This window comes from Callospermophilus lateralis, chromosome 3, assembly GCF_048772815.1.
Source record: "Callospermophilus lateralis isolate mCalLat2 chromosome 3, mCalLat2.hap1, whole genome shotgun sequence".
Lineage (NCBI taxonomy): Eukaryota > Metazoa > Chordata > Mammalia > Rodentia > Sciuridae > Callospermophilus > Callospermophilus lateralis.
In genome coordinates, this window is record NC_135307.1 from 63085220 (window position 1) to 64108885 (window position 1023666).

At 39.4% G+C, this 1023666-nt stretch overlaps 9 protein-coding genes, 2 non-coding genes and 3 pseudogenes across 18 annotated transcripts; 7 read left to right on the forward strand and 7 right to left on the reverse strand.

The window, feature by feature from the left end:
• Positions 1-27742: 27742 nt before the first annotated feature.
• Rad51b (RAD51 paralog B) lies at positions 27743-602299 on the reverse strand. Its single transcript, XM_076848311.1, has 11 exons — positions 602131-602299; positions 599120-599233; positions 597526-597639; positions 589402-589518; positions 570299-570435; positions 557230-557349; positions 555741-555924; positions 183879-183975; positions 73146-73249; positions 37829-37907; positions 27743-28211 (listed from the first exon to the last, which is right to left on the reverse strand). The coding sequence occupies exons 2-11, from the start codon at positions 599201-599203 to the stop codon at positions 28207-28209; spliced, it is 1041 nt and encodes a 346-aa protein (XP_076704426.1). The 5' UTR covers positions 599204-599233; positions 602131-602299; the 3' UTR covers positions 27743-28206.
• Trnav-cac (transfer RNA valine (anticodon CAC)) lies at positions 471282-471352 on the forward strand. Its single transcript has one exon. It is a non-coding gene; the product is annotated as a tRNA-Val (tRNA).
• Positions 554668-554740, reverse strand: Trnav-cac (transfer RNA valine (anticodon CAC)). The gene has a single exon. It is a non-coding gene; the product is annotated as a tRNA-Val (tRNA).
• Positions 590949-591586, reverse strand: LOC143393467 (rRNA-processing protein FCF1 homolog pseudogene; annotated as a pseudogene).
• Positions 602300-603627: 1328 nt separating the features above from the next.
• On the forward strand, positions 603628-663246 carry Zfyve26 (zinc finger FYVE-type containing 26). 2 transcript variants are annotated; one of them, XM_076850328.2, is made up of 42 exons: positions 603628-603687; positions 604159-604435; positions 606230-606308; positions 610939-611028; positions 612600-613122; positions 613545-613675; positions 614249-614413; positions 614556-614644; positions 615505-615668; positions 617114-617317; positions 617845-618456; positions 618696-618782; positions 621967-622035; positions 622450-622601; positions 624780-624981; positions 626321-626584; positions 628035-628154; positions 628259-628423; positions 629116-629334; positions 630219-630321; positions 631210-631955; positions 633339-633535; positions 634334-634438; positions 636169-636291; positions 636685-636861; positions 638190-638436; positions 639182-639280; positions 641435-641598; positions 642249-642385; positions 643461-643492; positions 644149-644285; positions 645241-645461; positions 648820-648967; positions 649223-649432; positions 650542-650760; positions 653690-653887; positions 654547-654746; positions 655690-655831; positions 656598-656657; positions 657815-657997; positions 658593-658637; positions 660930-663246. In XM_076850328.2, the coding sequence occupies exons 2-42, from the start codon at positions 604242-604244 to the stop codon at positions 661131-661133; spliced, it is 7626 nt and encodes a 2541-aa protein (XP_076706443.2). In that variant the 5' UTR covers positions 603628-603687; positions 604159-604241; the 3' UTR covers positions 661134-663246. The 2 variants fall into 2 exon arrangements, with proteins under 2 accessions (XP_076706443.2, XP_076706442.2); XM_076850327.2 differs by lacking the exons at positions 648820-648967; positions 650542-650760; positions 653690-653887; ... (4 more) ...; positions 658593-658637; positions 660930-663246 and having other exon boundaries at positions 649223-649426.
• Positions 663247-674913: 11667 nt separating this feature from the next.
• Positions 674914-684703, reverse strand: Rdh12 (retinol dehydrogenase 12). 2 transcript variants are annotated; one of them, XM_076848313.2, is made up of 7 exons: positions 684633-684703; positions 682926-683044; positions 682288-682443; positions 680714-680818; positions 679469-679678; positions 677499-677688; positions 674914-675016 (listed from the first exon to the last, which is right to left on the reverse strand). In XM_076848313.2, exons 1-7 carry the CDS (start codon positions 684698-684700, stop codon positions 674914-674916), a joined length of 951 nt encoding a protein of 316 aa, XP_076704428.1. In that variant the 5' UTR covers positions 684701-684703. The 2 variants fall into 2 exon arrangements, with proteins under 2 accessions (XP_076704428.1, XP_076704427.1); XM_076848312.2 differs by having other exon boundaries at positions 680714-680782; positions 684633-684700.
• A 46783-nt stretch (positions 684704-731486) lies between these two features.
• Positions 731487-746340, forward strand: Rdh11 (retinol dehydrogenase 11). The gene is made up of 7 exons (XM_076848314.2): positions 731487-731592; positions 733886-734004; positions 734352-734507; positions 735883-735987; positions 736537-736746; positions 739734-739923; positions 746149-746340. Exons 1-7 carry the CDS (start codon positions 731525-731527, stop codon positions 746249-746251), a joined length of 951 nt encoding a protein of 316 aa, XP_076704429.1. The 5' UTR covers positions 731487-731524; the 3' UTR covers positions 746252-746340.
• A 2510-nt stretch (positions 746341-748850) lies between these two features.
• Vti1b (vesicle transport through interaction with t-SNAREs 1B) lies at positions 748851-791432 on the forward strand. 4 transcript variants are annotated; one of them, XR_013090753.2, is made up of 7 exons: positions 748851-749359; positions 756453-756511; positions 759000-759191; positions 763333-763506; positions 765484-765545; positions 767263-767557; positions 784300-791432. XR_013090753.2 is itself a non-coding variant. In XM_076850330.2 (6 exons), exons 1-6 carry the CDS (start codon positions 749245-749247, stop codon positions 767357-767359), a joined length of 699 nt encoding a protein of 232 aa, XP_076706445.1. In that variant the 5' UTR covers positions 748851-749244; the 3' UTR covers positions 767360-770537. The 4 variants fall into 4 exon arrangements, 1 of the variants encoding a protein (XP_076706445.1); XR_013090752.1 differs by lacking the exon at positions 784300-791432 and adding an exon at positions 783399-783419; XR_013090754.2 differs by lacking the exon at positions 784300-791432 and adding an exon at positions 770544-771992.
• Positions 767792-807860, reverse strand: Arg2 (arginase 2). Its single transcript, XM_077109144.1, has 8 exons — positions 807750-807860; positions 806817-806889; positions 776727-776904; positions 773130-773289; positions 772171-772265; positions 771736-771840; positions 770500-770636; positions 767792-768023 (listed from the first exon to the last, which is right to left on the reverse strand). Exons 1-8 carry the CDS (start codon positions 807858-807860, stop codon positions 767818-767820), a joined length of 1065 nt encoding a protein of 354 aa, XP_076965259.1. The 3' UTR covers positions 767792-767817.
• On the forward strand, positions 799277-801534 carry LOC143393825 (protein N-terminal glutamine amidohydrolase pseudogene; annotated as a pseudogene).
• Positions 807861-832796: 24936 nt separating the features above from the next.
• Pigh (phosphatidylinositol glycan anchor biosynthesis class H) lies at positions 832797-840712 on the forward strand. 3 transcript variants are annotated; one of them, XM_076850332.1, is made up of 4 exons: positions 832797-833042; positions 836453-836662; positions 838201-838284; positions 840219-840712. In XM_076850332.1, exons 1-4 carry the CDS (start codon positions 832863-832865, stop codon positions 840309-840311), a joined length of 567 nt encoding a protein of 188 aa, XP_076706447.1. In that variant the 5' UTR covers positions 832797-832862; the 3' UTR covers positions 840312-840712. The 3 variants fall into 3 exon arrangements, with proteins under 3 accessions (XP_076706447.1, XP_076706448.1, XP_076706449.1); XM_076850333.1 differs by having other exon boundaries at positions 838204-838284; XM_076850334.1 differs by having other exon boundaries at positions 836458-836662.
• LOC143393468 (ATP synthase F(0) complex subunit g, mitochondrial pseudogene) lies at positions 833142-835662 on the reverse strand (annotated as a pseudogene).
• On the reverse strand, positions 837380-891340 carry Plekhh1 (pleckstrin homology, MyTH4 and FERM domain containing H1). The gene is made up of 29 exons (XM_076850331.2): positions 891106-891340; positions 882594-882768; positions 872760-872822; positions 871824-871973; positions 868216-868299; positions 865772-865853; positions 864932-865686; positions 861408-861486; positions 860866-860957; positions 859268-859418; positions 858913-859055; positions 857458-857568; positions 856299-856385; positions 855824-855985; positions 854649-854729; positions 854110-854292; positions 853480-853588; positions 852574-852686; positions 851417-851593; positions 850979-851076; positions 850324-850501; positions 849670-849825; positions 848503-848603; positions 847850-847991; positions 846592-846734; positions 846363-846492; positions 844485-844571; positions 844069-844215; positions 837380-842966 (listed from the first exon to the last, which is right to left on the reverse strand). The coding sequence occupies exons 2-29, from the start codon at positions 882717-882719 to the stop codon at positions 842805-842807; spliced, it is 4092 nt and encodes a 1363-aa protein (XP_076706446.1). The 5' UTR covers positions 882720-882768; positions 891106-891340; the 3' UTR covers positions 837380-842804.
• A 48791-nt stretch (positions 891341-940131) lies between these two features.
• Positions 940132-954151, forward strand: Tmem229b (transmembrane protein 229B). Its single transcript, XM_076848316.2, has 2 exons — positions 940132-940217; positions 950671-954151. The coding sequence occupies exon 2, from the start codon at positions 950689-950691 to the stop codon at positions 951190-951192; it is 504 nt and encodes a 167-aa protein (XP_076704431.2). The 5' UTR covers positions 940132-940217; positions 950671-950688; the 3' UTR covers positions 951193-954151.
• The last annotated feature ends 69515 nt before the right edge of the window (positions 954152-1023666 follow it).

Sequence of the window (1023666 nt, forward strand, 5' to 3'; positions counted from 1 at the left end):
TCAGGAACCTGGGTGGGTGTGCAGACACCTGCCCTAACAAGGTCCTGAGCTACAATGAGGAGTGATGCTGGCACTGTGTGCCTCTGGTAATGGCTTCGTGGCCCTTGGATGGAATGCAGTATGTCATGGTTAATTAGTGGTCACTAGCTGGGTACCACATGGATGAACATACTGGCAAGGCAGACTCTGAGAAGGTCACATGCCAAGGAGTTTGTTTGTAGTGTGCAGATCTCCCCATATTGAGATGGTCAGACATGCTGCTCACATCTACACATCAGTGAGGTTTGGCCAAATTCCCCAACTTGTTGTAGGACACCAGTCTGAGGACTCACCAATCCGGAGCTCTTGTAAAAGAACAGGGCATTTAAGTCAAGGTCTACTCTTCTGTGCTACCAAATAAAGCCAAGCCAGAAGAAAGCAGAGTGAAGAAGCTCATAAACACTTCCTGGGGCTGGGCTGACAAACTGAAGCTCAAAGCAGAGCAAGCCAGACGAGTTGAAAACCACATAAACACGCAAGGATGCAGAAGCTGCCACAGGCCATGCAGACTGGGCCCTAAAATGGCTCCAGAACCATGGAGGGGGACATGATTTAAAGATCAGAGCTCCACCTTCTTTCTCGTCTAAGCACACCCAGGAGGAAACTGTGGGTTAATATTGTAAAGGGATTTCATTTGTCCTTAAAACAAGCAGGGCAGGGACCTCCATCCAATTTCTTTCCCTACTCGCTCTCCTTCAGCTCACCCCGAGACCTGGAGCTTTTACTACCAGTCACTTTTTGTGTCCTGTGTAAACAAGGTCAGCTAACTAGCACAGGACATGCATTTCACAAGCAGTGAATGTGGACCAACCTGTGGGACAGGGAGACTGCCAGACTTTTTTCTACCTGAGAGTTTTCATAGACTCTCAAACTTTCTTTCAGCTTCCTTCCTCCACATGTGAACGTGGGCACCTGCCACATGCACACCCCCTCAAACAACGTCTCCCCAGGTCCCCACATCCTTGTAGAGATCTGCCCCTCCAAGACATACGTAGGCTCCCAGAACGTCCCTCTGTCAGTACCCACACATAAACTTGAGTGTGGAGGAGGGTGGGGACTGCCCTCCCCGTCTCAGACACTTGGAACATTTTGCCCCCTCAGCATGCCCCAGCACACAGGAACTGGGGAGCCGAGGATGTTTATATTCCCGGGTGTGGACACGCACATACGCACGCACACACACAGCCATGCTCCAGCTGGCGGCAGCACGCCCGGACAGGCCTGGGTCTGTTTGCCATTGTTTTTCACTCGCCTTTACCAGGCTTTCATGTAACAGAGGGGAGGTCACCAGAGGTTTGTCATTTCATTTTGTAGCACTTCCTCTGGGCCTGAGCATTGGGAATGGTGGCTTTTTAAAATTGTGTGTGGGCGGCAGGGTGAACCATGGGGGCAAAGACATCCTTCTGATCTCCCACCCAAGTTTCACTCACTAACGAGCACCATCCTGGGCTTTTTGCAGGACTTTGTTATGTGTGGCTCTGTCTGAAACTGGGCTGGGAGTTCAGGCTCAGCTAAAGAATTTCTGGAAGTCCAATGTTGGGGACTGTCACTCCTTGCTGCTGCAATTATTCTAGGCCCAGCTGCCTGAGGCAGACTGGAGAGCCTGGAGGGAGGTACCCAACAAGCAAGGGCAGACTGGGGCAGAAACTGAAGGAGACAAAAATGGGCTCCAAGTGGCCACTACCACCCCAGGAACATGGACCCACCAGGAAAATGGGTGCACAGAGGATTCCCTACTCCTCCCCCAACAGCAGCAAATGTTGATGATTCTCTCAGTAGAGCACATACAAAGTGAACACTGTCTTTGCATAGACAATAAGACTGGCCAATGGACAAATGCATTTTTTTTTTTAATTTCCCAAAACCAGATGGACTTGATGTTACTGCGTAGATCTGGACAAGAGGTAATGTCTTGTATTACATCCTTCACACAGTGTAGCTTATGCATCCTGTGTTCTGGGGCTACTGACAGATTCCTCCCTGTGCCTCCCTGTGGCAAGGGGCTGGCTGGAAGTGCACGCACTCTGTTCACACTCTTTGCTGGTAAATTTCACCAAACTGTCCTCCCCACCAGAGTTCTTTTTTTCAAATAAAATCTTGTAAGAAATTGCAGTGCACACTACTAATAAAAGCCAAGTTTCTTGGTCAGGGGATGAGTTATTTTTTTGTGTGTGTGTGTCGGGGGGGAGGGTGTCCCCATCTGTTCCTGCTTCCATCCTGATCCTTTCCCTGTCTATACTCAGGGGATTTTTAAAGGGGATTCCTTGGATGCCAGTTTGAAAACCACTCTGACAATTCAGGCCTTTTCTCATAATATTTGTTGAATGTTGGTACCCAAGAAAACACACAATGACAAAGAACTGTTTGAAATTTGGCAGCTCTTTCAAATTAGCCTAAATATGGTTTATTTTGGGTAGGTGAGGTATAGGTATGGACCCCTTGCTGAAACCCCCAGGTCCATAGCTCACAAATGGGGAGTAAGTGAACCGAAATCAAGAGAGAGCAAGAAATAGGACCAGGTGCGGTGGAACACGCACTATAATTCCAGTGGCTTGGGAGGCAGGAGGATCATAAGTTCAAGGATAGCCTCAGCAACTTAGCAAGGCCCTAAGCAAGTTAGTGAGACCCTGCCTCAAGATAAAATATGAAAAGTGGACTAGGGATATGGCTCAGTGTTTAAGTGCCTCTGGGTTCAATCCCTGGTACAATAAAGAAATAAAGAAAGAAATGTGATTGGGGTCCCCAAAGGAGCCAAGGCACCAATAGGCTCTAGCTCCCACTGAAGGAATCTGTGTCTGATGCTGTTTGGCATGGAGAGCCACTAAAAAGCTATATGTTTTTGTCTATTCAGCTATTTATGTATTCATTTATTTTGTATTGGGGATTGAACCCAGGGAGGTAACCATTAAACCACATCCCCAGTCTAAGTTGCTTAGGACCTTGCTAAATTGATGAGACTGGTCTTGAAGTTGTGATCCTCCTGCCTCAGCCTCCCTAGTCACTGGGATTACAGGTGTGGGCCACTACTTCTGGTTCTACCTACTTATTTTAAAGTCAGGAAATGATATGATTGGAACTGAACTAGCCAAAAAAGAACGATTACTTTGCAGTTTCGGCTGTTCTCTCATCTCTAGGAGTCTCAGCCTCCACATGACAGTGCCATAGTCCAACAGGAGCAGCTCCCCTGCAGACCTTCATGGACAGACACTGACATAGAGGCACTTAGTGTCTAGGGTGGCATTACCTAAAACGAGTGGCCCAGCCTGGGCCTCGGCAACCATGTGATGGTGAGCAAACCCACTGAAGAACACATGCCCAAAGTCAAGAATGTTCATGTGGTTGAACAAAAGGGGCATTTATATTGTGTGGAGGCCTAATTCCTCAGTTCTACCCACCTTCTTTCAGGCCTTCTGGTCCCCTCTGCCCTCCCAAACTTCTCATGGAAGACCTTGGTTTCCTCTGCGGAGTCAGTAACGTGGCTGGAGGTAGCATCCAAAGCCCATTTTGGGGAATGAAATCGTGCTTCCAGGTCCAACTCTGTACTGTACTGAACTTGGGGAGAATTGCTAAAGACTTTGGTACCGGATTATGTTCATGCCTAAAACAAGGGGTACTGTGAAAGTGCATCTACTGAACTCAGAAGGGGCCGTGGGAATGAAGATATAGTTAAAGCAGTGGATGCTTAGTGCTCCCTGGATAAAGGACAACACTGTGAAGTTTTATTATCTACCTACTCTGTTTTTGTTTTATTTTGTTCCATTCTCGTCTGTCTTTCCTTCTGGGGGTCTGCATAAACTTTATTAGGTATTCATTTCCAAAAAAAAAAAGTCCTTGCACTTTGGAGCAAGATTTTATTTGGTGCCTCAGAGAATTCCTTTCCATAACCAGGACCCTCAAAAGATTCCTCTTGGTCAGGGTGGAAGAGGCCTGCGTGTGTTCGGTTGCTCCGTTCAGTTCCATTTAATAAATATTTATGGAACATCTACTAACATCTCTGTAGCCCCGAGAGGCAAGGCTGGACTGGAGTGAGTAGGAAAGGTTATGAACTTTGAAGCCAGTCTGTCAACTCAACAGTCCTGTATATATCCAGAGAGCCTTGATCGTCTCTCTGAATCTGTTTTGTCACCTGTAAAGTGGAGATAATCCTGTCTGTCTCAGAGTCATCAAGTAACACAAAGATCTAAATCTGGTGGGTGGTGGATGCCAGCTCAGTCTCCCTAGTTCTTCAGAATCTGGCCTCTGGGGAGGGAGTAAGGAGATGCCTCTTCCTCCCTTCCATTGCTCCTCCCTGAGGTCCTCTGTCTAGGCTTGGACCCATTTAGGAAAGAATGTCAGTCGGTTAAACCAGCAATTCTGCAACTTTCTCATCTCAGTTTCCCCAAGCACTCCTGGGCAACTCATTTCCTCTCTGTACTCCTCCTTCCTCCACCCAAACCTTCCAAGGCCTCCACATTATTATCCCCCTCCACCCTCCCACCAACCCTATTCCCAAGAAGGAGAAGAAAAGAGCTTTTCCATTCTTTTGAGAAGGAAACAGTGCAGTGCAAGTGGCTTTGCTTTGTTGTACCCACTTCAGAAAAGATCAAACTGCGACTCCACCAAGTATCAGTGCTCCAAGGGGGGCTTCAGGCAGGAGCAGGAGGGGCCGGGTCAGGCCCGGTGGGTTGAGGCTATCACAGAGCGGCTGGTGAGGAGGACAGGGAGTACCTACAGGGTGGAGTCTGCTCACAGGTGCCCCCATCTCCCAGGACCAGAACGGTGTGCCTAGAATGTTCCCTGGCAGAAGTACCATCTGGTCTGAGAGAACCGGGCTAAAGGCATCCACAGAGGACTCCGTCCCCCCCTAAATGGGGATTCTTGTCTCTCAGGTTCCCAGGGCGGAAAGCGGATGCAAGGAAGCCCTTGAAAAGGCACCACTTTAAATTAAGCTTCCGATGCTTAGAAGGGGCCTCAGCTTCCCACAAATCCCCTGGTGCACGGAGCTTTGAGGCCCAGTGTTCAGTCCGTTTGTTCTTTCAGAGGCGTGCCTTGGAAGCCAGGAGTTATTTGTTTCCGAAAGGTAGGCGCACATCAGGTGGGTGGTCTTTGCATTTTTTGTGTGCTTTGATTCCCTCCCTTTCTTTTCAGGACCACTGAGGGGTTTACTTTCTCTCCCTCCCAGCAGTGCTGGGGGTTTGGCTGCTCAGTGCATCTGTGTTGGGTTTTCCCACAGGCCCCTGCAAAGGCCGCCCCTTGCCTTCAGAAGACCCTGGGCGGCCCCGTGGGGGGAGCTGAGCTGCAGCTGTGTGCCCCCTCCCTTCTGCATCAGGCTTTGATCAGTTTTTGTGGGGGCTGAGTACAGCCTGACCTCCCATTTCCAGCGTCTCTCAGGTGGAAAGTTCTGTTCAGCCTGTCTGTGGCTTCAAAGGCTCTGCCTCCTTCTGGTTGGGACGAGTCTGATAATGGTTCCCGTTTTGTTGTTGTGTGATCTCCCAGCAGCCCCATCTTTCAATTGACAGGCTTTTGCTTGTTTGGTTGGGTTTCTCTGGCCAAACTGAAACCACCTTTCTGGTTGAGAAAGCACATTGACGTCCTCTCCCATTGAGTCGCCTTTGATGGTTCATATGTGGCCTTCCAGCCAGACAAAGGTGACTGGCTGTAACGGCCAGGCACCTGGCAAATCAGAGTCTGGGCGTTGGGCATGGCTGATACCCCAAGAGGCGAAGGACTGGCTGAGCCTGGAGTTTGTCAAGAGGAACACTCAGTTCCACCCTTCCTACCCCTCAAGTATGCAACCTAAGGAGAGCCACGCTTTCTGCTCTGGTTCCTTGCAGGAATCCAGCCGTGGTGGCAGATGTGGCAGTCCATCCATCTCATGCTCTTGCTTGAACCTGGGTTGAGTGTAGGAAAGATCAGAAGTTTTGAAGTTGACTACATTTCCCAAGAACTTGAACTGTTCACTATTTTGAAAAGTAGGCACTAGGCCAGCCAAACTTGGGAGGTTTCTTTTCTAGCCTATTATTTCCAACAGTGGTGGCCTTATGGCCTCAGTTCTCAGCCCTCGGGATAAACAACAGCTAACTTGGCCACTCCAGGGCCCTACTTCGGCTCCTGCCCTAAACTGCCATTGACCCTGTGTTCTGGCCTGCCAGCCCCCACGGCCTAGATAAAAAGACAAGCACTGGACCACCAAGGTGCTGTCATCCATTCAGATAGAGGTGGCTGCCTCACCAGACAGTCCAGTGTGGCCTCAGCTGTGGCTGACTGTTCCTCATGATGAGGACAAGGTTAGGCTGCACAGTGCCCTTTGGTTTCCTCACATTTAAAATGAGGGTGGCCAAGGGCAACAGGAGCGGTCAGGAGAGCATCCTTCTTCCTCAGCCTGATAGCACAGTGCTCTTCCTTCCTTTTGATCATACTCAAAACAACTGCAATAGAACAATAAGCCCAGGAGGAGCCAGAGGGGGATTTATTATGCTGTTGTCCTGTGGCAGAGCCTTGCCTGACTTTATCTTGCACAGAGGTCTGCATGGGAGGAAATCTGGCAGGCCTGTGGGTTGTCTCCCCAAAACCATACTCACTCCAACACAGAACACTGAGAGAACAGGGAGAAGCTGCCATATTGGCCACACCCCAGCCTCGGCCCCAGCAAGAAGGAGATCAGCCTGGATCTCCCCAAATTCTGAACACAGGGCTCTCTGAGAGGGACAGGGACTGCTGATAGTTAGGGCCCTCAGGAGTCCAGCCAAACAGTGTCAGTTTGCCCAGGACAGGACCTGAGAACTTTTTCACCAACCAGTATCCTCCCTTCTCATCTGGCTGGGAAAGTGAGGTATATCAGGGTATGTCTTTTGTTTTTGGAAAAGCAGGAGACAGACACAGCAGTGGGAGTTTCAGATTCTCACACCAGAGGAACCACTGGTTAAGGGTTTCATCTCTTCCCAGTTACTGAGAGAGGAGAAATGACCTCAGAGTCTTGGGGCAAAGGGGAATTTGACTGGTCCTAGTTCTGTGTTCTTCCTGAATTCAGATGTTTTGCCTCCATCTGCTATTAGCCTACCTAGCTCACCTAGGTCACCTCAGCATGCTTTTTTTTTTTTGGTACCAGGGACTGAACTCAAGGACGCTTAACCACTAAGCCATATCTCTAGCCCTTTTTTGGATTTTAGAGACAGGGTTTTGTTGATTGCTGGGACTCACTTTGAACTTGTGATCCTCCTGCCTCAGCCTCCCAAGCCGCTGGGATTGCAGGCATGCGCCACCATGCCTGGCTACCTCAGCATTCTTAATCTCCATCAATCCATCCCTCTGAACCCTCACTGCCAAAGAAAGTCTCCTATGTCAGTGCTGCTAAGTGTTCAGAAAATAAATGCTTTCCCATCAGTTTGGGATGGGTGGATGGGCGGATGGACCAGCTGACCTTGAGCCTTTTGTAGTGCTTGAGGCTTGAGCACAGGCAGACTGGGTGCAAGGGCTGGCTCCATCAGCATTTACCAAGTGACGCTGAACAGGCTGCAGAACTCTCGTAGCCACAGTTTCCTCATCCATAAGATGGGGATGAGAATACCAACCTCAGGGGATTGTTTTGAGGATTAAAAGAGATGGTGTCTGTGACATACATGGTGTATGTAAACATTCTCCAGAGCATCTCCACGCGTTCAAGTAGCTGCAAGGGCCTGACCAACCTCCTGTCCTGAGCGGTGTCCTCAGGGAAATCATGAGCCCTGCTCTCTGCCCCGAGGAGCAAATGCCCAGGAACACAAGAGGAAAACGATGCGACAGCACAAAGGTCAGGCAAGTCCCCCTCAGACACCAGCAGCCAGCCTAGGAAGGAACTCCATTTTCTAGACTGGATGCGCTGTCCCTCGAGTCACATCATCTCCCAGCACAATCCCACGGGATTTGTCTCCTAGGGCCGCAGTGACAAATTGCCACACACTGGATGGTTTAGAACAATGGGAATTTATTCTTTCACAATTCTGGAGGCCAGAAGTCCAACATCAAGGCGTCTGCAGGACCTCCTCCCTCTGAGGCTCTGGGGAGAAGCCTTCCCATCTCTTCCAGCTTTGGGCTGCATTACTCCCATGTCTCCTCCGTGGACACATTGCCGCCTCCTCTGTGTGTCTCCTATGAGGACATTTATTCTTAGAAGAGACAAGTGGGCCCTATCTAGAACGATATCACCTCAAGATTCTAAAAAGACCCTCATACAAATAGGGTCACATATACAAATTCCAGGGGCTGGGATGTGGACATATCTTTTAGGAGGCCACTATTCAACCTATTCATCACTAACCCTCACCTGCAGCTGGTGAGGAGGGTCACTCCTCTCCGTGACATCACTGGTTCTCCACTTGACCCCAAGAAGGGGCCTCGCTTCCCAGCCTTCAGGGGAGACTCTGGCTTGTCATTCCTTATTTATTGGCAGGAAGCGAGGACAGGTCCTTCCCAGGCTGTGAAGAGCAGCATGCTGCTATCTAATGGTGGGCTTCAAATCCTTGCAGACCCGGGTCTCCTGTTCTTAGCCAGATACACTGAGATTTCCAGCCCTGCTTTGCCCTTGGGCTGGGAGTGACCATGAAGACTCGCAGTTGGCGAGGCTCCTTCTTGCCAAGCCCCACAGGAAGCTCAGATTCTCCCAGTGCCACCTTCTCTATCCTTGCCATCCTCCCAAGGTCTCCCCCAACTCCTGACCCTTCAGCTACCAGACGGTGAGGGAGGGGAGATGGTAATAGACAGCACTCCCATTCTTCCATTCAAATAATATCTATGTATAAATTTAACAAGGATCTCAGCTCCTTCCAGCTGGGTTCAAGAAAGAAGCCGGCTCTCTGCCCTTCCCCCCTGATGAGGCTCATTCAGTGGGCTCCAGCGGTGGTCTTGCTTTGCTCCTCAATAGCTCCTGTTAATAACTTTGTGCCTGTGCTCTTTTTAAAGGTGTTTCTCCTATTTCTGGCTCACAGATGTTGACAAGTCACATGTGTAGTGTGCCGTCCTCACACATTTGGCAGCTCTGGACACTGGGCTGTATGAGAACACAGTGCCCCAGGTTCACTGGAACCTGGCTAAGGGTGGGAAGTCCTGTGACCCTGCAGTCCTGAGAATGGGGTAGTAGAAGGGACTAATTAGAAAAAAGTGAAATTAAGACACAATAAGACTTCTCAACCTGGTGAAGCCCATTACTTCTCTGAATCATCCCTCAACTTGAGGAAGACTCTCCTTTCTCTCCTTTCTCTGTGCAGGTATTGGAATGAAATTTATATCTTCACATGTAGACAGTGGGTTCTGTGTGTGTGGAGACCAGCCCTTTAGAAGGGTCTTGTGCCACTTTAGAAAGTGACTCCTGTGCTCAGACTTTGCTGGTGGGAATATAAAATGGCTGGAACATAGTCTGATGGCTCCTCAGAAAGTGAAAAATAATGTAGAAGCACCACATGATTTAGCAGATCCACTTCTAGCTATAAACTCAAAAGAAATGAAACCAGGTACTCAAATACACAAACACACATGTTCAGGAGCATTGTTCACAATGGCCAAAGGTAAACACAGTTGCCAAATGTCCATTGATGGATGGATGGATAAACAAATACAGCACAGTTTACCCTTACAATGGAATATTACTCAGTCATAAAAAGGAATGAAATCCTGATTCAATGAGGATGAAACTTGTTAGTGATAGAAGCCATACAAAATGTCACATAGCTTATGGTTCCACTTAGATTAAGTATCCAAAATAGGTAATCTATAGTGACAAAGAAGACTGGTGGCTTTAAGGAGCTGAGAGGAGGAAAAATGGGAGCAAAAACCTGATGGTTATGGGGTTTTCTTTTGGGGTGATAGAAAACACTTTGGATAAAAGAGGTGGCTGTACACTATTGTGAATGTTCTAATCGCCAGTGAATTGTTCACTATTAAAGGTTAAGTCATGGGCTGGGGCTGTAGTTCAGTGGCAGAGCACTTGCCTAGCATGTGTGAGGCCTGGGTTCAATTCTTAGCACCACATAAAAATAAACAAATAAAACAAAGGCACTCTGTCCATCTACAACTACAAAAAAAATTTTAAAAAGGTTAATTCATACCATGTGAATTTCAGATTAACAAAAATTAAAAATGTTTAAAATATATATAGAGAGAAAATAAAATAAAATAGAGAGAGAATAATAATAATTTAAAAATTGGCCCTGTGTTCCAGGTACACACCCAGCTCCTGCTCTTGTTCCCAGCTCACATTTCCTTCCTGGACAGACCTGTGAGCCCATTTTCAGTGCCATGTAACAAATCAGCTTATGGTGCAGATCACTGTCCTGCTTTTTCTTGATCCCTTTCTGAGACACGTCCCCTGAAATCCCATGACTAAAGCTGAGTCTACACAATAGCTAGTAACCGTCTTCCACGAGAACAATGGGTGTGGGTAAGAACACCTGAAGAGCCAGACTTTTGTTTCCCAATATTTTGTTTTTGCAGCAGTAAAGCGGATTTTCTCAGCAAGAGGAACAGGTTTGCACATTTCTTGTCTTTAAGAATTCCTATGGGCCTCAAGAAGTAAAAACACAATGGCAAGATACCTAGAAAAAGGTGTTCCAGGCCCGCATACGAGCCTCCCAAGTCCTCTTGGAAACTGTAGTGTAAGGAAATATGGGGGGAGGAAAGTCCCTGCTACCATGCAATTTGCTCCTACCTCACTTGAGAAGTGGAGAGGCCTTTGAGTTTGCGCTTCCGGAGCCGAGATTTAGGATTTCAAAGAGAAAATACCTAGAAGGAGAAAGGAGGACCCGGAGATGCCCCATGTTACCCGGGGATGAATGTGGTAGCCTGCCTGCCGGCTAAACTGTCCTGCTTTCACTGGATGTGGCTGACAGGTGCCTGCAGGCAGCAGGCAGTGGCTCAGCCACTGGCTAGAGAAGACCCAGTCCCTGCCCTTGCTCTCTAGGAGGCTCAGGAGAGCTGAGTCTGCACAGCAGAAGAATCCTGGCCATAATGTAATGCCTGGGGCTCTGGGAAAGGGCTAGAGTTGGAGCCATTTGAACCCAGGGTTGAAGGGAGATGGATGCAGGGAATGAGCAAGGCAGGGGGTAAGGCCAGCAACCCCATGGCCCAGAGGCACAGAAATAGTGCTGCCCAGAGGAGAACAGGCTTGTCCCTGAAAGTCAGGGCCATGATGGGAAGGGTCTCACATTTGACTCAATTCTTTCTGCTGTCTTTTTCCTCTTCATAAGAATGACAGTCAAATATTGACCATAAATCATTTCCCTTAATCCTTTTGATAGCCCATATATATAAATGTGTTCGTGTGTGTGTGTGTGTGTGTGTGTGTGTGTGTGTATCTCGAGTTGTATATACACATAATGCCTTTATTTATTTTTATGTGGTTCTGAGGATTGATCCTAGTGCCTCATACATGCTGGGCAAGCACTTTACCACTGAGCTACACCCCAGCCCATTGATAGCCCCTTTTATATAGATGAAGACAGTGAGGTTCAAAAAGGTTAACAGCTATCATAAAGGGGCACATCACTGGAACATGTATATCAGGACAAGCCTGGGAGCAACAAGCCTGGGGGAAGCTTGGATGGAAGGGTGGGGTGGCAGGTAGACACAGGAAACTTTAACTGCAGGGAGAATATTTCATTTCTCAAGCCAGGATGGGTACAGGGCTGCTCTTCATGCCTCTCTGTGGAAATGTTCCTGGTGACCCTAAGCCGTTGCACTAGAGCACAGGGTGGCCTCTCTGTTGGATGGGAGGCAGTGAGTTGAGCCCTTTAACGCTCAAGAACTGCTGAGTTTACCATTGTGGTGGAACTAGGTTGCTATTCACTCCACTTCACAAGGCCTAAGAGGCAACTTCTGCTGCAAAAGCAGGACTAACAGGTTTGTCCTCCTGGTCCCCTGGAGAGAAGGTTGCTGGAACTGACTGTTTCCCATCTTGGGATGTGCCAGGAGAGAGCAGAGAGTCTACGCCCCACTTGGGTCGGCAGGGATGGCCTATGTGCCCTTTGAGGGACGGTGCTTTTTCAAGTGAACTTCCCTTCAAGTTCCACTGTTTGCTTTTCTGCCACAGCATCCTGTCCCCTCCAGCGCAGCCTGGAGGAGGAGACCCAGCCCCCTGCCTTCCTGGCATGCAGACCTTAAAACAAGAGCCCTCTGCCATCGGACATCCTTACCATTTCCAGCTATTGAGTATAATCAGGTGGGCCAGGATCTGATTTCAAAGCCAAAAGCAGAGGGACTCAGAGGAATCCTCTCTCCCCATTGCTCCAGTGGAAGACAAAGGGGTCTGAACAAACAGGATGCACTGAGAACTGCAGCGAGCACTCCCAGCCAGAGGGGCAGGCAGGATGCAGGCCTGGAATAGAGGGCCTGAGAGCCCGGCAAACCAGCATGTGTGGCAATGATACCCACAGAAACAAGCAGGGCAAGAAGAGAGGCTCAGTGATTATTTCAGCTGACCCTTGGGTGGGTCATGATAGTCATGCTTTTCCAGGGTCTGAGGAGTTACATAATCTTTTTATTTCCCTCTGGTAATTAGCTTCACTTTTTAAATTTTATTTATTTATTTTTTCGTGTCTTCATACATGTACTTTAGATAATAATGATCATCATATTCCACCATCATTAATTACCCCATGCCCCCTCCCTTCCCTCCAACTCCTCTGCCCTATACAGAGTTCATCTATTCCTCCCATGCTCCCTCTTCCTTCCCACTATGAATCAGCCTCCTTATATCAAAGAAAACATTCGGCATTTGGTTTTTTGGGATTGGCTAACTTCATTTAGCATTATCTTCTCTATCTCTATCCATTTACCTGCAAATGCCATGATTTCACTCAGCAATAAAAGAGAATAAAAATCATAGAGTTACATAATCTTAACTTAAAAAAGAGTTAATCATTCTAGAGAATAGGACCCTTCTCAGGAGAATATAGGCCCAGGGAAAACTTCAAAATTCCTTCCTCTCTTTTACTGACCCCATTTTCTGTGGGAGATATTGGAGATGGAAAATAAATATTCCTTAAGAAAGGTCATTGAAGGCAACAAAGTTAGGAAGCAGCTCACACTGGAAGGAGATGCCTCTGGGGGTCCCTTGCTGATGGTGGAACTGAGTGACACCTACCTCCAGTTCACAATCCTTTTCCTTAGTATTGACCAGGGGTACTGGAATACTGCATACAGGCACTTCTGGCTATTACAGCGATCGGGACGCACCAGGCGTTTTCTGGATGAGTCTATAAGGATGAATGTCCTCCAGTGCACAGGCCAGTTCTGTCCGATCAAAGGACCACCCCAGCCTTTTGCTAATAGAGAAATACTGATGGGATTGGCTGTTTCTGGTATTCAACGGAACCCCAAGCTTCTTCAACCTGGAATCTTTGGACATGAAACCCCCGAAAGGAATCTCTGAGATGGAGAATCTGATTGAAAAGGTAACTGTTAGTTTTAGATGAACAAAAAGCACCTAGAAAGGCCAGACAGCTCCAGTCCAACATTGTCTCTAAAGGCAACCCTGAGACAAGCACCAAAGTACCCAAGAGACCACCAAATCTGACATAAAGCATCAGGAGACATATAAGGATGCTTTGGCCCAGGCCTGGAGTTCTGGGAACAAGAGCTGCACAGACTGCCTCTCAGTTTCCATGAATCGGTCTGGGGCCTGAACTGAGTTCTTTTGTCTCCATAGAGATATATTGCTGGCCTGTTACACTTCAGCAATAACTAGAAAATAAAATCCCAGCTAACAGTGGGTATACGGAAAGCACAGTGAACATGATTGTTATAAACTATTTCAGTCTATGTAGTATGGAAACCGGATTCGGACTTTTCCTTAGAATGGCCAGAGTACAACCTAAATGTGAGGTCCTTGGAGGGAATTCTAGCAATGTTAAATGGACTTGTGAGGACTGTGCTTTTTGGAGTGGGGACGCCAAAGCCAGCAAATACCATCCAGATTTTTCTTAAAGGGAGGGACTTGATGAACTCATCGTTATATGTATAAACAAATGACCTTCACAAAGAATTTGAATTCTAGGGAGATTTTGAGCACAAAGCTGCAATGTCTTTTAGCACTTGATTTATGATTCAAGATGAACTGCTGCTAACACCAGGGTTATTCAACAGGGTGGGGGTAGGAAAGGAAGATCCATTCATCAAAAGGTGTCCAGAGAACCCTCCAGGTGAGCCAACTGCACAAAGGGAGGAAGTGAGCCCAGGTGGAGGAAAACTACTCCTCCCCTCATGTCCTGGTGTGGCCAGGAGACAGGTTTGCTTGAGGGAAGCTCCAAGGATGGTCTAACCTATATTCTCACTCAGAACCACAGTGACTGGACTTGTCTGATTACTTAAATCCTTATTCTGCCATCCCAGAGTTGTATGAGATCAAGCAAGCTACCTAACCCTGAACCTTGGGTCTTCTAACATCAGAATAATAGTAGCTGCCTTAGAGAGTTGTTGATGAAATATGTGAATGTTGATTAAGCGTCTAATATGTGCCTGGCTTCATTGTCTAATCCCTGTCACATCAGACAATGACAGTTTCGTGAGATCACTCATGTAGTATACTGGAAACACACACTACCTAGCATATATATAGTAGTTGTTCAACAATATTAGTTTCCTTCCTCTTATTATCTGTGCCAACTGGGCACTTGCTGTGTGCAACCCACTGTGCCAGACCCTTGGACCTGACATATACAGCACTTTAGAGCTTCAAAGCTGACTTTGCACATGAGAACAAATGTCAGCAGTTTTCACACTTGCCCAATGAAACCACTTCTTCCAGAATCAGCCTGCAGGGATGGTGGGAGAGATTTTGAGTTCATATCTTTCTTCAATGGAATAGTCCTTCTTCTGTCAATTTTATATCCTAAACCTCTAAGACAGATCCAAATTATTTATTAAGCATGGTTAATGTGCCTAGAAGAATCAGCAAACAAATCAAAGATGCCCATTCTCCAGAACTCTCATGATAGCAGAGAAGACACATGTGACTGGTAAACAGTGTCCTTTATTACACTGTATGGTGATAGGTGCTTCAGGAACATCAATGTAGAGCAGGATGGGGTAGGGAAGTGGACTGCAATTTTAAAGATGGTAGGTCTCATGGAGAAGGTGACACTTTAGCAGACACTTAGAGGTGAGAGAGTCATGCCAATATCTGGGGAAAGGAGTTGGCAATGAGACTCTAGGCTTAGGGAAGCCTGAGGTGAGCCTGGTGGTAAAGGAAGAGCAAAGACATGGCGAGGTTGCAGAAGGTGAGCAGGGGGTACAAAGTTGGGGAATCAGGGACACTAGAACCCTGGGGATGTGTAGACTTTGCTTTCAGTCTGAGTGAAAAGGCTGTCACTTCAGAGTTTGATGCAGAGGAATGGCAGGATCTGATTAATGTCTTAAAACTGAAGCATGGGTCACTGCTGGATCCAGGCTCAGACCTTTGGGGAAGGTTGGGAAACCACCGATTCCTCTACACTGGCATCCTCAGGGGTCTTGTGCATGAAGAGCAGGAGGATGATTTCTGTTCTCATTTTACATATTGGCAAATTGTTACCCAGAGAGGCTACAAGTACACTTTGACGGCTCAAGCCTGGAAAGTGCTGGGTTGGGAATTGAAGACTTGAAGCCCTTGGACTTAATCTTGGATGAGTTGCTGGACAATAGGACTGTGAGCTAAGCAGTATCCACGTGAGTTTCTTGTGTCCTTGAGGATTATTTGGTGCAGAGAAAAGACCATCTGGGAATACTCTGGTTTTTGAAAATTGTATTTCATTTATTAAAGGTACACGTTGAGAAAATCCAGTTTTCCCTTAGGCTTTAAAGATCACCTTGTATTATATTCCAGTTATAAATCATGGATGTCAGTGGAAGTTCGTGGAGATGTCTTCACATTTCAAAAGATCCTTCCTTGCCTTAAGCCTCAACAATGAACCAAATATATCTCACCTAGTATATTCCACATCATGTACTCCACAGAGAGTCACCCCAGAAAGGAAGACAGAGCACCTTGTGGGGGCCTTGGTGGAGGCACACCTTGGCCAGACACCAACTGGTAACCAGGGCTGGGGATCTGGGCTAACGGGTCTGTGGGATGGGCTTCCCAGCTGGCACTAGGCAGGGTGACATGGATCAAGAAGTTCATGGGGCACCTGAAGGAAGAAAGAAATGTGGCCTCTCCCAATTCCACAGCTCATTAGTTATACTCATTCTGGGGGAAACACAGAGTCCGGTTCTGCCTTCACCATGTTGATGCAGTTTTACAGCATTAGGCCCCTCTGAGCCCTCCACGCAGCTCACCTCTGCCCCTTCCTTACTCCTCCCCACTCCCAGTTACCTTTCCATGCCACACTCTCCCTAGGCCTGCTCCTGCTGTCCTCCCCACCCCCTGCCTTATTTGGGCCTTGGGAGCTTGGCCCCCCACTCCACCCTTTTCCCTCCATATCCCCCACTCTTTATTGCTGAATTCAATGTTCTCAATACAATACAGCTTTGATGATTTGCTCCAATTGAGAGGGAATGTCAGTTTAAATTAATGAGGAGTTCTAAATAATAGAATTTTAGAGCCAAGTTGAGTTGCTTTCACCCCTGTAAGACATCCTTTCCAGACAGAAGTGTTAGCATTTAAATCTAGTAATAGTTGATAATGAAAAATGAGGAAATAGATTTAGAGAATCTTTTTAAAAAAGTTTACAAGAAGGGAACCCTTTGGAATCAGCATACGCTTTCTTTGAATCAGACATTTTTTGCTCCTGAAACTTCATTTTCCTGTCTTTTTAATCACTGTGATTTCACCAGGCTTGTCACAGGTCCAGTACAGTTTCAAGTAGAGTTCTTCATAACAGACATTTCCACATCCAAAGTCTCTCTGGCAATTTTCATCACATGAGCAATACATGAATACATTCTTTTTTAGAAAAATTAAAACCTTAAAATAGCACTAAATTAAAAATTTAAAATAATAAAATAATTTATGCCATTTTCTTTAAGGTGGTAACAATGTATTATCTATAACAAACTCCTGCAATAAAACCTTTCTCCTCAGGGCTATCCCACAAACTAAAACAAAATAACCCATCCACACCTGACTGGCTATCTCCTCTAAAAAATAAGCAGTATTTAAAGCTGAGATATTTAAAGCTCCCAGGTTTCCCTTCGACATCATTATGGCCCACTCACCCCACTTCCTTACCACATCTCTGCCACTTGCCACCCCACATATCGGCCAGAAAAATTCACCAGATGAAGCATATATAGCAAATATGTAATTATTAAATCCAGATAAGGGTATTTTAATGTTTATTATAGTATTTTTCTCTACTTTTCTGAATGTTTAAATTTTTCATTAAAAAACAAAAGCTGAGAGTGGTGGCGCATGCCTATGATCCCAGCGACTCAGGAGGCTGAGACAGGAAGATTGCAAGTTCAAAGCCACCTCAGCAACTCATTGAGGCCCTAGCAACTCAGCAAGACCCTGTGTCTAAATAAAATACAAAAAGGGCTGAGGATGTGGCTCAGTGGTTAAGCGCCCCTGGCTTCAATCCCTGGTACCAAACCAAACCAACCAAACAAAAATAAACAAAAAAATTCTCCCCAAATTCTAAGAATAACAAATTTTGCACATGACCCTAGGAAGAAAAAAGGACCAATCCTACTCCCTACTGTCTTCCTCTTCCCAGGGATGATATTCATTCATTCATTCTCTCTTTCTCTCTCTTTCCCTCCCTCCTTAGTCATTATTTATTTTTATTTGTTCTTTTGAGATATACATGACAGCAGAGTATGTTTAGACATACTATATATACATGGAGCATAACTTATTCTAATTAGGGATTCTCATTCCTGCATTGGAGAAGGCTATTCCTCACTTATAGGAAGAGAAACCAAATTAATGACTGTATATTTCTTAGCAATGTGCACACTTTTTCCAAGCTCATTCACATATATTCTTCTTTTGCTTTTCCAACAATTCCTTGGGGGACAGGAAAGGTAAGCACTGACCCCATGTTACAGATGAGGAAGCCTAGAGGTTAGTGATACTAGCTAAAACCTCTAGTTCACAGTTATTGCTTTCTCACCAGGCAGCAGGCATTGTTCTGTGCACCGACATGTGTTAACTAATTTCATTCTTAACTCTGAGTTACATGCCCATAGTTACAACATATTCAGTGCTGGACTGGAATATGAACCAGGCAGCCTACTCATGAGCCTGAACTCAAATACCTACATCCTCATGTGATGACATGACACGTTTTGCTAGTATCCCCCAAAAGGAAACAGAGAAGCCTCCAGGGTGCATTCAGACTATAAGTGTGATTTTTGGCTGGCATGTTATTTTATAACTTTTGAATTTTAAGATTTATTTAAAGAAAGATTTCATCTAAAAATCCAGATTTCTGGCTTCCCTTGAAAATTCAGAAATTCTGAAAACTTTGGACCAGCATTCACTCAACTGGTGGGGAGCTGAGTGCTGTTAAAGAAATATTTTTCATGACACCTATTAAGATGTGAAGTAAGACTTTATTTAGGAAGGGATACTGTGATGGGGTTTTGCAATATAGAAGAGAGACTGGGCTCAACTCTGAATACAAAAGGAAGAGTAGGAATTTATAACCAAGGAGCGGGTGGGGGTTAGTAGATGAAAAATTACTGAGAGGAAAAATCCAGGCTAGGAGGAGATCTTGCCTCCATGGGCTTGAAAGGATTCTTACTGAAGGCAGGTGAGTGTGGTAAGAGGTTGAGGGTGGGTTATGAGGAATTTGACCAGACACTGAGGGTAATCAAATACCAAGGATGAGGAATTTCAATAAATGGATTCAGCAAGATTCTTGCTAAAACTGGATTAAGTTGGCCAAGGACAGAGCCCAAGGTTGAGACCTAGTTGGAAAAAGACTCAGAGGAGCCTGACTCAGGTTTGGTCAAACAGGGAGTCTTTATCAGTAACTGCTTCCTATTTATAGGACATGTTTTCTCCAATGTGTCAGTCTACACTACTCCTTATTACCATACCTTGCCTAGGAGGGCTAAACCTAACAGGACTGGTTATCTTTATCAGGAGAGGCAGAGACACCAGGATTTCATGCATAGAGGAAAAGCCAGGTGAAGACATGGAGAGGAGGCATCTATCTGAGGAAAGGGTCCGTTAACACTAAACGTGCTGGCACCTGGATCTTGGACTTCCAGTTGCCTAGGCTATGAGAAAATAAATTTCTGTTGCTTAAGACACACAGTCTGTGGTATTCTGTTATGGCATCTCAAGGAGACTATATAGTAAGAAAGTGACTTTCATATGACCTCTGTCCACCTATTTTACCTCTCTCAACAGCCCTTCACCCCACACTTTACCCTGCACAGGCAACCACATATAACACCAAATGCCATTTGGTTTAGCTACCAAGGAAAGTTTTCAGTAACATCAGTTAAAAAGGTCTATGATTTCTCCAGCAGCGTGTATACCACCATCAGAATGGGCTGTGAAGGTGGGGGAAGAGCTAAGAAGATGCCACTAAAGAATTCCACCAGCGGGCTGGGGATGTGGCTCAAGCGGTAGCGCGCTTGCCTGGCATGCGTGCGGCCTGGGTTCGATCCTCAGCACCACATACAAACAAAGATGTTGTGTCCGCCGAGAACTAAAAAAATAAATATTAAAAAATTCTCTCTCTCTCTCTCTCTCTCCCCCACACTCTCTTGGAAAAAAAAAAAAAAAAAGAATTCTACCAGCAAGATTGACTCAGACCATTTTGCTCAACAGGGTGAGGAGATGCTGCTTACATTCACAGCATAAGGAGATTTTGGAGCTGAGATGTGGGCATGGAAAATATTAGCATAATAGGTCTATCTGGCTAGTCAGTTGGGTTTAGCAAGCTGTTTTTATCGGGAGAGTCTGAGTTCAGTTTAACAGAGTGATGGTCAAAGTAACTGTTGCAAAATTTGCTTCATCTTAAGCCTTACTGTGGATCTCCACCAGGTGCTCTAGTTTAGAGAAGCTTATGCTATTGACACAAAGATAGGTGGTTGCTGATTAACCCCAGAGGGGCTTAGAGAACTGGGAGAAAGCCAAACTGGCTTCTGCTTCATCTCTGCATCAACTTCCAAGCTGTTAGATTGGAAATGACTGTGGAGTTTGGAAGATGGTGTTGGCATGAGAGGCTAGACAAACCCCAGATGGGTTCTTGGGTCCCAGAGGACAGCCAATGGCAATAGACATCAACCTCAGACTCTAAATAGAATGAGCAGGGATCTGGAAGTGATCCAGAAGAGCTGGCTCTAGAATCCCACAGCAGCAGGTTTAGAAACACCGCCCAACTTACCTTCTCTGCCATCACAGTCTCCAAAGGGAATACTGCAATTTTAGTCAGTAGATAAAAGTGTCAGTCACAGAAGAAGTTTGACCAGTGATTTAATCAACACTGACATACTCAGAACTCAGGAAAGGGCAGGGGAACAGACTTGTTTAGATTTGTCTGTATTTCACTCAGAGCCTCATGACCACTAAATGAAATATGAAAATACTGAAACTTGAAAGCAGGTGGTTTGGGTTGGGTTTTTACCTATCTGGTGAGGTACAAAGGTAATGGTATTTACTGAGTAAAGCTTGGTATCACAGTTCAGTTTTTCCCAAGGCTTCTGATTGAAGTCTGGATTCACGTGGGGCATAATTTCTCTAACTCAGTTGGAATAGGGCAACATCACATGTGATTGGTCTTCCAAAAATATGAAGATCTGAGAAAAACTTCAAATGAAGAGCTTTGGACATGTTGGGAGAGCACAGTGTGCAAAACTTTATCCAAACTTACTCCTTCTCTTGTGTTCTGAACCTTAATTTGAAAGTAAATTGTTTAGGACTCGTTAAGAATCTAGGGCAAGAGGAGGTTGGAAGATGAGTGAAGACAGAACATCTTCTGTAGTGCTCAGTCAGGGTTCTTCAATGGAAGTTTGTCTTCTGCTGATGTATAGTTTCAGGGAAAACAAAATTGTTCCAAGGATCAGGAGGAGGAGGAGAAGGAGGAAGAAAAGTCCAGGGTCTCCTGGTGGGAACTGGATTTTCCTTAGCTGAAAGGGGTTTGTTTCCATTTCTCCTTCCATTCAATACCTTCCCCAACTTTCCTCATATGCCTAAATAGATCTCAGGAATTCTTCCTGCCCATTCAGCAGTCCTATACTTGTGAGACTGGGCATTTCCACAGGGAAGGAGTAGAATACTGGCATCAGGGCTTGGGGGAGGGAGAAGTGATGGGAGATGCCCAGGCTGTGACAGGATGTGGGAAGGCCAGGTCTACAATGATAGATGGGATGGGGAGGAGGAAGCAGGCAAGAGAATAAGGATCCTTGCAGCAATCTGGTCAGAGGACACAGAGTGCATTTGGACCCATCATCATCCTGCCTTCTCCTAGCCCCTCCATGGAAGCAGCCTTCCCTACACACGCTGCTTAGCTATGTTTTCAATGATGTCCCTAGTCAACTGAATGACTGAACAACTGAACGACTGGCTAGTGACCAATGATGCTGTGTGCGTCAAAACAATAGGACAAACCTGAACCAATCAGGTCTCTCTTAGAAATTTTAACCAAGATAAAAAGACAATGGAGGCTGAGCTAAAAGGTTGAGGTGCAGTCTAAGGAGCTAGGGACACCAGTATAAGCCATATATTACTTTTTTTTCCCCATACATGACATTTTTCAGTAACCAGAACTACACTATGCAGGACAAGTTTGCCGGAAGGGAAGGTGGCCTCAGGTAGACATGCAGAGAAAAGCAGAAAAACCAGGATAATAAATCCCCTAGGGCTGGCTCCCCATTTATATCCTTAAAAACACATGTCCCCTTTTACCTGAGGTAATTGAGACTCTTTTTTTCCTAATGAAAAGGAAACATCGTACAAGCTTCATGTAAGCAGGTTGCTTTGGAGAGAATGCGTAGGCTCTCTTGGCAAACATGGCAGACCACCAAAGCTAACCTGGAAACTGCGTGTGTACTTAAGATTAGAGTTTAGGCAGGAAATGGTGTGACCTAATTTCTCTCTTTGTTCTTAGGATGTCATAGTAGGCCAAGACTATGCTTAGGTCCTGAAGAAAGGTCCTTGGCATTTACAAAAAAATGGGTTTGATCTTAGAAAGTCCCATTCAGGTTACTAAAATTTAGATTCACAAATCTCTTTAAAACAATTTTTTTTTTTTTTAACTAAAGGGAGAAAAGAGGTATGAGAGGCACACTGATTGACCAATATGACCTCATGAATCATTTCTCATCTCTGATTTCAGGGCTCAGGAGGGCTAAACTGGAAGGAAAACCAAGAGCAGTTCTTGTCAATACAAGACCTCATCTATTAAGTCCACAACCTCTTGGAAATGTCCCCCAGCAAAACTGCCATCAGCACTTGACTGAAAACACATGGAGGCAGTGTACTCGGAGCAGGAATTCATTATTGGAAGAATAATAAGAGAAAGTTTTTACTTTTTTCCCTCTCTTTTTCTCTCTGCTGTAGGGAGAACTGCTTTCTGGAAAAGTCACAAAGCTTAGAGGGAATTTGAATCATGTTTGGTAAGAGGAGGAGGAATGGGAGTGGAAGCCAGAGGCCTTTCACACAAAGCATGCTGGTCCTGGGCAACTCAAAACGAGTCATTTCATCTTAAGTATATTACTGAAACCAGGCCATGGCTCCCTTTAACACACTATCTTTTCCCAGAGCTATTAGTGCCTAATATAGTATTAAGGAAAAAGAACACAGAGTTAACTGGTTCTTTTTGGATACCCCTCATTTTCAAAAAGGTCCTGTAAACAAAAATGGACTGTAGAATATGTAATCTTCCTTCCTTAACATTACCCTTTAGATCTTTGATATATGCCAGGTAATTCAAAGGAAAAGTACATAGAAGGAGTGAGCTGGGAAGAAGGAAACAATTGCCAGCAGGCTGGGAATAGCAGCATGTGGCAGACATTACAGGCATTTGCTAGTATCCAGTTCTTCTCTTTTGAATACAGGGCAAGTCTTACCTTCACATCTCCTTCAAGTTAGGCAGGGCTGCATGACTGCAGAGAGTAGAAGTGATGTGTGTCATTTCTTAATTGCTAGTACTCCATCTGGTTCTTTCTAATCTCTCTCCGGCTCCTCTCCCCCACCCCTCTCTTTCTCTAAAGTGGCAACTGTGGAAGTGCATTTGACATTGAAGTGCAACTCATGAGTCCCCACATGGAGAAGAAGCACCTGGAATCTCTGACTTGCACAGATTTTAAGTCACTGAGATTTGGGGCAGGGTAGGGGAGCAGCGGGTGGTTGTTAGGCAGAAAAATCAAATGTCTCTTGATTTATACCCAATGATTTTTTTTTCTCTCCTCCCAGACCTATTAGAGTTCTAGAAAATTTGTGCATTACCCAAGCCCTATTCTCACCAAAATTCAAAGAAGTGGGTAATTAATTTTTTCTCACATTTAGGATATTCAGCTGAGAAGTATGATGGAGTCCTTTCTTCCATCTGAGCAAAGGAGGGCTCTGTATTCTGTAGTGGAATAAAATATCCTTCCACAGCATAGGATGAAAGCATGGTAATATTGAAACGAAAGCTCAGAAAAAAATGACACTTCAAAATAGTTCTAAGATGGGTTTTTAAGCCAGAATAGAATATTTTGTATCAAATCTGCAACTTCCCTTTTGTTTTTTGGCAACTCTGATTTTGTTGGACAAGCTTTTAAAATCCTGTCTCTGAGCAGAAACTTTGCTTTATTCATAACACATGACATAGACAGTATGCAAAAAGCTTGGCATCTCTAGGTAAATCCAGAAATATTTCTGAATCTTTCTAGCACTGCAATACCTCAAGCACTGCAATAGCTCTGGTTAGGAGCCCAGTGCAATCAGAGTGACAGAGTTGCACTTTCATACACACTACACACACACACACACACACACACACACACACACACGCACGTATCTATGGAGAAAAAGATCTCAAAAAACTTCTGAATTACATCATTAACTTCTTTCAATATAAATAAATATTTGATGATACAAGATGCCTCACTAATAAGTCCTGGGTGGTACTAGCCTGGCAAGTTTTCAGCTCCTGGGGAAGACGACCACTTGAGTCTTTTTTCCTGTGCACCCTCCCTGGGGAAATCTTCCTGCTAGTGTTTCCTACTTTAACAATGGTGAAAAGTGAAGATGGCTGTGGTGAGCTTCTGCTGTCTTCTCAGCTCCAGTGTCGGGGCAGGTGCTTCTCAAAGCGGATAATCCAAACAATAGCATTGCTCTTTATTTGAAAAATATTCACTGAGTTACTGAGGAATTGTATATATGGCATTGTGCTGAGAACTTTGGTGAATTGAACATGAATAAGACAGTTTGCAAAGCTGTGAGCAGAAATACTACACGGGCGAGGGGTGGGAAGGAGGAAAGACAGCCTGGGTCCAAACTCCCATTCCATCCTTCCCAGCAGGAGACCAAACCATCCTGTCTTGGTTCCTTACTAGGAAAGAAGGGATACAATGAGGATGCTTCACAAGACTGCTAGAAGGATCAGGTGGGAGTGTCTATATGTAGCAGCTCAGCCTCAGGAGAGTTTGGTGTGCAGAAGCCATGTTTAGGCCTGTCCTGCACTGTCTTACAAGTTTCTTGGAGTCAAAACAAAACAAAACAAAACAAAAGTCTCAAGGAAGAAATCACTAAATCTTTGACATTTAGGATGCAGCTAATTCTTCCTCTTACCTTGTCCAATACTTTTGAATAACCCATTTTAGTGCATAATGGTAGTTTTTCTTTCTTGGTGGACAATAAAATGGGAGAGAGATCACATGAACAGTTATAGAGAATAAATGGTAGCTTTCCCAAAGTAGGTGGGACAAAGTAATATTTTCCTCATTGATGGCAAGGTTCATGCTTAATGTCTATAAAGGTTTAGATATGAGGTGTTCCCCAAAAGTCCATGTATGAGAATATTCAGAGGTGAAATGATTAGATTATGAGAGCTTTAACCTAAACAGAATATTAAATCCACTGATATGGGTTAACTGGGCTAACTGTAGGCAGGTAGAGTGTAGCTTAGAGGAAGTCAATCTCTGGGGTATGTCTCTGAGGCTTATATTTTGTCCCTGGTGAGCAAAGCTCTCTTTCTCTGCTCCCTCGTTGCCATGTCCTCTTGCTGCTTTGCTCCTCTACACCATTCTGCTATGATGCTCACCTCAAGGCCTTACCTCAAGGCCCAGAGCTACAGAGACGGCTGACCAGGGACTCAACCTCTGAAGCTGTGAGCCAAAGTAAACTTTTCTTCTTAAGTTGTTCTTGTCAAGTCTTTTGGTCACAGTGACAAAAAGCTAACACGGTGCCCCTATAACAAGACACAGGCTTACAAGAGAAAAGCATGTAAATTTATTAACCTTTTTCTTCTTTTGAACTAAAGGTATCTATTCTGTGACTCAGAACTCAAGGCAGTAAGTTGTTTATAACTTAAACAACTTGGATGAAACAGATGTCCTCAAAAGAAAGACAAAAAGATGCAGTCCTTCCAAGATCCAGATCCACTCCCAAGGATGGCCACAAGACAGACACATATGCCCCTCGAGAACTGACAGCACCAAGCACATTAACCACAAAAGGGGTATAATCTAATTTCTCTCTGGTCATATTCTTGGGACCCTCCCAGCCTCAAGTTGTCTGCCTGGACATGCAAGACTGATAAACTGTATGCCCTGATTGGTAGAAGGTTAAGGCAAGTTCTCAGCACACAAAACAAGACTAGGAAAAAGATGGCTGTTCACAGAGGGAAAAAAAAAATCAATAATGAATAGGTACCCTAAAACCAAATTCAGCCAGAGTCCCAGTCCAAGAAGTACTTTTCTCTGCTAATCTGAACTTGGAAAGGAGCAGACAAGAAGAACTTTTTACCTTCTTCTCTCTACCTAGAACTACAGAGATCTTAGAGAGCCCTTCTTAGTGAGAATTCTTATTTCACCAACTTTTTGTCATTTGTCCCAGGATCTCATCTGTAGGTTGCAGAGCAAGAGGGGTGGCTCAGCCACCCACATTGGACACCAAGAAATATAGGGAAGAAAAAGTGTTATTTTGTCTTGGTCCTTTGCAAGGATCATGGCTGAGGTCCCTACAACAAGAGATCAAAGAGAAAAGCTGACAAACTTATTTACTGTACATTTTTAATGACATGGGACCCTTCAGAAATGAAAACCTCAAGAAATAGGGAAGCCTGTGCATTTTTATGCTTTGATGAAGAGTGAACAGGCCTGCATAAGTATAACTAGAGGGGAAAGGTATATGATTTAATGGTAATAAACAGGGGGGCAGGGGGTAGTACTTAGTGAGGCCCATTTGTTCATATTCTTCTCTGCCTCCCTATGTCTTCAGAGATAAGGACATTCCTTTCCTCAGGGTATAGGGAGGGCACATCTGGAAATAAGGTTTTATGACCTGCTTCTGGGGAAAGACAGCTAGGTTTTATGACCTGCTTCAGGGGAGTGAGGAGAAGGGAGGGGGAAGGAGACAGTCACAGTCCTGTTCTGCTGTTTTCTCATGTTTTAGGGATAGCGTGCCCTGAACCCTACCACCAACTTCTCAAATACTTCTTTATATTTGAAATTGGCCAGGTCAGCTTATAAGAATTCATGGAAAATGTGCATTTAATCAGTTGGAAAACTCAACTTGGTTTTCACAAACATTCTACGGAAGATCACAAGTTCTCCAAATGTACTTTGCACAGAGGGAGATGCATGGCTTGGCCTGGAACATTTCCTTTCTCATTTCTTGCCAGTTTACCCAAATCTCCTTCTGATGCCCAGCACACCTGCTTGTTGCCCAGGAATACCTTCCCTGGTTCACTACAGGGAGGTGAGATGCTCCTTTTTTGGCCCTTGCAATGGAGCTTGGACGTGCATCTATCATATCACTTTATTTTATTCTGCTTTATGTTATAGTTATTGTTTTGGGGTCTTTTTGTAATACAGTTCTTGAGGACAAGGCATATATCCTATTGCTTTCAAGCTTTGCCTGAGCACTTGGTCTGTGTTTAACAAATATGAAGTTGTTACGAGACTTGGTCTTTGATCCATTCTTCATCACTCACTGCTGACTTGGTACACAGCACTCTGTTGGGTGTTGACAGGAGACAGGAAATAGGGTATGACTTGATTTTAGCCCCTAAGGCACTTAAATTTCCCAAGGGGAGCAGGTAAAAATGATTGTACAGAGGACAGGTTGGGTCACTAACGTCTTAGGTAAGAGCTTGCCAAAGGCTGGGAGTACTTAATGCCTGACTTTGAAGGGGCTGAAGCTCCCAGACCTTTACACTGATCCCAGCCTGATGTTTTGGTCAGAAGCCTGAGGGCAATAGGAATGGGTAGGCCCAAGTTAGTCTCCTGGAAATGCCTAAATTATCCCATGGGTCACCAACTTATTTATTTGCTAATTGAGTGGCCCAGCTTTGGGCTTTAAATCTAAAGAAATCATTTCATCCTTTATTAAATACTGCATGAATCTCACTCTTTGTTCTGCAAGGCTATACACAATATACCAGTGAAACTTGAATTTACACTACAATAGTCATGCCACTAATGACCTTCCAAATGCCACTAATACCACACATGTTCTGCTTCTCGGTTGGATCTGAACCTGTCAATGAATTCTGAGGCCATTGACCTCCCTCTAACATAAGAACAGACCCCCATGCCCATGCCCACCCCCAGCCTCCCCCATCATTCCATGATTTCATTTCTGAATCAGTTACTCTTTGGAGACCTCGATTCCTTTACACCTACTCTTTTTATTTGGTGGACAATACTTTATTCGGAAATGTTCCCTCCTGTAATTACAAATCTTGTTAGTCATCCTCCTTCTCTCCCCAGGGGGATTGTGGGCTTTAATTAATTAATGTGGTTAAACCGCTTTGAGGTGCCTGGTTGAAAGGTGCTATATAAGTGCAAATTATTATTATTATGTCTGTTGACATCCCATGGTGGCAAAGCCCTCAGCCCTACACATCTAGAGACCTGAACAAAGGCTTCTTCATCTTCACCTTCCCTGCTAGGTCTGAAATCGCTGGTTCAATGGTCTAGGAGCAAATCTGTTACCATCTCAACAGCAATCAACTAATTAATCCCCATTATGTTGGCTTCCGTTTCCTTCTTCCAAGCAGCATGGTCCTGTTTCATTTCACAAATCACACCCCCATCAGCTCTAGACAAAGGTCACAGTATCCCTATGGCCTGTTAGCCTGAAAGAAAAAAGAAAGAGAGCGAGCTTGAAAAAAAAGAATGTTGTCATGAAATGCACTAACTTCCCACCCTTCATGGAAATAAAACCTTCCTTATAGCAGCCGTCCCCTTTCCCTTCCCCACGGAACCACACCTGGCACACCAGATACCCTGAAACACAGTACCGGTGGGATTAAGGTCCGGTGGCTCTAGCTTGACCTACAAAGGGGAACTCTATTTGCACTGGGTGGGAAAAGGTCATCCAAAGATGTCGGGGCCCCTCTTCAGCTTTCTCTACTACCCCCAAGTTTCCCCTGAGAAAGCCAGCTGCCATCTGTAGCCAGGAAGCCCTCACAAAGGCTGGGGACCATGATTTAGATGTTTTGTGCTACACCTAGCACACCACAGCCCTTAACAAATGCCTAGTGCTTCCACTATGATAGTAGCCATTGAAAACAGCCCTGTGGGGGAGACTTGGCCTCTTATAGGGACCAAAACACTCCTTACAAGGTCGTGCCTCAGACCCTTTGTTAGAGTGGATGTGGGCAAGCCTCAGGGGGTCATGTCTTCATCTGCCTTCATTTATCCTCCCTATTGAAGGGCTCCTTCAGGACATCGGTCAGTCTCTGTGGGAAATGATTTGGAGAGCAACAAAAGAACTTGGGCCCTTTGGGGGGCCTTCAGAATTCAGTAAACATCTGGACGGGGAAGGCCAGATTCTCAAGCAGTCTAGCTGGGGAGATGTCAAAAGAGAAAGAGCTGTGTGTGCAACGTAAGCTCTTAGTTCTGTGGCGACATTTGTTGTCCAGAAAGACACAGACACCCCAGTAGGTAGAAAGGAAGATTTTTCAAAAGCTTCTCTATTTGACGGTTTTTGTGACTGTGGCTCCTGTTTGTCAGTTCTCATGGCCTGTGTGAGGAAATGGAAGTTTCGCATGGTTAGCAAGCTGCATGTGATGTCTGTTCTGATTCTGTATGTGTATGAATAACCTAAGGTTGCATAAGCCTGTCCTGCTAGTTGTTGTTAAACATTTCTGTTATCTTTGAGGTTTTTAAAGTCAAGGTGACTTACTAGATTCTCAGGATGAGCACATTTTAATTGACCAAAAAAAAAAAAAGCACTAAGAAGCTAAGTGATTTATATTTCACACAGTGAGATGTAGGACCTGAACTCTTGACTCTTAATGTTCCCTTTATTGTTGAGTCAATCCATTTAGAACACATTAGTCAGCATGATTCAACATTTGTCACTAATCAGCACTAGTGATGGAACTAATCAGCATTCCCCAGTGTCCCCAAAGCTATCCTCAAATAGCAAAAGAAATTGGCCTCTGTCAAGAGACAATGGAATGTGGTTTTTGTTGGTATTCAGAAGCCGAAGTCCGGTTCAAGCCTCACATACTCTTAGGAGCTTTCCTCAGCCATCCTAGTTGGGACAACCCTATTTCCTTCCATCCTTCCATATCCTTGAAACTTGAAATAGCTGTCACAGTTTGCTGATGATTAGATCTACATAATTACATCTTCCAGAACTAGACTGTGAGCTACATAAGGGAAGGGAACTTTTTTTTCCCTCTCTCAATCTTGTATCCCCTAAGTCCTGAGCAGCATGTTCTGCAAACAATAGATGCTCAACAAATACTTGCTGAACTGAATGAAGCTTAAATGATATTTCATAAAGAATACAAGTCCTTTTGGAAGAGATTTTCAGAGAAAATAAAAAATCTGAATTGATTTAACATCTTTTGGTATTATTACCTGGGCATTTGCACAAATGCAAATTGTTAGTTCTGCCTATGGCTTCTAGGTTCTAAAAGTGGAATGTGGACCCAGGGTAAACTATGGTCCAAGTCTTGGAATGAAATTTTTCTCTATAACCTTATTTCAACTGCATTTTGTTTCATGTTAAAAAAAAAAAGTAGAGGCAGAAAAAACATTTTGGAAAAAAAAAAGTTTATAACTTTGGATCTCCTACCCTATTCTGTGCTATAAGCACTAGTAGCTCCCATTCAAGTTTCTTTCTCAAATGCTGCATAACAGCAAACACATACTAAAATTACTGCCTGAGGGAGATTCTGTTTAGGTAGGGTAGGTGGGTTGCCAAGATTTTGGGGCACTGGTCCTTGGTAGAAGAACAGAATGATAATGCTACTCCTCTTTTTTTCTAGGCTTAGGAAACAAACAGGGCCCCAACAGCATTTTTAACACATACTATATATTTTTAAAAATGTTTTTAGTTTTTGATGGATCTTTATTATTATTTATTTATTTATATGTGGTGCTAACAATTAAACTCAGTACCTACAAAGGAAACTACCAATTATAATACCAACACATGCTAGGCAAGCGTTCTACCACTGAGCTACAATCCCAGCCCCTACGCACACTATTTATGTGGCATTTCAAGAGTATTACTCTATTATGCAGCAAGCCTGGCCAAGGATCTGCACTATTGCAACGTGGGAATTAATCTCTGAAAGGTTTGTGTCACTAAATATTCATCTTCCTCTTTCTCTTGTGCTAACAGAGCTCCCACAATTCACAATTTTTGTGGGTACATGGCCACTCAGATTAATAACTACATTTTCATCATTTCTTGCCATATACCCACAGATGGCCAATATGATATAAGTAGAAATAAAGTGTGTAACATCCTCAAAGAAAGGGGGATGCTTTCTCTCCCACCACCATCTCTGTCCTACACAAATCCTGCTACCTGAATGGAGCAATGATGCTGAGTCATATTGGGTCATGACAACAACAGTAATATCCTAGGTGTGATGGAGCTACAAGCCAACAGATTGTGTCCCTGGACGAACCTGGGGAGCCAAGCTGCCACACCAGCTCAGAACCACATTCCTCTGCGGTGCTCTATGAGAAGGGAGTAAGCCTCTCTTTTAGACTACTGTTAGTTTAGGTAGTGGCTATGCCCAGCCAAATTTATAACCCAACTGCCCTCAGGGAATTTCTTGGAGGATCATTATATCAGTGTGACTGATACATTTTAGCTTAGATTTTCAAGATTCAACATTTAAGATGGGGCTAAACTACGTCAAAAGAGGCCTATGAGGCCCGAGAGATAAGCTGCCATGATGGAAGAGGAACGACCCAAAATCTTTTTGATTTTCTAAAATCTTAGGCCCAGGCTGAATACTTGAAAAGGAGTAAAAAACCCAACTTTGAGGCAGTGGACTTAGCTTTACCTTCTTGAAACTGTTTCCTCAAGAAAATCAAGATGATGGGTGAACTAAAAGCCCTTGTTTAAGGAAGGGTATATACAGTTAGCTTTTGGAGAATGAGTAAATTTTTATCAGTGATCATCTAAGTACAGGTATAAAGCACACACACACACTGTGCACAAAATCTCTCTGGAGCATATGGCAAGCTTACATTCCTAAGGCAAGAGATAAAAGGGGCATCCATAAAGAACATAAGAAGATCAGCCATGGAAATATGACAACACATCAATAATTATACATGGCTGCACAGAGATTGGTCCACTACCTCCACAGAAAGTCTAAATTGGTTAACTAATTTTGAGAAAAATTTGGGAATATATATAAAAGATGCCTGATCTATACCTAGAGAAACCCTCAAACCATGTTATAAATAATCAAAATATCTATAAATAAGGGAGTAGATAATGGTGTATTCATACAATGGATGTGGATACCTGAAACAAATCAAAGAAATCTATGTGCATGAATGTGGACATACATAAAAACATTATGTTAAATGACAAGACAAAGTTATAAAGTAATGTGTATGATAAATCATTTATAGAAATTTTAAAATGCATTAAAAAACAAATCATTATATTATACATAGATTCACAGGTAGGTAGAAAAGTTTTAAGAATGAAAGAGAAGGAAATATGCCAAATGGTGGAGAACTTTTCTTCTGTGGAGGAGAGTCAGGTGGGGAGGGCCTGGAGTAGGGATAGGTACAAAGGAGTTTTGAATTCTGTCAAATTTTTGTCCTAGAATTGAAAAAAAAAAAATCTGAAACTACTAGGATAAAAATTTTAACAGTTGTTAATTCTGGGTGTTATATTCATATAAAATTCATGTTTTTTGATTTCCTGTACTATTCTGTATTAAAAATATTTTTCAGGCTGGGGTGTAGTTCAGTGGTAGAGGGCTTACATAGAATGAGCTAGGCCCTGAGTTTGAACCCCAGCACCTACTCACCCCAAAATCTACATTGATAACAGTCTCTCTGAGGCTGACAGCCAGAAGAAAAGATGTGAATAAGGCAGAAGGCCAGTGTGGGAGGTCCTGGAAGAAGGAGATGTGAAATAAATGCAGAGAGGAGAAGACCCTGGGTAGATGGTGGTCCTTCCTCTTTCCCCTAGGAAGTCCCACAACCAAGAGGCCTGAATAAACTTTCTGAGGCTGCAGTGGCACCTGTCAGGACAAGGACAATGTGACAGGCTGGCTCTGCCTTCCTCTTCATGACTTCCAGGAGGAGTTTGAGCTCTCTGAGCCACTGAATCTCAGGGCTCTCTGCCCAAGCTCCAGGCTGTGCCAGGTGTGTGAGTGGTACTAGCCAGACTAAGAATCTTCTGGGTCATTTTGAGTCTACCAGGCAGACAATATTTAGATGAGCTACTGATTCAAATTGAAGTCTGATAAGCTCAAGTGGTAGTATTTGAGGGAAAAGAATTTTTCAATAAATCATCCAGTTGGCTCGGTAACTATGAAAAAGGAGTGGAAGAATTTAACCCAACTTTGTGACAAGGGAACAAATAGAGGAGATTAATGACTTTCCTGATATGCTTCAAAAGGTGATCAAACAAACCATTCTTGATTGTAAAAGCAGAAAGATGAAGCACTTAGCTTTCCATAAAAAAGACCATTGTTTCTTTCTTTTTTCTTTCTTTCTTGGTTTCTTCTGAAAAAGTGACTAAGTGACTGAAGCTAGCTTGGTGTCCAGTACCTTCTCTGGACTTGTGTCAGGGTGCCCTGGTCTCCTCTGAAGTTCTCCAGCTATCCTAAAATTTATTCTATTCATTCAAACCCAAACTAGTATAGGACAGTGTCGGAATCCAAATTCAACCAGTTGTATCTGATCCTGATTTTGTAAAAACTGTTTAAAAACATGTTTCTATCTCACTGAGAAATAGTTGCTACCTTCAGTCCTGCTCAAAACAACTTTGGCTTTCTGTATTTCCAACCACTCCCTAAATTCCCAAGGAAGAGAGAATAGGTAAAGGAGTGAACAATATACCCTGCCAGTCCAGCCTCTCCGTTCTTAGGGCCAGCCCTGCTTGAGAAGCTGCTTCACCTCATCCATGGGCCTCCCAAAACTGGGGGATGGTTCCAGAAGGATCTGACCCTGGCTTCTTATATGCGCCCTGCAGCATCAGCAACATAGCCTGGCTGCTTTCAATTAGAGTCTCTGCTGTGCTCTGGGTGGTACATTTGGTGCTTACTAAAGAAACAAAGGATATCACCAGAGCTGATGTGGGTAGTGGTGGAGTTCACTGAGAATTCTTCTTCCCTTCTGAACCCAAGTGCTTTGAGGCCCACCCCATTAAAACTGGTGCCCAAAGTCAACCTCTGCTTTTCTCTTGCCACCAGATCCCAGCATCCTGCAGTCTCATTCCAGCCTAGGCCAGCTCCTCTAAACTTTTCCACTTGCTGGGCACTGGACCTTCCATAGGGGACAAAAGGAAAACTGGATTCAGGGCTCCTCCTCCACCCCCACCTTTCCCACTCCAGTTGCACAAAGGGCTGAACTCTTCCTTTGCCCCAACCTGGCCTCTCTCAGAGCTGAACCATCAAGAAGCTGCTGGCTGCAGTCAGCTCCCTCTCCTTTGGGGCCCAAATATTTCCAGGGTCCAGGGCCAGGCCAGGAGAGGCCAGGATACCAGAAGAACGTGGGCAGACAAAGAAGATGCAAACGGGATAGTATTACCATGTTAATGGCCTGAGTCTGAGGCCTCCTGAAGATGCAGGGAGGGTGGGTTTTCTTTCTCTTACTTTTTCTTTTTTTTTTTGCCAAAGGAGAATAGTTCCGCTTTCTATTTTACTTCAACAATAGCACAGACCGGCTCCTTCAAGTGTTTCAAAAAGCGCCTGAGAAATCTCTAACCAGCCCCTGGGTCTCTCTGGCCTGCCGCTTCATTGTCCCTCCCACCCCAGTGAACAAAGGGGTGGGAAGGGTGTCAGGCCCCCAGTTGCTGCCTGTTCTCACATCCTAATCCTTGGGAACGGGAGGGGAATGGCCTGCAGAGTTGCTCGATCCTATTCTGCTCTCACTTTTTACTCCCTTCCACTGCTTGTGCAGAGCTTCAGGTATTAGCAAACCTCCTGAGCAGGGGCTGGAAGGAATCTTGGCCTTGCCAAGAGATAAAAGGCACTGAGGGACCATTCCCAAGTTCACTAGCAGCATGGATTTTTCTTCTCACTGCTCCTGCTCACTCTATTAGGGAGCCTGGTGTCAAGGCACAGACCTGTCTCACCCTCCCAGCCCTTCCCATCTGTCTCTGTGCCCCTCTGAAATGGACTGCAGACCCCACTCAGAGCTCCAGGTGCTACCACGCCAGAGCAACCTTGCACACCAGGAAAGCTTTCAGCCTTGACTTGTGGGTACCTTTCCAAGTTTACCACCCAGGGAGAAAAGGGTTTCTTTGCTTTAAGCCTGGGGAATTGTGCAGGTGTCTTTTTTAGCTCAGTCATCTGGTAAGAAAGGGAAAAATAAGCCTTTATGTTCCAGTGTATGAAGATCTCAAGAGAACAACTAAAAGTATCAGGCTAAATGAATGATAAGTATATCACCCCCCAGGAGGATCAGATAAAGCTGAAGTGAAAAGTGAAAAGAAAGCAAGGAACTAGGAGACAGGAGAGTGAGAAATGAAAGACGGAGACCAGGCAAAGATACACATGAGAATTTTACTTGTCAGAGCTGACAAATAAAGGCACATCTCTCCATTGATGGAGAGAGGCAAAACAGGCTTGGGGTTTGGGACTTTTATGGGGCAGGCTCAGAGATTAGAGCCCCATGGGTCCTAATGGGGGCGGTTAAGGGTGGGGTTGGTAGGAGGGAGTGGTGAGCCTTTCTCAGAAATGCCTTTGGGCGGAAATTGAAATTTTTCTTAAAATGGCTGTCCCTTAAGATGGCCATTCAGATGCTAAGCAAGGACCTTACAAGAAGGCCTTTAGAGATTACCAGGGCTGGTTACAGCATTCAAAGCTTAAAAAAAAAAAAAAGAAAAGAAAAAGAAAAAAAAAAGTGTCACCCTGAAATTCCTACATATGAATTCATGACATGCACAAGTGGACACACAAGCACACACGTAATAGATATTTCATTAAACAATACAATATATGTGATATAATCTGATATTTTCTATTCTCCCTTCTTTTTTCCTAAATGCTGATCTTGATTCATCAATTTCATATCATGACCCATTAATTGGTTACAGTAAAGTTTGCAAAGCCTTGAATCAACATTTTCATTTTCAAGAGGACAAAATTAGGGCTCAGAGATTTTCTCAAGATCATATCAGAGCTGAAATGAACCCCAAGAGTTCTTTACAATCAAAGAGGGACCCTCATTTTTCTGAGAGCACCCTTTTCCCCCTTAAAGTCTTTGGAGCACAGAGCCAAGAGGGCAGGGAGTGCAGGAAGTGTATTCAGTGGTACTGCCAACAGAAGCAGAAGGGCTCTACCGCCTCCAAGATCTCTGGGAGGGAAGCACAGCTGAGTGTTGGGCTGGAGAAAACCCTTAGCAAGCAGCCAGGTGAAGTTCTGAGGCCGCCCAGGCATTTTATATATTGGTTGGGGATCTTACATTATAAGCCATTTCTCTGAATTTCTTCTTTCCTGGACACACTGCTCTAGGTCCGTTTCCTTTAGTAATCCATTTTCTCCCATTTTCCAGTCTTTTCTAACAGTCATTCCTTGTGGTTCTTTGACCTTTACCAGTTCATTACATCTCTAGTTTCTCTTTTCTCTAACCAGTTTTCTTTTCCCTGTCAAAATCACAGTCTTAACAATGAGTATCAGGGAAGCAATCCAGTAGATCTTAGTTCCACAAATGTTCCTGATGTTATCCACATTAGACCACGCTTAGGAATGTCATTTATCAAGGTATAAACACCACAGCAAGATTTTACTACAAGTCCTTAGGGCAGAACTGATTCTTTTCATCCTGGATTTGTCTTATAATCTTCCATAGGATTTCTTGAAATGTCCCTCTATATTTGCTATTTACTAGACTCCTTATCTTTTAAAACAGCCTCTAAAAATGAAGAGCTCAAAGCCACACTGTGCACTGGGTAAATAAAAACCGAGCTTTCTGATTGCTTATTAGTTATACACCCTTAGAGAGTATGTAACAAAGGGGCCTGCTGTTTGCTTTGCTTAATCTGGTCTTAAAATCTCTGCTTCTTTGTCAGAAAACAATATTTGCAATTGTAAAAAAAAATATTTACCAAGGAACTTGGATAGCATAAGTCAAAGGCTAAGAGCTAAAGGTCAGTAGTTCTTATCCCAAATTTTTGTGAACCTGAGGGTCCCTGCTGTGAAGCTCAATTGCATCAAACAAACATTCAGCTTTTGAGTCCATTAAGAAGCAGACATTTTAAAAGGGGAAGGAAAGGGAGGGCTGCAGTCTGTTCCTCAGTCAGAAGGGCGAACTCCCCAGCCTGCCCCACAGAATTCCTGCTACATATTTGTAAAGCAGTGTGTCTCCATGGGAATATTACTGGGACTATCCTCTTTCCAAAATTGTGGAAAAACCTCAACTTACAAAATCTTACCTGGCAGACATTCCTTCCATGAATGGCCTTGGCAATAAGCTTCTCAGGCCTGAGGTTCACCTATGTATCTCTGTGGGTGGACCTGCTGCTTAATAGTGGGGGACAGAGGAATATTGTGGGCATTTCTTTATCCACAAAGGAGTTTTAGACATCTGACCCTTCTAAGAGACTGATTCTTCTAAGTTTAATGTTTGAATTTATGCCTTTATGTTAATTATTCTCTGGAAAGATTTGCCATTGGGTGCCTTTCCTAACCTCCAGAGTATCTAGCATCTGCAGAACAGTTCTGGCATCTGAATTACAGCTTGTGGCCTGGGAGTGTTCCACTTTGAGCAAGAATTTGAGTCCTTCCAAGTCCCAAGCCTATGTTACAAGGTGCAGGTAGGCAAGGCCTGGTCTCTAGCAGAAGGGCTTGCTGGGACTCAAACACCAGAAAGGGAAACATAGTAACCATAAGGAGGCAGGAAATGGAGCTCATGGGAGTCGGGACACAGTGCCCCACAGGCTGCCAATCCAGATGCTGCCACAGCCTGTGAAATGAGAGGGCTCCTCCACACCATCCAGTTCACACCATAGGATCTCTGTAGAAGACTGATGGTGGCAATTCCTAGATTTCTTGCTTTCACTTTTTGGTTCTCCCAATCTGTTATTAACAATATAGTCCTCCCTCATCCACACCTCAACCTTTTGTCAAATTCTTGCCACAACTGCCAATCTGTTGATCTTGTCAGGGAAATATCACTGGCCAATTCACGTTGGCCTTTGAGTCTGTCCTAAAATAGATTCTTTTGGACCACAGCAATATTGCCTCTAGTGGTGAGCAGCATTGAACAGTCAGCTTGAAGAAATGGCTTAACCTAAGGATCTTACCTTGAAGAACCAGGCCTTCCTCCTTGATGGTGTAAATAAATGAGGTGAAGGGAGCCAGAGGGGATTTGGCAATGAGAATCTGCAAATAAATCACATTTTTCCAGAGTCAGACAAAGAATCAAGTGTGAGTCTCTATTTACTACTCGTCTAACTTTGACATAGAGTGGTATCATATGACTTTAAGTCATAAGGTTTATTATTTTCAAAAAATCTTTTAGAACCAAATGTTCAAATGAATGATATCCTTTCAAAATGATCACTTTAGAAGGATATGGCGTTTATCCAAATATTCTGCCACCAAGTACCATATTCTTGAACCAATTCTTCCAGAAATAAGACACATTATTTTTTTATGTCACAGCTACTTTTCTGCTCAAAGATAAACCTAGCTCCATTCTTTAATTTTATGAATAAACAGTTAGTTAAAAAAAATTCAAAGTGATCCTTAAAATATCTACCATTACTGCAACTATTCAAATTAACTTGCCAAAGACAAAGCAATGGTAAATTGCTTTCTTGGACCCAATCCCTCACCTTGTCTGTATTTACACCCTTTATCTTGTGACTATATTTTCTCTTCAGGTGTAGCGCATTTTCCATGCCCTTGACTGTGGGGTTGTCCACATGACTTGTTTTGGCTAGTTGTTTTGTGCCAGTTCCCAGATTATGCCTCAAGAAGTCTCAAGTATTTCCATTTGTTCTCTTATGCTTCTGCCAATGCCAGAAAAGAAAATAAATGTCCAAGCTAGGCTGCTATTTCAGAAGGGTAACAGACACCTGAAAAGAGCTGGCCAGCCAGGACCATCTAAACAGCTGAACTGGTATATTGCTATATACCTCTCAACTTCTGGTGATGGTGTCATGAAGCATTATTGTAGCAAGAGGTGACTGATAACACCAGCCAGAACAAAATACCAAAAGCACTTTAGGCAATGGCATTCTTCTACAACAAATACCTATTTAAAAGGAGATGATCATTCGGTTATTTAAAAAATCAGTATCTTTGTTGAACATGGTGGCACACGACTGTAATCCCAGTGGCTCGAGAGGCTGAGACAGGGAGGATCACGAATTCAAAGCCAGCCTCAGCAATTTAGTGAACCCCTAAGCAACTCAGTGTGACCCTGTCTCTAAATAAAATACAAATAGGGCTGAGGATGTGGCTCAGTGTTTGAAAGCCCCTGAGTTCAAACCCTGGTACTCCCCCTCCAAAAAAAAAATCAGTATCATTAACTCATTGTCACACTTCATGAAGCTCTACAGAAACTCTAAGGATTGGTAGATTTTTATGATATTTTATTGAAGAAATATGAATATCAGTTTCCTGTTTTTCAAATCAAAATAATATCATAAAAAATAGTGACAAGGGACTGGGGCTATAGCTCAGTGCTTGCCTAGCATAGTTGAGGCACTGGGTTTGATCTCAGAACCACACAAAAAATAAATAAAATAAATAAAATAGTTATAAAAAATATATGTTAAAAAATAGTGATAAGCCAGGTGCAATGTTGCATGTCTCAAAATGTGCATAGGCCCTTGGTCAATGCCTAGTGCTTAGGAAAAAAAAAAAGTGACATTGGGTCATGGAACCACTTAGGTAATCAGGAAAGCAAGGAAGAAGGAAGAAATAATTGCAAACAACCAAAAGGCTTACACATATTTCAATTCAATAAACATTTATTGTCTGTCAATTATGAGAAGAGGTAGAATAACGGGGTAAGGAGATCACAGGTTTTAGTCATGGGGTTTGAATCTAGCTCTTCTACCAGTTGGCTAATCCTCAGCAGAGCCTGCACATATTCCCTACTAGCCACTCCCCTTCTTCCTTTTAGTAAATAACTGCCCAAGTTCCCACATTTCTCTGCCTCTTTTGCAACAAGGTGTGTGGCCATGTGATTAACAGACTATGAGTACAAATGCCAGGTTGAACTTCCAGATTCTGTTTTCATAAGAAAATTGCATGCCCTTCATTTTCTCTTTTCCCCTTCCCAAGGGCAGGAACCAGTTCCAACCACATAGACAGGACAACTCCCTGGTCATTATGAAGCAACATGGGAGGAGAAAGCTTGGTGACTTCAGATAGCATCAATACCTTCTAGCTGGGTCACTTGTCCCCTCAGGACAGAGCTACTTGTTTCAATCACTGTATTTCAGCTGTCTTTGTGATATAGTATAGACTGAACTCTAACCAATATTGTGATGCTAGACAACTTAAACTTTTTGAATCTCAGTTTCCACATTTGTCAAATGGGGATAAAAGCATTAAATGAGATTATCATGAAGATTAAATTAAGTATATAAAATACTTGTCAAACACTAGTAAATGCATAATAAATAACAGGAACATTTCCAAGCTCACCAAAACCCCAAATACTTTGCTTTTCAATAAGGAAGTCTCTAGTTGAATCTCAATAAGTTTTAGTAGCTGCTCTAAAATTATTCACAAACTTGCAAACCATTTTCATAACCAATGAGTACAGGTGGGCAATTACACTTTCATGTTAAAAACATGACATCTAAAAATTAAGATGGATAATTTTCTGACAGAGGTTGGGGTTCACATGAAGTGAACAGGGGAACGGCATGGCAGAAGAAAGGATAGTGCTTTTCAAACTTCAATATGGGTGTGAATCACCAGCAGGTCCTGCTGACCTGCAGATTCTGATTCAGTAGATTTTGAACAGGACCTGAGAGTCTGCACTTCCAACAAGATCCCAAGAGATGCTGATGCTGTGGTCCCAAGATCACATTATAAGTAGCCTGATTGAAGAATCTAAGAAAAACAAGAGATGGGAGGTATAGAGCCAATTAGAAAGATACTACAGTAATTCAGTGATGAGAAAAAATTATGAGACGTGGCCTAAACCACAATTGTGTCAGAAAGAATGGGGAAAAGGAACAAGATCAAATAGGAATGAAAGAAACTAAATATACCCCAAATCTCAGATTGCTATTGTCTAAATGTAGCAACCAAACATGAAACCAAAAGGGTATAAATAAATAGCAATCAATAATGTGACATTCTAATGCTTGAAGAAATAATAGCCCCTGCACCTAAGCCTTCCAACTCTGTGGTGCCACCTCTGTAGTCTAATGCCCATACTAAGAACAAGTCCTAAGTCCCAGCCAAGGGAATCTCACACCTGTGAGGACCCTTCTGCAGGCAATCAAAGGGTTTGAACAGGTCACTGATTAATGCTCCATTTTGGGGGGGAGCAGTATTTAAAATGAGTCATCAAAAGGATGATTTATGTGCAGTCAGAAAGAGGAAGTGATAAATAATGTCAGATGAATCCCACTTCCTTTTTTTGGGGACAGAACTTCTAGATCAGAGGGCTGTCATCAACATAAAATATCTGATTTTGGAAAAAAAAAGTGACAAACTCTTTTGACAGCCTGGTAGATAAAGTAAAGACAAGTTGCAATGAATACTAAGACCATTAGAGTGAATTTGTAAGTGGCCCAAAGCTCAGTAGCAACCTGTGAGGGGATCAACCTTTGATGTGATGCATTGGTTTGTAGCCTTGGTCCTGTTCCATTCAACATTTTTAACTGACCTGAATGAGGATGCTGACATATTCAACTACATCCATACAACAAATGTGGAATCCAGCAGGGACTAGAACTGACAAAAAATGTTGCACTAATAGAGCTTACAAGCTAAAGGAGGAAAAAGGCAATAAAGTAAATATGGTATCTTAAGGTGATTATATGTGCTATGGGGAACAAGGGCAGTAAAAGAGTATAGTAAAGAGTATATGTAGTACATCAGACGAGGGTGTCATTTTTAAATAGAGTAGTTTGAAAAGACTTCTTTGACTTTTGGATCATGTAACTAACCTTATTGATGGGATGTTTTAATAATAGGAAGGTAATAGAAGACAAGAAAGTCAGAGGAGGAATTCATATATTAGATCATATAATCATGATATCCTAATGAATCTCAATTTGGTAAAAATGTTAGGACAAATCCTACATGTGTTTTAGAATGCTGAAATCCTTGAGAACAGAGCACAAACTTTGGCTATAGAATGGAGGAGATAAAATAAAGCATTCAGAAAATGGCTTAGAAATGTTGGTTAATAATAATTCAACATGAATCAGGAGTAAGATGTGATTCTCAAAGATATAGTGTGGTCTCGGGTTATTGTAATTGGAAGTATAGTGTCTGGAACAAGGGCTGTGATAGTTCTGCTGTCCTCTTGACTCAGCAAACCACACATTACACAGTGTCTATAGATTGGGGCCCAGAGTTCAAAAGCGAAGCTGAAAAATGGGAGAGCCAACAAGGTGAAGATGGGGCTGGAGTTGTAGCTCAGTGGTATAGCATTTGCCTCGCAAGTGAGAGGCACTGGGTTCGATCCTAGCACCACATAAAAACAAATAAAGGCATTGACTCCATATACAACCAAAAAAAAAAAATTATAAAACAAAAAACAAAAAACCAGGTGAAGATGCCAAAGCAATCCATAATTAACACACTGCAATGTAAACATGATTGTCAGAGCACTGGGTGAAGGTGTTTAATATGAGTTTTCTGATCTAGAGTTTGATAGTGTTACCTACTTGAGAGGAGATGGATCAATAAGCTTTCAGTTCAGTTGGTTTTGGAGGGGAAATGTAAGTTAGCTTTTAGCTTAGTAGATTTCAGGGTCGGGGAGGGAGTGATGCTTGCCATGTATCTTTGTGAATACACACAGATTCTTTTTTTTAAAGATCTGAATCAATGTCCAGTGCCCATGTGCTTTTCTGTCATTCAAACTATAAACTATCTTCTCTAAAGTAAACAACTACCCCAGCAGAAAATTTAGGCTATTCTGTTTCATGTGTTCAGCCATTCCATAAATTTGGGTTGTTCTAATATCTGACCTGGGCTGCTATCATGTGTCAATCTATCTTCTTCAATATATAATGTCCTGCAGGGAGGCCTAGAGGCCTAAAAAAACCCTCCAAGTCCCTAGTAAAAATTCTGATCCCATTCAATCCTGTGTGCATTGTGTGGAGCTGACTCTGGAATTCTCTAAGTGTTCAAAGAAATATGTACTTGAATAAGTATAGACATATGTGGTTCAGAAAGCCTGGAGCTCCACATGATAGATATTTGGTATGGTGAGCTATTAATTCTACTCCCACAGATAGGTTATTTTTTTCTTGACTATTTCCTTCATATAAGGCCAGTTCTCTTTTCTACCGCCTATTCTTTCAAGGAAAGTGGTCACCAATATTTTTAAATTATTTTGAGAAATATTTAAGATATGCCTAAATCCCAACTCATGGGATAAATAATTTCCATTATTTATATCATCCACTCATCTATACACTTGTGCAATCCACACATATTTATGGTGTATTTTTCCCTTTTGCTGGAAAAATACAAGATAGAGAGATTCTTGCTTTCATGAAATCGACATTCAATGGCAGAAAACAGCACAGGAAAACTTGAGACTGTTGGTCTTTTCCAACTTTGACATTGTACTATGTGTCCTTTGATCTTGAGCATTCAATCCGTCCATCAACTAACACTGTACTCTGGGCCAGGCATACTCAAATTACCCTGTGTGAATTTGAACTTATTAAAAGACTATCATCTGCTTCTACCTCGGCTTCTGCCTCTGTTTATTTATCAGATGCATATTCTGAACCCTTAGAGGGATAGAGTTTGGAGGCATTTGCTTTGACCTTACCTCTTTCACCTCCATAGGGTCCAGTCAATGTGTTGCAGCTCTGAACACCTAAAATGACGCATGGACGTTTTTCTTACTTTATGCGTGGAGGTTTCTCCCATCTTACAATTGAGAATACAGAGGCCTAAGTACTTTAATTAAAGGGTGGAAGTAGCAGTTTGCCTTTGGGGCTCTTGGGCCTCTCCCTGCACATCCTCTCCTCTTTCTTTTATGTTCCTCTCCTAGGGTATCTATTTCACTCTCAGCAAACAAGTTCTTAGTTAATTCTCTCTAGCCCTAAAGTGACAGCTGGTTGAAACCTTCCAATATTCCCTTTCACAGGTGTGTTTGCACTTTAATATAAGGCTCTCAAAGGAGAGGAATGTATCTACAATGGCAGAAAGTACAATAGGATTGGGGTAGGTGGGGAGCCTTCCAGGGTTCTACAGTAATAACAATGACAAGAACAACCATAGCCAACCAACATTAATCTTCGCAACAATGCTTTGAGGCAGGTAGCTTATGACTGATAAAGCTGGATTCCAACTCAGGCTACTGTGATGGTAGCCCCCAATCTGCCACATATAGATTACTCTCCTTCTGTGGAGAAAAACATCAAATAAGGCCAAATACACAGCAACAAAGAAGGATGTTTTTCTCCCCCTTGCAGCACGGATATTGCATGCTTCAAGACAAAGAAGTAATTAGGTGCTGTAGCTGCTCATGAATTCCATACTGGCAGTTTTCCTTCCACCTTTCATCTCTTAATGTCCACATCCTACCTATTCTTCATACTCCTGTAAATGTCACCTCTTCCAGAAGCTTATATTGGTTTCTCCAGCCTAGGGTGATCTCTCTTTAATCCCATTATGCTTTATCTGTACCTCTAATAATAACACTGCTTTCATCACTATTTTACAGTTAATGTTACCTGGATTCCTCATCATCTATTTGAAGACATGACCACATCATTGCTGCTGCTTCTTATAGCAACCTCCAGAATGGTGCTATTTATAGAATGGAAGGTTATCTTTGAAATGCAAGAATGAATGCTTATGCACAAATTGGTAACTCACAGCAGCTCTACTGAGTCATACCCACTCTCAGGACTTATCTGGCATCCCCTTCCCAAAGTTAGGGGACTTAGAAGATGCCATAGAAAATAGCAGGTTGCCCAGTCAATCCCTGCCCAGATTCTCAGCTTGGGCAGGGCCCAAAGTCAAGTCTTTGGTTCCAGCTTGCTATAGCATCACATGTTTTTCCTGGCTTGATCCCACTTCCAAAAGACTCAGAAAGTGGAAAAGGAGCCACGGAATAGAAAGTGCTGGGCACAGGCACTCCAGGTCTTCTCCAGGACAGTGATACCTTCTAGGGATAGTGCCTATGTCCTCCTTTTAAAGTATAGGTATGCCCTCATCTGAGGCAACCCAGCCCAGTCCTTCTCTATGGGTGGCTAGAAAGGCTAGTGCAGAGTGGGTGGCCAGAGAGGCCAGTGTGGAGCAGGCAGCACCGATGTCAGAAACTTTGGGTTCAGGCTACCCAGGAGGCTGCTTTTGTGGAGCTCTGGTCCTGGCTGATTCTCTGAGAGTTCCTGCAGTGGAGCCCCACCTTAGGAAACAGTGAGTGTTGCCTTTGTGACCAGGAAAGCAGACATAAAGAGACAGCCATGCACTGAAGGCAAGTTGGCATCAGTTCTTCCACTTTCTCTTCCTTAATTCCTATGCCAGGAAAGCTCCCTTTAACACTGGTGATGAATCCTTCCTCTCTCCTATTTCCTTCCCCTTTTTGCCCACTACCCCAAAGCCCAGATTGGTTGGGGGTGAAGGGCAGAGGGAAATGAGCTGGCAGAGAATTTCTTCCTGTAGGGGCAGGTGGTGTGACTGGTTTTCTTTCTGTTCTGCTCTCTGCTGTAATGTGACGACAAAATACGTTCTGTCCAGAAAACGGGGTAAGAAGCAACTGAGTGAGATGGCTCAGAAATATGACTTTGTACACATCCACATCCACAACTTCCTGTCCTGTTAGTTTTTTCAATCCTGTCTCAGTCTTCCCCATGTTCAGCAAGATTATATGTTTTGTTTTGTTTGTAGTAGAGGCCCAGCTCCCAACCCAGAGGTACTCTACCACTGAGCTACATCCCCAACCCTTTTTATTTTCAGACAGGGTCTTGCTAAATTGCCCAAAGTTGGACTTGAAATTGTGATCTCCCTTCTTCAGGCTCCTGTATACCTGGGATTACAGGTGTGTGCTACTGCACTTGGCTTATCTGGTTGTTGATGAACATAGAGGTGATGTCCTTGTTGAATAAGTTTGGTACTTTTATCTGCAAGCAAGGGTACTGTTGAGAAGCAAGGGAGAAACCCACTGGCTCTGAAATGTCCTTTGACAGGGATGCTACTATCTCTCCTCAAGTGGAGTCCTAGGGTAATAAAACCCATTGCTAAATTAAACAAACCTTTCCTCTAGCTATGCCAAGTGTCTGCGACAAAAATCCTTCATGCCAGGGTTTTTCCTCCTTGTCTAAGACTTAGAAAAAAGTTGTTTTCTCAGCTGCTTAGAAGCCCAGGAAGAGAGCCAGGGAGGAAAACAAACCAGTTAGTCTTGCATCAGATAATTCCACAGTTTGTGATAACCTCAGTCTTCTGTCCCTTCCCCAGGTTGCTCTGAACTCTCCATGCCAAGGGGCAGAGGGCCGGAAATGCTCCAGACAGGAAGATCTGCAACTGGAAGGAGGCTCTAAGAGCAGGGGGCTTGAAGTGCACTCAGTGATCCTCATAGGAACTCCCTCATCATCATGTGCAGAGAGCTGGAGAGAAAGGTGGCAGAGGTCCAGCTCCCAACCCATATCTGGATCTTATACTGATTAGAATCTGCATCATCACTTGGAAAATCACTCTCCACAGAACTCTGAAGCCTCAACACTAACAGCTTCACAGGCTTGAGGGGAAAGCAGGGAATGAGATCAGTGGCATCTAAGCTGCCTTCTCAAAATAGGGGAGTAAAATCTGTAGAAGTTATATAGGGCTGGCAAATGTGGAAAATGAAACGTATTTGAGCCAGCAGGAATTTATTAATTTATTTTTATATGGCCAACTTTTTTTCCTATAGCACTTAAGGGGACAGACAGTAAGCTGGTCTGAATCCCTAATGAAATATAATTCTAGACCCTGGGTAGAATCTCCTAGAAAGTGTGTGCCTGAGGCTACAAGTTCAGGGTTTTTCATAGAATATCATTATTCTCTTTTGTGTGTGTGTGTGTGCCTGGTGCTGAGGATTGAATCCAAGGCTTTGTACATGCTAGACAAGTGCTCTACTCCTGAGTTATGTCCCTAGCCCCATTACGGCACTGGGGATTAAACCAGGGTGCTCTACCACTGAGCGACATCCCCAGTCCTTTTTATTTTGAGAAAAGATCTCACTAAGTTGCTTAGAGCCTTGCTAAATTGCTGTGGCTGGCTTTGAACTTGAGCGCCTCCTGCCTCAGCCTCCCAAGATGCTAGAATTAGAGGCGTGCCCCCTGCAAACAGCTGTTTTGTTTTTTTTTTTTTAAACAAAAGCTAATATAAGTATTGACAATTTCAACTTAACTAGTAAGTGTGAACTGGTTTCACTGTCATCTGAATTTGGAAACTTTAGCTCCAATTAAAGCAACCAAATACTGTTACAGACTTTTTCAAGTGACAGAGACCCATTCCCTTTTTTTGCTCTTTCTTTCTCTACCTTTTAATTGACCATAAAAACAAAATGCATAGGAGCTCTGGCCAGCTGTAAATGCTAAGCTCTTTGGACATCCAGTTAAGCATGCCCAACTTCCCAGCACCATCCATAACCCACAGGAAGCAGTGCTGGATCTTTTTGTCCAGGCTTGCTAGAAAACACAGCCAAGGCAACACAGCTCTGGCCTTCAAGGGTCATAGAAGGAAGGCTGTGGATGTGTGATTATTATGGTAAAAGAGATGCCAGGAACTCAGAGGGTGTGTCTTGAATTCTGAGACACACATCCCTATTACATCATGTTTGGGTCACAAGGGATTTTCTTTAGTCTCACAGGAACTGATTTAAGGAAGGCAACATGTTTCTATGTAAAGAGGATGAAATCTGGGCTTGACACATCCTCAAAAACAGCTGGTCAAGTGGGACTGGTTTGTGTAATGCACCACATCCCTGGCTCTGCTGTGAAGGGTGGAGGAACCAATGTGAGAAATCAACATGCTCTTTCTTCAGAGGATGGTCAAATTAGTTTACCCTGTTACCACAGCATTCTTCTTATTTCCCCAAAGTCCTCTTTCAGTGAAGAAACAGACAAAGGACAAGACAGAAACACCAGACAGGATTTCAGTTGAAAGTGTTAGAGATAGTAGAGTACCCTCCCATCTCTTCCTTTAGTGCTGAAACTCAATCTAGTTTAAATTAGTTTTTGTAACCAGCTCAATAAGATGGAGGAGGGCTGGAGCTTCATAAAGCAACTCCAGTGTTGTCAGGTCACAATCAGGAACCTGTCAGCTTAGTCTTTTGTATTTTTAATATTTTTAATGTGACTATGTCCAAATCTTATACTCTATATAAACATCTTGTGAGTCATTTATGAAATATTATTGGGAGACCAAGGTATCTTTATCCCACAGAAATAGGCTCATAGGCTGAAATAATTCAAGAAATGGGGAGCTGCCTGGAAAGGACTTTAGAGAGAACTTGGTTAGAAGAGTTTGACAGCAACCAGACTGGATATACAAGGAGTTTTAAAACTACACAGTCTCTTTGGGAGCCCACCAGATTTGGGGGCCTACTTCAAACTTTACAACTCTTGACAGACTTTGGATAATAATAATCCCATTGACTTGTCAGGCTCTGAAATCCTCACTAGAATCATGTTTGGACTAAATTTGTGTCTTCAGGCAGTCTACTTGGTTAATATATGCATGTACCACCAGGCAGAGCACATTGTCTAGAAATGAGTCAGGAGGCTATCTCACCTAGAACACAGGGCCTTGAAGCTAAAAATTCAACGGATGTGACCATCAGAGACTGTCATAAACTGTCCAATATAGGATGGCTTCTGGGCTGGGAAGGGTCCTCTAGGGGGTCCAGCACAGCCTGGTACTCAGCTCCTAAAGAAATGGTGGGAGGTGGGAAAGTCTTCCTATTTTGTCATCATGCTAGGAACAGTCCTACTCAAATTTACAGCATCCTTTTACATTATCCTAATCCCACAAGTCTTTTTATTGTTGACTTGACTATACTATGGAACTATGTGTCGGTTCCACCAAGCAACACTTTTTCTCTTCCTTCTGTATACTATGAATGTGGCTTTATGCTTTTCTGCTTATGTAAATAACACATGTTCACTATAGACAAGTAATACAGAAAGTTATGAGAAAAAAGCAAACCAGTCCCTTCTCAGTGATTCTAAGTGAGGAAAACTTTTTATGTCAGAAACTATAGAACAGAATATGAGCACAGGCTCTCTCCCGCGGCCTTCAGAGGTGGGATGGGAGGCAAGTACAGAAGATCTGGTCATAGAAAGGTCTAAATTCTTTGCAACCCTTTTTGATGTCCCCTTTATTCTGTCACCCCTCTGCTCCTATCTTCCTCCCAGACAGGCAACTACCTTCTGGAATGGCACACAGCAACCGTGGCCATGGCCTAATTAGGAGACGCAACAATGGGGAAAACCTCCCCTTTGTTCTGATAGGGCACTCATCTTAAATACAACTCTCAACTTACACTCCTTCCCAAGGAGTTAATCATGGTTTAGGAATAAACTAGAGCTCTGCCTCATGACTATGGGACAAGAGCTTTCATCTACCAGATAAGAGCCCACCTGAGTTTTCTTCAAAGCTTAGAGATAACTACCCTAGTGACACTGGGGATTCCTACAGGCAGGCAGATAGAGTCAACCCCAGGGGAGACATTCAGGACTCTTGGAGGAACAGGACACCAATGAGGAAAAAAGGTAAGAGAAAAAAGAATGAAAAGAAAAACCAAACACTAAAACCAGGTTCAGCAAAGCAACATCTTGGAATGCTTAGCTCTCCTCGGCACCCTGCAGAATCACAGACTCTCACAGGTCACATGGTAAAGGATGTGAGTTTGGGCACTGCTGAAGGGATGGGACTTAAGGTATTTCATTTTTCTGAGCTTGGATTCATTTGGTGACTTGGAGCAGTTTTCTGAGCCATTTCCTCTTTTATTTAAATTTTATTATTATTTTTTTGTAGTGCTGGGGATGGAACCCAGGGCCTTGTGCATGCTAGGCAAGTGCTTTTCCACTGAGCTATATCCCCAAGCCACATTAAAATCTAATCATAAGAAAGAAGCCCAACTAAGATAGTTCCAATTAAAATACATTTTAAAAATAATAATTATAGGGCTGGGGGTTGTAGCTCAGTGGTAGAGCGCTTGCCTTGCACATGTGAGGCATGGAGTTTGATCCTCAGCACCACATAAAAATAAGTAAATAAAATAAATATTGTGTCCATGTATAACTAAAATTTTTTTAAAAATAACTATATTTAAAAACCCATTCAGTTCAGATCAATTCAGAACACCTTTTATGGAGTCTTTGTAAAATCTGTACTATGCTCTTTGGAGTCCCAAGTAGCAGGGTTAGACCAGGTTAATGGTGAAGCAAAGCATGGCTATAATATTCATGAACTGAGTTAGCTATTTCTTAAGTGAGGTTGTATTGTGACTTGTCTTGTTTGGATCAAAAATATTTTTTTGTTGTTGTTTTACTTTTATTAGCAGGGGTTATTTTGATATCTGTTATTTTAATAATTAAAAATAAAATATTTTAAATTTTCCTGATATGAGTTTAATGAAGGCAAAATGTCATTTATTTTAATGTTACCATCCTCTTGACTACATTTCTGTAAATCCACACCATGGAATACTATGCTGTTGTGAAAAAGGGATTAGTCAATCTATGTATAGGAATAGATGATCTGCAATGATAGGTTATTTTTAAAGCAGACAATAAAACACATGTGGTGAGTGTGTATATATATTTATACATGCAGAGAAAATACGTAGATGTTTATATACCTCTACAGGATATTATTTCCTACTCTGTGCTATTCTATATTGCTTAATCACCCCCAACCAAACTAGCATGCATTACTTTTTTCCCTCCATTTCAGAATACATAAACAAAAATCTGACTTATACAGGTAGGAAAAGTCAAGTTAAAGGGAGAGTGAGCGCTCTGCCATATTTGGTCAGAAGTCAAGACCGGATATGCAATTTGTTCTTGCCAGGGATTTTCTGCTGAACAGACAGAGCCTCTAGCTGAGCATCACTGAAACCTCTCCTGCCAGAATAAAAATACAAGACCTAAAAAGGACAGATACACTTTGCAATTATATAAAACTATATTTACAGTAAGTATAAGCAATGATTACTTAGAACTGAATGACTTATTTTATGTTATATTCATTCAACAAATATTTACGGAGTACCTCCTATGTCCCAGGTACTGAGCTAGACATTAAGGAAAACAAAGATGAATACAATGAGGTCTCTGCCCATAAGAAGCTGAAAGAGCCAGCTTTGAGGTAACCCAGAAGGCTTTGGGAATCCAGAAGATGACAAATGCCTTAAAAAAAAATGCTTGCTTCCCAGCTCCTTGCTTAGGGTGAGCAGCAAGCCAGGACTTTAGTGGTTTAAATGTCTGTCTAGTTTTCTCAGATTAATCTGATAAATTTATAACAGAGATGTCCTAGTAGAGTACATGGATCATATGTCTAAATAATCTTAAAGTGAGTTTTCTCTCTTTGCCAGACAAACAAGACCCTGCATATAAGCCCAATGTCGTCACTAGTAGATTGCCAGAGTTCTAATTTCTTGAAAGCCACTGTTGGCTCCCTCATACCTACTTTTCACATCTTTCATCAGGTCCTTCTCCATATGGATAAACTTGCTGCTCTAATCTCACCTCTAGCCTCTTTTCCAGATAACTTCCAATCTGACCCTGCTGGGGAAACGTCTCAGGGAAGCCTTTATTTGAATTGTTCTCTCTACCCTGGATGAATTCCATTAGACCCCCGTTCAAAACTCACCCTGTCTGAAGCTACGCTTCACCTCCAGCAGGACCAGCTGTTCCCATGTACACTTTACAGAGATCTCAAGTACAGAGCAATTTCCAGGCTGTTAGCCTGACTGCACCGGTAAGTCATTCCAGTTTTTCAAATACTGAATTATTTCCATGTTTGCATTGGGCAAACAGTTACTGCCCTTAAGCCCTCCAAATGCCCATGGTTGCACCAGTCCCAGGTCTGTCCAACAGGCTCCACCAACTAAGGGCTATATTGTCTGTCATAGTATATGTGGGATGATACCAGAAGCAACATCCCCTTCCCCCAAGGTCTGGCATCTGTTCTGTCTGGTCCCTTTTTATGTGGTCAGTAAATGCTTTTTAATTAATTTCCTCCTGAGCATCACACTGCATTATGGTCAGTGGTTCTGAGATTTACTCATCTGGGCAGATTTTGAAAATTATTCATTTTTGCTTTTTCCAGAATCTAGTCCAGTACATGGTAGATGTTTAATTAAGAATCAGCTTGCAATATAACCACATTTCTAAAATGATTGCTTAATTTCATTTTAGTACTAATGATGCTACTTTTGAACTAGAAAGAATATTTTATAGCCCTCATTAATGACTGAGACTAACCCAGAAAATGTGCATTTTAATAGTGGAAGCAATGACATCAAGGACTTTCATCAGGTTTAATATGTTGCAAAGAAACCATGGTCAGAAAGGCTATCTAAAACCCCCAAATGGTTTTTAATTGCTTTTAAGTCAATATTTTTACTCTTTATCTGAACCTTTTCAAAGAGCCCTAAAAGGCAGTGAAGCTTTTTAATGCAAATTTCATGCTTTTTCCTCACCACACTGGTGGAAGTGATCAAGAAAAAGACCAAAAGGAAATCTGGAAGAGGAAGACCAAAGGAATGGAATAACTGGACAAAGGTCAATCCAGATAATCAGAACTTGTCTCTACTTAATGAGAAGATATGGTTATCAATTTAATGATAAAGATTCTCATTATTAGAACTTTCTGGCCTCACATTTATATGTCACTGTGAGCATCTAATGTGTGTATTATTGTTTGTTTGTTTGTTTGTTTTTCCTGTTTGAAATAACAGATATATAATTGAGACTAAACAGAATAGGGAATCTATTTGTTCACATAACTGGAATGTTTATAAGTGACTGACCTCAGGCTCACTTGGATCCAGAACCCTATATTATGACCTTAGAACCTCCTCTCCTCCCCCCAGAACATTATATCTCTTTGTTTTATATTGGGTTGACTTCATTGTCAACCTCAAGTGGGTTCCCTCTGTATGGTGGCAAAATGGCCACTAGGAGCTCCATGCTTACATTCGATTTAGTGATTTAGTGATCCCGATTGCTCAGTCTTGGGTTTACTTTAATCAGCTTAGCTTGGGTCAACCAATTACTGCAAAACAATCTCTGCAGAAAGGAAATATGATCCTTCCTTTGGTCAGGCATGGAGCCAGTAGGTAAAGTCAGCCCTACCTAGACAACACGGGCTAAACATTGAAGAAAGGTGTTTTCTTACAGAAAGATCATAATGCAGGTACTAAAAGAAAGGGTAGGAGATCAAGGCAAAGCAAAAATACCAGAGGAATACCACACTGTTTATTATGTTATGAGCAACCTAATGGCTAAAAGTCACTTTGGAGTTGTGATTTGACTCCCTTTCCTACCATTTACTAATTGTTTTAGTTTTAGGACATGTCTTAATCTGTCTGAACCTATTTCTCCTATCAGTAAACTCAGGGTAATAACAGTCACTTCATAATGTTATTGTAAAAACCCATCTCATAGCATAACATAAATATGATGTTTGGGGTTGGGGATGTAGCTCAATGGAACAGTGTTTGCTGAGCCTGCCCCTGGCTATGGGTTCAGTTTCCATTACCACTAAACAAACAAATAAACAAATAAATAAATAAGCAAGCAGCTCATACAGTTTTTCTTATGCTTGGCACAAAAATGGCAGCTGTTAATGTTGTTATTGGCATTCCTTGGGGACAGCTATGGAAAGCACAAGGGTTATAGTAGAAACGAGTCAGAAAGAAGTTGCATTGCCCCTACTTAGATAGCAAATTATGGTGTACAGTCTCACTCTTCAGCCCCTCTGGAGTCTATTGGCTTGATCTTGACTTTAATTCCACAAACCTTCTCAGTCCAACGTCACATTTGTTTCCACTCTACTGTGTAAGTTTGGTAGGATGGACAATCTCACTTGTTCATCAAGTCAATCAATCATTTTCTTTTTTTTTTAAAATTTATTCTTTTTAGACATACATGATAGTAGAGTGTATTTTGACATATTATACATACTTGGAGTATAACTTCCCATTCTTGTTGTTGTATATGATATGGAGTTACACTGGTCATGCATATGAACATAGGAAAGTTATGTCCAATTCACTTTCTATACACCTATTCATGATTTTGGACAGGTTCTAATTTGAGGTTTCCCAAAATAAGAAGATACAACTTGAAAACATCCAGACCCAGTTATAATTTAAGGTGGGCTAGTAATTAAGAATGCTAATTTTAATTGTTTAATTACCTGTGGCCTAATGTTGTAGACTGAAAGAGGGAAGGATTCAGGAAAGTCAGACAATTTAAATATATATTTGCAGAATTGAACTTAAAGTTGGAGAATAATAAGAACAATAACAACTAACAACTCTTTTTGACTCCATGTATAAAATGGGAATAACAGTACTTACCTTTACAAAGATGTGATGGTTAAATGAGTTTATTTGCATTTATATCACTAATATGATGGCTAATTACCTATTGTTGTTAAAAAATACTGCATCAGAAACCAGTAACTTAGTAATATATAGATACTTTCCAAGTAAAGGTCTTTCCTTCTGAAGGAAGGGAAATTAAAAGGATCTGGTCAATCTTACAGATTTAGAGCCATGTGGAGGCGGGGAAAAGAATTCAGCATTCTCTTCCACTCACTCACATCTTTGTTGTAAGCCTCATGGGCCAGCTCTTAAGGCTATAAGCAAAGCAGAATGTGGTAAGACATCCTGTAGTTCTAGTTACTTTTGGCTTTGGATTCCATAATGAGGGTCTCTGTCTACCTCTGAACTTCATAAACATAGCCATAAGAGGAAAAATTAGCCAAAGTTCAATTATGTATCAAAGAAAGCCACAGAGTCAGAGAGCTCCCTGAGGACCCACACAGCCACTTTGCTTACTGCCAAGCTATGGTCCTAATGCATGGATATGTCTGTTAGCCAAGAGCCAAAGCCACAAAGCCCAATGAATTCATTTAGCTTTGGCATTTCAATGTACTAAGGAGTCTGTTATTTGGGTTGTTGTCTCATTGTTAAGGGTAAAAACAGAAATACCCTTCACCCCTGTCATCAGAAAAATGGTTTACTAAAATAACCACCACTCCTTCCACCCTACCCCAGCCCTACTATGAGAACAATCCTATTGCCTTGTGTGACAAAGTAGAACAAATGCCAGTTTTCCCCACTGGTGATTCCTGATTTCTTTGTGGTCATTCTTTCCCATGAGGCTGACTTGGATGGGCCAGTTTTTCCACATCCCAGGGTAGGAGCAGCCTTCTGACCATATCACCAATCTAAATCTATCTCAACCTGTCTCCCTAGAATGAAACATTCTTCATGGTTCAATTTCTATTCCAATAGCTTGTCAAATATGCCCTAATACCATTTGTCTCAAAATCAAACAAAAATGTTTACAATTCTTTCCACCTTTGGAATTTGGTTGTTTCTTTAAATGGTGCCCTCCAAATCCAGTGAATGCAACTTTCCTCCCTGGAAGTCATGATACTCTGAGATCTAAAAAAGTTTATCCAATTGAAAAGCTAGGTACAGAACTTCCCATTAGAGAATCCTGAAGTTACAAATAGCTTGTCATCTTTGGAGAACTTTATTTCACTTAAGTCAACAAATGCATGTTAGGTATCTGCTCTGTGCCAGGCACTGTGGGGGACTTTTAGCCAAGCAGCTAGTGTGACAGGAAAGCAGGCTACAGGTAACTGCACTTAAAACCATATGCAATGGAAGCCCAGAGATCCACATTTTCATGGTAGTTGACAAGAATGTAGGGGATATGGATATATCCCAGGCCATGGGGAATAAGGCTGCAAAGCTCTAGGCCTACCACATACTGCGAAGTCTTACTAGAAACATAAATTATGACTAAAAACCAAATTTTGAGCAAAGAAATGGTATCTAGCTCTAGTAATATTTCTTATCTGTGAATTCTGTTTGAAAATTCAAAAATTTATCTTTCACTACAAGAGCTTTTCTTCTTGGAAGCACAAAGCTTTTAAAAAACTGTTTAACTTTTGTTTCAAATAAATTTATGTTTTTTGTTTTTCTGATGTTAAGAAGTGAGTTATCCAAGGCTGAGCAAAGGTCAGTGTATTGAACTATGAAAGTGGCCAACCTGGAGGCAGAACCAGAATTCCCATCTTGTGTGTGTCCACCAGACAACCCTGCCATCTTATATAACCAACATCATGTCTTAGTTTTGAGCATTTGAAAATGGAAAGAAATGTGACAGGTTAGAATCTCAGATTCCCTGGCTTTCTGATTAGTTGCAAATCCACATAAGGCTCACATATCACTCTCTTCCATTCTGTCAGTATCTGACTTTGGTTGGTTGCTGTGTGAGTGATGAAAACTTAAAAAGCTATGTTCATGTGTCTAGCATGTGGGAAATCACTCCCAGGTTTGCTCTGCCCCGAAAGGGCCTGAGGGTTATGTACACAGTCTATACCTAAATAGACCTATTTGTCCACTCGTGTACACATTCAACATTACTGGACACTCATTTAAAAAACAGTGTGTTGTGTGCTGTCTTGATGGGAAGCCACAGGCTAAGCTCTCAGACACTGGCCAAGAAGACATGGAATCCAACCCATCCCTAGACCACAGGAAAAATACTTTCAACCACAGAGTTGGCTGCAAAATATTCTTTCTGAGGGAAACAAAATGTTTCCAGCCCTGGGATTTTTTTTTTTTTTTTGGGGGGGGGGTCCTTTCACTGTTATTGAATAGGAAAGGCAAATGCTTAAGCAAGAGGCCAAGTAAACATCTAAGGAAACCAAAACCAGTTTCCTTTGCTGGAGAGTGGAACACAGGGTAAATAAGTGGCACACTGGATGAGCCCCAGGCCTTCAGAGGCTTTGAGGGAGCAGTAACCCTGGCAATTTTTTATGTGTTTATAGCCTCAGTTAAGTCCTACTTCACTGCAGCTCCACTTAATGACTACGTAAACTTGGACAGGTCACCCTACTTTTCTGAGCCTCAGTTCTGTAACAAATGGGAATAATAGTGATCTCATAAGTTAGAAAAGTTCTAGAGGGATGAAAGGGTCTGACCAAACCATCCAGGTAGCAGTAGGCCAGGACTATGCAGACTGGCCTCAAAAAGTAGAGAGACTCAAAGACATCCCCCTCATAGAATATTACATGTACTATCAGGTGGCAGTAGATCTCAGACTTTGTGTCTCCCTAAGAATGGCCCAGAAATGTAGAAATGCAGACTTATTGACCCGCCCCAAGAGCTGCTGATTCAGTCTAGGAAGGGCTCAGAATCTGAATTTTTAATAAGCCATGCAGGTAGATTTCAAAAGGTATTCCTAAGACCATCTGTCAAGAAATAACATAAGAGAAGTCTGCAGCCAAACAAATAAGCAGAGTGCAAGGACTGCATTCTGCAGGTTAGCACAACAAATAATATGGCAAGCTCCCAAAGACAATGAAAGATATTCCTGTTATATAAGATAGTAGAGGAGGTGGAGCATGATGACATGGCTTCTTTTTCATAGAACCAGAAAATACAATCATCTTCCAGTTCATTTCTCTCTCTTACAGAAAAACCCATGACTCAGAATCATTTATCCAAGATTATATAACTCATTAGATACAGAGCTGGAAATTTATTATAAAATATTCTTATCTTTTTTGCAATGGAAAATATTTTTCTTGGTATCTAGAGATGAAGATGGTGGCTATATGTGTATACTACATTCTAGAGTCCATGAATTCATCTTAATCTCTCAAAGAATTTAAAAAGAATCTTAGATTTCTGATACATTCAAATGTAAAAGTCCTTCCATGGTAATTCTGGAACTGTGATTTATCTCAGAGACTCCTTTGCAGGCTAATAAAAGAAAATTGGTCAGAAGAAAGAACTATCAAGAGAATAGTGTGGACATTTCAGAGATACCAGAAATTGTAGTTAAATGTGTGTACAGCACCCACTTCTATCTGCTTCCTTAAATTCTACTCAATCTTGCTTCATTAAAATCATTCTCCTTTAATATAAAATATATACCTGACCTTAAGGTCTAGAAAGTTCCATGTGTCATCAAATAACCATAAAATATCCTAAAATCACATATTAGTGATTACTATGTTAAAAAATTTGTGAGCCTCCTACACAATACCCAAATAAATCAATATGGCATTGGATTCAAGTCATTTTCAAAAGGATGGAATTTCGGATTTTCTCTGTAATGACGGAACATGTAAAAAACTTTAACATTTCTGGGGCTTTGTCTCCATGGACTAGAAATCATGATCACTTTCTTCCTCTTGGTCCAACATTGAAGGATATGAGCAGGCATATGAGTATGGATCCTCTGTTTCTACTTTACTTTGATGAATATTTTAAGGGAGCAATAATCATCCCCCAACAGAATCCCTTTTGGACTTTATTTATTTATTTATTTATGTGGCAATGGGTGGGGGTGCGGTACCCAGGATTGAACTCAGGGACACTCAATCACTGAGCCACATCCCTAGCCCTATTTTGTATTTTATTTAAAGACAGGGTCTCACTGAGTTGCTTAGTGCCTCGCTGTTGCTGAGGCTGGCTTTGAACTTGCAATCCTCCTGCATCAGCCTCCTGAGGCACTGGGATTACAGGCATGCACCACTGCACCCTGCCCAGAATCCCTTCTGAAAGTGAGCTTTGAAGTGAGAGACATGGCAGTGAAAGCCATGACCTGCTTGAAGAAAACCAATAATGTATTCTGCAGCGGATGTTGTCTGTCCTCATAACAATCTCAGAAAACTACAATTCATTAAGTCAGTAACAGTGGCCCTACAAGATTAAAGTTTAATCTTGCAACCATTATTATTAGCCAAATGGGGCCCAAAGAAGGGAGTTTATAGAAGTCTCCTTATAGAAACTGAGATGGCATCTAAATTAGAATCCAACTGCATCACTAATTACTTAACAATCCTTTCCTTCCTGGAGAGAATTCTTTAGAGCTGTTTTTCTGTGCTATGTCATCACGCCTCTACTATGACACGAACTCATTAAAGGATGGGAGCCTGCTATTCTTTCCACAAGGGAAGAGCAGTTTGGATATGTACACACAGATCCTGGAACTTTTCAATGCACCTCTTTTAGAGGAGGTCCTTTTGGTCTCAACTCCCAGTCCCCACGAGACATTATTTCCAGCCATTAAAATGCTTCCTGAGCTTAGATACATCTGGAAAGTTTTGGAAAATCCTACAGGAAGGAGACTGAGCCAAAAGAGCTCCTTTTCTCATGCCATGCAGGAAGCACTGTGCAAAATGTTTGCCCTCCAAGATAGCCCAGCCCAGAATCCCAACTCACAGGGCTGGAGAACTATGGTACATAGATGAGTCTTCTGGGGAACAGGGCTAAGGAAGAACAGATTTGGGTTCCTATATTAGCCACGTGCCAGAGAGCTTATGTAAGACCCATACTTGTCAAGGTCTATTAGAAAAAACAGGATTCATCCCAGGCAGTTCAAGAGAGAATTTAATTTGGGGAACTAGTCACAAATATGTTGGAAGAGCTGAAAGGAAAATAGAAGACAGCAAGACAACCCAGAGTTCAGCAACAAGAAGCTATTATCATCCACAATCAAGAAAGACGTGCTACTGCTGGAGCTCAGAGGCTGATGCTGCCCAGCTAGACCTGGGACAACCAAGGGATCATGGAGGAGGAAGTAGAATCACTGCCTAAGACACCACTGAAAGGCAGGCATGGAGAAGGGACAGAAATACATGGCTTCTCTCATATTTCTTCCCTTCATCCTTCCCCCAGGGATCAAAATGAACCAGAATCAATGGAAAGGTAGCTTGGGAAATATAGGGGTCAGTTCCCTGTGGTACCAAGCAGACCAGGAAAGGACAGGGGCGTGGATCTAAGAACAAATAAGCCATTGATTTGGCATGACCCACAAAGCAGGAATTACTGATTGATTCTCAATTTGCAGATGGGTATCTTTCAGAAAATATTTAAGTCTAAACTATTGGTTCTCCAAATTAGCTACTGATGCCACAGCCTTGGATTTTAAATTTGCCAAAATTCAGTGGGAGGGAGACATGGCTATCAATAGGGCCTTCTCCTCCCTGAGTTAAAGGGTTTTACCACAAATAGTTTGTACTCTTCCCTTTCCATAGCAGGCATCTCCAAACTTCTCATTTTTCACATGTTCTGATAACACTGTCTCTGTACAGAAACCAGGGTTCTGAAAGAAAGAAACGGCATTGAGAGTGAAAAAGGAAGAAAGGAAAAATGGGCTGGAAGCAGTGGTAGAGTCAGGGGGAAGACAATTTTCACTCATGATTCTGTGTAAATTATGAGAAATCATTTTGGATCTCCAAACTAATTCCTGATGGCAGTCATTTAATTCCGAGTGGAAGAATGAAAGTAACCATACTATGCTATATAATCAGGGAAACACGTGTGTCAAGCAGAGTCAGCTGCTGCCTCCCGTCCTGGGTCTGCTCTTTCTTTTGTACCAGTCCATTTCAGTGGGCAATGACCTCATCTACTCACCTACTGCATCAGAACCATCCCCTCCCTTCTTCTCTCTCTTAAGGGATATTAATCCTGCTTCCTTGCCATCTCATATCTCTTCCTTCCTCTCTACCTCCATGGCCACTGTCTCCTTAGGCCCTCATTCCCATGGATCCTATTTCTAATCCCTCTAAATCCAGATGGCAAACTTGTACAGGAGAGCCTTGAAAGTGTAAATCTGATGTTATTGCCATGACTGGGGCTTCTGAGAACCTCTGCAATCAAATCTGGTATACCCTTCCTTTCCTTGCTTAAATGACAGGCCCCACTCTCTCCCCAACCAGATGTTGCATAGACACAACCTTCTATGTAGCTACCCTTGGCAGTTCCCATCTCAGGGCCTCTACTCATGGTTTCCCCAGGCCCAATCTACCTGGCAATACCAAATTGCCTTTTAAGTTTCGTCTAGCTCTCACCCCTTCCTCTGAATCCTTCTCTAACTATCCCTTCACTACTAGGAATTTAACCAGCCCAATGTTGATGCCCACACTGTATTCTCTACAGTTCCCTCAATACTTTCTTGTATTTATTTATATGTCTGCTTCTGTCTCCTAGGTATTCTCCTGTAATAGTATGGTAATTTAGGAAAGGAAGTTGGGCTTCATTTGACTTCATATTTCCCAATATTTAACACATATTATCTACCTGAAAAAGATTTAAAAGGTGGGTGGGGGGAAGAAAGGAGGGATGGGAGAAGAGTGGTGTCCAACACAAAGAACACTTAATGGTTTTGTCTGAATGAAGACCAAAGAATTAGAAGAGGACTCGTATCTTGGTTTCAGCACAAAGGCACTATTATAATTACCATTTGTACAAGACTTGCTCTTAAAGATTTCAAGTTGTAATGTGTACTGCCTTAGTCTGTTTTGTGCTTCTGTAACAGAGTGCCACACACTGGGTAATTTATAATGAATATAAGTTTATTTCTCATAGCTCTGCAGGCTGGCAAGGTCAAGGTTGAGGGGCCTCCATTTGGCAAAGGCCTTCCTCACGTCATCATGTGGTGGAAGGACAAAGAGAGGGAGGGAGAGAAACTCATCTTTACAAGGAACCCACTCCCACCCTAACAGCACTAATTCATTTATGAGGGCAGAGCCCTCAACTCTAACTACCTCCTAAAGGTCCCATCTGTTAACCCTGTCACAATGGCCACTAAGTTTTGAACACATGCTTTGGGGGGACACATTCAAACGATAACATAAACTTTTTCTTAACTGAGGGAAAATATTAGACTTTTAGGAGATGAAAAAGTGACCAAGGCTTCAAAGATGCCATGGCAGTCCCTCATTCAACTTATCTCTCTGAGTTTTCTTGGAAAATAATTGCCTTTGAACCATCACAACATGTAGAAAGATCCCTTAAGCAGTGGGGTCATAGAGACTGCATTTTAATTCAAACTAATATTACAGGCAGCTCCTGAGAAGGACTGACCTTCTCAAATCAGTGGGATCAAATGCTGACAGATCCTTAGCAGAGCCAGTCACTGGGGGTGGGGTATGGGGTGCAGGGATGGGGGGGTGGTATAAAAAGGCCAGACCAGTGCCAGAATGGGGCCACAAGTAGAAAACAGAGATCAAAGGAAGAACCTAACATTCCAACGCAGGTCAATATAGGACAGTATGTCTGGAAAAAACACTGTATAAATAGCTACAAATATGAGAGAACAGTTTGGAATAAGCACAGCTGTTGAAGGGTTAGGGGCCATGTTGACCCTGATAAACCTTTCTGTTTTAAGGAAGAACCAATAAAAGAACATGGAACTATCAGAAGTTTTCCCATTTCACTAGACATTGACTAAGTCTTCACTAGGGCACTGGAGTAATACTTTCAGAGAACAGAGAATTCAGAAAAGATTTAGAGGAAAACTCCAATATTTGTTGCTATGTGGGAAAGTGAATTTGCAAGGAAAAAGTAAAGGCATAGATATTATTAATATGTCATTCTCTATCATTCACAAAGGAAAGGATATATCTCTGAGGTACACCATGACACTTCCTAGGCCCTGGTGCTTTTCACTGGAGGAAACCTGGACAGACAAGCACAGGTCTGCCACACTGTGGGCAAGACTCCATAGAGATTCTCTCTTCTTTGACAGTAAATGGGAGAACACTGAAACCAAACCCATTACATGAAAAGACATTGACTAGAAAGGCCAGAGCTTGGAAGCTGAGGGAGGAAAGGCCAGGATGTCTAGCTGAATGGCAAGAGTCGGGGGACCAAGTTCTGTGGAGCCCATTCTTTCTTGAGAGGGTTCTGTTGCCATACAGAGCTACACAGTTATAGTATAACTAATGATTATTTAGCAGAGATTGAAACAGTTCTCAGGACAACAGGGCATTCCACTCATTGAAGGAAGAAGCATTCTTCCTAATATTAGGAGCCTACCATCCCATAGTTTAAAAGAAGAAATTATCTCCAAGTCACATGCATAAATAACCTTATATTAAGATGGGATTCTTGTCAGATAAAAGTTAAGAACCCAGGGATGTTGAATAGGGAGTGTATGTATGTGACTGGGGTGGGGATGGGGGCAAAGGTGAAGGAAATTCTGCCTCTGCTACCTTAAAAGTCATGTGATTTAGAGCAAAAATTTAAAGCTCTATAAACTTCAATGTAGTCATCTATAAAGCATACCTATTAATACCTACCTCATAGAGTTGTTGTGAGGCTTGAACAAGAAAGTGCCCATAAAGTACTTGGCAGAGTAATTGGCACAAAGGAAACTCTCAATAAATGCTTGGTAGACAAAGAAAAGCAACCAGAGGGCCAGGGCTTTGGGGGCTTTGGGTGGATTGTTCCCAATTCTCAGATACACCAGGCGCCTTGATTATAAGTTTCTAGTTTGTAAAGATGTGTTTCTTCCTGGAAGTTTGATACTCTGAGAAGAATTTGGTGAGTGTGTGTGGATCATAATCCCAGCTCAATCTCTCATTGCCAACTTTGAAAGGAGGGTTGAGAAAATAAGCAGTGGGGTACAACCACTGCAGCTTGGCTCTCCAAAGGTGTTCTCAAAATCATAGTCCCTTAGGTAACAATAAAACAGGAGTCCAAGACTCAAAAGCACACATGGTCTTTGTCCAAGATGCCAGAACTCTAACATTCTGCCAAGCCAAGAAGGGAAACTTCTAGAAAAAGACCCTAAGTGGAAAAACCTCTGTTTCAAGCATTTTAACTTGAAGGCAGTTGCCAGGAACCACTGGGGACAGGGAGCTAGGCAAAAGGGTAGGAGGAAGGTTAATGGGGAGAAGGAGTAAGTCAACTCTATGGGACGTGAAAACTTCAGATTATTTAGACCAGGAGAAATCAGGAAAGCCCAATGACTTCTATTGCATTTGACAATCAATCATGCATTGGACAATATAAAACATATCATAAAATGTCATGGTACATAATAGATCTTACACAAATTCAAATTGAATGCTTTTATTTGATTCATTTTCTTTCACACTTCCATTCTTTGTCTGCATCCCCATCCCCTGTCCCTAACTTCATAAGCTATTAAGATGCTAGAAGGGCCTGAAGCCCCACAACTCTACCCATTGCCCATCAGTGACCTTGAGAAAGGACTAGAAATGCAAACCAGTATTGTACTATGCTGTGCACCCCTCAGCCATAGCACCCTCAGGAGAGAAGCAGAGACCACAGTCCTAGGCTGTGCACTGCCTTACCATCAGGATTCTTTCCCAGGAACAATAGCCAGAACATAGTGCTCTAAGCCAGACCTACCTTGGCCCCATGTGTGACAAGCTGTGCTTTTCAAATCACATACACAGACAGAGCAAAGAGCATTTCTGGATCACAGTCACATGACAGGAGTATTTCCAAGTCAAAAAAAAAAGTCAAGAACCAAAGAAAAAACAAGAAGCAGCTCATTGTCTCCTTCCTTTCATGTCCCTGCCCTGCAGTAGGGGATGCCATTTTCATATGTAATTTAGTAAGCTTTGCAGGTAAGCTAAATGACATTCTAGATCTAGTCATCTTTGGGGAGAAGGCAGAGAGAAAGATAGGACCATCCATCAAGCCAAAAGAATCGTTAAGACTTCATTTTCTAGCACCTCATTTTATATTTAAAAAGATCAAAAGAACAACAACAAAATCCCATTACATCTTAGAGAACATGGTATATGGCAAAAAGAACTTGGGCTCTGAAGCTATACTAACTTAGATGCAAACCTTGATACTACTATTGACAACAAGGTTTTTTTTTTTTTCTTTCTTTCTTTTCTTTTTCTTTTTTTTTTTTTTTTTTAAATCTTTCAGCCCAGTTTCTCTATCTGTAAAAATAAAGATAAGGTGTCTGGGAAGGGTGTTGTAGGGATTAACGGAAACAATACCTGTGAAAGTCTCACCTGCCACCCTGTAAGCACTCAATAAAGGCCAATTCCATTCCATCCCCAGAAAATAAAGAGGGCTCTAAATTTGTACTGCCTGGAGTACTGATATCAGGAAATATTCTTCACTACTAACCAATGGACACTGAGATAGTAGGAAATGGGTCACACACAAGTGGCCTCCTGCCTCCTTTCCTCTGTCTTGCTCTGCCTTTTCAAATAAAGATGCAGAGACTCAAAAATATGATTACCACAAAGTTTCTCCAAAAGGCCAGAAAACTCTGGTTCTCCTGAATCATGGCATATCTTGAGCCTATTAAAATGGGCAATTGGAATCTCAGGGTTTAAGGGTGCTACTCCATGAACTCAAATGACATTTGTAGGAGACCGGCAGCCATGTTGTCTCTAAGAAAAGTCACTTGATTGGGAAGTTTATGCTCATTGTGAATTCAACCTGGAAAAAGTCACTTAGTCACATGAATGGACTCAAGAATTTTAAGTTGACTTTTTTCTTGAAATACATAGCAATTGGGGTGAGATAGGACTTTTTTTAAAAAAAAATTTTTCTGCAGAATCTTTTTTATGAGCTACTGAAAGTCTTAGGGGATTTAAAAATCACATCACCTGCAAACCCAGTAATTTGGTTGGGTTTGGGGACTTTTTTTGCCCAGAGTCTTCCTACTATTGCTCCTACTATCATCAAATAAAGTGAAAATAGCAACAGGTTAGGAACTGGGAGAACTGAATTCCAATTCCATTTTTTCTACTTACTGTCTGATCCTAAGTAAATCATTTAACCCCAACTGTTTACCCCCATCTGTAAAATGAAGGGGTTAGAATAGATTATAGGACTAAGGACCAACCATCCACATGAGAATCACCCTAAATGCTAAAAACTGCAGATTCTGGGCTTGGCCCCACTCTTATTGAATTCATCATTGGAGGCAGGACCGGGGATTTCTTTAGATAAGAGTCCCTAGGTTAGGAGATCACTAGGAGGTATCTCAAATGGGATACTGTTATTCTAAATGTTCTTATTGTAGTGAAAGTGCTGATTTGTTTGAAAGTCGGTTCATAGTTTATGCAGTTATTGAACCCTTCTTCACTTTTTACTTTCCCAATCAACAACTTGCCCCATTTCTTTCCACTAATAGCTAAAGAATCAAGGCTAAAATACAGCATCCTGTCCAACTGTCATTCCCAAATGAGCCAAATTTTATTGTCCTTGACTCTCAGGTCACTGCCTTGTTCAAGAGATCTTGTAGCTATTTCCCACTGCAAACATTTTTATTTCTTAGGGTCCTCCATTTTGTTCCAAAGCCCTGTGTCTCTTCTACTTCTTTCAACAGCTCAGATTTCTCTAAAAAATCTCTCATGCAGGTATTTGGCCTGGTTTACTTAGCAAGTTAGAGCTGGGAGGATCATAGCATAAGGAGATTTGGAACCAACAGTATGTAAAAATAAAATTAATCAGAGCTGGAAGAGAATAACTAAGATGGTGAAATGAGTGGCTCATTTCAGGGGAAATCACTTTTCAAACACTTGTGAGTAGACCTGTCATTTGATCCCTGATGGTCAGAGATCATGATCCTTAAGGACAGAAATAAGGACATGTAATTAGTCTGCCATAAAAATAAACATATTCACTTTAAATACATTAATCCATATGTTCTTTATTCACAGATCCATCTGTCCTGCTTTTTGATGTTAAAGTGTCTATTTTTTTTCCCCTTTTTGAAATGGAGGCAACCCTTTTTTTTTTTTTTTTTTTTGTGGTGCTGGGGATTAAACCCAGGGCCTTGTGCATGCAAGGCAAGCACTCTACCAACTGCACTATATCCCCAGCCTGGTAACCTTTAATTTTATAACCCTTCAATAAAAATGTTTTGCTTTTATTTTTATTTAAACTTTTCTTGGTCCCCAAGGGATCAAACTCTCCTAATAAAGACTGACTCCTCTCTGGTGAAGGAACATATTCTATCACAGTTGAAGCATCAGAAGAGAGACCCCCAGCTGAGGCAAGGGAGCACTTGTACCTATGTATTTTCAAATACACCTTTCTTAAGAAATAGCTCTCTTGGGCTAGGGATATAGCTCGGTGGTAGGGCATTTGCCTTGTTTTCACGAGGCCTTGAGTTCAATTCCCAGTACTGCAAAAAAGTTTTTTAAAAAATGATCTGTTTGTTTACTGAATTTTACTGAAGCCCATTCAGAGATGATGATTTCATGGGCACATGGACTTTTTTTAAAAGGGAGCCCCATTGAATTCATTTGTAGGTGGTAGGAAAGATATAGATATTCTTGTCTCAAATGTAGAGATAGAAACAGAAGTGTTGTCCCTTCTCTGATGCAGCCCATCTTATGCTCTGCTGAGTTACGAACTCACTGCATTCATTTGTGGTTGCTACATGCTTGTCTGGTGGGATTTCCTCAGATTTCAATACATTTGCCTGGTGACCTGAGAAAAGAATCCTTTCAAAGTCACCTTTTTCCCAATCTGTTCAACACCTGTTAGAACACTTCTGATGGAAGAGAGTGGCAGAGGCTTTGATTCTGCACTTAAGCAGATCTGGAAAAAGAAGAAATATTTAGACCCAAGGCAATTTACTTGGCTGGGATTCTATCCCTTTGCTATTTCTGCAGATATTTCTTCTTAAAAAGGATTTTCTTCTATCTCTGCAACACAGCCAAACTCACCTTTGGCTGAATCCAGGTGTGCGCTCCCTCTCTCTTTCTCTCTCTCTCTCTCTCTCTCTCACACACACACACACACACGCACGCACACACACACGCACACACACACGAGCGTGCACATACGCCCACACAGAAGTCTCCCTGACTGAAAACAGCAGATGATCTGGAGGAGAAAACAAGAGCACATGTTAATTTGGAATCATTCTGCTCAGGGAAAAGGATTCATATCTGAGTTAGGGCAACTAAGCCTGATCCCTCTTTAGAGAAACCTGGGAGTAAGGAGACATACAGGGTGGCTTATATCAGGTAAAACATCATCTGTGGTGTCTCTCTTTGGGTGAACACGGGTATAAGCCTGGTATTCCGCTCCAAATCTACGTTTCAGCTTACCTGGGAGAAAATTTTAATCATTTTTTCTTTGATTATTCTGTCATTCATTAAGCCTTCCCAACCACAGAAAGGGGAAGTTAAGACTTCTAGAAGATGGCAACAAAGATTTCTGCCCTGTCTGCCAAAGTCCACATGCCATCTATTTTTGAAAGTGGCTGCAAAATCCTCCCTCCTGGCTTCAGTCTATGTTTAGGACTCTGGCTCATTTACACAAAGGAATTCCTGTGAAAAGGATTCTTGTGAAAAAACCTGGTTCCCATTCACTCATAGCCCCCAGCAGACTGGTTCTGCATAAACGTATTCTTATATTCAGTATTCTTATGCTATTTCTATACAGATATCTGCTTGTAATTGTCAATATTTTATGCTAAACTCTTTTACTGACAATTACTAATGCATTAGAGGGACGATTAGACTGTAAAACTCAATTCCTATGGGTAAGAGTGATTCTAAATCAGCAATGTGTCCTTCCTCAAGGGTGGGTTAACAGTCAGGCGTGTAAAAGACTACACACCTGTAATCCTAGTAACTCTGGAAGCTGAAGGATCACAAATTTAAGACCAGCCTGAGCAAGTTAGCAAGCCCCTATCTCAAAATAAAAAAAATAAAAGAGAGGCTGGGGCTGTAGCCCCGTGGCAGAGTGCTTGGCTAGCATGTGTGAGGCACTGGGTTCAATCCTTAGCACTGCATAAAGAACTAAACAAATAAAGGTATGCTGTCCATCTACAACTATAAAATAAAAACCATAAGAGGAGATGGGAATATAGCTCAGTGGTAGAGTGCCCCAGAGTTCAATCCTCAATACCACCCCTCCAACATATAAAGAAAGAAAAGTAGACTGGGTTTACATATAGATACAAGGAATTTCTTTCTTTTTCTCTGTCAAATAAGCATATCAAATATATAAGTGTTAAACATTATCCTTACTTCTGAGGGTACCTGAATAAAAATTCAGTCATAGACTTGAAGGGGCTCATAATTCAGGGTTTAAATGTTTAAGAATAAAGACAAGTACCAGGTGCAACTTGAGGAAGAGGGGCTGATTAACACTGGGTGTCAGGAAAGTATCCATAGTGATGGTGTTTGAGTCTTTGAAAATACCAAATGGACACCAAGAGGATCAAAGCACCAGAAAATAAAAACTGAATATTTCCAAGATGCAAAACAACCTGAGAGTTTAACAAAAGCCCATGGATACAAGTAAGGATCAGGAGATGGAGGAAGAATGTTGGTCCTATCAGTAATTTACTGGTGTATCTACTTCTTTCAACAGCTCAGATTTCCCCCAAGCGTTCTTTAGCTTCAGGGTGCCTTCTAAATAGAAGATGAAAATATTATTATAAAACCCACTTAAATAAACCTCCTATATGAAAAAGTCAACTCTTTCCAATTCGTTGAAATAGGAGAGTTATAATATTTATTTCATCAAGAGGGTGTGAGGCTTAGTCAGGATTAATTTATTTCATTATTCCTTCTAGGGTACTTCAAAATTTATATAATCCCTTATGTGGTTTGTAGGAACAGACTTCATGAGATTTTGATGAGAAATATTATGAATATTTCATCAGGGTTTTACATCATTCTTTCAAGTATAAGCTTTTCCCAGTCCCTCCCTCATCACAAGGTACCTAGCTCAATGAGAGCTTCCCAAATGCAAGCCTTGGCCAATCAAAGTATGTACTTTTTTTAACCATTCATTAGATAAAAAATAAAATGCTGCCTTGTGACTGTATTTCAGTATTCCTTAAGTTCTTTAACTCCTGTATTTGGTTGTTCAGGAGTCTGTATATATGTATCATCTTCGTCCCTACGCTGGAAGCAACTTGAGGGCCAGAACTGTGTCTTCTCCTTCCTGGCATCCCCATGCCATGCACATCATGGATCTAGATATATTTTTGATGATTTAAAACAATTGCAACAACAACAACAAAACTAGTAGAGGCCACTTTAATGCTACTCTAAGGTCATGTCTTTGATAAGAATAAAAATGTTGCAAAAAGGGTGAGGCAGGATTGAAGCAGAGTAGGAAAATGGTAAATGAAAGTCCAATGGGAAAAAAGGCTAAATTAATCCAAAAGAAAATACTTCCCAGTTTCTCAAGAGGGTTTTCCCAAATACTGAATCAGATAAACAAGAGAATTAACTTGGCTTGTGACCTGATAAGGAGACTTCTTTTTTAGTTATATAATTTTACACAGTTTCCAGGGTGTAAAGAAAAAAATCAGCCAGGGAGGACTCCTTCCCTTGGACTATTCAATTCAGCTCTTGGGTTAATCAGATTGAAGATTGTTCAGCTTGACCTGACCTCCTTCCAGGCCCTGTGATCCCAGATTAAGCCTCACATTGAAGAGCCCTGGTGTAGAGCTCAATGTCATAGAAACGGGATGAAACATAATCCTTATTCCATAACCTTGATCCCTTGGTGTAGCAACTTCTGCTTGTGGACTAAAAGAACTCCAGCAAACAGAAAATTATACTTGATATCTTCTCCAAGTTGCTGGTGTCCCACAGGTATGACTGTCCTATAATGACCAGGCACACTTTCCAAGTAAGTAGAATCATAAGAAAATATTATTTGGTGTTATTACCTGAAAGCCTGGCTTTAAAGTATTATTTGTGCACATATCACTGAAAAGGCTTATCTTCACATGGCTTCAGTACTTGGTCATGAAGTAAGACCACAGGAAGGCCTCACGGAATCACTAAGCCTGCCCTCTGCTGAAGCAAGATAAGGTCATCAGATAGAGACATGTTTTTTTTTTTTTTTTTTTTTTTTTGAGTTGATGTCTTTTTAATGGCTATATTTTGGTGAAATACCACTGAAGCAAGTAAGTTGATGGGATTTGAGAAGAAAAGAAAAGATGGAGAAGAGTCAATAAGGGGGAAACCAATACAGAAGACTAGCAGGGCCCAGTTGCTCTATCTTCATTTTAGATTTGATAGATCCCAGTTCTGAGTGTTTTACCCACCCCTCCCTTTGCCTTCCTGTAGAAGTTTTCCAGAGCACTTCCAAGGTGTTTTAAATCCTATATGATATAGTCACTAAAACATGTAATCCCAGTCACACATACCTACTTGTACAATGCTATGAAATTTGTCTTAAAATTTTTTTTTTCAATTTTGTCATTTGTCAAAATTATCAGTTGTTTTTATTATCCTCCTTCCACTTGTACCCCAAACACTTCATCTCCCACTTGAATCAAAAAAAAAAAAAAAAGAAAGAAAGAAAATAGCACACTACAATGGTTCAATTTCCTAATGTTTTAGAAAATAGAGACATGTTTTTTACATCAAATTTTATTCTAGTTATTGGGTCACAGATTGAACAACTCATTCCCCAAAGCATGCTTATTTCTATGGTCATTTTTATACTGGTGATATTTAACATTAATTGTTAATTATTGTTTGAAAATATGATTCAAAGGCATTTAAGTCTGCCTCTGATTGATTAGTAATGATAGTACAAGTTGTCCTTCATAGATTAAGATAACATCACTGACCTGTCTAATAGGATATGAGTTGATAGACTGTCACTGATCCAGCCACACTTTGCCCCTAGTTCTTCTTGTGACCAGTGGCCTGCATTTGACCTTATCAACCAAGAGCAAAGAGTCACCAAAATCCTCCCATTACCAAAGAAATGCAAAATAATAGCATTTGTCCTCCCAGCCACTTCCTGTTGACACTGACAAAATGTAAAGGACTGGATTTTTTAGTTATTACAAGGAAACGACAAATGTGGCTCTAACTTCTTTATCTACTTGAAAATTCTAACTGGAATTAGTAAAACTAGGATCTAGGAGCCTCGAATTCATGATACTGTATATAAGAGACCAAATCACAAATTCAGGGTGTATTACAGAAAGAATGCCAAATAAAATCTAAAACAGGTTTGGAGGAAAAAATAAACAAACAAACCCACAGGCATAAACTATAGGCTTTTAAGAAGTGGGTAAGATTCATGAAAATGAATGAATCAACACTGATTCACAAGGAATTTTGCTTCCTCTAATGCAATTTAGATAGAAATACTTGACAGTCCTTAGTGATATTTCTGATAGCTGCAAACAAAGTTTATTTATCATGATTTACTACCTGGGGTACAAACCAAAGGTCATTAGGTTCTCCAGGAATATTTTTGGGTATGTTCCACCAGGAAGAGAAGTGATGGAGCCCAGTATACCAGAATCACTGGGGGAAAGGTATCATTGAGGTAATGAGCATGCCAGGGCCTGAGAACATAAGAATGCTTCCTGAACAGAAATAAGTCCATCTATCTTCTCAGAACAGGGCTGACCTAGTCACTAAGCTGGAATGTTATTTACACAATCCCAAGAAGACCTAGAATCCTCTGTTCTGTAACCAGGGCATTCATAAAGTTATGTCTGGAACAGGCAAAGACTCATGTCTGTTTTTCATAATTCCTGTCTCCTTGAAAAAGAGCCAATTTACCTAATGCAGGTAAAGGCAACAACACCCTACCTCCCATGTCCAGAAAGGACCACCAGTGCGATAGTTCATACTCTTTAATTAATAACCTGAATTTGCCATATACTTAGCAAGTTGGGCAAATCTGGCTTCTGAATTCTGCCCTATTCAAAACAACCTTTTTCTTTCTGCATACAGAAGAGATTGTGATTAAATCTGGTGACACAGCAGGATAAAGTCAAGGTAAAACATTAGAAAAAGAATTTTCTGATTATGAAAAACATCAGGCTATGGTATTCCTTTCTCTAGAGTACAAGAGAAGATGGAAAAAGGGATAAACAGTATTGCTTTCTGGATGGAAGTGGGGGATTCTCACTTGGGGCCAGGATAGAAACTGTAAATAGGGAGCTCTGAGGAAGTCATTATCCTTTCCAAGGTCTCTCTGGCACCATTCAGTACTTTACACTACAGGCTTATATAGTAATGTAAAAGTACCAGGATCTGGGGAAAAGTTCATTCACTTAGCAGGATCTGTTTGGGCTAAAGTTCTCTCTCTCTCTCTCTCTCTCTCTCTCTCTCCACACACACATACACATACACACATCTCACATATATGATAATCTCACTAAAAGCACAGTCAATATTTAATTTACAGACAAATTATCTAGAGGTGTGGTTCTTGGTTATTGCAAATATCAGGGGACATGCTAACTTCCTGTGATTTATTCTTACATTGTTTTCCAGTATGTGACTACTGCCTTCACTTCACTATAACTACCAATGAGTAAGCAAGGTTTCTCAATGCACTCTTGCCAGTGTTGGCCCAGGAAGGACAAAGAAGCCATCACTTTCAGAAGATGCTCTGATTTCTCAGTACATCTTGTTTTCTAACCTTGACAATGAAGAGAACACTGACAAAGAACTCACCTGTCTTTTCTCTGAATCAAGGGACCGGAGAATCAGCCTGGTGTTTACACTGTGACTCCAAGTGTTTCCTAGGGCGGCAATTACACAGCTGGATTCAGAAAGGCCTGAAATGAGATGGCAAAACCATGCTTCTAAATGCCCTTTCTTCAAATAGTATTTTACATAAAAAATGTCCAATTAGTACTTGTTGCTTAGACAGTACTCAGAGGCTTGGTTCATAAATTAGAACAGGAGGACAGGGTTAAGAAGCTTGAGACTGAAAATAAAAACCAGCATGTGTTTCCTTCAGCCTCTGTGAAAGTGACCACCACTGGGCCAAACAATAGCAGTTATATGCCAATGAGGTTGCATTGCAAAGCAGCTTGGAACCATTGCCAATAATCAATCAAGCTCCCCAACATTCATGTCAGAAAAGCATTAAGAGCCAGTATGAAATAGTTTAATTTAATAGAGTTAGAGTTTTTTTTAGCTTGATAAAAATCTTAATTTTTCTTATCAAATAGAAAAAAAAATGGCAGCATATACACATAGAATTCCTTTGCCCTCCTACCCACTGTACACATATACACACCCAGAAGGGGAATCTGGAAGATCTTGACATTTCACTTCTAGTCTATTTTAGACAGCCCTATTCCAAGAGAAACATGCTTTTAACTTCTAAGACTTTCCTTTTAGGGAGAGGATCTGAAGTAAACTTCTTCTGAGTTCCACATCTACTCCAACTTGCACTAAATGACTCTCTTCCATCTCTAGTTTCACTGATTACTCTTGACATGACAAGAAGAAAACCATTTCCACTCCTTTCCCATCTTCTTCTTCCACAGGGGAAATTCTCCAAGTCCCACCACGAGAAGCCAACCTTCACTATCATGTCTGGTGCATCCTGAGGTCTCCTCTGAACTATCTTGCCCTCTTTGGCCCTTGGGCCATGGCAGGAATCCTGGCCTGGGGCCATGGATGTTGCACATTTCTCCTGCCTCATATCTCCCAGACAGCATTTCTTTTCAGCAAGGAGACTAAGGCAGAGGACTGAAGTCCACTGAAATATCTAAAACAAAATTAGGCCTTAGTGTCTCATTTTTATCCCCTGCTTGCATCATCTGATACGTAACCTCAGTATGGAATAGGAATTGGTCCTTTTTCCAAGCCAGATATCCTTCAGGGTAGTCTGTCAATTGCACATGGCCTTAATTGTCTGGGTCCAAATGCTACAGTGGATAAATGCCGTTCAGTGGCTATTAGCTGGAGGCAACTTTGTTGGAAATGTCTAATTGAGAGTGCTACGGGCATCTAGAAAGTAGAGATTGTTGAAGCCATTAAACATCCTGGGCAGTCCCATGATAAAGAATTATCCAGCCCCAAATAGAACAATACTAGGTTGAGGACCCCTGGGTTAGATAATACCAGTCACATATATCTTTCCTAGTTCAAGCAGGTCCAGGTATAATTAAGATGGAAATCAATAACATTTCTCAACAAATGGAGATTTTACCTTGAAGGAGAATTTACTATAGGACAGAATAAGGGGTAGCCTTGGATCATCATGGACACTATTCAAAATATACACAAATTAATGTGAACACAAATAACGTTCACATTTGATCTGCCCCACTCCCCTATTTAAAATCCTCAATAATGCTCTATGCCTGAGGATAAAATGTCTACTCCTGAACAATGCATTCTGGGCACTTCATCATTTGCCTCCCTCTCTAAGGTCTATCACTGAATGGTTCACTGTTACCTCCTGACTTCTTTGTCCCATCCTCCTTGACCTCTTGTCAGCAGATGATAGAGCATCCACTCTACCACCCTTCTCTGCTTCTCCTTTTACATGTTGATTACTTCTTTTCCTGCCCTGTCTTTTTCTCTCTCTCTTCTTAGCTGTGGTGGACCTCAGGAAGCTCGGGAGACCAGATTTTTTCCCCTAATACCAAATGCCTTCAGTGGCTAAGAAGGTAAAGGTAATATATGTACATTAGTAAAGAGCCCAGGTATTGATCAATTAATATGTAAAGATCTGTATTACCATGAAGAGAGGTACTCCCTTCTATTCTTTTTGAAATATACAGTCTACCTTTCATTTTCTGTTGAGAGCCACAGCCGAAGGGGCCCCAGCAAACTTTCAGACTGCCAGCTGATGATTGGCTCACAGCGGTCCCAGCAACATCTAGTTGATTGGCTCTTCTGCGGTGATGCTCATTGGAGATGCTCATTGAGCTGTTTCCCTGCCCTTTCAGACTACCAGCTGATGATTGGCTCACAGTGGCCCCAGCAACATCTAGCTGATTGGCTCCTCTGTGGTGATGCTCATTGGACTGTTTCCCTGCCCTTTCAGGCCACGGAGCTGCTCATTGGGGGACTTTTTTGGCTCTGCCCACATGATCCAGGCAATTGGCCTCAAGAGCAGGAGGATTGTGGGAGGTGGAGAGGCTGGGGGTTGGGAGAGTGGCTTGTGGGAAGCCGGTGGTGGCAGTTGGGCTCTGAGGGTTTTTCCTGAGGAGCTGTTTTGTTTGGCGTGTGTGGTTCTAAAAATAAAGTTAGTTTCTTTTGACAAGTGGCTCCTGAATTGTGCCCAGCCAGACTGCGGCATTTGGTGGCCCGTGCGGGGAATGAACCCGCGACCTTGGCGTTATCAGCACCAACAATTCGCTTGGTCATAAGCCAGTTGTTTTATTAATGGCATTGCTTGTTCTGTATTCCCAAAAACTCTGGTAGCTGTTTGAATAAGCCTATCTACAAATTCAGCATAAGATTCATTAGTTCCTTGTATTATCTTAGATAATTGACCTTGTAAACCTCCATGTCCTTGTAAAGTCTTCCATGCCTTAACTGCATCTACAGCAATTTGTAAATATACCCCAGGATCATATGCAATTTGTTGCTGCTGATCCTCATAAGGTCCCTTTCCTAACAACATATCTAGATTTCTCTGAGGATAACCAGCTGCTGCATTTCGCCTAGCCGTCTCCTTGCAAAATTCCTCATTGGCAACCTTCCATAACAGGTATTGTCCTCCATTTAACATAGCTTACACATATGAGCCCAATCTGCTGGCGTCATGTTCAAGTTGGTAATGGATTTGACCAAGTTTACAGTGAAGGGTGCTTGAGGACCATAGGTTGTTACACGCTTCTTTTAGCTGCTTCACTGTTTTGAAATTTAAAGCATGGTAAATTCGCTGCCCTCCTACCTCAAATACAGGGCATGTTAATACTTGAGATCCTGTCTCAGGATCCCAACTATCAACTGCAGGGGTTGGGAGCCTCCCAGCATATGGAGGTGGCCTTGTTAGTTGGACATTTACATCCTCTGGTGATAGAAAGGTGTTAGTAGCAGTCTCCTGTAGAGGTGGCACTGTTGGTTGGACCCTTACACCCTCTGGTGATAGAAAAGTGTTAGTAGCAGTCTCCTGTTGTAACTTTTCCCCTGATGACTTTTTCTGCTCTAAACTTCCTTCCTCTGTCTGACTAGCTCGAAAGACCTTCTCTTTTACTTGAATCTTTATGTCTTCTCCTTCCTCTACCTTTGTCTGAATTGAAGGTTTTGGACTAAGCAAACCAGATACGAATGTCCACAATGGCAATGTGCCAACTGGCAGAGTTCCTGGGCTGTTCTTTTCTATTCTTTTTAAATCTTCACCATGATGGTTCCATTGTGATATACTTAACAACTCCTCCTTAAAAAGCCATGGGCTACATTTTTGTATTGTATCAACGTATGCTCTGACTGTTCTTGATTTTACTGAGATGCCTCCTTCCTCTAACAATTTACTTAACACTCTTTTGGTTTGTTTTTTACTAATTTCTGATCCCGTATTTCTACTATAATACAACTTAACAAGATGACGCCAAACAAAACCGAGACAGAATGAAATAAAAATGGAACCACACAAAATCATTATAGCCTTTCTATCCTCCTGACATGTGCATCCGTCCTTTCTCCCTATCTGTTCCTCAGACGTAAATAGTTTTTCCTCAGATGTGAGCGGTTTTTCTTCCGTCTCACTCATCTCCAGGGACAGGCAACTTAAAACAAAAATGAAGCAAAACAAAAGAGGAATCTTAAAATGGCTACCCATCCTCTCACCCTGCCCTCAGGGGCGAGCAGTTTACTTACCCTCAGTCACTCCCTGTGCGAGCCACCAAATGCCGCAGTCTGGCTGGGCACAATTCAGGAGCCACTTGTCAAAAGAAACTAACTTTATTTTTAGAACCACACACAGCCAAACAAAACAGCTCCTCAGGAAAAACCCTCAGAGCCCAACTGCCACCACCGGCTTCCCACAAGCCACTCTCCCAACCCCCAGCCTCTCCACCTCCCACAATCCTCCTGCTCTTGAGGCCAATTGGCTGGGTCATGTGGGCGGAGCCAAAAAAGTCCCCCAATGAGCAGCTCCGTGGCCTGAAAGGGCAGGGAAACAGTCCAATGAGCATCACCGCAGAGGAGCTAGTCAGCTAGATGTTGCTGGGGCCGCTGTGAGCCAATCATCAGCTGGCAGTCTGAAAGTTTGCTGGGGCCCCTTCGGCTGTGGCTCTCAACATCTCCCCCTCTCTGTTTAAAGGTAATATATGTACATTAAAGGTAATATATGTACATTAGTAAAGAGCCCAGGTGTTGATCAATTAATATGTAAAGATCTGTATTACCATGAAGAGAGGTACTCCCTTCTATTCTTTTTGAAATATACAGTCTACCTTTCATTTTCCACTTCTTGATAAAGACAATTTTTTTTTTTCTGCTATAGGAAAATCAACACTTCAGGGGCAATAGCAACTCTATTTGCATTTTAAAAAGTAGCTTTATATGTGTGAGATAATTCACACATCATAAAATTCACCCATGTGAAATGTTCAGTTCATTGGCTTTTACTGTACTCAAAGTATCATTCGACAATCACCACAATCAACTTCAGAACATTTCATCAGCTCCAAAAGAAATCCCACATCCTTTAACTACTGTCCTGGGCACTCCATCCTTTGCCCCCAGCTCCAGGCAACCATTAATCTACTTTTTATCTCTATAGACATCAAGGGACTTTTTTTTTTTTTTTTTTTTTTTTTTTTTTTTAAAGAGAGAGTGAGAGAGGGAGAGAGAGAGAGAGAGAAAGAGAGAATTTTAATATTTTATTTTTTAGTTTTCGGTGAACACAACATCTTTGTTTGTATGTGGTGCTGAGGATCGAACCCAGGCCGCACGCATGCCAGGCGAGCGCACTACTGCTTGAGCCACATCCCCAGCCCTCAAGGGACTTTTAATCTTGGAATATCAGGAAGGTAAATGGGAATGGGGACTGTGGTGAGAATGCATCCAGGATCTCCAGGGGCAGCCTCTGTTGTCATGTAGCAATGCAGTTCATAATTAACCACACCTTTTGATGTTTTTAAAAGAGAAGCCAGAAAACAATATTTTATGTAAAATTTCCTGATTTTTAAAATGTTAGCTTAATCTTAAAATTTTTGAGTTTTTAAGAACACACAAACATACTTGTGAGCCAGATAGTCTTATTCTCATCAAGCTAGCAATGTCTGCTCCATACAGCATAATCTCACTATTGACAAGCCCTGTGCAGGTGATTTCTAAGAATCTGTTTCAACCTCTGACTTGTCCCAGCACCTGTTCTCCATTTTCAACCACAAGAACTGCAAGTTGGAAATATGAATTTTAGACTATCTTTTCAATATCTTCAAAGCAAGCTCATAACTTCCAATATAAATGTACTCTTCCTTTTCTGTTCTTTTCTTCAGTCTTCCAATTACCTGTTTGAAACTTCAGTTTAAGTTTTATGTTTCTTTTTCTCCTATGCTTTTTACTTCAATAATACTCACATTTGATCTGTCCCATTTCCCTATTTTAAAATCCTCAGTAATGCTCTATGCCTGAGGATAAAATGTCTACTCCTGTACAATGTATTCTGGGCACTTCATCATTTGCCTCCCTCTCTCTGGCCTCATCTCTCTAAGGTCTATCACTGAATGGTTCACTGTGACCTCCTGTGAAGTCCTATTGATTTATCTAATTTATTTCACTTACATCCACCTCCTACCTTCCATCCCTCCTACTCCAATCTTGGACCCACATTAGTTTCTACCTAAGAATGACCAGGTTAGATTTCTACCTGGTGTTCTTGCTGCTGTCAGCTTCTCATACTGAAAACCATCCTCTATTTTCCTCCCTGATGACCATGGATAATTCCCCCAATTGAAGATGTTTTCAAGCATGCATAAGCACACTACTGTGCCACTTAAAACCAATATGCTCAAAAACTTTCAATGGCTCCCAAATGACTTCAAAGAATTTTAAGTTCCTAAGATGGATATTCAAGGGCCTTCACCCTGTGCTCAACCTGCCTTTTGTGCTTCTTTTCACTCCACTTCACATAGCCTTTGCTCCAATTTAATCACCCCAATTCCCCTCTTTGTCTGGAATGCTCCTACATCCACATGTCCAAGACCTACCCTGCCTGCAATGCCACAGTCCACGTGCTGACTTCTCTTATTGTTAGAGAAATAATGTCTTCCTCCTCTAAACTTCCATAATACTTTACTTCACTCTTTGAATTGGGCACATTCTATCATGATATAATATTTGTGTGCTTTTCTTATCACCCTTAGTATATATTTTAAAAGGGTTAGATGTATTTCTAATTTATACCAGCATGCCTGACTGAATGCAAAACGTGAGACCCAGAGGATGCTTAAAGAGTGATTAAATCACTAATAGGTTATTTCACTAAACTTTGAGCCATCTTATATACTTGTTATAGCAGTGCATTAAATTATTAATCCTATCTTGCTTAAATTAAGATTATCAGATTTACCTTTTACAAGCAAATTCGAGAAGCAAGTTGCTTACAATGTCTGCTAAGGGATAGGATAATGAGAGGCTAAGCTTTAAAGTTTGCCAAGAAAAAGCTACATGTGAATAATTAGGAGTTGCTAATTGGTTAGGCACTCTTTTTTTGGATAAACTGGAGGAGATTCCAGGGTCTAAAGGAAGACACAGGATGTTTACAGTGGTCAGAGCTGCATTTGGGCGAGTAGCAAGTATTTAAAGAACTCCATGACACTAAACCAATTAAAGCAGCATAAAAAGTACAATATACTTGCCTCCTCAACAGATTAACTCAGGTCCCAACTACGGGCCATGAGTGCAAATGACCACAGAAGCATTTCCAATGAAAACTGAGTAAGATTGAGATGTATCTCCAGGAGTCCTTACAAATATCATGCCACTGTAAGAGTAATAGCAGCAAGGCCTTGAAAGTTAATGATGCTAAAGACAATATTTTTAAAAGTACTATCCACTGGACACTGTGAAAGCCTTTTTATCAGGGGCTTACATACTGTTTGAGTTTCATATCTTACATCTTTTTTAATCTTCATAGCAACCCTGTGAGATAGATAATGTTATTCCTATTGACAGGCTGAGGCTTTAAGAGTTAAGTCACTCCTTCAAGGTCACATGGCTGGTTAAATCTTAACCACTACTCCTAATTGCCTTATCCAGGCTCATTATGTCTCTTAAGTCAAATATCCTGTTATTGTGCTAAGTCAATGGGGGCCTTAGGGAGGGCATGGAGAGAGCTCAAAGGCCCATCTCTTTGGATGACACTGGCAGAGGTATGTTGTGAGCATCTTATCACTCATCTGAACTCTGAATGTCACTAGGGCTTCACACTCAGCTTCCTCTGTTCTGATGTACTTTGATAACCTAGGGCAAGAGGTTTCCAGAAAGACAGCACATGTCCTAGCTCTGCAAATTATTTAACCTTGCTCAATTGGCCCTGTGGCTGGATTCACGCAAATCAGGTGGCCTGGAACTGACCCTCCCTCGTCAGAGGCTTAAAATCTGATTAGGACTGGGAAGATACTTCACTTACAAGGGCCTTTAATGTAGGAAAACAATTGGAAGTGATTATGGAGGTGGGTCACTTGAGATAGGGAGATGGAGAAGCTGTCAGTTATTATAAATGTATACCCTTATTTTCAACCAGAAAACTTAGTAGACTCTTATGTCTGTTGACTTTCTAGCATTCCTATGAAAAGGCTGGTATAAATGTCTGTTAATGTTATTTATGAGAAATTTAAGATAGGAGGAATCTGCTTACTGGCTTTTCAGAAAAGGTGATTTCCTGCCAAGTTGACCTAATTGGTCAGGAAACAGATAAGTGAATCTTCTCTATGCTCATCTTAAGAGGAAATTCTAAAAACTGGGGTATTTTCTCTCTCTTTTTTGATGATTGTGATATTTAGACCTACCAAGGCAGTATGACTTAATTGTCTGGAATTTGGTTGATTTTAATACAAATTTTTAAAAAATAAAGTAAATGAACTAGGCATTGAAAACATCTTATTGGGGGAATTATCCATGGTCACAGAATTGAACCTGCAGAAGCATTTGGGTAAGCTGCATAGAGCAAACCTAATTTATTTACTCTAAAGTCAAGGCTGTCTAAAAAAGACTGTGAGAACATTCATCCCCACTCTCTCAGAGACTCCTTTAGGTAAGTCAAAGAAAGCATGTTCTCTTTCTATGATGCTTATCCATCTGTAAAATGTGAATAATAATTGTTGCCTCCAGGCAACCAAAGGTTCTTGGTGACCCTGAGATGGAGATACTTGATATGGTTAAATGACAGGAGCAATGATGACCAAACATGGAAGATGAAAGTCAAGAAGAAAAGAAGTTTAATCACCCTATTCTCTATTTTTTATCCTGCTGATCATTAGGAAAGATAGTAAAGCTTAGTAGTGAAGCAGTTAAAACATGGATTCACTTTCTAGAATCTTTCATGACTACTATCTTTTGGATTCTATTTCCTACTCTTTTGGAGTAGGAGTTTGTTATGAAGACAAATTTCTCACAAGGCAAGGAGCTGTCTCTTTGCTCTCTACATACAGAGTATAGCCCTGGTGCAATGAGACTGGAGGAGGATAATTAGGTTGTTATGTAGCTTTAACTTTCATAAAGGGAATGGGCCTCTGGTACCAACTCGTGTCAGTATTCAGAAGGGGCCTGTTGGAGAGCCTGTAATGAGAAAACTCCTTTTCTGAAAACATTTCAATTTATGACTCCTCTCCTAAGCATTTCTGGGAGGTCAGACTGAATCTCTAGTGCATAACAGAAAAGTGTTTGCCCTGTAGCAGAAGGGTCAACTTTAAAAGGATAGACTTTTCCAAGTTAAAAAAAAAAAAAAAAAAAAAAACAGTGAAGAAAAACAAAGTAGTGACTCCCAGAATAGGAACAGAGGGGAAGGAAAAGTTCACGGCCTTAGAGGAATGAATATTCTGGATATTTGGTCCCTCCTTTCCCTTTAGATGAAAGGCAAATTATTGAAACTAGAAGAGAAATTTTTTTAAAAAGGGGGGTAGGGGGTGATCACACTTAAAAATGTTTTCAGGACTAAATAAATCCAGGGAAGGGGTGGTATGTTACCACTGGAACTGACATTCTCTTTCTTATCTCTGTCCTCACATTCTGAAGCATGTTCTATGTAATGCATGAGAGCTGCTGGCTAGCAGGCAGGGCCCTGAAGTTCTATTTTTGACTCAGCTGTGGACTTTTAATGAGGCCAGGTGGGAGAAGGAGAGTGGGATATGAAGAACATCAGAGTAGGCCTCAGTAATGACCAGTTATGTTACCTCTCTCAGCCTCAGTTTCCTCATCCATGACAAGAAAGAGTTGTTCAAAATTACCTCAAAAGTTCCTGCCTGAATTACAAATTTTGTCTATGGTACTCTAATGACAAAAAATTAGTTCCTCATTCAGAACCTCCCTTTCCCCGGGAAGTCTGAGAATGCAGTACTCCACATGTTGTCTTTGAATTGCTATGCTCTACCCAGCCAGTACCCATTTATGGATATATACGGTGCCCCTTTTTCTGACAGCAGATTTCTCTCCAGACTAGGGATTTTCTTTGTCTATTCTACCTACTAAAACCTTATGAAGGATAAATATGAACTGGCTAGTGGCCAAGTCCCACCGATACAACTTCACAATAACGAAGCTTAAGGATGGGAGTCTGAGTGCTAGAGTACGCATCAGGAGGGGATTATCATCCATTAAATTCAGTTTCTCCTGTTTAAAACCTGGCCCGGGGCAGTTGCTGAGCTTCAGCCTCAGTTTTTCATTGGGGCATCCATTTGAACTGGGGAAGTGACAAAGAATCTTGGTTACTCCTAATAGAAAGATGACCTAGGGGAAACATTTAGATCTGTTTTTCCCAAAATTTCCAAGTAGTCTAAGCTACCCCTGTGGGTCTTGTTCTATTCATGTAAAAAGACAAAATTTCAGCAACTACAATGGAAGAGGACAAATGGATTATAAAAGAAGGAAGGAGACTGCCTAGGTTAGGCTATTTCTAGAATAAGAATTCAAGTGACCTACAAGCTCAGTGAGGCCACAGGGCAAAGGTATCAAATAAAAGAGATTGGGATAGGCTCAGACATATATTCTCCAGCAAAATTAATTTCCTTGGGGGTTTGTAGTTCACTAACTGAACCTGTGAACCAGCTGTACTTAGTGTGCACTCTACTTCCTTGGGTCTCTAAAACTGACAATGGTCTGTAGGTCAAGTTCCAACGGAAGTGATATTTTTGACCTAGCTCTATAAATAGAGCACTGGAAAAAACCCATCAGCTGCAATGGCCCAGGGACCACACGCTATCTATCAAATAAGTAACCACAGTATCTGTGCTACCATTTTAGTTGAGAAAGAAATATCTTTTGTTATTTATAATCCTTTGAGCTTTGAGATTCTCAAAATACTTTAAAGCTATTAGTCTTCTTTCAGATTTACAAATAAGGGATCTGAGGCATAAAACCAAGTAAAAACTGCCTCATCAAAAACCATATGCCCATGAGGGAGGCATTTAGCTGGCTAATAAAGAAGGTTGCTTCACTTTGGTAAAGCAAAAAAATTCATTTCCAATGTCTTGGCTGGAGGTGAAAGGGACAAATGCAGTTCAGCTTTTCCCTGCACTACACACTGAGGCTGACTGAAGTCTCGATAAAACTCATTGCTAGGGAAAGAAAGAAAGTGAAACAAAAACAGAAAGGCAGGGCAGTCAGCACCTCTGGAATGTAAGACTTAGGTATGGATTAATCCTCTTCGGCAGAAGGTACAGCAGGGGCAGGGGTAAACTAATCTCAAGGATAAAGGCTGGTACATGCCAGCACAAGTTACTCAAATGATGACACTGGCTTTTGCGTGGGGAGAAAGTATTTTGTTTCCATAGTCTCGAGTGTCATCTAATTAGGACACTTTTGAAAATGAAATGGAGACATTTTAATGATTATATTGGGATAGCAGATAAATTGTGACTGTTCTGGGCAAACCAAGATATATGGTAACATTCCAGGGACACCATGTCCAAAACAGCCCAGAATCTGGGTGAGGATGTTCACTCTATTAGAAAAAGCTCAGTGTGGAAACCATCCCATATGCCAACCAAACAGTTCTGAAGGGGATATTACATAGGGCTGCTCTGTTGTGCTTGTAGTGACAATCATCAAGGTCTTCAAAGATAGCTGGGGAACACTAGCAAACTAGAGAAGAACAGAACTAGTGTCCAAATAGAAAGACACCATCTCCTCTCACCTGTTCAGCTCCCGATATCCTCCAGGAGATCATGTCCCTGAACCTCTTCTCTAATAGTTCAATTATCCACTTGCTATCATCTATTTAAGGGGGGAAATCCTGAATGATAATCTGGACCCTAGGCTCCCAACCCTTTGAAACAAAATTTTTAATTAAAAGTGAAAAAATTCCTTATTCAGGGCTGGGGATGTGGCTCATACGGTAGCGCGCTCGCCTGGCATGCGTGCGGCCGGGGTTCGAGCCTCAGCACCACATACAAACAAAGATGTTGTGTCCGCCGAAAACTAAAAAATAATTAATAAAATTCTCTCTCTCTCTCTCTCTCTCTTTAAAAAAAAAAATTCCTTATTCAAGAAAACACATGCCATCCTTAAGTAAATACTAGCAAAATAATGCAAAGAAAACAGAAACTGAACAATTTTTTAAAATATGAGGAATTTTCTTTTTGAATTCTTGTTTCATTGAAGATAAAGTCACAGCCAAATATGGGGCTCATGCCTGTAGACACAGCTACTTGGGAGGCTTAGGCAAAAGGATTACAAGTTCGAGGCTAGCAACATCAACTAAGTGAGACCCTATCTTCAAATAAAACAAAATAAAAAGGGCTGGGGATGTAGCTCACTAATAGAGTGCCTGTCTGGTATTATGTAAGGCCCTGGGTTTGATCCCCATCACTGGGGGTGGGGTGTGTGGTGGGGGGAGGCTGTGTGGGATAAGACAGAAGGATGAGAAAGATGCTACTTGAAAAAAATTTTTTTCCACAGTGTGTTCTATCTGCTGGCTCTGAATTCTTCAAATTGCACATATCAGCTGTCTTGGTATGATCTTGGCTTTTCTGCTCCCATAGTGGAATCTCAGGCAGCAGGAGGACACCAGAGCTGAATTCTAATAAGTCTTGAGTATTATACATGGTTCTCGTCTCATTTTTGACCATCTGATATTTATTTCAGGTGACATTGTCTGACACAGAAGGAACACAGATGTTTGTTCTCATCTTATATTGGTTATAGCTCTAATGGCTGGTGGCTGGGGGCTGGGGGAATCACACCCAGATGTGTGCCTTTAGTCAGCTACCTTTGGAGAGAGAGGGGAAGGGTTAAAAAAAAAATGGCATATCCTTTATCAGTTACTCTTCTCGATAACTATATCACTTAACTGAAATGATATCACATAACTGACTTAAAACTATAATGAAGTAATATTTGAAAGCTTTATATATCCAAGGACCTGGATTAGACAATGAGAAAGTCAGGTGACAATGCACTTGACTGAAAAGCCAGAGGGCACATGTGATTTGCCTTTGGGATTTCAGTTCAGAAGGAAAATTCAGGACTGAGAGCTGGTTCTTTGCTGGTGCCTTAGCTGATATGACTTGGTCCTGGATGAAGACTGCTCTGCTTCAGGCCCACACTAGATCACTGGCTCTATGTAAGCAGTAAGGACACAAGAGAATATTGTTATTTATCAGGACATATATTTTAAAAAAGAAAAATGTTTTCATGAATATTTCCATGAAAACATCCGTTGTCACAAGCCATCCATGGGATGTGTGTGGACTATTGTGCGCAGTAGCCTCGTGAGGGGATAAGTCTGGCACTGGTAACTTATCTGGGGCACTCCCCACAGGGATTGACCACCTGATACAGGTGAACTTCCCCCTCAAGCTGTGCTAAAGATCCCACACAGCACCTGAGATGGGTGACCTGCCAAGATGTCAGTCAACCTGCTGACTGCAGGACATCAAGAATTAAGACTTTGCCCTTGAAACCTTATCCCTGCCTTTGATGTACCCCCTTAAGTAAACCACCAGAGCCATCTTTTCTTTGTCTAGTTCCAGACAAACCAGATAGATCTAGTTCCATGTAGACTAGATCTATAGGGGCTTCGCCTATTGTAAATATATTTCTGAGTATTTGTGTTTTGTTATTTACTAATTATTTGAGATTTTAAGTTTTAGGGTGGCTTAGATTCCCCTGGGCAGGAAGAAGAACCCCCAAATGAGATGTTGGCTGTCGATCCCTGATAATCAGTGGCTTAAAAAAAATTAATGCAAAACAACATTTCAACTTAATGCAATGTCTAATCTTAGACACACACAAAAAAATGTCATAAGAGGGGTGAAGTGGCGACCTGGAAGGCTAAAGTAGGAGGATTACAAGTTCAAGGGTAGCTGCCTTTAGTAACTTAGTGAGACAATGTCTCAAAATTAAAAAATAAAAAGGGCTAGGAGTGTAGCACAGTGGTAAAGTGCCCCTGGGTTGGGTCTCCCATACAAAACAAAAACAAAAACAAAAAAACACCCAAAGAAAGAAACAAACAAAAGCCATAAGGACATTATTGGGACACTTGGCAAAGTTTGAACAATGCTGGTACATTAGATAATAGTAGTGTATCAATGCTAATTTCCCTGGTGAGGTAATTATATTGTGGTTATGTAAAATAAATTGTTTTTCCTGGGAGATAAATGCTGAAATATTTGGAGATGAAGGATCATGATATCTATAGCATTCTCAAAATGGGCATGCAATATTATAAAAATAAATTGATAACAAAATGCAAGAGAGATAAAACAAATATGACAAAGTATTAACAACCTAGGTAAAGGGTATATGGGGAGTTCACTGTACTTTTCTTTGAACTTTTCTGTAGGTTTGAACTCTTTTCTCTGGATCTTACCCCTCAAAAATTATTGTGAAAATATAGATTAGCTTACCCTAAGAGATGATCACTGATATAAAATCAGTTCATTGGATTGGATTTCTGGAGAAATTATTAGAGCATTGTTTCAGATGTGTATTCTGTGCATCAGAATCACCTTGTTCACTTTAAAACAATGCTGAATTCTGGGCCCCAGCTCAAACTTAATGAATCAGCATCTCCCAAGGTGCTGCTCAGGAGTCTGCATTTTTGAAAAGCTCTCGGAGATGATGTTCATCTTGTCTGAGGCATATGCTGTTTCGCTTGCAATTGTAGCCTCCTGGGTCCCCATGGAGAGTGCACATACCCTTGAGGATACATTTGCGTTAGAAATCCGCCACCTTGTATCTTGTGAAATGGCTCTATCCTTTTTATTTTGAAGGCATCATTCTGGAGAATGTCCTTTGGCCCAGTTTTTAAGACTCCTGTTTGCTGATACAAAGGGGAGAGGTAAATGTTTTTTAGAGTGGCCATAATTAATCTGACTGGAGCTATTGTCAGAGATGTCACCCAAAACATTAATTCAGAAAGTCTTGGTAAGGAGGGGTAACTGACAGCCTATGGCTTAAAACAGGCCAGGGCTGGTGCCTGGTCACTCAGAGACCCTCATTAAAGTCCCTTCTCCGTCATGCTCCCTGACCTGCAGTTCTTCAAGACATCATCTTTCAGAGTTCCAGCTCCTCTGTCTCCTCTGTGAGACAGGAACAGAGTGCCTCTCAGGGAGTCAGGAGAACCAAGGGGACAGGAGACAGCCGCCCTGAGGTGCTTTGAAAACTCAGAGGACATTAGTGCAGCTGATGAAGTCAACTAAAGTGTTTTTTTTCCTTTGATCTCAACATGTGGGCACAATCATTACCTCCACTTCATACAGAAGTGACTTGATCACGGAAACCTACTTCACTGAAGGCAGAGCTGGGGCCTGAGCCCAGGCCTTCCAGGACTTTCCATGGTCCCTGTGCTTCCTTTCTGACATAAGAGAGCACATCTTTGTGGAGAATGCTTTTAATTATCACCTTGCCCAGAGCGTGATGATTTATTGTTATGCTTTTCTCCCACCCGCTCCACTGCCCCTTGCCCCTTGGGGAAGCAGAGGATCCTGATAGGAATCAGGACACGTTCATGAGCAGGAGGGAATGGAATGCTGGCATCACACTTGCTTACTGACCCCGAAGGCTCTCAGAAGTGGGTGAGGGAAAGAAGTTTGGTGCAGGGGATCCCAGTTTCTCAAACTCCTGAGTTTTAGATGAGAACCCAAAGGAATTTCATTTTCCCACATTGGTGAATTCGCCTTGTCTGCTTGAATTCCCTCAGTGCTGCTTGTGTTTCCTCTACATCTGAACTGGGCCTCCTGAGTCAAGGCTAGGAGAAGCTGGGACACTTCTCCTTTTGGGAGGTATGTGCCCCCACATGTATGCATAATGTGAGAGGCAGGGATGTCCCTATGTCCACCCAGCAACACAAGGCTCACAACAAATGGGGGTCATTGGAGGGGGAAAAATTCCATTTTTGATAGACAATCACACTGGCCTCTAGAACAGAAGTTGCAAGATTCCAGCAACATGCAGACTGTTAGTGTGTGTGTTGTGGTGGGTGGAGGGGGTCTTGGGCAACAGAGATGACCATCCTCTAAATTCCTAAATTGGGTGCCCCAATCCTCAGGGGCCCAGTCAAGTGTTTTCAAGCTGCCTCATAGAGGGAAAGGAAAACAATGAGAAATATGCTGATACCAGTGGGATTATTTTAATTGGGGGAACTGGTTTTAGTGAGCAGCGGGCAGTCAGGACACATCTGCAAAATATGAATTCTTAAGCAAAGCAATTTCCTTCTTCCTTGACAGCTACTATTTATCCAGAAACAGGAAAGAAATATCCAGAAATGGGTTTGCTGAAAATGGCCAGTATCAGCAGAGTAATCAAGACCTCCGATCTCGTGTTATGAATCCCACACCTCAGATGTCAGTTGATGTAACAAGTAATGGTCAAGACTTATGCAGTAACACTTTGGGATAATTAGTGTGTTTCAGGTGCTAGGCTAAATGGCTCACTTACATTATCTCTATGAGGAAGGTACCATTATCAGACCAATTTTGCTTGGGAAATGGCAGAACCAGGATTAGAACACCACAGTCTGGTTCATTATTTCTCCTTTCAATGATTCTTTCAGTCATTTAGAAAGTATTACAAGAGTGATCATCTGTCATCCCCTGTGGGAGGCAACCTCAACTCATCATTTCTTAGACACTCCACTTGTATTCTTTTCCTTATTAAATTTTAGTATGCAATTTATTTTTCAGAGTCATCTGTGCCATTCTAGAAAAGCATATTTTAATAATGTTCTCTTCCTAATGTTAGGAAACTCTTAGTCATATGATAGGCTTCTAGCAATTGATACAGAAGAAAAATAAATCTCCAGGTTTTCTCCAACTGAAAATATGTAAAATAACCCCAGTTGCCAAAGCCATGACTGGCTTTCTTTCTGTGATTTTAATTTACACATCTGTCTCACCTTTTGCCAGAAATGTATGATTATATATCTTTATATCTTAGGACATGTCTATATTTTATGACATTTTTATTTTTATTTTTATCACCACAATTCTGATATTTATATGATTTCTTTTATAAGTGTTAACTCTACAGTGAAAAAAATAAAATAGAGGAAGTTAAACATAAGAGAGTTAAGAAGAGCCCTAACAAAAGCCAGTTAGCCCATGTTTTCATGTTCTGTGCTTCTGGGGTGGGAAGAAGGACAAATCATAGCTACTATCTATGAACACCTATTGTGTGTCAGAAACTGTTCTAAGTACTTAATGTAATGATAAACTCTTAATCATCACAATAACAAAACAAAGAAGATACTATTATTGCCCTCATTTTATAGATGACAAAACTTTACCTCCATTGTACAACTAGCAAGTGGAAGAGCCAGGATTCAAAACCTTGCAGTCCAGGACCCATAAGCCAGCCTTACCCAGGATTCTGACAAGCAGCAGTGGCTGGTATCCTTGCTCTGGACACTTCCCATGCCAGCAACTGAGTTAGACTACTAACCAAGGATTCTTTAAAAATCCTTAAACCAAGAAGGCCCATAAAGTTTTTATGACATTATCATAAGCCCACATGTTTATGAAACAAAGTAATGGTACAAACAGAAGAATCATGTGTTTATTATTTTTTGAAATGAAAGATTCTATCATTGGTTCTTAGAAAAGTGGTGTGCCCACAGCCATGCACTTAAGCCACTAGTCAGTACTAGGATAAACACTCCATTCACATCTACCCCTTGAGTCTGTATTACTGGTTCACTTGGAGGGTCCCATGAACTCTCTTGCCTGGATCCGGGTACCTCTGCAGTTGTCTATGGCTGTGTTTAAGATGAAAGGCTCCGTAACAGCCCAAGTTCTAAATTAAAAACAGCACAACAATGATGATGTAGCAGCAACAATAAAATAATAATAAAGTAGGTGGTGGAAGTAACTCAAGGGTGTAAAACTTTCCTTAAACTGATCATCAAGAGAAGGGAGGTTCCCTATTTAAACAGGCAAGTGCCTAACAGCAGGAACCTAAACTCATTATTATTCTGTATTTTCTTTTTTCATGAGTGGAAAATTTTTCTATTCTTCCCCCTTCTATCCCTCTCAAAAGAATCACAAACTTTAAAAGTAGCAAGCCCCTACTTTAAAAAATTTTCTAAATAAAAACTCATAAAACCATAGTGATTGCAAAACTGTTTTGTGTGGGGGAAGGGCAGGTTTTTTTTTTTTTTTTTTTTTCTTAGAAGAGCTAATTTCATAGGATTGGAAAAGGAGAGAGATGAGAGGAGAAAGGGTGGGAGCACAGAAGAAGAGAGGCGGGAGAGGAGGGGATAAAGAGGAAGAATCGCTGGCTTCAAAAAGCAACATTGTCCAGAGAGGTGAAAGGGAACAGATGGCCGTGGAGAATGTGGCCCTCAAAGCCCTGAAGAAAAGGGCGATGCTGACAGATCTTGCTGTTTCCCATTGACGCTTGGGTGTTCTGGGGTGGGGAGCCGAGGCCAGCGCAGGGGACAGACCTCTGTTCCCAGCGGCTCACTGGGACACTGGTACTGAGGCTCACTGAGAAGAAAGAGCAGGCCTGGGGGTGTGGGGGCAGCAGCTGTGGCCACAGAGGGAAACCACAACAGTGGGCAGCAGCAGGGACAGCCTTCTCCTTCTCCTCTGGCTTGACCCAGGAAGGTTAGCCCAGTGCTGGACTTTGTCCTGGCAGAGGTGAAGGAAAGGACAGGAGCTGGAGAACCCACTGGGGGAGGCTGTCTGGGGTAAACAGATACCCGGGGAGAGGGAAATGAAGAGAGGATTCCAAGTGCCTTTAGAAGATTGAAGACATTCAAACTACAATAAACAAGAAATCTGGGTCTTTGAAAAAGGTCAGAGAATCCTGCCAAGTTAATCTGATATTATTTCACAGCATCTCAGGGCACAGAAGCAATTTGCTGAGGAAAACTCAAACATGAGTTGGTGGCAGACTCAGGAAGGGACCCAGGAGTTGGTCTCAGGGGTTTGTCAGCCTCTAAAGAGGTGCAGGCTTCAACAGGGGTTGCCTGACACAGCAGGACCAAGGAGCAGAGGTGGGTTTGTGTGTGCATACATACGCCTTAGGCACAGGAATGGGATGCTCGTGGGCTCCTTGCATATAACTACACCACACTGGAGGATTGTCACTGGAGACTCACAGGTCATTTCAGAGCAGAAAGAGTACTTGAACCCCTGGCCTGGCTGGTGAACTTGTCCTTCAGCCTCTGCAGATGGAGGCCTGGAGAACGGGTGAAGAGGGGAACTGGTTTGCGGAAGCAGTTATTACAAAGAGGCTCATCAACTTCAGGGACAAAGATGTAATCAGTACAATTTCCTTAATATAACTTTGATCAGGAAAATTATCATTTCAAATGACGTCTTGACCTCTCTCTATACCCTGAGGAGGCTCCTGCCTCTTAAGAGGGAACCACATTGTTCCTGTCTCATGGTCCAGTCATCCCAGAGAGTTATAGCAGCTCAAAACATTTCTCTAGTTCTGATTTTCCACTCCTCCTGCTTGGCCCTGAAAAGGACAGCAACCTGTACTGAGGGCTAAGGGTCTGGAGACAGTGGAGTATGGGTTTGGGGAAACAGATCCCTCATCTGATCATTTGGAAATATCCCTATACGTCAGGCCCCATGAACATCTCTCATCTAACCTTCTGTGGGAGGAAGGGGATTTAAAAGAAAGCTCTAAATATACTGAGTGACCTGCAAGTTCACTTTTACCTGGGGCTAGGCCTCCCTTTTCACCTGAATAAGGGTGTCACATGGCCATCAAGTCCCACATTTTGCACTGTACATACATCTGAGTTACTGAGAAAATTCCCATGGAGCGGCATAATAAAAAAGATCAACCATGATAAAGACCTTGGCTTTTATTTCCCTGCTTCATCCAAATTGCTCCCCAGGCGCTTTAGACTTAGAAACTCCACTAATCAACCTTATAAACAGCAGCCCAGTCTCTGCATAGAAATTACTTTGTATAGCTCCTAAGTGAAATGCCCGGGGGGATAGAAGATGCCCAAGGCTTTAACAATCACAACATAACACAGCCTCAGTATGAGAATAGAAGACAAGCACACTTTGACATCCCAATTGAAACTCCAGACTGAATCCGACATAGAAGAATGTAATTACCTTTCCTAGTTTGATGGTACACTAAAGAAATTGGAGAAGTGGAATACCTATTAGGTCCCCACTAATCCTCCTCCTACATTCAAAGCAGGGCTAGTTCCTGGAATTCATTTCTGAGTATTCTTACTCCCCACTATTGTTAAACAGCTCAATTGATAAGTGCTTCCAGCTAATAATGCGTTCTGCTGAGCTAACCCCCTCCTCTTTCCCAGCAGCTCAAAGCACTTTACAAATATCACCTCATTATTCTTTATGGCACTCAAGTGAGCCTGATAGGTGGAAAGGTTCATTATCTTCTCCTTGCCAATGGGGAAATAGACAAAGGGAAGAGAAGTGACTCGCTGAAGCCAACAAAGCAGAGGCAGAACTGGAACTAAAACTCAGCCATTCTCCTGACTCCAAATGTGCACATGTCCTATGTCAGCTTGTAAAGCAGATCTGCTGACAGGGCAGGATTTCCTTGCTGTGGGCTGTGTTGTAATCAACAGGTCCACAGCATCAGGACAGTGGGCTAGAGGGGAAAGGGCATGAGTAGAGATGGAGAGGCCCCATGAAAATGGCCTTAACTAGTTCAGACAAATTTCTTCATCTCTGAGTTTCACTTCCCTCCTCAGAGAAGGAGGTATTTAGGTTAGAGGATCCTTTAGCTCTGAGACAAGGGGTGAAGTGAGAGTTTGAAAAAAAAGGTTTTATTTTTCACCAGCCCCTTGTGATCATCCCTTTTGTAAGCTTGAAATAGCAACCCCGTCTTTTGATAGAGTGCTTCATGTCATCCACTGTCCACCCAAATAATAGTGGGGATCAAATCAGTCAGTTTGATATGGAAAATGGGAGAGGTGGTGCTGGGGTACCAAGGCCAAGTACTAAAGAGAGACAATACAGGCAGAGAGCAGGAAGATAGAAGATTTCAAGGGCCATAAAGGGAAACATTGGCAAGCAATACCTTGAGCCATGCCTCAGCCCCAACCAGGGGCACTCCCTACATTCCATGGAGCCCAGGACAAGTTCTCCAAAGTATAAGAAGGTCCCAGTGACACAGGGTTTGCTTTTGTTTTTCTAGAGGATTCATTTGCTAACCCCCTAACTCATGTGAACAATGTCCTGATGTACCATGCAGTGGTGGTTTTCCATTTAAACAGAATTTCATTTTAATAAAACATTAATATGCCTTCTTCAAGTTAATTAAAACTGGATTACACAGCAGATTTTGTAGGTTTTAATTTGTGTGGTTTGAGTTCCATAGGCCAGAGCTTTTAAAAAAACAAAAACAAAAACAAAAAACTGCAATATCTTATCACTCTGATATTCTACACTTTCTTTTCCTAAATGATGCTTTGGTACTCTTCTTGTGCCACAAAGAGAGTTAGAGAGTAGAGACATTTAGTAAAATCAATATTTGTTTGGAGAAGCAGCCCCCACAACCAGCATAATAACCTTGGAATGAGTTTTGTGTGATGGGCCGATTACAGAGACTGGATATAAAAGACTGACTGTGCAGCCGCCAGAAGAAACACATTTTTGTAATAATTGAGTTGTTTCTATTGGCCCAGCCTTCTTTGCATTCACCATGGGAACTAAGTCAAGTTTGTTTGCTTTTCTTTCAGAGATTACAGAGCATTCTTATTCCTTCTACATACAGAGTAAAATGAAAATAATAGATATCTCCTGAAAGTTTTTTTTTTTTTTTAAAGATAAAATTTTAGTCATCTTCAAGTACAGCTGTAAAGGCAACTGGTTGCAAACTCTATTCCATCTGCTCTCTCTGAGGGCCTCAGCTTGACCTTGTGGAACCTTCTTTCTGGGAAGTTAAAGAATTTCCAGGATTAGCTCAAGTCTGAGGCTGCCAACTGTGACAATCTACAAAGCTCTCTTAGGTAATGATTCAGACCCCATTTCTGCTCAAGGCCAAGACGGTCCCCAGTGAGTTAAAGATATTCTCATTTCCTGGACCTAGACTATAATGTGAGTTGACCCCGGAAGAATTTTGGAAGGCAAGCCTCAGCATCTTTGCATACTAAAGATTCAACAACTGATATATCTATGACAACTGAAATGTAATTAAACTTGGAAAGTAAGGGTGAAGAGATCATCAGAAACAAGTTTCAGAAAGAACACCACAAGAACAGAGAGAGAGAGCATGCAAGAGAAAAAAAAACTCACGAATTTAATAACGATCGATCTTCACTATCTAATTGTGAGGGAAGTGTCTTGTGAAAATCTCCTGGACTGAATATTTTAATTTTCCAAAAGTATGCCAAGTTTCCAATGCTGATTAGATAAAATGCCAAATTCCTCTCACCATCCCAACCCTAAGTTGGGTAAGAATGAGTCAAGGGGCTGGAGATGTGGCTCAAGCGGTAGCGCGCTCGACTGGCATGCGTGCGGCCCAGGTTCGATCCTCAGCACCACATACAGACAAAGATGTTGTGTCCGCCAAATACTAAAAATTAAATATTAAAATTCTCTCTCCCTCTCTCTCCTTTCTCTCACTCTTTCTTTAAAAAAAAAAAAAAAAAAAAAGAATGAGTCAATACTCTTACTGACATCAGCTGGCCCACAGAAAGAGAAGGCTGCAAATCCTACCAGAGACAGCCCAAGTGTAACAGGGTCGGATATTGCCCTGATCACTCCTCAGACACTGTCTTTCCTTGAATCTTCCAAATAGGTGGCTGATGAAACAGCAAAGGAGTTTCTAACTTCTCTATAACTAACTCATTCTGTGACTTCCATAGACCTCCCTTTCTCCATTTAAACAACAATAAAAAAAGTAGGATTGGAGGGATTCTAATGTTCCTTTGACCTCCGAGATGCCCTATGACTACTGTATCTCTGCACAGACTGGCATTTTTCCCAGATAGGGTATATTCTCTACTTTTTAAGTTTCAGCCAATGCGGGCCTCCAAGAGTGCCTGACAGTCAGTGTCTGAGGAGTCTCAGGTCATGTATTCAAGTTTTACTTGCTAACAGGAGCATTTACTTCTTCCACTCCTGTAGGATGGGAGTTACCTCAGAATTATAGTGTTCCAGGTGACATTAATCAGGGAAAACCACTAGTATATGCCAATAGATAAAATCCAAAATGAGTAAAGATGAAGATCTCAAATGTGAAGATTTAACAAGTCCAAACTATAACAGGTTAAGCTCATAGTGTGAACACTTAGTCAGTAAAGAGTAGCTTTTTAAATAAATGACTAGAATTTCAAAACAGATTTTTCCATTATCCAAGATTTGCAATCTAGTTAATAACCCAGCTCAGCAACTATATCCATAACAATGTATTTCCACAATGTTGGTTGAGGAAATTTTAAGAATAGTCAGCAACTCCAAGAAACTTTTCATTCAAGGACTCCAAAATGTTATGTAAGTATTATTTCTTATGATCCCAAACAGATGTGGCGATGAGGCTCTTCATCTGAGAAATAAGGAACATTTTACAGGGTTGTCTTAGGGTAGAAAGTAAGCCAGGACTTGACAGAGATTCCAACAAGCCACTCTCAGAATTATCTGGCTTCTAATCTGTTACACATTAACAGAAGAAGCAACGGCTCAATTTGGTCTTCAGTATCAGATTTCCCTAGCAACTCAATGGTCCATTTGCTTATTACCTTTATTTGGAAATCTGGAAGTCTGACCAGGATGAACCAAATATAGAACTGCCAGAATGATTAATACATAAAAACTCGTGTGTATTCTTAATTTTTTTTAAAAAATGAATTTTCACTCTTCTACATTACTTTTCAATTCAGTTTAGAGTGCAGCTTCCTTAAGATAGACTGACATTTAGAACACATTGATAAATCTGGATAAAATAAGTACAAAAGCTAATTGCAAAGAAGTTGTTAAGCATTATGTTCTAATTTTAAAAACTCACATAAGTTTTATACATAGAAAAGTGGCTAGAATTATAAATACTTATATTTTTCATCATCTTACTGTAATGGGTTATAATCTTTATTTTCTTTTTTTGGCTACCCATATTTTCTATTGAAAAGAACATAGATAAACTTCATAACATAATATTGAACAGAAGAACTAATACCAATGAGGTTCAGAACCTACTGTTTGACTCCATTTATATAAACAGGCAAACTAATCTATGGTTGTAGAAGTCCAAAGAGTGGTTTAGGTACTACTAGGAAGAGCGGGGAGGGGTGGGACAAGGGGAATGAAAGGAAGGGGGAATTTGTGGGTCAGGTATTAAATGTTCTGCTTCTTAATCTGGATATTGGTTATACATGTGTGTCCACTGAGAAAATTTGTGGAGCTGTACACTTATGATTCATACACTTTTTTATTTGAAGAATATACTTGATTTTAAAAGTTACTTAAAAAAAAATACTAAATGCTTCTTCACACATACTTCCAGGAAATCTAGAGGAAAGGCTCTTTGTGAGGAGGTAGAGAGAGAGATTTCAAACTGCACTTTCAACTGTACAGTGGTCTTCTTTGGGTGATGACAATGACAAGGAAGAGAAAGTATAATTCCACAGAGAGGGGCCCTGGCAAAAAAACCCCACAGATGTATGTCACTGAAGGGTCCCAATTTGTGAAGATCAGTATCCTTGCATATCCCTTGACAATACAAGATTAATGGTAACTCAAAATCTGAGCAAAAAATTTTCACTTAACTCAAGCTCACTAGAGGCCTTGCATGAACCAGATGTAGCTACCTTGGGAGGTGCAGTTCCTGTACAGGGCCAACATTTGTGAAAACAAGTAGCTGATTCAGTTACAAGGGAAACTCTGTGAAGGCAGAAACTTTGTATTTCCAATGCTTAGGGCAAGATCTTCATAGGATAGGGACTTGATAAACATTTTTGAGGTAAGTGAATATAGAAAGCTACTTTCAAAAAGAAGAAACTATTTCAACTCAAGTAGCAGTACCATGAATGGTAAAGGGGAAGGAAAAGGATGGACTTAGGATGATACATATTGGATTGGTGATATAAGTCTCTGTCCCCTCCAGTGTTCCTTCATTAAGCTAAGATGGGATAAGGCATGGGGAGATTTGTGTTGCTGTACACGTCTGGTAAAGCAATCCAGAAGAAGAGCACTGTCCAAGAGAAATATAATGCAAGCCACAAATATAATTTAAAATTTTCTAGTAGCCAGATGAAAAGATGAAATAGACGTCAACAATACATTTTAGTTAGCACAATATGTCCAAAACATTATCACCACAACATGTACTCAATATAAAAAATTAAGATATTTTACATTATTTTTTCCCACTTTACATCTTTGAAATCCAGTGTGTATTACACTTATAACACATTTCAAGTGCTCAATGACCACATGTGATTACTGCTATTGTATAGACAACGCAGATCTAGGAGGATGTCCATTTGGTGGTGTTAGTAATATGTGTGTGTGAGAGAGATGGTATGAGAGATAGAGAAGATTTTGATAGTATTTAATCCTGGCCCTAGGTGCTCTTGAGGTAAGCTGTGTCCCAGTCCTTTGTTTCTATAGATATGCCAGTATCCTTGTGATAATTTTACTTTCTGTCACATGCAATAAAAAGAGACAGATATAGAGAAAACACATCCACAGGTATGCTTTTCAGGCACATTGCCTATCAAACCATAGATACTAAATCAGCATAGTTTAATTTATAAATTAAAAAATAAAGGCATTAACAAAAATGAGCCACCATTTACTCTAAAGGTTTTTATGCCACTTGCTATAGGTTACACAATCAATTTGTCTATCCTTTTTGTGAACAAATGAACCAAAGTCTAGTTCCAACTTGAAGAATTCCAGGTGCAATTTAGCTGTAAATTCTGAATCAAACAGGAGTTTAATAAGGTACAGGCACTACAAGTTACCTGGATACTATCCATCTGAGACTGCTTCAATGTAAAAGAAATTAAAATAACAGCCTTTCTATCAGCCAACACACCTCCTGCTTCATCTCAGGACTTGTCTTCCTGCCAACATGCATTTATTTCTGTGTGTCTTCAGTTAAACATGGAACTGGAGTTTGAGGAGAATGAGTCAGTGGTTTGGGTCTGCTAAGGGGAAAACAGCAGCCATCTCTGATACCAAAACCCAAATCATTTGGTATCATAAGTTTGGCATTTCAGTATTGTTGTTCATTTCCTCCAAATAGGTCCAGACACACAGGCAGAGGTAGTATCCATGAACTTACCGTTTTCTCTGGATTATAATTTTTCTGTGTCATGAACCAGTCTTTGGGCCTTCAAAACTGTAAATGCTACCCTAGTTTTGGGGATATCTTTGCAGGTGGCATAGTGTAAGTAAGTTGGAAAGTCAGGATGAAATGAGAGGCAGAAAGAATCACCTTCCCACTGGCTGGCAGGAAAACCCCCCTGGGACCAGGAAAAGGGAAACACTGAATGACATTAAGAGGACTTCTTTTTTGGGGATTGGCTTACTTCGCTTAGCATGATATTCTCCAACTCCATCCATTTACCTGCAAATGTCATGATTTTATTCTCTTTTAATGCTGAGTTACCATTGTGTTTATATATAACAAAGTTTCTTTATCCATTCATCTATTGAAGGGCATCCAGGTTGGTTCCACAGTTTAGCTATTGTGAATTGTGCTACTATAAACATATATGTGGCTGCATTACTATAGTCTGCTGATTTTAAGTCCTTTGGGTAGAGACCTAGGAGTGGGATAGCTTGCTTAAATGGTGGTTCCATTCCAAGTTTTCCAAGGAATCTCCATACTGCTTTCCAGATTGATTGCACCAATTTGTAGTCCCACCAGCAATGTATGAGTGTGCCTTTCCCCATATCCTCGCCAACATTTATTGTTGTCTGTATTCTTGAATATTCTCTCTGGTAAGTGGCTGCTGATCCATAATGGGAGATGGGGCATGGAAAAAATGGAGGAACTTTGATTGGGCAAAGGGGAGGGAGCAGTGGAAAAGGGTTATGGGGGCAGGAAAGATGGTGGAATGAGATGGACATCATTACTCTAGGTACATGTACGAATGCACATATGGTACGATGCTACATCATGTACAACCAGAGAAATGAAATTGTGTACAATGAATCAAAATGCATTCTGCTCTCATATATACCTAATTAAAATAAATTAATTAATTTAAAAAAATTTTAAAAAGCTTTGGAAAAGTTAAAAAAAAATTTAAAAAAAGAGTTCTTGTTTGGCTTGGAAAACTTCTGATGCTAAAAGGAATGTGCAATCCAGTGTTCTGGAGGAGATTGGAAGGGCCACTGGGGTCCCAGGTAGTGTCATGGCAGACACAGAAAGGACTAGGCAAAAGCAAGCTCTCCATTATCTCCTACTGCTAAGATTCCTGAATGAGTCCTGTTTGTGCTGAATGTGGGAGGAATTTGCTGTGATTCCTGCCATCCAGATGGTGTAAGATAGTCAGTGGGTGCCTTACAACAAAGAGTGGAGAGGAATGGTATGTGGTTGCTGCTTCTGTATGAGTCATAGGCTTGTAAATGCCTTTATATCTTGCACAGATCATTCAACATTTAATTGTAGAACTTAACTCTCTATGAAGTTAGACCATAGACAGTTCCTGATTTGCCCCAGTTAACAGGGTTAAGCAGGTCAAAGAATATCTAATATTTAAATTTTCTGCACATCCTAATTGTTTGGGAGAGATACTTAGCAGATGGATACCCCAGCAGAAAAGGACTCCTGAGTTCTTCCAATAGCTTCTGTGTATTAAGTCCCTACTTTTATCTCAAAGTGCCACTTATTAAAAGGAGGCAAAAATAACCTCCAAAGAATACTGCCCTAACTGTGGATGAGATCATTCCTGAGAACCCACAAACTTTGGGAGGGACCCTGGGGAAACAGCAATGAAGTGATTAAGGGACCACCTTAGGTGACCACAATAACAGGCTAAGGCTATAGATTCTGGAGCTAACCTCTCTGAGTTTTATTAATTAATTAATTTTTGGTACCAGGGATTGAACCCAGGGGTGCTTAACCACTGTGCAACACTCCCATCCTTTTTTTTTTTTTAATTAAATTTTATTTTGAGACAGTATCCGTCTAAATTGCATAGGACCTTGCTAAGTTTCTGAGGCTAGCCTCAAACTTGCAACCTTCTTGCCTCAGTCTCTCAAGTTTCTGGGATTACAGATGTCTGCCATGACACATGACCTGATTTTGAATTCTGGCTCTGCCACTTATCAGCTATTTGTCTTTAAACTAATGGCTCAACCTTTCTGCAGATCACTTTTTTAATCTATAAATCCAAGATAGAATGGTATCTAGGTACCATTAGATGGAATCATGAATGTCAAATGCCTAGTACAGTACCTGGAACACATATAAATATTAGCAAATTCCATTATCAATAAGTACAGTATACTTGTACTTTTAAAGTTGGAAGAGTCTTCAAAAAATATTTAGTCCTTCTCACTAAACACCCTTTTACAGATGAGAAAAGTGAGGGCCAGAGGGGTCAAAATAGGCCAATGGAAATGATACACATATTCCAGGAAGGTCATCAGAAGAGACAATGACATATCTAACCAATTATTCACAGAATAACTGGAAGCTCTTAATGCTAGCTAGGACCAGAAGTAATACTGCCCTTTTGAGTATAGTTCTGAGGAACAAATTAGGATTCATTTGTTGGTTCTTAGCTGTGTGATGGGCTCTTCTGAGAGAGAGATTCAGAAAGCATGTGAGAGCATTTGCCTAGTGTTATCAAACTTTGAAATTGGTCACCATGAAATTGCCAGTTGCCTGGAGGGGGGCTGGGGAGGAAGATAGTGCTAAGAGGTGAAAAGACAGAAAAGAAAAAAACAATTACATTGTCTTTGGAAGAATGAACTAAGTTGTTCAGAGGTTTCCATGTCTGTTGTAGGGGAGGCGAAGGAGGCTTCACCTCAATGTGATGCAGCAGTGAAGGGTGTCAGGCCTGGCATGCTGCCCGATGCAGAGAAGCTGTGGCCCAGCTGACGGGAGAGTCAGGCTGAGCAGTCCCACTGTTCCCTGGAGACTTGGATCAAGCTCATAGCCAGGGGAAGTGGGGATTAACACAATGTGGTGTCCGAGCTAATGAGTTAGCAAAACAGAGACAGATGGCAATTGAGTAACTTAACTCACCCATCTCTGTTTGCAATGTACTCCCACAGCTTCTCCTCTGTCCTCCTGCTATCTAACTCTGCTCAGCCTTTTCCCCAAAGGTCATGGCCACAAAGTAATCATCCTACATGAAAAGTAGCTACAACCCCACTTTCTAAACACAAATGTCACCCACAATTGGGGGGTAGTGGTGGGGAGGATGTCTTTCAGATGGCTTTGGAGAGATACTGACTTCTTTTTTAAAAAATCACTTTCCTTTCCCTCTTTTTATAGAGGGAAAGGAAAGTGATTTTTACTGAATTATTATTTTATATTAAAGATATAATTCCTTGAAAAAAATATGTAAAAGATAATGTACACAAGACTGCTAAAAATGTACATAACTTGCAACTTGGGGTTGAAAACAAGAAAAGGAGCTTTTATTTTGATCTATATTCAGATTTGTAGACCATGCAAGTTTCCTTCACAGGCCTAGGCAGAGGTGCAATGGCCAAGAATGTGATCAAACATGTCAATCCTGACACTTCGTGACGAAAATGACTGTTTTACAAGTTGCCTACCACTCTGTGCCTCTTTTAAGGTGTTTTTAGGGGAGAGGCCCCGAAATAACCAATTTTTCTAGTGGTCATTGTTACCCAGTCAGCAGCCAACAATGAAACTCATCAGGCTCTGAAGTCAGCCAGGACATAGCCATTTTGGAAAATCCTATCTTGTACCTTTGGGTATTTGTTCATTTTTATAATAACCTCTTTAATAATAAAATTCCAACTATATAAACAAAAGGAAAAAAATGAGGTTTTTACAAATCCTTGATTTATGAATTATGATAAAAGGTTTAATTTTACCCCTTGTTCTACCCAGTTATTTCATTCAATGAAGTAATAAGAAACTTTAAAAATTTAAGTCAATAAACTCCATTGATAAAAATGGATTTTGCTTTTGCAAAGTGATAACTGACTCATGACAAAAAACTTACATGATCACTGAATTATTCAGTAGAATTTGTACCTAAATAGGGACATTGACAAGGAAGTTTAAGCAGAAAATGTATTCCCTACTCCATCCACACCCCCAAACTTTCCTGCCCAGGAACCCTCTCAGAAGCTACCTGCTTATTTTTGTCTTTTTAGAGTGGGCCTTAGGATTGATATAGGGTAAAAAGCAAACAGCTCAAAGAATCTACTGCTTACTACCTGGCAGAGTCAACTTTAAACCAAATGATATCTGGGGAAATATTTATATTCTACCCAGATCCTCTGTCTGATAATAAGGGACAGTAAAATATGCTGGTGAAGACCTTGAGTACTGGATATCACCAGACTCTTGAGAAAATAAAGTAAAATATAACAGACTTATAAGTAGGACTTCATTATGAATTTTGTTACTTGTTGCTGATGGAATGGAGTGAATTAAGAATTATTTGAGATTATGTTGAGATTTCTTATCTGGAAAAAAGAATCAGAATAAACTAAAGCAATACAATAAATATAAGGTCATGTGGTATCAAGAAGTACAGTGGGGGAATCTGCAGGCTGGTCCCAGTCAGGTCAGAAAAAGCCAAGTGATATGTTCTAGTGATTTAAGAAGAGCTTTTACTTATTTATTTATTTTTTCCACTCATCCCTAAGAGTCCTTTCAGCTTTAACCATGCCCAGGAAGCTATCAACATATCACCAGTAGGCTGTGTCTTTAAAGTGTTTTTTAGAGTAGTTTAGGATACATTTGTGCTCATCCAGTTGTGAAATGGCTGGTCCAAGTTAAAGTCAGACAGGGAATATATAACTTCAAAATCTTAACATCATTAGTCTTGGTGAGTAAGTCATGTACACTGAGTAGAATTTAAAGAGTATGAAGTTCAAAGTTCTTATAGGGAGGGTCTTTTCATCTGGATTTATCAGAGTACCTGACATAATATCATCTGCAACATTTGTTCTTTGAATGAAGAATAAACATACAAATTATTAATATTTGCATCAGATAAAGAATGTTTAGGGATGGGCCTGGTGGCACACGCCTATAATCCCAGTGGCTCAGGAGGCTGAGGCAGAAGAATTGTGAGTTCAAAGCCAGCCTCAGTAAAAGTGAGGCACTAAGCAACTCAGTGAGACCCTGTCTCTAAATAAAATACAAAATAGGGCTGGGGATGTGGCTCAGGGGCTGAGGGCCCCCTGAGTTCAATCCCTGGTACCCACCCAGCACCCAGAAAAAAAAAAGGAAGAAATAATGTTTAGAGTTAGTTTGTAACTATAGAGATTAAAATTAGTAAAACTAATCTATCCTCTCAAAATATCTGGTGTTGGTGAGATTATTGATTCTCAATCTGGGACAATTCTCCTCCTACCCCCACTCATGGTATTTGATAATGTCCGGAGACATTTTTGTTTGTCACAAGTTAAGGAATACTACTGGCATCTACAAGAGGGAGGGGTGCTTCTAAATGTACTACAATGCATATGGTAGCCACCCACAATCAAGAATTATCTAGCCCAAAATGTCAATGATGTTCTGGTTGAGAAATTTTAGTCTAGACCAAGCACCAGGTAGAGCTAAATAAATGCATCTGACCTCCAAATGTGTTTTCTACCAGTCTCTGTTCTTGTTCTTCCTAGATGTTTTCTATGTTCATTCCCCTTGAGCCTCCTAATCCCAAATCTTATATGTATTTTGCATTCATTGGCCATTACATCCAATAGTTTCAAAGATAATCTGAGAATATGCATAGAATGGAGTGACAGAAACAATGGTCAGAGTCCCATAAAGGAGAGATTTTAAGTGGACAGAAATGGAACAGAAGTTATTTCCTCCTGAAAAAGAGCAACTGGAAAGGGTTCCAGATAGAGACTCAATTGGTGGTTTCCATTCTAATCCAGTCTTCTTACTACTATGGGGAAAAAGCAGTGTTAGAACCGAATTATAGACAAACTCTATAGTTTTAGAGCAGAAATTCACCATGACCAATTTGGGGAAATTAGAAAATAAATCAGTATTGCTTTAAGTGGGGCTTACATTAGACAATTCATCTAAGAGGGAAGTAAAAATACATTTTCCAGAGAAGAGTATCTGGTCAACTGAAATGACTGGAATTCCAGCAAGCCAGTGTCTAACTAGCTAATAGTGGTGTGGCTCCAAAAAATCACTCACTGTCATTGGGACTTGATATCCTCATCCAAAATAAATGATAACTGCCATCAGCTCAATTTAATGATTGACAGGACAAAGAAAACAGAACATACAGAGAAATGGAAAGAATGAAAAATTTGAAATAAACAAGAAAACTCTCTCTTGGCTTAAACTGATGGCTCCATATCCTTCTCATTTAATTTAGGCTTATCAATAGATACCAATAAACCAGTCACCCTATTGATCAGATCTCACATAAAATGACTGACATGCACACCTCTCATTTTTTTTTTTTAACAGGACTGGGATCATCACTCTTTCAAACTGAAGGGTGCCTTATGTAGATGCATACAAATCACAGCTTTGATAAACGTGGATTTAGAATACAGTTTTCTTTCTGCCATCCAAATGTTTGACCCTCATGCTAAATAGTGAGGGGCTGGGGGTAGCTCAAGGGTAAAGAGCTTCCCTGGCATGCATGAGACCCTGGGCTTGATATCCAGCACTGTAAAAAATAAATAATAAAATAAAATGGTTCTAATTCTGATATTTCAACAAAAACCTTGGGTTTGTATTTTCATTGAAATGACACTGGGGTGGTAGTGCCAGACAGACTTCTGAGTGAGTTACGGCACAGATGCAACCCAGAGACTTGGCTTTTTGTCTGTATGTTTTTTGTTTTTTTTTTCCCCAAGTGATGGCTCTCACTAAGACTGTAAAAGCCTGTGATCCCTGCTTGATGCCCCCCTTCCACTCCATCTCTCTGTGGGAATCATAATATGATTAAATGCTCCTAATTATACAGACACACTGACATCCTGAGGAAAATGATGAGAACTACCTGGCAGAAAACATAGGTGTATATTAACTCCAACCATCTGGGGCCTGCTGGGGGACTAACCACAACCTTGGCTTTTACTTCCCAAGCGCGGTATCATTCTGAGCCCATGTGTGTGGTCAGTTAATAATGTGTGTTTTAGTTTGGCTGGGTACATATGCTCTGCAGTTTCACTTTGGCCCCTTTTAAACATTCTTAGTTTTTTAAGATGACCAACAACCCTGTCAGAGAGGAATAATTGGGAGAGAAAGTTGCCTCTCCATTGCCCAAGCAAAGCCAGACCATCTTACATAGTTCCCAGAAGCTACTTAGAGGCACACTTGCAGCACAGGAACATCTCCGGAACCCAGAGGCTTTCACAAAGGCAACTTAAGAGAATGACAACAAAATAAAAGCCTGGAACTTCGGGAAGTGGTTCCAGGAACAATGAGTATATAAAAATGAAGTGGAATTACTTTTTCCAAGCAATCCACTTCCATAGACAATGCAATCATATGACAATAACCAGTATTTATGAGTATGTGAGTATACACTCTATGTTTATAGATACCACAGCAGCTGCCAACAGCGGAAGAGGATGAGTGGATCCCTCTGTGACCAGCAACCTCCCTCTTCACCCTGCTATAACTTCACTACACCCATGGGAGCCTAGTTTCCCAGCCCTGCAAAAACTGCCTTGATTAAAATGTGATGTCCTTGGTCACTAACAGTTCTCTTGGGAAGTTGAGGGAAAAGAGCCAAACCGCACTATGGGAGGAGCAGAGAAAACATCTCTCTCCTTTCCATGCAGGCATATCCTGACCACAGAAATCATCTTCCCACAGCTTCTCTACTCTCCATCCCGACTTTCCATCTTGTTATATTATCTTTCCATTTCTTCACACACCTCTGTCATTCCTCTCTTCTCCCTATGGTGGGAGTGAATATTTTGTTCAACTCCAGGCAGACAAAGAGATACCATTTCCTGTGTCCACTCAGAGGCCTAAGAAATCAGTCCTAGACAGGTGGGTAGATAAAGCCAGAAAGGGGATTTCCTCTGCTGGTCTACCAGTGCACCTCTCTCTCTCAGCAGTTCCCTTTTCTTTTGTCCTTAAAGCACTTGGAAGTCTCTAAGCAAATCCTACTGACTCAGTACCTGAAAAAATGTTGGCAAAAAAATCTGTACAGCAAAAGTTGATTTTCAAGGTAAAAATTTAATCAGAGGTGTTTTTAAGAGTCTTTCATTCCTTCCTTCATTCATTCATTCATCACCAATAAATATTTATCAAGTACCTTTATGTACTAGGAACTGGACTGGGTGAGACCGGATAGGTCTTTTAGTAAATGATAGCATGTGACATGTCAGGCTGAGTAAGGCCTAGCAATGTCAGTCTATCTTTGAATAAGAAGTTCCACTTAGGATTTCCTGGAACAAGTAACAAGGGAATAGCACAATATGCTACACAACAGGTATCCAATCTATTTTATTGCTGTTATTAGTGGAAGAAACATTGTTGGAAGAACAAGTCTAATGAGTCAGAAGATTTATAAGGTACTCTTTCTAGGCCTGAGCATCCTCATTTGTAAAATGGGGATCATACTACCAGCTTCACATATTTGAAGAGATTACAGTGAAAATCAAAAGAGATACTGTACATGGAATACACTTTGTCAACTATATAAGTTGAAAATGTACATAAACCACTATTGCGATGCTCCATCTCAGGTTGACTGATGTGAGGAGTGCATTCTTCACTTCAACCAATACAAAAACCTTTTATAGAGGAAGGTAGTCTCAATTAACCAGGTTAGTCACCAAGAAATTAAATGATCCGAATCTTAAAGGGAAAAAAAGGAGCTATTGAGCGAAACATGCTCTTTATAATTTAATATATAGTGATTGCAATCAGAAAATATTTCAGTTATAAAAAGAAAAGAAGCCCATATGCTAAAAGACTTAAACATTATTGGGGTGGTCCAAAATAAGAAAGTTAAAACTAATATTTTGTCCTACTTCTATATATCCAGTTTATGAGTAAACGGAATCAACGCAGCGTTCCTCAAACTGGACTGATTTTTTTTTTTGAAAGGAAAAAATTATTTGAGACCTCTAAAACACATTTAAAATCCTTTAGGAGATGTCAGAGGAGGTTTTACAAATATTAAGATATTTAAGACTTATTTTTTGAAAATAACTTTCAATTGCAAAGTATCATTTTTATAATAATAAAGACATTTATAACAAATTTGTGATAAAAATATAACAAATTTAAAATCTCACAGAACTTGCAGGCCTCAATTTGAGAAATACTGATTTTGTCTTGCCTTTGCTATTTATGAATGAACTTGGTCCTGTGAAGACTAAGTGACTCCTCTAAGCCACACAGATGGTTATTAGCAATAATGAACCATAAACCCAGGTTGCCTGATTTCTAGAACAGAGCTTTTTCCTTCCTTACACAAGGCCTCCTCTGTTTGTGGCAGAGCTCACTATCTGCTCCAGACAGATACCAGCATTGTGTTAGTGCAGAGCCAGGGAAGCAGATGGAGGCGAGAAGGTTTGAGGGGAAGTGAAGTGGGTGTGGCTGATGCAGAACATCACTACAGCTGGGTCACAATTTGAAAGGAAGGTATTCCAAGGCTTCATTCTTTTGCTCATCATTGAAACAAAGAAACCCTGGATGGAAAACTCCAGTAGTTTTAATAATGGGAGCTTTTCTGCTTAACAAGTCTAGGCAGAAAAGTAGGAAGAACATAGTCCTGAGCTAAAAACCGGAGAGGAACTACAGAAGGTATGAGGTTATAATTCAGGGTGGCCAATTTAATCAGCTCATATTCATTAAACACCCACATACACATGGTGCTTTACAACAAACCCCTTCCCTTACTCTGAAGCATCCACAGGCCTGTTTTAAACAGGCCACCCTGTACATGTTGGGAATCTGGCCAGGGTGTTAAGGCAACTGCTTCCCTTCCTAAGAAAAATAGGGTAGATTTTTAGACAACCACAAGTAAAGGTTAAAACTTCTAGTTTTACATCTCATCTGAAAGCTGGGAAAGATTTAGGGAATCTGTTTTCCAAGATTTGTTTGCAAAACTCAGTAATATATTAAATCCTTCCATTTCAGAGGAGTAACATCCTATACCATCTAAATTCCCAGACTTTAACCCTGCAATTTCCTTGGGTGAATTTCTCTTCATTACTAGAGCTGAATTCAAGTACTTTATGAATATTCCCACATAATGACTGAAGCACTATGACCCCTGAGTTACATGTAATTAGCCAATCAATGATTTCGGTCACTTCCGGCCCTTGGATAATGAACTCATTGTAACTAGAGAAAGCATGTTCTTACCACTGCCTGTTTAAACTGCCAAGAATATTTTCAGCCTGACTGATTTATCAAGCAACTTTTGATTGCAATCTGATGAGAGGGTTGACGAGGCCTGTTCCCTTGAAAAGGAAGGGGTTGGGTCTAGCAAACTTCTGGTATTAGGTGGTCTTTAAATACCAGGGAGTAATGTAGCAAAGCCACCCAATTTGGGTCCCTGAAAAATGTTTGGCAAGTGCTATGATTTCTCTTAAAAAAAATCTCTGGTAGTTTTAAAAACTCACACAGTGGGCATCTGATCATGAGGAAAGACTGAAAAGCTGTTCTGATTTCAGACCCTTCTCAGATAACTTTCTCATTTTTACATTATAATATCAGCCAGAAGACCCTATGAAACTCAGGAAAGGACTCCAGTCATTCTAATTGCAGCTTATGATCCAAAGCACACAGTAGGTACTCAACCTACCACTGATGGGTGGTGGGTTGTTGTTTTGTTTTTTACTTGGGTTACTTTCAATGTGTGGTTTAGGGAAGTGAGAAGGATTCAAAAGGTGGTGGATACAAAAGGAGAGATGGGAGGGGTTGCTTCTGCCTCAGTCTTCCTCCCTGGTGCTCTTAGGGACATGTCTCCAAAGATGTGAGAAGGAAAAAAAAAAAAAAAAACAACCCAAACAGGTATTTTTCAAGCCAGTAAAGGTGAACAATCTTAAGAGATATAAAGTCTATAAAGTAATAAGGTTACTTTAAAAACACCTTCACATTTTTATAAAATCCTGCTGTTGGGTGTACATGAAGTAAATAGCAGGTGACCCCCTAATTTGGAAGTAAATCTGGAATGCCTGGGTCCCCAGGAGTCCTACAGATTAGGAAATAGAATATTATCAATGTTCTGGAAGCCTCTTGTGTAATCCCACCCCAACAGCATCTTCTCTTCTATGCGAAGGGAACCTTCATTTTAAAGTTGGTGATTTTTATTTCAGCTATTGTCAACATTTCAAAAATTATTCATAATTTATACAGAATAAGGCTCTCCAAGCCAATATAAGGAAGAGCTTTCTTTTATTTTTTATTGGAATTAAATCAGCTAATTCCTTAATCCATTTAACAAATATTTATCAAGTGCCAACTATGTATCAAGCAAAGACTTAGGCACTGGAGAAACAGCCATGAACAAGACAGACCTGTCCTTACAAGCAAACAATTACACAAGTAATGCTAGTTGTAACTGTGAAAAGAGCTGTGTAGGCTGGTGTCCCTAAGAGAGCACCACGGAGGAAGACTACAGCAGAAGGTACAGCACAATGACTCTAGACGTCACTAAGAAAGAAAATCATTATTTCCTAGATCCAAAGGTTCAAAATATTGGGGTCTACAAAGAGAAATATAATACACAGTGAAAAGTTGGGAAAGCTCTGCTCCAGAGCGGCCCCTCCCCCACTGAAGTCAGGAAGAGGGTGAAGAGGGCTGTAAGAAAATTCAACTTTACCATCACACATACAGAGATTAAAGATTCTTGCACTCTGGCTCTTGAAGTGCTATTTCCCAAGACCAAGCAGCAGACCCATCCCAAGTTTAAACAGGGTAGAGCTATGTCTCGGTTGCTGAAGCAGTTCCATCTCCACTAGCCTTTATAAACCATGACCATGTCAGTTTTTCCAAGCAGGAGAAGTGGATGGAAAGCCAGGCCACGTCTTAATAAGGCCCTGGTGAGCTAATGGGTGTGATTATTTCATTGTCTCGGATTCATGCCAGCCCAAGCTCATCAGATACAGCACAATCCAGGAGAAACATGACCTCACTTTCAACATGGGACTGCGTGTGCAGATGCCAGTAGGAATTTAGCGATCCCTCAGCGCAGGTAAAACTGAACTCTTTACGGTTCCAGCTAATGAGAAGCATACCAAAGTTACCTAAAACAGTAAAGCTAATATTGACATTAACATACTAGATACTGTTAGGGGAAAGGAAGCCAGGAAAAACTTCTGAGACCATCTGTGCTAAGTGTGTCACATCCATAATGAGGCGTGTATTTAAGATAAATTGCCATCTCTTTAAATGATTAAGTACCAGATTTATGGAAAGCTATAACCCCACCAGGACCACAGGGTTGTTAAGTGGTTAAGGCTATAAAGGTGAGAATCTCAAGATTTCAAAGTGTTTGCCAAGGTAACTTCTGTGCCTCAGTTTTCCCAACATTAGAAAAGCACTTCCATTACATAGACTGCATAGCTGTGAGAAGAGCAAAGGTTTTGCAATCAGAAACATGCATGCTCTTACTGATTAATTCTCAGAACCTTCTCATTGCATCATGTTGGCATCCACTGGAGGACCAGAAAGCACAGAAAAAGGCTTGATGTGTCCTAATTGCATCTCAAATCATGTTCATTCATTATTCATTCAATATTTTTTTTCCTGAGCATCTACTATGTGCCAGAACAGACTATGTTCTAGGCACTAGAAATGTGATAGTGTTAAAAACTGACTCACTCCCTGCTCCAATGGAGCTTAGAGTTTACTGAGGGATAGCAACAGCCTTGACTTTTAACTTCTCTGTGAGCCATGTGACATTGGGCAACTTATTTTCTCTTTTATGTTTCACTTCCTCATGTGTAAAGTAAGGATGATAAATATAAACTATCTGATATGTGAAGGTGGCTAAAATTATATCCGACACATATCCAATAAATATTGGATCTTTGTTTGTTCTCTCCAAATCATGAAAGAAGACAATACTTACAGACCTTAGCTTTTCAAATGGAAGATTCTTCACACATGCAAATGATCAAGACATTATTATCATTGACTGTGTAATAGGTAGTATGGTACAGTGGAAAGCTTTGAAAACACAGACCAAAGTTAGAATCTTTTTTTAAAAAAATATTTATTAGTTGTGGTTGGACACAATACATTTATTTTATTTATTTATTTTTATGTGGTAGACACAATACCTTTATTGTGTGGACACAATACCTTTATTCATTTATTTTTATGTGATGCTGAGGATTGAACCCAGTGCCTCACTCATGGTAGGCAAGTGCTCTACCACTAATCCACAAACCCACCTCCTCATTTTCTTCTTAATCACCCACACCCCAATGTTTTAACTTTCTAGTTTCAGAACACCAGGCAAGGACCTTAGACTGTCAGGATTCTAATTAACCCCAGCAAACTGACAACATTTTGAATAGAATCCAAATATATGCCAGGGAACACAGTGTGCTGTAGTCAACATTCTTCTTCACTAGCACTCACTGTTGGGTCTGTAGTACGTGCAGATGTGAGAGTCAAGAGCTCTTTCAGAAACATGAAAGAGGCATAGTGTGGATCAGGATGATGATTTAGTTGGAGAAGTGCCTCTAAGCAACACAGTAGGGAGGAGGATGAGTTGGTTCAGTTTTACCCCAAGAAATGTGGCAGACATGCCCCAGGCTCCATCATATTAACCAAGTGGGCATCTTGGAAGAAGAGGCTCTGTCTCCTTACTCGACACACCCTACGGGGGATAGACAGGGGATCAGGGAAGTCCTCAAAGGAGGTTCATTTGACACAGCCACCAACATTGCATCCTTCCTTTATATACCCCCACTTAGTCCAGCATTCAGAGCTGGGAGCCAAGGAAGGAACTCTATTTGTTTTTTTGGGGGTTCTCTATATGTTGAATAAATTACCAAGTCTAGACCTAGATCTGTTTTCTCATGAAGTCATTAAGGACTTAAAGTCAGTGGTGGTATAATATAAAGATTATCTAGCCATTTCATATATTTTCCAATCTGAAAATTTGACCCTTCCAATCTGACCCTTCTTTGCTTTCTGCTGACTATCTCATGTCTTATTTCACCGAGAAAAGAGAAACCATAAGAAAACTACTTCCATCTCACACCACCAAATCTACTAACCTGCTGGCATTTATGTTAATGGAGTATCCTTCTGTTCTGGTCCAGTGAGTCCTTCTTCAGCCTAAGGCTACCCTGCACACTTGAACCTGCACACCAATCCTTTCCTGTATCCTCCAGGTCTTTCATCAGTGATTACTCTTTTTTTCTCCAGCATTGTCACATTTTCTCTCTCTACTGAATCATGTATATTAACATAAAAAAAACTTAAAAAATAAAACCTTTTGAGGTAGAGAGGGAAGATGGGAGGGGAGGGGAGTGGGGGATAGTAGGGGATAGGAGAGGTAGCAGAATACAACAGTCACTAATATGGCATTATGTAAAAATGTGAATGTGTAACCGATGTGATTCTGCAATTTGTATTTGGGGTAAAAAAGGGAGTTCATAACCCACTTGAATCAAATGTATGAAAGATGATATGTCATGAGCTTTGTAATGTTTTGAACAACCAATAAAAAAAATTAACAATAAATAAATAAATAAATAAAACCTTTGACTTCTCCAGCTACCACTTCAAATCTGTTTCTGTTCATAGCAAAACATCTTAAATGATGGACCCATGCTCTGTTTCTCTCTTTAACCTACTCCAATAGGGCTTATGTCTCCAACTACTCTTTTTTTAAAATTGATTTTTAAAAAAATAAATGACAGTGGAATGCATTACAATTCTTATTACACTTACACAGCACAATTTTTCATCTCTCTGGTTGTATATAAAGTATGTTGACACCAATTCTTGTCTTCATACATGTACTTTGGATAATGATGTCCTGAAACCACTCTTGTTAAGGCCTCCATTGACTGTATCCTGCCAAATCCAAGGGTCAATTCTCAGTCTACGTCTTATTTGTCCTCTTAGCAACACTGGGTTTAGCTCCTTCCTTCTTGAAATATTGCTTCATCTGGCTTACAGAAAACCACACTCTCATGGATTTCTTCCCACTTTATAGCAGGTTTCTCCCCTCTTTTTCACTTCTAAACGTTGGTGTACCCCCAGGAATCTTAGTTCTTAGTTGTCTTCCCATCTCAGTTCAACCTGTCCCCTGAGTTCCAGACTCACATTCAGCTGCTTTGACTTTCTCTCTACTTACATGACACCTCAGACTCAACTTTTCTACTCTGCTACTGCCCCCCCACCCATTTACTCTTTTCCTTAACATTCATGGATTTTTTTGACCTAAAATTAGAAAAATAACACCATTTCCAGAGTTATCCAGACTCCCAATTCTAGGGATAAGTCTTGTTTTTTTTTATATACTCATATTTCATATCCAACCTATGAGTAGGTCTTATAAACAATTTCTTCAAAGTTTATCCTGAATCCAACTGCTTCTCACCTGTTCCACCACTATTCCCAAGTCCCAGCCACCATAATCTCTTTCCTGGCTTAGTGTTATGTTTCCTGACTAGGTTCGCAGCTTCCATCTAGCCCCATTATAGTCTGTGCTCCACACAGCAGGCTGGAGAAACTTTTCTAAACATGTAAATTAAGTCATGTACATCCCTAATTTAAAATTTTGCATCATGATGAGAATAAAATAGAAACTCTTCACCTGGCTTTATGTACCCTAGGGCCAGACTATATGTGCCCAAGATCATATGTGCCCTAGCTGTCTCCAAGCAACTCACCAGTCTTACTGTGTTGTTGTGAATATAAAACTAGACATACAAAGGGACTTTAAGTTTATTAGGTGCCATAAGTAGATGCTATTGTGGTTGCTCTCATTGGATCAGTTGCCCTTTCATAAAGAGTTTTAAACATGTCTTCTAAACATAAACTGTAATTCCTGCCAGTAGTTACATGTCATTACAGACAGATTGCATAACAGGCAAATCTTTTTATTTTTGTTAATAGGTTCAGGCATTATTTCCCTGCTATATATTTAACTTTGTCTTTTTCTCTTCTGGATATGGGATGTCCCTTGCAGGAAACAGCAGCTGTGTCACTAACCCTGGACATGGTCCAAGGCCATTTCCATATCCTGTGAGAGAATCATTCTTATGAAGTTTGTTTTTGCAGTACAAAATAGAATAAAGATCATTTTTTAAAAATATACGTTGTATATAGCATTTTTTGTCCAGAAACAACTTCTATGTGACCAAAGAGAAAACCAGGTCTTGATCTCCAATTCTGCAACTTGAACTAGGGTAGTCATTAAGAAGATTCCATCCATCACTTAAATGTAAGAGGCACTGCATAGAACTTAGTTGTCATAAATAATGTATAATGTCTAAGGAGGGGAAATGAAAGATGTGGCACCCATTTTAAAGAACAGGAGGAGTTTATGAAAGAGGAATTTCATTGACTGAGTTGCACCAAAATTGCAAAGATAAGCAGCTAATATTAGTTTCACATTTTACTCAAGCAAAAAAAAAAAAAAAAGATATGACCAAGAGAGAACATTAGATGACACAGAAATGCCTCGTGGATCATAAACAATATTTACTGAGTGCCCTATTTTCTTAGGAAGGATTTCTATAACTCAACTCAGTGGGCCCAATCTGTGCGAGAGCTAGAGTGCTTAACCACAACATGCCCAAGCTTATGCAACGCCAAGAACATTCTGATGGTGGTTTCCTAAATAGCTTTCCAAATTTTACAAATAGCCAAACCCATTGGCACTAGGCTATTTGAATTAAGTGACTTTTATTTTTAGATGAAAAGTCAACAAACATATGAACAATCTGAGGATTCAAGCAATGAGCCCGATGGGTGATATCAACATGGAACCATGTCTCATCTCCCAAGAGGGATGAGTCATCCAGCCTCTTCAGGACAAGCAAGTACTAGCAGCAGGGAGGAGAGCTGGGTACTGGCTAAACTCTCCAGCCAAGCCTGTTGCCTTTTTTCTTTCTTTCTTTTTTTTTTTTTTTTTTTTTTTTTTTTTTGTGGTCGCCATGGTTGCCATCTCATTACACATAAAGGAGGGAAAAAAAAATACAATGGCCTTTAAAAAAACAAAACAAACAAACAAAAAAAGCAACATCAACAAGTCAATTTTAACAGCTTCCCTGAAAATGAGCCACAAAATCCAAACTCGAGTTTATATCCAAATTTCAGATGTTTGTAGTCTACTTCACTTAGCCTTTTCTACTTTCCTTATTCTTCCCTTTCAAGTCTTAGCAAATCTCTTTTATAAATTCTCTGGTCTCTTTCATTTTTGTAGGAGCACAATATTTCCTACTTTGGGCGGTAGGCATGGCTTTCCTTTATAAGAACTTTAAATTATTTCTCTCATTCACCCCTTTCAGGATTAAGTAAAGATGTTAAAGCAACCTCCCTGATGAAAGATACATAGCATGCCTACCACCACTACCCCACCATACAACCCACAGGAGCAGCTACTCAACAATACCAATACAGTAGTCTAAGCAACCACCATCAAGCATCTGGAGTTGAATGAAAGATCTATTTGCTATTTCTCACTAAAAGCACCTAGGTATTACAGGTGTGGGGGAGAATAAAACACATCAATTTTGAACATGGTGCACACCTGTAATCCCAGCAGCTTGGGAGGCTGAGATAGGAAGATTGAAAGTTCAAAGCCAACCTCAGCAAAGGCAAGATGCTAAGCAACTCAGTGAGGCCCTGTCTCTAAATGAAATACAAAATAGGGTTGGGGATGTGGCTCAGTGGCCGAGTGCCCCTGAGTTCAATCCCTGGTGCAAAACAACAACAACAGAAACAAAACAACAACAACAAACACATCAATTTTATAAGAAAAGAAACCATGGTCAATGGCAAAATCAAAACAAATATAAGAGAATTCAAATATTCTACCTTTACCTGAAGATTTATGCTCTGATACCGGGAGAATAGATAATGGAAAAGACATGGGCTTTACCATGTACTGGTTGTTAGGTTCTGATGAATTTATCTACCTTTTCTGAGGCTGTTTGCTTGTTTTTGAAAATGTGGCAAAAAATTTGCTTCACAGAGTTTCCATAAAAGTTACAGGAGAAAAATGAAAATATATAGTTCACCTCATGATTAAAGTTAGATCTTTTCCTGACTAGCTTTCTAGAATTCTAGTTCTTAGAAACAACTCTACCCAGCTTTAGTAATATTTCCTCAGTAGTAAAATACCTCCTCTAAAGTGAACAAGCAATAAAGAAACAGAAGGATTCTGCTAATTCTTTGGCTTCCAGACAGATCTATATCCATTAAGATAAGCATTGATTCCAGAATGTTCCCTAAGAGTTCTTTTCTACATAGTTGCCACAGGTCTCAGAATGTCCATACCCATAAAGATACATTTCAAAATAATATATTTTAAATAAATTTTATCTTGTATCCCCTTTGCTACCCAACTGTGACACTGGAAGTTTACCTCTATTACTAATAATCCCATTTCCTCAAGACCCAATGACGGCCTTTTGATCCTTCCCTTCTGTGAGAAGAATGGTGATTTTAGCCTGCTTGTCTTCTCTGGTCAGCTTATCTACCAATTCTGCCTTAAGGCCCCCTTCTCATGAGTTCCTTCAATTTTTATGAACCTGTGTTTCCAAGTATCTAGTAATGAGTCTTGCTCTACTTTATACATTTTTTGGTATTCTTAAGACTGATATATAATAGCATTCAATAAATACTGACTGAGCAAATTAAGGAATTAATGAAAAGTTCCCTACTTTTCAGATGGACCCTTACAACTCACACATAAACATGTGGGTTTGTGTAAGTCTTGGGGGTCCTCAAGCTCAACTGTGAGAAACAGGAAAATGGCCAACTTTCCATTTTACAGGCACATCTAATTTAGTCTAGATCATAAAGTCATAACTAGGGAAGTAATTATCAAGTACAATTTGAAAAAAAATTATTGTCATCATCTTTCAATCCCAATAACACATTTCATGAGCAGTTTTAGGGGCCATTTTGCAGAGGCTTTCAGGTTGCCCGCCCTTCAGACTGGACCTACGCAATTACAAGAATTCCACAGTAGTCTGTAGACCCTTCCTGAGTTTTATAAAGAGCACTTCAAAATGCTCTAAAATGTCCTAAATGCTCTGTTATGTCCGAAAGCTCCTGAGAGTGAAATGTTACAGTGGGAAGCTGCCTGAAGCTCATTTATACACTGAAGTTATTAATCTCCTTCTTATATGTTTGATATAAGCCCTAGGGCACTTGGGAGGGTGATCCAATTACCCAATTCAGAGAATTGCCCTTTTCTTTCAATCAAGTTCAGAGCTCTGAATTTTTGTTCCACCAATGACTTTTTGTTTCAGTCAAACAAGGTCATGGAAGAGGCCAATATCTGCCAAGGCCAACAGGGGTTTCATTTACATGCCCACTAATGTGAGCAACATAAGAACCTCTTGAGAGCATTAAACTAGGGTGTGGGACAACAAGCCTGTTATTTATTTACCAGCTCCCAAAGCCACCACCACCAGTTTCTTGCCACTCAACATTTTTGGTTACCATTTTGGATTTAATGAAACTCTTTTCAATGCATCTGGAAGATGTGTTGGGATATATTAGTAGGAAAGAAACTCTAAGAGAATTTTCCAATGGGCCCCAGAGGAAAGGGCTTGAGCCTGGGTCATGAGGCAGATTACACAAAGCCTGTACTTCCTTAAAGTCAAACATTTCCAAAGTTAGGTTATTAATGATTGTAGATCAGGAGTTTTCTTTTACCATCTAGCTTCTGTCACAGATCTTAATTATATTGATGATTTTATTTATCATTTATTTTTGTTGCTATTTCCTTTACAATGAATATTAAACATAAGTCAGTCTAGCTTTAGCTAAGACTGGAACACTTCCACCCTGGCCAGAGAGGATGGTCTGGCCAGTGTCCTATCACTGTCAGAGAGACACAGGCTATCTGTTTGAATTGACTATGGGGTGTTTGTTACTTGAAGCTGATGAACGGTACTTCAGTTGAAGTTGAGAATAAACATTTAACAGATGGTCCAGAGAAATAAAGCAATATGTCAATCCATTTATCAAAAGTTCCAGGACGGCCACTTTAGAATTTGTGAACAATTAAAATGACACTGAAGTTGTTAAGAGAAGAATTGATCTTAGGAATGTTTGTTAAATTCAATGATAATGTTAAAGGAAAAAAAAAATTGGGGGGTAGGAGGGGGTTTCTTTAATTACCAAAATGTGATACCAGCTTGCAGTTGATCTGTGTTTGTAATAAAATAATCAATAGAAGCATCTGGAAAACCCTTCTTCCTGCTAATTTCACAAACATGTTCAAATTGTCTGTGAAAAAAAAAAAAAAAGTCAGAAAATGAAGAGATGAAGAAGTAAGTGAAGAAATACTATATTCTTCTAGTGGCCCAATCAGAAATCCAAAAGCATTGAATCTCCTAGGTCAAAGAGGTGACAAAATTTTGTGAACAGCTGGAGATATGATTTATAAAAAGCTAAAGAAGAAAAAAACAGTTTAAAAATATAATTTAAATAGCCATACAGCTTATACAGATGAGTGTTTTTGATATGTTCTGTTCAGATGGCTCGGATGAGGAAATGTCTTGATTTTTTTTGTTGTTTTTTGTTTTTTTCTCTTTGGAACAAAGAGAAAGAATTCATAGATCTTGCTGATTAGTTAATGATCTGGAAACTAAAAGACCTGAGTTTTAATCTCAAATCTTAAAATTAATTCACCATGTGGTTTGGGAAAGGCTTTAATCTGTCTAACCTCAGTTTCTCCAGGTAATATATCTAGATTATATGATTCATCATGATTCACCAAATTAAAAGCATTTACATATAATAATGGTTGCTCACTCAAGCTCTAAGGTTAAACTATGTTCCACAGTCTGAAGATTCAAAACACTTGCCAAAGAGTCATAAGAAAAATAGGACAGTTGTTTCCTAGTGGCTCAGTGAGGGTATGAGAAGAAGTATGCTTACATCTTTCTCATTACACAGGTAAATCAGGCACAGGACCTGACTGCTTTTAATTCCACATGCATGTCTTCTTCCAGCTTATTTCCTGAACCTCTGCTGTTAAAGCTGATGGTCTGTCCTGAGGTGACCCATGAAGTCCTTCTTCCTCACATCTAGGTCTCCACCTTCCCTTTGCTTTGAATCCTAGCCCTATATGCCCTATTTCAAGCACTTTCTCCAGACTCAGAATGAAAGAGAAATGTGTAGGAGCATATTTCTAAATTCCTGCCGAGCTCCCTCCCCAAAGTAGAGGGCAATCAGAGGCCAGCACAGAGACATGGGCATCACTCTGCCCCAACACCTGCCAATTCCTGCCTAAAACTATCCAAAGAATGCTGGGGTCCAGGGAGCATGAGCGGGAAAAGGGTAACTGCTAGAAGGAAAAACACAATCCTGGTCTCAAAGCAGCAATAAAAATAAAATTAAACCCTCACACACACACACATAAGATTCTTTATGTCCTCAATTGAAGTTGCCTGAGTACTTCACACTGGAGCTATGGGCAAGAGGATTTTCTGAAAAAACAAACCACACACACAACAGACCTTACTGCTCCCTTGAAGGGGCTTATTTAAGGCAAAACAAGGCCTCCCATCATTCCTGTGAGAGATCATTGTCCCCCTTGTTGCCACAGCGCCCTGTGAGGCTGTGGGAAACAAATGACCTCAGAGGCACTGCAGTGTGTGTCACTGCAAAAGAAAAGAGAATGGAAGGGGCTGGGGGGGGGAGGGGGAGGCTGCTGGCGAGCAGAATCCTCCACAGCCCGACAGTCCTCCAATGATATCCCTCCAGGCACAGCAGGAAAGAGGCTTGTAGGCCCCAGGAGTCTCCAGCCCGCCTGTAACGGGATTAGGCTCCCATTCCCCAGAAGCAAATCTTTCTGGACGTCCCGCTGCTCATTCTGGTCAATCTGGCCTCTAATTGGCTCTCCCAACAAAGTACCCATGATTTCAACCGTCTTACTCTGTTTCATGGGTGTCTTGAGTCAAGAGAAGGCTCTTGTGAGACTAGGAAGAGTGGGAGCAGAGGAGGAGGATGGCTGGGCTGGGGTGGTGGTGGTGGAGGGAGGAAGAGCAAGGCTGAGCATGATGGGAGGGGAGATGATGAAGCAAACCAAGGTAAATAAACACTCAGTACCGGAGAAGGCAGACCACTATGGCCTAGGTCTTGCTCAGGGCATGCACTGGGAAAGCAAGCATGCAGTCCAGCCACAAGTACCTTCCCACGCACAACCATCTCTTGTGAATCTCAGTGAAGTAGAGCAGTGGATGTGACACAGAGACACAATAGTTGACAGTAGGCTGAATCTCACAAGTTGGCATCTCTCTCTTCCTCTCTCTGTGTTAGGTTAGTTTCTTGTTCTCCCAGTTAGGAACGTTAAAAGTTAAATTTAAATGTTAGAGAGTCACATTTTACTTGTGGAGTTGACACCAGCCCCTGGCCCTGCTGCTTGAACCACAGAGCTATATTCACTACAGAATGACAAACAAAAATGGGGAAAGAAGACCTGGTGTGTGCAGGTGAGGAGAACTTGGCACCCTGGAGTGAAATGGCTGGCCTCATCTAGAGTCTGCTCACTTGAGGATGCTCCTGTGTTTGTACTAGGGAAAATTTAAAACAAACAAAAAATGAAAATAAAATATGTAATACAAGATGTAGTTTATGTGTAAAATTCCTTTTATATATGCATGTATTTTCTACAGAAATATGTGCTGTGTAGATATATAAATTTTTAACCAATTGTGAATCATCTGTTAATTTGCCATTTACTCTTTGTATAGTACTAATTTCTAAAAATAATAGACTTACAAGAATTCTGTATGTACATAGAATTTGTTTTGGCCTCTACAAAATATTCTGCCAAGTTTCAAGAGTAACAAAAATTGTAAGTTTGTTGACCATAAAAAAAACTATTTTGTACTAAAATCTTTGCTCGCAGAACAGCCATAATATGGTAATACAGATTTTCTCACCAAGTTGGCAACTTAGAAATTCTGCTTTGAGAGAAGCTGAGTTTGATGCAAAAAGGTTCTGCCCATTTTGAGTTGTTTACCAGGAACATAAATGTCTCTGGACTGCCCTCTTTTCTCCAGGTGCTGCCTGGGACTCTGCAAAACCACCAAAGGCCTTTGCCTTTCACAGATACACTCATTTCCCTGAAAACATAAATCAGAGATAAGGATAAGGGAACTAATATACCATCTTTCTGCTATGCTTTTTACAGAGTAGCATGATTAGGAAATAGCATAGACTCTGGAACCAGAGACTTGGACTCAATCTCCATAACGTAACCTCTTTGTGTGTCAACTTCCTTAAGCTGTAAAATGAGGCCAATAATATTTACATCATCAGTTGCTACAAAAATTAATTAATATAAATGAGTTAACATATGAAAAATCCTTAAAATAGTGCTTGGCATATAATACTAGATGTTAGTTTCTGCAATACTTATTAATATTAATTAATATACTGCTCTTGGCTCATTCCCATTTAGGAATTTCAGCACTATACTCAAAGATTAAAAAAAAAAATCACAAGAACCATCATTTACATTTTTTCAGTGCTCACTATGTGCCAGGCACTAGAGGTTCTTTATATGTATTCCACAAGAGAAGTCTGTAGGCATCTTCTTATGGGCTCTGACAGAGGCGATGTATCAGTTTGAACAATATGATGTGGCTGGTATTCATTCATTTTAGATTTCTAAAAGCAGTCACTTCATTTGGTTTAGCCTAATTTCTTTGGGGTGTCTAAAAAGACTTCAGAGAATAAGGAACAGGTCAAGAAAAGATGACATGCAAGAAAAGAACCAAGACAAGGCAAGGGAAGCTACCCTTCTTCTCCACTCCATCTCCCACCATGAGGAGAGAATGTAACTGGCGTGGAGGGGGTCAGGGGTGGAGCAGCAGGATGGAATGATACAGGTAGCTGAAGAAGGGGGACTGAAGCTCTAGGGAACACAGCCAATGGGCCAAGTGTAAAGCTGTAGATCTTGAGATTCCTGGCAAGGTTTCCCCAGGCTCAGAAAATGATTTCAGGGCAGTTCGTTCACTGAGCAGGTCTTTATTATGCAGCTGATAAGAGGCTCTGAAATAGTGAAAATGAATAAGATCTGAATTCTAACTTTGGTTTAGCCATCGGTAGCTATGTGACCTGAATTTTTAACTTCTAAACCTCATTTTCATCTATTAAATGGAGAAAATACTCCTATGATATTGGGTTGTTGGGAGGAGTGGAAACAGTGCATATGAAAAATGCCAAGTGCAATGTTTAGTATGTGGCACACACTTAATAAAGTGTCATTACTACTGTTATTGCAGCTGCTAATCCTGATAGTACTGCGGTCACTACTCCCACAGGCATTACACTGAACACTAAGATTGGGTCCTGCTTTTAAGGATAACAGTCAGTGAATGGGAGAAACATAGAAATGCAATGAAAAGGTGTGCCCTGAGGAAGCTCAGTGCAGTTATGGCAGTCTTATATGATGGCAAGAAGATTCCCCCCAGTGAAGGGCACAGGAGGAGAAGCCAGTAAGGTGAGGTGGGCACTGAGCCTGAAGGCTCTGCAGTCTAGGAGTGTATGTGTGTGGAGGGTGGCGTCTAGCAGTATGGGGAGGATGGAGTCTAGGAGTAGGGGGCATATGAAGTCTAGGAGTGCGTGGAGGGCAGATGGAAACCAGGAGCATTGGGGGTGGGGAGATGGAGCACAGGAGTGAGTGCTTGGGCGGGGGGGGGGGGGGCGGGGAGAAGATGGAGTCTTTGTGTGGAGGATGGAGTCTTGGAGTTTGAGGGGAAGATGGAGTCTAGGAGTGGAGAGTGGGCATATGGAGCCTATGGGGGCGGGGCTGATGGAGTTTGGAGTGTTGCAGGAAAGCCATCTAGGAGCGCATGGGGATGCTGGACTCTAGGAGTAAAGGTAGAGCCACAGGAGGGAGGAGAACAAGTAAGCGCATGTTCTCTGCTACACCAGGAGTTCAAATCCAAGTAAGACTAGATACATATTTAGGAGACTCTTCTTTTTACTGCCAAATAAATTGTTTTGATTTTTTAAGTTTGTTGTCCAAGATCCAGGAGTCCTTTCCAGGCCGACTAGGCCGGTTTCCCTGCAAATACCGTGAAATGTCAAAAGCCGACAAGAAAAAGCACCCAGACTGAAGATAAACTGCAGGAATTTTTTTCCTTTCTCCCTTTTTCATTACCTATCACTCTGAAGACTGTATTTCAAACAAAAAGAAACGACAGTTCCAGCTCCTAAAAACTGGCAGACAAGAATGACTACCCTTTTTTGAGAGAGAAAACGTATCACCCACTACAGACAACTCTCAGGAACATTTTTGACAGGAGCATTCAAAATGATTCCTTTGAGTTAGCCAAGAGGAGCCTGAAGAGGTGAAAATCTCACAGCTACACATGCTTCTAAGAAAGGCAGTTGCCCTTGGAGCTATTGGGCCTGGTGGAGGTGGTTGACTGGCCTGGCTGTCCGGCCACCCCGCCTCCCCGTGTTTTCAGGCAGCAGCTGTAAGTATTTACAGCTTACTACCTTGAAGCAGGGAGAGGAGACTTCATTTTCTTTTTTCCCATCCCCTTGACTGCCATTCTCCTTCTCCCTAGCTCCCTGGAGCCCTCTCCTAAAACAGCAAAATGTCCTGCTTGCCCCTGAGTGAAAGGAGTCCAATCACCCAGCAAGGGAGACTTTATGAGCTTTCTGGGGGCTCTGGGCGGATGGAAGGGATTAAAGTGAGGTGTGCTTTATGTCTTTTGTACTTTACTCTCCTGCTGCCTTATGGAGTAGCCAATTCCCCACCTAGGACAGGTTTGCTTGTTCTTCTGGGTGGGTTCTGTTTTTCTTTCCTCCCCTGTGGTTTTTCGTGAGGTGGAGGGAGGATGCAATAAAACCTCATTTCAGATGCATCATAAAACTCAAAGAGGCTGGCCTGTGGCAGCTTCAAGCAGGTGGGGTGTGCTCCACTGTGTCTGCAACTCCTCTTCGAGAGGTGTGAAATCAGAGAAGTTTCTAGAAATTTTGTTACTACTTCCTGGGACTGCAGCAGAGGGGTACAGCCCAGTCCCACCTTGTCTAGTAGCTCCTAGCATTAGTTGGTCTCCAATTAGCATCATGAATTCCTTCTTCGAATTCCATGGCATAATCATAAAACAGGATATTCTTAAAATAGCTTTCTAAAATTTTCTTTACCAAAGGCTTTCATATCAGATGATCTAACTGAAGGATAACTTATAGCCGGGATCCTGCATTCCACAGACAAAGCAGACCATAACCTTCCCAGAATTTTCTGACAGGACTAAACAAGCAAGTCATAATAGGAGAATTATAAGTGGGCAATAAACACACAAAAAGATGCACATTCTCTTCAGCAATTAAAGTAAAGCAAACATGAACAACAATAAGATATTATCATCACTTAAAAGATTTGTAAAGAATAAACAAAACAGGAAAACCCTACCAGTTAGGTAATAGTGGGGGTGACCAAGAATTCACAACTACTACTAATTGCCATGAAAATGGATACATTCCTGACAGGTGGTTTGGCAATACATATAAAAACTGAAATATGCACAGGATCCATCAAAAGCAAATCAAAAATATATCCAAAGGAGGTGATTAGAAAAATTTGGAAATCTGAATGTAAAAATTTTTTAATAATAGTAAAAAATTTTTAATGATAGTAAAAAATACAAAAAAACCCCAATTGGATCAACAATTGGAAATGCACAAATGGTTATGGAGCAGCTATTTAAATGAATATTATATATCTAGACACCATAATGAACAGTGTTATTTTTATTATAATTATTAGTGTATATCAATGTACAAAATAATAGGATTCTTTTATTATAACCACCCTACTTTTCCCCCCAGTGTCATTCTTTATCTATGGACATAGAGTTGTCCACAATAGCTTAGTGAATCACAGTTAAAAAAAAAATAACAACCAATAGGACAGTATGAACTTGTTTTCTAAAAAATGACATACGTGAGTATAATAGGACACTCTACTAGATACCTGGAGAGATGCTCATCATAATATTATTTCTGTTAGTAGTATAACTTTAATTGACTTTTCCCTTTAAACTTTCAGCATTTTTTTTAAATTAGAAGACAATAATAACAATATGTGTATTTTCATTGGGGTAAAAAATTTCAAACAATTGGACTAATTGCAAATTATGACCAGCAAGTCCCATGAATTTTATTCAGTCTAATTCTAAGGATAAATAGAAAGACAACTATAGCCCAGTTAATATTAGAAAGAGTGTTAATATTGGGTATAGGGGATGGTGGATTAAAACTGGATAATCTAGTAGACCCACAAGCCCAAGTTTTACTTTACTTTCTCTTGTTTACAGAATCACAATGAAGCTTATAACAAAATGAGGAGCTCAACATTTTAGGCAAATTATTTCAGTTCTAAATAACATTAAGATAAATTTTTAAATGCTCAACTTACTTTGAGCTAACTATCCACTCAATATAATTTGTAATCATGTTTTCTTTATGCAACACAAAGGGTTAAAAGTTGCGTCTTCAAAATTGGCAATATAAGAAATGTGATGTAATGGGATGTAGAAAAACACATTTGCACTAGTTCCACTAAAGCCAGAGTGCTCTCTCTACCATTCCTGAGCAGGGTACATTGAGCAGCTGCTCACATAATTCCAACAAGATAAAATCCCCTTAACTGTGCATATTATGGCTCCTCCACAGTGAGAGAGTTTGCTTCATCAAAAGACTCGCTAAATGCCCAAAGATACTAAGATATCAATCATCAGTCAACATTGTATTGTTTTGACCAAAATACCTGACATGAACAACTTAGAGAAGGAAAAGTTAATTTTGGGCTTATGATTTAGAGGTTTAATCCACAGATGGCCAACCCCATTGCTCTGGGCCTGAGGTGAGGCAGAATATCATGGCAGAAAGGTGTTGTAGAGGAAAGCTGCTCACTTCACGGAAGCTTGGAGAGAGAGAGAGAAAGAGAGAGAGAGAGAGAGAGACAGACAGACAGACAGACAGACAGAGACACACACGCCAGGGACAAGATATAATCCCCAAGGACATACCCTCAGTGAGCTACTTCCTCCTACCATGCCCTATCCTCCTAAAATTACCACCCAGTAGTCCATTTAAATTATTAATCCATCAAAAGAATGAATCCACTAGTGAGGTTATACCTTTCATTGTTTAATCATTTTGCCTCTGAACATTCCTGCACTGGAGATAATGTTTCAAAATGAAGATTTTGGGGGGGGACACTTCATATCCAGACTATAGCACTATTCTAATATTGAAAATTTTTTCTCCAATGGAAAAGGAAACTGAATCACACTGCAGCATAGGCATTTCAGACCTCAGAGCCTGAAATAGGGCTCTCAATTAAAAATTCATTTCCAAGTCCATTCTTTACCTTTTCTTATTTGAAAAATAAGTGAAGCTAGAGGCTAGCACATAGCTTCCCAAGGGCCAACTAATTCATCTTCCCTACCTAATGGCAAAAGATCTTTGGATTTTTAAGCTTATGAGTACCCAAGGGGAAAAAAACTTTATTTTCTAGTTTAAAACATTATTGGAAGAAGCAAAATTCTTAGAATAGGCACATTTCCTATATGGTACCACAAATAGTGATCATGGCTCCTTTTTCTAATGTTCTTTATTACTTTACAAGTAATCTTTTTGTCATAAAAATATTACCACTATAGTCAACACTTCTAAACATTTTTTTTTAATTTCATGGAAGGGGTGATGAGAGAGGACCACATATTTGTTTGCTTAACATCACAGGCATTTCTTATAGTGTATATATATAAGCTCATCCCTTAGAGACCCATGGGCTTGAGAGTACCACACGTGGTTACATCAGTGGGTGGCCTGAGCTTCTCAGAAATCTTGAATAGAAGCATAACTATGTGGATGCTGGGAAGGTTCCTGAGCCATTCTCCCAAAGTGGCAACTGTTCAGACAGTATTTAAGTGAAACATTGATACTTCATGGCTTTCTTTCCTCTGCTGCAACAACCAGGCAATGATGGCCTGGACTCCCTTCCATATCCACTCTCTGTGTTCTTATAGCCTGGTTCCACCTCTGCTTCCAAACCCTGCTGCCTAGAAACCCACCTTCCTCAACCCTGGTCCTTTATCTCATCTTTCCCAGTGCCAGTATGAATCTTCAGTGGCAGATCTGGTTATAGAGACAAGAAGGGACAGGAGAAAACAGAGGTATACCAGCTGTGGCAACATCCTAGCCCAAATTCCAGCTCTTCACAAGAGTCCTCTCTGCTACCTAACCCCTACACCTACATACAGCTTAGATTCTGGGACAAATACCATGGAAGCAACTGCACTGGGTCATATCCTCTCTCTTGAAGGAAGATGAAAATTATCAGTCCTTTGTGAACTGATTAGTACCAATGCATCACTTAATTTTCCTTTATGGGGTTAAGTAAGGTGACCACAATTCAGCTTCTAAACTTTTTTTTAAAGGGAAAAGGGGTCCTGGCATCCCAAGGGCCTATTAAACACAATGCTTCACAGAAAGGCCTTCAGTCAGGTAGGGTACAGGGTCGCATCAGCCTAGGAACCCAGGAATTTCTTTGGCATAACTGGTTTACAATTCAGTCAACTACTTCTACATGAACTCACCTCACCCATCAGTAAAGTAGGAGGTTAGGAGAGGTGACCTGCTCACTTCCCAGGTTTTCATTAACTTTCAGAGTATCTGTAGGAAGCATGAGATTGAGCTACAGGGAAAACCACTCATGGCTCAATTTTTACCTATTAGCAGAAGACTCTTATGGAAGAGGGTCCAGGCCATCATTGCCTGGTTGTTGCAGCAGAGGAAAGAAAGCCACGAAGTATCAATGTTTCACTTAAATACTGTCTGAAAAGTTGCCACTTTGGGAGAATGGCTTGCCACAATACAATTTTCAAATGAAATTTCTAAATGTTTATTGCCAACCTAGACTTCTTCACTGAGTTCCAGAATCCTGTACCTTCTGGGATATCTTCTCAGTGTTACAAAGGTACCTCAGAGAAATTGTGCTCCTTCCTGTCTGTGCCTCCCCCCACCCCCTTCTGCCTCTCCCCCATAATCTCTCTTTTTTCTTGGTGGTGCTGGGGATCAAACCCAGGACCTTGCGCATCTCAGGCAAGCACTCTACCACAGGGCTCCTCCCGGGTCCATTATTCCTTCTCTTCATCCTCACCACCATTATAACCAGCACAAAAACCCGGCACATCTCACCAGGACAATTGCATTTGCCTCCCGGCAAGACTCCCTCACTACACTTTTTTTAAAAAAATATTTATTTTTTTTAGTTGTAGTTGGACACAATACCTTTATTCCATTCATTTATTTTTATTTGGTGCTGAGGATCGAATCCAGGGCCCCGCGCATGCTAGGCGAGGGCTCTACCACTGAGCCACAATCCCAGCCCCTACACTTTTAATTCATTCTACACCACACCCAGAGTCATCTTTCCAATGAGTAAATTTTATCACCGTTTACCCCACTCCTTGCTTGAAGCTGGCCAGTGACTTTCCTTTGCTCTTAAATAAAGACAAAACTTCAGTGTTGGCTTTTCTCTGACTCTGCAGTAAGCCCTGTCTGTACCACACATACCTTCGCTCTCTTGGGGTCTCTTGCAATATGCTGTGTACACATTGACTCCTTTCCGTGAAATGTTCCCAAACTGATACCTATTCTTCCTTCAAGTGGCTGGACATCTCTTCAGCAAAGACCTATAAAGTATGTCTGCTTCTCCTGTAATGTTTTATCTTAGTTCCTTGATGAATCCATCTCCTTTGAGGCAGGATCAGGGCTATAATTTGCTATTTACTCTTTCTTTGATTCATGGTTGTTTCTCCTTTAGACTATAAGTTGTATGTGGGCAAAGGTCATGTTTGTTTGGTTTACCACAGGTATTAGTTAAGTAATTATTAAATAAAGGAAGAGCAAAGGAAGGAGAGAGGGAGACTTATTCTCATACTCCCTTTTTATTCTCATACTCCCTCAACTTTTCTGTTTTGGGGAACTTTTGATCATTGTTTTTCCTTTCATATAGCATATTATTATACCTCTTGCCAGTTAAAAACCTGTTTCTCACCCAAAATGCCACTCTCCAACAGATGTTAGACATTGTCTCATGCCCTTCATTTCTGACATTCTTCGAGTCTGGTTTGGATTGGGGTGATCTATGTACACAATCATTTTAGGGGGCAGGATCCAATGTCTTATTTGTCCTATATCCTACCACCACCTCTGTCACAGCCTCAGAGTTTATTGAGCAGAATTAAATTCAGTGGAGTCTCTGATATTAAGGCTGCAGCTGTGATAACTTTTCTAGAGTTAGGGGATGCCATGTTGTAGAGTCACACTACTATCTGGCATCACCCTGTTTAGGACTTTACTGAAGCTCTACTGGCAATTCTACTAGACTCTTTCATGAAAAAAGTCAAACAGATGCAATTCCTACCTTCTAATATCCCTATCTAAAAAATGAGAGCAATAATAAACCAAACACATAAATTAAGCCTAACAGTAAGAGTGTTCAGTGGGTTTGATGAATGAAGGTGTAGGGAGTTAGATACATAGGGGCAACCATCACCTCCCCTTCACTAAATCAGGGAAACTGTCTATCTTCACTTAGTTCTGTTTACTTAATACTAACCTAAAGAAACTTGTTTTAGTTTATCCATCTGTCTCATGGTTGCCACAATATAATTTTCAAATGAAATTTCTAAATGCAGACCACACACAATATTTTAGTGGACCTAACACTGATTTATGCTAAGACTGGGGGAAGGGAGATGCTCTGAAGAAAGATGCTTTGCCAGCAATTTTCTGCTGCCAGCCTTTGCTTGTTCTGCTATAGAAGCATGCAGCTGTAGTTTTGTGTCTCAATTACTGCTGGATTTGGCCCATTCAAGAGTTATATCATCTCTGCAATACCAAATAGCGTGAAAGTCAAAACCGGGATTCCTAAGACAACCATGGTGATAAAATATAAATTAAAAGGCTCTAGCTTGCTTAGCGATTATTCTGAAAACATCAGAATGCAATTTGTTGGGCAGATTCTATAATCTGCAGATGAAGGCAGTTATAGGGCTCAAGTTTATCCAGCGTTAACAAGCCCTAATAGTCTAGTTCAGTTCAGACATAACAAACGGAAATGGCTTTAAATTATCCTTCCCTAGAGACATGATTTCATAAGAGAACAAACTCTATATGCGCACAGAGAGATTTCCAATGTAAACATGTGGTGGAAGCTAAAAGCTGCAGCCGGGTTTCAAGGCTGGATATGCCAATGGCAGAGTATTTGATTTCAAAGACGCTGATTTCCTCCCAGTGCAATAGCATGTATGCTTTTTATGCTGACTATACTTTGAACTGCAGAATATACACAAGCTTGCATATATGTGTAATTTTATAGTTTTCTTTCTAGCTGGGATATTAATAGATTTTACTTAGCTATTCCATGCAAAAGTATGACTGGGCTACAGATGCTTAAGGGATAGGGTTCCTCATGGAAAACACAAGGCTCACTCATCACCTGGCTGCATGAAATGTAGTCTTTAAAGCTTTGAAAAACACAAGGTGAGCAATTTGGCTCTTCCATGTTCAACAGGATATAAACCTAACTCCCTCTGAATATGAAAAAGTAAGAAAAGGAGAATTCTTTTATCCTCTGCAGAGGACAGAACACCCTCATTTGTTCCTTTGGGCTGATCAGCTCTAAAAAGCCTAAGACCAAGATTTTGCAATGATGATCAGCCAATATCCATTTGGCCTATGTGCCCCTTGTTCTGTTTTTTAAAATTTCACATTTTAAAAATCAATTAAAATAAGGCAAAGGAAAAAGAATATTTTGTGACATGTGAAAATTATATGGAATTCAAATTTAATTGCTCATAAATGAAGTTTTATTGGAACACAGCTATCCTCATTTATTTGTGTACTGTCTATGACTGCTTTCATACCATGATGGCAGAGTCAGCAGCTCTAACTAAGACCATATGACTTGCAAAACCTAAAATATTTGTTATTTGGTCCTTTTACAGAAAAGGTTTACTGATTTGAGATCTAAATTATGAGACAGAAGCAATGATGACCTTCAGTTGCCACTTTTGTTTTTCAACAAACCTATGCATTCTGCACAGGAATTCACAAATGAGTGACTCCTTGCAGCCAGTATGATAGTACACCTCTATAGTCTCAGGAACTCAGGAGGCTGAGGCAGGAGGATTAGAAGTGGGTACAGCCAATATGGAAAGCAGTAAAGAGATTTCTTAGAAAATTGGGAATGGAACCATCATTTGACCCAGCAATCCCTCTCCTTGGTCTATACCCAAAGGACTTAAAAACAGCATACTACAGGGACACAGCCACATCAATGTTTATAGCAGCACAATTCACAATAGCTAAACTGTGGAACCAATCTATTGATGCCCTTCAATAGATGAATGTATATAAAAAAATGTGGCCTATATACACAATGGAATATTACTCAGCAATAAAATCATGGCATTTGCAGGTAAATGGATGGAGTTGGAGAAGATAATGCTAAGTAAAGTTAGCCAATCCCAAAAAACCAAATGCCGAATGTTTTCTTTGATATAAGGAAGCTGATTCATAGTGGAACAGGGAGGGGGAGCATGGGAGGAATAGATGAACACTAGTTAGGGCAGAGGGATTGGAGGGGGAGGGAGGGGGCATGGGGTAATTAATAATGGTGGAAAGTGATGATCATTATTATCCAAAGTACACGTATGAGGACACGAATTGGTGTGAGTATACCATGTATACAACCAAAGATATGAAAAATTGAGCTCTATATATGTAATAAGAGTTGTAATGCATTCTGCTGTTGATATATAAATAATTTTTAAAAAGAAGTAAAATAGCTTAGTGAGAACCTTGGCAACTTAGCGAGATTCCATCTCAAAATAAAAAATTAAAAGGACTGGGGATGTGGCTCAGTGGTAAAGTGTTCCTGGATTCAATGCCCATTACAAAAAAAAAAAAAAAATCCCTTACATTTATATCAGAATTCACTTATCAAGAGCCAAATGCCTGTCTTTCTATGTTTTTTTCCCTCAAACCATCAAGTCATGCATGAACTACTTAGACCTGAGATCATGAAGAAACTACAAATAAGGAAGAAATCTTTATTTTTATTAAAAATTTCCCAAATTTGGAAATACATTCTACTGTCATGTATTACTAAAAAAACAAATAAAAATAAAAACTCATGCTAGTAAAGAAAAAAGTTTAAAAATTAAAAATAAAGATAAAATATAAATAAATAATATAGAGAATGATAATATATTTAATTTATAATCTATTCTCTGCACATATACAAAGACAAAGGGGGGATCTTTTTGAAAATCTTTTGTGGAGTTTGAGGGATCATTAAATTCTACACCTTTTCAACAATCACATTCTGAGCTTGTCAAAAGAGACAGGGATAAATATACAATGTTGGTCTGGGCAATGATTTTTTAGATTTGACCCTAAATGTGAAGGCAATAGAAACAAAAATAGATGAATGGAATTACAGTAAAATATAAAGCTTTTATACAACCAAGGTAACAAGAGAGTGAAGAAATATCTATGAACTGAGGGGAAATATTTGCAAACCATATATCTGATACGAGATTAATATCCAAAATACATAAAGAATCCAAACACTGTACAGAAAGGCAATAAATAATCCAATTAAAAATGAAAAGGGGACCTGAACAGACATTTTCCCAAAGAAGACATACAAATGGCAACAGATACATGAAAAGTCCTCAACATCACTAACCAATAGGGAAATGCAAATTAAAACTACAATGAGATAACACTCACACTTGTTAGCATGGCTATTACCAAAACAAACAAATATAAAAGAAAGATAACAAGTGTTGTGAGGATGTAGAGAAAGGTGAATCCTGTGTACTATGGATAAGAATGTAAATTAGTTCAGCAATTATCAAAACAGTATAAAATTTTCTCAAAAAAATAAAAAAATTAACCTAGAAATCTCATTTTCAAATTCCAAAAGATTTTAAATCAGTATGTGAAAGAGATGTCTGTATTCCCACATCATTGCATCACTATTCACAATAGCCAAATTATGAAATCAACGTAAGTGTTCATCAGATGAATGGATAATGTACTACATGTCACTCACATACACACACACACACACACACACATACCCTTTAAAAAAGAAAAAAAAAATGTCTCTGCAACAAATGAATGAAATTGGAGAACATTATGCTAAGTAAGCCAGGTATACAAAGAAAAATACTTCATATTCTCATTAATATGTGGAATATAAAACAATTGAACTTGAAAAAAAAAAAAGTAGAATGGTGGTTACCAGAAGTTGGGGCAAGGAGAAGGAAAGAAATAGGAAGATGATTGCCAAAAGCTATGGAGTCTTGGGCTGGGGATGTGGCTCAAGTGGTAGGGCGCTCACCTGGCATGTGTGAGGCACTGGATTCAATCCTCAGCACCACATAAAAATAAAAATAAAGATATTGTGTCCACCTTTAAAAAAACTAAAAATATATATATATTTTTAAAAAAGCTATGGGGTCTAAGACAGAATAAATAACTTTTTTTTTTAAACTCTGAGTTATATTTGCACAGCAGTCAATCTAATAAATAACAATGTATTGTATATACCAAAATTGCTAAGAATAAATTTCAAATGTTTTCACCACAAAAAAAAAATAGGTATATGAGGTGATGTATATCTTAACTAGCTTGATTTAATTATTTTGCATTTGTATTCTTAGGTAATAACACTTAGTATCTCATAAATATATACAACTATAATTTGTCATTTTGTAATTTAAAATATTAAATCAATAAAATGGCAGCAGAAATGGGAGCAAGGGCTAGACATATTTTAAAGATAAGAAGCAGGGAAAATCTCTAGGATTTTTGCCAGATGGATTTGGAATAAGCATCTCAAAGACAACAAAGACAGGAAACCCCGAATACCTGCTCACATTCACCTAAAACTGAACATTTAAAAATATTCTACAAACATCATTAGACCAAACACAGACATGCATGAGTTTACTAGATTTAGACAGTGCTGACCATTATTGCTAAACCTTCTGATCTCTCAAATGTTCTTCTATATAGTGACAAGCAAAACATTCTGTGTGTTTCCACTTTTCAATCCCTTTTGATGGATTGTATTTTATGGTAAAGGTTTATTTTGCTCATTAAATCCAAGGCACTCTTTATTTCAGAGACAGAGAGAGAGAGAAAGACAGAAAGACAGAGATAGAGACAGGGAAGAAATGTGGGAGGTAAGGCATGGGTACATGGCAATAGTGGGCCTCCCCCAAACTGGATTAGGCAGTGGCCCTCATGCCTCTGGCTGATGGAGGATAGCAGCTGGATATGAGAAATTCTTCCTTATCCTAGACTCACCAGTTAGACAAGCTATTCCATTTATTTGCTCTAAGGAGTAATGGTAAAGAAGCAGAGAAAAGCTAAGAGTGGCTTACGGAAACCCTTTCTTATAGAGAATAAATGCTTTCCCTTATTGCTCATTTATCTAAAAATAAAATTAAAATTAAAAAAAAAATATATATATATATAAAAATACCTTCAGCCATAGATTTGATAGAATTCAATTTCACTCAGTAAGTATCAAGTGGATTTTGTGTTCCGGGCACTGGACAAGTAATCATAAATAAATAAAAGACAAAGTTCTATTTTCAAATATTCACACTTAATTTCAGAAAACATGATCCTATAGAAGGAAGACAATCATGTGTTATAGTAGAGGGGTAAGCAAAACATTTGAGGAGCAAAGAACAAGTAATAATTAGTTGCAACCTGGGCGATTGGAAAGAATATAAGAAGGCACCTTGAAAATTTTTTTTTCTACTACCTACAGTATTTCAAGTCATCATTTCTTTTTCATTAGTAAAGCTTTTTATTTTATTTTTTTATTGGTTGTTCAAAACATTACAAAGCTCTTGACATATCATATTTCATACATTAGATTCAAGTGGGTTATGAACTCCCATTTTTACCCCAAATACAGATTGCAGAATCACATCGGTTACACATCCACATTTTTACATAATGCCATATTAGTAACTGTTGTATTCTGCTACCTTTCCTATCCTCTACTCCTGAACAGACACTTCTCAGAGGAGGACATACAATCAATCAACAAGTACATGAAAAAATGCTCACCATCTCTAGCAGTCAGAGAAATGCAAATCAAAACCACCCTAAGATATCATCTCACTCCAGTAAGATTGGCAGCCATTCTGAAGTCAAACAACAACAATGCTGGCGAGGATGTGGGGAAAAGGTACTCTTGTACATTGCTGGTGGGACTGCAAATTGGTGCGGCCAATTTGGAAAGCAGTATGGAGATTCCTGGGAAAGCTGCGAAATGGAACCACCATTTGACCCAGCTATTGCCCTTCTCGGACTATTCCCTGAAGACCTTAAAAGAGCGTACTACAGGGATACTGCCACATCGATGTTCATAGCAGCACAATTCACTATAGCTAGACTGTGGAACCAACCCAGATGCCCTTCAATAGATGAATGGATAAAAAAAAAAAAATGTGGCATTTATACACAATGGAGTATTACACAGCACTAAAAAATTACAAAATCATGGAATTTGCAGGGAAATGGATGGCATTAGAGCAGATTATGCTAAGTGAAGCTAACCAATCCCTAAAAAACAAATGCCAAATGTCTTCTTTGATATAATGAGAGCAACTAAGAACAGAGCAGGAAGGAAGAGCAGGAGGAAAAGATTAACATTTAACAGAGACATGAGGTGGGAGGGAAAGGGAGAGAAAAGGGAAATTGCATGGAAATGGAAGGAGACCCTCATTGTTATACAAAATTACATATAAGAGGCTGTGAGGGAAATGGGAAAAAAAACAAGGAGAGAAATTAATTATAGCTTTTTTTTTTTAACCACAGGATGTGAAAGTGCACCATGTACCACTATGTTCAACATTGGTGGACATGTATTCTTTCTGCCTAACATCCCCTCCACCTTTCCCCTTTTCTCTTTTTCTTTTTTCTTTTCTTTCTTAAATTTATTTTGTGGTACCAGGGATTGAACCCAGGGGTGCTCCACAACTGAGTTAGAGTCCAAGGCCTTTTAAATTTTTTATTTTGATATAGGTCCTTAACAAGTTGTCCAGGCTGGACTTGTTGCAATCCTCCTGCCTCAGACACCTGAATAGCTGGGACTACAGGTGTGAAACTGCATAGGCTTCGTCCCCTTTTTCTGATATCAGAAGTCTTCTTTCCTTTGAAGAACTGCACCAGCCCCACCTTTGGGGCCTTGTCTTTTTTGCCACAGGAGTAGATAAGTGATCCAAAGGCCAACAGAGGACTCCCGTGGTAATGATTATATTAAAATCGGAAAGAAAAAGGACCTCATATCTTCTGATATTCTAAGCGATAAAGATTGAAGAAACTGGTTTGCTACCATGTGGCAAAAATTACAAAGAATAAATCAACAGGAGGAAAGCAGAGAGATGGAAAAAGCAAAAAACAATGATGATATTGTTAGAAACCCAGTTAGATCTATGCTTGAGACTCTCCCAAGTATATTGGGCAATAAATTCCACTGGATCTGTCTCTTGTGTTTATCATAATCTTCTTACTTTAAAACATTATTTATAGATTGCTTCCACTGTACTTTTCACTTTGGTTAGTAAGGCTCAGACTCCCACAAAACTTTATGCAGACCTTTACCACTTTAATCCTTTAAGATATGTTCTAGAAATTGCCAGTTACTCCATGAATGACACAATGTCATTTAATGATAGAGCTACTTTTTCTCTTATTTTAATTTATTCTTTTTAGATATACATGACAGTAGAATGTATTTTGACATATTATATGTACATGGAGTATAACTTCTCATTATTGTGGTTGTACATGATGTGGTATTACTTATATTCTCCCTATCCCCTTTATTGTGTTAGCATCCTCATATCAGAGAGAACATTAGGCCTTTGGTTTTTGGGATTGGCTTGTTCCACACCATGATAGTCTCCAGTTCCATCTATTTACCAGTAAATGCCATAATTTCATTTTCTTTATGGCTGAGTAATATTCCATTGTATATGTATACCACATTTTCTTTAGCCATTCATCTATTGAAGGGCACTTAGGTTGGTTCCATAACTTAGCTATTGTAAATTGAGCTGCTGTAAACATTGATGTGGTCACATTACTGTTGTCTGCTGATTTTAAGTCCTTTGGGTATATGCCAAGGAATGGGATAACTGGGTCAAATGGTGGTTCCATTCCAAGTTTTCTGATAAATCTTCATTCTGCTTTCTAGGGTGGTTACACCAATTTGCAGTTCCACTAGCAATGTATGCATGTACCTTCTTCCCCACATCCTTGCCAGCATTTATTGTTACTTGTATTCTTGATAATTGCCATTCTGACTGGAGTGAGATGAAATCTCAGTATAGTTTTAATCTGCATTTCTCTAATTGCTAGATATTGAACACTTTTTCATGTATTTGTTGACTGATCATATTTTTTCTTCTATGAATTGTCTGTTCAATTCCTTAGCCCATTTATTGATTGGGTTATTTGTCTTTTTGGTACTAAGTTTTTTGAATTCTTCACATATCCTGGAAATTAATGTTCTATCTGAGGTCAGGTGGCAAAGATCTTCTCCCATTCTGTAGATTCTCCATTCGTGTTCTTGATTGTTTCCTTTGCTATGAAGAAGCTTTTTAGTTTGATTCCATCCCATTTATTGACTCTTGATTTTACCTATGCTTTAGGAGTCTTGTTGAGGAATTCAGTTCCTAAGCTGACATGATGGAGATGGGCCTATATTTTCTTCTAGTAGGCGCAGGGTTTATGGTCTAACGCCTAGGTTCTTGATCCACTTTGAGTTGAGTTTTAGAGCAAGGTGAGAGATAGGGGTTTAATTTCATTTTGCTACATATGTACTTCCAGTTTTCCCAGCACCATTTGTTGAAGAGGCTATCTTTTCTCCAATGTATGTTTATGGGACCTTTGTCTAGTATGAGATAACTGTATTTATGTAGATTTGTGACAGAGCTACTTTGATACAATGTCATTTATCAACTCTCATTCTTACCTTTACTTTTCCTATTATATCATACCTATTTATAGCTCAAGGTTCCCTATGTTTCTATGTTTTATTTTATCCATCATGCATTTTTTTGTATTACAATTTACTGAAATGCAATTACTTTGGTTGCTGCTGTGCTTTAAAGAGATCAAATTTATATTTAATTTTAATTTAGACATTAACATTTTGCTTTACTTTAGTATTCTCTCTGTGCAGCACATCTTAGTGGCATCTGCAAAGTTAAATCACCTTTGACATAGAAATTCTTGCTTTTTACTTTCTTTGAAGGTAAAATTGTCATCAAAATCAGAATTTTAAGTTGTAGTATTTTTCCCTCCTTAATCTACAGTGATAAAATGGGACCAATGAACACATGTGGAGATTTCTGAGCATTGAAGACAGAGCACTGCCTAGGGCTTTTGTATTTTATTTCTCCTACCAGATTTGATCTCATAGGGAGCCAAGTATCCTGGATGCTTTGGCTATCCACATGAGCACAATGGTAAAAAGAGAAAACAGGAAAAGTTTTTCTCTTTCCTTGATAACTCTTCCATTGGTCTAAAACCAAATGGGAGTTAATTTTGATAAACATTATTAGTGAAATAGTATTGAATACTATCCACATGCCAGGCTCTATTTTATATTCCTCCTGAGAGCATTTGCTCTTCTTTTAACCCTTGTATAAACAAAGAAAAAGCAGCAGCCTTCTCTGAAAAGACTATTATAAGGTCACATCTCAGCATTGTCTGTGATAAACTACCTCAACTCCCTTAAACATTTGTTATTGTGGTGATTAAAGGTGTATACATTGGAGACAATGGTTGTGCCATTAGATTTACTACTTATAGAAGCAGATTTCCCAAGGCTCTGGCTTTCTCAACATTTTATCTGATTCGTTTTTATAAGAGGGAGAAGTAGACATGGAAAGAGAAAGATATTTCCAACACTCATCTTGGTGACATCTGCAAGGAAATCACCTCTAATATGTGAAAACTGTTGCTTTTCATCTATCTTAAAGGTGAAAATATCATCAATAAAACTGAAATCAGAAACAGAGTTATTTGGTATAGCTATTAGATAAAACAGAAACATGTAAAGTATAAAGACATACTTTGAGACATCTAAATAGCCCCCAATCTGAATCCACATATGGGTGGGACCTTGGCAGCCATGTTTAAACTGTGATTTGATTGAATTAAAGGCAGACTCATTATCTGTGCCAAGCCAATCAGATGCTCTCTCAGGAATTTAGATTGATTGATACTAGTCTGCCTGGGTGGCAAGCTGAAATCAAGAACACATAAACTTAAGTCCTGAGGATGCACCACATTTGGTCCTATGCTCACCAAGCAATGAAAATGGATAGCTGAAAGAGAGAGAGAGTGAAAAATGCTGAGAAAGGGAGGTCTGAGTCCATAAGTCTCTGAGGGGAGATAGGCAGACAGGCAGATTCACTAGGAGAGCAGGCATTAGCAGCTTTCATTCCAGGCTCTGGTCACTTATGAAACCAAGGAGGAGTTTCTATCTGTGGGTTCTGGGAGAGTCTCCTGGTTCCCTATGGTAAATTAATCTTTTTTGCTAAGATAGCTTGAATAGGTTTCAATTATTTACAAACAAATGATTTCTAACCCAGGCAATAAGAGAGTAGTTTTTGATTTGGGTTGAAAATCAGAATACCCTTATAGATTTTTAAAAACATCTGCCCTGCCCCAGGGGATTCTGACTCAGAGGATCTGGGGTAGAGCCCAGATAAAATGAAATTTTAGAAATTTCAGCCTTAGAACTATGGTACATGGAATGGCAACTAGTAGATAACCGAAAGCTAGGCATCAAAGGAAAAAGAACATTCTTATTAAACTACTAACAGCAAATGGAATAGAAGGAAACATAGGATTCAAGATGTGTGCCATTTTTACAAAGCTGTACATTATGATGACTAATCTTGCCGAATAAATTGTGATCCACTTCAATTATCTGTCTTAAAAAGAATTTTGAGGATCCAGGGAATTGAAATATTCACATATCAATGAACTACCCCCTGCACCTTTAAATCATCTTGGTATGTGGAAGCCTAAAGTCTTAAAAAACATTATTTAGTTGAACAATTACAGGTTGTGATGGGTTAGGATAGGCACGAATGAAACTAATAGATATGTGCAAAAGAGGCCATTATGTAAGAATTTGGTATAGAAATTCTCCCCTGTACTGGAAGAAATTGAGTCCAATAGTGGATTGCAATAATCTGACAGCAAGTTTAACACCCAGATTATGGAATAAGTTATAAGTGAACTACAAATGAAATCACCCTCATTAGTTTGACCAAGGAATTTATTTATTTATTTAAAATACTTTTTAGTTGTAGATGGACACAATACTTTTATTTTATTTATTATTTATGTAGTGGCAGGGATCAAACCCAGTGCCTCATGCATGCTAGGCAAGCACTCTACCACTGAGCCACAACCCCAGCCCTATGATCAAGGAATTTATCTCAGGTCTAAAGCATGGATCTTTTTGAGGTAGATGAGAAAAATTACTACAATATTTGTTAAAACAAAAACTTTAAAACAAAAAATTTGTTAGAACAAAAATTTCATCATGAGAATGAAATGTATAGTATTCTATAAATTTTTTAAGGACTACATGTTATGTTTTAGAAGCAGTGGGAACAAGTGAAAATATGGTTAGATCTCTTTTAAACCCTGGAATGAATTCTCCACCAGTGAATGGGTTAGGGTCTGAAAGGCACATCAGGATTAATATAAAATAGCATTAGTATCAAGGAATTGATACAGAGAAAAAGAATCTGACTTGAAACTTAGAAATTTCCTCCATATAACAGATGTAAATTTGTCCATGAGCAGAAATTTGTCATGATTTTATATTAAGGTCCAAGAACTTTCTGTCAAAATGACTACAGGAATCAGTGTGGGGAAGGTATTTCCTTTCTTAGAAAACTCAAGAACTTTCTGGAAACAGTGCCTTATGACAGCAATCTGGGTGGTGTATAGTCAGACCCCCTAGGAATAAGTCCTCTATTTCTGAGGTCAACTTAATTGCTTCAGATCAACTGCCTGTAGCCAGCCCTACATGTTCCAAAAAAGGATGAATAAGTGTTGAATGAAATATAATGAAAGGGCAGTATAATCATTACCGCACATTTATGACATTGTTCTGGACAAATAAATGATCTTACCTTTTTGAAATCTGCTTCTTAACTAAATCTGAGACTCATCCAAGTCAAATATGAAGGAAGATACTAATGACAGTTTTGAGATATAAGTATGTGGTTTATGGCAATAGATGGCAGAACCACAATACTCTGTTTCTTCATTGTTCTACGAATGATGTAATAAGTTAACATTTCTTAAACACTTTATATATCAGACACAATTCTTACATATTACATTATTAATTCTTTTTGTAAGAGAGAGAGAGAGAGAGAGAAATGTCTCTTCTTTTTTGTAGATAGACACAACACAATGCCTTTATTTTTATGTGGTGCTGAGAATTGAACCCGGGTCCGGCCGTGCTAGGCGAGGGCTCTACCACTGAGCCACAATTCCAGCCCCCATTATTAATTCTTTTAAACCTCAGAATAATCTCTGAAATAGGTACTATTATTCGTCTCATTTAGACAGTTAAAAGAAACAGTGGCACAGAAAGATTAAGCAATTTATGCAAGGTAAAGCAACCAGAAGTGGCAGAGCCAGGATACATACCCATGCAATTCTGGCTTCTGATAAACCTTTTAACCTCTATCTATATTGCTTCTTGAACGTAATGCCCACATATTTTACGTCTCTCCTGTGAGTCTCTTTGAGTATTGCTGGACTAAAGGCCATTTTCATAATGGGATAAATGCATAATGGGTGCTTGCTCATCCCCAGGGAAGCTCTGAGGATCTTTCCTTAATTCACATATATTAAAGCTGCTTGTTACTGAAAAATCCAAAGTTATATATTCTGGTCCCTTCTACCTTTAGTCAGCCAGATACCCCTGAAAATGTCTGTTAAGGCCTCAGTTTCCTTATTTTGTCAAAGGAAATTATATTTGATGACCTCTCAGACCATTTTCCAAATCTATGAAAAACTTTAAGAAAAGAAAGATCCCAGACTTGTTCTATAATTCCCCGCTTTGTCAGACCTCATCAGCACCTCCTTCACGGAGCTTATAATCGGCTTCAGACAGGTGAATTAGTCCTGGTGAAACTGTTAGCATCATAAAGGAAAGCCCACTGTTTCCTTCAGGGCTGGAAAGATGCAAATCAGAAAATTACCCAAGGCCTAAAGTATGCAGGAAACTTTTTTAGTTTAGAAAGAAACTGAAGTGCAGGAAAGTACAGACACTGTTACTATGTTTTCTTCTTTCTTTTGTATATATAAAAATATACAGCCAATTGACAGGCATGGTGTGTTGCTGGGGATTGAACTTAGGGCCCTTATACATTCACAGCAATCACTCTACCAACTGAGCTACATCTCCAGCCCTGGTGAGTTCCTTTAATACCAACTACTTGGGAGGCTGAGGTGGGAGAATTGTGAGTTTGAGGCCAGCACTTAGCAAGACTCCATCTTAAAAAAAAAAAAAAAAAAAAAAGTTGAATAACCCAATTGCAATTCTTTCTCCAGTGACAACTACTATCAAGAAACAGACATCCATTCTTCTAGCCTTTTTTTTAAAAAAAATGAATATAGTTTTGTTGCACATAAACTTAAACATGAAGCATAGCCTCTCAAGCATACACCTAGAATTGCAGTTATTGGGCTGCAGTCTTGTGCCTTTTCATATCTAACTAGTTGCTGTCAGATTGTTCTTCAAAACGACTGTACCAATCTACTCTCCCATTAGCAGTGAGTTCCTACTTCTTCACATGTTCACAACTTTTCTTTTGTTTTGCCAAAGTGATAGGTAAGAGTGGCATCACATTTCTTTATAAAATTTTATTTCCTTGATCATTAATAAAATTGAACACTCAGGTCTCTACCTCTAAAAATTACCAGTTTATATCCTTTGTCCATTTTTTCTATTATTTTCTTCTTATTGATTTGTGGGACTTCTTTACTTATTATGATATAAATATGCCTAACTTCTTAAGGTTAGAAGTTATAGGTCATAACAGTCCATAGTTGGCCAGGCCAGTGCCAAGGGGACACCCAATCTGCTGGCTGGTTTCATGGCAGAGTCTACTTTGCAGCCACAGAAAGAGTGAAGGTAACCATTCTATGCAGGGAACAGCTAACTGGTTACTCATCTGGGTGGGGAGATTGTGGACAGAATCCTCAGGTTTTCTATCATTTGCCTAGCCACTGTCACTGGGCTATAAACCAGCCATTTTTTTTTTTATTACACTAATAGAGTCAGAGAGTGAAGAAAAAGAAGTCTAGATGCTCCTGAGCTTTCAAAGAAAGGTCTAGACAAAGATGAAATGATTTAAAAATATTTCTTCTCAGCTTACAAAATGTTAAAGGAAAGAATATAAAACTAAGATGAACTGGAATAAGAAGAAGATATTCAGCTTTAGTTCTCTGAACCTCCATTTTTTTCTTGAGAACAAAGGGGAAATATCTTTGCTGTCTTTGACATAGGGCTAACTAGAGATAACCTAGAATTAAAGGCACAACAGATACAAAATCTTGTCTTCTGTACAGCAAGTGAATCCAAGGCTCCTTCCCCAAGAGAACTTGAATCTTTTAATATGTAGACCATGAGGCTGCTCCATGGTGCAAAAATTTCTCAGTGGAGAAGAGCCATGCACTCTACAGAGGTTTAGAAAGAAAACAATACTATGAAAGGCAGCTTAGTCTCCTTGGATTTTCTTGAAATAATGATCTCATGCCAAGTCTCAACCCTTAAAGTGAATTGTATTTTGATTAATGACTTTATTCTGTTAAAAAAATAAATGACTAAAGTGTGTGTTTATATATGCAGAGATGTACATTACACACATGCATGTGTGTGTGTGTGTGTCATCTGTGTATGTGTGTATATATCAAGAGTAGAGGAGCCAGCTGGTTTAGCCATTTATATTTGGAGGATGAGCCCATGTAATACAGTAAATTCTGCTGAAAGGAAATTATGGGAAAGAATTTGATATCCTGGATTTTTGAACACAACAAGATTCAGAGTGCAAGTATGGAAATAAATTTAGAAAACAAGTTTCTTGCTTCTAGATCAGTTTTAAAAAGTAAATATATAACGGGCACTATTTAGGTCAGGCCACTGTTATTCACCATCTTCAGCAAACTTTCCCCCAATACTTTCAACAAGAACAGTTTAGAAAACTGACATTCTTTTCTCTTCCCAGTTATTCCCTGTAAATTGAAAACTACAAACCTAGAAATTATCACTCGAATCTATTCAAAATTACTGATTGTAAAGTTAGCCAACCTCTGTTATTAGTAGATTCATTTTAACGTTGGGAAGCCTCCTGGAAAAACTACTGTTAAATGCCCATGTGGGTTCCATAAGGGGAAATGACTGCTAGTGCTGAACACACGGAAACTGTCTAAGTGATGTGGCCCAGGAAATTGCAGAACCCAATTGTGGAGCTAATTAGTAGATATGTGGATGCATGAACACTATAGTCAGGAGAGCTTATACTTACACAAAGCATTCTGAGTCACCACATAGAACTTAATGAAATAGTCCAACTGCTATAGAAAAATGTAGAGCAACATATAACCTTTAATTTTTTTAATTTGACTTTTAAATAAATCTAGATCCATCTAAGCAGTAACATTGCCAAAATTGTTGTTCTTTAGAAGAACTTTTCCATATATACAATTAGAATTATTTCTCTAAATAAAATCTATTTTTCTGAGTCTTGATTTGAATCTTTGGATTCCAAATTAGACTCGCCAAATTACAGTAGGAGAAAGTACCTACTAGTGCTGGCATTAAGTGCTCCTAACTCAATATGGAACCCATACACCTAATTCTATCCCTTCAAAAACACTGCCACCAGGCTAAGCGACCCCATGGTTTGCCCCATTTGTAGAGTTAATAAAGAAACTAATCGTGAATGAATTTTTGCCTCACAGCTGAACGGAAAGAGCAGAAAATAGCAACCCTAGATTTCATCGCGCCTTTACCACTAGTGTTTTTTGGTTTTGTTTTGAGTTTATGAATTGTGATGTTTGTTCACATACAATACTTGCCTCTTCCCAGGCATGTTATGAGTGTGGGAAGTGACTCCTGGGCAGAAACTACATCTAAACCAAATCAGTCAGTGTTTCTCCATCTTCCCTTTTAAGATGTACAGCAAGGAGTTTCACAACAGTTTTGAAAAGGAAATCTACGAGCTGGTGATCACAGAAACTTAGGTAAGAAGAATCATAAAAGTCATCTCCTCCAACCTCTTACCTAGTACAAGGATACTATCTGCTTAGGGGTTAAAAAAATAAACTTCTTTTGTATACATGAGATGTCTTAGGTAATTTTCTCTTAACATACTCAGTGGAGGAGGAAAACATCTGGCCATCCTTTTCCTTATAAGAATTCTTTCTATACTTAAATACCATTTATTTTCTCCCTTCAATCTTCTTTTCTTTCAGTTAAATAGCCTACTTTCATCATTCTTCAGAGATCTGATTTTCCATGCTTTTAATCATTTCAATTGCCTTCCACATCCTCTGAAAAAGCAGAAGTCCAAGCTGGGCATGGTAGCTGAATGAAATCTTTGCTACTATGTGTCTTATTAATGAAAATATAAAGATTCAGTTTTTAACACCAGCATTCTGTTAATGTAGCCTAACATAATATTAAGTGTATTTTAAAATAAATTAATTCTTTGCTTGGAATTTTTATGTTATACATTTTCAATATTAACTTGTTCAAAGTGAATAATCTTAAAATCATTTAGAGTGCTCTAAGGTAAAAACTAGATCCTTCTCCCCAGGGTTTTAATATACTGTATCTACTGGTTCTATATCCACAGCTTCAAATAACCATACAGTGAAAATATTTAGGGAAAATTGCCTCGGTACTGAACACATACAGACTTTTCTTCTTGTCATTGTTCCCTTAAAAAAAAATGCAGTATAAGGACTGAGATTGTGGCTCAGCAGTACAGTGCTTACCTAGCATGTGTGAGGTGCTGGGTTCGATCCTCAGCACCACATAAAAATAAAAATAAATAAAAATAAAGGTGGTGTGTCCAACTACATCTAAAAAAAACTTTAAAAATACATTAATAACAACTATTTATAGAGCACTTATTTTGCATTAGAAATGATTTAAAGTATATGGGAGATGTACCTAGGTTACATGCAAATACTATATACCATTTTATATGAAGGACTTAAGCATCCATGGGTTTTGGACCTGACCCCCCTTGGATACCAAGGAATGACTATATTTAATTGCAGATGCCACTATATTTAATTACAGCTGGTAATGCACTTGTTACCAGTCCCAAGTTTTCTTCTATAATACCTGAATTCCACATGTGTGTTTGTGTTTTCTGGAGCCCAGCGAAAGGGAAAATACTCAGTAGGTCTCTGCAATTCTCAAGTTGACCTTAGTATTTTTTTCCACTTATTTATTTATTTAGTAGTAGTTTGTGGCCTCTATGGGATTGTAGGTCCCAGAGAATGTTGACTTCTCAGATGGATACATATTTCACTCACAGATCTGGGTTATTAGTGGCAGAGTGCACAGTCCAATTAGCATAATAGGCAAAGCAATAGGTACGGCTGAAGTGGTAGACTGAATGGGTCATTTTACCAGGGGGCTAAACCTGACTGCCTATGATGATGTGAATCTTTCTCCATCTTTCAGTGTGCTGGCATTCTTAGGCAGGCTCCTCCAAAGCATGGTTTACAGGTTTATTTTCTACCAGGATAGTGACCCTGGCAGACAGAGGTCCCTCTTTTCCAGTAGTTCTGGCCAAACTCTTGTGCTGGCATCTTACAAGATCAGCTTGGGTCACATGTCCTAAACCAACCCCACAATTCTGCTTGGTCTGATCTAGTTGATCAGGTACTAATTCCAAAAGATGGGAAGTTGAACGGGAGAAAACATGAAAAGAAAGGGTGACAAGTTGTAGGGACAGGCTAGGACTGTTTACAGTCCTCAGGAGTGTCTTCATGGTTTTCAAGGAGCCCACACATGGCACAGTCTCTGATATACTGTATGAAATCAGTAAAGGCTTGAAGGATGGATCCAATGGCTAGCTTTGTGACCACTGACTCATTGCCAGTAAAAGATCTCAAACACTTAAGGATAACAGTAGCATTGCCTAGCAAGGCACAGGATAAAATGTTTATTGGGTCAGGCTGCGGGGAAGGAACAGAGGGGAAAGGGTTGAGGAGATATAGTCCTTTCTATGTAATTTCAGGGAGAGAAACCTAAGAATTAGAGAAATTGCTCCCACAGATCTAAGTAGAAGCATATACTTAAAGCCTATAATGAGCATTTCTTTGTTCCCTGGTTCTGAAAAGTTCTGATCAAAATTTTGCAGTGACTATAAGGGCAGCTTGGTAAAATAGGCAGGGTGGCCACATAACAGACTGGATAAAGGTGTATGAAGCATATGGGAAGACAGATGGAGGGCTCCACAGAGAAGTGGGTGCCTAGGGTCTCCAGGCAGAGGTAGGATAGCTGTCTAGAAGTTGCCTACATTTTGAAAGTGATTTAAAGGGTTTCTTACTGAATCTGATATTAAAATAAATACATTCAAGTGAATAATTAGAAGACAAATCCTATTCTAGAACTTACAAATACTGTGCTGCAATGTGGTCTAATCATGTTTACTAAGGCACAGTGATAAACTTTTAAATTCTATTTCACTTTGCCTTTTACACTCATAGATATTCCTTTGCAATTATAAGTTATATTTAATTTATGACTACTGTATCCTGTGTTTTAATAATAACTTCTTAAAGATTAATATCCACTCATAGTGGTTAGAACTTGAAATAATTACACTATGTTTACCTTTGGTTCCTTGCTGAATCTTAAGTTAATTGTAAAAATATTTGTAAGTAATAAAAATAACCTCATTGGGCAATATGGGCATTGGTTTTAAAAGCAATAGAGAACCAGGAAATTTAGTTGGATTCCCAAAGGAGTCTTTGGCTGAGAAAGGTTTGGGAAGAAGCATGCTAGATGTCTCCAAAGGTAATACATTCTTGGCCTAGGCACAGAAAAAGAAAGCAGTGGAGAGAAACAGAGAGGGGGAGATCAAACAACTCACTTTGTACAGAATAAAGTCTCTGAGAATAATATTTTTATTTTCTGTGTGCTCTGGAGGAAAGCAGACTAATTTATACACAACTTTTCAACTTTCCCTTAAAGGTCTTGCTGGCGGGGAGGACAAACTAATAAGACAGTGAGGAAAATAACTGAGATCATCAAATTGATTATGTAATAACTATGGCAGAAGTATTTTATAACCTTTTAAAATTTTAGCTTTCCCAAACTGATAAAATTGAAACACACAAGCTTACCTGTACAATTGAGAGTAAAACAAGTTTGTAGGACATCTGCTAGTATGTCCATCCAGACCTACTCTCATCCTTCTCCACCATGCCTCTACCTTGGAATCTGGTCTGTGTGGATCATCACAGAACTTTCCTGGACTAGGCCACTGGGGAGCACCAGCAGAGGACCGGAAAGAGGAGAGTGGCTCCCATGGGCTGTAGCACCTCTGGATGGAAGGTCTCAGATCCTGCTGGGCTATCCTTCCTACACAGTCAGTCCTTTCTGTCTTATCTGTCTCCTCACCCTAAGTCTTGGGGTACTGATAGAACCTCACTGTAATTGGCCCCACAGCACTGCACAGCTTTTGAGAATTGCTTGTACCCTGTCCATTCCTGATGATCCAGTCTCCTGAATTATCAAAACTAAAGTATGCCATCTCATTCCTAATAGGATCCTGGCTGATAGAACACACAATGTATTAGGCTGAATAAAAAGAGGTTAGGTTATAGAAAACATTCTGAAGGCAACCAATGCCTCATTTTACATCTAGTCCTAACAATTATTGAGATTAGAGTTGAAGGCAGGCCAAGCCCAGGGATAAGGAGATCTACAACCAAAGGTGTCTTCAGTTCTCTCCTCACAACCTGGCCATGGATGCAGAGTGGGCTGGAACAAGAGCTGCTTGGCTTTCATCACACTGGCACAGGTCAGCGGCTTCCTCTCCTTTTTCCTCCAGTCCTAGCCTGTCCTTACAACTTGTCACCCTTTCTTTTCATTGGGTAGGGATGGGGCAAATAGTAGTGGGGCTAAAAGTGTCCAGGCAGCACTAAACACACTGCTAGTTCAGTTGGGGAAACTAGTTTTGCTTATTAAGGAATAATAAAATTATTCAATTAGGATTTTTAAAAAATGTTATAGCTCAATGAGCACCAAAAATGTCAAGAATCGTGTCCTATCTACTCACTCTTCCAGTCCCCAGACCCAGCCTAGTGCCTGGCACTTAGTAGGGCCCCATTAAAACACTTCTGACATGAATTATGGAGCAAAATTCTAAGGTCCAGTAGGACAGTCAATGCTAAGGGGAGCCCCAGTTGTGTACCTGAGGGTGCACTTCTACCATGTGAGTGGGCTCTCTTATTCTTCCAAATAGATCGTCATCAATGTCTCTCTCAGTGGTTTTTGACTGATTTAGGGTCATGGACTTCCCCTTTGAAAATATGATAAAAACAATGTATCTACTCCACACCGAAAGATAAATATAGGTCAGGGACTAAAGGCAAAAAACCAAACTTTTAATCAAGATGTTTTGTATCACAGTGGAGCAGATATAATCCCTATGTAGAAAAGCACAGTGCATAAGAGATTCATTCCAGTTCAGAATATAACCTAGAGAAATGTACTTTCTTTACCTAAACTCCCAACATCTGATAAGGAATACCTACAGTTGTTGATGAAGATGAAGATGGTTCTTACCCTGGGTCAGATGCTGTGTTAAGTGTTTCATATAGTCTAACTCATCAAACCCTCACAATATCCCTATTAGGTAGAATACTACAGGGTGAGTAGTAAAAATGCTTGGGATCAGATGTGTTTTAGATTTAAGAACTTTTTGGGTTTCAGACTATATACATATACATAATGAGATATCTTGGGAGAAAACTGGACCCAAGATAAACATGAGATTCCTTTGTTACATATATACCTTATATACATTGCCTGAAGATAATTTTTTTTTTGTACTAGGACTCAAACCCAGGACCTCAAACATACTAGGCAAGCAATGAGTTACATTCCCAGCCCTTTTGATTTTATTTTGACACAAGGTCTTGCTAGGTTGCCTAGGCTGGCCTCAAACTTGTGATCCTCCTGCCTCAGCCACCTGAGTAGCTGGGGTTACAGATGTGTACCACTGTGCCTATCTCTGAAGATATTTTTATATAATACTTTAAGTGTGACTACATTTTTATTTTGATCTGTCACAGGAGTGTAGAATTTTACACTTGAAGCATCATATCAGCACTCAAAAAGCTGTGTTTTTGTTTATTTGTTTGTTTTTATTTTTAATTTTGGAGCATTTCAGATTTTTTATTATCTTCATCTTAAAGATGAAAAAGTTGAGGCACTGGGAGGCTTAGCAGATTGCTCAAGGTCACAAAGAGTGAATGAGCCAAGTTAACAAACCAGGTACTCCCACCCAAATGCTTTAGCTCTTAAATTGGTCAGCTATTATTCCTAACTGTTCAATTCTCTAAGGAACCTTTAGTAAAAACATACTTGATGAGCATTTACTGGCATGTAAGGCATTGTGCTACTTGCTCTGGGAGACCCACAGACAATAGAACAGTCTTCCCTGGAGAAGGCATCAACTCCAGGGGAGGGAATAGAGAGGTAAGGCCTTTTATGTACTAATAGTAATGTTGGAGGAGCGACAACCGGGGCAAAGCATAAGCACTGTTGAAGTCACGCATGAGTGGACAGGACAAAGCCAGCCTGAGAAGACATGTAAACTTCAAAGGAAAGGGAAATTACAAGAGCAGGGCGCATATCTGTAATCCCAGCAGCTCTGGAGACTGGGGCAGGAGGATCACAAGTTCAAAGCCAGCTTCAGCAATTCAGTGAGACCCTGTCTCTAAGTGTGTGTGTGTGTGTGTGTGTGTGTGTGTATAATTTGCTGTGGATGTGGTAAAGTGGATAAGCACCCCTGGGTTCAATCCCCAGTACCAATAAATAAATAAATAAATAAATAATTATAAAGAAAAAGAAATAAATAATTCAAAAAAATCCATAATGGGTAGGAATGAAAATGTGAAGCAAGTACTAACAAAGTCATGGTCTTAAAGGGAAAAAATATGTTCAATGTTAATCTACAAAATGAAACAAAAGTTTATGTCTTCAATATTTAATTACATGATATAAAAGGGAAAAAGTTATAAATATATCTTTTACACCATTAGAAGATGCCACTTGTAAGCCAGAGCATTTGCAAACTGAGCCCAATGTCAGCTTAGGGTTGTATGAGGCCAGCACATCCAAATTGGGAAAGTCCCTGTTCTGAATCTGACTGTGTCTTGGGCTCTATTCCAAAGAAGAGAAGATGCATTTATTGGAAAAGACAAACTACTAGCAATCTATTATAAAACTTTGTGGTGCCCATGATAATAGGGAATGAACAAAGAGTCTGTGAGATGGGCCTAGAAGGCTCAAGTATCATCCTGGAGACATAGAGATTGAGAGCAGATAGTCTGTTAAATCTACTTAGCGTGGGCAGTCCATTCTAACAATACCTGAGTGGTCTTTAGAACAGAAAGCCAGAGATTATTTGAGAATGATCAAAATAGCACTGTCAGGGCTGGGGTTGTAGCTCAGTGGTAGAGTGCTTATCAAGCATGTGTGAGGCACTGGGTTTATTCCCCAGCACCACATAAACTAAATAAATAAACACACAAAATAAAGGTATTATGCCCATATACAACTAAAAATATTTTTGAAAAAAGAGCACTGCCAACAAACTATGTGTAATTTACTGATATGTTGAACACTTATAAAATTATAACATGTACCACTGTAGATGTGGTTTTACAGTCCTCTAGGAGGTTAGTGAACTCTTTTAGCCACTGGTGACTGGAGGTACCTGTCCTAGCTCTTTCTTTCTTTTTTTTTTTTTTTTTAAAGCTTTTTCCTGCTCTTCCTAGCTGTAGCTTTTCAGAGTCTAGAATGGCCTGCCCCAGTGAACAGGGTCTCTGAACTCTTTCCAAATATTCTCTTAGCATCTAAATATCACTGCTGAACATCAAGCTTGAACTCATCTCTGTTCCTGTTTTCACTGTCTGGGTGTTGTGCATCTGTGCATCATTTTTCCTGATACAGGGCTAGGTTTCCCTAGTGCTTTCTTGTTTGTACCATGCCTCCTGTCTGGCAGGTCTTCCAGTTCTCTAAGGACACCACTTTTAGCTGCCAATGTCTCAGACTCAATTCCCACTGAGATCAAAGACAGGGCTCAGTCCAGCATCTGGTACATAACAAGCACTCAATAAAGGTTTGCTGAATGATGAAGGAACATATGCTCATATCTTCAGGTCTGCACAGGGCCCTGCCCTCCGTTGCACTGGCAATGCCCAGCTACACTGAATGACTGACTCTCCAGCCTATAGCCAGTATCAGTTTCACCCTGCATCCTTCCAATCTGTTGCTCCTCCCAGATCCCATGGTCTCTTTGGGAGTCCTTGTCTTTGAGTCACCAAGGTTTATTTATCTTGTCTCTCTGCGTTTTGTGGAGGAAAACAGTGTCTATGTTGAGTGCTGCTGAGATGGCTGCCCCCTAGAAACAAGATGTGTTTTCTTCTCATAGTTCTAGAATCTCCTTCTGAAGTCAGAAGTGTAGGCTTTGCCTCTCAATAAAAGCTTATAACTTAGAAGAGGAGAAAGTCTTTGTACTTATACAGATACCCAATAACATAGGGCCACAAATACAGCCAGTATGAGGTAAAGGCAAGAGCCATTAACCCAGGTGGAGAAGATGGGGAAGAAAATTTGAATAGGGAGTTGGAATAAGAAACAGTCAATCAATGTGGCCAAAATACAAGTGAGAAATAACCCAAGGCTAGATTGACTGTAAAAATCTCTGAATGAAATGACAGAATGCGTTATCTTATAGACCTTGCAAATTGCCACTTGATTTATTATGGACCTTCAAGATATTATGCAGAAGTTGGATGTAGTTCTTTAAGCATGAATTAAAAAGAGAACATTATTATAATTTCTTGCTTTATTTTATGTGTTTATTTAATGTAGTACTTACTATGTGCTAAACACTGTTCTAAGTGTTTAAATATGTGTATGAATATTAACTCACTGAATCTTCACAGTGACACTAAGTCAGAATGATCATTTTGCTCTTTTTACTGATAAGGAACATAAAGTACACAGGTTAAATAATTTTTCAAGATCTATACCTGTTCTGCCTTTTCTGCTACCAAGAAAGAGCAGATTACAGATCAAATACTGCTACTTGCTGAGATTGTTATAGACAACAAAATACCAAGGGCAAAGACTAATTGATGATGTCTTCCCAGAGATTCTTTTGAAATCGTCTAAGTCCATCACTTAACTAAATTGTTCCTGAAAGACCCTGCAGCACCAGCATCCCAGCATCCAAAAGGAGGAAAACAAATGTCTGCAAGTATACTAAGTAAGTAAAAGCCTACACTTCTGACCTTATATACCATTCTCTGTGCTTTGCACAAAAGTGATACTGTATCTCTGTGTTTTGAATAATTGATCATAAATGTGCTCTGTGAAAGGTCAGCCTTCCTGCTTCGTCTGGGACAATTCAGAATCTCCAGCGTAGGTCTGAGTAGAGAGAGTCACCTTGAAGTTAGGGGTGTGTGTGGAAGTGTATGAGGTGAGGCAAGAGCAATTAACCGAATGTGGGGTGAGAGGAGGGTTGCCTTCAAACAGGGAGACAGAGGGATGTGGGGATGGTGACAGAGGGAGAGGAAGCCAGTAGGGCTGCCTCAGTCTTGGAGAATAGAATGAGATTACTTTTTTCAATAATCAATCTCTCTCCTTCCTTCCTCCCTCCCTCCCTCCCTCTCAGGGGCACTCTACCAGTAAGCTACATCCCCAGCCTTTTTAATTTTGTACTTTGAGAAAGGGTCTCACTAAGTTGCTTAGGGCCCCACTAAATTGCTGAGGCTGACCTTGAACCTGTCTCAGCCTCTGAGGTGCTGGGATTAAGGCGTGCAGCACTAAGCCTCATTTAGTAATCAGTTTTCTGAGAAGACTATAACATTATGCCTCTCACCACTGCTTCCTTTCCCCCTAGTTTCTCTCTTTCTTTTAATTCATTTTAGAATTGGATGACCTTGATTATAAACTGTGAGGACTCTTGGTTAAAGGAAACAGGAAGTAGGAGAAAGGTAGCACAATGGGAAGCAGGAGACAAATGAAGAGAGCACAGAGAAAAAGGAAGAGAGGATTCACTGCACTACCACAGGGGGCCAGGCAGATGAGAGAGGTGCTGAGTGACACAAGGAGGCTGGGGAGGCTTTCACCCAGAAAGAGGCCCTGTTATTCTGAGACCCTGTAAAAGAAATTCTTCCAGACCTTGGGTCCATGATCCAGAGTTTAAGAAATGCGGTTGGGGGCTGGGGTTGTGACTCAGTGGTAGAGCGCTTGCCTAGCACACGTGAGGCCCTGGTTTTGATCCCCAGCACCACATAAAAATAAATAAATAAATAAACGAACAAACAAAATAAAGGTATTGTGTCCATCTTCAACAAAAAATATTAAAAAAAGAAAAAGAAAAAAGAAATGCTGTTGGGATACTTGGTAGAACCACACCCATAGAGATATTTAACAGTGACAACTGTAGCCACAGCAGACGATAGGATGAAATGGCTAACTTCATGAATGTTCCCAGCTGCAGTAAGCAAACCTTTTTATATAATGAGATCAAAATGCTGACAAATCATTTTATATAGGGAGTGAACCAGGAGGAGGATGTGTGTGTTCAAAATGAAAATGGTATTGGGCAGTATATTCTGCTACTTCTAAACAGGAGGAGAGTTGAGAGGAGGGAGTGGGTGGGAAGGAGGGGCAAGCCCTTTCTGTTGGCAGGACAGCTGGCTGAATTCTGCAGCAGCCTGACAGTTTAGACCAACAGCCATTTTGGAACAATCACGTGGTTCCTATGTAAGCTTATCTTGGAGCTGTTAGCCCATTTATAGTTTAATGCTTGCAAGTGTCTTCAGGCTCTTTAAGGATACTAAAATGACAATACATTTTAAAATGTTGTAATAATGTTCCTAGGCTTTTTGTTTCTCATGGTTAAATCATTTTCATAAAACAGGAGGCATCTGAAGTTAACATCTTCTAGTGCAAAGATTTCTTTATTGTGTTGCTGTGACACATGTGAACAAAGATTGTTTAGGGACAAGTTTAGACAGAAAGTTCTCTGTCAGTTGCGTCCAGTGGTTAGGTGCAAGGGTTTTGGAGTCAGAATGATGTAAATGCTTATCCCAGCTCTGCCTTTCAATGGCTCTGTAACCTGTACCAAGTTACTTTACTTCTCTAAGACTTCCTCATTTGAAAAAAAAAGGGGGAAATAACAATATCTGTCTGTCTCCTAGAATTATTAGAAGGCAGTATGAATTCAAGAAGGTAGATGCAGGTAATGAAGGTAACACACCGGCACACAGTAGGTACTCAGTAAATGACACCTGTTCTTGTTCTCAGAAACATATCTAGTGAGACTTCACTTTAGGAATTTCATAGAAGCACAAATTCAAGCAGTCCAAAACTATCCTAAGGAGATGAAATACTCTGGGTTCAGGCTGTTGCGGCTCAGGGGTAGAGCACTTGCCTAGCATGTGTGGGGCACAGGGTTTGATCTTCAACACCACATATAAATAAATAAAAATAAAGGTATTGTGTCCATCTACAACCAAAAAAAAAATTTAAAAATTTTAAAAATTTAAAAAATAAAATGGAGAAAATATTGCATTGCATATACATATATATCACAGTTTATGTATCCATTCATCTATTGAAGGGTATTGAGGTTGCTTCCACAGTTTAGCTATTGTGAATTGAGCTGCTATAAATATTGATGTGACTGAGTCACTATAGTATGCTGATTTTTAAGTCCTTTGGGTACAGACCGAAGAGTGGGATAACTGGGTTAAATGGTAGTTCCATCCCAAGTTTTCTAAGAAATCACCATACTGCTTTTTCCAGAGTGGTTGTACCAATGTAAAGTCCCACCAGCAATATAAGTGTGCCTTTTCTCCCACATTTTTACCAACACTTAATTGTTTGTATTCTTGATAACTGCCATTCTAACTGGCATGAGATGAATCTTAGAGTAATTTTGATTTGCATTTCACTAATCACTAGAGATGTTGAACATTTTTTCATATATTTGTTGATTGATTGTATATCTTCTTCTGAGAAGTGTCTGTTCAGCTCCTTATTAATCAATTTATTGATTGGGTTATTTGTTTTTATGGTGTTAATTTTTTTGAGTTCTTTATCTATCCTGGAGATTAGTACTCTATCTGATGTGCACGTGGCAAAAATTTGCTCCCAAAATGTAGGCTCTCTCTTTACCTCACTGACTGTTACTTTTGCTGAGAAGAAGCTTTTAAGTTTGAATCCATCCCATTTATTAATTCTTCATTTTATTTCTTGCACTTTAGGAGTCTTGTTAAGGAAATTGCGGCCTAATCTGATGTGATGAAGATGTGGGCCTACTTTTTCCTCTATTAGGCACAGGGTCTCTGGTCTAATTCCTAGGTCCTTGATCCACTTTGAGTTGAGTTTTGTGCATGGTGAGAGCTAGGGGTTTAGTTTCATTTAGTGCATATGGATTTCCAGTTTTCCTAGCACCATTTGTTGAAGAGGCTATCTTTTCTCCAATGTATGTTTTTGGCTTCTTTGTCTAGCATGAGATAACTGTATTTATGTGGGTTTGTCTCTGTATATTCTATTCCGTACCATTGGTCTACATGTCTACTTTGGAGCCAATACCATGCCACTCTTGTTATTATAGCTTTGTAGAATAGCTTAAGGTCTGGTATCATGATGCCTCCTATTTCACTCTTCTTGCTAAGGATTGCTTCAGTTATTCTGGATCTCTTTTTTTCCAAATAAATTTCATGATTGCTTTTTCTATTTCTATAAGGAATGACATTGGGATTTTAACTGATGGAATATTACTCAGCATTAAAATAAAATTATGGCATTTTTCAGGTAAATATATGGAGTTGGAGAATATCATGCTAAGTGAAGTACGCCAATCTCAAAAAACCAAAGGCCAAATGTTCTCTCTGATAAGTGGATGCTGATCCATAATGGGGGGGGGGCATGGGAAAAATAGAGAAAATCTGATTGAGTAGAGGGGAGGGAGTGGAAGGGAGGTGGTATGGGGACAGGAAAGATGGTTAATGAGATGGACATCATTTCCTAGGTACATGTATGACTTCATATATGGTACGATGCTACATCATATACAGAGAAATGAAAAGTTGTGCTGTAATTCTGTACAATGAATCAAAATGCATTCTGCTATCATATATACCTAATTAAAATAAATAAATAAATTAATAATACTCTGGATTCCAAAGAGATCCCTTTGGAATCTGATCAAAGTCTGATTTGATCATCTGAGACACAGGGCCATCCAGATCATCCACAAAGTTTGATTACAGGTGGAGTAAACCTAGGTGGGTACTGCAATGGAAATGGAGCCTCAGAACTAGAAGATAAAGGAATGAGAAAAGACTCACTTCAATGTGGTATTACTGAACTGATTCTGTTTTCAAAGTTTTATCGAATATATTGTTTTGTTTTAATTTAAAATTGATCAAGACTTTCAGTAAACATAAAAGCTCCTGGGCTCTTTGGATGGCCCTTTTATTATAACATAGAGTGGTTATATTTAGCAAAACTAAATATGGGAGGTTCAGTTAAATTTAAATTTAAATTTCAGATGACAAATATTTCAGTATAATTACATCCCAATACAATATTTGGGTTGTATTTACACTAAAGAATTATGTCTTGTTTATTCAAAATTCTAATATCACTGAGCATCCTAGATTTTATTTGTCCAACTTAAACAGTGGCCTAAAACTTGCCCTTTTTAACATGCAGAGTGGCAAAACAAAGTCACCCCCTGTCTACAATTAGTACTGCACTGGAAAATAAAGTACAAAAAAAACCCCAAAACAACCCCACAGTTTCTAGGGCTGTTACTTCTCAGTACATACAATTCTAATTCACAGACTTGGTTTCATAAAAATTACCTCCCCACACAGGATTTTTAAAAAGCATCTCAGTCTAGAGCAAAAATAACAATGGGAGGGGACTTCCCCTATGATGGCATCTAAATAATTATCAGTGGGTTGAGGTTTCAGATATAACACTTTTTAGCATTTTGACCCCTTACTTTTTTAGCTTGTCTAGCAAGGCCAATAGGCTAAGCTATGTTCTTTCAAAAATCTGTCTTTATTCTTTGTGAAAAAAATAAACATACAGAAATTATATTCCTCTAAATGAAGCAGCATTTCCTTTGGCAGGTTCAATGCCACTGAAAACTATGAAATTAACCTTCAGTGCTTAAGGACAATGCCCGACAGTGCTAGCCATTGTCTCCAGCTCCAGCTGCAGCCTGGTTATTCACACTGACCTCAGAGAGAGAGGCTGGCCATGTCGTGAACAAGGCCACACAGTAGGTGGACCATCCATGCAAACAAACAAATGCAAAACTCCCTCTTCCTTGGTAACATCAAAACCAACTGAGATTTTTCCTTCCTGATTGAAAGTTAACAATATTCTCTGCTTTCCAAAATATCTCCAAATACCCCCAAGTTCGAGATCTCTAATAACTTAAAATTGGAAATAGGTTTACTCTGTAGGGCACTGGAAATTTAAGCAAATGGCACTATTATCCTTTAATTTTTTTTTCCTTCTCAGACCTTCTGTCTACTTTCTAAGACTACTCAGGTACAGTGATTCTCCTCCCAAAGATTAGCATTGTTATTGTTATTAATCTTCTTTAAAGGACTGCATTAAACTTTTGGGCCAGGGCACAATAAGTCTATGGCCAAGTTGAACCAAACAGAAAAATGGAACTGGTTCCTGCTTACCAAAATGACATGGATTATGTACAGGTCAGATAAATGATTTTTAAATCATGGAAGTCACTAGTAAAAATTCACTGGTGCTCTGATGGCAGCACAAAGGCTGCTGACCACATGAAGAAAACTTAGAGAACAAACTGAGGAAGAAAATTCATTGTCATATCATCATGACACAAAACATACGTGAAGGACAGAGTGAAAGGAACTGCTTTTCTAGGACACATTCCTTGATCCTGGCAAGGGAAGGCAGAGCTTGCCGTCCCACTGACTTCCTTGTATAGAAACAGCTTACATCATGTGATGTGTATCAGTCCACCTGGACCACTCACTAGGACCACTCACTACTGGCTTATCCCAAGCTCTCCTGCCCTGAGTCTTTGTTCATACCTTTCCTCTGGACTGCTTCCCATCTCACACCAAAATTCTGCTCAACTACTTCTTCTAGGAAGGCTTCTCTGAAATGGTCGTTTTTCTCTTCCAACTCCCAACATGCTTTGCTTTTTCCATTTTATGAAATTACTTCATCTATTTGGAAGTAGACTTTCTCTTATTGATCACAGACCCCCTGAAGGCAGGGACCAGACCTCACAGAGCCTCCTCCAGATGGAGCACAGAGCAAGTGTTCAGTGGCAGTAGGACTGATGTAATTATTTGCCATGTCTCTGGTTTCTTTGTAACATCTCCCCTAGGAATTCTTTACTGAAGACCTTTCTGATTCCACACAGTATTATGTCCACAACAGAGTTCGTGACATCATATTGAAATTATCATATAAGCCACCAGACTGCTAGTTTTTGAAGGTAGAAACCTCAATTCACTAAGTGTCTGCAGCACCTAAAATAGTGCCTGACAATGTGGACCTGTTTGACAATGAGATAGCACATAAATAGATATTGATTAGATGTTCTAAGTGGACTGTAGGCTCTTGAGGGGAGCTTATAGTCTCATATTCTGAACCCTTGCTTTATAATCAAGAAACATTAATTGATGTGGACATGTAAGGCAAGCTCAACAGCAGTTTCTCAGTTCTTTCAAATAGGTCATATTATTTGGTGAGCAAAAATATGGAAAAATCTTCCTAAATATAAATGCTAATCTCAAGGCTCCATGTACTAGATGTCTCAAGTGACTTCTGGGTGGCCCATTTTTTCCTAGCTAAAAACAACCTCAAAAATTTATTTTATACTTTAACATAAGCTGCATTCCAATTTTGATCATTATTGGTACTTTAAAAATAAGTCCAACTAAAGTTCTAAAACTGAATTGTGGTGATGGTGACATAGCTCTGTAAATTTACTAAAATTCATTGAATTGTATACTGACAATGGGTGAATTTTATGGTATGTGAATTATACCATGATGAAGCTGTAAAAAAATTAACTTAGATTGCTCAACAACAGGGCATCCAAACACTTGTTTTTCATTTTGACCTCCAAGGTCCACCACAGTAACAGCATGGCTGTTCCTCGTTAGCCAGGAGGTGTGTCCATTTTGGCAGGAGTGCTCAGGCAGGTCACCAAAAGTAAACAGGTCTGTAAAGGTCATCACAAAGGCGCTGTTGTTCTGTCTCATAGCCAAGGAGCAAAGGAGAGTTGCCACAGAATATCTACTCTTTTTTTGCATCCCTAATTAGAAACATGTGGAAAAAAAGCCCACCCACAGGTCAAATCAGCCAGAAAGGCCCTGTTTCTTCTGCCTAATGTTGCATGTTGGCTAAAGAAAGATCTCTCCCTGGGCCTTCCCTGGGAATGGTTTCAAGTTATAAAAGTATCTCCAAAGGCCACTTGCAAAGCACCAGTGGATTTTCACTAGTGGCTCCCCATAATTCGACCAGCACATAATTTATGCCAGCTTGGTAAACTGGAACCTGTTCTATTTGTTTGTCCAATTCAACCTCACTGTGGACCTGTTTGTACCCTGGAGCAAATTACATACTGCTCAGATTCCCTTGGGTAGGTGAAATGCACAACTTAGAAAATTCAAAAGCTCTGGGCACCACCTTGGCAACACAGATCATGCAAATGTCTGCATTCTTTCTTGTAATCCATCTAAGGTGAACTTGATACTTTGGCTATTTCCATTTTACAATAGAAAATATAGCTGTCTCAATGAGACATCAAGTAAATGAACGTTAGATTATATAAATTCTATTTGTTATTCCCCAAAGAAAATACAGGTTAAGATATAAGATCCAAAGAGTATTACTGCTGTTCACATTCATTAAAACTGTCGTTAATATTCACCTTTCTTTAAATTCTGAGAAACGGTGACTCTTTTTATTAGTATAAAATTGATAATAAAGTCAGTGCAAGTAGAACTAAGGTTTTACTTTTGTTCTAAAGAGCTGCAAATGCTGGGAGACCTAATTATTCACACAAACAAAAATAGTCTCTTTTATTAACATAGGGAGCAATACATGCAAAGTCTGCTGTGCTGGCCCAACATGGGGCCTTTTGCAAAGATCAGATAGTTCAAGAGACCTGCTTTGATCTGACCAAAGGCAGGCATTTAATCTCCTATGTGGAAGAAAACTATAGTTCTTAGATTAATTACCCGGCCACAGATCTGCTGCCAAGCTGCTCCAAGTCTCTCTTCCTAATGGGAAATAAATATCTATTTACTTCAAACCATGTGGTAGAGTCAGCTTGTGCCAGAGATAGCATTCCTTCTTTTACTCACAGATAAATAAAGAATCAGTGCATCATTCAGTGCTTCAGGAGCAATAATCCTATACTCTGAACTCCACTGTTTCTTACAGGTTTGCCAGACAGAGTATCAGGGACTGACAATGTCTGATTTTTGGAAAAAAATGGTGCCAGCTAGAAGGGGTAAATTTTATGTGGAGAGTTGATCTTCTTGGGTCAGATAGGGAACTAAAATGAGATAAAGACTGAACTCACCAAGTATCATTAGCTACCTTTCTACAGAAAATTGACTGGGTTCTGGCAACTGAAAGGTGGTGGTAATGGGTGGAGAAAGGAAGTCATAATTTAGAACTCATGGTTCCAGTTAAATTGGTCACATACTTATAGGAAATGGCCACTCAACTTATAGGAAAGTGGCCATCACTGACTGTCACAAGGACCAGAGGATCAAAACTTGGACTCAATGGATGATCCTGAGTGAATATTTGACCTTCCCTGTGCTACCTCATTAGTAGTAAAAATAAAAAAAAGACCTTCCACTTTGGTGTGAAATTAGATGGCATCACCTTTTGGCTCTATAACCAAGATATGTCTTGTTAATAATATACTGCTCTGAAGAACTGAGTGGGTGGAAGCTCTGGACTTCCACTACAGGAATGAATGCCAGGGACCAAGTGATCAACATCCAAATGTGAAATCAGAGTCTCTAAAAAAGAGGCAAGCATTTTAAATCTGCCTTTCAAGAAGCTGCAGCCCCCACCTGACTGCTGAGGATTATGTGAAAATGGTTCAACATTGGCAGTTTTTCTTTGGCTAGAAGACGCCTTGTTGACCACCTCTGAGGGAGGTCTGGTCTGAGTGAAGGATCAGAATGGGTGCACAAGGGTCAGAGGGCTGGTGGTGAGGACAGCAGAGGACTCCGTGGAGTGGAAGTAAATTGTCCTTGGATCAAATGCCTGTTTTTCTCTAGGCAAGACTATTAGAGTGAACTTGCTGTCAACACTCTTTCCAGATGCTTCTTTGAAGAGTGAGTGACTCTGATCAAACCCTATACAAATTGGTAGTTGATGAAGTAGAAAGGGATATGTAAAAAAATGTGATGTACATAGAATTCTTTTCTTTTTTTTTTTCCCCTCAATAGGAAGTTAGATTCACTTCTCTGTCATACAGAGTTGGTAGTCCCTAAGCTTAAGCTTTCAGACCTCTAGAATCAATCAGAGGTCACAGGGGTCTTTATTCTCCTACCTCCTTGATTTCAAAACAGCCAAAAAAAAAAAAAAGAGGAAGCTAGGCACTAAGAATCCTGGTACTGAACAATCTAAGCTATTGTCACCGCATTTGTATGCCTTCTATCAGCAAAACCATTTATATCTCTCCAGACCTATGCACAGCCCCCACAGTCTTTCTGTCACTCAACTTATGATCGTTCCAGGGGAACTGCAAGCCAGAGGTGAAGGATTCCTTTGTTTCCATCTCTATAGTAGGATGACATGCGGTCCTGAGTGCCAAGGTACTAAGATAAGAAGGGTGCTCAAAATGCCCAGATGGCTAGAGAATGAAAACCCGGAGAACAGAGCCAAGTTTGCACAGCAGACAAGGGCCACTGTGGCCAGGCTGGAAGTAGAGTCCTTGTAGTCCACAGGCAGCGGAACTAAAGGGAAGACATCCCCCAACTCAGCTGGTGGGAGCTGGGCAGCTTCCCAGCTGGAAGGGGCTCTCAAACACATCCCTGTAAGCTACCCATGAAAGACAGAGATGCCGTTAAAAACAACAAACAAAAGGAGCCGCTAATCAAGAGGAACTTTAGACTTAAGAATGGGGTTCAGTCATCGTTCCAGAAAGATGCATGCCTGGGCCAAGGCCCAAGAGAATGGCATTCAGCTGCTGTACCCCTTTTTGGGGCCCAAGTTTGGAGGCACTGAAAGGACAAGAGATTCACAAAGGAGGCAGATGGACATGTAGTGCGGTTCCCATACAGAATATTAGAATTAACCTGGTAGAAGCAATCACAACTGTGATCAACTGCTTGGAACTGAAATAATGTTTTAAATAAGAAATCAGCAAAGACATCAAAACTCACATCATACCCTTTCCTTGTAAACCTTGAAAGTTATAATTATTTGATGGTTGATGTACAGTTTTGGAAATTAGCAACCACTGGTCTTGGCCACCACAGGTTCTGACTCTCAAGACACTCCAATCTAGAACTGTGTGTGTGTGTGTGTTTAATAAAACAAAGGTATTTTGCATAGAAAGCCCAATGGTCTTAATTCTCCCTCCAAGTTTAATACTTATTTTTTAAAATAATGGTTGTTCCATTCCTTTCTTATACTTTTGGTACTATCCAAATTGCTTTTAACAACATTTTATCTTCCACTAATTTTTGTTGTTGTTGTTCAGGGGTGTTTAACCACAAGTAATATCCCAGCTTTTTTTTTAATTTATTTTTAAATTTTTTTAAAAAAAATTTGAGACAGGGTCTCACTTAGTTGCTTAATGCCTCCTTAAGTTGCTGGCTTTAAACTTGAAATCCTCCTGCCTCAGCATCCTGAGTTGCTGAGATTATAGGCACGCACCACTATATCCATCTACCTTCTACTAATTCTTCAAGCAGAAAGGTTATGACATTACCAGGTGAATCAGACAACAAGAGGTAGAAAAGATAAATGTTAAAAGGTTAATAATTATGCTGGAAAAATCCATAACTACAGTAAGGAACTACTGATGAGATTTTTTTTTTTTTTTTTGAGAAATGTCTGAGCAATTACCACACACACCCCTTGAAAGCCCAGCTAGCTTGTTTCATTGCAAATAAGGAATATATTTGACCCTGCCACCCTCAGACAATAACAGGTTTAAGACTGGGGAGATCTGCATGGTCCATGAAGACTGATCCTTCCTACTAACCTTGTCTTGATGGCTGGTTGAAACAAAGGTAAAGCCAGAGTCTTCTCTCTCTGGACTTTAGTTTGCAACATATTTGCAACTGGAACAGGCGGGAAACAGAAATCAGTTCTATATTTTGTCTTCTACTCCCAGGCGCCTCATGCATGGTAGGCAAATGCTCTACCACTTAGCTACACCCCCAGACCTTTTAAAAATGTTTAAATTTTGATAAAGGGTCTTGCTAAGTTACTGAGACTGACCTTGAACTTGTGATCCTCCTACCTAGCCTCTTGAGTAGCTGAGCAGCCGCTGTATCTGTCCTGTATATTCTGCTTTGAACATTCAGGGATACAAAGCAACTGAGAGGCTCCAGGAAACCACATTTTGCTTTTCCCACTTATTTAGGTATTGCCTAAATAAGGCAATTAGGCTTCATAATCAGTGTTTAATTTATAACTTACTCTTAAGCACAACACCTTTCACCAGCACTTTAAAGTACAAAACTACATTTATCCTCCATTGTGCTGCTCTTCCCATATGAACTTGGGCCTTTGTGGCCCACTTATCTTCTAAATGAACAAAATAATATTTATTTGATTTGTACAACACGAAATAGCAGTGCTGAGTTTCATGGGTCCATTTACTGAATTATTGAATATTTGGAGACGAATTCAGTTTTCTTTTCTTTAAATCCTGCCTTCCATCTAATAACAACATCTATGGAGAAAGTCTTCTGAATAACATTGGTGCTATTTTAGGTATGAGGACAGAGGGAAAAACCATGATCTTGAGGTGAGATAGCATAAGAATTGCAATAGGAACAGGATACCCTTTGAAAACACAATTTAAGTTCATCACGCGAGCGAGAATTTAGGATGGCCTAGGTCACTACTGGTGGCATTGGTCATTTATCACTGCACAGCAGCCAGATTTCCTGGGGAAAAAAAAAGGTGTTTTTTTTCCTGAATGTTCCCCTGACATAAGCCATTATCTATTTGCCAAAGATGAGGGCAAAAAGGCATGCACACAGGTTAAAACACCAAGCCTTTAAAATAGCCACTGTCAGCTTCCCAAATGGCCTCCTTATTAAGTCTCATTTTCTTACAATGATTTCCTCTTCAGACAAAGGTGTCTAGGGGTGGTCTATTAAAGTGATTTTATTTCTTTTCTTTTTAAACTATATTACATGTTGGGTTGTCATTAGTAAAGCTGACATGGCACCAGTAGTCTGTTCTTTAGCCCCACACTCGAAAAGACTTTTTTGGACAGATCAAGTTTTGTTCATGTAAAAGATGAGGTATACATAGTCAGAAAGACAGGAGATGAGGAAGTAAGGGGCAGTGGATGGAAGGCCACTATCTAAACAGGTTCATTTCCAATAAGCTGTCTGAAAACTGACAGGAGCTCTGGGCTGGAACATCACTCAAACTTTCTGTACAAGGGAGACTGCACCTCACTGCAATGTCTTCAGAAGGTCTGTGAGAGGAAGTACAATGGTGGGCAAGGAGGCTAGAAGAGCAAAAGAAAAGTCTAGAAGTGGTTCACATAAGTAAGGCTGTTTACCACCCTGTGGAGTTTCATTTCTTTTTGGACATACCAGCTTTCCTTAAAGAAAGAGGTAATTGACTTTTTTTAAAGACTGCCTGTTCCCCTCATATCCGCTCGAGCACTCACACCTATCACAGTGGTCCTGATAACAGTGTACAGTGCTCCCCTAAGACTATCGGGATCATATCTGTCATGCAGTTCATAGGCTTCGTGGCTTTCTGAAAAACTAAAGCACAGAGGATGAAAATGTAGAACAGTTGAAAATACACCAGGTGATAAGAAGAAATTGGGTTTGAATGCCTGAGGGGACAAAGTTTTGATGTTATCCCATCTGTCCTAGAATGTACAGGATCTCTGATCTTACTTTTCCCCTACATGACCTGAGACTGAAGATGCCAGAGAAAGAGGAATTTTACACGAGAGAGATGTGGGCACCTTCACAAGGCTTTACAAATCTCCCCAGGAGCCGTGTCTCAGGCAACTGGCTGATGGCCGATTAAGAACTAATTTATTTCTAAGGTCTTGAATTATAGAAAACAGGAATATACATGAATGAATTTCCTTTCCTGAAGATGGCTCCAAACCAACATAAAATAGCAGAATCAAAAATAACACCTTAAAAACAGTCATATATTCATCAAGTTTTGTTTCACCATAAGAGCCTAGCAGGTGAATTTACATATGATATCCTATATATCTAAGAATCTTCCTTATATGATGTCATCATATTTCTCTGAAATTTTCTAAGCATCACAGCTAGAAGAATGAATTCCCCATAATTGTTCATTTCTTTTGGTTAGAGGAACTAACTCTGTCAATGACCAATACCAGCAACTCTATGTCAGTTCACTCCCATATCTTTGGCAGATGTTCCAACTTCACCATTAGCTGAAATGTTTTATATCAAACAGCACTGCATTTAATGATGCTTCTTTAGGGAGACTTAATAAAAGTGGTGTCTATTGTTAAAATATCATAGAAGGTTTTAAGTGTAGACTGAGAACCCTATCCCCCTGGCCTTTTCCCTTCGTCCACCCTCTGATTTTCATCTCCCCAAATAATTAAAAGCTAAATCTGTTTGGCTTCATGGTCTTGAAAGAAGCAGTGTTGCTTGATCATCATTTGGATTTTGGCCTATAACCTTTGTCTTTGTCTACATCTCTGTGATTGTCCTTTCTTCCTTAACTTGACAATAAATATTCTTTTTCTGATCCAGTACCCTGAATCATAAATGTGATGAGTAATGATCTCTCTGTGACTCATTTTATTGCCAATTCCAGTGCCATCTAATTGGCTTTTACTTTAATAATTGGAAAGTGGGCAGAAGATTCCCACACTTGACGAGCTACTTTGTATCAAATGCTTCCATCAGACTCATGGAAACAGAGCCACTTTTCTTGGTGGAGAACATGAGCTACTATTATGCCTCCTTAGTTGAGGAGATCTTCTGTAAGAATAGCTTTCCCCTTTATAGCAAGATAACTCATGGAAGGATCTATTAACATTTCTAAGAACTAAATATGAAATGCCCATCTTCAAGCAACACAGGAATATCATAAATGAGAGGAGTGTTGCATCAATGATGCATTCATAGGTTGAGTAGTGAAATAAGTGCTATTATGATATTACAGCCAGGATTTCCCTGTTTTAAAAGAGCCTTCCCTCTCAGGATGGTCTATGAGCTGACATAAATGGCAGCTTTTCCAACAGAAAGTGCATTTGGTTTCAATTCACTTTTATAACAACAGAGACTAACCCTTAGCAAGATGGGGAACATTAAGCTCCATTGTTCAGGCTGAGGATGACTGATTTGGGTGGCAGGAAGTTGAACAGTCTCTTCTCTGGAGAAGAAATGCCTGTGGGTAGCAAGCCTCATTCCCAAAGGGCCCCCTTCCCTTCCCCCCAGATAAAATGTCAGCAAAAGAAAACCAAAGAATCATCTCATAGAACTGGGAAGAGACCTCAAGAAATCATCAGTTGATTCAATACTGGCTAGAAGCTTTTGTTTCTTAAATAATTACAGGAACTCTGAAGCATTGTTATTTAATAAGGTCTAAGGGCACAGCAAAGTATTTTTATAAAGCTTCTTGTATTATCTTAAATAATGAGAAAATGAATGAGATTATTTGAGATTTGGCAGCTTAAAGATATGAGAGGTTGTTAAGTGGAAAAGGTAGGAAAAAAAAACCCAAGTTGTACCCAGGCCACTGGTTCATGTCTCAAACAACCAGAAACTCATTCTCCATCACTGTAATTTTTCAAAAAATACCATGCCAGTTACATTTCCTTTTCTCTCACTGATAGAAAGGAAGGCATATTGGATAAGCTAATACAATGAAAGAATTCTGACGCACAAAATGTCCTAACAAAGTGTCCTTCAGGGGAGAAAAAAAAAAAACCAAAAAACAAACAAACCCAAGTTGGGAATTATGTAATTCTATCTTTGATATTATTTAGAAAACAACAGGGGGAAAATACCATCCACCCTATGTTCCTCGAGAACCTCCAATCAAGAGTTTGGGCATGTTTCCTGGCTTCAGGCTGGCTATAAATAAATTTAATAAGGATGAAAAAAATCACTGCATCATTTACAGTTCACTCTTGAATCCAGCTGACAAAAATCCAGTCCAGATGTTTGTTTTGCAAGACCAATAGTAAGAGAGTAAACCTCTATCCTAAGAATACTCTAGAAGAGTGGGATGAACTTGAAGAGAAAAGGAGAGAAGCCTGGCAAGGAGGATGTGAACAAACCTGGTTTGCTATCAATTTAACAGAGACATGGTAATTAATTTATTTTGTGCATAAGAAATCCAGTTTATTAGCCTTTCCTCCACCTCATCCCCCCTTCAAAGCCACAGGCGCTTGGCTGGTGAAGCCTGAAATGGTTGTTCCATAACCTTTGCTTTTAAATTAAACAAATGACCTCAGATTTTGGAGCGGTTATTGACTCAGGGGAAAGTATGCCATTAAAAGTGTGCCAGAAACAGATTTAATTGGTACAAGTTCCAAAATGTGCTCAAAAGAGCGCAGGCTTCCCGCATATAGATTTCAGGGAAATTACTCAAAGGCCGCACAGCTTTGTCAGAATTTGAGATGTGAAACAAGGCAGCTGAAAGACTCCGTATCAAAAGGGTAAATTCAATTCAGGAGATATTAATCTGATTACCTAAGTAAGGCCGTGAATCGGATATGCTCCATTGTGTGCTCTCGTTCAACCTGGACAGCTGGAGGAGCCAATGGCTTCCTATTCCTTGACATATAATTAAGTTTTAAGAGCCGATCAAGTTACGGATACAAAGTTTTAAGAAATATTTCATTCAGGAGTGGCATTTACAGTGCTTGCCTGTTGCAAGAGTCATTGTTCACTTTATTTCCTTGAGCCATGCTAGAGAGTGTGTGGATCAGGCCTAAGGGCCTGGTGTTTGTGTTTCAGGCTACAATAAACGCCCTCTGTGCACCTGCCTAGAGGAAAAACCAGTCCAGCCGCCTCCTAAGACAAAGGGCCCTGTATTAAATGCTGAAAACCCAGACATGAACTGACCCTGTCAAATTCCAGCTAGGAAAAAAATAATTAGTATTTTCATCCAATCCAAGAGAAGCTGTCACGTAGATTTCTGAGTTTCTTTTCTCATCTGCACTGAATCTGAACAAGGGTGACTGGTCAACAGAAATCACCTCCTTTCTCATGAGTCTCCTTACCTTTCTAGAATTCTTTCCTAATGGCACAATCCATTGCTTGGCACACCATAATCTGTCCTCCGAGGATCAATATGTACCTTCCCAACCTTTCTCCACAAGGTCCCTTCCATTGCAGTTTTACTTGGGTCATGCAAATGCATCTCCCCAACTATGTGTTTTCAAAGATATCTCCAAAATGCACTTGTCACAAATTCCAGGTACACTTAGGATCACAAGAATGTTTATCAGTAGGCCAAAGGATCAAGATTATATTTCTTCCTTGTCCATTGTAATTCCCAAAGCCAGTTGGTGAAAGGCCAGACTGGATCACACAGACAGATTTTAGATTACTTTCCCTGGGAGAACTGTTCAGCTTGGGCTCATTCTAATTTGTATCTAGAATAAATCATGCTAGCCTCAGCTGATCTGAACACTGTCATGAAGAAAAAATGATTTTTCAAAAAATTTCAAGTCCAACAAGATGAGGTTTCATTTGTGAATCTCACTAGAGGCATGGGTAACTTTGGCCTTGGTATTAGATGAATGAACTGAGAAGGGCAACTTGACTGCACTGACTTCAGAATGAGTTGGTTTACAACACCGGAAAGGCCCTGTGAATTGTCATCTCCTACTTCTTTAAGGAGTGGGATAAATTAATTAAATTATGATTTTGAAATTTATTTTATATTGCCATTGATAGTAAGGCTTTGGCTGCAAATAATTTTTTAATATATTTGGTGATGAATAGCTAAATTTTTGAGGATTAACTGCTTTCTCAAGGTTGCTTCAGTAGCTCCTCCAAACTCTAGTCCCAAGGGACAGAAATCCTAAATGATGTGCTTAATTGTGTCTGGAAAGAGCCTAGGAACCAAGCAGCATTTTATCTGATTTGGTGCTCATTAAATGGCCAAGAAAAACAGTCACCCACCACAGGTGCTAAGCTATGCTGAACTACGTTGGTTAGAATAATAAAGTTTTCAAAGAAATATGGTGCTGATTCATAGCCTGCCACTTGATGAGTGGCTCTAACTCAGCGATGGAAATTGTCTATCAGCTGCTACCCAGAGCATCGTATATGCTCCTCAAGAAAGACCAATTAGGGAGTCCATTTTAGTTCTGTCCTGACATCCTAAGATGGTCAAAAAGCCACCATAACAAAGATCACAATGCCCTCTTCTTTCTGTGATTGCCTTTAACATAAAAAATCTGTCTCCCCCATCCTGGCAATTCACTAGGTGCTCTGCCACAGTGTGACTTTAAGTGTTGCATGTGTGTGAGGCTCCTTTTCTGGACCTTCCTTATTTTCTTATCTTTTCCTATCTTATCCACTGTGGCACAACACAGAGCCAATTTAGATGTAAGGTTTAACTTCATTACAGTATGCAGAAATTCTAGGCTTCCAACAAAACAAAGCTGACAAAAAGAATTAGCCTTTATGTTCTAGAAAACCAGGGACCAAGTCTAACTCTGATCCTGTTGCTCCTGAACACCCCACAAGCATTTCACAGTAAGTGCTCCATTTTGTATGAATAAGTGAGTGTGTGTGAAGGAGTGAACAACTGATGTACCAAAATGCTCACAGAAGAGTTGGTCAAGCCTGGGGTTTGCTCTGTTAATCTTTGAACAGAGAGGACTGACTAAGGCTCTAAAGAAAATATATAAATTTTCTCTGTGAAGACAGAATGCAACAGAAGAAGCAAACTGAAAAGGCCCGCAGACGTCACATAATACAATCCCATGTTATGGCTGAGGGAACTGAAGTCCGGAGAAATTAAGAGTAACATTGCTCAAAACATTGTTCAAAATAGCACAGATGGTTTGTGGCAGAAATAGTCCTTGAATGTAAGTCTCCTCATTTGAAATGCAATGCTTTATCTACACTGTTTCTCTAATGGCTCTCTATAAAGATATTTCAGGGTACAGGCAATAAAACAGCAACAATTATATGGAAGCATGGAATTCAACTCTAGCTACAACAGAAATACATGGCCATAAGTTTTAAGGTAGTGGCATTACCCCCCTGAAGACCTGAGTATATATGCTGGTCAAAAACAGACTCTGGAGGCAGACCCTCCAGGTTTGAATCCCTACCAATTACTAATGATATCAAATTAGGTAAACACTCTGTGCTTCCATTTCTTTGCTTCTAAAATGAGGGTAATAATTGAACCCCATAAGCAAGCACAGGGCTCTAGGTTCCAACCCCAGCAAGCGCCACACAAAAAGAAATTGAACCCTACAAACTTGCTGAGCTTTTCTGTACTTAGTACAGTGCCTTGACACATTGTAGGCACTCAATATTATTATTGTAATTGTTAGCAAAAGGAACATAAAACATATTTATTTCAACTCATTTGCTATTTTTCTCTCACCTCCTAACAAAGAATTACAAATAGTCTGATGTTGCTTTTAACTATAAGGCACTTTGATAACTGAAGGGCTCACCTAATGCTATTAGAAACCTAGTCTCTCCCAAGTTGATGAGGTGGGGAATTAAAACTATACAGGATCTCAGAAATGATGAAACTTACTATAAAGTTCTCATTGCTTTAAGAAATTTAGGACTAACCCTACCCCAAAGGGATTCCTCTCTAAGAGATCAAAATCAGAGTTCTCTAGATTCATTCCCATCCCTTCTAAACTGTAAATTGTTGCCCAAGAAATCTCTTTGAGGGCTGGGGATGTGGCTCAAACGGTAGTGCGCTCGCCTGGCATGCGTGCGGCCCGGGTTCAATCCTCAGCACCACATACAAAACAAAGATGTTGTGTCCGCCGAGAACTAAAAAAATAAATATTGAAATTCTCTCTCTCTCTCTCTCTCTCAAAAAAAAAAAAAAATCTCTTTGAACTACAAAATGATCTTGCCACCTTCCAGTTTCAATGGCTCCCATCACCCTCAGTAAAAAATTCCAACCAATTAGCATGATGGATAAGACCTTTCACAATCTGGCTTCTATCTATGTCTGCATCAGCAAGGTTTTTCTCTCTGCCAGATACACCTTCCCACTCTTTTTTCCCTCTTAGGAACTGCTATTGATCCTTGGAGGTCTGGCCAAAGCGACTTCTTGCTGCAAAGTCTTCTTAGAGAGTTCCATCCCTAAACCAGAGATTCTGTGTGCTTGACTTGCAATCTACCTGACCTGTGCCATCATGGTGCCAAGTGCAATTTATGTGTTCATTAATTATTCCCCTCACCACAGGGCTCTGAACTTCTCAAAAAGCAGCACTGCTAGTTTTGCCTCTGTGTCCCTGGCACCTGGCACAGGAAATAGTAGACAGTAGGTGCATGATAGATGTCCTCATTTTGTATCAGACTAAACTACTTCAGTCACCTCCCTTGTGCAAATATAAGATTCCTCCTTGAAAAGCTGAGTTACTAGGCTTCTGTTCTTTCATTGCTAATACTTTCCCCACACTGCCTATTGTCACTCATCATATGGATAGATAGTTAAAAAAACTGCCCACATTTTGAAGGAATTTTGGAGCATAGGGATGTATGGGTGACAAAAACTATGGTGGTGATTTCATGGCCTTTAGGTGAATACAGTTCTAAAGCTTAGATAATCCTCTCATAGCTACTGGTGCCTCATTCATGCATTATGAATTTATTGAGTAATTATTATTGCCAGGTACAATTCTAGGCTCTGGAGAGCCAACAGTGAACAAAAAACAAAAGTCCTACCCTCAAGGAACCAACATTACAATGACTCTGAGACCAGATTTTCTTGCTGGTTTGCCCTAATTTAGTATCATCCAGTCACACAGCAAGCCACTTTCCTCAGGTCCAGTTTGATCCCTGAAGGGGCCAGGCATTTCCTCCCGGCTGATGGACCTAGTCCCTGGACTCCGGCAGTCGCTTGTTCACTGACACTGTTTCTTGGGCTCCAACTTTGAAGGTTCTGATGGCTTCTTCTCTTTCTGGTCTAGAGCTCTCTTGGGGACAAGATTTCCTTAATTTGTTTTGATACTTTTCCTTCCTCATTTATCTATATATCATATTTTAAAACAAAACAGTTTTTGTCATCTAATCCCCTGCCCACTTGGGTAGCCTCTATTGTCTGTAGCTGGAGGCGACACAGCCAAGATACATAGATTCTCTTAGCTGCTCTTCTGGGCCTATTATATGGCGGAGAAATGGTTAAAAAATCAACAGCATGACCTAAAAAGACTTATTGTCTTCTATTAAACAGGAACTGCCCCAATGCACACAACCACTGTGCATTGCTAACACATGTGCATACACATATACTCAGACCCTCAGCTGAAGGAACAGAGTAATTTTGCTCCAGCTTATTGTAAATTCAGAAAGGATGTAACTTATAGGTGTGGAGTTCTCTGCTGCAGGAATTTCAGTTGTTCAAATGCCACCCTGGCTTTTCTGGCTTACCTGTCTTAAGTAGTTTATAGATAATGGCTGACTATGGGATGTAGTTTGTGCTAAAGTACCCTGTCATAGTTCCTGAATATAAGGTAATTTATACATAGTTAAGCTTAACTAGGCCTCCTGTCTCATCAGATAATAATAGTTGAGTGTAGACAGTAGATTCTGGATAAACGTAAGAACATCTTTCCTCATGTAGACAAACTCTGTGGCTATAATGGAAATGAGAATAAAGAGGAGCCAGGTGATTATTTGGGATCAGAAAGAAAATGTTTTTGATTTTTTTCCCCACAGTAAATCGGGTTGAAGGCATGGACCAATGATACGTAACTAATACCAAAAATTTGATCTCAAAAACCAAGAGGATACTGAGAATAGACATCATGGACGAGATTAACTGAGACACAAAGTCTCATTTAGTAAATTTATACTAATGTCTGCTTGGTTGGAGAAAGCCATTCTATTAGATGTTATGTTGGGGTGCTTACCTCATGGGTTCTCTATTCTAAAGGAATCTGTTCTTCATACAGAAGCTCTTATAAAGGGGAAATGCTTCTGTTTATGGGCCATGCTAAAAGAAGAGGGTATTCTGGCCACTTTCTTAGTTATGGCTGATTAGACAAAAGGATGAACCAACAGACAGAATAACCAGATAAACGGGGCCAATCAGATCATAAGGCCAAGTGTCAAGGTATATAGAGAGAGGAAGAGAGAGGGAGAGGGAGATGGAGGGGGTGGAGAGAGAGAGAGAATGTGTATGTAAATATATGCACACACACACTTATATGAACACAGAACAGAATGACCAAGATTTCAATCTTTCCAATTCCCATTTTATCTGGCTGTACAAATAGCTAAAAGAATCCTAGTTGTATCCTTAGAGAAGAGCCTAGTGACTAAATGTGTAAGTTCTGGAGCCACTCTCCATAGGTTGGAATCCTGGCTCTGCTACTATGGTATCTTCTAACCTCAAGGTCCTTCATATATTAAATGGCATGATGAATACAGCCCTCAGAGGGTTGTTGTGATAATGTATAATGCCAGGCACACAATACATGGTCCATAAATGTTCGCTACTCTTATTAGGTCTACCTTTTTTTTTTATAAGGCCAATTATTTTTAGAAAATATATTTTTAGTTGTTGATGGACTTTTTCCCTATTTATTTATATGCAATGTTAAGAATTGAACCCAGTGCCTCACACATGCTAGGCAAGCACTCTACCACTGAGCTACAACCTCAGCCCCCCATAGGTCTAACTTTTAAAAAGTAATCTTGAGAGAATTTCTATTTCTTGCCACCAGAAGAGACCTATATCCTTCTAGTAACTCCTATAATTCAGACCTGAGATAAAGCCCATAGAAAAGACTACTGGTGACCCAACGAGGCATATGACTGTGGTGAGTCTAAAGGAACTCTATACATCTACTCCCTTTTTAGAATGCCATCTCCTTGAGATTACAGGTAGAGACACATTTGTCTTGGTATCTGTGATGCCTAACATAGATAGGGATTCAATGAATAAAGCAGAGTTTCAAAGTGTGGTCCCTAGACCAACAGTATCATCAACCCCTGAGAGTTTGTTAGAAATATAAATTCTCTGGCTTTTACCCAGATAAACTAAAAATCTGGGAGTAGGAGTCCAGAAATGTGTATATTAATAAGACCTATGGTGATTCTGATGCATGCTAAAGTTTGAGAACAACTAGAATAATGATTCTGGTGGAAAAACACAAACACTCCATATCTTCGACCGAGGAACAGCCCTACTTTATCTGGGAAAGTCAGCTTTGGAAGGGATAGATATTAGAACCAAGGTCACAGCTCAGCTGGACCACCCTTGGGCCAGACTACCTGGCCAGATCTTGTTATGATCATCCGGCAAATCCTAATAAACATCACATATGATCATGCCAATTCTTGGCATCCCATTCTTTGGGCTTTAGCCCTATCACTTCTGTAGCTGAGGCAACTGGCAAAGCTGACTTTGGCATTCTGGTTCCTTTGGTCTTCTTCTGAGACCCTAACAAGAACATGTATAGACCTGGGAAATTAGTAAATCCTAGATGGTAAAGAGGCTTGAGTCTAAGGGGGATATATTTCCAAAACATGTGCTCAGCCCTCACATGAACCACTTCAAAGACTGCTCCCCAGAGAAGACTGTCTGGCTCTCATCTAACTTGATTGTCGTGTATCTTGTTCTTCAAATGTGTCTTCCTTCAGCAAACTAGCACCAGTAAAACAGAGCTCATGACCAAGAAGTGCTTCCTGGTGGTTGACTTTAATGTTCTCTTTCTCCTTTTGATCCCTCAGTCATGGTTATATTACCCCCTGGCCTCCCTGCTGCAAATCCTCAAGAAGTTTCACTCTTGAGATTTATAGCTTTTCAGATATTTGTAGACTGTGCCCATCTCCTCTCAACTCTAGCCTCTCCTACCCTACATAATATTTAGACTTTCTTTAGCCAAACACCACACATCTTTTGGTGCCTTTAATCTTTTTCTATAAATTAGATTTTTCACGGCATCTGATCAGTTGTTGGAAGTAATATAAGGCTAGTCAAGTGTTGTGGATTCCCTGGAATGCCAGGAAGAGTGGAGCATGGATAAACATGTGTGCCCTTGTGAATAGAAGCATGTGAAGCCTTATATGCTGACATATGTCTGTGGCTTTGGAATCAAAAACTGAAAGAACAACAGGACACTTAAATACTTTTATCCAAAACTTGCTCCTAAGAGGCAACACTGTTCAAATCCAAGATTTCAAGGGAAGCACTTTGACTTCTGTTCCTGCCATGGCCACCTTGCACTGCAATTGAGCAATTCTCTTCTCTCCTTCATGCTTCATTTGCTTGAGGTGGATTAAGAAATTCATCATTTTAAAACATTTTAAAGTACTAAGGAAATGCTAATGCTAATAATATTGATTGCAGTCACACTGTGACACCTTATAATTTCAAAGCACTAATATAGCCAACCTGCACTATACTCCTGGGGGGTGGCTACTGAAAGCTGCTCCACCCATATCTATTTATGCATGGTCTACACAAACCAATAAACATTCAATGTGAGATTGGGCCATGATGGGCCTTGGAGCTAACTGTGGAGTTCATCTAACTTGACCAACCCACCCTTAGTTTGTGGTTAATGGATTACAAATTTGGGTAATGCAGAACAATAAATCACAACTAAAATAATAAAGCTGAAAGCACACACAATTTAAGCAGAAACACCAGTGTTTTTTATCGGAAATGAAAGAAACCATTGATCATAGCAACTGTCTGAGATTAGCAGGGAGCCACATTTTCAAACATCCTGCAGTAAATCCAGAGCAGATCCAGCTGGAAAGCAAGAGTGGAAATAAAACTTGGAAATTCATACCATGCTTTGAAGTCTGCTTCTTTCACAACCATAGGTCCCCCATTCACCCAACCATTCTGAGCTGTTTTTGCTTGCTGAATTTATTTTAAAAGAGACACAAGCCACACACTTGCATATAATCTTTCAAATGGACTCCAGCTTTTTGCAGGGATGGTTTGTTAGGGAATTTGAATCCCAAAATACTTTCTCTTGCACATGAAATCAGTCCATCAACTCCTGACTCCAACCAGAATAGAAAGGCTCCCAGCACTAAAACTAGGAACCACTTTTGGTTCTAGTAAGCACTGCTTTTTTCTTGTGTTCTTTCCCTGACCCTTCCATGTACTTTTAGTTTTCATGTACTATAATCTGTCAAAAGCTATTATTGCAGATAGGAAGATACCAACATGCCAGGTGCTGGGAATGCCAGGATGGCAGCCTAATAACATCTCCCTTCCTATGAAGCCACATGTCACCACACTGAAGTAACTGCTACTCTGCTAAAGCATCAAAAGAAAATTAAATGTCTAGATTGAGTAGAGCTACAATCTGTGCAAGATTGTAACTTGCTACAGTCTTACTAACTGTGCCTGGTAGATGGAGACTCAGCCAGTTCTCAAATCCCAGGCAACTTCAGAATAGGATATGCCCTCTTAGGCCAGCTCGACTTTTAGATCTTTTCTTTAATGACCACTATAGGGAACAGAGAGAGATTTCTTATGACTGAGATTTGACTGTCCTTAGTATTTTCTATGATCACAAGAAAGAGCTGGCAAGGGCTAAAAAACAAAACTGTTATAGTCACTGAGCTCCATGATAACCCAATAACTCCATGATAACCATAATAACTCCATGCTGGAGTTTCTGCCAACAAAACAAAAACTGAAGAAGAAAATAATTTGAATAACAGTGTCTGGTCTAGAACAATATAAAATATGAAACCCCAAATCCTTATTTTGGCCCCATCTCTCCTGTTAAATGATAAGTTGGATGAACAGAACATTCCTAGTTTTTGCCAGCTTTGACATTATAAGTTCATAAGGTGGGTCTGAAAATCAGGAGCATCCACCCATGAATGAAATTTTAACTCTGATTTATAGAGTGGGAAGAATAACCTTGTGGCTGATATTGTCCTAGTTTAAACAAATAAAATTACCAGGATCTTCTGAAGTTCTAGCATTGATACTTTTGGCATATCTATAACTCCATGTACTACTGTCTATTTCTTACTCTATACATTTCTGGTCTTGTCAGTCTATCTCTTGTTCTCTCTGCCTCTCTCCAACATAAACAACCAGAAGTGTATGCAAACTAGTGTGAGAAATACACTTGGGATGGGGGGACTTTGGTCAGTTTGCATTAGTCCTAGAAGTTCCATTATTCTAAATAAATGAGAAAGTTTGTAAATAAAAGGCTACAAACTGATAAGCATACAGCATAAATGAAGAATTATTATAACTAAATAGGGAAAATTCAATTTGCCCCTTTAATTCTTCTCAAGTCACAAGCTCTGGGGCAGAAAAAACATGGAAGAAGTCATTTGCCTTTGAGGTCTTTTCCCTTCTGTAGCTCTCCCACCTGGGAGCTGGATAACTCAACAGTGAAACTGAATCTAAATGAAGGAAATCATACCCATAGACTTAAGCAGTGAAAACTGGGTCTACTTAATCCAAGCTACAACCCAGTCACAATTTTAATAAGGGTGTGGGGTGGGGGAGCAAAACAAAAACAAAGAACTTTCAACTTTACAAACACTGGGAGGGCAACAGCTGGTCAGCTGAGATTAAAGGAGCGTGAGAGAGCACCTCCCCATCTCCTGACTTCTCCTCCCCCATAGATGGCCCTGTAGCCAGCCAGGGTTCACTTTTACAACCCTGTGCAGATGACCTTGTTCCAGCTAAGATAGGGGCTCCTTTGATCTCAGCAGGGGGATGCTCTGGTCCTGCAGCTGGCAGATATTAATAGCACAGGATCTGCTGGGGTAGAAGGATCTCTCAGTTGGACCAGGTCACTTGTATTCCCTCCTCTGCGTCAGAGCAGAAGGAACTTCATTCCCTGAATCAGCCCCTGCTGGGTACTCTCCTTAGGTCAACTCAGATCTTTTACTGCTCTTGCCGCTTGTTCTCACCCTATAACTGTTTTCAAGGGTGTACTGCTTAAGCAGATCCTCTGCTCTGCAGCTGAAATATATTATAGCACTCTCTAAATTAGAACTAAACCCCATCCATGGGTAGATACTCTTGATCTGAAGACTCACCTCACTATCTGATAATGTTACAGGAGGAAAAGACTTGAGCAATCATTTATTCATCCAACCTGTGGCCCAAAGTGATTTAAAAACCTGCCTGAGATCAGGTCACTTAACACAAATGCTAAGTGGATACAATAAATGCTTGAAAAAAACAAAGCAATTTATATTTTATATGATAGATATATGTCATATAAATACACATCTCTATATAGTACATATATACATATATATATGAACTTAACTAGTGCAATAGTTAAGTAGATATAAATGTTGTAAGAAATTTGTTCATTTTAAGTCACTAGTAAGTAGCTTCATTATAGATCCTAGAAAAAATATTTCTATATCCTCTTTATCTGTTCAGCTATATAAGAACAAGAGCTAAAAACAAACAACAACAACAAAACCCAATTGTTTCCTTTCTCCCTTGGATTTCATAAGGGCATATTGCCTAAGGATGTGCTGGTAATTCTCCCTCTGCTAGGAACACTTCATCATCTTCTTATAACAGTCACACTCAAGTACAAAGCCATTTCTTTTGTCTGTTTTGCTCCTCTTCTTTTCACAAGATAAAACAGGAAGCCAAGATAAAGAAAAGTGCTATAACTGATTTTCAAATGAGGAAGCAAGACACTCTCTTCAGGTGTCCTCAGAGTGAACAAGTGTGCACAAGTGTGTGTGTGTGTGTGTGTGTGTGTGTGTGTGTAATCATAATAAATTTTAATGCCATTCTCAGGTGTTTTATGTGATTCTCATGGTTCTTTCAAAGTATTTACTATGATATTCACTGAGCATCTATTTACAGATTTCAATATGCCCTAGAACTTTGCTAGGAATTGGGACATCACACGCATACAAAAAGAACATGACACAGTCTTTTTCCTTAAAAATCTGCCAGTTTGGCCAGAAAAGCACAAAAAGTTAAAGTCATTTTTCTAGGCCTTATCCTCACACAGCTGAACAAGTAGAGAGAGAAGCAGAGAAGAAGAAAGTAGTGAGACCAGCTGCATAGGCAAGAAGACTCTGCAAGAGGCAGTCTTGAAGCCTTGAAGGAATGAACTTGGGAAGAGAAGAAACGAGAGAAGTGAACAAGGGAAATAGGGAAATGCTACTCTAGATAGGGAGAGTGATCTCTGCAAAGGTATGGAACCAGGAGTGGGGAGGGTCAGCTAAAAATCAGCACCAGGAGCACAGGAGTGCCCCATAAGGAATTGGTGGGAACTGGGGCTGAACAAGAAGGAAAGGACAGACACTAAAGGCTAAGAAGCATTAATTTCATCTAGTGGTGCTCTGGAAACTAGTCCACTCAGAAGAGAAAACATATGAGTTTTTGTATTTACTGACTCTCGTGGTATAAATACTTCTACCCTGATGATTACAACAAATCCAAAATCCCTGAATAATTTTAAATTGACTTACTTATTTTGTCCATTCTCAGAAAAGACAATTCCCGGCTTTCTAAGTAGGAGAAAGACATGGTAGAAAGAAATCAGATTGGGGAAGTTTAATTTGGTAGCAGCAGAATGAAAATGGTAGAGACTAGAATTGGCAAACTCTTTTGGATTAAAAAAAAATCCAATCATGAGTTTAATAAGCCAGTTGTTCACAACATAAATTATTTTAAAAAGGGAGGAAAGATATATTTGGATAGAAAAGCTAAAGAGGATGATGAAAAGTATTTGAGGGAGGAAGAATTCTGGATGGTTCAGATTTTCAGCCCAGATGGCAAGAGAATGATAACGTATTACTAAAAGTAGAGAGCATTTTATAGCTTTTATAAATTTATATTTTATAAATATGCTATTAGTTTTCACCATGAAAGACATCAGCAAGAAGTAGGAATGATGTTCTTGCAGTTTCTGAGATCATAAACCAAGGCCCATCCACAGAAGACCACCTGGGCAGTCAGGAACCTTGCTAGGCCTAAAAGTCCCCTGTAGTCCATTATGAAAAATTCTCAGAAAGTGGAAAGGGAAGAAGGACCCATAAGAGCTCTGCACATCTACCCAGGCCTACAACATTGTGCCTGAAATTCAACTTCGACTAGAAGTCAGAAATGTCAAGCAAGAACATTCAATAAAACTAGAAACTACTATCTGGCTTGCTGATGTAATTCCTCTCGCTACTTAAAGCTCATTCCCATCAAATATATAGCCAGCCTGACCTTTGCTAGCACAAAATTTTTCAGGTTTACCACTGTAGAGATTTTTTCTTAAGCTTCCTGTAAAGTTTATCAGGAATCCTACATGTATGGCATAAGAAACTGCTCTACACTTTTAACCAGGCCAAAAGTACTCAAGACAAACAAAAGGCTAAATTGTTATGGGGCCGTTAATAAAGCGGACCTTTGAGTGTGGGTCTCAGAATCAAAATCATTTATCAGTTTGCCAGACCTACTAAGGATCTGAGACAACCCACAGAAGAACCATCAGCCTCCAAATGGAGATGATGGATGCCTGTGAAGATGATTCACTCAAGTGAAAAAAGGAGCTCACTACAGAGGTGGGGGCAGAGACTCCAAATACAATCAGATACCTGGAAATGTGGCTAAACCTAAATCGCCAGGCTTCAGCTGGCTTCACTGGCCAGCACCCATTAGCCATGTCTCCAAACTCTCAACAGGAGGCAGGGAGGCTGTGGGATGTATGTCAGTGTCAAGTTTCAGCCTCTCCAGGACAGATACCTTACCTTCAGACAGGGACAAATCATCAGCTGGAGACACCAGGTCTGCCTGAGAAGCAAGGGCTTTGCTCAGATGGGTTGTAATTTGATTCGTCAAGATAACCTGTGAACAGACAGAAGGGAGCGGGGAAGGGAGAAGAAACAGAGAAGACCAAATTAATTATTAGAGCTATCCAAAGGCAGACTGTAGTTTAGGAGAGGACTGATAAGTACCTATGTAGGAAACCCCCAGCTCTAACTTTCACCAACTTTATCTTCAGGCAGGGCCTACAGGTTATTCAAAAGCCAGAAATCTGAGAAAAAGAGGGTTACTTTTTTTCAGAGCTTAAATGGCTAATTAATTATTTCTAAATGATGAGAAAATTGGGACCAAGAAGTGTTATGTTAGCTAAAAAAAACCAGAAGAATAACCAGAATTAAGATGTACATGCACACATTTTATCAACATTTAATTTAAAAAATTATGTCCACGACCTAATGTATTGTTGGTGCCAAATAAAAATAATTAAAACTCTCGATGCCTGTGGTTTCTTCCTTGTTATCTCAAAAGTCAAAGTTTTAGTTCCAAATTTGTGAAACAGGAATAAGACTCAATTCTAGAAGAATAATTGTCCTCTTTTAAATTAGTTGAATTGTAATGAAAGAAGTCCAAAGTCTCACTATGCAATTTAAAAAAAGTTAACATGATCCTACAAAATAAAGTCATAACATTTACAATTCTTGGAAAGGATTCTGAAACTACCTAACTACATGGTCCATTGCCACACAGTATTTTTATATTCAGTACAGTCAAGAAACTTTCTTTCCAAAACAAACAAACAAACAAACAAACAAACAAACAATCAAAATCCAACTTTCTTTCCTTAAAAATCCCCCCTTATAAAATCTACATCATTGTTTAGAAATTTAAAGGAAGAATAAAATGCACATTCTTTCCTAGAAAATAGTAACCTGCTGAATGCCACAATCATTTGAAAAGGATTGGGGATTCCCATCATCAGTAGAACTGTGAACATCTTGGTCATTTGGAGGAAATGTCTCCCCTGACAAGGTCATTTGGCATCTAGTGCACAATTCTGGAATATGTATCCAGTCAGATTGTCTTAGTCTATCCTGGGGATTAGCTATGGTTTTGTGGGCACCCTGATAAGAACAGAAATGGAAATCATCTCCAGTCTTTATTATCCAGCTTTTCTGTCACTGTGAGTTTACCCGTGACACATTATACATTCTATACCAATGGCAGTTTAACTGAGGGTTGAGAGAAGAACAAGATGGCAAGGTAAGGTTAAGAAATGTCTATTAGCAGAGACAAACTCTGAGGTCTTCATGTGTCAAGGAGACTCATGAGTCTCCAATTACTCTGCAGAGCTGATCAGGTACTATGGGATTCCACTTAGTGTTTGCTCATCTCACCTCTTGTATTCTTTTGGACAGCTATCTTTCATCTAAACTGGTAAGAATCACAGAAGAAATATGTCTTCAGTTAAGATGCCTGGAAATGTTCAAACAGCCTGATCTTTTAAGAAACAACTATTCATATTCAAGAGGATGAATAAGGAATTGTGTTCATCTCTCTTTATAACAAGGGTATGGGCTTTGGAATTCAACAAAACTGGGTTCAAATTCTGACTCCGATACTGAAGACCTTGGGAAAGTTATAAAACCTGTGAGTTCCTCCATTTGAACAGATAAAATAATATAAATCTTATAAAACTGTTATGAGAAGAGAGATAATCAACATAAGGTGCTTGACAAAGTGGTACTTAGTAAATTTCAAATAAATAGAAACTCTTGTTATTTACTGCAAAATGATGACATCTGGCCTAATAAATTAGTACATGCCACATGCTTCAGATAACTGGGTCTAGCAATAGAACACTAAATCACAAATTCCTACATCAGGAAATAATTTGGTACCTGATCATTTTTACCATTTTTTTTTCAGTGCTGGAGATTGAACACAGCACCTCACACATGCTAAGCAAACACTCCACCACTGAGCTATATCCCAGCCCTCATTTCTACCAGTTTTGGTCCTTCTAAGCATTTATTTATTTATTTACTCATTTAGTACCAGGGATAAAGCCCATGTTGCTTAACCACTGAGCAACATCTACAGTCCTTTTTTTATGTTTTGTTTTGAGACAGGGTCTTGCTAAGTCCTTAAGGCCTTCCTAAGTTGCTGAGGTTGGTTTTGAACTTGTAATCCTCCTGTCTCAGCCTCCTAGAATTATAGGTGTACACCACCACAGATGGCTCTAAGTTTTATTTAATTGCAAAGAATCTATGTAAAAACCACAGCAGGAGGACTGGGGTTGTATCTCAGTGGTAGAGCACTTGCCTAGCATATATGAGTCACTGCATATAAACAAACAAACAAATAAATAATATAAAGGTCCAAGGACAACTAAAAAAATATTTTTAAAAACCCCACAGTAGGAAAAAAAAAGTAATTAGTTAAAGCAAGACCAGTAAGATTCTGGCACTGCTCTGAAAATACTATGTGCTTTAATTACCAAGAAACAAAATAATGTATCTGTCTGTTCTAATTAAAAAAAAAAAAAGAAAGAAAGAAAGAGAGAGAAAGAGAGAAACTTCTGAGAGTTTCTAAATATGTAAGCTTTAATTTTATGGTATTCTCCTCAATGATGGCTTGATAAGAATGACTAGGAACTCCAGTGATATGGTAACAGTGTAAGAAAAGCAATTACTGAGTATGGTACTTACTATGCAAAGTAAAGCATGTTATCATACACACGGAGGACATTAAGAGGTAAAGGTACTACATGTCTTCCATAGAAATTTATAAATTAAGTGATAAGGCATTGATTAGAATATTTAGATCACTTTTTCACAATTTTGGTCCTATAATGGAAACTTATACTAAGATGATGGTCTTGTGGTATAGAACTAATGACATGATGCCCTGTGGAAACTAAAACAAACTATAGCTGATTTCAAAAATACCCACTGGGCTGGGGGATGGGGGAAAGCTCAGTGTCAGTGCACTTGCCTAGCATGAATCAAGGCCCTGGGTTTATCCCTAGCACCTTTGAAAATGAAAGAAAGAAAACTTCCCTCATTTCCACTTGCAATGGAAGAGTAGAAGAAAAGAAAACATTTTTACTCTCCCGTGGCAAAAAAAAAAAAAAAAAAAAAAAAAAAAAAAAACTGCTAATAAGAGCTAATAAGTGGTTCTGTTAATCATCTTCTCCCTTTTTATTATGAGTCTTAAAGCCAAATCACTGAAGGAATATATGGCATCAGACCTCAGGGGTTTGCTAATCACATCATCTTACTGAATTGTGTGGTTTTCTGAATCTGTGTTCAGCAAAATGATAGAATGGAAACATTTCCAAAAGCATTGATTACAAATAATCACGACTTGGGCAGAAGCCTACAGATGTGTTTTCCTCTGAGGCATTCTAGTGACATGAAAACTACGCTCTTAAAATAACTTATAAAATAAGATTACAAGTTATAAACAGAGTCTCAGCACTATCTGGTTTCTGAAAATGAGTTCTGACACCTCAGAGGGGCTTTCCTATGCTTTGTTCCATTGGAAAGATCAGGGTTTCTGTTGCTAAACTTGTGCAAAAGCAGTTTGCAGTGGCTGGGACAAGGGCTTTGAAATCAGACAGACCTGTGTGGAGATGCTGGACTCTACTGCTTCCTAACTGAGTGACACCAGGTAAGTTTCATGACCTCTGAGGGTGTGATAACACTTAACTCACAGAGTTTTGAGGATTAAACTGGATAATGTGTTTACAGTCCTTGGCATAGTGCATGGCTTGTTGTCATCCCCATTGTTGTCATTAGTTATCCTTTCTGATTTGTGTCTTGGTTGTTCAGAAGCCTGATTCTCAACATTATATGGTAACTCATTAAAATGTACTACTTTTATATTTTTATTATCAGTAAAAAAAAAAGCTTAAGAATAAAAATCTTTGTACAACATATAGCTCACAGTTGACAAAGAACAAATATTTGCTGCTTATATCCTCAAAAGCAACAAAACTTTGAGAGTGCATCTGCTATTCCCTGAAAAGAATAGCTAATTAAAAACATAACATAACCTCATTACCATTAACTGTAAACCCAAAGACAGAGTAGAATAGATGGACAAAGGGAACGATATACTGTATAATCTGACACTAGGATTATACAGTATATCTGTATAATAGGAGACAGAATCTAGCTTAAAGTTTACTCACCAGGAAGAATACCATCCACTTTACTGGGGAGAATAAGAAGGCTTATAAATTGTATAGATTAACTATTGTTTCAACTCAGCTTTTAATGGAGAGACAACTTATTCCCAAGTCTTCCTCACACTGCCTTCTCAGGTGTCAGATGCTTAATGAGATACATTTGTATATGAAATGGCCTTTCATATAAGGACATATAGACCTTGAGTCCCTCCCAAGGTAAAATGGGAGAAGATTTCTGCCTTCAAAGAGCACGTCCCTGGGTTCCACATTTCCTTTGGCATTTCCTACCTTCTCTAAATGCATCTTATTCAGTCCTTCTGTGTGCTGTTGTACAATGCTTATTCCTCAATTTAAGGAAACAGTTAAAATCTCTTTTTAAAACATGCAATTCAGGGCACAGACTCATAAACAACCCAATAGGTCTTGGAAGAACTTGTAAGGTAGAGAAAACAGATGGAAAGACAAGAACCAGTTAAAGCTGAAGTAAACTGATAAGGCAGATTGCTGGGAAATCAAGGTGGTTTTGGTCAGAAGGCAGAGGATCCTGAGCATGAAAAACCAACTAACACACAAACAAACAAAAAATGAGAGTCATTTTCACCAGGTATTAAAAAGGCAGCTTTAAGACAACAAAACTTTGAGTAGAATGAGCTGGTCATCAGCCCTAATAGTGAGGACCGGACAATTCAGGTTGACTTTCCACTAGTATATGTGTCTGGTACAGACTGTCTGCTTTCAGTTGACCCATCTTTCTTCAGTTATGCTGTAACAGGACTATATCTAGGTGATATCCACACAGTGCTTGAGCTTACTGCTTTCTGCCCAGAATACATTTGGCCTTAATAGGCCACTGTATGCATCTAGTCTGATCCACCCTACATTGAAGGGGTGATGGGGATTCCATGAGTAGCCTTTAGTATGTTGGACAGAAGAGAAAATTAGACTGCCTTGGAGAGAACAGAGTGAGGAATTGCCAAGCCTAAAGCATAGCCTTTGATGGAAGAAGTTCCTTTTACTTGACTTTAAGGTGACAGAGAAGAGGGAGTTTATGGTTGGTCAGGCATAGAATAGATTGGAATGTGATATCTGGTCCTGTTTGGTCAGCAGAAATATTCATGGTCATTGGAACAATAACTAAATATTTACAAGTCAGACTCTTTTAAGGACCCGTGAATATGACAAACACCATCGTTTAGCTTTCTGGGGGACAGATCACCTTCACTGATTCGAACTAGTCACCTGCCTGAAATCAATTGCGTGGATAAGAAAAGAGGCTGCAGGCCTTCTGCTTATTCTTCTTCCTAAGGGTGGGGAGAGAAGAGTTCTCAGTACAGACCCATTAACAGGTACCTTCTCTAGACTTTGAGGTCTTGGCCTAGAGAATTCAATCTATAAAATTATGAACCTATGTCCAAAATACACTACAAGGGCTGGAGATGTGGCTCAAGCGGTAGCGCTCGGCTGGCTGTGTGCGGCCCGGGTTTGATCCTCAGCACCACATACAAAACAAAGATGTTGTGTCCACCGAGAACTAAAAAATAAATATTAGAAAAAAAAAAAATACACTACAAGATTGTCAAAAATGTTAAGTCATAATAAGCCCAACTTTGGGATGCTAAGAAACAACCATAAGCCAAGTAGGTAAATAGCTTCCACTCCTATGAAGTTCAGGTATGGAATGAGTCTACAGAAATTCTCTCAAACTTTCTGGTGGTCTTCAATGGCCTCAGTACATGTAGTTTGTCATTTCTGAGGTCCCAGGAAGCTTGGAAACAAAAGCTCTTTGTGAAACTCATGTCTTTGCAACCAAAAAGACTCACTGGCTGGTGAGTAGAACAATGGGGCAACCTGAGACAGCTCAGGGGCATTTCTGTGCCCATAATAACATCTACTTCCTCTTCCTGCCTACTCCCTGCCCTCTCCCCCCGCCCTCCAAAAAAAGGCTACAATCTAACATAATAGAGAACTTTAAAAAATCACTTTAACTGGGCCAGCAGGGCTATGTGCAATGATTATCTTGAAACTTCCACTCCCAGGTAAACTGGCAGCCCACTGGATAAGCAGGTCAGCTTATCCAGAAAGAGCAACAAGAGAATGTGGGTACTGACTCTACTCACCATCCGACTGGGGCTCAGCCTGGTGCTTTCAAAATGATGCCTTTTATCAATTCCAAAGGCACATTTAATCTTTCTTTCTTTTAATACTAAAAATGCTCTATGGGTTTCAGGCACTGTTCTAAAAATGTTACTTTTGGTTTCTAAAATGATGCTAATTGCCAGATATGACGGTGACCTAGCTTCATTATCTAAACAGCAGGCTTGGGTAAGTCAGAAATTCTGAGTTTTAATCCTGGCTCAGTTATGGGTTGCTGAATGCTTTGCTTTTAAGGAGACAGAGGCCGGAACTTTCCTGTGAGAAACTGTTCAGGTTCATTGAATCCTTTCATCGCCGAGGCTTGAGAGAAAGACCCTGGAGTGATTTTCACTGTGCTCTCCTCTTGCTTTCCAACCATGACGGTGTCCACCCCAACCCGTCTGCTACTGGAGAGCCACAGTGAGGGGGATTGGAGGGAGTGAAGAAGGAAAGCAGGTTGGGTGAGAGGCCAAGGGGAAGAGAAGGAAAGGCCCCCCAAGAAGGCTTGAGGGCTACACTCCCAGACTCAGCCCCTCCCAGGCCCACTCCTTCCTGCCCACTTGAGCTCTGGAAAGAGACATTCAGTATTTGTTGTGAGGAAAAGTCAGACCAAATATTCTGGAATTCGAGCAAGATAAAAACAAATCTGGTTTTACTATTCTCTGGCTTAGTTTTGCTGAGCTCTGGAAAATTATGAGTTATTTCCATGATGAAAATAAATTTTTTTTCTGTTTCTGATTACAGAATATCATTGTCAGTTTTAGAATAAAGAACTGATAAGGTTTAAGTATTCCAGCCTGCTATTTCCATTTTGAGTGAATGCACAATTGTTTTCTGGGAAAATCTAAAAGGCTATGGAGATTTTCCTTTTGAAATATTTGTAATAAAAAGAACAAACTTCAATTTGGCTTTAGGAAAACACAGGTATGGGTGTTGGGCAGCCTATCTTTTATTTCTGGTTCTGACGGTAACCTACTGTGCAGTTCTGTTCAGTCTGAAGGAGATGAAAAGGAAATTAATGTATTAATTGTTAATATAACAGGCTACAAAAAAAAGTTTCCTATGTTTCACTCACATTAGTACTAGTATTGTTCTCAAAATTCCGCCATTGTTATTGACTCTCACCATCTCCAGCCTTAAGAAAACCATCCTACCCAGAACAGACTGGCAGCGGCTGAGGCAAAGAGGAGGGGAAAAGGGTAAGGAAGACACCCTAACATAATATGTGTTTATGGTGAGAATTTTTTCAATCTGAATAAAATTCATGCCTCTCCTTGTTAATGGAGGAGAAACCTCTTCTGTAGTTATCACTCTGACAGCCACAGGTAAAGCTAGAGAGGCGTACTGCCTAGGAGAGTCCCTGAAGAATAGGGTGGCTTGGTTTGAGGCAATGTAGCTGGAGGAAGGGAAAAGGATCGGAGTTCTACACACACACTCACCCAGTCACAAAGGGACTAGTAACAGTACTCCTTCCACTCCATGGCAGCCACCTCTCCTGACCACTGATTTCCCAGAGAATGCACTGAAGTAGGGCTGTTTCTGCCATATGGTCAACATGAACGCATCGCTAGGACACGTAACTGTGCAGCACAATAGGGAGGCTTTCTCTTTGGCCTACTTCTGGGTGCGCATTCAAGGGAGAAACCCGGGCCAACGGCTGTGGTATAGTAGCCACGGGCATGGAGGGTTCTGGTTCCACTGTTGGTGTGCTGTTTCCCTGGCCACAGTGGGCTGAGGTTAGCACGGGTTGGTTCTGAGACTCAGAGGGGCCGACAGTTGGGAGGAGGCCACAAGCAGTGAGCTATTTCCGCTGTCAGCCCAACCCTGTGGCCGCATCGCTTCAGTGGTCTCGGGCCCGCTGCAGGAAATAACACACACAGTTGGTGGACTGCGACAGGGCAGCTACAGTGGCTTCCAATGGGGCATTTGCCAACTGTGTGCAATTTTGCAGTTAGCATGGGGCCAAGACAGCCTTTGGCCAGCCAGGGCATGAAAAAGAACAAGACATTGTCAGATGACTCTGAGGTTCACTGGAAGAAACTTTCCTACCAGCTGCACTGTGCATTTTTTGTGGCCAGCTTGCTTTTGCCCGAAGTTTGTTTGGTTGTCTTCACCCACTCCCTCACCCCTGCCCACTGAGCCCTACAGAAAGGTAGGGGAGGTGAATTTCCAACAGCCCCCTGAGTTTCTGCTGACCTTTTTAGGTGTTTTTTTTTTTTTTTACTTGGTGGTGCTTTCTATTCACGTGTACGCCTGGGCTCTGGGGATTCCCCTCCCTTTGATTTGTAAGGATTAGAAAGACACTGCTTTGTGATCAGGTCATCACAGACGACTGGTATTAACCAATTTCCCCTTCTTAGACTCATTTGAGACCCAGAAAATAGTTCTATTGAGTCACTTGCTCACTGGGGGTCTGAAAATACAGCTTTGGGGGGAGTCCACATTGATAAACACCAGCTCTGATCTCCACCAGTCCCAGCTACACTTACTTATAACAGACAGGAGCCAGAGCTCAGAGGAGCCTCTGGTCTCACACAGCCTCTAAGAAAACTCCTGTGGGGGGTGAGCCCATATTAGTCTGCCTCTTTGTATCTCTATGCCACCAGCATGAATGGCATCCTGGCCACCAAGGGCTCTCCAAACTTACTGACTGGACAGGTACAATCAGTTCTATCTCTAGAGTGACTCTGGGGCATAAAGTAGGAACAAAGGTCATTCAGTACCTGTTCAAAAGGAGGCCAAAAGGTCTGCCTAGGAACAAATTCCCAAGTCAGTAGCCTCAACAGATATACTCTTAAGCAAAAATTATTTATTTGATGTCCTCAAAAAAGGAATGTTATATAAGTGTTATTTTTAAAGGGGGGGAGGAGTTGAAATAATGCTGTGTCCATATTTAAATAAATGACATCAATACAAACAATAATAACTTACAATGAAACAGAGTCAACATAGAAGAGACACAATAAGCATAGGTCCAGAACAAATACATTAAATGGCCAAATATTTACCTGGTGAGCAGGGGCAGACTTCCTTTCATAGTGAGGTCCTTGCAATGGATGGGGATCTTCCATCATGGTCACCAACAGGCCAACTACAAATCACATGCTACAGGCCCATTAAAATGGGTGTCCTGACCATGGGTACAACTCACTTGAGCCTCAATGCCAGGTGACAAATACAATTTTAGTCTCTGATACCAATTCCAGTGGCTTGGACATGGCCACTTGGAGCACTGCCCAAGAGGAAATGTGAGGCTGTGTGAGGTCTCAGAGTTGCTAGAGGGAATGGTGAGGCACATATGGTACATACATATTCACTAGGTGCTATCCTGAACTTTTCTCTCCCTCCTTTTCAGGTGACTATTTGTTACCTCTCATCTGACATCATTAACAGGAATAATGACATCATGGTACTTTATATTTAAAGAGTTTGTTCACAGAAGGGTCTTAGCTGTCCTTACTAGCAGGTAAGGGAAACTGGGAGCTAACTGAAGCAGCAGTTGTGTTATGAATCTAGGTTCCCATCTCAGATCCATCACCTAATAGCTACAGAACACCTATACTACACCTGCTCAGGTAGAGTACTTTATCTCTCCATGCCTCAGTTTCAACTGTCCATTTAAGATAGCAAGCATGCCCATTGTGAGGGGGAATGAGTTGGCACATAAAGTAATTAAGACAGTGTCTGATACCTAGTAGGTACCTAACAAGTATTACCTTTCTTCTGACATTCTCATTCTAACTGCTGTATTTTTCATGGTTCACTTCCTCTGATTCTCATCCCCATCCCAAATGTTCCAGTCTGGACTATCCCCCTTCCCTCTTAAGTTTCCATCTTTCAGGAGTCAGTTCAAATTCCACCCCATCATGGAATTTTCCTAGCCCCAACAAATCTTTCATTTCCTAATATCAAGTAATCTACTTCAAGTATTTTTCTCTGATTATGTGATGTGCATTATTCTTCACTCTCTACCTACAGTGTAAACATCATGAGATTTTATGTATTTCTGAAACCCTGACCCCATTCTAGAGGAGGAAAGGGAAGGGAAACCAGCATTGATTGAGCACTTCCTATGAATCAGACCCTGTACCAAGTGCTTCACACATGTCATCCTCATAACTCAGTGAGATGAACATTACTACCCTAGTTTTAAAGATGAAGAGACAGGTTCAAAGAAGTTGAGCAGTTTTCTGAGATCAAACAGTAAGCATGTGGGACAGCTAGATTCAGACCAGGTCTGTCTTTCTAGTCTATACTGATTCTACCTCATAAAAGGTTCTCAACATCAAAATTCATGGCCTTGACTTGGGAGGATGAGATAGGAGGATCGCGAGTTCAAAGCCACCCTCAGCAAAAGTAAGGTGCTAACCAACTCAGTGAGACCCTGTCTCTAAAGAAAATGCAAAATAGGGCTGGGGATGTGGCTAGTCATCGAGTGCCCCAGAGTTCAATCCCTGATACTCCTGCCCCCCAAATTCATGGCCTCATGTATATTTGTTGATTAATATCCTCAGAGTAAAGCAAAATTTACCAAGATCCATGTTGTTTAATGCAAAATGACATTTAATGGGAAAATGTAACAAATGTTTAAGAATAAAACAAATTTTCAGTACCAAGAAGAAACCAGTCAACTGCTTTGTGGAATGTACTGTGAATTCTGGTTGGTAGAGATGGAAACATTGAGTTCGCAGGCTGGGGAGGAACCATGCTCTGGTAGATATGGCAAAGGAAAGGACACAGATTCCTGGATTCTATTCCTGGCTTGGCCACTAAACACTCTGCTAATATTTTTACTTCTGCTAAAATGTGATGATGAGAGTTTCCAAAGAAAAGTTGCCATATAAGAATAGGCAGTTAGCTGGTTAAATGTGGTAGAGCCACAAACAACGCTGGGATCTGTAATAGGAGTTCACAGTTGGGACAAATTACATTTGGGCATTTGTCTTTCTAGCTTTGCTTCAACCTATAGAGAGCAGCACTGAATATGGAACAATCTTTAAGTATAAATAGTAATAGTATGTATGTTTTTAAGGAACTTTCGTTAATTTAGGATCCACTTGAACCATTTCTACTTGAAATGACATTTGTATTTTTCAGACTGGTTACTATGCACAATGGCAGTGCTAAATAAGAAAAAAAAAATTGATTGATTCTTAGCATGTTTGAAAATCAACACATGAAGTATGCCTCTCTCTGATCCTGTGGAGTATCTCATCCTTAAGATAAAGACATAGCTGGGACTGAGCAGGTAGGAAGAGATGTTTGTCATTGGTCTTTGAAGTCATCTAGCCAAGAGTCCAGGCCTGAAAGAACTGGTGATAGTGGAAGGTTATGACTGCTTCTGTAATCCTTTAAGGTATACATGATCCTCTTGAAAAAAAAGGGACCAGAACCTATAGTTAGTGACTGTCCATTTGTACGCAGCTAAAGTCCTATAGAACCCAGAATCCTGGAACTGTGAGCAAGTCTTGTGGACTTCCTGTTTCCATCAAGGTCTAGAAAGGGATCACCACTGAGAACAGATGCCCTGCTGCTTTGAAACAGGGAGGACAGGCAAACTCTTTTCTGTCTGGTTATTGACAACACAGTTTTCCTGCTCATGGACTCCTCCTGCCCTCCCTAGGACCACACTGAAATGACTAAATCTGGCTGTTGCTCCAGTGAATCCAGTCAAATAAATAAGTCAATTCTCTTTTAAGTTTGTGGTCTTAACTTCTTGTTGGTTTATTGCAAAATTAGAGGGCACATAGAGTAGAACCATCAATCAGTAACCAGCAGAGGAATAAGCTCTTTGTGGAATGTACTGAGAAGCAGGAAAGAAGAAGAAAAAATGAAAAGAAACCTCATGAAATGGTCATTTGTTAGAAGAACACAGAGGGGGAAAAAAATCGCCATTTTGCATGCAGCATTATTTCGGAAAAGTCTTATTAAAGGTTTCCTATCTCCCCAGGAGAGCAAGCACAGGAATGCAAACAAAAATCCCTCAAATGATTTGCCATTTATTAGTGCTGGTTTCTTGTGGGTTTTGCTGTATTCCAGAGATACAGGCAAAGATCAGGGGCTTCGGGCTGGAACAGTGACTCAGCAGGCCAGAGCCCAGGGTTAGAAAGGGAGAAGCCATTATCGATTACTACAAAACAAACAAACAATACTGGCTTCTGTAGTACTCTACCCCAACCTGACATTCCCTTAGCACCCCTTCATTCAGAGTTAAAGCATTCACTGCCATGCCTTACTTAGAATTTCTGATAAATGTTACTTGATGAGGATGAATGAAGAGGCTAGGGGAAGAAAACATTCACTGAGCACCTTCAGGTGGGGGAAGGGGGGGAGCCTGTATGTAGCTCAGTGGCATAGTGCTTGCCTGGCTTGTGTGAGACCCTAGGTTCAAGCCCCAAAACTGCAAAGAGTAAATAAATAAACTGGGCATGGTGGTACACATCTGTAATCCCAGTGACTTGGGAGGCTGAGGCAGGAGGATCTCAAGTTTGAGACCAGCCTCAGCAACTTAGATCCTGTTTCAAAATAATAAATTAACAGGGCTGGGAATGTAGTTCAGTGGTAAAGTGCCCCTTGGTTCAAAAAAAGAATAAACAAAAACCTCATTACAACCCTGTGAGGTAGGTAACATTATTCCCCACTTTAGGGATAAAAATCATGTTGCAAGCAGGAACATCATGTGACAACCAAATCATTTCTTTCAACTACATATCCCATGTTCAAGCATGGCACCCAAAATAAACTATTATGACAATATAAATTCCTCTGAAAGAAATGAAACAGAGAGGGCATGGGGGGTAGAAATGATGGTGGAATGTGATGATCATTATTATCCAAAGTACAGGTATGAAGACAGGAATTGGTGTGAATATACTTTGTATACAACCAGAGATATAAAAAATTGTGCTCTATATGTGTAATAAGAATTGTAATGCATTCTGCTGTCATATATAAATAAAAATAAAAATAAGAAAAGAAATAGGTAGTTTTGGAAATTGCATAATAGTAGTCACTCACCCTATGTCTACTGTGCATATTTTTTTTTTCTCCAGATAAGTTTCTTCTCTAGAACAACAACTATTCTTGCCTATTTCATAGGAGGAAAAATCAAGGTGCTGAGTAGGGAAATGTTCACATGGGAAGCAGAAGAGCCATTAGAATACATGTGGTTCTGACTCTTACCTGTAAGTTGTAGAATAATTTGGTCATAGGAAAAATTCTTTGTTGCTTTAGAATACTAAAGGTGCTATATTTAAATATATAATACACAAGTGAGTGAATATCAAATCTCATCTGAATCTCCTTATTGACAATGATATTGTAAATATTACATCTTTTCCCACATCAGAGAGAAAAAGTGATTTTCCTACAGTTTACAGCATATAAATGAACCAAGACCCATATCCAAGGCCATATCCCATGATATTTATACTCCTTGATCTGGAAGAAAAACATACTTTCCAGAAACAAATGACTGATGGTGAAGGAAAAACTGCTGTGAGAACACTGGTCTCATGTCTTTCTGAAATGAGGGTGAGCTATGTGATATCTAGTGAAACCACATCTTGGCTTCCCTCTTCTCTCTACACAGGTTTTAACCATCAATGCCATTAGAATATATACTCTCACTGAGGGTGGTCCTCTGTTGATAATGCGAGGGTCATTGGTTAAGGTTTATTAGAAGTGGTCTCCTTCATTAACTCAGCCAAGGAGTTCCTGAGGGAGAAGGGTAGAAGCAAGAAGCGAGGGAAAGCCATATCTGATACTAGGCAAGTTCAGAACAAGACTATAAGGAGGTAAATAAGTAAAGTTTATATTTAGGGTTTCCCTTCCTAATCCCCATTATAGTCTCTCTGTCCAGAGTACCCCATGGGCTTTATGTGCTCATCCTTTCCATTGCAGGTGAAGTGGAACCCCTGCCAGACTTCCCTTCCCAGCCAGCACTACCTGGAAGAGCTCTAAGAGCCCAAGACTTCATCTATGTACCATCCACCACTATTCAGAATTCTACATAGTCTTTTCTTCCCTTCCCTGTTCCTGATGAACTGAGTCCTAAATAAGTTTTGCAGGAGTCTTTTTTTTTTTTTTTTTTTCCACCAGAGAGGCCCCTACTGACATGCAATATCTCTAAAGCAGTAACTCTGAAGAGGGGAATGTTGGTGAATCCAGTTCTTCTTTCTCTGGGCTCATATTAATTCTCCTACCTATTCTTTTATTCCCTCTCCTGAAATAGGTTTGGCTTTACATCTGACTGACAGATTGGCCTATAGATATTCAAAGAATAGTCGAAATATAAGCTGAATATAAGATAAAAACAAAATTACAAGTAATTTATATAAGTATTAAGTTTAAAAATATTAGTAAAACATTTATTAAATACTAATTATTGTTAAAACAAAGCAAAGTAATATTTTCCTGTAAAAAAGGAAAAGTAACATTACTATGTAAATGAACTATAATGAAAGGGAGCAAATTATCCTTGCAATAGGAGAGGTGAAAAGAGCTACAGGAACCTGCGTATTCAAAGAAGGTATCATTCAACCTAGGCCTTCATAAGAGAGGAAAATTTACACATGTGGAGTTATATTTCAAGTGGCAGAAAAAGCTCAATATTATACAAATTTGGATCTGTGGAGCATTTCAGAGGAGGTCCCTGAACTCTGGAATACTGGAAGTAAAGTGGCCAATCACAGGCATTTATAGGAATTCATCTGACTCTAAAAGGAGCTCTTTGAAAAGCAGGCTATCAGCTGAGAGACTTCCCCTCTTCACCAGACTCTCATGTCCCTGAGTACCAACCTTACTGAAAAGACAAGATGCCTTCAGAGTCTCCTCCTGCCACTGATCTAATTCTTATGGGACAGGTTCTTGCAGTTAAAAGAGAGAGAAAGAGAGAGGGAAGGAGGGATAGGAAAACAAGAAACTTCAGCTGAGAGATTTAAGGGTGTTGTGTGTGCACACATGTGCACACACAGACACAGAAAGCTAGCTTTCAAACTGTATTTAGAAGCTAAATTCTGCTAAAACACATCAAAGGGTATCAAGCACCATCACAGAAAAAAGGAAAAGCCCTAATTCAGATGCAATACAGTTTAGGAAAAATCATTATGAAAGACTTCTTAGAAAACTAGGGGAGTTAAAAACTAAAACAAAAAAACAACCAAAATGTCCTCAAACGACCATGTATGTCATCAGGGACCATTCTGGTACCTCCCTCCAATTCCCTCACAGGCAGAAGCAACCCTATCAGGCCAGAATTTCCCTGCCCTTGAGAAAGTAGACACCATAAGCAAAGCAGAGTCCCTTCATTTGTTCTACTAATACACACACACACCACACACACACACATTTTAGCCAGTTATTCTTCAACATGACTAACAAGTTTTCTACTTTTCTGTTTATATTTTCAAAGTCAAAAATAAAACTCAACTGGAGATTCAGATAAAAATTTTAATCACTACAACTATGTTCCTTTCATGTAAATATGGTCAGTTATTAGTTATTAGGTAGCACATAGGGTTACACAGAAGCCCCTTGATGCTAACACAGATTTTGGAAATGAACAAAATAAAATGACCCTTTGAAGTTAAAATGGGTAATCAGCACTGCACAATGAAAAGACAGAATATGAGCCCCATAAAATAACAGATCTAGAACATAATCATTAATGGATGCTAAAAACCATGTGATGTGCTAGGTGTGGTGGCACATGCCTGTAATCCTACTTAGCAAGCTGAGACAGAGGGATCACAAGTTTCAGCTAGTTTGAGCAAGTTAGCAAGATCCTATTTCAAAACAAAAATAAATAAGGGCTGGGAATATACGCTCAGTGGCAGAGCTTAAAGGTAAAACCCTGGGTTCAATCCCCAGTACTGCAAAGCAAACAAACAAAAAAACTTGAGGTGAAAAGTTGACAGAGAACTTGGTCATAAAAGATCAGACTGCCAGCATCTGAGCCCACTGATCAATTCAATCACCATTCAAGGTGGTACAATTATACATTATTGACATTATGAAATAGGAAGTACACAGCACCACCTATGGAGTATTTTTGTCTTAAAAAACAAAAAAAGACTAAATCCTAATCAAGCCTCTTGCTATAACCATTAGTTTATGGAAAATATGAGTTACAGAAGAACAAGTTAAAGGAAAAGGTAAGGAAACCATCAACCGAATCTAGAGTGTAACTCATTCTATATCTAATTTATCCAAAAATATCAATGTTACAAATAAAGGGAGGATGAGAAAGTGTTTGGGAATAAAAGAAAGGGGATATAACAAATAACTGCAATTTATGGGCCTTAATTAGTTCCTTATGCAAGTAATTAACTGTGAAAGGTAATTTTTTGAGACAATCAAGAAAACTGAATATGGGCTGGGTAATCGATGAAATTAAGACATTGTTGGCTAATTTTGTTAGGTGTGGTAAAGGCCTGGCAATTACAGTTTCAAATGCCCTTATAAAATTCAGAGATGTTACAGGGAGAAATTTAAAAATACAAACCAGGAAGAAAGGGTGGGGAGATATAATTATGATACATTTTGTAGTTCTGTCATGAACACTTATACTGTCACAATGATATAAATGCTAAATATGATTTTAACTAAATGTTAAAATACCCATACTAGAAAGAAGAAGAGTGAAACCAAAGGAGAAAACAGTATAAGTGCTCAATGGTCATCTTCCATAAGACATAAGACAACGTCTAAAACAGAAAAATTAAGAATACCAATTCAAGCACATCAGTTAGGAATGGGTAGATAACTAGCAGAAGAATAGAAAAGACAGGGAAAACTGGGGCAGGAACTGTTGTCTATCAGTTTCAGAATTATATTGTCATTAGATTTGTGAAACAATATACATGCTTTATTTTGATGAAAAATAAAATTTACATTAAAATTTTAAAATAATACATATATCAAAATGATGTGGGGAAGATGTTTGTTATCCAAAAAAACAAAAGAAAAAAATTAAATGTAAAGGACAGAGAAGCAAAGATGGCATTGCTTTCACACCTGGGAAGTCCAGTTAGAGGGGCTGGTTTTCAGCAATGCTGAAGGGTCTTGCCTAGACTCACACAACAAATAAGGACCAGAAATAAGAAGAGTCATTGCTCATCTTTTTCAAGTTTTCAAAAGGAGTGAAAGCCAATGAACTCTGGAGACATTATAATCTCTTCAAATCATAGCTGCTGTAGTCAATCCCATTAGCTTTAAACCGGCTGACTAAATATCCAGATTATATAAATCCAACCCATGTTCACCTAGTAGAGAGGAGCCTCTGCAGCAATGGAATCCAAAAATTCAAAAACAATCTATAAAAGCATAACAGAAGATAAAGAAAGGACCATGGCATATAGAAACTTTCCACTGTCCCATTTTCAAGCTGAAATAAATGTCTCACAGAGATAATCTCAGACATTTGTCTTTTTCCCATAGGAGAAGGGAAAATGAAAAGAAAGTGACAAATTTAGGAGATTCTAAGAGTTCTGTTGTTTTTCAAATTTATTGAAACTAAAGTTCCCAAAATTGAAACTAAACACCTTGCAACATCATATAGTCACCCTTAATCCTTTACTGTGAGTTGGACAGTCTGCTAAGAACTGAACCAAGATTACTTCCTTTAGTCCTGACCACTGTCCTGTGAGGCAGGACATAGTATTACATCAATTTTACAAGTGAAAAGGGTAAGCTCAGAGAATTTATAAAAGTTATACAAGTAATGAAGAGAGCCAGAACTTGAAGCTAATGTCCAGAACCCAGACCTATTGAAATACAAAGCCTTGCCTCTTTATCCCCATATGGTTTTGACTCTATATCTTTTCTGATCTTCACAACATACCCTCAAAGTCAGTACCATAATTCTCATTTTATAGATAAGAAAATTGAGTCTCAGAGAAGTCAAATTGCTTTCTGTAGACACACTGATCAGTGGCAAAGCTGGGATTCAAATCCAGAATCATTTCACTCCAAAGCGCAAGCTCTTCACCACAACATTATATGACCTCTCTTTTTGCTAGGCCATCAGTTCGTTCATTCAGTAAACATTTACCAAAGGCTACTATGCACCAGGTATCAATCTAGGCACCCAGGGTACAAGATGAATAAAATATAAAAAAAAAATCCCTATGGGGAGTATATATTCAAGCAGTGGGAGGTGACAATAAACACAATAATGATAAATGACATAGTATGCTGAAAAGGAATAAATGCTATGGGAAACTAATGAGAGTAAGCAGCATTTAGCATGAGGCACGGGAACATGTTGAAATCTTAAGCAAGTGGGCACTAGAAGCTTGGTGAAAAGGAGAAATATGAATATAGGCTTGACAGAGCTGAAGGTGGCAGGCATGTACATATCCAGTCAGTTTGTATCTCCTCACCAGAAATCTTTAAAAGGAAATCCTCTAACCCTTTATGTGGAAACACCATACAAGCAAAAACAGTTAAAAAGCTAAGGTCATTGGCTTTGGCTTCTAATTTGCTAAAAATAGACACTGCAGGGAGACAAGAAAATATGCGTACAATTCATCTGCAGTTACAAATGGGAATGGCAAGGCTGATGGCTGTGCCTAGGAAGGGCAAATGGAGAGCTACATATTTTGCCTATTAAGAATTCTCTTCCAAAGTCAGCAGCCTTCCCCAGGCAATCTGGGTGATGTCTTCATCAAGCTCTCAGCCTATACATGTTAACATTACAAAACTATTCCCATAAAACTGCACTCTATAACAGCCAAAGACTGGCTGAACCCCTGTGACCCAAACGTGATATCTCCAGAAAAACCAACAGGGCAAGCTATATTACACTTCCCACGAGTACACAAAGCCCTGACCAGCATGCAGTAAGAGCTCATTACACTGCAAGGGTCGTTGAGGAGTTCAACCTAAGACTGTGGGAAGTTACAGATATAGTCTCTTCATCCAAATAGAAAAAGATCTCCTCCATTAAGAAAGATCCTGAGAGTTCATCCTTCAATTTCAGACTTTTTAATGAGGAAGAATTAAGGCTAGACACTGGATTTTGGTGCCTGACCTCCTCTACAAATGGCCTTTGGTTGAACCATCTTCCCCTTCCAGCTCACAAGCACATTTCTGGATCTGACAATGAATATTCCAGGGGCCTCTTCTGTACTGCGCTGGATTGTGGGGCACATCACAAAGAAAGGGTACTGAAGAAGTGGAACTCTCCAATTGGTGACAGAAATGAACAGGGGAAAGTTACCAGTGAAACAGATGCTAGTAAAGTGTTATACAATTATCTGAAATATGTTTGTACTTTTGACTTACTGTTGACCCCTGGAAAAAGAAGGTGGTTCTATAATAGCTGTTTCCAGTTGGCACTGTGTGGATCAGAAGCTTCAGATTAAGGGAAGGCCCTAGAAGACATTGCTTTTCATGATGCAGGTTCTATAAAGTGAGGGAAAAAGGAAGAGAGAGAGTGCGAGAGCGTGCAAGCACGTAGAAAGGAAAAACTAAAAAATCAATCCCTTAATCGGGTCCACATGGGTTACTGAGCACCCACTGGGTGACATGCATAATTCCAGGTTCTGAAGCAATATCAAGAACAGGATGAATAAAGCCTCTGTCTGCTCTTGTGGAATGAGACTCCTGGTCAGAGTTCAACAAAAAACAAGGAAACCAGAGATAAGACAATTTCAAATAGGATGAGTGATATGAAGAAACAAAATATTAGGTATGGACACTGATAGGTTAGGGTAGGCTTGTCTGAAAGAGGACATTTAGGCTGAGATCTGAGTGACAATCCCGATTATCTGAATTCAGGGCAGAAGAATGAATATGAAGGTCCTAAGGAATAATGACCACAGGATGAATGCCTTATGAAGTCAAAGAAGATAAGGGTGGCCAGAGGTTAGTGAGTAAGAAGCGGGGACAGGGGATTGGGCAGGGCTTAGTCAAGTCAGGACAGAGGCTTGGGTTTGCTTAAAGGGGTGGTGGGAAGCAGTAGACTGACACAATCTGGTTTATGTTTTCCAATGTGCTGATTCTGAGAAGCTAAAGCTCCAACATTGAGCCCCACCCCACCCCCAATAAAGATACAGCTTTTGTAACCTGCTTAATATATTCACGAGTATGTAATTGCTTTGAGTTGGAAAGAAAGAAAGAAAGAAAGAAAGAAAACATCTACCAGAGTTCAAGACTCTAGCTCCCAAGACATAGCAGGACAACAGAACCATACCTAGGGGAAGTATCCTCACAGCTCTTTCTATTCAGGTGACATCTGGTGGGAGAAGGTGTCTGATAACATTGTATCTGCTAGAAATGAATCTTAATAGTGGCCACAGCAGAATATTTCTAGCTGGACACTTTCAAAAAGAATTCCAGTCTGTCTAAGGCAGGAAGTGGTCTCATTCTATCAATGAGCACGTATTTTTTATATTTCTACCAAACAAAGATGAAAAAGTGAACATTGTGTAAATTAAAGATACAGTGTGTTTTTGAGGATTTGAAAGTTCCACAGAAAAGAGAAGCCATAAGAGGGAAAATAGCTACAATGGTACATATATGTAGATATTTAGAGACAGCTAAATCCAGGTTTTTTGATTCCTGTTATCAATGTCTCAGGTAAACAAACCCACAAAACCATGGTTTATATTCCAGTTGTGATGGGGTGTTTTTAGATGTTCTACCAGAAAACCAATTCCTGCTATTACCCCCAAGAAGACAAAGGTCATCTTCAGACAGCCACTTGGTAGAATCCACTTCAGCAAATTCAATCTCTTTGAACCACCACCAGTTTCACTTCCCTATGGGGAAGCTACAAAATGTACATGGGAGGAAGTGAGAATGGCATGCTGATGACCAGTTATCTTTTTTTGAAAATGCACACTCTATACAATGATATATGTGTATACACAGAGGCAAATGGCAATATGGTGTGTGTACATGTGGCACTGGGGACTGAACCCAGGACTTTGCACATGACTCTTCTACTGAACTACAACCCAGCCCTAGATACCATTCTTTTGATTAACATTAATATTTCCTCAATAATCAAACCCTCTACAATTAATTCTATTAGTTCTTTGGATTCTTTTTTGGTACCGTGAATTGAACCCAGAGGTGATTTACCAAGACTGAGCAACATTCCCAGCCCTTTTTGTTTTTTATTTTGAGATAGGATCTCACTAAGTTCACCCAGGCTGATCTTGAACTTGTAATCCTAGGGCTTCAGCGTTCCAAGTTGCTGGTGTTATAGGTGGTGCTGTTGCACCTGGCATTCTTTGGATTCTTTATAACAAACTTAGGAAATAAATAGAAAAGTTATCATTCTCACTGACAATGAGAAAACTAAGGCTCTGAAGTTCCTGAAATTGCTCTTTCTAAAGGAGATAGGATCATAATTCCAATTTTTTAAAAATTTATTTATTCTAATTTGTTACATAAAACAGCAGAATGCATTTCAATTCATATTATACATATAAAGCATAATTTTTGATGCCTCTGGTTGTATACAAAGCAGAGTCACACCACTCGGGTCTTTATAGATGTACTTAGGGTGCTAATGTTCATCTCATTCTACTGTCTTTTCTATCCCCATGTCCCCTTCCTTCCCCTCCCTCCCCTTTGCCCTATCTAAAGTTCCTCCATCCCTCCCATGCTCCCCCTACCATCCCCATTATGGCTCAGCATCCTCATATAAGATAAAATATTCAGCATTTGGTTTTTTGGGACCTAATCCCAATTTTGATGATGTACAACATCATCATTTTGATTAACCAGCAAAATAAAAATGAAAATTTAACTTTAGCAAAACCATAACATCAAAAAGCATATCAGTGTTTTCTTAGGACCAGGGGGAGGAGAGGCAATTGACTGCACAAGAGCTCGAGGGAACTTTTTGGGGTGGGTATAAATATGATTAGGAGGTGTACAATTTGCCAAAACTCATCAAACTATATACTTTACTGAATGAAAGCTAAATTTTAGAACATTTGATGTCAATGTAAACTCCCAATTTTGCTTTCCATTAGCAAGAAAATTACGGATCTTTATTTTTCTCCTACTGCATTTGTCTACAAGACTAATTCTTTCATTTGAATTTTCTAATGTTAAACATGTTCTCTTTGTTATCATCCCTTTTATGTTAAATGCAATGACATTAAATCACATTTCTAGTTTTGCTTAAGGGAATTTTTCCCATATAATACCGTATGTATTTGACTTACCCTGGTTGCTTATATCAAGGTATGTTTTTAATATCTGTGGTTGTCACAGTGTTACTATTATTTGGGGGCACTCTAGGGATCTGAATCAGCTGGACTGTTCACCTTCATAGCTCATAACCGAAAGTGCAAAATCTTCCAATGAGCAAAAAAAAAAAAAAAAAAGGAATATCTTTGCTGAGAACACAATACTCTTCCCCTTTTCAAACTGTTTTTTATCAAGTTGAAAAAGACAAAGTCACCAGGGACAATGCAATGAGGAAGACTCAGAAGTTAACTTTTCAGAGTAAAGAGCATCTAGTAAGGGCTCAAGGTTTTGTCCTCCCACTTGGGAGCTGGTGAATAATGACTGTGTTTCCCTAGAAGAGGGGTCCTATGTCTCTCTAGCTCTTTGCATCATGCATAGAACTACATATTTAAATGCTGTGCTGATGTTTTTAATAAAATAATGACATTTACATATATTCAAAGCATTTTACAAAGTGTTTTCACATTTATTACTGCACTTGAGCTATAACTTTGTGGGACTGGTAATATTATCAATCCTATTTTATATAGATACCAGATTCATGAGGAATATATGTAACTTGTCAAAAGACACTCAGCTCTTAAGTGGTGGTCAACTTGGTCATATAATCTGTCCTCTATTCATTTATGCCACATTGTCTGATAACTGTGTTCAGATCAAAAAAGCTATTTCCCCTCCAAAGAAATGTAGGGACTCAGAACATGATACTCCAAATATGGTACCTTGGCATACTGAGTATTTTAAGCTAAAGGAAATTGATAAAAAAAACAAAACAAAACAAAAAAAGACTTCCTCATGAAAAGGAAAATGAATAAAGAACAAATTTGATGGAACCATCCATCTATAAACAGAGTGCATGTAGTTAATCTGATTTGGTAGCATTATATCTCAATAACTGCATTTCCAACACTGCAATACTTATAATTCACTTTTTGCTGATCATAATCATATTCATCCCTCCAAATTCTAGCCATCTACTCTTTTATGAGTTCTTTCCTGATATTCCAAAGTGAATTATTTTCTTCATCTCTGCTGCTTGATTTGTACCAATACAATATCATATTATCTTACATTGAATAGTTGATTATTTTCATGTCAATCTGTTCCACTGAGGGGGTGGGGGTCGTGCAGATCTTAAAAACAAAGCCAATGTCTCATTCAATTTGGGAGCTTGGCCTAACACCTGATTGTTGAATATTCACTATGGAACCTAACAATTATTTGTGATAAGCTTAGTCATAAATGAGTGCTAAATCATAAGACTACACTTAAGTAAAGCCAAATCATTTTCCCAAACATATACTATCTCTGTCATTTATAACCCTATTTCTGACCTAGTTTAAGAACTCGATTTTAACCATTGATAACTGCTATTATAGGTTCAAACAGTTTAGTTCAGACATCAGGATAATAGGAAGCCCTAATGGGAAAGTGAATAAGACATAGGACAGGAAGCTGAAATCCAAAACTATCCTACTCATTCTAAGATGTCTGGTCACTTGGCCAATATTCTACCTAATCTACTTGCCCTAGATGATCCTGTTTATTTCTTACTAAACCCTGTAGGTATTGTATGCTATTTTAGAGGTAAAATTACAAGAGATAAAGGTCTTCAGATTTCATTAGTCATGTTTTCCTACTACCCTAAGCAGCTTCCATACATATCCCTTCAGTTTGGCATAGGTAATATCCAGGCGAGGCAGACGAGAAATAATAAAGAAGGAGGTTGAAACACAATGCTAACCTCTCTCTTGTGCTCTCTTTCATCCACTTTCCTTGGATCCTAAAAGCTTCTGACGTCTCCTATAGCACTCTCCAATCCCCCTTAACTAAAAGTTTCTACTGATCTCTTCTCTGAAACAATTGCACTTTCAACCTTCTTCCCCTGATAATTGTTTAAATTCCTGGTAAACAGCTTATATCTACTTTTACCTTTTCTAGGCTCTAAAATGTAAAAACCCTAGGAGATGCCTCCTGTACTTCTGGCAGTCCCGACAAATTGGTAAGGCCCAGGATACTCCAAAGTACCTTGCACTGGCTTATCCAAAATCTCCTCACAAATCCCTGGTCATCCCAAACACAATCCTTCTCTTTTTTCCACTTTGTAAATTCTGTCACCAAGCCTATAAATCTCTGATATTATTCTGTCAGGAGTCTAGGTCCATCACTGCCTTTACTTCCCAGAACTCCTGGAAGACTAGGAAATTAAGGTATTCAGATTTCCTTCAGGGCTAGATCTGTTGGCCAGTATGACAACTCTACCCGCTTATTACCAGCTAGTCAGATTTTTCTTTCAACTCATGAGCCCTGGTCCTGAATAAACACCCTTACATTAAGCAATAGAGAACCTCACTCACCCTTGTGTTTGGAGGGCTTGGCTATTCCCAAAGAGAGAAGTATGTGGCAGCTGGAAGACAAGCATTAAAAAGGTGAAATTATACATAAAACAAATTTGCTGCTGACTTTTCCTTGCACACTGCTTTTCTGGCATTTCTTTTACCTAGTATACACTATTTGTGATTTTTGCTGTCTGGTTTCTGATGATCAAGGCTGCCATTAGTGCTTATTCAAACCAGATGTTTTCCACAAGAAAATGTCAGATGAGGGGGAAGGGTTAGGCCCATTATGAAAGAACAGAACATAGGCCTTACAAGTTTCCTCCTTCCAGAGACTGCTGATTTGACTCAGGTTTCTGAATTGAAAGCCTGACATACTCTTTTTTTGTTTGTTTGTTTACAGTAAAGTGTAGCTTTGTTTGCTTAAATAAGAATTGTGGGGGGGCACTGTGAAATATGCAAATCTTTACATAGCCAATGTTAATTATATAATGCTAAAAATATGAAATTAGAATTAAGTACTTATAACAACTGTAATCCCAGCAACTAGGGAGACTAAGCCAGGAAGATCATAAGTTCAAGGTCAGCCTGGGCAATATAGTAAAGACCCCCATCTCAAAATTAAAAGGGCTGGGAATGTAGCTTAGTGGTAGAGCATCCCTGGGTTCAATCTCCAGTACTACACACTAATAAAAGTACCCATAATGAATATTATTATGAAATCACAATTAAGTTCAAAGGTTTTAAATTTTTGTTCAAAATAAGTTAATATCACTAGAATCCTGGCCATCCCAAACACAACCCACTTAGTAAACTATCTCTTCTTTCCACTTGATAAATGATATCACAAGGCTTATAAACCCGTGACAGTCTGTCAGGTGTCTGGCTCCATCCCTGCCAGTAAGTCTTCCCCAATCACAGTCACAGAACTCCTGGAAGACTAGGAAACTTAGGCATTTAGGAATCACTGTATCCCCATTCACCCTATTCTTTGTGCATGGTGACCTGCATCCTTGCTCCAATCTTTTTAACACTTTTGGCTCCTATAAAGCAAGAAATTTTGCTTTTTTCATATAAATTGGTTAGATTTGGGTTTATGTCACTTGTAGCAAAGCCTTGACCAACATGTTGTATGATGCATTAGAACCTTTTAGGTTTAAACTTTCTTGCTAGGGCAGTTTCTTTCTAGGCAATGTACAAAAATTATAGGGAAGTACTCTCAGACATCCTGTTCTCTTCAGCCCTGACAATATACCAGGGAGAGAGGTGCCATCTTTTTGATGTAGATGAGGAAACTAAGGCTCAGAGACTTGCTACAAAAACTAAAAGCTACCATAGGCAACGAAAAATTTTATTTTTCCCTCACTTATTGCTAAGTTATGGCTGAGTCCTTCTAACAAACAACAGATAACAAGAAGAAAACCATAACAAATTTATTTAATATAAGTTTTACATGACTTGGGAGCCACAACCCCAGCCTTAGCTTATATATTTTATACTTAGGTTTAATCAAGAGGTGGATGGTTGTGAAGAAGCATGATTGAACAAAGGGAGTGTGACCTAATAGTAATAAATGCATATGTGTGTCAGGGGTGAGGGTACTTAGTAAAGCCTAATTGTTTATAGTCTTCTCTGTGTCCCAGGTCTTCAGAGATAAACATGTTCCTTTCCTTTGGTCTAGGGAGAGAACCTCTCCAATAAGGGTTTTATGACCACTTCAAGGAAGAAGGGTAAGGGGAAAGGAAGAGTTACTTACCTTCCTTGCTTCTGAGGTATTTTGCAAATGTCAAGGTGTCTACCAGGAGTCAGGGAAGGATTCTAACTCAGTCCGATAAGATTCAGAATTCTATTAACCTCCTAAAGGAGTTGAGGTTGGGGAGGGTGAAAAACCCACAGCAGGGGTCCATGATATAAATTTCAATTGCACTTGGTAAAAAGCTTAGTGGGATACAGGATGAATTGTTTCCCCACTGCCAATATCAGAATGTTTCCTGCATCTGATTTAAAAGACTGCATTAGGGTGGTAGAATGGTTCTCCAGGCCAGCTTGTGACAGGGGCTACAGGTTTGACCTTCACTCTCCCATCCCCCCAGTATCTCAAGTTCCCACATCTAATTCTGCCCATATACCAACTAAAGGCAGAACTTGCTCCTGAAATCTTGGACCTAAATGCTCATGCCTTGTCCCTTCTTTCCAGTACTGCTGCTGTCTGTTCTTATCTGTCTGCAATATTACCAACACATGCACACACACACACACACACACACACACACACACAGAGAGAGAGAGAGAGAGAGAGAGAGAGAGAGAGAGAGAGCGCGCAACATTCACATGGAACAATGTACAAGTAAACCCTCTTAGAAAGTGGATAAGTCTAGGAGAAAGGACTAATACCCACCCAGTGTGTGTGTATATGTGTGGGGGTGGGCGGGGGGGGGCACTCCCATTTACAAACATAGTACCAAGCCCACAGCATCACTTTAAACCCCAAATTCAAGAGTTAACAGCTCACCCAAGAACCATCTCCTTCCCTACCTGATTTTAGAGTTTACTGATTGCCTGTGTCTAGCATCAGAATCCTTGTTCCTCACTGAAATCTTACAAATTCCTTCTGTCTTGACACTTCTCACAAAGTCCACAAAACCTGTTACTGTTTTGGGGTGAGGTGTGAATATTAGTCTCAGTTCTGCTCAGTCCTGTACTTGGGAATAAGCAAGAATTTAAAATATCTAATATTTTTATTTTACATGCAGATTGCATTCTCAAGTTGGTGTTTAAGGCCAAATTTATTTACATTGTCAAAATTACCCTGGAAAATCCCTTAAACCTCTCAGTTCTAAATACATGGTTTTGTAGTTACCAATGCTGCACAGTAATATGTGTATACAGTAATATGCATAGCATATAATTAAAATTACAAGTGCAAAATACGGTTTCACAGTATTCTTAATTGCATACAAGAAAGAGAGAGCACACAGTTGAACTTGAATAAATTAAATGGGCCACTGATGCTACTGCGCAATATCTTTCACCTCAACTCCCACAGGCTTTTCGCACACTTCTAAATAGGCTTAAGGGCTCCATTTACATGAAAAGACAGACAGCTCCGGGAACCTTTGAGGCCTTCTCTTAAGATGCACAATCACCACAAAAGGAAAAGAGAGAGCATTCTTTCACACAGGTTTCTTTTCCTGTTTTTGCCTTGTGGCAGGAACAAAAGAAGATTTCTGAAAGAGAAAGCCAGTAAAAACTGCCAGCCATAACTTCTACACTAGGCTGTGAAAGATGCCCAGCTTGAGAATGCTTCTCTACACTGTGACACCCACAGCACAGAGCCTTGAGGAGACTAAGTGTCTTATGACCAACTGGCCTAGAGTCTTTGAAGGATGTAAGGCCTTACTTAAGGGAAAATTGATTCTCAGAAACACGCAGAATGAATTAAAAGGAGCATTCAAGCTTATGTATGGGGTAAAACAAAGGTTAGATTAGGCACTTAAGAATTAATGGAAGATTAATGATTCTTGTGGATGTGCTTGTTGTTTTTTAAGAACTTTTCTTCTAAGTACATCTTTAAATACAGCATCAGGTAATTGATTATATTAGCTGTCAAACATTCCCTAAATGTGAGAAAATTAGGTAGAGCATAATGAGGTGTAAGAAATGCTAGCCCCAAATATGGCATGACAGATAGTATTTTAAGCTGAAAAAAACTGAGAAAACTGCAGAAACAGGAAGGTTTCTCTCTCTCTTGAAGCCCATTCCTGACCTTGCTAAGCACACACCTCCAATTTATTACCATTGAGTGACACCCAGTTTTTGTCCAACTACATGCTGCCTATTCTTAATTAAAGCTAACCATATAGTCTTCTGGGGCTGGGGTTGTGGTTCTGCAGTAGAGCACTCACCTAGCATGTGTGAGGCCCTGGGTTCGATCCTCAGCACCACATAAAAATAAATAAATAAAATAAAGGAATTGCATCCAACTACAACTAAAAATAATAATAATAATAATTTTAAAAAAGAATACAGTCTTCTGGGTCTGAGTATGCATTTCTGAAGGTTCCTATGTCACTCAAAACTCTGATTAAATACATTTGCCATGCTTTTCTCTCATTAATTTGTCTTTAGTTGCAGGAGTGTCAGACACTAACCTTTCTATGGGTGAGGAAAAAACACTACTTATTCTCTCCTAGGATCACTGTCCTCCTCCTTTCCCCACATCCATATGCACATACAATGCCTTAGCCATGCTGGCCTTTTAGTTCCAGAATACTCTAACCTTGCTCCTATCCCAGGGCCTGTGCATCACCATTTCTTTCTGTAGGAATATTTTTCCCTCAGGTCTCCCCATGACTGGGGGATTCTTCCATGATTTAAGTCTAAGCTCAAATCTCTTTAAAGAGGCCTTCTTTGATTATCCATTTCACAGCAGACAATGCCCCATAGCCACCTCCCATTATTACTTGCACTAGTTTCACTTTCCTTGTTGCATTTATCATTTTCTGAAAATACCTTATATACTTGTTATTTTTGCTTGTCATCTGAATCCTTCCACAGAAGTGCAAGCTCCTTGAAGTCAAGACCTCTGGTTCACCACTTTCTCCTGGATGCCTATCACATGCCTGATCCAAAGTATGTGGTCAATAATATCCCATGAGAGAATAAATGATTCTGAGGCAAAATAGCCATGGCTATATACCCACAGCCCTCATGCTTGGGCCATGCAATCCTGATCAAGGCACTATGGACTGGTACCTGCTTCTCTAAGCACAAAAAAAGGGGCTAAGAAGGAAAATAAAGTTTTACGAGCTCAACTTGCAAGGCTAAATTTATTATTGAATTGATTGGTTTGAAGTTTCTCTGTATACTATCTCCCTTTCTGTCTACTGAAAAGTGGAGAGGAAAGTTAGAGATGCAGGACTGCATTCTGACAAGAATATTAGGTGTATCCCTATTTGATATCGCCAACAGATCCAAGCCCCAGCCCCTAAACTAAACTCCATGCTCCTCTGCCTGTCCCAGTCACATTTACTAATACCACAGAGTTCTAGCCTCTGAGTATTATAAGAGAAGCAAGCATGGTTATGGCATAAGCATTAGACTCATGATGTGTTCTTCCTTGACCAAAAGAATATACCATATACTTTTATTGTATCTGTTGAAATTCAATTCAAAACATCTTTACTGAGCCCATATCATGGACCAGACACTGCACAAGTGTTACAGAGAACACTGAGATGAGACTTGGTGAACTCAGCTGCTGCTTAATACAAACATACAAGCCAACTAAAAGGGCCAGCTTAGGCACAAAAAGTATTTGTTTCAAGATTCACTTATTACTATAACTAATAATTCACTCAGATGATAAAATAGAGTCATGGGAACAAATCATAATGAGTTTATGTTTCCCTATTATCTGAGCTGTGGAAGACAAAGGAATAGCCAACTAGAGAATAAGGACAGAATAAAATAGGGGCAGAAAGGGGTGATTTATTTCCTTACCCCATCAGAAGGGTCACAACCAACACTCCTATAACAAAAGAAAGTTTAACAGCTAAGCACAACATATTTACTTCATAAATAAAAACTTCATAAAAGTTGAAAGTGACATGAGATCCTTCTGAATAAAGTCCCAAAGGGACATGGAAAGGCAAGAAGGCAAAGAGAGAATTTGCTTCTGAGGTCTACCTCCAAGGCCCTTCAATCCTCATTAGTTCAAAACACTCAGAATGCCAAAGCTATCATTTTCTGAGCCCCCAAATTAGTAACAAACCATGAGGGATAGATGAACAAACAAATATTTTCCAGAGTGTCTTCTAATGTGCCAAGCATCATTTTAGTTTTGCCATTTATTTCTATAAGGGCCATTTAATTCTTGTAATAATGTAAAGTAGAAGTTCCATTTTTATCCTTGCTTTGACACACGAGGAAACTGGAGCTCAGAGTAATGTAATAAAGGCCATAAAGTATATATATGTCAAGATTTGGAACCTAAATCTTGAGACTCAGCATCCAGTTCTCATTTTATTTCTCTACAATCATTTCATTGATCAAAATTCACATAACTCGGGCTGGGGTTGTGGCTAAGTGGTAGAGTGCTTGTCTCGAACACATGAGGCACTGGGTTCAATCCTCAGCACCACATAATTAAATAAAATAAAGGTATTGTGCCCATCTACAACTAAAAAAAAAAGTCTTAAAAAAAAGGATTCACATAACTCAATATGTAAGACAGAAAACCACCTGTCAAATGTATTTTCCAATCTAGCTTTATTGGTGAAGAGTATATAAACTTTCAAATCAAAAACAAGCAGACAAAAGAAAAGCTATAGGATTCCAGAAGGCAATATCTTCTCCAGAATGCACAGAAGTGGTGATACCTATTTGGGGCTGTATCATTTATTTTTTTTTAAATGTTTGATATAAATATCCACTGGAAAATATCTAACTGGATATTTTAACAGAAAATAGAAAAGACTAACATAGATGTAATCACTGGCCATCTACCAAAAATTTTCTAAGATGACTAAGAGAGTTTAGTTTATATGTTACCAGCTTCTTTGAATAGACCTGAGCTATAAAAAAGTACATTATTGGGGGGGGGGGGGCTGGTGTTGTGGCTCAGTGGTAGAGTGCTTACTTAGCATGCATGAGGCACTGGGTTCGATCCCTAGCACCACATTAAATTAAAAAAAAATAAACAAAATAAAGGTATTATATCCATCTACAAATAAAAATATATTTTTTAAAAAAGTATATTATGGTTTTCTCTGCAGGTATCCATCACAGACTTGTGTTTATTGTTGATATGTTATCCACCTCACTTTGGAAGCATATGAAATCATGACCATTTATAACAATACATGGCAGATTATAATTGGCCTTATACACTTAACCTTGTCCAATTTTCCCTTAGTCTCTAAAAAAGGCAAATAAATACTTTCTTGTTAAATTACACTTGATGATTTAACAAGCAAAAAGTCTTTTAAGCAATCTATTTGTACCCTGAAAACTTTTAGATTTTTGGTATTGGGGATTAAATCCAGGGCCTTGCACATGATAGGCAAGCACTCCACCACTGAGCTGTCCCTGCAGCCCTCTGAGAGTTTTTAAGTCATCTTCTCTGCATTGCATTTGGTCAATTTTTTCAAAATTTCAAAAGACCAGATAAACCCAATGGTGGTAAATACTGAGTGAGAAAAGACTAGCATGCTGAAATGTTCACCTCCACATTTCCTGAAATTCTGATGTTTCCTTTGAACATGATTTCAAACATTTTAAAATTCACTCACAAGCACCTAAAAGCCATGTTTAGACTTCCTTGAGAAAAATAAAGTACTTTAGTAGGACACTACAATCATATAGTTGCTAGGAACAGTGAATATGAAAGAGAAGTAAAGGAAAGATCTCATGCTTGGAAAGAATCACTTATATTGATGACAGTCCAAGGGGATGTTCATTTTTCATCCCTTCCCCTATTTTTATGTATTTATTTTTTGAAATGAGTCTCTGGAGTAATTCAGTTCACTTTATTCAATAAATATTCACATAGTACCTTTTATGTGACAGGCTCTGTTTAAGGTGTTGTGAATATAGGAACCCAAGACACAGTCCCTGCTCTTATGGAGCTTACTCTGTAGTAGCATAGATTGTGTTGGTGTTAAACTGTCTACAAGTTCCATAATACAACTCCTAGAAAAGATGGTGTTTCTGTGCCCATCCCTTGAAGTTGAATGGGTCTTTAGGATGCCTCAACACAAAACTGTAGTGAAAGGAACACACATGACTCCTGAGGCTAGATTTTAAAAGGCCATGCCAACTCTGCTGGTTCTTTTGAGACACACACTCTGGGAGCCTTCGTTGCCAGGTAAGAAGTCTAAGTATCCTAAGGTTGGTGTGGAAGACCTTGAAGAGAGACATATGAGAGCTTCCTGAGAAGCTCCAGCTATTCTCAACCTCAGTAGTTTGATTATTCTAAGCTCAGTTACCAGACATGGTAGGTGAAAAGCCTTCAAGATGACCTCAACTCCACCACTGGCTGGGCATCCCCACTACTGCACGAGAGGCCCTGTGTACAAACCCACTAGCCAATCTTATTCAACTCCCACACAGTTTTGGGAAAGGAGATGAAGTGAGGACTTAATAATAATTAAAAGTGGCATAAGCCTTGGTTTAGGGGATCCTGATGTCATCAAAGTATTGTTGGAGTGGAGATAATAAGATAAATGTGCTATAAATACTGGATATAAATGAGCTATAAATATTGGAGGTGATAATCAGAGAAGAGGATATTTGAAACCATGACTTTACAGTGGGGCTGGTGTCATTGGTAACATCAGGAATAAGGTAAGATCATGTGAATTTTTGAAGTAAAATACAGGAAAAGATTCATGGGGGGAAGGGACTCATCCTGAGAAGTTAGGGTGTAGGATGGATGATCTACTATGTGAAATGAGGTCATCAAGAATGACCTCATTTATAGGCATAATGTAGAGAGAAAGGGAGTCAGAAACCTAGTAGAGAGTTGATCAATGCCTGTTACTAAGAAATTGACATTTCATATGTCTCTCTCTCTTTTTTTTTTTTGTTAAAGTATTGGGGATTGAACACATTCTAGGCAAGCATTCTACCACCAAGCATTCTCCCCAGATCTTTATTTATGAGATGGGGTCTTGCTAAGTTGCCCATGCTGGCCTCAAACTTTAGCTCCCTGAGTATCGCGGATTACAGGTGTGCACCACCACACCCAGTGAGGCCTTATCCTACCCTCACCCCACCCCTGTCTCTAATTGGAACCTAATTCTTACCTCTGAGTGAACAAAGAATCATAATTTGGTTCTAGGTATCAGTATCTTATGAAAAACAAATCCCAAGTATGATAATTTGCTCATATCTTTGTAGCAGATGCTTTGATTTTTTTAGATTTTTTTAAATATTTATTTTTTAGTTGTAGTTGGACACACCTTTATTTCACTTGTTTATTTTTTATGTGGTGCTGAGAATTGAACCCAGGGTCTCGCACATGCGAGGCAAGTGCTCTACTGCTGAGCCACAACCCCAGCCCAGATGCTTTGATTTTGACCTGCACAATTTGTCTCCTTCTAAGGAAAACTACCTATCACCATTCCTTCTGACAGTGTTGGTACAAGGCACATCCCTTACTCGCCCCTAGAATTCATTGATATAAACCAATGAAATTTGGGGTGCTTTTTTAAAAATGCCACATTAAATAGCATCCTTTCTCTCCTCCCTGCAAATAGGTTGCTGCTCCTAAGCTTCTGTAAAACTTCTGAAGCCTCCACTGCCAGTGGCCTAGGTAGCCATTTTTCAAACCAAAGTGATTCATCCCTAGTCAAAGTTGACTAGACTAGAGTCAAGTGACTAAGTCTAGGGCAGAAAGTAAGGGCAGGGCTTGCCAGTGGGAGGTGAACCCAAGAGAAGTTTATCAGACTGTATCTGAGACATGTCACTGAAGCTGCCTTACCATGACTCCTGTTCTTAAATTTCCAGGAGATTCTTATTCTTTTGCAGTAAGTCTTCTTGTTATTTGAGCTAACTGGAGTGGGCCTTTATTCCGACAACCACAAAACTCTAATTTAGACAGTGCCAATATATGAAGGAGGGAGAATAGTGTTTTCCAATAAACTGTCTCATTAGGATGGTCATGATCTGCCCCCATACAACAGGCAATCTGTAGGAAAGCCTTGAGGAGGAGGGTGGAGGGAAAGGCCCTCGCCCCTCATCATCCTACAGTCTGGTATGCTGGTATGCATTGTGGATGCTTAAGATGACATGTTATTTTTTATAAAATAAATTATACTTTTAAGGAACTAAAGAAATTATTTGTATAAAACACACACACACGGGCTGGGGATGTGGCTCAAGCGGTAGTGCGCTCGCCTGGCATGCGTGCAGCCGGGTTTGATCCTCAGCACCACATACAAACAAAGATGTTGTACCCGCCAATAACTAAAAAATAAATATTAAAAATTCTCTCTCTTTCTCTCCTCTCTCACTCTCTCTTTAAACACACACACACACACACACACACACACACACACACACACACACACACCATTTTTATTAGTCTGTGAGCCCAGAGCCTTTAAGTCCTATTAAAACACAAAGGCGACGGAAAGTTTCCAGAGTCACAATACATATTACAGGTTAAAGAGATATGTTTCTGGAATAAAAAAATAATAATTACTATAATGAAAGTCTTTCAGTTGAAAAGGTCCAAATCCTACCACCTTAACAAATCAACTGTTTTCACATATCTGTGTCCCATTCTCATCTTACTTCACATATACACATTTTTTTTAAATTTTATATTCTGCTTTTATTGCTTAGCATTATAAAAATTTACTGGTGCATAATCTTCAAAATTATCATTTAAATTAACAACACACACATAAAATGTGTGCTAAGTGTGTATATCATAGTTTAAATCTTCTGTTGTTAGACATTGGAGGAGTTTTCCTATTAAAAATAATGCTTCAATTAATGTGATTAGCGCATTTGTCATTTTGTAAATATTATTTGTTTTAGTTTCAAGTTTAATTCCTTTTTCTTGGAACCTATGCATCAGCAAAAAAAAAAATAAATTAAAAATAAAAGAAAACTTAAAATATAAACTTTGCTCTTAGAAAGTACTGATTATGTGGGGCTGGAGGCACCATTCAGTGTTAGAGCAGTACTTGGCATGTGTGATGCCCTGGGTTTAATTCTCACACCCAAAAGGAAAAAAAAAAAAAAAAGCTGATTATTTAGAATCTCTTTAATAAGAATAAAATTAGATTTATGAGGATAATTTTACTATTTATCTGATTCTATTTGATTGCTTCCTGAGCCAAAAGTTTTTCTTTTTGTACTAGCTGTCAGATCTATAGAAATGGAGAGGCAAGAGTAGGACTGGTAAAGTGATTAAAATAATAGGAAAGACTCATGAGGAGGTGGGATTTGACCTGGATTTGAGAAGCATGGTACAATAGTGAACAGGGCTCAGATAAGGAAACCAGCTTGAGAGAAAATACAGGGGGTGCAATGACCAAGCATGGTGACTTCCAAGCTCATACCCCCACCCTTGAGCTACCCATTAAAGTAGCAAGGTTTGCTGAAGAGGCTAGCGAGAGAGACAGAGAACACGCCAGGGAGTGGACTTTTATTGGGAACAAAAAATTCTGGGGAAAATCTCATCCAATGAAGATTAAGGGGGGCAGTGTCCCAAGGTCAGGTGAGATGATTGGGTCTTCAGGGGCTGTGGTCAGGCACACCTCCACACGGACAAGCCCTCGGACCCCCAAGAAAGGTGAGGAAAGAGTTCTAACACAAAGATGTGTCTGAGCGCCTCTCGCCCAGCCGGGAGGTAACTGGATCACATGCAAGGATGGCCTCCCACAAGTGAACAGGGCTCAGAAAAAAAACCAGCTTGAGAGAAAATACAGGGGGTGCAATGACCAAGCAGGTGACTTCCAAGGCTATTCTCCCAGGTGCAGTAGAGCTGGGAACAGCTGGAGTAAGCTTCCATGAGATAAGAAGGGGCACAAGGTAGAAGGACTTGAAAGCCAGTCTGAAGAACTGAATCTTCCCCAAGCAAAACTAATTCAGAGTCACAGTCATCAAATTAGATAAAACTTTTAATGAACTTTCAGTAAGTCTTTTTTGGGGGGATCACAGACACCAAAATCTACCTGGCATGATAAAGAGAGGCCTCTTATTCCTTTCCATATAGACTACTTAGACATCATATGGCAAGGGGCATGACAGAAATGGTCAGTGAAGTGGCCACCACCACTGACCTTGGACAGGTGACAAAAATTTCTAAGGGCTGTAACTCTGGAGATTAGTCATCAAAGTCAGCACCCAAATAGGGTAAATCTGTATCCAGTTGTCAAATTCATAGCAACACCTGACCAAATCTAGTCAGAGGTAAGTTATAGCACATATTTCTTTGGTTGACCACAGACTAACATCCTGGATCCAGTAGAACTTTTTTTTAACAGTATTTATTATTCTAATAAACCAAATGGAATGTTTAGAGATGGCTGGGCCAATCTGATTGGCACACTTACAGGGCATTAATTCTTCCAAAGTGACTGGTGTATAAAAAGTGAAACTATAGCACTCATGTAAACAATCCATCTGCTTCGTTTCCCTCCCCCAGGCACCTCTAATTTTCAGCTTACATTAGCTGTAAGAGGAGCTAATGTTTTTAGTATAGAAAAATGGCATTATCCCAGATGCAGAAATTAAGAAAAATAATTTTACAGACATACAGACTGTATAAATCGGCAACTGCACCCCGGGCTATTAACTGTAGTAGATGACTGAGACCATAGAGCAAACATCTCAGTAACTAAATACTAACTTATTACAGGCATCAAAACTTTACTTTAGGTGAATGAATTATGTGACAACTTTTGTCCATAAAAGGTGTATACTTTTGAACTAATCCCAAAGAAATTACTGCAACTCAACAATACATTCTAATAGTCATTCTCTTGAAACAGGTCTGTCCTATGGGTACTTTGAAAATTAGAATGAATGACTATCTTATGAGGGAAATGATTTATAAAAGTAGTTGGATAAGCCTATTGCAAAAGCAGGACTAAGAGTCATGGGGCCATAAGCAAGGTCCACAGTTTTCCTGGGGCCAGACAAGCAAACCAGGTAGATAGATGCTCCCTGAGGTCAATTCCTAATTATCTCCAGGTAATTACTTTATGTTCATTGTTGGCAAATCTTGCTTTCAACTTCTTGTTCACTTTTTAAACTCTACCACTTTTTGTTTATCCCTGTTGTTTAATCCATTCTTAGACCAGAAAGAGAAAAGTTTTCGGAAAATAGGTGAAATGACAACTCCTTAAGACATTAATTTTTTTTTTTTTTTTTTTTTTTTTGCAGTGGTAGGGGGAGGAAGAGAAATAAAGGACAAATTGAAATGAGGAGCAAATGAGAAAGAAATGAAAAGGAGGGGGATACTCCCTAAATGAAAAAGGCAGAGAAAGGAGGGTGACAAAAGAAGAAGAGGGAAGAAAATAAATAGTTCTATTTAGGATGATAAAGAGAATTATTCCAGAAGTGAAAGAATCAAAGCATTATAGTGGGATATGCAGGGATGTTTTCCAGATCCTCCCAGGTTACCCCTTGATTGCTCAGCACCCAATGAGTACAAGGTCCAACGTCATCCCTGTGTCCGGATAAACTGTCCACAAGGCTCATGTCACCAATCTCTTTGGTAACTGGAGAAGCCCATGGACCCCTTCTCAGAAAAGTTTATTGGATCATACAATGAAATATGTAGGATTATAAAGGAAATCAGTTTTATGGAAATACAATTTTCAAAAATTTTCTGAATAATTAAAATATCAATAAATGTGCTTCTTAAGCACTAAATTGCAAAACTTAGTGGTAGGACTAAATACAACTACTATAATATCAAAATAGTGGATGAGTATGAAAAACATCTAAAGAATGGAACAAATAAAATGTAATACTTAGTGTAGGTAGTATTAAGTATATGTGCCTTAAAGTCCTAGGCATTGCTAATAGTACTGTGGTTTATTGCCTACATGCAAAAAATTGGAGCAAATTCTAAATTTCAGTCAAACATTGGTGAAAACACAGATGCGGGTTTCTTCTTATCCAAATTCATAGATTTCCTGAATTTGGGGGGAGGAAGGGTATCAACTGACCTTAGGAAGAGAACAACTTAAATAATAATAATAATAATAATAATAATAATAATAATAAACTTGAAGAATTCTTCCACTTATTTTATGAATTTTTTAATATTTTTTTAAACATCAAATTGAATACTTTATTTATTTTTTCTGTGGTGCTGAGGATCAAACCCAGTGTCTCACACATGCTAGGCAAGTACTCTACCACTGAGCCAGAACCCCAGCCCCTGCTTACGAACCTTTTAATCCAAATTAGCATGAGATTCCATAAAATTATGCAGACCAAAGTTGCTGAGGAAAGCAAGATCTCTGAAGAAACAAACAATTAAAAGAACAATTAATATGAAGTGGCACTAATTATTAAGGATTCTTGGAGAAGGCAAGTCCTTTCAAGTTCCTAAAGAAGTGCTAATATTGGGGATATTGATTAACTGAAAAAATTAAATAGGAGCTCCATCTTACATGAAAGGTAAACTGGAATTAGATATAAAACTATTTTTAAAAATTGGAAGAAAATATGAGTGTTTTCTTCTTTGTTTTCAGTGACTGTTGAGATAGACTAGAACTTAGCATAATACTTGAAGTCAAATATACCAGAAAGACACACAGCAACATAATGTAGTGGATATGAATGTAGGCTCACAGGACAGTGCCTGAGTTTGAATCTTGTTTATGCCACTTTTACCTATGTGATTTTTTATACCTTAATTTTCTCATTAGTGAAACAGAGACAATACTACATTCCTCACAGGGCTATTGCTAATAGTAAATATGTAAGTTTTTATATATTAGACACTTAAAATGATAACTCATAAGTGCTTAAAAAATTATAGCTTTTTTTAAGTTCCTTTTAAGCCTAACAAAAAAATGTAAGGAAAATGCTGAAATATTTGATTACCTAAGATGTTTGCATACCAAGGATTTCAAAAACAAAATTAAAAGGCAAATTAAAAACTAGGGAAAATAATTAAAACAAACATGAGACAAAAAGTTAACAACAACCTTACTGTATAAAGAGTTCTTATAAATCAATATGACACATAAACATTTCAACAGAAAAATAAACAAAAGACAAAAATTTTTCAAAAGAAAAGATTAAAGAATATGAGAAGATATTCAAACTATAAGATTAAGTAGGGGAAAACTGCTATAGATAACATGATATTAATTTTGTTAGTACACAAATACAATTTTAAATAGCCTGGAAGGAAATATATCAGAATGTTAAAGAAGATTATGGGTAGAAGATTTTGACCAGGTGATTTTTAATTTCTTCTTTATAATTTTTGTCTTTTTGAATAGAACTTTCTTTTTTTTTTTTTAAATTTATTTATTTATTTATTTATTTTTTATTTTTGAGAGAGAGAGAGAGAGAGAGAGAGAGAGAGAGAGAGAGAGAGAATATCTCAGTATTTATTTTTCAGTTTTTGGCGGACACAACATCTTTTGTATGTGGTGCTGAGGATCGAACCCGGGCCGCACACATGCCAGGCGAGCGCGCTACCGCTTGAGCCACATCCCCAGCCCCTTGAATAGAACTTTCAATCAAATTTATAAAGAACATTATTTTCTAATAGAGGAAATGACATTGAAGCATTGTTTGAAACACTGGAAAGTTAGAAACCATCTAAATATTCATCAATAACAAATAGGTTAGCAACATATATACTCTGTACATATTTGATAAAACGTAATAGGTAACTGTTAAAAGATGAAATATATTATTTCTGCAATATTAGTACATAAATAAAAGTTGCAAAACAGTTTTTTAAGTATGATCTTACTAAAAAATGCTGTGAATATTTCTCCATTGGTAAAAAGTGTGCATGTTTTTATATGTATGTATATATACATATATGTGTGTGTGTGTGTGTGTGTGTGTTTATCAGAGAGAAAGAATAAGAGAGAGAGGGAGGGAGGGAGAGAGACAGTCAGACAGACACAAGCAGCAGTGGTAAAAGAGAAGTAGGAAAATGGATTAAGGCCAGGGGAGTGTATTGAATTTCCAGAATATAAGCTAGGATCATATTTAAATATAAATTTTAAAAATACATATCCAAGCTAGATTTACATTAGTTTAGTTGGTTCCTAGTTCTCCCCTTTTCACCTAATTGAGAAATTTCTCAAGCAGTTGGGATAAATAATAAAGAAGACCTAGATTTAAGTCCTTATACAGATTATCTCCAAGAAAACCAAGATCAAGTCATTCTCAAAAGCTCAAGATTTCCATAACTAAACTGCAATTTTAGAAAGTCATCACCTTGCAGTTTAGGGGTTTAGCCTCCTGGCTGCAAGTACACTCTCTTCTTATAGGCTGTTAAAGACTAGAGGAAGTATTTGAGCTTCTCTTGTAAAAGCTGCAAGAAACCCTTTAGAAATAAGGGACTCAGGGCTGGGATTGTGGCTCAGCAGTAGAGCGCTCACCTAGCACATGCAAGGCCCTGGGTTCTATCTTCAGCACCATGTAAATAAATATTTAATTGCATTGTGTCCAAGTATAACTAAAAAATAAAGATTTTTAATTAATTTTTAAATTTATGTATGACAGTGGAATGCATTGCAATTCATGTTGCACATATAGAGCACAATTTTTCATCTCTGGTTGTATACAAAGTATATTCACATAATTTGTGTCTTCATACATGTACTTTGAATAATAATGACCATCATAGTCCACCATCATTTCTAACACCATGCTCCTTCTCTTCTCCAACCCCTCTGCCCTATCTAGAGTTCCTCTATTCTTCCCACACTCCCCCTCCCTATCCCACTATGAATCACCCTCCTTATATGAGAGAAAACATTTGGCATTTGGTTTTTTGGGATTGGCTAACTTCACTTAGCATTATCTTCTCTAAATCGACCCTCAGCACCACATAAAAATAAATAAATATTTAGTGAGTCCAACGACAACTAAAAAAATAAAGATCTTTTTAAAAAAAAAAAAAAAAGAAAGAAGGAACTCAGAAAGAATGGCTGATAGACATTCCTTTTAAATCTCAATAAATCAAGTCCCTTCATGCACTTTACAGGTTATGAAGCTTTCCCCAAAGGGCAAACAGGTTTATCTTACGTGCATGATAAAGTGTCAGAATGAGAACTGCATTCAGTCATAACAAACCCTGATATTTTCCCCATAACATTAAAATTGGAGAATTTTTATATAAACGTATTAGCATGTCAGCCCTAAACAACACTATTCTTTCTCAAAAACAGTATTTCACACTTTTTCAGGGCTGGGCTGGAAAAGTACAGAAAAAGTATAGCACTAAAGTCTGAAAATCTTCAGCTGGGCAATGGGCAAAGTTGTTGGGACCCCATGGACACAGAGACAAGTGAGTTAGCTTGTGTACCTGGCGGGACAGATATAACATTTGCAGGATACTTCACAGAATAGCGCCCAACACGGGAAAGTCTCTTTTCTTAAAATGAGTTCCTTTGTTTTGTTTTCTTGAACATTAAAGTCAAAGGATAACTCCTCTACATTCCTTCAAGAGCTTTCACAGGTTTCAACTTATTTGCCAGCATTTAAAATAGGAAAAAAAGGAGTGGGACTTCTTCCCTTCTAAAGCTACACTCCCCTCTGAAAAAACAACACATGTTTGGCTCCTTCACCTTATGCTTTTAAGAAGGAATTTTAATGGGATGGGGTTCCTCGAGGTGCACCAACTTAGGAGGGAGGAGCACAATGTAAATTATACCTTACAACGAGTCTGAGCCCACTGGCCACTGCAAGGGATTTTAAGTCCATAAACAAAATCATTTTTGTTTTTGTTTTAAACTCATCCCTGAAAGGTGCAAGAGAAGATGAATTGCTTCTTTTGTTTTTCTGAGTCTGTCATTGAAAAATCAAGAACCAAACAGCAGTGCTTTGACAACTAGTCAAAGACAAAGTTGTTTTGACCAGCATCTTTCTTTACTCTGGAAGCACTTTCCCTCCCAATTAATATAACTTATGAGGCTGTTTTGGAGAGTTTGATAAACTGACACTCAAGAATATTAGTTGACTTTTTTATGCTGGAAACCATGGTAAGCTGATATATACAGCTTGCCTCTTTGAGGTAGAAGTGCCAGAACTTCTGGTAACCCCTGGGTGCAACCCAGCCACTTACTGCACTGGGGAAGCCATTGTGTTTAGCCCATATTCTTCCCCCCCCCCCCCCGGCCCCCGATATGAATGTTCCCTACCCCTCAGCTCTACTCTCTGATTCTTACTGTTAGACCCCAGCCACTTGGTTTCTGGTCTGAGCTGTCATTTTGATATAGGTCCGAGGCCCTCAGGCCCTCAGTGAGTGTCCTAAGGTGGTGAGCAGGCCTGGGCAACACCAGAAAGGCCCACTCCCAGAGGAGTGGGAGAGGATTTTGCTTATTTGGGCCATGCTTTTACTCTCTATGGAGAAGAGTTGTTTCTAAAGTATTGCATCTAATTAAAAGAACTGGCTAAATTTTGGTTGTTTACTCTTAAAAGTAAACCATACAACTATATACCTCAGGCATTGTAGTGAGCAAATTGAGCTTATTTATTCAGAAACAAATATAGAAACAAGCCATGACTCATTTTTACCATCATTCTATTCCAAAAATTTAAAAACACAAGCTGTATAGTGAAGATCTACATAAAAATGTACAGATACATTTGCTATAGCCCTAAGAGCAAAGAGATCAATTAATTGGAGGAGTGTGCAAATAAAGACAGGACAAATAAGAGAGAGAGGGCAGTAGGGAGAGAGGAAGGTATAATAAATAACAGTAAAAATATCACAAATTAATAATAATTCAGAATGGATGCTAAAAACAAAAAGCAGGAGCAAAGTGAGGCTATAGTTCGGAGCCTGCATCAAGGGGTATTTTGTACAACAGGTTTATTCACAAAGCACCAAAGTAGCTATTAGAGGAAACAATAAAGAGACCCCCGCCCTCTGGAAATTTGAGCCCTGCTTTGGAATTTTTATGACATTTCTTTCTTAACAAACAAGAAGGTTCCACCACCCTTTCCTAGCTTCAAAGCATCCCTATAGTGGTGGCCTGTGATTAATAACCTTAGTTTGATTTATACATGTTATTTATGGTATTCTCAAAAGTCATATAATTTATTCTTTATAAAAGTATTGCAACTCTGGCAGGCAAATAAATAAACAAAACCCCCTTATCCTTAATCTACAGGAATATTCTGATTACTGTGACTCACTCTGGTCACTTGGACAAGGCCCTTTTATGTCATCAGTTCTATGTGTGCAAAATTAGGATGTTACCAGCACCCCCAGCTAAAAACTAAACTATACCATGGAATTCCCAGTTGGGAAGTAGTGTAGGATGTGATGTAAACATGTCACTCATTTTTTTTTGTTTTATACAACAAGTGGATTCCTGAAAAGTAGAGATTTACACTTTCCCCCCATTTTTATAGATGGATTCATTTGCAATTCACATCAGGAACTCACTACTCACTATTTAATAGGAAATCTGATTGTGGTTCTAAATGCTTTTGTAATTAAAATCTTTTTGTTTGATCAATGTTATATATTCAGACTCAGTTTAACTGGAGTTCTCAATGCAGGGTACACTAAGAGTTTTATTACCAGTTGGTATGTTATTGTTTTATTTTAACACTATTCCTTCTTTTTTCAGGAAAAAAAAAAAAAAACCCAAAGAAGTATTTCTGTACCTAAGTTCATGCTTTTCATGACACAATAGGACAAAACTTGCACTGCAGCTTTATTTAGCTTATTGTGCCCTGTGGCATGTGAGGCATCCACGGAAGAAGACACCAACAAAGTACTGGGAAAAACTGGAGGCCATATGCCACCAACTGTATCACTGTACTTCCAAGCCATCTACCTAGTTGAATGGAGATTAGGCTGCTCTTTTAAAACAAAATCCTGCTTTGCATATCTGAGTTATCAAGGACATCTTCAAGTTGATCTAATTCAGTCAGCTAGAGCCACTCAGGGCAAGGGCTCAGAAACCTTACTTCCAGACCCTCTATGACCCACTGACATACAAAGTCAAGAGTGCCAGCACCATTGGGCACATCCATCCCAATCTGCCATTTCAAAGGGGCTGCCTGCAGGCTGTGTCTGCCCTCAGCTACCAGAATGCAATGGGGCAGAAAAATTTAAACACAGGGGAGCTGGGGAGGGGGAGAAAGAATGAAGGGAACTTAAAGACAATATCTTGGAAGCATATGTTTTAGAATCACTGCAGCCAGTTCCCTGTCAAGAAAATATTGTCCAGGTTGGTTGGTCCAATCTCATACAATCACAGATGGTTTATGCCTCCCTATTCAGGGTCCCAGTTCCCCCAACTAGCAAGAAACAAAGGAAATGGTGTTTTGTGGTGTAGTTACTCTGCCATCTAGTGTTACATGTGAAAACAAACAAATAACAGCTGAAAATCGGGCTGTTAGAAAATTAAAAAGAGAATTACAAACTTTGCTAACTTGCATATTTTTCTTTCTGAAAATGAAGATCCTTCATTTCCACTGGCAGCCTGGTGAAGCCCTGCCAACCATTACAGCAGTCCTTCTCATTTGAAAGGAAAGCCAGAGAGTATTAGCTCTGAAGTTCAGGATGTGGAGAAAAAGAATATAACCTCAAAAACCCACTTTAGTGATTTTTAAAAGGCCTTATCCCTCCATATAAGGCAAACACCATGAATATAGCAATACAAACTAGGCAGTGAAACTGTCAGGACTGGGCAAGGACAGTATGGCCACTTCAGTCTTTACCTTGGAGAAGACAGCAATAAGTAAACAGAGAAAATATGGATCATTTTTTAAAGTATTATCACTTCAGCAACTAATGTATCATGAAGTAATGAGGTGAGCTGTGGGCTTGGAGTGCAAGTCTGCTTTGAGTCCCAATTCAGTAGCCTTCTAGTTGCAGGTAAGTCATGCAGTATCTCTGAGCTTTAGTTTTGTCTTTGGAAAAAGAGATGTACTTACATACATTCTTTCTGCTTTCATAAAACTGTCCCAAGGATCAGTTAGAAACACATCTGAATGCTTTTTGCCAACTCTAAAGCCCACTGCAGCACCATAAAGATATTTTCCCCTCTATATTATTCCCTTCTTTGGTTTGTGGCAGTCACTTATTTGTATGTGACCCTCTGTGTGAAGGACTTATGTATTCAACTTGTTCTAGAAGTGCCAGTGTTCATTCTTGAATAAGTGCTCTTGGGGTTAAAAGAAGAATTAAATGAGAAAACTTTTATGTGTGTCATGCAACATATGAAAAAAAAACTCCTCACGGGACTATGAAGAATTAGCATTGTAGTTCAAAATGAAGTTATTCTAAATGTTTCTCCTTAAAATTATGTTCCACTGAGAATAAGAAGGCTTTCCTGATTAGTGGTTTCTATTGAAATGCGATTTTTTTTTTTAAAGTTCCAGAGACTCTAGCCTGAATTTTCTTGTTGGGACAGAGCTTACATTGCGAAAACAAATCAGGCATCAGGAAATTTAGAATTTTTCATAGCTGTTCCTGTGACTACTAACTGTAACTTCAGGCAACTCGCTTAACCACTATCAATTTCAGTTTCCAAATGTGAAAAATAAGTGGTAAATTAAACAAGCAACTCCTTCCAGTTCTAGGATGAAAAGTTGTCCTATTTCTAAAAGTGAAATTTAAAGAAAATTTGAACCTCATCACAGACCAGCTGTAATGTAATTCTTCAGAAAAGAAAAGTTGCATGATAGAAAAGATAACCTTAGGAGAGAGGGCTACTGTAGTATGGGTGAGTTTGTGTCCTCTATCAGAAATTTCTTAGATACTCAGAAACCAGTGTAGGCTAAAATAGGCTGTAAGAAAATGCTTACCCAGCCATCTACCTGGGCTTTCAAAATTACAAAGAATGGCTTTCCTTCCATTTAGCTCTGAAAACAGCCTTTGCTCTTTTTAGTAATATTTTTAACAATGCCAAGAAAAGAATTCTATTTATCCAGATTTCCTCTCTCTCTACAAATGTCAACACTACTTGGAAGAGCAGTAAAAACAACCTGGTGTTTTCATGATGTGAACATCAGACCAAAGTCACACTGTGGAGGGATCGAACTTGAAACACGACTGCCAGAAAAGGATATAGTTCATGCCTCAGAAAAAAAACCCAGCTGTTGACCCCTGTTACAGAAATCACAACCACATCTGGTTCACTAGCACTTCCTCCCATATGGAGGCCGCCTTATTTTAAATACCCCCAATTCCCTCTGCTTTAAGATGATGCCAGTTTCTTATCAAATGGTCAGCTTTACTGAGTCTCCCTGGCTATTATGGCACACTGGGGCCCTGGAGATTTAGCCCTTTCTTTTCCCTCATCTACTGGGGCTTACACCCACTAAGTCAAATAATTTTTTTCAGGTCTTTCCAATAATTTGGTGGAAGCCATGGAGACAGATCTAATCAGGGTTCTCATCAATCTTTCTCTACTTTCTCCAAACAGAACCAGGAGACTAAATGGAATGGTGCTGGATTTTTTTTTTTTTTTAATCCCTCAAGCCACTTCTGTCCAGGGAGTTAGGGCCCACTGTATGCTTCTGGGAGCTAACATTTTCCTAGGGAAATTTCAGGGATTTTACATTTGCCCTAAACCAAATACACATGAAACTTTAAGTCTAAATTCCACGGAGCTTTTAAAAAGGGGCTTTGCCTCTTCTTGGCTTATGATAACCCTGAAGGTTTGTTGTATCTCATTCATTTTGGCTGTTTTCCAGAGCAGCTGACAAACTGAAAATAAACACACTGCTGTCCCTACCACCCCATTTCTCTCCTCCAACCTCTGACAACCAGCCCTCCTCACACAAAGACCCAGGAGCATTTATGTGTAGGTACACACCACCATGGCCTCCCAGCTCAGAGTTCAGTATCGACCTTGATCATTTCTAGTTTGGATTTCAAATGTAAGTATCCTCAGCCTAATGACAATAGAATTACAGCCTTATTCAATATGTGAATGGGAATTCACCTGGTCTAAGGTCAGAAGTCTCTGTCCTTTTTGAAAAGCAATCCTACATTTGGGGAAGTACTGTTGCACAATTTGAACCAAATATTTAAGGCAAGCTTGGGAACTTCTGCTGGAAAACTGATTTGGGAAGAGGACATGTGAGGCATCATACACTTGTAGATCACACCAATACAAGAAAATCCGAATGATGGACTCCAAGCAGGAACCCAGGATCTCTATGTAAAGCAATACTGCCAATGTATTATTGACTAATCAAGAATCTGATCAACCATAGCTGAGAGTCTGACTCAGAATTAAGCAGCAGCTTCATCTCCCAAATTGGTAAGGGGAGACAGTAAATAACAAGAACTGCTATCTTTATTTTGCCTTTTTTTCTTTCCGGAATGGAATCCAGAACCTCATGCATCACTCAGCTATCATTGAGCTATGTATCCAATCCCAAGAACTACTATATTTGAAGTATTAAATTTATGGCCAGCCCAGTTTGCTGGACCCCACCCTAGCTAGGTCTCCTCTAGATCACAATACAAGTGAGAACAGGACTCCTAGGACCAGAACTGGGCCTGATTGGCTTAGTAGGAATGGAGAAGGCAATGAGGACACAGGTCATGGTTTTACCTAGGTGTTTTACTTATCAATCAACACATCCAGCTATTTTGTGTTAGGATAGTCTCTAACTCCTCCATCTAAGAAAAAGATCATGATCTTTTCATATCATAACCATTCATCTACCCAAATATCGGGAGATTGTTTTCTTTGTGAAGTATGCCGATTAATTGCCAAGGCAACACCTGTGCATCCCCTTTTTTGCTATGGGAAGCATTCTAGGAAATTCATGTATAAGACCATGCAGAGATCACCCACCCAGTGGCTTGGAATGCAGTGTGTCCAAAGGCATTTCCAGAGAGCTCACAGGGCACAATGGTCATGCATGGGTGGATTTACTGGATGGATTAGACAAACCAACCGCAACCTTTCCATCTTTTGTTTCGATTCCTTCCAGTAGATTGGCCTTGTTACCAATACTGATGCCAAGACTAGCAATTGCTAGCCACAAAGAATTGTTGTTAACCCCTACCGCCTGTTTCATTCACCCTAATTATTCTCTAACAATACAATGGCTTCAAAAAGCCTCCAACTGTCCAACAGACACTATGGGCCAGAGGAATCACTGAACACAAGCAGCCTATCAATAAAAGACAATCCTGAAGCCGCTTCTGTCTGAGTATTTGCTTCATCTTCTCTAAGACAATGGGAAAGAAAACTCAGGGGAATAAAAAGGAAGTCCTGCCCTACAGATCTTTTATTTGTCTGCCAATGCTGTATCTGCTCCAAGTTCTTGGGCGTATTCTTTACCACTCCCAAATACAGGAAAAGACCTCAATTTCCTAGGAAATACAGCTTCGAGATTTTTAATGAATTCTCATTTTACCCAAGTCAAACTTCAGTGAAGATTCTGGTTTCTATTTTTTTTTTTTCCTCTCCTAAGGACAAGTATCTTATTATATGGCAGAGTTATGTGAGCCACTGGACCAATTCACAATAAAAACAATAACATAAATAGGTTTCCCATATTTTAGATGACCAGCATAGAGCCAAACATGTCAGTATTTTTTTCTTTAATAGATAACATGGGTTGACGGCATAAGTGAGTAAAAAAGCAATAGACTAGAAACAGGCCATCAAGAAAGGAGACCTGTTTAATAAAACAGTCTGATAGAATAATCCTGAAGGTTTCCAAATAGGGGCATATAAAGTCAACAGAAAATTAAAAGAGAGGAAGTCTATGATGAATACAAATCAACATATAATTAGACTGAGATGTACCCATGGTGATGAAATGGCATGGGAAATAAAAGTTTGGTTGTTTCCAACAGGCAATCTTGTCAGTCCTCCTGTGCTTAAGGAAAACAGACCAACAAACTGACCTAGAATCTCAATGATATCTTAGAATAAAGGGGATCTTTTATGGTCTATTTGAAACATCAATTAGAATATGTCTATATGTAAAGGGAACATGGGACCTGGAATGTGTACAGTATGTCAATTACTATAGAGTATTTGAAGCAATAAAAACCATGGCTGCAAACCATACCCTCAGCAGAGCTATAAATAAATGAACAAAGGTAAACTGAATTCCCCAAGGAAGAAAAAGCCTATATTGAAAAAAAAAAAATCAGCAAGCTCTAGACTTCAGAAGATACAAAATAGCACCAGCTATGATAATTTAATAGTGTTGTTACTCAGTAAGTTTTTACAAGATGAATTAGTCAAATAGATAAAACATTAGAAAAACAAAATAAACAGCAGAAAGTTGCTTTTCTTTGCCTAAAAGTTTGGATAATATAAGGAAGTTCATGACATGAAAAATGAGAAGAATGCTTTATTAAAAAAAAAAACAAACTTTATTTTACCAGACTTACAAAGGTTAAAAAATTGAATCATCTTGAAGATATATTTCTATCTAGAAAATAGCAAAATTTTCAATAAAAACTTATAATGCCAAAAATTATAATACTAAAACTTATTTAAAGTGATTAGAAAGAAATGTCATTGACTATTGTGTGAATCAAGGGAATGAGTGATCTGAAGGTACCAAGTACTGATGTGTTTTAACATTTCTGATATAAACAGTCCTGGCTTTTAGATGTAAATTAATCCTGAAGAGCACATCTTAAAAAACAGCAGTAATAATGCCTAAGCACACACTACTGATGTTATCATTAGTGTACAAGATACTAGATTTACTAGTGTGTAAAACAAACTGCCAGAGCCCTTTTCAAGGAAGGACTCACTGCTGAGCTATGAAGAGTACGGCCAGCAGACAGCTTCTAGCATAAGCTCCTTCAGGTTCAGGATCAGGTTTATAGGCCCTCCTTGTCCAAGGTCACGTCCTTCCAGGAGTCGACCATATTCTAAAACCAAGAGGCTCCATCACTGACAACCTGAGTAACCTTGAACCAGTTACTAACTTTTCTGACCTATAGCTTACATTATAATACACCAATAATAATATCTTCTACACGTGGTTGTCATGAGAATTATATGAGATAACATGTGAAAAGTGCTTTTTTAGCATGGTACATAGCACCTGGGAAGGGCTCTGTGAATTGCAGCTATAAAATTATTGTTTTTAGGGGCTGGGGCTGTAGCTCAGCAGTAAAGCGCTTGCCTCCTATGTGTGAGGCCCTGGGTTCAATCCTCAGCACCACATAAAAATAAATAAAGATACTGTATGTTCGTCTAATATATATATATATAGTTTTTAACCTCAACAAGAATAACACAATTTCTAACACTTGGCAGGTACTCAAAACTCTACATTGATGAAATAAGGCTAAGTATTGATGGTTATATACACTATTTCCTTTGTTTGAACATTAGAGTAAACTACTGAATTTAAACTGAGGAAGCAAAAATATAATAAAGGGGGTTTTATTATTTATTTTATTCATTCAAGAAATTTTTATTTAGGCAATGCCATGCAAGAGAAACTAGACTTCCTACCTTCAAGGGGCTTACAACCCTTCTAGATAGGAAAATAAGATGCACTAATATCTTCTATTTCCAGGCAATCTGTGACAAGCTCCATCCAGGAATTCAGAGGTTTGCAATCACCTCCAATGGTTTGGGGTCAGGATGGCTCTGGAGGGCACCTTGAAAGGTGACAGATGTAAGTAAAGTAAAGCAAAGCAAAGTAAAGTAAAGATGAGAAAAGGGATCGTTCTGGGCAATCAGGATGGACTGAGCCAGATGAGAAGTGAAGCAAGCAAATGGATCTTTAGGGAATGCTGGCTAGTCTAGGCTAGCTGGATTTTATGCCAGGGAATAGTGAGAGACAGGTCTGGAAAGGGCAATGTGGACTTGTCCGGAAGGGCTTCACATGCCAAAGCACAGGTGGTAGAAACCAGAGATGCTTCAGGGCTGAGGGATGGCCAAGCTGAGACCAACTGATCTGACAGCTGTGGACAGGGTGGACCTGAACAGGGGGAACCTAGAGTTAGAGCAGACACTTTTTAACAACCCAGCTAGTTTTCTCAGATGGGAAAACTGAGAGGGCATGTGCCCAAGGTCTTCCAGTTCAGAAATGATGGGAGTGGGGTATAAATTCCAGAGTTCATGAGAAGAGACATGAATTGGGTAGGGGAATCACCTGATGTCTTGGAAACAGGAACAGATTGCAGGCAGAGAACACATGTGCTGGACTGTCTAGGGTAGGTAATCGGGGGAAGGCAGGCAAAACTGGATTTTTTAAGAAACAAAATCTGAGACCTAAAAGAAATTAAATTTAAGTGGTATCCATATGTATTGGATTTAGCCAAAATCATGAAACCAAATATTTTATCATGACACCATGATTGACAATTTAAAAAGAGTACAATATGTTTTTCTCACAACCAAGGAAGAAGGAAAATAAAAAGGAAAGAGAAAAAAAGGTTGTTTGAAGGTTGTATAGCAGCTTCCAAGTGAGAACATGCAATTTGGGTTTCTCAGTATACCAGAGCCACATTTTTAAGGGAAAGACAAGAATAGAACATGCCCTGGTGGGCTTCTGGGGTTAAAGCCATGATAACATATAAACAAATTATAAACATACAAAGATGCAAGTTCACTGGAATTGCTTTTCTCTGCAGACATGTCATATGAATTTGGTTTTAATGTAGTTGAATAAGATAGTATATGTAAAGTGTCCAATACAGGATCCGAGACAAAGCAAGTGCTGGTTCTTTTTCTTTTCCTAATTAGCATCTTCCCAACCTACCCAACAAAATGTAAGATAGACTTAATTTCTCTTATAGTTTAGCTTGGAAAAATATAAAACAGTATTATGATTCTTCAAGTTTCCACAGGTTAAAGTCCTTGAGTTCTGGCATTACCTACAAGTGAGTAGGGACAAGTATGAGAACAGAAGCTCTTTCCTTGAAAAGTAAATGAGGGCAGGGACATGAACAAACAGTGGGCCACTGAAAACAAGAGGCTTTTTGTTCTCTGGACTCTTTATCTTATTCTACCAGTGACTCACCATAAAGAGCAAGTTCCTGTGTCAGTGAGAGCTCAATCTGTCCTTCTTTGCTCAGAGAAATAATTGTCCTTTATCCCCACTTTACCTCCTAGCAACTGATGAGTTAAAGCTTTGGTAATGATACATTAGGAGAGTAAAAAATATTCATTATTACATATGCTATAGAAAAGGCACTCTGGTCACTCACCAGAATTCTAAGTCATACTAGACTGAAGAAAAAGGGCTCATGTTGCTAGTAGGTACCATCTTCTTGTCTCCACTCTCCCCAACCAATCCCCGAAAGTTTCTGTATATTGTCTGCCTTGCCTAAGTAGTTATATGTGGAAGTGGTGTTAAGGCTGTTCAGCAGATCCTGGGGTGAAAGGTATTGTTCTATGTCACCCCACTCAACAGATTTAATAGGCGGCGGCTGTGGCTCCAAATATATACAACAAGGCCTCTTTTGCAATGAAGAAAACTAAAGACCCAACATCATTTTTATTATTTTCGATGTAACACCCAGGGTAAAAAGAGTGTCCTATAAAACCACTGCTGCTGGCAGAGAGGATGGGGACTCCTGGACAGCATCAGTGTCATATTTGGTGAGAAGATTTCTCATCTTCCAGATGTCTTTGTATATATTCTTATGGCCAGACTGTGACCCTCAGGGTACAGGGACTAGGTTAAAATAAGGAACATTTGTAGGTCCAAATAATGTAACCAATGTAGCTTATCCCATCCAACCTAAGACATTTCATTTTTTTTAACTCGGATATTAAATTATACTTAGATTGGCCAAATTTTCTCAGATAAAAATCAGGTCCTTTGTCAGTAAAGAATATTTAAGGAGACAATGGAATAGAACATTTAAAATGAGATCACTGAAACATCAATAGTTATATCAGATTCTGCTGCAAGAAAAAAAAAGGAAAGGGCTCTTGTGCTTCTTTTGGCTGGGTGACTATAAAGGAGGCTTTAGGGTCTGGCAAATAATGGTGGTACCACTGGGCTGGGCTGATGGGATGGGCAGGTCAAAGTCAGAGAGAAGGAAGAGAGAGGGAGCAGTGAACAAAAAAGCAAACAGCAAGCTGAAAAACACATGCCAAGTACTGGAGTAGAATTTTAGAGCTCAGTTAAAAAAAAAAAAAAAAAAAAAAAAAAAAAAGACTATGGTGAGGTACAGCTTCCTAGGACAGAAGGCAGTGTGACTTCTCAGAGTCAGGCAGAAAAAAGGGTTGTAAATCCTCTTCAGCAACGGTCTCACACTGAGGATTCCTCACTGATGGAGAAACTCATTACCCAGAGAGTTGCTGTGATGCCATTTGTGATACCTTGAGAAAAAGAATCCAGTGGGCGTGGAGTTGTGGCTCAGTGGTAAGAGCACTTGCCTAGCATGTGTGAGGCTCTGGGTTCGATTCTCAGCACCACATATAAATAAATGAATCTAATAAAGGTCCATCAACATCTAAAAAAAAAAAAAGAATCCAAGAAAAGGAATCAGAGAAGAAGAGAATAGGATGGGAAAGGCCATAGGAAAGCAACAAATCCATACATACTCCCCAGGTGCTCCCCAGGAAAGTGACAGAAGAGTGAGGCATTTTCCTTGGATTACAGTTGTATCTTATCTGGAAAGAGTGTCCCTCAAGGAGACTGCCTTGTCACAGAAGAAGGGATACAGCTTAGTCATCCATGTGGCCTGAGCAGTCAGCATGGCGCCTTGCATGTGGTGACTGTTCAGAAAATGCTTGTTGTTTGTTGTTGTTAAGATGCCAAGATTCCTCCAGAGCTAGTGCCTTCTAATCGTGGTTCACAGAATGCCCAGAACAGCTGAAAAGCACCATAGATCATGTCTAATTTCCTGATAAAACTGGCTAAGTGGAACAACACAACTGGCTCAGGATCACACTCTACCCACAGATATCTGATCTCTGGAGGGAACAGGAATCTGAATTTTTATCAAGCACCACATCAACCCCAAACTGATGGAATTCATTGCAGGTGCTCCACAGACCACAACCCAGGGGCATATAACATTGCATTTTGTGGTCTGGCTTTAAGAACTGAGATCAAGCTGAGAGTCCCAGGGATGAGTAACAGTCAGCAACATTTCCTTGTAACAATTAAGGAATTCTACTTTGTAAAAAATGTTTTTGATCAAAACCACAATGAAATATCACTTCACAATGACTGTGATGGTTGTAAGGCTGACAATAAAAAGTGTTGGCAAGGATGTGGAGAAACTAGAACCCTCACATATTGCTGGTAGGAATGTAAAATGGTTTGGTCATCTGGGAAAGCAATTTGGCAGTTCCTCAACATGTTAAAACAGAAAGTTAACATATGACCAACAATTACACTTCTAGGTATATTCCCAAGAGAAATGAAAACATATATCCATTCGGAAACCTGTATGTGAATCTTTATAGTAGTGATATTTACAAGCTGAAAGTAGAAAAGAAATAACCCAAATCCTTAGGGGCAGAAAGCAATTGGTGATTGCCAAAAGCTAGAGAAAAGCACTGGGAATGGGGGAGGGAATGGGGAGTGACTGCTAAGAAATGTAAGATTTCTTTTGGGTGTAAAAATGTTCTAAAATTCAGTGGTACAACAATAGTTATACGCTTCAGTGAGTAAACAAAAATACTGAACAGTATACCTTAAGTGATTTTATGATACGTGAATTATGTCTCAATAAGTCTGTTTAAAATATCATGCTAATTTGTAAGCATCTAAATAATTTTACCACTAGAGCCTACAAATAAAGATTACAGAAGGAAGTCATGCAATATAAACCAACCAGTTAACAAATATCTGAATGAAGTGGGTCAGGTGTAAGGAAAGGGAGCAGCGTAAACTTTGGCAAACTGTGAGAGGCATGCCCAGCTAAAGGGAGTAGAAGCTGTTGAGATCTAATGAATTGTCACCTGCAAGAATGTGATACAACATTTTGAGAGCTTCTAATTTGAAGTAAAGAGCCTGGATTTTATATGACATCTGTCAAGTTTTAAATGCTAACACTGGATTCATATTTTTTTTCTAAAGACATCATTGAGAGAGTCAATAAAATATTTCTACAGGCTGGAGGATCCCATGGCTGCCAGCTGTGACCTTGAATCAACACATGCACCTTTCCTAAGCAATTAGTAAAGTAGATTGCATTCAAGTTGCTCAGAAGACTTTTTATAGGTTAAGCTACCTTCACAACATGGAAAATCCAACCAGTTAACAAATATCTATTATAGACCTCTTAGGTGTGAGGCGCTAGAAGGTAGGGGCACCATAAAATTAGAACTCAAGTCAGAGAAGTCAATTTTCATCACAAAGGAAAAAGCTGCATCCCTGAGGGAGCGGCTCCAGAAGCCTGCAAGATGGTTATGCTAATGGCAATAAAACTAAGGCTCTCTAGTCCCAGAACACTGCTGGGTCCCATTTTGTGATACTTCAAACTGGCTGTGGACTATCTGAATTCATTTACTTTTCATTGCTTCAGTGAACAACAGGAAGAAACAGAGTTTCTCCATGTGCTTATGAGCTTCAATTTCAAATGCAGCTCATTCCTGTAGAGTCAGGGGGGAATAGACACTTGAATCCAGGTGCTCTGCAGGCTGGAAGAGTTTTAAATCTCTGAGTTGGCTCCATAGCAAATAAAATAAAATAAAATAAAAATCCCAATAACTCTTATGAAGCAATTTCTCCCAGGACAGGGACTTTAGAGGCAGATACATTACTGCCCACATAATTGAGATAGCAAGTAAATGAAAAGGTGAAGGGGCAGCTGATTTGATAGAGGGTCACACAGGTGTCCTTGAAAATGGACAAGTGCTGGGAAATCAATTTGTGTCCTTTCTCAGAGACTTGAGGAACAGATTGCTACAATTAGTTAAGGGGCTGCTTACAAGTGACACTCTTTGTGTGAATGTCTGCAAATCTATATAACATCAGCAGTCACTAGGAATCAAGGCCAACAGGGAAAGCTGAGCAAGGGCATGTGTTTAGTATTCAAGAGAACAACTCCCCAAAGAGACACAAACTAACAGCTTAGAAGGGGTCAGTATCCTACTAGCTTTTGATTGAGACTTCAAACCTCATTAAAAACGATTGTCATGTGTAGGAAAAGAACAGAATCCAAAGTGTATATGATTAATGATTCCTAAAGTTTTCTCTATACAGCAAGGTGTACATGCCTTGATAGGCAAATTGAAAAGAATAAAGAATACACTCTTTGCTGTTGTGGCCCTTTCTCTTTTGCTTGATTGATCTAATCAGCTGGCCTGGTTTCAAGTACTTTAGGTACTTCTCTTTTCTTGACTATTCTATGGTTACCTACTGAACTTCTCTACCTGAATGTTTTCTCTTATTAGAACCTATATTTAAACTCAACATGTTACAAAGTAACCTTGATATTCTCCAAGGTTGCTTTTCATTAGAATTTCTTGTTGATGGCATCATGATCTACCCAGATACTCAAGTCCCCAACCCGGGTCTCATCTGAACACCAATCCCTTCACCCAAACTTTCATTGCAGTCTCCCTGTTTGGCTTCTAAAATGCTTTGTAAATCTATCCCTTCTCTTCTCCTGCTGCGGCCACCACTTCCAGATTAGACAGCAGCTTTCCTACTGGTCCTTTTATTACCCTTTTCTCTCACATCATACTAGCATCAGAATTCTCTTTCTAAAACATAACAAAATAAAGTTTCTTTAAAACCCCCATAAACCCTTCTAGTACTCACAGTATGCTACACAAGGTCCATCACAGTCTTAACCTATTTAGGCAATTTTTTTCTATAATCCTATTAAAATGTCTTCTTTTACCTGAATATGCAATGTTCTTTCACACCTTTATCATTTACACATGCTGTTTTCTGTATTGATGATGCTCCTTTCAACCTTGTCAATATAGAAAATTTATTCATGATGTTCCAACTCAAATATTTCCTCCTCTTCTTCACAGAAATATCTAGTTCTTCTTCTATGTTTCCCTAAGTATTTTGCTCAGACCAACCACAAAACACTAATTCAACGAACCTTCAGGTCCCTACCAGGACTGTCTTATTTACAGCTATATCTCCAATGACTAGTATACTCGGGTATTTAATAAATGTCTCTGAACTCAGAGAATAAGCCAGGAGATTAACACATCACAAAATCAAGAAAAATGAACTTTCTAGTATAACTTAGAAGTATAATTGCAAATCTAAAAGTGAACAATTTCTTAAATAGCAAACTTCATAATGGGGAATACTAGCCAGGCAAAATAATGCAATCATTATCTACACTTCGGTTCAGACAAACAGAATTGACCTTTTAGTCCTGTAAATATATAATCTTTTAAGAAAAACAGGTAGTTTAGTGTCTGAGAAACAATAATAAGCACTACATGTGTTTGCTGTTGTTTTTATTGTTAGAGAGTTATGACATAGTCTACTGTCCATCTAGATAGCTAAAAAGATAATATGTCATGATGGAATTCTTCTAAGTAACCAACCTCCAATTCCTAATTTTACATTGAGAAACTAAAATACTCACATATAACCAAGTTTCCTAACACACATGAAAATATTCTGTTTCAAATACATGTCTGAGCCAGTGGCCTCTGGCCATAGCCCACATACTACCATCTGAGGACAGCATGCTTAAAGGCTTTTGGCAATGTCTTCTAGGTTTTTCTATAGACTAACATCAAACTAATTTATCTGACCTTTTTGATCTATATAGCCCATCCACTACCTCCAACTATTTTCTAGAGGCCTGAATGAGTCAGAACAAGAAAATGATTAATCAACTTGGAGAGATTTGAAAGCTGGAAAAGAGCCATCCTGTGAGTAAAGCCTTGAAGCTGTGGGACTGCAACAGTTGGAAAGTTAGGGGATTTCCATGGTTGAAAACATTTGGCCAGCTTGCTATTATCCTCTGACCTTGCAATAAGACAGAACAGACCAAGCTGGGTGATTTACCTCTGACAATATCCTATGTCTGCTGCCTTTGGCTGTTCACTCTGACTTGACAAAATCAAAGTAATTCCCCCTGAGCCTTATGACTTTGGAAATAACTCAGAAAATTCCCTCTGCTTTTTCCTTCCAATGGATAACATTCTCAGTCCTTGGCTATACTTTTATGTTTAGTGAGGTTTACACTAGACGTAAATGCAAAGCACCTAGAATAATACTTGGCAAACAGTCAGGTGGGTCTGCTCTTTTGTTAGCCGGGGCTGGTTTCTCAACACCCAGGGTGTATAGCACCATCTTGTTTTTCCTTTTTGCCAGTTGTTACCCTGCCAGTACAACATAAAATTACTTCTCAGGCTTAAGATTTGTATTACTTGCCAGTGTTCCTTATTACATCTATTTAAATTCTCCAATTCTCTTTACTGAGGACTTGATTTCCAAACTGACTTTTTTAGAAAATACTACTCTAGTATTATTGAACTTTTATATCCCCAAAGTACCAAAGATACTTTATCTGTATAATTTATTTGCATTTCCCTCATTTGTTGTTTAATAATGTAATATTATACTGATGAGAGGAGGGCTTCTTGCTTTTCTGATCTACTTGTCTCCACTGCTTATGCCTTTACCTTCATTTTCTTGCCCTTTCACACTATGTACACTGTCCCCTTTCTTCTTTCATTTAAATATATGAATGGCTTGGATTTTATTACCATCTCTTCCTTTCCTGGTTCTGCTTTCTGTTCTATCACTGCATCTGTAATACATTCCTGTGCCTGCTCTCTCAATAATGTGTCAGCAGAATATATAGATGCCTGGTTGTTTACTGGTGTCCTGTCCCTGTTTCTCTCCTTAGTATATTATCTATTTTTCTCATAAACTTCTTAGACTCTCAATCTTATCCACTTACTTGACTAAAAAATAGGTTTAGACAAAGCTATCTGCAAAATTCTACCAGAAAAGATCCAGGTACTGCTCCATTCAGCAGATATTATCATACAGCTCATATATACACGCAAACATATGCACGTAAACATTCATTGTCAGGGTTCTTATCCATTGATTCATGGGTCACAAGGAACTTGCTGAGCATTGACAGCTGCTGCTTTTCACTGCACTGGCATGGAGAAAGTTTTGCCTTTTGGCACATAGGTCAGTAAACACAGTGGGGATTAACAGAAGAGAGATAAGAAGAGAGAAAACAGAAGTGTAGGAAGAAAAGCAGAGTGAGGAAAACAAAAATCAGAAAAGGAAAAGAGAGAAGAAAAAGGCAGCGTGCAGCTTTTTCACTTGAAGAAGAAAGCATGAGAGAAAACATTTAGGAATTAGTAAATACAGATGAGAAGACATTCCAAATCAATGTGTCATCCTCATTTTAAAATCATTTTTTTATTATTATGATCTACTGTCCACAATATGGCTTCTTATTACAAATCCCTCAGTCTACAGAAGCAGAAATATCCATCTGGCAATTTGTTTGAGGTCAGTCAGTTAGTCAAAGCCCTCAAGGACTCTAATTCTAACATTTTACACAACTCAAAAGTGAGCGAATAAATGAGATGTTCTTCTGACAGTTTACTGCTAATGAATAACCCTAGTTTTGGCCTTCCATATGTAATAAACATGATGATGGGATTTTCTATCACAGTCAAAGAATTTTTAAAATTCATTCTATTCCAAACTACAGTAACCAAAGATGCTTCTTGCTAATTATTGATCTAAATTCTAAAAGTACATTGTAGGCAAAAGAACACTAACATCAGAGCCAAGAACTCCCGAGCTAGATCAGGGTCACTTTGGCAACTATGAAGAAGCAGAAATCCCTTATAAAGCTCATTTCTTGATTGAAAGACTAAACTTATTCCCTCACTATAGAACAGGTTTTGCAGTGGATATCTGTTGTCTTCCAGCCTCCCTTTCTTTTGCTAGAAATACTCTAGTTTGGATTTGGGTATAACTACTGCCTAACTTCCTCAGGACCAGTGCTGGTAAAACTATCTTCCAAGTTACAGGTCCTTTCCCTGGACAAGAGGTAGGCTTATAATCCAAGCCAGTTAGTCAGGCTCTCTTCTGGGAATTTGAACAATTAAGATCAGAAAATATCTGAAGTGGATTCAACGCATCAGTAGTAACCTGACATAACTGTCCAACAGGTTTTTGGTCCCAGTACTCCTAGAGCTGTTCTGATCTGGAAACTGTTCTTCTTTAGGATATGACCTATTCCATATCCATTCAAAGATTATACTTTATTTCTTTAAGTTAGCCACGGTTAGATGCTATTACTTGCAATCCAAAACCCTGAACAAATACAATGCAAATTACAATGAACGAGAAAAATCACCTGTGTAAGACTGTCATACAATTTGGTGCTTTTTGTAACCACTTAACTAATTACAGGCCATGTCTCCTCTGTGTCTTCTCAGTTCTGGACACCCTGTTGAAAAGTTTAACTGACACTCAAAAGCAGAGGAAGAATACAGTTACATGCTAGAAATGAAGCATTGCTTAAAGTATTGCTTCAAGCTAGTCAAAGTTGAAATTTTAGGATGACCAGACAGTGATAGCCTTACCTACAATGGCATCAAAAGCTGGTCAGGACCATTCTGTCCGATCCTAAGTCATTTGTGTAGATGAGACAATTTCGACAGTTGACAGGGTACACAGATATAATAGATCTATGACACAGCTCTGAGCCTGTCCCCAATTTGAAGGTTTGCCTAACCAAAAGGGCAAGCCCCAAACTACAGCTGGGATCTTGTTCTGTCAGTTTTCAGGGCTATTCTCTTTATCCGGAAACAAGATGAATGAATGACTGAGATGCGAGTGCTCTTCAGTGTATGCCAAAGGCCTTGTGGCAATGTAGCTGAGCCTAGACTGAAGACCAGGGCCTAGTTACTCCCAACACCCTGGAGACCACCTTACTCTGAAACTGGCTGTGAATAGATATCTACTCACAGAGCTATTTGTTTCCCATCCTGCAACATATGAGACCTTGAAAATGGCAAATTCTTGTCATTATTAAGAGGAATAATACAGAGGCATCTGCTGAAATGGCTTTCACTTGCACTGAGAAATGTCAAGAAGTATTAAAAATTGTTTCATCATCTTGGTTCTTATCATATACTACAACACTGAATAGTGGCTTTTGGGGTTTAGAATGCATGAAGTTTTAGAACCTACCTGTTGGTAAGTTCAGAACTTCTTATAGTATTTTTAGAGAACATTAGGTTTTCTTACTAAATCTGCTAGTTTCTAGGGTTCCAGATGAAAGTGAGAAAAAATCATGTTTTATTCCCATGCTCATAATCACTTATTGTAAAAATTAGTTATAAAAGTTGAGACACAGAAGGGGCCTTAGTGAATATTTAGATTAAATTCTATCATCTTACAAAGGATAAACTGCATGTGAGGGCCAGTCAAGAAGTAGTGACAACATAAATCATATCACTGACAGTGGTCAGGCTAAATGTAGAATACAAATTATATGACTTGTGACCAGAGCTCATTTTTTTGTATCAAGTGCTTTAAAATAAAACTGTTTTAGGGCTGGAGTTGTAGGTCAGTGGTAAAGTGCTTGCCTGGCATGGGTGAGGCCCTCAGTTTGATTCTCAGCACCACATAAAAACAAATAAACAAAATAAAGGTTAAATAAATAAATAAACTGTTTTAAACCCATACTAAATTCTCACTCATTTATCTCCCTCAACTCAAATTTATCAAGCATGTCTGATATACCAGGAGCTGTTTTTATGAACACAAAATGATAGAACTAAATTCCTTAAAAAAAAAAATTCAAAGAGAGTGATTTCAAAAAGTGACAGTTCTGAGGCTGGGGATGTGGCTCAAGCGGTAGCACGCTCGCCTGGCATTCGTGCGGCCCAGGTTCGATCCTCAGCATCACATACAAACAAAGATGTTGTGTCTGCCGAAAACTAAAAAATAAATATTAAAAAAAATTCTCTCTCTCTCTCTCTTTAAAAAAAAAGTGACAGTTCTGTTTCAGTAAATTTTCACACTGTGGTAAAGGAAAGAAAGAGAATGAAATAATTTTAATTTTCATAACAGTAATGATTCAAATAATTCACGCAATATGTGCATTGTTTTGCCAGCAAAAGGGAACATTTTCACCAAGCTAATCATACTTCCTATGAATGCCAAGAAACCACTCTGACCTACAGTCTCTAGAGAAGTGAGATGTTGAGTCTTGCCTAGGATGGGAAGGAGGGAGCTATGCTGAAGGAAAGCATGTTTTGGAGCTAAGACACCTTAATTTAAATTCTGGCTCTCCCATCTACTACTTGTGACCTTAGACAAGTTATTTACCTTCCCTTAGTCTCAAATTTTTCACCTATAAAACAGGATGAAATCATTTACTATAAAAATTAGACATAATGTATGCAAAGCAGTTAGCTCATTGCTGACACAGAGTCCTTAATACATAATAATAATCACTATTATCACCATGATAATGATAATTAATATGATCAATAGAAAAATTGTATAAAAACAAAACTATATCACACTGTCTTCTCACTTGATAGGTGGACTTGCTCTTCTCTGCTATCCATGAAGAAAAATTTTAAAATAATAACACAGGCTTGGGAGCATAGGTCAGTAGTAAAGAGCTTGCCTAGCAAGTGGAAAGCTCTGGATTTCATCCCCAGCACTTCAGAAAACTTTATTTTCTTCAAAAACAATAATGTTACATAATGGTTAGAATTAAAGGATTCCAGGATGTCATCAAGTCTATACCATAGTCCTTAAGCAAGACTCATCTTAAAACAAACCCAGAGAATAGAATATGAATCTGTGCGTGTGTGTGTGTGTGTGTGTGCGTACACGCACTCTTGTGTATTTAATCCTCAAAAATGAGAATTCTACCATATTTTTTCAGTACTCCACTCCAATTTTGCTTGTTAGAAGATACTTCCTTATGTTCATACAAAATTGTACATACTGTAGTTTAAATTTCTTGTGTTGTCCTGAGGTGAGATGGAAAACACCAGTCACTGTGCTCTACTTAGCTTCATTGTATACATAAAGATTGCTATTAAATTGCCCTTTATCCTCCTTTCTTTCCATGCTGACTAATTCCAGTTTCTATAAATTCCCTCATAGTTCTTTCCCAATCCTTTAATCACCTTTGTGGCTGAACTCTCAGCCACCTCTAGATTCAACCTCTCCCCAATGATTACAAATTGCTGAACTGGGCACAATTTCCAACTACAGTTCTGAATGTCAACCAGCAAGCTGAATGTGTTCCTGCAAAATAGCTGTCTAAATTACCATCCCATGATTATGCTTTTGCTCTGCAGGCTATAGCTTATGCTACACCTTATGTTCTACAGGATATAGTTTGTAGAACCTCAATCTAGAAAGAAAGTTATTTTTGCAGGTTCTTCACAGCAAATTTAAACTTGAACTGCCTGCCTCCCAGCTCTTATCATGATTCTATATCCTCCAAACACTTAAGGAGAACTAACTTCAATGAGAATCCAGGTAAAACATGAGTATAAGAGTAAATAAGCTGGACAAGAATCCTAAAATTTATATCAAAACATAAAGGTAAGTTGGTTTGGGTTTAAGTAGCATTGTTCCTCTACAAGTATAGATAATTCAGTAATAGCTATGAAGCAAGATACTGGAACAAGTTGCTTAAGTACAATCTACTATGATTCATTGTTCCTAGAATTTTTTAGGTTTCTTTTCACGATTTTTTAAAATCTACAATGTTTATAAAAATAAAAACATTTTACCATTTCACAATAGTATGTCTAAATCTTTTTGTAAAAAACAAATATTTTTCTCTTCTGTTTTCTGTATGTACTATAAAGGCTTAAAATATTTCTTAAAGATTATTTTTGTTGTTTATATAAAAATATATCTTGGTAGCATAAGAAAAGCAATTTCCTGAGTCTGGATACATTTCTATCCCTATTTCTATGTCTAACTCTATCTCTATCTTATATATAGAGTGAGACTATTTGGTGGTCCTGGGGATTGAACCCATGGCTTCAACAAATGCCAGGCAAATGCTCCACCACTGAGCTTCATCCCCAGTCCCAAACCTAATATTAACATCCTCTTAATAAATACTTAACACCTACTATGCATACACTGGATCTTAAAGAGTTGGATAAAATATAAACAGCACACAATGTGAACCTGAAAGCCTTTTAAGAGGAGTGATATTAGACACTGAGGAAGGAGTAGAATTTTGAAAGATGTTCCAGGTGAAGGAATATTTGCCAAGCAGAGGAATACCGAGCCGTGTTTTCTATTTCTTAGATGCTGAGCAGCATCACTTATGCAGCTAGTGAGACACTGGCAAAGGATGAGATTAGGAAAGAACAAAATTGGATCCTAAACAGATGCTATTTTTACAATAATTTTTCCAACCAAAAGTTGTTCTTGAGAGTTGTCCAAGTATTGTAACAGAGTCATACCATTTCAGTGCAATCTTAGGATGAGAAAGCAACTAATTAACCCAACAGGTTTTGTGCAGGATGACACTGCATAAAAGGAGGTGGATTAAAAGATCTGGCAATAGGGAAATCAAGTCATTTTCTTTTTATAGCTTCAATAAGTTCATCCTCCACAGGTTCACATTTTTTCCTTTTATTTCATACCATGATTGTTTTGCCCCACTTGGCAAACATGAAACTTCTTTGTGAATGTGTGTTTCTCAGTAAGAACAACAAAAAATGTGGCTAAGGTTGATTTGTAATTTTTCACTGTGGTTTTGAATCATGGATGATATCAGCAGAGCTACAGAAATTAGGTTTGTCAGTTAAGCCTCCCTCCCTGCCGGTTAAGCAGCAGAGCATGAAACATAAACCATAAAGAAAGAATGGCAAGGCTCAAGGGTTATTTGTTGTTATTCTCCAAATACATCTTAGTGATAGAATGGAAAATGGTCAACTGGAAATCCAAACTCTATCTTCATCAAAGCTGGGATAATTTCATAGGTTAGGATTTTCTTTTTCTTTTCTTTTTTTTTTTTTAATTTTTAAACATTTGTTAACAAAGGAGAAAGAATAGTTGAGAAATGTCTGAGAATGGTTTGGCAGAATGGGATCTGTGGCTTAACTAGCCTGAAGGAATTATGAGTTATCGTGCCAGACTTTTCAATCCTTATCCTCTTAACAATTGCACATGCCTCTAGGCTTGTGCCATACAACAATCTCCACAATAAATTAAGGGAGTTGAAGAACTGGTGAGGAGTTGGTAAATTTGAAGGGCTGTGAGAACACTATATGTATGTGTTCGCAGGCACAAATAAGTATTTATAAGTGTGTGTCCTTGCAATAGAAAATGAAAAGCTATAGAAAACAACGTCGTATTCATTAGACATTTATTAAAACCATATGTATCTCAAATCAGGCCTTGGGATAGGCAGAGATAATAAAGAAAAACACAGAATTCTGTCTAGAGGGAGTTCTGAACCAGAAGAAAAAGGAATATAAAATTCAATTGGACAGGAGTGGGTGGTAGAGTGCTTGCCTCGCACATGTAAGGCCCTGGGTTTAATCCTCAGTACCACATATAAATAAACAAATAAAATAAAGGTATTGTGTCCATCTACAACTAAAAATATTTTTTAAAAATTCAGTTGGTTATGGGAAAGTTTCTATGCTCCAAAATTGTGACTAAAAAGATAACGAATTGCTGTTAAGCAAGATAGGGAGAATGTGAAAGTGTCCTTTTGGAAAAACAGACTAACAGTGCAGATCTGGGCATTCTGAGTAGGAGGGAGTCACACAACATCTAAGAGAACATTCCCAACAGACACTTAGCAACATGGGCCTAGAGCTCAGAAGTGTGGGCTAGATGCAGAGATCTGGGACTCATCAGGGTATGGGTGAATACTATAGGCATAAATTAGAGGTGGAGAGTAAGAAGAGAATGAAAGGCAGCATCTAGAATGCTATAAAATGATAATTCAATAAGTACTTCTAACTACTCTGTGTAGTCATTTTGTGAGGTACTTCCAGGCATAGAAAGATGAAGAAAATGTAGTTCCAGCCCTCAAGGGGATTTCTACAATGATGAGTATTTGAGTAAGAAAAACATTTCTCTCTTGATATCAACAGTGACTTCCTTATAGTCACCTCACCCCCAGAATTCACTGAAGTGACATGAGAAAATATTATTCTATGCTTTCTCAGTCTTAAGTTTTAAATTTTGTTCGTAAATTTAAATTTATCAATTGTCAACTTTGTTTCTGCCATCAGAATAGTAAATGTTTTAGCCAGGTGTGGTGACACCTATGATTCCAAACTACTTGGGAGTCTGAGACGTATTTTGCAAGTTTGAGGCCATCCTCAGCAACTTAAGGAGACCCTGTCTTAAAATAAAAAGGACTGAAGATGTGGCTCAGTGCTTGCCTAGCATGTTCAAGGCCCTGGGTTCAATCCCCAGTGCTACAAACAAAGAAACAAACAAAAAACCTAACCAAACAAAAATACTAAGCTCCTTGATGTCAGGGGCCACTATAGCCTTTATTTCTTTTTCACATTTTTAAGATCTTACATGAGAGTAATAAATACCTCTTGTTGAGTACATCTCCTATGCCAGACATTACTTTTAAGTGATTTTTATAAGTTATTTTACTTAAACATCACAACAACCCTACAAGGTGGTATTGCTATTCTACTTCATAGATGCTACGTAGATGGGTATACAAACATTGGCAAACAGCAAAGCCAAGACACAAGTCCAAATCTGTCTCATGTTCATGGGAGTAAAGCCATGCTCATAAAAGGTTCCTCTAGCTGTTTACTGCTCAAGCAAAGGGAACAGATAATTACCATCAGTGACAGGAGGGAAGTTTTATAATAACTGGGCATCTTCCATCAATCATCTCCATTCAATCCCATCTACTCCCTGGATCACCTTAGGAAATTAGTTATCATGTTTTGAGAAGTACCCTGCTCTAAGACAATTTAATGAATGTCTAAGCTTTTGAGGAATGAAAACCTATTACATCCTAATAGCACTTGTTATATCCATAATATCATGAACGTATCTAAAGACAAAATAAGTAATGTTCTGGGCAGATATGCAGATTGGCTTTGGTCTTTTCCTCAGTTTATAAATAATATTATGAAGGTAGTAAAATTAGGGATTAAAAGGAATTTTATTAAATTGAAGAGTAGAGAATTAAAGGGCTGAGCAAAGAATGTAATTTCATGGTAGAGTGCTTTCCTAGTATGTGTGAAGTTCTAGATCCAATTCCCAGCACCACAAAAAGAAAAGGAAAAATAAAACCAAAGAAATAAAATACTAACCCAGTTACCCCACTTCTTAGTACATATCCAAAGGAGTTAAAATCAGCATACAACAGTGACACAGCCACAACAATGTTTATAGCAGCACAATTCACAATTGCTAAGCTATGAAACCAACCTAGATACCCATCAACAGACAAATGAATATAGAAATTGTTACACACACACACACACACACACACACACACACACACACACTGGAATATTACTCAGCCATAAAGAAGAATGACTTGGGCTGGGTTTGTGGGTCAGTGGTAGAGCACTTGTCTAGAAAGTGTGAGGCCCTAGGTTTGACCCTTAGCACCACATAAAAATATAAATAAGTAAAATAAGGCATGATGTCCATCTACAACTACACACACACACATAATTTTTTTTTAAAAAAGAATGACTTTATGACATTTGCCGGTGCATGCATGAATATGGGGACCATCATGCTAAGTGAAACAAGCCAGTCCCCGAAAACAAAAGTTCAAATGTTCTAAAGCGTGGATGCTAACATACAACAACGGGTGGGGGTCGGGAGAATAGAAATTCCATGGACTAGACAAAGGGGAATGAAGGAAAGTGGGGGTTTAGGAATAGGAAAGACAGTGGAATGAATCTGACATAACTTTCTTATGTAGATAATATGAAGACATCACAGTGAATCTCAACATCATGTACATTCATAAGACTAGAATCCTAATTAGAATAAGATATATTCTTTGCATGTATAAATATATCAGAATAAATTCTACTGGCATGTATAACTAAAAAGAACAAATAATTTTTTAAAAAAAATTTTAAAAAGAAAATTTAATTTATTCCCTTAATATAATATACTAATTATGTAACCTCCAAGTAATGCCTCTTCTGGGGGACCTTTCCTGATACCCTCTCAAGTGAAATAATTTTTCCTCTTTTATGTCACTTACCATATTCCATTTTGTGTTCTCTTTTCTGCATTTGAATCCTGTTTTATATCAGTCCATGCACACAATATCAAAGATATTGTAAATCCTTGTCTAGTAAAATAAATAAATGACACAATGCCAATTTTGTTCAAAAAATAAAAGATTAAACAAGATCCAAAACCTCAAAATGACGGAGTGTTCCTAGGGTAAAAATGGAGTGGATTATTTGACATTAATGTAGTTCTGAATTTAATAATTGGCAAGAATAAATAAAATGTGAGGTTTCCATACAACAAAATATTATTCATCTATAAATAAGAATGAATGAAATCTCTTTTTAAATTTCTTTCATACATGATAATAGTGGAATGCATTATATTCATTATTATTCATTCATAGCACAATTTATAACTCTGTATATAAAGTATGTTCACGCCAAATTATGTCATTAAACATGAGCTCTCTTATTTTTTTTTTGCATTACAATTCTTAATACACCTTTATACCACAATTTATCATATCTGTTTGTATAAATCTTGATTTATGCTATAATATGAATCAACATAATTATTATGCTAAAAGAAAGGAGCCAATACAAAAGACAATATTTGTTTATGGCTTCATTTATAGGAAATGTCCAGAATAAGTAAATCCATAATATAGAAAATAGAGGAAATCAGATGTGACTGATAATGGGCACTGAATATTTCCTTTGAGGTGATGAAAATTATCTGGAATCCCATAGTGATGATAGCTGTACAACCTCGTAAATATACAAAAACAGGAACAAAAAAACGTTGAATTATGCACTTCAAAATAAGTCTATTTTATGGTATATAAATGATATCTCAAAAACTGCAATTAAAAATACAATTCAAAATTCAAGCAAGGAAATGAGATTCATAAGAAAAAGTACTTATGAATCACAAAAGAATGTTGTTGTTTGTTTTTTGTTTTTGGCAGTACTAGGGATTTAACCCAGGGTGTTCTATCACTGAACTACATACCCATCCCTTTTTATTTATTTATTTTTTAAATTTTGAGACAGGGTCTTACTAAGTTGCCAAGGTTGACCTTGAGCTTGTAGGTCTCCTCTTGAGTGGCTGAGATTACAGGTGTGCATCCTTGCTCCTAGCACAAAACCATCTCTTTATTAGTGAATTGGTCAGGCTTTATGGACAACAGCACTAACTTCTGGGCTCCAGATGGTTTAAAAGAGAGCCACAAGACTGATTAGACTTGGAAAATAAGATTTATATGGAATACTAACATGATGGGAATGATTCTATCTGAAAATCCAAGTCAAAGGTGGTGATTTAATAACAGTTTCTTAAGTACATAAGGATTCTAAAGCAGAGAACAGTAACCAGCTGTTTTCCATCTTCTCTGAAGACAGAGCAGAAAGAAATGGGTTCAAAAGATAATATATGGGATTTATACATAAAAGAAATTATCCTTACAGTTGAGAGTTTAACAAAAGGCAATATTATTGGCGGTATCCAAAACAGGGGCAGAGGACTGTCCCTGAGGACTTTTGTAGAGTATTTTCAAAGCTGTATTTGTGAGTTTGTCATTGTGCCATTCTAAAGGATACATTTTCTATTTTAGGATTTAGGTGAGCAAGAGAAATGAAAGGACTAGATAAAATCCCACCAGGTTAATGTTAGAGTAAGTTTCTATAAAGTGATTATAATTTCCTACTGGTTCGCTTCATAAAGCTTCCTCGTGAAAGGAAAAAAAATTGTTCTCCTGCTCAAATGAACTGAGAGCCTTTCACATATAAGATCCAGATTCTGTGCCAAAAACATTCCCATGCTGGGAGTTTTAGCTACTTAGAAGCTCCCTGTCTCTTTATTAAATGTTGTAGTATTTTATAGTTTTTCCCTAATTTGGAAAAGATTTCTGGTGTCAGCCTTCTACCCACCTACCCTACCCACAAGTCTGTAGAAATACTCCTACTGCCCTATCACCAGACTTGCTACTCCACTGAACCACTCCTGCATCACTGTCCATGACAACTTCTATTTCTGATGCATAATCTATCAATAGTGCCAAGTTGCAATAATGTGCCTTGGTATTATATATATACCCCACCGTCTAACACTTCCTACCTCCACACCGAAAATTCCAACTTCAGGTTATACTTCGAACTATTAATCACCTGTTTATACAACATTGAGTGTGTAAGTATTCTGGTATAATCAAGGTGATTTTTCACAGTTCTTTACATGTTTTTCATCTCCAAAGAAAGACCAATACAGTGATGTCATAAATATACAGTTGAAGTTATGATTTCTGTCACTTGATTAAGTAGATATGAAAATTAATGTGAATGCCACATCAATAGCACTCACATTCAGGTAACATAAACTAAGCCATCATTTAGTTTAGCATACTTCCAGGAAGTATATATTTCTCTGATGCGCATCCTCAGAGAATCACAAAGATCACTGACAGCCACATAAACTGTTAGGAAATGTACTGCCAGTGATACTTAACGAAGAGCATGTAGCTCATTTTGCTGAAGCCAGAATCAAAGTTAGATCAGAAATGAACTAGGTGATATTATAAATCTTTTTCCTAAACCCTGGTACTCACTTGGCAGTGGATGGAGGTGGGGGGTGGGGGCAATATCAAATAATCTTTATGAGTCAGAACAGAACAGGTCTTAAAATTGTTCTTGGCTCTATTGCCCCTGGGTCAGCTGCTGAAACAGAAGTCAGGCTGTGACTTATAGGCTTACATTCATTTTCCTTATGCTGCTTAATTTTAGTGGCATAGTTTCCACATACTCTAATTTCTTGTTTTCAGTGTTGTATGACATGTCTTATAAATAGTGTGAAGTTGGTTTAACTCTACAACATTAAAGTTATATCCCCATTAGGTCTATAACCTAAAGACCTGTTACAGATAAGGAACTGTTCTGATCTCTGGTAACTACTGAGAATTATGGAGAAATCCAACAAGGCTCTTTTGCTTGAGACTAACTTTAAACAAGAAGGTCTTGCTAAATTATACAAAGTTTCCTTTCAAAATTAAGTAGACCAACACTTTATATTTCAGACCCTGAGTCCTCCATGACTTCCTGTTTCAGGGAAATATTTTTTGTACATGAATGCCCAACTCCCTACTACATATTCTTCTTGTCTCACTTCTCCACAAAGACTAGGAAAGTGAGACATACCAAACTTAATTTGGCCCAGAACCACACAGTCCCACCATGAAACAAATCTTGTGAATACCACTCTGGACAGAGACTGTGTTTCCAACCACAGCACTCCTTGACTCTGAAGAAGTTAAGGTACCCATTCTTAGATTGATGAAAGTAGAACCTACTTCCCCAACCCCTCACTCCATTATACACTACTGGCTAACTAAAAGGCACTTATGTTCTTGATCAAAAGATCACTATCCACTTTCCTTAAAAAAGAGCTACAAATGTCATATTAATTAACCTCAAACTGTATGCCTTCACATGTTAAGCTCTATGAGGTCTATACATAACTGATAATATGAGATTTGAAGCTGGGAGTTTTTAGGGAGAGGGGATGAAGAGTGGTCTAAAAGCAGCAGTGAGGAAAAAGGAGGTCACCTAGTCCACCTCCAGACCTAATGGTAGGAGAAAGTGGAGACAGCATTGCCATCACTTAAGAGGGTAGCAGGAAAAGCAGCATGCTTAGGACTGCCAGATTTCTAATAGAGTTAGAAGGTAAAAGGAATGCCCTGAGAAGGGGTTGGGAGCACAGGAGTCTTTGCTGAAGATGGGTTCTGAATGCCAGGGGACACAGGACTTGATGAGGAAAAGAAGAGAGGAATTAGAGTTTGGGAGGTAAAAGTTCCCAGGCAAGTCAGGCTTCTTGCACTGACTAATCTAAACAGTGATCAAAGGCATCATGAGATTAGATTGCTTGAGGCAAATAGCTGTGATTAGGCTGAGAGTGTGTGCAGTCAAAGAGGAATTACTGTCCAGGTTCCCTGTGACCCCTGTTAATGGAAGTGCAGAAATCCCAGAAAGGGGAGTCTTATCCAGGTATTTATGTCCCTCTTGATCCCAGATGATAAAGGAGGTGATACATAAATCCATAAAACAGAGGAATATACATACTTTTTGAAATATTCCATTGTAATTCCAGATTTAGTTTTATAGCAACAAATAAAAAGATGAAGGAACCACTGAAATGATAGAACTTAGATGGGATTCTTTAGGAAGACTTTGATAGCCTTATTCAGGAAAACTTTGGGGAAGGCTTAGAGATACTTAACAGCATTTGGGAAATGCATTTGAGACTCTAAGGTATAGTTCACTTTGGGAAAGTTATTAAATCTCCTTGAGATTGTTTCCTGTCTTTGTCAAGTGGTGATAATAATACCTATGTCCTAGGGCTGTCATGAAGATTATGTTAGGCAAATGCAAGCACGGCACCTGCCATATAAGTTCATGCCCCCAAAGCATTTAAAAAGCATTTAACTACCTTTTCAACTTGTGCTTTCTACTTTCTAACAAATCCATGAGACAACTGTTGGCTCCACTTTAAAATGCAGTGATGGAGAATATATGTTCACAATACCTTTATTTCGTTTATTTAGTTTTTTGATGTGGTGCTAGGGAACAAACCCAGTGTCCCTCGTGTGCTAGGAAAGCGCTCTACCACTGAGCCATAACTCTAGCCCCCAGTGATGGGTTTTTAATGAGATACAGTCAACTCATGTATGGTCTGTCTGTTATGAAGAAGCTGAGCTGGGATTTTTAACTCTGCTTGGCTGATGCCAAAGGTTAGTCTGAGAAGCCTCACTGACTCTCTTATTTGCTTTTCTGCTACAGTTAATATGAAAACTAATTTCCCCCAAATTGGTTGGGAAACATACTGGCTCTATCAATTTCAAACAGAGCAAAATAGCTGAATCCAGAACAAGCTCTTGTGTGAATCACTATCAGACAAGGACTGCCTGCATTAACTGATGATGACAGTGCTGGTAGTAAAGAATAAACACTATGAAGAGATCATTAGGTACTTAAAAATCCCACAGGAGCCTGAGATTCAACTTGGTACTGAACTGGTTCCTCTATGTTATAAAGGGAAATTTTGACTCAGTTTTCATTTGTTTCTTTTCTACATATTGGGGAAAAAGACTAATGAAGACCAGTGAAGTAGCTTCAAGATGTAGAAGATGTGCTGAGCAGCCTAAAGACATAGGTTTGGACCCTGCCAAGGCTACTGGGCAGCCAGTAGCCTTGAGCAGGTTCATTACCTTCCTGGTGACAGTAATCTGGTTATTAAGAAAAAATGAATTTCAGAATCAGAGAGCTGTGTCTGATTCTCGTTTTTTTCTTACTACTGTGTGACCTTGGGACATAGCTTCCCCACTTCAACCTGGGGAAAATAGTACCTAATTCATGTATAACAAGTATAAGGATTAAATAAACACTGCAGATAGTTAGCACAGAGGTGGTGTTCAGAAACTTTTTGTTATAATTGTTACCACCAGTACTCTCTGATGTTCATGTTCCCTGTTTCTAAAATGGGGACAATTGAACCTATCTTCCTTCCTCTGCCCTACTTTCTAAACAGGATTATTTGTGATTATTATTGTGTATACAATAGTACTTTATGAAATGAAAAAGATCATACAAATATTAGGGTTATCATGATGATAGGAGAGAATTTAATTATACTGTCTTAAACATTAGAAGTAACAGGGATGATAAGTCTTCCTGAAATGTTTTGAAAATGATAACCAAATTGTAAGCCTTAAACATCTAACTGGGGAAAACAAACTGTTCCTCAGGTTTTCAGAACTCCAAAGTCTTTTTTCCCATAACATAATTGAAACCCCTAAGGATTCATTTAATTCATAGTATAAAGGCAAAACAACAACAAAGTTGAAATAAAGGGAAGGCTGGTTTCACAGATTACCCATAAAACTAGGAAACTGTTACTACAGCACAATACAATAAGGAGGCTTACATATTGGGTCCTGGGGGAAGAACACAGCCTTATTTGTTGAATTTGGGTATCAGAGCCCAGAAGCTGGCCTTTTCTATTCTGAGTGCCATGTGCATAAATTTGTAGATCTGTCATTCTCTTTAATTCAAAACACTGGTGACCAGTTGGAGCAAAGCCACCTCCAGAACGTGACGAGCCAGCGCACTTAGAACACTGAACATCTCTCATTGCTCAAACTAAGTCATAAAACTACTGACTTGCTTAACTTGAAGTTTTTGTTGTTTACCAGTGTGTGTCTTAACTGATCTCAAGAGAAACTTAGGGAAAGGACTTGAGAAATAATTTAGACAACATCATTCCGTACCCTTTTCCACTTCCCAAAGATGGAAGTCTTTTTCACAGCATTGTGCACAGGGCCAAACATTTCAAGGATAAGAGTGCCTCCAGTGGCTTTTTTGCCACTAGAGTTATGGTTGACAATTACCAGCAGTAACACAATTCCTTTGCTCCAAGGTTTCAATAGGGGCCTCCTACTAGAATAACATTCTGATCTCTTTTGATGCTTCAAAAGGGATTTTTGTGGGGATAAGAATTTGGGTCCCTTCTCTCTAATTTAAATTGGAGAAGTCTGTCCTGGCTTCAGAATGCCCACATTCTACTCCTCTCTACAGGATGGGCCTGTGCCTCCAACGCAAGACCTGTAGGCTTCCAGATGCCCTGCCTGATTCCATAAGTGTTTGATTAGGGAAGGAAAGGAGAAGGGAATTAAAAGTCTGGTTGTAACCTAAGATCAAGCCATGATCTCCAGTATGGTTTTCCTGATCTCAATCAATCAGATACCTAGGTCTATTTCTCAATAGCAAATGAGAAATAGTCTCTTAAATACTAATACAAGCTATTTCTCTCATCGTATGTCTCTGTTAATACTCAAGGCAGTCTTCATATTCCTGTTTTCGGCAACATCTTCAGTTCGCCATTTCTCCTGTTAGGATATAAATCCAAAACCTCTTATCATGAGTTAAAACAGTCAAGGATTCTCTTAATGACAACCAGACTTAGTACTCTGGGAATGCATGCATTGTTAGAGTAGAACTATTGTCACTCCTGATTCATAACATCATATTCTAATAATTCAAGCTCAGATTTATGTTAGTTGTACTTTTCTCTTTTTCTTCAGCAGGCACATGACAGCATTGATTCATACTAAGTTTCCTATTACATAACATCCCTAAAATTTTTTCTCCATTACTTGTTATCAACTCCCTCCTTCCTTTTAGGATTTGATGTCTTACTGACCTACATCTAGGACTTTACATTGATCTTTGCAAAAAAAAATTTTTTTTTTTTGGTAGTACGGATTGAATCCAGTGATGCTTAACTACATTCCCAGCCCTTTTTTATATTTTATTTAGAGATAGAGTCTCCCTGAGTTACTTTAGGACCTTGCTAAGTTGCTGAGGCTGGCTTTGAACTCACGATCATCCTACCTCAGCCTCCCAAAACCCTTATAAAACTTTGACTCACTGGCTCTGGTAGCACAATACAGTGATTAAGAACATGAGCTTCAGTGTTAGACAATTGGTTCCTATCTCAGCTGTGCTCATTATTGACTGTGCATCTTGAAAAATGATTTAGCATTTCTGTGTCTCTTTATCTACCTACAGAATGGAATATTAACAGTAATCATATCAGGATTAAATGAAGGAATCAACATAGGACATTCAGCATTCTGCCCAGCACATTCAAAGTGCTTAATAAATATAACGTATGGTTATTATTAGCAAATTTATATCAACCTACACAAATCTTTTAAAAAATGCTGTTTCACTTATTGCATGTATTAGCCTTTGAGTCAGCCATATTTACAAAAGCACATCTTTTGTACAACCATCAAAAGTTTTAAATGAGAAAATTGGTCAGAACAGCATTAGCAAACAGATTCTTGAGGCTTCCCACGATGACCTCCTTCCAAGATGGACATCAATCTATCATCCACCTCAAAACTAGCAGGATACATTTATTCAACCAGCTATGAGTCCACTTAATTAACCTCAACAAGACAATATCATTAAAATCTCTGCCAAACTTCTTCCAGAAATAAAAATTCATGTTTTAATTTCTATAACCAATCAGATAAACTGTAAAAGAATGAAATGGTGTTAGAAATAGAAATTCTTTGCTTTTAGTGAGTTTGTATTGTCTCCAAATAATATTTTTCTCATGAGCAATCATTCAATGATCTACTCAAAAATTTTGCTGAAGATCAATGTTCTGCAGGTTCAGGAACATGTCTTCTTCTTCCCTACTTCATTTTTCAAAATTAGAATATGTCTGACTTTTTTTTTTTTTTCAAAACTCTGCACCATACCTTATTACTATAGTTTTCTCATAAGTGATATGTTCACAATGGCAATTCTACCCAGTGCTGCAGTTCCAATGGAAACACTCAACTCCTAAGTTAGGGTAGTTCTAGGCCAGTCTAATTTGCTGACCACCCAAGGTGGGCATTTCACCTTTCTGCTGCTGCTAATGATGATGAGGATGATGGTCATAGCAGCTCTATGTAAGGCTCTGGGCCAAAAATTTTACATGGATTAACGAATATAATCCTCAGAGCATTTATTGAGGTTGGTGTTTTGCTAATCTCTTTTTTTTACAGAGAGGAAATCAGGCTTAAGTCATATAGCTTATAAATGGTTCATCTAGGATTCAAACACAGGTCAGCTAGGTTTCTAGGCCCAAACTTCTAGCCAAGGGCGATATTATCTCCCTTTTTTACTAAGTGGTACCACATGGCTATATAAACAATATAATTGGGGTCTAGTCCCTGAAGGCATAGAAACTCCAAACCATCAGTATCCCAGGATAGCTGGAGTTAGACATGGTTGCTCGAACAAAGTTTACAGTAAACTGGTAGAGAAAACCAGAAGTCCAATTTATTATTTATAACAGTAAGGATCCACCCCAAAGATCAGGTACTTGCATTTTCCCTTTTAGATGGTTATACCTACAGAGGCAAACTATACACAAAAGCTGCCAGAATAAGAGGCATTTGTTATAGGACTTGAATGTTACATTGAATTTCTAACATAGAAGACCTCTTTTTCAGTGCCAGTGGCACTGAAACTCTGAAGACTGCCTATATTCCCAACACTTTGGATAGTTATTGGTCAAATTTTATCTCTAGGTGCTTCTGATGGTACTTAGCCTCTTTTCTGATAGATTTATGCTTTGTTTATGTTTACGCCAGTAAGTGGCCGAAAGGCAATCATTCTCTTTAGGTGGTTTTCCACAACTCTGCTCTGATAACATTCTCTAGTACTTCTACATTTTATTTCCCAACCAAATTCTTGAACAACCATCAGATCTCGTCTATGCTCCACAGTATAATCAACTCTGACCTATAGCCTTTGACTCATATATAACAGCAAGGAGTTTTCCTACTGTCTGTTTCAACTTTTTATTTTACCTCTTTAAGATATGTATACCATATTCAGTTGATAGTACAAAATAGGTATTAAAACAGTAAAGGCAGTGCAAAAGCAGTATTTGTTTTTTCATTGTTCTATCTTCTCCACAAGAAAAAGTGGAGGAGGGCAATGTGACTAGAGTGGTCCCTGTGCAGTGTGTGTGGGGGGGCGGCGGGGCTGGGTCCTTAACTACAAGCAAAAGTAGGCCTGTCCTCAAACAAAGCTGAGTCACTAGGCACTGGGGGCGGGAGGGGGAGGGGGGAGGCAGAGGGGAAGAGGTCACAGTGTCCTGAACTCAGACACTTAATGATTTTAGATTTTCCTATCTAGGAAATATACCATTAGCAATGTTCTTGCTATGACCACAGTGCATTAGTCAGAAAAGACTTGTCAGAGAGAAGATCAAGGGAGATAATGCAAATGTGTAAGTGTGGGAACAGCACTGACCCTAAATCAAGCCTGAGAACTAGAAAGTGAAAGGGACTAAAAATGAAGGGAAACTTTTTGTTGATAAAAAATAGAAAGTGAAAATGAAATGAACATTTTAAACAGAGCACAGTGTTCACTGCCCTTCATTTTACTTAGTGACTCAAAAGGGAGTTTCTATAAATACAGAATTCTGTTTAGTACAGTAACCTACCTGCTCTTTTTGGATGAGCTTATCATGATCATGTAGAGAGTAACTCACTCTAAGTCACTGCAATGATGATCATAAGCACATGTCCTTGCTTTTGGAGGGGCTATGGAGATTTGAAAGCACTTTCCAAGTTTTTTCTCTTCTCATCCTCAAACTGTGAGCTAGAGATTTATTGCCCACTTTGTTCCAGGTGAGGGAACTGCTTTATGATCTGTGTTTTTTCCATGATACCACAGTAGTGATGTCTGCCACAATAGCCCATCCAGCCTTCACTGGAGGCAAACTAAGACACATAATCCCACACTGTATGATTGCCCTTAACTAGCCCAAGGCCTGGCTATATATCAGCACAGAATCCCAGTTATCATTACTAACATCTTCCAAAACCAAAAAAAAAAAAAAAAAAATCCACATACAGAGAAACCATGGTTTAAGGTATCTTACCTATTTGATCCTGGTGTATTTGACTACTGTAACACAAGTACCAATCACCTTTATTTGCTTCAGGCATGGTATACAAAATCTGTGGTTCCACTGAACAGGTCCCTTGTTACCTGGTCTCAACTTTTCTAACTATAGAACTCTTCTAAAGATATTCCTAGAGTGTGTTTCACTCAGATTAATATAGCCTGATGAAATTTCATTTCCAAATAAGGGAAAAGATCATGTGTTTTATTCCCTGGAGTATATTACAGCCTGGCAAGGAGCTTCCTTCATCCATTTAAAAAGATTATCAGGAGCAAGAAAAACAGGTAACTATAAAAGAATTATCCCTAAAAGTTCTCAGTATAGGCTGGGGTTGTGGCTCAGTGGTAGAGCACCTGCCTTGCATGGGTGAGGCACTGGGTTCAATCCTCAGCTCCACATAAAAATAAATTAATAAATATATGAAAGTATTGTGTCCATCTACAACTAAAAAATATTTTTTAAAAAGTTCTTAGTATGATTCTTTTCTCTGATGCCTAACCACAGCATCTTCTAACATGATAGTAGTTATAACTAGGCATGTGTATCCAAAGGGTAGCAGATCCCTGAGGTTACAGAATATTTTAAAATCATCTTCCTAAAAGTAGATTTGAAGAGAACCTTTATATTTTTCCTTGTACTCACTTCAGCTCTTTCAAATGTTGAAAAAATTAAGTGAACAAGGCAATTACAAATAAAAAATTAAAATTCTGTTAGAAAATTTTATCTTTTTCTAGGAAGACAAACCTCCCCAAGAAGTATCAGGAAGCTGAGAAAATATGAGGCCCTGGGAGCAAGAGATGTAACCCAACATATGCTATAGCAGGAAACAATGGCAATGGTTGCTGTATCCTGTCACTACCCTGCACTTAGGAAGAACAAACATTCTTGTTAGCCTCACAGTATCTAACATGGTGACTGTTTCACAGAGAATTCTGTAAGTAATTACTTGCTGGGTAAAATAGAAATAGGTTCTCCCATCTCCCAAAGTATTAGTTATAAAGTACTAAAGGAGAATTATTCTCTATAGGAAGGAAAAATATACTGTTTTGAATTTGATGTGTTCAAGTCTTACAATGTGAAAGATACCATGAAATATCTTCCTGGTTTACCAAGGTTCCCAAACTAATTCATCCATAATGAAAGAGGAAAGGGCTTCTACAAAGTTCTATAATCTGGAGAATATCTTAATGCTTTCAACAAAACTTCACATCAAGATAATCTATCAATGTTCTCCATAGATTCCATTCAGTTCAGTAAAGATTTTTTTTTTTAGATTGTCCAAACAGTTTGCTTGTGGATATTGGATACTAAATTTCTGCCGAGTACAGAATTCCTCTTGTAGTACAACTTACTGTCATTCAGATTGATAACCAACATCTGTAGTAGAATGTAGAACCCCAAAAAGGTTTTGCTATTGTAAAAGAGATGCTATAATATGTGGTATAGCTGCAGACCTAGATGGGGGGTGGGGTGGTCAGCTGGCCTGAGATTAAGCTCTACCATTTTCCAGCTGGGAGTCTATAGGCACTTGATTTTACCTATCTAAGCCTTTGGTATGTTCCTCTGACAAGTAGTAGGATTAAAGCAGATAATCCCAAAGATCCTTTTTAGCTTCTAACTCTTGCAATACTTCATGACCCTGAGGAGAAAAACAACTAAAATTAAACCCTTTATTGCCTATGCACTGTACAGAAAACAGGTTGAAGCATCAACAGGTCACACAGACATGGATCCTATTAGCAAAAGCTCAGCCCTTTCTGTGGCTGAAAGGAATGAGAAGAATATTTTGGTTTTCAAAGTGGGCAAAGACTTGGTTTGGGTTTCTCTCCAAAAACACAGCACGTCTCAGCAGTAGAAATGATGCCAGCAGCCACAGGCTGGATCACTGCTTTTAGAGAGGCCCAGCAGGCACAACACAAATTTCTTAATTACCATTACTATAACCTTTACCACCTTGTTTTTCTTGGGGGCGCTCCTGGTCAGGTAATCTGGGTTACATCCAACCCAATTTATAAAATTTGAGGCCTTTCCCACTGTAGGTAAGATTACATGCTATTTTAAGAAAACTCTTGGGGGATGAGGAAATATGTTGTTTTCCTTTTAAATATTATACTGTATATCAATTCCAAATGCTAACCAAGCCTTTAAAGAAAAACATGAATTCCCTAAAAATAGCCTGTCTACAATGCCTCTTAGAGTTGGGCGCTTTATACACACAGCATAGCTTGCTTAGCCTGCAATTAAAAATAAAATAATATTTTGTCAACATATATAAAAGGTTAAGAAAAAACTAAATGTAAATGTTCCCTAAACATTAAACAAATATTACTTAATTTAAGCTGGATGATTCTAAAGGTATATTCTCAAAAAAGCTCAAATTAATTTCTAAACTCAGATTTAAAAACCTTCAGTAACCAGATATCAAATCCAAACTCCCAATCTTGGTCTCCAATTTTCTCTGACCACTCTGCTATCTTTGACGTCTTCTGAGATTCTTTCCAGTCTTGACTACCATGACTCTATATAGTACTGGCTCTCTTCCTACTTTCTAAACTTCATTTTCTACATCTCTTTCCCAGGCTATTCTTTTTTTTTTTTTTTAATTTTTTAAATTTTTTTTTTATTGGTTGTTCAAAACCCTACAAAGTCCCAGGCTATTCTTATTTTTATCTCCTTCTTCTCCTAACAGATCTTCTTAATGTACACAAAATTCAGGGGGCATGCTCTATTCTTTTCTGTAAGTCTCTTTCTCTTACAGTCTTGGATTTGGCATATGTCAGTTGTATTTACCCCTAACTAAAACTGACCATCTTATGTAAGTTTCAATGTTCTATTTCCTTCCACTGCATGCTGAACATCTTTATTATTCTGCCTTATTATTTTAAACTTGGAAGCCATACCTAAGTGAATTGTGCAGGTGGAAATCTGGGGAAATGGATGGCAATTGGCGGAATCAGTGTGAATTCATGGTCTCTAAAACGTGTGTATGTATGTGTTGTGTGTGTGTGTGTGTGTGTGTGTGTGTGTGTGTGTTTCCTAGTTCTGTTCATTGAATTATCCAAGAAGCAAAGACACTTCAATACTACTGAATACAACCATGCCTAGAATGTGTTCTCTATTACCATTTCTACTAAAAAAAAAAAAAAAAGAGCTAGTGTTTCTTAGAAAAATAGGAGATTTGAGAGCTAAGAGAGGATAGTTGTAAACTGTACCTAGCATGACTTATTATGCCAAAAAGTAAGGAAATGCTAAAAAACACACATACACACACACACACACATCATGATGGAGATATGACACAAGAACACACTAGATAAATCTGGGACAAATTGAGCACCAAAATAATTCAATATAGTAGAAACCACAGAGAGGATGTATGGATGAAGAGACAAGAGGGCACTATTAGTTTTAAGAAAATATCTAATACTGACTGGCAAATGTGGACGGAATGTTAGAGTTAGAAAAACATGATTTTATGGACATTGTACAAAACCTGATAATGTAATAATTATCAATAGATATTAAATCTAGGGGTGAAGATGAGAAGCAAGATATTTGCTTCCCACTGACTACTTTGAGCTTACAAGGGAAAACAGGTAATTATTTTAATCACCTGGTGATTAAAATTTATATCACTGAAGAGTGGCAGAAGGACATTATATGCCTCCAGAAGTGATAGCTTGAAGATAAAACATTATCTGGTCAACAGGACAGAACCTGAATCTGATCTTAAGGAAATATCAAATACATTTTTGAAAAGTGTGTGTATGGGGATAATCCTGAATTCTTCAAAAAAGCCAAAGTCATAAAAGATAAAGGGTATGTAAGTGGTGGTGCTGAAATCCAAGCTACTTGGGAGGCTGAGGCAGAAAGATCACAAGTTCAAGGTCAGCCTGGGCACCTTGGTGAGACCCCATCTCAAAATAATATAAAAAGCTCAGCAGTAGAGCGCTCACCTAGCATGCTCGGGGCCCTGGGTTCAATCCTCAGCACTGCATAAAAATAAATGAATGAAATAAAGGTATTGGGTCCAACTACAACTAAAAAATAAATAAATATTTTTAAAAATAATATAAAAAAGGCTGGGGATGTAGTTTAGTGGGAAAGCACTTGCTAGCATGCATGAGGCCCTGGGTTCAATTCCCAGTGCTGTTAAAACAAAAACACACCAAAAATTTTGGAAAAGCTCCAGATGAGAGACAAAAGGGACATGACAACTATATATCTCAACTAATTGTGATCTCTAATCCTAGACTGGATCCTATGCTGAAAGAAAGAAATGCTATAAAGGGCACTCTTATATTACTGGATCAATTGATAAAACTATAACTAGAATACAAATGATAGATTAAACTGTAGTCAAATTTATTGAAGTTGATCACTCTATTATGGTTACATAAGAGAATATCCCCTTTCTTGAAAACATACATTTCAGTGTTTGGGGGTAAAAAATTTAAGATGAATATAATTTACCCTCAAATTGCTCAAAAATATTATGCATATAATGCATGTACAAATAGATGATAATAGAATAAATTAAAATGCAAATGTGGTAAAATACTAGCAATAAATGAATATATGTAAAGACATATGAGTGCAATATTTTCACTTTTGCAGCTTTTCTATCTTTCTAAATAAAAAGTAAAAACAAAAGCATGCAAAAAACACACTGAACACAAAAACTTGGAATGAATAATTTTTTCCCAGTCTCCAAGCAAGCTGTCTCTATCTTTTACTGGTTTTATTTTTCCAAAAAGGTTGAAATAGCATACTTGTCAAGATTCCTCTGTCTTGTTGTCTCTCTACCTCTTTATATAGCAACTTGTATATCCTTCCTAATTTTTTCTTGCCACAAATACATTTTATAAAGTGGGAATCGCACTATATATTGTTTAATAACCTTTTTTTCACTCCTCTCTATACCATGAGTATTTCCTCATTTGAGTAAATATTTTATACAACATCATTATTAATAGCTATTGAATATTTTGTCATTTACTTAGTCAATGCTCTGGCTTTTTTCATCTTTCATACTTATAAGTAGCATAAATAAAAATGTGTGTGTGTGTGTGTGTGTGTGTGTGTATTTGAGCTCATCTACTAATGATTTCCTTAGAACTAATGGTTGTATACATTGAATTGAATTGAATCACATCTGTTTTAGTTAGCAATTTCACCCTCTGTGACTAAAGGACTCAACCAGCACAACTGTAGAGGAGGAAAAGTTTATTTGAAGGTTCATGGTTGCAGAGGTCTCAATCCATAGACAGCAGGCTCCATTCCTCAGGGATCCAGGTGAGGCAGATCATCATGGCATAAGAATGTGGCAGATAGAAGCAGCTCATATGGTGATCAGAAAGCAGACAGAGTCTCTACTTGCCAGATACTAATATATACCCAAAGCCATGCCCCCAATTCCCACTCCTCCAGCCACACCCTACCTCTTCAGTTACCACTCAATTAATCCCAATCAGGGGATTAATTTGCTGTTTTGGTTAAGATTGTTATAACCCAATAATTTTCCTCTGAACCTTCTTGCATTGTCTCACATGTGAGCATCTGGGGGACACTTCACATCCAAATCGTAACAACATCTTTCACTAGTTGGTATACACAAAGCAACTATGTGGTCACTTCCATGCTTCCAGACCCTTTCTCATGGTGCCTTTGAGCCTACTCTCTGTCGATCCAAATCATAAGAAAACAATGTATCTTAAATATCCTTGTATCAGATGTTCTTAAAATTGCTCTTTGAATGACTAACACCCTAAATATCCTCCCAAGCCTCACTCAAGTCTCCCCTATTCTCTAAACCCTAATTATAACCCCTACAGGCCATAGACATCACTCCTTGTTTATCAACAATAGAAAGAAGATTGGTATCTTTTCTCTAATGGACAAGCAGGTGACAAGTACCTGTGTATCCACTTGGGAGGCAGTAACTTATTCATCTGACTCAGAGTCTCTGAGTAAGTTCTAAAGTCTACGCCCTAAAATGAGCCATGGGAAAAGTAGTCCCTGGGAAATGTTTTGTAGTACTAGATCCGTCTCTGTGAGGCCCTACAGTATGAGGGAAGTTGACTGGATCAACCTAATGTTAAAACCAAACTAATTATGTGATGACTCCTTTAGACTAATGAATTCTCTGTCCAGAATATGACTAAGACATAAGAACTGACCTTTTCATTGCTTTTAGGTAGATAAATTCACCTAGAACTATGCAAAAAGTGTAATTGAAAATGGGTTTTACAGAACTTGCTTTAAAAAATAGCTGTAAATAATTTATATTTATGAGGCCAATAAATTATATGTGAATACAAACTTTTAAGGTACATAAAAATACTAGAGAAAAAAATTTTCCCCTAAATAGTTTCAATATGAAACTTTAATAAGATTGAGTTAAAAAAAAAAAAAAAGATTCATGAGGAATTAGAAGAACAATGAAAGTCCACTACTTAAGCAAAGTAGAGAATTACCCTGGGAATAAAATCTTAACATGACCAAGAGTGTCTGGGAGACCCAGCTGCTGCCTTTACACTTTTATAGAGAAAATTATTGTTTTATTTTACCCAGTTCCTTCTAGTAAAATTTTATGCATAAAATAACTAAGTCACAGACTTGCCATCAGTGATGCTACCTTTGAGGCTAATGAAAGGAAGGGTCTCTGAGGATACTAAGTTAGAAGAGAACACACTTGAAAAATTTATTCTCCAGCATTTATTGGTCTATTTGAGAATGTTCCATAGTAAAATTGTGTGCATATTTTCTACATTTCAAAGCAAGTTTTAATGAATAACACTTTAAATAAAAGCAATGACATAGCACTGGTCACTGACTTCTCCAAGATGGACAATTTAATCTTATCCAAGAAGGTTAGAAGGATGTGGTTAATATTGCTGTAGTAATCCCCAAATCAAAGCCACCATTTGACAGTTTGTGTTCTCAGGCTCCCCCATGCCGGACACTGAGATTGGTTTCATGGACAAGGAAGGTCCCACAAAAGAAATGATTAAAAACAACTAGAAGATGATTACTCCTTTGTGACTCTTGCCTGAGAGTCTGAAATCTGAGCAGAATTCATCTCAGTTTCTCTAATGAATTCCTCTGCTGCTGTCATGCGGTTAATTCTCCACTTTTCTACTACTCTGATTATTAAAAAAAAAAAAAAAAAAAAAAAAGGAAAAGGAAAAAGATCCAGCCAATATAAACATCAAAGGGTACTCCCACTTCTGTGGCCTTCAGATATTTTCCAGGGCTGGATTGTGAGGACAAAAGAGATGGGGGAGATGGGGGGGGGGAGTGGGGGAGGCAGAGGAGGCTGCTGTTTCCTCTGGGAGACAATGGGACAAACCTGCCAGAACTACAATGCAAGTAGGTGGTGTGGGGCTGTGCAGCAGAGGTTTCCTCAGGGAGGCTAGAAGATGTTCCCTAGTCTTAGCCAAGACAGACCCCAGCTGTTACTGAATGGTGGTATATGGAGGAGGAGGAGGGCAAGGCCCTCTAAAGGGAGTCTCACTGCAGACATCCTTTATCAGGGCTCAGATGGAGGCAATGGAGAGGGAGAGGGAAGGGGTGAGAGGAGGAAAGCAATTTGAGAAACTGAAAACCAGCACAACTTTTCATTTCCTGAACTTAAAGCAAATAACTGTTTGTGGTATTCACTGAAGTTTGAGTTTTTTCTTCTGCCACAAAAGACTGACTAGAGGATTGGTCAAGTTAATAACATGAGACTGAATGGGAATAAATGTAAAAAAAAAAAATCTATTACAAGGATATAAGAAAGAAAATTATTACATACTAGATTAGGTGAATGACCAGGCTGAAGAAGTTCCTGTGAAAAAGATGTAGGGATTTTAGTTGACTATAAACATTGTATCAGCCAACATGGTCACCGGGCTGCTGAAAACTCCACTGCAATTTAAGGCCAGATTAGCAAAAGTAAGGAAAAATAAGTCTCCCTTTGCTCCACACTGGTCTGGACTTAGCTGGAGTGCTGTCTTCATGCTGGGTGCCAAATTTTAAAGAATATACAGAAAAACTGAAGCAAATCAAAAAAGCCACAGGAAAAGAAAGGGTGTGGAAATTATGTTTCAACTGGCTTAAAAAAAAAACACAATTATGGAGCAGGTTAGCACTCTACAAACAGTTGGAGGGTTTGATGGGGGAGAGAACAGAAACTCCAAAGGCAGACAAAGGGGCAGGAGAAGAGCACAATGTAACAAAGAATTCCTAATAATTCAAATTGTCCCCAAATGGAATAGGCTGTTTTATGTAATGGTTACTTCTCCAGCATGGAAGTGTTCAAAGTCTAATGAACATCTGTGAGGGATGCTATAATCGAGTATTTTAGCATCAAGTGGAGGACTGTTCTCAATACCTGTTTGATTCTTTAAATATTAAGATTCCGAGCCTGAGAATCATATAATAATAGGAATAACATTAAAAAATAAAAGGTATTTATCATTGGCTTAAATCTCCCTACACATCAAGGTGAAATTTACTCAGTCATTTAACTATACTATTGCAGTACAGTTTATATATATACAGTTTCCTTCAGTTTATATTTTGAGTTAATAAGGAAAACCTCCCTCTAGTTAAAGTCCTAAAGAAATCACTGTTTATAAGAATTCTAGTGTTCTAATTTCCTAATGTTTATTAACTTATTCTTTTAGATACCTTGTCTTCAGACACACCACATGCCAGAAAAACAAAACTCTCTCAGAATAGTACCAATGTCTTATTCCCCTTTGTATCCCTGAGGCAAACACAACATTTGATACAAAGTAGGTGCCAAAAGTATTTGCTGCCTGTGTTGGGACTATGCCAGATGCTGGGGGTATAGAAACAAACAAAATGGTCTTACTTATCATGGAATCTACAATCTTATAAAAGCCACGGAATTCAATTTTAAAAAATCAGACTAAGAAACACATAATCAAGCTGGGGTTGTGGCTCAGCAGTAGAGTGCTCGCCTAGCATGTATGAGGCCCTAGGTTCACTCCTCAGCACCACATAAAAATAAATAAAAGAAACACATAATCATAAATTTATTTTAAAAAATTGAATGAAAAGAAGAGAAACAGGAATTATAAGAGGAAATCTAACTTTCTTAAGGGAGTGATCTTTACACAGAGACCTGAAGGGAAATAGGAGCAGGCCAAATAAGATTAGGAAGAGGAAGACTCTTCTATGGAGAGGGAGGAATCTATAAGAAGTGGGAGTGAAGGTGAGGCAGAGGTAGGAGCATGCCGGGACCTCATAGGCCATGCTATCATTTCCAGGTTGAATCTCAAGATTATAATTGGAAGCCAATGAAAGATTTTAAGCAGGAAACTGATGTAAAAGTATCAGGTGGGTGACAGCATTGAAAAGGATTGAAACAGTATGTTTCAAAACATTAGTGGGTCATGAAATAAATTTAGTTGATCAGAATTTTTTAAAATTTCAAAATCCACCATATAAGGTAAAGGTATGTATTATTCTGTAAATCTTTAGTTTCAAAGTTATTTACAGATACACAAAAACACATGTATATCATGAATGTATTTTTTATTGTGGATCATAGTCAAAAATGTTTGAAAGACACTTAACCAGATGGAAGCAAGAGAAGAAACTGAAAGACTAGTTAGGAAGTGACTAGAGTAGTCAAGATGGTAAACATGTTGAGAAGTAGATTTCAACACTTATCCTGGAGACAGACATTTGAGAGGATTTGGCGGCTGCTTGCATTTGGAAGCAAATGAAAGGGAGATGTCAAGGATGACTCAGGTTTCTAGCACTCATTAACTTGAAAAATGAATGAATGGGTGAGTGAACAAATGAGAACAACATGATAGATTTAGCTAAAATTGTAATTTGTTTCAAATTTAACTATAGAAACACACAGGGTGGGAGGAGTTTAACTATTTAAAATACTAGGAACTTAATTTTTTCCCCTTTGTTTCTCCTCAAAGCATTTTAGGTGTAGGACTTCAACTTTATATTCCCAGGTCCTCTCACAGGGCCTGCCAGTAGTCATACGCTGAATGAATTAATAAGCAGAGTAACATAAAAATGAAAAAAGTAGTCAGTCCTATGGAAAAATGAAGTATTCTATATTTCTTAAAGTTAAGGAAGAGAAAATCAACTTGGGATAGATTTTTCTTTTAGGTTGCTACTTAATGATCAAAAGTGACATTTTGTAAAACTAAAGAAAGAATATTTTAACATTATAATTATAATACAAAAGCACATTTATTCCTTTCTACTGTGGAATATTAATAAATATTCAAAAGTTCTCTTCTACCACACTGCCATATCTCATTCTCACTCCGTTTACAGATCTCCAAGAGAATCAAAGTTCTAAATTCACAATTATAAACATTATTGGGATTATTCTTGTGTACTTGGAAGACGGAAAGTATAATCCTCAGTTTAAAATAAAATAAATGGATTATTGAAAATATCTAAGAAATCTAAAGTCACCTAGCAACAGAGTCCACGATAATCCATCCTTGCCTTCTGATTTGTTGTTAGCCCCATGGTTCTTTGCTTAATTCTCTAACAGCATTCTTTTGCTGATCCTAATACATAGGAGTTGTCTACTCAATTTTTACTCCCTCAAGGACTTTTATTACTATACTGTCCCTAATGCTTAGCAGTCCTCAACACAGAATAGTCAGTATTTCCTGACTGGATTAGCTGTAAGATTAAAACAGTGTTTGCCTATGTTACAGGTTGTTTAACTACACTTTGCTCCCTTCATCAAACTATATCAGTCTTTTTTTTTTTTAGAGTGAGAGAGACGGGGGGGGGGGGGGGGGGGGAGAGAGAGAGAGAGAGAGAGAGAGAGAGAGAGAGAGAGAGAGAGAGAGAGAGAGAGAGAGAGAGAGAGAAAACGAACTTTAATATTTATTTTTTAGTTTTCGGCGGACACAACATCCCTGACTGTATGTGGTGCTGAGGATCGAACCCGGGCCGCACGCATGCAGGCGAGCGCGCTACCGCTTGAGCCACACCCCCAGCCCCAAACTGTATCAGTCTTGAATGCAAGTTTTATCTCCAGCATCCTTGTCTTTCATTACAAAATAGCAACTGCCTCTTTTCCAAAGAGAAACATATTTTCCATTGTAAATTATACTTGCAGCTGGGATGTTGAAATGTTCCTCAAGCAAAGATTTTTATCTGAGCTGCAAAGGGGGAAAGTGTAACTCATAAGCTTAATTTTTAAAACAAACCCAATAACTCTGTTCCTTTGGGCTCAGACAGTCCTCTTAGTTTGTTTATTTTAATGTCCCATACTACTTCCCCCTGAGTGCCCAAGGGCCAGCCATCCAGTATGTGAGAACACTGGGACAGATTATTGCTGATGTTAGTGTGTTCCCTATAATTTCTAATGGCTAACATTTCATCTATCACAAAAAGAGCATTGAAAAGGTGATACTGTGGAGAGGAAGTCCTTTAAAGGAGGCCTAAACAAATATGTTGTCCCCAACACTCTTGCTTCATCCTGGCTTGGTCAAACAGACTGGAGGCAGAGGGTAGCTGTATCACCTTTTATTTTGGCTGACTATCCATATTACTTTTTAGATATCTCAGAAAATAAAAATTATTATGTGGTACATGTATCTCCGAAAACTTAAGGAAATCCTTTTGAAAGCAATACTGATTACTTTCAAGAGAATTCTGAATTTGACCCAGTATTTTACTCTTAAAATCTTGGCCCTTTGTCATAGCAGTTACATCTCAATACCAATGTTTCCATCTACCTATGAGAAAACAAAAAAGTATGTAACTTTGTGCTAAACCTGGACGCTACTTGAAGATATGGTCCTAGTCCACAATACCATTGTCCTTGTCGATGGGGAGACTGGGTTGGGGGGAGACCAATTAAAACACAAGGTACAAGGAACTAAGTGCTTCAGTAACAAGTCAAAAAGACTGGTGCAAGGAGCAGCATTTAAGTCCACAGGGAGGTTTAATGATAGACATAACCACTTGAATGTGGTGTTGAAGAATGTCATACACTGTAGGAGATGAGGGTAGAACCTCATTTGAAATAACAAATAGCATTATCTAAGCCATAAAGGTGGGTACATGCATGTTCAAGGAACCACATGAAACCTGTGTGGCTAGGGTATACAATTCACATGGGAATCACTGAGTGAAGAGTAAAAGTTCACAGGAACGATATACACAAAGATGTTATCACTAAAATGTAAATATGAATTGAAAGTCTGGAAAAATTTTGAGTGCCTCAAAGAAAAGGAGTTGCACCTGTGTAGTGTTACAAATCCAATTTAGGATGAAGCCAACAAATCAATGAATCTAAAAACATAACCAACCACTAAATCATTTGACTTAAATGATCTATTCATAAAATAATCTATTCCAATATTCATTTATAAATTGGTCCTATCCAAACTCCTGAATATACCCCTCTTTGAACAAAGGTGAATTCTCATCAAACAAAGTAAATATAAAGCCCCATTGCCCCCCCCCCAAAAAAAAATGATGAGGGGGCTGGGATTGTGGCTCAGTGGTAGAGTGCTCACTTGCCTAGCACAGGTGAGGTATTGGGTTCAATCCCCAGCACCACATAAAAATAAATAAATGAAAATAAAGGCATTGTGTCCACCAAAAACTGAAAAAAAATATATATATTTAAAAAACAAACAAAGTGATAAGAAAAGGGGAGAGAAAGAGATTATTTCAGAGTGAGAACCAGTCAAAGAGCTGCTGAAAGGGTTCCAGTCTGTTTACCTTAACCTCAATGGAAACATATCCTTACAAATAGAAAATTTGCATTCTGAATAGAAAAGTCTGTTTTCAGAGCAAATAAATAACTTTCATGGGGGGTACTGGGGATTGAACTCAGAGGCAATTAACCACTGAGCCACATCCCCAGCCTATTTTAGAGACAGGGTCTCACTGAGTTGCTTAGCACCTCTCTTTTGCTGAGACTGGCTTTGAACTCTCGATCCTCCTGTCTCAGCCTCCCACGCTGCTGGGATTACAGGCATACACTACCACACCCAGTAATATATAATTTTTGATAGCTGACATTTAAGATTTAATCACATTTGTAGACCATTAAAAAGAATTGTCTGGAGAGAACTGGTTTAGTATTTCTATCATCATTAGCTAAAACATAAAGACTACAATTTGATAATTAAAATTTGAAATATAAAAATCTGTTTTCAGAGAAGTCAGTATATACTAGACAATAATTTTTTCAAGTCGACATGAAGTACTCTTCTCTTCACAATGAAAGAGAAAGGAGCGTCCAAAAACAAAAACTCATGAAAGGCCCCTTTCAGATAGTGGCTTTTGCTGTGTCCTCCTGATTAAGAGCTCATAAATAAGAGGTCACAACAGCTGCAACTTATGATTAACTATGGTATAGTATTTCAAACAGTGAATAACATTATAGTTACTGGAACCAACAAAACTCCTTATTTTGGTTCAACACATGACCTTGGCTTTGTCTGGCCTGTAGGTAACCTGAATTGAAGAGAAATGTCTGGGTTGAAATTTAACTGGGTGTCTGAAAAACTATGTCACATGGCTGGAAGTCAGTAATGTTGCAATTTCAGGAACCTCCACTCCTCTCAATGTGATTGGATGGTGCAAGGTGAATCTGGAAGGAGCAGTGAAAAGTAAAGCTAATTGGTTCATCTCAGACAGCCCTTGAATAATGCCCAAACATCTGTGACCAGTCTAAGTAAACCACTCAGGTTATTCTTACACAACCAAGGTAATTTTACTGCCTGCCATGGGCAAGGGCCCTTTAGATTACAGGGTAAACAATTCTCAAGTGATTGATGATATATACTCTTTCTCTGCCCTCTATTAAGGGCAGAACTCTTCTTAAGGACAACATAAAAAGGCATCATCCCTGATTTACAGGCTAAGATCCAAGCAATCTGAGTTTTCTCTAAGTATGACAACCTATTTTCGAGTAAGACCTGAGCCTCAAAAGAAAGACTACAGAAGATAGGAGGAAAGGGTCCTCCATTATCCCTTTCCTTAGAGAGTATGCTCTGAGAAGCTGCCAGTATTCCCCAGGTCTGAGATGGGTTCAGGATCTAATTCTAAGAACTATTTACTTCCCCATGTTCACAAGAGATGAAAACTAAAAGAAGCGCCTGACTTTCCTCATTTTAATTTGTAAGTAATCACATCATTTAGTACTTAGTGTCTTCTCACAGGCCCTCAAGTTACATTTTATTAGGTTGTCCTATTAAAATGAACTGATCATGTAATGGCTTCAAATGCTGTTATACAGAAGCTCAAGTTGTAATAAAGCAGACCTATAGCCTCTTTAAAACATAATCCAAGCACATATGCTTATTTTTTTGTCTGTCTGTCCCTAGTTCACATGTTGACATTACAATAGAGGGTGGGATTCCAAGGATGAATACACCATTTAAGACACAATTACATTTTACTCACAAATCTGCCAACAAGACACACAATTCTTCTTAGAATGAACAGTGACATTCATTTATCTAACACAAATACTCTTTTGTATTTACAATATCTTTTTAAACAAGGGTATTGTTTTAAAAGGCTCACAGTAATATGGCATTAACTAACAGTATTTAGACAATTAATATTGAGAATTAATGAGATACATATTTCCCAGGAAAGATGAGCCTGCTTGAATCTTCCATTTCATAATTTCTAATGAAATGTAGAACACAAACTACATGAAGAATTTAAACTTCACTTGCTATTATTAAAATCAAAGGAATAAAGTGCCAGTTCCTTACACAGATTATGAATTAAGATCTTGAACAGAACTAAGAGTAAATACTAAATGGACACTTGTTAAAAGTGAGTCAATTAGCCACAAAGAGTAAAAAGTAATTTTTAAAAAAATAGTCAAGACAAGATTTTTATCTGATCTTTTCATCTTAAAATCCCCAGAATGTCTTGTATATAAAAGCCATTGATAATGACAGATTATTTGAATAAATGAACTGATGGGTTAATTAATTAATAAAAGAAGGTAAGTTTTAAAATAAGATCAGGATTTCCCTGTTTCCATATATCCTTTTCAAAGAAGCATTTAAAATCTGAATTAGTGCAAAGTAAAAATAGCTCAGCCTGGATTTTCTAACACAGAAAAGAAGGTAAATATGCCAGGCTTTTAAGTAGGGAAATGTGCTTTTTTTCTTCTGAGGGCCTTATGTAAGTTAAAGGAATTGAGTTCAGGATCATCTTTCAAGGAATACTACTAAACCCTTTGTTGAATCAAATTACTGAGTATTTTTCTGTTTTTCAGCTTTAAAAAATAAATAAGTACTATTTAGATTAATAGATCAGCAACTCTTAGTGGGAGAAGTAATTTTGAAATGAAACATCATTCTATTTCTTAAGCAATCTAAATCTAGATTTAAGAATTTAGGGCTGGGGTTGTGGCTCAGGACTGGGGTTGTGGCTCAGTGGTAGAGAGCTTTCCTAAAATGTGTGAGGCACTGGGTTTGATTCTCAGCACCACATATAAATATATAAAACAAAGCCCATTGAGAACTAAAAAAAATATTTAAAAAAGAAAGAATTTAAGAGAGCAGGTAGTTACTCACTTCTCCAAGGAGTAAGCATGAAGGGAAAGGCAGTTTGATCCTAACCAAATTTCTTTACTGCTTAATATTTTAAATCTGGAAATTTATAGTTTCATATGGGTAGAAAAAACTTTGTCAAGTAGGTAGAAAAATGGATGACATTTGTTTTTATTCACTAACCCAGAACTGCAACTGAAGAAATCAACCATATTTTAGGTTATGTCTCTTAATTTTCAGGTTGATGACAGGAAAATAAACAAATATTACTTTGTTTCACAGTTTATAAAAGAAAATAATAACCTTATTATTCCCTTTCATAACAAAATCTACACTGGAGGGACTGAGGAAATTATCCTGTATCCATTTAAAAACTTATCAGTATCTCTGGGGACATAAGAATGAACAAAATATGGTTCCTATCCTCTAAAGGCTCATCTAGCGAATTCTGACATGACAATTAATCAACTGTATACTTAAGATTTGTGTACTTTATTGCATGTATCTTACATCACAATAATAATAAATCAAGGCTAGGATTAGCTCTATGGTAGAGTGCTGCCTAGTATGCTTGATACCCAGGGTTCAATTTGCAGCAGCACTAAAAAAAAATGAAAAAATAAGCAAATCAATGAAATGAAAGATTAAGACAGGTAAAGTAAATTATACCATAACACCAGAACCATTATAATAGAAGCAGAGAACAAGGAAAAAGAGTAGTGCCTGAGGAATCTACAGAACCATACAGCAGAGAAGCAGTGCAAAGCATCCTAGCAAAGGGAAACCCAAAGTGAAGCCCAAAGCTGAGGAGCAGTAGGACATCCCTGAGTCTGAAGCAGATGTACCTGGAACTGAGGCTGGAGAGATGAACCACGGCAATCTTACAAACCCAACTAACACATCTGGATTCTATCCTTTAGAAAAGAACAAGTCGAAAGAGATTTTTTAAACAGGAGAGTAGATGAGATTTAGGCGGATAACATTCTGTCTTTTCAGAATAGAGTAACATAATCTCTAAATTCAATTAGTTTTCACAAGAGGATTGCTGTCAGAGTAGGAAAAATTTTGCTTTCCAGAAGTCAATTAATTCATGATTCACACTATCAATATAACAAGTACAAGAATTGGGCTGGCCAATGGGAAAGTAGAGTTGTGGCCAAACCTAATACCTTTGCCTTTAAAACAGCTTCTACAGGATCATTCTAAAAAACTTTTCTAAGGAAGAAAGAAGACAAGGAGGGAAGGAGGAAGGGAGGGAGGGAGGAGAAAGAAAATAATTATTTCCATGCTTTTGTTCATCATGATTTTGATCTTTTAAGAAATACTGGGTGGATGCTGAGGTGTAGTCAATACAAAAGCAGTACATTCCCAGTGTATAAAATTTAAAGACCAAATAAAATAAAGTAAAAATTACAAAAAAGTAAAAAACAAAAAGACAACAAAACCAAAGAATCACTCACAGTCCCACCCCCATGCACAACATTTTTGCCAAATGGGTCTACAGATTTCCAATATTTCCAATTCTTCTCTATATTTCATTATATCTGTTTAATTGAGAAAAAAAATCATGGCTAACCAGAGCAAAAGCTAGAGCTAAAATCCATAAGCATTTTCCCTTGTGCCAAGAAATCCATTCCTTCTTACTAATTTATCTTTGAAAATGTCCAAACATCATAAAGAAGAAAGCTTCAGAAACAGATTTTTGAGGTGTTCATATTTTATTTCCATTTATAAATAACATTACCAGTGGTTTTTGGAGAGATGCCACTTTAACTATAAAAATTACGACATGCATAAATAAAAGGCATTCCTGTATATCAGTGACAAATCCGCTGAAATGGAAATGAGGACAACCACCCCATTCACAATATCCTCAAAAAAAAAAAAAAAAAACTTGGGAATCAACCTAACAAAAGAGGTGCAAGACCTATACAACGAAAACCACAGAATCCTAAAGAGAGAAATAGAAGAAGACCTTAGAAGATGGAAAGATATACCTTGTTCATGGATAGGCAGAACTAATATCATTAAAATGGCCATAGTACCAAAAGTACTCTATAGGTTTAATGCAATGTCAATCAAAATCCCAACGGCATTCCTCGCAGAAATAGAAAAAGCAATCATGGGCTGGGGATGTGGCTCAAGCGGTAGTGCACTCGCCTGGCATGTGTGCGACCTGGATTTGATCCTCAGCACCACATACAATTAAAGATGTTGTGTCCGCCGAAAACTAAAAAAATAAATATTAAAATTCTCTCTCTCTCTCTCTTAAAAAAAAAAAAAGCAATCATGAAATTCATCTGGAAAAACAAAAGACCCAGAATAGCAAAAGCAATTCTAAGCAGGAAGAGTGAAACAGGCAGTATAGCGATACCAGATTTTAAACTATACTACAGAGCAATAGTAACAAAAACAGCATGGTACTGGCACCAAAACAGCTAGGTAGACCAATGGTACAGAATAGAGGACACAGAGACCAATCCACAAAATTACAACTACCTTATATTAGACAAAGGTGCTAAAAGCATGCAATGGAGAAAGGATAGCATCTTCAACAAATAGTGCTGGGAGAACTGGAAATCCATATGCAACAAAATGAAATTGAATCCCTTTCTCTCACCACGCATAAAAGTCAACTCAAAATGGATCAAGCAGCTAGGAATCAAACCAGAAACTCTGCGTCTAATAAAAGAAAAAGTTGGCCCTAATCTCCATCTCATGGGGTCGGGCTCCATATTCCTTAATAGAACACCTATAGCACAAGAGTTAAAATCAAGATTCAACAAATGGGACTTACTCAAACTAAAAAGTTTTTTCTCAGCAAGAGAAACAATAAGAGACGTAAATAGGGAGCCTACATCCTGGGAACAAATTTTTACCCCTCACACTTCAGATAGAGCTCTAATCTCCAGAGTATACAAAGAACTCAAAAAATTAAACAACAAGAAAACAAATAACCCAATCAACAAATGGGCCAAGGATCTGAACATACACTTCTCAGAGGAGGATATACAATCAATCAACAAATACACGAAAAAATGCTCACCATCTCTAGCAATCAGAGAAATGAAAATTAAAACCACTCTAAGATACCATCTCACTTCAGTAAGAATGGCAGCCATTATGAATTCAAACAATAACAAGTGCTGGCGAGGATGTGGGGAAAAGGGTATACTTGTACATTGCTGGTGGGACTGCAAATTGGTGCAGCCAATTTGGAAAGCAGTATGGAGATTCCTTGGAAAGCTGGGAATGGAACCACCATTTGACCCAGCTATTCCCTTTCTCAGACTATACCCAAAAGACCTAAAAAGAGCATACTACAGGGACACAGCTACATCAATGTTCATAGAAGCACAATTCACAATAGCTAGACTGTGGAACCAACCTAGATGCCCTTCAATAGACGAATGGATAAAAAAAAAAATGTGGCATTTATACACACTGGAATATTACTCAGCACTAAAAAATGACAAAATCATGGCATTTTCTGGGAAATGGATGGCATTAGAGCAGATTATGCTAAGTGAAGTTAGCCAATCCCTAAAAAACAAATGCCGAATGTTTTCTTTGATATAAGGGGGGCGACTCAAAACAGAGCAGGGAGGAAGAGCATGAGAAGAAGATTACCCATTAAACAGGGACGAGAGCTGGGAGGGAATGGGAGAGAGAAGGGGAATTGCACGGAAGATGGAAAGAGACCCTCATTGTTATACAAAATTACATATAAGATGGTGTGAGGGGAAAGAAAAAAAAAAGAGAGAAATGTGTTACAGAATACAACAGACACTAGTATGGCTGTATGTATAAATGTGGCTGTATAACCAATGTGATCCTGCAATCTGTACATGTAGAAAAATAAGAATTCATACCTCATTTGAATCAAACATATGATATGTTAAGATCATTGTAATGTTTTGAGCAACTAATAAAAAAAAATTACTGTCAAACTCAATTATCTCTGAGTTTCTCTTTAACTCTGAAGCAATTCTAATGGAATTTACCAGAGGTCAAAAACTGCATCAATAGCATATTAGATGAGGGCAAGTTAACTAAATCAAAATCCTCAAAATAAGGATTTAATAAAACTAAAATAAAAATCATAATCCAACATTACAAATTGGAAGAAGAGTCAATCAAGCGAAGAAAAGGAATTCAGACCCAGAAAAGGGAGGCTGAATCAACAAACCCATTTGTCAGAGATTGCTGGCTGCTCACAAAATTTGTTTCCTCTTCTTCCTAGACACACAGCCAGATTACACTTTTTAATTTCCCTTGTAGTTTAGTATGACTATATAAATCCTGTCCAGTGCAGTGAAGATGGAAGCAATGTGACATACTTTCCCTATAAACTTCCCATTTTCTCTTGCTTCATGTTCTTTCTTCTTCCAGAATAACCTTAGATGTCATTCTTTAAAAAATGGAAGAGTCAAAAGATGGAAGGAGCCCAGTCTATGAATTACTGTTTGGAGAAGAGTCCTACACTATTCAAGAACATTAACATCTAATTAAACTTCATCTGAGCAAGGAATTAGTTTGTATGTATTAAGTCATTGATATTTGGGGCTTTATGTATTACAACAGGGAGTGTTATACACTCCCTGATGGGTAATGATTGGCCAGGACATCTGGGAAAGGCCAAATTCTGTGCGGTCTTAGATCAGCCTGTTATGTGTTCAGTGCCATAAATGCAAGTCAGGCTTTGCTAGAAAATGCCAATAGATACCAAATTATTTTTTGTCAGTGAAGTCTTACTCAGCTGAATTTCACCAGGTTAAGAATATCAAATGACAGCAGGCACAGTAGCACACGCCTGTGATCCCAGCGGCTCAGGAGGCTGAGGCAGGAGGACCATGAATTCAAAGCCAGCCTCAGCAAAAGCAAGTTGCTAAGCAACTCAGTGAAACCCTGTCTCTAAATAAAATACAAAATAGGGCTGGGGATGTGGCTCAGTGGCTGAGTGCCCCTGAGTTCAATCTTCAGTACCCCCCACCCAAAAAAAGAATATCAAATGACAGAGGGAATCATATATGTTTCATAAACAAATTTGGCAAATTTCAAATGCTCTCTTGAGTTTTGAAAAGATTTTCATAGTGTTTTGCTGGAGACATAATTAAAACAAATTACAGTATGTAGATTCTGCAAATCAAATATACAGAGGGATGAAGGGAAGGGAGAAAAAGGGAAAGCAAAACTAACTTATATTGTAGAGATGTTACACTTTCCTGGTTAGATTAGTTTCCAAGTATGTATGTATGTATATATGTATGTATGTATATATGTATGTATGTATTTATTTATTGAGATTATTGTGAATGGGATGGTTTTCCTGATTTCTTCTTCAGCTGAATCACTCTTTTCTCCCCCAATACCTTTATTTTAGTTTTATGTGGTGCTGAGGCTCAAACCCAGTGCCTCATATGTGCTAGGGGAGAGCTATCACTGAGCCAAAACCCCAGCCCAGCTGAAACATTCTTGCAGTATAGAAATGCTATCAATTTATGGGTGTTTATCTTGTATGTGCTACTTTGCTAAACTCCTTTATAAGTTCAAGAAGTCTCTGGTGGGGTTTTTTGGGTCTTCTAGATATAGGATCATATTGTCAGCAAACAGAGATAGTTTGACTTCTTCTCCTATTTGCATCCCTTTGATTTCCTTTTCTTGCCTGATCGCTCTGGCTAATGTTTCAATGTCTACATTGACTACAAGTGGTAAACAACCTTGTCATGTTCTTGATTTTAGAGGAAATGCTTTTATTTATTTTTTTCTCTATTTATTATGATGCTGTCTTTGAGTTTGTAATAAAAGGCCTTTACAATGTTGAGGAAAAGTTCCTCTGGTCCCTACCTTCTCCAGCATTGTAAACATGAATGGGTGTTGGATTTTATCAAAGGACTTTTCTACATCTGTTAGATAAAAATTATAGAACACTGAAAAAAGAAACTAAAGAAAACCTTAGAAGATGGAAAGATATCCCATGTTTTTGTTTAGGCAGAATCAATAATAATCAAAATGGCCATACTATGAATAGAAATATAAAGATTCAATGTAATTCCCATCATAATATCAATAAATTTTTTAACAGAATTAGAACAAATAATTCTTAAATTCATTTGAAAGAATAAGAGGCCCAGAATAGCTAAAGCTATACCAAGCAAGAAAAGTGAAGCAGGAGGCATCACAATACCTGATCTGAAATTATTATACTACAGAACTGTAATAACAAAAACAGCATGGTACTGGCATCAAAATAGACATGAAGAACAATGGAATAAAATAGAAGACACAGAGACAAATCCATATATCTAAAGCTGTCTGATATTTGACAAAGGTGCCAATAGTATAGTATATCTTGGAAAACAGAGAGTCTTTTTAATAAATGATGCTGGGAAAACTGGGTAACTATATGTAGAAAAATGATATTAGACCCCTATCTCTCACTCTGCACAAAATTCAAACTGAAATGGATCAAAGACTTAGGAATTAGAAATTTTACAACTACTAGAAGAAAACATAGTGTAAACACTCCATCATATAAGTACTGACACCAACTTCCTTAACAAGACCCCCAAAATGTAAGAAATAAAACCAAGAATCAGTAAGTAGGATGCCATCAAACTAAAAAGCTTCTGCACAGCAAAAGGAAATGATTAAGGGTATGAAAAGAGAGCCTACAGAATGGGAGAGAATCTTGGCCAGATACTCTTCTGATAAGGGATTAATATCCAGAACATACAAAAAACTCAAAAGCTTAACACCAAAAAACCAAATAAATAAATAAATGGGGAAAAAAAACTCAACAGAAACTTCTCGAAAGAAGAAACACAAAGTACATGAAAAAAATTTTAACATCTCTAGCAGTCAGGGAAATGCAAATCAAAACTACACCAAGGTTTCATCTCATTCCAGTTAGAATGGCAATGATCAAGAATATAAACAACAATAAATGCTGGCAAGGTTGTGGGGGGCAAGGTACACTTGTACATTGTTGGTGGTACGTCAGACTAGTACAACCACTCTGGAAAGCAGTATGGGGATTCCTCAAAAACCTAGGGATGGAACCACCATATGACCCAGGTATTCCACTCCTAGATATTTCCCAAAAGATCTAAAATTGGCATATTATAGTAATACAGCCACCTCAATATTTATAGCAGCACAATTCTCAATAGCTAAATTACGGAATCAACCCAGATTCCCATCAATAGATGAATGGATTAATAAATTGTGATATATATATATATCTCATGTGTGTGTATACATATATATACACACACACATACATATATATACATGATAAGTAAATAAGTAAGTAAATAAATAAATAAAATTATTTAAAAGCCAATTGCACTTATTAGCCACGTAAGATTAGAGAACAGGATGCCCAACTTCTACCCAGAGCTATTCCTGTGACTCACTATGTAATTCTGAGGACACGGCCCTTTGATATTCAGTTCCTTAGCCTTATAACCAAAGTTTTAAATCGGGCTTTCCCTCTCCTTTTGGAGTCACCCTCTCTAGCTTCTCTTGCCCTCAGATGAAAGGATCTATAGATGTGGAAAATTGTTGTTTGGTGATTTCCTATAACCCCTTTCTAGAATTTCAGCCATTCTCCTTTTACTTTGAAGGGACACTGCAGAGAAATCACTGCTGTGCACAATCGAACCCACAGGCTTAAGATTTCACTGTTGGAGAGGCAGACTGAGAAGGAACAAGTTTGGCTTTAACACCACAAATATCTCCAATTACCAAATGCAAGCAGAAAGAATACAAAAAAACAAGGAGAGATAGAAAGGCCCTTGGTATTCTTTAAAGCTTCCCTTTGGGGATGAAAGTTCTTCTTTGAGTCTTCCAAGCAGCCTGCACACCTGGAGTGCATTAGTAGGCTCTGGACTTGAGGTGAAACAGGCTAAATTTCATCTAGATGATTCCCACAATCCAGTCTCATAAAAGCCCACAGTAATTTACCAGCTTAGGAACATGGCATGGTATTCATGGAGTGTTGAACCCAAGGATTACCTTCTTGAGTCCTAGATAAATCCCACTGCTCATCTATGTAAACACACTTTCATCTTGATTACCTTAGCTCAGGAAGACTTTCATTTTGTTTGCTGTGGCATAGGGTCAAGACTAAGACCTACCCTCATATCATTCTCACTCCTCTTCTGAGAAGCTATAAGTTTTTTGTACCAGGCGGTGTCATCCAAACACAAAACACCCGCATCTCTGCCATTTGCTTCCCTTTCCCTACCTGCCTTGCTGGGGTGATGCTGATTTATTTTATCTCGCCAGTTCCCCATTTCAATGTTTCCCAACTTCTATAGGGAGAAAGCCTAGCTGTAACCACCAGGTAGACTCCAACTTTGCCATGGTGGCCAATATGGCTGTTCCTGCCCAGAAAAACTCTTCATCTTCCCACATTTCTTATTTCTGCTCTGTAGTTCGTAAAGTCTAACTCAGCCTATGGCTCACCCAGACACCATGATTGCTGTGTTCTAGGTATATGCTCCACCACCAGCTACCTAGAGAAGTAACACACAAGGCCACAAGCTCTAGAGTTAGATATTCTGGTTTTGCAATTCACTATCTCTGTGACCCTAGAAAAGCTATTGATCCTCTCTTTGCCACTTTTTTTTAATTTATAAGATGAGAATATTAATGCTAGTAGCTACTTCAAAAGGTTCTTGTAAGGATTAAATACATGACCTCATAAGTTGCCTAGAATCTTGTAAGGCACTCAATAGCATGATGATGATCATGGTGACATCTTCATTACCAAAATCAAATACATTCCTTAAAAAGGACACTCCTTGCCCTGACCTTTTCTCACATTTATAGCTCCCTCATGTAACAGTGGCCAGGATGACCTCTACTCCCAAATCACAACCACCTAGGGTAAACTGAGTCATTAGTGAGCAAGCTGTAGGATAAACAGGTTTAGGTGAAATACTGCCCAAGAATAAAGTAAAGACAGGGCTGGGGCTGTAGCTCAGTGGTAGAGCATTTGCCTAGCATGTGTGAGGCACTGGGTTCAATCCTTAGCACCACATAAAAATAAACAAATAAAATAAAGGCATTCTGTCCATCTACAACTACAAAAAAAAAAAAAAGATTTAAAGAAAAGAATAAAATGAAGATAAATGATATGGAGCTCCCCAAACTGTCCGTAGTCCATTAAAATAAATGTTCCAAATTAGGCTCTGGCTCAGAATCTACTCAAAGCTGGGGTATTCTAAGATGACAGGTGACAAAATACTTACCATAACCATTAGGACATAATGGAGCATTATGTTAGGCAATGCTATGGCCTACACATGTTCTTTAGAATTGAAAAATTATTGGTGCCATAGAACAAGCTCTAGTCATAGAAATGCCAGGTGGAAATCAAGGGCAGAATGTGGAGCACCCACAACCCAAGACATACATTTACCTACTTATATATGTTCTACCATGTACTCAAGAACCAACTATCTTGAAGTGAGAACTGAACTAGCTGAAGTCCTAGTATTTGGAGCCCCTTATGAGCCATCAGTACCTCCATATGATGCAAGACATAAATCCCATGGTGTGATGCTCTTAAGAATGTGTCATCTGTTTACACATATCACAAACAAGCACTCTGATATATGCTCTCTATGGCAGTCTTATTCCAAGCTGGCACAGTAAGAATGGCATTCTTCAACTTGCACACCTCTCTAAATTATGCTACTACTAGAGACGTTCTTTGAAAAAAAAATCTATGTGACATATAAATATTATCAATTTCACTATGTACCACATTGGGAGCCATTGCTCTAGATCAAAATCAAATGAAACCTGCAATAAGTTCTGGACATTTACTGAGCACCTACTTAGTACAACTTTGGCAATGGTATGACTTTTATATTATATATTCTCATACCTAACTATAGGTTAGAGATGAAATATAAATCCCTCACAGGAATGACCTCAGCTGCAAATGCTTTTAAATTATTAGGTAAAAATTAAAAAGTGCATTTAAATATTTATTTTTAATTTTCTACATAAAATATATCTCATCCCCAGATTCTTGCCAAGAAAGAATAACAGAGCCTCATCCTAAAAACAAAGCCTAAAATCTAGGGCTGTATGAATAATATCTACCACATACTAGGTGAAGCAAAGAAATTACATATCAACATGTAATTTCCTTTTTCATTTAACTGGAAAAGGAATGCTTAACACATACTGGAAGCAGCTTCTTTGTCTTCAAGGTGAAATAGGAATGAAGGAAGAAGGGGTATCTGAGTACTCTGCAGGAAGGTGGCATTGATCTCACCTCTTCTTATGTTAAACGCCACTACAGAAACACACTCTCACAATATTTATACAACCAAACACTGGGCATTTGCTGTGATTCAGACCAGAGATGTGTGATTTTATCTACATATCACCTTCAAATTTCCTATTTCCTCTTCAACATCACCAAATATTTAACTCTAGTTCTGGTCTCAAAGATTACAGTCTTAAGTCTGCCTGAAAGAGTAGGGTAAGATGACTTCTTTTATGACCCAAAGAATATTAGTCACCAGTCATGTAAAACAGGCAATGGAATGGATGTGGTTCAAGTGCAGTAAGATTTTCATGGGGCTTTTCTGACAACTCCCTTCTCTCTTGACCCTAAATGCTGCCAATCTGCTGCAATCATGCTAGCTGTTGGCCAGCACCAGAAACAAGTCTCAACTCTCCAGACTCAGCTTATAAATTCATTTGTTAACAAAATAAGGTAAAATTATAAGGACCTGGCCACCAAACTTGCAACAAAGGATTTAAAATGGAAGTTGATTCAAAGGTTATGCACAGCCCACTCTCTTGAACAATGAAAATCTTAATTCAATGGCAGCTCCTCATGTGGTTAGTTACGCATACCTAACCCCATTTCTTCATTCATGAGACTGGACAGTAGAAAAGGGAGCCAAAGGCATAATTACAGAAAAACACAAAGTATGCCCAGCACACTGCAAAACTGGAAGAGGTACATAGCTAAACTAAATATAAATCACCCAAAGCCACTTCTGCTTATCAATGTATTCATGCATGTTCGCTCTGCAAAGAGATAGGGGTTTAGTTTACACTTGGTGTGGTCAAACAGCCTCATAAAAGAGGATGAGAACAGAAGAAGACCCTGCTTACTGCAAAATTAAGAAGGCGACATGGTCATTGGTTTAAATGTTACAGAAAGGGCATTACAATAGCAGTGCCAAGATGACTTGGATCTGCCTACTAGGATGAATTGCTTCCTTTCAAGCGATGCCATGATCATGTGAATTCATGTGCATACCTGGGTAGGAAAATATTTTCAAGCAAGGTAACTTTCTCTAGAGTGGTCTCAGCACCTGGCCATCTGGGTGTTTCAATAGTGGTTCATTGATTAATAATAGGATGTGATAAATGAGAAAGTGAAGGTCCAGAAAGTCTGAACATCTTGGAGAGTTAAGTTCTTTTAACCCTTAGAAGGATTTTAAATTTTTATTTATATGTGTTTCTATGAGTTTGTTTAATTGCCTTTTATTTCCATTTCTTTTCTTCTCTTTTCTCACTCCCCTCACTACCTTTACCTCATCAATTTAAAGTTGCTTGAAGAAGCTTCTCAATGATACCCAAATTAAAGCAATTTTACATATGTTCTCCTTATAAGTGAGCTTGAGGTCTATCCTTGTGAGAGAAAAGATAATCACATGGTATGTTAAGAAAAAGTTCACTGAGGAAACCTACTTATACTGGAATCAGTGAAGTATACGTAATTAGATCACTCTTGGACTGGTCAATAACAAGAACTGTTCTAAAAAAAAAAAAAGAACAGGTGCCTACATATGCACAAACACTTATGCACACACACAGGAACACACATATATAAACAAATACACATGTGCCTACATGCATAGGCAGAGGCAGGTGCTGATAGGTTGAGTTCCTTTCTGGCACCCAGAAAAAAAGGTGGTGATTCTAAAAGTTTTAAGGGTAAACATCACTAAGTGTGTTTGTGAACAGAATTATGTGCTATTTGCCCTTGGAAGTCAACAGGGGCATTATATACTCAGTGGCATTCTAAGAGTTTAGAAGGAAAACCTCTTACAGAAACAAGGCTTAAACTCCAGTATTATCTTTCCTGGCTCATTCTGGTAGTTATGCTCTGGGGGATGGGGGCCTCATTTGCTCATTTTGTGATGTGCCTCAGTTGTGGATAGCAAACTTGATGACAATATTATGAATCAAGTGATTTAGAACAGATCTCTAATAAAACACAGAACTTGGTCTTGGCATGGTGCAGTTGATTAATATGCTCTGGGCCCATGAAATACATATTCCTGTTACTAACTGAAACAATCCAGAAGCCTTCTCTGGTAGTTACCTGGCTGATCTTGTTCCATTATCCTACCCTCTTTTGGTAGTACTATAACTATTTGTTTCAAGACTATTTACCATTTAATTCCCAGAATCTGGACATGAATGGTCCAAAGTTTACCTTTTTGTATTTAAAATAGACCTACTCAGAAGTCTTCAACATGAAATATTAACACTATAAATTCATACAATCTTTATCCTCTCTAGAGATCAGAGAACTTTACAGTTGCTATTTTGTTCTAGTTTTTAATGTTTATTTACCCATGAATGACAGACATCACAATTCTCATCTCCTAAGGGAGAAATCATCTAATCATGCTTGAGTTGCCAGAGGTGAAGTTACTGGTAAAGCTGACAGGTAAAATATGAATTTCCTGATTCACTATTTCAGCAGTAGATTTTAGTATCCCATTTTTAAGAAATGACTAAGAATTTGAAAGCCAACTCTTTCAGAACAGCTTATTGACCAAGAGTGCAAGTTTTGGCATTAGCTAGACTTGGGTTTGAATCCCAGTTCTATTTGCTGTCATAGACCTTAGATTAGTTATTTAATCTCTCTGTACCTCATTTTCCAACCATCCATACAAAGCCCCAGAAAAGTAGATGGGTGTTGCTTGGTATGCTTTCCAAGATAAATGCCTAAGATAAAATCAGCCTTCTCCTTTCCTAGGGATGTTTTCAGAATTAGGATAGGAAAGTCAGCACATACTTGCTTGAGCAAATAGAAAACAGCATCCAAATAGAGTCTGAGCTCAGTGGGAAAACTCAGCCTATTACAGCACATGAATGGCCATTTACTAATGAACACAGTAAACTGGTTCTATTTACCTTATCGTGATAGAAGAGCAAGGGAAGGAGGAATAGGCAACATCTTGTCCTGAATGTAGGTGTGCCAGTCATTGATAAATGCACCTAAACAAGTCTTCATATGCCATGCCAACAATAAATAAAATGGAAATAATCAGTCTAACATTCAGTACCTAAATTACTCTGTCTGACTGATGAAACAAATACTATATCTCCTTATTATTATGCTTTATTTATATTATAAACATACCAATTATCATAAGGTTAGTAAATGCACCTTGAATTCTTTCCCTCTTCATAACAGCAAAACGATGGAAGAGGAAGATTGAAGTTATAAGCCTCACATGGAAAAACAAAACTATAAAATCCATGGGAAAGAATGTGGTATATTGGAATATAAAATCTGTATTTCAACTGAATCAAGTTATTGTTTTATTTCATTTAAAATTTAATTTTTCTTAGAAATACTGATCCCCAGAATTCAAATTATAGCTGAAGAAAGGTAGAAAACATTCTGTTCCTTTCTAACAGACAAATATTAATATTTAAACTAACTTACTACTATTATTTGCAAGGAGAATAAAGCTAAAAACTTAGATGTGGACTGTGCTGATTATCTCACCATCTATAGTATAGAGCATTCTTGTGAATGCAACTCAGTCCCTGAAAAGAGGATTAATTAACATGAGGTTTCGATTGGTTCATTCAATTCTCTCCAAGTTTAAATAGGTGGATCAGGTTAGGTTTGTAGGACTCATTGAGAAGGTAAAACTTAAAGTGAGCAAAAACTTAAAGTGGGTGAGGGAGTTAACTATGTATATATCAGGGGAAGGGCATTTTAGTCACCAAACTTGATTCAACCTAGGGCCCCTTGGTCTTGGTCCCATTACATAGTCTAACCCATGTGCTGTTGGCTTCACTCCAGCATTTCAGTATATCCTATCCTTTAGTCATTCATTTTTAAAATAACATTCATTAAAGAGTTCAAGGTTACTATATCCAAGTTGCTCCTATCTTATCTGAGAGACACTGAAGTCTGTCAAGATTATATCCTTGTATTAGTCAAAAAGATGTTCTCTTTCCTACTCTTCTTAGAACCACCTATATTCCTAATCCTTGATTATAATGGCCTCTAAATTCTACCAGAAAGTGCAACTTATCACCAGTACCTCTACTGGAGTTTGAACCTAACAGGGTAAAAACAAGTACATACCAAGTAAGAACAAACAGTGAAAGGAAGGTCCTTCGGCAAATAAGGGGGAGGCAGGAATTGGTAAGAAGCTGTTCATCACATACATAGTTGATGCTAAACTGGAAACAGTAGGTTGAAATAATCCAAGACTTGGGATAGTCAGAGCCATAATTACAAAGATGCCCTGCAGACTCAGTTTCTAATGGTTGAGGTTTCAGTGGCTATAAGTTTTCCCTTCACTGACCAATCTGTGGCCACGGATGTCAATATAATGACTTATGTAGGAGTAGTTTGTATATTTTAACCATCTTCATACTTCACTCTTTCAAAGCAATGCATTCTTCCTTGAGTAAATATTTATCTGTGCAGTCCAGTGGTTATAGTTACAGGAAAGAAGCCAGCAAACATGAACACTACCCCGTATTCTGCTACTGCTTTTACATAACAACAAGGAAGTCACCTCTCTTGTTTCCTTTACTGAGGAACTAAGACAGTTTATGCTCCTTGGATTAAGTCCTAAAAATCTTTATATAAAATTACTCATATTCCATATGACCTTGTCCTACCAAAAGTACCTAGACCCAGGTATCTAAATCAATAATTAATTAACCACCCCATTCCTGTCACCCCTGGGATCCTGATTAGGATTTCCTGTCCAAAATTTTTAGTCCAAGTGTTAATTCCTGAATTTGGTCTCATCACACTTGCTGACTGCTATCTTTGAAAATAAAATGTTAGGCTTTGAGGTCAGGGTGCTCCCACAGACAGCATGGCAAGGCAGCAATCAGTTTTTTTGCAAAGAATAAAAAAGAGAATATAATTTTATCTTGAAGTTTGAACTAGGTTTCAATGGCAACAGATCAAGCATAAAAATGTATTAATTACAAAATGGCCCCAGTTAGTCCTACTTGGCTATATAGGTAAAAAACCCAAAACTATGCCTCCATGAGTTAAACACTAAGCTAAATATATGAGAGTGTACACTCACTTTAAACCTGCCTCTGACTTGTTCTGGAAATTTTGACAAGTAAGACTTCTCTGTGTTCAACTTCCTCATCTGTAAAACTTTAAAAAATGATATTTTACTAGCTGGGGTTTCACAGCAATAAATTTAAAAATGCTTTTGAAAAATGTAAATGCCTGGAGCTGCATAATCAGTCACATCACTTTCAGAAGAAAACAAAGGACCAACTCCCTGTGATCCAGGTGTCCCTACACTCAATAACAAGAGACCTTGGAGATTTGGCTCAGCAATGAGTAAACAGGCTACAATAAAGGAAGGGCAAGCTCCTGGGGAGGGAGACCAAGGAAGGTTAATCATTCACAGGATTAAGTGTCTTATTTCTCTTTCATAACACAAGCTTGACTAGCTGGAAGCTACCCAGCCAAGCACCAAGGGCCATCAGTGTTGAAAAGGAAATATTAAATGGGAAAGGAACTGAGGTTGAGGTCATCTCATTTTAATTCTCTTAAGTTCTTTCTTTAAGGGTCTTTCTTCACATGAAATTTGGGAGATAACAGTTCAATGTGGATATGTAGAGATTTAGTTATTTTTCTTGCATATAAAAGCTCTCATACATCATATGAACAAGCCCCCACAGGCTTATGGATTTTTGTAGAAGAGTTTGGCAAGAGATCTCAGTCCTGTTCTTAGCTTCTTGCAAATAGTTATGTGACTTAGGAAAGTCTCTTAACCTAGTTAAGCTTCTTATTCCCTGAAGTTAGAAGATAGAAATTGTGAACTGGGCCCTGGCTAATAAAGGGACAAATACATTAGTGCCTGGCTCTTCTTTCCTTAGATAGTATGTTTGTACTTTGCAATGTGATCAGGGGTCAAGTCAGTAAGAACAGGACAAATATACATGTAATAGGTTAAGAATGTAATGACAGAAAAACATACAGGATCCACATCCTCCTCTTAACAACTGACAAAGCATTTCCTTACTTCTTCTAAACGAGAACTGGATGATTTAAGGGAGAAGGGGAGGTATGAAATGAAATTCAGGAAGTGTTCAATGAAGACCTAGCAGAATGTAATGGAAAGAAGTATATTAAAATTGGCTAGTGGGGCTGGGGGGTGTAGCTCAGTGGTACAATGTATGCTTAGCACTAAAATAATAATAATAATAATAATAATAATAATAATAATAATACAAATGAAAGAATGAATGGCTAGTGGATATACAGATTTAAATGTGGCTGAGCTGCACAAATATTGAGTTTTTAAATATTTTCTTCAGCCTAAATAAAAATGTGAAATAGTCTTAAAAGGTAATCCATGTCTACAACACTGAATTTAATATTTTCCTCAGAAAATAAAAATTTCTAGTGATGATCTCTTTTCTCCAAAGAAGTCTCTACTGCTGAAATGCTCATTTCCTTTCCATTCTATCCTATTCCAGAGTTATAAACAAAAGAAAATAAAGGATCAAAAACTTAGAACCTTTTGAAGAAAAAAAAGAGAGTCTCTTTTATAAGTCCAAGGGGTAGGTCAGGCTGAGAATCTGTGCCCTGTTCACACAGAAAGGCAAGAGACTCCTGGGCTTGTGGGGTGTGGAGAAGGAGCTGGGCATTGGGACTTACCCTTTTAAGATACTTAATGAAAATTCATTTTGTTCTACCCAAAGACCAAAATCAAGACATGAAGCTTTTACTTCTAGAAACCCTAAAACTCAGTGAATGAACAAAATGTACTTCCTGTATATTTTTTCCTTTATATCAACCTATTATACTCAGAAATGAGAACAACTTACTATTTACAGTTACAATGAAATAGCAGATCCAATCTAAATGTCCAACATCTAGAAGAATGGTTATAGAAATTATGTTACAATCATGGGCTAAACCATTCTGCTATCATTACAAATCTGTTTACAAAACAGTTTTTAATAGGATGAGAAAATATTTGTGATGAAAGGTAAGTGAAAGAAATACTATTTAAAAACTATATGTGGAATGGAAGTTGAATTATGTAAAAACCTTAAGTTTGTATAAAATAAGACTAGAAGGGGATATGACAAATGTAATTAACAATAGTAATTTCAAGGTGGGGTTTTAGAAAATTTTTCATAATAGCTTTACTGAACTATAATTCACATATAATTCACACATAATTCACATTTGAGTAAAAATTTCAACAGTTTTTAATATATTCACAGAGTTGTAAAACCATTACCATCAGCCAGTTTAGAATATGTATATCACTTCAGAAAGAAATCAGGGCCAGGAATGTAGGGTAAGTGGTAGAGTATTCACGTAGCATGTAGGAAGTCATGGTTTGGAACCCCAACACCAAAAAGGGGAAGAAAAAAAACTACATCCTTTAGCTATTATGCATAAATCCCTCTTATCCACTAAGCAACTACTAATCTAATCTAATCTAATGTCTGTCTCTATAGATTTTCTTGATATTTCATATGAATATAATGAGGTCTTTTGTGGATACCTTCTTCACTGAACACAATGTTTTCAAAGTTCACTCACGTTGTACCATGTATCTGTACTTCATTTCTTTCTATTGCTAAATAATATTCCATTGTATGGATACACCACATTTTTGTTTATCCATTCATTCACTGATGGACATTTAGGTTGTTTCAACTTTTTTGATATACTGCTATGAACATCTTGGAACAACTAGTTTTCAGGCATACTATATGCACCTAGGAGTGGCTAGGTTTTTCTTTTGTTGTTGTTTGTTTGTTTAAGCCTCTGTGTGCCCAAATTTTCCATAAGGAATATATAATCTTGTGCATCTGTGTGTGTATGTGTGTTACATGCACACACATGCACATGTGCACACTTCAGATTAAAAGATTAAAACTAGGGTCTTGTACATGCTAGGCAACCTCTCTACTGTGAGCTACATCCCTGGCCCTTCTCATTTGATTTTGAGATTGGGTCTCCCTGCATCTCCTAGGCTGGCTGGTCTCAAACTTGCAATCTTCCTGCCTCAGCATCTCAAGTAGCCAGCATTACAGGATATGTCACCATACCTGGCTGGTACTATTATTATTAGGAAAATAATAATAATAAATGTATCGTCTTGATTTTAATCCTCCCATGTGTCAGTTCTTCTTCTGCCCAATCTTTCATTCTCTCCTAAACCCAACAGACATTTTGTAGTTAATTAACAAAAATGTTTTTAATGAATGTTTGCTCTGAATTGGACTCTGTAATAGGCAAATTAAAGGATATAAAAGGAATGGGAAGAAGTCTCTGCTTTCAAGGAAGGGATGCTACCAAAATCAAGAGAGACTGCTAGAGAAGGGGAAACCAGCAAGAACCTAGGAAATAAAGGAATAGAGAAAATTTGAGTGGGCTCCCTCCTACACTGGAACATGAACTACTCCATCACTCAACATAAAACCAGAGTTCTCTCATCTGCCTATGCTCTAACTTAGAAATCATTACAACTCCCTGTTAGAAAGGCATCTTCCTAATGAGGGACCTAAGATGGAGATTTTAAAAAAATTGTTTCAGATGTTGATGAACCTTTATTTTATTCATTTATTTATATGCTGTGCTGAGAATTGAACCCAGTGCCTCACACATGCTAGGCAAGAGCTCTACCACTGAGCCACAACCCCAGTCCTAAGATGGAGATTCCACAGCTAAGATTCCACAGAACATATTATTTGCTATTTTCTCTGTATACACACTCATACAAACAAGACTTGTTTCATTTAGAAAAGACTGTGTTAGCATAGCAGCAAAAGCAAGTGGAGAAATGGCACCACTGTAAGGTGAACTAGGAGCCCATCTAGATCCCCAGTTCAAAATTCACCCACAGTCCAAAATACATCCACCATTCAAAATTACCCACCACTACTACCTCAAGAGTGACCTGCCCTTATAGGAATGTGTGTCACTAACTGCCCCTAAGGGCCACCTGGGCCACAGGAAAATTTAAGCTATCATGACTCAGCAACATACAATTAGAGAGTTGTATGTGATGTAAGATATCAAATTGAGGAGGAAGTTAACTTTTCTAAACATAATATGCTGTTTAAAATACATAAAGTTCTGAAGAATAACATAATAAATATTCTGTACTCAAGATATAAAGCGATAAGGGCCAGGCACGGTGGTACAATTCTGTAATCCAAGCAGCTCAGGAGGCTGAGGCAGGAGGATTGAAAGTTCAAAGCCAGCCTCAGCAACTTGGTGAGGTCCCAAAGAACTTAGTGAGATCCCATCTCAAAATAAAAAATATAAAAGGACTGGGGATATAGTTCCTTAGCTAAGCACTCATGGGTTCAATCTCTGGTACCAAAAATAAATAAATAAATAAATAAGAATAAAGGGTTATATTTTAAGAAACTGGTAAACAGAAAAATCAAATTATATAAATTGATGACTGATAATAGAATAAAAAAGTCATAACTATCAACAACAGTTTAAGGGTAGAATAAGATGTGTTGGGAACAGAAAGTATGAATCAGGCACTAAACAAATAAATAAAACCAGGTTACTTTAGAAGACAGTAACTGTCCCAAATATGACTGTGATCTGGGCACCACCTTGCCTTTCTACATTGTATCCTTCTCTGAAACTCTGCTGCTTTCAGGGTGGCAGATGAACCACCTGTTAAAAGAATAAACAAAATGGCCTCAGATTTAAAAAAGAGAGAGAGAGAGAGAGAGAGAGAGAGAGAGAGAGAGAAAGAGACCAAAATCCATTGAGCTTGCTATGCCTGCTGGAGGCTTCAGGGAACAGGCACTGTATAGACTTCTGTTATAGTGATTAGGAAAACAACAACAGCTAGAATAATCCCTCCTAAAAACTGAAATAGGAGCATGCCAGGGACAAATGCTTTGGTGGAGGCTTGCCCATGTCCTAGGCCTGGAATAAAGGAGCATTTTAAAGGGCAAGTCTGAAATGTACTCACTGAGCATGACCTGCCTTGCTAAGCCTGGTTCTTCTCATAGTTATTATGCCCTCAATTTCATGAACATCATGTTCACTTAGAAAGAGGGAAAAAAATCTGTTTTAGTAGTAAATGCACATCAATACCAGAGTCCTATTATTTCTATTAAGTTAATTAACTTATTTTTGAAAAGTATACAAAATAGGTCACTTAAGTAGGTGTGACCTTATCCAGTGAACTATGCTTTTAAACTGTCTCCAACTATTAAGATTTATAGACCCCTTTATCAACATCTTGGTTTGAAAAGGCTGGCTGAGTGAAAGGCATGCAGCACCAGGCTAAAACAGCTTTGGTCCCTACCAATCAGCCTCCTATTATAACTTAATGATATTTAGATGATGATTAGATTTTAAACCTGAATGATGTTTAATCTAAATTCCTGAGTGCTTGTGTAATCATGCCACTTCATATATATATATATAAAATTTAGTATAGTTGGACACAAAACCTTTATTTTATTATGTGGTGCTAAGGATCGAACCCAGTGCCTCACATGTGCTAGGCAAGCTCTCTACCACTGAGCCACAACCCCAGCCCCAATCATGCTGCATTTTAAAGGCTCAGGCAAACAGTCTGAAAGAGAGAATTTGTGACTGAGGTCTATAAAAATAATGTTCCTCCAAGACTGATAAAGGAAAAAAGTGCTTTCTCATGGTATACATATATTGGCAAAATCTCATCACCATTATCATCATTAAAAGCAGAAAAGGCCCTTGCAGAATTGAGCACCATGCTGAGAAATGTACAAAATACAATGCACAAAATGTTTTATGGTTTGGTTCTAATTCAAGGGAGTAAAGGCCTAATAGAGAGGCATTTTTATTAAATTAAATAAAATTTCATATATAAAGTGATAATGAACTTTAGTTGTAGTTGACACAATACCTTTATTTTTATTAATTTCTCATCTGAAGGTCTCTGGTTCCATGATTATGTGGCCTACCCCAGGGAGATATTCAAACTCCTAAAAACATCTAGTGATGAAATGATGGGAGACACTTCAAAGTTTCACATTGTTTTAGAAGTTTCTCTAACTTTTTTATGTACAAATTACAAAAAGGAATATGGAGCCTCATGGTATGATAACCTTAGGAACTGTGAGCTCTAGCATTACACATATGAAGTCTCCTCTCTTTTAAGGTTTCAACCAAAAGATGGTGAATTATGTCAAAGTCACAGAGCAACAGCCCAGTCTTTGTCATTTCTTAAGTCCTTACTAGTGCCAGAAACTAGTTCAGAAACTATCTAATCAATTAATGAAGGAGTGTGCACATATTTTAACACCTCCAGGGGAAAACAAAACAAAATAACCCAATCAACAAATAGGCCAAGGACCTGAACAGAAACTTCTCAGAGGAGGACATACAATCAATCAACAAGTACATGAAAAAATGCTCACCATCTCTAGCAGTCAGAGAAATGCAAATCAAAACCACCCTAAGATACCATCTCACTCCAGTAAGATTGGCAGCCATTATGAAGTCAAACAACAATAAGTGTTGGCGAGGATGTGGGGAAAAGGGTACACTTGTACACTGCTGGTGGGACTGCAAATTGGTGAGGCCAATTTGGAAAGCAGTATGGAGATTCCTGGGAAAGCTGGGAATGGATCCACCATTTGACCCAGCTATCGCCCTTCTCGGACTATTCCCTGAGGATCTTAAAAGAGCGTACTATAGGGATACTGCCACATCAATGATTATAGCGGCACAATTCACAATAGCTAGACTGTGGAACCAACCTAGATGCCCTTCAATAGATGAATGGATAAAAAAAAAATGTGGCATCTATACACAATGGAATATTATGCAGCACTAAAAAATGACAAAATCATAGAATTTGCAGGGAAATGGATGGCATTAGAGCAGATTGTGCTAAGTGAAGCTAGCCAATCCTTAAAAAACAAATGCCAAATGTCTTCTTTGATATAAAGAGAGCAACTAAGAACAGAACAGGAAGGATGAGCATGAGGAAAAGACTAACATTAAACAAAGACGAGAGTGGGGAGAGAAAGGGAGAGAGAAGGGAAAGCATATGGAAAAAGTAGGAGACCTTCAATGTTACACAAAATTATAAGAGGTTGTGAGGGGAAAGGAGGAGGGAAAAAAGGGAGAGAATTAAACAACAGCAGAGGAGGTAGAGAGGGAAGATGGGAGGGGAGGGGTGGGGAGGGGGGATAGTAGGGGATAGGAATGGTAGCAGAACACAACAGTCACTAATATGCCATTATGTAAAAATGTGAGTGTGTAACCGATGTGAATCTGCAATTTGTATTTGGGGAAAAAATGGGAATTCATAACCCAATTGAGTCAAATGTATGAAAGATGATATATCATGAGCTCTGTAATGTTTTGAACAATCAATAAAAAAAAAAAAAACTCTAGGCTTTTAGTTTTATCTTTGAAATTGCAGGCTCTGTTCCTAGTTTTGTTTTTCCTTTAATGCTGCTCTTCCTGTATGCTTCATGCTAAACAAAGTGAATTATTGAATATTTTAAACTCATTTTGTTTTGTTTTTTCCTACAACTTCCTGTCTTTGTTTATATTATTCCTTTTGCAGAAAGATTCCTCACCTTCTTGCGTTCAAATCCTACCTATACTTCACAATTTTAGATGTTATATCGTACACCTATATGAAAAGTTTATCCTCTGAAGAAATGGATCTAAAGGGGTTTTGAACTCAAAGACACCAGAGGTAGCACAGGCTGAGGGCTTGTGGAAGTACTGAACTGACCTGCACTAACCTGCAATGAAAGGAGATTAAGTAAAAATCTACATTGGGGGAGAGAAAATGTACTCAGGTCTAGCACCTTTCCTTCCTTCAGTTCTCCAAACTCTGGCAACCAGTTTCTTAGTTTCAAAAAGAAAACTAGGAAGCTCCTCTCTGGATAAAGAGAATGCACAACATTCAGATGCAAATACCTGGAGGTTCATACACAAAACAGAGGGATCCCTCCCAAAAATGCTGAATGAAAACTATCCCTGTACTTAGAGCTTCTGGTGTGTGTGTACACACAAGGCACCCCTGCTCTTTTTTTTTTAATATTTTTTTTTTTTTAGTTTTAGGTGGACACAATATCTTTATTTTACATTTATGTGGTGCTGAGGATCGAACCCAGTGCCTTGTGCATGCTAGGTGAGCACTCTACCACTGAGACACAACCTCAGGCCCTACCCCTGCTCTTCAATGTGAATGGACTTCAAAGACTGCCAGACTTTTGAAGAAAACCTCCAGCATGAAAGTCAAAGAGCAAATCCTAACCCCTCCTGTATTAACTATATCATAAAAACAACTTATGTTCCTAAGGAAAAAATAATACTGAAGATTTTGAAAGAACACTTCTGGGGATATTAAGGACATTATTGTTAAAATTCAGTATTTTGTACTTTCATTTTATCTGGATTGATTACCAATATAGTAATGATAGAAATTTTTATTATGATTAAATAAAGAAATATAAAATTTTATACACTTAACATTATCATAGTGACCATGCTAGGCCCAGTGTGATATTAAAAAAAAAAAAATGTCTAATTCTCTGGATTTGTCCCAGGCTCCAAAATGATCTTCCATCTGTTCTCTGCTATATTGGGAAGGAAAAAAAAATAACATAATAAAAACTCTCATTTCTTCAAAATTCTGTTCTTGTCAAACTGACATGAAGAAAGTTACCTGCTTAGTTAATGCATACCACTTTGGTGTTAAATTGTTAATAGATTTGTGTCTCCTAAAGTGAGAGGCTAAGAAGAAAAGATGACCCAGGCCAATAGACCTGTGCTTAAGCTACAGGTCCATTGTGACAATGCAATGACCTTTGGCAGATCCTCGAGTTGCTTTAAAGTTACATTTCTTTATCTCACTGGATCCCTGGTGGTACATGCCTGTAATCCAGTGGCTCAGAGGCTGAGGCAGGAGGATTGCAAATTCAAAGCCAGCCTCAGTAATTTAGTGAGACACTAAGGAACTCTGAGACCCTGTCTCTAAATAAAATTCAAAAAAGGGCTAGGAATGTGGTTCAATTGTTAAGTGCCCCTAAATTCAATCCTGGATACTAATATAAAATATTTCTTTATCTCTAAAGTGTCCTTTCTATACTATACTCTAAAGTATATATCTCTAAAGTTGTATTTCTTTGTCTCTAAAGTATATACAATAAAAGTCTATCTCTTAAGGTTGTTTCTAAATTAAATAAGACAATGCTTATGAAAGGACTTTGTAACTATAAAGTTCTAAAGAATGCATGGAGTAAGTAGAAGATCTTAATAAATGAGTCTCCATGTTAAGTTTCAGTTGCTCTATGAAATCTTTGGATAGGTACAAGAGTTTATGGGGCATTCCCTTTGGTCTTTCAGTCATACCAACTAAGTAAAGACCTAATCTACCTGTCAGATCTTAATCTGAGCACTTTTTAAAGTTATTTCCATGAAACATTGAAAAGGAAGTAGAATCTGAGAAGGAAAATATGGTTTTAGGATTTTTTAATCCACCCATCCATCCAATAAATCAATTAACCAAGTCCTACTCTGTGCCAACCATTATTCTGCATATTGAGATGCAAAAATTAACAAGACACGATCCCTCAAACAATAAAGTAGGAAGGAAATAATATATGCAAATGCTGTAGGTTTCAGAGGAACCATGAAATAAGTATATACAGAGTATAAGGGGATATAAGAAGAAAATAATCAATTCTATTTAAATTAGTACAACCTCATGCTGAGATTGGGCTTTAAAATAGACATTTTCTTATCAAAGAAGTGGATGAAGAGAATGGGAAGTACTGAACAACATGGCATGTTTAGGAACTCAGGAATTTACAACATGACTGGAATAAGAAGTTCCAAGAGATGCAAGGTAAAGATCATTAGGACCTCAGACATGGAGGCACACATGTGTAACCTCAGAAACTCGAGAGGCTGAAGCAGGATGATGGCAAATTTGAAGTCAGCCTCAGTAACTAAGAAAGGCCCTAAGCAATTTAGGAAACCCTTTTTTCAAAATAAAAAAGAAAAAGAACTGAGGATGTGGTTCAGTGGTTAAATGCCCCTGCATTCAATTCTCGGTATAAAAAACAAAATAAGAAGTTTAAATCCTGTCTTGTAAACAAGGAGCCACTGAAGAAAGTGAGAAAGTAACACTTTCTGATTTGCCTTTTGGAAAGGTTAATCTGGAAATAATATAGAACCTAGACAGCCATGGGACAATACGGATAGCTAGAACACAGAAAAGCAAGAGCCTAATTAAAGTAGTAACAGAGATGAAGAGAAAGGACATAAAATATTAAGATATGTCAATCTATGAACATTGAGGGAATGGGTGAGGGTTTTCGCTTCAGAGATAGGGTAGATAGATGGTGATTCCGTCCAGAGAGAGAGAGAAAATTCAGGAATAGTAATATGAACTTAGGTTTATATGTTACACCAGAAATTATTATAGGACATCCAAGCAGAGAAGTTGACTCATCAGTTGTATTTATGGGTCTGGAGCTCAGAAAAAAAGATCTGGCATAGAAATACAGATTTAGGACTCAGTAGCAGATTGTTGCTAATTAAAATTATGAATCCAACACTTACCTAACATTTTCTTCTTCACTACTTTATTTAGTCTATGCCACCTGATAAATATTCTCAGATAATTTAAAATTGAGTACATCTGAAGATACAACTTAATTCGTAGCTAAAAAGTATTTTATTTAATTGAAGATTGGTAAAGATAACAGAACATCTCCTCCTGAAAGTCATGCCATGGATTTTACTATAATCCAGCTCTAATTTAAAGAGAGTCCTAGCTACTTAGGAGCTAAATTAAGAGCACCATCAAAACTCAGGAGTTCAGTGCCAGACTGGGCAACACAGCAAGACATCATGAAAGAAGAGAAGAGAGAATATGGTGCTGGGCAAGGTGGCACACACCTGTAATCCTAACATAATAAAAATAAAATACATTTAGTAAGTATAATTAAAAAATAGAAAATATAAATATTAGTAAATGCAATAGACAAATAAAAATACAATATTAGAAATATAATAGAAAAAATTTACTCCCAAATCTTACTCTTCTGAACTGGATAAATAACAATATTTTATACCTACAAGTTATAGCATCTTTCATTCTTCAGACTGTAGAAACTTTATATTTTCTCTCAGTTTTAACAACATGCCTGTCAGGTAAGTAAAGGAAAAGGACTTTTGTCTTCTTAGTGTACCTGCAGAAACTAAAACACAAACAGAGTAGAAGTAATGTGCCTGGCCTCCCACCTTATCATTAAAGTGAAACTGGGAATGGAGCACAGATCTCCAAACTCCTGCTTTTCACATCTCCGCTACACAATTATCACTATCAGTCACCTTCAGGATGTTACACTGCTGGGTACCTGGCACTATATTCATGGCACTGTGCCAGGCTACTCTCTTATGGAATAGATATTAATGTAGACCTTATTGTAAGGGGACGGTATATGAATTTTCTCCAAAGCCTTTCAGTTACTTTTTAATGTACCATGTTTACCAAATTAGGTGGATTATATAGCATGCAAAACTAAAAAGAATTCTATAAAGTACTTGCAATCTCAAGTATAAAGCCAATGCAAAAAAATAATATATTTTGTTAGAGCAAGTTAGTTTTGATCATTGTTAAAAATAAAGTTTAATGATGGAGACAAGATAATATACAGAGATCTGGCATAAAACTTAGATGCCAACACAACCAAGTATCCAGTATAAATCTCATGTAGGCTTGGACTGACTGAAAGTTACTTTGATATAATAGTCGTTTGTTGGCTAGTGTGAATTAACTGGTCGGGTTCATGCCAGTTCTCACAAGACAAACATCTATGTCACAAAATAAGTAGCACTTCTGACCCTAATAGAACTCTTTACCCAAAGAGGAAAATCTGGATGAATAAAGACTAAATATCTGTCAACTAACCCCTCTTTCCACATAAAAACTCTCTCCTTCTCCATCTAAATCAAAAACCTTTAGATGGCCATTATCTCTGAATGGCAAATCTTGCAAGCCACTTGGCCTTTGGAGGTGAACCACAGAGGTTTCCCGGTTCATACACAATGTTAACTGGTGCAAAGTTCCCAAAGAGTTACTAATGGATAAAGAATAAATTTCATTTTAAAGTGATTTTCAAATATCCCTATAGAAAGACATCTGAAAGTACTTAAGACATAAACTTATACCCCTGGTGGTTGAAAGAAAAAAATTAAAAAGCCTCTGTCTCACTCCATAAAGGTTACTGAAAATGCCATGCAATTAAAGTTATTTATATGGCATTGAGTTAAACTCCAAAGGTAACACTTAACTATTCTCTGTTTACCAAGTTAATCTAACAGATTTGTTTACTTTGTCTGATTTACTAAGACAAATACGTTGAGGTCTGAAATGTTTTATCTGGCCCTGGGAAAGGAAAACGAAAGAAGTGTTGTGCATTTATTAATAGATAAGTGCAAACAGGCTCTATCCTATCAAATGAACAGCTAGGAGCTTTAGCCACTGTTTACTGAAAATAAAATTAGCCTTGGCTGGCAGGTACTTATCAGATCTGAGAATAATTAACTACCTACATCTGGTACTTGTTACTGAAAATGCTAGTGGGAGCCACTACCTTTGGTAAGGATTTTTTCCCTGAACAGCTAACCTCCCTGTAAGAGACTATTGGAATGCACCCTTTATTTCCAAATGCACTCTGGCAGCATCAAAAGCAGTTCCAAGCTGTTTCCCCATTTCAACCCAACAGAAAAACACTTTTAGAAATCCAAAAGAAACCAACAAGACAAAGTTGGTCTATGATGCTCACCTACAGGATTATTGCCCTATCAAGCCCTGGGAGCTTTGCAAACACACAAGGGTCAGTATAAGTTAATCAATAATAACATTTTGCATTTTAAAAATTATTATTCAGAGGACTTCAAGAAATTTTACCAATGTTGAAGAAAATAAGTACAGTGTTCACAATTCAAAAAAAAAGAGCCTAGAAACCAAGAGCCCCCATTATTAGTTAAAAAGGAAATAATAAATTTGGGTACATTGTGCCTAGCTTATTTCTTTTCAACCATAACAAATTCTTTACCAGGTAATAGGTTTTACAATTTTAGTAAAGGAAAGGAAATGCTCTAAGGCATATACATAAATAAGCAATTCAAAATAAGTTGTTTTATATTTATGTCACGGGAATTAAGAGACAGGAAACTCAAGCACTCTGCAATTAACTTGTTATGAAATTCTAAACAAGTCTCTTGTTTAGTAAAGTGACCTCTAATTTCTTGGCTCTATAAAACCCATATCACAAGCTATCAGGAGGAATAAACTTCTAGCAGTGCCAGGAAAATATTTGTAAATAGATAAGAAATTTCAAATCTTCAAGAATCTCTCTTCTCAAGCAAAATAGTAAGACTATATTAATAATAAATTATGACCCCCCCACCATTTATTAAGATATTTTTCTGACATTTTTGGAAGTTAAATATTATTGTTCCTTGTAATGTAACAAAGAAACTTGAATTAAAACTGTGGGTAATTTGGGCTGGGGTTGTAGCTCAGAGGCAGAGCACTTGCCAGGCATGTATGAGGCACTGGGTTTAAGCTTTAGCACCACATAAAAATAAATAAATAAATGGCATCTGTCCCTCTACCACTACAAAAAAAATTTTTTTTTAAACTCTGGGTAATTTTAAGATCAGTTGCTGTCATATTTACATGGAAATGAAAAGATAGACTGTCTGTACCTACATGCCTTACTAAATATGCTAGGGCAGACATCAGATACCTTAGTAGATGAGGACATGAACTAAAAACCAGGGAAATCTAAGGATGGAACCAGTAAATAGGGCTTAAGAAACAGAAAGAGGTAGGAGTAACAGCCAGGGAAGAAATTTAATACAGGGGAGGGAAAAGAGGCCAAAGAAAAATAGAAGAAACAGAAAAAGCAATGAGTATTTCTGGGGTTAGGTAGTATGCTCAGGCAAAGAAGTGAGGATGAACCAATAGGGACGACAGGCCTGACCCCTGACCCCATGAACTGGTTAGGAATGGTGGGGAGAGAATCATCCCTGTAAGATATCAAGGCAAACAAGAATTATTTGCTTGAAATCAGATAAAATGTTACTTGATCTGAGTAAAGTCCAACAGGGTTGAAAAGAACCCAAGAGATGAATAAATTTATAGTTCCACCCATGCACAGAGTCATAAATATTTAGAACATAACACTAAGAACCTGCATAAAACTGCCAAAATTAGAAAATGCTAAGTCTCCAATCTAACTCCAACAATAAATTTCACTTGCTGGATTGTGAAAGATTTCTTATGTGAATGACATCTGCAATATCACTCTAATCATTCAACTGTTCTCTGGAATACTATCTGTGATATGACTACAGATGCACATCCTTCCTAGTATTCATTCAGATAGATCAGCACAGAAACCATTTGTAGTCTCAAGGAAGGAGACAAGTCAAACTATTTTCATGTCATTAAATGAGAAGATTCTCTTAAGTGTCAAACCCAATAACTAACAGCTATAATGCATTAAATGCATTTTTCTGTCTTCATTATCTTCTCACAAAGCACTTGCTTTTAGGGTCAGCTTTAGCTCAAGCAGTTATTTGGTCATGTGGACTTTACAAAACGCTTACTAAAGGAAGAAAATTTTTGTATATTGTTTAGTATCTTCACTCTCCTATTATCATCTGAATTTTTAAAAATGCTTTGGCTAAGAGTTTTAAAAACAATTTCTTCCATTTGAAATGTTAAAAGACTTTCAAGATAAATTTACATATTTGTTATAAAAGCATTCAGTATTAAATTTTAAATATCCCTAGATTTATATTTTCAGGAAAAATTATATGACTTATTTTAGAGTGAAAATTAGGCCTGGGAAGTTAGGTAAAATTGCATAAAATAATTGTTTAAAAATTTTACATTCTATTTCAATTTACATATTAACAAGAATTTAATATGCTAAAGTTGGCTTCTATGAAAGTTAAACTTTCTCTAAATTGTCAGACTATTTAATTGCATACAGATATTTAAAATTATTCAATCTTATCTATATAATTTCTTTCTTTCAAATTGTATTTTAATAGTAATAGTCTAGAATGGAACTTAAAATCAGGCTTTCTTAACCTTAGCACTATTGATGTGTTAGCCTGATTGTGAGGCACTGTCCTGTGCATTGTAGGGTGTTTACGGTCATCCCTGGCCTCTACCCAATAGCATGCCTCCACATCCCTGCACAGCTGTGACAAACCAAAGTGTCTCCAGACATTGCCAAATTTCCTCTGGTTGCAGAATCACCTACTTTTTTGAAAATCACTGCCATAGGGAAATGGCAACCATCACAGTTCCAATTTAGGAGAAGGAGCATGGTATTCCAGGGACATAACAAGGTGTGGAGAAAAAAAAAGAATGGCTTTAGATATAGAAAGATTTGGGTCAAAATTAAAACTTTATCACTCATTAGCTGCATAGCCTTGTGAAAATAATAACATTCTAGTGGATATTTCTCTTTGCCTGTCCAGGATCCCTTTTTGGGAAAAGGTTTTGTTAGAGGAAATATCTCTCTTCCACTCTCAGTCCAGACCTTGCACCAGGGTTGAGTACATGAACCAGATTTAGCTAATGAAATAAATGCATGTCCCAGGCTTAAAGGTTGTTCAGGGATAGTCATGCGATTGACTGATGCTGGGCCAATTAGACTAAATTCTGAGACTTGCTGGAGCAATCAGGAAAAATTTGTACCCTTTCTGCTTAGGTTATTCATCAGTTAGAGAATAAGCCTGGAGCTTCTAGATGGGAAAAGATGGAATAATAACAAAGCCAACCCAGTGGAAAGCAGAGCCAAGTGAGACAAAGCCCTGATGAAATAATGCTGAATACCTGAAGTCATATCTACCCCTTATACATGTCAGTGATGCAGCAAATAAATTTCCTTTCATTTTAACTTAAATCAGCATGAGTTGGGTTTTAACATTTGGAGCAAAAAAAAGAAAAAGAAAAATCCTACCTAATAAAATACCTATCTTAAACAGTTGTTGAGAAGACCAAGCAAAATAAAGAATAGGCCTATAAAGAACTTCCTCACCCTGATTTCCAATTTATAGAAATCCAAACACAATTATATAAGAACTGAAAACACAATACAGAGAAAGATTAAACAACAGAACCCCTCTTTTGTTTTGACCTCTTTCCCATAAACCGCCAGACATTCTAAGAATTTTAATTCATGGAGCCAAAAATTAGTTTACTTTGAGTTATCTACCAAAATACAAAAACAAAAATAAAAACACCCCAAAATCCAACAAATAAATACATAAAGCAAATGAATAGCACTTAATGAAATCTAGTTTGTTTTCTCTTTTGTCATCATATCATTTTTAGGTGGCCAACAGTAAGGGTTTGCTTATAAACTTCCATAAGTTGATTTTATTTTATTGTCAGCGGACTCATAGAAGTGAATTATAGAGTTGGTAGATTAAAACAAACATATAACAGGTCTGGGAATAGAGTGAATCAAGAGAGGCACCTGCCTTAGAAGCAAAATTCTGGAGGTTGATAAAAAAAATTGCAGTGATCAAGATAAAAAATAATTTAATCTAATTTTTTAAAAATTCCAAAAAAACATGATGAAGAAAATCTTGGAATTTTATATAAATATATAATTAGTATCAATGGTCTTTCATTTTGCCTCAGGCTCCAATATGGGTTGGCAAGGTTTTGCAAAATAGAGTAAAATTTCTAAGTTCTAAGAAGCAGAGACATTATCTAGTGTTCAAAAACAACATCAAGGATTCAAATGAACTTGAGAGGCAACCTAGTTAAAAACTCTAAAATGAAAGTTAAGGAACTTGGGTTCAAGTTTCAGCTCTACCAATACTAAGGAATTTATCTTTGAACAATGTGCCTGGCTTTTCTAATCTAAAGTTTTTTTTCCTAAATAAACAGAAAGATCTATACAGATGATCATTAAAATTTTTCCTAGTTATAAAGTTCTATGATTCCACTATAAAATTTATTATTTTGATGCCTAAAAACAAATCACATTGAGTATGCTATAATTCCAGTTCACCATTTGTATATCTGGGAGCTTATAAAACGACAAGCTTACCTACCCATCCAAGTCTACAATGAAAATAACCCAAGTTGAGTGTGATTTTTTAAAACTAGGAGTGCTCTTACATGTTTCAAATGTCATTACATTATAATAAGATCCTACAATGGGAAAGTCACTGGCTTTCTGTTATGGGTACAAGGTGGTATGGTTGATCTGTGTCTCTAAAAGCTGAAATAATTCACATGGCCACCCACTGACAAGTCCATTGAAGCATAAAGTAATTGGGTTAATAAGTGACTGCTTATAATTCTCAACAATTTCCAGAAACAGAAAAACAAAAATCTAAAATCAACAACTACAATGAGAAAGTGACAAGCATGTGGAAGGAGGGTAAAGGGGAAAAAAGTGTAATCTACTAAAGAAATAGCACAATAAGTTAAAAATATAACAAATCACAAGTGGTTTAGAATCACTGGAAATAGAATATAAAAACTGATTATGAAAAACTAAACTTTCTGTTTTTAGGGATCCAGGCATATACATTTTATGTCAATTTTTTACTGTACCCTAAGAAGTAAAGAATGATCATACCTGAGAGATAAATGGACTAAGTAGCTTTTTAAAAGAAATTTTTAATAAAAACAGAAGTTCTTCTTTTTTTAAAAAAATAAACATTTAAAAACTTTTTACATGGAAATTTCAAACAAGTAGTTAAGATCATATAAATGACTCATTTATCAGCTTCAATATTTGTCATCTCATAGTCAATGTTATCATATCTATATTCCCACCAGTTTCCCCTTATTCTCCAAGAGTTTTTAATTATAAGCCCAAAACCAAGTCTTTTGGGGGCTTTAGCTGCCTGGCTTGTAAAATGCAGATAATTATACTAACCGCTTTACCAATGCATGAAATTGTAAAAAATAACAAAGACCTTTGAGATTCTTCTGACACTGTGATATCTGAAGAAAAAACAAGATAGAAATGGAGTCAGCTTTGCTTTAAATAAGTCTTTCATCTAAGAAGAACAAAACTCTTTGGGAGAATTTATCTTTCATTCTCCCAGCTCCTCTGTGTGGCCAATGGAATTATTATTATTCACCTTTAGAATATAAGTGATATAAAAAATAAAGAAGAAGAAATTATTCAAGCCAGATTAAATGAAAAAAAATCAACACTAAAGGCAAAAATAAATCCATATTTTTCTAACTCCCCTATCATTACAATGTACCTCTTTCATTGTTATTATAATATTTGTGGGTGAAAACAATTGTTTTCTCTTCATGAAATGGATTTAAACTCTTATTAAGGAGTTTTACATGTTTAAAAGAGACTTGTTCAAATAGATTAACTGAGTTTAAAACTCACTTTGTAGATTCATACAAAGATACTCTAGTTATTTCAGCTTAAGACAGCAAGAAGTAAAGGAAGAAAATTAAATACACCTGGAATTCACAGAATTGAACAATTATAGCTTGGCATTTCATAGGTTTGAAATCCAAAACATTTACTTGGCAGATCCAAACATTGCTTCAGTATTATGGTGAAGAATTATACCAGTTGGGCCCAGGCCATAGAGCCACAGGCCCAGATGATGCAACTTCCAACTGGACTGTAGGGTATTTTTTTAAGCACTTAACAAGTCATTATAACTTCATACACTTATGACATTTTCCTTCCAATTCATACAATGGTTCTTGTTCACCAAGTTTAGTCCAGGCAAGTTGGGATAGGGTGGAAGAAGGAAAAATTGCTGTGTGGAGGGTGTGGTGAGAGTAGTCTGCCAAGAGCTAGTCTTTTTAAATGTTGCCTTCTTAAATGTTGCATAAGCATTTCATGGAATATTTCAGGGCAAACGTTCTTTGTCTTGCTATGGTCACAAAAATAGTCAGCTGTGGCTTGAGCACTGTCTTCTATGACCATCACAGAGAAATCACAACTCAAAATACACAAATGAATAGTTCTTAAAAGTTTATATAAGAAGGATATTCTTCATCAGTGATTTCTCTCTGACTTCAAAAATAATGAAGATGCTACAATGGAATCTTCTGTCAATACTTGGCTTCTGTGGCTTTCTGACAAACCAAACATAAACAAGCCAACCAATAAAACAAACAAGTAAATAAATAAAGCAAACAAGTTTAAATCATATTTTCAAAAACTAATAGTTGGATATTGTCACTATTCCTATTTTTATTCAGGATGCAAAGCTCATGTAGATTGTGACTTCTAAAATAAAAGAGAAAGCACAATTAGAAAACAGGCTGAGTACCCCTAATATAAAAATCCAAAACTTTCTGAGTAACAACATGATGCCACAATTGGGAAATTCCACATCTATCCTCATGTGACAGGTCACAATAAAAATACAGACACACTAAAAGTATTGTATGAAATTACTCACAGAGGAAAAATAAGAGACCCAGAATAGCTAAATCAATCCTTAGCAGGAAGAGTGAAGCAGGTGGCATCAGTATACCCGAACTTAAACTACACTACAGAGCAATAGTAACAAAACCAGCATGGTATTGGCACCAAAACAGACTGGTAGACCAATGGTACAGAATAGAGGACACAAAGACTAACCCACAAAAACTACAATTATCTTATATTAGACAAAGGTGCCAAAAACATGCATAGCAGAAAAGATAGCCTCTTCAACAAATTGTGCTGGGAAAACTGGAAATCCATATGCAACAAAATGAAATTAAACCCCTATCTCTCACCACGCACAAAACTTAACTCAAAATGGATCAAGGACCTAGGAATTAAACCAGAGACCTGCATCAAGTAGAATAAAAAGTAGGTTCTAATCTCCATCATGTGGGATTAGGCCCCAACTTCCTTAATAAGACTCCTTTGGCACAGAATTAAAATCAAGAATCAATAAATGGGATGGACTCAAATTAAAAAGTTTCTTCACAGCAAAAGAAACAATCTGTGAGGTGAATAGAGAGCCTACATCTTGGGAGCAAATCTTTACCCCTCACACATCAGATAGAGCACTAATCTCTAGGGTATATAAAGAACCAAAAAGCTAAGCACCAAATAAATAAATAAATAAATAACCCAATCAATAAATGGGCCAAGGACCTGAATAGACAACTTCTCAGAAGATGATATGCAATCAATCAACAAATATATGAAAAAATGTTCATGCAATTAGAGAAATGCAAATCAAAACTACTCTAAGATTTAATCTCACCCAGTCAGAATGGCCGCTATTATAAAGACAAACAATAATAAGTGTTGGCGAGGATGTGGGGGGAAAGGTACACTTATACACTGCTGGTGGGACTACAAATTGGTGCAGCCAATAAGGAAAGCAGTATAGAGATTTCCTGGAAAATTGGGAATGGAACCACCATTTGATCAGCTATCCCCCTCCTTGATCTATACCCAAAGGACTTAAAAACAGCATACGACAAGGACACAGCCACATCAATGTTTACAGCAGCACAATTCACGATAGCTAAACTGTGGAACCAACCTAGATGCCCTTCAATAGATGAATGGATAAAGAAAAAATGTGGCATATAACACAATGAAATATTACTCAGCAATAAAAGAGAATAAAATTATGGCATTTGAAGGTAAATGGATGGAGTTAGAGAAGATAATGCTAAGTGAAGTTAGCCAATCCCAAAAAAACAAATGCCGAATGTTTTTTTCTGATATAAGGAGGCTGATTCATAGTGGGACAGGGAAAGGGAGCATGGGAGGAATAGATGAACTCCAGATAGGGCAGAGGGGTGGGAGGGGAAGGGAGGGGCATGGGGTTAGAAACAATGGTGGAATGTGATGGTCATTATTATCCAAAGTACATGTAAGAAGACACAAATTAGTGTGAATATACTTTGTATACAACCAGAGATGTGAAAAATTGTGCTCTATATGTGTAATAAGAATTGTAATGCATTCCGCTGTCATATATAAATTAAAAAAAATTTTTTTTCAATTGTTTATGTACAGGCAGGAACAAAAACTATCACTATACATCTATATGTATAATATCTATTATAAAAATCACATAAATTCTCTGTGCTATTAAATTTGAAACAAATAAAAAAAGAAATTACCTGCAGAGACTACATATAAGGTGTACATAAAACACAAATCAATTTCCTGTTTAGATTTAGGTCCCATCCCCAAGTTACCTCATTATGTATATGCAAATATCTGAAAATCCAAAAAAGTCTGAAATGCAAAACACTTCTGGATTGTGCTGGGAAATTTCAGTTATGGAATACTCAACCTGTTGTAGAAAAGACAGGGAACTGGCAATTAAGTTATCTAGGTGTCCATCTTTTATCTCTACTAACTAGCTGTGTTGGGCAAGGCTGATATGCTTCAGGACAGAAGTTTTCTTATCTATTAAATAAAATACATGAGCTGGGCATGGTGGCACATGCCTATAATCCCAGTGACCAGGGAGGCTGAGGCAGGAGGATCACAAGTCCAAGACTAGCCTCAGCAACTGAGCAAGAGCTTCAGAAATTTAGTAAGATCCTGTCTCAGAAAAAAAAAAAAAAAAAAGAACTAGGGATTAGGGATGTAGCTCAGTGGTAAAGCACCCCTGGATTCAATCCCCACTACCAAAATAAATAAATCTTTAAAAGTCTAAATGAGGTCTAAGACTATTTTTAGCTCTAAAATTCTTAAAACCACCTAATTCCATAACCTTCATGTCACTATTTCTATACAGTATCTCTGTTTTTCACAATGTAACTTCTGTGACTCCCTTTAAAATTTGTATCACCTGTCTGTGGATTAGCTTGTGAAAAAAAAAGTGTTAAAATCTAAAGCAAAGAAAAGAAAGGACTCTTTTATGAGTATAGGTTAGGAAAAAAAATAATAAGAATAAGATATTCTAGTCCTTCTCCAAATCCCACCTAATGAGTCAGGCCATTTTCGGAGATTCAGAAATAGAAGGACAACATAAGAAGTGCCTGGCTCATAATGCATACTAATAAATATCTGAGTATCTAATCCCTCCCCCTTGCTCTCCAATCTTCCCAACACCACTACCAGAAGTAAGTCTTTTATAAACTGCAACACTTTCTTTGAATCAAAGAGATGCTATGGAACCAGTTTCATTTCCAAAATAAGACACAAGCAGGGTAAGGTAAATGGCATTTGCAGGTAAATGGATGGAGTTAGAGAAGATAATGCTAAGTGAAGTTATGCAGATGTGAGTTTCATAAAGTTGTTAGTTTATCTCAAGTGCTTTCTTAAAAGAGAGACTCCTAAGAAACAATAACTAAAGAGGAGATCAATCTTCCCCATGAAGGAGCACAGAAAAATAAGAGCACTGTAATAGCAAAGTATTCTAGAATTTTAACACTTGAAATAAAAAAGTCTCTCTCTGTAGAGATGAATTCCTTCCATTCTACAAGGATTCTGTCAACATCACCTACCTCAAATGCTTGGTTCACAAAAAAGGGGAAAAAAAAGTGGTGATACAGGAAATTGTATGTAAACAAACAAACAAACAAACAAAAAGGTCATTTTCTCTCCCTGGAATCAGTGCTGCCACAACAGAGCAGGGTAAACAAACAGCATGTGGAACTGAATTACTTATTTAACCCCTCCTATGAGAAAGGGAGTGGGGGATCTTCCAAGGCTTCTAGTTCTTACTTTGCTAACTTCTACATTGTTGTAGGTAGGGTAGTGGCAAGGAGACACAAACTAAGGGCTAACTAGCCAAACAGACTGGGCGGATGAGTTGAACTTAAAAACTTAGAAGGTCTCTTTCTGCTTCAAGGACCTAATGAATCAGAAGCTCCCATTTGCAAATGGTGGCGGAGGGATGCGGGGGAGATCTTGGTATATTGCATCCTGGATTCACATTTGCATTCTAGACCCTAGTATTTATCTATGAACTTTTCTACTTTTCAGAACGACTATTTATAAAAATAAATAAATAAATAAAGTTTGCAAGAACTACCTTATCAGAAGCTAGTTGGATTTTGCAAACATTTATTGGCTTGGCTGACATTAAAAGGAGCTGTAAGAACAGGAAGGAGATAACCTGTATAGCTTTCCTATATGTTTCCTGCTTCTTTTCAGGCCCCAAACCATTTTATTCCCCAGTGAAGTCCAAATAACAAAGCAAAACAAACAAAATCAAAATCTCACAACTATTTTCCATTATAAAGACATTAATATTATACCAACCCAGTTCCCTTTGCATCATTTTCTTTTTATATAATACATTCAACGAAACTTATCATTTACTACCTTATGCATGTTTCCCCAAAAACTCAATAATCTACCCATTAATGTGTACAAAGAAATTTGTTATGCAAATGTTAGTAAAGGATGTGAGTGGAAGGAAGGATTAATATGAAATTCTCTTTCCTAACTCTCGATTTATAATGAAACATGATGCTTCTGCCAGAGACTCCTCCTTTTGCTATTTGTCATCTCTATAACCACCACTGAAAATTTAAAAAGAAGATCTCTAGAGAATTTTTGCTTCTGACCAAGATGGAATAACACAGAAAAGATTGACCTACCACCTAAAATAACAATTTTTTAAGGAAATGAAACTTAGGCTGGGGTTGTAGTTCAGTGAAAAAGTATTTGCCTGGCATGTGTGAGGCACTGGATTCAATCCTCAGCACCACATCGAAACAGATGAGAGAAATAAAGGTATTGTGTCGGTTTATACCTTAAAAAAAAAAAAAAAGCCTCCCAATTACTATTCTGAGAGAATTTCCAGAGTGTGATTCAGGGAGAGAAAACCCAAATGGAGTCCAGCAGACTCTCCAAGTTGTAGAAATAATATTGAGGGTCTGCAGAGAAGAAGGCAGAGATCAGTAGGGCACAGATTAATGTATACTGTGAGGAAAATACCTGAGGCTAGCTAGGGAAAGAATGATCATAGAGTGATAGAAAAAAAGAGTACCTGGCACTGACATGAGACCAGGAATAGTGTTTATTCTCACCAATCAGACTAGAGAACATCATGATTCATCAAGTACTAGGTTTGATACCTAGAAGGCCTTGATAGTGGGGAATAATTAGCTTTAAAGTAAATGATTCTGGTCCTACCTAAACAATTTTTTTTCTAGTACTGAGGAATGAATCTAGGGGTGCTCTACCATTGAGCTACATCCCAACCCTTTTTTAATGTCAAGACAGGGTCTCACTAAGTTTGTCAAGGCTGGTCTTGAACTTGTGGTCCTCCTGCCTTAGCCTCTTAAGTCACTGGCATTACAGTGTGCACCACAAAGCCTGGCTCTGCCTAAACAAATCTTAAAAGCAAGATCCAAAGAATCTGTTATCAAGTAATTTAATTGTACCTATCAAAAAACCTTAGAGTTATATTATAGAAATATAAATATCCAGCACCCAATAAGATGAAACTCACAATATCTGGAATCTAGTCAGATAACCAGGTATGCAATAAGGCAGAAAAATATGACCCATAATGAGGAGAAAAAGTCAACCAACTGAATCAGACTTAGTATCAGTTCTAACAGATACACACAAAATGGTCAAAAGGGGGAGGAAAACAAGAACAAATTTCCAGAGAATACACTCAAGTACATTAATCAAAAAGTGGGTAAAGACGAATTTCATTTACATTTCAATTATTAAAGCCTAGTTGTTCAACTATTATGGGAGAAAGCATCTGTGGAAGTAAAGTTTGAAGTCGTAGGTGTACCTTTCTATGACAAGTTCTAGGGAGAGATAGTTTGTCCAACAGTAGAGATCCACAATGACACACAAGGTCTCCAGCCATTAGTGAGCAGTGCCAGTGTCGGCAGTCAACACTTCAGAGAAGAACTCGAAGACTGACAGAGTACTGTGCTGCAGCCCAAGTTCAATGTGTCTGTCAAAATCTTGGGTTTAGGGGCTGGGTTTGTAGCTCAGTGGCAGAGAGCTTGCCTAACATGTGTGAGGCACTGGGTTCGATTCTTAGCACCACATAAAAATGAGACAAAATATAGGCATGCTGTCCGTCTACAACTACAAAAAATAAAAATAAAAAATCTTGGGTTAAAAAAAAACTTTGGGTTTATGTTGGTGGGATTGTAAATTATTACAACCACCACAAAAATCAGTATGGAGGTTCCCCAAAAGACAAGGCATGGAACTACCATAAGACCCACTATACAACTCCTCAGTATTTATTTTAAAAATTAAAGTCGTTGCATTACAGTGTTAAATGCATGCTCATGTTTATAGAAGCACAATTCACATTAGCCAAACTATGGAATCAGCCTCCGGTGTCCAACAATGGATGAAAGGATAAAGAAAATGTGATATACATACACAATGGAGTTTTATTCAGGCACAAACAAAATTAAATTATGTCATTTTCAGGAAAATGGATGGAACTAGGACCATCATGTTAAGCAAAATAAGTCAAACTCAGAAAGTCAAGGGTTGTATGTTTTCTCTTATATGCAGAAGCTACAGAAGTAAAAGGGAAAAGAAAGTTGTTGGGAGGGGGATCTTATGAAAATCAAAGGGAGATCAGTAGACGAAAGGGACCAGGGATGAGAAAGGAAAGTGAAAATGCTAGGGAGTGATATTAGCCACATTGCTATATTGTGTGTATGTATGAACATGTAACAAATTCCATCATTATGTACAACTATAATAAACTTGTGGGAAAAGGCTGGGTTGTAGCTCAGTGGTAGAGCACTTGCCTAGTACGTGTGAGGCAGTAGGTTCGATTCTCAGCACTGCATACAAATAAATAAAGTGAATAAAGGTATTGTGTACATCTACAGCTAAAAAATATATTTTTTAAAAGTTGTGGGAAAAAATCTTGGGTTTATAGGTGTTTTGGAGTCGAGCAGTTAAGGCTGATAATTCACATATGTATATGACAATATGCGAAGCAACATTCTTGCAGGGAGGGGGATTATACTCTATGTTCTTATTGCAGTAAAACATGTCACTCACATAGAAAATTATGTATTTGGAATCAATTGAAAGTCTAACACAAGGACATTCAAATAGTGTTTAAAAGTTAAGTAGAAATCCTAAAAGATTCAAAGTCAAACTTCTTAAGGAAAAAAACCAATAAGGTCTGAGGTGACAAATACCCTGGCTAGGATTAATGATAGATTAGACATTGTAGAAGAAATGGCTGGTGAATTTTAATACATAACAACAGAAACTATGCAAAAATGGAATATATAGGGGAAAAAACAATCACAAAAATGAAAGTGCACCAGTGAGCTCCAGGACAACTTCAGCTGCCTTTGCATATGTGCACTAAGAGTCCACTAAGAATTGGAAAAGAAAAACATTTGAAAAAATAATGGCTAAGATTGTTTTTCAAAATTTGCTAAAAATCCTAAACCCATGTATCAAAAAAGCTCAACAAAGTCCCAAACATAAAAATAAGGAAAATTACACAAAGATCTATCATAATCAAATTGCTCAAAACCAATGAAAAAATCTTAAAAGCAATAAGAAGAAAAGAAACATTATATACAAAGAAACAACAATAAGGATGAATGTACCTTCTAACTGGAAACAATAAAAGTGAAAACACTGTAGAGCAATAGCTTAAAAAAAAAATTAAAGGGGAAAATAAACCCTACTACCCTAGAATTCTATATCCATATAAAACACGATTCAAAAACAAAAATGAAATAAAGACCTCCCAGACATACAAAAGCTAAAGTAATTTCTTTACTATAAAAAATGATAAAGCAAATCTTTCATGTAAATCCAACTGCTTTGTATATGGGTATATATATTCAATAGTATCCACTGTGGATACTACTGAATAAATACAATTTTTCTTATATAACTATAGCATAAAATAATTGATTGCTTAACCAAAACTGTAGTATAAGAATTAAAACACATATACTTATGTATAAAGTATATAGTAGCTACTATAAGGCTACTGTAAGGTTTTTATACTATATGTGATGTATAATTTCACTTAAAGATAGACCATGATAAGTTAAAAATGTATATGATAAACTTTAAAGCAATCACAAAAATAACTAAATAGATTTATAGCAGTAAGACAACAAAAAGATCAAATGGAATCATAAAAAATATACTTAAGCCAAAAGAAGGCAGGATACAAGGTTAATGTGCACAGTAAATTGATACTCTATATGCTAGTAATGAACATTTGGAAATTAAATTTAAAAACACAACACCATCTGCACTAATAGCAAAAAGAGCAAAATGGGTGTACACTCAAGAAAATATCCATAAGACCTATATGAGGAAGCTGCAAAACTCTGATGAAAGAAACAAAAGACAGTCTAAATAAATGGAGAATAGGAAAACTCAATATTGTTAAGATGTCAGTTTTTCCCAATTGATGTATAAATTCAGTGCAATCACAACCAAAATCATGAGAAGTTATTTTGGACCTATTGATTCTAAAGTTTATATAAAAAGAGAAAAGATGCCAAATAGCCAACACCAAATTGAGGAAAAAAGACAAAGTTGGAGGAATGAAACCATCTGACTTGAAGATTTACTACAAATTAAGACCACGTGTTGGTTTTGATGAAAGACTAGATAACTCAGTCAAGAGAACAAAACAGAGCCCAGAAATGAACTCATATAAGTATAGTTGATTGAACTGTGACAAAGGAGGAAAAGACAATTAATGGAAGGATAGTCTTTCCTATAAATGGTGCTGGACAACCAGCTATCAACATGGAGAAAAGAATAAATCTAGACACTGACCTTATGCCTTTCACAAAAATAACTCAAAATGGACCATAGAACTAAATACAGAATGTAAAACTATAAAATTCGAGAAGATAACAAAGAAAAAATCTGAGTGACCTTAGGCTTAGCAATGAGTTTTAAGATAAAACACCAAAAGCATAATCCATGAAAAAAAAATCAATAAATTGAATGTTAAAATTGAAAACTTCTGCTTTGCCAAAGACACTGTTGAGAGAATGAACAGAAAGCCAAAAACTGAGAGAAAATCTTTGCAAGACACATTCCTGATAAAGGATTCGTATCCAAAATATACGGATTCTTAAAACTCAATAATGAGAAAAAACCTTTTAAAAAAATGCTCATCAAGGGATAAAGGAATGGCAAATGAGTACATAAAAAGGTGATCAACATCTTATGCCACTGGGAAAGTGCACCTATTAGAATGGCTAAAATCTAAAACAATGAGTATACGATATAATGCTGATGAGTATAAGAAAGTAGACCCATCAAGAGCTCTCATTTATTACTGTTGGGAAGCAAAATGTACAGAGAGGTGGGCAGTTTCTTACACAAGCAGAACATAGAATATTCCTGGATCTAGCATTCCACTCCTAGGTATTTTATCCAAGAGAAAAGAAAGTATAACCCTATTCAACAATTTGTAGTTAAATGTTCATAATGGTTTTATTTGTAATAACCATAAACTAGAAAGGACCCAAAACACCCATCAATACATGAATAGTATGTAGAGGCAGTAAAGACATACACTGAAATATTAGCCAAAAAAATTTTAAAGAAATTAATTACTAATACATGCAATGATGTGAATGTATCGCAAAATAATTAAGCTGGATTTAAAAGCCAGATCAAAGAATTTATACTGCATGACTGAATTTATACAAAACTAGAAAATGCAATATAATCTATCATGACAAAGATCAGTAGTTTTCTTGCGGAGGTAGGGAAGGGTGGGAGAGAGAAAATGGAAAGGTAATGTAGAAACTTTTAGGGATAATGGATATGTTCATTATATTCCTTGTGGTTATGATCTAATGAGTACATACATATACTCAAACATACCAAATTGTACTAAATATGTGCTTTTTATTGGAATGCTAATTATGTTAAAATTCCCTTGTATTATCTTTTTTGGTAAATGTTTGACTCTTTAATAATACATATATATTCCTACTGTGTTGGAAGACTCTCTCTATATTAGTTGTTTAAAATATGAAGAACCACTTCTTCATTCATCATTAAGGTTAAAAATATTTGTTGAGGGCTGGGGATGTGGCTCAAGTGGTAGCTAGCTCGCCTGGCATGAATGCGGCACTGGGTTTGATCCTCAGCACCACATACAAATAAAATAAAGATGTTGTGTCCGCTGAAAACTAAATATATATATATATATATATATATTAAAAAATTCTCTCTCTCTCAAAATATATTTGCTGAATATTTATTTATTATGTAAGTCAATGTACTAGGCCATTGAAGGGGATACTATTTGGTACTATAGGGATGAATGTCAGATTACAAGGAATAAGCAATACTGATAATGATAACACGTAATGGCAGGTGTCATTTACTTTGCTAGAGCGTAAAAAGGCTTATGGAAAATTAAACAAGGCGGCAAATTTTTAGGTTCATGAAAATCTCTTGCCAGAAAGCTTTACAAAATGGCACAGTAAATCAGAATTTCAAGCAAAATACAGAATAAAATAAACATACATTGTTAAAGTTTAACTCTTGTAACCTTATTTATTATACTATATTATATTAAATTTCAATAGGGAGACATGAGATTAGGGGAAAGTTCCTTTTTAGAAGTGGAATCCAGGCCACATTTACTCACATAAATCTCTATAGGAAAAGCAGAGAAATAAATGCACAGTCCCATTATGATCCAATTCAACTGTTTCTCCTGAGCTTATAGATCTCAGTTGATCTTTCTAAAATTCATCAACTTTGGCATTTTTCCCTCAAGGGCCAGAAATCTCTGGCTGTTATGCCTCAAGTGGAATAAGACTCCTGGAGAAATTCTTTTGCTACCACAACTATTTCAGTGTGCTTCTAAGTGGTGAATCTCAATGCTTGCCAAATTCCTCTGGTCTGACCCCGTCTGGATGAGCCGAAAATATAGCCAAATAGGTCCTCTATTTCCTAGCCATATTTGATTATCCAATATGCCTCCAAAATCATGCCTACTTTTATCTTTAAGAAACCACAGGCCTAAGGCTCTTAATTCAATATATGGCATTAGGTACAAACGGACACAAGGAACATCCATTCCGCTCTTCATCACAGATACATTTTCACTTTCATCTAAAAAATTGAACAAAACCCCTTTAGGAGTGTTTTCAGCTTTTACTCTTCTAATCATGTTTGGATAAGCACATAATGGCTCTTTCTAATTGGACTTCCTTCCTTCCTTTCTTCCTTCCCTCCCTCTCTCCTTCCTTTTTTTCTTTCTTTCTTCAAGAGACAAACTGTTCCCAGTCTCCTGGGCTCAAGCAATCTTCCTGCCTCAGCCTCCCAAGTAGCTGGGTCTACGGGTGGGCGCCACTATACCCAGCAAGTTACACTTAACTTCTTTCTGAAATCTAAGCCACAGCTCTTTCTCCTCAGCTTCTCTTTATTAAAAGAAGCAAAATGCTTTCTGTCTAGTTTCTCAAGGTCCTTCCCTCTACTTCTAGCTTAAGTGCATTCCAGGGAGCAACACCATCCAAGCAATCTGAGAGGCTCTCAACTGAAATTCCCCTGAATCGCTTCCTCTGAAGCCTTCAAACTTTCTTGATTCTGGCTTTTGTTAGTTCCATTTTAGTTTTATTTCCTAAATTATTCTTTCTCCCCATGCTGTAAGGTTCAATGATTTAGTTCTGCTTCCTTTAAACGGAACAGTCTTGGACCCCTTTTTGCTGAACATAACTTCAATTTATACTCTAAACAGGTATTTTTAATTTTACACTGAAGCTATTTCTCACAAAGTACAGTAAGTGTCAGAATAATATCTCAAATTTCTCAAAAATGTGAATAAAACATTCTAGGCAGAGTATATTTTAAGATTTATAACCTAATGTTTAGCTAAATGAAAATTAGAGGCCAAATTCAAGGACACTCCAGATGTCTTCTTTGGGTGAGTTTAAACTTGCACAAAAGTTTTTGGACAAGATGCACTGCAGCTAAGTACAGATGAAAGTTATAAAGAAAAGGGAAATGCATGAATCATAGTCATGGTATAAATAATTTCAGGAATTCATTTCCAGACAACTACTCCATTCATATGTTATACTGATTTTAGAAAATTTTTATTGAATAAGAGAAGCTCAGACTACTCAATAATAAGATAACCATTTAAAATTATTATTTAAATTATTGGCAGATTTTTATAATAATAATTTGTAAGTATAACATGGATAAGGGCACTTTGTGTAGGTTATATAATTAGTATTCACAATAACACCAAGTAATATTGTTATTACTTCCATATTACACAGGAAGAAACAAAATCCCCAAAAGCATCACTTATGTATGCAATTTACCCTGCCAGTAGGTGGCAGAACAAGATATTCAAACCCAAATTTGTCTGGCTCCAAAGCTTCTGCCCTTTTCCAATAGGATTCACTTCCTATTAGTTGAAGGAGCTATCACTAGTGATTTGGAAAATTCCTGACACATGCAGCCTGGATGGTATAGTGGAAACTTGTGAGCCCATGATCTGGCAGGTGTATGCTCTTGGCCTAATCTGTTCCTTCTGTTGGCTTTCTTTTTGTTGTATATAAAATGAGGAATTTAGGTAGTTAACATTCTAAGGACCATAATTGTAGACAATGTGAAAGAACAGGGGACAGGATAGTAACAGAAAGTTTAACTAGATATTAGAAACAATACAGCCAAACAAACTAGATAGGCAGAAATGAAAGTAAAATGGCTTTATTGTATTGTATTCCCAACTATGAATAAAAACTTTATGGAATACATATATCAGCAGGGCACAGTGGTGCATGCCTGTAATCCTAGCGGCTTGGGAGGCTGAGACAGGAAAATCAAAGCCAGCCTCGGCAACTTAGTGAGACCCTGACTCTAAATAAAATAGGGCTGGGGATATGGCTCAGTGGTCGAGTACCCCTGAATTCAATCCAAATTCATACAGACATAAGAAAAACATTAGACAAACCCCATATAGATATACTTTGAGTTTGCTTTTTATTTTATAAGATTCTGATGACTATATTGAGTTCCTCTTACACAAAAAGTGTAGACTGGGTGCTCTCAGACATGGGGCAGGACAGCTATGGAGGTTCCAGAAAGAATGGCAGAGAAGAACAATCTATTGTATCTGAGAAAGCTCTACTCATTTGCAAAAGACAGTGCCCTACTACAAAAGACAAAGGCTGTGCAGGGCTTCTGTTTTATTTTGCTTTTAATATCCAAGCCAGCAAAGTCAGCCTGTCAAGTGGAACAATTAAAAACCTTCATAACACTTGGCTTCTCCTTACATTAAACCTTCCTTTCTTAGTTTTTTAAAATGAAGAGAACTAAGTGCCTTTTTGCTCAGCTGCCATCATGAAGAGCCAATAGATGTCTGCAGACAAGATCTGTGGGAAAACATCACAGGCCAGAGGTGAAAGGACACCACAACGGCTGGGACTGGACAGAAAACAAATGGCCAAGAGCTCTCTGGGGCTTGGGAGACCTCGTAGTTTGGAATGGACTGTAAGAGCTAAAGAGGGTCAAATTTCTAAACTTGTGAGGGAGTACAGAGGCTCCTGTTATCCATCGTAAGCTCTCTCAATGTGTTTTATGTGGAAGAAAAAAAAGAAGAAGAAGAAGAAAAAGATGATGATGATGATGAGCAGTCTGGCAAAAGAACCTAAAGACAAAGCAAATCTTCCACAGGATGTTCACAGACAAAAACGCTGAGGAATGTAGAAGGGGGAGAAGCTCCCCAAAGAGAAAGGGAGAGGGAAAAATTAAAGCCATAAGTCCTGACATTTGCCAAGGAATGAGAGGGAGAAGGACAGAGCACTGTTTAAACTGCCTTAAACCAGGTAAAGTGACTGTTGGTCCCAGTGAAGTCCACACACCCTTACCATGTCTAGTCACCAATTCCAGCACCTTGTGCCTCCCCTGAAGCTGCTTTCCAAAGCCCCCAGAAAGCAACAGCCAGAATACAGTGACAGCTGGAAGGAAGGGGAATTAAGCAAGAACCTGGCATAAATAGAAATGTGGCCAAAAGACACAAATATGAAGGGAGAGAGACAATTTTCCTGTGTGGTTTGTGTGTGCGGTATGGAGGGGAAGCTCAAAATAAGAACTAGCCAAAGTTCTGGGCCTTGATGGCCTGAAGGATTTGGCAGGAGCAGGCTTTCTCATGGCAGGCAAGCCAGGAAATGAAGCTTTCAGCTGTCTGTTTCAATGTTTTGCTCACTGTCACCATGTTCATGTTCGGCCCCGGGCCCATTTGTATTTTCTTCTTCTTTGGGGATTAGCACATCAGTGTGGTCAAAATCCATTCTGGTTATTCAAGACTGTACTGTGCATCATTTCCTCACACACCATATTTGTCAACTAGGGACTTTAAGAACATGAAATTCTGACAGTACACAATGAACTAAAGAGTTAGATGATCTGTAACTCAGAGAACATTAATCTAGCCTCATTTTAAAGATGGAGAAACTAATACTAGCTAAGAGAAGTAAGGTAACTTGCTGAAATAACCTTAATATTCAGAAAGCAGCAAAGTTGGTTCAAGTACCCAACTCTCCCATTTCTACTCAGTCAGCTGCCTCTCCACAAAAAACACAGTGGTCCCTGATATCTCAGAAAAAAATAATAATCCACTTCCAACCTCTTTTTTATGGGGATTTAATAAGAATTGTGGGTGTCATTTATGCTTTCTGTTAAGAATTTGCCTGTAAATTTGGTAAGTAATTATCCAAAATGTTTGTTCTCCAAAAGAAACAAACCTGGAGATATATACAACTAGCAACTTTCAGGAAAAAAAAAAAAAAAAAAAACAACAACTAAACTAAAGCCAAGCACAATGCATGTCTTAAAAATTAGCTTCATAAAACTTAAATTTTGACTTTCACTTACAATACAATTGCAGTTGGTATTAAATCATGAAGCATTATTGCTGCTACTCAAGTTATGGACTCAGTTTATCCTGTCATGTTGATTTAAGAAGTCACAGGTTAGTTTCAGGCCCTGGAGGCATTTTTTAAATTAAATTAAGCAGGTATTTAAAATATAGTATTTCTAACTCAAGAAACAAATTTAGAAATCAGAGGAGAATATTTTCATTTGAAAGTAAGTTTTTAAAAATTAAAACAAAGGCCGGGTATGGTAGAGCATACCTGTAATCCCAGCGGCTCAGGAGGCTAAGACAGGAGGATTGCAAGTTCAAAGCCAGCCTCAGCAACTTATCAAGGCCCTAAGCAACTCAGCAAGACCCTGTCTCTAAATAAAATACAAAATAGGGCTGGGGATGTGGTCCTTGTTTGAGTGCCCCTGAGTTCAATCCGCAGTACCACCCCCTCATCCCCCTCCAATGCAATTCATACAAGACTTCTTTGAAAAATTATTAAATCTCCCAGGCCTAACTCCCAACACCACCCTGCCCCCCGCAAAAAAAAAAAAAAAAAAAAAAAGAGAGAGAGAGAGAGAGAAAGAGAACTGCAAATGGTAGCATTGTTTTACATTCTTACAAACCTCCTTAATGACTGGCCTAAATGACAGTTGGATTCTGATATTTGGTTTTATATCCAAGGTGTTACAATGGTATTCAGAAGTGAGAGTATGAAAATGGAAATGACAACCAATGTCTTATGATTATGATGAAGGTAAAATGACCTCACAGACCCTTTGAAAGAACCTCAGGGACTGCCAAGGACCCCAGTCTACATTTCAAGAGCCACTGGACCACAGCAATATAAGTAATGTTCAAAACTGAGTAAATTAGAGTATGAATTCAAGCTTACTCTATCTGCAGTGCTAATTCAGGGAAATCCTACAGTAGAGAGTTCATAACCTAATCCTATAATTCTAAGAGTAGACTTGTTTTCTCGTAACCTAGGTAGTGTGACTGTGTCCACTCTCTCTGGCACTTCTAAGACTATTTCCTCAAACACTAGTAGCACAAATGAGGGTGACCATATTCCCTACTTGCTTCGGACAGTCCCAGTTTGTTCTTTTTAAGAGAGAGTGATGATTACTAATAGAGTCCCTTCACTCTTGAAGGTACCCAGCCTTGGGGACAAATTATACAGTCACCATGACAATGTCATTTAATGGCAGAGCTAGCATTATGCTTCTTCCCATCTTGTGGACAGGTCTAAATGAAGCCATTCTGGATTTGGTTTACATAGTAATACTCTGTCAAAATCTTTTGCTAAAAATCAGCCAGACCTGGAAGAAAATACCTCCTGAACTCTTGGTTTCTGTTTCTTCTTTTGCCTTCTTACATTCACATCAACCAACCATTCTTAACAGTTCTACATGGCAACATAAATGCTGTTTTCTTGAGATGCACCTGGTTTAGAGTTTGGACTATAGGATGTCATTTTGCAAATTGTTTCAAATTAGTTGTAATATAACCTATAGATTAAAGGCTACCGATCAACCAGACAGGGTTAACCACTAGACTCATAAAACAGTACATGAAACACAGTACATCAATCCACCTCATCCTCCAAAATCGAAGCAATTCATACAAGACTTCTTTGAAAAATTATTAAATCTCCCAGGCCTAACCCCATGAGCATGGGGTATGAAGAGGACTGGAAAAGAGGTGCTGTAAATTCTGATTTGTGAACCTTGAAACTGGTGTGAATTTGGCTTTGCATCTCCAAGTGGCAAAGAAACCTCAGTAGTTATCCAGTGCTTTTAGAAAATAGGGTAAAATTATAAGAACATTTTTATGAGTTGTGGCTGGCAAGCTCTAGCCTGTTAAAACTTTAAAAACCAGTGCCTTGGTGGAGGTAACATTTACTGTTTACTGTAGCTCTGGTTGTTAGGGGTTATTGCTAAGGTCCTGGTTTTCCATGACATCAACAGCATTCCAAGGGAAGTGTGTGTCAGTGACTTTCAGTAATGACTCCCTTTTCCAAATGTTCAAAGCTTCTGCCAAGCTGCACTACACCTGCATACCAGCTGAACTGGAGGAAAAGGAAAAGCAAGATGGATTAAGTGGGATTTTTGTCTGGATTCCTAAATGAGACTAAAGGCTTTTCTTCTTTCTGTATTTGGTTTTATGTAATAAACAGATGCCAACCCTTTTAGGAGTGACAAGACTCACCCTTAATTCTTCATAAATTGATCTGATTATTATTTATGACTTCCCACTGTCATATTCCAGAAGAGCTTTTTGAAAATTTTCTTCTGTGGGAAAAGTTGAGTACTTAATAAGATGATCAGCATAGTATGCCAACTGTCTGGAAGAGTTTCTGAGGAACGCATCTACTGCTCCCTAAATTAGCAGGTCACATTACTGTATGAAGAGACATTACCGTATCATTCCTTTAGGAATCACCTGGATTTCAACATTTCAAACCAAATGTGTTTTCTCAAGGCAGCAGTAGATCTTACTCCAGAGCCTGACCTCACCAAAACCAGGGTCCACTTAACCTGAAGGCACCTAGTAACCACTCAAAAAGTTTGTGACTGGTATTAGGGCCAGTACTTCTATACTGGCCTTTCTATGCACTTCTATAAGGCTTTCTTCCAAAAGGCCTGAAACATGTTATCAACATTAACTCATCAGTAGTAATGACAATCCTCGAATAGAGAGGTTGCAAATATTAGTTCAGGTGGGAGAAACTGGGGAATGGGAATAAAAGGAAATGAGAGTGAGGAGAATGAAAGTACTCTGCCAAGACCAAAAGCCCCATGTCCCAGCACCACTACCCATTAGATAACCCACACCCCCAGTGTTTTCTCCAGTTCTGCCCAGATTTGACATTTTTTTGTCCTGATCAAGTGGTTTTGAAAAACAAGCACTGCTGTTCATGGAAGCTGTCGAAACAAAAACGATTTTATGAGAAAACATGAAGGACTGTCCACTAAAGACTTCTGATAAAAGAATGATTTATACATTTAATATCTGCTTTATGAATGACACAAGGTAGAAGTTTCAATTTTTCTATACCTCAGTTTCCTCATCTTTATAGCTAAAAAGAAAAAAAATCATTTAAAGTATCTCCAAGAGATGTTTTGAAATTTTAATAATTAATGTTGTAATTACATAGAAATCTTTGAGGGAAAATCTCTAAAGTGCTAAAAGTGCTCTTTTACAGTATATTACATGGTTCTAGAGGAAATTCTTTAATTATTAGTAATTATGTTCTTAGGAAATAAGGATGAATTCATGTGCTTTCAAGTAATATTTTAAATAAAGAATTTCTATAATTATAAAAATAATATCTATCTTCAACATCTAAAAACAAGGGTTTTAAAAAATTTTTAAAAAAATTTTATTTGTTTTATACATGGTGCTGAGAATCAAACCCAGTGCCTCAACACATGCCGGACAATGCACTACCACTGAGCCATAGTCCCAGCCTGTTTTTTTTTTTTTTTTTAAAACACGGTAGAGGCATGATCCTCCATGATACATAGCAGCCATAAATAACATACTAATAAAGATGGCTGTTTCCCCAATTTCTCTTTGACTTCACCAAAAGGTTCAAATATGAAAAAAAAAAAGTGAGAATAAAAGAATCACTCTCATTCAGACTGCCTATGAAGACTGGAAAACATGGCACTTGGCTTCAATTACTAAATTATTCTACAAAAGTATGTCCACTATAAGCTCACACAGAGTTCTGAACCTCAGTTACCTTAAACAATTTTTAAAGGGGGGAATTTAACAATTATAGCTTGTTAACAGGAGATTAAGCCAATTCAAAAACAAATCTCTCAATAGACATTTTGGTACAAAGAATTAACAAAGTTACCCCTAAGACTAAGTTCCACAAATCATTTTCATAAATAAGTATGTACATAAATTAGTTAGCAGAGAAACAAAAAGAAACTGACAGAGAGGTTTTTATACAAAATGTTTAAATCCCAAGAAAAGCAAATTGGGGAAAAGGTTTCTTTTCTTCTTCAAGAAAAAAGATTTAATGAGGTACTAATCCTCTCAGTACAGTTTCTTTGGTAATTGCCTTATTTTAAGCCACACTAATTTTGCTAGGACCCTTTGCTGTTAAAAGATGTTGTTTTATTATGTTAAACTACACACAAAAGAAATGTAACAAAACAGCAAAATACTCTTCTGATTTTAGTTATGCTACCAACCTATACTTATCCAGAAATTTTAACTGCCAAGTGTCTTTTATCTAATACAGACTTCATCTTTCACCACCCACCCTCGCCACATGAAGTAACAACGTCATTAGGAATGGAAAACTCTAGGAATAAAAACCCGAGCCCTGGAAAAAAATACTAAATGGGAATCTGCCTCCAGCTTTGCTGATTTTGAAGTTTGCCCTGGCCTCTTGGGTCTGGAAGCTAGAATTCTATGCCCAGAATATGGCTAGATGAGGAAGACAGTCTCAAATCACACCCTGAGGGCTAGGAACAGAACACACAGTCTACAGTCCTCTAAAGAGGATTGAGGGCTTGCACTACAAAGGCTCCTTTCTCATTGGCCCTTGGTGATGTCATGCTCCTGTTTCCAGGGCCCAGGAAATTCACCATGACTAATGGAGAGCCTCAGTTGTGAATACATATTCCATCTCAGAGGAGCAGCAGCCCGCAAGAATGTCAGGGCAATGCTGAAGGTACTGCTAGGGAATGCCAGTCAGTCATGCACAGGACCTTCAGGAGTTCTGAAATAGACTGCTCTCATTCACCTTCTCGGAAAACCTTCAGCCACTGCCTGGATATCTGTGGCCTGTTACTACTCATGGCAGTAACTCTTAAACTTTTTGCTTGTTTATTTTGAATAATTACTTTTTTAAGCAAAGAAAAGCGGTCATTGTAATAGGATACATATCCTTCTGAGATTTCTAATGTATTAAGGCAGTAGTCAGCAAACTTTGTAAAGGGTCAGATAATAAAAATTTTTAGTCTTTGTATGCTATATTATCTCTGTTGAAAATACTCTTTTTTGCCCTTGTACTACAACAGCAGTCATAAACGATGCATAAGTGAAAAAGCACAACTGTGTTGTAATAAAGTATGATGTATAAAAAACAGTGGCAGGCTGGCTTTGGCCCAAGAGCCATAGTTTGCTGACCTCTGTGTTTATTAAAGGATAGCTCACTTTTTCTCCTGCCACATACCTGGGCCAAAGTATTCTCAAACAAGGATTAATTTACAGGAAAGGATGTGAAGGGATTTCCAAATATACCTATGATGACTAGGCACCTAGAATATAAAGGTGGTTTACAGAGAGCTAGTCTCTGGAGTCAAATGACTAGGTATCAGTTCTGACTCTGACATCTTTGAATTTCAGGGCTTGAACAAATTACTTTATTCCTCTCACCCTTGGTTCCTTCATCTGTAAAATAAGGTTCCAAATTGTTCCTACTCAGTTGGGTTAGTATGAAAGTTCAACAAGAAAATATATGAACAAAATTTAACATATTGCCTTTACTATAGTACTCAATAATAAAATGCTAGATTTTTAAAAAAGTGATCATAATTACTACCCTTGATTGTAGTAGACCAAAGTGAAGAGGCACATATCAACACAAATACTAGCACACTGTGAGTTTTTTTTTCTAGTTCTACTAACATCTATTAATACCATCATTTCCTGTAAGTGCTTCATAGAATTCCACATGGAATGTACCATAATTGAATCAGTAATTGAACAATTTAATTATTTACTGATGCCATTATAAATAATGGCATGATGAATATCATTAAATATGTACATCTGTATGCAACTTTATTTTTTGTGGTGCTGTAGATCAAATACAGGGTCTGTGTGTGCTATGCTCTGCCACTGAGTCACACCCCCAGCCCATATATAAACCTTTGAGCACTTGTTCAATTTTATTCCTGGGCGCAAAGATATATGCACATTTTAAATAACCTGTACTTATTCTGCCAACTGGCTCTCCAGGAAGGTAATACCAAATTCTATTTCTACCATCACTGAAAGAGAGAATCTTTTTTCTCACATTCTTTTTTTTAGCTGTAGATGGACCTTTATTTTACATAATTATATGGGGTGCTGAGGAAGGAACCTAGGGCTTCATACATGCTAGGCCTGCGCTCCACCACTCAGCCACAGCCCTAGCCCTTTTCTCACATTGTTGATAATACTACAACTACTTTATTTTAACACTGGAAAAACTAATACCCAGAGAGGTTAAATGACTTGGTGTGTGTGTGTGTGTGTGTGTGTGTGTGTGTATGTGTGTGTGTGTGTCACACATGCGTGCACAGGTGCATGCATTACCACACACTAGGGATCAAACTCAGGGTCTCCTGCACCTAAGGCAAGTGCTCTACCACTGAACTATACTCCCAGCCCAATGACTTACCTATTTTTAACTGAAAAATGTTAAAATGTTTCTGTTGGCCTGCAACTTTATAAAACATTTGATAATTATTTTGATTACTGGCAGATCTTTTTGGAATCCATGATCCAAATTATGATGATAATAATCCTATTTTATGATTGAAAAAACTGGAGGCCAAAAATTTACTTTAGATAGCCAAAGTTCTCAGATAAGGCAAAAGATATAGAGGGATACAATCAAACTAGAAATTACTTTCCCTTTATTGTTGGACTATACAAGATTCACCATAACACTTTGGCAAAATTTAATTTTTAAATAGCAGAGAAATATGCTGCCTTCTCATGAACTCACTTAACTTTCTTTATTTTGGCAAATGACAAATAGCAAATCCAAACAGAACTTTTTTATGTATTTATTTATTTATTAATTGCTATGAAACTAAATAAGCCCATAAACTGAATGTCTTTTCTAGAGGAAAATAAATAAATAAATAAATCATCTGAGCTTTTGACAAGCAAGTCATGGATCTGGGCATTTAATTCATTCTTATCTTTATTTTCTTCTTAATAAATATAATTTGAAATTATATTATTTATTTATTTATAAGAATTCTAAGTTCTATAAGAACATGGACTTTGTCTCAATTACTATCTTTTCAGTACCTAGAATAGTACTTTGCTCATAGCAAATGATTTGTAAATATTTCTGGGATAAATAAATGCTCCCAGATGCTATCTATGTATTTTACTCACTGTACAAACTCCAAGGCAGGCTGACTTTGAAGTTGTTATTCCTTATGTATCATACTTCAAAATAAACAATTTCCTAAAAGAAGAGCAGATTCTCTTGCCAGCAGGGTCCCTATCCAATTGAATCCCAACCAAACTTCCACTGTTCAACCATGCCACAAGTTTGCACACACTGGCACATTATGATCTCTCATCTTATCCTTCACCTAGGAGATGCTGTCACTGTTAGCCCTTGCATTGATTTTGCTTATTTGGTTGGTTTGTTTTTCTTTCAAAGAGACTACCACTAAAAGAGTTTCCCAACTGCAACTGAAACAGAAAAACAAATGCTCACCTATTCATTATTTTATTTAATTTTTTAATGAATTTGGTAGTTATCTATTCAACATCCATTCTGCCCTGGATGATTGACCTAGTCCTACAAATTCCAATATGGTATCCACCAGCCATACATAGTCATATAAATTGAAATTAATTCTTAAAATTCAATTCCTCAATTGTAGTAGTCATTTTCCATGTGCTCAATAATTGCCACATGTAATAACTATTAGATTCTATATTGGACAGCACAAATATAAACATTTCCATCACTTGCCAACAGTTCTATTGGACAGCATGGGGTCTAGTCAAATATGGTAATTCCATCCTCCTTGCCTGAAATTGATTATAATATGGGTGTGTAACATAGTTCTGGTCATTAACACATGGGGAAGTTATTAAGTGGCTTCTGAGCAAGGTTTCCTTACTTCTAAAAACATCATACAAGAGATATCTCTCTTCTGTATTTGGGTAATGTCAGTTTAGGACGGAAATGTTGCAGCCGACTTCTGAAAATAAGAAAAGCCAGCCCAACAAGCAAAGCCTATTCAATAAAGATGGCAAAGCAGAGCAATGGAAAGAACATGCTTAATGAAACCACTGAGGTGTTGAAATGCTACCAATCCTGTATCTTTATTATATGAGATGAAAATGATGAATTTCCTTATTGTTTAAACAATTTGGAAATGGGGATTTTGTAACTTATAGCCAATTACAACTAATAACAGAGGTTCATTTACACTTTTGTATTATTCTCTAATGAAAAATTCTACATCAGTCACTGTGCTATTAAAAATTTATAAGAACTCTCTGCTTGATATTGTCTCCAAAGTTTGACTATGCCTCCTTCACTCAAACCTTAACTAAATTACACTGTCTCTCATAGATTTGAGCATTTTAGTTTTTTTCTCCATTATTAATTTTTATTTAATTGATTACTTTCCCATCTGAAAATTTAAGCTTAAAATGCAATATAAAAAATATTTTATGATCTGGGGTTGTGGCTCAGCAGGAGAGCACTTGCCTAGTACGTGTGGGGTGCTGGGTTCGATCCTCAGCACCACTTAAAAATAAAGGCATTGTGTTGTGTCCATCTACACCTAAAAAATAAATATTAAAAAGGTATTATATCCAACTACGACTAAAACAAAATAAATATTTTTTAAAAAAATATATTTTACAAATAAGCTTTCAACCATGAAATTTTTCCTTTTGATGAAGTCAACAAGAATTCAGGAGTAGGACTGTTAATTTCAGTGTTACCAGAATCGGAAAAATCCTCAAAGATTACCTGGTTCAGTCCTTTCATTTTACAAATGAGGAAAGTAAGGTTCATAGAGACAAAGGGACTGTGACAGACAGAACAACAGCCCTCAGAAGATGCTCACATCTCACTCTCCAAACATGTAACCTTACATGAATAAGGGATTTTGCCGATATGGTTAAAATTTTGAGGGGAAGAGATTATCCTGGACTTTCTAGTTAGACATAAGAGATCTCATAAGAATGAGGAAAGGGGATCAAAAAACAGAAAAATGAACAAGAAGAAAGATGTAATAAAAGAACCAGAGACTCGAGTAATGCACTTTGAAGATGGTTAGAAGGGAACATGAGCCAAAGAATGCAGAAACAAATAAGGAAATGGGAAAAAGGTAAGTAAATAAATTCTCCCCTGAAGCTTCCAGAAGGAACCCAGCCCTATCAAAGCTTTGCTTCTAAGATTTTCACCTCCAGAATTTTTTTTGAGAGAGAGAGAGAGAGAGAGAGAGAGAGAGAGAGAGAGAGAGAGAGAATTTTTTAATATTTATTTTTTAGTTTTCTGCAGACACAACATCTTTGTTTGTATGTGGTTCTGAGGATCGAACCCGGGCCGAACGCATGCCAGGCAAGCGCTATCGCTTGAGCCACATCCCCAGCCCCACCTCCAGAATTTTAAGAGAATAAATTTGGGTAGTCTGATATCATTAAATCTATGATAATTTGTTATGGGTACCAAAAGGAAACTTAACAAGTGTTCTCTCTCAGTTATACCATTTGGAATGGTAATGTCAGAACACAAATCTTCTAAGTCCAGTTTTGCTTTTGCCCAAAACTTCTAAGTATTCTTTTTCCATACTCCTTTCTCAAAGATAGGAAAGTCTCAGTTGTATGCCTTAATTGTGTTTTGTGTAAAAGCACCTGACTAGCCACAGTTTGGGACCATTGTCTAGTAAAAGCATAGACTCTGGAGCTGGATGGACTGGTTTTTGAATCCTGGCTCTGCAACATATTACCTATATGAGCTCGGGCATGCTACCTAGCCTCTTTGTGTCTTAGTTTAATCATTTCTAAAATGAGGCTAATAATATCTAATATATAGGTTTATCATGGGAATTTAACCAGTTAATCTTTCCAAAGAACATAAAACATGCCACCAAAGAATAACATGTGTTTGCTACAATAAACTTTAAAAAATACATTTGCTCTGTCTATAATTTGTCACTTGTTAACCTATTCACAACAAAATAGTAAAGGCTATTAGAAAACAAATAATGAAATTTGAAACTAAATTTCAACTAGAACATTGACTCTTAACTAATTTTGACTCTTAATATAGTTTAAATCCTACTTTAGAATTTTTTTCTACATCTGGGCAAATTCCATTTTTAAGTCAGACTACAAATAGGTCAGCTAGTTAATATAATAGATAGAAAAAGTCCCAAATTTATAACATAAAACTAATGCAAAATCACAGGTTTTTGAAGAAATGACAGAAGACCAGGATTTTTCAAAACATGGATTATATGGGCTGGGGTTGTGGCTCAGTGGTAGAACACTCGCGTAGCATGTTTGAGGCCCTGGGTTCGATCCTCAGCACCACATAAAAATAAATAAATAAAATTAATGTATTAAAATTGAAATCTTATTTAAAAAACATGAATTATGCAAAAGGCATTTGCCCAACTGGCTTGTTCAAATGAATGAACTTCTTTTTATAGCCTAAAGTGAATGGTGAACTTTGGTGAACTCGCATACTTTAGAAAACTCAACCACCCTTAGGTAACTGCCAAAAAAAAAAAAAAAAATTTTTCCCCTGTTGGTAAGAAAATAATTAAAGATGAGGATTTTCTTTCTCATAACATATTCTCATAATATGCTTGTTAAGTGTTATTTGCTTGGCTTGGTTTTCATCTTAATGGAATGTAGCCACCTCCACAGCATTAAAATCATTCACTAAAATTTGGACATGTGCATTTTGGAAGAAAAAGGAAGATTCTGTGACAGAAAGTGGGAAATAAGAATATTCAATTGCATCAATGAAATGTGGACAGGCAACACAAGCCTATGTGTAATATTAAGAAATGAGAACTAAACTGTATGCTTCATGAAGGCAGTACCAACGTCTATCCCTTCCCCATTAGAACCCAGAACCTAGCATAATTCTGACACACCAATTGATGTGCAATATATCTGGAGCAAACAGAAAGGACTATCTAAAGGCTAAACATGTATAAACAAAGCAACATGGAATGTTGCTGCACTGTCTGGTATGTTTGGGATTGTGTGGAGAAGAAAATATTAGTAATGTAAGGTGCCTATTTACTTAAGTCAGTGGTAAAAGTAGAATCACATGTCCTCTTTCAGTCTGTAATAAAATCTTGCTGAAACTTAAAATGAAACCACCTCCTTAATAGAGCTTGATTTTTCTTTTTTCCCTTAATTAAAACAACAGACTAGAATAGTCATACACACAGGCATGCTATTGCACTTGAATATTATATACTGAATAATTTTGTTCATCTTAAACTATACTTGCATTGGTAACTTGTATGAGCTACAAAAGAAGGTGGAACAAGTAATTTGGCAATTAAAAATTTTTTAGATTCATCACAAACATGCAAAATATCTTCTTCATTACTTAAAATTATTTTCATTAAAACTTAAAACTTTTGCTCTGCCAAGGACTATGTTAAGAGGATGGAAAAACCAGTTTACAAACGGAGAGAAAATATTTGCAAATCACATATCCAACAAAGGGCTTGTATCTAGAATATAAACAGAACTCTCAAAATTGAACACTAATAGAATGCAATCAGAAAATGAGCATATGGTGGCACGCCTATAATCACAGTGGGCTCAAGAGGCTAAGGCAGGAGGATTGTGAGTTCAAAGCCAGCCTCAGAAAAAGCAAGGTGCCAAGCAACTCAGTGAGACCCTGTCTCTAAATAAAATTCAAAATTGGGCTGGGGATGTGGTTCAGTGGTTGAATGCCTCTAAAGTTCAATTCCCCATACCAAAAAAAAAAAAAAAAAGAAAAAGAAAATGAGCACAAATATGTACATTTTACCCAACAGTATATACAGAGAACATAAAAAGATGTTCAACATCATGAACCATTAAAAAAAACTTAAAAAGTTAAAATCACAATGAAATATCCCAACATATGTATCAAAACAATTAAGATAAAAATTATTGATAACACTGAATGCTGAAGAGGATGAAAAGAACACACATACATAACTTATAAACTGATGATGGAAATGTAACAGCCATTCCAGAAGATAGTCTGACATTTCCTTTTAACACTAAAAATTTAGTAATTACCATGCAACCCAGGGTTGTACTCTTAAGCATATATCCAGACAGATTAAAACTTATTTCCCCATAGAAACTTGTACATTAATGTACATACCAGCTTTCTTTACAATTGCCCCAAACTGGAAACTGTCTAAACATTCTTAAAAGCATGAATGGTTAAACAAACTATGGTATATCCACACCCCACAATACTAGTTACCAACAAAAAGGAACTAATCATATATATGACACATACATACATACATACATACATACATACACACATATACAACAACTTGAATGAATCTTAAGGAAAGTGAAAAATGTCAACTTGAAAAGGATACATATTATAGGATTCCATTTATACAATATCTGTGAAATAACATAGCTATAGTGAATGGAAAGAGATTAGTGGTTGCCAAAGGTTAGAGAATGGAAGGGTCATGGCTACAAAGAGACGTTTTTGGTGATGGTATAGCTAAGGATTTTGATGATAATAGTAGTTACACAAAGCTACATGTGTTTTTAAACTGCAAAGTCCACGCACCCAAAAAATGAGTGTATGTAATTGGTGAAAATTAAATAAATTCTATGGATTATGCCAATGTCAGTTTCCTGGTTTTAATATTATAGGAGAGTCACACAAGACTTAACATTGGGGATGCTGTACATTTCTTTGCACCTTGCTATGAAAAATTAAAAGGTTTTTAAAATCATCTTAAAACAAGTCATTCTGCCTTGAATATGTCCCTATCCCTTTGATGATGATCTATGTGACCTTAAATCCCCAGGTTCCAGTTTTTTTAAAAAGTATATATGACTTCTCCCACTGGACCTTCATTTTTATGTAATATAATATTTCCATCCATCCTTTAATTCAAAAACAGCTAAACTAATTCTTTAAATAATTTCTTGAAGTGAAATACACAGAAAAAGAAAATTCCAGACATAATCCCAAACCAGTATGTGCCTGCTTTCCCTGAAAAGCTATCAGAACAATAGCATTGCTGAGTTGGAAAGAAATTAAGAGATCTTCCAGTTCAAATTCCCACCAACATAAGAATCCTTTCTAAAATATCTCTGACTGATTCAACATTTGAACACATACAGTAACAGATTAGTGGACTGTTTTACTTGCCCACCAAATTCCCTTTCGGTCAACTTTTCCACAGACCCCAGATTAGTCCAGAGGAGACAATGAAACCAAACCGAGTGTCATGCCCCTTGGTGCTGGTTGATTTGTCCAGAATTGGCCATCAGGCTCAAGCTGGATCACTCTTTTCTTCAGATTTCTCACTAAATGTGATAAAGAAAGAGAGTTTCTCTGCAGTTCTGAGAGACATGCAACTCAGAAACTCTTGCGACTGTGTTTCACATGATGTGTGAAAGTGAGACTATGGTAAGAGAAAATAAGGCCAATACCTAGAGAGTAGCAGAGATGAGAGAAAGAGAAATAGGGCCAGCTGCATTGGATGATCATTAGGGTAAATAAGGGAGGAGGGGAGAGTTGAGGGAATCAAATTGTTTTCTCCAGTGGAACATCTGCCCTTCCCAGTTTGGCTATTAATCCTTTCTTTGCTTACATGAGATATTCCTAGAATCTTTCTAATAATTTTTTTTATTTTTTACCAAACTAATGTCAAGTTTGTGCCACACGCAACCAAGAGAATATTCTTTTATAAAGGGAAAGCCCCTAACTTTTAAAGTCCTGAAAGCAGCTCTAGTTGTTAGAATGTTCTTCTTCATTAGAAATATAGTAAGCCTCCTAAGACAGCCCAACAATTGCCCCATACCCTTACCTAGTCTCATCCTATTCCAAATATTTGAAGATCCTAATCCTATAAACTGTTGTGGATATTTGTCCCTTTTTCTCTATATATCATGCATTTCCTTATTATTTTGATAATAGTCCCCCATTTCTATTTTTACTAGTGCATCTCAATTATACAGAATGGTGGGTTCAGTGTGGCATATTCACACATACATGAAAGCATAATTTGATCAATTTGACTCCCCCAACTTTCCCCTCCTCCCTTATTTACTCGAATGATCATTCTTCTGCTTTCCTGGCATCCTCATTTCTTCATCTTCTCTCTAGCTTCCATAGATGAGAAAAAAACATGATACTTAGAATTCTGAGTCTGGTTTACTTCACTTGAAATTATGATACCCCATTTCTTTGGGGGAAATTATCTTTACACTTCTAGATGTAGTCTTCTGTGACTATGGGGTCAAGGTGCTCTACCTTTCTTTAGTCAAAGGGTGAAAATATGACCCAAGTCAAATCCTCTAGCTTTGAATTGACAAAAATGTTGAAAATTGCTGGATTGTGATCACTCTGGCAGTGAAGCCCTGAAGAACATAACCCCTAGGCTTACTGAGAACTCTTAAAAATGCTCTAGTCCCTGACCTGAGCTTGATTCTTTCACTTCTCTTGCACTCTGTAAGCAATCCAAAATCCTTCCAATCAGGTATGTTATTAAGCTAGCTAGTTAGTTTATGCACGCAGAGAATCTCAAACATATACCAAAATTTTTCTCTTTTTTTAGTAAGTAATCTTAGCATGTTGAACTTCATGGGTCTTGACCTCTGACCTGTAATCTGATTGGTTTCCTCTTAAACTCATGTATTAAAATCCTTCTGAATGCATGTCAATCAAACAAAAGGCATTCTAGCCAGAAGAGAGACAAGAAGAATAAATCCATCTTGACGTGTGCTTCTGTTAGTCCAACTCCAAAGTTCTTGTCACAAGCATATGGCTGACTGATAGCAGACTTTGCATTTATGGTCAACTAAAAATTTAAGTCTTTTTCGTATTAACATCTTCAAAATTAACTCTTTCCTGCCCTATGTTATATAGTCGAATTTTTAAAACACAAGTTACACTTCAGTCAGTTTGACTTTGTATAATCTTAAATCTACAAAGGTTTAACAATGTTATGATATGGTTATCACTGACTCAGATATACATTGAGTTTATTCTCTGACAATATGAGACCATTCTGATCTGACAAAGGAATGAACTAAGAATAATCTTATTTATCCATTTCCCCAAAGGAATTTAAGAATTCTCACATTGGATGTCTGTGTTGTATATTGAAATCAACTAAGTAAATGTATATAAAAGTACCTCTAAGCTAGTAATATTCAACAATAAAGCTAGGTTTTTTTCCCTAATGGATAAAGAAATAAAATTAGACAAATATAACTCTCTCTCTCCTTCTCTCTTACACAAACACACACAAACACACAAACACACACAAACACACACAATATAAGACATATAGACAAGGTGTTAAAAACCAGATCATGGAACCTTAATTCATTACTAGTAACCCTTTGCAACTGCCATGAAATCCTCTCTGGTGTTTGCAGAAATTCCAATGGGATAGGTTTTACCCCAGTTTACCTTTAAAAATTTTATTTTCAGGATCCTACTTCAATTCAAAAATTATATGTTGTTTGGAGATCTCCAGGCTACAATAAAAGAATCAATTCTTACACAAAAAAAGTTTAGAGAGACTAGCTTTAAAACCACTGGACATTTTGTTTGAATTTGAGAGATTTTCCATTTTAACTTTAATCATGTCTTTAATATTCTATACAAGATATTCTATACCTTAAGAAGTTTGAATAACAAGTCTGGTTGTAAGCAATTGAGAGATGAGGCCTAGGAAGGTAGACTGGTTGCTGAGTCTAGCCTCCAAATTGGTTTTCATCTTGGTGAGTTTCTTTATCCAGGATCTGAATCTTAAAACATTTAGTCTTAAAACCCAATCTTGTCAACCCAAGAAGACAGGACCCACATTAAATACATCCACACAGAAGCCGATGAATATAATCACAATGCCAATATATTAATCTCCAGAGAAAAATTCAATTGCTATATAAACCAGGGACACTTGAGTCAGCCAGACTAGCATATCTTCTCCTCTGAAGACAACCTCTATAGACCTAAGAGCAACCTCCAGAATTTGACAGCAGTTACCAGCTGATAACAGAAAAATGGGACTTCATTTTTAAAGCTGACTGGGAATGAATTCTACCAATAACAACAATGTACTTGAAAGAGGACCCTGAGCTCCAGAAGAGAATACTGTTATCTTTAATTTCAGTCTGAACAGAGAACTTATCCAGGCTGTTCCAGATTTCTGATCTATAGCACTATCAGCTAATAAATAGGTAGTTTCAAAATGTTAAGGTTGTGGTTACACAGTAATATAAAACTGACACACATATAGATCAATGATTCTTTTTTTTTTTAAATAATATGTTGTAGTTGGGCACAATACCTTTATTTATTTATTTTTATGTGGTGCTGAGGATCAAACCCAGTGCCTCACATGTGCTAGGCGAGCACTCTACCACTGAGCCACAGCCGCAGCCCAGATCAATGATTCTTGAATTGCAATACCAATCCCAACTTGCATTGGTATTGGCAAATTCTTAGACCGTAAGAATCTGGGGTCAGGGCCTAGTGATCTGTATTCTAACAAGCCCTCCAGCTAATTCTGATGGGCACTGAAGTTTGAGAACTACTGAAGTACACAATGTTTAAGTACTCAGGCACAGGAAAACTTGACCAGTGATTCGATTTTACACTTTTAATCTGACTCACATTTATTCTGACTGATACATTCTTTCTTTGGGTATCTTAATAGTTGCTATTTACTTTTCAGTCAAATTCTTTTCCTTTTAGACTCATATTCTTTAAGACAATCATGTAAATATCTACTGTTATGGATTTATGGCTTACCTCTTTAAGGAAATACCTCATTTTCCTCATGAAGTGAGAGGCATCCCACTGCTCCCCTGTGGTGTATACCTTCTATTTATCGTCTGGCTCTTTACTTAAAGAATATATGTGATATATTTAAGTCTTTAAGTTTTAGCTGTGTGTTGTTCACCCCAAGCTCTTAACTCATACAATTCTGATCATTTCCTCAGTCAGTTTTTGCCTGGAAGTGAGCATCCTTCCCCACTAAATAAAGAACATGGCATAGTAGAAGGTGTCAAAGGACCTAGGTTCCAATTTAGGCTCTACAATGAACAAGCTGTGTAATCTTAATATCTCAGAGCCTGTTTACTCATCTGTAAAAGGAAAAGCTCAAAATAGATAATTCTCTAGGATCTCCTGCAGCTAGATTTTTCTATGGCTTTCATTTTAGAGTTTTTGATAACAAAAGAGAGAAAAGTACAAAGTAATACTTCAAATGACTTAGCTTATACCTCACAAGAGAGGAAAGGACCTTTTCATCTCTAGGAAGTTTTTTTGTGGGAATAAAGAAAATTAATTCAATGACAAGCTACATATTAACTTTTAAAATAGTTACCAAAACTACCTTGAAAGTTTAAGTTAAAATTGTTCAATGTCGGGGCTGGGGATGTGGCTCAAGCGGTAGCGCACTCGCCTGGCATGCGTGCAGCCCGGGTTCGATTCTCAGCACCACATACAGCAAAGATGTTGTGTCCGCCAAATACTAAAAAATAAATATTAAAATTCTCTCTCTCTCTCACTCTTTCTTTAAAAAAAAAATTGTTCAATGTCACCTTAAGAGTAAGGGCTTGCTTATTTGATAATTTCATGTGAGAACAGAGATAAAGAGCAGGGTCTATAAGTCCCTTAATAACAAAACCTGCATGACTATTGGATTGGATTTGAAAATTACAGAAAATTTGATTGCTGAGAAACTTTACTCTTGTGATCTAATTGATTTCTCTTCATATTATATATTCTGAAGGTTTGTTTCTTTGGATGAGAATCCAGGAGATAGAGACACAAAAAGAATTAAATTTCTAAAAGAATGAAGCTTCATCTCCTAAAAAAAGAACCTGGGAACAATCAAACTAGACACATATTCTAGCTTCCAAATACCATCTTCAAAAGGTTTAACATGTCTTAAAAGCCATTTGGAACTTTGGGCAAAGGGGAGGGAGGGTAGGGTGCATGGGGGCAGGAAAGATGGTGGAATGAGGTAGACATCATTAGGCTAAGTACATGTTTGACTGCCCATGTGCTGTGATGCTACATTGTGTACAACGATAGAAATGTAAAGCTGTGCTGCAATTGTGTACAATGAATCAAAATGCATTCTGCTTTCATATATACCTAATTAAAATAAATTAATTATTTTTTTTTAAAAAAAGCCATTTGGTCCCAAGCAGTGATTCTTCCCAAACAATAAAAAGAACAGAGTGTGCTACATTCAACAGTTTGGTCACAGTAGTTGTGGGAATACAAAAATGAGTTAAGACAAGACTTCTAAGTTAACATAAAGAATTTTTATAAAGTTTTCAAATTTCATTATATATTCATGTCTTCGTTTGATACAATAAGTATTTGTTGATCATTTCCCATGCTCTCTATGCACTATGATACGAACCTGGGCATAAGAGGCATGATCCCTGCATATAGGGCACTTGTATTGCCAGGGATATGGTTGGGGTGGGGCGACAGACTCAAAGGAAATTCCATTACTAGATACAATGAAAACTCAAAAATATTCAAGTCTATCCCATAACAGAGCAGAGAAAAGAGACATAATGATCAATTCTATTTAACCTTCTAAGAGATGACAGATTACCAATTTTGGGTTTTAAAATAAGAGTTAATAAGCAAACATATCCTTCTTGTCATGAAGATATGAACGTAGTGAAGCAGGATATTTATTGGCGTTTGTGGTTCTCCAGGGATAAAAAGCACTATAATGTGTGTGTGTGTGTGTGTGTGTGTGTGCGCATACATATATATAATATATATAATGTATTATAAGGAGCAATTGTTATTTATTCCTTGTTATTATTATGCAGCACAGTTAACTTTGAAAAATGAGAGGTCTTTCTCTGATTTGTATATTCAAGATCACTGCCCAAATGGATAAATCCAACACTAATTCAACAGAAATTTAATGACTACCCTCTGCATTTCAGCACTATGCTGGGCCCTGGGGAAATATAGATGGAGGACATAGTCCTATTCCCTTGGAATTTATAGTCTAATAGAAGAGACAGCTATATAAACAAATCACTTGAGTAGTGTGTGAATAGTACTTTTTAGAGCATATAATCCTAGCAGAGAGGAGGGAGTGAGCAGACCTGCTCAGTGAATGAAACCAGGTAAGCTGGAGAGTGTGCTACATTCAACGGTTTGATCACAGTAGTTGATTCTAAGAACAGAGCCTACCATCAAAAATGAGTAAGACAAAAATCCCACCTTGATTTCAATAGCTGATGGGAAGAGAAGTGAAAAAATAAATGTATAATTCAGGGCAGACTGACATACAAGATAAGTACTTTTACAAAAGGTCAAAATGCTTTAGAAAAGCAAAGCAGAGGATGATTTCTTTGTTTAACAGGGTATTGAGGAAGGCTTCATAAAGAAGGTGGTAGTTGAGGTGATGCATTGGCTCTGGAAGGTTCTTTTTATACAGGGGACATAAATTATTTCAGTTCTGCAGAAATGCTTTGAGACTTTTCCTGAGTTACTTGAAAGTCTTCACAGAGAAACTGTAATAAGCAAAAATATTTTCTGTAGAAAGAATCCACCCAAACACCTTGACATTCTCATTCCACATATTTCACACATGGTATCTTTTATGTCTGGGAAAGTAGACTAGGAAATGATTCAAATACCCAAGGGTCTCTAAGCATATATGTTGGAAAGTGTACCTAATTTCCAAAAAAGGTCAAGTTGCAGAAGACTACATTTTGATTGGAAAACAAGCTGCTCTCTTCTGGGTATGGACCAGATGCTGCAGTTTAGGCATTAAGGGAGTAAAACACACCTTGCTGTCAAAAGAGTCTACACAGCTTTGTCTTCAGCCCAGCAATTTCACAATGAGTAAAATGTCACAATGTAAACCCCACTTTCATTTGTAACATTTTATACAGTAATTCAAAGGAGTGGAATGAGGTTTCTAATCTTCACTGACAATAATTTAAGACTAGAGGATTTGAATATAGAATAGTTCCTAAAGATACTAAGTAAATTGCAACTGCGGAGTGTAAGGTTTTGAGGTAGGGCAGATACATAGTGTTACCTGGTTCCCCAGAAAAACAGCATGCAAAGCAATAGGACAAAAGTATTGAAAATGGTCAGGAAATAAGGAAACTAAGAAAAGTGCTAATTATGAATGTGAATGTCTTAAAATTTATTAATTTAAAAAAGATTTATTACTGTTGGATAAAAATTATCATCAGAAGAAAGAACTATATGGCTATAAAACACAGATGTATATAATTCAATCACCATTTCATTGCAATTATTGCATCTAAGACAGATCTAGCACCAGAGAAACCAAGGGAAAACACCTGCATAATTGGGAAGATCAGATGTGAGATATCTTGCCTTCACTACCTATGTGTCATTATGATTACTTCTTTCTAGACTACTTCCATCTGATTCTATGGAACCTTGGTGCCTTCTTATTATGTTTATTATGCTTCTATGACACTGAGACTTCTCTTCTAAGAACAGAGCCTACCATCAAATTATATGACACTTAAGATGAACTGGTTCATCACCCCAAGAGAAATCTGCCTTAAAAAATGTGTGTGTGTATGTGTGTGTGCATGTACACACACACACACACACACGTGCACGCACACATACACAAACACATACCTTAATTAGTTAGATCACTAGAAATGAGGAACTTGTTATTTTTTTTCTCAGGAATATTCAATCCTTCTGACAACAAAACTGACCAAAGTCCAACTGCATAGATTATTCCTACAAATTTAGATGTATATACATTAACCAAATTGCTCTGCCACTGCTCAAATATTAAGGTTTGGCTTGCAGGCACAGTAATTTGTATTCATGAAGCCCAGTACTAAGAGTTAGTTATCAGACTAGGTTCACTTTCAGAAGAATTCAGCGCACTGAGAATTACACAGCAAGCTACATGTAAACAACTGCGTGTGCTTTTTCCATTGCATCTTTTCTTCCAACTCTCATGGAAACAAGCACTGCCACAGACCCTTGGTGACCCAGAAGAACCCAGTCATTTGGCAATAATGACTGGTTTCTGACATCTGAGAAGAACATCAACTAAAGAAAATGAGAGGGTAAAAGAAAAAAAAAAAGGCAAATAGAAGACAATTGATTTCTCACCCCTGTAACCTCTGCAGTTCCATTTGCTTAACTCAGAATTAATTATGTTTTGAATGTTGTGCAAATAAATGCTATAGCCCTGTCCAATTTTCACACTACTTTGTCATGTGCCTAGTATAGGGCTCAATAATGTCACTGCTAATGTGAGTGCTCCATAAAGTTGATGAATTGCTGATGTAATATATTAAATAAGGATACATTTCTCATTCAATATGACATTATGTGGGAAAATTTCACTTTGTCACTTATTTGTCATGAGAGTTTGGGAAAATCACATAATCTCTTTCAACTGTACCTTTATCTCATCCTTAAAAACGAGAGAAAGAAAACCTGTCTTTTTTTTTCTTATTATTAACACCTGAGGCCTACTCATTGTTCAGAATGAACAAAAACAATACGCAAACTCTGACACCACGGAGCAGTTCACTCTTTTACCTTAGAAAAAACATGTATATGGTCTCAAAGAATAGAGCCATCACATGAAACATGTAGCTCTGTCTAGCTAGAAACTAGAAGGCACCCAAAACCTCATTAATATGTCACTCTCTGAATAAGAAAGGCACCAACACTATTGCTGCTCCATTAGGAATAAAAAGACTTGAGGTAAAACTCAGAGCAGTTCCATGGTAGGGACAGAAAAATAAGGCTGAACCCACACTACCCGATGGCATTGAGTTAACATTTCCTCCCTCCATGTAAGTAAGACATTTCCAAAATGAAGGCTCCAGTCTTCACATACGCTTTATTACATAATGTACCACCACTATAAAATATAATTTCAAGTTTTTTAAAGATAAAGGAAAGAGTTCTAGCCGCTAATATCTACTGACCAGATGATTTAATGGTGCATCACAGGTCTTTGACCTGTGGACCACTAATTAGAGCCTGGGAAGCTAATGCATCATTCTGGAATACTTAGAACTTGCAGAAAACCAGAGTCTAATCATAATACAGACAACCAGGATTTCTGTCCAAGATACTAAATGAAATTCCATGAATTTTCCTGTGTACTAAGGTCTTTTCAATAAGACTTTTGAAATGCAATCATGAATTAATATCATCTACATTTTAAAAGGTCTAAGATCCTTACATTTATATAGCATTTTAATAGAACAGGCAAAACCCAAACGTGAAATAAAATGAGTCTTTCCCTTTCCCTGTTTCCCAGGTATCAATTCTCCATCCTAGAAACCTTCTTTTTTTTGGCGGGGCGGGGGGGCGCTTATGGGGGATTGAATTCAGGAGAACTTGGCCATTGAGTCATATCCCCAGCCTAATTTTGTGTGTTTATTTATTTTTTAGTTGTCAATGGATCTTTTAATGCCTCACACATGCCAGGCAAGTGCTCTACCACTGAGCCACAACTCCAGCTCCCCAGCCCTATTTTGTATTTTATTTCAAGACAGGGTCTCTCTGAGTTGCTTAGTGTCTTGCTTTTGGTGAGGCTGGCTCTGAACTTGCAATCCTCCTGCCTTAGCCTCCTATACCCCTAGAATTACAGGCATGCACCACCATACCCAGCAACAATATTTTAATAAAAAGAAACTATGTATTTCTGTATATGCGTTAGACATTTTGTTCACATTCTACTTAATAATGCATCTTAGATTTTGTCCCTTTAATATTGTAAAACTTTCTCATTCTTTTAATAAGTTGTATAGTATTATTTCATGGCGCATGATAATATGTTTAATCAGCACCCTATTGATGGATGTTAAAGTTTTTCCTAATCCCCTGCTATTATTATAATTATTGAGGCAATAACTCTGTTTATGTCAGTCTTTCTGCTCAAATGAGACTACAATGTAGGAAATTCCTAAAAGTAGGATTAGTCAAAGGATACATGCATCTAAATTTTTAAAAGATTGTTCACAAAAGTCATATCAAATTTGTCATTCTACAAAAAGTATAACAAACAATTGCTTATTCAAACCCTTAACAATACAGGTGTTTGGTTTTTTAAAAATATTTTTAAGTTGTAGATGGACACAATACCTTTATTTTATTTTTATGTGGTGCTGAGGATCGAACCCAGTGCCACAACATGCAAGGTGTGCACTCTACCACTGAGCCACAACCCCACCCCCAACAATGCACTTTTGATCGAACTTCTCTATCTTCAATAATCTAAATAATTTTATTTTTTAAATTTTTACCTCTATGAGTGAATATGGCATCTTTTAAAAAAAATGCTTAAAAGCTATTTGTGTTTTTCTGAAATTTGTCCTTGTTCTTTACCAATTTTTTTTGTATGAATTCTTAGTCATTTCTTACACATTTATAGATATTCTTTATTCAGTAATGAAAATAGGCCATGGGCTGTGATATGTGTGAAATATTTTTTCCAGACTTTCATTTGTAGTCTTACAATGAATTTTTGTGTTATGCATAAATCTTTTTTTAAGTATTTAATTATTCTTTCTTTCATGGTTTCTAGGTTTTATATTATACTTGAAAAATGCTTTCTCATGCACAGATTTTCTAAAATAGCCTCTGACATTTTCTTCTAAAACTTACCTGATTTTATTTTATTTTATTTTACATCTAAATCATTAGTCTACCTTGATTTTGGAATAAGGCTTAAGGTAGGGATTCAACTTCACTTCTCTGTGTAGTAGTATTATTTATTGAATTCATATTTCCCTCTGTGATATGCAATGTTAAAATTATATGAAATTTCCACATATATTTACCTTATACTCATCCCACATTTATTTTCCGATATCCAATCTTTTCCATTTAGCTGTTTTTACTAGCACCACAGTCTTTAAATTACTATAGCTTAATACTTTCTATAAAAACTGTGCTAGTTACATCTCAGTACTCTTCTTTCTTAGAATTTGTAATTATAAATTCTCTTATTTTTGTATGTTTTTTGTTGAATCACTTGAATTTTCCAGATATACAATCATATTGACTAGAAAGTATGGTTAAAGCTACTCCTTTTCAAATGTTTTACTCTGAATTTCTTTTTTGAACTCCTTTGATATTTTCATTATCTATTTTGCTGGTGAATGTTTGTTTTTCCTGCTGGACCAAAAGTATACAAAGACAGAATCAAGTGTGTCTTGTTAACCACTGATCCCTGCAGTCAGCATAATGCTGAAAGCACAGAAGTTGCTCAACAAAATATATTTACTTAATACTGGAGGGAATAAATACCTTTTTGTAATTAAACATAATTATTTAATTATTGGAGGGAATAAACACATTTTTGTGCAATGTTACTATGGACTTTGTATCCTCTTAACAAGAGGATATGTCAATACTGTTCAATTGTTTTAAAGTTAACCAATTTCAATTGGAGAAATGTTACACACATGGTGGCTCTTTTTTATATTTCCTCTGGTCTCATAAACATTTAAAATTTAATAAATCCGTAGGGTAATTTTAGAGAAGAAGTTACTATGCTGTCCCTTAGACTATAATTCTTATTTAAATAGAAATACTTGATTTGTGAAGGTAAAAAAAACAAAGTTGAAAAATACAGCCTTTTGTCACTTGTTTTCAAGGACCATTTATAAGTCCTTGATTTGTTTGTTCCTCTGGCTTTTTAAAGAAAATTTGGGCTACTGAAAAGTTCATATAGAAGAGAGAAAACCTGATTGGCCCAACTTTCAAGCTGGTAAGAGGGCACTAATCAACCTATGAACTGTGAATCTTTAGAGCAAGTTGCTGTTTATCATCCATTTGCTTGAGACATGGGGGTGGGTTCATATGGTACTAATCATGGCTATTACCCCTCAACAATATGAAGTAATATCCCTTCATAGCATGAAGGTAAGCAATGCCATAAAGACTGTATTATTACTCTTTACTGCCGGGATTCACTGAAAGTTTCAAAAAACACTCTGCTTTTCAGTTTCTTCACTTTTACCATAAAGCTAATAAACTACTGTTAAAAAGTTGTTTATATTGATTAAAGATAATATATGTAAAATGTCTGATGCATAGTAGGCACTCCAGTGTCAGTTGAGTGTCATTAATCTCTGAGATAATATAAAAGGTGTTCTAGCGCTGGGGTTGTGGCTTAGTGGTACAGTGCTTGACTAGCATGTATGAGGCACTGGGTTTGATTCTCAGCACTGCATATAAATAAACAAATAAAATAAAGATCCATCAACAACTAATAAAAACAATTTAATTTTCTTTTTTAAAAGGTGTTCTCTTTGGAACATAGAAAAGAAAAAAAATCTATAACTTCTGTGGGCAACAAAAGCACATCATGAACTCAAAGACATTTCTTTCTTATAACCCACTCCTCCTCATTAATTTCTACATTATACCTCACCTAAAGAAATGGTATGAGGTGAAGAAAGAGCCTACAGAATAGGAGCAAATTTTTACTACACGCCCATTAGATATAGCACTAATCTCTATGATATATAAAAAATTCAAAAACCTTTACACCAAAAATAAATAACCCAATCAATAAATGGGCTAAGGAACTGAACAGACATTTCTCAGAAGAAGATATATGACTGATCAACAAATATATGAAAAAATGTTCAACATCTCTAGTAACTAGAGAAATGCAAATCAAAACTACTCTAAGATTGCATCTCACTCTAGTCAGGATGGCGGTTATCAAGAATACAAGCAACAATAAGTGTTGGCAAGGATGCAGGGGAAAAGGCACATTCATACATTGCTAGTGGAACTTCAAATTGGTGCAACCAATCTGGAAAGCAGTATGGAGATTCTTTAGAAAATTTGGAATGGAACCACCATTTGACCCAACTATCCCTCTCCTCAGTCCATACCCAAAGGACTTAAAAACAGCATACTACAGTGGCACAGCTACATCAATGTTTATAGTAGCACAATTCACAATAGCTAAACTATGGAACCAACTAGATGCCCTTCAATAAATGAATGGATAAAGAAACTGTGGTATGTATGTGTATATATATACACATACATATATACACACACACATACACACACACAATGGAATATTACTCAGCATTAAAAAAGAATAAAATCATAGCATTTGCAGATAAATGGATGGAGTTGGAGAAGATAATGCTAAGTGAAGTTAGCCAATCCGAAAAAATCAAATGCCAAATGTTTTCTCTGATAAGTGGATGATGATCCATAATGGAGGGGGATGGGAGAGCAAAGGATGGGGAAGGGAGGAGGCATGCGGGTAGAAAAGATGGTGGAATGAAATGGACATCATTACCCTAGGTACATGTATGATGACATGAATGATGTGACTCTATTTTGTGTACAAAAAGAAATGAAAAATTGCGCTCCATTTGTATACTATGAATTGAAATGCATTCTGCTGTCATGTATAACTAATTAAAATAAATTAATTAATTAATTTAAAAACAAAGAAATGGTAAACAAGGCACAGTGTCACATGACCATAATCCCAGTGACTTGGAAGGCTAAAGGAAAAGGATGGCAAATTCAAAGCCAGTCTTGGCAACTTAGTGAGACTCTAAGTGGTAGTATTCTTCTAGGTTCAATCCCCAATATCTCTCTCTCTCTCTCTCTCTCTCTCTCTCTCTCTCTCTCTCTCTCACACACACACACACACACACACACACACACACAAAATGATCATATAGAATTCTACTTGTAGCAGTATGATAAAAGATTTTACACCTAAAATTTCTGGTTACAATATAAAATATGTCTTTATAAAGCCTGGTTCAACTGAAGATAAAATAAGAGAAATAAGCATAGGCCAGAAACAACTGAAAAAAAAAAAACATTTCTCAAAAGAAAAAAAATTTGAGAAGATTCTCCCTTGAAAGAGTAACCAATCCTTACAGAATCAGAGCCCTCATTCTAGTGAGCACATGCTACCGTCAGAGTTGGCTGGAATGAGAGGTGAAATTAAATCCACTACTTAAAGCTAAGATTTCCACTCAGTCAGTAGAAAACAGTCCACCAAGATACAGAAGACCTGCCCTTAGTCATGGCTATGTGCAGACCATGCATTCAACCAATACTCAAGTGCATATTTTGTATCAGGCACTATTCTACACACTGGGTTACAAAGATCTCTGCCCTCATAAGAATGTCTAACTACCAGCAAACTAATATGGTTTAGGGTTGGAAATTTAAATCACACAGGAATCCTAAAAAACTGCAGATTAACATTTAACATCTATAAGTATTATTTTGGCAGTGTCCCTTGATTTTCAGTGTCCACAAGCCTCTGAGAGGAGCAAATGAGAATCTCCCCTTGAAGAACACTAGCCTCAAAGGCTTCTCAAAGTTCAAGAAATGTACACCGAAGAACCACCATAAATGAGGATAAAATAAAAGAAGAAATCATAATGGACATTAGAAAATATTTTGAATCAAATATTAATAATAATGCAATGTACTTGAAAAATGTTGCTATAGCAGTACTTGGCAGAAAATTTATAGTCTTGAGTGCTTACATTACAAATGAAAAACAAAACTATGGAGCTAAGAGTCGTAAACAAAAAAGTTAGACAAAAAATGATGGACTAAATACACACACAGTAGGAAGAAGGTGAAAATAAGGGAACCAAAAAGTAACCTAAATTAATGAAGTTGAGGGGATACAATAGAAAGGATCAACAAGCCAGAAGTTGTCAGGTCCCGTGGCACATGCATGTAATCCCAGAGGCTCAACAGGCTGAAACAGGAGGATTGCAAGTTCAAAGCCAACCTCAGCAATTTAGCAAGGGCCCAAGCAACTCAGTGAAACTCTGCCTCTAAATAAAATACAAAAAAAAAAAGGGCTGGGGATGTGGCTCAGTGATTGAGCTCCCTGGGTACAATACCCAGTACCCCCTCAAAAAGGGCGGGGGCCAGAAGTTGATTCTTAAAAAGACTAATACAACTGACAAATATCTAGTGAGATTGAGAATGAAAGTATAGATTTTAAAATTTAGAGGTTTTAAATATATAGATATTTATTTTATATTTTCATTTTTGACATAATATACATACTTATGTATGTGGCATAGTATTATAATTCTATATTTATATTCTACAACATGTAATAATCAAATCAGGGCAACTAGAATTTCCATCTCCTCAAATATAAGTTACAACAATTAATTATACATTTCAAAAGAGTTTAAAGGTTCCCAACAAATAGAAAATTAAGTTTGAGAGTTTTATTATTTTGTTTTTTTTAATGGTGCTGGGGATCAGATCCAAGGCCTCACACATGCTAAGCAAGCACTCTTAAAATTGAGCTCTCTATTCCCTAAATTTAGGGTTTTAAAAGAGAAAACTGGGGCCGGGGTTATGGCTCACCGGTAGAGCACTTGCTTACGTGCAACCCTCGAAGTGGGTTCGATCCTCAGCACCACATGACCTAAGTGGTTTTATAGACAAGTTCTATAAAAAAAATTTCAAAAGTATAAAAAAAAGTATTCTAAAAAAGTTTAAAAGCAGTAATCCACATTCATTTAATGAGGCTTGTACAATTTTATTCCATGGACGGTTGAAAAGAGTAAATACAGGCCAATCTCACTAATGAATATAGATACAAAATTATTAATAAAATATTAGCAAATAAAGTCATAGCTGAGTTGGATTTATTATAGAGGTACAAAGTTATTTAAACAATAGCAAATTAGGTTAACAGATTAAAGGAGAAGAAGCATACAACCACATTAAAAAATATACATGGAAAAAAAGCATTCCATTAGAAAAATATCAATAAACACTCCTAGAAAAGTAGGAATAAAGGAAAATTTCTTTAATCCAAGAAAGCAATCTAGAAAGTAGAATGTGGGCAGAAGGTACTTCTGGGCTTGGTCATAAAACATCCCTACTAATCCTACATGCTCTTCTCTAGGGTCAGCTGACTGAATGGGAAGATTAGGCATGTGTAGACCAAAAGATAAAAGGATACTAAATCCCTAGTTATACTTGGAGAAGAACTGCTGGGTGCCATCAACCAGCATCATCCTCATTTGACTTCATGGAAACAAAAAGTAAATGCTGATTGTGTCAAGACACTAAAATTAGGATTTGAGTATTTCATTCTCCAGTAAATCCTTACCTTCTAGGTTGCAATTGTTCCACTCTACATATGAGAACTGTTGAGATCAAAAAATGGTTTCAGGGATTGTGGCTCAGTAGTAGAGTGCTCACCTGGCATGTGTGAGGCACTGGGTTTGATCCTCAGTACAATCAATCAATCAATCAATAAAGTATTGTGTTGAAAAAAAAATGGTTTCAATTGTAGAATGTCCTAGATAGAAAAACTGATACATGTAAAGGCCCTGATGTGGGACAGAATGTGGCACATCTGAGGATTTAAAAGAATCTTAGTGGCTGGAGAGTTAAAAAGAGAGAGATGGAACTGAAGAGGTAGATAATTGTCAGATCACACAAGGACTTATAGTCTTGCTAAAGATTTTGGAAGATAACCCAAGAACACTGGAATGCCCCCCTTCCCCAAAGGATTTAAGAAGAAATGCAAAGTGACCATATTTGAATTTGAAAAGATCACTTTGCCTACAAGATAAGGATACAAGAGCAATAAGGGGCTGCTCATGTTAGGAGGCTATCAGAGAAATTAACAGAAATACTATGCTGCCAAGATTAACATAATTAGATCACGAAATTAGAGAATTATTTTAAAAACAGAAGTTAGCAAAAACTTCAGAGACTTATTAAAAGAAGAGATGGTACATATAAAGGAGTATTTTAGGTCTTAGAAAGGGATAGGTAATTATAGATAGAGATCACTTTTGAAACTACTGAAAATGGGTAAGGTTTAAAATTAAAATGGTAAGTCTAAACCAAGGTGATGGCAGAAGAAATGGAAAGGAAGAACAGAGATACAAGAGACCAAGAGCATTATGAAAAAAATCCAGAGCTCCATACACATCTGCACCATGGTGCTGGAGATACATGCTGCTTTTGTATACCATAAGCTCATTTGTGCTTTAGGCATCTGTTACTCCCCTTTTAATTGCATCAACCCACAGAATTTTGGCACAAAAGATCAAATAAATAAAATATTTGACAGGACAGTAATAGAAACAGATATTTTTAGAACTATATTCAGAGTCTATGGCTCTCTCTTCATTTTGGGGGGACTGGGATAGGGTACACTGAGGGGGGTACTTTGTTTTAAATGTCCTCTTTGGGCCAGCCATCATAGTTAGAAGAGACTAAGGAGTTCTTAATTTTGATGGTTATACTATGCTTATGTTAGATGGTAACATTACCGAAAGCTGGGTGAAGAATACATGGAAAATCCCTTCCATTTTTGTAGCTTTTGTTGTTAAGTACAAATTATTTCAAAATAAAAACAAACTGAAAATAAATAAATATCCTCACATATAGCAAATTGATATTTTCATAGTACCACACTTTTGAAAAAGCAAAGAAAAATTCATGTAGAACAAAAGCTAGAGAAAATGTCAGTAACTATCTGGGCAATAAATTTCTTGGCAGGGGAGGAGTTGATTAAAAAAATATGGTATGACTTTAAATCAATGTTGAGACTGTTTTCTTTTACAGTTCATAAATGGCTTCTAAAGGCATTTCAAAAGGACGAGTTCTAAAAATATTTTTTTGCAATGACAGCATCGATTAGTGTAAAGAGTGGCTGTGCTGGAAGAATAGCACTCATTTTAACAGTGTACCTTATGGCATATTTATTTTTAAAAATCACTCTTCATTACCTTATGGTCACACCTCAGGGTGTTAAAGCAGTTTTGAGGTACTCAGTAAATCAAAGAGAAGTTAATTGAAGGCAATAATTTATCATGTCTCCCTCTGTTTTCTAACTCAAGGGTTTGAGTTATTTTTAATTTCTTGTGTGATAGAAGATCTTCTCATTTTACCTTATTGGGGTTTTAAGCAAATTTATTACTCTTTAACAGAAATTTGCTTTTGTATGGATAGAAAAACAAAGTATCAAAAGAAACACAATGACAGCAAAAAAGCAGCCTACTGGCAGTGCATGGTCATCAAGGTCAGCTCTCCCCTGTCATGTGTTGATCTCACCTTACAGTCTATCTAGACCAATACTGAGCATACACCAGATAGTCACCAGTCAGTTGGTCATGATGTCTGCATCATTTTATGAAGAATCTATAATGTGGCCTCTTATTCATCAGTTAATATGGTCACATATTCACTCATCATATTTTGTGCTGGAAGGGCTTTGAACCACATGATGAACAAAATAAAATAAAACAAAAAACCCCCACATAAACATATATAAACAGCTATCCAAATAGGTACCATGCCCAAGTTCTAACAAAATAGAAGCATTTTATTTCTTTATTTTCCTAATAAAGCAGTGTGGTTTAGGCTACAGGTTCAAGCCTTAGAACCAATGTCTTAATTTCTTTTTTGCCACTTAACTTATTTTGCCTGTTTTGCTTATAAATCAGATGCAATAACATTATTGCCTTCTAGGGGACTTACGTAAATTAATAATATAGCTATAAAACATCTTGCAAACATGAAATGTTACATACTTATTAATTCTTTAAATGTGCTCATTATATTGCGCACTTTGAACCTTAATATTCACTTATAACTATACACTTGAGATTTCCCCAAGGGAAAAAAAATTCAACTTTTTTTTTTAACCTATGGCTTTATCAACTTTTCTTTATGTAAGCAAGGATACAATAACAAGGGGAAAAAATAACACACAACTAACCCCAAACCAAGCAGTATTCATAAATGCTCTAAGTCTATGAACATATAAAATATGCCTTGGTGACAATTAACCACATTCATGCATTATTTCTAGTTGGGAATTGCAACAGAAATGTAGTTATTTACTGAAAGTTAGATAATAAAAATTGAATGTTCTCTCAATATAATGCCATGACTAATACACTAAAATTTGCATTTACTTAAGTATTAGTGAGTTCATTATTGGCAATTGTAGTTCTTCATCTATGAACTGTTTGTTCAAAACTCATATATTTTTCTTATGAGTTGTCTTTTAATTAACTCATAGAATTCTTAATATGTTATGAATATTAGCCACTCTGTTATGCATGGCAAAATTTTATTCCAGCTTTCATTATGGTATCCTTTACAAGTGGGACGATGTTAATTCACCTAAGGTATAAGTAATACCTTTCCTCCAAGAAAGCTAAAACTAATAGATGCAAATTCTAGTAAGAATTAATAAACTCAATAAACAAACTGAAAATATCTTAAACATAAATATGCTGTTATACTTGATAGCATATAAAATATTTTAAGGTAAAACTCAGACATTGAAGGTCAAAATCTTATATCAGGGGCTGGGGTTGTGGCTCAGTGGAATAGCACATGTCTAGCACATGTGAGGCACTGAGTTCAATTCTTAGCACCACATAAAAATAAATAAAATAAAGGTATTGTATGCATCTACAACTAAAAAATATTTTTTAAAAATCTTGGAACTTAAATATTGTCAGTCTTAAATACTGTCCAATTATGTAAGGTAACTATTCTATGTGGTGAGTTTATTTAATTCATAAGGAAAAAAAACAATGATGACATGCCCTCTAAATATATACTACATTCTTTATACCTTATTAACACTTCCTGAGTGTCTTCAAAAGCATCTGGTAAGTACTCCCTGGTATAACCAAAGACTATCTCCTGGATCTAGGGAAGCCGGGGGGGCCTGGGGAGCCTGCTGCCACTTTTCCTTCTGAATTCTGTCCACATAAAACCAGCCAGGACACAGCTGCAGCCCAGCTGTCGGCTTTGATTTCCTATGACAGCACTGAAAACAATCACTCCAGCTTGATCACATAATAATTAAATCCAAATTACTACAGCTAAGGCTCACTACATTAAAAATTAAAGCTGCCAAAAATTCCAAAAGACTATCAGCATAAGGAACTACACTTGTGGTTGTATCATCATGTATGCATGTTTTGTCATTTCATCTTAGGCTAGATGAAGGACAGAAACAAATCAATATGGATTCTTATTAACATAAATGCCATCAATAGGTAATCATCACATCAACATTCAGAAAAACACTTTCCTCACAACCCAACAGACCATAAGCTCAAGAACAGGGGATGCAGCTCACGAATTTCTCTGACATCAGTCCAACACAGTGCCGAGAGAGAACATAATAAGTGCTCAATAAATGCTTTTTTGAATGAATGAGAGAGGGCGCTGGCTCAGAATAGATAAGGTATGTGATACAGATATTTAAATACCTAGGCGACAGTGGAACAGGGGTGATGACTTAACTCTTCATGTGATGCAAGGGAAATAAGAAAGAGAATACTCTACATTTCCATAGATTCTTTCACTTACAGCCATGAGATGGGAATAAGTACCTTGAAATGACCTGACTATTAAGAAGAATATCTTTGGTATCTGTCTACTGTGGAGCTCAAACAAGAACAGGAAAAGAAGTATTCAGAGATGTTACCAGAGGCAGTTTCAGAATTAAGAAGCAATATTTGCACCAATACAATCAATCAGTGGTAAATCCACAGCTTATTTTTCAGTAATGCATCTACTTCACTAAAAGTCTTTTTTAAGTGGGGAAAATGTTGGTGCCTCAGACCTGTCTGCACACTCGCTCTGTGGAAGTGGTACTGAGTGCAGGAGTGTACTGCAACCACTAGGATTACAGATAATCACCATACAGATTATATGTAAATCATATCAGAAAAGTGGGGGAAACAGTATGTATTTGTTTTGCTAGCACTATTCTGGGTAAATAAAGAGCTGGGTCTAAATTAGGAACTGCTGAATTGATTGAAGAACAATCTTTTGTTCTTATTTTCAAATATAGCATTATAAATGGGAAACTACAAGATCCCCAGGAGTTTCTTTTGCCTCAGTTTGAAAATGTACTCATGTATTTGGCTTGAAAGACTATATCCAGTGCATTTGCCAATGCAGTGGAGACCTGGGTTCAGACCCTTCAAGAACGATGTCAGGGTTCACATTGTGGCAATATAGGTACACAGGAGAATAGGAGCTAAAGATGGGCATCATGTGACTTCTAATGTCAGTTAAAGGAGGGACTATGGATTTGTATTCTAAACCATAGAAAAATAAAAAGGTACTGAGGAGATACCAACCAAGATCTCAAAGGCAAGCAGTTAAAATTAGACAAGTTAATTGTTCAGTGGGCTTGTAAATACAATTCAATAAAAGGAGAAGCTCCAGAGACTAAACCTATATGACTGCAAAATTGTACTAAGATTCCTAACTCTGAGTGCTAACTGAATTTCCTGGATAAGGTTGTACTTCAATAGTAAACCCCCAAAAGGCTTTTTAAAAATTCTTTCAAAAGTAGTTCTACGTTTCATACCATACCTACTGCTGGAAGACCTGGCAGAGATCCTGCTATGAGCTACCAGCTAGCAGCAGGGTTAGAAGACAGCAGAGTGAAGCTTTTGAGCAGCAGAAGGGCCTACAGTAAACCACAAAAACAAGGCCCAAACAATGGGCAACAAGGTGGGGAGGGAGGTCAGCTGGAGCAACACAAGGTAAGGTAACTTGAGTGTTGGGAAACACAAAGTACAATCACAAATCCAAGGCTTCATAATGTAACACATATCACCGCAGATGACCATCTGCTTTGAGTTTGTTACGGGATGTAATTGCTCCCTTCTTGCTGGCAGCCATTTCAGAAGACCTGGGTGGCACCTCTGGAAACCTGCCCAAGGTGGTCCTTCCCTGGGTATATTTTGGCAGGAACAGAGGTTCTGGGTAAAGGAAGTGGTTTGGTGAACATTTCTAGATTTTCAGTTTAACCCAAACCAAAGTACTTAGGATGGCATTGTAGTGAGGTTGTGCTATATTTACATCTCAGAAAAGAAAGAATTGCCACAGATTTGATATGTGAAAATTCTTGAAAGCAGACACCTACTCACTAAGAGCAAATAATAATTTAAGATGGATGAATTGAAAAGACATGCAACAGCACAACCACATGAGAGCATTTGTGTATGTAAATTTGCTTGCTTTTTCAACCACTGATATCCTGTTTCTGAAAATGTATTCCTAGCTTCTATTCTCCTCTAACAAAACCCAATCAGTTTCTGACAGCTCTTTCCCAAACAGCTGCCTTTCATTTAATTTCATTTAATGTGCAAGCCGTTTCAAGTTGCATGCACAAGCACACTGTGAAGAATTCATTTTCTCTAGTTTCCTGGTGACAATAAAAGAATTTAATAATAAAAAAAGTTGAACTTTGGTCTCAAATGTTTCTGTCCTGCCGAAATGGTGAGTTATACAAGTGGAAGTGATCCAAAGGTTATTTGGTCCACCCCCCACCATGCAAAAAGAGCCTAAACAGACCCTTTCATGTAATTATCTTACTTGTCTTTTTAAAATCTTATAAGAAAAATCCCACATTCTCACTAAATAAATTTGGTCCAGACCTTGATAATTTGAAAAATGAACTTCCCTAGGGATAAGTGCAGGGGGTAAAAACAGATTTAGGATTCACAAACAGGGACAAGTCAGATGATAGAATTTTAAGACTAGTTTGATCCTAGAATATATATACAGAAGAATAACAGGGAAGATGCTTGCTAAAGGAAATTGAGTTCTTGAAGGAGAGAGATGTAATTTTGCATAATAGTTTAGATTATGAGCTTCACGGTTTAATAACCATGCATGCAAATTCTACCAATGCCACTCTAAGGTACAGTTCAATTCAAAATAAGTATTAGCAATAACATTTCTTGGGTGCTTATTATATCTCAGGTACTACTCTAAGCGCCTTACATATATTAATTAACTTATAAATACTTAAATAATAGAGTTGTATAGATTATATAATGTTCTTAAAGGGTTGTCATAGTTCTTATGTTCAATAAATACTAAAAATTATTAATAATTTCCACTTCTGTTCACAAAACCAAAAGTTTCACTAATAAGACTTTGGATCCAAAAACTTTAAAGAAACAAATAAACCCAAAGCAAGCAATGCTACTTTGCTCCCTCCCTGCTTCTCTTCTGTAAAATGCAGGAAACAAGCGTGAGCAAATCCTGAGAAAGGGAGAATGTTCCATTGTGTTCCCTTACCTAAGTAATAATGGTAAGAGGAAATCGTGAATTAGTATGAACACCTTTCAGTCTCTTCATCCTAGTATCACTCATCCTCTACTCTTGCCCACTTCTTTACTGTTCTCCACACCCTCCCCCAGTTTCTAGCCCCACCATGATCTTGAATTCCACAAGGTTTCTGTCACTTGAATGACTAAGAGGCAAAGAGGAAAGATTGCTTGAGAGTAGAACCAATGTGATCAAATTCAAATCAACTATTAACAATGAGGACCTATAACTGAAGCTGGAAACTGAAGCTCTGTTAAAGACTTCACTCCAAGTATGCCAAGCACTTGGCAGGTATTGGCTGCAGGGACACTCAGCACTCACTTTGTCAAGAGGCTAAAACCATCTATTTTGAAAGGGAGACTGGAAATGGAGTTGGTGTTACACTTGCCTTGTGTTATCAAGTCCTGCTGCCCACTCAATGCTCTTCAGCCCCACATTTCCATCACTAACAAGAATTCAGGGGCTGGGGATGTGGCTCAAGTGGTAGCGCGCTGGCCTGGCATTCGTGCAGCCTGGGTTCGATCCTCAGCACCACATACAAACAAAGATGTTGTGTCCACCGAAAACCAGAAAATAAATATTAAAAAATTCTCTCTCTCTCTCTCTCTCTCTCTCTCTTTAAAAAAAAAAAAGAATTTGGGGGGCTAAATACCATATCCAGAAACATAGCTCTTTGTTGTCTATGCTCCAGGCAGAGGAGTTCCAGTCACACCCCTGAGGAAGCGTAGTGAGGAGGCCAATTGAAAAGACCCAAAGGTTTTATCTCCTCTTTCTACTTAGTTCCCTCAGAAAACTTTGCTTCCTGTTATATAATACTTTAGGTAGGACACTCATACTTCTCACTAGCAACACACCAGAATACTCAAGAAGTAAAACTTACTTGAATCTTATGTTTACAAAAGAAAAAGGCATGTACAAATTCAAACTGTAAGTTGGGCTCACGGCCACATTATAAAAGTCATATTCAACCTGCCTGCATTTTATCAAACCATGAATCATTTCTGCACTGACCGCCCCCCTCCCCAAGAATTCTGTGCTCTGGCCAGGAAGCATTTCAAATGTGTGGTCATCAAGTGCCATGAATAACAGAAAATACAGGAAAATCAGTTTCTAAATCAAATCTGTACACTTGAAAATAAACACATTTCCAAATGATGTAATTACAACAATATGCCACTCTTAGTTTGAAAATTAATATAACATTACAATTTTTAAAAAAGAGATCAAGAAGGAAATATGACATCATATTTTTCTGAACCAGTTTTTTCCTATATGTAATAAGGCTAGCTGGTGTAAAGTAAGGCAATAGAAAAAAAGATAAAAATAAAAAAAATTAGGAGCTGGGGTTGTGGCTCAGCGGTAGAGCGCTCACCTAGCACATGTGAGGCACTGGGTTTGATCCTCAGCAATTCTCAGCACCACATAAAACAAATAAATAAATAAAACAAAGGTACTGTGTCCAACTACAACTAAAATTTAAAAATTTAAATAAAGAAAATTATAGATCCTCATAGACAATAAAAGTTTAGATTATATTGTACTTGAAGTGAAATAATCCATACACAGATAATTGAAGTGGTAGACTGAATCTAAACACCCAAAATAAAAGTAATAGGTGTTTTTAAATACATGCAAGTTTTATTAAGATATAACCACATAACATAAAATTCACTCTTTTAAAGTATATGATTTAATGTTTTTAAATATACATAGACATTTGTAACTATAACCAATATCTAATTCTAATTCATTTCCCTAAAAAGAAACTTCAAGCCCATTTGTAAGTCAATCCCCATCCCTCCCTCTCTCCATGCCCTGGCAATCAGTAACCTATTTTCCATTTCCATAAATTGGCTTATTCTGGATATTTCATATAAATGGAATTATGCAATATGTGGTTTTTGTGATTAGCCTTTTCATTTAACATTCATTCATGTTAAAACAGGAACCAGTACTATGTTCCTTTCATCATTATATAATATTCTATATTGTACAGATCTACCACACTTTGTAGATTCATTCATCAGATGAGAGACATTTGAATGGTTTCTATTTTTGACTATGATAAATAACACTGCTATGAATATGTGCAAGTTTTTGTGTGGACATGTTTTCAATTCTCGTGGGCATATATATGAGTATGAAATTGCTGGGTTGCACAGTAAACTCACTGTAGCTTTTGGAAGAATACCAAGCTTTTCCAAAGTGGCTTTTACCTTCCCACCAGCCCACCAGCAACTTATGAGGGTTCCAGTTGCTGTACATCCCCATCAATGTGTGTTATCGACTATCTTTTTTTATTATAACCATCCTAGTGGTGAAAAATGGTATCTTATTGTGGTTTTGATTTGTATTCTGCCAGTGGTTAATGCTGTTGAGCATTTACAGTCCATTTCTATATCTTTTTTGAAAAAAATGTCCATTCAAATTCTTTACCTGTTTCCATCGGGCTATTTGTCTTTTCATATTTGTGTTATAAGAATTATTTATATTTTCTAGATACTAGACCCTTATCAGATATTAAATTTCCAATTATTTTTTCCATTCTATGAATAGTCTTTTGGTGTCTTAATGGGGCATAATGAAACATAAAAATTAATTGATAAAGTCTAACTTATTTATTTTTACTTTGGTTGCTTTTGGTGTCATACCTAAGAAACCATTACCTACTTCCAGTTGTGAATAGTTATACCTCTACTTTCTTCTAACAGTTTTACAGTTTTAGATCTCATGTTTATGTGTCTGATCCATGTGGAATTTAGTAATAGGAATTTAACTTTGCTCTTTTGCACATGGCCGTCCAATTCTCCCAATATTATTTGTTAAAGAGACTGCTCTTTGCCCCACTGAATGATCTTGGAACCCTCATCAAAAATCAATTGATCAGGGGCTATAGTTCAGTGGCAGAGCACTTGCAGAGCAGTGTGAGGCACTGGGTTCGATTCCTAATACCACACAAAAATAAACAAATAAAAAAAAGGGATTCTGTCCATCTACAACTACATATTTTTTTTTAAATCAATTGATCATAAATGAAAAGATTTTACTTCTCACCCATAATTCCAGTCTTATTTTCATTCTATGCTTGTAACACATTGTCTGGATTATTGCAGCTCTAAGGTGTTTTTGAAATTGGAAAATGTGAGTCCTCCAACTTTATTCTCTTTCTCCTACCAAAAGCACTATACAGATTTAATGCAATTCCTATTAAAGTTCCAATGACAGTCTTCATAGAAATAGAAAAAGCAGACATGAAATTCATTTGGAAAAATAAGAAACCCAGAATAGCCAAAGCAATACTTAGCAAGAAGAGTGAAACAGGAGGTGTCAAAATACCAGACCTTAAATTATACTACAGAGCTATAGTAACAAAAACAGCATGGTACTGGCACAAAAACATACATGAAGACCAATGGAACAGAATAGAGAACACAGAGACAAATCCACATAAACACAGTTATCTCATAATAAACAAAGGTGCCATAAATACACATTGGAGATAACATAGCCTCTTCAACAATGGCACTGAGAAAATTGGAAATCCATATGCAATAATATAAAATTAGACTCCTATCTCTCACCCTGAACAAAATTCAACTCTAAGTGGATCAAGGACCTAGGCACTACACCAGAGACCAAGTGCCTACTAGAATAAAAAGTAGTCCCAAATCTCTATCATGTCAGCTTTAGGAATTGAATTCCTCAACAAGACCCCTAAAGTGCAAGAAGTAAAATAAAGAATCAATAAATAGGGTTGTACCAAACTAAAAAGCTTCTTTACAGCAAAGAAAACAATCAAGAACAGGAAGAGAGAGCCTACAGAATGGAAGAAAATCTTGGCCACCTGCAACTCAGATAGAGCATTAATCTTCAGGATGTATAAAGAACTCAAAAAAAACCTTAGCACCAAAAAAAAAAAAAAAAAAACCCAATCAATAAATGCGGCAAAGGAACTAAACAGACACTTAACAGAAGAATAAATACAAATGGTCAATAGACATGTGAAAAAATGTTCAACATCACTAGCAATTTGAGAAATGCAAATTAAAACTACACTGAGATTTCAACTCACTCCAGTCAGAATCGCAAATGTCAAGACATAAGTCTCAATAAATGTCAGCAAAGATGTGGGGGGGAAGTACACTCCTACATTGCTGGTGGGACTGCAAATTGGTACAACCACTCTGGAAAGCAGTATGGAGATTCCTCAGAAAAATTGGCCCAAAGTTATCATTCTTGGCCCAAGAACCAACATTTGACCAAGTTATCCCATTTAAAAATCAGCATACTATAGTGATGCAGCCTCATCAATGTTCACACAATTCAATTCACAATAGCTAAACTGTGGAACCAACCTAGGTACCCTTCAACAGATGAATAGATTAAAAAATGTGGTAAATATACACAATGGAATATTACTCAGTCATAAAGAAGAATGAAATTATGGCATTTGCCAGTAAATGAATGGAACTAGAAGCTATCATGCTAAGTGAAATAAACCAATTCCCCAAAACCAAAGACTGAATGTTCTCTATGATATGTGGATGCTGACTCTCAATGGGGTGTGGGGGTGCACGGGGTGGAGGTTCACTGGACTGGACTCAGGGAATGGGGAGGGATGAAAATGCGAAAGACAGTAGAATGAATAGGATATAACTTTCCTGTGTTCATATATAAATACACGACCAGTATAACTCCACATCATGTGCAACCACAGAATGGGAAGTTATACCGTGTATGTGTGTGTGTGTGTGTGTGTGAGAGAGAGAGAGAGAGAGAGAAAATTCATTCTACTGTCATGTATAACTAATACGAACAAAAAAAAAAAAAGATTTTTTTTTTTTTGGCATTTCTGGACCCATTAAATTTCAGTAGCAGTTGGGGTTTTGATAGGGATTGTGTTAAATTTGTAGGTCAATTTAGAGTTCATTTCTATATTAACAATAATGTGAGACATCCTTCACTTACTTAGGCTTTTTTTTTTTTTTTTCTTCAAAACAGGGATTTAAATCAGGGCTGCTCAACCATTGAGCCACACCCCCAGCTCTTTTTTTTCATTTTGAGACAGAGCCTTGCTAAGTTGCTTAGAGCCTTGCTAAGTTGCTGAGGCTGGCCTCCAACTTGTGATCCTCCTACGTTAGTCTGCTGAGCTGCTGGGATTGAAGGCATGGGCCACCACACCTAGCTATTTAAGCTTCTTTAACTTCTTTCAACAGTGTTTCATAATTTTCAGTGTACAAATCTTACAAAATTTTTGGTTCGATATATTCCTAAATAAAGTGTTTTTTGACATTCAAAAGTTTTAGGTTTTAGTGTCCTTTCTAGCTCTTTTGAAGCATCAAAGTTAAAAAGGAATAATTGTTTATGAACTTCATATTGTACACTGTATCCCTGTCAGTTTAATTATATCCATAGTTGCATATGTTCAGATCAATCCTAGATGTTAATAAATATCTTAATGAAGAAGAAAGTAATACTGATCTATGAAATAGTAGAACACAACAGGGTACAAACTGGAATTAAATATAACAAGTTCAAACTAAAATTTGTTCATTCACAGGCTCTGCAATACTAGAAAATTTGTTCTGTTTCTTCAGCCTCGGCTTTCTTGTCTACAAAATTAAAACAATCTCTACCTTGAGGATATTATATAGATTAGAAACAATATATAAACCCTCTTAAGGACCAACACTTTGTCTTACTCACTATTATATCTGTATCCCCTAGGATCAATGCTTTGTGTCTAAAGGGTACAAAATGAATATTTACTAAGTGAATTAGCAAAATGTCTAAAGTAGTACATCTAGCAAAAGTAAGAGTTCAATAAATGGCAAAGATAATTATCATCACCAACATCATCATGAGATTACTGACATTGGCATAAATAACATCATATTTCAATGAATAAACTGAGCCAGGCATGGTGACGCATGCCTGCATTCCCAGCTACTTGGAGACAGAGGCAGGAGGATGATAAGTTTGAAGCCAGCCTGGGAAATTTAGTGAGACCCCATCTCAAACTAAAAATAAAAAAAACTGGGGATATGGCTTAGTTGTAAAGTATCTGTGCGCATTCACACACACACACACACACACACACACACACACACAGAGAGAGAGAGAGAGAGAGAGAGAGAGAGAGAAGAGTGGTATCATACTCTGAAAGAAATGGAAATACAAATAAATTTAGTCAGAAACACTGTAAATCTGAAAAGAACAAAGGAGAACTTTAATAATTCCAATGTGGCATAAATATTGCAGTTCAACTTTAAATTGACTTTCATTTTCTTAAATTGCTCAACACAGGAAAGGCTAGAAAACATTGTGCCAGACAGGGGATAATATTCAAGGACAGAATAAGAAAAAAAAAAAAAAACTACCATGTCTATTCTAGTGGTTATAATAGTATAATTAATAATGCTAGGAAGGTACTCTAATTGTAAAAAAAATAGAATGAGGGTTGGGCACAGTGGTGCATGCCTGTAATCCCAAAGGCTTGGGAGGCTGAGACAGGAGGATCACAAGTTCAAAGCCAGCCTCAGCAAGGACAAGGCGCTAAGCAACTCAGGAAGACCCTGTCTCTAAATAAAATACAAAATAGGGCTGGGGATATGGCTTAGTGGTTGAGTAACCCTGAGTTCAATCCCTGGTACCAAATAATAATAATAATAATAGAAATGGTTTTTAGGTTCTTTTGTAAATTTCCTTAAGTTTATTTTTTTTAAATAAGGAAAAAAGGCCAGGCTCAGTGGCAGACACATGTAATCCCAGATTCTCAGGAGGCTGAGGCAGGAGGATTCTAAACCCAAGCCAGCAACTTAGTGAGATCCTGTCTCAATATAAAAGAGCAGGAGACAAAGCTGAGTGGTAAAGAACACCTGGGTTCAATCTCTGATACCAAGGGAAAAAGAAAAAAAAGGAAGAAAAGGAGGAGAGAAAAGAGAAGCCCACAAATATGCCTGGCAAGAAGCATCTACTTTCTGGGATCCTATAATTTCTCAAATCTTCATGGAACAAAAACTAACGCTCAAACCAAAATTCAAGTGCAGTTACCAAATGCAGACTCTGAAAACGCCTTCTGATGTTTCAACCGATTGCTTTTTCATTTCCTATAGTTTTATCCTCTAAAACGATTTAGAAGGAGCATTTAAGACACAGGAGTAAAACTGAAACACTTTCAATTTGGCACTAGTCATTACTAATTGGTCTAAAAATCAATTTTTTCCACCTCTATTTTATTCCAATAATCACAAATAAAAAGATGATTCTAGATACTGTTGCAGATAGGATAAAGAATAAGACCTTTCAGAAGATTCAAAAATTAGAAGCTACATAATCCTGCCCCCACCCCCACCCCCCAAAAAACAGCAGCAGCTATATAATCCTGTCACTTACATGGCTAAAGCTTGCCTCTATGCTTTCAAAGACAGCTTATTCTACCAAACAAAAGTGGCTGCTTTAATTGATGGACAGGATTTAAAAGAACTTTCCATGATACAAACAAAAGTAAATAATATTTTAAAGTTAAATGTAATATGTAGAGTCTGAAATGAAATTCCAAATATTCCTCATCCAGGCATGCATTCTGTACTGATTTGAAAGCCTTATTTTTGTCCTTAAAGAAAATAATAAAAGCAATTTATTTTTAAAATTTTTAAACAATGCATGATTTTTTAAAAAAACAAAATAAGCAATCAATTGCCTGGCATGCATGAGGCCCTGAGTCCAATCCTTAGCCCTGCAAAAAATAAAATAAAAAGCAATCAAAAGTATAAAATGAATGTAAAATTTTCCCTCCCTGACCTATAGACTCACAGTCCTCTTCTCCCAACAAAACCACTGTTTCTTTTTAACAACCTGAAGTTTTCCATGCACAGGCAAGTGTAATCAGTCACTCATATACAGAAGAAACTGAAATTCTACTATTGACAACTGTGAACCACCTCCTTTAGCACAAAATTATGCAAATACCTAAAATTTTATTTTATTGAAAGTGTCATAATATAACAGAGTAATTACAGAATCAAAGAACTATAAGTAATGTTGGGGAATTTTAGGTCAGGAAAATGAAGCTCAGTTAATTAGGTAAGTTGCATAAAGTTGTTTATTACAAGAAATATTCCTAACTCTTACCACTTGAAGCTCTGGCTATTTTTTTCTTCTGTGATTTTAAAAATATTGCTATCTTCTAATAGACTTTAAAACACCTTTCTCAATAGAAAAAAATCTTAAAGTTTAAAGAAAAGAAGTTATAAACTATTAAAGTGTCTTCCTTTGTTTTTACTTGTTGCCTCATCAAGGGGGAAAAGGGATTATTTAATTTCATCTAGAACAACAGTTCTGCCTCCTGGACAGACTCAACAGATGTATTCACATCTGTATTCTTAAGAAACAAGTAAAAATGAAATATAAACCTTATGAATTTAGCTAATTCCTGTAAAATCATGAATTTTATTTTCTCAGTTGAGCACTTACAAATTCTGAGTTCACAAGCCCCACCCTGTACCCTGTATAATAAATGGATATCTCATTAAGAAGCTCGAGAGGGAAAGTTCTCGGTTTCATCAGAAATGAATGAAATCTAAGGTGATTTCTTGCAATCTAATTAAAAGAATCATGTGGGCCAACACTGGTATGTGAGCAGAGACATGATGTCAACAGCGTCTAGAGATAACCCTGTTCCAAAGCGGCTGTTTGGTGAAGCTGCACAGTGATGAAAAGTGCTGCCCAGAGTGACTGCTAGAAGAACATGCAGTGGAGTGGGCAGATTAGACAACAGGACTTTAATACCCAAAATGCAGTTTGGCTCACACATGTCACCCTAGGCCTATCTGCTAAGTACTTTGTTTTTCAGCTGACCTGTTTTTTTAACTGGTCCCAACAATATTTATTGGTGTGGGTATTCAGAAATGTTAGACAACAAAGGCACTGCTCAAAGAAACTACTATGCTTAAAAAAAAAAAAAAAAAAAAAAAAGTTCATTAAAAAAAAAAAAAAAATCAAAGCACCTAGAAGCAGTTGTTTGCCTTCCATACTATCTTTGCAAGCTTCTGAAGAAGCCAGGATCTTCATTCTACATTATCTATTATATAATCTCTTTCTGATTCTTTAAACCTTTCAAAAATCACACAGAAATAAAAACTGCCCCTTAAGCCTGCCTGGTACTAAATACTAAATACAAATACTTCTGTAAATTGTTAGCAATAAAAATGCCAAATAAAAATCTCCCGGATACACTCTTTCACTCTGTATATGTTGCTACCTTGAGTTTCTGGGATTTGTCTCCAACAAAACAGTACTAGTGTCACACTAAAGAAGGTTACCTCAGCCCTCTGAAAACTGACTTAGTGAGCTCTATTTCTAAAACAAACACAGCAGGAGGTGGCTCCCTGTAAGCCACAGCCCCAATACTGACAAATGCCAACCAGAGCTTCTAAAGGAGACAGAATATCTTAATCTGCAAAATTCCCTACACCTTCACAGGAGCAATTAAGTATATTTTTCGTCTATAAAGCACTTTTGTTTTGGGGATTTATTTGATCCTGATGCCTTTTTTAAAATTAATTTTCTTGAATAACTTGTTTGCTCCCTAATGTGATCTGCCCAAAGCAATCAATACATTTTCCTCTCTTTTATCCTCAGGGATAGGACCTGTTCTTATTCAGTTTCTCTAATGAAACCTACAAAATATTCCTTCCCCTTCCACATCAATGTGTACTACCATGTTAAATTCTCTTGGCACACTGAAGACAAAGATAAATGATGGTATGTTGTGGAAAGAGACACAAAACATTATAACAACAGTCACAACAACCCACACTATATTCAAAGGAGGAAAAGTTTAAACTCTCAGTTATTACCACATAATCTAATATCTTTGGGGTTTTACCTTCTGGTTGCCTACCTTTGGACCACTTCATTTTGTGGTCCTTCTTTCCATGGTAGGAAGAAAAAACACAAAAAAATTGAAACTTAATATAATAATTTATTTCCTAGTTCCTCATAAAAGATTTTTTAAAAACATAGATTGAAACTATTTTGGTGGCCCATAAGGTTTTGAATTATACAGGGAATCCCACTTAATTATTTTATTAAGTATTCTTTATAAGTCAACTGCTATATTTTATATATCTGATAAGTCAACTGCTATATCTTTCATCACTATATATAATACTGAGCTCTAAGCAGATCAAAAGACATGTATTAGTATAGGAAAAAAAGCAAAGGGGTCAAGATCTGGGCAGTTCTTGCATTCCTGTTTGGTAGCTGAATGCTTCTAAGCAAGTCATTTACCCACTCTGGGCTTCATTTTGTTCTCTGCAAAATGGTGGAGGGTGGGTCAATGATATCTAAGGCTCTATGAAGCTATGAAAATATTTTTAAGCAATTAAATATCCATAGCACCTTTGAGGAAAGTTAATCAAGTAAAAATTATTCATAATGGTATTTTTGTTTATTTGTCTGTTTTTGTAGTACTGGGGATTGAACCTAGGGCTTACTAAGTGTTTGGTAAGTGCTTTACCACTGAGCTACAGCCCCAGCCCCATGAATATTTTAAAAAGTAAGGCATGAAGGGCTGGGGATATAGCTCAGTTGGTAAAGTGCCTGTCTCATATGCACAAAGACCTGGGTTCAATCCCCAGCGCCAGAGGAAAAAAAAAATGTAAGGCATTAAGAGTTTTAAAAAGTAAGGGATAAAAGACCAGGGTCCATACCTAATAAATAAGAGGAGCCAAGTAACCCCTGTCCTCAAGGTAGTAAACTGAACTTATGAAGGAACCATAGTAAAACTCAAAAAATCTTCACAGACTTTCAAAATTAAACCTCTATGTAACATGCAAAGCTTTTATATGATCAACAGGCAAGTAATATCAGATAAAATTTACAAAGATAGTTTTTAAAGCCATTTTTTTATAATAAGGAATTCTTTATTTGATCACATTTCTTTCTATAGTCGAGGTCTTTGGAAACAAGCTTCCGTCTTCTTTTCCCATCAAACTCACTCATGTTTACATGGGCAAACTATTCCAAGCATGAACGAAGGCATAACACAACAGCCTGCTCAGGAAGAAAGTCAAAGGGAACTTCCCTCCTCCTTTGAAATTTTAACTCCTATCCAGGTCCTCCCTCTCACCCCATACTCCTCTCATAAAATGCAGTATTTATTTATCTTTGATTCTCCTCAGAGGTGCCTGGAGAGCCTGTAGAGTGAGCTGCCACCTTCCAGATTTAATCGGTTTTCCTCAGTTGTTTGGCAGCTCTAAATGCAGAAACCAAAAACTCTTCTGCTCGATTGGACTTTTTCAATACAAGAGCTGGCATAGCCTCACATGTACTTCATCTGAGCAGAACAATAACAATATTAAGTTCCCTCCTATCACAATGGCCCTAGTGTTATTTGGTTGAGTTGTCATTCCACCTGTCAGCTGCCACCAGAGGGCAAAGAATTTGCAAATTTACACAGATTTCTAAGGAATTTTCTTTTCTTACCCTCCCCACCCTGCCTTTCTTACTTGGGACTCTACATTCCTATGGTTCCTATCCTTTAGGGACACCGGAGCTTATGTAAACATAAATTTTTACAATTTAGGAAGGACACCCTGCTTACAAATCGGAAACTGCCACAGAGCACACTTAACTGTGGTAAATTGGTGATAGAACAAAGAATAGCATCCAAAATTAAGATTTATTCTTGTTACTGAAGTTAAAGGGTCTAAGATGATTTCACTTGGAGTCACAGGCTGGGTTGGGAGGCTGAGAAAAGAAAACTGATAATATCCACATCTAGTTAAAATGAGGGAATTTTATATACATCCACAACCTGGGCCAACCTCAAAGACATGAAAAGCTATGACAATTTTAAGCACCCTGAGCATCATGACTAAATATGAGTAAGTTGGGGATTTGTTCCCTGTGTTAGGAGCCTCTAACCAATAAGAATCTCTGGGTCCTTCTCCACAGCAAAGAGTAAAAAGTGACAAAAAGATATAGAGAAGAAAGGGTCAAACAACAAGGTCACTTGGTCAAACAACAAGGTAAGTAGAGAAGAATGGTGGGGGGTAAGACCAGAAAGACTTAGGGGACACAAGAAGACCCTGGATGCTAAACTAAATAAATTCTTGAAGCATTGATAGTTTTAAGTAGAGGGGTAACAAGATCTGATTGGCACTTTAGGAATACCATTTAATAACACTGTAGAACATGGATTAGAAAAGGCCAGAGTAGCCTGTGTGAGGCCATGAGTTCAACCCCCAGCTCACGTATGCACAAAAGAATAGAGGAAGATAAGTTTTTGCTTTAGTCCAGACAGAAGCCACGAAACTAAGACAATTCCTCATGACATTCATTTATTCTTTTCTTCATTTTTCCAAGCAAGAATTCTTAGTGCCTGCTTACTCAAAGCTATGTGCAATGCCCTTAGAATCGATGACAGCAATGGGACTGGAAGAGTCAGCTTTAAAGCAGAACATAGATAAAATAAAAGAATTGGCTGACCAATTAGAGGAGTTTAATATGACTGCTACATACATGATCCAGGTGGGTAGGTACAGAGTAGTGCCATTTACCAAAATGGGAAATGGAATGGGGGAAGGAAAGGGAGCAAAGGTAAGAGTAACTTTACTTGGTAAAAAACAATATGTGAAGTTTCAGATAGCCTAAAGTACCTGCTGAACAATTAGAGATGTCCATTGAGCAATATTGAGCAAGAAACAGGGAATTCATTATCCTCATAAAAACAAGCTGAATAACTATTTCATTCTATATAAATTCCCTAAAACTTCTATAATTGTCACACCTCTGAGACTTTAAATTTCCTATTCATATCTCAGACAAAAACATTCAAATTAAATTTCTTTAAGGGGGCTGGGATTGTGGCTCAGCGGTAGAGCACTTGCCTAGCATGGGTGGGACCAGGGTTCGATTCTCAGCACCACATAAAAATAAAGGCATTGTGTTGTGTGTCTATCTACAAAAAAAGATTCATTCTCTCTCTTTCTCTCTCTCTCTCTCAAAAAAAAAAAAAATCTTTAAGGGAAGGAAATGTTTTCATAAAAAGAAAATGTGTACCTTTACTAAAAAATATGAACTTGGCAAAATACAAATTAGAACAGGCCATGGTAGCCTGTGCCTGTATTCCCTGCCACTCAGGAGGCTGTGATAGGAGAATTGCAATTTGAGGACATCCTAGGCAACAGTGGAACTCCATCTCAAAAGAAAAACACAAATTAAAAGACGACTAATTTTTCAGAAAAATAACTCCTTAAATATTGATATTCAACAATTCTGGAATTTTGCTAATTCTAGTCAAGAGAGAATTCCATAATAAACAATGAAAAATAGTAAGGTAGAAGAAATGAGGAAGATGAAAAAGTACATGTGACCTTTCTAGGAGAAATGTGACTTAACTCTCAAGTCAGGAAAGCTTTATGAATACATACAGTTTATTCCTCCACAATTATTAAAAATAATCTGCAAATCTGACTCCAAGCATTCTAGTAACCAAAGAAGAAAATACAATTAAGTCTAAGATTAATAAAAACAACATGATTTTTTTGCAAAATGAATCATTAATTCCTGATCCTCCAATCTGAGAGAAACTTTGTCTCCAGGTCCTCTCTAAGATGGTATGGTATGATATGTGGTATGGGTGGCTTCCTCAATAAAAACCAAATCACGAGCTGGGGTTGTGGCTCAGTGGTAGAGTGTTCACCTAGGATGCACAAGGCACTGAGTTCAATCCTCAGCACCACCTAAATATAAAATAAAGATATTGTGCCCACCTAAAACTAAAAAATAAATATTAAAAAAACAAATTATAAAAACAAACTCATAGGAAAAAAAATCACAGCGAAAACAGTGAATTTTACTCAGCTGTTTCCTACAGCATCCATCATTGAAGTTCAGTGATTTAACATGAAGAAGAAAGAAGGAGGAGGAGGAGGAGGAGGAGGAGGTGGTGGTAGAGGAAAGAAAGAAAGAAATGAATGAATGAAGACATCGTATTCCATATGAATAAAATATTGTGTAGCATATAGTCTATGAAAAAATATAGTGTGGGCAGGTAGAAAAAAGGTAGGCTTTGGAGTTAGGCTTGGCTCCAGCTTCTGCTTCTACTATTTATTGCTATATGACCCTAGAAAAGTTGCTTAATGTTTCTGAATCTGTCCCTTTATAATGCAGGTTATAATGAGAAATAAATAAGTATAAAGTGCTAGTATTAATGTTGAGCATTTGAACACTGAAATAAATGGGGATGGGATCAGGGCAGAAACCAACAGAACTAATTCACCCACCCCCCCAAAAAAGGTAGTATACATGAATATGAAGGTAGAGATACAAGGACTTCATATCTGGCAAAAAAAAAAAAAAAGACTTCTTTATAACATAATGTGACTGTGATCCCAAGGGAATATGCCTTCCATTAGTAAGTATTCTATTCCTCAAGAGTGTTGGTGGGCTGAAAATGACTCAAAAAACATAATTCTCAACTTATTTTCAAGACCAACTTATTTTTCACCTTCCTTCAGTTGCATACAATTAGTCAGTGTTCAGTGTTTGTTATAAACAGGAAGAACCTACACATCAAATAATAAATGCCAATAAAATAATTCATTCATCTCACTTATAAGAAACCACCCACACATTGCTCCTGTATATCATCAAATTTAAGACGTAGCCAAAAGAACACTTATGATAAATGACTTAATTATACATCTATACTTGCCAGAAAAAAATTTTAATTTAACAAGCAACATAAAAAATAACCAGAGTCTGCTCCCAATAGAAACTAAGCATTTTGTCTTATGACAGGTGTCCACATGTACTTACAAAGAAACATCTGCTTTCCTTCTTATAGATATCTTCATCTAAAGAAAAAAAAGGAGAAATTCCTGTTTCTCGCACAAAACACTTTAAAAGCCAAAAGAGTACAGCCAGATGTAATACTTTAGGAGCACCGTTCATTCTTATATGTGTCTCACTTATGAATCATAAAACTTAAAATGTTTTATTTCTACTTTTCTTCAATTAACTTTTTGGCTCATCACTAACTACTTTCTGGTCATCTCTTCCTAAAGTATATTTACTCCATTCTTAGACCGGTGGGTTAATCACACTCCACAGTTCAGGATATGCTATTATAATGACTCTCTATAAGACCCTTTCTGGTTTATTTTATTTTATTGTTTTTTCCTTTTATCTCCACTTTTCATTCTTTCCTACTCCTATTTAAGCAAACAATTTCTGGCATCTGTCTTTGAATACAGATTATAAAGTATGTGTTTTAAATTTCATAAATGGCAATGTTTGATGCATACCGTTCTTATGTTTTTCACTAAAAACTCACTTCAAAATGTACCATGATGCAGTATGACCTTCTGATTCATACTAACCTGTGGCATTGCATTCCAAAATACTAATCTCCTACCTCAAACAATGACACTATATCCAAAGGTGAATTCCATATGAATTAAAGCCTAAATTAAATAGAAAATAACCCTGTGGTCTTGGACCCCTAAAAGCATAAACTATAAGAAACAAAAAGTGATATTTTGACCAATTTAAAATCAAGGATGATTTAAACTGGACATGATGGCGCATACCTGTAATCCCAGAGGCTTGGGAGGTTCAGGCAGGAGGATGGAGAGTTCAAAGTCAGCCTCAGCAACCTAGCAAGGCCCTAAGCAACTCAGAGAGACGCCGTCTCTCAATAAAATTCAAAATAGGGCTGGGGATGTGGCTCAGTGGTTAAGCACCCCTAGGTTCAATCCCCCATACCAAAAAAAAAAAAAAAAAAAAAAAATCAAGGGTGATTTAAAGACTCACATTAACAGTGAATCTTTAAGTCACAATACTAAGAAGCCAAATAGCTAATAAGTATATAAAAAAGAGCTCAACTTCATTAGTAAACAGAGAAATGCAATTTAAAATTAAGTATGACTTTATATCCATGAGTTTGGAAAACTGAAACAGTCTAAACATAATAAACTATTGGCAAGGAAGTGTTCATATATTATTGGAGGGATACAGACTGGTGCAGTCATTCCCGGAAGCAATCTGGCAATACTTAGTGACCTTCAGAATGTGTATTCTTGGTGACCTTGCAATCCTATGCCTGAGTGCATCTCTTATTTCTACAATTTTTTTCTACAGAAAATTAGGGCTCATTTGCAAGCCTGAATACAATTAAAAAATGGCATCACACATTTGCACATGTGTCTTATTTTTCTATAGAATCAAAAGGAATTTTCTTAAATAACTGAATAATTGCTATAAACTAAGGCCCTGAATATGTTATATAATCATAGAAGTATTATTTAAATGCAAAAGCAATGTGTTTTGAAACTTTACTTAAGGAATTTATTATAATGAACAGTTAATTCTATCCTACTATTATAACTAAGTTAGATAATAATCAAAGGATAAAAGAGTTGAATTTTCTAAGGTTAGGCTGGTCATTTAATAACAAATGTTCCCTATTTTTACTTTCCCTTGTTGCCTTAAAATAGGCATAGTCATCTGTTTCCAAGAGCTATAGCATAAAAAGGTTAGAAGTTTAACAAAATGCTCTGAGTACTCAGAACACTTCATAGAAAGGTTTGATGGACAGTGTGCTCATGTCAGTGCCACACTTGATTATGGAGCTGATTATGGAGTCCATGCATACATGTGGCTCCAGAGTCAGGGAAAATCTCAGGTGCCTAGGTTTAAATAAGACAATAATTTGATCACTCTAGAAAAGAAAACTTGAATTATAAATAATTAAACTCATTTTTAGCATCTCTAGCTTCTACTTACTTTCCCAAACTTTAGGTATAAATCCAAAATGAATATCACATGGAGCATAAAATCCACAAGTATCTAGTGCCTAGTGTTCTCCCAAGAAACTGCTATCCTTGAAATACAAAAGGTCTTTGCAAAGCTGACATTTTCAGATACACATAAACATTTACCTGACACAGAGGCTACTAAAAGAACCACATTTAGAGCAACGGGGAAAGTGGGGGTTGAAAGGGAGTATGCAAAGGAGGTGCTTGGCAAGGGTGCAATTTGAGAAGCCCAGACAGATTGGGACGTATGGCTTTGTTCCATCAAAAGGTCGTTTGAAGCACAGTATTTTATTTTTATAGTAGGGTATTGAGTTCTGAGGTCTCTGATACACCCCAGGGAACCAGCAAAAGCTAGTCTCAGCACTGTGCCAGCCCCCTGCTGGGTCACTAATGAAGATGGAGAACTGCGAGTGCACCCAAATAAAACACAGGAAAAGGCGAAAAAGGACTCCAAGCAGGTCTATTCCTTTTATTCCAGAGGAGCAACCTTTTCTGTACTTAGGGACTAATGAGTCGTGAACAGGAGGTGGGAACAAATCACACAGTGCGTTACCAGAGGGACAACACTGGCTGGGCTTTGTGTTTAGCAGCCGGTTCAGTTTTCAGAGCATTTCCCAGAAAGAACCAAAAGCAACTTGAACAAAGGAAACATACCAGTTAGATACTTGAACTGTCTCCACTAATATCACAGAGAATTGGGCGCTTCAAGGCTAGAGTGACTAGTGAGGGAGAGAAAGACATAGGTAAGAGGGCCCAGCAACCAAAGCAACAAGGCTTGTAATGAAAGTTCATAAGAAGCAGAAAACAATGAGAAGTTCTTGAAACTTTTTTTCAGAGTTGTTATTTGAAAGTTCTGTCATTTCTAAAAGACATAAACTCTGATCCCTCAGCAGACATTTAAAAGAACAGAAATAAAGCCTAAGAAGGTATTTTATTTTTCATCCTCATCACTTAATTAGGAAGGGCATTTACGAGGTTCAAGATTTTAATTGCCTTCAACTCCCTCCCCAACCTCCTTCTTCTTCAGTTAGGCCCTTAGAGCAACTGAGCCTGAGCCAAACAGACATCGGAAACTTCTCTCAAGGAGAAGAAAAACACCAGCACAATTACCCTACATGCGCTCCAGTCCCTCCTGCTCCATCCCCCACTTTCCCTCTCTCTCTCTCTCTCTCTCTCTCTCTCTCTCTCTCTCTCTCTCTCTTTCTCTCTCTCTCTCTCACACACACACACACACACACAATATGGCTAACATAGCAGAAGCTTAACTAATGTAACCGATAGCAGCAAATGGTACAACATGAGAAAGTTTCCCATAATCAGAAGAAAAGGAAGAAGAGGGGAAAAAAATGAGTTCTTAGACAAAGAAAACAGGGGTTGAAGAGGCTAAACAAACAAACAAAACACCTTCTAACTGCACAGTGATCCAATAAATTTGATTAACTCCATATTCCTTAAAAATCTGGAATTTTACCACTTTTCTCTTTATTTTCTATGATGACATCAAGGCCAATAAAACATGTTCTTAGTTGTCCCAAAACAAAACCTCTGCCCCTTCCAAAATTTAGACCAAAGCATCACCATCAGTTTATTTTAGATCCATGGAAAATAGAGACAATCAATTTTGATCTATAATTGTAATTTTACCAATAAATTCAGATTATGCTCACTAAGGGTTCTGTAATAGTAACTTACAGTTTAATTATTTTCAAATGATCAGAAATATTCTAGCTCCTGTATAAACATATATCAACAATGTACTGATATACATATATGATCTCTAATCTTAACCAGGATGCAAGTTAGGCATTACCAGGTATTACCATGAGAATATGACCAAAAGTAAATGACTTGCTCAAGACCACATTCATTAGTTATGATGGAGTCAGGAATTTTTTCTTTTCAGTGCTGGGGATCAAATCCAGGACCCTCCTGCATGCTAGGCAAGTCCTCTACCACTAAGTTACATATATCCCCAGTCTGGGAGCCAGAATTCGAGTTCAGTTTTTTTGTTTGTTTGTTTGGTTGGTTGGTTGGTTGGTTGGTTGTTTTGTTTTTTTGTTTGTTTGTTTTGTTTTTTGGCTTCAAAACCTATTCTCTTACTTTTAAACAATGGAAGAAAGTAAGTACAGTTGCCCCTATAATATTTGAACAGTAGAGGTTTTTAAGCTTAATACCGTGATAATCCAAAGTTTTCTACAATCAACAATCCATCACTTTGGCTATAAAGAATCATAATGGGAAGGCCATCTTTGTTAATGCAAGGTAGATTGACTGCAGGTGATCTTCAGGTTGTACACTGCATCTAGAAAATCTCCAAAATCTCAGAATACCTGCTATTCTGATTATTTGGCCTAGAATTAGGTTCCCGATCCTAAACAAATCCACAGGCTCAGAGTTCAGTTCTAGTATGTGCCTGTTTCTCAAACTAGAGTCATCAAATAATGAAATCTGTGGGAATCAATGTATGGTAGAGAATTTGAAATAATATGGACTGTACTAGGAACTTGGCACTCTGAACCTTCAGAAAACCACAGAAGTAATTGTAACAATAAATTCCCTCAAAAGGTCCCCAAGATTAGAAGCTAATCCCAGCAGAAAATGGTCTTCATCACTAACACCCTGCAGTTTGGAGAGTATCCATCTTATAATGCTCTCCTGTGTTCCAGACTTATCCCATCCTAAGTTGCTCCTATCACCTCTCCTCTATCAACCTTTGTCTCCTTGACTCCTTCCTATCAGCATTAAAATATGCTCAAGCCCACATGCTCTCCACCAGCCAGTGCCTCCTTCATAAACTATATCCCTTTCCTTCTCTTCTTCACAGCCAAAATACATGAAAGCATAATCAGTACTTGCTGTCTCCATTCACTCACCTCCCATTTACTCTTTAAACAAATTTACTGAATTTCTGCAACCACTGGACTACCAAAAGGTCTCAAAAGTTTGCCAATGCTTTTTAGTTGCAAAATCCAGTGTCATCTTCTTAGTCTTCAACTTACTTGATGTTTTAGCTGAATTAAAAGCCACTAAACACTCCTTTTTTCCTTCGAACTCTCTCTTCCCTTTGTTTCTATTAAACTATATACACCTGATTTTCTTCACACTTCTCTAACCCTTCCTCATCAGTTTTTTGAATACGTCTCCCAAAATGTTGCCATCCCAGCCCCTCTTCCCTTTATGCACTCTCCTTGCACAACTTCATCTGCTTACTTGATTTCAATAGATAATCTATATCCTAAAGAATACTAAATTGATACATCCAGCCTAAACTTCTCTCCAGCCCTAGAAATTCAGACACCATCCAAAGAACAAAGTAGCACCTTTCACTTTCATTGTCTAACTCATCCTTGTGAAAGTCTCAAAGTCATCTCCAACTAAAAATGTCAAAAGCTGAAACAAATTTTCTGCCCTATTCCCCCCAAATATCTGCTCTTCCTACTTAAGTCATCATCTTAAAGAATGCCACCACTATTTACCCTTTTTACTAAGCCAAAAATTATTCTTGACTCCCCTTTTTTCTCCGTCAACCACTGAATCCTGAATGAAATATCTCGCATCATCCCACTATCACTACACAATCCAGACAAACTTCACATCTCAGCGATATTGTAGCCCACAACTTCTTAACTGGTCTGCCTGTAGACTTACTATCCACCTATTCCAACAATTCTTTATATCCAATCATAGGAACCATATGACAACAAACATGTCACCATCACCAAGACTGGCACATAGCAGCAGCTTAATACAGTTTAGCTGAATGAATGAATCAATTAATCAACAGATCAACCAACTAACCAATCCTGAACTCAAGGGTTAGCGTTGCTGTTTCTTGAAAAATTTCCCCAAAATTGAGCAGTGTCTTAGGAAATAAAATTCTGCACCAATAGTTATGCCTTTGTGTTACTCTGTTGCTCCAGACATAAACACTGGGAAAGTGCATCAGATCACTTCATATTAGACAGAATCTATGTCTACACCGCAGCTATGTAGGACCACAGTTTATGTCTATAGTTAGTCTCCAGTAAAGATGACTGTCCCCAGGGGATTCTGTCACTGGGATCTACTGAGTAGAAAAGCCAGGGAGGCTACTAATAACCTACCTTGGACAGAACGGCCTCTCATAACAAAAAATTATTGAGTCCAAAATGTCAAAGGTGCTCATATGTGTAGTTACAAAATTAAGACACAAAATTAGGATGTCACAACAAAACAATAAACCTATTTATTTCCTCTGCAAACTGAGATAGGACATGTTCTCTTTTGAAAGCAAAAGTTAATGAGTTTCTCCAATTTAAAAGAATGAAGATAAGAAAATTTAAATAGTGACTCAGCATTCCAACTCCAAGAATGAAAACAATGTTCAGAACAAATTCTAATAAGATTCATTAGTTTCTTTGATGGCTTTTTTCTTCCTCTACTCACTTCCACCAGAAATAAACATGATAACAAAATGCCCTAATAGGGCATGTACACATGTACACACATGGTGCTATATCATTGCTTCTCACAACTTTGGAAATAAGATTATTTCTTCTTTATGCTTTTCCCCTTTTCTTCATCCTCTTTACTTAATCAGCCACAGTATGGTTAAGGAGTAAGTTTATTATTGTGATTTAATATGTTCCTTTTTCCCAAGGTAAAACATAAATGGAATTCCTTATTTCTCTCAGAAAATAAAGACAACAAAAATCCTAAATCAAGATGATCTGCTGGCATAAATATAACTGATTTTTCCCTGATATTCAAGAAATAAATATTTTTTCAACATTACAATGAGTCAGACATAACTTTCTTATGTTCATATGTGAATACACAACCAATGCAATTCCACATCATATAAAACCACAATAGGAAGTTATACTCCATGTATGTATAATATGCCAAAATACATTCTATTGTCATATATTTATAAAAAGAACAAATATAAAAATTTTTAAAAGAAATATTTCTCTTTCTATCTTAAAAAGTAACTTTCAACCCAGTGCTAACATACAACAATTCTAATGGCTTTTTCTATTAACTTTCTTGCCTAAATACCACATTTTTAAAGAATGCACAATTTTTGCACAAAATCAGAGAAGGCTAAGAAACTAGCAATTATAATACAATGAGTAGAAATTTAGGGGAAAAGAATACTCGTGACTGAACATCAAGACCACCATTGCTTGCTATGACAATATTCCCTTTTGGTGCTTCCTATAGTCAAGTCAAGATTCAGAGTGCTCTGCTCTTGGTCAACAAATCAGTTTAATGACTGTGTTGTCTGATTATTATATGCAAATACTACTGTAAGAATTTGGGGGCATTTGGTGCATTATAAGTGTACATAACCGTGGGATTAGTTACTACATATTTTTACATACACACAACATAACAATATAATTTAGCCAATTCCATTCCCCAGAATCCATCTTAAGAATATTTGATCATAAAACACCCAACTGTGAACTGAACGCAATTACCTAACATAAGCTAAAATAATAAATAAATGCAAGCCTTGAAAGCAAAGAGTAAAACTGCTTTGATTATTTATATTCAGCTCACCCTAAAATCTTAGATGCCTCCCATTTTGTCAGCCCTGCTTTATCAGTGGTATAGTTTTCGTTTATATTACTTGAGTCTCACCAAATAAATGTTGTATCTTAACTGAAATACAAGATATGTCACAATAATCAAAATCACAGATTAGTAGTTGGAACTCTGTAGTTTGCCAATAGAAGCCATGACACAATACTTGTACAGCATAAGAATTCTTTAACCTTAGGTGATTACTCTGAGGAAAGAGACCAGAAAGAGAAAAGGCAGCAGTGTGCACATATATACAGATGTCTACAAACAAACATCTCAGATGTGTCAGAACAGAACAAATATATCATTTCTTGGTACTAATATGCAGGTCCTGATAAAAGCTAGGAAATGAAAAAGTGAAATTAAATTGAAAGCAATATTAATCACTGCAATGAAAATAAAACATTGGCAACAATGTAGGTTGTTGAGGCCTAATTTTAAAACTACAATTCATCCAAAATAGATGGCACAAGACCACAAGAAAGAACAAGGCAGCATTTTATGTATCAATGTGATTGCTTTCCAAGATATATTGTTAAGTGATATAACAACATATAAAACTGGGTATGGTGATACATACCTGTAAACCCAACTACTTGGAAGGTTGAGGCAGGAGCATCCCATTTGGGACCAGTATGGGCAACTTAGTGAAATCCCATCTCATAATAATATTTTTAAAATGGATGAGGAATGCAGCTCAGAAACAGGGTGCTACTGGGTTTAATACTTAGTACAGGAAATAAAAAACAAGGACATATGTAAAACTTAGCAAAGTGCTATGCAGTAGGTATATTAAGCAAGGGGTACCGTGAGAGAGGGGAAATTATTTATTTATTTACACAAATATACACATATATAGCTTCTACATGCATAAAATATTTATGAGAGGAAACAAAAGAAAGTAGTAGTTTGAGCTCCCTTCAAGGAAGCTAAAGGATGGCTTAGAGAAAAAAGAAAACAAAAAATATTCTTCCTATATACTATTTCATACTTCTGAAATATTTTGTGTTTGTTAGTTTGTTTTTGGTGTTGTCATTGTTTGTTGTTTAGTGTGGAGTGTGTGTGTGTGTGTGTGTGTGAGTTGCTGAACCACATTCCCAGCCTATACTTCTGAAATTCTGAACCAGCTGAATATCTTAATGAAAAAAAAATAAATAAAACTGAGCCAGGTGTGATGGTATGCACCTATAATCCCAAAGGATTAGAGCTGAGGCAGGAGAATCATAAATTCCAGGCCAACCTTAGTAACTTAGAAAGACCCTGTCTCAAGACAAAAAAATAAAAGGTTCTAGAGGTGGTAGCTAAGTGGTACAGTGCCCCTAGGTTCAATTCCTAACACAATAAATAAGTAAAACGGTTCACATAGTGTTGTGTTTCTGAAATCCCAGCTATTTGGGAGGCTGAAGCACAAGGATCACAAACTAGAGGCCAGCCTGGGCAACTTAGCAAGAACCTGCTTTAAAATTAAAAAAAATAAAAAGGACTGGAGGTGTAGCTCAGTGAAAAAGTGCCCCTAGGTTCAATCCCCAGTATGATTTAAAAAAATGAGTAAACAATTAAAACTGAAATTAAAAAAAAACATTTGCCAAATAATTGATCATAAGAAGAGAAAAAAGAATTAATCACACTCTATAAATCAGTAAGTTCTGTCAATATGTAGGACAAAGTGTGCCTCAACACTGGATGAACATGGCATTGGGGAGAGCTCCTAACAAGACAGAAATTAACTTTTAAAAACTTCTACAGCAGCTTTCTCAATAACTCTCTTCAATTCTTGCAACACTTTAAAAAAGGAGACAGCTTTCAGGATTAATTACTGATTACTGATAGAAGTTATTTCCCTAGTTGTGGAAAAGGAAGACAATTAAAAAATTTTTTGCCTAATTTATTCATCCTTCATTATCTTGTGAGTCTCTCAATAAGAACTAAGATTTTCTTCAGAGTTCTCATTCAAATATTACTCCAAGTTTAGAATAACCTGAAACAGACTTCTAAGATAACATTTCTCCTTTATAATTCAGTTGTGTTTATTATAAATGTATTAGTAAATATAGATACAGAAAAAAAGTTTATGACAAACTAAAATGCTACAAAATAGGGCTCTGTGTTAGCTCGTCTCCTTTTAAGCAGTATCTATATTATTTAATGCTGTGATTATGTGACCTGGCCATAGCTTAAATATGTCCCTCTGAGCCAAGATCACAGTTGTGCTTATACCTTCTAAGAGGAGGCTGAAGAAGCATTTGAATCCTTGGCTACCTTGTGACAAAAACAACCAAGCAACCAACCACAACTATCAGTTATGCCAACTCCAAACGTATGGAAGACACTCTTTAGTACTCAAATAGTACTACAATTATATCTTTTAGGTATCTCATTATAGAACACATTTTTTAAAATCTGTCAGAGGGCTGGGGTTGTGGCTCAGAGGTAGAGCGCGCACCTAGCATGCGTGAGGCACTGGGTTCGATCGTCAGCACCAGATAAAGTAAAATAAAGACATTGTGTCCACCTATAACTAAAAAATAAATATTTTTTAAAAAGAGTCATATCAATTTGAAACAGATTTATAATTACAATTCCTGGCTTCAAAATTATCTAGGACAAGATCATTTCTTCCAAGCCATGCTGTAGAATTTTGTGTCTTCAATTAACTACTTGTTCTCATTAGACTCCAGAAATCAGGTCAGGGCTAGGGTTTTGCACTGACTTACAAATGGTTGAGCATTATTTGGCTCATTACTTTGGTAAATTCAATCAATGAATAGTTTGTTTCTAATTTTCAATGCCCTCTTTTTTTCTTACATTGAAAATTAACTGTTAACGATTCATCTAAAATTGATGGTGACACCAGATATTGACTACTACACTATTTTTCTTTTTTTCAACCAGTATCAGATTAGGTACATACATGTGGAGTATTATGATAAACATCTGTTTTTCAGATGAGAAATTAGACTTTTCAGTTAATGCTCTTAAAGAGAGCCATGTCAGACTCAACCATCAATCATGACATTACTTCACAGCTAATAATCTAGGTTGAAAGAAAGCATCTAAGTAGAACAGAGAGCCTTTCAGAAAAGGTTGAAAGACTTACCTTGAAACTGATTTGCATTTCAGACTGGGGACACCTCTCTTGTTATACCCTTTGATAGTCTGGGCCTTGCTTTTGAAAGACGCTCAAAAGCAAATGCAGCTATTCAAACATTTGCCCATATCTGAAGAGTATCTTGGGTACTCAAGTGCATTATGAAATGTAATTAACATGCTTTGGTTTTGAAAAATTCCAGAGAAGGGAAAGAATGTAAATAAAAGAATGGAGAATACATATACACTTGGACATTATGGAATCAGAAGTGTAGACAGAAAATAAACAAATAAGATTAAGTTGATCCATCTGGGGAAGAAACACTAGCCCATTCATCCTCAGGTTCCCTAAGAAGTAAATGGGAAAGCAACTGTTTCTATACTCATTTTGCAAATGGGAAAAATCAAGGTATGAAGCAAAAAAGAAAAACATGGAAAGTTTTAAGTTTACCAATGAAAGAATTGAGTGAGAACCCTGGGATAAGTATCCTGTCACACTCTGCTATTCTCATCTTTCTTCACCACAGCATATCTCTATTAGTTGTTCCTGCCTATTCTTCAGGAGATTGTGATATACCTAATAACCACCAGGTAATAAATAATTGTGATTTTCATGAATACAGAATATAATTTTAAGTAGGTATAAAACAGGTAAAAGAACAGACATCTCTTCGATTTCCAGGAGTTTGTGTATTAAGAAAAGTACATGAGAATGAGTAGAAGAGAGTACAAGAAACAGATTGGGATGATTAAAACTGGTTTCAAAATAGACAGTTTTAGTCTAAAATCACATAGTGAGAGAATACACACTAAAATATTTTCTTTTTGCCTTTTATGTTTTCAATGTACTTAATTCAGATAACACTGGGTACCACAGCAATAAAGTCAATAAAAAGAGTTAGATCTCACTGAGAGACATAGTGTAATTCTAAATTTTTATTTACACTGCTAGTAATATTAGGTGCTACACTTAATAAAGAAGAGGAAAATATTACCATGGTATCCTCTGCTTTATCAAACATGTTTAGAAAGAAGTAAAATGCTAACTATTACTGTCAAGGAGAGCTTAAGTTCTCCCTGAAGTTCATGTACATTTTCTTAAAGGGCTAAACATATTATGCAAATCAAGAGAAGAATAAGATTTAAGCAGAGTTTGACCACAATTTAAACATATTTTGCCAAGAACACAGGATGTTTTCTTGTATGTAAAGTGGGTCAAGTATGAATATACCACAGTGAATTTCATCTTTATAAATATCTACAAAATGCCTTAATTAGAAAAAACTATATAAATAGAAGAAAAATCGGTACAGTAGAGAAAAGGCAACTGGGGAAGGAGAAAGGAAGGGAAAGGGGAAATATTGGGAACTGAATTGAAGCAAAGTCTATTCCAAGATTGTATAATTATATCAAAATGAAGTCAAATAGTATGTATATCTGTAAAGAACTAATAAAAAAGGAAAGTGGGGCATAATTTACCTGCAGAAGTACTGACTGAATGCATTTTTTCTTGGGATCATACTAGAATAATGAAAAGTTTACAATATGTGAACAAGGGGAAATAACTATTATGCACACTAGACTCTAAAATGAAAATGATTATTTTGGAAAAATAGACTCTGAGATGTAACATTAGCAAAATTTATTAGGTTCTAAGACAAAAGAAATTCCCAAAAGAGAAAGAAATTTAACTACTTTGTACCATCAAAATTCAGATTCATAACCATCTAAAACAAATCTAAGATTTTAAATAGAACAAGTTATAGTTAAATATAGAACCTTGATAAAGTCAGTGGCCTATTCAAGGGAAAATCAAATATCTCTTGCACCATAGCTAAAGCTTGATCTCTTAGGAAACATTTGCAATTTGCTAAATCAGCTAAGTATCTTTATAGCATTTTAATGACATTGCACCCAGACAACATTTTTCACCCCTCATCTGAGGACAGAAAAAAAGGTGAAGGACTTAGAGTCTCATATGTGTGTGTGTGTGTGTGTGTGTGTGTGTGTGTGTATGTGTGTGTTTGTGTTTGTATATATATTTATAATATTGATTGGATTTTATAACCTTTTGTGTATAAACTATTCCACTGGTAGAAAGAATAAAAGGTGAATGAAAATCAAAAATGACACCATTGAAATATTGCAGCTTCAATATAGAAATAGGAGAAATAAACCATAGTCATTCAGTTGATATGAATATATACCATTAAAATAATGAAAATAATTGATTTCATAATCAATACTGCATATAGTATCTGTACATCACATGTGTTTTGCATGTGACATACCTGGGATATTAGGTAGAGCTCATAGACACTTAAAATGTTACATTCCATATCATGTACAAATAAGAATAAGCACACAGTTTAATGAGATATATTTCTAGCAATATAAGAAACACAAGAATATCGGATTTTTTGTTTTTTGTTTCTTAGAGTCTTAGCTTATGATAGTCTTTCAGAATTATTCTACACAAATATTACATGTGTGGATAGTTTTTCAAGGCAAATGTCTTTAATATTCAACTTGAAATTTTTTCAAAAGTTTATATGAAGTCTTTCTATATAACCAGTAAGCTACCCAACCCAAAGATAATAGTCAGCAGGATGACTTATTAAAAAATGAACAGTCTACTGGATGGAAGGATTGTAAATACTCTGGGAGCAGGAACTACATCTTATGCCCATCATCTAGCATTGTGCTTTAAATATTATAGTTATATAATACATATTGGTGTCTGAAACAGACACAAACAGCCTAAATCTCAGCCCTACTTCTACCACTGCCATTTCTGGAAATGTAAAAAATATAATTTGGGGTATATAGCACATGATTTATTCTGCCTCTCCTCTTAGAGCTACTGATCACTATTCACAGGAGAGAGCCCATCCCTAACACCGTTTTAACCATAATGCTCTCATATAACACCCTTTAGCCACGGCCAATTAAAACAATGGTAAACTCATGGCTCAAACTAAGTAAATCAGAGTCATCTGGTGTGAGCACTTGAACTTAGAGGCACACAGACAGGCAAACAGAAGCCAAATACTCAGTTCCAGAACACTAAAGCAAATGTTCAGTGGAGTTTCTCAGAGCTTCTTGAGTTGAGGCCTACCTAGCTTTTCCTTTAATTTGGAAAATTTCCATCCCTTATATGTGAAAATGAAATTTTCACTTTTGGGTAGTAAGTAATAAAAATGAACTCAAGTGAGCTGGAGTTATAGCTTAGTGGTAGAATGTTTGCCTATCACTAAAATACTAAAAATATTTTTTAAATGAACTAAAGTTTATTTAAGCAAAAACTGGGGGGATAAACACACACACACACACACACACACACACACACACACACACACACATATTCTCAAGTGAGAAAAGCCCTTGAGTTTGTTAGTTCAAGCTCTCTCTCAATCAGAAATCCTTCTGAAAATCTTGTTAAGAAGTGGTTGATAATAACTATTTTTGAACAGAAGAAGCCTGTTCTGATTCTTTGGTTCTTTTTTAGGTAGAACTAAAAATCTTGAGTATAACATGGCAATGAATATATTTGCACATAAATATTTATATATCATTATTTCTTGAAAATGTGTGTGTGTATGAACATGAAGTTACATTCCAGGAAAGTTGTCCAATTTTATAATCCCAACCAGAAGTATATGAGAAGCCAACATCACATAAAGTATTAAGCCTTATTGTTGAAGAAAACAAGACAAAAATTTAAAAACTAACTTTTAAGTGTACTTTTTATATTTATAATTATGAGTTTTTATTTATATATATATATATATATATATATATATATATATATATATATATGTATTTATATATTAGTAAATATTTTATTAATACTTTAACTCATTTCCACAATTGCTTTTAGGCTTAGGAAGTTCTTCTCTATTAAGAATAATACCAGGGGCTGGGGTTGTGGCTCAGTGTTAGAGTGCTTGCCTAGCATGTGTGAGGCACTTGGGTTTGATTCACAGCACCACATACAAGTAAGGTCCACTGACAACAAAGAAAAAATATTTTAAAAAATTGTATCAGTATGTACGAATTTTTTCCTATCTTTTTAGTGCTATAGGTGCTACTTAGGAAACTTTCAATAGAAATATAATACCTATTTTTTAAAATGTTTGTGCCCAAAACTGACAATGAGTCAAGGCTGAAATGAAATTTGAGAGAATCTCAGAGGCTTCTCCTGCAAAAATATCAAACAGAAGCAAAGTGTCATTTGGCTTGTAATAACATTATAAACAAAAGAAAATGTCACTGGAGAAGTCACATATAAACTCTAAAGAGAAATGCAGAGATAGGAAAGGAGAAAAGAAAGTAGAAGGGAACAGATCTTTCATAATGTTAAATTTTTAAAAAATTATTGGAATGACCTTCATTTTCAATAAACTTTGAAATACAGACTTCCCATTTCATCAAGCAAATGATGGAATAAAGTAATTTTTAAAGAGCACTTGAGGTCCGGAATGTAAGGAATAAAATATTCTGGTTGTCGAGAGGATATTAGACAGTAGCATCTGTTGGCAAAGGATACTCTAACCCAATAATATTAGACATTATAAATATCCAGAAAGTATGTGTGTAGGATGACACATTCTAGGAAATCTGAGTTGTGGAACTGGAATCTGAACATAGAAGACCAATACCAGGAATCATAATGAACAGGAGAGAGCCCAGTGAAAGGGGGGCGGAGTGCTATTACACTGTCAATAAGCACTACTCTAATTCCAGACCTGCTCAGGAAAGTCTTGTCAAAGCACTTTGTTTTCAGTTCTATGATGTGCAAAAAGATTTTCTAATTTGATAATTAAAGCTAAAGAAATTTTGCTCCAAAATGTGGTATCTATTCTATACCGAGTCCTATGAGAAGATCAATGAGAAGAGAAGTAGAACACATATTCTCTAGCTACAAGAAAAGTTCCAAACTGAATGGTGGACAATGGAACAAAGAACATTATCAGAAACTGTGTTGTAACCTCTAATCTACTTATCCCAAAATACACAAATCAATGTTACTTTCAATTCATCACTTTTATGGATCAAAAGATAAACTTTATGGTATTAAAAAAACAATTAATTTTAGAACAAAACATAGGAAAAATCTAAATAACAACTGAGAAAGTAAAGACTTAGGACATAAAAAGCACTCAACTGTAAAAATACTGGTAATTTAGGCCTTATCAAAATTAAAACTCACTAGTCTTCAAAATGTATCATCATGAGGGCTAGAGTTGTGGCTGAGAGGTAGAGCACTCGCCTAGCATGTGTGGGGTGCTGAGTGTGATCCTCAGCACCACATAAAATAAAATAAAGATATTCTGTCCACCTACAACTAAAAAATAAATGTTTAAAAAATATGTCATCATGAAAATAAAAATACAGTAACAAATAGAAGAAAACATTAGAAGTTACATCCAGAATATATTTTTCAAATCTTTAATATAATAAAAATTGGCATACGATTTGGAATTCACCAAAGAAAACATATAGGTCAGACAGAGCACTAATCTCTAGGGTATATAAAGAACTCAAAAAGTTAAAACACCAAAAAAACAAGTAAACCAATCAATAAATGGGCCAATGACATGAACAGCCACTTCTCAGAAGATGATATACAATCAGTCAACAAATACATGAAAAAATGTTCATCATTGCTAGCAATTAGAGAAATGCAAATCAAAACCACTTAAGATTTCATCTCACTCCAATCATAATGGCAGCTACTATGAATACAAACAACAATAAGTGTTGGCGAGGATGTGGGGGGAAAGGTACACTCATACACTCCTGGTGGGACTGCAAATTGGTGTAGCCAATATGGAACGCAGTATGGAGATTCCTTGGAAAATTGGGGATGGAACCACCATTTGACCTAGCTTTCCCTCTCCTTGGTCTATACCCAAAGGACTTAAAAACAGCATACTACAGGGACACAGCACAATTCACAATAGCTAAACTGTGGAACCAACCTAGATGCCCTTCAGTAGATATATGGATTTAAAAAATGTGGCACATATACACATTGAATATTACTCAGCAATAAAAGAGAATAAAATCATGGCATTTGCAGGTAAATGGATGGAGTTAGAGAAGATAATGCTAAGTGAAGTTAGCCAATCCCCTAAAAATTAAATGCTGAATGTTTTCTCTAATATAAGGAGGCTGATTCATAGTGGGATAGGGAGAGGGAGCATGGGAAGAATAGACAAACTCTAGATAGGGCAGAGGGGTTGGAGGGGAAGGAAGGGGCATGGGGTTAGAAATGATAGTGGGATGTGATGGTCATTACTATCCAAAGTATATGTATGAAGACACGAATTGGTGTGAATATACTTTGTATACAGCCAGGGATATGAAAAATTGTGCTCTATAAGTGTAATAAGAACTGTAATGCATTCTAATGTAATATATAAATTTAAAAAAATATAGGTCAATAAACATATAAAAAGATGTTCAACATTACTAGTCATCAGAAAAAAGCAAATTAAAACTCAATGAGATACTATGTCATGAACAGTAGAATAAGTATAGTGAAAAAGACTGGTAACACCAAGTATTGGTAAGAATGTAGAGCAACTAGAATTCTCATTAACTACAGGTTAAACTACAGAATGTTTTCCAATGGAAGTTTGGAAGTTTCTTACAGATTAACTGCATACTTATCATGTGAATCAGCACTTTTACTCCCAGATATTCCCCCAAGAGAAATAAAATTATATGCCCATATAATACTTCTGTACAAATTAAAATACCTTTATTAGTAACTATAGAATGGAAATAACTAAAATGTGTTTTAGATAAAGGGATAAATCACTGTATACTTGTAGAAAGGTATACTACTAAGCAGGAAAGAATGAATAAAGTGATGGTACATTCAATAATAATGGATGAATTTCAAAATCATTATTTTGGACAAAATATGCTATATACAAAAAGAGTATGCATAGTATGATTCCATTCATATAAAAATCTGGAACTGACAAAACTAATCTACTATGATATAAATACATACAATTTTTGCCAGGGGACGCGGGGGGGGATTACCAACACAGGGGCATAGGGAAATTTTCTAGGAAGATGGAAAAGTTTTATATCTGATCGTGGTGATGGTATAAGATGTACACATTTGCCAAAAGTTACTGACCTGTACAGCACCTGAAGCATGAATACAAAGCACATCTAATAATTTTTATTTATTTATTTATTTTGCTTTTTCTTCTTTATATATATTTTTTTCCAATTGTGCACAGGATCAACCCAGGGTCCTGCACATTCTAGGCAAGCACTCTACCATTGAACTACTTCCCTAACCCTTAAAGTTGAAATTTTTAAGAATGAGAAGGTATAAAGAGGGTGACTAAAGAAATTGTCTCATGCCCATCTGATACCTACATATTTCAAACTGTCAGCCTTGGGAACAAAGAAAGCCAAAGAAAGGAATTATTATAATAGCCAGGAAGGAAAGAATACCAAAAATGTGAAAGATACATGCAATTTCTGGGCCATTGAGACCTTTTATCCTCCCTTTTGTCTTCAAAAAATTATGTTCCCAAATTAGCTTGATAAAATTCCAATGGATAATCCTGATTTTTATGTAAACAAAATAGGCTACTTTTCCTCCAAAACAAAATTATACATGGAAAATGGGCCATCTTTTTTTTTAATCCTAGAAATGAAAGGTCCTTATTATTGCTTTCCTAGGAGACCCAGCAATTCAATGTAAAAGATATCTGGCTGCCTGGAGCATCTTCCTTTTCTTCTAAGACTCATTACCACAGCAAGACCAGTAGTCAGATGATGGGTGCATTGGATGCTCATCTCCCCTCAAAATGATCCATTGTGGGAGACCAACCTTGAACGTCACTGAATCACTCCCCATCTGGGTGATTGAGGCAGGTAACAGAAATGACACTAGACTGCCCCGCCCTTCTTGGGTCCGAGGGTGTCTTCGTGTAGAGGCATGTCTCTCCACAACCCCAGGGACCCAATCACTTCATCTGAACTTGCAACACTGCCCCCCTTGGCCTTCATTGGACGGGATTTTCCCCAGAATTTAGAGTTCCCCAATAAAAGCCCACGCCAAAGCATGCTCACTCTCTCTCACTAGCCTCTCTCCTGCTGGGAGCTTGAGGCAGAGAGCAAAGAGGAGCCCTCCTGGAGCTTGGTTAAAAGTAAATTGTGTGTCTGTGTTTTATTTCTAACTCCCTGAGAATTTCCTTGAGTGACCGAACAGTTAATTGTCTGCACTGGCCACAGCAGATAATCCATCTTCTTTTTTATTAAAATTCATTGAACTGTCAACTCTTTATTGAAAAAAAATACTACACAACTTCAATTCTCTTGCTCACAAATTCTTTCTTAATCTTGCCACTAACTGATGATTTGTGACTAAATTTGATGAATTATAACAAATCAGGTGAAAAGAATTCTCACATAAAAACAAATTATTTTTTACTTTGGATATTTTAGCCCTTGATTAGAAATACTCATTAGATATTAAGTTACTTTAACTGAAAGCACCTTTTTATCCTATTCTTATGTTACCAAAAGCTCAGGTCACAAAAAAACTGAGAATTTTCAATCACATTCCCAACTATACTTTGGGAAAAAGAATCAATAATTAGAGTTGCAAGAGGATTTCAAGATCCTCTTGTCAACAGTTCACAATGATGTGATAAAATCAAGTGTCAAAATCAATTATAACATGTTATTTCTTTCTACAAATAAAATATTATGAATATTTTGACTGATGTTGTGTAACTCAGATTACGTTCAAAGTTATCCCTGTAATAACCTGACCCTGATCAACTTACATTGAGAAAGAAGGTGCAGCTTACAGGAAAGCAAGAAAGAGGCTCATATATAACTTATAGCCTCTCTTGGCTGCATTCGGACAGGTGCAACTTATTGGTGTACAAGTATACCAGGAAGAGTTGTGACAGCTAAGAAATCCAATTAAAATCAAAGCACTCTAATTATTTTGTCTTCTACCAAAATCTAAGTATGCTGATAAGAACATGTTATACTTAGGACCCACTTGTGCTGTTGTTTGGGTATGGTTTGAATGTGTCCTTCCAGGGTTTATGTTAGAAGTTGTGATAGAGCCCAGTGGCAAGTCCTTAGATCAATGAGGACATCATCCTCATAAGAAATTACTTAATTCTCATGGGATCCTGATAAGCTCTTATGAAAGGATTGTTAGTAAAAAGAAAGATTGGATCCTGCCCGCTCTCTGGCTTCCTGTCTTACCATGTGATCTCTCCCTGTCACACATGGTCCCACCCCATGATGCCATCTGTCAACATGTAATTCAGTAAAGGGGTCTTCATCAGAGACAAAATTGATAGAATCACATGACCTTGGACTTTCAGTCTCTCAAACCATGAGCTAAGTAAACCTCTATTCTTTTTTGTTTTTAAAGAGAGAGAGAGAGAGAGAGAGAGAGAGAGAGAGAGAGAGAGAATTTTAATATTTATTTTTTAGTTTTCGGCAGACACAACATCTTTGTTTGTATGTGGTGCGGAGGATCGAACCTGGGCCCCACGCATGCCAGGCAAGCACGCTACCTCTTGAGCCACATCCCCAGCCCAACCTCTATTCTTTTTGAAGTACCTGTATTCGGGTACTTTGTTATACCAATAGAAAATGAACTAACACCAACTGTCATATGTATTGTGACAAAAATAGGTTAATAAAAACTGGTCCAATCCAATCATCTCATTTTAAAGATAAAAGAACAAAGTTCACTGTTTATATAATCGTAGCTAAAAAGTGATCAAACTGGCCACTTGTCTCATTCTGCATGATTTCCAAAATATTGTTCTTCCTCCTATGTAATATTGCCTTTCTGTCACTAATTCTGGAAGATATTTCTTGTTTAATTCAGCTATTCTTCTCTGAATATGTAAAACTTTTAAGACTTTTAAAGCATTCTACAATTCCCAAGGAGGAAGAAAACTCTAAATTCACTATTCAATAAAAAGAATTTAATTCAGCATCTATAATTCAGTTTATTAGAAACATATTTTGTATGGAACAGAGAAGTATAAAAGTGGTGGTACATATGTCCAAGATCTCTTAACTTGGTCACTCTGTGGAGAACCAGCACTAACAACTAGCAGCAACCTGCCACCACAGAAGCTCTTCCATGCACAGGCAAGCCTCGGGATGACTACAGCAGTGGCCAACATCCCACTACAACCACAGGAGAGATCCAAACCCAGAAACACCTCCTGAGATCCAAAACCAGAAATACCTCCAGAGATTCAAAACCAGAAATACTTAGCCAGAAACTCAGAGAGCTACTGAATATTACTGTCCTTTTATAGACATTAAGTTTTGAGGTAATTTCTTATACAAGATACTAAAATAAGGATCAAAGTTGAGATAACATTTTTAAAAATACAAAAAGATGTCTATATTTAGCATTGATTAGTTGATTTTTCTTCTGTTGCTGCTATCACATGTTGCTCTCAATAAATGCCTCAGGGGATGAAAAGTCATTGGTTCACTTATGTATTTATACACAAGTAAATATTCAAGAACTCCAATCATAGTGCTGACCTGTAGATAAGCAGCATTAGTTTACATAACTTACTACCTTGCACTAAGGGAAAACTCTTTTATCATTAAAGGCAAAATTTCTCCCTAGAAAGGATTCTGAAGAAATTAAAAATATGCTCCAAAAGTCACAGATTTTTAAAAATCCTAAAGATGGAAAAAAACATTTAGATCACTTAAAAAAGGCCCTCATGCTTATAAATGTGGAAACTAAGCCTCCAAATAGGTATATATTTAGAAAAGATCTTTAGATTTTAGTTTTTTCTCACTTGTCAGGAATAGTTTATTCATAAATTGTTGAGTGTTGAGAGGGTTGTTATACTGTTTCCACCAAGACCCAACTAGCTCTCCAAATTTCTTAAGGGGGAAAAAGGAGGTTCAATACAAAGATCGCTTCAAAAGCACAATCTTATACTATACTGCCACAAGGTAGTACTCTGAGACTATAAAAAAGAACAGGAAAAAAATCTCTGAACTGATATGGAATAACTTATAGATGCATTATTAAGCAACTAAAGTGCAAAAGAATATAGTATGCCATTTTGTGTAAAGAAGAAGAGGAAATAAGAAATAAATATCTTCTCAAATAAGAAATATGTACCTATCTGTGTGTGTTATGCCCAGCCTAAGTACTAGCTAGCCATCAAAACATGCAAGAGCCTGATCTCAGAGTAGAATAAGATTAACGCTTACCAACAGATCACATTATGGTATTTCTCAGATACAGTGAAATCTTTGAGGAAATTAAGGATTTAATATAGTCAGAGATCTCAGAACCTTAATTAAAGTTATTCAAAATTAAACATTTAGGTATTCCTAGGAAAATTAGGAATAAAAAATGCTTTATCAAAAATCCAAGATTCTTTCTTCTTGACCAGAAAAGTCAGACTTTGGTATGCAAAGACTACTGTGATCGAATCCAGAGTAAAAGGCTTAGCTAGAGGGGCATCAATCACTTCAGAACCACTATCTTCTCACTCTCAGTCTCTATCACTAATTCACTGATTCATTCACCCAGGAAATTTACATTTTTTGAGTATCTCCTGTAAGTCAAGTCCTATGCTAGCATTTTGGTGACCCAAGAACCCAGAAATCAGTGACTAGATATAAGAAATATCCCAAACAGACAAGTTTTGCTTGATCTACACACTTTCATTGTAAAGAATAAACTAAGACACATAGACCACTTAATCATGCCAAAAATTCCTTTGGCATTCCTAACAAATCAATCCATACTTCTAAACTTCCAAAATAAATTTCCTTTTTCAAAAAACTATTTTTTAGTGTCATTGGACCTTCATTTTATTTATTTATGTGTGGTGCTAGAATTGAACCCAATGCCTCACACATGCTAGACCAGTGCTCTACCATTGAGCCACAACCCCAGCCCCAAAAATAAATTTCTAGAGCCCATTCTTTTATATATAACTTAACCTTTCAGACCCATTCAAGGGGAAAAGAGACTTTATTTCAAAACTACATTCTAAAGGTCAAAATAAAACTGTTTTTCGAAAACTATATTGAATAGAAGTGGTGAGAGAGGGCATCCCTGCCTTGTTCCAGATTTTAGAGGGAATGTCTTCAATTTTTCTCCATTCAGAATGATGCTAGCCTGAGGCTTAGCATAGATAGCTTTTACAATGTTGAGGTAAGTTCCTGTTATCCCTAGTTTTTCTAATGTTTTGAACATAAAGGGATGCTGTACTTTGTCGAATGCTTTTTCTGCGTCTATCGAGATGATCAAATGGTTCTTATCTTTGAGTCTATTGATGTGGTGAATAACATTTATTGATTTCTGTATATTGAACCAGCCTTGCATCCCAGGGGTGAATCCTACTTGATCATGGTGCACAATTTTTTTGATGTGTTTTTGTATCCGATTCGCCAGAATTTTATTGAGGATTTTTGCATCTAGGTTCATTAGAGATATTGGTCTATAGTTTTCTTTCTTTGAGGTGTCTTTGTCTGGTTTCGGAATCAGGGTGATGTTGGCATCATAGAATGAATTTGGAAGAGTTCCCTCTTTTTCTATTTCCTGAAATAACTTGAAAAGTATTGGTATTAATTCTTCTTTAAAGGTTTTGTAAAACTCCGCTGTATACCCATCCGGTCCTGGGCTTTTCTTGGTTGGTAGGCTTTTGATTGCTTCTTCTATTTCATCCATTGATATTGGTCTGTTCAAATTGTGTGTATCCTCCTGACTCAGTCTGGGCAAATCATATGACTTAAGAAATTTATCGATGTCTTCACTATCTTCTATTTTATTGGAATATAGGTTTTCAAAATAATTCCTAATTATCTTCTGTATTTCTGTAGTATCTGTTGTGATATTGCCTTTTTCATCCCGTATGTTAGTAATTTGAGTTCTCTCTCTTCTTCTCTTCATTAGCATGGCTAAGGGTCTGTCAATCTTATTTATTTTTTCGAAGAAGCAACTTTAAGTTTTGTCAATTTTTTCAATAGTTTCTTTTGTTTCCATTGCGTTGATTTCCGCTCTGATTTTAATTATTTCTTGCCTTCTGCTACATTTGCTGTTGTTTTGCTCTTCCTTTTCTAGGGCTTTGAGATGAAGTGTGAGCTCATTTGCTTGTTGGTTTTTTCTTTTTTTGAGCCCTTCTCGGACTATTCCCTGAAGACCTTAAAAGAGCATACTACAGGGATACTGCCACATCGATGTTCATAGCAGCACAATTCACAATAGCTAGACTGTGGAACCAACCCAGATGCCCTTCAATAGATGAATGGATAAAAAAAATGTGGCATTTATACACAATGGAGTATTATGCAGCACTAAAAAATGACAAAATCATGGAATTTGCAGGGAAATGGATGGCACTAGAGCAGATTATGCTAAGTGAAGCTAGTCAATCCCTAAAAAACAAATGCAAAATGTCTTCTTTGATATAATGAGAGCAACTAAGAACAGAGCAGGGAGGAAGAGCAGGAAGAAAAGATTAACACTAAACAGAGACATGAAGTGGGAGGGGAAGGGAGAGAAAAGGGAAATTGCATGGAAATGGAGGGAGACCCTCATTGTTATACAAAATTACATATAAGAGGTTGTGAGGGGAATAGGAAAATAAACAAGGAGAGAAATGAATTACAGTAGATGGGGTAGAGAGAGAAGATGGGAGGGGAGGGGAGGGGAGATAGTAGAGGATAGGAAAGGTAGCAGAATACAACAGTTACTAATAGGGCATTATGTAAAAATGTGGATGTGTAACCGATGTGATTCTGCAATCTGTATTTGGGATAAAAATGGGAGTTCATAACCCACTTGAATCTAATGTATGAAATATGATATTTCAAGAGCTTTGTAATGTTTTGAACAACCAATAAAAAATAAATAAAATAAAATAAATAAATAAAATAAAATAAAACTGTTCACCAGTTTCCCAATTCTGGGAGGACTGTTTTATTAGAGAGGAGGAAATCAATATTTAAAAGGCAGAACCCACCATTCAATTAAAAACATCAAGGGAGACAACCTAGAGAATGTGGGAAAATATTTACAAGGGGTTAATATACAGGATATATAAGAAACTCAAGCAATAATCACTCTTTCCAACTGAGTAGGCAATAGATCTGATTCCAGTTTTCTGCAGATGAAGATGGAGTTTATGTAGATTAAGTATAAACATAGCTATCTATAAAATTAATGATGAATAAGACACAGAACAAAAAAAGAGACAGAATTAGGCAATTTAGAATCTATAAAATAGGAAGTCATGGAAGTGAGACAAATAAGATATCAAGAGAGAAAAATAGTTAAAAGATCTAAAAATGATAAGAGATGACACAGCAAGTTAGAAGTAAGCAAAGACTGACTGGAAGGAGTAATTAAGATCAGTGGTAATATGAGATCAACTCCAGGGTTCTATATTTTCACTTGATGGCTTGACAAGTTGCTTAAATTCTCTTAAAGGTAAGTTTCCTCATCAATAAAAAGAGAAAAATATTTAAATATCCCATCTCAGGAATACTGCACAGTGCCTGACACATAGTAGATGTTGGATATATTAAATGCTAGTTATTATTTCTATTATTGTTGATTAGTAGCAGAAACTGAAAATTACACTTCAATGATGTTACTCAAGTTAGGCTTAAGAAGCAATTTTATTCTAAGAGATTTTGGGTATAGAATGCTCTAGATATCAAAGTGACTTATTTCCTTAGGATGTGATAGTTATTGTTCTAATTACCCTAGAGGCTGAGGCAAAGGGAGATGAAGGGAAACCAGAGCCTTCTGTCATATTCAACAAAACTATAATCTATAATTTGGTTATTATGTGTAACTTGCCTACCTATTTCTGTACAATTTGTACCTCAAAATGCCTTCAACCAAGGAATTTTCTTCTTAGTTTTGAAAGCTAATAAGTTGATCCCTTTATATTGTTCCTAAAAACAATGTTACCAAAGAAGAAAATATGCAATTGTCACATAAACATGAAAAACATGTTTAGTCTCTCTAGAAAACAAAGATTTCATTAGGAATTAGATTAGCAAAGTTTATTAGCGAAGTGCAATAACAAAAAAAAAAACAAGGGAGAGAATTGAATAACAGCAGATGCGATAGAGAGGGAAGATGGGAGTGAAGGGAAGGGGGGATAGTAGGGGATAGGAAAGGTAGCAGAATACAAAAGTCACTAATATGGCATTATGTAAAAATGTGGATGTGTAACCGATGTGATTCTGCAACTTGTATTTGGGGTGAAAATGGGAGTTTCTAACCCACTTAAATCAAATGTATGAAAGATGATATGCCATGAGCTTTGTAATGTTTTGAACAACCAATAATAAAAAAAAGAGCACTCTTATGGCAAAGTTCTTAAAAGAATAAAAATTCATCTATCAATTTCACTTCTAGGTTTTTATTATAGAAATGATCAGGGTTGTGCATGAAAATTTATACATAGTATATTCCCTACAGCATATCTAAAATTGTGGGTGTGTGTGTATGTGTGTGAGAGAGAGAGAAAAAAAGAGAGAGAAACAGCCTAAATTACAAAAATAGAATGGTGAAATAGATGACAGTATATTCATAGGTTTAAACACTATGGAGGCATTAAAAGTCATGTTGAAAAAGAATTCAGTGGCAAAGACTGCTCTCTCTCCCCAGTTACAAAAATCAACTCAAAATGCACTTAAGGCCTAAATTTAAGACATGAAATAATGAAACTACTGGAAGAAATCAAGGGAAAATTTTCAGGATAATAAAATATATAAAGATTTTTTGGATATGACTCTGAAAGCACAGGAAACAAACAATTTTAGACAAAAGGGATTATGAATTTTCTGCATAGCAAAGGAAACAATATGTAGAATGAAAAGACAACCTAGAGAATGTGGGTAAATATTTACAATGGATTAATATACAGGATATATAAGGAACTCAAACAACTCAATAGCAATATTTTAAAAATAAGCCCATTTAAAAAGAGGCAATAGATTTTAATAGATATTCCTCAAAGGAAGACATATCAAAGCCAATGGTATGTAAAAAAAAATGCACACCAACACAATTATCAGAAAAATGCAAATCAAAACCACAACAAGATATCATTCTAGTTAGAATAGCTATTAGCAAAAAGATACAAGGTAATAAGTATTGGAAAGGATGTGGAGAAAAGGAAGCCCTTGTAAGTTGTTAATGGGAATAGAAATTAGTATTGCTATTAGGGAAGAAAGTATAGAATTTTCTCAAAAATTAAAAATAGAACTACCATGTGATCCAGCATTCCCACTAATAGTAACTGTCCAAAGCAAATAAAATCAGAATGTGGTGGCGCATGCCTGTAATCCCTATGGTTCAGGAGACTGAGGCTGGAGGACTGAGAGTTCAAAGTCAGCCTCAGCAAAAGTAAGGTGCTAAGGAACTCAGTGAGACCCTGTCTCTCAATAAAATAGGGCTGGGGATGTGGCTCAGTGGTCAAGTGCCCCTGAGTTCAATCCCTGGTACCCACCCCCCAAAAATTAGCATGTCAAAGAGACATCTACACTCACATGTGCATTGCAGCACTATTCACAACAACCTAAGTGTCCATCAACTGATAAGAGGATAAAGAAAATGTAGTAATACATGCATACCATGGAATGTTATTCAGTCATGAAAGGATAAAATTCTATCATTTCATGATACAGATGGAATTGGAGATTGTTATATTAAGTGAAATAAGACAGACACAGAAAGAAGAGTATTGCATGATTTTACTCATTTGCAGAGTCTAAAAATCTATCTCTCGTTGAAATTGAGAGTAAAATAGTAATTACCAGAGGACAGGAAGGGGTTGGGGAAGAACTGATGGAAAAACTTGAACAAGTTCTGGTATGGATTGCACAGTAGGTTGACTAGATGTACTATATATGTCAAGTAGTAAAACAAAGAATTTTGAAAATTTCATCATATAAAAATAAGTGTTTGAGGAGATAATTAAGTTTAAGCTGATTTAAATATTATACAATGTATTGACACATGATAACCCATTAATATGTATAATCTTTGTTTTCATGAATCAGACATAAGCATAAAAAAATTTCAAAATAAGAAAAAAATGAGGAACAAAAAAAAAGAAAATTCAGTAGCCAAAGGAAAATGTTAAATATACATTGCTTAAATTTTAAAACTAGATAACCTTTTTCATAAATTTATTAGTTTCTTTCAAGCAGTTTTTAAATATTCACATAAAATTATACATATTTATAGGGTATCATGATGTTTTGATGAATATTACATATTATGTAATGTTTAAATTGGGGTAAGCATCTCTCTCTCCTCATTTATTACTTCTTTGTGGTACATTCAAATCCTCTCTTCGGTTTTTTTGAAATGTACACTACATTATTATTATCTATAGTCACCCCACTGTGCAATACAACTCAAATATTAATTTTTCATATAAACTTTAACATTATTTCATCCAGTTTTTAAGGAGGTCAGAATTCTATAAATCTGATAATTTTCCTTCTAGTATCTGATAATTTAATAAATTTTCCTTTATTAATTTAATCCCCTTTCTAATATTTCTTCTAGATTTGGACATAAAGCATTTTTTTTTGGGGGGGAGGATTTTCTTAAGATACAGTTACGTGGAAAAAGCAAGATGCCAGTACAATCCCATTTTGGCAAAACACACTCCTCCTCTTTTATATCTGCATATGATTACATGGACTTGGTGACAGATATTTGAAGAGATGGGGAGAAGAGGAAAGGTAAATGTTCTCCAAAAGATTCTGTATTTGAAAAAAAAAAAAGTCATTCATGGAAAAAGCAGTATGGCACTTATATCAGTGCATGTGTTTGTGAGACAAGAGAGATGCCTGAAGAGACAATAATCTCAATGTTCACTTTTATTTCCCAATGTAGGATTATTTCTTTGAGAGGGAAATCAAACCTAAGGCCTCATGTTGTATCACTGAACTATACCCCCAGCCCCTAAATAGGTTTCTTTTGTAAATTTTTTTTTTGTGCGTAGGATTGAAAAATGTTTTACATGAAAATATATTATGTGATATTATGAAGAAAAAAAAAAACTTTTTGCCGTAGACTAAAAATGATGCACACTGGGGTATGCTGGTATACTGATAAGTCAGAAGGAAAAGAAAAGAAAGATAATGAAAGGATATATGTAGAATGATGTGAATTACCAAAGAGGGGTGATGGGAGAAGAGAACAGAACTAGAGAAGAAATGAAAAGGAGTCATTTGTGAAGGGTAGTTGCTTGCCTTACCATCACCATTTCTGCGATGAAGTATATAATCTGGTGGGGGAAAACAACTTCCATAAAAACATGATTTTCTCAGGAGGCTGAGGCAGGAGGATCGTGAGTTCAAAGCCAGCCTCAGCAAAGGTGGGTGCTAAGCAACTCAGTGAGACCCTGTTTCTAAATAAAATACAAAACAGGACTGGGAATGTGGCTCAGTGGTTGAGTGCCCCTGAGTTCAATCCCCTGTACCCATCCTACGCACTCCGCCCCCAACAAAAACCATGACTTCCTCTGTCAGATACTTTCTATAAGGGATATACAGAGCAAGAAAAGATCTATGTGAAATGAATTAGGAAATATTTCATAGAAGAAATAGGACTGGAGAATTAGAAAAATTTTAAAAAATTAAAATGAGAATTTTCTAGATATATGAAAAAAAAAAAAACTACCAATAAAGTGTACAAGCTATGGGCTGCAGATGTAGCCCAGCAAAAGAGTGGTTGCCTAACATGCGCGAGGTTCTGGGTTCAATTCCCAGCACTACAAAAAAAGGAAGAGGAGAAGATGGAGGAGTGGGAAGAAGGGGGAGGAGGAGAAAGAATGCAAGTTTAAATGCAAACCACTGGACTGGAAAAGAGCTTCATGTTGGAGTGGGAAATAAAAGTGACAGCACAAAGCCAGACTGCAGAGGACCTCAAAGAACAAGCTGAGAAATTTAGGCTTAATGCTCAAGGCATTCATAAGCAGAAAAATGACATGAGAGAAATGTTTTAGAAAGTTAAATCTGGAAATGTATCAGGACCAGGCATTGGGTCCTGTGGGCCGGCAGAGAAGCTGTGTGCTGGGCCAGGAGTGAAATAAGCCAGTCCCCAAAAAATCAAAGGCCAAATGTTCTCTGCATATGTAGATGCTACACCATAAGGAGTGTGGGGTACAGAGAATAGAAGTTCACTGGATTAGACAAAGGGGAATGAAGGGAAGGAGGAGGGATTGGGAATTGGAAGGACAGTAGAACGAATCACACATAACTTTCCTTTGCTCATAAATGAATACACCACTAGTGTAACTCCACATTATGTACAGCCTCAAAAATGGGATCCTAATTGGAATGGTTTGACTCCATGTATGTATAATACATCAAAATACACTCTACTGTCATGTCTATCTAAAAAAATCACCACAAAAATGTGAAGCATCACAGACTCTTTAAGAAAGAAAGAAAGAAGGCTAGCTAGCTAGATCTGGAAATGGTAGATAAGAGCGTGAGTACTGAAAGAAGAAACAAAAAGAAGGTAGGAAGCTCTTAGAGCCATAGGGCCTGGAGTGCCATCCGAGCCATGAAAATGCATTCACAGGAGCAAACCAAAGAGATATTTTGAAATATTGTTTAGAAACTTTTGCTACAAAACCTTGGTCTTGCATGTCCAAGAATACTTGGGGCTCACTGTAGGAGCCACAAATCATCTGCACCTGCCGAATATGGAGTTGTTTGTAATCTGGAGAATGAAGGATAGGACCAGGAGTGACTCTGGGCACAAAGGTTGGCAGAGGAACTGGAGACTTTAGTTAGACCACTGCAACCTCTACCCACTCTGATGTGTCTTTAAACCCTTACAGGAAAAGTGCTAGCATGATCCAAGGCTTTGAACAGCTAACAGTATCCAAGGAACTGATTCCTATACTCAGTTCTATCATATAAACTCTAGTAGGCCAACCTTAACCTCTTATTAATACCTAAGGAATGTTTTCATTACTCACTATGTAGCTATCTAAGTACTGTAAAACTCAGTTACACCCTTGTATGTTTCATCTAGGGTTGGAGGAGTAAAGACCAAACAAATATTTCCATATCATTTTCAAAAAGGCCTTCACTTCTGATAAGACTTCTTCACAATTTAGAACTTGTTAACGCACTGAAGATAAGGTTTCAGTTGAAAATATTTCATTCTTTATAGAGGACAGATTCTTCTTCCCTCCAAAATAAAACCTCAGGAGTCTGTGGGCTCCACCTCCCTGGAGGCCTTCTGAGAGCTGGAGGAGGAGACACTGTTCTTTGCTCTAATGCTGCGGAGGGGAGTAGGCCCAGAGGAAGCAGGACGTTGGCTGCTTTAACTTCATGGAAAACTTGAGGATTTATCATAGAGGAGTGGCCAGGAAGAAGCTGACCTGAAATAGAGCTGGTATCTCCATGGTCCTAATGAGTCTACAGGTGTGTGAAGAGGCTCAGTGACAAAATTGAAAGTCAGAGAGAAGAAAGTAAATCCAATCGATATAAATCTGAAGCTAGAGAACAGGCCCAGCAACCCACGGAGTGGCAGAGCCACCACCCACGCCTGCAAGGTAGGTGGACCTGCGACCCACCGGAAGAACAGGCCCAGCAACCCGCGGAGGGGCAGAGCCGTCCCATGCGCCTGCAAAGTAGGCGGACCTGAGAACCACTGGCAGAACTGGCCCAGAAACCCGCGGAGGGGCAGAGCCACCCCAAACGCCTGCAAGATAGGCGGACCTGCGACCCACCGGCAGAACAGGCCCAGTAGCCCGCCATCGCCCCGGTTGGGGGAGGGCCAGAGCCGCCACCAGTGCCTGCAAGGTTGACAGACCTGCAACCGACAGACACAACAGGCCTAGCGGCCCGCGGAGGGGCAGAGCCACTGCCCACGCCTGCAAGGTAGGCGGATCTGCGACCCACCAGCAGAACAGGCCCAGCGGGCTGCAGAGGGTCAGAGCTGCCGCCCACGCCTGCAAGGTAGGCGGACCAGTGACCACTGAAACAACAGGCCCAGCGGCCGCCATTGCCCCATTTGGGGGAGGGGCAGAGCCGCCACCAGTGCCTGCAAGGTAGACAGACCTACAACCGACAGACACAACAGGCCCAGCGGCCCGCGGAGGGGTTGAGCCCCCCCGCCCCCCGCGCCTGCAAGGTAGGCTGACCGTGACCACCGACAGAACATGCCCAGCGGCCCGCCAGACACATCGCCTCGGTTGCGAGAGGAGCAGAGCCGCCACGCACCTGCAAGGTAGGCGGACCTGCGACCCACCAGCAGAACAGGCCAAGAAACCTGGAAGCGACAGAGCCACCCCCAGCACCTGCAAGGTAGGCGGACCTGCGACCCACTGACAGAACAGGCCCAGCAACCAGCGGAGTGGCAGAGCCGCCCACGTGCCTGCAAAGTAGGCGGACCTGCGACCCACCGACAGAACTGGCCCAGGAACCCGCGGAGGGGCAGAGCCACCCCCACCCCCACGCCTGCAAGGTAGGCGGACCGGCGACCCACCAGCAGAACAGACCCAGTAGCCCGCCATCGCCCCGTTTGGGGGAGGGGCAGAGCCGCCACCAGCGCCTGCTAGGTAGACAGACCAGCAACCGACAGACAGAACAGGCCTAGCGGCCTGCGGAGGGGCATAGCCACTGCCCTGCCTGCAAGGTAGGCGGACCTGCAACCCACCGGAAGAACAGGCCCAGCGGCCTGCAGAGGGTCAGAGCCACCGCCCGCGCCTGTAAGGTAGGTGGATCTGCGACCACGGAAAGAACGGGCCCAGCGGCCCGCCGGCGTGGTAGGCACATTGCCCCAATTGGAGGAGGGGCAGAACCACTGCCAGTGCCTGTGAGGGGGACTTTGCAACTATACAAGAGCAATATAAATATATAGGGGGAAAAATCAATAACACAACAGTTTTACCAAGCTGAAAGAAACGCGATCAGTATGAAAAGACAAGGAAAGAAAGGACCACAAGCAATGCAGGTCAACTCAACTTTAGAAGAGGTAATATGTGCACCAGATGGAATGTCAGATAAAGAATTCAGGATATACATGCTTCAGATGATCTGGAGTCTCAAGGAAGACATTAGACAGCAAAATCAGACAATGAAAGACCACTTCGAACACTTCGACAATGGATTACATAAACAAATCCAAGAAGCAAAAGATCAATTATACAGGGAGATAGAGGTTATTAAAAACGAACAAACAGAAATCCTAGAAATGCAGGAAGCAATAAACCAACTTAAAAACTCAATTGAGAATACTACCAGCAGAGTAGAACACTTAGAAGATGGAACATCAGACAATGAAGACAAAGTATATCAACTTGAAAAGAACATAGACAGCTCAGCAAGACTGTTAAGAAACCATGAGCAGAACATCCAAGAAATATGGGATAACATAAAGAGACAAAACTTAAGAGTCATTGGTATACAGGAAGGTATAGAGGTCCAAACCAAAGGAATGAGCAATCTATTCAATGAAATAATACGAGAAAACTTCTCAGACTTGAAGAATGAGACAGAATCCCAAATCCTAGAAGCCTACAGGACGCCAAATGAGCAAAATCATACGAGATCCACACCTAGATACATTATAATGAAGATGCCCAACATACAGAATAAGGAGAAAATTTTAAAAGCTACAAGAGAAAGGAAGCAGATTACATTTAGGGGTAAACCAATCAGGATAATAGCTGATCTTTCAACACAGACTCTGAAAGCTAGAAGATCCTGGAATAACATATTTCAAACACTGAAAGAAAATGGGTTCCAACCAAGAATTGTGCATCCAGCGAAATTAAGCTTCAGGATGGAAGATGAAATTAAAACCTTCCATGATAAACAAAAGTTAAAAGAATTTGCAGCTAGAAAACCATCTCTTCAAAACATCCTCGGCAAAATATTACAGGAAGAGGAAATGGAAAATATCAATGAAAACCAACAGCGGGAGGTAGTACAGTAAAGCGGGGGGGGGGGGAAATAATCAAAGAGGAAAACAAACCATGTTTAATAACATAAATAAACAAATATGGCTGGAAGAACAACCCATATCTCAATAATAACCCTAAATGTTAATGGCTTAAACTCACCAATTAAGAGACACAGGCTAGTAGAATGGATCACAAAACAAGACCCAACAATATGCTGCCTTCAGGAGACGCATTTGATAGGAAAAGACATACATAGACTGAAGGTGAAAGGTTGGGAAAAATCATATCACTCATATGGACTTCGGAAACAAGCAGGAGTGTCCATACTCATATCAAATAAAATAGATTTCAAGCCAAAGTTAATCAAAAGGGATAAAGAGGGACACTACATACTGCTCAAGGGAACCATACACCAACAAGACATAACAATCCTAAATATATATGCCCCAAACAATGGTGCAGCTATGTTCATCAAACAAACTCTTCTCAAGTTCAAGAGTCTAATAGACCACCATACAATAATCATGGGAGACTTCAACACACCTCTCTCACCACTGGACAGATCTTCCAAACAAAAGTTGAATAAGGAAATTATAGAACTCAATAACATAATTAACAATCTAGACTTAATTGACATATATAGAATATACCACCCAACATCAAGCAGTTACACTTTTTTCTCAGCAGCACATGGATCCTTCTCAAAAATAGATCATATATTATGTCACAGGGCAACTCTTAGAAAATATAAAGGAGTAGAGATAATACCATGCATCTTATCTGATCATAATGGAATGAAACTGAAAATCAACGATAAAAGAAGGAAGGAAAAATCATGCATCACTTGGAGAATGAACAATAGGTTACTGAATGATCAATGGGTTATAGAAGACATCAAGGAGAAAATTAAAAAATTCTTAGAGATAAATGAAAACACAGACACAACATATCGGAATCTATGGGACACACTGAAAGCAGTTCTAAGAGGACAATTCATTGCTTGGAGTTCATTCCTTAAAAAAAGAAAAAAACCAACAAATAAATGATCTAATACTTCATCTCAAAATCCTAGAAAAAGAAGAGCAAAACAACAGCAAAAGAAGTAGAAGGCAAGAAATAATTAAAATCAGCGGAAATTAATGAAATCGAAACAAAAGAAACAATTGAAAAAATTGACAAAACTAAAAGTTGGTTCTTTGAAAAAATAAATAAAATCGCCAGACCCTTAGCCACGCTAACGAACAGAAGAAGAGAGAGAACTCAAATTACTAGCATACAGAATGAAAAAGGCAATATCACAACAGACACTTGAGAAATGCAGAAGATAATTAGGGATTATTTTGAAAACCTATATTCCAATAAAATAGAAGATAGTGAAGACATCGATAAATTTCTTAAGTCATATGATCTGCCCAGATTGAGTCAGGAGGATACTGACAACCTAAACAGACCAATATTAATTGAGGAAATAGAAGAAACCATCAAAAGACTACCAACTAAGAAAAGCCCAGGACCGGATGGGTATACAGCAGAGTTTTACAAAACCTTTAAAGAGGAACTAATACCAATACTTTCCAAGCTATTTCAGGAAATAGAAAAAGAGGGAGAACTTCCAAATTCATTCTACGAGGCCAACATCATCCTGATTCCTAAACCAGATAAAGACACTTCAAAGAAAGAAAACTACAGACCAATATCTCTAATGAACCTAGATGCAAAAATCCTCAATAAAATTCTGGAGAATCGGATACAAAAACATATCAAAAAAATTGTGCACCATGATCAGCTAGAATTTATCCCTGGGATGCAAGGCTGGTTCAAGATACGGAAATCAATAAATGTTATTCACCACATCAACAGGCTTAAAAATAAGAACCATATGATCATCTCGATAGATGCAGAAAAAGCATTCGACAAAGTACAGCATCCCTTTATGTTCAAAACTCTAGAAAAACTAGGGATAACAGAAACATACCTCAATGTTGTAAAAGCAATCTATGCTAAGCCTCAGGCTCGCATCATTCTGAATGGAGAAAAACTGAAGGCATTCCCTCTAAAATCTGGAACAAGACAGGGATGCCCTCTATCACCACTTCTGCTCAACATAGTTCTCGAATCACTGGCCAAAGCAATTAGACAGACAAAAGAAATTAAAGGCATAAAAATAGGAAAAGAAGAACTCAAATTATCACTATTTGCAGATGACATGATTCTATACCTAGAAGACCCAAAAGTGTCTACAAAAAACCCACTAGAACTAATAAATGAATTCAGCAAAGTGGCAGGATATAAAATCAACACACATAAATCAAAGGCATTCCTGTATATCAGCGACAAATCCTCTGAAATGGAAATGAGGACAACCACTCCATTCACAATATCCTCAAAAAAAATAAAATACTTGGAAACCAACCTAACAAAAGAGGTGAAAGACCTATACAATGAAAACTACAGAACCCTAAAAAGAGAAATAGAAGAAGATCTTAGAAGATGGAAAAATATACCCTGTTCATGGATAGGTAGAACTAACATCATCAAAATGGCGATATTACCAAAAGTTCTCTACAGGTTTAATGCAATGCCAATCAAAATCCCAATGGCATTTCTTGTGGAAATAGGTAAAGCAATCATGAAATTCATATGGAAAAATAAAAGACCCAGAATAGCAAAAACAATGCTAAGCAGGAAGTGTGAATCAGGCGGTATAGCGATACCAGACTTCAAACTATACTACAGAGCAATAGTAACAAAAACAGCATGGTACTGGTACCAAAACAGGCGGGTGGACCAATGGTACAGAATAGAGGACACAGAAACCAATCCACAAAACTACAACTATCTTATATTTGATAAAGGGGCTAAAAGCATGCAATGGAGGAAGGATAGCATCTTCAACAAATGGTGCTGGGAAAACTGGAAATCCATATGCAACAAAAATGAAACTGAATTCCTTTCTCTCGCCATGCACAAAAGTTAACTCAAAGTGGATCAAGGAACTTGATATCAAATCAGAAACACGGCATCTGATAGAAGAAAAAGGTGGCTACGATCTACATACTGTGGGGTTGGGCTCCAAATTCCTCAATAGGTCACCCATAGCACAAGAGTTAATAACTAGAATCAACAAATGGGACTTACCTAAACGAAAAAGTTTTTTCTCAGCAAAAGAAACAATTAGAGAGGTAAATAGGGAGCCTACATCCTGGGAACAAATCTTTACTCCTCACACTTCAGACAGAGCCCTAATATCCAGAATATACAAAGAACTCAAAAAATTAGACAATAAGATAACAAATAACCCAATCAACAAATGGGCCAAGGACCTGAACAGACACTTCTCAGAGGAGGACATACAATCAATCAACAAGTACATGAAAAAATGCTCACCATCTCTAGCAATCAGAGAAATGCAAATCAAAACCACCCTAAGATACCATCTCACTCCAGTAAGATTGGCAGCCATTAGGAAGTCAAACAACAACAAGTGCTGGCGAGGATGTGGGGAAAAGGGTTCACTTGTACTTGTACACGCAGAGTCTCTGATTTGATATCAAGCTCCTTGATCCATTTTGGCGAGAGGAGGGGATTCAGTTTCATTTTGTTGCATATGGATTTCCAGTTTTCCCAACACCATTTGTTGAAGATGCTATCCTTCCTCCATTGCATGCTTTTGGCCCCTTTATCAAATATAAGATAGTTGTAATTTTGTGGATTAGTCTCTGTGTCTTCTATTCTTACCATTGGTCCACCTGCCTGTTTTGGTACCAGTACCATGCTGTTTTTGTTACTATTGCTCTGTAATAATGTTTGAAATCCGGTATCGCTATACCGCCTGATTCACACTTCCTGCTTAGCATTGTTTTTGCTATTCTGGGTCTTTTATTTTTCCATATGAATTTCATGATTGCTTTACCTATTTCCACAAGAAATGCCATTGGGATTTTGATTGGCATTGCATTAAACCTATAGAGAACTTTTGGTAATATCTCCATTTTGATGATGTTAGTTCTGCCTATCCATGAACAGGGTATATTTTTCCATCTTCTAAGATCTTCTTCTACTTCTCTTTTTAGGGTTCTGTAGTTTTCATTGTATAAATCTTTCACCTCTTTTGTTAGGTTGATTCCCAAGTATTTTATTTTTTTTGAGGATATTGTGAACGGAGTGTTTTTCCTCATTTCCATTTCAGAAGTTTTGTCGCTGATATACAGAAATGCCTTTGATTTATCCGTGTTGATTTTATATCCTGCCACTTTGCTGAATTCATTTATTAGTTCTAGTGGTTTTTTTGTAGACCCTTTTGGGTCTGTTAGATATATTATCATGTCATCCACAAATAGTGATAATTTGAGTTCTTCTTTTCCTATTTTTATGCCTTTAATTTCTTTCGTCTGTCTAATTGCTCTGGCCAGTGTTTCGAGAACTATATTGAATAGAAGTGGTGATAGAGGGCATCCCTGTCTTGTTCCAGATTTTAGAGGGAATGCCTTCAATTTTTCTCCATTCAGAATGAAGCTAGCCTGAGGCTTAGCATAGATAGCTTTGACAATGTCGAGGTAAGTTCCTGTTATCCCTAGGTTTTCTAATGTTTTGAACATAAAGGGATGCTGTACTTTGTCGAATGCTTTTTCTGCGACTATCAAGATGATCAAATGGTTCTTGTCTTTAAGTCTATTGATGTGGTGAATAACATTTATTGATTTCCGTATATTGAACCATCCTTGCATCCCAGAAAGTGTTTTATTAATCATGATTTTTAACTACATTAAATTACATGGGAAAAGATTAGAAAGAAATACACTAAAAAGTTAAGTCAATTTCTCTGGGTGTTGGTGTTGGAGATGGCTGATCTTTATTTTTCTTCATTCTTTTCAAATTTTCCCCAACCAGCACACCTTTCTTTTATAGTCTTAATTTGAAAATATGTAATTTTAATAGGATTTTGCACAGAAAAGGAGTCTGTGGAAAGATTTATTGCCCCTGGAAGTAGAAACTGATAGAATTTTCTCTTCTCTCTCTGTTAATGTCTTGGTTCCTTAATGACAAGACCACATCTCTTTCCATAATTTCCATATTTCCTTCACCTATTCTTTGCCTCTTTCAAAGCTATCTACCTGCCATTCTTTCTAGTCTTAAAGAATAAAAATATTAAATGTTTAATATAAAATTAAATAGATTCTTAAGCGTACATCTAAGTAGAAACATTATTTTTATTCACATAAGCTGTTTATATATGTAAACAATACAATAAAGTCTCCTATAGTAAGTATAAAATTAAAAAAGCACAGAATCCTATTATTGTTTTTTTATTCTAATTTGTCATATATGACAGCAGAATGCAATTCAATTCATATTACTCATATAGAGCACGATTTTTCATGCCTCTGGTTGTACACAAAGTAGATTCATATCATTTATGTCTTCATACATGTATTTAGGGTAATGATGTCCATCTCTCCTATTATTCTTTTTCAAAAAACTATCTCAAAAAGTTATAATACACTTAGTATAAGCACCATACCCAAATAGGAGGTCATTCATCTAATGAATTCAAACTGGACCTTAACATAATTTTATCTGATTTATAGAGAACCCTACGTAGTTCGTCCCATTTTATACTAAAATCCACAAACTACGTAGATAGGTTTGGAAGTGTTTTTTTGTTTTTGTTTTTTTGTTTTTAAGCAATGCTCTAAACGTCCACAAGATGTACTAGTTTTTTCAAAAAGCTTGTTTCTTTATAATGAGATGTGATATACTGCAATTCCCACAGGAAGGCCAGTTGAGAAGAGAAGGCCTGAGGAAAGCCTCTGCTTTGGGACTTGAAGAAAAAAATCAAAATAGTTAATTTTTTAAATTAAATAATTTTAAACCCTAAAGAATTTATAAGGTTTTTCTTTTTTAATTGCCATTAAGCAATTAAATCATTATCCCTGTGGATTTGCATATCTTGCTCTTTTCTCCTATCTCATAGGACAACCTGGCCTATCCTCCAGACACTGACATTGTAGAACATTAATAAATATAGAGCTAAGATATTCTCAAATTATTGTTTCACATACTTACTCATGAGAATGTTTTGCTTCTTGATTTTAATTTCAAATGCATATTTGTAGAAATTTTATGCTTCTATCTAAAAAAAATGACTTGTAAAAACTATATTGCTTTTTACTTACATGATGCTCATTTTTTTTAAGTTGTAGATAGACATGATACCTGTACTTTATTTATTTTTATGTGGTGCTGAGGATGGAACTCAGTGGCTCACACGTGCATGCTAAGCAAGTAGTCCACCACTGAGCCACAACCCCAGCCCCCTCACTAGTTTTTGTTTCCTATACTGTTAATGGACTTTTGGCAGAAAAAAAAAAAAAATCATTCGCCATTCCTGGCTTACAGATTCAGATACAGAACTGTTAATTAAAATCAGTAAAAATTTTATACAGAACTGAATTAAAATAAGTAAAAATTTTATTCAGTTCCTTCTGTGTAAAAGGTGAGAAATAAGAAATACATATAAAACATGAGCTAACCCAATATTCACCTATCCAAACGTAAGACATGCTTTCAATAAAGTAATATTATTTCAAATTTCTAAAAATTGACTCTCAATCTCACAAAAATCCTGTTTGCTGATTCAGACTGCTAGCTGGGCAAAAAAGAAGATGTGACAATGTTTCTATTGATGATTAATAAACATATACTAAACAGATTATAATCAGTAAGAAAGAGAGGGAGGGAGAGAAGGATGAGAAAAGGCTACAAGGAAGAAAAAAAAAAAGTTCCATACTAAATTGTCTGTATTAAGATATAACTAGGACCAATTTTAAGAGAAGAAACGCAAGTTTTTCTTCAATTTAAATGAACACTTATAGTTAAACAAATACATGGAAAAATTGACCTAAATAAAAAAGGTTTAACCAGTGTGGATCTCTTTAGCCCACCCAATATCTCTGACCAGCTAAGTCAATGTGAGGTCAGTGCCAAAATAAGATCAAGGATTCAAAATAGATCTTGCCTTTTCAACACTGTAAACAGTTTGAAAAACATACAGATTATGAAAGAGAAGAAAACCATCAAGACTGAGCCAATGATATGCTTATAACATCCTTCTTCTCACTATTTGATGCACATAAAAACATGTCTATCACCCTGTCTTCCTTTTATAACAGTGTGCAGAATTCAGAAGTAGAAATTCCCAACACTTTCTACCAATTGGTTTCTAAATAATTTGAATGTGAAGATTTCACATCAATTTTTTAAAATATTGCTTCCTTCTCCTGAAGTATATTTATTTGCACTGTTGTCTTCTCAAGAAGACAATAAGTAGTCATTCAAGTTGCGGGTACTTTCTCTGGGCCAGTTACAGCAGATAGGACACTGACAAACAAGAAGAAACCTGTTTTGATCATCATGCTTCTGACAACCTGATGGGCAATAAGAAGTTGGGTGCCATATTTAACTAAGTCCTTTTCCAGTTCTTTTAAAATTTTATGGCTTAATACTCATTGGTAAAGTTACAGCATGTTTCCTTCTTTTACAACCTTTTTTACAAACTGTAATGGAAAAGCGACCTCATGACACTTTTAATAACTTTAGTCTTCTCAGGGGTTTTGTCATCTCTTGCAGTTTGGCATCAGTTCCAAAGACCTACCTTGTGTTTAGCCTCTTTGGGCTTTTTTTCCTCTTTTAATCCTAATTTATTTCTCCAGAAGTGAATTGCTCTCACTATTTGCTCATTGAAAATCATTTTTTTTTAAGTTTCAAATTAATGAACAGGCCAAAGTTGTAGATCAGCTCTGCAATTTTTCTAAAGATTTGCAGACCTATGGTTTGCTTTTGTGGAAAGAGCAATATAGACAAATTTGGAAATTACTAGCAAAAGATTTCAAATTCCAGATCTCTTGCTGAAAACATTTGAGACTTCAATTTAATTTTTCTCCCCAACTAAGAAAAAACTGATACTAAAGAACTATTTGTAAAGATCCTAATATCTCTCATTCATCACATATCTTTCCCAAACTACATTCTAATCAGTATAATGCACATGATTCACCAATTAATTCTGCCCAAGATATTCCTGTACTAAAATTCAAAGGAAAGTGCTTGGCAAAATGCATGTTAGGATCTGCCAAACCCTAAACACTGGAAAATAAGTAATAATTCTAAGATGTTTTGCCAAATCTCAAAAAGCTAATGGCCACCTCTGTCTGGAAGGGCTGAATGTGTCTGAGCCCTTCTACTTGAGCTTCATAGGCTATTGGTGTCAAAGGTCAAGAGCCACCAACCAGAGAATTAATAAAACCAAAGGTCTAGATAAATAAACTTCAAATTACATTTTAAATTCTGTCAGAAAGATTCATACATAGTTCATCTGTTAAGAGAAGTTTTTCCCCCCATTCAAAGAGCATTTTAGCCTCAGGAGTACCTTTCATTCAACAAGAATCACCTACATTCTGATTCTTGTGGTTATTAGAGCAAATCATGGGGTGTTGAGAACTTGGCTTCCTCCATCTTAACAATAATAGTTGAAGTCCTAGAAGCAGTTAATCCCTGGAAGGCTTTGTGATCCCATCCCTTGACATGTTTGATAAATATGGAAATTTGTAAAATGTTCTGACTTGTTAAATTTTTTTCAGCCTGCTTAACATGCTCTTTGGCCTCAACATGCAAAAACTGCTGATTTGGCATGCCTAGGAGCCTCCATCACCTCCTCTATTGTGTACACATTGACAACCCCTGAAGCGTAAATAAGTCAAACTTCACAAAGAAATATTTATTTTACACTCTAAGAGGTATTCTCCTTTTCTCAGGGAAACAAAAGTATGAATGAAGGGGAGGGGAAAAGGGTGTATACAAAAAAAGAAAAAAAAATGGCAGAAAGGGGAAAAGAAATCCCACAATTCTAAATGGTTGCAAAACTAAAGACTAAAAAAAAAAATCTGGGCTAAGAAAGGTGTGTCTACAGTTAGCTAATAAACACATCATCTTTCAGTCTGAAATTACTATTGTAAGAATCAACTATTCTTTGTTTCTTGCTTTACAAAATATAATGAACAATAGTTTCCCACCCCTCCTCCTGATCTGAGAATGATTTTCTTTCAGTACCTCCTGAAATTCAAATGAATCTAACCCCCTTTAACACTGTTCAAATTTAAGAAAATTCAATACCATTATGACCTAAATCTGGCCACCAGTGAACAAGAAAGCAAGCTCTGGTCTCATGAATTAGTCCAACTTCTATTAATCTCAAATAACGATTTGAGACCAAACAAATATATAAACACCAAGAAAGAGAGCTGTAACTGTACAAACCATGCAGAGTCTAGAAACCAGACACATAGGATTCAAAGGAAAACTCTACAGAGAAACCACAAAGACAAACATTGATGAAATTCTCCTGACACACTGTAATACTTTGGAATCCATAGCCTACTACATTCACCATAGACATTACCAGTGTTTCCAGATCCAACCATCAAATTCCCAACACTCTCTCCATTTCCAAAAGATTGCTTGTATAAGTACTCCTGAGGCTGCTGATTATATTAAATTTACAATTTTGAGAGCAACATCAAGTGAGAAGCAGGAGGAGGCATGGTAGAAAGAAAACAGGCCTCATGGATACAGAGGTAGGCACATCGTAGTAAGAAGAAAAGTAAACAGTCAAAGAGCTGAGTGCCAGAGAGCTGGAGGGAGATGGAAAGATGCCAAGAGTCAGCATGGCACACATACTACTAAAACCTTCCAGGAATCGTTGAGAATTAGCTCTAGGTCTACACACATTTCTCAGAATCTAGATTTGGGTAGGCAGGAAAAGAATGACCAGGTCATTCCAAAGGGATAAAAGAGTGAAAATGTTAACTTCTCAACCTAGTTTTCATATCCCAATTAAGGAAAGAAGGGAAATAGACAAAAATAACTTTAAGAGAGAAAAATAATCAAAATTATTAAAAATACTCTCTTACCATCCCATCAACACCAAATTTCTTAAAAACAGTTGTAACCCAGAACAGAATGGCATGAAGAAAATTGCACCGCATAGAGAAAAGGAGACCAGTCAAATCAATGACCAAGTCATCCATCTTCTCTTAAGTGCTCCTCAATCAAACCTTCTTGTGCATGAGAATCACCTGGGGGATTTTGTTAAAATGCAGGCTCCAGCTTAGGACAAGAAATGGATCTCCAGATTTTGCAGTTCTACAACCTCCCAGGTGATGTTAATGCTGTTGTGAGTAGCGGGGATTAGCATGGATCTTGATCTGATAAAATCTTGCTCATGACCTTGAACAGATTACTTAATTTCTCTGATTTCTTATTTTCCTCATTTATTAAATGGAGATGCCAATGTTTAACTCATAACACTGTTGTGAAGAATAAACAAAACTATTTAGCCTAATACCTACTTATTATCATCACAAGCACATTATTTTCCATAATATGATACACATACCATTGGTTGTTTGAGGAAAAACTTGTAAAAATTGTAATAGTTAGGCAATATTTTAATAGGCATTAGGAAAAACATCACCTTAAACCCAAACTTTCATGGGTATTATCACTTATTTAAAAAAAAAAAGAAGTAAAAAAATTACTACCTAATAAAAGTACAAAAACTGCATAGATATGACAAAAATTATCATATCTAACTTATTAATGTATTGGAAAAATCAATTCATACTATCAAGTTCCTTGAAGGCAGGGACTTGACCAGGTTCTCCTATTACAAAGAGCAGGTATGTGAGAGTTCTAAATGTATTTCAATACCTTCTGCTCATTTAAGTCTTACAAATCACCCCCCGAATCAAATGATATTCTTACCCATACTTACTCATATATTGCCTAACTGTGCTAATCATGATCACCAGGTAATCCATAAGATTAATAAAAACAAGTTCTGTTGAAGACCCATTTTCCCCTTTGATACTTAAATTAAGCAATCTAAGCTACCTTCCAACGATGAGCTAAATAATAGAATTATTCTTGGGGGGAATTATTCCCTCAGTAAAGTAGTGGTCTAATATATCCACTAGTAAGATGTTTCTTTTCCCACAAAAGTTTAGTAACACCATTCTAAGGCAACCTGTGATCAAAAGGATGGATATGGATGACTAGAACACTTCACAAATGAATTTGTTTTATCCTGTAACAGCAACCTTTGGAGAAGTGAGAAAATCTGGGGTCATACATGCTCTGAAAAAGAGCAGTGTGTTCTGAATAGGATGGTTTAAAAAGAAAACTATAATCGAGTTATATCTTTAGTATCTGATGTCTGATATACATGCAGCAACACATCATTCTTACAATTCTACTGTTGCAGATGACGGTTTTGGTGTAGATAGTGAATAAAAAGAAAGTGAACACAGACATGTGCTACAACTTAACTCATTCACTTGTCCAAGAAGTGAACTTCATGATAAGTTTTCAGATGCTGAAAGAATATTTTATCAATTTTTTGATGATGGTCATAATATAATGACCATAATAAAGACATGACACACTTTAAAATTTAATACGTACTATTAACATCTTCTCTAGCACTTTCTTAAGTCTAGACAATAAAAATTATAAGTCAAGTCCTGATTTGTTGTTTTTGTAGATTTCCATGGTACTAACACTTCTACTAAGGTTGATTTTAACACCAATCTGATATTAGTGAACACAAAGTTGTGAAAAGACACACAGTAGTATATATCATTACACAGTTTTTTCAATATATACACAATAGACACAACTGTAGGAGCAAAGATGAAAATAAAATGTAGTAATTATAAAATAATGAGTTTTGAGTAAAAATAATTATGAAATGTTAGCTTTGAGTACTGATTATTTTTGTTTTAAAAATAATTTCTTATTGTAAGTTCATGAAGTTTTAATATTTAATAACTAGTTTACAAAATTTCTAAAACTTAATCATAGCTCTTACACACCACTGGCCAATAACCTATCTCACACATTGTTAATATGAAAAATCAGATTTACACACCTCTTGAATAAATGTAGTAAATTCTGTGTGCTAAAGAAATGACAATAATAACAATAAAAATAACCCTACAAATATTGCAATTTGTATTTTTTATGTAACCAAGCTTAGAGTTAACAATGAAAAATTTATGAGGGAATGTCTGCTGTTAAGTTCTGGGAAGTCAAAAAATGAAAGCACCTTATATCTTGCAGGAAATATGTAGGCAATAGATATCCACTTTGGAAAAAAAATAGGACATCAAGCTAAGATATTTGCACTGATTTTCACAAATAAAACTTGTCAGAAAAACTTGATTTACTAAGGGAACCAAAAAATTTTAAAAATGGTTACTTAGAAAACAAATCATTAAGATTCCTTCTGTGGAAAAAAGTGCTGTCACAAAACAAGTACTTTAGATGTATCATTACATGATAATTCCACCTTTTTAATTTATGAAAGATAAAAGATGAAATTACAAGCAAATCCAAAGCGATTTCATTAATCTACTCAAAGAATTAGGGAATATATATTCCATGAAATGGTCATTTATGATATTAACTAGAAGTTCTCAAGATTTTCAAACACAGGTCTGTGCTGCTCTGGTAAATCTTTGAAAATAAAAAACCAGTTAAGTTACTCTTAGCACCTTGAAAAGTTCAATTAACCAGTAAACATTAAAAGGATGGAAAGTCAACTACCTTCCCTTTCATGGAGAATATGCTTGCGTGACAACTTTTCAAAACCTACTGTAAAGTCCTATGGAATTGTTTATTTCAAAAGTAAATCTTCAAAGCTGAGGAAAATGTACAGCACATACATTGTTTATCTCTACAAGATGGAGCATATGGAAAAATTTACAGCTGTCAAGTGTTATTACACTACAAAACAAACATGTGGAAGAATACAACAGGAATAAATATAGTGAGACTGGTTCACAAATTGGAGATGCTTGAGGCACATGGAATAGTTTACCAAAATTACAATGTTTAAGACATCAGTAGGACAATGATGCGGACCTGGGTTTTATAAAAAGATTGTATTCAATAGATTCAGTTGTTCCTTTTGAATTATAACACAGGTTTAGGCATGTGGGTTAATTTGAGAAGCAGCCCTTAAAAAGGAAAGAAGAAAAAAAAAATTCCTGTGTTGTGTTAAAAATTCCAAATAAGCATTATGGATACTAGAAGTTTTCTTTTTCTTTTTTAAAGAAGAATAAAACAACTAAAATCACGAGAGATGTTGAGTGATAAATATTCAAATGAAAACACAGCTGAAAAAATATTTTTTAAAAATATTTATTTTTCAGTTATAGGTGGACAATGTCTTTATTTTATTTTATGTGGTGCTGCATATCAAACCCACTGCCTCCTCACACATGCTAGGTGAGAGCACTACCTCTGAGACACAACCCCAGCCCTGAAAAAATATTTTAAAAAATATTTATTATAAGGCAAAATAGTTTTTTTTTTAATGTTTTGTTTTTTGTTGTTGCTCTTTTGTGGATTTGAGTAAAACTGGAAACTGAACCTAGGACCTTGCACTTGGTAGGCAAGCACACTACCACTGAGCTACATCTTCATGCCTTTGTATTTTATTTTTCAGAAAGGGTCTCACTAAGTTGTAAGGGCTGGCCTCGAACTGGAAATCCTTCTACCTTAGTCTCCTGAGTAGCTGGGATTACAAGCATACATCACCATGCCTTGCACAAATTAGCTTTATTTCTAAAAAAAATCTTTATAGCAATATAGATTGATGAATTAAGTAAATTTTAAAATTCAATTTCTGCAATGGCTTTTCAGACTAAAAAGTGGGGGAAAGACACTCTGCTTACATTTAAAAATGTAGAGTCTTGCAGTTATCTCTTTCAATATGATCTAGCTTTGAAATATACTTTATTTCCAAAGTCTGATTTTTCACACATAAGGCTTGAATGAAAAAATAATTTTCCCCAAATTCTCATCAGCAGTGCTCTGAAAAAAAAATTTTAAGATGAGTATAATGATAGAAAAGTAATTCCCAGGAAATAAAAGCATTCTGTCCAAAGTCCACATGTGCTAACTGCAGAGGCTCCAATGAGGCCTGAGTGTTCTATTTTCTTCAGTCTTCTAATCACTACTTTAACAGACAATAATTAAACAGCAAAATTTGGACAGGAGCACATACTTTCTACACACCTTAAGTGTCGGAGGCCTGTTTAGAGAAAGGCCAGTCCACTACATCTCACATCTAAGAGCCAGAATGAGAAAATGTTTCTGACTAAAAAGTATTTCTATCTCTACCACTGCTTCATGTTGTAACCTAAGTGAAGAGATTTGTCTGTTCCTCACTTGGCTTTAAAAATTAAAATGGAAGCTGGGCATGGTGGTACATGTCTATAATCCCAGCAACTCAAAAGGCTGAGATAGGAGGATCGCAAGTTCAAAGCCAGCCTCAGCAGCTTAGCAAGTCCCTAAGTAACTTAGCAAGACCCTGTCTCAAAATAAAAATGACTGAGAATTTTGCTCAGTGATTAAGAAGCCCTGGATTCAATCTCCATTGCCAAAAATAAATAAAAATAAAATGGAGCCACATAACCTAGCTCACTAGAATATTGGGAGGCTATAAATCTTTGATCTCTTGGGCATGGGTGGCATACATTCTGATATAAGAGGTTTTAGAAACTTCTGAGAGACCAACTTCAGTGGTGGTCAAGGTGAAACATAAAAAACAGATGACCATTGATCACAGGAAAGTGCCTATTAATCCCTCTTAATTATTTTCTAGATAAACATGGTCTTTGAAACTAACTAAACCTATAAACTGTCATCTAGATCATTATGCAGTTTCCAGTTCTATAACATCCATGGGTGCCATCACTACAAATTATAACTTCTGAAAAGATAAGAGTCAACTAAAATAATTAGATTCATAATTAGAAAACCAGAGAAAAAATCAGGATGTTTGATTTCTAGGCCTGGCTCCTGATATTAAAAAAATAATTAGGAAGTTGGTATTTTTCTTTAAAAAATCTGTTTCAGGCCTCTTTATAGTCCCATCTGCCTCTTTTATGAGAAGCCATCAATATAGCTGCCAAGATTTCTTGGTAGAAACATTGTTTTGTAAGATGAAACAATTGGACTTAATTGGACCTTAGTTTCTGGATACATGCCAGTATTTGCATGTTTGCATTTAAGTTATTAAGAACTGGTGCACAATGTTTTCAATTGAATCTTCTCTATAAAACCTTGACTCTGGTCTGTAATTCATATAATTCCTAGCTTTTAACTGAAGATATAATGATGGCAACGGCTTAGTTCTTATTTTCTCTAGAAGTTCATAATAGCCTCACATTTTAAATGCCAGATACTTACTAACATTCTATATGACAACAGGACAGCATTTAAAGGAGAAATTAAAGGGGCGGGGCAAGACAGGGCAACAGCTCTGACTACTGGTCCCTCTTTTAACTAAGGATATATTTTCCCCTTAGAAACAGAGTTATAAAAGGCAGAGAGAATCAACTTTCTGGAGTGTTAAAATAATAAAATAATAATGAGGAAAACCTTTCCGAGCATATTAATACTCAACAATTAGAAGATTGATGTCAAATTCTCTTATTTTCATATTTTACCCAAGAATGGAACTCAGGATATGTTAATTTGTGAGAAATAAGCCTTCACTTTTTAAAGACATGAATCAATTTTCCTTGTAATAGTTGATATTTTCAGTGTATATGAGTATGTAGATAAAACAAAAGCTGCTTATTTTTGAATACTGTAAAACTGACATCATGCCAAACTTCTAAACACGTTGTTATTTTTAAAAAAAAAGAAAGAGAAAAAAGGTAAGACTTTGAAAATGAAATAGAACAATGAAATCCATGAGTACAGACTCTCTATAGTTTAATTTATGTAAGGAAAAGAACTGGGTCAATCAAATTAATCAGAGTCCAAAAGAACCATAGATAACACGTACATACTGCAACAAGGAAGATATATGAGCTTAGAATATGTTTGACTTTGGAAATCCAAAATTAATTCCCTTAAGTCACATCTTCCTTTCCTTTCTGCTTGAAATTCAAGAAAAATGGTGGGAAAATTTGCATATTTTGCAATGTTAGGAATCCAAATTCTTCAGACCAGTCCTCTGGTTTCTGTGGGAGTAGACAGTTGCCAGAGAAGAATTTTTTGGGGGAAAAAATGAGTGGCTTGCTCTTTTGCCTCAAAGGACTCTTGCTTTGGGAATTTCACTACCTTAACTGTCCACATAACTTCCTCTGGGAACTTTAAAACATGAGATTCACTTTGTTATTGTTGTTGTTGGTTGCTTCATCTTCTAAAATTTGCACAGGAGACATCCATCATTTCCACTAGTTAATTAACTCTGATGTCAACTTAGAATCAAATGGAGGTTTGTTCAGATTTTGCTTTTTATTTTTTTTAATTTATTTTGTTATTTTTGTTATTATTGTTTTGTTTTGTTGTATCAGGGATAGAACCCAGGATTCTTTACCACTGAGCTACATCCTCAGTCCTTTATGTTCTTTTTATTTTGAGACAGGTTCTGGCTAAGTTCCTCAGGGTCTTACTAAGTTGATGAGGTGACCTTGAACTTCCAATCTTTCTGCCTCAGCCTCCCAAGTGGCTTTGATTACAAGTATATATCACCACCGTACCCATCTCAGGTGGAGTTATATAAACTATTCTCCTCAACAGTCCTTTTTTTGGGGGGCAGGAGACTGAACTCAGGGGGCACTCAACCACTGAGTCACATCCCCAGCCCTATTTTGTATTTTATTTACAGACAGGATCTTGCTTAATGCTTTGCCTTTGCTGAGGCTGGCTTTGAACTTGCGATCCTCCTGTCTCAGCCTTCCAAGCCACTGACTTGAACCACTGGGAGATAAAGTCCCTAGAGGGTACAACAGGCTTGGAGAGAGAGGGATGTAAAAGTAATGAAATTAGGAATAAAACTCAGAAACCAGAGTGAAGAGGGCTCCAAAATGAATCGGAGGTAAAAAGTGGAGAATAACTGGAAATAGAATGTTAAATGTGTAAATGAAGTACAACAATTTTTTACAGGTGAGAAACACTTAATGAGCATAGAACAGAGTAGGGACGAAGAGCATGAGAAGAAGATTAACATTAAACAGAGATGAGAGGTGGGAGGGAAAGGGAGAGAGAAGAGAAATTGCATGGAAATGGAAGGAGACCCTCAGGGGTATACAAAATTACATACAAGAGGAAGTGAGGGGAAAGGGGAAAAAATATAAGGGGGAGAAATGAATTACAGTAGAGGGGGTAGAGAGAGAAGAAGGGAGGGGAGCGGGGGAGGGGGGATAGTAGAGGATAGGAAAGGCAGCAGAATACAACAGACACCAGAATGGCAATATGTAAATCAATGGATGTGCAACTGATGTGATTCTGCAATCTGTATATGGGGTAAAAATGGGAGTTCATATCCCACTTGAATCAAAGTGTGAAATATGATATATCAAGAACTATGTAATGTTTTGAACAACCAACAATAAAAATTAATTTAAAAAAAACTTAGATTAGGTAGAGGGAAGTAAAAGGAGGGGAAGGCAGGGTATGTGGGGATAAGAAAGATAGTAGAATTAAACAGACATAATTATTTTATGTATGTATGTGACTGTATGACCAATGTGATTCTACAACATGTATATCAGAAAATGATAAATTATATCCCATCTATGTATGATATATATCAAAGTATATAAGTTCATTCTACTGTCATGTATAGCTAATTAAAACAAATTTAAAAATTTTTTTAAAAAAAGAATAATAGGTACCTTCATCCTAGAAAGTAATTGCAGCAAAAAGTATTTCAGTGTTAAGTGGAAATAAAATCATTTTATTAAAAAAAAAAAAAAAGGAAAGGGCAACATTCTTTTCACTTGCTTCTAGACTACACTCAAAAGAAGGTGGTACATCCAAGGATAAAATAAATAATTGGCCACAAAAAAATCATGCTGCAAAAATATATTTATTTCCATACAAAGATATTCTCTTTTCATTGTTGAGCATAAAAAGCAGATTACAAAATAGTATGTTGAGTCTGATATAATTTTTGCAGAGGATCAATGTTTTGTTTAAATTGTAGTAAAATATACATGAAACTTTTAATTTAAACCATTTTCTCATGTAAATATAGGTCAACTGCATTAAATACTTTCGTAGTATTGTGAAGCCATCACCACTCTAGAACTTTTTCATTACCCAAAAAACTAGACTAATCACATGCAATAAATTTTTAAACATTAACAAAAAAGCCTTAAAAAAGTGTACACCCAAACTGTTAACGGTGGACAGTTCAACTTAAGCAGTTTTTCTTTTCTACTTTTTAGTCCACTGTATTCCTGACATTTTTTTCTAAAAGAAAGTGTACTTTAATTTTTTAAAAAATAATTTATTTAAAAGACACTAAGAGGGAATGGGGATGTGGCTCAAGCGGTAGCGCGCTCACCTGGCATATGCAGGTCGCTGGGTTCCATACTCAGCACCACATAAAAATAAAATTAAAAAAGATGTTGTGTCCACCAAAAACTAAAAATTAAATATTAAAAAATTCTCTCTCTCTCTCTCTCTCTCTCTCTCTCTCTCTCACACACACACACACACACACACACACACACAAAAGACACTAAGAGTTTAAACATTAAAAAAGAAAAATGGCATTAGGAACCATGCTTATCACCTCAATTAGATTTGGACTGATAACTAAAATATGTACCATGAGTGATCTTAAGTTATTCAAATCTTTTATGTAATTTTTAGAATGGAAAACAAAACTTATTATCAATAATAAATAGTGCAACACTTTTAAATGATAACTACAACATAGAGAACTAATTGTCCCTCATTGCCTACTTTCACTTTCCTCTTCTTCCTAGTAATAAGAACCCCCAAAGACAGTATTAACTGGTCATGATTTTGTGGTTTGTTGTGGCCACATGTCTAATTTTAGCCCAAGAGGGAATACCATGTATAATTTACCAGAAGTGCCTTGAAGAGAAGGGGCACACTTTTGCTGATCTCTCCTTCCTGCTAACTGCAACAGGAACAATAGCTAAAGCTGTAGTTGCCATCTTCAACCAAGAGGAAACAATCTAAAGCTGAGATATCAATAATATATTTGTCTCTTTTTTTGTTGTATGCAGTTATCCTAATCTTGTCTGACACACGTACCTTCTAAATTATTTTCTTTCCCAGCATGTCACATACAAAATGCTATACCTTTGTCAACAGGGGTCATAAATAATACCAATATAAATTGGGAAATAAAGGCTAGGACGGTAGCTCAGTGGCACAGCACTTGCCTAGCATGTGGGAGGCACTAGGTTCGATCCTCAGCACCACAAATATAATAAAAGCATGCTGTCCATCTACAACTACAAAAACAATTTTTAAAGAAATTGGTAAAGAATAAAGATGACCAAATCCAAAAATGACCATTCTCAAGCTTCTTCCTATTTGAATTCTCTACAGAATCTGCCACTATCAGCCAATTCCTGAAACTCTTTTCTCCCCTGAAGCAGTACTCGGCAGGTTTTGTTCCCATCTCTTTATTCTCTCCTTTTCAGTTTCCTTGCAAGCTCCTTTGCAATCTGGTAATTTCTCTAAAATATTTTGACCAGAATTTAGGTTCTTTTTCCTTTCTTCTTTTTCTGTATGTGTTTAATGGCCTATTTCAGTAGTCAAAATTTCCCTGAAATAGTTATTTTACTTAATCATTACCAAATGCCTAAACTTTACTCATGTTTACTATATGCCATGAAAAATATATATTTTATCTCTATGCGTCTCTGCAACTCTAACTTATGTATTACTATATTCATTTCAGAGCTGGGTCTAAAGCCCAATAATTACCCAGGGTCTCAGAGCTAATAACTGGATACATCAAAGTTTGAATCCAGGCATGTTACTATTCCAAAGTCCCTTAACCATTATACCCCCAGCATACACACAAGTCTCTGACTCAAGGAGTTTAGTGTCTCAGAGAGAAAATCCAGACAAATAAAAAGCAAAATAATTCCAAAACTGAATAACAACGTATGACAAAAATGCAAAAAAAAAAAAAAGAAGAAGAAGAAGAAGTAGTACTAGGAATTCTCAAGAGTGAGAGATCACTGAATTAAAGAGATCATAGAGTAATTCAATTTCTCCCTCATAAAAACCTAGAAAATTACTTTAAAAACCAAATCCTTGTTGAAACCTGTCAACAACAAGTAGATAAAGAGGTAAGAGATATTACAACTTTGGGATAAAGGTAAATCCTTAATAGAACTTGCTTTGACATTTAAATTAGTACCTTTAAAAAAGTCATCAAATAAGCATTTTCCTTCCACAAGGTATGCTACAGGTGATTTGTTTCATCACATCTTAATCTTTAGGGGAAAAAAAACTACACAGAAGCTTAGCTTCTCTAAATTGTCTACTAATGTTAACCAGTTATTGACTAAAAAGGAATAGGAAAAAGAATTAAAGCTATTTTCTGGAAGTTTATAGAATTTGATTTTTTGCTTGTATTTGAAGATAATTTGAAAGGTCTGAGAAACTCCTTTACAAAGCAGGATGAGCTATAAATAGTTAATAAAATTTTAACAATACATAGATTAGACAGGAATGTGGGACATGGAGGGGTCAAGACCAAGAACAATGTATCTTCAATTTTCTTTAAGTGGCAATAACTATTTAGCTAAGAAGCAGAGTTTATTGTTCTTTGTTTGCTTTTTGTGGTACTAGGGATTGAACCCAGTAGTGCTCCACCACTGAGCCAAAACCTCAGTCCATCTTTTTTTTTTTTTATTTTGAGACACAATCTCACTAAGTTGCAGAGGCTGGCCTCAAACTTGTGATCCTCCTATCTCAGTCTCCCTAGTCAGTAGACTACAGGTGTGCATCATGGAAGTTGGCCTAAGCAGTTTTTAAACAGGTGCATCTGGAGTTAAAACTTTTTCTTTAATGCATGATATTTTTATGAAAATTCAAAATCTTCCATGGAAATCCATGACAGTTTTCACAAAAAATCTAAGGATAAAAAGGAATCCAATATTGATGTGTAAAAGAACAAATTTAATTTGTATGTGCTCTATTGCCTGCTAAATGAAAATATTTAATTTCTAAAATAAAAAATCACATTTCACCATCAAATGATAATGAGGAAAGAAAGAAAAGACATGGGAAAAATAAAAGCAGTCTTTGTGATGATAAAATACTTTAATGAAAATGAAGATTAAATAATAACCTGAATTATTAACTTTAACAATAAACAGTTTGATTTCAATATCAATGAGGGAAAGTCATTGGGTATTTATTTTTTCATAAAAGGACATAGCATTAATTCATTAATCAAATTTGGCAAATCAGTCCAAGATTATTGTCAAATAAAATGTTATTCATACTTTATTCATTCATTCCTGCTCTGCTTCATGAAAAACTTTTGACTAACCACACCCAAGCTCTAAGACTGCTGTAGCAACGATAGAGTCAGGGAGGCCTCACTATTGATTACATTAATTTAAGAAATTACTTAATTGAAACTATGCCTTTTTTAAACCCATTTTAACATGATTTGTGCAAAAAATACAAATATGCATTTAAACTATCTTTATTTTTATTTGGGGGGAATCCGGATCAAACTCAGGATCTTATGCAAGCTAAGCAGGTGCTCTTAGTAAATCATAGCAAATTATTTGATATTCATCAGGGTCAGAGAAAGTTGTTTTCCAGTTAATTCAATATTCTGTTTCAGTTTTCTCATTTAGAAAATAAGACCACTATAGATTAAATGAATTAATATTTATAAAGTATTTAAATTAGTACTAGCATATAAAAGTTATATAAGTGATAATTTAATAAATACAGTCATATAATTATGGTTGACTTTCCAATATTAGCTTCAGTCATGTTTCTGGTCCCATATGCTCTTCAAGAACTTTGCAGTCCTCTTCAAAAGGTGAAGTCAATTTTTTCCCCTTAAATCTGGTTGTATTCATGACTGTTCAGACAAACAAGAAGACAGAAATGTTCCCAAACTTCAAAAGCTATGTAAAGGAAGAATACAACTTCTGCCTTTCTCTTTCTGAAATGCTTGCTCTGGAGAATCCAGAGACCCCACTTAAGGAAGCTAAAACTTATCCGTTAGGAGAGAGGAGGAACTGAGACCAACAGACAGCAACCACTGCCAGAGATATGTATGGATGAGCCTTCCATGAGTCCATCTCCTAGTCTTTGGTTTTCCAATCCCAGACACTGTGGAACAAAGAAAGCCCTCCCTTCTGTGCTCCATTTAATTTCTGACCTGCAGAATTTATGGACATGATTAGCTGATTATTTTACGACATTAAGTTTTGGGGTAATTTGTTACACAGCTGAAGGAACTGGAACAGTAACAACTGCCACACAAGATTTGCATGTCAACTAAAATAAAAAAAAATTAAAGTGGCTTATAAAATTCAATATAATGTAGATAGTACAGATAAAACAGATGAGAGCAGAATGCAAAGCAGATGAAACTATCAGGCATTCAACACCATTGTATCAACAAAAATAGCTAATAGCTATTGTTCTCATGTGTAAGCCCCGGCAAAAGCAATGACTTAATGCTTCTAACAACCCTATAAGATACTGGCATTATCTCTATTTTATATATCACATATAAATAAAAAATAAAATGTCCTAGCACTAAATAAGAAATAATACCCTGAACACTAAAACTACGGAAACATATTTCCATCTTGCTTTATTGATGGCACATTTGGGATTCTTGTATTAAATCATCTTCAGGACAATTAATATAGATCAAGAGCTCAAACTTTTCCTTAAGGGCCAGATACTAAATATTTTATACTTTGAAGACTTTCTCTATATTAGCCTTATGTAAAAATACTCTTAACTTGTGGGTGCCACAAAAATACACCCCCAGCTGGCTCCTGAGCCATACTTTGCCTGAAGAAACTATGATAAGGAAATGTTGAATATTTTAAATTTAAATCAATAAACTAATTTTTATTGTAATATTTATACTAGAATCTATAGTTATATAAAATTAAGAAAACATATTTTCTGGCTCCAATCTATTCACTAAAAGCATAAGCTTCCCTGAATATGTGGGTAAATGACAATGTAGACCCAAGCATCCATAATTTCCATTATAATAAATGTCTCTTCACAACTGATATTTACCTGCTTTGAAAGGTCTGAAATTCTGTTACTTCAGTAGGGTCTAACTGCTTCTCCAGGCATCTACACAGATAACTATATGTTTGTTTATTGAGGTTCATGACAACTCACTGCAATTGATAGACCACTGAACACTTCTAACCTGTAGATGTTTTGCAAGAAAAATCTATTATTCTTGGCAGAAAATGATGGAAACTAGGAAGAAAGAGCCAGACCACCATCATTTGTAAGTAAACTGGAATTTTAGGGAAACAGTCCCCCCTAATAAATTTGTCTACATACAGCTTAATCAACCAAATTCACAGCTGTTATCAGGTTGTGCCTCTGTATGCCCAAGCACATAAATAAATTTCTTAATCAGAACAAAAACAGGTTCAGAGTCTAGTTATTTAAGTGGTATAGTCAGCACCTAACTATATGTCAAGGAGAATCATAATCCTAGTAGTAAAGTTGTTTTTCTGTTTCCTCAGAGCTACAAAGATGCTGGTTAGTGACTACTTCTGTGATCATCCAAAGCTGAAGCTACATGGTCTCATTTAGTTAGATGATCAGTCTAATGCCAAATTAAACACATGTGTTTTCAAACTGAGATTCCAAATTAGGAAGAAGCCAGTTACTTAAATTTAAATTGGAAGGGAAAAAATTTTGAGAGTCTGTAAATCAGAAGGCCCTGAGATACTAGAATGGGTACAAGAGTGAGGAAATGAAACTCTTTTGCTCAAGAATGTAAAAGTAAGTAAAGTTCAGGTTAAAAAAAAAAAAAGGCATCAGTTTAGGTTCATACAAGCACTCTTTACAGACTGAGAATAGGAATTGATTGCAGGAAGGTAAGGTGAACATGCTATGTTAATAAAAATAAGTTGCCCTGTAGATTAATAAGTCAAAATAGTCCTCAGAGAAATAATCAATCCAATCATTAAAAATTTACAGCTAGTCAGTTTACTTCCTCCATTTTTAGAAATCCCTGGAAAACTAGAAGCATAATTTCAATGCATCTTATAGATTTTAGGACTCCCTATATTTTTTTCATCTAAAAGATCATCTAAAGTATTAAGTACAGACAAAATAGAGTATCTAAACAAACAGAAACTCTATCATTCATAAAAAATAGCACGTTTAAATCTATATTACTAAATTATTAACAAACTATTGTTAAGTTGGACTTAACCAGGCCATGCCATGTATGAAATCTAAATTTTAGGAGAGATCCAACATGGCGGCGGGCGCTGAGAGATCAATTCTGTGACTTCTTCAGCTGCGCAGGCAAAGGGAGTCTTAAACCGACTGAATGCTGTTTGCTCAGGATCACTTGGCAATGCTGGGCTGAAGTGGACCTAAGGTGAGCAGTTTGCACCCCTCAGAGCACACACCGAGCCCAGAGCGGGTGAATTCAGGCTCCCTGCACACAATTTCTGACTGACTGTCTGCGTCTCTATGCCAAACCGCCATAACTCAGTGCTACAGATGCTCCCGCAGAATAGAGAGGCAACTCTTCGGTTCCTCCGAGAACCTTTTGAGGTGATACCAACTGAGCCTTCATAAGCAGCGGCCTAGGATTGAGACGGGACCTGGAAGAGCCGGACGGGACCCACACTGTTAGGGTCTGTAAACAAGTCAAGATGGCGCCTGGAATTTTGCCAGAGGGAATAGTTTGTGAAGTAACACCAGCGAGCCATTAAGTGTGGAGATTCCTTATTGGTTGACTGCTGTATCTAGTTTATGTTAATTAAGATAAGCTGTGTGAAATGTATATATACCCCTCTTGTCCTACAATAAACGGCTCCCACTCCTGCTGTATCAATGTACACAAGTTGCTCGTCACACCCCAGTTAGTTTGCCCACCCAGCCGGGCTGCAGCAGATGGCGGCCCGTACCGGGAGCCCCGGGACACTTGGGGGTAAGTTGACGAGAAAAAGCTGCCAGCCCCTAGATAGGACGGGAGCAAATCTGCTCGTCCCTAGATAGGGCGAGAGGAAAAATGGCCATTTCAAGAAAATGGAGAGGATTGATGCAGTATTTTTGTGTCTTGTTTTGTCTCAGTGTATTGTATTGTCTTTGTGATGAAAATATGGAAGGGGTGTTAAGTAAATTGATAAGGGAAAGAGGCACCCCAGTGGAACCAAGAATAGTTAGGGCATGTGTTGATGGAAGCCCAGCAACTCTAGTCAGAAAGAAGACAGTTCAGAGGAGGAAGGATTATCAGGAAAAAAGTTGCAGCAAAAGAATATTATTGAATACTTTTCGTTACTGGAGGGTGCATGACACGGCGCAGTGGCTGCCACATGCGTGAATTGGTCATGGCACAGCAAGGACTTTCTAAGCGGCTGCAACCGGCTCTCCCCCACCACCCGCCCAGAGAGCTGGACGCCACTTCGAGAGCCCAAATCCAAACCTGACCCGGAGGCAAGTCTCGCAGGCTCTTGCTCCCTGTGCCCAATGGCAGTTTGAGTCCAGAACACTCCCTGGACTCTCCCTGGGGCCATCTGGGGCTGCCCGGGATGCTGCAGGCGGAAGACAGGCCGTGTCCCTGAAGTTTGATCATTTCCAAGGCCAGTAACTACAATGGTTCTCCCACACCTGGAAGCTAATGAGTAATGAGCACTATTAAGGTTTATTTCAAATGTAAAAAAACCTTGAGATAATGTACTAAATTGTTCAAAAGGTTGTTTTCTTAGCGCCTGCTGGAATACTACAGGATTTTCTTTAGCATCATTGCCAGAGTTGCTGCCTTCATCCCAGTGCTGGTGAGGACAAGGGTGGAAGAATTTCCAGTGTTGCTGAAAACCGGACGAAACTTCAGCTGAGAAACGGATGAGATTTCGGAGCTGTTGCTGTTTCTGCTGCTACCGCTTAGGCTAGCTGCCTGCAGAACTTACCTAGACTGTAAACTTACCTGGACGGTGATTTACCTGGACTGTGAGTTAATCTATTGAGACACTGCTTTACCTGGACTGAGACAACAAACTGTAATCTACAACAAATTGTAACTCGGTATCTTTGCTAATGGTGTCATTGCTGGTATAATTTTTCCAAGGGCTTCTTGCATGAAGCCATCAATTGGATTGGTATTGTGGCATTTTTTGTCCTCCCCTTCTGCTTGTAGCAGATTATTTATGCTGTTTGTGTAAAAACCACTATGGTCGTTATTTAAATTAAACAAAAGGGGGAAATGTTAGGGTCTGTAAACAAGTCAAGATGGCACCTGCCATTTTGCCAGAGGGAGAGGTTTGTGAAGTAATGCCAGCTAGCCATTAAGTGTGGAGATCCCTTATGGGTTGACTGCTGTATCTAGTTTATGTAAATTAAGATAACCTGTGTGTAATGTATATATACCCCTCTTCTTCTACAATAAACAGCTCCCACTCCTGCTGTATCAATGTACACAAGTTGCTCGTCACCCCCCGGTTATTTTGCTGCAGCCGGACTGCGGCACCACACTTCACATCAGACACCTGGCAAAGGGAACGAATGGCCGCCCTTCGTATTGGACACCACCATGGCAGAAAACTGACGTCACCAGAATTCGGTCATTGAAACTGGCGACTGCAGGTGTGTGAACCCCGGGCCCCTCCTCTCCACACAGCGGGGAAATCTCAAGGGGCAAAACACTACATGAGGAAGAAATGAAAAACAACAACCAAAACCAACAGTGGAAAGTACCTCAGTAAAGCGAGAGTGGGGGGGGGGGGCAGCTAATCATGGAGAAACAAACCAAATTAAAAAAAAAAAAGATAAATGACTGGAAGTACAAACCATATATCAATAGTAACCCTAAACATTAATGGCTTAAACTCACCAATAAACTGACATAAGCTGGTAACCTGGATTAAAAAAAAACAGATCCAACAATATGCTGCCTTCAGGAGACACATCTGATTGGAAAAGACATACACAGGCTGAAGGTGAAAGGTTGGGAAAAATCAAACCATGCACATGGTCTTCGGGAGCAAGCAGGGGTGGCCATCCTAGTATCGAATAAAATCAACTTCAAAACTAAGTTAATCAAAAGGGATAAGGAAGGACATTATACATTCACCAATAAGACATAACAAGTATCAAAATTTATGCACCAAATAATGGTGCTGCAACTTTCATAAAACAAACTCTCCTCAAGTTCAACAATCAAATAGACCACAACACAATAATTATGGGTGACTTCAACACACCTCTCTCTCACCATTGGACAGAACTTCCAAACAAAAGTTGAATAAAGAAACTATAGAACTCAATAACACAATCAATAACCTAGACTTAACTCACATATACAGAATATATCAACCATCATCAAGTGGATATACTTTTTTCTCCACAGCACATGGATCCTTCTCAAAATTAGACCATATATTATGCCATAGGGCAACCCATAGTAAATATAAAAGTGTGGAGATAATACCATGCATTTTATCTGATCATAATGGAATGAAACTGGAAATCAATGACAAAAGAAGGAAGGAAAAATCCTACATCACTTGGAAAATGAACAATATGTTACTGAATGATCAATGGGTTACACAAGACATAAAGTAGGAAATCAAAAAATTCTTAGAGCGCGGCCCGCCCCGCGGCCTGCCCCGCGGCTACACACGGTGGAGCACCACAGAGAAGCGACCAGCAAGCAGAGAGAAACGGTGCTATGGATTCTGTGGAGTCCTAACGGCTGTGCCCTCACTGAGCTCCGGGCTGAGTTCGGGGTTTGAGACAGGGAAGGAAGCGGTCCAGTTCTATCCCCCACAATGGAAAGTCCACCAAAGAAGCCAGCGGCCACCCATCATAGAGAGCTGACGTCACCTCTGTCAATCTCCAACAGAGTGCAACAATAAAACAGGTGTGTGTTACTCAGCCCATCTCCCATACAGCGGGGAATTCGCATAAAATCTCTCCCAGGCTTTCCAAGGGAGGGATTATCAGAACGAGCCTGCATAGAGACGCCGGGAAAGGTAGAGACACCTGACCTCCACTCCCCCTCCCATCAGCGGCGAAAACGAAACCTGTCTTGCCAGCTCTGGGGGAGGGGCAAGCAGAAAAAATCAAAACAATAGGGTGCCCATTACCAATAGCCACCCTCCACACCCAGCAAACTGCAGGCCCAGAGTACAGTTTGAACTGCCGAGAGGAATCATGCAGGGGAAGGCTGGACTAGCAGGAGAAGTCAGGGCTATCAGGAGAAGCCAGGGGACAAGAGGCCAGGCCCTAGCGACTGGGCGGCTAGAGACCACCCGCCTGCCAGCGACCGACCGCCCGCCTGCTGCCCACGCGACTAGGCAGCTGTAGTCTGCCCGCCCGCCGGCGACCAACCGCCGGCCCACTCCCCGCGTGACTGGGCGGCTGGAGATCGCCCGCCAGCCGGCGACAGCCCGCCCGCTGGCCGTGCGACAGGGCGGCTAGAGAACGCCCGCCTGCTGGCAATCGACCGCCTGCTGCGCGACTGGGCGTCTAGAGGCCGCCCACCTGCCGGCGACCGCCAGTGCGACTGGGCAGCTAGAGACCGCCCGCCCGCTACCCGCGTGACTAGGCGGCTAGAGACCGCCCACCTGCCAACGACCGCGCGGCTAGACCCCGAGGTGCTGTCCAACAGGTTTGGCGCAGAGACTCTAGAAAGAGGACTATAGACAGACCTTCATGAAGTAGCCAACCGGGAGCTGAAACCAACCAGAGACAGACCAGTCACCCCCTCCCTTCGGACACCCTGGCAAGGAGCCTGGGGCCCGCCATAGCAGAGAGGTGACGTCACCGAAGTTCAGCCAACGGAATTCCTTCCCAACAGAATCCACTTTAGCAGGCATAGTCTACCACCACAAAAAAGAGACAACAGAGATATACAAAACCAAAACAAATTTATAGGACAGAGCAGACACACAGCAATCAAACAGAGGAAAGTAACGTGAACAACATGAAAAAACAAGGGAAAAAAGGATTACAAACAATGCAGGACAACTTAAATCTACAGTAGGACCTAGAAGCATGAGAAACATGGATAGGGAAAGAACTCAAGGCATACCTAACTCAGATGGAACGGAATATTAGAGAAGACATGAGACAACAAGTCCAAGCAATGAAAGTATATTTTGAAAACGAATTAAACAAACAAATGCAAATGGCAAAGAACGACCTTTACCAGGAGATAGAGATCTTAAAAAAAATCAAACAGTAATCCTAGAAATGGAGGAAACTATAAACCAAATTAAAAACTCAAACGAGAATATTACAAATAGACTAGATCAAGTAGAAGTCAGAACATCAGGTAATGAAGACAAAGTTTATCAACTTGAAACGAATATAGTCAACACAGAAAGGATGCTTAAATCTCACAAGCAATCTATTCAAGAGATATGGGATGTCATAAAAAAACCAAACTTGAGAGTCATCGGGATAGAAGAAGGCATAGAGGTTCAAACCAAAGGAACAGACAACCTATTAAATGAAATAATTCTAGAAAACTTCCCAGAGATGAAAGATGGAATGGATTGCCAAATCCTGGAAGCCTACAGGACCCCAAACATTCAAAACTGTAATAGACCAACTCCAAGACATATAATTATGAAGATACCCAACATACAGAACAAGGAGAGAATATTAAAAGCTACAAGAGAAAGGAGGCAGAAATGTATTCAGGGGTAAACCAATTAGGTTAACGACTGATTTTTCATCACATACTTTGAGTATTAAAAGCTACGAGAGAAAGGAGGCAGAATGTATTCAGGGGTAAACCAATTAGGTTAACGACTGATTTTTCATCACTGACTTTGAAAGCAAGAAGATCCTGGAACAATGTATTTCAAACACTGAAAAATAATGGATTCCAACCAAGAAAACTGTATCCAGCAAAATTAAGCTTCAGATTTGACAATGAAATTAAAATATTTCATGATAAACAAAAGCTAAAAGAATTCGCAGCCAGAAAACCAGCACTGCAAAGCATTGTGAATCAAAAGGGATAAAGAATGACACTATATACTGTTAAAAGGAACCATCCACCAACAAGACATAACAATTATCAATTTGTATGCACCAAACAATGGTGCTGCAACGTTCATAAAACAAACTCTCCTCAAGTTCAAGAATCAAATAGACCACAACACAATAATTATGGGTAACTTCAACACACAGCTCTCGCCATTAGACAGATCCTCTAGACAAAAACTGAATAAAGAAACTATAGAACTCAATAACAATCAATAAACTAGACTTAACTGACATATATAAAATATATCAACCATCATCAAGTGGATACACATTCTTCTCAGCAGCACATGGATCCTACTCAAAGATAGACCATATATTATGCCATAGGACAACCCTTAGTAAATATAAAGGTGTGGAGATAATACCATGCACCATATCTGACCATAATGGAATGAAACTGGAAATCAATGATAAAAGAAGGAAGGAAAAATCCTGCATCACCTGGAAAATGAACAATATGTTACTGAATGATCAATGGGTTACAGAAGACACAAAGGAGGAAATCAAAAAATTCTTAGAGATCAATGACAATACAGACACAACATACCGGAATCTATGGGACACAATAAAAGCAGTTTTAAGAGGGAAATTCATTGTCTGGAGTTCATTCCTTAAAAAAAAGAAAAAAACAACAAATAAATGAACTCACACTACACCTCAAAACCCTAGAAAAGGAAGAGCAAAACAACAGGAAATGTAGTAGAAGACAAGAAATAATTAAAATCAGAGCAGAAATCAACGAAATTGAAACAAAAAAACCATTGAAAAAATTGATAAAACTAAAAGTTGGTTCTTTGAAAAAATAAATAAGATCGACAGGCCCTTAGCCATGCTAACGAAGAGAAGAAGAGAGAGAACTGAAATTACTAACATACGGGATGAAAAAGGCAATATCACAACAGACACTACAGAAATACAGAATATAATTAGAAAGTATGCTGAAACCCTATATTCCAATAAAATAGAAGATAGTGAAGACATCGATAAATTTCTTAAGTCACACGATCTGCCCAGATTGAGTCAGGAAGACACACACAATTTAAACAGACCAATAAAAAAAGAAGAAATAGAAGAAGCCATCAAAAGACTACGAACAAAGAAAAGCCCTGGACCGGATGGGTATACAGCGGAGTTTTACAAAACCTTCAAAGAAGAATTAATACCAATACTTTTCAAGCTATTTCAAAAAAGAGAAAAAGAAGGAGCTCTTCCAAATTCATTCTACGAGGCCAACATCACCCTGATCCCGAAACCAGAAAAAGACACCTCAAAAAAAGAAAACTACAGACCAATATCTCTAATAAACTTGGATGCAAAAATTGTCAATAAAATCCTGGTGAATCGAATACAAAAGCATATCAAAAAAATTGTGTACCATGATCAAGTAGGATCCATCCCTGGGATGCAAGGCTGGTTCAATATACGGAAATCAATAAATGCTATTCACCACATCAATAGACATAAAGATAAGAACCATATGATCATCTCGATAGATGCAGAAAAAGCATTCGACAAAGTACAGCATCCCTTTATGTTCAAAACACTAGAAAAACTAGGGATAACAGGAACTTACCTCAACATTGTAAAAGCTATATATGCTAAACCTCAGGCGAGCATCATCCTAAATGGAGAAAAACTGAAGGCATTCCCTCTAAAATCTGGAACAAGACAGGGATGCCCTCTATCACCACTTCTATTTAATTTAGTTCTTGAAGTACTAGCAAGAGCAATTAGACAGACAAAAGAAATTGAAGGCATAAAGATAGGAAAAGAAGAACTTAAGTTATCACTATTTGCGGATGACATGATAATATATCTAACAGACCCAAAAGGGTCTACAAAGAAACTGCTAGAATTAATAAATGAATTCAGCAAAGTGGCAGGATATAAAATCAACACACATAAATCAAAGGCATTCCTGTATATCAGCAACAAAACTTCTAAAATGGAAATGAGGAAAACCACTCCGTTCACAATATCCTCAAAGAAAATAAGATACTTGGGAATCAACCTAACAAAAGAGGTGAAAGATTTATACAATGGAAACTACAGAACCCTAAAGAGAGAGATAGAAGAAGATCTTAGAACATGGAAAAATGTACCCTGTTCATGGATAGGCAGAACTAACATCATCAAAATGGCGATATTACCCAAAGTTCTCTACAGGTTTAATGTGATGCCAATCAAAATCCCAACGGCATTTCTTCTAGAAATAGATAAAGCTATCATGAAATTCATATGGAAAAACAAAAGACCCAGAATAGCAAAACCAATTCTAAGCAGGAAGTGTGAACCTGGAGGTATAATGATACCAGAGTTCAAACTGTACTACAAAGCAATAGTAACAAAAACAGCGTGGTACTGGTACCAAAACAGGCAGGTGGACCAATGGTACAGAATAGAGGATACAGAAACCAATCCACAAAATTACAACTTTCTTATATTTGATAAAGGGGCTAAAAACATGCAATGGAGGAAAGATAGCATCTTCAACAAATGGTGCTGGGAAAATTGGAAATCCATATGCAACAAAATGAAACTGAATCCCTTTATCTCGTCATGCACAAAAGTTAACTCAAAATGGATCAAAAAGCTTGATATCAAATCAGAGACCCTGCAACTGATAGAAGAAAAAATTGGCTCCGATCTACATATTGTGGGGTCGGGCTCCAAATTCCTCAATAGGATGCCCATGGCCCAAGAGTTAATAACAAGAATAAACAAATGGGACTTACTTAAACTAAAAAGTTTTTTCTCAGCAAGAGAAACAATAAGAGAAGTAAATAGGGAGCCTACATCCTGGGAACAAATCTTTACGCCTCACACTTCAGATAGAGCCCTAATATTGAGAATATACAAAGAACTCAAAAAATTAAACAATAAGATAACAAATAACCCAATCAATAAATGGGCCAAGGACCTGAACAGAAACTTCTCAGAGGAGGACATACAATCAATCAACAAGTACATGAAAAAATGCTCACCATCTCTAGCAGTCAGAGAAATGCAAATCAAAATCACCCTAAGATACCATCTCACTCTAGTAAGATTGGCAGCCATTATGAAGTCAAACAACAATAAGTGCTGGCAAGGATGTGGGGAAAAGTGTACACTTGTACATTACTGGTGGGACTGCAAATTGGTGCGGCCAATTTGGAAAGCAGTATGGAGATTCCTGGGAAAGCTGGAAATGGATCCACCATTTGACACAGCTATCGCCCTTCTCGGACTATTCCCTGAGGATCTTAAAAGAGCATACTATAGGGATACTGCCACATCAATGATCATTGCAGCACAATTCACAATAGCTAGACTGTGGAACCAACCTAGATGCCCTTCAATAGATGAATGGATAAAAAAAATGTGGCATTTATACACAATGGAGTATTACGCAGCACTAAAAAATGACAAAATCATGGAATTTGCAGGGAAATGGATGGCATTAGAGCAGATTATGCTAAGTGAAGCTAGCCAATCCTTAAAAAAAAAAGCCAAATGTCTTCTTTGATATAAAGAGAGCAACTAAGAACAGAACAGGGAGGAAGAGCATGAGGAAAAGATTAAAATTAAAAAGAGACGAGTGGGGGGAGAGAAAGGAGAGAGAAGGGAAATCGTATGAAAATGGTAGGAGACCCTCAATGTTACACAAAATTCCATATAAGAGGTTGTGAAGGGAAGAAGTGGGAAACAAGGGAGAGAATTGAACAACAGCAGATGAGGTAGAGAGGGAAGATGGGAGGGGAGGGGAGGGGGGATAGTAGGGGATAGGAAAGGTCACTAATGTGCCATTATGTAAAAATATGAATGTGTAACTGATGTGATTCTGCAATTTGTATTTGGGGTAAAAATGGGAGTTCATAACCCACTTGAGTCAAATGTATGAAAGATGATATGTCATGAGCTTTGTAATGTTTTGAACAACCAATAAAAAAAATTCTTAGAGATAAATGAAAATACAGACACAACATATCGAAATCTATGGGACACAATGAAAGCAGTTTTAAGAGGGAAATTCATTGTCTGGAGTTCATTCCTCAAAAAAAACCAACAAATAAATGAACTCACACTTCATCTCAAAACCCTACAAAACGAAGAGCAAAACAACAGCAAATGTAGCAGAAGGCAAGAAATAATTAAATTCAGTGCGGAAATGAACGAAATTAAAACAAAAGAAACTACGGAAAAAATTGACAAAACTAAAAGTTGGTTCTTTGAAAAAATAAATAACATTGACAGACCCTTAGCCATGCCAATGAAGAGAAGAAGAGAGAGAATTCAAATTACTAACATACGGGATGAAAAAGGCAGTATCACAACAGACGCTACAGAAATACAGAATATAATTAGAAATTATTTTGAAACCCTATATTCCAATAAAATAGAAGATAGTGAAGACATCGATAAATTTCTTAAGTCATATGATTTGTGCAGATTGAGTCAGGACGATACACACAATTTAAACAGACCAATATCAATGGAGGAAATAGAAGAAGCCATCAAAAGCCTACCAACCAAGAAAAGCCCAGGACCGGATGGGTATACAGCGGAGTTTTACAAAACCTTTAAAGAAGAATCAATATCAATACTTTTCAAGTTATTTCAGGAAATACAAAAACAGGGAGCTCTTCCACATTCCTTCTATGAGGCCAACATCACCCTGATTCCGAAACCAGACAAAGACACTTCAAAGAAAGAAAACTACAGACCAATATCTCTAATGAACCTAGATGGAAAAATCCTCAATAAAATTCTGGTGAATCAGATACAAAAACATATCAAAAAAATTGTGCACCATGATCAATTAGGATTCATCCCTGGGATGCAAGGCTGTTTCAATATACAGAAATCAATAAATGCTATTCACCACATCAATAGACTTAAAGATAAGAACCATATGATCATCTCGATAGACGCAGAAAAAGCATTCGACAAAGTACAGCATCCCTTTATGTTCAAAACACTAGAAAAACTAGGGATAACAGGAACTTACCTCAACATTGTAAAAGCTATCTATGCTAAGGCTCAGGCTAGCATCATCCTAAATGGAGAAAAATTGCAGGCATTCCCTCTAAAATCTGGAACAAGACAGGGATGCCCTCTCTCACCACTTCTATTCAATAAGAGCAATTAGACAGACGAAAGAAATTAAAGGCATAAAGATAGGAAAAGAACTTAAATTATCTCTATTTGCAAATGACATGATCCTATACCTAGCAGACCCAAATGGTTCTACAAAGAAACTACTAGAGCTAATAAATAAATTCAGCAAAGTGGCAGGATATAAAATCAACACGCATAAATCAAAGGCATTCCTATATTTCAGGGACAAATCTTCTGAAATGGAAATGAGGACAATCACCCCATTCACAATATCCTCAAAAAATAAAATACTTGGGAATCAACCTAACAAAAGAGGTGAAAAATTTATACAATGAAAACTACAGAACCCTAAAGAGAGAGATAGAAGAAGATCTTAGAAGATGAAAAAATATACCCTGTTCATGGATAGGCAGAACTAACATCATCAAAATGGCGATATTACCAAAAGTTCTGTATAGGCTTAATTCAATGCCAATCAAAATCCCAAAGGCATTTCTTGTAGAAATAGATAAAGCAATCATGAAATTCATCTGGAAAAATAAAAGATCCAGAATACCAAAAGCAATTCTAAGCAGGAAGAGTGAAACAGGCGGTATAGCGATATCTAACTTCAAACGATACTACAGAGCAATAGTAACAAAAACAGCACGGTACTGGTAGCAAAACAGGCGGGTGGACCAGTGGTACAGAAGAGGACACAGAGACCAATCCACAAAATTACAGCTATCTTATATTTGACAAAGGTGCTAAAAGCATGTAATGGAGAAAGGATAGCATCTTCAATAAATGATGCTGGGAAAACTGGAAATCCATATGCAACAAAATGAATCTGAATCCCTTTCTTTCGCCATGCACAAAAGTTAACTCAAAATGGATCAAGGAGCTTGATATCAAAACAGGGACTCTTCGTCAGATAGAAGAAAAAGTAGGCTCTAATCTACATATTGTGGGGTCGGGCTCCAAATTCCTTAATAGGACACACACACATTGCACAAGAGTTAAAAATCAAGAATCAACAAATGGGACTTACTCAAACTAAAAATTTTTTTCTCAGCAAGAGAAACAATAAGAGAGGTAAATAGGGAGCCTACATCCTGGGAACAAATTTTTACTCCTCACACTTCAGATAGAGCCCTAATATCCAGAGTATACAAAGAACTCAAAAAATTAAACAACAAGAAAACAAATAACCCAATCAACAAATGGGCCAAAGACCTGAACAGACGCTTCTCAGAGGAGGACATACAATTAATCAACAAGTACATGAAAAAATGCTCGCCATCTCTAGCAGTCAGAGAAATGCAAATCAAAATCACCCTAAGATACCATCTCACTCCAGTAAGAATGGCAGCCATTATGAAGTCAAACAACAAGTGCTGGCGAGGATGTGGGGAAAAGGGTACACTTGTACATTGCTGGTGGGACTGCAAATTGGTGCGGCCAATTTGGAAAGAAGTATGGAGATTCCTCGGAAAGCTGGAAATGGAACCACCATTTCACCCAGCTATTCCCCTTCTTGGACTATTCCCCAAAGACCTTAGAAGAGCAGCGTACTATAGGGATACAGCTACATCGATGTTCATAGCAGCACAATTCACAATAGCTAGACTGTGGAACCAACTAGATGCCCTTCAATAGATGAATGGATAAAAAAAATGTGGCATTTATACAAAATGGAGTATTACTCAGCACAAAAAAAATGACAAAATCATGGCATTTGCAGGGAAATGGATGGCATTAGAGCAGATTATGCTAAGTGAAGCTAGCCAGTCCCTAAAAAACAAATGCCAAATGTCTTCTTTGATATAAGGAGAGCAACTAAGAACAGAGCAGGGAGGAAGAGCATGAGAAGAAGATTACCATTAAACAGGGACGAGAGGTGGGAGGGAAAGGAAGAGAGAAGGGAAATTGCATGGAAATGGAAGGAGACCCTCATTGTTATACAAAAATACATATAAGAGGAAGTGAGGGGAAAGGGAAAAAAAGAGAAAGAAATGAATTACAGTAGATGGGGTAGAGAGAGAAGATGGGAGGGGAGGGGAGGGGGGATAGTAGAGGATAGGAAGGCAGCAGAATACAACATACACTAGTATGGCAGTATGTAAAAACGTGGATGTATAACTGATGTGATTCTGCAATCTGTATATGCAGTAAAAATGGGAGTTCATAATCCACTTGAATCAAATGTATGAAATATGATATGTCAACAGCTTTGTAATGTTTTGAACAACTAATAATAAAAAAATAAAATAAACTTGGTTAGTATAAAAACACCAAAAAAAAGAAATCTAAATTTTAATTATACATAAATGTCATAATAAATGCCAATTTCTATTTCTCCTCAAAGTAATCCAATATAACTTCAGACTAAATGCTCACAGTAGAAGCTGAAGAAACGGCTTAGGTTTACACATTTTCAAAGTATTGGGAAAAGACCTAATAACATTTAAAATAGCAACATGTAAGCAAGAATGAATATTTATAAGCATTTGAATTCTTATGACATAAGAACTATTTTCATGCTGATGAAACAGACCCACTACCCTAAAACCTTAATAAATGGGCAAAAAAACTGAACCCATCCTACTCAAAAGAAGAAATATGAATGATCAAAAAATGTATGAAAAAATGTTCAACATCTGTAGCAATTAGAAAAAAGGAAATTAAAACCTCACTGAGATTCCAGCTGAATCCAATCAGAATGGCAGTTATCAAGAATACAAGAACAATAAATGTTGGTGAGGAACAATAAATGTTGGGGAAAAGGGAACGTTCATACATTGCTGATGGGACTGCAAATTGGTTCAGCTACTTTGGAAAGCAGTATGGAGGTTCCCCAAAAAACTAGAAATGTAATCACCATTTGACCCAGTCATCTCACTCCTCAGCATATATCCAAAAGATTTTAAATCAGCGCACTACAGTGACACTCAGCCGCATTAATAGCAGCACAACTCACCATAGGTAAGCTATAGAACCAACCTAGATGTTCCTTCAACAGATGAATAGATAAAGAAATTGTGGTGTATATACACAATGGAATATTATTTAGTCATAAAGAAGAACGACTTTATGACATTTGCCTATAGATGGATGGATCTGGAAAATATTACTAAGCCAATCCCAGAAAAACAAAAGTTGAATGCTTTCGTTGATATGGGAGGGGAGATCTTACTTAGGCTATATTAGATTTATTTTAGTTATATAATGAATAAGTTTACAGTAAATATTATAGGTTTAAACTGCATTTGAACTAAAAATAAAAATAAAATTTGCACTACAAAAAAATAAAACCATCTGTAGTCTTAAGCTCCTATTATTTTTTTTCCAGTATTCCCTTCTGTGAATGCTTTGTGTGTAATATGCTACAGTCTTATTATTTAGTCATGTGTTAACTGTCTATAAGAAAGCTGTCCAACAGACCTTTCTATAATGATGGATATGTTCTATATCTGTGTTGTCCAATATGTCCAATATGGTAGCCTGTAGCTACTGAGAACCTATAATGAAGTTGGTATACCTCAATAATGAAATTTTAAATTTAATCTTAATTAATTTAAATTTAAATGGCCACACATGTCTAGTAGCTACCATTTTGGACAGTTTGGGTCTACAGATAGGGACAGATTTTTTTTCCCACAAAAGTCCCTGCACAACCATGATTCATGTCATTGCTCATGGTGTTCCCTCTGCTTAGCCTTCCTTTTCCCTCATTGTGTGACAAGAAAACTCCCACTCATCCAAACCAGTTCATGTTACCTTTTTCATGAAGCTATCTTTGATTTCTTTGATAACAACAGAGAAGAGTAAAAAGATAAGGAAAAAGGCTATTAACATTTGATTCCCAGAAATACCTTTATAAGCCAGAACTAAATTTGAGTCTCACTTTTCTCATCTATAAATTAGTAATAAAATATTACTCTTGCAAATTTGTTGTAAGAATTAGAAATTTGAGTAATATATCATGTGGCTAACATTTATTTGTCTACTTAGTCACTGTGGAAATGAAATACTTGAATTTTTCATTTCATTTTCATAGCTACTCTATAAAGTAAAATTCCTTGACTTATTCTTCTATATATGCAACACTTTTATTCATTTATTCATTCAATAAGACCAAATATGGGTTGGGGTTGGAGCTCAGTGTCAGAGCGCCTGCCTCACACATGTGAGGCACTGGGTTCAATCCTCAGCACCGCATAAAAATAAATAAACAAAATAAAGATATTGTGTCCATGCATAACTAAAAAAATCTTTTTTACAAAAAGGACCAAATATGCCTGACAGGGGATAAAACAGTAAACAAAACAAAATTTTTGCAATCACAGATCTTACCTTATAGTGGAAAAGACAAACGATAAGTGAGAAAACACACACATGTATACACACACATATAGTATCAGTAGTGTTATGAAGAAAAATAGGCAAGAAGAATGCTATTTTCTAGAAAAGGTGGTCTATCAAGACCACTCTACTGAGTCAATGTTTGAACAGGGAACTAAATAATGCATAAAGGAGAGTTATATGGACATATGGAGGAAGAGTGTTCCCAAGAGAGAAACAGGATAACTGGGAGCTAATACATAGCAGAACCTACACTAGATGCTAGAAATTCATGAATGAACCAGAAAAATACTAGTCCTCCAGGGTTTTATGTTATTATGAAAAAAATGAACAAATGCCTTAGAAATGAAAAATTCAAGAAGGAAAAGATAAATAGATATAGAAATAGAATGATAGGTAGGCTGGGGTTGTGGCTCAGAGGTAGAGCAATTGCCTGGCTTGGGCAAGGCCCTGGGTTCAATCCTCAGCACCACATAAAAATAAATTAATTAATTAAAGATATTGTGTCCAACTACAACAAAAAATAAATATTAAAAAATAGAATAATAGGAGAAAGTGTTGTTATTTCTACTTTACAGGTAAAGATATTAAGTTAAACAACAAACTGGTAAATTATAAACTAAGCATTTAAACCCATTAAGTCTCACCCCTAAGCTTATTGTCTTAATTAATATGCCATGCTCTATGCTTACATTATAAAATCTCCATTGGAAACAATAGGATGACAAGGATCAGAGTCAATTCTAATGTCAGTTCAGTGGCACATGAGAGAAAGAAAATAACATTGAAGTAACTCAGATTTCCAGTACAGATAAAATGTGAAAACACCATTCATCATTATAACACTCATACTTTGTTGGTGGGACTACAAATTATTACAACCTTTTCAGAAAGTGTATGGAGATTCCTCAAAAGACTAGGAATGGAATCACCATATGACCCAGCTATCCTACTCCTTGATATTTATCCAAAAGAACTAAAATCAACATACTATAGTGATACCAGCACATCAATGTTTACAGCTGCACAATTCACATCAGCTAAGTTATGGAACCAGTTCTGGTGTCTGTCAACAGATGAATGGATAAAGAAAATGTGGCATATATACACAATGGAGTTTTACTCAGCCATCAGGTATGACGATGTGAGGGGGGAAAAAAAGGAAGAAGAAGTGGGTCACATTAGATTGGGTAGAGAGAAGTGATGGGAGGGGAGGGGTTGGGGAGGGGGGAAAGGAAGGACAGCAGAATAAAATAGACATTATTATTGCTGTGGGTATATACATGACTGCATGACCAATGTAATTCTGCAACCTGTACACTCAGAAAAATGAGAAATTATATCCCATCTAATGTATGATATGCCAAGATCATTGTACTGTCACGTGTAACTAATTAAAACAAATAAATAAAAAAAGTAAAAAGAAAAATGAAATTATGGCATTTGCTGATAAATGATAGAACATCACGCTGAGTGAAATAAGCCAGACTCAGAAAATCAAGGGTCTGGGCTGGGGCTATATCTCAGTGGTAAATCGCTTGCCTCACATGGGTGAGGCACTAGGTTCGATCCTCAGCACCACATAAAAATAAAATGAAGATGCTGTGTCCACCGAAAACTAAAAAATAAATATTAAAAATTCTCTCTCTTTAAAAAAATTCACAAAATAAATAAAATGTACCATTTAATGATAAAGGAATAGGTTTTCAAAGGGGCTAGAGTGAAAGAGAAGTACTCAAAAGAGTTTATCCCCACAAAAGTGAGCTATATACACAAGCTTCGCAAATTCTAGGATGGGTGGGGGAAGAAAAAGTATTCATACAGACATTAACAAAACTAGTCATAAGTTAGCAGTACATATCAGGACTTATCAATATCTTCCTAAGTATTTAGAACTTAAAATGCTTCATTTCAAAGCTGCTTCCTATCACTTAGCCAACTAGTACAAAACTGTCAACACTTTAACTCAAACTAAAGGAAGAAAATGCCAGAACCATATGGGAAACATTCTCACCATGCCATAATAATATGTTTAATCTATATGAAACATCTTATTCATAATTATTTTACTTTCTTCCTAATTGGAAAGCAATACACATTTATTCTGGAAAATTCAGAACTATATAAAGGAGAAACTCAATTAACAATCTTAATCCCACCACCAAAAGTTAATCACTGTCACTATGATATCAATTTCTTTATAAGTAAATGTACATGTGTGTTTGAAGGTTTTGCGTGGGTGATTGTTGCTTTCTATAAACCATTATCAGACTTTGTATTCAGCTTGATATCCTCCTATTTTTTCACTTAATATGTGAAAAGGAATCTATATTTTAAAACACAAAATTTTAGTAATGGTAAGATATTCCACTATGTGTAACTGGGATTCTCTATTTTAAAATTCATATTTATAAAAGAAATTATACTTAATCTATATACAAAATAATAACTTTCTCAGGATAAATTCCATAAGGTAAAACTACTGGTTCAAATTATATAAATATGTCAAAGTATAAAACTCTTGCCAAATGTCCTCCACTAAAACAAATACAATTTACATTTCCACTATTAATTTCTCTTTTAACCCCATACTCCTTCACAAAACCATCGAATTTAAATATAATAGGCAAAAATAACATCACATTAATCATTAATGTCAGCAATACACAGAGCGGCAGAGCCACCCCCCGAGCCTACAAGGTAGGCAGACCTGCGACCCACCGGCAGGTCAAGCCCAAAAACCTGCGGAGGGGCACAGCTGCCCCACGTGCCTGCTAGGTAGGCTGAGCTGTGACCACCAACAGAACAGGCCCAGCGGCCGGCCAGACACATCGCCCCGCCCCGGTTGGGGGAGGGGCAGAGCCACCGGGCGCCTGCAAGGTAGGCAGACCTGCGACTCACCAGCAGATCAGGCCCAGTGACCCGCGGAACGGCAGAGCCACCCCCGCGCCTGCAAGGTAGGCGCACTTGCCACCCACCGGCAGGTCAGGCCCAGCAACCCTCGGAGGGACACAGCTGCTCCACGCGCGTGCAAGGTAGGCGGAACCGTGACCACCGACAAAACAGGCCCAGTGGCCCGCCAGATACATCGCCCCGGTCGGGGGAGGGGCAGAGCCGCCACCAGCGCCTTTTAGGTAGACAGACCTGCAACCGACAGACAGAACAGGCCTAGTGGCCAGCGGAGGGGCAAAGCCGCTGCTCATGCCTGCAAGGTAGGCGGACCTGTGACCACCGAAAGAACAGGCCCATCGAAAGTACAGGTACAGCGGCCTCCTGGCGTGGTAGGCACATTGCCTCAATTGGAGGAGGGGCAGAGCCACCGCCAAAGCCTGCGAGGGAGACTTTGCAGCTATACAAGAGCAATATAAATATATAGGGGGAAAAATCAATAACACAACAGTTTCACCAAGCAGAAAGAAACGCGATCAGTATGAAAAGACAAGGAAAGAAAGGACCACAAGCAATGCAGGTCAACTCAACTTTAGAAGAGGTAATATCTGCAGCAGATGGAATGTCAGATAAAGAATTCAGGATATACATGCTTCAGATGATCTGGAGTCTCAAGGAAGACATTAGACAGCAAAATCAGACAATGAAAGACCACTTCGACCACTTTGACAATCAATTACATAAACAAATCCAAGAAGCTAAAGATCAATTATACAGGGAGATAGAGGTTATAAAAAACAAACAAACAGAAATCCTGGAAATGCAGGAAACAATAAACCAACTTAAAAACTCAATTGAGAATACTACCAGCAGAGTAGAACACTTAGAAGATAGAACATCAGACAATGAAGACAAAGTATTTCAACTGGAGAAGAACATAGACAGCTCAGCAAAGCTGTTAAGAAACCATGAGCAGAACATTCAAGAAATATGGGATAACATAAAGAGACCCAACTTAAGAGTCATGGGGATACAGGAAGGTATTGAGGTCCAAACCAAAGGAATGAGCAATCTATTCAACGAAATAATACGAGAAAACTTCCCAGACTTGAAGAATGAGACAGAATCCCAAATCCTAGAAGCCTACAGGACGCCGAATGTGCAAAATCATAAGAGATCCACACCTAGACACATTATAATGAAGATGCCCAACATACAGAATAAGGAGAGAATTTTAAAAGCTACAAGAGAAAGGAAGCAGATTACATTTAGGGGTAAACCAATCAGGATAACAGCTGATCTTTCAACACAGACTCTGAAAGCTAGAAGATCCTGGAATAACATATTTCAAACACTGAAAGAAAATGGGTTCCAACAAAGAATTGTGTATCCCACGAAATTAAGCTTCAGGATGGAAGATGAAATTAAAACCTTCCATGATAAACAAAAGTTAAAAGAATTTGCAGCTAGAAAACCATCTCTTCAAAACATCCTCGGCAAAATATTACAGGAAGAGGAAATGGAAAATATCAATGAAAACCAACAGCGGGAGGTAGTACAGTAAAGGTGGGGGGGAATAATCAAAGAGGAAAACAAACCATGTTTAGTAACATAAATAAACAAATATGGCTGGAAGAACAACCCATATCTCAATAATAACTCTGAATGTTAATGGCTTAAACTCACCAATTAAGAGACACAGGCTAGCAGAATGGATCACTAAACAAGACCCAACAATATGCTGCCTTCAGGAGACGCATTTGATAGGAAAAGACATACATAGACTGAAGGTGAAAGGTTGGGAAAAATCATATCACTCATATGGACTTCGGAAACAAGCAGGAGTGTCCATACTCATATCAAATAAAATAGATTTCAAGCCAAAGTTAATCAAAAGGGATGAAGAGGGACACTACATACTGCTCAAGGGAACCATACACCAACAAGACATAACAATCATAAATATATATGCCCCAAACAATGGTGCAGCTATGTTCATCAAACAAACTCTTCTCAAGTTCAAGAGTCTAATAGACCACCATACAATAATCATGGGAGACTTCAACACACCTCTCTCACCACTGGACAGATCTTCCAAACAAAAGTTGAATAAGGAAACTATAGAGCTCAATAACACAATTAATAACCTAGACTTAATTGACATATATAGAATATACCACCCAACATCAAGCAGTTACACTTTTTTCTCAGCAGCACATGGATCCTTCTCAAAAATAGATCATATATTATGTCACAGGGCAACTCTTAGACAATATAAAGGAGTAGAGATAATACCATGCATCTTATCTGATCATAATGGAATGAAATTGAAAATTAACAATAAAAGAAGTAAGGAAAAATCATGCATCACTTGGAGAATGAACAATAGGTTACTGAATGATCAATGGGTTATAGAAGACATCAAGGAGGAAATTAAAAAATTCTTAGAGATAAACGAAAACACAGACACAACATATCGGAATCTATGGGACACATTGAAAGCAGTTCTAAGAGGAAAATTTATTGCTTGGAGTTCATTCCTTAAAAAAAGAAAAAACCAACAAATAAATGATCTAATACTTCAACTCAAAATCCTAGAAAAAGAAGAGCAAAACAACAGCAAAAGAAGTAGAAGACAAGAAATAATTAAAATCAGAGCTGAAATTAATGAAATCGAAACGAAAGAAACAATTGAAAAAATTGACAAAACTAAAAGTTGGTTCTTTGAAAAAATAAATAAAATCGACAGACCCTTAGCCACGCTAACAAAGAGAAGAAGAGAGAGAACTCAAATTACCAGCATATGGGATGAAAAAGGCAATATCACAACAGACACTTCAGAAATACAGAAGATTATCAGAAATTATTTTGAATCCTTATACTCCAATAAAATAGAAGATAGTGAAGGCATCGATAAATTTCTTAAGTCATATGATTGGCCCAGATTGAGTCAGGAAGATATTGACAACCTAAACAGACCAATATCAATTGAGGAAATAGAAGATGCCATCAAAAGACTACCAACTAAGAAAAGCCCAGGACCGGATGGGTATACAGCAGAGTTTTTCAAAACCTTTAAAGAGGAACTAATACCAATACTTTTCAAGCTATTTCAGGAAATAGAAAAAGAGGGAGAACTTCCAAATTCATTCTATGAGGCCAACATCACCCTGATTCCTAAACCAGACAAAGACACTTCAAAGAAAGAAAACTACAGACCAATATCTCTAATGAACCTAGATGCAAAAATCCTCAATAAACTTCTGGCGAACCGGATACAAAAACATATCAAAAAAATTGTGCACCATGATCAGGTAGGATTTATCCCTGGGATGCAAGGTTGGTTCAATATACGGAAATCAATAAATGTTATTTACCACATCAACAGGCTTAAAAATAAGAACCATATGGTCATCTCGATAGATGCGGAAAAAGCATTCGACAAAGTACAGCATCCCTTTATGTTCAAAACTCTAGAAAAACTAGGGATAACAGGAACATACCTCAACATTGTAAAAGCAATCTATGCTAAGCCTCAGGCTAGCATCATTCTGAATGGAGAAAAACTGAAGGCATTCCCTCTAAAATCTGGAACAAGACAGGGATGCCCTCTCTCACCACTTCTGTTCAACATAGTTCTCGAATCACTGGCCAGAGCAATTAGACAGACGAAAGAAATTCAAGGCATAAAAATAGGAAAAGAAGAACTCAAATTATCACTATTTGCAGATGACATGATTCTATACCTAGCAGACCCAAAAGGGTCTACAAAGAAACTATTAGAGCTAATAAATGAATTCAGCAAAGTGGCAGGCTATAAAATCAACACGCATAAATCAAAGGCATTCCTGTATATCAGCAACAAATCCTCTGAAATGGAAATGAGGACAACCACCCCATTCACAATATCCTCAAAGAAAATAAAATACTTGGGAATCAACCTAACAAAAGAGGTGAAAGACTTATACAATGAAAACTACAGAACCCTAAAGAGAGAAATAGAAGAAGATCTTAGAAGATGGAAAAATATACCCTGTTCATGGATAGGTAGAAGTAACATCATCAAAATGGCGATATTACCAAAAGTTCTCTATAGGTTTAATGCAATGCCAATCAAAATCCCAACGGCATTTCTTGTAGAAATAGAGAAAGCAATCATGAAATTCATATGGAAAAATAAAAGACCCAGAATAGCAAAAACAATTCTAAGCAGGAAATGTGAATCAGGCGGTATAGCTATACCAGACTTCAAACTATACTACAGAGCAATAGTAACAAAAACAGCATGGTACTGGTACCAAAACAGGCAGGTGGACCAATGGTACAGAATAGAGGACACAGAAACCAATCCACAAAACTACAACTATCTTATATTTGATAAAGGGGCTAAAAGCATGCAATGGAAGAAGGATAGCATCTTCAACAAATGGTGTTGGGAAAACTGGAGATCCATATGCAACAAAATGAAACTGAATCCCTTTCTCTCGCCATGCACAAAAGTTAACTCAAAGTGGATCAAGGAACTTGATATCAAATCAGAGACATGGCGTCTGATAGAAGAAAAAGTTGGCTATGATCTACATACTGTGGGGTCGGGCTCCAAATTCCTCAATAGGATACCCATAGCACAACAGTTAATAACTAGAATCAACAAATGGGACTTACTCAAATTAAAAAGTTTTTTCTCAGCAAAAGAAACAATAAGAGAGGTAAATAGGGAGCCTACGTCCTGGGAACAAATCTTTACTCCTCACACTTCAGACAGAGCCCTAATATCCAGAATATACAAAGAACTAAAAAAATTAGACAATGAGATAACGAATAACCCAATCAACAAATGGGCCAAGGACCTGAACAGAAATTTCTCAGAGGAGGACATACAATCAATCAACAAGTATATGAAAAAATGCTCACCATCTCTAGCAGTCAGAGAAATGCAAATCAAAACCACCCTAAGATACCATCTCACTCCAGTAAGATTGGCAGCCATTAGGAAGTCAAACAGCAACAAGTGCTGGCGAGGATGTGGGGAAAAGGGTACTCTTGTACATTGCTGGTGGAACTGCAAATTGGTGCGGCCAATTTGGAAAGCAGTATAGAGATTTCTTGGAAAGCTCGGAATGGAACCACCATTTGATCCAGCTATTCCACTACTCGGTCTATTCCCCAAAGACCTAAAAAGAGCACACTATAGGGACACTGCTACATCCATGTTCATAGCAGCACAATTCACAATAGCAAGACTGTGGAACCAACCTAGATGCCCTTCAATAGACGAATGGATAAAAAAAATGTGGCATTTATACACAATGGAGTATTACTCTGCATTAAGAAATGACAAAATCATAGAATTTGGAGGGAAATGGATGGCATTAGAGCAGATTATGCTAAGTGAAGCTAGCCAATCCCTTAAAAACAAATGCCAAATGTCTTCTTTGATATAAGGAGAGTAACTAAGAACAGAGTAGGGACGAAGAGCATGAGAAGAAGATTAACATTAAACAGGGATGAGGGGTGGGAGGGAAAGGGAGAGAGAAGGGAAATTGCATGTAAATGGAAGGAGGCCCTCAGGGGTATACAAAATTACATATAAGAGGAAGTGAGGGGAAAGGAGGGAAAATATAAGGGGGAGAAATGAATTACAGTAGAGGGGGTAGAGAGAGAAGAGGGGAGGGGAGGGGGGAGGGGGGATAGTAGAGGATAGGAAAGGCACAGAATACAACAGACTCCAGAATGGCAATATGTAAATCAATGGTTGTGCAACTGAAGTGATTCTGCAATCTGTATATGGGGTAAAAATGGGAGCTCATATCCCACTTGAATCAAAGTGTGAAATATGATATATCAAGAACTATGTAATGTTTTGAACAACCTACAATAAAAATTAATTAAAAAAAAATCATTAATGTACTTTGCTTTTTCTTTTTATTATTAGTCACTCATACTTCTTCTTTGGTAAATTTTTAATATTATTTGGGCATTTTTTCAGAGTTGGCATTTTACTTACTCATTAACTTAAAAGAACACTTCATATGGAAAGAGATTTGTCCTTCATTAATATACACATTACAAGTATATTTATAAAGAACACTTAAACTCAACACTAAAAAAGCAAATTACCCAGTTAAAAACTAGGCAATCATGGCAGTATATTACCTGTAGTACCAGCTACATGGAAGGCTGAGGGCAGGAAGATCACATTAGAACCAGGAGTTGAGCAACACAGCAAACATTAACTCAAAAAGGATAGGAAGGGGATCTTAATCAACATTTCTCCAATGATACACAAATACCCAATAAGTACTTGAGATTTTACTCAAATTGGACATTAGGAAAATACAAATTAAAACCATGAGATACCACTTCATATTCATTAGGATAGCAACTATATTTTATAAAAAAAAAATTTTAGCATCCATGATTTTAAAAAGAAACTTTTGAGGAAAATAACGAAGGTTGACAAAAATAAGGAGAAAATGGAAGGGTCTAAGAAAAATAATTTAGCAATTCCTCAAACAGTTAAACATACAGTTATAATGTAACCTAGCCATTCTACCCGTAGGTATAGACTCAAAAAATGTGAAAGCACATGTCCACACAAAAACTCAAAATGAATATTCACAGTAGCATTATTCCTAATAGCCAAATATCTATAAAATAAAATAAGGCATACCCATACAATGAAATATTTTTTGACCATAACATGGAAAAACCATGAAAACATTATTTTAATAAGTCTAAGAAGACAGACACATAAGACCACGTTTTGTAGGATTCCATTTATATGAAATATCCAGAATAGGCAAATACATAGAAACAGATAGTAGATTTGTGGTTGCCAGGGTCTGGAGGAAGGCAGGAATGCACTCCAACTGCTAATGGAATTCTCTTAGGGATGCTAAAAATATTCTGAAGTTAATAGTAATGACTGTACAACTCTATGAATAAAACAAAAATCATAGAATTATATATTTTATAATTATAAATTTTATTGCATGTGAATTAGACCTCAACTTTTTAAAGATAAAAAAAAATAAAAACAGAATGATAAGCATAAAAGTTAATATATAGCAACCCTGGAGTTTATGAGACCAGAAATTCTACTTTGTGAATTTATTATCATTGCAGTTTTGCTTATATTACAGTAAAAACTAGAAATAACTCAATGCCCATCAATATGGGATCAGGTAAATTATTGTGTAATAAACTATGAAAAGTTGGGGGGTTCTATTGTTGCTGTTGTTTTTTCAATACTAGGATTAAACTCAGGGGTGCCTTACCACTGAGCTACATCCCACCTTCTTACTTTTTATTTTGAGACAGACTCGGTCTGTCTCAAAAGGCGCTCAGTCTGACCTCAAATTTGTGATCCTCCTGCCTCAGGCTCCCAAGTCACTGGGATTACAGGCATGCACCACCATGTCTAGTTAAAACTAGCTTTTAAAATGAAAGCTCCATAATATTGAAATGCAAGATTTCCAAGAAATATTAAGTTATGAAAACAAGGTAAACAAGTTATATATTAAGTTATGAAAACAAGTTATATATTAAACAAGTTATATATTAAGTTATGAAAACATGTATGTAAGTCGGGTGCAGTGGCGCACACTTGTAATCCCAGTAGCTCGGGAGACTGAGACAGGAGGATTGTGAGTTCAAAGCCAGCTTCAGCAAGGGTGAGGTGCTAAGCAACTCAGTAAGATGCTGTCTCTAATTAAAATACAAAATAGGGCTGGGGATGAAGCTCAGTGGCCAAGTGCCCCTGAGTTCAATCCAGGTACCACCGCCCCCCCAAAAAAACAATATGTAATGCATTCTACCAGTTATATTAAAAATATACACATAGTCACATATACTTATATATGGAATATTTAAAGGAATAGTAACTACTAATTCTCTAAACTAATTGAAAGGATACTAAAAATAAGAGATTGATTGAATAAATAACTATATATCAATAGATTTAAAGTGTTTAAATAAACAACTTTCTAGAAAAAAATTATCAAAGTGATCTCAAAAGTAAATAGAAAACTTCAGTAACATTTTTCAAATGGCTAATAAAAATATGCCCATAAGAGATGTTATTTACAGTACATTAAACCAACAAAGGACTGGTATTTATAATTCATGAAGAATTTATATAAATTAATAAGAAAAAGACAGACATTCCAAATGGACAAAAACTTAGATAGGCACTTCAAAGAGGTGAGGCCAAGAGGCATATTCAAAGACTGTTTAATGTATTTAATCATAAGGGACAGGCAAATTAACAGCATACTATGACACCCAACATACCAACTAGAGTGGCTAGAATAAAATAATTAAATATCAAGCTTCAACAAGAATGTGGAGTATATAGGTATGGTGGCATGTGCCTATAATCTCAGCAGCTCAGAAGGCTGAGGCAGGGGGATCACAAATCCAAAGCCAGCCTCAGAAACTTAATGAGGACCTAAGCAACTTAACAAGATCTGTATCAAAATTTTAAAATAATAATAATTTTTTTTAAAGGGCTAGAAGTATGACTCAGTAGTTAAGCATTCCTGGGTTCAATCCCCAGTATGAAAAATTAAAAAATAAACAGAATGTGCAGTAAGCAGTACTCAAACACTATTGGTAAGACTGCAAATTAGTTCAACAATTTAACTAGCAACATAATTAGAGTTGAACATATGTATAGTCTAAGACCTAATAATTCAACTCCTAGGTAAAAGACAATGTGTAAATATGTCCAACAAAATGTCTGCAGCAGTCCTATTTGTATTAGCCAAAAGGTAGAAAGTACCCAAAAGTCCATTAATACGAGAATGGATACATAAAATGTAGTGTGGTCTACTGTATAATTATCTACACAATAAAATACTATACAGCAAAAGAATGAATGAACCATAACCATACAAAACAACATGATGAAGCTCACAAATACACTGTTGCATGAAAGAAGCCATAAATATAAAAGAATTCATCTTGTATGATTTCTTTTGTATAGAGTTCAAAATATAACAAACAAAAATCTTAATCTGTCTTTTAGAAACTAGATAGCGGTCAACTGGAGAAGGCAGTGGCTAAAGGGTCAAGAACAGGGGCTTCTGAGATACTGGTAATTTTTAATTTCTTGCTGTGGATTCCAGGTTATATGAAATTTTTCAATCTGAAAAAATCACTGAACACTGAGCTTTATATTTATGACTTGTGTATGTGTGTAGGTATGTGTAATACTTCAGTTAAAATTTTCTTAAAACAAAAATTTCCACATAAATTTTTCATCAGGTACACAGTATAGAGATAATTTTTACTGTACATATATGTAGAAAAATTCTATTATTATATAAATTTTCCCACAGAATAGAAAATAATAAAATAGAGCATTCCTCAGCAAAATATTACAAAAGAAATCCACCAATATATTCTTTAAAATAACCAAATTTTAAAGAAATTAAAATTTAAAATTCCCCATCTTCTCTGGGAATTTAAAAGTGGCTTAACACACTAGAAAATCCATTAATATAATTGGCCATATTAACAGAATAAAAGAAAAAACTCATATGACTTAGCTCAAGAGAGAAAAAAAATTTGTAAAATTCTATTTAGACATACTACTTAAGAAAAGAACTTCTAGGCTGGGTTGTAGCTCAGCAGTAGAACTCTTGCCTAGCTTGTGCAAGGCCCTGGCTTAGATCCCCAACAAATTAACAGCACACTATGACACCTAACATACCAACTAGAGTGACTAGAAATGAACACATAGAAATGAATAAATAAAATAAAGGTATTGTGTCCAAATACAACTAAAAATAAATAAATATTAAAAAAAGAACAGAACTTTGACCAAACTAGCAACATGAAAAACTATATATCAGGAGTCTCTTTAAATTAGAAACAAGACAAACTCCGACTATCACTGCTTCTACTCAAAAATTTTAAAAGTATGAGATTTGGAAAAGAAGAGAAAATATTGTCACTATATGATTCTCTCCATGGAAAATATGAAAAAAAAGTTTGCAAAGCACATTAATAAGAAATCAAGTTTTCTCAACTTAGAAATCAGAAAAATCGTCTGATACAACAACCAAATAACTCCCACTTAAAAATGTTATCAAAAACCCATGAATAATTTTAACAAACAAAAAAATGAAGTGAAAAATCTTTGGGGATAAGATTCTTTGCAAGCACTTACTACAAAGAGCAAGAAACAGACTTCTAAATTACTGGTGTTAGAGGCAGAAGAGAAGGACTGTTTATAACTGAAATCCACATTTCAAGGAAGATATTTGACTTTTGTTTTTCCCATTTCTGGTCTCATCATTTTCAGGGATAACAGCTCTTCACCATAATCATTTTTTTTTTTCAAAACATTCCAGAGCTTCTGAAAACATACCAAAACAAAATTAAATCTAAAGGTCAGATAAGTTACCCACTAGAGAAATGAGGCAAACTCAGTCCAGGAAGTAATCTGATTCCTTTGTTATCACTATTATTTTTAGCTGTAGTTGGACACAATATCTTTATTTATTTTATTTTTATGTGGTACTGAGGATGGAACCCAGGGCCTCATACATACGAGCGCTCCACCACTGAGCTACAACCAACCTGTCATCTGATTCTTGATAGTGCAAAAAACTAATACTTTAAAAATAAAAAAATAGACAAATCTTAACCTCAATGAAATAAAATACGTAAGTTTAGAATTCCTACTAAGAGCAATGTACATTAGTTACATGCTATATGAAGTCCTTGAGAGTATTCATAATAAAAGTGAACATACTAGAGTCTCAGAAAGTCTCTGTAGTACTCACACATTATCAATCACTTAGAAAATCTAAGAAATAGGACAAGGAAGAAAAAAAACAACAACAAAGTAACCCAAGGAAACAGATAACAAAGAAAAATAGTTGGACAAACTCTTGGAAACTTGGGACCATGGTCTGGAACTTAATATTAATGAAATGATCAGCTTAGAATACCAATTTAAAGCAGTCTCGAATAGTGGTTAAGAAAATACCAGCCCACAGGAATTTTCCACAAGCCTTCCCAAATTTATTAGTCATGGCAGTAAATAGGAATGGCCTAAGGAAGTATACTTTTACTATGGGTTAGATTTCCTGTTTGTTCTTTTCTACCTTCATTTTTACTTTCCTCCTAGTAGATTGTTTTTAAAGGTATAAACTGCTTTTCTTAAAGTTATGGACTATGCTAATTTTCCTAAGTTTATTTGCAAGCTTCCCCACCTTTTATACCTGTGAGCTCTTGCTCCATTCAGTTTCTTAAAAGTAGAATGTCCTTGCTACTCAACCTTCCAGGCATAATTTAAATGTCATTGCCTCTCTGAAGAATTCTACAGTAATAAAATTAACTGTTCCTTCTATGTTAACTATAAGGTAAAAAAAAAAAGAAAAAAAGAAAAAAAAGAAAAAGAAACAGCACTTAATGAACTTTTGCTGCAAACCAAGTGCTCTATTAAAAAACTTCATTTTAATCTTATAGACAATACTACAAAGTTTAGTTATCTCCATAACAGAATGGAAACACAATAATGTCATGGAGTTCAGATTTAAACTAAGCCTATGTGATTTCAAATTCCATTGTTTTTATATAATTTCATGCTGTTTCTATTTTGTGCCTTATTACAGGCTTAGAATGAGTTTATTACCAGTCTACTCATAGATGATGGAGCAAGATAGCTCCTATCTTCTATTAGGTTTGAATCCTCCTGTCCTAACAATGACAGTATTTATGTATCACATAGTACTTTTGTAGTGTCAAAAATTAGCACCTGGAATTCTAGCCACAACACTAACTAGGATCAGTCCCGTTTTCCTACCATAAACAATGAGAAAATTGGGGAAATATACAAAGAAATTATTGTCACATATTGGACAAAAGTCAGCATAGGAAAATGTACAATGTCAGCCCCCAAATCATCCTAATGTCTAACTGGTAGCAATTTTGGGGATGCAACACAGAGAGTGATAATCCACCCAGAGTGCAAAGGTCTTGTTGTATTAGTGTAACAGAGTTCAGAATTTAAAGGATAGGAATCTTCAGGACAGAGTACTACTTTCAATGAGTTTCACTATTCTAAATACCTTATATAAGTGGAATCATATACCATTTGGTTTTTTTGACTGGCCTGTATCACTTAGCATAATGTCCTCAAGGTTCATTCGTGCTGTGGTATGTGTCAGAATTTCCTTTTTAATGATGAATAATTTTCCATTATATTTATATGCCACATTTTATTTATTCCTTTCTCTTTTGATGAACATTTGGGTTGATTCTGCCTTTCAACTATTTTTAAAAATGCTGCCATAAACATGGATGTACAAATGGTTTTTCTACTTCTCTGCAATCTGAGATAACTATGGGAAAAGTCAGAGAAGACCATGAATTAGGAATGGGATGATTGATGGGTAGGGGCTAACATTTTGCCAAAGAATCCTGGAAAACCAGAGAAAGACCTTATAATAGTAGCAGTTGTCTTAGATGTGTTTAGATAAGACTTGGAAGATAAAGAACAGAACCCCACCCCACCGCTGCCTTAAGCCATTTTTTACTACTGTTACACAAAGAAGCACTGATATCTCATTTTATATTTCTAATTATAAAACTAGGGTCTATCAACTTACCCTACCTAGTTTGATAATGATTTATAAGCTACTGTTAATAGGGTATACTTTTAAGATGAAAGACAACACCATAACCATCTTATTTTAGAATAAATCAAAGATAAAACTTGGCCATATAGCCAGTGAATATGTTCAACTAATTAACTTATCCTGCAGGCAATGCCTTTGTTGGCTTAATATTTCAAAAGTTTTCTTTTTTCAAGATCATTCTTGTCTACCTAGAAATGATGAACATTAAAATTAAAGCTAGCTGAAAAACCTATTTAGCCAAGAGAGCAAAAATAGTTTTTTGGTGCTTTTTTTTTTTTTTTTTTTTCTGAAAAAGAAAAAGAGGTTAGTGTGTACTTTTAAAACACTAACATGGTATTTTATTTTTCCTTTCAAAAAGTAACATGGAAATTAATGATAGTTCAAAGAAGAAATATAGAATATTCTGACAATAACTGAAACAACTCTGAAAAAACAAGTTCTGCCTCAGAATTCAGTTTCAACTTAATATTAATACTGAAAATGTACATAAAGGTGTAGTTTTTGTATGAATTCATAAAGTAGCTGACATAATTAATATCAGGGTGTTCCAGGGTTTCTTTTATTTCTTTATCAGTAATACTTACTCTTTTAATGAAAATGTTTCTTGGAAGATTATAAGTAAGAGAGTCTAGTAACAGATTTTTTAAATAAATGATAAGAGAAACTGTAGTACATTTCAACTTCCTTAGCACCCAACAGAGTGACTAGCATTTAACAGGTAGCCAAAAAAATATATAAATTAATGAGTGAATAAAAGAACAAATGTAAGAACGAGCCAATGACCTTGGCTATTCCGTCATATATATTCACCCTATATTATTATCCTCTTACAGTTAAAGTATGATCACTTTGATTTTAGTATTAATTAAAATGTGTCAAATATAAATAATGTCTCCTGGAAAGAACATTATTCTCCCTTCTAAACTCACAGGTTAAGTCCTTTTAACTTCGGAAAGACATTTTAAGAGTAGACAAGAATAAAGCACCTTGCAAAAGCAAACAGACATGTTTTAATAATAACATATACATATTCCAATTTATCCATTTATGATCAAAGAGATTCTCTGTTTCTTAGCCAAATGACAGGGAGTAAGACTGGTTATAGGGAACACACCACCAAAAAGAGTCAGACTGAATTTTATAAATCAACTAATTTTACTCCCTATCTGATGATTACATTTCTTCTATTATCACATGCCCAGAGGTAGGTAGTTCAACAACTCCCTGGAAAAATCACTACTTAATTCCCAACACAGTGCAGTCCATTCCATTTTGGGGGGTGGGGGAGGGTGCAGGGGGTGGGGATCAGTTAAGAAACAGAGACCTCTCCTTTTATATCTCCATATACCATCAAATAACTGGTCATCATTTTGCTTTCTGGGACATCACAATCTCATTTTAACCTCCCTTTTGTAGAAATGCTCTTTAAATAAATATTAGGAGATGGCACTTATGACCCCTTAAAGGTTAAACATCTTTCTTTCTTCAGTTTGGTTATTTGGAAAAGAAAAAAAAAAACTTATTGTTTTAGCCATTTTCTTCTGAATGTGCTTAAAGAACAGAATAACCTTTCCTGCCCACATGCTTCCATTTATGTACAATGAATTGAAATGCATTCTGCTGTCATGTATAACTAATTAGAAAATTTTTTTAAAAAAAACTACAATGTACATTTAAAAAAAAGAACAGAATAATCTGACTTGGAAGAAAGAAGACTATCATCAATCCTGTTCCAGACACTCTTATTAATATAGCCTAAGATCATAATGCAATTTTGGAAAGGAACATGACAACATTATTGCTCATATTAAGTTTGCAGTTGACTTAAGATATTATCTTTTTTCTACCCCTAAATCTAAGCCATTTCTCCCTGATTCCAAAATACATAACATCATACATTGCATTATGAACTTGTTCTCAGTAAATTTTATCATACTGGTTAAGCCAATCAACCCAGCATGTTTGGCCTTGTCTGATTCCTGTCTCCATCACCTAATAATTGAACCATCCTTCCCAACTGCATATGAATTACAAATTTGATCAGTATATCAGATATATATATATATATATATATATATGTAACAGAAAGTTAAAAATAGATTTCTTATTATCTCAAGACCCTCCCTCCAGGTTAACATACATTCATACTTAACACTCTTTTAGATGGTTGTTCAACCAGCTTCATACCAACATAACTGTAATAGCATTCTCATCCATCATGCCTACAGTGATATCATAAGATAAGCCATGTCAAAAAGATTTATAAAATTCAAGCACTTATATGGTATGGTCAACAGTCTAACAAATTTCTAAAGAAGAATGAAATTATCTTAATCCACCATAACTTCTAAAAAAAATTAATTCAGGCTGGCTCCCAGAGATCATCATTTTTCCTCCTGAGTACTCAACAACCGTCTGCTAAATGACCTAATCTGGAATTTTACTGAGGTTCACTTCATACTCACCAGCTATAGTAAACAAGAAAGAGAACCTCAGGTGCTATTGCCTTAGGCTCTGTAATCTGCTCTTTCCCCTATCATTTTCCTGCCTAGGACTCCATCTCAGGGATCTTTCCCAGGCTGCAGAGCTGTGGCAGGGGATATACCAAAAATGGGTTTTTCAGATTTAAACACCCAACTCTGATTCCTAACTGCTTTTCCCCCATGTTCTTTGAACCAAACAAGAGGAGCAATAGTTATCTAATGTTTGAGATTATCTGGATTACTTTTCTTCTCCATTAGTATATGGTCCACAGTTAACTATCATGAAATGATTTCTAGTAAGGCTTCACTTTTACACACTCTCCAGAAAGAAATAAAAGCTAATAAAATTTTAACACAACTATAATCTGTGAACAGAAAAGAATAGTTTGATATGCAACTGTAATATCATACCTTTCTGGGGTTTTCTGTGTCATTTACTTGGCACAAACTCTATATAGTTGTATGCTTTTAGTTCAAAAAAATCTCAAAGTACTCTTATAGGCAAAACCTACTATGACCAGTCAGTAAATAAATCCAAACCAAAGCACCACTGTTTAGTTCTTAGGCAGTATATAATCATACCAAATATTTCTATGAGACAGACTTTTTACAATATAAGATTTTTACCTCTTAGAAAGAAAAGAACTGGGGTATGGCAAAAATGAGCAAACTCAGGATAGAGACACATGGAATATTATGCCCCTAGTAATGCTTTGGAAATAGTTCACTGGGCTTGGAGGATTTGTTAGTTTTGGCTTTGTTTTTTGCCATAAGAAACATTGGCAAATTTGATTCAATGGTTTTAAAGGTCAAATTATTATATCTATCTACTATTTGAAAAATAAGAATAACTTTGTCATTTCACTTAGAGAATTAGAATTAGACTCAAACTTTTAAAGACCTTTCAGAAGTGGGATATTTAATTGCCTAAATTGGGGTAAATCCAGGGCTAGACATGTAAATGCAAGCAAAGCAGACAATTTCAAAGAAAAGTATCAGATCCCAAAGATGAACATACTGGCATAATATAGGAAATTCCAACTGAAAGTGCTGTCTATACCTGCTGCCTACAGCAGGGTAACCCACTACCCTACTGCCCCTCCCTGGAAGTTGGAAAAGTCATTGTTCTTTTCCTTTTTTCAGTACCTCATTTCCACATCAAAACGCAAAACCAAAAATCATTAACTGACACAATAATTTTTAAAAAATATTCTTCTTTTAAAAAACATGTCTCAAGGGGCTGAGGTTGTAGCTCAGCAGTGGAACATTTGCCTCACAAGCATTTAGAACTGGGTTCAATCCTCACTCAGCACCAAATAAATAAAGGTATTGTGTCCATCTACAACAAAAATATTTTTTTAAGTGTCTGGAGGGGCTGAGGATATAGCTCAGCTGGTAGAGTGCCTGCCTCACATGCAGAAGGCCCTGGGTTCAATTCCCAGCACCACCACCCAAAAAAAAGTGTCTGGAAATTCTATTGTATGTCATGCATACTATGCCCATTACAGACATCCTAGAATAGGAGAAGCATACTTTCATTACTGAAACCTTGGATATCATTTAGTCTAGGGCTTTCATTTTTCAAAAGTTCAGGGAACTTAAGTGATTTACCTGCAGTAAAGCAGCAAGTTAGTGGAAAGATCAGGAAACCGCCACAGATAATTCTGCTACCTCTGTAAAATAAGACACCAGGTGTCACAGGAACACTCCTAATCCCTACTTTACAGGAACTAGACTTTGCCTGACTGCTAAATATCTTATTTTTTAAATGTCTGCTAATTCAAAAGTCCAACAATTTTCATTTAAACAAAACTAAACTAAAACATCACTCTGCATACTCATAAGTACAAAAAAAAACGGGTGTTGAAGTTATTACATACTATAAACTACATTTTACAAACCACATTATAATAGTCTAAGTGTATAGTAATCAAATGTCATCACATATAATTAAAGATAAACTCAGTGTGTCAAAACAGAAGATCAAAGCACTTTTAATACTGTAGGCCCATCATTTTCAATGGCCTATTCCTTGATCATGCCTTTAATTCACACAATTTGGTGAATCAGTACCTCCTCCTACTGCAGTTGAAATAAGCCCCCAAAACCCTACTTTCAAAAAAATTGACAAACATAAAAAATATTCTCAAATTATGTGTGTGAAAAAATTAGTAAACCACCAGTTTTCCATTAAACTTGATCCTAGAAAGAATAGATAATATGTTGTTTTTCATTCTCTAAATCAGATTCTGATCTAAGCACACATTTTTTAGTTAAAGGAAGAGTTCTTAGCCTCATATGTGAAAAGTACATAATCTGAATTTGCTGGTATTCCCATTTGCTGGTGGTTGATTGTTTTGTTATTAATACCAACTATGGCAATGAAACACTACCTACTACCTAAGCAATTCAATAAAAAAGAACCAAGAATAGTATCACTCAGCATTATACAAAAAAAAAAAAAGAAAGAAAGAAAGAAAGAAAACCCTTCTGTTGCAGTTATTTTATTCCTTTAAACTTTGGCTGAACCACACTGGCTGGTATTTTGCTGAGGGAGTGATTGCCAAGTTATCCACAGGCACATACACAACAGACAAACCACAATATGGAGAATGTCAGCCATTACTCCTAAGAATCTCTTCACAAAAGTATGTGCTGAGTAATGAGGAGTTCTTCAGTAAGTTCAGATAAGTGTAGAGTTAGAATAGGCCTTCAGAAATAAAAAATCAACTGAGATAACCGCCTCAGATGACAGTTATGAAAGTCAATACTAAGAAAACCTGTGTACTAAACATTCTTCATTAAAACAGAAGAAAACAATGTTTTGGGCTGGGCTGTAGCTCAGTGGTAGAGCGCTTGCCTAGCATGCATGAGGCACTGGGTTCAATGCTCAGCACCACATAAAAATAAACAAATAAAATAAAGGAATTCTGTTCATCTACAACTACCAAAAAAAAAAAAATTAAACACAATGTTTTAAGAGTTCCTGAATGCTTACAGATTAAAAATCCTAAATAATCCTGAATAATAAATTCAAGTTTATTATGGACCTTAACAAATAAAAGATGAGCTGCAGGGAAACCAGAGCCTCTAAAAGGCTACAATGTACCTTCTCAGATGCTGACTTCAATATGAACAATATCCTATCTGTACTCATCCTTAAAAACTTCGATTGAGTCATTTTCTTAGAACCACATTTATTTGATAATAAAAGACCTCTTCTTGGGCTGGGGTTATAGCTCAGTGGTAGAGCGCTTGCCTTGCATGCACGAGGCCCTGGGTTCGATCCTCAGCACCACATAAAAATAAATAAACAAAAATAAAGATATTGTGTCCATTTACAACAACAACAACAAAAAATATTTTAAAAAAGACCTCTTCTTGACAACCTGAGAGTTCTAGTCTTGAGAAACATATTTTAAAAAGTCTAAGATGTTTCATTCCAATTTCACTGTCTGCTAAAATACCACATCAGATGGGAAAGCTATTTTGGAACACGTATATGGAAAGGAAGTCAACAATTGCAAAGGGTTTCCTCAAAGGAATGATGAAAAGAAATAACATGTGAATTAGTACAGAATTCAGTGTTTGTGTGTATATGATATTACACTTTGGACTATTCAAGTTTCTTCAAGACTCAATAAAACAAAACATAATGCCTGTATTGTTACATTGGTGCTCTTTGACATCTTTAATTACTCTTGAGTTCATTAATCTGATATGTCCTTCTCTCCCCTTAAACTACAAAATATGTAAGAACTTTTGATTTACTAAATATATTTAATTTTTATTACAAATTAAGTATTACATGTGCCTGAAAGTATGGAAACTAAAATTATAGGATAAATTATCTATCTATAAAAATTTATAATCTAGTTTAGAAAAGACTCAACATAAACCTAAATAAAGTATAGCATGCAGGTATATACCAGTATACACGTGTGCATACCCACAGCACTAAAATACAACAAGAAAAAGAACCAAGGTACAGTGGAAATAATTATGCAATTCCATATGAGGCATTATACAAAATTCTGGGCCTTTAATAAGTGTCAGTGTTTTTTAAAAACACTTGTCAAACACAAGTGATATGACAATGAAATTTCTATTTACCAATCCTTATATAGAAGACACAAAAAAGCTGCTAAAAAAAGTTGTATTGGGAAGATAGGCAAATTTAACAATATATAATACTGAATTTGATCAATATACCATGCTTATGTAAAAGAATGTCTTTGTTCTTAAAAGACATATACTGGGGCTGGGGATGTGGCTCAAGCAGTAGCATGCTCGCCTGGCATGTGTGCGGCCCGGGTTGGATCCTCAGAACCATATACAAACAAAGATGTTGTGTCCGCCGAAAACTAAAAAAAAAAAAAATATTAAAATTCTCTCTCTTTCTCTCTTTCTCTCTCTCTTTAAAATAAAAAAAAAAAAAGATATATACTAAAGTATTTAGGATAAAGAGTCCCAATCTCTGCCATTTACTAGCAAGTGGTTCAGAACAAGAGTACAGTAAAAAGTACACATACACACACACACACACACACACACACACACACACACACACTTAAGAGACAAAAAAAAAAAAATAGCAAAATGTTACCATGTGAATGGATCATAGGAACTGACTATACAATACTAGCAACTTTTAATTTCTCCAAAATGTATTTTTTAGCTTAATGAACATTTAAGCTAAAATTAAAAAAAAAAAAAAAAAGAACAACAAAAAAAAGCCTAGGTGATGCTCGTCTCAGTGGTGCATGCCTGTCATTCCAGCTATGAGAGGCTGCTGCAGAAGGATTGCTTGAGCCCAGGAGTTCAAGACCAGCCTGGGCAACACAGACTACTGAGTAGTCTTCCATTGTATGTCTATACTACAGTTTGTTACTCATTCACTTGATGATGGACCTGGTGGTGACTTGCAGTTTGGGGCTATTACAAATAAGACTGCTAAAACAGTTGTATATAAGTTTTTGTTTCTATACCTTCAATTATCTTGGGTAAAAAGCTAAGTGGAAAGCTGGATCATATAGTAGATATGTGTTGAACATTTTAATAGACTACCAATCATACCATTTGACATTTACAAAACGTAATACTGTCATTGTCATTATTTTTTACTTTCCCACCTGCAAGATGGGAGGGTTTTAGTTCCTCCACATACATACTTATCAACACTTTTATAAGATTTTTTTTTCACTTTAACTTTAATAGGTATTGTATAAATAAAAACATTGCAGTTTTTATTTACATTTCCATGATAATTAATGATGTGGGGTTCCTTTTCATGTGTTTACCATCCATGTATCTTCTTTGGTGGTATGTTTGCTAAAATCTTTTTTCTGTTTTTGTTGGCTTGTTTTTTTTATTGAGTTTTGAAAATTCCTTATATATTCTGGCTGAAAGTCCTCTATCACATTACTATATCTTGCAAATATTATCTCACAGTCTGTGACAAATCTTTTCATTCTCTTTTGAAGAGCTGAAATTTTTTATTTTGATGAAGTTCAATTTATCAATTTGTCTTTTTATCAACTGAGCCTTTGGAGGCAAATATAGCAAAGCTTTGCAACAAAAAAAAAATTTCCCGTTTGCTCTTCCCCCTTCCACTGGTACTATGATCAAACACAGGGCCTCATACATACTAAGCAAGTGTCTACCACTGAGCTACATTTCCGGCCCATCTTCCTATTTATTCTTTTAGAAGTTTTATAGTTTTAGGGTTTACATTTTAGTCTATTTCTCCATTTTTTGGGTTAATTTTTATATGGTGTAAAATATTATACAACTTATTTTTCACATGGATATCTAATTGGTTCAGTACCATCTGTTACAATTTAAAAGACTGGCTTTTCTCCAGTGAACTGCCTTTATACTTTTGTCAAAACTAAGTTACCCATGTATATGTTGGTGTTTGTGGAGTCTCCATTCTGTTCCACAGAAATATTTCCCTATCTCTACATTAAACATTAATACTACTCTACCAGGAGGATGGCAAGTTCAAAGCAGCCTCAGCAATTTAGTGAGGTCCTAGGCAATTTAGCAAGACCCTGCCTCAAAGTACAAAATAAAATGGGCTGGGGGTACAGCTTAACAGTTAAGTGCCCCTGGGTTCAATCCCTGGTACCAAAAAAAAAATTTTTTTTAAATACTACTATTCTACCTTGAGTTATGATTTATAAATCTTGAAATCAGGTAGTATTAGTCTTCTAACTATACATTCTTTTTAAAAGTTGTTGTTTATTTATTTGGTCTACAGTGATAAAAATAAAGAATTTCTTTTTTGTAGCTCAGCGGTAGAATGATTGCCTAGCATTTTCGAGGCCTTGGGTTTGATCCTCAGCACCACATAAAAATAAATAAATTAAATAAAGGTATTGTGTCCAACTATATCTAAAAAATAATTTTCTTAAAAAAAGAATTTCTTTCTTTCTCCCCACGCCCCCAGTACTGGAGATTAAACCCATGAGTACTTTACCACTGAACTACAACCCCAGAGCTCCTTATTTTTTTATTTTGAGACAGGGTCTCACAAAGTTACTTAGGAACTCACCAAATTGCTGAGGCTAGCCTCAAACTTGTAATCCTCCTGCCTCAACCTCCCGAGTCACTGGGATTATAGGCATGTGCCACAATGCCCAGTAAGAAATTTCTATTTTTTAACAATATAAATTCCATTTAGTTTTTCTTTTGCAAAAGTTAATTAGAAAGATAGAGAATATAGACATTCAGGAAAGACTGAAGAGGCCACCGTTAGCAAGTCGATCTGCTAGACCTATTTCTCAGTTTAAGAGAGAAAACCAACAATTCTAAAAGTTAAGCAATAAACCTTCAAAGAAGGCAAAGTATGGACTTCACAGAACTTATTTTACAATCTATACTCTAATTATCAAGCATTGTGCAGGTATCTTCACTCAGGATTTCTGTTCAAAAATTTATGTAATTTAAATAGCCACAATTTTAAACTTGATAACATGCAGTAACAGAGTATATATTTAACATCTATTATGTCCTCAGAAATGTTCTAGACTCCATTCAGAAAAACTACAAGATCTTCTACCACACTGATTTCCACTTAGGAAGAAAAGAAAAGAATAGACAAAAACAAAAGTGACAAGAAATAAACAAATCAACATAAAAATAATGGAGAAAGAGCTTAGTTCAACAGTACTATGGAAAATAGGGTCCAATAAGATTATTATGAAGACTCCTTAAAGGAAATTATAAGTCAGGGTTTGAAAGAATATTGGTAAGATTAAAATAAATTACATCAGTTGATAGGAGAAAGCATGAAGTTATTTTAGAAATATTATCCTATCAGGCAAGAGGCTGAGGCAGGAAGTTTACAAATTTGAAGTTAGCCTAGACAATTTAGTGAGACCCTGTCTCAAAAAGAGAAACTAAAAAAGAAAAAAAAAAAGGTGGGGGCTGGGAATGTAACTCAGTGGTAAAGGGCCCTGAGTTAAATCCCCAGTACTAAAATATTCTAGTAGAGCCAGGTAACAGAAGTTTTAAGAGTAACAGAGCCAGGAGTGTGGCTCTGGGCAGAGCACTTGCCTAAATGTGGGAGCTCCTGGGTTTAATCCCCAGCACCACACACAAAAAACGAGAACTACTAAGGTTAGTGAGATAAGGGAGAAGACTGTTCTATACTTCAGGCATAAGGAGTTGGGGGGACAGACCAGAGAGGTAATATTGAAATGTCTTAAAATACACAAATAACCTGAAAGTTTTAAGTATTTATTTACTTCAAATGTTCAAACCTATTCAAAATTAGAATTTAAAACTCTGTTTTAACTAAACACACTTAATTATATATTTTAAAATTATATACAAATCATAATTGTACTTTTAAAAATCACTCTTGTGAGGTAAAAACAACTCTCCACATCATCTTCAATGGAGTGAGACCTCAGGGCTACAGAGTTGTTTACAGTGAACTCTGAGGCACTTCCATTGCCAAATCTGCCCACATTGGAGTTTCATGTTTATATGATGGTTAGCCAGTAAAGTCCATTTTTCTTTCTTCTCCTGCTTTAGTAAAATAGCTTTTAGCATATGGAAGCATTTTCATATTGTCAGTCCTGCTGAAGGGAAAGGAGAACAATCTGCAAATGCCATCCAATAAAATGTGAACTTTCAAGTGAGGCTGATCAGACAAAGTTTCATGTGGCAAAAGTTGTATTCAATAAATCTTTCCCTTTTTTCCAGAAGGGAATGTTCAAATTTATAACAAATTCAGCAGAGTGACCAAGGAAGATGGAAACCAAGTAAAAACTGTGAGATTTGATCTTAAGGATATAACTAGAGATTTTCAGAAAATTGAGTGCTGAGGACTGAAATGCAAATGACTTTAATCTTTATTTAAAACTCTTCATAGAAATACTGATGTGGTGGTGATAAGCACAAGACAGAACAGCAGTTGGGGACGGAAGTAGAATCCTCTGAGGGCAACACTCATACATCTTCCACATGCTTTTTCAAGTCTGTCTCTGCCCCTCCTTCACCCTCTCTCCTCCCACTTCTACTTTTCCCTTTACATATACCAGGTAGTGTCCACTGAGTAGAGAAGTGGGACACATGTGTGGTGTATAGAACGAGTTAGAAGAAAATGAAGAGATGTCATAGTCAGAGAGAGTATTGCCCGGTAGCCTCATGAGGAGTCCCTCACAGGTTCAGGGGATCTCAAAGACATGATGCAAACAGGAGGTATTAACTGAAGTGATCTGTGAAGTAACCAGGTGTATATGCAGCTGATGGGCTTTGTCTTCTGAAGGATATAATGCAAACATCATGAGCTGTAAGGATCAAAAGAAAGAATGAAGAGTTTTAGGGGCTGGGGTTGTGGCTCAGTGGTAGAGTGCATACTGACTAAGCATGTGTGAGGCACTGGGTTTGATTCTCAGAACCACATATAAATAAATAAAGGTCCATCAATAACTAACAAAATATTTAAATAAAAGAAGAAAAGGAAATTCTTAAAAAAAAAAAAAAAGAGTTTTAACCTTTCTACTTTCTTTAACTCAAAGTGCTCCAGCCCTCCAAACAGGAATCCTGGCTGATACACCCACACATACAAATAACAGGAGGGGAATTTTTTTAAATATATAAACACAAGTAATTCAACCACATGGAAACAAAAAATGTGCAAATAATAACTGAAATCACAGACTGATATTATAAATAATCCCAAAACCAACCTTAAATAGAATTAGAGATGATGAGGAGAAGGAGGAGGGAGAAGACAGGGAGAGGTGGAGGAAGAAGAAGAAACAACAAGGAAATATTGTTATTGAAACTAATAATGTGAATGGAATTATATCTTAGTAAAGGCACCAAACTAAAGGTTGCCAAAAGGAGCTTCCCTTCCCACAGACTCTCAGGCCTCACTCTCCAGGGCTGGTGCTCAATATACCAAGAATGATACGGAACACAATTAGCCACATTATTTTCAGGCTGTATGCGTACCTATATTTTGATTAATATTATCACTTGATTTTAAATTTTCTCAGCCAATAATAAAAAGATGTTGACACAAATTCAGCAATTCGCCCTTTCTTTGTGAATCAAATCCATGAAACTTTCAAGAGAGAGAAGATAAAAATAAATTCCTTTTTTCTACTTATCTAAGCCAAAGGGCTTGACCAGGCCCATAACTGAAGCAGAATAGGGATCAGAGGCCCTGCATTGCTTGCTACTTAGTACCTTTTCTGCTCCAGGCAACTCTGAAACTTTTGCTTTAATAGTTCAAGGCTAAAAGCCAATTTTGATAGTTGGCCAGAGGGAACTTTTTAAAAAATTAATCTCCTCATATAGCAATGCTTCTTGAGGAAAATGATGAAATGTGGTTCCCAACTATTCTGAAATCAGTTCGTCCTCATGAATGGCTCTGAGAGATATCACTTATTCAGCAGCACCACCAAAAAAAAAAAAAGAAAAGAAAAAAAAGAAAGAAATTTGTAGCTGAATCAAGATTTCTAATTTTTAATCAACCAGCCAACATCTCTGCACATGACAATAGGTACACATGAAGGAATAAGATTTTGCTCCCACAAAATTGGAATTCTAGTTGGAAAGGAAAATTAACCCAGTTAAACTAATTAAAAATAAAGGGATAAACTGTTCAGTATTTAGCATTAGTACAGCAGGAATTCTAAAATTAAAGGCTAAATAGCCCAGAAAAGTGCAAAGTGGCTTTATAAAAGAGGTAGAAGGAACACAATAAGACTGGAACAGACAGAATCAGCAAGATTTGGAGCTGGGGTTGCAGCTCAGTGGTAGGTAGAGAGCCTGCCTCACATGAGTGAGGCACTGGGTTTGATCCTTAGCACCACATAAAAATAAATAAACAAAATAAAGATATTGTGTTCATCTACAAGGAAAAAAAATCAGCAAGATTTGGAAAGACAAAGAAGGTAATCATTACCATGAAGGAAAAAGCAAAGTAAAACTGAACACAGTATTAGGGATAGAGATGGTGTTTGGTCTAAGGTGTAAGTGACCAATTTAAGTAAAGTAGGTGTTTGTTAAACACAGTTGAACTAAGATCAGGGGACTGGCTTAGGGAAGATGTTGAACATCGAGGATATAAACTTGAAGATTAGGCCAAGGAGAGTCACGATAATTATTTGTGAGGGACGTTAGAGATTTTCAGAAAATTGAGTGCTGAGGACTGAAATGCTTTAGAAAGGGTTGTTTTAAAAAGATCATGGAACTAGGCTCAGTGGCGCAAGCCTGTAATCCCAGCGGCTCTGGAGACTGAGACAGGAGGATTGCAAGTTCAAAGCAACAGCGTTGCACTAAGCAACTTAGTTAGACCGTATCTCTAAATAAAATACAAAATAGGGCTAGGGATGTGGCTCAGTGGTGAAATGCAAAAAAAGTACAAAAAAAGCGGGGTGGGGCATGGAAAAAAATATTGTAAGCCATGTAGATGTGAACTAATACCAGTTGTAACTTGAATAATAGCATCCATTTATGCAGCATTCAACAATATTTATAAATGTCACTGTTTATCATGCACATTCGAATACAACAGGATATTACTGACCCATAGAAACTGAGATAACGAATGTTCATTGTTCTAAGCTGCTGAATTTTAGGATAATTTATTAGCAATAGATAACTAATATAGACATAAAGTCAGCAGAGGGGACCCCAAATAAGGTAAGAAAGGCAGGAGAACTGAGGATGTGCACTGCCACTAAAGACCAAAAAAGTAAAGTTTCAACAAATACTAGATAGGTAGTGCCAGATATAAATGAGTAATACAGCATGATAAAATGGTTTTTTAAATGTTATTTAATTTGGTTTAGGTCATGAATAATAAAAATTAGATTGTGTACAAGAAAGTGATTACTGTTAATGGTCAAATTGCTGTTTTCCTCCTTAAAAAGTGAATAGGAGAAAAGCACAGGCAGCCTGATAAACACCATAAGTCTAACTGTGTGGGTTAACTAGTAACTGATTAAATGGCTAGTGAAAGGCATAAGTCTCACATATGGCAGTGAGGGTTTTTATAAAATTTTACTTCTGTTTTGATCTAGTACCTAACTTCAGTCCTATACTCTCCCCACAACAAAATAAGAAGTATAAATCTATTCAAATTTTTTATCACATCACCTGCCAAATGGTGCTAAATATTATTAGCTACCTGTTTGCTATCCCAGCTACATTGAAAAGTTCCTGTAGCTTATTCATCTTTGATGTCACAATACCTCTAACAATACTTAGTCCACAGCAGATGTTTAATAGCTAATTGAAAATTAAATATATGCATACATCATAGATCATTTTTAAAGTATCAAGATTTTTCTTCCATTTATGTCTCTATCAGATAGTACGTCTTCACTGTAATTCCCTAAAATTCAGCATTATCCCACCTGTCCATCTTAGAAAATGAGTCAAATTCCTTCTATTACATATATTCCCTTATTCAATCTGCAGATTTCACTTCTTATATTAAGACACTTAAGTGTCATTTTCCTATCCAAGGTAGCAATAGTGAATTAAACAAGTGTTTTGTTGAAAAGATCAATCTTCAAAAAACAATATTAATTTAAAATAGAGTGAATGACACATTAGTATCAATTGTTAGCCATCATTCAAATAAATGATTCCTGTGTTACCTTTTTTACAACTCAACTGGGTGTTGTGGTCTTCATTTCTATAAATTCCACTACATTTCATACTCAATCCTGGTCAAGCCTCCATCTCAATTATACTGACCTGAACAATCTGGAATTTATATTATTTCATGGATTTCTTTCAAAATCATCCTAGGTTTTGGTTTAGAATGTCAAAATCTAAAAACTTGCATTCCCTTGTCCTCAAATTGATAATTGACTGCATAAAGTAACTGAGGTTATTTTAAGAGAATTGAGCATAAAAAATAATAAAATGAAGTTATTAAAAATCAACATTTAAGATAAGCATTGAATGCTCAATTTTATAAAAGTCTATTCAAAGAACAACTAAATTCTCAGTTTTTAAAAGAATTCTAATACACCAAATTAAACTCTAATTTTGCCACTCAAAGTATAAATAGGATACTACCAATCTTAAGGAGTTGTAATCTGGACAAAATCTTACATTGAAAATGTTTGTGGTCTTTTACGCAGAACAGCTGCCACCCAGGATGACTAAAATAACACAAATTAGATTTAATTGAGGTAAAGGACCACACCAGGTTTGTAATTCAATTTGTCCTATGTGGTGTGGGTTTGGGGTTTTCCTCCTCCAGCAAACCACAGTTTGAAAACTTCATCAAATGAGAAGTACAAAAGAATAAAACTATATAATGTGAATGTTTAGCATGAATAAATCCATTTTAACAGTTTAGGCAATTTTTTTAAAAACCTGATGTCAGCAAGCACTTGTTTTGTTTTATTCACTCAAACTTCTTTTTTTAATATTTATTTTTTAGTTGAACACAATATCTTTATTTAATTATTTTTTATGTGGTGCTGAGGATCAAACCCAGGGCCTCACACTTGCTAGGCAAGCGTTCTACGGCTGAGCCACAACCCCAGCATCTTATTCACTCAAACTTCTTACTGCCAATTTCTCATTCTTTTACAATCTATCCTATCTGTGAGTTTTATTTTGATATACTTTCCCATCTTAGCATACTATTTACCCAAAAGTGCAAAGTAGATTCCAGGTTAGTTTTAGCCCATTTTTTTTTTTTTTTAACTTCAGTCCAAAACCCTGAGGATCATTAATGACAGTTAACGCAGAGCCAGCAGTGGACCAACCTTTCAAGTGGCCTCAGGTATGACTGATTAGATGTTGTTGATAGATATAGCTAATTACACTGTCATTACTGTGTTGATAATTTTGATCTCTATGGATCTAGTCAGCATAGACCTGTCCCTAGAAGAATGTTTAGATAAAATGTCCTGAAACTAGACAATCCCTGATCCTTGTTGGGATATATTCATACAAGGCAATTTGATCACTAAGGAAGTTTTAGGGGGAAAGTTAGGCTTACAAATTTAGTGTTGCTTTCACCATTCCCTTCCCATTAGAGGTCACAGATTTTAAGCAAAATTTGAGGGGAAAAAAGAATTTTCCAAATGAGTTGGTTGCCCAGGTAACTCTCAATAAGGTTCCAAACCAAAGAGTCTAATGTAATTAGCAGGCTTCATTTCAGAAAAATCTTATTGAACAAGATTTCTCTGATAAATACAGTGTAAGCAGAACATGGCAACAGGAATGTGTAACAGGTTAATAACCAATCAGAAGACAAGGTCACCTTCTTTTGATATTGATTACATATAAAGTATCTGGATTCTTGCATGTGTTAGAAGTCATTTGGGGGATGTGGTAACACACACCTATAATCCTAGCTAGTTGGGAGGCTGAGGCTGGAGGACTGAAGTTCAAGATCAGTCTGGGCAACTTGGTTAGACCCTGTCTCAAAAAATAAAGGAGCTGGAGACAGAATTCAGTGTTTGCCTAGCATGTGCAAGGCCCTGGGTTCTATCTCCATGGCTGCGGAGGAGGGGGGGCGTCAAATTATCTTGGAAAATATGAGCACTTTTACTGAGGCAAACCCTTGTCTCTATAATTTTTTCTCTGGCAAATACAGACATGAAAGGCACCTGGCCTAATAATTCTCTCTTGCATAACACTCCAGAACACATCACAAAGCTGTCCCTTCTAAAGGCTCAGTTCTTCCCAGGTGTCCTAAAACACTAAAACACACCCAAGAAACTTGAATATCTTAGGTTGTTCAGACAGTATAGCTGTCAATCATGTTAAATGTAGAAAGAAAATTATTTTTACATCATTTTTCAACAATATTGGTATCAATGAGACATATTTTTTCTAGTTAAAAGAGCTAGTTATTCAGTCTTCTCCCTACTATCAGACACCACCTGAGGTAAACTATAAATCCTCCTCAAAGACAAGACCAAGAAGCACTACTGGTTAATTATAGGGGTTTCACGGATAAACCAGATGCTGAGTACCAGATGGTTAAGATTATAACCAGCTAGAACATGCATAAGACACTCAAACTGTCTTAGACACCTAATCATTGTTTTTATTTTATATATAGGTAGTGCCCTTCTTAAAGGCAGAAGAATGCACTATTATGCAAGGCTATCTTTAATCTTAAATTTGTTCATATTAAAAACCAGTTCTATACAATTTTAAAAGGGTTAATTCCAATAAATTAAATAAATCTCAAATTGTAGAGCCATTGTCATGGAGAAATTAAGGCAAAGCAGAGTGATATGACATCCAAGGCAATATGTTAAGATTACAATGTAGTTAGAGAGTAACTAGCCAACTCTTTTCACCAAGGCAGAATGATCTAAGAAGTCATATAACAACAATAACACAAAATAAAAAATGTCCAAAGGGCAATATGGACTATATCAAGAACTATATATTCTTCAAGACCCAGCTCATTCCCCTCTCTCCATTTCACAAATTTCCTACAGTGCTATTAAACTATTTCATTTATTTTTAAGTTCAAAGCTACAAATCAGTTTACATTTACAGACAAAAAAAAAAAAAGATGCAAAGCAAGTCAACATTCTCCTCTCTAAATTGCCTTTGTTGGTTACTTAACTGATCTGACTTCTCAAGTTCAAGAGAAATTTAAAAAGTAACTATGAAACTTACACATCCATATTCCAAGACCAACTCTACTAAATCTATAGATAGAAAGAAAACATGTTCCATTGGCATGAAAACTGAAACAAACTTAAACTTGTAACTAATCAAACATGAGTCATCTTTTTAAGTTCAGATGAGACTGCTGAAAAAGGAAACAGATCCTTCCTTACACTATCAGTTCAAATGTCTTGCCTGCACTGAGCCTGGTCTGAAGCATTCCAGAGTAGTTTCCCTACTGGGTTATAAACATGACATTTCATTTGAGTACAGGTCATACTTAGAACAGTTTCATATGTGTTTATAAATAATTTGATTGTGAAATATATAGTTTAGATATTGTAATATTTAATATTTTCACATCATAACAGAATAGTCCCCAGATGTGCAAAACACAGGAAACGCTGCTAGACTTCATGCAATTGAGTGTCAGTTTTTTTCACCAGCTGGACACCAAATTTTGAAAAGAATTCTCATACCAGGGGTGATATCCATTTGGAAAGAACGACAGTGAGAAAAGAATGAGTTCTTTAAATGGTTTCCTCAAATAAATATCTCTTTTTGTTCATGATTGTCTTCCCTTTATAGAGAAAAGGTTTGGTGTCTCATATAGAGAAGAAGTCCAACAGGTGTTCTTCAAGAAGCATGTCTTTTACATATTTTTGTAAAAAGAAGCAACCAATCACAAGAAGGTGAGAAGAGGAATTTAAAAAGAGAATCTTATAGGATATCTGTACTGAAAGTGTTGGAATTCAAGTAAAGGTGAAATTTTACATGATTTTCTAATCCAGGGTTATCTAAATGACAGACCTCATGAATAATCTGAACAAACATAAACATCCAAATATACCTTTAAAAAACATCAAAAAACTGCAATCCCAGCAACTCATGAGGCGGAGGGAGGTGGATTGTAAATTCAAGGCCAGTCTCAGTCATTTAGTGAGATTCTGTCTCAAAATAAAAAAAAACAAGGGCTGGGGATGTAGCTCAGTGGTAGAGCACCCGTGGTTCAATCCCCTTGGGTGGACTAGAATACAAAAAGAAAACAAAACCTAGGCCATTGACTTTTGTAAAAGGCAGCAAATAACGTAGAACATTAAGTTGAGAAGAACTAAATAGATCATGGATTGGCTCCTAGAACATCACAAACCTTTGTTTTTGTATGTTTTCAGTATTGTTCTACCTAATATAGCACACTCTTTGCTGGCTTAAAAGAAAGAAAAACTTTAAGTGACCTATTCTGGGTATTTTTCGCACTTTCAAGAACTATCTTAATAATATACTAACCACCCTACCACTGCCAGTCACTTGTACAGAATCTTTACTGAGGAACACAAATTAAATGGTTATGGTTATCTTCATTATTTCACAAAATATCATTAGGTAAACTAAAAGTCAGAAATAGGTTCCTGTGTGTTACAGATGGGATAATTTAAGAGCAAGGAGTAACCTGCAATCACATAGTGAGACAGTGATGGGCTGAGACTAATTCTCCAATTCCTGACTCCCACACTTTTGCTCCTGGTATACGATGGCACCTTTTTGAACATTCAAAAGCATATTAATAAAGTAAATGTCTTATATATACTTTCTCAGAAGATTCTGTTCACTTTGACTCAGTCCTTAGCTTTATATAGGTTAAAAATATCAGATACTAGTGGTCTAATAATACTAGTGGTAGTAATAATAATACTTGACAATTATCAACTCCTTTGACAATTTTCTTTGAACATTAAATGATCATTATAAATATTCTTCAAGGAAGAGTGACAAATATGTAGCACAAGTTTCATTTATTTTAATATTATTAAGTTATTTATAACTAGCAATAACCAAAATCAAACACAGAAAAAAGTTTATCAGAATGTGTTCTCTGAAAAAAATTATTTCAATAACAGTAAAATACTAGAGCTATAAAAGCACTAAAAGACTACCTAAATCCCTCATTTTATAGATTTCAAATTTTCTTCTTGAATTAATTTGGGAGTTTAAGTGCTAAACAGAAGCAACTGAAGAGGGAGGACATAGGCATGTGGAAAAGGAAAAAACAGATGCATATATACAAGGAGTCCTGGTTACATTTAATTTCCAGCAATGCCAGTAATTGGGGGTGGTGTATAAGGAGAAAGGAGGGCAGAGAGTGTTAATGCCAGCAAAGTTCTTTGAACTGGATCCAAGAGTGTTTTTAACAGTCTAATTTTTAAGGAGAACATTTTCCAAGTCAACAATTAACAACCTTTTATATTTAACTGGCATCAGAACCAACAAACACTTGCTTACAAAAATTTTTTCCTGTTTTCACCTTCTAATTGTCCATACAAATTACTATGAGAAGAAAGGGTCAAGATAGCTCTAAAGATTATATTATGTGTCAGAAGTAGGAAAAATATGATAAGTCATCTATATGTAACAGAAAAAGACTTCCTAGATCTATTATACAGTCAAAAAAGCAAGTCTGTAGGATGAGAAGCAGAGTAAATGTCTGTGAGGAAAGTGCACACACTAAATAACACTATATGCTTTTTATAAGCCTGTTTGCCCATACATCTTTCTGTAAGTCAGTGCATAACTGAACAGGCCCTTTTCAGAAAAGATACAAATGGTTAACAAATATATAAAAAAAAAAAAAGTTCAGTATTTCTAGTCATTAGAGAAATGCAAATTAAAACTATACTGAAATTTCATCTCTGTCCAGTCAGAATGGCAATTATCAAAAATACAAGTAACAATAAACCCTGACGAGGATGTGGGGGAAAAAATACACTCATACATTGCTGGTGGGACTGCAAACCGGTACAACCACTCTGGAAAGCGATATGAAGATTCCTCCAAAAAAAATAGGAATGAAACCATCATTTGACCCAACTATTCCATTCCTCGGTTTAGATCCAAAAGATTTAAAATCAGCATTCTACAGTGATACAGCCACATCAATGTCTGTAACAGCTCAATACACAATAACTAAGCTATAGAACCAACCTAGATGCCCTTCAACAGGTAAATGGATAAAGAAATTGTGGTATATATACACAATGGAGTATTACTCAGTCAGAAAGAAGAATGACTTCATGATATTTGCAAGTAAATGGATGGACCTGGAGATGATCTTGCTAAGTGAAATAAGCCAGTCCCAAAAAACCAAAGGTCAAATGTTTTCACTGATATGTAGAAGATAACCACAATAAGGGGCAAGAGAGGAAGATTCAGTAGATCAGACAAAGGGGAATGAAGGGAAGGGATAAGGGGCAGGAAAAGGAAAGACAGTGGAATGAATCTAAAATAATTTTCCTATGTACTTACATAAATACACCTCAGTGAATCCCACCATCATGAACATCCTTAAGAATTGGGTTTTAGGGCTGAGGTTGTGGCTTGGCAATGGAGCCTTGCCTGGCACACATGAGACACTGGGTTTGCTCCTCAGCACCACATAAAAATAAATAAAATAAAGGTATTGTGTCCATCTACAACTAAAAAAAATATATTTTTAAAAATGGGGTCTTAACTAGAATAAGATATATTCCATACTTATACAATTATATCAAAATGAATTCTACTGTCATGTATAACTAAAAAGAAGGGTCTGAAGGGCACAAAGTCAAACTAAAAATAGTTGTCATTTTCTTTTTTTTATTATTGGTTGTTCAAAACATTACAAAGCTGTTGACATATCATATTTCATACATTAGATTCAAGTGGGTTATGAACTCCCATTTTTACCCCAAATACAGATTGCAGAATCACATCGGTTACACATCCACATTTTTACATAATGCCCTATTAGTAACTGTTGTATTCTGCTACCTTTCCTATCCTCTACTATCCCCCCTCCCCTCCCCTCCCATCTTCTCCCTCTACCCCATCTACTGTAATTCATTTCTCTCCTTGTTTATTTTCCCATTCCCCTCACAACCTCTTATATGTAATTTTGTATAACAATGAGGGTCTCCTTCCATTTCCATGCAATTTCCCTTTTCTCTCCCTTTCCCTCCCACCTCATGTCTCCGTTAAATGTTAATCTTTTCCTCCTGCTCTTCCTCCCTGTTCTGTTCTTAGTTGCTCTCATTATATCAAAGAAGACATTTGGTATTTGTTTTTTAGGGATTGGCTAGCTTCACTAAGCATAATCTGCTCTAGTGCCATCCATTTCCCTGCAAATTCCATGATTTTGTCATTTTTTAGTGCTGTGTAATACTCCATGGTGTATAAATGCCACATTTTTTTTATCCATTCATCTATTGAAGGGCATCTGGGTTGGTTCCACAGTCTAGCTATTGTGAATTGTGCTGCTATGAACATCGATGTGGCAGTATCCTGTAGTACGCTCTTTTAAGGTCTTCAGGGAATAGTCCAAGAAGGGCAATAGCTGGGTCAAATGGTGGTTCGATTCCCAGCTTTCCAAGGAATCTCCATACTGCTTTCCAAATTGGCCGCACCAATTTGCAGTCCCACCAGCAATGTACAAGAGTACCCTTTTCCCCACATCCTCGCCAGCATTTGTTGTTGTTTGACTTCATAATGGCTGCCAATCTTACTGGAGTGAGATGATATCTTAGGGTGGTTTTGATTTGCATTTCTCTGACTGCTAGAGATGGTGAACATTTTTTCATGTACTTGTTGATTGATTGTATGTCCTCCTCTGAGAAGTGTCTGTTCAGGTCCTTGGCCCATTTGTTGATTGGGTTGTTATCTTATTGTCTAATTTTTTGAGTTCTTTGTATACTCTGGATATTAGGGCTCTATCTGAAGTGTGAGGAGTAAAAATTTGTTCCCATGATGTAGGCTCCCTATTTACCTCTCTTATTGTTTCTCTTGCTGAGAAAAAATTTTTCAGTTTAAGTAAGTCCCATTTGTTGATTCTTGTTATTAACTCTTATGCTATGGGTGTCCTATTAAGGAATTTGGAGCCCGACCCCATAATATATAGATCGGAGCCAACTTTTTCTTCTATCAGACACAGAGTCTCTAATTTGATATCAAGCTCCTTGATCCACTTTGAGCCGACTTTTGTGCATGGCGAGAGGAGGGGATTTAGTTTCATTTTGTTGCACATGGATTTCCAGTTTTCCCAACACCATTTGTTGAAGATGCTATCCTTCCTCCATTGCATGCTTTTAGCCCCTTTATCAAATATAAGATAGTTGTAACTTTGTGGATTAGTCTCTGTGTCCTCTATTCTGTACCATTGATCCACCCGCCTGTTTTGGTACCAGTACCATGCTGGTTTTGTTACTATTGCTCTGTAATATAGTTTGAAATCTGGTATTGCTATACCTCCAGATTCACACTTCCTGCTTAGAATTGCTTTTCCTATTCTGGGTCTTTTATTTTTCCATATGAATTTCATGATTGCTTTATCTATTTCTACAAGAAATGCCGTTGGGATTTTGATTGGCGTTGCATTAAACCTATAGAGAACTTTTGGTAATATCGCCATTTTGATGATGTTAGTTCTGCCTATCCATGAACAGGGTATATTTTCCCATCTTTTAAGATCTTTTTCTACTTCTCTTTTTAGGGTTCTGTAGTTTTCATTGTCATTTTCTAGTGTTGTTGGAGTGGTGAGGGGATTGGGATGTTAATAGGAATGTCTAAATGGCTTTTACAGATATTCTGAATGTTTTGAAGATAATATATTAGTATATTGCTTATATAATAAAAACTAATTTTTAAAAAGAATAAGTCCTGAATAAAAAAGACAAAAGTTGAGCATAAGCATTCAAAGGTCAGAGAGAAGAATGACTAGGCACAAACATGAGAAAGGCTTCTGCTTCCTCATTAACTTCCTCATTAAAATAAAGATCAAATAGTTTCCCAGACTCAGTTTACTCCAAACCCACCATCTCTGACTAGAGATTTTTTTTCCTTCCTGGTGCTAGAGAAAGAACTCAGGATTTTGTACATGCTAAGCAATGTTTACCACTGAGTTACACCCCAGCCTGTAGTCCTATGAGTTCCTAATCATTCTTTAGTCCTTTGGAAAGTGAGATAAGGAATAGCAGGTAGATAAGGGTAGTGATTTTTCTCTCAATTCTTGACCCTAACTACCCTACCAAGAACCTTTTGTGGTTCTTTTCCTTACCCTTCATTTATAAAAATAGGAGCTAGACATGACTATTTGTACTGATAGGAAGGAAGCATTCATTCAATATTGTTATAAACTAGTTTTATCACTGCTGGCTCCACTGCTTTCTCAAATCAAGTCCTTTCTCTAGTTTTGCTTGAGGAAATAATGTACAGCTAATCTGAACTCTATTCCAATGGTTGTCCTTGTTGATTGGTACTATGCACATGTCTTCTTATGTCTTATTTTCAAGAGCATTCATTGGAAAATCTTGGCTTTCTCAGTTCTCCATACTAGCAGGAGTTCATGAGAGCATTCCGTGTGTATGAGGCAAGGAACAAAATGACTAAAAGAAAAAGCGTAAATAACAAACTCAGATAACTAAGAGGAAGCTAGTGGGACTAGTGTAAATGTGTTATGTGTTTGTCAAAAGAAGTGGCTGCAGAGTAGGGGGAGATTATGGCAGAAAATGAGGTGAAAATAAGCAGATTGGGGCCAAACCATGAAACATGGCACAACAAGCTAAGTTTAGACTTTATCCCTTGCACATTAATGGAGACTCATCAAAGGTTTTTAAGCCAACGAATGATATGATTACATCTGTCTTTAAAGAAAGAGATTTGACAGCAGAATGGAGGATGAATTAGAAAATTAAAGGAAGACAAGCAGCTCTCCAAAGAACTGAAATGAAAGATGAAAAAGACCTAAACAGGGTAATGGCCATGAGAACAGAAAAGAGGGAATGAACATATTCAAAAGTAATTTGTGAGATAGAAAATACAGGACTTATTAATAGATTGGTGTGGAGACTAGGGAAACAGAAGAACTCAAGATGAATGTGAGGTTTCCAGCTGAGAGAACAGAGAGACCATTAATGAAGACAGAGAATACAAGGGGCGGAAGACAGGTTTGGAGTGTTCACAGAAAAATGAGTTTGGGATTTATTAAACTACTTGCTGGGATAACACCTCTTCCTAAGATCCAAAATGATAAGGACTTCTTAAAATAATTTTCTCTGTGCTGCATCCAGTATAATGCCATGTGTATTTAATTCAAGTTCATGAAACAAGTGATAATGCTAACCTAATGAATGCCAGAAAAATTGAGACTTGACAATATTTAAGATATCTCTTCAAAGTGCCTGTGTGGAAAGAAAATATGAGATGAGATGATTTGTTTTACTTTTCTTTCAAAATTTCCTCTTCAGTAATTTTCAAAATAAATGTCCAATAATAATAGAACTTTTAACGAGAAGGTCTATTACTAAGAACAGCCTGCGGTAGACCATGGTGCCTCTCCCAACTTTACATTCTACACATTCCAATAATCAAGTCACATCACCTCTAATTCTCTTTCTTGTTCAAAAACCTGTACTACCACTTAAGATTTTAAAGCTTGCCCCACCCAACAGTCAAACATAATCAAAGCCTTTTAAACAATTTGAGGGAAAAGGGGTAGGGGGGAACCCACTGCTGTTTTATTTTAAAAACCTTGGGGGAGGTATAGGAAAAAAAGCACCATTTGTTCTGGTTAATGTTGTTGTGCAATGTTTTCTGGGGTTTGCCTTGTAGGCATGTTGAAATCATAACTAAATAAATCAGCTCCAGCAACACAAAGAAACAATATTCCCCTCCCCCTTGGATGCCTTAAGGAATAATGGCATCTTCTCCATGATGTGCACAAACTTTGGGGCCGCTTTGTTTTTAATCCTGTGCCAAGTTAAGTTTTAGTTTTATTTTAATCTCAGTAACCACAGTAAATTCCAAATTTTTGACAAGCAAATGCTTTCTTCCTTGCCAGAATCCCACTCACTTTACTTTCTAACTCCTGGAGCTTATGGGTTCAATAATGGCTGAACTGCTGATCTCCTTTCATAATGAAAAACATAAATACCAATAAGTTAAGAATATTTCCTGACATTTACATGTTAGTTTACATGTTAAATGAGTTAAGATAAAATTGCCATCGTCACTGTCCCTCATTTTTTAAAAATATATTGCTGTGTAATGTGGGGAAAGAACAGCATAGAAAGTCAGAAGATCTGGGCTCAGGTCTCATTCATTCATTTGGTTGTATGATGTTGGTTAATCAATTTAAAGTTAAAGAAACAGACTGGATGGTTTTCAAAGTCCCCTTTCACTTTAAAATTCTGATTCTAAAGATTATGGCTATTACCTATTTTGTTGTTGTTGATGTTTTCTTTTTGCTTCACGGGCACTCAAAACAAAGTTTCTAAGGAAAAAAATAAGTTAGAAATTTTCTAATCTGAGTCTGCAAACCCAGCTACTTGGGAGGCTGAGGAAAGAAGGATCACAAGTTCAAGGCTAGCCTAGGCAATTTAAAACCCAAGGCTAGCCCAGACCCTGTCTCAAAATAAAATAAAATAGGCGGGCAATATAGTTCATGGTAGACTACCTGCCTAGCATGTATAAGTCTCCATGTTCAATTCCCAGTACCATAAAAAAAGAGAGAAAAGGAAAAAGAAATGTTCTAATCTGTATGTAGAGTTTTAAACTATATTCTATAGTTGCCCAAACAGAGAGATAAAATATTTTATTTATTAGAAGGATTCCTCAGCTGAGTAATAAAGATTGCAACCAATTAATCTGGTCCAGTTTTGTTATTACAGATGAAGAAACTGAAATTAAGAAGAAATATAGCACATCCATAATCTACCATCAGCTATTAAAGATAATAGGAAGAGGAAAAGAATCATAGTAAATTTGGGAGGGGGAGTTACCAGCGATTGAACCCAGGAGCACTTAACCACGAAGCCTCATCCCCAGCCCTTTTTATTTTTTATTTTGAGACAGCGTCTTGCTAAATTGCTTAGGGCCTCACTAAGATACTGAGGCTGGCTTGACTTTACAATTCTCCTGCCTCAGCCTCCTGAGCCACTGGGATTATAGGCATATGCCACCACACCCAGCTGGATCATGGTAGATTTTAACATAAATGAGGTTATGGAACTGCATAAGAATGATCATTGTCAGAGGAATAAGTTCACTGTATCATTTTCATTAAAGCTGTTACATTATATAATAGAAAATAATATAAAAATACCCCAAAAATGAAACAAACCATCCAAAATCTCCCCATTGAAATATATTCAGCAATAACAATATTGAACATGATTCCTGACAACTCTTTTCATATGCAGATCAACAGATGGATGGACAGAAATAAACATTCTTTCTGGGAAGAAACCGCAGTCAGTTTTAAAACCAAAAAAGTATCAACTGTAATTTTACTTGAAATTAGCAGAAGCTGAAATAAAAATGAAATGAAGAAATTTTAAATCTTAAATAAAAACTTCATGGGCTGGGGTTGTGATACAGTGGTAGAGCACTAGCCTAGCATGTGTGAGGCCCTGGGTTTGATTCTCAGCATCGCAAATAAATAAATTAAATAAAGGTCCATTGATAACTAAAAATATATTTTTTTAAAAAAACCTATTCATTCAAGAAACATTGTAAAAAATCCTTCTAGTTTAAGAAAAATAATTTTAAAACTCAAAAGAATAGACATTACTGACTGAATTGCTGCTGTGAAAGATAAGGAAATTAATAATCCCTGTATTTCCTGTATTCAACATGTCTTTTGCATCTGCAGATTCATTCATTCCACTGAGGTTTTGCTGTTTCACATCTCTAAAAAACTTCTTAAGCTCCATTTGTTGAGTCCTCTTCCTTATGGACATCAGTAATCGTTTTGTTGAGTGGCCTTTGTATCATATCTATCACTGTTAACAAACTGCCTCTTTGTCTCTCACACCTGGATCTACTGTGATTATGTCAAACTTTTGCCCCAAACCATTACATTTTCTGTTCCTTACTGGTGTCACAACATTTATCAGTCCACAATGGTTGTGGTATCCTAGTCCTCAATTTGTTTTCTAAGCTCATTTTTCATTATTATGAACTCATTTTTACATTTTATTTTTGAATGTATGCATCTGTGTGAGTCTATGTGTATTTAAAAAGTCCAAATGCTATAATATTTTCTGTTGTGGTCAGTGTTTTCTTTTCCTTTTTACTTATCTGAATTTCCTATTTTTCCCCATAATGAACATAATTATTACTTATACAGTGATGTTACATAGTCACACAATATTTGTAAATATTGGCTGTGTATTTCTAGAAGGAAAGTAGATTTCCAGTAAAAAATAAAATGCTGACAATAAAAGAAGTGAAATAATCTGTCTAAGCAAAGCAGTTGGTAGGACTGCTTCCTTCAACTATCCATACTATACTATTTCCAAAATGTATCTTCTAACAGGATAGCTGTAAGCTTTGAGAGAACTGGCATCCAGTCAACAACTAAACATCTTTATGTTTCTCATCCAAAATACATAATTTCCAAGAGTAATGTTCTTTCTTAAACTATATGCACACTTCAGTCTTTGAGAAATAGGAAAGCAATACCATTTCTGATCACCAGCATACAATCGAGGTTTGAGACAGAGATACACAGCAATGTAAAACCTCTCCTGTTTTCTTTTTCTTTCTTTTTTTTTTTTTTTTGAACAGAGGATGGAACCCAAGGGGCACTTAACTACTGAGCCACATCCCCAGCTCTTTTTTTTTTTTTTAATTTTATTTAGAGACAGGCTTTGAATTTTTGATGTTCCAGCCTCCAAAGCCACTGGGATTGCAGGCATGTGCCGCCATACCCAACTCTCCTATTTTCTTCATGGATTTTTTTTTTAATTTTTTTTTTTTGTAGTTGTAGATGGATAGAATGCCTTTATTTTATTTGTTTATGTGGTGCTAAGGATCGAACCCAGTGCCTCACACATGTTAGGCAAGTGCTTTGTCACTGAGCCATAGCCCTTGTTATTGTTCTTATATCTCAGAGGTTAAGCAAGCATAGATCTCAGAAAATGTCTCCATCAAAACTGTACCTAGGGCTGGGGCTGTAGCTCAGTGGCAGAGTGCTCGCCTAGCATGTGTGAGACACTGGTTTGATCCTTAGCACCACATAAACAAATAAAGGCATTCTGTCCATCTACAACTACCAAAAAAAAATTTTTTTTTAAACTCTACCAAAGAATGAAATTCCTCTCAGAGTCTAGTAAATTGTTGATTCATGTGTCTAGGCATCATTAAGTATTCTTCTAAAAAGATGTGTCTTAAATTTATAAATTTATAAATACTGATATACTACTCACTCTGATGCTACCAATTTCTAAACTCTTGGGGCAGGGTTCAGGAACAAAAAATCTTTCTAAAGTGAAATACAAATGTTGCTCTCTTGAAATGTTAAACTGAAAAATCAAGAGTCTTCATTGATGGACAAGAAATAAAAGGCAACTTATAGAAGACAATCATTAAAGGTTGTTTTTTTTTTTTTTAAGGAAGAGATGAAAGTTATAGAAAGATCAAGTGAGGTGGAATCAAACCATTTCTGAATTTGAGCCTCAACTCCTACTAAGCTGTGTTATTTAAACAATTTAATTTCTCTGAACTGCATTTGCCCAGGAGGAAAGGTATTTCTGTTATCCATATGTTTATACACTTAGCACAGAATATTAACTTTATATATTTCTATAAAATTAATAAAGTACTTTTACAAAGAATGCCTTGTTCTTAGCAAAAAAAGGCAAATACACAATTAATAAAGTTTTAGTTGTCAAAATATACACATGCTAGAAAAAAGACATACAATAGTAACTTTTGACTGTTTTATAAAACTTTAATCACTTGTCATCTAATAACATGTAGAGATATATAAGCATATTTATCCCTGGGCTATATTTATTTTTCAGTGCAAAATATAAGTTTCAAAAGCAAGTAACAACCAATAGAACCCTATATAATCAAACAGAAACATTCTGAAAATCCAAAAATCTTAACATAAATTTCAGGATCAACAGTACTAACAGCTGATTCCAATTTTATATCTATAAACTTAAACAATTTATAGACTAAAAAAAAAAAAGAAGATTCTACATATCAAATAATGCTAGAAGTATCACTTGTAAAGGTTAATACCAAAAAAAAAAAAAAAAAAAAGGGACATGAAAAACTGACTACAATAGAAGACATGGCAAAAAGCCCCTAAAATTCCTTGACATATAATAGAAAAATTAATGCTGGATCTAGAGAGAGGGCAGAACAGTCAAAGTGAGAAAGGAAAGAAAGGTTTTCAAGGAAACATCAAAAGCTACCTCATCAGTCTAGGAAGTTTCTTTTTAGTATCCGGAACATTCTAATAAAGAAAACTAAGCTTAACAGTTGTGTCCACATGAATGACTTTGGGTGCCCAGTTCTATAATCTTGTTATACAAGTTTAAAAAGATGGACACTTATTTAGCTGACCTAAGTAACTTATAAGACTAAAGATGAGCTGAACATAAATACCACATGTCCATAGGCTGAGGGAACAACTTGCCAAGCTGGGTGCTCACCATTAACCATCGAGGTAACCTGGCACCCAGTCATCGTTCACATCTTCTCTTAGCACCAATGTGGTTCTAATTTTCATCAAAATGCAGGGAATGCTGTATTTGTAAGATATTTCATTAGGGATACAGGATAAACTTAACCTTTTGGATTTTTGTTTATAAACAAATGCTGCTGTACTCAGGGCAGTTCCACATTGTCTCCCAATGTATTCCCATCAGTCACAGATTTTTGCTTCTTTCTCTGTACTTTTCTTTTGAGATGGGGCTTCACTATGTGGCTCAGCATGGCCTTGAACTTGACTCAAGAAATCCTTCCGTCTTATCCCCTGAGTACTGGGACTATAGGTGCATGCCACTGTGCCTGGCTTTTCTGCATTTTTCATGTGATTATTATAATGAAGTATTTTAAAATAACTTTTTTCTAACTTTGACCAAAGACAAAAACAAAACGAAAAATATGGACACTTTGAGGAGAAGATTCACTAGCAAAATTTGTTTAGAACCAGAATATCTTCAAAAAGTACTCAAAAGGGCTGGGGATGTGGCTCAAGCCGTAGCGCGCTCGCCTGGCATGCGTGCAGCCCTGGTTCGATCCTCAGCACCACATACAAAGAAGTTGTGTCTGCCGAAAAAAACTAAAAAATAAATATTAAAAATTCTCTCTCTCACTCTCTCTCTCCCTCTCTCTCAAAAAAAAAAAAAAAAAAAAGTACTCAAAACCTGGGGCTGGGGCTAGGGCTAGGGTTAGTAGCACACTTGCCTAGAATGTAGTGAGGCATTGGGTACAATTCTCAGCACCATGCATAAATGAATAAAATAAAGACTTATCAACAACTAAAAAAAGAAAGAAAAAAGTACTCAAACCTTATCCTCCTGGCTATAGCATTATCCCATCAAATTTATATTCAACCCTCCAACAGAAGCCTATTCCAAATAAGAATAGGGATGAAAATAAAGAGGAATATTTTTTTCACTGTAGGTTTTTTCTTAATTTTCTGTTTACTGTGTTGAGTCCTGACTTGATACCAAGTTTATTTGACAAGCTCTTGGTGGTAAGCCTAGACACCAAACTTTTCCTTCATGAAAACCAATGTGTCTGTAATCTGTATACGGGGTAAAAATGGGAGTTCATAACCCACTTGAATCAAAGTGTGAAATATGATATATCAAGAACTATGTAATGTTTTGAACAACCAACAATAAAAAAATAAATAAATAAAAAAAAGAAAACCAATGTGTGTGGCATCTCGATATTGTTCATTTTCTCACAAGAGGGTGACTATTTGTGGTGGCATAAGACTCTTGTTACTGTGTGAGAAAGCCTCCTGCCATCCTGGCTAAACAATGCACAGTTAATTCTACGTCTGCATTTTACTGAAGTAATAGTGATCATTACATTCAGTCAAACTGAAGATGAGAAAAAAAAATCATAATGAAAATCATCATGATCAAATAAATATAAAGCCTCACATACAGAGCTCTATGTTAACCATTATGCAAAATAAATAGACATAATCCTTGCTTTCCAGAAGCCTCCGTCGTAGAGCAGATGATGTTGACACAGACATATAAACAGACATTCACAATATAGAACAGAGACATGATGGCTGCCAGTGGGGCAGAAATAAATCAACAGCAGCCAAATATTTACAAAACATGAAAGATTTATTATGTGCAATGTATTTTGTATAATACATATAATAGTCTCTGGAACTAGTGATGAATGAGAGAAGATATAATTCTTTTGTTTCCTGATTCTACTCTAACTCCTAAAACTTCATGTTTTAATGGGAGAGTGACTATTTTTTTGTGCTATAAAAGTGCAATAATAGCATTTCATTTCCTCCAAGTTGTGTATACTATAAGGGTATACACTCATGAAAATGCAATACAGCAAATTCCATTACAATTTCTCATGAAGTTAGCCAGGGCAGAAATTTAATTTTTAAATCCCTTCTCAAAAATTATTCTTACATGATATACTTCACAATATCAACTCAACAATCTGGAAATATTAATATTTGAAATAGTCAATGTGAAATTTTGATTAGAGACAGGGAATCTGAGTCATTCCCCATCCAAGGTTACTTGTTTTATTTCTCTAAAACTTCCTCTGGCCATCTTCATCTTTGGTCCTTCTTTTCTTACCTTATTCTTTTCACCTTTTCTTGTCCTCCTTGACTCTGGAATCAACAGACATGATATAAATATAAGAAGCTCCCCAAACAGTGGGAAGCAGCAGGGTCCTTTTTCCCTCAAATTTTTATTTGGCTTTTAATAAGAGATGAGGCCTCACTATGTTGTCCAGGCTGGGCCCTAACTCCTAGACTCATGAGATTCTCCTGCCTCACCCTCCCAAGTATATGGGACTTCAGCTTACCACTGCACCCAGGCTTCCCTCCTGTTTTGAAAAGGAAGAGTCCATTTTTAAATAGTTTAAATATATCATAATAAAGAAATCCTTTGAATTAATCTATATTACAGATTATGTGATACAGTCAACATCTTTTGGCTTCATATTACTACATATCCAGCAGTCTGGATCATGCTTTCTCCTACTCACTCTCCCAAACTTAACCAAGCCAATACTCCAGAGGCAAACCTTGAGTGTTTCTTTTGTACTTTCACACCCTCCTGGATCTCTCCTCCATCTTGGTACTTACTAAACCCTCTTTTATTCACCTGTTCACACATCTTGATCACCTACAGAACTGAAAGGAACTAGGATTTTATCATCTGGCTCTAGCCCAACATTTGGCACATGAAGGTTTGTTGATGAGATAAACAACAAGCCAACCATCTGACCAAAACAATTAAAATACATCCTATATCTCTAGGGAAGTAATACCCAATAAAGATTTCTGCAATAATGAAATTATTCAATATCTGTGTTAGTCAATATGATGACCATTAGCCACATATGACTACTGAGCACTTGAAATGTAGTTCTTGCAACTGAACTTTTAATTTTATTTAATTTTCATTCATTTTAATAGCCACATGTGGCTAATGGTTAACATAATCTCTAGAGACACAATGGGAATATAAAATACCACACATGGCTTGATTTGCTTACATTGTTTAATATACTGAACTTTATAATTTACTGAAATAATTCAAACTTCCTAAGTGAAATTTCTCTTAAATGATTATGTATTCTGAGGGCAGGAATTTTACCTTGCTCATCAACATCTTATATATAGTAAGACTTAAAATATCTGAAAATACTTAACATAAGGTAAAATGAGTAGTTACTTACTGCTCAAATGTAAAGAATCTCATGTCTCTTTATTTTCTCCCCAGTTTAAAAGTAACAGGTGAAAACCAAAAACTAGACAACCCAACATCAAAGTAAAACAAAACAAAAAACATGTTATGCTATCTGAATTAGGTATCCTCCAGAGCATCAAGCAACAGAAGTTGGCTATCAAATATACCCCACATCTCCACCTTTCCTCTATCTTTGTTCATGCTATTCTCTTTGCCAAAAGCCTAACTCATCCCAATCCCACCTAAAAATGTGCCCAAATTCTACGTATACTACAATGTGCAGTTCACATTCCCTTCCTCCATGGAAGCATTCATGTTTATACAAGGATTGGATCTGCCTCGTCTACACAGTCCTCTTAGATGGTTAATTCTGCTCTGTTCTATAAATGTTAGAATATTTATGTTCTCTCTCTTGCCAGATAATAAGTCCTCCAAGGACAGACGTATTATCTTATTCATCTTGCTCTTTCTGCAATGCTTAGCTCAGTGTTCTTTACTAAACAGGATCGAATATGTATAGCATTAATGAAGTCTCACAGAACAACTGATGTAATTATAGGCACTCAGTATAATATGCCAAAGAACATCTAATTCAGAAATTGTAAGTGTAGAAAAAAACTTTCTTTTGCTTCTAGAATCCTCAGAGAGCATCAATCTGTCAATAATCTCTTATGTGCAGTCCCTAACAATATTAGATACCCCAATATTTTCAACTATTTTTATTTCTTAAAGAGCTTCTCATCCTCTTCCTCTCTCTCCTTCTTGCTATTTCCTCCCCAGTGGACACTATTCATTCACCTCATTAATTTTAATATAAGTTTGTGATGTCACTCTTTTTTTTTCTTTGAAGACAGCAACTTTTCCATCCCTTCCTAAAAAGATGTTTTTGGACAGTGCCAAACTTCGAGATATCATTTAGGAGCAAATGTAGATCACAGAATATACAGTTAATTGCACTGATGTGTTACTAATCTTTATAAGCACTCCAACTGTGTTCTTGTATGTCCTCAGAATGGATAACAAAGTTTAATACTACTTCTCCCATATACATCTGTCCATTCATTAATGCAACAGACACACTTCGTTCACTCTTCCATGTGCATACGTAATTACTATTTAAAATCTCACACTGATATGTACTTTGTTATTGACAATAATACTTTAAAATATATCATTTCATTTCAGAAGTTTGGGCAACAATTCTTAACATCCAGTTATTGCTTTTGCTATAAAGTAAGCCAGAGAATTTTCTACATATAGTTTGTGCAACATTTTGTTGCCTGAGGAGATGAGAAAATGATTCTTGAATCTTTTGTTATAATACTAGTGTAATATAAACAACAAAAATCAAAGAAATTCTGGAATTAGAGTGAAAAGACTGACTTGTTTTCCTTGGAAACAGTGACTAGACTTCATTGTGGTCTTCATTTATTCCAATGAAAAACTTTTCCAAAACCTAAAGAACATATTAGCTTAACCATTATAATAGCATTTGGAAATATCTATTGCTTTTTCAACATATGTAAGGCACATGGGGTTATCTGCTCAAAAGAATATGGGGTGCAGAAATGTTTCCATGTATTAGAAAATGGTCCCATTGGTTTAATAAGACAAGAGAAAAATGTGGTTTATTTTGCAAATAAATATTGAACTATAGAAGGTGTTCTAAGAAGGAGGAACTTTCTTCTAAGAACTACACACAACTTTGCAGTCACATGAAATCACTTCACAAAACAAGATGATATCATAAAGTCAATTATCATTTACATAAGTTACCAAAACATGCTAGGATGGTTAAAATTTATAATATTCTGAATTCAGATAAACTTTTAACCATTGCCTATCGTTAAAATAATAATCTTTCTGCCTTATTCTTTTAGGAGTATTGGGATCACAAGATCAAGAGGAAACAGACTCCAATTTCCAACTTCAAAACTTTTAACCATGTTGTTATTCCTCTCTAGATAATGAGCTTTAAGAAAAAATGAATTAAAAGTTAGTTGTCTTATTTTGGTTAATAAACCATTTAATATTCAACTTCAGTTCTTAAAAAGTTTACAAAAATCTCACTAGACATTAGCAAACTATCATAGAAGAAAGAAAAAGTCCAAATTTGTTATTACAGTCCCTACCCAACTCTTCATCAAATGGGTAATAATACATTTCAGTACACACCAAACCACAGGCTGCCAACCGCATATCCTTTCAGCAAATTTGTTATCAAAACAAAAACAGTAAAATGACACTACTCTACAGCATATATCTCCAGATCCCAATTTCATTTGCAAGTGATCTCTACTATTTTATTCTGTCCCAGAATGTATCTAGAGTTCATTTGTACATTTGTAGAAAACAGGGAGACCTCATTTCTATGAACAGAGAATTTCAAAATGTCCCTAATCTGAACTTAATCTCAAGTGATCTCAGAACCAACCAAGCCTCATCAGGATCCATTTTAAAACAGGACCATATTTAGACATATTCCTATAGACTATAACAAATTACTCTGAGCCTAGATATAGTCAGACTCTAGCGTACAATTCTCTGTCTCTCTCTCACTCTCCCCGCCCCCTTGCCCCGCTCCACCCATGGGGGAGGTTGTTTTTGTTTTTCTTTTGAGATAGGGTCTTACTATGTATTGCCCAGGTCAGCCATCCTGGGCTCAAGGAATCCTCCTGCCCAGCTTCTCTAGTAGCTAAGACTATATAGGTGTATGCCAATGAGCCTGGCTTAATAAAATATTTAAGAAACATTCCTCGATAAGTTCAGAGGCACATACCTATACTTGCAGCTAAGGAGGCTCAGATAGAAGGATCCTTAACCCTAGAGGTTCAAGGTCAGCCTGGGCAATATAGCAAGTCCCACTCTCAAGGGGGAAAAAAATCAGTCTTATTGAGAATATAAATATAGCCTTGTAGGCAGTAGATTTTTCTTTATCATACACATATATATATCATACATATCTCATAATATGATATATTTTATGTCAAATATATATAATATATCACATTATATATACACACATATACATATACCTGTACACACAGTAACTTCAAGGGTAAATATTAGGGATTGCCTGACAATTAATTTAGATAAAGTTATTGTTTTTAAAGACCAAATATTTGCCTCTCTTTAAGGAAAAAAAAACACATCTATTGTAGTTTGAAATATGATTTTCCCCCACCCAAATTCAGGCTGAGATTTGGTACCCAATGCCACATTGCTGGAAGGGATTTGAGTCATGGAGGCAGGGCCCTCATAAATGAATTAATGGGAATGGGCTAACTATTATGAGAGTTTAGCCTCTTTTCTCCCTTCACACATACCCATTTGCCCTCTGATTTCTGCAGCACAATGGCCAAGAAAATGTCACACCATGCTCTTGGGCTTCCCAGCCTCCAGAACTCTGAGCCAAAATAAACTTGTTTACCTCATAAATTCCTTGCTCTTGGGTATTCTGTTATAGCAACAATTCAACAGACTAAGATAAGAACCTTATACATAAAAAATCTTAAGTTAAATTAAACCTTGTCAGCTAAGCAAAGCTGCAAAAGCCAAGGAGATGATGCTACGTTGGCCCCACATAGGTTCTTTCATGTCTCTCAAATATTCTAGGCCCAGGCTCATGGAGTCCACAAGAAACTATCTACTGTTTGAGAGCACCTTCTCTAACATCTCCCCCACCCACTCCCATCTCCCACAGCCACTAATGTAAGTGACCTCAACCCGTCCAAGACAACTGAGTTTTCTGCCATTCGATGACTGACTAATTGTGGAACTTCCAGAGTTGAAGGCCCACTTGTGGGATAAAGTGGCTGCACACCCTGATAACAGGTCATCCCTTGGCTCTGGAAATCTGTCACCTCCACCGTGGAACCTAGGTGACTTTGAACAACTAGTGACTAGTCTGACCCTTCATGATCCTAACATCTTTGGTCCCCAGTAAAGATGCTGAAGCACTGAATGATGCTGCTGAGGACTTGGGCCCCTGGTTCTGGGAGGGGAAAAAGGGTTTGAATACCTGGGTTTACTCTTACTTCTTCCCTGTGCACAAACAAAAAACTCTACGCAGAAATAAACTTGCTTTATAACAAAAATATAAGTTAATTAAACCTGTATCACAAGTCGAGACAAAATAGCTTCCTTCTAAGAAAAATCTATATTTTAACCAAATAAATCTAGGAGTCAAATTACAGATGTGACTTTCTAGTAAGAAATTCTGAACACAAAAATAGCAACTATTTTTGGAAACTGAGGGGAAGACAAAGAACAAAACACAGATAAGGACAAACATTTAATGGAACACTTTTCATGGCTGGACACTGAAACAGTAACTAAATATACAAGGTACCCAAAGAAGATATAGTCCCTGCTGTCATGAAGCTCTGAATTGATATGAATCCATTACTATATTTTTTTTTCTCACAACAAAATAGCTATTTGTATTTCCATCAATCTACAAATAAAAGCTAGACATATCTTGCAGAAACTCTCCAAATCCCTAGAACTAACTGCTCTTCTATATAAGACACTCACCAACATCATGATCTTTTTACTTCTCTGTGTCTTTGAGTAATCTTACTATGTATGTTTGACACTATACATTCAGTCATGAGCATATATAATATAGATGTTATGAATCATGATGATGATGACAGTGATAACAGCAAGAGCTAATCATTAGTAAGCACTTAAGTTCCAGACACTGCACTGAACACTTTATATTTATTGTTTATTCTAATACTCACCTTAACCATGTGTGACAGGGCTAGTATTAAAAGATCACTGTGTGATCCAAAAATATTTTATCAAAATAAGATAAACACATCAAATTAAGAAGTCAAATTTTACTCCTTGGTTCTTTTTATCTAGAACCATAGTTAGCAGCTTAATCAGAAATATATAGCTACAAATATAAGTTAAAATTATCCCTTTCTTCAGTGTTTATGCAAAGGTTAGGAAACCATAGATTATAGGAAAGACAGAAATATGCCATCCTCTCTCCACCTAAACCTGTGAGGAAAAAAAAAAATCACAGTATCAATTTGTATTATCAAAGTTATAACAAAGATTTGTCTTATGTACTTGAATTCAGCCTCAGCAAAAGTGAGACACTAAGCAACTCAGTGAGAACTTGTCTCTAAATAAAATATAAAATAGGGCTAAGGATGTGGCTCAGAGGTCAAGTGCCCCTAAACCCAATCCCTGGTACCACCCCGCCAAAATTGTTTAATCTAAAGGAACTCTTAAGCAGTGATAAAATTTAAAATTTAAAAATTAATTTCTTCAGTTGTTTTTTTATACTATTCCTTTCCTAGTTCTACTTCATTTTCTAAACATAACCATTTGTCTGTCTAAAAGTCTGAATTAGAAAGAAGTATTTTCAAATTAAGGTATTCCTCAATTCCAACAGGATATCCTCCCGAGACTTGAGAGTTCCAAACTCTTGCTAAACACATACTTTCATATCCCAAATTCATTCAGAATCTCAGAACTGGAGTCCTTAAAAGGAACAGCCCCTCCTTCTCCAGGATGTCCATCTCTTTCCATGATCCTGAACTGCAGTGACTCTTAAAGACCTCTTTGGATGAAGTTCTATTACAACTATTTTTAACCTTTTAGGCCACTGAGAATCTGGTGAGGGCTATGGACTTTCTTTTCAGAGTGATGCTCCTAAATGCATACAGTTTTGCATAATTTCAGGTCTTCCATAGACTTAATGAAATCCTGTCAGGTGCCTCAATTCAAACTTTTGGTCTACATTTCCTCATCAGTCACATACCTTTCAACATCACAGGAGCTTGACATCATGTAAAAATAATAAAACAAAACTTTTTGAGGAAAAAAAATGTTAAAAGTTTCAAAATGAAAGAAGTCCATGGCAATTTGCAGATACCAACCTAATGACTCTAGAGAAGCTATCTAGAAGTTATTGCAATCTTTGTGCACAAACTATATTAATCTCCCACTGCTAACATCTTGCTTTAGATATTTTAATACCATTTAATCAATGAAAACTTTTGACATTTTAGTAGAGCCAGGTAGCCCTCACTCTTTTTTTAATAAATATTTTTTAGTTGTAGTTGACACAATACCTTTATTTTATTTATTTATTTTTATGTGGTGCTGAGGATCGAACCCAGGGCTTTGCACTTGCTAGGCAAGTACTCTACTGCTGAGCCACAACCTCAGCCCCCCTCACTCTTTCTGGTTCTTATCTAGAAAACAGTATAGCTTATTTTGTTTTTTTATTGTTGATTTTTTTTATGTAACTGTTAGAAGAGGAAAGAGAAGGGAGGTCTTACTTTTCCCTTGGCTACAATGAGAACTACTAAACAAATATTTTAATACAGTGATACATTCAATCTATGTATGACTCCATCTTTCTCTTTAGCAAGAAGGCTCCCAGGCTCATTCACCAATCAGTGACTCTGAAACTAATCTTTGCATTTTTTTTGACCACTATTAAGAAGACTACCAGATTTCAATGACATCCTCCTGAGTAACTAATAATTGTTAAGGTCCACAAAAGAAGTGTGCAGGTCACACGGTAGTATGCCCAATGTTTAGCATGCTTGGCACACTGTAGGTGCTCAAAAAATACAACATTCGTGCACTGACAAAACTCTTGTAGCAGCTATCAGTTCAACAGTAGATATGAAAGCTTGGCAATTTACTAAACATCTCTGACACCATTTATTTGTCTAGAAAAGGCAATGATAATTCTCATAGAGCTATTATTAAGATTAAACAAGATCAAGTACATAAAGCAAGTGTTAAAAGTGTTAAAAATACCACATAATCCCTTAATTTAAGCCTATATTTGAGGCCCATTTGACTGAATACTTTGATATAGACAGATGAATTTTAAAACATCTACACTATAAATTGATGTAATTCACTTTATACCATACTTTTATAAAATTACCAAAAAGGTCCAAAAGAGCTAGGAAAGAGCAGAAATATTAAAATAGGGAGACAAGGAGGGGAAACCCTCATAAATAAGCAATGTTTTGAAAGGAAATAACTTCCTTATATATTTGTGGCTCAAAACACAACTAACACTTTTCAAGTGACACACCTGGCACAAACATACCAAACTGGGAGATTTATTTTTGCTTAAATTATTCTCCAGTCCTGGGGAGAGGGGAAAAAAAAAAAAAAAAAAACGCCACAAAAATGTACTTTAGGGCTTTAGTTCACCCCCACCCCCACAGGGCCACATACTGGTTTTCTTAAAAACTAAGTCTAAAGCGCCATCTACTGTGTCTGATCTGATCACATCAATTTTATTGGTTTTACTCCAGAGTACTGCAAAAATAAGTAAAGCAGGAAACTGAGAATCTGTCAGTTTAAAGTCTTACTCAAAGAAATGAAAGAGGACGTGCATTTTTCCCATTATACTTTTTTCCACATTTTTATTGATGCATTATAATTGTACATAATTCCATTATATACTTTTAGACAATATTTTTAGGCCTTCTTTTCACTTTCTTAAGTAGGCCTGATCTCATTATAATACAAGCATCACAGTAGGATCAAAATGTTTCCCTCTATATGTTAGAGGAACAATAATAATAACAACACACTTTATTGTTGTTTATTCATTTTTACAGTGTTGGGGATCAAACCCAGGGCCTTGAGCATGCTTTGCAATCACTCTACCACTGAGCTACATCCCTAATCCTATTAACCCATTTTTATTTAAGGCTTACTGTTTGTCAAAAAGTGTTCTAAGAGTCTTTCATTTGCTGTCTCATTTAATTTTCACAAAAATCCTTCAAGGCAGATGCTATTAGTATCATCTCCATTTTACTGATAAGAAAATTGAGGTACAGAGGGATTATTAAATACTTTGTCCAAGTTACACAGTTAGTAGGTAACCAGACATTCTGGATCTAGAACTTATTTCTTAACCATGATGTCAAGCTTTCTATTACTATCAGTGGACTCAAAATAATTATTAATCACACGTTAGTCATTAGAACTGCATGGAACATCATGCTTTATTTCAATATATTCTATCCTTTAGGTTTCTTTGAAGTTGGAGGGAGATTGGTATATATAATTTAGAAAGTATTGTTTTAAGCAGAGAAGAACTTTTTGAATTTTTTTTATTTGTTCTTTTTAGTTATACATGATAGTATAATATATTTTGACATACCTATACAAACATGGAGTATATCTTATTCTACCTCGGATCCCAGTAAGAAGAACTTTTTAAAATACCTGGGCCTCATTCTGGAGATTCTGATTCCATATAGCTAAACAAGAATTTGAAATCTTTTGTTTATTTTGAGGTGCTGAGGATGGAACAAAGGGCCTTGATCATGTTAGGCAAGTGCTCCATTACTGAGCTACAACTCCCAACCTTGGAATTTGAAATCTTTGCTTTTAACAAGTGCCCCCAATGATTCTGATGCAATCAGTCTGAGGCCCTGCATATAGAACCATGAAGTTATATATTATCTGGGGGCTATCAAGGACTATATTACTTAAAAATGGAGGTTCTCTGCTTTCATACTCCTTTTATTTCATCTTAAGTATTTAAAAGAACTGTGAAGGCAAAATTCTATCATAAACTTAAATATGCAGGGGACTTGTGTATTTATAACAACTTTCAAAGTAAGAAATTATATAATTGGTAATTGAAAATTTTTAATTTTGTTTTAATGGCTGTAGTAAAATAAGGAAGAAATGAAGTAAGTCTCCCTAGCTGCTTCTGAATACAAATTCTTTTCTGGACTTCCAGATAACTTACTCTCCGTGCCATGGTTTCCAAAAGTTACTCCAGGGATTCTCCTAGAGGGGGACAAGAGAAGGCAAGGATTCATGCACCATACCCATCCCACCATACTTAATTAAAACAAAGTTTCCATAGATTAAGTTTGAAAACCATTGACTTACTCCTCTCATATCAGTGCAGTTGACTTCTAATTATCTGTTTCACAAGAGTATACCACCATGAAATAAAACCAAGTATCCTTCAGATAAGTGTCTGAGACTCACTGTTATTTTGAAATAAATGAATGGATGGATGGATGGATGGATCTAGATGGCCAGCCCAAAGCTCCTGTCATAATGTCATCTTTTTTTTTTTTTTTTTTTTTTAAGGATCTTTTTCACTTCAAAGATGTAGGCTTTAACCAGAAAATACAAATGTTATTGCACAACCTCCTGCTTTTTCCCTAAGAGTTCTTGGGGAACAAGAATTTCAAAGATAAATTTTTAAAAAGAGAAGTTCACATATATATGATGTTTGGGGTGTGGAGGTACAATTCAGTGGTAGAGTATACGTTCAGTATATGTGAAGCCCTTGGTTCAATTCCCAGAATGAATGAATAAATAAAAATATGGTGTCTATAATAAAATGAAATGGGTTTGTTAATAAGCCTCTATAATTTACAAGTCTAAATAATTCATGTTTATAAAATATATCAACCCAAGAACTTATTCCACTACTACTGGTACACAAACATTTTTGTATTTTCCTTCAGAATTATTTTGGAAGTAAAGTAATAGAAGAAAATTCACTTTTCCACTTTATATTTCATTTATATATTAAATCCATTATTTAATTTGACACCCCAACATATTTGTCACACTTGGGCTCTACATGATGGTTGGCTATTAAAAAATCAATATCAGCCTACAAAATGAAGATATGCAACCACAGAAAATAGTCAAAGACTATACAAAGAACAAGTTTCCAGAAAAGAGCATGCATAAAATGAGTATATAATCTTACATGATCATTTTGAGGGAAACAGTACCTATTTGGATATAGTACTGTTGGCATCAAAAAAAAAAAAGAAAATCAAACACTATATTTTTAAATCACTGCACTTTATAACCGTAACTATTGCCATAATAATTTTCATTTTCTATATGTCAAAAACTCTTCCTCTCATGAAAGAAATCCAAGCCAAGTCCATTTATAGAGACTCCACAGTCTTTCTCTGGGAGGATTTGACAGGCTTTATGACTTCTATGTACTAACAGTCTCCTGCCACTTCACATAAACCTTAACTTCAAGTTCAGTTATCTGCCACCACATTGCATAATTTTTCCCCTATTACAAATACTCAGAAGGAGCTTCCCAGAAATCCATGTTTGGATCAGCACAACAATTTGGTATCATCAGCAACTTTTAGCATTTCCTTTTAGAGTTATTAAAATACTAAACAAACCTGATCTTGGTAGCAACCCTTGGGGTTCCCCACGAACCTCTGGCTGAAGTCAAGCCATTCTCGGCTATGTTGTGATTCCCATCATAGGACTCAGATGTGTTTATTTGCTAAAAGTTTAAATTCTGATGGCTATTTTTTCCAACTAAAAGTTGCAAAATGTATTTCGAAAGCTAAGGGGGGAAAATCCCAAAGGAAAAAAAAGCCAAAGAAATCAGCAAAGAGAAATAGCTCCCAGATGAGTTATCTTATCCAAGTACTCAAATCACCTCATATTCACCTGATTCTTAAACCTCAACAGGATTTTGACCTTTCCTTTGCAATTATTTATTTCTAATTGTATAAGAGACTTATTAAACACATTTGAAAATTCTATATGAATTATAACCAGCAATCCAACTATTTTATTAGCTTTTTATTCTCTTTATTACATTTAAAGAGAGAAAAGCAAACAGTCCTTACACAGAAAGTAAAAGAGCAAACAACTTTCTACCCAAACTGGTCTGTATTATGAACAAGAGAAATTGCTCTTTTATTCAAGTGCAAATCTGTTTGAAGCTTTCATTCTGTTTCCCCAGTCTGCTCTCTGCAGCTGCATTAAAGATGAAATGTGGGAATAAAAGAAAACTAGACTGGGGCTAAAAGCAATACCGTCCATATGCAAACTCACTCAAAGGGCAGCAAAGTTCTGTACATCCCTTCTCATTTTTCCATTCTAGGAGATTGCTAGCCAAAAGGAGTCAGTACTGGACTACACCATGTCCAATCCTGTTTTAAACAACGTCTCGTCTCGTGTGAAATCAGGGAAAGGATAAAGTGACTTAGACCCCTTGCCCTTCACAGAGTTTGAGATGTTCTTTAGGGCAAACATCTTTTTGATCTAAGGTGGCCAAAATGAGATATAATCAAGAAAGAAAATGAAGAGACCAGACCCTCATGGATCCCTTAAGAGGCTTGTGGAACAAGAGGGTGGCAGAGGCAGAGCAGCAGTGAGTAGAATTCACTTCACCTATCCTGCTCCATGCAAAATCCTCCCCTTAAAAAGCCAATTCTGCTGTAGACCGTCAGAATGTCTGGCAGCCCATGAGCCCACATGCCAGGGTGTCAGGTAACCTTATAATCCCAGCAGTCTACTTAGGCCACCAGTGAACCAAACAATTGAAAAAGTTCACCACCTCAAAATCAAACTCTGCTGGGATCAGAGGGATGTTCTCAAGGGGTTTTACTCAAATGTCATTATAACTCCATGTTATTTTTAATACTGTTCCTTGGATTTTGCCTCACACAGAATTCCCTAGTCACAGAAGGACCATGAACAATGTCCAGATGTATAAAATGCAAAAATACTTCCCTCCTACTTGTGGATTCCAAGACAAACACCACAAGAAGCACGTGTTACTAAACTCAGACCTCATTCCAAATTAAATACTGCATCATGTGCACAGTGTAAGGCTTAAAAAACAAACCTAACAAATATTCTACACGGTTCATAAGCCAGGCTTGGGCAAGCACATGACCACGTTGTAAGAAGAAAACATGAATTGGAGAATAGGGGTAAAGGGTGAGAACAGACTTGGGGCCTTTCTTAGAAAATTGGTGCTATTTTCAGTAAACATTTATATAATATAGGACATAGATGAAAGAGGAAATAGTACTTCTCCCTGCTTTTTTTTCCCTACTGATGACCCTTAATTCTAAAACTGTTCTTAAATAGGGAAACCCTATAAAGATTTCAAAATCCCCAGCTAACTCAAACACAAACATCATTAAACACAAACATCATTAAACACACACACACACACACACACACACACACACACACACACTGGGTTAATACTTAAATGTCTGGCTAGACAGCCCAGACAGAATCCTTTTGACCTGGGTCTGGACAGAGTACATGGAAACTTGGGGACAGAAAACAGGAGCATCAGGCCATGTGAAACAGTCTGTACATTATTGTTATTGGTTTCAAAAATTAAAGTAAAAAATGGAGGGAGGTTTAAAGTAGAAAGATAGCAGACAGAGAATGAGTTTGGCTAACTGGGTAAGTTCAGTTTTTTTCTCCCACAACTTAACCTAAGCAAAAGCTTTGAAGAAATTTAGGAAATATTTGCTGAAATATCATGACTTTTTAAAATTTGGTAGATGCAAAAGAACACACACACACACACACACACACACACACACACACATACATATGTAAGTTATAAAGCATAGCTATGAAATCTATATCCAGGAACTCAATACCCAATTTGTAAAATTAGGACACATCCAATCTCCTAAGGACTGAATGTGTGCATCCTCTCCCACATCCTTTATTGAAATCCTAATCCTCAGTGTGATGATATTTGCACATGGGGCCTTTGGGAGGTAATCAGGGTTAGATTAGGTCTTGAAGGTGGAGTCCCCACGATGGTAACAGCCATGTGAAGACATAACCAAGAAGAGAGCCTGACCATGAACCTGACCATGCTGATAACCCCAATCTCAGATTTCCAGCCGCAAAAACTATGGGAAATAAATGTTTGTTGTTTAAGCTGCCCAAGCTATTTTGTTACAGTAACCCAAGGTGACTAAGAAAATCCCATGAAGTTACACAAGGGCCCATCCTGAATCCCATCTTCTTGCCTCTCTCTCAATGGTCATGACTATGTTGTACATTCATTTCCTTCTAGCTTTTCTGCTGGGATCAAATCCAGGGCCTTCCATATGCTAGGCAAGCACCCCACCACTGAGCTACCCTGAGCCCTCCTTCTTGCTTTTTAAAAGAAGCTATTGGAATAACAGCTATTGGAATATTCTTCTTTTAAAAGGGAATTTAGTATCATTCTTACTTTGTCAATTTTACATTCACTATCTAATTTATACAAGGATTATTACACAAATACACAGAATTTTGTTTCTACTTTTTAAAAATTTGTATCTTAAAGCAAGGTAACACATATAACCATTAGATACATACATGTAGCTGACCTAGATGACCTAACATTTGGTGCCCCTCTTTTGTCCTCCCCTTTGTATTTCTATATTTTGGGGGGAAGGGAAGTAAAGCCTTTATCTCAATGTATCAAAAGAAAGTACTTGTCTGAACACCACCTCCCCCCAAATTTAAGTACCTCAAGGAATATGTCTTACTTGTTCTAATTTTCATCTAATCTTTCAAATTATAGACCAAATGCTTTAAATGTTTCACAATCAGAGCTAGTCAACAATAACAAAAGATATTGCTCTTTCAATCACTATTTTTCTTACATAATAGTCCAATCCCAGGCCCAAGTTGACCAATGATCTCCTGAGAGTGTAACTTAATTTAACAGTCACCACACACTGCCTCACATACAGATGACACCGAAATTGTCAAATGAGAATATTTCCTTACGAGTCATACAGAGCTGACTCATAAGGAATCTGGGCAAGCACATTATTTACATGAATGTTTAATTTAATAGTATTTGAGTTTTGGGGGTTGGAGGCTATGCTAGGGATCAAACCTAGGCCCTTACACATGCTGAGCAAGGACTCTACCACTGATCCATATCCCTAGTCCCTATTTGAGTTTTCCTTAACCACAAATGCCAATATGACACTGAGAAAGAAAAAAAAAACTTCTTACTGTAGGACAGCATCACCTACAAAGCAGCCCACACACGAATTGACTGAGAAGTCCCTGTCACTTGACAGCACAAAGTTTCACAACCACCTTAACATACCTTTACATTATGTACTGAACACAAGTCTCTTGGGGGCTGTGTTCTAAAGGATAAGCCTGCACCCTCAGTTATGTCAGTATTATGCAATATGCTCATCATTACAAATTTGTCCATCAGCTTAAAGAAGCAAACTGACAGTTAATGCCATTTCACATTCAAAATAAAGTTTGCGACCTCCCCCTAAAGTATTAGGGTTAGAAAATTTTTCTGACTCATCTCTTCATTCTGCTCAAAGTACAAGATTAAGATCAAGAAGATCTAAAATATCTTTCTGGGTGTGGACAGGAGTCAGGAGAGAAAGTGCCTGAAGAATTTAACTCAGTCATAAGACATCAACCTGAAGGATCTTTCTTAAGGGACAACTGCATTGTTATTCCAAAAGGTTTAATGGTTACACTGTAGGAAGTAAATTTGAGCGAACTAGTCACATAAATACAATCTACAATCTAGAGTCAGTTTTGATATTATTTAAAGAGATGAGATTTTTAAAAAATTGAAAAAACTGCAACATACTTCAGGTACTTTCCAAAACCCACATCTTTTCACAAAATACATTTGAAAAGCCTCGGTCAAGAAAGAGTACATTCTGATTTTGATAAGCCATTCCAGGGGAAAATCTCAAGAAGGGTATCTTTCTCAGAAGGATATTAGTGCTCTATTTCAAACCCCTGGCACAAAAAAAAAAAAAAAAAAGAAAAAAGAAAAAGAAAACAACAATAACGAAATTCATCTGTACCTATAATTTACCAGGTGTGATCATTTTTTTAATCTACCTCAGTCAACTCTAAACATATCCTCACCACTACCACTGCATTTCAACCAAGCTGAAGGTATAGTAAAGAGAGAATGATTTCAAAAGGAATTGAGATTAAACAAGAAAACGGGAAGGTGATCATGACCATCTCACTGTGTCATTCCATGTGCATCATCAGCTGCTCAATTATTAATGAGGAAATATCTCCATTCATACTATGTCAAAGACACACTCTACTTTCTCTACCTACCTCCGGCCTATCTTTGTTGCTAGACAGTTCTCTTACTATACCTAAAGGAAAACAGAGTGCTTGCAATACTATGGCATTGATCAATCATGAGCACATTTCTCTGATAGTAACTTGACAGTTACTATCAAGTAAGAATGTTAAGAATGTTATCACTGCTACAACCAGTTTGTTCTTCATTGCTTTTTTGTTTTGTTTTATTTTTTGGCTATATCTGTAATAGCATATCATGCCTGAACCATGAAACAAGGAAATAGCTATTCATTTCTCACTCTCCCAACCCTTAGCATTTCTCCACCAGCTTATAACAAGAATAACACAAATACAGTAGGAAGAAGGTGCATTATGTGTTAGAGGTCATTATGTTTCACTCTAAATAATTTCTGATCTTTCTTGGCTGTCTCTAATTGTATTAACTACTGATTTAGGGCATAGCTTAGAGTTTCAATTAAAAAAAAAAAAAAAGTTTCTCCTTTAAGCCAACCTACGCAATTCAGACAGTGCAATCCTTCTAAATCACCTTATTTCATCATGTGGTATATACTACTATTTATGTGTATAAAACGTATTTCTACTCCAAAGAATACCACCAAGAAAATAAAATGACAAAATGGGAGAAAATATGTGAAAATCAAGTATCAGATAAGGGATGTGTATCCAATATATAATGAAAACTCTTACAACTCAATAATTAAGACAATAATCCAATATAAAAATGGGGAAAATTTTAAATAAATATTTTTCCAAATAAATATAATCAGTCAATAATCACATGAAAATATTCTCAACATAATTAGCCTCTAGGGAAGTACAAATAAAAACCACAAAGAGAGAACTGCTTCATACCCACTAATAGGATGGTTATAATTTAAAACAAAATAAAATGATAACGCCTATGAGTAAAGATGTGGAAAAACTAGAACCCTAAGTTTGACGGTTCCTCAAAATGTTAAACACAGAGTTACCATATGATCCAGCAAATCCACTCCTGGGTATATAATCAAGAAAATGAAAACATATGTCCATGCAAAAACATGTACATGGATGCTCATAACTGCACTATTCATAATAGCCAAAAGGTGAAATTAAATGCCCATCAGATAAATAAAATGAAGCATATGTATATAATGGCATATTATTTGGCAAGGAAAGGAAATGAAGTACTGGTATCATGCTACAACATGGATAACCTTTAAAACATATGCCAAGTGAAAGAAGCTAGTCCCAAAAGACAACAAATTGTATGATTCCATTTTTATGGAATTTCCAAATAGGAAAATCTATAGAGACAGAAAACAGTGGTTGTCAAAGGCTGGGGGGAGTTGGAAACTGAAAATACTACTGGGTATAGAATTTCTTTTGGGTGGTGAATATTTGGAATTAGTGAAAATAGTGAACAATCCATGAATATACTTCTTTTAAAAATCCTGACTTATATACTCTAAAAGGGTAAATTATATGGCATATGAACCTGTTCTTTGAAGGCATTTTGTAATGTGTTCTTTATAATAAAAAGCATTTTAAAGTCTGAAATGATGCATTTTTAATATGTATTTTTAATATGAAAGTCCTGGCAGTCAATAAATAAATGTTGGTCGACTGACCCTCACCTCTGTCTAACAGAGTAGAATTCAACTGCAATGAAATCCCTCTCTGCCCATCTTTTATTCCTCTACCTGACCTTGATTTAGTTCCAAAGTTCGATTTTGCAGGCCCTAGACCCTGAAGCAGTAAATAATCAGGTAATCAGCCCCTATTATTTAGAAATAAGAAGACTATAGCTGGGCTATTTATCCAAGATGGCTCAACAGAATCTGTGTTAAAATTTAGAAAATTTGTAGCCAGATGTTGTGGTTCCTGCCTGCAATCCCAGCAATGCATGAGGCTGAGGCAGGAGTCCCTGTCGTGAAATAAAAAATACACAAGTCTGGGGTTATAACTTAGTGGTAGAATACTCCTGGATTCAATCCCAATACCAGGAGGAAATTGTTTTTCCCAACAATATTTACAAATCCATCTCTATCTTATGACTGATATACCTTCTGGTTTTCTTTGTGCAATATATCTTACACTTTAAAGCAATTGCCTATCCATCCTCATACATGTGGAAAGTGTTAAAGGAAGGTTATTCTGGCATATCCAAAAATTAACCCTTTCAGAAAGAATTCCTACACAAAGCTATCATATAACAAGGACATTGTAACTAGTTAGATTCATTCATTCAACCAAAATTTATTGAGTACTAACCATCTGACAAACACTGAGATAGTGCAAATAATTTAAATTAGAAACAGACTATCATGAAAGAATTCACCATTATGGAGAAACACAGAATGCCTTGTAAACAGACAGTGATAGTGGTATGCTACAGAGTATAGTATATAGTATATAGTATAGTGCTATCAGGAAAGTCTTCAAAGTCAGAAGCCTGAATTCTACAAAGACCAGGAAGGCTGAATACTATAACTATGAGATGCCTTACAGGTTCCCCATCTGACTCTACCATTCATTCAACAAATGTATGGGTACACACACATACAAACACACACACACATTAATAAGAGTCATATATCAAGCCACATGCTCCAGAATCCCTTCAGAAGCTAGTTTTCAAAGTATGTCAATAAGAACAGATTTGTTTTATTTTGTTTTTATTCTAGAAAATCTTTTTCCTGATAGAGGAATGAAATATAGACTATGAAACAAACAGAACTAAAATAAAAAATGTATTCTTTCTCATATTATTTAACATATCCTATAAAAAAGGGTGTCAAGATTTTAAATTCGGATATTTCAACTCTTTTTACCTGTAAACTCTCTGACAGCAAGAACAGCATCTTGGTCACTGTGGTATACTCAATCAGAACTCCATTCATTACATTAAGTGTCAGATAAATGAATAAGCAAAGAAATGACCCAATAATAAGGCAACAAGTGCAAGGTACCACTTTCCTGAGATAATTATTGAAGGCATTTTATTCCTGCCTTCACAATATGCCTGTTAACTTTCTCCTTTTCAACTCTCTTGTCCTCTTACTTCTTTTCTCTCCTTTTACCTTTTTCTCTTCCTTCATTTCTTATTTAAAACCTGTCTTAGGTTTTAGGAACTGCCGCAATCTGTTGTCACTGGCAATTGCTTTACTAAGCAGGCCACCTCATTATAGTAGTAGCAGTGGAGAGATTGCAGTTCTGTAATCAAAAAGCGCCACCTAGTGGTTAAATCTCCCTTTATCCCAAGGGTACCAATAGTGTAATATTAACACTAAAGAATTCTAGTTCTGTTGTGCCAGTTTGGTCTTATAGCAGCATCAGATACAATGACTTATTTCCTTTATATCTACAATCAAGTTGTCAGAAGTAACTGATATTGATAATATACTAATATTCATAGTCAAACATATGTTGACTTTGTTTCTTATCCTTAAGTAGACAAATTGTGTTACTTCCATTCTGGTAGAATTAAAGGTACAATTCCATCAAGACCTTTTACTTTACCTATACTTTAAACACTATAAAATAAAATCTGATTATGTTTTCCTGTACCTACTACTAAATTTACCTGATCATAATCTATGAAGATGTTTAATTGCATTTGTCTTACTTTCCCATTATCAGTGATCAGGGCCCATAGCTGAGGGCAAGAGGCAGCAAAGCCAAGGATGTAATAAATTCAGTGGCATATTCAACCAACTCTTCCGAGAAGAGAACTATGAAAAAACAAGGGAGAGCTTGGGAGTCTGGCCTCATAGAATTGACATCATTAACTAAACAGGCACTTCAAGAGAACTGGACATAAAAATTGAGAGAAGGAGCTAGATGTTGGCAAGAAGTTAGCCCCAAGTTAGCTACTGGCCCAACCAAACTTGAATGCACCTGAACACACAGGTATAGGTAGATAATCCTCTGGAGAGTTCTGAAAGCAAATGACTTGCTAGAGCACCCCAAGGTCCAAAGCCCAAAAAAAGGGCTTATAGAATGTAGTTTGCCTGGTAAGAAAATGACTAGGGCTATTGGAGGACACAGAGATGGATCAGCTTCAGTGCTCCCAAGTGGAAAAAAATGAATTAAAAGAAGGATAGGAGGATTCTAATATTCCCATGCCTTAGGAATGTAATGAATTTTATGTGTTCCTTTTCCTAATAAAAAAAATGGTGAAGAAAAAGAAGGATGGAAACCAGGAATGCCCAGGAGATACACCCCACCCTGAGAGAGATAAACATTACCAGGGACCACTAAGGGAAGTCAAGGTAAAGGTTCTCACTGATGAAGAGATTCAGGATGAAGTTGGACACTATCTTAAAGAAATAATCATGTGCTAAGATTACTACCAGAGGCTACCAGTATCTGACAGGTTTGGAATGCTCCCCTCTACCAACCACTCTAAAGACCCTAGATCCCCTACTACTTCACTCTGTGGCCAACACAGAGGACCTGGAATCTTGAAAGGCAAAAAGGAACACAGAATTCTGACATTAGACTACCATCAGGCATCCTGAGTCATAGTTCTGGCCTGTACCAGGATATAATTCCCAGTTTTATGCTGGACAAGACTGCTTTAATAATAACAAAATATACATGCACATGTATACACATGTACATGTATACACATGTACACACACACACACACACACACAGACACGCACGCACTCACTGTATAATATGTCCTTGATTTCATTAAAAGATGTAAGAAAACTAAAGAAATAAGACATTTCTAAAAAAAAAAAAGAAACTCAAACATCCAATAAATATATGAAAAAAATGTTCAACATCTCTACCAATCAGGGAAGTGCAAATCAAAATCACACTAAGGGGGCTGGGTTGTGGCTCAGTGGTAGAGCGCTGGCCTAGCACGTGCATGGCCCTGGGTTCGATCCTCAGCACCACATAAAAATAAATAAATAAATAAATAAAATAAAGGTATTGTGTCCAACTACAACTAAAAAATAAATATTTTTTAAAAAGTCACACTAAAGATTTCGTCTTACTCAAGTCAGAATGGCAATTATGAAAAATACAAATAATAAATGCTGGCGAGGATGATAAGGAAAAGGTACACTCACACATTGTTGGTGGGACTACAAATTAGTACAAGTACTTGGGAAAGCAGCATGGCGATTCCTCAAAAAACAAGGAATGGAAACATCATTTTATCCAGCTATCTCACTCCTTGGCATATAGCCAAATTATGGAACCAGCCCAGATGCCTGTCAGTAGATGAATGGTTTAAGAAAACATGGTATTAACACACAATGAAGCTTTATTCAGCCATAAAGAAGAATGAAACTATGGCGTTTACTAGTAAATGGTACTGAAGAATATCATGTTGAGTGAAATAAGTCTCAGAAAATCAAGAATTGAATGTTTTGTCTCATGTGGGGAAGCTAAAGCAAAATACGGGAAAGAAGTGGGGAGGGATGTTGGGTATCATAAAGACACAGGAAAGATCAATAGAATAGAAGGAGATTTGAGAGAGAGGAAGGGAGAAGGGACAAGAACAGTGAGGAAATGAGGAATTAATTTTTAAAAAATCATGCTATATGCATATATAAATATGCCACAGGGAATTTCACCTTTATGCATATGTAGAAAGCACCTATCAAATAAAAAATAAATAAGCAAAAGGAAGATCAGTAGAGTAGAGGAGGGAAAATGGGGAGTGGGAAAGGAAGGAGGAATGGTGGTTAAAATGGAATAAATCAAATTTCATGCATGTGTGATTTTGTCAAACTGCACCTAACTACTATGTATAACTATAATGAGCAGAGGAAAAAAGATGCCAAAGGAAAGTCCCACTTAGATTAAAAAACTGGGGGAAAGAATACTTTCTTACATTCTAATCAGCTGGACTTGTTTAGTAAGTTGGTTACAATAAGAATTATCAAGGTGCTTGTTAAAAACTCAGATTTCTACTCCTCTCTAAGGATTCTGATTTTCCCAGTCTATTGGGGGATTTTGTTAATTTTTTGTTTGTGTTTGTTTACAAACTTTCTAGGTCATTCTTATCATCATGCAATTTTGGGAAACACTGTTTCAGAAGAAACTGCCTAACTCCCAAGGGCAGCATGCCTGCCTCATGAAAAGGCGTTTCCATTGTATTAGTCATATTCCACTACTGTAACAAGCACCCATAAGCAAACTAGAACAGATTTAGTTTGGTTTGCAATTCTGGAGATTTCAGTCAATGGTCAGTTGGCCCCATTGCTTTGGACCTACGGTGAGGCAGCAAATGATGGTGGGGAAAACACAACAAAGCAAAGTCACTCACTTCATGGCCAAGATGCAAAAGAGAGAAAGAGGAAGATACTAGGAATTTCACAATCCTCTTCAAGGTCATACCCCCAGTAACATGAAACCTCCAAACAGGCTCCACCTCTTAAACCCTCTATACCACCTTCCAATAATGCCACACTGGAAACCAGGTGTTTCACACATGGGCCTCTGGGAGACATCTGAAAGCCAAATTGTATTCAGGTTTCCCCAGCCCTCTCTCTTACTCTTACTACAAATAGAAATGTTTGTCATTTCCCAAAATATAAAGCATTTCCATGTTTTCTTCTTATTACATACTTCTCATGTGATAACTCTCTCTAATTCATTTGGAAAATACTGACTATAACACATTTAATGTCTATTATATTTACCTGTTTTGTATCAAATTTCTTCCTGTAGGACTAAGAATGATAGAGGGAAGTCCTAACTGTCATCTCTGGACCTAGCACAGGGATAGCTGTCACACCCTATCCATGTTTGCTGGCTGGATTTAACTAATGTTCCTAGACCCTGGATGATCATGTATTGTAGGAACTTAACTGCCACAAAATCTTATACAATGCTCAAACTTTAAATTAATAAATTTTATTTAGATTATCTTTTTCTACTCCTGGAGTTTTTCTTTATGGATCATTTATCTGAGTATTAGCCAAATAAAAAACAAGACTAGATGTAAATACAGGCTAAATCTACATCTGAGAAATACTAATGTGACACAAAACTGATACATTTCACATTGTAGTCAGACTAAACAAAGGAAGAAATATAAAGTTTAAATCAAATAGGTTTATGATTTCTTAGGCACAATTATTTAGACAATAAAATTTTTTATTTGCTTTTAATCAGTCTCTAACTACAAAATAACTTTATGTTTATAGAAGAAGATCCATTATGATATTACTAGAGTGGTACTTTATTGGCATAAGTCAATTGGATATGTAAAACATATCTGAGGAGGGTAAAACAAATTACTATATAAGAAATACAGTTGCAATAGCACAGTGGCCCATGCATGTATTCCCAGTGGCTTGGGAGGCTGAGGCAGGAGGATCACAAGCTCAAAGACAACCTCAGCAAAAAGCAAGGCACTAAGCAACCCAGTGAGACCCTGTCTCTAAATAAAATACAAAAATAGGGCTGGAGATGTGGCTCAGTGGTTGAGTGTCCCTGAGTTCAATCCCCACACACCACCCGCCCCCCAAAAAATCCAGTTGCTTTTAGTATTCAAAGCAAACAACTACATATTTTCCCCTTGCACAGTCATTTTACAAACTTATTCTTATAAACATGACAGTAGCATATATCCAAAAACAAAAACTGACAAATGCATGTATTTATATATTCACATTTGTAATATATTTATCTGTTCAGTTTTCAACTAAAATGAATGGTTTCTCCCTACTCATCTGGGGGCAGGGGGAGTATGGCAGGGCCTATTCTTCAGCTAACCCAACATTCAGGCCCAAATCCTTTCAAGTGACTAATCCATCTGATGGATTAATACACCCATAAAATCAGAAGCCTTATAATCCAGTATTTTCATCTCTGAACATTGCTGCATTGCCTAACACATTAGCTTCTGGAGGACACTGAAGATATAAACACAATAATATCCAGCCCATCAAAAAATTCTGTTGGCTGAATCTTCAAAAATATATATAATTTAATCATTTCTTGTCATTTCCACTATTACTACTTTCATTAAGTCACCATCATCTATTGTCTACATTACTACAAAAGCCTCCTAATGATTCTACCTCCTTTAACTCCCTACAGTATACTCTAACCTTAGGAGTACCAGGATTAGCCTTTTAAAACCTTATCCAACTCTTGGCTCCAATGTCACCAAAATTCAATTTGACCTGACATCAAAGCCTACAAAATAAAGTTAGACTTCTCTTCATCCATGTCTCTGATTAAAATAATGGTAAATCATCCACAGACTTTAAAGTTTGGGGGTTTTTTCCCCTTTTATTTCTAATAATAAAAAAGTACATTCCCTTGTGTAAATCCAGAGAGAAAGTGTTTGTGCAAATCTATGAAGTAGTAAAACAGGATGGTATTTAACTTAACACGAAAACCAGCAACTACCCAGATAGGAGTAAGGTTGCCAGAGAAATTTCTATGAAGAATTTCTGACCCCCTGGTAAGATATATACCACTTTCTCCTATTTTGACTTAGCAGGGTATGTCTTTAAGGAACATGGTATATGTCTTTATCCAGGATGTTCTGATCTTTCCTCTTTCAAAATTTCCCTTTTAAAACATTCTGTTAAATAAACATGAAAAAGTAGCCAGGAAAACACACACACACACACACACACACACACACACAAATAAATAAATAAATAAATAAATAAGTCAGTAGAGGGAACTTTTAACACGAGACACAGTATAAAATATCTATAATTAGAATGTGGTATTACCACATGAAAAGACAAACCATAGGATAATATATAGTCTAAATTCAATCCCAAGTAAATATATAAAGTAAATAATGATAAAGATGGCATCTCAAATTATTGGAACAAAGATGTTTTAAAAAATGAAAAAATAAATGGTGCTAGGACAACTATTCAGTCATTTAGAAAAAGATAAAAACTAAATCCATACCCCAAATCATGCACACAAATAAATGCCAAAGGGATCAAAGATCAAGATGTAAAAAATGAAATTAGTCTATTCTTGTTATTCACAGTAGTTATGATCTATAAAATCTCCACAAAAACTGAACTAGTAAATACTGAATCATTAAAGGAAATACAGAATAGGATTCCCACAAGCCTCTGGTAACACAGTCATCAAATGACCAAAATATACCTATCCTATTTGAATTTCTGCTTAAAGACTCTTTAGTATTCAGTTGATTCACTATAGTTCTATAACGAGTGCCTACAGGAAGCTTGTCTAACACATATACTTTCTCCATAATCACACCTTTCTTGGAACACTAGACAGGACTTCAGCATTATGCTTGGGAGCCATTTAAAATGCAAAATAACCAACAAAAAGCTCAAAAATATGAAAAGGACACTTGTTCACAACATGAAAGCCTGAACAAGAAAGCAGAATTTAATTCAGCCACAGCAAGAACCATACACATTGGGTGACTCAAATTTTTCACTGCTCTGCCACATCTGCAAATGACCATGAAAGCACCAAGGATATTAATTTAGGAGTTACAAATAAATTTTGATGAGGAGGAAAATTCACAAACACTGAATCCATGAATAATAAGGATCAACTGAAAATTCACAAACACTGAATCCATGAATAATAAGGATCAAATGTATATTACAGAAAACATGAGTGTCTTCCTCTCTAACCTCTGTGTAATGAAAGGCTTTTTCACTACTACTCAAAATCCAATACAATAAAATATGGCTATTTCTGACTACATAAAAAAATTTTTAACAAACTTATGCTTGGCCAAAACACAAAAGTCAAAGGCAAACTAAGAGAGAAAAATATTTGCAAAATATCAAAACATTGATAAAGGGCCAGCATCCCTAATTACTGCTATAAACCCTTAAAAATTAAGGGAAAGAAAATAGAAAATTCAAAAGAAAAATGTGCAAAATAATTAACAATTTACATAAAAAGAAGTAAACATAAGATGTTCAACCTCACTAATATTAAGAGAAGTATACTAAAATGACATTCCTCAGACAGGCAAAATCAACGAATACAATAACACACTCTGTTGGCAGGAATGAAAACTGGTACAACTCTAATGTAAAATTTGGCAATTAATAAGAAACTTTACCTTTTGATCAGGCAATCCCACTTCTAGGAATATACCATGAAGATAGACTTCCCAAAAAATAAACATACATATATGCACAAAGTCGTTCATTGCAGCATTGTTTGTAATTGCCAAATACTAGAAAACAAATTAAATGTCCATACAGAAGAGTAGTTAAATAAACTAATCAGCTATTGTGTACCCACATAACAGAATTCTATGCAGCTGTAAGAAAAATGAGAAAGATGTCTGTGAACTGATACAGAGTTATTTTCAGGTTATGAAGTTGAACAAAAAAAGCAAAGTACAAAAAAAAAAAAAAAAAACTAAATGATCCATGTATCAAATACCCAGAAAAGGCAAATCCATAGCCAACAAATCAGTGATTTACAAGGGCTGAGAGGAAGGGGCAATGAAGAATGATTATTAACAGGCAAGGGAGTGTTCTTTTCTGGAGTAATAAAAACATTCTAGCATTAGTGATGATGGTTGTAAAGAGTCAATTTTATGAGATATGAAGTATATCTTAATAAAAATGTAAGAGTACCTATAAAATGCTGTTATATGAAATAAGGGGAAATAAAATCTGTATGTATCTGCTTTTGAGCAAAAAGAAACACAAACAGGATAAATGAGAGAGTTATGCAAGAAGGCAGGAGAACAGGATGGAATGACAAGCATGTAAAAATAGGATGGAAGGAACTGGGGGGAGGAGGTCTGTGATATTTCTTTGAATACACCTTTTGCATCATCCTGACTTTTAGAACTATATTAAAAATAAAAACATAAATAAAATTAATCAGGGTAGGAGGAAAATCCAAATATGATACACAAACAGAACTATATTTTTTAACCTTTATTTTACTTATTTATTTATTTTTATGTGATGCTAAGGATCAAACCCAGTGGCTCACACATGCCAGGCAAGCGCTCTACCACAATCCCAGTCCTCAGCACCACATAAAAATAAATAAATAAATAAAGGTATTGTATTCAACTAAAAAATTTTTTAAAACATAATAACATTATTTTTTGAAGGTGATTATAAAGATTATCTCATTTAAATTTTAAAAAAATCCTAAAATTTTTTCTTTCTTTCTTTCTCTGGTACTAGGGTTCAAACCCAGGTCTTTGCACATGCTAGGCAAGTACTTGACCATTGGATTACACTCTCAGCCTTTGAAATTTTCTAACTCCATTAAAGACCTCTTTACACTCTTAAAACTTATTGAGGTTTCCAAAGAGTTTTTATATATGTGGTACTTACCATAGTTTGTTATATGGTGTTTTATAGTTTTATATATACGGTGTTTACCATAGTTAATCATTTTGAATTAGAATTCAAACTTATTAAGTGGATAGTAATTTATTTTAAGATAATAAAAACTTCATTGCACATTAACACATTTAATAAAAATAACTGGTTTTAAAAGATAATGAAGAAGGTGGCACTGTTTTATGTACCTACAAATCACAATAGAAAGCAGCTATATTCTCATGTACTTCTGGAATCTGTTGCAATGTCACGCTCTGGCTGAAGTATCTAAAGATAATCTGGCCTTACAGAGATACACAATTACGTGGGGAGGGGGTGTTTTAAGGGCTTTTTAAAAAATTTATTTATTTATTCTAATTTGTTATACACGACAGCAGAATGCATTCAATGCATAGTACACATACAGAGCACAATTTTTCATGTCTCTGGTTGTACACAAAGTAGAGTCACACCATTCGTGTCTTCATACATGTACTTAGGGTAATGATGTCCATCTCATTCCACATCTTTCCAACCTCCATGCCCCCTCCCTTCCTCTTTGCCCTATCTAGAGTTCCTCCATTCCTCCCATGCTCCCCGCCCCACATCCCCATTATGGATCAGCATCTACTTATCAGAGAAAACATTCAGCCTTTAGTTTTTTGGGTCTTGTTTCCTTCACTTAGCATAATATTCTCCAACTCTATCCATTTACCTGTAAATGCCATATTTTATTCTCTTTTAATGCTGAGTAATATTCCATTGTGTATATATACCACAATTTTTTTATCCATTCATTTATTGAAGGGAATCTAGATTGGTTCTACAATTTAGCTATTGTGAATTGTGCTTCTATAAACATTGATGTAGCTGCATCAATTAAGTCCTTTGGGTATAGACCAAGGAGTGGGATAGCTGAATCAAATAGTGGTTCCATTCCAAGTTTTCTAAGGAATCTTCATACTGCTTTCCAGATTGGTTGCACCAATTTCCAGTCCCACCAGCTATATATGCTTTTTTCCCCAACATTCTCGACAACACGTATTGTGTCTGTATTCTTAATAGCTGCCATTCTGACTGGAATGAGATGAAATCTTAGAGTAGTTTTGATTTGCATTTCTCTAATTGCTAGAGATGTTGGTTTTAATGGTTTTCTCAAGTAACTACAGATATTCTTCCTTGAAAGTACATCAAACTCAACAAGCAATAATTTGGAAAAGGTGTTGCCGTATGAACTCTGAAACCACATCAACAAACTTTTCATGCTGTTAAAAATTCATTGCTTTACCTTGCACTTTGAAGAAATCCTGACCCAGGTATGTTTTTTTAATACAATGCATTAGTTATGTGGAAAATATTATGCAGATCTTCCTAATATCATCAATCTCATCAGAAAAGCTTTTAAGGGATGAGGTTGTAGCTCAGTGGTAGACCACTTGCCTAGTACATGTGAGGCCCTGGGTTTGATCATCAGCACCACAAAAGATAAATAAATAAAATAAAAGTATTGTATCCATCTACAATTACAAAAAATTTTAAAGAAAAGAAAAGATGTTAAGTTTTGAGAAGTTTTCCAAGTTTCTCTTTTTGCTTCAAAGCTTAAATTTTATAATTATCAATGACAAAATCTTACTTATTTTCTGGAAAATTTTTATCAAATATCAAAGTCTGAATAACCATAGTTGTCTACTGGACATTTTTTCAAATGAGTATACATACCACAGTGAGATGTTTCATGAAATAAGCAGCTAGTTTAACTCACAACTCAAAACAACTGCAAAAATGCTGCTCCTCGAGGCACTCATAGTTCAGAATATAATCTGCATTCCTGTAAGTATTTTCCACATTGTCAAATAGCCTATTAATAAATGTGCACTTAAGGTTTAAGATTTAATGAAATTACTAATTTTAACTGATTCACTAAGGAAAACAGGATTTTTTTTTAATTTTCAAATTTGTGCTAAGACACTACAAATTTTACCTGTCACTGTTTTCTCACCATCAACACAAATGTCCACACAATGGAAAAGGCAACTGACATCTTGGCGTAACTATGAAAATAGTTTTGACTTTGCAGATCCCTGATAAGAGTCCTGGAGATTCCCCAGAGGTCCCAGATCATGTTCAGAAGTGCTGCCTTAGTGAGTGTTTCTCAGCTTTGATGTGCATTAGAATCACTAGTGACCTTAAACTATGAATCAAAATCTCTTGATTCTTCAATAAAGCACCATTATATGATTCTTAGGTCAACTGAAGTTTACTAATCACAGACCTATATGGTAGAGTGATCAATAAAATGAGGATGTTAATAGTGGAAATGGACAGGAAGGGATGGTTAGCAAGAAACCCTATTAATAAATCAAATGTTTTACAGATTGATAAAATGTGAGAATATGAAGAAAATTAAAACATCAAAATTTTAAGTGTTGGGGCTGTGGCTATAGCTCAGTAATAGAACGCCTGCCTCCCACGTGTGAGGCACTGAGTTCAATCCTCAGAAGCACATAAAAATAAATAAAATAAAGATATTGTATCCATCTACAACAAAAACAAATATTTTTCAAAAAAATTTTAAGCGTTGATTACAATGGTGATGGCACAAAGTGAATGAGAGAGGTCAGAAGAGGCTTGAGTAACTAGAGAAGTAGGAGGGAAAATTAATGGTTGTTTTTTTATTTCCTGATTCTCCTTCTTCCTCCTCTATGTTCTCAATAAATTTTATCTCTTTTTAAATCTTACTTCAACTTAAGATTTTTATTCATTTTCCACTTTATTTTAGTGAACTATTTACATGTCACTTTCTTGCCTGGTAAAATTTAAATCCTTGTGGACCTTAATGAGTTTGGGGAGCATTAGTCCTGGGTTACTAACTAGATGATTTTCTGCATGTTACTTAATCTCTCTCGTCTCAATTTTATCATTTCTAAAATGGGAACTAGAAGTCACTTTTCAGGGTGCTAGCTAGCACAATGCCTAAGCCATAGTAAAAATTTTAAAGATAATAAAATCAATCAGCATAACTGTGTTTTCTTTAAAATACTGTTTTTAGATCTAAGACCTTTCTGAAAGAATAGAGATCACAGGCAATTCTCACTGTAAAGCACACCACAGTGGCAGCTCATTATCAATTAATTACAGAATGATAGTCTAATTTATGAAGTGAAGCATCTAGTTTATCCTGTTTTATACTTATTAAGGACTCTAGAAGGATAAGCAAACAAGAAGTACAATTCTGAAGTATGTTTGGCTTTGCTGGGAAATGACACCTAACTCTGTGTAAAGAGAAGAAAAAGAAAATTTCTCAAAATTCCTAGATTGTTAGTAGATTTAATTTATTGGTTATCTTTGGCCTTCATAAACACAGATATAACAAGGGGATGAAATTCTTTACTCTGTTCAGGTTACTGAAATGCACATCTGGACTACACTTTGCAAGAATAGATCCCCAGAGCTTAATAGTTCTATACAGTATAAAACTCTATTTAGCTGAAATGGGAATGGAGCCGAGTAGAAAGTGGAAAGGGGTAATCCTAAGGGAGGTAAAATGCAATTCTCAACACTGACATTCAACCAGCACACTAAGCTCATATCTCCTGACTTGCCATTAGTGACTTTTTAACTATAAGTAGCAAGGGCTACAATTCTAAGTTTCATCTAAAAAATAACTATTTAAAAAAATTTTAAATGACATATCAAAGTGTGGTGAAAACTTTTTTAAAGCCTATATTATGACCCAATAACTGTCATTTCTATTAAAATAAGAAATGGTACCCCTCCCGCCCCCCGCCGCCATTTCTATATGACATGAATGGAGAAGGCTTTTCCTTCTTTGGGGAGGAGCAGAAAGAATGTCACATCAGGATGGTTCCAGTCGCAAGTAGATAAAAATTCAACTCAAATTAGCTTAAAATAACACTTCTGAACCTTTTGTGTGTATAGGACTTACCTGGGGATTTTGTTAAAAGGTGATCCTGATTCTGTAGGACCAAAGTAGGACCTGAAATTCCAACAAGCTCACAGGTCATGCTGATGCTGCTAGTTCAATTCCACAAATTTAAACCATAAGAAAATACACAGATTAACATATCTGCAAAGCCAGCAATAAACTGTTGGTTATTTTCAGAATCTTTCCTTGTGGAAACTGTGTGTGTGTGTGTGTATGTGTGTGTGTGTGTGTGTGTTGCTGGGGACTGAACACAAGGCCTTATGTATGTGAGACGAGCACTCTACCAATGAGATGGACTTCGTTACTCTAAGTCCATGTATAAAGACACACATGGTGTAACTCTACTTTGTATACAAACAGAGTCATGAAAAATTGTGCTCTATATGTGTACAATGAATTGAAATGCATTCTGTTACCATATATAACAAATTAGAATAAATAAATTTTTTAAAAACCGTTGATTAATATCATCAAGGACTAGTTAGGGCTACAGGCTTCCTTGGTCATGTCCTGCAAAAGAGTAGCTTCCCACAGATTTTTCTCAAAGAACAAGGAAGAGCATCCCAAGAAGCTTAGAAGACTTCCCTTTTTCCCATTTGCCAGAATTAGGAAATGTGATCATCCCTGAACTGCTGATTGGCAAGGGAGATTGGTTAATTCTTGGACCAATCAGGCCACCCCTGGACTGAGGGTGGGATCTTGATGCATGTTGGTTACAGGGAACTGGAGGGTGGTGCATGTCAACATTGAGAACTAGAGCACTTATCACAGGTCCACAGGAAGGAAAAGAACAGATGCTTCATAGGCCATAAACAACAGCCAACACATATTTTTTTTCCACCCCTCATCCCAGAAAGGTCATCATCTAGTTCTGAGCTCAATGTATGTAGGAGAGGGAAATTTTACTTGGGGCTCACAGTTTCAGAGGTTTCAGTCCATAGATAGCTGACTCCATTGCTCTGGGTCCAAAGTGAAGCAGGGCATCATGACTGAAGGGTATAGCTGAGGAAAGCAGCTCACCTCATAGTGACCAGCAAGCAGAGAAAAACAGGAAGGAGGAAGAAGCCACAGGGAAGACAAACCCTTCAGGACACACCACCTGTGTTACCCACCTCCTCCAGCCACACTCCATCTGCCTGCAGTTACTACACAGTCAATCTATTCAAACTAGGATGGATTGATTAGACTACAAATCTCACAATACAATTATTCCTCCTCTGAACATTCCTGTGTTAACAGAGGAGTTGTTGGAATTGCTTCCTGAATCCTAATGGTTCAAAGCTTACCTGTCTATCCCAAGTTCCATCTCTCCCTTTAGATCACCCCTAATCACCCTCTGTTCTCTGAATTTCCAAATCCCATAACTGGGTCCTAAATCCAGCAACACCAGAAACCTGTCACAAACACAAACTCTTGGGATCCATTGACATAGTGACACAGAAACTCTTTTTCAAAATCCATGTTTTTACAAGCATTCCAGGTGATTTCTATGCATATTCAAGGTTGACAACCCTGAGTTGGAGGATTATGATTAGCTATAAAAAAAAACAAAAGTCTTAATAAAGTAATTTAAACAAATAGGTTATTTATTTTCTCTCAGGAAAAAAAAAAAAAAAAAGTCTAGAAATACTCCAGGGCTGAAATGCAAAAATGTCAACATCCTTAGCAGGTTGGTTTATTGCCTCATGGGTACAGCTGGATGCTATTACTTTAAGACAGGAAGAAGGGATACACAACAAAGGATCATGCCAGAAACATCATCTCCCTTTTACTTGGAATATAAAAACTTCCTAAACATCCCCCTCTCAATAAACCTTTCTTTAAATGCTGTGGTAAACTGTTGTTTTCCAAAGATAGCCACCCCAATATATTTATCCCATCTCTTATGTTCTTTTTATAATGTGACAGAACCTTTTCCAACTGAGAAGGAAGACCAGGTTCTCTCTTGGAACTAGAGGAGAACTTGTAACAGTCCCAACTAACACAATGAAGCACAACGACTCAATATAACTGCTGACAAAAGATGATAAAAAAATCTAGCTTCCATTTAGCTGAGGCCTGTGCTTGCACATTATCTCTCTATATATACGTGTGTGTGTGTGTGTGTGTGTGTGTGTGTGTGTTACACAGCAAGCATGTCAAGACCAGATACTAATGTTCTAGTCAGCTTCCAACAAATACAAACACAAGTTTTAACCACCAGACAGGATGAATGAACTTTCATATAACCCTAGTCCTGGCTTTAAGTCTTCTGGCTAAGACCTCAGACATCATGGAACAGATGCAAGCTATCCCCACCAGACTTATCTGAATTTCTGATCCACAGAAACCATGAGAATTTATAGTAATTTTTATTCTGTTAGTACATTTAGGAACAATACTATCAAGCAGTAATAGAGAATTAAAACAGAAAACTACTGGCCATAGTAGGGTCACACAGCTACCCTGAGTTGCAGAAGATGGGAAATCAAGAAACACGATTGTCATGAACCAATGTGGGACACAGTGCCACGAAAACACAATCAAGATTACATTAGCAAGGGGAAATAAGTTCTGGGTAGGCAACTAATAGTACATGCCACAGCCACCTGTTATTACTTACTATCTACTGCCTTATATTATGTTGATCTTTTTTTTTTTTTTTTTAGAGTGAGAGAGAGTGAGAAAGAGGGAGAGAGAATTTCAATATTTATTTTTTTTTTTTTTAGTATTTGGCGGACACAACATCTTTGTATGTGGTGCTGAGGATCGAACCCGGGCCGCACGCATGCCAGGCGAGCGCGCTACCGCTTGAGCCACATCCCCAGCCCCGATCTTTTCTTAATATATGTTTTATATCAATAAAAAATAGAGGTTTTGAAGGCAGAATATTTCTTTTAAAATGCCCTAAGTAGTAGTTAGTCTAAAAGTATAAGCTACTTAACCTCTGAAAGGAACTATTTAAGTTATACTTCAGAAAGAACTTCTAGAAGCTATGAGGTTCTAAATGCACATAAAAGGTATCATGGTTTGAATATGTCTTCAAAGGTTTGTGTGCTGAAAACTTGGTCCCCAGTGCAGTATGTTATCATGCATTGAGAAGGCCCTCAGCAGCTGCTGGAGCCCTGCTCTTGGACTTCCCAGCCTCCTGAACTTGAATATTCTTTATCAATTACCCAATTGATAGTAGTCAGTTATAGGCACAAAAGGTAAACTAAAACAAAAGGTTTTATCATTGGAAAGGTAGTTTTTTCAGAATAATTCCTCTAGAAAAAATATTGATGCAAATAAGCTTTGAAAAATCCTTAATTATACACACAATTATCAACCAAATCCAGAGTCAGAAGTGTTCTCAAAAGGATAACTAGAAATCCTGCCCAAAGCTGGCCAACAGAGGCATTTGCCAGCCCTTTAACTACAGATAAACACTAGTACAGGCCAATTAAAAATCATAAGATAGGGCTAGGGATGTGGCTCAAGCGGTAGCGCGCTCACCTGGTACGCGTGCGGCCCGGGTTTGACCCTCAGCACCACATACAAACAAAGATGTTGTGTCCGCCGATAACTAAAAAATAAATATTAAAATTCTCTGTGTCTCTCTCTTAAAAAAAAATCATAAGATAAACATAAACTCATAAATATTTATATTTAAATAACCACAGTGATTTCTCACTAAATGATATCTTATTTTTGCTTACTAGAGAGGGAACCTAATAGTGGTTTCCAAAAATGACATCAGCCCCCAACTATTTCTTATCATTTGTGATTTTTCCCTGGGTCACTATCTCTAATAATGCAGAGGCAAGATGGTATTGTAATTTAATTTCCTTTTTTTCATCTTATTTTCATCATATTGCAATTTAAATTCAAAACAAATCTTAACACTTTGAAAACACTTCAAAATTTTTATTTTAGCAAAATAAATTAAGTGTATTCTCTGAGTTTAGAAAAATTTGATGTGTCATTCAAATAACTAAAGCTAAAACAGCCTATATTTGCCTATTTTCTGTTACTACAATAAAATATCTGAGGCACTATAACTTGTTAAGAAAAATAGTTTATTTAGTTCACAGTTTCAGAGGTTCAAGGGCATAGCACCAACATTAGCTCCTGGTGAGAAACTCATGGCAGATGGAGGGAACATGTGCCAGAGAGAGTAATCACATTGCCAGACATGAAGTCAAAGAGCAGTTCAGGAGTTAGGCTCACTCTTATAACTCACTCGCAAGAGAAGTAACTCAGGGTCCCACAGAACTACACTAATCACTTCCAAGGACATGCCTCCAATGACCTAGGGACTTCCCACTAGCACCTACCTCTTCAAGATCCCACCATCTTCTTAACATTTCCACACTGAGTAATATTAAGTTTCTAACACACGAATCCTTAGAGAACAAATCATATCCAAACCACTAACAGCACAGCCACTAATTTAGGTAATTCTGAAACTACCAATTAATAATCACACTGTACTTCGTAATTTGAAAAGTCCTTTTATAGACTGTTACACATAAATATATCTTCCTTAAATCTGTATAAAAGTACTTTGCAAACCTCTTAGTAATCTAGCAATATATTATTATTCATCTATTAAAATTATTAGTGCTAACATTAAGTCCTATGATGTAGGAATGTTTATCTTCTTTCTCCATGTAAAGATAATAAGGTTAAGAAAGGAGAATTCACTGCTCCAGGACCACATAGCTAGTTTCAATGCATTTAGTACTTATATATCTTCTGACTTGAAATTCTGGGTACCTTCTACTACATCTTGCTGTCACTATGAACATTTAATCTTCAAAGTGTGATTCCCAAAGACTGAAAAAAAAAAAAAAGTGAAAAGAAATCTCTATTGTTAGACTGTTAATTCCAATGCTATAGATCAGGCTAATCCCATGTTATAGGGCAATCCAGTAAACTAAATATCATATGACCTAACAAAAGGCAAATTTATTACAATATAGCCTAAGAAATAATACTAACTTTAGTGACTTTAAGCTAGAAGCATTTAAAAAGTTCATATTATAGCAATTTCAGTATTTCGTTAAAATATCACCTTTGGTCCTGATAACTATGGGCATTGCTTTATTCTAGTTCAGGTCAGAACTGTCCCTTCTTCAAACATACAGTATATAAATACACAAAGAATCCTTTGAGTCATGATGCCTATAAAACTACCTTAAGTTTTAAGTTCCTAGGAACTCTTAATTAAATTCCTGAATAACCAAGTTTACTGGATACATCTCACAATACAATGAAACTTGTCTCTTGTCCAGTCACAGCATGTATTCAGTCTTCATGAAACCTCAAAGCAGAATCTTAGGAGGCTGTCTCTATTTCAGGTGTTTCCCAAGAGAGGACCAAAATATAAGTATTTAGATATTACTTTACTAAGACAACATACTTATCACAGGACTTATGCTGCAAATTTGCCAAAAAACCTCAAAAAATCTTTAACATATTCATTGACAGATAAAAGACCTTAATTAAGACCCTTAACAAAAAATTTTAAAAAGACCTTTAACATACATTTATGATTTCAGGTATGTGAAAAAGCAATCAAAGTTTTTTCAACTATTTTTTCAAATATTCCTCTTACTTGAATGTATTCAAATATTTTGTTATCTGAAATAGTGATATTACTAATACAGAAACACATCTATAGTTATGCACAAAGGAAATTGTGAGACTTTCCATGGAAAAGGGCTTAGAAGAAAGTTTTGAAAGAGTTTTAGTACTACACTAAAAGTCAAGCGAGCAGAATAATTCTGACTGCTATATTAGGAAGTCTCGTTCTACTATGATAATACGTGTATTAGATAGATCTAGGTTCAAACTCTCACCTTTCCACTTACTAGCCATATGATTCTAAGAAGGCTATTTACCCTTATAAGTTTCAAGTCTTCAACTATAAAAAGGAAATAATATAGCACACTTCACAAGTTATTTAGAGTATTAAATGAAAAATAAATGTGTTCATATTTGAAATGGAACAAAAGTACTTATAAGATGTAAGCATTTATTGCTAACAGCATTTTCAACTTACAGAATATCCAAATAAACTAAAAATGCCAATAACCACCTGTTTTGCCAGTAAAACACCATAAATGCTGAGATATTAAATAAGGTCCCTGACCTTAATTAGAAGGAACTCCAAAATCCAAACAGTTATGATCACAATTCAATTTTAAAAGGAGCTATGGTTCAAACAAATAATGGTAAGAGCAACAAGAACCCTTGCTCTCATTTTTCAGTTATAACCATCAAAACAGCCTTAGTATTTAAAAAAAAAAAAAAACTATCATTTAATTTAAATGTTTTACTTCCAGTAGGACATTTCCCAGAGAGACTAAATCACCAGTAGAAAAATAAAAATGAAAATAAGGAGAAGTAAAATTAATAAGATTATTTCTCTTTCAATATCAAAGATAAACAGAAGGCAAAAAAAGGAGGAAATACACAGTTCAAATGAGAAATATATAACTCTTAATATCCTCTATTTAAAGTACCTTAGTTGTACTGGAAGACATATAAACCTTTAAAACACAGCTATTATATATTTCCATGAAATTATCACCACAGTCAATACCAAGAATATATTCCTCACTTCTTAAAGTATACCCCCACCATCTTTTATTTAATTAAAAAAATTAGTTATAGATGGACACAATACCTTTATTTTATTTGTTTATTTTTTATGTGATGCTGAAGATTGAACCCAGTGCCTCATCCATACTAGGCAAGCAATCTACCACTGTGTGACAACCCCAGCCACCCCACACTCCCATCTTTTTAAATTTTATGTTCGTATGTGGAAAGAACATAAAATAATACCTACTCCCTAACAAAATTTAAAGCATACAACGCAATATTGTTAACTATAGGCACTATATTCTACAGTGCACCTCTAGGACTTACTCATCATCCCTATCTGAAACTTTGTACCCTCTGATGAATACCTTCCCATTTCCTCCCCATCCTGGCAAACACCATTCTACTTTACATTCCACATACAAGTGGGATCATGTAGAAATATTTCATTTAGCATCCATATTTATCCATGTTGTCACAAATTAGTAGAATTTCATTTTTAATATTAATTTTTAGGTATAGTTGGACACAATACCTTTATTTTATTTACTCATTTATTGTTATGTGGCACTGAAGATTGAACCCAGGGCCTCACATTTGCTAGGCAAGTACTCTACTGCTGAGCCACAACCCCAGCCCCAGGATTTCCTTTTTAGGCTGAATAATATTCCATTATTTGTATGCCACTCTTTTTTTAATCCATTCATTTGTTGATGAATATTTAGGTTGCTTCTATGTCCTTACCACTGGGAATATTGCTACAATGAACATGGGAGTACAAATCTTTTCAAGATCCTGATTTTAATTCCTTTGGATATGTGCCCACAAGAGGGAGAAGTGGGGTTGTTTTACCAAATGGCAGTTCTATTTTTATTTTCTAAGGACTGCCATACAGTTTTCCATAGAGTTGCACCAATTTACATTCTCACCAACAGTTTATACAAGGTTCCCTTTTCTCCACAACACTTTTTTTTCCAAATAGCCATTTTAACAGATGTGAAGTGATAACTCATTGTGGTTTTGAGTTGCATTTCCTTGATAACTAAAAATATTGAAAAGCTTTTCAAATACCTGTTAACCATGTGTAGGTCTTCTTTTGAGGAATATCTATTCAATTTCTTTCCCCTTTCATGCCCACATTTTTTTCATCTTTCTCCTCCTTTTATTTATTTCTCATTTTGCTATTGAGTTGAAGGATTTCCTTACACATTTTAGATATTAACCGTTTATCAGATATATGATTTCCAAATATTTCCTCCCATAAGGTGTTTTTTATTTTATTGTTATTTCCTTTGCTGTGGAGAAGCTTTTTAGCTAGATATAGTCCCATGTGTCTATGTTTGCTTTTGTTGCCTGTGTTTCGGAGTCTTATCCAAAAAGCAACTGCCAAAGCCACTGTCAAGAAGCTTTTCCCCCAGTACATTTATTGATTGGGTTGTTTGTTTGACTTTTTTTTTTTTTTTTGGCATCAAGTTTTTTGAGTTCTTCATATATCCTAGAGATTAGTGCTCTATCTGATATGCATGTGGTCAAAATTTGTTCCCATTCTGTGGGCTCTCGCTTTACCTCAACAATTTTTTCTTTTGCTGAGAAGAAGTTTTTTAGTTTGAATCCATTCCAATTATTGATTCTTGGTTCTATTTCTTGTGCTTTAGGAGTCTTGTTAAGGAAGTCAGGCCTAATCCAACATGATGAAGATTTGGGCCTTCATTTTTTTCTGTGGCATAGGGTCTCTGGTCTAATTCCTAGGTCCTTGAGTTAAGTTTTGTGCATGGTGAGAAATAGAGGTTTAATTTCATTTTGCTACATATGGATTTCCAGTTTTCCCAGCACCATTTTTTGAAGAGGCTATCCTTTCTCCAATGGATGTTTTGGCACCTTTGTATACTATAACTGTATTTATATGGGTTGGTCTCTGTGTCTTCTATACTGTACATTGGTCTACATGTCTATTTTGGTACCAATACCATGCTTTTTTTTTTTTTTTTACTATACTCTGTAGTATAGTTTAAGGTCTGGTACTGTAATGACTCCTGTTTCACTTTTCTTGCTCAGAATTGCTCTCAGAAGAAGATATACAACTGATCAACAAATATATGAAAAAATGTTCAACGTCTTTAGTAATTAGAGAAAGGCAAATCAAAACTACTGTAATATTTCCTCTCACCCCAGTCAGAATGGCAGTTATCAAGAATACAAACAACAATAAGTGTTGAAGAGAATGCGGGAGGGAAGGTACACTCATACACTGCTGGTGGGACTGCAAATTGGTACAACCACTTTGGAAAGCAGTGTGAAGATTCCTCAGAAACTTGGAATGGAACCACCATATGACACAGCTATCTGACTCCTCAGTCTATACCCAAAAGACTTATAATCAGTATACTATAGAGACATAGTCACACAAATGTTTATAGCAGCTGAATTCACAATAGCTAAACTGTGGAACTAACCTAGATGCCCATCAATAGATAAATAGATAAAGAAAATGTGGTATAAATACACAATGGAATATTACTCAGCATTAAAGGATAATAAAATTATGGCATTTGCAGGTAAATGGATGGAATTGGAGAATATTATGATAAGTGAAGTAAGCTAATCCCAAAAAACTAAAGGCCGAATGTTTTCTCTTATTAGTGATGGGGCGGGGGGTGGGGAATGGGAACAATGTTGGATTGGGCAAAGGGGAGGATGGAGAGGGGTTATGGGGCAGGAAAGATGGTGGAATGAGATGGACACCATTACCCTAGGTACATGTATGCCTGCACAAATGATGCATCTCTACACCGTGTACAACCAGAGAACTGAAATGCTACACTCCATTTGTGTATGATGAATCAAAATGCATTATGCTGTCATGTACAACTAAGTAGAACAAATAAAAATAATAATAATAAAAGAAGCTTTCCCCTGATTTCTTCTAGAAGACTTCAGGTTTTATGCTTTTAAGTCTTTAGCCCATTTTTTATTGATTTTTGTATAGGTATAAGATAACAGTCCAATTTCATTATTTTGCATGTGTATATAAGTTTATATACACATTTATTTATTAAAGGTTATCCTTTTCCCATTGTTGTGTGGAGCAGCCTTGTCAAAGATCAGTTGACTGCTGTATAAGTCAGTTTTCTGTTATTATTTTAGAAATACCTGAAACTGAGTGCTTATGAGAAAAGAGTCTTTTAGCTCATAGATTTGGAGGCTGAAAGTCCAAGATAGGCTTGGTCCATGTCTGGTCTCTGGTGAAGGATGGCAGATGGCATCATTGCAGGTACACATGGGGAAAGAACAATCATGCAATCCCAGAGCAACTGGGAGTGGCCAGGCATGTTCTTTTTATAACAACCCTCTCACAAGAAACCATAGTCTAAGAACTACCTTAATCTCCTCTGAGAGCAGCACTCTGACAATGCTTCAAGACTACCCGCTATGCTCCACCTCTTAAAGGTCCCATCATCTCTTAATACCACTAAACTGAGAACCAAGTTTCCAACACATAAATCCTTGGGGGACACCATCAAACTATATCCAGACCATAGAAACCACATATGCATGAGTTTATCTTTAGGTTCTCTATTCTATCCAATTAGTCTGTCTATTTTTATGCCACTAACATATTGTTTAGGTGTTTGGGGGAGCAGGGTTGTTTAGTTTAGTTTTTTGAGACAAAGTATCATTCTGTAGTGTAAGCTGGTCTCAAACTTCTAGGCTAAAGTGATCTTCCCTCCTCTACCTCCTGAGGACTGGGATTCAGTATCATGTTTTGATTAGTGTAGCTTTGTATCAGAAATCAGGAAGTATAATGCCTCCAACTTTGTTCTTCTTGCTCAAAATTGTTTGGGCTATTTTGGGATCTCTTTGCTATAAGACTAACTGCCCAGGTCTTAAAACTCTATTAAAACTTTGAGAAATACATTTGTTGACTTAATAAACACATGAAAATAGAAACAATAATACTAGAAGTTTTCAAAAAGAAGGATTGCCAAAAATTAACCTCCTCTCAAAGGGGAGAACTAAAGAATATTTTTTAAAAAAAGATAAATCTTTTAATAAAGTGAAATTAAACACAACATATACTTGGAAAGTAACTGTATTAACTCAGTACACATCCAAGAAAGACAATAGAATACACAATGATATCAAGCAAAGTAACAACCTGTTTTTGAAAAACATAATATCCGATGACTAACCTCCTACACAGCCAAGTTTGTATTTCAAATTGTTTATCTGACTCTAATGAAACAGTAAACTGTTAGTGATACTATTCAAGATAAGATTCAATTTCTCTGTAATATTTTATTTTGATAAACAAAAATCATAAAATAGAATATCATCTGACATTATTACACTTTTAAACAAGTCAGTATAGTAATACTGTGTATAGAGCACTGATGTTAAATTCTCACCTTGATCACAGCTTGATCATCAGTGACCACAATTTTGTTCAATGATGTCTCGCAAAAAATCCTGCATCTTACTAAATTACAAGTACAGAGCTTTCAAATTGGCTATGAATCCTCTACACACATTTTTTTTTTTTTTTATAAAATGGGTAGGAAGAGAGACACCAGAGTTTTAGTTTCCAAATATCTTTTCACTTTTTAGAATGAATATTAGAATGTGTTCCAATTAAGTAGTATAAGAATAAAACAGGGGGCCTGGTCCAGTGGCACACACCTGAAATCTCAGTGGTTTGGGAGGCTGAGGCAGGTAGATTATGAGTTCAAAGTCAACAGCAACTTAGCAAGGCCCTAAGCAATTCAGGGAGACTCTGTCTCTAAATAAAAATACAAAAAAGGTTATGGATATGGCTCAGTGGTTGAGTGCCCCTGAGTTCAAACCCTGGTACCAAAAACAAAAAAATAAGAATTAAATAGGCAATTAGTTAAATATGCATTTAAGAAATACAACTTGAAAAAATATGATATAATCATTCTATAAATATTATTGGAGACCACTTCAATAAAGAATATTATTAAACATAGGCGGTTATGGAGGGTATATGAGGACACAGTTCTATTTTCAGGAAACTTTATAATATAACAGAGCTCAGACATAGATATATAAATATTTAAAGGCACTGCAAGGTAAATAAATGATTACAATTCCCACTAAAAGTTAAGACCATTTGAATTATAAAAGAAGATAGAATCAATTAGATTAAAATAGTGGTACCAAAAAAAATATATCTCAAGAAAGATATAAAACTTCAGAACTCTGGAATGAAAGATGAAATTTAGAAAGGAAGAGATGAAAGAGGAAGATATCCACACCTAGTAAAACATAGAGAGGTAGGGGTAGATCACCATGCTGCACAGACAAGAAAAGATGAGGTAAGAAGAGTAGGTTTGAGCCAAGAAAAAGAAAATTCCTGAGTATCATATCAAGAATTTAGATTTAATCATTCAGCAAATATTAATTAAAGTGCCTATTATGTGCCATACACTGTCCTAGATGCAAATGACACAACTGAGTCAATTCAGTTTTCTGTCCTAATGCATTTATAATTTAGTAGTTTTATTTATATGTAATATGATACCCTACAATGCTTCTGAGCAGAATTGGTATGTGACCAGAAATACACTTTGGAAAAATTATATAGCGATGGTAATTACCAGTCCATTACCTATAAAGAAAAGAGAGAAGCAGATCAATTAAAATGTTGCAATAAGAATCCAGGATAGAAGTGGCAAGTGATATTATTTAATAATTCAAATGATTTATCAATCAGCCTTAGATAAATTACCTTATTTCTCTGCATCCCTGTTCTCACTAGAAAATAGAAGATTGCCACTGAGTCACACTATAAGATCTTCAATCAGAAAATTCCACAGCACATCAAGGCACTGTATGTTATATGTAGAGTAATGTTAAGGACTAAGTGCTGCAACTCACTTTCGTTTCTAAGCTTGCAACACAACTTTAGAATTATGTGAGTGCTTTATCAGTTTAACCACTACTTGTCTCCAACAGAGCACTCTTTCTGAGCAAGACTGGGAAGTAAGGGTCAAAGTTAGACACAATATAGGGTTAACTATAGACTATGAAGGTTTGTGCTACTGTCCTTTATTTCTCTCCATGTAATCTGTAGTCCCAAGTAAAGGACAGAGAGGGAGGTACCTGGCTACTTAGGTATCTGTTAGAAATAGAAAAAGAGCAGTAGACAAGATACTTATTTTATTCTTGATTATACCACAGTGAGCTATTTGTCTCGACAATTAATTTATTTAAGAAGACTCAAAGGCAAAGTCCATGTTTTACTCATCTTTATGATTTCATCGTGCCTAGCACAGAGCTTTAGACACAACTGCTGAAGGCAGAACTGAGAAGACAAAGAGAGGCTAAGACCCAAAAAAGTATGAGTTAACTGGGTATAAGAGGGTTCAGGCAATAATAACAACCATCAACAAAACAGCCAGAAAGGGATACAAAGTGAATAAGACATGATTTTTTTTTCCTTTCCAGGCACTTTCAGCCTAGAAAAACTATTAGAAGGAAAAAGAAAAATATACTAGGCAGCTGGAATGAGGTAACTACTAAAATTAATAATTAATGGCTACCTTTTACAGAATACACCAAACACTGTGTAAAGAACATTACAGACATTATCTCATTTAATCCCCACACCCCCATGAGTCAGATATTATTATCCCTATTTTTCAAATAGGGAAACTTAGAGCTGGGATAAATAACTTACTCAAAGTCATAAAATTAGTAACAGTAGAGCTCTGACTCAAATGAACATCTAAATCCAAAGCTACCAGGAACCATGGAGATGGGACTGAAGCTAGTTTTAAGCACCAGGTACTATGTGTATTTCCAAAGTGCAACCAAAAAGATTTGCAAAGATGAAGAGCAGTATTTAAATTGAAGAGATATTAGACCATATGATGACCAAACAGAGAAGAGTCGATCCATCAAAACCAGGTCCCCTCTCCCCATACAACCAGTGGACTGTCTTGAGAACTTCTAGAGACAACTAAGGCATGAAAAAGTACTCCACCTTGCTCTCCATCTTTTTAACTTTCTATTCTGAAATAACTTGAGATCTATCACAAAATTGTGAAGAGTACAGAGTTCTCATATGCCCTTAAGCAACTTCCCCTAAATTACCATCTTACATACCATAGTATTATTATCAAAACCAATGAATTAAGATTGATATAATACTATTAACTGAATCTTGCCAGTTTTTAACAATTCTAAATTAAAAAATCATAATATCACTTGTACCCACAAATATAATTATAAATTGCCAATATATAATAAGACATAATAATTTTAAACATAAATAATTCAAGCTGCCATAGATACTCTTTTATATATCTATTGGTGGCCCTGTGTGTCAGGGGTCCCCAAGATTACCCTCTGTTTTAGAAGGTTTACTGGAAGGGACAGAAAAGCTATTAACTCAGTTATGGCTTATTATACCCAAAAGATAAAGATGAAAACCAGCAAAGAACCTAGGAATTAAACCAGAGACCCTGTGCCTAACAGAAAAAAAAAAAAAAGTAGGCCCAAATCTTCTTTATGTCAGATTAGGCCCGACTTCCTTAACAAGATTCCTTAAGTACAAAAGTACAAGACATAAAATCAAGAATCAATAAATGGGATGGATTCAAACTAAAAAGCTTCTCTTAGTAAAAGAAATAATCAATGAGGTAAAAAGAGAGCCTACAGAATGGGAGCAAAGTTTTACCACACACACATCAGATAGAGCAATAATCTCCAGGATATATAAAGAACTCAAAAAACCAAATACCAAAAATACAAATAACCCAATCAATAAATGGGCTAAGGAACTGAGCATACATTTCTCAGAAGATATACAACCGATCAACAAATATATGAAAAAATGCTCAACGTCTTCAGTAATTAGAGAAAGGCAAATCAAAACTACTCTAAGATTTCATCTCACCCCAGTCAGAATGGCAGTTATCAAGAATATAAGCAACAATAAATGTTGGAGAGGATGCAGGAAAACTCTTACATTGCTGGTAGGACTGCAAATTGCTGCAACCAATCTGGAAAGCAGTATGAAGACTCCTTAGAAAACTTGGAATGGAACCATCATTTGACCCAGCTATCCCACTGCTCAGTCTATACCAAATGACTTAAAATCAGCAGAGTACAGTGACACAGCCACATCAATGTTTATAGCAGCACAATTCACAATAGCTAAACTGTGGAATCAACCTAGATACCCATCAATAGATGAATGGAAAAAGAAACTGAGGTATATATACACATTGGAATATCACTCAGCATTAAGAGATAATGAAATTATGGCATTTGCAGGTAAATGGAGGGAGTTGGAGATTATCATGATAAGCGAAGTAAGCCAATCCCCAAAAACCAAAAGCTGAATGTTTTCTCTGATAAGTGGATGCTGATCCATTTTGGGGGGTGGGGGGAGGAGCGCAAGGGTCCCTGGGAAGAATGGAGGAACTTTGGATTGCGTAAAGAGGAGGGAAAGAGATGAGGAGAAAGGGCATGGGGTAGGAAAGATGGTAGAATGAGACAAACATCATTATCCTAGGTACATGTATAATCATACATATGAATGATGTTACTCTGTGTACAAACAAAGAAGTAAAAAACTATGCTCTATTTGTATACTATGAATAGAAGTGCATTCTGCTGTCATGTTTAACTAATTAGACCACATAAATAAATAAAAATAAATTTTAAAAAATCAGCAAAGGGAAAAAGAGCATGACTAAAGTCCTGGAGAAACTAGATCCATACAAGTTTTTACACGTCTTCTCCCAGTGTTATTGCATGGATGTGCTTAATTGTGTCAATAATGACATGCAGCAACACACACGAAGTGATGGCAACCAAGAAAGCTGTCCCAAACCTTGGTGTCCAGTATTTTTATTGGGGGTCAGTCACAAGGCACATGACGCCTGGATAACTGACCTCTCCTAGTCAGGACTCCAGGCCCCAAAACAAAATTAATGTTCACCATAAATCATATTGTTTGCATAAACTATCTGATCAAACTGGTACCTTTGGCTCTAAGCCTTCAGGCATTCAAAAATACTCTTATGAAGCAGAATATTCGAAGGGCTTGAGTTCATCTCCCTAGAGCCAGCCAAGGATCAGTCCTAAAGAGTCCTTTCTTGGAAACTTGCTAGATTTGTGCAACCCAGCCTCCAGAGTTAACCTTTCCTGCACAATCTGTGAATGTATTTCTGGGTATCCCATTCATTTTAAAAATAGCACAATATAAGATTATTTGGGTGTACCAACACTAACTTACCCAATTATTTACTCATTAACCTTTAATGTGTTTCTAGCTATTAATCAAAAATAAAAGCAAAGTTTCAGAGTCATACACAGATACACAAAAGATATTGGTGTTCTAGAATTCATTATCATTAGCTGATGAAATAAAGGTTAGTCTAGATGTAAGTTTCAGGCCCCTAAAGAAATAAGGTTAGCTTTAAACATTCCAATTTTAAATAAGAATGAGCGAACAAGAAAGCATTTATGGAAATGAAAAACATTACAGAGAACTTTTCTTATTGCAGAACACCTATCGTGTTTGCTTTCAGTAATTAATATGAAAATAAATAGAGTAAAACAAAAATTACATGATTCTGGAAAAGTCATAGAATACTGTTACCACTCAAGAGTTTTTTTTTTTTTTTAAGGGCTTATTTATTTATTTATCTAGGTCTAGAATTTCTATTTTACAGAGTAACTTCATTAGATTTTCACAAAAATGTAAGTTCTAAATACTCATGTTTATGGTAGGACTAAATGTAAATAATGAATCCACTACTATATATAATTATAATGCACCAATAATTTTTTAAATACAGATATCCTCAAAATATTAGTATAGATATTTTATAATGGAAAATTTCCACAAAATATTAACAAATATATCTGTTTCCAATCACATGATTTTATTAGTACCTCTTTTATTGTCAGGGACTAATATAGAAAAGAGCAATACTAGACTTAATTTTTTAAATATTTAATTGATTTGACTTTTTAAATACATGACAGTGGAATACATTACAATTCTTATTACACATACACAGCACAATTTTTCATATCTCTGGCTGTATATAAAATATGTTCACACCAATTCATGTCTTCATACATGTACTTTGGATAATGATGTCTATCACATTTCACCATCATTGCTAACCCCCTGCCTCCTTCCTTCCTCTCCCACCCCTCTGCCCTATCTAGAGTTCGTCTATTCCTCCCATAATCTTCCTCCCTACCCCATTATGGGTCAGTCACCTTCTATCAGAAAAAACATTCAGCATTTGTTTTTTGGGGATTGGCTAACTTCAGTTAGCATTATTTTCTCCAACGCCATCCATTTACCTGCAAATGCCATGATTTTATCTCTTTTATTTCATTGTGTATATACAAAACATTTTTAAATCCATTCATCTACTGAGGGGCATCTAGGTTGGTTCCTCAGTTTAGCTATTGTAAATTGTGCTGCTATAAACATTGATATGGCTGTGTTCCTGCAGTATGCTGTTTTAAAGTCTTTTGGGTATAGACCAAGGAGTGGGATAGCTGGGTCAAATGGTGGTTCCATTCACAGTTTTCCAGGAGCCTACATCTTGGGAGCAAATTTTTATCCCTCACACTTCAGATACAGCACTAATCTCTACGGTATATAAAGAACTCAAAAAGCTAAGCACCAAGAAAACAAATAAACTAATCAATAAATGGGCCAAAGACATGAATAGACACTTCTCAGAAGAGGATATACAATCAATTAACAAATAAATGAAAAAGTGTCATCATCTCTCGCAATTAGAGAAATGTAAATCAAAACTACCCTAAGATTTCATCTCACTCCAGTCAGAATGGCAGCTATTATGAAGACAAACAACAATAAGTGTTGGCGAGGATGTGGGGAAAAGATACACTCATACATTGCTGGTGGGACTGCAAATTGGTACAGCCAATATGGAAAGAATTATAGACTTAAAATTTAAATGTATCCTTGCCCATGTGAGGATCAAATAATGTCACCTTTCCAAAACAGAAGGAAGTTTTATAGTAGCTCAAATAGAGAAAAAAGGTTGGAAAATTAAGTCATCACATGAACTACAGTAGGGAGATTTTATATATATAACATTCAAAAGAAGCTGTTAGATTGGTTAGTTATGTAAATTATAAGCAATAATTTAAGTTAACAAATTATCATCTGTTAATTAATTAATATAATTAATATAATTAATTTGAACATTTCTGTGTTGCTCATAAACACCAAACACCTAATGTTTCATAAGTATGGTTTATTACAGAGGATTATTAACTAATCTTACAATTCTATGTATTTCTATGACAATAACCCTGAAGTCAGCAATGGAGGTTCAGGAGAATATTATCTATATTTAAAAGGGGTCAATGCCTCAAATTAGTATGATAAAACATTGCTCTGCCCTATTCGTCTATTCCTCCCATGGTCTAGAGTAGACGGTTCTCTTACGCTCCCTACTAACTACTTAAGATACTGGGGAACCACCAGCCCAAGGTCCTAAATCTAGGGAGAAAGGTCAAAATCAGAGGTTGGCGAATTAAGATCCATGGATCAAATCTAGCCCTTCATTTGGTTTTGTAAACCAAGTTTTATTGAGCCACACTATATCCATTTGTTTATAACCTGTCTACAGCAGAGCTAAGTAGTTGCCACAGAGACCAAATGACCCACAAAGACTAAAATATTACTATCTGGCCCTTTACAGAAAAACTCTGCTGAACTTTAGCCCAGCAGATCTAATAGGGTAAAATGAGAATGGCTTCATGGGTATCTGAAAATCATAGAATAAATGAATAGGAAATAAAATATTACTGTTTCTGGAAAGGACACAAGACAACAAAGTTCTCTGATCTATAAAATGCAAGTTATTAAATATTAGATAAAAGTGTCCCTTATAAGTTTGTTTTTTAGGTACTGGGGATAGAACCCACGGGTACTTTACCACCAAACTACATCCCCAACACTTTTTATTTATTTTGAGACAGGATCTTGCTAAGTTGCCCAGGCTGGCCTTGAACTTGAGATCCTCCTGCCTCTCTCCCCCAAATTGCTGGGATTACAGGCATGTGCCATCGTACCTGAACACAGCTTTTTTGACCTAATCATTTGTTAAACTGTGTTTAAGGATAAGTACATTTAATTCAAGACGACAACCAGTTGTTGTTTTTTTAAAAAACCAAAAAAGCATCGCCCTTTAACTTCTCTAAGGATCTGTTGAGAAACAGGTAGGTATTATACCACTGTTCAAAGGTGAGAATTATTATTTCCATTTTATACATTAGGAAACCCAAAAAAAATGAAAGTAATTAAGCACAATTATACAGACAGTAAGAAGATGAGTTTGAGTTTTGATCCAGATCTGATTGTAGGAGAAAATTCTAACCTCAAATCCTCCAGAAAGTAATAATTACCTTTGATATAATATCAACATAACATGATTTTTCAAAGACAATCTTTGCTGACACACACACAAAAAAGTTGTACTTACTTACCTGAAATCCTGTGACCTAGGATACTAGATATCATTACTAATTGCATACCAAAACAAAATTACACCCAGTGAAAATATGTTTACTATTAAAGAACACACACACACACAAGTTCTAATATATACATTTTTAAAAATAGAAGTTTTAAAGTATAAGATAAGAAGCAGAAGGGAACAAATACATAAAATTTTCTCACATTCATAAATTTAGAGTTAGGACAGACCTCTATAACTAAACATTAACAAGAGAAGTACAAGCAAGTTTATTAATACATGTAATATACATCATGGAGGAGAAGAGCAACCCTCAAAGCAGTGGCTTGGAACATTGCCTTAAATAGTATTTTAGCAGCTCTCTCTGCTTTCCAGCTGCCATAAGGTGAACAGTTTTCCTCTGCCACACCCTTCTACCATGATGTCTGCCTCACCTCAGGCCCAAAGCACTGGAGTCAGCCAACCATGGACTGAAACCTCTGAAACAGTGATCCAAAATAAATCTTTCCTCCTTTAAGTTGTTTTCTTAGGTATTTTGGTCACTTACACAAAAAGCTGACTAACATAGTACTGAATTCTGTATCTATGTTTTTTCCTACAAGTACCCACCTATGATAACATATAATTTATAAACTAGAACCAAGTAAATAATTAACAACAATAACTAATAATAAAGTAGAACAATTATAACAATATAGCATGTACAAGGCCTTGGGTTCAATCCTCAGAATCATGGGAGTGGCGGGGGGGACAAAGAAAGAAAAAACTTTAAAATGCTGTCTAGCTGGCTGGGGTTAGCACATTCTGTCTTTCAACTTTTTTCTTTCTTCTTTTTCTTTGTGGGTGGTGCTGGGGGTAGTGTCAAGTAGGTACTCTTCACTAAGTTATAACCCCAGTCTTCCAATTTTGACTCCTGTTTCTGAAATCCCTCCCTATAGATGCTGAATCTGCAAGTCAAAGCCTTGGGTTTTCCCCAAGGTCCAGCAGTTAAGGGGATCCACATACCTGTGCCAAGGGAGATGTCAAGTGCAGATGTCACTGTTATCCCTCTCCCCCAGAAGAGCTGCTTCTGGGGGGGGTGGGGGAGGATAGAGTTGGCCTTAATCTAGTGACCTTTCCATTTATGTTCCTTTTCTGTAACTGAGAGCCCCAGAGTGTGATGAGAACTGAAGAGAAGGCCAGACCTTCTTAAAAACAAACAACAAAAACAACAACAACAAACTGCTATCCACTGACCAAAAAAAAAAAAATACAGCATTATCATCGATATTTTTTTTCATCAATAAACATGATAATTTCACTTGCCTCCATGCTAGAAGAGTATTTAGTAATAGCCATGTAAAAGAATAGAATTCTCAGGGCTGGGAGTAGCTCAATAGCAGAGCACATGCTTACCATGCATTCAGCCCTAGATTAGATCTCCAGCACAGCAAAAGTAATAATAATTGTAATTACTTAATTAATTGATTAATTTTTTCATGGGATGAAATGTTTTTAATGTTTTAACAAAGAACAATAAACTTCAGAAAAGTGACAACATAATGAGAGAACAATTTTAGGCATTAGCCCAAAGCAGGGAAAACTAGGAAGAAATGAAGAGTGAGGTCTGCTCACAGACTCCTCTGGTGCCTTCCCAGCACCATCTCTGAACTGACAAACACTGCCTATTGTGATTTATTCTTTGACACACAAATGCATATGATTTGCTGATTTGAAAAAAAAAATTTAAGTTAGAGTTAAAAGCAAATATTAAAATTTAAGTTAAATTCTAATAGATAGTCAAGTTTAAGAAGAGAAGCAGTGCCTATGATTTATACATTAAAAAATATTTACTAAATGTATACTATGTGTTATGTGCTATTCCTGGTACTAAGAAAATTTGTATTTAATTTCAAAATATTTGGAGATTTTCCAGGTACTTCTGTTGTTTATTTCTACTTTAACTCTCCAGGGGTTAAAATTTGTACAATTTCAAGATTTTAAGTTTGTTGAGATGCGTTTTACAATGCAGAAAATAGTGTATCTTGGTGAATATCCATGTGTACTTAGAAAGAATGCATATTCTGCTGGCATTGAGTGATATATATGTTCTGTAAATGTCAGTAAGATCAAGTTGATCAATTATATAATTCGGATCTTCTATATCTTTACTGACTTTCTAACTACTAACTCTTATAAGTACTAAGACTGAAGTCTCTACACAGTACTATAGGCATGCTTGCATACATAAGTATATACATAAGCAAACATACAATGTCATAAGCAAAATTAAATACAAATTATATTTTAGGTTTATTTCCCATATTATAAAAATATAGCATATCCATTGTAGAGCAATGTAAAAATTCAATAAAATGCTTATCTTAGCACCCATGTTGGCTTTACTCCTTATTCTGACTTGAATGAAAAGAGGTGTGGAGTGTGTCAAAATGGTATGGCAATGATACAGTCCTAGCCCAACCCACCATCTCAGATCCACAGCCAGAATCATGCTGGAATACACTAGTATCCCACCCAATCTTTCTCAGAAGTCATATGACATTTACCTATGATAGTTCTACTAGACTTGAATTTTTTCTCCTACTGCCTGGCTCTCTAATACTGTCTAGATGTCTAAAATCTTTTCAAAATTTAAGAATCTTAAGAATTCTTTTTCCATCCTACAAGATGCCACTATAATCTGATTATAGTAAGATATTTTGCCACCTAAAACTACATTTTATCACTATTAAAATCAATATTAGGTGAAGGGGAGTGAAGGCAGGGGAGGGGACATGGGGATAGGAAGGACAGTAGAATAAACAGATATTATTACCTTATGCACATGTATGACTCATTACTAATGTGATTCTACATGTATAATCAGAAAAATGAGAAATTAGACCCCATTTATGTATGATATATTGAAGTACATAAATGCATTCTACTGTCATGTATAACTAATTGAAACATATAAAAAAAATTATTAAAAAACAATATTAAAACTGGGCACGGTAGCGCAGGCCTATAATCCCAGGAGGCTGAGGCAGGAGGATCATGAGTTCAAAGCCAGGCTCAGCAATGGCGAGGTGCCAAGCAACTCAGTGAGACCTTATCTCTAAATAAAATACAAAATAGGGCTGGGAATGTGACTCAGTGGTCAAGTGCCCCTGAGTTCAATCCCTGGTACCAAAAAAAAAAAAAAAATTAAAAAAGAGTTAAAAGCAAATACTAAAATTTAAGTTATACTCTAATAGGTAGTCAAGTTCAAGAAGAGAAGCAGTGCCTATGATTTATACATTAGAAAATATTTATTTATTTTTTTAAGATAGAGAGGAGAGAGAGAGAGAGAGAGAGAGAGAGAGAGAGAAGTTTTTTAATATTTATTTTTTAATTTTCAGCAGATACAACATCTTTGTTTGTATGTGGTGCTAAGGATCGAACCCGGCCGCACGCATGCCAGGTGAGCACGCTACCGCTTGAGCCACATCCCCAGCCCCTAGAAAATATTTATTAAATGCATACTGTGTGTTATGTGCTATTCCTGGTGCTAAGAATAAAAGTTAAAGTAGACTCTATGTAGTCTACTAAGGAACACAAAATAAACCAATAAACATACTATATAACATGCTGGAGTAAAAACTGTCATCAAAAAACATAAAGCATAGTAAGAATCATAGGTGTGATTAACATCTACCTGGTTAGTTCTCAAGTCCTCAGGAAAGAATAAGCCATACTACTATTTAGAGGAGGAATATTTCAGGTAGAGGAAGAATGTTGGTAGGTTTGAGGAAATGCAAAGATGCATATGATTTGCTGATGTGAAAAACATAATGAACTAAAAAATAACATGCGTATTAAGAAATTTAGTTCCATATGAAGCCCCTTATTCAAAGCATAAACAAAAGCTTAAAACTTCATAATTTTTCACTTAAATGAGGTAATTAGTCTAGAAAAATTCTAACATGTTCTATAGGAAGTATTTTTCAAAAGCCTTTTAAAACCAGCAGTTACCTGTCACAAAAAACTAACACCACATTGTATTATATAATAGTATACATAATATATATACACACATACACACACACTATGTAGTTACATAGTTATGCACTGTATATTTTGCCTTTATTTATAACAGAAAAAACAAGTCAAAGACAGAAATATTGAGATACTAAGTACCTATTTTTTCAGAGGCCTCTATTAAAAACAAAGAAAAGCAGAGTGCCTTTGTCACTAAAGAAGATAAATCAGCTCAGTAAAAAAAACTGAAAAGCATTAGCCTACAATTACTATTTAAAAGGAAACAAACTTTTAAAAAGTGAATTTTCATATTTAAACAAGCTTAGGTAAAGCAACAATATGAATTAATAAAAATAAGCATATAAACTTATATTCAATCAAATATCTCTATGAAATATTTTTAAATTACCTTCTTCTCCTTGATCAGTGAAAACTAGAATTCAAATTTATCATTTTAACCAATGATAAGAAAAATTTAAACATGAGCACCACCCACGATAAACTTTATAGTACTTGACTTTAATCCAAATTATGGTTTAAAAAGCCATTAAATTAAGTAGAACTTTTTGTACCTCTACTTTTTTTTTTTGGTATTATCTCCCTTGCCTTCCAACTTGGCTTTATAAATCTCAAAAGCTGTGTGGTGGCTCATACTATTTAATACAGCCTTTTTTTTTTTTTTTTTTTTTTTTTTTTTTTGGTGGTGGTGGTGCTGGGGATTGAACCCAGGGCCTTGTGCATGTGAGGCAAGCACTCTACCAACTAAGCTATATCCCCAGCCCCTATTTACACATTCTTTATGCTGCAAAGATCCAAGATTTTAATTTTCCAAAAACAAATCTAAAAATTATAAAATCATAACCAGTTTTATCTCAGGGTAAGGAATTTTCTGTCTAGATGAGATATGACTAAAACTGAAAGCCTAGCAATTCCAAATGTTGCTGAGGCTGTGAACAAGTAAAAGTCTCCCATACACTGCAGGTAGGAGTGTAATTTAGTATACACTTATAGGATACAGTTTATACATCACAAACTCTTGCAATATCCCCCTCATCTTTAGATTTCCTGATCACAATGCCCACAACTGAAAAGTCATACCAAAAGTAATCTTTGGAGGTTTTCTTACTGGCATTATCATTACTACCACTCTAACCATCCCCAAATGGGCTGAACTCTGGTCATTTGAAGTAAATCAAATCCTACTCTGTACAAAACAGCACTGAACAGAGTAACACTGTATCTGAACCTAAAATATTTACAAAAGTGACAACTACTACAGTAAAACAAACTTCGTAGAAATAGACACAGGCAATTGCATTAAGTTTTACTTCCTAGGTTATCTCAGTATGACAAATGTGATATAAAACATACACAACGAGGGGCTGGGGTTATAGCTCTGTGGTACAGCGCTTGCCTCACACTTGTGAGGCACTGGGTTTGAGCCTCAGCACCACATAAAAAAAATAAAAATGTTGTGTCCATCTACAACTAAAAAAAATATTTTAAAAAACACACAATGAGTAAAAGAAGGGGGGGAAAGTGTGACTACAGGAACTTCTAAAAACATTTAAATCTGCCTCAATCTCAAATTATGAAAAAGAGTAAAATAATCTCAGTAGATGAACTAATTTAAGAAAATATCGATATTTGCTGGAGTAATTAAACTGTGCTACCTTAAAAAAGTCATCTGTTTTATGTTTTCTTCTATTTTTATTACTTGGTATTATATATCAATAAACTTAAAAGAAAGAAAAAGGAGAGATAAAGAAAAACTTACTGGGATTGAAAATTCCTTGGCCAAATACTTCAGTAGGGATGATTCTTTGGCCAAGAATTTGTTTCTTTCCCTCATATTGCCTTGAAGTTGTGTATCAAACTCCTTTCTGACTACAGAAGCAACAGAGTCAATAATCACAAGTTTAATTCCTTTTGAAATAATTTCTTCTTCCAAAGATTCAATCCTATAAAAGCAGAATTTGTAAAATAATGAAAAAATTAAGATATAATGTAAAAATAGATTGTTATGAGGGTTAATCAAAAATTTAAAATTGTTACAAAAATTGCAAATTATTCTTCCTAAAGTTACATTGATGACTGCAAAAATCTCTTAACATCATTTATTTTCAGTTCTTTTTATTACATATTACATATGTAATAAATTACATATTACATATGTAATAATATTACACTTTTCTGGGTATAGAGCAAAATGTTTTCATTTAGTTTCAGAATTCCTTGATTGTCCCATGAAACTGCCAAAGCTCCAATTTTAGAGAAACACTACTTATTGTAGCCATTCTCCAAAATGGCTCCCACTCATTCCCACCTCCTGCTATTTCATACCCTTGGGTAGCTCCTTCCCACACTGTAGCGGAGTTGGTCTATGTGGCTAATAGCATACGACAAAATAATGGCACATCATGTCTAACAGTAGACTATAAACATCTACAGTTTCCATCTTGAGTACTCTTTCACTTGCCCACACATCACTCTGCAGGAAGCAGGTTGCTGTGTTGTGAGTCTACGGATATATCCACTTGGTGAGGAATAGAGGCCTTCCAACAACCACATGAGTGAGCTTGATGGAAGATTTCCCAGCCTAATTGAACCTTGAGATGACTACAGCCCTGGCCAACAGCTTGACTATAACCTTTTGAGCAACTTTGAGCCAGAAACTATTAGCTAAGCTACTCCCAGATACTTACCCTCAGAAACTATGTAAGATAATATATCTGCTGGGTGGTTTTATTATTGTTGTTTTGGGAGGGCTTGTTTGTTTGTTTGTTTGTTTGTTTTTGGTACCAGGGATTGAACTCAGGGGCACTTAACCACTGAGCCACATCCCAAGCCCTTTTTTGTATTTTATTTTGAGAAAGGGTCTCACGAGTTGCTTAGGGCCTCGCCAAATTGCTGAGGCTGGCTTTGAACTCATAATCCTCCTGCCTCAGCCTCCCAAGCCACTGGGATTATAGGCATGCACCACCATGCCCAGCTTATGTTTGCTGTTTTAAGCTGATAAACTTTGAGGTAATTTGTTAATGAAACAGCAGACATTATACCACTTATGTGATATCTAAAACATTTTATTCATTGATATTTTTTTCATTTTTAAAGAAGTCCTTCAAAGGCTACAGAAAATTAAAAAATGAAATAATTATTGCCCATAATTTGCATATGTAAAAATTTTTTGTTCTTACTCAGAAGCTAAAACATGAAAAAAACATCTTCAAAGCATTACAAAACTGTCAAAATATTAGACAACACACCTTTGTAGAACTTCATCACAGGTGAGTTCCCGATAAAGATGAACTTTACTACTTGTCCAAAGTAATTTTTCTTCAGTGTTAAAATATCTGGGAAAACGGGATTCTGCTATTTCAACCAGTCTATAGGGAAAAAAACAGTCAATATATTTAATCACACTACTGAGACTCTAATAAGAACTGGAAAGCTTATAAACCTTATTGATAGAGCAGACATAAGCAAAATAGCTTAAAATACAAGTTTTGAATGTAAGCTCTCCTTTTGAGCACTTATCAGAGGTTACATGAGACCAGTGAGGACTTTTAGGTCTTCTCTAATTTTGAGCAAAGAACAATGTCTCCAAGATCTATATTTCTAGGAATATTTTTATAAATAATATTTTATCAACAACTAGAAGATATATTTCTAAATAAGAAAAATGCTTTCATTTTCTTGAATTAAAAAAGTACATTTGAACATAGATGGCATATTATCATCCTAATAATCAGACATCAGTAAGTCTCTATATCTTATTCCAGAAAAATGTTTTCTCCATTAAAACCTAATTCAAATAAATACTATCCAATAGTTTCTTGGTAAACAGAAAATTATTATCTAAACAAATGAATACTATTCAGTTGTTTCTAAGTAAACAATAAGTGATTTCTAAACACTGAATTCTGACCACAAAGCTACATCTAACATATGGGGAGCAGGCCAACCAAGAAGAGTGACAAGTGGAAATAGGCAATTATTATTAATAGAATAAGAAATGGAGAGCGTCACGAGAAATTACAAATGCTTCTGATTTCAAATGTTAAAAATATAACTCTTTAAGTGTAACTGTCTCCCATTTAAAATGACACTTTATCAGTCATACTACTTAGCATGCAAAGGGACAGAGTGGAGAGACAATAAACACTAAAACATTCCTATATTTTATGTTCCATTTAGAAACAAAAAAGTGCAAAAGAGCAGTGTTTTCACCCAAAACAGCTAGAATTGCAAGGCTGATAACTTTAAAGAGACAAACAAAATAATAATAATAATAATAATTAATAATCAGAAACAAAAGAGAAAACCCTAAAACAGGAAAAGAGAGAAATAAAACTAGTCAACAACTTTTTTTAAAAAGTGTTGACAAAATTGAAAAGAAAAAAACATAATTTTATTGAACAGAAAGCACAAAAAAATACTTTAGGAGTAAGAATTATGCAGAAGAGGTTTAAAGAGAACAAAATGAATCACATAACCATTCAGAAGTGCTTGAGAGAAGCATAGGGTTTAAAATAGAAGAAGGAAATGAGTCAAGTGAGGGAAGAAAAGAGATGGCACTGGCAAAAGCAGAACAGGCAAATGCTAAGGGCTTGGTAGAAATGTTTTGTTTTGTTTGTTTCTAAACTAGGGCAACCATTTGCTGAGTTTCGTGCTAGTCAGAGATAACATCTAAAAAGCTCTCATGCTTGGAACTTACCAATTTTTATTAGGATAGTATGGCAACAACTACCAGAACCATGGAAGTTTCTCAAAGTAGTTGATCAGGCACAAGATGGAGAGTACCTAACTCATTGGTAACAATAACTCAATGGCTGACAGGCATGAATAATTTTCTGCTCTTTAGCAGCATGATAGATTTCAACTACTGGCTTGAGTGGTGAAGATTTCTGAAAATTATTGCTGCTACTCATTCTGTTAAGGCTTTTTGGAAGGAATAATGGTCAATGGACATGAACTATCTTTATTCACAGTTACCATTCTAAATAACTATATCAAATGGTTATTTACCTACCAATATGCTGCAATTCTCTGTAAGTTTCACTAAATTATTTTTATTCAACAAAAAAATTTAAATGTCAAAAAAACAAATACAAATGTAGTATTCTATATGCCTCATATTAATCACATTAATTTCTTATAGTCTTCACCACAAAGAATTTTTTCTTTAGGACAAACAAAAAAGAGCTTATCTTTTACTCCCAGGCATTAATTACATAAAATTTGAAAACACTGCCATCTAGTGGCTACCTTTTATTAAAAAATCCTTTGAAAGGAAAGATAAAGATTCATCCATTCCACAAATATTTACTGAGGAGGACCTACAGGCATAGTTCTAGGTGCTGAGGATATGGCAATACAAAAGAATGAAAGGAAGGAAGGAGAAAAAGTAAAGAAAAAGAAAGATCCTTCCCTCATGGAGCTTATATTCTAAGAAAGAAGCAAACAAATATATATTACATGCCATGTAATAAGTGCTCTAAAGAAAAGAGAAGCAGAATGAGGGAACAGAAATGTAACCATTGGAAGCAAATATGATTATATGTAGGGGGATTGGTAAAGCTTCATTTATAAAGTAACATTTGCAGTTTAGGCTTAAAGACATGAGGAAATGAACCATGCAAATATCCAGTGGGACAGCACATCAGACTAGAGAACTATAGCAAGTACAAAAGTCCAGATGCAGGCAGATACCTGATGTGTTTGAGGAAAAGCAAGGAAAATAAGTAGATGGAACACCAGAAGCAAGAGGGAGAATAATAGGAAATTGTCTTAAGGACAAACCCTGTATAACTGAATTGTGAACAAAAAAAGTTACTTTTTCCATGAAGGTCATTTTTCCTTGAATGAATAAATGCCAAATTATGATTTTACACTTCCAGTGAAACCATGATAGTAATTGTTGTCAATGATAAAACTCAAAAGTTTTTTTTAATGAAAAATCAGAATTTTTTCTATCTTCCACCATGAGTTTGATGCTTCCCACTATTTAATTCTTACTGAAATCAGTGGAAATACTGATGAGAGACTTTTGGGAGTGAATAATAAAATATATCACATTTAGAAGACTTCTATACTCAGTGAACCAATATTTTCCAAATGAGTAATGCTTAATATTATAAAATCATGTACAGGTAAATGTCCACTAAAATTACAAAACAGATCAAATAGATTTTAATATAAAATAGGAAAAATTCACTAATACAGTTTCAAAGTTTATCACTCATCAAGTCTTAGCTTAGTTGGGCTGGGGCTGTAGCTCAGTGGCAGAATGCTTGCCTAACATGTGAGGCACTGAGTTCAGTCCTTAGCACTGCATAAAAATAAATACATAAAATAATAATTTTAAAAAGAATGGTAGAGAAAAAAGTCTTAGGTTAGTATCAAAGAGGGAAATCTATAATTGTCTGAAAAGACTATAAAATATTCTTCACTTTCCCAAATACGTATCTGTGTGAGGTCAGATCGTCTTCATATTTTTCCAACAAAAAAACATATTACCAAAGACTGAATGCAAAGCACATTAGAATCCAATAGTCTTCTATTATCAGACTTTAAAAAAGATTTGCAATCTTTTCTCTCATTTTTAAGCTTTGAAAATCTATTTTCCATAAAAATATGTGTGATGAATATTTTATGAATCAACTTATTAGGGTATGGTTACCTATTATTCAGTTGACCATTATGTATTGCTGTAAAGAGAGTTCATGGATATCAATGTTGGTAATAGCTAACTTTAAGTAAAAGAGATTGTCCTATATAATTGGGGTGGGCCTGTTTCAATAACTTGAAAGGCCTTCAGAGCAAAAGTGAGGCTTCTTTAAAAAAAAAAAAAAGAAAGAAAAGAAATTCTACCCATGGACTACAACTTCAAACCTGGCTTTCAGCACTTCCTGAGAGCCTGCCTTGTATATTTCAGACAGCCTCTGCAATTGCAAAAGTCAATTATTCCCTGCAATAAATCTCTTTATGTATATACTCTACTGGTTCTACTTCTCTGATGGAGTCCTGCCTGATGCAACGTATTAACATATTACACATTTATTATTGTGTTTCTACTGAATAATTAAATATTTTTTAAAATCCCTGTTTCTAACATGATAAACATCAATCAATATAATCTAAAGAGTTTAAGATCCTGAAAAAAAGTAAGAATTACAGCCATAAAGGAAAAGCTATAAGAATGAATACAACAAAAAAACATAGATAACAAAAAATAATATAACCAAAGTTAAAACATAAATGACAGACTAAAATAAAATCTTATATTCTTTAATATCTACAAAATACAACGTGTTTCTGTAAGTCCATAAGGAAAAAGAAAAAGAAAAAAGGGTAAAGTGTATTTCTACATAATTTGCCTAAGAAAGATAAACAGACAATGAACATATGAAAAGTTATTAGTCCATAATAGTTTAAAAAATGAAATGTCAACTTTCCCCATGACAAAAACTTAAAAAACTAGAAAACAAAGTGTTGATGAAGACTTTCAAAACACTGTGTATTAGAACATATGAGTACCCCTGGGTTCAATTCCCAGTACCAAAAAATAAAATATTGTGTACAATATTTCTGGAGATAAGTGTGGCAGTTTAAATCACAATTTAAAATAAAACCATCCTGAATAGGTTTCTAATGGATTAAAACCACTAATATGAAAGATAAAACTAAATATATGCTTTAAAAATGAAGGATAATACTTTGTTGCCTAATAGTGAGAGAAAACTTTTTTAAAAAATATTTGTTTTTTAGTTGTAGTTGGATACAATACCTTTATTTTATCTCTTTATTTTTATGTAGTGCTGAGGATTGAACCCAGGGTCTCACACATGCTAGGCGAGCACTCTATCTCTGAGCCACAACCCCAGCCCCAAGAGAGAAAACTTCTTAAGATCCAAAAACCAAAACCATAAGACAAGTTCAAAATTGCAAATTTCTGTTCAACAAGATACCATTAAATAAAGATAACAGAACAGAAAAAAGATATAATGTCTGATAGGTGTTGTTGAATGAAGAAATGAAAACACTATCCAGATCCTCCCTCAAAGTCAATTATTTTTGCCAATCCTAGTTTAGTGGAAAGAGAACACGAATTCACCTCTGAGCTCACTTACTAGCTCTATGATCTTAGGTTAATCACATGACTTCTGAGTACCACTTTCCTTATTTCTAAGATGAACATCAACTCCAGGCATGGTAGCACATACCTTCCCAGAGGATTGGGAGACTGAGGCAGAAGGATCACGAGTTCAAAGCCAGCCTTAGTAACTTAGTGAGGCTCTAAGCAACTTAATGAGACTCTGTCTCTAAATAAAATATAAAAAGAGGTGGGGATGTGATTCAGTGGTTGAGTGTTCCTGGGTTGAATCTCCGGTACCAAAAGATAAAATAAAATAAAATGGATATCATAATACCCACCCTCCCTACTTCAAAATGCAATTATATGGATCAAGTAAGATGAATGCCACTTACAGCATTTGAATTATGTTCTAATTTATAAAATGTTATTTAGAGCAGGTGCCTCTCAATTCTCTCATCTCAACAACTCTTCCTATTACAGAATTTACAGCACCCTGTGCCCCACCCATTTATTATCTTAAAAACCATTTATTCTTGCACTCCGTCTACAAAGTCCCAAAGACTTGCTAGCTAGGGGGAAAAGTTGCCTATCTTTGTCCCCAAATGAGAACCACTAATTTAGACAATGGAGGTAGTGTCATTCTAAACAGCTATGTTGTAAACACAGCTCCTTTTTACTTATGCCCCATCAAACTCCCAAAACAATATCCCTGAAAACCTACTAAAACCTTTATTTCTAAAATCTCCTCCATTGATAAGTCATTTGCAAACCAATTGCTAGCAGAAACTTCTTGAGAGAAAACTCTTCAACCTCCCAAATTCTCCTTCCCTGTCATTCAACTTAACCTCTTATATTAAATAACATTCAATAGTCCTACATCTATTCTCACTGTCGCATTGTCCAGAGCCATCATTCCTAACAAATAATGTTAGCAATCAATCCCACAATTGAAGGATTTGTTGTGGTAGAAAACCTCAGAAATGGTTAGAAGCACTACTCTTTTTAATAATTTTTTTATTTGTTCTAATTATCTATTATGTGACAGTAGAATGCATTTTGATACATCATACATAAATGGAGTATAACTTCTCATTCTTCTGGTTGGACATGATACTGAGTTACACCAGTCATGTAATCATGTATGCACATAGGGTAATAATATTTGATTCATTCTACTATCCTTTTTACCCCTTCCCTCCCTTCACTCCCCTCTTTCTAATCCAAAGTATCTATTCTTCCCTAGTCCCTTCCCCTTATTGTTAATTATCATCCACATTATCAGAGAAAACACTCAGACTTTGTTTCCTTAGGATTGTTTTTTTTTATTAGCATAATATTCTCCAGCTCCATCCATTAATTTCATTCTTCTTTAAGACTGCATAATATTCCATTATTGATATACACCACATTTTCTTTATCCAGTCTTCCGTTGAAGGGCACCTCAGTTGCTTCCATAGTTTAGTTATTGTGAATTGTGCTGCTATAAACATTGATGGGGCTGCATCACTGAGTATGCTGGTTTTAAGTTCTTTGGTTATCAACCTAGGAGTGGAATAACTAGGTCAAATGGTGGTTTCATTCCAAGTTTTCTAAGAAATCTCCATACTGTTTTCCATAGTGGCTACACCAATTTGCAGCCCCACCAGCAATATATGAGTATACTTTTTTCCTCACATTCTCACCAACATTTATTGTTGCTTATATTCTTGATAATTGCCATTCCGACTGGAGTGAGATGAAATCTCAGTGTAGTTTTGATTTGCATTCGTCTAATCGCTAGAGATGATGAACATTTTTTCATGTTTGTTGATCAATTGTTTTTCTTCTTCTCTGAAGTGTCTGTTTAGATCCTTAGCCCATTTATTGATTGGGTATTTGTGGTTTTGGTGTTAGGTTTTCTGGGTTCTTTATATATCCTGGAGATTAATGCCCTATCTGAGGTGCTTATAGTAAAGATTTTCTCCCATTCTGTAAGTTCTCTCTTCACATTACCGATTTCCTTTGCTGAGAAGCTTTTTAGTTTTAATCCATCCCATTTATTGCTGTTTGACTTTACTTCTTGTGTTTTAGGGGTCTTGTTAAAGAAATCAGTTCCTAAGCCAACATGTTGAAGATTTGGGCCTACTTTTTCTTCTATTAGGGGCAGGGTGTCAGTTCTGGATCCACTCTGAGTTGTTTTGCTCAGGGTGAGAGATGAGGATTTAATTTCATTTTGCTACATATGTATTTCCAGTTTTCCCAGCACCATTTGTTGAAGAGGCTATCTTTTCTCCAATGTATTTTTATGACGTCTTTGTCTAGTACGACATAACTGTATTTGTGTGCGTTTTGTCTCTGTGTAAAAGCACTACTCTTTTTAAAAGAAGTTTGAAGCCACATTTCAGTTTTTCTTACCCACTAAACCTCACATTGAAGATGACTGTGCCTTAATTTGAACCTGACAACTAAAATGCATTTTAAAGATTCCAGTTCTGGAACGTGTTAACTAGTTTTGAATAGATGAACTTCTTTCCTGATCAGTTCCAGAATCAAAAGGCGTGTCATTTAAGGAGCAAAAACCCTTTTTTTTTTTTTTTTTTTTTAGAGAGAGTGAGAGAGGAAGAGAGAGAGAGAGAAAGAATTTTTTTTAATATTTATTTTTTAGTTGTCGGCGGACACAACATCTTTGTTTGTATGTGGTGCTGAGAATCGAACCCGGGCCGCACGCATGCCAGGCGAGCGCGCTACCACTTGAGCCACATCCCCAGCCCAACCTTTTTTAATATTATTAGTTCCCCATGTAACTTCACAACTCTTATATGTAAGAAAATATAAGAGTTGTTCATTTGTGAACACACACTAACTTGAAATAAAATGTTTCATGTAAAAAAAAAATTCCAAAATCATAGTTGAAATATAGCATCATAAATAAGCTGAAATATGAGTTTATGGCTTCTCCAAAGCTTCTTATACATATGTACTATTTTCCTGTTCATTCATTCAATCTGTATTACTAAATATAATGTCAATCTATAAGTTCCTTGAATTGTAGAAAATTCCAAAGTTTTGTTAACCGTAAAAGTACTCATGACTAATTTCTACTTTCTATCATAGAATTTTTTTCACGTCTCTTTCCCCATAATTTATCCAGATTCACAAATGATAAGATAGATGGAACAGGGCTGAGGAAAATCTACCCAGACTTCATGAAACCACAACAAACAGTAAGAAGGGCCTAATCTTCCTATTGGCTGCCCTCTGGGTCAAAGATCCTAGATTAATACCAACTAACCAATAGGTCGGGGGTCCTAAGACCACACTGGAACTAACTTCAGAATCAGCCAAAGTCATGACTGGCCACTATTACTGCTGACCATGCCTTCATCTATACACCCTGATTCAGAAAGAGTAACAATCTAAAGTCTTGTAGAAATTAGATAGCAAGATCTGTAAGCCACTTGGTACCAAGAGGTGACATGCACACAAAATTAATTCAGCTGCTCAGCTAGTGCTTCCCCCACAATATAAAAACAACAGGTATTTCTCCTTTGCATCCTTAGTTATAATACATTCAATTTTATATTTTAGTGATTATTTGAATAATGTCTTCCTCCCCTGCTGAACTCTTTCTTCCCCATTCTCAAAGCTTTTCTGATTTCACTGTAACTCAGGAATGTCCATTTCTACCTCCTAATTCCAGTCTTCCTTCCAGAGTTCTTGGTCCCATCTCTTGCTTTCCCAGATCCTTCAGTTTTTTCTCACACTATCTACCCTACTATTCTCATTTGCAGTTCCAAATTTTATTTTCCTTTATCCATGTTATTTTATTTTTCCTCAAAGTTTTTTTCCTCAAAGCTTTTTCCCCCCAAGAAATTCTATTACTATTTACTATCCATATTACCTTCCTCTGTGTGTGTATGTGTGTATGTGTGTGTGTGGTACTGGTGGTTGAATCCAGGGGTGCTCTACTACTGAGCTATATCCCCAATCTTTTTTCTTTTCTTTTCTTTTTTTGAGACAGAATCTCACTAAGCTGACCAGACTGGCCTTGAACTTGCAATTCTGCCTCTTGAGTAGCTGAGATTACAGGAATGCACCATGATGCCAGGCTATTCCTTATTTTTATTCTTAACTCCCAGTTCCATTTTTTCCAGTTATCTCTACTAAGGATAATATATTATTTATTCAATTCATGTGCAATGGAATTCTTATGGTTGCCAAAATTTCCATAGGCTAAAATATGGGGATGGGTCACTGAATTAATCTATTTATCCAGATTCTCAAGATATATGAAAGCATATGGTAACTAAGACAACATCAAATTTTAAGTAAAAATCCAATATGTAAAACAAAGAAAAACAGACCTTTTCAGATTCAATCAGAAGAAGGACATTCAGAACTCTCTGCCTTCTTAGCATTTCCTTTTTCCCAAAGCAGACCCCAAGTCCCCCAGGGGTCAACTCTACACTACACTATTATCTAACTGTTAAACCCTCTGGAGATACAAATGCAGTCTGTGATGAATGAGCATAATTAACATAATATTTTAGATTATTTTCTAAAGGACATATAAAATAAGCTAGTTAGTATACTGCTTTAAAAAAATATAACTAATCTTTCCAAAGTGCTTTTAAGTATATCACCTTCACCCACAAGGTTTTCTTGTTTTTTTTTTCCTTTTAATGCATTTTAAACTCAAATAGTTTTTATTTATTCTTCCTGTTTTCTTTTTTTTAATTTTTATTTTATTTTGCTACTAGGAATAGAAACTACTTCCTCCTTGATAAAAAAAAATTTTAAAAATAATTTCCCACTTTTATCACTTAACCCAAAATTCTATATATGTGAATCTTTTAATCCTTCCTCATATTAATCCTTCAAACACTTTTTCATTCATGTTAAAAGGCTTACTTTGTAAGCACAAAATGATGACAATACTAAACCAGACTGACTAAAACTGACTAAAACATATTTCTCATATTTCTCTGTTCTATCTCTTCTCTAAATCCACATTGCAACTGATCAATACATCTTTTAAACCTGTTTTAATTCAAAGGTTCCTCCTCCTTTTTTATTTTAATCTTACAATTTATTTGTTAAAGAAACCAGGTTGCTTATTCTATAATTTCCGGTAGTTCAGATTTTGTTAACTGCATGAATAATTTAACTGCATCCCTCTAGAATAGTTTAACACATTCCTTTCTGTATATATGTTGTAAACTGGTAGTTGGTAGACACCTTAATCACATTCATGTTTGGTTGTTCTTCCATGGGGGATACTCCAATGATGTTGTTTTTGTTTGATTCTAGCAGTCTTTGATGTTTAATATTGAGATTCATTAGATTGTTAAGAGTTTGTAATTTGGAGATAATCCAACATTCCTTCTTTATTTATTACTCAGTGGCATACACCTGTAATCCCACACACCTGTAACCCCACCAGCTTGGGACACTGAGGCAAGAGGATCACAAGTAAAAAGCCAGCCTCAGCAAAAACAAGACGCTAAGCAACTCAGTGAGATGAGACCCTGTCTCTAAATAAAATACAAAATAGGGCTGGGGACATAGCTCGGTGGTCAAGCGCCCCTGAGTTCAATCCCTGGTACCCCCACACCCCCAAAAAACTTTTTCCATACAGTTTTAAAATAAGAAGTTGCTTCTCCAAAATTCTCCAATGGTAATCAATTAGTTCCTTTTCATCTCTTTTTATTATAATTATTAACACATGTTAGTTATAAAAATAATGCATTTCATTATGAAAATTTCATACATGTGTATAACCATAGAACATACTATGATTGTATCCACCCTCCCTGTTGCCTTCTCTTACCCTCTCTACCTCCTCCCCAGGTCTCCTTCCCCTTCCCTAATAGTTCCACTTCTACTTTCATATCATCTTTTTTTTTATTATTCTAGATTCCACATGAGAGAAAACATACAATGCTTGTCTTTCTGAGTCTGGTTTATTTCACTTAAAATGATGACCTCCAGTTCTATTCATTTTCCTGCAAATGAAATAATTTTGTTCTTCTTTAAGAACAAATACTCCATTGTGTAAATAAATATGCCACAACTTCCTTTATCCATTCAGCTGTTGATGAGCACCTAGGCTGATTTCATAGCTTGGTTATGATGAACAGTGCTGTAATAAACGTAGGTATCCAGGTATCTGTCTTATGGTTGGTTTTGTTTCCTTCAGGTATATACCCAGTAGTGGTAAAGCTAGATCATATGATAGTTCTCATTTTAGTTTTTTAAGAAACTTACATGCTCTTATCGATAGTGGTTTTATTAATTTAGATTCCTACCAACAGTGTGTAAGGGTTCCTTTTGCCCACATCCCCACTAGCATTTGTTATTATTTTCTTGATAACAGATATTCTGACTGGGTAAGACAGACTCTCAATGTAGTTTTTATTTGCATTTCCTTTATGGCTAGAGATGTTAAGCATTTTTCATGTATTTATAAGCCATTTGTACTCTTGAGAAATGAATTACTGTTCTTTTGGTATGAATATTTTGAATTCATTATATATTCTGGATATAAATCCTCTGCCTGATGAATAGCTGGCAGATTTTCCTCCCATTGTGCAATCTTTCCCTTCACTGTGCTCATTGCTTCTTTTGCTATGCAGAAGCTTTTTAATTTTATCTCTTAATATAATTATAGATGCATGGATTTAAATATTTCATGTTTTGATTCACTGACATTATTATTCTTATTGATGCTCAATTTGTTTCATCTTTGGCCAGTAGAGGCTCTTCATGTTGATTCCTAAATCTTTTAGAGATCAAATAGTCCATTATAGCTTCCTTGCTATCTGACATGTTTCAAACTCAAAAATAAATGCCGAATGTTTTCTCTGATATAAGGAGGCTGATTCATAGTGGGATAGGGAGTGGGAGCATAGGAGAAATAGATGAACTCTAGATAGGGCAGAGGGGTGGGAGAGAAATGGAGGGGGCAGGGGGTTAGCAAGGATGGTGAAATGTGATAGACATCACTATCCAAAGTACATGTATGAAGACACGAATTGGTGTTAACATACTTTATATACAACCAGATATATGAAAAATTGTGCTGTATATGTGTAATAATAATTGTAATGCATTCCACTGTTATTTATTTTTTAAAAAATCAATTAAAAATTTTTTAAAAAGAAAAAAAAAAACTCAACTTAAAAATTTCCTGCTCCATGGAGATGTAGTTCAGAGGAAGAGCATGTGTGAGGCCCTAGAGTTGACCCCTAGGGACCACCCCTACCCCAAAAAAAGAAAAACACCTGCTCCAGAGCCAGATTCAGCCATTTCTCAAGGAATCTTCATTCCTTTTATTAAGAAATAGCCTTTGGATTTCACAATCTGGGAGTAACACCTGCCAGTTCACTCATTTATCAAACATTTTCTGGAAAGTTAGTATGTACCAGTCACTGGATTTGGCTTTGAAAATAGAAAGATATAATACAAACCCAAAGAACTGACAGATCAGTGGCATATATTCAGACAGAACAGATAACCAGGAAATATATTGAAAGATAAGTATTAAGCTCTAGGCAAAATAATTCATTTGGAATTTATCTGGCCATGTCCACTTTGATCTGAATAGTACTCTTTATAAAGAAATAAAAGAGAGATCTGATTCATAGTGACATGGTTAGAAAGAGTCAGAACTCTATAGTATACCTTGACTAAGAGAACAGAATTGGGGTGGGGATATAGCTCAATGTTAAGAGTGCTTGCTTAGGCAAGTGCAAGGCCCTGGGTTCAGTTCCCAGCACTACACACACATACACACATGCACGCACACACATACATATATGCACACTCATGCACAGAAGAAAGCATGCAAGAGAACAGAACTACATCAATCTCCAAATGCATAAGCATCCCAGCTCAGACATATCTATTCACCAACACTTTACTTCCAACTAGAAATTACTTATAAGGCAAATTATCTATTTTCTTTTTCCTTTTTAGTTTTTTATCTTCCTCATTTTTTACTTAAATTCTTCCCTGTTTCTTTACCTTCTTTCTTACCAACTTTCAAAACACAAGACAGCTGACCCAGGAACCCCACTTACCCCAGTAAGAAAGAGAGAAAAACAAAAAACTGTCCTGTGTCAATTTTAAAAGGAAAACTCTTACCAAAAAGAGTTCTTTTTCAAAAAAAAGGTAAATATTAACCTATTTATTAATGTTCCACATTGTATATGTTATTAAAGTAAAGCATTATAATGGAAAATAATTAAATATCTTACCTTTCAGCACTAAATGCTGATTCTGTGTCTATGTACACAACAGCTCCTTCTAATCCTCCCATACTGGTGGGTAATGTAGCCAAAACACTCATCATTATGCAAAACTGAGTTTTTCCACAGCCTGGTGGCCCTGTAATCTAAAAAACAAATATTATTTGTATAAAGCCTATAAGTAAAAGAAAATCATTTTAGGGACTTGCCACAAAAACAATCCAACAACCTGGAAATAGTTAACCAGGACAGAATTAACCCCTAATACCCTAGAACATCCATTATATATAATGAATTAACTTCTCCCCTATGCATCCAGATTGGTACTCTATGTAACATCCTTGGAAGAACTGTGAAAATGGTCACTCAAATCATCCTCTGTGTTTCGTAGTTCAGATAAAAAAATGTAACGAGAAAGGTATTTAGGTCATTGGGGCACTGCCTTAGAAGGGATTAATGTTGTTTTCGTGGAGTAAGTAAGTTTTTATAAGAGGAGGTTCTTATTAATCAAGCCTTGCCCATAAACTTTACTACTGCCGCACAAAGCCATTTCCCTTCCTGCTTCTCCACCCTATTGTGATGCAGCCTCTGGGGTGAGTTTCACCACTGTTAGAGTTTGAATATAAGGTATTGCCCAAAAGCTTATGTAGACAATGCAGGAATGTTCAAAATGTTCAGAAGTGAAATTATTAGATTATGATCTGAGAGCTGTAACTTAATCAGTGGATGAATCAATTTGATTGAGCAATCCTTTGAAAGAACTTCTCACTGGATGGTAACTACAGGCAAGAAGGGTATAGCTGGAGAAGTAGGTTTATATTTTGTCCCTTGCTCCTAGCTCACTTTCTCTTTGCTTCCCAGCTACCAAGAGCTGAGAACTTTCCTCCACCATGCCCTTCTACCATGATGTTCTTATCTCACCTCAGGTCCAGAGCAATGGAGTTGGCCAACCATGGACTGAGACCTCTGAAACCATGAGGCAGAATAAATGTTTCCTCCTCTAAATTGTTCTTGTCAGGTATTTTAGTCAGAGGGAGAAAAAGCTAACTGACAAAGCCACAATGAGAGCACCATGCTGTTGGATCTTCTAGCAACCAGAATTCTGAGCCAAATACACCTATACATAAAGGACCCAGCCTTCAGGTATTTTGCTATAACAACACTAAATAGCCTGACAGGTTTTTATAAAAAAATATAAGCAAAACTGATACTTCCTGAAGTACTCTTTGCACATCTGATATCAACTTCTGGGATGCTACAGATTGCATAAGGATAAAACAACAGAAAACTTGGAAGACATTTTATAAGAAACATCCACATACCTACCACCTAGACTCTAAAAATACCATTTTTACTATACATGTAACATTCCTCTATCCATTATCAGTTCGTCTTAGGTTGTTTTATTTTTTATGCACTTCAAAGTAAGTCAAAAACAATATACTATTCCCCCACAGTTCAGCATGCACATCATTAAGTAGAATTTAATGTTTAAGATTCTTTTTTTCCTTTTCAGATAGATTTTACAAAGAGTGGAATATAGAAATCTTAATTCTAACATTTGATGAACTTCAATAGATGCACATACACATATGCAATCTATGATTTGTGTTTGTTTTGTGATGCTGGGGATCAAATTAAGGTCCCTGCATATGCTAAGCAAGCACTCTACCACGGAGCTATACCCTCAGCTCCAGATGTGCAATCTAAATTCTTATCAAGTGAAAATATTACCACCCTAGGAAATTACCTCATATACATTATTTAATATTCAAGAAGTCTTTTTTTTTTTGAGACTATATTTTTCCTGATAACATCTATACCTCAATAGCACACACAGAGACATGGAAAAAAAAGTGGTTGTTTGTGTATTTTGTTATTGAAAAAGAATCTAACTAATATGATGATCTGGGCCATGTTAGAAACATCTGTACTTTAAATATATAGCATTCTCCCACATTGAGTAATTTAATTCCTGAAACTTCAAATCATCTACAATGACTACTCTATACATTCTGAAGTTATTTGCTTACCAAATAATCCATTTAAGTTGTTGCCATGTTGTTTTCTATATTAATCCTAAACTACTGAAATCAATGTGCCTCTGTCAACCCTTTGTGACCCTTCCTTATAGACAAAACTAATAAACGATAGTCTGACACACGGATGATCAACCCATAGATTGTTAGTTAAAGCAAATTTCACTTGCTAGATTGAAATGCTAACAAAAGTTCTAATATTTTCTTCCCACAACCTAAGAGATCATCTTACATATCCTGCTTTGGAAACTAAAGATATCCAAGAACTTATCATGGACTCTTATTACTAGGAACAACATGGATCAAATTACTCATCAGATATCAGAGCAAGGGAATTTTTTGTCAGTAAAAGTTTAAACTGGATCTTCAAAATAAAGAAATACTTATACTTCAGAGTGAGAACTAATGGAGGAACTGAAAACTGGTCTTTCTACACATACTACCTATGTACTGGGTTTTAGATATGTTCTCAGATTAATGAGCCTGCAAAACTCTTTGTGATTTTTTTTTTTTTTAGTGGAAAGTTTAAATAAGCCATCATTTTTACTAGGATGATATATATATATAAATGTTCAATGAAGCATCAAGTACCATGAAAATATAAGGTATTAATGTACTATTCCATCTTTAAAGAAAATGTTTTTAATCTGAAAAGTTAAGAACAAGTGGCATTTTCCCTACTTCATTATTTTTATGCACTAATTCAGTATAGTCTTAGAGAAAGTAAAATATCATGTGAATAACATTAAAAGCTCTCTGGGTGTGTTTGGGCTTTATTTTGAGCTTGGATTAGAGCTTGGATAATAACACTTTATAACTAATTTCTAATGCTTTATATTCTCTTCACATATTTTTCCTCTCTTCTAGACTCAAAAAAAAAAGTTTTATGCTATATGCAATCTTATGAGGTGCCTGGAGCAAAATTTCATTATTTTTTCAGGTTTACTTAATGAGTCAAAATATCTCAAATTAATATTTTTTATTTTCAGACAATTTAGCCCTGAATTCTAGCACCCACACCACATCAAGTTGTGTTCACTTCTCAGCTTCAGCCCCAATAGTGGTTAGAAAGAGAAGTCATACCAAACCAGAAGAGTCTAAATTCTGTGCTTCTTGGAAACTCAGTGAATACAACATTCACATACAGGAAATACCAGTAAAATACAATTAGCTTCATATAGTTAGAGACAAAGTTTCAACACCCCTACATGAGAAATATAAAAGAACTGAAAGAAAATCAGTAGTGTAGACATCTCAAGCATCAGCAAGGAAGAGAAAAATAATCATCTATAGAAAAGAAAAGTCTAATTGTACTAAGGAATAAATGAAGCCTTCTCATTCTAATCTTAGATTAAATATGAGATGAACATGAAACCTGGACCCTTAAGAACCTAGAAATCTCACCAAGCTAACTTTCTGCACACTCGAGATGGGGGCATCTGCCACGCCTATAGTTGGAGAAGAAAATGTAAGGACTGTCCGGCTAGGATCTGAGACAAGACAGCTTGTGGGAACTATTATGTTTTTAATGACTTCCCTTCCCAGCACCTACTTTTATATTCACTTTATAATTACGTACAAATATGATTAGATCTTAAAACCTACAGAATTTGTTTTAAAAATAACTTGACTCTAAATCCTCAAACTAAAAGCAAAAGCAAAGAATCTCAGGCTAGGTTGTACTTAGCCTTGTGAAAGAAACCTTGAACTTAAATCTCTTTACACCAGCATGTGGAAGAATTTATACCTTAGATTCTCTCCATCAATTCCATCTTATTTAATATTGATAACTGCTATTTTTTTAAGTAAAGGAGAAAGAGAAGGAGAGAACAGGGCAGGAAAAAAGCAGGAGACATGGAAATGACAAGCCCAAGCTACAGTTAAGAAAAATTAAATAGTTATCAAAAATCTTGGTATTCAAGTAAATGAAAAAATCGTTCATAAAACAGCATTTACTGAGTATTTGCCATATGAAAGATCCTAGAGAACATTATAGAGAAGGATGTTTATTTCTAAGTTAGGGAGTAAGTAAAGAATTCAAAATAATACAACCATAAATGCTAATAAAATCCTGTATTAGGACAGAAACCTAGGTATCTTGTTTTCCAAACCTCTGGGCAGGATAAATAAATCATGTCAGCAGATTATTTTGAAGGAATGCCCACCTGAAGTCTTTCCCTCACTTTCCCATTGCCATTGCTGCAAGTGAGGCAGACCTAGACCTGACTGCAGCTTAAACAAGACCCACCTTCAAAGATCTACAGATCCATTGGTGATAAAAATGGGTGTTTGCCACAGTTTTCAGCAGATAAAATACACTAAAGAAGCATTTAAGTCTTATAATTCACTATTTCATGCACATCTGTCACATGTCTGGCCCTTGTAGGCAGTGGAGTTTATAATCCCTGCCTTATTATCTCCTGTGATTATGTGGGCCTCAGATAATCCTGCCAATGTGGAAAAAAAATTTAAACTATAATATGAATTGTTCCCAGAAAAAAAAAATTTCAGTACTGGGCTGAGGTTGTGGCTCAGTGGTAGAGTGTTTGCCTAGCACATTGAGGCCCTGGGTTCCATTCTCAGCACCACATGTAAATAAGTAAAATAAAGTTCTATTTATACACCATGGAGTATTACGCAGCACTAAAAAATGACAAAATCATGGAATTTGCAGGGAAATGGATGGCACTAGAGCAGATTATGCTTAGTGAAGCTAGCCAATCCCTAAAAAACAAATACCAAATGTCTTATTTGATATAATGAGAGCAACTAAGAACAGAGCAGGGAGGAAGAGCAGGAAGAAAAGATTAACATTAAACGGAGACATGAGGTGGGAGAGAAAAGGGAAATTGCTTGGAAATGGAGGGAGACCCTCATTGTTATACAAAATTACATATAAGAGGTTGTGAGGGGAATGGGAAAATAAACAAGGAGAGAAATGAATTACAGTAGATGGGGTAGAGAGAGAAGATGGGAGGGGAGGGGAGGGGAGATAGTAGAGGATAGGAAAGGTAGCAGAATACAACAGTTACTAACAGGGCATTATGTAAAAATGTGGATGTGTAACCGATGTGATTCTGCAATCTGTATTTGGGGTAAAAATGGGAGTTCATAACCCACTTGAATCTAATGTATGAAATATGATATTTCAAGAGCTTTGTAATGGTTGAACAACCAATAAAAATAAATAAATAAATAAATAAAAAATTTTAAAAAGGTCTATTGACAACTAAATATAATATATATATATATATGTGTGTGTGTGTATATATGTACACACACACATATATATATATATATATAATTTTTTTAATTAGGGTACTACACAGAACTCTGGCATCCTACCTCTACCTTTTTTAAGAGTAGGAGAATCAATCCCAAAGCAAATCTGTACATTGAAGGAATGGTGCTGAAACTTAATATGCAGAAATACCAAGATTCAGTGAAATTTACATAGATCAAAATTGATAATAAATAGAGAATTTACGTTAAAATCAGAGAAAAGTAACTACAAAAGTAACAGCAGAATGTTTTCAGATATGTTCTTATTCCCTCAATCATTTCCAGACCTAGGTCTTGACCTTTCAACTAGAAACAAAGACCATACAACACAAAAGGACACCTCCATTGATGCTTCTATTAGTACTCTATTGCTCTGTAACAGATTACCACAAATTTATCAGCTTGAAACAACACCCATTTATTATCTCAAAGTTCTGTCAGCCAGAATCCAGAAGGGCTTGACAGAGTTTCTATGCTCAACATCTCATAAAGCTAAAATCAGCTGAGTTGATCTCTTATCTGGAGGATGGGAGAAATATCAACTTCCAAACTCAGTAAGTGTGTTAAGTTTTTATCACTATAACTAAAATACCTGACAAGAACAACTTAGAGAAAGAAAGTTTATTTGAGTTCATGGTTTCAGAGGTTTCAGTCCAGTCAAACAACTCCATTGCTCTAGGCTTAAAGTAAGACAGAACATAATGACAGAAGGGGTTGGCAAAGTAAAGCAGAGGGAGCATGAGGAGCCAAGGACAAGATACGCCTCCAAAGGTATGCTCTTCAGTAGTCTACTTCCTGCAGCCGCAGTCCACCTGTCTATGGTAACCACCCAGTAAATGATTAAAATTATTAATCCATTCAATGAACTGATTCACTGATTAGGTCATGGCTTCCATTTTATCCCTGAACATTCCTGCAGTGTCTAACATGAGCTTTTTGGGGAGATGACTTGCACCCAAACCATAACATTCTGCCCCAGGGTCCCCCAAAACTCATTTCCACTTCACAGTGCAAAACACATTCAGTCAACCTCCAAGAGTCCCTATAGTCTTAATAAACAGTTCCAGCATTGTTCAAAAGTTGTTCTAAGCAAATTCTTGGTTGTGAGCCCCTATTAAAAAGTTAAAAAAAAAAAAAGATTTAAAAAGCGAATTACACACTTCCAATATATAATGGCACAGAGTTAACATTCCCATTCCAAAGGGAAGAAATAGGGGCATATAAAGAAGGAACGGCACCAATGCAAGACTGAAACACATCTGAGCAAAGAAGCCCAGCATCTGGGATACATGGTGGGGAGATGCAATCTCTAAAGGGCCTGGGCAGCCCCACCTCATCAGCCTTGCAGGATATAACCCATATGGCCTCTCTCTGTCAGCAGCCAGCACCTTTCTTCAACAGAAGTTGCACATTACTGGCATCTTTTAATTCTAGGTATCTCCACTGTTGCTTCAGCTTTCTTCCCAAAGCTTCACAGTTATCTCCCTCTCAGGAGCTGCCCATAGGGATTCCAACCCTCAATTCTCCTCGCCTCTCAGGTATTCCTTCGAAAAATCAGAGGAAGCCTTAACAACCCCTTAGCTCCAGCATCCCATCCTGCATTCCTGCAGAACCAGCATTCCTGCCACCAGCTCAAGCAGTAGCCAGGTCCCCTTGGACCATGGCTCCTCTGAGTGCCTAGGGAGCAGAGCATGGTGAAATGAACCTTGGGGAAATAACTTTCTACACAACCCTGTGCAAGACCCTGTCCCAAGTTCTCTTCTCAAAGGAAGTTTCATTTTTATACCCTTGAGTCTATTATAGCTAGGGTCTTCCTGATTCCTGAGATATCCTCAAGGCATCTTTCCTATTGTCTCTGGTGTAAAGTACTTAGCTTCTCTTTAGTAGTGGTGATCTTTTCAGCCACCACATCTTCCTTGACCCATCTTACATGTTCTTTTCTAGTCAAACTGCAAGTTTTTAAAATCTTTATCCTCTGCTTTCTGCTCCCAATTCTCACAGGACACAAGGCTAAAAGGCACCAGCAATACCCATGTCACTGCCTGAATGCAGTGCTGCCTTGAAATTTCCTACTTCAGATTAATTAGTCCATCACCTTTAAATTGAGCCTCACAGAAATTCTCAGGACATGGGCAAAATGTGCACAAGTCCTCTGCCAGAATATAAAACAATTAGCCTCTAATTCCCCATGAAAACCTTGATCCTCTCTGAAACCTCATCAGCACAATTTTTATTGTCCACATTCTTATCAGCATTCTGATCTTCTGAGCTCCCATCAAAACTCCCATTAGCTCTGCTTACAACATTCTATGGCTTCTCTAGCCTGCATATTCAAACTTTTCAAAAGTCCTCCCAGAAATCAGTTCCAAAAGTTTCTGAACCATATGGTCAGGTTAGTCACAGCAATATCCCCACTCCTGCTACCACTTTTTGTGTTAGTGGGTTTTGTGTCATGGTGCTCAAAATACCTGACAAAAACAACTTAAAGGGGCATATTTGGGCTCACAGTTTCAAAGGTTCAGTCCATGGTGGGCCGACTCCATTGCTCTGAGCCTAAGATGAAGCAGAACATCGTGGTAGAAGTACATGGCAGAGGAAGGCTGCTCAGGCCATGGTAGCAATGAAGCCAAGAGAAAGTACAAAGATCTAGAGACAAGATATATAACCTCCATTGAATTACAAACTACAGTCTCTCCCCACCTGCCCACAGTTACCACCCAATAATCCATTCAAATCAAATAGATTAATCCACTGATTAGATTACAGCTCTCTAATGTAATCATTTTACTCTAAAAATTCCTGCATTATCTAACAGAAGCTCTTTGAGGAGACACCTCACATCCAAATCATAATAGTTAAACTGTTCGCAAAATCTACTTCTCTACAGTTATAGGTGTGCAGTCTCTTTCTAGCTGGCATCTAAGGGCCCCTGGCAGGTCCTGAAGGCCACCTAATTCCTTCTCACATAGTCCAGCAAATGGCATCTCAAGTTCTCCCCATGTTTTGAATCTTTTTGTCTTCTTCTTCTTCTCAACCAGAGAAAGCACTGCTTCTGACAGTTCTTGTAGTTAGATTTGAATACTCTCCCTATCTAAAAGTCACTGTACCACATAACATAATCACAGAAGTGACATCTCATCATATTCACAGGTTCCTGGGATTAGAGCACAACATCACTCAAAGGTCATTTTAGACATTCTGCCTACTATGATGTCTCTGAGAATTAACATTCAGAGACAATAAATCATGGGATTATACATATGATATACGATAGTCATTCTCTAAGACTGACCCAGTGACCGTCACCTTTTTGTATTCATGACCTTTTATAGTCCCCTCCCACACTGTATCAGGTTTATCCTCAAGTCTAATGGAACACAATAGAAATGATGGTATGTGACTTCCATGGCTAGGTCATAAGATACACTATCATTTCTATCTTACTCCCTTGGATCATGTTCTATGGGGAAAGTCAGCTGTCACATCATTAAGACACTCAAGCAGTCCCGTGGAGAGATTCTCATGACAAAGTGCCAAAAACCAGAAGCAGCTTTCCAGCTATATAAGTGAGCCATCTTGAAAACAGTTTCCCCAGCTCCAGTCAAGTTTTCAGATGACTTCAGCCTCAGTAAATATCTTCACTGCAATCCCATGAGAGACCAAGACCACAAACACCTCATTAAGCTATTCCCAAATTCCTGACTCACAGAAACTGTCTGAGATACTACTTATTATTGTTTTAGTCACAAAGCTTTGGGATGACTTGTTAAACAATATATAACAAAAATATATAGATATAAATATATAAATATTAGAGGAATACAATTTTAAAAAAAGAAAAAAATTCTAAAATGAAAGAATTGCAAATACTCATTAATATAAAAATCAAATAAGTAGAAAAATCAAATTTCTTAAATGTACTATTTTAATAATTAAAAAAATAAATAAATGGAACACAAATGAAAATACTCAAAAATGTTCCCTGGAATTGCAATAACATTAAAAGTTCCTTATAGGGGCTGGGGATGTGGCTCAAGCGGTAGCGTGCTCACCTGGCATACGCGGGGTGCTGGGTTCAATCCTCAGCACTACATAAAAATAAAATAAAGATGTTGTGTCCACCGAAAACTAAAATAAATAAATAAATAAATATTTTTTTTTAAAAAATTTCCTTATAAAGCTAGGCTACTCCAGGGTCATGTGGGTAAATGTAGAAGAGGCAACAGGAACCAAACACTATTTTTCACAAGCACTGTGTAAGTGCTAAAAATAAATAAAGAAAAGCAAATGCATTCATTCAACTAACATTTATTAAGTACCTTCCACATGTGCTAATACTATGGATGTAATAAGAAGGAAAAAAGAACATGCTCTCTGCGCATTTAGAATTTATTCTCTAATGAAGAAGATGCACGTTAAATAATCAAACAACAGTAAAATTGTAATAGTGATCAGTGCTACACAGAAGAGGGACAGGATTAAGCTCTCTGGGAGTGCATGACAATTCTAAATGTCTTTATTTTGACATACTAAAATATCTAAAAACATGTAAAACAAAAAGTAATACAACTATGATAAAATTCATCAGTTCCAAAATAGAATAGGCTATTTTAACAACCGTATTAGGTCAGGTTGAAAAAAAAATAAATAAAGATAAAACAAACTTAAACAGTCCAAATAAAAAGGTTAATTTAATGGTCATATAAAGACTACCAATTATCAGAGAATAACCATCTTTTTCAAGCACACGTGGAACATTTACAAAAGTTGATAACATATTTAACCTTTTAAAAGAGTCTCAGGGAACTCTGGTGAATCAATATCATACCAAGTTCTCTGACCAAGCTTCAACTAGGTTAATAATCTAACTAAAATTAAGAGATAAATTTAATTAAATAATTTAGAGATTTTAAAATTCCAAATAAGTCAAATAAGCAGTCATAATAGAAATTTTAAATATCCTTAGAGCTGAAGGGAAATTAAAATACTACATATCAAAAGAATGCTCATACTGGGTGGAAAGTTCAGTAGTACAATGCATACCCATAATGCCTGAAGCCCTAGGTTTAATCCCCAGCACCAAGAAGCCCTGGGTTTAATACCCAGCACCAAAAAAATAAACAATATATATGGAAACTCAAAGAAGAAAATTAGTGGATTAAATGTCTAATTTAAGAAGTTATAGGCAAAAATAAGAATAACCTGAGGAAAAAAATAGATGGAAGAAAATAATAAGCAAATAACCACAATAAATGAAGTAAAAGGCAAAGGAATTAGAGAGCCAACATACCTCTAACAAGATTGTTTTTTAAAGAAAGGGAGAAATAAGACAAAGTAAGTAATGATATAAATAGAAAGGGGAAAAAATAGGATAAAACCAGACTTAAAAGCTAGGAGCATATAACAAATAACTTTATAATAGTAAATTTGAAAACATTTAAAAAATATGGGGGGGATGCTAAATATATCACTCAGAAAAAACACTCAAGAAGAAAGAAAAAACAGAAAACATATACAGTTCTATGATCATTAGAGGAATTGAATTCATCTTCTTTCTTTTCTTTCCCTGCCCCCCCCAATTTTCCCACAAAGAAAATAATAAGACCAGACAAATTTCAGGCAAGTTCTACCAAATTTCAGGAAACATATAATTTTAATCATGGGAAAACTACTACACAATATAAAAAAGAGAAGCTTCTCTACAATTCATTCTGCCAAACTAATATATCCTAGATTTTAATTCATAGAAAGACAGCACTAGAAAGGAAAATTATAGCTCAAAATCTGTTATAAATACTGATATGAAAAATCTTAAATATTAGCAAACTGAACCCGGTAGTTCATAAGAAAAGATGATTTAGGGGCTGGGGCTCTAGTTCAGTGGTAAAATGCTTGCCTTGCATGAGTGAGGCACTGGGTTGGATCCTAAGTACCACATAAAAATAAAGATACTGTGTGTTCATCTACAAATAAATATTTTTAAAAAGATGATTGATTCCCAAATGATCTATTCCTAAATGCATAAGTGATTTAATATTAGAAAATCTGCAAACGTTACTTGCTTCATTGTTAGGTCAAAATAGAAAAATAGTAATTTCAATTAATACAGAAAAAAACATTTGTTATATGAAACTAAATTAGCATTTTAACTAGGAAAAGAAGAAAACTTCCTTGTTTCTGATTAAGGATATCTACCTATAAAAATCTCTGCAGTAAACATCATGGTTTGATTTTTTAAAACTTTTTACTTGGAACTAATCTTAAACTTTCAGGAAAACTGTAGTAAGAATAAGACAGGGTACCCATATCAATTCATTTCTCACATCCATTTATTGTTAAGATTCTGCCCACCTCCATGTGTACATGTGTATGTATATGTGAGAGTGTGTGTGTGTGCGTGTAACACATGAATATTTTTCTGAACCATTTGAATTAGTTGCACACATCAAAGTAATTTACTAAACACTTTAGTATATATCCTAATAAGGATATTCTCTTGTATAACCATAATACAGTTAACAATTTTAATAAATTTAATATTTATAAAACTTTAATCTGCTGATTTTTATCAGTTGACACTTATTGAGTCCCCTTTCATTCTTTTTTTAAAATATTTATTTTTTTAGTTGTAGTTGGACACGATACATTTTACTTATTTATATGTGGTACTGAGGATCGAACCCAGGGCCTCACACGTGCTAGGTGAGCACTTTACAGGTGAGCCACAACCCCAGCCCCCACCCCCCGCTTTCATTCTTATGATAAAATATGACATGAGCATTTCTTTTAAATCAGGAACAAGGTTGCCCATATTTTAAGTTATATTTGCTAACCTATTATATGAACAATCCAGTTAAAATTAAAAGGGGATTTCTTAAAAAATAAAGATTCAGGACCAGGTATGGTAGCACCACCTGTAATCCCAGTGATTCAGGAAACTGAGGTAGACCAGTTTAAGGCGAGCCTCAACAATTTAGTGAGACCCTGCCTCAAAATAAAAAATAGAAAAGGGATTGGATATAGTTCAATGGTAGTGCACCCCTAGGCTCAATCCCTACTATCATTAAATATATATTTTTCTGAACTCATTTGAATTAGTTGCATACATCAAAGTAATTTACTAAACACTTCAGTACATATCCTAATAAAGATATTCTTATTAGGATATGTGTGGGTGTGTGTGTATGTGTGTGTGTGTGTGTGTGTAGGATTAGTGTGGGTGTGGGGGGGTATAGGATTAGTGTGTGTGTGTGTGTGTGTGTGTGTGGGTGTGGGTGTGGGGGGGTATAGGATTAGTGTGTGTGTGTGTGTGTGTGTGTGTGTATATCTATCTATCTCCATGACAAATGCACCAAGAAAACCATACGTACACCCACACTTAGGTTGAAACTTGATGTATAAAAGGGATTCCATTATGAATCACTGGAGAATGAAGATTATTCAAAATGGGGTGCTAAAACATCAAAAATTTTAGGGAAAAAAAACAGATAAATATCTTTATGATCTACCAGGAAGGATAAAACCCCTTAAATAGGACACTGAAAAAATTAATCACGAAGAGAAGATTGATTTATTCAACTACATTAATAATATCTATCTACTTAAAACATAATCAGAAGGGGCCAGGATTGTGGCTCAGCAGCAGAGCACTCGCCTAGCACATGTGAGGCACTGGGTTCAATCCTCAGCACCACATATGAATAAATAAATAAATAAATAAAGGTATTGTGTCAAAAAAAAACATAGTCAGAGGAGCTGGGTTGTGGCTCAGTAGTAGAGCACTTACTTAGCATATGTAAGACACTGGGTTCGATTCTCAGCACCACATATAAATAAATGAATAAAATAAAGGTTCATCAACAACTACAAAAAAATTTAATTAATTAATTAAAATAAACCAAAAAAAATGGTTATGACTCCTATGTAAGTATAAGAAGGTAAAAGAAAACTCTAGGGAATGGTAAAAATTCACAATAGAGTTTTCCTCCAAAAGAAGGCCAAAGACAGGAACAGGAAGGAGTCCATGATTCATTTTAATAGTTTTGGTATTTTTCTGATTTTTATATTGGGACTTAACCTAGTAAAAGTTCAAAATTTATCCATGTAAGACATATTTAATTTTGTATATACACAAATACACACACACACACACACACACACACACACACACCTGAACTTTATTTCTTTTTCCCCTTTTCCTTTGGTGTGAGGACAGATTTATTACTACAATACATTACATACTGCATAACAGCAGGCACAGTCCTGATGGTCTTTGGCAAGAAAACACTCTAACATAATGTATATTTTGGTATGAGTAAAGGACAATGATCAAAATAAAAGTTATAACAATAAAAGAATGTAAAGTTAAAATTTACATGAGGACAACTCTAAAGTTAGAAGCACATGATAATGACTCAACATGAAATGAAAACCTTGGCAAACCTATAAACTTGAGCTGAACTATGATTACAATGGGATATTTGCAGACACCGTCTTAGTAAATGAAAAGTTAACATTTGTTAATCTAAAGTTGTTTGAGAAGTAAACAAACTCTAAAAAAAATGGACAAAAATTTTATCGGAAGAAAGTATGCACTGAAAAGTAAAATGTATAAAATCCATTTTAAATATTGTTATTTGTTCCATAAAAATAGAAAGAAAGGGTACACATATAAATGTTAGGAATCTGCCACGTGTAACCAGTAGGAAAACAAAGTTAACAAAAGTTCATTTTCAATGACACATTGACCACAATTATTTTAAAACTACAGTTAAAAAAAAAAAAACCCTACTGAAATGTAGGCAATACATTTCAGTTCACCCTTAGATCCAACACAGTTCATGATGAAAAGAGAAAAAATTTATTACCTGACTTGATTTCAAAAGACAACACCTACTAAACTCACATATTATTGCATTAACAAAACCACATCATTTTAAATAATTCAGGTTTTTTTTGTTTCGTTTTGTTTTTGCCATTTGGTTGGGTTTGGTTTGATAGTAGAGATTGAACTCATTGGTGCTTTACCATCAAGCTACATCCCCAGTACTTTTTATGTATTTTTATTTTGAGACAAGATCTTGTTAAGTTGATGGAAGTCTCATTAAATTGCCGAGCCACACAGGTCCAGTTTAAAACTTTTTTCCAAGAATAAAAGTTAGAAATACATAATCAGAGATCTACTTTTAATATAAGCCACTGATAAACACTATGTATTTATAACTATGTATTTATAACTTGTATTTATAACTTTCAGTACATTTCTTTCAAGTTGCATATTTTCTGGACCACTCTATGCAAACTTCTTTGCATCAATTTTCATATTACCTATTTTTATGGGATTACACTCCATGAGGAATTTTCCACAGAACTTTGACACTATTTATTAACCCTGACACCTTTCATGGGTCTCACAATCACAGGATTTTGATCCAGTGTGCATTCACACATTTGGGCTAAATGAAGACTTCTGCACATTTCTTCAAATCACAGATTCTCTCCATACTGTGCTCTTTTACATATCTGAATTGAACCAAGATCATCAGAGCTGTTCCCACATGCTTTATACTCATATTAGTTACCTCCACTGTAGATCTCATGAATAATAGAAAGGTCTTATGATGATGAAGTTTTCCCATATTCTGTCTTTTGGATTAATTTCCAAGTGTAAGTACTTTCATGTTGGTAAAAGGAAATGAATTGACTGAAGGCTTTCCCATATTGCTTAAACAGTGTTTCCAGGTGAACTCTTTCATGTCTCTGATAGAAACTGTGTCAATTGAAACATTCTCCACATTGCTTACCAACATGGGGTTTCTCTCCAGAATGAGTTCTTGTATGTAAAGGGAACTAGATGACCTAAAGGCTTTGCCAGGGGCTGGGATTGTGGCTCAGCGGTAGAGCGCTCCTCTAGCACGGGTGGGACCCAGGTTCGATCCTCAGCACCACATAAAAATAAAATGTATTGTGTTGTGTCCATCTACACCAAAAAATAAATATTAAAAAAATAAATAAATAAATAAAATAAAGGCTTTGCCACAATGGTTATATGTGTAGGTCTTCTTTCCAGTGTTGAGTTTTTTCACGCTTTCTCAAGGACCAAGATCACAAAAGGTTTTCCCACATTATTTATATACATAAAGATTCTTCCCAGTGTGAATTCTTTCTTGAATTTGATTGTATCCAGAACTATTAAAAGCTTTCCCACATTGTGTACATACACAACGTTTCTCTTAAATGTGAGTTCTTTCATGTATTTTAAGGGAATTGAAAGAGCACACATCTTTTTCATATTGTTCATACACACAGGATACCTACACCATGATTCCTTTCATGACATTGAAAGGAACAAAAATGAGTGAAAGCTTTCCCACATTGTTTACATCTATAGTTTCTCTCCACTGTGAGCCTGCTCAGGTGCTTGCAAGTGACTCCAAAAACAACAGGCTTTCCCACATTTCTTACGTATGTAGGATTTCTCTCCGCTGTGAGTTCTTTCATATATTTGATGAGAACAGAAAGGACTAAAGATTTTCCCACATTGCTTACATTCATAGGGCTTCTCTCCATTTTGAATTATGTTCATGCCCTCAAAAATTATTTGAAGCTGAGGCTTTCCCACACTGCTTACATACACAGGGTTTCTCTCCATTATGAATTCATCCATGTGTTTGAAAGTGACTTAAAGTAGTTTCTCTTCATTGTGAATTCATTCATGTGTTTGAAAGTGACTTAAAGTAGAGAAGGCTTTCCCACATTGCTTATATACATAGGGTTTCTCTCTAGTGTGACAGTTTTTCATATATTTAAAGGCGAACAGGAAGAACGGCTTTCTCACATTGCCAATACATAGCACTTCTCTAACTGAGTTCATTCATGACTTCAAAAGTAATTTGAAGTAGAGAAAGACTTCCCACATTGTTTATTTGCATAGATTTCTCTCCAGTGTGCACAAGATTTCTCTCCACTGTTGAATCTCTTCACATATTTCAATGTAAGAACAAAAGGCTCTTCCACATTTCTTTCATGCGTGGTATTTCTTTCTAGTGAGTTATTTCATATCTTTGAATATGACTGGAAGAACTAAAGGTTTTACCACATTGCTTGCATATAAGTTCTTTCATGTATTTAAAAGTCACTGCAAGAATTGAAAAGTACCTCACATTCCCTATAAATAAATGTTTCTCTCTACTATGTGTCCTTTTCAGCCTTCAAAAGACACCAAAACAAACAACATGCTACATTTTAAGGCCTCTATACATAATCCTGATACTAATATGGCTTGTGACCAGTGTGAGTTCTGAGGGGCACAGTTACGAATGAATGGCCAATGAGTACTTTGACACCCCCACTGTTTTCACATGGTTTTATTCCTAGAGGATGTTTCTTGTTCACAATATGCTGTGGAATCTGGTTGAAGGTTTTTCCACAATGATTAGCTTCTTTATCTTCACAGTCTACCACTTGGCTTCTTAGATTTCCTCTAGGATTTCTGTACTCATTGTCAATGTGTTGGCCTTCCCATTTTTTTCCAACAGAGGCCAAGTTTCTGAATGTTTCTCTCATCACATCTCTGTACAGTTTCTTTTGGGAAAGGATCCAGCAAAGCCTTGTCTTGCGGGGTGAAGTTCACAGCCACATCCTCAAAGGTGATTAACTCCATTTCCTGGTTTCTGGTGTATCCTGGCAGGCTCCCTATGGCTCCTTCAGTCAGTGAAGATCACAGGGTCACTGAGAGTGAGCCACCTTGAGCCTCTTTCAACAGCAGATATGGTTCCCAAACATGGCAGCACCAGAAAGGAAGCCAAAAACTTCATTTCTTAATAGAAAGCAAACCAAGATATTCCCTAAATTCATCTGAAATCCCCAAAAAGATTGAAGAGAAGAACAAAAAGTAGAGAATTTGTCACCAATAAACAGAGCTTATTATTATTATTCCAAACCAGTTAAGCAGTTACAACAAAACACCAAAAAAAAAAAAAAAAAAAAAAAGTATAACTCCACTTGGATTCAAAAACAATTGCTAAAAGCTAAGTGGAAAAGTACTGAAAATTTTAACTATTGTTATACTCATTAATTGAGCAGGTTTGACCTGATCCCAAAAAGTTTATTTAAGATATTATGATTCTGGCACCATCTGGTGGTGATGCAATGAAATAGCATGCTGTTTTTTAAAACTAATTACTTATTAATTCATTTACCAACTACCATTAATAGCATCCTCTAGACATAGCTCACATACCTCCTTCTATCTTTCTTGGAATATAGGAAATAAAATAATGTATGTTATCTAAAACAATTCTTCAAGGAAAAAAATCTACGGTTCAATTATGACTATCAAAATATAAGAAGAGTCTGCTCTTATTCTGAAGTTTGCTTAAACTATCTATGCTTCTAGAACCTTTGAATAAGAAGTCCTCAGGTGTATATTGGTAAATGATCTATCAAGTCACCACATACATGAACACCCCAATGCAACTTTCAAGAAAAAGAACTGGTGGGCTGGGGATGTGGCTCAAGCGGTAGCACGCTTGCCTGGCACGCGTGCAGCCCGGGTTCCATCCGCAGCACCACATACAAATGAAGATGTTGTGTCCTCCGAAAACTAGAAAATAAATATTGAAAAATTCTCTCTCTCTCTCTCTCTAATTCTCTCTTTAAAAAAAAAAAAAGAAAGAAAAGAAAAGAACTGATGCTATTAAAACGTCCTCAACTTCATAACATTTCTCTTAAAGAAGTAGGGCCTAATTTTACTTTCCCTGAATATGGGCTAGACTTAAAGATTCACTTCTAATGAAAGAATAAAACAGAAGTAGTGGTGTGTAACTTCCAAAGTTATATCACTAAAGGTACCAACACTTATATCTTGCATTCTTTGGACTACTCTCCCTGGGGGAATTCAGTCATCATGTAATAAGGATACTGTGGAGAGGCTGCAAGGGGAAGAACTAGAGTCTTTTACCAAAAATCAACACCAGCCAGCCAAGCATGTAAGTGAGGCCCCTAAGAAACAAATCCTTCTGCCCAAAACAAGCCTCAGATGACTACATCCCTTGCCAAGATACCAAAGAGCTAAGCCATTCCCAAAGAAAGTGAAAAGTAAATAAGTGTTTACTGTTTTAAGCTACTTGGTTTTAGGATAATTTGTCATGCATATCAATTAATATAATAACCTATCACTTCCTAGAACTAAGTTTTATTTGCAACAGGAAGTAAAAATAACTCATTTGAGCTTAGTATTATTTGCTAAAATGTTAATAAAATTTCAGGTTTTCCTTTCTAATATGCTAAGTAGTGATTCTTTTTAAATTCCCTCAAATTGTTTCATAATACTATTTCATAGCATTCTTCACTTTCTAAGTTGATTCACAGAAACAGAAACCTAAACAGATTTTAGTCAGCAATGATATTTTTTAAAACCTTTGTTTGTTGAGCAACTATACCAGGTATTAAATGGAGAACTATACCCTTAATTCAGATTAATGTTCATAAAATTACTTATTTACGTACTGGAGGTTAAACACAGGGCTGCTTTACTACTGAGCTACATCCGTAGCCCTCCTTTTTTTTTTTTTTTTTTTTTTTTTTTTTTTTAGTTTTGAGAAATGGTCTCTCTAAACTGAGAAGGCTGGTCTTGAATTTGTGATCCTCTTTCCTTAGCCTCCCAAGTAGCGGGGATTGGAGGCATTCAACTATGCCCAGCTGAAATTATTTATATATTTTAACTAAACTTGTTCCTCATGGTTCTGAAGATTATAAATCAATAGAAGTTATATAAAGCTTTTACTTTACCTCTGTGAGGGATCCACAAGGCACACCACCATGTAGGGCTTCATCCAAAGCAGAAAGGGTAGTAGATAAGAATGCTGGTGAGAGATCAGTAGACCTTTGTGTCTTTATCCCATAAGCCTGAACAACAATCAAAAAAATGATTAAATTCTTTTCAGCCTTCATATCTACTCAAAAATATAAGTCAACTCCTAACTTCTTTAGAAGCTAAAATCCAATCTATCTTTTTCCCCTCTATTATTTATTTGTTCAACAAGTAATTACTCCATGCCAGAGACTGTGCTAGATTATGGGGATGCGATTTTACAGAGGGATTATGAATTTGGAACTAGAAATGGGCAATTGCAATACAATTATTAAGAGACAGTGTATTAGGGAAAAGGGAGACATAGAAACAGTAAAACTAATCTGGACCCTGTAATCTACAAAGGTTTCACTGAAGTGCTGTATGACTGAGCTGAAATCTGATATATCTTGTTTTATTTCTCTATTAGATGAGCAAAAGAAATGTGAATGTTTCTGGCAAACAGGATGTACAAAATTCAAGCAATAAAGATTGGAAATGGAAACAAAATAAAACTAAAAAAAATTTTAAAAGTTCATTTAGCTGAAAGAGTGAGGCTGAGAGCAGCAAGTGATGAGGCTGGAGAAGGAACTGGGCTTAACCACGAAGAGCTCTGTAGAAGTTTGGAGTTCATGTTGAGAGCAACCAGGAACAATATGACCAAGTTATCATTTCAAAATCAAGTTGTTTTGTGAAGAACAGCTAAAAGGAGGTTCCTAGGCTAAGAAATATCCATATCAAATCCCTGGAACCGGTCTGTGAATGTTACTTTATTGGAAAAAAGGCCTCTGTAAATGTGATTTACTTAAAGATTCATGATAATACTGAATTATCTGGGTAGACCCTAAATGCCATCACAAGTATCCTTATGAGAGAGGAAGAGAGAAATTCGATATATAGAGGAAAAAGCAATGTAAAGATGGACCAGAAAAGGAGTAGCCACAAGCCAATAATGCCAACACTCCTTGGAGGCTGGAAGAGGCAAGGAATGGATCTCCCTAGAGCATCAGGAGAGACAGCAGCTCTGTCTGTACCTTTGGCCTCCAGAACTATGAGAGAATAACTTCCTCTTGTTTGACATCAACAGCCTGAGGTAATTTGTGTTAAAGCCACCACTAAGAAAATAAAACATCAAATTATCACTTTGAAAAGATACACAGGTTGGTTTAAAAGAATAGCTTGAAGGTGGCTAATACTGGAAGTTGGGAGATCTGTCAGAAAGATAGTTTGCAACCATTAGAAAGAAAAATAATGGTGGCTCAAGGAGGGTATTAGCAATGGGGATAAAAAATTGCGGGTACTAGTAAATCTATCTAAAATAAACTATACAGTATGTCTGAAGGGTTTTTTCCTTTTATATAATAAAATTCTGAAATTTTTCTTTTTTCATTTTCAAAACATCAGAAATGAGTATATTTTAAAAAGTGAGTCTATTTAACCATACTAAGTTCACAATAGAATAAGTGGGTGAATAGAATAATTCATGTTATGACATGTTTAATGAACTGCAACAGAGAAACTTGGACAAAGGGAGGCAGAGAAACTTTATCTTGTAAAAATTACAATCAGAGGCTCCATAATCATCTAGCATCTGCACAATGTTCTATCTATAGTTAGAAATGTACATGATAGAAACTCTAGTGATTCAGATTCATCCTTTAAGGTCATGGTCAACTGTGGCCACAATGTAATACTTGTGCTGAGTTGTTCTCTGTAATAAGCAGTCATCTGCATAGTCTTCTTTGTATGTGCATGGCAATGGTTCAAATTATGGATCATTGGTGAGCTTTAAAGCCATTTAATGCTTCTGCCCCCATTTCTCAATTTCAATCATTACACAATTGGTTGTACATAGGATCCACCTGACATACAGACAGTCCACCACTGACTGCAGTAAGTCCAGTCTGGCTGTAACGGAAAAGGTGATAAACCCCGTATCAACCTGGATATGGTATGGTGGGCCCTGTTATGTGTTTTATTGGAAGAATATGCTCTTTCCTTCAGTTCACTAGAATCTTTCTTTTCTTTCTTTTTAGGTTTTAATCTCTCCTTTTCTCTAAGACTCTCATCTGAGACTAAACATTCACATTCAGCAAAGTTCCTTGCTTTCTTTTCCATCCCCATATCCACACTGCACACTGTTTCCTCTGAGATCCTTTCTTATCTCAGGAATACATCCACAAGAAACTATACAAAGAATTTTGGTGATTTCATTTGTTGGTTTGGATAATTTGGATGTACTCAGAATAATAAATTTTAACACTCCGCAAGGACAATTGTTTTTTAAATTATTTTTTTTGATTCAGGGTCTTGCTTTGTTGCCCAGACCTAGCCTCAAACTCATGATCCTTCTGCCTCAGCCTCCTAGCTGAGATTATAGGCACACACTATCATGCCCAGCTTTAAATAACTTCTATTAATTTTCTGGGGCATTAAAATTTTACCTGACTTTAAAGGATGTTTATTTTTCTAACATTTCATCAAAAAGAACTTTTGATGGGGCTGGGGCTGAAGCTTAGTGGTAGACCTCTTGCCTTGCAGGTGTGAGGCCCTGGATTCAATCATCAGCACCTCATAAAAATAAATAAACAAATAAAGATATTGTATCCATCTACAACTAAAAAAAATTAAAAAAGAGATTCTGAGAAAATCTTTTTTTATAACAGTCTCTTTTTTAAAATTTATTTTTAGTTGTAGTTGGACACAATACCTTTATTTTATTTATTTTTATGTGGTGCTGAAGATCGAACCTAGCGTCTCACACGTGCTAGGCAAGCACTCTACCTCTAAGCCACAACCCCAGTCCCTGTAACAGTATTTTTTATATTTCAGTTTAGTTTTGCCTTCTCCTGGGCAAAGTTATACAAATAGTCACTACCCTAGAATATGGAGCAAATGATGTCTGACCCTCTCAGATAATGCTGATTCAGGAATTAAAGAAAAGAAAGGAAAAAAATGAGGATGGAACAAGGTAATAAACATTTATTGAACATCTAGCATTGCTGTATTAAGTACTTTACATATATTATTTCATTTAATCCTCACAACCCTACACGTAGGTACCCTATATATACACTACACATAAATATAATTATCTCCAGAATAAGAAACGGAGGGGTTGGGTTGTGGCTCAGTGGTACAGCGCTTGCCTGGCACATGTGAGGCACTGGGTTTGATTCTCAGCACCACATATAAATAAATAAAGGTCCATTAACAACTAAAAGAAAAAAATTTTTTAAAAAAATGGAAACTGAGAGGTTTGCCAACAATTACTTTAAGAGGGTGTGATAATCAGCTTTTCATCTTTGTAACCAAAATACCTGATAAGAACAACTTAATGAAGGAAAGTTTATTTTGACTCCCAGTTTCAGAGATTCAGTCCAGAAGGGCATGGGGGGGAAAGCTACTTACCTCATGGTGGCTGAGAAGCAGAGAGAGCAAGGGGAGGGGTCCCAGAGAAAAGGGATCCTTCTGGGGCACACCACAGTGACCCACCTCCTCCAGCCATACCTTATCTGCCTACAATTACCAAGTTAGTCCATTCAATCTGCCTAGGATAGACCAATTAGGTTATAGTTCTCACAATCCAATAATTTCACCTCTGAATATTCCTGTATCAGCACAGAAGCTTTTGGAGAACACCTTATATCCAAACTATTACTGTGCACACAAGAATTGTTTCTGGTCTTTTTTTTTTTTTTTTTTTCCTTTTCCTAATTAGAGACCATAACATATCTTAGCAATTTAGAATTAAAAAAAAAAAAAGTTAAAGAGCCAATAACAAAATTCTGAAATAACTACTATTAACATTATAGTATGTATGTGTGTGTGTGTGTGTGTGTATATATATATATATATATATATATATATATATATATATATATATATAACTATGCATATATGCTTTTAAACTTTCATTTTTACAAAACTGGTATGTACACTATAAACAATTTCAGAGCCTCCTTTTTCACAAAGCATTTATATCCTAAGTATTTCTCCTATTATTAAAAATTCTTCAAAAATTTTAATTCTTACATATTATCTCATCACATAAATATAGGAAAATTTATCTTCTTCCTTTTTACTGATGATTTGTTTCCCAAAGGCATAGACAGAGGTTTACTTAGGAAAGTAGACATACATTCAGTTAGAACAGCATAGGGGGCAACCTCAAGGTTTCCATTTTTTGATGTAAGAAACATTTCAGTGGGCGCGTGCTTCCATAGACTTTTTGTCTATAATCTATATAATCTGGCAACATAGGTGCACATGGGGACACTTCATCAACATGAGTAGGCAGTCCAATCTGTCAACATTAAAGTACTTCACTTATAATCATAAGTGTAAGTTCTAGAATAAAGTTTGTGATTATCGAAAAACAAAAACAAGCTGAACTAATAGAACAAGGCTTCATAAATAGTATGTAAACAAATGATACAAAAAATAATTTTGTGACATGAAATTACACTACTTTTTCTTTTTGGATTTGTTTTGCTATTTTTTTTTTTTCTGTTTGGTTTTTGGGTTTTGCCATACCAGGGATTGAACTCAGGGGTGCTCTACCACTGAGCTACACCTTTAGCCCCTTTCATTTTTTATTTTGAGACATGATCTCACTAAGTTGCTGGCTGAGACTGGAACTCAAGATCCTCCTGCCTCAGCCTCCCAAGTAGCTAGGATTATAGGATACTTCACCACACTTAACACACTACTTTTTCTTCTGTTTTGGTAACTGCTTCTTCTCTAATCTGACTTATAAATATTGGCATCACTCAGGAATCAGTCTTAGGTACACTTATCTTCTTATTATATGTACTTTTCAGGCAATATTCACCCACATTCAGGGCTTTAACTGTGATGTTTATACCTATGATTCCCAAATGCACAGTTCTAATGCTCATCTCTCTTCAAAGTCCAAATCCATATACTTTTCTGCCTACTTCATATCTCCACTGAATGTTTCACAATTGCCTTAAATTAGATAAGAACTAAACTGAATTCATGATCTCTGTCCCTCAAATCTGCTCCTGTTCCAGTATTTCATATTTCAGGAAATGGTACTACCCAGTTCCTTAAAGTAAAAATCAGGGAATCATCTCTGACATTTTCCCATAATTTCCCACCGCCCACAATTGCCAAATCTTATAAATTCCATGTCCTAAATATCTCTCTCTCATATTAATCAACCTTATACCCTCTACTTTAATACCACACTAACAATCCTAGTCACAATCACTTTCTGTCTAGAATATAATAACAAATACCTAGCTAGTCTTCCTGAATATTTTCTTGCTCCTTTTTAATCACTTATCTGAATTAAAAACTGATTATTTAAAAACACACTTTAGATTATAGCCTTTTATGACTTCCCATTACTCTTGAAATAATGTCCAAAATCTTTAACATGGTCTTCAAGGCACTAACAATCTGATTCCTGCTTACTTGCTTTTAGCTTAAGTGTTGCTTCCTTAGTAAGTCTTCCTGTTATGGTTTGAATATGTGTCCCCAAAAAACTCATATGTGAGACAGTACAAAAGTTTTAGATGTAAAACAATTAGATTATGAGAGCTAAAACCTGATCACTGATTAATCCACTGATATGGATTATCTGAGTGGTAAAAGCAGGCAGGCAGGGTATGGCTGAAGAAAGTAGGTAACTGGGGGTATGCATTGGAGGTTTATATTTTGTCCTTGGTGAGCAGAGGTTTCTCTCTGTTTCATGGCCATCATATCCTGAGCTGCTTCCCTCTACCACACCCTTTTGCCACGATGTTCTGCCTAATCTTAGGCCCAGAGCTATGGAGTCAGCCAAACATGGGCTGAAGCTCTGAAATCATGAGCCAAAATAAACTTTTCCTCCTCTATACTGTTCTTGTCAGGTCTTTTGACCACAGCAATAATGAAAAGCTAACTAAAAACACCTCCTGACTTCAAACTAAGTAATGTCCCTTGTTATTTTCAAAGCTCTTCATACTTTTCCTTGCACTACTATAATTATTTCCATAATTGTTTAAGGTCTGACTTCCCCATCCAGACTGTAAGCTATATGAGAGTAGGAACTTTATCAATCTTGTTAACTAGGACATTGCCAGTACCTAGCAAAGTACCTGGCACATGGTTGGCACTCAGTAAATAGTTGTTTTAAAAATAAATGAACAAACAAATGAACAACAACAACAAAAAAAAAACTTTCTTGAATGAATGAACTAAAGCTAAGTTAATACGTAAGGCAATACTCAAACATAAAGAATACTACAAGAGTAGGTACAAACCAAAGGAAAAATACTACTTCTAGCATTGTATTTGGTGAGAGATTGCACCTGCAAGTGTTGATGCAAATTGAAACCAAAGTTGAATTTCCTCCCCATGTTTATTTAACTCCCTAGTTAGAAATTAGCCATGGGTGCATACACATGTGTGTGTGTGTACTTTTTTTTTTTTTTTTTTTTTTTTTTGTGGGTACACAGGGGTGCTTGACCACTGAGCCACATCCCCAGTCCTTTTTATTTTTTATTTTGAGATAAGGCCTCACTAAGTTACTGAGGCTGGGCTTGAACTTGAGATCCTTCTGCCTCAGCCTTCCAAGCCACTGGGATTACAGTGTGCAAAGCCTTAGATATTTACCATTTAAAATGACAGAAGTCAAATTAAAAGGTTTCCCTGGTTCTTTATAACCTTGAATATAGTAACAACTTAATTTGAATTTAGTCACAAAATCAACATGTACTTTTTAAAACTTTCTACCTTCTCATATAAAACAAAGACAGCTTGTGGTATGGAACATAAATGTTCCCTAAAGGCCCATCTGCTAAAGGCTGGGTCACCAGACTGTGGAGCTATTCAGAAGTAGTGGAACCTCTGGGAGGTAAGCACTACTAAAAGGAAGCTGGGTCACTGTAGGCTTGCCATTCACTGAAGGGGATGTTAGGACATTTTGTCTCTTTGCTTTCCAGCCACCATGAGATGAGCAGCTTTGCTCTATCACACACTCCCCACCATAATGTTCTGCCTGGAAAAAGGCCTAAAAACAAAAGAACCAACTAATCTTGGACTGAAACCCCTGAAACCATGAGCCTAAATGAAACTTTCCTCCTTATATGTTTATGTCAGGTACTTTGTCACAGCCATAGAAAGCTAACAGAGCTGTTCAAAGCAATGAAATCAATAATAAACCAAGACTAGTACCTAATTCTGATTTCTAATTCTGATTCTAATTCTCCTTCTGACTATCCCATCTGTAAGGTCCTTAGGTCACAGACTAAATGTGAACTAAGGAAAATATCTGTAGTTCAGATAACTCATTGTTTTTAGAAGTTTCAAATGAAACTAACATTCCTGCTTTCTTTCCTTTTTTAGGAAATTGTACCCTACTTTATTGAATGGTTAACAAATTTCAAAATAAGATAATAGATAAGGTAAATAAATTGCAATCCATACAAATAAATACATCTGCAAACAGAGCCGACTTTTAGGCAACTCTTGTTCTGAGAAAACAAGATCTTTCCACTGTGCTCAAAATCTACATTCTGAAAAGCTACAGTTACGAAACAAAAAGCATTAAAAAAAAAAAAAGTACATTTTGATGAGGGCTTATTATAAAGAACTTCAGCTTTTCCCAAGAGTAAGGATAACATTTTGGACATTATTTGTTCAGTTAATAAGCAAGTATATGTATTTTATAATATGGAGTAAGTAATGATGGTAAAAGTTAAGTATGACAGAGAAAAAAGGACATTCAAAAATTAAGTATGTTATAATTTAACCACAAAGTCCTCAAATCTTACCCAAATAAATGACAAATAAAGATGACCTTTTGAAATACCACTATTAGCTGCAGAAAAAAGAAAACTTCCTGTTGCTCCCTAATTCCTACATTTAGGAATTGTCTCGTATGATTTTATAAACCTCATAAATTTTTCACATGTATTCTCATTAGAGGACTAACATTATGGTAAGATACTTGATACTTCTGAAGTACTCATCTCTACTTTTGCTTCATCCAAAAAAAAATTTTAAATGAGACAAAGAATCATTGCATAATCAAATCAAAAAATAGATGATACCGTTTGCATTTGTGGGGCACAGGCCCTGCTGACCATACGCAGAAGTTCATGGACACCTCGGTAACTCAGGCCAGTTACCTTCATAAGTTCCAGTGGGGAAAGACATAAAAAGTCCTAAAGAGACAAAGAGAATATTTTAAACACAAATGTGAAACAAGGATATTGGAATAAAAGGAAATTTTCAATTGACATTGCCCTTATGTAGATATAAATGTAATTATTTGCAGATCAAAGATTTATGCATTCTTTCTTCTTTGCTGTGCTAGGGATTGAACCTAGGGCCTCACACATGCTAGGCAAATGCTCTACCACTGAACCACACCCCAGCCCTATGCATTTTTTTATTGTATTTTTCCCCTAAACATGCCTTAACTAAAAATATGATGACATAATCTTATATTCTAATTATTAGTTCAATCAGCATATATCAGAAGACATACCAGGCAACATTACATAGCAGTAGCATCCAATTCAGGTTTATATGAACACTGCACTTGTACCAGAAAGAATCTGGCCTAAGAAAGAATGTGGTGCATATTTGTATGCACCCAGAAAGTGTCAGGTTGCAATGTATTTCTTGGGGTACACTTCAGTGGCAGAGCACTTGCCTAGCATGCATGTGGCCCCGAATTTGATCCTGAGCACTGAAAAAATAAAAGGTGTTTATTTCTAATTTAAAGTTTACTCAGATAAAGTATTTGATAATTGAGAGAAAATAGGGCTGAATGTGGAATAAAATGTTAAATTTCATACTTTTTAGAGCATTCTGAAATATGAACAAGAGGATTATTAAATGTATAATGGGGGAACCACAGATGCACTTAACATACCAACTGATTCAAAAAGAATCAAGTATGCTCTGAAATCTATCTTGTTAAGGATAAAATCCTAAAATAAATCCTTAAACTTTTTCCCCCCTCCTGAAAGGAAATTATTTCATTACAGTGCTTATTAAAAATGCAATATTTGCTCTATGTATTTCTCAGCCTTCATTAATGAGAAAATAGTACTAAAAATTAGTTGTAACTATTAATTTCTCTTCCAAGAGAAATTTCCCATGTTGAATACCATCTCCTAATTTCAGTAAAAATATGTAACTACAAAAAGTAGATAAAAATTTCTGTACAGTCCCAAATAAATGGTATGAGTATATTTCACCTTACATCTCCTAAAATGCAAAAATATTAAATTTCAGTAAATGAAATTACATTTGGAAATGCAAACTAAGTGGCTTATGGAAAAGCACCATCATTCAACTTTTTTTGGGGGGGGTTGGGGGGGAGAAGATGCGGGGCAAACCTAAGTTTTTATGTTCCAGGTTTAAGAATTATCAAAGTGAACTGGGGTTTTGACTCAGAGGTGGAGTGCTTGCCTAGCACAAGTGAGGCACTGGGTTCAATCCTCAGCACCACATAAAAATAAATTAATTAAATAGAGGTATTGTGTCCATCTACAACTTAAAAAAATTAAAAATAAAACAAAGGAACGTGGCTAAGGTGATTAGCCATTAAAGAAAAAAGAATTATTAAAGTATATTTAAAGTTAATTGGGCATAAAAATCTCCTAACAAAAAACATTAACTATTAAGTTTTACCTGACAGGTGACAATCTGATGTCTGCTCAGACGGTCACACAGCTCTTGAGTTAAACCCACTCGTCTTAGTTTCTTGCTACCCATGCTTCCAGATCCAGCAAAGAAAAGAAGAACCTTGAAAAGAACATCAGAAAATAATATACATGATAGTGGATGGGCTTTCCAAAACACTTTATAAAATAAAAAATTTTTCAAGTTTCTCCATGTGCAAAAAGAAATGTGATATGTAAATGATTAAGAAAGAAAAAATGATGGCTTTAAAGAGGAGGAAACACCTATTTATTCAACACACAAAACAAGACAACCTCAGAATGTGCATTTCACACAATTCTTTGATATTTATTCCATAAATTGTTATATATTTATTCCATAAATTGTTATATATTTCATAATTATATAGCATCTTAAGATTGTCAGGATATTTATAGTTTATTTGGATATGTAATTAATTCAAGGCATATATCCAAACAGCACCCCTAGAAGTCTTTATTTTTATTGCACTATAACAATAACAGCTAAATTTATTGAGTACCTCCTTTATGCCAGGCACTGTTCCAAAAGCTTTACCTTAATTATCACATATAATATTTTCACAAGGCCTAAAAGGAAAGTAGATTATTGGACCCTCTTTTATATATGAGAAAACTAAACTGGAAATGTCTGCTAACAGAAAAAGTAAATGATAGGACTGGAGTTGTGGCTCAGTGGTAGAGCGCTTGCCTAGCATGTGTGATGCACTAGATTTGATTCTCAGCACCACATATAAGCAAATAAATAAATAAAGGTCCATCAATAAGTAATAAAAATATTTTTTAAATAAGTAAATGGTGGATTCAGAACCCAGCAATCTGACTCTGAGGCCTATCTTCTTTTTTTTTGGGGGGGGGGTGGGGACTGAACTCAGGGGCACTCAACCACTGAGCCACATCCCCAGGCCTATTTTGTATTTTATTTAGAGACAGGGTCTCACTGAATTGCTAAGTGCCTCACTTTTGCTGAGGCTGGCTTTGAACTTGTGATCCTCCTGCCTCAACCTTCTGAGCCACTGGGATTACAGGCATGCGCCACTGTACCGGACTGAGACCTATCTTCTTAACCATTACACCCTACTGCAAGTCCAGAATCATATTAAACCTTCCTTTTTTCTAGGAGCCAGAACAAACCAGAATCAAATGAGATTTATTATGGTTATTATCTATGAATCAAAATTGTTCTTTATTATAATAGCTGCTTATAATATCAATGCAATTAAATTTCATTCTTGTTGTATCTTGCTGAGAGCAAATGAGGCTCATGAAATGTTTGTTTTTGGAGAGCTAGAACAGAATCATTACGACTTCCCTAACAATAATAATGCATACAAAGGAAAGGCTGTGTACCTCACCTGAGGTGGCAAAGCATTCTCTGAAAAGAGTAGAAATAGGAACTCATCATTGCTCCAGGGAAAAAAGCAATATAATTATCAGTAATATTTTGGAACACATTCCACAAACATAAATTATATGACCCTCATTTTCTAATGGGAATTTCTTAGTATTGATTTGTTTTCCCCAATAGAAAGTTTACAAAGTGACATCTACCTGCTAGATTATTGTTTAGTATCTTTTCAGATCAGGTAGTTCCAGGCAATAATACCATTTAGACTGATAAATTCAGTGGGTCAAAAATAGAACAACTAAAAAAGTAACCCCCAAACTACAGAGATTTTTAACAATAACCAAACTGCTAACTTTGTTTTAACAAGGCCTGGACTAACTGCATACTGTTTTTGGTCACTCCCCATTTTACCAAAAACAAAAACAAAGAAATAAAAAACATTCCATTCAATTTGTTCCTTCCACAGATACTTCTTAAGTACAAACTCTGCTGAACTCTGGGACAGAAGAATCATTCAGATATATTTCCTCCCCTTTGGGTACACACAGTGGAGAAATGCAAAGAGATGTACATATACACAAATAACTACAGTCATGCAGTAAGTGTTGCTATTTAAGTGCTATGGGAGCTGATAGGAAGAAATCGCCAACTGGCCTGAAAAAGTTAGGTCAGTGTCACAGTCTTGCCAGTTTTCTAAAAACTTACTTTTATCCATTAAAACATCCCACAGGCACATCAGGCCACAGAATAAATTCCATACTTCTTAGGATCATATTTTTAAAACTTTAAAGGTGGGTCCTGTATGTTCATTCACACATCAAATTGCAAGGCTCATATCCTGTCCTTCCTGGCAAAAGTTACTTACCTGCCAGTATATTGGTTACCTCATCTGTAAAACGGAGGTAACTTTAATATCAATTTCATAGGATAGCAGCGAGGGGTTAAAAGACTTAGGTTGTGGCTGGCACACAGCGCTGGGTTCATTCAGCAAACATCATCTAACCTGCTCTCCATCCAAAAGGTATCTTGGTAGGTTACTCAAGCACCCTCTAGCCTCCCTGACCTCCCTCCACGTTTCTTCCTCTCCCACGTTTCCATCACGCTTTGTACATATTTGTTTCATAATCTTATTAAGGCATCTTTGTTTCTTCCTGCTGCGTACATGTGTGCCCATCTATGTGTTTTGGAGGCGAGGAGAGAAACTTAAACCCCGAAAATTGAGCTCTTTCCACTCCGCCACCAAGAAAAATCCTGTTAGACTTTTAATGAAAACTGTGAAGTAACAATACTATCTGAAATTTGCATGTTTTGCCTCATTTTACAGATAAGGCTACTGAGTCACGAAGTTGAGAAACGCGCAAGTCAAACACCTAAACCATTGGTGGAGCCCGCCTTTGAATCCAAGCTCTTCAACACCACCTGAAGTGAGACCGTCCCTGAACTTCCCCTAACGACAGGATTCCCTAGACCCCGATCTGCCTTAAGTGGTGATGGTATGTGTGCGCTTGGGAGAGGGGAGATGAAAACGTTACGGGAGGAAAAAGCTTTCTTCCACAAAGGGCACCTTCCAAGCATCCCCCCCACCCCCGCAAAGGCCACCCGACCTGAAGCGGGATTCCCGTCAAGAGCCCTACCCAGCATCCAAGAGAGGCTCTCCGCCACCCCGACAGCAATATCCACGGGCTCAGGAAGGGAACCGGAAATAATGAGAATACCCACTTCCCTACAACTGTTCCCCACAAGAAACTTTCCAGTACCAAGTGTGCAGCTTACAACTTTCAAAGTTTCCCCCACTCTTCACACAGTCCCCCGCGGAAAGCGCCGCAGAACAACAACCGGAGCGCTGGTTGGTCGCCATCATGGCTATTTATCCAATCAGAGGCAAGCTCAAGCCCAGGTGGCTCCGATGCTTACTGGGAATTGTAGTTCTGACTACCTAAATCTATGGTGGGGTTCCGTTTTTTTGTCTTTTTTGGAACTGGGGGTCGAATCCAGGGCTTTGCGAATGCAAGGCAGACGCTTTGCCACTGAGCTACATCCCAGCCCAACCTAAATCTATGTATGATCTACGAATCAGAGTCAATTTCTCATTATAGTGATCCTCAAAATCCGGTGTAGGAACATCACCAAGAGAGTGTGAAGCAAAGGAAACCTTGCTTGGAGTTTTCTATTTTCTTTCATGTACTATAATATTTAAAAATTGTTTAATGTACGAGAGAGGCATGTTTTCTGGGGGATAGATATCAATCTGCTCATCATAGAGAGTTTTTAGAAGAGGATCTTGTGTTTAATTTGCCCTTTTCAAAAATAGTTTGGGAACTGCTTATTGAAATTGCTCAAACCGAAAAACACACATTGGGGAAACCCATGGGTCTCTAGCTGAAAACAAACACAAAAGAAAGCAAACAGAAAGTTTAGTGTAAATGCAGTCGCAGTGAGGAAACCTAATATACCACTAAGACTTGATTTCAGAGTATTATTACATTCGCAAAAAGCCTTTGTTCGTTCTTTGCTCTCCCCTGTGCAACTCCTCCGTGAATACCTCGATTTTATAATTTAGACCACTGTAACCTAATTATTGTCCTGCACCCCTCCTTTGAGAAGAGGTATCTTGCCTCATTCGAGGGAAATGGACCTGGCACATTGTTCAATTAACGGTTGCTGAGAAAATGAGGAAATAAATAAATGGAGTGAAGCAGAAGAATATGAAAATTCAGACCACAGAGCTCTGGGATTATAAGAGAGCCCAAGTTGAATAATAACGGAGAATAGCCCTGGTATCCCTAGAGTCTAGCAAAGCATTGTCACTGGTTGGCACTAAACAAGTGTTGACTTCCAATGCTATGAAGAGCAGGAAAAAAAAAAATAGAGGAATATCAATTGTTCCTGCCTCCTGCTCCACCCAAGGCCGAATTGAAAGTGTTGAGAGGAGGAGCTGTCGTAATTGAGAGGGGCTGGTCCCTAGCCAAGCTAGCTGAATTAACTCTTTGCGAGCTTTCGCTACTGGTGAGATGGAATCACGTGACTCAAACATGGCACTAAATTTACGTCCTCCCTCCACTGAGCCAATAGGAATGCACTGTCAGCCGTCGTCACCGCCCCCACCGCCTCTGTTCTCGGAGGATCTGTCACCTGACTCGTCCCAAACATGGCTGCGCTGGAAGCTCTTTTGCTTTGGGCGCGGGGAGCAGGTGAGTAGAAGGCGCCAGGGAGAAAGCAGGGCGCTCTCCAAGACCCGGGTAGTAAGTGTCCCCGCTTCCCTCACCCCCCTTCCCCCGCTAGCCCCCCACTTCAGGCTTTCGTCTCCTGGTCTTCAGTCCTCTGGCTTAATTGAAGGCTCAAATGAGGGGAATTCCTGCTGAATTTTTCATCCTTGCCGCGGCGACCATCTAGGGATTTGGAGCCGGACTGGCACAGTGTTTAACAGAGAATATGGAAATCAAGTTATGGGTCGGACTCCGGGCTAATACGATGGTTAATATTATCAAATATAGGATCTTCAATGGTATCCACACTTTGGAGAAAGTGGTAGGTCTTAAAAAGAGATGGTAACATCAAATTAAACTTAATAAGGAGAGTGATTCCCGCCTTTCCTAGTCGGGCCAGTAGTTGCTGGTTTAAATAGAGTTCGGTTTCTTCTCACTGTCGTACATTGTTCCTAGGAGGTGCTCCACGAATGAGAAAATTGAGGATGTGTTCCGCGTAACTCATCTCTGTCTATCTCCCTGCACTGTGTGCTGGGAAAATGAATCATCCATTTGGAGAAGAAGAAACTGCTACCTTGAAACAGCTTTTGGGGTTTTTCTGTGAGTGCCTGCGGAGGGGAGAATGGGAGCTGGCACAGGCATGTGTACATCAGCTACACGAAGGGCACGGGGATATCCCAAAGAGGGTGGAAGACATACTTCGGGCACTGGTGCTGTGTCCAGATCTGCTGAGGTAAGGATCTCCCTTTTTGACAGGGAATTTCAGGATAGAAGACACATGGTTCAATATGTGGGCTTTGGTTAATGTAGTCCATTCAACTATCTTCTAAGAATTAGAGAACACAGTGTATTTCACATACTCTGAAATTTTCCTAATATGTGCCCATTACTTTTACCAATATAGTCCATTGGTTTGGGGTTATGATCTAGAACTGGATTTAAGCCTGGCCACAAATTGTGCCTTAAACTACCATTTCTTGGCATATATGCATTAAAAAGTATTTTCTTTACCTCCAAAAAGCAAATCCTGCTCTAGTCTAGATTTTGGTGTAGTTTTTCCCAGTTTCCACTAATTGTGCCATATCATATAACTATAGTACAATATTAAAACCTGGAAATTTTTTTTAAATTTTTCCTCACTATGTATTTTTTTTAGAGAGAGAAAGAGAGAATTTTTTAATATTTATTTTTTAGTTCTTGGTGGACACAACATCTTTGTTTTGTATGTGGTGCTGAGGATCGAACCCGGGCCACATGCATGCCAGGCGAGCACGCTACCACTTGAGCCACATCCCCAGCCCCAAAACCTGGAAATTGACACTGGTATATTACTGTTCACTAAAACTTGATTTAGTTTTCACCATTTTTTAAGTCTGTATTCATTTGTTATTGATAATTCTATGCAATATTATCCATATTATCCCATAGTAATAAAGATACAGAACTATTGCATCACTGCAAAAGAATTTCCTCACCTCTTTTTATTTGCACTATAACCCTTCCTTGTCTCCTGGTAACCACATTTCTCCATCCAAGATTTTTAATGAAGTTCTGCCTGATGGTGCTATTACTAGTGGTACAGGAATGAAATGTACTGTTTTTGTCTTTCCTTGGCTTGTCCTTACTTTAACCATTATTTACAGTATTGAAGTATTGTATTAGCACATAAAGAGTAGAGAAACAAATGATCCTTTTCTTCCTTTATTTGTTTAGGTTCTAGCTGGTTATTGTCTGCATTACTAATTTCAAAGAAAGGCTTATGAATTCCTATAACTCTTTTGCATATAATTAAAAATAAATTTTTATGAACTTCCTTTTTTCTTTTATATTTGATTAATTGTTTATGTTTAAGAATATACTTTAGATAGAATTAGCTGTTGCAATTTTCTCTGTAATATTTATATTTAAAAGTAAGACTAACTCACTGGGCACAGTGTCACACATCTATAATCCCAGCAGCTCAGGAGGCTGAAATAGGCGGATCACAAATTGGAGGCCAGCCTCAGTAATTTAGCAATTTCCTAAACAACCTAGCGAGGCCCTAAGCAACACAGCAAGACCTGGTCTCAAAATTAAAAATAAAAAGGGATGGGGTTGTAGCTCAGTGGTAAAGCATCCCTAGGTTCAATCCCCAGTACCAAATAAATAAATAAATAAGATTAAGTTGGCCATAGTGAAGAATGCCTATCATCCCAGACACTCTGGAGACTCCCTTGGGCCCAGCCCAGGAATTGGACACTAGCTTGAGTAATGTAGCAAGACCCTGTCTCAAAAAATAAAAAAATAAAAATAAAAAAGATTGAGTAAAGAGGTAGAGGTTGGTTAAGACTTTCAAGGAAGCTGCCAGCTCTATTCTAGGGTTTATGTTTTATTGAGCTACTATATATAACTGAAAAATTTTATTAGGACTTGCCTGTTCAGGCTTAAATGGACTTTCTGATTTACTAAAAACTAAATCTTGGATTACAAAAGAGAAAAGGTCAGTAGAAACTCTGTTTTACAAAATTTTTCTTTTCACTTTGTTCAGATGTGAGCAGGACATCAGCCCTCAAAGATTAGCCTGGCTCTGGTTACTAGTACTAGAAAAATGGTTGGCCCAGGAAAAGGTAAGAAAATTTACATTTAAATTTTCTCCTAAGGCATTCACTGAGAAGAACTTAGAAGTAGTTATGGGATTTTCCATCTATTTGTTACTTCCTTTATTACAAAAGTGGTCATAATCTTTCTCAGTATTATCAGTGAGAGTTGTTTAAACAGTTATTGCTGTCTCCTTACCTAAATTCCTTCATTAATTCACTAACATACATTGGCATATAAAAGCCAATGATGATGCCATTTTGTTAAATACCACTATGAGTCTTGTGCTTAAAGAGAACTTGGCGAAACTCAGTTATAAGGGTCAAGATAGCAAATAAAATATGAACCCATACATTTGGATCTATTCAGCATTCAAGTATTAGAGAATGGGCTGAGCTGAAAATTGATTTTTATTCTACAAATCTTTTCACTAGTCTAAAACAGTGAAATCTTATGGATGTAAGCTCTGTTAGTAATTTAATAATGCGTAAGAATTGAATTAAAATTTAAGTAAATATAAAAATATAGCAAATTAATAGTGAAAGAAAACTGATAAGATAGTGCTTTCTTTTTTTTTTTTCTTTTTTAGGGAAATCTTCCAAAATCTCTTTTAGAAGAGCTTATTATTAGAGATAGAGATCCATTGAAGGAATTTCTGTGAATCAATTTCATATTGAACCAGAAAATTTAAAATATAAGTGAGGAGGCTGGCAAGATGGTACATACGAGTAGTCCCAGCCACTAAAGAGGCTGAGGTAGAATGATTGCTTGAGTCTAGGAACTAAAGGGCGTGGCAGCAAGACCCCATCTCAAAAAGAAAGGACAGGAAAGGAAAAAAAAGAAAAAAGAAGGGATTGGTTGACTTAAGTGAGGAACCTCTGACGTACCATATAGTTAATTGACAGAACTGGAGCTGAAACCAAGATTTGACTCCTAATCCTTTGCTTTTCATACTTCAACATTATTTTTTGGCCTACATGGAGTTAAAAGTGAGAACTTCTGTTTTTGAAATGTCTATCATTTAGCCTAATTTTTCTTATTTTTACTCCCTCAGTCATGAGGATTAATTTTGTCTTTAATGGGACATTTATCCTTCACACAGCTGTCAGAAAGTAACAAATTGCTGATCTAAATGTATCGCTTACCCAGGTGTTGGCAAACTGCCTACTAAAGAGAAAAGACAGAAAGGTAGCCCGAGGGGAGAAGAGAGAGAAAAGACTGAAAAATGATGACACAGGATAATTAAGAGTTAGAATTAAAAGAAAAAAACTTGAACTAAAATAGAAATTTCCTCCCATGCTCCCTCTCCCTACCCCACTATGAGATGAATTCTAGATAGAGCAGAGGGGTAGGAGGGAAAGGGAGGGTGCATGGATTTAGAAATGATGGTAGAATGTGATGGACATTATTATCCAAACTACATGTACGAAGATGTGAATTGGTGTGAATATACTTTGTATACAACCAGAGATATGAAAAATTGTGCTCTGTATGTGTAATAAGAATTGTAATACATTCTGCTGTCATATAAAATAAAAAATTAATTAAAAAATAAAAATTACATATGTAATAAAGAAATAAAGTAGAAATATCATAGCTGCAGTAATATCTTAAAGAAAAGAAATCTTATGACTGATGAAGGATCTCTAGTACAGACATGAAATTTGTCAAACCAAATGAACTTTCCTCTCAGTGGAAGCTGCTTGCTTACTTGATGCCTGATTGGTCACTTATTTTCTAGATAGTTGCTCAGCTATATCAAGCAGTGGATTTCAATTCTCTGACTCCTTGGGTTTGTTTGTTTTTGTTTTGTTTTGTTTTGTTTTAACATCATAGATCATTTAGTCTATATAGGTCTGGTAACTCATTTAATTTAAATGTTTGTGAGAATATTTTTGTTCACTTCCCTGGCTTCTTAGGTGCAGACCAAGAGTGGTTCTTGTTTCTTCCAACAGCACAGATCATTTGGTCTTTAAAGCTCTGATGACTTGCTTATTTAAATAGTTATGAGAATGTTTTTGTTGCTCAGAATTTTTAAACTTTATATAAGGCCCAATATTTCAAATGCATTCTTAGAGTAGTTCAACAAGGCAGTTATTTTCCTGAAAGTGCCTTCATCTTCTAAGAATGTGCTGGCTATCTGTTCTTTTCAATGATTCCCACCATCTGCCAAAAAGCTTCCTTTACAATTATTAAAAGAAGCAATGACTGTTTTTCCTTTTCTTCATTCACCTTTGTCTTCAATCTCTTTATCATGCAGGGAGTTATCTCTACATGTATCTAGATATGTATAAAGATTTAACTGTGCAGATGCTCACTGCTATATAGCTTCTAATACAGGAAAACTAGAAACCACTCCCCTTTCCATAGTACAGGACTGGTTAATAAATGAAGTATATTTATATGTAAAATACTATGCCACTATTGAAAATTACATGGAATATGATTTTCAGTGACATGAATGTTTATATTCTCCAAGTGAATAAAAGCAGTTTAGAAAAAAGTATGTGTGGTATACATGCTTAAAAAAGAAATGCATAGAAAAATGACCTAAGTGCTCTTAGACCACAACATTAATAGTAGTTCTCCTCCATTAGGAAGATTAGATATTTTTAAATATTTATAACATATATAGTTTTTTAGTTTTCATATTTGTATACTCTAATTTTCACCAACATTGAGCATACCTTGCTTTTATAGTAAGGAAATCTGTGCTTAGAAACAGTGAGCAACTTCTTGGCTGTTTTAAAAATATTAGTCATTTATGGTCCTGCATATGCTTAAAGTAAATTCACCAATAAAATAAATATGAGCTAATCATTCTTTAGAATTCTAAATAAAGACTTAAAATGTTAACCAGAGTATTAAGGACTTGTTGTCTTAGATATCTTATCTGTTTTTTCCACTTCTCAAAAGAAACACTATTCAGCTTCTCAGCATGAACTTCCAATGTTGAGCATTATACAAGCATTCATATGGAATTGGTACATGTTAGGAAAGAGTATGGTAAGAAGTAATAAGATTTTGGACTACAAACACTTTAGATCATGCTAGCCTTTGATGTGATAAATGGCACATGAAAGGAGGAAGTGTGCTCTGGTGTTCTAACCACTTCTCATACACACACACACACACACACTCCTACAGGTGCTTCCTGCCTTCCAGTAAAACTCATCTTTGGGAAGCTTTAATCAGAGTCCTGATTTATGAATGTCTCTAATTCATTGTTTGCAGAATTAGTCCCAGGCTCTTATTTTTGTTTCTAGAAAAACAAAAGACTCTATTTTGAGTTTTCAGGAGCAGGTGTTGGGAAATTATTGTGAAACAAGCAAATATAGAAAGGGTCATAGGTTTCCTCTCTATTCATACATTGGACATTGCTGATGGCATGATCTCATTAACAAACATTGGGATCAGCCGGCATGATTGCACATACCTGTAGTCCCAGGCTCTTGGGAGATTGAGGCAGGAGGATCACTTGAACTCAGGAATTCAAGGCCACATAGTGAGACCCTGTCTCAAAGAAACAAAAACAAAAGTTATCTTTTGGGCTGGGGAATGTGGCTCAGTGGTAGAGTACTAACCCAACATTCAGGAAGTTGTGGGTTCAATCCATGGCACCACAAAAGAAAAAATGTGTGTGTGTGTGTGTGTGTGTGTGTTATATATATATATAGAGAGAGAGATGATATACACGTATAAATTTATATATATTTATATATATATATATATATATATATATATATATATATATATATAAAACAAGCGTGTATATGTATACATATAATGCATGTATATTTATTTATTTATGATTCACTTTTTCCTTTTCATGTTTGGAATAATTTGAAAATACTCCCAACTATTTCATCTCTATAAAGATTATCTGTAAAAATACATAACTATTTGCAACAAGTTTGTTTGGTTTGGAAATTAAATGAAATTTTTAAAAATGTGATGTACAAAACACCATAATAATAATTATGAATAAACATTAGATCCCTTCCCCTTTACTTTTCTTCTCCACCTAATATTGAGTATAATAAATACCATAAACAGGGATTTGGATTAAAAGAAGATTATGTGGGTCATACCCACCCAAACTTACCCATGACCGGGTGTTTTGGACATAGCAAGGGAGATTATTGGGAAAAGAGCTCAAGTGATTTAAAAAAAGAAAAGAAAAGAAAGTCATATGAAAGGAACAAACCTTGGAATTTAAAGCCAATCCATATAGGCTTTATTATTAGTTTTTAAGAGAGGAATTTGTCCAAGTTTAACTGTCTTGGTTTATAAGAAAGTTATCTGAAAACATATTCAATTTAGTGATTAAAAATACTTTATCTTAGAGAAGTAGCAGAAATGAAACTAACTGGAGAGAAATAATTTTAATATTTCTTATTTTAATATTTGAGTTTTGGGGTTTTTTAAATTTTTTTTAGTTGTAGATAGACACAATATCTTTATTTTATTTATTTTTATTTGGTGCTGAGGATTGAACCCAGTGCCTCATGCATGCAAGGCAAGCACTTTACCACTGAGCTACAACTCCAGCCCTTAATATTTGTTAATATTAAAATATTATTAAAAATTTGTTTCAGAATTTCTTATTTTAATATTTGTTTAAAAAAGCATATGCCTAATCTCTGTACTTCCTTCTAGAAGTTACTCCCTGCCATCATCCGGAGAAAGCTTGAGTTTCTTTTTTTGTCTGAAGACCTCCAAGGTGACATTCCAGAGGACATCCTCAAGGTGAGAAAAAGCCTAAGGCCATCTGTGCTGTCTCTAAACAAGCCCAACTTTCAGAGACCCATCAGAGAAAATGTCTCCAAGATGTTAGCTGCACCTTATTCTCAGGGAAGACAAGGTAGAAGCCCCTGTGAGGGGAGGTTAAGAAGGCAAACTTTTCTGTTATTAGAATCCTTGAGGTAGATTTTTCCAGAGGTACTAACTATAGCTTGGGATCAATTTTTTTTTTTCATTTCACATAGAAGGAATAAGTAACATGGATTTAAATTTAAATTAAATGTTTGAATTTTTGACCAGTAGATGATAACAAATATGAAGAGAGAGGAACTAATATTTGGTAAATATCTTCTATAGCAGATATACTGAATGTGTTACAATAATTCCTCACAACAACCTTCTGGAGATTCAGTATTCTAAGTATTAACTATGTAGTATGTATGAATTACCACATACATGTTTGATATATGTTCTGAAGCTCTATACTTATTTTGTTTTTTCTTTCTTTCCTTTTTCTGGTATTGGGGATCAATGCCAGGGCTTTGCACATGCTAAGCAAGTGCTCTTAAAGTGGGGACTTTCACTTGTATTGGGTCAAAGACTCATCGTCTCACTTAATGAAGAGGCATTGCAAAAACACCATTTATAGGCACGTGCCTGAAGTGTGAGAAATAACCTACTTCGTATCCTCCTTTTCTCCCTCCACCTTACTCTTCAAACAGGCTAACCAGAGTCTTGCTTTTGAGGGCTAATGGTCTGGTTGGGGAGGAAAGACTGATACCTATGAGACAATTTAGTCTCCATATGGTACTAATTTTTAATTACATTGAAATTGTGTGGATTCAAAATATTTTAAAAGTGTCTTAGTCTCTTTTCTACTTCTGTAACTGAATACACAGACTGCATAATTTATAAAAAATAGAGGTTTGTTTAGTTTGTGGTTCTGTGTGCTTGGAAGAAGAACATGGCACTGGCATCTGCTCAGCATCTCTTGAAATCCTTCCTGCTACATCACAACATGGTAGAAGGCATCACATGGCGAGACAGAATTATTGTGCTAGCTCAGGTCTCTCTCCCTCTTCTTATAAAACCACTAATATTATCTAAGCCTAATGGGGTAAAGTTTCCAATACATGAACTTTTAAAGAATACTTTCAAACTATAGAAGAAAGGTTTTGTGAAAGGAAGACTGGACTATACAAAGTAAATTCAAATGCCTTTGGATGGGCATAATATCTTACCTACCTGTTCTATGAATTTGCAGTCCCCAATTTAAGTTACCTGTACACACTTTGGAAGCAGTGGAGCGGGGCTAGCTTGAGCATGGAAGCCTTGGGGAATTGAGTTAATCTCTCTTAGCCTCAATCTCTTTATTTGTAAAATGGGGGTAATAGTGTTTTCTTCTTCAGATTATTGTAAGGATTAATTTGGTTCTTGTGTGTAAAGGGCCTAGAACAGAGTCTGGCACAAAGTAATTCCTACATAAGTGTTTGCTACTGCTACTAAACCATCAGGACATATAAATGATAATATTTTAGACATGACCACGCCCATCCCTCTCTTCATCCTCTATTTAGGAGCTGTATGAGACCTTAGCACAAGATGCAATAGTCCCTGTGTCTGACAGAAGTCTGAGAGGCGAGAACTTGACCCCTCACCTGAGCTCCGAAGCTGTCTCTGTGCTCTGGGATCTTCTGAGACGGGCTCCCCGGCCAGCACAGGCCCTGTTGGAGCTCCTGCTGGGCAATGATGATAGCACCAGCCTCTATCACTCACTTCTACAGAAGGACCTGGTGGACCTCATTCGAAAAGCACTGCAGTCTCTTCAGGGCCATGACTCTGGGTCCCCTGAAGTAGTTGATGCCATCTATAGGGCCCTGCAGACTCTGCGTTGCCCTATAGACCCACCAGGGCTTGAGTTGCGTGTCCTGTGTGAGGAACTGCTAGAGGCCTGCTGGACTGAGGGGAGTCCCCTGCAAGAGGAACGGCTGCTGGGCTGCCTGCTACACAAATCTCGACAGGGCCTGCTGTCCCTCTACAGCCAGACTTACGCAGAGAAGGTCATAGAAAAGTCACCAAGAGCTACAACCTCTGGAAAAGGTGTGTTCCTTTGTTGCTTTTCCTTGTTTTTTGGTAATGTTGATATGTCCAGCCTCTCTGAAGTTTCCCTAGACTAGTACCTTGCTTATTGTTCAAGACATCTAACAGGAGAGGCAAAGAAAGAATAGATAAGGTGTTCGTGTGTGTGTGTGTGTGTGTGTGTGTGTGTGTGTGTGTGTGTGAAAGCACAGATTTTCTAGTGTTAGTACAGAGGTGATGTGGGGAGGGAGTATTAGCAATAGCAGGAAAGTTTTGCAGAAGCTACTAAAATAAGTAAAGCTTATCTTTAAGATAAAGTGTAAAAAACCTGGTTTACAGTTTTAAAAGAACTAGCTCTCACATCAGTTGGTTTTTCAAATGGGCTCTGGCTTAAGAAAAAAGAGCTCTTGGTTCCCAGTAACCTTGTCTGGTTTGATGTTCAGTCTCACCAGATCATCCAGATCCTGAGCGGGCAATGCTGGCCGTGTTCTCCATGCCCGATCCCACCCAGGCTTGGAAAGTGGCCTTTTTCTACTGCCTAAGCAATAGCAAGCATTTCCTGGAGCAGATCCTGGTAAGTCAGTCTAAATTATTCTTCATAACAGAAGGACCTAAAACTCGTCTAGACTTTTCCATTCCTTATTTCTCTCCCACTCATTTGTGCAACACAAGCAATCTAATTAGTAGCAAGTCATTTGGTTCTGTTCATCCCACAGTCCCAGGGGACAGGAGGCTCTGAGAATCAGTAGCATTCATAATTATAGTTTTGGTTACTTTATTTTGGTCCTTTGCCAGCAAAGGACCATGTCAGCTTTCTGGAGAGAGTGAGTTAGAAATGGTCCTGGCAGTAGTACATGGCATAGCTGATAGGGAAATAACTACTCTAACCTCCCTCCAGATTGTAACTGAACTTCATTTAATTCAATAGATATTTATGAATCTCAATCTGTGTACCAAGCTCCTGTCCTAGGAGCTGGGTCTACAACAGAAATCAGGGACATATTTTAGTGAATATTTATTTCACCCAATTGGCCACTTCTGTCATTATCAGAAATCTCTTCATTGTACAATAAGCTGCTTTCCCCAGTGAGCAACTCCTTCTTTCCAGTCCACATAGTGGCCTATAGCAGCCATGTTTGACTTACAGGTAACAGCACTAACTTTGCTGAAAGAGGAAGATTTCCCAAGCCTCGGTTGCCTGCTCGATAGGGAATTCAGGCCTCTTGGTCACCTGCTCGTGCTCCTGGGCTGGACACATTGCCAGAGCCTTGAATCAGCTAAGAGGCTGCTGCAGACACTCCACAGGACTCAGGTAACTCTCATTCCACATCCCAGGTTGCCCTGGAAGTGAGTGCCATAGGACTTTGGGCCTAGGAAAATGTAGGGTTCTAGTGTCAATCACAATCTATGAATGCCAGGTACCTGAGCCAGCATCTCTTCTTCCCTGTCAATAGGACCAAGACTGTGATGAGCTCCTCAGGGATGCCTGTGATGCATTGTGGGCTCACCTGGAGGTCCTGGAGTGGTGTGTACAGCAGAGCAGGTACAGCACTGTACACCCAGTCCCCTTCCCACCATTGGACATACTTGATCTGTGATCTATATATGTGGCCATTTCAAGACATCTTCTACATAAATGTTTTGAGTTGAGGATTTGACCAGCTACAGATATTTACTCTAGCTATTACACCAGGAAATAAACATGAGTATTTATTATCTTCTCCATGATTGTCAAATCATAACTAAAGCATAATTTCAGGATGATAATGGTTCACATTTCCTAAGCACTTACTGTATGCCCGGCATTGCTCTCATCCCTTTACCTGGATGATTAAGCCTTACCATAATTCTGTGAGATAGATAATTCTTTTTAAAGGTGGGACAACTGAGGCCGAGGTGTTAAGTAACTTGCCCAGAGTTATACAGAAAGAAAATGTCATTTGTGTCCTTATTCATATGTTATCCCGAGTCACACTTCTATTCAACAAATACTCATTGAACTATGTGTGAAGCCGTGCATTTCCCTATAACTAAACATAGGTCTGGGTTCCTGTCTCGTTCTTCACCCATCTCACCAATACTTCCTGAAATAGTGCAGGCAGAAAGGGAAGTAGCATGGGACCTTTCTTCAAAGTAAAGCCACAGAAGCTTATGTCAGTGTGAAGCTGGGGAGAGGGGAGAGATTAGGAAATTTAATGGCCCCTCTGACTAGAAAGGCCGTTTATGGACAAATAAAGCTGACTTTATGGATGTGCTTCCCTGAAGGCAAATAAACCTGTGTTCTAACCCAGACCTTGAGGAGGTAAAACCTCTGGTCTTAATAGGCCAGAGATGAAAAACAAGAGGGACTAGAGACTGTTCTTTCTGCAGGGCAGTAACTTCCTCCCAACTTTTTTCTTTCAGTAACCCCATACCAAAGAGAGATCTTCTATGTCATTTACATGGTGGAGACAGCCATTCAGTGCTCTACACTCTCCATCACCTTACAAATCTCCCAGCCCTCAGAGAGGAAGAGGTTCTCAAGCTCTTACAGAAGGTGCCAGCCAAGGACTCCCAGCAAGAACGAGGTGAGTTGGTGACGGAACAGTTTGGCCTGCGTTCCCTCTTAGGATGGTCATAAAAATGTTTCCTCAAGTACGAGATTTATTGTGATGGCCAGGTATCTGTCAAGAGGGCTGTCCAGGGCTAGGACTGTAACTCAGTGGTAGAGTGTTTGCCTCACATGTGTGAGGAACTGGGTTCGATTCTCAGTACCACATTTAAAAAATAAATAAATATATTTTTAAAAAATCTAAATAGAGCGTTAAAAAAAAAAAGAGGGCAATCCAGCCAATGTCCTCTAAATTAGGACTATGTATGGGACATAAAGCCTTCCTCTTCTTTTTTAGTGAGGTGTAGGGAATCCCATGAGCATGGTTCCACATCCTTTGTCCTGTGGAATCATCCAGAAAACACTTAGCATACTCTCCTTCCAATGAAGTAGATTTAGGACCTGCCATCTGCATTCACAGATTGTCATTGTCAGTGTTAATGGATATTATTGGTGAGTGGTTTCATGCTTCACAGGCTGTCTCATAGCACATTTTGTGCCCTTATTCCCTCCATGTTCTCTCTATACTCTATTTACAGATCAAGAGTTTTGGACAAAAGACTTGCCTGAAACAGTAACAAAGGCCCTTTTCAACCTTTGATCTTTGATTAAAATTCAAGACCCTGATTTCTTATTAACAACCTTTTTCTTCTTGCTGTCAAAAATTGTACCATGATATAGTTAAAACCTACCACAAAGGCCAGGGACACTTGACTTTGAAACCATCTATCATATGGCAGCCTGGATGTTGTTTTGATTTAATTTTCAAAAGGACCTATCATTGTTTATAAACCAGTGTTAACCACATTCCAATTTTTTCCTGGAAAAATAAGCAACTTTTTTTTTTTTTAACTAGGTTTCTTAAAGGAATTAGAAATATGGCTTTTATATGCAACTACAAAAACCTTTCAAAGAATATTTTAAGTCTGATTTCTGGTGACCCACTGGGATATGTTTAGAACTTGAACTTGAAAGACAAAAGAGGGACAATAAAAGTACTGAGACTAGGGGCTGGGGTTGTGGCTCAGTGGTTCAGCAGTTGTCTAGCACACGTGAGGCACTGGGTTCATACCTCCGCACCACATAAAAATAAATACATAAAAAATAAAGGCATTGTGACCATCTACAACTAAAAAAAAAAAAAAGTCATAAAAAGATTTTTTTTAAAATCCTTTGGGAGGTACAGGCTCTCAGGTGTAAGTCCTGACCCTGGACAGCAATGCCATGTAGAGGTTGTGAGATATGTAGAAGGAAGATTGATGGAGAAAAGAAAGGAGAGGGAACTGAAAGTTAATGTTAACTAGAGGAAAGGCCTGGAAAGGATCCAGAGCAGACTCACAAAATGAGACAGGGTTAGAACCTGTAAGTATGGCCTTTATGGAATAAACTTTAAACTTCTGCCTGTTTCTCTCTCTAATTCAGACTCTGCTGATGCCCCAGTCCCTGAGCATCAGAGCCAGGCTCAGAACGTGACCCTTTATCAGGGTTTCTGTGCCATGAAGTATGCTATCTATGCCCTCTGTGTGAACTCACACCAGCACTCCCAGTGCCAGTACTGCAAAAACAGCTCCTCTGAGGACGTGGCCCTGGCTGCAGAGACAGCAAATGACTCTCTCTCCTCCCCAGGTATGGCATTTCCTCCCATCTCTGACAGATGTTGGTAAGGCTTGGCCCATTAAGTGCTTTGTTTGGTTACATTTTCCACCAGGATTGAGGTTACTTTGATTTTATGGTGTTCAGGAATAATTTTATCCATTTATTAGCCTCTTAATCAAAAGGACATGGAGAAAGCAAGTCACTTGCTTATATTTTAATGGTATCTAATCACATCACCTCATACAGTGTTTTCCAAATACTTTAAAAAAAAGAATACAATCCATGTTAAAAATGGCATTTCATGTCACACTCCAGTGTTACCTAGGCATATCATTTATGTATACATATTACATATGTATGTGGTATGTGTATATATCTGATACATAAAACTGAAACTTCAGTTTTCAGAAACAATACAGTCAAACGGAGCACACTTGTGATTTTTTTGTTCTGTATCGTTTTTTTAATGCAGCCCTTAAGTCAGTTTCCTGGGTCCCAATCTGCAGTGTGAGAAATACCATCCTAATGTCCTTTCCTCTCTTATTTTTCTTAAATAGGTGCTTTACATCTCTTCACAAAATACCTGTCCAGGTGTCAACAGTATCTGTGCAGTATCCCTGATTCTTTATGTCTGGAACTTCTGGAAAACATCTTCTCACTGCTCCTTATCACCTCTGCTGACCTTCGCCCAGAGCCTCACCTGCCTGAAGACTATGCTGAGGATGATGACATTGAAGGAAAAGGTCCCGTGAGCTTGAGGTCTCCATCAGAGAGCCCTCAGCACACAGCACAGCCTGAGAGGAAATCAGAACAGGGTCCGATGGCAGCCCCCAGGAGTCTTGCTCCTATAATGCCAAGTTGTCTGAAGGCAGAGTCAAAAGACCATTCCCTAGGGCCTCATGGGCACAGCTTTTTGGATCTAAAGCACTTTACTAGTGGTGTTAGTGGATTCCTGGCTGATGAGTTTGCAATAGGGGCCTTCCTCAGGCTTCTGCAGGAGCAGCTGGATGAGATCAGCAACCACAGCCCCCCTGAAAAGGCCCAGCTGCTAGAAGACCAGAACCACTCAGGAAGCAGAGATGGACTGCAGAGCCGCCTGCACCGGTTTTCCAAGGTCCTCTCAGAAGCCCAGTGGAGATATAAAGTGGTAACAAGCAACCAGGTCTCAGGTAAGAGGAGACAGCAGAACTGGGGTCCAGGAAGTGGGAAGGGAGAAAAATCCTAGAAAGGTAGGAGTGTGTGGGAATCACTCTGTTGTTACTCAGGGCATTATCATCTTAGCACCCAGTGCCAGAACACTGGGATAGTGCTCCATGTCTCAGAGGTAGGTACAGATCATGCCCTACTCATTCCCCCAAGAGACAGGCCAAATTAAAGTTGATCCCTGTCCTTATGTTGTCTGTTTCAGAGGAACAACCATCCCAAAGATATCGGCCTGTTGCCCCTCGGTGCTCTAGCCTTCGCCGGGGTCGTCGGACAAGACGGAGCCGTGCAGGTAATCTAAAGAGCTCTCTTTCCATGTCTCACTCCCATATACCTGGCAAATGGTGTATCACCACTTGTATAATATTCTTTAAAATAAAGCACATGATCAAAACAACAAGTATTATGAACATTATGAGCTCATCCTGGTCTCACTTGCCCAAGTTAAGTCTTTCTATCTTTTTTTTTTTTTTTTTTTTTGGTAATATGAATTGAACCCAGAAGTGCTTTACCACTGAGCTACATCCCCAGCTCTTTTTTATTTTTTATTTTGAGACATAGTCTTGCCAAGTTGCTTTTAGGGCCTTACTAAGTAGCTGACTGGCCTTGAACTTGTAATCCTCTTTCCTTGGCCTCCTGAGTCACTAGGATTACATGCATATGCCACGGCAAATTTTCATTAAATAGTTTCTTACATATCCTTCCAGAACTATATAGTACAAGCATATACTATATATACTAAAAGATAGTACATATCTTTTCACATATACAGATGCAGAATACTGTGTGTGTGTGTATGTGTTAAGAATTGCAACATGATTTTTTCACATATCCTTTTATATACAAGAATGTATCACATTATATATTGAGAATATTTTTTTGTGTGTGTGATACTGAGGATTAAACCCAGAGGGCTCTACCACTGAGCTATATCCTCAGCCCTTTTTATTTTTTATTTTGAGACAGAGTCTCATTGAGTTGCCCAGGTAGGCCTAGATCTTGCAATTCTGCTGCCTCAGGCTCCCAAATTGCTGGGATTACAGGCATGCCCTCCCTACCTTACATGGCTAAGAACTTCCTTTCACTTAACATTTTTAAGGCTGCGTAGTATTACATTGTCCTACATACTCCATTAGTGGACATTTAAGTTGATTCTGAGTTTTTACTATTAAAAACAATGCTATAGTAACCAACCTTATACATTCTCTATGCATACTTACATAATATAGTAATGTATACTTATGTAGTATAAGTTCCTAGCAGAACTGCTAGATCAGAGGTATTTGGATATAAAATATAGACATTATCAAATTACCTGAAAATGAGTAGATTGATTTATATTTCTTCAAACTAGATGTGATTGCCCATTTATACATGCATTCATCAACAGTGAGTATATCAGATTTTTTAATATTTTGCCAATACAATCAATACAAGAACAATATTCCACTGTTTAATTTTTTTTTAGTTTGAATGAGATTGAGTTTTTTTTTCATACACTCATTAGCCACTTATATATACATACATATATATTTTCTTTTTTCATCTAAACTTGCCATTTATTTAGTCATCTTATTTGGAGCAAAAGGCAAAGAATTCACAAATTAATGCACCTAAGCCACTGTTTGAAATTAAACATCAGCCTTCAGTTTGAAAAATAGTTTCTTGGTAATTAAGCAAATTGCAGCAGAAGACCCACGTAAGTTGCTGTTTTCTTCCTGGAGAAGTCAGCAGGATAAATGGCATCCCTAGGGCTTCTTTCTGTGTTGAATCTGCCATGTCCTGAGTTTAGAACTTTGTTTTGAGATAAATATAAAAGGCCTAAATGTCAGTAAAATGTTCTTCCTGTGTGATAAGGATCCTTGCATGGTCAGGAGACATAGTCCACCTCCCAGGGGCTGGCCCTCCCCAGGCCCAAAGGCCAGACAGCCAGATGGCTGAACAACCAAGGCACACCTCATCCCAGCCATTTTGAACTACCTAATCATATATATAAGTTTCATTTTTCTACTGGGCTTACCAGTTTTGTTGAATTATAGAAAATATAATTTCATTTATATATATATATATATATATATATATATATATATAAATGAAAATAGTTTGTGCTATAATGAAAATTATGTGCTATAATTTTTTCTCTATTTTTGTCTTTTGAATTAGTTTTTCTTAAAGGCCTTTAATACAGTAGAATTATTCAGGAGTACAATATTAAATTTTTAGATAATCAAATTTTCATGATGGTTTTTGGTACTGATCTTTTTGACCATTAACAAAAAATAAATGTTTCCCATGTGCCAAACAATAATACTAGGTATCTTGTATGAAGTGAATAAAGGCATAGATCAAACCATTGCCTTCAAAGAATGTGTAGTGTACCAGCATAGCCAGTATACATGAAAAACTAAATTGATAGCCTCCCTGAAAACCAAAGAAATCTGTTAGAAGGGAACATAAGCATGGCCTGTGAGAGTCAAGGAAACAGATTTCATGACAGAGATGACTGGAACCAAGCTCCAGGGAATGAATAGGCTCTAGCTAAGTGGCAATAAAAAAGGTGAACATACTGGATAGATTGGAGGATACTGTGAGAGAAACCTGGAACAACTTCATGTCTGAGTTTCTCAGGCCCTCAAACCACTCAGTTAATTGGTTTGAGTCAGAAGGCAGAGTTTACATCCAGTTGACTCACCCAACCCAAAAATGTGCAGCCCATCATTTCTTTCCTACAGCTTTCTGCTTCTCTTCCTACAGGGGAACCCAAACACTGAACTAAGGATATTCCTTGCATGGGGTGATATGACCCCCATGACCATGCTAAAGGACAGAAGGCTTCATTGGCAAGCCCTAGCACTTCTGGAAAACTACTGTCAAGAAGCTTTTCTTCCAGGGCTTTGAACAGGGTGGTCTTTGGTAGGCCACATGTCACACTGTAGTTCCCTACCTTTTCAAATATAAAGATACTCTTTTCTGGGGCTGAAGTTGTAGCTCAGTGGTTGAGCGCTTGCCTCAGATGCATGAAGCACTGGGTTCAATCCTTAACACCAAATAGAAAAAATAAATTAATAAAATAAAGATATTGTGTCCATCTACAACTAAAAAACATACAAAATTTTAAAAAAGGATACATTTTCTATGTCAGAACATTTGTAACCCTTCTTTGCACTCTGATGCTTTCTGGTTATAATTGTTGTGCTTTTATTTTTTCATTGTAGTCACTGACCCCTAGAAATAACTTGAAAACTCCTAGGGTTCCAAGACCTACAAGTTGGAAACTAATGGTATGGGCTACTACCAGATGAGACTGGGGCCATATTAAACCTACACTTTGCCCTTGCCATTATAGGAGCAGCATGGGTAGTAGTTAGCCATTATCCTCTCACTCTACTAAGATCTTGGCTTTCATGTCGGCGTCACACCTTTTGCACTATAAACAATTGATACCTTATTTTCTCTCTTCTTCCTGACACCACAAGATGGCCGGGATAGAAGTTCCAATCCATCCCTGGAAAGTACAAGTAGTGAGCTGAGCACAAGTACTTCAGGTATGTGGTCCCAACCAGTTGCCAGCTTCAAGCAGCTGTGCTCTGATACAGAGTTGCCATATACTATGGTGTAAAAATCAGGACTGAGCAATTGATGTGTGTGTTCAAGAAGGTTGTTCTGCAGATGACTAAACAGATTTCAGCTAAAAAAGGAGAAAGGGCTGTTTCACACTCAATTGAGTTACTCATCAACAGAGAGAAACAGGTGAATGCCAAGGAAGATACTTATATTCTAAGATGACTTATATTCTAAGATGATAGCATAGGTTTGCTTTTTCAAGGAAAAAATCAAGACCCCTTGTAGACCTTTTTAGAGAAGGACTTTGAGGTAAGAGGACAAAGCAATATGATTTTTTCCACAATTTCTCTTGTTTCTCTGAATGCCTCCCCACCCGTGTTCTTGTGTTCCAACAGAGGGGAGTCTGAGCGCTGTGTCTGGGCGGAATGAGTTAGATGGTCGGTTACAACCCCAGCCTCAAAGTTCACTCATCCCCATGATGTTCTCCCCACCTGAATCACTACTGGCATCCTGCATCCTTCGAGGAAACTTTGCAGAAGCCCATCAGGTAAAGGAGCCTCAGCTCCACCTGAGTGTAGAATTCCTAGTCAGTCCCTGGCAATAACCCACTGGGATTCAGGTAAAGCTGGATAATCGTTACTCCAGAACCACTCACAATCACTTGGGGAGCCACATCAAACAGAATTAGAAAGGAGTTTCCAGGCCCAGTCTGCAGCATTGTAGATTTAGAGATATTGAATTATGTTCCTAACATAAGATGATAAAAATATTCAGCCATGATCCCACCCCTTCAAAGTAGTGAAATATTTTGGTTTCTTTCCTTATACTCTTTCTCTGAACACATCCATGTTTTCATATAGTTAAAAATCATGATGTAGACAGTTTTTAATAATAAATAGAATGATGGGGTGCAGTGTAATATGCCTATTATTCCAGCAATTCAGGAGGCTGATGCAGGAGAATCACAAGTTCTAAGGCTAGCCTGGGTAACTTAGGGAGAACCTGTCTCAAAATAAAAAGTAAAATGGACTGGGGATGTAACTCAGTTGTAAAGCACCCCTGAGTTCAGTCCCCAGCACCAAAAAATTTAAAAATAATAAATAGATTGCCAGTTCAATATACAAGAAATATAGGGAGCTGCCAAACTAGCACACCCATGGTGTATCAGGGAAGCAGCAGTGAAGTAACAATCAGAAAGACTCCTGACCTCTCTGAGCTTTGGAATTCTCATTTGAAAGTTGAAGTTAAATATAATACCTGCTTTTTCCCACCTCAAAGGACTGCTAAGAGGATTACACACAAGCTGTGAGAAATGCAGAAATCTTCTGCTGTTGCTTAAACTCAATAGTACTATTAATGTTCAAAACTCCTGGTCTATTTTTGATACTTGTGCCGGTCACTAAACATGGAGGTCAGAATTTTTCTTTTTCTGTGAGTTCAGTTGTTAAGGAATCAATCTAGGAGATTGGATTATATTTCCTCTGATTATTTTAAATCTCATACTTTAATAATAATGATAATTATGATCCTCTGGACAAGAGAGAACCTTCCCCAGTCTTTCTTTCTGTTGTTTTGCTTTTTTGGTACTGGGGATCAAACCCAGGATCTCACACATGCTATGCAAGTGCTCTACCACCGAGCTGCACTCCCAGCCCTAAAATTTGGTTTCTTTGGTTTTGTTGTTGTTGCTCCCCAGCCTCTCTTAAAATCCAAATCCAAAGGAGGTCAGCTGGGAGTCTCATGGTGCCTTGATCCCTAAATGGCCTCCACACTCTTCCTTTCCTTTAGCCTTGGTTTCTTTTTTTTTTTTTTTTTTCTTTTTTCTTTAATTAAAACTTTATTTTTTAACATGGTTATAGAACAAGTTGTGCTTATTATAAGAAAATTCCAGAAAGTATTACTAACAAAATAAAATTACTTTAAACCTATTGAATGGAACAACCAATGTTAAAGACAGTATTTTTTAGCAAATATTTTTTGTTGAAAAAACATGTCCTTTCAGGTAACTGAAATTATTTTATGTCTAGAATTTTAATTTGTCTTTTTTTATATATTATAATACAAGCATCAGCCTTATAATTTCAATTTTAGTGACCTTGTAATATGATCAAGTCGCACTCAGCCATTTTCCTTTTGCCCAACATTCAGGTTATTTTCAACCTTATGATAGTTGTAATATGCCAAGATGATCACCTTTAGGTATTAAGCCTTTTGGATCATTTCCTTAACAAACTTACTCATAAAAATTACTGGGTCAAAAGACTAAAAATGTCTTTATAGACATTTATGTAGATTTATTTTGTATGGCTTTATAGATTGCCAAACTACTATTTAAAAACAATTGTGACAGTTTAACTCTACACCACCCCTCACCCTGAGGATTTATTTTTACCCTTTGTTGTTGTGATAGATGCAAAATAATATTGTTATTTAATTCATGGGTTACTAGTAAGTGGAAATATTTTCTCATTTCTCTACTAGTCAAAGTATTTCCTCTGAAACTGTCTACATCTTTTGCTTATTTTATACTGGGATTTTGGTTTTCTGTCTGACTTTTATGGGTATTTTTATATTTGATCTATTCTTTTAATGTTCAGTGTTCTTCTGACCCTCCAAAGAAGACATCTGAGGGCCATAGTCCAATGATTGTCAAAACCTACTGTCTCTGGACATTGTCTGACTCTCTGGACCCACCACAGCCATGCTCCTCCCTCTCCTATGACAGGTGGTGTTCACATTCAACCTGAAGTCTTCACCCAGTGCAGGGGAACTGATGTTCATGGAGCGTTACCAGGAAGTGATCCAGGAGCTGGCCCGAGTAGAGCACAAGATCGAAAACCAGAACTCAGATGGGGGTAACAGCACCATTCGAAGGACTGGAAGTGGCCGCTCAACTCTACAGGCTATTGGCAGCGCTGCCGCAGCAGGTCAGGCTTCTTCCCTGCTGCCACTATAATTGAGAAGGTAGCTAGGAGCAGTGGATGTAAAGGGAGAAATCACTCAAATCATAAGCTCTTCAAGAGGATGGGCATACTGTCTTGAAAAATAGCAATCCTGGCACATTCAAAGTAGTTTTCGAGCCATACCCAACTTCCTTGATCAGGTGTTCACATTACTTGCCACTCCAATGAGCTTGTCTTCTGTGACTTAAATAAGAACATGAATGTGATTCCCACCATGTGTTTTGCAGCCACTGTCTTAGGCTTTGGGAAATAGTTAAGAGTTTATTTTCTGCCTGCACAGTGGTGCATACCTATAATCCTAGCAGCTCAGAAGTCTGAGGCAGGAGCATCACAAGTTCAAAGCCAGCCTTAGCAACCTGGCGAGGCCCTAAGCAATTTAGTAAGATCCTGTCTCAAAATAAAAAAGTGCTGTGGGTGTGGCTTAGTGGTTAAGTGCCCCTGGATTCAATCCCTGGTACCCACCAAAAAAAGGGGGGGGGGTTCTCCTTCACCTATAATTATTGAGGGATAAAGCATACAATTTTATTATCTCCAAAGTAAAGAGGCTGAGTATCGATAGTTATAGCCCACAGGTCCACATGTCTCAATTTCCCAGCTATGGCTACACTGCCAAAAAGCTCATCTTCCGTTATTTCTTGAGAATCTGGTAGAATCTGGTCCCACATTTTCACATTTCTTATGAGTCTTATTGGCCTATACATCAAATTACCATCACATATTGCTTCTTACATGTCCTCCCAGAAATTGTCTCTGTCTATTTAAAAAAATATAGGTGGGCTGGGGATGTGGCTCAAGTGGTAGTGCGCTTGCCTGGAATGCGTGCGGCCCAGGTTCGATCCTCAGCACCACATACAAACAAAGATGTTGTGTCCGCCAAGAACTAAAAAATAAATATTAAGAAAAATTCTCTCTCTCTCTCTCTCTCTTTAAAAAAAAATATATAGGTACATCCTTTTTATATTTTGTATATAAATATGCTTTTACAATGAATACTGCTTTCTACCTTGCTTTTTTGATAATGAAAGTATATTAGATATCTCTTCCAGTTAGCACGCACAGACCTGCTTCTTTCTTTCTCAGCCTACCTTTAGACCCTGTTTGGAAGACACCCTCCCTCATTTTAGCTTTTCTGAGTTTCTCTTGGTCTGTTTTGATGCTGTAGGAGTGACCTGTAATGACAGTCCTGATATTCATAGATCCTGTGCAGAATAGCCTGAACATTGTTTAAATAACTACTTTTTATAATGAAAGTAGTCATTAGAATCATTTTAACCCCTTGCTTTCTCCAATACTGGGTTTCCAGGGATGGTATTTTACTCTATTTCGGATGTGACTGACAAACTTCTTAGCACCTCTGGAGACCCTATTCCTACGCTCCAGGAAGACTTTTGGATAAGCACTACTGTAATGGAGCCCACCACTCCCTTGAGAGGGGTTCTGGAAGACCTCAGTCCCCCTGCCATGGCTGCATTTGACCTAGCTTGCTCTCAGTGCCAGCTCTGGAAGACCTGTAAGCAGCTTTTGGAAACAGCCGAACGGCGTCTGCACAGTAGCCTTGAAAGCCGGGGTGAGTGGGCTGCTAGCCTTACCCTTCATTCTCAGTTGAGGAGATAAGCTCCTGAGAGACTTGATAACTTCTGAAAGATGAAAGTGATTATAAGGAGACAGAGAACAAGGAGAAAGTAAATGTTAAATGTCCTCATGTCCAATCTGATGGCATAAATATAGTCTGTTGAGAGTCTCCTCTTAATGGATATAGCAGCCTACAATCATTTGGGGATATTCTTTCTTGGCTTAGCATTAAGTTCAGGGAAGACAAAAGTTGGTACACCACAGTGATATAGTCACATCAATGTTTATAACAGCACAATTCACAATAGCTAAATTATGGAATCAACCCAGATACCCATTAATAAATGAATGTGTGAAGAAATTGTGGGGTGTGTGTGTGTGTGTGTGTGTCACACACACACACACACAATGGAGTTCTACTTGGTCACATAAAAGAAATTATGGCATTTGCTGGTAAATGAGTGGAAATGGAGAATACCATGCTAAGTGAAATAAGCCAAACTTAGAAATTCAAAGGTCAGATGTTCTCTCTCTTGTGTAGAAACTAGAGTAAAATAAAGGAAAGGGGGAAGGAAAGATAACATAAAGAACCAATCAAATATTAAATTAATAGACAAGCAAAAGGAAGTCTATAATAAAGGAAGGAGAATGGGAGAGGAAGGGGAGGAAAGAAGGGAAAAGGTGGGGTTCATGGACTGAAATCAATTTCCATGCATGTATGAGTTTGTCAGAATGAATCCAACTACCATGTATAACTATAAAACTCTAATAAAAAAAATTTAGGGAAGAAATATACATTCAACTATGCCCAAATAAGGACTGAGGTTGTAACTCAGAGCATGTAGTTGTCATGCCTGAGGCCCTGGGTTCAATCTGCAGCACCACAGAAACGAAAAGTACAAATGGATTTTTGCCTTTAGACCGCAGTCCCCTCCTGGGTGAACCTACCTACCTTAAAACCTGGGACCATCATGAATTTATAAGCCATGTATAAAAGAAAATTCAGTGGATCACAATTGCAGGGAGAATCATGCCTTGAGGTTAATATTGTCCCAGAATGTGCAGATGGAATTCTTAGAGGAATCAGGTATATGAAGATAGAATTAGGCAATCAGAGAAGACAGGATATCAGCTCAAATCCATAGCCAAAGGTAATAACCAAGGCAAATCTACGAAAAGTGCCCATTTGGCTTGGGACAGCAAATTCCACAAGAGTGCCAGAGATTCTGAATCTGGGGCTGTTGACTGCTGAGGCATTGCACCAGAGCCCTACAACCTCAGGCATGGAATAAATCAGACTTGAGGATCGTCATCCAAAATGGTCCAACATTTATTTCATCCTTAATATTAGGGAAGATAAAATTACACAAGTAAATACAATACTGAGTATCAGTCTCTGGAAGTATCTAATTTTCTGCATTCCCTTTTCCTTCATCTATTTCCAGGTCGACGGCTAGAGCAGGTACTCCTCAATACTGAAGGTATTCAAGGTTTTCCAGTTGTTCTTCAGCAAATCACTAAGATTCTCAATTATCCACTTACATTAGCTGGACAAACTAAATCAGGTGAGTTCATTCCCTCCTGTGCCCCACACTTTTTTTTTTTTTTCCCCTGGGACTTGGGACATTAGGTCAACAGCCGATTTCACTTTTTCATTTGCTTTCCATAGAGACTGTGGAAGAAAAGGGAGGAGGCCCTCCCCGGTGCAGCATCACTGAGCTCCTTCAGATGTGCTGGCCCAGCCTAACCGAGGACTGTATTGCCAGCCACATCACCCTCTCCCAGCAGCTGGATCAGGTTCTTCAGTCGCTGAGAGAAGCACTAGCACTGCCAGGTAAGGAGCTGTCTTCTCAGGAACAGATAATCAGATATGAGCTGAACTTGGGAGAAGCAACAGCTGAGAGTGAAGGAGCACTTTGGAGCTGAGGCCCAGGACTCCAGAACTGGGCTCAACCAGCCCTTAGTTGGCTGGGTTACATCTCAAAATTGAACTTCACCCATTTCCCCACCTCTTGTTTGAAAGAATGATTAACACTCTGTTAGAAGGAACATTTTTTAGGCTGCGGCTGCGGCTGTGGCTTAGTGGTAGAGCACCCGCCTTGCACATGTGAGACACTGGGTTCAAGCCTCAACACCACATAAAAATAAATAAAGATATTGTGTCCAACTACAACAAAAAAAAAGAAGAAACATTTTTCTTATTCTTATGGGAAGTACACCCAGGAGGTACTTAGTATATATTGATCAACCCTTCTCGAAAGCTTGCTGTGCTTTTTAGAAAGATATTTCACTCCAGAGACAACAGGGCACCAACAGAATTATGTTGCCTGATCTTCCTGATGGAGAATCACTTTGTGCAGATTACCAAATTAGGATTTTATTTCCCTCATTCTCGTGTACTGCCCAAGCTGTAGAATGCCCCAGTTAGTGTATAGAAGGCTCAGTTTATGTATTGTTCAGAAATTGACCAAAACTGGATGCACAGACTAAAGCCTATGTCCCTTCCCCTGCCATAACTCCTCTCAGAGTCTAGGAGTACTCCACTGTCTTCCCTGGTGGAACAGGCAGCCCAGAAAGCTCCTGAGGTGGAGGCCCACCCTGTGCGTATCCAGGCTCAGCTCCTCCAAAAGAACCTGAGCAAACAGACCGTGGCAGACAACAGACAGACTGACTACGTGGGCACCTTCTTCAGTTACTGCCACACACTGGCTGCAGTGCTCCTTCAGAGTTTGAGCTCTGAACCTGGTGAGTAGCAAAAAAGAGGAAATGTAGTCATGACTGACCTATAGGTGTTTAGGGCAAAGTAGAGAAAAGGTGGTTAACTAAGAGGTTCTGAGTGCAGCAATAGCTAAAGACACCAGATTTATAAGATTCTCCTTTTATTCATCTCCATTTAATACATCTTGTTCTAAGTACAGTTGTGCAGCACATGGGAATTGTCAATAAAATCTCATAGAATTAGAAATATCTCTGTCAGAGCTTGGGTCCATTGTGGCTTTAAGGATCCAGTAGAGGAATCAAATTTTTGGTATGAGTACCAGATTCTTTCTTGAGTCCACAGAGTGAGTACAGGTAAGTGACCCTAATCTCAAATCCTAACCGCTCCAAAATCCAAAACCTGATGTCCTAAGTGGGGGATTTCACATTTGACAGGTCACAGTCAAAACATAGGCACATTAAAAATATTGTATAAGTTATCTTAAGGCTCTGTGTTTATCTAAAGTATAATGAAACAGAAATGAATTTTGTATTTAGACTTGGGTCTCATCTTTGTGATAACTCATTTTGTGTGTGCAAATATTCCAAAATGTAAAACACTTGTGATCCCAAGCATTTTGTATAGAGATTAGTCAACTTGTACTGCATGCACTTCTTTCAGGTTGAAGTGAGCAAAAGTGGCTAGTCGTGCAATTTTTCTGAGTTAAAGATCTTTAAAGTAGTGGTTTGGTTTAGATAAACTTATGATCAGGATCATGTTTAGATACCCTTTGCTTAGCACGAATCAACAAAAGAGCTTTCGGTATTGTTTTCTATTTGACATTGTACTTTTGTATGGATTCAAAGAAACAGGACTCTGAACTACTGGAGTCCAGTGGTACAAACAAAGGTCATTGTCTTTGTCTTTATAGATCATGTGGAGGTCAAGATAGGAAATCCCTTTGTTCTTCTACAACAGAGCTCTTCCCAACTGGTGTCACATCTCCTGCTTGAGAAACAAGTTCCCCCTGACAGGTAGGAGCCACCCCCTTGGAAGTCAGCCCTGACCCTACCTGATTATTTCATCAAGGAAAGCAAGTGCTCAGTGGGGTTGTGCTTTGGGTCACTACAGGGAGTGGAAATCTCTTCCAGACTTGACTCTTACAGTATTTCAAAAATCAACGTACTTTTTTTTTTTTTTTTTTTTGTCTCTTGCCACTGCCAACATGTATATTGCAAGTATAGATAAATCTTCACTATGGATAGGCAAAAATTCAAAAGCTTGAAAGCTATAGTTAAGTAGGTTGTAGGAAAATAAGCATTCTCAGAGATTGTTAATGGGTTACAAATTCCAGTGGAAAAACAATTTGTCAGTATCTATAAAATTTGCAAATTTATATACCCTTTGACAGACCAATTCATTTGGGGGAATTCATCCTGAAGCTTTATTATACATATGAAAAGTGATGTATATGCAACAGATCAGAAGACTCCATTGTTCACTAATAGGAGATTAGTTATGTTTCTCTCATAATGGAATATTTTGTAACTGAAAAATCATAAGGGTCCTCTCTACAGAGGGGTAAGGACAGATTTCTCAAATATGTTATTAAATGAAAAAGTAAAGGACAGATCAATGTATCCAATAGACTACCTTCTGTATGTGTACATGTGTATATTTAAGAGGAAAGAGCAAGGGCTGTGGCTCAGTGGTAGAGCACTTGCCTGCACAAGACCGGGTTCAGTCCCCAGTGCTGCAAAAATAAATAAATAAATTAAAAAGCAGGGGGCAGGGGGAGGGATATTTAAAAAAAAAAAAAAGTAATTTCATTTGCATTTGCTGTGTAAGCATTAAGAAATTAAGACTGGATGATAGTGCCTATGTATTCAGATCTTACATGCCCTCTGGTTCTCTCCCTCTAGGTTGGCAGCCCTTCTGGCCCGAGAGGGTCTCAGCCTAAGTGTGCCACAGGTCATTGTCAGCTGCTGTTGTGAGCCACTTACTCTTTGTTCTTCTCTACAAAGCCAGCAGACATCATCCCTTTTGACCCACCTGGGTGTCCTGGCCCAGCAGCACACCTCCCACTGCCTGGATGACCTCCCCCTTTCCATGCCAAGTTCCCCTCGGCCAACTGAGAATTTCTCATTAGAGAGAAAGTCCCCTTCTTCCCAAAAGGACTCATCGCTTCCAGCTCTTACCTCCTCTGCCTTGTCCTTCCTTAAGTCCTGCTCAAAACTTCTGGCTACAGTGGCCTGCCTGGGGGCTTCCCCAGGAACGAAGGTCAGCAAGCCCAGCTTGTTGTGGAAGGAGCTGCGTGGTCGCAAGGAGATGCCTATGACTGCAGAGCAGGTAGCCCAGGAGTGTGACCACCTCCTGGAACACTTCCCTATGCTCAAGGCCTCCCTCTTGGCAGCCTGGGAGCCCCTACGCAGGCCCTCTGAAGAAGGGAAAAGTCTGGCATCCAGTCTTTGTGGTCAGGCCAGTCTCTCTACTGTGCTCCTGGGCCTGCATTCTCCCACTGCCCTGGATGTACTGACCAAGGCCTTTGAGGAAGCCCTAGTGACCAGAGATTGGCTACGGGCCCTACAGTTAACTGAAGTGTACGGGCGAGATGCAGACGATCTGAGTGGCATAAGGGATGCAGTCCTGAGCTGTGCTGTGGCATGTGGTGAGCAAAACTTACACCTTTCACTAGTGGCAAGTATTTACCAAGCATAACATCACATTTAATGAATCTAGACAAAGGTACCACCGTAACTTCATTTTATTGAGAGAAGATCAAGGTTCTGAGAGGTTAGAAAACTTGCCAGGATGGCAAGTGGTAGATTTGAAGTTAGAATCTAAGTTTAACCTACTCTAGAATGGGCACACAACCAGTAACTGGTAGTCTCAATTCTGCTTATCAGAATTATTTTGAAATTCTGTAAAGGAAAAATAACCTAGGCTTCATCCTCAAAGGCCCAGGATAGTGTTCACACAAGTCATGATTTTAAAACAGACCAGCAATTTTTTTCTGTAAAGGACTTTGTAGGCTATATGATTTTTGTTGTAACTATTCAACTCTGATACTGTAGCATGAAAGCAGCCATAGCCTGTACATAAAAGAATGAGCATGGCTGTATTCTAATAAAACTTTATTTATAAAAAACAAACCATGAGGGCTGGGGTTGTGGCTCTGTGGTAGAGCAGTTGCCTAGCACATGTGAGGCACTGGGTTCGACCCTGAGCACCACATAAGAGTAAATAAGTAAAGGTATTGTGTCCATCGACATTTAAAAAAAAAAAAAAGCTTAAACAAAAAATATATATATATATGTACTTTAAAAGTGCCCCAAGAGTTTTTTATGTGTAACCAGAATGGAAAGCCAATAAGCTACAATCCTCTACTAGAGAAAACAAGAGTCAGGTATGCTGTCGAGAATGGCTTTTGGGTCGGAGGCTTGGCTGCCCTTTGGGAAGGAGAAAACACCTCCTTGAGAAGGTGGACAAAGCCACTGAGAGGCTTTATGATGTTAAGTCCTTGTTTTTTATATTCTAAGATCAGAGCTATGAAATGGGTATGGGAGAGAGACAGCTACTAAGTAGTAAGATAGCAAGTATCCACAGAGTGAAACTAGTTTACCTGAAGTAACTTTCAAGTGATTATGTAAGATGCAGAGTAGAAATTTCAGGGAAAACCACAGTTCCGCTGATGAAATGAATCTGAAAGAATGTTCTATATGCATCTTGCCAAACATGGAAAGCTTCTTCAGACCCCCTTCCTGCCTTGTTTTTTTCTCCTCTCCTTGTCCTTACCCACTTCTCTGCCTTCTGAAAGTCCCATGACTATGGTCAGGTTTGCATAAAGGAACACATAGGGGTGTGGGATTTCTCCTTGTCATCTAATGGTTCAAATGTAAAAACTAGTTAAGGATACTTGAATCTTAAAGATCTTCCAAGCTCCTGTTTTATGAGATCAAACAAAGTCCTCCCTTAAGAATAAACTGGCCTCTTGAGTGTTTCTGTTGCTAAACTTACTGTCTCTTGTTGTGTCATCATTTGTGTCTTATAGACAAGGAAGGTTGGCAATACCTGTTTCCTATAAAGGATGCAACTCTGAGAAGTCAGCTGGCCCTACGGTTTGTGGACAGGTGGCCCCTGGAGTCGTGCCTGGAAATCCTGGCCTACTGCATTTCAGACACAACTGTCCAAGAAGGACTAAAGTCTGAGTTGCAGAGGAAGTTGGCAGAGCTTCAGGTGTATCAGAAGGTATGGACCCCGACATCAAGAGAAGGAAACAGGCTTCTCATCCTGTTAACAACCTCTGCCTATGTTCATATGATGGGGGATTTTAAGAAACACAGAATATTGGCTGACTTTGCCCTGCATCTAGCTTCAGTTCTTAGGTGAATGGAGAGGAGGCCTCCTGTATGGTTTCTGTGTTATTTACTCCTGTTATTTTAAATACATCTGCATCAAACAAGGTTAATAATAACAAAGTTGTTGAAATGGTGTTCTACAGTCCACAAGGTTTTTTTTAAGATTGTGTATGTTTTAAGTATGTTTTATCTTAAAGATTTTTAAATTTCAAGAGCCCTTTTGAAAGGATGCATGAGAGTAACAATTTCAAAAGTAAAAGATACTTGTGGGACAAGTGTTATATCCACCTAAAGAGGCTCTTCAACAGTTTTCATGCAAAGCTAAAATACTGCAGGAAAGGCCAGAAGAAAATGTCTTGGGTGGGGTTTTGAGATGCAGCTTGGAACAAGTGACCCCAGAAGGCAGGGTAAGCTTTGAGCCTCTCAGAATTGTCTTCACCAGTAAAAGGCCCTGATCTTGGCCTCCCATTTAGCCTTTGCTGCTTGATTTTACTTCCCAGAGAAGTTCACTCTCCTTTCTAAACAATCTTTGCCCTGTTTGCTCTTTTCCTCCTCTTTCCTAAAAGTTCTAACACTGGGCTTTGGGCCCGATATCTAGGGATGGCTCTTCCCTGAACTCATCAGTGTCTCATTCATGGAGGGAGGGACAAGCTAGTGTTGATTGATGGATTCTCCTGTCTTTCCTTAGATTCTAGGCTTGCAGGATCCCCCAGTGTGGCATGACTGGCAGACCCTCAGGAGCCGCTGTGTTGAGGACCCATCATCTGTCATGAACATGATTCTAGAAGCACAGGTATCATTTTCCAGAGTGGGATCCCCTTCATTCTTCTTGCTGAGCTGCAACTCCTTAGCTGGTTGTATAGACCCCTTTCTATGTATCAGTAGCCAGTTTTATAATTATATGACATTCCTTTTTTTTTTAATTGTGAAATTTGCCAGCATGCTGATAAGTGTAGAGAATAATACAATCAATGCTTTTGTCCTTGTATTCATTGTGAGTTTTTCTATACTATGTACACTAGGTACAGAATGTATATGTAGAAGCGGAATTGTTGTGTCATCAGCATGGGCATCCTCACCTTCACTAGGATGATGCCAAATTCTACTGGTTATATTCTCACACACAGTTCCTATTGCTCCATATACTCACCAACTTTTTATGTTGTCCAACTTCAATTTTTTCCCATTGGATGGTATCTCATTGTTTTAATTTATATTTCCATGATTAGTAATAAATGTGAATATCTTTCCTATGTTTATTGGCCATTCGAATATTAACTAGAATTTTATCTGACTTTTAAGAATCTGATATACCATAGCTCAAAATGTAGATGTTCACTGAGTGTGGTAGTTCACCCCTGTAACTAGCTACTCAGGAGGCTGAGACAGGATGGTCACAAGTTTAAGGCCAATCTAGGCAACTTAGTGAGATCCTAGGGATGTAGCTAAGTGATAGAGCTTACCTAGCATGTGTGAGACCCTAGGTTCAAACCCCTAATATCCAAAAAAAAAAAGTGGATGCTCACTCAGGTGTTCTTTTGTTTGTTTTTTGATTTTTGGGGAGGTGGTACACCCGAGATTGAACTCGATGGCCCTTGACCACTGAGCCATCAGATGTTCTTTTGTTCAGGAAATATTTACTGGATATAGGGGTCTGTATGCTAGATAGCAGTGAGAACAAATATAATTAGGTTTAGTCCCTGCCCTGGAGTGGCACATTTTAGGGAGATGGGTGATATAAGATGTTTTCTGAGATAGATACAATATAGTATATCAACTAAGAAGTAAGCCAAGTTCATAGGAACTTAGGTAGGGCTCCTGACATAACCTGAGACACAAGGAAGCATCCTAAAGAAGGCACCCCAGGAAGAAGTATGGGGAGGGCATCCCAGACACCACCATACTGGAATATTTGGACAAAGCCCTGAGAATTCCATCCCCTGAAATTAAGAGTTCATAAATTGAGGGTGGGAAAGTAAAAGGAGGGCATGGATAGAATTTAACCTCAGTATGTTTGCTTGGCCCGTATAGTACTGGTCCACAGAATTCTTATTTTTCCCTATTCACTTCATTGAAAAAATTTTTAAATGGCCATTTGTTAATTTTTAAAAATTTGTTTTAATTTTTAGAAGTCTGACAATACTGGGTCTTCATATGGCTCTAATCAGAGTTGAGCAAGTGCTACCTCCTTTGAAGCATCTTCCCAGTTTTCCCCCATTCTCACCCAGGGATGACACCAAGTGTCATTATGTCATCTGCTTCTCTTTTTAATGATAGAACTGGAAGGAAAGTTATATTAACAGTCAGTCTGCTTCAGTCATTTTCTTACTTTACCTTGCTACTCAAGTCTTCTAAATTTCTGATCTCACTTAAGTCCCATAGTGAAGATCCATCCCATCAGCAGCTACCAAACATTCCTGAGGCTTAGAAGACTCAAGACTGCTGAGAAAAATCAGGCAAAAGTTAGATAAGTGAACAAGGCCAGTAACTTAAAGGGATTGAACCCCTTGTGTTTCCTTCCAGGAATATGAGCTGTGTGAGGAGTGGGGCTGCCTCTACCCCATTCCAAGGGAACACTTAATCAGCCTACATCAAAAGCATCTTCTCCACCTTCTAGAAAGAAGAGATCAGGAAAAGGCTCTGCAAGTAAACCTCTGATTTTTCCCATTTTTCATTTGGGAAGGGACAAGAAGATTCGTCAGCTCAGAAGGCTTTTTCATGCAGAATCCCATACAAAGTATTTGCTATCTTAGATGTGCCCCTTCATGTCCTTCAAGAGCCAGTTATAGTCGGCTTGAGAAGAAGGTTCCTAGCCCTATGTTATGTGCCACATGGAGCAGATGGGTCCAGGATTCTGCTGGACTCTGGTCCTATCAAGGCCATAGCTCCTTCATGGAGCTGAGGAGGTAATGAAAAATGAGTGTGGAGAAAGGATTAGCCCAAAATGGAAAACCTGAATATTCCTTTCTCAAACCCGATAAGGCTGGCCTGAGAGTTCTTCAACCGGCCTCACCATTCTCCTACCCTCTCCTGCAACAGCTCCTGCAGAGAATCCCTGATACCACCATGTGCCTTGAGGTCACAGAGCAGTCCCTTGACCAGCATCCTAGCTTGGCCACTTCACACTTCTTGGCCAACTACCTCACCACCCACTTCTATGGAGAACTGACTGACATCCGACACTGTGAAATCCAGGCACTATACATGGGATCCAAGGTAAGGATAAAGGGGATTCAGGAGAGCTGACTAAGAGCTGACTGCCGACCCCACTCCCACTTTAGAACCTGCCCTGTCAGTGGCCTTTCAGCCAGCACCTGCCCAAAATGGAAAACCTGAATATTCCTTCAGGTTTAGCCTGAATAGTCTTAGCCTGTGCTATATAAAATTCTAACCTAGCATCCCACCATATCCTGGTTAAGTCTCCTAGGGCTTATACTGCCCTGCCTCCAAAGAGACTTTTACTTGATTCTCTCGTGTTTTCCATAGAACCTGCTGTATCAATGGGTCTCAGTTCTGACATGTATTAGAATCATTTGGACTTTTAAAAATACCAGTAGTTGCCTTCCATTCCAAACCAATTAAAACCGGTCTTGAGATGACTAGTCTTGAGGGTTGTCTGTCTTGCTAAACAGATGAGGTAATAGGTCCTTAGCTTTGCTGTATAACCTTGTAGACACTAATCAAAGAAATTATAAGATAGAAAAAGTAATCCGATAAAGGAGAGTTTGGAGAAAGAGGGGACCCTCTGGCACTCTTGTAATTTTTCTGATTAGCGATTGCATATACTCTCTCACATAGAACAGGTACCAGTAGAGCTGTGAATGTGATGACTTTCCCCTAAGAAAATAAACCTTTTTTACCTTTTTGATGCATTGTACCTAAGTTGGGGAATATCTTTATAAATTGGCAATGGACAGAACAGAACCAGTGAACCCATTTCAAGCCTAGTGATCGTGACCTTTAAAGGGAGTTTAGATTCATCACTTATCTGTAGAACATAGGAAGTACCAGCTTTAGGTAGCCCACTGATATCACCTTGTATTGTTCCTTCTAACTAAAGCCTCACATAGATGGAATGCATTAAGGGCCAGGCAGAGCTCAGCCATACCTGGAGGGTCTAGGCCGGGGATCAGCAGATCACCACCTGTCTGCCAAATCCAGTCCTCAGTCTGGTTTTGTAATCAAGTTTTATTGGAACACAAGCATGTCACTCATTTATATATTTGCCTGTGGTTGCTTTTGTGCTGTGTTGGTAAAGTTAAATAGTTTGAATCCTGAGGACTAAATGATTTACTGTCTTACTCTTTATAGACAAGGATTACCAACCCTTTGTCTAAGTAAAGATCCTTGGGGTACTTCTCAGTTGCCACCTGGAGGATTTAGATGGGAGTTCTGCCTTGCCTCCTGAAAGACTCCTGGCCCTTTGCAGTAATACTATGGGCCTTTTAGCCTCTGACACCTTTCCCTTTCCCAGTAAGAATTTCAAGTTTCTTCTGAAACTTGTGTACTGTTTTCTTTACTCTGCAAATCTACCTCACAAACAGGTTCTGCTGACCCTGCCTGAACAGCACCGGGCCAGCTATTCCCATTTGTCCTCCAGTCCTCTGCTCATGTTGGAGCAGCTGTTGATGAACATGAAAGTGGATTGGGCCACTGTGGCTGTACAGACCCTGCACCAGCTGCTGACCAGGCAGGAGATTGGCTTCACTGTGGATGATGTTGACTTGCTGCTTTCCAAATATGCGGGCAAAGCCCTGGACTTCCCATACCCTCTGAGAGAGAAACGATCAGGTAACTGCTAACATCCTAGATAGCAATTCAACATGGAGGAAGAAACACCATGCTACATTCTCAGTTTTGGTTTTTTCCTCTTTCATTAATTTGGATTTGATTGAGAGTGAAAGGAATATACTTCGAGAGGCAGCTCTTTATTATATAGGAGATATCTTAGCCTTAGAAGAAAGTAGGAAGCAAGCCAGAATTAAAGGATGGTAAACAACCACTACATGCATAATAACATAAAGATTTAGGGAACCAAATGTACTGGAAATAGCATCTGTCTGGCCTTGATATAGTGGGCTCTTAAGTGCCATTATTTTTATGGAGAGGATGCTTCATTCTCAGGGACACATTAGTTATCACTTGTATTTGAGTTGATTCAGCCTCTTCTAGAATGAAGAAAAATAAGTATGAACTAATGTCCCCAGCCAGCTCTTTTTTCTATGATATCTTCTTAGATATTATAAATCAAGTACATCATTGAAGTGTCTTCCACATCCTGCTGGGCATTTTTAGATTTATGTTGTAAAATCCTAGTGTTCCATTATCTCTTGTGCCTGAATATGGCTTGATTTTTGAGAAATTTAAGAAACATGTAGTTCTTGGCTCAGAAGTACCACTGTCATTCTATACATACCTAGAGCAATTACAGATAACAGTCAGGGAAACCAACTAAACTTTGAACTGAATACCTAGCACAAGGAATAAAGATGCTTTTGGTAGACCGATATTTTATCAGCATTTTCCCTCTTGACAGAATCTGTGATTCACCTCCAGGAAATTGTCCATCAGGCTTCAGATCCTGAGACCCTGTCTAGATCATCATCAGCAGAGTTCTCTGCGGCTGCTGCTCCTGGTAAGAACTGGTTCTGAGAGTTACCCATTTTTTCAATTCAATTCTGCCTTACTCGGACCTTTTGGTTCTTTTGTCTCTTTCTTCATTTACATTATATTTTTCATAGTTCATTTCAGCTTTGTATATCCCAGGAGATTGAACACCCACTTGGCTCTCATTATTTGCTATAACATGTCCATAAAGTCTGCAAACACTGAATTTGTGAATTGCTCCAAAGAGAAATATATATATACACACACACCACATACTTCTCACATAGTTTATATTCTTAAATTCTAAAAATAATGCATCCTAGTAGATTCTATTTTCCTTATTTTGCAAAAGAGAAAGAGAAGTGACTTCTCTGAAGCACCGCACTAACAAGTGCCAGAGCTGGAATTCAGACTCCATCCATCTGGCCCTACCGCCAGAGCTTCTTACTCTGTGCTGCCCTGTACTGTTTCTATCCTCTGATCGCCACATGAGAGCTGAGACAAGAGGGAAGAGCATCATTTTATTCAACCTCAACTGAGAACTTGAGTGTTGAGAGACTTAGAATTTTCACCACTCTAGATATGTCCATGAATGACTGAAAGCCCTGCAGGGATTGATTTTGAGTTCACATAGAGATTTTAGCAAATAGGCAAATTCACAAATATAGAATCTGCTAATAATGAGGATCAAGTGTATTTAATCCCCAGTTAAATTCTATTACCCACACAGGGAACAAAGTCCTTGAAGTCCTCAGCCATGTTTTGGTCACCCTTTCCACCACCCGCTCTCCCCAGTCTCCAGTACATGCCCAGTGGCATGAAGAAGCAGCTCAGCCGTTGTTTTGCCAAATGAAAGGAAAGAATGCTTGCACTGTCTTCTGGATGCTGCTAGGAGTCAATGTTTTTCAGTTCTCATTTTCTGTGTCCAGCCAAAATTGTTCTGCTAGGTGACAAGAAATTCCCTTAGGTATCATAAATAAAAGACTGTGGCATTCCCTGTCCAGACTTGGAGAATTTGCCATGTTATTTACAATAACCAGCAAGGGGAAGATTTAGACTTGCAGGTATATGAGTAGCTTTGTGTTCCAGCGTATAAATTTCTAAAAGACAAAGATTTTTATTAAACAAAGTCATAACGCCATTATCATACCTAAACAAAAATGAAACAGTGACTCATTATTACCAAATATTCTGTCAGTATTCAAATTTTCTCAGTAAAGATTTTTTTACAGCTGGTTTTTCTATAATCAAGATCTAAATAATGTCCACACATGGCCTTTGGCTAAAATATCTTTTCAAGTATTTTCTAACAGAAGATCACCCCACCTCTTTTTTTTTTTTTTTAATATTTATTTATTGGCAGACACAACATCTTTGTTTGTATGTGGTGCTGAGGATCGAACCTGGGCCGCACGCATGCCAGGCAAGCGCGCTACCGCTTGAGCCACATCCCCAGCCCCGTCACCCCACCTCTTTGCTTTTTTATTCCCCCCAGCACCACCACCTCTATTTTATTTGGGGAGAAAACTGGGTCATTTGTCCCATAGAACCACATACGTGATGGATTTTGCTAGTTGCCTCCCTGTCTGGGTCTCTATTTTCTGAATATCTACTACACTGGCCATTAGAGCTAGACGCTTGTCTTGAGTCAGACATGATATTTAATTTTTTTAAAAGCTAATACAGTATTTTTTTTAGTTGTAATTGGACACAATACCTTTATTTTGTTTGTTTATTTTTATGTGGTGCTGAGGATCGAACCCAGTGCCTCACCTCACACGTGCGAGGCAAGCGTTCTACCACTGAGCCACAGCCTAGCCCTGATGATATTTATTTTTAATTTCTTTTAATCATAGAACACTATACCTTTATTTTATTTATGGGCTGCTAAGGATCGAATCCAGTGCTCCACGCATGTAAGGCAAGCACGCTACCACTGAGCCACAACCCCAGCCCCAGACTGATATTTTTTGGTAATAATTTAATAAGTTTTGTTGTGCATTTACAAGAGGAGGTACACAATGTTCCATTATCTCTCTTTTGTAATGCAGCCAGCCAACTGATGCTCATTAACTGCATCTTTTATTTCAGCAGGGCTTTGTAAAACAGTGAAATTCTATTCTTCCTTCTAAATTATGAACTGGAACATTGATCACCTTTTACCCCGACCTCTGGCTCCCAGGTGTTCCCCTTGTAAATTCCCCCAGTCCAAGGGAGAGGAGTTTTCCTCAGAGTCAGCCACTGCTGGAATTTGTGCCACCAGCAACACCCCCTCCCAGGCACCAGTGGATACCGGATGAGAGCGAGAGCCTCTGCATGGTCTGCTGCAGGGAACACTTCACTATGGTGAGTGGAACAGGGCCTCAGTGTCACTGCAGGAATTGAAAGGAAAGCTCCTTTCAGTATCCACTTATAAACTAGAGGTGACATGTTAATTGACTCATGGAACTCTTGGGACTGTATACAACAATAAATGGTACCACACTTAGCACAATATCTGCCTGTAAGATTAATTCAATGTGAATGAAAATGATGATGATCTGATTTCTCTACTGTCTGTTTCCTGCTCCTCTGTTAAAGAGGTATATCTCTATCCTCTCATAATGAAATGAGGTTGTACTTGTAAAAACATTTGGAAAAAGGATGCTTTTTCGTCATCATCAATACTGTGCAGAAATGTGATCCTCTCTGCCTGAGAAAGTCACTCCTTCCCCACAACTTTTTGGCTGTGTGTGTCCACATGTTGCCTCATACACAAGTAAAACTTGGCAGAAGCTATTAATTGCAAAACTCTCCATGACTTGGAACCTTTGCCTATGAGCTGATATCTTAAAATGGCAGCTTTTTAAGGGCAAGGCCTGCTGTATTCATTTTTAGTAGAGGCCCAAGTACCTGGTGCTCTTCATAAGCCACATCTGACTACAACCAAGTATAAATGGACTGATTGTGGTCTCACTTTTGCTTCTTCCCTCTTTTATCCCAATGATATTCCTCAGTTTAACAGGCGTCATCATTGTCGCCGCTGTGGCCGGCTAGTGTGTGGTTCCTGCTCCACCAAGAAAATGGTGGTGGAAGGCTGCAGAGAGAACCCTACTCGCGTGTGTGACCAGTGCTACAGTTATTACAACCAAGAGTGAGTGTCCTACAGTGAGACTGATACTGATACTGACCACTACACCCTTCTCCAGGTCCTTTTATTTCTAAGAGTCTCATTCTAGAGAACATTTCAAATCTGGACCACTTCCAGAAATGTTTAATTTAACATTCATACTACAATGCCATTAACTCTACAGGAAAATGTTTGTAGACTGATCTTGGTCAGAGAAACTAGTATGAGAGGAGGTTGGGATGAGAGAAAGTAGTGTTTAAGGGGCTTGCATGCTGTTCTCTCTGAAATCAGGACATTTGGTTTATCAATCCTCTCCAAATTGAGGCCACTGATCTTATTTCAACACCTCACCTATTTTCTGCTCAGTCTGGCTTCAGCTGGACTCAGAAGGAATGTTACACCTGCAGAATATTTGGGTATCTCCTATGTACGCTCTAGTCCTGGCTTGTTACCCACAGTTAGAAGAGCCCTTATACTTTCCCACACATGGTTCACCTCCAGAAAATTTTCAAACACTGTTCACACCTTTGTTGAGACAGATCAAAACCAGGTTTGCTGGCTAAGAGTCACTCAGTCTTTCCACTACTGATAACAAAGGTTATCAAGTAGTGAAACCAAGACTCTGGGAATAAGGGCCAAAGCAACTATCCAGAAGCAAAATTGCTTTGAATTCTCCATGCTTTTATTTTATTTAACAGACTTAATTAGATTCCACCTTCTACTCAATAGCATTTTTATGTTGGTTTCAATATGAACAGTTTTGGTCATCATTTGACATGATGAAATTGCTATACCTTCAAAGTAGAGAACAAGTATACAGAATCAAGGAGACCAATGGGAAAGCTATTACAGACTCCAGTAGTAAATGATGAAGTCCCTTACTGAGACAAAGAGAGATAGGGACATTTAAAAGGATGTTTAGGAGGTGGAATGGAAAGGACATGGTGAGAGATTGGCTATGACAGGTGAGGGAGAGAAGAGTTATGGATGATTCCCTGATATCTCACTTGAGTAACAGAGTAAATGCCAGTGTTATACACTAAGCTCTAAACAAAGAAAAGGAATGATTCAGACACTTAATTTTTCTTTCTGTTTCTAGTACACCAGAGGAGAATCCAGGTCAATTAGAAGGTAAGGCCTCATCACATTCTCCATGACTCTTCATATGCTCAACTTGGCCCTGTCTTCAGTCTGTCTGCTACAGTTGTTACACTCAATGGCATCTCAATCCAGCTTGTTTGCCAAAGAAAATTCTTGGTCTTCTATCAGTTCTTGGTCTGTTTCCCTTGATGCTTATCATATTAACCTATCACACAGGCCCATTAGCTTTCAGTATTAAGAAGGTCAGCAACTAACAAATTTAGTCCTTATCTTTTCATAGGTTATTTATCTCCCTAACCCCAAGTTCTACTTCACTACCATCCTAATATCCAAGGTTTCCTCCTTCCCCCTAGGTAGTCACTGTTAACAGTTTGGTCAATAACCTTCTACAGTAGGTTGTTCTTAGAGTATCTATTTGAGAACCATGTGCCTTTCAGGGTTTTTCATGTGAGGCAACAGAGTTGTATGACAACACTGTATGACATTCATCCCAGGTCTGTGCCTGGGGAAGAAGATGGACATGCCTAATGGGGTCTCCTATAGGAAACAAAAGAGTCCAAGGAGAGAGAAAAGGGCCCTCAGATAGCAGGCGTATATTTTGCCTTTAACTCACTCCAGCTTACTGGACTGGGCTAGACTGAACTGCAAACCAGTGACTGACACGTAAATGACAATTCTCTTCTCAGTGCCAGACAGCTCTAAGAGCGAAAGCCCCCCATATTCAGCTGTGGTGAGAGTCCCCAAAGTGGCTGAAGTGGAATGGATTTTGAGTCTGAATGAGGAGGAAAATGAGCTGGTGCGGAGTGAATTTTACTATGAGCAGGTAATGGTAATAAATTGTAATGGCTATTTAAGTTTCTTTATGGTGTTTAATAGTATGGCAGGAACAACAGAGGTAGGTGAATACAGCCTGGCCTGCACTTGCTTACTGTGAAATAATATGGGAGCTAAAATCAGTAATCCGGTTAAGGCAGAGGATGAAGAACATTTCAGGAAATGTACAAGAGGAGACCAGGAAAGGCTTCATGGAATTTAAGATGAGTCTCAGGAGCTGAGAATGTGGCTCATGGTAAAACACCCCTGGGTTCAATCCCAGGGGCCAAAAATAAAAATGATAATGAGTCTTGGAAAAGGGTTAAGAGTGTGATATGCAGAAATTTGGGCACTACAAGGGGAATGAAGATAGAGGAAGGAAAAAGTACAAAATTAAAATGTCTGAGTAAAGGCACAGTGTCAGAAACTACAGGGCATGATTGGGGAATTGGAAGTTAATGTGAAAGGAACATAGAATGTGGATAGGAAGTGAAAGGTAGATTTGAGAAGGACTATGAATTCTGCAGTCAGAAGCAGGGTAGGTGTCAGGGACCTAGCAAAGGTTTCCAGTTAAGCTTTAGGAATACTAATTAGACCAGCAGCATGTTCATGGTTTAAAACAGACTCCTCAAGGTGTTCAGACAAGCAAGCAATGCAGAGCAATGCATTAGTGAGACCGTAGACCAGAAAAAGGAGAGAGACCTGTGGACATTCTCAAGAGGTAGGTAATATGTGGATATAACTGCCTTCTTCCCTGTAAAGTGACAAAACTTAACAGGCAGAACTTAGGCAGTGCCACTGAAATTAGATCTGCTTCTGCTTTGCAGTAGAACTTTTGACTCCTTCTTTCAAGGTCTTTCAACCTTTCAAAAAGGGAAGGATAAGTTCTGCCCTTTGATTATATTTGAAGAATGGTTTGGCCCCTGAACTCACTGTGTGTGTCTCCCTTCTTTCTCCACCTCTAGGCCCCCAGTGCCTCCTTGTGCATTGCCATCCTGAATCTCCACCGGGACAGCATTGCCTGTGGCCACCAGCTGATTGAGCACTGCTGCAGGCTGTCCAAGGGCCTCACCAACCCAGAGGTAGATGCAGGGCTGCTCACAGACATCATGAAGCAGCTACTCTTCAGTGCCAAGATGATGTTCGTCAAGGCCGGCCAAAGCCAAGACTTGGCTCTTTGTGACAGGTACATAAGAATGAGTCTCCATTCTGTTACATGGAGGTGGTTTTTATGCACCTCTTTTTCTGACACATCACTATGGTTTTTTACCTCCCCATCCTCTGATAAGACACACTGCAATGTTTACATCTCACTTTGATGTTAATGAAATACTTACCTGACCACAAGTGGTCTTGCCACCCCATCTTGTCTGCCTACATCCTTTTCTTTCCCAGAGTGTATCCTTAAAGCAGAGTTCCTGTACCTATATCCTGTTCTCAAAGAAAGTAAAGACTTCCCCTGATTAGTTTGTAATTTAAATCATTTAGGGAAGTACCTTTAGTGTCTGTAGAATTTTCTGGCTTTTAAAGGGAATATATCTTCCCCAAATGTGCAGTGGTTAACTTTCTACAGACCTCCACCCCAACACTGACCTCAGGGAGTTCTGCATAATAGATCCATAAAAGCATCTTGGGAAGTGACTGATCTCTGCCACTGTGCCAATCTGAGTCATAAACTGGAAGTATCCATGGAAAAGGTGTGACCAGGCCTCCCTCAGGTTCCTGCACAACCTGCTTTGACTCCATTTATTAACTTGACAATGAAAACTCCTAATTCCATGCTCATCCACCCAGATGCGTGACTCACATCTCATGTTCCTAACATCCATCCTAACCAGATTTGGGAGCAGGGAGTGTAATTTTCTTTGAAGTGTAAATGCCTCCCTCAGACACTTGCTCAGACTCTACCAACTCCTAACTCCCTATCCTCAGACAAGTCGGCTAACCCTCTGGGCCTCAGTTTCCTCCTCTATAAAACAAGAATGATAATAATACTTAAATATCAGAGGGTTGTTAGGATAAAATGAAATCATCCACATCAAGGGCTAAGAAATTAGCCTGGTATGCTCCATGTACTACAAAAAATTTAATTATTCTTATTACTTCCATGAACAAAAACCAGAAGGTTGAGAAAAGCATATGGAGGTGGAACAAAAATGGAGGAAATGCAAGGGTGCTAGTTTCACTCTTTATATTGAGACAATGAATTATATGTCATTTGTCAATTTGATTAATGAAGAAATAGGTATATTTAAATAAAGTTTTAAAATAACCATAAAAAGCACACATTTATAGTCCCAGCTGCAGTAGGAGGCTGAGGTAGGAGGATCACTTGAGCCCAGGAGTTTGAAGCTAGCCTGGGCAACATAGCAAGACCCCCCAGCTCAGTAAATAAGTAAATAAATAAACAAAAAGGGCTGGGGATATAACCCAGTGGAAGAGCCCTTGCCTAACATGCACAAGGCTTTGGGTTCAATACACATGTGCACATTATAATTATGAAAATAATCAAAAAGCTACCAAATTACTGGAAAGGGATGAGAGTATGGGGGAATAAAACCAGAATTCTCTCCATGTAATAAAAGATAGAAAACAAAAGAAATATGGAAAAAGATCTAACACAAAAGTGAAAATATAGCCAAATATATCTCAAATAGCAGTAATTAAATGAGATAAAATTTACTTATTAAAAGAAAAATTAGTGGCTAGTGCACTTGCCTAACATGTGTGAGGCACTGGGTTCAATCCTTAGCACCACATAAAAGTAAATAAATAAAATAAAGGCATTTTTTCCATCTGCAACTACAAAAAAGAGAAAAGAAAAGAAAAAGAGGGTGGGTATGGCTCAGTGGTAGAGGAGCACTTGCCTAGCACTTATGAGACCCAGTTTCATTCCCTGGCAACATTTTTTTAAAAAGGGGAAGAAAGAAAAGGGGAAAAAACAAAAACAAAAAAAAAAAAACTTTGGGAGAGGAAACAAAGGTAACTTCAAGTCCTGTATGTTCTTTAAAATCTGATGTAGATGGAGGAAATATTCACTTTAGACTGAGGGCAGCAGAAATGAAGTAAGGATTCAGCAGGATTCTCACCCATCCCAAGGTGCCTTGGGCTTTCTTGGTTTCAAATGACACCTCTTTCTCCCCGTCCCTGTATTCAGATATACTCATTGTAAGAACCTTTGTTGATCCTTTACAGCAGGAGGGGATTCATCTGTATGCTGCCATGCAAACCAGTTAAGAGGTCTTGGTTTGCAGAGTTTTCTGCTGTTTTTAACTCATGCCTCCTTCTGATAGGCAAACAAAAAAATAGATAAATATTTAAAAACAAAATCCATATCATCTATATTAAATGTTTTCATTTTTTAAATGTACTTACATATTATGATTCTAAATCTGCTTTCTTATACTATACTTTTTCCCTTCCTTATCCCTACAAGGTGAAGAATTACTCATTGATGTCCAGAATCCCTTTTGGTGAACAAGTCAGGATCCACACAGGGTTTTTTTGCTAGAACTAAGGGACAAGATTCAGGAACTGTAGGCATGGGCTTGTTTCAGGCAACACCAGGCAGAGTGGTGCAGCACTTTAGGTTCTCTGAGTACATAACATTTTTTTTAATATTTTTTTTAGTTGTCAATGGACCTTTATTTTATTTATTTATATATGGTGCTGAGAATCAAACCCAGGGCCTCACACATGCTAGGCAGTGCTCTACCACTGAGCCACAATCCCAGCTCTCTCCATAACATTTTTCCAGTCCTCAGGTATCAGGAGTAAGGTCACAGGAGCAGTCCTGGTGGGCTATGAGGAGTGTCCTCTCTTAGCCCAAGGAGAGGATGTCAAGTCCCAGAGCCTAGACTAAAAGGGCCAAAACGCCTCCACACAGGAACACCTGCAAGAAATGGTAGTAACATGACCTCTGTACTAACCAAGAATATAGGTCATCGATACTGCAACCTCCCAAGTAAGCAGGGTTCCAAAAGACTAAAAAGTAAGTGGGTAACTTGTGAGCACCCAATAGTCAATATAAAGGCCTTGTCTCAAATAGAAACCCTGAGCATCCCCATTCTAAACAATAATGAACATTTAATAAGTGCTGAAAAGTTTCAGACACTGTGTTTTTTTAAAAAATATATATTTATTTTTTAGTTATAGGTGAACACAATATCTTTATTTTATTTTTATGTGGTGCTGAGGATTGAACCTGGTGCCTCATACATGGTAGGCGAGTGCTCTATCTCTGAGCCACAACCCAGCCCCAGACACTGTCTTTTACTAAGATATTTCATTTTATCCTTAAAACTCCCAATTGTTATACCCATTATACAGATGACTGAGTTGAGGCAGAGAAAGTTTAAGTCAGTTGCCCCAAATCACAGAGCTGGGGTTCAAAGAGTCTGACTCTAGAAACTTCACTCATAGTGTCTATATATCTCTCAATTCTCATCATATTTCCCATTGAAAATGAAATAGAAAACCTTTAAGCAATAACAATTCTTAGTAAGACTCTGCAACCTCATTACTGGGTTTTTTCCTCCCTGTAGTTACATCAGCAAGGTAGATGTACTGAATATTTTAGTTGCTGCTGCCTATCGCCATGTGCCATCTCTAGATCAGATCTTGCAGCCAGCTGCAGTAACCAGGCTAAGGAACCAGCTTCTTGAAGCAGAGTACTACCAATTGGGTGTTGAGGTAAGCCAGAGACAAAGCTTACTTCTCCCCCACTGTAATGAGTTGTCTTTGCTCAGCCTGGAAAATGGTCTTGTCATTTCTCAGTTGTCTTGACCAAGGGGAAGTATCCAGGGCATGAGCAGCATGGAAACATGCTGGCATGGGTGCAGAATGGTGGGGAGGTGGTTAGCCACAGGGATGAAAGAGGTCATTGGCATATCCTCAGGTCTGCATGTATGCAACATCTCTCACCAAAAGGAGCAATTTTTCTTCCAGGTCTCTACAAAGACTGGGCTTGATTCCACTGGGGCGTGGCATGCTTGGGGCATGGCCTGCCTCAAAGCTGGGAATCTCACTGCTGCACGGGAGAAGTTCAGTCGCTGTCTGAAGCCCCCTCTTGACCTCAATCAGCTGAGTCATGGCTCAAGGCTGGTACAGGATGTGGTTGAATACCTGGAGTCCACAGTGAGGCCTCTCATTTCCTTGGTAAGAGCAAAGCCGGTGGAGTGGCCAGCTCTAGGAGGGAAGACAGGCACAGTAGGGACCCAGGAAAAGGGTCAGCTTAGATTCAGCTGACTCTGTTAGCCCTGGCTAGAAACTGCCAACTTGATATTTCATTTCCTCCCATTATATATAGTTAGATAAGACACTAGTTATGGTTGAATAAATAACGCAAAACCAAATTTTTTTAGAAAAGGAAACTACCAAACTTTTTTAAAAAATAAAAAAATTGCTGAGGCTAGGGTTGTGGTTCAGTAGCACAGTGCTTGCCTCTCACATGTGAGGCACTGGATTCGATCCTTAGCACCACATAAAAATAAATAAACAAAATACAGATATTGTATCTACGCATAACTAAAAAATATCTTAAAAATAAAAAGTTGCTAGGCATGATGACACATACCTATAATCCCAGCAACTCAGGAGGCTGAGGCAGGAGGATCACAAGTTCAAGGCCAGCCTCAGCAACTAAGCAAATCTCTAAACAACTTAGTAAAAGCCTGACTCAAAATAAAAAATTAAAAGGGCTAGGAATATGGTTCAATGGTTAAGCACCTCTGGGTTCAATTTCCCAGTACCAATTAATTAATTAATTAATTAATTAAAATAAAAACTCATGTATAATCCCATGCTCAGACTAATTATTATTTAAGATTTTGGCATATATGTGTAGCCCGGGCTACTCAGAAGGCTAAGGCAGGAGAATTGCTAGTGTCCAGGAGTTCAGAGCCAATATAAGCAACATCTCAAAAAAATTTTTTTTTCTGAGTTATTTATTCGTTGTAGGTGGACACAATACCTTTATTTTATTTTATTTTTTAATGTGGTGCTGAGGATCAAACTCAGTGTCTTCCACATGCAGGGCGAGTGCTCTGCCACTGAGCTACAACCTCAGCCCCCTGAGTTATGTTTTTGAGTGCAATTCAAGGTATACCATATAATATATAGAATTTTGTATTCTGCTACTTTTCTATTCTCAAAACTAGAGAATGAGCATTTTTCCATGTGAAAAAGCCTTTGAAAGCACTCTTTCCATGCCAGCTGAGAACTTACTGAGTTCCTTTTTTCTCTCCCACTCTCTTCTTTCCTGTCAGCAAGATGATGATTACTTTGCCACCCTGAGGGAACTGGAAGCTACTCTTCGGACCCAGAGCCTCTCCCTGGAGGTGATTCCCGAAGGGAAGATTATGAACAATACCTACTACCAAGAATGCCTCTTCTACCTGCATAACTACAGCACCAACCTGGCCATCATCAGTTTCTACATGAGGCACAGCTGCTTGCGGGAAGCCCTGCTTCACCTCCTCAACAAGGTGGGACCCGAGACACAGCCCACAAAGGGCAGCTCCTGCCTCACCCCCATCACTTGGGCCTCCACATCCCCCACCATAGGCTCAACCCATTGTTGAACTGTGAAATCAAATCTGGCAGAGTCAGGTCAAAATGGAAGACTCGGTCTACACAAACATTGTTCACTGATTGTGTGACAAGTCTTAACTCAATCCCCAAATACTCTCCTGATTGGCAATAGTAAATTTCATCCCTTCTCCCAAAATGTTTAGCAGAACCACAGGATGGTGCCTGGGATGAGACACTTAGTGTGAACCTTTTGTGATATGGGGCACCCACCTCCCACAGGGCCTAGGACTGTGTCCACTCAGAGTTGTTGCCACAAGGGCCATGAACATGCATAGCACAGGTCCTGTGTACATGGTGGAAGAACAGTGTACTCCACTCACTTTGTTCTCACATCCTCTACCCTCTTCCCCTTAGAGGCAAAGGCACCACTGAGGTGCATTATTTCTTTGGAGCCACAGATGAGTAATCAGGACATCATTTTACCATGATCCTTCATCATTCCTTTTTTTATCTGAATATTGCATGATCACTTTCTGAGAAGTTAGCTGATACTGACCAAATTTTATAGAAAATTAAAGGAGCTCAAGGTAAACTGCCTTGAATCAATGAAGACAACGAAAGTTTCAAATACACATATCTTCTGAGGTTGTTCCAAATGACATCAACAGTTCACAGAACTGTGGTAACCAGACACCTATAAGATAGTGAAAGAGAAATGTTTTCACCACTGCTTGGCTTACTGTTGTGTCTTAGCTACTAACCAAGTCTCAAGAATCAAAACTCACATAAAAGTCATGTTATTTGGAATTTAGTTTCTAACTTTTTCCCTTTTTCTCTGCTTACTAAAGAGTTCAGAGGTAAAGATGTTTCTCCCAACCACAGATTGAGAGTGGAAATCATTTAGTCCTATTCCCTTAGATAACTGTGGTTCACAGAGCTAAGCTGCTTACCTAAATACCCAGATATAAGCTGACAACAGCATTGCCCCTACTTTACATCTATCAGCTTAGGAAGGAAGCCTTCTTTTTATCTCCTGTAATCACAGTTACCCTTGAACTGAAATGTCTTATCTGTATTCTCAAGCAGGGAGGGACACCAGAATGCCTGGGAAGGCGTTCTGTTTCTAACCTGTCCACTTCATCCCTTTGCGTATACTGCCTGTAGAGTGAACCTCCTAAAACTTGAAAACACCCATGTTCTTGCTCTCCCTAAGAGGCCTTTAGTGAATCCCCACTGCCACAGGATGAAGTCCAAATCCCTTAGCATTCTATAGCACCCACCAGGATCCATCTGCCATATTTCTCCAATTAATTTTCATCACAAATCCTATCTGCACCTGCATTCCAGACTCATCAAATTATTTAAGTTTCCTGATTGTACCATGCACTATCTTTGTGATTTTTTTTTTTTTTTTTTTTTTTTTGGTACTGGGGATTGAAAAGGAAAACCACTACTTAAAAGAATTACTCAGGTTGATTTGTTAACATTAGAAAAGAGGCAGAAATGGGAGATGGTAGACCAGGGAGGAGGCTATTGCAGCAATCCTCCTGATGGTGAACAGCTTAGATAAGCAGGGGCAATCAGGTAGCCAGAAGGGCCAGCTTCTCTATATCATTTTATGATAGAGCCAATAGGACTGGCTGACTAATTTGATGTTGGAGTTTGGGGAAAAAGATGATTCTAAAGTTATTGACCTGAACAGTTAACAAATAGTATTACCATCTGAGAAAAGGAAGACTGGAAGGAGCGGGTTTCAAGGAACACTCCGGAATACTGTTTTGAATGTATTATGTGTGTTGGATACCCAGGACATGTTTAGGAAGTGATTTGGATATCATGGGGTAAATAGTTCTGGAGTTTAGGAGGTAATGACCAGGCTGGGTATGGGCATCATCAGCACTGGGATAGAACTTAAGTCATGAGACTGGACAAAATCACCAAGAGAGAAAAGGTTCAGATGGAAAAGAGAACAAGTTCCTGCTAAACCTTAGGGAGACTGGGAAAAATCAGCAAAATGAAATTGAGAAGACACAACCAGAAAGATAGGAAGAAAACCTACAGAGGCTAGTGTTCTTTAGGTCAAATGAAGTTTTTTACAATTAAAACTAAAAATTTAAATTAAAAAGTTTTTTGAGGGAGAGGAAGCTGTTATCAAAAGTTGCTGATAGGAGCAGGGCACGGTGGCACACACCTATAATCCCAGTAGCTTGGGAAGCTGAGGCAGGAGGATCTCAAGTTCAAAACCAGCCTCAGCAGCTTAGTGAGACCCTAAGCAACTCAGTGAGACCCTATCTGTAAATAAAATATTTTAAAAGGCTGGGGATGTGGCTCCATGGTTAAGTGCCCTTGGGTTCAATCTCTGGTACCTACCCACTGCCAAAAAAAAAAAAAAAAAAAAAAACTGCTGATAGGCCGGGGATATAATTCAGTGGCAGAGCACTTGCCTAGCATGCACAAGGCCCTGGGTGCCATCCCCAGCACTACAGGGAAAAGCTGCTGGTAGATCAGGTATAAAAGGAGACTAAGAATTGACTCTTGGGATTAAATTAATAGTTTAGAGGTCCCTAGTGACCTAAGACACAGTTTGGGTGGTATTTGGGTCCAAAAGTGAGATCAGAGCAGATTCAAGATGATATCCTGGGAGAGAAAGTAGTGACAGCATAGATAACTCTGTCAAGGAGCTCTTCTACAAAATAAAGGAGATACATGAAGCAGTCACTAGAGTGGGATTCTCAGAGGTATCTGTGACACACAAAAGATTAAGCATTGTGCTAGGAGGATGCTAAAGTATGTGAATGAAAGAAAATTCAGAACAGATTCCAGACTGAGCCAGAATTCAGCTCCAGACTCCAGACTTCTGATTCTCACTTTGCTCTGTTGCAGGACAGTCCTCCAGAAGTATTTATAGAAGGCATTTTCCAGCCAAGCTATAAAAGTGGGAAGTTACACACTTTGGAAAACTTGCTGGAATCTATCGATCCAACCTTGGAGAGCTGGGGCACATACCTGATTGCCGCCTGCCAACATTTACAAAAGAAGAACTACTACAACATTCTGTACGAGCTGCAGCAGTTTATGAAGGTAATAGCCCCCTCCTCCCTGGTGCCCCACCATACAGGGAAGGCTGTAAGATGAGGAATACGACTGCCATTTGATCCCTTGCCTTGCTATTTGACCTTAGGACAAATCCATCTTGCTGTCTAGCATTGTTAAAAAGATATTCGAACTTTTATGCTAAATTTAGGGATAAACTTTAGACTTGTCCATAATACCATTCTTCACAATTCAAGGAATATAAAGGTAAGAAAGATACAGAATTCATAAGGAATGATGGAAAAGTATTTTCAAAGAAAATACATGAAGAGAGAAGGAACACATTTCTTCTAATCTGTGTGAGACTTGCCACTAAATCACAGAGAAATTATTTAATACTACGTTAAGAGTGAAACCATTGTGAATGAAGAAGCAAAAGTATCCTTTTTTCGATTATTTTGGGGATATGAAATAATGTCTAGCCCAAAAGTTTAGCTGGTCAGTTCACTTTAGGATCTGTTGGGCTCTGAAGTGACTGACTCAAAATAGCAGTTCAACTGGTGACCAATGCATAACAAGGAAAAAGAAGCAAGAGATAAAGATGGAGACATCACTAGGGCTAGATGGGAATCAGATCAGAATTCTCATCATGTCCTGCCTCCAATATCCCTGATCTCTTGACCTGAACGTTCATTCTTCACTTCTAGGACCAAGTCCGGGCTGCCATGACCTGTATTCGGTTCTTCAGTCACAAAGCAAAGTCATATACAGAACTGGGAGAGAAGCTCTCGTGGCTGCTTAAGGCCAAGGACCACCTGAAGATCTACCTCCAAGAAACATCCCGCAGCTCTGGAAGGAAGAAAAATACCTTCTTCCGAAAGAAGATGACAGCAGCAGATGTGTCCAGGTAGCTCAAGGTTTGGGAGCTAATTAGTGCAGGGCAGAAAGGCTGGGATGGAGTGTCTATGCCCATGCCCTGTGTCCTTAAAAAACACATCTGAAAGGGAAAGGGGGCAGGAGAGGAGGACTAGTATCACATGCTGCAACCAAACTAAACTCCCTTCTCCTTACAGTGGGACAAAAAGATCCTGTGTGGTCTGGCCTCTGCTGATGGCTCCATCTCTGTCTTGTATTCCTCTCTTTCTTTCTTTCTTTTTTTTTTTTCTTTGAGGGGGTGTTACCGAGGATTGAACTCAGGGGCACTTGACCACTGAGCCACATCCCCAGCCCTATTTTGTATTTTATTTAGAAACAGGGTCTCACTGAGTTGCTTAGCACCTCGCTTTTGCTGAGGCTAGCTTTGAACTTGCCATCCTCCTCTCTTAGCCTCCTAACCCTCCTGAGCCACTGCAATTACAGGCATGCGCCACCACGCCCAGCTCTTCTCTTCTTGATGAGCATCAGTCACCGGCCTCCTGAAGATTCCTCAACACACCAAATCCTTTCTTCTCGGGTTTCATGCTTGCTAATCCCTCTGTTTACAACATGGTATCTAAAGTAAACCTTCCACCAGTTCACTGTTGCCTTTGTAGGCTTAATCATTAAATGTCTTCTGTGTTTGGTTACTGTTCATTTCTCCTCCAGCCTCTGACTCTGTGAGAGTAGGACTCATGCCTCTCTTAACCTCTGTGGCTGTATCCGCACATAGGTGCTCAGTAACTCTGTGCAGGGGGGATCCTGAGACATCTATTTCCATCTTTTTATAACTATCCAAAATGTATTTGGAGTCTCTTTTCCCTCCACATAATTTCTTTGGCCTTTGCCCTTGCCATCTAGGACTTCTCAGTCACTCAGTACCTCTCCTGTAATTCTCCTTATGAGAATGTACCGGGAGTGTCCTGTCCCCATAGGCACATGAATACACTTCAGCTACAGATGGAAGTGACCAGGTTCCTGCATCGGTGCGAAAGTGCCGGGACCTCTCAGATCACCACTTTGCCTCTGCCAACCCTTTTTGGAAATAACCACATGAAAATGGATGTTGCTTGCAAGGTAGGTACAGTGCTTCCCCTCCCCCAGGCAGCCCTCATCTTTCATAACATGTTTAATTGTCACAATTGTAATTGGTTATTATTTTAGTTGTTTACTTGATGGCTTCCTCTCCACTGGAGTAACATATAGTTGAGTATCATGTAAATTTTTATTATTATTATGTCTTGAGTGGCTGGCACCCATCAAGTCTCATTAAATTTATATCAAACAACTGAATAAATGGGGGCCCTCATTCTTTTTGTGTGTTTGGGTACTAAGGATGGAACTCAGGGGCACTTGACCACTGAGCTACATCCCAGCCCTGTTTTATATTTTATTTAGAGACAGAGTCTCACTGAGTTGCTTAGTACCTCACTTTTGTTGAGGCTGTCTTTGAACTACTGATCCTCCTGCCTCAGCCTCCTAAGCCCCTGATTACAGTCATGTAATCATTACAGTCATGCACGACCACACTTGGATCTCATTCTTGATTTAGGGACTATTCAATAGCTACTGCTTCCTTTTTTTTTTTTTTTTTTTTTTTGATATCAAGAATTGAACCCAGAGGCACTTAACCACTGAGCCACATCCCCAGACCTTTTATATATTTTATTTAGACTCAGGATCTGCCTGAGTTGCTTAGGGCCTCACTAAATTGCTAAGGCTGGCTTTGAACTCGCAATCCTCCTTCCTTCCTCAGCCTCCTGAGCCACTGGGATTACAAGTGTGCACCACCAAGCCTGGCAGTTACTGCTTCTTTAAGCATGTTTCCCTCTCTTTTTTTCAGGTCATGCTGGGAGGGAAAAATGTAGAAGACGGTTTTGGAATTGCATTCCGTGTTCTGCAGGTATGACTTGGATTATCGGAGATTATGCCAAGGGCAGTCAGCACCTGACCACATTTTCTTGAGATTATTCTTCAGAAAATTTTTATCCCAAGAAAAGCAGATTTGCATGTACATTAGGGATGAAATCAGGGAAATGGCTATTACAGAACTGGGTCAAATGCAAGACTTTAGGCTGTTTTGCCAAAAGCCAAGTAACCAATGACAAACTCATTAAAAGCTGTCAAATAATTACCTGAAATTAGTCTAGTACAGTTCCTCGTGGCTGTTTCTCTACAGAACCACTGCTTACCCTTGCAGGGGAGCAAGGTTAGAGGGAATAGCCAAGGGTTTCCATTGGCCCTGTGGACTGCCCCTCCATTCTCTATCCAGGAGCTGCCTTCGGGAGCATATTTTCTGTTGCTTGTGATAATATGACAAAAGTGGGGTTGTGGCACTGAAGCAGGGGCTGGAGCAAGGCACTGAAACTCCAAAGGGCAAAGTCTCTCCAAACCCCCACCATGACAGTGGGTTTATGTAAACACCCCTAGGAGCTGATTGAGGGACAGGCAGGACACTGTATGTAGCATGCCTATCTCAAGGACCAGTATTCTGTCTTCCCATCCATTTTAATTGTTGGTTAAAGTGCTCTACTCACAGATGCCCCTGGTGGGCAGGCAGAGGGGCAGCTATCCCCAGTTCCTCTGGCATAGAGTTAACCTAGATGAGGCTTAAGGTCATCTGGCAGTTTTCACCAAATGAATCTTTTGATGAACTGGACTTTTTCTGAACACTAAAACAATTCTTAAGGGAACACCAAATATCAAAGGCAGCAAATACCAGCTTTCCACACCATTTACCAGAGAAAGGTGATTTCACAAGAAAGAGAATGAAATGTTCTTAGGATTCTGTTAGGATATTTTAAGGAGATGCCATGGAAGTAAGTGAAATGCATCATTTTAGATGGTGAGGTTACAGTGTTTATGGATGCTTCCTAAATGTCTGCCTGACTCTCGATGAACTTTTGCTTGTTTTGGGTTTGTTTGTTATGTTTATGTTTTCTCTTGTGTCTACACTCATCATGGTTTTTCTACAGCAAACATAATGGACACTTCTTAAATGTGGCCTCCCTTACCACTGTGGACATCCCCTGTCATCTTAAGTCCCATGTTCTGTTCCAGGACTTCCAACTTGATGCTGCAGCAACCTACTGCAGAGCTGCCCAGCAGCTGGTGGAAAAGGAGAAATACAGTGAGATCCGACAGCTGCTCAAATGTGTCAGTGAGTCAGGCATGGCAGCCAAAAGTGACGGGGACACCATCCTCCTCAACTGTCTGGAAGCCTTTAAGAGAATCCCACCACAGGTGCACTCACCCTTCTCTTAGGTCCTCCAGCTATTTCAGTGTCTTCTCATCACCCACTTTATTTCTCTGTTCGCCATAGTGTGCCTAAAACTCTAGCTTTCTGACCCCCTCACAACAATAGCCTCTACAACCCTTTTCTTATAAGGAAAATTCATGGTGGTGACCGTATAGCCAGAAGGTATCCCTTAACATTACCTTTTCTAACATTGTGTACACCTGAAAATGTCTGATGGCATTGAACTGCTTGCTCTCTGTGATTCTAAAGATCAGGGTGGGCCAGCAAATGGCCTTTGAAGTTTATTACCTATGAAGTTGTATCCCTGTGGCCTCTTTGAGGGGTAAACAGAGTCACATCCATTTGTGAAGGCCAAGCACAGGCCTCTTGGGAGATATTCTTTTCCCAAAATTCCCAAGCTTGCTCTCATTAGCTTTCCTTCGTTGCTCCTATAGTAGGAGTTGAGTTTAGAAGGAAGAATGAGGCAGGCGATCTCATGCTAGAGTTACAATGCCGGGATGAGACTGAATTGGACTTTGGCCCCCAAAAGGTCATGGGCTCTTCTCCCTCCTACAACTGCTGTGTCTCTGTTTTGCACAGGAACTGGAAGGCCTGATCCAGGCAATACACAGCGATGACAACAAGGTGAGCTGAGCTGTCACTAAGTTATGGTGATGGTAATGGACAGCACGTGGGGCTTGCCTTGCTCTCCACAGTAGTCCCCTATAGTCTTGTACCTCAGCTCTGCTGTTATCTAGAAGTGGCACTGAGATTTACGTAAGGGTTTAGAAAGGAGGAAATGGATAGGGAACAGGTAAACATTGACTCTCTGAGCCTTTGCCTTTTCAGTTCTTGACCCCCAAGACAAACATGTCCTAAGCTGCTCTTTTTTGGTGGGAGGGAGGTGTCAGTCTTGAACCCTGGACCTTGCACATGCTAGGCAAGCGCTGTGCCACTGAGCTCCATCCCTGGACCCTTTAAGGTGCTCTTGAATCTACATTTTATATGGATGTCTCCTCTCAGAAAGCCCTAGAAAATGTCCCACTTCCATCCTTAGGCTGATTGGCTGAGTGAGGTTCCCAGAGTGGGTAAGCTTTTCTTTGTTCTCCTAAGAAAAGAGAGCAGTAAAAAAAAGCCGCCCCCAACCCCTTGGCCTACAGTGTTCATTGGTGTCTCATTTGCCAGAAAGGGCCTTTCCCCTGAGACCAGTGAACTCTTCCCTATTTCAGAAATTGGTGAACCTTTGCTTCACATTATCACTTTGAGCAGTGCCAGCCAGAACAAAAGTATTCCCAGCTGCCCTGTATGTGGCTAACCTTAAGATTGATCCTCTTGTCATAGCAGGAAGGCCCCCCAGCCAAGAGAGACCCAAGAAAGCCCAACCAGACAGGGCTACCCTGGCTATCAACAGAGGAATATTCCGGTAGCTGAGTTCTTTATGATGAAAAGTAGTGTCAGGCAAAGAGCTGCTCCCCGTGATAGTATTGCTAATCCCGGACTATATTTGCAAGGCATTGTTAGGGGCTAAGGAGGACCTGTTCTAAACATTTCCTTATTATTTCTGTAACATCCTGATGAAATGTTTAGAAAAGATGAAATTCTAGCATTCTGAAATGTGGAGAATTACTTTTCTAAAATCAGATTGAGAACCCAGTGGCCAGAACAGACAGCCAGTTCCTGAGTCCCAATCTATGGTCCTTTCCTGAGCCTTCACTGATCCTCGCACTCTACAGGACAGCGGCTCTGTCCCTGGAAGTGTGCACAGTGCAGTCTAGAGAGTCAGTATTACTCTTCAGGGTTTTTCTCTCAGCAGCTGTTCCAAGTGATCTCAGGACTTGGGGACTTGCCCATATCCGCTTGATCCAGTTCCTATCCCAGACTCTCTGGCAAGATGCCCTTCTTTTTTTGGCAGGAATTTTGCCTACCTACTGGGATATTTTACATGCATGGGCTGTGACTGGAGCTGAAGGCCAGAGTGAGAGCTCATATCCTAGGGTAGTGAATAGAACAACAGGACTTGATCACTTTTGTGAGCTCAGGACCTGCCAGGTATCTTCTAGTGGTGGGAGACAATCTGTAATTGAACCCAGGAAAGGAAGACTTTACTGACTAAGACCAAAAAAAAAAAAGGAAAGAAACAGTGGAGCATTATACATGGAGTGAGAAGAATCCCAGAGAGGACTGTGAAGCAGAAAGACAACTGCCACTGGGGGCTGTGGCAGCTCAGGAGGACCTTGCTATTGTTCCCTGGCTCAGAGCACTGGTCAGCCAGGGAGGGAATGGGCACTCGTCCCCACCATACTGCACATTCATGAGGCAGTTTGGGAGATATGCACCCTCAAAACTCAACTGCCTCTGATCGAAGCAAAAGAAGTCAAGTCAGGCCTAACTGGGGTTAGACCTTAAGTACACCTTTTCTAATTGTGTATATTCATTTTCATCCCCAAACTTTCTGTTAAAAGATTTTAAATTGAGATTAAAAACAGAAAAGGAGAAGGGAGAATCTATGCATCCATTGTAGTAAGAAGGTATGATGGCTCATCAATTCGTTAATTCATTCATATAATGCATGTTTATTAAACACACTACATGCTAAACATCAGTAATACAAGGGGTAGGTAGAAAAAGCAGACACTCTTCCTGCCCTCATGGACCATATAGTCTAGTCAAGGAAACAGACATCAATGAAAAAATAACCAGGTAACCATAAAATCATGATCTGTGGTCACCAGTAGTAACTTTTTACATTATAATACCATGTGATAGCTTAATGTCTAGAATATATGAAGACTTGCATAATACAAAGGCAATAACCTACCTGTTAATCTGTAGGTGAGAGGTAATGTGTCTGCTTGAGCTTTGATGTGGCTCAGCATATTTGTTGGTGATTCACCAGTGATAGTTTCCTTTCCACTGTTTCTCATATCCGATTGCCAGGTTCAGGCCTACCTGACATGTTGCAAGCTGCGATCTGCCTACCTGATTGCCGTGAAGCAAGAACACTCACGGGCCACCACCCTCGTTCAGCAGGTGCAGCAGGCTGCCAAGAGCAGCGGGGATGCCATAGTGCAAGATATCTGTGCCCAGTGGCTTCTGACAAGTCACCCTCGGAGTGCCCATGGCTCAGGCTCCAGGAAGTGACCCTGGGCAGCAAGACCAGGAAAACATAGCAAAAGAACTGTGGCGACAGGAGTGATAACCTCCACCTCTCTCCTCCCATGGAGTGGGACTTCTCTAGCTCTGCCCCAGGTTGGAAAGAGTTGGATTGGACCCTACTTGCCTTCCAGCAAGGACAGGACTTTTCACGCAAGTGCCATGTTTCTGTAAAATTGTGGGGTCTGTGTGTTCGTCTGGAGATGGCCAGTTCTTTCTACCTCAGAATGAGTGAGTGTGTGTACACAGGCATGTACACACATGCGTGCATGCTCCTGTACACTCATGTTTACGCCCAAGCATTTTCTGAACAAATGAGACCCTCCTCCATTAGAGGCACTTTCCTTTAGATTTTTCCAGTCTGAAATCCTTCCCTGCGTTTTGGTTCTTAACCCGGGTCATCCTGTTTATACACAGTCCTCTCCACATGGTGATGCTTTAGTAGCTCCTCTTAACTAAAGGAGTTTTACACAGAATTATAGGGCAACACCAAAAGGATTGCTTCTTCCCCCTTTCTTTCCTTCCTGAAATTCAGAGATGGCTTTGGGGCAAGTGCTACCTATGGAATAAAATTGCTTGCCAAGTGTCTCCTCTCACAAGCACAAGGAGTTCACGTGGGTCTTTGGAAGGTAACCTGAATAGAGGCCTTTCAGGTAGTGATGTCCAAAACCTCTGACAGCAATAGAGGCGATCAGGTCTGTGGGCTAATGCACAGGCCGGAGGGTCCTTGTCACATTGATCCAGAGGGAAGGAAAAGGCAGGCCTCTCCAAACAGGGATCAGGATGGTTACTCACAAGCACAGAGCTGGCTCTTGTTGGTATCCCTGCTACAAAGTTGATGGGTGAAAGATTGTGGCTCCCTCTCTGAGAGTCTGGGAAGAGTAATGGTAGTGAGGGTCTTAGGACTGAATGGCTAGACTTTACCTATTTGAATTCCAGTCCTGTTTGTGCCTCTTGAATTGATTAAGAAACCATTTCCCTTTTTCTTCTTCTCCCTTCAGTCTCTCTGGGACCACTGGATGGATACTCAGACACCTGGGTCACTAAGACAGCAGTGCACTTCTCAGTCTTAACAGAGGGAATCAGGGATTCACTTTAGAGTTTGGCCTGTGGGCAAGGATCAGAACTAGGGAGCCAGGTGTGGGGGCACACACCTACCATTCCAGCTACATAGAAGCTTGAGGCAGGAGAATCACAAATTCAAGGCTAACCTCAGCAACTTAGCAAGACCCTGTCTCAAGATAAAACAAAAAGGACTGGTGATGTAACTCAGTGGTAGAGTGCTTGCCTGGTAGCATGTGTGAAAAAAAGTACCTAGTACCACAAAAAAAGAAGGAAGAGGAGAAAACAAGGGGTCAATAGGTTACATCCAGTTGGTGGAAAACTAGGTAAAATGCTTCTTGGCTTGTCTTCCCACCTGAGATGTGGGATATTTGAGAAAGGGTTTGTCATACTTAATTACTTGATTTGCAAATGAGAGGCCTAAAGAGAAGCCATGCAGCCCTGAGTCTCCCACCAGCCAGAGCTCAGCCTATTGATCCCTTTTTTAAAGCTGAGAAAAACAGAAACTGGAAGTTGAAGTCAACATCTCTGGTGCTTAGAAACCCTGTGGAATTCCCTCTGAAATGAAATTTTTAAAGTAAAATAAATAAGTATTATGGAGATCTGTCAGATTGAAAGTTTCGGTCCTGTTAGAGAGGAGAAAGACTGTAAGGAAAATACTAAATTTCTTTGGGGTGAAGTATGAGTGACTTTTCCTTCCTTGAGTCATAGAACACATCTGACTGACTCCCAGGAAGGGCATCTGCTTGCCCTTCTGAATCTGCCCTTTTTGCACTGAACATAAGCACTTTATACAAATGAGTCACAAATCTTGCAGCCCTTAATTTGGGGTGTTAAGACCAGATTTTCCTGACTTTTTCCTCTAACTAGTTGAACTGTCAAATAGTCAGCCATTGACTAGACTGACATAGATGGGGCTAAAGGTCTTTGAGCATCACGCTGTGGTCTCCAGCAAAATATTCTCCAGAGCAAATGTATGCATTGAGGGGCTAAATGTCTTACCACAAGCAAACCACAATAAAGTGTCTATCCAACTAGTTTCCTGGCCTCCTGTCTTCCTTATACCGATTGCTCTTATCCTGCCCATCCTTTCTCCTTGTGTTTTCTGTGGATAGAAAAGGTAAGTAGGGATGGTCGGGTGACCTTCAACTCTTAAACTTTCTCTCAATGATTCCCATATTAACTACTGACTCAATCTTTGGTTAGGATTTATCTCGTTTTCTGAGTGTCACAATCTATTAATGGACCCTCTGCCACCAAAAACATTTTTCTTTTTTTCATTTTAGTTTTGTTTTTGGTTCAGCTGGGAATGGGGTGGAGATAGTAATATATTTGTAAGGCAATAAAAGGTAAGTGAAAAGTCCCTCCCATTCCTGTTCCCAAAACCAGCTCCCTTCCAGAGGCCAGCAATCATTTTGACTGGCTATTTCTAAACCAAATTTATACCCTCCTTAGTTCTCCCCTGTCAGCTCTGCCTCCTGAAACTTTTCTACATGGCTCCCAATTTCTAGTGTGTTGTTCCAGAGCTGCTTTATATATAAACAAGCATTATGACTGAAGTATTCCATGGTGAAAATAATGCCATAATTTAACCATTCTCTACCAATGGACATTTGAGGTTGTTGCCATCTTTTGGCACAATAAATTATGCTGCAGTGAAACATCTTGTCCAGAATTGCTATATTAGAGGATATGTGCATTTTGGTAAATCATTTCATTCACCTCCAAAGAGGTCATAGCAATTGACTCTCCCACCAACAATGTATGGAGTGCCTGCTTTCCCTGCACTCTTGACAAAACTGTTGTGAAACTTCATAGATCTTTGCAGATATGAAATGAAAAAAAAAATGGTACTCTGAGAACTTTTTTAAAGATGTGTTCTATTTTAAAACCTCACTCCGCATCCCCCAGCCGCACAAAAGAAAAAGTCAATAAACTATTGTAGTTTCTAATAACGAATTTGTGAATTTTTAAAATATTTTGTAGGATCTTTAGGGAAACAGAAATTGAACTTAAAATTGCTTGTACCCTCTCAGGGCATATGTTTGCAGCATGATACTTGATAATAGCAGTGGCATCACTGCTATTATATCCTTTCCCCAGAAACATGATCTCATCTAATTTCTCATTTAAAAAAAATAAACACAATTCCAGATGTAGTGACACATGCTGATATCCAGCTACTGGGGAGGCTCAGGCAGGAGGATTACAAGTTTGAGGCCAACCCTGGCAGCATAGCAAGACCCAGTCAAATTTTTTAAAAAGGGCTAGGAATGTAGCTCAAAGATAGAGCACTTACCTAGCATGCATGAGGTTTAATTCCCCAGTACTGCAAAAAATGAAAGAAAAAAAAAAAAGATGAAAACCATCTGAAGTAGTTGCGGTACATGTCATGACAGAGAAAATTGGAACTCCCAATCTAGATGAGGATAGAGGAGACATGAGCACTATGTTTAGAAACTTGAGACATGCGGAGGTTATCAGATCTCTTTGGCTGGAGCTTAAGTAGATCAAAGGCCATTAGATCTCTTAATCCCCAAGCAACCAAAGAGTTGTCACAGTAACCCTGGAGGAAATGGCCTCTTCTTGATCTTTGTCACCTCTTCCACAGTGACAGTGTTAACCAGCCCATTGTTGAGCCTACCCGTTCTTCTACAACATGTGCATTCAACATCTGGTTACTGGTTGGCTGTTTTGCTGAAGTGCTTTCTTGCTCCCTATTTCTTCATGTTGTTTCTTCTTGAACCCTTCCTTCACCCCCACTACCACACCCTCCAGTCTACCATTGTCAAAACCCTTTCTTCAAACCCATATGGGGAGTCAGTCATCTCCTCTATAAATTATTTGCTTTTCTGGCGATACTCCCTCTTCATCCTTCTTCAAGTTTCTGGCCATTCCTTCTAGAAACTCTTTCTAGGCCCACAGATCTAGCAATCTTATTTACTTAGGCATTGGGGATTGAAAGTAACCCAGGGTTACATTACCAATGAGCTACATGCCTAGCCTCTTTTACTTTTTGTTTTGAGACACGGTCTCACTAAGTCACTGAGGGCCTCACTAAGTTGCTGAGGCTGGCCTCCAACTTCGGCCTCAGGCTCTTGAATTGCTGGAATTAAAGGTGATCACCACCATGCCTGGCCTCCAGCAGTTATTTTGATTGGCTGTTTCTAAACCAAATTTACACCCTCCTTAGTTCTCCCATGTCAGCTCTGTCTCCTGAAATTTTTCTGCTTGGCTCACTTGTACCCCAAAATATCATTATGTCCAAAGTGAGATGCATCTTATTCCACCCACAAGCCTGATCTTCCTCCTTCAGTAAGTATTAATATTAATTGATATTATTACTCTTTTGCATGCTGCCTGGGTTAGAATATCTGTGCGGTTTCTTCTCTTTTCATTCAGCACTTAAGTATATGTCTAGTGGAAAGTCAAACCCTACCTTCCCGCCTTCCCAGTTTGCTTTATCATGTGTGAGGTTCTTGTCATCTTAGTTCCTTAGGTTCCTTAGTTCCTTAGGTCCTTAGTCCTTAGTTCAGGTCCTTGTCGTCTCCTCCCCTTTACCTTAAACACTCATCCTGGAGTTATACTTCCTACCAACTCCATATTAACAAACAATAAGTCTAGAATAAAAGGACTATAATTTGGAGGCATGGAAAAACCTTAAAAACAGAAATGAACTCCAGAATCTTTTAATTTTATTGTGCTAATATATATATTATACATACAATATTTTATATATAGTATATGGAGGTTAGAAAGCATTTTGCAATAATAAACACCTCATTACTTTTACATTTGTAGACTTAGTAGTATAAAAGTAATGTGCATGAAATATATATATATATATATAACCTACCATTTTATAAGTGTTCAGTACAGTATCATTAAGTACATGCACAGTATTGTGCATCACACTTTTAAATGTTAGTACTTTGGGTGACAAAGGTATATCCATAGCCATTACAGTATTCATGTGATCTTCCTTTACTACTATGTTGTTGAGATAGTTATAGTTTAAATACACTTTCTCAGATACTTCCTAAGGCAAAATTCTCATATGTTCAGTGAGCACTTGATTCTTTCATACCAGATTGACATTAAAACCTCTGTGGTAGACCTGGTATATCATAGGTCCCTCTTCTCTGGGAATTTCCAGGGTTAGGCCTCCAGTGGCCACATAAGATTATATGAACTAAAAAAACAGAATTGCCCTTACACCCAGTCAAGAAAGTCTCCTTCCTTTGGCCATGCACTTTAAAAATCCTATATTATACAAACATGCACAAGAAAACCATAACTACTTAAGAATATATGATCACCTCTCTTACTTAGGCTCTGGCTTTCAGTGCTGACACAGCACAGCTTCATACCCTTGTCTACTCTCACAACTACTGGTTAAGGCCCCTTAACCAGTGCATCTAAATGCTTTGAAGGTGTAGATTGTGCTGCTATCTTGGAGTACAGGGAGAACTGAATAAGCAATTGAGGAAAAGACAAATTCATCTGTCAAGTTCCTTCTTAGCATGAATGTCATAAGTACATAAAAGTAGATATCATTTTCAGTAGAGCTGAGGGTCTATTTTCTTGTTTCTCTTCATACTCCAAAGTGTATTTGCAACACTTGTATATGGAGGTTAGAAAGCATTTTGCAATAATAAACAACTCATATTACTTTTACATGTAGACATAGTAGTATAAAAGTAATGTGCATGTCCATTTTTTACCTTGGCAACTAGAACATTGAACATTAGAATTGTGAATAATTTTATTTTAGTAAAAATTCATAGAATTCATTAAATTTTTGAGCTGGATATGGTGGCACATATCTATAACCTCAGCTACTTGGGAGGCTGAGACAGAAGGATTATAGGTTTTGAGGTCAGCGTGGGAAATTTATCAAATCCCTGTCTAAAAATAAGTAAGGGGTGGGATGTAGCTCAGTGGTAGAGTGATTGCCTAGTATGTCCAAGACCCTGGCTTCCATCCCCAGTACCATAAAAAAAATTAATCAAATTTTTAAAAACTAAACAACTTGAGCTTTAACTAAATAATTTTTATTTAAAATGTTGATATTCATAACTAATGTATATTGCCTTTTAACTTTAATAGATAAGTTAAATATTTTAGAGGAAAAATGACAACACATTTAAAAATTTTTATTTTTGTGTTTCTTTGATTTCCACTTTTATTAAAATATTCAAATTGTATATATGTTGAATGTAATTACTTTTTTATTCCTTTAAGTAACTGCTCTCTTGTGAACAAAATTATTGGATGATTACAACACAATTTGTGATTTTATTGAGATAAAGGAGAATTAAATTTTATAGAATAAGTATATAATATTTAATAAATTATGTCTTTATTTTATTATTTATCTCAGTACTACTCGTCCATATGTTCTCTCATCATCTACCAGCTGGATACAGACCATCCAGATAAGAACTTAGAGGAAATGAGAGATGATGGGCCCACTGAATTTTTAATGGCCATGTGAATCCACCCTCTCAGCTAACTCATCCGTATTCTGGACTGTGACATGAGCAAGAAATAAAATTTTAATATAGTAAGCCACAAAAATTTAATGCTTTCTTTCAGCAGTTAACTTCCTCCTCCCATTAGAACAAACTGTTCTTCTTCTTTGGCCTTCTCAGATGATTGTTTTGGCTAATAGATATCATCCATCCTTATGTAAAAAATATAGATTGTACACATTGATTAAAATCTGGATGCACCCCTGTGAAGATGTACCAAGACTAGTAAGATTCTCTGTTCTGGCATGTTAGGTCAGCAATCCTCATGGTTTGATATCCTCAACTAAAGATAACAGGTATTGGAGGTGAATAAAAATATAATGAAACACGTGTCAAAATTTCACTTGGAACTTAAGGAAATTGAGAGTAATGAAAGTAGACCAGGAAGACATCTGCTTTAGGCCAGCAATATTGCTGAAGAAAATAAGTCAAAAATAGCTGAATATTAGCAGTTGTATATGGTTCAACATCATTATGAGGACACAAATGTAATAAAGACAATTTCCTATGTCACATAACAAGAAGTTTTCACAGAGGGCAGCTCCAGCCTTGGTTCAAGTGACTCACTACTGCACCATCAGTAACTGAAGATATTTCCATCTTTTGCTTCACTGTCCTCAGCATGTGAGCCTAATCTTTGGACAAGTCAGCTCCACTGGTGGCCTCAAAATGATTGTGGCAGAGTCAGGTGTCACATTTAGCCATGAAAGCATTGGTACATAGGATTGAACAGAGGGTGAGGGTTATCACTGAGCTACACTCCCAGTCCTTTCTATTTTGAGAATGGTTCTCTGTAAATTGCTGAAATTTTTTGTTCTTTTTACTTATTCATGAGAGTAGAATGTGTTTTGACATATCATATATACATATATATATATGGAGTATAACTTCCCATTTTGTGATCATACATGATGTGGACTTACACTGGTTTTATATTCATATATGAACATAGGAAACTTAGGCCCAATTCATTCTACTGTCTTTCCCGTTCCCATTCCCTTTCCTTCCCCCATTTCCCCCGTCCAATCCCGTGAATCTCCCCTTCTCCTCCCTCCCTGCCCCCACTATTATAAGTTAGCATCCACATAACAGAGAGAACATTTGGCCTTTGTTTTGGGGGATTGGCTTATTTCACTTAATATGATAGTCTCCAGTTCTATCCATTTACAGGCAAATGTCATAATTTCATTCTTCTTTATGGTTAATATGCCATTGTATATATGTACCACATTTTCTTTATTCATTCATCTGTTGAAGGGCACCTAGGTTGGTTCCATAGCTTAGCTACTGTGAATTGAGCTGCTTTAAACGTTGATGTGGCTGTGTCATTATAGTATGCTGATTTTAAGTCTTTTGGGTATACCATGCTTCACATTTTTATTTTATTTTATTTTTTTTTGTTGTTGTTGTTGAAGTACAATAAAATGCACATATTTGAAGTATGCATTATGATTATTTTGACACGTTTTGACACATATGTAACCAAGACAAATCAATTAAAAAGCATGTCCATGACTTTTTTTTAAATTTGAAATCTTATAGACTATGTTTCCTGCATGATTTATTACATTAGAAATCAATCACCTTGGACCAGGTTGTGGCTCAATGGTAGAGCACTTGTCTAGCACGTGTGAGGCACTGGGTGATCCTCAGCACCACATAACAATAAGTAAATAAATAAAATAAATGTATTGTGTCCATCTAAAACTAAAAAGAAAAAAAGAAATTTATATTAAGAAATATAAAACGTCACTACATGTCAACTACTTCAAAATTAAATGACATATTTATAAATATCTCACAGGTCTAGAAAGAAAGCACAAGTAAATAAAAAGTGCTTTGAACTAAGTGTTAATGAAAGCTTAACATAGGTACCACAGAGAGGACGGCTCTGCAGCTTCCCATCTACCAATGTGTGGCTTCCCCCAGACTGCCTCCAACTTGGGACACTGCAGCCACAGCCATAGCCCTCCCAATGTGGTAGCTCCACCGTGGGAAAACAGAGAGGGCCTGGAGGCAGCTGCCAGCTGCAGCACCACAGGCCATAGCACTGCACCGCTCAACAGGCCACCCAGTGCCATCATACCACCTGGCTGTCTAGCCCCATCTCTGAAAGCAATCTCCTCCATCTTGGGACACCTCTGCCTCCATATTGGGTTACCTCCACTACTCAGCATTAAGATAATAAAATTATGGCATTTGCAGGTAAATGGATGGAGTTGGAGAATATCATGCTAAATGAAATAAGCCAATCCCCAAAAATTAAAGGCCGAATGTTTTCTCTGATAATTGGATATTGATCCACAATGGGGGAGGGGCAGTTGAATGAAGGAACTTTGGATGAGGCAAAGCCAGGGGAGGGGAGGAAGGGGAAATTGGGGAAGGAAAGACGGTGGGATGAGATGAATATTATTACCCTGCACACATGGTGAGACTCTACATCAGGTACAACCAGAGAAGTGAAAAATTGTGCTCCATTTGTGTATAGTGAATCAAAGTGCATCCTGCTGTCATGTATAAATAATTAGTACAAATTTTTAAAAAAATAAAGCTGAGTGTACACAATTGCCAAAAAAGAAAGCTTAAAATATCAGATCTCTTGGGCTGGGGTCATGGCTCAGTGGTAGAGTGCTCACCTAGCATGCATGAGGCACTGGGTTCTATCCTCAGCACCACAAAATGTAAAATAAAGATATTGTGTTCACCTAAAACTAAAAAATAAATTTTAAAAAAATCAGATCTCTGTGTTGAAACAGTACTAAAATGAACATTTATAACTTAAAGTACTTGTATCAGAGAGAAACTAGATTAATAATCAAATTATTTTCAAATTAGGTAGTAGGAAGGAAAAAATAAAAGTAGGAGCAGAAATATATGAAACAGGGGCTGGGGATGTGGCTCAAGTGGTAGCGCGCTCGCCTGGCATGCGTGCGGCCCGGGTTCGATTCTCAGCACCACGTACAAACAAAGATGTTGTGTCCGCCGATAACTAAAAAATAAATATTAATAAATAAATAAATAAAATATTAAAAAAAAGAAATATATGAAACAGAAAAAATAATACAGCTAATAGATGATAAAAATCAAACAAGTCTAATCAAGAAAAATCATGCTTCACTTTTTAATCAATGAGGAAACCTTTCCTAGAAGCTACCAGACTCCTTTCACATCCCATTGCCATGAGTGAGTCATGTGTCTTTTCCAAAACCAGACACTTGCAAAGAAAATGTGATCATAATTTCCTTGGACAGTTTACAGTCCCAGTAGAACATCAGAATTAGTTGGAAGAGAAGGGAGAGAATTACTTGGGACAGAAGAGACAGCTAGGAAAAGGAATTTTGGAAATACCAGAAGGTGAGGGATGGGCAAGAGAAGATGAGGAGAGTGAGCAATAGATGGGGAGAGTGAGAAAGACAAAGGAGATGGGACACACAGAAACCAAGTGGAAGGAGAGAAATCAGAAACAGTAGGTGCTCTGGACAAAAACCAAGTCACCCCAAAACATTCTGCAGTGTTTTTGTGAAGCTTTAAGACGGAAATAGGAAGGGTTATTTTATTTTCTTAGGAAGATGACACAGGTGCAGGTGGGAGAGGAATGATAGACATTTTCCAGCAGAGAGATCCTGTGGTCTCTCAAGCTGGCCCCACTAGGTCCTGGGCAAAGTGGTTATGTAGCAGCCCCTGGCTTTCTCACAAAGGGCGAGCTCCATCCAGAGAGTGGGGATCTGGGACAGAAGCCTGGTCTCCATACACAGCTGAGGGCTGCAGAGTAGACTGCAGAGTTGGAGTTCAGGCCACACCTGGGGTGCTGGGTAGGTAGAAGGTTGACAAGGGTTAGAAGAGAGATACCTTTCCAGGGTAGGTGAGGGGGCCTGATGCTAGGTACTGGGTCCTCTCCAGAGGAAGTCACCCCACGGCCTTGTTCAGGGTAAGCCTTGCCTTGTAAGTAGACAGGCACCACAGTCTTCCAGGATGCAGAATCATGAAACTTTTGGCGTCCCAGCTTCCTGACCGAGACTCCGTGATCTCTTCCTCAGAGCATGCACTTGGCACATAAAAGAGGGATAGAAATATCCACAAATTCAGGCCAGTTCTTCAAACTACATCACTAGCCCTTCTGGTTCAGCTAGATTTGGAAATATCATTGATACACTCTGGGTAAAAGCAAATGAGAAATGATCTCTCTTCACCCCCATAAGAAAATAAAAGGGCTTGACCAGAGGACAGCATACTAGACATTGCCCCCATCCCCATAGGGGCCTGAGAGGGTCAAGACCGCCCTGAAGTTCAAAATAAAAAGGAGTAGAATTGCTGGGTACAATTGGCTTCACCATTGCTTCCACTCATAGCAGCAGTGTTTAAAATAGCTATTTTTCTAAAATTTCATAAGCTTTCTGATTTGTTTTTTTTTGTTTTTTTGTACTAGATATTGGGTTCAGGGACACTTTACTTCTAAGCTACATCCCCAGCCTTTTTCTCACTAAGTTGATTAGGGTCTCACTCAGTTGCTCAGGCTGGCCAGGAACTTGTGATCCTTCTGCTTCAGACTCCCCAGTCACTAGAATTATAGGCATGCACCCATCACACCTGGCCAAGCTTTCTGATTTTTACAAGCTGGTACTCAAAGATGATACCATTATATCTTGTTTAAATTTGCTTTTCCCTAATCACAAGTGAGGTTGAACATCTTAATTTGAGTATAGATTCATATGCATTTCTTCTGTAAATTTCCTCTTTATATCTTTTTCACATTTTTTGGAGGTATTGGGGATTGAAACCAGAGGCATTCTTCCATGGAGCTGCACCGCCATCCTTTTTATTTGTTATTTTGAGGCAGGGCCTAAGTTGCCCAAGCTGGCCTTGATTTGCAATCCTCCTGCCTCATCTTTCTAAGGAGCTGGGATTATAAATGTGTCCCACCATGCACTATGGCTCCTGTTCATATCTTTAGAGAAGTTCTCTTTTGGATTTTATGTATTCTTTTATTGAGAAGTAGCACTTCTTTATGTAATATAGGTATTATATAACTTTGTCACATAGATAGATATGGATGATATAGATATAGATAGGCATGTAGCAACATACCACTCAGTTTTACTTCTTCAGGAAATTAGTTCTCATTCCTCCATATTCTAGAAGCATAGGTAGCTAACAACTCTCATTTAAGTCTTTCTCTTGAACCTGCCCTCTCCAAAAAGAAGTTTCACCCAGGTCATGCTCCCTCCCTGGAAGCTGTCCACATCTGGTGACAGATCACTGTGGAGGCATAAATCTTTTCTCAATTTAGGGCAACTTAGCTCCAGGGCTCCCTGTGGAATAAGATCACCTAACCCTACCTCAACCTCTAGAGCTGCTGGGATTACAGGCATGCCCCACCATGCCCAGCCAGAATCAGCTACTTGCAGCCCATCAAAGTTGTGTTTCTTCTGCCTACAACCACTAAAGTATTTTTGAGTGAATGGTATGATACCCCCAAGATATTTTACAATATCCCACTCTCACCTTCTAAAAAATGTCATGGGGGAAATAGATGAGATGAGATTGACAACATGTTAATAATGTTGCAGCTGGACAATGGGTGCATGGGGATTCATGCTACTATTTGCTCTATTTTTGTGTTCAAAAATTTTAATAGGGTTGAAGGTGTAGTTCAGTGGTAGGGGATTTATCTAGCATGGGTGAGATCCTGGGTTTGATCCCCAGCATCACAAAGAGAAACAGAGACAGAGAAAGGGAGAGATTTAATAATAATTTTTTTTAAAGGTTACTTAAGCTAGGCACTGTGGCACACACTTGTAATCCTAGCAACTTGGGAGCCTGAGGCAGGAGGATCATGAGTGCAAAGCCCTAGCAAAGCCCTAAGAAGCTTAGGGAGACCCTGTCTCAAAAATTTAAAAATAAATAAATAAAAAAGACCGGGGATATGGCTCAGTGGTTAAGCGCCTCTGGGTTCAATTCCTGATACCAAAAAAAGAAAAGAAAAGAAACAAACAAACAAACAAAAAAACCTTTATCTTAAAAAATAAATAAAAGGCTACTTGATGTTGAAGAAAAAAAATTTTTGTCACCAGATACTCTTGGAGGCTTTAGAGCTGGAGCCAATAAACATGGTTTCTAGGATCAACCAGCTGAAAGATGATTTACATCTCTCTTCCTCTTCTTGGTGATCTTCAGAACTTCAGTCAAGAAGCAGGTCACCTGGTCCACAGTATAGAAGAGTGAGGCCAGAAGGAAGAAAAGCTATGAATATAGGGAAAGGGGTTATTGGGACTTGATTTTTCTGCAGCTACCATCTACCATCCTACCTCTGGTCTTACTCTGTGGTACAGTTTAGCAGTTGTGATTTAATCCATTCCTTTCACTTCTCAGCTAATGTTAGTTCTAGAAGAAAATATCCAACTGTGCCATCTTATTTTGCACCCAGATACAATATGCTAAGAAAGTGATGGGTGGGTGGGTAGGGTGAGATACTGCTCACTAAACTGGTGGGCAGGCTTCCCTTCTTTGGCCCATGTCCCTGAGAAAATAGAAAGGCAATAAGATGAATGTGAATCTTTATTTTATCTAAAAATTGAGGTAAAGGGAACTCTATAAAAAGAAACCATCTGCACAGTGGAAAATGGAAAGGCCCAGCTTCACTTAGGCTCCATGATGCTCCAAAGAAGAAATCAAATTTGGCCAAGGTTAGCCATGATCTTCTTGAGTTGATCGCACTCCAGGGTTGTGACTAGCATTCCAAAGAGGAAAGTGGTCAATTAAGAGTTTGAGCCTAAAGCCCCCTGGAAATAGGTAGTGCTACTGCTCCTGTCGCCTCAGCTTAAGCATGCACTCTGGTGTTTCTGGTGTTGGTGAGAAAATTGACCCAACTTCCCAAGCTCTTCTGTCACCCCCATTCCCAACCTGGGATTTGCTCAGTTCTTTTGTCCCATAGGATTGGTGATTCTCCATGTCTTCAAGAATGGTCTCTAGGTGTGAACATCTTGTGCCATGAGCCAGCATCACATGAGGGTGTATCAAGGTTTCCAGAAAGGTCAGGAGGATCAGAGTAGGCAGCATTTGCAGCAGCAGCAGCCAGTCAAGAGGATAATCCTTTCAAGTTGGCCTTCTCGTTGGTCCCCTTTCAGTATGGCATGGATTTGGCCTGATAAAGCCATGGCTTTTCAACCAGCTAGCTACTCCCACTGGATTCCTAGAAGCTCACAGCTGACCTTCCACAGGCGCTCAGCTGTTTTGTTATTTCGAGCCCTTGGAGACACCCAAGTCCTCTTACAGTCACTGGAAGGCAGAGATGGGAGGAGAATATTAGATGTGAAAATTGGCAGTCTGGGAATGCTTGTGATCTCTTCCTCTAATGTTCTAAATATAGTATACATAATGTACTAGATTCAAAGAAACCATATTAAAATGCATATTTTAAATTTTAAAAACAAATTTGGGATATGGTGATACATCAGCTTTTAAATTAATGTATTCTATCACAAGATATAGCATCAGAATTAATAACCATGGATTTCAAAGTACGGTGAGCAGAATTGGCATTATGATATATTTATAATAACTGCAATGTTATATGAAAATATTTATACTAGAAGGCTAGAGGACTCGAAGGATAATGGGGTGGGGTGGGGAAAACAGTTCTCAGAATGGTTTTTAAATTTTTTTTGTTGTTGTTTTGTTGCTCTGTGTGAGGGGAGGGGTTGTTTGTTTGTTTGGCAGTCTTGAGGAAGACTAGGTTTTTGCACATGCAAGGCAAGTGGCCTCCCTCTTTTTTATCCCCCAAGTCCTTTTTTTTTTTTTTTTTTGAAACAGTGTCTTACTAAGTTGCCCAGACTGACCTTGAATTTGAAATCCTTCTGCCAAGTCACTGGAATTACAGACATGCCTCACCACTCACCACACCTGCTAACACTTGGCTTTTTTTTTTTTTTTTGGTGGTGCTGGGGACTGAACCCAGGGCCTTGTGCATGCTAGGCAAGCACTCTACCAACAGAGCTGTATCCTTTTAATAGTATATTTTTTTCTAATTATGAAATTTCTGTATGGCTTTTAGAAAATGTAGTACTGATAAAAGAAGAAGAGTCTATTAATTAACTGCTTTTCTTCATAACTTTGTTCACTTTCTTCATGTATAAACAGATATAGTCTTTTATATAAAACTGGAATCATACTGCATTTAATTTGAGGAAGATATCTTTCTCCTGTTAAAAATATATTTAATTACAAAAATAACAAATAAATATATGGTCTTCTAAATATTTTTAAATAATAAAGAAAAACCTAAAATAAAAAAGTTAAACTCCTCCTTTACATGCCATCCAACTCTCCCCCAAACTTCTTTGAAGTAACCACTACTACCCAGTGGCTGGGTATGTATTTACAATAAATACTTATATAGTTTAGTATTATAGTCATTTTTTTCTCACAACATTATACAACCAACATTTGCCCATTAATTAAATACTATTTGAAAATGTTACATTTTATTATGGCAAAATATTTTATCACAACTTTATGGCAGTGACTTAAACACTGAGACTCTAGAGTAGATTTGTCCAACAGAAATATGATGCAAACCATGTGAGCCACACATGCAATTTAAAATTTCATCTAGTAGCCACATTCAAAAAGTAAAAAGAAATGGGTGAAATTGGTTTTAGTAATATATCTTAGTTAACCCATATGGCCAAATCATTATAGTATGTAGCCAATATAAAAATTATGAATGTCACATTTTCATTTCTTTTTCCATACTATGTCTTCAAAATTTGGTGTGCATTTGATACTTACAGAACATCTCCATTTGGTCTAGCCATATTTCAAGTGTTCAATGGCCACACGTGGCTAGTAGCAATAGCACTGAATAGCACCACACTAGAGTCAGACTGCCTGGGTATAAACCTCAGTTCTACCATCTACGAGCTCTATGAACTTGAGCAATTCCTTCATTATCCTGTGCTTCAGTTTCATTTGTAAAGTGGGGATAATATTACCTACCTCTCAGAGTGTGATGATTGTATGAACTAATACATACAAACACTTAGAAGAGTGACATACACATAAAGAGCTCAAGCAACATTAGTTATTAGCATTTATCTATCTCCTTGCTATTGGACACTGAGTTTATTTACAGTGTTTCACTTAAATGCACTGATGAACAGCTTTCAACAAAGTGGGACAGCAGAGAGGACTTAAGTCATGGAATGGGATGGAAATTTAATCCTGGTCTTTCCTTTATTCCCAAACTCAGGTTGCACATTGAGCTTGTGATAAGATACAGTACTGAAATTTCTATTTTTATATTCTAACAGATGATACCAATCTCAACAGCACTGGGACAGAGTTGACACTGGAGAAAGAGATGATCTTCCCCCAATAACTTTGTGCAAAGTGGTATCAAAGAATTCATGAATCAAATCAGCCAAAACCTTAAAAGAGGAGAAAAAGAATCCAGAGAGCCTGCTAACAATATTCTTCGCATATCATAAACACCAGGGACAGTCTTTAACAGCTTTCAGAAAGCTACAAAGTTTACATGGAAAAGTGGAACCTAGGTATAAAATAGAGCTATAAAAGCAGTTCTTTCTAACATAAGTTTCCTTGGAAAAGAAAATGGAATTGTTTGCAGATCCAACCCAAACCTGTCTTCCATCATCAGGCCCAAATGAGGGGACTCGGTGCAAAGCCCAGGGAGTCCTGTGTCTCACACGTACACAGGTAGAGGAGGATGGAGGAGGGAACCCACACTGCTGCCACACACCTGAAATACTTGCCACTCAGGGGCTCCAGGCCCTCAGCCAGGGCACAGTGCAGACTGGTCTGGGCCCCTTCCCTTGTGGTCTTGACGAATGGGGAAAAGAGCCTCCAGAACAGACACAGCAGGAATGAGTGCCGAACCAGCTCTGAGCTGACGATGCCTGGGTGAACTGCATAGGTGGTGACTCCCGTGCCTAAAGAAGAGACCACCCAGTGAGATTAGGCACATGCTCTGAGCTCAGGAAAGCAGCTCATCTCTGCAGCAAAACATATAACCAGGAATAAAGAACTCAGGAAACCCAACCCCAGGGTCCAGAATTCACCACTGCTAGCCAGGCAGAGTGTACCCAAAAATGAATTGATCTCTTCCAGAATGATTTATAGCTTTCTCAGCCTTCTGTGCCTGGTTCAATGTCCTCCTATTTCAATGTCACCTTTATACCAGGGCTAAATTACTACTAATAAAAAAAAACACGTAGTAAGTAGAAATATCAATTATTAACAGTTGTTTCTTTACCATTTCTATAGGAGGGGCTCAGGAGTAGTGATCTGATTGGAAGGTAGAGGAGCAGGGCCTAGTTTTGAGGTGCATTTGCCCAGCAAGCATATTTTATGTAGATTGAGGTTGTTGATGAAGATTATGGAAAGCTAACCTGCTCCCCAGACACCCCTGTGCAACCACTGTTTTCAGTACTTATTATAAAACACGCTTTACCTTCATTGTCTCATTTAATTCTTAAAGAGGTTTGTGAAGTAGGTAATATTAAGATGCCTATTTACATTTTATAGCTGAGGAAACTGAGTCACAAGAGAGAGGAAATACATTTCTCAAGGTCATACCTAGCAGGTTATAGGACCAAGGTCTATTCTGGCTCAATTAGGAAACTCACTTGGGCAAATTTCTTATCTATACCTGATTCTTCATTCGTAAGAGGAGGGGGAATAACAGCACCCACCTCATAGTAATGTTGAGGATTAAATTAGTTAACACAGAGTATGGCACAATAAACTCCCAATTGCTGTTCTAATTATTATTTATTTTTAGGATTACCCTGCACTTCTGCCCTTGGGGTTCTGATAGTAAACACTGTTGTTCTCAAACCCTGGTTTATTCACTATAGTAAATGGTCCCCCAGATTCTCAGATGTCAGAGCCAATAGCTTGAGCAAAACTCCAAGGGAGCACAGAGTTATTAAATATTAAGAGCCAGACTCACCTATTCTACAGTTGAGGAGACACAGTCAGGGAGGTTAACTGGACAGTCCACATAGACACAGGGCTAGTATGAGGTAGAACAAGAACTCAGACCCCAGGGCCTGAACTCCAGCCCTTCCTGCCTGACTCCAGGCAGTGGCAGCCCTATAGCTTAGCTCCCCAGGTGACTCCAACAAATGGCACAAAGGAGGAAGCACCTTGATTTAAAGCAGAGCACCCACATTCCATTTCTGACTCTTTGTTTTGCCATATAATCTTGAGTCAGCCATTTTCTTAGAACTCAGTTCTGACCTATGAAATAGGAATAATAATACCCACTCTGCCTGTTACAAAAGGTAGCTGTGAAAATCAAATGAGATAATAGATACAAGATAAAATTTTACACACATGTAACTTTATAAAGTTCCTAAATCCTATTCAATATTAAGCTCTCTGGAGACAAAGACTATTCGGTTTACAGTTTATAGCCTCATTCTCCTCAACACACAGAGCTACTACTGAAATGTACATGTTTTACAGCCTAAATTCAGAAGTTCTGGGGCTGGGGTTATGGCTCAGAGGTGGAGCGCTCAGCTACCATGTGTAAGGCACTGGGTTCGATCCCAGTACAACATAGAAATAAAATATATTGTGTCCACCTATATCTAAAAAATAAATATTTAAAATAAATAAATAAATTCAGAAGTTCCTGTGAACCTCTGTCTGGACAGGCGACACTGTTGTTTGTCATTTTAAACCTGGCCCTTTCTCCAAACTTACCTTGGAGCCTTTTGGCCAGCTCTCGAGTAAAAAGCACATTGGCCAGCTTGCTGTGACAGTAGGCAAGACCACTGCAGTAGCGCTTCTCGCCTTGTAGGTCATGGAAGCGAATCTTGCCAATATGGTGGACCACTGATGACAGGTTCACCACCCGTGCAGGAGCAGACTCCTTCAGCCGCTCAAGGAGCAGATGGGTGAGAAGAAAGTGGCCTGCAGAGAGAGCCAGCAGAGAGATTGACAGCAGCCTAGGCTCAGGGTGTGGGAGCTGATGACAGGACTTCAGCATTAGCTTACTGTCTTCTGGGTGTGAACAAATTCTGATGCCATGAATAACTTGGTGCTAATGGTCATTTGTTCCAAGTTAGCGGATTCCTCAAAGCAAGGGCCAGAGCTGGACTATGGTAAGGCAATATTAATCTTTATTTGTACATCTGTCTTTGCCTGGGTCAGGAAAAGAAGCCCTCCTGCTCTATGATCATGATTGCTTAACTGTGACTCAGGTATACTCATGTACAGAGGAAGGATAGAATAGTCAAAGAAAATGACATTTGCCTAGGATAACAGAACAAGTTCCATGCACTCCTCTCTAAAACCATCACCTTGAGCTCTGAACCCTCAGATATATGTCTTATACCTCAAGTTCTTAATGTTTGCCTGCCCCCATGGACCAACCCTTGACTTGCTTGCATCTCATATGGATTTGATTCCTCCAGTCACACCCAGATTCCTACAAACCTCAGGCCGGCCCTGCCTGGCAAACCTTGCACTGTCATTATCCCATACAAGAATGACGTTCTCTCCTAAGATTTGGGGTTTCTTTCTTTTTTCCTTTTTTCTGTACTGGGGACTGAACCCAGAGCCTTGCACATGCTAGATAAGCATTCTACCACTGAACTATACCTCCAACCCTTTTTATTTTTTATTTTGAGACAGGGACTAAGTTGCCCAGGTTAGTCTTGAACTTGTGATCCTCCTGCCTCAGTCTCCCCAGTAGCTGGGATTACAGGACTGTGCCACACAATTCTCAGCTGAGATGTGGGGCTTCTTAATGGCATGGATAGGAAGGCCTTGCTTTTTTTTATATACTGGTTAGGAGAGGGACACTAAATACAACAATGTGTCCAATCTACTGGAACAATGAAATCTAAGGGGACCACTGGAGATTCTCAGCACTGATATAGGACCATCTTCCTATAGAGAACAAGGGGGATATGCTTTATTTTAGAGTCATGTAAGTGTACTTACCCAAATGGTTGACCCCCAGGTGAGTTTCAAAGCCATCTGCTGTCTTGGAATATGGACACAACATCACTCCTGCATTATTGATCAGAATATGGAGTTGTTTTTCTTCTGCCAAGCACAACCAAAGAGAGCCTGTGTTAGTGAGGAGACCGATAGCTACCTGTCACAGCCCTGAGTATTTGTCCCTTGTCTTTGTCCAGAAACACTCTTGTTGCAGCAAGGTCATTCAGAAACTGTCACAAAAATTGTGACTCTATTTTTGAAAATAAATAAATAACAGCAGCTTCTACCTCAAGGCCTGTCCTAAGGAAGGGGGCGTGACCCTTGTCCTTGGAAAACCCTACAGAGCACTCCTAGGCACATACCCATCCTGCTGAGTTGTTTGTCTGTAAATAACAGGAGAGATCTGCAGAGCCAGGTGTCCCTGACTCAGTCAGGCTAGGTGAAGATCTACGGCAACCCCCTAGCAACCACCAATCAGCATGAGACAGGGAAAATACCTGGCATGCCAGATGACCCCCCAGTAGTTTATGGCGGTTGATAACATGTTGGGAAACCATGTAGTTTAGCATATACACCCTTCGTGGCCTAAACCAATCAGTTCAAAGGAATCCCCCTCTTGTACTAACCAATCACCCCTACCCAAGTTGTTCCCGCAAGTGAATGTGCTAATCAATGTTAAGAGTTGTTGTTTGACTTTCCTGCAGTATGGAATGATTTGCTGTGTGATATTGTGACGCATAGAATATCCTCCCCAAACCTATAAAATCTTACTGAACAAAGGACTGGGACTCACTCCCTGGGACCGCTGCGTCGGGAACGGTTGTGAGTCCAGGCTCGAGCTTGCAATAAAGACTCTTGTGTGATTGCATAGGATTTAGCTCCTGGAGGTCTATTGGGGTACCACGAATTTGGCATTACAGTTATCACTCATTCTGCTCCTTTCTTGTAAGACAAGGTTTTGCCTAGAAGTCAATAACTATCCCTCACTTGGACCTATTTCAGTGGTATTCAGTAACCATTATCATTGAGTTTCTAGTTTTAGTTGCTTATATCTTCTTGGACACTGTTCATTCATTTATTCAGCAAATATGTACTAACTACTGACTCTGGGCCAAGCCCACTCTGTTGGGTCCTAAGAATCCACTGGTAAAGAAAAGCAGACCTGGTCCCTGTCCCTCGTGGATTCTATAGTTCTTGGTAGAAGCTGGTCATTTTCCAAGACCCAGAAGAATTTTGGCAGTGGCACAAACTCATCTAGTGCCTGTGGCCACAGAAGGTTGATTTTCTGGATGAAAGAAGAAAGTGGCATCAGAGCCACACCTTGATGCCAAGGAACAAGCCCAGACTGGAGCGGACACCTCCAACACTCCTACTGCAGAGCAAAGAGTTGATAAGGATCCTGCCCAGCTTGTCCACCCACCATCCTCTTGCCAATTCCCTGTCCTGCTGGTTCCTGTAGCAGAACCTGCCCAGTGGGATCATGATAGTCTGATGCAAGGGCCATAGATGGGCCAGGGTAGAACAGTCATTCCCACTCAGTTTCCTGATTTCTTCACCACCATCTGGGGCCTCACCTGCCAGAAAGCCCTCAGCAAAGGCTCGGATGGATTTGGTGTCAGATAGGTCCAGTTTCCGCACCAGCACCTGGGAGTTCTTTGTATCTGCCCGGATATCACTGGCAGCAGATTCCCCTTTCAGTACATCTCGGCAGGCAATGTATACTCGTGCTCCTGGGGCCAAGACAAAAAGGGCAATGTGTTCAGATCCTAGGCTGAAAAAGAGGAATAATGAGTGAGCTTGGGATTGAAGGACAGAGCATTCTCCCAGCCACTCCTGAAACAGTGGAGGGATCACATTTCCACTTCCAGATGCTTCTGGGAGCGCTGCTCAGTCTTCTTGCTGTTGGCTTAGCCCCAGGCTGGGAACGCTGGTTTTACAATCCTGTATTTAATACTTCTTAGCATATCCTATTAGAATAACTGACTTGACAAGTATTCTACCTGGACATCATTGTTTTCCTTACTTTCTATAATAGGGAAGGAACAGGGAGGAAGGGAGGTGTTGAAAGCCAGAGTAAGTTAGTGTCCTGTTGGACTTGAATCCCAGGTTTTTAAATTCCCATGGGAGCTTCCAAGCCCAGGAGGAAGGGCAGAGTCCTCAGTGAGGAGGGCGGGAGGCAAAGCTGTGCAGAGGCAGAAAAGAAAGGACTCACCTCTGCGAGCCAGCTCTCTGGCCGTCTCCTTGCCGATGCCTGTGTTGGCACCTGTGATCACCACTACCTTTCCCGGAAGCTGCATGTTCGTTTTACACACTCCACCAGCAAAAAACTTCCTGCCAGCAAGGGAAACAAAATCATCACACGCCATCTTTCCCAACACACACCGAGATGCATAAAATAGAGCCATCCAGCTTCTAAGAAGGATATCTTTTACTTTGGAGTCAGGAGGCCAGAAAAAGGTATTTTACATGAGACGTTCTTCCTACTGGGCAAGGTAGTGTCCAGTTCATAAGCGCAAATTGGAAGGTCGTGGGCCCAGAGGCTACGAATGATCATCTGGGCAAAGAGAATAAGTGCTCCTGAGACAGAGCCAATGAGGACTTTCGTTGTCAGATAACAAAGACAACTAACACTTATCTCTGCAGGTTCCCAGGGTCAGCTTCCTCCTGTGACCCACATTCAAAAGACATGAGTGATGAGCATTAGTGGAATGGATGATCCTGAGCCCTAGGTCTCCACTAAGCATCTCTGTGATTAGCTGATGAACAACAACATCCCAGAGGGCAGCACACGACTGTCTTTCCTGTTCTAGAGAGTGGGGAATCCTCAGAGCCTTTCTGCCATCATATTACAGATTTCATTCTGCCCTTGTCACATAGAAAGAAAACTTCCTTTGTTGAGAGAGAGAGAGAGAGAGAGAGAGAGAGAGAGAGAGAGCCCAACCCTGACCAGAGAAGAGCACAGCTAACAATTCCTAAGCATCATTTGACTACCACCAGGTTCCAGGCTAGGTGCTTTCCGTACATAATTTATCTTAATCCTCTCAGCCACTCCAGTATTATGTCTACATGACAGTGGAGAAAACTATGGCCCAAAGAAGTTAAAGCCACTTATTAAAAAAAAAAAAGATATATATATATATATATATATATATATATATATATATATTATTTGTTGATGGTCCTTTATTTTATTTGCTTATTTATATGTGGTGCTGGGAATCGAACACAGTGCCTTACGTGTACAAGGCAATCGCTCTACCATTGAGCTACAACTCCAGCCCCTTAAAGCCACTTCTTACGGTGGCAGAACGGGAATTTGAACCCAGGTCTCATGCTAGGACCTAAAATGACACTTCTTCCCTGATATGTCCATTTAACCTTTTTTATCATCAGGAAGTTAAAAATTCTCTGTTCAAAGTACACATTTCTTTAACACGTCCAGAAGTCTCAGGCTACAGAGTCATCCCAAAACTTTTATTGAGGGTAGTTATCAAAGGGTAGAGTTGGTTTCCTTCCCAGGGTGCCTGGTACTTAACAATGAGTCCCTTGGTAATGTCCCCTGCCATACACATAACCTAGCTGGTCCACCTTGATTAGGGACAAGAGAAGAAAGGGTGAGCTTCAGAGAAACTCAAGGAATCAAGTGAAAGAGCCAAGACTCCACCTAAGATGACTCTTGAGCTGCTTACAGAGTCATCCCCGCAGCCTTCCTCTAGCACTGACCTAAAATCAGCCCCACCTCCACAGCCCAAATCCTCCCTTCTCATTTTCTACCATGGTATCCATAACCTCTCTTTATTTCCTGCCTTTTCTGCTCTAACTTTCTCTCCCTCAGCCTCCTTCCCTGTATCTTTTTTTCCTCTCCTTACAGTGCAGAGTTTTGTAAGCTAGTGTTATAATTTGTTGAATTAAGACAAACCTGATGGATGGAGCTGTCACATACAAGAGCGAAAAGAAGGAGGTGAGAAGTCCCAAGATAACCAGCATCTTTTTGATGTCTTTAGTTGCTGCTGCTCCAGCTCCAACCGCAACTCTGGCTCGGGCTCAGGATCTGGCTCCAACTCTTGGCTGCTTTGGCTGCTTCTTGCTCCTCTCACGCCTAGGCGCTCAGCAACAGCTTGGCTCTAAGCAGAACCCAGAATCCTATTTAAATCCGAGAGCTGTCAGAGCACAGCCTCCTGGGAGTTGTAGTCCTGCATCAGAGAGACTAGAGGAAAGATTAGATCCTTATACTTACTTGCAAAGAAAATTTGGGGGAAACTGGAATAATTGCCTCCTAGCTCTACCACCCCCAATTTTGTCTCCTTTATAGAAATGTGTTCTCGCAAACAACCCACCTCTACTCCTGTAAGAGAAAATACTGTAAACTTTAGTAACAGACCTCATAAAAGCTGGGCATGGTGACACATGTCTGGAGTCCCAGCTATCAGGAGTGGGAGGTGGTAGGATTGCTTTAGCCCAGCAGTTCGAGGCCAGCCCCAGGCCATAGTGAGTATCCATCTTGAAAAATGAAACAAAATAAAACACCAGACTATGATGATTGAAATACATGTGTAATAAAAATAGAAAGAAGAGGAAACTCTCAGAGGAATGGTAAACGACATCAGGAGAGTGGTTACCCTTGGGGAGGAAGGGGCAGTGACTGGGAGGGATTGGTTGGAGCTACTGGGGGATTGGTAGCGTTCTCATCTTTTACCTGAATGCAGGTACACAGGTGTATTCACTTTGTTGAGTCATACACATTTGATTTGTGCATTTCTCTGTGCCTTATGTTATACTTTGATGGAATTCACAGACCCATCCATATCTACATACAAGCTCTATGGCTCTGAGAAAATTAGCAAACCTCTCTTAACTCAGTTTACTCACTTACACAATGGGTATGAGATATATATATATATATATATATATATATATATATATGTTTTAAATATTTTAAATATTTTGTTTTAAATATTCAATTATTAAATAGGTAGAAATTAAGACAGAAACTAGCGCATACTAAACATGTAGAAGAGTCAGCTGTTATATTTTGTTGTATTGATTCCTCTCTTCCTAGCTATACCACTTGCTTTACTCAGGGTTTGGTGTAGAAAGGGAGACATGATGAAAGAGGGTGCCATTTTTTTTTTCTTTTAATCCAGAGGTGCTTTACCACTGAGCCACATCTCCTGCCCTTCTAATTTATTTTATTTTATTTTGATTTATTTTTTTTTTTGAGACAGAGTCTTGCTAAGTTGTTGCGTCTGGCCTCAAACTTGACATGTTCCTGTCTCAGCTTCCCAAGATTACAGGCGTGTGCCACCATACTTGGCAAGGGTGACGTTTAACTTAATGCAAAAGCAGGGAGGGCACTGTAGTACACACCTGTAGTCCCAGCTCCTCAGGAGCCTGAGGTGGGAGGATCACTTGAGTGCAGGAGTTGGAAGCTGGCCCAGGGAATATCTAAAAAACAAAACAAAACAAAAAAAGATGGGGCAAACACAGTGAAAAAGCTAGCTTCAACTCGCAGGCTCTGGTGTGTGAGGGGATGGGAGGGGACATGGTATTCGTCATCCTTGTTCACTCAATTTTCTCTCCTGGGTGGGAAGGCAGGCAAGGAGCTGGGATTCGATCCCAGGAATCATGCCCCAGTTCTATTCCTACCTTCAAAGCCATAGGACAACTTGTACAGGAAAGAAGACTCCTTGGCGGACCTGTGTTCACTCCCGGGTTCATCAGTTCATCTGTCCACCCAACCTACACTTACTGAGTACTTCTCAGTGCCAGGCCTGTGCTCGTTGTGGGGAAGACACAGTTCCTGCCCCTCAGGAAACTCATGGGCCTGACCACCAGAAAGGCCCATCAGAGGCTTCTCAGAGGGGACCTCTCCTGACTCAAATTCAAGATCCCCTGCACTTAGGAAGATGGTAACTCTGTTTATCTTGCGTGTGTCTGTGAGGTAGAGAGCCATAAAGAACAATATGTAGAACTCTGGAGAACAGAGATACATTAGAAGGAATAAAAAGCATCTAGAATTATGGAAATACACATATGGCTTGCTAAAAAACAAGTGCTAAATATTATAATCCAAAGACCATTATCAGAGTGGTATTAGTTGTACCAAAATGTTAAATTATAGAATAAAGCTATAATAATAATCTGTTATAATAATAACACTACCATTTAGTGTGTTACAGATAGGTGAACAGACAAAAAGAAAATCAAAACAACAGAATGGAATGGCAAAAAATAGACCCAACTTCACATGGGCATTTAGATATGATTAAAATGCCGTCTCAGATCAGTGAGGGTGGGGGAGTGGATTATTTAATACAATATTATAATATGTAGGTATACAGTTAGGAAAAAGTAAATAAGTACCTTACTTATTTTACACCAAAATTCCAATTCATTAAAGAATATAAATATGAAAAATTAAATCATTAAAATATTAAAAACACCATTGGATAAATGTTTAAATAATTCAAGTGGTAACAGCTTTCTAGTAACTAAAACTAAAAAGGCAGATAGGCTTAAAAAACTCTTCATGATATGAACCACCACACGCAAGGAAAGACACCCAAGAAACTGAGGTGGGAGTACTTGCAAATCATGTGCTATGGAGCAGATTGGGAAGATGCTCTCTGACTTGACCTTTGGTTGGCATTTGTCAATGAAGTCATGCTGCAATGGCCACTGGTCACCTCTGTCCTGGCTACCATATTTACAACACGTTACAATTTATTTACAATCCAAAGGACTCTTACAAATCAATAAGAAAAAAGAATAATAAGTGAGTTGAAATACAACAGGAAAGGAAATGCTCTTCAACCTCACTCACAATGAGAGATGCAAATTAAAACCACTTTATTACTGGGAACCACTTTTCACTTACCAGATTGGCAAGGACCAAAAAGAAGATTAATATCCTCCACCAGGGAGGGTGTGAAGAAACAACGCTGATGCACTGGAGTGGGCGGTGGATCCTTTCAGCCTCCATTGACAGTGCAGCTACATCACAGGTCAAGTTTACAGATCAGGTGCACTTACTCCCCTTGACCTAGACATTCCACTTCCTTCTATTTACAAGGTTATCAATGCAGCATTGTATATAATATCAAAAGCTTGGAAGCCTTCTAAATATCCACCCAAAACACAGCAGTACAATAGATACTACACTGATTTTTTTTAACATACTAATAAAGAATAGGAAACACTGGGTGAAAAGTAGGGAGCAGAATTGTGTCTTTAATATGCTAATATTTGTTTAAAAATGGAGGGGAATATATAGACTTATTTGGTTTTTTAAAATATTTTTTAATTGTTGATGGACCTTTATTTTATTCATTTATTTATATGTGGTGCTGAGAATTGAACCCAGTGTCTCACGCATGCTAGGCAAGCGCTCTACCACTGGGCCATGACCCCAGCCCTAGATCTATTTGTATATGCATAGAATATCTCAGAAAAAAAAATGACAAGAAATGGTTACTTTTTGTTTGTTTGTTTGGGGGGGATGGGTACTGAGGACTGAACCCTGGGGCACTTTACTACTGAGTCAGATTACCAGCCCTCTTTTTTATTTTTTATTTTGAGACAGGGTCTCACTAAGTTGCTTAGGGCCTCACTAAATTGCTGAGGCTGGCCTCAATTTGCCATACTCCTGCCTCAGCCTCCCAAGTTGCTGGGATTGTAAGAGTGTGCCACCATGTTTGGAGAAATGGTTGTTTCTAAGGGACAGGAATGTGGGAGGCTTTTCACTGATTTTTTTCCCTTTTGTACCTTCCCTTATACCTATGACCTATTAAAAATTAAAGGTTTCACCAAAAAGATCCATATCACTTTGAAACAACTCAGTTGTTTATTTTTGTTAAATTAATCATCACAATATCACAAAATAAAGCTGTCTTTCAAACTAGTATTGAGATTGAAATGCTTTGCCCCATAGTGAAGACTGTGGACCAATCCGACAGCTGTTTTTAGGGAATTTCCCACTGAGACAAATGCAGATATAAGTCACAGAAAGAAAGGGATGAAAACACAGAGGAACCTGTACAAGAATGGACATGAAATTCAGCCATAATGAAGAGCACGCATGACTTGCAACACTGCCGAGCAGGGCCCTCTGGCCACCTCATCTCCAGTGAACCACAGGTCAAGTTTACAGGTCAGCCATCCTCCCAGGGCTGACACTGAGGTGGGAGTACCTGGAAATTATGTGCTGTGAAGCAGAGCTGGAAAGATGCTCTCTGACTTGAACTTTGGTTGGCATTTGTCAATGAAGTCATGCTGCAATGGCCACGGTCACCTCTGTCCTGGCTACCCTATTTACAACAGTCTCCAGAATCACAGAAGGTGGAAACTGTAAATACCTCTTTCTCTTCCTTCCATCCTGCTTTTCCCCTCCCCTAGTCTTCAAACCACAAGTTCAGAAGCCAGAAAAGGCAAGTGGAAGGTCACAAATCCAATCTTCCTACTATAGACTCTGCCCTGTTTCCCTAAAAGGCCTTGTACAGCACCACATTAGTATTTCCATTTCCAATAATGAGAAACTGGCTGCCTCTTCCCACATCCCTTCCCCAAATGGCACCAAAATAGAAGTATATTTTTTGTATTCATTTTACCCAACAATAATGATTTATTATTCCTTTTTCTTGATTTTAAAAAGTGAAACAAACTGGGTTCCATGGCACATGCCTATGTAATCCCAGCGGCTCAGGAGGCCAAGGCAAAGGGATGCAAAACCAACCTTAGCAACTTAGTGAGGCCCTCTCTCAAAATAAAAAAAGTAAAAATAAAAATGATGGGGATGTAGCTCCATGGTTAAGAGACCCTGAGTTCAATCCCCAGTACCAAAAAAAAAAAAAGTGAAACAAACACATCATCTTTCTTTAAATTTGTTTTTTCTTTTGCTGCCAGTGTGTAACTTCCAACCCTTACCTTTAACCTACCAAAAGTACTCTAAATATTCAGGGCCAAATAATTCTTTCTTGCGAGGGGATGTTTAGCAGCATCCCTAGCTCCTGCCCATGAAAATGTAAATTGTACTGTAAAATTCTTTAAACTTTTATGAAGATGTTTGTAACATTACAATCCCTTGTGACAACCCAAAATATCCCTAAACATTACCAAGCATCCTCTGTGGGGCAAAATTTCCCCTATTTGGGAACCACTGCCCTTCAAAATATAGGGCCTACAGGAGAACCCTGATATATGTTTGTTTGAGGGAGTTTTGTGTATTTTTGTTTGTTGTTGTTTTGCTTTGCTGCTAGAGATTAAAACCAGAGTCTCACGTAAGCTAAGCATGTGCTCTGCCACTGTATTGAAAATAACTGGAGCAAAGTGATATTTCATTTAGTATCTCACGCCTTTGGCTCAGCTCCAGCCAAGCTAATCTGCTTACTGTCCATAGCAAGTTATTAGTGCCTGCTCAGGGTCTGGGATGCTGGCCACCTACTAATCCTTTTGACCTTCAAATTTTTATCTTCTCCGGTTTAATTCTGTTTCTCTCTCATCACTCTTTGGTCTGCGGTTGCTGGGATTTATGAATATTACACCTCAAAAAGTTACTTCTATGAGTGACTTTCTGGGGTGCTGGGAATGTTCTATTTTGTTTGGGGTTTGGGTAACATGTACTTTTTCAAAACAGCAACTGTACATTCACAACTTGTACATTTCATTGTTTGTAAGTTTTACATCAGAAGAAAAAACTACAAACAAATATTGAACTCTGGCTAATGATACACATGCTGAGGTTTTCAGCCAATTCAGTGTGAATATCTACAATTTTAAGTGCACTAATAAAATAAAATAGATTGATGAATACAGGGAAGTAAAATGAACATTTTACTTGTTTTATGTATACAATAAAACAAGTATATATGTAATAAAACAAGTAAAATGTTAATGTAGAATCTAGGTGATACATATATGGACCTTTCCTATAAAATTCTTTAAACTTTTATGAGTATTTGAAAAATCTTTCCAACTGAAATACTGTAAATACCACAAATGTGTACACCTTCTGTCATGGAAAATTAAGAAGCTTAACATTTCAGCTGGGCCTGGTAGCCTACACCTGTAATCCCAGCTACTAGGGAAACCAAGGCAGGAAGATCTCAAATTCTAGGCCAGCCTCAGCAACTTTTCAAGGCCTTAAGCAATTTAGTGAGAACCTGTCTCAAAAATAAAAAAGACTGAGAATGTAGCTCAGTGGTAAAGGGTCCTGGGTTAAATCCCCAGTACCAAAAATAGTAATAATAATAATAAAATTCAAGAAGGCTGAAGATGTAGCTCATGGTAGAGCACTTACATAGCATGTGTAAGGGCCTCTGTACAATTCCCAGGTAGTGGGGGGAGGGGGAACCTTAACATTTCAGAACAATAAGTTGAAATATATTGCCATATTATTTTTTTTAATTTTTTATCATTATAGAAATTTTCTTCAACTGAAAATATCTTTTGTCATCTTTTAGGTCCAACTTAATATATATCTTTTCTGAAGCTTTCACCCACCCAAGCCAATTATCTTCTTGTTCCCTGTTTTAGTCAGCTTTCTCATTTCTGTGACCAAAAGACCTGACAAGAACAGTTAGAGTAGAAAAGTGTATTTGGGGGCTCATGATTTCAGAAGTCTTAGTCTACAGACAGCCAACTCCATTGTTTTGGGCCTGAGGCCAGGCAGAACATCATGGCAGAACAGTATGGTAGAGGAAAGTGGCTCAGGACATTGCACCAGGAAGCAGAGACAGCTCAGCTCAACAAGGACAAAATATATGCCCCAAAGACACACCTCCAGAGAACCACCTCCTCCAGCCACACCCTACCTGTCTACAGATATCACCAAGTTAATCCTATCAGGGGATTAGTTCACTGACTAGGTTAAAAACTCTCGTAACCCAATCATTTCACCTCTAAACCTTCTTGCATTGTCCCCCAAATGAGTTTTTGGAGGAAACCTGACATCTAAACCACAACACTCCTTTATATTATGTTTACCTCTCCATCAAGGAAGTCATAGTAGTTTGACTTGTGCCTTAGATCAATCCTTATCTCACCATTCAGGGATATAAACGGGGCTGCACTTTTGTGTTCTCCCAGTGTCTAGAACCAAGACTGGCATAAAGGATACATGCAAGGAATAGTGATAAATACAATTTAGTTTACAGTGATTCCCTCTTATGAAATTCCAAAGTATTCTAATTTAATTCTTTGCAGTCATGAAAGTCATTGGGTCAAAATGGAATTGATTGTGTCCATTCAAACCAAAATACATACATCTGCGAAGTTACAAAGGAGGGGCCCTATTACATATATGCCTGATAATAAGAACTATTCCTACAAGACTGCTGGATCCACAACCTTACACAAGAAATAATTCTGCAAGGACTTCTGCCCAGCAACTATCTTTCAACCTCAGACTGGCACTACTCTTATAATTAAAACTTATAGTCAAGGACTACTGTTTCAAAACATTTTATGTAATTCTGCTCATTTCACCTATGAAAACTTCCCCTTACCTCAATCTCTTTGTTTGCTTCATACCAGAGATTGAATCAAGGGGCACTTTACCATTGAGCCACATTCCCAGTCCTTTTTATTTTGAGACAAGGTCTCACTAAGTTGCTTAAGACCTCCCTAAGTTGCTGAGACTAACTTTGAACTTGGGATCCTTCTACCTCAGCCTCCTAAATTGCTGCGATTACAGGTGTGCACCACTACACCCAGCTGCCTCAACCTCTTTGAATATGCCTCATAGTTTATTACAGCATGCATATTCTTATTGCAGTGATATTTTATTCCAAAATGAATATAATTAATCTTTAGAGAATCTGTCTGATTTCTATTTATGTTGACACAATTTTGTAAATATTGCAAGATTTTGGTTCAAATAGAGGTGAATGGTGAGTCACACCTGCAGAGGATAATTAGAAAAACAACAATATGGGTACTAGGGACTGAAACAGGAGAAAGTAGAAAAAAAGACAAGGCACTTTTGCAATTAAATATTAATATTATTATTTTGTTGTTTTTTAGTAAAAGTGGGCCAATAAACCCAGGCCTTAGACCTGCACTGTGGTGAGGTGCTAGGAAATTCTCAACTTCTGCCAATTCAAATGCTCACAGCAATCAGTGAAGTCATAGGCATCAAAAATCAAAATGAGGTGGGGCTGGGGATATAACTCAGCTGGTAGAGTGCTTGCCTTGCATGCACAAGGCCCTGGGTTCAATTTCCACCATATCTCTCTCTCTCTCTCTCTCTCTCACACACACACACACACACACACACACACACAACCAGAATGAGGACAAATAAGTAAAACAGATGTCTCCTAGACAACTAAAAAGCATTTCACTACTTTCTATTAGAGTAAACCAAAGGATATATAGAATCACATAATGTTCATGGTCCAGTTTATGAAATAAAACATCATCAGAGCCAGGTGCAATGAAGCACACCTGTAATCTCAGCGACTCAGGAGGCTAAGCCAGGAGAATCACAAGTTTGAGACCAGCCTGGACAATTTAGCAAGACTCTGTCTCAAAAACATAGAATAAAAAAAGCTAGGGGCATATAGCTCATGGTAGAGTGCTGCTGGGCTCAATCCCCAGGACTGCAAAAACAAAACATCCTCAGAATGAGGCTGGGGTTGTAGCTCAGGGGTAGAGCATTTGCCTAGCATATTTGGGGCACTGTGTTTGATCCTCAGCACTACGTAAAAATAAATAAATACAGTAAAGGTATTGTGTCCATCTACAACAGCAACAACAACAAAAAAAAAAAAAAAAAAAAGAGAAAGAAAAAGAAAAGTGCGGCAGCTTACCAGTGGCTCAAGAGGCTGAGGCAGTAGGATGGTGAGTTAAAAGCCAGCCCCAACAACTTAGCAAGGCCTTAAGCAACCCAGTGAGGCCCGCGTCTACAATAAAGTATAGAAAAGAGCTGAGGGTGTGGCTCAGTGGTTAAGTGCCCCTGGGTTCAATCTCCAGTACCAAAAAAAAAAAAAAAAATCTAGATGTTATAGTATCTGAAGTCCTATAGCCCTATACAGGTAAAACAACAAAAGAAGTCAATTACCAAAGAAATGGCAATAGTGCATAATAAATTTAAAAGATCTAACAATTGCCACACACACCAGAAAATTAACTAATTGCTGGATGCATTTAAGGATACCTTTTAAAATACTTTTGGTGACAAGCTTTTTTTAAAATTTTTATTTTTTAATTTCTATGACAGCAGAATGCATTACAATTCTTATTACACATATAGGGCACAATTTTTCTGGTTGTATACAAAGTATATTCACACCAATTTGTGTCTTCATACATGTACTTTGAATAATAATGTCCATCACATTCCACTATCATTTCTAACCCCATGCCCCCTCCCTTCCCCTCCAACCCCTCTGCCCTATCTAGAGTTCATCTAATCCTCCCATGCTCCTGCTCCTATCCCACTAAGAACCAGCCTCCTTATATCAAAGAAAACATTCAGCATTTTGTTATTTGGGATTGGCTAACTTCACTTAGCATTATCTTCTCTAACTCCATCCATTTACCTGCAAATGCCATGATTTTATTCTCTTTTATTGCTGAGTAATATTTCATTGTGTATATATGCCACGTTTTTTTTAAATCCATCCATCTACTGAAAGGCCTTTAGGTTTGTTCCACAGTTTAGCTATTGTGAATTGTGCTGCTATAAACATTGATGTGGCTGTGTTCCTGGAGTATGCTGTTTTTAAGTCCTTTGGGTATAGACTGAGGAGAGGGATAGCTGGGTCAAATGGTGGTTCCATTCCCAACTTTCCAAGAAATCTTCATACTTCTTTCCATATTGGCTGTACCAGTTTGAAGTCCTACTAGCAATATATGAGTGTGCCTTTTCCCCACATCCTTGCCAACACTTATTGTTGTTTCTCTTCATAATAGCTGCCATTCTGACTGGAGTGAGATGAAATCTTAGAGTAGTTTTGATTTGCATTTCTCTAATTGCTAGAGATGATGAGCATTTTTTCATATATTTGTTGACTGATTGTATATCCTCTTCTGAGACGTGTCTGTACAGGTCCTTGGCCCATTTGTTGATTGGGTTATTTGATTTTTGGTGTTTAATTTTTTATATACCCTAGAGATTAGTACTCTATCTGATGTGTGAGGGGTGAAAAATTGTTCCCAGGTTGTAGGCTCCCTATTCATCTCACAGATTGTTTCTTTTGCTGAGAAGAAATTTTTTAGTTTGAGTCCATCCCATTTACTGATTCTTGATTTTAATTCTTGCGCCAAAGGAGTCTTATTAAGGAAGTTGGAGCCCATGGCCTCCTCATGTCCAGGAACTTTCCCTTCTACCTCTTGCTTTCATCTCTGTCCATGGTCTATCAGAACCTGGAACTGTCATGGGGAGATGCCTCAGAAAGCACTCTAAGTCCGAATTTCAAATCAAAAGAGAGCTTTATTTACCTGGCCAGGGACTGTCACCACAGAGACAAGCTCTGTGAGAGGACAGCAGCTTCCGTGTCCATCCAAAGAGAATGGGACCTGTGGGCTCTGGGCAGGACTGGAATTTTCCAGTCAGCAAGCAAGCATGAAACAGAAGCTAAAATAGCATTAGCTTTCAGTACAGTTGACCACAGTTCTGGGTTCAAGCAGGTGCTGGCCACTCGCATCCTGAACTTGGTGGGGGGCGGTGGTCAGCGGAGTGAGAATCTATTTCAAAGTCATGTAGACCCACAAGGGCATTCAAACCCAGGATGTAGCTTACCACGACCACTGCTGCATCCTGAGTAGGGTACAATTTGTGGGGCAGAAAGAACAGAAAAACAGTTTTTTATAAGAAAACTGCTTTCATTTCTGTTTCTCAAAAACAGCTCTTGTAACAGTGTTTTATAGAAAGCAGCAAAATGGAGTCTTAGGCCTGTCTATGACAGTTCTTGCTTTATATTTTTCTTATCTCACCTATCAAAATCTTATATCTATAATCTATGTTTTTTACTAACCTATAACTTACACTTTTATTTTTTTTATTGTTGGTTGTTCAAAACATTACATAGTTCTTAATATATCATATTTCACACTTTGATTCAAGTGGGTTATGAACTCCCATTTTAACCCCATATACAGATTGCAGAATCACATCAGTTACACTTCCATTAACTTACACTTTTATTGATTGTATTTATCAGTTCACAACACAACAGAACACCCACTGCTGAGGTCCCAAAACCAGACTTCTTGCTCTTCTCCACTGACATGAATTCCAACATGGTAGTTATTAAAATATATATTTATATATTTCCCTTGTTGTTGATGGGCCTTTATTTCATATTTCTTTATTTATTTATATGTGGTGCTGAAAATTGAACCCAGTGCCTCACACATGCTAGGCAAGCGCTCTACCACTGAGCCACCTCCCCAGAACAATGTGGCAGTTATTTAACTCAGAGGGACCCCCCCACACACTACTTGTGCCATTATTTCCTTTTTTCTTAAATTATTTTAGTAATCATCACTTTTGTCAATTTATCTTTCCATGGGAAAAATGAACACTTAAAGGGTCCCAAAATGTGATAAATATACTTGTTTTTAGCAGATATTCATAAATTTAGCTCAATGTTTTTTTTTTAATTTTTTTGTATTGTGTTAAAATGCATTTTAAAATTTTCTAATTTAACCTTATTTATTTATTTAGTACTGGAGATTGAATCTAGGGGGTACTGAGCCACATCCTAAGCCCTATTTTATATTTTATTTAGAGACAGGGTCTCACTGAGTTGCTTAACACATCACTTTTGCTGAGACTGGCTTTGAACTCTTGATCCTCCTGTCTCAGACTCCGGAGCCATTGGGATTACAGGCATGTGCCACTGCACCGTCCCCAGCTCTCTTATGTATGTTTTATTTTGAGACAGGGTCTCACTAAGTTGCTTAGGGTGTCACTAAATTGCTGAGGCTGGCCTCCAATTTACGTCCTCCTGCTTCAGCCTGTGGAGCTGCTGGGATTACAGGCATTCACCACCATGCCCACTGTGAGAGTGGTATTAAACATGTTTATAATAAACAACTATCACCAGCATCCTATCACCATCTATCGAATTGATAACCTATGCTGGGTTCACAAAATCTGACTACTCCAATAACAGCGAATAACTACTTCTGAACAGCGAAGAAAGCACTCAAACACACAAAAGTGCCTTTCAAAATCCGAGGACCTTAGGGGTCTGTGGAAAGAAAGAGAGCCACTGGAATTCATTATTCTTATATAGGGGACACACAAGGGGAGGTTCCATGGAACATTTTATCCAAAAAGGGGTAAAGGGTAGGGTTACAACAAACAGGTGGGTGTAATTCATCCCTTCGGGTGATGTCCACTCCCAGAGCTGAACCTTTCTTATCCAAGCGGAGGTAGAGTCCACTTGCATTGCAATGGGTGCAATATTTAAAGGTGTGTGCAAAGCTCCTGTTCAGAGCTGCCCCATGGCATCCATTTCCGGAATTCTTTTCTTTTTTTTTTTTTTCATAAAACCAAAAATCTGTGCCCGTTAAGTTATTCCCCTTTCCCTCCTATTCCCAGCTCTTGACAACCACCATTCATTCTACTTTCTGTCCCTATAATTTGACTCCTCTAAGTACTTTATATAAGTGGAATCATCCAGTATTTGTCTTTTTGTAACTGGTTTATTGCTTAGCATAATGTCCTCGAAGTTTATCTAATGGGGGCAGTGGCCAGCATCTCATTGGGGAGGTTCTTCTTCCTGCCCAGGAGGACATAAGCCACCCTAAAACTGAAAGTCTCAAATAATTTGTGAATAACATAACACAAATATCCAGAAATATATTTACAAAAGCGAAGTCCCTGATAGATCTAATCCACATGCTGGAACTAGACAAAGGAAAGAGACCTCTGGTGGTTTATTTATCAAAGGCACGGATAAGGTTTCAAGGGCAGGGTCTTGCTTCATGATGTCTAGTAGTCAGCAGGTTGATTGGCATTTTTTCAGGTCACACCCATCTCAGGTGATGTGTGGGATCTTAGGCCGAGCTTGAGGGGGAGGTTCACCTGTATCAGGCGGTCAATCCCTGTGGGGGTGCCATGGGAGGTTCCCAGTGCCAGACTGATCCCCTCAGGAGGCTATAATGAGAAACATAGTCCTCACACAGCCCATGGATGGCCAGTGACATTTATCTATGTTGTAGCACATGTTAGAATTTCCTTCTTTTTTTTTAAGGCTGAATAATGGGTCACTACCCCCATTTTAGCTATTGCATCAATTCTCTTTCTATCCAACTGAGATTTTATGTCCATCACTTGTCATTGTCTTGCCAATAACCTCTGCTTCCTGGCACCCCTGTCCTTCTTCCTCAAAGAGATTGATAAATCCTGACTCTGATGAACCCCTCTGTCTCCCCTGTGCCTGAAGCTGGCTGATGAGAGCTGCTAGAGGAGAAACTCACATCACCTCCCATGTTGCTGCCATTTAGAAGTGCAGGTTCACCAACCTCCCCTGGGCTCCAATAAAACTCTTATTTTCTTCTAACCACCACTAACCTAATCTTCACAACAGTTACTGCAAACATTCACTACCCTTTTTAAACTTTCCTTCAGTTTCAGCAGGAATCCTAGCCTCTTAACCACACATGCACACAAACAGAGCTATAAGAAGGAAATTTCCCTATATTCTGCTACCAAATTTCTGAGTCTATTGGTTCCGTCTTCATTATACCTACTTCTCTTTATCCCATCTTTTCTAGCTTTCTCAGGGACCTTAAAGTATCATTTATCTCCTCTCTCTCTCTCTCTCTCTCTCTCTCTCTCTCTCTCTCTCTCTCTCCCCCCCTCTCTCTCTTTTTCAACTTTTTCCTCTGGGCTCTTTAAAAATGTTCCTGCTATGAGGCAGTAGCTGTAATGAGCAGTGAAATGTGAACCAATAGCACCGCAGGGTCACGGAGCTTCTTTGAAATTGCCTTTAATGAACAATCAAATAACTTGTAGAACAACAGGTGTACTAACCCTGAGGATAAACAGGAGTCAACAAAGGGAGCCAATAAGAAATACATCAAGAAAGAAAGATCAATGGAGCTAACTTCCGACAGGCTCCACCGAGGTCATTGTGAAGTTAGGATTTATGGCCATAGGTTTCTCAACATATTTAAGAAAGGAAATTCCTTCCTACCCCAATGCCCATGTTAACATGGGATTGACTTATAGATGAAGCCTGAATAGGATGGTCACCATGACAGTTGTGGAGAGGACCAACTAGGGTCAAAAACTCCCCTGCCTGATGTGAAGGAGGATTAAACACCTGATGGGTAAAGACTATAGAAGGTGGAAGCCAGTTCTCCTGGCAAACCTCAAACAGCAATAAATTTGGAAGCAGCATCGTTTCTTTGTCATCCTCTGCTCAGAAACAACCCACTTTCTCTCTTGAGAGTGTTCTTTACTTTCTTTCATAATAAAATTCTCTTACTTGGCTTTTCGTGTCTGGCTAAATTTTTCTTGTTGTTAAGATACAAGAACTGAGGTTTGGAGCTTCAGCTCCCCACTGTCCTGTGGCATCTAACATGGTGATGTGACTCAGATCGGCACCATCTACAGGACAGTTTTAAACTTCTCCTTATTCATCTCCCAGCTTTGGTTGGGATGGTGTTCAACTTAGCCTCTGATATCTTATCTTTCACCGTGGACTGCTCCAGGTAGTCTCTCTGCCAAAAGCTCCTCCATATACCATGTCAATGTTCTTCTGTCTTATACAGTTTTGATGCATGTATTCAACTTTTCATGTCGTCAGTAACCACATTGACACCTTTGTAGCTGGCAAGCTACAATCTCTTGTTTATTTGTTGTTGTTTGTTTGTTTGTTTTTGTGGCATTTTTTAATCAAGGTCACTAAGAGGCAATGAGATCATCTCCACTGTTGTGGCCATTGTCTTACATCATGCTCCTGACTCACTTTAGGAATGGGCACATACCTTCTCCTTTTAGAGGCTCTATCCAGAATCTGGAGGGTACGTAAGTTATCATCTTTGTCTACAATGATCCTTGATCTTTTTTTTATGATATTTATCCTGTTGTTATTATCAGACTTGCTATGTTTCCAACATAGTGACACAAAAACCTCTGCTCCCCTCCACTTTTCAACATCAGACCTTTGCTACTCTTAAAATTCTACGCAAAAGACCAGGCATAGTGGTACACGTCTGTGATCCCAGTGACTCAGGAGGCTGAGGTAGGAGGACTGCAAGTTCAAAACCAGCCTCAGCAACTGAGTGAGGCCCTTAGCAACTTAGTGAAATTCTGTCTTAAAATTGAAATTTAAGAAAGGGCTGAGGACATGGCTCAATGGTTCAGAACCTTTGGGTTCAATCTCCAGTACCCCCCAAGAAAATTCTATGCAAAAGGATTAAGGATCACTTCTTCAAGTTCTATCAATTGACCACATAAAATTACTAAAGATTTTTAAAATTAGATTATAAGGTTGAGTGACAAAGAATTGCACACATAAACCACAAGTTGCAGAACTTGGAGAGTGCATACTATACCAAATTCTCAGGAACAATGCAGGGATGCTTCCTGGCTCTGGGTTTAAAATGGAACATATGAGAGGGACACTGTCAAGCATTCATTTCTCTTGGATGTCAGTACTGCTGAGGGACACCTGGAGTATTGATGGATGCTGGCTCTGTTTGTTTTACAGATGGGAAAACAATCATCAATATTGGTAATGACTCCACTGGGATGCATCCTGAGAAACTGGGACCATTTTAACCCAGAGACCCTTAAGAAGAAGAGGTTTTTTTGTTTTGTTTTGTTGTTGTTGTTTGCATTGTTGCATGACCTCAATATAAGTTAGGAACAATGAAAAATGGTCCATCAATGAGAGTATAATCTGTAATACTATTTTCCAAAAGAGTCATTTTGTAAAAAGGAGAGAAAATGGTCAGAGATCCCCTATATATCCAGGCTTTTTTTCTACTAGGAGATCAAAGATATTTGTGTGCTATGATGAGTCAATGATGAGTCTAGAAATTGATGGCCTAATGGATTCCCCCTAAACTATATTCTCCTCCCTCTCAACAATGTACTTCACACTCAGATCTATCAAGCCCTACTTCTTCCACTTCTACCCTGCACCCTTACACCATTATGTACTGCTTCTATTCCCCCATCCTGGTTTGCCTCATGTAAATCTGTCTCTACAGATCCAATACCAAATTATTCCCATTTCAAGAAACAAAGGGAGAATTTGGGCCAGACAAAATACAGGTGCATTTTTCTCTGCTAGATCTAAAACAAATCAAACAGGATTTGGGACAATTTTCTGATGACCCAGGGGGATTCCAACATTTAATCCTGGCTTTTGATCTAACCTGGAGAGACATAATGGTAATTTTGAGTCAAATGCTAATAAATACAGAGCAACACTGGATAATAGAAGCTGCTAGGGCTTTTGATAAATATTTGCATATTATAACACTTTAGACCCTATGGGCCCTTCAGCTGCCCCAACTGAGAATCCTTAATGGAATTATGATGGCTCAACTGGCAGGTGGCATATAAATCACATGATCATTTGTCTCATGGCAAGATTTAAAAACAGTAGAATGAAACCTATTAACTCTACGAAAATGGTAACTATTGATCAGGGGTCAGAGGAAAATTTTACAACTTTCTAGAAAAGATTCAAAGAAGCCTTAATAAAATATGACCCCTTTGATCCCACATTGTTTGAAGGACAACTTACTTAAAAAATAAATTCATTGTACAATCTGCTCCAGATATTAGAATAAAATTATAAAAATTGGCCCTGGGACTTCTCTTGATGACCTACTCTGGATAACCTCCCGGGTCTTTTATAACAGAGCCTGGGAGGAGACTTTAAGGGACTAGCAAAAAGAGAACAATAGGGGCAAAAGACAAGCACAGTTATTGGCTGTGACTCTTAGGGACCACCTATTTCCTCCTCCACAGGATCCTTGAGCCCCTGAAGATGTCTGTCATCATTGCAGAAAACCAATACATTGGTAAAAAGATTGCCCAACTAAGGACAGGCTTCCAAAGACTCCTTGACCTTTATGTGGAGGAGAGGCCACTGGAGAATTGACTGCCCCAGGGTGACAGGAACCTCCCATCAGACACTCTCCAAATGATGACCCAAGAAGAGATGCCTTTGGAATCAGCCAGCACCCAAAACAGTCACCATCAGGGGGGCTGAATGGAGGGTAACTCTGCAGGTAGGAAACTGGGCTGTTCAATTCCCTTTGTATACAGGTGCTACCTGTCCTGTTTTAACTGTTCCCTGGACACCTCTTTGCTAATTTCTGCTTGGTAGTGAGAGTTGATAGAATACTCAAGTGAAGAGTTCAGCCCTCTTCTATGCTGCAGTTGGGAAGATGTAACATTCTCTCATTCTTTTATTGGTAATAGTTAAATGCTGAATTCCATTAATGAGTCGTGATATTTTTAAAAATATTTTTTTAGTTATAGTTGGGCACAATACCTTTATTTTATTTGTTTATTTTTATGTGGTGCTGAGAATCGAACCCAGGGTCTTGCACATGCTAGGTGAGCGCTCTAGTACTGAGCCACAACCCCAGCCCGAGTCATGATATCTTAATAAAGTTAGAAGCTTGTCTAAGTTTTCCACTCATAGCACCAGTTCTTTTCTTTTGATGTTGTCAGTAGGTGAACAATCAGAACAATTGATTGACGGGAACTTGTTGAGTATCTCCGTACAAGAGAATAACTGGATAAAATTACAATCCTTAATGCTATAACAAAAGGGAGCGATATACTCATTACAAACCACTACTCACATAGATGTCACAATATGGCCTATAAATGAGACTTTGTTAAATTCAAGTGTTTGGTGAGATGTACTTTTGGGTACCCATGGGTACAAGGGAGTTGGACCCAAAATGTAAGACAACCTGCATATATAAGACAACCTCTCCAATATAAGACAACCTCCCCAATCTTAAGCATACATGAAGCAATTTGGTTTTTGTTGGTATGATAATTTAGCTTCACAGTTTATCCCATAAATTGGTCTAGAAGACCTAATCTGGCATGTGGAAATCCTGATCAATTATATTTAAAAAGTTCTTGATGGTGACACTGAGAAAAGCATTTCTCTCCTTAACACAGAGTGGTTGCTCATGAGAAAAGTTGTTTTACAAAACCAAGTGGCCATGGATGTTCTCACAATAGCTCAGGGTGGCACTTGTGCCATCATTCAGATTAAATACTTCACTTCCATTCCTGATAACTCTGATAATATAAATCAAGTTCTCAAAGATTTGCACTCCCAAATGGATGCTATGTTCTCACCAGCCTTATCATGGAGACAACTTTCTAGTTCATGGATTCCTGGTACTTCCTGAGGAGGAAAGACGCCAGGCGCCCAGCCAGACCGGAGGAGGAAAGACGCCAGGCGCCCAGCCAGACCGGAGGAGGAAAGACGCCAGGCGCCCAGCCAGACCGGAGGAGGAAAGACGCCAGGCGCCCAGCCAGACCGGAGGAGGAAAGACGCCAGGCGCCCAGCCAGACCGGAGGAGGAAGTCCGGCCCCGCCCCGAGTGCTAGTCTGGAGGAAGCCCATCAACCCTTAAAACCCATCAAAGGGGGTGTGGCTACCAGCGCGGTTCTGCGGCTGATCCAGGTACCCGGTTTCCAACTCCCCCACCCTTAACTGCGATAACTCAAAATATTTCCCACAAGCTTTTGGGGGTTGTAGCTATCAACGCAAAACAACAACTCTAGAGGCACCTGGTTTCTACCTCAGAGACTAGAGTAGGGAAGATACAGGTGGAAGCTCATTTCCCTTCACACTGGCTATACCCACCACCCTGAATACAGAGGCTCAAGCTAGGAATAGACAACGCCACCTACTGGAAGCAAGGAAAACAGTGTTCTGAGAGTCTTTTTTTTTTCTCTTTCTTTCTCTCTTTTCTTCTCTCTCTTCCACAACTTCAGCATATGTGAAACCAAGAACTGTGCATGAACAACTGAATTACCAAAGTAATATAATATAGAGGAATTGCATATACCCCACCTTCCCCCCATTTTTTTCTTTTTTTCTATCTTACTTTCCTTTTCCTTCTCTTATTTCTCTTTTCTTCCTTGTTATTTTTTTCTTTTCTTTTTTTCATTCGTATTCTCTCGATCCCACTTTCAATCTCCTAACTTTTGCTATCTATACATAGGGTAACTATCTAAATAGATAGGAGGTTGAGTCTCTACATTCTTCCATAAATTACCAGTCTAGTGGTTAGAGTTCTCCAAAGGTGCTAAGTTAGTTTAACCTCACACCCTCACTCCTTTCCCTCTAAGTATAACATCCTTTGTCTGAAATTAAGTTTTCTATATGTCACCACATATGGTACGCCTTTTATGAAACTAATGAATATATTCTTAAGTAATAATTAAAACCAATATCTATAGTCTTAGAATCTAACTATAAATGTATTAATAAAGAAAACTTGTGCTTAGATAATGTACTGTTGATATTGGAAACTGTTAACATTGTCTTTCTCTGCAAAAGAGGGATTTTGGAGCTATACAAGAACAATACTAATATATAAGGGGAAAAACATTAGCACAACAGTTTCACAAAGCTAGAAAGAATCATGAGCAGTATGAAAAGACAAGGAAAGAAAGGACCACAAACAATATAGGTCAATTCAACATTAGATGAGGTAATATCTGCAGCTGATGGAATGTCAGACAAAGAGTTCAGGATATACATGCTTCAGATGATCTGGAATCTCAAGGAAGACATTATACAGCAAATTCAGACAATGAAAAATCACTTTGACAATGAATTACATAAACAAATCCAAGAAGCAAAAGATCAACTCTACAGGGAGATAGAGGATATAAAAAACAAACAAACAGAAATCCTGGAAATGCAGGAAACAATAAACCAAATTAAAAACTCAAATGAGAGTATTACCTGCAGAGTAGAACACTTAGAAGATAGAACTTCAGACAACGAAGACAAAGTTTTTCAACTTGAAAAGAACAAGCGAGAATGTTAAGAAATCATGAGCAGAACATCCAAGAATTATGGGATAATATCAAGAAACCAAACCTAAGAGTTATTGGGATACAAGAGGGTACAGAGGTCCAAACTAAGGAAATGAGCAATCTATTCAATGAAATAATACTAGAAAACTTCCCAGACTTAAAGAATGAAAAAGAAATCCAAATACTAGAAGCCTATAGGACACCGAATGTACAAAATCATAAGAGATCCACACCAAGACACATAATAATGAAGATGCCCAACATACAGAATAAGGAGAGAATCTTAAAAGCCACAAGAGAGAGGAAGCAGATTACATTTAGAGGTAAACCAATCAGGATAACTGCTGATCTTTCAACACAGACTCTGAAAGCTAGAAGATCTTGGAACAACATATTTCAAATGCTGAAAGAAAAAGGGTTCCAACCAAGAATCATGTATCCAGCGAAATTAAGCTTCAGGATTGAAGATGAAATAAAAATTTTCCATGATAAACAAAAGTAAAAAGAATTTGCAGCTAGAAAACCAGCTCTTCAAAACATCCTTGGCAAAACATTACAGGAAGTGGAAATGGAAAATAACAATGAAAACCAACAGCGGGAGGTAGTACAGTAAAGGAAAAACTAAGCATAGAGGAAAAACAAATCATGTTAAGTAACATACATAACCAAATATGGCTGGAAATACAAACCATATCTCAATAGTAACCCTAAATGTTAATGTCTTAAATGCACCAATCAAAAGACATAGGCTAGTAGAATGGATTAAAAAAAAAGATCCAACAATATGCTGCCTACAGGAGACTCATCTGATAGGAAAAGACATACACAGACTGAAGGTGAAAGGTTGGGAAAAATCATATCACTCATACGGACCCTGGAAGTAAGCAGGGGTGTCCATACTTGTATCAAATAAAATAGACTTCAAGCCAAAGTTAATCAAAAGGGATAAACAAGGACACTACATACTGCTCAAGGGAACCATACACCAACAAGACTTGACGTTCATTAATATATATGCCCCAAACAATGGTGCAGCTATGTTCATCAAACAAACTCTTCTCAAGTTCAAGAGTCTAATAGACCACAACAAAATAATCATGGGAGATTTTAACATACCTCTCTCACCACTGGACAGATCTTCCAAACAAAAATTGAATAAAGAAACCATAGAGCTCAATAATACAATTAATAATTTAGACTTTATTGATATATACAGAATATACCACCCAACATCAAGCGGATACACTTTCTTCTCAGCAGTACATGGATCCTTCTCAAAAATAGACCATATATTATGTCACAGGGCAAATCTTAGCAATTACAAAGGAGTTGAGATACTACCATGCATTTTATCTGATCATAATGGAATGAAATTGGAAATCAATAATAAAATGAGAAAGGAAAAATCCTACATCACATGGAGATTAAACAATATGCTACTGAATGAACAAAGGGTTACAGACGACATCAAAGAGGAAATTAAAAAATTCTTAGAGGTAAACAAAAACTCAGACACAACATATCGAAATCTTTGGGACACTATGAAAGCAGTACTAAGAGGAAAATTCATTTCATGGAGTTCATTCCTTAAAATGAGGAAAAGCCAACAAATAAATGACCTCATACTACACCTCGAAGCCTTAGAAAAAGAAGAACAAATCAGCAGTAAATACAGTAGAAGGCAAGAAATAATTAAAATTAGAGATGAAATCAAAACAAAAGAAACAATCAAAAAAAATTGACAAAACTAAAAGTTGGTTCTTTGAAAAAATAAATAAGATTGATAGACCACTAGCCACGCTAACAAAGAGAAGAAGAGAACCCAAATTACTAGCTTACGGGATGAAAAAGGCAACACCACAACAGACAATTCAGAAATACAGAAGATAATTAGAAATTATTTTGAAACCCTATACTCTAATAAAATAGAAGATAGTGAAGGCATTGATAAATTCCTTGAGACATATGAACTACCCAGATTGAGTCAGGATGATATAAAAAACCTAAACAGACCAATATCAAGTGAGGAAATAGAAGAAGCCATCAAAAGACTACCAACCAAGAAAAGCCCAGGACCGGATGGATACACAGCAGAGTTTTACAAGAACTTTAAAGAAGAACTAATACCAATACTCCATAATCTATTTCAGGAGATAGAAAAAGAGGGAGAACTTCCAAATTCATTCTATGAGGCCAATATCACCCTGATTCCCAAACCAGATAAGGACACCTCAAAGAAAGAAAACTACAGACCAATATCTCTAATGAATTTAGATGCAAAAATCCTCAATAAAATTCTGGCAAATCGTATACAAAAACATATCAAAAAGATCGTGCATCATGATCAAGTAGGATTCATCCCTGGGATGCAAGGCTGGTTCAATATATGGAAATCAATAAACGTTATTCACCACATCAATAGACTTAAAGATAAGAACCATATGATCATCTCGATAGACGCAGAAAAAGCATTCGACAAAGTACAGCATCCCTTTATGTTCAAAACATTAGAAAAACTAGGGATAACAGGAACTTACCTCAAAATTGTAAAAGCTATATATGCAAAGCCTCAGGCTAGCATCATTCTAAATGGAAAAAAACTGAAGGCATTCCCTCTAAAATCTGGAACAAGACAGGGATGCCCTCTCTCACCACTTCTATTCAATATAGTTCTCAAAATACTGGCCAGAGCAATTAGACAGACAAAAGAAATTAAAGGCATTAGGATAGGAAAAGAAGAACTTAAATTATCACTATTTGCAGATGATAAGATCCTATACCTAGAAGATACAAAAGGGTCTAGAAAGAAACTACTAGAGCTAATAAATGAATTCAGCAAAGTGGCAGGATATAAAATCAACACGCATAAATCAAAGGCATTCCTGTATATCAGCGACAAATCTTCAGAAATGGAAATGAGGAAAACCACCCCATTCACAATATCCTCAAAAAAAAAAAAAATAATTGGGAATCAACCTAACAAAAGAGGTGAAAGATTTATACAATGAAAACTACAGAACCCTAAAGAGAGAAATAGAAGAAGATCTTAGAAGATGGAAAAATATACCCTGTTCATGGATAGGTAGAACTAACATCATCAAAATGGCGATATTACCAAAAGTTCTCTATAGGTTCAATGTAATGCCAATCAAAATCCCAATGGCATTTCTTGTAGAAATAGATAAAGCAATCATGAAATTCATATGGAAAAATAAAAGACCCAGAATAGCAAAAGCAATTCTAAGCAGGAAGTGTGAATCAGGAGGTGTAGCGACACCAGATTTCAAACTGTACTACAAAGCAATAGTAACAAAAACAGCATGGTACTGGTACCAAAACAGGCGGGTGGACCAATGGTATAGAATAGAGGACACAGAAACCAATCCACAAAATTACAACTATCTTATATTCGATAAAGGGGCTAAAATCATGCAATGGAGGAAGGATAGCATCTTCAACAAATGGTGCTGGGAAAACTGGAAATCCATATGCAACAAAATGAAACTGAATCCCCTCCTCTCGCCATGCACAAAAGTTAACTCAAAGTGGATCAAGGAACTTGATATCAAATCAGAGACTATGCGTCTGATAGAAGAAAAGGTTGGCTCTGATCTACATATTGTGGGGTCAGATTCCAAATTCCTTAATAGGACACCCATAGCACAAGAGTTAATAACAAGAATCAACAAATGGGACTTACTTAAACTAAAAAGTTTTTTCTCAGCAAGAGAAACAATAAAAGAGCCTACATCATGGGAACAAATTTTTACTCCTCACACTTCAGATAGAGCCCTAATATCCAGAGTATACAAAGAACTCAAAAAATTAAGCAATAAGAAAACAAATAACCCAATCAACAAATGGGCCAAAGACCTGAACAGACACTTCTCAGAGGAGGACATACAATCAATAAACAAGTACATGAAAAAATGCTCACCATCTCTAGCAGTCAGAGAAATGCAAATCAAAATCACCCTAAGATACCATCTCACTCCAGTAAGATAGGCAGCCATTATGAAGTCAAACAACAACAAGTGCTGGCGAGGATGTGGGTAAAAGGGTACTCTTGTACATTGCTGGTGGGACTGCAAATTGGTGCGGCCAATATGGAAAGCAGTATGGAGATTCCTGGGAAAGCTGGGAATGGAACCACCATTTGACCCAGCTATTGCCCTTCTCAGACTATTCCCTGAAGATCTTAAAAGAGCATACTACAGGGATACTGCCACATCCATGTTCATAGCAGCACAATTCACAATAGCTAGACTGTGGAACCAACCCTGATGCCCCTCAATAGATGAATGGATTAAAAAAATGTGGCATTTATACACAATGGAGTACTACGCAGCACTAAGAAATGACAAAATCAAGGAATTTGCAGGGAAATGGATGGCATTAGAGCAGATTATGCTAAGTGAAGCTAGCCAAATCCCTAAAAAACAAATGCCAAATGTCTTCTTTGATATAATGAGAGCAACTAAGAACAGAGCAGGGAGGAAGAGCAGGAGGAAAAGATTAACATTAAACAGAGTCATGAGGTGGGAGGGAAAGGAAGAGAAAAGGGAAATTGCAGGGAAATGGAAGGAGGCCCTCATTGTTATACAAAATTACATATAAGAGGTTGTGAGGGAAATGGGAAAAAAATAAGGAGAGAGATGAATTACAGTAGATGGGATAGAGAGAGAAGATGGGAGGGGAGGGGAGGGGGGATAGTAGAGGTTAGGAAAGGTAGCAGAATACAACAGTTACTATTATGTAAAAATGTGGATGTGTAACCCATGTGATTCTGCAATCTTTGTAATGTTTTGAATAACCAATAAAAAAAAAAAAAAAGAAACCTGGTACTTCCTGATAGAAGAAATTGCGGGTATCCATAATCATTATCATACTTATTGGTGTATTTGGGTGTTGTTATGCTTATTGTCACATCAATCTTATTCCAATATTTCTATCTTCTTGTTTTCCTCATAGGGCATCCACCTTGCAGATGGCTTTACAATTTGTTTCTACTGAATCAGAGATTTACTTTGGCTACTTAGATAAACCTTGCACATAAAGCATTCACTGACAGATAGTAAAGTTAGAAGGTACATATTTTATAGGCCTGTGAAGGAAATAGTTAATGTTTTGATTTCTTTGCCTCTAATCCTCTATATGATATAAGGTCTCCAATTCTTGAACCGGAAGGATTTGGAAGTAGTTAGTAATGAGCAGTGAATCGTAAAACAATAGCACAGCAGTGTTTTTCAGGGCTTCTTTGAATTGCCTTAATGAACAATCAAGTACGTTGTAAAAATAGGTCTACTAACCCCAGAATAAACAGGAAGAAACAAAGGGAGCCAGTAAGAAATACATCCAGAAAGAAAGATCCACAGAGCCAAAAGGCTCTACTGAGGTCATTGTAAAGTTGGGATTTATGGCCATAGGTTTCTCAATGTATTTCAGAAGAAATTTCTTTTGTCGTGCAGGGTCTTTAAGGTAAAGTTTGTCTGGTCACTAACCCCAGTACCACATTACACTAACCTTCTCTCCTTTCCGGAAGGAAAAAGTTGGTTACATGTCTTCACATTCCAGTCACTACTCAGTTTACTCCTATTTGACTTCACCCCATCTCTGAAGCTGTTCTCAGAGATATCACTAATCACTTATGTGATGTTTAATTTTCAATCCTGAGATTGCTTGACTTCTCAGTACCATGGCACACATGATTCGGACCTAATTAGTACTACAAGATTAGTACCTAATTAGGACCTAATTCTCCCATTTTTAAGAGCTTTTTTGAGGTGAAATTGGCATGCAATAATCTGCACATAGTTAAAGAATATAATTTTATAATTTTTGTCATTATGTACATTCATGAAACCATCACCACAATTAAGATAATGAATGAACATGTCTTCTAATCCCCAAATCCTCATTGTCCCCACAATCTCATCCCTTGCCACTTCCTCCTGTCCCCAAAAAGTCATTGGTCTTTCTGTCACCACAATCCATATTATATAGTTCGCATTTTTTAAATTTTTGTGTAAATAGAACCATACTGTCTACATTCCTTTGTCTGACTGTATTCATTTAGTGTAACTACAGTATTTGAGGATTCATTCAAGCTGTTTTATATGAATCAAAAGTCTATTTCTTTTTATTCCTAAGTAGTATTTCATTATATGGATATAACACAATTTGTCCATTCATCTGTTGATGAATATTAGGGTTGTTTCTAGTTTTTCTTTTTGTCTCTGTTGGTGACTAAGGCCAGGGCCTTGCACATACCAGGCAAGCAATCTACCCCTGAGCTACACACTTAACCTATTTCTAGTTTTTGACTGTTATAAATAAAGCTTCTGGGATCATTCACCTACAAGTTCTTTTTTTTAATTTTAATTTTAATTATTTTTTTAGTTGTAGTTAGATACAATACCTTTATTATTTATTTATTTATTTTTACATGGTGCTGAGGATCAAACCCAGTGCCTCACATGTGCTAGGCAATGCTCTACCACTGAGCTTCAGCCACAGCCCTCCACCTACAAGTTTTTGCATGAACAAACTTTCACTTCTCTTGGAAAATTATCTGAGAGTCTTTTGATAGGTGTATGCTGATCTTATGTTTAGCTTTTGTGTGTGTGGGGGGGGAGGGGTACCAGGGATTGAACTCAAGGGCACTGATCACTGAGCCACAACTCCAGCCCAATTTTGTATTTTATTTAGAGATAGGGTCTCACTGAGTTGCTTAGTGCCTTGCCATTGCTGAGGCTGGCTTTCAACTCACAATCCTCCTGCCTCAGCCTCCCTAGCTGCTGGACTTACAGGCATGCACCACCATGACTGGCTATTTAACCTTTTAAGAAACTGCCAAACTGCATCTCTAAGAGTGTTAGAAGGACCCCTATACAGCTGCTTTCTGCAGAAATCACCAGCACTGTGACCTCACACAGGGCTCGGGGCCTCAGCATTCAAGCAGGACTCTGGATTCCTGGCTCCCAACACCCAAAGTCCAAAGTTTCAGCAAATGCAGGACTCATGAGTGCCTTAGCAAAATCACCTATCAACACATCTGCAGATCTCTGCTCCCATGCAGGTCACTCTGTTGCTCCAAACCCAAAGCACAACGCCATCGCCCAGCTCCCCCCACCCCACCCGACACCCCAGCACTGAAAGCAGTCTGCCTCCATCTTGGCTCACCTCCCTCGCCATATTTGCTGGGAGCAGCTCTCAGATCCAGTGGCCAGGTACCAGGTTTCTAACCTCCCCCTCTCCCCAGCAGTGGTAACCCAACTGTGTAGCTGCCCCACACAGGTGTGCCGTGTGACCAAGGAGCTGCCCACCAGATCCTTGGGGGTGGGGGAGAGTTTCCTCAATTGGGAATTGCTTGGGGAAAGGGAGACAGGGCTAAAGTTTGGAGCCTAACAGAGAGACCAAGAACTGGGAAATCTCCAGGCAAGATAGGGAGATAGTACCAGGTGCTGAAGTCATATGAGCGGTCCCAAAAAGAGACCCGTGAGGTGCAGTCTCTCTGCAGGGACTGGCAGGTGCCACTCCCCGCTTCCAGGTGCCCTTTACCAGGACCAGCACTCCTGGTCCCACCCTGGCTACCTCCACCATCCTGAGGGCAGAGACACCAGCTTGGAACAGACAACCCCACCTATTGGACGAGAAGAGAAGCAGGACAGATACAGATCTCTAAAACTAGCAACAACCCTGGTTTCTTCCTTTGAGATTTTTTTTTTCTCTTCTACCCCTCTATCCTCCAGCCCTTACATCTCCAACATATGTGAAACCAAGATCTTTTCAGGAAATAGGATTTTGAGAACTGGGTCATCAGAATAATACAATGTAGAGGTGTTGTATATGCCCTTTTTTCCTTTTCTTTTTTCTTCTGTCATTTTTCTTTTCCCCTCCAAATTTTACTACTTTAACATCCTGTATTTTTCTAAATACATATGTGTCTTTGTTTTATATACTCTACTGCCTTCCCACGTATTTTCCTACCCTAAATTAGTTCCTGTCTATTCTCTTGCTACTAAACCTCTTCACTAGATTTCACTTTCACACTTCCTAAGATATAGTAACTCTATATCCTCACATCCTACCTCCTCAGCCTATCGTCCTACGCCCCACCCCCAGTTCACCGTTCACCGTCAAAAACTGTAAACCCTTTTACAAAACTACTGATTATATTTTAGATAATAATTGAATCCAACATTTCTGTACATTGAGATTAAACTGTAAACGTCTTAACAACAACAAATTGTTCATAGGTGGTATATTGTTGATACTGGGATCTGTTAACATTGTCCTTCCCCACAAAGGAGAGGTCTTGGAACCCTACAAGAGCACTACAAACCTATAGGGTAAAAACAATAACACCCCAGACCCACAGAGCTGGAAAGGATGACACACCAGCAACATGAAAAGAAAATGGAAGAAAGTGCCCCCAAAAAATCAAGACACCACTTCATTAGAATCATTGGCAGCCACAGCAGAAGAAACAACAGAGAAGGAGTTCAGGATGTACATGGTTAAAATGTTCTGTGAACTCAAGGAAGATATAAGAGAACAAATACAGGCAGTGAAAAACCACTTTGACAAGGATCTACACAAACAAATACAGGAAGCAAAAGATAGCCTCAACAGGGAGATAGAGGTTCTAAAAAACAACAACAACAAAAAAACAAACCGAAATCCTTGAGATGAAAGAAACAATAAACCAAATTAAAAGCTCAAATGAAAGCATCACCAACAGAGGAGACCACTTGGAAGATAGGACATCAGACAATGAAGACAAAATATATAATCTTGAAAGAATATAGATCACACAGTGATTATGGTAAGAAACCATGAGCAGAACATTTAAGAAATCTGAAATAGCATAAAAAGACCAAATTTAAGAGTTATTGGAATAGAGGAAGGCATAGAGGTCTAAACCAAATGAATGAACAATCTATTCAATGAAATAATATCAGGGCTGGGGTTGTGGCTCAGCGGTAGAGTGCTTGCCAACACATTTGAGGCCCTGGGTTTGATCCTCAGCACCACATAAAAAATAAATAAACAAATTAAAACTATTATGTCCAACTAAAAAATAAATATTAAAAAAAGAAATAATATCAGAAAACTTTCCAAACATGAAGAATGAATTGGAAATCCAAATTCAAGATGCCTACAGGATGCCAAATGTACAAAATCATAACAGATCCACACAAAGGCACATTATAAGAAAAATGCCCAACATACAGAATAAAAGCCATGAGAGAAAGGAATCAGATTACATATATGGGAAAAACCAATTAGGATGATGGGAGATTTTTCGACACAGAACCTGAAAGCTAGAAAATCCTGGAACAATATATATCCAGCTCTGAAAGAAAATGGGTGCCAACGAAGTATCTTGTATCCGGCAAAATTAAGCTTTAGATTTGAAGATGAAATAAAAACCTTCCATGATAAACAAAAGTTAAAAGAATTTATAGCTAGAAAACCAGCACTACAAAATATCTTTGGAAAAATATTCCATGAAGAGGAAATGAAAAACAACAATAAAATCAGCAGAGGGAGGTAATACCCTAAAGTAAAAACTAATCAAAGAAAAAAATCAAGTCAAATTAAATAACAAAAATAAACAAATATGGCTGGGAATACAAAACCATGTCTCAATAATAACCCTGAATGTTAATGGCTTAAACTCACCAATCAAAAGACATAGGCTAATAGATTGGATTTTTTTAAAAGACCCAACAATATGCTGCCTCCAGGAAACTCATCTTATAGAAAAAGAAATACACAGACTAAAGGTGAAAGGTTGGAAAAAATCATACCACCTGCTGGACTGCAGAAGCAAGCAGGGGTTTCCATTCTCATATCTAATAAAGTAGACTTCAAGCCAAAGTTAATCAAAAGGGATAAAGATGAACACTACATACTGCTCAAGGGAACCATACACCAACAAGACATAACAATCATAAATATATATGCCCCAAACAATGGTGCAGCTATGTTCTTCAAACAAATTCTTCTCAAGTTCAAGAGTCAAATTGATCACAACACAATAATCTTGGGTGATTTTAACACACCTCTCTCACCACTGGATAAATCTTCCAAACAAAAGTTGAATAAAGAAACTATAGAGCTCAATAACACAATTAATAACTTAGACTTAACTGACATATATAAAATATTTTAACCAGCATCAAGCGGATACACTTTCTTCTCAGCAGCACATGGATCCTTCTCTAAAATAGACCATATACTATGCAACAAGGCAACTCTTAGCAAATACAAAAAAGTAGAGATACTACCATGCATTTTATCAGTTCATAATGGAATGAAATTGGAAATCAATGACAAAATAAAAAATAAAAATTTCTGCATCATGTGGAGACTGAACAATATCCTACTGAATGAACAACGGGTTACAGAAGACATAAAGGAGGAGATTAAAATTCTTAGAGGTAAATGAGAACACAGACACAACATATTGAATCTCTGGAACACTATGAAAGCAGTACTAAGAGGAAAGTTCACTGCATGGAGTTCATTCCTTAAAAGAAGAAAAAGTCAACAAATAAATAACCTCATATTACATCTCAAAGCCCTAGAAAAAGAAGAACAAATCAATCACATAATCAATAGAAGGCAAGAAATAATTAAAATTACAGCTGAAATCAATGAAATTGAAGCAAAATAAACAATTGAAAAAGTTGACAAAACAAAAAGTTGGTTCTTTTAAAAAATAAATGAAATTGACAGACCTTTAGCAACAATAATGAAGAGAAGGAGAGAGAAAATTCAAATTACCAGCATAAGTGATGAAAAAGGTAATATCACAATAGACACTACAGAAATACAGAGGATACTTAGAAATTATTCTTAAAAACTTGTACTCCAATAAAATAGAAGATACTGAAGGCACTGACAAATTTCTTAAGTCATATAATTTGCCCAAATTGAATCAGGAAGATACACACAATTTAAACAGACCAATATCAAGTGATGAAATAGAATACACAATCAGAAGCCTACCAACCAAGAAAAGCCCAGAACCGGATGAATACCCAGCCGAGTTCTACAAGACCTTTAAAGAAGAACTAATATCAATACTCTTCAATTTATTTCAGGAAATAGAAAAAGAGGCAGCACTTCCAAACTCATTCTATGAGGCCAATATCACCCTGATTCCAAACCAAGCAAAGACACATCAAAGAAAAAATACTTTAGACCAATATCTCTAATGAACATAGATGCAAAAATTCTCAATAAAATTCTGGCAAATCAAATACAAAAACATCAAAAAGATTGTGCACCATGATCAAGTGGGATTTATCCCAGGGATACAAGGTTGGTTCAACATACATAAATCAATAAATGTAATTCATCACATCAGTAGACTCAAAGATAAGAACCATATGATAATCTCAATAGATGCAGAAAAAGCATTTGACAAAATACAGCACCCCTTCATGTTCAAAACACTAGAAAATCTAGGGATAACAGGAACATATCTCAATATCATAAGGGCTATCTACTCTAAGCCCCAGGTCGACATCATTCTAAATGGAGAAAAATTGAAGGCATTCCCTCTAAAAACTAGAACAAGACAGGGATGCCCTCTTTCACCACTTCTATTTAACATAGTTCTTGAAATACTGGCCAGAGCAATTAGATGAAAGAAATTAAAGGGATACACATAGGAAAAGAAGAACTTAAATTAGCACTATTTGCTGATGATATGATTCTATACATAGAAGACACAAAAAGCTCCACCAGAAACTAGTACTAGTAAAACTAGTTGCATAGTATATATTCTAGAACTAGTAACTGAATTCAGCAAAGTAGCAGGATATAAAATCAACACCCATAAATCAAAGGCATTATTGTGTATCAGAGAGGGAAATGAGGAAAACTACCCCATTTACAATAGCCTCAAAAAAAAAAATTGGAAATCAGCTTAACAAAAGGGGTAAAAGATCTATGCAATGAAAATTACATAACCCTAAAGAAAGAAGTCAAAGATGACCTTAGAAGATGAAAAGATCTACCTTGCTCTTGGATAGGCAGAATTAATATTATCAAAATAACCACATTTCCAAAAGCACTGTATAGATTAAATGCAATTCTAATCAAAATCCCAATGGCATTCCTCATAGAAATAGAAAAAGCAATCATGAAATTCATCTGGAAAAATAAGAGACCCAGAATAGCTAAAACGATCCTTAGCAGGAAGAATGAAGCAAGTGGCATCACTATGCCAGAACTTAAACTATACTGCAGAGCAATAGTAACAAAATCAGCATGGTATTGGCACCAAAACAGACTGGCAGACCAATGGTACAGAATACAGAATACAGAGACTAACCCACAAAACTACAATTATATTATAATAGACAAAGGTGCCAAGAACATGCATTGGAGAAAACATAGCCTCTTCAACAAATGGTGCTGGGAAAATTGGAAATCCATCTGCAACAAAATGAAATTAAACCACTATCTCTCACCATGCACAAAACTCAACTCAAAATGGATCAAAGACCCAGGAATTAAACCAGAGACTCTGCGTCTGGTAGAAGAAAAAATAGGCCCTAATCTTCATTATGTAGGATTAGGCCCCAACTTCCTTAATAAGACTCCTTTGGGACAAGAATTAAAATCAAGAATCAATAAATGGGATCGACTCAAACTAAAGAGTTTCTTCTCAGCAAAAGAAACAATTTGTGAGGTGAATAGAGAGCCTACATCTTGGGAGCAAATCTTTACCCCTCACACATCAGATGGAGCACTAATCTCTAGGGTATATTGCCGCAGTCTGGCTGGGCACAAGATCACGAGCCACTCAAACAGGTACAAACTTTATTTTTGAAATAGCCGCCAATACCCTGTAGGCGCCTGGGAAGATTCCCGATCCACACATGCGGCATTCTCCCGGTCTCCTCCCGGAACCCCAGAGCAAGTTCCTCCCCCGGAATTCCCTCTTTCTGCACTTTCCCAACCAATGGGAACTCTCCAGGAGTCCCGCAGCAGGCCGAGGTGAACAGCAGGAGTCCGATATCCATATGAATGTAATTTTTAACATAATCATATCATCTCAATGGCTAGCTGGCATCACCTTTCAATCAAAAATGCCATGCATCATATTAATTGGCTGTGGTTCTTAGCATCTCCCCCCTTCTGTTTAATTAAGCAACAAGCAATGTGGCTAGGGACCGTGCCTGTTAGGTTTGTCCAATTCAACATATGGTCCTTACCCGTCATCGGAAAACTGACCTTTAGGCGTCAGCCTCCTGTCTTAGGTTGATACCACTGCAATTGGATCATACCCGTCACTGACTACCGGTCCAGCAAATAGCCATACTTGTGGATAGGCCTATGCACCAGTGGGGGGGTGAAGTTCTTTGCCTCACCTCTGTTGGCCCCCAGATTTGGCCTTGGTGCCAGTGGGGGGGTAAGGTTCTTTGCCTCACCTCTGTTGGCCCCCAAAATTAGACCATCACTAGTAGAAGGGTGGAGGATACAGAAATGCCACGACACCAAATCAATTGACGGCTCCTTAGGAAAAATTGTATCACTGGTGACACATCAGCAAAGATACGCCAGCATTACCATAATTTGCTGCATCGACAGATCACAGTGCATACAAGTGATACATAGTCCAGGCAAGTTCTGTAAGCAGTTCAAAGCTGAGGAATCTATCAATATGTCCATTTCCTCCCAAGATAAATCGACTCATTGATTGAGCATTACTTGTTGAGTTATTATTCATTGATGTATCAGTTTATACAGTTTGTTGTGATAATTATCGAAGAAGTTGTAGTTTGGTTTCATCTTTGTCTTCACCGGCACTGGGATGAAAATAGGAATTTTGACAAAGATGTTAAAAAAAAAATGTAACATTTCAACAGGTACTAAGAAAACATTTTTTAGAACAATTTTACATTATCTTGAACAGAATTATTAAATATAATGAAAAGGAAAGGTGAAAGTAAACAAACAGATCTGTTAACCTGCTTATTTGTGCACATATTAAAACAATCTTCAACAGCTGTTTACCCAATTTAAATTAAACCATTAAAATCACGTGAATAATAAAAAAATTTGGATCCATTTATTCATGAGCACTCCTCATATATGATATATGGACATACGCACATACAGACATACAACACAAAACAGAAGTATGCACACATAACATACAACACATAAGACAATAGTAAAGGCCTTGTAGCTTTATCTAGGTGAAATCTCCATTGCAATGTTAAAAACTCCACAGTCAAAAAATAAAACTGATCAGAAAAACATTAACCTAGGTCTGTATGAGCTCAAAAATAAAATAGAACTTTATGATGTGGGAAAAAGCAATAATAAAATAGATATTGAAAAAAAGCATCCTGGTTAATCACTGTCGCAGATGTAAGAATAGCCAAGCTGGAGTTCTGGATATCAGCTGTTATGGATTTCAGTCAAATCATCTTCTTTTTGGTTTGTAGAAATTGTTTTAGTTAACCTCTCTGGAATCCAAATCGGCTGCTGTTCTCCCTGTGGAAAAACACAAACAGAGCCCCGACTCCAGACAATCAGTGGGTCAGGACCTTTCCATTGTCCTGTTAGAATATCCTTCCAAAGTACCTTAGGCTTATGTACATTTTTTGGATTCAAATGTCTTTCTGCAGCACTAAGCCCTGATGAATCCAAATTTAAAAAGTTTAGAGTAAAAAGGGTTATTTTAAGTTTATCTTTGGGGGATATATACCCCTTTCCAATTCCCTCCTTTTGTTTTAATAAGTACATTTTAATAGTTTGATGAGCTCTTTCAACTATGCCTTGTCCCTGTGGATTGTATGGAATTCCTGTTATGTGAGTAATGCCAAATGATGAGCAAAATTGTTTAAAAGAAGTAGAAGCAAGAAGAACTTGCTCTACCATTATCTGTTTTTAATATTTTGGAACGCCCACAGTGGCAAAATTTTGTAAGCAATGAGCTATAACATCTTTAGTTTTTTCTCCAGCATGAAGGGAGCCCATTAAAAATCCGGAAGAACTATCAACTGTAACATGCAAATATTTTAATTTTCCAAATTCTGGCAAGTATGTGACGTCCATCTGCCAAATATGGTTAGGTATCAGTCCTCTAGGATTGACTCCAAGATTAACTTGTGGTAAAAATGTCACACAATTTTGACATTGTTTTATTATATGTCTGGCTTGTTCTTTAGTTATTTTAAAATGCTTTTGTAAAGTATTAGCATTGACATGGAACCTTTTATGAAAATTTATAGCTTCTTCTATTGTGGAGAAAATATGTATGTCATGTGTAGATTTATCTGCTAATTCATTGCCCAAACTAAGGGCTCCAGGCAATCCTGTATGTGCCCTGATATGTCCTATAAAGAATGGATCTTTTCTGTCCCAGATTAGACTTTGTATAGTGGAAAACAAAGAGAAAACAGTAGAAGAAGGGGAAATCCTACCAGTATCTTCAAGGGATACTATATCATTAACTACATACTGACTATCAGAAAATAAATTAAATACAGAATCTTTAAACATCATAAAAGCTTGTAATACTGCATTAAGCTCTACCTTTTGAGCTGATTGTTTGGGTACTAAAAATGTAAAAGTTTGATCAGGGGTAACTACTGTTGCTGTACCATTATTTGACCCATCAGTGAATATATTTGGAGCATTCATGATAGGGGTCTTTCTTGTCATTTTTGGAAAAACTACAGGATGTTTAGACCAAAAAGACAACAAAGGATTAGATGGTAAGTGATTATCAAATGAAACATTAGATTTACACATGATTATTGCCCAAGTATTTAACTCATTAGCTAACTCATCAATTTGATCCATAGTATATGGAGTAATAATTTTATTGGGAGAAATCCCAAACACTCCCTTTGCTGCTTTTATGCCTTTGAGTATTAATTGTCCTACAGCCTCAGGATATCTAGTAAGAATAGTATTAGGAGAATAAGATAAATGTATCCACAATAATGGACCTTCTTGCCAAAATACTCCTGTAGGAATATTTTTTGTTGGTAGTACAATAAATAATAAAGGCAAACTTATATCAATTCTATTGAAGTGCATATTTTCCATATATGTTTCAATGATTTTTAATGCCTTTCTTGCTTCAGACGTTAACATGTGGGGTGAATTTGGATCTGATGGACCTTTTAGGATATCAAATAAAGGTCCTAGCTCTCCTGTTGGTATGCCTAGATAAGGCCTTATCCAATTTATGTCTCCCAATAACTTTTGAAAGTCATTAAGTGATTTGAGTTGATCTACTCGTATCTGAATGTTTGGTGGACGGACCATGGTTGAGGATAACAGAACTCCTAAATAATTAATTGGAAGATTTAATTGTACTTTATCTATTGCTATCTCCAGATTATAACTTTTTAATAAATTTGTAAGTGTGGCATAACATTCTAGCAATGTGTTTTTATCTTTATGTGCCAATAACTTATCATCCATATAGTGAAATATTTGTAGTTCAGGATTTTGATTCCTAAGTGGCTGGATTTCTTTGTTAACATAAATTTGACACATAGTTGGGCTGTTAGCCATCCCCTGAGGGAGTATTTTCCATTCATATCTCTGATCAGGACCTTCCTGATTTAGTGCAGGGATAGTAAATGCAAAATGTGGACTATCCTCAGGATGAATTGGAATTGAAAAAAAAACAATCTTTAATATCTATAGCTAAAACATACCAGGTTTTTGGTAAAGCAGACAATTGGGGAATCCCTGATTGAGCAGGTCCCATAATAACCATCTCATTATTAATGGCTCTTAAATCTTGTAATAATCTCCATTTACCAGATTTCTTTTTAATGACAAAAATGGGAGTATTATGGGGAGATACGGAAGGTTGTATATGTCCCTCCGCTAATTGTTGTTTGACCAGGTCATGGGCTACTTGTATCTTTTCTTTAGTCAGGGGCCACTGAGGAACCCACACTGGTCTGTCTGATTTCCAAGTAATTTTGATTGTCTCAGTGGCCCTTTTTGAAAACCCAATCCATGTCTATTTATTTCTTGATCTATTTGAATTGGTGCTGTCATACCTTGTTCTTGTTCTCTTAATCTTTTTTCTTTCCTAAAGCCTTGTCTAGCCCTAGTAGTGGGCACGTTAGGACTGATGTTATTTGTTAATGTCAAACCTAATTGATCTAGGACATCTCGTCCCCATAAATTTATAGGAAGATGATCCAATACATAGGGCTGTATAGTTCCTTCACATCCTTCAGGATCCTTCCAATCTAATACCATTGCACTTCTATGGGGATTAGTCGCCACTCCTAGGCCTCGAAGCGTTTGAGTGGCTTGTTGTAATGGCCAATGTTTTGGCCATTCTTGACGAGATATGATGCTGAGGTCAGCACCTGTGTCCAGCAGCCCATTAAATTCATGTCCTTGAATATTTAGTTTTAGCATTGGGCGAGAATCTAAATTTAAAGACAGCATAGCCCAATCTACACCTGTGGAGCCCAATCCCCTGGTACCTCTTTCTACAGCACGACTGGAAAATTTATCATGTAGGCTGGGTACTATTAATAACTGTGCTATTCTATCTCCTGGTGAAATTACTGATATACCTCTTGGAGAACTAGCTATAATTTTTATTTCACCTTCATAATCGGGATCAATTACCCCGGGACTTATCATAAGTCCTTTTAGTGTAGAAGAACTGCGTCCCAATAATAAGCCTACTGTTCCTTGGGGAAGAGGTCCTTTTACTCCTGTGGGAATGATTTGAACTCCCATCTCTGGAGTTAGTACTGCTCTTGCAGAGGCGCAGATATCCAACCCTGCGCTCCCACTAGTTTGTCTGATGAGGGATTTAATGGATAATGTGTCCTGGGCACTACCTTGATGGTGCTGCTGGGTTCCTCCATTGCCCCGTATATTTGTGGTTTTGGGCCCTGGAGCATTGGGCCCTCCAGTCCGTTTTTTGGCAATGGAGCCTGATGCCTTTCTCCACGATATCGTGGGTAAACACTTGGTCCTTGTCCTTTTTTGATAACGGAGTGCCCTCTATGGTGGTTTGAGAACGGCATTCATTAGCCCAATGTCTCCCTCTACGGCATCGTGGGCAAATACCTGGTATTCTATTCCTTTGATACCTAGCTTTGTTAAACCCTCCTCCTATGGGGCAACTCCTTTTAAAATGTCCTGTTTGATCACAATTATAGCATGTTTTTGGCCTGGCATCTAAAGCCTGTTGTACTGCTGCTAAGACTTGCCCTTGTTCATTAATGTCTCTACATAATTTAATATATGTGTTTAAATCTTCATGTTTCCATGGTCTAATGACCTCTCTGCAGCAACGATTTGCTTGGTCATAAGCCAGTTGTTTTATAAATGGCATTGCCTGTTCTGTATCTCCAAATATTCTAGAAGCTGTCTGAATAAGCCTATCTACAAATTCAGCGTAAGGTTCATTAGTTCCTTGTATTACCTTAGATAACTGTCCTTGTAAATCTCCATGCCCCTGTAAAGTTTTCCATGCCCTAACCGCATCTACAGCAATTTGTGCATATACACCAGGATCATATTCAATTTGTTGCCGTTGACCCTCATAAGATCCCTTTCCTAACAACATTTCTAGATTTCTTTGAGGGTAACTGGCTGCTGCATTTCACCTAGCTGTCTCTGTGCAAAATTCCTCATTGGCAACCTTCCATAACAAATATTGTCCTCCATTTAGCACAGATCGACACATGTTAGCCCAATCTGCTGGTGTCATGTCCAAGTTGGTAATAGATTCGACCATTCTTATGGTGAAGGGTGCTTGCGGGTCATAGGTTGTTACAGCCTCCTTTAATTGCTTCACTGTTTTGAAATCTAAAGCACGGTGAATTCGTTGCCCTCCTGCCTGCTCAAGTACAGGGCATGCTAATCTTTGGGGTCCTGCCTCAGGATTTTGTCCATCAACTACGGGAGTTGAGGGCCGCTCAGCTGTAGGTGGAGCTGTTGGTTGAATTACGCCCTCTGGTGATAGAACGGAGTTAGTAGCAGCCTCCTGTTGTAATTCCCCTCCTGATGGTTGTTTTTCCTCTAAGCTTTCTTTCTTCAAATTTTCCTCTGTCTGACTAGCTCGAGAGATCTTCTCTTTTGCTTGACCTGACATGTTTTCTACCACAGTCTGGACCTCTAATAATTTACTTAACAGTCTTTCGGTTTGTTTTTTACCAGTTTCTAATCTACTATAAATGTAATGCAACCCAATAAGATAACATAAAACAAAACTGAAACAGAATGAAACAAAAACGGAGCAAAGAATAGTTGTATCAATTTTCTCTTTCTCAGGGCCGAACAACTTCAAACCTTGAGTCAACCATTTTTCCCAGTTTTCCTGAGAAAATTCTAGGGATGGGCAGCTTGAAACAAAAACAAAATAAATCAAAACAACAGCACATTGTTTTTTGAAATGGTCACCCATTCTGTCGCCTTCCCTCAGGGGCAAGCAATTTTACTCACCTCCAAGCTTCAGGCATCCCCCGCTCGGGCCACCAATTGCTGCAGTCTGGCTGGGCACAAGATCACGAGCCACTCAAACAGGAACAAACTTTATTTTTTAAATAGCCGCAATACCCCGTACGCGCCCTGGAAGATTCCCGATCCACACACGCGGCGTTCTCCACATCTCCTCCCGGAACCCCAGAGCAAGTTCCTCCCCCGGAATTCCCTCCTACTGCACTTTCCCAACCAATGGGAACTCTCCAGGAGTCCCGCAGCAGGCCGAGGTGAACAGCAGGAGTCCGATATCCATATGAATGTAATTTTTAACATAATCATATCATCTCAATGGCTAGCTGGCATCACCTTTCAATCAAAAATGCCATGCATCATATTAATTGGCTGTGGCTTTTAGCAGTATATGAAGAACTAAAAAATCTAAGCACCAAAAAAACAAATAACCCAATCAATAAATGGGCCAAGGACCTGTACAGACACTTCCCCCAGAAGAGGATATACAATCAATCAACAAATATATAAAAAAATGTTTATCATCACTAGCAATTAGAGAAATGCAAATCAAAACTTCTCTAAGATATCATCTCACTCCAGTCAGAATGGCAGCTATTCTGAAGACAAACAACAATAAGTGTTGGCGAGGATGTGGGGGAAAAGGCACACTCATACATTGCTGGTGGGACTTCAAACTAGTGCAGCCAATATGGAAAACAGTATGGAGATTTCTTGGAAAATTGGGAATGGAACCACCATTTGACCCAGCTATCCCTCTCCTCATTCTATACCCAAAGGATTTAAAAACAACATACTACAGGGACACAGCCACATCAATGTTTATAGCAGCACAATTCACAATAGCTAAACTGTGGAACTAACCTAGATGCCCTTCAATAGATGAATGGATATTTTAAAATGTGGCATATATACACAATAGAATATTACTCAGCAATAAAAGAGAATAAAATCATGGCATTTGCAGGTAAATGGATGGAGTTGGAGAAGATAATGCTAAGTGAAGTAAGCCAATCCCCAAAAAACAAATGCTGAATGTTTTCTCTGATATAAGGTGACTGACTCATAGTGGAGTAGGGAGGGGGAGCATGGGAGGAATAGACGAACTCTAGATAGGGCAGAGGGATGGGAAGGGAAGGTAGGTGGCAAGGGGTTAGCAATGATGGTGGAATATGATGGACATCATTATCCAAAGTACATGTATAAAGACATGAATTGGTGTAAACATACTTTATATAAAACAGAGATATGAAAAATTGTGCTCTATATGTGTAATAAGAATTGTAATATATTTCACTGTCATGAATTTAAAAAATAAAATCCATTTAAAAAAACTGCCAAGCTTCTTTCCAAACTGGTTGTACCATTTTATATTCTCAAAAGCAGTGTTTAAGAGTTCCAGTTGCTCTACATTCTCATTAGTATTTGGTATGTCAGTCTTTTTTTTTTTTTCCTAGTGGGCACATAAAGGTATTTTAATGTGTTTTTAATTTGAACATCCCTAATGACTAATGATATTGATTTTTTTTTAAACTGAGGATTGAACCCAGGGTTGCTTAACCACTGATCCACCATTCCCAGCCTTTTTTTATATCTTATTTTGAGACAAGGTGTCTAAGTTGCTTAGGGCCTTGCTAAGTTGCTGAGGCTGGCTTTGAACTTACTATTCTCCTGTTTTAGCCTCCCAAGCCTCTAAGATTATAGGTGTGCTGCACTGCACCTAGCCTTGATCATTTTTTCATGTGGTTCTTCTTTTTTTTTTTTTTTTGCGTTTGTATATCTTTGGTGAAGTATTTATGCAAATCACTTGATCATTTAAAATATTATGTTTTTCCCTTAATTCCAAGTTTTTTTAAATTTGTTCTTTTTAGTTATACATGACAGTAGAGTATGATCTGACATATTTATATGAACATGAAGTACATCTTATTCTAATTAGGATCCCATTCTTGTGATTGTACATGACATGGAGTTTCACTGGTGGCATATTCAAATCTGAACATACAAAAGTTAAGTCAGATTCATTCTACTCTCTTTCCTACTTCCTGTCTCCCCATTCTTCCCTTCCTTTCCCATTGTCTAATCTACTGAACTTCTATTCTTCCCCTCCCTCCCTTGTATCAGAGAGAATATTTGACCTTTGGTTTCTTGAGATTGGCTTATTTTGCTTTGAATCATAGTCTCCAGATCCATCCAATTGCTAGCAAAAGTCACAAACTTATTATTTTTTATGGCTGAGTAATATTCAGTTGTGTAAGGCTGGGACATGTGAGGCACTGGGTTCGATCCTGAGCACCACAAAAATAAATAAATAAATAAAGATTAAAAACTTAAAAATAAATGAATGTATTGTGTCCATCTACAACTAAAAATTTAAAAATTCCATTGTGTATACATATCACATTTTCTTTATCCATTCATCTGTTGATGGGCACCTACGTTGGTTCCATAGCTTAGCTTTTGTGAATTAAGCTGCTATAAACATTGATGTGGCTGTCACTATAGTATGTTGTTTTTACGTCCTTTGAGTATATACTGAGGAGTGGGAAAACTGAGTTAAGTGGTGGATCCATTTCAAGTTTCCTGAGGAATCTCCATGCTGATTTCCAGAGTGGCTGTACAAATTTGCTGTCCAACCAACAATGTATGAATGTATCCTTTCCCCCCACACCCTCACCAACATTTATTGTTACTTGTATTCTTGATAATTGCCATTATGACTGGAGTGAGATGAAAAATATATTTAAAGTTCTTTATCAGATGTATGGTTTGCCTTGTATGTGTTTTATTTTTATTATCTTTCAAAGGGCAGATGTTATTAAAGTTGATGAAGGTTACCATCAATTTTTCTCTTATGGATTAGGCTTTTGGTGATGTAAATACATACACACACACACATCTATAAACACACACATACATATGTATGTATATAAATGTATATATGTATGTAAAAACATATATACTGTATAGTGTGTGTGTGTGTACGGGTGTGTGTGTTTGATGCTGGAAATCTAACCCAGAGCGTGTTAGGCAAGTGTTCTATCACTGAGCTACACCCCAACCCTTGAAATACTTTTTTTTTAAATTTTTTTTTTTAGTTGTAGATGGACACAATACTTTTCTTTCTTTATTTTTATGTGATGCTGAGGATTGAACACAGTGCATCACACATGCCAGGCAAGCACTCTGCTACTGAACCACACTCCCAGTCCTTGAAATACTTTTAAAATTCATTGTATTACACCATGTTTGCAGGGTTTCCTCCCATGATAATCATCAATTTATTGCTTCTTAGTTGAAATCCATCTTTCTTGTCTTCTCTGAGAAAATAAAAATGGATCCTTCACATACACCGTTTTTTAAAAATTTTTTGTTAGTTGTAGATGGACCCAATATCTTTATTTGTTTTTATGTGGTGCTGAGGATCAAACCCAGGGCCTCACATGTGCTAGGTGAGTATTCTACTGCTGAGCCACAACCCCAGCCCCTCACATGCACCTTTCTTAGTTAAGCCTTGTCAACTGATGGCACTGGAGAGACACTGCAGGAGGGAAGGGGCCTGCTTCCTGGTCTTGTGTATCAGCTCAGCACACTCTGCCGCATAGCTAGTTTCTGCAGGAAACGTGGCTCCTGCAGTCTGCATGGCTTCTCTAGTGCCAGTTCCATCAGCCAGCAGCTTCCCTCAACGCCCCCTCCCACTCAGGTGGGTTCTAGCAGAGTGTGTCCAGTGAGACACCCGCCTGTGGACAGATTGCTCTGCTGATACAGTGTCACAATGACTTCTCTGCCATTCAGTGTTCTACATCTGTGTCAGGTAGGAATTCAGGACACCAAGATGTCTGAGATAAGGTGAAAGGATGCTGCCAGAGGACAAGACATGAAGAGGAGTCCTGTCCCTGTTTATGATAAGTCCCATTACCATGACACTGAGGATTTATCACTATTACAACTACAGGTTAGGTATTTTTAAATGACCATGGGGGTAAATTGGACAGTATCCTAATCAGGTTTTCTAAAGTAAGCAATGGGGGAAAATTGGACTATAGTCTAATCAGGTATCCCGAGGCAACCAATGAGGGAAAATGGGATAAGGTTTTCAATCAGGTCCACATAGGAAAGAGAATACCTCATAGCTCAGCATGTAAGATCCTAATTTCCAGATACCAGGGCCTTGAGCTTCCCTCTTTTGCTCCTCCTACTCCACTCTACCTTATGAAGTGCTACTTCCACTTTCACCTTCAATAAATCTGTACTTTGCTATTATTTTTATGTGTCTTGCTCAGTTCTTTGTTGGGGACGCCAAGGACCAGGGCCCAAACTGGACGCTGTGATGATAACACCTGTGCCCTCTCCAGCAAGGTTGGGTATCAGCCCAGGAGTGGAAGGGCTCTCCTTCTTGGAAGCTATATCTTAGCCACAGGTAGTGGTTATTATATTATATATCAATTATTATTATTATTATCTTCTTTAAAATTCTTTTCTTCTTATTAGCCCAAACAGTTGGCAAGCCATGATCCATGAGGCAAATCCAGCCCACTGCTTGTTTTTTTTTTATGTATATAAATAAAGCTTTATTGGAACACAGCCATGTTCATTTGTTTATGTATTATCTATAACTGCTTTCATACTTCAACTATTACCAAGAGTTCAATCCTTGTCCCTGATACCAAACCAATAACAAGGATGAGAAAAAGAAAAAAAAAGTTTTATTGTTTGCTAGCAAAGGAGAAACAGAGGACTCCAGCCCCAGAGGCTGTGGCCCAGAGGCTGTGATTCTGCCCTTCAGGGAAAAGGGTTTTTTAAAAAAGGTGATTCAAAGGCTACATTCCATGTCATGGTGTTCTGTCTGAAATTATAACTCACTTGTTAATTTGGGAGACAATCATTTCTGAGATCTTCTGGTGTTATCCTCAGAGTGTGAATTTCTTCCTTTCTGTGGTGGGTGTATGCTCAAGGACAAATAACTCTGCCTAGGATGGGAAAGAAAGGTAATTCTGTTTCCCCTGAGATCAGGGAGGGGGAGAGATTAGGGAGGCCCTGGGAGAAAGGAAGAGAAGAAACATGTCCATTTTAAAAACAAGTCGCAGTGGCAGAGCAGCAGGGCTGTATTCAAAGCATAAGGTGAACCACTGTTACTATTTTATTTTATTTGGCACCAGGGATTGAATCCAGGGGCAGTTAACTACTGAGACATTTCCCTAGCTCTTTCTATTTTTTATCTTGAGACAAGGTCTTGCTAAATTGCTTAAGGCCTCATTAGGTTGCTTAGCTGGCTTTGAATTTGCAATCCAGACTCAGCCTCCTGAATTGCTGGGATTATAGGCATGCACCACTCAGGCTGGTTTAACCAATTGTTTAACCAATCCTCAGCAATTTATCGAGGCCCTAAGCAATTTTAATCTGGATTCTATGAATGATTCCACTTTGTTGATAAACCACCTGAAATTATATGCAAAGTTTGTGTGGATATGCAAATGTGCATATGTATGGGGAGAAATTTTCCAGTTTCATCTTTTGGTAATAAATTTCAATAGTTAAGGGCATAGGCCCAGGATACTAACTGCCCTGAATCCCAGCTCTGCTAATTCCACTATCACCTAAACTAATTAACCTCACCATGCCTTGTCTGTAAAATGGAGGATGTTGTAGTACGTACCTCATTATTATGGGAATTTAGAGAGTTAACATATATAAAGCATTTGGAAATGACTTGGCATATGATAAATGGTCTATAAGCATTGGCTAATATTGCCATTTCTGGTTTTCCCCTTGCCTGTAAGGCTCCCAGCTAGACCAATGTTTTCCTTTTCTTTCTTTTCTTTTTTTTTTTTAATATTTATTTTTTAGTTGCAGTTGGACACAGTATCTTTATTCTATTTTTTTTTTTTAATGTGGCACTGAGGAGGGAACCCAGGGCCTCGCATGTGGTAGGCGAGCACTCTACTGCCTAGCCACGACCCCAGTCCCTAGACCAATGTTTTCTGATGCTCTAGTGCATCTTGCTCTCCAGGACTCATCCCTCAGGCTCTTTCTCTGCTCAGAGCAAGCTTGCCAAAGTGTGGCTTGCCCACTAACTCTTGACCTTGCCTCTGGCCTCAGCTCAAATATTTTTCCCAAGAAGCCCTTGCTGATCTCTAGACTATGAGAGTCCTCCCTCCTCTCAACTCTCAGCCCGATTTTTTCCCATTAAAAACAAAAAACAAAAAACAAAACCCTGCACTATAATTGAGTGAGATCTCTTTAAGGTTTTCCTTTACAGTTTCTAAGCTCTGAAAAGGACAAAGGTCCCGTCCGCCTGGCTCCCTGTGGACTTCAGTGCAGTGCCTAATATACGGTAGGAATACCATAAATATCCGTCAAATGAATTAATGAATGAATAAAAACAAAAAAAAAAAAATGTATCTGGCTGGGTGGCACGCAGAGATCAAAGCCATCCTCAGCAACTTAACGAGGCCCTAAGCAATTTAGCGATACCCTGTCTCAAAATAAAAAACAAAAAGGCTTGGGGATGTATGTAGTTCAGTGTTAAAGCACGCCACAAAGAAAGAAATAATTAAGCAGGGAGCTTGCCTGTTCCCAGAGAAGATATGCATACCCTTAATTTAAGACATGATTAAATACTTTCATAAACTGGTAAAATCAACTGTGTCAATCCGAGAAATTTACTGCTATCTTGGGAGATGATACATAAGTGACACGTTTTCAGGAAAACTACATTTTATTATTAATACTCGAACACTAGGAAAATTATAATAGTTACCATCATAATTCAAAATAGACACAATAAAGAGATTCTCTAGGAAATGTCTTAAAGGACCAATAGTTGCTTTCCCTCCACTGGAATACGGAATCCCTGCAAGGGTTCGCACTGCACCCACCTCACCAACTGTCAAACTCCAACGGTTCCTCTCCTGTGTAAAGGGCCTTAAAATCCCTGCGGACACCAGTGCCTGTTCTCCAGCCAAAACAATGAGGTAACTGCCAACCACCTTGGCGGGTGGAGGCGGGGACTGGAGTTGGGCCCCGGGAGATACAGAACTGGGGAAATTTCACAGGAATTGCTGGTGGTCAGAGGGCTTTAGGAGAGCTGGTTGGAATGTCTCAGAGTCCCTAGACAGTTGGAGATCTGTCATGCATCTGGCAGATTTCTGAGGCTGGAAGCAGCTTCCTTAGACAGCCCTTCAGCTCACCAGCCTTGGACTACATTTCCCAGCGGGCTTGCTTTAGGGCTGGTTGTGAGTAATAGGGCGTGTCTAGGAAGAGAAGCCATAGTACTTCAGCAGCGCTGGGGCATCTTGATCCGCTGCAGCTGCGCCGGCAGAGATGGTTGTACTCCTGCTCCTGCTCTTCCTTCTCCCCTTTCTCCTGTATGTGACTGCGCCCCAAATCAGGTTTGTGCAATTATGTATTGCCTTCTCTTGCAAAGTCTTCAAGAAGGGACCCGAATTCTCACTGAAGCTCTTTTCTTCAAAAAGAAGGACTAAGGAAAACTCCCCGTGGTGGTGGTGGTGGTGATGGTGGTGGGGTTCCCCAGATGGCCTAGAGCCGGAGTTCAGTGGGTTGCAGGCCAGGTCCAGGTGTCTTGGATGTTGATAGGATAAGATCCGACACCACAGGCGGTCGTGAACCATTCTGAGCATCTTGCTTTGCTTCTCCGATCCCCCGCTATTCGTCTGGCAGCCCCCTGCCTCCGCCTTCAGGGATCCCTGAGCGCAAGGCTGCCTCAAATGCTCGAGTTTTCAGCTCGGCGGATTTCAAACCCTAGAATGGAATGTGGCCCCCAGCTCTGTTTCCTCCTTTAACTCCCACGCCTTGCCCCAGCGCTATCTATCTTCTTGCTTCCAGCCTTTGAGGAACAAAGAACGATTGCACCTTTTGCTTTATGGCCCCGTTGCTTGCGCTCTCGTTACTATTAGATTCGTGCTTTCTTGAAGCGGCGGTAAAGGAGAGAAATGGAAACAGTGATTATGCACCCTACCCTGCCTTCGAAGCAAGAGCATGGGGGACGGTGAGGGGTGTTGAGGGGGAGGACAAGAAAAGTGCGGGGGACGATCTTTTGACCAGGTGACTGATCAGCCCGAGGCTGGCGCGGTTCCCCAGAGAATCAGCAGCGGGTTGCACAGTCGCTGATTGGTTCTGAGTTCAGTCACCCGTAGTGACTGTGGTCCAGTGACTGAAGAGACACACTCCTTCCCCAGGAGGCGTGATCATAGTTGCAGTAGAAACGGAAGCTGTGCCAGATTCTACTCAGTCATTTCTTACCATAGTAAGATTGATCTATCAAGGATCACCTGCCTGCCTCCCTCCCTGCCTCCCCTTCTTGACTTTGACTTTTCCTCATTGATGACCCTCTTCCGGTTGTATTTTTTTCTCAATCCTAAACATTCACTGCTCCTATCTCTAAGCTCACACGTGGGTTATCATACTCAAATGAAAACATGAACTTTTTAAATGTCTTTGCCACATCTTCTTATGCACATAGAATCTCAATGAAAACTTGAACCATAACTGGGAAATAGTTCCTATGATATTTTTCACTGGCAATATCTTTCTTAGAAAAATATCTAAGTGAGGTGATATTTTTCTTATAAAGAATATACTTAAGGCTTTATCTCCAGCCTAGCTAGGTCATGGGAGCCAGGCCAGAGCTGGAATTTTATAGTTGATTTTCTTTTTCATTTCTGCTATTTAAAGAGAGGAAGGAGCTAAGTGCAGCCCCCAACATTTGTCATTATTGGAGCTCAAGCTGAAGGAGTGTGGGAAACAGAGCTGGGGACATGTTCTTTGAGCAGGGGGGTATCAGTTGGTGGGCACCATGAATTAGTTCACCTCCTTTTCAGCCTGTTTGCACTAAGCAGGTAGCTTTGGTGGCTAGGAGTAATTTGCAGTTCCAAGTTCAATGAAAAAAAGCTGAAATGCTCTTTAAAAATGCACCTCCTCATCATCTGATTATTTTAGTCCCATTGTAAAGGAGAGAAAAGAAGAATCTAAGGACTGCCAAAATGAATTTGTGCATTTGTTCATTTGGAAAGGCAGTATAGTGTAGTACTTAGGAGCAAGGACTGTAATTAGACAAACCAAGACTTGAAACCCCACTCTCCTTTGTACTTATTTAACTCTGTGTGTGTATATGTGTGTGTGTGTGTGCGCGTTCATAGGATTTGAACCATGGTTTCACTCGTGCTAAGTACATATCACTGAGCTACATCCCCGACCCCTGTCTTATTTTCATGTGTGTAAATGTATGTGAGTGTGGCCTGTTTCTTGATTTGTTCTAGATTTACAAGCTTTTATAATTTTAACTCTTCCAATTGATTAATCATTTCTCAAGACTAAATATGTCAGTTGTGGGCAAAGTGACATGCAGAGACAAGTTCTTTCCTCTTCTTGACTGGGTCTTGTGATTTTCTAAGCCAAAAGTACCTCCTGGGGAGCTCAAACTGTAGTCAGGTGCTTGGCTAATCAAACCTTCATCCAGTTCTTGTGCTGCGGGGAACAGCTTTTTCCCTTGTACAAGAGCAGATTGTTTTCTTTCCACCAATTTTTCTTAAACTTGTAAAAGGACATAAGTGGAAAAACCTAAAGGAAACCTCAGCCTTGGGATTTGAAGACATTGGGAGTTGAGGAATCCTCTGTAGGGATAAGATAATGAAGGACTGATAAACTCTCCTCCTTTGTCTACAGGAAAATGCTGTCTAGTGGGGTGTGCACATCTACTGTCCAGCTTCCTGGGAAAGTAGCTGTAGTCACTGGAGCTAACACAGGCATTGGAAAAGAGACAGCTAAAGAGCTGGCTCAAAGAGGCAAGTTCATCTGCTCTTCATTCCCTACTGCTACTGTAGTTTTCCCTCACAGTGGGTCATTTTCCTTATTTCTTCATGGTCCTAGATTCAAGAATACTCTAACCACCTACTGATTTGCTCATCTGAACCTAGTGTGATATTCTACTTGTAATGGGCATTTAACAGATATTATCTATCTGTTTTTCTTTCTTGATTTGATTTGAATACCTCTGTTGTGAATTAGGGATAAAAATTTTAATCTAAAAACAGGAGAGAACAACATTAATATCACAATATTAATGTCAGTATTAATCTATAACACCCAATCAAAAAACAACTGACAGTTTTTTTCATATGTCGTTTGATAGGAGCCCGTGTGTATTTAGCTTGTCGGGATATGCAAAAGGGAGAATTGGTGGCCAGAGAGATCCAAGACATGACGGGGAACCAGGAGGTGTTGGCACGGAAACTGGACCTGTCTGATACAAAGTCTATTCGAGCCTTTGCTAAGGACTTCTTAGCACGTAAGTGTGGAACCAGAAACTATGTTGTGGGTCTTATGATCAACATAGCAGACTTAGCTAAAAGGGAAAGATTCCTTTCCCTTTAATACATAGAAATAGTGGATAAAATATAGCCCCAAACTTTCCATACATAACTGAACTCATGTGATCGTTGGGATGTGATTTATGCCTGGGGAACATCCTAGAAGGCAGAAACAAAAAGGCAACCATAACAGCGAGCATGAGCCAAGGCCAGAATCTTATGGGAGTATCAATACTTGGTTGGGGCTTTTTAAGGTCTAGGGTTTAAACACTCTAACAGGGACAGGAGATGAGACCTCAGGTTTTTGAGGGGTGGAACACCATAGATAAGGTTGAGATTCACAAAGGGCCATATGGTCCATGGTAAAGGAGTTAGAAAAACAATAACACCTTGACTACCAGCTCAGGGACATGACGAAGAGCCTTTTCATCTCTTCAGGATATGGATGAATAGTCATCTGCAAGAAACTAAAACCCCAAACTTGTCTTGTCTGTGGGATCTGAATCATACCACCAAATGGTGTAGGACCTTTATTTTTTAATTACAAGAAATGTTTTTTGGTGCCAGACTCTCAAGCTGAGACATTAACATAAAAACCTATAATAGGTGCCAGGTATGGTATTACACACCTATAATCTCAGCTACTCGGGAGGCTGAAGCATGAAGATCACAAGTTTGAAGCCAACCTGCACAATTTAGAGAGAACCTGTCTGGAAATAAAAATTTTGAAAGGGCTTGGGATGTGGCTTAGGGTAGAGCATTGCCTAGCATGTATGAGGCCCTGGGTTCAATTCCCAGTATTGAAAACAAACAAACAAAACTATAGATCTTGTGAAAAACAAATCCAAGCTTACTCTACAGATATCCCTTTTCATTGCCCAGGGATCTAGGTCTCCCAGAGGAAATACCTTCCACTGCTATGAACTTAAACCACATGAGGAAATGGACCACTAAAGAGAGGTGGCAAGTTTCTTTTGGGACCTGAATTCCAGAAGCAAGGGTGCATATAGAACAACCTTTTTTCTCTTGCTTTGGGATCTTCCAATTCAGCTTGGGAAGTCTTTGTATTGGGAGAGGTGGACAGAATACTTTCAAAAGCAATGAGTAAGCAGCTCCTGAACTGGAAATATTGGGAAAGCCATTCAGTGATATCAGATGGTATTTTTTCATGTTGTAGAAATATGTAGGATTCAACTAAGTTCTTACAATGAAAAAACAATGCAGCAAAGGGGAAATGGAGGGAAGATTGAAGTCCTGCACCCCCACTTTCAAAGCCTGGGTTTTGAGGCAGGTGTCCAAAGATGTAACAGCCATGGCTGGCCACATTCATGCTCCATTTTCTCTTTCCTGCAGAGGAAAAGCAACTCCACATATTGATCAACAATGCAGGAGTGATGATGTGTCCCTACTCTAAGACAGCAGATGGCTTCGAGATGCACATGGGAGTCAACCACTTGGGTAGGAAATCTGGTCTTATCATAAAACTGGAAGAAATCTAAAGTTCTCCTTGGAAAACTTAGAAGTCAGATTGAGCCTTCTTTGTGGTATGATTGGCACTCATGGCCATAATAGACCAGGTGAGAGTTACGAATGGTTTAGACCAGCCTGAAGCTGAGGCCTGCCTCAGGTTCTGCCCACGGTTTAATCTGCATTCCAGATTTGGTTTACCTTGAGGGCATTTTCCAACCGCCCAATAGGATTGGGGACTGTGTTGCTTCTTAGAAGTGATCCCTGTGGCTGGTAACAGATAGAGGCCACCTGCTCTTAGAGAGTGATGTTGACCACCACTGGAACAAGACAGGACTTCATAGGCACTTGTCAGACCTACCTGGCTGTTTCCATTTCCCTGAACCTTCACTGGACTTGTTGTGTAGTAGACAGTGTAAAGTTGAGGTGAAAGGCCTTATTCCTGAATTCTCTGTCCCCCATAGCTGAGCCCTGCTTACCTCCATTCCTCTTACCTCATACTGGCACTAAACTCTGTTAATCCTAGTTTTTTCTCAACAGGTCACTTCCTTCTGACCCATCTGCTGCTAGAGAGACTGAAGGAATCAGCCCCATCAAGGGTAGTCAATGTGTCTTCCTTGGCACATCACCTGGGAAGGATCCACTTCCATAACCTACAGGGCGAGAAATTCTACAATTCAGGTCTAGCCTACTGTCACAGCAAGTTAGCCAACATTCTTTTCACCCAGGAACTGGCCAGGAGGCTGAAAGGTGGGCTTGGGGAAAATGAATATGGAAACATAATTCAACGGGAGATAGCTAAATGCCACAAGAATGGAAACTGTTTTCCAGAGCCTGTCACCTGCCCTCAGGACCTGCTTCCCTGACTCTAAATGAATATTGGAGGTGGCTAGCTGGGGACAGGGAGATTCTTACTTTGATTCTGAAGGCTCCACAACTTACTGTGTGAGCTGAAGCGAGTTACTTAACTTTTCAAAACTTATTTCCTCATGTGTACAATAAGACTGCTCCACAGATGGTTGTCATAATTCAGGCTCATGAGCAAGTCGAGATTTTTCACTGTTAGTGAGACTGAGTAGCAGGAAGGGAACTGAATTGACACTAGATACAGCCATTAGAATTAAACATTTACTGGGATTCTGGAGGGGCATCTTCCTAACACCAAAGGGTCAAATAAGAGGGATAGTGAAGGGGACTCTCCAGTCACAAGTAAACAAAAGTTCTTAGCATGATCAACTCTGGATTTCCAACAAAGATAAAGGAAATCAAAATCTAAAAGGGCATATGTAGGAGGTGAGACAGGCAGAATTCAGACTCGAGGAATTAAGCACAGGATCCCCACTTTAGAATAGGATCCTCATACCTCATGGTCAGCCGCAAGATGAGAGGAAGGAAGCTGGTAAGCAGCTGAATCCATATGCCCAGTCTGTACCTAGGGCATGACATCCTTTATTAACTCAGGATAGATGAGGATAACTGAACGGTAAGAACTACCCAAAGAGTAGGTCAGGGAACTAGGGCAGCCTGGAGGTGGGTCCAGGGTGAGAATTCAGTAAAAGCAGAGTATACTCTAGGGAGTAAACTTGACAGTTTTACTGGATTTTTAGGTGGAAAATAGCTGTGGTGAAGAGCAAGAACTCCCGTGTGACAGATTGATTCATCCAACCATTCCGCAGACATGTATTCCATGCCTGATTTAGGGGATTAGGGATGAGGTGGTGGACAAGACTCGATTTGTTTGACATCTAATGGGAGAGAGAGATGATTAGCAAATGTTTGTGCATTTGTTCCACGTAAAATCAGTCTAGTAATGAATGAAGTAATTTTTGCTGTAAAAAGTTCAAATAGTATGTGATAGTATACAGAATTAAAGATGAAAACCTTCTTTATTTATTCTTTTAGCCCCCTTCCAATTTTTTCCCTTCAAGTGATGCTGTCAGCAGCTTGTTGTGCTGATTTCCAGTCATCCCCCCGTGCATTGACATATGCATGTCATACACAAGGAACTACATTTCTAACATGGTATCTTGGCAATTCTTCCATGTGGTACATATTTACTCCCATTCATTTGTTGGCTGCATTATATTTAATATAGCTGTACCTTTGCTTATTTATCCATTTTCTTAAAACATATAGGTTGTTTCCTTTTTTGTTGCTGCTATTTAATTTTAATTATGGTAATGTTATAAAGGTTAAGTGCAAGGACTTAATAATGGATTGGGCTGGCAAGGACCTTATTCAATCTAAGGGTTTAAGAAAGATTCTCTGAGGAACAAATTGCAATCTGAGCCCCAAAGAATGATTAAAAATTAAATGGGTCATAGGTGCAGGGGGGTGAGGAGGCTGAGGAGCATTCCAGCCAGAAGGAAGAAGATGTATAAAGTATGAGCTATGTTTGAGAAACAGAGAAGACTGGTTAGAACATGGTTTGAACAGAGGATTGAGCTAAAACTGAAAGGTAGATAGAGGCCATAGTAAGGATTTTAGTGTTAATTCTAAGAGCAGTAGAAAAACCTTTGAAATTAAGGCCTTTTAGAAATGGGCAGGAGTAGGTGCAGCAAGCCTGGACTAGGGTGGTAGAGATGGAATGTAGAAGACACTCCTGAGAGATATTTAGGATGCAGAAACCACAGAGCTTGTTGATGATTATGCATGGTGAAGTGGGGAATCATCGAGTGCTGCTCCTAGAAGCCTATTTAGGTATTTAGGGGACGTGGCAGCAACCAGGTTTGGACTTAAAAGTGGAAGTCAGTTTTAGACCTCTGAATCTGCATTGTGGTAGGTTATCTAGGGAAGATTGTGGAGTAGGCAGTTGGAAATAATGAGTACTTTATCTCAAGTTACAAAATCCACAACTCTTCTCAAACTGGACACCAAAACTTATTTAGTAGCAAAACCTCAACTATGCTAGGGAGATTAGATAATAGGCAGGATAGCTATATGTCTCATATTATCCTGCTAAAATAAGAAGAAATTTAAAACATTTTTGGTCTCAAGATTTCCAGACAGGATCAGGGACCTGAAATAATATGTGCAGAAGTGTTATTTAGCATTTCCATATTCCAGGGACTATTCTCAGCTCTTTACATATGTGAAATGATCTACTCCTCAGACAAACCCTGTGAGGTGTAGGTATCGTGATTAGCCCCATTTTAGAGATGAGAAAGTTAGTCACAAAAACAGGAGCTTGTCTCAGGTTACACAGCCAATGAATGGAGCTGGGAGTTGAAATGGGGCATTCTTGCTGCTACAAAGTCCATGCTCTTCACCACTTCTCATAGTTACTCTAGAATCCAAAGGAACAGTTTGGGCTGTAGATGCAAAGTGTAAGTCTAGTGAGCCATGAGAATTCCAAGACTTAACATTTGGATAGAAAATGATGATAAGGCTGTTTAGTAAACTGAGATGAAGCAGCCAGAAGAAGGGTTAAGAGACCAGAAGAGGTATGGGGTCATAGAAGCCAGTTAAAAAAAAAAAAAAAAAAGGACTTAAAAAAACAGGGGGTCAACAATGTAAAGTGTTCCTAAGAGGCCAAGTCTTGGTTCTGCTACAACGAAACAGTTAATAACCTCTCAGAGCCTTAACTTCTTAATCTGTGAAATGGATGTGTAAATTAACTGTGAATAGTGCCTGTGATGTTACCATGACAGGGGGGTCACTTGTGGGATCACAAGATTCTTCCCATCCTTTTTGGTAAAATCGAGTCCTTTCGTCTCTTTCCGTGGCACCCCCTACAGGCTCTGGCGTTACCACATATTCTGTACATCCTGGCACAGTCAGATCAGAATTGGTTCGGCACTCATCTTTCATGAGGTGGATGTGGTGGCTTTTCTCCTTCTTCATCAAGACTCCTCAGCAGGGAGCCCAGACCAGCCTGTACTGTGCCTTAACAGAAGGTCTTGAGATTCTAAGTGGGAATCATTTCAGGTATGCATATATTTGTTTTTGAAGATGAGATTTTATTTCTCAAAGGAAATTATCAGAATTTGTCTGATATGTGTAGCCTTTTTAAAAAAGTATTTTGTCAAATATATCTAGAGTTTTTATCTTTTATGTGACCCATTCACATTTTTTGTGATACCTAAGTTTGATTTTTTTTCTCTTACTCTGATAATCATGCTTTCTATTTCTTTTCATCCTATCTTTTTGTTATGTCAGTCAAGTTTTATTTATTCCTTTTTGGACTCTTTAGTTCTATATTTCTCACATTAAAAAGAACTTTAATTTGTTCTTTTCATTGTCTTTAGAATTGAAAGATTCCCTTCTTGAATGAGTACAAGTTTAAAAACTTCATTGTAGAGGCTTTTGAACATACATAGCAGTAGAACAATTAGCATTTTGAACTCACACATACCCATCATCCAGTTTCAACTGTCATTAAACCAGGCTAATCCTTCTCTGTCCTTCACACCTTTCCATATTTTCTTCTCCCATATTACTATTATTATTATTATTTTAATGTCTTTTAGTTGTAGATGGACACAATACCTTTTTATTTTATTTGTTTATTTTTATGTGGTACTGAGGATCAAACCCAGTGCCTCACACATGCTAGGCAAGTGCTCCACTCTGAGCCACAACCCCAGCTCATTCTTCTCCCATATTATTTTGAAGAAAAATCCCAGACATCACATAAGATTGGATTTTTAACATTTTATTTATCTTCATGACAATGTTAAAGTAACCTGATATTTTGGAGAAGGGGCTATAAATTATATTTAGATTGGAAAGAAAGGTAATTAGATGATGAAAAGCCTATAGTGCCAGACTTACAGAAGAACCACAGAAGTTATTTCCTTAGAGACAGACAGAATCTAGTCTATGTTTTAGAAAAATATTTGTTTAATGAATAAGTAACCCAGTGAGAGGTAGAGTCCCTGATTTAAGGTATTGACAATTAAAAGGATAGTTGCATGCCAGAGGCCCTTGAAGAGATAGAATTTTACCACTGGATGAGTAAGAGAGGGAGGGAGAGGGGGAGGAGGAAGATTTGGTAGCCTGGGTTTCAAGCCTAAGTGTCTAGGAGGTTGATGATGACATTAACCCAGATAGCAGCATGGAAAAATAGTGTATGACTTAAGGTTCTTGAATTCCAAAGCGGTGGACATGAACTCTGGCTAAGTTAAGCAGGAAGGAAATTTTCTATAATATTAGAGCTGGAGGTGCCCCTAGATTCAAAGGGAAGACTGAAGAGTTGCTTAGAACAGTCAGAATGGCCAGCCACCCTGCTGGAGCACTGCTGCCAGGGTGAAGTCTTTTAGTTTTGGTTGCTCACTATATAGTCTCCAGGGAGGAAGCATTGGATAGAAGGAAGTTGCCAAAAGAAGATGGAATGAATATTTAGTCAGAATGACAGTTTTCCCTGGCGTAGTAAATCTTGCTCTGTATATGTTGAGTGTGTATTACAAGACATACAAATAGAAATGTGTAGCAGAGAGTTGAAAGTATGGGTCTGAAGTACAAGAAAATAGATAAATACAGTTTTGCACACTGGAATGATTTTCCAAGAGTGAGTGGAGGCCGGACATGGTACACACCTGTAATCCCAGCGGCTTGGGAGGCTGAGGCAGGAGGATGGCAAGTTCAAAGCCAACTCAGTCTATGGATTCTTAATTTTACTTCATTTTGAAGATCCAACAGCAGCCAAGTAGAACACTATTTAGAAAGCAGTTTAAAAGTCTGTTTTGATTGGAACTTTGCACTGGCTGTTCTCTCTGCCTATTTCTACTAATCTTTCTGTCTGTAATGTTTTGCCGATAATGGACATTTCACAAAAATGGAATGATAAAATGTGGTATTTGTGACTTTCAATTAGCATAATGTTTTCAAGGTTTATCTACACCAAAACATATCAGTTCTTAGTTCTTTTTTTAATAATTTTTTTTAGGTGTAGATGGACACAATACCCTTATTTTATTTATTTTTATGTGGTGCTAAGGAAAAAACCCACTGCCTCATACGTGCGAGGTGAGCACTCTTCTACGGAACTACAAACCCAGCCCCTCTTATTTCCTTTTTATTGCTTAATAATATTTAATTATATGGATATACCATAGTTTATTTATCCTTTCATCAGTCAGTGGACATTTAGGTTTCCAATTTTTTTTGCTATTTGAATACTACTGTTGTGAACATCCTTATAGAAACTTTTGTATTGGCATTACTCTTGGATATATAGAAGTGGAATTTTGGGGCATCTGGTAACTCTGTTTAACTGTTGAAGAATTGGCAGACTTTTCCAAAGTGACCATCCTTTTACATTCCCACTGGTCACGTGTGAAGGTTCCAGTTTCTCCATATCCCAAACAATACATGCTATTGTCTCTCCTTTTGATTTTAGCCATCATAGTGAATATCTTGTCATTATAATTTTCCTGCTAATGATATGAAACATTTTTCCTGTGCTTTATTGTACTTTTATGTATGTACATTGGAGAAGTGTATGATTTGAATCCTTTGCCATTTTTAAGTTAAATTATTGTCTTTTTATTGTTCAGTTGCAAGAGTTCTTTATAGTCTAAATACAAATCCTTTATCACATAAAAGATTTAAAAGTATTCTTTCACTCTGTGGGTTGTGGGTTGTCTTTTCACCTTTTTTTGTGTGTGTGTGGTACTGGGTATTGAACTTAGGGGCACTCAACCACCCAGCCCTATTTTGTATATAGACAGTGTCTCACTGATTTGCTTATTGCCTCACTTTTGCTGAGGCTGGCTTTGAACTCATGATCTTCCTACCTCAGACTCCTGAGCCACTGGGATTGCAGGTGTGTGCCACCACGCCCAACAATCACTTTCTTAATAGTATCCTTGGAAGTACACAAATTTTTAATTTTGATAAAGTCCAATTTATCTACATTTTTCTTTTGTCACTTGGGCTTTTGGCGTCATATCTAAGAAACCACTGCCTCACCCAGGTTCACAGATTTGCTACTCTGCTATGTTTTCTTTACACAGTTTTATAGTTTTAGCATTATATTTAGGTCTGTGATCCATGTTGAGTTATTTTTTGTATGTATTAGGGAGGCCTAATTTCATTCCTTCGCATGTAAATATCCAGCAGTCCAAGCAACATTTGTTGGAAAGACTGTTCTTTCCCCATTGAATTATCTTGGTAGCTGTATTAGTCTGCTCAGACTGCAAGTACAGAATATAGTCAGCCCTGAATATTTATGGTTCTGCATCTGTGGATTCAACTAGTAGAGGATTGACAGTGTTCACGGGGAAGAGTGTGTCTGTACTGAACTCATACAGAGTTTGTTTCTTGACATTATTCCTTAAACAATATAGTGTAACAACTTATTTACATAACATTTACATTAGGTATTGTAAGTATCTTATAAGAGATGATGTGTGTAGGCTATTATGCAAATATGATACCATGGGCTGTGGATGTGGCTCCAACGGTAGCGCGCTTGCCTGGCATGCCTGCGGCCCGGGTTCGATCCTCAGCACCACATACAAACAAAGATGTTGTGTCCGCCGAAAACTAAAAATAAATAAATAAATAAATATTTAAAAAAAAATATGATACCATATTATGTAAGGGACTTAGGCATCCCACAGGAGGTCCTAAAACTAGAGAATGGGTGCCTGTAGCACAGATTGGATGCCTTAAACATTTATATTTTTACAGTTCTGGAGACTCGATCTTGTCCAAGATAAAGGTCTGGCAGGGTTGGTTTCTGATGAGACCTTTCTTCTGGGCTTTGGAATGGCTGCCCTCTCTGTGTCCTCACAGGGCCTCTCCTCTGTGCACAAACATTCCTAGAGTCTCTTCTTCTTCTAAGGACACTAGTCCTATTGGATTAGGGCCCCACTTCTAGCCTCATTTAACCTAAATTATCTCCTTAAAGGCCCCATCTACAAGTACAGTCACATTGGGAGTTAGGGTTTCAATGTATGGATTTCGGAGAGACAAAATTCAATCCCTAGGCTGGGTATAGTGGTACACACCCGTAAACCCAGAGGCTCCAGAGGCTGAGGCAGGAGAATTGCAAGTTCAAAGCCAACCTCAGCAACTTAGCAAGGGCCTAAGCAACTCAGTGAGACCCTCTTTCTAAATAAAATGCAAAAAAGGGATGGGGATATGGCTCAGTGGTAGAGTGCCCCTGGGTTCAATCCCTGGTACAAAAAAAAAAAAAAAAAAAAATTCAATCCATAACAGGAACCTTTCTGGAAATCATTTGACCATAAAAATAGGGGTTTATTTCTACACATTTAATTTTGTTGTATTCATTTATCTGTCTGTCCTTATGCAGGTACCACACTATCTTGATTACTGTAACTTTGTAGTAAGTTTTTTTTTATATTAGCCAATATTTTACAATATTTATTCTTAACAAATTTTGGGGGGATTATCAGCACTTCAACCATGTTGATACAGTAACCACACTTAAATAGCTCATACTATAGTATTTAAATAATTTTTATAGCACATCATAGTTTACAAGGTATCTTTGTGCCCATTGTATCATTTGCTCTTCACTATGATCTTAAGAAGGGTATCAGACACAGGGCAGAGGAAGATGCTTACAGAGGCTAGATGTTTCCAGAGAGTGGTTCTCTGTGATGGTATTTTCACTCACAAAAGTCAGGTTGTGTTGGTCATACTGTAAGTTTTCTTAAGTAGATATACTACACTTATAATTCTTGTTTTATAAATGTGAAGTTTTGTGGGGTTTTTTCCTTTTGTGTGTGTGGTACTGGGGATTGAACCCAAGGTCTCATGCTTGCTAGGCAAGCATTTCTATATATCCCAACCCTTTTTAAAATTTTTGAGACAGGGTCTCATTCAGTTGACCAAGCTGGCCTCAGATTATAGGCATATACTACCACACTTGAATATGTTTTTAAGTGATCTGTACATGTGAAGATATTTTAAGTGATATTTCTCAAGCATTAGTTAGTTATAAGGATCATCTTAAGAACTAGTTGAAAACAGATTCCTGGGCCTCAACCTGAGGGATTCTGTTTCAGTATGTCTGAAATAGGACCAGAGAACTGTCATTTCTGACAAGCTCCAGGATGATATTCCTGCTGCTGGTCCACGGCCCACACCAAGTAGCATGTGTTAATGAACACGTTAGGAATTTGCTTCATGTTGTTAATTCAGAGTTGACAACTCTACTTTTACCTTCAGAATTTGCTTAGAAGCCATGCCTATAATCCCAGTGGCTTGGGAGGCTGAGGCAGGAGGATCACAAATTCAAGGCCAGCTTCAGCAATTTATTGAGGCTCCAAGCAACTTAGCAAAACCTGGTCTCAAAATAAAAAATAAAAAGGAATGGGGATTTGGATCAATGGATAAGTGCCCCTGGGTTCAATTCCCAGTTTCAAAAAAAGAAAAGAAACTTAGTTACCAACACAGCAGCCTTTCAAAGGTGATTAGGTCAAGAAGGATTAAATACCATTATTGCAGGAGTGGTAAAGAGTTCCTTATAAAAGGATGAACCGGGGCCCTCAACCACCTGGTGCCTTCTGCCTTGTCATGATACAACCAGAAGGCCCTCACCAGATGCCAGTCCCTTCAAGTTCATCTTCCTAGTCCCCATAATCATGAGCCATTAAATTTCAGTTTATATAAAAGTTAAACAGTCTGGTTAACCAGTCTATAGCAATATACAAAGGACTAAGACACACCTGGCACCTTGTTACCATTTCTTTTTTGCTGTCACCTTTTCCTTCTTTTGTTGTATATGAAGCTGGCTGTATTTGTCATATGAGTTTTAAAACAGTTATAACTGCAGATAGTTCAGGAATAAGAAATATTCTTTTACTACTCCAAGCATCTGTGACCAGTGTAAGCAGCAGGATTTCAGCTTTGTAACAATGTCCAGGGCCTTGAAGGATGGCCCTTATGGTCTTATTTGAAGAAGGTAGACATACACAGGTGTCAGGCAGGCACTGATATTAGAGTTAAATATATACAAAGAAAGGAAGACATAAAGACCTAATGAAACATTCTGATCAGAGTGACCTAATAAGAAGATCTAACTGGCATTTATATTTTCTCAGAGAATAGGACCAACTGTGGCCCTGTCCTGAAGGACATGTGATCCCTGGGTTGTTTTTCTATCCTATTCTTTATCCCAGGCAGAGAGCAGATTCCATTCTTAACCCTTTGCTTCAAGCCTCTCTCTTTTCTTCCCAGTGACTGCCATGTGGCATGGGTCTCTGCCCAGGCTCGTAATGAGACAATAGCAAGAAGACTATGGGATGTCAGCTGTGACCTGCTGGGACTCCCAATGGATTGACTGGTGGTAGTTGGACCCCAAAGAAGACTGCAGCTGAAGATACAATGCTCCTGACAAAATGTTTCTCCTTCAAGGTGGCCAAAACCTGAAGCACAGAAAGAACAAAACCTTCTGGCCTAGCCTACGTGGTATCCAGTTAAATTCCAGTACACTGCCAGACTCATGTTAATACCTTGCATTTGTCCAGACTTACTTTGTTCTTGTTACTACCAGTTTCTAGCAATATCATTGGATAAGATAACCTCATAAGACCTGCACAGCTCATATTTTTCCTTCTGAAACCTACTCCTACTTAAGAGAATCTAAGCTCTGGAAAGTTGATGTTTGGAAATACGGAATAGTCTACCTTCTTTGTTCACACTGTAATTCCTCCCAATCAACCAACCTTTACTTCAAGGGAGGCACATTGCAACCTCAACTGAATCCCACGAGTCACAGTGGCTTGACTCAAAAGCAGGGCTTCATTGCACCAACACTGGAATTCTTTCAGGAAATCCTTCACTGAATCTGGATTATGGCCCAGCCTTATTTCTCACAACCTAAAGCCACTGCTGTTAAGATATTTACCCAAGTCCAAACCACAGAAGAACTTCCTTTTCTAAGAAGTTTGTGGTATTTGGGGGAGAGCAGAAATTTTTTAAAAATCAACATGTCATTTTCCTACCATGTCTCAAACCAGTAAGGGGGTAATGAAAATAGCATTATTAAACAACAGGGCCACTTGGCTGTACTGACTTCAGTCCCATGGAGGCCTACTTTTTGTGCCTTGAAACTAGAAAAGGAAAGGGAAGTGTTTTCGGTCATTGTCATTGTGTTATCTTTTTGTGTCTTCTTGTGTATTTATGCAGTTGGCAGTATTTTCACAAAATTTACAACAGCCACAAAGAAACAGTGGCATCAAAGCAGACACTAATGTAAGGATATGATCAGAGATGGAACAAACCAGTGTCATTCATTTGTTTATATAAATGAGTACAGCTGCAAAGAGAAGTAGACTGTATATGTTGGTAACCAGCCAATAAGAAGCAGGTGGGTTCAGGGACAAGTTAAAAAAAAGTTCCTAAAATTCTATATTTTATTTGGAGAACTTTTATCAAAAGTAATGTTGCCAAAAAAGTCTGAGGAATTGGTAATGTTCCCATCACTTCATTGGAGTATGTGATTGTAAGAGAGTTTGTGACTTTCTTGGACTGAAAACTATATATTAACTTTAGTAAGGAGAAGTTATAGGATCACATCCTTCACTTCTCATATATATATATAAACTGTTAAATCTTTTATTGGACTGTTTTGACCATTAAACTATATATTTAGAAATGGTCATTTCTAGGAAAATTGGAAAACTTGGTAATAGTGCAGAATAACTCAATTAATATTTTACATATTTATGTGGAATTGTCAATGACAAAAATTCTTTTTGATTATTTATCATGTTTTTAATCAGAATAAAAGTGTAAGAATTAAAAGTTTCAAGAGTCAAAAGAAGAAAGCACTTATTATAATTATGCAATTATTTTTCATTATAAAAGATAAATTTGTCCCAGAATCTAACTACAGTACAATCTCAGTTCATATGCCATTAATTTGTGTTGTTGATAATTTGACCATTCACTCACTTCCTACTTAACTTTATGACGTTGACCAAAGGTCACTTTTTCTGCAATCCTTGAGCATCCCCAGAATTTTCTCTCTGTACCAGCCTTTTATTTCTGTAACAGTGTTATAGGACTTAACACTACACTGCTGCTCACAACCAGAGACTTTATCATCTCTTTGCACAGTGCATATTAAGAGCTCAACTAATTTATTTGTTTAAAGCAATAGTCAGTGAACTCAAATCTAATAAAAACAAGGATCTAAGAGAAATCAACAAAGCAGCGAGGCATGGTGGAACACGCCTGTAATTCCAGCCACTGGAGGCTGAGGTAGGAGAATGGCAAAATCCAGGCTGCCCTCAGTAATTTAGCAACGCCCTCAGCAACTTAGTGAGACCCTTAGATTTTTTTTTTTTTTTTTTTTTTTTTAATCTTTAAAGGGCTGTATGGGCAGTTTAAGTATTGGCTCTTTAGGCAATCACTAAAGACAGGAATCCACACCCACGGAGTGTAGGAAAAAACTTCATAATTGCTAAGTTCACTTAGTGGGAGACCATACCTCTTTTCTTCAAGCCCGGCCCATCTTCTACCCCACATTATAAACCACCCAAGAATAAAGTAAATTATTTGATTCATCAACATGCGCAGATTCCCACCAACGCCTACACTCAAACGCCTTTTGTAAACTAATGCACAGCCTAATGCACGTGGCGGTCCGAGTCCGTATTTTGAGATCGCACTGACTTCCACAGTGCACCACCGCCCGACGGCCCGCCTATCGTTCTAGAGCTAAAAGCCAACACGTAGGACATGAAGTGAGGAAGTCGGGGTGGCAAAGAAGGGAGCGTTAACCGTGAAGAGGATGTTCGGGATCATGTTATATATAGTCCAGCGCAAAAGCCGGAACACGGCAGCCCCACGGGCGCGTGACCCACAAGCGGAGCGTCCTGCGCCCTAACTACAGCCCCCGGCATGCATTGCGTCCAGCCCCGCCCGTCGCCGGCCGGCGGGGCCCGGAGGAGGCAGTCAAGCTGCCCGCGCCGGGGCCCTCCTCGAGCCCTTCCGCTGTGGCGCCTTCTCTAACCCGGGCTGGATATTTCCAGGGCCGCAGACGGCCGCTCTCCCCGACACGGCGCCACTTCTGCAGAAGTCGCCAGACATTGTGGCCCTCCGGGCTTTCTGTCAGGCTTTCGTGCCCGACGCTTCCGCAGTGAGCGGCCGGCCGGGTGGGCGTTCCGGCTACGAAGGACCCCGCCGCGGCCCCGGAAGCGCCTGGTTCCGGGCATTGGTGGTGCGGCGGTAGCCGTGATGGCTTTGGGACTGGGCGGCTGACCGCTGGGCTAGGAGCAGGCCCAGGGCCTAGCATCTCAGTGGCCGCTTTTTAAGCACGGCTTCACCATGGCCACCTCGGCCGCCTCCTCTGAACATTTCGAGAAGCTGCACGAAATCTTCCGCGGCCTCCATGAAGATCTACGAGGGGCACCCCAGCGGCTGCTGGGGACGGCCGGGACCGGTGAGGCGAGGGCGGGACAAGCCGTGGGGAGCTCGAGTTTAGGAAGAAAGAGTCTCCTTCCTCCTCTCGGGCACCGACCCCTTGCTCCCCGCTTCTCTCCCTCAGACACGCCCCCTAGAGCTGGCACATCCCAGCGTTCAGGGGTCTCCCTGCTGTCACTGACAGGGGGCTGGGGACGTGGCCAGGGTGCCATTTCTCTGGGATCTTCCTGTGGCCTTCAGAATTTTCTCGGTCCCCCACCACACATGGTGGCAAGAGGACCGTACGATTGTTAAATCTACCGTTCTATTTCAGTAGAATGGTTTTCTTTTGTAACTCTGTATTTTGTTGTCACTTAAAAGCATTATTATCAAGAGAGGCTTCATCAGACAAAAGAATCCATAACTCAGAATAGGGCCTGGAACCCAAAAGAATCATCCTTCTGGCTATTGGAATGTAAAGGTTCAATGGGAGTTTGCCAGAAGGAGGATGAAAAGAGACAATGAAATAATAATAATAATAAAAAAATTGAATACTCCCAACTGGAGCTTAGGGTGTAGGTGGAAAAGCAGCTAGAGACAAGGAAGGTGAAACACACTGTGGAGGGACCTAAATGTCATATTTAAATTCTTGGACTTGATTTAGAGAATCAGTAAAGGATTTTAAGCAGCTGATTAATATGAATTTTATTTTAGGAAGAGGGCTGTGATGGCTGGATAAGAGGCTGGCTATAGGAGACCATGTTAGGAGCTTGAGTGACAGTCATCTAGAGGGAGGTGGTTCTAAGCAGAAATTAAGCAGACTCATTAGCTGTTGAAGGAGTGAGAAAAAAAGGTTCAAGGGTTTCTAAGTTTTTTCACTTAGTCAGTTGAGTGAATGATGAACTTGAAATAAGAAAAGAGAAGCAGCCAGGTATAGTGGCACATGCCTGTAATCCCTGCTACTGCAGATGCTGAGGCAGGAAGATCACAGGTTCTATGTCAGCCTAGGCAACTTAGGGAGACCTGTCTCAAAACAAAAAAGCTGGGGATGTACCTCAGTGGTAATGCATCCTTGTGTGTGTGAGAGAGAGAAGTAGACTTCTTTGCTTGGAGGAGATCATCAAGGGTAACTTTAGAATAGAAATCACAATTCATATATCTGTTTTAGCCTAACAAAAATATTTTTTCTGCCATCAGAAATATCATTTATGAAGAACATATTAATGTGAATGGAGAGACAGCATAGTAATAGTTAAAAGAGCCAAACTGGGTTAAATATACATTTTGATAGCTATGTGATCTTGCAAGTTATTTTAACCAAATTAGTTTCCCCTGCAGAATGGGGATAAATCAAACTATTTAACTTCATAGGATCTTGGTGAGGAATTAATGAGTTAATGTATGTAAAGCCCTTAGAATATTACCTTGCAATAATAAGAACTGTTAGTTATTGTTATTAACATATGGGAAATTTGATATTTAAATGAAAACTAATACCAATTCTGTATACAACTAACTACTCTTATGTAGCTCTGCTTTTTCCCCCCAGAGCATTTATTTTCTGATATAGCAGACACTTTACATATGTCTGATATTTATATAAAATGTTTGTCTTCCTTTCATTGGAAAGATAGTTTCAGTGTGGTCCATGAACCAGCAGCATCAGCACCATCTAGGAACTTGTTAGAAATATAAATTCTTAAGCCCCACCCTAGACCCACTGAATCAGAAAACTCTTTTGACAGCTCTCCAGGGGATTTCTGAAGCAAACTCAAGTTTGAAATCCACTGAGCTAGAATATAACTCAGTATTTTATTTGCTTTGCTTATTATGAATCCTGAATTCCTAAAATATTGCCTAGCACATGCTAAGTGATAAATATTTGTTGAATGATTGAATTGTGTAAATACTGTGAATTGTTGTAAAGAAAATGACTGAGTATTGGGCTGGCGTTGTAGCTCAATGGTAGAGCACTTACCTACCATTGTGAGAGGCACTGGGTTCAATCCTCAGCACCACATTAAAAAATAATAATAATAATAGTATTGTGTCCATCTACAACTAAAAAAAAATCACTGAATATTAAAACTAATAGTGTGTTTTTATTCTGTTTTTACTTTTGCATTACTCTTAAAATTGATATATGCAACTACTTTTTAAGGGAATATCATGCTCCAAATTCTTTTATTTTGTTTATTTGTTTTTATATGGTGCTGAAGATCAAACCCAGTGCCTTAGCACTCTACCACTGAGCTATAATTCCAGCCCTATATGCAACTATTAGAACAACAAAGATGGAGATTTTTATTTCCCTAAAGAACAGTCCACATTCAGTTTCTGCCATTAAAGGATAATAGATACCAAGTGTCATTTTAGGAAATTTTTGTAGCCATGACAATCCACTTATTATCATATACTATAATTATCAATCTATTTAATATAATATTAAGACCTACAGCAGGATTTCAAGATTCAGTTTTGTACCACCTGAATAGGTCTCTCCAAATACCTCAGTGTTATAATTTCTTTTTTTAAAATTTTTTCTTTTTAATTGTTAATGGGCCTTTATATATTTATATGTGGTGCTGAAAATCAAACCCAGTGCCTCACACATGCTAGGCAAGTGCTTTACCACTGAGCTACAACCCCAGTCAATTTCTTAATTTAATTAGTATGTTAAATGCCTGTACTCATGATTTCTAGCTTTGGTTTTACAGTACCTGAAGACATCTTTTTATATGTCTTAATGTTGTATTCTCTTTGAAAAGAGAAAAAAAAAGTTTTTGAAAGTTTTTCATTTTCATTCACATAAACTTTAGTGTATGTACATGAGACCCTATTATTTTGGGGGCTAGAAAAAGTTATCACCACAGTACCGTCTACAGAAGGCTGATAAACACCAGTTACAGTCTTCAGAATTGTAATTATTCCAACTCTCTTCATACTCTGGTGAATTTGGTTTTCTCCTACATATTCCTACCTGAGGATTTATTTTCAAAATTAGGTAGGGGCTGAAGGTTGTATAGTTCAGTGGTAGAGCACTTGCCTAGTACATACTAGGCCCTGGGTTCTATGCCTGGCACTTGCTAAGTACTTGTTATTTGTATTATCTCATAATCCTTTCATACACTCCCATGAGGTCAGTACTATTATATTTCCCACCTAAAGGTGTGGAGGTTTGCTTTTAACTCATGTGTGAGATCAAGCAACCCATTAGTCCACACACAGAGGCTGTAGATCATAGAAATGCCACAGAGGGGCGCCAGAAGCAAATGAACCACATATTTTTCAAAGAGAGCGTATTTGATTTCATATAGACTGGGATGGGGGTTGTAGCTCAGTGATAGAGCACTTGCTTAGCACATTTGAATGGGTCCAGTCCTCAGCATCACATTAAAAAGTGAATAAATAAAATAAACGTATTGTGTCCTATATATTCCTATACATAAAAGAATGAAATCTATAATTCTTTTTTTAAAAAGTACAGACTGTAGAGCACTCCTAGATGGGAAGTGTGTGCTTTATGAAATCAGGTGGATGATAGAACATACCAACTACAAAAAGACGGAATAACAGGATCACAGGGAAGTTTGCAAAAGAATACAGTTTTGGTGGACTCTCTCTTCTCCCCTATTTTTATTTATATAGTTCGTTTTTAGTCATTCTCAAATTTGCCCCTTGAAAACACAGATTTTTTTTTTTAGATCCATTAGCAAAGAAAGAATAAAGGAGGAGACCTTATGACTAATAGAATTGTAGAAAAATGTGAGCCAGGAGAGGAATGCACATATGTGTACAACACTGCTTTATACTATCTGGCTTAGATCAGGAATAGATGTACTTGAATTTGGAGATATGCTATTTCAGAGGAGTGACTACACTAAGCACTTTTGTGACAGCTTATTGCAAAATGACAATACTGCTCCATGGAAGTATCTGTTTTTGACTGTAACTATTATTATTTCACTGTTGGTGGCTAAGAACACAGTCCCCTTGAGAATAGTAACAGCTGCTTTGGTGTCCATTTCAGTTGTCTCGGATAGCCAAGAGGCTGTTTGCCATGGCTGAATTTTCCCCCTATTAAATAAATAACAAATGAAGCCATGGTTTTTTTGTTTGTTTGATTGTTTTAATATTTTTTAATTGTAGATGGTCACACTACCTTTATTTTATTTATTTGTTTTTTTTATGTGGTGCTGGGAACTGAACCCAGTGCTGGACACATGCCAGGCAAGCGCTCTACCGCTGAGCCACAACCCCAGCCCCACGCCATGGGTTTTATGAACAGTGTGGACAAATAATTCACCTGCAGTGACTTATGTATGCTAAAGGAGTGTCACTATAGTAAAGGATCTGTTGTCATTTTCTCTTTCAGGCAGTAACAACATCTAGAGGAGATGTAAACTTTTAGAAGCTATGAACAAAGTTTAAAAAGACAAAGTAAGCCAAGTATGTTGGCAAAGCCCATAATCCCACCAATGTAGGAGGCTAAGCAGGTGGATTACAAATTTGAGGCCAGCCTCAGCAACTTAGTGAGGCCCTAAGCAACTTAGCAAGACTGTCTCAAAATAAAAAGGGCTGGGACTTATCTCGGTGCCTCTAGTACTTTTAAAAAAAAAAAAAAGTCAGTGTTTATCTCAAATTGAGAATATAGAACAAGCACATAAGTGATTTGTGATCAGTTAGAAAGCAGCTGATAACTGATATAATAAATATTGTTGTGATTAACAGTGTAAATCCATGCAAACCTTTAGCGATGTTGCATCTTATGTGGGTTGAAAGGGTCTAGAGATGGATGGTGGTTATGGTTGCACAACAATGTGAATGTACTTAATGCCACTGAAATGTATGCTTAAAAATGATCAAAATGAGGCTGTATACAGACTACTTGGGAGGCTAAGGCGCGATTGCAATTTTAACTGAGACCCTGTCTCAAAATAAAAAACAAAAGGACTGAGGATATAGCTCAGTGGTAAAGTACTTCTTAGGTTCAACCCCCAGTCCCTCCCCACCAAATGTCAAAATGGTAGATTTTTTTTTTGTTATGTGTACTTTACCACAATTCAAAAGAAACAGAACACTATATCGTCAGATTGTAAAGGTAATCTCAAAAGATTAGAAAAACATTATAAGCAATAGTACTTTGTGGATAATAGATTATGTGTAGATTTCCAATGAGAACATTCATTTGTATACATTTTTTTTAAATTCAAGTTCCTCATAAATTGAACTGATTTCTTCCTTATTTTCGAGCCAAGGGAGGAGATCAGGTACCAAAGATAAGAAGATAGTTATCTACATTTTCATGTTGAGTCAGGCCCAAAGCTGGCACTAGAACCTGACACCCCTGACCAACTAGGACTCTCCCCCTATACAAATATTTACCATATCACAGCATTCAAAATGCCTTCATGATTTTTTCTGCCAGGTGTGTTGCACACCTATAAGCTGAGTGACTCAGGAGGGAGGCATAGGCAGGATGATTCCAAATTCAAGGCCAGCCTCAGCAACTTAATGAGACCCTTGTCTCAAAGTAAATAAAAAGGACTGAGGATGTAGCTCAGTGAGTGGTAAAAGAAACTGTGGATTCAAGTTCCAGTACCAAAAAACAAACAAGAACTCACTAATTTTTCAATATTAAATGCCTTTTTTTTTTTTTTGGTACCAGGAATTGAACCCAGGGGCGCCTAACCCATGGAGCCACATCTCTAACCCCTTTTATTTTTTATTTTGAGACAAGTTCTTGCTAAGGACCTTGCTAAGTTGCTGAAGCTGGCTTTGAACTTGACATTCTCCCGCCTCAGCCTCCCAAGCTACTGGGATTATAGGCATGTGACACCGTGCCTGGCCAGAGTGCCATTTTTATTATTGTTTTCTCTTTATTAACTCATTCGTGTAAAGTACATTTATTTAATATATAAAGATACTTTTAAAAGAAACTTGGTATATTTTAAATGGGAAATTTCTGTAAATGATCAGAAAAAAATATAATGAAAACAGAAATTTTAGTCTGTGGCCAGCGTAGACGGTATGAAAAGTTCAGCTACGTGGGAAAATTCTAAGGGAGTTTAAAGACACAGACTCTAGTTACCTTCAAACCAGCTCCAGGATGGCTCCTCAAACCCCCAGCCTCCAGCTACCCAAGGAAGTAATGGGGTTTACTGAAGAGGCTAGAGAGAGAGAATGCCAGGGAAAGGACTTTTATTGGGGAACAAAAAATTCTGGGGAAAATCCCATCCAGTGAAGGTTAAGGGGGGCAGTGTTCCAAGGTCAGGTGAGATGATTGGTTCTTCGAGGGCTGTGGTCAGGTGCGCCTCCACATGGACAAGCCCTCCGGACCCAAGGATGGTGGGGGAAAGCTCTAACACTTAGGAAAGTGTCTGAGCACCTCTCACCCAGCCAGGGAGATAACTCAATCATGTGCAAGGATGGCCTCCCACAAGAAATAATTCTTTTCTTAGATGTTATTACTTTGATACTGAAGCATGTTCTATTTTTGTTAAAAGAGGAGATTAGTAATTTATAGGTATTAAAAACAGCACCAAAATGACATTGGAAGGGTTGAAAGAGAACTCAAGGTAGAGTGACAAGTCTCGTATGCAAGTCATTACCTATGTCACCACCCAGGAGGAATGAATACCAAACCAATGAGCAGAGTTGGTGAATTTTGAATTTGATTTGTAGAAAAGCAGTGCTTCAGGGTTAAATTGGAAGAAGTGATTTACTGTGGGGTGAAGGTGGGAACGCATTTCAGCGATCCATATTGGTAAACTTATTGATGAAAGTTTGCCTGGCCCTTCAGTTACGATGGGGAAAATGGTTGAGAATGATTAACTTAGACCTGTAGTGTTTCTTAGTAGGGATGCTGTTGGCTTTGGGGACCAAATAGTTGTTATGCTGGACTGTCCCAAGCATAGGTTTTCTTGTTCCTTGAATACTAAATGCCAATAATAATACCACCCCCCTCAATCATCATGATCACAAGTTCGCCATATACTTCCAAATGCCTTTTAAGAGTGATTTAAGTTCCCCCACTCCCAATGGGGGAGAAATGAGAAGGTTATCCTAAGTGGATGGAATGTCCTCTACAAATATGTGGAAGAAACAATGAGTGTTACTTATCTTTTTTGTAGAAGAGAAGAAGAAGTTGATCAGAGATTTTGATGAAAAGCACCAGGAAGCAAATGAAACGGTGAGAACAAGGAACAAGTTCTTGTTTCTTCTCCTTGGTGTTGGGCTTTTCCAGAAGTAATTCTGTGACCTGATCATAGATTACTTTTTTCTATCTATTGATCCTTGATTGTGATTCTTTCTTACTATTGAGGTTACTTGATGGGGATGGGTGGTTAGGAGGTTGAAAAACACAAATGGGTGAAACTTGGAGGACTCTCCTAAAATACTGCATTCCTTATGTGAGTAGTAAGGGCATTCTCACTCCTTAATCTGAGTGGTATTTTCAGATCTCTTCAAAAGAGCTAGCCTCTAGGATAGATTACTGTTCTTTGTTAAACTTACTGTCACAGAAAATGTCTCAGAGATGGTTCTAGCCATATTCCTCTCTGTCTTGGAAGATGGCATAACTGGATTTAGTTCCTCGGGCAAGACATTCAAGAACAGAATGAGTTGTCTCAAGCAGGACCCAAAGCCTGTCAAGTCAGTCCTGGTTGCTGGGGGCTTCTCTCTTGCCTTGCTTTTCTTTAAATTTTTTTTTTTTTCTTTTTTCCTTTTGCTCTAACCCTTTGGAAGCAAGAGCCCTTCTAGCTCCTTCTCATTAAGCTCTAGCTTCAGTAAACCTATTAAGGTTGGGGCTAAAATCTAGGTCCTTGGTAATATCCTGATCTTGTCACCTGCACTGCTCTGTTGCCTGGAACCTCTGGGCCAAGTAGCATGATGTCTGCCTGGAGAACTACATCAACTGAACTGTTGCTGTTATTTTTTCTAATGGAATAACTGCTGTTATTTTTTCTAATGGAAGAATACTGAAAGGTTTGACCAGACCATTAATTTGATTTTGGATGAAAGCCATAAATGAGTGTTTAGTTCTTCACAGGGATTAGAACAAGTAGTATAAGAGCTACACATTGTAAGAGGTGATAGCCTTACAGTCACTGGAGAAATTGATGAAGAGAGACATTCTGTGCTTGACTTAGGAAATATTCAAGCAGAACCTCTAAATTCTATAGCACACTGAGAAAAACTACATAGATTGGACATCTCTAAATCTTGTACAGAAACTGATTATTCTGAGGAAGAGGTTTGGAATTTTGGGGACTGTGGAATTTGACTTCATATTGATTCATTATAACATGTAGGTTAAAATATTTCTACATTTTTTATTGAAAAACAAAAAATGAATAGCTGCCCTGAGTTTTGCTACTTAAGAGCAGACTTAGGAGAAAAATCATTTTCATGACAAAGAACTTCCTCTTTGCTTATTGAAGATCAACCTCCCAGTTATCCCACTGAAGTTCTGAGAAGTTAGACTTATCTACATCTTTTCTCTTTTTGTACCTATTTTAAGGAGACCACTAAAATATGGAAACGTATCTCCTTCATAGTAGGACTATTAGACATTTTTCTAGTACAGTTGGGCATATCCATGATACCTATTATGTATGAGTCTCGTCTTTCAATTATCATCCTGATAGCATTTTAGAAATCTAGCCACTTCTGATTTATGTATTTGGTGTTCATATACTCTCTGGTTTTTAATTGAGCAAGATTAACAGTCCCACTCTGGTATCCCAGGCAGATCAAAATAATTTAGGCCTTCCTGTCTGTGTGTGTAGGGTTTTTTGTTTTTTGTTTTTAACTTAGAAGAATGGAAATTTGACTCCCCAAAGCATCCTACTCTGTGGGCCCCTACTTAATCTCTGCCTTAGAGAGAAATGTATTTGTTGATTTTCAGAAAAAAAGAAGAAAATAACCCTTATGTCAGATCAGATCATTTTTAGTATAGTAGACTTGAATATACTTCTTTTTTTTTTTTTGAGAGAGAATTTTTTAATATTTATTTTTCGGTTTTCAGTGGACACAACATCTTTATTTTATTTTAAATTGGTACTGAGGATTGAACCCAGCGCCGCGTGCATGCCAGGCGAGCACGTTACCACTTGAGCCACGTCCCCAGCCCTTGAATATACTTCTTGATGTCCATGTTGAACAATATCAGGCTCAGGATCTGAAAATTTTGAATCCTAACTCCTTTTAGGATGTAAGCAGTTTTAAGTCAGTCATGTGAAATGGAGAAGGTATTTCCTATCATTGATTTGTTGTAGGGATTAAATTAGAGAATGTATATAAAGATGTATTTAACAAGCTCCAAGTTGCTTCTGTTAGTTGGGGTTTTTTTGTTTATCTTTTGCAGTACCAGAGATAGAAACCAGGGCCTTGCGGTACCAGAGATAGATAGGAAGGCGTTCTACCACTGAACTACCCCCCAGCCCATTAATATTTTCTTTGATTTATTCATCCATCACAGATTTTATTAATGAATGCTGGCTAGACACTATTCCAGGCACTTGGAATGAAGTGAACATGGCATTTGGGGCCCCTGCCTCATGGAACATATGTTCGAGTGTCATTTGGGATTGTCCAGGGTTTGACAAATTCAAAGTAGGCACATCCTCAGATGAAAAGGGGGAGACCCAGGCCATATATTTATTACGGTGCTTTCCCAGCTGGCAGAGATGGAGGAAGAGCTACGGTATGCACCTCTGTCCTTCCGTAACCCCATGATGTCTAAGCTGCGAAACTACAGGAAGGACCTTGGCAAACTCCATCGGGAGGTGAGAAGCACACCTTTGACAGCCACACCTGGGGGCCGAGGAGACATGAAGTATGGCACATATGCTTTAGAAAATGAGCATATGGTAAGTATTAGCTGATTGATTTTTTTGTTTCCCCTTTCCTGAAGGAACTGTGGTACAAGAATTAAACATTGTGGAGTTGCAGTTCACATTATCAGTGCATACTGGTTTCTTGGGTTTTTTTAAAATTGTAGTTTCCTTTCTTGCATCTAATTCTTCTTTTCCCTTGTGGTACCTGCTCATTTTAATGCAGATCTTTTGGCAGGGGCAGATAATTGAAACTAGGGGCACATAACCACTGAGCCACATCTCCAGCCCTTTTTATGTTTTATTTTGAGATGGTGTCTTGCTAAGTTGCTTTGAACTTGGGATCTTTCTGCCTCAGCCTCCCGAGCCACTGGGATTAAAGGTGTGTGTTACCATACCTCGATTAAGGCATATCTTTCTAAACCCTATTTACTTAGATTTATGTCATATATGTATGTATATCTTTTTGTGTAGTAGTATATAAATGTTTCTTATTCCTACCTGAACTCTGTTCTGACATGTTGATCTAATTTTTTTTCTTCTTGAGGTTTTATTCTTTCATATACATTTTAGAATCACTTTCTCATGTAGGCTCCAAAAAGTTCATTTGGGTTTTTCATTTGTCAAAATATTGTAACAAAATCTTTCCTTTACCTTAATATCAAAATCGTCCAGCAGCTATCCAAGAAAATGCAAGGTGCTTCTCAAGAAGCCCCCCTTCCCCCCCTCCCGCCCCCCAGAGCTGGGGATTAAACCCAGGGGCACTTTACCACTGGCTACATCTCAAACCCTTTTTACTTTTTGAGAAAGTTTCCAAGGTTATCTTGAATTTATGATTCTCCCAAGTAGCTGGGATTACAGGAGTGTGCTACTACGCCAGCTCAGGGGCTTCTGACACCTCTTCTAATGGAAAATGAGCCTGATTACCTCTTCAGGGTTCTGGTTTATAAAATTGGACTAATTGAAAACTTACATCCTGGAATCATCTAGAGAATCTGGTTAAAGATGTTTATCATAAGATTTCACAAAGATTAAATTTAATGGGTTGTATTTGGATTATATTTCACAAATATAGTACAAAGTAGAAATTAACATTACAGATTGTATGTTAAGAGAAATGGAAAGGGGCCCACCATTGCAGACCAAACTTATGGAGAGATGCTGGTAATAGAAATAGTTCATAATGCATGCTGATTATAGTCTGAAGGACGTTCAGAATGTTACTGGGATGACATATTTGATATCAAAACAAGATATTTTGCCAGGCCAAGAGGTACACACTTATAGTCTGGTGACTCAGAAGACTGGCAGAAGGATCGCAAGTTCAAGGCTGGCCTTAACAATTTAGCAAGATTGTCTCTCAAAATAATAAAAATAGCTGGGGATATAGCTCAGTGGTAGAATGTCTTTGGGTTCAATCCCTCATAGAGAAAAAAAAAAGAAAAAGAAAAACGAAATTTTGAGAATGATGTAAAACTTTCAAATGGATAATTATAAAATCATATGAAAAAAGACTGGAGGGTGGGATTGTAGCTCAGTGGTAGAGCACTTATCTAGCATGTGTGAGGCACTGGGTTTGATTCTCAGCACTGCATGTGAATAGGTAGAATACCCAAAAACAACTAATAAAAATGGTTAAAAAAAAAAAAAAGACTGAAAAAAACCAGGAAAGTGGAAGGTATAAAAGTGGCTTTGGCCATTGTTACCAGAAACATGGAGGGGATGCATCCAAACATTTTGCTTTAAATTTATTAGTTTCAGAAATTTTAAATCATATTTTTTTTTTAAGTGAATCTCACTCTGTTGTCCAGGTTGCCCTCAAACTCTTGAGCTCAAATGATTTTTCTTCTTGAACATTCTGAGTGTCTAGAACTATTAGGCACATGCCACCATGCCCAACACCATAAATCATAATATAGATTATATGTACCACTTTTTTTTTTTTTTTTTTTTAAAGAGAGAGAATTTTTTTTTAGTTTTCGACTATCACAACATGTTTATTTGTATGTGGTGCTGAGGATCGAACCCAGGCCACACGCATGCCAGGCAAACCCGCTACCAATTGAGCCACATCCCCAGCCCCTTTTTTTTTTTTTTTAATATTTATTAATATTTATTTTTTTTTAGTTGGACCCAATACCTTTATTTCATTCACTTATTTTTATGTGGTGTTGAGGATCGAACCTAGGGCCCCGAGCATGCTAGGCAAGCGCTCTACTGCTGAGCCACAATCCCAGCCCCACATGTACCACTTTTTGTAGACTTATTGTCCCAAATCTGTCTGAACCTGATTTATGTGATATTTTTGTTATTTCCTGCTCTTTAGCCTAATCATTTGAAAATCTTTTTTTTTTTTTTTCTCCTTCTTTTGAGCAAATGTAACTAGGTTTATTTGTACCTCATTCAGTGGTTTCCTCATCTACTGGTCTGTATGCTACTTGTTAGGTGAAAATGCTTCTTATGCCAGGTATGGTGGCTCATGCCTGTAATCACAACGGCTCAGGAGGCTGAGGTAGGAGATCACAAGTTCAAAGGTAGTGAAACCTTGTCTTTAAATAAAATACAACAAAGGAATGGGTATGTGGTTCAGTGGTTAAGCGTCACTGAGTTCAATCCTCAGTACCAAAAAAAAAGAATGAACAAAAGAAAGAAAATGCTTCTTGATGCTTTTGCTCTAAGAATCCACTTTGTTTTGTCATTCCTTACACCCCTGGTACTGGGTATTGAACCCAGGGGCACTTTACCACTGAAGCACACCCCCAATTCTTTTTATTATTTAGTTTGAGAATGGATTTGCTAAATTGTCTAGGCTGGCCTCAAATTTGCGATCTCTCCTGCTTCAGCCTCCCAAGTCACTGAGATTACAGACATGTGCCACTGTGCCTGGCAAGAATCTACATCTTGATGATGTCTTTTTAAGTTCTATTGCCAGTGGTCCCTTACTTTGTAAAAAGCCTCTGAGAGTTGCACCCATTCAGATTGTATAGACTTCGGATAGCTAAGAATTTAGAACTGCACCCATTGCTGTTCATGGTTAATCCTGGCCTTACAAAGACTACTTTTGTCCACATGCTATCTGTGTTTAGGATTATAGGTAGAGTAAAACTTAAGTGGGGATTTAGAAAATTCGGGCAGCTGGGAAAGCTTACTTCAGCCCCAGATATTACCAGCCTTGAGACCTAATCACCTTGTGGCAACTTCATAGTTGTGTGTGTGTTTGATTGACCTGAGATGAAATTCTTTGGCAGGGGGCCAGGTGTGGTGGGGGTGTGTCACCAAGAGTGTGGTAGCCACCTAAGTTTTTTTCCTTATTGTGATTGAATCTCAGGCTTCTAAATGATTTTTTTTTATATGCTAAAAAAGAATAGTTTATTCATAATACCCAAATCCTCAGTACCAGTCAGGTGGGAATCTTGAGCAAATTAGTCTTTTTCTAGGACTGTAAAGATTAGTTTTCTTGTTAAGCACTGCCAAAATTACAGGCTATATGCATAACCAGTTAGCTCCTGCACCCCTAAATCTAGCCTGCTACCTTTCTGAAGTTGCCTCTGAGAGACTCATATTATGTTTATGATAAATTTGAACTGATCCACAGGAAAAATGCTTCTTATCTTTTATTTTTTTCTCACCTCGCTTCACTTAAGTTTAACAAGTGGTGTGGGTAACCTGTGGTCTGGCTGATTGGACTTCAGGTTCTACTTGAGTCTATGACCTTGAACATGATCTTACAGTATATTAGTATCTTTGGTTCTTCCTTAAAATACAGTTAGCCCTCCCTGTCCACTGCATCTAATCATTCAACTAACTTTGTATTGAAAATATTTTTTAAAAATTCTATCCTGAATCACATGTACCGATTTTTTTCTTGTCATGATTTTCTAAACAATAAACAACTATTTACTTAACATTTACATTGTATCAGACATTATGTATAATCTAGAGATAATTTAATGTATATGAAGGATGTGCATATGTTATATGTAACTGCTGCACCATTTTATATAAGAAATTTGAGCATCCATAGATTTTGACATCCTCAAGGGTCAACCAATCCACTGTGGATACCAGGGAACTAACTATAATGGAAATTGTTGTTCCCTATATCCCTTTTTACACAAGGTTGTAAGGAGCCTGCTGGCACTGAATCTATAACATTTCCCTCCCATGTTCCTGTCAGAATCGGCTACATTCACAAAGGGCATTGCTTCTGCAAGGCACTGAAAGCCTAAACAGGGCCACTCAAAGCATTGAGCGTTCTCATCGGATTGCTACAGAAACTGACCAGATTGGCTCAGAAATCATAGAAGAGCTGGGGGAGCAACGAGACCAGCTGGAACGTACCAAGAACAGAGTAAGTCTGCACAGGTGGGGAAAGTGACTGGAATAGGGAAAGTAGGTAAGTCCACCATACCCAGATGCCGTCATCCTAAGTCCAAAAAGCTATAGCAGTTCTAAATTTAGGGGATAACCTTTTTTTTTAGGTTGCTTGGGTAAGAGAGGATCTCCCTTTGAAGAAATTTTACCCCTAAGACTTAGACATTAATGGAAAAAAAATTTTTTTAAAGAGGTATGTAAGGATTCAAAGTCAGCAATGTGAGATTTTAATTTCTCACATCTAAGGGAATATTTTGATATTCTTAGGAAAACATCATCAACTTATAACACCCCATCTTTTAGAACCAATGTTCTTTTCCAAATGTCAAACATAGTACCATTCATAGTATGTAGATTTATAAACTTATTGCTCAGTATTGGACTAATCCTTTACTGTTACCAAGGTAAGTTGGATCATTGAGGGAAGAAAATAAATAGAATTCCATTGATGACTGTTGGGGGTCTCTAATATGCTGTCACTTTTTAGAAACTCTGGGAAATAACTCATTTCTTCCTTTCTATATATTTGTTACTCTACAGAGGGATTTTTAAAATAGTAGTTTGCCAGTGGAATGCTCTATCTTAATAGGCTAAGGCAAATTCAAACTGAAAAGCGGATAGTGGGTCCAAGATTTAGACAGGAAAATATTAGCTTAGTGTGGGGATTTGCGGGTGTTGTGGGGCAGGTACTGGGGATTTGAACCCAGGGGTACTCTAAACTGAGCTACAACCCCAGCCCTGGGTCTCGCTAAGTTGCCTCAAACTTGTTATCTTCTTGCCTATTACAGGCATGCGCTACTCAGTGATATCTTTCTTACACATCTTGATAGCTTCAATTCTTCATTCTTTTTTTCCCCACATTTTGCAATTCTTCATTCTTAAAATTAATCAGTGATTCTGTTCTCAATATTAGTGAAATCAATATCAATATTCAATGAAAATTCACAATAAAATGCTTATCCAAAGCAAGCTATGGAGAATTGCCAACAAATAATGTGGGTTCTGAGCTTTTAAATTTTGGTTAAATTTAAAAGCCAACGAAGACTGGGGATGTAGCTCAGTGGTAGAGTGCTTACCTAGCACATGTGAGGCACTGAATTCGATCTTCAACATCGCATAAAAATAAATAAATAAAATAAAGCCAAACAGTGGGGTGAGTACAGTGATGTGCACCTATAATCCTAGCTAGTTGGGAGGCTAAAGCGAGAGAATGGCAAGTTCAATGTCAGCAATTTAATGAGAACCTTTCTCAAAACTAAAATCTTTAAAGAGGGTTGGGATGTAGGTAGATTGAGGCCCTGATTTTAATCCTTAGTACCACCAAAAAAAAAAAAAAAAGCCAAAGAATGCACTGAGAGATCACTATATCAAGGCTACTGGTATATTGATCATCTGGGAACAGATGACAAGGAGCAGCCATTGAGATATTCTCTAGCTATCTAGATTAGTAATAGACAGTCAAAAGGGAAGGGATCCATGGGGGCTAATTCTCTTCACAATTCAGTATAACTGCCTCAAAGGGGTAATAAAAGATTTTTAAAACACATTTTAAAGTGATAATCTACCAGCTTACGGAAACAAACACCAACCCAGGAGGCTCTTCTGGAACTTGGCTGATGAAATAGAAATCTTAAGTTGCTACATAGTCACTGGCTGGGTATACCAGATCCTTTCCTGTTTTGAGTAGCCAAAGTGAAAGTATCCCAGCCAAAAGTCTACAATCCCACAGCAACCTTGGGATATAATAATTCCCACATCTCCTTGATGAATACCAAAGTACCTTTTCCTTTCCAGATTCTGCTACTTGTACTCAGAGGCCATAATTAGTTTGATTTCTAGGCCTTTTTGAACATAGACCTCTTAATGCCCACTATTAATTTAGGAATGTTCAAATTCTATATACAGTATGTACTTTTGAAAGAAGGGGGAAATAATTGGTATTTTCTCTTCTCAGCTGGTAAACACAAGTGAAAACTTGAGCAAAAGTCGAAAGATTCTCCGTTCGATGTCCAGAAAGTAAGTTTCAAAAAGTCACAAAATTTCTTTTAACTCTTAATGTCTTTTTTTTTTTTTAAAGAGAGAGTGAGAGAGGAGAGAGAGAGAGAGAGAATTTTTTAATATTTATTTTTTAGTTATCGGCGAACACAACATCTTTGTTTGTATGTGGTGCTGAGAATCGAACCCGGGCCGCACGCATGCCAGGCGAGCGCGCTACCACTTGAGCCACATACCCAGCCCAACTCTTAATGTCTTCAACCAAGAAAACTTAAAACAGTGGCAGAGTCCTAATAAATCATCTTAGTGCTTTATTCCATATAGTCCCCCTGTACTCAGTACTGCCCAGGAGATAGAGAAATAAAGTAAGGAATATAGTTTTTATAGTAAAATATTCCAGGATAAAATCCTTTGTTAAAATTATGTATTGCTCTGATTTGCAGCACTTGAAAATTTGTCCACTGAAAGAATGTTTAATCTCAGTTTTATATTTCTGCAAGAAGACACATGGGAATGATAGGGCTTTATATTCATTCAAATATATTTGTAAAAACTTGATTAGAAAACAGTTTTCATGGCCAGGCAAGTTGGCGCACGCTTGTAATCCTAACTGCTCAGGAGACTGAGACAGGAGGATCTTGAGTTCAAAGCCAGCCTCAGCCAAAGTGAGGCACTAAGCAACGAAGGGAGACCCTGTCTCTAAATAAAATACAAAATAGGGGATGTGGGGATGTGGCTTAGTGTTTGAGTGCCCCTGAGTTCAATCCCTGGTACCAAAAAAAAAAAAAAAAAGTGTTATTGCTTAGTCCTGGCTTTTGGCTCTGCTTGCCCTTCATGTGAATGAGGCTCTTTTCTGGGAGTTCTGTCATGTTAGCAAGAAGTAGATTTTAAAAACAAAACAGAAACCTTTGAGGTGAGTACTAACAGCAACAAAACCAGGACTGAAGGGAAGTATTGCCATTGAGGCTGAAATTGGGGATAAGTGCATGACCTTGGGCACATATGGCCTAGAATGAAACAAAATGATAGCCTGTTCATGAAACTAGCAGGAAGGGTAGAATTTTCCCTAAACAATAGGAAATTCCTTGTGGACTAAGGAGAAACCCAAGAGTGAACATGAAAACCAGAGATTGAATTCTGTGTAAACAAAAAATAGTACTTTTAAAAAAATAATAATAATAAAAGATACTCATTAGGTTAGGAGAGCAGAGCAGAAGAAATAGGAACAAAGTAAAAAAGGAAGACTGAAAGGCAGTACCCAGGGTTCTAGTTACTTTTCCTAAAAGCAAAACCCATCCATGAATTGGACTTTGACACAGGAGGGTCTGTCCCAAACCTTTCACCCAGCCTACACTCATAGCTGTGGTATTTAACCAATGTGGTGCTATGTGGCTAGATAGTGGTATTGTATTACTGCTATTTGAAATGTGATTTGAAGACATTTTAGAACCAAGAAACTATCTTTATGCTTTGGTATTTATAGTCCTAATTTTCCACATTTCTGTGAGGTAGACAGTTTTATCTCTAAATCACAGCTAAAGAACCTTCAGAGTTGCCACTTCCAAGCCAAAGAACCTTATGAGTACTTATTGCTAAGTGGCTCTGTATTCAAACAAAAATTTCATCTGCCCTCAGAGTATCTTAGCCTTGGCCCTGAGACAAACTCCAAAGAATGAAGAACTGTAAGAAATAACCTGTCCAGACTGCTGACTACTACTTGTTCTGCTTCTCTTTGTAGAGTGACAACCAATAAGCTGCTGCTTTCCATTATCATCTTATTGGAGCTAGCTATCCTGGGAGGCCTGGTTTATTACAAATTCTTTCGCAAGCATTGAAATTGCTATAGGGAAAGGTTTGTGGATCAGAACCTTGACCCTGTGGACAAATGTTATTAGGGAGTGGAATATGCGTGTTGCTGTTGTGGGCTAACAGTTCAAGGATGCACTGTGTAGCCAGACTGGGAGGAGGAACGGCAGCCAGAAAAACCACATAGATGTGAAGGAACAATGACAAGACCAATATGATATACCAAGGTAATAAATGCAGTTTATGACTTCTGCAAATTTACATAGTACTGTAACATATCAATACCTTGTGAATTTAAAAAAAAAAATACATTTACAGTAGTATTATTGGTCACCAAAATGGAGAGGGGAAACTTTACAATCGTGAAAATATATTGATGTTCTTATTAAGGCAGTATCAATCCAGCCAACCATTTAAGTATCTATCCCCTTGAATGCTTTGCAACTCTGGAATGCCCATCGTGAAATGTGCCAGTGCACAGTGTTTCCTAAATTCTCACACGTTCTTCATTTTCTGATTCATCTGGTGAACTGGGAGTAGGAAGTTGGTCATAGACAATGTGACCTCCTTCCCTTGTCTGACCAAAACTTGAAGCAATCACATCCACTGCCAGGCTAGCCGTAGCCTTTGCCTCTTCATCTGAAGTGGCCAACCGAGGATTGACTTCAACAAGATCCAATGCTGACAGCAACCCTGGAAGAATAAGTATCAAATCTCAGAAAATCGCCTAGCTGGTGCTTTTAGTGAGGGTTGTCCCACTTGGACAAGGAGAACAAACCAAGGTAAAAACAGGAGTGCTTTTCACTATACAATTATCTATTGTAAGAAAGCCCCTTGCACCTCATCCTCTTACCCATCAATTCAAGTTAAAACACTATATGCTGAAGTACTGAAAGAAACCTTTAAGGTAATCAAATAATTCATCCCTATTCAGCTAACATAATAGGCCTAGCTATCAGGCTTTCTAATGCTTTATCTGTTTTTGTTATTGTTTTGGGGGGTGCTGGGGATCAAACTCAGGACCTTCTGCATGCTACGCACACACTGTGCCACTGAGCTACATCCCCAGCCCCATTTGTATCCCTTAAGGCACTGTACCACATGCCCTAAAATGTATATTCTTATCCCTTCATGCTTTGAGTTCTGAGGAAAGTTCTACATCTGATACATTTTTTATGTCTCCCAGCAGACTGGCCCAGCATCTTACCCTTGGCCATGGGAAGATACAGTCATATGTTGCCTTCTGTGAGGGTTTGAGAACTTTTGCCCAAGTCCTCAGCACTGTTCTTTGGCCTGGAGGGGAAGGGAAGAACCTATCCAGATCTTCTCCCCTCCCCCTCTACATAACCAACTTCTCTAGAACTAACTTCTTAATTGGTTAATCTGGATAAAGTTAATCTACCTCTTTGAGAGTCATCTGAATAAACTAGTATTCAAGAATACAGTATCTAAGAATATTTGGTGTGACTATAAAGACTAGAATCATGGGTGTATACACCTAATGGCTTATTGATATTATGTTATAGTACATGATACTTAGTGTCATTGTATCTGTTCAGTGTGTTGTCTTAGCAGAACATAGCTGATTGCAGTGTGCAAAACTGCAATGACCAGGCATGTTACCATAGCATTTCCATCATTTTGTCCATATGACCTGTGTCTCTGACGGTTTATGTCACTGATTTATACTGGCTAAACCTGCACCCTGAACCTATCCCAAAAGTAATAATCAGAGAGTGTGTGCTCCTATTACATGTTTCCTGACTACTGCCATCCTGCAAATTAAAGAAAACTGTTTGATGTATCTAATGGACAACATCATGTGTGTCTTTTGGAATAAATACTGCAACAGAGGAAAGGTGGCACAAGGCAAGGAGCATGCCACATCTAGGTGCTGCAAGTTATTAAGCCCTCCTCTGACTACTGACATTGGAAAGCTAAATGGAGGATTGAACTCTTGGGTTCTCTGTCCACTAACCCAAGGTAATATCTAAGATGGTGGGTCTGAGAATGAAACTGTCTTAGATCTACTCTTAGATCTGAAAGTGCTTTCCTAAGGTTCTAGCAGGTTCTATGGGTTCAGTGCCCATTTCTATCTCCTATTCCAAGGTTCCCTACAGCCTTAGACCTTTGAATCTGGGGTCTCTATGCTTCTTCATACCTGTTTCATGAAATGGTTACTGAAGTAGTACCACGTGGTAGGTGTTTAAATTTTGGAAGGGAAGGTCATTTCAAGTGAACTTAAAACCAGAAGCTTTTTTACAAAAATGAAAACTGCAAACAAGTTTGAGTTTTGGAAAAGTTACTTTTGATAATCTAGAATTTATGTTAATATTGTCAGTGATTTATCCAATTGTATCCTACTTATTAAAACTCCTATCAAACAACCTCTAGTATAAGACTTACTCTAGATAAAAAGAACTTGTCCCAACTTACAGTATCTTTAAGAGATCTGCTTTGACTCCAAATTCCTGACTCCCAGAGAACCAACCCTCTTTTTTTGTGGTATGGAGGGCTGAATCCTATACTTTTTAGGTACAGAAATTTAAGCAAGGGGGAGGGAAACAGGAAATACTGGGGACTGAAATGGAGCAAATTATATTCTATGCAGCCACAATTATGTCAAAATGAACCCCATTATTATGTATAACTATAATATACAAATAAAACATTTTTTAGGGCAAGGCACGGTGGCAAATGACTAATCCCAGCAACTCAGGAGGCTGAGGCAGGAGGATCACAAGTTCAAAGCCAGCCTTTGCAAATTAGCAAGACCCTAAGCAACTTAGCGAGATGCTGTTTCAAAATACAAAATAAAAAGGGTTGTGGATGTGCTCAGTGGCTAAGTGCCCTGGGTTCAATTCCCAATACCCCCCAAAATTTCTTTTCAGCAGAACAGCCTGGTATGATAACACATACCTGTAATCCCAGTGACTTGGGAGGCTGAGGCAGAAGAATCACAAGTTCCAGGCCAGCCTCAGCAACTTAGCAAGAAGACCCAGTCTCAAACACCAAAAGGGGGCTGGGATTGTAGTTCTGTGATAAAGTGCCCCTGGGTTCAATCCCCAGTATCAAAAAAATAAGCAGTTTAAAAAAGATCCCCTTCAGGCAGGAGATTCCGCATATTTATATATATACTTAACAGGCTACTGACCTGATGTTTACATACCTGTATTGTGTATTTCCTCAGTAATATACATGCCTTCTCTATAGGTCAATCCCCCCACAACAGGGGTTCCTGTGGCTGGAGCCAGTGTAGGGTCAAATGCATCAATATCAAAACTCAGATGGATTGGCCTTTGTCTCCTGGAAAGGAAGAGGACCAGAGAATACATATTTAGTTGTGCTTGTAGACTCATTCATTCTTCCTGTTATCGTAGCTCCTTGATTTTGTTGTTTTTTGGTCCTGGTACTTTGTTAGATACAGCAAATTTCCAGGTTTTTTCTTCCTGAAAGTTACTAAAAGTGTATTAGATTCCTACACACTACTTCATGTTATTGATGTTTGTTCTACGTATTTCAGACAGACTAACTGCCGATTGTATTTCTGATGTACCCTGGGCATTAAAGCTTCCTTCATTACTGTCATTAGAGGGAATTCTTCACTTTCACATGACACTGGGCTCTGATATACTAATTTAAGTTAGCATGATCTGAGTTTTAGTTGCCTTTATTCTCTAACAGCCCCTGAACTTAATACTATTTTATGTCTGCAAACTTAACATCTTCCAATTCCAACTTGAGTACATGTGTCCAATGGCTGAAACTAACATATAACACCCCAAAGTAAAAACTCAGGATTGGGAAAATGCTCCTTTAAACTAGCATATTATTATCATTCATCTGTCATCTTTCTATATTACCAAGATTTGCTTAATATTAGACTCAGATGAAGCAATAATAATGAGGCTGTGAAGAATGGGACTGTTGGAACAAGGAATGCCTCACATCTCAAAAGATAAAGCATTAAATGGAGATAAAGCCAGGCACAATGGTGCCTGCCCTGTAATTCCAGCGGCTCAGGAGGCTGAGGCAGTATGATCGAGAGTTCAAAGCCAGCTTCAGCAATTTAGCAAGGTGCTAAGCAACTCAGTAAGACCCTGTTTTAAAATAAAATACAAAAATGGCTGGGAATGTGACTCAGTACTTAAGTGCCCCTGAGAAATTCACAAGAAACAGGAGATCTGGACAATGACTTAAAGGAAACTCCCTCCCAACCCCAGAAAAAGAATATGACTAGATGTTTCATGTTATACCTTTCTGAAGTTTTTATATGTACATAATTTGTTTTATTTTAAAAGTAAAGTTTCTATGCTAAAGAGACAGGCTCAAGTATGACACCCATTGAGAGTTTGCTCTGTCCCTCTCTGGGATCTAGAAGTAGACATACATTGTAGTTACTTACTTGCCAATCAGCAGATCAAATGTCTGTTCCATGACCTTCTGAATACCAAGTCGATCAATATCTCTCATGGAAAAATACTGAATATCATAGTTCTTTAAAATAAAGCTGGTGAGAAAGAAAGAAAGGAATCCTTAGTTTAAAAGCTATTTTTAAGTGACTCAGGAGGCCTCAGCAATTGCAAGACCTTGTCTCAAATAATAAAAAGGGTTGGGTATGTAGCTCAGTGACAAACCACCCCTGGGTTCAATCCCCAGTACCACACACACACACAAAAAAAAAAAAAAAAAAAATCCAAGTTTTTTAGCATGTATATTAGGGGGTTTTCCCTCTAACCAAGGAGTCCTCAGGCTATGAGATTACATCAAGTGTCAACCTTTAAGAGGAACATAAATAGCCAGCACAGGCCCAAAGCTTAACCCTAATGCATCAACTTACTGTTCAGGAGGGTCCACATCTCTTAGACCAATATACACAATACTTGGGGAAGAGATACAAGGTTTGATCCAGGAAAATCCTGGGAGTTGTGGTACCTATGAAAAGAGGAGTGAACAAGATTATAGGATTAATTAAGAATTCTTGGTCTCACCAAGATAATCACCATGTGTTTCCAAAAGTGTGTAATCACTTTTTCCTCCTGTCCACAGGATATGTTTAAAACAACACAAGACACACTTGATCTAGGAAATAAACTTCACAAGAATGGAAATGTTTCAGAAGGGGAACAGAAAAACAATACAGCTTTCTCAAGGAGAATGAAAAAAAATTTTTCTCAAAATGGTCTTGGTTTACCATTAACTTGTCTAAACAGTAGGACTACACTGATTTGCCCTTTTGGTTCCTTTGCACATTGCTAAACTGTTTACAGATTGGTTCTTAAAGTATAACTCAATTGCCACCTCAAGTTGCCAACAACCAAACAAATTCTGTCTAATGAATAATCTTTGTACTATTCTGGTTTAACCTGGTTTCTCGCTAAGGGGGAGGGATATACAGATACTAGTTTATACCTATCTTGCATTAACATGCCTCCCATGTCTTCTCTATAGCTTAGGAAAATATTACCCAGAGGTAAGCATAGCGTTGCTTATCTGAGGGTGTGGCCTGGGAGCCTCTAACCAAGGAGTCCTCAGGCTATGAGACTGTCCATCACTAGTTACTACCACCTTACTTTCTTAGAAAACTATAAGCACCCTTGAGAGCAGGGACCATGTCCTAGTCATCTCTAAATCTAGCATCTAGCAGACTGTCTGGCATCATAGTAGTATTTAGTGAACAAATGAAAGGTTGGTAAGTCTCATGGAACCCATCCTTCACTCTAGTCTTATTGAACAAAACCTCCAAAGCCCCAGGAATAACCCTGTAAGCCATTTACCTTCTCATTCTGTCCCACTAACCTTGTCCTGTAGTTCTCTGAGAAGAAATGCAACTGGCTGTCCATGGAGGTTTCCTGATGAAGTGGTGAGGGGTGTATTGATGTCAGCATGGGCATCAACCCAAATGACACAAAGGTCTGGGCAGTGCCGGGTGTGACCACTAATGGTACCGATTGCCAGGCTGCAAAGAACAAATATAATCTTCAAGGCCCTCTGCTTTGCTATCATCATCAATAAAAAATATTCTGAGCCAACACAGCTTACACTCTGTCCTCAGGGCAAAGTCAGAGCCTGGACTGGGTTAAGGTAAAACAAGTTCCCTGGGTTGTTGTCCCCAAAGATTAACCTTGAGTGGATTAGATATGAGAAATATAAAACTCTGAGGACTGGCAGCATGATAGATGTATTTCCTGTCCCCAAAATTCATGTCATTTGATCCATTAATCCTGGACCTCAAATGTTTGTTCAGTGAGTGAAATCTAGTTAAATGAATTGATCTATGTGTAACAAATCAAAAATGTTGCTTACTACCTCTTAAGGTCTCCACCTGGGAGATCAAATTTTAATTTACAAATAATCAGTTATGTTAACTTTTTTTTTTTTTTTTTTTTTTTTTTGTGGTGTGGGGGAGTGTCCCAGGGATTGAACCCAGGGGCGCTTGCCACTGAGCCACATCCCCAGCCTGTTTTTATTTTCTATTTTGAGACAGGGTCTCACCAAGTTGCTTAGGGCCTCACTAAATTGCTGAAGCTGGCTTTGAACTTCCAATCCTCCTGCCTCAGTCTCCAAAGTTGCTGGGTTAGAGGTGTGCACCATTGTACCTGGCCTACATTAACTTTTTATGGATTAAAAACTATAAATCAGGGCTGAGGGAGTAGCTGGTACAGTGTACTTGTCTAACTCTGGGTTTGATTCCCCATCAGCGCGCGTGCGCGCGCACACACACACACACACACACACACACACACACTGGAGTATTACTCAGCCATAAAGAGGAGTAACTATGACATTTGCCAGTAAATGGATGGATCTGGAGACTATCATGCTAAGTGAAATAAGCCAGTCCCCAAAGGTTGAATGTTTTCTCTGGTATGTGGAAGCTAACCCACAATAAAGGGGTGGGGAAGAATAGAAGTTCAGTAGATTAGACAATGGGGAAGGGAGGGACGGTAGAAAAAGGAAAGACAGTGGAATGAATCTGACATAGTTTTCCTTTGTACATATAGGGAAGCCACAGTGAATCTTACCATTGTGTACATCAAGAATGGAGTCCTAATAAGATTTATTCCATGCTTGTATAATTATATCCAAATGGATTCTACTGTCATGTATAACTAAAAGAACCAATTTTAAGAAGAAAGCACTATAGCTATTTTTGCTTACATGTGCCTGAAACCTGAAAAGTCAAAAAGTTGTTAAAGTCATTAAAGTAATAAGCCAATCCAATTCAAGACTTCATATCCACCACTGCATAAGACAAGTTATTTGCATGTTATCTGTGTTAGCATGGCATTCAAATAACTTTCAATGATTTGTTTTTGCCTTTCTTTGTCCTTGGGCTCTGCTTACATCAGCTACCTGTTCTATCTCAACTGCAGGAATATGGCTGATGAGATTGTGGCTGGGAAGCTGTCCAGAAACAAAGTTGAGTTTGGCATAGACAAGAAATGCAGCTTAAGCATTCTATAGCCATTCTTGATCAATAAAGCACAAGACAGATTTTCAGGTCTAGTACTAAAGGCAGTGAATTAAGGTAGATAACTGGAGTTTTTGTCCAGGAAGAACTGTGAGATTGAAGACAGATTATCAAACTTCTCCAGGCTTCCACTTCCCTTTCTGTAAGATAGGAATAAGAGTACTTGGCCTGGTTTTGGTTGGAGGGCGGGGGTGGTACTGGGGATTGAAACCAGGGGCACCACTGAGCCACATTCCCAGCCCTTTTTATTATTTAGAGACAGGATCTCACTAAATTGCGTAGGGCCTTGCTAAGTTGCTGAGCCTAGCTTTGAACTCGATCCTCCTGCCTCAGCCTCCCAAACTGCTGGGATTACAGGTGTGCCCTACCATACCTGGCAGAACTGGTTTGATAAGTAAGGTGATGGTACATGTAGTACTATATAAAAGGAGTGATCAAAACATGCCTCTTCCTTTAAAATAGTCAGTAGCCATTCAAATTATATACTTGTCCCTTCCTTTATAGATTATTCCAGATTGCCTAGGTTTTAGCATTGAATTGAAAGGAAGGAAGTAATAACATGGGCTGCAGTATAGATAGGTTAAAAAAAAAAAAAAAAAAAAAAAACAAGGACCATGGTAATCACATTGAGAAGGTCCCCAAAGAGTGAGACCTGACTACAGGAAAGACTAAATAAATAATCTTAGAGAGAGAGCACAGAACTCTAAAGTTGATTTAACTGAATGCCCCAGTCATCATACTAGTGAATCTAGGTCTGATGACTCTATTATCCTTCCTGAATTTTTATTCTATAATAAGGATTCTACCTGCTTCTCCGGCTGAACAAAAGTTGAACTTCTGATAGTGATCTGAAAAGCTCTCAGAGTACGTCAGAGAAAGTTGTTCTATTAGATCTGAAAAGAAAAATTAATTGCAATGGGGGGCACACTGGATTTGAATCCTGTCTTTGATATTTCTTGGCTGTAGGCCTTGGATAAGTTATCTAACATCTGGCTTTTGGTGCTTCCAGTAATAAATTAAATAAAACCATAAAATACATTGAAGTGCTTCTAGTGCTTCATTGCCTCTACCAATAAACGTCATTACTTAGGTAAAATAACAGTCCCCTGTGAAATCTGACTATTCAAGCACAGACCAACTTCTTTCTTCTCTGAAAGTCTGTAGAATTCAGTATTTTAAAAAAATTTGTTCCACATGTTTTAATTTCATCTAACTGGAATAAATCGCAAAGTTTCCTACAAATCCTTAGACTGCTGAGAAAACATGAGTATAATGCTCAGTGAAGTATATACTGACCTACTAAGAGACAAAGGCTCCAGTGACCAAATACATTACTCACCTAGGGTATTGTGGACTGGAAAGTATATTCACATTCTAAGGGATGATCTCTAACAAATCTATTAGAAATATTAATAAAAATGCCTAAATTTGGGTTGGGGTTGTGCTCAGTGGTAGAGTGCTCACCTAGCATGTGTGAGGCCCTGGGTTTGATCTTCAGCACCACATAAAAAATAAAATAAAGGTTTTGTGCCCAAATATAACTAAAAAAATAAATATTTTTGAAAAATGCCTAAATTTAGTCCTGATGTATTCTTCCAGTTCTCCAAAATCAAAGTCATGTTTTCTAGAAAACTTAAGAAGATAAGCATGAAACTTGGTGACTAAAAACCTTGCTTAACCTACCTTTGTACTTCCTGTGTCAAATAACACAAATCCTATTACTATACAATGTGTTACACAAAGCAAAATACACAGTTCCTGCAAAAGTTCGTGATCTTAGACATTAAAATGATGTTATATACACCACACCCTAAAAATACTGTAGGTATTTTTCTTGGGATGAGGAAACTAAGATAGCAGCTAAGTAATGAGCCCAAAGCAACATGTTATCCAGCCTCTCACCACACCTGGCTCCAGCTTACCTGTGGTCGCCTCCCACGGTGACACAGCTGTAGCCACCTGACACTGCTCTGCTGACCACCTCTGCCAGTTCCTGGTTGGCAAGGCCCACAGAGCGTGGGTTCACTATCAGGTTGTTATAAAGATCATCTTTGGGCACTGGAGTAAAACTCAAGTCTCCAAAGTCTTTTAGGCGGCAGCCTGGAAACAAGGGGTGATAAGAAGAATTGTATGTACTTTTCCAATTCTTACTGGCCTGGGATACTCATGGCAAAGTATACATCATACTTATTTTGTCACAGTAAAAATTAAAATGTCACATGACTGGCAGAATTGCTCAATCCAGTAATCCTGGGAAGTAAACCCTCTTTTAATATTTTTTTAAGATGTAAATGGACACAAAACCTTTATTTATTTATTTATTTATTTAATATTTTTTGGTAGTGAGGATTGAACCCAGGGTTGCCTAACCACTGAACCACATCTCCAGCCCTTTTTTTCCTAAATATATTTTTTATTTAAGAGACAAGGTCTCACTGAGTTTGCTAAGGGCCTTGCTAAATTGTATAGGCTGGCTTTGAACTTGCAATCTTCCTGCCTCAGCCTCCTGAGTTGCTGGGATTACAGGTGTGTGCCACCATACCCGGTGATTATTTTATTTATTTTTATGTGGTGCTGAGAATCACCATGCCTCACACATTAGGCAAGCACTCTATCACTGAGCTATAACCCTAGTCCAAGTAAACCCGCTTAAAAGAACACCATTTTGCAGAAGAAGCTGAGCTTTACAAACTAAAACTAAGAGGTATTATTAACTTAACCTAAATCACAAAATTAGTAGCACATGTCCCAGACTTATAAAGTAGAAGTAAAATACCAAGAGTAACCAACAAGATTTAAAGAAAATAAGAACTATTAATTAGGACCAAAATACACATATAGAAATTCTCAGACTTTTTAAAAATATTTTTTAGTTGTAGTTGGACACAATATCTTTATGTGGTGCTAGGTATTGAACCCAGTGCCTCACACGTGCCAGGCTGGTAGAGCACTTGCCTGGCACATGTGAGGCACTGGGTTCGATACCTAGCACCACATAAAAATAAAATAAAGCTATTCTGTCAATCTACAACTAAATTAAAAAAAAATCAGAGGACCTAAAGCATACTAAAATATCTGCCAGGCATGGTGGCACATGGCTTTAATCTAAGCAACTGAGGAGGCTGAGGCAGAAGAATTCCAAGTTCTAGACCAGCCTCAGCAATTTAGCAAGGCCCTAAACAGCCTAGTGTGATCTGTCACAAAAAATACGGGTTTGTGGGGACTGGGCTTATGACTTAATGGTAGAGTGCTCACCTAGCATGTGTGGGGCACTGGATTCAATCCTCAGCACCACATAAAAATAAAATAAAGGTACTGAATATAAAAATTATAATAAATATAAAATATAACTAAATATAAAAAATAATAATAAATAAGGGCTGGGGATGTGGCTCAGTGCCCCGAATTCAATCCCCAGTTCAAAAAAAAGAAATATATATAAATTATATATTTTACTGGCAACTGTTACGCTTTTTTTTTTCTTTTTTTTTTTTTTTCAGTGCTGAGGATTGAACCCAGGGGCACTTTACTACTGACTTACATCCCTAACCCTTTTCATTTTTTATTTTTGAGACAGGATCTTGTTAAATTGCCCAGACTGGGCTCAAACTTTTGATTGACCTGTTTTAGCTTCCTGAGTCATTGGATTATAGATATATGCCACCAAGCCTGGCTGGTTTAACATAAATTCTTATTTAGGATTCACAACAGTTCTATGAAGCAACTAAAATAATGCCTTTTCCAAACAGTATGAGGACACTCAAGCAAAGAAAAGTAACTTACCTAAGGTCACATAGCTGCCAAATGCCAGAATCAAGATCTAGCAGGGCACAGTTACACATGCCTGTAATCCCAATTACTCAGGAGGCTGAGACAGGAGGATTGTAAGTTCAGGGCCAGCCTGTGCAACTTAGCAAGACCCTGTCTCAAAAAAAATTTTTCAAAGAAAGGGTTGGGAGGGTAGCTCTGTGATAGAATGCTTGCCTAGCTTTTGCTAAGTCTTGGGTTTAATCCCTAGTCCAAGTCATCTGGCTCTAATATTTGTATTTCTTACTGTACAGTTTGCCTCCCAAATAATTCTTCCTACTTCCAGTACTTTAAGAACTCAATATCCAGGCATGGCGACGCATGTCGTTTGGGAAGCTAAGACAGGAAGATCGAGTTCAAAGCCAGCCTCAGCAACAGCGAGGCACTAAGAAACTCAGAGAGACCCTGTCTCTAAATAAAATACAAAATAGGGGTGGGGATGTAGCTCAGTGGTTGAGTGTCCCTGAGTTCAATCCCCGGTTACCCCCCCCAAAAAAATATATATGTATATATATACACACACACATACACATAAACATTCTGACAACTTTGAATACTTTCTACCTATATTGTAGGTGAAAACTAAACAATCCAATTCTATCCAAAAGGGACATGAGAGCTATGGTTGTGGCTCAGTGGTAGAGCGCTTGCTAGCATGTATGAGGCACTGGGTTCAATCCTCAGTATCACGTAAAAGTCAATAAATAGAGGTATTGTGTCCATCTACAACTAAAAAAATTAGAAAAGGGACATGAACTATGAGAGAACAGAATGTTACAGATTGTATCCTTAGGGCCCTGCTTCTCAAACTGGTGTCTAGTTATTGGGGTTCAGGGGTACTGTAACATCTCAGTGTCTGCATGGATTTGTTAAAGATTTGGATTAAGACCAGCATGGAACCGGGCGTGATGGCACACGCCTGTAATACCAGCAGCTCAGGAGTCTGAGGTAGGAGGATCTCAAGTTTGAGACCAGCCTGTGGAATTTAGCAAGGTCCTGTCTCATAACAATAAAGGGCTGGGGATGTAATTCAGTGGTAAAATTTCCATGTTCAATCCCCAGTATAGCTAAAAGAAGGGTGGGTGGAGAAAGGAACAAAGAATGAGTGAGCATAAAAGACCCAACATGAGAGAATATCCAGACAAGTAAGAGGAAAGGAAGGAGGGAAAATGTAGGTAGGAGAATGACAAAAAACCAAAAACAATGGGAATCAAGAGAAAATGACCAAATAAAATCTTTGTTTTGTTTTGGGGCTGCTGGGGATCAAATCAAGGGCCTCATGCAGGCTAGGCAAGCTCTCTATCAGAGAGCTATACCCCAGTCTATAAAAATCTTTTTTTAAAAGAGCTCAGTGGGACACTCAGGAGGCTGAGTCAGGAAGATCACAAGTTTGAGACTAACCTCAGCAACTTGCTGAGTCCCTGACTCAAAATTTAAAAAAATAAATGACTGAGATTGTAGCTCATTGGTAAAATAGAAAATGAAAATCTTTTAAAAAGAAAGTCAAGAACTGGGGATGTAGCTCAGTGGTATAGCACTTGCCTAGCAAGTACAAGATCCTGAGTTTGACCCACTCACACCACAAAAAAAAAAAAAAAAGCCACAAGTAAAATTATTATTGACTTCACCAAATTTCAAAATGTGGGGAGGACATTTTAGACTTAAGAGAAATGAAGCTCTAACTTTGAAGTCAATATCAGGTGTGGTCAGATCTTGAATGTTAGTGCCTATTCTAGGGTGTTTTTATTTGTATTTTTAATCTCAACAACCCCTTCAAGCATATTAAGCATTAGGTTCTTACTGGATTAAAACCCTAGAGCATGTCTGGTGTTTTGTAATTAGGTGCATAATTATAAAAGCCTTATAATCTAAATAATAATAATGTTAATATTAACTAACTTTAGAGACCTCTCAGTGAGCTACACCCCAATCTATAAAAATCTTTTTGCCAGGCACTTTAACTCATATTAATCCTCACATGCAAAAAAATTTACTGAAGAATTAAAATTTTCGTGGGTAAGTGACAGAACTTGGGGAACTCTCAAGACCAATCATGGAAATCAGGCTGTAGACTCAAGTAAGTGCAACAGAAAACTGCGCTCTGCTCATTTGTATTTTCTTACTAGGGGGAAAACAAATAAACCAAAAAAACAAACAAACAAACAAAAAAAAAACCTGAACAAGGCCTGAAAATAATTTGGTAGTCTTACAATAATACTGTCCAAGGAAGAGAGACTGAATTTTGTAAAAAGATTTTGATCATTAATTGTGTAACTCTGCTTTGGATTGGGTTAACAGAGTAATTCACAGCATAAGGACTAGAAGTTAGCTCAGTGTTAGAGCACTTTGCCTAGCATGCTCAAAGCCTTGGGTTCAATCCCCAGCCCTGTGGGGGCAAAACCAAAGATTAATTCAGAGCCCAGATGGTGGATTCTCCTAAATTACCCAACTCTATTTACTCATATTTCTTTCTCACCAAGCCACCTTATGGTTACTCACTTGGTTTCCCAGATGCCTTCACTTACTCACAAGGGCTTCCAGACAGTGTGTGCTGGGAGGTCTCTTGCTCAACATAATTACACAGAGGCATTTTGTTTTATCCAGCATGGTTAGTGTGAGTCTGGGTATTAGAGCCTGAGAATCTCTACCCACAGCAAGCTTTGTGTTTCTGGATCCACAAAGCTCCGAGCCTGACCAGGAAAAAATTAATATCTTGAGAGGCCCTGCCTGAGCGGCCTGCCCTCTAGACTCCTAACTCGGCTCTTTAATTTTCACAATAAGTACCAGGTAAGAACTAGGAATAGCAAGTATTAAAGGATCAGAGGAAGTCTGCTGAGGATTGAGGCAGTCAAAGAAGGACCCCTCCAACTTAAACTTGTATCAGCACTGTTTTGTTTTATTTTCTACCTTACTTGGATAGAAATTATTTATAAAAATGAATGAGGAGGTATCTAATGGTAGAGGGTCCCACCCTAGTCCCCAGGCCAAACTACTATATCCTTGCAAGCCTTTATACCTAATATTTTCTTAAATAAGACTATTAGGTAGAGTAGGCTACACTGCTGTAGCAAAGCCCCCAAAATAATGGCTCAAAGATATTGTTTCTTTTTCATCTAACATCTAGAGTGGGTATCTCAGTTAGCAGGAGGCTTTCCTCCATGTTGGGATTCACGCATCTGGCTTGTAACTGTCATAACTAGGGCTTTGCCACTGATGGGGCTAAGGTTAGGTCTCTCCAGGTTCAAAGCAGCAGGAGGGAGAAATATATTGATAAGGCATAGCTCCTCTTTACAGGCCCTGGCTGAGAAATGGCACATCACTCCTGCTCACATAGCACTGGCCAGCAAAGTCTAGCTTATGTCCAGAAGAAAAAAAAGTAGAATTGTGGGAAACAGTTAACAATCTCAGCCACAATGAGTTTTGTTTTGTTCTTATTCTATGCCATAAATTTTAACCTGTTAAAAATCAAAATAGTGCCAGACATAGTAGTGTACACCTGTAATCCCAGTGACTTGGGAAGCTGAGGCAGGAGGCCAGACTCAGCAACTTAGGAAGACCCTGTCTAAAAAAAAAAAAGCTGGAGACATAGCTCAGTGATAAATGCCCCTGCGTTCAATTCCAGCATAATAAAGAAATAAATAAATTACCACTTTTGTTACTGTAGATATATCAATCTATAGTATTTTAACTATTAATTATAGAACTAAATCATCAAAATTATTATGCCATCCTGAGCTAGCCTCCTAAGAGCTCTCTCCTCTAATGCCCACTGTATCAAGAGCACTGAGGCACCCAAAGAACTTATAGTAGAATCCAAGTTTGGTTTCTAAAGAGTGAACAAAGGCCCAAAAGAAGAAATATACATGCCATGTTTGATAACAGGTGACCAACTTAATAAGAATGACACGTCTGAAAATTGAGCATTGTGATATGAGGTACTGGAGAACATGATTGCAACCCACAGGCTACATTTCTTGAGAGAAGCAGGAGATTGGTTGATAGGGGGTTCATTTTTTAAGAACCAGATGAACTGAGTACTAGTACATTTTGTCAGAATGCTATGACAGATTCTCAGTTCAAAGAGCAGAAGGAAATGGTCTCATTAATTTTAAATATTAGAGTAACATTGTAAAGAGCAAACATAACATTGAAGGAGTATCTGCCTGCTGTGCTGCAGATCAACTTATCTGCCAAGTGTAGGTCAGATGAGACCTACAAGGTTTTTTGAGTTTTTTCCCCTTGGTACTGGGAATTGAACCCAGGCTCTTGCACATGCTGGGCAAGCACTCTATCACTGAGCTATATCCCAGGCCCTGAGATCCAGTGTTTCAATGCTATTCTTTACTTTTATATTTTATTTTTTGTGGTGTTGGGCCCAGGATCTCATGCATGTTAGGCAAGCACTCTGCCACTTTTTATTTTATTTTGAAATATGGTCTCATTAATTGCCCAGGCTGGTCTCAAACTTGCAATCCTCCTGCCTCAGCCTACTAAGTAGCTGAGATTTTGGCTATTCTGCACCACTAGGTCCAGAATATCAAATTATTATATTATATATGTGTGTATTTTTTGAAGTACTAGGGATTAAATCCAGGGCACTCTACCACCGAGTTACATCCCTAGCCTTTTTTGTTTTTTTCATTTTAAGTCAGGGTCTTGCTAAATTCTTGAAGCTAGTCTCAAATTTATAATCCTGTCTCAGCATCCTGAGTTGCTGGCATTATAGGTGTACACCACTATACCTGTTAAAATTTCATCCTTTCTTCCTTTTTCTTTTTTTTTGGCAGTGCTAGAGATCAAACCCATGGCCTGATGATGCTCAGTAACCACTCTTCCTCTAAGCCGGCCCTCAGATTCCTTATTAAAAGTAAGAACTGGTTACAAAGGTTTGAACCTATAATCCCAGCAATTTGGGGTTACAAAGCTAGCCTCAGCAATTTAGTGATACCCTAAGTAACTTAGTGAGACCCTGTCCCAAAATAAAAAGGGCTAAGGATGTGGTAAAGTGCCCCTGGATTCAATCCCTGGTAACAATAAATAAATAAACAAATAAATAAAATGTTTAAAAAAGGGCTGGGGATGTGGCTCAGTGGTAGAGTGCTAGCATACCATCCAAGAGACTCTGGTTTCAATCCCCAGTTCTGCAAAAAAATAAATAAAAATAAAAGCTGGGCACAGTGGCACACACCTCTAATCCCAATGACCCAAGAGTCTGAGGCAGGAGAATTGCAAGTTTGAAGACAGCCTTGGCAACTTAAGTAGACCGTGTCTCAAAAAATAAAAAGGAGGTTGGAACTGCAACTCGGTGGCAGAGCGCTTGCCTAGCATGTGTGAAGCACTGGGTTCGATCCTCAGCACCACATAAAAATAAAGGCATTCTGTCCATTGACAACTACAAAAAAAATTTAAATAAATAAAAAAGGCTGGAGGTGCAGCTCTGTGGTTAGAGCAGTCCCTGGGTTCAGTCCCCAGCACCAAAAGAAAAAGAGGAGGAAGAGAAGAAGATGGTAGCATTTTACAAGATGAGTCTGAAACTTAAAGAGACTCTCAAGTCAAACAAATTTGGAAGCAAACTGAAAGGGCCCTCATTTTCCCCTTGCTCTTTATATGTTGGCACAGCCTCATACTGGGAACTTGTCTCCAGAGCGAAGGTAGTAAAATACACTGAATACTACTTTGATCTTTCAGGCCCAGATGTTACCTTTGGCCTTGATAAAGCCCTCTAGGCTCCAGCGAAGTGGAAAAAGAACACAAATGCATCAACAAGATGATGCAAGTGGCGGTGAGGAAGAAATCGAACAGCCCGGTGTGACCTTCACAATAGCTACAACAAGCACTTCTATTTTAGGGCTAGTGAGTAAATCCCAGAGGGAAGCCAGTGACAGGAAAGAAGGAAATAGGATATAATTATCTGCCTCCATACATCACAGTGTGCTAGGCACCTTATTGAGAACTGAGCAAGACTGGATAGCTCCATCCACTGAGACAAGCCTCAGTCACCCTTTGGTTAGAGATTCACATCAGGCAATGTCATGAATGAGCAGGTATTTTTTTGGACAGCACAAAAGCATTTCATTCTTCCTCTTACATGGGGCACCAAGTGTTATCAAGACTCCCAGCAAATCAAGAGATGGGTTTCAAGGTGGAGTGACACAGAGAGTCTCTCAAGCCCCAGGTAACCCACTGGCAGGGTAACAGAAATGGAAAAAAGCTGGGGAACCTCTGAGTATGCAATTTTTTTCAAACTGCTCCTAAACAGACTTTGCAATTGCATTTAGTGCTGATAAGTACTAATGGCTCTTTTGGGTGGTGGGGAGTACTAGGGATTGAACTAAGAGGCACTTTACCACTGAGCCACATCTCCAGCCCTTTTTAAAAATTTTTATCTTCAGACATATCTCACTAAGTTGCTAAGGCTGGTGTTGAACTTGAAATCCCAAGTCTCTAATAGCTTTTGAAGTTATACATTCAAATGTTGTATATGGGAAATATAATCTGACCCCAAACCAAGGGAATTCCTAGTATTTTCAAGGAATATACTTGCTATTTTTAGAATTTCACCTATACTTGGAATACTAGCTTTGTTTTGTTTGTTTTGTTTTGTTTTGGTACTGGGGATTGAACTTACAGTGACTTTACCACTGAGGTATATCCCCATCCCTTAAAAAAAAAAAATTGAGACAGGGTCTCACTCAGTTGCTAAGGGTCTCACTAAATTGCTAGGGCTGGCCTCAGATTTGTGATCCTCTGGCCTCAGCCTCCACAGTCACTGGGATTATAGGCATGAACTACATGCCTGGCTTGGAATACTAGCCTTTGTTTACTTATTCAGTAAACAAAGCTGAAATGTTACTAGAGATTTAAACTAGAGGGGAAAAAAATGCCAGGGTTAATTCAGACCATTTAGAATAAGAGAATCTCTCTTATCCCTAAAATGTGACTTGGGTAATAACCTTCAAAAGATTATTATTTAAGTAAACTAATTTGGTTGCCACCAATAAAATACAGAAATCTAAATTGTATTTAGTGCATTTAACTCCCAGAGTTTATGCAACCTCAAAAACCAAAAATGTGTTTTGAGCTATCTAAAATGAGCTCTTGCTTATTTACATCCAGTCTCCAAATAAGTTTGATACATTAAGGAAAGAGTATAAAACGCAAGTTGACATTCTGGTTTACTTCAGAGTCCCAGAGAAGACTCTGCCAACCAGCACTCTCTGTCTCCTTCCTCCTCATCTGCTTTACTCTCTTGTTGCCTCTATACCAGGACGGTGTTTGCTGAGACAGTGAAGACTGTGATTGAAGAAAACAGGAGCAGGGACAGTAGTATTGGGGGCTCAAGGATGGATGTAGGCCTGTCACTTCAGACATATCTGTCTACCACACACCAGAGTTAGCCTCAAGATCAAATGATACAAACATGGTGTTAACAGATACTTTTGTATGAATGTTATGATTGAGTTTAAAAAAAAAAAAAACTTGAAAATTTAGCTCAACATTTGTCTAGCAAGTCTGAGGCCCTGGGTTCAATCCCCAGCATCAAGAAAAAAAAATTAGTTCAAGATAGTAACTGAGATGACTTGAAACACCAGCTATATGTTTCCACTAATTTGGTTCTCCAGTTACATCTGTCCTTGTCTAAGGAGAACAGATGGTATCAACGCTTTGGATGGGCTTAGTAACACGGCCCTCTGCACCAACTCAAGTCAACCCACTAAGCACCTCTGGGTCCGAGAGAGCCAACTTAGGCTTTCCCAGGCTGACCCGGTTGATGGCACAGTCTGGTTCCAGCACAGGCACAGATGGAATTAAGAGTTCCTCTGGCTCCATAAGTCACATAATCACTTTACCTCATTCAGAAGAAGACTGCTGACCTTCTCTGAAAACAAAAGCTCTGCTACATTACCATGTTGACAACATTTTAACCTTTCCAATATCAAACCCCAGGAAGAGACAGAAAAAATCCTTGGGGATAAAAAACTACTCTTTATGCTGGACACAGTGGCACATGCCTCTAATCCCAGCAGTTTGGGAGGCTGAGGCAGGAGGATCACAAATTCAAAGCCAGCCTCAGCAACTTTGTGAGGCCCTAAGCATGTTAGTGAGACCCTTTCTCAAAATAGAATATAAAAACAGGCTAGGGATATGGCTCAGCAATTAAGCCATAATGGGTTTGATCCTGGTACGAAAAGGAAAAAAGAAAGAACTACCCTTTATAGCATGTAATTCTTAAAAATTCTTATATTCTACCTTATTCCAGAAAGGGTTTAAAGGGAGACACAACATGTTGGTGACTATAGCTTTTCCAGTTACCAGTCAGCCCTGATGTGTCCCTTCCCCAGACCCTGTGGCATCCTGGTGAGTCTGCCCATAAATCTCAAAAATCTCTCCTGCATTCCACACTGCTCTGGGCTAAAAGGAGAGTACACACTGAATGGCCTCCATTAGCCAAGTGCTACACTGCATGCAATGGAAAGAATCCCTACCTTCTGATCCCTGACTTCCTGGAAGAGATTTCTAACCAACAAGATGTGGAGAGATGTGGTTCAGTGTCTGAACCTGTTGTGCCATACACAATTGTTTAAATGAGCTAACAATGAAAGGCTTGCCACATTCTAGGGATTACGGATTACAACTGAATGAGGCCATCTTTGTGGTTTTTCTTCCCCACAGTTCCCTTTCTCTTCCTTGAAACTGATGTAAGCTAAGATTTCCCAGAACTTGGTTGTAATACGTCTTTTTTTTTTTTTTTTTTTTTGGTATCAGGGTTTGAACTCAGGGGCACTTAACTACTAAGCCACATCCCCAGTCCCTTTTTCTTTTTTAGTATATATTAAATATTTTATATATATAATATTGTATCCACCTATAACTAAAAAATAAAAATGTAATTTTTATAAATATATAAAGTATTATAAATATATATAATATATATTTTCTATTTTTTAGTTATAGATGGGCACAATACCTTTATTTTGGTTTTTTAATTTTTATTTGGTGATAAGGATTAAACCCAGTGCCTCACATGAGTGAGGCAAGTGCTCTGCTACTGAGCCACAACTCCCACCCCCAAGTCCCTTTTTATATTTTATTTAGTGATAGAGTCTCACTAAATTGCCTAGGATCTCATTAGAGTTGCTGAGGCTGGCTTAGAATTTGCAATCTTCCTGCCTCAGCCTCCCAAGTCTCTGGTATTACAGGCAGGCACCACCACACTGAGCTTACTATATCATTTTGATAAAAACAGATTTTTGGTGAGAAGAAGCAAGCACAGGCCCACTGATTTCTCATTGAAATGGCTCCTTAAAAAGTCCATCTTAAAGGGTGTGGTGGCGCATGACTGTAATCCCAGTCACTTGATGCCAAAATTTAAAAAAAATCCACCTTGAATTTTCTTTTCTTTTTCTTTATGTAAATTTTTTTATTTATATATAATAGCAGAATGCATTAAAATTCTTATTACACATATGAAGCACAATTTTTCATGTCTCTGGTTGTATACATAGAATATTCACACCAATTTGTGTCTTTATACCTGTACTTTGGATAATAATGATCATCACATTCCACCATCATTAATTACCCCATGCCCCCTCCCACCCCTCTGCCCTAACTAGAGTTCATCTATTCCTCCCATGCTCCTGCTCCCTATCCCACTGTGAATCAGCCTCCTTATATCAGAGAAAACATTCGGCATTTGGTTTTTTGGGATTGCTAACTTCACTTAGCATTATCTTCTCTAACTCTATCTATTTACCTGCAAATGCCATGATTTTTTTTTAAGAGAGAGAGAGAGAGAGAGAATATTTTAATATTTATTTTTTAGTTTTCGGCAGACACAACACCTTTGTTTGTAGGTGGTGCTGAGGATTGAACCCGGGCTGCACGAATGCCAGGTGAGCGCGCTACCGCTTGAGCCACATCCCCAGTCCCAAAATGCCATGATTTTATTCTCTTTTATTGCTGAATAATATTCCATTGTGTATATATGCCACATTTTCTTTATCCATTCATCTACTGAAGGGCATCTAGGTTGGTTCCACAGTTTAGCTATTGTGAATTGTGCTGCAATGAACATTGACATGGCTGCGTCCCTGTAGTATGCTTTTTCCACATTGAATTTTCTACATTCCCTATGAAAGATTATAAAGTCAAGGACATTAACTCTTGGAACACCAATCCTCTGAAAGCCCTAAACACGATGCCACGCACACCCTGCTCTGCTTTGTGACTCTTGGTTCACAAAGACAGAAGTTTCCTATTTCTGTTACTTCTATTCATGAGTCCTCTTGCATTGGGGAGGAAGCCAGGAAGACACCATCTTCTCTTTTTTTTTTTTTTTTTAATATATTGGGGATTGATCCCAGGGATACTGTGCCACTGAGCTACATCCCCAGCCCCCCTATTTTTTTTTTCTGAGACAGGGTCTCCTTAAGTTGCTAAGGGAGACCCTGAGGGAGACCACATTAAAATGTTGTCAACATGTCACAAGTTCCCTGAGTGCTTGGTGCACCAGGAGGGATGTGGAGAGATGTGGCAAGAGGAAGAGACAAGGCCTTACTAAATTGCTGAGGCTGGCCTCAAACTTGTAATCTTCCTGCCTCAGCCTCCCAAGCCACTAGGACTACAGACCCCATTTTCTCTTTCAATCTGAGCACCACCACACCTATTTTATACCTCCTTAATACCAGAAGAGTTCAGTCATTAAATAAAGAAAATTTATTCAAAGATTAAATAATTTAAATCAACCACTGTAATCCCTTAGGTGCTGCCTTTGAATTGTGTTATCTGGATGCTAAAGGAACAATGAAGTACCTGTCTATTACCTATTTACTTCCTGGTTTAAGAACATGTTTCAAAAAGCGGGTAATAGGGCTGGAGGTATAGTTCAGTTCTAGAACACTTGCCACTCACCTGGTTTTGATCCCCAACATCACACACACAAAAAAGGGAGGTGCTGGGTGTGGTGGCATATGCCTGTAATCCCAGTGACTCAGGAGGCTGAGACAGGAGGATCCTAAGTTGCAAGCCAGGCTCAGCAATTTAGCAAGGCCCTAGTCAACTTAGACACTATCTCAAAATAAAAAATAAAAAGGATTAGGGATGTGGCTCGGTGGTAAAGCACCTTCAGGTTCATTCCCTGGTACCAAAAAAAATCAAAACCAAACAAAAGCCAAGAAGGGGGCAATATAAACTAGCCATTGTTACTTGCTAACATTTAGCTTGAATGAATCTCTTAATTGGTAGTCAATTAAGAGTTAACTCTTCCAAGAGTTAAAGTTTGATATATGATGGTTATCCTTTGAATCATGCATTCTTAAAAATCTGGAAAACCAGTGACTTCTGAGTAGCAAATCATTGAAAGGAAATAGTGATCTGGAAAAATCCCATGGGTCACAGTGTTACAGATGACAGCTAGATTGCTTTGCTGCTTTTCTTCCTTCAACCAAAGTTCACTATGTGCTCACTGTGTGCCTGGAATTCTGTTAAGTCCTGGGGATACAGAGATGAAACATGGAGCTCAGAGCCTGGTGAGAAGACAGTTAGGGAAAGTGGCAGTCCAGTTCAGGTCTAACTGCTGTGACACATGTGTTCAGAGTGTGGAGGGAAGAAAGATGACAGAAGGGAAGAGCCTGGAGGACTTCTCAGAAGAGGGAATTTGGGAGTCTTGACAGTATAGGCCAAGAATAAAAGAGGGGAGAAGTGCTTTCTAGGAAAGGCACATATAGGGCTGTGGCTCAGTGATAGAGTGCTTGCCTAGCATGTGTGAGCACTGGGTTTGATTCTCAGCACTGCATATAAATAAATAAAATTAAGGTCCATCAACAACTAAAGAAAAACCAAAAAACAATACTTAAAAAAAAAAAAAAAAGAAAAGGCACATAATAATTCAGCCCTACAGAACAATTCACAAGTTCCCTGAGCCATGATGCACCAGAAGGGCTGTGGGAAGATGTGGTGGGAGGAGGGGGCAGAGCCCAGATCGTAATGCAGTCGGGAGGTAAGATTTCAAGTCAGGAAGTAAAAAAACAAATTTGCATCTTAGATCTAGTGCTCAGATAACAATGTGGAGAAAACAGATTCCAGCAGTAGTGAAGGGGCATGCAGGGCAGATAAAAGGTCTGCCTCCAGCTTTCTGGCTCCGTTACCTCCAGAGATTAAAGACACAGGGAGCCAGGCATGGTAATTTAGTGCCTGTAGTTCCAGCTACTCGGGAGGCTCAGGCAGGAGGGCAGTTTGAGCTTAGGAGTTCCAGGCCAGGCTGGGCAACACGGTAAGACTCTGTCTCAAAAAACTAAAATAAATATAAAAGAGAAAAAAGAGACTGGGGAAGGAAGTGAAGAAGATGACAGGGAAATTGTTTTGGATTTGTTGGCATTGAAGTGTTAGGGACCCTTCTGCTGAAAATATGTAGATATGGAAATGAGTCAATAGACCAATTCTAGGCAATACCCAATGGCTGATAATATCACGTCACCTGGGAGCCATCTTCTGGAAATATAAACACCTAGGGAGATAAGTGCTACAACCTCCCAGTTCCTATGGGAGAGAATGAAACTACTTTCCCTAGGCACAGGTGGCAGGCATCTTGCTCCAGTTTGCAAAACTACCATCTCAATTAAGGTATGAGAAATGCATTTCCTTCCAGGTAAAGCTAATCAATTTTGGCTTTTAACACAGGTCATCAACTCCAATTTCTATGATTCAGTTAGCATGCACTTTGTATGAAAGAAAATACTGTTGAGTCCTCTTTCTTGAAGCTTGGCTATTGTTTACCATGGAAACATTTTGTAATGGATTGTTCCTGCTTGACTAAATAAAAATATGGTCTGTGTAATCTCTTAGCAGATTGCCTGTGACGTACATCACATTCTGGTTTCATGCTTATTCAATAACAAAGTGTTTTCTTTCTCTACTACCTTTGTGGAGAGGTTTTCCAAATTGGGAGATTACCCAAAACTGTATATTTGAAATTAACTTATTTTAGGTGTAATAATTATATTTTTGTTAAGTTTTAAAGAATTTCGGTTTTGAAGATACAAAAATGAAACTTGCAAAGGAAATAATACAAAGTCTGTACTTTGCTTCAACATGGTCTGGAGGTGGGTAGAAAACACCCATGTGACTGACAATAGCTGATGCTGGTTGAAGGCTATATAGAGCTGACTATGTCACTGCCTACTGTCATTATGTTTGAATACTTCCATAATAAAAAATTAAAAAGAGGAGATACAGGGCTGGGATTGTAGCTCAGAGGAAGAGCACTCACCTAGCATGCCTGTGGCACTGGGTTCGATCCTCAGCACACACACACAAATGAAATAAGGTATTGTGTACATCTACAACTAAAAAAAAAAAAAAGCTTAAAAGAGAAAAAGAGAAAGTACATGGAAGACATCTTGTGTGCAGGTTTGGAGCTGGGAGGAGACATGAGTGCTAGAGATAAAACTCTGAAGCACAGAGAGGACAGTAAAGCTATGGAAATGAACAGACCACCAACTAAGAATAAGCAAGAGGATCAAAGACAGATTCCTAAAAATGCAATGTGAAATGGGTAGGTAGAAAAAGAGGATCTACCTCTTTTTCTCTAAATGAACCTGAAGAGTTAAAACCAGAGAGTAGCATCCTTTTTCAGTATGGAAGCAGTGTTCAATAATGTCAAATAAGGTGAATGTCACAGCACCCACTATCTTAGAAAGCAGGTAGTTGGGAATCTCAACATAACTAGTTTTATTCCAATAATGGCCCAGGAAGGTGGTTCTGAAGTAACAAAATAACTGGACAATAGCTAAAGGGCTACCTAAGGCCAAGGGAGGTGGCAGATGGGTAAATTTGTATTCTTAATTATTGAAGAAACAGGTTAGTAGAGCAAGTTGAATTATAAGAAAGAAAAAGTGTAACTGCTAGAGCAAGAACTCTCACAAAGGCAGAAGGGGATGGAATCTAGAACACAGGGAGATGCAGTTGAAGGTTAGTTCTCTAATGTCTGTTCTTTCTGTCAACAGATTTTTAGCTGGGTGTATGACTTCTCTCTCTCTCTCTTTTTTTTTTTTTTTTTTTTTTGGTTGGGGGCATTGAACCCAGGGGCACTTTACCACTAAGCTACATCCCCAGCACTTTTTACTTTGAGACGAATCTCACTAGGTTGCTGAATCTGGCCTCAGCCTTCGGTCCTCCTGCCTCAGTCTTTTAGGATTACAGGTGAGCACGACCACACCCAGCAAAAAACTCTTAATTGACCAGCTTCTTGAACTGGATGTGGCCATGTGACCAGTTCTGGCCAACAGGATAAGCAGAAGTGTCCTGCAGCAACTTCTTGGGAAGGAAAAGTTCTTGCTTTACCCTCTTTTTTTCATTCTTCCATCTTGTGCCAGAAATGAGACTAAGTCATCTGGGACCATTAAGTAGATGTCTTGCCAATAGCACAAGTTAAGAATCTAGGTCTGAAGGAACACAGTCACCAAACCAGTTCTGAATTACTTCTTTCCAGACTGAGTTTAAAATGAACTAATTTTCTTAAGCCATTGATATTTTAGGTTCTTACCACATGTAATCTTATTTAATGCTGTGATTAAACTCATACTTTGAGGGAGATGAACAAAAAGGATCTCTGTCAATGCAAGTAATTTGGGAGATGAGAGGAAGAAAGTCTGGAGAATTCATACTCAAGTCAGAAAAACAGGGGCTTGAGGATTGTGGGTAATTTGCAAGAGCAAATCAGGGAGACATGAGAGGAGGATACTAGGAATACACAGGATCTTCAAAGGAAGATGAAGACCATACATCTTATGATGGTGCTACTTTGCATTTCTTCAGCCTTAGTCAAAGCTGAGAAGGCAGCTGACTGAGCCAATCAGAAGTTCAGGATGTATATGGCAAGAAATGAGGTTCTCAACCAAACTGCTGACCTCATGACCTTGGGAATGTTTCCTAGCCTCTTCAGACTATACTTCTTTCCCCTCTTCCCCAGCCTTTTTACAAATCAAAACAATGTATTAAATGCTGTGGGATTGGTTTTATTTTTTTAAAAAAAAGGAAAAGAAACCTCATAAGTTAAACCATAAACAGTACTTATATTTTTTTGACTGACTTATTTTATTTAATATATTGCTCTGAAGGTTCATCCATATCACAGCATATGTCAAAATTTCCTGCCTTTTAAAGACTGAATAATATTCCATTGTCTGCCTACCATCTTGTTTATCCATTCATTCATCAATGGACACTTAGTGGCTTCCACCTTTTGACAATCATGGGTAATGCTGGGCGTACAAATATCTCCTCAAGACCCTGCTTTCAATTCTTATGGAACTGCTGGATCACATGGTAATTATATTTAAAATTTTTTGAGCAGTCACCATGTCTTCCATAGTAGTTACACCATTTTACATTCCTGTGAACAGTGCCCAAGACTTCCAGTTTCTCCACATCCTCTCCAACACTTCAACACTCATTTTCTGGTGTTTTTTATGGTAGCCATGTTAATGGCTATGAGGTAGTCATGATTTGCGTTTTTACGTATTATGAAATGGGGTAATTTTAAATGCCTAGCATAGTGGAAAATGTTAGATATCTAACAACTTTGAAATAAGAGGTATAAGTTATAATCTTTGCTACCTTTATAAAATGGAAAGACATCGAAACTTACCAAATTCCAATAGACATGCCCATTTTATGGTACATCATCAGTGATATTAGCATTTACTAAGGCACTACTAAATTATTGATAATATATTCACTTTCTAAGAGGAATCTGCAATATAAAGGAAAACTGGAAAATACAAAACTGAAGCCAAAGAAGTAGGAAACTATTAGTGACAATGCAAGTAGGATTGAGAGTAGGGGAACCAAAAGAAACGCCATATCTCAAAGGCCATCATTCCTATTCCTCCATGCCACCCATCCTCCAAGATCAGCGTGGCTCAGATGAAGTCCAAAGCAGTGCAATGGTTTGGTGTTCTGCTGAACCCTGTTATAGTTTGAATGTGTTATTCCCCAAAGCATGTGTTGGAAATTTAATCCCCAGTGTAATAGTGTTGAAAGGTGGGGCGTAACAGAAAGAGTTCAGGTTCTGAACAAATGGATAAAATGCCAATTAAAAGAGTTTGAGCCTGCAAATTCAGTCTCTTGATCTTTCTTGCCATGTGATGTCTTTCACTATGTTATGATGCAGCAAATAGGCCCTTGATCTTGGACGTCCCAGCCTCCAAAACCAAAAGCCTTTATAAGTTCCTTATAAATTGGCCAGACTCAGGTATTCTGTTATAGACACATAAAATGGATTAAGACAGGAAAAATAAAGTCAATTTGCTAGACATTTAATCTTTTAAAAATATAACCAATTATCTCATGAGTGAGGCTTTGGGTTCAATCCCCAGCATCACTAAACAAAAACAAAAGCATATCCAAATAATTTTACAAATCAGAGAAATTCAAAACTTTACTGATTTTGCTGGGCATGGTGGTGCATCCCTGTAATCCCCATGACTTGGGAGGGTAAGGCAGGAGGATTGCAAGTTCCAGGCTAGACTTAGTAACTCAATGACTCCCTAAGCAAATTAGCAAGACCCTGTCTCAAAATAAAAAATAAAAAGGGCTGGGGATGTCAGTGATAGAACACCCCTGGGTTCAATCCCTGGTACCAATAAAAACCCAAACAAACAAAAACTTTACTGATCTTAAACAAGTTCATTCCAATACCTTAGCTTCCAATCACATACTCAGACCCTAGACTAAATTTTTTTGTTTCTTTTTTTTGTTTTGTTTTGTTTTGGTCCTTCTGTTTTTATTTCTCCTTACTGTAAAGACAGACTATGTCCAATAGAAGAGAGTGAGTAGTAGAAGCAAAGGATTTGCTGGGTCATACACAGCCTGCCCCCAACTCCCTTCAAAAAGATCACTGACAGTTGCTGTTCAGTCAACCTAGAAACCAATTTTTGTCTCAAAGGCTTATAAATACTATTCAGACATCTCTCAAAAACACTAGCTTCATCTCTTTTCTTAATACCCCAAATAAATAAGAAGTTGAAAATTGGCACCCTGGGGCTGGGGATATGGCTCAAGTAGTAGTGCACTTGCCTGGCATGCATGAGGCACTGGGTTCGATCCTCAGCACCACATAAAAATAAAATAAAGATATTGTGTCCACCTAAAGCTAAAAAATAAATATTAAAAAAAAGAAAAAAGAAGATTGGCACCCTAAGATCCATATCTGTCAACAGACATGATTTGAAAAGTATACAGTTTTTATGTTATGTTTCACAATATAAAAACAAAACAAATATATCAAACTTGTATAAAGTAAAACAGTAGTTGTAATGCATACACCTTTTAATACTCAAGTCACAAAAATAGACCAGTACTGGTAATTCAGAGGTCCCACATATCCTTAGCAATCACAACTGCCTATATACTTTTTGGTTACTATAATTAAGATCTAATTCACGTACTATAAAATTCACCCTTTTAGAAATTATAATTAAAGGATTCTTAAAATATTGACAGCCAGGCATGATGGTGCACACCTGTAATTCCAGTATTTCAGGAGGCTGAGGCAAGAGGATCACAAGTTCGAGACCAGCCTCAGCAAGACCCTGTCTCAAAATAAAAAATAAAAAAGGGCTGGGGATGTGGATCTGTGGTTAAGTGTCCCTGGGTTCAATTCCCAGTACTCTCCCCTACCCCTGCCAAAAAAAAAAAAAAATCATACACACACACATACATATGTGTGTGTGTGTGTGTGTGTGTGTGTGTGTATATATATATATATAATATATGCACACACTCATACATACACACACATATATGTTCACAAAGTTGTACAACCATCAACACTATCCAATTCCAGAACAACTTCATCATGCTACAAAAGAAACTTGCTCCCATTTGCAGTCACTTCCCATTGCCCTTAGCCCCTGATAACCAATAATTGCCTCTTCCAGACATTTCATATGCAATCATACCTGTGACCTTTTGTGTCTATATTCCTGACATACTTGGCACAATATTTTCAAGGTTCATCCATGTTGTCATATGAATTAGTATTTTATTCCTTTTATGGCTGAATATTCCATTGTTTGAATGTATCATTTTTCTTATCTATTCATTAGTTGGAATTTTGAATTTTTAGAAATTGTTTTATTTATTTATTTGCATTATAGGGATGCACTATCACTGAGAAACTTTTTATTTTTTATTTTGAGAGAATTGTCATTATTTGATATGTCAGGAACAGCAAATAAATCATTGCTTTGAACTCCACAGCAGACTGCAGCTTCTGGGTATCTTTCAGTGCAACATTGCTGAAAGACACGCCCATTTGCAGGTGGCTGCTGCTTATAGGGCAGGTTCCTTGCCTGGCACAGAATTTATGGGTTCCATAGCTTTGAATTCTGATGCCTGCTGCCCTGGAGTGAAAGAAATACGGGCACACTCAATAGACTGGAGGCGCCAGCTGTTGTGCAAGTAAATAAGCCCTGATTAGCCTGTGCCTGGTGCTCAACTTCGCTTTTTGTTTATTTTGAAGAAGTTTTTCTCTTATAATAAATCCCTTTGATGTGCTTACCTATAAATAAAAGATGGTGGGCTTTTCTTTGCTAGAGACATCAGACCCTTAAGGTCTGATCCATCCACCAACACCCATCCACCCCCATTAAACTATTTTTATGTCTTTGTCTTTATTTATAAATATTTCTTCAGACCTTTAATTTAATCAGCTGGTTCATACCTCCGTAGGTTTACTATCCTTTGCTGTGCAGGACGCAGCAACACTGATCATTCTGGTAGTTCCCTAGAAGGCCACACTTGTTTGGCTGTCTTTATTTGACCAACATAAGTCCCGAACTTGAAGATGTCTTTAAGCTTATTTAGACTCTAGCTGCTATTTTCAAGAAGTCACATTAGTGAACATGATGTTTCAAAAATCAAAGTACCGCTGGGCATGGCAGTGCATGCCTGTAATCCTAGCAGCTTGGGAGGCTGAGTCAGGAGGATCAAAAATTAAAAGCCAACCTCAGCAACTTAGTGAGGATATAAGCAACCTAGTGAGACCCTGTTTCAAAATAAAAAAAAATTAAAAGGGCTGGGGATGCGGCTCAGTGGTTAAGTGCCCTTGGGTTCAATCCCCAGTACCAAAAAAAAAAAAAAAAAAAAAAATCAAAGTGTCAACTGAACAAGGAACTGCTTAAATGAAATGGAATTAAGATACAGTCCCAGATTAAAGGCCAAAGAAATTGTAACCCGGGTTATATTAACTGATAAGAAGGTTGTGTCTGGGCTGGGGTTGTGGCTCAGCAGTAGAATGCTCACTTAGAACATGCAAGGCCCTGGGTTCGATCATCAGCACCAAGCACCACATAAAAATACATAAATAAAATAAAGGTATTGTGTCCAACTAAAAAATAAATATTGAAAAAAAAGAAGATTGTGTCCAACACCAATGATGGGGATGAAACTTTGAAAAGAAAATAAATTTATGATCAAGGTCCTGGAGAGAGAAAACTTTGACTATACAAAAAAAAAAAAAGCCAGGCATAGTCCTTGTGGTAACTTGTTTCTTACTAGAACTTTTAAACAGGTTTATCAGTTAAGATCTTTAAATTGCAAGCAACAGAAACTTGTTCTGCCTAATTTAGCAGAAAAACAAAATAATTAAATGCGGGCATGGCAGTGCAAAATAATTAAATTCATTCCCAGAATCTCTCTGGATTTTGGATTTTTGTTTTTGCAGTACTAAGGCTTAAACCTAAAGCCTTGCACATACATGCTAGATACATTATCTACCACTGAGCTATACCCCCAGCCCTAGTCCCAATCTTTAAGAAAATATAAATCTGATTCAGGTGCACATTCCTGAAATCCTAGCTACTTAGGAGGCTAAGGCAGGAGGATTTGAAAATTCAAACCCAGTCTGGACAATTCAGCAAGACCCTATCTCAAAAATAAAACAAGCCACCCCTGTAATCCCAGCAACTTGGGAGGCTGAGGGAGGAGGATCACAAATTCAAATCCAGCCTCAGCAATTTAGCAAGGCCCTGAGCAACTCAGCAAGACTCTGTCTCTAGGGCTGGGGTTGTGGCTCAGTGGTAGAATGCTTGCCTAGCATGTGTGAGGCACTGAGTTCAATTCTCAACACCACATATAAATAAATGAGTAAAATAAAGGTCCATCAATATCTAAAAAAAATTTAAAAAAACACTCTGCCTCTAATAAAAATATTTAAAAGGGCTTTGATGAGTGGTTAAGCTTAAATACCCCTGGGTTCAATCCTTGATACAAAAAAAAAAAAAAAAAGCCAGGTACAAGCTCAGTGGCAGAGCACTTGCCTCACACATGTGAAGCACTGGGTTTGATCCTCAGCACCACATAAAAATAAATAAAACAAAATAAAAGTATTGTGTCCATTTACAACAAAAAAATATATATTTAAAAAAGTATTTTTAAAAATGTCTGGTGTGGCACACACCTGTAATCCTAGCTACTTGAAAGGTTGAGGCAAGAGGATCAAAAGTTTCAGGCCAGCCTTAGCAACTTAAGGAGACCCCATCTCAAAATAAAAAATAAACAGGTCTGGGGATATAAAATCAATGGTAAAGTACCCCTGGGTTCAACCTCCAGTACTGTAATAATAATTACTATAATAATTAATAAATAATAAAAATTGAAAAGGTTTAGGGATTTAGCTCAGTGGCAGAACCACACTCATGTGTTCAAGCCCCAATACCACTAAATAAATAAAATCTAAGTCTGTTTAAATGCCCACTGCCAGGACTAATGACCCCCACCCCCTAATAACCAAACACCACACTGCTAAATGGTCCAGTGAAAGATACTATTGCTGCCGTGGCCTCCACTACCAGAGAAAGGAGAACGAATCCTTAGCTGACCTTTATTCTTGAATTTCAAATTAAAATTTGATATAAGTTCTTCTGTTGGTGGATCCTAGGTCAAGTGGCTATAGCCTAAACTTCAATGAAAACAAGGTGGAATGTGTGGAAGTAAGTATAAGAGTCAGGGAGGGTCAAATTATGCAGGATCTCTCCTATTGGTGGTAAGTGCAGAACAGATACCACTGGTGATTGAAAGAAAAATACCAAAATATAAAAGCATTCAAATGCTTTAAGTATTAAAATGTACTAGTGTAAATCTTGAGACTTCACAGTTCATTATAGGAACAGGCTATGTTTTAAAAGTATGAAGCTTTAAAGCCAATATTAAGAAAAACACTGCAAGGCATGGTGGCGCACACCTGAAATCCCAGCAGCTCAGGAGGCTAAGGCAGGGGGATCGAGAGTTCAAGGCCTGCTTCAGCAACTTAGGAAGGCCCTAAACAAGTCGGCAAGACCTTGTCTGTAAATAAAATACAGAAAAGGGCTGGGGATGTGGCTCAGTGGTTAAGCACCCCTGGATTCAATCCCTGGAACCAAAACAAACAAACAAACAAAAAAACCCACACAACTAAAATAAATAATACAAGCAGACTATGGATATGGCAAGTTAGCATTGGTGGTATATGAATGACAGGCCTGAGATGCATGGCTGCATTTAAAAGAGCTCCATGGGGCTGTCAGTGTAGCTCAGTCTAGCATGCTGAATCAATCCCCTGTGTTCAATTCCTGGCTCTGGAAAGAAAAAATAAAGAAAGAAAGTCAGCTAGCCATGGGAAGAATACAGATTAGCATTTTAGAAATACCACTCTGGAATTGCTGTGTACCAATGGATTCCTTCGGTGGGTCCTATTGGTGAGTCCCAGACCATGGAGGAGGATGCTGCTGCCACCACCCTCTACCAGCCAGCCAGCACCCCCATAGGACACCTGGGCCTATAGCAGCTGCTATTGAATATACTTGGAAGCTCTATGAATACATCAAAAAACCACAACCAGTATCCTTTGGAAGAGTGTTATGCTGTCTTCATATCAAAAGAGAAGATGACACCTATCTGTAAACAGCAAGCAAGACCTGGAAATGGACCTGTGATCTGGGAAATTTAGAGTGATCCACGTAGAATCCTATCTGAAAAACTTTGCTTCTGATCAATCTCACATGAAAGGCTCCAGTGGGAACTAGAGAGAGCCTCCTTCACCATACCCTTGCATTGAAACTGGAAACTCCAAAATGAACTTGAATGATTTCATCAGCATGGATCCTGAAGTAGGATGGGGCTCTACCTACACACTTTCTGAATTTGTACATTGGTTTAGCAGCAACTACTGAATCTGACATAAGGATGTGGAACTATGAGAAATTCTAGGACATGGACATTCCATTCTTTCATTTGGTACAGCAAACATTAGAGTACAGTTGTCTTGGAGTTACATTTTTTTCTTGATTCAACTGAGTGAAAACATGAGTGAACACAAATATCAGTGAATTAAATAAGTCCTTTTTGGGGGCTGAGGCTGTAGCTCAATAGTAGAACGTGTGCTTAGCATATGTAAGACCCTGGGTTCAATCCCCAGCACCACAAAAATATAAAATAAAATGCACTCTTTCTTTTCAGTATGTCAAGTTGAAAGTCAATGCAGCACCTAATTGCTAGGCTATTCCTGTGGCTCATTTGCTAAAACATGTGATAACTTATATGGGTAACAGCTCCTGTTAAGAGGTGTGGACTTGGAGCCAGTTCCGTTTGATTTTTATGGATATTTCCTGTCTTTCAGGCTACACTGTAAATTTCTTGTAGGCAGGGCCATGCCTTATGGCTCTGTCAATCTCTGATGCCATAAAGGGGCTGGGGTTGTGGCTCAGCAGTTGAGTACTTACCTAGCATATGCGAGGCCCTGGATTCAATCCTCAGCACCACATAAAAATAAATAAATAGAATAAAAGTATTGTGTCCAACTACAACTAAAAAATAAATATTAAAAAAGGGCGACCATAAAATATTTCTAGACACAGCACTGCTGCCTGGAAAGGGATGATATTGTGAGCTGAATCAGCAATAAGTATTAGTCTTTTTGGACTATGATGTTGTTGAAGTATAAAAGGTTGATGTTCTCTTAGGCTGAGTAATATTTGGCCTATTTGTAAATGGTTTTAAATAAAATAGATTTAAAACTAGCTTTGTTTTGAAGATTTTGTGTTGCTCTTGATGATCCAAAACACCTTAGAACATCTTAATCATAGATGAGAATCACTGCTTTAAAACACATTTTCACGTCTGTCTTCTTCAAGATGCCTTGGAAATGTGGCTTGTAAAATTTCAAATAAAAGGTATTTAGCATTAATTGGGGGAGAGGAGGAGTACCATTATGGTAGCACTGAAGAAGGTTAAAGTGAGAAATGAAAAAAGAGGACACGGGATACCATTTGAAAGTTATATTCAGGTGTGACAAGAGGAACAAAACTTGAGCAGTATTGTGGAGAAGGAATCTAATCATTTAGGAGATAAGATCGCCAAGATGAGGTGATCAACTGATTTAAGAAGCAAAAGGGAAAGAAAAGAATTGTGATGTTCTTTGAATTGACTTGAGTCACTAGATAATGGGTGACAGTGTGAAATAATGACAAGACAGCAGAAAAAGTAGATTTGAGAGAGAAGATAAAATGAACATTTTTTAACATGATGGGTTTAACATATCTGTAACATTGAGCTGAGGCTACTTAAAACAAAGGTAAAAGAATAAACTTGGCTTTCTAGAGGAAGGTCAGAGTTGTTGAGAGTAAGTGGGGAGTGGATGAGATTGGTCACATCAGAAAATGGCAGGAATAATACTGAGGACCGTGAGGGTTAGGAAGAAGATCCCCCCCACAATTCAATGAAGAAAAGAGGCCAAGAGAGAGTAGTATTGGCTATCAGAGGAGACTATTTAGGAACAAAGCAGTCAGCTAGGTGATAAAAAATCCAATAAAATAAAGGCTGACATATCTGAGCTTTCTCTAGGTAGTTTTGAGGCAGGAGAAAGGGTTAAAATGAACAGGCAGAAAACTTGGGCTCCTTCAAGGTCAGGTTTCTATTCAGCCAGGCTGAGAACACACACAAGGCCTCATCCAGATCAGGCTGATTCCTATAGAAACAGAAAAAACTTATAGTGGACCCTCATCAAAACAAGGGGGCAAGGAAACATGATCAGACCAAAGAGCACATGAAGAGCTTGTGGACACTGAGTGCCTTTCCCAGGGTTGGGTAGGAGGCTAGCTTCCTTAACCCTTAGATTCATATAAACACTTATATAATAGCTACTCTTCAATATCCCTTTCTTGGGTCCTCTACCCTTTGGGAGTCTGCTTTCTTTCTATTACGCTAATAAATTCTGTTACTTTACTCTCACCCTGTGTCCATTGATTTCATTCTTCAAAGTCATGAGACAAATTCCCTCCATGCTAACTTCAAAGCAATGGCAGGAAGGAAGCCAGGCTAACGCATCGATATCATGCAACTAAACCCGTGACTCCTAAAGTCCTCTACAACTGTTGGAAGCAAATACAGATGCCTGAACTCACATATCGATCTGTCCCAAATGAACAGCTCTCTTACTTAAGATTTTCATATTTAAACAACTATCTCAGGTCCTCTTATCAGCAGTTCTTGTGGAAGCAAACTAGATTCTTGGTTCTCAACTTGTTTCAACCAAAGAGATTCTTGTTCTATCTGTTAGAGTGCCAAGTAGATTAGGAAGAATAAGTGTCATTAGTCTAATTGAGAGGAACCAGAATAACCCACAAAAGACTTTCTGGACACCAGGACCTGTGGCCTGGTCAGAAGCAAGCTCATTTGAACAGATTTCTCAGTGACTGAGTGGCTTCTTTAGTAGCACAGCTGAGTCAAATTACCAGAATTAAAAAGATAGAGACTTACAGCCTTAATCTTGGCTTAGAGCTATCTTTACCCACAGACATTCATTCTACTTCTAATGGGAAAAAGACAAGCTGTTGTGGATATCAGAGCTAACTAGAATCAGGAGCAGATGGACTGCCTCTGAGATTTTTTTATTTAACACATTTTTTTTTTTTTTTTTTTAGTTTTAGATGGACACAATACCTTTATCTTATTTATTTTTATATGGTGCTGAGGATTGAACCCAATGCCTCATACGTGCCAGGCAAGAGCTCTACCACTGAGCTACAACCCCAGCCCTGCCTCTGAGCTTTGACAGAGCCATCTCTCTTCATTTCTGTCTGGCCCTCTTAATGTACTAAAATAAATGGTTACCTATGAAACACCATGCCCTATTGAGTCCAGGGAAATGGAAAAACAAGTCCAGACACTAAGTCAAATAAATACATTGACCCAAGAAAACAGGAAGTTTATGTGATGTCATAGCAACACAGAAGAGCAGCTAGTGACATCAGAGCAGAAGGCAAGAACAAAGGAATTAAGGAAAATTACCCTCTCTCTCTCCTTTTTTTTTTGGTTTCCCCAGCCTGCTACTCATGCTTTGAAATTTGACCCAAGCTAATTTGAAAAGTACTGGAAGGACGTAAGTCATTTTGGTACTGTTAAGGAGCAGAGCAATGAAACTTCTCATGGTACTTTTCTCCAACATATTCCAGGAGATTAGCTAAAACCATGTGCTGGAAATCTGCCGAGTGCCACAATCTTATTAATATGCAATGAGATTCTATTTTGGACAGCTAGTGATACTGGCCTACCAATCAGCATCTAGGTACAAATACAACTAAAAAAATTTGAAAAAAAAATATAAAAAGGAAGGCAAAATAAACTGAAGCTTTACTATTACTTTAGATTGGGAGTTTAAAGGGAAAAGAAAAAGTAGAGGGAATATTATTTAAAGGAAAAGGGCCTCCCCCAGGTTGGAGTGGAAAATTACTAAGAGATGGACAGAAAAGAGGTCTATAAATGAAGGAAGCTGTTATCAGTGTGCCGATTCTCTCTAAAGAGGCCTAACCTGTTTCTGGTCAGAGTCTCTTGAAGACAGGACCTAAAGATAACAGCAACTTGAGCAATGCCTGGCCCAGTTTGTCAGATGGGCTGCAGACATTTATCTGGTATATAAAAACAGTGATCACCAGAGATTGTTGTCTTCAGTGTAAAATGATTCTTTTGAAAAGGCAGAGTATATACAAGCTATTTTAAGAGACAGTATCTTCATTAATAAGCAGGAATAAAAACCTCCTACCAAGCCAGGCACAGTGGCATATGCCTGTATCCCAATGACTCGGTAGGCTGAGGCTGGAGGACTACAAGTTCGGAGCCAGCCTCAGCAACTCAGTGAGACTATATCTCAAAATAAAATACAAAAAGGGGCTAGGGATGTAACTCAGTGGTAAAACACACTGGATTCAATCCCCAACACCAAAACCAAACAAACAAAAAACCTCCTCCCAGTAGCTACCTTGACACATAAAAGAAGACCAGGACTGGGGTGTACCTCAGTGGCAGAGCACTTGCCTAGGGTCTTGAGTCCCTGGGTTGGATCCCTAGCACTGTAAAAAATAAAAAGACCAAATCTTAGCAATTTATCTTTCACTTTGTAGTGAACTTGGTGAGTGATTAAAATGACTAAGAAGGAGATACTACTGAAGAAGAAACTGCAATTACTGAACAGAGAGGAATTTTGAATTCCAATCTGAGTCGTCATATCCTTATAAAGGTGGAGGCATACAACTCAACTTTAGATGATTTCAGTAACTTCATTATTCCTGCAGGTTTAGGAAGGAGATGACTGATCCGTGTAATGGACTCATCAGCAGAGATTTTAGAGGAATTCTGTGATCCTATCTCCAGATCACCCTGCTGCCACATATTTGGAATTTGTAGTACTAGAAAAAAATATGTAATGGAGGAAATGACTTTGAGTATCAGCCAGAAATATTTGGGTTAGACATAAGGAAAACCTTTCTATCTATAAAGTTATGAAATTTGGTACCCTGTTACTAAAAGATGTCATTACTATACAAATTGCATTTATCTTTGGATCAGATTTACTTTTGTTTCTAAAAACTTGAAGTACTATCCTAATTACAAGACTGCAACTTTTAAGACTGGTTATCTGAGGGGCTTGTAAAAATGCTTATATCTGTCAGGCACGGTGGCACACTCCTGTCATCCCACCTACTCAGGAGGCTGAAGCAGGAGGATTGCAAGTTTAAGGCCAGCCTGGGAAATTTAGCAAGACTCTGTCTCAAAATAAAAAATGAAAAAAGGACTAGGGATGTAACTCAGTGGTAGAGCACCCCCTAGGTTCAATCCCCAGTATCACAGGGGAAAAAAAAGATGAAAGCAAAAAGAAAAATGCACATATCTGGGTCCCACCTCAGACCCAATGAACCAGACTCTTCCATGGAGGAGTCTAGGAACCTATATTTTTAATGAGTAACCCAGGTGATCTTCTAATCAGGTAGGTTTGAAAAACACAGCTCTACACCCTGCTTACAGTAATGCAAAGCCATGAACTCTAGAGAGGAAATGAATTTGAAGAGAGGAAACTGTTGAGACTGATGACTCATAAGCATCTCAAGACTGAGTTTTGAAAGCTATAATTGTAGGGGAAAATGTTGAGTGCAGTTAAAGCTGAAGCAAGGCTGGGCATGGTGGTGTATGCCTGTAATCCCAGCGGCTCAGGAGTTGAGGCAGGAGGATTGCAAGTTCAAAGCCAGCCTCTGAAACTTAGCAAGGCCCTCAGCAACTTAATGAGACCCTGTTGCAAAATAAAAAATAAAAAGGAATGGGATGTAGCTATGGTAAATCTCCCTTGAGTTAAATCCCCAGGACCTAAAAAAAAAAAAAAAAAACTGCTGGTGAAAGTGTTCTCAGCACCTGATGCATGCCATTAGCAGCTCGTCCCAGGCCCAGCCTCATTTCACCCCTGGACTTCCACATCAACTCTTTATTGCAACTTTCACTAAAGACTCCCTGATAGATCTTAAACTGCAGATGTAATCCAAAGAACAGGAGATAGATGTGGCAGATTGTTCCCAAGTACATAGATGACACTGTAGGCCGTGGATATAAAAGATAAGACTCCATGCCCAACACAGTGGCACACACCTGAAATCCCAGCAACTCGGGAGGCTGAGGCAGGAGGATCACAAGTTCCAGGCCAGCCTCAGCAACTTAGGGCTTTTTTTTTTTTTTTTTTTTTTTTCTATCTCAAAAAAATAAAAAGGGTTGGGATGTAGCTCAGTGGTAGAGCACCCCTGGGTTAAATCCCCAGTACCATTTAAAAAAAAAAAAAAATGATAGAGAAGTCTCCAAAGTGGTCCATTAACAGTCCTGTACAGACATAAAATCCAGCCACTTACCCAAAGCAGAGAGTCTTTTCAGCAAGCCAGCTTCTCTAACAGCAGCTGGACCACATTCCACTCCTTTTCTTTTCTGCAAATCACACAAATTACAGTTAGATGGAAGGAAAGATGGGGGCAAAATACAAACACATAATTTAGTTCACAAAAAAATACAGAAATCTGCAATACTACACTTGGTTCCTAATAGACTCCTCTGAAAACCTGACACAGCATCTGTCCTTCCATCTATTACTTCCATCTATGAGGTCTGGTCATTTTATCTAACCTTTACACTGGGAAACAACTCCATTCCTTGGATTAAATCAACTTCCTCCTGCGAGAAGGGTCAGCAAAGTCCAAAACAAGGGAGGGGCTGAGACAGGTTAGGATCTGGGGGTTGGGTGTGTGTGGCTGTGGCTAGCTGGGGCCAGGGACCTGGCCACTAGTGAGCAAGCCCTCTACGACTGCAGGTTTCTTTCATTGAAGAGAAAACAAAACACCCCCTCGGGTCCTCCCTCCCCGGGAGAGAACAGTGCCAATTTCTTTCCCGGTTAATGCTGTCTGGAAGAATGGATCCTCCTCGCACCTCCTCTCTGTCGATTTTCCACTGGGCCTTGTGGCGGGTTTCGCCTTCCTCGGCCCCTCCAAGGAACCCTCTTCCTCCTTTCCTCCCTTCCATCACCCCAGGCTGGGGCTACCGTTCTCTCGCTCTTTCTGGGGAGGCCGCAGAAGCCTGCCCTCTCGCTGCCCACGGCCCTGACACCATCCATCCCCGCTTCGCTCCCTCTTCATCTCGGTCCGGCTAAATCCCACGTGTTCTCCCGGTGCCCAGGAAACCGTTGCCCCAACCTCTCCTTGCCTCGCCTCCGGGCCCCCAGCACCCCACCGCCGCTTTCTCCAGGTTCTGGGAGCCGGGAAATCCTGCCCACAGTGTCGGTTCCCAGCTCTCACCTGCCCCTGAGAGAAAGGGGCTCCTATCACAGCCACAGAGTGGACGGACTTCTTCAGGACAGAATGCACTTGCGTCCGAAGAAGACGCGAGAAACTGCCCCTCAAAGACATGATGAGCAGCGCCGGGATGGGGCCAAGAGAGAAGCGTGTCGGTGCTGCTGGCGGCCTCGAGTGAGGGCCACCGACCGCCGCAGAGCTGACCTAGAGGCGCCAGCCGACCGCGCCGCCCCGTGACGTCACCGCCACCCCGCCCGCGCCCCCAACCAGCCCCCGACACACCTTCCCTTAGGCCCCGCCCACGGCTCCTTTGGTTCTCGGGACACGCCTACGATGGCATCATTCCGCCCTGGAGTTGGCTGTCCCAACCAGGGACACGCCCCTGCTGCTGACGCCTAGAAGGCTGTATCAAGGGCCGTCCAATAAAAGCCCAGAGACAGACAGGTGTGTCCTTTCAGGTGAAGTGGCCCGCCCTCCCCGAGTTCAAGAACTCGGTGGAATACACGAACTGACTGTCTCTGCGATCTCGCTTTTCATGCAAATACACGCCCCTCAGTTGCTAACTCTACCCAGGGTTGGCTGGGCTGCGCCGTCCGGGGTCTGACTGGACCCCACACGATGGGCTGCCCTAGACAAAGCCAGCGTCCATCTGCTTTCTTCCATCTCGAAGCTCAAAGTCCTGGCATCACCCCACCTTTGGGCATCTAAGACTAGAAGATCAGATGTAGATTAAAGCTCTCTGACTCCGGCATGTTAAGATTCACCTACCGTATGGCGAGGTTAGAATTTATCAAGCAATTACCTTCTAGATGTTTTCAATTTGTTGCGTGAATATCGGGAACACTGGTTATTAAAAACCAAATAAACCAATGTATTCGAACTATTTCTAAAGTTGAGGGACGCTAGAGAGCTGAAAATACTGACTACTTAAAGTCTTAAACCTAAATTCTAAGAACTTTAACCCTCCGACAATTCTACAAAGAAGGGACTATATATATATATATATATATTTTTTTTTTTTGAGAGAGAGAATTTTTTAATATATTTTTTTTCAGTTTTCGGTGGCCACAACATCTTTATTTTTTATTTTTATGTGGTGCTGAGGATCGAACCCAGTGCCCCGCGCATGCCAGACGAGCGCGATACCGCTTGAGCCACATCCCCAGCCCCAGGACTATATTTTTAAATATTTTTTGTTGTGTTGATGGACCTTTATTTTGTTTATTTATATGTGGTGCTGAGAATTGAATTCAATGTCTAATACATTCTGGGCAAGCGCTCTTCCACTGAGCTATAACCCCAGCCCAAGAAAGGACTATTTTAAAGATGAGAAAACAGGATCACAGAAGTAACTATCCCTAAGTCACGTAGCTTTTAAGTGGCAGAGCTGACTCCAATTTCAAGTTCTTAATCATGACACTATGGCATACAGGAATCTAAACATTATTGCTTCCAAAGTAAATTTTTACATAAACATCTTAGGTTTATTTCACCTGATGCCGATTTACATAATGCTCTCCAAAGTATTTCAAAGTTTCCATGGCAACACTCTAACTCCTATGAGCCTCTGTATAAAGCAGGTTATTTTTAGAGGATACTGTATACTTGTCTCCACCTGCTGGTTTAATGAAGTCTTCTTCAAGGTCTTAGCAAAATCAGAATAGAATTACTGTAAGGCAGCAGTTCTCTCTCTCCCTCTTTTTTTTTTAAGTAATAAATAATAATTTGATTTTTAAGGTATAACAGTGTTGAAATAATACCCTAAAGTATTCTTTTTTTTTTTTTTTTTTTGGTACTGAGGATTGGACCCAGAGAGGCTTAACCACTGAGCCACATCACTAGTCCCCAAGGTCTTGCTAACTTGCTCAGGGCGTGGCCAACTTGCTGAGGCTGGCTATGAACTTGCAATTCTCCTGCTTCAGCCTCCTGAGCCTCTGGAATTATAAGTGTGGCCCAACACCACCAGCAAGGTAGGGGTTCTCTAAGTAAGGTCCCAGTCCAGGAGCATGAACATCATCTGGATACTTGCTAGAAATGTCATTTTATTGGGTCCTACCCCAAAATTTACTAAATCAGTAACTGATGTCAGGGCTTCAGCAACCAGTATTTTAACAAGCCCTCCCAAAGTGGGTTGGGGGTATGGTCATGGATTTAGTCTCTGTACCATCACAACTATTTAGTTCATTAGAGCTATCTTTTTAAAAATATACTTTACTAGTAGTTTTTTTTTAAGTTGTAGGTGGACACAATGCCTTTATTTTATTTATTTATTTTTATGTGGTGCTGAAGATGGAACCCAGTGCCTCACACATGCCAGGCAAGCTCTCTACCACTGAGCTACAACCTCAGCCCCCATTAGAGCTATCTTGGTTCTTTTTTCTTGCCCATCACCATATCCATTTTTTTTTTCTTTTTACTGTTTTCTAAAGTTGATACTGGTATGGATTGCCTTGGGCCCTCCTGGGCTTCTGCAAAAACCTCACTATCCTTAATCACCAGATTGACCTGTCTAAAAAATTTACATGATTCCTACATGTCATTTTCAGTGGTTTTCCACTACCTATAGTTTATTCAGAGGCAAATTACTAGTCACACACTTTTAAGTGAACAGCAGACTAGGTCATATTCTATTGTATGGGCAAAGTGTGATACCTTTCCTTAACCATCATAAGGGTCACAGATGACACTTCTATAACCAAAGGAAGGTTTACAAGAGAGGCCGATCAAGGTCATTTGATCAAGTTTTACTTGAGATGTGAGCCTTCAGAAATGAAGACTAAGAAAACTGTCTGTTATTGAATGTTTAGGTTTGATGAGGAATGGACAGGTATATAGAAATGTGATTGGACAAAAGGGGAAGATCTATGGAAATAGGGGGAAACCAGCAAGACTTGTCTGTGTAGCAGTCTTTACTCCTAAGTTTGAGACAGGATCCCCCCTAGAAGGAAGGTGTTCAAGGAAGAAGAGAGAGAGAATAAGGTTTCTAGGTTTTATGGCTTGTTTGGGGGAAAGGAGTTCTAGTCTTTAAGGCCTGCCTTGGGGAAGAGGAACTCTGGTTTCTATGACTCACCTCAGAAGAAAAAATGGGGTCAGGAGACAAGGAGGGCAGGAGGGCAGAGAGAAACTTTGCTCTAACACCTCTCCAATGTCCTTTCAGAGTACTCAGCAATCAGAAAGCTGAGCAGGAGGATCCAAGTTCAAGGCCTGCCTCAACAACTTAATGAGACTCTGTCTCAAAATAAAAAGGGCAGGGAATACAGCTCAGTAGTAGGGTGCCTCTGGGTTCAATCCTGAGTATTAGGGAAAAAAAAAAAAAGTACTCATCCAACCAAAGTGCCATACTTTAGGGTATTATTTCAACACTGTTATACCTTAAAATTCAAATTATTATTTATTACTTAAATGTTTTTTTTTTCTGTACTGGGGATCAAACCCAGGGCCTCAAACAAGCTAGGACCTCACTCTGCCACTGAGCTACATCCCCGGTCCTTTTATTTTATTTTATTTTATTTTGAGAGAGGGTCTCATTAAGTTGCTGAAGCTGGCCTTGAATGTGCAATCTCCTGCCTAAACCTGCCAAGTAACTGGGACAGCAGGTGTGTGCCACCACAGCCAGCTAGATCTGAAATATTTTATAATCAATTTCTAGATCTGCCAAAGGACAAAATTAAAATTTAGTTTAAAGCTTTTAATTGGCTGTATTTTTAATTTGAGGAACAGGCAACAGTTTATTCCACTAAATAGAAGAAGTATTCTGATGGCCTGAACAGAAGTGGCTGGTTTTACAGAGGAAGGATGAAGAAAGCAGAAACAAAAGAATAAGAAGTGTATTTATCACTTCAAAGTTACTTTCCTGGGGCTGGGGATGTTGCTCAAGCGGTAGCGCGCTCACCTGGCATTCGTGGGGCCCGGGTTTGATCCTCAGCACCACATACAAACAAAGATGTTGTGTCCGCCAAAAACTAAAAAGTAAATATTTAAAAAAAAATTAATTTCCTTCTAAGATGGTAACAGGGAGATAGAACAATAGAAAAACAACTGCTTAACATTAGACTACTTTAGGTTACTTCTCTTGTATGCAAGAATTGATAAAGAGGGAATTTTATTCTCATGCCAATTGAAACTGGCCTATTTGGAGAAATTTGGTTGTTAGTTCTCCAATCCTGATTTTTCAAAAGCTCAGATAAGCAGTTTACTTTGAACTTGGTGACATGGAACTTTAGCATTAGTGACTCCATTTTGATTTTTAGCTTGATCTGTACAGGAGTTGAGTTCAAAACAACAGCCTCCTGTAATTTTTATTTAACAAACTCTAAAGTTCAAAATGACTATTCTGCTTTCATTTTTAAGTTATGTATTTAATTTTTAACTGAAAGATCAATTTTTTTAAATAAAATTCTGGCTGGGTACAGTGGCACATGCCAGTAATCCCAGCAGCTAGGGAGGCTGAGACAGGAGGAACATAAGTTCAAGGCCACCCTCAGAAACGTAGTAAGATGATATCTTCAAATAAAAAGTAAAAAAGGGCTAGTGAGGTAGCTCAGTGGTTAAGCACCCCTGGGTCCAATCCCTGATATAAAAAAAAAAAAAAAAAAAAAGAAAAGAAAAGAAAAGAAAGAAAAAAAAAGAGAAAATACTAAATTGCAAATTCTCAAAAGTGGCAGAGAGACCATATCTTGTTTTGATCACCATTTCCTTCCTGAGTACATCACTTGGCACATAGCAGGAACTAGGTAAATAATAAAAAGACTGCCAAGTTCTTATAAAGTTCTTAGTCATTGTCCTTGGTCTATGGCTCTCATATAATAAATGGGCATCTCAAAGATTTCTTTCTGGGCTTTTTTACATACACCAATCACACCTTTAGAGCCTGTCTTTAATTTTAAAATGTATCCATTCATTCACTCACTGAGCACCTAGTATATGCAACTAATTGTTCTATGCATTATTTATTTAATATTTATTTTTTAGTTGTAGTAGGACAGACTACCTTTATTTTATTTATTTATTTTTATGTGGTACTGAGGATCAAACCCAGGGTCTCACACTAGCTAGGCAAGCGCTCTACCACTGAGCCACAACCCCATCCCTGTTCTATGCATTATTGATGGAGAAGTCAAATAATACTTCCTTATTTGCTGTACTGGCATTCTAGTGTGGAATATGATCAAGCAGGTAACTCCAGATGGTAATAAATGCTACAAAAACAAAACCAAAACAAAACAAAACAAAAAAACACAGAAAAATTTTGGGACAGGAGGTGCTGTTTTAGAGAGGAAGGTCAAGTAAGGACTCTCCAAGCTGGGCATGGTGGCATGCACCTGTAATCCCAGGGGCTCTGGAATCTGACACAGGAAGTTCACAAGTTCAAAGTCAGCCTCAGCAATAGTGAGGCACTAAGCAACTCAGTGAGACCTTGTCTCTAAATAAAATACAAAATGGGGCTGGGGATGTGGCTCAGTGGTTGAGTGCCCCTGAGTTCAATCCCTGGTACCCATCCACCCCATCCACCTGCCAAAGAAAGAAAGAAAGAAAGACCTCTCTAAATTGACATTTGAGCCAGAGACCTGAATGAGGAGAAGCCAGACATAAGATGTTCTAGGAAAAGAGCCTTCTAGGCTGAGGGAACAGCAAGATCAAAAGCCATGCACTGTGAGTCAGAGGAAGAACAAGAATGACAGTGTAGCCCAGGTGTGCAGAGCAAGGCAGGTATTGTAAAAGGAGGCAGATTTGGCAGGAGCCAAATCACAGAGAAATTTTTTTTTTTTTTACATAAAGGCAGGAGAGTAATTGGTCTGAAGCAAGATTAGGAAGTTGGGAAATTTTGGTTCCTTCTTTCTTGTTCTTTCATACTAGGGATAGGGAGAATTAACACAACCCTAGGATAGGGTTAAGGCAAATGCTATCTATGGTCTGAATGTTTGTATCCTCTCCAAAATTCATACTTTGAAATCTAACCCTTGAGGGATGATATTAGGAGATGAGTCCTTTCAGGGGTGACTAGATCATGAGATTGGAGCCTTCATAATAGGATGAGTTTCTGTGATATTGTAAAATACAAGCATATTTGGTTTTCTTTCCTGGGTCATGGCTCCTATAACCCTGTAATTTCCTAAGTGGCTACAGCAATAAGAGTATCTTTTGTTAAAATATTTGGCCTTTGTCCTTGGTTCCTGATATAGCTCCAAAACTGTTACCAGACCCAAGTTCCACCTGCTTGCGCTGATACAGGGTAATTAAATCAAGACACAAGTGTTAAGGCAAGGAAGGAGACTTTATTTGAAAAATCAGCTAGATGGAATCCCAGCAGCTCAAGCAGCTGAGGCAGGAGGATTGCAAGTTGAAAGACAGCCTCAGCAACTTAGCAAGGCCCTAAGCAACTTAGTGAGACTCTATCTCAAAATAAAACATTAAAAAAATAGGGCTGGGAATGTGGCTCAGAGCCCATGAGTTCAATCCCTGGTACAAAAAGCAAAAAGCAAAAATCAAACGAACAAAACAACAAAAAACCCATAGCTAGATGAGATGTCATAAGCTCATCTTTCCAGAAATCAGAATGATTGAAGGATTTAGGGGTAATTTTCCATTGACAGATGTTCCCAGACTGGTGGGGAGAGGTGGGCTAGATGATTCATATCTGATTTTTATCACTTAGTCCTGAGTTGCATTTCAGTTCTGCAAATCTTGAGAACAAGATCTTTATTTCCTCTAGTTATTCTTGTCACTGATTAGTTTGCCCAGTAGTAGTTACATATTATACAAAGGACAAGCTAGAGGGTGTAGGTGCCCTGAGGCCCTCTTGCTGTCTGTCAAACTCACTATATTGAACAAAAACAAAACAAAACAAACAAACAAACAAAACCATCCTTAATGCTAGGCTTCAATTCCCCACTGTCAGATGGCCATTCAGTCTTGTTGGATTTGGGTTTATGCCTCAGATCTGGCTATGTACTACTGAATGGAGGCCTCATAAGGGGAAATTGAATGGAACAAATTGACTTTATGGGACTTAAATGCTGGTAGCTGTTTGGTGGAGAAAGTTTCCCATTTTAGTTATAAAATACTTTCACACAGACAGTGTGAGATCATTTGAATGATCCTAAGCACAGTTACACAGATCATGGAATCACATCCCAGGTGGTCTTGCTAGCAAGCACTTGGGCTACTTCCCACAGGAGCTATTAGAAGTTATCACAAGTGTTTCTGTTTAATTCCCGACATTTTGCTAATAATGAAAATTCACTCTCATTGGTAAAATAAACCCTAACGTGAATGGTATTCATTGGTATAGACTTCATTTTTAAGACTTATATGTATTTCTCAAATAAATATACATGTTATATATGTGATTACCTCTCCCATCTCCCATTACATTAAGGTTTCCTTGAAACTGTATGAAATTATTGTTACTTTATTCACCCACAGTTGTGATACACTCCAATCTGTTCTCCTAAACTTCACTTAAAAAAAAAAAATTTTCTATACTCATTCCCAGTTAAGTGGTCCTAACTAGTAGACCCTTTCATCCAATTTAATCAAAATATAAAGACCAAACTTTAAACTGAAAGATAATAGCTTATTTATATTTAGGTTATTTGGGTCAGTTTGCAAGTAAATATAAAACATTTGCGGAACAATTTCTTGGACTTTTAAAAATTCTCACATAAACACACTATATAATTTTTTCATGTCTCTCATAAATAATAGCCCCATTTTAACTATGTTGTTTAGCTTTGAGTTGATACCTAAGGATACCTAGATTTCAGAATCAAAACCTGGCAATGGTTTAAAATCCAGAATGAAGCATTATTTTTGCACAAATTAGGATAATCACATAAAACAAATCAAACAAGGGCTGGGATTGTGGCTCAGCTGTAGAGCGCTCACCCTGGGGCCCTGGTTCGATCCTCAGCACCACATAAAAATAAATGAATGGAATAAAAGTATTGTGTCCAACTACAACTAAAAAAAATAAATATTAAAAAAAACAAATCCAAAACATACTTTTATGGGGATCAAAGCTTAAAGTTATTTATCACTCAGTTTTTGAAGGCAAATGGGTACAGAGATTCATGCAATGGAAATTTGGACCCGGAAAAAGCAAATTTTGTATACTATTAATTTTTTGTACCTTCTTCTTGGTGGGCAGTTTTGGTGCCATTGTCAATATTGTGAATTCCACCTCAGTGCCAGCACCTGTTTAGTTGTTACCATGGCATAGCATAATGTCATTGGTGCCCTTGTGAACAGTTCCCCATCCAGTTGTTCCAGTGGTTGATCTACCAGATCAGGTCAGCTGTCATGTATTACACAATTTTTATACAATTATGGTTTAAAGCAGTAGTCACCTGAAGTTTACGGTAGCCTGACACTTTTCCATTCTATGAATAATTAGCCAATAGCTATTCTTCTGCTCTAAAAGAGTCATTACCTGGTAGTATGATCCAGGGTGAATTTTTCTGCATCAAGTAAAATGTTACAAGTGGCTCTTAAGACAGGGGCCATCCTTTTACAGTTTGTTCTAGCTGTGTGAATGAATTAATAAGCAATTGGTTGGGGAGCATCCCCAAGCATCTTGGGCAACACTCTGATCCCACTGCCTCCTCTCTCATCCTACTGACAAGCATGAGCCCATTTTAAAGGATTAAAACCTACAAGGTTTAGGGATTGAAATCTGGTAAAACATAGGAACACCTAGAGAACCCCATAACTGTTGTTTAGTGGTGGGATTTTAGGACAGCAATAACCTTTTTCTTATTGGCAACAAATTTCTTAGGTTCCTCTGAAGAAAACTAAGGTAAGCTACTTCTTGCAAATTTGAGCCTTTCTTTTCTCTCTCTCTCTCTCTCTCTCTCTCTCTCTCTCTCTCTCTCTCTGTCTTTTTTTTTTTTTTGTAAGATCTTACATCTGGGCTGGGGATGTGGCTCAAGCGGTAGCGCGCTCGCCTGGTGTGCGTGCGGCCCGGGTTCGGTCTTCAGCACCACATACAAACAGAGATGTTGTGTCTGCTGAGAAGTAAAAAATAAATATTAAAAAATTCTCACTCTCTATCTCACTCTCACTCTCTCTTTAAAAAAAAAAAAAAAAAAAAAAAAGATCTTACATCTGCTCTTAGCCATGGTGTTTTTCAGGCTTTGCTGATAGGTGGGGCTTGTTAACTCGTAGATCATCTAAATTGTAATAACAACTCTTCCTTTAGTTTTAGCTGACTTGGCTCTGCCCAATCTCTTTCAAAAAAACAAAACAAACAAACAAACAAAAAAAAACCTAGGAGAGTTTCTGTGAGTTCTTTTTAGGTTCTGTTTGCCAATACAAAGTGCCTTCAGAGTCAAGTCCCCTTCCTGACAGGTGATAAGGGGGTCTGGTTTTGTCTTCAGCATTCCCAAAATGCTGTCACCAATATTCAACTAAAAGGTTGATGAGTTTATTCCCCACTGTCAGTTGCACCCAGGGATCTTAGGCAGAAATGTGGCCCTGTAAGGAAAGAACCCAATGAAGGAAATAAAGAGATAGGAGAGGTGGCTCTACTATAACAGGCTTATTTGGGACAATCCTTCAGGGGTGGGGGTGGGGGATCCAGCAGAGGCCGGAACCATCTTCCCCTTATAGCCTAGGGAAGTTATAGGGGAGTAGGAAGTGGGGGAATTTTTGCAGTTTGGCCATTGCAGGGGGTTGCCAGGGAACGTCCTTGTAGCCATCATCTTCATTCTTTATGGTGGTTTCTATTTCATGTCAAACAAGGTGTTTCTCAGATTTTAGTCCCAGTGTGTGTAAAGCAAGCAAGAAGGACACCTCACCATCTGCTGCTTTAGTCCCAGATGACAATTCCCTTTCTTGTGTAATGATGGAGTATTGTCTGGAATTTAGATCAGGCTGAGTCAGAGTAAATGTGGGGTGATTTTTTTTTTTTTTTTTTTTTTTGGTACCAGGGATTGAACCCAGGGGTTCTTAACCACTGAGTCACAGCCCTTTTTATTATTTAAAAAAAAAGTTTTTTAGTTATAGATGAACACAACACCTGTATTTTATTTATTTATTTTTATGTGATGCTTGTGATTAAACCCAGTGCCTCACACATACTAGGTAAGCTCTACCACTGAGCCACACCCCCAGCCCCCCAGCCCTTTTTTGTATTTTATTTATAGACAGGCTCTTGCTAAGTTGCTTAGGGCCTCACTAAATTGCTGAGGCTGGCTTTGAATTTGCAATCCTCCTACCTCAGCTTCCTGAGTTGTTGGGATTATAGGCATGTGCCACTGTGCCCTGTGTGGAGTGACTCTACTTCTAAGAAGGAGGATATGTTTCAACATGGCACTGCCTATGTCAAGTTCTCCCTAAAAGCCTCAATTCCCCTGGGCCCCTTCAGTATTGTCCTGCTTTACAATATGAGAAGACTGATACCTTCCCACTCTTACAGGTAGTGTTTTGTTTGTTTTTATAGAACCTGCATTTTATTTAATGAAATGGTCTTCTAAAGCATAGTATAGTCTTAGATTGTCTAACAATGGGGACATGTTAGGTGATTTTTGTGACCAGATAAGGGTCTGAAGAGTTCTTAGGGGGAACTCAACTCAGGACCAGTGGGTTTCTTAGCATTCATGACAGAAAAGAATTTCAGCATGAGCCAGGCACTGGCACAGGCAAAGTTTTATTTAAGAAGGTAGATACACATTCAAGGGAGAATGTAGGCTGCCTGTGTGAGAAGCAGCCCTGACTTGGACTGAGAGTCCAATATTTAAAGGAGGGCTGTGTCAGGTACAGGACCAGGGGCAGATCCAGGGTAGAGCTGCATAATTTCACATCAGTTCTTCTGTACTTGGCGTGTTTCCCTCATTTTACAAGGGTGTGGGGCAAGGGCATGTTGCTCAAGATTTACAACTGTGCTTTCTGCATATCAGTGTCTATCAGTGTTTTCTTTAAGATTCAGCTTTTCTCTCTCTTTATCCTAAATCTCTATCTCAATTTCATCATTGTGTATCATGGAGTATCCAGAACCAGGATGACTACCTTGTTACTAGGCAATAAAATCTTGTGGTACCACTGTTGTGTTGTGGTCTATCATTGACCAAAAATGTAATTATGTGGTGTATGACTGTATACATACAGAGAAATAATTTTTGCTGAAGCAGCAGACAGTCAGGTGTCCATCTTACTTGCTTTACACACACTGGGTTTCAAAGTCACACCTGCCTAGATTAACTAGTCGATCTGCAGCCATCCATTGCATTTAATGCCCACATACATGGACTGCCCATGCTGTGCAGTTGGGTCCCAATGAAAGGGTCAGGGTCCTCCTAAGATACTACTGACATCTCGCAGAGGAGCAAGGCTTCCATTGGTCCCCATGTTTACCCCTACCAAAGCTCTGTGAATCCTTTTCCAGTTTCCTGCTTTTTGGGTCAAAGCATGATCTCCTGGATGTGTTGCTTCTTGTGTAAGTTTGTGCTAGAGCTTGATCAAAGTTCCATAACAGGTAATGTCTTTTTTTTTTTTTTTTTTTTTTTTTTGTACTGGGGATGGAACCACCCAGGGGCACTTAACAACTGAGCCACACCCCAGTCCCTTTTATATTTTATTTTGAGACAGGGTCTCTTAAGTTGTTTAGGCCCTCGCTAAGTTGCTGAGGCTGGCTTTGAACTTTTGATCCTCCTGCCTCAGCCTCTGGAACAATTAGGATTACAGGTGGGCACCACCCTGCCGGGCAACAGGTAGTATCTTTTACATACAGCAGTATTAAATGCTTTTCAGTTCTCTACATCTCAAGAACAAAGATCATTATGTTACTAAAAGCTTGGTCCTTGTCCCTAATGCCAAGTGGTCCACCTTATGCTTTGAATATAGTCCTTGCTGCTTGCCACGGCAACTTACTTTTAAGACAGATATATTTCTTTCTCTTTCTCTTTCCCCCTCCCTAATTGCAGAGGAAACAGGATTACCTTCTCCATCATAGGCAGATTTATCTGTCCTTGAGTACATACCCACCATAGGAACAAAGTAATCCAGACTTTGGGGATGGTACCAGAAGCTCTCCAAAATTACTATCTCCCAAATTAACAACTGAATTACAACTCCAACAGAGAACACGTGCAATATAGCCTTTGAATCATCTCTTTACAAGCCCCCTGTTCCTATTGATGGGCAGGCTTTGGGACAGAAGTCCCCTGTTTTTCTCCTTTGCTGGCAAAGCAGTAAGCCTTCTTTTTCTTTTTTCTCAAAACTGTGTCCTTATTATTGGATTGGCATAAGGGACAAGGATGAATTTTTGGTAACAAATTTGGTAACCCAGATGGGACCCAAGATTAGCCCCTGCTCAGGCTTGGCTTTCCAAGGAGCCCCACTTTCATGCTGAGGATGCAGGGTGACTGGAGATCTTGAGAGCCAACTCTGGGAGAGTTAGGAGATGGGTGAGTTTTCAGGTGAGTTTCCATCAGATTGAACCAGGGGAGCTAGTTATGTGAGTAAAGGAGGGACAGAGGGACCATCCTAACAGCTGCTGAAGCTCCTTTTGCTTTGGGTTATTCCCACCTCCTCTCCCTGAATGTTACAGGTGGCTCCTAGTGGTCCACTTTGAGAAAAAGGAAACAACTCAATAAAGTTGCTATGCCCTTGGCTGTCTGGTAACTTCCCCAGTGTGCATGCTAAGACCCTTGATTCCACATATCTGGTTCCTCTTCATGAGACTATCTGGTCCCTTTTTGTGGGGATATCTGTGGTGCCACTGGTTAAGCGGGACTTAAGAACCTAGGGATATTTACTCGATTCTGGTCTGTTCTAGGTTCTCATTTGTTTATTGGCTTTGGGTTCAGGGATTCCTTCTGGTTGTCAGTCTGTGTTTTTGTTTGAATCTGTTATTTTCCCTTTTTAAGACATGGGCAATACCACATTGACCTTATAGGTAGTCTCTTGGGAAAGATCTTGGCTGGTCTGTTTTAAAGGTTTCTTTCTGTTGGCCATGGTTTTGGGGCTCCTCTTTGGTTGTCTGTCTCTATTCTTTTTTTTACAATCTTGCAATTGGTCTGCCAGAGGCAAAATAAGTTGAAGGGCCACCTATAGGTATAAACCTAAGAGAAAGATGTTTTACTATAACACAATCTGGCCTTTGAATATTTTTCCTGGATTATTATACAATCTTGCAATTGAAGTTTGTCAGGGGTAAAGTATATGGAAGAGATTCTGTATGTACAGGCATTTATTCAGTTGCACGACAAGGGGTCTGAATAGTCAGGAACTAAGTTGAAGGTGCCAAAAGGCACTACTTCTTGTGTGCAAGGATAGCAAGACATCAGAAGAAAGGGTTAAAAAATATTTAAATCCTTTAAACCCAGAGTTGACACTGCCAGCACTGTTTCTCAGCCTGGCCCCAGACGGCTGCAATCATCTCATGAAGGGGAAAAAAAAAAAAAAAAAAAAAAACAGAAAGCTGCCTGAGCTATAGAAAAGAATACCTGGCCTCGGCCCTGCCTTCTAGCCCCCTTTTTCCCCTGGAGATTGGAGTTTGCTGGCTATAAAATATATTTCCATACCTATAACTTTCTCTTATCTTTTCTAGTTTCAGACCCTTTCTTAAATTCATATTCTGAAACAATCCTTATTAATGTTATCAGTGCATTTAATTTACACAATAAATTTCATCCCAGAACTGTATCTAGCTGAGCCTTGTGTAAGTATTATGTAAAAGTTTATAAAACAAAAGTTTATCTAGGCAAGGTAACCAATAAGTGCTCTCTAGCAAGGTTAGTTTATGACTTGGAGACAGGAACAGTCTCTTTTAAGATCTATTAAGATCTATTTTAAGATCTGCCAAACACCCCATTTGGCTAGAGATATCTATCACCGGGGAAAAGCAATCCTTGTTATAACAGTATGCCATCAAACTAAATGCCCAAGGAGACGACTGGCAGGATAAACAACTGCACCCTGAAAAGAAAAAACAGAAACCAAGGACATCGGTGTTTTATTGGAAGCCTTTGCTTGCTAATCGCTTGAGTGCCACCGGGGAGAAAGAAGATTAAGAAACAGGTTTTTATATGCTGGATTGTCCAACCCTCTCCTGGGATGAAATTTCTTGTGTAAGTTAAATGCACTGATAACATTAATAAGAATTGTTTCAGAATATGAATTTAATAAAGGGTCTGAAACTAGAAAAGATAAGAGAAAGTTATAGGTATGAAAATATATTTTAGCATGGAAAAGTAGATGATAAAATAAATGTTTCTAGGTGAGAAAATATTTTGTCAAGTAAAGTAATATTCTTGTACTAATGTCCAAGATGACAGAGAGGACAAAACTAAGGATATAAACAGGTTGTGAATGTCTAAGTAAGTTGCAGAATGTTTGTGGAAGGTAAATCTCAAAAGGTTGGGTATGTGATTAAATGGGCTGTAATTACCACAAAGTTTTTCAAATTTTAATGTACTGATATGAAGCAAAATCTGAAACATTGATCTTCTCTTATCTATCAAGATAATTTTCTTGTCTCTGTGAGGTTTTATTACTTAGGGAAACTAAATCTTAAAGGAATTAGGGTTTGTTCCTTTCCTGTTTTAAAGTCTTAAAATGATTACTGGTTAAATAAACAACTATTACTTTAGGTTATAACAATATAGTTAACACCCTAAATATATGTGATATATATATATATATATATATATATATATATATATATATATATCTCAGAACTGTATCTAGCTGAGCCTTGTGTAAGTATTATGTAAAAGTTTATAAAACAAAAGTTTATCTAGGCAAGGTAACCAAAGTGCTCTCTTTTATACATTGTAACTGACATAGAAGGACCACACTTTCATTTGAAGATCTATCTTACATCTGTTTGCTTTGATTAAGTCAATTTCTGATCATTAGCACTGTTTCCTAAATGTATAAGAGATTTAAGGATATCCTTTGATTTTTGCTAGTACTACTAATCCATGGAGACCTGTGATTATTGTTACAGTACACTATAAATTCTAAATTGTACTTTAGAAGTCAAGTTTGTTAAATGTAAAGCTTAGGAGGGCACTTTATCAGTTTGATGTTCTCCAAACTAAAATTATCTGAAACAATGGTCTCCTTCAGATTTATATAGAAATAACAAATTTGGTTGGTATTTATTCATGTCATTTGATGTTTTATAGCTGGATAAATGTAACCTGTTGCCAACAAGTGATATATACAATTTTGTGTTATTCTTTACACTGGAATAGGAATTTAAATGTATTTTTGGAAGGTAATAAGGAGGGCCTAATCTATTTAAAGGTCATACTGTAAAACATTGAAGCATTTTGCCACTTTTTCCACAAAAAGAAAGTTAAAAGCTCTCTTAGCCTTTGTTTGATTTGTGTTTCAGATATAATATTGTATTATGTTATTTGTCAAGAGCCCTGCCTTACCTGAAATAAAGCTCTGCCTCCTACTTTACTCCATGTTAAAAGGGCTCCAAAATAGACTAGACTTGAACTCATTGAAAGTTGTGTTCAAAAGATCAATTTTTGTTGTAAATATTACTGTGATATCAAATGGGATACAATACATAACCAAGTACAGGTTTATGATTATAAAAACCATGTTTCATGGATCATAGCTATTACACAAACTAAATATGTTTTTGCTCTGTTGATTTTATAACTGTTATAAACTTTATAACTGTTACCTGTTAGTGTTTTGCAGAAGTACTTCTTCTAACAAATCAACCTGAGTTAATTTGAGATAATTAGCCATCACCTATAGGACAGATAGGAATAATGCTGACTTCCAGTACTAATATTGACCCCAATTAAAGAAAGAGGTAACTGTAAAATTATAGATATCGAAGTTGTAACCTATTACTCCCACCGTAGGACTGGTGGGACTGGCCTGCTGGATGTTTAAAACCCAAAACTTGAAGATCAAAGTCAAGGAAGTAAAAGGGCCAAAAAAAAGCAGCCAACATTTTGGCTCTTGTCCTCTAAGGAGATCAAGACAACTCCTTAGAACAGGAAGATAACCAGTGCACATTCTTCAAAGAGGAGGATAATTGGAGAGGGAAATGTCCCTGATGCTTCCAAAAGAAGCCACATGTGGTCAGCAAGACTCTGATCCATACTGGCAGATGGCCCCATTGGTAGAGGAAAGCTTCCAACACTTTCCCAAGAGTGATCTCTGAGGCATCTCAGCTGACTCTTAAGAGTAGCTAGAAACAAGGTCAGTTTTAATCAACTTGGTTTTAAACACCTGGCAGAAGAGTACAGTCCTACATGGACATTTAAAAGTAAAATCAATTTTTTTTTTGTGAACTGTTCTTTTTTTTATTATTAGTTACACATGACAGTACAATGATCTTGACAATTCATACATTTGAATCAAATGGGATATAATTTCTTATTTTTCTGATTGTACAGGTTGCAGAAGATGCACACTTGTGTCAGCCCTACCAAAAGTAAGTAAAGCTGGAGGCTATAAAGAAAGGGTTCTTGTGTGGGAGTGTCTAATAATAATGATCACAAAGGACTAGAGTCACAAGTTTGTCCTGACTTAATTTGAGCCTGATCTCATAGATCTACAAATCTTCCTAACCTCCTACATTGATAAACTCCATCTGTTTTTCATTAATATGATTATGAGTTAATGTCTTCATGGTTTTCAGAGACTAGCTAAAATAATATTTGCTCTTCTGCTAGTTGTTTACAAAAAAGTAATGATGTGTTGTCTTGTGTATCATTATCTTAGCATGATCCCTGCCCTATGTGTACATTGTCCAGTCACCTGCCATCTGCCACTGTGGACCTCTGGACTGCTCTGATGCTGAATGTCCTTTACTGTCCATGATAGAGAATAAGGACTTTGGGTTACTTCCCCCACCTACACACTCTTTCAACAGGAAGCAGCTTGGAGATGTTGTCTCGCCCGTTTTTCCATAGAAATGGAATGTAGAAATTGACAGCTGAGAAATGTAACAGTGGTCCTCTTTATGCTCTGAATATAGCCCTTTCTGTTCTTCCACTGCAACTTATTTTTAAAATGGACATGTTTATTTTTCTTCCTTTCTCTCTCCTCTTTCCTTACCTCTCCCCCTCCCTAATCTCAGGGGATACAAGATTACCTTTCTCCTCCATCCTGGCAAGAACTGAACTTTCAGTAACAAATTTAATAAGGAGGACACGGTTTTGAGAAAAAGGAAAAAGAAGTTTTATTTCTTTGCTAGCAAAGAAGAAACATATGGGATTCTTGTCCCAGAGGTTGGGATTCTGCCCATCCAGGGATCAGGGGGCTTTTTTTTTTTTTTTTTTTTTTAAATCAATATCTTTATAGTATTTTATGTGGTGCTGAGAATTAAACCCAGTGCCTCATGCATGCTAGGTGAGCGCTCTACAGCTGAGCCACAACCCTAACCTGGTCAGGGGGCTTTTAAAGATGTGATGATTCAAAGTCTACATTCCACACGTTCTCTGTCAGAATTATAATTCACATGTTAATTTTTGGAGTTAGTAATTTCTGAGATCTTCTAGTACCATCCCCAAAGTCTGAATTTCTTTGTTCCTAAAACAGGTTTTGTCCTCAAGGACAGATAAATCTGCCTAAAATGGAAAAGATAATCCTTTTCCCTGAGATTAGGGAGGGGGAGAGATTAGGGAAGAGGAGGGAGAAAGGAAGAGAAAGAAACATGTTCATTTTAAAAATAAGTCACAGTGGCAGAACAGCAAGGGCTATGTTCAAAACATAAAGTGGACCACTGTTAACAATTATTTCCTCAAGCTATTTTGGTCCCAGATTAGTTTGACTACTTGCAGTTACATATTACACAAAGGACAGGCTGGAGGGGATAGCTTGCCTTCTTGCTGATTCCCAAACTCACCGTAATGAATGTAATGAAGAAAATATCCTTGGGCTGAGGTTGTGGCTCAATGGTGGAGCACTTGCCTAGTATGTGTGAGGTATGGGTTTGATCCTCAGCACTACATAAAAATAAATAAAATAAAGGTATTGGGTTTGTCTACAACAACAATAAAAATCCTTAATGCTGGCTTTAGAACGCCTCCAGAGTATCATTCACTCTCCTCCAGAGTGATAAAAATTAAAGATAGTCCTTTGTTATTTATAACAAGCCCCTTTCACTACACCTGAGTTAATGAAGTGATTTTCAGTAAGTCCCTGGTGCTCAGCATGTTGTAACTCCAAACCACACCTCCCTCTTCAGGGAAGGGAAAGGGGCTAAAGGGGATGAAGGTTGTGTTGCTCACTAATGACCAACAATTTTTTGGTAGTGGTGATTGAATCCAGGAGTGCTTTACTGCTGAGATACAGCCCAGTCCTTTCTATTTTGAGACAGTGTCTCACTAAGTTGCTGACCAATGACTAGCAATTTAATTATGAAGTTTACAAGATGAAGACTCTTAGAACCTCCGAAAAGAATGATTTCAGGATGCTTTCAGAGGATGAATAATGTAAGCAAAGAAGCAAACAAAGGAAATAGAGAGGAGAAATGGCTCAACAGTAGTAGCGCAGGTTTGTTTGGGACAAACCTGCAGAGGTGGGCTCTTGTGGTGTGACCAGCACCCCAGCACGGTAATTACCTGCTCAGGAGGAATAAGCTGCCTGGGAAGTAAAAAATCTGAAATAATTAGTAAGAAATAAAGACAGAGCCAGAAATTAGATAAAAAGGGGAGCGCCTGATAGGTCTTCCAGTCCTGATAGGAGCTGGAACTGAACAACTGAACAAAGGTCCCTGATTCTTTATTTAAGAGGGAGTACATACATCAAAGGCAAGGATAAGGTTTCAGCGGGAGGAGTCTAGGGTGCTTCCTTCTCGGTGTGGCAAGCGTCTTGCAGTAAACAGGTTGATGGGCATTTTGGCAAGCCACACCCATCGCCAAGAATCTGTGTGGCTCTGAAGGGTCACCCCATCTCCAATGCTGTGCTGAACTTGTGATGGAGCGAGGTAGGAAGTCACGTGAACCAGGCGTTCTCAAATCAGGGTTGCTGCTGGGAGTTCACAATACCACGCTTTCCTGCTTAATGGCTTCAACATGCTCTCAGTTCATGCAATTCCTGAATGGCTTCCCACAGGGGACCTACTAGGAATGGGAACTGTCTTTCACCTACAGCTTGGGGTAGATATAGCAGAATGAGGGAGGGGGGATTAGGCTGTTGCTAAGGGGTTTTCAGGGAAGGATCCTTGTGGTGTCATCTTCATAAGGAACTGGGTGCTTTAAGGATTTCAGTCTCAGATAACAATTTCCTTTAATATGATGATGGAGTGTTTGAGGATTCTTCCTATGATGATGGAATAATATCTGGGGGTTTGGGTCAGGCTGAGTCAGAGTGACCTTGAGGTGACTGTGGTTCTAAGATGGAGCATATGTTTCAAAATGGTGTTGCCTGTGTCAAATTCTACCTAACAAGAACATATCCAGCATGCATCTGTAATCCCAGTAACTCAGGAGGCTGAGGCAGAGGATAGCAAGTTTGGGGCCAGCCTCAGCAATTTAGGGAGGCCCTAAGGGGCTTAGCAAGACCCTGACTCAAATTAAAAAATAAAAAGGGCTGGGGATATGGTTTAGTGGTTAAGCTGTTCAATATCTAGTACCAAATAAAGAATATATACATGCCAGGAGGGTAGTACGCCCTAACTCCGTGTGGATGGAAGCTCCTACACTTGGGACTGTTCCAGATGTTTCTTTGCCCTGTATATCTGTCAGTCTGGCTGTTCATTTGCATTGTGAACTTTAAGAAAAGGGAAATCTCCAAAAAGGGTCCCAAGTGACTAGTTGGGCCTAAGTTCAAAATGCAGTCTGGTAGTCATTGCCAGCTAGGAGTCATAAACATACAGTGTGTTCTTGACTTTATGGCCCTTGCCCAGGCATGTTCCTGTTCCATTCGCCAAATAAACAGCCTCAAGGAAGTTTCTTTTGCCATGTGTAAATTTATTTTTTATTATTATTATTTTTAATTTTTTAGTTGTAAATGGACACAATACCTTTATTTTGTTTTTATGTGGTACTGAGGATTGAACCTGATGCTTCACACGTGCTAGGCAAGTGCTTTACCTGTAAGCTACAATCTCAGTCCTCTTTACTATTTTTCTATTTTGTGGTAATGGGTATCAGACTCAGGGCCTGGTGCATGGTAGGTGAGTGCTCCACCACTGAGCCATATCCCCAGCCTTTGCATTCAAATTTAAATATCAACCAATCAGGAGTAAGGGCTTCCTGGCTTGGATACCTCATTTTCATAGAGGACCAGAGTGGGAACCTGAGCTGGAACATTCTCTGTATAAGCCAGCCCCTATCTTTGTTTCTTGGGAGCACATTTTTGTACTGAAGACAACTTCACTCTGGTTTGCAAATTATTATTTTTTTAAATAAATCTTCCTTTTTTGTCTTAAATTCTTTCTTTGTGAAATTTTGTTGACGGTATCCTTTAAAATATAGCTGGGTATGCTGGTGCACATCTATAGTCCCAGCTACTTGACAGGCTGAGGCAGGAAGATCATTTGATCCAGGAGTTCAAGACCAGTATGGGCAACATAGCAAAACCCCATCTCAAAAAAAAAAAAAAAAAAAAAAAAAAATATATATATATATATATATATATATGTTTATATATATATATATAAAATATATATGCATGCATATATACATATGCATATATGCATAAATACATATAAATGTATCCTTTATTTTAAACAAGTATATATAATAAAGTATCTTGTTTTGTAAAATACTCTAGCAAATTAATCAAACCTGAGTAGATAGTCAAGGTGAGATAGGGATTTAGGATAATATATATAGAGAAATACCAAATCTTTAAGACAATGCCCACAAGCCATTAAGATGCACAAAGCATAGTTGTAAATCTTGAGCAACATGCCCTTGGCCCATGACCTTGTGAAATGAGGGAAATATGCAAGTGCAGGAAAAACTGGCACAAAATTGGGCTGCTCCATCCTGGATCCACCTGCCCCTCATACAGCCCTTCTATAAATATTGGACCCCTAGTCCAAGTCAGGGCTGCTTCTCACTGTTCTTTTTTTTTTTTTTTTTAACCAGGGATTGAACCCAGGGATGCTTAATCACTGAGCCACTTCCCCAGCCCCTTCCTTTTTTAAAATATTATATTTAGAGACAGGGTCTTGCTGAGTTGCTTAGGGCCTTGCTAATTTGCTGAGGCTGACTTTGAACTCACCATCAGAGGCACTGGGATTACAGGCGTGTACCACCAAGCCTGGCTGCTTCTCACTCTTGAGACAGTTCACATTCTCCCTTGAATGTGTATCTACCTTCCTAAATAAACCTCTGTCTACACCTCTGTCTGGCTCATGCTGAAATTCTTTTTCATCATGAATGTTAAGAATCCCGCTGTTCCTGAGTTGAATTTCCCCTCTCCCTGGGAGCTCCTCAGACCTGTCTCTGGAAACATCTCTTTTCCTGTGACAGGGAAACTTAGTTTATTGCTGGTCAGTGAAAAGTTTCAGAAGCCCACATATGAGGCTGATATCTTGGATATCATCAGTTCAAAGCCAGCCTCAGAAACTTAGCAAGGCTCTAAGCAACTTAGTGAGACCCTGTCTCAGAATTTAAAAAATAATATAAAATAAAATAAAAAGGGCTAGGGATGTGTTTCAGTAGTTAAGCACCCCTGGTTCAATCCCTGGTAACTAACACACACACACACACACACACACACACACACACACACACTTTGAAAGGAGTAGAGAAGACAGACTGGCAAGGGACCCTAGAACCTGAGGAACAAACAGGAGTGCATCCCATGGTTTTTGCTTTTGTCTCATTCATCCCAGATTGGATGCTGGAGAAGAGAGCAATCCAGAAATGTCAATAGGCACATACACAAATATGCTCTAAGGAAAGGCTGCTCTCTCTTGTCAAAAATAAGAAATAGCCAAGCAAAATGGGAAACTTTTAAACAGTAACTAGTCCAGTCAAACACCACAGAAAAAAATTGGCTCTGCCCTCATTTCTGCCAGCAAAGGCCAAAAGTGAGAAACCTAGACTTGCACTTTCACCAGACATTAAGGAAGCACCCCACCTTGTCACTGGGGTGCAGCAGGGACTTTCATTCCTGGGAGTGGTAAGGAGCCTCTCCCAGCCCCACCCTACAGTGTCAGTGGAGAACATGTGGGGCGCCCCAGCTTCCACTCCACCCAGAGGTTACCAGGTCTGCCCAGCAGGTGTCAGTGGAGGTCAAGTGGGGAGCCTGGATTTCCACCTGGCAGTTAATGCGCTGGGATTCCTTTTTTCCTGGTGGGGCATGGCAGAGGAGGCCTGATAAAACAAGATTTATAAGACATATAGTCACATAGTAAACTAAATGCCCAGGTATCAAATGAAAATAACTCATCATTCTAAGAACCAGAAAAATCTCAATTTGAATGAAAAAAGGCAACAGATGCCAATACTGAAATGACATCAATGTGAGAATTCTCCTGCAGGGATTTTTAAAATGCCATCATAAAAACACTTCAACAAGCAATTACAAACATGCTTCAAACAAATGAAAAAAATAAAGTCTCAGCAAAGAAGATACAAAGATCCAAATGGAAAAATTTTTAATATATATATATTTTTTGGGCTGGGCTGTATGAAGCTTAGTGGCAGAGCGCTTGCCTGGCATGTGTGAGGCACTGGGTTTGATCCTTAGCACCACGTAAAAATAAATAAAGGGCCGGGTTGTGGCTCAGCAGTAGAGTGCTCACCTTGCGTGTGCAAGGCCCTGGGTTCTATCCTCAGCACCATAAATAAATAAATAAATAAATAAATAAATAAATAAATAAAATAAAGGTATTGTGTCCAACTACAACTAAAAAATAATTAAAAAAAATAAATAAAGACATTCTGTCCATCTTAAGTACAAAAACTTTTTAAAATATATATATATATTTTCTTTCTTATCTGAAATAAGAATCCAATAGGTCCTTTACTACTAAGCTATATCCCCAGTCCTTTTTATTTTGAGACAGGGTCTCACTAAGTTACTGAGGCTGACCTTGAATCTATAATCCTTTTGCCTCAGCCTCCCAAGTTGTTGGCATTTGCCACTGCAGCTAACTCCAAACAGAAATTTAGAATTAAAAAACACAATAAGTAAAATAAAAAATCTCAACCTATGAGCTCAGAGACATAATGCAGAGGACACTGGAAAGATTCATTGAGCTTGAATATAGGATAATAAGAATTATCTAATTTAACCAACAGAGGAAAACAGACTGGGGGGTGGGGTGGAAATGAGGCCTGCATGGTGGTATTATGCCTGTAATCCCAGTGATTCAGTAGGCCAACTCAGGAGAATCCCAAGTTTGAGGCCAGCCTCAGTAACTTGGCAAGGCCCTCAGGAATTTAGTGAGACCATCTCAAAAAATAAAAAAGTCCAGGATGTAGTTCAGTGGTAAAAATCTGGTGAAGTTAATGAAGTTAAAAAGAGTTATTTTTTTAAATGCATAATTAAAATACATAGAATTTCAACAAAAACTAACTGAATTAAAACATAGTTATTAGCTGCACACAGTGGTACACACCTGTAATTCCAGCAACTGATGAGGCTGAGGCAGGAGGATCCAAGTTCAAAGCCAGCCTCAGGAATTTAGCAAGGCCCTAAGCAACTTAGTGAGACCCTGTTTCAAAATAAAAAATAAAAGGGTTGGGGATGTGTGACCCTAGGTTCAACCCCTATCAACGCAAAGCGTATATACATACATATATGTGTGTGTATACCGTTATTAAAATATCGGTTTTAAATGCTATAGTAATGTTTCTTTTTATTGACACATTAAATAACAAGGTCTAGTGGTGCCTCTAATAATTAGTGTTGTTTTACTCTTCTCCATTTATAATAGTCTTAAATGTTTTCTCTGCATTCATCAAGAGCCACATCAGAGAGTGGCATAATTTTCACTTCAACCGTCAAATATAACATAGGAAACTCAAGAGAAGAAAAGTCTATCGTGTTTATTCATATTTTTGGTTTTAACCGTTTCTTCTTGATGTTCCAGGATTCCTTTTTTTTTTTTTTTTTTTATCATTTCCTTCCTGTTTAGAGAGATTCCATTAGCCTTTTTTTTTTTCCAGGTAGATCTGTTGGTGACAAATTCTCTTAGTTTTTCTTCATCTGAGGATGGGTTTATCTCCCCTTCACACATTTGTAGGAGTCATCAATAAGATACCATAAAAAAAAAAAAAAATCAAATAAAGGAGGTGGATGCGATGGCATGCCCCTATAATCCCAGCTACTCAGGAGGCTGAGGTGGGAGGACAGTTTAAGCCCAAGAGTTCGAGGCTAGCCCGGGCAAGATGGTATTGTAATACCTTCTGCATCTCCCACTCCTGCTTTCTTTCCAGCCAGGATTTGTTTGCTTACTCCATGTTCCAAGATATGATCCGGAGGAGACAACTCCCAGACTCCTTACTAGGTCTTCAACTACCTCCTGGGTCTTATCCCTACCTACCTCCCCAACTTCCAAGTGTTCTTCTGGCATGCTGACCTTTTCATTCCTCCAGTTAAGTCAACCTTGTTTCTGCTTCATAGCTTTGTTTTTCCTGGTCCTTCTTTCAGGGAAATTATTCCTCCAGAGCGGCCTTGGCAGACCAGGGTGAGGCCTCCTCCTTCTAAGTCCCGTGTCATCAGAGACCCTTCTTGACTGCCTTAATAAAGTCCCCATTCCACCCCTGCCGGTTAGCACATTATTGCAAACATAATTATCTGAAGTTATTTCCATATCGATTCTCCTACAAGAAGCGAAGCTATTTGAGGGCAGAGACCTTGTCAATACCCTCAGCACCTTAAAACTACCTGGCACAGCAACGAATGAGCGGATGAACGAATTCCTGCGGACCCTCTCGTTGGGGCTCACTCTGGCTTATAATGGAAACCAGTCTGTCGAGTGAAAGTACGTTATGATAGGTTTTGATCTGCCCGCAATTGTTGGATCCCTAGGAATTTCTAGAAGGCGACAATTACAGAACAGAATCCCAGCGGAACCAACCCCAACCGGTGAGCAACTGCGGCTGCGCGGAGTGCGGGGCGGGGCGGGGCGGGGCTGATCCGCTCCCGGAAGCGGCTCCTGCGCCCGCGAGACTGCGCGGAACCGCGGGTGGGCTAGAGCGGCGCTGCGGCGTGGAGCCAGCGGCGATGGAGGATGAGAGGACTTTCTCGGACATCTGTGGCGGCCGCCTGGCCCTGCAGCGCCGCTACTACTCGCCGTTCTGCCGGGAGTTTTGCCTCAACTGCCCTCGGCTCTCGCTGCGGTCGCTCACTGCTGTCACCTGCTCCGTGTGGCTGGCGGCCTACGGACTCTTCACCCTCTGGGAGGTAATGGCCGGTCGGCTCCTGCCTGCGCCTGGAGGTGGTGTCTGGGCTTTGGAAGGGTCTTGGTCTAGCCCAGAATTCGGGTGGAAACCTCCCACCGTCCTAGGGTCGGAAGGCGGGGACCCGCTGGTTCTGGGGACGCCGCTCAGTGCTGGACAGCTCTTTCATTGAGTTTAATGAAGTCTGTGCTCCTGCACATTCTTCTCCCGTGGGCTGCTGCGCCGCTCTGTGGAGTGACCCAGCATTTGTCTAGTTCTTGCACGAAAGCCTAAAACGTTCACTCCATGTGTTTTACGTGGCACATGCTCTTAGTACTTTATTTAATTTTTTTTTGTAGTTATAGATGGACAGAATACTTTCATTTATATGTGGTGCTGAGGATCGAACCCAGGGCCTCACACATGCTAGACAAGCGCTCTGCCACTGAGCTACAGCCCCAGCCCTCATAGTACTTTAATTCCATGAATTCAGAGAACTGTAAGGTGGATCGTCCTCATCCATATCTTTTACTCCTCAGAAGCATATTGCTAATACCTTACGTGTGGTCTTCCAGAAACTGCCTTTGCTTCCACGTGTGTATGTATATAGAGTTTTGTCTTATCTTATGTTTTTCAAGGCAATTTAACCCTCCCTCGAACTCCAGTTTTCAGGCGTATTTTCTAAAGAATTTAGAAAGTGCAGACATGAATGGTTTCCTATGCTGTTTTCAGACACATTTCAGTTTTCTCTGAGCCTGTTTTCACATCTTCAAAATGGAATTAATACCAGCTTTACAATATTGTGAGGGTCAAAAGCATAGCTGTGTAACCGTTCTCAAATTAAAGGAATAATCTGAGTCATGCCCCCTCCCACCTTTTCTTTTTTTCCTCCAGGTACTGAGGATTGAACCCAGGGGGATTATGACTGATATAGGTATATCCCTATACCTTTTTATTTTTTATTTTGAGGAATGGTCTTGCTAATTGCCTGGGCTGGCCTTTAACTTGGAATCCTCTTGCCTCAGCCTTCTGAGTTTCTGGGATTACAGGCTTGTGTTACTGTTCCCTGCCTGAATCTTCCTCCACCCTTACCTGACTATCAGGGATTGAAACCGAGGGATGCAACATTGAGCCACATCCCCAGCCCTTTTTGTGTTTTCTTTTTTCTTTTTTTTATTATTGGTTGTTCAAAACATTACAAAGCTCTTGACATATCATATTTCATACATTTGAGACCCATCTTGCTAAATTGCTTAGGGCCAGCTTTGAATTTGCAATCCTCCTGCCTCAGTCTCTTGAGACGCTGGGATTACAGGCATGCACAATTGTGCCTGGCTGAATCATCTTTTTGAAGTATGTGTTCTTGTTTCAAATATAGTCCTCTTAAATGAGAATATTATTTCAGGAGTGATCTGACTAGAGCTAAGTCCAGCAGGGCTATTTATGTAATTTACATATAGTTTCCATTGCCGCATCCATTAACTCTTGCCATCAAAGCATATTGCAGAACATAGTAATTTAGCATGGAAATAAGCAGAATTAAGACTGTCTTAACATGTAGTTAATTGTAGCTAAAAGTTTCTTCATGGATCAACTAAAATTATGATTAAATTAACTTGAAAGTCCTTCTTAAATTTATAATATAGTTGAATTATTATTATTATTTTTATTTGCAATGCTGAGAATTGAACCTCAGGTTTCTAGCATGTTTAGTAAGCCCTCTACCACTACATCCCTACTGCATTAATTTAGTTTTAATACTACCCTGAATTCTAATCATACATGTGGTTATGTAAGAAGGAAGAGCAGATATTCATTAATACCCACTGAGTACCAGGTGCTTTACTGAATTCCTTACTTCAGCCTTAGAAGAAAGTCAAGCAAAACCCTAACTGTAAACCTCAACAATTTTGCCAGGCACTGAGCAACTCAATGAGACCCTGTCTCAAAAAAATTTTTTAAAAAAAGGACTGGGGTGTGGCTCAGAGGTTAAGTGCCCTTGGGTTTAATCCCTGATACAAAACAAAACAAAACAAACAAACAAACAAACATGAGGTAGGAAGCCTACAGAGTTTATATGAGAGGCTTATTTGACTCGGCTCTTTTCATCTTCCTGCTCTTCCAACTTCAGTGTATTCCACTAGACCTTACCATTGCTCTCCACTTTGTTTTGGAGAGGTTATAATAGTTTCAGGCATCTACACCTCATAACAAGGGGATCTTTATTCCTTAGATTGCTCTTTTTTTTTTAATCTGATGCTTTTTATTGAGATAGCAATTTGATCACATATGGTCCAAGAATACTGAAACAATAAATAAAATATAATCAGATGTTGGCTATTGGTTATATATTCAACATTATAGCCAGTGATGCCATGCTTGTCTATGATCTCTCTAGTATAAAACCACATCCACACTTCATTGGCCATCAAACCATTCAGCACAGCTTCTTTAACTGTGAGCTGTTTAAAGCAACCAGTTTAAGCACTATTGACTTATTTTTCAGGCTCTGAATAGCTAGCTGTAGGGATCTCAGCAAAGGTTGGAGAAACAGCTTTGGCATACTGTCAAAATGGGCCAGTCGAGGCTTTGAGTGACAGTAGCACTGGGGCCTTCTATGTGAGGTTGCACATGAACTGGGCCATGGTTCTAGGGTAGAAGGTCCATCACCCCAAAAGACTTAGATTTCTTTTTAAGATGAACTAAGTTTACCAGCCCTCTCAGAAAACCCTCTCTCCAACATTTCATTGGTTAGAGTTGTATCACATGCACATTTCTAGGCTAATCATGATTCACTCCAAATTTAAGAAGGGTGAGTGGCTGTTAATCAGGTGAGGAGTGTACTGCTGCTGTGATGAGCATTCTATAGTTGTTCAGTCCATAATTTTGTACTGTATGTTCTGCTGAGGGAGCACATGAGGAAAACATTTGGTCCTTAAGATGCAGTTTTGGAAGTTTTTTTTTTTTTCTTTTTTGGGGTTGGGGATCAAAGTTAGGGGCACTCCACCTCTAAGCTATCTCCAAACACTTTTTATTTTACTTTGAGACAGGGGCTCACCAAATATAGTGAGGATCTCACTAAAATTCCTAGGCAGGCCTTGAACTTCTACTCCTGCCTTATTTGCTGGGATTATAGGCATGTGTCATTGTGCCTGATAGAATAATTTCTGAGGCTGGTATGATGGGGACATTTTGCTGAAAGTTCTCCCTAGACTTAGTCATTAGTAATCTGGATTCATTTCACTATATACCTTTGTAGCACTTCAGAGACTGAATAAAAGTGATTTCCTCTTCTTCCGTGCATGTTCTTCTCATCTTTTTAGCTCACAGCAGAGCAAAGCCTTTTTTCTCAATGCCCAATTGACTTGTCTTATGGCACAGATACGCAGAGGACCTCTTGGTAATTTTACTGCCTGTGTCTGGCTCTCTCTTCAGAACAGCATGATCCTCTCTGCTGCCATCTCCATCACCCTCTTAGGCTTGCTTGGGTACCTCCATTTTGTGAAGATTGATCAAGAGACTTTGTTAATCATTGATTCCCTTGGCATCCAGATGACTTCATCCTATGCTTCAGGCAAAGAAAGCACTACCTTCATAGAGATGGGCAAAGTCAAGGATGTTGTCATTAACGAGGCTATTTACATGGTAAGTGTTTAAGTGATGAGTATTACAGGTTTCTCTGGAGGAGATAGTCAGTTCATGGGATGTTCCTTCATCTAAACTTGAGTCTTATTACCTAAAGCATTTGATCACACAGAATTATACTTGAGGACCCTCTGGTCCAAATCTTGCAGTGTTTCCTTTTTAGCTGGCATGAATATAAACAACAAAAGTGAAACAAACTTCCATTGAAAAGATAACTATCTTTACAGTTGTACTTTTTTTAGTGATGGGATATATTATGAGAAATGCATTGTTAGCCAGTTTCCTCACTGAGCAGACATCATGAAGTATATTTACACAGACTTACACAGTGTGTGTCACTGAATCATAATGCTGTTTTTTTTTTCTTCTTGGTACCAGGGATTGAACCCAAGGGGCGCTTTACCACTGAGCCACATCCCCCAGCCTGTTTTGTTTTTTATTTTGAGACAGGGTCTCAATAAGTTGTTTAGGGCCTTGCTAAGTTGCTGAGGCCAGCTTTGAACTTGTAATTGTCTTGCCTCAGCCTCCTGAGTTGCTGGGATTATAGGCATGCGCCACTGTGCCTGGCTAACCATAGCCTCTTGGTGTAATCAAGAGATGCAGTGAACATGAGGTGTTGGAGGCTGCTGCCAGCATAAAATGGCATATCGCTTTATAGTAAATGTTTTTGTAAGTAGCAATACTCTATAACAACAGAAAGTTAATATAGTAAATACATAAACTAATACCGTTTGTTTATTATCGTTATTAAGTATTATGTACTTTACATACTTCATATCTACTTTTATATGGCAGCACATATTTGTCTATACCCACATCATCACAAACATATAAGAAATACATTGCACTAAAAAAAAAAATACATTGCACTATGACATAATGCCACTATGCAATAGGGATTTTTCAGCTCCATTATAATCTTAAAGTCTTACCATCATTGACTGAAACATTGTTATGCAGTGCATGAATGTTTTTAGAGACACAACAGGTTTTCATGGAATCAGCATTTTAACTTTATCTTCTAGCCCAGCTTTAAAAATCATCTCTGCTTTTTTTTTTTTTTTTTTTGAGACAAAATTTCACTGTGTTGTTCTGCTGGTCTCCAATTTCTAGACACAGTTGGAACTTCAGGTATGCGCTAAGTGCCCAGCTTTTATTTATTTATTTTTGTACTGGGGATTTAACCCAGGGCACTTTACCTGAGCTATATCCCCAGCCTTTGTGTTTTTTATTTTGAATCAGGGTCTCACTAAGTTACTTAGGGCCTCACTAAGTTGCTGAGTTTAGCTTTGTACTTGTGATCTTCCCATTTCAGCCTCCTGAGCTATTGCTGGGATAGTAAGTACGTGCCATTGTGCCCAGCTTTGTTTTGTTTTTTTTAAGGAATGAAAATATACTTCTCCCTCACTTTAGAAGCTATCAAGCATTCTGCTACTTAGAGATAACCATTTATGACAGTTTTGAGCCTTCCCTTGAAGAAAGAAGAACACAAAGTGAGTTTCACTTAGACCTCTGTTATTTGGTTTATTTTCTTACAGCAGAAGGTGATTTACTACCTCTGCATTTTATTGAAGGATCCAGTGGAACCACATATGATATCCCAAGTAGTACCTGTCTTCCAGGTGAGCACAGAACACTTTCCTTTCTCCAATGAAATCCTTTACTTTTCTGCATATCTATTGCCACTTAAGTTCAGTAGGAATGTAAACATCTATTGTCAGAGTATTGGAAGATACCTGACAACTAATTTTAGTGAAAATGAGGATTTTAGTTATTTTAAAAGTTCCCCTCTGAGGTAAAATATTAGGAATTCATACAAATTATATAGAAGAGAATAATCAAACATATAACAACTCCTGCATACAAATCACCATCCATTAACTTTAACCCTGTCAGTTTAACTAATGTACACTTTTACATAGATGTTAATGATCATCTAACATTCACTTTTTTTTTACAAAGGCCATTATGCTTATTATTTTAAATAATTTTATTGCATTCTAGCATATTGGAATGTTAATTTACTTAGCCATTTTATTGTTAAATTTTAAGTTATGTCTAGGTAATTTTTTGTTTTGTTCTTATAACAACAACACTATGCAACCATGATTATAATAAATTACTTTGTAGGTAAATAAAATTAAATCTATATAAATATATGTTGGTATTGAGGAATGAACCCAGGGATGTTTTACTACTGAGCTACATTCTCAGATCTTATTATTTTTTATTTTGAGACAGGGTCTCATTAAGTTGCTTAGGGCCTCACTAAGTTGCTGAGGCTGGCCTCAAACTTGCAATCCTCCTGCCTCAGCCTTCCTAGTTCCTGGGATTACATGTGTGTGCCATCATGACTGGTAGTAGTTATATATAATAATTTGCTCTCACTGCCCTTCCCTTTTTATGAAAGATTTAAGAAAGCTGCACAAAATTATTTTGCATAAAAGTTCAAAATTATTTTATTAAACTTTATAGTCTTAAAGATTTTTTTAAAAAAATTTACTTTTTAGTTGTAGGTGGACACAGTATCTTTATTTCATTTTTATGGGTGCTGAGGTTTGAACCCAGTACCTCACATGTGCTAGGTGAGCACTCTACCACTGAGCTACAATCTCAGCCCAATCTTATAGATTTTTATATTTGAAATTGGGCTCTAGAGACTGAACAACTTTACTATACTCTGGAATTTGAACTTGTTTTTCTAAAGTCTTGGCAAACAGTGGCTTACCTGTTTTCTAATTTAATGTGTAAGTAGAGGCACTTTAAAGTTATTAAGTTTGTATTGCTTTAAAGATATTTTTCATATTTTCTTATAAGTATCACCTATTAGTTCTTATTTTAAACTGTGCATCTCTTCTAAAATCTAGATATTGACTATGCATTCATAACAATTCTTTGTATATTTTGAGCAGCAAACTTTTATTAAATACACTTTCCATATATATATTTTTCACATTCTGTGGCTTTTCTTTTAATTTTGGTTGTTTTCCATTTCATAGTATAAAACGATTTTCTGAATTTACTTATTAAACTGTCCTGCTTGTCTCTGAGGTCTATTTCACAACTTGTGACACTTTTTAAGGTCCATCCTTGTTATTCCTCTTGCTGTCCTGAAATTTAGAGATTTAAAAAACCATCCTTTTTTTTGGTACTGGAGATTGAACCCAGGGGTGCACTACCACTTAACCGGATCCCTAGCTGTTTTTACTTTTTATTTTGAGATAGGGTCTTGCTAAGTTGCTGAGGCTGGCTTTGAATTTGTTCCCCTCCGGCCTCCGTCTCCTGAACTGCTGGAATTATAGGCATGTACCACCATGGATTAAAATGCTGTCTTTTGATGTGTGCCTTGTACAATCTCAGGCTGGTCTGTGGGGCTAGCTGGGAATTTTCCCAACAAGATGCTCTGAGGTTTGAATTTCTTGCCTCTCTGAGTTCACACCTGTGCAAGTTAGAACCCTTAATGTGGGTGAGAGGTTGAGCTTGCATGTGGATGCAGAACCACTAAGAACTCTCTTATGTTCACCTGACTCTGCATTTCTCCCCTTTGGAATTCAAGAGTGCCAAGCCCCGGCTGGACTGCTTGATTGAAGTGTACAGGAGCTGCCAGGAGATTCTGGCGCACCAGAAAGCCACATCAACAAGCCCATGAGTCCCAGCATTAAGAAGGCCAGTATTATCTTCCATGGGAAATGACTGCTAAGCCATAGTGGCTGGTTTGATTTCTGTACTATAAACCATCAGGTGGACACTGTCTTAGGAACCAGAATGAATGCAGTGAATCTCAGAATTTTCCCTGTTTTACCAGAGGGGAAATTAAGAATTTTGACATGATGTATCAAAAGCATTGTCAGCAAAGAGCATTTTGTAAAATTCCTAATAAGCACATTCAAGTTTAAATTTTGTGTTGAAATTTGTGGAGCAAGATATTGAGAAACTGGTATCAGAACTCACATAAAAGGCATAATTTCTCTCTGCGTAGTATCTCTGTCTGAAAGTTGAGGAAAACCATGAAGCTCTTAAGGTATGGAATAAATGTCCTACAAAAGCCTATTCTCTGCCTACCTAGCTTCTGTGTTCTGTATGGGTTATTTATGATGACTTTCTTAATAAACAACTCTTTTTCCAAAACATACACAGTAATTGCCTGATGTGCAGACAGCTATTTTTTTTTATTGACAAACACGATCATGACATTTCAGTCATGGGTGTCAAACACATTGATACTTTTCTGTTATTCAGCATTTTCTACCACTTTTCAGCTACTTTTGCCAAGAGGGAGGAGACAAAATGTAAGACAGAAAATTTGACTTTTGTTTCCAAACATGGTACTCCCAAGTTAAAGAAGAATAAACAAACTCTAGAAGCCTTTGTTTCTAGGACAGTTTCTTGTCTATAAAATTAATAAACTAAAGGAAGATTCCTAAGAGTCAGGAAGTAGGAAAGATGGTGAGGGAAGTAGTTTGACTCCTAGATTCAATATGAACATAATGGCACTTAAACTTTCTTTAGAGCTCTATTTTTTTTTTTAAATGCCCTAATTAGCTAATATCTTCATTGGCCTTAGACACTCAGGATATAAAAGCAGAGATAACTCAGCCTTGGAAGAGTTATCCAAGAGCCTACGTCAGGTGATTTTTTTCGAGGTAGAAATGTCTCAGCTAGACCCCCACCCAAATACTGGGAGGTGGTGGTGGGTGGAGGGACAGAAATAGGTATAAAACTGTCTGCCTTGCAAAGTCAACTTAAGAAGAGACAGACTCTCATGCCTCTTTTTTTCTTCCTCCTTCACTCTGCTTTGTTAGTTGAAAGGTTGAGAGGGAAAGCATAACAACAGCTGAAGTTATAAATTAGTTCCAGTCTCATGGTTTTTGCATGTGCAATACCCACATCACTGGGGCTAAAAGCTTGGTTCTTGGGTTGTTTCTGCTAGCCACATTTTTCAGCATTTTGTGAAAAAAATGTTAAGACTACCTTAGAGTTATAAAATAAAACTCCATTTCTCAGATGTTGGAAAATCAGAGTATGAACTCCGCCCGCCCCCACCAGTGGAAAAGATGTAGACAAAAACCATTCCCCTGCACTCAATTAGAATGTTTGAGTTGAGGGGGATTATGATGTTCTCAAGAAGGCAAAAGGTGAAAAAATTTTCTACTTTTTATACCTAATGCTTTTAGGCTAAGACAGACATTACATACATGCCCTGAGTCTCCAACTAATTTCCAGCAGAAGTTTGCCAGAAGTCTCAAGCACACCCAGGCCCTGGAGGAGACTGAGGGTCTTCTTTGTTCCAGATTCACCTTCAGTGCCTCACACAGCAGCTAAAAGTGGGGAGCATTTGCTTGGTCTTTCAAAGAGTGGGGAATAATGACTACCTTTCCTTCAGTAGTGAGCACAACCTTCACTGAGTCCCTTCCAGGTGCTGAAGTGAGACAGAAGTCAGACTGGACCCACCTTTTCCTGTCCTTGCTTGGACACTGTGTAGTACTGAGTTCAGTTTACAGTCCAGTGTACATAAAACATGAAATGCAGCAGGGTTAGTGTTTCATTCTGCAAAATTTGGAGCTGCTGCCTCAGAAGGAGCACTGTGGCTCCTACTCATCAGTAGAGGGGAAAAGATAGTCTATTTGTTTTTCTCTAGTCCTGCCAATACCATTTCCATCTGGAAAAGGAAGTCCAGTTTTAATTCTTGGCTTTTGTCAGAATTCAGGTAAATTGGAAATTTTTATCCTATTCTTTTCAGAAAACTTCAAGTATAATTCTCCACACAAAGATCACATACAATATAACAATGATCTTCCCTGAAGGAATCAGTGCAGAAGCCCCAAATACAGCACTGTGACCCTCAGTAACATTGGGACAGTGGGCCATCCCTGTCTATGTTTAGAATAAGATAGCATCCAGAGTCAGTATTCTTATGGGTGGTGGTGGTGGGGAATAAGTGGTTTCTATACTGGGTCTGGATTTGTAAAAGCTGGGCTCTGAAATATTATAAGGCATCTAGAGAGTAGTCTTCATAGATGCTGAAATACACATTTCACAGAACAGTGTGCAGGGAGTTCTATTAGACCCATCACAGTAGTACCATATCCTAGGATATAAATCTCTAATCCCAGAGGTGGTGGGGAGAGGGTAGGAGAAATATTCACAGCAATGTTGGCCCCTTGGTGGCACAGGAAACAGAAGCAAAGAACTGTCGTCCATCTAGCTCCCATGGCTGGCGGGCTGCAGGTGAGTTGGCAGGTGGGTTCACAGTTGTAGAGCAGTGGTTCATGTAGCTGGCCATGATGAAGGTAGTTTCAGCAATCTAAGGGGGCCAAAGAAGCAAAAGAATTAAGCTAGCCTTTGCTTGAGTGCTGGCTTTCTCAATTGGCTGTTGTATTGAGTATATGACATTCACAAGCTTCAGCTCATCTCAAACTACCCACCCAAAAGAAAGTGTCCAAAGGGGATCGTTATGAGATTCAGGGACCCAGTGAATGGTCTGAAGTTCCTCCAAGATGTGTGGTGCCCTCCTGAGAAGAGGGCTAATGTTCTGCTCTGGTTATCTCTACGGCCAGGGAAGAGGTCCTTCTTGGGGAAGAGGTCACGCATTCTCTCATTCAGCAGGGATGATATCAGAAGGAGGTGGAATTTGGCAAACTACAACTTGAGGATTAAGAGTGGGATCAACAGGGTTTCTGGTTACTATCAGAAGGGTGTCAGGAATAATAAATCAGAACTTAAGTTTATGAGGGGCTGGGGTTGTGGCTCAGAGGTAGAGCACTCGCCTGGCATGCATGAGGCACTAGGTTCAATCCTCAGCACCACATTAATAAAATAAAAGATATTGTGTCGACCTACAACTAAAAAATAAATGTTTTTTTTAAAAAAGAACTCAGGTTTATGAGCCTTTGTAACTGTTACTTTTGATGGTCAATATTCTGTACTGAGTAGGAATAGTGCCTTAAAGCAAAAGAGGTATTTTTGTTGCCTTAGAGAGCACAAGGAAGAGGGTGCATAGCAGAGACTGTCCCACTTTGTGGCTAGTGTTGTGGCAGCAGAATGAGAACATGAGAGCACCTTCAAGAGGACACTGCCCTACCCCAGGGCCAGTTGCAGAAAAGACAAACAAATGAGCACCAACTCAGGCCTGCATGGTTCTGGTGTATGTGAAAATTACAAAAGAGCATAGTAGTGGCTGGATCATAGTTAGTTCCCTCCTGATGGCACCTCTACCTACTAGCTTACCGATGACAGTAAGATACAATGCTACCTAAACCCTCTGGGAAGCTGATTATATACAGGACCTGAAATTTTACCTGGGGCAGGGCCTTCTAGGTTCTATGGTGACCCCAGTTTCCTCTCTAAGCTCCAAGCTAAAACATTCCACAAGACCAGAGTAAAATTTTGTAGCCGCAGTCACTCACCTTAGGAGCAGTCATCCGGAAGATCAACTTCTCAATGTGTGCTTTTCCAGACCCTTGGTCTGGAATGGTTCTAATCACAAGCATGAAGTCATCCCTGTAGCCACCAAAGGTTGTCACTGAAGAGTAGGGGTAAGTGATGTGCACTTGCTGTGGAAAGGAGCCAGTGAGTTCTGGGGAACCTTCACCTGTCTCTTCTAGGCACAGATACACTTAAACAGGAAGGAAGAACTTTGAAGTGGTCATGATTTGGAATTATACATCTTGAATATCTATAAGCTGAGTCTAGACTAAAGGACAGTGCTGGTTGGACAGGAGGTGAAAGTAAGGGAACCATGGTCATCTAACTCAGACCTTTGAATCCAGAGAGAAGACAAGAGGAAGAGGAAGGATCAAAGCCACCCTTCCTCTTTCCATACCATAGTGTGGTGGTCCAGGATGCTGACACCATCTTCATTCACAGCAATCCATACCAGAGTGTTCTCCTTGGAAGACAGCTTGGCAGGCTGCAGATTCAGAAAAATCCCGTTAGACATAATATCCAGGGTTAGAGAATTTGAACCATTAAGTACTTTCTGAGGATAAAGGTACATCCAGGGATCTGCTAAGCAGTAATTTTCAACCTCATCTTGGAAAACACAGAAAACATAATTTGTGTAGCATTCGTTAATAAACAGGCAAGAGTGTCTGTGGCATGAGGCATCTACTAACGATCCCAGAGGTGGATGGGATCACATCATCCTGCTGCAAAACACTGGACAGAAAGCTCTGGGCTGCAGAATAGAGGCCAGCCCTATCTTTTGCATGGGGAACAGGCTGTTTCCTTTCAGATCTCAGAAACGTAGCATTCCATTCACAATGTTTCCTAGCTGAAGTGCATCTTACTTTAACCAATTTCTTAAGGACTTTAAAAGAATGGAAAAACAAAGATGCAGTCTTGTAGGCTTAAGCCTTACTAGTGAGAACATGACATGTAGTGGACATTTCCTGAATTTTTATTGCCAGGGCTGCAGTGGGATGATTCAGAAGGTTTTTCTTTCCTACTCAAAAGGCTAGGAGGAGAGGGAGAGATGGACAGGTCACCTTTTCTGAAGCTTTCCCAACTTCCAAGATCAAGTGGGCCTCTTTATAGATGCCTTTATAACACCCCTATACTTTTCCTTCATATCCCTGTAACCACTTGTAAAAAAAAATACATACGTAAATTATATATATATATATATCATCATATACATATGAAAATATATGAATTGATATATATGAATGATAGGGATTGAGGGTGTAGCTCAGTGGTAGAATCTCTTCCTAGCATACTCAAGGCCCTGGTTCAATCCCTAGTCCCCTAAAATTTAAATAAATAAATATACATGTGTGCATATGTACGATGCAGGAGAAGACAAAAAATGAATATATAGATGATTATTTGGTTAATGTGCATCTCCCCCATTATATGGGAAGCTTCATGAAGGCAAGGGCTGTCTGATTTTTTTTTTAAAGAGAGAGGGAGAGAGAGAATTTTTTTTTTAATATTTATTTTTTAGTTATCGGCGGACACAACATCTTTGTTTGTATGTGGTGCTGAGAATCGAACCTGGGCTGCACGCATGCCAGGAGAGCGCACTACACCTTGAGCCACATCCCCAGCCCAGGGCTGTCTGATTTGTTCAGTTCTTATAATCTTAAACAAGTAGCATTAGATATAGTAGGAACTTCATAATATTTGTTGGATAAATGAGTGAATATCCATTTTCTGAACTCTGGCTTCAGTGAGCAGAAACATGAGCAGCTTAATGTCTGGTTACAGGATAATATCTCTTTTCTATAAAATTCATGTACTCCAGATGCCTACTGAGGAAAAGTTCCAACTAAAATTACTACTGGCCTCCTGGCCTTCATGCAGAGGTGAAATTAACTCTTGCCTATGTAGTCTGATTCCCCTGTGTGCTATGTAATAGAGATTTATTTAGGTTATACATGTTTCTTTCAAACTCCTTTAAAATGGAGTATTTTAAGTTGAAATCCTTATGTGTGAATTATTTGATCCTCTTCTCTTTCAGGAATAGCATTGACAAGTCTATAATAAACACTTTCATAAAACTATGAATCACAACTGTGCTCTGGACCATGGTAACCTGGAGTAGGTCAGAAATAGGTGGAGAGATAGTGACCCCTTGTGGTTGGTAGTGTGGAGGCAGGGGTTGTAGACTGGAGTGGCTCAAACATGACCAGATGGGGAGTGCAGCTCCAGGAGAAATTTAGGATATCCTGAGGATGTGGTTCCTTCTACTGGCACTTACCTGAGCAGCAAAAAGCTTAGCACCAAAAAGAGGCCATTTCCGGGCCACAGTCAGGTAGATGCGGATGCATTCAGGAGGGGAGCAGCCTTGCAGTGCTGCCCACTTTGTGGTCAGCATATCTGTCAGATGCCTGTTGGGGTGTATGGAGAGAAATAGTGCCCATGAAGTCTCATCACAGCTCTGGGGCCTCCCCACAATACCTCCCTGCAAGACCTTGCAGGCTACCTACCTCAGCTGTTCAGGGGGTGCCCCATGTCTGTAGCGCCTTGGGTAGAACCTATCTAGGACTTGCTGGAGAAGATGCTGAGTCTTGGCAGGGGGTGTGCTCCCAGGGCCTGGCAGAGTAGGCTTCTCCAAGTCCCCATATTCTACCTATAGCAAAAAAACATAGGAGTTAACAAGAGTCCGGAGGTAGATGGGGCCAGGTGGATGTTGTTGGAGAGGTGAACTAAACCACTGTTTATTTGTGGGGTGTGATTGGATATTAAAAAATACTTGTGAACAGAACCTTTATTTCAAGTTTCATAAACACTACAGAAATAACCTTAGAGTTCTAGAATACTGTAGATTGTCTAGACCAACTTTCATTTTGCAACTGAGGTAATTACCTTAACCAAAGACAGTTAATTAGTGGCAGACATGGGAAATAATGTGGAAATTCTAGTTTCTAATCAAAGAATATGGGCCATAGAATTGACAATGCTACAGATCCTGAAAGACAGACTACCTAGCTCAAATCCCAGTTCTGTTATTTCGAGCTTTATGTCCTTGATCAAGTTAAACACTCTGAACTTCAATTTCCTCAACTAAGTGGGAATGAGAACTATGTGGGAAAATACATACAAAATGCTTAGCATAGGGCCCACTATAGGATATCCATGTTGATATTAATACTTATAAATATCAACAATTATTTCCCCTTCCTTTCCAGCATGTTGATCCAGCCTTTTTCTTATGGGGACCATGGAGTTATCCCATATAACTCTGGCAAGATGGCTCCTACAGGTAATAGGAAGGAGAGTCAAAGTTTGAATGTATGGTCTTCCTAATTTTACTTATAATGTTGGATGCTTTATACATTTTATCTCATACATTATGAGATATTTGTTATCTAAGCATCATACTTAGTAGTACAACCCTGTGGATGCAGGAAGGGAAGTATTTTGTTTTTAGTATACAAAGTAGGAAACTAAAGCATAGACAAATGACATGTCTTGGCCAACATTTCACATGGGAACATAGCTAGGACTCAAACCCCTGTTTTGAATTCCAGTCCAGCATTCTGGACTGTAGTCCATCTGCAGTGGGTAAGCTGTCTGTTGTCTGTACCCGGGACAGCATGCTGCCATCTTCTGGGCACCACCAGATCTGCAGAAATCTCTTAATATTTCAGGCTGCATGGTGATTCCACCTGCCTTGGAGATTCCACCTGGGAGTCCCAAGATGGCCTCCTGACCCTTATATTTCCTGAACAGACATAACCATACCTGGGCCATCAGGGCGGCCATCTCAAGAGCCAGTTCTTTATTGACAGGAAATCTCCCTGCCACTATCTCTCCACTGGTTTGGAAGGCAAGCAACAGTCGCTCTCGCTCTGTCTCCCCTTTGACTTGACTCCGAAAGTACAGCCTAGAGGGAAAAGAGTGAGAAGCCAAGTTTCAGCTGGGATCCCAACCAGGGATGAGGCTTTCTCTGGATCTTTTTATCTTGATTTCCAAAACAAACAAAACCCCCACAATTCTTTATTCTATTTCCTATTGCCCCAGAAATGTAATCAGGTATGACAGAGCAGATGCAGGACCATGCAGATCTTATAACCACAGCAGGATGTGGCTAATTCTGAATATACCATTAGACTTAATGGATTTGGTGACAGGAATCTAGCACCTGGAATCAGTGTTTATTAGGGTGTTGGATGAGTTAAGATTCCAGGAGACTAATGGAACTTATTTGCCTGGCTGACAAAGCCTGAGCTGCCCAATGTCTCAGGAATAGGAGCAGCGCCGGCCTGCACCTCAGCTAATGCCCATCAGGCAGGGTTGGATCTGTGGGCTTGTCTAGGACAGGCCATTCAGCTGAGGAGGTGATGAGCTGCCCCCACTGGCAGTCCTCATGTTTTCCCACAGGTAGTGCTCAGGACCTGTTCTTGTACATCAGCTTCACAACGCGTGTCCCACCCTCAGACTTTCCAGGGTGCAGTTCCTTCAGGGCTTGTTCCCACTTGGAGATGGCATCACAGATCTTGAAGAGGCAAAAGAGAAAAGTCAAAGAAGCCCCTTGTGAGGGCAAAAGGGTCCAGCCCTGGTTTCCTGGACTTAGGCAGAACTGTGAGTGCTCCCATCAGGTGACTGACCTGTGTGGGACCGCATACTCCCAAGACCTGCAGTGCTGCCACTCCCTCACAAATGGATGGGGAGGTACAACCTGCCCTGGGCATGGTGAGCAGCAAAGTAAGGAACGCTGTCCCACTGCCTTCATAGTCGAGGGGGCTTCCTGGAGGCTACGCAGGGCCCCTGAAACCCGTGGCCTCATCTCACTGGCTCCTTTTCCATTCCACCAACTGCCGTTCTTTTCAACAAATATACCCAATGGCCTTCAGACACTTATGAGGAAGATATATGGCACATTTTTTTTCCTGGAAGTGGTAAGATTAGAAGCCCTTGTCCTGCTGTTGTAAAGACAAATTCTGGAGCCAAATATACTCATCAAGTGCTGCAGCACATTCCCATACACACTAAGACTCTCATTCTAATTCTAGACCATAATACAGATTGGTCTTCAATCCCATTTAAGGGCCTCTAATAACACAGGTACAAGAAGGATCTACTTTGTTAAAACCTATAAGCTAGGGGCTGGGGATGTAGTTTAGTAGTAAAGCAATCCCTACTTATTTTAAATTAATTATTTAATTTAAAATAAATAAATAAATAAAACAACTATAAGCATAGCATAGGTCCTGGTGCATAAGATGGCACACAGTGGGTCCAGGCATACAGTTCTCTGCCTATGAGTGGGCAGATGTAGGCTCAGCAGAGCTTTCCTGCCCCTATACCAAGCTGAGAAGAGGCTCTTTCCCCTGGATGCTGCAGGGCCACTGGATGGAGGCAGGGTATGGAGATCTTGTCCCCAAAGATGAGGGTACATGCATTTTTGTTCTGCCCACACAGCTACATTTTAGACTAGCACAAAAATGCTGGCCCAGGAAGTACCTTGGGCTCAGCACCAAATGTGCTACTGAATAGTCAGGTGCCCACTGCATGGCATTAGTATTCCTGAGTCTGGAGTGGCTAAGTGGGGAGGCTGTCACCTTGACACTCCCCTGCAGGCAGTGTTCCAGATCCCTGCCAGAAGGATCATCGGTGAAGAGAGCAAAGCCAGAGTGGGATGATTTCCTCATGCCCGTCTCCTGATTCAGCCGCTGCAGGAACTCATCAACTGTGGAGGAGCCATCAAAACCAACTACCTGTGGAGGAGGGGAGGCACTCTGAGCTCAGTAGGCTTGTGGAGGCTTTCTATAGCAGGTGGAGAGGAGCAAGGGTGAATGCAAGAGAACCAGGCAAGATGGTTTCCATATTTAGACACAGAAGGTCAGGGGAAGGAAGCTGAGCCTGCTCACTGTAAACCAGAACAGACAAGCTTGGTCCCTTCTTCACTGTCACTCTTGGGGCTTCAGTCTCATGCCACTTTCCTAGTCATATGTCAGCTTCCCTGTTCATGTGATAGTTAAAGAGATCTACTTTCAGAGAACTGCACAATGAAGTGCTTCTGTGATTCAAACTCCTTTCTCCCTAAACACATGAATTAATGCCCCCTCCCATGCCAAATTCTAAGCTCATCCCTATTTCTGGTTTCCCTGTTAAGAATCTGAAAGCCCACAGAGGCTTGGCACTCACCTGGGCCAGAGATGTTTCCTCTAGACAGTAAGAACACTTGGGTCAGAAAGCTCAGCCAGTTTCCTCACCTGGTAAGTCCCGTTGGCAAAGTGCACAGGGATGCTGAAGGGCAAGGAGTGGTGGAAGGGGTTTCGCAGCAAGATGGACACCACTTCCATGCGTGATGGTCTGGCTTCCCGCTCCCCTGACTGCAGAGTCCGCTCCACTGCCCGCTGACAGTAGGTAGCATACTGGCCAGTTTCATTTCTAAAAAGCCAGGAGGATGAGAACACTAGGCACTCTGATTTTCCCTGCCTCTGTGGTACCCAGGTGCCTACCCAATTTAGCTAGCACCAAAACCAACAGGGGTAGGTTGTAGGAAAAGCCCTTAAGATTAGAGTATTAATTTGTCATTCATAACCTATCTGTGGTAGACTGCTAGCATGCATGTTTTCTTGCAGAAGCCAGAACAACATAGAAACAGTGAATATTTGGGAACAACTTGGGGGGAATATGTTTTCACATGAACTACCCTACAAAACACCCCAAAACACATGGAATGGTGTGCAGAGAAGCCTAAGCATGCCCAGATCTCCATGTGCCTGTTTGCACAAGATAATGGACAACATCTCTCAATCCTGAGCAAATCTTGGAGGGGAGGAACAATCTGCTCTATCTAGTCTCCCCATCATCCCTCTTAATCATACCGCAATCAGTAGTGGCAGCAGAAACATATCTACTCACCTGGGATCTGCATGGCGTTGGAGCTGCTGCTTAACATACCAGAGGAAATGATGCTGAGGCAGGAAAAGTGGGGCACACAGAGCCAGGAGCTGCCAACACTGCCAGGGGACACATAGGGTGGGCTGTGTGCTGGGTCTGCAGAGCCCCTGCCTTGCAGTTCCAAGCTGCAAAATGTTTGGCACTCTTTCCCCACACCAGAACCCCCCAACCTTCTGTGGGAACCGGGTTGGCCAGCTTGGTCAGGCTTTGTTCAGAATGGTGATCATACAATCTGACAATGCACAGACAGATAAGCTGTACTGAGGCAGCTCAGAGCATGGAGGCTGTTTGCTCACTTGGCATAAAGCACAATTTGCCCATCACCTTCCATTTTTTTTCTTCCTGGGCAGTCCTTGCCAGTGGTTCTGTTCAGATGTTCCATCCCCAGGGAATGCTAACCTGCATGAGGGAGTACTTCTGAGGTGGGCGGCAGCTGGTCTGCTTCATGAGTTGGCAGTAGATCTCGCTCTGCAGCTCAGGGTGAACCAGGCACACCTGCAGTGCTGTCTGGGCCAGGGATACGTGGTAGTCCACTGAGGCAGCCTCTACGGGCACATTGATGAAGAGCTGGCAGGACTGGGAGGGGAACAACAGTGGTACAGGCAGAGACAGCACCATGATTATTGTTCTGACAGTGCAATGGTGTCTCTGACCCCAAGCAGAGCCCTAAGGGAGGCTCAAATTCACCACAGACAGCTCTTTCTAGGAAAGAGCATTGTTACTTCTTACAAGCATCTATGCTGAAGTGGCTATTCTGGGATAGAATCATTCCTTTTTTTTTTTTTTTTTTTTTTTTTGGTACTAGGGATTGAATCCAGGACTGCTTTACCACTGAACTACATCTGCAAACCTTTTTATTTTTTACTTTTGATACAGGGTCTCATTAAGTTGTTGAGGCTGGCCTTGAACTTATGATCCTTCTGCTTTAACCTCCCGAGTTGTTGGGATGACAGGTGTGTACCACTTCATCTCACTGAATGAATCTTTCCTTCTTTAAAGGTTTCCATTATACAAGCAAGACAGTTAGCTTACATAAACAAATTCATTTAAAAATTCAGATAAGCGGGGCTGGGGTTGTGGCTCAGAGGTCGACCGTTTGCCTAGCATGCATGGGGCACTGGGTTGGATCTTCAGCACCACACAAAGATAAAATAAAAGTATTGTGTACACCTATAACTAAAAAATAAATATTAAAAAAATTCAGATGAGCACAAAGAACATTTTTAAATAGGTCAAAGTCTCTGAAGTCCAGAAGCAATGTAAACCTGGCCCTTCCTACTGTGGACTATAGGAAGGCATCCTTCAAGAGAGAGTTTTCACTGGCATTTCTCAAAGTCCTAGAGCTTCCCTCTGCCATAAAGGAAGGTTGCCATAAAGGAAGCCATTGGGGGACCTTGTGGGACCTTCTTTCCCTTTCTCTCTGGATCCCCCTGTGGGCTACCCTATCTCCTCCACCCATGTTATCACAGCAGTAGGCTTAGGCTGCTCCAGGCCAAGCCTGGGCATGCAATGTGGACACCACTGGTTGATGGGCCTGGGCTATGTTCTTACTTTACCTTGAAGAGCTTGAGAGCCTCTGTCTGCAGAGCTTCAGAGGGCAGGGTGGTGAGGGAGGTACACAGCCCATCTTTGCTATAGCACAGCATAGGGTGCCTCCAGAGTGGGGAATCTGTCCAAAGCACAGCACCAGAAAGCAGTACAGTTACTACTGAGGAAGGAACTCACCTCCCACCCTCCCAGCCCCAACTTTAGTTTGTGAGGAAGACAATGATTTAACTCTCTGGGAAACATGGGTGGTTCTGAGTTTATCAGTCACAGACTACCGGGTATGCAGGGGTGCACTGCATTCACACACAAGTGTGGCCATATAGGAAGGCAGTCAACACTTTGCTACAGAACTGCAAGAAGGGTGAGTGTGCATGGCTGGGATGCACCTGAGGGTAAGTGTATGTGAGGGCAGGTCTCTGCCTTATGGTGCAGAATTGGCTGCAGGAGCACACACATTACACAAGCCTCACAGTAGCAGTAAAAGGCTGTGCGTGGTGTGTGCCTTGGTTAGTTCCTGAGGACCCTGAGACTCAGTAGCAAAATAAAGACCCCTAAATAGCCCCTGGCTTAGTTTAGCCTAATCAAATTTAGGCTCAAATTATTAATTAACAAAGTCTAACTATAGATTAACCAGCTACCTCCTTTCCTCAGTCCTCTGCCCAGCCAGCAAAGCTGTGGTCTGAAGAGTGAAACATTTACCCAGATCACTGAACAGTCTGCTTCCCAGACAAACTCCCCCCGAGTGTCTTAGACAGAGACATAGGGGCCCTGAAAAGTAGGATGGGGACTCCTGTTCTGAATTAGTTATATTTAGCACAGCTCCAGGGGACCACGGTGCTTTCTTTGGGTTCCTGACCAATAAGCACCTAGCCTCCACCCTCCAACCCACACCACAATGGCCACCCTTACCTTACCTGGGTCTCCCTCACCATCCATCAGTTTCCCAATGAGCTGCTCATAGGCAGTGCCTACCTTGGCACTGCTGCCACCTGCAGCCACTGTGAGGTGGTAAAGCCACGTATCCTGGAAGAAGGTGGGAAGCCATTGAATGTGGGGGAGTGAAAGAGTGGAGGTAAAAGTTCCAAAGAGGATTCCCACAGTGGGATTCAGCCACTGTGGCTGGCAAGAGTCAAGGTTACCAGTTTCTAAGGGGAAAGATTAGGGATCAGGTGAACAGGGACCTATTTCCAAGTTGGTTCTATCTCATGGCCCCAGGGAAGATGCTGATCACTGGGAATGAATTCAATGGAAAGTTATATTCTCATTCAGAGAATATTAATTGCCAAAGTATTAAAAGAGGGAAATAAATTTAGGGAAGCTCAGGCGAAAGAGAAAGGAAGGGCTGAGGCTGTGGCTCAGTGGTAGAGTGCTTGGCTAGCATGTGTGAGGCACTGGGTTTGATTCTCAGCACCACATATAAATAAATGAATAAAATAAAGGTCCATACATTTAAAAAAGAAAGAAAGAAAAAAGATAAAGAAAGAGAAAGGAAGATCAAAATCACAAGTCCAAGTTTGGCCACAAAGGTCCAACTCCTACCTTACCTTTTCATGCTTGGTACCAATGAGCAGGTAGGTAGGACTGTGCTCTGGAGGATGGATCACCAGCGTACAGTGGGAGGAAAGTAACCGTCTGGTTCCTCCAGCCTCATAGTCCTCATCTGAGTCACAGGATCGATCTACTTCTTCTATGCGTGCATCCCGCACAGGCAGACGACCCAGGGGTCGCTGTAGACATGAGCCGTCCATGAGTGGGAGAACCAGGGGGATGAGGGAATTTCCTCTCTCTGAATATTTAAGCTCTAGAGGGTGGTAGTCTTAGATGTGGACAGACGACAGGATGGGAAGCTGGAAGCTATAGCATTGCAGCCAGGCTGGGAGCAGAATGAGGCTTATTTGAGAATAACCAATAGACCACACAGGTTATGCATGCTGGCCGCATGCTCTGGAGAGATCTAGCCAGCTGGCTGTTGTACTAGTTGTGGGTTTGGTTGGGTACAGGGTAAAGATGGGGACTGACATCAGGACATGGAGCCACAGCAATGTGGCTTGGGGGAATAGTTGCTGTCAGAAAGTTGAGGTACCTTATCCTCATGGCTCCGGTAATAGTAGAAGGTTTTCCCAACAAGAGCACACCAGACTAGCTTGGAGTGGCCATGTTTTACCTGGAGGACAGAAATAAACTAGCATTATTAGAACCAGAGGGCCCCAGAAAAAAATCCAGGACTGGCAAAAAGAAGCCAAAGAGAAGACTCAGGTCCTTAGTGGAAATGCCAGTTAAACTCCCTACTAATAGAACCCCTTTCACAGAAAAGACCATGATGTGTACACCAGCCTTCCTTGGGCTATTCAGTGACCTATGACCTACCATTAAAAGACGGATACCAAGGGGCTGGGGTTGTGGCACATGGCAGCGCGCTTGCCTAGCATGTGTGAGGCACTGGGTTTGATTCTCAGCACCACATATAAATAAATTAATAAAATAAAGGTCCATCAAAATAAATAAAAAAAAAAAAGATGGATACCAGGACAATCAGATAACCCTTCCAGGAATGTGAACACAGGAAGAACTTGCTAGTTGCTAGTTGGCAGAGGCGAGGGTTGTTAGGATGCAAGGAAGGTAAGAGCCAAGGCAGGCTGAAACCCTTGGGTGACCACAGATCATGAGGGAACAGAAACTACCCAGATGCAGAGAATGGCATCAACACAGCCTGAGGGGGGAAGCAGAGACTGAGAGCCCATAAGCCCTGAGACTGCTGAGCACAGCTGCTCTGGCTCTGGGGTGTCTGTTGTCACTAAGTGCTTCCTTGTTAACTTCCCTTTCCTTGGGTTAGCAAATGATTCTCTGTTCCCTGCAACCAGAAGAGCCCTAACTAAAATGTCTTTAGGGCAGGCCTAGGACACTGTAGTCTTTAGATGACTGGCTATTCCCAATGTGCCCAAGTCTCTTCTTGACACTGTTAATTCTGAGGCATGGTGGATACAATGTGGGGGCAACCCCTAATGACCTCAAAATGGGGTAAAACCATTGCTTTCCTTCCTGTATTGGGAATACTTGTTCTAACAATCCTTAGCTCTGCTTCCTAGATACCATCACCATCACCTTATGTTGTTAGACCATATTTGAGGGTCAACCAGCTAGTTACATGAGAAGCCCCTGGATTTAGGAACTGTGGGAAAGGAGGGAGCCCACCACTCTTTGCCCCTCCCACTCCTGGCTCCCCGACTCAGGAGGTTCCTCCCCTCAGCTCCCTCATACCTTGGTCAGCCAGCCCTTCACAGTGGGCTTGGTGCCACCCTGAGGCAGGGCTGGAGGCCCGGTGGCCTGTACCTTCAACAAGTTCTGTAGGACCCGTATCCACTCCTCCAGCAGGCTGGGTGAATCTGCTGTCAGGTAGTAGGTCTTCTTCTCTGAGATAAGCTGTGGAGGGCAAAGGATTGGGGCCAGAGGCAGCAAGACAAGCTCTGAGATGACACAAGACCCTGAATTCACTGGATCTTCCTTATTCCTACCCTGTTGCTCCCTTCCTTCTTTTCCTCCCTATCTTTCCTACCTTCACTCCATCTCACATTGTCTCCTCTTCCTTCCTTATATTCACAATGTAGTAACATCCTAATGTTGATGTTAAGTCTTTCATTCATGTTCTTTTTGCCCCATCTTTGTCTCAAACATAGTCATATCCAAACCTAGCATCTGATCTGCCTAAAATACCAACTGCTTTGATCAGGTTCACCTGGAATGTCTGTGCACCCTCCCCTCGAACAATTTGGCAATGGGAGTTCAGATCCACTTGACCTTGAGGTTTCCGAATGACATCACTCTGTAAAGAAAGGAACAGAGAGCAAAGCATTGGAGGCTTCTCAGAGCATCATTTACCCTCATATCTTACTCCAGGTCACAGGCAATGGGAAAAGTTATTCCCAAGCTTTCCTGGTATGGTATGATGGGTAACTTGTTCTAGATTCTGGTTCTAGCTAAATGAAGCTATATTTAGAAGAATGGGTCTTTTCAATACAAGCCTCAATAAAGACTGAGTAAGCCTTTAAAATTGGATCAGAAGCTACCAAATTATTATTCAATGATAAAGTCCTTATAAATTCTTTTTGTTAAAGTGGGTGTGGTGGTGTAGACCTGTAGTCCCAGCTACTTGGGAGGCTGAGACAGGAGGATCTCTTAAACTTAAGTATTCAAGGCCAGATTTGGTAGCATAATAAGACCCCATCTTAAACAAAAACAAAACAAAACTTTTTACTATATTCTTATATGAAACATGGCAAATAAGTGGCATATATATCATTACTATTATTCTTTCCATTATCACTGCAGACATCATCAATCAATCATGGAATGCTTATCATAGAGAAATATAGACCCAGAATCCTTAACAGAGAGTATGGAGTTGGTGACAGCCACTACCAATCAAAGGGGATCTACACAAGAGCAAGGCCAATTTTCCCTCTTCAATAATTAAAATTAGTTCTCTAGGGAGGTCCTGTCAAACTCGTTCCCAACATCAAGGCTCCTTAATTCCAGATAATGGAAAGAAGAGGTGGAGAAGGTAATGGGTTGTCTGTTAGAATAATCCAGATGAAGTGAGGGCAGCCTAGGAACAGATTTTTTCACAGGACTAAACATGAGAAGCAATTGGCTTCTGAAGGAAGAAGAAATTCCCAAGCCAGCTGGCCAGGGGTTGCCTTGACTGTCTTGTGACTTATTTCATTGTGAGAAGCCATGCCCAGCCTCATGGTCCCCTGTGTGTCTCAGAGCTTTGAGTGCCTGTCAGATCTCTGTGCTCTGGCCTTGAACACACTGCTTTTCTTTCAGTCCTTATCATACAGTTCTGAGTCTGGACTGGGATCCTTCTACCTCCAGTGCTGGAGGAGGGGTCTCACCGGGGACTTGTAGTACAGAATTTGTCCCTGTCTCAGGACAAACCAGCGCCTCTTCCATGTCTTCACCCGGTTTCCCATTTTCAGCAGGTAGCCTGACTTCTCTAGTGACTCCTGAGGGATGAGAGAGCAGAGAGAGAGAGGGAGACAGAAAGGGGAAATCACTTGGGGATCTACATCACGCAAGCCAAAATGGTCCAGCTGAATCACTGCTTTGCCATCAATTTTTTAAAAACTTTTTTTTTTTTTTTTGGTACTATGGATTGAACTCAGGGGCACTTGACCATTGAGCCACATCCCCAGCCCTTTTTGCAATTTATTTAGAGATAGGGTCTCACTGAGTTGCTTAACACCTCACTTTTTGCTGAGGTTGGCTTGGAATTCACCATCCTCCTGCCTCAGCTGATCTCCCAAGCCACTGAGATTACAGGCGTGTGCCACTGCACCTGGCAATTTTTTTAAAACTTATTAGGTGCCTATTCCTTGTATTTATTTTCTGGGCAGCATACCCTGTTGGGGGTTCAGAGAGGAACAGAAAAGCCAGGATGGTCCTGCAGGGGAGGGCTCCCACATGGCTGGGGAAGATAACTCCTGGTCTGCCATGAGAAGGTGGCAGATCAGGGGCTCAGTGCAAGAGGGTGGCTAGGAAGAGCTTCAGGAAAAAAACAGACCTGAACAGGTCTCTGGAAGAATGATGAAATTCTTCAAAGAATTTGGGAGGCTGAGAGGGCTGGGGTTGTGGCTCAGCAGTAGAGCCCTCACCTAGCACATTTGAGGCCCTGGGTTTGATCCTCAGCACTACATAAAAATAAATAAAATAAAGGTGTTGTGTCCAACTACAACTAAAAAAAATAAGTATTTAAAAAAAATGCTGAGGAGGAAGGTCATTCTAGGCAGCATGGCATGAGAGGTCAGGCTGACCTGGGGAACAGTGGGCACAGGCCAGGGTAGAGGGTTTGTGGAGGTGGGCAGGTAGATAGGACAGTGGAGTAGAGTGGAGCCAGGGCTGGGGAATTAGGTCTGGATTCACTGCTGGCCCTGGCATGTAGTGCAAGTCGAAACCTTAAGTGTCTCATCCCTAAGACAGGGTAATAATCCCAAAACAGGGCAATAATCCCAAGAAGACTACAAGGACAAATGAGATGTGAAGTGCGAGCACTGAAGACTATGCCTGTAAAGCACAATCTGACAGCTCACATCAGCATCCGAGGGTCAGTGTGGAGATAAAGCAACAGGTGCGAACCCCTCATAGGGTACCAAGGAGCTCCCTACACGCTCCTCCTTTTTCCCCTCCCCCGCCCCAGAGCCTAGGGTCTGTGTGCATCTGCTTCCATCAGTGGACACCTCCAGCCCACTCTCCAGGATTGCCTCCCTCTCTGTACCAACCCAGGGGCCTAACCCACTTAGCCCAGGTAGCCTCTGCTGCAGGTCTGTCCCACTGTGCCCTCTGCTGCTCACCCCGCCTAGGCCCAGCCCGTCGGTGGAGTAGGACGAGGTGCGTTGAAGTTTGTGCTCAGGCTCTGAGTAGTCACTGTCCAGCGAACAGGCATCAGGGGGAATGGCATAGTCACCCTCGGAGCTCAGTGAAGACATGGAGACCCCTGGCCACCAGAAGAGGAATCAAGGTCTGGGTCCCACACCTCCCAACTCACATGGCCCAGGGGCTACAGGGTCTTCAACACAGAACTGGGACCTCCAGTCTGGGGCTAAGGGTAGAGCTGTTGGGGATCCCAAGTACAGATCAAATAAGGTCCCCCATGGACAAATCCCATGGAAAGGGGTGAGGGGACCCTCCTGCCCCACTTCTCTGTACCTCTCTTGATGGCCCGGGGACTGCCTAGTCCGCTGGTCTTCCTACACTCAGAACAAGGGACTGATATTCGGAAACTGGCCTGAGAGCTGCAGTCATCATCAGACCCAGAGGAGTCGTCAGCGAAGGGCACATTGCTGATCTGCATGGCTCTCTGCAAGACAAGTCCCCTCCCCGACTGAAGCTCAGGCTACAAAACAAGCCTTTCTTACCCAACAGCTTATACTTGGATTCCAAGTGCCCAGGCATGGCCTTCACAGCCTGTCTGGGGCAACACAGGGGCCATTCGCCCATCACTGCAAAGACAACTGTCCCAAACAGTCAGGTTCCTTCCTGACTTCACTCATGTTCTTACCTCCATGACGTTCCTCCCTCCTATACACATCATCTTCTATGGTCCCCAAAGAGCTATCCCATCCAGACTGCACCCTGCCTGCTGTGTCCCTCGCTCCCTCCACCAGGGGGAGAGAAAGCCATGCCACAGGTCAGGTGGAGTGAGGAACAGGAGTGAGAGATCTTCTTGAAAGGCAAACATTTAAAAAGACTGATTATTTATCTCAGTGTTGGTGAAAGTTTGGGGAAATAGCAGGAGGTTGGAATACTCCAGCGTGACAAAGTCTATTTGTGTGTATGTGTGTGTGTGTGTGTGTGTGTGTGTGTGTGTGGTGCTATGGATCAAACTCAGGGCTTTACACATGGCTGGGCAAGTGCTCTGTGGCACTCCCAGCCCATAAGGCATTTTTAAGAAAATAATGTAGCAGTCCTGTCAACACCTAAAACACTCATATAATCTGCCCAGAGATTCCACCTTTAGAATTCTGTATATTTAAGTACAAGGATATCTATGTCAAGAGAGCAATAGAGGCATAGAATGATGTGTATCATGTACCCTTTGTGCACATATGTAGGCGTGCATGTGTGAAAGAATGAGGACAGAGGGAAAGAGGAAAAGAGGGAGAGAGAAAGAGAGGGCACGTACATATTTATAAGTGCATCTGTAAATAAATGCAGCAGAGGGCCCAAAAGAATAAACATCAAACCATGAATGATAGTTCTCTCTGGGGTTAGGAATTAAAAATAACTATGAGAGGAAACTTCATTTTTTTATTCTTCCATCAGAAGTTTTATCAAACTTTTTATTATGATTCAAAAACAAATAACAAAAAGACAAAATGTGTATGGAAGCATCCTGTTGCAGTACATCTGATTTTTGCTTAAAATGAGTAGCAATGTTAGCAGTGTCATGGGAGTGTGTGTAAACATATATAACCAGTTCTCGAAGGAGTCCCACTGCCCTCTGGGTCCTGGGAAATGAGAAAGACACGAGAAAAGATGGGAGTGGAATTGGAGCAGGCAGAGATCTAACCTTTAACTTCTTGTTTTGTCACATTCTTACTGGCTCAGATTTTTATAAATGCAGAATTCTTATAATCAGAATTATAAATAACAAATCAAAATGACATATGATGGGTTCAGTTCACTGTTCAAGGTCACTGCATGCAGGTGCCTGGCCCTCAACACCCTCCCCTCCAAGTCCCTGCATGCCAAGCCCAGGGGCTCTACTGATGGGGATGTCCCTTCTTTGCATAGTCCTTTCTTACCCCTTTCAGTGCTGTGTAGACAGGCACAGTGACATTCTTGTAGACAAGGCCAGAGAAAGACACAGGGGATGCAAGGGCAGGAGGGCTTGAAGCTGGGGGAAAAGAGGGATGGGATGAACTAAGGTGGCAAAAAGGTATGTTGGGGAGGCATCTTCCTCCTTTCCATTCCCCTTGACTTCCTTTGGGAACCACACAGAAGAGGACCTACCGCAATGAAATCCAAAATTCTTGCCCTTTAATCATTTACCCCTCCACATGGTTTGCACGTGTCCCACTCTTGCCATGTGTCCATGGCTCCGATCACTGTGGACATGCTGGGGCTGGCCAGTAACTTTGGAGCCAGCAGTCAGGGCTGAACCTGCGTAACTTCTTTTCCCTCTTGCACAGCCCGGGCCGTGGGACCGCACCTGAACTGCTCCTGCTGGGGACGGGCACTGGCACCAGGCCATCCCGACCCTGGATATTGCTCAGTCTCCACCTCCCTACTTGCCCACTCTGCCCACCAGTGGCATTCAAGCCCTTTGAGCCTTGCTTGGACTCACCACAGCAGGCAACGTGACTCCGGGAAGACACATCTGACAGCTGCATGCCCGAAGTGGCCACTGCATAGATCCGGCTCTCCTGAAATGAGAGGTCCCAGGTCAGTGCCCAGGACAGTACCTGCCTCCGGCAAATGGAAAACATGGCTTTGGAGGTGGGCAGACCTGGGTGGGCCAGTTACTGTCTAAGGGATCTCAGCCAAATTTCTTCATTTCTGAGCTTCATTTTCCTCGGCTCCAAAATGGAGACAATAATACCTTCCAGGAGGCTGGTGTGGAATCAAGTGATTTTTTTTTTTTAAATTATGGGAGAAGTTAGAAGTGTTGATAATGAGGAAGTCAGAACTACACGGGGAGGGTATGCTCTTTGGAAAGCTAGCCATTTGGAACCTAGAACATGCTGGCTTCCTATAGCAACACTGTTAAATCATAGTTACGCCTTATGGACAACCTATAAAGCCTATTTAGCCCAACAGGAATTCAAAACTCCAAAGTCAAAGACACTCATAGAGAATATGGGCCCTAAGGAGGCCCCTGGGTCTTGGGAAGTTGGTTGTCCTAACAAACCACAAGGCCCTGCCCAGGCTATTCTAGAGCTGTTTGCTCTGCTTACCCCACAGGAAGAACAAAGGCCTGCTCAGGTGACATGAGTCACAGGGGCTGGAGAGGAAGGTCAGTCAGCTTTGGGAGGAATGCCAGCCTGGCCCAGGGAGGCAGCTGGGGGCCAGCTGGGCTGGGGACAGGGCTGGGAGGGAGTAGGATGCACACCGGGGTGTAGCTCTAGAGGCAGGCAGTAGCATGGGGGCAACTAAGGTGAGAGGCTAGTGATGCGGGAGGAGATGCTGAGGTAACTGGAGCCTCGGCAAGACAAGAGGTGGCGGCCAGTGAGGAAGGACGACCACAGGGCGCTGAGGCAGGTAGGAATTCCTGAGCTTGCACAGTGTAGATAAATCAGGAGTAAGCCATGAAATTAGGCAGAGAAAAGAGGATTTCTGCCAGCAGTGACCACGGAATTAAATCAAGTTTATTCTAACTTCACAAAGGAAATGAAACTCAAGCTTAAGGGATTGAGGTACTATTTGGCAAAAGTGTATCTAATGCCTACCTCACAAAGTTGTCACAAGGATTAAGAGAAAAAAGGCTCTACAGACTCCAAAGGCAAATAAATGTATTTGACTCCCTCAGAGTAAAAAAAATCCTCCTCTAATTCCCAGCCCCACCCCCGCAGATGGTCACTGCCCAGGTCCTGCCTTAGAGAGGGGCTAAGCCCTCTGGCTGTCATGGGACAGGGTGATCCTACCTCAGGGGTCTTGGATGAACTGACACTGTGGCATTAAGTCTTGTTTCCCTCAGGAGCAAGTTACAAAGAGAACTGACAACAGGAGACAAATTCTCCCTAAACTGCATTGGCCAACTCTTTGGGTCCCTGGGACTCAGCTGAGAGAGAGAGAAAGGGTCTGCAGAAAGATTTGATGCTTCCCCTTAAAACCTGTACCCTAGAGTGTAGCGATGTTCACGCAGGCAACAAGGTCTGAAGCATTTTATTGTTTTTGTTTTTTGAGACTGGGTCTTGCTATGTTGCTCAGGCTGGACCTGAACTCTGGGATTAAAGTGATCCTTCTGCCTCTGCCTCTGTCCCTGTCCTGGGACTACAAGTAGGTGCCACCAAAGCATTTTATATATTCTATCCTCTCCTTTCTCCCTTCCCCATCTCTGCTCTCTTTCTCTCTCTCACACCCATACACACACACTTAATGTGAACAGGCAGAACACAAGAGCCACTCTTAGTCACCATGGTAGATGATATATGGCAAAATGATCAGTGTAAGCAACACTTTTCTGGGTTAACACCTGCTAAGCTCTCCTGCTCTATCCCTTGTCCGATGTTCCCTTGGCCCACCTGTGCTTTAGGGCTCCAGGGCAAGACAACAATGAACAAGAAGAGCATCAGCAGCCATGGCTTGAAGGATGGTCAGCCATGGGGCCATGGCACTTTCCCATCTCCTGACATTCTGTATAGCCTGCTTTCTGCTCAGCTTTGTCCCCAGTTTGCAAGTGCCACTGTAACCATCAGCAACTGGTCAGCATTCGCTGCTAAGGGTACAGGCAAAAAGCCTGGACAGAAGCCTCCCTGATCCAGTGCTCCTGAAATTAGGGATCTCCCAAGTAGTGGTGTGGGGAGACAATGCCATCCCAGGGCACCCCATTCCCTCTGCTGCCAGGAGCCAACACTCAGCTGTCCCTCATAGTGCTGCCTCACATGAGTAAGAGACTTGACAACTGCCCAGGCCATGTCCCCCAGAGGCTGTACAGCTAGACTGCTGGTGCTGGGCTCTGAAGGCAGTCGACACTCAGTTCAAAGCCTGACTCTCTCACTATCCCCACAGGACCATGGGCAAAAAACTAAAATGGAGGGGACAGCAGTTTCCAAGTGTGTCAAGGGGAGAAACAGCACCAATTCCTTGCACAGCTGAGAATCCTTCCCACATGCCAGGCCCTGTACTTAAGCCCTTTACAACTCATGCCATCCTCACCGCTAACCTAAGAAATGTTAATAACACCCCACCTACTCCATTTTTACGTTAACATTTTATCACAGAAAATGTCAGACACAAAAGTAGGGAGAACAGTATACATAATGACCTGGTACCCATTGCCCAGCTCAACTATGTACTCATACAAGGCTGGTCTTGTTTCATCCGTGTCTCTAACTCCACCCAAGGTCATTGATTCTGAAGTGATTCCACCAGACATGGTGTAATTTTACCTAATGTTACAAGTAGGGAAGCTAAGGCTCAGAAATGAAAATATCTAGGTGGTATGGTGTTGCACCCCTGTAATCCCAACTATGCAGGAAGCTGAGGCAGGAGGATTCAAAATTTGAGGCCAGCCTGGGCAATTTAGCGAGACCTTGTCTCAAAAGAAAAAATAAAAAGGGCCAGGGATGCAGCTTAGTGGTAGAGAACTTGCCTAGCACATGTGAGGGCCTGGGTTCAACTCCCCAGTATGCCAAAAAAGTAAAAAAAGGAAAAAAAAAAAAAAAGAAAGTAAAAAAGAAATAAAAATACTCAACACTTAACGTATCATTTACCAATTGCAAGGACTTGTTAGATATCAACACATTTAATTATCAACACATTTAATCCTCACCACAGCCCTATAAAGTAGTGACTATTATCCCCAAACTCTGAGGCACAGAGTTTAGTAATTTGCCCAAGGTCACACAGTTAGCATTTTAACCCTAGTGGTTTCTTCTTAGGACCTGTGCTCTTAAACCCACACTCAAAAAGTCACAAAGATGAAAAGAGAAAATGTGTACAAAGCACCCAGGTTGGCATGTGGCACTTAGTGAGGCTTGAGAAATGACTGCCAGACACCATCCACATCACTTCAGATCTGGCTCTGCGCCCCCGCTAGCTGGGTTGGTTGGGGAGGCCCCTCAGAGCTGCAGTAGGTATGCTCAGTGTGTGGACTGTGAGCCTATTGATGGCTCTGCCCCTCGGTCTGGCCCCAAGGTTGCCTCTTACCCATGATGGAAACCGGTGTAGTGGAGGTGTGGGTGGTTTATTCTCCAGCTCTTCTTCCTCCAGCTCAGGTCTAGGGGCCTTCAGGTTCTCTCCTTCCTCCTTCCCTGATGGAGATGACTCCTCCATTTCCATCTTCTCTGGTTCTTCCCGGAGCTCAGCTGGGGGCTTCAGCTTAGAAAGGACAGAGGGGTGGAGGGCTGCCAGGGCTCCAACCTCAATGTTCACCACGTGATCAAAGTGCTCAGGGCCTACCTGGGGCTGGCTGTGGTGCCTTTTGGCCACCTGGATGCTATTCCAGGGGGCACTAGAAGCTCGTGCCTTTGGTAGGGTTAGGCTGCTGCCAGGGCCACCTTCCCTGGCAGAGGTCTTGGTCCCAAAGAGTATCCCTCCACAACGAGCAGTGACCAGGTCCTCCCCCCAGGAGGCTGAGCCACGTCTTGCGGAGTCAGGTATCACACCCAGCTGGCTGGGAGAGCCCTCTTTTCCCAGATGAGGTGGAAGGGTCTTGGCCTCTATTTCCTTGGGGTGGACAATGCTGGAACTAGAATCCTCCACTGGGCTTCTGGCTTCAGGCACAGAACCCTTGCTCTGCAGGGCACCCAGATAAGGTCCAGGCAAAGCCACCTTCAAAGCCTGGGCCTGAGGACCACTATCTTGTGCCACAGGCTGAGCTCCTGGCTCTGAAGGGACAGGATTCTCCTCTGGGGCTTCTTGGGGGGCCACCAGCAGCTTCCCTGAGGGTGTCATCTGAAGAGCTGTGATTGGGGCAAAAACAGGCGTGTTGAGAGCTCCCTCAAATCAGCACGGTACTCCACAGCACACACACCCAGGTCTGCCTACCTTCCAGCGCATCTTGAAGGGCTCCCACCTGCTCCACCAGGCGCTGATTACAGTTTTTCAGATGCTGATTCTCCATCTCAAGCTGGAAAAAAAGAAAATGAAGATTTAGAGGGGGCAGGGATGTATCTCAGTAGTAAAGTGCATCCCTAGTATGCTCAAGGTCCTAGGTTCCATAGAAAGAAGGAAAGAAGGGAGGGAGGGAAGGGATAGGGACAGGTGTAGGGAGAGAGGAAGAGAGGGGGGTAGAAGAGGGGGAGAGGGAGAGGGAGAGACGGAGAGATAAGGGAAATTTAGAAAAGGGAGATTTAGAATACTCAGCTCCTACAGGTTCAGACATAAAACTCTAAATAAAATTAAAAGCCCAAATCTTTGAAAAAGAGCACCCGGTGTCCCACCAATCCAGTGCTGACCCTCTACTTTGACAGCCCCCATGCTTCCTTTTCTAGTTTTGTTTGTTTGTTGGTGCTGTGACTTGAAACTTTCACTATGTTTATCCTTCTGAAAAGTGTGAAATATAACCAGGCACAGTGGCACATGCCTGTAATCCCAGCTACTCGGGAGGCTAAGGCAGGAAGATGGAAAGTTTGAAGCTAGCTGGGCAGAACTTAGCAAGGCTCTGTGACAACTAAAAGATAAAAAAAATGGGCTGCGGATGTAAAATGTCTCTGGCTTCAATTGCCGTGCTGAAAATAAATAAATAGATAGATAGATAAATAGATAAATAGTGAAATACAACATATACACAGACAATTGCATCCTGCATTAATGAACAGATTCACAAATAATTCTGAAATTTATATGCATGTGATAATTGCCCACTTAACAAATATAAGCTAACTGGCAGCACCCCGGGCAACTTCCTGACTCACCCCTTTACAATCACTTGCTTCTTATTTCCCTCCTAAAAGGACACCACTCTTTTAAGTTTACTGAATTTGCTTCTTTGCTTTTTGGGACTTACCATCTCAGGATGCATCCCTTCACCTTGGTTTTCCATAGTTGTGCCCATTTCTGTACTTTAGATAAATGCAACTATACAGTATGTACTTCTGTGTGTCTGATTTGTTTTGTTCAACAAAACATACATGAGATCCAGCCTCATGGTAACTGCATTTTTTTTCTTTGTTTTTGCAGGGGCTGGGGGAGGGTATGAGGGATTAAACTCAGGGGCACTCAACCACTGAGCCACATCCTCAGCCCTATTTTGTATTTCATGTAGAGACAGGGTCTCACTGAGTTGCTTAGTGCCTCACTTTTGCTGAGGCTGGCTTTGAACTCAAGATCCTCCTGTCTCAGCCTCCTGAGCCACTGGGATTACAGGCATGCACCACTGTGCCCAGATGCATTTTCTTTTTAAATTAAATCCAGCATACTTTCATGGAGTATCTCTTAGAAAGGATCAGCTGGGGCTATGGGAATATGGAGGTAAACCAGTCCTTAGTTCTGTCTCCAAGAACTTGCAGTCTATCATGTGACCTGAGATGAACATCTAAAGAAGGGGAGGGGTGCAAAATGAGAAACATGCTCCCGAAGGAGGGACCATGTGTCTCTGGAGGACAAAGGAAGAAGAGATGGAGTTCATCCTTGTCCAAACTCCCTTTTCTTTTCTTTAGAAGGAGGCTGGTTTTTGTTTGTATGCTAGCAGCACTGATAAGCTGTAGCGCGTGATAACCACCAAAATGCATACCCAGAAAGGAAAAGGGGAGTAGAGGTTTCTAGCAGCTGGGGAAAGAGAGCATTTGGAGGGTACAGAATTTTGGGGGGTGATGAGAAGTTTTGGACACAGTGGTAACTGGCTACTCAACACTGTGTGTGTATGTAATGCCACTGAATGTACACTTAAAATAAGAATTTGGTAAATTTTACATGTTTCATCATAATTACTTTTTATTATTTATTAATGTTTGCCACAAATTTTTTTGGGGGGTATCCAGGATTGAACCCAAGGGTGCTTAACCACTGAGCCACATCTGCAGCCTTTTAAAATATTTTGTTTAGAGCCAGAGTTTAGCTAAGTTGCTGAGGTGGGCTTTGAATTTGCGATCCTCCTGCCTTAGCCTACTGAGGCACAGGCATGTGCCACCATACCTGGATTTTTTGAAGTTGAAAATGGAGGGGACAGAGAAGAAAAGATGGTGAGTGGAGGATGGTCTGAGTGTGCTCCTTAGAAGGAAACTGAGGGGACTTCTCAAAAGTGAGGTTCTTTCCTTCTTCCCAAACTTAAACACAGCACAAAGCTAGTGAGGAACTCCAGGGAAACTGATCATGACAAAAGGAACAAGAGATAAAGCCAGGTGCTACAGAGTTTAATCTGAATGCAGGACAAATGGTTAACAAGATGAAGGTCAGAAAGCTGCCACCAAGCAGAGGAGGCAGGAACTTGGGAAAAGGCAACCCCAGCCTCACCCCCAGGCCAGGCCCCCCAACATGAGCTCTCCACTCACCTCTGCTAACTTTAGCGTCACCCACTCCTTGATCTTTGCAGCTTTTTCTTGCACAATTTTTGCTTCCTCAGCTCTTAGCTGCTTCTGCAGGAAAGACAGGGCCTTCAGTTCATCACTACTGGTCACTGGTGGAGTGAATGACCAAAAGTGGGAAGCTGGGAGAAGGGACAATGAGTGATTGGATCGGGGGGACCCAACAGAAAAAATTTTAATTCAGTTAGGATTTTTTTAATATTTATTTTTTAGTTGTAGTTGAACACAATCCTTTATTTCACTTATTTATGTTTATGTGGTGCTGAGGATCAAACCTCATGTGTGCCAGGCGAGCACGCTACCACTTGAGCCACATCCCCAGCCCCAGCTAGGATTTTTTTAAAAAACATTCTTAAAAAGTGGGAAGGGCCTTCCTAAGTATAATGCAAATCCCAAAAAGCTATGAAGGAAAGACTAATCAATCTATATCATCACTATCAATTACTATTATGACTAAAATAAGAATCCCTTAAACAAAATCAAAAGACCAACTGGGGAAGGATTTGAAACACAGAAAGTCCACCTACAAAGGGCTATTTGAATTGAATAATCCAAAAAAACAAATGCAAAGGACATGAACAGGAAATCAACAGAAAAAGAAAGATAAAGAAAGCCATGAAAAACTGCTCGACCTCACTCATAATTTCAAGTATGTAGATAAAAGGAAAACATTATTTTTCTCTAGCTGACTAACACAATTTAAAAGTCTGATATTACCCCCAAACCATCATGAATGCTGGGCACGACCTCTCTTATACAAATTGGCAAAGCCTGTGAGGTGGCAGTTTGATAACATATGTCAACATTAAAAGTGTACATTGACCTAAGAAAGCCACAGCTCAGGAGTCATTTGCTGCAATATTACTTGAGAAAGTGACACACCAACTAGAAAACTCAGAACTGGAAACAGTCTTAAGTGTCCACTACCAAAAACACATTGTTTCAATACATGGCACATCCACAGAATGAAAGTAAAATGCCATGCTTTGATACACACACACACAAAAAAACATTAACAGCTAGGAGTGGAAATAAAGGGTTGGGAATAAAGGAAAAATATTATTTGTCATTTTAGACCCTACTGGGTTTTTTATGTGTATATTTTTTACCATAAGCACATATTACTTTTTTTTAAGTTATAGATGGACACAATACCTTTGTTTTATCTATTTGTTTTTATGTGGTGACGAGGATTGAACCCAGTATCTCTTGCGTGCAAGGTAAGCGCTCTACCACTGAGCTACAACTCCAGCCCAGCATGTATTACCTTTACAGCTAAAAAAACAAAACCAAGGGGGTTATAGCTTAGTTGGTAGAGTGCTTGCCTCACATGCACATGGCCCTGGGTTCAATCCCCAGCACCACACACTCACACAAAGTCTAAATTAGCATATCACTAAGGATAAAAAGGAAGTTTGTATCTAAAAAAAGCAGCCTAGAATAGAATGGAACATGGGCTTCGATCCTACATGTGGGCTTATTTGCTATAATAACCCTCTGTGCCTACACTGGCACCTCTAAAATGGGGAATGTGGGCCACTCTGAGGATGAAGATAGAGAGAAAGTACATAGCACCAGGTATCAGCCAGCTCTCCAGGACCTGGACCCCGATCTAAAAACCAAGGAGCAACAAGTGTCAACTCAGTAGCTGAGTGACCAGTAATAAGGACTTTGATTATGCATGTAGGGAAAGACTGTCAGACAACTATTAGGAGGACAGACATAAGCTCCAAACAAGGGAAATGAGATGGGAGTATCAAAGTGTCAGAGGGCTAGGAAGATCTTAAAGGTCATCTAGTTCAAGGTTTGGCAAGCCACAAGCCAACCCAGTCCTTTATCTGTTTATCCCTCACCTATGTTTTTTTTTTTTTAATATTTTATTTATTTATTTTTATGTGGTACTGAGGATTGAACCCAGTGTCTCACATGTGCTAGGCAAGTGCTCTGCCACTGAGCTACAGCACCCCCCGCCCATCCCGCCTATTTTTTTTGAACAAAGTTTTGCTGGAACTCAGCCATGCACGTTCATTTATGGATTGTTTCTAGTTGTTTTCATACCACAACAGCAGAGTTGAATAGTTGTTACAGAGACTCTGTGGCCCATAAAGCCTAAATTAGTTATTCTTGGGCTCTTTACAGAAACAGTGGACCCCTGACCTAATTTAGTACCCTCTTTGTACAGCCATGGAAACTGAGGCCCAGAGATGAAATGACTGGCCTCTGTCAGTTTGTGGCAAAGCTGGGACTCAAACCAGGTCTCTTGACTCACAGAAAAGTATTCTTTCTCTTCTAATCTTGACCTATTGATTGTAATTATAAAATATTTTTCTGACTTAAGTAACTTTAGCAGGAGTCATTTTGCCCATCAATCCCCAGAATGCTGCCACATCCATAATCCCCCTGAAAGAGAAGCTAAGGTACCTCTAAACTTAATTAGACATTCCAAGTGTAAAAACTGTTTTCCCATGATTGTGCAGGAACACACGCTGCCCCACGGCATATAAAGGCACATCCAGTGAGGGAATGTTCAGTGAATGCTGATGAATGATTACAAATTTGCCCACGATGGTTGGAAGATACTGCCAGAATTAGCTGGAAACTTCATGGAGAATGCACATGCAGAAATTAAAGTCACCTGACCCTACTGTGGGGTCCACTATTAGAAATAGATGGAGCTCTGACACCAGGGGGAAGTTGGCCACATAAAACCAACAGCCGAGGGAAGGGACAGAGCTGGGATGAAGTTCATGAGATTGACAAAGGGAAGAGGCTGGGTATAGGTACTGGTAGTGGGGCATTCCAGAAGTCCTCTGGGGAGCAAGGGTGCTCACTATAGCTGAAATGCTGAGCAGTGCCTCCCACAAACTCAGGAAGGGAGCAGAGAAGGTAATAACTTAGGTCTCTGTCTATTCAGGTTAGCTGAGAAACTGGCTAAACAGCTCACCAAGGTTGACTGACCAGCCGTATGCTGTTCTGGTTACACTACAGACAAGTACCGTGTAGCACATGTTGGCAAGGCACGGGCCCGCATGGAAAGGGAAAAGGTCTCCTTACCAAGCATTGACAATGTATCTGATACTATATAGAGATTACCTTCCCTAATTCTCCCAAAATCCCTATGAGGTATTATGACCCCTATTTTATAAATGTGTAAACTGAGAATCACCAACTTATGCAATGTGCTCACAGAGAATAGCAGGTGCAGAGGTGGGATTCATACCCAGATCATCTGCCTCCAAAGTCCTTTTCCCTATATCCTCTCCTGACTTCTAACAGTGTGGGAAGGAATCTTCCAATAATTAAATCTCCTTATAAAACAACAGGTTCATTATTATGGAACAAAGCATGGGTCTTTCTAAATATAATTTAAAAAATACTACATCTAATGTAACCTTCCCATTTATAATTATATATCTGTAGTAAATAAAATCACTATTTCAAAGAGAGAGAAAAAACAGGCTCATGAGGGAGTGAGTTTCCATCATTTCATGCTTCAAGCAGAGGGGCTCAGAAGCTGGAGGCCAACTAGAGCAGATGTTGAGGGAACTGGTGCTCTGTTGCAAGTTAGCCCTTACCTGCTTCTCCAGTTGTGCCTCCAGGTGGCTGATGAGTTCATCTTTGCCCTGCATGACTTTCAGCAATTCTTGGTATTTTCGGTGCAGGCTCCCTGTGGAGTCCACATTCTTCAGATTGGACAGTTTTACCTTTTCTTCCATCACACCCACCTGAAAAGTACCAATGCTCTCATGAGGTCTCACATTATTCAAATCCACGACTCTCAGGCAGAGCCCTTACCCAGAGCAGTCTGTTCCAATTAATTAAGTGGCCATTTATTAAGCCTTTATCTGGACAAAAAGAACTTCAAGCAAGACACTCAATTTGGCTACTTTAAAAAGACCAGCTAGGTTCTGGCCCATCTATCTCTGGGGACCTTACCAGGGATAAGCTGGATATGACAAATGGCCCTGAAGGGCACCGTTCCAAATCATGAGAGGTACTTACTGTTCACTAAATATCGACATGCTTCTCCATATTTCCTAACCCTCTCTAGTTAGATGGGGCCACAAAATTTATCCAGCCAATGGAGTAGACATGGCACATCATTTCTGGCCTGAAGCATTTAAGAGCTGGTGCATAAGCATCCAGCTCTTTCCCTGCCACACCAAACCAAGAGGAGCAGCTATAAGGCAGGGGAGGTACCTCCAGCCTGGACCCCTGAATGACTGTGGGAGCAGACTTGCTGGTGAACCCTCAATGGATGGGTTCTATACATGAGAGCTAAATGTGACAAATCACCGAGATTATAACTTAATTTATTCCCACAGCACAGCAAGGCCTATTGGACCAACTATACTGACCTTACCCAGACCCCTTCATTCTCATAGAACACTCCCTGCACCTTCACACGTTCAGGTCCAGCAGTTAGTTTTTTTCATTTCCCCCTTGCAAAGAACTCAGTGTGATGATTGTGCCCACATTTCCATACTTGAGCTAATCCCCTTTCCCATTACCTGGGTCTCTGCATTCTCTGCTCTCTGCTCTGCCTCCAGCAGCCTCTGCTCCAGCTCCTGCATCTGTACAGCCAGACAGGAAGGGGAGATACAGGTGCTGTGACCCAAATGAAAATGGCACTGGGGCACTCAAGCAAAGTATACAGATGCCACCCTCAGGTCAGATCAGTCTTCAACTGCCATCTCAAGCGGCTCAAGGGTGTCAGGGTAAAGATTTTCCTGGCAACTCTGGATTCCCTGATCCTGAGTTTAGTGGGTAGGTAAAGGGGCATGGCTGCTGTCCTCAGGGAGCGAGCCTAGCTCTTTTTCCACTGTAAAGGGTGCTGAGGTGGCAGTGTTACATCTTTCTTCCTGAGCACTCCTGCCCCCATCCTTTCTTCAGTCCCCTCTTCCAGAGGCCCTTCCTCTCTGCACTGGGTCACAGGCAGGGCCATACCATTGCTCACCCACACGCCCAACTTGGCCATGATCCTATATAAGCCCACCTCAGTCATCAGGAAGAGACTGTCCTTCCCTACCCAGAATATCTCACTGGCTGGGTATAAATAACATTCATGACATTCTTAAATTTTAAAGAAATAGAAAGGCTCAAGTCCTTTTTTTGGTGCTGGGGATTATAATGAACCTAAGGCTGTGTGCTTACTAAGCATATGCTCTACCACTGAACACCAGCCCCTACATTTTAAAAATTCTGTCTTTGGGCTGGGGATGTAGCTCAGTGGTAGAGAGCTTGCCAAACATGTTTGAGGCTCTGAGTTCAATCCCCAGCAATGCAAAATAAATAAAAATAAAAAATGTTTATCTTGCTGCCAGGAAAAGCATGTCATTCGGGTCTGAGGAACTCAGTAATTCTACCAAGTGGCTCAAGCAAAAGAACTGATGGTCTTGCATATGGAAATTCATCAGGGACCAGATCAAAACTGCAGCCTGAAGAGTTGCTCATGAGCCTATGGCCATGGCAACATTCTTTGCAGCTTCATGAGCCCAGACTGGCGAGAAGAATGTGGGCTGTCCTTATATCAAAGAAGATATTTGGCATTTGTTTTTAAGGGATTGGCTAGCTTCACTTAGCATAATCTGCTCTAATGCCATCCATTTCCCTGCAAATTCTATGATTTTGTCAGAGCATGAGAAGAAGATTAACATTAAACAGGGATGAGAGGTGGGAGGGAAAGGGAGAGAGAAGGGAAATTGCGTGGAAATGGAAGGAGAACCCTCAAGGGTATACAAAACTACATACAAGAGGAAGTGAGGGGAAAGGGAAAAAAATATAAGGGGGAGAAATGAATTACAGTAGAGGGGGTAGAGAGAGAAGAGGGGAGGGGGGAGGGGGGATAGTAGAGGATAGGAAAGGCAGCAGAATACAACAGACACTAATATGGCAATATGTAAATCAATGGATGTGTAACTGATGTGATTCTGCAATCTGTATACGGGATAAAAATGGGAGTTCATATTCCATTTGAATCAAAGTGTGAAATATGATATATCAAGAACTATGTAATGTTTTGAACAACCAACAATAAAAATTTAAAAAAAAAAAAAAAGAATGTGGGCTGGACATCAGCTCCCACTCTCCCCCTGCCAGGGCATCACCATGTGCCGCCCAAACTCACACTAGCACACAGAGGTCCTAGGAGGAACAGAAAATTCATACTGCCTACAGTCAAATGTCAAATGCCATGTGCCTTCACCTGGCTAATTTTGCCCCAGGCCTGTCTTGCCCCAGGACAACCTGTATGCATTACACACATACTTGATGCATATCCCTGCAGTCCTCCATGATGCTGGGCAGGATCAGGGTCCCCTACTTTCCATGCTCCAGACCAGCCCTCACTTACCTAATGTGCAGACCTCACCTTTTCTCTGGCTACTCCACTTCCTCCCCTTGACTTGAACTCTGGCTTGAAATTTACCAATGAATTGAGCAATTCCTCTCAGAGCCAGGCGCACTTTCCCAAACTAAATGGCCCTCGGGCCTGTCCTGAAGGAGCTCCATGACCCTAGCCAATGGACAGACAATGGCACAACACAAATCTATACTATGGTTATAGGGGTGTTGCCCAATGTAAAAGGAATTCCACTTAGTGATGTGGTGGCTCCCAGATCAGTACTAAATATCCCTTCCCGCTTCAGCACCAGACCTGAGCAGGCTGACCAGGTCCTTTCTCTCCAGGAATCTGAAACCTGCAATCAAGAGACCAGAAACTGGAGCCAGTGACCCACACAGGAAAAAGCACGCAAGTTTTACCAAGTCATGGATGTTGGACAGAAGTGGGGTTCTGTGAGGTACTCCAGGAGTCCCTATTTGCTTGAGTTTTGCCCACGCAGGAAGAAAGTAACTAAGGCAATGACTGGGAGCATTTTCTTTTTAAAGAATACAATGAAATGTTAAATTTAAATGAGAAGGCCTTGGACACTAAAGAGATTTCCTAGATTGTCCTTCGGCTGGATTCCTTAGTTCTAATATCTGCTCTGCAGCTTAGAAAATGGCCTATGACTTCTGTAAGAAGGCCATACCCATGACCTTCTGCAATAATTGTCTGACTTTTCCTAATACATCCATTGAAATATTTGTCTTCCAATTTTGAGATGGAGACCAAGGTAGAATAAGGAACAAACTTGAGTCTTACCTTCCAGCTAGGCATTTTCATTTGGATCAAGAGTGAGTGGTCAATGATACTAATCAGAGCCAGAAATCACTTGTCATGGGCAATGCAGCAAGAATTTTTCCCCTTAAGATTTTGTTATCCATCCCTTTAAGGTATTTTATTATCCATCCCTTCAAGGTTTTGCTTTACCAAAGCAAAAGAAATGGCAAGGAACTGTCCAGGGCCAGGGTCTCCTTTCAGCCAGGGCTGGCTGCTTCAAGGCTGCCAGGTGGTCCCCACTGTTGCCAACCCTCCCAGTCATTCTTATCTTCCTGGCAAGGATACTTGACACTCAAAGCATTTTGTGTTCACTTTTATGCTGAGGCATTCTATTTCCTCTAAAACTAGTTTCTGAAATATTGAAAACATTTTGAACAACCAGACTTTTTAAGAGAGAAAGCATAATCCCATATATATGCTGCTATACTCAACAATTACTAACATCCCACTGTTCTTGTTTGAAAATATCTTTAACATTTTGTTTCTATCTGTTTTTATGAAAGTATACTTTCTCTCTTGCTGCTGGAGTACTCTAGGTGTGTCATTTTGGGAGTTTATAGGCTTCCCTTTGAATCCCAGCATCAACACTTCATGCCCAGATCCTTCTTCTCCACATTTGCTTAAAGGGTCATACCTGGAGCTCTGGAAATCTGGCACTTTAGGTGGGCCTCCCTTTATTTGGGTTCTGTTCCTTCTCCCACAGGCCTTGCCAGGACAATGTCCTCAGCTGTCCTTAGTTTGCGGGTCTGGGGTGACACACCAACCAAGGAGGTGTCAGGTTTAGGTGGCTGACAGGGATCTACTTTCATCAGTTGCACGTAAGATACATAAGCTGTCCTAGAACTGGCTGCAATAACCTGACAAAATGCACTTGGCACCAATCTGGTATTCAAGCCCCATGTCCACCATTCCTTATTCCATATGGCAATGCTGTGAAGCAGCCCCACGTGGCAGGAGCAATGAGCACTCTCCTGCAGCCCAGAGTAGTCCTGCCATGCCAAGCAGAGGCCTGAACTGAAAGCCACACCATCCTCGGGCTCCACTATTTCTCTGAAAAGGAAGTTTAACTTTCCGGCCACCACCTTATATCCACGGTTACAGGTGAGAGCCAAGGCTCTGGATCCTGGCTGACTGTGCTATGGTGTAGTTTTAGAGAAGTTCCTTAACCCTGTGCCTCAGTTTCCTTACCAGCAAAAAAGGAGAGCAGCAACAGCATCTCTCTGCTAGGGTTGTTAGAAAGATGACACAAAGTACCCCTGTAGAGCATTTGCTGGTTTGTAGATAAAAGCTGCTTACTGGAACTTTTCTGTACAAAGATGGCACTTAGGACTAGGGGGACCAGTTTGCTGGGGATAGTCTCACCTGCTATCCCAGCACAGTTACTAACAGAGCCTCCTTTCATTTCTCTTCAGAGTGTCCTGGTTAGATGATAGATTACATGTCATCCTATTTAGAATTCATCTACATAAAGAATGGGTTTAAGTCAAAACTTGCCAACTATGAGTCTAAAGAGTGCCTCTATGACTTATTTAGTGGTGTGGGTCTTTAGCCTACACGTACATAGCTAAACAGGGCCACTTGCTGTGTGTCTAGCACTGTTGTAAGTAGTCTTAACTCATTTCAATTTCTTACAAAGTCAGGTACTATTCGTGTCCCTATTGTACAGGTCAGGAGACTGAAGCAGAGAGGTAAAGAAACTTGCCCAAGGTCACACAGGTATTAGATTCACAGCCAGGATTCAAATGCAAGTGGACTGGTTCCACAGTTCATACTGTCACCCACCATGCTATATAGTCTCTCACATTCAAATCTCAAATGTCACATAAAAATCCAGACACCACAAACAATTCTCAATTTCCAGCGTCTATCAAAAAAAAAAAAAAAAAATCAGAAGATCTGGCCACACCAGGATGGCGTTTTCTTATGGCAATATGTGGCTTAAGCCCACGTCCTTGAGTTCTCCCACAGCCCACCTGGTGCTTTTCACTGTTACCTTTATCAAAGTTACCTGTGAGCATTTGGGTTTGCAATACCAGTTTAGTTATTAAACAGTTCTAACTCTGTTGTAATCTAAGACAACAGTTTTTTGCTTCTTTTTCATAGCTGCAGATTTTATGTTTGATTGAAATCATATACTTAGTCCCAAATATATAAAATATACAAGTGTGGAGCTGGGATGAGAAATAACTGTACAAAACCTGGAGAACTGTTTTGCTACTGTTTCGTTTTTTGCAGTGTTGAACCCAGGGCCTTGTGTATGCTGGACAAGTACTCTACACTGAGCTGTATGCCCAGCCCTGAGATTTCTTTACAAAGGCAGGTACTATTCGTGTTCCTATTGTAAAGGTCAGGAAACTGAAGCAGAGAGGTAAGGAAACTTTCCCAAGGTTACACAGGTATTAGATTAGGTATTAGAACTCTTCTAGTCTACTAGAAGTGTCTACTAAGACATTTAGAATATTCACGATTTTTTATATGTCAGTACTGCAATATGTATTCTTATATGTATCTCCTGTGACCAATATATTTGGAATTACTTCTACCACTGCATTTTGTTTCTTACTATATATTCTGTTTGTGTTGTTGTTGTTGACAGGTACCAGAGGCATTTAACCACTGAACAACATCTCCAGCCCCTTTTTGTATTTTATTTAGAGACAGGGTCTCTCTGAGTTGCTTAGGCCTCACTAAATTACTGATGTTGGCTTTGAACTTGTGATCTCCCTGCCTCAGCCTCCCAAACCGCTGGAATTATAGGTGTGCACCACTGTGTCTGGCTTATATTCCTTTTTCTATTCTTTTTTTTTTTCCTGTTCCCTATCTGGATTTAATACTTTATTTCATTTTTCCACACTACTGATTTTAAAGTTATATGTACTATATTTCTATTTGATATGACTCTTATTATTGTATACTTAAAGACAGCTAGTTGTTTCCCATTATGTGTTCTCCTCTTCTCTTTTTTCTATCTTAGACTACTCAACTTTTAGCTAAGCACATGACTGGTGAGAATAAAGAATATTTCCTGGGGCTAAGTTGTAGCTCAGTGATAAAATGCTTGCCTAACTTGTGTGATTCCCTAGATTCTATCCCCAGCACCACAAAAAAAAAAAAAAAAAAAAAAAAAAAAGAATATTTCTCAACCTTCCTTGAAGCTGGGTACAACCATGTGACAAAGATGTGGTCAGTGAAATATGAGCAGAAGGAACACAGGCACCTCTGGGAAAGGGAACTGGAAGGAATTTGGATACCATCTTTTTATTTTATTTTATTTTTTAGTTGTAGGTGGACATAATACCTTTATTTTTATTTATTTATTGTTATATGGTACTAAAGATTGAACCCAGTACCTCATCCATGCTAGGTGAGCACTGTACTTCTGAGCCACAACCCCAGCCCAGGAAACCATCTTTAAACACGTAGAAGACAGGATTGCTTATGTTTGAAATGCTACATGAAAAAGAAAGAAACATCTGTCTAGTTTGAGCCATTGCTGTTTTGGGTTCCTTTTCACAGCTAAAATAGTATACACAGATTTTTAAAAATTCATACTGTTTAGGTTTCTGCTTTCTGAATCTGAGGCTTCAGATCTTTTATCAAGTTTGGAAACATTTTAGCCATTATCCCTTCAAGTAATGCCTCTTCTTCATTCTCTTCTCCACTTCTAGAATCCTGCCATCCTGGCATCCATATTTCAGCCTCTATATCTTTATTTCTCTGTACTACATTCTAGATGACTTCCTCGGGTCTATCTATTCACTAAGTCTCCCTTCTGGGCTGGGAGTGCAGCTCAGTGATAGAGTGCTTCCCTAGCATGTGCAAGGCCCTGGCTTCAATCCCTAGTACCCCCAAAAGAAAACAAATTCAATTAAAACACTTTCTCTTCTAGAATTTCTATTTAATTTTCAAGTTGACCTGACCTTTTTGGATACTGCCTTGTTCTTGTCTCATGTTTCCAAGTTTCTGCATTATGTTTTCAATAGTTTTGAATTCATTTATTTTACTGTCTCTTGCCAAGAATTCTATTATCAGAAGACTAATTGTTTGTCAGGTAGGTGAGTTCTCACTCATTGTAAATCACTCCTCAAGCATTAGTCATTTTAGATTATATACTCACCTTCATTGAGGCTCTTCTTCCTATGAGGATCCTGTGTGATCTGGATTGAGGTCTTATTTCTTCAAAGAGGTTTTGTATCTGTGTTCTACAAAGCTCCCCAGTGTTACCCCTGGCCCAGAACTTAGGCTTCTTCAACCACACTGGTGGTAGAAATCCTAACATTGAACTAGTATTATTATCAGGTTCTTAAAGACTTCTTTTTCTTTACTTTTGTTTTTTCTACCCAGAGCCTTACCTAAGTCTGAGAAGCTATTGCCATCTCCTTGCGATAATGGATGATTTTCTTATCATCTATCTTTTTATTTATGGTGAGCCCTTTGGTAGTCCTGACTCCATGAGGAAGACTCTGTTTCAGCTTCAGATCCAACCAGCCAAACCTCATCTCTGTCTCCTCAGAACTCAAACCTGAAACCTTACATTCCTAAAAGGAGGCCACCTCCCCTCCCCTCCCTTCCCCTCCCCTCCCCTCACCTCTCCTCCCTTGTCCTCCCCACCTCTCCCCACACCACTCAGCCACCAGAGGTGAGCACCACCCTGGTTCTTCCCTCTTCTGCTCCCTAAGGAGTCCTTTTATTATTTTTTTTCCCAATGTTCATCTCTGTGTTTAGAAGGATATTTAAAATATTTCTTCCAGCATTTTAGGTATTTCATAATAAGAATTTTTAAAAGGTGCTGTGGTTGTGGCTCAGAGGTAGAGCGCTTGCCTAGCATGTGTGACGCACTAGGTTCGATTCTCAGCACCGCATATAAATAAATAAAATAAAGGTCCATCAAAATTAATAAAAATATTTTTTAAAAAATTTTAAAGGTTATTTTGTGGCCCTAATTATTGGTAGAAACAGAAGTGTCCTTCCTCTGAGGTATTTCAGGCCACCTGGCTGAATGTATTCCTACCTACCCTTTCCTTGCCTCCTACATGCCCCTAACACTACAGCCCAAGGCAAGGTTCACCCACTTTATAGTACAAAGCCATTTTCTGGGAGCTTGTTAAACACAGAGATTACAGCACCCTGAAGACCTGGATCAAGAGGATTGGGGTGGGGCCGAGGACAGATATGTTTGACAAGTGCGTGCTTAACAAGTGATTCTAGCCAAACTTTGAGAACCACTGTCTAAGACCTGTTGTCCTTTTCCTCAAGGGGCTGAGTTCTTTCCTCTCCATTGGCACCACCTGGCAGGAACCTGCAGGGCCCCTGTCCTGCACAGTTTGAACTCAAGGACAGCAATGCCAATAGAGCCAATGTTCAAGAGTTCTAGTCCAGACTAGCCCAGGGCACTCCCCCTGCTTTGGAAATGCAGAGGTGAGGCCACTGACTTGCCTTCCTGGGCTCCAGGTTACAGGACTATCAATAAAACAGGTTGCTTACTCATCAAGACTTTGAATTACTTGAAGAGGGCTAAGCTGAATTTTACCTTTGTTCTATGAAAGAAAGGTTTGTGAGCTGGGGGCAGTGGCTCACACCTGTAATCCCAGAGGCTTGGGAGGATCCAGAGTACAAAGCCACCTCAGCAACTCAGTAAGGTCCTACATGCCCCCGGGTTCAATCCCCAGTACAAAAGGGGGGGAGGAAGAGAGAGAGAAAGAGAGAGAGAAAGAGAGAGACAGAGAGAGAGAGAGATGCTAAACAGATTGATACTATATAATCAAAACTACAGAAAGAGTGATTGATTCACTTAAGATATATATAGATATAGATATATGTATATATGTATGTGTGTGTGTGTGTGTGTGTGTGTGTATATATATATATATATATATATATATATATATATATATATCTCCATCTGTTTACACACCTGAAAAACCAGCTACTAGGGAGGCTAAAAAAGGAGGATTGCAAGTTTGAGGCCAGCCTCAGAAATTTAAGGAGAATTGTCTCAAAATAAAAAATAAAAGGGCTGAGCATGAGGATATAGCTGGGTTTGAACCCTTTAAGCCCAGTACTTCCCCTCCCCGACAATATATACAGAATGAATACATATGTAAGTTTGTATGTGTGTATGTATGTGTGTGTGTGTGTGTGTGTGTGTGTGTGTATATATATATATATATATATATATATATATATATATATATATATTTCTTAAGTGCAAGTCTCTACTCTCTACATGAGTTTTGCTGTACAATGCCTCTGGAGGTCAGCAGAAACATTATGAAAGGTGGTAAGTTTCCCACACCAGCCCACCAAAGCCTATAAAGTTAAAATTGTTCCTATTTAAGACCCGTTCTATGCCAAGACCTTCATATATGTGAAGTAACTCTCAAAATAACGTCTGAGAGGTGGACATCTATCTCCCTGCATTAGTGGTGAAGGGGATCTGCTCAGGGTCACATAGCTAGAAATTGGTAGAGCCAGACAGGTCTCCAGTGTCTGTGTCCTTGTCCCCAGAAAACCAATGGCTCATGTGCTTAACAAAAGGTGAGCAGTAGGATGGATACATTTGCATTCTTCTCCTAAAACAATATCCTGCCCACAGTGAAAAAGAAATGCTAAGGGGAACCTAGGCATGGTGGTAGGGCACACACCTGGAATCCCAGCTATTCAGGAGGCTGAGGCAGGAGGATTCAAAGTTCAAGGCCAACCTCAGTAACTTAGTAAGACCCTATCTTGAAATTAAAAAAATAAAATAATAAGATAGAGAAATAATAAAAAATAATAAATAAAAAATTTATTAATTAAAAAAATTTCTCAGTGGTAGAGTAGCCCTGTGTTCAATCACCGTACCAAAAGAAAAGAAGAAATATTAAGGGATAATGGAACATAGGAGCCATAAGTAACCAAGAGGTTATAGAAGACCAAGAAGAATTCTGTCATTTTTTTGGTGTACCTATGAAGAGGTAGAGCAGGGAGAAATGACAGGTGACAGGGTAGTAAACCACTCAGTCTGGTCTTAAAATAAGAACAAAACCAAATAAACAAAAAGCTACCTTGGGTTTTATTTTGCATGTGTGAAAAGCATCTCTTTGAAAGTTTTCTTTCACCAACTCTCCCCCTTTGACTCTGGCCCTCTCTGACAATGACCCCTGCAGTGAGGGGAGGCAGCCCCTGGAACTCCAGGTCTCACCTTGTCAGCCAGCAGCTCCCTTATTTTGCTGGCTTGGAGGCGAAACCGGAAAAGCTGTGTTTCCAGGGCCAGGCAGCGCTTCTGCCAGTCCACACTGGCCCGGCTCTCCACCTTGAGTTCTGCCATGATGGAATCAACTTCTGGCTTTTTCCAGGGAATTCTAAGAACCAGCACACTGAGAGAAAAAAAGATAAATAAGTGTGTGAGGAGTGGATGTACAGAAAAAAAGAGGAGGAAGAAGAGACCAAAAGAGAAGATAAAAGTGGGAAATGGAGGAAGTCATTGTTCACCTGTCCCATCCCACCTTCCTCAGCTCAGTGTATTCCACTCCACCATAAGCTAGCTGAGCAACTCTGGGAAGTCACAGAACCTGAGGAAACTTAAGGAGAATCTGGTCTAATTTTTACCAAACTGAGAAGTAAGGCTCTTTGGTGTTTATCCATTCAGCAACCATTTATGTGCCAGACCTGTTCTAGGCAATGGAGATAAAAAAGTAAAGAGAGGTCCTTATCTTCAAGTTTTACAAGAAGCACTTAGGAAAGTCTAATTACAAAATTTAAAATGTCACCACAATTGCCAATTGATATTTGAATAAATGGGAGCAAAGAAGGGGGCAGACTGTGAGGGGATGGGAGAGGCTAACACTGTAGGAAATGCTTCAAATGGGTAAGGTCACAGAGTAAACTAGAGGAAGAACCCTAGTTCCTACTGTAGTTCTGATTCTACTACACATTACCGATGTTAGGTGGGAAACCTAAAAAGGTAACACCATGCTTTGAATTTCCCTGATGATTTTCTATTTAGCTGGGGTCCTGTCTATTGTCATTAAATCATCCTGCCTTGGAACAGAGTCTTATTTCTTCTCCTTCAAATTGTAAGAATCTAATCAGAAAACTGCTAGATATTTTGCTCCAACCCTGGGAGAAAGTCACAAGTCTTTGGAAAAAAACTGTGTACAAATCAAGTAGACACCTGTAATATCCCTGGCCAGGGGAATTTACCCAGAGACCTCTTGGGCAATTTTGAGAGAAGAAAAACTGGGTCAAGGATGAGCAAAGGAAGAGGCATGTATGAATCTACATGAGAGAAGAGATAGAGGCATAGTAAGCTGGCAGGAGAGAAGGCTAGAAGGCATAGCCAACCACCAGAATCTGCAAATCCCCCTTTTAGGGCACTGTTAATAACCATTTTTGACAACAGCATAAATTTGGTCTGCTCCAAACCATGACATATGGTCACCCTAGTATTAGCTCATTTTAAAGAAGGAGTGATAATTTTTTAGGTTGATAATCTTTAAAATTTTTCATCTATTTGAGATACATATGATTTATGATATCATGTCTGGGATTTGCTTCAAAATACTCCATGGTAAGGGGTAAGGAAAAGGAGATTTATAAGATCTATTAAGATGTTGACTTTGGGAAAAGGGCAGTGCTGGTGACAGAACCCAGGGTCTCATGCACGCTAGGCAAGTGTTCTACACTAAAAAACATCCTCAACCCCAAAATGTTATAATTTTTAAAGCTGGGTGATAGGTTTATGGCAGTTCTTCATACTGGTCTCTCTACTTGACTATACACCTGGAATTTTCCATAATAAAAATATACTGTGGGGCTGGGGATGTGGCTCAAGCGGTAGCGTGCTCGCCTGGCATGCGTGCGGCCCCGGTTCGATCCTCAGCACCACATACAAAACAAAGATGTTGTGTCCGCCAATAACTAAAAAATAAATATTAAAATTCTCTCTCTCTCTCTCTCTCTCTCTCTCTCTCTCTCACTCACTCTCTCTCTTTAAAAAAAAAAAAATATATATATATATATATACTGTGTTTTTAAATCCCCTTTTCCTTCCTCAAAAACCTCAGGACTTCAGAAAACCCAGGCTAAGAAAACCCAGCCACCTCCTGTGCTGTTGCCAAAAATTACCTCGAGCAACAGTATGTCTCTTTGGTGGTAAATCACCAATATTTCTTCTCTTACACCTGACTTTTCATGAGTACCTTTCTCCCATTACATACTATAAACAGCTATCATTTATGAGAAGACACTGAGGGACAGAGAGGCTAAGTAACTAAAATGGACAGTTCTACAGCTAGTAAATACTGGGGTGGGATTCTGGTTCTAAAGTTCTTGTTCTCAGCCACAGTGCTCTTAACACATCCAAAAAGTGGAAAGAGACTAGGGATGTGGCTCCTTGGTAATGTGCTTGCCTAGCTTTATGAGGCCCTTGGTTCAATCTCCAGCACAGCAGGGGTGAGAAGATGAAAGAATTCTGGATTTGGAGTGAAGTAAGTTGTTAAGAATAAGAGAAACAATTTATAAAATCTTTCATAACCCTTAGCACTAAGGTGAACCTATATCCCAGATTCTCCAAAGCATCCTGGCCTCAAATATTCTGCCAACACAATTTTCATAAGCATAGACACTTAATGTGTCCGCACTTTTCCTTGAAAAAATAGGGCCAGGGGCTGGAGTTGTAGCTCAATGGTAGAGCGCTTGCCTAGTATATGTGAGGCACTGAGCTTGATCTTAGCACCACATAAAAATAAATTAATTTATTAAAGGTATTGTGTCCATCTAAAACTTAAAAAAAAATGCAAGAAAAAATAGGGTCAGTAGACTTGGAGAGAAGAACTCAACAATTAAACCACTGATGGGCCTAATGTCTGATTCTTGTGGTTGTCGGCTTCTCAGAATCCTGGACACATGACCTCAGCCCTGCTCTCCTAGAACTGTCATCCCAAACAATGGCACATTGTGACCTCCCAGCAATCCCCACCTCAAAAGACTGGGACCAACTGGAACGGGCAGGAAGACAAAAGACAAAAACAAAACATGACCTTCTCTGAGCTAAGATCACAGCTGAGAAGACAAAACAGAACCTTGGAGGGCCTCCAGGGAAGGCTGGGAGACTTCATGTTTGATTTTCTTTGTCCTTTAGGGGGATTTTGCTTTCCTTCCTATGAACAAAAAAGTGGCAGATGTGAGACTAGGATTTGGGAGTCTTGCAACCTAGCCCAGGGCTGAGAACAACCAATCAAAGCACCCAAGTAAAACCAAGGGTTGAGGCGCTTAAACTTCTGTGTAGTTGAAGGAGTCTGATTAATTTTAAATCCCTCTTGTTGATTTTCAGAACTACTACTTAGATTCCAAGGAGAGAGGGAAAACCCAAATTACCAAAGTCTCTGGGGACTCTGGAAATAAAATATCACTGGTCTCCACATACCCCTGAAGTCTGAGATTACATCCAGACTTTAGGGAGTGCTTTCTCTAATCAAGCAAACACCTCCATGACCTGGTTTAGGAGTACCAAGTGGTCTGATTAATCTTCTCACTGCTTTGGGGATGCTGGCAAGTTCCTGAGAAGGCTGAGACTCGTGCTAGGCTTGCCTCGGCATGTGAGAAGAGCCAAGAGGTTTGGAAACAGATCTGGAGTAAGGTGCCTGCTGCCAAGCCCAAGGCCTGGAGGCTCTTCTGGCAGAGGCAGGTGGTCAATAACAGCTATAAAACAAGGGATGTTCAGGGAAGATACCTGAGTTGGACCTCTCCTGCTAAGTCACCTTGCATCTGTATTTCCCGTAAAGAAATTCAAGAATTAGTAGCAATAAATTCTGCAGAAATCATTCTTAACTTTTCAAGGCATCGCAACAAGTGCATACACTTATATCTCTGACATAGAGAACAAGTGCAAATACATTGACAATGAACAGATTAGATAAATCATCACATGTGTGACTGATTTAGAGACCCAGAACTAAGAGGTGGGTAGTGGAGGTGGGTCAAGAATCCTGATCTCCCAACATCTAGAATTCTCTTTCCATCAGGATGTTCATAGACATCTCGTGCTACCAGGATTGCCTAACATAAATACATCATTAATGGCAAAATCAGATAGCCAGTGGAAGAAAGTTTGCCTAGCATAGGTTTGATCTCCAGCACTAAGGGGGAAAACAGATGGGAAAATAAAAAGGAGAAGTGAACTGGGAACAAAACCCAGCTCAGTTGTTGTTTTCCTTTTTTTATGTTGGAAATTTGCCAGATACATAAGAAATAGTAGTAAGATAAATCCCTGGGTGCTCCCCACCCAGTAATAATTATCATAAGCTCATGGCCACTCCCTGTGAAATCCAGTTCCCTTGATTCCATTAGCTTTTTAGCCCAGAATGCTAAAAAGCTTGGCAGGTGGGTCAAATGATTGTCATGGTCTTGATAACTGTTTTGGAGCTCCCCCAAATCTTTCAGTCCTGGTTCAAAATGCCACAGAGGTCAAAGCCTTGTGGGTAAGACAAGTAGTGGGAAAAAGTCACAGAGAGTGACTTTATACTCAGGGCCTATATCAGAGAAAACACAAACTTGACCTGGGATCTCTCTGGCAAGTTTTGGGATTTGAGTGGAAACTGACAAAACGAAGAGATTAAATGTAATGCAACCAACTTTTGTTAATACCATGTGCAAGCTTGAGGACATAGAATAAAGATCCTCTGGCTTGGAAACCTTAAGTCTGTTGCCATGGTATCTCCCTACAAAGGGAATCAATCAACACAGGAGCCTAAAAGAAAGAGGTCAGAAGTCACTGCAGGCACAGGACAGCAAATTGCTTCCTTAGAAGGTATAGGAAGTATCAGAAGATAATGGGCTTCTGGCCAGGCATGGTGGCATGCAACTGTCATCCCATCAGCTCAGAGGCTGAGATAGGAGGTTCACAAGCTGGAGGTCAGAGTTAGCAACTCAGCAAGGCCCTAAGCATAAAAAATGGGCTGGGGATGTGGCTCAGTGGTTAAGTACCCCTGGGTTCAATCCCTGGTACCAAAAAAAGATAATGGGTGCCAGGGCCATGGTGCATGACTGTAATCCCAGTCCCTCAGGAGGCTGTGGCAGGAAGATCATGAGTTACAGCCAGCCTCAGCAAAAGCGAGGCACTAAGCAACTCAGTGAGACCCTGTCTCTAAATGAAATACAACATGGGGCAGGGATGTGGCTCAGTGAGGTGCCCCTGAGTTCAATCCCCAGTATCAAAAATAATAATAATAATAATAATAATAATGGGCTTCTGTACAATTTCCATTTTGCTCCCTCATGTCATCTCACTATGGTTTACTCCCAGTGCAAGGACCTTTTGTGACTTCCACTGGCTAGGATGAGCTATCACTATCTTCTCAAAATTGCTGTGCTAGACTAGGCTAACCACCTGCCCAACTATGGGAAAGGAAGAACTTTGTGCTTCCTTCTGGGATGAAGCTGGGGGAGGGTGTGAGCAGACACATAATGACCCCTTTGATCTCAGCATTGTCACCAGATCAAGTCAACAACACGCATCCTGCCTCTACTGGGTGTGAGCATCACATTCCACACACACAACCTTGATGGAAACAGAGGAAGGTGAGCATGTCCCAGGAACTGGGGATCTGATAACATAAGACAGTGCCAATACAACTAGGTCCTCAATAACAAAAAACAGTACAGAAACAGGGCATAGTTCTTAAGATCCCTGTCTGGTGCCAAACAGGCCTCAGTTTGAATGTTGGCTTAGGCATTAAATTCTGTCACCCTAAATCATTTACTCACCTTCTGTGAGCCAAATTGAGGGCAATTTTTTAAATGAAGGCAATAATATTAGGTCGAATCATATAAAATTGTCTACATTTAACCACTTTCCTAATCTTTAAAAATGGCAATTTCAAAACTGGTGTGGGAGTACACACCTGTAACCCCAGTTACTCAGGAGGCTGAGACAGGATGATTTCAAGTTTGAGGACTGTCTGGGTAGCTAGGGAGAATGTGTCTCAAAATAAAATAAAAAGAGCCAGGAGTAGCTCAGTGATAGAGTACTTGCCTAGCATGCAAGAGGCTTTGGGTTCAATCCCCAGCACCATGATAGCGGGGCACAATTTCGAGGTCAGGGGTGAAGCTCAGTGGGACAGCACTTGCCTAGCATGCATGAGGCCCTGGGTTCCATCTTTAGCACCAGGTGGAAAAAAGGCAACCTCATCGATCACATCATGCAGGATTCCCTTAAGAATTAAAGGAGAGGGAGGATACAGCACAGCTGATAGAGGACTTGCCTCACATGCACAAAGCCATGGGTTCAATACCCAGCACAACAAAAGAATTAAAGGAGACACTACAAAAGCCTGGTCTCTATCTCTAGTAAGCATTCAGTGACAGCTATTGTTATTATCAACAAATACAAGGCAAGCCAGCTGGGTCCTGAATGTACAAGATGTGACTCATAGATGTGCTCACTACCAGCACCACCTCAGAGAGGAGGTCATGTTCCTTTTAAAAATTATCTTATCTATTTGTTTTCGAAGATTGAACAAAATGATATAAGCTTCAAAATAAGACTCCTTCCCACCCCTATACTTCAGCCATAGTTCTCCCCAGAGGCAACTATTGTTAGGGTGTTTTGTGTTCTTTCAGGGAGATCCAGGACATATGCAAACATTCATGTACATTCTGCACACACAAATGGTGCCACACTATACACACCATACTTAACAATATAACTCTGAAGTCTTCATATATTAATATACATCTCTGCCACATTCTTCTTCCATACTGCACAACAGCTTTAATATATTCTACTGGATAGCTATTACATGATCTTCTTTAAGGATCCTTTATTGATAGTCACTTGGGTTGTTTCCAACCTTTTGCTAAAATAAACAATGCTGTAATGAATATTCAATGAATATGCATCATTTCATATACATCAGGGTATATCTTAAAGGGCAGTCCCAGAAATGAAATTGTAGGGTTAAGTGATGTGCATTTTAAATTGCCAGATAGTCCAAAGTGCCCTCCCTTGAGGCTATCCTAATTCATACCTCAGCCAGCAATAAGTGCCTGTTTCCCCACAGAAGAGGGCAGTTCGAACTAGCTTGTTTTCTTTCTCTGTGTCTCTTCTCTTCTCTTCTCTCTCTCTCTCTTTTTTTTCTTTCTTTTTCCCCCAGTACTGGGGCCTGAACCACTGAGCTAAAAAGCTGAGGCCTTCTTTAAAATTTTGAAACAGGATCTTATTAAGCTGCTAAGGCTGGCCTTGAACTTGCTATCCTGCCTCTGCCTCCTGATATAGCCTGAACTATCTTTTGAAAGGGCAAGAAGGCACAGCTAGGCTTACCAGAGAACACAGGATGGTGGTTCAGCACAGCCTTCTGTGAAGTCACCCAAAGCAAGCAGGAGGGAATCCCAGCACCTTAACATTCACCTGAATAAAGCATTCTCCAACCTCTATGGAGCACAGAGGTTTTCTTTTCTGCTTGGCTGACCTGCCCCCAGGGGTCAAACCTGACTCCCAAGAGAACATCCAGAATCACATTAGAAATAGCCTAGAGATAAGGAGAACAGCAAAGAAGAAAGCACCTTGGGGGAGTGGAACATTAACTGGAGGGACACACTTCTTTCCTGAAGAGGTGACTTCTGAAGAGGGCAGAAGGGGCACACTTGGGCACATTTTTTTTTCAGCTCAGATATTAGTTTAAATGTGCTTGGGACAACAGGGTGCACCCTACCATAACCCAGCTCTGGGCAGTTCCCTCTGTAGCCTAGAGGGAGGACAATCATAGTTAACCAATCCCCATATTTGGAATTTAGAAGGCTTAGGTCTAAGTCTTGCTTCTTCCACTCTAGTTGTATGACCTTGGGCAAGTCATAACTTACTTCTGAGTCCTAGTTTTCTCCTTTATGAAGTGGGGATAATAATATGCAGCAACACTGCAATAAATGATCTATAAAGTATCACTGCCATACATGTCTGGCATAGAAGAATCCAACAAATTTGATGATGGACCTGTCGACTGTCTCACTGAGAACTGTTTCAATGATTTTTCAAGCGTCTTCCTGGAACCAGTATTGTTGGAAAGTTCCTGGTGAAAGCTTATGGAGGGGATAGCTGGTGGGGAGCAATACAACAGCGAGAGGATTCTACTTCCAGTTGAAGATCTTCAACTGCCTGTCACCCCAAGGTCCCCTGATCCCTGGGGACTGATTACAAAGACGCCTAGGATACAAAGCCCTTGATATAACTGGGCGCCCAGCCTGTTTTCTTTTCTGCTTGGCTGACCTGCCCCCAGGAGTTGAACCTGACCCCCAAGAGAACATCCAGAATCACATTAGAAATAGCCTAAAAAGAGGTGGGGAGGGGAGGGGATCCGGGGGTGGGGGGGAGGCGAAAGCGCGCCGAGCACCGACCGACAAGGTAGATAGATGCCTGCACGTACGTCCGGAGGGCCCTTCCCGGGAGCAACTGGATCGAGCCGGTCCCAAACTACAGGTCCTCCAAGGAGGGCTAGCTCTGGCCTTGAGGCGCGGCTCTCCAGGGGCTCCTGGCTCTCCAAACCTGACCCGCGGCTCCCAGCGCAGCCCGCCGCTGGGAGTTCGCTTCCAGGTGGGGAGGCACCTGCTCCGGAATCGCAGTCCCGGTCGTGGGGAGCCGGTCCCCTCCGCCCCGGCCAACCGCCCTCCCGGGTCCGCACACCCCAGCCCGCCCCTGGCCAGGGAGCGCCGAGCCTCACCTTCAGCTGGCCGGCGGGCGTCGGCGCCGCACCCCCGGCACACGGGCGCCCTGGGCGCGCTGCCGCCGCTGACCTTGCGTCACTCTAGCCGGAGTCCCGAGCGGCTGCCGGGTCTCCGCTCCCCGGCAGCAGGGGTCGCGGTGGGCGGGGCGGAGCGCGGCCGGAGCCCGGAGGGTGCCCGCGGGCTGGCCGCACAAAGCCCGGCCGCGCCTCGCTGCGCCCCATTCAACGCTCCGCTGGGCTCCCTCCGCCCCCTGCTCCCTCCCGCTCCTTAAAGGCCGGGTGCCGGGCTCGGCTCCGCAGGCAGCTCGCGGAGAGGCACAGGAAATGACCTCAGCAGCCTCCAGCCTCCCACTTCTTCGCACCGCCGGGCTCGTCCCGGGCCGGCGGGGACCGGGGGCGCTGGGGTCTGGGGGGCTGCGGTCCCGAGCTCCCTGTGGGGGCCACGCCAGCTCCTGCAAGGGTGTGCTCCGCCCCCAGATAGACTGGGACTCTCACAGGACGGGGGACAAGACCTGACCCTCCCCCGAAGAAGGTTCCAGCGTTTGTCTGGCCACCTGTGAGAATGTTACGCCCGGATATTTGGAACAGAAGTCCTAATTTCCAACGGTCTGCCTCCTGATATGTAGGTTAGAGAAAGAGAAAGAAAGCAAGTCACCACAGCCCGGAGGGTAACTTAATCGCTCACGTACGTTATTTATTTTAAAGGAGAAAGGCAAGCAGGACACTCAGTCAGTGAGACTTGGTCCCTCAGGCATTTGCAGTCCTTCAGTTATATGATCCCATACCCAGATGGGTCTGGACATTAATATTTATTTAGGTGGGTATGGGATGAGAAAAATGGAAACGAACTAAAGAACAGCTGTCTTGGCTTGGGGTGTACTTCAGAGGTAGAGCGCATGCTTAGCATGCACAACCCCTGGGCTCCATCCCCAGCACCAACAAAACAAACAACAACAAAACCCACAGAGTTTTCTTCCCCAACCCTGTAAACTGTAGCTCAGCAAGGCCTGAACAGAAGCAAACACCACCAGGACCTGTTTCTCCAAGTGGAAGAAAGTGAAAAGTCCCTGGCCCCACCCCAGGTTTGAATGTGAATCCCCAGGGGTGGGACTGGTGAATTGCCCAAGGAACAAGCAGCCCAGGCCATTCTCACGCACAATTTTGAGAGTCCAGATACCAAGGAAAGTTGTCAAACTGGGCCAACAGGACTCAAAAGGGTGAACTTGTAAATGGCTTTATTGAGATAGATCAAGGCCCTATTTTGTGGGTAGAATGTCCTCTGCTGTCCCCTTCAACAGTTAAGAATTTGCCTCAGCCGAAAAGCAAGTCCTGTGGATTTTGGGAAGGGGAGATTCATTCATTTATTAGCTTTGCACATAGTATGAATTTTAAATAATACAGAAGGCTAAAAAAGAAAAAGTCTTTCTTCTATCTTGTCCCTTGTCTCTCAGATCACCCCTTTCCAACAAGGCTACTGTTTTTGTTTTTGTACACATAAGATATTTTATGTGTACCTAAGTATTTTGTATTTATATGTGTGTGTATGTGTATTCCATATTTGTGTGTACGTGAAACATTCATGTATAATGAATATATTTATGTATTCACATTCACCTTTTAACACTCAGGAAGAAGCAGCCCTTGGTTTTTGTCCCCTCATCATTATCATCTGTTGGCTATAAGTGTGACAGGGTAGCACTGTAAGAGCTGCCTTGTTTTTTTGATGGTTTCCTAATATTTCTAATGAAGAATATTTAAGATGTTTCCAACTTTTAGGCTTTTATATACCTTGCTATGATGAACACCTTTGTACACACTTCCTGGTCATGTATATGACATTCTTTTTGGTTTAATACTTAGAAGTGAAATCACTGGCTCTAAACATAACATAAATGTTAAATTCCAATAAGTGCTGCTGAATGGCCCTCAAAAAAACCTGCACCAATTTACACATCTATCAACATGTTCCAGTTCCTGTTTGTTCCCTCCAACCTGTGCCAATGAAGTGATTTATCACAAAGCACAGACTTTTCAAAAGGGAACATTAGATGAATTAGTGTACGTGAAGGGTTGTAAATAGTATTAGCCCATAGGAAGATTCAAGAAAGCCAGAGAGTCCACCATGTGACTTCCTCCTTGCTTTGAGCTCTTTTTATCTCAGCTCTGTAAACTTAGGCAAATACCTTACTCATTCTGGGACTCAGTTTCTTTATCTTTTTTTTCCCCCAGTCAGTTGTTTTGTTTTGTTTTGTTTTGGTACTGGAGATTGAACCTAGCAGTGCTTTACCTCTGAGCTACATCCACAACGCTTTTTACTTTTAATTTTGAGACAGGGTCTCGCTAAGTTCCTTAAGGCTCCCTAAATTGCTGAGGTTATTCTCAAAACTGTGATCCTCTTAGCCTCCCAAGTCCCTGGGATTTAAGGCATGTGATACTACTCCACGCAGTTTCCTTTTTTTATTTGAAAATTTCAAACTTATAGAAGTTGCAAAAATGGTACATTAAATACTTACGTACCCTCATTGAGATTTACCAACTTTTAACATTTTGCCACATTTACTTTTACATATCTGTATATATGCAAATATATATATATATACTTGTAAAAGGGATATATATATACACATATACATATATGTGTGTGTGTGTGTGTGTATATATATATATATATATATATATATATCCCTGAACTATTTGAGAGTTAGTTATACACATCATAATCCTTTACCTCTATTTCAGCATGTATCTCCTAGGAACCGGGATGATCCCCTAATATTATTATATTATCATATTCAGAAATTTTAATATTGATATAATCCTATAACATACTACATGGGCCATATTCAAATTTCCCCAGTAGTTCCAATAATATCCTCTATGGTGGTGTTTTGTAGCGTTAGTCCCTGCCTGGTCCTCACCAGAGTGAATGGATGTCTGCAGGAGAATGGGCTTGTCTCCTCTTCTGCTCCAGAGGGAGAGAGACTCCAGAGGTCCACAGCCTGGACCCTGGCATAACAAGGCCAGCAGGGACACTTGAAGACAGAATAGAGTTCTATTCTATTCCACCAGCCTTCTTTGCTGAGGTTGCCCCCTCTGCCTGACTCCAGCTACTCCATAATGGCATCCCAGAAATGTTCTGCCTGCCTCCCTCCCAAGGTCCTCTGGCTACCTCCCCCGTTGTTGATCTGTAATCAGCAGAGGCAGCCATTCTGGCACTAGAAAGGTCTGGGGAACCCTCAATTACAGCCCCCCCCCACCAGTGCACCTCAAGTATTCATCTCTGTGGACCTCTAAACTGGCCCACCTCTAACTTAACCCTGGAATTAAGAGTCTTTAGATTTGTTATTTATTTGGTCTAGAGATCCAACCCAAGGGTGCTCTACCTCTGAACTACTTCCCTAGCCATTTTCATTTTTTATTTTAAGACAGGGTCTCACTAAATTGCCAAGGCTGTCCTCAAACTTGTAATCCTCCTGCCTCAGCCTCCAAAATTGCTGAGATTTACAGGCATGCACCACAGTTCCTGGCTCAGACACTGTGTTAAAGCACATTTCATATAAGATTTCCATGAAACTGAGACTACTGGCCTTATTGAGACAATAACATCAACTGACATTGATGTTCCTCTCTTATTCCCTCTCTTCCTTTCATTCATTGAGCTGGAAAAAACCACCTCCTTGCTTCCTGCCTGCTTTGTCTTTTAAAATGGAAAAATTATGTCCTAAGGTAGCTACCCTTGAGGGCAGAACATTTAAGAGTTGGAGATAGGGACTGGGGATGTGGCTCAAGTGGTAGCACACTCACCTGGCATTTGAGGGGCTCTGGGTTCAATTCTCAGCACCACATAAAAATAAAATAAAGAAGTTGTGTCCACCGAAAACTAAAAAATAAATAAATAAATATTAAAAAATTCTCTCTCTCTCTCTCTTCTCTCTCTCTCTTTAAAAAAAAAAAAAGAGTTGGAGGTAAAGACAGGATTATGAGGGAGTCACCACAGCAGAGAGGGAATTTGCAAAGTCAAAATAAAGAAAAAGGCATCTTGAGTACCATCTTTGGTTGATGCTGTGGTGGGAGATGGAGGACAACAGGTACAGTTGGGGTGAGTGCCGGGGACCTCTGACATCTGTTGGAAAGGCCCCCAGAGCCTTCAAAGGATCCATGGAGAAATGGTATTCACCACCACACCTGAAGCTCATCTCTGTTGGAAGTTAGCTTATTACAAGTGACCTGCTCTGGTAAAAGGGTCAGCTGGAGTGAGAGGGGGATGAGGCCTGGATAGGCATCCAGTGCCAACAGGCCTGAACCAACCTGGCCCTTTGGTGATAATATAGTTCTTTCATTAGCAGTTACAGGAAATGAAAGGTGAGTGAAGGCCATTTGTTTTCTCTCACCTCCTACAGGTGGGATATTAAACATTTAAGTCTAAGGCCAAATTCTGCCAAATGTGCTTATATTGGTCCAATTCTTCAACTTTATTCTCCCAGGGCAGTAGAACCCAGATAATCTCCCTGGCCAACTCCATATTGTGGAAACCACTTATTTCACCAATGAAAGTTTATTTCTAGTATCTCTCAAGCATGTTAAGCTCTCGGGTATAGATGATGGCCTTTGAAGTGCTTATGTAACCAAGCTCTGGAGAGCAGATTTCTGATTAGGCCACTTCAGATGCTAACTCACCACTCTAGGGGTTAGAGGAGGAATCGGTTTACACACACACACACACACACACACACACACACACACACACGGCTTAAGCTGGAACGTTAAAAAATAAATAAATTCCTACAGAGTCAATATAGCAGCATCCTAGTCTGGTCTGGTTTTGTGGACAGCACTGAAGGAAAGAAAGGGAACCAAGGAACTAGCCAGACCTCAGTTCAAGTCCCAGCTTCATCACATAGATTGTGATGTGACCTTGAGACAGTTGTTTAAATTTTCTTAATACGTAATTTGTAAACTGGTGATAGTAATAATTCTTGCTACTTAGGGTTGTTGAAAGAACTAAATGAGATAATGTTGTGTCTGGCATGTAGCAGATGAGCTATAAATGATACCTATTGTTATTCAGTCTTTGAACAAATATTTGCTAGAGGTCTAATATTTACCAGAATATTCTCCTAGGTGACTGGGAAACATAAAGATTGTCAAGAAGCCGATATCTGCTCTCAAGGAGCACCCTTTGTTGCAACATTGCAATAAATAGTCAGGTGGCTGGAGAGATATGAATAACTCCAGAGAGAACTGGTGAAATATTTGGTGATATTCCATGAGACTCCACTCCCCAGCCTCGTGTTTCCTCTGAGCAGGGCTCTGGTCTATGAAGACTCCTCCTGCTTCACCAAACCCTCGCAAATCAAAGTAGCCTTCCTTCTCCTTTCAGGGCCTGGTTCTGTTGGAAGAAGAAAGGGAGGAGTGGGGAAAAGAAAAGGGAGGAGAAGGGAGAGGGATCTCAGACTCCCAAGAACCCTGGGACAAATCCTGTTCCAGCCTCTGCCTCAGAGCCAGGGGCAGAGCTTGTCTGCCCTTGGGTCTCAGAGAAGTCCCCAGGAGGTTATTTAATGCTGAATCTCTGGGGGCAGCCAGGGTAACACATGGGTTGGATCAGAGAATCTCGGGTCACCATCTCAGTAGGGCCAGGAAGGCAGTGCTTGGACATGCAGAGAAGTACAAGGTAGGAAACAGAGAACCCAGAGATAGAATCGTGTGTGTGTGTGTGTGTGTGTGTGTGTGTGTGTGTGTGTTTGTTTTGAGGATGGGTGGGAGAAGGTGTCCTAACTTTTTTCATTCACTCTTTTTCCATTTATTCATTTAGTTACTCACAAACACAAATTTATTGAGCATTTACTATATTTCAGACCTGTTGGCACTGGATGCCTATGTACTGTGCTAAGGCATGGGCTTTAGAGCCAAACATGCCTGCCCTGGAATCCTAGCTTCCCAGTAGGGGACACCAGGGCCGGTGAGGGGGGGCTGGATATGGAATTGGTGCAGTGACCACGTGTATGAACTGCGAATGATCCATACATTGCAGCTGTGGAGCCAGAGAGAGCTAGGCAGAGAATGGGGAAGGCAGGGGATTTTTCCTCTGTTAAACTGGAATCAGAATTCTTTAAAAGGTAGAGATAAAATGAGTGCCCCAGTGCTTGGTATATTATAGATACCCAGTAATGGTTATTAAATGAGAAGGGATCTTGAAGGTATAAAGGCATGAAGAGACAAATGAGGTGTCCAAAGATTATGGAATTAGAAGGTTACAAAGAGGAGAGGGATGGAAGGAGGGTCTGCCTGGTCAAGAAGGATTCCAGTAAGGAGACAGACAGCCATTTCATTCTAGCCTCATGTCATAAAACCCTGAGGGTGCTGATTGAAAATATAGATTCCAGCGGGCACAGGGGTGCATACCTGTAAACCCAGCAGCTCAGGAGGCTGAGGCAGGAGGATGACAAGCTCAAAGCCAGCCTCAGCAAATTATCGAGGTCCTAAGTAACTCAGTGAGACCCTGTCTCTAAACAAAACATTTAAAAAGGGCCAGGGATGTAGCTCAGTGGATAAGTGCCCCTGGGTTCAGTCCTTGGTACAAAAAAAGAAAAAAAGAAAGAAAAGAAAATACAGATTCCAGGCCCCAACCCTGGCCATTCAGATCAGCAGACCTGGGGAAGGGGTTGATTTTGTGCCCCTTAGAACCTATAGGGAATCTGTATTGACCAGTATGCCATCATCATATTTTTTGGTGACACTTCAGTCATCTTCTTGGAGAGCAACAGCGCCAGAGGGGAACGCAGGGTAGAACTCGTGTAATTACAACATATATCAATACAAAATGATCTGTGCAGTGCAGTCGTGGGCTCCCCAGGCAAGAGAGAGAGGTAGACAAAGGTCACTCAGGTGGGGACAGGAGAGAGAGGGAGAAGAGGAAGCTGGGTTGGAGCTAGTAGAGCTGGGGCAGTGAGTCCAGGTAAATCCAGCCCCCCACCTGGAATTCTAGATCTTTTAGAGCTTGCAACATCATGGTTTTAGGCCAGCTGTCTTATTTCTCCATCAGAGATTAAAATCATGGCTGCTTGCATCGGCTGGGGGAGGGAAGGACTGGGCAGGGACCAGGTCCAAGTCAGTGGCAGGTTCTTCAGAAGCCTGGGAGGCCAGTGTGAGGAGACTCTGGGGTTCTAAAAAGCCACGGGAACTTGTCCAGTCAGGGAGCTGGCAGTGGCCTTTGGTTCCTTCTCTGTGACACACATATGGCAACACCTGCCATGTGGGTTTTCAAAGTGACAGACTGTGGCCTCTGGGGACCCACTTCCAGAGTTCAAATTGCAGCTCTGGAACTTAGTTCAGTTTGGGCACTTAATAAGTACTCAATAGATGCTAGCCATTATTGTTACCTCTTCAGCTGATGACAAACCTAAGCTGAGAGAAAAAAGTCTTTGTAGTTGGGCACAGTGGCCCATGCCTGTAATCCTAGCAACTTGGGAGGCTGAGGGAGGAGGATCAAAAGTTCAAGGTCAGCCTCAGCAACTTAGACACTCTCAAAATTTTAAAAAAGGCTGGGGATGTAGCTCAGTGGTAGAGCCTCCCTCCCTGCGTTCAACTCCCAACACAACCCATCCCTACCCTCCCTTTCTTCCATCCCTACCTCATCCCCAGTCTCGTCTCTACTTGAGCCCCACTAGCTTATCACATGGTTGAGCTAAGAGTGTGAGGGGCTGGCAAGCTAGGGCTCAGCTATCATACTTCAACACATTTGTTGGATGTCTGCTGTGGGCAAGGATGTAGGAGAGCAGGGGTGTGGAGGAGTAGGGGCTCAGTCCAGGGCAGCTGGACCTCAGAGGCCCTCTTCATGCTGTTTGTCCTCCCTTCCTCTGAGCAACAGTTTTCGTTGACCATAAGGGGCCTATGGTCTGGGGTGGGGTCCTACACACAGGACTGTGTAGGTTCTTGCTCAGCTACCTCTTGTGATCTGAGGATGGTCTCAGCAGGTTCTTGTGCCTCTGTATGTTCAGCTGTAAAACACGAGTGGATCCTTCATGGGTGCTTTCCTCAGTCTGTGGGTAAAGAGCTGATGGACACGTCACTAGTGCTCTGACCTGGAAAAGGGAGAGCAACCACCGTGGGAGCACATCTTTGGCTGGTGTGAGAATTGCCAGATGGGAACAGAGGCCACTTCACCAAATATACCTAGGACACAACCAGCTGTTCCAGGACTCTGAGAATAAGTAGACTCTCTTTAATCTTCTCATTGAAAAAGAAAACATCTAAAGCCAATATTTATTGAGGGCCAGCTATGTTCTAGGTACCTGTTAAACATTGTAGAAGGAAATATAAAGCAAGAATACGAACATGAAAGAGACAGAGAAAAAAGAAAAACATTGTAGAAGGACTGATATTAATTTTCACAATCTTTGGGTGTAAAGCTATTTTCATCTCCTTTTTATAAATGAATAGACCAAGGCTTTCAGAAGCTTAGTGACATGGCAATGCTAAGGCAGCAAGTAAGCCAAGCCAAGACTCAAACCTTGCTCCGCCGGACTCCACAGACCATGTTTTTAGCAGTCGTGTTTCAGTTTTTGCTTCAGGCATGCCTGCATGCCCTACACGGCACCTTGCAGGTTGAGTGGTTGCAGTCAGAGTGGACCAGGCACCCCAGGATTCACAGAAAAGGGAAGATGTGACACACATGGACAGAATGAGAGACCCTGGCCATGGCAGCCCTACCATGTCTTAGCCTCAAGCCAACTGGTCTGCTATTTCATCAGCAGGATTTCATCTTGTACTTCCTGCTCATTGTGCTCAGGCTTAGGGTTTTAAAGAGAAAACCCCACTCCTCTTTGTGAAGGGGGGGTAGTTCAGATGATTTAACCTGCCTGCCCTCAAAGTTCTGGGTATGATCCATCAAGAGATGGGAGGCTATCTCTCAGCACCATCTAGTGGCAGGATGACTAGTTTGATTTCTTGAAGGACCCTGAACCCCAGCCTTGAATCCCAGTCATATCTAGGGCCAGATCTATTCCCTTCTGATCTGACCCCTGCATGCTTTGGTCATCTCAAAATGTGGTGGTTAGTGGGGCTTCAGCTCTGCTTAAAATGGAGACTTTAGCTATAGATATCCTTCCTGTTCAATTTTGTATAGTTTCAGGCAAGGGGACAGGAAAAAGTGGTATTAAAAGTATAGGGTATGGTGGAGGACTGCTCAGTGGTACAGCATGTGAGAGGCCCTAGGTTTGATCCCTAGTACTCCCAGAAAAAGACTAGGGTGAAGTAGGGAAAGATAAAAAGAATATCCACCGGCTTCCTAGCTCCTGGCACCTGGTTCCAAGCAATGTGTACCTCCTTCTATTTGAAAAGCACAGGACCTAAAACAGCATGCCCCAACCATCAGCTGGGAACTGATCCAGGTAGATGTGTCACCTAGCCATGTCACACAGGTAGGGAACAGGAAGAGATTTCTCTGCACAAAGTCCAAGCTGCACATTAAGGATTATTTCTCTGCCAGGTTAACTGACGGGGTGCTGAGCTGGAACCAGACTGCATTACTCCAGCACTGTATCAGGGGCTTTGCTCTGGTGGAAGTGAGCTTTAGAGTTTTCAGAGAGCTGGTCTGAACAGTGTACTTTAAAAAATTTTTTTGGTACTGGGGATTGAACTCAGGGACACCCAACCACTGAGCCATATCCCAGCCCTATTTTATATTTTATTTAGAGACAAGGTCTCACTGAGTTGCTTAGCACCTTGCTTTTGCTGAGGCTGGCTTTGAACTTGAGATCCTCCTGCTTCAGCCTCCTAAACTGCTGGGATTACAGGCATGTGCCACTGTGCCCAGCATGAACAGCGCACTTTTCAGAAAAGAATTTCTGCATTTCTAGGCCCCATCCAGAAGAGGAATACTAGTCTATTTTCTTTATAGAGTGGGCCAGCCCAAAGGAATCAGGTAGGTCTCATACACAAGTAAGAAGGCTAGGGGTGAAGCAGAGCAGACTGATTTCTAGGAATGAACTCCAGGAGGCATTGTTCTGGGGGTCACACAAGGCAGCTGCTCCTTCCAAACATGTTGCCCCATTGTCCACTGGGGAAACTCTCAGATGACTTCTGAATGTACAAATTCCCTGGCCACAGGGGACTTGTACTTGTGTGGACTTAGAATCTCTGTAACAAAATACACTCCTGGGAAAAATGTATTTTGGGGGGGGGGGAAGCAACATTTTTAGTGTTGAAATAAAGCCACTGCAATACTTAAAATAAGTTTCCTCAAATATATTTGCCACTCAAGCCAGTGGAATAGTAATAGACATATGTAGTAACGTGCATAAGACTGAAAGCCCTTTATAGCAGTAAGGATCATGGAAATTTTTCTAATATCTTTTCCCCTCCAAATCCCTACTTTCACAGACATAGTATATTTTATGATTCTTGTCCTTTCTTGAGCTACATCATTGAATATTTCTTATAAGTCATGTTAAGAGGTTGAGAATACCCTCAGATATTTATAGCAGCAACTGTTACAAATGTAAAAAGGATACGACCCAAGGGTACATCAATTAGAACCTAGTAAGTTATGTATTATTATGATGATTCATACAGAAAATAGAAATATTATGCAGCCATTAAAATTTGAGATGAAGAATTATATTTATTGACATGGACAGGTATTCATTACTTAATGTCAAGTGAAATAATTTCTAGAAAAGTATGTAGAATATCACTTATTTTATATAAAACTGTATATATAAAAACTATATAGCTGGGTATAGTGACACATGCCTGTAATCCCAGCAGCTCAGTAGGCTGAGGCAGGAGGATTGCAAGTTCAAAGCCAGCCTCAGCAACATAGTGAGGCCCTAAGAAACTCAGTGAGATTCTGAGTTGGATGTGGCTCAGTAGTTGAGTGCCCCTGTGTTCAATCCCTAGTGCCCCCAAAACAAGCAAACAAGCTAGCAAACAAACAAACAAAAACCTGTATATAGATATAACTTTATGCATATTTATATATAGAAATATTGGTAGAAGTTTTTTTTCTCCCAAAATTAACAGTGATTACCTTTGGGTATAGAAATTTGATATAAATATTTTTAGTTTCTGCTTTGTTCTTTTCTGTATTATGTAAACATTTTACAAGGAGTATGAATCATTTTTTTCTAATAAAGCTATTAAAATGTTTTAAAAGTATTGATCTCATGAGTCAGGGAGAAAGTTGAGATTCAGGGAAGTTGATAACTCAATAAAGCCACAACCTTCCAGTCCAAGAGGCAGAGTGTACCCCATACCACCCATCCCTCAAGTTTAATGCCAACCCTTCGAGTCCTGCCTCTAGCTGGTTAAGATACTGGGGAAAGATATGGCAATGGGGACCTGGGGGAGCTGGAGACCAGCATTCAGAGCAGAGGGGACTCTCATACTTCTGATGTTGTCTTCATCCCTATTATCTCTTCAAAGCAATTAAGCTATGACTACAACATTACCGGATCCCTATTATACAGCATGTTCTTGTGGGCTGGCAGTTGTCCAGGTCTTGATGGAGCAGACACAAGTCTGGGGACAGAGTTAAGTTGAACTCCTTACTTCTCATGCAGGCCCATTTCCCATCCTGCCAGGGAAATGACGTTTTCAATCATGTTCTCCACTTGAAGTAAGGAGGAATGGGCAGCTGGCTGGGTGCAGTCCAGAGCCTGAATGCATAAGGTTCTGGGTGGGAACAGCATGGCTAATGATCTCCAGGAGGAAATCCCGAGTCTGTCTTCCTTCTGTCTTCCCCTTTTTGCCCTCTCTAATCACCCACCCACATTTGTCCACACTCCTAACTGCAGCACCAGAGATCCTCACAACCCTTCCTCCAACACTCCTAGAGTTCTGGGGCACCACCAAGCTCAATTCAGCTTGGTGGAATATTAGCATTTAGGACAGGGGGTTGGGGCCCCTGAGCCAACTGCCTTTCTAGAACACAAATTTGGATTTAAACAATAAAATCCAAGAATATGGTAGAATATTAATCCCCTATTACTCAACTACTGGGCATTTACAGGGAGGGTCAATCAAGATGGACCCCTGAACAACCAGTTCCCTTCTTAGTCCACCCACTCTGAACACAGACACAGATTCAAAGAGCAAAGGGCCCATTTCCTCATTGGAACCCCCTACCATTCTTCTCTCCCTGACCCCAGAACCTGCTACTGTATTCCCTGGGAATATTTACCTGAAATTACTACTCATGGATATGGAAAAAGTGCCATCAAACACATCACTGTTCCTTCCTGTTGTCTATACTTTGCAGAAGGATGAAGAGAAAGTAGACCCTGACCTAAACTGTGGGCAAGAAAGAGGGGCAGGAGGCTTTTGACAGAAAGAAGTATATGGACTTACAAATATTGGTTAATTCTGAGCCAGAGAGTTTACAAATGAAATGTGGTAGTGTCTTGTCATGGAATCAGCCCCCTTGTAGAACACAAATAATCACAGAATTTTTACTGCAAGAGAGGTACAGAATTAAAGGCAGTCTCTTAGAGGGCTGAGGGGTTGCTCAGTTGTCTAGTGCTTGCCTAACGCATTCTTGCTTAACTCGTGAAGCATTAAGTAATGCTCTGTTACAAACCATCTTGCAATATTCTCATCTTCCATATGCAAAGGTCTCCATCTCTGTTTCCTATAGGACCCTAATCCTTAGCACAGTGTGTGATATATTAATGGCTAAGTGGAATAAGTTCCTCAAAACAGCACAGTGCTAGGTAAGAGAAGACACTCAGATACTACCTGGGACTAATGGGACAACTCAACCAAACTAATTCCCCCAGACAAGACAGAGTCCCTGGGATCATCAATCCCTCAGGCTTATGTAGCCTTTTCTGAAGGTGGCCAAGTTCTAGAAGGGTCAGAACAAGGAGAGTAAAAAGAGTAGAGAGACAGGTTGTACCCTACCTTCTGCGATGCAATCTGCACACCTTGACGCCCAGGATTAGGCTGCCTCTCAGCCAGATCCTCTGGGAGAAATCTTTTGACTCAGGTCTACAAAAAAGAAAGATTTTTTTTTCCACTCTACCCCATCCCAGTACCTAGTGGGCTGAGGAGTGGGGCTTGGATGAGATATTGTGATAGAAATTCTTAAGCTATTAATATTGCCAAGTCCCAAGATATCCTCCTGCAATCTCTGCATCTGGCTGAAATTTCTCTTTGAACTGATATGGTGAAGTTGGGACAGGCACACAGTGTCCCCCAGGGGGGAGAATGGTTTAGATAGCAGCATAAAAGCTTTTAACTGCAAAGCCTTCTCATAACCAGGCTCCCCTTAACAATACTCCTTTGTCCTTCCTCAGACCACTAAGCTTCTTGTGTCCTGGCAAAGGGAGGCACAGAGGGGAGGTGACCAGATTGGAGTTTGGCTTTTAATCTCCAAGGCAGAAATTCTTTTAAATCTGACCAGCACCTGGGCTGGCTGCTGAGTCGGAAATGAGAACAGTGGAATGGGGGTGGGGAGAGAGGTGTGTATGTGGAATGGGCTCCCCAAGTTTCCTAGTAAACTCTATCCTCAACAGATTTATGACCTTCATAGTTAAACCCACATTTAGAAATATGAATTCGTGTGGTTTCAATGCATGTTCATATTCTCACTTTGATTTCTTTAGCTTTCACCTTTTCCTCTCTTAATTTGCAGCTAGTCTTAAGAACCTGCACTAATTTTGACACTGCACACACATTAATATCTTTTTTTTTTTTTTTTGGTAACAAGGAGGGGCACTCAAACACTGAGCCACATCTCCAGCCCTAGTTTGTATTTTATTTAGAGACAGGGTCTCACTGATTTGCTTCGCCCCGTGCTATTGCTAAGGCTGGCTTTGAACTCCTGATCCTCCAGTCTCAGCCTCCGGAGCTACTGGGATAACATGCATGCACTACCACACCTGGCACATTAATGTCTTTATCTTTATGGATGAGTTTACATTACCACAGAACTGTGAGTTCTTTATTTTCAGGCTCAAGGTGTTTATGAGTACTGCCCAGTCCTCATCCACTGCATTTTTTTTTAAAGTGAAGATAAAAAAATATAGGGAATATGATTTTTATTTTTATTTTTATTTTTTTTTGAATTTTAATATTTATTTTCTAGTTTTTCGGCAGACACAACATCTTGTTTGTATGTGGTGCTGAGGATCGAACCTGGGTTGCAAGCATGCCAGGTGAGCGCGCTACCACTTGAGCCACATCCCCAGCCCCAGAATATGATTTTTAAATATCCCCAAAGTAGGGCTGAGGATGTATCTCAGAGCATGTGCTTAGCATGTGTGAGAACAGAGGTTTGATCCCCAACACGAAAATAATAATAATAATAAATTTAAAAAATACATATCCCCAAAGTAGGAAACACATTATTTTGAAAGCTATGCTAAAGTATATAAATCCCTTTTTCAATGGACATAGACAGCAAATCTTCTAATAAACCTACGGTTAACTTGATCATACAAGATCTGGGTCTCTTGCATTGGTACCTTTTGCCATCTCTCTATGACATTTTGTAAACATTCAAAGAATCCGTGATAACCTTTGCATGTACTTCTCCTTTCTATCACAGTTCAATCATTCCATATCTGTTCAAAGTCCACAAAAAGTCTGCCTTGTAATGTAACCTATGGACTTACCCTAAGGTAAATAATGAAGTTTGGACAATAACAATACCAATCCCTGCAAAAAAAAAGTGGTAGTATTGTTCAGCATCTGTGTCTTCAGAGCCTCCCACTGCTTTCTTGAGCTTCTATTTCTCTCTTCACCTTCTCTCATACCTGAGAACCTTATGAGAAACGCTGAGATACCACTCCACACCTATTATAATGGCCCAGATCCAGAGTATTAACACCACCAAATCTGGTAAGGATGGGAGTTCAGGACCTCTTAATCATTGCTGGTGGGAATGCAAAAATGATAGGGCCACTTTAGAGGACAGATTGGAGATTTCTTATAAAACTAAATATATTTTTACCATAAGATCTAGAAATCAGGCTCCTTAGTATTTCCCCACATTGTTGACAGCTTATGTCCACACCAAAATCTGTACAGTTTCTAGCATCTTTATTTATTTATTTATTTTGTGGTGCTTGCACATTGTCCTTACACGCTATACTGTGGCACATCTAAACAATGGGATGTTATTTAGTGCTAAAAGGAAATGAGTTGTGGAAGCATGAAACAACATGGAGGAAATATAAATGATTATTATAAATGAATGAAGTCAATCTGATGAAAAGACTATAAATTGTATGATTCTATCTATATAACATTCTGGAAAAGGTAAATCTATGGCGACGTTTAAAATATTAGTGGTTGCCAGGGGTTAGTGGGAAGGGAGAGATGAATCAGCAGAGCCCAGATTTTTATGGCAGTGAAAGTATCCTGTATGATACTATAATAGTGGATACATGTCTTTATACATTTGTCCAAGCCCATAAAATGTACAACATCAAGAGTGATCCCTAGGGGCTGGGGATGTGGCTCAAGTGGTAGCGCGCTCACCTGGCATACGTGCGGCCCGGGTTCGATCCTCAGCACCACATACAAAAAACAAAGATGTTGTGTCCGCCAATAACTAAAAAAAATAAATATTAAAATTCTCTCTCTCTTTCTCTCCCTCTCTCTCTAAAAAAAAAAAAAAAAAAAAAAAAGAGTGATCCCTAGGGCTGGGGATGTGGCTCAAGTGGTAGCGCGCTCGCCTGGCATGCGTGCGGCCTGGGTTCGATCCTCAGCACCACATACAAAGATGTTGTGTCCGCCGAGAAATAAATAAATAAATAAAAATATTATAAAAAAAAAAAAAAAAAAAGAGTGATCCCTAATGTAAATTGTGGACTTTGGATGCTAATGTCACATCAACATGGGTTCATGAATTGTAGCAAATGTAGCTCTCTGATGGTAGGATGTCGATAACTGGGAATGTAATGTGTGCATGGAGTCTGGGAGCATATGGGACTCTTCTCATTTCTCTTTCACTCAGGTTGTTTTCCTATAAAACCTCAGTACCTTCAGCTCAATTTTGCTATGAACCTAAAACTAAAAAATAGAATCTAGACTAAATGTGGTGGCATGCATCTGTAGTCCTATGTAGTCCTGGCTACTCAGGAGGCTGAGGCAGAAGAATCCCAAATTGGAGGGCAACCTCAGCAACTTAGCAAGACTCTGTGTCAAAAAGACAAAAAGACAAAAAACACAAGCAAAAGGAGACCTTCCAAGGGCACTGAGTCAGTTATAAATTTCCCATGTGTTTAGAGGATACTTTGTAGTCTTTCCCTTCCTTTTGGTACAGCCCCTTAGCTATTTTTTTTTTTTTTTTTTAACCAGGGTTTAAACCCAGAGGCACTCAACCACTGAGCCACATCCTCAACCTTTTTCATTTTTTATTTTGCGACAGGATCTCACTAAGTTGCTTAGGGCCTCACTAAATTGCTGAGGCTGACTTTGAAACTTGCAATCCTCCTGCCTCAGGGTCCTGAGCTGCTGGGATTATAGGCATGTGCCACCATGCTCAGCTCCCTTGGCTTCTGTTTTCCTGCTTACCTCTCAGTCATGATGTGTGGGCCTGGTAAGGCTCACACCAGGGGGATCTACTGGGTCCTTTCTTGGCCAAAAAGAAAGGTGGATGCCTGACTCAGGCACTTGATAAAATGATTAGAATCTAGTTTTTCTGACAGCAGAAAGACTTGAGGAGGTTCTCACTTACTGGCCATTTCCTAGCCCCCCCAAAGCTGGCCTGCTCCTAGTCTTTTCAAGCTTGTTTTTATCAGTATTCCCTTCGAGTCTGAGAACCACCTGATCATATCCTTCTAATAAACTGTTTTAGACTTTAGATAACTAAAGCCAGTTTCTGTTGTTTATGGTCAAAGAATCCCGAATGGCACAGATTTGCATTCCTTAGCTTCTTTTCTTCCTTTCTTTCTCTCTCTCTCTCTCTCTCTCTCTCTCTCTCTCTCTCATTTTTTAAAAACAACACTGGGGATTGAACCTAGTGGTGCTCTATAACTGAACTACATCTCCAGCCCTTTTCACTTTTTTTTTTTTTTTTAATTTTGAGACAGAGTCTTGCTATGTTGTTGCTCAGACTGGTCTTGAACTATGATCCTCCTGCTTCAGTCTTGTGAGTCACTGAGATTGCAGATCTGTACACCATTCCTGGAGCTTTCCTTAGCATCTTTTTGCTCTCTTTCCTTCCAATTTCAAGAAGGGGCTATGGTAGAGACTCCCCATATTTTCAAATGCAGCATGCTACTGCTTACCTAGACTGTATGCCCCTCTTCTCATTTCTCTTTCACTCAGGTTGTTTTCCTATAAAGCTAATCCAACTAATCCCAAAATCAACATTGCCTTCAATATTGTGTGCTTCCTCTGCTTCTATGCCACTTCTCTTGCTTATCACAGCATCTGTGACACACTGTATATGGTCCTTTCTTGATCTCCAATTTTTGTGCTCAGATCCCTCCCAGACCCTTTCTCATCTGGCTGCAGGCCAGTCCCTTCAAGAAATTACTCTTGAGTCACATCTCTCCTGAATTGCAGTCAGAGGGCAATCCCTCTCTAGCAAGCATAAAGAAATTTTTCTGATTCCCTTTGAAATCATCAAGAACATTCCTTATGGTGGAGACAAGAGCAAGCCCTTTATGGATGGTATGCCTTGGAGGAAAGGCAGAGAAGTTCTTATCCTTAGGAAAATATACCTAAGAACTGAACATGTTCAAGGCTCTTTAAAGACTACAAAGATACTTGGAAGACTTTTCTTTCCCTGTCTAGTGGCAAAAGGGAGGGCTGAAGAGAACTATCATCAACTGCCTCCTATGGCAGGGACTTTCCATGTTGTGTGGAGTTACTGCCATTCATTACCTACACACTATGTGCCTGGCATCAAAGAATGCTCCTTATAAGCATCATTTTATTCTCACATCAGCCCTAGGGATGGGTGTTATTGCCATTTTCATTTGGCAGATGAGAAAACAGTCTGAGAAAGGCTAAATGAACTACCTTAAGGATGTCCAACTAGGATATGGAGTCTGAACTCAAATCCAGGTCTGAGGTACACTCATTCCATTTTACAGAATCTAGAATTGAAAATAAAGTTATGAACTTTAAAAAGAAATCCCACCCTGCCAGAGCCAAATCTATCTCTGTTTTGTCCACCATACTGCTCTACTTGCTTTGGTAAGACCAGAAGGAAAAAGAGGGGCGGGCATTCTTTGGTGTGTATTAGTATAGGGGGCTTGGTTTGTCCTACTTTCAATTTGTACTGGAATCACTATAACCATGTTGACTGTGCCTACTTTGACAACACTGTGTGGGTCTCAGTATTCTTTGGGTGGAAAACCAGGGGACCACTCCTGGGTACAGATGCTATTTTTAGGTCCACTGCTGCAGCAGACTGCTCTGCCCAGTACATGCCTGTTTTTATTTGAAATCTTGGTAGAGATGGAAAGAACCTTGAATGGATTGCCAATAGACCTGAGTTTGAACTGCATTTTGCTTTTCCTAGAAATCTAACCTTAGCCAAACTATACAACCTTTCTGATCCTTGATTTTCTCATTTATGTAAGGAGATAGAAATAGTTGCCCTACCCAAAGAGAGAAGATATGCCAATCGTAAGGCACTATACAATTTGTTAGAAAGATCCCTAATGTAGGAATGAGCAAAATCCCGATCGTGTTGTTAAGCCTAGAAAACAGCTGGAGAGAGATGGGATGATGTCAAGCCTTGTATCTTGGTTCCTAATTCTTTCTTCTCTCTGATCCTGTAACTGACATCTTGGGTTACTATGCTGAGGATAAAAATATTAATATTATATATGAAAACCTTTTCTTTGACTTCAAGCCTTATTTTTTTGCCACCAATTTTAGAAGAAATTCGTGTCTGTGAAGCCCTAAGAATATTTTTGGCACTAGACATTGACCTGCAGTGCCTAATGGACAAGTTGCGGGAATTCAGTTCTTGCTAGCTTTCCAGCCCATTACGCCTTCCTCTGCTCAATGCTGCCTCCCAGAGCCCAGATGAGAGCTGAGCCTGCAAAATATGCAGAGAACTAGAGTGGGAGTCCTATGCTTGGCAAGGGGTATCCTTCTTCTTCAGCTGGACCTTGCTGCTAGACTTAGTGAAGCTGCTTCTTGCCAAGGTGATCCTAGAGGGGTCTCTATCCTGTCTGACAATATCTTAGGCACAGCCCACGTGGCTGCTTGTAACCCTGACCCCTTCTCCCTTCTCCCTGCCTTATCCCCAGCAAAACAGTTTCCTATTATTGAAAGCCTACTGTGTGCTCAGAACTTTAAATGCATTATGACATTGGGTCATCATAGTATGCTTATGAAGTAGGTAATATTATCTCCTTATACAAAGGAGAATATTGGGGTCAAGAGCTCTTAGCAATAGCATCTCAGGGCTGTCTTTCCTATACAGTTTTGAGGAACCCAAGATAACTCCCTCTGTCCCTATTGGAAATTCAGAGCTTTTCTTAGAGAAAAATGGGTTGGCTACCTCCAATGGGCTTAGAGCTCCCAGTCCACATTGCCCACACTCAGTTTTGGGATGCACCTTTGTGGATCTTTCAATATCTTGGCCAGGGATAGGAGGTTAATGGAAAATCCATGTCTCCATCAGGCAATTAGGGGAAGACATAGGATCAAATTAGGTTCCAAAAGTAGGAAAGCTGCCTAGTTTCTTGCCCAGAGTGGGACACGACCTGCTGGATGAAAGTCAGGTTCATCCTGGAAGACTTCATGTGACTTCTGAGAGCTCTGTCCCTGTGGCATGTTATAAAAAAAAAAAGGATAAGAACTACAGTCTCTCTGGTCATCCCTCTCCCATTTCCTCCCTCCAGGTTGTATGTGTGTGTATGTGTGTGTGTGTATGTGTGTGTGTGTGTGTGTGTTTTGAGGGTTGAACTCAAAGCTTCCTGCATGCTAAGCACTTGCTTTACCACTGAGCTACACCCCCAGGCCCAGGGAAGCAGCCATCAAACCCCTCAGAGGAGGACTAGGAACACATAGGGTGGACACACAATAGGGTATGTGTGTAAGAATTAGAAAAGGGCAATTTCTCTGGCTGAGTTCTTTTTAAAAAGGACCCCTCTGGGTGACATGCCATTTTCAAAGATGTCCCTTCTTTTTGACTGAAGTACCTAACACCAGAACCCAGGACTGGAGTGGGAATGGGGGATTTCATTCCCATTCCCTGCTCAGCCTTTCTCAAGACCCAGGACCAGTTTGGGGACCTGTTATCGTCCTCTCCTCCTCCTCTCCTCCTCCTCCACTTCCTGGGCTTCCAGGCTATCTATTCCCCACTTTCCATGTTGGGGAATCTCCAGGCTTTCCAAATGACATCCAATATTTTCCACCTCCCAATAGAAGAATCTAGATTCTCTTCAGAAAGAACACATTGTTTAATCTTTGTGGTGTAAACCAAATGGTAGACCTTGGTGGCACAGGACTTGCCTTAGGCAAATTCCTTAGCTTCCACAGGCCTCAGTTTCTTCATCTTGGAAATGGAAATCATAAAAAAATGAACTGGTAGGACTGTTAATGAATGGACTGAACAGAGCACAATGCTGGCTGACACACGGTGCATCTGCCCCACCACATGAACTGTCACCCTCAGGTAGCCCGGGCCTGCACGATGCCCACAGTGGATACTGTACAGGGGTCCCCACAACTCCTGCAAGCAGGGAGGCGGGGGCCTCCGGCAGACACCTCCAATGCAGGAGGGATGGCCTAGGCAAGGAGGGCCGAGGAGCCCTTCCTGGTAGCTCCCTGCGCTGCCAGGGATCGGGGCGTGTTTCTAGGCGCCGGGGTCAAGGCTGACTCCGGGCTCTGGGAGGCGGCGGGGTCGGAGGGGGCAGCCGGGCGGGCGGGCGGGCGGGCGCGCAAGGAGTTAAGCAGGGCCGCGGGCTGAGCGCCTGTCAGACGCGAGCATGTGCAGTTTGCAGCGCATCCGTACTATGGGTGAGTGCCGCCGCCGCCGCCGCCGCCTGGGGATCCGTTCTGCCCCGGCAGCGGCGGTTGTAGCCCTCCAGCCCCCGCGCCGCCGCGGCGGGCGCCGACACACGATGCGGGACTAGGAGCGGCGCGGGCTAGCGAGGCTGCGTGGGGGAGGCACGGCCGGCAACTCGGCGCGGGGGGAGCCCGAGCGCCGGGCGTGGGGGCGGGGAGCAGGCGGCGCAGGAGAGCGCCCCGAGTCCTGGCGCGGGAGGAGGAGCGGGAGCCAGCCGGGGAGACGGCGCTCCTGGCCGCACCTGCGCCCCGCGGGCGGCCGGCCCGGCCCTGCCCTGCCCCTGCCCGTGGCTCTGGCCCCGCATCGGTAGGTGCCCCCGATGCCCGCAGAGAGGCCTTTCCGCCACCGAGATAGGTGGCCGAGCGGGGCGGGCAGCGCCGAGCGCTGGGGGCGCGGGCGATGAGGGGGCTGTGATGGGGAAGACCGGGCGACCGTGCTTGGGGGCACTGCCGGATCCCGCTTCCTCTTTGCTTTCGGTTTCGAAGCGGCTGCCCCAGCTGGAGAGCGAGCCGCAGATTAGATGGTGCGCTGGGGCTTGGATTCTCTGCGGGGGATGGGCGCACAGGGGGGCGTGTTGGGGAAAGGGGTGCACGTTGGCAACTTTCCCCGCCTGAAACAAAGGGGACTCGAGGAGAGGCGAGGGTGAAGGATCCGGCGGGGGATTTCGGGCAGCGGAAGGTTGACACCTCTTCCCCTCGGCAGAGAGCACCCCGGAGGCCGCTTCGAGAGAACAGAGGGGGGCGCCAGTCTAGGTAGACGCTGGGGAGTCAGGGCTTGGGAGTGGGAACCACGGACCCTCCTGAGTTTGAGACAGGACTTTGCTGAATAGGAGGAAGCCCTTTCAAAATGATCCTGATGCCTCCCTCTGGGGATGCATACCAATCTGGGTGATGGTGGGCTGTACAACTGGGCGTTCTCGATTGCCTCCGTGCCCATCCAAGATCAGGACCCCAACCCAGCCTCAGACCGCCAGCTCTTAATCTGCCCTCCTGATCTCTGGTCCTTGGTGGGAGGTGCAGGGCCGGGATGGGGAGCCATACAACCCTATTCCTGGCAAGGACAGGGAGGCATTGGCATCTTTCCCAGGTGTCTTCCTTCCCTTTTTCTCTGCCCAGTCAGAAACTGACCCTCGTTGCTTCTTCCTCTGTCTCCTTTCTTTCTCCAGGGTTTCCTGCAGGGTTATGTTTGGTTGCTCAGGTACAGAGCTGGGAGTGGCAGGTTGTTCTGATGCTGCTTCAAGACTCTTGCAGGAGGAAAAGAGCAGGACCCTGGGGAGCTGTCTGCCAGCATAACCCTGGGGGCTCTGCTCGTGCATTCTCATGTGGTCTCAGCACCCCAGTAACAAATGAACTGTTACTGTGGCCTTCAGGCTTGGATCATGGGGAGCCTAGGTTTCTCTATTTGCTGTGACAGGAAAAGGGTCAAGAGAAGGGCTGAGCAGCCTGCCTTGCGGGTGGTACAGCTTCTTTCTCTCTAGAAAACAAATGGGCCAGTTTCCAGGTCCCCAGACCCTGACCTTGTGTCCCCAGGAAGGAGGTGTCTTGAGCTCCCAGCTGGCTTGCATGTGACCACTGGCTCCCATCCTGTGGCAGGACAGCCTTTAGGGAGCTCAGGTTTTTCCCTGGTTGGAAGGCAGACCTGCTTGCCTGTGGAGACGGCAGACGGCAGACACTGGAGGGCTTTGAGCTTCTGGGTGACTCTTCTCCTATCCTGTGAGTGAACTAATGATACAAGTATCTGGGCTGGGGGTGGGCCTGCTTAGGACACCTGACTTTATTTTTTATTTTTTTTAATATTTATTTTTTAGTTTTCGGTGGACACAACATCTTTATTTTGTATGTGGTGCTGAGGATCGAACCCAGCGCCGCACACATGCCAGGCGAGTGCGCTACCGCTTGAGCCACGTCCCCAGCCCCAGGACACCTGACTTTAGAGACATGGATGCAACTTTGTGTTTGGAGATAGAGATGGGGTGTATATGTGAATTGTGGGGTGGGGGAGCTGGTCCTTGGAAAGAAATGACAAGCTGATTTGGCCACTTTTAAGATACTGGAGCGAGGGAGGTTCCAGGACCAGTGATGGTTAGCTGGAGAAAATGAAGTGCCCTGAGCTTTAGATGTATGTTCCTGGAACTTGTGGCTAAAGTCAGGTGCAGACCCTGGACCAGAGAGCCCAGCTGGCCTGCTTCTGTAGATCTCTCCGCTCTAACTGGGCAGGGCTGAGATGCTCATTTCCCCATTGGGTTTATCCCAAGCTGTTCATTCATAGCCGAAGATGATGTTATGGAGGCCTGACCTCCCACCCCAGGGGTGAGAGAGTGGGCTCTATTGTGGACTGGTTCTCCTATGTTCAGACTATAAGATGAAAAATGATACTCCTCTGTCTCCCTCTTTGAAAGTGATGAGGCATGAATTTTTACATTTATAAAGTAATTTAAGAGTCTTGGGTCCTTGAATGAAAGAGATTAGCTTAGTTAGTGAGCCTCATACCGTGTTTATTTCAGTTGTATTGGATTTGCATATTGTTTTTAAAGAGAAAAGTGTCACTTTACAGGAAAGGGCGAAATTACAGCTTTTGTGATAGGGAAAGCTTAGTGTTGGGTTTAAAAGTGTAGTTTTTATCAGAGAAGCTGTTGCTGTCGTACACAGGCAGTGTGTCTTTTCTGTCTGCCTCTGTTCCTGGGACATCTCGGAGCTCCTCCCTGGTAGGATTTTTCCTGGGGTTATCCGGCCTGGACATTAGTGACAGTCACCCTCCAAGCTCTAAGAAGAGTCTCCTATGATGTTGGGGGCTCTGATGTCATAGGGAGAGACCTGGGTACAGGCAGTAAGGAGAGGCAGCCTGGCTTTATCAGCAACCCTATCAGATCTGGCTGTCCTTGAGGGAGGAAAGGGATAGCTAACCCTCCCCCAGCTGGATGGCGCTCAAATTTGTATCTCTTTACTCTCTCCTCCCTGTTCTCTCCACCCCCAAATTATAGACATGGTAGTTTGGGTTTTAGTTTTTTTTTGTTTGTTTGTTTGTTTTTAATTTCAGGAACATTCGTTTTAAGGTGTGTATAACTTCTGTCTGGCAAATTCTCAGCCACTTTTGCGACAGTACCTGGCCAAGGAAAGAGTAGGGAAAGCGATTTGGATATTTTGTCAGGAAGAAATCCAGCCTTACTAGCCTGATTTTCTCTTATTCTCCCCATGCTCACCACCTCCAAGAAATAGCAGGGTTTGTATTTGAAAAGTAAATTATGAGATGATTGGGGGGGAGGGGTACCCAGGGGCATTTTCAGTTTTGGTTTCCCTTGAGGGAAACTGAGTCACACGGAGAGTCAACACACTGGCTGTGCATATACTAGGGGGGTTTCCCTTCCCTTCCCTGGGAGTTACTGAGAGTGATTCGAGTCAAGCATTCTATGAGATCTGTAGGTTAGACCTTTCTATTATGAAATAGAGATGCATGAAGAATTTAGGTACCAGTGTGTTTGGTTCAAGATGTATGATTGCCTCAGACTTTGAACTCTGGGATGACCCATGCTACAGTGATTCAAGGAAAAGGAAGTGGCTTCTATCCCTGAAACAAGTATCCATAGAGAACTGAGGTGGAATGAGTAATCCAGCACATTCCCAGGATAAAAAGGAAAACCTGCCTCCTTCCCTTTGTTCACATGCCTCGGGCTGCATGGTAGACTCCTGGCTCCCAGGGATTTTGACATCCGTTCAGGGCTCCTGGCTCCTATCATGACTGGTATTGTAGGATGAACAGCATCATTGAAATGATGATGCAGTCTACATGGGCAGGACTTGAGTCTTCAGTTTGCACCTTCCTCGGGAAACATGGCACCATACAAGACTTCACCTGCCAATTATTATAGGAAGATCTAGTAGATAAGGAGATTTCAACTGGGTACCTTCTTGTACACCTATAATCCGAGCCACTCCAGAGGCTGAGGTAGGAGAATTGCAAATTCAACACCAGCCTGGGCAACTTAACAAGACGCTGTCTCAAAATTTAATAAATAGTAAAAAGTCCTGGGAATGAAGCTCAGTGGTAGAGTGCCCCAGTGTCCAATCCCCAGAACAACAACAACAACAACAACAAAAAGTAAGGAGATGTAGTTGGAGAGAGCACTTTCTGACAGTGCTTTCCTCTCTAGAAGCCTTGCATTTAGAACATAGTAAATTTGCCACTTCTGACTGCTTTTGCAGTTGGACTTGGGTGAGAAATGCTTTCTAGCTGGTTCATTCATTCATTAGCTCAGTTTTTAAGAGGCACCCCTGTCATGAGATTCTGGAATGGTTCATGTTCATCAGAAAGGTCACTTACCCTGAGTTTTAGTAAGGCCTTGACACCAGCCCCAAGGAACTAGGGAATCCAGCCAAGGAGATTGAAGGGCCACAAAGAGAGGATTCTTTTCTGGACTTCTGAGGAGCAATTCATGCTTTGAGATAAAATGTACTTCCTGGGGCTCCATGATTTCATTGCTGGCACAGTCAGTGGAGGGGAAGGCCCTCGTCAGCAAGAAGCCCACCTTGTGGACAGTAACTGCCATTTTTAGGAACATTGACAGGGACCTGTTTTCAGCCTGTTGGCAATCCCCATCACCTTTCTCATGATCTGTGATCTCAGACCCCATCTTAGTCTCTAGTCCTTAGGATCTTTTCCCCTGTTGTTCCTAATCAAAATAAACAAACAAATAAAACAAAAACCTTTCCAAAGCCAGGACATTGGCCTGTCTTTTATCTGCCATTTAAAAACAGATATGGGCAAGAAATAGTGCTACCACTGGGCAACATCAGCAGTGGTTCTGGGTTTATGTCTTGTCTTTTATTTAGTTGTCAATGGACCTTTATTTTATTTATTTATATGCAGTGTTGAGAATCAAACCCAGTTCTCACACATGCTAGGCAAGTGCTCTTCCACTGAGCCACAACCCCAGCCCTTGTCTTGTCTTGTTTTGTTTTCTTGCTATAAGTAATGAGCTGACCTTCTTATGCTGACCTGTAGAAGGCTTAAAGCTTTCCTATGGCCACACAGTTTCTAGCACTGCATGTGCTTGTTAAATCACCAGCTGTGACACTTCAATGTGATCACTTTCTAGGTCATTGGGCATTGATGCTATTTGTATGGGAACAAATGATTGGCAAAAGTTTCAGGAATCAGGAAATCTGGGATCCCTCCTTGATTTACTCACTTCATTGCAACCTCTGAGATATAATTTCACAAATGGAGTTTTAGCTGGCTTCAGTGATCATAGTAATAACAGTTGACAGCCACCATTTATTGGATGAGAACTATGTATGAGGCATTGGGCTAAGCCCTATGTCCTCCTCCTCTCTCAGTAATGAGAAACTGAGTCTCTGTAAGATAAAGTGACTGCACTTATCATACAGCTAATAAGCATCCCAACTGAGATTTGAACTGAGATTGGATTGGGTGATAGAACAGATGTTGGGGAAAGGGTAAATGTGGAGGTAGTTAACACATAAGGAGAGTTGATGTGGATTGGGCACATTTAGTAAAGGGAAATGAAAGTACAGATTCTTATTTGAAAACAAGCATTCCAGTGAATGTTCGGGAAGGAGGGAGAGGTCTCTACCCTGCAGTGGGGAAGCAGACCAGATGGCCTGGGAGTTCCTATAAGGGGAACAGGCTTTCTGCTTGGCATAGGAATGTGTTTTATAAACCCCATTTTATTTTGATGTCAAAAATTTCCTCTTGATTAACAGGCTCCGGGGCAGCATTTTCCTTTCTGTTGTATTACTACACCAGGCATAGCAGCTTATCTTTGCAGATGCTTGGACTCTAGTCTTCGCCCACCAGCCCAGTTTCTGTTCCTTCCCCTGTCCATAATTATAATGCAGCTGGGAGACCTGATTATGACTTGGGTCCCAGGTACACTCTGCAAAGTACAGAAAGCTTTAGACTGCCAATCCTTCTAAGAAAGTATTTATGGATGCTGATTACTCCATTTAAAGATGACTAGCTAGCCAGGTGCAGTGGTACATACCTGTAATCCTAGTGGCTCCGGAGGCTGAGGCAGGAGGATCACAAGTTCAAAGCCAGCTTTAACCATTTAGTGAGGCCCTAAGCAACTTAGTGAGCCCCTGTCTCAAAATACAAAATAAAAAGGGCTGAGGATGTGACTCAGTGGTTAAGCACCCCTTGGTTCAATCCCCAGTACCCCCCAAAATTAAATTAAATTATTAAATTAAAAATAATGACTAGCTAGTTTATTGAGATCCACACTTGTTTACTCTAGACAGGTTAGCTATATATCTCCTCTACCACTTTGAGGTGTTTGTAGAAGAAGAATAAAGATTGAGGTAGTGGCCTAGGGGAGGTGAGCTGACCCCTCTTAGAGTTAGCATGATGCTACAGTTTGCTAGAGGACAGGAGACTTGGGCTCTTGTTTCTGCTCAGTCACCCTGGGCATGAAGTGCATTCTTTGGCTTTTAGTTTCTATATCTATAAAATAAGAATGTTGGACAAGGTATTCTGTAACTTCCCTTCTGCTGATTGTGCTGGATTGTCCAGAATCTAGATGATTCTGGCCTTTCTCAGGTAAAAACTTAGCTGGTTTGGAACTGTAGGAAGTCATAGTTGGGAGAGCAGAGAGAGAGTTGAAGGAGAGAGAAGCCGTACTGGAAGTTAACAGTCAGAGCTGGAGTGAGCCCCTTCTTGTGAGCGGAGCTGGGTCAAGTCATTCCTTCTTTGACTGTTTCAGTGGGACAACTGAGAGGTGGCCTTTGTATATCTTTCTGCTCACCATTTCCTTCACCATGGGAGGCACCTTTTGTATCTTTAAAAAAAAAAAAAAAAAACCCTTCACCTCCCCCTTCATCCTCTGACTGTCCCTAAGGGAGAAGCCCCCAAGCAAGGCAGCAGTGAAGTTGTGCTTTTAGTGTATGTTTCACATTCTGCACTTGGATTTGGCCTACTTCAGCCCAGGGTTCTATCTCCCCTGACCTGCCAGACTTCTCTTACATGTGGCCCATATTAGTCCTGGGAACCAATCATACGTCCTTTGGTACAGTGCACCTGGGTATGCAGGCTGACCCCCAGCTCAGTATTCTTTCTTGGCCTCTGACAACTGATGGCTGGTCTGTGTCTTACCCTCTGAATGTGTCAGGTGGTGATCAGAATCCAGTTCACCCTGTCCTCCTAGTTTCAGGAAGCAGTCATCAAGTTTCCTGAGCCGTCCTGTTGTGGCTCCTCTCGACAGCTTGCCTTCAGGATGGAGGTGGGGTGAGATCACCAGGCAGCAACAGCACTCCCCAAATTTCTCTGCAGAGGTGCTCCTCCAGCCTGCCCCTTGTGACACACCCTCACACTGAGAAGGACGTTTGTGTCTCTCTTGACAATGTGCGTCCTTATCTGGTGTCACACTGGGCAGCATTATACCTACCCTATCTTGATGCCTATGTCAGAATTTTGATTTGACATCTTATTATATGTGTATCATCAAAACTGTAACTGTCACAATGAGTCCATGATGTCATGGATATTATTGCTTAGGATGAGGCTACTATACATATTTAACTAAAAAATTGACTGAAATAAAAACTTTGATGAGAACAATGAACATTTATTGAGTTCTTATGCAGTTAGCCCTCCATACCCATGGGTTATGTGTCTGTGGATTCAACCAACCACAGGTCAAAAAGATTCAGGAAAAAAAATTTGTGTCTCCAACTGAACACGTACAGACTTTCTGTTTTGTTTTGTTTGTTTCTGTAGTACCAGGGATTGAACCCAGGGATACTCCACCATGGAGGTACATACCCATCCCTTTTTATTTTGAGACTGAGTAAACTGAGGCAGAGAAATTTAGCAAGTCACCCAAAGCCACACAGTTGACATCAGAGTCAGGATTCAAATAGAATTAATCTAACCCCAGAGTGTCCACTTTTTTATAATTGTTTCTGTATCGGAGGTTGAACCCAGGGACACTTGACCACTGAGCTAACTCCCAGCCCTTGATACTTTTTATTTTGAGACAGGGTCTTGCTAAGTTGCTGAGGCTGGCCTTGAATTTGTGATCCTTCTGCCTCAGCCCCCTGGGACTACAGGCATGTACCACTGTGCCTGGCTGAGTGTGCACTTTTGTTGTTTTGCCATACTAGGAATTGAACCTAGGTGTCATGCGGACTAGGCAAACACTCTACCACTGACCTACACCCCCCAGTCCTGAGTGCACTAGTATGGCAAAACAACATCTTCTCAGGTCACACCCATCTCAGGTGCTGCGTGGGATCTTTGGCAGAGCTTGAAGGGGAAGTTCACCTGCATCAGGCGGTCAATCCCTGTGGGGGTGCCACAGGCAGTTCCCACTGCCAGACTGATTCCCCTTATTAGGCTACAATGTGCAGCATAGTCCACACACAGCCCACGGACTAGTCCCTGGGATTACAGGCATGCACCTCCACACCCAGCCTGAGAATGCACTTTTAAACAGGACACTCTGTCACTTCCCATAAGGGTAGCAGGAAGCCACGGCTAGTCATGAGAGTGGCATGCAACTGCTTGGGAAACGCGGAGTTAGGAGTTTGCTGCAGATCCTTCACTCTGATTCATGTTCTCCACGCACAGTCTTGACTTGCTTTACCAAACAACTCTTGCTCCAACATTTCCTACCATGTCTTTTACCAAAGCCTAGTCCACTTGCACAGGTGACCTGGTTTGCACACGTTCATCCAGCCTTACATTGTTGAGCTGCCTGGAAGGATCTCTCTGCCCCACTGCCTACCCACATCTACTCCTTTTTAAAGTCAGAGGGCACAAAGGTATATTTGACCAAAACCACTGTTCTAGGATCTTTGAAGTCTTGACATTCCATCACTAAGCTGCAATTATTACATGCTTTTATGCAAAAGACAGTGAGCATACAGTTAGAAAATACAGATTCTATACTCTCTTTGCCAGAGACTGAGAAAGGAGGATTACAAGTTGAGGCCAGCCTCAGCAATTTAGCACTACCCTGCTTCAAAAAAAAAAAAAAAAAAAAAAAAAGGAGGCTGGGGATACACTCAGTGTGTGGCTGCAGTCCCTATTACTGAAAAAAATGTGAGTGTATATTAGATCCCCTCAATTTTCAATAATGTGTGATTTTATTTTTCTTTGTTCCCACCGATTTTTAAGTTCCTGAGTGTTCAGCAGTCTTTACACAGGTTTTACCCACAGAAGGTATTTAATAATATTAGTTGTTGACTGGAGGAAAATATGCAATAAGTCTGCTAACTGATGTCTAGAAACTGCCTTCCTCTGGTTAATCACCAGCAAAGACTTAGCAGTACTCTTTTCAGCATTAATTTAAAACAAACATTTTGTGTCCAATCTGCTGCTTTTTTATTTATGTGATGCTAATCAGGCCCACGATCCTTTCTTGGCAAAATCAAAATCTGAGACCTCTTCTCCTTCTCCTCCTGTTCAGTGCTGGGGATTGAACCCAGGGTCTTCCACATGCTAGGCAAGCACTCTACCACTGAGCCACACCCCTGGCCTTTTTTATTTTGAGACATAGTTACACTAAATTGCCCAGGTTGGCTTCAAACTTTCAATCCTCCTGCCTCGACTTTCCGAGAGGTTAGAATTACATGCGTGAGCCACTGTACTGTCAGAAAACTTTAGCTCCATGATAGCAAGAGCTGACCTGAACTAACAAGGCCATCGATGGTCATTTTACCTGGCAGAGTAGTCACAAATGTTACTGCAAAAAATGTTAATGTGTTTGACTGAAGGACTTTGCTCCAGACTTCGCTATGGTAATTATGTATTTTATTATATGGGCTCTATATTGCCTTTTTAAAAAAAATCCAAAAAATTCTGAATTCCTAGAGTTTGTGATAAGGCCTTGTAGTGCTGAATGACATTTCTCAACAAAGTTGATGTTGGCACGGAGGGTGGGATAGGTCTTTGGGGTTTGTGGGGGTTTTTTTGGTACCAAAGATTGAACTCAGGGGCACTTGACCACTAAGCCACATCCTCAGCCCTGTTTTTCATTTTATTTAGAGACAGGGTCTCACTGAATTGCTTAGCACCTGGCTTTTTGCTAAGGCTGGCTTTAAACTCCCGATCCTCCTGTCTCAGCCTCCCGAACTGTTGGGATTACAGGTGTGTGCCACTGCACCCGGGGACAGGACAGGTTTTTGGATTCTTCAAACATCACAGAACCTTACATAGCCTTTGGCCACAGTTTATTGATTTGATTTTTTAAAATATTGCATTAAAATATAATTTAACTTGATTTCTAAGGTTTTTGTTTGTTTTTGTTCTGGGAATTATGTACTGGGATTTGACACCTCTTAGCAATTGGATCTTGCTAAGTTGCTGAGGGTCTGGCTAAGTTGCCAAGACTGGCTTTGAACTTACGTTCCTCCTGTCTTAGCCTCCTAGGTCACTGGGGTTATAGGCATGTACCTCACTGCCTGGCTTGATTCCTGTTTTTTGGTACCCTCTTAAGTTTTGGGCTTGTGGTGAGAGCCTTTCTTGCCTTACTCTAGCACTGGCCTGTTGCTCCATCCTTGCACAACTCCAGAACCAAGGCTTTTCATTTTCCCATGACTCTGGGATGAACCTGTGCCTCCTCAAAGCAGTGGGGGGACCTACCTGCTGGAGGTGGCATTTGGTATAATATGGTGGGGCCCTGTTGCCCTGTGGCAGAGTTAGCTCATGCCAAGAAGCTTGATGCCTCCTGGTATTGCTTTGGAACTCAAGAGAACCTCGTTCCTCCACTTCTGTCTGGGAAGGGATGCAGCTACTCATATGACCGTCAACTTGCTGGTTAATTCCTGTAACTGCTTTGATCACACATTTTAAAATAAAAAAAAAAACATATACAAATGCTCATGGAAAAACGTGCAAACAATAGAGAAATTCATAATGATGGGATTTAAGTTATTCTATTGTGTTTTATTTCATTTTATTTCGATGAGGCAACTGAGAAGAGCAGTGACTCAAAGTTGTGTGTGCCAGTGGGCAGGCCAGGCTAGCAGAGCCCGGCTTCTGGACCTACCATGTTACAGGAGGCCATTCCCTCCCCTTCTCCCCAGGTCCCCTGGTGTCCTCATATTACAGAGGACACATAAATCAGCTATCATCTCCTTAGTCAAAGGGCACATCTTTTAAAATTTGTACCCTTTGTCCCTGTTTAACAGCGATGGCAAGGCTTGCGGGAGCTTAGGTCACCTCCACCTTCCCTCCACCATTAAGTAACTAACCCCTCTCAGCCTGAGTGGTGAATATTTCTGGCTCTGCCACTTTAACCGATTGGAGGGCCTTTGGGATGCTTACTTCTCTATCCTTATTCCTGTCCATGATTACTCACGATATAGCATTTTCCATAAATATCCTTAAGCATCCTCTTACATACTGTTTACTCATCTTCTTGTCCATTAAGGAAGATATTCCACAGACCGAGCCTGGCACCTATTTCTTTGGCTTCCTTTAAACACATCCCTGCTCCAGACATTGAACCATTTATCATTTCCTTGGCCCCTCCAGATGACTTGAGATTTTCTTCCTATTGTCATGATGCTGGAAGTGTTGAGATAATTTGAAATAATCAGGGAAATGAAATTTCCCAAAGGTACCAAATTGAGTAGTTTTTTAGCCCCCATGGGTTGACCACATTGTCTGTGTGCTCACCATCCGGGAGCTTTACATTGATGTGTGTAGAAGACGGTTGTAGAGCAGGGTGTCTCTCAGAGGTACAGCGCTTGCCTAGCACCTGTGAGGGCCTGGGTTTAATGCCCAGCACCTAAAATATATAAATAAATGATAAAAGACCCTTGTCTTTATCCTATGGAATTGATGACTTGAATTCACCTAGTTCTGTTTGCTTTCTTATCCCCGTCAGCATTGAAGTTTCCCTTGCTTTCAGGGCACATGATCTGCAATGGTATTTCCCTTTCATTTAGCAAATATTTGTAATGACTCCTAATCGCTCTGAATAAAACTCATAGATACTGCAGGGCTCACTGGTACACATCTGTACTCCCAGTGACTTGGGAGGTTGAGGCAGGAGGATCACAAGTTTGAGGCCAACTTGGTGAGACCCTAACTCAAAAAATAAAAGTTTAAAAAGACTGGGGAGCTGGAGATGTAGCTGTGAATGGTAGAGCACCCCTGGGCTCAATCCCAGTACCATAAAAACCAAAAATCGCAGATACAGTGACCTACCTATATACATACATTTTAATTTTTTTACTTTGTTCATTTAGTTTTTGTGGTGCTAGGAATCAAACTCAGGGCCTTGAGTGTGCTAGGTAAATGATCTACAGGTGAGCTATACCCCCAGTCCTTTTTTGTTGTTGTTTTTATTTTGAAATAGGGTCTTGCTAAATTGCTGAGGCTGGCTTTGAGCTGGTGATCCTCCTGCCTCAGCCTCCCAAGTAGCTGGGATTACAGGCATGTGCCACTACTCCCAGACATTTTTAAAAGTCAGTGCAATAGAATACCTCTAATCTAAAAGAGAAATAGAGGCAAAAATAATTATAATGCAGTATTCATGTACTATAATACGTAACTGCTTGGACATGGCCACATAGAAGACAGAAGGATGCCGTCAGATGCTGGCACCTTTACATAGAATCATTAAGAATTAACCACCACAAACACCCATGAGCTACAGGTGTATTGTGTAGGTGACTCAGGCACCAGGAAAAGTGTTTCTGGAGGGTTGATTTTCCAAAACGATGAACCTGTCTTAGTAAAGTTCCAAAGAACATAGAGCATGGTGTCCATTCAATTTATATACTAACAGCATTCCTGGACAGGTCAGCATACATTAAAACCATGCAAAAAGGGCTGAGGGTATAGCTTAGCCTCTGAGCAGGTGGACCATTTGCCTAGCATGCAGAAGGCTCTGGGTTCAATCCCCAGTTACACACACACACACACACACACACACACACACACACACAAAGCCCAAATACCTCATCTTTATTTCAAAAAGAGAATTAGGTTTTGGTAATGAATTACAAATGAACTTTTCACTTCTGTGTTGTCCAGTGGAACATTCTCGAGTCACGTAGGAGTTTTTGGTGGGCTGTGTAGGATTCGCAGAATGTCAGGCATTCCAGGTCCCCACCTCTGAGTACCTGCAACACTCCCCAGCTACCATGGTGCTGTCTGTGCTGACCACCCTTCCCTGATACTGGTCTGAAGAAGGGCAGACGGGCATAGAACTAGGCCCTTCTGTGTAAAGGGATGACACATGTGGACTGGGGATATAACCTAGTGGTAGGACACTTGCCTCGCATGTGCAAAGCCCTGGGTTCAGTCTACAGTGCTGCAAAAATAAATAATTAAATTAAATTGAAAAATAAAGTGCATGTTTGTCCTGCCTGCCCTGGGACTGTGCTCTCCTCTGCCAACCTCAGGACAGCCCGGGGCCTCTGGGTGTGCCCACAGTGTACATCCCCTCCACGACCTCCCCCCCAGTATGGTTTCTTCTTAGCACTTGACATCCTTAGATCTCTCATAACTTGAAAGAGAAAGAGGAAGAGAAGGGGAGAGGGGAGGAGGGGAGAGAAGAGCAAGGGGATAGGGAAGAGAGAGAAGAATAGGGAGGATATCTCCTCATGTCTGGTCCTCCTCCAGCAGCGTCCCTCCCCTTCTTCACTAGCTGGGCTCTCAAGGTCACTGCCTCGGGACCTGCCTTTGCAGCCTCTCCTTCTCAAACGTTCACTGACACCTTGTGTGGCTGCCTTTCCAGTCCCTGTGCAACTTACTTTTGCAGTTGGCCCTGGCCTCTGCTACTCTCCTGCCTCCACTTCCCTGGTGTCCCAGGGCCCTTTTGTGGGTGTCCTTCCTCAGCCGCCTTCTCGGCGCCTTGTCCTCCACCGGCCCTGTATGTCACCTCATATGTCTTCTCCCCAGCAGGCTGCTCCTCCGCAGCTCCATCTGGGTTCCCCACCCATCTCCAGCCTCCAGCTGGCCACTCTGTGTGTCCTGTTGGCATCTCAAACACAAAACATCTGACTGACGTGCGGCTCAGCCTAGATTCCCAGACTGGTGCCTCTTCCTGCATCCACTTAGGGAATGACACTGCCACTGCCAGGTCAGAAGTCTGGGTATCATGCCCAACACCTCCCCTTAGCTCCTCCTCCCATAAATCACTCACGGAATCCTTTTAGTTCTGCTTTCTTAACAGCACTGCACTAATTGTGTTGTTTCTTCATAGTCATCACTAATTTGCCTTGACTGCTTGACTCTTGTCAGCATTTAAGATTGCAACCCCTAATTTACTATTCAGGTTGGATTAAGACCTTTAGAGGCCCTCGGTGCTGATGTCATTAGGATCTCACAAGTTACTCAAAAGAAATTAAAGCAATTCTAAATTATGATATAAAAACTGTTTTTAGAAACAACAAGATTTATGTGTGTGCTAAAGCCTCAGTAGCTTCTTTTTATTCTCTTATTTTCTCCCTGCATGGTGCTGTGTATTAAACCCAGGGCCTCTGATGTGCTAGGAGCCACACACACAGCCCCTTCCTTTCTTTCTTTTGAGACAGGGTCTTGCTATGTTGTCCAGGTTGGCCTAGAACTCCTAGACCCAACTGATCCTCCTATCTCAGCCTCCTGAGTACCTGGGACTACAGTACAGAGAGCACCCCCCAGTCTGGCTTGAATTCTCAAGATTTTATCTGTGATTTTTTTTTTCTCTCTCCTCCCCTCCCCCCTCTCCTCCCCCTCCCCCTCCTTTTTTTTTGTAGTTTTGGGATCAAGCCCAGGGCCTCCTGCTTGTTAGGTTAGTGCTCTACCAGTGAGCTACATCCCCAGCTCCCCAAGATTTTATATTTCCAGTGTTTTCAAAACAATCATCCCACTGGGCTTCATGGCACACACTTGTAATCCCCAGCAATTTGGGAGTCTGAGGTGGGAGGATCACAAGTTCAAGGTTAGTCTGGCAACTTAGGAGACCCTGACTCAAAATTTTTAAAAAATTAAAAAGAGAGAGTTCCCTGATTTCAATCCCCAGTACCCAAAACACCAGATAAATGAAATAAAAATATAAAAGCAGCTGGACCCATTTCTGTGCTCAGCACTCATATGCCAAACTACTTAGCATCCAGTGGTCTGTACATAATAGATGCCTATAAAAGATTTTGAACTAATAAATAAATGAACTTGTACAATAGATGGTTTCCTCAATTCCCTTTAGCCCTCAGTGAGTCTCTCTAAAGACTTTTTCAGCTGTCTGGCTGCAGAGTGGCCACACACAGCTGGGAGACTGAGCCTGAGGAGGGAGGGGGACAGTGCTTGTGTCTGGGATGGGGGTTATTTGGAATTAGGTGGTAGGAATGGTGGTGGGGAGTTGGAAATAGGGCATCTACCCCAGAAAGCCTGTGTGAGATCTCAGAAGGGAGGATCCTGAAGGCCTAAGGCAGTGTGAACAGGACTAGCAATGAAACTTTTTGAAATGAAATACCTTATAAAACCCAGAAGCTGTGGTTTAACAAGTAGAGCCTGACTCATTATTATGGGCTTGCAGACAAAACAGGTGTCAGAACAGCTTCAAAAGACATCCTCTACATGTAGCAGTAGACCCCAAAGTTTTAACCCTGTCTTCTGGCAGTAAGATGGAGGCCTCCTGGAAGATTGGGAAAGGGAAGGTCTAAAACGACGGAGGAGCAAGAAAAGGGAAGGCCAAATTAGGAGAGAACATGTGAAAAAGGTAAGAATCCCAGAACTGGAATTTTTGTGCCCAAGAAAACATCTGACGATCATCATTGTTCTCCTTGGATTTGCCATTTATGTCTGTTCCCAGTCACCCACTTAGAATTCCCAGGTATTTCTGGCCAGGCCACGGAGTGGGAATTCAAAGCTCTCTGAGACCAGAAGGTCTATTTTGAGGGATACTGTCCAAGTGGAAGAGCATGGCTATGTTAGCCAAGCCCTGTTGAGTCACCTCATCTCCATGATTATTTTCCTCTTCCCACTCCCACCAGAAACAGAAACCCATTTGTCATTCAGCTGACATGTAAGAACGTTATTGCAAAAGCCACTTAGCTTTATTGGGAACAGTGGGGTATAAGAAGTCTAGCGCCCTCTCCGTGTCCTTAGGCTGCCTGTGATAAAGCTGCAAGACAAGACTTGGACTCGTTGAAAGGTAAGGGACATAGAAGTTGTCAATATTGTGACCCCAAAGCACAGCTTGACCTGAGCTATCCCATGATCCTGGAGAATTAGGTGCCTTTAGGAGCTTGGAAAGAGGGAGTATGGTGGGTTAAGTAGGTTGCAGGGGCCTTTTGCTAAGGAGGGCAGGTTTTTTTGTTTGTTTGTTTTGTTTTTTCTGTTTGGGAAGATGATCTTTGAGTGCACTGGAGGACAGGCCAATGTGGACAAATATACAGGAGGGACCAGGACATTCCAAATGGAGGGAATTCTGTGAGCAGAGACCCAGAGGCAGGAGCATGTGTTTAGGGGCCAGTGAGTTACAGACCAGCCTTGGTAGGGCGGAGGGCTGGTGCCAGGGGCAGCATCCATTTCCTTTTTCTTTGCAAAGTAGTTCACTTAACAAAATCTTACTGGGCATCTGTCTTGTGCTAGGCATTTAAAAAAATAAGTTGCTTCTGTGCTTAGCCTCCAGTTAAAAGGGAAATAAAAACTTTCCTAATTCTGAAAGTAATGCATATTCAGTATAGGGAGTTTACTTCCTTCATTTCTAAGACATTGAACTTTTCTTGGTTTGGTGGATTCAGTAGCCTCTTTTGTTCCCCCAAAGGATACTAATAATACTTCTTAAAGCATCCCATTCTGTTGGCCCTCCTGGTTTTGTTTTCTAGCTAGAACTTTTTATGTTATTAAATTTGGTGCTTCCTTCATAGCCTCAGTTTTTGTCCCATTTTGAGCAAATTCTGTGTGCTCTGCTCCTGGTTTTCTGGTCACTTCTCTGTGAATGTTGATTCTGAGCACTAGAGCCAGCCCCCACTGGCTGTGGATAGGAGGCTGGACATGCCTGCTGGGCAGGGGCAGGGGCAGGGGCTGGCCTAAGTCTCCTTTTGCCTCTCTACCCCAGTGTCCAGGGCACAGCATGGAGGAGCGGTGATGGAGGGAATGACTGACCAGGCTGCTGCAAATCCAGTCAACCCATCTCAGGGCCCCTCCTGTGCCCTCTATCTGTTGCCTTGAAACGTAGAGTCCAGGGAGCTGCTCCTCTGGCAAGCATAGAATCCACAGCCATGGTCCTTGGGTTCAAATCCTAGCCTTGGCACTTATTAGTGCTGAAACCTTGAGGAAGCCCGGTAACTACTTTGGGTCTTCTTTTAAGGTGGGGATAATAATAGTCTGTATCTCAAACAATTCTTGTTAGATTTAAATGAGATATTATAGGGCAAGTTCTTAGAACAATGTCTGTCACATACAGGCACTATATGAATGTCAACTGTTATTTCATGTTTTTATTTTGGGGGAGATGGTTTCTCCTGCTTTCTCTTTTCAGGGAGCCCAAGTCATTCCTTCTTTTTTCTTTTTTAAATATTCTTTTGGTTGTAGATGGATATGATGCTTTTTTTTTTATTTTAATGTGGTGCTGAGGATGGCACCCGGTGCCTCACACATGCTGGACAAGCGCTCTACCACTGAGCCACAACCCCAGCCCCCAATCATTCCTCTTGTTTTCTGTTGTTGTATTGGATTTATTCTCCCTAGGAAATGTCCTTTCTGTCATTTACCGGGTCTTGAGGGAGGCAGGTGTACTCTTGGCCTGCCCCCTGAGGCCTTGCATTTCTCTCAGGTTTTCTTTCGTCTCGGGTGTTATTAGTATCTGTGGTGGATACACGGTGTATCCTTGTCACATGCAAGCTCTCACCGCCTGCCCAGGCCTGCCTCAGGCTGGTTCTAGGCTGTCCTAATGAATGTAATGGGTCCTGTTTCCTTTGTCAAAAGGAATGTTAATTATTTTCAACAGTCTAATTACGAGGCTAATGAGAGACTGACTGAGATAACATTCCCTTTAATTACTCTTGCCTAACTGCTGTTTGGAGCCATCCTTGAGCCTGTTGCAAGGCGGGGTGCTCTGTCAGTGGAAGGAGCTGTCCAGCAAGAGGCCGAGTGGAGCCAGGGTTGCTGGGCTTGAGGCTCAGGGCGGAAGTGCCAGGTGTGGCTGGCGTTGGCGCTCAGCCAAGTGCGGGCCAACCTTTGTCACTGGCCATTAGTTGAAGGAAAGGGGCAGTCCAGGCCCAGTCAGGTAGAGAGCAAACACTGCCTCACATCAGCTGTCATTCCTCCGTCTTCCCTGCTGTCCCCCCCACCCCTCCCTGAGGGGCCAGGCTCCCTCACCCTTGAGAACCTGCACCCTCCCCCTCCCTCACAGCCAGTTTGGCAAATGGATACTCTATGTCAAAGTACTGCCCAGGCCATGACCATGCAAAGATAGGGAGCCAATGGTCTAGATAGCTTTTTAAAATAAATTTTGGATCATACCCCTCCTCCTTTCCCTGGGAGAAATGCCACATGTCTGTGCTGTGACCCCTACTACCTTCCCAGACTGCGCTCTGCTGTGACCTTCCTGTGGTGTCTTTGAAGAACTAGGCCTGGATGAGCAGACCCTGGGAGGGCCTCTCCTGAACCCATGGATGGACTTGAGTAGGCTATAAGGGGCAGCTCATAGGAGATTGTCTTCCATGAGAAACCAGGCGTGGTGGCACATGCCTGTAATCCCAGCAGATTGGGAGGCTGAGGCAGAAGGATCGCCAGCCTCTGCAAAAATGAGGTGCTAAGCAATTCAGTAAGATTCTGTCTCTAAATAAAATGCAAAATAGGGCCAGGGATGTGGCTCAGTGGTCAAGTGCCCTTGAGTTCAATACCTGGTAACCCCACCACCACCACCAAAAAAGAAATTATTATGAACTGAAGATGGCCCATTGCTTTAGGCCAACCAGATCCTGCGAGTTCCTCTCTCCGTCCCCCCATCCCTCTTGAATGGCATATGGGGAAAAAGCCCTGGGAAGACCTTGGCCCTCCCATTTTCTAGCTTTGAACTTAGGTAAGTCCTTTCATTGAGTTTCACTTGCTTTTGAGCCAGCTGGCGCTCAGGCCTGTCCTGGGCTTAAGGAGGGACTGATGAGATGGCTTGTTGGAAGCCATCTGGCACATAGAAGGTGACCACTAAGTGTTGTAGAGTTTTTAAACCCTTCAAGCAGCACCCGCTAGCCTGACCTATAACCAGAGACCCAGGAGCTGGCCTCATTCACCAAGAACCAGGGCCCTTTTCTAGCCTTTTGGAGACAAGTCACTATTCAGAGAGTAGGTAGTGATTTTCATGAACAAAGATTAACCCTCCCCTCCAGCTCACAACAGCAACCTTGGTTACCTAGACCTGTGCCAGTGGGAGGGAGAGAAGGCAGGTGCGTCTTTAGGAGCGGATTCTCAAAAACAAGGGAATAGAGCTCAACTTCAGGTTTACGTCTTTGGTGATCTTCTGGTCACCCTTAGCGAATTCAAGAGCAGCTGTGTCCAGGAGAGTTTTCTGTGATGATGGAAGGCTTCATATCTGCACCGTCCAATGCAGTAGACACTGGCCACGTGCAGCTGCTGACTACTTGAAAGGTGGCTAGTGCAAGTGAGGAATTGAGTTTTTTATTTTATTCACTTTTACTAAATTAACATTTAAATTTAGGGATCCACAAGTGACTGGTAGCTATCCAATTGAGTAGTCCAGTTCTGGAGTTTCTTAAAAAAACAAACAAACAAACAAAAAAATCGATTTGCGCATTACCTGTTCTTGGCTTGTGCCTTGTCTTGGGTCTTCATGAGTCCTGTTCTCAGGAGATAGTCCAGGTGTGCTGGTTCGCTGGTAAAGGTCAGGTGAGCCATCCTGTCTACCAAAGGAGAAATGGCCCAGTCTGAACAGCAACCAGAAGGGAGAGTTGGAGTCCCTGAGGCAACAGTTCGTATTGATCCACCTTGCTTGGAATCTCACCATACTAATTCTGAGTTCCTCCCTTCCTGTCCCCAAGGGAAAGAGCCACTGGTTTTTATAGCAGCAGAGGTGGACAGGTGGTGTTCAAATATGTGATCCTTGTGCCAACCAGATGTATTCTAGATGCGGGAAATCACCTGCTTTAGGATGCTCTTAATTACCAGGGGCTCATTGAGCAAATGCTGTGCCACTGAGCTATGTGTCTTTACTATGTTTCGTATTATCTCTCACTTTACCCACTTTCCCCAAAACTTCTTGCATGGCTTCTTGTTAGTGGGATCAAATGTCCAGGCTCTTATCCTGAAAAGTGTCCAAAATTCAGGCAACAGATGTTGGTGGATAGGAATTAGGTTTATTCAAAGCCAGCCCTGAGGAAGACAGAGGCTCTAGCTCCTCAGAATGCCAAAAGTTTTTATGGGGAGGGAAAGAAGGCGGTGAGGCTGCCATCTGGGTGGGTCTTTGTCAGCTAGGTTGTGATCTTTATGCAGTGACTTTTACCTTCTGCACTGGTTAAAAAGGAAGGAAGATGACAAAGGTCATCTGGGGCTTAGCATTATAGGTAGCACACATCTGTAATTCTAGGCACTCGGGAGGCTGAGGCAGGAGGATTGCAAGTTCAAGTCCAGCATGGGCAATTTAGCAAGACCCTGTCTCAAAATAAAAAGTAAAAAGGACTGGGAATATAGCTCAGTGGTAGTGCACTCCCGAGTTCAATCCCTAGTACTGCAGAAACAGAACCAAAGGCCATCTGGGTTCTATGAATCTAAAGAAAGACTTAGCAGATAACATCCAGGTGGAGCTTCTCTTCACCCAAAGGATCGGAGAGAGATGGAAGGGCAGAAGGGAGTCGGAGAGAAAAACAATCTCAAGGGAGCCCCTGTTGCATCCTCATCGTTCTGATCTGGGCCTGAATGCTACTTCCTTCCAGAAGTTTAAGACTGCGTTCCGAGTCCAGTTTCTTTCTCCCGCCTCCAGGCACCACTTCTTCATGCCATAATATCAGATATTCTAACACGTGTGAGAGTGCTTATTTGTCGTCTGTCTCCCACTGGCCCTTGAGCTCCAGGGGTAAAAAGCTTTGTGTTATTCACACCTAGTACAGGGCCTGGCCTTTCCTAAGTACTGCCAGAATACAACAGCTTGAGTAAACAGGACCTCTTGGACTAGACTCCCTGGTTGTTTGGAAATCCCTGGGGTGGCTTGGCTGTGGAAGTCCGTGAGAAGCAGAGCACTGGTGTAACACTCCGTCCAGCCTTGTCCTCCACAAGACCCTCTGAACTTCTTTCTACCTGCCCTGAAGTCAACCAAGGGCAGGCAGAAGTACACCTTCATGTTGCAACTGAAGGCACAGTGTGGTGGGTTACCTGGGGTACACCCTAAGAATGTGGGCAGTCATGGGGGAAACTTAGATAAATCCCTGGTCACTTTGGGGTGAGGCCACCATCTTCTGGCTGACAGGAGGCTTGTGGTCTCATGTGATGAGGATTCCAGGGCTCCTGGCTGCTGTCTGATGGGATCTGCAGAGAGGATTATTGATGAAGGGGAGGTGAGGCAGTTCCTTACAGTAACACATGCCTCACTCTGGGACAGTGGCCAGGCAGCTAATTAAAGAGCCCAGCAGCTGTCCAGCCTTTTCAGGCATCATGCAGCAGCTACCCAGTGCCAGGGAGTGGGATGGCTGGGAAGAGAAAGAGGCAGAGGTCCAGGGACCACCCTCCCCGGGACAGGAATTGAGCAATCAGATCCATCAATTGTACTCAGAGGGATATGGGAAGGGGCATGTAGGGTATAGGAGCTGGATGGGAAGGAAAAGGCAGGGGAAGAGGGTGGCAGGACAAGGTGGCCTCTGAGTGAAACAGAAGATAGGGCAAGATATCAGGCAGCCAGGGAAATCAGGCCCACGCCCAGAGGGAGGCTGCTGAGTGGAAGACAAGGTCAAGTGCAGTCGGGGGAGCTGCTGCCATTCCCACCCATTTTCCTATGCTCCCTCCTTGCTTCCCAGGGAGATCTGGCTGGACAAGGCCTTCCCCTGGGGGGAAGCTACTCGTGGTCACTCCTTGGTTTGGGAAGTTGCCAAATCCACTAGTGCTTAGGGTTGGTCTTGCCATAGGATAAGTAAAAGCAATTGCTTTGGGTCCTGTGGGAAAAACTGGGAGACTCCCTAAAGGGTCTTTGGGGCTCATTTTATTTTGTGGGCACCTGGGTACAGGGAAATGTATATAATATGAAATATATTCATTCTTTTTCTGATCCCTACAGAACCCTAAAACCTTTGGAATCTCCTGAGTGATAGGAAAGTCTTTTGTTATTTATAAGAGCCCCTTTAGCAACACCTGGTGGTGCAGGAGGATAGCAGATTGGGGACCAGTCTCAGCAACTTAGTGAGGCCCTGTCTCAAAAACAAACAAACAAGCACCACCACCAAGGACAACAGCAAAAGGCTAGAAAGGTAGCTCAAGGGCAAAGTGCCTCTGGAGCTTATGCAGATAAGATACTTGGGGTAGGGTCTCCTAACTGGCCTCTGGATGCGAGAGCCAATCACCAAAAACCAAGAGATCAGAAGATTAAAGGATTGGAACTTTTAGTCCCATCCACCAACTTCCAGGAAAGGTGTGGGTTCGGGAGGGCTGGAGATGAAGCTCTATAAAAACTCTTGAACAAAGTTTAACGAGCTCCTCGGTTGCTGAACACGGAAGTTACTAGCAGGGTGAACTGTACCTTGCGTCTTCACCTGGCTGTCCTGCTTAAGGTGTGTGTTTCCATGAGTTCTGTGGGCTATGCTGGCAAATTAATCGGACCCAAGCAGGAGTCATGGGAACCCTAGTTTGTAGCCAGTTGTATATATGACAAGTCGGGCGTGGTGGCTCACACCACTTGGGGGGCTGAAGCAGGAAGATCACAAGTTTGAGGCCAAACCTCAAGACCCTGTATCAAGATAAAAAAATAAAAAGGGCTGGGGATGTGGCTCAGTGGTAAAGCCCCCTTGGATTCCATCCCTACTACCAAAAAAAAAAAAATAAGTTTGATTGGCATCTGAAATGGGGGCAGTCTTGTGGGTCTGAGCCCTCAAATGTGGTCAGGTATTATCTTGGGTTAGATAGTGTCAGAGTTAGAATGAATTATAGGATAAGTACTGCTGTCCCCTGGAGAACTGTGTGGTGGCGGGGGAGGGGACAGGGCAGACATCCAGTCACAGGTATTCTGTGTCAAGTATGAGTATACTTTATTTTTCCCTTTACTGGGAGTTTTGGCGGGGGGCGGGGGGGGGGTGTTAAGGAAGAGGAGGGTGGGAAAGAAAAGAGGATGGCATTTGCCACACACTTTCCTGCTGTAGTCTTAGGTTCCAGGCCATGGATGTAGGAGGGGCCAAAGGATTTGGGTTCTGGTCAAAGAAGCTGAGACTCAATCCTGCAAGCCCAGCTTACCCTAAATAGTTACAGAGGAGAGAAAACGATGCAGAGGGAATTTCCTGCCAGCAGCTGCTGGTTAAACCTCTTTGGGAAATGAATCCTCGTGCGTGCGTGAAAACTGGCTGTGCCTTTTGAAAGTTGTAGCAATAACAGAGTAGGCATTGTTATTCTCTGGCCTGGCCCCCTGCCCACGTAGGAGCCTGCAGTGTCTCTCAGGATGCCTGCTTTGTAGACCCAATCTTATGGTGCCCAGCGGGAGTGAACCTTTCTATGATAGCACCCTAGGAATAAGAGACAAACACCAGACATTGCTAAACTTGGTTAATAACACTGGATGACTCCATCACCCAACCATCTAGCTGGACCCTCCTCCATCTTGTCTATCTATCCAGCAGAAGTTCCGTGGTCTCTAGGAATTCGTCATCTGGTAAGGCATACAGTCATACGAAATAATTTTCAGATGGAACAGATGCCAAAGGAAACATGGTCAAAGTCCGGGGGGAGCATCGGTGATGGGATGAGCCCCAGGCTGTGGGATGGCCTCACAGGGGAGTGAGGTGCAAACAGGGTCTGGAAGGAGCAGGAGTGGGTGGGCTGCTGAAGAGGCAGAAGATGACAGGGCTTGACACCACATGTGGTTCCTGCTGCTTCAAGTTCTCAGGAGCACCTCAGGCATTTGATGGAGAAGCTGGATAGAAAAAGTCAGCTGAATGTAAAGTAAGAGACTGTCAGACTTGGTGTAGTGGTGCATACCTGTAATCCCAGCGGCTCGGGAGGCTGAGGCAGGAGGATCTCAAGTTCAAAGTCAGCCTCAGCAAAAGTGAGGTGCTAAGCAACTCAGTCAGACCCTGTCTCTCAATAAAATACAAAATAGAGCTGGGGATGTGGCTCAGTGGTTGGGTGCCCCTGAGTTCAATCCCTGGTACTGAAAAAAAAAAAAAAGAAAAAAGACTCTCAGGATGGACTGAGTGATCACATTGAATGAAAGGCCTGTGCACTGTATGTACATTAGACAAAATATGGCCTCTTCAAAAATGGTGCTAGGAAGCCTGGAAATCCATATCTAGCAAAATGAAATGCTGGGAGCCATCAGCCAAGTAGGTATGACAATTTCCTTACCAGCTACTCCCATGCTGTCTAGTGGAAGGACTCCTGAAAGGTGACCTTGCTCAAGGACCAGGGCGGATCCGTGTTTAGGGTGTTCCCCCTTTAGAATAGGGCGGTTTAGCATAATAGGAGATTAGGGTGTTCCCCCTTTAGAATAGGGCGTATCCTGCTGCTGAGTTCCTCTTGAGTTCTTAGGGTCAGACAGTATATTTTGGGAGACAGAAGCCCAGGAGTAGTGGATTTGGGCAGAGAACGTGGATTCCCCCAGAACGTGTTTGTAGACAGCCGGTGTGAGTTCGGGAATAAAGAATTGCTGTTTGAATCTACAAGCTGTGTGGAGACTCGTGATTTGTGCCCAGCCAGAGACTGCGGCAAACCCCTATCTCTCACCCTGCACAAAACTCAAAGTGGATCAAAGACTTAGGAACTGGAACAGAGACACTGTGCCTAATAGAAGAAAAAGTAGGTTCAAATCTTCAACATGTTGGTTTAGAAACTGACTTAAGAAGACTCCTAAAGCGCAAGAAATAAAATCAAGAATCAATAAATAGGATGGAATCAAACCAAAAAGCTTCTCAGCAAAGGAAACAATCAACAAGTTGGAGAGCCTACAGAATGGGAGAAAATCTTTACCACAAGCACCTCAGATACAGCACTAATCTCTGGGATATATAAAGAACTCAAAATTTAACACCCCCCCCCAAAAAAAAATCCAAATAATACAATCAATAAGTGGGCAAAGGAACTGAACAGACACTTCACAGAAGAAAAAAATTCAAAACTACACTAAGATTTCATTTCACTCCAGTGAGAATATAAGTTATCAAGAATACAAGCAACAATAAATGTTGGCGAGGATGTGGGGAAAAGGCACACTCATACATTGCTGATGAGACTGCAAATTGGTGCAACCACTATGGAAAGCAGATGGAGATTCCTAACAACACTTGGTATGGAACCCTCATTTAACCCAGCTATCCCATTCCTTGGTTTTAACCCAAAGGACTTAAAATCAGCATACTACGGTAATTCAGCCACATCCATGTTTATAGCAGCTCAGTTCACAATAGCTGAACTGTGGGACCAACCTCGGTGCCCTTCAACAGATGAATAGATAAAGAAAATGTGGTATATAGACATAATGGAATATTACTCAGCCTTAAAGAAGAATGAAGTTATGGTATTTGCCAGTAAATGGATGGAGCTGGAGAATATCATGCTAAGCAAAATAAGCCCATCCCAAAGAACCAAAGGCCGAATGTTTTCTCTGATACGCAGATGCTAATTCACAATAAGGTGGGGTGGGCTAGGGAAAAATAAAGGTACTTTGGATTAGACAAAGGGAGTGAAGGGGAGGAGGGATGGGGTAGGAAGGTTAATAGAATGAATCGGACATTATTACCCTGTGTGCACATATGATTATATGACCAGTGTAATTCTACATCATGTACCATCAATCAGAACAAGAAGTTATACTCCATTTATGTATGATGTTTCAAATGCATTCTACTGTCATGTATAACTAATTAGAACAAATTTTAAAAAAGAAAAGATCTGTGCAGACAGGTGCCTTAAGGATAAGGCTTGGGTGGGAAGCAGTTTGGAGGCATACTGTACAGGGAGAGGGGTGACTAGAGCATGGGAATTGGGGTTTGAATCAAATGTATGAGTTAGGACAAGTCTCAGTGTTTTTATCCCTAGAATGGGGGGCATTACTGCCCTTCCTCTCCCGCAGGAGTCCTGAGAGAATCACGAGAGGTGATATACTTCAAAAAGCCCAAGTTCTGCTTTGTGAGTTGCTGAAGGGCTCTTCACATATTTATGTGCTCCAAAAACTTCCGGCTCTGTCCCCTACGGCCTGCTCTTGAGGGCCAGGGAGTGTCAGAGGGAGCTGGGACAGCTTGTGCTCTTGCAGGGACCCCTGCTCCACTAGCATCTTGTCCACCCCCACTGGGGAACTGGCAGCAGGGGGGATTCAGTCCAGGAAGCAGGAGGCTGGCTCCTGGAGGGACCTGCTCTGACCTTTGGGGCTTCATCTGCCAGGGCAGCACCTCAGCCAGCAACCGGCTTCCAGGGCTGACTGCAGCCCCAGCCAGGCTCTGCTGGCAGGATGTGGTCTTTGGTTTCTGTTTCTCTTTTGACTTGTGGTTTACTGTGGGCTGCTTAGGGCTCAGGGAGAGGGAAGTTGCCCATGGGTGATTGGACACCCCAAGCTGTGGGTCATGGCGTTGCTGGTAGGAGGGCGCATCTGACACGCCCCATTAAGGCCCTTTCCTGGAGGTGGTAGGTATGTGCCTGGGTGACCTCTGCCCACCATCAGGCAGGCTGGGAGAGGGGAGGGGGCTGGACAGGTGGGGGAGGGCTGGAGGTTCCTGTTCCTGGAGGACCTGGGGAGGGACAGGCAAGGCAGAGCACAGCAGCCCAAAGCATGTCACATGTGACGCCTCTTCCTTTCACTTTCCTCCAGTGCAGTGGCCCTGGGGGAGACCCAGTGGGGGCCCCACAAAGCACACTTACAGGGGGTGTTTAAGTTTCCCAACCTGCCTTTGCCCTTACACTTCTCAGATCCCTTGCTGCCTCCTAAGTTGTCAGCTTAAGGGACAAAGGGAGAGGATTTGCTGCTCTCAGAGCCAGGGGGAGGGGAAGGGAGCCTGGGTGTCAGTACAGGCTGGCACCTCTGTGGTCCACCCTGCTTGGGTGGTCAAAACAGGGGGACGCGTGAGAAGGGCCACACACCGTTCTCAGCTTCTCTTGGCAGCACCCTGCTGGGCTGAGGCCCTGTCCTTGGACCTGTGCAGACAGTGCTGTGTCAAGGGGATTTCCCAGGAAGCCTCAGCACCTTCACATTAGAACAAAGAGTCTGGGCATCTGTCTGTCTTAGATGGTCAAGACTTGGAGATATTAATAAAAACATATATGCAGCAAGAAACCTTACAAAGTAAGATTTATACTAGCTTGTAGCCAGTTGTCAGTGTTCATAGGAAGGGCCTCAACAATAATAATGAGATAAATATTGGAGAGGTGGGTTACAGTAAGAGGCTTAGCACACATTTTGTTTGCCTGTTTTTCTGTGTTGTTGTATTTGATCCCTAAAACGCTGAAACAAACGCCCTACCTTATCTGCCTTCTGTGAGGTTCTCAACTGCCCTTGGTAACAGATGTCCCCACTGCAGGGTGAAGGTGACAGTGTAATTGGAAGCTGAGAATGGAGTTGGATTCTAAAATTATATCCCTTCTGAGATTTACAAGTGTGCACGTTCATTCACTCATGGCCCAAGAAGCCCTCAATTCTAATCCCACACGTGAATTACACAGGAAAGGTCCCAGGCTCTCATGGCTGGATTAACCAGACCTGAGCACACAGGGCAGTAGAGGTGAGATGGTAGGTTCTAGGTTCCTGGTGACCTGGTACAGAGCCCTGAGCCTTGGATTTAACTCTTGGGCTGGCCTGGTGGCTCGGAGCTGGGGCGGATTAAGCTAATAAAGGCCTCCTCTTTTATTCCCAGGGACACAGGGAAGCTGCCCTCCTATCAGCCAAGGATCAGCTGAGCCCTGGGGCTGATGCCTGCCCACATTGCTGAGAATGGCACGGAGGCCCAGTCTGGCAACAAAACAAAGGTTAAGCCGGGACACTCCTGCACAGTGACCCTGATGCCTGTTCTGAGCTTCACACTCAAGGGTGTGATAAGTGAGTATGTTTTAGGTACCCAGGGGTCCTGCCCGACCCTGTCTGCCTGCCCAGCATCCCATCAGCATGGATCTGGGGGTTCTAGTTCTAAGCCTGCTAAAGCCCTGTCACTGGGCTACAGTTCTGGAATTGTAGGGGAGTGTTGAGCAATTTCAGGCCACGTCACTGTTGGAGTCATTTTATAGCCCCATGGCCTCCCAAAACTGGGCCAGACCCAGAGTGGTTGAAGTGAGTGAAGCAAGAAATCCAGCACCTGGAAGAGGGCATCCCCCTGCATTCTTTCTTATCATTGGCTCCTGGAGACCCTGAGCGTCAGGTTTTACCTCCCTGCAGTAGGAGCTGTGCCTTAACTGGAATTCGGATTCTGTCTACACGCCACGAATTCAAGTGGCGCCACCCACCCAGAAGGCCTTGGGTAGAACATCCAGTGCCCTGGCAGGTGAGGGAATTTGTGGAGCTGACGCTGTCATAAAAGTGACTCCCAGGGAGTCAGCAGGGGCAAGTCCTCTTGCTTTCAGCAGTTTCTCTTCCTAGGTCCAGATAAGCCCCACAGAGGGTAGGAGAAGGTCCTTGACTGTGCAGCCTCAGCTGGACTTATCTCCAGTTTTCCTTGATGGTACTTGAAAAAATAACCATCGGCTGCCTTCCAGAGGTCTGTCTGACCTGAAGGCTGTTATGTCTGAACAGAACAGACGATCCAATGGTGGGCTGGGGGACCAGCAGGAAGGGAGCCCCTTGCAAGGCAGGCAGGCAGAGCTGGAGCTTTGGCAGTCTTGATTGGATAAGCATTTAGGAGCTTGTGGGATGGTTCAGGGGGCCCAGCATCTTAGATTCCATGCAGGAGTTTGCAGAGAGAGGTAAAAGAACAACCAGGTATTTCTCAGCTGCAGGCAGGTCTGACTCTCCCAGTTGAAAATTTACAGCTCAGGGCCAGAATCTGTTTCCCATGCAGCTTGGGCTTGAAAAATCAGTTTGTGACTCATGGGCTTTTCAGGAAGGTGTTGATTTGCAGCTGCGGTAACGTGGGTGAACCTGGACTGGAAGAGAGAAAATGGGTGTGGGGAGATGGCCATGGAGGCCACTGGAAATGCAGTGACCCGGATGGTAGACCTATTCCCCACATGAAACAGGCTCCCTGAGCAATCTACACTATGAGCCTTAAGGCTTTTGTACCCTTTGGTCCAGTGATTCCATTTCTGGAATTATTCACTCTGAAATCTTTCATTAGCAAGTAGTCTCAAAGAAGAAAATGGCTAAATTCTTTTGTTAACAGGCATAAAAGATATTTCTGGAATGTCGTCTGTAATAGCAGAAATGGGGCATAATTGTTTCTTTGCTGAACATCTTGGTTAAGTAAATTGTTTTTCTTTCCACTTGGTGGAATATTACATAGCCACTCTAATTATAAGCACATATGGCTACAAAACCACTTGGAAAACAATTTTCATACAATAAGTGAAAATGTCTGGTTATAGAATGAGTACATTATGGTAACTTGTAGAATACGCACATGGGGAACGTTTGCAGTGGCACGTGATGATGGTTGGTTGGTTTCATTAGGAATGCTTTTCCTTTCTATGATGAATGGATCAGCCTCTTTTAAAACTATTCAGTTTGGGTGACTGAAGAATATACCATTAATAGTGACCTTCTTTAAAATGTGGGCTTAGGAGAGGTTTTTGCTTGCTAAGTCACATGCTTGCTAGGCGAGTGTTTCACCACTGTGATACATTCTGAGCCCCCTAATAATATATTTTTAAATACTAGAATTAAAATTTTCAGTGTGGGCCTGTTTGTGCTCATGCATCCATCCCTCATCCATCCCTCATAGGTCTTGTTGCAGGGATCTAGGCAATGATCACTCAGCAGTGAAAACAAAGCCCAGGGCCTCAAGGGGCCTTCATTCTAATTGGGGAGGAAAAGACCATAAATAAATAGTGAAAGTTCTATGAAGAAAATAAATCGGGATGATGTGAATGGCAGGGAAGCTATTTTGCTTCCTGAGCTGTGGATCCATTCCCTTAGCCTTCTTGCCCACCCCGCTCCCCCATGCCTCCCAGCTGGGATTTGCTGAGCATTTGAGCCTTCTGAAAAATCCTCTGTGTGGAATGTTTCTTTCTGACACTGGCTGCTGCTGCTCTGGGCAGATGGCTCCTCTGGGCAGCCTGTACACGGGCCGCTGCTCTTGGCTGGCATTTCCGCAGGAGAGCTGGGCCATCTGAGATGCTGGTAGCACCAGGGTGGGTCTGCAGTAAGGAACACTGCGTAATGTGTGCCTGGTGAGGGGTCTTTGAATGGTTCATGCCTTGAAGCCCTGAGGGATGGTCCTGTGAGGGTCAGCTTTGACCTTCAAGGACTTCTGTGTGTATTCTGCCAGAACTTGCCTGAGGAAGGGACTGGGAGCCTTCAGTAGCTCTGACAACCAGTTCTGACCTTCACTGATTATCCATCTATCAATGTGCATCCTTCTGACTGCCTATTGATTCTCCAGATGCCATCCCAACTATCCAGAAGCTTGGAAAATGGTAGTGTCCTTAGAGGTGCCTGGAGACGGCCTCTGAGGAAGAACAGTGTGCTGATTAGGGATGAAGACTCTGGAGCCAGCCTTGTGGATTTTGAATCCCAGAGTTGTTTTTATAGCCATTAGTTATAGGCCAATTAGCCTCTTGCTTCCTCACTTTCCCCATCTGTAAAACGGGCTGGAGGACTATCGAGTCTATGCGTGAAAAGCGCTGAGAAGAGCATCTAGTTATTATTGTGACAGGAGGTGAGGAGAGGACCCCATCTAGGCCTGCAGTATCCCTGATTTCAGGGGGTCATCCTGGGGGGTGCCCACAGCAAGAATGATCAAGGTCAGGGGCATCTGAGCCCACCAGTGGCCACGAGCGTTTCCTTCTGCTTGCTTTCCTTCTAGCCCTGAAGCAAGCCTGGGTTTTCCTCCTCCTACCCTGAGGACTGTAGGGAACGCTCAGGATGATCTCCGGCCTTACTCCAGACGGAGAGAGCTGCCCTCTCCTCACTGACCCCACTGATCCTCATATGGAGTCCACCTGGGGACGAGATCCACAGTCTCAGAAGCTTTGCCCTAGGGGCCTCCTACAAGGCCTATGTGTCTCCTCAGGATGGATTTAGGTGCCTGGGGACAGGGAATGAAGCTTGAGAAGCAAATGGGGTGAAAGAAATCCTGTCCAACCTGGCTGCGTGGGAGGGGAGGCTTGATTTTTCCAGCAAATTGCTTCTCTGGACAAAAATTCCCAGAGTCATTATGCTGTGGCACCTTAGCTTCCTGGAATTAGATGAGAGTTTTTGGCAACACCAAGGGCAATCATTTCATTCCATCTGGCATTGCCTCCAGCCCATCTCAGGCTCCTGAGCCACTCTGTGGATGAGCTCAGCAGGCTCTGAGAGAGCAGCAGGTGAGACCCCTCATCTCACCTGGAAGCAAGTGTCCATGCACACACAGGTGGACAGGCCCTCTTTCACCCTTTCAGAGCATTTCAGAGCAGAACACTGAAAGCCTCCTCTCCCCTCCCTATCACCTGTTCCCGTGGATGGTAGTTGGCTGCTCTGGCCAATCACCTTGAGCCCTTTGCAGGAACACTGTGTTCCTAGGCCCTTCATCATCAAGCATGAGGGCTCTTGGAATCGAGTGTTAGTTCCCAAAACCCTACTTGTGGAACCATCCGCTCCTCTCCAAATGCTTTTTTCATGCTTCTAGTCCTGCCATGCTTGTCCTCTTTACTCCACCCTGAATTTTCTTTCCTGGGCTCTCCTGACTTTGTGTCGCAGTCCTCAGGATGGTTGTGTTTGTCACCAGGGAAAAGAGGCCAACATCCGTGGAGCTGCTGGTTCTAGCCGCGGCAGGCTCTCCCAGGGCTCTGGTTCCAGGGCTGAGCAAGGAGGTATGGGAATGGGCCCAGGGGCAAAGGGGGCTGGGGGGGCAGGGCAGGGAGTTGGGGCCTGTGGGGTCCAACAGAGGGTGGTGAGCTTGTCCTGGCTCAAAGGTTAGGCACAGTTCTGTGATGATAAGGAGTGGGATTGGGAGTGGAGCTAAGAACACGAACTTGAGCCTTGCCCTGCGCCTTATCTTATCATCTCCCACCACTCTGAACTGTATCCTCCCAGTGACACTGTCTCATCTTTATTTGTCTTCACCCCTATCTTCTGCCCCCAGCCAGGTCTTTCAGTTGCCCCCATCCGTCTTGTGTGGACCAGCTGTGTTCTCCTGACACAACCCCTCGGACAAGGTCTGACCTTGCCTAGGTATGCCTCCCCCTGCGCCCACCTACCCAAGTGCTTCCTGCTGCCCAGAAATAGAGTCCAGTCCTGGGCTTCCCCTGTTCTCACCTCCCAGCCTCTCTTCTGTTCAGAGCTTGCCCTCTTTCACCCCAGGTTCCTCTCTCCCTTTGATGGCTACCCCTTTCATGTTGCTTCTGCTGACAAGGTTTTGGGGTCCCATTCTTCCAGGTCACCTGGGAGCCTCTGGTTGTTCCTAGCTGGAAAACCATTCTTGGTCACCCCAGGAAGATGAGATCAGAGACAAGGAGAGCGCAGTTTAAAATCAGCACGAAGGTGGGGGCTGGTAGGAGAGGAGATCCGGGAATGTCAGGAGTGAGAGCCCCTTTCCTACCCAGGATCCCAGGCTGCCCTTTCCTCCTGCTTCAGGGGGAACAGGGTTTGTGTGCAGATCAGGTGGGCAGGACTGAGTCAGGGCAGGAGGCCCAGGGGTCTTTGAATCATTGTTCCTGGGCCACCCACCTCAGGGCTATCGGCCTTTCTTGGGTTTCCCTAGAGCCTGAGACTGTTCTTGCTCACCTGGTTAGTGGGGGTTCAGGATAAAATGAGGGTTTGAGAGAATGCACCAGGAATGTTCACCCTTTTATTCTACCCTCTCTTCAAGCCTAATCCTAATGCACCAGGAATGTTCACCCTTTTATTCTACCCTCTCTTCAAGCCTAATCCTCAGAGGACTGGTTCGGATGCCCTTCCCTTTTAATTCAGCGCCCCACCGCCACAGGACGCTGGAAGCTCCCACTGACTGTCCTAAGTTGTACGTGGGAGTTTTTGTGCCCCGAGGGAGTGCTGTATGTGGGATTATTGTTTTCACATGGTTTCTTAATTCATTGGCTTGGTGCTCTAGATAGGGGGAAAGATCTAACCTGCTTGGCAGGTGAGGGCTTGGGCACAGAGATCCTGCCTCAGGTAGGAGATGGCTCTTAAAGCAGAGGGCCTGTCCAGAAGCCTGTCTCTGTGCCAGAAGGGACAGCTATACTTTCTGGAGTGTTTGCTGTAGTAAAGAAGTATGTGTGTATACCCTGTTTATTTATTTTTATTTTTAGCCCTACCACTGAGATATATCCCCAGCCCTTTTTATTTTGTATTTTGAGACAGTGTCTTGCTAAATTGCCCAGGCTGGCCTTGAACTGGGCAATCCTGCCTTAGCCTCCCCAGGGAGTACAGGCATGCACCACCATGTTCTGCCAAGTACTACATATCTAGCAGCTCATTCATCTTCACAGTAGCCTGTGATAGTTACTCCATTATCCTCATTTTATCCCTAAGGAAGCTGAGGTGTGGAACTTGCAGTCAGGACTCAGACCCAGGCAGTTAGGACCCAGGCCCTTGAGCTTAACCCCACCCCACATTCAGGCCTGGGTCGTAGTTTGTTGTTGGGAAAGACTCAGGAGGGAAGAATATGCATTAATTTTACTGACTTCAGTGTTCCTGAGGTCTATTTGTTTGGCAAATTTCTTGAACATCTTTTGTATACAAGATCCAAAGAATATTAAGACATATTCATTAACAAAGTTTTTATTTTTTTCCCCCTTCAGTGCTAAGGATTAAATCCAGGGCTTGCACATGCTAGGCAAGCACTGTATCGCTGAGCTACATTCCCAACCCCAGCAAGCATTTATAAGATAACATTTTATTTTTACTTGCTTCTTAGGAAACTTTTTAAGAGCATACAGAAAACAAAAAATACAAGGAAGAATCACATATGTTATTACCATCCAGAGATGATTTTTGCTGATTTTGGTGGGGGGGTATTTACATGGATGTACACCTTTGCAAAATCAGGCATGTTAAATACTGTTTTGAATCCTGCCCTTTTCTTTTAATATTGTAAGGAATTTTTCTCAAGTGGCTACTCGAGCTGGGCTTCAGATGAATCATGACAAAGCCCGGTGCTTCTGTAGCCACAGACAGGTGAGCAGAGAGGGCAGCAGACAACTCTGGGGTCTTGGGGAGGATTGTGGGTTCATGGGCCATGGCGGATGATGGCAGATGGGAAGAGCATCCCAGGGAACAAAAGCAGCAAGGTAGAGATTCAGAGGACAGGCTCGAAGGCAGTGCTGGGTTGTGAAGGGCTTTGCTAGCCATCCTCAGGGTTGGTGATATTGGTAGGTTTCAAGTGGGGAGAAACCTTGAGTGGCATTTGAGACAGATTGCTCTTTCTATACACTTCAGTCCTGTGATTTGAATTGGGAAGGGGCAAAGTGGGGAGACTTTCAGAGCTATCCAGGTGAGACATGAGGAAGGCTTGAACCAGAGTTAGCAACAATGAGAAGAGAGGAATGAAGAAGAGACTGATTCCAAAGAGATGTAACAAGTAGAAAGGGCAGGAAATAGTGGCTTTGCCATATGATCTGCCTTGACCAATGAGATAGCGGGATGTCTTAATCAGGCTTTAAAATTTGGATTATCTTTTTGTTGAGATTTTAAAAAGGATTTTAATATTAAAATTGTATTGAATTGACACATAGTAATTGTACATATTTATGGGTTGCAGTGAAACATTTTTTTAGTTGTTGATGGACCTTTATTTGATTTGATTATTTATATGTGGTGCCTCACACAAGAGGCAAATGCTCTACTGCTGAGCTACAACTCTAGCCCCAGTGTGACATTTTAAAATACATGTATACAATGTGTAATGACCAGGTCAGGGTAATTGGTATATCCATCCCCTCAAATATTTATCATTTTTTGAGAACATTCAAAATCCTTTCTAATAGCTGTTTTGAAATGTATAATTAATTGTGGTCAACCACAGTTACCCTGCTGTGCTACAGAACATTAGAAATGATTCCTCCTATCCTGCTCTACCCTTATACCCAATAGTCATCCTCTCTCCCGCTATTCCTTTCCCCTCCTTGACCAGAGTCCTGATAATGTGTAGTTGGGCTTGCTTGCTCTTGTGCTGCTGTCCTTACCTAGAAGGGTATGCCCAGCCTAGTCCAGTTGTCCTCGCAGGAGGACGAAAGACTGGTGGAGGACAGCCACCCCCTAAACCTCCCAGCCAAGCATAGAACAGAGACCCAGATGACTCACAGCCTCATGATCAAGGCCAGCCAAGATCTGCCAACCCACAGAGCTGCAATAGTAAATGATAGGAGATTTAGGCTAGTTTGGGAATGATTGTTAGGTGGCCATTGCTAACCAATTAGAAACAGTTCTTATTCTTGTGTCGAATGTGCAACTGGGTACCGGGCACCATGCCAGGGACTGGGATGGCAGTGCTGAACCGCACAAATAACCTTACTCAGAAACTTGGGTTGGGGGTTGGTGGGGGGTGGGGGATGTGAAAAGGGAAGAGAGAGTGATTCAGGGCCTCTGGCTTCTAACTGGGTGCATGGTGATGTCATTAATCAGAATAGGGTTAGAGGAGGAAAACAGGTTTGATGGGGGGAAAAAGAATGAGTTTGATTTAGGAAAGGAGACATTTAGGTGGAGGTGTCCAGGAAAGAGCATGATATAGCCAGGTGCGGTGGTGCACCCCTGTAAACCCAACAACTTGGGAGGCTGAGCCAAGGAGGATCACAAGGTCAAGACCAGCCTAAGCAATTTAGCAAGACCTTGTCTCAAAGTAAAAAATAAAAAGGGCTGGGGAGGTAGCTCAATGGTAAAGTGCTCCTGGGCTCAATTCCCAGTACAAACACACACACACACCAAAAAAAAGAAAAAAAATGCTAGGAAGAATGCATAAGGGGAAGCAGATATCATTGCAACATGGCCTGTGTTATCTGAAAGAAGAGGCTGGCATTCCCAGACAGGTGGGCAAACTGCAGATATCATTTTGTTAACCTCTCAGTTCCCTGGCCCATCTTGGAAAAGGGTTGACACATGTTAAGCCAGGAATTCTTCGGAAGCTGGCAGAATTTTTCCTACTCATTTTTTTTTTTTTTTTTTTTTTGTACCAGAGCCTTGAGCATGCTAGGTAAGCACTCTACCACTGAGCTACATCCCCAGCCCTTTTTATTTTATTTTGAGACAGAGTCTCACTATATTGCCATGGCTCACTTTGAACTTATGATCCTCCTGCCTCTGTCTCCGGGATTGTTGGGATTAGAGGTGTACACTCCCATGCCTGACCAGAGCTTCCCATTTTTGTTGTAATCCTGAACTCTCCCATATCCCCCTCTGCCTAAATAGGACATATCATTTAGAGAGTTCTGCTCACGAGAGACCTGCGCCAATGATCACAAAATGGAACTGAAAAACAGCCACTGCTCTCAAGGAGTTCACAGGCCAAATCACAAGGGCATGCACATCAAAAAGTTAAAAAGTTGGCATCTGATAATGGGCCAAATCAGTGGTCCAGACACTCTCTGGTAGAGGAAGAAGGGAAATCTGAGAGGCCTGTGGCCAGGCCAGGCTTCAGGGAAACAGGATGGGATGAGAGCCAGTCCCTGAAGGCTGCTGGGGTTTTAAAAAAAAAGGAGGGGGATGGAGAAGGAAAGGGGAGCACTCTCTCAATCCACTGGTTTCCCCTCAACATTGAAACTAAACACCAAAATTCAATTTAATGTAGCAGTTAAAGACAAAATGTGACCATAATGGGTATTACTTTAGGTGTCTTGTTAGGATGGTCATTATTGGGGAAATAAAAACAAACATTGGCCAGGATGCTGAGAAACTGGAACACTCGTGCACTGCTGCTGGCAATGTAAAATGTGAAGAATGGTGTGAAAGTTCTTCAAAAATTAACCATAGAATTACCATATGATCTAGGCATTCTAATTTTGGGTACAGACCCAAAATAATTGGAAGCAGGGTCTTGTAGAGATGTTCAGACACCCATATTCATAGCGTTATTTATAGTAGTCAAAAGAAGGAAGCAACCTCAGTGTCTATGGACAGAGAAGTGAACAAACAAAATGTGTTCCATATAGCTGATAGAATTTATTCAGCCTTAAAATGGAAGGAGATTGAGACACATGCTTCATTATATGGAGGACATTATGCTCAATGAAATAAGCCAGTCACAAAAGACCAAATACTGTCTGTTTCCAGATTCCAGAGGGGGATATGGGAGAGTTCAGGATTACAACAAAAATGGGAAGGTGAGGTACCTCCAATTTATGGAGACAGAGCTGAGGGAAGAAGGAATGGGAAGTTAGTGTTTCATGGGGACAGAGTTTCTTTGGGATGATGAAAAGGTTCTGGAGGTGAATGGTGAGGATTTCTGTACAACAGTGTGAATGTGCTTAATGCCACTGACTTGTACACTGAAAAATGGCTAAAATGGTAAGTGTTATGGACGTGTTATGAAGAGAGAGAAAGGTGATAGTTTTCTTAGATTTCAGAAGTGTGAGTGACATGGGGCTATTTGAGAAGTGAGAGAAGACATGGGATCCCAGTGGATGGACCTGGTGAGAAATGAGCTAGTAGCCTAGAAGTGGGAGTGGGTGGTGGGCCAGGACAGACAACACTTCAACTGATTACAATCAATCAATCAAGTTTAAGTGTACTAGACACCCCCGAGTAGTTGTGAAGAGTTGATCAGAGGAAGCCAGTGAGCTGGGTTGTTTTCTTCCATTCATTTCTCATGCCCACTGCCTAAGGAAGAATAGGCAATACAGAAATGAACATGGAGTGGGCTGGGGATGTGGCTCAAGCGGTAGTGCACTGGCCTGGCATGTGTGCGGCCTGGGTTCGATCCTCAGCACCACATACAAAGATGTTGTGCCCGCCAAAAACTAAAAAATAAATATTAAAAAATTCAAAAAAAAAAAAAAGAAAGAAAAAAAGAAAAAGAAATGAACATGGAGTAAGGTCAAGAAGACAGCAGGCTCCCAGGGTCGTGGGGCCCTCCTGTAATCCCAGCCTAGGAGTCTGAGGCAGGCAGATCCCAGTTTGGAAGTCAGCCTCAGCAACTTAGTGAGGCTGTAGGCAACCTAGTGAGATTCTGTCTCAAAGTAATAAAAAACATACAGGGCTGGGGATGTGGCTCAGTGATTAAGTGCCCTTGGGTTTAATCCCTGATACCAAAAAATGAAAGAAAAAGAAAGAAACTGACAGAAGTCTGTAGGTAACCAAGGAGGAAGGAGAAAGGCAGGGGCAGGTGTGATGAAATCCCCTCCAGCTTGATCACCCCAGAGGCGTGGGCTGGGCGGTGGGAAGACGGCAGCAGGGGCCTCCTCCCTCATGCATCTCCTCTGTGTCCCAGCAGCAGGCTCCAGGGGGCACCATGGCTTCTGCGGAGCCGCTCACGGCGCTGTCCCGCTGGTACCTGTACGCCATCCACGGCTACTTCTGCGAGGTGATGTTCACAGCCGCCTGGGAGTTCGTGGTGAACTTTAACTGGAAGTTCCCGGGCGTGACGAGCGTGTGGGCCCTCTTCATCTACGGCACCTCCATCCTCATCGTGGAGCGCATGTACCTGCGCCTGCGGCGCCGCTGCCCGCTGCTGCTGCGCTGCCTCATCTACACGCTCTGGACCTACCTGTGGGAGTTCACCACGGGCTTCATCCTGCGCCAGTTCAACGCCTGCCCCTGGGACTACTCCCAGTTCGACTTTGACTTCATGGGCCTCATCACCCTGGAGTACGCCCTGCCCTGGTTCTGTGGGGCCCTCATCATGGAGCAGTTCATCATCCGGAACACCCTCCGCCTCCGCTTTGACAAGGATGCCGAGCCTGGGGAGCCCGGGGGGCCGCCAGCCCTGGCCAACGGCCACGTCAAGACTGACTGACTGTCCGGGAACAAGTGGGAGGGCTTGGGGGAGGTCTCTTATGGAACCCAAGGACAAAGAGACCAAGCTGTCAGGGTTACCCCTTCTGTTCAGCACAAGCCCCTCCCGGAGCTGGGCCTTTAGCTCATAGGGCACACACAGCCCCATACCCTCCAGGGTGGAATGGTGTTAGGAGGTGGGGTGTCTAGGCTAGAGAAGGACATTGGTAAGGTACATGGATCTTGGCCCCAGTCCAGGGGCTGGTGGCAGGAGGCTTCTGACTGGGCAACAGTTGGACTACAGGGTTGGCTTTTTTGGAAGAAGCAGGATCTATCCTGGCTAAGGGTCATTGAGAATGGGGCAGCAGGTGGGAGGCAAGCTCTGAGGAGGCTTTGGGCTGCTGCTGCGGTCACCTTCCTCCCACTTGCCTGGATTTATTTGGGCTTTGGCTGGTTCCATTAGGCAATATTCAGGTGCTTGCTTGCAACCAATACCTCCCTGGGGGCCTGCTGAGCTGCAGCCTAAGAGAGACTGAGCAGCCAGGAGGCTGCTTGGCTACCATGCTAGTCTGCAAGGGCTGGGAAACCTTTCCCTGGCTCCTCTCCCCTCCCCCAGGGTCCTGCTCTGCTCCCTTGGCCTTCTGGGGGCCCCCGTGGTGCTGGATTCCCACCAACCTTGGGCTTTGGGAGGTTTCAATCCCTGTGTGTTCGGTGGTGTTTCCCTTTTCTTTCTCTCTCTCTCTCTCTTTTTTTTTTTTTAAGCCTTTACCAGTTGTACCCCTTTTATCCATGTCAGCCACCTGCCCCATTCCCAACTTGCTAACCAACACAGCAGCGGCCAGAGGTAGAACCCTGACATAGACTTCACCTGCCTTCTCCGGGTCTTGCATCCACTGCTCTCACTGGCCTGATGACTGGGGAGGCCCAGTCACCAGTTTTGCCTCCCTGGCTGTTGTCTGATGAGCAGTGTCCCCCTCCCTGCAGGCGCCCTGCTGAAAATGAATTGTGTCCCCCAGAATACAGTTGAGCCCAGAGGGGCCTTGTGTATCCACATTGGAACCTAGAGGCAAATTAGCTGAATGGGGAGTGGCGGAGGCTGAGCTCTAGGTCCTGTTTGCTGTCACTGGCTTACGTTCTAGGCAGTCTAGCTTTCTGGGGGGCAGGTATCCAGTGTTGGAGACCCGTAGAGAATGAGGAAGGAAAAGAGGACTGTGGAAGGCTCTCTGGAGCCTCTTTCATGGGTCAGGACTAGTTCTGGTTCTACTATGGCCCCAGCTCTGCAGTTAAACCTCAGGGCTGCCCCCGCCTCCAGCAAAGCTGACCCTTTGAACTTGCTTCTCACAGTGTTAACCCTGCCATGCTCGTGGGCATCATCATCTTGATTCTCTCTCTTTTCCCCTGCAACAGGTCCATTGCTGGCAGTGGACGGGTGAAATCCTCACTCCAGGCCTCTCTGACTCTGTCTGCCTACACTCTGAGGAGAGGGGTCCATCAAAAAACAAACCATTCCTTGGGACATAGTTTCATCCTGACCGAAGTAGAAATTATCCTTCCCCTTCTTATAGACCATTAAAAAGTGGCTACCACCTGGGGAGAGAAATTCCTCTTGGTGGCTGTTCCCCTGGACTGTGCAGACAGCAGGGGTGTCCTGGGCTGGGAGATAGTCTGGTAGCCTTTGTCTGAGTTTGTCCCGTCCAGGGCAGGATGTAAGGTGTTTCCATGTCTGTTTCCTGTACCGGCTTCTCAAATTGAGAACTGCATCCTGTGGGTGATGGTCCTATTATTGTGGCCCTAATTCTAGGATTTTGGGGGTTACAGGGAGTCAGACTTCCAGTGGGGGTGTATTGCTGTCCATATACAGATGGTTCCTTATTGCCAGACACTCATTTCCTTGGTCCCCCCAATTCTGTGGTATCTCATTCTCCTGCACCCTAAAGACCCTCCAGCCACCACCTTTACATTTCCCTTGTACAACTGAATTCAGTGGCCAGAGACCTCAGGGTCTCCCAGCACAAGCCCTCCCTACTTGTCAGCTAGAGCAAGCCCTTAGATGGCCTGCCAGTTCTCGCCACTCCAGATGTTGCCTTGTGGGCTTTCCCTGGTTCCATTTTCTCTCCTGGTCCTATAAATATCAAATGCAGGAGTTCCCAGAGTGAGCATGCATCCCTGGCACCATTCTGCATTGTGGGCCTAGGTGTCCTATTGCTCCTATGTCCTCTTATAGGGCACAGAGCCCCCAAGAAGAGAAGGCTACAACCCGCAGCCTGACCACAGAATCTGCAAAGTTCAGATCTCACCAGGAATAGTAGAAGAACCATTGCTTTTTGTGGGGGGCAGGTTTCTTCAGGTGTCCAATCCTTTAGTGCTCAGGGCCTTAAAGTTTGGGGTAATCCTAGCCCTGCCAAGCAGTGAGGTGCTGGTGGAGAGAGTCTGCTTGCTCTTTAGGAACCTCTGGTGTCCTGGGCCATTCCAGACTGTGGCACCGTCTCTCAAGTTAGATTGCAGATGTGCTGCTTCTCACAGTTGAGCTGCTTTGAATGTCTGCTAGGTTTCCTGTGCTGTCCCTCCTCAGTGCCAGTGAGTCACAATGGCCTATGCTTATTCATAGCAATAATATTTAGGGGGTACCCATGAAGCCCTTTTGTCCTGGTCCCTCGCTCTGCATGGGTCTCCTGGTGAGGCAGCTGCTGAGTGGGTCAGCTCATGTGACAGCCTGTGCTTAGGAAACTCTTCACTGCAGAACACGCACCAGGGGAGGCAGGCTGGGAGAGGCCTAGTCCTTTAGCTCTGGCTAAGGCAGGGAGAATGCCTTCCCTCCTGAGGCCACCCAGACTCCGAGGAGCTGCAAAAAGGGGCTATTGAAGTGGTTGAGACTGTCTTCCCATTGGGCAGCTCCTGAGAAAGTCACATGACTGGTTTGTGTGCCCATTGCCTGCTGTGTCTCCGTTGGTCTCTGTCTTTTCCTTTTCATATCTAAAAACAAAATATACTGGTGTTTGTGTTCCAGAACTGGCTCTTGTCCCTTTCTTCTACAGAGGAGGTCCTTTCCCAGAGGTTACTGAAGGCCTGGCCCTTTACACCTGACACCACACTATCCTGAACCAGGAGGGCTGATGTGGGGGTGGGGGTAGGTGACACTCCCTGCTGGTCCTTTTCACTGGCTCTGCTCTGGCCCTCTCTAGTAACCTGATTCCACCCCTGTGCACCCTGCCTTTTGTGTAGCATAATTCTGGTCCTGTCTTTTGTCCCGGGCCATGAGACAGATGAGGAATACTGGGAAGTACACAGGTTGCTGCACTTGCCCATGAGATGAGCTTCTCTTGAACACACTGGCCATGACCTGGAATGTCCGGTGGGTTGGAGGGCCTGAAGGAGGAAGCTGAGGGTACTCCCAAAGAGCTAAAAGACCATAGCTGCTTTGCATCACATTGAAAGGAAACAGTTGTCCCTGACAACTCTGCTTTCCCAGAGAAGCGCCTTTGGGTGGCAAATCCTCCCCTAGGCAATATTTAGTTCTGGCCCCTCCCCCACCATGCCCTTCCCCATTGACCTATGTCCAGGAAGAGGATGGAGGAGGGTTCAGAAGCTGCTCAGTCCCTCTAACTAAACCCAAAAGGCCTGGACCCCTGCTATCTTGCACACTCATGTGGTCTCTTGCCAGGCTATATAACACAACCATATGTGATATAAATCACCGAAAAGGCCCTCTGTCCCCTGCCCATTTAAAGTATTCACTGCTTTGAAAGCTTTTCCTCTTATAAAATGAGATTGCAGAAAGCCCCAGTAGTCACTTACATGTCACTATACACAAATCTGTAAGGTGATTTTCTTAGAGTAGGATTTTATAGAAAGACAAACACAATGGAACAGAGTTTACTTTATGGAGCTTCTGAAGAGGCAAGAGGCAGGGCCTGGACTGAGTGGACCCAGATGGCTTCTGGGATGATTGGACTCAGGGGCACTTGACCACTAAGCCACATCCCCAGCCCTATGTTGTGTTTTATTTTGAGACAGGGTCTCACTGAGTTGCTTAGATCTCACTTTTGCTGAGGCTGGCTTTGAACTTGAGATTCTCCTGCCTCATCCTCCCGAGCCACTGGGATTACAGGTGTGTGCCACTGTGTCTCACTCCAAATCTCTTCTTAACTAGCCAGGCTCAGTGGGTGCCTTCCTTTCTCAGTGTTTTTCTTCCTCCTCTGTCCCTCCTTCACCCAGTCCAAAGGGACCTTCTAAAGACATTTCATTGACAGAAATGCCCCAGGAGAGAGCTAATGCCAAGGTTCTGTATCTTCTGAAATCTGCCTGGTCTTTGCAAAAAAACAAATGCTTAATGACTATGAATAAGCCAGGAGTAATATTGCCCACCTGTGATGTCAGAAGTGGAGGCAGGAGGATCACAAGTTTGAGGCCAGTCTCAGCAACTTAAAGAGACGCTGTCTCAAGATAAAATAAAAGGGGCTCGAGATGTAGCTGAGCTGTGGAGCACTCCTGGATCCATTCCCCAGTATCTCCCAAAACAAATAAACAGGGACAAATGACCATAACCTTGACTTTTCTTCCTGGGTGGCTGTCTCAGAAAGGTGCATTGTCTATACTGCATCCTGGTGCAACCATGGAACTGGTGGACTGCCTTGGTTTGGTGGGCAGGAAAACAGGTACAGGAAAGAGGAGCCACTGGCCAAAGGTGAGAGGAGCCAGGTCCTGTTTTAACTGTGGCTGTAGTTCCTTCCACTGCTAGCACTGTGACCACAGGTACTGTGACTAGGCACTGTGCTGAGTGGTCTATATGTATTCTCTCATTTCCAATAAAAAATCATTATGTCTATATATTACAGAGGAAGTCTGCTGGCAATCAGTTTGAAACCTTGGATTTATCTCATTTCTTTGCGAATCACCCTTTTCTTTGCTTGAGATGAGGTCTCATATGTTGCCTAATTTGGCCTTGAACTTGGGATTCTCCTGCTTCAGCCTTTCAAGCCACTGGACTATCAGCATGTGCCACCTGCACCCAGTTCTGCAAATCACTCTGGTTTCAATATGAACAGAATACCTTTCAGGGAACCTTTGTGACCAGTCAGATGCCCCTTAGTACTTGATGAAATTGAGGATGCCTTTACAGTTCAACTCACATGCTATTTGCAAAATTTAAATGATACGGTGGTAAAAGGCCCTGAGTGAGGATGAAGCTTCTTAGATAGAGATCGGGGTTTCTTTAGTTTCCCAAGTCTGTGGTAACAAATGACCACAAATCAAGTGGCTTAAAACAAGAGAAATTTATTGTCTCATGCCTCCAGAAGCCAGAAGTCTGGACTCAAGGTGTCATCAGGGCCACATTCCCTGCAGAGGCTCCAAGACAGAATATCCTTTGCCTCTTCCAGCTTCTGGTGGCTGTTGGGGATGGTTGGCCCCTAGGCTTATGGCTAGCATTCCAATTTCTGCCTCCACACTCACATGGCCTCTTCCTCTTCTCTTCTATCTGTTTTTCCCTCTTCTGTCTTTTATAAGGACACTTACTGCCTTAGTTAGCTTTTTGTACTCTAATAAGTACCTGGGATAATCAATTTAGAGGGAGGGGGCTGGGGATGTAGCTCAGTGGTAGAGCACTTGCCTGGCCTGGCATGTGCAAAACCCTGGGTTCAGTCCCCACAATAAAACAGACAGACACACACACACACACACACACACACACACACAAAGAGGAAAAGTTGATTTGGGCTAGCAGTTTTGCAGATTTCAGTCCATGGTCCTTGGCCTGTTGTTTCTGGGCCTGTGGTGGGAGCTCATGGTGGAGGAAACTGCTCGCCTCCTGGCAGTTAGGAAGCAAAGGAAGAGAACAGAAGAGGAGGGGCCAGGATCTCCACATCCCCTTTAATGGCACGCCCCTCCATGACCCAACTTCCTTTCACTGGTCCTACCTCTTAAAGGTTCTACCCCCTTCCAACAGTGCCACAGGCCTAGGACCAAGCTTTCAACCTGTGGGCCTTTGGGGATATTCAGGATCCAAACCATAGCACCAACCGTTGGATTTAGGGCCCATCCAGGCCATCTCAGTGATCTCATTTTAAGATTCTTAACTTTTCCAAATAATTCACAGGTTTAGGGAATTTGGGCATGGCTATCTATTGGTGAGGTGGTGGGGAGGGTCAACTCGTGATAGGAGTGAGGAGGTTTCTGCCAAAGCTCCTGCACCCTGCACCCTCTTTGGAATTCCATTAAGAGCAACGACTAGAAGTACACAGTGAGACCATCTGGGAGAGGATGTGGGATTTAGGTTAGGACAGAGCTCTATATCCAAGAAGCATCTTTTACCTACTGTGGTTTTCTGTTTCAATGCAGATCTGACCATATCACTACCTTCTTCAAACTCTTTAATGATTTCCCGTTACCCGTAGGCTCAAGCTCACCACCTTAGCAAGACTTACAAAACCCTTTGTGGTTTGGCTTAACTTCTCACCTCCTCCTCAACCCTCTGAAATCCAGGGAGACTGACTTGTAGTTCCCCCTCCAGCCACAGCTCACTGCTCTGGGCCTCCAGCCCCTGTGTTCCCTCTTCCTGGAACACTATTATTCCTTCTCTTAGCCCAACTAGAGACTGATGAGCTCACATAGAGGCAGAAACGTTAGTCCTATTGACGGGGAGCCTTCCTGGGCCCAGCTCCGAGGTTACTTCAAGGCAACCTCAGGATGGGGGTTATCTCCCTGGAAACTCTCATGAGATGGTCACCAGAAACAGTAGCTCAGCTGTCAAGGGAGCAGCCTTCAGTTGATGATATTTAGTTTGAAACCTGGATGATGAGGAGGGTCAGCGTGTGGAGATGGGGGAAGAATATTTCATCAGAGCCAACAGCTAGTCCCATGAACCTGAATAGTCTGAAGTACAGATGAAAGGCTAGGATGGCTGGAGTTGGTGAGAAAGGGGGTGAGGAGGAGCTTGGGTGGGGAGAGAGAAGCAGGCAGAAGTCGGAATCCGTAGAGCCGTGGAGGCCTGAGGCAGGGAGAGGACAGAGGGGAGGGGGGACGTGAGCGCACAGTGGCCATCGGCCTTTTGCCACTATGACCAATACCTGACACAATCAGCCTAGAAAGAGAAATGTTCTATTTCAGTCCACAGTATTGGAGGTTTCAGTTCATGACATTGGCTCTGCTGCTTTGGGCCCATGGTGGCAAAATACATCGCGGTGGGAGTGTGTGACTCTAGCACTTATTATCTGATTGACATTTAACAAGACACTGAGCCCCTCTGGTACTTCTTTCAGTAAATTTGGTTCAAATTTAGTCAGTCTCGTTTAATTCCTTAGGAGTTCCAGGCTCCCTTCAGGCTGAGGGCAAAAGTCACTACAGAGAAGATTCAGAGCCACCAGATGGGGCATTAGCCTCGTTGGCACAGCAAACATCATAACATGGAATCTTAGATATCTATGTGTGGCCAGGCACAGTGGCTGAGGCAGGAGGATTGCGAGTTCAAAGCCAGCCTCAACAATTTAGTGAGGTCCTAAGCAACTCAGCAAGACCCTGTCTCTAAATAAAATATAAAAAAGGCCTAGGGATGTGGGGGCTGGGCACGGTGGTGCACATCTATAATCCCAGCAGCTTGGGAGGTCGAGGCAGGAGAATTGCAAGTTTGAGACTAGCCTCAGCAATTTAGCAAGGCCCTAAGAAAGTTAGAGAGTCTCAAAATTAAAAAATAAAAAAGACTGGGGATGTGGCTCAGTGGTAAGCGTCCCTGAGTTCAATCCCCTGTACAAAAAAAAAAAAAAAAAGACTTGTGGGGATTGCCTTTGAAGGATTTTTCAATGGCCAACTCTGGTCTACCTCCCTGTTGGCTGGAGGGTGATCGGCTTTCCCGGTTTGCCTGAGAATAAGGGGCTTCCTAGGACATGGAACTTTTGGTGCCCAAACTAGGCACACCAGGATATATTAGGGACCTTGATTAAGGGAGTACTATCTTTACTAATTATAGTACAACTTAGTTCCTGGTTTGCAGAATAACCCCTCTCTCACTGGACATGGTCTTGGTGGGTTCTCTCTCCAGGTCATGGATGGATTCCTGACTCAAGCCAGAACAATGAGCCTCAGAGTGTTTGCATTCCTGTTGTTTTCTCAGCTTGTTATTCAGCCTTTCCTTGACTCTGTGGGGTACCCTTTATGGCTTTCCAGTAAATTTCTTTTTGGTTTCTGTTAGTTGGTTCTACTGCTTGCAATCAACTCTCCTCTTTCCTCTGTACATCAGTGAAAACCTTCCGTATGTTGACAGTCCAGATCCTTGCTACACACCCCACTTTAAAAAAATTATTTGTTCTTTTTAGATATGCATGACAGTAGAATGTATTTTGACATATTATACATACATGAAGTATAACTACCCATTCTGTGGTTGTACACGTTGTGGAGTTTCACGGGTGCGTATTCACATATGAACATAGTAAAATTCATTCTACTGTCTTTCCTTTTCCCATTCTTTCTCCATTCCCTTTATTTCCCTTTGTTTAATCCAATGAATTCCTATTGTGATTGGCTTACTTTACTTAGCTTGATAGTCTCCAGTTCCATTCATTTACCAGCACATGCTATTATTCTATTCTTCTTTATGACTGAGTAATATCCCATTGTACACACCCAATTTTAAACCATCTCCTATTTGCTTATCATATCTTCAGCCCTCAAAGTCTCCCTTTCTACCCTTCATGAGATGCTGCTCATGTCTTGAGCTAGCATCTCCTTTCTTTCTTTCTTTCTTTCTTTCTTTCTTTTTTTTTTTTTTTTTTTTGTTTTTTGGTGTAGGGGATTAAACTCAGGGGTACTTGACCACTGAGCCACATCCCCAACCCTATTTTGTATACAGGGTCTCACTGAGTTGCTTTTGCCTCACAGTTGCTGAGGCTGGCTTTGAACTTGCGATTCTCCTGTCTCAGCCTCCTAACCTGCTGGGATTACAGGTGTGTGCCACGGTGCCCGGCCTAGCATCTCCTTTATAACCCCAATTGCCTCTCTGGGGAAGCTGCCTGTTCCCTCCACCTGTTCCTGAGTCCTGCATCAACTCTGCTGAAAGCTGGAGGAAGCTCCAACACAAGGGTGCCCCAACTAGATCCTTCTTTAGAAATTGTAAACACCCAGACCTTTCCAATTTTGTAGGTACTCCAGGATGTAGTCCTGATGAACTCGGGATTGGTCCAGTATTGTTGTCCTTGTCTGCAGCAGGGTCCCTAGGAATTCTTCAGAGGCAGGTGATCAAGGTCAGCTAATGCCCCGGGTCTCCCACCTTTCCCACTGGTGGCTCCTGGGACAGTGTGACCTGTAAAAGTTGTCTGGTCCTCTTCAACACCAAAGGTCCAAGACTTTCCTTTGGATCCCTTTAGAAATGAAAAAAAGATGACATGAGGTGTTGTTTTACAGACTTTCACTCCATCTGGTCCCCCTGGGTCTCAGGCCTGCTGGCCAGCAGGACCTGATGGCTCCTTTTTCAGGAACAGCTCATTGTTTCTGCGTCCACATGGGCCCTGAGCATCCTAAGAAACAACTTGTCTTTTCTGATTGACATATCTGGGCATCCCTCCTAGTTATTTCTGTATTTTTCCTTCCTATGACTCTGCTGAAGGCACTTGACCCAATCCTGGTGTGTGTTTCATCTGACTTTGTGATCTGCAAGAAGGATGACGGTAAGAAAGGGAGAGAGGGAGGGCCAGGATCAGGAAATGGAAGGAGCTGGATGGCTCCACCTTCATGATTGTTTGCAGCCAGTCCCTTTCTCAGTCTTTCTGGAATGTGGCTGCCTATACTCCATGCACGACAGGGAACTTCCTGGTTGCCTGGCGAAGGATTTGACACCCCAGGCTTTGAAGTCATTAGACCTGAGTTTGAATCCCAGGTTCCTGACTCAACTGGGCATGTTACATAACCTGTCTAAGCATCATCTGAAAACGGGGCTAATAATAGTCTAACTCCCAGAGGGTGGAGATCAGTCGAGACAAACAGTGTCGGGTGCCCAGCATGCAGTCAACGTTGGCTATTGGGAGAACTCTTTTCCTTCCTTAGTCTCCTAAGTGAAATGCAAACAGGTGAGCATTTCTGACTTCCGGCTGGTGTGGTCATGATGGCCAAAGCCATGGCATGTGCCTGACCTGGCCTGGACCACTTACTATTAATCAGAAGGCAAATTGCTTAACCTCTAAATACACAAGCATTCTCATCTGTAGAACAGGGAAGAAAAACCTCCTCTATAGGATTATTGTGAAGGTCAAGTCAAATAAAATAATATGTCCAATCCACTTAATGTAGGCCCATGATCCCTTACACAAGAGCCATCAGATTTTGCAAGACGTTTTGTATTCCAACAAAGTAACACCATTTATAATGCTGTATATTTTGTGATTCCCGAGCGAGGTGTGAGTCAGAACCCCACAGTCAAAGGCATTATTTCTACACCTATGAATATCATGCAACTTGAGGTAAATAAAGATATTAAATTGCCTTACCTCCTCATCTGGCTGGATAGACAGAGCAAGTATTCTAATGTCTAGTTCCTAGGTAACAAACTAAGGGTCAGGAGAGTGGGTTATTCAAGATCACATGGTCCAGAATTGTCAGAACTAGGATCCCTGGGTCCTCTGATGATCTGTCTTAGGAACTCCCATGACACAGGCCTTGTTATGACTATTTCCCTTGCTTAATGAACTGCCAGGGTAGGAGCGGGTGGGAGGGAGGAATTTCCTACACAGTCAAGATTTTTCTTTTTTGTCTTTCTAGGTGAAGGTCCATTTCAGTATTCTTTTCAGATTCTGCTTTTCCCACTTTGGTATCTTGTATACATTTCTCTCTGTTGCAATAGACAACATTCTTACTTTCGTGGGGGTGGGTACTGAGGATGGAACTCAGGGGTGCCCCTTCACTGAGCCACATCCCCAGCCCTCTTTTGTATTTTATTTAGAGACAGCTGGGTGTCTGCAATTCTGCACTGTCCTAAAATAATGCTTCAGTCATTCACTTTAAACTTTGTCTTGGGGATGAGCAAGCACACTGATTTGAAATCACCTGTCCCCTCAGCTCCCCACTGGCTGGCCGCCTTTGGGAGATTGTCTTTCCATGCACTTTGACTGTATAGTTGTTGTTCCCGATCAACAAATCAATTAGGGTTTATTGAGCGTCTAAGTGGTGCTTGAGGACACAGACTCATAAGCAGTGTCTCTGACCCCCAAGGAGCTTATGTGTGGCCAGGGAGGCCTTTCAATGTCACATCAAGCCATGTTTGCATCCAGCCAGTCGGCCTTCTAAGCAGGGCTGTCAGGAGGGCCTCGGGTGTGACGTGTGTGGTGAAAGCAGGAACTTTAAATAGGCCTCTGATCTGTCCCCTGCCTGTCCAGGGTGTTGTCTCCATGCAACCAGAGGGTGCTAAAAATGAAATAGCAAATAGGGAAATAAGCTTAAGGGTTCTACGAAGGCTTCTGTAATACATCAAGCTTTGCTATCAGACTCTAAAGGTGAACCATTAAACGTCAATAGAGGGAGGCCAGGTGCAGTGGCACACACCTATGGTTCCAGCTACTCAGGAGGCTGAGGCAGGGGGATTATGAGCTCAAGGCCAGCCTCCACAACTGAAGGAGACTCTGTCTCGAAATAAAACTTTAAAATAATAAATAAATAAATATCTAAAGGGCAGAGAATGTAGCTCAGTGGTAGAGAACTTTCCTAGCATGTGTGAGGGCCTGGGTTCAATTCCCAGTACCAACCCTACACATAATCAACACGGGGGGCAGTGCAAGATGGCAACTGAGTAAGATCCTCTAATAACCTCCCCACCATTACCCAGTTGAACAGCTATTCATGCACCAAACTACCCTCACAACAGCTAAGGAAATTATCTTAAAAATAAATTTTAAAAATATATTAAAAATTTAAACTGGGTGCAGTGAAACACATATCTGTAATCCTAACAACATAGGAGGCTGATGCAGGAGGATCACAAGTTGGAGGCCAGCCTCAGCAACTTAACAAGGCCTTCAGTTACTTAGTGAGACCCTGTTCCAAAATAAAAAGTACTGGGTTTGTAGGTCAGTGGCAAAATGCCCCTCAGTTCAATCCCCAATACCAAGATAAAAAAGTAAATATGAATATAAAATACCAGTACCCTGACTTTCCTTGGTGGGGGTCAGTGAAAGGACTAACAAGACCTAGGATGTTAGTCCTGTCTAGTTTCCCTTTAAGCAAAATACTCGTCCTCTCTCTGTCTCTGCTTGTCCATCCATCAAATGGGAACAACAGTGTCTCAGTTCATTTGGAGTTGTTATAACACAATACCCAACACTAGGTAATTTATAAGGTATAGAGGTTTATTTGCCTTACAATTTTAGTAGTTGAGGGTCCAAACAGCATAATGCCAGTGTCCTGGCAAGGGTCTTCAGCTGTGTCAGAACAGGGCGGAGAAGTTGAAAGGGAACTGGCTGTGTGGGGCCTTGATTTATAACAACTTTTTTTTTTTTCTTTTGAGAAATAATTCACTCCAAGACCCAACTCATGCCCAAGACCAGCATCAATCCATTTGTGTGGGTGGAGCCCCATGACCTAATCACATGGCACCAGGTCCCACCTTTTAACAAAGAATCCTGTACCTCAACATTTTCACAGTGGGACCAAACTTCTAACACATGAATCTTTGGGTGACAAACCATATCCCAGCTCTAGTAAACAACGATGCTCTTGTGGGACTCACGATTGCAACAAGTATCCATGGAGATCCTAATAAATTCCTCAGAAAGAACACACTGTGTTTGAATGATCTGTACAGGGCTGGGGACCACAGCTCGTTTGTTACTATCTCCTGAGGACCCAGCACGCGGTGGGTCTGGCACATAATAGGAGCTCAGTAAACATTTATCCACTGAACCTATGAGTTGGCAATTGTAATCACGAGTCCATAAAAGACTGTGTACTACATATCATTTAGTCAATCTGGCTGCATCCCTACAAACCTGTCCTCTCCAGGGAGTCCCCATCCTGACCCTGTTACCCTGGATCCACTATAACAAGTCCCTCATTCAGGGCAGTGAAGATCAGAAGCCAAAAGTTCAGCCCAGGACAGGCAAGCAGAGGCAAGAGCCGTCCTCAGCCCATCTCCTCAGGTTTCAAGGGCTACAGGAATCGCTGCCACGGCGGATGGACCGGCTCCACCTCCATTTCCCGCTCCCGGCTGCTGAGGCAGGAGCGTCAGGCCCCAGGAGTCATCAGCCAACAACAGTGCTGATCAGCTGAGAAGGACACTGGGCACCAGACAGCAGCCACGCCCTTGTCCACCGCCTGCCGGGGCTCAGGTGTCCTGCGGTTTCTCGGCCCAGCCAGTCTGTGGCTCCTGGGCATTTGGTACCAACAAGAGATTCCTCACCCTGTGCTGGGGCGTCATTTCAAACTGGCCAGAGTCTGGCCCACTGGGGGCACTTTTCCAAAGAGACTTCCTGTTTCCTTGAGCCAACGTTGCCCTTCTCATTGTCAGCTCCTAGGGGATGTGACAAGCTTTGAAGTTCCCTTCCACACCTGAGGTCTGTGGCCACCCTTGCTTTCCAAAGTCTGTGACTCCTTGTGTGCTGGTCCCTTTCTTCCTGTGTCTTCCACACCCAAACGTGAGTTCCAGGGAGCAGGGGACCCAACTTTCATTGCTTCTCACTTCAATGCTGAGGATTGTGCCTCACCCAAAGCTGGCGCTTGATTAATATTTGTTGGACAAATGAATGAACGAACAAAAGAACCCTTGTACCATGTTAGGGTGGATGACAAATGACAGTTATTGTAATTATTATAAATAAGTGATGACTATAAATGACTTTAAAAGGAAGCAGTGATTTCCACAGTCTCTCAGGATTAACCAACACATCATCCTGCCTTATCGATTGATTATATATTCATTTATTGATTCGGCTACGCCTTCAACCCTGGTTTTGGTCTATAGGAGAAACAAAATTTAGATCATCATGGAATGGGTTTGTCACGATTATGAAATAAGGGTGCATGGTTCCAGAAATAGGTGTAATGGGGGCTTTGAACTAGTCAGGAAGGTCACTGCAGCTACCAGGAGGTCACAACTGCACCAAGGTCTAAAAGAAGAGAGTCATTAACTACGAGCCAAGGAGGTCGGGGTGGAGAACACTGCAGACACAAGGATCAACGTAGGAAAGACTGGAGGCAGGAAAAGCTGAGAAGCAGCCAGGGAGTGGGGAGGCTGAGGAGGAGGATGGTCCAGAGCCTCGGCCAGACCTGGGCAGGCCCTGGTCTAGGCCAGAGCAGCCCCAGATGGGCCAGCCTTGTCCAAATGGGCTCAATAGAGCTACCCTGAACAGGGAGATGTCACCTCCTCTAGAGACTGTCCCCAGTCCCTAGCCTGTATCGGGGCCTCTTCTTTGTCATCCCATGGCACCCAAGGGTTCCCCTCAACACATAACTTTGTGTGTGTGTTAGTGTGTGTGTGTGTGTGTGTGTGTGTGTGTGTGTGGTGCTGGGGATGGAACCCAGGGTCTTATGCATGCTAGGCAAGTGCTCTACCACTAAGCTACATCCCCAGTCTTTCCTTAATATAATTCATGAAAGTCTACTTAAGGACCTGGCACTTTGGATTCTCTCCCTCTCAGTTTGTGAGCTCACGTAAGGCAGAGACCTGGGCTATTCATCCTGTTCCAACAGCGCCTAATGCAATGCCTAAGACAAGACAGGACCTTTTGCGCCTAATGAATGAATGAGTGAGACTCGCAGATCACAGAGCATATTGATTGGATGAGTGTTTGGGGTTCTACACACTCAGGAAGCTCCAGCTGAGTCCTGGGCTGCACACTAGAGTGTGGATGAGGGTTTATGCTGGCATTGGTAGGAGAAGGGGCCAGAAAGGGCCAGAAAGCTGAGGGAAAGGAGGGTGTCAGAGGATGCTGTGAAGTTTTGATCCTATAGACCAAAAACAGCGTTGAAGGAAGAAAAGGTTTAAGGTATTCTTCTCAGAAAGAAAGAGGGAGCACAGTTTCAAGGGGAATTTGTTTACCCGATGCTGGAGAAGAATTTCAACAGGTAAAGGTGCGTGGATCTATAAGGGTGAACAGGAATGTCAGCGGTGTTTGGCAGACACTGTGAGTTATGTGCCAAGCATTGCTGTAAGTGTTTTGCAAGCATTAAACCATTTAAATTCTCTTGCAAAAAGCATTTGACTATTACTTTGTCTATTTTTACAAATGGGGAAATTGTGGAGCAGAGAGGTTAAGAACACACACAAACACACACTGCCTCTCCTTGGGGGCAAGTAGCTAGTCAGTGACACAGCCTGACTTTGAACCCAGTTTGGCTCTGGAAGCCAAGCTCCATCACCACCACCTCCATCTGGCTTTTGCCCTGCTCCTGGTGCAAAGGTCTTGATACCTTTTTAAAGGTCTTTCTAGAGGGAGGTCTGAGTCGCCTGCATTTTTCAGTTAAGAAAGCTAAGGCTGGAGAAGGGTTGCCCTAGCTCAGCCAGCAGAGAAGAGTCAGAGCCAGGTTCTACCCTCACAGCCATGCTGGCCGTCTCCTGTGCCTTCCAGATGCTGAGCTGCAGGCCCAGGTGGCCTCCTCTGCCACCTTATGCAGCTTGGGAACCACCGCCAAGACCCAGCATGTGGTCCCATTCCATGCCCACCTCTGACTCAGCAGGCTGCTCTGGACTCCCTACCTTTCCACCCCAGCTCTGAACCTCTACCTGACCATAGGACACCACTCTGACCTGGCACTGGATTAGGAACAACTCAGATCATCAGCAACTCTGGGGGAAAAAATATAGGTGCAGCTAAAATCTATTTATACATCTCTGATGGGCAGGAAGGCGACAGCCAGACCTAAGGAAAGGTTGTTCAAGGATTCAGCAAGTCAGCGTCCGGGGTACCTGGGCAGCTTGATGTGAGACGTCCAGATGGGACATGGAGCCTCACTCAGCTAGGTCCTGGGTCTCACCCTGGATACAGGAGGCTTCTCCTTGTTCTGCCCTATCCCTTGCTGCTTCCCTCAGGAGCTTCCTTTGATGATAGCTGACAGATTCAGGAAGCACAGGAAACCAGAGAAAGGGGCAATTTTTAAACTTTGTATTTATATTTATTTTTTGAGACAAAGTCTCATTATGTTGCCCAGGCTGGTCTTGAACTTCTCGGCTCAAATGATTCTTTTGCCTCAGCTTCTGGGATTACATGCTCTTTAAGAAAGGGTCAATTTGACCCATCAAACCGGCTTCCCAGAGAGCCCTAGGGCTATACTGACTTGATGGGAGGGGTCATTGGAGCATTTCTTTTATTTTTATTTTAATTATTCTTTTAAATTTTGAATTGTTATGGAGCATTCTTTATACTCACTGTTCAATTACTTTCACCTCATGAACCTGACTCAAGTTGGGCATAGTTGTGTTTGCTTGTATTCCCAGCAATTTTGGAGGCTGAGGCAGGAGAATCACAAGTTTGGGGCCAGCCTCAGCAATTTAGTGAGATCTTCATCAACTTGACGAGAGCCTGTCTCAAAAAAGACTAGGGATATAGCTCAGTGGTAAAGCACCCCTGGGTTCAATAACCTATACCACACAACCAACAAACAAACACTATTCCACTATGCACAGAGGACATCACTTGAATGCTTAGTAGGACAACATTCTTGTCTTCCATCCTGTCCCTTCACTTCCCTTCAAGTCTCCAGGTTTCCTTTTTGCACCACCCCCACCAAACTTGATTCATGTGGTCCTAGTATCAGCCTCTAGATTCACTTATGACTCTATAGCCACGGCCAACTGACTGGCTAAAAGGTTGGCATTAAGTTTAAGTTGGTCCCATCAGTTCATATTGTGGGACTTTCTATTTTTTTAATTTGTTCTACTTAGTAGTACATGACAGCAGAGTGCATTTCAGTTCACTGTACACAAATGGAGTGCAACATTTCAGTTCTCTGGTGGCACATGGTGTAGAGACTCACCATTCAAGCAGTCATACGTGTACCTAGGGTAATGATGTCCATCTCATTCCACCATCTTTCCTATCCTCATAACCCCTCCCCACCTTCCCCCTTGTCCAATCCAAAGTTTCTCCATTCTTCCCTTTCCCCTGCCCCATCATGGATCAGCATTCACTTATCAGAGAAAACATTCAGTCTTTAGTTTGGGGGGATTGGCTTACTTCACTTAGTATGATATTCTCCAACTCCATTCATTTACCTGCAAATGCCATGATTTTAATCTCTTTTAATGCTGAGTAATACTCCATTGTACATATATACCACAGTTTCTTTATCCATTCATCTATTGATAAGCATCTAGGTTGGTTCCACAATTTAGCTATGGTGAATTCAGCTGCTATGAACATTGGTGTGGCTGTGTCACTATACTGTGCTGATTTTTGTCGTGGGACTTTTGATTTCAAGTGCCTATCTGGTGACTGGATCAGTAAACTGGTAGCTATATCTATCAAGATGAAATAGACTATGCTATGAAATCCTGAAATGTTAGTGGCTTAATCCTATGAAAATTTCTTTCTTTCTTTCTCATGTGAAGTTTCACGGAGCTCGGCAGGTCTCTTGGGAAGTTCTCCTCTAAGTGGTAATTCAGGGAACTAAGATCCTGCTATTTTGAGACTCCATCATCTTAAGAGACTTTCATCCAGTTGAAGGAAGAAGGAGGAGGGAATGGAGTGGGTGGGCGTAGAGAAAGCCCATCAGTTCTGAATGGCCTTGGCCTGAAAGTGACACTGGTCACTTTCACCCATATTCACCAGTCAGATGTGATTTCAAGCTTCACTTAACTGCAGGGGACGCTAGGAGGTGTGTGTGTGTGTGTGTGTGTGTGTGTGTGTGTGTGTTACTGGGGATTGAACCCAGGGACACTCTACCACTGATCTGCTACTGATCTACCACTCAATCCTTTTTTTATTTATTTTTTGATACTTTGTGTCACCATGCTTGGCGAGACATCATCTTTCTGTGTGCTGAGGAAGAAGAGACAGAGAGAGGGAAAGAAAACAATTGGTGAAAAGAAACTAAGTAGTGGTGGGAAACTTTTTGTAGCCATGTTTTTGTTTTTGTTTTTGTTTTTGTTTTTGTTTTTTGGTTTTTTTTTTTTTTTTTGCCATTCACAGAAAGTTGATCTGTACCAAAAGAGAGGTGGCCAAAGGCAGGAGAAGTGGGGCGAGATGGGAAGGAAGGTCCTAATGAGACGATTACTGAGCCTCACTGGCCTTCTCTGGGGCATTCTTCCAATGCAGTCCTCTTGTGCTGAGCTGATTTTGCATTACTTTTGATCACTTACCATCAAATGAGTGATACCTAGCTAATATAATCTTTGTCTTAATATAACTATGATATCATGCAGGTTACATAACTATACTCCTTAAAAAAAAAAAAAAACCCCTTTTCACTTGAACTGTTACAAATTCAAATCTCCATGCTAAGCTTTTCTCTCCCCACATCAAATTCATATGCTAAAATCCTAACCCCTGAGGTGATGGTATTAGGATGGTATTGTGGGGACTAGTGCCCCTATAAAAAGGAGGACAGAGACTCCCACCCCTTCCACCAAATGAGGAAACAGCAAAATAATAACATCTTTGAACCAGGAAGTGTGCCCTTGCCGGACACTAAATCTGCCAACACCTTAAACTGCCCAGCCTCCAGAACTAAGAAAATTTTTATTGTATTTATGAACCATCCAGTGTATGGCATTTTGAATAGCAGCCTGAACAGACTAAGATATGCCCCATCCGGTCTTCCCTGTTTAGGTTAAGGGTCAGTCAGATAGTAAATATTTTAGACTTTGTAGACTTTGTCCTTGTGAGACCTTGTCTCAACCCTGCCATTACAGCATAAAAGCAGCCATAGATGGTATCAAAACAAATGAACATTGCTTCATTCAGTGAAATTTTATTTTACAAAACAGGAGAGGCTGGGTATATAGCTCAGAGTGCATGCTTAGCATGTGCAGGCTCTGGGTTAGGTTCCTAGCTGCATAAAACAAGACCAGGCAGAAGGCTAGATGGGGCACATAAGCTGTAGTTGGAGAACCCCTGGTCCAGTCGGTTTCTTTGGATCTGAGCTGGGGAACCTCATTTCTCCCTATGAATCTTGATACTATTTGCTTTGATCCATCTTTAAAGTCAGGGGCATATTTTTGAATCTTGATGTGATCAGTCAGCAGAGCAGCTCTGTGTCATGTGCACATTGAATAAGCTTTAGTGTTTTAATGGTTCTCAAAGGAGCAAGCTCACCAGGCACAGCGATGCACTCCTGTAATCCCAGCTACTCTGAGGTTGAGGCAGGAAGATCTTCAATTTGAAGTCAGCTCCAACGACTTAGTGATACCTCTTTTCAAAATAAAAAAATACAAAGGGCTAGGGGGCGTATGGCTCAGTGGTAGAGCACCCCTGGGTTCAATCTCCAGTACTGCAAGAAAAATGTTTAGTTTTTCTCAGTGCTAATGTTTGAGTATTTGTCCCCTCTAAGACTCATTGAATTTAATTGCCATAACAGCATTAAAAGTTGGGACTTGATTTTGTTTTTGGTTTTTGCAGTATTGAGGCTTGAACTCAAGGGTGATCTAACACTGAGCAGTATTTCAGCCTATTAAAAACTTTTTATTTTTGAGAGTTATTTCTAAGTGTCCCAGGCTGGCCTTGAATTTGTCATCTTCCTGTGTTATCTGTAAATGGGATTTCGGGCATGTACCACAGCACCTGGCAAAATACAAGACTTTTAAGAGGTGATTAGAACCATGAGGGTGTTCTTTTTTGTTTTCCTCTTTGAACTAGGGATCCTATCTAGGAGCACTTTACTACTGAGCTACATCCCCACCCCTTTATATTTTTTTATTTTGAAACAATGTTTAACTAAGTTGCTGAGGCTGGCCTTGAATTTATGATCCTCCTGCTTCAGCCTCCTGAATTGCAACCGACCCATGAAGGAGAATTTAATGCCTTTTTAAAAGGTTTTTCAGGAATGGAGTTTTTCTTTGCTCTTCCACTCTTCTACCATATGAGCAACAACATTCTTCTCCTTCTGAGTGTTCAAGAACCTTTCTTAGAAGCAGAGACCAGTCTTCAGGTGTGTACTTGCTCACACCTTGATCTTGGTCTTCCTGCCTCCAGAACTGTAAGATATACATTCCTGTTCTTTATATATCCCAGTCTCAAGTATTCTGTTATAATATCACAAATAAGGACTGGAAAGATCTATTTTTTGGACTATTTCACAGACTTGGCTCCAAAGCCAAAAGGACTTTACATTAGCCATAGGCAATGCTTTGTGAATTACCTTCCTTAAACAAGGTGGAGGGCCTTTCCTTGTGAATTACCATTTCCATATGCATCTTCTTTTCTGACACCACTTCTGAACCAAATATATGCTATTTTCTGATACAAAATATGGGTCAGTTTTCTTCACCAACCCTCCAATTAATTCTCCCACACAAACTGGGAGTCCAATAATTTAATTCAACTTGCTCCTGATGCTATCTACCGGGAGTTAACATCAGATCCCACAAGTTAAAAGGCTTAGTCCCACAAGACTGCTCCACCTTAGATGCCAGCCGTAAGTGGAGCCCTCAGGTGACCCACATTTCTGCCTGCCTGACTACCAAATAGGAGGTTCCCAGGACCCCCACTCCCTCTGGTCTGATCCTTCCCTGGAACAGAACTCAGGAAAGTACTCTACTTAAGGTTGCCACTTTATTATAAAGGATACAAATGAGGAAGGGTCAAATGCAGATGTGTAGGGCTGTTGAGAGCCACAGTCTGGATGTCACCTGGCATTTTTGCCAGAAGGAGTGGTTGAGAGGTGATGCCAGCAAGCCATTAAGATGATGATAATTAAGTTAAGCTGTGTATAATTGCTGTGACTGGATGATGCTGGATTGAAACAGGCTGTGTATTCAGTTGTATATTAGACCCCTGCTGTCCGGCAATAGGGCAGCTCCTGCTGCCTGGGGCGCCCGCTACTTTTGAGTTCTCGCAGAGTTCCCCTTGAGTTCCGGATGAGCTCTGGCAGGGATTCCTGGAGAGTTCACGTTGGTTGGGGAAGTTCCAGTGGAGGGAGTTCCGGTTGGTGTGTGGTGTTCCTGGGAGGGCCTCGTGGATGGCGTTCACGGGAGTGCGGGCAATAAAGGAGTTCCTGTTTGAACCTACAAGTGCCTCGTGGCCGGCTCGGTTATTTGTGCCCAGCCAGACTGCGGCATAGGGCAAGGTATGGATTCACCAACTGGGAACCTTTCCAGGTCTCATCATTCAAGAGTTTTTAAAATGCAATCTCTATCTCCTCTCCCCTCCACAGAAGTCAAGAGGTGTGACTGAAAGTTCCCATCCCCAATTCATGTGTTGGTCTCCCTGGTGTCCCTCCCCAACCTGGATTCCCCACTAGGTGTTGGGAAAACATATAACGGCGGCAGCACCCCAGAGAAAAACCCCAACATGGCGCCTAACGACCTTCTTTCTCCTTTTTTTTTTCTTACACTGGCTCAAAACGTTCCCGCTGGCGCCAATGTTCAAACCCTGCTGGTGGGAAGCCTTAGCCCCAATAAGAATTAACTTCTTGGGCTCCGGAACTGACATATGGAAGAGCTTACCAATAAACGGGCGACCTGTTATCTACCTCAGCCCTGCTACCTCTCCTTAGACATATATAAACACACAGCCTTTGGTAATAAAGCGGAACCTCTTCGGTGATCTGTGTCGTGTGGTGCGGCGTCTTCCAGTCCTACAGTGGTGCCGAAAACCCGGGAGACGGTGTGCTCGACAAACCTGCCACCACCATCACCAACGACACATTTCGCCCTTGTCTGTCTTTTTGGGCGCGGGCTCCCTGCACTCACCACTGATCGGGTCTAGGTAAGTTTCCCCCTCCCCGGCTTGCCAACTCCCTTCGGGTTACTAGCAGGGGATGCGACTGTGATCGTCGTCCGGCACACTCCTGACGCCCAGTAGGGAGGAGGGAATGCACCCCACTAAGACCTTCACTGGTCGAAGTGGACCCTCTGGCGACCCGCTTCCCTTTGGGGCGTGAGGCTTCTGGATTTACACTAGAGAGGCTCCCTGGTCTCTTCCTCCTCCGCGGAAGCTGTGTCTCACCGGAGCCATGCCCCGCGGGAGCCGTGCGCCCTGCTGGAGCTGTGTTCAGCCTGGAGCTGAACTTCTGGCCCGGAGCTGCGTTCTGCTGGGGCTCTGTTCTTTCCTTCCTTGACTCTCTCTCGTTCCGGTAGAAAATTTTCCTGGCACCAGGTGGCCCGCGGCCTCGACCTTACAGGGTCACACAGACTGCACTTCGTCGGTGACGACAGACCTGTGCCCTCTGTGCCTACTTGCAGTGGGCTGGTCACTTCGGGGACGCCCACGTGACCCTCCATCAGCTCTACGCTTCCAGGAAGCTCCTACGGCCCGGGTTAATTCTTTTTCTCTCTTTGCTGTCCCTTCCTCCACTCTTTAACCATGGGTGTCTATACCTGAAAACTCACCACTCAAGTGTCTCCTTAAGAATTTGGCTACTCTCTCTCTCTCTCCCCAGATCGCAAGCCAAAAATTCTTATCAGATTCTGTACCCAAGATTGGCCCGCATATCCATTAGATAATGACAATCATTGGCCTCCAGAAGGCTCGTTAGACCCAAACCTTCTTCAGGATCTTCTTAACTACTGCCTGCGCCTAAAAAAATGAAGAGAGGTCCCATAAGTTGAAGGTTTTGGCCTTCTCGCCCAACACCATGCCCTCTGCACTTCCTGCTCTCCCTCTCAGGTCCTCCTTGCTTGTAACCCCCCCCTTCCCCTACTCCTTCCCCTGACTCCGCAGATTCTTCCTCATTCGACCCAGCAGATGAACCCCCACCTTATCCCCCAGCCCCATCCGCCCCTCCTCTCCCACTACACTCTCCGCTTCTTCCACCTGATTCCACTGATCCTCAGCCTTCCGTTTCATCCCCCTCCCCCCGCTCTCTTCCGCTGGTCCCACCTCCTCCTCCTCCACTGAGACATCCCCTTCCCCTCCCTCTCCTTCCTGTCCACCGCCGACTGCCTCTTTCAGTCCTCCTGTCACCAGGTCTAAGGGACCCCCTCCTACTCCCATGACGATTGCACCCCTTCGTGAGGTAGCTGGTCCTGAGGGTGTTATTAGAGTACATGTGCCTTTCTCCATGTCGGACATTACTCGTTAGAGAGGAAATTAGGCTCATTCACCACTGATCCCACCACTTATATTCGGGAGTTCCAGTGGGTCCTTCAGGCATACAGCCTTACACATCACGACATCTACATGCTCCTGGCCAATACACTTCTCCCTGAAGAAAGGCGACGGGTCTGGGAACTAGCCCAAGCCCATGCTGATGAAAATCATAGGACCAATCCTAACCACCCCACGGGCCCTCATGCTGTCCCAGAGCAGAATCCTCTATGGGATTACACGAGGCTTACAGTCTCGTGACCTTTTTGCATCCTGCCTCTTGGCGGGCCTAAAAAAGGCCACCGGCAAGGCTGTTAATTTTCAAAAGGTGCAGGAGGTCATTCAAAAGAAGGAAGAAACACCTTCAGAATTCCTGGATAGACTAACCGAGGCCCTCCAGCAGTACACAAACCTCGACCCAGAAAGCCCTGATGGCCGTCATGTCTTCATGACATATTTCCTGGCCCAAAGCTACCCTGATATTAAAGCCAAGCTTAAGAAGCTTGAACAGGGCCCTGCTACTCCTCGGACCGAAATCCTCGAGGTCGCTTTCAAGGTGTTCCATAGTAGAGAGGATGAAAGCGAATGTCGTAGGCAGAGGGCTGAAAACGCCAAATTCCAAATGTTGGCCCAGGTCACTCAGAGAAAGTCATCACCACACCGTCCCAATAAGACACCCCCTGGATCTTGCTTCAAATGTGGTAAGGAGGGACATTGGGCCAGGGATTGTCCTTCGCTGAGGATACCCTCCAGCCCCTGCCCAAAATGCCACCAAAGGGGACACTGGGGGGTAGACTGCCCAACAACCCAGAGGGGAGGTTGGTCAGCCACCCCACAACCCCAGCCTCTCCTGGGCTTGGCAGAGGAGGATTGACAGAGCCCTGGGCCTTCTCTCCCGACTACTACCATCAAGAAGCAAGAGCCCAGGGTCACATTTCTAGTGGATGGACGCTTCATTACCTTCCTCTTAGACACTGGTGCCACATTTTTGGTCTTGAGGGAGTATTGGGTCCTACCACACCCTCAAAAACTCCTATTGTTGGGGCTGGGGATGTGGCTCAAGCGGTAGCGCACTCGCCTGGCATGCGTGCGGCCTGGGTTCGGTCCTCAGCACCACATACAAACAAAGATGTTGTGTCTGCCGAAAACTAAAAAATATATTAAAAAATTCTCTCTCTCTCACTCTCTCTTTAAAAAAAAAAAAAAACTCCTATTGTCGGGGTGGGAGGTAAACAGATTTTCCCTTGAAAAACACCCCCCTTATCATGTTATATGCAGGGATCCCTTTGTCCTTCACACACTCCTTTCTCATTATGAGCCACTGCCCCATTCCCCTTCTGGGAAGGGACATACTCTCATTATTGAAGGTCACCATTCACATATCACCCCACACCTCCCCTGCCTCTCATTTCCTCATGATGTTCCTAGGGACAGATGCACCTCCATCATGCACTCTCCCGTGACTATCTAAACCAGTTAATCCTGAGGTTTGGGACACAACTACACCCTCTATGGCTAAATGCAGTCCTATTCATATTGTCTTCGGGACCCTTCAAGATATATTAGTCAACCACAATATCCACTCACAACCACTGTCCTCCTCGGTTTAGAACCCATCATCCAGGATTTAGTACAGAAGGGGTATCTTAGGCCTACACACTCTCCTTTTAACACCCCCGTTCTGGCAGTTAAGAAACCTAACGGGTCCTACAGGCTGGTTCAAGACCCTCGCCTCGTCAACTCCTCTGTGGTCCCCATCCACCCGCTAGTGCCCAACCCCTACACCCTTCTCTCTCAGATCCCTGCTACTACCACCCACTTCTCCGTCCTAGATTTAAAAGATGCCTTCTTTTCTAATCCCTTGTCCTCAGAATCTCAGGATATCTTTGCTTTTATGTGGACTGACCCTCACACCCGCCATTCTCGTCAGCTTACCTGGACCGTCCTCCCGCAGGGATTCAGGGACAGTCCCCATCTCTTTGGCCAGGTTCTTGCCCAGGACCTCACATCCTTTCACCCCACCTGCCCTGACTCTACTCTCCTTCAATATGTCGATGACCTTCTTCTATGTAGTCCCTCTTGGCAACACTCTCCATCCCCCACCGCCCAGCTTCTCAATTTCCTAGTGGATAAGGGATATAGGGTGTCTCCCCACAAGGCCCAGGTTTCCCAGTCTTCTGTCACCTACCTTGGTTTTCACCTTGCACTGGGAAAAAAGGAAATAACACTGGATAGGAGGCAACTCCTCTCTAATCTTCCGGTGCCCCATACGAAAGCCGAAATACTATCATTCCTAGGACTAGCAGGTTATTTTAGAGCTTGGATCCCAAATTACTCTCTTCTAGCCAAACCCCTATATGACCTAGCAGAGGGACCCCCTTGTGAATCTCTTGCCTCCTCCCCCTGCTACCACTTTCGCAGACTTCAGCAGGTCCTCTTAAAGGCACCCGCCCTTCACCTTCCCGATCTTTCAAGACCATTTCATCTATATGTCCATGAAAAAGGGGGGCAAGCACTTGGGGTCTTGGGTCAAAATTATGGGCCTACATTTGCACCTGTGGCATATTTGTCCAAACAATTAGACCCTACCATCTGTGGGTGGGCCCCTTGCTTAAGAGCTCTGGCTGCTGGACAAATTTTACACAAAGAAGCCTCTAAGCTGACTTTCGGGGCCCCTTTAACTATCCACTCCCCACATCACTTGAAGGATCTTTTAGCTTATAAGAGCCTTCAAACCCTTCCTCCATCCAGAGTTCTGTCGCTCCTCACTTCCTTTCTGGAAAACCCTAATATTATGTTCCTCCCCTGCTCTGCACTGAACCCTGCCTCACTGCTCCCAACAACCCCCACGTCTGACATACCAGCTCATAATTGCTTGGAAACCTTGGATGATTTCCTCCCCTGTCATTCTTCCATTTCTGAGGGACCACTCATCAAGCCTGACCTTATCTGGTTCACTGACGGCAGTTCCTTTAGGCAGAATGGTACTCATTACTCTGGATACGCCGTAGTTTCGGCCACTGAGATTATAGAAGCCAAAGCTCTCCTTTCAGGAACTACCAACCATCAGGCCGAACTTGTAGCAGCCACTCGTGTGTGCCTTCTTGTGCAGGGCAAATCCCTCACCCTTTATACTGACTCAAAATATGTCTTCCATATTCTATTATCCCATGCTGCAATATGGAAGGAGCGAGGCCTACTTACCACTAAAGGTAATGCGATCACTAATTCGGCTCTTATAACCAATTTGATAGAGACTTCCCACTTACCCACCCAGTTGGGAGTTGTCCATTGTAGGTACCATCAGAAGGACGGCTCTCTTATCACTGAGGGCAATGCCAAAGCTGACCAGGCGGCACGAATGGCTGCTATCACTTCCAAGTATGACCCCCCCTGGGGGACATATAATGGCCGCTTTAGACTGTCCATCTGAAGCCCCTACTTCTTCCAGTAAGAATAAGGATCTTTTTGAGTTCCTCCATACTCTATTCCATTCCAATTCTCAGTCTTTGACCCTCTTTTTACAGAGCTTCTTCTCCCTCACCCCTCTGACAAAGCCAGAATATAGCCTCTAATTGTCAGATCTGTCAGCGGACCAACCCTCATACTCCTTTAGGGTCTAAACCGTTCCCCTCCCACCAGGCCCGGGGACACATTCCTGCTGCTGACTGGCAGGTAGACTTCACCAACATGCCTGCAGTATGGCACACTAAATACCTCCTTGTCTTTGTGGACACTTTCTCTGGTTGGGTTGAGGCATTTCCCACTTCCAATAAAAAGGCTTCCACTATAGCTTCAATCTTGCTGACAGACATCATCCCCAGGTTTGGTATGCCCACTTCCCTACAAGCCGACAATGGCCCTGAGTTTATTTCGAGGATCACACAAAAGGTCTCTCAAGCCCTCTCTTTCAAGTGGCATTTCCACTGTCCATATTACCCCCAGGCTTCAGGGAAAGTGGAAAGGGTAAATCGACTCTGAAGGAAGTCCTTACCAAATTAACAATGGAATTAAACTTAGACTGGGTCAAACTCCTTCCCTTGGCTTTGCTTCGGATCAGAGCTCTCCCTAAGAAACCATCTTTACTGTCTCCCTTTGAGATAATGTATGAAGACCTCTTATACCCCCTGGGTTGGTCATTTCACAAGGGCCTCTCACCCGAGATTTGTCTTTACCTCTCGTTTCATCTCCGCTAGGAACTCTGGAAATATCAAGACTGGCTTCTTCCAGACCCAGACTCCTCTCCAAACACTCCTCCCTTAACACCTGGGAGTTTAGCCTATTATAACACCCCAGAGGAGAAAGGGCCTCTTGCCCCAAAATGGGAAGACCCCTATCCTGTCATTCTCTGTACCCCCACCGCCACCAAATTTTCCTTACCAGGCAACCGTCTCACTCCCTGGATTCACATTTCTAGGTTGAAGCCATATCACCAGGAGGCCCCATCTGCTGACGACAAGACTACCACAGAGGAGCCTCAAGAGTCACCTCCTAGACCTCCGCTTTACTCCTGCTCTCCACATCCTAACTATCCTCTAAAGCTTCGCCTGTCTCATGTAACCGCCCATACTCCACCATGATTCCACTCTTCTAAGTGGTATTTTCACAGTCATCACCCTTCTCCAGGGCACATCATCGTCCTCCTCTTATACTCGGAGATTCAAAGTCAGAGAGACATATGTCCAAGGCAGCACTCGTTACACTTAGTTTCTTCAGTTGATTGCGCCCCTACGGGATGCAATGCATCCATCTTCCTTCCCCTCTCCTCCAAGAATTCTGAACTTTTAAAAATAGCCGCTAGGCCTTACCTTTACTTCTTATATGATCAGACAGAGGATTACTGCAAATGGTGGCCCGAAACTTATGGGGGGTGCCCCTACTGGTCATGCAACATTCATAACCCACGTGCATGCATCGGGGATTCCTGGTTGGAAATTTCAGATTGATCTCGGGGGGCTATCAATTGGCTATCACTGACCCTAACCATCCAGGCTGGACCTCCAGGGTAAATGCTTCCTTCTACTGTGACATATCCTCTCCCACCCCCTGTGGCTCCATCTCCATCTCCCAAGAGCTTCAACCCTCCCAGCCCTCAGTAGCTATAATCTCTACTGACATAAAGCATTCCGAACAGCAGTTGTTAGACTCCATACAGGATCCATGTGAGCCTAATGTCGGGAGTCCACCACAGTATTCATGGCTACGACTACTTACTGAAACCGTAACCTTCTTAAATCTAACCCTCCCCGCCATCACACCAACTGATTGCTACTTACGCACCTCTCTGACTCAACCTTTGCTTGCAGCGGTTCCCTTGAACTTCTAGGCTTCTGACCTCTCAAATTTCTCCACTCCATCTGCCCGCCGTGCTCTCCGAACCCTTTCACCGGACGCTCCATTATGGGAGTCCAAGGAGTCTAACCATACTGTGATTCCCCGGCGCTGCCTCCTGGGCTTGGGTGTCTCCCAGTCTAAGTTTTGCCACTCTAACATCACCTTTAACTTCACCCTCTATGCACCACCTGGCTCATTCTTCTGGTGTAATGGTTCTCTCATCACTATCTTATTCACCAACACCTCTACCCCATGTATACTGGTGATGCTTGTCCTGCAATTGACTCTCTATACCCAGCTGAAGTGCAGGCCCTCTTGTCTCCCCCAGTGCGGAATAAGCGGGCTGCTTTCCTTCCAATACGAGTGGGTCTCTCACTGGCTGTATCTGCAGCGGGAGCAGGAATTTCTGGTGGAGCTCTAGGACACTCCTTATGGGCTGTACAGGACTTAAGTTCTAAACTTGAACAAGCGCTCACTTCTACGGCAGAATCTCTAGCATCTCTAGCAGGTCACATCTTGGCTCAAGTTACTTTTCAAAATCGACGAGCTATAGACTGATTCACAGCCGAAAAAGGTGGAAACTGTCTTTTCTTGAGGGAAGAATGCTGTTACTACATCAATGAATCAGGCCTTGTGGAAACTAATGTAGTCAAGCTCACCGACTTGGCTACCTCTTTGAAAAATCCACCAACCCAAAACCCATTTTCTACCTTCTTTTTAGTCCACTTCCAGTCATGGCTGTTGCCTCTTTTAGGGCCCATATGTCTTCTTTTCCTGGTGTGTCTGTTCCTGCCCTGTCTGCTTTGCTTCCTACAGGGCCAATTACAAAAGATCTCTAACCAAACTTTCAACCAGCCTCTGCTTAGGTACTACCAGCCTCTGATGACCGATGAGCCCCCAGCATCCTCAAGAGAACAGCTCACTCATTGCTGAAGCTCACTACCAGGCGCGATGGAAAGCAACAGACATCGGACAGTGGGAGACAATGAGCACGGAGAACCTCTTAATCTGCTATCCTGGATTCTCGAGCCTTTATGTCCTTTTAAGTCTCCTCATGGCCCTTGGCCTCTTCTCTGTCAGTCCCCCGACATGGAACTTCTGCCCAAAATGACATTTGCTTTAATTTTTATCTTCATCCTGCTTTTGTTTGCTCTGATTTTCTTCAGGTGCTGGTGACGCCATGTCAAGGCAACGCTTCCAATATTTCCTAGAGTCTCTGTTACAGGACCAGTGGCTGATACCAACAATCTCCTCCATCCAGGACTGGTTCAACGCCATCGACAACTTGTGGTTTCAGGGAACTTTCATAGACTTCACCCCTACGGAAGTAGCTGTCTATAGCCACTGGGTTTTATTTCTGGTTGCCATGATATCCCCAGACCTGCCCCCCACAACATTCCTCCACTTCCCCTTCTAGGCCTTACGCCGCCCCCGCACAGCCGGAAGCAGCCAGATCTGATCAACGACGCCCCAATTGCTAAGAAAACAAAAAGGGAGGAATGTTGGGAAAACATATAATGGCAGCAGCACCCAGAGAAAAACCCCAACATGGCACCTAAGGACCCTCTTTCTCCTCTTTGTTTCTTTCACTGGCGTGAAACGTTCCCGCCGGCGCCAATGTTCAAACCCTGCTGGTGGGAAGCCTTAGCCCCAATAAGAATTAACTTCTTGGGCTCCGGAACTGACATATGGAAGAGCTTGCCAATAAACGGGCGACCTGTTATCTACCTCAGCCCTGCTACCTCTCCTTAGATCTATATAAACACACAGCCTTTGGTAATAAAGTGGAAACCTCTTTGGTGATCTGTGTCGTGTGGTGCGGTGTCTCCCAGTCCTACACTAGGAGTCCCACCTCATCAGTACAAACTCAGATCTGTCAGGAAAGGGATTTGTTATGAACAACAAAAGCTACTCCTATCACTCAGAAAATTCAAAAGGTTTTAGGAGCTCTGTTCCAAAGTCAAAGAACAAATATCTATTTATAGTATACTACTCTAGACTATGTAGCTCTGGAGTTGGGCACAGTGGCACACACCTGTGAGCTCAGCTACTGGAGAGGCTGAGGCAGGAGGATTGCAAGTTCAAGACCAGACTAGGCATATTAGACTGTTTCTCAGAATAAAAAATAAAAAGGCCTGGGGATATAACTCAGTGGGGGCTGGGGATGTGGCTCAAGCAGTAGCGCACTCACCTGGCATGCGTGTGGCCCGGGGTTCGATCCTCAGCATCACGTACAAACAAAGATGTTGTGTCTGCTGAAAACTTAAAAAAAATAAATATTAAAAAATTCTCTCTCTCTCTCTCTCTCTCTTTCCCTCTCTCTCTCTTTAAAAAAAAATAATAACTCGGTGGTAGAGTGCCTCTGAGTTCAATCCCCAGTACCACCAAAAAAAAAAAAAAGTTATGGGCCCAAAATACTTTGTGTAAGTGGTAGGTCTTTCATGACATGGTACTTTTAAATTTGATTGGTTTCTACTTTTTAGGTGGAAGAAATAGCTTTACACAGTCACAGAACAAATAGCTTTATCACTTTCTGTCTCTCGTTGTATGTCACTTTTACATTTTTGACTTTTCTAGTATTCACGAACAAACTCTTCCCTATGAGAGGCTGTGAGGATTCCTGCCTGATCCTGCTTCCCTTTCCCCTGAGGCCACATGTGTGGTCAAATTCCCATTCCTTCTTCCAAGCCCTGCTCAAGAGCTACCTCTTCTGTGAGGCCTTCACCCTTCATCCAGGTAGAATTGAAGTGTCTCCCCACAGCCCCACTCTGCTCTAATTGCTTGTTTACAAGGCTGTTTTCCTGAGAAGGCTGCAAACATCCAGTTGCTTATTTTTGGACTGAACAGTATCTGACATACCACTTGGCTTACTAAACATTTGGTGCTGGTCTACAGGAGCAAGATCAGCCTCACTAGGTCACAGAGGAACCCTGGGGGTGGAAATAGGGATGCTGCTCCTTGACAGTCACCCTTGTTTGAAGAAACTATTACTCATCTTGTGCCTGGTTCTGATTTACTCCATCTTTTGCATGGTGAGAGCCATCCTCCACTGCCCACACACATAACTCTATTAATAGATAAACTCAAGATGACAGCTCCCAAAATAACTCCCTCTTCAAGGTCAGTGGAAGGCCATGGAATCACCATCCTGGTCAACCCACTGAACCAGTGGGTGGACATTGGCTCCCAACTATAAGGACTTCAACCCTCAAGGATGAGGATGCTGCGGAATGTTAGCGGGGTCACATTATGACTTGCATGGATCCTAGGCACTTGTGCCTTTGTGGGCCCATTATTCTATAAAGATGAATTGAAAATTATATTTTATGATTACATTGATATAAAGATAAACATAATCCAAATTTTATTCTTTTTTTAAAAAAAGAGGAGGAAAAGTTTATTTTGGCTCATGGTTTCAGATTCAGTCCAGGGTCAGTGACACCATGGCTTTGGGCCCCTGGTAAGGCAAAACATCATGTTAGAAGGGTGTATCAGAAGAAGGTAGCTCAGAACATGGCAATCAGAAAGCAGAGAGAGCTGTGCACACCAAGGACAAAGTATGAATCCAAAAGATACACCTCCCAGTGACCTACTTCCTCCAGCCACACCTTACCTGCTTACAGTCACTACCCAATTAATTCACATCAGTGTATTAACCCACTGATTAGTGTATAGGTCCCATAATCTTATCATTTCACCTCTGAACATTCTTATATTGTCTCACACATGAGATTTTGGGGAACACTTAATATGTAAACCACAACATTCTGCCCATGACCCCCAAACGCTCATGCCTATTGCACAATACAAAACACATTTAGTCCATTTCCAAGAGTCCCCACAGTCTTAATAGTTTTAATGTTGCTCAAAAGTTCAAGTCCAAAATTTCATCTGAGACTCAAGGTAAACTCTTGGATGCTTTCTCCTGTAAAGATCAAAAGCAATGCATTCAATATATAATGGCACAGAGTAAATGTGTTCATTCCAAAAGGAAGAAATAAGAACATAGAAAGAAGGGATGGGACCAAAGCAGGACCAAAATCCAACTGAGCAAGAAGTCCTGTCCATCCACATGCAGCATCTGGGGCCCATAGCATTGTGATGTTCTCTCCACAGGGCTTATGTAGTTCTGCCCCCAGGGCCATGCTGGTCGCAGCCCACATGGCTTGTTTCTTCTTAATTTCTGTAGCTTTCCTTGGCAGATATTCCATGGTACTGGCTCAGGGGTCCTCACTGCATCTTTGACTTCCTTCTCATACCTTCATGCATCACCCTCTCAGGGGGTGCCTGCCGCTATTCTTGGCTATAGTTCAACTGGCGTCCCAGACCCTCCTTTGAAATCTCAGTGGGAACTTCCATGACCCCCTAACTCCAGCTTTCTGCACTCCTGCAGAATGCAGATGATGCCAAGGTCTTCTGCTATCTTGAGCAGTATTCAGGCCTTCTGGAACCATAGCTGCAGTGGTATGTGAGTGCTTGGGCAGCTGAGCATGATGAAACAAAAAATAACTGTGTGGGAGTATCTACCCACCACACAGATACCCAACATTACGGCCACCACCATATACCAGCCATTGGGTTGTGACATGAGAGAAATTCTTAATTTAGTAAGCCATTGAGATGTTTGTTATAGCAGTTGGACTACACTAATCCTTTTTTTTTTTTTTTTTTTTTTTTTGGTACTGAGTCACATCCCCAGCCATTTTTATTTTTTACTTTGAGACAGGGTCTCATAAGTTGCTTAGGACTACACTAAATTGCTGAAGCTGGCTTTAAATTTGTGATCCTTCTGCTTCAGCTTCCCTAGCCCATTACAGGGATTACAGGGGTGAAGCACTGTGCCTGGATAATACATTTTTAAATGATCCTTGTAATATCAGGTACCATAAAATTATATTACGATGTTATTTTCAAGTTGATATAATTTGGTTTCCTCCTTTGTCAGATGATAAAACTAAGGCCCAGAGAAAAGTTACCGACTTGCTCAAGGTTACACAGATTATTAATGTTAGAACTTAAACTAATATTATGATATTACCCTCAGTCCAATACTCTGGATTATATCATATTTCCTCTCTTTGTGCCACATTTCAAATTTTCTACTGTTTAAATTTGTATTTGCACATGTCAAATTAAATAGGTAATCCATCTGGTTTAACCAGATCTCATCTGGTTCAAAGTCCATGACCTCTGGGTTGGGCTGTCTTCCCTATCAGGCCTGCCTGTGGCACTTTGTGGTCTGGTGACTATGAGTTTTTACTCTTGTTTTCCATATGCAGAGAATAAGAAAACTGGCCTAGTTAGTCCATATTTCCTGCTCTCCTTTAAAATTTAGTGGTTATCCTCTTCATTTTCTTTTATTTTGCACATCTAATTGTACAACTTTCTTCTTTAATTGTTGGTTCTCCTTGATAGTGTGAACTACTACTTAGCAGTAGACAGTGCTGCTGGTTCTTTTTCCTTATCCTGAACACTCTTTCTCAAAATGGTGAAGAGAGATTCTCTGGCCACATTTTCTTTATGGTTCTCCATTATTTTTTTATTCTTTTTATTTTTGCATTCTCAATGGTAGCAGAGACCCTGTTGTTTAACAAACATTGGTTCCGATCAAATAAGTGGAAGAAATAGTCATTTGCTCATCTGGGTCATACTTCCCTGTGATAAGTCTTTTCCTGGTTCATCATATGGATTTAAATAAAACCTTGCTTAAGGGAGAGAGGAGGAGAAGGAAAGAAGATTCTGGGAAGGAGATTGAGCAACTAATGTTGCATGCATGGATGATTAGAGCATTAAAAAAATCCCATTATGTACAATTATAATGCACTAATAAATGTTTTTTAAAAATTTCCTAGATTCTGACAAGATCAAGCACAATATAATTCATATAAAATGGGCCTCAGGGAGAGCAAATTCCACTTCAGTGTCTCATCAGGAGATTCATCTTCAGTAATCGGCATTGTGGGGGTAGTCCAGAAAATTAGCCTGGTCAGCCAGGACCCAGATCCTCCTCCAGTTTCTGTTGAAGCTGAGTAAGGTCATCATCTCCCCGTCACTTTCAAAGACCTGAAAGTTCTCAAGAATATGTTCTGGGGTCACAGACTTGAGGATCACCACCACATTCCTCTGGATATGGAACCGGATCAGAACCTGGGCCAGGGATTTTTTGTGCCTTGCAGCAATCTCCTTGATCTTAGGGTCCTCCAGTAGTGAAGGGTCTTCTGGTTTGGCTGGTTGCAGAAATGGCTTTGAGAGAGCAAATAGATGTCTGGTGTTTTTTAGCTCTTGACAACAAATTCTTTCAGAGTTTACCATAAATGGGAGATCTAGAAACAGACTGAACATATTCTTACTTAACAAAAGAGGCAGCAAATTCTGACCAAGATTTCCATTCATTTTCCAATGGCAGCTTAACTTCTCCCAATGGAGATATATATATATATATATTTTTTTTTTTCTTCCAGAAACTGATGATTAAGCACCAGTGCAATTATGCAGACTCCCTTTATCCAACAATTCCCTTTCTGGATATTTATTTCAAAAATCAGGTGTCTTCCAAAACCCAAATTATGGAACTAGCCTAGATGTCCATCAACAGATGAATGGATCAAGAAATGTAGTGTATATATACACAATAGAGTTTTATTCAGCCAAAAAGAAAAATGAAATTATGTAATTTGCAGGTTGGACAGAACTTGAGATTGGATAGAACTTGAGACCATTATGTTAAATGAAATAAGTCAAACTCAGAAGGTCATAAGGTTTTCTCTCATATGAGGAAGTTAGAGAGAAAGAAGGAAAAGAAAGGAAAAGAAAGGGTGGGTGATGTCTCATGAAAATTAAAGAGAGATCTGTAGAGGAAAGGAATCCAGGGGCAGGAAGAGAGAAGAAAAGGGGTAAATGCTGCAGAGTGATACTGGCCAAATGATACTGCTGTGTTGTACGCACATACAAATATGTAACAAAAAATCCCATTATTATGTACAACTCTAAGGCACAAATAAAAAATGTTGGTGGGGGGTGCTGGGGTTATGGCTCAGTGGTAGAGCACTCGCCTAGCACGTGCGAGGCCCTGGGTTTAATCCTCAGCACCACATAAAAATAAATAAATAAAATAAAGGTATTGTGTCCAACTACAACTAAAAAATAAAATATTAAAAAAAAAATGTTGGTGGAGGGGAAAGGCTTCTAAACCACGTGGTCACATTAGTCACAGTGACGACTCCATTTCTTGGTATCCATTTCTGTTTTAGTCAGCACTGCTATGACCAAAACACTTGACAAGAACAACTTAAAGGAGAAAAAGTATATTATTGCTCATGGTTTCACAGGTTCAATTCATGGTCAGCTGACTCCACAGCTCTGAGCCTGAGGTGGGGCAGAACATCATGGTGGAAAGGCGTGGTGCAGGAAAGCATTTCTGGACATGGCCTCCACAAAGCAGAGCATTTTTATACATTCATTACTATTACAGTTATCAGCTCCTAATTTTAAAAGAAATTAAAATTGAAACATTTTCAATGGGCCTAAAAGTAGAGAGCCTGTATGAGTCTGGGTTCTCCAGAGAAACAGAACCTATAAGATGGAGACATACATCCATGAGTATTTGGAGACTGGGAAGTCCCATGATCTGTACATGGCAAGCAGGAGATCCAGGAAAAAAAAAAAAACAACAATGACTGTAAGTTCCAACCCAAGTCTAAGACAATGGCAGGTGAAGACAAATGTCCCTGTTCAAAGACAGAGAGTCTGATTTCCACTTACTCCACCTTTTTGTTCTTTTCAGACCTCTAATGGATTAAATAAAGTCCACCCACATGGGGGGGGGCAATCTGATTCACTCAGTCAACTATCAAATATTAATCTCTTTCAGAAATGCTCTCACAGATACCCAGGATAATATTTAACCAGGTATCTGGCCAGCGAAGTAAACACATACAATTAACCAACATGGGCCCTAGGCACTGTGTGACCTGAGCCTACTGGAAAAGTTGGCTCTGAGTGTTAGGGAGTAGGTGATAGATGGCTCTTTCCTTGGAGTTACCACTTTGTAAGCAGTAATCCACAGGAGAAATGATTGGGTTCTTAGTGGTCACCTGGTGTTATAGTTAGGATCCTGAAAATTCCCAGAGGCCCATGTGTTAGATCTTTTTTATTTTTATTTTTTGGTGGTACTAGGGATTGAGTCCAACAAGGCTAGGCAAGTGTCACTGTCACTGAGCTACACCCCTGGCCCTACCACCCAGGGTGACATTATTTGGAGGTAGAACCTTTAAGAATTTAGGCCCTTGGGGTCACGCCCTTGAAGGGAATTGTGTGATTCCCCATTTCTTCCTTTTCTTCTTTTTTTGCTTCCTAGCCATGAAGTGAGCAGTTTTGTTCTCACCATGGACTCCCAACATGATGTGTTGCCTCTCCACACACCTAAAGCCAAGGGGCTAAACAATTGTAGACTGAAACCTCCCAAACTGTGAGCCAAAATCAACCTTCTGTCTTTATAAGTTGATTACCTCAAGTATTTGTTAGAGTGATGGAAAGTTGACTATACACTTGGGCTCACGGAGCAAGATCTTGAGCTTAGAAGCTGGTGCTCAGTGCATTTTAATCTATAGTGAGGAGAAGTGGGGGAAAGGGGGGCCAGAGTGTGAGAGGGCTGACTTTTCATCTGTCCCTGTCGCAAACCATCTTCACTCATTGTCAGATATCTCAGGTCTATGCTGAACCTCCAGAGATGAAGTTTGCCTTGCAGGACTTGGAAGGGCAAAGCTTCCTCTAAGCCAGAGGAACTCGGACCTGGACCTGTTAGCTTGACTACAGCAACAGCTACAACTGGAAATTTCTAGGCAGTGAAGTTATTTAAAAATGTTCATCCTAGAACTGGGGTTGTGGCTCAGTGGCAGTGCGCTTGCCTAGCACATGTGAGGCACTGGGTTCAAGCTTCAGCACCATATAAAAATAAATGAATAAAACTAAAGTTGTGTCCATCCACAACTAAAAATTAAGAAAAAAATGTTCATCCTGAAATAAACCTAGAAGTGCATGCTTGTGGTCCCAGATATCCAGAAGGCGGAGGCAGGAGAATCTCTTGGGCCTAGGAGTTTGGGGCCAGTCTGGACAACATAGTAAGACTCTGTCTCTTAAAAACTTAATTAATTTACTAAAAATGTTCATATAGGGCTGGGGTTGTGGCTCAGTGGTTGAGCACTTGCCTCTTATGTGTGAGGCACTGGGTTCAATCCTCAGCACCACATAAAAAATAAATAAATAAAATAAAGATGTTGTGTCCATCTACAATTAAAAATATTTTTAAAAAGTTCATCTAAGTTTTTCATTTTACTCTATATTATATTCATACTTATTTTCTCCAAAATATTTAAATAAAAGTTGACACTGAATTTTCATCCCATGGCTTCAATACTCTTGGATCAATATTCCACCTTCTTTCTCTCTGCCTCCATTGCCTCTTGCCCTTTGGTCAGATAGAGGAAGGACCCATTGGCTCAATTTTTCAGGCTGGAGGGAAACAGAATCAGGCAGCCCAAAAGACATACCATGGTGTCCTCTATGCTCTAGCATGATCCAGCAATGGGGCAAGCTGAGTGGGTGGAGGTTTTATAGCTGAGCTTCAGTGTAAACCCTACCCACCTGTATACTGAATCATAGACCATAGTCCATTTCCATTTCCATTTCATGGAACTCTGCATGTATCTCAGGGAGGTTGATCTTTGAGAAAGTACACAATTGCCCAGCTTCAAACAAGTCAAACCTCCTGCTACTTACGTTTAGTCCTTTAGATATGAGCTGGTCACCAGCAACACAGGAAAGAAAATGCAGATACTTCCCTTAATTACCCAGCTAATGAGTTAGGGCTGAGAAACTGCTGGGACAGTGTGTTCCGTGTTCTGATGATCTTTTCTGGGGAGAATGCTCCACCCTTGAGAGACAAGAGAGACTGGTTGGATTGGGGTTGGTTAGACACTCTTTGACAAAAGTGAGGAGAGATGACTTGAACTAGCAGGAGATGAACCAAAGAATGGATACTGAAGGGTCTGCTCAGAATGAGGTGTGTGGTGTGTGTGTGTGTGTGTGTGTGTGTGTGTGTGTGTGTGTCTGTCCATATTGGAGGTGGTGATAGTGCTGAGAATAAGGAATTGATGGGAAAGCCTCATTGTGGGTTTTGAACCACAGAGGGGAGACTTTGGTTCCTATGGAGTCTGTGTCCAGAGGTTTAATGTGCATCCATTGTTACTTTTCCTGCCAAGCATTTATTTCTCCTTCTGGTTGAAATTCTTTTTTAATATCCCTTTAGCTTAAGCCAGTTTGAGTTGGATTTCAATCATTTGCAAATGAACGAGGTACAAATGTGCTAGGGGAAGAATCCAATGAGAAGAGCATTAGACAGAAATCAGGAGATCGAGGTGGTGGCACTGGCTCTATCACCAACCACTTCTGACCTTGGACAAGTCACATCTCCCCTCTGGACCCACTGTCCCTATTAGTAAAAGGATTTTGCATTTCATGTATTAGTATAAATCACCGTATGTAAGTCACATATTACCAACAACTCTCACTCACATTTTATAAAAGAAAGGATATTTTTAGCACCAAAAGTATACAGAATCCCAAAACTGGAAAATGAAACAGATTTAGATTTTTTTTTAAACTTACATTTTTATTTGCCCCCTATTTCCCTAGGCTAGGGGAAAATGTCACTGTGCTGCTCTGTTGTCTACAGCTGGAAACCCTTAAATCTCAAGAACTCCCAGGTCCATTTTCAAACTCTAATATGGCTGGATTAATCTTTTAGCTTTGCCTCTTTCCCCAAAATTGTCAGTCTGTGAATTATCATTAGCTTCGCTTTTATTCACCCTTTCTCCTTCTGCAGCTGAAGGAACATAAATGTCTACCTTACTAGAGACATTTCCCTCTAGAGACACTCGCTAATGAAAATTTAGAACTACTCACACGTAAATAAGAGCCCATCCCTGACACAAGCTAAACACCTCACCTATTAAGTGCTTAAAAAGCTAATTCATTTAGGTTGTGACTCAGTGGTAGAGTGCTTGCCTTGCACATGTGAGGCACTGGGTTCAAAATAAAAATAAATAAATTAATTAATTAAATTAAGGTATTGTGTCTATCTACAACTAAAAAATATACATATTTTTTTAAAAAGCTAATTCATTTAGACTTCTTCTGATCACCTTATGACAGCCAGGAAGCAGAGTGGAGAGAAAAGAGAGAGAAGAGAGAGAGAAAGAGAGAGAGAGAAGCCAGGGTTCCAATGTATCCTTCCAGGGCAGCCTCCCAGTGACCTACTTTCTTCAACTAGTTACAACCTCCTGAAGTTTCCATAGCCATGATTTATTAGCTAGATCATTGTGGGAAACAGCTCCCTGTTCTTTATTGTGTTGCTGATGGTCTTTTTCACACCTCTGTATGGTATCACCAGCCAGGGACTAATACATGGGATATGGGGGGACATTCTAAGTCCAAACTGTATTATATGGCGTTAAGGCTTGGGACATGTGGACCAAGCCTCATTAATCCTTAATTCTGTGATCTTCCAACTGTTTTAGAGACTGATATCTGTCACCTGTCTCCTTGTGGGTGGTCTTTTTGGATATTCAACAATAGCAATAGCACTAGAGACCATTTATCTCGACACTCTGGGTGTGAGGCACCTCACCTCCAAAATCTTGTCATCTTCTCTTTACTAGAATAGGCAAGGTCATTATTATTTCAATTTTGCAGGTGACATAGCTGCAGTTTGGGGAGGTGATCTGCTGATTAGCTTACAAGGTAAGGTCTTCCTGACTTTTAAGCCTCTACTTCTAATCCTATAAAGAAAGGAGGGATTTTGTCCCATTTTGAAGTCAGAAATATTCAATTCCCAGAGAAGAAAAGTAATGAACCCCAGCCAGCTAGGAGCTGAGACAAGCATGAGGTCCCCACCCACCGTCAGCCCACTTTCTAGAAGCTGTCCCAGCAGAGGGCACTGGAACAGACATTTTAAGAAAGGGAGGGAGGCTCAGGAGATTGGGATTAGACAAAATATCTTGGGGCCAGAGCACTCTGTCCCTGGAACTGATGCCAAGGTGGCTGGAAGGGGCTTTGGGGAATTGTTTGGAGGGAGTTTTGAGAGCCAGGCCGGTGGGAGGGCACTAGACTGGGAGCCCTGGGCCTTGAGAGCTGAAGCCCCTAAATGGCAAAATGGCTCCTTGGTGTTATCTTCCTGCCCCAACTCTGGACTCAACTGGGGTTAGCCGCAGTTTTCTCAGCCTATAAAATGAGGGTTCATCGTCTGGCTGGGAAGGAACGTAAGATACTGAATTCCTTGACCCTGGAATCGGACAAGCCTGAAGACAAGAAAACCTGTGCCCGTCCCCCACTCTTTGTCTTCACCCTGGTACAGCATCCCCCACTGTGGGGATCTCAAGTTGGAAATGGGAGGCTCAGCCCTGATTCCTCCCTCTTCCTCCAGCCCATCGGGTAGTCCTTTAGATACAGCCTCTCAAACATATCTCAAGTCCCCCTGTTTCTCCCTATTCCACCAGCAAAATCCAAGCCAGCATTTTCTCTCACTGGACACTGCAGGGACTCCCACATGCTGCCCTGTCCCTACTGTCCCCACAGCCGAGTCTCAGACCTGCAGTTACAGTGATGCTTGAAAATTTAAATCAGGTCCTGTTACTTGCTTAAATCTTTCAATGATTTCCCATTTTATTTGGACAAATATCACAAGCCCTTTACTTGGCTCATCTGATCTGACATCTGGCCTGGCCACCTATTCAAGCGTCTCATGCCATAAGCCTTGTCCCTCACTCACGGAACTCCAGCCCCAATGGACTTGAGGTTCCTTGAACACACCAAGCTGTCTCTTCTGCAGGGTCTTTGCACCCTACCAGTTCTTCAGTCTAATGCGCCCCCCTGTGAACAGCTCCTGCCACCCAGACTGAGAGAGGCCTTCCCTAACCAACACTTATTTTCTATCATAGCACATATTTATTTCCTTCTGAGCACTCATTATGATTTAATTATATTACTTTGAGACTTTGGGTGCTTACTTCCATGAGGGCAAGGTCTTTTCTGTCTGTGCATAGTTGTAGCTTCCTAGCACCCATTTGACATATAGTAGGCACTCAAGAGCTGATCTCAGTGGCACACACACCTATAATCCCAGCAATTCAGGAGGCCAAGGCAGGAGGATTACAAGTTCAAGACCAGCCTATGCAACTTAACAAGACCCTGCCTCATAATAAAAATAAATAAATAAAAAAGGACTGGGAATGTAGCTTAGAGGAAAAGTGCCCCTGAGTTTAATCCCTAGTACTTAAAAACAAAACCATCAGAGGTCCATTGTGTAAATCATAACAGCACCCCATGCCCAGTGGGTCTTCTCCATGATTCTCTCCTCCAGAGTGCAGGCTACTGTACAAGGGTCTGGGAAAATATTGAATTTGTTCTCTGGGCTGGTTTCTGACCTATAGGGAGAACTTGCAAAAGAGTTGAAGGTGGCAATAAGATAACAGGAGACTGGGAACAAATGACAACTCCCAAGTGCTCACTTTGGAATCCTGAAGGCACATTTCTGAGCCTGGCCTCCCTTATAGAAAAGGGGCTCCCTCTGCTGGACCATGCAAGGCTGCCAAAGACAGGGTACCACCCAGAGAGAGAGCCGTGAGATAACCAGCCAGGAGCAGGTTATCTACCCAGCAGACACCCCTGGGTGTCTCAGGGCCGGAAGCAGACATGTTTGTTTGAATGGAGGCAGGTAGAGTCTCCCTCAGGGCTGTAGAGCACCAAGAATCAAATCTTGGGCATGCTGCTGGGCTAGGCCTAGCCACCCCAATGTCCCCCAGTGACTCCTTATAGGAGTGACTCTCCTAACTCTCTGACACAGGCGCCTACAGGCCTGGCGCCCTGGGCAGCGGCCCAACCTTCTTGGGGGAGGTTGGCCAACCTTAGCTGGACAGTAGTATCTTGTGACATCCGCAGATCCTGGCAAGGAGCCCCAAGGCTCCGGGCAAGAATGGATCTATAGGTTCCAGGAAAAAGGCTTCTCTGGGAAATAGAGCTACAGTGGCATTTCTGCCCCTCAGGGAAGTCAGCCCTCAGGGAACGCGAGAAGCTCAGAACTGCATTAGCAACACATCCCATCAGGCCTGTCTCCCTCCCCATCCTGAAAAGGGAATACTCAGCAGTCTCCAGCAAGCTGCCTACTAAGGTTTTTTTCATTATTATTATTATTTCTTATGGTTCTGGAGATCAAACCCAGGGCCTTGCACATACTAGGCAAGCACTCTGCCACTAAACTACACCCCCCAGCACTGTGTGTGTGTGTGTGTGTGTGTGTGTATAAAAATTTATATAATGTAAATGTATGAATTTATACATATCTATGAATACATATTATAAATGTATTATTTATGATTTATATATACCTTCACATATATTTATAAATTTATACATGTCTTATTTATAATATATAAATTTATAAATATATATATTTATAAGTCCATAAATATATATAAATTTACATATCTATATACTTGTTTCCTCTAATTTGGTGCAAAAATATGTGGTCACCGAACTGTCCTGATGACAGGATGACACCCCACACAACTGTGCCTTCAACTAGACATTGGCCAAGGACACAGGTGGGTGCTGCTTATGGGGTGTGAAGCCTTGGACAGAATTTAAGGCAGAAAGAAACTTTTAATCACCTAGGGACCAGGGAACCAAAGGAGAAGGAGGGAAGGGATGACATTCAGGCAGGGAGGGCTTGAGGCAAGGATCCTGTAGATTCTTTGTAGATGTTCTATTAAGTCTTCAAGTGACCTTCCTGGGGATTTGACAAATGAACAAAACTCATATGACCATGTTGATTTTAAAAAACAGTTTCCAGAACAAAACACAACATTATGGACAACAGCTGACTTCTGCCACCCTATCCTGTTGTGGTCACTGACCTGACTCGGTGTTCTCTGAGTCCTCATGATCCCTCTTCTCATTTCTCTGCATGTTTAGGGTCCATTACTTGAACCACTCTAGTTCTCCAAACGCTCTCATGGTCTGTGATTGGCCCTCAGTCTCAAACCAGAGTGCAGTAATGAAGCAGCTGACCCCCTTGAGGAAATGAGTGTTCCCAGGCTCCCTCCAGAGAGAGATTGGCAAGGTTTGAAGTGGGACCCCAAACCTGCATTTCCACAAGCATCCCAGTAGATTTAGCTATACAGTCTTTAAATCCCACTTCGACTTAGAAATCTCTGTGAAAGTGCCTCATTTCTAATTGCCTTCTATGTAAATAATATTTACAATGAACACTTATAGAAATGACTTTTCTCCTTTACATTATTTTCTTTAGCTACTTCCTTAGAAGTAAGATTGTGGAATCAAAGGATAGGAACTATTTTCTAGGTTTTGCCATCAGGGAATCTGACCTATCACACATTAAGTTTTGTCATTTAAATTGAATTTTTTTGAGGTTTGGTTACTGAAGATTGAACCCAGGGTTGCTCTACCACTAAACTATATCCCCAGCTCCTTTTTATTTTATTTTGAGTCAGGGCTTTGGTAAGTTGCTGAGCTGTGCTTGAAATTGCGATCCTCCTGCCTCAACCTCCTGAGTTGCTGGGAGTATAGGTGCAGGTCACCACACCCTGGCTAAATTGATTTTTTTTTCCCACCAGAAATTGAACCCAGGGGTGCTTAATCACTGAGTCCATTATTTATTTATTTATCTTTTGAGACAGGGTCTCACTAAGTTGCTTAGGACCTTGCTAAGTTTGCTGAGGCTGGTTTTGAACTTGTAGAACTCCTGCTCAGCCTCCTGAACTGCTGGCATTATAGGCCTGCGTTACCACGCCTGTAAACTGATTTTTTAATAACAATATAAAAGTTGTTCAAGCTGAAAGTTCAAGATTTGCAGTGAGGCTGCTCATTTTTCTATGTAAAGTTTTGCACGTAAGCTCTGAATTCATTTCTTTTGACTACTTATCAAAAAGGAGCAGCATTCTGACCTTTTCCACTTGCTCAGTGCCTTCGTTATCGGGATGGGAAGCTTTATTTGCCATATATATTTCTTCCCCTTCTGTGGATTTCATTTTTTATGTTTCCTTTATTACATTTTCTGGAACAAATGGCTTTTATAAACAGATTTGGATCCATCTCTCCTGTCTCTGATATCTTCTGTATCCATAGTCAAAACGTTTTCTCTGCAATGCAATCGAAACGTGTTTGCTCTCCCACTTTCTTCCCTGGCTTTTTATGAAATTACATTGGAAATGTATTGTAGTGCATGGTGTAAAAATGTGGATAGAGAGGAATGGGGTTGTGGCTCAGTTGCCTACCACATGTGAGGCGCTGGGTTCGATCCTCAGCACCACATAAATAAAATAAAGGTATTGTGGCCATCTACAACTTAAAAAAAAAAAAAGTGGATAGAAGCTAATTCTGATCCATGCTGATGTCCTCCATTTAGATATTTATTGAATAGTGACTCTTCCTTGTAGCATTGTGTTATTGCTTATTCATCTTCTATCAACTCCTTAAATAACATGAATGTTTTTAGAGTCTATTCCATTCCCCTAACTTTTTCTTTACCCTGATAACTATAATGGCTATTATTTCAAGTTCACCATCAAGTTTCTCCTCCACACACACACAAAAAAAAAAAATTTTTTTTTTTGGTATTTTGCCCATCCATACTATATACTTGTTAAATTATAGATGCATCTTATTTTCTTTATTTTTCATTTTAGTCTTAACCCTATTTAGTCTTCACATCAAGATCAAGATACATTTCTTCATGAATTCCTGTTTTCCTTTGCTCCTCCCACTTGAAATTTTTCCTTGAAAAAATACTACGAATTCCAAGTTAAATAATTCCCAGCTATTTGCTTTTTTACTCTTTGAGTGATTCTTGTAAGTAAGCCAGCTTTCTCCCTCTCTCCTCTCTTTCTTCTATCCCACTCTTATTCTCGTTCCCACGCTCATTAAAATAAAAGCATTTTGACCCCAAAGACTTGCAGCTAAAATGATACCCTCTGCCCTCCCGTTTCATGTGCCACCCAGCACAGTCTGGGAGCTGCTCTGAGGAGACCTCCTATTGCCTGGCTCCTTTTCTTTGCCCTCCCTTTGCCTGTAGGTGGGCAGGATTGTCCTGGTGCTGCTTTCCTGGGTTAGAACATTGCTGGTTAAGGAAGACTTGGAACAGTCCAGAAGTGCCATCCCTGTCACTGAGTGAAACAGGAAGCCTCCTCAGGTCCACCCAGAATCTCAGAATGTGACCTTATTTTGACATAGGATCTTTGCAGAGACCCTTAGGGGTCATCCTTGGATTAGTTAAACTGAGGTGGGCTCTAAATCCTATGACTTGTATCTTTATAAAAGAGAAACACACACACACACACACACACACACACACACACAGGAGAAGCAGAGATGGGAGGGATGACCCACAAACTAAGGCAGTCCACATGATTGCCACCATCTACCAGAACGCACTGAAAGGCCTGGAGTGGTTCCTCCTCTCTCCTATCTAGAAACCAAACCTGTACTGAAAGAGGACATTTCTGTAGACTTAAGCTGTCAAGTTGGTGACAGTTTGTTCTGGCAGCTCCAGGACTCTAGTCTACCCGGGGGCCCCAGCCTTGCCTGAGAGCTTCTTCACTGTGGAACACAGAGGAGAGGTGTCCTTGTAAACCTGCCCTAGAACAGAGAATGAGCAGTCCACTCTGGAATGTAAACACTCAAGAAATGATGAGATTTTCCCTGTTTCCTGACCAACCGCAAGTTTCTCTTTGTAGAAGGTGAACTATTTATGGCACATTCCGGGTTCTAAGCACCCAGGGCTTTTCACCAATGGAGGCAGAGGGGTGTAATTCAAAGGCTACAGACCACCAAGCTCTCCATCTTAGCTCTGCCATTTTGTAGCTGTCAAACTCCAGGCAGGTCACTTGACCTCTTGGAGTTGGGACTCCGCAGATGGGGACAATAATCGTTTCTGCCCACGGTACCTTAGGGAGTTTTGCTGAGATCCAATGAGATAACGTGGAGGGCAGCCTGTGCCCTGTTCTGAGTTACTCCAGTTGTACAGAACTGCAGTGCCTGGCCCTAAGTTACTCCGTTTTTATAAAGCAGCAGTTTGTCCTGAGTTACTCCATTTGGAGTGCAAGTGCTAAGGCGGAAAGACTGAATAACTTGAGTAGGCAAGCAGATCGCCACAGATGTGGACACTCAAAGTTGCCAAAAAGAATAACCCCAGCTGCACAGCACAATGATATGGCACTAACTAATAAATGAATAGTACTAATAAACAGCTACCACCTCTGAACTAATAAAATCAGAAACACACAAATGCATGAACATATCAAACCCAAATCAGGGAAACCAGGCCCACAAGCTATCAGATACACCAGAACATACCTAATAAGGGGCACTTAAGATGGTGGTACAGGGCTGGGGTTGTGGCTCAGTGGTGGAGGGCTTGCCTTGCATGCGTGAGGCCCTGGGTTTGATCCCCAGAACCACATAAAGATAAATAAATACAAATAAAGATATTATGTCCACCTACAACTAAAAAAAATGTTAAAAAAAAAAAAAGATGGTGGTTCAGGGGCACATAGCTACCTCATCCTATCAGACACCTGGTGAACGCTGACAAGATGGACAGGCTACAATTCCCCGCTCTGTTCCTGGGGCTTCGGCTCAGCATGATTCTCCCTTCTTGGTGAAGTCCAGTTCTGCCGCTCCAAACTGCCTGTCCTCCAGACCCTGGAGCCCTGGACCCCTGCTGTGGAGAGCAGGCTGTGCCCTGCTCTGTTACTCCATGAGGTACAGAACCGGAGTTTTCAGGCTGTGCCAAACCCTGGGTTACTCCACTTTTTAAAAATTTATATATGACAGTGGAATGCATTACAATTCTTATTACACATATAGAGCACAATTTTTCATATCTCTGGTTGTATACAAAGTATATTCACACCAATTCGTGTCTTCATACCTGTACTTTGGATAATAATGTCCATAACATTCCGCCATCATATTGACCCCATGCCCCTTCCCTTTCCCTCCCACCCCTCTGCCCTATCTAGAGTCCATCTATTCCTCCCATGCTCCTGCTCCCTATCCCACTATGAATCAACCTCCTTATAGCAAAGAAAACATTCAGCATTTGTTTTTTTTTTTTGATTGGTTAACTTCACTTAGCATTATTTTCTCAAACTCCATCCATTTACCTGCAAATGCCATGATTTTTATTCTCTTTTATTGCTGAGTAATATTCCATTGTGTATATATGCCACATTTGTTTATCTATTGAAGGGCATCTAGGTTGGTTCCATAGTTTAGCTATTGTGAATTCTGCTGCTATAAACATTGATGTGGCTATGTCCCTGTAGTATGCTATTTTTAAGTCTTTTGGGTATAGACCAAGGAGAGGGATAGCTAGTTCACATGGTAGTTCCATTCCCAATTTTCCAAGAAATCTCCATTCTGCTTTCCATATTGGCTGCACCAATTTGCAGTCCCACCTGAAGTGTATGAGTATACCTTTTTCCCCACATCCTCACCAACACTTATTGTTGTCTTCATAATAGCTGCCATTCTGACTGGAGTGAGATGAAATCTTACTGGTTTTGATTTGCATTTCTCTAATTGCTAGAGATGTTGAACATTTTTTCACATATTTGTTGATTGGTTGTATATCATCATCTGAGAAGTGTCTGTTCAGGTCCTTAGCCCATTTACTGATTGGGTTATTTGTTTTCTTGGTGCTTAGCTTTTTGAGTTCTTTATATAGCCTAGAGATTAGTGCTCTATCTGATGTGTGAGGGGTAAAGATTTGCTCCCATTCTATAGGCTCTATATTCACCTCACAGATCGTTTCTTTTGCTGAGAAGAAACTTTTTAGTGTGAGTCCATCCCACTTACTGATTGATTTTAATTCTTATGCCAAAGGACTCTTATTAAAGAAGTTGGGGCCTAATCCCACATGATGGAGATTAGGGCCTACTTTTTCTTCTATTAGACACAGGGTCTCTAGTTTTATTCCTAAGTCCTTGCTCCATTTTGGGTTGAGTTTTGTGCATGGTGAGAGATAGGGGTTTAATTTCATTTTGTTGCATATGGATTTCTAGTTTTCCCAGCACCATTTGTTGAAGAGGCTATCTTTTCTCCAATGCATGTTTTTGGCACCTTTGTCTAATATAAGTGTAATTTTGTGGGTTAGTCTCTGTGTCCTCTGTTCTGTACCATTGGTCTACCAGTCTGTTTTGGTGCCAATACCAGGTTGTTTTTGTTACTATTGCTCTGTAGTATAGTTTAAGGTCTGGTATAGTGATGCCACCTGCTTCACTCTTCCTGCTAAGGATTACTTTAGCTATTCTGGGTCTCTTATTATTATTATTTTTTTTTTGGATTGGCTAACTTTCATGATTGCTTTTTCTGGGTTACTGCATTTTGTAAAGCCATCGTTTGTCATAAATTATTCCATTTGATTCAAATGCAGAGGGGAAATGACTATGCCTTGTCTGTACAGGTATACAAGTAAACAACCACCATCTGCCCTGCACAATCTTAAGGCACAAATTGATAGGTACCTTTTACACGCCAAATTATCAAACTAAATCAGGAGCACCTGGATACATGGACATCCCAAACCACATCAGAAATACCAGTCACTGGCACTTGTCAAACTAACCAAATGTAACCCCCTCACCTAAGACCCATAAAATGAAGACCCTACCCCTGCCCCAGGACCGGACATGGAGGCACACTGAACCTGTTACCTGGTCGCTCTTCCCAAGTCTGGCTCAGGAAAATTGCCACAACAATGGACCTCTGGTTCTATCCTCTGGGCAGATGGTATTTATTTACTTGTACAAAGTGTAGACTTTGTCCCTTTGCATTTGGACTCAAGATGGCGTAACTTATGGCAAATTCCTGCTTTCTAACATGGAGTCCCTCAGGGTTAGGCCCAGCCTGGAGACTCCTGCTCTACACATCGAGGAGTAACTCAGCAGGGCACAGCTGCCCCTCCACATTCACTTTGAACAGCTCCAAGCCTTGACAGATCAGAGTTGTTAATCTTGACAGATAAAATTCCTTGACCTTGTCTGACCACCAGACAGTGACCCTTGTATGTCCCTCCAGCTCTCTGCCTTCGCTTTTAGTTCTGCCTCTGTAAATCCTGCAGCCACTGTCATCCCTCTCACAGCCTTTTTTGCTGTATTGGAAGATTAAACTCTGGACTCCCCACATGCTAGGCAGGTGCTCTACCGCGGAGCCACATCCCCGGCCCCTTTCTCAGCCTTTCTGTAACTTATGTATCATTGTGCAAAGTGTGATGTGTGACTTGAGTGCTCTAGGTGTTAGTGATTCAGACTAGAACAGATGCCAGGCACAGTGGCACACACCCGTAATCCCAGCAGCTCGGGAGGCTGAGGCAGGAGGATCATGAGTTCGAGCTCAGCCTGGGCAACTTCACAATACTGTGTCTCAGGATAAAAATTTTAAAAAGGGCTGAGGTACAGCTCAGGGTACAGCCCTCCTGAGTTAAATCCCCAATAATACACACACACACACACACACACTCACACACACACACACACATGCACACACACACTGGAATGGAATAAGAGAAGTGATAAGTTTCGTGGTCACAATACCAAGTGAAATTAAGAGTACTTGGTGAGTTAAAGCTGGTGAGACTGATGTAGCTTGTGACTTTATTGTTATTTAGTTAGTTGAATGACACTGTGGAAAGATACAAATGGTTTTGATCTGTTAATGGCATAGCTGCTCACAAAAAATAACTGGTTTGTTTTGCAGTAGTGGGGATTGAACCTGGGGTGTTCTGCCACTGAGCTACAGCCCCAGCCCTTTTCATTTTACTTTGAGACAGGGTCTCAGTAAATTGCTAAGGCTGGCCTCCAATTTGCCATACTCCTGCCTCAGCCTCCAAAATATCTGGGATTATAAATGTGCACTACTGTACAACAACAATAATTCATGAGGAAAACACTGTTTAAACTGTGAAGCTCTGGACACATGTTGCAGTCAATAGCAGTGGCCTGTGAAGCAGGAGCAACAGGATGAAAGGGTGGCAGGACACCTATACCTTACTGTGTTCTTTTTCCCTAGGAGGGCTCTATGTCCTTATTGAAATCATATGGTTTTAAAATTTATTTTATTTTTATTTATTCACTTATTTTATTTTCATGCAGTGCTAAAGATCAAACCCAGTGCCTCACACATACTAGGCAAGCGCTCTTCCACTGAGCTACAACCCCAGCCTCTGAAATAATATGTTTAAAGAACATTTCAATGTGCAACAGAGGAAAAAGTAAAACTGTGTGCCCTGGTCCAAGTCACAGGCTATGAGAAGACTTAAATGAGATAAGGCAATAGAAAGGGCTTAGTGTTGGTTCCTGGCGTGTAGTAAGCCTTAAGTAAATGTTAGATATCACCTTTGTTGTGGTCGTTATTGACAGAATAAGCCATTTTTAGTATGGTTTTAGGCCAATTGAGCTTTGTGAATTTGAGCAAGTTGCTTCATTTCTGTGGGCTCTGATTTTATATAAAAGGAGAGAATGGGTCTTGAGCCTTAACAATTCCTTCCAGCTCTAGGATCCTACAATCTCTTTGACTCTAATGGGATAATTCCACTAGCCAGGGACTGACCTCATGACAACAGATACGGTGGCCAGCTGCCCACAGGGCCTGACAGGAGGTTGCAGAATGTCCACTAGCTCCTCCAACCAAAGCCTATCTGTCTGCCCAGCAGCCTCTGAGGCCCACGTTTAGGGCAGCAGTGGAAAGGGGCTGCAGGTAACCAACAGTGAAGGGGAGGAGACAGGCCTTAAGCCCAAAGTTGGAAGAAGGGGCAGTACTGAATACAACAAATGTTTGCCCTCGCTGAGTCCTAGTGAGGGAGGAGGTTGTGAGGACAGACTGAAAATGCAGTGCCCTTAGCTCTTTTAAGTGGCAGTGTGTGTGTACTGGTTAGAAGTCTGGCTAAGGAGCCAGGACTGCCTGATTTGGAATCATGACTCTTCGATTGATTTATCCCTGTGTGACTTTGGTCAAAGTACTCCACCTCTCTGGGCCTCACATTCCTCACGTCATAACAATAGTTCCCCCTAGTGGGTCCTTGTGAAGATTAAATATATGTTAGTACTTAGAAAACAATCAGGCAGCTAAGTGCCATGGTGCATGCTGTAATCCCAGAAATTCAAGAGGGAGAGACAGGAGGATCTCAAGTTCCAAGCCAGCCTTAGCAACTTAGTGAGACCTTATCACAAAATAAAAAATAAAGAGGGCTGGGAATGTAGCTTAATGGTAGAGCACTCATGGGTCCAGGACTGGGGGAAAAAAAAAAAAAAGTGCTAGGCATGTGATGAGAAGAATGTGTTGGTTGTCACATCCCCAGCCACCCTTTTTTAAAAAATTTGTTTTAATTAGTTATAAATGATAGTAGAATGCATTTATTATGCATTTTGATATATCATACATAGATGGGATAAAATTTCATTTTTATTTTTGAGACAGGGTCTCCCTAAGTTGCTGACCCTGGCCTAGAACCTGTGATCCTCCTACCTCAGCCTCTGGTGCTGCTGGGGTTACAGGTATGTGCCATCCTGCCCAGTGTGGGGAGGTCTGAGGTGTACTGGAGGTAGAAATGGCTTTCCTGAGCCCCTTTGAGACACCTGGGGAGCCTGGGAAATGTATGCAAGAGGAATGTTCCCATAACGGTGTCAGAACCAGAAACTATGGTCCCTCACAGTTCCTATACCCCCTCACCTCCCCACCCACTCCCAGTACAGAGGCCTGAGAAAACTCAAATTAGACCTGCTTTGCTTTCTTTTTCTTTCTTGTGGTACTGGAGAGTGAACCCAGGGACGCTTAACCACTAAGCCATGTCCCCAGCCCATTTTATTTTTTATTTTTTTGAGACAGGGTCTCACTAAATTGCTGAAGCTGACCTTGAACTTGCAATCCTCCTGCCTCAGCCTTTCCAGTCACTGGGATTATAGGCTTGCACCACTGCACCTGACTAGACCTCCATTCTTCGGAATTAAATGACAGTCTGTGTGTCCCTGAAAGAGCTAAACACTAAATTATCTGCTCTTAAGTATCTGGTGTAAATGGGTTTTCAGATTAACAAATGTTTTAGAAGAATTGAGGGAATAAGAGCTAAAAATGAATGGCGACCTAAGTCTTAGCTCTTAGGGCACAGCAGGTGGGTAGGGTCCTGTTTGGAGGGTAATGTGGGGATTCCAGACAGAAGCACAGGACAAAAGAGGGCAGCTTCAACTTCTCCTGGGAACCCCTGGGCCCACCGCTGGCTGCATTTCTGCCAGCCACAGCTCTCAGGGCAGCTCCTTCTTGTACTCTCCCTCGACAGACCAAGGACCTTACCTGCCAGCGGCCGCCTCAACTGCGTGGGTCTCGGCCTCCCCCTAGTGGCCAGTAGGTGGAAGTTCCCTTAAAACTGGTGGCAACGATGTGATTTTATAATAGCATTTGAATAGTGCTTTACAGTTATAAGGGACTGTCACAAGTATTTAAGACACCTGCATCATCCACCTTGAGCATCCTCCCCTCCCCTGCACTCCAGTCACCTCTGATACTCCTCTGATTCCGCTGGCTCATCTAATTTCTCCCAATGGGTAGAGGAAAGAGTGCTGGAGCCCAAGGAAACCTGGGGAACTGGTGAGTTCTGGCTTCTTTAGGACCTTGGGTCCTTGCCCCGGCCAGTCAACACCAGCGCAGGAAGCAGGCTGGAGAGTGCAACCAGAGACTGCAACTGCCCTCACCTGGCTCCTTTGCTCTGTGGTCCCAGCTCCCTGCAAGCTGCTCAGGGGTGCCCCTGCTCCCCAGCTACAGGACTTTCAGTCTTTCCTAAAACAGAACATTACAACACTTTCTACCCAACAAGGCAGGTCCCATCGGTTTCCATATATTTAAAGATCTCACAGTCAGGGTTCCTGGTCATTGATTCTTTACTGAACTCATCGTGGAAAATCCCAAGGGTGAGACTCCAGTCTTTTCCTTTCTTCAGCCACCAGGCTAGAGATCCTGTCAGATCCAACAATATTCTCCCTTGTGTGCAGAATTTTCTAGAGCTTGCTGTTCTGAGGATCTATCTATAAAAGGTAACCTGAGAATCATATTGAATATTTCAAATGTTAGATACTGAGTGTGTTTGGGTTTTTAATGTGTTATTTTGAGAAAACCACTTAGAGACATTTTGTTTCAGGCAGCATAAGCCAGCCATTAAAATGTTCTCATTCCTAGTATTAACTTTGTTCCCACAGGCAGGGCAAAGCTGTTGATGTCCTGTCCTTCCAAGTGGGACTTGGGGAGAATTAAGATGATGAGAGGGAAGTCTCAGGGAGGAGGGGATGGAGGGGGACTGGGCCGGCTCTGCTGGACAGGGTTGGGCTAGGACCACGGGGGAACAGACTTGCAGATCTTGGCATTGGGTGCACCCTTGCTGAGTCCATGAGGCCCCAAGGACCAGACAGGCCTGTGGGCTTCCTGCCGTGGGGAAGCAGTGCCCTGCTCAGGCAGGTCCTGGCCCAGGACAAGGAGAATGTTAGATACTGAGACCTGGATGATGGGAGGGAAGATGAGGGAGGGGCAGGGGATTAGGTCCACCTCTTTCCTTCTTTACTATCCCCTACATTTCAGATTCTGCATTTTTCCTTTTTTTTTTTTTTCAAGAAAGTGCCTAGTGCTGGGCATGGTGGCTCATGCCTGTAATCCCAGCAGCTCAGGAGGCTGAAGTGAGTTCAAAGCCAACCTCAGCAATTTAGTGAGGCCCTAAGTGACTCAGAAAGACCCTGTCTCTAAATAAAATGTAAAAAGGGCTGGGACATGACTCAGTGATTAAGTACCCATAGGTTCAATCCCCATACAAAAAAAAATGTGAACAGTGTTAAGCATTCAGCTCCATCAGACCATGTAGATGGGAAAAGGGAGATGGATTCCTCCAGCGATTGCAGGACTCCTCAGCAATCCCCAATCCAGGGCTAACTTGCTCTTGGTTGTGACTGGGTAGGGTGACAGCTCACACTCACACTTGCCAGGAGGAAACAATGCCCAGTGAGATGGAAAAAGCAATATGGCCCCTGAAGGAAGCTTGTGTGGGCACAAACTTCAGGGTCCACACCCTTCTCCTCAGCTCTGCCCTTCCAACTGCAGCGGAATGTGCCACAACTCTGTCCCATCTTTTCCCAGACTTACCACTTCCTCCTTCCTGTGCTGTGGGCACCCTGAAGCTTACTTCCTTCTGAGTGCTCCGGTTCTGCCCATGGATATAACCCCTGCCATGCCTGTGTCCCCCTGCAACCAGCCACTCTTGGCCCCTGCAGAGCTTCCCTGCTGCTGCTGGTGCATCAGGTCCAGAACTGTGCTAGGAGCTGGGGAAGCAGAGCCCTAAAACACAGCGCTGCTGTGGAGAAGCTGGCAGCAGAGGGGACTGGAGGGGCGGGCATAGGTCAGAAAATAATCACACAACCACATTGTAAGCAATATCTTAGAAATTTCTACAAATGCCAATTTTAAAAGTTCAGTCTTACAAGCAACATTCCCTCCCCAACCCCTTTTTGTCTTTTTCCTTCTGCTTGGGATAAATGTGATGTTTGTTGCTGTGGCAACAATACACTAATAATGGAAGCAAAAAAAAAAAAAAAAAGAAAGAAAGAAATGAGAAAAGTCTAGGTTTTGAGGGTAGCATAGAACACTGAACCAATTCTGGAGCCATCCCCTGGACTTTTGGTTGGTGGGGGTGCTGGAGAATGAACCCAGGGCACTTTACCACTGAGCCACATCCCCAGCCCTTTTTTAAATATTTTATTTTGAGACAGGGTCTCACTAAGTCGCTAGGCTGGCCTCAAACTCACAATCCTCCTGCCTCAGCCTCCAGAGCTGCTAGGGTTTCAGGTGTGTGCCAGCATGTGCGGCTCCAACAAATATTGAATTAGAAACTGAGCCAAGCAATAAGCAGTTGGAAGAAGAAAGGAGCAGATGCTGTGAGAAAATAGGGTGTGGCTGCCCCTCCACATCCACAGGTTTTCCATCCACATGGGAACAGAAAATTGCATCTGCACTGAACATGTACAGAATTTATTCCCTAAACAATATAATATGATAACTATTTAAACAACAGCATGTACATTGCATTAGATATTATAAGTAATCTAGAAATGGTTTAAAGCATATGGGAAGATGTGCATAGGTTATAGGTAAATATACCATTTTATATAACGGTCTTGAGCATCTGTGGATTTCGGGCACTCAGAAATGTGCCCACCCCAACAATGTGCTTTGCTAATTTTGTAAATATGTAGGGGCTGCCTGATCAAAGCCCCATGCTTCCTTTCTTTGAGAACACTGCTCTGAGCAACCCCAGTGCTCTCTGTTGTAAATTTTTCTTCATTCTTTTATCTTTTGGTCTTGCATGCTGGTTTTGCACTTTGTGTAGAATTCTGGAACGAGACCCCCATGGACATGGAGGGACAACTATTCATATACTGTAAAGGCTGGAAACCAGAAAGGCCTCTCTGAGAAATCAGCCTTTAAGCTGGGAGCTGAGGAGGGAGGAGGAGGAGGGGTGAATTAGGCAGAAGCTAGCCATAGCTGGGAGTAGAGGTAAGGGCTGTGCATGCTAAGACCCAAACCCGCTGGAGAGCCCCAGAGGAGCAGGATAGAGTTTGAACTGCTTTAAAAACTTGTCTTTGGTCAGATGTGGTGGCTCATGCCGGCAATCCTAGCGGTTCTGGAGGCCAAAGCAGGAGGATTGAGAGTTCAAAGCCAGCCTCAGCAATTTAGTGAGGCCCTAAGCAACTCAGTGAGACCCTATCTCTAAATAAAATACAAAAAAAGGGGCTGAGGATGTGGCTCAGTGGTCAAGTGCCCCTGAGTTCGATCCTGGTACCAAAAAATAAACGAACAACAACAACAAAAATCATGTCTTTGGTGCCTCCCCCAAATCTGTGTCCCCATGTTTCCTACTCTCACTGTTCCTTCTTCCACACTGCCCCCTCTCCCACAGAGAACCCTGTGTTCTGGTAGCTCTTTGACTATACACCCTATTTTTGAGGTTCCCCCAGACCAGCCTTTCCCTGTACTTAACCTTTGAAATGACCCTCCCTCTTTTCCTCAAAAGCTCTAAAGAACTGCACTTCTCAAAGACAGCAAAGACCAACCTGTAATTGGGAGGATTCAGACAGCAAGCAAAGGATTTTAGGCAGATGGAGGGCCCTGGAAATCACACCTCCCACCCAGCAGCCTCCCTGCCTCCTTCACAGGAGGTCTGTGGGCTCTACCTGGGAGGTATCTGCGGCAGGTCGGGCTCTGTGTGTGGGCCAGCTACTCCCTTTCTTCTCTAGATACACTGGTAACCTCTGAAGGTCTCCTTATCCCAATTCCTCACAGCAGCAGTACCTGGGGCTTTGTGGGGGAGGCTGAACAGCCCTCCAAGAACTAACTTTAAAAGCTCCTAGGCAGGAACCAGGTGTAGTGGTGCACACCTGTAATCTCAGCAACTTGGGAGGCTGAGGGAGGAGGATCACAAGTTCAAGCCCAGCCTCAGCAATTTAGTAAGACTCTATCTCAAACAAAAAGAATAAAAAGGACTGGGGATGTGGCTCAGTGGTTAATTGCCCCTGGGTTCAATCCCTGGCACGCCCTCGTGTGTGTGCGCTCGTGCACAAACATGCACACACACACAAAGTCCTAAGCAAGGCTGGGGCTATAACTATAACGCAGTGTCAGAGTGCTTATTTGCATGCACAGGACTTGGGTTTGATCACCAGCACCACTACCAAAAACCTGTACTAATGAGTGGCAAAGATGAGCCAGAGCTCAAGCACAGATCTCACATCTAGAAATTATGGATCCAGTCCCAATTTCCAATATTTTGTTCTACATGTCCACTCCCGTTCATTAGGCCATGGGGTCCTGAGCTTCAGTCTGGAAAGCATGATGATCCTTACTAGTTGAGATCTGTGTCATCTACTTTGCTAGCCACTGGCCACAAGCGGCTAAGTTCTAATTAAAATGAAATAAAATGTATACTTCAGTTCCTCATGTAGCTGCATTTTAATGCTCAATAGCCATTAGTGGTATTGGGCAGAGCAGATATAGAATATTTCCATCAGCAAAGAACGGTTTGTGGGACAGCACTGGCTGAGAGAAAAAAGACCACGTGTGAGTAGGAGATCTGTCTATTTTACTGGTCATCCTGCTTAGCTGCTAAGCAAGGCAGGCATCTTTAGGGGCAAACTCCTATGTTAATGTACCTTCAGTGAACTTTCTTTTTATTTAAGCTAAAACTTTTTGAAGTTCCACCATGCGACCAGCTCATTGGTTTCATTAATGAGGTTCTTGGCATAAAAGTTAGCTAGCGAGACCAAAATAAACACACAGGCTCAATTACCTTTTTCTATGACCAGGTCCGAGATGGCTCTCCCTCTGGCTCTCATCTCGAACCACCCGGTAGGGCAGCAAGGCTTACTCAGGACTAGCAGGAGAGAGAGAGAGGAGAGAGAGAGAGAGAGAGAGAGAGAACGCCAGGGAGTGGCCTTTTATTGGGGAACAAGAAATTCAGGGGAGAATTCCATCCAATGAAGGTTGAGGGGGGCAGCACTCCAAGGTCAGGGTCAGTGATTGGCCCCTGGGGTCAGTGGTCAGTCACACCCCCACAAGGACAGGCTCTCGCACCAGGAGAGGGTGGGGAAAGCTCTGACACAGTTTAGCCAGAGCGCCTCACACCCAATCCGGGAGTTGCCCAATCACGTGTGAGAATGGCTCCCCACATTGAAGAAACCTATGAAGAATCAGCCAAGGTCATTGAAGTCATTCTGACTCACTCTTTTAGGTGCCTAGAGTCAACCTGGCTCATTATAATGCTGAGTTCAGCATGCCCAGAACATTCATGATCTGTTATCTTCTTTTTGAACATTTGCTCTATGACCTTAAGCGGAACATGCCCAGGAATGCATCCACCATCTTTCCTTTATGAACTTAAACTGAGCACACTCAGACATGTATCCACCTCAACCTGTGCTTTCCTAATGTGAGTATGTATAGGCTCCCTGAATCAAAGCCCCAAGTTTCCTTTCTTTGGGGAGAATGCTGCTTTGAGCAACAACAGTGCTCTCTTTACCTGTTGTGGGTAGTCAATCTTTCTTCATTCTTTTATATTCTAGTCTTGATCATTGGCTTCACACTCACCAAGAGGGGAACTCATTGCCTTCAGTTATAATCCCTCTCCTGGACCAAGAGAGAGAAAGAATCAATGGGGAGTTGAAGAAACACTGGAAGGTTGGCCTGTGTGTATGTATGTGCAGAAGCACATGTGTATGGGTGGTGGGCAGACCAGAGGTAAGGGCTGTCTAGCCCTCAAGGCTCCCAGATGAACCTAGCAACACTCACCACTTGCAGAGTTGGACCTAGTAGGTAAAGTCACAGAATGGGGGTCCTGAGGGACATAGATGTCCTGAACTTGTTCTACCTGGGAGAGAGTAAGGTTGGGAGCATGGAGGAGGCCCACCACCCTGGAATCCAATCCTGACTCAGGACCGAAGGAGGACAGGTCCTTCTAATGCTGTTTCTGAGACAGAGGGGAGAAGCAGTGTGAGAATGTGCAATGCCAAGGTGCAAGCCCTTAGGACAGAGAGAGGGATGTGCAACCCTGATTTGCTATCTTGGCTCAGGGCTAAGACAGAGATTTAGTGGGTGCTATGGACTGAAGGTTGGTGACCCACACACACATCTAACAAGCCCATATGTTAAAATTCTAATCACCAGTATGATGGTATATGGAGGTGTATGGAGGCTATGAGAGGTAGGATAATCAGCTCAGATGCTATGACCAAAATACTTGACAAAAACAACTTAGAGGAGGAAAGGTTTATTTTGGCTCACAGTTTCAGAGAGTCAATCCGTGGTCAGCTGACTCCATTGCCCTGGATCTGAGGTGAGGCAGACATCGTGGTGGAATAGCCTTTGGTGGAGGAAGGCTGCTCAACTCATGATAGCCAGGAAGGGGTGGGGGCAGGGAGGGAAGGAGGGAGAGGGAAAAGAGCCAGGGACAAAATACAGTTCCTGTTATGGTTTGGATGTGAGGTGTCCCCCTAAAGCTCATGTATGAGGCAATGCAAGAAGATATGATTGGGTTAGAAAGTCTTAATCAATGAAGTCCCCTGATGGGATTAACTGAGCGTTGAGTGAAAGCGGGTGGGCGTGGCTGGAGGAGGGGGGTCCTTGGGGGCGTGCCTTTGAGGTCCATATTGAGTGGACTCTCTTTCTCTCCTTCCTGACCATCATGTGAATCGCTTCCCTCCACCACACTCTTCTGCCATGATGTTCTTGAGCCCCAAGGAATGCAGCCCGCTGTCTATGAACTGAGACCTCTGAAACCATGAGCCCTCAAACAAACGTTTTCCTTCTCTAAAGTTGTTCTTGTCAGGTCTTTTAGTCACAGCAGTAAAAAAGCTGACTAAAACGATCCCCAAGAGCACACCCGCAGTGTGCTGTTCCTCCAGCCATGCCCCACCTGCCCACATTACCAACCAGCAATCCACTCACATTATTAATCCATCCTATGGATCCAGCCACTGATTGGATTATAACTCTCCAATTCTAATCAGATCACCTCTGAACGTTGCTACTCAGTGTAACTCATGAGCTTTTCGGGAGTCATCTCATAACCAGCTCTAACAGGAGGTAATCAGATGACCAGGGGAGAGCCCTCAGCAGTAGGATCAATGGCCTTATAAGAGGAGACTTGGAGAGATGGTCTTTCTCCCTTAATGTGAGGACACAGGAAGAAATCCAGCTGCAAACCAGGAAGTCAGCCCTTATGAAGAATGGAATCAGCCAGAGCCTCAGTCTTGTATTTCCTAGTCTCCAGAACTGTGAGAGAGAGATTCCTGTTGTTCAAGCCATACAGTCTGGTATTTTGTTGCAGTAGCCCAAGCAGTGAGATTGGGTAAAAGAAACAGACTTCCCAGGAAGTTTGTTCTATTGAAGATTTGCAAGGGGTGGGGGCCTGGGCAGTTCCAGGGCCTGCTGTATACCAGGTCTGCTCTTGCTGAGTGCCTGAGTCTCTTACTGGGATAGCATTCTCCCAGGTTGTTTCTGTTTGGGGGTGGGAGAGATTGGTACTGGGGATTGAGCCCACGGGTGCTTAACCACTGAGCCACATCCCTAGCCCTTTTTTATTTTGTATTTTGAGATAGGGTCTTGTTAAGTTGCTTAGGGCCTTGCTAAATTGCTGAGGTTGGCCTCAAACTTGCAATCCCCCTGCCTCAGCCTCCCAAGTCATTGGGATTACAGGTGTGTGCCACCAAGCCCAGCGAGTTGTTCCTGGTTCTGAGGGAAGTGTGGACTGTTCTCTGCCAGGACCACTTTCCAGACACCTACACATGGTAGGTGGCAGACTTCCTACCCAAGTCTACTTCCAGAAGCCAGTAGTGCCCTGAGCAGGAAAAGCACCCCAGGGTACCTCAGAGTAGTTCAGTCCTGTAGCCTAGGCAGGTCTCTGGATATGCCTCTGATATGCCTCTATCTCCTGTATTGATTGATTGATTTAGTCCTTTGTTTTGTTCAGTTGGAGCACCAGGTCAACTGGGCTCATCTGCTCCTTAGGAGATCATCTCCACAGAATATAACATACTATGTCAGTGCACCTCACAAGAGCCCATAATTTGGAATCAGACCTAACAACCTTGGCAAGTTAGTTCACCTGCAAATGCAAGGTGAAATGTCTACCTCACAGGGGTGTTGGGATTCATGGGTGAGTTAGCACGGTGCCCCAAATATGGCAGATAGTATGAAGTTGTTTTGAGCCTGAATCTGGGGCTGCAGGAGTGGGCTTCAGAAGAGGGGCCACTAAGGTGGGTCTGAGGAAGAAGTATCATCCTACTGGAGAGGGAAGTGGGAAGGACCGTTCTGGGAGAATGGTTGTCATGCTCAGTCCTTGGGGCTCTCTGCTTGGGCTGGACCTCTCAAGCCTCACCCATTTCTCCTATCCTAAGCAGATCATCAAACATTTGAAGACTAAGAAGTGGGAGGGAAGCAATGGCCATGCTCCTGGTACTCTGGTTGGGACTGGACACAGATCTGAGGGCTGGATTGCTCATAATGCCATAGTGCCCCCTCCACCATCTTTAGTAAAGTTGTAATTCGGGGTCAAGGGTAAAGTGTTGTCCTCAATATAAACTGACTGATGGTGACTGCTAGAAAGGGAAGGCAACAACCACCACTCTAGCATGGAAAAGCAAGGGCTGTTCTGGTTCTCAGAATGACCTCAGAAATCCTCTGTCAATCTTTGAATAATGGCCATTAAATATTAATAGTGACAATAATTTTTTAAACCTGCAGCTTTTCTGCTATCAGTTTCCTTTCATGCTCTAGAGATAACTAATTCATCCAGAATTCACTATCTGGCAATGTTGCTCACATCAAAAACAAGGCACAGACTCAAAAATCAGGTGAACAAGAAAAAGCCTGGACCTGAACATGGTAAGTTCATACCTGTAATTCCTGAGATTTGGAAGGCCGAGGTTGAAGCACAGCAAGTTCAAGGCCAACCTTGACAACTTAGAGAAACCCTGTCTCAAAAATAAAATAAAAAACGTTGGGGATGTAGCTCAGAGTTACCTCCCACCAAAAAAGAAAGGGAAGAAAAGAACCCGGAGAAGCTGTGTTTTGTGTGTTTTTTATTTATTTTATGGGATGGTCAGTCAGGTGTGGTCACAAGAGGGCACACGATAGGTGCAGGTAAACAAAGTTCTATAGGCAGGAGGTGCAGCATGTCACATGGAGCCACATAGAAGATCACAGGGGGCCAGGAGGCAGAAGATGGTAGGTGAAGAAAAGGCAGAGGCCAATATCTTTATTGGGTTCCCACGGGAAAGGCCAGGCAGGCAGGGTAAATCGTTTGGGAGTGGCTAGTTTGAATACTTTTAGAGGGCTCTAAACTATAGGGTGTCTCTAGTTGCCTGGTACCTGGTCCTAAGATGATTAAGGCAGAGGAACATTATCTCCAGGGTGTAGAGGCCAGATAGTAGAGGCTGGCTCTAGGTTGGCTGATCTGCATATCATCAAAAGCATGTTCCTTGCTATTTCTAAGAATTGACTAGCCCTGAGAGAGGCTGTCTTTCCACAGGGTTTGGAGTGGTGTGTGTGTGTGTGTGTGTGTGTGTGTGTGTGTGTGTTTTCAGTGCTGGGGATGGAACCCAGGCCCGTCTGCATGCCAGGCAAGTGCTCCACCCCTACACTACACCCCCAGCCCTCCAGCTAGGTTTTTTAAGAAGTCAAAACATTATGATATACAGAAAAAAAATTTTAAATGCACACAACTGGAGAGCCTTGCATGCCTCACACAGATGCCTCATGCAGATGTTGTCTATCGTCATTTTAAGCACCATTTTTCAAGTTGAGGCTATTTATTTGAGTCTATCAGATGGTAAGCAATTTACAGAGTAACTGCTGGAGGTGGGCACTCTGACAGCAATGAAAAGTAGCAGTAGGCAACATAGGAGAAGACAGAAAAACAGACCAAGGACCCAAAAAGCACAACAGCCTGGGTCCATGTCCAAGGTCAAGTGTTTGAGGAGATCTCTGTTCCTGCCTAATCCGCCTCTTACCCAACATTTATTCTTCTAGCTCCTATCATCAGGCTCGGTTTCCTCCTTTGTAAAAGAAAATGATGGCCCCCACAAGCTCACAGCCTGATAGTCAGGATGTTCAGGGAGACTGTTGGGCTGGGCAATGACAGTCATTTTCTTGGATTTACCATGCCCCTGATGATTTTTAAGCGCTAAGTGACTAACTTTGTTTAGTCCTTTCAACAACCTTAGGAGTGAGGCTCAGGCAGTCCTACAGTTTCCTGTCTGTTTGGAAGAGTCCCATGCTTGTTTTAATACTCTGCTGGATTTTTCCAGTTCGTTTGTTTCCCCATACTTTTTACTGGTGACTTATAATTATACATAATAGTGGGATTCATCATTACATATTTATTCATGCACATGCTAAACAATATAATTGGGTCACTATTTTGAGAAATCGAAAGTTCAGTAGTCCATTTCAGAATATAGTATTTAGCCTTAATTGGGAGGTAAGATCCAATTGGAGCAATTTAAACTAGAACCCTTCCCTTTGCCAGTCCCAATTTTAAAAACTAGCCAATGGAGTAGAACGTAATCCAGAGCTCCTCCTATTAGAACCAGGGGCAGTGCTGCTTTAGGAATAAAAACAGACGACTTGCACGCCCACTACACCTTGCTTGCCAGACTTTGAAGTACACCCTTGCGCACCAGCAAATTTGCCATGCCCATCTACCTCTGATCATGTATTTGATTCTTGGTGGCACCCGGGTATTTCTAGCAATATCATCCTCCAGTATTTTCCCCTAAAGGTCTGCAGTTAATGTCTTGAAGTTCTTGATAATTCTGAACCAGGGGCATGCCCTTTCCGTTTGCCCCAGGCTGCAAATTATGCAGCTCGCCCAGGGTTCGAGGTCTTTCCTTTAGAGTGCTGGGTAACTTGCCCAAAGACACTTAACTGTTTGCCACTCAAGGTGTGGTCTCTGACCAATGGCATCCGCGTCACCCAGCGTCTGTCATTGTTGCTTTTTCCATCTCTGTATTTACTGGATACATATCCTTATTTGCACGGGAAAATTTTCAATTTCTGATCCTCAAATGAGATTACCTTTACACTATTTAGAGAAGGTGGGCTTCTAAAGGCCCCAAGTTGCAGAACAGCTTCAGCGGAAGTCCACCGGCGATCCCGCGCCAGCTAATTGGGACTGTCTACTCTCACTAGGGCGGAGACTCGGGTGGAGCTAGCAATGTGCATTGAGAGCAAAATTTAAGGAGGCATGTACTCTCGGGGCCTGATCCTGCACCAGCAATCCTCTGAGAATTTAATCCTCCTTAAATTTTTCGACCAGGAATCCTTCTTGCCTCGCCCTTCAGACCGCTAGTGGGCTGCCAGCCCAAGCGGTTCTGCAACTCTGGGTCCTTAGAAGCCTCAGTTTCCACTCGGGAATTCCTGGTTAGAGAGGCTCCTGCACGAGAACTCCAAAAAGGGGCGTGATTGCTTAAAATTAGAATTCAAATTTCCCGCCATCTCTTCCCATTTTTTAACCCTGGGAAGTCTGCAGCTTCCTCCACCCCTCCCCGCGTCTCTGTTCACCACTCGGGGTTGGAGATGGCTGGGGCCGGCCGCACCTTCTGTTGATTTCCCCCAACAAACTGCTCCACCCAGCAACAGGCAGCCCCTCCCATGGGCGGAGCCGGGGCGCTTTTACACCCGCCTCGACGTGCAGGTGGGAGGCCAGCCCCCAGACCGGCTGCTCTCCGGAACCCGCTCCAAGCCAGTCCCAACCCCCGCGAGGGCAGAGCTGGTGAGCCTCCTCGGGATCCTCCTCAGCAAGGGGCCGATCTTCCGCGGCCTCGCAGAGCCCTTTCCTAAGGAGGGCTGGGGAGGTCAGCGATCCTCCACGGCCAAAGTTCCCAAGAGCCAGCTAAGCTTCAAACCCGCCTGGAGAGACTTACTTTTTCTACCTCCCTTCCCCTCTCTTTTCCCTCAGTAGTTCACATGTAAGTTAAAAGTGAGATTTCTTAAAATGAGAATTTCCTATCTCAGGAATCAAAATCTCCTGGGAATGGACACGGTTCCTTGCTGCCTTTCCATGACATAGAAAAAAAAAAAACAAAACAAAACAACAAACTTGTGCTATGGAAAAATGCGGTCCTTTATGTGAGAAATCCCCTCCTGCTGGGGAGCACAGGAATGCAGCCCTGTGTGGGGGCACGTCTTGGATTGTGGAACATGGACTGCCCTTGCCTTGGGCTGTTCACCCTCCTACTGGAGTCCCTTTTGTGCAGTAAACAACCTGCATTGTGGCTCTGGTAAAGTCCTGGGGGTGATTTTTTTTGTTTTTGTTTTTTTTTTTTTTTGGTCCTGGGGATTGAACTCAGGGGCACTCGATCACTGAGCTACATCCCCAGCCCTATTTTGAATTTTATTTAGAGACAGGGTTGCTTAGTACCTCACAGTTGCTGAGGCTGGCTTTGAACTTGCAATTCTCTGGTCTCAGCCTTCCAAGCCACTGGGATTACAGGCATGTGCCACCGTGCCCAGCCCTGCTGGTGATTCTGATGATCAGCCAAGTGGGAGCCTCTGAGGCCTGGAGAACTGATGTGACCAGAGGCATACTCTGTGGTCAGTACATGTCATTATGGCCATCCCATTCTTGCTCTGGAGTTCTGCATACATCCCCAGGCCAAATCTCTGCCCCCACCCCTTTAGCCCACACAAAATCAGCTTCCAGGAACAACATTTAGGGAAGGGTGGATGGAGGAAGTACAGAAAGAGAAAGGAGCATGGAAAGAGGGGAGAGGCTCTTATCTATATCCAGCAATTCAGCCCTGTCTGATCAATCACATGGCTGAGTCATCCTGCATCCTGCCCCACCCCATCCCTTTGTCTACCCCAGGAATTTCTCCTTCCTGGATGGGTTATGGGGGGTAGGTAGAGTTGATGACCCTAGTAGGGAAACAGGGAGTGTGGGCTCTGGGATTGGCTAAAAGCTCACTGAGCCTTCTGAAAAGTAACAACCTTCTCAAGATGCTCCAGCTCTTTCAATAGGACAGGAAGGAGAGAGATGTTGCAAGCCAAGAAGTCCTTCTGGCATTTCCCTGTGGCACCAGTATATGAGGGAGTACTGGGATGGAGAGGTGAGTGGGTCAGTCTGCTTTCACAAAGTTACATTGTGTTTACACCCATGTGTGTGGCCTGGAGGCCAAGGCCTGTGTATCGCCCTTTGTGCTTTGTACTTAGGATATGCTCAATGCAATTCTTCTGCTCTGGTGAATGAACTGATGAATGGTTGAATGGTTATGGATGTTCTCGACTTATAATGGAATTATGTCTGAATAAGCCCAGTATAAGATGAAAATGCACTTAACACCCTAACCTACCGAACATCATAGCTTAGCAACACTATAGAGCATACTCTGTTTCCCCTTATGATCGTATGGCTGGCTGGGAGCTGCCTGCTGCTCACTGTGCTGTACTGCATTGACAGAGTATGGAACTGCATATTGCTAGCCTGGAAAACGAGAAAAATTCAAAACCCAAAGTTTCCATTTAATGTGTATCACTTTTGCACTATTGTAAAGTCAAATAAGCTGAACCATTTTATTTTTTGGTGGTGGTGGTGGGGTTTTTGCTGGGAATTGAACCCGAGCCTCTGCATGATAAGCATATGCTTTGCCATGGGGCCATACTACCAGTCCAAACAGAACCATCTCAAGTTGAAGAAGGCTGTATATATTTCTGCTATAACAGGGCAACTTGATGGATGGCCTTGAGCAAAGGCATGGATTAGGCAAAATTTCTGTTTCATGTTTGTCTGTGGCCCTTCTAGCTCCTTCCTCTCCTGGCTGATTTTGCTCTGCTCACCACTCCACATCCCTTCCCTTGATTGAACCCAGGATCTCACACATGCACTCTGCCCCTGCACTACACCTTCAGCCCCTGTGAGCTTTTCTGTACCTTCAGAGAGCTCTCTTGGGTGTGCAGGACTCCATACTTCCTCCTTTTCCTGTGGGTAGTGCCCTTGTCTGGGACTTCCACTGCCCCTTCTCAGCAGCTTCCCAGTTCTGAGCCTCTTGCAGGAGTCTCCTGTAGCTGGTTGTCCCTAGGAGGTGGGTAAGGGAGCCAGTTCTACTGACAGAGGTGACACAGACTGTGCAAATGGGAACCGCCCCTGCTGGTTCTGAGAAAATTTGCAAAGGTTTCTAAAAATGCTGCATTTGATGCTGATGTGGACAGTTACACTGGCATCAAACGCAGTTGGTGAGGATATCAGGTGGCATATTTCTAGAAAGCAGTCTGAATTTTTAGGGCTAAGGCTGTAGCTCAGTGGCAGAGCGCTTACCTAGCATGTGTGAGGCACTGGGTTTGATCCTTAGCACCACATAAAAATAAATAAAGACATTCTGTCCATCTACAACTACAAAAAAATTTTTTTTAAAGAATTTTTAAAATTTATGCCTTTGAACCTAAAATTATACTTTAGACATTTATCTGAAATAATTAGAGATGTGGCAAAATGTTTATGCACAATATTTATCATAGTACTTTTTTACATAGTGAAAAATGAAATTCAATCAAAATGAAATGATTAAATATATTATGATACAGTTATAATGAAATTTTATGCAGTCATTAAAATTATGGCGTTGGGTTAATGATCTGTTAAGATGTTTATTAGCTATAAGTGATAAAGTTAGTGTTCTTTTCTTTTTTAAATTTTTTTAGTTGTAGATGGACACCATACCTTTATTTTGTTTATTTATTTTTACGTGGTGCTGCAGATTGAATCCAGTGCCTCACATGTGCCATGCAAGTCGTCTACTGCTGAGCCATAACCCCAGCCCCATAGTGTTCATTTTTTTAAAAATAAAACTTAATAAAAATAAATGTTAAATAAAATAAATAAAAATCCTGATTGTCAGCTAGGCATGGTGGCTGTAGTCCCAGAAACTTGGGAGGCTGAGGAAGAAAGATCCCAAGTTGGAGGCCAGTCTTAGCAACTTAGCAACATTTTATCTCAAAATAAAAAAGAAAAAAGGCTGAGGATGTAGCTTAATGGTAAAGTGCCCCTGGATTCAATCCCTAGTACCAAAAAACCAAACAAAATCCTGATCGTTTGTCTGAGTGATGGAATTTGAGTGGTTTTATCAACTTTTTGGTATTTTCCCAAATTTTCTATGATAAGCACAAATTTATTTAAGTATTTATTTATTGGTACTGGGGATTGAAGCCAGGGGCACTTTACCACAAAGCTACACCCCAGCCCTTTATTATTTTAGTTTGAGACAGGTTTTTGCTAAATTTCTGAGGCTGACCTCCAACTTGTGATCCTCCTGTCTCAGCCTCTCAAGTTGATGGAATTTTAGATATGTGCCAACACACTCAGCACAAATTTATTTTTATGGTATTAAGAATTACAGAAATTTGTTTTGAAGTCTTTTCTGGATCTGCAGATGGCTCCTTTCCAGGCCTCCTTAGCCACTCTCTTACTGCAGGACTCTGATGCTGGTCACTGCTAGGGGAAGAGCCCCTGTGTTTGTCAGGGACCAGCCTTAAAGCACACAGCTCTGGGAGCCTGTATTCTGGCACTACTTTTGTCACTAACTGGATGAAGACCTTGGACAAGTCAATTTATTTCTCTGGGCTATATATATATATATATATCCTAAATTGAGGATGCTCACTTAAAACTAAAGAAATGACTCTCTAATGGTGGAATGTCATATCAGTTTGTGAATCACCTTCACCCAAACACTGACCTAATAGCTTTGGACACACAGCCAACACATGCTAGTCATTAATGGTCCTTAATGACAAAAAAAGGGAGGAGGGCTGTGAGGGTCAGGGACTCTTTTATCTCAGCCCCAGCCTTGAGAAGTGTCTGCCTGCAGAACAAGATGAAACCCTGGGTCTGGAACTTCCTTCCCTGGCAGGCTCCCTATTCGCTACTGTTTGCATCCTTCTGTCCCTCCACCTCCCTGTGGTCGAGCTGGGCTTATGTCAGCAGTGTTCCCTGGTAAGCTGGTGGCCCAGCCACCACAGCCTGGGGAAGGAAGGGGTGTGACTCATGCCCCACGTCCAGTGAATCACAGAATGGGGTGGACCAGGGGCTTCCTTAGGAGGGGAAGAAGGTTCTAGGTGTGCAGAGAGCTGAACTCGCTGATGGTAGGAGGGCGCTTTCTCCCTTTCTCATTTCTCATTTGGGAATCCTTCTTGCCAAAGACATTTCTTGCAAATTCCAACTCTTTTAAACCTCAGAACATGGAACCAGGACAGCCTCTGTGAGGAAGAAGGAGCTGAACAAAGCCAAAGAGGATTAGAACTCCCCAGTCTCTCCTGTCCTGGGTTTGAGCCCAGCCAGCTTTCAGAGCTGGGACAGGTCCTCGAGAAGCAAATGCATTTGTGATGCTCTGGAGCCGCCTACTCTGGGCAAGTTATTCAAGGCTGAAGAACTGAGATGAGAAACCCACCACATGGGGTTGCTGTGTATTAAATAAAACAAGTAAAACCTAGTGCCTCTAAAGAAATCAGAATGGAAATCCTGTTGCTTTTGGACTTGGAGATCCAAAAGCCAGTGTGTCGTTATCCTGGCAACACAGTGCCCTGCCAGCTTTCCCTGGGGCCTGGCTGGGACTCACAGGGCCCACAGTATGGCAGAAGGCCCAGCACGGGGCCCCTGGGGTGGACTGGGAAGCAGTAGTGGGGCTTTGGAAGGCACCCTGTCCCTTCCACAACCCGGGGGGCCCCTTCTTCCACTATGGTCTTCTCCTCCCTTCTGGGCATCTGAGGGCCTTTCCCTTACCTCACCAGGTGAGGGAAGTTTGACAGGGCCCTTCACACTGGAGTGCAAATGGGTAAAGGTGACTGTGCTCCAAGACAGGTTAGTGATACTGCTACTCCTGTTTCCTTTTGGGTGATTCTGGGGATTGAACCCAAGGGCGCTGATCTACATCCCCAACCCCCCTCCCTACTTTTTTCGTCTTTCTTTCTTTTTTCTTTTCTTTTCTATTCTTTTTTTTGAGATAGGGTCTCACTAAGTTGCCCAGACTGACCTCAAACTTGCCATCCTCCTGCCTCAGCCTCCAGATTAGCTGGGATTGCAGATATGTGCCACTGTGTTCTATTTCATGTTTCCTGTTGTTTCATTGCCAGTATGGCTTGGTAGTGCATTGTTGTTGATCTTGTCTTGACACTTGATAATCTGTTCATTGTGGATGTTTTGGGCATTAATTTTGATTTTTTAAAAATATTTTTTTAAGTTGTTGATGGACCTTTACTTAATTTCTTTATATGTGTTGCTGAGAATGAAACCCAGTGCCTCACACATGCTAGGCAAGCACTGGACCATGAGCTACAACCCCAGCCCTGATTTTTTTTTTTTTTAAATGGGGATTGAACCATGGGGAGCTCTGCCACTAAGCTACACCTCTAGTCCTTTTTATTTATTTATTTATTTTAATTTATTTTTTAAAATTGTTGATAGATCCTTATTTTATGTATTTATACGTGGTGCTGAGATTTGAACCCAGGGTCTCACACATGCCAGTCAAGTGCCTTACCACTGAGCCTCAGCCCCAGCCCTTATTTTTTATTCTGATACAGGGTCTATTGCCGAGGCTGGCCTGGAACTTGCCATCCTGCTGCCTCAGCCTCCTGAGTTGCTGGGATTGTCACCACCATGCATGGTCATTAATTTTTATTTTAAAAAATGTTAAACTAAAATATTATTCATCTACGTTATTGAGTTCCTTGGTTCCTCCTTAAATTTTGCCCGTAATGCTGGATTCTTTGGTTCTCGTCCCTCCACTCCCTTTGGCATGGTAGATATTGGGGACAGAATGTTTCCTGGGCACCAGCTCTCTCCCTGCAGACTGCACCAGCTGTCTTAAAGTTGTGACTTTCCGATTAATAAGGACTCTTCTCTGCCCCCACCAGATGCCCAGAAACACTTGCCATCCCACTTCCATCCTATCCATCCTCCCACTTCCATTTCCACTGAGTGCAGGGAAGGTTCCCAAATCCTTTCAGTGCCCTTTAATTGCGAAAGAATTACCTCAGCACAATATGCCAAGTGCCAGGCTAGCACCGGGTTAAATCTGGGGCGGAGGAAACTGGGCAGAGGCTGGCAGAGTTATGAAGCGCAGGGCACCCCAGGGGCGCCCTGCCAGGTCGGAGAAAGCTGGGGCGGGGTTGGCAGACTCTGCACCTAAGACTAATCACCGGCCTTGGAGCACCTTCAGGTGGGACGTGGAGGCAAAGATCCCAACCCTGCCCGACTTCCTGCCCGGGAGGCCCCCCGGTCTCCGGCTCTGGACAAGCGCCAGGGAGGCGTCGCCCGCCGGTGTCGGAGCGGCTTCCTGGGCGCAGTGGGCGCGGAAAAGCGCGAAGCGTCGGGACAGCTCATCTGGGGTGGCCGGGGCGTGCGGGCGGCTACATGGAGGACGGCGTGCTCAAGGAGGGTTTCCTGGTGAAGAGGGTGAGTGCGGGTCGATGCGCCCACCGCGGGGTCCCGCTGCTTCTCACCTGAGCGGGGCCAGGCGCGCGCGTGCCCGGGTCCCCATCCCCAACCCCAGTGGTGGGATCGGGGACTGGGGTCCCGCTGCGCGGAGCTGCCTGCCGGTGGGAACAGAGTGGTGCATGGAGGTTGGACGGTGGCACCAAGGCGGAGTAAAGCTTTCCAAAGAAAAGAGGGGCCGCGGCAAAGGCACGGCGAGGATCGCGCTTGCCTAGTGCGGTGTGGGGTCGGGCGGCGCGTCCGAAGTGGGAATCTTAAAACTTACTGGGCCTGGGAATGTAGCGCAGTGGTACAGCGGGAGTTTAGCCAGCACGAGGCTGTGGCGCTCATCCCCAGCTCCACACACAAACAAAACAGATTAAAATATTATGAATCAGGGATGGAGAGAGAGAGGATAGTTAACCGGTACAGGGGTACAGTTGCAGAGAAAAAATAACTTCTAATATTCTGTAGCACAGTAGGATAACTATGGCCGACAGCAATTCAAAATAGTTAGATGGCAGGATTTCAAAGTGTTCCCAACACAAAGAGATGATCCATGTTTGAGGTAATGGATATGCCAGTTACCCTGATCTGGTTATTGTACATGGTATACATATACTGAAAGGTCACATTGGACCCCTATACATGTGTACCACTATTATGAGTCAATTTGAAAAAGAAAAAAGTTATGAATAGTATATTTAAATTTATTTGGTACTGGTGATTGAACCCAAGTCTTGCACATGCTAAACAAATGCTCTACCACCTAGCTCCACCTCCAGGATAAATATAATTTATTAAAACAACATGAGCGTGCTCCATAATTACATCTTGGAGGAAGGGGGAATGCTGTATTTCTTTAGCACTGACTCTGCCAGTCCTGGGT

What these genes read in the sequence shown, in the direction of transcription:
- Rdh11 (XM_076848314.2), top strand. Translation starts at nt 731,525, where the DNA reads ATGGTTGTACTCCTGCTCCTGCTCTTCCTTCTCCCCTTTCTCCTGTAT. An exon ending in TGCTAAGGACTTCTTAGCAC is followed by an intron (nt 734,508 to 735,882) that starts GTAAGTGTGGAA and finishes TCTTTCCTGCAG; the next exon opens with AGGAAAAGCAACTCCACATA. An exon ending in ACTGGCCAGGAGGCTGAAAG is followed by an intron (nt 736,747 to 739,733) that starts GTGGGCTTGGGG and finishes CACCCCCTACAG; the next exon opens with GCTCTGGCGTTACCACATAT.
- Tmem229b (XM_076848316.2), top strand. Translation starts at nt 950,689, where the DNA reads ATGGCTTCTGCGGAGCCGCTCACGGCGCTGTCCCGCTGGTACCTGTAC.
- Pigh (XM_076850332.1), top strand. Translation starts at nt 832,863, where the DNA reads ATGGAGGATGAGAGGACTTTCTCGGACATCTGTGGCGGCCGCCTGGCC. An exon ending in GACTCTTCACCCTCTGGGAG is followed by an intron (nt 833,043 to 836,452) that starts GTAATGGCCGGT and finishes CTCTCTCTTCAG; the next exon opens with AACAGCATGATCCTCTCTGC. An exon ending in TTAACGAGGCTATTTACATG is followed by an intron (nt 836,663 to 838,200) that starts GTAAGTGTTTAA and finishes ATTTTCTTACAG; the next exon opens with CAGAAGGTGATTTACTACCT.
- Vti1b (XM_076850330.2), top strand. Translation starts at nt 749,245, where the DNA reads ATGGCCACCTCGGCCGCCTCCTCTGAACATTTCGAGAAGCTGCACGAA. An exon ending in GCTGGGGACGGCCGGGACCG is followed by an intron (nt 749,360 to 756,452) that starts GTGAGGCGAGGG and finishes TCTTTTTTGTAG; the next exon opens with AAGAGAAGAAGAAGTTGATC. An exon ending in CTTTAGAAAATGAGCATATG is followed by an intron (nt 759,192 to 763,332) that starts GTAAGTATTAGC and finishes TGTTCCTGTCAG; the next exon opens with AATCGGCTACATTCACAAAG.
- Plekhh1 (XM_076850331.2), bottom strand. Translation starts at nt 882,719, where the DNA reads ATGGCAGAACTCAAGGTGGAGAGCCGGGCCAGTGTGGACTGGCAGAAG. An exon ending in ACGGGCTGGGCCTAGGCGGG is followed by an intron (nt 857,569 to 858,912) that starts GTGAGCAGCAGA and finishes CTCATCCCTCAG; the next exon opens with GAGTCACTAGAGAAGTCAGG. An exon ending in TTGCCAACGGGACTTACCAG is followed by an intron (nt 849,826 to 850,323) that starts GTGAGGAAACTG and finishes CCTCCTCCACAG; the next exon opens with GTAGTTGGTTTTGATGGCTC.
- Rdh12 (XM_076848313.2), bottom strand. Translation starts at nt 684,700, where the DNA reads ATGCTGGTTATCTTGGGACTTCTCACCTCCTTCTTTTCGCTCTTGTAT. An exon ending in CAGAGAGCTGGCTCGCAGAG is followed by an intron (nt 682,444 to 682,925) that starts GTGAGTCCTTTC and finishes TCTTGGCCCCAG; the next exon opens with GAGCACGAGTATACATTGCC. An exon ending in GCTGGCCAAAAGGCTCCAAG is followed by an intron (nt 677,689 to 679,468) that starts GTAAGTTTGGAG and finishes TCTCTTCTTTAG; the next exon opens with GCACGGGAGTCACCACCTAT.
- Arg2 (XM_077109144.1), bottom strand. Translation starts at nt 807,860, where the DNA reads ATGTCTTTGAGGGGCAGTTTCTCGCGTCTTCTTCGGACGCAAGTGCAT. An exon ending in TCAGAGAACTACAGGACAAG is followed by an intron (nt 772,266 to 773,129) that starts GTTAGTGGGACA and finishes CTCTTTTCATAG; the next exon opens with GTACCACAACTCCCAGGATT. An exon ending in GATGTGGACCCTCCTGAACA is followed by an intron (nt 771,841 to 772,170) that starts GTAAGTTGATGC and finishes CTTTCTCACCAG; the next exon opens with CTTTATTTTAAAGAACTATG.
- Rad51b (XM_076848311.1), bottom strand. Translation starts at nt 599,203, where the DNA reads ATGGGTAGCAAGAAACTAAGACGAGTGGGTTTAACTCAAGAGCTGTGT. An exon ending in TCAGCATTTAGTGCTGAAAG is followed by an intron (nt 557,350 to 570,298) that starts GTAAGATATTTA and finishes TTTTCCCTATAG; the next exon opens with ACTGGTTGAAATAGCAGAAT. An exon ending in TTGATTCAGAGAAAAGACAG is followed by an intron (nt 37,908 to 73,145) that starts GTGAGTTCTTTG and finishes ATTTATTTGCAG; the next exon opens with ATTCTCATTGCCAAATCCCC.
- Zfyve26 (XM_076850328.2), top strand. Translation starts at nt 604,242, where the DNA reads ATGAATCATCCATTTGGAGAAGAAGAAACTGCTACCTTGAAACAGCTT. An exon ending in CACTATACATGGGATCCAAG is followed by an intron (nt 636,862 to 638,189) that starts GTAAGGATAAAG and finishes CCTCACAAACAG; the next exon opens with GTTCTGCTGACCCTGCCTGA. An exon ending in TTGCATTCCGTGTTCTGCAG is followed by an intron (nt 656,658 to 657,814) that starts GTATGACTTGGA and finishes GTTCTGTTCCAG; the next exon opens with GACTTCCAACTTGATGCTGC.